Source organism: Perognathus longimembris, chromosome 1, assembly GCF_023159225.1.
Source record: "Perognathus longimembris pacificus isolate PPM17 chromosome 1, ASM2315922v1, whole genome shotgun sequence".
Lineage (NCBI taxonomy): Eukaryota > Metazoa > Chordata > Mammalia > Rodentia > Heteromyidae > Perognathus > Perognathus longimembris.
Genome location: NC_063161.1, coordinates 30,598,783 through 31,663,391, shown reverse-complemented (window position 1 = coordinate 31,663,391; position 1,064,609 = coordinate 30,598,783). Strand labels below are relative to the sequence as shown.

Below are 1,064,609 nucleotides of genomic sequence, written 5' to 3'. Positions count from 1 at the left end.
TCTTCTGGTCCCACACAGCCGTTCAACTCCACACCACTAACATAGTGGGCTGATAATATTTGTTTGTAGTGGACTGCTGTCTGCATTATAGTATGCTTCCACCCTCGAGATGCCAGTGACACCCCTTTAAGCATGTGTGATCAAAACTGTCACCATATATTGCCAAATATTCCCTTGAGAGGAGGGCAGGCCACAATGGTTGTGAGCTATGGATCTGGTATATATCTGTATGACAAGGTACAGAACTGGCTTAGAGTAGTGGTACACTATTGTTTTATTTTGTGTGCTGGAGCCAACCCAGAACCAATTCATTATGCTAGTCTTATTCTCTGTCTACTGTACTGTACAAAACCCACACATTTGTGACTGGCATGTCCTTATAATGTGGCAGAAGTCTGGAAGTACTAGGACCTGCTGGGAGTTTGCCCAAATAAGGGAAATCTTTAATTCATATCAACTGGTACAGGTAGTGATCCTGAAGCCAGTCTGTACACCCTGAACCCTACTTCATTTGCTTTTGCTTAGCTGCTTTTTTTTTTTCTTGAAGCTGGACTTATTTCAGATTACAAGGCCTTTTCCTCTCTATTTCTGTGGGTATTGTGTCTCAATATCTTCCACAGTGAAATATGAAAGTGATATATATTTGATTTTTATTTAACCTACATTTGTATTTGTAATCATTATGTAGATAGTTTTCATTTTTTGTTTTTGTTTTTCCAATTTGAGAATCTGAACACAGCCTCTTCTTGCTCATTTTGCTTTCTTCACTGGTGTTCTGCCACCTGCCACCTAGTCTTGATTATTACTGGTTAGTTAGAGGTGGAGTCTCTAGGATTTTTCTGCCCAGGCTGGCTTTAGACTACAAACCTCCAGATCCATTACAAGCATAAGCAACTGGCATCAGACTAAAAATTCTCAAGGTAGCTGTGAGCTTTGGGCTTAGTATTTAATGTCTTAGCACCTGTTTCTTATCTGTAGCACAGGGTACAACTTGCCTTTGTAGATTGTTAGGAAAATCAAATCACGTGATATAGGGGAAATGTCAAACACAGCACCTAGCACACAGCAAATAAGCAACAATGGTTGTTATGTTGGGCAAGGATATCTTGATGTTCTTTTCTGCCTCTTGAGAAAGTAGTTGAAATTGTACTTTGCTAATCACTCATCTTATGTTGCTAAGGGTTTGATAGTAAGAAGGTATTAAAATATTTTCTAAAACAATTAAGTGCATGTAAGTAGAAAGCAATCTGTGTGCCTTGTTAGTAGGAGAAATCTCTTTCCTGGAGAAAAATAAGCCTGTCTTCATTCCATATGGTGCTTGTCTGTTCAACCCCTTCATCCCTGTAAGAAGCAAAACTGAACATCAGAGATGTTTTGCAGGATATTTCCCTTTCCTGCTCAAAATATACATTATTCTTGTAATAATTCCTTCACTTTCTGGAGCTAATTAACCAACATTTTAAATCAAATTCCTCTGTTAAAGTCACTGTCCTAAGGCAAGTTAAACCATGATTATTTTTCTTTATATGACTTGTGTTTTGTTTTTTGGTGTTTTTTTTTGACCAGTCCTGGGGCTTGGACTCAGGGCCTGAGCACTGTCCCTGGCTTCTTTTTTTTGCTCAAGGCTAGCACTCTGCCACTTGAGCCACAGCGCCACTTCTGGCCATTTTCTGTATATGTGGTGCTGGGGAATCAAACCCAGGGCCTCATGTATATGAGGCAGGCACTCTTGCCACTAGGCCATATCCCCAGCCCTGACTTGTGTTTTGGAATACATTGATGGTCTTTATTTCATGATACAGTTTCTTCATAATACTTTGATTTGATAGAATATGCATATGCATACAGACTTCTTTATTTTATTGTATAGTAAGAGTTCTTTCTAGTAGGCATCTTAAACTATAGTGGGGAGGAAATATTTAATATACATTAAATCAAGGGGGAATTCCTGATTTGCTAATCTACAACACAAAAGTTAGCAACACAATGGGCAATGAAATTTTACACATTCCTGCATGGCATGGTGGTTCACTTCTGTAATCTCAGTCTCAGCTGCTTTCAAGGAAGAAATAGATCAAAGCCCAAGGTCAGCCCCAGGCAAAAACTACATGACCAATATTTAAAAAAAAAAAAAAAAGCAACAACAAAAAAACAAGACTAAAGCAAAAGAGGGCTGAGTGGTTTGTGGCAGAAAAATGTTGGCAAACTTGAGCAAGGCTCTGAGTTCAAACACCCAAAAAAGGAAAGAAAAAAAAAATGTTTATACCCAACCCTAATTAATGTGTGGTAATGAATATTCTGACACAGTAAACCATACTATAAGTTACATGTGCTTAAATTCTGAAAGGTGGTTTATAGATTACAGTATTTCTTTTCTTTTTTTCTTTTTAGTGGGGTTTGAACTCAGGACCTCACACTTTCTATGGCTTACTTACTCAACTGGCACTCTACCACTTGAGCCACATCTCTAACTGGTTTTCTGCAGGTTAATTGGAGATGGAGTCTTTCCACCTTTTCTGCTAGAGCTTCCTAGGCCTCTTACCTAGTTAGGATTGCAAGTGAGAGCCCCTGACACCCAGTTAGATTACAGTATTTTTATCTCCTCATACCTATTTTTCTTCATAGACTCTGACTTCTTCATATTTGGCTTGATTTCCTAACCTTTTTTCTTCATTAGGCAACTTCACTACTATTATCTTTTAAACAAATAACATTGTTATTTATATTTTCTTTTAGATCAGAGCTTTCTATCTCTGCTTATGCTTTTTTTTTGTAGTAGTGGGTTATTTTTTTCCCAGCTCTATAATATAAAAAATTATTATGAACTTTAAACTCTGAGACAGCTCATTCATCCAAATGATCTTAGCCCCCTCCAGTGCTTGGTTTCAGCTTTCTCCCTTATTTTCCACTGGTAACATCCTCTTCGCTTTCAATCATGTTCCTAGCACCAGGCAGTCATCCTTCTTCTACTTCATCCCTCATTTATACCTGTTGTCTCTGACCTATGAGGTTCTTTGCCACAGCATCTATTCTGACTGGATCCATTTCTTTGACTTTTTTCCCCCAGTATTGGGACTTGAACCCAGGGCCTATGTGCTATCTCTGTACTTTTTTTACTCAAGACCACAGATTAAGCTTTCCTGACAAAGCTGACTTTGAACCACAGTCCTCAGAATTCTGCTTTCTGAGTAGCTAGGATTACAGGAATGGGCCTCCAGCACTCACCTTTAAAAAGACAACAAACAAAAAACAGCAAGTCTCAAATTTCTATCCATAAATAGTCCTTCTGCTTCAACTTCTCAAATGTTGGAACTAAGGTTGTACCCCACCATCCTTACTTTGGCAATCTGTAGACCTGGTTCCTTGTGAATGAAAAAAAAAATGCTATTTACCCCATGTTTTGAAAAGCTAACCAAAACATCCCTGACTGCTATAGTAGACATTTGTGGTTGTGGGTCTGCATCCATTCCTCTTCTTTCCAAAGGTCTGGGTTTCTGATTGGAGGTCACCATGTTTTCAGAAAAGTGATTCCACAGTCTTGCACTGAAACCAATCAAGTTGGTGTTCCAACCACTGGCTTAGGGTAGGAGAATTGGGGGTTGGGAGAGGTGTGGGGGTGAGCTCTGGTGAGCTGTTGAGAGTGATAGTCAGGTGTTTATTTGTTCTGGAAGATGCTGGGTGCCCATAGGAGGCCTTTCAGAGTTCCTGTTTTACTTGTAGGAAGCCAGACTAAAGATATTCCACATGGAAGGGAAGTCAGAGAAATGGAAGCAGAGCTGCAAACCCCTCAGGAAGCTTACCTTCTTGCAGGATCTTTATTAATGGAACAGATGAGTTTCTATTGTTTAGTTCATCTTGTAATGGGTTTTCTGATTCTGCAGTTAGGACTCCCAACTTATTGTGGTAGTTTAAAACTTTATCTACAACGATTTTTATAAATTAAATTTTATTGGCACGGTGATGTGCAAAGGTGGTACAGTTACATAATAAGGTGAGTACATTTCTTGTCATATTTGTTATACCCTCATTTTTCTTTTCCTTCCATAGTTCAGCTAAGCATATATACAATATCCAATATACCAAAATAAAATACAGTAACCAGGTAGGGTATGCCAAAGGAAATTCACCCAGAACAGTAAACATAATGTCAACAATAGAATCCTCCTGTATCCTTCTCTTGGAGTTGTTTTTGCTTATCTTCATCTTATATAATCATGTGCACATAGCTGTTGAGCTATTGTGATCCACTGATAGGTCTATTCTAGACCTTTGTATGTTTGTTTAGTAGTTGTTTGGTTTTAGATACATAATGTAAAGTCGCTGACCCAAACATGTGGAAATACCATTTAAAAAGAAGTTTGTTATTTTGCAGACCTAGTCTCTACTGTCCCCCCGCCCCAACAGTCATATATCAAGGAGACCATGCGCCTTTGTTCTCTGTGTTCTAGGCTTGTCTCGCTCAACATTATTTGTTCAAGCTCTGACCATTTCCCTACAAATACCAATATTTTATCATTTCTAATCACTATGTAGTATTCCATTGTGTACAGGTACCACATTTTTTGGATCCATTCATCTGTAGTGGGGCATCTGGGTACAATGATTTTTTTTTGATACTCCTGTCCTCAGTGGGTTGGATTGAATCAGTCCCTTTCTCTTGTGACTTGCTTTTTTATGATGTTGAAGGAAGTAAAAAAAGGGCTTTGGTGACTTCTTCCTCTTTCTCCCTACCCTCATCATCACCTCTACTCCCTGTTCCTACCCTCTCTCCCACCCCTTGCTCTAGCCGAAGTCTACTTCCATGTCAGAAGGACCCTCAAGCTGTCTGAAAAGGGTCACATGGCCACTGGTCAAAAAGCACAGAGAAGTTAAAGCAAAAACTAGAACTGTTCAGTTCTGTGCAGCGTCGAAATCTCTCCAGCCCTGGCTGGCACTTTGACAGTACACTGGGTAGGGACTCTAAGATTTTCACTCTGGTTGTCAGAGACTCTAATTGCCAAACCACTTGCTGTGTTTGGTCCTTACCCTTCATAACCATCTGGTTATTAGCAACATGGAATAAATATGATTGCATGCTTGAGCACATAATAGAATCTTCTAAAGAGGATCACACTTCTAAAGCACCACACAAATGCTAACTTTTGTCTTAAATACTATTCTAATGGGACATATGAGTCAATCCGCAAAGCTTCAGTCAGTAGGATGTGTCTTTTACACTTTAAGAATATTGTAATATGAGGAATCAATGATGCATGCATCAAATGACTTTAAATTATCTCATTGCTTATTAGAAATACCACATGCTTCAAGACAAAATCTTTCTATATAAACTTTATTTTACAGTTTAAAAATTCTTGCAAAAGATTTTGTTAAAATGAATATGTTGTTTTAAAAAACTTAGAATTTGTAAATTTCTTATTATGCAATATCAAAACAGTTTGCTTTTTTCCCCTCCTTGTTCACAAAAGGACTAGCTAGAAAATCACTCTGAATTCAGGATTTAAAAATTACATTTCAGTGTACATTTCACTTTCAATGTAGTTAATGCTTTCCACATGTGAAAATCTTCATCTTTGAAACAAAACTCTAGAGAAAACCTCATAAAATTTTCCACTTAAAGCAGTGTGTGTGTGTGTGTGTGTGTGTGTGTGTGTGTGTGTGTGTGTATTTCTCTGGGAAATGATGTAAGGAAAATTAACTAGATTTGGAAACAATACACAGTACTATAATTGCTAGGTACTTAATTGCTTATGGCACATGCCTGCAAAGATTTTCTGTGTAATCCTTACATGTGGGATTACAAGTCATTTGTAAAATAAACCTTTTCTTGTAAAACCTGTCATGTTGCTGGAGCTCTCACCTCCTAAGAAAGCTATTGAACTATAAAAAAAAGTTAATGCTTTAAAAAATGTATAAATTCTATAATTAAATGCCTATAAAGCGTGCAGGCTTAGATTTTACTTTAAACATTATTGATCTACAGGGTTCCAAAAAGATTATGAGAATATTTATTTTCCATTCCGAGTTCTGGAAAAAAAAAAAAAGGCCATGTGTTAAAAGACTCAGCTTTTGATTTACTTGTCCCCTTGTTCACCTCAGCAATTCAGCCTGGAACTGTGAGCGGAAGGAGCTCCACTGATGGCTCAGTGGGTATGAGTTTGGGCTAGCTCTGTCTATTTTGTGAGACTATCACAGAATCTGATACTAGGTGATTTGTAAAGAACTGAGATTTATTTCTCATAGTTCTTGAGTCTGGGAAATCAAAAGTCAAAGAGCCCATACCTGTCAAGGGTCTACTTGGTATGGAAAGGCAAGTTAACATGAGAGAAAGAGAGAGAGAGAGAGAGAAAGAGAGAGAGGGAAGAGGGAGAGAGGCAGAAAAGAAAGATGGCTTAAGTTGAACTCATCAGGAGCCCATTCTAACAATTGGCCTACTGGTGGGATAGTATAACTAACCATTCATGATGGCAACGCCCACTTCTCAATACTGTTGCAGTGGGAATTAACTTTCTAACACAAAAATTTTGGGAGAGCATGTTCAACTTATAGAAAATTAACTTGAGGTCATTTAGATCCTCTGTTTCAGGCTATCCTAGGGCTGTCTTCTATTTAAATACAGCTATAAAGTCATATAGGAGGAAAAGTTGAACCACACACCATTGACTCTTCTTTAAGTCAGCAACATATATTTTACCAAATAACAAAAACTTTTAGATGTGCTTTGCATGGCAAACATATAAAGAATATTTTTTTCTAGTCTAAATAGAAGACTTGTAAGCTTATTATCTTTCTTTCCATTTTATATCCCAAGGAGAGACTCATGGAAATCGAGTGACTTGTCCAAGACAACCGAGTTAGTAAGTGGCAGGGTCAGAAGACAAATCTAGTGTGGATCTAAATGTTAAGGTCCAGTGAGGCCTTTCAACAATGATTCCTTTTCTGTTTCACCAGTAAAACGAAACAAAACAAAAAGTAGCACTGCTTGAAGACCCTAGTTGTTGCTAGCTTTGGGGGTAGAGTCTCTCAACAAAATCAAACACAAGCCTTTCTAGGCTGAGTAGAACTCTAAGTGACAGGCAGATGCTTATGAAGACTAGGATGAGCACTGTTATCCTGGAGTGGTTTCTCTCGTCTTCAAATAGGTCAGGTCTGGAAATGGGGGTCCTGCTAAGGAGAGGTGGTAGATACAAAGGAAATGAACTCATTAAAAAAATCCTCACACTTAGCCTGCCTAATGATGGATGAGCATGTTATGTTAACACAAAAATACCTAAACATAACTTAGAAGCATATCCTGGCAGCTATTTGCATCACGTCTTGTCTGGGCCATAAGAGTGATATGAATTCCTTATACATTGCAAGAATGAGAAAACCACATGCCACTGCCTATCTATGGAAATTTTGAATAACTTTATTGAACTTTATTTTCCTAATTATGGTGTTATTGCTGCTGAAGTTCCACTTTGCTCTAGAATTCTGAGTCTACTAGTAGTGGAATTTCTATGATACTATGTCCATGTGTTTTATGAATAGTGAAGATATTCACAGCTATCCCATTGTTCATTGCAGATACTAGAATTTTTGACAAGGGCAACAAAGCAAACAGTGTTATGGAAGCAGGATAGGGCTTGGTCTCAGGTTGGCACAGTTCTAAAGGAAAGCCGACTGTGCTGCCCATGCCTGCCTGTCAGCAGCTGCTCAACTACAGCTGGAGAACCTTCCATTTCAGTTACTATAAAATCTGCTGTCATCGAACATAGACATCACTGTGTGTTTCTCACTTGCCTTATAAATCTAGCACAGGGCATTTTCCATCATGGCATAAGAGAACCTAAGTTTCGCATAGAACTTGAGCTTTCAGGAAATCTTGGAAGGGCTTAAGCTTTCTATGTCATTGCAGTGCAGGAATCTGTGTTCAAAGAGTGAGTGGTATTCATGAGCATGTATAAGTAGTAGTAGTAAGTAGTATCTGCTCCATCATTTTCCATTTCTATGCAAAGAAAGAAGAAGAAAACATATAGGCATATTGTAAGTATTTTAAAATATAAGCTATGTGTTACTTAGTGACTGGGATAGTGTATAAGAAATATGATACTGGGAACTTTCTTGTATGGACATCAGAGTGTTACAGAAGTGAAGTAAGCTACAGCATCACTAAATGATATGACATTGTGTATTGTAGATACTGACCATTGTTGAATAAAACATCACTATGCAGTACATGACTGAATATGTACAGATATAGGGTAGTAGATATAGGTCAGTGGTAGAGCACTTGTCTAACATGTTCAAGGACCTGGGTTCAGTCCTAGGAAGAGAAGAGAAAAGGAATAGAGACACAATTCACTTTTGTCCCCTCTTCTCTATGGATACTGATTTTTCTCCAACTTAAAAATGCTAAAATACATTTTACCTATTGCTTAACTGAAGCTTCATTTTGAACTTGGAAGAGTAGCTTATCATATTTCTAAATCAATATTTGTGACTCATAAAATATAACTTAAATCAGTTTACTTAGTGCCATAAAGAATGCAGTGGATTATTAATTTGATGTTAGGCTTTGATGTCTGTCTTATTAAAAATGGTCAATTAAAAATATTGTCAATTTGGATAAAACGATTTAAGTCCCTGTTATGCACTAAGGAAATTTAGTCTTTGAGAAATATAGTAGTTTGGAAGGCTTCTGTTCTCCAAGAATTTATAGTTTAGGAGAGCCAAGATAGTTATAAAACCTTGTAAAATAGATTATAATATGAAACTACTATAAAACTGGAACAAGAGCTCAAATGGAAGAAGCCTTTGATACAAGGATACAGCAGCTTGTTTTGGAAGGTGTAGAAAGGAAGGGGTGTGGGGAAGTGAGACAGTAAGTGAAGGTAGACCAGTAACCCCACTGACTGAGTCTAATCCCCTGGGGAAGTTAGCTATGATCTGGAAACAATGTGACAATTATTCCACCAAAGGGGCTAAAGTGTTTATTCACAACCTTCATTGGTTTTGGATCAGGGACTCTCTGGAGGGAGTTACTTTACAGCACTTCTGCTCTGCTAAGCAAGTGGGCAGAGTGTTCTGCTCAGGTGTGTAGGAAATGCTCTGCCAAACACAAACTGCTGCTGGCAGTTGGAAGTCAACCTGTGATATTGAAAGCAAAGTTGAATGCTTATGGGTGGTGGGAAGTTCCCACTACACTATGAAAGACTGATTCTGAGGCCCGAAAGATGTGGAGGCCTTGCGACCTCAGGGACGATGTGGAGCTGAAACAGAACCTAACAGAGCAAGGACATCAACCTTGAAACTTAAGGTTTGGTTACACCAACATCTTACTGTTTTGAAATGCCTTTCCCACCAATTTCTGCTTATTTCAGTTTCATAATTTGTTATTTGCAAGTGAACACTTTTTTCCATAACCATGTAACACATGTTCACCTACTTTTTTCTTTCTCTCAGTCTCCCAAAGCTCTTGGCTATTTCTTGGTAAAAACAAAAGAAAATAAAGCAAAACAAAACAACTTAAGTCATTATTTTAAAAAATTTTGCTCCAGTAATACCAAAAGTACATTATCATTTTATATATATACAGAAAGAAAGAGAGAGGCACTTTCTCTTTTAGTGTTCAATCATGATATAAATTTTGAAGACCTTTTATATGTAATAAAACTCAATGTGTACATTACCAAAGAAAGAAAGAAAAGAGCAAAGACATCAGTCAATACAGGAAAGGAAAAGTCATTTTAAGTATGGAGAATAGCTGGAACAGACACCAAGAGAAGTACAAGTTCAGAATAGTTTAGATAACTAGCATAATTGGTATAACGCTGTCTTCCCCCACTCCTCCTATTATTTTAGTCTTTTTTATTGCTGCTTAGTATTTCAGTATGTTAACTCATTCTTTACTTAGACATTCTTCAGTATTTCAACATCTAGGCTGCATTTACCAGTATGTGTGTGTTTTCACTAAGACAAAGTGGGTAAGATAAATCAAACATCTTGTTGAGTAGATGTTTTAGCACATCTTTGTTGAATCACAGCTATCTCCGACAAATTGGGTCACAGTAGTTCTCAGTCATTCCCCCTGGGAAGAACAAGCAGGTGTACAGGTAGTGGTATGTCCTCTTGTAGGCAAGACACTGGCTTCTTTATATTTTACATTCAATATCATACCACCTGGTACATTGGAGATGCTAAGTGAAATTTGTCACGTAAGAGGGAAAAATCCTTAAGTAGGGAGTGAAAGATGTAATAAGAGAACGTAGTTTATATTTGCGTAAAAGTATTATTATTGTTCACAGTACTCTTTCTCTAACTTTCTACATGTCCTGAAACCTTAGATGTATTTCTTAGATATTTCCTTCTGTGAAGCTTTGAGGTCAGTCAGAAAGCTTTCTTGGGCCCATTTCCTAAAGCCACACTTCCATGACTAACATCAGAATATGTAAAAAGAAAAAAAAAGTTCTTTTAAAAATTCTATATACAAACATTATTTACAGCATGAGGATAAATAGATACCTGTAATATAGAAACATCTGTTCTGACTTCTGGCTTTCCCTTTATTATATTTCAGTCATCAGTCCCTATGTACTCTTTTGTTTAATTTTATCTCTCATTGAAATAGTTCAGGAATCATTTTATATGATTTTCCATGTAAGCTACAAGATGAGCTTACTCACACAGAGATCAACTTTCCTGCTGAATTTAAAAGGACACCTTTATGAGTCACCCCTCAAACTTCTGTTTTTCTTGCTAAGACTCAATTTTTAGGGTCTCTTGCTTCTCCTTTATCTCCACCTCCTATTCTTGCTCTTCCTCCTCTCCTTATCCTCCACTCCTTTTTTCCTTCTCTTTTTCTTCTTCTTCCTAATACCTTCTTCTTCTTCCTTTTTTTTCATTCTCAAAATCAATAGCTGACATTATTTTCCCAAGTCATATATTTTTATTACAATGTAGCTTACAGAATGAGCAACAAACTAAAAGCTGCTTTGGGGTGTGTATTGTGGGCTGGAGATTGAGCTTATTCATTAGCTGAGTGACTCACACCTCAAGAATACTGCCTTGCTCAGCAGAACCACAAATGAATCCAGCAATGGAACTTCTGATAGTTAACCCTGAAAACAGTAAGCTTGTAAGCAAGGGTCTATCTACGCTAGTATTTCCCAAATTGCTTTCAGAGTGGCATTAAATTTCTTCAAATTGCTAAGAGGTATTTTGCAAAAAAATTATTCTAATTAAATTAGTTTGGGAGATTCTTCATATTCTAGCTAATTTCTGGAAAGTTTATAAGGCAGAGGCAGAATAGCATGTTACAACTGTTTACATACTTATTTTTATGCTGCATTTGCAGCTAAAGATAGATTCTTAAGATAGTGGGAATGGTTTCTTAAATAAGACAGTTGGGGTAGTTTCTCTTTCTACCAACTTGAGCAGATGACTCTTCTGATCCAATAAGTAAAGGTATTCACTAAGTATTGCCTTAATACTGGTATAAAACGATCCTTTGACTAAAGGCTTCTTTAATCCTAATAAGGCTCAAAGGCAACTCTTAGAAGGGTCAGATAATTTCCAAATGGCATCCTGTCTCAGGATGAAGCTCAAGAATACTGATAGGAAAGTTCATAATGATTAGGATTGAATGAAAATTTATCAGACATGCAAAGAAACAGAAAAACAATCTATTATAAGATGGGAAATGAGTAAGTAGAAACATTGAAATTATATATATTAGAATTATAAGCAAGGACATTAAGACAGTTATAATCACTTCCACAAGTTTGTATGGTAAAGTACAGAAATTATTAAGCAGGTTAAGTAAACATATGGGAAATACAGAAAACATTCAAATTGAGCTTCTAGAAATGAAAAGCAATATCTGAAATGTAAAAGGAAATTTACTAAGATGTACAGGATAAAACATTAAATAACAATGACATAGCAACAGGCACTATGAAAAATAAAACTCATGACAAAAAAGTGGAACAAATGAAGAGGGCATTGCTGAGCTATGAAATGCTCTTAAACGACCTCATGTAGGTATTTAAAGTCCAAAGAAAATGGTGGTAGAAAGAATATTTAAAGAAGTAATGATCAGATATTCTCAAAATGGCATGTAAACTGTAACCAACAAGCTCCAAGAACACAAAGAAATGGGAAAACTATGCTAAGGCATATCATCGTTAAATTATTTAAAATAGTGCCAAAGAAAGATCTTTGAAAGTTGTTATGAACTTCAAGTATTTGTACAAAGGAGGTGCCATTTAACAAGGCCATTCATAAATGCAATGAATCTTGTCAAATGTCACCCCTTCAACATGCTCACTTCCTTTCAACCCTTCCCTTATTTTTCTTAATTTTGTGTTATATACAGTGGGTTCTTGGCTATATTCTCCCCCAATTTCCCCTTTCATTCGTCTCCCCCTCTCCCCTTGGTCTTACTCCCTTCTAGCATGTACCCATTTCTGGGTGTTGATATTGTTGGAATTTGAAAGATTCTTAAAAGCAGCTGGACAGAAAACACCACAATCTATACAGAGAAAGGGGTGACAAGAATTATGGCAGACTTCTTGTTAGAAACAATGCAAACCAATAGAGAGTGGAACATCTTTAAAGTGCTGAAAGAAAAAAATTGGGTCAACTTTGAATTGAAAACCTAGCAAAAATACCTTACATACAAAATGAAAATGAAATTTCTTTTATGCATATTAAAGCTGAAAAATCCATTTCAGCAGACTTGAGCAAGATGTCTTGTTAAAAATAAGTTCTTCAGACAAATGGAAAATTATATAAAAAGAAATCTGAGCAAGGCACTTGTTGCTCATACTTTTTATTCCAGTCACCTCATGAGGCTGAGATCTGGGGAAGGAGGCTCAAAGTCAACCTGGGAAAGAAAGCCCATGAGCTGTTTTCTTATCTTCAGTTAACCATTGAAAAGCCAGAAGTCTATTGTGGCTCACATTGTAGAGCATTAGCCTTAAGCAAAGAAACTCAGGGAAAACACCTAGTTCCAGTATTCAAGCCCCAGTACTGGCATCAAAAAAAGAAAGGAAAGAAAAGAAAGCTGTACCTACAAAAATACTGAAAAGTATATAATTCATGATAAAGATACAGAATCCATAATAAAGATTACCTAGATAGTACTAGATATTAGTACAGATAAATATTTAAAAAGTGTTTTCTTATTTAAAAAATCTGTTTGTGATATTTGTCCTTAACTAGAAGTTTCTTACATATAATGTAGTATATAGAATATTTATGATGCTTATAGAGTAAGATATATGACCATAGTAGCAATAAAACTTGGAAGTGGGGCAAAAAGTGTGCTGCCTTTAATCTTAGATATTCAGGTGAGACGTGAGGATTGTTGTTTGAAACCAGCACAAGCAGGTAGTCCATAAGACTATCTCTTCAATTAACTACAAAAAAATAAAGCCAAAGGGGTGACTCAAGTGGTAGAAAGCTAGACTTGAGCAAAAAAGCTAAGGGACAATTCCCATGACCAGAGTTCAGGTTCTAGTACCAGAAAACAAAACAAAACTATATATTAGATTATACTAAATTAAAGATGTATATAACTAGATATCAAACAACTACTAAAACAGAACAAAATAATTATACCTAAAAGGCCATCAAAAGAAGTAAACTGAATTGTACAAATACTTAATCAAAGGGAAGCTAGAAAATATGAAAGAGAGTAACAACAAAAACAAATGAGTCAACTAAAAAGCATCAAGAGGGAGGGATTTAAACCACATTGAGGAACACAGCCTGAGCTCTTAAGCAAGTAAACAAGTTAACTTTGATCTCCTATCTGCATTAAATTTCTCTCACAATGTTGTACAGCTGAAGGTTAGAAACTTGAACTAATCATGGTTACAACAGCAAAGTGATCTTGGCAGTGGTTCCTTTGCTGACTTAATCATATCATAGAAAGATGTCTAAGAAGTTCAGCCAAGAGACACTCTGCTGAAGGCACTTTCCATTGCTTCTCTTGCAGAGTACTTACATAATTTAGATTGCTATAATGTAACAACCCAGGCATTGTTTAAAAGGAATTTGTACAGTAACTATTTCATCCTACAAGGCCAAGACATAGAATCAGTAGGACAAAGACTTTTCTTTATCCTCCCAAGAACAAGGAAACTTGGGCCTGACTCTTCTTTGTGGGATGGTGTTTGCTCTTTTGGAGCCCACTTGCTTCTTTTCAGATCCTACTATTGTCAGACTCATGATCTGGTCTGCGGATGCCTTTTCTTCCCAGAACACTTTCTTCCACTCCATTCTGACCCACCTTGTTTCCATTCATCTTGAACATCTTAATTCAGAAATTTGCCTCTGCCTGTCCTCAGGTCCCTAGTTCATCCTTACCTCAGATTCTCATCCTGTTTTGAAGTCATAGAATGGAATATGATTGAATAGTAGAGATGGGAGTAAGACATTCTAAGTGCATTTGTTCACTTTCTTAGTTCAACAGTCTAGTCTTCTGCCTGTGGGCTGCTCCCTCCTCCACCTTTTTAAAAGAATGTCTGAGCTTTCTCGCATAGATTTGGAGAAAGCATGGAGGAAAATCTTGAGAAACATGTAATTCAAGAAACTGGGGAAGGATAGATAGTACTAGAGGTGACAGAAAAGTGGACTCAGACAGAACGAGTTGAGGCACAATACAGGAGGGAGAAGAAAGAGCAGCAGGGATTTGAACTGGGGTTGGGATTTGGGGAGAGTTTGGGTAATAGAGTATGCAAGAAGATATTGGAAAACTATGGGACCTGTAGACCATATCAGAGGAAGACAAAAGGGAAAGAGAATATCAAAATCCATTTTTATAGGCCACATATGGAATCCCCTTTGATAATCCTTGAGAGGCACCATGAAGGATAGACATTTCTTTAGTGGGATTTTGGTTGCAGGATTTGGCTCCGTGAATGTGATCATTCCAAAGGGCATTGTAAAATAGTTGCTGGAGTATTTAGTAAACATTGTCCATTCCCCTTGCTTTTCAAAGGTCTCCAAATCTCTTCTGGGAACTGACCCTCTTGTTTTTGCTTTTCCCAGAACTGATTTGAACTCCAACTCTAATGTAGAGTAAAGATGGCCTATCAAAATACCGTGTAGATGCAGGCCCTGGTGGCTCACACCTATATAATCTTAGCTATTCAGGAGGCTGAACATGGTTTGAAGCCAGCCCAAGCAGGAAAGTCCATGAGACTGTACTCTGCAATAAAATACCAAAAAAAGCCAGAAGGAGTTGTGACTGAAGCAGGAGAGTGCTAGCCATGAGCAAAAAACAGCTTAGGGACAGTACTCAGGCCCTCAGGCTCTCAGTTGATAGTCCTTTTGAAATGTGCATACTGTCTATTTTAAATGAAAGTCCATCAGAATAGTTAGGGAGAAGGAAGCACTGTTTGCCTTTGACCATTCTTTTGGGAATGACCCCAAAGGCCAACAAGTAGAGCTATAAGGAGAGACATGAAGTCTTGTGACATTGAACCCTACACCAATCCATGCTGCCCTTGGCCCTGGGCCTTTTCACTCCATCAGCCAATAAATTAACACCCTCTCCCCTCCTTTGGCTTATACAAGCATGAGCAGCAATTTTGACTACTAGGGAAAAAAATCTAATCATATGATATCCACTAATATCTTTTGTCACATATGATGAAAACTTGTTTCTGTGATTAAATGATTAAACTCCATGGGGACAGGAACAATCTGTTTTCTCTACTATCTCTTCACCACTTAATCTAATGTCTAGAATATTCTTTGGATATGTGATTAAATGCATCCTAATCAACATGTTGTATAGTGTTTGAGTTTTGTCTGGTTCCCTGCTCTCTTAGGACTAGGAATGTTTGTCTTGCTCATTTTTATTGTAGAAGGCTTAAAGCATATTAGCTATTTCATAAGTGTTGGCAGAATGAAGGAAGCAGGGAAAATAGAAAATAAAGCTTCAGAAAGGAACTATAATGTCCATATGGAAAGGCCAGTTAACTTGATTTTTATAAATTGATATCCCAGATCCATATATTTAATGACTGTGATGTAAAAATTTAGCTGTTATAACAGACTTAAAACTACTTTTCCTTTCTCCATTATTTTATATCATCCAAAGAGAAGATAACTTTTTACTAGTAGATTCTTACAATTCCTTGATCTAAGAAGGCCTACAGCTCTCTGTGTACAGGACTGAACATCAAGCTATAAGAGCTATCTTTCTAGATATTTAAAATTCTAGCTGGTTAAAAGTATAAAAAATGAAGACCTTCCCAAGCCTGTGAATCATTCTATTCCTCCTCATATATGCCTATTCCTGCAATGAGTCTGTTTTGAGAAAGAAGAAAACTTAAAAAAAAATCATTTCTCTCCATGTTCATATACTGTATGAAGAAAAAAGGATTTCTTGGGGAAAAATTGGATAGTGTGAATTCCCATCCATCTTTACCGGGAGGGGGAGAAGCTGTGATTGCATCAAAGTGTGTTGGGGGCCATATTTTTGTTAGGGCAGTGCAGCATGGGGAGCAGGTCCCTGATACAAGGCAAAGCATTTCTCTTCTCCAACAAGCTCCATCAAACTCCAAGAAACAAGAAGCAAATAGTAAATGAAAGAGGACTTCCCTTTGCCAGTTCATCTTCTCTCATCTTTTCTACCTTTCTTTGCCTCTCACAGTGAAGTGACCCATTAAGTTCACAAAGTTGAGCCAGTCATGCACAGATGTCTCAGATTTCTTGGGTTGATTTTTATCAATTAATGAATGCATGATGTAGTTGGAAACTGTGGCAGTACATTCTCACTCCAAAGAGTTGAGAGATTATATAAAAAGATGAAAATCAAGTAATGTAGTTTTAATGGATCATGATTATAAACAGATCTGAAAGAGACAATTAGCACTTACTTTTGTGTTGAAAGAGGATTTAAAGCTAAAAGAGGGAAATACTTCCTTCTTTTTACAGTTTATATAACACCAGAAGTGTTCCTTTCACATTAGGAAAAAGAAATGTGTCTCTCTCTGCTACTGTCCAGCTTAACTTTTCCCTCTACAGGAAGCAATGGTAGACCTATGGAGTAATTCTTTTCTTAAAGAGAGGCAACAGAAAAGGTTGCTGCCATTGAATCAACAGAGGAGTAACACTGTAAGTATCTTGCCATGATGTTTATATATCAGCTATATTGAATCCTCAATAATGGTTTTTAGTATGAGTATTTTATTTGTGCTATTAACATGACATAATGTAGCTGGGTGTTAGTGAGTGGCTCATTCTGTAATCTTAGCTACTCAGGAGGTTGAGTTCTGGAGGACTGAGGTTCAAAGCCAGTCCAAACAGAAAAGTCAGAGACTCCATCTCCAATAAACCAGAAATCAACCAGAAAACCAAGGTGGAAGTGTGGCTCAAGTAGTAGAGTGACAGCTGAACAAGCAAGACAAGCAAGAGCATGAAGTACTGAATTCAAGCCCCAGAACTGACAACAAAAAAAGATATACTGTCATATACTATCAGTCATTTTTCTACTTCTTTATATTTATCCTAAGTGGTTAGTATACAGTATATACTTAGGTATAGTCTAAGTGCTTATTAAATGTGTAATAAAACTATACAATAAATATAAGTTTGTTTTTGCACGTATTTGTTAAATAGTTTCTCTAATTTTTTTTAATGGTACTGGACTTTGAACCCAGGGTTTCATGTTTGCTGGGCTGGCCTCTGCCATGAGCCACACATCTGACCCTTTTTTGAACTAGTTACTTTTTGAGCTTAGATCTTGTTTCCTGCCTAGGATCATGCCCAGAACCCAAATGCACCTACTTTAGGACTCCCAGCATACTGGATGACAAACATTGTTACCACACACAACCTTTTCCATCCAGATACGAATCTCACAGAATATTTTTGCTCAGGCTGCCCTCACACTGTGATCTTTGTAATCTCACTTATGCTTATAATCCTAGCTATGTTCCTACATACCAGTATCCAGTTTCATCTACACTTTTGTCTGTCTTTTGGGGTGGGGAGTAAGACTAAACTAGTAAGATTTAATGTATATAACTCTTCATAACTATGTGCCTAGAGTGTCTATAGTATCTGAAAGTCCATTTGACAACTTTTTTTTTTTTTTTTGACCAGTCCTGGGCCTTGGACTCAGGGCCTGAGCACTGTCCCTGGCTTCTTCCCGCTCAAGGCTAGCACTCCGCCACTTGAGCCACAGCGCCGCTTCTGGCCGTTTTCTGTATATGTGGTGCTGGGGAATCAAACCTAGGGCCTCGTGTATCCGAGGCAGGCACTCTTGCCACTAGGCTATATCCCCAGCCCCTATTTGACAACTTTTTAAAAACAACATTTAAACATTATTAAACATTATTGAACCTTAGTTTTAATAGCCTTGAATTGCCATCATTGGCTAATATTCCCTCATATGTAGGACAGATTGTTTCTCAAGGTGAAATTTGCAAATTAACAAGAAAAAAGAAAGTTTGATCAGGTTATATCACATCAAATAATATTTGTAAGTATTAATACATAAGCAAATATAGATGAATTAAAATAGTTGTTTGGTTATCAGGGTTTTTGTTTTTTGCTTCTTTTTTTATTTGTAATTTACTATACTGAACCTTTGAGATATATTCTCTTGGAGGGTTGATAGTGATAGACTTTTCTTATTGACAGTGGCCTAAAAGACTGTGATTCCTCTGACACCAGTCGCTCATGCCTGTAATCCTAGCTACCCAGGAGGTTGAAATCTGAGGATTGTGGTTTGAAACCAGCTCAGGTAGGAGAGCTTATGAGGCCCTTATCTCCAATAAACAACTCAGAAAAATCCAGAAGTGGTTCTGTGGCTCAAGTGGTTGAGGGCTAGCCTTGAGTAAAAGACACTCAGGGGTAGTGCCCATGCCCTGAGTTCAAGCCTGAGGGCCACAAAATAAAATAAAACAAATAAAAAAATTATGATTCCTAACATTAACCACACAGATGAAAGGTGTAAGGAAGTTGAGATATGGGGCAGATTGCATTCCCCAAAGGCAGTTACCAAATGTGTATTTTTTTTTTTTTACATTTGTTTCTCTTGAATATGAAAGGTCTAGAACTATGGTGAAAGTGACCCTATGTTCCATTCCAAGTTGAGTCAAAAGGTGGTATAGCTTGTCTTAGTGCTTTCACATACATGGTCTTGAAACAGCTACCATGCTGAGTGGGGTAGCCCACACACAGAGGCTGTGTGGGGTAATAAAGTGATTATTATAGTTTTAAGATCCTTTTTATTTTTAAAACTGAGCCTCATGCAGCAATAGATAATTGCAAGATAGAATGGAATTCTCTTTAATTTTCTAAGTAGAACTTTGTGTCCACACTAGCTAAGGAGTCTTATCTTTTGATTATATAACATTCTTTTGATCACAAAACAATAAACAGTAGAAAAAGAAGTCTGAACTATCAATTATATAACAACTCATGTCCATCTTATCTCAGTAGTCAAGACTACTGGAAAAAAACACAAAATCTTGACAAAATTAAGTGTGTACAAAAAAACTAGGATATGGGAATGGCCACCTACAGACTATATACAAATTATACTAACTTATTTGACTTTCTAGAATGTACTTTTTTGTGCATAACTGATCTTACTATGGGCATAGATTTTTTTCTGTTTTATTCATGTCACAAAGCCTAGAATAGTGTTGTTACAGAGATTCAATAGTGTTAAACAAATACAATGAATGTTAATACATCTGGCTACAAAAGCACTAACAGTTATTACTGGCAGGTAGAAATATGTGTGGTTTTCTGTATTTCTTGAAATTTCTCCACCATAATCATGGATTGCTTTCCTAAAGCACTTGTACATAGTATTTTATTTTAGGATAAAAGCATTATTATGGGGTCCTTTATTGTGGATTGCTTTTGTAAAGTACCTGTACAAGGCCTTAGTGTTTTATTTTAGAATAATAAAAGGGCATGTGTGCATGCGCACGTGTGTGCACACAAACATATCCAAATAAAGATACCTATTAGCTAAAAATGCATTATCATATAGCTTGATAGAAGGCTTTTTTATATCTGGGCCTGGTTAATAATAAATTAAGATTTTCATAGCCACAATATTGTTGACAAGGTGTTATGGAAATACAAATTTCTGTTAAGGACTGAAGTAATTTATTTCACTTATTTTATTATCTCACTGTGATCATTTAAGCCCAGTGTTTTGGCATGAGCTCTAAACATTTTAGGCATAATAATCCTCTAGGGTCCTGTTACATGCCAATTTAAAAACATCAGCTTGTAATATTATTCCAAAAAAATGTCCCCAAGAGAAAATTTCTTAGCACTACAATGATTGCATGTCGATTTTGACTGATTGTACTTGCTGGTGATTACCTTATATGCCTTGTGGAGGATTTTAGGTTTGCAGTTTTGCCTGGTTGATTAGTAATGTCTGCCATGGGTCAGGTACAAAGGAAAGGAGCTGTGGCTTCCTGGTGAGTTCATAACTTGGTCAGATACCTATATTGATTTTGCTTCTTTATAAACCACTGATCCTAGTTATGAATTCACCCTGAGCTTTTCAAGGTGAGTTCAAAAGATAATAGGCACAATACTGGCCCTGGAAGATGTGTGCATTTTATCTAATCACTGGAGTTCAGATAGACATCAGTCTTGACTGAACTGAAAGATAAGATGGTCATTGACTGCTCCTAATCAGCACTCCAGTTTGGCTGTTTTTTACATTCTTGTTGCTGTATGAGTATGTTGGGTCAAATGGCTAGGAATGATTAAGGGTGCTGATGGTTAACCTGAAAGTTGGAATGGACTCTGAGTTTCTCAAGTGAGCCCACTGCAATTTCAAGAGCTTTTAAAAGTGGAATAAGGAATCAGAGAGAGTCAATTTCTTTTGTGATGGAAAAGAAAACAAAAGTTGGCAGCTCGGACTCCATTTGACCTTGTTAGCTTTGAAGACTAGTGAAGGGAGCCAAGAGTTTAGGATCTGGAAAAAACAAAGAAATACATTCTTCCCTGGGCCCCTTAGGAAGAAATGCAGCCTGCTGACACCTTACCCTAGCCCTCTGGGATCCACTTCAGACTACTAACACACCAAATTGTAAGACAATAAATTTGTGTTTGAGTCATCAAGTTTCTGGTAATTTGCTATGGTTGCAATGGAAAAGATAGAAAATCTAGCTTATTTTCCATTTAAAAGGTAGAAAATACTAGTTCTACAATCCAACCCCAATTGCTAACCCACTGCTTTTTCTAGAGATCAGTTTAAAATGTATTACTAGTTACTAGTTTTAGGTTCAACATCATATGAGAAGCAAGAAGCTTTTAACACTGTTGATAAATGATATGTTTAATCTCCTTTCCTTTCAAATAATCCTGTCTATGTAGGAAGACCACAATTCACTGAACCATTACAGTCATAAGTAAACTTAATGTTGGGGTTCGGAAAATGGGACATTCGTTCATTTTATCATTGTGTGAACCCCACAGAGTGTATTCACACAAACTCACATGGCCAAAGCATCACTAGGTGATCTAACCTTATGGGACAACTACTGGATATAGTGCCAATCAAAATGTTTGGCACAGACAGTATAAAACAATCTAGAGAGAAGCATTTGAAATGAGAGTGTTGGCTAATGTGAGGAAAGAGAGAAGCTCATATTAGAAGTATCGGTATGGCCTTGAGGTGGAAAAAAAAAACAAAAACCCAACACTACTGAAGTCAGAGTTAAAAAAAATTAGCTACCATGTATTAAGAAACAACTACTGCACCAAGTTCTAGGGGCTCACACCTACAATCCTAGATACTCAGGAGGCTGAGACCTGAGGATCTGGATCCAAAGCCAGCCCAGACAGAAAAGCCCATGAGATACTTATCTCCAATTATCCACCAAAAGAGCAGGAAGTGGAGCTTTGGCTCAAGTGGTGGAATGCTAGCCTTGAGCAAAAAAGCTCAGGGATAGTACCCAGTCTCTGAATTCAAGCCTCAAGACCAGTACACACACACACACACACACACACACACACTACACATACATACATGTACACACATAAAGAAAGAGAAGGAAAAACCAGCTATTCCTTCATATACATGAAGTATCTTATTTAATTTATAGAAAAACCATATAGCAATATTAATCATTCTAATTTTATAAATATTCAAAATCCAATGTAAGAATCAAGTGTCCAAATTCAAATAGAACTGTAGAAATTCCCTTGATGGATCAGATAACATTTTACATTGGAGTGAATTTAGATAATATAATTTTTGAAAATTCTTTAGGTGGTTCCGAGTTTGGAAACTCCTAATCTATAGCTGATGCCTGTATTTGTGTGGATACCTTCCCCGAATTTAACTTGCTTATTAATTGGGGAGAAATTCAGTTTTGTGAATGCAAACACGTATATAAACTACTGTATTTTGAGACATTACCATAAAGTAGTTCTTCAACATTCGAAGCTTAAAGACATGCAGGTTTTCTTAAACTGTAAATTCACTTTTAATGGATTCTGGTTTTCTTGAGTCTATTGGTGGCATTTCCTGTCTTTTTTCTTCATTTGTATGCATTTTTCCAGTTACAATTCTTTACTGCCCCTGCCCTCTTTATTTATGTTACTAAGTTATGTTTAAAGACTATCTGTGGCCTGTTCTCCCTGCTCTGCCTAACTTGGCGTGTCAGTCTTTTCACTTTCAAAGGATTCAAATTCACTACCATGTCTTCTGAAGAAGGAAAACTCTTTGGGGAGGACTGAACTTTAACACCGATGAGCAGGCACTTGAAGACCACTTCAGTAGCTTCGGGCCTATTTCTGAAGTGGTGGTTGTCAAGGACAGGGAGATTCAACGGTCCCGAGGTTTTGGCTTCATCACCTTCACCAACCCAGAACATGCCTCAGATGCCATGAGAGCCATGAATGGAGAGTCCCTGGATGGTCGCCAGATCCGAGTGGACCATGCAGGCAAGTCTGCCCGGGGCACCAGAGGGGGTGCTTTTGGGGGCCATGGACTTGGTCGCAGCTACTCTAGAGGTGGCGGGGACCAGGGATATGGGAGTGGCAGATATGACAGTCGGCCTGGAGGATATGGATATGGATATGGACGCTCCAGAGATTACAGTGGCAGCCAGGGTGGTTATGACCGCTACTCAGGAGGAAATTACAGAGACAATTACGACAACTGAGATGAGACATGCGCACATATGTAGATACACAAGGAATAACACTTCTGATCCAGGATCCTCCTTCCAAATTGCTGTATTTATAAAGATTTTTGGAGCTGCGTTAAAACATCTGTTTTAGTACATCAAGTTATATTTTTTAATTGAGCTCCCAAGGTAGCCTGTTAAATACCTTTCAGAAAGCTCCATGTGTTTTTTCCCATTTAAAGACAAATTAAGACAAATTTTTAGAATCCAGGTATTTTTATCTTTTTATCAGGTTTTTTGTTAGAGCTCTCAGGATTATTCCTTCTGACCAAAAAGATTGGTCAGACTGATTTTTAAAACTAAAAATGATGTGTATTTAGGGACGTTTTTAAAACCTGTATACAATGTTTATCATGGCCAGAAAGTGATTTCTAAATGTATCTATAAGCAGTCTGCATCAAGAACGTAATTAGCTTACAGATTTTTTAAATTCAAGATCACCACCTTGATTATATAGGAAAGCTCCTTTAAACTGTTTGTGAATGTCATTTTTTAATACTGGAAGAAAAAGATATTGTGTTGTGTCTCATGTAGATGTCCTTCATGGAGCTGATTAAAAGATGAAACCTGAATACAAAAAAAAAAAAAAAAGACTATCTGTGCTTCTAGTCCATTATTGCTAAGTTGGTCATATCTATTGACCAAGACAACACAGAAGCAGGAAAACCTTTCAAACCCTACTGTAAATAAAGGAAATCCAAACAAAGGCATTTCCAGACCTGAGATTTGAGTTCCTTCATAAGGGGTGAAAAACTCCTATCTTTAGGGCCAAGCAGGAAATCTAAATAAATGAAATGGACCAGTGTGTTTAAGAAGAGATTGAGAGGAGAAAAGAAACAGCAATGTTCATTATTGCTGAATCTTCCTTTTTATTTTTTTAAAGAAAACCTGGTTAAGTGTCTCTTATGTTTATTATTTTCTCAGAAACTTAAAATAGAGCTTGAGGCTCTATTCACTAACTTGTTTGCAATGTTCGAAGTACAGACAATGGTGGATATACATGTATAAGCATCTCTGGAGTCTAGGGTAGGTTAAAATGACAGATGATGGAATTCTGATTGTTTTCCATGAGAGATAAAATGGTTGAATCCTTGACATTATCCATAAAGTAAAATTATCATGTTCTAATTTGCATTATGGAATAATACATATATTTTTATGAAACATAATTGTTTGACTTTATAAGTAGAGATATCATAAGACTGAAAGATTCTACTTTACTTGTAGCTTTTTGATGGTTAATTGCAGATAAAACAAAACAAAACAAAACAAAAAAAAAAACGTTTACTGACTTTTCTGCCCAGGCTGGTTTTGAGCCATGTTCCTCAGATCTCAGGCTCCTGAGTAGCTAGGATTATAGGCTTGTCACTCCAACACCTGGTAATGGTAAACTCTTAATTTCTTTTTTTGGCTAGTCCTGGGGCTTGGACTCAGGGCCTGAACACTGTCCCTGGCTTCTTTTTGCTCAAGGCGAGCACTCTGCCACTTGAGCCACAGCGCCACTTCTGGCCATTTTCTGTATATGTGGTGCTGGGGAATTGAACCCAGAGCCTCATGTATGCGAGGCAAGCACTCTTGCCACTAGGCCATATCCCCAGCCCTCTTAATTTTTTAAAATACAAGTAATACTTTAAAAAAAAACATGTTTGCCTTGCATTTTCTCTGTAAACATGGCAGCAGCTACCAAAGCTGAATGGAAGTAGTGACAGTAATCCCTTATTTTCTAACATCAGAGAATCTGACAGCTGGCAGGGATTAACAATACATCCCAGTGAATCCTTCTGTTTGTAGTATTGTATACTGGCAGTGGCTGTGCACTTGGTCTCTATCTGACCCACATGTTTTAACTTTCCTCTCTGTCAAAACGCCTGTTTCCTATACTTTGTCCTTTTAGCAATGCCATATAATAGAGGGTCAGAATTATTATCCATCTTAAGAATTATTCAACTTGGTTTCCAATGTATGTGAATATATTCGAGGTTAATAATGGGAAATTGAAGTTCTCCATCATATCAGTACCTCCCAAAGACTGAGAATATTTTTGAATATGAAGAACTGTTGGGATAGTACCACATTTATTTTAAATGTTTACATTTAATATATTGATATAAAGCCTAGGCCAAAGCTTATTTGTTGACAAACTTTAATCTTAGTGGACAGAGGGGTGGGTTTTACTTTTTGGTGATGGAAGGAAAGACACACACACACACACACACACACACACACACACACACACATTAGTAGAAACACTACAAGACCATAACTCTTTTGTCTGATACCATAGCACTTGCCAAAAATAAAAAGAGTATCTTAGGTGGTTCCATACTTCCTATGCAGAAGGAAAACAATGGCTAGAATATTTTTAAACCTACTTTGCATAGGTTAATTAAGGTTAAAAACCTATCAGGGAATTAAGGTGTGGACAGATAAAGAGTGTGAGTGAAGAGGTATGGAAAATAGAAATAGGCACTTGGTAGTTGTCCTGGTTCCTAGCACAGGATACTTAAAATCCTTGAAATCTCCTGAGCACTATCTTGTTTGCTAGTAAGATGACTGGTGGCTTAGAGTCCCGAGATAGCTGGGTAGACGGATGGATGGATGGATGCCACTTATAAAAAAAATATCAAGACATGTTGAGGTGAGAGATTAAGTTCAGTTAACAATGGCCACTGATTTAATCAATCATACATGCTCCATGAAGCTTTCTATACAAGAGAGCTCCAAGAGCTTCAGGATTGGTGAACATGTATTGAAGCTGGGAGTTCAACTCCCTTTCCCCCAGAGCTCATCTTCTGCTTCTCTTCTACTTGGACATTCCTGACTTGTATTCTTTACAATAAACGTATGCAAAGGACTTTCTTGAGTTCCATTAGCTGTTCTAGAGACTTACTGAACTTGAAGAGATTATGAATTTCTGGCCTAAAAGAAGTGTAAGTGGCTTTCATTGGGATTTTTTTTTATTAGTGTCTGCAGTGAGGGAAATATTGTGGGACTGAGTCTGTGTGTGTGTGTGTGTGTGTGCGCGCGCACGTGTGCCTGTGTCTGTATCTGAGTCTGTATGTGCCAGAACTCAGGGCCTGTGTGCTGCCCCTTTTTCTCTCAAGCCTGGTGCTCTACCACTTGAGCCACAACTATACTTAGGCTTTTTGTTGGCTAATTGGAGATAAGAGTCTCATGGATTTTTCAGCCCAAGAAAAACTATCCTCAGACCTCAGCCTCCTGAGTAGCTAGGATTATAGATACAAGCCCCCAGCCCCCACCTGGGAGACTGAGTCTTAACATGTGAAGTTTGCAGTAATATTGCATGATTTGTAGGGTTGGTGCAGGGAATACACACACACACACACACACACACACACACACACACACACAACACATACACTTAATGTTAGAAGTGAATGAAAATAGCTTCGGGGGAAGGGAAGTTAAAAAGGACAGAGAATCTAAATTATCCCAAATCCCTCACCTGTTTTGGATTTACCACTCTGAATTACCAACTGGCTTTTTTTTTTTTATCAGAGAAGAAAATAAAAGTTCAGCCTAGATATAGTATTTTTTTCCTCCTCACTTCCCCCTTTCCTTTCTCCCTCCTTATCTTCCTTTCTTGCAAGAGTAATAATCAAGCACTCTTTCTGTTCTAGTCTTGGGCTATGGAGTTGAATAGGACCCAAAGGCCCTACTCATGTGACACCAAGAGTCTAGTAGAGAGAAAAAGAAAACAAAAGCAAGGTAATAAGAGACAAATAATCAGTGTTATGGTGAAAAACAATTGGACAATGTGATGAAGATTATTTCCACAACAAGACTAGGCATTTCCACTGCCAGCTTCCTCTCCCAAGGCACTTACTTAGCTTCCTAGGGTGCCTCTCTGGTTTATTCTACTTTCCCATTGATTAGAAGCAGCCAATTTTTTTTCAGCCACTCCAGGTAAAGTAGCAGCAAGCTGACAAACACCAAAGAATGTGTGCCAAGGCTGTCACATGAGTACATACTTAAAAAGATATGCACCCTAGAGCATAGAAATACAAATGCCTAAGAGATAGAACCAGACTGTCGCTTGCTCAGATGGTTTCTTCAGGAGGTTAGTTGGGGAAATTATACACAGACTGCATTAAAGCTGCCACTGTAGAAACAGTTTATTTTGTGTGTGTGATTGCCTATGACTGTGAATACTGTGGAACTTCTGAGGAACCTTTAAACATGTATCTTTAGAGATAGATTTGAATTTTGACATGAACCAAAAATGCTTAGGGAATGTTAAATCACTGTAACAAATATCAAAAGCAATAAATATATAAAGAGTGAAATTTTATTTGGCTCACTGTTTTAGAGGTTTCAAGGCAGAAATATACAGTAGAGCAAAACAGTTTACCGCATAGAGGCTTGGAAGCCTTAGAGAAAGAGGATAAGACCAGAATCCCCGTATTCACATTTTCATTCTCTCTTTCTCTCTCTCTCTCTCTCTCTCTCTCTCTCTCTCTCTCTCTCTCTCTCTCTCTCTCTCTCTCCCCCACCCCCACCTCTTTGTTGGTTGTGGGGTTTAACTCAGGGCCTCAGCAGCATTGATCTTGAGCTCTTTTTGTTCAAGGCTAGCACTCTACCACCTTAAGCCACAGCTCCACTTCTGGTTTTCTGGAGATCAAGTCTCACAGACTTTTCCTTCCAAGGCTGGCTTTGAACTGTGATCCTCAGGTCTCAGTCTCCTGAGTAGCTTAGATAATAGGTGTGAGCCAGTAGTGCCTGGCTTCTCTATTCCCTTTTAGTGTCCCCAAAGACTGATGAAGACCTGAAGCCTACCATCAGGCTCTATATCCCAAATTTCTACCATCTCCCAATAGTGCTGGAGGTTGGGGACCAAGCTTTTAGTACATGGACTGTTGGGAGACATTTCAGATCCAATGATTAGTCTCAGTCAGTTCTGTAAGACATCTTTTTTTGGCTTACAAACCATGAAGCCAATTTAAAAGTGTCCTCAGTTTAGGAGAAAGAAGAGAGGGCAGGGTGATGGTTGAGCTGAATGTGTTCTTTTTGAAGACAAATGTGATTCTGTTGAAGGAAGTGCCATTTAACTTGAATGTATCAGTTCAGAGGTATTTGCTAAAAAAGTTTCTTTCATATATGCATAGTAACACTCCTTAATTTTTGGCAGACGGACATAGATTTATAAAGAACAGAACTTAGTTATTTAGAGAACAATGGTTTATTATTTTTAGTTCATTTTTTTCCTTATACCTAGCAAAGCCCATTAAAGGGATTCTGCCATTTAAAAAAATGGTGGTGGCTTTAGATAAAGAATTCTTTAAACTCCCTTCTGGTCACCATGGTTGGTATGTTCCAGCACAAACTGCTGATCCTAGGGGTGTAGGGAAGACAAGCAGAAATAGAGCTCATGATCTACTCTTGTCACTTTTGAAATTGATCCTTTTAAAATACAGTGCAGCATACAAAGATGAAATTATTGTCCCACTTACAGTGGATGAAACTGCATCTCTGAAGAAATATATGCGAGGTTACAAAATATGACCACCCCAAATTTACAGATTCCCTATAAAGGTATTTTTGCTAAAGAGTCAGAATTTGGAGATTTTAAAGTTCAGAGTTTTCTATTTTGTTATGTTCATCCCCATTTATACAACTAACTTTGAGAGTTTTGCATGTTTGTGTCTTACTGTTTACAAAATAATGGAGCTATTTTTAAATGCCTCAGTATTTATTTTGGATTGAAATCAGATTCTGTTCACTACTGCACTTTTCTATTGGTCAACTGCATTTATGCTGTTGCTGTTTATCATGATTACTTGGGAGAGATAGATGTAAGGAGGACAGCTTAGTAATTGTTGTCTTCTTACTATTCATCATTTGATGGGTGGCTTTTCAGAAATATTTATGGAGATAGAACTTATTACTGATGAGCCTTCCATTGGAATTACCATCTTCCTTAAAACAAAAGTAAACCTCTCTCCTCCCCTCCCCCATCTCCATAAAATGAGTCTCCATAAAGTGAGCATTGGAATGTATGATTTAAGGGGCTGACTAGTACTTTTGTGTTTTTTCAGAGCTTTTCTATATGTTACCTCCACCTAGATCTACAAGTCAGAAAGTGGTGTAAATTCCTTTGGTTTTCAGGGTAGGATTTAGCAAGGTTATATTGATCTACTGTAGTGTAGATTGCTAGTAGTTTTCTTTGTTCATTTTGTACTGCTATACAGAACACTAGAATTTGGGTAGTTTAAAGAACATAAATGCATAGCTGGTGGTTCTGGAGGTTGGGAAGTTCAAAATGGAGGAGCTGCCTCTGGGAAGAGCCATTGTGCTGTGTCTGAAGGCTTCATGTGGTGACTGAGAGCAGGAAAAGGCCAACCTGCCTTTTATAAGGAGCCCATTCTGATGATAGTTAATCCTTTCCTGTGAGTATGCCCTAATCTCAGACCCTAACCAACTCTCAAAGCCCACCCCCTCCCCACAACAATACTAGGTTGTTTGCAACACATGAAGCATGGGAAAAACATATTCAAACCATAGCATTGGTAGCATAAGAACCATCACTAACTCCAATTTTGCCTTCTGACTGCACATTCTGCGTGTTAGCATAATAAGAGAGCTATCGCCGTGGCCTATCATTTTAATATTTGAGAAAAATACCAGCTTGCAGCCCTTCTCTCTGTGCTAGGTTGAGTTGCTAGTTCTTTTTCCTTTTTGTAGACATTAAAATATAATCTTTCATTCTTAGACCTATGAGCCCATACTGTGTGTGTGTGTGGGGGGGGGAAGTCCTGAGGATTGAGCTTAGAGCTCTTTTGCTCAAGACCTGGCACTCTACCACTTGAGCCATACCTTCACTTCCAGCTGTTTGGTTGCTCATTGGAGATAAAAGTCGCACAGGCTTTCCTGCCCAAACTGGCTTTGAACCATGATTCTCAGATTTAAACTCCTGAGTATCCAGGATTATAAGCATGAGCCACCAGCTCCTGGCTATGAGCTCTTTAAAAAAAGTAATCATATGTTTTTAAGATGTTTAATATGATATTTTAGTATACGTATAGTGAAATGGTTATAGTAAATCAAATTAGTATAACTGCCATCTCACAAAGTTACTTTTTGATTTGTGATAGAGCATCTAAAACTCTATGCTGTTAACAATTATCCTGAATACAGTATTATATTATTAACTATAATACTTATGGGCACATTCTATCTCTAGACCTATCATCCTGCACTTATGAGCTCCTTTTGATTTGAAACATTGGCCATTTGCTTGTCAGAGCTCTCATTATGTGGAATGTGTATTCAACTATTTGTTTTTAAAATGTAACTCTCTAGTATGCTATGTAATCTGATTTTAAAAGTTCTCATGTATTTAACCCTACTGTTGCCTACATTGGAACAATGAAGTTTTTTGTTGTTGTTATTGGTTGTGGGGTTTGAACTTAGGGACTGAGTGCTGTCTCTGAGCTTTTCTGCTCCAGGCTACCACGTTGAGCCATAGCTCCACTTCCAGTTTTCTGGTGGTAAATTGGAGACAAGAGTCTCACAGATTTTCCTGCCTACACCTCAGATCTCAGTCTCCTGAGTAGCTAGAATTACAGACATGAGCTACCAGCACCCAGCTGTAATGTAATTTTGGGGGTTAGAGTGATGACAAATTCTTCCATGTACAATTCAACTACCTAATTTATTATTTCACTTCAAGTTTTTCAATTTTTATTTTACAAGATCTTTTGTATGTTTGTGTTTGTGTGTGCATGTGTATGTGTGTGATTGAACTCAGGACCTTTCACTCACACTTACTTTTTCCAATCAAGGCTATTTTCTACTGCTTAAGGCACACCCCTGGGCTGGGAATATGGCCCAGTGGCAAGAGTGCTTGCCTCCTATACATGAAGCTCTCGGTTCGATTCCCCAGCACCACATATATGGAAAACGGCCAGAAGGGGCGTTGTGGCTCAGGTGGCAGAGTGCTAGCCTTGAGCAGGAAGAAGCCAGGGACAGTGCTCAGGCCCTGAGTCCAAGGCCCAGGACTGGCCAAAAAAAAAAAAAAAAAAAAAAGGCACACCCCTGTTTGTGGCTCTTTGGTGGTTAATTGGAGATAAGAGTCTCTCAGATTTGTCTGCCTGGCTTGCTTCAAACCTCACACAGCTTCCTGAGGAGCTAGAATTTTAGGTGGGAGCCATTGGTACTCTCTTTGCCTCTCTCTCTCTCTCTCTCTCTCTCTCTCTCCCTCTCTCTCTCTTTCTCTCTCTCTCAAATTGGAGAAGGGTGCTGGAGTTTGAACTCATTGTCTGCTACTTGTTAGGCATTCTGTTCCACTTGAGCCATACCTCCAGCCTGTCCCTCCTCTTTCCTGTCAATCAGTAATCTCCTAAAGACAAGCAGAAAGGACTGCCAGGTAGTGATTTGTTTTAACGTCTCAACTTTTTTTTGTTCCCTCCCTGGTGAAAAATGTTAATGTCCACATTCACATAAGTTTCTCATGACCATTATGAATGTCAGCTGTATAATTTGTGGAATCCAGTGTCAAATGACAATGTGGGGTCCCTTGTTTTAAAAGTGCCAGTGAAATTACTATAAAAAAGCTTTTTTTCCTTTGAAATATTTCTTTATGCCACAAAACAAGGGTAGCAGCAACATATGAATTGTGCCATATACTTATAAAATGTGAAAACAAGATTGTGTTTGGTGTCTTTTAGTTTTGATTTCTAAACCTGTAGATATTTGCCCTGTGACATTTGTAGCGGTTATCAAAGCCAGAGATTCTAAGTTCTTTCAATAATTCTAAGGCTGAGATCTGAGAATCATGGTTCAAAGCCAGCCTAGGCAGGAAAATCCATGGGACTCTTATCTCCAACAAACTACCAAAAAAAGCCAGAAGTAGAGCTGTGACTCAAGTGGTAGAGTGCTAACTTTGAGCAAAAGAAGCTCAGAGATAGCACCTAAGCCGAGTTCAAAACCTGGGACAGTCCCCCACTGAATTCTGATTTGCCTTTTATACTCTATTTCCAGGGTCAACACATACATATCTTTACTTTTGTAATGATTGGACAGTTTAATGCCTGAGTGCTGGTATTGGCAGATCTAGAGCTCCTGGCAAGGAGGCAATGTTTGTAGAGATCTCATGATGACAGACTCTGGGGACAGATAAGCAAGCCTGTCTTTTACTGTGGGTCCTGGTGTGCCTCTTTACAAAATCCCTTTCTTCTGTGAGTCACCACATTCTGTGCTCTTACCACATCCCATGCTGCTGTCACTGTTGTCATGGCTGGCTTCTACAGTACTTTGTGTCTAAAAATTACTGGGCATGCCTGCCACTACCCATCTGAGACCTTTATGTACCAGCTGTTGCCACCCCTGTTATTTCCTCTGCTCATCTGCCATCACCCCAGATTTCAAGTGCAAGTTCCAAGAAGAAAGATCAAGAATTAAAACACAAGAAAGTGTGAAACCACAGGTCAGCTCTGTACACATCCATATGCAATGTGTACAGAGCAGATGAGAGGGAAGAGAAAGTATAGAAAGGATGGTGTTTCTAAATAAGGTGCTGGGAATCGCTCATTGAGCAAGGCTGGGGGATGGGAAGAGCCATGTTATAGCCTGAGAGAAGAGGGGGCTAATCAAAGGTCAGGATTGATGCCGAGTTCATGGGCAGAAGAGCATCGTAGTGTGCTTTAGAAGAGTATGGAGACCAGCATGACTGAGGTTCAGTGTTTAGGGCAGAATGGGAGATGAGATAGAAAAACAACGAGCTAGTAGAGTATGAGGGAAGGACATTCTCCAGGAAAGACTGACCAATATTCTTCCCAGTTCTCTTTTTGTACAATTTAAAGATAACAGTTTTGCATGTGGAAAGGCATCTCAACTAGATACAATAAACTCAACTACTTTATGTCTTAAAAATATATTTTTATGCTAGTCTTGTGGCTTGAACTCTGTTTCCTTTGATAAGATGTCCAAATTTGGGTCTTGACATTGATTTTCTTACTTTGTTAAAAAATAATTTTAGAAAAGTTGTCTTTATTTGTATTCAGCAAGAAATGAACATTACAATATTGTACTTATTTTTTCATTTTAAAGAGCTCTTTTGTTTACTGGAAGAAATATTTTGCATTAATCATTGCCTACATCCTTTGAAGACTAGCTTATTATGTTGCACATATAATTCTTCTCCTTGTCTGAAATTCATAGTTTCCATCCATTTGAATTTGCATTTTGATGTCCTTTCCTTTGTTGTCAAATCAAATATAATTTTCTTGTTAGCCAAGTATGTAGGAGAAATCTAAACTCAACTGTTTTAGCTATAGTGGTATGACATGAATATAACATGAAATTTTATATTGAGTCAATTGTGGTCTGCCATAATGAACTCAGGATGGCATCAAATTGGTTTTCTGGGTCTTTAGTCAATTGTGTTCTTATTCAACATTTTTTTTTTTTTTTTGCCAGTCCTGGGCCTTGGACTCAGGGCCTGAGCACTGTCCCTGGCTTCTTTTTGCTCAAGGTTAGCACTCTGCCACTTGAGCTGCAGCCCCACTTCTGGCCATTTTCTGTATATGTGGTGCTGGGGAATCGAACCGAGGGCTTCTTGTATACCAGGCAAGCACTCTTGCCCCTAGGCCATATCCCCAGCCCCGACATTTTGAAGATCATTTGAAACACTCACTGAACCATTCAGATGAGGCTTCTTTCCCAGAACTCTAAATGAGAGCTGACAACGAGCATAGAGCATAGATGAATATTTATTCGTGTTCCAGAAGGCATGATTCAACATGTCATCTACTCGTTTCTTCTTCCACCCACCATTGCCTGACTTTCTCTTCTTTTCTATGTCTCTGTTCTTTCTTTATAATTTGTTTTATTCCTCCAAGCCATCCATCCTTCAAAGTCCACTGAACTGCACTTGGGAGGGCCTAGGGTCTCGATCACAAGTTGGATAAATTGTTCCAGTTCTTCAAGTTCTTACCCTAAAGCACAATCTAAATGCGAACAGCACATTGCACAAAGAACAGAGAACTTTCCCACAGGAACAAAATGTTCTCTTCCCTTGGCCAGATTAATGGCCTGTGAAATCTGCAGTGCAAAATACTTTGAAAAAAGTGTAGAAGGAACTCATGCGCTCAGACAGTTGAACATTTATTCCAATCATAGGCTTGATGCTGTCAGCTCTGAGGGCAGAGGTCAGGAGCTTTGTTGTTTGCTTTAGCCGCACCCCTGCCCCAGCATTAAATGAACCGCCTGAAATAGTTAGCACTTTATGGGTAGCTCTTGAATAAATGGACAAAGAAAACTTGAAAGAGTATTGTGATATGTTTGAGTAAAAAACAGCAACAATGGTGTGCTAAAGTCCTACCAGAAATGTGCAAATTGATGTAGATGAGAAATTGATTAAGAAATTGACATTGGGAGGTTATTGAATCAGTTGACAAATATCTGTATAAAAAATAACCGTTACCAAGTGTGACCAAATTCAAAGTCACTCTTGACAAATGGCTTGTTCCATGTGGGTGAGCTAAACACTACTCACTTATCCCATGCAGCTGGCCCAATTCATTTTGTTATAGAAGGAGATGTCTGTAAATGATTTCATCTTTTTTTTTTTTTTTTTGGGCCAGTCCTGGGCCTTGGACTCAGGGCCTGAGCACTGTCCCTGGCTTCCTTTTGCTCAAGGCTAGCACTCTGCCACCTGAGCCACAGCGCCCCTTCTGGCCGTTTTCCATATATGTGGTGCTGGGGAATCGAACCGTGAGCATCATGTAGAGGAGGCAAGCACTCTTGCCACTAGGCCATATTCCCAGCCCAAATGATTTCATCTTGTTGCACTCATGGGGTCAATCCTATTTGAATTTAAGCTTTATTTTTGTGCTAGTACTGAGACTTGAACTCAGAAGCTGGGCTATGTCCCTTAGCTCTACTCTCTCCCTACTCACCCCTGCTGGCACTTGATCAGGTAAGCCACACCTCCACTTTTACATTTTTTGTTGGTTAATTGGAGATGAGTCTCCTGGAGTTCTTTGCCTATGCTGGAGTGCTGGCTTTGAACTATATCCTCCGATCTCAGCCTACTGAGTAGCTAGGATTACAGACATGATGCACTAGTGTCTAGCTGAAGCATCCTGTTTAAAATAAAACATCTGAGTTATGATGAAATGCACACCTGCCAGCTGTGTCCTAAAGCAACCATTCACCTTTATTCTTTCACTGTGCTACCAAATGGGTTAACACTCCTCCCTTCTCCATCAGACCTAGGTAATTCAAGCTCAGCCAATGAGAAGGCCACAGTTACTGAGTTAAAGATGGTCTCAGGATCTAGTAACAGCCAATAAAATGCAAAGATACACCTATCACACTCGGACGATAACCTTTTCCATTTGCACCAGACTGTAGTTATAAAATACTTCAGCTATATCACCTTACAAAGGGAATTTGTTCACTATTATTAGCTGCACTAACATGAAGGAGAGGAGATTTAAAAGTCTGAGAGGAAATATTGTTAAACTTGAGTTATGAAGTAATATAATTTAAATGTTTGGTCATTTAATGGCTAAAGCTGTGCCGAACTCTGGACTTCTCTGGAATATGAATCAGTAAATGTTTGCTGTTGTTGTTGTAATCCATTTGCTTTGTGGTGCTAGGGTGCCCAATACTTACTAAGCAAGCGTTCTACCACTTCAGCCATATTTTCAGCCATTTTTATATTAGTTATTTTTCAGGTAGGGGGTTTAACATTTTTTCCTGGGCTGACCTTCAACCAAGATCCTCCTACCTATGCCTCCAGAGTAGCTGAGATGCACACCACCGTTATAGTCTTTGATTTCTTGTTAAAATTCCTAGTGGGTTTGCACCATGTCTTTTTTTTAATCCCTTGGTTGACCTTACCAAAATTTGTTTTATTATTAAGCTTTACAAAAATTATCTATTTGGGGTTCTTCTGATCCTCTAGTGTTTTCTTATTTTCTATTCCAAAACTTTCTATTCCTATTTTTATTATTCCTTTCTTGTTCTCCTTTTGGCTTCATTAGTGGATTCTTTCATTCCCTATATGAAAGTATTCCTATTCAGTCTGTTATTTTTTTGGTTGGGGGTACTCATGAGGCTTGAACTCAGATCCTGGGCACTGTCCCTAAGATTTTCTACTCAAGGCTAGCACTCTACCACTTGGGGCCACAGCTTTACTTCCAGTTTTATGGTGGCTAATTAGAGATAAGATTTTTTTCACAGACTTTCCTGCCCAGGTTGGCTTCAAACCATGATCCTCAGATTTCAGGTTCCTGTGTAGTTAGAATTACAGGCATAAGCCACTAATGCCCAGCACCATTTTCTTTTATAAACTGTGTGTTTAAGACTAGAGATTTCTCTCTACACCTTACTTTAGTTGTTTCTCATAAACTCTAATATATATATACATATATATATATACTGTGTTTCATGTTGATTGATTTTAAAGCCTATCTCAATTCCAATTTTGATTCATTCCTTGAACCACACATTCACTGCAATTATAGTTAGAAATCTCTAAATGTGGGTATCAGGGCAGTTATTCTGTTGTTAATATATTCTATTGTGACTAAACTGGTTTTGAGATTTGAGAAAACAGAGATAAATTGCAAAGACAAACATATAAACACACAATGACATTGTAATAAGGTAAGTACTATGGTATAAGAACAGATGAAGTGTTCTGTGAATGTAGGCAGTAATGATTCGTGTTACCTGGAGTGGGAGAGCTGGGAAGGCTTCACAGAAGAGGTGATATCAAACAGGGCTTTAAGCACAAATCAGATTTCATCAGCAAGAAAAAAAAAACCACACAAATTAGAACAGTGTTGTTTAGTAGACATACTTACAACCTACACAGGAGATTTCAAATTTTCTAATTGCCACATTAAAATGTGTTTTAAAGATAAAATTACTTTAATAATATGTATTTCCTTCACAATTTATTACTTTTACATTTAATATTTCAAATAAAACATTAGTAATGAGATTTATTTTGGTACAAAATCTCTAAAATTCAGTATTTATTACACATTTATATCTCATCTCAATTTGGTCTCAACCTTCATTCTTCAAATGCTCAAATCCAACTGTGGCTGACAGCTGCCATATTGCACAGAAAGGAATCAGTGTTTCTGCAGATACAATTCAAAAAGAATGTCTGGAAAACACTAATAAAGCCTGTATGATAAGAGCATGGAGACTATATGTACCTGAGTGTGTATACATGAGTGTGTGTATATATTTTAGGGTGGGGTGGTAAATGGAAAGATACATGGAGTAAAAACATAAAAGATATTTTGGTCTTATGTTGAAACTGTTGAAGAATTTCAGCACATGAAGGAAATTTTTATTTTTGTATGTTATAACTAATGCTGGAAGCAGTGGAAAAATGGACATAAGGAGAGCTAGACAGTGGAATCCCATTTTGGCATAAAAATGACAATTCAAAAGATGCCAAGAATGTGAGTCTGAAGTGATTCTCTTTTGAGAGGAGAAGGAAAAAATTTGATAGACTTTTCTAGCTAATATTAGCAGAAATTGGCAAATCTTTAGATGTGGGAGTGACAACATGTAAAATATAATGGCTTAGATTTTGACCATGGGTAACTCATGCTCAAAACTCATCTGCGAGAGAATTTAAAAAATTAACTACAACTCTCAGAAGGAACAACACTTAGTTTGACCTGCCTGGTGCATACTGAGTTGAGGTTCGTAATAGGCACTTGAAAATTCTGAGCAGTACTGTTTTCAGAAGGGGGAAATCTACATCATAAAAATAATCTACCAAATTGACATCCAGACTTAGTGTAATAATAACCCTACTTTTAATATTTTGAGTGGATCAGATTATTTTATATAAAAAACAAATAAGCTAAAATTGCCAAGAAAATGCTAGGGAGCAGAATAATATTGAAGCACCTGATTAATCAGATATTGAAATTGCTATTTATTAAAATATACTCAAACTGTTTTACTTATAATCGTATCATATAGGCACAAGAAAAGACAGTGAGTTGCAAACAAAAGGCCTCAAATGAGACTTGAAGCAGTTTACAGGAATGTCTATTTACTGAGTCATATACAACTCTGTTAAGGGAAAACCTAGTGATGTAGTTTGATGACTAAGCAAGGAAGGAAGGAGTCAAGAGAAAAAAGAATCTGATCTCTCTCCTTTTGACATTTGAGTTGGATGGTTCACTTCCTAACAAAGTCAATGTTAAATCAGGGAGCAAGGGACCAGGGTGGAGATACCATAGTTGTTGGCTCATTGGGATATAGGACAGGGCAGAGAAGAAATCTGATGGTCAAGCAAGGCATAGATTATGGCAAATTCATTCATGAGATTTGGAATTCACTGGAGAAAGACTGGAAAAAAGAACAGCACCAGCTATTTACTTGGAAGAAAATGTTTGAACCACGTGCTTAAAATTCTGGATTGATTAAAGATCTAAATGTTAAGAATATGTTGGGCTGGGGATATAGCCTAGTGGCAAGAGTGCCTGCCTCGGATACACGAGGCCCTAGGTTCGATTCCCCAGCACCACATATACAGAAAACGGCCAGAAGCGGCGCTGTGGCTCAAGTGGCAGAGTGCTAGCCTTGAGCAAAAAAGGAAGCCAGGGACAGTGCTCAGGCCCTGAGTCCAAGGCCCAGGACTGGCCAAAAAAAAAAAAAAAAAACAAAAGAATATGTTTATACTTCTGCTGTAAGTAAGAAAGACTTTTTAACAAGGAGGAAACCTTAAACAAAAAAGGGTATAATTTTGATCAAAGTACACTAAACGCATGCTTGGAAATATCACAAACTCCTTTGTGCAATTAATTACACTAGTAGAAAAAGAGAAAATAATCAAATGCCCCCAAACTATTTCAGTGCTCTATTGTTAAATTAATTCCATCTTTTTGTTTTCAGAAAACTCCTTGATGGATTTCCTTTTTTATTTTCATACATATACTTGAATCATATTCATCCTCCCTTTACTCTTTCCTTCCACTCTCCACCTTCCCATTGCTCCTCACTACCAGTCCCCTATTTTATACTTTTGTAATTCTTTTTTGCCTAGATTCTACATAGGAGAAGGAACATGAAATATTTATCTTTCTCAATCTACCTTATTTTACTTAATATAATGATTTCCAGCTCCATCTATTTTCCTGCAAGCAACATAATTTCTTTCTCTTTTTGTGGCTGAATAACACTTCATTGCGTACACATGCTTCCTTTTCTTTATCTTTTCATTAGTTGAAGGACATGTAGGCTGTATCCATGATTTGGTTATTGTGAATAGTTCTGCAAGCACGCATATATTAATATCTCTACTATACACTGGGCACTTGCAGATATTCAGCCACTTAAAGAACACCTCCATGCCAAAAAGTTTTCATTTTGAATGTTAATTTTGTTTCTTGATACTTTGTTACAAGTGTTTAGTTTATCAGAACTAAGAGTTTTGTGGTGAAGTCATTAAATCTTTTAAGTATAGGATCATATCTTTTGCAAATAGGGATAATTTGACTTCTCCTATTTTAATCCCTTTTATATCTTTCTCTTGTCTTATTGCTTTGGCAAAGAATTCAAGCACTGTATTGAATACGAGTACATAGACAGAATATCCTTGGTTTCATTTTTTATTTCAGGGAGAGAACACCTTTTTTCTCCATTTTGTACAACATTGGTGATAGGTTTATTTTGTCAAAGACTTTTTCTGCATTTATTAAGGTGATTGTTGGCTGTCCTTTATGTCCTTTATGTCCTTTATGTGACGTATTATAGTTACTAATTTGCATATGTTATATCCTCACATATGTGCAATTAAAGCAACTCGATGTGTTTAATTTTTAAATGTGTTGTTGAATTTGGTTTATTGAGAATTTTTATGTCTACATCTATCAGTGAAAATTGGTCTATAATTATTTTTCAAGTTATGTTCCTATCTTTAGTATCAGGAAATTATGAGCTTCGTAGAATGAGTTTGGTAGCATGCATTCTATTTTTTGGAATTGCTTGAGGAGCAATAATGTTAATTCTTTTGTAAAGGTTGGGGGGGCAGATTCAACATTAAATTCATTTGGTTCTGGGATTTTATGTTTGGGAAGATTCTTCATTATTGCTTCAATTTTATTGCTTGTTATACACACACAACACAAATAGGAACAGTCTATATTCATTCCAGATGCAAATTCTTTTCATTTCTTATCAGCTTGCATCATTGTATTTTAGAGCTCCATAGGATTCTATGGCTAGTATATACCATCAGGAGGTCAGTGTTATGCTAAATGGTGAATAATATGGTAAATAATATCCTGTGTGTTCATTTATACCTGTAGAACCAACTCTGAGGTGTGCAATTTCTAGATCAAAGAATTTTTGCAGCCTAGATTTTATGCTGTCATCAAATTGCCTACCAAAGAGGGTATTCCCAGTAATCCTAGGTGTTGAAGGACACACACACACACACACACACACACACACACACACACACACATATACAGTCACCTATTAGAGCCAGTTCCTTCAGTACTTGGCCTGGGTAGGAGACAGACTTAAGCCTTTTTCTTTATAGGCATCTGATTTGTTTTCTCTGTTATGACACCCTTAAGTTAGTTTCTATTACTTTAAACAAATAAAATACCCATCTAAAGTTCAGGGGACATAAATGAGAACAAGTTACAAATTAGATAGACAGCTGAGCATGGTGGAAAGGGTCATATTCAAACACAGTTTTTATTGTAAGGCTTTTAGGAAGCAGGATTCCTACAAGTAAGTATGAAATATATCAGTGCCTGGCTTAAAATGGAAACTCTAAAGCTATCTAGGCTTAGACAAGCCCCTAGGGAGGTGATAGCCCATTATCTTTACCATTTAATTTTGCTCTCTCTCTCTCTCTCTCTCTCTCTCTCTCTCTCTCTCTCTCTCTCTCTCTCTGTACACCATTAAATGACTGAGACATATTAGTGCCTCTTTCTAAAAGTGCACATCAATTTCTCTGGAAAAAGGATTTATCTGTGTCATTAACACTGGTGCACCTCTGACTTTCCCTCATTAAGTACAAATTATGTTTTAAGGATTGCTTCAGATGTCTGCATCTGCCTTCAAAGCCATCCCCTCCCTTTGCCTTTCCTGTTAGCAGCCCCCTTTTTTAATGGCATCACAGGCTTCTGGAGAACTAAGAGCTGATAGTAGGCAGTACAGAAGGAGCAAACCGTTTCTTAGGGTGTCTATCCACTGAGCATTCCCGTCCTAAGGACCAGTGCTGTGCTTAAGACCCAGTGAAGGAAGGCCCTGCGGCTGTGGATGGGGCTGTGACTTTAAGGGAAAGTTAACAGGAACCTTTCTTGTCAGCTTCTTGGGAGAGAAAAGATCAGTGTCTGGCATTTTGACAGATGGTTGCAGAATTAGTGATGAGATTGGGTTGGATGATGTGGGAAATAAAGGTTGAAGTGCTGCAGTAGTTCAGAAAAGAGCCACATAATAGATTGTGTGTGTGTGTGTGCGCGCGCGCGCACGTACCTACGTGCACACACACGTATGCGTATGTGTGTTCTAGTCCTGAGGCTTGAATTAATTCCTGGACACTGTCCCAGGAGTTTCTTTGGTCAAGGCTAGTGCCCTACCACTTAAGCCACAACTCCACCATTGGCCTTTTGGATAGTTAATTGGAGATAAGAGTCCCATGGGCTTTCCTTCCTAGGCTGGCTTTGAACCATGATCCTTAGGTCTCAGACTCCTGAATAGCTAGGATCACAGGCGTGAGCCAATGGTGCCTGGCAATGGATTTGTCTTTAAAGCATGTGGATGACTAAAGACTAAAATCCACATGCTAAAAATTTGCACATATATATACATATATATGTAACTATGCTCTTGTGTATGTTACCCTCCCTCCCTCCCTCCCTCCTTCACTCCCTCCCTCCCTCCCTCCTTCCTCCCTTCCTTCCTTCCTTCCTTCCTTTCTTCCTTCCTTCCTTCCTTCCTTGCCCTCAAAATGACTGTGAGGAACACCTTCCAGCTGCTCTCCATTTGTGCAGTTCAAATCTTTGCATGTATTTTAAAGGGATCTTTGACGAATTTTCCATTTCTGCACTATCTTCTGAGATTATGATTTGAGCAAACACAACCTCTTCTGAAATGTGCCTTTTGGATTTCTTCCCAGAAGTCACTTATCCTTCTCCTATTTTCAAATTATTGGAAGTAATGACGCTGGTGCTTTCATGCAGAGCCAGGGCTCACTGGGCTCAGGGGGCTGTGTGATGGGACACGCTCTGGAGGCTGCCAGAGAGACAGCTCCTCCTCATCCATAATGGTTGGCTGCCTCAGGAGCAGCTTCTCAACAATGTGTCTCTCAAGTCCCTTTCTCTTTTATTTCTCTCTCTGAGCCTCTCTTGAGCTGTCACTCTTCAGCAAAGTATGAGTTTGGTCAGTTGATCAGGGAGCAAAGGCTAATTAACTTCAGAGTGTGCTGGCCCTGGGAAGGAAACTTTTAATGAATCATAGTGACTGGAGCATGTGGGTCTGGGTACCTTTACTTCATCTAGATTTGGATTTGTGAAAGCACTAAACTTTTTGGACATGCCTTTTATTTCACTTATTTTACTTGTCTATCTTATTGGTTCTTTTTTTAATATCTTCTACTCCATACTCATATCTAATTCTAGAACTCTTGCTTTCTTGTTCTTTTATTATTGCTATGGAAGCAACCTTTATAATGTCCTAGGCACCACTGTATGGGTATCAATTAGTCATAGCCCTCTTTCACTTAGAAATTTTTCTATAAAACCCACTTCATGTGGCTGAATAGTTTATCTTGTTTCTCATCTGAAAAAAAGTTAATTTATGGATCTGGAGAATGTTCTTCCTGACTCCAAGCTTTCCTAAATGATCTTGGCTGTCCAAGATCTTGGCTGAAATCAATGCATTGATTTCAGTTCAAATACTTATTGTACACAGACTTAGTAAATATCTCTGCTAGATTCGGGGATTATAAAGTTCATTCACAGATCAAATTGATATCAAGCAGCAGGCTCAATAGCATGACAATCAGGAACATGAGTTTTTAAAAATTGGACATGTAGATACTATAGAGCTGCGATTATTCCTATTTGGGGTGGGAAAATTTCCTTTTTCCTTTACAAAGATAATTCAATTTTGAAAGATGAATATTTCATAGAATAAGGAAGAAAGGGAGGAAGAAATGGAAGGAGAAAAGGAAGAGAAGGAGGAAAGAAGGGAAGGAGGGAGAAAAAAATGGACGGAAGGGAAGGAAGGAAGGAGCAAAAGAAGGACAGCAAGATTTTTTAAAGCAGGAAAGAAATAGGATTTAATTTTTATTAGAAATATCATGGAGCATTGATTACAATCAAGAATAGAAAGGGGCAGAGAGATCAGATCAATCATGTTGCATCTCAATTTGCTTAGCTATTTCTGTAATGAGTTTTCTGGTTATTGAAGAATCACAAGATCAAGAGTATAGATTAGGAGGTACTGAAGTTTCTGTTTAAACACACACAGCCTAATCAGGGTGATTCTCATCTCCAGTCAGCATTTTTTTCTGATTAAGTCAAGATTATTTTAAATTTGTTGACCTATCCAGACAACATGAATCATCTAACATTTCGAATGTGGAGTGAGGAGAGTCAGAAAGAGAATGCCCCTGAAAATCCTAGTAACACTTTTTCCCCTTGAATTGTTGGAAAATATGCTAGTGATCACTCAGTTCTTTGTGTGGGAGGATGAATGTAATAAATCATTCACATTGAGAGTCTATAACCTCTTTTTTTTGTTCAGTACTGAAGTTTGAACTCAGTGCCTCAAGCTAATTAGGCAGGCATTTTGCCTCTTGAGCCGCATCTCTCAGCTTTGTTTCCTTCGTTATTTTCCAAGAAGATCTCAATTTTTGACTGGGCTAGCCTGGATTATTATCCCCATATTTACACTTCCTGTATATCTGGCATGGCAGCTGCATACCATCCTACTGAGATAAGGGTCTTACAAAATAACATACTGCCTGAACTGACCTTAAATTATGATCCTCTTAGTCTCTATGTCTCATGTAGTTTGGATTATAGGCATGAGCTATTACACCAAACTGTCTGAGTTTTAAAGGCCAACTTGAGGTATAGCTAAGAAGAGGACTCAGATGAGCTGGACTCGAGTTAACTGCAGGACAAATTCTTCAATCACCTATCATGGGAATGCAATTTAATACTACAACACAAGTAGCATTTCACAGGTAGAACTGCAGAAAGAAGGATAACCACAAGTGTACTCAGTGAGGACTGCTATAAAGAATATAAAATAGTTACTTTAGGGGCAAACTTTGTCAGGTCCTTGTAAAAGTCAGCATATTGTTACTGCATGATGGAGAAATTTTGTTTCTATGTATATACATAAGAAAAGTGCCCATCACAAAGTGAATAATGCTGGATGTGAAGATGCAGGCCTGTAATCCTAGCTAGCTGAGAAACAGAGATTGGGAAGATACTGAGCATGGTAGAATACCAGTGATCCTTAGAGGGATCTGTAGGAAGTCAAAATACTAGGACCTATCCCAAGCTGAGCACCATGGCTAACATCAGTAATCCTCGCTACTCAGGAGGCTGAGATCTGAAGACTGCTGTTCAAAACCAACCTGAGCAGAAAAGTACTTGAGACATTATTTCCAACATAACACCAAAATGCTAGAAATGGAGCTGTGGCTCAAGTAATAGAATGCCAGCCTTGAATGATATCACCCAAATGGGTTCAAGTCCTAGTACACACACACACACACACACACACACACACACACACACACACACACACACACACACACACACAGAGAGAGAGACAGAGACAGAGACAGAGATGGAGAGACAGAGAGAACATATTCAAAAAGTGAAGAAAAAAGGACTTCAGATGTGGCTCAACTTGTAAAGCACCTGCCAAGCAAGAAGTTTGCCAAGTACCACAGGTGTAAATAATAAATAAATAAAAGAAAAAAGTTAATGGTAATCTAGTGTATCTATTGGATATAATACAATTCTACAATAAAATGAAAGATTCTACAAATACACAACACAAATAAGTCCCTAAATCAGATTCAGTGAAAGAATCCAGACCCAAAAATGTATGTACACTCTGATCCCATTTATATAGAATTATGAAATTTAAATGCAAACAAGCTCTTACCTATATGTCCAAAGTCATTCCAATTGAAAACACCAAATCTGTGGTTTGGAGAACCAATTAGACCTTAATTAAATTACATTTTCAAACTAATAGAATTTTTAAGATCAGTTGCAACATAGAAAGCATACAATTACATGATCGTTTTACTTAGTGTTTTAATGTACATTGAGTACATTTCTTAACCAACTTTTTCCTCCTCCTTCATTTTACGCCTCCTTTCCTCTCTCCACTGTCCTCCACCCTCCCCATAAGTTGTACATTTGGTTTACATTATAAGTTTTGTAAGTATTGCTGTTGCATTGGTTCGTCTTTTATCTTTTATCTTTTGTCTCTCCATTTTGCTGTTTCCCTTCCCTTCCCTAGTTTCAATAAACATATATACAATACCAAGAGTCCCAAAATCATTTACATCAGGGGTAAAATGATGAGAAAGAAAGACAAAAGAAAAAGGCATAATTTCACATAGTATGTTGAAAATAAGAACAATAATGACAAACCACTTATTTCCATAACTTGGAGTTCATTTCACTTAGTATCATTTTATGTGTTATGAAACCATTTTTGAAGCCCATATAAGTAAGAAAATAGAAACAAAACAAAATTTTTGCTTAAAAGAGTTCTGTTTATTACAGTCAGTAAACAATGGAATCAGACTTCATCTTTTTATTTAGAACATTAAAAGATGTTTGGATAACAGGCTATTTTAACCCTGGAAAATTTTATTCATACATAATGAAGAGCATATTTAGAAAATTATGTGAGAAACTACATGCTCTCAATAAAATGAATTAGTTATCTTTGCATGAAATCTTAGTATAATTTTCTAAAGATTTCTTGATTATCTGTTAGATTAAAATATGAAAATCAAAACTACAGATAGGAAGATAGATGAGTTACATTATTTTCTTTGCTTTTCTTGGTATAATTTACTAAAGATAACATAGCCTGTCTATAAAGAATAATAATTGTCCATGCAATTTTACCCCGTTTCTGTAGGAACTCATTTTGGGTTAACTGCAGTGGTTAATAAACCATTGCAATGAATTCACTTTGGGACATGTGTAATTAGTAATCAAGACTTCCAAACTCCTTCTTTCAAAGCCTTCTGTATTAATAAAATTATTCATAGTTGTAAAAGCAGAAGATAGGGAACATATGTGCATAAATACAGAATAAATAAATTATATTAAGAATAAATACCTTGGAAGCATAATGGTATCTTTTTAATGACTTTGGCACATCTTTCTGACTCACAGCGTCATTTGCTGGAGAAATTGAATTAACCAGTTGGGGTCATCTTTGAAGCAATTTAATCCACAAAAGAACAAAATAGGAGAAATGGCAACAACAGGGAAGATGTGAGCTTGTCTTACTGGGAAAAGACAAAAGGGAAACAGAATTCCAATTGCTTTATTTAGGGAAAGCATTGAGGAATTTCATGTTTTGCAATTCTTCCTTTTCAATGTACATTTCAGTCTGCTAGGGAAAGTGACCTCTCAAACTGCATTAAATGAATCCATGCTACTGTATGGAAAATGAATGCACACAGCTGGCATTGGATCAGGATTGATTCACACTTCTCCAGACCTTGATTAGTCCTAGGAAAATTTATATCATGCATTCTGGAGATCATTCTGATTCTCTTATTATTGGATCTTGTAAGACTGGGTCGCTAGTTAAAACCATAGTCATAAGATGTGCCAACCACTGGTGTACATATGCAGCTCATGTGTAAGGTTGTATTCCTAGCATACAGCAGAGGACTATAGCTGCTGTTATTCTTGAACCCTAGACAGCCTGAGTTCAGCTGTGGCTGCCTTTGTCACAGTTTTAGGTCACTTGGGACCCGTAGCCCATGGTGGTAGCAAGCTGGGTTTGCAGGCCTGGCAGTAAATTGGGTGTACAGTTGATGTGGCTGGGGTGGGGAAACTTTGTCATGGGCACACACACCTGCCCTGTGGTTTGGGGCCTCTGGGAAGAGATATTTAGATATTTCGATATATTAACAAAGTTCCCTCATGTGCACACACAAACACACATTCTCTCACACACACATGAATGCCCACACCCTCCTAGCCCCATAAGTGTATACACATTTACATCTGCACTCATCTAATCACTCACATAGATCCACAGCCACATCTCTCTCTCACACACACACGTATGTGAACTCACCTTCTTTTATATATCATATATACATACACACTTACACCTCCACAGGTTCACACACAATACACATACATCAAAGTCTTTCCTACTACTGCAAAATGAAAGAAGTAAAACAATTATTAGCCTATGAGGACCAAGTTGACTTTTAATTTTAATTAGCACGAGAAGAAATGGCTGTTGATTCAAATTTTAATACAAGCACCATACATTTTTAAAACAAAACTAAGAATCCAGCTGGGTCCCAGAAGCTCACACCTATAATCCTAGCTACTCAGGAGGCTAAGATCTGAGGATCACAGTTCAAAGCCAGTCCAGTCAGAAAAATCCATGAGACCCTGTCTCCAGTTAACCACTAAAAGAGGCAGAATTGGAACTACAGCTGAATGGTAGAGTAACAGCTTTGAGTGGAAACAACTTAGAGACACCTCCAGGCTCTAACTTCAAACCCCAGTACACACGCGCGTGCGCACACACACACACACCCACACACACCATAGAACCTTAACCCAAACACAGCCATGCTTGATTTAGAAGTGACCAAAATGATAACTATTTTCAGTATATGCAGAAAAAGATCAAAGTCAGCATCTAAATTTCTACAACACAAATTTTTTTATGCAGGAAGAAGTCTTACAGACTACTGACCCTAAGAACCAGCAGCAAGAAGCTTATAACTTTGGCATTCAAGAGCATGACAGTCATCAGAAGGGAGAATGACAATGATGGATTTTTTCCTGTTGACTCACATCCCTCATTTCTTTCCTTGCAATTTAAAATATTGCTGGGCCCTGACATGTAGATGTTGAGACTTCTAAATCATTTTTTCAAATAATACCCCCAAAGAAATAATAATGATGGGAAACAAATTCTAAACTGGTGTTGATAAGGCTTGGAATTAATTCCCCCTCCAAGCATACTTTTCAAATACCACACTAGTGGGGTGTGTTTTTGTGTGTGTATCTGTGTGAGTGTGTGTGTTTAAATGGCACTGGGAATAATGCAGGCATTGACAATGATGACAAATGTCTGAAGCCCACGTTGGGATTGTGTGCCTTGAGCTGTGTATTCTCACATTCTTCAGGCACTAAATGGTGTGGATTGTTTTTTTCTTTCATACTCTGATCCTGTAGTTCTATTCTGTTCAGAGTAACTATGTGGGATTAATAGATACTTGGCAGAACAGGAGCTGAACCCCACAGCATCCTCTCTACTTCAGATGCCAAACTTTTTTGGTCCTGAGTTTCCCATTGATGAGCTACAAATCAAGATTTCCCACGAACGCCCTCTTTGGGTCCAGTAATTTACTGGTATGCCTCACAATACTTAGGGGGAAAATGGTTTGCTTTCTATAACCTGTTCATTATAATGTATACAACTCAGAAACAGCCAAATGGTGGAGATTCCTGGGCTAAGGTTGGTTTGGGGGTGGGGAAGTGGGGAGGCCAGTCAGCACATCTATACTTTCCCAACAAACTGTTTTCCATCTCCTCACTTGTCTACCAACCTGGAAACTCCCAGACACCAACGTTTAGGAGTTTTTGAAGAAGTTTCATTACATAGGCATAGTGATGAAATTATTGGCTTGAACTTTCCAAACTCTGTCTCCACTTTTATTTTGATGCTACTCTAGTTTGAACTTGGGGTTTTAGGCTTGACTTCAGACCATGATATTCCTACCTCCACTTCCCAAGTAGCTGGGGTTGCAGTTGTGTGCCACCATGTCCTCCTCCTCCTCCTCCTCCTCCTCCTCCTCCTCCTCCTCCTCCTCCTCCTCCTCCTCCTCCTCCTCCTCCTCCTCCTCCTCCTCCTCCTCCTCCTCCTCCTCCTCCTCCTCCTCCTCCTCCTCCTCCTCCTCCTCCTCCTCCTCCTCCTCCCCCCCTCCTCCCCCCACCCCCCCACCCCTGCTGCCTCCTCCTTCTACCTGCCACTACTCTTGGTAATATGAAATATCCAATCTATAACCTCTGGTTTGATTCCCTTAATATCAGTCTGCTTCTCCATACCCATAGAGTCCTCTAATTGCCTTTGGTCTCTAAGTTCTCAAAAGTTTCACCTCTGACTCATCACACTCACTTCCACACTAGCTTTAGATAGTCCTGCAACCCCTCTATTCAGTTTGCTCCAGCCCTTTGCTCTTTGCGGTAACTCTATTGAATGCTCTGTATGTTGCTATCACAGCTTTTCCTGAGAAGTCTACACAGTACTTAGAAGCAATCTACACTGCCTCATGACTTCCATGACGACTGATCATCATCCTACTTTGGGAAGTCTACCATGGCTCTCATGATAAACACAGAGCAAAATTATGTATGGAAAGCCTAGATTTAAGGCCACATTCTAATTTGTTAACTGAACATCTCATGAAGGTGGTAGTGACTCTTGTTGATTAGGATTTTTGTGAAGATTAACAGAGTGCTTTGCATATAATAGTTTCTCAATTAATATCGGTGGGTAATGCATCTACTCATATATTATTCCTATCCGTGGATGGAAACTGGCACTCGTTAACACGATGTCTAGAAAAATAGAAGAGATTATTTGATGTTCTAGTGGCCAATAGGCTTTGAGGGGAAATTCTTCTTTGCAGAGTTGGTGTAGTCACTCAGGAAGTCATTGTGTGTCTGTATTCTGACAGTAGTAGACTAGGGAAAAACGGAATCTCCAGTAGGACTGCTCAGGCTGGGCACTGTATAGCTCTCAGGTGTCATTCTTAGAACTAGTGCAAATGACACCACCAGGACATGTTCAAGGGAGCAGCCATGGGGATAATTGATTGCATTTGGTCAAAATACTTCCTTACAATTGAAAGAAAGAATATTTTTCTAGTTATGTGCTTTATGTTCAAATGCCATTCAAACTAGTTTTGTTTTAGTCTTTTAAATATAAAATATGGTTTCAAGGGAGAATCAAAGAGTCATATTACATGTGCATAACTTTTTTTTTTTTTGCTAGTCCTGGGGCTTGAACTCTGGGCCTGAGCACTTTCCCAGGCTTCTTTTTTCTTAAGACTAGACACTACCACTTGAGCCATAGCACCACTTCTGTATTTTTCTGTGTATGTGGTGCTGAGGAATCAAACACAGGGCTTCATGTATACAAGGCAACCACTCTACCACTAGGCTATATTCCCAGCCCTAACTAAAATATTTTTTGCCCATAATTTTTTTTTATTGCCAAAGTGAGGTACAGAGGGGTTACCATTTCATACATAAGGCAATGGGTACATTTCTTATCCAACTTGTTACCTCCTCCCTCATTTTCCCCCTTCCCCATTTCCCCATTTTTGTATAGTTGGCTTACACCATATAGTTTTATAAGTATTGCTGTTGCATTGGTTTGTCTTTTTATCCTTTGTCTCTTGATTTTGGTATTCCCTTCCCCTTTTCTAATTCCAATACACATATATACACTATCCAGGGTACTAAAATCAATTACAGTGATACCAGGGGTAAAACCACTGGAAGGGAATACAGAAAAAAAAGGGGGGGGGCATGGTTTCACATGGAATGTTGAAAATAACTACAACAGTGATATACCACTTGTTTCCATAACTTGAAGTTGATTTTGCTTAGGATCATCTTATGTGTTCATATGGGCATAGCTCTTGAGCTACTGTGATCTTCTGCTAGGACTATCCTAGACATGTACATATAATTCCCTATGAGTGGAACCATAGAGTCCATGTTTCTTTGGATCTGGCTCACTTCACTTAGTATGATTTTTCCCAAGTCCTCCCATTTCCTTTAGTAGAATAGACTGTCTAGTATAAACTCACTGGGTCAGAGGAAAGGAAAAAAAGAACTTTTTATCCTTCATGATTCTTAGACATGATAGTCTTTGAAAATAATCCATTGAGGGCTGGGAATATGGGCTAGTGGCAAGAGTGCTTGCCTCACATACATGAAGCCCTGAGTTCGATTCCCCAGCACCACATATATAGAAAACGGCCAGAAGTGGCGCTGTAGCTCAAGTGGCAGAGTGCTAGCCTTGAGCAAAAAGAAGCCAGGGACAGTGCTCAGGCCCTGAGTCCAAGCCCCGGACTGGCAAAAAAAAAACAAAAAACAAAAAAACCATTGAATCCTTTGTATTATCTAGGTCAATACATAAAATATATTTCATCCTCTTTCTTGCCTAGTCTCTTTAAGGAGTTCCAGTGTGATATTTACAGCTTGCTTATAATGTGTTTTGTTCAGGTTCACCCCATCTATGTTACTCGTCTTTAACCAGCCTTCTTCCTCTGCCTTCCTTTGTAACAGTTCCGCCTCCCTGCTCTTCCTTATTTAGACTGAAGCTTCCTGTAGCTTAGCTGTAGCTTCCCAGACCTGTTTAGACAAGGACCAGAAAGGGGGTGAGGCATGTGTCACTTGTAAAGAAACCATTGTACTGTAAATACCGTGGAACAAAATGACCGTTATTTGAGATCCTAAGTTTTCACCAGGATAGCTGGTATAGACTTACATGACTGCTGCCATTCTCCATACTGTACAGATATGAATGTTTTCTAGATTTTTGATGCAGTCCAAAGAAAACAAATTACAACAATTCCCTCCTGCAATGCCAATTAGGTAAGCAGATGTCGATGCTGCAATGTGAGGTCTTTGGGGAGCCATTGCTATGTTACCAAAATTAAAATTGGGTTGGATGTGAGGGGCCTCGGGGCTCAAATCCCCTAATTACATTTAGCCAAGTAAATCATTTTTAAAAAACATGTCAGCTGCTTTATTGGTAGAGATTTGGAAGCTATGATTTACCAGTCCATTGAGGATGTATGATTTTTACAGTTTGCTAAGTGTCAGGATTCTTTGGAGATATTCCTGTTTTCTCAGTCCAGTGAAAATGAACTTGCCCTGCGAATGCTGGCATTGCTATTTGGCTTATCCTTTGACATTTTTACAACCCATAAGTGTCTGATTCTTTTAAATTTAATTCAACTGGAGAAGAAATGGAAAAAAAAAATGAAAATGGCCTTGTTAGATTCACATCCTATCAAATTAGGAAAAAGGTCTTGTGTCTGTGTACCACTCTCCCCCATTTATTGTTACTGCTAGGTGGGATTTCTTTGACCAGTGTGGGTTTGTGTGTGCTCTGGTCTTGGCCATACTCTCATCATTTTCTAAATAGAAGCTTAATGCACATAAAATTAATGACAAATCTGATTATGGTGATTTGCATAAATTGGAAGACATTTTTATTAATTTCTGAGGGCTTATCTTTGCAAGAGAGGATGTATAAATTTGGATGCTAATTAAGCCAAGATTACCTTTGTTAATGAGTTTAAGAATGCATTAAGCTGACTAACGAGCGGGACATACGCTGGTGGGTGGAGGCAGACTACTGTAGGGGCTGGCGGAAATAATACCCGTGTCTCCTGAGATTTCATTCTTATACATGTGGCTCATTTATATAAAGAATACTTCTGTTTGTCTAAACTTTTTTTGTAACAAAGCAAAACTAATTATAGGCATGTTTTCTTTGAGAGAAAAAGAGAGGTTTGAAAAAGAAAAGGCATGTCTCCTGTTCTAGGTAAAAAAAAAAAAAATCAGAATAGATAACTTGTTCCAAAGGATAAATTACTCTGTATTCTTAATTGACTCCTGATTACAATAATCATGCTCATCAATTGGCCTTAATTTGGGGTATACTTCCTTTTCTGTTTGTCTTGTTCCCAGAATGGCTTCTCAGTATTATTGGCTGTCTGTACTTTATTGATGCTAAAGAGAGCTGTGGAGAGCTTGGAGCAGGACAAAAGCAGAGTAATCCAAGAAAATTACAGAGTTTAAAAGGGAAGTCAAGACTAGGAAGGGATTTTACAGAAGGTAAAATTTGCCTTAGAGATTCAATTCTCTCCATTCTTTTCTCTTTCACCCTTTCTTTTCCTTACATGCTCATACAGCTGGTCTTTCTTTTTAAACCTTCTCCTAAGGTGTCTCCCTATTTGTTCCCACTAAATTCTTCGTGTGAGTTTGCCTTCATGGGGAGTTATCCCACATTCTCAATCTTTCCTTGTATTTCCCCATCTATCACACCTGTTTTTTTCTGTGGCCATAGTTTGCTAAGGACCTTGTTGGGTTATTAGTTGAACTGATAGAATTTGAACAAAAGTCAATGACCAGAATCAGTGGGAGACCCTGAGAACAGAGGCTACCCACCACACTGAAAGCACATAGGCTTATGACTCATGTTCAAGTCCTGACTGTAGCACTTTCAAAATACTGTAGCTTGACAAGGTGCTGGTGGCTCAAACCTGTAAGTAACCCTAGCTACTCACGAAGCTGAGATCTGAGGATTGAAGTTCAAAGCAAGGCTTCACAAGCAAGTCCATGTAACTCTTATTTTCAATTAATCACCAAAAAGCCAGAAGTAGAGCTGTGGCTCACATGGTAGAGTTCCAGTCTTGAGTGAAAAACTAAGGAACAGTGTGCCCAGGCCTTGACTTCAAACTCCAGTACACACACACACACACACACACACACACACACACACACACACTTACTGTGATTTCAGATAAATCTTTTAGGTTTTTGGAACTTAGGGCTAATTAAGACATTCAAATGGGACAATATAATAGCGGCTATTTAAATATTTGCTAAATGCCAGGCACTGTTCTAAGGGTTTTATACTTATGAATGCAAAACTGTACTGCTTGGTTTGAATGATGCCCCTTACTAAGATCATTTTATAAATGAGCAAACCAACGCACCATGAGGCTAATGTAAACTGTCATTATTTCTTGGCTGAATTATTGTAATACATTCCTGGTCTTCCTGTTTCTAACCTCCTGTTTGAAACTTGAGTCAGATCTTGGCCTACTGCTGCAAATGTCCCATCTTATCCAGTAAAAGAAGCAACCCCCACCCCAACCCCACCCCCACCCCCTGTCCTGCAAGGTGCTTGTGGTTTGGTTGCTTCTCAGGACCGTGTTCTCTCTTTCTTGTGACCATCATATGGAGGCTTTCTTCCCAAATACTCTTCCCCAAAATATACACGGTCCAATCGTGGTACTTCTGGTCTTTGCCTAGCTGGACTGGAGGCATCCAAGATCATCCCTCCCCGAACTCCCTCTTCTCCAACTCCGAATTACCATTCTGGAATCCAAAGTGTTTCCCTATTGAAGAATTCCTGTGCATTCACACTATGTTAGGATTCAGGTCCTTGACTCATAAACGGAGAGAGAGAGTGAGAGCGAGAGAGAGAGAGACAGAGACAGAGACAGAGAGAGAGACAGAAAGAGACAGAGAGAGACAGAGACAGAGAGAAAGAGAGAGACAGAGACAGAGACAGAAAGAGAGACAGAGACAGAGACAGAGAGAGACAGAGACAGAGAGACACAGAGAAAGCTAAAAACCCAGAGGTGGAATTTTACTGACAAATTATGTGATTTCTTTCCTCACTGGTGAGTCTGCTCCTCACAAGCCTTCCTTACTTGGCACCCAGAGACCTTTTGTTGAAAAACCTGCTCTTAGTTTTCAATTATCTCCTCTGCAATTTTCCTTTGTGGTCTCAAATTTCACTCATGGCAGATTCTTTTTTCCTAAGGTATAAGTTTTCTTACAAAAGCCCCAGCTGGTTCTGGTAGAATCACCAATCCATCTTTACCCTCTTGGTTTTTCTGCTTATCTTATTGGACACTTTTGGCCTGGTTATTTACCAGCCAATAGATGCTTAACTAAATATATGCTACCTTTTATATCTTTTTTGAAAAAGCCAGCAATTCCTAGTATTCTAACCAAGATTTTTATAACCGTTGCTAGTTTAGACATTGATAGGGAAAAAATGTCTTCGGTATTTTTAGAAAATCCAGCTTAGGCATTTTTAGGAAAAGTGTTTCAGATGTAGAGGTATAAAAATAACCCATGCTATGTCTGTATTTTTTTTAATGGAGTTGACACAGTGTGCTTTAAACATCAAGGAAAGGGAACAAAGGATCAGATTTCATCTTTCTTACAGAGTGGGAGGCCCTTTCCTTTGGAATCTTCTGGTTTTTCTGTTAGTTTTCCAGGTATGGCAACCTTCCTTCCACTCAGAGTGCTGGCTGCCCAGCTCTCCAGAAGGCACTCGCCATGTAGGAGGGGTGGAAGTAGTGACTGGCCACAGAGTGAAGCCGTTGCTGTTGTTGATGATGGTCCAAGACCACTCACGATGCAGGCTGCTCTGGCTCTCTCTCTTCTCTCTCTCTCTCTCTCTCTCTCTCTCTCTCTCTCTTTCTCTCTTTCTCTCTCCTGTAGGCACCTCTCGTTCCATTTTTTTTTATCTGTTAGAAACTATTCTTGTCAAAGAATACAATGTGCCCTGAACACAAGACCTCATCACTCATGACTGAGCATTGCTTGGAATAGAGAAAGAAACAGGGTAATCATGATGACAAATAATGGTTAACAGTTGTGAAGTTTCTAAGGTTCTAGGCAGGCAGTCACTGTAGCTACCTACTTTATATGCATATGAGGCCCAGAGAAGTGAAAATGTTATTTCCCAGCTGGTTAGTGGCCCAGCTATGTTTCATCTAACACAAAGATACTCTTTATGCACAGAGAAGTAAACTTTCCCTTAAGCTTCTGGTTGTGTATGTGATGGAATTTCATAGACATACCTGTCTAAGGATTTTCTTCTACTTCAGCCCTGTTTAAATCCATTTCTTCCTTGTTTTACTCCAAGCCATATAATAGAGTAGAAAGAGAAAGGATCATGGAAATGGGTAAAACTCAATTCCCACTATGAATCGTTCTCTATTTTATCTAAAAATATATTAACATAAAATTAATTGTACAAAGGGCCTTCATCTTGATAATAATGGCAGGCATACAATGAACTCTGGTCAGATTCATTCTTTTTATATTGCTCTTTTCTAATCCCTCCCTCTCCTTCCTTTCTCCCTCTTTTGAAAAACAACTTTGGATTATACTAGTTTCATAGATACATAGCTATACGTGTTTATACACACATGTATATAAATGTATACATGTGTGTATAAACACGTATATCTACATATACATACCCTCAAATAATTGTATTTCTGTAATATTTATCCACATGCCTTTTACTCTCTTGTCTCTTCTCCCTCACCTGATCACCCACCCCCACAAGTAGCACCCCTTTTACAATCATGTCATTTTTGTTTTTAGGTCTAGAATCAACAGATGAGTGAAAACATGCAACATTTATCTTTCTGTTCTTAGCTTATCTCACTTAACATGATGATTTTCAGTTCCATCCATTCGCTTGCAAATAACATAATTGAACTCTTCTCCATGGAAAATATTCCACTGTGTGTGTTTACACACACACACACACACACACACACACACACACACACCATTTTTTTAATTTAATCATTGGGTACCTAGATTGATTCCATATCATGGCTATTGTAAACATTGCTGCTCCACTGCAAACCTTTTTAAAGGTAAAGTTCATTATTGGACCATCTAAAAGTCAGAGTAGCAAAAACTTTCTATGTGAAATTTTAAAAAAAATAGCGTAAATGAAACCTATCTGGCTATTTGAGAAAATCTTCACAAAGCTTAAAAATGCTCAAAGCTCTATGTCCTTGTATGATATTATATTCACTGCAGGATCAGGGAACTCTCACCACTTTTCAATACTAGAGACTGAATGCAGGACTTAGTTAGCATTTGATGGGCAATTACTCTACCCCTTGAGCCTCTCACTTCTAGTTCTTTATGCTCCAGTTCTTTTTAAGATAGTATCTTTCTTTTCACCCACCTCAGCTGAGATGATAGGTCCACACCATTACATCTAGTTTTGTTTGATTCTGTTGAGAAGGGGATCACACAAGTATTTTTTCCCAGGCTGGACTGGAACTGTGATCTTCCTAATCTCAGCCTTTTGAATAGCTAGGATTATGGAATGAGCCACTAGCTAGCGAAACTAGTTCTAAAGTAATCTAGAGGAAATCGATAAAATTATAACATATTATTATTTGCTGCATCCAAAAACTTAAATGTTTTCAGGTCATAAAACTGGTGAAAGGCCAGGAGACAGTAATCACAATATGAAGGTGGCAATGGCAGAGTTTACATGAAGTCATTTTTTGGGCTTCTTTCTGTGATGTCCTTGAATGTTAGAACAGCCTCTTTATGCATGAGCAGCACCCAGCTTGTGAAATGTACAGACCAACTTGGCATGGTCTAGCTTTGTTCTTGCTTTTTTAAAATGACTCTATTGCTTTGTTTCTTTTTCCCACACCTATTTCTAGTTTCTATATATATTCTATTTTATATATGCTCAGATGCTGTCTTAAATTCTTTATGAATAGGCAGAATTTAATAAGCAGTGAACATTCATACACTATTTCTATGACCATTGCTTGAAATTAAAGTTAGTGATGAATTGCATTTTTTAAATAGTAGGACAGTGCCAATCATCTAGTCTTTTTGTTTCTATACTTTGCATGTCTATGAGAATAGAAAAGCATAAGTCATGTAATATTTGAAAAATAAAATGAGAACAGAATATTTGAAATATAAAATGCAAGTACATTACATCATTTTGGACATAGAAAGTAACACATTACTGCCTATTGCTTTACAGCAGGTCCTTAATATTCAACACTGAATCATGAAGAAATTCTCAGTGTGAATTTTGTCTTAGGTTGCTTAGAACGAACTTTGTCTTTGCTTTTAACCCTAGACCCAATTAAATTAAAAGTTCGAAGGGCAACCCAGCCATTGGATATTGTAAAGCTTTGGCTAATATTTCTAATGTGCTGCCAATATTTAAAAAACAACAAAGTGAGATACTTACTACCTTCTCTCCATTTTCACATTCCTAGATGCAGATGTTTAAATATGTGTCAATAGAGATTTACTATTAGAAATGTCTTTAACATGATATATATATATATATGTTACATTCATTTCTTAACTTCTCATGAGAAGAATACAATATCCAACAGGTTGATAGTCTTCTCTCTATTAAGTTATGAGCAATAACCAAGACTTTTCTAGGGATTGCATTATATATTATATGATTTCTTCTTCTACTTGTTTGTCTACCTCTTGTTGTAAGAATGTAAGCTCCATGAGGGTAAGGTACTGATGTCTTTGGATATTTTCTAATCTAGGGACATGAAGTACTCAAAGCACAAATAAAACATTCACTGTTTGTGAAAATAAATAAATAAATAAATAAATAGTAGGACAGATTCAGAAAGCCACAAGAATCCGAGACAGAAGTGATGATCAAGACCATTGCAAGTGTTAAAGATTTCATTTGAACAGAGATCTAGGCTTATTTGAAATGTGACACATTGAGAGTTCATGGGTGCTTGTAATGTAATGCCAAGCTGTGAGTTTAGGCACCTCCTACATTGTTCATATTTCTTGACTGGCAAATGTGCTGTTTCTGTATCTGCTGCTCTTCCACGAATACACATGCTAATATTCTTTGGAATATTAAAAATTATGGCTATTTTCTTTACCTTTGTCTTCACCTGGGTATATAGCAAAATAAGAAATCTTTGTTTGGACCTATGAGATAAGTGTCTTATAAATTTTGCTTTTCATTACTGCTTGTCAGATAAGATAGGAACCAGCTAAAAGCCTTACTTTCAAAGAGCTGGTCTTGGGAGCAAGTAGTATAACTTCTCAGTCTGCATTGTCAAGTGAGTAAGGCTACATGCTTTACATTTGGCTCAGCATTCCATTCACAAAGGGAAAGAATCATTCCAACACCTTAATTGCTTGCAGATGTCCTGGATGGAAATCTTTTGTATCATCGTGCTGTCTTTGGTTTTCATGTTTAATGATTTTTATTCTTGATGGGCTTGTCTATAAATGAATCCATCTGGTTTTCAACTTATGACCAGGAGAGTTTCAAACAGGAGGATCTATATCAAAATAAGGAATAAAATGAAAATTGTTAGAAACAGAATGGTTTTTTCTTTTTATTTGATGAAATATTATTAAATAGTGAACACAAACCAAGCACTACCATCATTCCAGAATTCCTTGATTCATGGTAAACCTACTTTACAATCTGTATTTAAACTTGGTTCTCAAAGAAGGCACCAACCACAGGGTATCATAGTCCTGCTGATAACTTACATGTATCATAACACTTAACAGTGTTACAAAGCTTTATTTAGATTGTTGGATAATGTGTTATGATCTCTACTTCTCACCTTATTCACTCTAGCTAGCCCTAGAGAATTAGATATATAGAGAGAAGAAAAAAGTGCCTGCTTTTCTTTCTTTCTTTCTTTCTTTCTTTCTTTCTTTCTTTCTTTCTTTCTTTCTTTCTTTCTTTCTTTCTTTCTTTCCTTCTTTCTTTCTTTCTTTCTCTCTGTCACACACACACCCACACCCACACACACACACACACACACCCTCAAGGATGATTTTGTGGGTTTTATTATAGATCTTCAAAACACAGCTACACGAAGCTACCAAATAACATGTAGCTACAAGATAATCTGTTATCTTTGACAATGAGTTGAAAGGAAAAAAAATACTTGTATGTGAAAAGACAAAAGCCATAGTTGAATCTCCAGATAGACAGATTTTTTTAGAAATATGTGATTGAATACACATGAATAAAACAGTAAGTCTGGAAGCTCCTGCAAAATAATTTTGAAGGGTGATTTTCAAATAAAAACAAGATTGGCCACTATCTAATCATTGATGCTCCCACTTACAGAATTTATTGCCTTTCTTCGCTATGTCGATGTTTTCTTTTTTCCTCCCAAAATTGAAAGTTAATGAAAAAATTTAAACATTCCTACAACATAAGCAGAAAATGCAGAAACCCTCCAATTCCAATCTGACAATTTTCAAACCAACCTGAACAGCTCCTCCCTGAGCCCTTTCTTGTTGCCCTCAGACTGCCTTCAAGGAAATTCACATTGTGTCCTGCCCTTTATTCTCTCTCTCTCTCTCTCTCTCTCTCTCTCTCTCTCTCTCTCTGTATATGTATATATACATATACATATGTATATATACATATATATGTATATATATAATGTTGTAATGGCTGAGACGCTTTGTAGAGTGGAATGCTCTTTTCAAGTGAGTCTTTTTCATACATTTTAGTCCTTTGGCCTTTATCATTCAACCAACTAATTACTGTGTTCAGTATGTCAGGAAAGAGGTACCCAAGAAGGCACACAGAGGACAAAAAAGCAGTTGGTTCTTGACCTTTGAGTTCCAAAGCCTGGACATCCTGAATATAGGAAGAAGTAATGAGGGGACAGCAGATTTGATGCCCTGTGGTAGGAGGGAGAGAAGAGCTAACTCATAGGCACCTGGATTGAAGTAGTAGGGAGACAAGCTAAGCATTGCTGGGACATAAATTATAGTTGTCATTTAGTAATTAACTTGCCTTGAACTCAGAAGAAGTCCCCGTGGCTTTCTGGAATTCAATTTTCTCATTTATGAAGCCAGTAAGCTGGATCACCGTGAAGCCTTTAGTTTCTAAAACTATATTTCCATGACTGTATTGTTATTGGTTATGAACCATTATAGGGATATGATTATGCTTTGGTGGAATGTATACACAATCTCTGACTCAGGAATAATTGTCTCTGAATGTTTTCAAATATTTTAGTCTTTTCCTCTGTTCCAGTTTCATCAAATTTGGTCTATACTAATGTGGATTGGCTCTTTCAATCACCCACGCATGAGAAATGCACCCACTGGCAAATGCTTCAGATTCGAACTAGACTTTGTGGTTAGTACACTTGGCCTGCATTTCACAGCTGGATAACTCAGAAAATAATACTATGGCAACACAACATCTAAAGGAATTCTAGAAGTTGCCCAGACACAAATTATTTTTACAATTAACATAGATACTGTAAAACACTTGCAAAATCTACTTTGAGATCACAATAAATGTCTTGTGGATGTGGTTCACCTGAGCCACAAGGTCAAGTGTGTCCAGTTTATTTGCTTGGTATGGAAGTTTGTCTTATAGGACTGGTGGGCCACTTGGTACAGTCTTTTCTGAGACATTCATTTACTTCTATCAAGCTGATGATTCTGATCTAGTCCTTATAGCTCTTGCTTCACATCCTCCCATCTTAGCTTATAGCATTACAGTACCCATCCTGAATATCCTAAATTCGTGCTATTTTTATGGATCCTTCCTTGCTTGAGTACAGAGTCCTTCAGCACCCTCAAAGTGATGTGAAGGATTTCTCCACTACTTCTGGAGCCCAACATGAAGTTGCCTAGCCACCCACACTGAGCCTCGTTCACACAGGAACCAGAAGGTCCCATGTGGCTGATGAGTCTAATAATGGATCACAGGGGTTTTGGTGCTAGAGATTTTATGACTTTAAAAATGCTTTAGGGGCTGGGGATATGGCCTAGTGGCAAGAGTGCTTGCCTCGTATACATGAAGCCCTGGGTTCGATTCTCCAGCACCACATATACAGAAAATGGCCAGAAGTGGTGCTGTGGCTCAAGTGGCAGAGTGCTGGCCTTGAGCAAGAAGAAGCTAGGGACAGTGCTCAGTCCCTGAGTCCAAGCCCCAGGACTGGCTAAAAAAAAAATGCTTTAAAAGTTTAAAAATTTTTAAGAATTACTATAATTGTACATATTTCTGGACTACAGTATGACGTTTCAACACATATACAATGGGTAAAGATCAGATCACGGTGAGCAATGTATCTGTCACCTCAAACACTTACCATGTCTTTGTATTACAAACCTTCAAACTCTATTAGCTATTTTGAAACATGCTTCTAATTCTGATAAACCATAATTACCCAACTGTGCTAGAAAGCATTAAAACATTGTAGAAAATCATACTCGTATCCATTAACCCTCCTCTTTCCTTCCCATCTTACCCTACTGTGTTTTCTAGCTTCTGGGGGCTATAGTTCTACTTTCAAGCTTATGAGATCAATTTTTTTGAATTCCACATATGAGTGGGGTATAAGCACATGTGGAACATACTCTCACTATGACCTATTTTGTCATGCCTGGCAGAATTTGTGTGTAGCCGAGTAGAACATTGTACTTATCCTATATTTTCTTTATCCAGTGCCTCCGTTGGTGGGGACTTTGGTTGTTGGCCACATAGCTAATATTTCTTAGCTCTGTGAATAGGGTTACGATAACCATAATATGGTAGGTATCCTTTTACTGTACTGATTTTCTTTCCTGCTGGATCATATAACTATATCAAGTTCTTGGAGGAAACTCTATCCTGCTTTCTATCATGGCTTTACTAACTTACATTTCTATGAGAGTTCTCTTTTCTTCATATCTTTATCAGAATTTGTTACCTTTTTGTCTTTGATTATAGCCATTTTAGCAGGGGTGAGATGGTATCTCATTGTGGTTTGATGTACTTGTTTGCTGTGCAGCAAAGCCAACTTTATGTACATATTCTGTGCCATTTGTAGTGGTGCCAGCCATCTCTACCAGGCACAGTGCACCACTGCAGTCCATTGAGAAGATTAATGAACACCAGTGGACAAGCTACTACATGCCCAGAGCATATTTATTGATACTTGTAGTAACTCTGTAACATGGACACATTATATCAGTGGTCAAACAGCCTTCCAATGAATTGACAGTCTTGCTCAGGTCACATAGACAACAAGCATAAAGCCTGGCTTTTAACAAAAATTTGATGATTCTAGAAGCCATGAATATAATCATTCCAGAATCAATGTATTTTTAATACACCACTATACTGGTTAATGTGGAAAATAACCTATTCTCCCACTATTCATCACTGTAGGCAAATATATTCATATAGTTATCATTTCAAATATATCAGTACTTTTTTGTTGTTGTTGGTTGTGGGGCTTGAGCTCAGGGACTGCGTGCTTGCTGTCTTGAGCTTTTTTGTGCTTTAAGGGTAGTGCTCTACCACTTGAGCCACAGTGCTACATCTGGTTTTTAATAGTTAATTGGAGGTATGAGTTTCATGGGGACTTTTCTGCCCGAACTACCTTTGAACTGCATTTTCAGATCTCAACCTCCTGAGTAGCTAGGATTAAAGGCATGAGCCGCTGGCACCTGGTTAAAAGTATGGTTTTATGCAGGTCTTTTGTTTTGTTTTGTTTTTTAATCATGGCGCTGGGGAATCTGCAAGTTAGCTCTCGTGAGATCAGAATCCAGGACTACTTCAATACCTTCTGGACATGAAGAGTGCAATCGATGCCATCTCTACAGTTTGGGAAAGTATGGGGAAAGTTTTCTGTCTGTGAGAGCTTATTTAACACAATGTTGACAACGATGATTATTGAGATAACTTAGGGTTAGACTGCACAACAGAATACACTCAGCACCCCAGGCTCTTGTTCCCACCATTCTCATTTGCAAAGGAAAATACTTCTACTTCTCTTGTTTTATTTATCTTAAATCTCCTGGTTAGATTTCATTTGAAGAAAGGTTCTGGTGCTTTAAGAGAAGATGATGAAAATCCTTAATGCAGCAGAAGTTGCTATGGAGATTTCTTCCTCTTCCTTTGTTGGTTGGACATGTTGGGGCCTGGGAAGAAGCATGGCCAAACTTTGGCCTCATGGGGATTTTGTCAACAAGCACAGGGTGTTTTGACATGGACAAACATGGAGGTCTTATTCCTTCAGCTTTCTGGACAGAGGCTGACTTCCTGGCAGCATGCCTTTGAAGTGTTTTTCTTCCGGTTTCTCTTTTGAAGTATAGTCATAAACACAACCCTCCTTGAAATAATTGCTGTTGTCTTTGATGGTTCATCTTTTCTCTGTGCACAAAAGTTTTTTTTTAAAACTTGCTATTTCTGACATTAGTGTTTTATAAACGTGAGTTCATAAAGCATGATTGTGTGGTTATTGGGACCACATAAAATTCTGATTTGCTAAGGGATTTGGGGCCTAGTCTGAAGCCTGCCATGGCTTGCAGGTCTGGGAGTGGTGAAAAGGGTGGAGAATTCTGCTAAAGCAGCTGCATTTGCTTTCAAAACTGTGAGAACCAACCCATGGTTAGAGTGACCTGGCTAGTGTGCTTCCTGCCTGCTTCAGTGTCTTATCTGTGTGCTGTAATCAAATGTTAGAATCTTTCACCTGGATAATACTTTTGAAGGTACTTTTGCCTATGGGAAGTTGTGCAAATTGATGTTTCTTTAAAGGAGCAAGTGTTTGGGAGTCTTATTTTGCCATCTTACTGATGACATTCTCATATTTCTTGGTATAGGTTTGTGCTTACTTCTTTTTGCAGAACTCAGGACCTTACAGAAGAGTAGAGAACACATCAATTACTAAGCTCTTTTTCCCACTGACTTCTTCCATCTTATTAATACATTTTTTTCCCTTCTAAGAGATTAAGACCTGTCACTTTTCAAAAGATTGTCCTCAGGCTACTAGAGCAGCTTTGTCCACATACCCAGAGAAGTAGAAGAGTTATGGGTAATGGTTGCCTAATGAATAATTATTTGGGAAGATGAAAGTTTAGCTCCTTTTCTCTAGGGCACAGTATAGACGGTAATATAGGCTCCAGAAATCTGTAGAATCAGACTGAATCAGGAGTTTCCTGAATTCACAGCTTCTTTGGTTTCATTCCCTTCTTTGTTATGCTTCTCTTGTTCCTACTTACTTACCAGTTTCTTTCTCTCTGTGTCTCTCTCTCTCTCTCTCTCTCTCTCTCTCTCGCTTCCTCTCTCCTTCCCTCCCTCCCCCTCTGTGTGTGTGTGTGTGTGTGTGTGTGTGTGTGTGTGTGTGTGTGTGCCAGTCTTGAGTCTTGAACTTAAGACCTGGGTACTGTCTCTAAGCTTTTTTGCCCAAAGCTAGCACTCTACCACTTGAGCCACAGCTCCACTTCTGGTAGTGTGTGTGTGTGTGTGTGTGTGCGTGTGTGCGTGTGTGTGTGTGTGTGTATAGATAAGAGTCTCACACACTTTCCTGCTTGGGCTGGCTTCAAACTGTTATCTTCAGATCTCAGCCCCTTGAGTAGCTAGTATTACTGGTCTGTGCCACTGGTACCCAATGCTTACCAGTTTCTTAAGGGAGATGTTACTTCCCCGCAAATCCTCCTGTCAGTCTTCTCAGGGATCCGGCAAGACAATAGGCCAAGCACTGTCTTTCAAATACTTTTGTGATTTGCCAAAGTTGAATCCAACTGCTTAGTAGCCTTATTTTCTTACATTAGAATGAACCGGTTTGCTCTCTGAAGATGGACATGTGTCACTGTTAATTCTGATACTTTTTTTCCTCATTCACTATTAAGCCTGGAAATAAGAATTTATACTAAGTGAGCTAAAACAATGAAGAATTAGAAGACACAGGGCCAGTAGTCAGTAACTTTATTTGGGGTTGCATCTAGACATATTAAATGAGAAATCTGTGCTTCCTTGTCTCACATTCTCCAGACAAAATACCTGTCATTCCTATAAACCACTTTTACAGATTAAATGACAAAGATTCATTCTACCTTGAACTTGTTTCAGTTCTAAAGAATTAAATGAAGAAGGATAGCACCACCTCTTCCTTCAATGGTGATAAATTGCCTCATCTTTTATACTTTTAGAGAGCAAGCAGAGTGATTGTTATTTTGTTGCTTTTTAAATCTATCTTTATTTGCATAGGTCAGGAAATTGGAGCACATATGTGATTTGTAGACATCAACCCTATAAGCTTATAATTGTTATAATATAATGCTATGTCCTCTAATTGAGGCTTGTTTAGCCTTCATTTTCATAATTCAGGCACAGTCAGTAACTTGGATTATTAGGTTAACTGGAGATATTTTATATTCTAGCCTAGTATTCCTTTGATTTGATTTAGATCCATGCACCAGGAAGTAGATAGCTAAAGAAAAGCATTGAAGTATTAACTGAATATGATTTCTTAGTCATTCATCCTTATAGAAACCAATAAACGTTTATTTAGCCTTCTGTAGAAAAGTGCAATCCTCTCATCAGTTAAAAATTTCATTTTATCTAAGTAATTTTTTATAGCCTGATACATACTTGCTGTTCAGAAAGTAACCAGTCAGAATTACAGAGTTGAATTTGTCCAAAGACTTAACTGTAAATGAAAATATAATATTTGTTTCTTTTCAAGCATATCTCACAGTTTGGTGGTGTCAAATTTTGGTTGTTTCTTTTTATTTTATTTTATTTTACATTCTACTCTTGGGGTCAGACAATGTATGTGTGTCCATAACCCATCTCCCAAGGGGATTAAGATTGTGAATTGAAGATTAGAAATTCTTCCATACAACAGGCCCATCCAAAGCACATCTTTTCTGAAAACCTGTCCCTGGGACCTGAACTCTGTCAGGTGACATAGGAAGGAAAAGCCAAGTTCTTCATTGGCCGGCTCTGCACAGAATATGTGATTGCTCTTGCTTTTCTTTGAGCACTTTGTATATCCTTTCAGAGATGCCTCAGTTTGGGAAGCAGAACAGTTAGGCTAATTAAATCTTATCCAAGTTCAGAGAATAGCTCAGTAATCAGATTAGAGGCCCTAATGACTTCCCTGCAACCCCTGAAGTCAGATGTAGTTTTGAAATCAGAAATTTTGGGTTTTAAAATAGAAATAAGATGGATGTAGTGTGTTTCTTGCTTCATAACTTATACATTGCTGACATCATACACATTTGTGTATCTTGTTCAAATCAAACACATTGGCATTTTGGTAGTGAAATCTGTGAATATTCACCACAAGTTTATGATAAAGAGGCTTGTATTTAATTCAGGTTAGATTTTTGTCTCGTATTAAGTCTTTGTAGAACTTTTGGCTCATTTTCAGATTCTCTGCTTTTTGCCCAGGATGGCCTCCCCATCTTTACTTCCCACACAATTGAGATTACAGGCATGGACCACCATGCCTGGTCCTCTTTAACATTTCTTAATTTGTGATTAATAAATGATCTCAGTTTTGTAGTATAAAAGTTTGTTTCTTTTCTTTTTTTTTTGGCCAGTCCTGGGCCTTGGACTCTGGGCCTGAGCACTGTCCCTGGCTTCTTCCCGCTCAAGGCTAGCACTCGGCCACTTGAGCCACAGCGCCGCTTCTGGCCGTTTTCTGTATATGTGGTGCTGGGGAATCGAACCTAGGGCCTCGTGTATCCGAGGCAGGCACTCTTGCCACTAGGCTATATCCCCAGCCCCAGTTTGTTTATTTTCACTTCTGAAAGAGATTTTTTATGGTACTTGAGTTTGAATTCAAGGCTTCATGCTTACTTGGCTTGCTTGCTCTGTTGGTGCTCTACCACTTGGGCCACACCTGCAGCCTGTTTTTTTAAAAAACTGGTTATTTCATAGATGGAGTCTCATGGACTCTTACCCTCTGGGTGCCTTTGTATTGTAATCCTCTGAATTTCAGCCTCCTAAGTGGATAGAATTGCATATGCCAGCTACTAGCACCCAGCTTGAAATAGATTATTTTTCTTACCAGTTGTAGAATTTTAGTTTGATATTCTGTTATCTTCTAGTTTACATAGTTTCTTATTATTCTAATTATTTTGGTCTTCAGCAATGTGTTATTTTTTTATATCTGGTTGCTTTTAAGGATTTTTTTCTTCATCATTTGATGGTAGTGATTTTGGTTTTCATTTTGTTTGTTGTTCTTGACAATAGATTCTTGGGTCTGGTTTTATGGTGCTCATCAAATTTGGAAAGTGGCCATGAATCCTTCACATATTGGTTTACTAATTTCCTCTCTTTCTGGACCTTGATTGCATGTGCTAGAATGCACAGTTAATGATGCTCTATTCATTTTCCACAATCTGCCCCCTCTGTTTAATTTTGAACAGTGTGTGTCTTCAAGCCCTTCCTTTCTGTAGTCTCTAGGCTGGCATTTATCCCATGCACCAAGTCAGCTCTAGATTTTAATTATAAAGGTGATGTATAGAGGCATTACAGTTACATCAGGTAAAGTGCATTTCTTTTTGGACAATGTCACTCCTTCCCTTGCTCTCTCCCAGTTTTTCCCCTCCCACTCTATCTACAAGCTGTATAGTTCATTTTCAACAGTGTACAGTGAGTACCATTGCTGCATTTTTCACCTTTTGTTACTGAGAAGTTCTTCTGAGGCTTTTAATTGCATTTTTTTCTGCTTCTTCATGTATCTATTACTTCTTATTGGCTACATCACCTTATTAATTTTGTACTTCCCAATTCTGGCTGTTCTTATGTTCATTTTAAGAATGTTGACTTTTGTTCTAGATGGCAGATTAGCTTTTTAAAAAAATCATTAACTTGATGCTTTAGAATCTTCATTTATAAGCATTCTAAGGGTAGATCTGGAGGGGCACATAGGCCAAAGCTATTTATCCCTACTATTGAAGAGGGACCCTTCCCAGATCTTTGCCAATAATGATCTGTATATCTATCAAAAAGGCTTCCCTTTTCATTTTACACATTGAGACCAAAGGAGCATATTCTTTAGTTAGGAGAGGATCACAAAGGCTCAATAGCTATGTGCATATAAAATGGTATTTATTGACATGGACTTAAAGAAATGAGAGGTTTTTTGTTTTCATTGCTATTTTGTTTTTTCTTTTCTTTGTTGCTGTTTTGCTTTCCATAAATTTTTCTTGCATGTAAGTTTATCTATTTGGGGGAGGGGTAGAGCACAGAAAAGGTGGGACAAAGGGTGAACAAATGCAGCAGTGACACTCACTAGAGACTACAATTGAAAATGAACTATACAACTTGTGGGGGAGGGGATCAGTTAGGAAAAAACAGGGGAAAAAAACACAAGAGAAGAGGTGACCCTGTTTAAAAAAAAAAGTACTCATTATCTGGCTTACACAACTATCACATTTGCAATAACAATAGAAAGAAAAGATTTTACTTTTGCAATAGGATCATTTTTTCTGAACCTTGAGGGTTGTTTGATCACTCCTTAGCAGTTTTCCTTTCCTCTTGGCACTGGTAATTTGCCTGGCCTCATGAAGTTCCTCCCTATAAAAGTGCAGACTGGTGGGGCTGGGGATATGGCCTAGTGGCAAGAGTGCTTGCCTTGTATACATGAGGCCCTGGGTTCGATTCCCCAGCACCACATATACAGAAAACAGCCAGAAGTGGCACTGTGGCTCAAGTGGCAGAGTGCTAGCCTTGAGCAAAAAGAAGCAAGGGACAGTGCTCAGGCCCTGAGTTCAAGGCCCAGGAATGGCCAAAAATAAAAAATAAAAAGAGTACAGACTGGTATCCAGCCAAAATCTCAAGAGGATTCACTCAAAAAGAGTGAATCCCCCCCAAGAAAAAAAAAAACAAACCAAAAAACCCAACCTCTAGATTTTATTATGACTCATGAATATCAGTTTCCAAAAGCTTGTCTGTTCAGTTCCCCAAGATGACTAAACTCTTTGCTGTCTGCCTCTTCGGACTGCAATCCTTCAGATAAAAAGAGGGAGATACTTAGGGTTTGCCTAATTTGTTTGTGTTCCAACTTGTGCTATTGCTTAATGCTTAAAGAGAATTGTTTTATATGCAAATGGTTTTGCTTTTCAGGAAACAATTAATAGGGTCGTTTTAGTGCTTGGTAAAGGGATAAGCCATGACGCTTGAAAGGGTTACCAAGGTCAACTGAGAAGTACACATTGAGATCTTTCACTTTTTTGCCATAAAGTAGGGAAAGCCTGGGTTGTTATGGAATGCATGATGATTCTTTCCTACAGCACTCTGTCTCCAGCAGGGAGATCGTGGATTTTAGTTAAACTAATAGTGTATGCATTGAATTAGACCCAGTCTACTGGAAAGTCTGCCTTCATCCTAAGTTTAGCTTAAATTAGTCACAGCAAAATTATAAGTCAAAGAGTCAGGAAGGACGACAGAATGATATTTTGGCCATAAGACTGGAAAGCTCATTGGTTTTTCCCAAATTGGCATTATCTCAAAAGAATCTTCCTATCAATAAATTATGGGCAATTTTTAGAATTAGAAGGGAAAAAAATGGGTTCTGAAGTAGTGACTAGCTGTTCCAGGCACAAAGAAATCTATTTTTGTAACATGGAAAAATCAGATAGCTTTAGGACTTGGCGAAATAATTTTTAGTTGAAGGGAAACTTCAAAACGTTTTTTAAGATAATTTAAGTATTCCTGGCTAAAGGCATCAATGTATTTACCCAACACAGAATATTTTCTTATGCTCAGACTTTAAACATGAAAAGATGCTAAATTTGTCCAATGTTTCAAATACTTTCAGGGTGAACTTGGGCTAGAAGGAAATGATCTCAACATAACAGAGTCTATTTGTGAGACTAAAAGTAACCTTGTATTTACCAGGGAGATATTGACAGCTTTTAAGAGGGAAATAAGGAAAGAATGCCACAGTGGCTACTTCTATTCAGTCTGGTACTTCTGGTTTTATCCAGAGCAATCAAGTAAGAGAAAGAAATAAAAATAAACAATAATGAATTATAGAGTGATGATCAGAGCCTCTGATAATGGGAAACAAGATAAAAATCCTTAAAAAATGAAAATCAAATCAGGCACTGGTGGCTCATGCCTGTATCCTAGCTACGGAGGGAGCTGAGACATGAGGATCACAGTTTAAAGCCAGCCCAGGTAAGAAAGTCCTTGAGACTCTTATCTTCAAGTAACCACCAAAAAGCCAGAAGGGAAGCAGTGGCTCAGAAATTCTAGCCTTGAGAACAAAAGCTCAGGGACAGCACCCAGGCCCTGAATTCAAGCCCTAGGACTGGCACAAATATATTAATTAATTACACACAGAACTATCATATGGCCCAGCAAACAGCACTTACAATCAACTTTACAATCTCTTAGAAATTGAAATAAGAATTGTGAAGGGGCACTTATTATTATCCCATATTTATTATAACATCATCATAGCCAGTACACAATAGTATAGATGCCCATGAACTAATGATAAGTGGATAGCAAAAATAAAATGAAATATTCAACCTTAATCCTGCAATAAGCAGCAACATTGATGGATGGGTGGACATTATTGTTTGTAAAACAAACTAATCATAGAAGGAGAAATACTATGAATCTATTTTTATGAGATGTCAAATACAGTCAAATCCATGGAAGTAGAGAGGAAATGGGAGTTGTCAGGGGCTTAGGGAAGGGAAAATAATGAATTGTGTCTCGTTTATAATATGAGATCATGTGTGTAAAACACTAAGCAGGGTCTTAACATAAGCTGCTTGGTCACAGTGTCAACACTCATCTGTTTCCATGGTACAGAGATAGATCTAAGTCAGGGAGGAGGAGGAAGTATCAGATCTCTGATATTTCCCATAAAGGACCTGATACACAAGGACAGTGTAGAACAATACAGCAGATCATGGACATGATCAATGTGCTGGTGTCCTTTGACTTGGGGAAATGACCATTTCCTTTCATTTTTACCCTCAAATCCTTAAAAGGACTAAATTAGATTTGTCTAATTTAGGTTTAACAGATGAGAGGTCTATTCTAAGTGTAAGGGCCCATCTGCTCATTCTTTCCTCCTGTTTTTGCTTGTATGTGCCAATTGCGTTCACTGGAATTATTCTTTCATTTTACAGTTCAATCTAAAATACAAAATCCAAGTGTCTAGATGAGGTAATGTTTAGTTTGACTGTGTTTCAGCCCAGTGTCATTAGTTAACCATTCAGCAAATGCATGTAAATACTTCATAAATCTTTCCTTGTTTTGATAAGGCACAGTAGTGAAGGGAACCGGAGGTCTGCTGTAAATAAAGCAAGGGAAGGAAATCCATAAGGATGAGGAAGCAAAACACTAAAGATGAAATACTATCCTGTGGTCAGCTTGGGTCAGTGCCTGTTGGAGCTGCATGGAAGAACTACGTCTCACAGCTGCAAACACAGCAGCCCCTTTGCATGTTTATGAGCCTGTCTTCTTTACTTTTTTCTCCCTTTCCAGTTTTGTTAAATATACTTTTTAATGGAAGTAGCATTGTGTGATGGTATAATGTATAGGCCCCAGGAATCTAGTCTGAAAATAGATCCACAACCTATCTTATTATAACTAAGTGTTGTGGATGTATTTCAAGGCTAACATAGCAATGTTTATATTGACACTAAGCTAATGTAAAAAAAAATTCTTAAGTTGTATTTCTTTCCTCAGTGTGTGCTGAAAACAAAAGTCACAGTGCAGCAAACATACACAGGGAATACTCTTATATTTTGGTGGAAAACAAAATGCTTCATGGCCAGGAGTACAGTGGGAAATTCAGAATTAGGTTTATTAGGGATGGGGTAGGGGCATCTTTTACAAATCATTTAGTATCTCTGGGCCTCAGTCTCTTCATCTCTTAAATGATGTGATAATACAAAATGCCTGTAAATAAATGCCCATCTATCTATAAATGTATTTTATGCATAGCACAGAGAAATTCAAAATGTAACAGCTCCTCGTTGAAGTTTTTAAACATTAATTATCTAGGTTAGAGTGTGAGTTTTCTTACAGTTAGGAAATTAGATGTTTGAACATCTGTTTTAGCTTCTAAAATAGATTTTTCTTTTGTGCACACTTTTTGTATTTATTTGAATATTTGTGCATCATTTTTGAGTATAATACAGTTTATGGTATTTAGAAATATATGATGAATGTTATAAGAAGCACTAACCTATTTTCAGCTTTAGAATCTCTTAGGATTATAGTCAGCTACTTGAAAGTACAGCAGGTATTTTATAACTATGGGGAAAATATACATGATTATACATATGATAAATATTACTATGATATGACTATATATGATGTTATTACATGTCATATGTATATAGTGCATACATATGATACAAGTATCTAGTTATAGATGTACATGTTACATGTAATATGCATTACATATATCATATGATATATCATATGCATATGGAATATAACATCTAGTTATATATAATATATGCATATGAAAATGTCTATAATTACAATAGACTGGAAGAATGAGGACATACTGGGGCTCTGAATGAAGCATCAGGCAGTTATATTTGCTATCAAAGGCCTACTTCTGTGTATTTTCTTATGTCAGAAATATGAATCCTTTTTGGTGGGTTAGGTTCATGTGTTAGTTGCACAAAGTGACAAGAGAAACCTTACGATAAAGAATCACTTGAGCAGAGACCTAGAGGAAATAATGGAGTGAGCAGCTGGACATTAGAACAAGGTCTCAGAGTAGAGTCTACCAACAAATTTGTACTCCAACAAAACTTCATTTACCTATGAAGTGGCTGAGACTTGGATGACCTGGTTGAGTATGTGCTCAGCAAATGTGAGTCCCCAAGTTCATACTCAATTACTAAAACAACAACATTAAAGCCACAATGGGGGGGGGCGCTTGGCAAGCAATATTTAAATCTCTTTATGTAATTACTGTGATTCTCAACATTCTAATAAATTATAAGATAACTTCAAAAAATAAAATAAAAATGACAGGAAGCCTTTGGGCTATTGTTTTCCAACTCCTCACCCTTACCATTTACAGTAGCTAAAAGAGAAAAAATATATCTGTACTTTTTTGAACTTTGGTAGCGATTCCAGTAAAACTTTGGGCTGGTTGTGATTCTGTAGAAAATTAAATTAACAACATCTTCCAGAGAGTTAGAATCATTCTCTTTCTTGCTACCTCGATACTGATGAACATTAAAAGGGTAAGAAAACAGCTGGGTGTACCAGACAAATTGGGGTTGAAGTGTTAGCTGGATATCACTGTGGTTTGTAGCATCCCACAATGAAATGAATGTTGAAGTGATTCCAAGAGATTCTGTAACAGTCATACAGCTGTGACCAACTAGTGCCAATTTACTCAAATAAAACAGTGCACAGGAGTGCAATTCAGTGTGTTATGGAAGATTTTCATAAACTTGGAAGTGTGATTATGGACATCATGACTAGACTCTAGAGATGCCAAGAGTTCTTATTTGATAGTTAAAACATAGGGAATAAGAGCAAGATCGTCTTGGTGAATAAACGACGTTCCTATTAATTGTGCTATCTAATCCATTATGAGAGCAATTAAAGCAAGTCAAAGTAGAAACACCTAAAGAGCATTAAACGCTGAATGTGGCACTTGCAGGGAGGGAGAATTTTACCTTGGAGAATAACACATGGCTGGTGCGCCCTGAATCGGTGAGCCGGGTGGAGTCCTACAATGGAAGGGGATGTAGGTAGAAACCATGACCCTCCTTGTCTGGCGCACATGGTGGTGCTACAGTGGCTGCATCTCAAGAATTTAGTAAAAGTAGAACTTAGGAACATGGAAAGTTTTCAAGACCAGGCATCTTCTCAGAGCAGCAATAGCCTTGCAGAGCTGACACAGGCACTGCGAGGTCGTCTCCTGGCTTCTCTAGCTCATCTTAAGACCTTCCTTTCAGCGGGATAATGGAGGACAGGCAGCCGAGCCATCTAGATATCACTGCCAAGGCTCATTTAGAAAATTTACACGGGGCTACTGTCTAGTGACAAACACCACTTCTGAATTGTAAGTGGATTTGAGGGTTCTCAACTCCAGGCTGTACCCCTAACTAGCCTGTGGAAGTACCCATCATCCAGGTTTACTCCTACAAAGAACTTGCCCATATGAGCAGTGACTTTAATATCTGTAATTAGTCCTGGGAGCTGACAGTAAAGTCATTGCTCATGTATTAGAACTTGGAAGTGTATGATTCAATCAGTTAAGTAATACAAATACCTTTAAATAACACAGAAGTGGAAAGAAACAAACCCCCCAGAAGTGCCCTCAGTCCAAAGGAAGAAAGAAAGGCCTGGAAATCAAATCAATTGCAGATGGAATGTGAGAGGAAGTGGTTCTCTACAAATTATTCCGAATAATTCTGTTACATCTGAAGAACTGCTGTGTGGATGAGAAGGATGAGATAGGTGAACCTAGGACACACAGTAGAGCCCCAAAAACCACCCTTGTCCAAAAGAGCTTGCTTCCCAGGGTGATCTGGTAGAACAGTCCTGGAAGGCTGGAATTACATTACTGTTGTCCTGATACTCACTACATCTTAGCATCATGGAATCCTGATAAAACTTTAGGTGATTATTACCGTTCTCTCTTTCTACCAGGGGTGTACCAATTCTTAGGGAGGTTGAACAACTTATCCTTTATTGAAGTGGAAACCTAGTTCTTGTTCTGTTGCCTCTTGTTTGTTCTCTAGCTGGAGATAAATAGATTAGCCTATCTCAGATAACATTGTTCAATGCACACACTTGGATTTTATTCATTGATGATACTGGTTAGGGTAGACATCACTGCTATAAAACCTAGATGCCCTTGTTGACACAATGGGAAGATATCAAGTGTCCAGTCAAGTGCCCAACTCAATAATCATAAGTTATTATTATGAACCTGACATGTTTCCCTAAAAACTTCTCTGAGGCCAATATTATAACCATTTTACAAAGGAGGAAACTGAGGCTGCATAGCCAGTGAATGCAGAGCTAGCACTGGAAGCCCAACCCAAGCTTCTAACTACAGAGAAATAATTGTGCCCTAAATTAATCATTATGAGAATCGTAATACTTGGCTTACTGTCTGGCATAGGAAAACTGAGTTCTTTATACTCTATTTAATCAGTATTAATCAAATATAAAAGGGAACTGTCACAAATCACTCTTCATTTTTCCATCCACGAGGGGTGTGGACAAAGGCAGGCTGCTCCAGCATGTCATCCAGCCCCCTCCCACCCCCCCGTCTGCTGGAAAACCATGGGTGAAAATTCTTGCTGACACAGACCAAAAGTCTGAGCTTGAATAACTTTTTTTATTTCCAAAGGAGACCTCTGAAAAATACTTCCTTTTAGAAAGTAACCACTAGACGACATTATGGTTTAAGAAAACACAAGTTTGAGAGGCTATGATAGAGATTTTAAAATATATATATATTATTTTACATTTTATAAGTCAGAAACCATATGGAATTTCTACTCTCACGTAGCTCATAAACATCTTTTTCTGGTTTTCCTGAAACTCGATTCTCTAAACTCCAGAGTGAGCAGAAGTCTGAAGACTGATGTCTGGGACTGATATTCTGAAGGCAGCTGATGGCAAAGGGCAAGCATTCAGGAAGAGAAGAAGGTCTGATCTGTGGATTGGAGGCAGGAGGAGTCTTTTTCAGCTGCCATGCTTTATTCTTCTCTTAGCTCTCTCCATGCACTAGCAACTCTTTTACTTCTAGATTATAGAAGCACAGCTTTTGTCTTTCACTATTGTGATCTTCTGAGGAATTGAGGACAGTGTATCACTGCTGTATGCTTATGCCACCACATGTATACAAAGGCAAATGAACACAAACATTGGGGTTCCTTGATCATTCTAGTTATTTGGTGCTCTGTGGGTCAATCTGTTGTAGATATTTATTCAGCATTCATTTCATGAGGGTGTGGTTGTGACCAAGAGGACTAATTTATGATTTTCACTGAAGAACTTTTTTTTACTTTTGCATTAATAATGCATATTTTAAGAAAACCATGGAAACTAGAGACAGTTTGGCACATATTTTCTAATACATCCATAGCGCCATCCCTCCATATCTGTGGATTCAACCAATATTTATGGGGGCTAGGAATGTGGTTTAGCGGTAGAATGCTTGCCTAGCATGCATGAAGCCCTGGGTTCGATTCCTCAGCACCACATAAACAGAAAAAGCCAGAAGTGGCTCTGTAGCTCAAGAGCCAGAGTGCTAGCTTTGAGCAAAAAGAAACCAGGGACAGTGCTCAGTCCCTGAGTCCAAGTCCCAGAACTGGCAAAAAAAAAAAAAATTAGGAAAAATGCATCTGTAGTAAACATATACTGATATTTTTCCTGTCATTATTCCCTAACCAATACAGTACAATATACCTAATATAGTTTGCATTAGGTATTAGAGGCAATATGGAGGTGATTTAAAGTAAATAGAATACTTACATGGCTTATGTGCACATATGCTATCATTCTATATTAGGGATTTGAGAATGTATAGATTTTGGTATGTAAAGGGGTTCTGGAACCAATTCCTCCAGAGATCACAAGAGATTCCTGTACAGTCCTAGGATTCTTGTGTGAGTCTAATCCCCAGTCGAGCTGTATAGGAAGGCATTCCTGTACCAGTTAGTCATGGCTGAACATAGCTGAACAACTCAGCATCCCCAGACGTCATGTTTTCGAACAATAGTCATGTTATTATCCACCCATCTATAAGGCAAATCTGCTGACCTAGGCTGTAAATACTCCTTTCATGTGACCAGGTGAGCCTAGCACAGTGTGGAAATTCCCAACCTACTTCTACACAGTTGGCAAAGATGTGAGAAGATCATCATTTGTGCCACATTTCTGACCTCAGGATGAGAAGAGCTGATGCACTATATTGATGCTCCACACTAGCATTACAATCTGACAGAATAAATTCATAAGTAGCAAAGGGTTTAATGTCTATGAAAGCATCTGCTTTCTAATCTGAAAGAGTAAAGTAAAAATTAAAATAAATTAAAAAAAGATTTGTACTCAGATATGGTGGCTCATTTTTGTAATTCCAACCTTTGAGGGGTAGAGGGAGGAAAGTTTGGGTTTGAGTTCAGCCTGTGCTCCATAGCATGACATTGTTACCAAAAAACTAAAATAAAATATATTGCCTAAGAATGGCTTGGTGAATTATTGTTCTAGTTTCCTGTTTTCATTTTCCTCTTTCTCAGGTTAATGGAATTTCATAAGGTTGTTCTGTCCTGGAGTAGAAAAGCCTTGGGAAAAGCAGAGTGTTAACAGAAATACTATTTTGAAGATTAGAATACATAATAAATACTGAGACCTAGAGGAGTGCCTAGCATATAACAGGTGCTTCACAAAAATCTTGATATCTTTAGAAAAGGCAAAATAGTCCCTTATGAAGGCAGTGTTTGGCTAGATTCAGAGTCACTCAAGAATCCTGGGTTTGCTTTCCCTGCATTTATCCATTGGGACGTGATTTAACTTACTATTATCGTAAGTCATAAGCTTCTTGCTGCTTTTTTTTTTTTTTTTTTTTTTTTTTTTTAGGAAAAGAAGGTAATTTGGGCTGTAGCCATGTTCTCATTAAAGAAAATGAGGGCATTTAAGGGTTGGTGTTTAAGAACAACAAAGCTCTCCTTGTTGCTTAGCAACGGAAGCTAGGGGTAGGCGAGTCTGCATATGCATTGGGAAGAGAGAAGCAGAATGGAAGCTAAAAAATGAATTTAACGTCTGGGTCATTCCCAGGTGGGTGAAAAGAGATTTATATTGCTCTGGTGTTTATAGCTATAGTTTGTACGTGACTGAAAAATTTAATGAAAGGTGTTAAAATTTAGCATGAAGTTTCAGCAGTGAACAAACATGGACATTTATTGTTCAAGTACCAGGGAAATGTAAACCTGTTTTTGTTTGTTTGTTTGTTTAAAAAAAAAACATGTTAATTGCAAAGGAAACCTAGAAATGGTTTAGAAGTCATCCAGCTTTAGAAATCCATCAAGCCAAACAGACGCTACTGCCACCGTGTGGACAGTGCTGGAACTTTCAGGGAACAGGCGGATGAGGCTTTAGAGGCACCATCCATAGGAAAGATGTACTGTAATGGTTTTCTGATGCTTTTGTTCATGTGCCCTAAGAAGAAGTTTGAAGAATTCTGGCACCTTTAAAGTTGGAATGAAGGAATTATACATTTTAATAGTTGAAGGAATATAATCTCTGTGCTTTGTGACTATTGACATTTAAAAATAAATCTAGCCAGGCACTGGTGTCTAACATCTGTAATCCTAGCTAGCTACACAGGAAGCTGAGCCCTGAGGGGATCGTGGTTTGAAGCCGGTCAGGGAAGAAAAGTCCGTGAGATTCTTTATTTCCAGTTAACCAGCAAAGGTCAGGAAATAGGGGTGGAGTCAAGTGGTAGTGTCAGCCTTGAGTAAAAAAAACAGGTGAAAGTGTGAGGCTCTGAGTTCAAGCCATAATATCAGCACAAAATAAATACATAAATAAGTGAAATAATAATAACACAACTTTGTTACTCCTTTCATGCAACAATGAAATCTATTTGCCATGGTGGTTTGATATACATCCATTATTTAAAAATCACACGAGGAGCTCCCTTAAATAAATACTTTTCATGTAATTCCCACATTTGAATTCTACTTTGCCAACATGCTAATGTAGATATATGGAAAAGATGGGGTCTGCAGCCAGGAGCGAGGGCAACAGAGCTGTGGGCTATGACAGAGGATGTCTCCTGAAGGCTCCTTATTTGTGTCATGATAACGACAAAGATCATCAGCTAGATCTCTTTAAAGGAAATGCAGTACATCAACTGTGAAAAGATTCAACATGCCATAAGACTTGTAAAGAATGTAACACATTGTTGAGAGAATAGTATTGCAGGTATATGCCATCTGTTTGACAAAGAAGTATCATTGTGAAAACTGTGGAGTAGGTAAGATTGGTAAGAAAGGTTGTTTATCCCCCCACCCCCATTGTTTGAAATGTAATATTTGTTTGTAATGTAATGTGCTTAGCTATGAATCATCAAGGAAAATATAAATGCATGGAAAATGTTCCCTGGAAGAAATATCCAATATGTGTGGAGGAAATTCACACATCCCATGTTGTTGCTTGTCATGCAGACACTTTTTACATAGACAGTGTTATGAAGAAATATTGAAAGAAGAGGCAGATATTCATTGAACATGCATCGGAGACAGCTGGATGATGAGGTAGCATAGACTCGAATGCCATCAGTGTATCAGACTTGACTATGAATATTTTCTGCAATGTCTTTAATGGGTCACCCACAGTCTAGTTTCATATTTTGGGCATGCAGTATAAGATCTATGAATCCTACAATACTGCTCAAGCTGGAGGACATAGCATTTCACTAGGTCAGCAGTGACCAATGTTTACTTAACTGGAAAAGTCAGCATTTTGTGATAGAGAAAAACTCTGTGGAAAAGTATTCTATTGTTCAGGTGTCATAATCTATACATTAGAGTTGATGTGTCTCATACTAGGGTCAATGCATAACATCATATTACAAGTACTTAAGGATTTGGGGTCTGTTTATAGCTCTCCTACTGGTATAATAAATAACTAAACAAACAATGAATAGATAAATAAAATCTATCATCTATTTTTCCAGATAATCTCTGGTCAGTTGTTATGCTCGTCTCTACATTCATTTCCATGTTTTCTATCACAAAGAATAGATTGCCTTCTCTACAACCACGTGTTTCAAAAATGTTCAGTCAGAGTGTAAAACCAGTAAATTTCCATCATAGGAATGATTCGAAGTGCTGGTATCTATGTACAGAGAGTAATGATTCTAATGACTAGGTAGGATCACATACCTTTATAGGTCCAATGGTTTCCAATTATTCTGCTGTCAATGATATCCAAACAGAACACCTAATCCAGTTGTCCACTGATCATGAAAAAGAGAAATTTAAACACTACAAATAGGAGAAGAATAATACCTCAGAGGAACATGTCAACCCGAGCAATGTGGTACTCCCAGTTAGGAGCTCTGATGTGGCTTCTTTCTTCTTTTATGTTCTTTGGATATGGTTGTAGGCTTGAAGGTGAACTAAAGAGAAATGGTACTGGATAAAGGAGACTTATTGTTGGTTCTCTTTTAATTATAGGGGCTTGCTATTTTTGCAACATGGTGCTCACTTGAAAATAGTCAAAGTAAAGTTGTATCCAATATCCCTTCTTCTCAGATGAGTGAGCAGATGGTTAACTGTCAGTGTCAGCACCCTTGAACATATCCAAATGAGCAGGATCTGGCTATGGCTCTGTTAGAAGTGATTCTGGGATTTTATTGTGCTTTGAGCTTTCAAATGTAACATGGGCTCTGCTTTCTTTTAGGTGGGTTCTTTCCATTCAGACATGACTGATTTGTTAAAATACTAGCTGATTGCCTTCCTTTAACCAGTCATGTTGGTATGAATCCAGTGGTTATAGAGTTTTCCTTTATGGGTTGGGTTTATTTCTGCTTTAAAATTTTTTTATCTGATGCTTTTGAACAAGTCCTTAGATAAAGTATTATGTCACTATTGAAGGGAAATCCTGTCTAAGAAAGTGTGTTTCTTGGCAGAGTTAGATTTTACCATCCTTTGTAAATGTTGTGCTGGAAAAGTAGAATTAAGTCTCAGGTCATTTTTGAATTGCACTTTCCTACTATAGATGAAAGACTTCACCATGTCTCACTTCTGTGAATGTAAATATATTGTGCCTGCTTTATGATATGTAGTAATGACTGCATTCTCAGAGCCATTTTTAATATTTCTCTAGAATCTTTTCTTTCCAATTATGGAAAAGCTAATAAAAATAGTGTCAACCACAAAAGGAGAAACTTACTAACAGCATATAATGTCATTTTTCTGTAAGAACTTTAGAAATAGTTCAAAACACTGAGTTAACACTGCCTAAAAAAATTCCTTCCAGTCCCATGGCTCTTTTTTTCTGTGTTTGCAATTTCTTGGGACTTATCACTAGAAGATGATGAATGTGGGTGTACTGAGCTGAGACCCTTTCACAAACAAATAATAATGAATATCCATCATGGACATGTAAACTAATTTTTTAATGTCTCAGATTTCCAAATAAAGTATTTGTCACAGAAAAATTATAATTTACCTCTAATTAAATATTTTGTTACAGAGAAATGTATGTATGATGTTTTAGCTACTTAGTATTACCTATGTAGTAATAGATATGGTAGCGGTAAAGCACTAACCTTGAGCACAAGTGTCTCATGGACAGTGACCAGGCCCTGAGTTCAAGCCCCCAAACCTGTGCGCGCACGCACACACACACACACACACACACACGCACACACACACACAAACACACCAAACTAAAACAAGAACAACAACAACAAAACGAACCAGACATGGACATCTCACCTGAAGGCAGTTTGTAGAAGTAACAACCCATTTCACTTGCCCATAAGGAACTGTCCTGTCACCTCAGGGACATATTGACATGGGGCTGTTTGAATTGGCATTTACTAGCCAGCATGACACCCATGCTTGTCCTCTTCTGAGCCTAAATTTTGTTCAGGGGTCACCTCCTGCCTTAAAGCCCAGGTGCATCATTTTCATGGACAGTCCTCCATGGAAAAGATAATTCCATTTAGTTCTGATGGCCTAGAAATAAGTATTGTATCTGTCAGCTATTAGTTATTACAACAAAATATCCAAGGTAACTAATTTAGAAAGAGAAAAAGCTTATTTAGCTACAGTTTTAGAGGTTCAAAGACATGACACCTGCATTAGCTCAGTTCTGGTGAAGGCAGCAGATGCCAGTGGTGGGAGTGTGTGTCAGAATAAAAGCTCATAACTGGAGCCAAAAGAGGGGAAGGACAGGGACTGCCCACAATCTGTTCAAGGCATGCTCCCCTCCCCCAAAGACCTAAAGACCTCCAAGTAGGCCACACCTCCCAAAGATTCTTGCAGCAGTGCTGCCTGGGGACCAAGCTTTTAACATATGGAACTTTGGGGATCACTACCCATGTGTATGCCAATTCTGGCTGATAGGGACTAGGGGGACACTTTCTGGGGAACTAGGAGAAAGAAATTTCTCAGAGTCTATTTGTGGTTGTTGTTGTTGTTGACCTTTGTGGATAACAATAGCATACTAAGTCAGGCAGAACCAAGGAGATCCACCTGAGCATGAGCTAGAATCATGAGCTGCCCCTGGGCTTAGCTGACAGGGCCCCTTACTGTGTAAGCCTGCTTGCATCATGCATTTAAATACTTGCCACTAAAACTGCTCCAACTACTTTTACAGAGTTCTGGGAAAGTTTATGAGAAATAGGGACTGAAAGGCTTCATACTCTGAATTGACTGAGAATGCTTTCTGCCAAAAAAATTTTAATTAATTACAATCTATCACACAATGTAGAGAAAAGCCCTTGCTTTGCCTGGTTAGGATATGCAGGCATGTCAATGATCATGATTTAGTCAAAATCAGTTCAAGCATATGGTTCACATTTCAGTTACTATGGTGTACTATATTAACTCTAAGGCTTTGCATCAAGTACACACTTTACTGCTTCAGCCCACTAACCACTATATAAAGAACACATATCCATCATGATCAGTGACCAATCACTTCATTTCATTTCTTTCCCAGTCTTGTGTGCATACACATAATCTGTTCAGACAGTCACAGATAGAAAAGCATGGCATGTTGCCTCTTTGCTTCCCGGTGATAATAACACACATTCAGTGTAATAGGATGAATGAGCCAGAGAGAATTGATGAATTGATCAGTTCATCCATACTGATGAATCAGTGAAGATGAAAGGGAAACACAGAATGAAACACACTAATGATGAAGATTAAATTGGACTTGTACATAGATGCAGTTCTTGAGTAGAAATAGATAATGGTGACTTCTGTGGCTTGAATTTGAAGTAGACCCCGCATGCTATCATGCTATCATAAGGCAGCATTATTTTCTGTTTGGAAGATGGGCTCTGGTTGGACATTTGTAGGCCACAAGGGCTTTCTCCCTGGGACTATATGTTGCCCCAATGCATTCCTGTACCTCCCTTTACTTCCTGGTTACCATGACATGAGTAGCTTCTGCCACATGCACCTGCCACTATGAAGTACTGCCTCACTTCAGGCCCAGAGTGATGAGGCCCATGTACAACATGGATGGAATGATCTGAAGCTGTGAGCCAAAGCAAATCATTCTTTTCTTTTTCTTCAAATTTTTATTATCAAACTGATGTACAGAAAGGTTACAGTTTCGGGCTGGGGATATAGCCTAGTGGCAAGAGTGCCTGCCTCGGATACACGAGGCCCTAGGTTCGATTCCCCAGCACCACATATACAGAAAACGGCCAGAAGCGGTGCTGTGGCTCAAGTGGCAGAGTGCTAGCCTTGAGCGGGAAGAAGCCAGGGACAGTGTTCATGCCCTGAGTCCAAGGCCCAGGACTGGCCAAAAAAAAAAAAAAAAAAAAGAAAGGTTACAGTTTCATACGTTAGGCACTGGATACATTTCTTGTACAGTTTGTTACCTTGTCCCTCACACCCCCCTCCCTCCTCCCCCTTTCCCTTCTCCCCCACCAAGGAGGTGTTCAGTTCACTTACACCAAACAGTTTTGCAAGTATTGCTTTTGTAGTTGTTTGTCTTTTTTTACCCTGTGTCTCTCAAATTTGGTATTCCCTTTCAATTTCCTACTTCCAATACCAGTATACACAGTTTCCAATATACTCAGATAAGATTACAGAGATAGTGTAGGTACAACCACAGGAAGGTGATACAAGAACATCATCAATAATAGAAGCTACAGATACACATAGGACGTTGAAAGTAGTTACAACTGTTTCCATAACATGGAGTTCATTTCACTTAGCATCATCTTATGTGTTCATAAGGGTATAGCTATTGGGCCTTGTGATGCTCTGCTATGACTTGCCTAAACCTGTACTAATTATTCCCAATAAGGGAGACCATAGAGTCCATGTTTCTTTGGGTCTGGCTCACTTCACTTAGTATAATTTTTTCCAAGTCCTTCCATTTCCTTACAAATGGGACAATGTCATTCTTTCTGATAGAGGCATAAAATTCCATTGTGTATATGTACCACATTTTCCTGATCCATTCGTCTACTGAGGGGCATCTGGGCTGGTTCCAGATTCTCGCTATGACAAATTGTGCTGCAATGAACATTGTTGTCAAAGCAAATCATTCTTGCCTTTCATGGCCTTTCTCAAGTACTTGGTCAAAGCCACAAATAACTTTCTAACCCAGTGGGGATGTTTCCTCTGTCACCATCTGATTGTGATTCTGAAAAAAATGACAGAGTAACCTAAGTTAGGAAAGTGGTCACGATGAAAAGGAATGCCTCAAAGGAAGTGAAACCTGCAGAACTCACATTGAATTATCTCTTAGAGAAGGGTGCATATGATCAAAGCACATTACATACAGGTATGGAAATTTCTTTGTGAACATTCGACAAAGTGCACTTACTATGAACTAATACAGAAACTGGAGCTTTGCATTGATGACTCAGGCCTGTAATCCTAGCTAGTCAAGAGGTGCAGACAAAAAAGAACAAAGCCAGCCCGGAGAGAAACGTCTGAGAGACTCTATCTCCAGCTAATCAGCAAAAAACTGGGCTGGAAGTATGGCTCAAGTGACAGAATGCGAGCCAATAGCAAGCTGAGTGAGCCTGAGGTTCCTGAGTTCAAGAGCTCATATTAGAAATAACAGGAATTGGGAGGGGGGAATGAGGAAGGAGGTAACAAACAGTACAAGAAATGTATCCAATGCCTAACATATGAAACTGTAACCTCTGCGTACATCACTTTGTCAATAAATAAGAAAAAAATTTTTAAAAAGAAAAAACAGGAATCAAATATGCAAAGAATAAAATGGTGGAAGCTGATTCAAACTTAAGTGTGGCAATCATTCATAAAAACAAAAGATGTTAAAAACATTTTAAGTTGTATGGTAGGAATGTAGGTGCTTCTCAATCTACTCTGTGTGTGTGAGAGTGTGTGTGTGTGTGTGTGTGTGTGTATGCATATGTGTGCACGTGCTGGTCCTGGGGTTTGATCTCAGAGCCTAGGTGCTTGCCCCTGAGCTTTTGTGCGCAAAGCCTACCACTTGAGCCACAGCTCCACTTCCAACTTTTTGGTTGTTAATTGGAGATAACGTCTCATGGACTTTCCTGCTTGGGCTATCTTTGAACCATAATCCTCATATCTCAGCTTCTTGAGTAGCTGGGGTTACAGGCATGATCCATCAGTACTCAGCCTCAATCTACTTTTGTTGTTTTCACAAAGCAATATAATATCTAATAATACTATAATATATAATATCTAATAATAATATCTATGGTTTTAAGCTATCTTCACTCTTGGTCTAAAATGTCCTTTGCCATATGCATTTCTTGTACCTGATGCTCTTCCATTCATCTTCCAATTTCAAATGTGACAACTGCTTGCATACATACATTCAGCTTACATGTTGTCTTGGGTGATTAGTACTCAGGCTGGAGAAGACCTGAGAAATCATTTAGTACATGACGAGACTGATACAGATGGTTCTCATGGCCTGTGGCAGGAAAGATGTATTCTACTCATGTATACCCAGGTTGTGATTGTGACATATGAACATTAATCCAATCTGGAAAGTTGCATGGAAAATTTGTAGGGATAGATTTGTATGGACCACTCCTCAAAGTTTTGTTAAAACAATTTGCCTTCACTTGATCAGTGGCTTAAGGGTGCATGTGTTGATGTGGGGTAGTAGGAGGCTTACATTCTGGTTTCATCTTTTTACTTAAATTACAGGGCATCCAGGCAATTCACATAACTTCCTACGTCTATTTCTCTGTGAAGTGGGTGTCATTTTCCAGGTCCCTTTAGGAACTAACCAAACATTTGTAATTCTTTACCATTACCAGAGAGGAGAGGAAAGTGGCATGCCCTTCACCCTCAAGACACCTGTTTGCAGGGGAACAGTAAATATTTACAGAGTAAATGATGATCACGAACTTCGATAGGATAGGGCCATACTTGTCCTGTTGACATGCTGCTGTTTATTTTACTGACAACTCCATGTTGCCATTGCATAAAAGTACAGTTACTTCTGTAGCACAGGTGCCCTGTTTGCTATGTGTCTGCAGGTTCTTCTACCTATGGAGCAGTCCTGAGCCCTACATGAGAAACATTTAATTCATGCCTTAGAGAATCTCCCAGTATGGGGAGCATTCTTTCCATACAATGGCACTGTTTCTAGGCTTTTCAAAGTTAAGTTCTGCTTAGTCTCATAAAATGCTGTGGAATAAAGTCAGAAAAAGTAATTTAAAAAAAATGTGTATATGCCTCTCTTAGGAACTTAAATCAGATCCTGTAGTAAAAAATATTGTTTAATTTTATTATGTTGTCCACTTTGCATGCTCCAATTATGGGGTTTGAACTTAAGGCCTTGCTAGGCAGGTGCCTTCCCACTTGAACTATATCCCCAGCCTTTTTTAGTTATTTCTTTGAACAGGGATTCAAGTTTATGCCAGGGCTGGCTGGGACAGTGATCTTTCTTATTTATACATTCCATATTAAGCAATGCCTCATGCATTGAAAAAAAATTTTTTTTTCAAATCCCAGTTTGCTTCAAAATGTGGTTCTCACAAGTAGCTAGGATTACAGGTGTGAAGTCACAGGCTCATTTTACTCTTAAAATCCAGCTGAGCCTTTTGGAGCACATCTAGGGAAGAGCTAGTCAGGCTAAGGCATATATATCAGTGGATGATTCACAATAGTGGATTTCAGTTTGAAAGAATGAAGTGTTCTAGCATCAGGCACAATTTCTTAACTTTGGAAACATTCTCAGGTCAGATAGGACATTGAATTAATCAAACTGATCATACCATTACAGAACAGCAATCGAAACGTGATAGGAAAATGAATGATCATACAGGTCACTTAGGCATTTGGAAATCCTGGATCACGGGTGCTTCCTGTACCAGGAAGTAAATGGTGACCTTGACCGCAGTACTCATTATAGTAAATGCTGTGGGCCAAATGAGTAAGACTTTGCAGGACAGAGGTTTCATAAAAACAAATTGCACAACTATTGAACACTGTCACCCACAATGTGGTCATGAAATAATTGAGGAAACAGATGAGTTTAGTGAGGCTTTCTTTGGAATTACACTTACTGCTTACCTCTGCCACCCTGCACAACAAGGGCAAGTGTTTGAGCATTGCCTGCTTTTGCCTTTTTCCTGCAGCAGGAAGTATATCTGGTTTGCCTGGGGGTTAGGTAGAAGAATTTGTGGAGCAGAGGCTGATGAGTTTGGTTGGGTTTTCTTAGAATCAAGGCAAAGGGCAAAAGGATGTAAGCTAATAGGAGTCAGCCTGGGATGGTTCCCAAATCCTGCCCAAGTATGTGGACTGTAGGAAATCCAGTGGTATTGGGGCGGGAAAGTGCTGGAGGGGCACATGTCTGCATCTCAGGAAGCTCAGTTGTCCACTGGAAACAGCAGAGGTGCCGGCCAGTTCTGCTTCTATCTGGCCACATTGCAATAGAGATCACTCTCTGGATGAAGAGCTAAGGAGAATCAGATCAACTTTGATGAACCACAGAAGTCGATTTTGAATTACCAGTATTTGGTAGACAAAGCACTTAAATTCATGGATACCGGAAGCTGGGTAGGTGGTTTGCATTTGTTGTGATTCTCACATAGCATAAACATCAGTGTCATGCGAAAGCTCAACTGTACACAAGTGAACTTGGTCGACATTGAAAGGCCAATGGCATCATTCCTCGACCTCTCCAGCTCCCATGTCATTGCAATGCAATGCATTTTGGCACATGGGAACCACTCAAAGGTCTCAGCAAAATGATCTGGTGGGTTTAGGAGGGCCTGCCTACGATGCTAGCTGGTTGTAGCTGTAACTAGTAGCAAAAAACACAAACACATCAAGAAACACATAGCCTGTGGCTCATGCATGTAATTCTACCTACTGAGGAAGCTGAGACTTGAGGATCCATGGTTTAAAGCCAACAAACAAATCCCAGATTCTTATTTCCAATTAACCAGAAAGAAAAAAAAAGGTGTGGCTCAAGTGGTAGAATGGCAGCCTTGAGCAAGTGAGAGTGGAAGGCTCTAAATTCAAGCTCTTGTACCATCCCCTTGTCCCTACACCAAAAAAAGAAAAAGAAAATAATAATAAAATTGAGAAATAGAACAAACATTTCTTATTAAATACTTTTATTTGTATTACTAATTTAGAAAGCTTAATACTTTTCTAAGAGAAAAAAAACCTGGTTTACATGTAGTAGAGTTACAAGCAGACAGCTATAGATAATAGTCATTAGGAAAAAGAGCAGAGCCAAAATAATATGCAAATGAAAGCAATAAGCAGCAATAAAATTATTACCTACATAGATCTAGCAGTGCAACAGTATAGCAGAAAGCAGCTTTACATTGAAGTTATTTAAATACAGAAATAGCACCTTACAAAAAGGAATTTGAGTAATGTAAACTTGGTAGGTAGATTCAAGTATAAAAGTTATATACCCCCCCAACTGTTGTACCAGAATGAAAAGTTTCACAAACCGGACAGTAGAGGACGCACTCCCCCTCCCCCCCAGTGACAACTCAGAGCTGCGTTTCCTGAGCAGAATCTCTTTTCACCATACAAGGAGACTCCAGATTGCCATTGCTTATTGACTACCCCAAATTATCTCATTCCAGCTCAGCAGCTGCTAGTTCTGTAAGAAGGATTTGCTTTTTCTCCCAGAAATGACCACTCATTATTTTACTTTCCCATATAAAATCATATCAAGAGGATAACTGGCCACAAAAAGGAAATTTTCTTAGCTTTCTGTTGTTCTTGTTGTTAGATAAAGTCATAAATTTATACCATGCTCATTTATGGGATTGCTTCTTAATATCTCACAAGAACTACACATTTTGGGAGGCTAATGTGGCCAAATCAAACATAATAATAATAATAATAATAACAACAACAATAATAATAATATAAGGGGACTAGCAAACAAAAAACAAACCAAAAAATGAACAAGAAAGTAAGTGGAAAAGCATCAAGGAACAGCGAAGGAAAAATCAATTTGTATTTCCATCTACATGCAGATTTCTCAGTGAAGTATTTTTGTGCAAGTTCTTCAACATGATTTGAAATGCACACACCCTGCCCAGATTTATGTGCTGCATAGTCTTGGTTGACCTAGAAAAGGGCATATTTTTATTTTTGATAAGAAACCCATCAATATTATTTCAGGGTAATAGTCTCCATGCAATTGATGGTGGTTAGAAGCACATTTTAAATCTAACTGTAGAGAAAGATTTTTAAAAAGGAAGAAAAAATACCATCTTGTAAACTTAAAAGTTTAGTGTTGATTAAAAAAATTGATATAAGTAGCACATGTACTTCATCTGGCTACCTATCTCAAGTTTTCAAAACAAAATCTTCCCAAGGGAGTAAGGCTAATTGTATTCTGTGGTTAATATAAAGCTACTTTACTCAGACTCCCAGAGTCTCTTAAGTTAATATTTTAAAAATTCTTTCCCATAACATTTTATTGGGTACAAAATAGGAAAAAATACTCCTATACTAAGATTCTATCTAAGAAAGAAGTTTAAAAGAGAGAGAAAATGAAGGGGGGGAAAAAAACAGAAAAAAAAAGAAATATAAAAGCAAGGAAGGAAGGGAAATGTTTTCTCTGATAGACAAGAATGAGTATAATTAGCTGGGCACCAGTGGCTCACACTGGTAATCTTAGATACTCAAGAAGCTGAGATCTGAGGATCACAGTTCAAAGCCAGCCCAGGCAGAAAAGTCCCCATGAGACTGTTATGTCCAGTTAACCACTCAAAAACCGGAAGTGGAGCTGTGCCTCAAAGTGGCAAAGTAGCCTTGAGCAAGAGAACTCAGTGACAGTGCCCAGGCCCTGAGTTCAAGCACCACAAAAAAAAAAAAAAAAAGAGAATAATTAATATCACTAAATGCAGAATACAGAGAACTAACTAGTTTGGTTCCCCGGTGAAGCCCTCAATTAATGTGCCATTAAAAGCACTACTGTGTGATAATTTCCAGAACTGTAATTGTGGTAGAACCACCAACCACCCCATACACCGTTTTACCTTTTTTTTTGGAGTACCCCACAACTATGGTTTGAATACTCTTGGAAATAAGTGGTACTGTGTCCCTTATCCTTCTTCCTTTTAAACATATGAAGAAAAGACAAAGAAGAGACTACCTAATGCTCTCTATTGATTTCTACACTGTTATTCTTCAGAATTACACCAATAAGCTCTCATCCAGGTTCTGATTTTCCAGATAATTACTTTCCACCATGTGGATTCATTTTACACACAGCTATTATCAGAAGGCATACCATACCCAATACACTACAGTTAAATAAAGAACACAGGGCATGTCATAAAGCGAACTGGACACAGGGGTTTTTCAAATATACAAACCCCACTGTTTTCAGTGATTGGCAGAGCCCCTAGGCTCTGAGGGTTTATCAGATAACCCATAGACAGGATTAACACAGCTCCTCAATAGCCAGGTGTGGCATTCACAGTTATTTTGGTCTTGATATTTACCATGTATATACCTGTCTCCACATTGTTACTCTGTGGTAGATTAAGTGCAGGGCAAATTATACAGACAAGTATCAACATTCAAGTCGTCATACCCTGAACAAAAATTATGTGTTAGGCTGTAGTTGTAAACTTTTTCAGTTTTAGGTTTGTTTCTTTGTTTTGCACGAAATCCCATTTCAGGAACAAAATAAATAACACCATAGGATTCATAACTGAAGGCGGCTTCCTGATGAAGCCTAAGGAAGAAATACATGTTTTCTGTTGTTGTTTTTTTGAATTGCGGAATGCTGTCTCACCACAGATGTAACTTAGGATAAGTGGAAATTCACATCGGAAACAGCTTACCCTGGTTAAGTGCTAGATAGTGCCCCCCGCCCCCACTCCTTCCTTCAGCAAAACCCACAAGGCTCCAGACAACCTGTTCAGCTCTACTGCCAGCAGTCGGAGGATTCTGGAATGAAAACCTCACCAGTCAGCCAGTGCTGTCCCTGTGACACTATAGAGTCTGAACGCTTGCTGATATTCAATACATAATTAAGAATCAGGATTTTCAGATGCTTCATGATGTTGGGAAGTTAGTAGAACTGGTGGATAAAAGAGAGAGCAAGGATATAAGCTGAGGACCGTATGGTTGACATCCCACTTAGGACACTGCCTGGGACACAGAGAAACTCAAGTAGTGGGATCTCGCCGCCACCTGCCAGAGCATTGACCTAGTCAGGCCCACTGCTGGGGATTTCTAGTCTCCTCTGGGCTGAGCTGGTGTTTCGAGACTGGTTCTTTTCTCTTCTCTTAAGGATGGGGTCTCCAAGGCTGCCAGGGGTCTTGAAAAATGTCTCCTGATGTGTACATCGGATGCTCTTGGGGGTCATTGGAGCAGCAGACTAAATAAAAAGAGCAAAAACCAGAAGTGAAATGGACTAGTCTCAGTGTCTGAGCAGGGTATCTGTATGATCTGTCTCTCTGAGCCCTGTGCAGGTGTGTGTGTGTGTGTGTGTGTGTGTGTGTCTTCGCTTTCTATTTATACTATACCATTTTTCTTCCCCTACAAGGCTTCGCACAAGAAGTTAAATTCATGTTGATTTTGTGGGCAAAAAGGTGGTTATCAAAGAGTATACCAATGCAACTATGGTCTAGAGACCAGGATCTGGGCTCTCTCATCATTAGCTGTACAATCTTGGGCAAATCAATGAGCCCACTTATTCCTCAATTACTTCATCTGTGTGACAAAATGGCAGAAAGAGTAAATTCCAGTAGAAATACCACATTCGTAGGGCTATAAGAATTAAAGCTTTATAAAAGCACTCGAAGAGCATGTAAAGCAAATAGAAACTCTTGTATGTGTGGTTCTTTTGGTTTATCTGCTAATACTGCCCTCTCATGTCAAATAGTCCATCCATCTGTCATGTGACTACAATGCAAGTAAATAGAAGGCAGGGGCTCCCCAGCCTTCAGGCCTTACCTGTTCTAGTTTGACTACAGAGGCTGGGTGTCCTGTATAAGCAGAGGACTCAGGCTGGAGGACGTTGTTTGACCTTGCCACCACTGGACTCTGGTTCCTCGAGGGCTGACCTTGAAGCTGAGTGTCTGCAGAAGGGAGTGAGGATGCCTTTTGATTAACCATGGCTGCAGGGCTGAAGAGAAGATGAGCTGTGGATCCAAGGCCAGGCAAGCTGAAATTGATGGGTCCTGTGTTTGGGAGAGTGGCGGGAGCAGAAGAAACAGATCCAGGCATTGCAGGAGAATAGAGGACAGGAAACTGGCCCAGGGTTGGAGACGGAAGAACCATGCAGGGAACACTGAAGGACGGCAGCTGACCTGAGGATGGCCCCACCACATGTGGCGTTTGACTGCCGGGTAAGAGCACATTGAAACCGTTTAATCCTGAAACAGAAGCAGAAGAAAAGTGAACATGAGTGCAACACAGAGACCTCATTCACACACACAATCCTCCTGACTTTTTCAAACGGGAGGCCAGACATAGCAATGAATGATAGAACCTTCTCCCACCTGACCAGACCAAACTCGTCTTTCTGTGCTTTCACAGCCCACAAGGCTCTTTAGCTGCATGACCATGTTGTTGATAATGGTGGAGGATTCTTTTTATTGTGTGTGCTGGTGCTTGAAATTGGGCCATGCATTGTCCCTTAGCTTTCTTGTTCAAGGCTCTACCACATGAGCCATGACTCCACTTCTGGCTTGTTGCCAGTTGAATTGGAGATAAGAGTCTCCTGGAGTTTGCTGCCCAGGCTGGCTGTACAACATGATTTTCAGATCTCAACCTCCTGTGAGGCTTACGGGCTTGAGCCACTGGTTGAGTGGCCACATTTAATGTTCTTTAAAATGACTTCTCCATTCCTCTTGCAGTTGGTAAAAACAGAATAGCTTCACCTTTCGTTTTTATAGAGGAGGGTGAAAAACAGGCTGAGAGTCATTTGAGATAGATGTTATGAGGAAAAGTGTATCAATTCACGGCTTTGTTTGGGGAGATCACAGACAAAAATGGGAAAAGCCAGATTATGATCTAAGTACTCCGGGGAACCTGAGACAGGGTGACACCGACTTACCGGCTGCTTGTGACTGAACGTAGAGATACTGCAGGGCGAGGGACTCTTTGGCACTTTCATTTTCTTTTGAGGGGTTTTCAGGATGTGTGTTTCTCAAAGGATTTTCAAAATTGGAGGAGGTAAAGGAGTTTGCGTCAGCCCTTCCCGAAATTCCTTCCGCAGCAGGGAGCTGAGAAATCACGGCAAGGTCTTCCAGCGGGGTGAACCCCTTGCTCCCCGTGCTCTTGGAAAAGTCAAGGTCTGTGGATTCTGAGGGTTTCTAAGTACAACCAAACCAGAAAGCAGAGAAGCAAGTATAAACCCCAGGAGTCCACGTGAGCACAGCCCTTATCAAAACACTTAATCATACATAATTAAACACAAATACATAAAACATAAATAGGTAAAACCTAGCCATGGGCAATGCTGATTTGTAAATGTCAGTTGCTTCTAGCCTCTTTCTGAGCAATAGCATGATTATGAAAGCCAAGCCATGTGTATCTGCAGGTTTATGATCCCATAGAATTTACATGATGGAAACTGCAAACCTGGCTATGCCGTTCACATTATGCAAATAAATTTTGGAGCTGGTAGCATCCGAACGGTGCTGCTGATGCAGTCTTTGGGGCACCTTCTAAGAATTGTGGGTGAGTTCAAAGGCTTCTTGATTGTTTAGGACATATGCTGGCTGGTCTCTCATTTCTGATCTGCAACCCCAGGCTGTCTAGAAAACTACAAGAACTCATTGTGGCAAGATTAAGGCCCAGAGAGTAAAGTTCTGAAGGAATGAATGACTGTGCCCATGCGCCTCCATGACCCATCCAAATGGCTCTACTGACAGTGCTGCTGCTTTCTGACAGTCTCACTGGTCCAATCTCATTCACCTTAGCATGGCTACAGAGACAAAGAGGTGGATGATTTGTACAGAGACGAAGAGGTGGATGGCTTGTACTTTTGTTCTGTTCACTTTGTAGCTAGAAACTGGGGAGCGCTGAGCTGTGAAGACAGCTGCCCAGGAATACTGAGGTTGTCAACCCACAGTACCACATTCCTGACTCGACTCAGCTACATTCTGGATGGTGGTAATGATTTCAGCTTCCCAACTAAAGTTTTGTTTTCGTTTCTTCTTTAAAAGAAGAACATCCAAGCTTTGTGATATTAAATTCTCATAATGCCGACACAGGCTGGGCAGATACGCCTCAATAAAGGTTTGAATGAAACAAGAAAGCAGCAAATAACATTTCCCTGAAACAGCTCTTTTCTATTTCACTCAGTTCTTACTCTCACTGTGAATTTAGTAAATAAATGTAGCCCCGCTCTGCACGGCAGGTTATGTCTTACATGGGAGAAAGACAAAGGTATGAGTAGGCCTTAAAAATGAGTGTAGCGGGGCTGGGGACATGGCCTAGTGGCAAAAGAGCTTGCCTCGTATACATGAGGCCCTGGGTTCAATTCCCCAGCACCACATATACAGAAAACGGCCAGAAGTGGTGCTATGGCTCAAGTGGCAGAGTGCTAGCCTTGAGCAAAAGGAAGCCAGGGACAGTGCTCAGGCCCTGAGTCCAAGGCCCAGGACTGGCCAAAAAAAAAAAGATGAGTGTAGGATTCTCTGCTCACAAGGTCCTTTTGAGTAAGGTTTAACCCTGGGGAAAGCTACATCTTAAAAAAACTTCATCTTCACCAGTCGCCAGTGGCTCATACCTGTAATCCTAGTTACTCAGGAGGCTGAGATCTGAGGATCACCATTCGAAGCTAGCCGGGGCAGGAAAGTTTCTGAGACTATTACCTCCAATTAGGCACCAGAAAACCAGAAGTGGTGCTGTGGCTCAAAGTGGTACAATGCTAGCATTGAGTGAAGGAGCTCAGGCACAGAGCCTAGGCCCTGAGTTCAAGCCCCACAACCAACAAAAAAAGAAGAAAAAGAAAAAAAACCAAAACATAAAGAACAGCAAAGAAATATACACACATTAACAGCGATTGCCACTAAGAATTAATGGATACTTCTTTTTTCATTTTGTATACCGATAGCATTTTCTAAGTGTGATCCTGATTAAAAATCATGTCTTCTGTGCCGGGCAACTATGGCTCATGCCTGTAATCCTACCTACTCAGGAGTCTGAGATCTGAGGATCATGGTTCAAAGCCAGCCTGGACAGGAGAAGTCTGAGACTCTTATCTCCAGTTAACCACCAGAAAACCTGAAGTGGTACTGTGGCTCAAAGTGGTAGAGTGCTAGCCTTGAGCAGAAGAGCTCAGGAACAGTGCCCAGGCCCGAAGTTCAAGCCCCATGACTTAAAAAAGAAAGAAAAGAGAGAGAGAGAGAGAGAGAGAAATATGTCTTCCAATGCTCTTATGGCACAATTCTTGGGAAAGCAAGTCCAGTGTTTAATTAATTGACATACTCTTTTGTCACTAAATCATATCTGTGTATCTTCATTTAGCTCAGGGCTGAGGTGGGCAAGGTGGCACACATGTATAATCCCAGCATAAGGGTGGCTAAGGCAAGAGAAACGAGTTCCAAGGCCACCATGGGTTACCTAGGAAATTCCAGACAAACAATAGCAAAAAAGCTCAGGACTCATGGGCCACCCCCAGGCCCAGCTACCCATACATTCTTACCTTGGGCATGATGAGGGACAAGGGGTTGTCTTCAAATTCCTGACTTTGTCTTTTACTGGCAGGCTCTTCCTCTTCCTGGGACTTCCGCTCCTCACAGAGGCGCTTCTGAGACGAGGATGTCAAGGAGAACTCTGCTCTGGCCGCGACTTCTGAGCTCTTGATATCTCTTTCTGACACAGGTCCTGGGGCCGATCCATCCTGGAGGTTCCCACACAGCATGAGCAGTGAGGCAGAAGGCACATATACTAAAGGCTGGCCAGCAAGCAGAGCTGGTTTCAGGTTCTCAGCATCAGATGCTGTAGAAATGAGAGGGATGCTTCCTTGACCATTCTGCACAGAGAAAGCCTGCAAATCTGTTTGAGCAGCTGACAATACTTGATGAGCTGAAGGATTAACACAATATTCTGAGTCGCCAGGGAGGGTAGGGTCCATGCTGCTTGCCGGAGATACCACTACTCTTGAACTGGCTTTTCCCCTGTAATGAAAACCAAACACAGTGACTACCATCAAGTCACAACATTCTACCAGCTCCCAACTCCACTTTTTTAAGATAGCTTTTAGGAGATAGTTCACATGTCTTCCTTGAGCAGGAATTTGTTAACCCCAGGGCCAGGGCAGGTAGTTTTTAGCTGGATGGTTAAGGATGGGGTAGAAGCAGTGGTGTGGGAAGAGCTACTGGGACTCTCAGATGACAGAAAACAATAGCTCTTCTTCCTTCTTCCATAACTAATCCTTAGTTCATTATCAAGTGTTCACCCTCTTACCAGGCGGAGATACTTTTATGATTAGCATACTACTGGAATAATTTTATATAATCATTTTATAGTAATAGCTAAAGCTCAGGTCAATCTACCTGTGTCAGGTGACCGAGCTATATAAAGTAGTGAGGCTGCTTTACGTATCCATCTCTGTCAGATGACAAAGGTCAGCTCTCAGCCACTGGGGGCCAGCCTGGGTGGGAGAATAGAGACTGGACCAGACTTAGACGTAGGGACTGCAGAGTTGAGTCCATCACTCTCACCACAGCCTCCCTCTGTGAGGAGTTGGTATTACTCAGCCATGTGGGACTCCACAGACCACATGGAGCGCATCAACCATCCACCGCTCAACCCTCAGCCTTCCTTCTTCAGTCTCCTCCTCTCCACCAAGAGTGTCACCATCACCTGACATCATGTTCTTTCTGACTCCTGTTGACTTGAGAAACTTGCTGACTCACTGTCATACACAGATTTCCTTTTCTTTCTGCCTCCAGCTGATATGCCTTACATCTGCACGGCAGCAGCAGAGCAGGAAGAACTAGCACCAATTCCCCTTTCTGTGATCTGCTCCTCAGGAGCTCTTCCCTGCTTCCAATCCTACCTGCTTCACAGTGAGCAGGATCTTCTTTAGTGACCCTGTGATAGTTCCAAATGTGGGATTCAAAATTGTCTTATGCCTATTTCCTTATACTACCCTATTTGGATAAATCATGGCAGCCAAACAAGTCAGTTTTTTGTTTTCTCCTCCCTGACACTGTGTTACAGGTCTTCCTATATCAATCATTATAAACCTTTCTGGCTGGGCACAGTGGCTCAGGCCTTTAATCCCAGTCACAAGAAAAGTGATCCGGTAGATTACAGATTGAGACCAGACCACATAAAAAGTTAGGGGAAATCCATCTCAACCAATAAAACTTGGGTGTGATTGTGTGTATTTGGTGTTCCAGCTATGTGGGAGGCATCAATAGAAGGATCGCAGACTAGATGGGCCCAGGTAAAAGTACGAGATTGTACTCGAAGAATAATAAACAGAACTCACAGGTAAGCTACTTCGTTTACAGCCTAGTACTGCTGAAGAAATGAAACAAAACAAAACCCAAACCCAAACCATCCTCCCTCCCCAAATAACCCACTTTCATTCCCTTTTTAGTATTTCTCCTGCATTTTCTAGGTTTTCCTTCAAAATTAGCTCTCAAATTAAGTTAGATGTGGTTTGCATTGGAATTTGGGCAAGTGATTCCCCCCCCTCCTCTTTTTCCCATGAATGTATTTTATTACAATGACATCCCTGGTCAATGAAGTTTCTGAGGACTTATTCAATCAGAAGTAGAATGTGTTCTTTCAAATCTTTCTTCTGGACCCTCAAGCCTAATCTCTCCAGACATTTCTTGAATATGACTTTATATATTTAGTTTCCTTTCTGTAAAATGGAAGACACCCATCCCAGCCTCCGAAAAGACTACTATAATTAGGTAAGTTAAAGCTACCTGCACAGTACCTGGTGAGCAAAATTAGCTATGAGAATGCCAAAGTAATACATGACATTAAGATACATCATTTCTCAAGGTTATCTCAGTGATGACTCGTACTGCCTCTGTGCCTTGTAAGTTACCATAATGTGGGAGATAAACTTGTTATGTTTTTGTGTCCCTCATGCTATTTTTGGGCACAAAAAAAATTGATCAATTCATGATTTAAGAACAAAAGCATCCATTTTCACCTTTTGATAGGTAGCATTTCAACTTAGTGAAAATTAATAGTAGCAAATAGAAAAGAATATATTCTGAGTTATCAAAAGCTACTTACTGTGCTTTGCCTTCTACATGCTGTTTGTAGATAGCTGCTAGACTTCCAATTTCTAGGGAGTAGCCACCTGGACCTAAAAAACAAAAAGGAAGGTTTAACAAACATAGGAAGAGACTTGTACATACCAGTTATATATAGCATAATTTATTACTCATAGCTGATGGATCATAAGACTATCTCAAATCTCTTCTGGTTTTGATTTAAAGAGAAATTTCCAGAAGCTAGCTATTAATGGTGAATTCAGGTCTCATTTTGAGAAATTAGTAAGAAAATAAAACAAGTAGTGTTTGTAAGTCTGCTGAGTATCTGAGACACATCCAACTGGTCAACAATGGTGAGCAAGTTGAACAATGCTGACTGGATCGATTTCAGACAAGGGGCCATGTTCAAATACGGTGAAGTCAGCATCTCCTTGGCTGCCAAAAATTGCTTTACTTCAGGCAAGTGAAAAGGAGACCTTCAGGAAAACAGGTGGGGACCAGGGAATTGTCATTTTATTTATTTTGTTGTTTTTTTTTTTTGTGCCAGTACTGGAGGTTAAACTCAGCTTTTTGCTGGTTAATTAGAGGTAAGAGTCTCATGGCCTTATCTGCTGGGCTTGGCTTTCCAACTGTGATCCTCAGATCTCTACCTCTTGAGTAGTTAGAATTATAGGCATAAGCTACCAGCATTCAGCTGAATTATTGTTTTATGCCAGTACATGTGCAGGGATATAATTCCACAGTGACTGATAGATTCCACAGATTAAACAAGGGCAAATACCTTGGTTTTCTCTGTAGGGGCTGCTGGGCTCTGAGTTCCCTTTCCTCTGTACCTTCTCAGAAGTCTGAACTGTGTTAAAGGAACCATAGCGAGCCAGCCTCTGCTTTGCACCGACTTGAAGCTTACTGAATGCCTGTCTTTTCAGTTCTGGGAAGAGAGATGCAGAAACATCTGCAAGTTCTTCATCTGAGTAAACGAGAGAATTAATAGTGTTGTTATGCAGCTAGAATTGAGGCTACTTCTTCTTAGCCTTTGTAAGCATTGGCTTTGAACCTGTAATTGGAATAGTTACCCTGTATGTGAAAAATTAAGACAATTAAAGGGACTTTATATGTCTTATCTCAAATCCCAATTCCTTTCGAAGTACTCATAATTTTTTAAGTTAGTGGATGGTTATAAGGTGAGAATGAAACATATATATGTTCCAAAATTGTCTGAACAACAACAAAAGTAGAGCAAGATGTTCCTCAACCTGAATTAGAACAGCCTGACTTTTTAATACTCTGTCAGGGCAGAAAGTATCAAAAGAAAACCTTACCATGCTCAGCCCAACACGCATATTTTGAAGTCCACTTTTAACACTGATTGAGGCCAGCCTATTATGCCAAAGCGCTAGGGCAAGGAGCAGAAGATTCTCCATATTCTGCAATGCTTTAGTATTTCTTTCTGATGCAGTGGGAAGCCCAGATACTAAAGTGACCAAAGGAATGAGGTCAGCAGACAGTACAGCTGAAATGTGCAGAATGGTGGTGAAGCTATGAGAATGTGAGGCTTGAAGGCCACTGTGCTTAAAGGGTGCCTGTGTGCAGCCAAGATAGAACTTCTATGCAGACTAAGGCAGCCAGCCCTGCCACATAGTCATTCCTACCTTGCTTATTTTGTGTTATTTATATTTTGTTCACTTGAAAGCATGCATATTTTAAGTATGAAGTTGACAACACAATGAAAAGTTACAAAACACATTTTTTGGATATTATAATCTTGAAATGGAGACAAACTTTATGCTTTCCTTCATTTATTTATTTTTTGTATAGCAAAGGCTCAATAAATGATCCCTTTAGAAAATCAGAAATGATAAAAAATCCAAAGTAGAAAATACGTCCAGCCAGTTTCATGAGCTGTATTTGCTCTCCCTCCCAGTGATGAAGAGTATAAAACAATGGTTCTTAAGACATCGGGCAGCAGAACATGAAGGACTGTGATTTCTTAAAGATAAAATGAAGTGACCTCCACAGTTGTCCTAACCTATTGCCTGGAGTCAGGATACAGGAGCCTGGAGAGACCCCTACGTTGAGGATGGGGCTGAGGAACATGGAAAACCAGGACAAACAGGTTAGTGGACAATGAGACAGACAAAAGTAGGGGTCCACAGAGGGCTCCCTTGAGTATTGGTTGGTACTGGTCCAACGGTGAGCTACCTAGTGATCACCAAAACAACCAATCAAAAGAAGTAGAGAGAAAAAGTCAGCAGCTCATATAGGGCGAGTGTGAGCTAGAGTTGATAAGCCTCAAGGGGAAATGTTCATTTTGTGGATGAAAAGGGTATTGCCTTGGTTGTGGGAAAAGTACTGATGATTCACTGCTGACAGGGTTCTGCTCCTGAAAGCATATAATTAAGACCCCAAAGGATCATTGTTTCCAAGTGATCTCATTGCACCTCATACACAACAAAGCTCAAGAACAATTTTTGGAATATAGAAATGTCTAGCATCTAACAATGTATAATTCTCAGTATCCAGCATACAATGAACAATTACCAGGTATATAAAGAACTAGGTCAATATAACCTACAATGAGAGGGGGAAAAAAAAAAATCAATGGAAATACAGTAGATTGCCCTTTAAAAATTACAGAAATATACAATTTCAAGAAGCTAGAATGTGGGCTGGGGATATGGCCTAGTGGCAAGAGAGCTTGCCTCGTATACATGAGGCCCTGGGTTCGATTCCCCAGCACCACATATACAGAAAACGGCCAGAAGTGGCGCTGTGGCTCAAGTGGCAGAGTGCTAGCCTTGAGCAAAAGGAAGCCAGGGACAGTGCTCAGGCCCTGAGTCCAAGGCCCAGGACTGGCAAAAAAAAAAAAAAAAAAGCTAGAATGTGTGTTAAAAGATATGAAAAATATAAAAGCCCAAATCAAACTCTTGTAGTTAAAAAACAAAAAGGTTGGAGATGTAAATTATCCAATATATAGGATTAATGACCAATTGACATTAAAAGGATAAATGAAGCTGGGTGCTAGTGGCTCACAGCTACAATTCTACCTACTTAAGAGGTTGAGATCATAGAAATATCTGATTGAAGGCAGCCCAGGCGGACAAAAAGGAGAGATTCTTATCTCCAATTAACCAGCAAAAAGCTAGAAGTGGAGGTGTGGCTCAAATGGTAGAGCACCAATTGTGAGTGAATAAAGCTGAGCAAGAGTGAGAGGCCCAAAGTTAAAGCCCCACTACTGGTTCACACACACACACACACACACACACACACACACACACCCCACACACATACACACTAAAAGAACAGTGAATCTGAAGAAAATGTAAGATAAATTAATGCAAGTGAAAGAGAAGAAAAAACTGAAAAAAGAAAAGATCAGAGTAGCTCAGTGGAATAATTGCAAGCAACCACATATTATTGTACAGAACAGAAATGAGAAGACAGAAAATTGAAGAATTAGCTGATAACTTAGACAAAAACTTTAAACTCAAGAAACTCAAGACCCAAGTACAAGACACATGAAAAAAAAAATTACAAGTCACACATCAACTTAACTAAAACCAGCCACAGAGATAAAGCAACTGGAAAACAGACATGTTACACACAGAAGAGGAGGAGAGCAGCAGATTCCTTGTCAGAAAGAAATATGGCTAAACATTTTGCACTGGAGGTATAGTTGAATGGCAAAATGCTTGTCTAAAGTGTGAGTGAGACCTTGGATTACATACCAGCAAGAGAAAGGGAAGATGAATATAATGAAGAAGAAAGAAAGGAGCTAAAAACACTTTAACCTAGACCCAGTGAAAATGACTCTCAAAAATAAAATGTTTTCAAACACACAACAGTCAGAAGAATTCATCACTGCCAGACCTTCACTAAAAGAAATGTGAAAGTCTTTCAAGTGGAAGAAAAATGATATTAGATGAAAACTTACATCTGCAGAAAGGGAAAGTATTCACTGGAAATTTTAGCTAGAGATAGATAATATATTCCTCTATAAAGAACTGCCTTAAAGAATTTCCTTAATCAAAATCAATAATGAACTATAGATCTTATAAAATATGTAACCGTAAAATGTTTAACAACAACAACACAAAGAACAACTTCATGCTATCTGTTGTATTCCAGTGATACCTCGAGTTGTTAAAAAGAAGGCTGCATGTATGATAAGCTGCAGCATGCTGGTAGGAAGAAAGAGGAGACATTTATGAATTTTTAACTGTGGGAACAGCTACTGAAGGGGTGAAAGTGAACCAAGAAATTAAACATCCTAAACTTCCAACCTTGGTTGCTCCACTGATGACAATATCAGTAGCAGAACGAGACTATGGAAAGGAAACTGAATTTCTGAATATAGTGTTCAGAATAGTTCTAAACCCTCTTTCCTGTATCAGTTTGCTATTCATGTGCAAACACGTGAACTCCTTGAGTTTTCAACACCAGATCATTTCTCCAGCGATCTTCATTTTCTTCTAGTGGCATCTTCACATCAGTCTTTTTCCTATCCTGAATTCAAAGATTCCTCATCACTTCTCTTTTATCTAGTACACAGTTCATGGCTCACCTTCTGAGGTTTTCCAAAAATGATCACTCTTTAAGATGATTGTACTTTACCTCATTATTCTGAGTTATGCTCTCCACTTGAACCAGGGTGCCTGATATTGCTACCATACATGCATTTGTTCATTTTTGTTTGTTTTGTGCTGGTACTAGGGTTTGAACTGGGCTTGGGCCTGGGCATTGTACCTTAACATTTTTGCTCAAGACTAGAGCTCCCAACATTTGAGCTACAGTTCTACTACTGGCTTTTGCTTGGTGCTTAACTGGATATGAGTCTCGTGGACTCCTCAGCCTCCTGAGTAGCTAGGACTATAGTTATGAGTCATCAGCACCTGGCTTGACATATTTGTTCTTTTTTTTTGCCAGACCTGGGGCATGATCTCAGGGCCTGAGCACTGTCCCTGGCTTCTTTAGGCTCAAGGCTGGTACTCTACCACTTGAGCCACAGCGCCACTTCCGGCCTTTTCTACATATGTGGTGCTGAGGAATCGAACCCAGGGCTTCATGTATATGAGGCGAGCACTTTTAATACTAGGCCATATTCCCAGCCCCAGCATATTTGTTCTTTTTTTTTTTTTTTTTCTCTTTTTTTTTTTTTTTTTTTTTTTTTTGCCAGTCCTGGGCCTTGGACTTAGGGCCTGAGCACTGTCCCTGGCTTCTTTTTGCTCAAGGCTAGCACTCTGCCACTTGAGCCACAGCGCCACTTCTGGCCATTTTCTGTATATGTGGTGCTGGGGAATCGAACCCAGGGCCTCATGTATACAAGGCAAGCGCTCTTGCCACTAGGCCATATTCCCAGCCACAGCATATTTGTTCTTAAACATGCTATTCCTTCATTTTTTTCCCAGTACCTAGCAGTCCATCAGAATTTAATCCCTACTTTCTCTCAATTTCTACTTACCCAGTGCCTAACCTCTCTTCATTTTCAAACGTGTTCAGATTATGTACTTTCAAAAGCTCATTAGACAACTAAAGTAAGTAAGGCACTGTTCCAGGTACCATGGGGGAAATAACAGAAAGGCAAGGACATTCTACAATATCAGTGCCATTGTGTATAACGACATGGTATTACACTGTGATCACACAGCTGAGATACATTTTGCTCTGGGTAGTGGAAAATTATGAAGGAGTAAATATTTGGGCCAGATCTTGCAGGCAGAGTAGAATAATCCTATGCTACACAAAGACCTAAGACTACACTGTGTCGTGATTCTGTGGCAGTAATTGTTCAGGTAAGCTCACTTACTAATGTTTGTATGATGATAACATGACAATGTTGGGTTGGGAATGTGGCCTAGTAGTAGAGTGTTTGCCTAACATGCATGAGACCCTGGGTTCGATTCCTCAGCACCACATAAAGAGAAAAAGCCAGAAGTGGCGCTGTGGCTCAAGCGATAGAGTGCTAGCCTTAAGCAAAAAGAAGCCAGGGACAGTGCTCACGTCCTGAGTTCAAGCCCCAGGACTGGCAAGAAAAACAAAACAAAAAACATGACAGTGTCTACACCAATATTGTAATGACACATTTCTCAGAAGTATTTTTTAAAAATGTTTACAAAAAGAGAAACCAAAGGCAGAGAAGCAGAAAATGGGAAAATTGAACATTTCATGCAGGCAGGAAGTACGTCACATACATCTTAAATTGCTCAATGCAAATAATATAGTGATCGACACCCAGTGCCACATAGAATTAGTTACATTTGATTTTAAGTGGTCTCATCCTATCAGTGTTACAAAAGAAGTAGAGAACTGTATCTTTTATAAGGCTGAATTAAGTGGCATGAATTTCTACCACTAACACCAAAATTGAAAGGGTAATTTAAAAATAACTGTAATGGCTTTTTCCCAGGCAGCACATCTATCTGTGAAGTCCCTGCTGTAGAGTTTTAGTGCCTGATGCCTCAGATATTACCTGTGAAATAAGTACTGTAATACCCTCTTTCACTCCAATTTAGTAAAATTGTGGTATTTCTAACCTTTTAAATAAATTACAAAATGGAGTGTTCATGGCATCCATGCTATATTTAGAAGCAATCTAACCCCATATTAGTTTGGAGATAGTAATGTAATTTTTACATTATTTGTGACATCTCTGAAAACAATGTTTTATTCTGCTAGCTAAGAAACAATCAGAATTCAAACGTGTCATTATTAATTCTTAGTCTCAAACTTCTAGGCAAAAGCTACAAACGCAATCCAAATTCGTAAGTGGCTATCATTCAAAAGTTACAGAAAATATTTCCTTTCTTACTATGCATGACCCAGTTAGCACATGGTATGTAGAACAATGACCATTGTTGTATAAGTGATGTCACTAGCCTAATTTTGTATGTGACGTGGATTACAGGAAAAGAAGACAGATCTCACTGTGTAGTCGATTTATAATCTGGAAAGAGAATTAGTTGTTGATAAATAAAATAGATCCCTAGCAAAACCACACCTCCTTACCACTAGAGCTGAAGTCCACAGGCCCAATCCATTTGAAGGCTGGCTTTCGTCCTCGATCTTCTGTTACATGGACTTTCTTTATCAAAGCCAAGCTGGTCAGAACATTGGCTATGTCGTAGAGGCGCCGTACCTTTGCTTGAAGATATAAAAACACAATTATGGTCGTGCCATCTGTGACACCAGTATGTTTCAGTTTATGTGACAGATAACATTTCTTGGCTACCACATAAACCTCCAGCAGGGTGGGAAGAGATCAATGGCTCTGTCACAAAATCACCCAAGATTTATGTATCTGATGTTTCTGAAGACACATAGGAATGGAAGGTCAGTTTGTCCTTCCCTCTCCACAACCTCCCACCTCTGACAAGAAGCATCTGGTGATAAGCAGGGAGCACTGTGATAGCAAAAAACACCAAGGGGGAAAATAGACTAAGATGAAAAGCTTAATAAATGTAATTGGGATGTGTGGCACATCCAAAGCTTGTCCTAGGCTTCTCCCGCAGGAGGTCGAAACACCTGCCTCACAGGCAGCTGGCCTGTGAAAATGACAGGGATTCCCCAAGAGCCCTCGGCAAGGCCACATTCACTGGACACATAGGATGCCCAGGACTCAAGGTCATGAGGTAATTTCTGTGCTTAATAATATCAACTCCACACCTGAAATTCTAGCTTTCTGCCATCTAACAGGGAAGGAAGGGAAGGCATTCCCTAATCCTAAGCCATTTGGGGAGAGGCCTTTGAAAACTGCACTCATGTGAGAGGAAACCCAAGGGGGTTGGTTATACATTAAAACAGGCTGGACAATGATGCATTTTTCTATTCAAGAAATCCCTATTCAAAAAAATTGATTGAGAGATAGGAAATGCAGTTGCCCTCAGGACTCAGAGGAAGCAAAGGAGGTTGGGTAATTGTCCAGAAACATTAAGCTTTCCTCCTGACCCTGCCAGGGCTGAGTTTTTATCGAGCCATTTCAACCTAGCTATTATTCCGGTTAGAAATAAAAAGCAACTAAGAATGATCTCATGCCTTTCCCCCTGAGAAGCCCAGGGCACTGGCGCAGGATCCTAGCTCCACAGAAGAAGAGAACACACTGGTGACACTTGGAGACTATGTCCCTGTCCAGCCGCCATGTCCCACCAACCCAGTCCTCATCGGTCCTCTGGCTCTTACCTGTAGACAACTTTCATCTCCACCCTTCAGAAGAGTAGGCAGGGGGTGGGGAAGAAAAGGGGAAAGAAAACTCAGACATTCTGTCTTGGATGCAGTATTACTAAAGAGAAATGCAAAGAAACACGCACCCTCTCTGACTGCAGTTCTCAGCATGGCATTCTGCTTCTCACTGCCCACTTCCTGTTTGCAGGAACCATCCAGGAAAAGGCCTCTGGGCAGCAGTGCAAAAGAATTTCTACCAGGTGACTGACCTTACACCAGCACTAAGATTCTTCATTAGCCCAGGGAGGAGAGTACTTTTCTCCAAAATAAATATATACCTTATATGTCTTTTCATAATCTTAAGAGGCCAAAAAAGATCAACACATGAAATCCCACTCTTTTTGTGGGATATAAGTGAAGATTCTTACTTTTAAATTTACTGTGATCTGGAGTATCTTGGCTTTCTTCTATCAGTATCTTGGCAGCTACATCCAGAGTAACGATCCTGGTTTTGGAGACCAGGAACAACATGACAAACTTCTGGCTCATAATTCGCAGGGACTTATCTTTTCTACTGTTAGCAGATGCTGAGAAGGGAAAGAAACAAGAAAAATCAAACCAAGGGATTTACCCTAAGAAAAACTGTCCTTATAGTTTCCAGAACTTCCTAAGTCCACCAGCATATGGAAGGATCATCTTTGCTATAGGCAGAAATCGACTGGACACACATCACAAAAATCAGCTCATCTGGCTCATAAAATTACTCTGCAGTAAGCATAAACTCTTATATGTACATTTTAAATTGCTCCTCATATGTGATACTTACATGTTACATAGCAGAATCCACACAAGTTTTCCTAAAGCAACTTTTTGAAAAGATTAATGTAAACAGATAAAAGAGAGGGTAGGGATAAATGATTTTCCCCCCAGAACATGAACTCTCCTCTCAAAGTCAAAAATGCCATATTTTGGGGCTGGGGATATAGCCTAGTGGCAAGAGTGCCTGCCTCGGATACACGAGGCCCTAGGTTCGATTCCCCAGCACCACATATACAGAAAACGGCCAGAAGCGGCGCTGTGGCTCAAGTGGCGGAGTGCTAGCCTTGAGCGGGAAGAAGCCAGGGACAGTGCTCAGGCCCTGAGTCCAAGCCCCAGGACTGGCCAAAAAAAAAAAAAAACAAAAATGCCATATTTTTTCTCTGTGCTCCCAATATCTAGAATCTAGAATATACTCTAACATAATAGATGCCCACGTCTCCCAATTCTTGTCAAAAATAGGTGCACAAATAAGCTCCATATAAGCAGGAGATGATTAGATGTAAGCTTCCATGGATGGCAGGTAAACCATTTATAACAGATGGCTGCCTTCCCAGGCTAGTGGGGTGGAAATAAAAGGCAGGAGCCGGTGACTCTAATGCAATCCAGGCCCACCCTTCTTTGTACTGCTAAGATTTGCAATTGCAATGTGAGCGATGCTTGTACTTTTTTATCTTAGCAACAGGGAGGGGAATAAGGATGCTAATCATCAATGGCTAAAATGGTAAGAGGAAAATATTAGTTGCGGGGGAGGGACAATACATATAAATTAAAAAAAAAACAAATCCTGCTAGTTTTTCTCATAAACACTTCCAGAGGATTATTACTTAATCTATTGCATAATAATTTTTTGAGAAGATAACTTAAGTGTATACTCTCATAAAAAGAAAACAGCATCGTCAGGTAACAGTGACTCATGCCTATAATTCTTGTGACTCAAGAGGCAGAGATCTGAGTATCTGGGTTCAAAGATAACCTAGGCAGAAAAAGTCTATGAGACTTTTACCTCCAAATAGCCACTGAAAAGTCAGAAGTAGAGCTATGGCTCAAGTGGTAGAGATCCTGTCTTGAGTCAAAATGCTAAGGGATATAGCAGAGGCTCTGAGTTCAAGCCTTGTACCAGCACACAAACACATACACCCGAAAAAGAAAGAGAGAGAAAGAGAGAGAGAGAGAGAGAGAGCACACGAGCAAGCACTGAGTGGTCAACCTATAATGGGAGCTCTGTAAGTGATCAATAGTTCAAACACACCAAACACCAAGAGAAATGCCACTAGACAAGGTTTAAGCAAGGTCAAGTGGGCAGCCCAGTTGTGACAGAATGAGAGGAGATCTCCCTCTAGGCTTGTGAGTCTGGCATTTTATATCTTAGTAGTGAAGGTCTTCAGAGGAGACCATCACTCACTGCTATTATTTACAAGGTCATATCAGACTCACAGGAAGTGCAATCGGAATCAGAGAAATCCAGTAACTGTTGATCTTGAGAATCTGAATAGTCATCTTTTCGACATTCTCCAAATTTAAAATCCATCAGATCCAGCTCCTTCTGTTGGAGGTAGGCCATCTGCTCTTCGTATTTCTGTTCCTCTCCTAGTCTCTGGAGAATCCTCAAGGTTTTGGGCAGGCTGTGTCGACCATGCCAGCCATACTGATTCTTGGCAACTCGGCTGACCAGATGTAGTGACTCCAGCACATTTACAATGTCATAGATGCGTCTTCTCTCTACACCTGTTTGGGAAACATAGGCCAACAGACAACACACAGATGAATGCTTTTGAGTATCCTTGAGGGCCTGGACTTTTCCCATGAACTACTTTGTAGGATGTAATGCCAAGCACTTTGTGGATGTTCAATGTTTAAACAATGGAAATTATTTTTCTTTTTTCTTTTTCTTGGGATCCAACTTTCAAGTAGACCTAGCCTTGAGATGGCCATAGTTCATCTGCATAGCATCTGTTCTTGATACCTATTAGGTCAACAAGGTATGACACTTCAGCATATTCAAACTGGTGGTATAAAGCAATATGTATAACAATATGCCTAATGGACACAGGATGAATGGATGGCTGACTGACCTGTAGGCCTAATTTTGCAAAATGAGAAATAAGTTAGGTCTAATAATTGGCACTTCATCATTGGATAATACCGTCCTTTCTTAACTTTGAATGGCATAAAGAATTTCATCAGGCTCTCTTAATCATTGCTTCATATTTTGAGCTGGAAACTCAAGATGTAAGGGCATGGCCAGGCAATGTACTCATACCTAAAATCTCAGCTACGTGGGAGGGAGAGATCTGAAGGATCATGGTTGAAAGTTTGGCAAAAAGTTATCAAGACTTCATCTCAACAACAAGGCTGGGTGTGGTGACAGAGGTGCACCATCTTAGCTAAGTGGGAGGAATCTGAAGTAGTCTAGGCATACCATATCTGAAAGATAACCTAAAACAAAAAAGGGCTTGGGGGTGTGGCTCAAGAGGTAAAGCACTTGTGTAGCAAGTAGAAGGGTCAGTGCAAATCCCAGTACTGCCAACCATCAACACCAAATAAACCAATCAACAAACAAAAAACAATTAAAATAATGATTCAAGGGCTTGGGCAGCTTTCTCAAATTGCTGGAAGACGCTATGGCCAGATTTGGAAAAGCACAAGTTTCTTTTCAATTTCCTGTTGCTCATCATGGTCCTGACCCCTCTTCCTGTGTTCTCATTCCCCATATGCTAACAAACAGCTGAGCAGTGAAGCACAAAGACTGGTACAGGCTTACTGTGACATCCATCAGTTCCTCCCTCACTTCCCCATCGCTCTTCAAGTACCTTGGGAGCATGTGCTGTCTAACAAACATCAGAAATAGTTATGGTGGTTAAAGGTGGAGGGATCTGAGTGAAACTGCCTGACTTGAATCCTTGATTTACCCTTGACTTGTTTTGGTCCTGGGAACTTGCTTAGTCTTTTTGTACCTTAGTATTTATCTCATAAGATGAGGATAAATGAAAAAGGCCCCCCAATGTGTTATTTTTTACTCTAAATATTTTACATAGCATTAGAGATACCTAAAATCCCTGCTAACATAAGAAGTCAGACTAGATAAAAACCTGTTTGGTCAGGCACTGGTGGCTCACACCTATGCTTGCCATTCAGGATGCTGATATATAAGGAACACAGTTCACTGTCAGCCTGAGCAGAAAAGTCTGTGGACTTGTTATCTTGAATTAACTACCAAAAAGCTGGATGTAAAGCTGTGGCTCAAGTAGTAGAGCACTAGTCTTGAGAAAACAAGCTCACAAATAGTGCCCAGGCATTGAGTTCAAGCCTCAGGACCTCTTTCCCACTCCTCCTCTGAATCTGTCTGTGACTTTATTGTGCAAGAGGCCCTCAGGCCCGCAGATTCCTTTGCTGTAGCCTAAGGCTCCATAACAAAGTCTCCCCAAAACCTGCCCAGCTACAAAGATGTCCTTTTTCCTTTTTGTAACAGCTAAGAGCTTGTATGGAATCAGTGCAGGCTTGTTGAATGCAGCTTGTGGCTCTTCAAAGACTGAATATGAGAAAAACACCAAATTACAAATAAAACCCTGGGGTGGCGAGGACATTTTATCACAGTCATGAAGAGGCATTTCATGGTCCATCAGAAAATTTCAGCTCATGTATCTTGAAAGGCTCACTGCCCAGGCTCTCTGCCCCCTAAGTCTCAGGCTTCAGTACCAGCTGTCCATTGGAAGGTATTGGCAAGGGCAGTCAGTATCCCCTTGTCTAGAAAAGCCTGGTTCTTTATTTCAGTCTGTTTAAACATCTTGACACACCTTGTTTTGAGTGTAACATTCTTTAAACCTTCACATTAGAAATTGTCATGTGAATGCAAGTGAGTCACCCCAGGGTAAGCCATATGTCCCAGAGTTTTGTTATTTGGTATTTGCTAGTAAGCGATTAAGTCTCTAAGTGGCTAGATGTCCCATGAAGGGAGAAAGAAGGGAGTTAATAAGACTCAATCCCAGGAGATCCCAGGTCACCAATGAAACTTCTAGAAGACTTCATTTTCCAACCTCCCATGGAGAGATGGCAGGTCTGGGGCATTGGGAAGCTGTAACTAGTCTCTGGAATTCTGTTCCAGGTACCATAACATGGAGCCCTAAAATAATCTGTAGCCCAGATGAAAGTATGAGTTTGTTCTTCTGTCTTCCCTGGGACCTGTGATCTAACCTTCTGATATCTAAACTTGTCTTCTGCAGTGACACCACTGCAAGTCTACTGGATGGAGAATTTAGAGATTTGGGGATAGGCTTTTTATGAGCCCCAGTGAAAACAATGCTGGATGATCTGTTATCCTCATTTTCTCTAACACTGGTTTCTAGGACCCAGCACCTTAAGTGGCTTTCCACCATGCTTTCCCTCCCTTCCCTGTTGGATTTGTCAGCTATCTCAGATTATTTCATTAAACTTCTGGGTTCCATAATGACTCCCTAACTACAACATTGCCTTTTCTTATGTACAGAGCCTAACTAGACTGCTGGGGATCTGGGTGAAGGGGAAGAATCTAATAAGAACTAATTATCCATGTCAGGTATGAAGAGGTATTTCACAGTCAATCAGAACATTTCAACTCATGTCTCTGAAAGGCTCACTAGATAAGGAGTTAGGTATGCTACTCCTATTATGTCCAACTTGGCCGTGTCTCTGCAAGGTAGGTACTATGGTCCCTTTGTAGAGTCAATAGGTAAATTACTTTCTTTTTCTGGGCGATTACCTTTTTGAAAGATTTACAGTATATCATTTTTTTTTTTTTTTTGCCAGTTCTGGGGCTTGAACTCAGGGCCTAAGCACTGTCCCTGGCTTCTTTTTGCTCAAGGCTAGCACTCTACCACTTGATCCAGAGTACCACTTCTGGCTTTTTTCTATATATGTGGTGCTGAGGAATCGAACCCAGGGCTTCATGTACACGAGGCAAGTATTCTACTACTAGGCTATATCCCCAGCCCCCGACAGTATATAAATTTAAGAGTTCTGCTCGGAATAAAAAAAAAAAAAAATCAAGCCCCATTTGACCCCAAACCAGCCAATGACCTTCCTATCACAACCCAATCTCTCCTAATTATCTCAGTTTTCAACAACCAAAATCATCTTTTTAGTTATGAGCTTGAATGATTCAGACCAACAACCATTTATGCCTCTATAGTCTATGGAAGAGAAAGAAGAAACAAAAAATATTTATCATCTACTTAATTATCTGGCCTCTTCAAAACTACTCCCTCTCACATATGTAAAATCTTATGATTTAAGAGTATATTACGAGGCAAGCACTCTTGCCACTAGGCCATATTCCCAGCCCCTTTAAGAGTATATTGTGGGGCTGGGAATCCTACACATGAAGCTCTCAATTCCCCAGCACCACATATATGGAAAACGGCCAGAAGGGGCGCTGTGGCTCAGGTGGCAGAGTGCTAGCCTTGAGCGGGAAGAAGCCAGGGACCGTGCTCAGGCCCTGAGTCAAGGCCCAGGACTGGCCAAAAAAAAAAAAGTATATTGTGACATCTTCCAATTACTATAGTTTCTATTTGCTTACAGTCCAGAAACCAATTGCAATTGATGTCCACTAGGGGTCTCTATTCTGAAGCAGCTCAATCTCTCTCTCTCTCTCTCTCTCTCTCTCTCTCTCTCTCTCTCTCTCTCTCCCCACACACATATGTATATGTGTGTGTGTGTTTACAGCAATACACTCATCATTCATTACACATGCTCCTGCCACATGAACATATGTGCCCCTCTTTGGTATGAGGTGTAAGCTGTATGAATAATGTGCAGATAGATAGGCTTCTTTCTCATCTGACAGGCTTTCTATGACTATCATGGTACAGGGCTTCAAACAAATCTTGCTCTCAAATCTTGCTTTGAAATAAAATAACATCACTTCCAAACTCTTAGAAACATCACTAAAAAAAGCAGGAGATCTGTATTTTGTTTTTAATGAGACAGTCTCGTTAGGTAGCCCAAGCTGGCCTCTAATTCATGATCTTCCTGCCACAGCCTCCCAAGTGATAGGATTACATTCATCCTATGGTGAGGCTAAAGGTGAATTTAAAATAAGACAATATTTTATAATCTAAAGCTCAAAAATATCCCCTATTTTAAGTATATACATAGATACATATATAGATATCTATCTACATACACATATCATCTATACATATACATATATAACATATATATTATATGTATACATGTATACACATGTCTTGTGCTAGGATTGGGGCTTGAACTCAAGACCTTATGCACTTACTCTTAGCTTTCTTGCTCAAAGTTGGCAATTTACTTCTTAAGCCATACCTCCATTCCAGCATTTTGCTGGTTAATTGGGTACGCACTCTCATACATCTTAAAAAATTTTTTTTCAATGTCTCTATAAGTAGTTGTACAAAGGAGAATCAGTTCAACATGTCCATGGTCATCTTGACTATGCATCTCTTCCATCATTCAGCTGGCTTTCAACCAGGATGTTTCAGATCACAGTCCCTGAATAACTAGGAATCACTAGCACCCCGGTACAAAATGTTTTTATTCAAGGTTATAAAAAACTCGTTCTCCCAGATCTAGGAGGCTTTCTGGAATTCTATGCACAATGAGGAGAAACTAAAGCAAATGCCTCCGGCTGCTCCCAGTCCTCCCTGTGGGACGCCCTACTCTGAAGGCGTGGCCGCCTGAAGCCTTGAGCCTGCCTCAAGAAACCGATTTCCCACTGGAGACAGGCCTCCAGGTAGTGCGGTGATACATACCGAGACTGACAGCAACTTCATCTAGGGAGATGGTTGTTTTCTCTGTTGATAAGGGATAACTTGGATAGCGAGCTAAAAACTTCTGGCACAGCAGTCCTAAACTTTTCTGTTTTCTGCTTGGCCTCTGCTTTTCAAATTCATCCACAGCACTGTCTCCAACAGCATCAAGCTACAGGGCAGACAGAAGGGAGGAGAGATGTGTCATAGTTAACATCCTACTGGAGAAACTGCAATGGTAGCTATTGACAAGATGGGAAGGGGAAGGGGAGGCACATTCTATTTATACCATCCTATCACCCAAGGTTCTGGTGTTAAAATACATATTCTAATTTGATGTTCTCAATGATTTATTGCTTTCTCTGGACGGAGTGGCTGATTCTATTGGTTAGAAATTTAAAAAAATATGTCATGCATAGGATGCTATACCCTTGCTAGTGTGCTTATTGGACCAGTGGAATTAGCACCAATAGATGCTTGTTTGAGATGCAAAATCTCAGGCCTATAACATCGCGGTTTATATGCAAATTTGAGATGCACTGACCAGCATGGTGTTTGCTAATTAGTATATTTTACAGATGACCCAACGTTGGTGAAACAATAAGGGCCGGACTGTAAATCATACTTCTTCTTTCTCTTGTTTATTGTAAGTACACTAACTAGCATCCTATCTCATCAGCCCACATCTGAAAAAGGCTTCACTGAAGTGCCAAGAAAATAAACAATTTTAATGAACAGATTCAAGAAGGGAGATTACTATCTCAATAGATTCAGAAAAAGCATTTGATAAATCTAACACTCATGTATGGCTTTCAAAAATACCCCAGGAGAACTAGACATAGGAGAGAGCTTCATCAATGAAGGCCGCTCATGAAAAACTCAAAAGCAAACATCTGTCTTGACAGGACAATCTTGGAAACATCTGTCTTGACAGAACAATCTGAAAAATCACAGGAGAACAACAAGGACACATATTATCATTGCTTCTTTTCTATGTTACATTAGAGATTCTAATCACTGCATGAGGACAAGAAAAAGAAATTGAGGCACAGGGATTGGAAAGAACAAGCAAAAACTTTGTCTGCCGATACGGTAACTATTTTTCCAAAGAATCTCAAAGTACTAATAACTGTAAGATGCTTTAGCGAGATACATCAGTGTAAGACAAGGAGGAGAAGGGGGAGGGGGAGGAGGAGTTTGTTTTTAAAACAAACTACATTCCTATACCACAGCAACAGAAAATGAACCGAAAGGCATCACTTACAGTATCAAGAATAAAAAGGTATTTAGGAATAAATCTCTCAAATCTATTTGCCCAAACAACTAAAACTGATATTAGAAAACATTTAAAACAGTTAAGTATACTATCTTCATGTACAGAAAGACTTAATACACTACAAAGAAGTTCTTTTCCACCCTTCCATGAAATTCTATGTGATTGATTTTTGACATGAAAGTTTGAGATGCACTGACCTGTACTACGTTGTCTAATTTGTACATTTTACAACAGATTGCACTAAAGGTTCATGAAGTTGAATAAGGGCCATTAGGTTATAGTCTTTCTTTGTGTATGTGCCAGTCCTGCAGCTTGATTTCAGGGCCTGGGTGCTGTCCTTGAGCTTTCTTGTTCAAGGCTTGTGCTCCATCACTTGAGCCACAGCTCCACTTCCACCTTATTAATTGGAGATAATTAGGGGTTGGATTTGACACCATGGTTCTCAGATCTCAGCCTCCTGGGCAGCTAGATCACAGGTGTGAGCCACTGGTGCTTGGCACATTATATTCTTTTGTCTCTTTCTTATTATAAGTACACTAACATCTTTGTTTCATCAACCCACATTTGAAAAGCGGCTTCATTTAGGCACCAAGAACATAAAAATGCTTTTCAGTATACAGATTCAAGGGAAAAAAAGTGATTATCTTAACAGATTCAGAATTAAAACCCAATCTAAGGTACAAATGGAAGAACAAAGAGCTAAGAATACCCGTGTTATATACTTGAAGAAAAATACGAAGGCCCTGCCTTATTTGATAGCAAGGCTTATCACAAGATAGCATTGGCAGAGAAACAAATTAACCAGCAGAACAGAAAAGAGTTCAGAAATAGCGATATATAGTAAATGGAATTTTGACATTTGACATAGGAAGTATTAGAACTCCATAGGGAGTAGATGGAACTCCAAATTCATAATGCAGGGACAGCAGATTATAGATGTACAAACATAAAGTTCGGTTACTGATTCTACATCATATACAAAAAGGGATTCCAAATGGATTAAGTTTATTACATACTGGACTACATTAAACTTAAGAAATACACAATGTCAATCTGGCCAAATATTGAACTGATAATGGCATGGCCATACACTGACTTGATAATGGTTTACTGCCCAAAATAACCACATAATCAACTCCTACAAATTAACATAAGTCAAACAAACTCATAAAAATTAGAAAACAACACAAAGAGGCTCTGCAGAGAAGAGGAAGAAGCCATCAAGAAATATTATGGAAAGAATGGTCTCTTCAGTCATTTGAGGATGAGCAAATGAATACCACAGGAAGAAAAAAAAACTGTTTGCCCACTAGAGAGAAATTAATGTTTGACAATTTCAGGTGTCAGCGAGGATGTGGGTCAACAAATGCTTATCCATTACTGGTGGAAACAAACAGTACTTTGGAAAGCAAAGTGGCTTTACTTGTAAACATCTGCACACGCAATGACCTAGCAGTGGCTGTACAGGATTTTGGTTTAAGGCAAGCCACAACTAAAAATCAGTGAGACCATCATCTCAGCCAACAAGCTAATTGTACATGGTAGTTCATGCCTGTAACACACCAGCTGCATGGCCAGTGTAGGAAGGAGGATCATGGTTCAAGGCTGGCTCTAGGCAAAAATACAAGAGTGTATCCAAAAAAATAACTAAAGCAAAAAAGGGGTGGGGCCATGGCTCAAGTGGTAGAGCAAGTATAAGACCCTGAGTTCAAATCCCAATGCCTCAAAACAAAAACCAACCCACAAACTAAACAAAAACAAAATAGAAATTTGTTTTAGGGTCATGTTATACAATTACTTTCATAGCTTACTTTTGCCAAAGTAGGCTATCATGTTACTGTGTCAAAGAGATGACTGACAAACCCTTTTGAGTGGTTTTCACTTTGCTGTATTTTATCAAAAAACTTTAAGAAAAAGAAAAAAAACAAGAAAATTGAATTTCTGATTGTGATAGCAAAAAGCACACCATTTTATTTAATTCTTCCAATCTCAGCAAAACCAGGGCAGGGCCTATGATGTGAAACAAAGTCCTTGTGCTTTTCACATCAAATACAAAATAAAAAGGAAGCCAAAAACAGCCCAGAAGAATTATGAACATTTTCTGGGTTTAAAGCATGTTGAATTACTCTCAAAACTATGATTTGCATCTACTTACATGACAGAATCTGTTCCTTGTAGCACTGCAATGATATGTATAGGAGATTAAATTCATTCTGGTCAATCAATTCCAAGTTCTAATTTAGGACATCTTTCTTCTCTTCTCCCCTCCCTATTCCTTCATTTTAGCAAATTTTATACTTTAACAGATCCATCAAAAGGAGTGTAAATAGCTAAGAACAGTAAAATCTGTAAGTAACTTCTTTTTGGGTACTGGTCTTGAACTCAGGGCCTGGGCACTGTCCGGAGGTTTTTTGCTCAAGCTAGCATTCAGCCACTTGAGCTATTTGGAGTGTTTAAATGGAGATAGGAGTCTCGTGGACTTTCCTGCCTAGGCTGGCTTTCAACCATGATCCTCTGATCTCAGCCTCCTATAAGTAGCTAAGATTACAGGGGTGAGTCACTGTGACCAGTTATAAGTAACTTTGTAAAGGAAGCCTAGAAAAAAGTTTGATGGGAAAATAAAAATGACTGATCACTGAAGTTTTTCTTTTCTTTTCCTTTCCTTTTCTTTCTTTTCTTTGTGGCAATCCTGGGGCTTGAGTGATGGTCCTTAAATTTTTTGCTCAAGGCTGGAGCTTTATCACTTGAGCCAAAGTTCTCCTTCCAGCTTTTTGGTGGTTAATTGGAGATAAGAGTCTTGTGAACTTTTCTGCCGGGGCTGGCTTCGGACTGTGATCTTCTGATCTCCTCCACCTAAGTAGCTAGGATTACAGGCATGAGACAGCACCTGGCTGTTTTTATTTCAAGTGTAGATATGCAACATATTCTGATTCCTCAGGTTCCTCACAGGACATACAATTTAAAGAGAGCTTAACTTGAATAAAGCCCCCAACCAACTGAACATGTTTATGAATAACAGAATTTCCCAAGCCAAAAACATTTCCACTAATATAACCTACAAAATCTAGACAAAATTAAAACAGCAACATTAAAAAAAAATCAAGTCCCTTCATTAAATCAAAATTATTAAAAATTTATTGTTTTTAAACATGTCTGGTCAAGGGATTATCATACAAGGAAAAGAGTATTTCATTATGAAAAATAAGTCCAAGAGCAGGAATTCGGCTGTTAAGAAAAAGATACATTTAATACTGCTTTCAGCTTCTCAGGCACCAAAAAAGCAGAATTCTATGACTTTTTAAAAATCAAGTAAAACTTTCTAAGTTCTATAAAAAAAACTTTTGGGAGCACAGCCTGTTACCTGTAAAGAGTCTGTAAATGCATCATCCTTGTTTTCAATGGGCCTGAATAGTTCCTTTTTCTTCTCGCGGTCTCTTATGTCTGGGCTGGCAGCACTGATGAGCATCTTCAGGTTGGCAGTGGGGGTCCATGGCTCCACCTGCTGTCGCTCAACAAGCTTAACTGGAGTATTGGGATTTCTTTCCGGGGTGAAGAGTTTTTGCTTTGATAGATCAATTGGTTCATTTTTTATTGGGGTCTTGGGAGCCATCCTTGATCGATCAACAAATATATTTTCCTATATTTAAAAAAGAGATCTTTTAGCAAGGCCAAGGAAGGGCAGATTATGCTAGAAATACAGATAAGTCTCATTCACTAAGATTTGGAAATACACGTTCAAGGCTGCAGAGGATCAGGATGGGATGAATGAAAAGGAGATGAATGCATTCAAGGGAAGTGAGTAGTGGCTCCAGTAAGAAATGGATTATTATCTGTTATTCCTTTTAAACCCATTTTCCACGGCATCACTCTAAGAGAGATTATGAATATAACTACCAGTATATATGAATTACAAACATCATTGGGAGTAATGAAGGTGAATATAGGTAAATACTGCTTTTAAGAGTGATCTCTCTCTCCTATATATATGTATGTACATATTTATACATATATGTGCACATGTATAGATGTGTATATAAGTATGTATGTATATATATGTACACACACATATATTTTTGGGGGTCGGTTGTGTGGCTTGAACTAAAGGCCTAAGTGCTGTCCCTGAGCTTTTTCAAGGCTAGAGCTCTACCACTTTGAGCCACAGCACCACTTCCTCCATACATTTATATCTAAATGCCCTCGTGCATATACATAAAATGGACTCACACTCTCACCTCTCACTTGGCCTTTTTTGCTCAAGGCTAACATTCTACCATTGAGCCACACCTCCCTTTCCAGCTTTTTGCTGGTTAGATGGAGTTAAGAATCTTACAGACTTTTTTGCCCAGGCTTGCTTTGAACCGTGTTCCTCAGATATCATCCTCCAGAGGTTTACAGGTGTAAGCCACTGGCACCTAGCCTATAAACATTCTTATACAAGTTTTTGTATGAGCATACATTTTCATTTCATATTTTTAAGGCTACTTAGAAGTTTCCATTAACTAGTGAAGAGCAATTATGCTTTTGTAGTTCAAAGGTCAATAGTGGTAGTGTAGCAAATAATAGGAAGAGTTAAGAGGACAAACCTTTAACAAAATGTCATATTTTAAGTCAACTTAAGAGCCTCCTAGTGTTATCTCTTGTCAGGATTTTTCATCTGGACCAGTTTTTTTTGTCTTAAATTTCCAAGTCTCCTGCATCCTGATAGGTGATCTTACTTTATAATACTCATATGTAGTTTCTACCATATGTGATTTGAGTATCACTCAAACTCACAACACAAAGAGACCACCGCTGGCAATAAGTTTAGATGTCTCAGAGGTAGGTAGCAAAATTTTTTAATATCATTGTATTAGATATCCAATTTGCATTAAAAATAATTTCTAATATTAATAATTATTATCAGTTAATAATTTAAAACTATTAGTAAATTAGTAGTGAACCAATAATACCAAGTATTAATTTCTAATATAACTAATAAATCTCATATTTTTATTTTTCTTATTTAATGGACCACTAATAGTACAAAGGAATGTAATTATAAACATTTCATAGGTACATATAGTATACTTTGAGTAACTTCACACCATCTATTATATTCCCTTAACCACCCTCTAACGAACAGTACTTGGTAGGTTTCGTTATGCTATCTTTATTCATGTATATGCACACACATATATAAAACAAACACACATATGTACATATGTGTATACATAAACATACACATATGTATGTATGTACGTATGCTCATTCTTTCAACCTATCTTCAACTAAACTATCTTCAACGTTTCTAATTGTTCAAAGCCCAAGTTGTTTTTCATTTTTCTGCATCATGGTAATACAGCTATTACCTATACCATACTTTGCACAGATTACCTTAGATAATTACTAGACAAGATTAAAGATAGATCCATTACAAAAAGAACTAAGTATACAAAAGTCATATTGGGAATTCTAAACAAATCTATTCTTCCTAAAAGACTCCTACCACTTAAACCAGAAGTATTCTTCTTTCATGTGATAGGGTTCTCCTCCCATCAACTTACATAATCACAATAGGGGGTGAGTCATTCCCGTCTTATACATTTATAACTATTATTACTGAACATTTTTGGATTTCATCTGATAGATTTTAAAAGTGCTTTCCTAGAAATGAGCAACATTCTCAAGTGGTAACAGGAGCTGGAGTTTGTGTTCCAATGCCAACCTTTGTTCCTTGGATCAGAGGAAGCTGTTCACTGCTATTCAAGGTGACAGTTCTGTCCTTATCTAATGGGTGGGAGGAGTGTGGATGGGCTATGATTTCTCAAAGCCTTACCGGCATTAAGCCTACAGGTATGCATGTTTGACTCTTCAGACAAGTCACTCCTGGTGGTGAGCCACTTGGATAAAGAATTCAACAAGGGAACTCTCAGGGGAAATGGTAAGGGTGTTCTACTACACTCTCCACCTTATTTATTTAACATACAACTCCTGACCTAGTCCTTCGTCATAGGTACTGTTTTCCCACTTGACAGATGAAGAAACTCAGACACAGATAAGTTAACTAACTTGCCTGTGGTCATATCCAACTGCCTGTGCAGAACTCATAGGAATGTAAAAAAACAACTGAAAGCATTTTCTGAACTACTGAATCTAGAGATAAGCTGGTTCTAGATGCAACTGAGAGGAAGTTCTCTTTTTCACAGCTCTAATAGAGTACCCAGTAAGCCAGTGACCCCCCACTAGCATGATGCTACTATGTGGAGTTGTTATATGGGGTGGATTCGAGGCCAGCCTCTGCTGCTTCTCATCAGTGGGAAGGTGGGCAAGTATCTTCACCTCACCATAGGCCCTTTCATCCAACTGAAAATGAAGTGCACAAAAATACCAAACTGGGGGCTGTGGATATGGCCTACTGGCAAGAGTGCTTGCCTTGTATATATGAAACCCTGGGTTCGATTCCCCAGCACCACATATGTAGAAAATGGCCAGAAGTGGCGCTGTGGCTCAAGTGGCAGAGTGTTAGCCTTGAGCAAAAAGAAGCCAGGGACAGTGCTCAGGCCCTGAGTCCAAGCCGCAGGACTGGCAAAAAAAACCACACTGGAAGACTATGAGAATAGTTCCTGGTACATAGTGAATACCCATTTTAACGATTATCTTTTTCCCTCTTCCTCCTTCTCCATCACCATTCATTTTGGCACTGTAGAGTAACTATAATACAGTACATGTTATTGTTGTTGAAGTTCTGATTGTGTCTTATCTCAATGAGATTGCACACCTCACAGTTTGGGGCACAGTGTCTTGCCCATTACAGGTGCTCAAAGAACATGTGCCTTGTCTAAAGTTACCCTGAAGGTATAGATAGGGTGTGTAGTTCAGGCCTGCGGAATGGATAGACTTATTCTCTTTCTGGATTGCTTCCAATGTACTTGTCCTCACAGAAGTAATGAGTCCTCACTCTCTCCCTAGCAAAAGGTCAATTAGAAAGGATGATTTCTTCACTTCCTCTGGTATATTTTCACTATAGTTTAAATAATTAAAGTTGAGAAGGGAGTTAGGCTACGTGGAAGGTTAGGTGTACTATACCTTTATGTCAAAATTTTTAAATGCCATGCCAATGATGTTCTGAGCACTCAGAAAGTCAATTGCCAATCTAGTCACACCTTGTTTGGACTTCTGTCATCCTTCCCTAACTGGACAGGATGCATCGTTGTATGGAGGACATACCAGGGTGTCTCCAGATCTGGTCAGGTATGAATGACTCACTTCCCCGGCTACAGGAAGTCTTGCCAACAATAAGTTGGACTACCATGGCTAAAAAGGGCTGACAAGTCTAGGACCACACCCATTTCCTGGGAGGCCTGGACTGAACTCAATGACTGGTAGAAATAACATCAGCATGAAAAGATCTCTTGGGGCCTCTTGGTCCAAGTTCAGGCCACTGTAAGTGGTCATTTCAAAATGCCCTGTAGCATAGTGTAATCTCAAGACTTCCATTATGACTGAATTGCTGCCGCACTTCTCCCTCTGTCCAATTCTGCTCCCTTCCACTTCCTTCTGTTCTCCAGGCCAAAAAGCACTCCTAAGCTGTCACATCCCTTGATTAGAAAGCCTGGAGAAATCGTAGCCATGAAGTGGTTCTCCAGGTCTCACACCTACATGAGGTAACAAACCTTGGGTCACTAGCCAGAGTTGCTGTGAGAATCAGGACAAACAATGCAGGCAAAAAGCTCTGAAATCTGTGAAGTGCTACGCAAATGCTCATCTTCATTCGTAATACAATACCCGTGTTGTGACTATAGGTAACTGCCTATACCTTGCCACATTTCTATAGAAAAGGTTTGGTAGCTAAAGACCTTGTTTCTAGTATTTTTTTTTTTTTTAATGTGTGTGTGGTATTGGGGTTTGAACTCAGGGCCTTGCACTTGAGCCATGCCTCTAGCTTTGATGATATGTAGCTTCAAATAATATATACAGCCATTAGCCTTGTCAGGGTCCTCAACAATACCTGAACAATCTCTTTTCCAGTTCTCTCATCCATAATTCACCTTTGCCTCCAATAATCACTTGGTTTCCATTGGACCTGCCTTACACTTTACTATACATCATTTTCTCTTTAATGCCATTGACGGAGCTTTGCTGAAATCTTACCTATGGTTAAAAGCTCATCATAAAGCCTAAATACTAAGCAATGTCTCCTGGATACTCAAAAACAAAATCTCCTTCCTGCCAAAGCACACTTTCTAGAAGTAATCCATACTGAGGGTTCCTTTAACCTTTCTCCTTTTCTGTTTTGATCTGTGTTTTTCACTTAGGTCACAGCTGCCAAATCATGGCGACCTCACTATAGTTAATACTGTTGGAAGATTCTTTGCTCCATAAAATTGTCAGCCCTTAAGCTTCCACTTTCTCTCCTGATTCTCTTCATACATCCATGTTTCTCTGGTTCCTGGAGTGATTCCTTATAGCTGGAGTTTTAAAAACTTCATGAGTCCATACTTAGCCTTCAAGTCCTCTTCAGTCACTGGAATGGCTCACTTAATCTCATCTATGTGGTTTTAAAAGTCAACCCTGTAATATGTTGACAATTTCCAAATTGTGCTCCAAGGCCAGGACCTTCCATGAATTCCCAAATCCAAATTCATACTTATTTACCTGTAAACCACCTGGGTATAACTATATCCCCAACTGAATTCACCTTCTTTCTCAACCATTTCCAAAAGATATGAATGGCCTTTAAAGATGACTCATGCCTGCTGAAAGTGCATTGTTACCCAAATACTCCAATATTCTTTGCTCTTTCTACAGGTTTTGTCTTTTCATTTCTTAAACTTTATTTTTTTCAAGAAGTTTTGCTATATGTCCTAGGAAGGCTTCAAACTCATAATTTTTATTTTCTAATGGGCTGAGACCCAAATATATACCACCATTTTTGACACATATGTACTTGTTCAGTAGTTCCCTTCCTTAGTAGTTGCCAATGCCTTAGCAGTCACTCCAATAGAGGGATTAACAACTTCACAGCTCAACCTTTTGCATTCACTTCTCTATCCCAAACTACCCATTTGCTACTTAGGTCATCTCCAAATACACCGAGAAATCTTACATCCCTAACATAGCAGGGTGACTTCTTTAGAACCCTGCAACTAGGAGCAGTAAATTTGGGTAATAAAGCTAAAAACTCACTATTTTCAAGAAACTTTTCTCCATGAGTAATGAGAAGATACTTCCATTAATACAGTACTTATAGACCTGGAAAAAATGTGGAAGAAATAATTTCAAATGATAAGTGATTCAGCAGGATAACCCCAGAGAGAATTCTAGATCCTTCTAGAAGCCAGCATCACTAGCTTCTGGCTGCTCTAGATTTTTTTTAAAAAACAGTTTTTGAATGCCTTCATTGCATGACATTTCTCTTGCCTGAGATGTTCACTTTGTTCATTCTACTTGTAGGCTGAATTTCCTTTCCAGTAACACTTAACCCAGATATTACTTCCTCTAAGAAGTTGTGTCCTCTTAGGAATTTTTTCTTCCTCTATTCTGTATAGGCACTTGGTTGCCTCTCCTGTGATAGCAGTTATCAAATTATAGTACAGTTTGCCAGTTTTACTTCTGGATCCTTGAAAGACTCTCAGGTAACTGAGGGGCAAAGCCTGTATCACATTTATCTTGGGGCTGACAGTTTAATCCAGTTTAGTGAGAGGAGAATGTACAGTTGGTGCTTTACAAAAACCCAATAGAGAAGTGCTAATGGATTAGCTCCAATTTACAGAAGGAAAAATGGTCTAAATAGCCAGATTTCAAACATATACATTTGTTGAGAGATCTTATAAATGTACTTGTTTGAGGACATGTAGCTAAAGAAATGGCATAGCAGTAAATCAAACCCAGGATTCAGACTAAATATCAGCTCACCATCCCTAAAAATCTGATTAAGTTTATATAACAATGTGGAAAAAGAGAGACCAAAGCCCTTCCTAGTATTTCAGCAGAACTGTTTGTATCTCTTGCCTCTCTCTAGAATGGAAGGATCTCTGCTTATGCAAGCTACTCAAATATTTTAACCAATTTTCCAATAACTTTTGAGCATTTTTGTACATCATTAAAATATAAAACCTGGACTGGACACAACACTTACCCAGGCAAGCTTGGGAAGGATAGGGGGCCCTTGTTGAAGGTATTTGATAACTGTCCCTAATCTAGGACAGAAACATAGTAGACGTACAAACTTTGTATATATAGATATTTGATCGAGACTATGAAAGAAAATAGATTTGCTCTGACACTCCCAACACCAAAATTCTGCGTATGTAAGACCTAGATACTTCTGTCCTCATATGCCTTATGTATTTTTTTTAAAGTCCTCTTTTAGGTTGGGTGCTGGTGTAGATCATGCCTGTTATTAATCCTAGCTACTCAGGAGAATGAGATCTTGAAACCAGATGGGGCAGGAAAGTGTGTAAGACTCTTATCTCCACTCAATTAACAAAAAAGCCTGAAGTAGAGCTGTGGTTCAAGTGGTAGAGGCCTAACATTGAGCAAAAGAAGCTCCGTGACAGAGCCCAGGCCCTGAGTTCAAGCCACAGGACTGGCAGTGCTTCCACGCTTGCACAGACACAGAGAGACAGAGTCCTTTTAAAAGGACTCTGGTATTTCCTAACAAAAATAAATGCTGGCACAGTATGTAGTTTTATACCTATCCAAAAACAGTAACTGTCAAGTGTTCTTTAAAGGCCTAACAGGTGCAATCAGGCAAGCTCACTGCTGCTGCTATGACCAGAAGCCCCAAGAGGTTCAATGCTCAAGGAAGTTGCTACTCACATATTTATACTGTTTCTGAAACTAGCCTTGTTTTACCTATTTACCACTGCCTAGAAAATGCTCAGATGTTCGCTAATAAGCTATTGTACCTTATTGGTAGGGCATCTGCTGATTTGTACACCAGCTGTGCTAATGTAGGCAAGATGATAGTTTAGATATTGCTATGATCAGTTTATTTTGTAATGTTTCTTGAAGATATCAGTCTTGCAAATCCCAAATAACACAAAAAGAGAATAGCTCGGGCAAAAACTAGAAATGGCACTGTAAAATATTCAGAGGGGGCTGGGAATATGGCCTAGTGCTAAAGTGCTTGCCTCCTATATATGAAGCCCAGGGTTCGATTCCTCAGCACCAAATATATAGAAAAAGCCAGAAGTGGTGCTGGGCTCAAGTGGTAGAGTGCTACTTGAGTACAAAGAAGCCAGGGACAGTGCTCAGGCCCTGAGTTCAAGCTACAAGACTGGCAAAAAACAAAACAAAAAATATTCAGAGGGTACAATGGTGGGAACCAGGCACTGTCTCCTTATATGTTAGGCAAAAGCCACAATCTTTGGTGAGCAGAACTGTCTCTACAGCTGGTTGACTGATATGAGGATACTACTTTGGGGCATTTTAGCAATCCAGCATTTATTACTACACTACAGGTCTATCTTCCCAAGGAACTGAGGCTAACATTCCTACAAAGCTGTAGCTATACAACCCTTGACAAGTCTATCTATTAAACATTTTTGGTTGTGTCCAGCATGTTTGATTTCTATAAAGTTGGTTCTAACATTACATCTAATATGGTCTTTCCACTGCATGCTTGGGAGTAGAACTGCAACAATAATAGCTTCATTATTTTTTCATAGAAAGTATTTTTTTGTAATGTTCATTAGAATTAAGACAAATACAAATGACATGCTGGAAACATTTAATTGGACCACATATCACCATATTTGACATGTTAGAGGTGACGGAATTTCTGTGCTTACCTTTTGTGCATTTTCCCCATCTTCAGCGGCAAAATCGAGTCTGGTCTGCCTGGGGTTGATCAAGTCTTTTAATGTTAAACAATTTACCTCCATCTGTAATGTCCAATTATATTAGAAAACGATTGTATTTAGAAAATGATTTCATACTTAGGTACTTCCTTGTTATCAGCAAAAATACTTAACATTATGTGTTCATGAACATGAACTTTCTTCCCTAACCATGGGCCTGGGAATTTCCACCAATGCCTACACTTTCTAATCCACTTTAAAATTCATAGAAACAAATAACAAACATTTTAAATATGCAATTACAGGGAATCTGGGAAGAAGTCGACAAAAGCTGCCTTTCTTATTAAATGAAAAGCAATAAGGCAAAATTATAAGTCAGGAGGGTTGTTGGGCGAATCTGTCAGAAAGTGCAGGGGTCTCCCAGGTCAGTTAATTTTGGCGCAAAGAACTGGAAGGAACTTGGGCTTTGAAGGGGGTTTTGAATCAGGAGGTGAGGAGGAACACCCGATCCCTAGATCAAACCCACTAGGGTTGGGTGCAGACACCTCCCAGGCACCCCAGCAGACCTAAGTGATAAACTGTCTCAATGAACTCCACCCCCCTAGCCCCAATTGTGGGGAATCATAGAGAGTTCAGACCGGCACAGTCCCACAGGTCCCGCTAGTACGATAACCCAATCTCCTGCCAGCCGGGAAAGAGAGGGGTGGCCGGCTGGCAGAGCCGGGGCACGAGGGAACTCCCCGCCCCCCCCCCCGCCCCAATTCCCGCTTCCCCCTAGGCGCCCGGGCCCCACGCTTACTTACTCCCGCGGGGCAAAGGGATCTCCGCAGCAGCACGCCGAGGCGGGATAGGGGTGAGGGTATCAGCAGTCGGGCAGCAACATCAGGAGTGCCAGGCGAGGCGCACACAGAGCCCCCGATCCGAGTGCCTTGCGCCGGTGGAGGCCCCGCGATGTCGGTGTAGCACCGGTCCCACCGCGTACCCGCCCAGCGTGACTCCAGCCTGGACCTCAGTCCCCCGCTAAAACACCTCGTCTGGCGCCTTGAGACTGAATTTGAGCATCCGCCAATCAGCGGCAGCTGGAGGGGCGGCTCTGACCAATCGCGTGGCAGTACGGTCCGGGCTCCCCGCCCCCTCCGACCCCACCCCACGCCGTCTTGGCGCTCGGAGTCCCGCGTTTCGCCCGCACCCGCCCAATTGTTGCCGCCACAGCCCCTTCCCCCTTCCGGGTACCTGGAAACCTCGGCCTGGGAGCCAATTCCTGTAGCGGACCGCCAGCCCAGGGCCGCGGGAAACCGAGGCGGGGCGGCGGGAGGAGGAGGGGTGGACTCTTTTGTTATGCATAAAAGACCCGCGCTAGTCCCCGCGGCTGGGTGGCTGCGGCTGTGCCCCCCCCATACCCGGGAGTTGGGGGCGGGGGGGGGGGAGCAGATGGAGTTTGGAAAAACGATCTGCACACTTTGGATGCTGCGGCCGCTCCCCCCTTTCCCCCACCTCAGCAACCTGCACAGAATGGATGTTGCCCAGACTTGCTGGGGTCGAACTTGCTAACCCCAAAGCGCTGGGGGAGGAGGGGACGACACGTGAGCCACGGTTACCACTTGGGCTGCGGGAGCAGATGGCACGTCGGTTAGCCCAGGAAACTAGACTGGACAGGATACCCAGACACATGGTTTCCACTAATCTCATTCTTTTCTTTTGCTTCTTTTAGTTCTCCAAGTGTTTCTAGGTGTTCCCTTTATGGAACATCTCAAATGATTGAAGGAGGGGCTTATTAATAATCCTGCACCCTTTGGATCATCTTTCTGAGACACCATCAACACAATTGCTTCAACAATGTTGACTTGTATGGGATATTTCACTACCCTCAACTTTAGTTCCTTATTTCAAATGTAAATGGAGAGAGAGACAGCAGTGAGATGTGGTTTGGGGGCTTTGTTTGTTTGCCCCTAAATAGACTTTGTTGTTTTAGATTTGCAGAGACATTGCAAACATACTTCAAAGAGCTCCTACTGTTAATATGTTAGTTAATACTAACGCCTAATGGCGTGCCAGAATTGGAATATTCTTAACTAAACTCTTTTATTTTATTTATTTGTTTATTTATTTATTTATTTTGCTAGTCCTGGGGCTTGAGCTCAGGGCTTGAGCACTGTCCCTGCCTTCTTTTTGTTCAAGGCTAGCACTCTCCCTCTTGAGCCACCTGCCTTTTCTGTTTATGTGGTGTTGAGGAATAGAACCCTGGGCTTCATGCATGCTAGACACTCACTCTACCTCTAAGCCACATTTCCAGCCCCTAAACTTATTCTTTTATTTCACATTTTTGTGAATTTTTACCTGAGTCTCCCTCTCCCTGGAATTCCCCTGGGATACTTTAGGTTTTCATGTGTCTTTAGGATTCTGTTAGCTGTGACAGTTTCTCATACTTAACCTCATTTTGGATGAGCTGCACAATTTTCAGGAGTACTGGTGTTTGGTAGGGTGGGCCCCCCCCCCCCCCATGAAAATGACACAGGTACTTTAAAGCACGTTCACAACATTTTCCTACTAATAACTTTACTATAAAGTTGTCATTTTCCACTCTTCACTCTCACATCTCAAATATGTCAAGGACTGCCAGGTGAAATTAAAATGTACCATTAAGTCCTTCACGTTACTCTAAATACAGCTTTAAAATCACCACTAGGCCATGAATTAAAAAGAAAAAAGCATCCCACGACCAACAAACGAAGAAACAAAGCATGCAAAACATTCAACCTGAAGAAAATTGACATTTCTACAATGCAAATAATAATCGGAACTGAAATCTCTTTTTGGGACCTATGAGGGACCAATTGAGATGAAGAAATATTTTTGTTAATTTTTAATTTTATTGTTTTTATGGATTTCCTATGGCTGCTGTAACAAATGGCCACAAATGGATTGTCTTAGAGAACCAGAAATTTCTCACACAGTTCTGGAAACCATAAATCCAAAAGAAATGCAGGTGTTGGTAGGGCACTGGTCCTTCTGGGGACCTAATGGAAAATCTGTCCTTAACCTCTGGCTTCTAGTGGTTGTCAGTAGTCCTTGGTTTGTGGTGGCTTTACTCCATTCTTGGCTTCTATAGTCACACTGCCTCTTTTGTTCATTAAATGTCTCTGGTGTGTATCTTAAAGGACACTTGTCTAGCTATTCAGGAGGTCGAGATCTGAGATTACCATTGTAAACCAACTCAGGCAGCAAAGTCTGTGAAACTCTTATCTCCAATTAAACACTAAAAAGCCTCAAGTGGAACTGTGGCTCAAGTAGTTGAGCACTGGCCTTGAGTAGAAAGGTTTAGAGACAGCATGCTCAGTCCCCAAGTTCAAAGCCCCAGGACTGCCCCCCCCCCCCCACACACAAAGGACACTGTCATTAGATTTAAGTTCCACACAGATAATCCAGAATGTCCTAATTTCAAAATCTTCAATTATATCAGCAAAGACCCTTTTCCTAAGTGAGGTAATGTTCGTGGGTTCCAGAATTGATGATATGAATATGCCTTTTGTTTGTTTTGTTTTTGTTGCCAGTCCTGGGGTGTGGACTCAGGGCCTAAGCACTGTCCCTGGCTTCTTTTTGCTCAAGACTAGCACTCTACCTCTTGAGCCACAGGGCCACTTTAGGCTTTTTTCTATATCTATGTGGTGCTGAAGAATTGAACCCAGGGCCTCATGTATACAAGGCGAGCACTTTACCACTAGGCCATATTCCCAGCCCTGAATATGCCTTTTATGAGGAGCCATTAAGCTCTGTAGAACTGAAATGCCTAGAATTCGAGACCCCCCCAAAGACCACTGAGAAGCTGATTCCAACGCAAAAGCAGAGTAGTTTATTAGCAAGCTCAAGCTTGGACCTATGCCCACAAGGACACAGCCAAGATGGATGAAGGCCTCAAGCACAGATTACACTGGGTTTTTACAGTAAACAAGTCTAGGGGATTCCCAGTTAAAAAGACATGTAATTGGATAACCTTTAATGTGTTATCTATCCCTGATTAGCTGGGGCATTGTCCCTTAAGAGCAAGACAGTCAAAGTTTGCAAAAGACATCTGGGGTCAGCCTTTACCTGTTATCGACCTCGGGACTGTTAGTGGGGGGTGCTGCAAGGGACTTTTGGTGCCAGTCCCCTCCTGTTATGTATACATTAGTTACTTATTGGGACAGTAACTTGTCAGGGGCTTAATTGCCTTGCGGAGCACCTGACACTTCAAATATTTATCTGCTGATATTCCAGTACACAGCACAATTATCAAACAAGGCAGTGAAGCATCTTATAAACAATGCCTAAAGCATCCTAACTTTAACCGACCTCTGGTCAAATGAAGTCTCTCTGGCTACCTTGATTATTTTAGACTGCATTTTGTTCAGGCTTCATACTGACATGTTCTGCAGTTATTCCAGGAAGCTTTAGGGCCCAGTCAGGCCCAAGTTACAATATAGAGGTGCACTGGCTGCTCAGGCTCCTCAGACCAACATTGAAAGTATTAAATCTCATTGATTTCTCTGCTATTCATGATTGTTTCTTTTTTTTTTTTTTTTTTTTTTTTTGGCCAGTCCTGGGCCTTGGACTCAGGGCCCGAGCACCGTCCCTGGCTTCTTCCCGCTCAAGGCTAGCACTCTGCCACTTGAGCCACAGCGCCCCTTCTGGCCGTTTTCTGTATATGTGGTGCTGGGGAATCGAACCTAGGGCCTTGTGTATCCGAGGCAGGCACTCTTGCCACTAGGCTATATCCCCAACCCCTCATGATTGTTTCTTTGAGTTGTATGTTACAGGCGTTTTCTTTCATTTTCAGAGTAAAAGTAATTTTTCTATTTCTAGTGTAGTCTCCAATCAAGAAAAACTCATGTAATCGGTAGCTTCAGACACTCATAATTTTACTGATTGTTAAAGTGAGAATGATCTCCAATTTGAAGACTGGAAAATGAATGCTTCCTGTACAAGATTAGAGACATTATTCCAACATATGTATTAAAATCAATGCATTTAAGTTTCAGCATTCAAATATAATCTACCAACTCTTATTCATACCAACTCATATTCAGTTGGTGGCTAATGTTGGCTGGAAAATAGGCTGAACCAGTCCCTTACCTGTGTCTTCTCTGTGTAGCTGATCTACCTGCAGTATGGTAGGTCAAAGTAGTGGGACTTCTGCTCCTGTGAGCCAAAATGAATATCCCAGCTAACAAAGTGAAATATCCTTTTGTGACAGATCCTAAGATCTAACTTAGCTTCAGTTCTGTACTACTTTTTATGGATAAAATACTCAAAAGTCTACTCATATTCAAAGTAAGAGTTCAGGTACCCTACCTCACAATGGGAGAAGTAGCAAAGATTTAGGGGCCCTATTTAGAAGCTGCCTGGTTTTGTGCCAGGTACAATATTTTATAATTCTATCTCAGTGCTTTCTGCCTGAAAAGCCTGATTTCAGATAGCCTCGTGTTATTTATTTGGCAATGGTCCCCAGGGTTATGTGTCATGCTCAGCTTCAGGCCATAAGCATTGTCTATGCTTCACAATTACCTGAGGGGATATATTTGACTGGTTATTTGGTATTCTTAGGTATTCTGGATTGTATTTGGAAGGAGTTGAAGCTATCAATGAGACACATGATGAGTGAGGTGGTAGGACAGGAATGTGAATGACAAAGGCTGTGAGCAGAATATCCACAGATGGCACCTGTTAGTCCCACGAGCAACCAACATACTCCACCACTTCTCAAACCTTGGGATAGTCTTTTGCTCTTGGTGCCCCATATCGCAGGATTTATAAAAACAAGAGATTGATCATGGTGCTGTTTGTTTGTTTTTTTAACACAAAGAATGCACTATAATGAAATGGAATTTCTGCCAGTCAACTCTAGAGCAAGATAGGCTGGATTGTCCACTTTGTTGTATCAGCTTCTTCAAATATTTTCTTTTGCTTCAGCAAGCATTGGAAAGGAAGTGATCTTGGTGTGACATCTGTGTTCAAATGTCAGTAACAGATGGTAATTAGAGATCAACATCTCACCACACAGGTAACAGGGATGTTCATCTCAGCAATTCTAAAGCCACTCTTTGAGTGGGTCTTAATTGAAGGCTAGTGTGTAAATGGCCTTTTTCTTCTGGTATTCATGGATCTGAGAATTTGGTGCTGATGCTTATCAAACTGCTAGAGAGGAAACCACATTTGAAAAAAAAAAAGTGGCTGACCATAGCAGTGTGAGGAGAATGAATCCATGATTGGCTCTTACTCAGCAAAGAAAATAATACCAAGAGAGTCATAGCTTTTGCGTCAAATGACATCCAGATGTCATCTATTCTGAAGGAGATGCTTTATCATACATATCACAGAGGGGACAGAGGAATTCACTTGTAATCTGTTATGAATCCCTGGTGATCCTTACCACCAACGGAACAAGGTCAGATTTCTTAACAGTCATGTGACTTACAGTCCCACTAAGTAGAAGATACTGTATTTGGGGGTGGGGTGCCTGTATGCGCAATCATGCTCAATGCAGGGCCAGGGAGAAAGTAGTATCAAATAAACATTCTACATAATTTTAAGTTGGGTATTTCAAGGACTAGTGTGAGAATGAGGAGTACATAGGGGAATTCCATTACATGGTACAATTTTCATGCTATAAGCACCACACTGGTCATGGTACTAATGTACTGATTACTCTTCTAGATCTGAGAATCTGGAGAAAATGGACACCAGCTTCCCTGAATCTCTAGAGTTTTATTCAGAAGAGAAGGAATTCGCTGTGCAGAGGACATAGATCCTTGACCCAAATCGGCTGTAAAACTGCTGGGTAATGCAGAGCAAAGGGTATTGTCTGCATAGACCTACATTTTCTTTGAAACCAGAATTGATAATTTAGAAGATACTTGGGGAAAAAGCCTAAAATTTTAAAACAGGAAAATATGGAACACTTCATGAATTTGCGTGTCATCTTTGGGCAAGAGGCATGCTAATCTCTTTATAATTCCAAGTTTTAGTATAAATGCTGCTGAAGCAAGAACAATCTTTTTATTCTAAATATTTATTGGGTCCTTAAAACTGTTTCCTACTAATTCCTAATTAGTTAGTGTGGGATATGTAAGTGTATTACCGGAATCCTTTACATTTCTATATTTAGGAAAACTGAACACATTTCTATGCATTCAATTTCATCATATACATACATGCATGTATATATATTTTAATAATCTACATATATTGTATATAAATATATTTATATATATCAAGTCAAAGCATGGTGGTACATACCTATAATCCCAGATACATGGAGGATATAAGTAGGAGTATCATGGTGAGGCTGGCCTCAGGCAAAAATGGGAGAGTCTATCTGAAAAATAAAGCAAAAAGGGTTGGGGTATAGTTCAAGTGGCAGAGCCCTAAATTCAAACCCTAGAACTGCCCCTCCAAAAGCATTAAGTCAATGATTAACATTTGTGATCAATTTTGTCCACTTTAGAGTTAAATGGAAACTTTTATACCCACCAATAACATTATTGTACAACCAGGTAAAAATCTGTTCAAGAGAGTTTATGTAGAAGGAGGCATGGTAGAGAGAAGAATTCAAGATTGGAGACTTTAGGGCTCAAAACTAAGTTGAAGTAGAAATATTACTTTTCCTTTATCCCAAGCCATCTCTTCACATGTAAAGGTTTTCTACCTTAGGAAAACTACAGACATTGGGTATTGAACCCAAATGGTAATATAACAATGGTTATCACCAAGCAATCTGGGAAATGGTCATATAAAAAGGTTAAACTGTTGTCTCTGTAAAGTGTAAATTGATCCTGGTAAGAGTTTTTATTTGACCCACATCACTTACATAGTATATTAATATATGTTTCCTTAAACCATGCCTGGAGTCTGGGGAGGAGGGAAAGAAATTATGTTAGCCTTAAGTACAAAGCACTCTTTTCTCTATAATACCTGTATTAAATAGTGATGCTGCTTAATTTGTAATGAAGTCACAAACAGATAAACCCACCATAGGCTGGAAACATTGTAGGATAAAAGTGCCTTTAACACACCTAATTCACTAAGTACAACAGCTTAGCCTTAATCATGCTCATAACACTCACATCTGACAATTTTGACAAAATCATCTACCCCACAACTTATTTTATATAGGAGAAATTCTTGGATCTCTCATGTAATTGATTGATCACCTGTGTCCTCGAAAGTCTGGTAACACATTAGGTATAATCATTTGTTCACCTCATGATTTCCTGGCAGAATGTGACCTAGGGCTCCCATTCCACTCATGCCAACATCAGGCTGCATGATATTCACCTAGCAAAGATCAAAATTCCAAGTACAATCTCCCCTAAATGTGTATCACTTTTGCATCATTCTAAAATCTTGTCAAAATATCATCTGTTGGGAACTGTGGTGTCCTAAGTTAGGGACTTAAATGAATTCTGTGACTCTGCAGTCTCTCACACTTCTAACATGTCTTCCTAACTTTGCTGGACACTTGGGGCTTTTAATGTCATATGTTGGTTTCTTTCTATCCAAGAGTGATTCAGGTTGTTAGCCATCACCATGTAGTATCATTTCCTCTTTGCTAATAAGCTCTGTCATTTCTCAGTAGGTCATGGCTGCCCCAAGAGGCTCCATGACGGGTGCCAACTACTGCTGCTATCATGAAATGAAGCTGAATTTGGATCTGCTGCTAGTACTGGTACTGCTTGTTCTCCTGGTTCTCAAAGTTCCACACAGAGCACAGAGCAGGCACTGACCTCTCTTTCTCCCTCTATCCTCATCAAAGTGGTATCAGGCCAGCATCTGTCTAGTATCGAATACTTTTTTTCAGTATCCCTTCCTGTTTAGGCCTAAATGTAATAAACTGGTCTAATATCCTTTGTGTATCCACCTGACTCTTTTTATTCAGTGTGTGTGTGTGCGCGCGCGTGTGTGTATATACCAGAATTCAGAACCTGTTGTTGCTTAGGGCTGGTGCTCTACCACTTGGCCACATTTCCATGCCTAGCTTTATTGGTGGTTAATTGGAGATAAGAGTTTCAGACTTTGCTGCTGGCTTTGAACTTTGATCCATAGATCTCAGTCACCTGAATAGGTGGGATTACAGATGTGAGCCCAATGCCCAGCTTCAACTTTTTTTTTTCTATAGATGATGAAGTTAAGTTTCATCTATTCTTAGGATTCAAGAAGAATTTTCCCTGTTTTCAGCATCCAGCTTTTCTGGAGTTCTTACAGCTTGATAATGTTTCCATGTGATCACTTCTCTATTTTCTTAAGCTTTCTGAAATCTGCACAATAATTTTATTTTTCCATGTTTCTGGTTTCTTTACTTTTCTGGTGGTTATTAAATATTTTATTGATGTTTGAAGTTACAATGATATAACCTGATTTATAACTTTAGTGTACCCTTTTTGGTTTTGCTCTTTGGCCAAATTTTCCAAAATCTTGAGATATCTTAATAATTAAAAATCACAGGGCTGGGGATATAGCCTAGTGGCAAGAGTGCCTGCCTCGGATACACGAGGCCCTAGGTTCGATTCCCCAGCACCACATATGCAGAAAAAACGGCCAGAAGCGGCGCTGTGGCTCACGTGGCAGAGTGCTAGCCTTGAGCGGGAAGAAGCCAGGGACAGTGCTCAGGCCCTGAGTCCAAGGCCCAGTACTGGCCAAAAAAAAAAAAATCACAAAAACATTTCTCTTTAGTTGATGACAATATAAATCAAACAAAATTGCTACTCCACAGAGAATATGGTTATGTAGTTTGCCTTTTCCTCAGTGACTCTTTAAAGAGAATTGGGCTGGGAATATGGCCTAGTAGTAAAAGTGTTCTCCTCGTATACATGAAGCCCTGGGTTCGATTCCTCAGCACCACATATATAGAAAAAGCCAGAAGTGCAGCTGTGGCTCAAGTGGTAGAGTACTAGCCTTGAGCCAAAAAAAAAAAAAAAGCCAGGGATAGTGCTCAGGCCCTAAGTCCAAGCCCTAGGACTGGCAAAGAGAGAGAGAGAGAGAGAGAGAGAGAGAGAGAGAGAGAGAGAGAGAGAGAGAGAGAGAGAGAGAGAGAGAGAGAGAGAGAATTAAATGTTATAAGTTCACCTGAGCCCTAACAAAATACATTGTAAAGAAAGAAAAGTAGGAAATCTTGCCAACCTGAGATAACATCTGTAACTTTAGAGCTAAAATAATACATACAACAGATAAATTAAACAGCATGGTAATGAGAATATAAATGGGCTCTCATTATTGTCTAATGGTTCTTTTGTTAAATATGCAATTAGTAAGAAAACCTCTACAATCTGGAGTCCTATGAGCATCAAGTGTCACTGAATTAATAACATGGTTGTAAAATAAGCAGTGTGAGGTCTTCCTATTTAAAGTGGTCATCTACTGGTTAATTGTATGTGTCAATTTGTCTGTCACCATACTCAAATATTTGATCAAACATTTTGAATATTTCAGTGAAGGTACTTTCTATGAAATTTACATTTAAAATGGACATTGGGTGAAGCAGATTGTGTTTATTTATTTATTTTTATTTATGTTTTTTAAAAGAAGATCATACTATTTAGTCTGGGATGGCCTTGAACTCACTGTTTTTCAGCCTCTGCCTCTCAGGTCCTGGGATTCTAGGCAGATTGCCTCTATAATGTAGACAGGCCTTGTCCAATCAGCAAACCTAAATAGAGCAGAAATGTGATCTTTCTTAATGATTTCTGCCAGCAGACAGTTATGAGATTACCTACAACATCAACTCTTCTTGCTTCTACAGAACATCACCTTTTGCACTCTATTTCCTGAGTTTTCAGTCTGATAACTACCCCCATTAGATTTTGGACTTGCCAAGCCTCATACACTCATGGGCCAACTCTATGAGCTTACTGTCTGTCAATGTACATACACACCATATGACTCTATTTCCTAGACAATTCTCTGATGCAGGTGGTCGAATCTTGTTGTTTATTTGTATGGGAATATTCCTAGGTAGCTGTTTAAAAGACCTCAGAATAATGCTTTATGTAAGTCCAATAGTGATCACATTGGCACTATAGAAGCATGTATATTGATAGCATTAAAGCTGAATGAACAGCCATTCACAGGCTGGGTAACTCAGACAGCATTCATAAAAACATCTATTTCATTTATTAACCATTAATTATTAACCATTAACCATTAACCATTAATTATTAATATTTACAATGAAACAATAATGCTATTATGTACTGGCAGAGACCTTTCCACTACAGGAGCATACCAAGCACTTTTATTAGCTGCTGGGATATAATTTCTGCTTGCGATGACTCTACAGTTCTCTGATTTGAGCCAACTCAAAGCATAAATATCACTTACCCTTAAATTTCAGACAAGAAGCCGTAGGCACTACCATAAATACATATCCAGGATCAAAATATGGTTTACCACCTGATTCCAAGCTTCCTTTAATTTCCCCCCTCGATTGTCCTTAAATCTATACCTTAGCAAAGTTGATAATAAAACATGCATGGCAAAAGGATCATTGTCAGATCTCAGCTTAGTTTTACACTGTTATTTTGTACCAGGAATGGATATTGGATTCCTCAAAATATGGCTACTCAAAATATTGTTACTAAATCTGGAGCTTTGAAGTTACTGGTGGAGTTAGTTCTTAACAGAAATGACTGTATTTGTTGTGGTGCAGTGTTCTTTTACTGGATACAATAGTATCTAATGGAAAAATTCTCTTTGGTATTTTGTTGACTTGTTCATATTTCCTCTGTAGATATAAAGATAAATAGAATGAATAAAGCTGTAACTGTCTTCTTCTCCTTCTTCCTCTTTTCTTGTCTTCCTCCTTCCTTCTCCTCCCTGTTTTCCCCCTTCTTTTTCTTTCCTCCCATATCCTACTTTTTAGACCTTGGCTTGGGACTAATTACAAGAAGATCCCACATAGTCGTAGAGGATATACTCAATTGGAATACAGACAGTTGTTTTTAGGGTCAAATAATCTAGATTTTAGGTTCCCTGAAGGAATAGGGGATATTAACAAGAAAAATATCAATATATTACTGCATTGTTAACCATTTTCTGGAATTCATCACTATTTACTTACTTTTGACTAATTTTATTTGAATTGTTCATCTCAGCTTTCCTTTCATTGCCATAATTGCTTTCATAATTAATTACTAATTAGTTCTAATCTTCACAAATCATTTCTTTCTTAAAGGAGCTTGCTAAAATTAATCATGAAATTTTTCCCACTTAAATATGTTTACATTTCATTAAGCAGGTAATATTTTAAAATTTTCAAATCTAATTTCAACTCTACCAAGAATTATTATTTGTTGAAGGAGTATAGAAATGAATGTCCCTGTGTGTCTTTATTGGGAGACATATAAGTAATTTCATGAAATGCAGTTCTCATCAACAAAATACATATGGAAGGCCTTGTGAACCAGCTGAAAAAGGAAACAATTGGTTCTGCTTTCTGTAGAGAATGACAGGGGCCAATAATGCTCAAATTACTTAAAGGTGAAAGAGAAGGAAAGACAAGGTCTTATACTGAAGTGAATTGGAGAATCAAAGAATCAGTGTTTACGCTTCTCTTGTCTAGGGACATAGAATCAAGTCATAGTTATTCCTCCAAACTTTCCACAATAGTTTCCAATTACATTCTAGATTTTCTCAAATACTCACTGTATTTCCAGATGGATGGCAGTGAAGAATGGAGGCAAGATTTTATAGATCATATGTGAGACTTAATCCATTGAGAGAAGCCCATGTTTGTGTGTTTGCTCATGTAAATGTCCATCCTATGTGTGTCTTATTAGGAAAAAGTAGGTTTAGAATATCTAGACAGCATTTCAAAGCAGTATTGAGATCATGTAAATGGAGAAATGGAAAGAAACCACTCACATGGCAACAAAAAATTATACCTTGACCCAGACTGAATTTAAACCAACACTGAGAAATAATAGACTGGTGAGGTAAAGGTATGAAGTTTGGATGTGATTTGCTCTCTTGTATATGTTCATTTCTGGAACTACTTACCCTGTCTTATGCTACCCATATTCTAGTGGGAGTAATGCCATTGTCTGTATTCTCCATCTTTTGTTAAGGAACCAGCATTCTTTTATTCTATGGGAAGAAAATAGACAAAGATATACATATTGAAGAACAAAAATCCAATAGCAGAATTATCTATTAACATTTGCTTGTACAAGGAACTTCCTGTCAGAGGTTATAACCTAGAAATCTCTGCTGCCCAGAATCTATCAAAAGCTCAATTGTAAAAAAGTAATATATATGGAGAATAGCCTGAAGAATATTCAGTCCATCCTTTCTCTACACATACTCAATTTCATTACTGGGTTAAGCTAAACTGAGAAAGGACTACAGCCTGCAGCCTGAAGTATTTTTGTTTTAATTCCTCAGGGAACTACCTTAACAGAATTTCCCTCAGCATTATGCCATTGGCTTTCATTTTAATGGAGATTGTGAGGAAATGCCTAGTCAACCTTTTGCCAATAAAATTGAAAATCTAGATAATTTTCTAAAAAAAAAAAAGATAAACTAATGTAGTTGACTCCAGTGGAGTTATGAAAAGTTGGATAGACAGGTGACCACTGGGGAAATTGTAAAGGTTGCAAAGATTTATTCCCTTCAAGAATTATGCCAACTTTTATTCACTTAGTGATATTCTCTCTCTCTCTCTTTCTCTTTCTCTCTCTCTGTCTCTCCCTCTCTCCCTCATCCTTATATCTTTTTCCTTTCCTTTGAGGGGTGGATCCTTCCATACCCAATGATTTGGTATATTATAACAGAAAATCACAGTGTACTAACTCCTGGCCACAGGAATTAAAGTTGTGTTTGATTATATTCACATGTATCCTTGTATATTTTGATCCATGAAGATACATGCAATCCCAACAAAGTTGATCAAAGTTCTCTCTAGTAACTGTATAATCTGTGGTAAAAGGTCTATTATTCTGGATTGCTGCTGAATTGAGATTGGAGGAGGTAAATATTTACAAGGTGCATTGTGTGCATGGACGGAAATATAACACTTGGACTTCCTCACACTACAATGCATGCCATTTCCAAAAACAAACAGAGCTACTCTATGATGCTGCTGTATCACCCCTAGATATATAACCTGAATGACTCCAAGTCAGCACATAATAGAGATATCTGCTTGCCCACGTTTATTGTGGCACTATTCTTAATAACCACACTATGGCACTGTTCATAATAACCAAGTTATAGAATCAGCCTAGGTCTCAGCCAACAGATTAATGGATAAGGACATGTGTTTATAAGCACAGTGGGATTTTATTCCACTATAAAGGAATACAAATTTATGTCACTTGCTGGGAAATGGATGGAAAATGGAGATCATCATGTTAAGTGAAAAAAATGAGGCTCAGAAGTACAAGTGTCTTAAACAAACAAAACCCCCAAGACAAAAACAAAATTGATGATTTCCTTTTTTTAAAATTAAATTTTACTTAATTCTGTTGGCTAATAGATGTACCACCATTCTTCTGTAGGCATGATTCTCTGATTACCTATGTCCCTGAGTGAGGACAACATAAAAACAGAACCTGTAATAATCTGTGACGGATCTAGTTCGAGGATGAAATAATTCTTTATTATGGTAAGCCATCAAAATACACAGATTGTGACAATGACATAACCATCCTCAGCTAACCAATATGGAGATCAATGAAGCAAGAAGGTTGTCATCAGATAGTGATACCATGTTCCTTGACTTCCTAACTTCCAGAACTGGAAGTCAAATAACTTTCCAGAAACATTTTTACCTAACATGTGGAATTCTGTTTTAGCAACTTAAAATGGTCTAAGACAATGGATTTTTGTCTTTATGATGCAGTAATGTTTTTTCTTCAGCACTCATCCTCCATTTCTTAATGCAATACCAAACAGTTGTTTCTAATACAGGAAAGCCACTACAAAGTTATTGATTTTCATATAAATTAGTATAGGCTGGCTACGCGATGGTAACCATCTGCAATTTATGGTAGCTTAAGGTAGCAAAGAATTATCTCCTGCATGTACTAAGCTTACTGTAGGTCAATACAGGCTGTGTTCTCTAGTATACCCATGGACATCAGCCACCAAAGATAGTCTCGAACATAAGCAATGACAGGAAAAGGGAAAGGAAATGTCGAAAACTACACACATATTACTTCTACTCACATTTATTTGTCAATTATAGTTACAATTAATTCTGAAAAGATGAGGAAACTGTTATCACATGCCTGGAAGTAGAGGGTTTATAGAATATATATTAATACAAGCACACAACAACATTAGTGATCTTTATGGATTTCACAGAAAGTTTATGGAGATCAGAGGAATTATAGCACACATAGAATTTGATTAGGAAATCTTCATCTGAAAATTATCATCTCCCAATTTCATCTTTAATGGTATCACACATGCTTTGTTTCTCTCATGTTTTGTTCTCTCTTCTTATTCCCTCACTGGGCACCTGGCCTCACCATCTGTCCTCTGTCCATATCAGTTTTTCTACTTGAACTTAAAACTTGCACAGTCCTTCATTATGGAGAGCAAATTCCATTATCCTTATCATTTGTACATTCCCTCAAAGTTTTACCTACCACTGCAAAAGATTTATGAAACATTTATTTTGAATAAGTGTAGTGATTGCTCTGATATGAATCCTTGTGAATGCCATTTCTCCATCCTATTACATTAATAATATATTATCACGTCAATTCTGGTATTACCAAGTGGGCTTTGTCTCAGAAATGAAAAGTGGTTTGGCATAAAATATTATTTCAATATCATACATTAATATATTAGATATCATAGATTAATATATTAGAAAGAATACCTATATGATTATTTGGTCTGCTGTGTCCATCACATTACAGACTGACTACATGTGGCTATTTCATTTGATATTTGAATAGTTGAAGTTAAACTATTTAAAACATTTGATTCTTCATTTTTGTTATCTGCATTTCAAATGTTCAGTAGCTACATATAGTTAGAGGCTGCAGCACAAACAGATGACAAACATTTCTATCATTTAGTAAAATTTTATTGGGCTGGGGATATAGCCTAGTGGCAAGAGTGCCTGCCTCGGATACACGAGGCCCTAGGTTCAATTCCCCAGCACCACATATACAGAAAATGGCCAGAAGCGGCGCTGTGGCTCAAGCGGCAGAGTGCTAGCCTTGAGCGGGAAGAAGCCAGGGACAGTGCTCAGGCCCTGAGTCCAAGGCCCAGGACTGGCCAAAAAAAAAAAATTTTATTGGGAAGACGTGATTTAAATAATTGCTGAAGTCATTTGATAAAAGCATAGCCATTCTTGATTAAAATCTTTCAGTCAATTAGAGGTAGAAGAATACTTTTTTGAAATTTGTATATATATAGTTATATATATAGTTATATATAGACATATTTCAAACCAATAGTAAATAAAAGTAGTAAAAACCTAGTGGCAATCCATTATATTGAAGAAAAAGGGTAACTATTACTATCCCATTTTTTTCCATGAAAATAAAGTTTAGCTCTTGATTAAAAACTATTTTGTTTCTCTCTCAAAAAAAGAAGCAAGGAAAGGAAAAAAAAGTAAAGAAAGGCTAGTTCATGGTGGCGAAGTGAATCTAATCCATGCCATCTTGAGGGATTCAGGTTCAGAGATGGAAGTTTATTCCATCACTTCTAAAGAGTAAGATCTTCATTCTCATTTTTCAAGGTGACAATGTAAGTTCCAGAGGTCATGTCCACACTTTAGACACAGCATAGACAAAGACAAAAGAAGGCCAGTGTGGTATCTCCTGATTTTTAAAGATTGTTCCTAGGCGCTAGAACACCTGCCTAGCAAGTGTGGGGCCCTGGATTCAAGCCTAAGTACCATTCACACACAAGCCAAAACAAAAAGAAGAAAACCAAAAAACTGCTCCTGAAGGAAGTTGTCATATATTTCTGTTAACCTGGGTCACCATCTTGTTGCAAAGAATGTTAGGAATTGTAACCTTTATTCTGATTAGCCACATATTTCTTTAAAGCTGAGAGCTTTCTATGAGTGAGGAAAACAATGGATGTCAATACTTTCTACTCTGTCACTTTTTAAAATATTGTTCTGGAGGTAGCAATAAAATAGGAAAACAAAGAATTACAAAGTATTGGAGAGACATGAACACTGTCATTTTTTTTCCTCCAGAAGATATATTTAAATGACCCCCAATACAGAGTGAACTGAAAACTTTTTAGAAATAAAAATTTAATAAAACATAAAAAACATGATATAAAAACTAAGATCTTTTCAAATGAGGTTGGAAATATGATCAAACCATGTAGAAATAAAATTGCAATGGATAAATTGAACAAGAAACGTGTGCATCCTATACAATGAAAATCACAACATTTTATTAAAGGGTGTGGCAAGAAGATCCTGATAAATGAGGACTCTAGGCATATTCCTGGATGGAATAAGGGTTTATCATTATAAAGGTATCAAGTCTCAGACCTTCAAGTTTAATACAATCTGTTCAAAAATACATTTTCAACTTGAAACTTGATGAAATTGAAGTTAATGGCTGTCTTAGGATGGCAAGAAAACTGAAAGAGAACAATGAGGGGGTATGTTGCCTAGTGAATGTCAAAATGTGTGATAAAGCTATAGTAATTAAACATGTGATACAAGTTGAGAGAATAAGAATGAGATGGCTCAGGATGAGATACCTGTATTATATGAGAAGAGAATGAATTGGAAGTAGGTTGCTTTGGTGAAAGGAAGACAGCAATTTTTTCATATCCTTATTGTTTTTAAATGCACATTTAAACCAATGTAAGCAACCATTGTGATTTTCCTTTTTAGCCTGTAGAAATTACACTTAGGAAGTTTCATAAATGCAAGAAAAGGCACCAAAGACAAAGGTTTGATATTGCATTGACTAAATACTATCTAAGGTGAGACTAAAAGGATGCAGCTTTTATACAAAAATTGATGTAACAGATTAGAAATTATTTAGGGAGAAACTACTAACATTTAAACAGAGGCAGTAAGACTGATTCCCAATCTGGCTGCTACCCAGGTTGTATAATATTCAAAACTTATGACTCTTTAAGATACAAGTTCAACAACAGATTATGCAAAGTGATCTTTAGAGAAAAACTAGATTATTTTGGGGTGCTCTTCCCTCATCAATGCTCAAGAATTTAAATCTCACATGAAACATTAATTAAAAGTATTCTCTGAGAATTATTAGATCAAGGTGACTGTAACTAGTAATAAGTATTTTGTTTAGTATATGTAAGTTATTTATCATAAGGTTTCTTCATAATATATTTCTTTCTTTAATATATGTAAGAACTCAAGGAAGACAATTTTGCATATTTGACATGCTTTTATGAAAGGATAAACATGAGTACAGTACCTGCTATTCTGGGGTTTTGAGTCAGGGACTTGCTTTATCTGGGCAAATGTCCTCCAGGTCTCTTTTATTATTTTTTTTTCAGATAGTATCTCATAGTATTGGCTTAGCTGGCCTTGAACCAGGATGCTTCAGCCTGTGCCTTTCATATAGTTGGGATTACAGATATTAATATCATACCTTGTTGTTCATTGAGATTTAATCTTGCTAACTTTATTGGTCTGGGATTACTCACAATATCTCTGCCTTCCAAGTTGGGGGTGGGGTGGGGGGGAGGGGGTGTTAGAGACAGGAGCTACCATGACTGGTTAATTGTTGCTACATTTTTGTATTGGGAGACATCTCTATTTTGTTAACATTCCAATTTGTTTTCCAAGGCATAGCACCTTTAACCTCTTTTCCCCCTGCCTTAGGTAAAGTTTGGCCTTTCCCCTGGAGGAGTTCCTCTCCATGTCTCTCCTGCAAAAGCCTCATATGACAGCTGATTAAAGTGTCATCTTCTACCATTCAGAGGCCATGGGCCTAAGAAGGCGGCTACTAACTCTGGCAAATTATCTCTCTTCAGCCTTTAAGCAATGCCTCTTCCCCTTTTGACTGTGGTTCTTTCTGTCCACGATACTATCTAACCTCCTCCTCTCATCCATTGTAGGCCCCTCCTCATTTGTTAAAGGCATTTGCACATGGATTAAAGTCTTCTAAATCTCACCTAATTCTGAGTGATTTCACTATGTGACTGTTAAATGAATACTTAGCTCTATAAAGATTTGACCCCCCGCCCCCCCCCCCCCCCCCCACTCCTCCATTCCAGCCATTCTCACCACTGTTGGCCCAGTTTGGGCAGTCTCACCTCTGAAACTTGTAACTGAGTCTTTTTCCCTAATCTTCGATCATTCAGAACCCGATCCACTGCTTGTGAAATGTTTTTCCTGTCCTTTTATTCCATGTGCTCAATACAGGTTTCCTCGGTACTTGTAACAAATCTGAATCTCTTCTATATGCAAACCAACCTTATCTCCAGTCACAAGTCAGCTTCTAGCAGTTGCCTTACATCTTCTATTCCCTTCTCAGCTCCATGCTCCCTCTGAATTCTCTCTTTATCTTCTACTTTGACTCATCCTTTGGGACTGAGACAACCAGTTCTACCCAGACAAGGAGATTACCCTGACTACAATCTAATTATCCAATTCAATGAACTGTTGGTAATCGCTATGCAACATTTGACCCACAATTAACTTCCCTTCCTTACCATCTATGACATAGTTCTCTGAGGGCCTTCTCATGATTCTTTCCCATCTCCTTTGTCCACTCTAAAATATAGATGGTGTCTTTTTCTCTCCCTTTTTTGAGACTTTTTAGAGATTTATTTCTTATTTTTTAAAAAGTGCAATTAAAAATAATCTCTAAGCAGTTGTAAAAAGGGCTCTCAATCTTTCTCCTTCTCTCTGTTTTTAAAGAGCTCACATTCATCCTCTTCTGTGACTTAAAAGAACAATGGAAAGTAAGAATGAAAACCAAATATGATCTATAAGGAACATGTGTTGAAATAAGTCCCCAAATTTGGAACTTACTACTCCTCTTCTCTAAGCTTTTGAAAAGCCAATAAGAATAGGAGTCTATGAGTTACACAATCAATTTAGAAATATGACCATTCCTTCTACTGACACGAACAACAGCATATCACAGGATGGGGTAAAGAGCCTCCAAGCAAGTGAATCAAATCCTCAATGCCACTCCTTAGAAGATGTACTTCTGAGGTCCTGAGGTTCAATTTACCCAATGGGTAGGACTAATGTTCAGTTCAGTTTAAAGCAATTCTGTGGCAGAATGACACAATATGGGTTATGTTCCTAAGGGAATATTTCAGAATTTCTTGAAGTGAAAATAGTTCACTGATGATAAGCAATTGTCCCTAAATATTCTCTTAAATCATCTTCTGGTACTGACTGATGACAGTGAGCATAAAATTCCACTCAGTGGTAAGTAGTCAGTCTGACACACTTGTATTCTGGCTTGATTCCAAATACCTCGTACTTTTCTGTACCTTGGTTTCCCACAGTCATTTCAGTTTTCAGCAATGGTTCCATTATCTCCCCCTCCTTCAACCTATTTCTTCCTTATTCTCTGAAAGGGAATAAATTATCATTCATTTGACCTAATCAAATCTTGGGGTTGCCCTAGACTTCCTTTAATTTCTATCACAAAATAAATATGCAAATCCTGCCAGTACAGCCTTCGTATATCTTATGGCTAGCTCCATTTCCTAGTTCCACTGCTGCTTTTGAGTTCACTTGGGATTTTATTTCTTGCCTAAATTACTGCTTTATTTATTTATTTATTTTTGTCTTCCTTGGTCTCTATTCTGATGAAATATTTACCTCTTTCACTTTTAGGTTAATCATAATTAGCAGAATTATTAGCCCACAACAGGCAAGAAGCATATGTTTCTTGATGTATTGGCATAAGGATGAATGACTAATTTACATGTGGGTCTTACTCCTTTGTAATATGAAAAGAATTATATTTATTGCTTTCTGTCAAGATTATAGAAAACAATTATGCAAAGTGATAGGGAACAAAGTTTTCTTTCTAGATTTGGAGACTTCATCTTAAGAAACTCCAAGAGAGAGTTAAAGAGGAAGAGGAATGGAGCAGAAAGAGGAAGACGAGCTGAAGGAGAAGGAGGTAGCAGAGGAGGAGAGGGAGGAGTGTGGAAACCCTAGTACTTTGTAGGAACTATGATGGGTGCAGGAGAAAGAAGGAGGAGATGAAGAAAGCGAAGGAAGAACAGTATAAGGAAAAGTAGATGAGCAAATGCCTCTATAGCATCTATGTAGCAACCAGTAGCCCCCGGCATATGAGATAAGGAAGAGAATCAGGAAAGCAGTAAAAATTAAGACCCAAGCATGGAAATGCTAGGAGGAGACAAAGAAAGAGATTAAAAAAAAAAAAAAAACCTGGGGCTGGGGATATGGCCTAGTGGCAAGAGTGCTTGCCTCATATACATGAGGCCCTGGGTTCAATTCCCCAGCACCACATATACAGAAAATGGCCAGAAGTGGCACTGTGGCTCAAGTGGCAGAGTGCTAGCCTTGAGCAAAAAGGAAGCCAGGGACAGTGCTCAGGCCTTGAGTCCAAGCCCAGGACTGGCAAAAAAAAAAAAAAAAAACCAAACAAAAAAAAAAACCCTCACCTTAGATTGTCTGGCTTGTAAAAAGAGAAAGATGGGAAGGAATTTAAATAAACCTTAAGAGTATCTTATGGAAATGTGTGCGGGTGGCCATAAGGAAAATTATAAGGACATAAAATGGTAATTGCTGAAGGGTATAAAGTATATTATGAGAGGCTCTCAATGGTAATAATGTTAAAGCACTTGATAGCTGCAACCCATCACTGGCTAGAAATAGAATGATTGTGTTTACATCCAAGTAGAACACTGCTATTAGCAGGCTAATAGGGAAGTATAAGAAATCCATAGGAAGCACACCAATGCTTTATGTCTCCTCCGTCCACATGTGGGAGAAGGGAATGAGCAAAAGTAAATTGTTTTGGTTAAGCAGTCCTTTGTACTTATGATGTTGGTCCTGGCAGTGCAAACCTTTCACTAGCACAACTTGTCAAAGGCCTAAATGCTCAGAAAAATAAATACAGATTGAATTTTATTTCCTGTTAAACATCCAGGTTGTGAATTACAGAACAGATTCTTTCTTGCAGACATTATGCTCCAATTAGTTGGGAAGATCTGAGCAAAAGCATTTACTTAAGTAATGCTCCTATGTCATCAAGACATCCTTTTCTACCTCAATGCATTTTACATTGCTCTTTGTTTTGGCCAATAAAAAGGAAAACATAAAGGGAGGAGGGAGGAAACATTGCCATCTTATCAAGTATCTAATGACAGTAATAATAACCATATTAATAAGAGTTAAAGATTGAGTATATTAAGGCCATTGGTCTCAGTGCTTTGGTTACATTATCGCATTTTATTATTTCACCTTTGCAATAACCCCCATGAGGAAAATATAATTTGCCATTATCAGAACATAGCTGTTTCCTCCTCCTCCTCCTCCTCCTCCTCCTCCTCTTCCTCCTCCTCCTCTTCTCTTCCTCCTCCTTTATTTTTCTTCTTCTTCTGATCCTTCTTCCTCCTCCCCCTTCTTCTCCTTTTGTTGGGGCGGGTATTTCTGAATAATTATTTATTGTCAAAGTGATGTACAGAAGGGTTACAGTTTCATACATAAGGCAGTGGGTACATTTCTTGTACAATTTGTTACCTCCTCCCTCATTTCCCCCATCCCCCATTTCCCTTTCACTCTCCCCCCATGAGTTATTCAGTTGGTTTACACCAAAAGGTTTTGTAAGTATTACTTTTGGAGTCATTTGTCTTTTTATCCTTTGTCTCTCAATTTTGATATTCCCTTTCCCTTCCCTAGTTATAATACCAGTTCATCCTCCTCCTCTTTATCCTTTTTTCTTCTTCTATACAGCCTTGAGGCCTGAACTCAGGGCCTGGGTGCTGCTTGTCCTGAACTTTTTTCGCTCAATGCTAGCTCTCTACCACTTGGGCCACAGCTCCATTTCTGGCTTTTTGGTGATTAACTGGAGATAAGAATCTCCCAGACTTTCCTGCCTGGGCTGGCTTCAAATTGCTATCTGCACATCTCAGCTTCACACATAGTTAGGATTACAGGTGCAAGCCTCTTGCACCTGGTAAACAGCTCTTTTTTTTTTTTTTTTTAAGGTAGAAGACTGATCATTCATATGGACTCCAGGTGAGGGATTCAACTGCTTCTATGACTTTTTTGGTGACATAGGGAAACTTTTGTGTGCCCTTCTATAAATTGAAGGTGTAATAGCCATCTTAAAGAGATATCTAGAGGATTCGAGATTGTATTTTATGTAAAATATCTGACACAGTGGCTAGCAGAAAAAGAGATAATAGAAGGGAAATCATGTTAGGTCCTTTGTTATTAGGCTATTTTTCTTTCATATTTTAAAGTAAAAGTCAGAATAAAATCAATTATTGCTATTAATTGTCTTCAAAACCTGCTTTATAAAAAAGTCTACAGAAAAAAAGAGTCATAAGGCAAAGGACTAGCAGACCAATTCATAAGGAAAATGGGAGATGTTCTTTGCACTGGCTAATGATTTTTTCTTAGCTACTTCTGTTAAAAAATAACCAAATATCAGGTCCAAAGATTTAATATGATAAACAGATTCCCAGTTTTCCACAAGTCCCATGCCTGCAGGTCCAATAGAGACTGAATCAGAAAGGTAAGTTCCAGGAATCTAGGACCAAATCAGGCCAGATTATTTTAAGTTAATATTTGACCTTTGAAAAACCAGGGAAAAGCACAAATCAATGAGAGATCAAGCTCCAGGCAGTCCCAACTATATATTTCCTATTACAGACTCAGGTAACCCTAGGTGAATAAGATGTAGGATGGTTTATGACAGTGGTCAAGGGGTATTTGGGTGCTTTTAGGAAAACAAAAAATAGAAATGGCCAGGTAATGACTCAGGAGGCTGACGTCTGAAGATTGTGGTTCAAAGCCAGCCCATGTAGGAAAGTCCATGAGACTCTTACCCCATGTAACCATGAGAAAACCAAAAGTGGCACTGTGGTTCAAAGTTGTAGAGGGCTAGCCTTGAACAAGAGCCAGGAACAGTGATCAGGCCCTGATTTCAAATCCTACCACCAATAACAACAACTAAAAATGCAGAAGTATAAAAAAGTGACATATAGTGGGAGATGGCCCATGAAAAAACTAGTAAAACTTCCAGTTTATATAAATTTACATCCTCAGGAAGCTACAAAATTGTTCAGGAGTTTGTCATGCCTGTCTTCTTAACGATGGTTTGATTTAATTTGTTTAGTGTTCTTTCTCATTCCATACGCTTGCCTCACTTTAAAATTTCATAGTGTTAAAATGCGTTCCAAGAGTAATATTCTCAACTCAGCAGTTTAGCTCTTCAAAGAAGTACTAAACTTACAACACAAGGGGTACAACTGGCTGTGAAGAGCACTGATATCATTGCTGCCAGGAGTTTTTTATTTTATTTGGTGCCTGAATTCATCAAAAAGAATGATGAAGGTATATGGAGAAAAGCAATTTGGTATTCACTTTTCTAAGTCTATCCTACCCCTTTTGACTTAGTTTGTGTTTACATTCTTTTTTTTTTTGTAATTTAAAATGAAAGAAATTTATTCTCTTTTCCTTCCTTCCCTTCTCTTCCATTCCCTTCCCCATGTTTCCTTTCTTACACATACCTTTTAAACTGCTAAAATGTTTTGAAATTAGAAGTTCCCTTTTGGTAGGGCTTGTTACATAAGAAACACCACGCTTTGCCAATGAAGCTCCCTCACCTCCCCGTTTCCCCATTTCCATATGTTGGAAAAGTTTTGCATTCACTTTGTTTAATTTTTGCTCACTTTTCCTTTATTCTGTTCCTCTTGCATTCGCTGAATATTCTTAGAATTCCTTTTGATATTATGCACAGTAAGACTGCTACTATTTTTTTTAAATTTCGTCTTTTAAAACTTTCCCACTAAATATTATTTACTCATCTATTAATGTGTGTGTACGTATGTATGTATGTATGTATGTATGTATGTATGTATGTATGTATTACATATGTATGTATGCATTGTGCTGTTCCTAAGATTTTAGCTCAGAGCCTGGGCATTGTTCCTGAGCTTCTTTTTTTTGCTCAAGACTAGCCCTCTACCACTTCAGCCACAGTGCCATTTCTGGCTTTTTCGGAGTAATTTATTGGAGATAGGAGTCTCATGGACATTCCTGTCTGGTCTAGCTTTGAACCACAATCCTCAGATCTCAACCTATGGAGGAGCGAATATTACAGGCACGAGACACCGCTGCCTAGCCTAAATATGATTCTTTACATTACCATAATTTTGTTTCATTGGAAAAGCTTTTTCTTTTGTCTCTGAAAAATATATTTTTGAGATTCTCTCCCACATAGTCTCTCCAATTTTCTTTTCCAAGTACATGATACATTGCTATTAATTAATACTCAAATTTTATATTAAGTATACAAACTACTTTTCCTCACGTCCCCCCTAGTTCTTGGTAATCATCATCCTATTCTCTGATTACATGAGTCTAATATTTTAGACTCATTTCCCTTTCAGTATCAGGCTTATCTGATTTAACATATTTCAAGCTCATCTATGTTGTTGAAAATAATAGGAGCCTCTTTTTAGAGCCTACAAAGTGTTCCATTGCATATATATAGACATTTTCCAAATTCACTCATCTGTTGATGGACACCACATGTAAATGTATAAATAATGTTACAAGGAATATGGAAATGCAGATATCTCTTTGAAATGTGGATTTTATTTCTTTTGGATATATACACCATAATAGTTTCTAGAACATATGGTAATTCTATTTTTAAATGTCTTTCAAAGGAGACTGAAATGTTTCATAACATATCATAGAATGGATCAACCAAAATTGGCTTCTCTTTCTTTGGGAATTTTCAAGATGGGGAAACACTGCTTTAATCTGTGTAAGCATCTCCAAAGGCCCATGTTGTTAAAAGGCCCAAAGGCCCATGTTGGTTCTCAGCCGACAGTTTTAGCAGGTGGGACTTAGTATAAGGAAGTTAGGGCCCCCTTGAAAGGGATATTGGGACCCTGGCTCCTCCTCCTTCTCTCTTTTGTTTACTAGCTGATATTTTCATTCATTAATTAATTTATTGTCAGAGTGATGTACAGAGGGGTTACAGTTTCAAATGTAAGGCAGTGAGTACATATGGTTTTGTACATATTTCTGTTGCATTGGTTCACCTTTTACCCTTTCTCTGTCCATTTTGATGTTCCTCTTCCCTTCCCTACTTCCTATAGACACAATACCCAGGGTACCAAAATCAGTTACATTGACATCAGGGGTAAAACCATTGGAAAGAAAGACAAAAGAAAATGGCATAATTTCACATGGTACACTGAACATAACAACACTGATAAACATAATACTGATGTACATAACAATGATAAATCACTTATTTCCATAACTTGAAGTTCATTTCGCTTAGCATCATCTTAGGTGTTCATATGGACATAGCTATTGAGCTATTATGATCTGCTAGGACTATCTTAGATGTATACTAATTATTTCCAATGAGGGAAACCATACAGTCTATGTTTCTTTGGGTCTGGCTCACTTCACTTAGTATGACTTTTTTCCAAGTCTTTCCATTTCCTTACAAATGGGCCAGTGTCATTCTTTCTGATAGAGGCACAGAATTCCATTGTGTATGTGTACCACATTTTCTTGATCTATTCATATGCTGAGGGGCATCTGGGTTGGTCCCATATTTTAGCAATGGCAAATTGTATCGCAACCAACATAGTTATGCTGTTAGCTTTAGTATGGTCTTGCTTGTAAATCTTTGGGTAGATGCCCAAAAGCAGGGCTGATGTGTCATTGGGGAGCTCTACATTTAGAAGTCTCTCTTTAGGTCTTTAGCCCATTTATTAATGGGACAGCTGTTTCTTTGAGGATTTGTTTTGGGGGAACTGAATTTTTTTAGTTCTACATATATTTTAGTATTTAGTTCTACATGTATTTTAGATATGAGGCCAGTGAAGATCTTCTCTTCTCCCAATCTCAGAGCTTTCTATTTATATTGCAAGCTATGTCCTTTGTCATGCAGAAGCTCTGCAGTTTCATGCAATCCCATTTTCCAAACTTTCTTTGATTTCTTGTATGTCTGGGTCTTTATTAAGAAAGTTTCATGCTATGCCAAGGAGCCCAAGTGCTTCTTCTATTCCTTCCTGCATTGTTTTCAGGGTTTCTGCTTTTACCTCAAGGTCTTTGATCCTTTGGAATTGACTCTGGTGCAGAATCTAGCTTTAGTTTGTGACAAGTGTTTAATCAATTTTGCCAGCACTATTTGTTGAAGAGGCTACCTTTCTTCCATCCTATGTTTTTAGCACCTTTATCAAAGATTAAGTGGCCATAGGTCTGCGGGTTCATTTCTGGATCTTCAGTTCTGTTTCATTGGTCCTCTGGCATGTTCTTATGCCAATACCAAGCTGGTTTTTTTATTTATTTATTTATTACTATAGCTTTGTAATAGAGTTTGAAGCTTGATATTGTTATTCCTCTAGCACAGTTCTTCCTGCTTAGGGTTATTTTTGCTATTTGGGTTTTTTTATTGTTCCATAACAATTTTGGATTGCTTCCTCTATTTCATTAAAGAATGGTGTTGGGATATTGATAGGTATTGCATTGAATTTGTAGATAACCTATGGCAGTATTGCCATTTTCACGATGTCATTCCTCCCAATCCAGGAGCATGGGAGGTTTATCCATGTCTTTAGTTCTGCTTTAATTTCCTTTTTTGGGTTTTTAAAGTTTTCATCATAGAGATCTTTCACTTCTTTGGTTAAAGTTATTCCTAAGTACCTTATTTTTTGAGATGATTACAAAAGGCGTTGCTTTCCTGATTTCAGCCTCACTCTTCGCATTGTTGGCATACTTCGCATTGTTGACATACAGAAAAGCTGTTGATTTTTGAGGATTTATTTTATATCTTGCTTCTTTGCTGAAGTTTTAGGTCAGCTCAAGTAACTTGGGAGTAGAGTCTATGGGGTTCTTTAAATACAGGACTATGCCATCTGTGAATAGAGAGAGTTTTACTTCATCTATCCCTATGTGGATCCCCTTTTTATTTGCCTCTTGCCTTATTGCTCTGACTAGGAATTCTAGTACTATATTGAAGAGGAGTGGAGAGAGCCTATATCCTTGTCTTGTTGCTGATTTTAAAGGAGATGGCTTTAACTTTTTGCCAGTAAGTATAATACTAGCTGTTTTGTCATACACAGCCTTCCTTATATTCAAGAATGTTCCCTGGATTCCTAGTTTCTCCAAAGCTTTCATCATAAATGGGTGCTGGATCTTGTCAAATGCTTTTTCCTTATCTATAGGAATAATTATGTGATCCTTGTCCTTGCTCCTATTGATGTAGTGAATTACATTAATGGACTTGAATATTAAACCAGATTTGCATGCCTAGAGCATATCAGGTTTGATCATAGTGTATAATTTGTTGATGACTTGTTGAAGTTTATTGGCCAGAATTTGTTGAGAAGTTTTGCATCCATATTTATCAAAGAAATGGATGTATAATTCTCTTTCTTTTTCTTTTTTGGCCAGTCCTGGGGCTTGGACTCAGGGCCTGAGCACTGTCCCTGGCTTCTTTTTTTTTTTCTTTCTATCTTTTTTGCTCAAGGCTAGCACTCTGTCACTTGAGCTACAGTGCCACTTCTGGCAGTTTTCTGTATATGTGGTGCTGGGGAATTGAACCCAGGGCTTCATGTATACGAGGCAAGGACTCTTGCCACTAGGCCATATCCCCAGCCCTTATAGTTCTCTTTCTTTGAGGGGTCCCGATCTGGTTTTGGGTTAAGGATTATACTGGCTTCACAGGATGTTTTTGGTAGCAAACTTTCACTTTCAATTTCATTGAGGAGTTTGAAGAGTATTGGTGTGAGTTCTGCTCTGAAGGCCTTAAAGAATTCTGCCGTGAATCCATTTGGATGTGGGCTTTTCTTGGATGGGAGATCTCTTATTGCCATTTCTACTAGCTGCTATTAAGGGAGCAACTTACTCTATCTGCTCCCAAGATGATGTCTTGTGAACAGTCCCAAAGCAACAGCGCCAACTAATCTTAGACCCAAATCTCTGAAATTGTAAAACAAAATAAACCTTACCGTCTTAAAAGTTGTTTATCGCAGACATTTTGTCAGTGACAGAAAGGTCATACAACAAGAAGGCAGACAATTTTAGGCAGCAAGAAAGGAGGAAGAACATAATTGAAGAGAAGCTGAGACAAAAGGAAGCTGAGCCACAAGAACAAACAAATGTAGTCATAATAGTCAGTGTGTGTTATGTAAAAAATGAAGTATGCAACTCTAGGGTAGGGACAAGAGGGGAAACTGGGAGAGAACAAAGGAAGGGGTGACACTGACCAAGAATCATTGTACTGATATTGTTACTTAATGGAATTATAACCCTTTGTACAAATGCTGCATCATCATCATCATCATCATCATCATCATCATCATCATCATCATCACAACCTTAATAATAATAATAAGAATGTGTCAATAGTTCATGGCTACATCTCAGGGAATGAAAAATAGAGACACTATGGTGTTGCTAAGACTGTTGATGTCAGATGGTTTCTGAAAGAGTATGAATGACATAACACATCTACAAAATCAAACTGAGTAGCTACTAAAATAGTTTTCTATGCCTTCTATTTCTTGTGCCTTCCAACCAATTTCAATGACTATGATAAAGCTGAGTATGCTTGCATGTTTTAGCTATATGGGCTATAGTGTGCGTATATAATAGAAGGCTTAATTAGTACAAATAATTAGCATGAATAAATAAATATATGTCCTTAAAGTTTTTTTTCCCTAAAATCTTCCTCACTGAGTGTTAGATACAAAAACACGAGGAGTGTGATTTCTGTGGTCACAGAACCTAGATTTAAATGCTGATCGTGTGATCTTGAATTGATTCAGAACTTGAGCTTTATTCAGATAATAGTCAACTATAGATCTAGATAGTTTTCTTTGTTTAGAAGATACTCTTGTTTGAATTCTGGTTGGAAGGAAAGCTTTCCACTGACTTTTTTTCCACAGCACTTTTGCTGTCTCTATGAAAGGAGGATGAATATACATACCCATTTGTGTCATCATTCATAATAGCAATATTGGATTCTATGTGGTCTATATTAAATATTATATTTTAAAATCTTAGTATACGTTTAGTGTAATTTTTTATTTTATCAATGATAGTATCAAATTATCCCAATACAGTTATCATTAAGCAAGCAAATAAAAGAAATGTGGTAAGAAGGAGCAAGGATTCCTTGAAGGACACAGAGCTGGGGGTCCCAGTGTTTACACTGGGACATGCTTTATGAGCCACTACAAACATGTGATGGAGTGTTGGTCTGTTGGTGGTAAACAAATCTTATCACTTGGCTCTTTAGAGAACTTTTCTTCCATGATTAGTTCTTGTGACTAAAATTGCTTATCTCACTATGTCTTGCTGTATGACTGTGGCAAACTTTCTTACAACTGCATTCCTAAGTACCTATCTTTATATTGTATGCAATAATGTTTTTTGCTCCTCAAACCTGCTTCTGCTTACATTTTTATCCTGTCAGAAAAGTTCATTTGCAATTCCCAGTGGCGAAGCATCCTGGGTTTCCCTCCTTTTCTCTGCATCATCTATAATTGCTTTGCAAATCTCATTATGACTAGATGAGGGGGGCTGGGGCAGCCTATATGATGACATCTACATGATGGGAATGAGATGTGCATGGAAACAACCTGAAAGTAGATGGTTTGTGATTTTCACATCAGTCCACAGTGGATGGTACATCAAATTTATGCTATAACATCTCACAAAATAGACTTCTCTTATTATAGTTCATTCAAAATGCCTCGTGAATTATCATGCAAATTGAGATGTAGTTTTAAAAGTCATTGCTGCTAAGGCTTGAAGCATGGGTACTTTTGAAGCAGAATTATGGCATCTATTACCTGCCTCAGCTCTCTAAAATTACTCTCTACTCTCGTGTACATATTTGCAGGCTTAGATCTGATGAAAATTAGTGTTCTTCCTTACTACCCTCACCCTTTTCTCACTTCCAGTCATTTCCAGCAAAAAACAAAAGAGCTTGAGAGACACAGGATAAAAAGATAAACAACTACAAAAACAATACTTGCAAAACTGTTCGGTGTAAACCAACTGAACAACTCATGGGGGAGAGGGAAAGGTGGAGGGGGGAGGGGAGAATGAGGGAGGAGGTAACAAACAGTACAAGAAATGTATCCAACGCCTAACATATGAAACTGTAACCTCTCTGTACATCACTTTGACAATAAATAAGAAAAAAAATAAGAAAAAATGAAAAAAAAAAAACCCAAAAGAGCTGGATCTGATGTTGCTTTGATCTGGCTTTTATGAATGGATTTCAGTTACCCAGATAGATAACTCTTTTGTGAAAGGAGGGCTACAGCTCTGACTTAGAGTCCTTAGACAAGACCTCCCTATTTGACCCTTTAATAAGCCATCCTTTCCTTCCAGGTGATCAGTTTGATAAATTCCATATTTTAAGGATGTTGACTTTCATGGAAATTACTAGTTCTCAAATTTTACTTCTATCAGCACTTACAAAACAAAATATTTTCATAAGAAAATGTTGAATCCCATGGATAGAACTAGACTTTGTGAAATTTCTACCATATGGGGAATACCTCTCCTGGGTTCTTCTCCCCTTCCCTCAATTCTTCACCCCTCTCCACTCATCTCCTTCCCTCCTCTCTCCACCCTCCTCCTTGTGTAGAGGATTTTGGTGTAACTCAAGCTCTCCCACTATTTGGGAATTTAAAGAACATCAGATCATTACACAATCTTTTAGTGACTTGTCAAAGAGTCAGTTACACTTCTTGGAGAACCTTTCTGACATAGTTTAAAGAGTTACAAAACTGCCACTACTCACTGAAATGTTACTATTTTAGACTCTGTGAAAGATAAGACTCTCCACTCCCCCCCGCCCACCCCAGCCCCCGGAAAAAAAAATGCTGTTCTTGCTCTTAGGGAGCTTGCCACCTAGTAAGAAGGAAAGCACATACAAATGTATTTGCACCTATCAAAGAATGAAGTAATTTGTTAGTCCATTTGTAGAGATATATAGGGCTGGCTGTAGGGCCACAGTAAAAAGGAGATTTTGGTGAGATCTAGGGAGCAACATTGTAGTCTTCATGAAGGGGTTCATTCATTTATGGACTAAGTAGGGAAATAGTCAGGATGTGTTAGGCACACAGACCCTGCCCTTGAAGGACAAGGAGTGTGTTCAGGGTGATATGGGATGTGGGGAATTATTCAGTCTTAGAGGACTTCAAAGATAGAATAAGTACCACATTTGGAATTTTAATGGCAAGTGCTTGCATTATCAATAAGGAGAGAAGGTGAGTTGCAAGTAGATGAAGCCAAAGAAAATAAAATCTATTAATTGGATTTCAAAGGACGGATAGGGGCTTAATAGTTATACATGGAATTTTGGCATCTCAAGTGGAAAGAACAGTGATCACTACCTGTGTCCGCAGGTAGCTGATTGTCGAAAAGACTTGCACAATTTCTTCCTTTTGCCATCTCCCATCCTAGCAACCAAAATCTGTAACAAAAGGACAGATAGTATAAAGGAAGATTAAATGGAAATATGAGCTGAGCATGTTTTCTGCATTTTACACGTTGTAACTTCTTGAATCCTCAAAGTGACACTATGGAGTAGGCTCTGATACCTCTTTTACAATTGAAGTAAGGGACTCTGGAAGATAAATGACTCTTATAAATTATATAATGAGCAAGTGGTCAATCCAAGATCTGAACCCAGAGCTTGATTCATTCTCCTTCCAACAAATGCATCATATTGCTTTTCATTTTTGTGTTGTTTTAGAAAATGCCCTCATGAAATATCATTATCAATATAGATTTCCCAAGCTGGCATCACGTAATCAAAATCTGCAACAAAGGAATAAATTACAGTGCACAGCAACGAAACAAACCTCTTTTTTCTAATTTTGGGCATGTAAGTACAACTTGTATACACTGATAAGACTGACATCATGAAATCAGGCAGCCACGAGAGCCAGTGACTCGTTGTCCTCTATCAGCTGGTAAAAGTTGACCTCATCTAAAATTAGGAAATACTTTGGTGTGTCACCTCTCACAAAAGGAAATGACAAGTTAAATCATATGTTCCACTGCCAACTCTTTTTCACGGAATTGTCGATTGCTTTCTTCAGGAATTAAGACAATTTATTAAGTAATTAAAGTGAATGGAGTGCTTTTGAAGATTTTTTTATTTTGAGGCTTTCAAAAAGAACAAGAGAATTATGACCTGATAAGACATATGGGAAAATATATGAAAATAGAGAATATTGCACATATATAACTATATAACATGAGGTAATGTATTCATCCCTATGTAATTATAACAGTGATAGATTCACTTTTAGAGATTATGAGAATGGTCAGAATTAAGTGAGAATGTTCTTAGAACAAATATAGTAATTCTCAGAAAGTTTTTCTTTTTTTGTACAAGGATTGGGGCTTGAACTCAGGACTCTGAGCTCTGACGTTACTTCATCTTCTGGCTTTTTGGTGGTTAATTGGAGACAAGTGTCTCATAGGCTTTCCTGTTTAGGGCTGGCTTCAAACCAAGATTCTCAGATCTCAGCTTCCTGAGTAGCTAGTATTACAGGTATGAGCCATCAGTGCCTAGTCTGAGGAAGTTGGTTTTTTTTTTTTTTTTTTTTTTGGCCAGTCCTGGGCCTTGGACTCAGGGCCTAAGCACTGTCCCTGGCTTCTTTTTTTGCTCAAGGCTAGCACTCTGCCACTTGAGCCACAGCGCCACTTCTGGCCATTTTCTACATATGTGATGCTGAGGAATCGAACCCAGGGCTTCATGTATACGAAGCAAGCACTCTTGCCACTAGGTCATATCCCCAGCCCATAAGGAAGTTTTTGAGGAACTGCAGAAATAGAATAAGAAAGCTATGGAGTTTAAATGCTTATTAGACATTTTTATGACTTCTTACAAGCACTATGACTTTCATTCTAAGTTGTACAGTCTATGATAAACAAGTGATATAAAATAGGAAAAATTCAATTTAAACCAATTTGGCATGCAATCTCTGACATTTTCAGAAATGCTTATAAACTTCATTCTTCCCCACAGTCACTCAGAAAGATATAACTTGAGGGCTAGTAGGGATATGTAAAATGGTATACAGAATAATCAGAGTAAATATGTATGAGATTATGATAAAAAGTAGCTTATATAAATTTCTCAGAACATCATTGTTTTTAATTTAATAGCAAAATCAAGAATCATATTGATGTTATGCTTCAGGGGAAAATACAGTGAAGCAGCTACTGTTCTCTAGGTCATTTTCAATTTTAAATGTAGCTGTGACTAATTGCTGATTAAGAATTAATAGTCATTTTCTACATAAGTGCGTCTATAGCAGTGATAGTTTATGGTTCATTTTAGTCATGGAGCATAGCTGTTTTGGAATTTTGATGCTGAATTCTAAAACTTCTTCATTGTTACAGTTCCACTTCACGCATTACTTGGAAAGCAATACTTCTCAGAGGAAAAGGATCATATAATAACTCAAGTGCTAGATGAAATCAGAAGGAATTATGCTTCTCTTTCTGGCTCAGAAAATTATTAGATTTTTTTTTACCTTGAACAAATATATCTTGTCTTGGAGTGCTGATTTTTTTCATTTGTATTTCATTCAAACAGCATGTTTTTATGACAGACTATAAAGTATTAGATGATCAAATGAGAAATAGCTCTTACAGATTAAAATTTATATGACAGAGGGGAAGATAGGGATGTCTGCATTTTATGCTTTTCCCAACATAGCACTAGAAATCCTAGTCATAATGATTAGAAATAAAGTCATTCAAATTGGGAAGAAAGAAGTAAAATCATTTTTATTCACAGATGATGTGGTCTTATATGTAGAAAACCCAAATTTCCACAAAAGAAACTGCTAGAACTAATAAATTCAGGAAAATGGCAGGGCACAAAAGCAACATAAAGTTTCTATACATTAACAGTGAAGAATCTGAGAAGGAAATCAAGAGAATATAGTCCATTTACAATACCATAAGATAGGAAAAATATTTAGAAATAAAATTAACTTACAAAGCAAGAGATTTGTATGCTGAAATCCACAAAATGGTGCTCAAAGAAATTTAAAAAGATACTCATAAATGGATATCAACTCATAGTTACGAATAATAAAAGCTGAGATTGTTAGATTTCAGTACTACTCAAAGCAACCTACAGATTAAATGCAATACTTGATAAAATTCTAACAGTATTTTCCCCACAGAATTAGAAATGTTCATCTTAAAAGTTACATAAAATTGAGCTGAGTGCTGATGACAGGCTTGTAATCCTAATTATTCAGGAGGCTGAGATCTGTGGATTACAGTTTGAAGCCAGTACAGGCAGGAAAAGTCCATGAAACTCTGAGTTCTAATTAATCACCAAAAAAACTGGAAGTGCAACTCTGTCTCAAGTGGTAAAGTTAAAAAAAAAACTCAGAGACCCCACCTAGGCCCAAAAGTTCAAGCTTTAAGACTGGCTTGTGTGCGCGCATGTGCGCACACACACACACACACACACACACACACACGTGCACACACCAGTTCCATATCAAGTAGCTAAAGTTATTTGGGCTATTCCAAGCACCAAAATAATCCTGAAAAACAACAAAATTAAATGTCTTATACTTCCTTGTTTCAAACTTTCAACCAAGTTCCAGTAGTGTGGCACTGTCATAAACAGACACAAAAACATTTGGAATGTAATTGCTAGAAATCAGTCCTCATATGTATGGTGTAGATGTAGGTGCCAAGAAAATTTAATGGTGAAAAGATGACCTTTTTAGCAAATGGTCTAAGTAAAAGTGAATTCCCATATGCCAAAGAATGAAGTTGGACATTTACGTATACACGAAGTTAATCAAAATACATCAAAGACATAAGCACATTTGTTGAAACTCTAAAAGTTTTAGAAGAAAACAGAGTGGCAAAGATTCATGATATTGGATTTGGCAATGATTTCTTAGGTATAATACAAAATTTTAGCACAGGCAGCAAAAAGGAAAAATAATGGATAAACTAGGTTTCATAAAAATAAAGAATCTGTGTCTCTCTGGTTCTTAAGAAAGGGGGCCGCTTGCCTGTCACCAAGTTCTCATCTGTTCCAAATAAAGAAGAAATCTGCTATCCTAGCTAGAAGTCCCTTTATAGTTGGTAGGTCTTTTTTTTTTTTTAAATACTGTTTTAAAGCAAGGACTTCTTACATAATGACAAATTATAGAAGTTAGCAAAAATAAGTTTCTCCCTCCAAAAAAAGAGAACTGTGTATCAGACCACTCAGCAGTGTGAAAAGGCAACCCACAGAATGGGAAAAATATCTTCCAATCATTTATCTATAAGGAATTAATATCCAGAATATATAAAGAACTCCCACAACTTAACAAGGAACAACCTAATTTACAATGGGTTAATTAGGCATTTGAGTAGGTCTTTTTCAAAAGAAGATATGGTGATGATCAGTAGAACAGAAAAGATTTTAAATATCACTAATAATTAAGAAAAGTAAATCTAATGAGATGAAATCATAATGGGGACTACTGTACATAATTAGATGTCATTATTTAAAAAACATCAAGGCAAAAACATTGATAAGTGTATATAGAAAATAGAGCCCTGATTTATTGCTGGTGAGACTGTGAAATGGTGTGGCTGCTTTAGAAAATATGATATTCAAAAAACTAAAAATGGAATTATTGTCCTACTTTTGTATATAACAGATATTTATACTTCTATGTGTCATAGCTATTATGTTAATTACTCTTTTCATGGCTATGAGCAAACAACACTGACAACTAATGCAAGCATGGGTAGATTTTGGCACAGATTTAGAGGACTCAGTCCATGGTCACTTGACTTATGTCTCTGGACTTGTTGTTTCTGCACTAATACATCATGGCAGGTGAACATTGAGCACAGGCTGTTCACCTCATTGGAAGACAGAAAACAATTGATTAAACCACTGAGTAGACAAGAGTCCTCACCACCTAGTTGTCTCTGGAAAAATCCACATGAATAAGCCCAGAGTTGTGCCTTACTAATCTCCCAGGTATTTCTCAATCCAATCAAATTGGCATGAACCATCTTAATTTACTCATTATAGCTAGAATGCGGAAGCAATTTAGGTGTCCTTTGGCAGATGAATGGATTAATGAAAAGGCTTGGCAGATACATACAATGGTAAAAAGGAAATAAATTCTAACACATGCTAAAACACGAATGAACCTTGAAGACATTAGGCAACATGTAATATGCCAATCACAAAAGAACAAATAATACACTGTTCTACTTTAGGCATCCCTGGTGGTTGTGAGGGACTGAGGAATGAGTGAATAAAAACTTTCTAAATAAGAGACGTAGAGTTTTGGTGGGTATTTTCTGCAGTTACAACAAAATGCCTAAGACTGGATAATTTATGAAAGAACAGAGGTTTATTTCTGAAAATCAGGATCAAGGAGATTGAAGCTGCTGAGAGTCTTTTGTTGTTGTGTCATTGCACAGTGAGGTTAGGCTGAGATCAAGAGATGAAACTTGAAGTCTCAAGTATCTCCTTTTTTCAACTTTTTATTTTTTGTGGTTATTACAAAGTTGATATACAGAGGGGTTACAGTTACATTAGTCAGATAAAGAGTACATTTCATTTTGGGCAATGTCAGCCCTCCCTTTGCTCTCTCCTGGTTTTTCCCTCCTGTCCCCACCCTTAAGTTGTATAGTTCATTTTCAACATAGTGTTTAGAGTATCAATGCTGCATTTGCTCACCCTTTGTCTCCCCGCTCCTTGCCCTCCCAAAGACAGATAAATGAGCAAGCAAGATAAAAAGAAAATGAAAACAAAGAGAAAAAAATTCTCTTTTCCACTTCCTGGAGTTCATTTCAATAAATATCCTTTGATATGATAAGATGCGCATAGGCACTGTGCCGTTGTGTTTCTCCTCTTCAAGTCTCTTTATAGTCAGCTCATGCTATTTATGAAGGTGAAGGCCTTATGACCTAAGCACTTCTCATTAGATTCTGCCTTGTAATTTTGTGGCGATTTGGATTGAGTTTCTAACACATGCTTTTTAGGGAAACTTATCTAAACTATAGAAAGAATAAAGAAAAAGTTCTGGAGATGGATGTAGGTGATAATGGAACAATGATGTGAAGCACTAGTGTAATTGAACTATATAGCTAAAGGAACAAGAAGGAATACCGACAAAGAGTATTATATCAAACTAATCTTCTGAACAGAAAAGGACACAGTCACTAGAGTGAAGGAATAGCAAAGAGAGTGGGAGAAAACTTCTGTCAGATATCCATCTGACTTTAAAATCTATAATATATACAGAATTCAAGGGGCTGGGGATATGGCCTAGTGGCAAGAGTGTTTGCCTCACATACATGAAGCCCTGAGTTCGATTCCCCAGCAGCACATATATAGAAAACGGCCAGAAGTGGCGCTGTGGCTCAAGTGGCAGAGTGCTAGCCTTGAGCAAAAAGAAGCCAGGGACAGTGCTTAGGCCCTGAGTCCAAGCCCCAGGACTGGCAAAAAAAAAAAAAAAAAAAATTCAAACCGAATTCAAAATTTAAACAAAGAAAAAATAAGACAGTCAATAAATGGGCAATGAAAACATACAGCTTTCAAATGAAAAAGCAAAAATGGCTAATAGATACATGAAAAAATGTCCAACTGCTTTAGGAGTTAGAAAAAGTAAACCATAACTATACTGAGATTATATCTCTTTCCACTCACAATGACTATCACCCAGAAAACAAAACAACTAACAAATAACAAAGGCTGGCAAGGATTTAGGAAAAAGGAACTCCTATTCACTAATGGTGTGAATGTAATTTAGTCTACAGAAATCAGTATGGTCTACAGAAATCAGTATGGAAGTTCCTCAAACAATAAAAAATATGATTGAGCTATGTACCCAAGAAAATCATGACTAGCTTACCACAGAAATAACTATCTGCCTATGTTTATCACAGTACTATTAACAGTAGCCAAACTATAGAATCCGCTTTGATGCCCATCAAACTGAACAACTCATGGGGGGAGAGGGAAAGGAGGAGGAGGGAAGGGAAAATGAGGGAGGAAGTAACAAACAGTACAAGAAATATATCCAATACCAAACATATGAAACTGTAACTTCTCTGTACATCACTTTGACAATAAATAAGAAAAAAATTAAAAAAAGAAAATATTGTATATCTACATAATAATGGAATCCCACTCAACCATTAAGAATGAAATTATGTAATTTAATGTAAAATAAATGGCACTGGAGATCATCACATAAAGTAAAATAAGAAGGTTCCACAGGACATGTGTTTTGTTTTCTCTCCTTTGAGGAAGGTAGGAAAAACAAACAAACAAACCAGGACAAAAGAGCCCAAAGATCATGATTGTAAAAAGGGAACTACTACTAAAGGAGATAAAAGGGAAAGGGAAAAAGGGAAGAGAAAGGGAGCTAAGAAAGAGCAGTTTCATTATGTTCAGCCCTGTATTGTTCTTTTTGAATCAGTGTTTTTAGAGGAGATCAGTGAGTGAGCTGACGGAACCAATGGGGATCATCCATGCTTCATGTGGACAAACACTGTCCATCTTCTAGGGGCCCAGACAAAACAAAGAGGGAAGACAAGGGGTGATTTTCTCTGTCTCCTAGAGCAGGGCACTCTTCTTCTCCTGCCATTGTGTATCAGAACTCCAGGTTCTTTGGCCTTTGGACCCTAGAACTTAATTAAACAAGTGGCTCTCTGGGTTCTTAGGATTTTTGCTTCAGACAGAAAGTTACACCTTTCACTGTCCTAATTTTGAGACTTTCAGACTTGAATGGAGCACAGATACCAATTTCCTTTGGTTTCCAACTTACAGGCAACCTCTTATCAGCCTGCACAATCACATGAACCAATGTTCCCCAATAAATCTCCACTTATACAAATATCAGATTTCATTTATCTAACAGAATCTGAGGGTTAATCAGCAAAAGATAAGGGCCTACTTCTGAAGGGATGATGAGAGAAGGCCATTAAAGATCATACCCTAGACCTAGATCTGGCTTAAAGAGGTTTAGGATGGGCTGGTGATGGTGAAAGTTGAGCAACTATGTAGAGACCGAGCATCAGTCAGAAGGCAAGGCTGCTCTGTTTGGTACAATGTTCTTGTTTGAAAGATGTCCTAATACCAGTGAAGTTTCTCTGCATTTTCTCGTCAGGGCCTTGGGCAGAGGTCTAGTTCAAGTGTGCTAAACTTTGAGAAAATGCCTCATCTGTGTGGCCACCAGGGGGCAGTCTCAAGTTGGAGACTTGGAATGCATAGACGTGGATAGTTTCTGCAACTTCCTTCATGGTTCACTTTTCCAACAATTTCCATTTCTAAATTTCTGGTTCCTGGTGTTGTTAGATCAATTCAGTGTGTGTGTGTGTGTGTGTGTGTGTGTGTGTGTGTGTGTGTGTGTGTGTGTGTGTGTGTGTGCGCGCGCGCGCGCGTGCTGGTTCTGGGGCTTGAACTCAGGGCCTGGACTCTGTCCCTGCACTTTTTTTTGCTCAAGGCTAGTGCTCTACCACTTGAGCCCCAGCTCTACTTCCAGCTTTATGTGTGTGTGTGTGTGTGCGTGTGCATGCGTGCTTGAGATCACACGTGCTTGATTGGTGAGAAGACTGTCAAGGACTTTTCTGCTTGTGTTGGTTTTGAACTGCTTTCCTCAGTCCTCAGCCTCCTAAGCAGCTAGGATAATAAGCCTGAGCCACTCAGCAGATAAGATCTCTTTTAATAGCTTGTTGGAGAAGAATAGAAATTGAGATGTAGAATGGGACAAGCAGTCTTTTTATTAGACACTTGGATTGAAAACCAGAAGATATGCTCATCAAATCTGAAGATAAGCACAGCAGCATAACTTTCACATGATGCAGTGGAATGGACACTAAGATTTCTATGAAGCCAACCTGAACCTATCAGGGTGATTCTTTCAGAGACTATGCTGGGCACACTGAGTCACATGCAACTCCACAAATGGCCCATGCTGACTGGAACACCTTGATAATTTCCATACTACGATCTTCCTGGCTACTTTTTTTCTAATTCTTTGAGATCCAGTTTGACAGTTTCTCTACTTGTAAATCACTTTTCCACATCTTCATATCTAGGTTGACTGAGAAGATTGCTGAATGAACTCCACTAACACTCTTACGTTGTCATCTTTTGTAACTCTCATCATACTGAGAAAATGACAGCTTATTTTGCTGGTGTCATTCTAAACTCTGAGCTTTTGAAAGTCAGGGACTGTGTGTTTTATAACCTTAGCATTTATCAAAATGACAGACAAAAATAGGTGTTTGATATCTTTGTGGAAAATATGAAGTGACCTGTACCTTGGTAAATGGTAGGACACAGTGAAGCAAAGAAAGAAAGAAAGAAACGTTTTCTAATTGAATAGTTACACAAAGGGGATATACATTTCGAATGCAGCATTCAAAGTTTCATTTTATAAGTAGTGATGGAAGCTATGAACATTAAGCTTTTCTTCTGTGTTTAAATGCTGAGAGGAATAAGATCTTTCTGGGTAGACATAGTCTTCTCTAGGTATCATGGTCCAATTGATCTATGCTCAGATGCTTGGAAGAAAGATAACTTAGACAACATAGACAACCTATGATGACTGGTTTCAAATAAGATTTATGTCATTCAGAAAGGAATATAGATGTGGTCATTATGGATCATGGATTGGAGACAACATATCATATGGAAGTGGCCTTTGGTTTTCCATGTGGCTCAGCTAGGTTGGAAATGATGACTTGACTGTAGTATCATTTATTATGATTGCTTTGTCCACCACAACCCAGTAGCTTTGTGGTAAGGTTGGACAACAAAGATTTAGTGATTAATTCATAGTTGATATTTTAATAGGATGGATGTACGGAAAGAACTGGAATGCTCTTTGTTTTTCTTATGGCCAGGAGACAAATAAAAAAGAAATAAGTGCTGGGTCTCCTTAGTGGTAGCATGCTGTCCAACCATAGTCAAAGAGGCCCTGGGCTCTATCTCCAGCTCAGCAGAAACAAATGACAAATAAAAAGAAAGAAAATTCATGGGTTAGCATACAGGAAGTAGTTACTACTTTATATGAAGCAAAATTAAACATAAAAATGTTTCTTGAATTCATAATAAATACTATGTTGAACTATGAAGGATATTTCTGTATGACAGGGCTTGCATTCACATAGTCCTGGGAAAATTACTAGGCTGAGAGCAAAGGCCAGGCCTACTATTTGTGGCTATGAGGGTTCTGACAAGTTTCTAAGCACCACACATCTGTTTGTTCATTTGTGAAAGAGAGTCTACAGGTCCTTCCACAAGAATATCTGTAAAGGTCATACAATATTTTCTTTGCTGACATGCCTACTATTGTGTGTACCGAGAGATCAGGAGGCTGTGAGGGAATATTTACTAAGTCAGAATGATAGAATTGCTGCTTTAAAAAATACCAGAAATTGTGTCTAAGTGTAATGAAATCATATCATTGTTAGATTTCTCATTTTAAGTTGACATTTTAATATAATGACTTGTGAAAGTTCTCAGGTACCACTTCTTTAGGGCTAACCTTTTTATTCTGAAATAATTATTCATTTTCATGCATTTAAACCTGATACTACATATTCTAGATGCCTTTTATCAAGTTTCTCTTAAGGGAAGCATCTTATATAACTGTGATATAGTATTAAGAACTGGGAACTTGTCACTGCTTAAAACAAAAAACAAAACAAAACAAAGCAAGAACACCAATCTTGCAGGACACCAGTGGCTCATGTCTGTAATTCTAGCTCCTTGGGAGGCTGAGATCTGAGGACATGATTAGAAGCCAGCTCATAAAGGAAAGTCCTTGAGACTCTTACCTCCAATTAAGACCCCAAAAAGCTGGAAGTAGAGCTTTAACTCACATAGTAGATTGCTGGCCCTGAGCACAAAAGTTCCAAGACAGTGCCCAAGCCCTGAGTTCAAGCCGGAACTGGCATATTAACATCAACAAAAAATAACCCCATACCCTGTCAGTCTTATTCAGATTTCACCAATCTTACATGTGAACATTTATTATCTAATTCTATGTTTTTAATGTTTTGAGACAGGACCACACTATCTAGCCCTGGCTGATTTTAAACTCATGATAACCCTGTTTCCATTTTTCAAGTTCTGGGATAGGTCTATGTACTTTTTCATAAGTGTCATATGTGACATTTAAACAGCCAAGACACAAAGAAATTCCATCCCAGGCTTAATTATGTTACTCTTTTACAGCTCCACTAATTTCTTGCCATGTCTCACTTATTCCCTATACTTTAGTTACCTCAAAAAATACCTTGAAATAGAATCAAACAGTACCAAATTTGAGACTGTTTTTTACTCAGTGTAATTTCTTTGAGACATCCAAATTGTTGCATGTATCAGCTAATTCATTTGTAATGGTTGAATAATCTATCCTGATTTCAAAATACATAAATTTCATTCGAATCTTATTCTTTTCTATTAGTTTGCAGTGTGAAATATTTTTACTACCAAACAAGGAAAATGTACAAAATATAAGTAAATAATCTCATTGGTGGTGGTATTTCTCTTTTTCAAAATAGACATAATTTTGACACTTATATTAGTAGAATATAATTTTATAGCTTGACAAGCAGAAGTTTGTATATCGGCTACATTTGTATCTAATGTAGGAGCACCATATATCTATGCCAGTTGCTGTTTAAAAGAATGACTGTATTTATGTGAGAAAGATGTCTATACACCAATAAAATTCATTTGCTTATAAATGGTCTCCCAAGAAATACTCTCTTCAGGTTGTGATATGTGCTAGAATTTCATACCTTATTACAAAAAGGAACAATCATTTTCAATTTTTTTTCTACTACATCAATCTGGAACCTATCTTTATTTTTCTTTATTGTCAGAGTGAAGTACAGAGGGGTTACAGTTTCATATATAGGGCAGTGAGTACATTTTTTTTTTATTAATTGGACATAAATTTTTTTACAAGGTGTTGTGCAAAGAGGGTGCAGTTACATAGTAGGGCAGTGTGTACATTTCTTGTGATATCTTAAGTCCTGTTTTTCTATCCCTTGTCTAGGTCAGGTTGACATATATGCAATATACAATGTATCAAGAACATATACAGTATTCACAGACTTGGTCTCTACTGTCTCTCTGTCTCCCTTTGTTAACAGTCATATATCAGGGAGATCATGCCCCTTTGTTTTCTGTGTTCTAGGCTTGTCTCACTCAACATTATTTGTTCAAGTTCTGACCATTTCCCTGCGAATAACAGTATTTCACCATTCCTAATCGCTATGTAGTATTCCATTGTGTATAAGTACCATATTTTTTGGATCCATTCATCTGTGGAGGGGCATCTGGGTTGTTTCCATATTTTGGCTATTGTGAATTGTGCCGCGATAAACATGGAAGTACAAATGCCTTTTTGATATCTTGGATTTTGCTGTTTAGGATAGATGCCTAGGAGTGGTATAGCTGGGTCATAGGGTAGGTCTATATTGAGCTTTTTGAGAAACCTCCATACTGTTCTCCAAAGTGGTTGTACTAATTTGCACTCCCACCATCAATGGAGAAGGGTTCCTCTTTACCCACAGCCCCTCCAGCATTTGTTGTTTCCTGAGTTCAGAGTATAGGCCATTCTAATTGGGGTGAGGTGGTATCTCAGGGTTGTTTTTATTTGCATTTCCTTTACTAGCAGGGATGTTGAGCATTTCCTCATATGTTTCTTTGCCATTTTTATATCTTCTCTTGTGAAGTCTCTCTTTAGCTCTTTTGCCCATTTCCTAATAGGTTTATTGGGCTTGGAGGGGCTTAGTTTTTTGAGTTCTCTGTAGATGACCGATATCAGGCCTTTGTCTGTTACTGTGCTGGTAAATATCCTTTCCCATATCGTTGGCTGTCTTTCTATTTTGGTGGCTATGTCCTTAGCTGTGCAGAAACTTTTTAATTTGTAGTAGTCCCATTTGTTGAGTCTTTCCCCTATTTGTTGTGCCCCTGGGACTCTATTCAGGAAGTTCCTTCCTGTGCCTATAAGTTCTAGTGTCTTTCCTACTCTGTCCTTCAGTAGTTTCAAGGATTCAGGTCTGATGTTGAGGTCCTTGATCCATTTTGAGTTGATCTTGGTGCATGGTGATAGGCTTGGGTCTACTTTGAGTTTTCTGCATATGGCTGCCCAGTTCTCCCAGCACCAGTAGTTGAAGAGGCTATGTTTATTCCATTGTATGTCTTTAGCTCCTTTGTCGAATATCAGTTGGCTCTAAGAGTGTGGTTTTATTTCTGGGTCTTCAATTCGAATCCATTGTACTTCTGATCTGTTTTTATACCAATACCATGCTGTTTTTGTTATGATGGCCTTGTAGTAGAGCTTGAAGTCTGGTATTGTGATACCTCCTGCACTGCTTTTTTTGCCTAGAATTGCTTTGGCTATTCTAGGTTTTTTGCTGTTCCATATGAATTTATGGATTGGTTTCTCTATTTCAGTGAAGAATGTGGCTGGGATTTTGATAGGTATTGTATTGAATTTGTATAACAATTTGGGCAATATGGCCATTTTCACTATATTGATTCTGCCTACCCATGAGCATGGGAGGTCTTTCCATCTCCTTGTGTCTTCTTTGATTTCCCTTATTAGATTTTTGGAGTTTTCATTGAATAGGTCCGTCACGTCCTTGGTTAAGTTGATCCCTAGGTACTTTATTCTTTTTTTGGCTACTGTAAATGGAATTGTTTCCATAATTTCCTTTTCTGTTTGTCTATTGCTGGTGTACAGAAAAGCTGCTGACTATTGTGGGTTGATTTTGTATCCTGCCACTTTGACAAATTGGTTTATTAGGTGTAGGAGTTTGGGTACTGAGTTTTGTGGGTCCATCACATGTAAGATCATGTCGTCTGTGAATAGGGATAACTTGATTTCTTCCTTGCTGATGTGGATCCCTTTGATGTCCTCCTCTTGCCTTATTGCTATGGCTAGGGATTCCAGCACTGTGTTGAACAGAAGTGGGGAGAGTGGGCATCCTTGTCTTGTTCCTGAGTTTAGGGGGAATGATTTAAGTTTCTCTCCATTTAATATGATATTAGCAGTTGGTCTGTTGTATATGGCTTTTATTGTTTTGAGGAATGTTCCATCTATTCCTGTTCTCTCCAAAGCTTTTAATAGGTATGGATGTTGTATTTTGTCAAAGGCTTTTTGGGCATCGACTGAGATAACAATGTGATTCTTGATTTTAGTTCTGTTTATGTGGTGAATTACGTTGATTGATTTACGGATGTTGAACCATCCTTGTGACTGAGGGATGAAGCCTACTTGGTCATGATGTATGATATTCTTGATCAGTTTCTGGATCCTATTAGCTAATATTTTATTGAGGAGCTTTGCATCTGTGTTCATTAGTGATATTGGTCTGTAGTTCTCTTTTTTTGTTGGATCTTTCCCTGGTTTGGGAATGAGTTTGATAATAGCTTCGTAGAATGAGTTTGGGATTTCTCCCTCCGTTTCTAATTCGCGGAAGAGTTTGAGGAGTATTGGAATTAGCTCCTCACTAAAGGTTTTGTAGAATTCGTTGGTGAATCCATCTGGGCCTGGGCTTTTCTTAGTAGGGAGGTTCTTGATTACCTCCTGTATCTCACCGTAAGTTATTGGTTTATTTAGTTGATTTATTTCTTCTTGGTTCAGTTTGGGCAGTTTGTACTTCTCTAAGAATTGATCCATTTCTGTAAAATTATTTTTTGCTGAGTAGAGGTTTTGGAAATAGCTCCTTATGATTGTTTGAATATCGTGTGTACTTGTTGTAATTTTTCCTGTGGAGTCCCTGATTTTATGAATATGAGTCTCTTTCTTCTTTTTTTTGTAAGTCTTGCAAGGGGTCTGTCAATTTTGTTTATTTTCTCAAAGAACCAGCTTTTAGTCTTATTTATTTGTTGAATGGTCTTTCTATTTTCAATCAGATTTATCTCTTCTTTAATCTTTGTGATCTCTCCCCTCCTAGTCGTTTTAGATTCTGTCATTTCTTGTTTCTCCAGTTGTTTTAGTTTCATCGTGAGGGTATTCACCTGCTCTGCTTCCATTCTTTTAATGTGGGTGCTGAGTGCAATGATCTTGCCCTCAGTACTGCCGTAGCTGTGTCCCATAGGTTTCTTTGTGATGTGTTTTCTTTGTCATTGTGGCTTATGAATTCGTTGATTTCATCTTTAATTTGATCTGTGGCCCAAGTGTTGGATAGCAGCGTGGGGTTTAGCCTCCAAGAGTGTGTACAGGCTCTGTGGTATCCTTTGTTGTTGAGGGTTACCTTTAATCCACTGTGATCAGATATAATACATGGGATGACGTCAATACTTTTGTATTTGCTGAGGTTCTTTGTGTGGGCTATGACGTGGTCTATTTTGGAATATGATCCATGCGCTGCTGAAAAGAAGGTGTATTGGGTCTCTGTAGGGTGAAAGGTTCTATATAGGTCTGTTAGATCCATTTGGGAAATGGTGTTATTTAGGTCCTCAGCTCCCTTACTAATCCTCTGGGTGTTGGATCTGTCTCTTGGAGAGAGAGGAGTATTAAAGTCACCCACTATGATTGTGTTTGCGTCTATCTTGCTCTGTAATTCTTTGAGAATTTGCTTGACATATGTCGGGCCTCTTTTGTTTGGTGAGTATACATTTATCACCGTGATTTCTTGATTCTGGATTTTTCCTTGTATTAATATGTAGTGTCCTTCTTTGTCTTTTTGAGTGGACTTTAAAGAGAAGTCCAGCTTGTCTGAGATCAGAATGGCTACACCTGCCATTTTGGTGGGTGCATTTGCTTGGTAGATCTTGCTCCATCCTTTCACTTGAAGCCTGTTTTTGTCCCTTGCTGTAAGGTGGGTCTCTTGTAGACAGCAGATGTCAACTTTTTGTTTGCGAATCCATTCTGCCAGTCTGCTCCTCTTTATCGGGGAGTTTAAACCATTTATATTTAAAGAGATCAAGGATAAGGGTGTTTTTTCTCCTTCCATTTTCTTGGTGGGCTGTTTTTTCCTCTTTTTTTTTTTCTTGTCTTTAGTGAGCTGGTGTTTCTGCTGGACTTTGGCTATTGAAGTTTCTTTCTGATTCTGACTGTGTCTTTTACGATCTCTGTTGGGTGGGGTTCCTCTCTTAATATTCGCTGTAGGGCTGGTTTTTTATTCACATACTCCTTTAGCTCCTCTTTGGTGTGGAAAGATCTGGTTCTCCCTTCGAATGTGAACTCCAATTTCGCTGGATATTTGATCCGAGGTTGTAAATTGTTATTCTGGAGTACTTGGTTGGTGTTCTTCCACTCACTTAGAGCTTGGTAAGTTTGTGTGGATAAGTCGGATGTTATTCGAATCCTCTTCCCATTGAAAAAAGTTTCTTTCTTCGCTTTGGCTGAATTCAGAATTTGCTCTTTAATCTTGAGGTCTGTAGTCTTGAATATTATGTGCCTTTGGGTGGCTTTCCTGGGGTCTGGCCTGCCAGGTGTCCTATAGGCTTCGGTTACCTGGATGGGGTCTCCTGTGAGATTGGGGAAGTTTTCTGCAATAACTTTATTGAGAACATGATTAAGCCCTCTGCTCTGGTATTTGGCTCCTTCTTCTATTCCAATTATGCGCAGATTATATCTCTTGTCTTTGTCCATTAGTTCCTGGATTAGTCTTCCCTGAAGCTTCACCTTTTCTTGGAGTGTGGTCATTTTCTGGTTGTTGTCAGCTGCTTCATCGTCCAGGCGAGAGATTCTGGATTCTATATGGTCCACTCTTTGTGTTATGGTTTCAATTGCGGAGTTTATGGATGTCAGAGAGCTATTTATGGTTGTCATATCAGCTCTGATCGTGGAGATTTCTTCCTTTAAAGAGTTGTATTTTAGGGCTGGGGAATATAGCCTAGTGGCAAGAGTGCCTGCCTCGGATACACGAGGCCCTAGGTTCAATTCCCCAGCACCACATATACAGAAAACGGCCAGAAGCGGGGCTGTGGCTCAAGTGGCAGAGTGCTAGCCTTGAGCGGGAAGAAGCCAGGGACAGTGCTCAGGCCCTGAGTCCAAGGCCCACGACTGGCCAAAAAAAAAAAAAAAAGACTTGTATTTTAAATCTATTTTTTCATGCATTTCAATTCTCAGGATGTGGAGATTTTCTTTAAAGGCAGCTTGCATTGTATCCATTTTTGCTTCCATTTCTTTAAAGCAGGCTTGCATTGTATCCAGTTTTGCTTCCATTTCTTTCTTGGCTTCCTGGGTGTCCTTCCAGATTTCCGCTCTAAATTCCTGGAATTGTTTTCTGATTTCATTTCTGACGCTTTCGATCATTCCTGTTAACATGGCCTCATTTGCTTTTTTAGTCTCCATCTCCTCTTCAGTCGTGCTGCTTTTTGGAGCTGGCGAGTTGGCTTGCCCTTTGATGAACTGAGTTATGTTTCTTTGTGATTTGCGCATCTGGAGATCTGGATGGCTTCTCAGGTTTGGTTTGTAGCTCTTCCCTCCCTCCTGTGTAGGTGTGTCTACGGCAGCAGGTGCTGCCGCTGTGGCCCCGCCCACCAGTGCAGGGTACGCCTACCAGAGCGGGCACTGTCGCCGGGGGCTCCGCCCTCCTGTGCGCTGTGCGTCCACTTCAACAGGCACTTAAGCGGGATATACCTCCCAGAGCAAGTCCCGGGTTGTTGGGTTGTGCTTGCGCCCTCCCGCGAGTCCGTTGTGGGGGGCGGTATGTGTGGGGCCCAGTGGGATCGACTGTCCGGGTGTGGCTTGGCACCTTCAGACCTCACCTCCGCTGTGAGCGGGGACGTGATCAGGCTCAGGTGACCCTGCTGGGCTGGTATTGCCCACCAGCGCCTGTGATTTTAGTTGTAAGAGTCTTCGAGGTCCAGGCACCTCGGGTGGGGTTTGCACAACCAGCCGTCTCCCGGCCCCTGTTGGGAAGGGGGCGGGGCCGGTTCTGCCAGTTCAGGAACCTGTGGGGTGTTGGTGCTGCTGCGCCCTTCCCCTGCTAAACTGACTTCCCAGCGCTGTGGGGACTGCTCTCTCTGCTCCGGCTCAAGTGCTCATTTCTTTCTCTCTTATTATCCTCGCATCACCTTCTCCCCCGACCCTCGGCCTGCAGGTTTGTCGGGGTGAGACGTGGGGATGTCTCCGTCCTGACGGGCGCGCGACCCGCGTGGCAATGTGACCGCTATCCTACTCTGGAAGCAACGGACATAGACCACGGAGTCAGCTTCTGAGAGCGAACTAACTTTATTGAGAGAGGGGCAAGGGTAGATGATCGGGGGAAGGGGGTTGGCCAGGATTCCCATAGGCCGCGAGCTGTCAGGTGACCTCCAAGGGGCTGGTCACTTGACCTCCAAGGGGCTACGTCACTCGACCTCCAGGGCGGGGCTGGTAAGCGCCAGGTTGGCTGCCAGCTAGGTCGGGGGTCTCTTATCGGACCGGTTTCTCCAGATTCCAATGTAGGGAGGATGGAAGGGCTGCATTCCTCAGCTGGGGGAGGTGCCTCAGGCCCCTTCCATCTAGGGGGAAGATGGACCCCAACATCTGCCTCTTTTATATATTTTTTTTTTCGAACAGCAGGAGGCGCCCTACTCGAGAGCGCGCCATGTCTTAGGTTGCCCCCCCCCCAAGGGGAGTCTTACCCGTCTTGGGCTAACACCCTAGCTCTTCAGGCTGACCTTCCTGCCGGGCTGGCGGGCCCGATGAGAGGCCTTGGGGAGAGTAGGATTGGCACTCGAAAGAGAGCCTGATAATTTTTTCCGGTGCCGGCGGACCTTACTGAGCAGCAGGGCCTAGGGTTCGAGTGACGAGCCTCTTGGGGTTCTTATATGGCTAAAAGGCTAAAGGCCACTTGGTACCTAGACAGCTCTGGCCCATCGCTTACAACAAGAGACTCAATGTAAATATAAGGTAAATGGGAGCATAAAGCAGACATAAGCATGAGCAATCGTAATACAAGGCAAATGCAAACATGAGCAACTGTAACATATGAGCAATTGTAACACATGAGTAATTACAACAAGGCACAAGGCAATGGAGGGTCTCTTATCGGGGTCAGTCCATGGAAAACAGGAATTCTGGTCCAGTCTGGTGTCGCTCAAGGCAGCGCAGATGGCTCTTCCTTCCCTCGATGGTGAGGTAGAGGGGCAGGTTCAGGTCCTGGTGATGTGGCAGCCAGGATGCTGGTAACTTAACAACTGAGGTTAGTAAAACACTTCACAGTAAACATTACAGCAAGGTGCCAATACCTTACTTATTATAAACATTTATAATAAAACATTAAAGTGTCCAAGTCCTTTAGCTCCTATTTCCCTCCAATGGGGACCCCTGAGATAAGCAGCAAAGGGGGGAGCGAAAGAGAGGGACAACCGTGCAAAATTTCCCTTTGGTCCTTGTGCAAGGCTGTGGGTCAGGCTGCCACAGCAAACGGTACTCCAAAGGGCGTCAGGCAGGGTCCAGGGAAGAAACAGGGCCGACACTGGGTCCAGGTCCATTGCTGGTGCAGGCAGGCTTTCCCGTTTCTCCTTAGAAAATTCCACCTCGGTCTTTGCTTTCCTGAGAGGAGACAAGGGGAGACATCCCTCAAGGGCAGGTGCCCTTGGGTGGTCATTCTGTTGGACAATATTTTACATCTCTAGCTGGTATCCAGATTGGATTCGGTTCCCCAGTAGGGAAGACGCAGGCGAATCCCCTTCCTGCGCTGATAATTGGGTCGGGTCCACGCCACGCCCCTGTCAGAGAATCCTTCCACCGGGCCTCCACTTTTAAGTAGGGTGTTTGGCTTGACCAGTGTCTCTGGAAAGCCGACAGAGGTTGGTCCTTAGAGAAATTTAAAATATTCAATGTAAACATCGCTGTCCTCAGCTGGTCCTGGGGGCTTCCCCCCCCTTTTTGTTTTAATAATTGATCCTTCAGGGTCCTATTATGCCTCTCAATTATGGCTTGACCCTTTGGGTTATAAGGTATTCCAGTGGTATGTTTAATATTCCACATTTGGAAAAATGCCTGTAAAGGCTTACTGGTGAAACAAGGTCCATTATCTGTTTTAACCTGTAAAGGCAGTCCTAGGATAGCAAAACATTGTAAGAAGTGGCTTTCAGCATGCCGTGCTCTTTCACCGGTATGCAGAGAGGCCCAACATGCACCAGAGCAGGTGTCAATGGACATAAATATATATTTTAGCCTTCCAAAGGGGGCGTAATGGGTCACATCAGTCTGCCAAATTAAGTTGGGTCTTAAACCTCTTAAATTCACACCTGGAGATTGCAAAGGAGGGACTTGCACGAAAGGCATACATGATTTGCAAGTCCTTATAATCTTTTTTAAGTCTTTTATAGGAATTGAAGGAAATCTCTGATGTAACCCTCTCCAATTTAAGTGAGTACGCTCATGAAGCCCTTTGGCCATTTGGAGGTTTTGAGGTTGTACAATGGCTAGAGCTATGATGGTTCCATTAGTGGCCAGCTGGTCGGCCCTACGATTACCTTGTGCCAGGTCCCCAGGCAGTCCTTGGTGTCCACGAAGGTGCTGTAAAAAAATAGGCTCACTCCGCTCTTTTAACAGAGACCTGACTTGGATCATCAGAGGAGTGATTGGGTTTCCATCCAACTTGATATGTGAACATACCAGGTTGGGTAGCAAGTTAACCACATATAGACTATCAGAGAACAAGTTCATTGGCTGTTTAACATGGGTCAGTGCCAAGGCGACTGCATACAGCTCTTTAAACTGTGCAGAACCAGTGATGGCTTCAAAGTAATGGGTGTTATCTTTCCCACCGGCAGGGGGCGAGGCGGAGCGCACCACTACGGCAGAGCCGGCTCGCCCACCATCTGTAAAGACTTTGGCAGCCTTGACAAGAGGCTTGGTAGAGAAAAGCACAGGGGGTGTCCATTGTAGCCTGGAAAATGAGGTCACCCATCTTGAAGTGCCATAGTGGCAATCTATCTTACCCATAAAGCCCTCCAGGGCACTAGCCACACGTGAATTATTTCTCCTGACCCATTCAAAATCTGACAACCGGTAGGGAATAGTTAGCACGTCAGGATCTCTTCCATAATGTCTCAGGGAAGTATCCCTGCCCTTAATTACCAAGTCAGCTAGCTGGTCCAGCTGGGAATAAACTCTGGGAGCTCCTCCCACTGATGCGTGCACCCACTGAAGGGGCTCGCCTGATTGGGTAATTGCAGCTGAAGAAAGTTCGGATCCGGGGAGGATCCAAAGGCAGAGTGGGCACTTAGGCTTGTAGCGTGCCAGCTGTGCCTTATTTAAGGCCAATTGGATTTTCTGGAAGGCTGTTTGGAGTGATGGAGTTATTGTAATAACATCAGTGGGCGCTTTGCCCTTCAAAGAGTCATGGAGTGGTAACAGCTCCTCTGTAGGCAGTTGAAGCCAGGATCTTAGCCAATTAATTTCACCTAACAGTCTTTGCATCTCCACCAGAGTATAAGTTGCCTGGAAGGATAACTGGGGCTTGAGTGGGCATACAGAGTCTAGTTTAAGCTCTGCCCCCAAGATCTTGAAGGGGTATACTTTCTGAACCTTGTCACTGGCTATATGCAGCCCTCCTCTTTGAAGGAGTGTTTGGGCCTTGCTATAGGCCAAATCTAGTACTTGGGGGTTTACTGATCCAATAATAATGTCGTCCATGTAAATAAAAAGGACAATATCTGACTGTTTCTGAAGGGGTTGGAGAACTTGTGACACATACTGTTGGCAGAAGGCAGGACTATTAACCATGCCCTGAGGTAATACTACCCACTCATATCTCTGATCAGGTCCCTGGTAGTTAACCGAGGGCACCGAGAAAGCAAACTTCTCACAATCCTGGGGATCGAGAGGAATGGAAAAGAAGCAGTCCTTGATGTCAAGTATAATAAGATTGAGATCCCGAGGGATAGAGGGGATCCATGGCAACCCTCTTAAGGGGGTGCCTGCGGGGACTATCCGCTCATTGATTTTCCTTAGGTCCTGTACCATCCTCCATTTGCCTGAGGCTTTTCGTACAACAAATACCGGGCTATTCCAAGGGCTCATCGAAGGTCTAATATGCCCAAGGGACAGTTGTTCTGAAACTATTTCCTTTAACTTTTCTAATTTGTTTGAGGGAATAGGCCACTGTTCCACCCAAATGGGGGCGCCCGGGTGCCATCGAATGGCAGGAACAGAGGGAACAGTGGCCCTTAGAATTGGGGGTGAGGCCCTGTAGAATTGGGGGCCTCCAACTTTGGGGCCTCAGAGGGAGGCGCCTTTTGGCAGTCACTAAGGCTGATTGGCAGGTCCGGGCCTGTAACGACCGCGGCCTTGATCTCTCCCAAGATATCTCGTCCCAGTAAGTTATCTGGTGAGTTGGACATTATTAAGGGGCGTACTACTCCCTTGCCTCCATTCATATCATCCCACGGGAGCCAGTCTCTGGTTGTTTTACTTTCAGTTGTGCCTCCCACCCCCGATGTCTGTGGGCCGGGGATTAGGTCCCACCACGGGGGCACTAACTCCTCCTTTAATATGGTCTGGTCCGCTCCGGTATCTATTAAGACTCGGAACTTTTTCCCAGCTATGATGATTTCAATGTTTGGTCTCTTTTCCGGGATGATGGGAACTGCCCAGAGGGCCTTAACCTCGGGCTGTTTATTGGGCCTGTCTCGGGATTGATCACCTCCTTTGGGTGACGGGGCTGGAGGGCGCCCCATTAGCCGTTTAAAGGCCTTCCCTTGGCATCAAATTTGGACCGACAGTCTCTCTGCCAGTGGAATCCCTTTTGGCAGCGGGGGCAAAGTCTTCTAGGTGCCTCCCTGGCTCTCCGGCTTGGGGACTGTGCCCTCCAGGCACCAGATCTTACCGGGCTAGGTCTTGTGGGGTTAGAGGGACAGACCCGCTTAGTGTGACCCCAGCCGGAGCATGTGTAACAGCGCTCCCCGCTTACCTCACCGGTGGGGGCCGGGGCGGGCCTCTCAGTGGACAGAGTGGTCGGCGGCTGCATCTGACAGGCTCGCGCGCCAGTGCCCCGACAAGCGTAAATCCAGCTGTCCACTGATCTCTCCTTTACTCCTGCACAAACCAATCTGCATTCTGTTGTCATCCCTTCCCACACCAGGGTCCTTAAAAAATGATTTACCTGGGACCCAGGAAACTGTCTGTGGAGATTGTCCCTCACTCGGCCAACGAAGGCAGCAAGGCTCTCATTGGTTTCTTGGATGGCTTTTATTGACGAGGACTCTAGGGGCCTTCCTCTCAGACCGCGCCATGCTGCCAATCCCACGGCCTTTATCTGCTCCCGGTAGGGGGCAGGGAAGGGATCCCGTTGGGAGCGGGTGGATCCAAACAGCATGTCAAAGGTTATGGGGATTGGCGGATTGGTGGCCTGGTTTCTCTCTTCCTGAGCATAGCACTCATGTCTGAAGAGGGCACACCACTCCTCATACATTGTTCTATCAAGCAGTGATCGGGCCAGGCTTCTCCACTCCTGAGCGGTAGGGAACCGGTGGGCCAAGTTCTCGAGTAGACTCTCCCCCCAGGGGGTGTTCGGTCCCCCTCCCTCAAGAACTATTTTCCTAAATTCTCTAAAGTCTTTCATCTCTTGTAGTCGCCAAGAGGCTGAAATGGCCACCAAGTTAAGGCTTACTGAATCGTCTGAGTTAGGCGAAAGCGTATAACTCTGGGGCCGCTGGTGCCTCATGGTCGGGCTCCTTGCATCTGCATATGTATGGAGCCGAGCCGGGCCTCCGGTGGGGGAGGGGTAACAAGCCGGCGGCACCTGAGCGGCGCCTGAATTGAAATCCCAGGCACCTTCGTTCCTGGACTTTTCTGGGTGGGGCGTCGGGGCTCCCTCCAAGTCAAAATTCCCTCTAGCCATCCTATCCTGAGTCCAGGGGTTCTCCCCCGGGTCCGAGGAAAAGCAAGCCTTGAGAGTTTTAATAGCCTGTAAAGTTATGAGTGGTAATTGTTCTCCCCACTCGGTTTCCTCCACCTCCGGCTGTAGCCGGTCCCAAGTTTCCCATGAGAGTGGGTTGGCCTCAGCGAACCACGGGACTCTCTGGGTCAATTCCTCCCAAATTCGTGTAGCGCAGGGCTCTGAGATATTAATCCCCGCGTTTTGGAGGGTGAACTTTAGGATCTTAAGGGGCGAATTGTTTCGCCGAGTCTGGACTTGTCCCATCCTCTTACCTGGGGTGGGAGGATCGCGCGTCTCAGGATTTCCAACCTGTTTCCGTCAGGGCCGGTCGGGAGCCGGGCTTTCTTGCGTGGATTCGTGCAAACCACGTGGGGCGCCACTCTGTGGGGACTGCTCTCTCTGCTCCGGCTCAAGTGCTCATTTCTTTCTCTCTTATTATCCTCGCATCACCTTCTCCCCCGACCCTCGGCCTGCAGGTTTGTCGGGGTGAGACGTGGGGATGTCTCCGTCCTGACGGGCGCGCGACCCGCGTGGCAATGTGACCGCTATCCTACTCTGGAAGCAACGGACATAGACCACGGAGTCAGCTTCTGAGAGCGAACTAACTTTATTGAGAGAGGGGCAAGGGTAGATGATCGGGGGAAGGGGGTTGGCCAGGATTCCCATAGGCCGCGAGCTGTCAGGTGACCTCCAAGGGGCTGGTCACTTGACCTCCAAGGGGCTACGTCACTCGACCTCCAGGGCGGGGCTGGTAAGCGCCAGGTTGGCTGCCAGCTAGGTCGGGGGTCTCTTATCGGACCGGTTTCTCCAGATTCCAATGTAGGGAGGATGGAAGGGCTGCATTCCTCAGCTGGGGGAGGTGCCTCAGGCCCCTTCCATCTAGGGGGAAGATGGACCCCAACACAGCGCCTGATGGGAGCTTCCCTGCCTGATTTGGGGGTTCTTTGTTCCCTCAGGGGTGGGGGAGGGGGAGGGAGGGAGATCTAGCTTCTTTGTTGGGCTTGGGTCTCAGATAGCTGGTCTCCCGTTGGGGGAGGGGATAATGGGGCACTCACTTTTGCTGCTTTGTGTGTGTGTCCCGCGCAGCCGTTGGCCCTCCAGGGGTTGTCTAAGTGTCGTGGTGGCTTCCCTGGTTCCCGATTTCTGCCGCGCTGGGTTCCCTTGTCCGAACCCGGTGTGGACCTGAACTTCTGGTCGCTGCCGGTGTGTGTCTTGGTCCGCACCCTGCCTTGTGTCCGTGGGGTCTCCCACTATATGAATTCTGCGCTCCTGGCAGCCTGTCTGCCGATCGCCAGGTTCCCCTTTCCCAGCCTGACCCTGTTTGGGCCAGGGTTGGCTGGTGGGGGGAGGGTGCCCCGGTGAATCTCCGGCTCCGTGTAGGTTTTCAGTTCTTCTTTTTTGCTCCTTTTTGTTTTCCTGTGTTTCTCCACTGCTTCTGGCTGCTGGTTTTGCTGGGTTCTTGATGGGGTGTTGGGTGTTGGAGTTCCCAGCTCACTATTCCGTTGGAGCGAGTTGGGGTGCCTCCCTATTCTATCGGCGCCATCATTCCTCCAATAGTGAGTACATTTCTTTTTCAACTTGTTACCTCCTCCCTCATTTTTCCCCCACCTCCCCCCACCTTATTTCCCACTCCCCCCATGAGTTGTTCAGTTGGTTTACACCAAATGGTTTTGTAAGTATTGCTTTTGGAATGGTTTGTCTTTTTATCCTTTGTCGATTTTGGTATTCCCTTTCCTTTCCCTAGTTCTAATACACGTATACAGTATCCAGTATGCTAAGATCAGATACAGTGATAGCAGGGGTAAAACCACGGGAAGGGAATATGAGAGAAGAAAAAAAGGGTACAGTTTCACATGGCATGTTGAGAATAATTACAACAATGATATACCACTTGTTTCCATAACGTGGAGTTCATTTCACTTAGCATCATCTTATGTGTTCATACGGGCATAGCTATTGGGCTATTGTGATATTCTGCTATGACTAACCTAAACATATATTAATTATTCCCCATGTGGGAAACCATAGAGTCCGTGTTTCTTTGGGTATGGCTCACTTCACTTAGTATGATTTTTTTTCCCCAAGTCCTTCCATTTCCTTATGAATAGAGCAGTGTTTTTCCATAGAAATGTTAAATAAATCAAATACTTGGGACATTATCCAGGCCATGTCATTCTTATTCACATAGTGTCAATAAATAAAACCTTTTTGTATTGGTGACCATTGGTAATAACAACTAAGTAGTTGTTTAATAATACTATACAGGGGCTGGGGATATAGCCTAGTGGCAAGAGTGCCTGCCTCGGATACACGAGGCCCTAGGTTCGATTCCCCAGCACCACCACATATACAGAAAACGGCCAGAAGCGGCGCTGTGGCTCAAGAGGCAGAGTGCTAGCCTTGAGCGGGAAGAAGCCAGGGACAGTGCTCAGGCCCTGAGTCCAAGGCCCAGGACTGGCCAAAAAAAAAAAAAAAATAAATAATAATAATACTATACACACATATATGTATATATAAATAATTATTACTATGTATCAGTTACTACCCTGATTGGTACATATGCTTATGTGCTTATTAAGGTGAACTAATTTTGGCTGAATTCCTAAGATATATGTACTTTTAATATCCTTACAGACAGGAATACTGAGGTACAGAGTGTTGAAGTAATTTTCACAAGTCCATGTAATTTACTGTTATTTTATTTTTAAATATATCTTTATTATCAAACTGAATTACAGAGAGGTTACAGTTTCAAAGTCCATGTAATTTATGAGGTTGAGAAGAACTCAGTTCCAAAGTTCATTCCTAAACCACTGTTTTCTTTGTAAGGTTAGAATCAGTCAATCCAAATAAGCCAGCACATCAACTTCAGAAATGTCAATTAAAATTGTGGTTATGAATTTTTCATCCACCAGAATATAATAAGAATTCATAAATTTTTCCAGAATGAAACTAGTTGCTAGTGAAATATGGTGTAGTAAGATTTCCAGGGAAAGCACAAATTCTACTCATCTTAAACACACCAGGTCAGGTTCATTCAGAGCCTATTTGGAAGAAGATCTGAGAAAATGCTTGACAAACAGTTTGTTTCAAGAGGATAGAGAATTAATATGCAAGCTTGGTAATTAGGAATGAGAACTAGTTTTGAATACAACATACTGTTTGTGATTGATATTTGCTTTTACAGCTTGATGATCATGAATTTATTTCTAGGAGACTCAAGGCTAAAAATAAAAATGAGAAAATTCACCAAAAACTTGGTAGTAAATCAAGAATATTGAGCAGAATTGCACTGGTGCTTAACTAAGTGCCATTCAAAAGACGGAGAGTAGACAAGAGGGATTCTGCAATATGGAACTTTGGTATATTTAGCACACTGAAGTATTAAGAACACGTATAGCTTCAACCACACATTGACTATTCTAGCGCTGTCATGGAAAAATCTAGTGTCTGAACTCAGTTTCTGTTGTCTAGGGTCACAGTGTTCATTAGTGGTACTAGGTAGTGCTTTGTTAGGACAGACTAGGTTTCACAAAAATCAGCACCATGGACAGCAAATGACGGCACTGTACTAAGGCTACCATTCTCATTGGACTTAGTAATCAATGGCAGGTTCAACATTGACCAAAAGTATTCTGGAAAAACATGGGGGGCAGGGAGGGAAGTGAGGTTGGATGCCATAGGGGAACACAAAAGGATTTTGTGACTATTTGAGAAGAATAGTAGTTCTCAGTGGGTGGCAAAGATCTAGAGAGTTTACAGTTTAGAGAGAACAAAAGAAGGTAGAATCTTTATCTAGAGAGGTAATGTTATTACTGTTATTGTGCTATCATTATTGATAGCTAAACATGACCCAGTTGGAATTCTAGGTGGCCATGCAGGTAGTCAAAACGTCAGCCTACTAGAAAAGTAACTAAGTTGAGGGAAATGTTTCAGTGACACTTCACTGTGGTCAGATGTTGGTGCTTATTAGGACAATGACAAAACTGAGACAGAGAAACCCACTTCTGTAGGAACTGTGGATCTGAGTAGTTTCCTGAAGTGGAGAATCAAGTTCAGGGTGAAAACAAAAGGCTTATTCATCAGAATTTAGAATATCAGAATTCCCATGTAGGGCTAAGAATTATGTGAGGTCACCAGGGCACTGTATACCTGCAGGTGGAGGTAACAGAGCAGAAGGTTGATGGCACACTCCGTATCTTTGTAGACAGCACTTTCTGCTAAATGAATCATTCACACATCAACTTTTACCATTCAAAGGACTGATTCAATGTTACTATCTAACCCAGTTCTTTTTTGCGCAGAAGTCTCTTACCAGACTTTTAGGTCTATTAAAAAAAAACAACAACCTTAGAACTCATAAACACATTTTGTGGATCTTTGAAAGCTACTACTTGTCTGTGTTGTACTACTCTGTGTTATCCCCACCCCCGCGCCCCCAAACATTTAAAGTCCTCTGGGTATTCAAAGGCAGCAAAAAGAAACGTTAGATGGTACATAGTTAACTATTGAAGAGTCCAAGAAAAGCCTTCCAGCAGTCTCATTCCAAGGCATTAACCATACCATATGAGAAGTGAAATTGAAAAGTAACTCCCAGTTGATGTCAGCTTAAAAAAAAAAACCCAAAACTGAGAACTACCTTTAATTTCTGATTTCTTTAAAAGGTAGAGTATTTTTTAAAAAAGGAAAACAGTTTTTAAAATTGAGTCTAGGTAAATTTTCTGCATGAGTTTTTTGTTTATGGTAGTAAGTAATATGTATGGATTAGACTGATTTGTGGTTGTTTCCCCCGGTAATTTAGTGGTAATAGTTTTTAAGGCATTTAGGCTGAGAAATCCAGTTTTTAAAATTGCTTGTTTCTCTAAAATATAGTTTTATAGTTAGAAGTTTTTTCAACTGTACATAATGTCATTTTTCTATTTAGTGTATATATCCTGCTTTCTTTTTTAAAAAGCAATTCTAATTGTAGTATAGCATAGATGTCAAAATTTGTACAAATTATAGATATACTTCTAGAAAAATTATCACAAAGTAAATGACCTTCAGGCAAGTACTATTCAGATAAAGAATTAGAAAGTTATCAAGATTCAGTTATAATATTTTCTCTCTCACCCCCCCTCCCCACATCAACAAAGGACTTTGAAAAGATATTTGTTTTGTCTGTTTTTGTACTTTATATAAATGAGTCTTATAATATGGATTCTTTTCAGGCTGAAACTTTCATACAACAGTTAGAAATGTATCCATGTTTTTCTCTGCTGTAGCCATTTGTGCATTTATTTATTGTTGAATAACAATTGTATAAATATATATCATTCATCATTTCTATTATTTAATGGAAATATCAATTGTTTATAGTTTGAGGCATTAGGAATACTGCTGCTATGAACAACTTTTTCTACATGGCTTTAGGCATGCCTTTCTGTGCATTATATGAGTAGAATTGCTTGTTATGAGTTGTTCAAATTTGATGGATTCTGCCAAACAGTTTTCTAAAGTAGTTGTACTAATTTATATTTATATTAATATGACCTGAGGTGAAAACGGAGTATGCCTCTTTATATTTTCTAACTTGGATTTTTGACCTTCAAATCTTCATTGCTTTTGTAGTACTCATATGTCTTCAACAAAAGCTTAAAAAGTCTTTTGTCTTGCTTTGTTAGTTTTCTTCTGCTGTCGGAGGTTGCTGTGCAGGAGAGTAACTTGCCATTATAAAAAAAATCCATCATAGATATATTTTCAAACTCAGAAATAGTAAAATCTAACTTTTATTCTGTTAACACAAATTTAACAGGAGATTAACAAAATAAATAAGAGTTTGGATTTGTATCAAAATGCTGGGGAGAAATAACTGCTTGTTTTATTACAAAGAAAATATGAATCAGATTTTAACTTTCTGGATTTTATATTGCAAACAGTATGTTGGAATGTTGGTCAAGGCACTAAAACAGACCCTGGAAAATCTTATAAGACATAACAAAATAAAAGATAATGCCTAAATTAGAGAAAAACGAACATATTCAAGACAATTTGAATGCTCAAGTCTGCATTGAATGCTTAAATCTGTAAAGAGACAATGAAGAAGGAAATGTAATGTTTGGCTACATGTGTTTTTGTTGGATTGAAAACTGGACAATAATGTCTATAGCTGAAACACAATAGAGTGTGAGAAAGGTTCTTGGTCTGAAAAAGGAGGAAGCCATGATGAATTCTGGAGAGTGTTGATTTTGAGATGCTTTGCTAACAATAGATAAGGCTAACCTAAAGATAAGGCTGGAGATAAGTAAAGATTTGGGAGTTTTAAGTCTATAATAGTGGTTATTAAAACCATGAGATCAGTTAGATAACTCAGATGACACAACTCATGTAGAGCAAGAGGGAAAGTAAGCCAAAGACAAACCAGCAATATGTAAAGGAAAAGCAGAGGAAAGAGAAAATAATAAAGGCAATCAAAGAAGCAGAAGGAGAAGCAGGACAGAATCTTGCCATTGAAACAATGGGATAAATACTTTAAGTTAGAAACAGACTTTCTTAGATGAAAGTTTCATGGTTTGCTAAGTAGCAATACTAGCTTGCAGAAGGTGAGATCTGAATATCAGACAAATTTGATCAACTCTATCTCCACTTAACTAGCAAAAAAATAAGGTGGAAGTGGAAAGATGTGCCTCAAATGTTAGAGTGCCAGCCTTGAGTGCAAAGCTAAGGGACAGCACAAGGTTCTGAGTTCATACCCCAGGACTAGCATAAGCAATAACAACAACAGTAAAACCCTCGTGGTACCAGTCAAGAAGAAAGAAACCAGATTATAATATTACGAGAAGTGAATATACCTCATCCCTGAGATGTTTAAATTAGAAGGACAGAAGAAAACAAACACTTGGTAGATTAAAAGAGAGTAAAGGGTGAAAAGACTTTTTTCAAGTAGGGAGAATGTATAAATTATGGCAAAAAAGGGATGTGTTGTAAAGAAGGAATAAGGATTAGGTCGATCTTATAAGAAGAGTCAGGAAAGGGTTAAGAGACTGAAAAGAAATCAGGGCCATACTCAGAGATTTTAGAAGAGTAGCAATTGTGGGTAATTGCAGGATTCTTTGCTTTCTATGTGATTCTTTTCTGAAATGTTTGAATTCATATAGTAGTGTGCAATAAGGATTAACATAAAGAGATGATGAAGGAGAACATTAGATTTTCTATAATGAACCAAGACAATTGGAGAGAGAAAAGTTCTTCAAATATGCAATCAGATCATTGACTATTATTCTCCATGAACATTTTTTAATCGAAAGGAAAAAATGCAATTTTGAAGACCAAGAATTTTATTTCTGGTGTGTAGAGCACCATTCTGATTATTTCAAAGTTCACAGAAAACATTTCTTTAAGGAAAAATTATTTCCTATCTATGTACATAATATAATTCATTTGAAAGCACTATCCTATGAAGATTGAATTGAAGCATTTACCTATTATTTTTTCACTGAATGATATGTGTGATATAATATGTAGCACAGTTTTATTGATGCCATACTATGTTTAATAATTCCCCAAGTAATTGATGGTTTCTGGCAAAAAAATTGACAGGGGAATGGTTTTGGCAGAAAGAAATGTTGCACTTCTCGAATTGATAGCTTGAACCACTCAATCATCCACTCCTGACTTTGTTAGGTTTTCCCCTTTGGTCTAACCCAGAAGCCAGACTTTTTTTTTTTTTAAAAAAAAGGAGAACTATCCATTATAATGGAGTGATGCTGAAAACAAAAATGCTGAAGTATATTCACAGCCTGTCTTAAGTAAAACAAAGTTCTGATAACTTCTGTCCTTTTATCCTACTCCCCACATTGGGTAGTATTGGGGCAGAATATGTACCATCTTTCTGAGAGATATACTAAAATAAATCTACTAAGTAGTAAGTGCAATCTGCTTATGTCTTTGCTGTTCTGAGATGAACAACAATGTTTCCAGGCTTTATTAAGTTGGGACCCTGATCAGTTCATGTTGGCTAATTAGATACTGTGACAAATGGGCTGAAGCTAAGAAAAGTCTTGCATTTATCATATGTATATGATGGTTAGATGCAGTGATAGTGACCTAGAAATAGAAATGTAAAAGTAAAAGTGCCTTTGTCTTGGGGCATAACATACCATTGAGATCCTCCCCACTTCATCTTGCCACAAGCACATTGCAGACACTGTCTAAGAGGTGTTAGGTCTGGGATTAGGCAGAGAGGGCATGAGGAGCTTTAATAAGGAGAGAATATGGAATCACATTCCCTGGATATACCTCAAGTCTGATGCTGCTACTTTCCAATTGTTTAACCATGGATAATTTATTTAATTTTTCATCAGCAATCATGAATGAAAAAAATATAGTTTTTCTCTTTTTATAGCAAAAAGTTATTAATTTGGTAAGCATATTCTACATATACTCCTAAGCACTATTCTAACTAAATGTTATTAGTAATAGTACTGTGCCATGTTTACCTATTTGAAATCTTTTGTTGTACCCTGTGGTACCACAGGGTTTCAATTTGACATGTCAATTTATGTATACAGTGCAACTTGATCAGTGCCACCCCTTCCATCATTCTTCCTACCCAGTCTATCCCATCTCACCCATCTCCTCCTGCTTCCTCGTTCAGTTTTCACCAATGTACATTCACCCACTATCCTCTTCATTTGTCCACCTTGCTATGGTTACTTCCCACCCCCTCATTCAAGACACATTTGCACAAGTTTTAACTGTAGGAAGGTAGCATAGCCAGGGCTTCAAAGAGACCCTTTCCTGCTGTAAAGGCTGAGGAAGGCATCGTGGAGAAGACAGAGCTTCCATTGGGCCTCAAATGTTAGGAGGGAATTTTTTTTTTTGCCAGTCATAGGGCTTGAACTCAGGGCCTGAGCACTGTCCCTGGCTTCTTTTTATTCAAGGCTATCACTCTACCACTTGAGCCACAGCACCACTTCTGGCTTTTTCTATGTATGTGGTGCTGAGGAATTGAACCCAGGGCTTCATGTATGCAAGACAAACATTCTACCACTAGGCCATATTCCCAGGCCCAGGAAAGAAGTTCGATGGTTGAGAGAGACAGATTCTCCCAAGAGAAGAAACCTTTGTGTGCCAAGGCCTTAAGTGAAGAAAAAGCAAGATGTTGAAATAATATATAAACTCAGTGGTTTCACAGTGTTGAATGATTAGCAATTTTCACTGATTGGGAACAACAATTTATGTGATTCTTCTGTAACATGTGGTATCCATTGGGACTGGACATATAGATGAGGTTGGAGATCCAAAGTAGTGCCATGTTTTATAGGAATTTTAATGCCTTCTAAAGGGATTTATAGAGACATGAACATTCCTGATAGATAACAATTGGTATGAATGGAGATTCCAGTTCTCCATTACTTAAGTGAAGCATCTGCATTCTATATTTCCGGTGTCAATAGAGTAGGTGTTTCATAGATTATTTCCATTTCTAAGACATTTTCTTACAATCTCATACTTTTCAAAAGCTTTAAAGATGATTTTGGTACATAACTATTTTCTTATGGTCCTAAAAACTGTGCCTGAGCAATTGCACTTCCTACCTTGGCATGTTGCCTCCAGTCTCTTCCTATCAAAGTCCATGGAATGAAGGACTGCCAGATTCATCTACTGCTCTGATCATGCACTCCATTCACAATCTTGCAGCAAATCTCCATGGCTTTCTGGCATTCAGTTTGGCATTCAACCAGCCTTTACTGCAACATACCTTTCTCATCCTTCATTCCATTGTTCTCTCAGCTATGCCTTTGTATTTTAACCATTCTCTCTCCCTTTTTTCTTACAAAGCACAATTTGATCATTCATGCCACGCTAACCTGCCACCATATTGCCTTCCCTCATGTGTTTGTTGTGCTTGTCATTCAAGAATGAACTCTAATGTTGTGTCCTATACCAAGTCTTTCTTAACCCTCACATCTGGAAGTGATCACTCTGGACTTTAAAACAGTACATCTATCATTACTATCCAGCTTACAATGGGCTAGGTACTCTCCTCAGCTTTTTACAGACGTGATTATTTCATCCCTACAAGACATCCTATGAGGCAGATACAACTATGACTTCTTTTTTCTAACTGAAAAATAGAGGCACAGACTTATCTTACTCAAGACGATATAGCAAGTAATACACAGTTCTGATCAGAACCTAGGCTCAAGGCTCTCTAACACCAGCATTTGTGCTATTACCTGCTACATCATGCTGCCTTGGGTAGTCTCTTACAATATTAGGCTCCTTCTTTGTGGCGCTTACTATTTTCCACTTGAGGAATTCTGTGGCTGCCAAAGTCCCACATGGCTAAACTTTCCTCCCTATCTTTTCTTAGGGAAAGATTCAGAAATGGCTAGATCATTAATTCTTTTTTTTTTTGCCAATCTTGGGCTTGAACTCAGGGCCTGAGCACTGTCCCTGGCTTCTTTCTGCTCAAGGCTAGCACTCTGCCACTTGAGCCACAGCACCACTTCTGGCCATTTTCTGTATATGTGGTGTTGGGGAATCGAACCCAGGGCTTCACGTATACAAGGTAAGCACTCTTGCCACTAGGCCATATTCCCAGCCCTAGATCATTAATTCTTAAAGGTAGGGCTTATTTCAGCATTGAACTTTACCCAATAAATATGGTATTTTATTCTAGGGTTTTTAAAAAAATAAACTGTTGTTGAGCACCGTCCCTGGCTTCTTCCCGCTCAAGGCTAGCACTCTGCCACCTGAGCCACAGCGCCCCTTCTGGCCGTTTTCCATATATGTGGTGCTTCATGTGTAGGAGGCAAGCACTCTTGCCACTAGGCCATATTCCCAGCCCCAGAACTGAGCTCCATGTTATGGAGACAATTGTTATATCACAGTTGTAACTACTTTCAACGTCCCATGTGTATCTGTAGCTTCTATTATTGATGATGTTCTTGTATCACCTTCCTGTGGTTGTACCTACACTATCTCTGTAATCTTATCTGAGTATATTGGAAACCGTGTATACTGGTATTGGAAGTAGGAAATTCAAAGGGAATACCAAAATTGAGAGACACAGGGTAAAAAAAGACAAACAACTACAAAAGCAATACTTGCAAAACTGTTTGGTGTAAGTGAACTGAACACCAAAGGGGAAGGGGGGAGGGGGGTATGAGGGACAAGGTAACAAACAGTACAAGAAATGTATCCAATGCCTAATGTATGAAACTGTAACCTCTCTGTACATCAGTTTGATAATAAAAATTTGAAAAAAAACCTGTTGTTGAATAAAAGGATAGACAAATGAAAGTGGCCAAGATGGCATCAGTTTCCTTTCCTGCCAGTTGTGCCTTCTTTGGTGACTCACTCTTACCCTGGTTCTCACACTTTCCTCTGTCAAATTCCGTCCTCCACATTATCCAGTGAATTCTCTGTGACATGCCTGAGTTACAGTAATAGCTAATTAAAATGTTCATCAACAGTGTAAAGGGCTCCAACCTCTCCATATCCTCTTCAATACTTACTGTCTTCAAAAAGAACAATAGCCACCCTGCCATGTGTAACGTGAAAAACCACTGTGGTTTTGATTTGTATTTCCCTAATGACTAGGGAGGTCGAACATTTCACACATCCATTTGCCATTTGCAAGTCTTCTTTGGAGAAATATCTATTCATGTCATTTGCATATTTTAGAATCTGATTATTAGATTTTTTTTGTTGTTATTGTATTTTGTGAGTTCATTATATATTTTGAGAATTTATGCCTTACCAGGGACTAGGTTTACAAATATTCTTTCTTTTCATTCTGTTGGTTATTTCTTTTGCTGTGAAAGAGTTTTTGGTTTGCCATAACCTTCTGCTTATTTTTAGTTTTATTTCCTGTGCTTTTGGTATAATATCTATGAAATCATGGCCACAATTGCTATTCTCTCTATTTTTAAAGGACCTTTCTAGTTTGTGGTTTTATGTTTACTGGTAGGAATTTAAAATGATTCAGCCACTATAGCACTAACTGTTCCTCAAAATATTTAAAGTACAGTTACTATATGACCCAGCACCTCTATATGAAAATATTTACTCAAAAGAATTGAAATCAGGTCCTCAAGAGGATCTTTACACTTTTATATTCAATCCAGTGCTATTATAAGATATATAAAATTGCCTAAATGCCCATTGAGAGATGATTTGTTCATTGATAGGTCTGAACATGAACAGAATATTATTCAACTTTATAGAAAAAGATCTTATATTTGAGAACATATATTAAACTTGAGAATGTTATAGCAAAGGGAGATATCACTAATTCAGATAAGTAGAGAGTAGAATATTGGTTGCCAGATATGGTGGAGAGGGAGAAGTGCTAAGAGAGATGAATATTTTACTAATGCAAGATGAATAATAAGTTTGAAGAAGGCAGTGATATCATTTTAGGCAGGGGTGGCCAACAAAGTATAATGTATATTTAAGAGAGGATTGGTATGGGTGAGGTGAATTTGAACAGAGTACGTTGTGTGCATGTCATAAATACCACAATATAACCTCTTTGTAAAATTTGTGCTAATAAAAATATTAGAAAAGTTGGAGCTAGGGTTTTTTATGCTCATAATTCTTTTTGTATTTTTCCTTTTCCATTTCTTTATTGTTAAAGTGATAGTGATGTATAGAGGGGTTACACTTTCTTACATAAGGCAGTGAGTACATTTCTTATCCAACTTGTTACCTACTCCCTCATTTCCCCCCCCATCTTTGAGTTACGGTTTTTGTTGTTGTTGTTGTTGTTGTTTTTAACCAGTCCTGGGGCTTGGACTCAGGACCTGAGCACTGTCCCTGGCTTCTTTTGCTTAAGGCTAGACACAGCGCCACTTCTGGCCATATTCTGTATACGTGGTGCTGGGGAATTGAACCCAGGGCTTCATGTATATGAGGCAAGTACTCTTGCCACTAGGCCATATCCCCAGCCCCTGAGTTAGGGCTTTAACGAAGAATGGAACTACATAGATACATATTGATGATGGGGGCAAATAAGGTAAATAGATTAATAAGGTCTGAAAGGATATGTCTCTGAAATGTGTACCATTCAGACATTGTGTTTCTTGTCTATTTTCTTGGGCAAATTCCTCTTAGATTATGAATAATTTGGCTGTAGTTCACTGTGTTTATCTGTTTCTAATTTTACCAGGCAATTCCAAGCTCAGAGAGAATCTCTGAGGCATCAGTTTGGTACGATTCCTCTGTTAAAAAGTCATTATCTAAAAGACAGAAAGGATTTGCTTTTACTTTAACTATGATGATGAGTGTTGTGAAACAAAGGGTTTTTTTTGTTTGTTTGTTTTTTAAGAACCAAGCCAGTATTATGGGTAATGTAAATATTAAGTTTATATAATGATAAATACAGGCATGTGTGTAGCAAATTTCAACACTTTTTCAGCTGTGTTATTCATTAGCAACAGCTCCATGTCATTAGGAATTGGTAAATATTTTTATTCATAGTTTTCAAGTGACAAGGTTTTGACAGCTCTGGTTCTGTGGATGCAGTATCTTCTTAAGATATATGCTTAATCTCCCTGGACAGATCTTACAATTTTTTTTTTAATTTAACATTCAGGTAGAAACAGATTTCTCCATGGCACCACCCCAACTCCATACAGCACCTTCACATTACTTGGAAAGAGGGGCCTTGAACTCAATATATTCAATAGTATAGTCAATAGTATTCAAGAGAATACTATTTTGATAGATCAAAAATACTTGCTGCCATTTGCTCTACCAGTTTTAATATCACACAGCCAAACTAAAGCAACCCACCTGGATCATGGTCTGTAAAGGCATAGGTGCTAGCAGCTGTACCTTGTAGGTTCATCAAAGAGCAGAGGTAAGATGAAAAGGTAGAATATAGGTTTCAATATTATGAGACAGGAAGAAAATGAGAGCTAAGTATTTAATATACTTAATATACCGAAGTGGGGAAATGAGAGGTTGAGGGTACCAAGATCCAGAAACTGGATAGAAAATGAGTGTATGGGTTCATTTACAGTCAAATTACTAAATGTGGAAAGTGGATGTTAGCATATCTTGCCTGACCAGGAATGTAATGATCATTTTCCTTGGTTCTTGTTGTTTTGATGTCACTTAGCCGTGGCAGTCTTATAAACCATATACTGGAAATAGAAGAGTCTCCATCCACTTGAGGTTTTGAGTGATTATGTGGAAATGATCCCTTTGTCTTCTAAGAGATAAACTTTCATTGATTTTGGTGAACAAGAAATAACTTTATTAAGTAAGCTACTGAGCTTTTGGGTTTAATTAACTAGCTCTTACAGCAGCCAGTGTTATGTTAATGTTGCACTCCCTTTACATCACTTACATTTAGATTCTTCTGAACAAACATTCCTCCCTTGGTTGCTTACTTCTGACTCAAGTTTTCAAGGGTAGATGGCCAACTTTCTCAAGGCTGCTTCTTTACCATTATTTCAATTCATTTCCTCTTCAAATTCTCCAGCCTTTTGAAACACTAAGAGCATTAGGTTACAAGCCACTTTGGGCACTCTACATATTTTTTGAAATAGTGATCTGCTTCTCTCTATATCACATCCCCCATGAATAAGAACATGAGCACTTAATTTACAGAACTTATCACTGTCATTTCAGTATGGAATGACTGTTCTTTCTTACCTTACCAGTTCACTTCCTCGGTTCCACCTCAGCACCCCATTCCACTGGCCTTACTAGAACATCACAGGTCAATATCCTTCTCTTCCTAGTTAAGATTCTTCAGTCTGTTTTCAGATAATTTCCATGGACACATGTCTGGCTCTCACACCTCTAGTCTCCTGCCACTTTAACATGGCAAAATTCCAACACTTAATAATAAATCCAAGTTTTTTTTAAATTCCTCCTCTGAATTATCACAGCTGAATGTAGTTAGGGAAAAACTGAAAAGTGATGACTGGTCTAACTTTACCTTTATGACAATTTACTTCAAATGGCCCTCATCACAACCAAGTAACCCTCCTATACTTCCCTTGTCAATTCTCTCTCCCTTCCCAAAGCTATGTGGCATTTCAAATATTTTTGCTAATTTCTCCAAGTTCACCCACACCCTTTACTTTGTTCATATTTATATAAGGACTTTTCTTGTATTTGGCTGTGAAAAAAGAGTAAGCAGAGGAAATGCTTTTCTCTATAGAAAAGCTAGACAGGGAAGGTACAGGAGCAAGAACAGAGTTTCAATGAGTTCACTTTAGAGATGAATGGAGACAAATTGGGACAAACCTTATAGGAGCAGTGTCTCATTTCCAGACCTGGGTCACGTAAGCAATGTTCCAGCTTCCTGAGACTAATTGGCTTGACTAAGGGATCTCATCCATTGTTTTCTGTTTAAGGAGTGCATTGTCTTCAGGTTGAGGTACTAACATTTCTCATCAGGATCATTCTGCTTGTTCCTGTATCCCTTCCAGCAACATTTATTAAATTCAATGATAGTATGTACAGTAAATAAAACATGGCTTTGGAGAGATAGAGAATTTTTGGTTCACATATCTTTTCCCACTTTATTTTCTAAGATTCAGATTTTGGTTCATCAAAGAGAGGAAAGAATATGCATTTCTTCAAAATATTAGCAGTACTGAAGGAGATGAAAGTTGACAGTGCAGTACAATGTGTTTATCTGGTAGATTCTAATCACAAATGATAGGCCTAGCCATCAAGTCCATGACCCATTGTTAATTATATTCAGGGACACCATTGTCCAGGCTGCTCACAAAACAGAGGCCGTCTTGAAATAATTGAATTGCAACACCAACTTGCATCATAGCATTGTTTGCAGTGTTGGATTCCTGAGCTCCCACAGGCTTGAGGTAAATGTGTAAGGCTTGAAAGCTCCCATAACGATACATTTCCAGGTGAGTGTTGGCCACTTGAAAGCTATGAGAGTGACTGCTTATTAAGTCAGTTAACATTTTTCTTTTAAAAAACTTCACTGGAGATAAGTGCTGTTGCTGCTCCTTGCTTCTCCTTCTTACCATTGAAATTCCCCCAGAAGGTAATTGATTGAAAGAAGAGCTAACCACTTGAGAAAGTTTGAGCAATCATATGTAATCCCTCCATCTGGTGGTTAGCTGTAGGGCCGGGAAGGAAAGCATTACAGGTGTTTTCTGTGGCTGCCAATTTCCCTAATGTCTTGGGTGTCACAAACTGAATTTTCTCTTCCAGCACATTTAGTTTACAAGATGATTCTCACATAAAACACTGCTGGTTACTTTTATGAGAACATATGCAAAATTAAACCACTGACCCAATAGTCAAATAAAACTTCCAATAAATTGTTGAGCTGTTCTTTGTTTTTCTTTTTTTCCTCAAAGCCAGTGTGCCTTTAGTATATTAATTTTCAAAATAAATGCTCCTGAAACAAATAGAAGCTTTATAGACCCAGAAGGGGATGTGAGCATCAGAGCAACAGCCTCCTGGTGAGTCCCTCAGTATACAGAACACAGGTTCTAGCTCCTGGCCCTGGTTCTATTAACAGAGGCCCAGTATCTGTGGCAGCACCTTGGGACATTACTTGGTAAATAAGAGTCCTGGATAAATTGAACATAAGGTCTCATGATTATTTGGAATTCACCCAAGCAGGCAAACCTCAGGAAGGACCTGATCCATATGGTAATTTAGACAGAAAGGAGGATTTCTTCTTCTTCTTCTTCTTCTTCTTCTTCTTCTTCTTCTTCTTCTTCTTCTTCTTCTTCTTCTTCTTCTTCTTCTTCTTCCTCTTCTTCTTCTTTTGCACTAACAGAAGCACCCGTGTTTCTTTCTGGACAGCATAAAGAGGGAATACATCTCTCAGTCAGCACTCCAGTAGGATACTGTGGGGTTAGAGGGATTGGAAATATAAAATACATAAAAATAGAAAATACATATATAATAATACTATCCTGTCTACTGAGCAATTTTTTTTTATTTTCTCAAATTTTTATTATCAAACTGACGTACAGAGAGGTTACAGTATCGTACGTTGGGCATTGGATACATTTCTTGTACTGTTTGTTGCCTTGTCCCTCATGCCCCCCTCCCTCCCCCCTTTTCCCTCCCCCCCCCAGGTGTTCAGTTCACTTACACCAAACAGTTTTGCAAGTATTGCTTTTGTAGTTATTTCTCTTTTTTTACCCTGTGTCTCTCGAATTTGGTATTCCCTTTGAATTTCCTACTTCCAATACCAGTATACACGGTTTCCAATATACCCAGATAAGATTACAGAGATAGTGTAGGTACAAACATAGGAAGGTGATACAAAACATCATCAATAATAGAAACTACACATACACATAGGACGTTGAAAGTAGTTACAACTGTGATATATCACTTGTTTCCATAACATGGAGTTCATTTCACTTAGCATCATCTTATGTGTTTCTAAGGGTATAGCTATTGGGCCTTGTGATGCTCTGCTATGGCTTGCCTAAACCTGTACTAATTATTCCCAATAAGGGAGGCCATAGAGTCCATGTTTCTTTGGGTCAGGCTCACTTCACTTAGTATAACTTTTTCCAAGTCCTTCCATTTCCTTACAAATGGAACAATGTCATTCTTTCTGATAGAGGCATAAAATTCCATTGTGTAAATGTACCACATTTTCCTGATCCATTCATCTATGGAGGGGCATCTGGGTTGGTTCCAGCTTCTCGCTATGACAAATTGTGCTGCGATGAACATTGTTGTGCTGGTGGCATTACTGTGATTTTGTTTGTGGGCTTTTGGATAGATACCCAACAGTGGGGCTGCTGGGTCATAGGGGAGTTCTATATTGAGCCTTCTGAGGAATCTCCATACTGCTTGCCAGAGTGGTTGAACCAGTTTACATTACCACCAACAATGAAGTAGGGTTCCCTTTTGGCCACATCCCCTCCAACAATTGTTATTATTAGTTTTCTTGATATATGACATTCTTGCTGGGGTGAGATGGAATCTCAATGTTGTTTTGATTTGCATTTCCTTTATGGCCAGTGATGTAGAGCATTTTTTCATATGTCTATTGGCCATTCTCATTTCCTCATCAGAGAAGTTTCTTTGTAAGTCTTTAGCCCACTTGATGAGGGGGCTATTGGTTCTTTGCAGTTTTGTTTTGGAAGAAGGTAATTTTTTTAGTTCTGCATATATTTTAGAGATGAGGCCTTTGTCTGTTGAATGTCCGGTAAAGATCTTCTCCCAGTCTGTGGGCTTTCTGTTTATCTTGAGAGCTATGTCCTTTGCCGTGCAGAAGCTCTGGAGTTTGATGCAGTCCCATTTGTCCAACCTTTCTTTGATTTGTAGCCTTTCAGGGTCTTTGTTAAGGAAGTTCTTTCCTGTGCCAAGGAGCCCAAGTGTTTCTCCTACTCCTTCCTTTAGTGTTTTCAGGGTGCCTGTTTTGATTTCGAGGTCTTTAATCCATTTGGAATTGATTTTGGTGCAGGGTGATATATAAGGATCTAGTTTTAGTTTGTTGCATGTGTTGAACCAGTTTTGCCAGCACCATTTTTTTTTTTTTTTTGCCAGTCCTGGGCCTTGGACTCAGGGCCTGAGCACTGTCCCTGGCTTCTTCCCGCTCAAGGCTAGCACTCTGCCACCTGAGCCACAGTGCCCCTTCTGGCCGTTTTCTGTATATGTGGTGCTGGGGAATCGAACCTAGGGCCTCGTGTATCCGAGGCAGGCACTCTTGCCGCTAGGCTATATCCCCAGCCCCTTCAGCACCATTTGTTAAAGAGGCTATCTTTCTTTCAAACTATTGTTTTAGCTCCTTTATCAAAGATTAAGTAGGCATAGCTCTGTGGGTTCATTTCTGGGTCTTCAATTCTGTTCCATTGGACTGTTCTGGTGCCAATACCAAGCTGTTTTTATTACTATAGCTTTATAATACAGCTTGAAGTTGGGTATTTGAGCATTTATCACCATCATCTAATCATCTCCCTATACTTTATGCATCTACCTGTATCTCAGGAACTCTGGAAGATATCAGGAAAGCAGTAGGAGATATGTTCTTGCCAGCAATGACATATGTCTCTGGTAATGGTCATTGTTAAATGAAGGTGGTCTACAGGGAGATAGTGGTGAGAAACTAGTCCCACTGGACCCCTGAATGCCAATAATTTTAGATTTTAGAACATACCCCCAGAATTTCTATTTACAAAGGACACATAGATCTCTTTGGAGAACTGAGTAAGAGATATAGGATGCTTTGGTCCTGGTAAGTTACAGTTCCAAGCCCTTGATTATTCATAAGGCTGATGTATAAAAATCCTATGTATAGTGTAAAATCCTATGTATAGTGTAAGACAATCTGTAATCTGCACATACATGAGCCCCTGGGTGGCACCCAATAGGAGATGTATTCTAGAAGTCGCTCTTTGGCATCTGAGTCTACACTTAGCAATTAAGGATAGTCCACTACAAGCAAAGTTTTAATGATGAGTAAATCTCAGGTTGTGTTAGGGCCTTCTTTCCCTGCTTTCAATTTTCCTTTACATTTCCTACATCCCTCACAGGAAGATTCAGAGACATTCAGAGCCCTTTTATTGCAGGGAGCCGATGCACTTAGGTACTAGGGGGGCAATTTCCCCAGCCTTTCTCCCTTCGTTCCAACTTTCAACTGAAAAGTAGTTTTGTGTCTATTCTTTCTATCTTCCTTCGCACTTAGACTACTTATTGTGCCTAGTGACTTTAAAGTTTCCTAGGTTATAAATTTCTTGAGGACCAGAACCATATTGCTTTTCCTGTTTGGGTCCTAGCATGTTCCTAAGGCAGCAGAGCCCCTTATCTTTATTCAGTGTCTTTTGAGTAAGAATCACATACCAACATAAACAATGCATTAACCAACATAAAGGAATACAATGACTCGAAGCTCATTATTGTATGGTCTCAGAGTACATTAATGGCAGCACTGCTTTACTTTTATAGCAAGCTTAATTAATATTAATTAATTTCTCTCTCCAGAATGCATTTCAATTAGTAAGAGGAGAAATGCTCAGGTGTATTGGATGAGGGACAAACTAGATTCCTGTTGACATATCATCTGAAGCATTTATGCCTGGTTGGGAATCTGTATAGGACAGATGCCTTGATAAAATATATCTTCACTACGTTCAGAATTTATGGGCTGCCTACTGCGCACCAAATACTCTCTTGGCAGAATATTTCCTAAAAGAGCTCATCATTTACTTTAGGGATTTAGCTATGGCAGTAACTTGATAAGATAGAAAGATGACTTATTCTTAAAATATATGACTTAAGATTCATGTTTCTTCCAGGCACCAGTGGCTCATGACTGTAATCATAGCTACTCAGGATGCTGAGATCTGAAGAGCACAGTTCAAAGCTAGCCCAGGCAGGCTCTTATCTTCAATTAACTCACAGAATGCCAGAAGCAAAGGTGGGGCTTCTGTGACAGTCTTGAATGGAAAAAGCTAAGCAGGGGTTTAAGACCCCAAGTTCTACCCCCAGAGGCACACAAAGAGTGATTCATACTCCTATGTTAAATTTATTATAGATAAATATTCGGAGTCTATGTCTAAACTACTGAAATAAGGACTACTTTAATAAAAGAAATTTGACAAAAATCTACTTTCAAGTTACGTAGCTTACATTCTTTTCATCGATCAATTCGTAATTAGGGAATATATTCAGTGTGTTGACTGTGTGTTCTTTGAAACTTTACTATTATGTTATATGACTCTCTCATAACTCTTCAGAACTTTCTTTGGTTAGAAGTGTGTGTACATTTGGGTACATTTCTGCTGTGATTTGAACAATAATTTTTTCTTTGCCTTTTTTTTGTACTCACAGTGTAGAATCTTTTTCAAAAAGAGAAACAGTTGTAATTTCATCTGTAAAATAGGAAAAAATATTTTTTTCCAATGGAAAAGAAAATTCCTTGTGATTGACCAGAAGGAGGCTCCCTTCCACCTCAATGTGTAAAGTCAGAACACAAGCTTCCAAACTTCATCTATGTAGGCGGCTCTCACAATTCTTGCACTGGGGTGGGGGTTAGAGAAGGTGGCATTTTTTTCATTTAAATTTGCATCACTACCAAGAAGATTTCAGCATAAAGTATACCGTAGTCTTCCTTCCACCAGCTCCTTCACATAAGATTGCCCTTCTAGTTGAATAACAACAAAAGTTTTGGGAATACTATGTCATTCATTCCTTCATTCTTAGGGCTTGATTTTGTCAGGATTGCTCCTTGGAATAAGTAAATAAAGAAGTGAGTTTTTTTTTTAAAAATGTATAGATGTTGTGTCTACCTACCAGTCCATCTTATTCACATGTATCTTTAGGAGACACTACTCATGTTTGTTACCTAAGGACAATAACATTTCATTCCAAATGCCCTAATTATACTGCACATGTTAATGAAACTACTAGGAGGTTCAGTTTATTGAACAAAAAGTCCAAATCTGGGCTGGGAATATGGCCTAGTGTTAGAGTGCTTGCCTCATATACATAAAGCTCTGGATTTGATTCCTCAGCACCACATATATAGAAAAAGCTAGAAGTGGCACTGCAGCTCAAGTGGTAGAGTGCTAGCCTTGAGTAAAAAGAAGCCAAGGACAGTGCTTAGGCCTTGAGTTCAAGCCTGAGAACTGGCAAAGAAAAAAAAAATAGAGCAAAGGGGAATGTAAAGATAAGTTCATAGCTCCCTCTTCCCATATGAAGTCATGAGAGCATTTTTGCTCAATTAGTCGTTGAGATGCTGTTGTTCATGATCAGGGATGGTGGTTTATGTGGTTATTGCAAAAACTGCATTATTGCTGTTTGGAGAAGCCTTGCCCTTTAATGATGAAGCAGAACTGCTTATGAAATACCCAGCTGTGACTAATTTTAGATGGGCATCATCTCAGATAAATTGTCTCCTGGAGATATTGTTGGAGTCAGTGAATAGTGGAACAATGAGGGGTTTATCCATGCTAATCATGCCCTTGAGGGTTTACTAAGGACAGGGCATGGGAAGACTGTGCTACACTTTAAATCTCTTGTTGGTGTGAAGCTTCTGGCTTTGGAGAAGTGTGGTAGCTAGAATACAACCCACTAACCAAAGGACTTTACTGCCCAAATCCCTAAATTGGTGACCTGGCCAAAGGACTTTGCAGAGGTGATTAAAGTTATGGATATTAAAATAATAGGGATAATAACATGGTGGGCCCAAGTTAATCACCTGATCTCTGCTTATTAGTAAAGAACTTTCTCTAGCTGGAAGAAGATGCTACAGAAGGATAGCTTGGTAAGCATGAGGAAAGTGTAATCTATAGTTGTTGGTAATGAGATTCTAGATCTACAGGATTTCAGTTCATGTCTTTTGGCTCTAGTGAAGGGAATATTAACAAATGAGATAAAAACTGAGGTTTGAGAGATATATTAAGTTTCTGTTGCTGTTTACTTGTTTATTTTTAATTATATTTTTATTATCTTTAAGTTGTTATCTAAAGGAGTTACTTCTCAACAAATCAGTTTATTAGTATAGTGTCACCTCCATCATTTTGAATGCCATTTTAACAAATTACACAAACCTATTGGCTTTAATAAAGTAAACTTAACTATTCAACAATTTTATTGATAAAAAGTTTCACTCAGCTCAAATAAATGTGTATGTAGGAAAGCATTCTGTATAAAGGCTCTGGGAGAGAACCTCTTCCTCTGCTTTATAGCTTCTCAAAAGACACCTGCTTAGTGTGTGGCCCTTTCCTCGATTTGCAAATCAGTATCATAATATCATCAAATGTCTCTTATTCCTGTCTCCTTCTGACAAGAACTTATACAGTGCATTATAATACATTCCTCTGTAAAATCCTAACATTCCTATCTTAACTTGACCACACTTGCAAAGTCCCTTTTGTCTTCTAGGCAACATATTCACAGATTTCTAGCATTAGAGCATAGTTTTCTTTGGAAGACCATTATTATGCCAATCACAGTTAAGTATTTTCCTGTGGGGCTTATATCTTTGGACTACTTACTCCAAGCAGGCTCCTTTTCAGAATCAAACGGCTGTTAGGAGATACTGGAAAAGAAGCAAGCCCCTTGGCTAACACACCCGGCTGGTCTTCCCTCCCAGCAGCTAACATTAACTGCCAACCATGTGATTGAGGGAGCTGTAAGACTTTCTAGCTGACCCAGTTTCCCAGCCATCATTACAGAAGCACAACTACATGCTCCATTCAGAGTCATGAGAAATAATATTATTATTTAAAATTCCTAATATTAGAGGTGGTGTGTTATGCCGTAGTGGACAATTTAAATAAGACCATGGCCTAATTTATAAGTGGGCTAACTACTAGAAATTGAGGACTCTAACTAGAGGGAGATGGTTTCATATATTAAGTTACCAGAATGGTGAAATGGATCGAAATATAAAGTCTTGAGCATAGTCCATGGCTCATACTTGGTGTTCTAAGATATTTGTTACCATTATCCAGGCAGGTTTTTGGCTGAAGAGATTCCCACCTGCCATTCTATTAAAAGAAAGGATTCCTTTCTGTTAGAGATGTATGCAATGTGACATATAGCATGCAATGTATTATCTGATCATTTTGCCTAGTGGTCCACAATTTAAAATTATAAAACCTCAACTTGAATATTGTCTCTATTTTATAAAAATATTTCTCTAGAAACATGACATCATAAGTAAATTTTAGAATAGGAAGTAAAGTCTTGCATTTGATATTGTTTAATTGTGCTGTCACACAAGAATCTTAGAATTTTTCTTAGTGTGTTCAATTGCTCTAAATGACTTCTGAAAGTAATGTAATTATAACTTGTAATGGCAAATGCATTCATAGAATTCACAGAGCAAGCTGAATATGTAACTGTTCATTTGAAGCCAAGTTGATTACCATTTGGAAACATTTAATGGAATAGCTGATTAGAATACATTGCAAAGAGCCATGATTTAATTTTGTGTCACCTAGAAAAATTAGATGCCATGAGTGTTCATGGCAGTTTTGAGGGGCATATAGATTGACATGTTTCCCTGAGCTAAGTGATAAGGCTGTGCTGAGTCAGTGTAAAACTCACATTTCAAAATGTATGAAATAATACAATGTAACCTATGTGATTAAATTCACCACCAGAATATTAAAAATGTGAGAGAAGTTTATAAGGAAGGCTTAGCTCATTTAAAGCAATTCACGGAGATTTGGGCAGATCCAGTTCAGTGCTGGCTTTCAGATGTTCACAGAAAACTACTTGACTGGATTATGTTTACTTTGTGCTCAACCTGTTTTGCTTACTCATGACCCTGAAATTTCCACACAGAAGCTCCATAAGATATACATATCTATATATCTATGTATATATATAGTTATATAAGTTATGCACACATATATTTAAGAACTGTCATATCATTCTATTTCTATGGTGGTTTCCTGTTGCATCCATATCAAGTTCAAATCATTTGCTTATCACAAGGCTTCCCCTGGTCTTTGGCTTCATGTGAGCCTGCTGTCTTATCTCTTGACACTTTTCTTGATCTTCTGTGGAACCATCCATGGGGAACTTGTAAGTCTTTGAATCTCTTTGTTCTCTAGCTGTGGCTATCTCCTGCACATTAGAAAGGCCTCATTAAAGTGTTACTTCCTCTTTTCTTAAGTTCCTTTGCACCATGTGTTATACATTGTGCAATGCCCATGAGTAAATGGTTTGATGCCACACATCAAGCTTTGCCACAATGGCTTTTTGAGTTGCCTATTTTCTTTCATAGAGTGCCCCTCCAGGAGTACTGAGTCAGGTTCCTAAATGAATCTAATGCCAGAAGAGTATCTGTAGTTTTGATCTGTTGCTGAGAAGATAAATAGAGGAGTCTCAAATTTGCTGAAGGAGCAATGGATGTATTTGTTCAAAGTGAGAAGAATCTAGCGGAACAATTATCACTGTCTGGCATTTAGTAGGCACGTGTGTGGGGTGGTGGTGTTTGTGTGTTCATTTATCACTTATTACAGATCAACACCATTTGTGGTTACTTATATAACATTTCCTACCGGTTTATAATGTTTTATTTCTAACAGAATAGGCTAGTCGAATGTATAATAGTATCTTGTAGCTTAATTTCCCTGGAATAAAATAGATTGGATCATATAAAAATGGAAGCTATAGTTTTTCATCTTTAGGCTTTTGCCATATGTCTTTAGACTTGTATTCTATTCTAATTTAAGTCTCATCCTAGTGGTTTCTCTTAGTATAGAAACTTAACTCAAAGATATCCTTTCTGTAATCTACATGGAAACTACACAGGAGTTTCAATGTCTTCTGTTATACTTCCCATTAGGTAAAATGACCTTACTATGCATTTCTTTAGCTTATCAACTATACTTATCATCTATAATGAAAGTCTCTAAGAACAGGACTCTACCAATTGTCTCTGTGCTCTGAACACTACTTGATATGGAGCAGGTGAGTGCATGTGCCAAGCAACCTTGTGAGAGAGCTTCCTCCATTCTCATGGCATTGACCAGTATTCCTTAGGATCACCTTAATTATCATTAAGCAAACAACAAATACAAGTTCTGGCTTGACAAATACCCAAATGCACATGTAAGGCAATCTGATCTGCTTAATGAAAGTTTGCACATCTTATGATGACTTTGCATTGAGTCAATAGAACTGCTACCTGATTTTATCTTTGTAATTATTAGTGAGTCACTGGGGAAGAAAGAAGTTGGCCAAAGAAACATGTACAGTTTACAAATTTGGGGAAGTATTCTAGCAAAACAATAGCATTTATTTTATTTGTTAAAGAACATAAGAGTTCACAAAACCACTAAAATAAATTTTTACAAAATTTACTTTGAGGGGAATAATCAGCTTTCCTTTAAGTTTCTTTTTTCCCCTCTTTTGTCTGCTCTTAATTTCCTTTGAGTTTCTTAAGAGATATGGTCCTCTAAACTCCTAAGAAAGGTTAGTATAGAAAGGAAAATGTCCTGATTTTCTCTACTCCTTGGTGGGTTTCTCTTTAATGAAGAGAATAACTAATTGGTGAGGTGTGGTTGGGATCATCCATTGGCTAGTGGTTTAACATGAGGTGGGTGGAGCCACCATACGGATCTTCTCCCTGCATTCTAGAAGGACTCTTACTTGCTTTATAATACTCTATGTGTGTGTTTGCATAGTCAGACTTCCCCAAGATCTAGACTTGGGAAAAGGTTAGTCGGGGGAGTATTAAAAAGCTTTACTTCTGCTAGGATGAACACAATACCAGAGAGTACCACATACATCTGATAGTTTATTCCCACCCATTGAGCTTTCTTTTTGTTTTCCATATTCATTGGAAACCACAGGGGAAAGAGAGAGCAGACCTTCTAGAACACCAACACCAATAATTCCATTTCATTTTATAAATAAGAATTTTACTCCACTTCTTTGTTGAAGAAAATTTTAGAAAATTGCATATTATGATAATAAAAGAAAATATTAGAACAATAATTTCTTTTTTACTTAAAGAAATATAGAATTAGACATTTTTTCCAGATGCCTGAATTATGACATATAAATGATCATGATAGCTTTTTCAAATTCCTACCCTATAAAATCCAGGCCCAGCTCACCAATAGGTGACCTTTCACTAAACCACTTAATGAACAAGCATTTCTCTTTATTTTTACTACTTCCAAATACTTCTGTAATCAAAAGGTGAGCTAGGCTTGTATTTTTGTATTTGTTATATAAAATCACAGTAAAAATGAACAATATAGTAAGTAACAAATTTCTGTTCATAAAATTTACACATTTACAACTAATGTATCCATTTGTCTAGAGATCAAGTCATCAATATAATTATTTGATATTCTTTAAGGAAAAATAAGATAAGGTTATTTATTTTTACTTTAATTTGATCCCATTCTAAAGATTTAGGGCTCTTACCATCTCATTTGACTGAAATTCAGATTTTAAAGATGGGTGGATATATTTGTAACTGAAAGAAAATAACCAATGAACCTGCTGTAAATTGACAAGAAACTGTCTTTGTACAGATGATGTTAAAGAATAGTGCCACTTAGCTAATAAAATGGCCTCCCAGCAGGAGATTGCCAAGGAACAGAAATTGACAAATAATGAATTTGTCTTAGAAGTAAAACAGGAAGCATATTTTTTTTTCTTGGAAATTACAAATTAAATTTGGGTAAATTTCTATTCTTGCAAATCTTAAAACTCAAGAAACTCACCAAAAGTTATATAAAGTTGTTTTGTTTTTTTTTAACCAGTCCTGGGGCAATGTTTTGCAAATGAAATGCTTGAATACAATGTATTTCAGCCAGTGACATTTCTTATGTATCTTTTAATCCTCATCATCTTTTGAGTGTGATATACAGAAAGACTGGTGTATAATGGCACAGATCTTTGTTTTTCATAGTCCTTGGCATATGGAATCAGAAGGTAAACCTAGTCATTTTTCCATCTAATCAATTTTCTTTGGTTTAACACCAAGACGAATGCAACCCCTTCTTAGGCTCTTCTAGCTTCTCTGAACTTAAGAGTTTTAGTCATTCAAGTAAATCCTTTCATGCTGGTTTCATATTGAAAATGCATCCCAGCTGCTGGGCTTTCTTAATCCTTCCTAGAAAGGCATATGTGGCAGCATCTCCCCCTGAGAGGCTAGGGGGAGACACTCTCCTAGGGAGGAAAAGTATAGGCTAGACAGTATCATTTTCCTCTCAGCTGGCTAGTTAAATATATTTCAGATTTTGGTGAGTGGACATGCATTTCAGATTTTGGTGAGTGGACATAGGAGTATAAGAACAGTATTATACATGGTATGTACAATGATTATAGAAAATATTATTTAACTGGGAGTTTTTTAAAAATGTATACCAGATTCTAGCACGTACTAAAGGTTTGATAAATGTTCAACGAATAAGTGTATAGTAAAGATATAAAAGTGTTAAGAATCAGAAACAGGTAATTTTCTACATAAGCTGTAATATTTTACCATATTAAAATTTAAAAATAATGTTGGAAGGAAATTATTTAGCTTGTGTTTTGTATTTTTAAATCAAATTAACTAAGTAAATACTAGGGGTTTGTTCTTCTTATAACTATAGAACTCTAATTTTGAACCTGAGGGCTACAACATTTTAAATTGTCTCCAGTCTATATTTGAATTTAGTAAGTCACTCAGTTTCCAAATTAGAATTTTTTAAAGCAAAGGATGAATAAGAAAATATTTTAGCTTGTTCTCATACATGACATACAGCATTTTTTCCCCTGAATAAAATCATATAATAATAATCTCTAATCATGGATGCTATTCCTTTTTTTCTAGACTATCATAGTGATAAATAACAATATATACATTATTTATGTTCACAGCATAAAGTTCTAGTCTTACATATTTATATTCTTAGGTTGAATACTGAAATTCAAATTATATTTATGAAGCATGAAGATAATATTAGGCCACAACTAGTGAAATGTATGACTGTGAATGGAATTTATCAAAATAGAAATAAAGTCAGCTTCCTGGAGCTTTAAATCTACTTCTAAAGCAATGACAAGTAGGCATTTGGCCAGTGTTAATTTGCCTTACTATATTGATTCAGCCTTATTGGGCATTCAGTTGGCTTTGAGGAGGGCATAGTAGGTTACAGTCATGAAGATTTATTTAGAAGGAAACTGGCATACTGTACCTTTATATTTATTGGGAACATTGCATGAGCAAGGTGAACCTGAGCACTTTTGACATTCTTATGTAAAAATAACATCATATGTATTAGAAATAAAGAGCCTTTTTTGTATGATTTTTTAAAAATTTTTTTATTGTCAAACTGATGTACAGAGAGGTTACAGTTTCATATGTTAGGCATTGGATACATTTCTTGTACTGTTTGTTACCTCCTCCCTCATTCGCCTTCTCCCTCCCCTCTCCCTTTCCCCCCCATGAGTTGTTCAGTTCATTTACACCAAACAGTTTTGCAAGTATTGCTTTTGTAGTCGTTTGTCTTTTTTACCCTGTGTCTCTCAATTTTGGTATTCGCTTCCAATTTCCTAGTTCTAATACCAGGCTACGGTTTCCAATGTACTCAGATAAGATACAGAGATAGTGCAGGTACACCACAGGAAAGGGATACAAGAAGATCATTAATAATAGAAGCTACGGTTACACATAGCACGTTGAAAGTAGTTACAACAGTGATATACCAATCATTTCCATAACATGGAGTTCATTTCACTTAGCATCATCTTATGTATTCATAAGGGTATAGCTATTGGACTCTTGTGATCCTCTGCTGTGACTTGCCTAAACCTGTGCTATGAGGGAGACCATAGAGTCCATGTTTCTTTAGGTCTGGATCACTTCACTTAGTATAATTTTTTGCAAGTCCTTCCATTTCCTTACGAATGGGGCAATGTTATTCTTTCTGATAAAGGCATAAAATTCCATTGTGTATATGTACCACCTTTTCCTGATCCATTCATCTCCTGAGGGGCATCTGGGTTGGTTCCATATTCTAGCTATGACAAATTGTGCTGTGATGAACATTGTTGTGCTGGTGGCTTTAGTGTGTTCTTGTTTGTGGTCTTTTGGGTAGATGCCCAAAAGTGGAGCTGCTGGGTCATAGGGGAGCTCTATGTTTAGCCTTCTGAGGATAAAGAGCCTTTTATTATGAAAAGATGAAAAAAATACTATCCTGAAGATGAAAAGAACATAATATGTCCACGTAAAGTCATTTCCTCATCATCCTTTATGTATGTTTAGTTTCAATTTTCTGGAAATAAATGACTATTTCAGGCATTCAAACCTAAAAAAAAGATAATGTTTTATTCACAAGTCACATCACATAGTAGGTTCAGTAATTACATAATGCAGAACCTGGAGCATCTTTCCAGAATACATTAATAAATCATACTATAGATAGATAGCTAGATAAACGCTGAAACTTGATTTATGTAATTGCTTCTCTATACAATTACTTAGTGGAGAATTTCCAGCAAAGTCTACATTCCCATGTAGCTGGAAAAATACACAGCTTACCAAGTCACTATCACTTTAAAAGATATTCTTTATTTACCATCTTGAATAAAAGCTCATTTTCCCTATTACAACTTACTGTCTGTTGCTAATTGCATACACACTATAAGTTTACCATTGAATGTTAAAAAAAGAAGGCATTATGTCTGCATAGTAAAGGTGTCAGGATATTTTATGTTCAAGGGAGAAAGAGAAATTTTGAAGACAAATGGAGTGGTGGTTTCATTTTTCATCCATATTATAGGTTAACACAATATAGCATTTCCATGACTCTGAGCAACCGATTTACATTTTGCCTTTACTGCATTCTTGCCTTGGTTGAATGACATAAAGGGTATGTGTCCAATTCATTGTTCTCAAGAGAAGTCAGCTTCCTGTTTTCTCCACAGTTAAAAACACCAAATATTGCTCTTTTATATGAAAATCATCCATTAGGTGTCAATATGAAGCCTTTGAATACAGTATTGTGTACAAGAGAATTTTCAATACACAGTTTCTAGAATTGAGAGAAAGGATGCTCTTTATAATAATGAGCACAAAAATCACAATTGTTGTGGAATACAGCTTCATTTTATTTTATTCAACCCTGGATGAAAAAGAAAAATAAGCTGACTGCCTGATGTCCATCTCGATGTGTTAAATGGGTTCAGGGGGGAAGTCCGCTGGTTAGTGCAGCATGAATAGGCAGGAGATTAAAAGAGAATACACTGTAGAACCTCAGGACATGGAGAGTAGGTGATACCTTTCATTGAAAAAGAAAATGGATTATAAATGAAGGTAAAACATACATGTGGAAGTGTATATTTTCATCCACTAGTATCTTCAAGTGCAAACAGTTAAATTTTCACTTTAAGTGGATCCCCAAACAGGTAAAATTTTTTGAAATGTAATTTCCTTTTTGTTGATGATTTACATGAGATGATTTGCAGTTTACCTTTTTCGAAGTCTTGCTTTGAATTTTATCCAGTTTAGCCTTTTCCCCCCTTAATAGATGATGCTCTCTTAAACCCAGAAAGAGTGCTTGCCTCATATACATGAGGCCCTGGGTTCAATTCCCCAGTACCACATATACAGAAAATGGCCAGAAGTGGCGCTGTGGCTCAAGTGGCAGAGTGCTAGCCTTGAGCAAAAAAAAAAAAAAAAGAAGCCAGGGACAGTGCTCAGGCCCTGAGCCCAAGGCCCAGCACTGGCCAAAAAAATAAAAAAGAAAAAAAAGAAAAGAAGCCAGGTGCTCAGGCCCAGCACTGGCCGAAAAAAAAAAAAAAGAAGCCAGGGACAGTGCTTAGTTCATAAGTTCATGGCCCAGGACTGGCCAAAACAACAACGACAACAACAAAAGAAAAACGTGAACTATATCTGAAAAAGTAGCACATACCTGTAATCCCAGCTACTTGAGAGGGACAGACAGGGGGATTGTGTCCCAAGGTCTTAATGAAACTGGATGTCCCAAATCCTTCTCTAGAGACTGAGATCATCAAGATCAAGATTTAAGATCAGTCCAGTGAAAAAAATTAATGAGACTCAACCACAACAGAAAGCTACTGGGTGCTACTCTAGTTACAGCAGGAAGCTGCATACGTGTGTGTGTGTGTGTGTGTGTGTGTGTGTGTACACATGTATATGGGGGGGCTGGGCAAAAATGAGGACTATCTTGAAAATAGCTAGAGGAAAAAGGACTGAAGGAATGGTTCAAGAATAGCCTAATTAGCAAGTCTAAAACTATGAGCTCAAAATGCCAGTAAAGCAAGCAAATATACATGCATGTATACATCGGAGAGACCCTGTCTCTAAAGCAAGTCTGGCATGATCACTAGCCTGTGGTTCCATCAGTAAGCACCAGTTGAACATCTTACATTTTGTTTGATGATGTGCTTGGTATGGGATAACTGGTATCAGTCACATCTCCTAAGAGATTGTAAATTAAGGGAAAGAAACTGAGTATTCATGAGACAGCCAGAAGACATGAATTAAGCATGTTTCTTGACTTTGAGATGAGAGTCATCTTGCTTACATTTTAGCAAAAGGCCAGAATAATTCATCAACTGCTCAGTGATTTTATGTAGGTCATCTTTAATGAGATAGACTGTGAAGGTCCAGTTCACCACACTTTCCAGCAAGCATACGCGGAGGCATTGTTCAGCATAGACACTGAGGGAAAATCCATTCTCCCTTGATGCCCCACACCCATACTCTGTACCATCATACCAGTTCTCAGCAAGTGGGACTCAGTGTTTATCTTAGAAATCTTTCCCCTTCTTTGTTTAAAATACTTTCTTCCTTAGGTAACAAAAATGTCCAACTTGAGCTGGGCTGAAATGTTGGTAAACTTATCACGTAGCATCCTATTTGGGACTGGTGGGGAAGAGGAATTCAGGTTGTTGGACTCAGCAGCCAAAGTGCATTTCCTTTTACTTGTTTGTTCTTTCCCTCTCATGGCCTTTGCTCTCAGACAGGTATAAGTGGTCTGAAGAAGTTTTAGCCATCAGTACAGCATTCAGAGGAAGGAAAGGATTTCTGGTTTGTGTGTCTTGGAGAGTAAGGAAACCACTCACAGAAGTGCTCTAATATATTTTACACATGTCACAGGTCAGGATGGAGATGCAGATCTGTTTCTAAGCCACTGGAAAATGGGATGGGATTTTCTTATTGTGACAAGGCCAGGGTACTTCAGGCAGAACAATTTGAATCTTCGTCTTGTGAGACTTCCATGGATCTCATGTCCTTATCATTCTGTGACCCAGAATGGCTAATCTTATTCAAGGTTTCAGAGTAGTTTTCTCACCCACAGCAGGTATTAAATATTTGATGAACAATAAAGCTAAATGCTTAAGTCAATTTAATGATAGGTGACTACATTTGAATTTATTTTAACAATTTCTTATTTACTTTTGAGTTAGGTTACATGTCATGTTTCTCTAAAAGGGCCCTGTTTATCACTTTGATTTGAGAAAATGAGATTCCAAATTCTTGCCTAAAGTCTTCATTTTCAGGTCTGTAATCCCAGTCACTGTCAAATAAGAGTATAACTTAATTAAGGCTATGTGGAAATTTGAATTGGGCTGTTACACATAAAATATTTCCATCGAGGGATTCTAGCAATGAGCATGGGGTTTCCTTAGTGTTGACTCAATGTCTCAGTATTGAATTTAGCTCTATCCTTTAGCTGTAAAGGTGACAGACTAGAGACCAAGCATTCGTTCAATCCACAAACATATGTTCCAAGTGCAGGCTGTATGGCCCTCTATGGGTACTATTTTCCTATTTTCAGTGGGATAAGGGATATAAAATACTGGTGGCTCTGTGCTCTGAGAACACACAAAGCTTTTGGATGATAAGACTAGGACCAATGAACAATGCTAGGCACTTTACTTACAAAAAAAGCAATTTTTTTCTTTGCACTTGGATACAGTTTTTGGATTCTGAATAACTCTAATTACAGCAATGCTGCTCATTTTGTTTAGTAGGGCTCACAATGTTGATGGCTGTCTTGTAGACAGTATCAGAGGAATTTCCCTATTTAATGATTACACTGTTGGTTGCAGATGGGGTTCCTTGCTTCAGTGAGGCTGCTGGGAATATTGTTCGAATAGCTCTATTCAGGCACATTTAATTTCTAATTGAAAAAAATCAAGGGGAATACAGCCCAAAGGAAAAAAGATAGAGGGGGTATGAGAGCTGCTATCAAGAATTTTAAATCCTGTCACAGAAGATTGATAATGAGAGAATAAGTTGTATCTGCAATAAGTTTCAACATTGTCCAGGATGCCTGAAAGACATTAAGGAGAGGGCAGGGCAGGGCAAAATACTGTCTAGTGACTACTTTTAAGGAGGTCATCATTGCTTTCATTCCTCTCTGCCCTTGGATTGTAATAATGTCCTGAGTCTGGCCTTCTAGATTCTGTCACTGTCTGACAGACAGCACCACTGCTGTGGTGTATATTTTCTTTCCTGTCTGTCAGGTTGTCCAAGTCCTTTGCTGGGGAGCAGTGTCTACTCCAGGACTGTAAGATGACTCCTGAGGCATGTTAGAAGAGGATGGCAGAGGACCAGTGTGAAGGGAAGCAGAGACTGACTGGGCAAATTGATTTTTGTTTTGTTTTGTTTTGTTTTGTTTTGGTGCTAGTCCTGGAGCTTGAACTCAGGGCATGAGGGCACTATCCCTGAGTTTCTTTAGCTCAGGATTAGTGCTCTACTACTTGAGCCACAGCCTCACTTGCAGTTTTTTTTTCCCTGAGGAGTTTGTTGGAGATCAGAGTCTCATGGTAGTTTAAAGGGTGAACAAATATACCCATGACACTTACTAGACACTTTGTTGAAAATGAACTCTACAACTTGTGGGGGAGAAGAGTCAGGAGGGGAAAGAACTGGGTGAAAACTAGGAAAGAGGTGACACTGTTCAAAAAGAAAGGTACTCATTACCTGACTTATTCAACTGTAACCCCTCTGTACATCACCTTTACAATAATTTTTTTTTTAAAAAAACTAGAAAAACAAGAGTCTCATACTTTTCTTTCCCAGGCTGGCTTTGAACTATAATCCTTAGATCTCAGCCTCAAGAGTAGTTAGGACTATAGACAGGAGCCACCAACACCTGGAAATAAGTTGCCTTTTTTTTCTCCAGTCCTGGGGCTTGAACTCAGAGAGCTTGGGCACTGTCTCTGAGGTTCTTTTGCTCAAGGCTAGCACTCTACATCTTAAGTCACAGAGCCATTTCCATTTTTTTCTATTTATGTGGTACTGAAGAATTGAACCCAGGGCTTCATGCATGCTGGACAAGCACTCTACCACTAAGCCACATTCCCAGCCCAAGTAACCTTTTTAAAACTAGGTTGAGGAATAGATCTTGTGGGCTGGCCTCAGCTGAGGTCAGTGCAGTGTCATCTTGACAGTGGCAGTCTGTTCCATGGCTCATGATCCAAATACCTCCCACAACTCCAGGCAGGTGTCAGAGCTGATTTCAAGTTCTCTGCTCCATCTCAGATGCAGTATACAAAGCAATTTCTCCTTCCATTTCCTCCCTACGTACTATTTTGTCACTGCTAATCCATCGTGTCATAAGCACTGCTCATCCCATTGCTACTCTTGATTAATTGGTCTGTTTAACTGATCAGAAAAAGTAAAGATACTAGTAACCACATATATGCTTATTTACCTTGCTTTCTTTTGGGGTAGAAATATCCGTCTGTCTCATAGCTTCAAAGATTATAAGCACTTTATTACTAACCAAGAAAAATGCAAATTTAAGCTTTCATCTATAACTGCTTCCATTCCAGGAGATGTTCAGGTTTCTTGAGGGAGGGGCATTTAGCTCCAGAAGAGATAATTGAATTATTGACACTTTTCTAAGGAGAGCAGGATGTAGCTGGAGAGAGTTATATGGGAGGCTTAACAAGATGACTTCTAAGGTCTGTAATTGAATGAAGTAGCTCAGATTTGTTCCTACTCAGCCTCTCAGAGATACCCCTCCTCCCCTACCAAGTATAAGCAGAATTAATAGTCATCATGTCATCATCTCTGTAACTCATGGAGAACACAAAGTGTCAACATCTTTGGTCCTGGGGGCTTTAACAGAAGGGAATGTCAGACCCTCAGAGAAGGCAGCACGATGCTGGACTCTACTTCTGACACATGCAAAGGGAGCCTTGGCTTGAGACTGTTTCCTAGCAGTGGTGTTATGATTGGCTGTTGCTTTGGAAGAGTAATAAGAAATGAAATTACATAGACTCAACTGAAGCAGGAAAGGAAGAAAATATCACCCATCCTATAGTTTCAAAGAGGACTGGTCCATGGACCTGTATGATACCTGCCAGGGGACTTCCAAGATCATCTAAGAGAAATTTTATAGTTGCTTCAGGGTACATCTGGAGACAGAGAAAGACTAACCAAGGGGAGACCAAGTGTTCAGGCTTAGGGAATATGGATTGCATGACTATTCATGCTGTAACAGAGCTGCTATCTCTATGGATGAGAGCCATGTGATGATTACGACTTTTGTGGAATGACCTCATACTCACTGAGTTCCTTCTGGTATTTGAGGTTTAGAAAAAAAATTGGTTGGTGAAGGAACAAAAGTCTTTGGTTTATGATATTCACAACAGTGTCTGCTGCATGGCTATAATGAATTAATGAACAATAAACAAGACCTAAGTTTCCTGTTGTCTCACAGCTATAGCTCAAGGAAGATAGAGGGCTACTTTCAGAGATATAGCAGTAGAGAGTGCGGACAGTGGTTCTTGAATTCAGTCTCGATAAACAAGGGTTTATTTATTTATTTATTTCTGCAGGTACTAGGGCTTGAACTCAGGGCCTCACACTCTCATGTAGCTTTTGAGCTAACTATTGAGCTACAGTACCACTTCCAGCCTTTAGTTGGTTAGGAATTTCATGGACTTGCTCCTGCCTGGATTGGCTTTGAACCTCAGATCTCAGCCTCCAGAGTATCTAAGATTACAAGAATGAGCCATGGCAGCCCAGGAGCTATGGCACTTTTTAAAAAGTAAGATGGGTGAGATTTAATTGGGGTAGAAGAAATGCTACTTTTCAAGACAATAAATGTATTTCTCAAAAGACGCCTTTAACATATTGGCAATGATAAATGTGTTTGGAGACAATTTTGCTGTATGGAAGGACCTTTGTTCTTTTAACTTTCCTCAGCAATATTGATATGTACTATATAAGGAAATGCATTACAAAATCATATTAAAATAAAAAATTTTAGTCTTCATAGTAGTCTTTTACTGAATTAAAATTTTAGTCTTCATTATAATGACTTTTTTTTGGTCAGTCCTGGAGCTTGACCTCAACACCTGAGCACTGTCCCTGCCTTCCTTTTGCTCAAAGCTAGCATTCTACCACCTGAGCCACAGTGCCACTTCAGCCTTTTCTGTTTATGCAGTGCTGAGGAATTGAATCCAGGGTTTCATGCATGCTAGGCAAGCACTCTACCACTAAGCTATATTCCCAGCCTGACTTCTCTAATTTTGAAAGAACTTTTAGGATGCACACACACACACACACACACACACACACACACACACACACACGTTCATAATTTATCAAGGGTTTCTTTCTCTTCTGTAGACAGGACAATGAAAACATTTTCTGTCATCTTCATATCTGTCACTGCCATCAGTAACAAGCACATCAGTAGTGCAGTGACTGGCATTTCAAACTACCTCAACATGTATCCATGTACGATAATCACCACTTAGTCAGCTTGTGACTGGGCAGCTCTGCAAATCTGTGCCCCATCATCTTAATTGACTGAGCATCATCTGGACCTGATGGCCTTGTCTGGAACTATTCTACCCTGCTTCAAAAGAGAGAAAGAAGACTCACTCAGGATCTCTTGAAGCCTAGGTAGAACTGACATACTACTTTCCATGTCACCAGAGCTAGTCTAAGATCAGCTCACAAGCACGGGTGGGAGAGTGAATGCATATTTTGACAGAAGCTGTGAACTGAAATTGGGAAGAAACATGAATAACAGGGAAGGAAAAACTGTTGGCCATTTATCCCATTTATCCTGTTTGAGGCCACCCTGTGCCCCAACATAGTATGTTCTTTGTGATCCTTCCACAACAGTAACATAGTTTTACAGTTATTCTCTGCATATATGAATAGACTAAAACCAATGAGATCAAGAACTTTTCAGTGGATCACACATTCTAGTAGGTGCCACAATGCATTTTGAAAAGAATTTTGAAAGGGTCTAAGTCAAAATAAAGGAGTTTTTAGAAGTCCAGCTAGTCTGGGAATATTGTGACCAATCCACTTTATTTCCAAGTGTTATATTGTTCTTTACAATCTCTTCTCTTGAGCTATGTGAGCAAAACAGTTGAAAAAAAAATCCCTAGACTGGTCCTAAATTGTAGCACTTTACTAAAGACTGTTAGAGGAGTTATACTAGAGACAACAGTAAAGAAATCCTCCAAATTTTTATTCCCTTACAAGCAGCTGATATCTATCCATTATTATTCCTAATAATAGGCTTTACTCTCATATTTCAAAAAATCATACACTTTGGAAAGTACTCAAGTTCCAAATTCTTTGCCATATGTGACCAAAACATATTTCCAAGGAAATAAGTCCTAAATTCTTGTTTCTCAGTTCTATATGAATATCTAGTTGTTTCTCTTTGTTGAAGACTTTCATTTCTTCCACTGCATCAATCTTTGCTTTTATAGAAGTCTTTTGAGGGCTCTGAAATCCAACCTCTAAACCAACAGGGAGCTAAAACATTTCTATAAAGCAAAGGAAACACTTAGCAGAGTGAAGAGACAATCTACTGAATGAGAGAAAAATATTTGTGAATTGTACAAGAACTCAATATATAAAAGAACTCAAGCAAATCATAACAAGAAAACATATAATGCAATTTAAAAACAACATTGTCAAAATAAAATGTACTATTGGTGACCAGATCCTAAAGGCAATGAAAATCAAAACAATAATGAGACATTACTCCAATTTGTTAGGCTAGCTATTATCAAACAATCAAGAGATAACAAGTGTGAGCAAGGATGTAAAGAGAGCAGCTTTCCAATGATATTTGAATGTAAATTAGTACATCTTTTATGAAAAAAATAAAATCTGAACTGTTATAGGTTCCAACAAGTTCACTTCTAGGCATCTAGTCAAAAGGAAAGATAGCTACATGTTGAAGACATTTCTGTACTCCCATGATAATTGCAGCATTATTTACAACAGCCAAGAATCAACATAAGGGTCAATCAGTAGATAAATAAAATAAGTATATATACACTGTACAATACTGTTCATCCTAAAATGATGTTATGTCATTTGCAATGTCGTAGATAAATCTGGAGGAGATTACAAAAAGTGAAATAAGCCAGGCACAGAAAGATAAAACCTGCATGATCTTGATTACATACGGAATCTAAAAATTCAAACTAAAAATAGTAGAGAATGGTATTTACTAGAAACCAGTGGGAAAGAAGATTGAGAAGAGTTTGGTTAAAGGACATAGGTTTCAGTTAGAGGGAACAAATTCAGAAGACCTACTGTACAACAATGGTGAGATAGTTAATAGAGTTTTTGCATAGGTGAAAATTTCTGAGAGCAGATTTTAAATGTTTTTAACACAAATGTTAATTGTTGTGTTCCCAACATGCTAAATACATGCGATAAGTGATGTATTAATTAGCTGAAGTAGCTGCTCCACAATATAAAAATATATTTAAACATCATGCTGTACACCATAAAAATATATAACGTGTGTGTGTGTGTGTGTGTGTGTGTGTGTGTGTGTGTGTGTGTGCAGGTACTAGGGCTTGAATTCAGGCCATGGATTCTGTCCCTGAGCTTTTGTGCTCAAGGCTTGTGTTCTGCCACTTGAGCCATAGCTTCACTTTTGTTTTTTTGTTTTTTTGTTTTTTTTTTGGTGTTTAATTGGAGTCTCATGGACTTGTCTGCTTGCACTTCAAACCTTGACTCTTAGATCTCAGCCTTCTGAGAAGCTATGATTACAGGTGTGAGCCACTGGTACCTGGCTCATATGTGACTTTTGTCAAATTAAAAAGAAAGACATAAAAGGTCTGCTTTTAAAGGCAGACTAGAAGTGTGTGTAATTTTGGACACATCCTTGCCAATGCATTTTTTTCTACCTTTGCACCAATTCCACACTGTCTTGAGTACTGTAGCTTTAGAGAAAGTATTGTAATCAGATAGTCCCAATATTCCAAATTTGATCTTTTTCAGCATTATTTTATATAGAATATTTCAATATATATTAGAAACATCTGTTGCCACAAAAAGTCAGATATTCTCTAGAATAACAAACTTTTCTCCTATTGTTATTTTGATTATTACTTCTTTCCTCTTACAGATTGAAGTACTACTCCCAACCCCCTGTTTACCTCTTTTCTCTCTCTGTTTCTGTTTCTGCTCTTTCTCTAAGTTTTTTTTGGGGATTACATGAGAGTTCTAAGAGATTTAGATAATTTTTTTTTCTTTTTCTTAACTGCTATGGTTGAGGTTTTAGGTTGGTAATCATGTTTTCATGTTCAACTAATTTTTAGTAGTAGAGTTGTTCCTTCTGCATTATCAACTCAGTGGTTCCTTAAGAATTGATGATGTGGCTGGGAATGTGGCTCAGTGGTAGAGTGCTTGCCTAGTATGCAAGCACTAGGTTTGATTGCTTAGTTACCACATAAACAGAAAAAGCCGGAAGTGGTGCTGTGGCTCTAGTGGTAGTGTGCTAGATTTGACCAAAAGAAGCTCAAGGACAGTGCCTAGGCCCTGAGTTCAAGCCCCAGGACTGGCAAAAAAAAAAAAGAATTTATGATACATGGATTCAATATTTTTTAATGGTTTACTTAATTCTGGAGTAACAAATTAGTATTAGTGGCAGCCAGGTTCTTATTCAAAAGAAGAAAGGTGATAGAGCTCTTTGGTTTTCTCTTTGTAATCTGGCCCAGTTCATGGCACATGATAATTGCTCAAAATATTCCTAGTTGAGTCAATGGATAAGAGTCCAACTACTTTTCTTCATTTTCACTTCCCAAATTCAATATCTCATGATTTTCAATTTTCTTTTACTTCCAGAAGGTTGCCTATGCTTGCCAACCTCTGTAGGAGTTGAGTGGGTTCTGTTGGAAATTGGAATGATTCCTGTTCTCTGCAAATGTTTCACTGAGGTTCTGTAAGTCAAGATGGAAAGAAGTAGGAAAGAAGCAACCACAAAAAACCAAAAATCTCACAGTAAATCACCTATGTGAGAAGATCCAGGAGTGTGCTGGTTCTGTGTAGGGATCCTCATAACAAAGAGACTACATGATTGGTTATTTGCTCATTCCATGTGCCTACTCCTTGCTTGCTTCAGTTGCTGTTGTTTTTTAAACCATTGGATACTGTATATACTTGTATTAGAACTAGGGAAGGGAAAGGGAATATCAAAACTGAGAGACAAAGGATAAAAAGACAAACAACTCCAAAAGCAATACTTACAAAACCATTTGGTGTAAACCAACTGAACAACTCATGGTGGGGGAGGGAAAGGGGGAGGGGGAAAGGGGGGGAATGAGGGAGGAGGTAATAAGTTATACAAGAAATGTACCCACTGCCTTATGTATGAAACTGTAATCCCTTTGTACATCATATTGACAATAAATAAATATTTTTTAAAAAAGAAAAAGTTTATTAACATTTCTAATATTTTTTCTTTTTGTTGTTATTTTTGAGTAGTTGCACAAAGGAGCTTCCATTTAACAAAGCAGTTTATGAGTATAACATACCTTGGTTGATGTCATCCTTTCTATTTGTTCTAGAGACAAGTGTTGGCTTCTAGGTCTTGGGCTATTAGTCTAGATTGGCAGAAAAAACCAGTTGATTTATTTTGACTCTGGATGTTCCCTCTAGCTAGATGGATTAGTTCAAGTTATCTATCATCTTCTTATTGCCTAGGATTTTGGTTTTTCAGGACTTTTTTGTGCTTTCCTATTTCTGGTCTAGAGAGATGTCTTATCATCTAGCTAGAGCAGCATTTCCTACTTGAGTATCCCATGGGTCCCTGGGGAATTTGGAGAAGATAGAATAGTGTGCTTCCAGGCAGACAGTTTGGCCAGAAGTGATACACACTGTAAATGCTGTAGTCTAGCATACTGTATTATCTAACATCATGAGATACAAGCTCATTTCTCAGCTTCTCTTAGGATTTCAACTGTGTCAAAATGGCTGGGAGAAGAGTTTATTTCTGCTTCAACTCTAGAGGTATTTTTCTCCTAATGGTAAGACACATGTTTTGTTTTTAATTCAATTTTTAAATCTTCAAATAGTGTACAAAGGGACAATAATTTAACTTGTTCATATATACACAATAAGCCCTTGTTTTTAATCAAGCATTGCCTCTAAATTCATAGTTTGAAATACCCCCTCCAGTTTTGTTATTTTAGGAGCTATTGTTTCTGAAGACACAGTAATGGGTGAAGTAGTGACAGTTGTCAATTGAATGAGGTTTATCTACTGACATCCTTTGGTAGGTTTCTCTAGTTAAGAAGGATTGAATGTCGGTACAGTCTTGGGTTCTAAACTTTGGCTCTGAGGCAGCAGGAGCAACAGCCACAAAATAAAATAACTGTACTTGGCACAAACGAAAATGTCCTGCAAAAATTCATCATAGATAACAATAGATTACTCACCTTCTAAATTTTTCAGCTAGAAAATGCTTTGTTTTTCTGCTTTACAATTACTTTTGCTCATCAAAGACATTCCTGAGAACTGGTTAACTTTATTATCAGTTTCCAGTGTCAGCAAATTTAAACAATTACAATTTCAGCTTGGCAATTTAATCAGGCAACAGCTAAAATAGGTTGCATATTTCAGGGAGACTGATATGTTTGTTTTAGGTGCCAAATGAATGGCCTTTATCTCTGTGATGTACTTACCTGCTGTTTTGTGTGAGTTCTTTGTCACATCGGATGGGTGACATAAGTGGTTTTGTTAACACTGATGATATATTAGTGCTTTACTACAATACTTGATGGCAACCTCTATGTTTTAAATATGCAAGCTTTCATGAATATGAAATAAGGACCAAATAATATTGTTTGAATTATTAACTCAGTAAAGAGTGCAAAATGCATAAAATATGATATTTATAGAAAAGTTAGAGAAAAAGTAATTTAGTCTGAATAGCCTTACCTCATTTAATATACTTTAATAAGTTAAGTTCATATCTTGGATGGAATTGTCATTATTGAGGTCTTAAAAAATATGATCTTTTCCTCTGGTCAAATTTTAAAAAATAGGAACAGTTGAACATTTTAAATTTGTGTGTGTGTGTGTATGTGTGTGTGTGTGCGCGCGTGCGCACGCACACGTTTGGGTTTTAACTCAGGGGTTGGCTCTTTCTTAGGTTTTTCACCCAAGGCTGGTACTCTACTACTTGAGTCACACCTCCACTTTGGGCTTGTTAGTGGCTAATTGGAGAGAAAAATCTCATGTGCTTTCCTGTCCAGGGCTTTGAACTGCAATCCTTAGATGTCAGCCTCCTGAGTAGCTATGCTTACTTGTCCACTGATGCCCAGACTGGACAATTGAATTTAACAAATAAAAAAACCCAGTTTTACTCATGGGCTAAATAGACCTTATTGTTTGTCTAGTGAATCAATCACCATACTAGATAGGCAATCTTTTCACTTAAGTGGACACTATTTTAGTGAGTGAAACAAGTAAACCAAAGCTTTGGTAGTTCGAATTATTTTAATAGAAGTCTACAAATATTGCTCTGTGGACACATCTCCTGACTATCCAGATATGTTTCTCCGAAGCAGGAATAGTTTGAACTATGTGTTGGAAGTCAAGATTTGTAGAGGATTCCCACATTTGCTACCCACTCATTGACCTCAGACATTTGAACATGTGCTTATTTTTCCTATCTTAGGAAAAACTTTGAGCTTTTGTGAAATTCAGTCATTTTGTCCACTCAATGTAGTAGCTACTTATCAGAAAACCTATCTTAAGAAAAATTACCCAAGTCCTCTTGGGGCCTTTAAGACCTGGCAGCTGTTACCCCAGCAGGCTCCTCTACTTCAAAGCCAAACTTCCTCATCTCCTGTTGACTTTTCATTTCTGCACAATCTGCTCGCACCCACTCCACTTTCACTGATTGGCTCTTGTTAAGAACATCAAGGAGCTAAAGACTTCAAAGGATGATACTCAGTTCCCACCCACTCCAACTCTCTTTAGTTGTGAGTATGTTGTTATTATCTCCTCCTTCTCGATGCACATGTTTTTCTTCTTTTTGTTTTTTAGTTTTCTTTCTTCTTTTTTTTCTTTCTTTCTCTCCCTTCCTCCCTCCCTTCCTCCATCCCTCTTTTCTCCCTTCCTCCCTCCCTCCAGCCCTCACTCCCTCCTTCCTTCTCTTTTTCCCTTCCTCCCTCCCTTCTTCCCTGCTTCCCTCCTTCCCTCCCTCCTTCCCTCCCTCCCTCCCTCCCTCCTCTCTCTCTCTCTCTTTCTTTCTTTCTTTTTTTCTCTCTCTCTTTCTCTTTTAATTTTTTTTGGATAAGATCTCATAATGTAGTAGCTGAAGTATATCTGAAACTGACAGTATAGCCCAGGCTAGCTCTAAACTCAAGACCTTCCTGAATGCTAGAGTTACAAGTGTGAATCAACACACCTAGCAAGAAACATGTTTACTCTTGTCTTCCACAAAATTAAAAAAATGCCTTGTTTTTCCTCATGTTACTTCTCATTTTCCTCTGCTTTCTCCTGCTCTCTAACCTGTAAGTGCGGAAATTCTTATTGACTATGACCCTTCTCTGGCAATTTCATTCTTTTCCAACCTATTATGTAAATGGTTAAGATTGTACCCCACCCAGCATTCTTCTTCAACAGCCTCACACACGCACATCACGGACTCATTTGAGGCCTCTGTTTAGCTATACTTCCACAACTCCAATTAAATTCTTCAAGACAAACAGATGGACTTCCCCACCAGATGTATTCTTCCTCTAGTTCTTTTTGTTTCCTGAATAAACATGTCATACTCTTGGTTTCTCAACTATAAATCCTAGGACTTTCCTGTATTTGATACAAATCAAACATCACCTCTCAAGAATTTGCACTTAAAATACCTTTGGAAGCTACTTCCTTCTTCATAGTTCTATGGCTACTGTCATTAGCTTATTTTATTTCTTTTTCTTGAAGGTCCACAAAAGTCTGCTGAGTGGTGTTGGAGTAAGTACTCTTGTTCTCTTCTTATTTCTTTTCTTCCAAGAGGAAGCGTGATCTTGTATGAAGGGAAATCAGATCACACACTTTGTGTAAAAAGTTTCACTGGACTCCCATTGCTTGTGGTCCACACTAGTCTGCACTTGCTCCTACTCTCATTCTCTTCTGTGGTGACATAAGACCCAGGTTGAGGTTAAGTCTGTCATTCACATATCAGTGTCCACAGAAGCAAATGGTTAGACTGAACTTCTGTAGATTTTGGCAAGACTAAGAAAGATTTGTCATTTGGTTTCACTTTGCTGTCACTTTTATTATTATTTCTTCTACCAGAGCTTCCCTTTTCTTTGCTCAGTATCTTTTCCCCACGAAGGTTTTCTATAACATTACCATGTGGCAAAGTTTCTTACTTTTGTACTTTCAAATAACTTTGCAATTACAAAAAATTTGTCACCACTCGGAGTTATTGAGTATTTATATCAAACTGTTCTTGAAATGACTTCATTGCATTTGCTAGTTCCATTGTCACAACAGTCCTATAAATCAGGTACAGGTATTGTTTCCAGTTTATAGATGAGGAAATTGAGGCAGTGGGAATTTAAGTAATGTCTTGTAAACCATAGAGATTGAGTTTCAACCCAGGCACTTTTACTACGTGTGTGCATGTGCATGTGCATATGCTAACTACAGCACTCTACACATTGAAATGATTCGTTTCATGGTCTGTATTCACATTACATACATATAGGCCAAAAGAATTATGAATTATTCCCTGCTATATCCTTATTACTCACCCTAATGCCTGGCACATACAAAGTACTCAGTAAATAGTATTTGAGGCACACAGAATTGGCTGCCTTGATATTATATAGATGAGATTTCATGTCTTCTCTTGGCTTAGAACTCAGTGGGTATTTAGTGTTCATGGAATTTATAGCCATTTTGGAATGTATGTGGTAGAAGAAACCCCAGTGTCCAAAGATTGTAAGTTCTTTGTGAAACATTATCCATTTGGCTGTGGTTTGCTTCCTTGTGTTCAAAGGTCTGTGATTCATCTCCTTGCTCATCTTGTAGGCTGCCCCAGGCTAATGTTACAAAGACTTTAAAGCCATCATTTTTGGCAGCTGAGCTCTTAGCTGGTCATCTTCATATTCTAAAGAGATACTTGTCTTGATAAATATCAGATCTGAAGGAAGGAGTTATCAGATCTCTTGTCTTTCTAATACTGATGAGGGGAAATAGATATGTTTCAAGAAGATAACTGTTTGATATATCATATGCATGTGTTTTCTTCTAAAGGTTTCAAATGTATTTAAATTTTCCTAGTATTCTGAATAGATACCAAAAGTTAATATTGCTAACAAGTATAGTGTTTGTAATTATTCATGACTCAATCTTGTTTGCTGCAAACAGCAAACTTTTACATGCTTGCTACAATGAAAAAATGGTCTTTGTTCCTCTAGCTATGGAAAATGAGCCATAGATGGGAAAAGATGCCAGGTTTGTTCTTTCACTACAAAGAAAGAACAGATCTGGGTGCAGAAAACATGGATGCTGAAGCACTTGGGGGCAAGTGAAGGCTCTGACATGCACAGTAATTTACTACAGCCAGTGGGTTTCTTTCTGATGTGAATGTGATTGCAGTTCCATAGCATCAGTGTTGTAAGGGTTTCTCTGCATACCAAAATGTTTAGCAAAGCTGCTTGCTTTCTTACCCTTTTATCTTAAGCACATGGGAATGGTCAACTGAGGAAAGATAGAATGATTTTTATAACTGAATTGCATTTGGCTTTGTTAACTTTGATATCTGACATAGAGATTATATTTAATTAGAAAAAAAGAGAAGCTTACTTTTGGAACATTTTTTGACATAATAAATAAGACAATAATCTCAGCTACAATTTTATCAATAACAAGAGTGGGGCAGATGTTGTAAACTGCAACACAGCTGCTACCTTTTATTTCTTCCTCTGTTTAGTAGTGTGGCACAAACCTCGGGATGAAAACCAGCGTGACAGCATTAACTATTACTGAAAGGCCCCATACCACTTTTCAAGCAGCATGTCAAGGTTTGACCTTTCCATGCTCATTGAATTTTGTTCTGTTTCTTTATGATATTCTGGGGCTGCCATTTCTGCTGTTGTGGGCCAAGCAGCCAAGCAGTGCCGGAGAACTTTCTTCTTGCTTGGGTTCACTGATGAGTAGCTATTACATTGGGTGGACAAAGTGACTGAATTTCACAAAAAACTCCAAGTGAGGAGGGCCCATTGGATGCTTCAATGGAATCCCATTGAGGATGACTGACAAGCACTTGTATAATATAGTGGAAGATGCCAGTGGCTACATTAACTAGAAATCAGGTTTGACTCTGTAATTAGGCCCAGAATACCAATGGCTTTTGAAAACACAGAAATCCATCAAATAAACTTCTCGATGAACTCAACAGAAGTCCAAGGCATGAGCAGAGGGAAAGACTGCATTTCCTCCAGAACCCATACCTTTTCATTTCTGTGTTTCATCTCCTACTTTTGTTCTAATATTGCTACTGTAACTTCCATCATCATGCCTTCCTTCTAACCATCAGAAAGTGGAGAAAGCACTATGGAGGGAATGCTTCTTTGCTTTAAAAAATCATAATATAAGTGTGGTATGCATCATTTCTACTCACATTTTGTGAGCCAGAAATTTGTTGTAAGGGAATTTGGAGAGGTAGTCTGAGTGGTCATGTGACTAACTAGAAACAGTTAACTGATAATGCCACAAATACTGTTGGTAACAATTGAGATAACAGAAATAACATGGTAGAAAGGTAAGTAGATAACTATTCTTTAGCCCTAGCCAACTGTTAAATGGAATGCCAACTGTAGTTTGCTAAAGAAAAGAGACTTGCTCGTGTCTCACATCTGTAATCCTAGCTACTCAGGAGGCTGAGACCTGAGACTGTGGCTCAAAGGCAATCCAGGCAGGAAAGTCCATGAGACTCTTGTCTCCAATTAACTATCAGAAAACTAGAAGTGGTGCTGAGCCTCAAAGTGGTAGAGTGCTATCCTTGAGCAAAAGAAGAAAGAAAGAGAGAGAGAAAAGAAAGGAAGGAAGAAAGAAAGAAGGAAGGAAGGAAGGAAGGGAGAAAGAACGAAAGAAAGAGAACAAAAGAAAAGAGATTTGCTGCTGGCTTGGCATCCAATAGATAATAGAGTTACTGAAGAGATTGGAGAACCAAGCACAGAATTATGCTCAATAAAATACAGCCACAGACCTTTCAAACTACAGCATGAAATGGTCTGTTAATAATAATGTCACTGGTTATACTACTCCTAGATACTCAGATTCTTGATTCTGTTGCAAATGTCACTACCATAAAATAGAAATTGGATAGTAGCTTAGCTAGAAATGATTAAATTTATTCCTTCTTGCTTGAATCTTTAGGCTAGACTCAAAAATCCTAGTTGAGATGTATTTGTTGAGCTCAGCACATGAGTATGCATAGTAGCTACAGGAAACTAAAAGCACTATGCCTCCTAGACATTAACACTGGGAGGTGGGACTCACTCCTATAAAATCTGATTCAGGTAATGGTGGACCCAAAGCATAAAAGTGAGGTGTGCTTATTTGAGCAGTCTCTTTTAAAAATGTGAAAACACACATTACTGTGGTAGACACACTTTTTCTTTTTCTCTTTCTTTTTTTTTTTGGCAGTCCTGGGCCTTGGACTCAGGGCCTGAGCACTGTCCCTGGCTTCTTTTTGCTCAAGGCTAGCACTCTGCCACTTGAGCCATAGCGCTACTTCTGGCCATTTTCTATGTATGAGGTGCTGGGGAATCGAACCCAGGGCTTCATGTATACAAGGCAAGCACTCTTGCCACTAGGCCATATTCCCAGCCCCATAGACACATTGAAAGAAATAGCACGGCTATATGTGTGTTTTTGGATTTTTAATATTAATTTTATTCTATTTATTTATTGTCAAGGTGACATACAGAGGGGTTACAGTTACATATGTTAGGTAGTGAGAACATTTCTTGTCAAGTGTATGGTTTTTGAGTGTATAAAACCTGAGTTCTATAAAATGGAGATATTGGGCATGGGTTGTGGCTCAAGTAGGAAAATTGTTGCCTAGCATGCACAAAGCCCTGAGTTTAATCCTCAGTTCTGCAAGCATAAGTAAATACTAACATATCAATTTAAGCAATGTTGATATCAGGCCCGAGGCAGTGCTCAGTGACAGAGCATCAGCCTAGCAAGCATGACGCCCTGAGTTCAAACCCCAGTGCCACCAAAAATGTATATATTAATAATGCCAACTTCCTAGAGTGTTGTGGACAACACATATTAAACATACTAATACAACACATATAATAGTAATTCTAGGGAAAAGGTAAGATACATAGAATAACTGAGAGCTTAAAATTTTAAAACATTTTCTTCTTTTCTAGACAAGCTTAATATTATCTATGCCTCTATCTAATTACCTGTTTATCACATGTCAACTTAGCTAGCCAATAAATATGTGGGTTTTCCCACATCAATTTAGAATCCTATGAATGTGCATTGTTGATCACTTTTAAATTCACTCATATGTATATATATATATATATATGCCAACTAAAATCATTGTAAACTACTTTTACTGTGAATTACAGACAACAAACTTGTCCTTTAAATCCAGAAGTACAAATGCTAGCATTTCAAGCACAATTTCCTATACTAGTTCTCTAAAGATGCTGTTAAGTGAACTGTTTTAATTTTCTTCTCTCATAATTGACTTCTGACAGTTCCATAGTGCTGGTAATACAGGCATTTAAAACTATTGTTTCCAACAACCACTTCAGACTTTCATCTCTAACAACAAAACCTCTTAAGCAGAATTAAGAAACATGACAAAGGCAGACTTAAGTCCCTCTGCTGTAGGCTGCCAAAAATACTGGTTGGATGGTGTTTAGCACCTGGGAAATTTGTTAGGGCCATATGGACTGTCAAAAGTTTAGTATTCTAGGGAAGAAAAAAATCTCTGCAGTGACATCACTAAATAAAAATAATTATTGCCAGCAGTGGCTCTAGGGGATTGCTATGATATTTAAAAAGCTGCAGGTTTTTCTGCTAGCAAAGAAATTATAAATGAAATAATAAACTGCATTGCAGGATACACAAAGGGCAGAGAAAGAACTGAGGGTCGTGTGGGCTAATGAGATCAACATCTTTTTACCCCTTTTAGCTCTTAGGGGTTTCAGATTTACATATTTTGTGTATCTATGCATAAAAGAGGTGAAATCAGTGTTGTGAACTCAAGTTAAATTTTTTTTTTGTTTTTCATTATGGTTAATGTGAAGAACACTATTTGTTATGACTTCTATAAAGTAAAATTAACACAAACTATCAATTACAAAACAAACCTCAATTATGAAAATTCAGATACTTTTTAAGTCTAGAATTTGTACACTGCTCTTGGAATAATCATTTCTGAATAAAAGCATTAGTGTTCCTTTTTTATATTTCCTAAGTAAAAATTTTATTCATATTTTTTATATGTTCATTAGGTAAAATTTGCAAAATGATAAGATCTATCTACCTATTTTTTCTCTTTCCAGCTCCACATAAAATTATTAAATATTGGAAAATGTCTTCTTTTGTTAAACTTCTGAGGATATGAATATATTATAATAGCATATTTAGGCCATGTGAACTTGGGATAGAATTACTAATATTCTGGTCATCAAAGACTAAGCAGAAGAAAAATGATGAGAATTTTTAAAGCCAAAGCAAAGAGGTAACAGTTATAAAAATTAATAGACCCAACTTATATTGTTAGAGGAAAGTTTAAGGGCTGATATGATTTGTAATCATTCAAAAAATCTGACTTTGGCAGTATGGGTGTATGGGTGTATATATGTATGCATATGTACACATGTTTGTGGAGATGTATGCATGTGTGTATATTTGTGCTGTATGTACATGTGAGTATTGCACGTGTATATATATACATGTGTGTCTGTGTATATGTGTATATGTTTGCACATGTATGTGTGTATATGTGTGTTTAGTCAAGTGACCACATGTCACCTTCCTCTTAATTCTCACTAGAAGTAGTGATGGGAATCTTTCCCCAAATAAAATAATCTCAGAAAGATTCATGAAAGAATGGACCTTTGTTACCTAGAAAGAACTCAGCTTCAGACATAAAGGATGAGAGTACTTCTCAAATTATCTTTCTTTTTCCAAATATAAATACAGCACATTTTAGTTGTGAGACATAAAGTTATGAGGCACATTTTAATTGTACGACAAAGAAAGAAGAGAAGACAATAAATGTCACAGTACATTTGCCACTCAGAGTTAATCACTATTCACATTTTGGTTCACTTCATTCCAATCTCTGTTTTTATCCCCTCAGTGCGAGTATAACGATGCAAAGCACACATTGAGATAATGCCCATGAAAACACATGGAAGACATGAGCAATTGCTAAGAAAAAATAATGTGGTGTTGAACTATATGAAGTAATTGTAACAGAATGTCTTCAATGTTTAGTGACCATAAAACGGCCTTCGTTTTTTATTTATGTATAAGCAGCATAAATTATGCATACCTTTATTAGCATATTCTCTTTTATTTATATCTTATTTTTGTTGTTTGGGTTTTTTTTGTTGTTGTTGTTTGAATTCAAGGCCTTGTGCTTGCTCAAATGCAGCTATACCACTTGAGTCATGTCTCCATGTTCTCCTTTTGCTTGTTAATTGCAGATGGATTCTTATGGATTTCTCTCTGCCTTAGTTGATTTTGAATCACCACCTGAGTAGCTATGATGACAGATTCAAGCCCTCAGGACTTGGCACATATTATATGATTCTTTTTGTGTCCCTATGTCTGAATTTTGTTTTAAAAATAGTTTGAGGTAGAATATTCCATATATTGAGAAAGAAAGAAATCATCTGAAAATTATTAGATGAAGGGAATCTGCAGAGGTTGTGATCTTTCTATACTACTGAGGGTCTGGGCTTTATAAAGAGAGATTCAAAATGTGAACAGAACAGGAATGGCAGGTGTTGAAAAGTGAGTGTTGATTCACATATTCTATTTCAGACAACAGGATCTCAGCACAGGTTGTTGTAATTATGAACTTTCATCTGATGACAAGATGTTCTAAAATAAGTTCTAACATTGCAGATGATGCAGACCTGAATGTAGAATTATCACTGTGCAATCACCCTTATTGGCTTATGTGAACATCTGGGTAGCATCTACAGAGTGCAGTTGTAATTCCTGATATTTGACTTGAGGAGTCAGGGGCAGTACAACAGGAATCACTTTTTACAGCCTTCTTCCCAAATTTGATATTGATCATCATAAAATTAGCAGTCATTTCTTTTTTGGGTGGGGGGTCAGTGGAGCTTGACCTCAGGGCCTTGCACTCTCAGCCTTTTTCACTCAGGGCTGGCAGTCTATTGTTTGAACAATGTCTCATTTTCAATTTTTATCTGGGGTTTGTCTACCTAGGCTGGTTTCAAATCAAGGTCCTCAGATCCCAGCCTCTTGAGTAGCTAGGATTCAGGCATGAGCCACCAGTGCCTGGCTCATTGTGCATATTTTTATCTCACTTTCTTGTCTTTATTATACTGTCTACAATTCAAGAAGGGTGTTGAGTAAAAGTGGTGGAGACGGACATGCTTGTTTCTTTCTTAATTGGAAGAAAACCTCAATCATCCACCATTAATTATGATATTAGCTATCTGTCTACTTAAATATATTTGTCCTATCAGTTTCTGAGAGAGAATTATTGACGGCTTTAATTGTAATTGCAGGTTATCTACTTTTTATGCTTTCATCAAGTTTTGTGGATGTATTTTCATTATGGTAAGGTATGCTACCTCTTAAGACAGTTCTACCTTCTTGTGTAGACTCCTTTATCATAACACTTTTAACTTTATCCCTCTAAATATCCTTGCTTAAGACCTGTTTTACATAATAGAGTCCTCTCCAAGTTTACTTGGAATGTTTTCATGATTTTTATTTTTATCATCCTTTTGCTTTTAATGTGTATCCCTATTTAAAATGAGTTTTATAGTAAGACCTTGCTTTTTAAAAAAAATCTAATGTGATCATGTATTTTGGTTGATGTGTTTAGGTCATTTCTATTTAATTTTATAATTACTGCATGGTTGGATAAGAATCTGTCATGCAGCTAATGGCTATTTGTTCCATATGCTTTGTTTATTGTTTCTGTTTTTCCACCCTTTTTAGAAGATAGTTTTTATGATTCCATTTTGTATTCATTATGGGCTTATTTTATTTCTCTTTTATTCTTTATTGATTTCCTTAGGCCTTAAAATTTATATCTTTAATTAATCACAGTTTACCTGCAAATAATATTACAATATTTCATGTCAAGTGTAGGAATCCTGTAATAGTATACTCCCCATTCCTTGCTGGTCTTAATACATGGCTGAGTTATTTTCATGCGTTTTTCATTTGCATAGGAAACACATAAAACATTGCTTCTATTTTTGCTTTAGATAGTTATCTTTTTGGGTAAGTAAAAATGAATAGAAAAGTAATTGAATATTTTTTTTTTTACCTCTGTAGCTCTGTATTTCTTTGATTAGATCCAAGACTCTTTCTGGTATTTTTCTTTCAGTTATACTAAAAAAAATTTCTTTAAAAACTTTTTTTTAACCGTTGGAAATAAATTTTCAATTTTTTAAAACTCTAAGTATTTTCATTTGTATTTTTGGAAATTATCTTCAATAAGTAGAGATTTGGGGGTTGATGGTTGTATTGTGTTTAGCATCTTCAAATTGTTATCCAGAGGGCTGGATGTGGTGATGCATTCCTATAATACCAGCTGCATGGGAAATGCTAAGTAAGTAGCAGTATCCCCAATCAAAAATGCTGACTCTATCTGAAAAGTAAGTAATGCATAAAAGTTATGGGAATATGCCTCAGATAGAATATCTGCCTAGCAAATATGAGACTTTGAATTCAAATGCCAGTATCACTACCACAACAAAAATGGTCATTCAATGGTATTTTGACTTACAAAACTTCTGATACTAAGTCTGCTATAATTCTTACCTTTGTTCCTCTGCATGTAATATACTGCTGTTTTCTGACTACCTTTAAGAATTCTTTTTTTTATATATAATTTTGTTTTTGTGGTCCCAGTGAAGTATTATAGCCATTTAAAATATTTATTCTGCTTGGTAATCTATGACTTTATTGGGCTGGTGTTAGATGTCTTTAATTAATTTTGAGAAATTCTTGACCACTAGCATTTCTCATAACTTTTTTCTACTTCATTTTGTCTCTTCTCATTCAGAGACTCTGAATGCATGAATTTGAAAGCATTTAATATTATATTGTAACTATTGGATTCTCTGTTCATTCTTTTATCTTTTTCTTCATCTTTATGTTTCTTTTGGGGTCATTTCTATTGACCTAATTTTAAGTTCATATAATTTTTCTTTAATTGCTTCAACCATACTTGCTATTACACAACAGGCATATTCATCTTTGTTGCCACAATTGTCATTTCCATTTCCATTTGACTCAGTTTTATACTTTTCATTTTTCCATGAAAATATCTCAGCTGTTTATTAATGTCTACTTATTTCACTACTAAGTTTAATATATGAGTCATATTATAAGCTCTTTTGAAAACTATAATCTCTGGGTCATGTCTGAGACTGGTTTCTCTATCTTGTCACTTGACAAGATGTTTAATATCTTATTTATTTGTGAATTGTGTATTTTGTTTGAATGCTGGACATGTAATACTAGACAGTAAAGATTAATATTATTTGTTAAAGTACCACCTTACCTTTGGTTAGGTTTTTTTTTTGCAAGTCCTAGGGCTTGAATTCAGGGCCTGAGCACTGTCCCTGGTTTCTTTGTGCTCAAGGTTAGCATGCTACCTCTTGAGCCACAGTGCATCTTCCAGCTTTTCCTGTGTATATGGTGCTGAGGAATCGAACCCAGGGCTTCATACATGCTAGGCCAGCACTCTACCGCTAAGCCACATTCCCAGCCCCTTTGGTTAGGTTTTTAAATAGAGGAGGATATTGATCCAATCTAGCGGAGAATTGTGCCTGGATGTAATTTCATCATTATTGTTACCTCAGCATACCACAGGTTTAAATTCCTTGTCTTCAGAGGGATGAATGGTTTCTTGTATCTGCTCCATCTTCAGTTTGAGGTCTTCTCTGTGTGCCAGTGCCTCCTCAGTCAGATCTATTTCCAAGTTCTTTTCCCTTTCCAGCAGTGGAGTATCAATATTTGTATTTCAGTGCTTGACAGTTGGGTTGTGCTCATGAGGGGCATTCTCTACTGTACTAGTATAGCTTCAGTTGTAAGTATGTGTCTCTGAGCTCAGGTCTGAGGCATTTTAAAGATTCTTCTACTTCTTCAGCTATAAAATCACAAATCATCTGACCTCAGATTGATTTCTTGCCTTTCCCAGTGGAGAATATTTGTTTTCTTGTTCCTTTTCTCCAACTACAATAGGCCTTGACTTTTTACCCAAGTTATGGAATTGGCTTAGATGCCCACTATCAGATGAATGGCTAAAGAAAAGTTGTTTTTTATGCAATAGAATTTCATTCAGCCATAATAAAGACATAAAATTAGGTCATTTGCTGGAAGGTGGATGGAATTGCCAATCATCATAGTAAGTGAAGTAAGTTAGATGCAGAAAGAAAAATACTGCATGTTTCTTTCCATATACTGAATTTAGAATTTTTTTTAATGACAGAAAAGTAGAAGGGGGGACTCTGTAAAGAACAAAGGCTCTAGCAAAAGGGGGAAGGAAGACCTACCCATTTGTGATTGGGAAGGAAATCATATTAGTGCATTGCATTAAGTGTCTTTCATAGACGCTGATATGTCCTACACTTGGTGGTGTAGATGCACACATCTAGTGACTATCATCAAGACTAAAGGAATGTCATTGTTCTACTCTGTGGGGCACTCAGTATACTGACATGCTGGTGGCAGTAACAATACCAGTCTTCTGATATTGGACAGGTAAGTAAACTCCATTTGGAGGAGCTGGAGTAATTTCATGGAGTTGCTTCTCCAACCTGGAATGATAGTTTTTAGCCTGAGATGATCATATGAAACGATGATTCTCATACAGTATGAGATCCATCGAAGAATACTTTCTCTTGCTCTTCATTAGGATTGAAAGATGACAGGAAGGATCAGTATATTCTAAGATTCAGTTCAGGTACATTTTCTAAGATGTGTGTGTGTGTGTGTGTGTGTGTGTGTGTGTGTGTGTGTGTGTGTGTGCATGCATGTGTGTTTTACTGGGGCTTGAACTCAAGGTCTTACAATTGCTAGGCAGGTGCTCTACTATTTGAGCCAGTCCCCTTTTAAAAGAAATTGTTATAAAAGGTGGTATAAAAGGGATTACTGTTTCATAAGTCAGATAATGAATAAATTTCTTTTTGGACAATGTCACCCCTTCCTTAGATTTTTCTCTGTTTTTCCCTCCCATCCCTGCCACAAATTATATACATCATTTTCCACATAGGTCCTACTGAGTATCACTGCTGCATTTGTTGATGCTTTGTCTCTCCATTTCTGTGAGAGCCAGGCCTTTTTGGACAAGGATCTTGTGTTTTGGCCAAGGCTGGTCACAGGTTCATGCTTTTATAGCTGGCTTATTAATTAGGAATATGACATTGGCATCATAGAGAAAGCTATTCATTCACATTATACATCTGCTTTGTATGAACATTTCCTCAAAGTAAATACACAATAATGAAACTGTGGATATTTCAAGGGATTTGAAGCAGCATCCTTCAAGAATCAACCATCCAATCTTCCATCTTGGGCCTTTGCCTCCTCATGGCTCTTTGTTTTTGAATCAGGCTCATTACATGACTAGCTCAAAACCTTCTCGGGCATGTTAAAAATAGATTGCAGGAGAACTGAATGCAGTGGTTCCCACTTCCTTTGCACTTCTTTTCTGAACTGTAAAGGAATAGCCAGTTTCTGAAATAGTCCACGGGAAATCAGAGCTTCTCAATGGCTTGTGTGGGAAGTGCGGACTATTGTGTGTGAGTGCTCCAGCCTCCCGCTTGGCAGGAAGTTGCTTTTTGGAAAAGTTAACTGAACAAACACTTTTCATTGTCCACAGAGGATGAAAGTCTAAAGAAACTTCCTTATTGCCATCTCTAACCAACTTAGAGGCTGTGAATTTATTTAACTCTTTTACTTCTAGTGTCAAGTTTTTGACACTTCTAAAGAAGAGAAATGGAGGAGCTCTTTCTGCCCAGGCCACTCTACTTCCTTGATCATTTCTTTCTTTGACCAGCGTCCCCAAAACAAGAACAAAATCATTTTTTTTTAGAGGCCGAACTCTGAAAATGCTGTTAATCACTTTCACAATCCCACTTATTGCAGTGATAAGATAGAGAATTAGCTTTACCCCTTCTGTAATAAACTGGAAAAAAATAACATTACAAAGGAATCCACAAAAGATTGAGCACAAGAGACAAAAGAAAGAATGGGCTCCATTGAACCTGAAGTTGACTATTATCACACTAAGTATTTGAAGGTGTTTAAAAGACAGTGCATGGATGTAGCACCTAAAACTGAAAAATTGCAACACTGGGCTTGGGTCTTTTGATCTGGAAGAATGCATCCACAGACACAGAGGAAGAAGTAAAACAGTAAGATTTATTGAAGAAAAAGTTAAGCAGAGCTTCTGCTAGATGAGAGGGGTCCCAAAGGAGGGTACCACCTGGGGTGCATTGTGCAGGGATTAATAAGGTGTTTCTAGAAGAGGGCTATGTGATTCTCAAGATCACTGGGCAGCCTGAGGGTCATACAGTCCCCAGACTCAATCAGAAGCTCTACACAGCACCTCTGACTGAGTGTCTGGTCAGGTACACACCACTGGAGTCCAATCAGCTCATTGTTCACATTCAAGTCTTCTTGGGGCAAAGGGGCAATGACGTGATTCCCAGGCCCCTCTGGGCCCACATGAATGCTTTAGGCTCTGGTGATATCATATCTAGGGACTGGGATTTGTACTGCTCATGACTGTCGTAAGAAAGGCCTTTTCCTTAATTGTCTGGCCAGGCTTATTTTCTGCTCTCACAACTAAAGAATATTAATCACAACAATGATAATATTGCCAATAAGAGTAATAATTGTTTATTATTATTTGTTTTAAGAGGAAATTTGTAAAATTTTTTTTGCATTTTTAAGCATCTTTTGGTTAAACCCAAGACTTACCTGGGGAACTGGCCAACCTAAGAGACAGTAAATTGACACATTGTGTTCTTTACCTGTCAGAGTTATCATAAAAGGCTTTTCTGTTCTCTGTGAAGATAAAGGCACTCGACTACACTTTGCACTAGATATCCTACAACTATATAAGGAATTTGGTTGAACCAAAGAGGGAAAAAATATTTCTGATGTGTTTTGTTGTTCTTTTTTTCCCAATGTTTATTTCCAAGGAATATCTATGATGCTATTACATGAGGGAACAAAAAACAAAAAACACCTCTTTCCTTACATCTCAAAAGTAATGAAGTGTCCTATAATCCCCTGGGAATTCATTGCTGTTATTTGGGGAAATCAAAACCCTATGTTATCTTCAAACAGTTATTTTCATTAACTATAATTTGAGAGTTTATATAAGAAATAGGAAAATAACAGAATGTGGATTGTAAATTGTCTGGTCAAAAAACTTGATGGCGGGCTGGGGATATGGCCTAGTGGCAAGAGTGCTTGCCTCGTATACATGAGGCCCTGGGTTCGGTTCCCCAGAACCACATATACAGAAAATGGCCAGAAGTGGCGCTGTGGCTCAAGTGGCAGAGTGCTAGCCTTGAGCAAGAAGAAGCCAGGGACAGTGCTCAGGCCCTGAGTCCAAGCCCCAGGACTGGCAAAAAAAACAACAACAACAACAACAAAAACTTGATGGCATTTAGCACCTATGGTTATTTTTTGAAGGACATATTTCTCACATTGAAGGTTTTGAATAATGTGGAATTCCTTTACTTATCTCTTTCTGTAGCCCCAAACTTCATGCATGAATTAGTCAGTTTAATAACAAAATACCATAGAGTGGTGGCTTAGATAAGAGAAATTCATTTTCTTATAGTCCCAGAGGTAGAACTTTCATTCAAGAACACCAATGTAGTCATGACTTTCTTCCTGATTTACAGATGGCTTCCTTCTTCCCATGAGCTCTCCTGACCTTTCCTGGATGTATACTCATATACAGAGAGAAAATTCTTGTCTCTTCTGGTGAGACCACCAATCCTAGTTTATTGGGACTCTACTTTTGTTACTTCAGTTAATTGCAATTATTTCCTAAAAGTCCTATCACCTAATATAATCTCATCCTCATCATATGAATTGAGGAAGATAACTGACACAATTCAGCACACAGCAATATTACATAAGACAATTTTAACCTTTCTTAAGTTTTGGACCATATGTCCATGAAAGAATGGGAAAGATTTTATTCTAAAATGATCCCACTTGCTCTTGTGATAGGGACTACAAAGTCATCATAGTTCCAGTATAATGAAAGCAGTGTGTGTGCGTGCATGTGTGTGTGTGTGTGTGTGAGAGAGAGAGAGAGAGGGGGGGGGGAGAGGGAGAGACAGACAGAGAGACAGAGACAGAGAAATACATCTTAGCTCTCTGTCTGTCTCTGAAATCTGATCTGATAACACTGAAATCAAGGTCAAAAGGTATTGGTTTTGTTCTGGATTGTGGGGGAGATAAGAAAAAAAATTGAAAAGACAAGCCACTATGTGTTAAGCATTATGTGATTGGATTGCATGAAAAATACAATTAATGCTGAATATCATTATAGGGTGAGAAAATCAGTGAAGAGTATGATTTTAGAGGAACTGGGCAATGAGTGAATTTTAGGTCGTGAGAAGTTTGAGAAAGTATTCCTTGGAAGAAGTGATGACCAAGCAGGTAGGGAAAAGATTAAGGGAGCAGACATAGGCTAATCAAGTGGAGAGGTGCTGGGTGTGTGTGTGTGTGTGTGTGTGTGTGTGTGTGTGTGTGTGTGTGTGTGTGTGTGAGATACTTGACTGGCTAGAGCTGGAAGCACAGACAGGTTGGATAGAGAAGAGTTGAAGTAAGAATTCAAATCACCGAGAATTCTCTGAGCTGTGTTTTATATTCTAAAACAAAACATTTTCAGACTACAGCACCTTTTCTCCAAATGAAAAGTTCATGTGCAGGCTTAACATTTGTATGCGCTAAGATAGGGTTGGAGATTTAGCTCAGTGGAAGAGCACTTGCCAGGCAAGTTTGGTTTGAGTTTGCTCTTCAGCTCTGAAACAAAAAAAGAAAAATAGTAAAGCTACTCTACTAAAATTAGGAAAAGAGAGTGCTGGAAGTTAAAATCTCACCTCCTCAACATCAACTCTGTGTTGTCATCTTGTCATGTTTTTAGCTACCTTGGTAGTTCAGACTGGCATTCTTTATCAGCTGGACAAATAGTGTCTTACTTGTAGTCTTTCCCTATCTTCTATCTACTTTCCACACTACAAAGAGCTACAAAACAGATCTGGTTTTGTGGCTCTTCTATTTAAATCCTTAGAGTGGCTCCTAGCTCCCAACAAGAACAAACTTAAAACTACTTAGGTTCTGTCTATTGTTCCCCTCTCCATACTTCTCAAAATTTCCCCCATATTTATGCTAGCTTTAGAGTCCAGACATGCTGAAGAGCTTGCAGTTTGTCCTGTACAGTCTTTAGCATTGTATTTTCATAGAAGGTAGATGAACAGAAGGGATTAGACTTGGTGAGATAATTTCACCTTTACAGAAGTGATTTTAGGTTGCTTGTGAGATCTAGATTAAAATAAACAGTAGATTGTCAGATATATAAGGTTCAAACACAGTTAAAACATGTGGAGGTATATATTTGGGACTTGGTGGTTGTAGGTCAATCTTCATGTGTAAATTAAATTATTCAAGGTGAGAGTAGAGTATGAAGGAAAGAGAGGTGTAAAGGTCATTAAAGAAGAAAATGGTTCCACTTTCTACATCATCTTGGTCCTTGATACCAAAAAGATAATAGAACTTTAGACAAAGTCTGTAGACAGAGAAACTATGCATGCTGTTAGGGACTTAGGCCAATTCAATGTCCAATGGCAAATGGCAAATCTCATGAACTGTCCATTAACCTATTCCACAATGGTGGAATCTCCAAACCCCTTCCACATAATACCAATACAGCTCTGATTCAATGTTTAGAAAAGATAGCAATAATAAAAAAAAGACTTGCAGTTTTGGTGGATTCTGTTACTAACAGATACTCCCTTTGTAATTTAGAAACCATTAAGGCAGGAAACTTGTGACTATTATTTTCAGCTTTCTCTCAAAAATTATTTTTTCTGAATTAATATGCAACCAAATGCATAATCCATTTTGCAGAAAAAGAAAAGCAAATATGGACTTATTTTCCCAGAGGTTTTGTTTTGTTTTACTTTTTTTCTAAGAAGAATAACATCTTAGCCACAGAAACAGAGGGAATATGCAGAAAATGTGCAATTATAATGTGTGGATGAATGGTTTCATCTTGTGATAGATGAAACTGAATGGAGAATTCCCTTGAAGTGGAGAATGCGGTACGTTAAATAATTCAAGCTCTCCTTAAGGACTGATAGGTGATACTCAGTGGGCATTTCTCAGAGCCAGCATTTTCCATGCTCTCTCAGACTTATTTAAACACTGCCAACATGTTTCTTACCTGCACAAGGGGGCTTTATTGGGGGGGGGGGGATGTTGTCTTGCTTTATTACTGAGTACTATGTTCACTGAGCCCTGACCAATAGGAAAGTGCCATCTTCCACATCTGGGCTTTTGAAGCTGATGTTAAGTTATCTAAGACACTGAACTCATTCTCTACAAAGGGTCAATGAACACGCAGAAGGAAGGGAGTAAGAGGTCAGCTGACTCTCAGCCAGACAGTTAAATCAAACTCGGTCAATTGGGTAACAGGCCTCAGCCAGGCCCTTCTTATCACTATGCGGTCAATTAGAGGAGATCTCAGGAGGAAAGAAAAGAGTGAGGTAATTTCTCTTTTAGCCTTCTTGGCATAGGTATAAATATTCATTATAATACATATATATTTTATCAGAACTAGGCTTAAATGTAGAAGCTGCTTGTGCAAAAAGAGTAATTCAAAGTCCAAAGTATGTCTTTGTCTTTTGTTTACTTCAAAATATTTTGTTACATATGTCTAATAAATCAAAACTTTTAAAAGGAGAACCATAATACAGAACAGAAGGAAAAAAAGTTTCGTAATCTCATTTAATGCTCAGTGTGTGTTAAAGTTTTTCTGATTACTGTAAAATTGTTTGGCTATTACTTTGTTCAAGCTACTATCAGAAGTCTACTCACTTGGTTGATCAATACTTTAGTAATCTTAAAATAAATACATTCACTCTGGATCTCTAACACACATTCTGCACTTAGCTAATCTTATTTTTTTCATAGACTTTTATCATGTTGCATAGTTCATAAATTTCTATAAGCTGGTATTTAGGTCTAGATGGTTTATTAGACACACATTTCTTACATATTCATCTTAGGAGTTCCAAAATATTCATGACCCATAAATTTGGGACATAGACATATATACCAAATTGTTTTCAAATGTTTCTTTTCTGCTCTCTAACCACAACTCTCTACTTTTGGCAACAACTATTTTTTTCTTAAAGTGAAAATATGACTCCAATACAAGTAAAAAAACTATATGAATAATGCTATTTACTGACATTAGGTGATATGATTGTTTCTTATAATTTTCTTATTTTTTAATTGATTTATTTATTGTCAAAGTGATGTACAGAGGGGTTACAGTTTCATACATAAAGTAGTGAGTACATTTCTTTTCAAACCTGTTACCTCCTCCCTCACTTTCCTCCCACCTTCCCCACTTCCCAATCCCTCTCACCCCACCACACAGTTGGTTTACAGCATATAGTTTTGTAAGTATTGCTGTTGCATTGGTTCGCCTTTTATTCTTCCTCTCTCCTTTTTGATGTTTCTCTTCCCTTCCCTATTTCTGATAAACGTATATACAATACCCAGGGTACCAAAATCAGTTTACAGTGACATCAGGGGTAAAACCATGGAAAAGAAAGAGAAACGAAAATGGCATAATTTCACATGGTTCATTGAACACAACAACAACAATGATAACCACTTATTTCTATAACTTGGAGTTTGATCAGACATAGATCTTCTTATTTTTATTATATTGTTTGCTTTTATGAAAACAAAGATGTTCCATATCACATTTTCAGGTATTTTAGGTGTAGGTGAAGAAATTTTAAAAGACATTCTTAGGATTGCTAACATGTAATAAGTTCTATTTTACATATTAATTTTTAAAGACATTTTTGGTCCCGGTGCTAAGGCATGAACTCAGGGCCTGGGCACTGTCCCTGAGATTTTGTGCTCAAGTCTAGTGCTCTACCACTGAGTCATAGCTCTTCTTCTCGCTTTTCTTTAAATATGGTTAATTGGAGATTAGAGTCTCACTTTCCTATCTAGGCTGGCTTTGAATTGTGATATCAGGCTCCAGAGTAGCTCAGATTACAGGTGTGAGCCACCAATTTTTAAAAAAAATGCTGGTAAAGGAGTTTGAATTTAGGGTCTCTCTTCCTTGACTTTTTCACTCAATGTTGGTGCTCTACTGTTTGAACTACATGTTCACTTCTGGCTTTGTTGATTAATTGAAAATAAGAGTCTCGTGAAAGTTTCTGCTTGGTCTGGGTTTGAACTATGACCTTCAGATCTCAGCCTCCTAAATTGCGAGGCTCATCAGTGTGAGCCAGTCTTACTTGCATTAAAAAATATTTATTTTTCAGGCACCAATGGCTCATGGCTGTAATCCAAACTACTCAGAGGCTAAGATCTGAGAATGAAAGCCAGCCCAGGCAGAAAAGTCTGAAATACCACCAGAAAACTGGAAGTGGTGTTTGGCTCAAGTGGTAGAATGCTAGTTTGGGGCTGAAGAGCTCAAGGACAGAGCCCAAGCCCAGAGTTCAAGCCCCACAACTGAAAAAATACATATTTTTAAATTAACTACAATAGTTACAATTCTGCAAGTCATGTTTATTTGACATACTTTTAAAGTATCTATTATACAGAAGAGTAAATTAAATAGTATTTCAGTAACAAAAATGAAACTAGGAAAATGAGAGTTTTGTTTAGGCTTGCTTCATGTTTAATCTCTGTCCTGTTCTAGGCTTCTAGAGAGCTTAATTTGGATATCTAATATTTTAATATTAAGATGCAAGTAGAGGGGCTGGGAATATGGCCTAGTGGCAAGAGTGTTTGCGTCCTACACATGAAGCTCTTGGTTGGATTCCCCAGCACCACATATATGGAAAACGGCCAGAAGGGGCGCTGTGGCTCAGGTGGCAGAGTGCTAGCCTTGAGCGGGAAGAAGCCAGGGACAGTGCTCAGGCCCTGAGTCCAAGGCCCAGGACTGGCCAAAAAAAAAAAAAAAAAAGATGCAAGTAGAATCCATCATTGTTCTCCCAAACTTGATTCTTCACCAATAACTCAAACTAAATATTTAGGTGAAGGCTCATGTGAAAGTTGGGAATCATAATCAATATAGGGGCAGACACCGCCTGCTTGCCACCTGAGCCCTTGCCTTCTTGTAGTCTTAGCTACACTTTCCTGGCCTCTGAGGTCCATTGCAAGTTGGGTAGGAAGAATTCAGTAGCCTGAATTTTATCTTCATGTGACTCAACTTGATGCTTCTTTATACCAGCCCAACTATGACTTAGTGCCTTCACATCTGGATTTTTGGCATTTCTGGGTCCAAGTATACATCTTGATCCTAGTTTTGACAACCATCTTTCTTCTGTTTTCTTCTACCTCCATTCTACCTAGTCCCCCCAGCCAAGGCCCCATCTATATACTTCATCTACACTTTAATTGTCCTTCTGTATCAAGTGTTTTACCACATTGGACATTACCACACAATGCTTCTAAAAGCAACTCAGCAAACCAAGTGAGACCTATTAGTGCCAGAGTTATCCATGTAAGTGTGAATGCAGGCCATAATGTTGGGACTAAGCTTTTAGAAACCATCCAAAGCTATGAGTAAATCATGAGAACTCTCTCATAAGCTATTAAAAAAAAACAATTACAAGAAAATCTCTGTGGTATTCAGTATGTACATAGTCCTCAAATATTTTCTAGCTTATTCAAGAGTCAGAAGTGAGAAAGAACCGATAGCAGCTAACTTCCTAATGGTCAGTCCTAATTGTTGGTAAAGAAGGCAATGCTAAAGAAATGACTTAAGAAGTTTCTCTAGCAAGAACAGAACTTGGTTCACAGTGAATGCTCTATAAACCAGAAAAAATGAATGAATGAATGAATGGCAGACCAAGATCTTCCTAAGTGAATCAAGGTAGAGTCTGACAAAAGAACATATTTTGGGGGAATAAGTAGACTGCTTTTGCTTTGGAGGATGGCTCTGAGATATGAAAATAGGTACTCAGACAGTTTATTTCTTGGTATAGCAGGCATAGCAATAGACTGAGATATTTCACGTAAGGCCTTTCGGTCATTCTAGACTGAATTGATGGGAAATTTCCAGCATTTTCTTTAAAAAGTAAGGACTTGTTCAATTGTTTATGTGAAGTATTAACAAGGCTTTTTTCTTTCTTTCTTTTTATTTGTCTGTTGTAGGGCTTGAACTCAGGGACTGAGCTCTGTCCTTGAGCCTCTTTGTGCTCAAGGCTACCTCTCTACCACTTGAGCCACAGCACCACTTTCAGTTTTTGAGTGGTTAATTTGAGATAAGAGTCTCATAAGGATGTTTCTGCCTGGGCTGGCTTTGAACTACTATCCTCAGGTCTCAGCCTTCTGAGTAGATAGGACTACAGGCATGAGCTACCTATCCCTGACTGCAAGGTATTTTCTGATGGAGATAGAAATCTGGCAACAACATCTCAGTAGGAATCTGGATTAAGTTCATGAAAGTACCTGTGGTATTTAAGGCTGCTCATATCATGCTATTTCTTCTTCTTCTTCTTCTTCTTCTTCTTCTTTTTTTTTTTTTTTTGCCAGTCCTGGGCCTTGGACTCAGGGCCTGAGCACTGTCCCTGGCTTCTTTTTGCTCAAGGCTAGCACTTCACCACTGAGCCATAGCACCATTTCTGGCTGTTTTCTGTATATGTGGTGCTAGGGAATCAAACCCAGGGTTTCATGTATATGAGGCAAGCACTCTTGCCACTAGGTCATATTCCCAGCCCAAATCATGATATTTCTTAAACACCAGTTTCTTAAGTCTGAATTTATTTGAAGTCACAACTTTTAAATTTATTTTTATAGCAGAAATCAAGTAGAATGGAGAGAGATCATTAGACAATGATTTATAACCTGAACATTGATGCTAACAGATGCTATCAGAGAATCTATATGTCACCACAATAGATAGAAAATTTCTTTTTTTCTGAAAGGATATTTATATGCTTTAGTGGCATTCTGTTATTATAAGTATAATTTATGCCTTTTAAAGGAAATAAACATTGTAGTTATCTTGTTGGGAATTGTTGTTAAACTTCAATGCCCCACGCAACTGAAGCAGTAATTACATTGGAGTTTTAGAATCAAAATAATTCTTTTGAGTGTACAATTAAATGCTATAGTACCTTGGAAAACACAAGAACAATAAATTACAGCGCCATTATTAGGGCTAAATTTTTATTGCTAAGGTAGAAATGAGACAAAGCATGAATAAAAATCACAGGAGGGGGCTGGGGATATGGCCTAGTGGCAAGAGTGCTTGCCTTGTATACATGAGGCCCTGGGTTCAATTCCCCAGCACCACATATACAGAAAACGGCCAGAAGTGGCGCTGTGGCTCAAGTGGCAGAGTGCTAGCCTTGAGCAAAAAATAAAAATAAAAAAGAAGCCAGGGACAGTGCTCAGGCCCTGAGTCCAAGCCCCAGGACTAGAAAAAAAAAAAAAAAAAAAAAAACAAAGTAGGTTTTATGAAAGCTTTTCATGCAACTTGTGAACTTCACATTTGACAACTGATAATGTACTGTTTGGCTGAGGCCCACTGATCTATGGTTTAAGTTAATGATAGGCATTGAATTATGTTCCTCTAAAAGATGTTGAGGGCTGCGGATATGGCCTAGTGGCAAGAGTGCTTGCCTCTTATACATGAAGCCCTGGGTTCGATTCCCCAGCACCACATATACAGAAAATGGCCAGAAGTGGCGCTGTGGCTCAAGTGGCAGAGTGCTAGCCTTGAGCAAAAAAGGAAGCCAGCGACAGTGCTCAGGCCCTGAGTCCAAGGCCCAGGACTGGCCAAAAAAAAAGATGTTGAAGTCTTTCCCCCTAGTACCTATGAAAAGGACCTTGTTTGGTAACAGGATCTTTGCAGATGGTCAAGTTAAGATGAGGTCATCAGTGTGAGCTCTAATCCAATGTGACTGGTGTCCTTATGTAAAGGTGACATTTGGACACAGTCTCTCTTCCTCTCCCTCTCCTTTCCCCCCCTTCCTCTTCTGTCTTTGCTGTTTCTCATTTATCATCTGTTTCTTGCCTACATTTCTACATTGATAACAGCACGGACTATTAGCTGTTGGCCCCTCTTGGTCCTCCTAACACCCCTTCCTCCTACTTTAAGCTCTAGGAAGTATTCTATGAACAAACCATCTTCCTTGCCCTCTGGCTTTCACTCCAACTCAGCCACTGGGAAACAGCAGCAGAGATCCAGGGGCTGAAAGAAGGGAGAGGTTGAGACTTTTCTCTTTTCTGAAGGCTTCCATCAGGTTCCCTCTCCTTATTTCTTTAGGCCAGGTTGCTGCCCTAACCCATGTGTTTTCCTAGAATTAAACCTCTCTTAAGTGTATCTTCACTTTATTGAGCCTTCTGTTTCCTGCCACGAAACTTGATGGAATTGACTGGTTTAAGGTAAAGGCTGTTGTCTGGGATCTAGCTTCCTAAGATTTCCAAACAAATGCCCTTGAGGTCCTATGCTGGTTCTAGCATTTCAGATCCTACATGGGAATGCTCTAAAGGGCCAGTCGGGTGATGATTGGTAATGAGTAGAGCATCTGTGTGTGTGTGTGTGTGTGTGTGTGTGTGTGTGTGTGTGTGTGTGTGTGTGTGTGTGTGTTTGAGGGGTGGTGAGTGGCTTTGGGGACTTGGAGCATATACCACAGTGAAAGGGACAGCAAGTGCTCAGCTCTGGTGACTAATTGTTACTTGGAATTGTGGATCTAGGATTCCCAAACCAATTTTCCAAACAAGAAAAGCCAGACATTATCAAGATTTTTATATGGATGTCCTTTTTTTTTTCAATGTTGGTTACTAGTTAGGACAGGTCAAACAAAATAGTTTCACAGTGTACATTTGGGCCAAAATTCACAAATGTAAATGGAGTCTTATCTCAACACTGTCTATGTATCCCAGGTCCTAGGAACCATGTGGACTTCAGTACTACAGGCTCCCCAGAGGAATTACAGCGAAACAGCATATCTAGGCTTTTATTAAATTAAAAGTGAAACTCAAATACCCTGACCATTTGTATAATCCACTTCTGAACACATTTGTTTCACAAGACTATTGTTCTTTCCTCATGGATGCCTATAATCTCAAAAATTTAGCTCTAGCCAAAAATCTTCCTTCTTTATGAAAATCAGACACCTGAGTTTCCTGGTTCATGCAATGATGGCTTATTTCAGCCTTGATCCTGGTGTTTAATTCAGAACAGGCTAGGCTCATGCTGTGGTAATCAACAGGCTCAGAAACCTCACTACTAAACTGCAACTTTTGTTTCTCAGTTCCTGAGAGTCTTTTCATAGGTCCATCACTCTCCAGAGTAGTTGCTTGGGATCCAAACTGCCTAGAGATGGTGCTCTCTAAAATCAGTGTGGAGTGGGGCCGAGTTTGCATGGCCTCACTCCATTCAACATTCACTGGCCAAAACTTTTTCATACTCCTGTCTACCCATAGGAGATGATTGAGAGACATATTTCCATATGATCAGGAAGGAGGAAGAGATCAGGAATGGTGAGCAGTAGCTACAGCTACAGTTGTCTATAATCTATTATCTGAAATGCCACAAAAAATGTTTAGTTTTTTTTTTTGCCTTGACCACAAGAAGTTCAGGAGCTACTATTTGGAAGCTGTTTACCTAAATATCCTCCAGATATTTTTTCCTTCTCTCTTCCCATATTATTCTTTCTTATTTTGCTGGCCTATGATTATATCCAGAAGCATAACTGAACAAACAAGCTGTTCACTTGAAAGCTATCAATGATGTTTCCTCAGGCAGCATTAGAGTAAGGAGAGTCAGACTATCAAGTGGCATGGAAAGCAATGGCAGTGACATGATGACCCAGCTCTGAACCTGGCAGGATCTTTACCCTCTGGACTAGGGCTCTCCCAAACATAAACACATCAGTACAGTGTATAGGAGTAGGGATTTATTTGAAGGAAATTGGTCCTGTGCTTATAGGAGTTGTCAAATCTAAACTATAAAACTATAGCTTAGGTCTGAGAGCTGCCTCACGGAAGACCCAGGAAGGGTCAGGTACTATATAGTTCAAGACTACAGGCAATCAAGGAAGAGCCTGGAGCAAGGCCTAGGAAAGCAGATCCTGCAATCCAGTTCAGATTGTCTGCAGGCCAAATTTCCTCTTGAATGGAGGATGTATGGTAAACAGCTCATACCAGGGCACAACTGGAAAATGAACAGCCACCTGTGAGAAAGCTGAGTGAGTTAGCACTGTTATTTTCAGTCAGACTTTCTACTGATGGAATGAGGCCCACCCACATTGTGGAGAGAACTTTCACACAACATCCGCTGAGTTGTAATTTCATCCAATAGCAGCTTCTTGGAAGAAGAGTAGTTGACTTTATAATACAGTTCAGAGCACTGTGGCCTGGCTAAGTTGACACATAAAATTGGCCATTACAATGCATCACATCAAGCCTTTCACATTCCTTACAAGCTCACCACTGCAGTACTCCCTCTGTCAGCCCCACAGGACACTGAGAACCATTTCTGCTTCTCTCCCTGATGTGGCTGCTTCACTTTGAAACTTTGCTATCTTCATGTGGGATGCCCCTTTTCATTGTAATGCTTTTCCATGGTTCCCGAGAAAGATGGTTCCATTCTGACTGTTTTGTCTCATAGCCTTTCCTCAGAATCATTTGAGATAAACATTTTCAGAAACTTTTGTCATCTAGGAATGAGCATCTTTGTGGACAGTTGTTGTTTTTTAAATGTGTGTGTATGTGCTGGTACCAGGGCTTGAATTCAAGGCCTGGGCACTGTTCTTTAGCTTTTTATTTGAGACTGGTGCTCTACTGCCTGAGCCACCTCTGTTTCTTTGCTGGCTATTTGAAAATAAGAGTCTTGTGGAGTTTTTCTGCCTGGGCTGGCTTTTAACTATGATCCTCAGATTTCCACTTGCTAAGTAGGCAGAGTTACAGGCATGAGCCACTAGTGCTTGGCATTCTGAGGGTATATTAAAGGCCTTAACTCATATAGCTAAGAGGTTCTTTTCAGATGCGACCACTTCCCAGAGAAAGCAATGGTTTGGATATGGTTAGAGTGTCTCTAGAAAATTTATATGCTCTAAGTCTGGTACTGTGGGGAAGGGTGGTGGTGAACTTTGAGGAGACAAGGCCTAGTAGAAGATCATCTTTAGGGAGCTCTGACCTTGGAAGGAATTCGTGTGGCTCCTGGAGGACACCAGTTCTTCCTTATAAAAGTGAAGTTGCTTTGTGCACTTGGTCTCTTCTGCATGCATTCCTTTTCCTTTTAGATTCTCACCTGTGTTGTGACACAGCCAAGTACACTCACCCAGAAGCAGAAGGGGTGGGAGGTCACTTAATCTAGGACTTTCAGCATCTAAATATGTGAGGTAAATAAACATCTTTTCTTTAGAAAATATCCAGTGCCCGTGACAGTGATGGAAATGGACTAATGGAGTTCACTATTCCTCCTTACTGTGTCCTAGAGAATTGGCCCTTTCTTCTTGAGTCCATGGTCATTCCTAAGCAATTCCCCCTAGGTGACCTTCACGTTGGCATAGATATGCAGGAGGAGACAGGCCAAAGGCCTGTGTAGTACATGTTGTAGGTAATAATAATGTACATTTTGCTGTTTTTACTGCAATAACTGTAGTTACTTGTGATGGTTTACATAATATATAGCAAGAGTTCTTCATGTACAATGCATCTGAACAATCAATGAAATGTATGTTATGAACCACCTTGCGGATAAAAAATGGATTTGTACATAAATGAATTCAGTAATAGTTAACCAGTTGAATGAAACAGTAGATGGATAGTGAACAGCCAGCCATCAGTGAGGCATCTCAAGTATGTTCTGTTGCCTCTCTACTTTCCTATCTCTCAGCCTAAAGATCAGGTGTGCAAGGCAAGCCTTCCTCTGAAATATCTAGCTAGATGATAAATGTTCAGGAACATATCTATTCTATCTATAAGAACGAGCAATATTTTACAGCCTTTATTTTTGCTAAGTTGTTAATGAATCTGATTTTGCAAGATCTCCAACTTAAGAGGATTCAAGAGAGACTGATTCTAATAAAGGTGTCTTCTTTATAAAGTGCTGATGTTAGGAAGCAAATGAATTTGTCTTCAGAGACAACTTTAAGTAGGAGGGGAAAACCAACCTAGGAGTTCTTCATCTTTTCTACAGGGACTCCACTGAGAGTCAAGATAAGAGATAGGAATTTAAGGTAAAGAGAGCGTCTTTTTTTTTCATCCTGATGCAGCTGCTGAGATTACATCTTGCTAGGGTCTGCAGAGCACTCTCAAACTCAGCAGGAAAATATTGAAGGTAAGTTTCCCTAGCCCCTGTAATCCTTATCAGGTTTTCATGCTGTGGGGAAGAGGGAACAGCTGGAGAGACAGGGATAAATGAGAAGTTCCTTCAGTGAAGAAAAACAGCGATTACCACAAGCATTTCTTGATATTTTCTTGCAAATAAAATAGAAATAGTTAAGTGATTGCTGGATAACTATTCTTTTAATTTAAATTTTTTAATTAAAAAATCTTTTCATCTTAAAAAAACTATATAGTTCTATGAAGGGGTTGCTATTCAATAATTCTGTTTATATGTACAGTGTCATCTTGTTCCATTATGCTACTTCCTGTTTCCCAACCCAACCTGGATAGCTGTTATCAACAAGAGAGTCAGGCAATTTAATTTACACTTCTCTCAAGAATAAATGAATCTCTTCTTATCCCCCATTGACTTCATTATTTAATCCCACCATGAGTTTTTTTTTTCTCTTTCTGGTTGACATATTAATTGTACAAATTAACATGAACCAAAGCGACATTTTAACACATGGTTACAACATGTATCTATCAAGTTGGGGTAATTAGTGCTTCCTTTTGCTTACCATTTCTTTCTGTTTGGAGTCTTTGAATTCCTTTGCTCCAACGGGTCAATGATATATTAAACCAAAGACTCCAGTTTTACCCCTCAATTTATGGGAAGGTAGTAATGTTAACAGATATGGAAAACAAAAGATGCTAAGTCATTTAGCTTTGGTTTTCCTTAGACTGTCTCTAACATAAACAATAGTCCTTAAATACCTAAGCATTTACTAAACAACATAAAGGAAAACCTATGGCTTATTACAAGTTAATATATAGAGCAAAGCCAAGAAATTATTTTTAAAAATTACTGTAAAGGTGATACACAGTAACGTAAGTCAGGTAGTGAGTACATATCCTTTTGAACAGTGTCACCTGCCTTTGTCATTCTATCCCAGTTTTCCCCTCCCATCTCCCCTCTCTCCCAAGTTGTATAGTTCATTTCTAACATAGTGTCTAGTGATTATCACTGCTGAATTGGTTCACCCTTTGTCCCACTGTTTCTGGGCTTCCCCTCCCAAAATCAGATAAGCTTATATACAAGACAAAGGGTACAGAAATAAAAAAAAACAGTGACAAAAGGGAATAAACCAAAGAAAAAATGAAAGGAAAAAAGATAAAAAGAACCACAAGCAGTACAATACAACCTGCCTGGATTACTTTAAGTGAATTGATGTGTTTGCAATTTTTAAAAAACAATTTGTATCGAAGAATGCCGAAGTAACATTCTAGGTTTATTTTAGAGCTCTTTGAGATTACAAGCAATCCCTAAAAATCTGAAGGACAATAGAAAAATCTTAGGTGGATGTTCTAATTTGTTTTTTTTTTTTTTTTTAATAAAGGAGAAATGTCCTGTAGGTTCTAAGGAAGTCTTAGAACACGGAAGGCCAATCTGATTCCCCCCTCCCCCCACCCCCCGCCCCGTGGCCTCCAGTGTATGTGTGGTTGTGAGAATGCATAGGGCACCATTGCTTTCTCTTTTAGGTTCAGAAGCTTGGCTGTCAATATCTCTTTGGCTTCACCAGAAAACTTCCTTTCCTCCTCTCATTAAGTTTGAAACCATAGTAGTATGAAGCTAGATTTCAGTAAATCATTGTCTTTGTGAGAAATGTCTATGTGAGAAGGTCTATGGAGAGATACAGGATGAATGATAGCACAGTATAGTGATTTTCTGAACTTGTTCCAACAGTCCCATCTGTCCCCGCCCCTCACTCTCCACCTCTGCCCTCCCTGCTTCAGAAGGCTACCCCATCCCAAGGGAGGTGTCAACCACAGCACAATTGACTGAATTACAGCTGTTGAAATTTCAGGCACTCTGGAGGGAAGGAATGAAGAGGTGGTTTTTGCAAGGTTCTTTTTGGCAACGTGTCAAATAATATCAAGTTGGCAACTTCTTGGTTATAGTTCCTGAGGATAGTATCTCTTGAGTAAATATTTTCTAAAGCCACAAAATGAGCTTTGCAAGGAACAAGAAAAGCAAAACAAAAGACTGGTTCATATTTAAGATTTAAATCTCTGTTCTTGGACTTATGCCTAGTTCTATTAAAACAATGCTATCCATCTGACAAATCCCATACAGCTATTTTACAGTAAATATCTATGCAAATGCTGATTTTCCAATGGAGCTATTGAAAAAGACTTCATTCTTCTGTTTCTTTTTTATATGCTCTATACAAAGTTAAATATTCTTTACTAAATGTCACTCCAGAAAACTTCACATTTTTTTATTGAGGTGACCCAGTTGAGTGTTTTATTTTCATTCTAATATGCTTACAAATAGCAGATAAAGCTTTGCAAACTACGTGAATCAGTCAAGATCATTGAATGAAAAAGTGTTATGAGATGAACATTCCTCATTTCATTTTATTGTATAATTCTCATTAGCTTTTCTAAGGACAATTTGCATTAAAGAAAATTTCTATCTGTATTCATAATTTGTTCAGCATTGGCATACAAATTCTTCATATCCATAAATTGCTAAATTCATGAATATCTCGCATCTATGCCATGACATTTTTGAAAGTGGGGAAGGAGGGAGGCTCCCTTGCTCATTCTTCCAGATATTACTTAGTTCCCTTGTCCAGATTTAATAACTCCTGCCATGTGGTGATTTGGTGTTATTTGGTTTTGTGCTCACCCAAACTCTTTAGAATAAGCCAAAGTGCCTTTTCTTTCCAGGGCTGTTAGCTTTGAGCCTTGAATGGAAATGAAATGCAAATGCTTCCACTTGCTCTATCCCCTGGTTAATTTATCACATGTTTAAACACAGCAACATATTGGAAAACCTCCTTATTTCATAATCTTCAGATTCTTTGCACAATGATATTAAGAACAGGATAATGAGTAAACATAAGCCAGTGGAAGAATATGTCCACAGGGACATTGGCAGCAATCCCACAGCCATTAGTCTGTGGTATCCCGTGAAATTGCTAGAATCAGCCTGTACTCTGACTTCAGGACAGAGCAAAAAGATCAGGAAAGAACCTCTGCAATCAGAGGAGGTGTGGGACACAGCACATCCATGCCTTAATGAAGCTCACAAATAGTTTATTGTCTCTTTAAAAACATGTATGCTTTTGATTTAAAACCCTCAGGCAGTATAGATTTTTAGTTAACATTTAACAGCAGATAGTAATAAGAAGAAAATACAGAGTTCCAATTTTTCAGGAAAGGAAGAAGTGAGAAAAGAGTTTTGTGGGGCATAGCATCAACGCCTAAACCAGAGGGGGTATCCAGTAAAAACTTAAGAAGGACTGGCCTGATGGGACAAGGGGAGTTGGGATGTTCTGTCGTTCCATTGGTACACCAGATGTAAACTAGGAGACTAGTCCCTCCTTCTCTCTCTTCTTAGCACATCTTTCCACATTTGGAGCATTGACTCATCAAATTGGTGTTGTATACAGGGGCTACCATTTCATAAGTCAAGTGATGAGGACATTTTTTACTTTGGACACCATCACCCCTTCCTCTCCTTTACCCCAGTTTCCCCCTTCTATCCTAGCCATAGTGTGTATACGGCATAGCTGGCTGCATATATTCCCCCATCCTCCCCCACCCCCACTTTTTTTTTTTTTTTTTTTTTTTGCCAGTCCCGGGCCTTGGACTCAGGGCCTGAGCACTGTCCCTGGCTTCTTTTTGCTCAAGACTAGCACGCTGCCACTTGAGCCACAGCGCCACTTCTGGCTGTTTTCTGAATATGTGGTGCTGGAGAATCAAACCCAGGGCTTCATGTATATGAGGCAAGCACTCTTGCCACTAGGCCATATTCCCAGTCCTCTTCCCCCACTTTTTGCACCTTCCCTTTACCTTTCCCTCCAGAAGAAAAAAAAGTAAACACCACCACCAACAACAACACAAATTTAGTTTCAAAATATATCTTGGAACAAAAAAATCACTGGGCATGCATTTCACAAATGGCTGCAACTAAACCTACTTTCTTTAGCATATACCAGTATGTTGAACTTTACTGACTCCTTATATTTCAATAATCATATTTCAAAAATATACATAGTACTACTTTTAGTAGAATGTTTGACCTAATAGGATACTGGTGAGCTTGATGGCATATCTAAGTAATAGAAAAATTTTAAATGGTACATGCCTATCTTATTACCCATTTTAAAACAGTATTGACCTTTGATGCATCCCTCTCATTCTCTATCAAAAAATAAAGGACTAGCAGACTCTGAAACAGATTTTTTTTTCAGTACTGGGGTCTGAACTCAGGGTGTCATACTTTATTTTGTGTGCCAATCTTGGGGCTTGAACTCAGGGCCTGGATGTTGTCCCTGAGCTTTTATGCTCACAGCTATAGCTCTCTACCACATGAGCCATAGTTCCTCTTCCTTGGTCCTCATACTTTATAGGGAGGTTTCTACCTGCAGAGACATGTTCCCAACCATTGTCTTGTTCTCCAAAATTATATAAGTGTACTTATATAATATATTATATTATATTATTACTTATATTATATAAGACTACCAAGTACTGCATTATTCTCCTTAACCCATCCTCTCTCTAACCTCATTTTCTCCCTCCTTCCTTCCCTCCCTCCCTCCCTCCCTCCCTCCCTCCCTCCCTCCCTCCCTCTCTCCCTCTTTCCGTTTTCCTCTCCCACTAGAGTGGATAAATTGGTAAGACTGAGAGAAAGAAATGAAGCATGGAAATAGCCATTTCATGTTTAAAATACCTTTTGTTGTATCTCCAACTGAAGATGTCAAGGTGTAGATTGGAACCAAGATGAAGAGAACAGGCTGTGGATACAATTTGAAAGGCAACAGTGAATGAATGTTTACTGCCATGAGATTTAATAGGGCCATTTAAAGAGTAAATACAGGTAAAGAAGAGAAATGGCTAAAGACCAAATGCAGGGAAATGTCACATTTAAAGGTCAGGAAAAGAAGGAGAAAAATAATATTTCCCTGAGTTAGTACAATTTTAAGGAGTTATCTATCCCTGTTGATTTGTTACTTACTTTGGAGTTGATCTGGGGCAGTTATCTTTCCAGAATTTGCAAAAATTTGCTGTCTACCGTCTAGATAAGTGTCTGGTTGAAATTGTTTGGCCCACTGCCATAAAGGCAATATTATTGTGACATTAAAGACCAATTTTTAGAGAATAGGACTGTCCAGGATTGGGTCAAGAAAAGTACATTACGAAATATAAGAGCTACATAAGGTCAGTGCATATACGGAAATAATATAGAGTGCACTTTGGAAATGAGCTAGGAGAGCTGGGAATCTCACAGAAATGAAACTATGAATAAACCAAGCAGCAAGATAATTCATGTGGGGTCAGAGTAAGATTGACATGGCTGGGTACCACCAGTGGCTCATGCCTGTAATCCTAGTTCCTCAGGAGGCTAAGATCTGAGGACCACTGTTCACAGCCAGCCCAGGCAGAAAAGTCCCCATGAGACTCTTATCTCCAATTATCTACCCAAAAGCTGAAAGTAGAGGTGCAGCTCAAGTTGGAGAGTCCCAACCTTGAGTAAGAAAGCTAAGCAAGAGTGCCAAACCCTACAAGCACAGATACTGGTGCGCGTGCGCGCACACACATACACACACACACACACACACACACAAAATATCTACCTGCTACAAGGCTGGTCAAGTAAACATACATCAGTTTCTTTTTTTAAGGGATTAAATCATCATAACAACAACCAAACAATAAGAAAAGCAGAAGTTCAGAAACCGCTTATATTGCCATAGCTGAGAAGTCATGTGTAAATTCCACAAATCCTCTTGTGCACCATATTAGTAGTTTGACATATTTTACAGTGTAGTCCTGTATGATTTAGAGTTGCTATCCGGAAGGAAATCTTCCCACCTAATATTCTCTTTCCACACATAGAAGGACACATCCAACATAATATAACAAGTTCCCCTGCCAGAGTCAGATAAATTGCAAGCTATAAAGAAATAAATAAGAAACTGAGTCATAAAATCAAAGAGCTTTGGAAATGTGGCCAGCCATTGTTATTGAGAAGAGGCCTGAGTCTGTTATGAAATGACTATCTGCCAGCTGGGTTCTTGGCTTTGGTACATGGGTGATTCTCTCTTTTGAGACTAGGCATTTCTTTTCTGCATTATTGAGTTCTAAAGGCTCTCAATGAATTACTGGGAATTGATAATTATTTTTAAAGTTTCAGTGAGGTGTCAGTGGCACCTAATTACATCTGTAATTCTAGCTACCTGGGAAACTGAAAATGGAAGGATCCAGATTTGAGGCCAGCCTGCCAGAAAACTCTGAGACACCATCTCAATGGAAGGAAAATGGCAATGTGTGCCTGTTATCCCAGCAACTCCAGGAAGCTTTGAGCACATGGATAGAAGCACACCCTAGGCAGGAAGTAAAACTTTGTCTCAAAAATAACCAGCAAAAATGTAGGCTGGAGGCAAGGGAGAGTGCCAGCATAACAAGTGCAAGGGCCTCAGTTCAACCCCAGTACTGCCCAAATAAAAATTAAGAATCTATAAAATATCTTATACTTCCTCATCTGGGACAAAGCTATCTTAGCTAAGTAAACTTTTGCCTTTAGCTTTATTTCCCAGTGGTACCAAGGTATTATTTTCCCCCTCAGTGTATTATTTTGTACTGTCTTTTCTCACTCTGAAATTTCAGTACTTTTTTTCCCCAGTCTCAGTTCTGTATTGCCTTTCCAATGGGGTGCTGTTTATTCTAGCATGAGGAAATATGGTATCTTCAAAACAAAATGTGCAGAAATCCCTGGTTGCCTCTTAGTGATGTGGGCTTTTCTGCCATGTACAATATATTGTCTAGGTGTAGCGGGCCTGGGCCTCCTACCAATGAGGTAGACAGGGAATGTAGCTGAACTTCCTGATACCCAGAGGCCAAGAGGGAGCTCATTTCTCACTCCAGGTTTTTCCAGGTTCTTTTCTGATTATTTCTGTTCATGTTGGGTGAATTGATGTCATAGGAAACTACTTGGTTTATTACTTGGCCAGTAAGTATATATGGGGCATATATGTGTATAAGAACATATGCATCTTATACTATACATGTGTTGCTATATATCCTCTATCTTCTATTAAGTATGAAATTCTTTGTCCTTTGCCCAAAATTACCTCAAAAGACCCATAGAAATTAGTAGTTTAAAAATTTGGATACTCGGGGCTGGGGATATAGCCTAGTGGCAAGAGTGCCTGCCTCGGATACAGGCCCTAGGTTCGATTCACCAGCACCACATATACAGAAAACGGCCAGAAGCGGCGCTGTGGCTCAAGTGGCAGAGTGCTAGCCTTGAGCGGGAAGAAGCCAGGGACAGTGCTCAGGCCCTGAGTCCAAGGCCCAGGACTGGCCAAAAAAAAAAAAAAAAAAAAAAAAAAAAATTTGGATACTCATCAGAATTACTTAAAGCTTAGAAAACTTAGCAGTTTTAAAGCAATTAAAGGTGCCCACCACTATGATAGATCGTCTTTCCAGTTCAAGCTAATAAAATCAAGGGTAATTCTTTCTTCGATTATCATCCAATTCTTAATTTGCATTTGTGTTTATGGTGTAACAGCATCATAATAGGGTGGAATATATGCAGCTGAGTTTGTCGAAGACTTTTGCCTCTGCTTGATGAAATGGTGGTCTCCATTGTTCTCACTCTTAGGTAAACAGAAGGTAACCCACTCTTATTTCTGCCAATTATTCTTGTTTTGCTTTCTCTCTCTCTCTCTGTCTCTCTCTCTCTCTCTCTCTCTCTCTCTCTGTCTCTCTCTCTCTCTCTCTCCCTCTCTCTCTCTCTCATCAATTTCTCTATATTCTACAAGTACTGGCTAATCTACATTTTTTTCACAATTTACTTCCCCTCTTCCTAATACTTCTTCCTCTGGTTCTTTGTCTCTCAGTGGTAATTCAAATTGTATAAAACAGTCTGATGGTGAAAGATAATATAAAAGACTTTGGGTAGTACGAGAGTTGGAGATTTGTGAAATGTCTGTTGGGTTGATGAAATTAGCATGGGCTTACTCTTCAGAGTAGAAGAAACTTCTTTCTAGCCTGAAATTGCTAGCCACAGCCACAATCTGTGTTAGTGCCTAACCCAAGACTTCAGAATGGATCTCTAAACTCACAGGCTCCATCCCTGAGAGGGATTGTGTGGCTCTGACTTTGGCCATTTCAAATGAAGCATGGTGTTGATGAATTCACAAGGCTTCCAACTATAACTGAGGCCTCCACTAATGTTCCTACTGAAGCTATTTATATTAGCTGACCTCTTTTGGCCCAAGAATATTCCTTTCTATGGTTTTTCTTGTTCAGTGTCTTTATTTTTGCCCTGGTTATGAAGGAGGACACAGACCTCACTCTACCTACTGTTAAACGTTCAGTCCATGATAGTATCCCCTTTCTCTTCCTTTTCTTTGCAAATGTTCTTGACAGCTCTCCATCAGAACAAAAATATGGCTCTCCATTGAACAATACATGATTCCTACTGGAGCTCTGCCAATATAGAGGAGCAAGACTAGAAAGAGGGTATTGATCTTGTTCCTTTTGTACAGAGTAGTATTGGTAATTCCATTGTTCTTCTGCTTCCATGCGAGAAGATCCCTCCACTGAAAAGTCTGCCATTCATGATGATGCTCTTTTCCCCTTTGTCCCCATCACTTACTTTTCTACTGGTGAGTCCTTCATATTGAATAAAGCCTGGATAGCTATTTCCTCATCATCTTCAAGCATTCTTGCAAGAGTATTTTGCTTATAAGTACAAAAGGGTGGAAATGTATAGACTATGTTTAATACGCAAAAAATATGATTCTTTTTACTTTTTATAATTGATCCTAATATTGCATTTGAGCTCCTATTTCCATTTTGGAAAGGATGGCACCAAAAACAACTTCTTACCCTACAACATTAAGTTTATTCTTGCAAAATATGCAAGAATAAACTCTAACTCTAGATAGTATTTTTGGAATTTTTAAGTTATTGTTTCAGTAAACAGTCATTCAAATAAAAGTTATACTCTTATCAGGACAAGCTATAGTTATACTCTTCACCCTACCCCCTCCTTTAAGATGCTGTCTCTCTTCTTTTTCCCAATAGGACAGGAAAATAAGATGTTGAAAGGCCTCTGGTACCGAGGAAGTGGTCCTGTTCTGAACCTTTCCTGGGTTATTGCTGGTTTTGAATGCAGTATGAATAAGTTCATCTTCTTTATATGTGTTGGGTGGAGTGCAACTAATCCTACCTAATTCTTTAGGAATGTCTATCACCATAGATTCCATTCCTATGGGCCTTGGGTTCTGTGGACTTCTCTACCCAACCCCAACCTACTTCTGTTGTATCAATTCTCTTAGTTCCTCTGTGAATCCTTTTGGGAACAGGAAAAAGGAAACCCTCAGAAGGCTGCTAGGCACCATTCTGAAGAATGTGGTACTCTATGTGTCCTATTCTCTGACAAAACCACTAGTTGTCTTCCTCAGACCTTTCAATTCTTTGTTGAGAAGGCCTCCACTCAGACACCAGCCAGAGAGTGAAACGGAAGTTCCCATTAGTCTAACTTATATGAAACCTGCAGCTTCCTTTCCCTCTACTCTACTACAGTCCTTGAAACAGTGGCTTCTGGACCCTCCATGGTCCTGCTATGCTCCCCATTAGGCCCCAGTTTTCTTCTATCTGATCTAGCATTTTCATATTACCTTACTAGACTTTACTCTCTGCTTTCTTTATTCCATTTATTTTCTAAACACTGTGTTTTCCTGGCTCTGTGCATGTTTTCTTTCTTGCCTATTTTCCTATATTGTTTTCCCCTTCAGTGCTGGTGTTTATGGAAATTCTGTCCTTGAATTGTTTTTACTGCTATAATTGCTAAGCTCAGGAAGAACAGAGTTTTTTTTTTCCTGGCTCATTGCTTTCATTCTCATGTCAAACAATTTTATATTGTTGATGAAGAAATATCTACATCTCCAGCTCAGAACATTTCTCTCAGATTTAGACTCCATTATTCAACTATTTTCCTAGATATTTTCAGCCCTTTCCACTCCATATATACTGAACCCATTGTTCTTTCCTGTTTGGTTCAATAACATTTTTTTTTTCAATTCTGGGCCTTGTAATTGCAAGACCACTCTACTTCTTGAGCCATGCTTTAGCCCTTTTTGGTTTGGCTTTATTTTTGTCCAATACAGTCTCATATTTTTACTCAGCCTTGCTTGGACTTTGTACTTCTGCTTAAGCTTTCTGTGTATCTGATATTGGCAGGCACGTAACATAGCACTTCACCTTTCATTGCTTATAGACTTTTTGCCTAGGCTATCCTCAACCATGATTCTTTTGATCTCAGCCTCCCAAGTAATTAGGATTACAGGCAGAATCCACTGCATCAAGCTCCTTTAACTCTTTTATCTCTAAAATTTAAAGTCACCAAAGCCTGCTACGGTTCTTTCTATTCTGTATCCATCCATCAATGACATATCAGTCAGCTGTGAATCTATCTGTCTGTCTGTCTATCTCTCTTTCTATCTAGCATCTATTTATTATCTTACTATTATTTATCTCAAATGGACATTTGTACCAAAAAGTTTGCATGTGATAAAATAGCTCAATGTAACCCAAATAAAAATTTAGGAGAAAGATAAATATTCTAGAAATGGAAAAAAGAAAAAATATGCATCTTTTAAAGACTCAAGTTAATTATTTTTGCTATAAGTATGCTTGAAATTGTGTGCCAGTTAAAATGAAAGCAAGAATAGGGCCCTAACCTAACACTTGTTATTAAAGAAAACAAGCAATCTTCACATTTTCGTTGTAAAATTTAATTAGCTGAAGGTTTATATTGATGGAGATTTGCTTATCAATATAAACATACTGATTATAGATTACCTTAGATTAGCTCTTTTAGTAAAAGGAATCCTTATGCACTGTCAAATAAAGTATAACACATACATGTGCAGAAATTAATTTTCCTTTTCCAAATGAAACCCCTTTGTATAATTAATATAAGCTAACAGTATTTTTTTAAGTGGCCCTTTTAATTTAATTTTATTTATTTTTTTTGCCAGTCCTGGGCCTTGGACTCAGGGCCTGAGCACTGTCCCTGGCTTCTTTTTTTTTTTTTTTGCTCAAGGCTAGCACTCTGCCACTTGAGCCACAGCACCATTTCTGGCCATTTTCTGTATATGTGGTGCTGAGGAATCGAACCCAGGGCTTCATGTATATGAGGCAAGCGCTCTTGCCACTAGGCTATATCCCCAGCCCAAGTGGACATTTTTTTTTTTTTTTTTTTTTTGGCCAGTCCTGGGCCTTGGACTCAGGGCCTGAGCACTGTCCCTGGCTTCTTCCCGCTCAAGGCTAGCACTCTGCCACTTGAGCCACAGCGCCGCTTCTGGCCGTTTTCTGTATATGTGGTGCTGGGGAATCGAACCTAGGGCCTCGTGTATCCGAGGCAGGCACTCTTGCCACTAGGTTATATCCCCAGCCCCCAAGTGGACATTTTTAACCAAATGAATCTTCTTTAAAATAAGGAAAGTTCTTTTTACTGCCAAGGGCAGTTTATATTTGTAACATCATATTTGAGCCATACAAAATTATCAACACAGGCAGATGGCCTGGGCCAGCTGAAGAATGATTTTGTAGTCCTTATACATACCAACTGTGGGTCAGATATTCCTCACCCCTGAAAGAAAGGTTGATCTCAAGCTTTCCTAGCCTGACAAGCTTAGAATCTGCTTTCTCTGTGATGAGTCCTAGTCCTCCTGTAAGGAGTTGTGTTTTGCAACCTTGTCTCACCTTTTTTTTTCCCCTGGTCCTGGGGCTTGACCTTAGGACATGGGCACTGTCACTGAGCTTCTTTGTGCTCATGGCTCTCCTGCTTGAGCCACAGCTCCACTTTTGGCTTTCTCTGAGTAGTTTAATGGAGATAAGAGTCTCACAGACTTTCCTGCCTGGGCTGCCATTGAACAGTGATCCTCAGACCTCAGCCTCATGAGTAGCTAGGATTATAGGCATGAACCACTGGAGCCCAGCTTGTCTCACTTTTTTATTTAAACCTCAGGTTTCTCTGCAACTCATAAACATCAAAGTAGATTGCAAGCATGCTTTTAGCTTGGTCTAAGCTGTGTTTTCTTTTGAACTCAGATGTACCAAGATACATATATGGGATCATGGAACTAGCTCATCAGAGCTATAGTTCATAAGTTCATGAACAAGTCTTTAGGAACTATATCTGCATTGACACTGTTGATGAGGTCTAAGGATGCTATGGACTATTTGTATTTATGAATGTAACAGTACCTTTGGAGTGACCTTATCAGCTTTATATAGACATGAGAAGTAGACCATAATAGTGCTTCCTAGAAGAGCTCAAGCTGGAGCACCAAACAGATTTGGATTCAAATCCTGGTTCTTCTCTATCTTTATGAATTGCATTGAACAATTTCCTTCAACTCTCTAGTCTTCAACTGTTCAGAACATCACAAATAAGCATGTGAAAACCTGGCAGATAGAAAGTGGGAGTTAATATTACAGTTACTATAACCAGACAGTAACATTAAGAATGTGAAGAAAGGGAGAAGCAAAGAGACATGCCACATAGGAGATGGAAGGATGGATTTGGAGAGCTCATGTGAGACAACCTTTGGGCTTCAGAAATAGGCAAAGTAAGGTTGATGAAGTTGGAATCCTTGTACTAACTGTGTGCAGAGAGGAGAAGAGACCTGGGATCTTATTTCCTACCCACAGAAATGGTTGCCTGACACACGGGAATGGTATTGGTTTGCTTTGTTTGTTTTAGAAGCATGAGAATGAAAAAAATCTTTCCATAAACTCTTCCACTTTTAAATGTATTAGGGGGAAGTCTTATAATCTATGGTCTTTTATGTAAGGCTAGGTGCTCAGATGTTATAAATCCTATCGAACCACACTTGAGCTTTCTGGAATGTTTCACAAAGTTGAGTATACCCTAAGTCAGATTATGTGTAACATGCTTGTTGATCAAAGTCACCCCTCCATTGTTCTCCCTCATCTTCTCAATCCCATCTATATTCTCTAGTTACATAGTTTAATTTTTACATAATGTAAATTGAATAGACCCTCTTTCTTGACAGTGCCTTATCCTTGGATTTCTATAATCCAGCTTCTCTTGTTTACTCATTACCATTCTGGGACTTACTTCCTGCTTTCTTTCCCCACAAAGAAAGGAAATTTTCATTTCCCTTTTGACTTTATGCATCTTTGAGCCTGTTAACTATACAAATTTCCTGAGATTATATCAGTCTTTGGTGTTTTTTTTTTTTTTTTTGGCCAGTCCTGGGCCTTGGACTCAGGGCCTGAGCACTGTCCCTGGCTTCTTTTTGCTCAAGGCTAGCACTCTGCCACTTGAGCCACAGCGCCGCTTCTGGCCGTTTTCTGTATATGTGGTGCTGGGGAATCTAACCTAGGGCCTGGTGTGTCCGAGGCAGGCACTCTTGCCACTAGGCTATATCCCCAGCCCCTGTTTGGTGTTTTTTTTTTTTTTTTGTTTTTGTTTTTGGCCAGTCGTGGGCCTTGGACTCAGGGCCTGAGCACTGTCCCTGGCTTCTTCCCGCTCAAGGCTAGCACTCCGCCACTTGAGCCACAGCGCCGCTTCTGGCCGTTTTCTGTATATGTGGTGCTGGGGAATCGAACCTAGGGCCTCGTGTGTCCGAGGCAGGCACTCTTGCCACTAGGCTATATCCCCAGCCCTGTTTGGTGTTTTTTTAAGGTAATGATTTTTGGTGCACCTAAAACCCCAATATTTGACCCAGCATTTATAGGCAGGTGAATTCCAAGTCTATTTCTAGATCTCAGTGACTTTTCTTGAGCTACTTGTATAATATATTTACGTCCAAATAGGCAAGGAGACCCTAAAAACAGAATCATTGGTGCTACATTACAGCTATCATATGCAATCAAGGTCTTTGTCGCAGATGTGGTCCAGAAGATCTGGTAGAGAGGCCGCCATGTGAAGATTACTCAACTGGATCTAAGAGCTGGGTCACATGTTTTTGTTTGTTTGTTTGTTTGTTTGTTTTTACCATTTATTAGTTGCATAACCTTTGTAAAGTTACTAAACTCCTAAGAGACTTAATTTCCTCATCTTTTTTAAAGTATGTTTTACAATTCCGTCACCTTTAAGATAGAAATAATGTACACAATTTTAAGAATCTATGGTCTCCCATAGGGAATAATTAGCACAGGTTTAGGCTGTCACAGCAGAGCATCACCAGAGCCCAATAGCTATACCCTTATGAACACATAAGATGATGCTAAGTGAAATGAACTCCATGTTATGGAAACGATTGTTATATCACTGTTGTAACTACTTTCAACGTGCTATGTGTAACCGTAGCTTCTATTATTGATGATCTTCTTGTATCCCCTTCCTGTGGTTGTACCTGCACTATCTCTGTACCTTATCTGAGTACATTGGAAACCGTGTATACTGGTATTAGAACTAGGAAACTGAAAGGGAATACCAAAATCGAGAGACACAGGGTAAAAAAGACAAATGACCACAAAAGCAATACTTGCAAAACTGTTTGGTGTAAATGAACTGAACAACTCATGGGGGGGGGGGGGGACGGGGAAACGGGAGGGGGGAGGGGAGAATGAGGGAGGAGGTAACAAACAGTACAAGAAATGTATCCAATGCCTAATGTATGAAACTGTAACCTATCTGCATATCAGTTTGACAATATAAATTTAAAAAAAAAGGAAAAAAAAATTCTTGTCTCTTAGACCAACGTGTGATTCCAGGAGATACATATGTTGATTATTAGATATTGTAATTTTCTTCTTTTTTGAGTATTTATTTTCAGGCCATCAAAGTCGATTTTTCCTACCTGGCCAGAATCCCTGTACTGTTATAACTTACTTTGGCTGTCTTTCTAGGAGTAAAAGTTTCTATGGGGTGGGAAAACTGCGATGTCGGAGGGAGCTCAGCTAGGGCTCTGCTGCTCCTCCACTGTCTTCCCCGGAGTCCTGAGTATTTGTTTTTAAAAGACAGAACTCTAAATATATATCTATGATGATATTGAGAGGTGTCTTTCCTCTGTAATATTTCATTTTTAATTATCTCTTTCCTACATACTAGAGCGTATGCCGTTGCTGTTACCTTGGCAACCTAACCTTGACCCCATTGGTTAGGGTGTTTCAAGGCTGTCTATTATACTTCAGCACCCTCTTTAATTTTTGTTTTTGTTTTCCTTAGGTAGTTAAACAAAGGAGTTGCCATTCAACAGAGTAGTTTGTGAATACAATGTCTCTTGATCAATGTCATTCCTTTCAACATTCTCACCCACCCCTCATTTATCTTAATTTTCAGATTGCAAAATGAATTTTCTTTGCCATGTAACAAAGGAATTTATGTATATAATGCATCTTTATCTGTGTCATCACTTCAACATCTTCACCACCTCCAGTTTCAGTCTACCCCTCCCCTTATTTTTCTCACTTCCTTGGCATATATAATGCATTCTTGCCTGTATGCTACTCATTTCTCTCATTCATTCTTCTACCCCTCTCCTCTTGGTCTTTCCCCCCTTGCAAGTACACATTTCCTAGTACTCATTTTGTTAGGCCTTGACTTGATCTTTCTAAAGAATTATACTATTTGTGCTATCTTTAAATTCTATTATACTTCAGTTAATTTGTTTATAACCACTTGGGTGCTACCCTATGTAATCTAGATTTATAAGCACATTCTAGTTCCCATTAATGAGGGAAATCATACAACCTATTTTTCTCTGAGGACTGGCTTACTTCACTTAAAATAATCCTCTCCAAGTATTCCCATTTCCTTACATAGTTCAATGTCATTCTGATGGATGAGTAGAATTCCATTTTGTATATATACACACATTTTCTTGATTCACTCGTCCATTGAGGGGCACCTGGGCTGATTCTATATCTGTCTTGGTTATGGTAAACAATGCTGCAATAAACATGGTAGTGGTGGTGGCTTTAGTGTATCCTTGTTTGTGTTCTATGGGATACATGCCAGGAATGGAATTAATTAGTCATAAGGTAGTTCTATGTTTAATTTTTTGAGGACTCTTCATATAGCTTTCCAGAACCCTTTTACCCTCAAGAAAACAAGCATTTTTTTTCCCCTTTGGCCTTAAACTCTAGAACGATCCTTTAGCCATTGACAATCTGTTGTCCATATTTTAGTGATTCTTTTAATACTTGCTTTTTTGTTGTTGTTACATGGAAGTGGAATGTTTCCTCTACAGTTTTGCTCTGAATGCTTCATTGCTATGGTCGGTAGGTTTTATGACTGAGAAATGTGTTATTTTCTGTTGATAACAGACACAATTCAGAGATGCTCCTTTTTGTTCAGCATGCTTACTTTAGCAATTCAAGATTGGTGGGAAGATTGTCTCTCCAGAGTTGTTACTGTGCTCATACAATGAAATAGGTTGAAAACAGAGTTTTTTCACCTGCCATCTCCAATTGATGCAAGTCAGTTTTTCCTTTCCTTTGCCTTCAATTCCGGTGGGAGTGAGTCTGGACTCTTTGACCTCAGAGATTGGAAGATGATAATCTTTCATACACTCAGTATTAGCCTTCCTGATGTTGTTATTAAATCTATTTGTTTATACTGACATGACACTCTTCAAAAATAGGCAACCTAGTATAACTGATCTTTATTGTATTGTATTTGAGAAATTTTTACTGTTAATTAGTGTCTGATAGAAAAGTAGATGTAAACAAAATATAGCACCAAATTTAATGTAATGTTTCACTGAGATGTACCTGTGAATCATATTAGAACTATTAATGTGCATTTTCTTGCTTCCTTGTAACCATAGTCTATTCAGTCTTTTTAGCAGTTTTTCATTACACACACACACATTTGGAGACTATTATGTATAGTATATATAGATACATATTTGGACACTATTTTATATATGTTAATAATATATAATACACACTTTAGTTTTTACCACTTAGTTTAGTTTACCATTTAGTCTAGTTTCATTAAATAGAAATAAATCTGAGGCATAAAATTGCTACTAAATTAATTAAAATTTTTTATTTATAGTAAGCTAAGGCAGATTCTTTCTCTGTCTCTATTTCTGTCTCTGTCTCTTTGTTTTGAGAAACTAAGTCATACATAAAAGACATTTACTACTCTCCCTTAGGAGGCATTTATCTGTAGATAAATTTATTTGTAGAGCTATAAAGTCTTCAGGTTTGAAAAGATACACAGCAACAATGTAAGATTGTTGATACACATGGCTAAGTATACAGGTATATTTTAAGTCTGTTGTATAATAGAGCATTTGTTCTTTTAGTTGGTAGCAGAACTCTTACTACTCCAGTGGAGTCATGTGCCACATATGCACAATTTAAATCACCTTTGTGGGCCTCAGTTTCCTCATTTAGAAATTGAGCATAGGCCAGTGACTTAGAAAGGTATTATGAGGATTTGATGGGAAAAAGGATGGACCTGGTACATTAACTTTAAAAAGGTTATATAAAAAAGAAATATTGGGCATATTCTAGATGATATAATAAGGAGTTTTAACAAATTGAGAGAAGCATCATTTCACTACCCTGAAATAATTATCCAGGTAAACTTTCTTGTTGTTCAAAGGGGAGCTAAATATATTGGAGCTGGCATATGTGTCTTCTATTTTTGGCTTCTCCCAATTTCCTCCCATTTGAGGACCGAATGTGTGTGTGCTAGTTTTGCTTATGTTCACCACTAATTGGAGACAATTTTTCATATTATATGTTTACTCTTTCCTTTTCCTTTCCCTTATATACACACTATGGAGGAAGAATAATATAGTGAAAAGAGCATTGAGATGGTTGATACCTATACACAATTTTATCAATGCTTGGCTCAGTAGCATTCACACACCAATTGTCTTTGATATTCTTTGTCTCTTGGAAAAACAAACAAACAGAAAAACTTCTTAAATCTTGTACCCAGCAACTATAGTGGAAGAAAATATAATTTGATAGACTGGAGGTCAGAATTGAATTAAAATCCTTTCTCAGCTACTTACTGCCTGTGCAGCTTTGAGAAAATTATTTATATCTTGTATGTCCTAAGCTATTTATTCACCTTAAATTGGAAATAATAACGTAACATCTACGGTTTTGGAAAGGACTGCATGCGATAACAGAGTATAGCACTTAGTGTGACACCTGTCATGTATCAAGAAGCTCAATAAATGGATATTGCTAATATGATTGTTCGGATTCAAGCATTACCAGTGATTACAAAAAAATCATTGCTATGATGCTCCATTCTAGTGTTTTAGCAGTATGTTTAAGTTTTTATTATTAAGTAGTTGTACAAAGTCAGGTTATGAGCACAATGCATCTTGATCAAGTCACACATTCTAGTTTTGTTAGGTTCTTTGGTTAGGAAGTTTTCCTGCTGGTCAAGAACAATTATGTCTTTTAGCCCTGAAATTCCTTTATCTAAGTTGTGCCTTCCAGGTTAACTACCATTTATGCATTTGAAGCTGACTTGTCATACCCCCTCCATTACTCTACTGTCTTCTTAGCCTCTTTAATTTTTTCTTTGTTATTTTTCCTTCCAAGGTTTTTCAATCAGCTTTTATGTACCAACTTTCAATTAATTTTTGAACTCTTTCCACCAACTCAATACTAGCTCTCTCAATGGACATTTATATGCCAAGATGGATAGTCTTCATTATGTTTCTTCAGGCTAAATGCTTCTTTTTTGGCATCTGGAGGGGACTAGAGGCCATTCAAGGCACTCATGGGATCCATCTTTATTTGTAGCACAGATTCTTCCTATTTTGATTCTGTATCTGAAAGAAGACTCTTCTTTATTTAAGGTTATAGTATTCTTCATAGAGTTTGTTGAGAATATTAGGTAGTATTCTCAATCCTATGATGATATTTTACACAAGGCAATGGATGGAAGCCCTCATAACATTTTTATGTATTCTAAAGGGTTAGATTAACAGATCAAATTTCACTCTTACAGTGTCCTCCTGAGAGTGGACCCTGTAAAAAAATAACATAAATCCAGCCCACAGAAAAGGCTTGTAAAACAAAGGGGTTGTACACACCATTTCCCTCCTATTAGCAGTGATATGAAACCAGAGTTTTTTCCTGTTTTTGGTGTACTTAATAGTTTTCAGCTACCTGGCCAATATCAGTTGTAGAAGACAGACCAATTTTCCAAATATGTATTTTATCGATTATTCATACAGTTTTCTTTTATATAATCAAAGACAGAAATTTGTGTCTCCCTTTCAATGCATATTATTTTTTGCTTTGTATCATTGTACTTGCCTCACCCAGTCATCAGAACCTAAGTTCTAAGAAAGCCGAGAATTCTATTTATTCTCCTTGTTTATCTATGTCTTTTCCTACCCACAATTACATGCTACTCTTAATTTTCATTGAGTGAGGGTTCTTGAATCTGATTGACAGAAAGATTAAGGGCTGTAAAGGCAGATGGGTATGGTCTTGAAGGAGGTAAAATATATAAACATCCAAGGATGATGTTATATTTTCTGGAGTTGTAAAAAATTTGGATTCAGTTGTTAATTTATATTCTCTGCATTTTATCCATTGATTATATATAACACATGTAAATCAATTTTGATCATATTTGAGGTTGACACAATTCTCCAAATTGTGAGCTGCAAGCACTTATTAATGTTGAAAAATAAAATGTAGTAGGTATATTTTTTATTTTTCATGTCTGTTTTCTTTCACTTATCCTCAGTGGTGATTGAAGTGTGTCTGTCAGGTATTTGGTTCAAGTGATTAACAAATTGACTAAATTCTTTTAGGCAATGGTTCAATGGTTGTAGAAGTTGCTTGTAGAAATCATCGTAGGATAAAGAAGTGAGAAAATAATAATTACTGATGGTCATAATCAGTTTCCCTAAGAAAACAAAGAGATACTTTTTATGTCACAGCCACCATATGAATAGAAAAATTTTCTTTATTTAAAATTTTTCCTACAAGAAAGGTTACATTTCAAAATTGAGATATTACCCATGAAATAATAGAAGGAAAGCACAGAAGGTGTTCTTCCTGAAATGCAGAGCTACATGAGGTCGCTATAGAGCATCTTAATTTTTCTGGTGATAACTCTTTGTTCCAATGAACAAAGACAAAATAAAATTATATTTTGAAGAACACTAGAGAAAACTCACTGTACTGATCAAAGGAACTAACGCTTTCAACTCTTTGGTGCTAATTGTATGATATTACCAAAGTCTCTATAGTAAGTAACAGACTCTTTTCCACATGAAAAAGGAGGGAAAAATGGGGCGGTGGGGAGGGGAGGATATGGAGATACAGGGTGAGGATCAGGGAGTGGGAGAGAGATTGTCTATTTGTGGCCATATTATTCAATCTTCCTTTCATTCTATATCCTACCTCACTTTTGCCTACCATCAGAGATCAGTTTGGCATAGCTTCAGATTGAGATGGCAGGCAGGATTGATCTCGAAAATTAATAGTTATTTAAATAATCTGATTCAGGATCACCTCTCATTGGGACCTTGATCATGAGGACATTTCAGTTATTTAATAAATATTCAACAATTTTAAGGCTCTTTTTAACTAATTTTTCTTTATCATCCTTACACAGTTTTAAAAAGGAAACAGTCAACAAATATTGATTGAACATATACCATCTATCAGACAACTGCACAAGCTCCTAGGGACCAGAATATCCACCTGGGTCTACTTGTGGGGATGTCAAGCAGTATTCTATGGATACTTTTCAACAGCATCATTATTTTGTTTTGGAGATTTTTTCTCTCCCCTGTATGTGGATTTCTTCTTCTTATAAAGTTCAACAGGCTAGAGGGTCAGGAGAAGGTACAAAATCTCTTGAGCCAGACAGAAGGTCTTGACTGGCTTGAGTGATTAAATCAAACATGGAAGTAATCTTTGTTGATAGTGGTACAATGATACAAATGTAATGTGAGACTATTATTAAGGCTTCTCTTCTTCAGTTCTCCAGACTTTCTCCCCAGTCCAGAACAGGCCAGTACCTCAAACATCCTCTTAATTTTGTGAATATAGGAATCCTACTCTCATATTCTTCTAATACATGTCCTTATTGAAAGTTAAACAGAAGTTAAGGCCCTTGCTTCAGCTAAGGACCCTAATTGATGTACCCCAGGCCAAAATTACTTAATTTGTTCTCATGTCTGTGCATATCCAATTGTGTCAGACTTGGGTAGTGAGCGCTCAGCATGTTACATGACATTTCATTGGCATCAGAAAAACAGAGGCCAATTCAGGCAATAGAAAAGATAGTGGGGTCCCATGTTTCAAACAACTATCAGGAAGTAGGGAAAGGTGAGGACAGGTCTTTGTCAAAAGAAAGAACAGCAAAACTGCTCAGTGTCAGGGTAAGAGGAGTGGGAAGCTAACACTGATCTATCCCGATGTTTTTAGCATGGGAAAGAGAAAAAGAGGAAATGACTTACCCATATGTGTCCAGAAAGTTGTGTGGAAATAGAAAGGAGATAACCACCAGCATTTAGTGCCATGCTGAAAACATTATGCCCCTGGTATGGGGGCATCCATCACTTGAATCATGCTTTCTTGGAAGTGTTCACATACTGAAACCCTAAAGGGCTACCCACATGGAGAAACTGAAGATTTCCTTGTTCTAGGCCACATTTTAGGTTATAGAATTATGGACAAGCTCACTTTATACCCCTGTATGTATGATATTGAGATAGAAACAGAGAAAGAGTGGGGAAGAAAGAGGGAGACAGAGATTCATTTAGATATATTTTTGTAAAATAAAACTCCTTCTGGACAGTTTCCTTTTTTTGTTTTATTTATTTATTAATTTTTTTTGTCTTTATTGAAAAGCGGATAAGCCAGGGTTAGGGTAATGATTACATTTGTTTTTAGACAATGTTACCTCATTCTTCATTTTCTTCCACTTATACCTCTCTACTCCCCTCGCCACCCTTCCCACCCACCGAAGTTGTAAGGCTGATATCCAACCTATTGTTAAGTGACTATCATTGTTGTATTCGTTTATCCTTTGACCTGCTGTTTCTTTGATTCCCTTTCCCTTTCCCTGGTTAAATAATCTTATTTACCAGAGCAAAGATAGAGAACAACCCAGATGCTCCTCAGCAGATGAATGGATCAAGAAGATGTGGCATATTTATACAACAGAGTTCTATGCTTCCACCAGAAAGAATGGCATTGCCCCATTCACAAGGAAATGGAAAGACCTGGAAAAATTTATATTAAGTGAAGTAAGCCATACCAAAAGAAAAGTAGGTTGCTTGGTTTCCCTCATTTCTAAGAACTAGACTATGTCTATGATATTCTTAACAAGGATCTTCAATCCAATTGCTTAATACATAGGACCAAATGTACCAACACAAACCCCAAGATATGGAAACAAGAGGTTCTATTATGTACTGTACATGTTTTATTAATTTTAGTCATTCTTTGGTCCCTCATCTCTCTTAATTTTCTGCACCTTGTGTCTTGTATATAAGATTATTGGACAGTTTCTTATTCATTCTAAGTCATTTCATTTCCCTTGGCCCGTTGTACTATTTATTTCCCCTGATCCTCCAAACCTAATGTATTGGTTTCTTTAGCTCTTAGCTTCTGTCTCCATTTTTTATATGTCCTTCACTAATTGTTTTCTACAAACGAATTATCCCAATATTTTATTCAGTGAGCTATTCTGAAAGTCATATTTTTCTACCAAGAATTACATAGCCAGTTTGGGAGCTTTAAATATCTGTAAGCCCAGAAAAAAATTTAGAGAATTAAAAAAACACACACACACACACAAACCTCAAACATGTAAAGTTTTTAAAGAAAAGTCTGCTAAGTGAATGTCTTCTAATTCTAGCTATTTTTATCTCTCCAGTGCAGCTTCATGGAGGCTCCTCTCACTATTCTTTTCAAAGTACTTCTTTGCTGTTCCTGATTTTCAAGCTCCCATCTCTTTTCAAAGATACTTCTGTGAGGACTATTGATTTCAAGCCATTTCAGCTACATGAGTTATGCAAGTGTGAAAACTTTTTTTCCCACTCTAAAAAAAGATGCTCCAGCCTATTTTTTTTTTGGACTGATAATAAAGGCCCAGGATAAAGAGTAAGGGTGCACATTGGTATAGATTTTAAGAGAAAGAGCTAAGAAATTTTCTCTTAGAAATCACCCACAAAATCAAAGCTAGCAATGACAAAGTAAGGCTTCAAATTAGCCAAAAATTATATTTTTAATCTGTATTTACATTCTGATTAGTGTCACATTCGTTCACCTTCAGATATTTTAGGAAACACAAAAAGTTATACAAAGAACAGAGGTAATAAGTTATGTAAGACTTAAATAGTGCAATGTGTCTGTAGAATAAAAAATAAATCAGTATTGAGTTTTAAAAGTTTTCTTGGTGTCAATTAATATTTGTTTTCTAGTAAATACTATTGCACTGTGAATACTTGATGTATGAGAAATTTAAAATCTAAGGGAAACCTATAATTTGACTCCTATTTTTAAGTATAATCTATGTATGTATACCTGAACACAAATTTAAATGAAACCACAAAGCATATGTGAAGTTCAATATGCCACAAATAGGGAAATGTCTAAGCATCACTCAATTTTGTGATGTCTCTCAGAAATAAAATATTTCTAATAATATTATTGATACAAAAGTCAAATGAAAGAAAATGTCACGGGCAAGACACAGAATTCATTGTAGAATTAGATGACAACTTTACTAGTGTTTTTTTTTTTAAATCAATCTCTGGTATTGCTTCTATTAATGAAAAACACACATCTCCTCACATTTGATTATGGAGAACTTTCTGGCTAAAGGGAGAAGTAGCATAGAACCATACTGAGCACATGGGTTACCTCTTTTCTCTGTTTTCCAGCAAAACTGGTTTTTTGATTCTTCACTTCATGGTAGCCATCTCACAGTAGGGTTCAATAAATCGTGGGAATTGTGGACTTCTCAAATCAAACTCACCATCTCAGTTAGAACACATTCATTATCAAATATCACAATTCTCAACTAAAAGAGACCTCAAACATAAAAATCATTGTACACACCAAGTGAGAAAGCTGGGAAAAGGTGTTTCTAGGTTTGGGGAGGCCCAAATTTCATTTCTAGGAATCAGTATTTTTCTGTTTCTGTACTGTCATCTTCAGGCTTATCCATGTTTGGGTCCTTAAGCTATAAAATGACTGCTTGAAGAAAGCATTTGGGCCTCATGCCATGGCATGTTTGATTCAGATCATGGGATGGAGGATAGGGGCTTAACAACAAGAAGATAAATTTATCTGAGAAAATTCTTGTAAGACTCTCTTTTTTTGTGTAACTCCTTGCTAGAACTGGATGGCATGATGCCTGTCTGGTCAGCTTCAAGGAATGTTGTAAAAAAAAATGGCCAGCAAAGAATGGGATTACTATGGCTGGATTAGATAAACCAGGATTCATCTCCCAAGGCTGGACACATTGATATGCTCCCAGGAAAGGACAAGGTGCTGAGGTGCTGCAGGGTTTTTTGTTGTTGTTGTTTGTTTCCAGTCTGTTTTCTGTGAGATCTCTCTTGTCTTGTGTGACTCAGCAACTGGAGAGTTTAGAATGTAACTCTTGCCTTCTCTTAGTTCCAACCCTCCAGTCAGAAATCCTCCTGATCATTGATTGATTCAGAGAGAAAGACAGGTTAGGGCCTCAGTACTAAGTATAATTTGCCATCTTGAACTTTGTCAGCTATGATTCACAGCTTCATATATCTGAGCTTTCTCAGTTGTTTTTCCATTGGAAACCTGAGAGGTTCCAGGTTCAGAACATACCTTCACCATTTTCCCCTCTTTTGAGGGTTGATTCTAACTACACACAAGATAAAAAAGGAAAGAGAGGTCTGTTGATTATCTCCTCTAGATTTTAGGCCTATAAACCTCTGCCAGGAAATGGATAGTGATGGGCAACTATAGTCTCTTGTTTCAACTGTTTCAACACCCTTGTGGCCATTCTATCTTTGTTATGAATATTTAATAATATGTATATAATGGTTCTGCCAGAATTGATTTTTTATTATAGGAGCTGTTTTTTCCTGAGGATATTTGTCAAGATTTAAAAAATATGGTATTTAAACTGTTTATATGAAAAAGCTGTTTTAAATTTAATTTTGTGCAATAGTTTCTTCACACACAAAAATTGAGCATTTGTTTTAGGCATTTCACATGATTCACGTATTGAAAAGTATAAAACTGTCCATTTAGATTTTCTTTACATTTTAACAATTGATTTTTAATGAAAATATGGGTAAAATAGTAAGTTATTTATGTCCAAGCTGCTTTGTGAGGTTTACAAATCAGTATTTTGCCACAGCCATAGTGCTTCTCATCTAGTGTATAGTCTTGAACTTGCAGGCGATCCCAAATGATTAGATATACATGAAAATTAATCTCTTAGTTTGAAATTTTGGGTGATTCACCTCTTCATTTCACTGTTTTTCATTACTCTGAGTCTTCCTCACTTGGATTTTAATGATTCTTCTATTACTTAGTCATCAATGTAACTACCGTTACTAAAAATAATTCTCTTTCATAATGTGGTGCTCATTTTTTCAATCAGCTAAGATCAAATACAAGTGTCATAGTTGGGTCTCATAGGTAGGTTCAGAAAGTGACTAGCTTGGAAGAGAATCATATGGCTACAGATAAAGAGTCCAGATTGCTCCTGGTAAAACGTTAAGGCTCTTTTAATTAGGAAATGACCTTATTCTTCATTTCTCCACAAAGAAAATGTACACAAAAAGATCATCTCCAGGGAAACACAGAATGATAACATTCATACATCCCTTTGCTCTAAATCTTGCATGGTAAATCTTTCCAATAAAATGAAGATTGAGATAACAAGCCATTTATTAATTCAGTTCATCTTCTTACAAGCCATATACCCCAAGATGACATAGAACTGAACAAAATAATTCACTGATGGAGAAGGCAGACTCAGAATCTAGAAGTGCAAAATAACAGCCCATATGCCAAACCACATGTATTGCAAGACTTGATACTTTTGAGAGGATTTAAAAGGCAAGAGAGAATTCCGAATTTGGAACCCACAGAGACATCTGGTATCTTAGAACTTTTCACTTTCCCTTGGCAGATATTTTAGCTAATTTTCCCACCTTGGTCAGTGTGTATAAATCTTTCTCAGGCTTGTTCTAATTTTAACATAGTCTCTCCATTTCACTGTTACTGTGAAATGGTCCTACTGTCAGGACTAACCACTTAATGTTAGCACTTAGGTCATTTAGCAATTTCTTAGAAGAGCAAAATAAGGGGGAATTAACATAATGGATACACTTTCTGCTATGTTTTTTATTTGTGGCATTTATGCTTTTTTTTTCTAACTTTGATCTTCAAACAGAGGCATTTGGGGAAAAATGGCAGATGAATCAAAGTACAAAGACATTGTTCTTCATCAAGGTGCCTGAGGTGACTCTACCATGACAATTTTGAGATGTATCATTGTCTTGTGGCTTGCTCTACAAACTAGTTGTTAATAGGCAGTCTATGTCTACTTTAAAAATATCATCAGTTTGATCCACATTTGCCCAGTGAAGATGGTAGTGTCAAACGAGAAAGACTTGAGGAATTGTTATCAATAAACATTCAATTAATAACAGGCAAAAGATTATCCTGTACCCTGTTATTTATATTGAATACTAAATAATAACATCAACCAATTCATGACACTTGGTAAGAGTATCATAAAATCATGTTTGTTTTTAGAGCTGAACGTTGTATTCAACTCTTTCAAATGAAGCAAAAATAAATTAATTAGGTCCCCCAAGTCCACATGGTGACTTCTAGATCAAATATAATGTTAATATTTATAAAGCCAAATTTAATCTAATTCTAGAATTTTCCATGACTATCTTCCTTTCTTCCTCTCTTTTGACTGGAGAAAGGACCTTAGTATTTGGTCAAAACATCTTTTCTTTTTTAAACCTATGGTATTCCTTCTTGAACTACTGTGTCAAATCTTAGCACAAGCAAGAGAAAATGGAACACATGAAAACATATATGTTGTCCATTCATGAGCTGAAGGTTTAAAATTAGTGGATAATTTTTTGTTTTTATACCTGTACCTACAGATTTAATAGACTTAAGTCTAATAGGTAGACTTAATCTTATCCTAGTCTAAATTTAGCTTGCCTTAAAAATTCCCTAGGTTGTTGAGAACATTTCAAGAAATGTAAGAGTTAGCAATGCCAATATTCCTGCTGAGCCAATAGTCATACCAATTCTCCTTGCAATAATATCCATATAATTTAAAACATCTACTCATTTAATTTTCCTGTTAAAGAAGTAATATTCTGGTCTGGGAATATGGTAAAGTGTTTGCCTCACATATAAGTTTCCTTGGGTTCGATTCCTCAGCACCACATATATAGAAAAAGCCAGAAGTGGCATTGTAGTTCAAGTGGTAGACTGCTAGCCTTGAGCAAAAAGAAGCCAGTGACAGTACCAAGGCCCTGAGTTCAAGCCCGGGCACTAGAAAAAAAAAAGTGATATTCTCTCCCACTTGAAAAAGGAGGAAACTAAAGCTCAGAGAGGTTAAACAGTTAAGTAGTAGCTGAGCCAAATTCTTCCTTATACATCATGTAGTTTTTTTACTCTTAACTCTAAGTAGATTGGATATCTGACCTAATAACTTTAAAAACTGTTCATTATTTTTAAAAAATTAAAACATTTTAAGATCAATTTGTTTAAGCAAACTTGCACTGAACAAATTATAGTTTATGCAAAAGTCTTTTGTGCAGTTGGCCAGCAGTTGTAGCCATTTGATATCTCCCCTGGAGACATATTCCATAGGAAGTAGAATTGACAAGTCATTTATTTGAACAAAATTGTTCAGGAAAAAGTCAACATAAACATAGACTAAGGTAGGTATTGGCTTACATCTAAATGTCCCTAGGCATTTTCTAAAACAATCATTAATGGTTTCTGCCTTAAAGCATAACTTAATTTGTCCACATTAGTAGAATGCTCTCCAAATGAAGCTTGTGTTAGAGTAATAAACATTATATTTGAAAAAGAAATAGTTGCATACAACACTCACATATGATAGGAAAGTCTAGATTTATGGAACTGTAGATTTGGACTGCTAGAATATTCATTCTTATATAACACTATGCTTACCTTTATTCAAAACCAAACACAATAGAGGGGAGGGGGAAGGGTAACAGGGAGGGGGGAATGAGGGACGAGGTAACAAACAGTACAAGAAATGTATCCAATGCCTAATGTATGAAACTGTAACCTCTCTGTAAGTCAGTTTGGTAATACAAAATATATATATATAAAAAGAAAGTAGCCAATATAAAAAAAACCAAACACAACATAAAGTTACTGGTATTCAGATTTCTATTTCCTCTGATTACTAGGTGAAACAAAATAAATACAAAAAATTCCTTTGTAAGTAAAGAGTAAAGGAGATTAAAGAATTTTTAATCTCTTCATTCTAAAACTGTCTTATGTGGCTGATCCCTGATAAGAAAACTAGTATATTTCCTAAAATGGGATATGCTGTAAGTGGTACAAGATGAAAATAGTTGGTGGCAATTAATGATACACCTTAAGATATGTGTAACATTAGTAATATGGAGGAAAGTTCATATTATCTCTATAATATGAAAAAATATAAGACAGCCTATGTACTATCACTTTAACCAGAAACTTGAAACAGTCATTATTTCTGGGTATTGAAATTGTTCAGTGCACACATGTCATTAAGATCCATACTTAGGGAATTGAATATTTTTCAATGGAAGAAGTAAATTTTATAATTTTCTGATATTTGTTACAGAGAGAAAACAGAATAGAGTATAACAAACTAAGCAAATAAACAGACAACAATGAACAGATCAAAAAAGTCAGGGAGTATCTGTAGCTTCTACTATTGATGATGTTCTTGTATCATCTTCTTGTAATTGTATCTACACTATCTCTGTAATCTTATCTGAGTATATTGGAAACTGTGTATACTGGTATTAGAATTAGGAAATTGAAAGGGAATACCAAAATTGAGAGACAAAGGGTAAAATAAGAGAAACAACAAAAAAAGCAATACTTGCACAACTGTTTGGTGTAAGTGAACTGAACACCTCAAGGGGGGAAAGGGGGAGGGGGGAGGGGGGTATGAGGGACAAGGTAACAAACAGTACAAGAAATGTATCCAATGCCTAATGTATGAAACTGTAACCTCTCTGTACATCAGTTTTATAATAAAAACTTTTTTTAAAAAAGTCAGGAAAACAATTCCACTCACAATAGCTTAACAAAACCCCCCACATAGTTAGGTATTAACATAACCAAGGAGATAATAGAGCCCTACAATAAAAACTACAAAAATTTAAAGAAAGAAATTGAAGAAGATAACTAGATAATGGAAAGACCACCCATGACTGTGAACTAGCAGGATTAATATCACGTAGTGGGAGCAGGGTGGCAATTTTCAGGTTGTAGTCTGCTCTGTTTTAAAGTTTGCCTCCCATCTGGGTAATTTGATGAACCCAGAAGAGTGTTCAGTGGCTACTGGCAGGAAATGCACAGAGGAAAGAGTAGTACAGGCAAAAGTCTGCTTTATACAAGGGCATTAGTCTGGGATTTACTGGTTTGGAATGTTCAAGACAGAGAGTGAGTCTGGGGAAGTAGGTAGAAGTCCGTTTTTATAGGGTCCTATGGCCATTGCAGGATTTTAACTTTTTATTCTGCAATAAGAAACAGTTTGGAGATGAGAAAAAGGCAACTAATTCTTGCGTGTATTTCCAAAAGAACCATAGGGACTCCAGTGCTGACAAGAGACAATGACAGAAGGCAAGAAAAGCCTTGATATCTGCCTGCTGTCCTATCAGCTACATGGGAAATGGAAATAGGGGGATCATAATCTATGCCACTTGGGGCAAAAATGTGAGACCCTATCCAAAAAATAACTAAATTTAGAAGATGAAATAGGGAGGAGAGTGTGGTTCAAGAGATAAGCATCTTGCAAAATAGATATGGGTCTCTGAACCTATGTAAGACTTGCTGATGAATTACATATGGAGAGTAATGGATCAAAAGGCAAGCCAAGGGTATTTGCTAAGCAATTGTTCCCACTCCTATTTGTTTATAAAATCCACTGCTCTCAACCCAAATTAGCTCTGTACATTACTTTTTTTTTTTTTTTTTTTTTTTTTGGCCAGTCCTGGGCCTTGGACTCAGGACCTGAGCACTGTCCCTGGCTTCCTTTTTGCTCAAGGCTAGCACTCTGCCACTTGAGCCACAGCGCCACTTCTGGCCGTTTTCTGTATATGCAGAGATAGGGAATCGAACCCAGGGCCTCATGTATATGAGGCAAGCTCTCTGGCCACTAGGCCATATCCCCAGCCCTGTACATTACTTTTTCCTAACATCTTTTCCTGAAAGTACTATCAGTGATATTGAGACTCAGTTTTGAAATCCGTGTTATTATTGTCATAGCACTAAGTTAAATTTGTTATATTTTTCATTGTGGCACTCTGGTAAAATTGTTTTATTTCTCATCTGCTTTATTACCATTTGGGGGTTCTGATTTTGAACAGTCTTTTAATGCCCAGGACTATAGCTATATCTGACTTACTTTCTAATCTGTGTTTTGGTGTTTTTAATTTGTATTCGGATATGAGATGAAACATTGGTAACAAGAAAAATGGCACTTTGATTAACTCTACATTAATATGATAGGAAGATGACTACTGAATTTCCTCATTGATAAAAGTGTAGTGTTTCTAAAACTGAGGAGAGACAGATCATGGATAGTACCATGTACCTACTTACAACATGCAGAACTATCCTGGGGTACACCGGCATAGTCCACTATTGTACCATTTTGATACAGTTCCATTGACCTTGCAGTGAATATTAATTGTCCCTGACTGGGGAACAGAATGATTACCAGGAATTGTGTTTGGTGTTTTTGGTTTTTTTTTCTTGTTCTATGTTATAATGGAGCAATTGCACAATACATGTCATGGGTGTTTTGTTAGGTATTATTTCATTTTAAGCAGCATATGGAGCTATTACACTTCACATTCCTATAATGAGTTGCTTTAGTTAGAGAAGGAATCAGCTGAAAAAATAAGTTAACTTGAGAAGGAAATGTATCATCATTGAATACAGCAGAATTTTGTCTTTTCAAATTATTTCAAAATGGCAAGGTCACCTTCACTACAATGATCACCTTTGTGAAAGTATTACTTACATGACATCATAGACAATACCATGTTTTTTTCTCCTAAATAGGCATTCAGCTGATACTTTTCTTGAATTGAAATAGAAAATAAAGTCACTGTCATATGTGCAAGATCCAATTTGGATCCATAATAGAAGAACTAGAAAGGTATAAAATCTAATCTGCAATCAAGGATGTAACATTTGAATTGTATGGTCCTGGGAGGTGTGGGGGGCGTGTCCTGCTCTGCCTTGCTTGCTTTTTGGAGAGTCACGTTGAAGAACATTTGCTGAACATCTGAGTCCCCACGCGCTTCAGTGAAACAGCAAGTGGCACAGGCTCTGTGGCTTGCCTAGAATAATATCTCTAAGAATACAGCTTTTAGAGTATACTTAGCATCTGTCAGTTCCCATATATTTCAGTATGTATTTTTAATTTGTGTATTACATATAGGAGAAGCAAGTATCCTGGTATGAGTCTTTATAGTCAAAATAATATCGTTTCATTTTAAATGTTGGACAAGAAAAGAGCCAGCCCACCAGGAAGGCCTGCAGCCTAGCCATCTGTCAGCCCACAGAGAGAAATGGTATCAACTCAGAGAAATGGCCTTCCATTGAAGGGAGTTTTCCTTAGGACATTCTCATCACATTTGTGAGTTTTGCTTCATTGAACAATAAAAATCAAAGCTATTTTGTACGTTATGTCCTATTTAGTCATGGCCTCATGATGCTGCAATGAAGGGCTTTTTTAATATAGTTATGAAGGGTCTTTTTAAATAGATGGTCATTGTTTTTCAATGTTCTCTTCATGATATTTTTAATATAATTTAAACTCAATAGAGTGAAGAAATTTGCCCAGGTATAATTGTTATTGTCAGGACAGCTTTAGTCAGAAAAATACTTTAAAGTCTTATAGGAATTACAAACTATCCGTTTGCTTTTGAACATAGATCTCATCCAGAGGATGAGAAGTAGAGAAAATAGTAAAGAATAATAACTGTTTATCTTATTTTTTTCCATGCTATGGACATGTAGTTAAGAAATTAGAAGAGTAGTGAAAATTTCAGACCATTCCATGAAACTATTTCTTGGTTCAGAAGTATTAAAGCATGTCTAAATACCTAATGTCTAAATACCTTTCTGTTAAAAGACTTTTCCTACATATTACAAGAAAGTAAAGAAAAGAAACAATATTGTAGGGAAAATGACATGTTCTGTCAAAATCATGGTAGAATATTAGAACAAATTTCTATCACGGTTTTTCTCTAGTTGTTAACAAGATTGTTTTATTCTGTAGTAGTAGAAGAGGTGACAAATATTGTGCAGAATATTGCAGAATAGGATTAAGTTTCCTAAAAAAATAATTGCTGGCATTTAAATCATTAAATTACTTTTATCTTTATTGCATTCTATAAGCAATGACAAATATGTTTCATAAACATCTCTTAATCTTTGTAACCTACAGGATATTAAGAAATAAAATTTAGTAACAAACAGTACAAGAAAAGTATCCAATGCCTAACGTATGAAACTGTAACCTCTCTGTATATCACTTTGACAATAAATAAAAAATATCTACTGAATTATTGAACTGATGGAACATTATGTGCTATTTTAGTCAATCACCTATTCTTTTTTCAATATTGATGGATAATTAGATCAGAATTTCTTTTTTTGCCCATCCTAGGGTTTGAACTCAGGGCCTCAACACTCCCTGTGCCTCTTTGTCCTCAAGGCTAGCCCTATACCACTTGCGCCACAGTGCCACTTCTTAGACCCGATTTTTATAAACAACAAACTCTTTAATAACAAAGCATTGACTTCCATGCTTAGAAAAACAGGGCCCTTCATTTCTCTGGTTCTGTAGTCCAGCTCTCAGTCGGTGCTTTTCTCGGATAGTCATGGCCTAGCAACCTGCTGAGGTCTCAGGTGGAGAAGCCACAGTCGGCCAGCTGTTCTCAACAATCTGCAGAATTCATTATCTGTCTGTGGACAATGCTGAGGACTAGAAATAGAGCTGCCTTTCGGAGAACCTCCACTACAAAGCCGGAAAACATGAGGCAATCTTACAGATCATTATTCACACTATAGAAGGGATTTTTTTTCTTTTTCCTTTCCCACTTTACAAAGGGGATTACCTAGAGATATCTTTGAAAATCACTCTCCCGTGTGCACTAAAACACAAATTGAATGCCTGAATTTTTTAAGGACAATTTTCAACAGGACTTATTGAGAAAGTCAGCGAATTGAATTCTTGCTAGGCATATTTAGGAAGTAGTTTTGATTGCAAATGAAAAACAAATCCTCTGAATAGTTATTCTGACCACTTTATCTTTTTGTCAAACAGAAGTTTTAATTACAACTATTAAATGTTAGTATACATTTTTCTATTGAATTGTTTTAATTCCCGTCAAAGTTTGGATAGTTGTCTAGGGAAATGATTATTATAGTTTTTAATGACATGGCTTACTGGTTTATAATATGAAAGAAGAAATCAGTAGATTATTTTACAAAGGCTATGCATACCTAAAGGATGTTGTAGGCTAAGGTGTGTGTGTGTGTGTGTGTGTGTGTGTGTGTGTGCGCAATGGGCTCTGAGCACAGCTCGCACATGCATGCACACACTTTGTAGTTATCAGAGTGGAGATACTGCTACTATATTTCCTCATCTGTAAAATAATAGGGAAGAGGCACTTTCATATCAAAAATATGAATACTGTTGCCCATAGGGTATACACATGGGAATGGAACTATAGAATTAAGGTTTGTATTAGCAGTTGAAAGATTGGAATGCTTTCTAAGCTCAGGTTCAATCTTTTTTAAAGCCAAGGAAGATATTTACCTTATGCAGCTAAGTCATAGGAGCTCAATAGGAGACTTTTCACTGCACAAAATATACAAATTTCTGTGGTATTTTGATGCAACATCTATAGCTGTCAGAAATTAACTATTTGTGTTTCAGAAGAAGCACAGTAGGGTAGGAAGTCCTTATTCAGCTAAGCTAAGTCCTTTCTCTTCTAAAGACAAGAGAATGTTTTTAGGTCAGACTCTATGTGAGAGTAGCATTTTAAATACTGAGGAAACATTGCTTCCAAGAACCAGAGGTAGAATCAAATTCTAGATTCAAGATCTTAAGTTTTGGCCAGGTGCTGGCTGCTTTAACTACTTTATAGGCTATGGTAAGGAAGATTGCTTTCCATGTCAGCCTGGGAAATGGTACTGTGGCTAAAAATAGTAGAACACTAGCCTTGAGCTGAAGAGCTAAGGGACAGCACCCAGGCCTAGGGTTCAAGCTCTGCTACAAAAAAAAAAAAAAAAAAAAGAATATTACAAGGATTTAAGTTGGTGTTTCTTAATAGAAGTTTTATAAAAGACTAATTAATAGAAACCTTGAAATAAACAAACCACTTCTTTAATAAGACAGGTAGCTATATTACTTTATTATTATAACTCATAGTGATTATTACTTTGCAATTTCTAATTTTAAGATGACAAGATTAAGTAGCAAAATTAAATTCTAGTAATTCAGAGAGGGAAAAAAAGGAAGGAGAAAATTCCAGTAAATGTTGCTGGACAGAGTGTGGGGGAGGGGGATGAAAGAGAGGAAGAGAGAACTCTATTTGTTCCTCTGAGTAGCCAGGAAGTTCTCCCCACTTATGTCTTACTTTATAATGTATCTTAGGTCTTATAACAATAATTGACTCCATCATGGATTTATGTGAGAAGTAGCACTGACTCCTAAAATGTTCATTTATTAAATGCCACCAGTATTGCCATATACCATAGCATGAAGGCACTTTACATGACCCTTGGGAAAATTAAGGATAAATGCAGTTACTTCCTTTACTTCCCCAGTAATCCCTCTGCACTTAGCAGACCAAGATGATGATTTTGCTGATAAACATGAAGTTGATGATGACATACATCATCACTCACACTCAAAGCAGATAAAGAAGGCTCTATATGACCATGGTCCACAGAAAGCATTGGGAAGGAGACCTCAATTACCTCTTCTGTCACCACTTACATGAACTGGTGATGGCTTTGGTAGAGACACTACCATAGTGGGAGGAAGTGAGAACACATTTGCATGTGTTGTTTCTTTTTCTTTTTGAAGTTCTCATAGTCACATTTTACACCTGACACTTGACATGATGAATGCATTACCAAATAATTACTTCCCATCAACCCTGTGGTGATTGCATCCTCTGTCAGTCAGTGCAGCACAGAAAGGAGAAGCAGTTTGGTGTCAATAGATTGCTTTAGGCATTTCACAACCTCTTGGTTCTAATTAGACTGATAAGAGGTTGCCACAGATGACCTGGAGATTTAAATAATGCATTTTATAGTTCTCATATATTTTTTTCCTAAACAAGTCAGCATGACACTGAAAACAAGGCAGAGATTTATTTAAAAGACATTATAGTTTGCCTTCCAAAACAGAGCCAATACCCTGCTGCAATTTTATTTATATTTGATGTTGATGAAGTTTAGCAAATTTTAAATGGTATTCTGAGTACAGTGCATGCAGGAGTCTCATCAGAAGTGTCACTTGTACAATGTGATCACTAGAAACATAAAGGTAAAATCACAGAAAAGCAGATTCTCCAAGGAGCAGAGATGGAATCTGAAACCAGCATGGGACTTGCTGATGTTAAACTTGGAGAAAGAAGAGCAGAAGGGTCATTTATTACATGAGCTTTAATGAGCTCCTTTGCAACCTCAAAGGTGAACTTGTTTCAAGTGTCCAGAACCCTCGGATGGTGACATTTGGAGAGACACACAGACATTTGCAATAATCAATAGGGACAGAGAAGCAAAAGCATTAATTAAAACTGCTGCAGTCTCTTGCAATTGGATAAGGTTCAGATTTCAGATAATTGTAATACAGTAAATGGAGAAAAGAAACCAAAGCTATTTGTCTCCTATGCAAGCCAATTTTCTACGCACAATCAAATTTTACTTTTTATATTCCCTAGCAGCTACTTTAAACCCATTGAGGATTCAGAAGTCATGATACAATATTAAGAAGAAAATTAAAGCAGTAGCAAATCACAACTTGCTTTCTGAAGAACCCAGTAGGAGGTCAGTTAATATTAAATATTCACAGTTTGTACACATGCGAATGTGCACGCATGCATGTGTATACACACACACAGACATGCACACTTACATTTCTTAGGATAGTCTCTGCAAAATACAGCCTTTAGGGAAACACACTTAGTAGCTTTCTCATAACAATAACTAAGATACTGATACCCAGTAATGAAACTCAGATGTTGAAGAGGACCCCAAGGCTCAGAACAAACCTCTCTAGGAAATCAGAGATACATTCTTTGTCTCACTTTTAAAATTCATTTAGCATGTACTTATTAAGGGCTTTCTTTGTGTCAAGAGTGGATAGGCCTTGGAAATGTCCTAGTGAGAAAATAGGAACACCCTTCTGCACTTCATAGAGGGTAAAAACTAGAGGGAGACAGTTTGTCATGAAAAAGCCACATAAGTAAACAAACAGCTGTCAATTAGAAATAGATTTGAAGGAAAAGAGCCTCTATTATAAAAGCCTGTACAAAGGAAATTGGCCTTGACCTAAAGGAGAGACCAAGTGATAGGATGAATGAATAGCTAGAAGTTCTGGAAGAAGAATAATATAAACGAACTCTTGTTACTAGGGAATGTACATGAAAATTCTAGGCCCAGAGTAACATAGTACTTCAGGAAACTAAGAAACTCAGAATGGTTGGAGGGCAGAGAGGAAGGAATCCGCTGTGAAATGAGACAAAAACACAAACAAGACACCCAGCAGGAAGAAAAACACTTGGTTTTTCTTTTCTGCCAAAGTGTATTTGCATATTTACAAATAATTCCAAACTATATAAAATTGTCAGTGCAGGTAGATGGTGGTGGAAGCCACTGAGAAGTATTCCATTCTGTCTGATCCTGCCCAATTTTATGTTCATTAATAGGCCATGGGCCATACATTCCCTTTTCTTGTTTTGTTTTGTTTTTGTTGCCAGTCCTGGGGCATGGACTCAGGGCCTGAGCATTGTCTCTGGCTTCTTTTTGCTCAAGTTTAGTACTCTACCTCTTGAGCCACAGATCCACTTCCGGTTTTTTTCTATATATGTGGTGCTGAGGAATCAAACCCAGGGCTTCACGTATACAAGGCGAGCACTTTACCACTAGGCCATATTCCTAGCCCCAGGACTTTCCCTTTTCTGAATAGAAAACCACTGAAATTCAGGCAGGAGTTATCACATACCTTGGGAATGATCTATCTTTTTAAAGTATGAAAAATAATAGATTGGTATACCCGTGACACAATAAAGAGATGGGTAGTTGGATGAAGCTGATAATGAAGTACATGGACAGCCATGAACCATTGCTGGAGGGATATTTTAGAGGTAATAGGAAACCCTTAAAATGTCAGGAGACAGCCAGGTGGCCAGGTGGTTCACAGCCTGTAATCCTTGTTACTGAAGAAGTTGATATCTGAGAGTAGAGGTTTGAAGCCAGCCCAGGCAGGAAAGTCCGTAAGACTGTTATCTCCAATTATCTGCCAAAAAGCCAGAGTGGCACTGTGGTTTAAGTGATAAAGTATTAACTGTAACGAAAAACGTTCAGGGACAAGTGCCAAGGCTCTACGTGCAAGCCCCAGAGGGACAGGCACCTACACACAAAAAAAATTAAGAGGTTTTTTAAAAATTCATTTTGTTGTCAACATATCAAATTTGGCACAACTAAACTTGTGATATATACAAGTAGAGATTTTTCTTATGTTCCTTTGGGAATGGATCTAAGAAAAGAGGTCTAGGTAGATGAATTTGTATGTAATTGAAATAACACATCACAAATGATAGGTGTGCATGAGATCATCAACTGCAAGAGTAGAAGTGAAAAGGAAAGGTAGCTATGACTAAGTCTAGAGGAACTGTAATATTTCACCCTGTGTGAGTCACAAAGTATGCTCAGTCCTGGCTCCAACAGCAAGACAATCACACAAGAATGTATAGAATGCAAACAGACAGACATAGTTACTAAATCAGAACCTCAGGGGATGTGGCCCAACAAAATGTCCATTGGCCTTTAGGTACTCTGATGTACACTGGTGGTTTGAAAGCCACTAATAATGGGAGGGAGGAAAAGAACAGGTCTATAAAGATGGTTGAAAATGAGCTAAGAATAGTTCAAGGACAGATGGAGGTCAAAGGTTGGTGGGAGATCAAGTGAAATGGAGAGCACATTTGACTACAGAGAAAGCTGTTTCAATGATTATGATGAAAATAGACTGGAGTGGGAAAAGAAGACAGAAAATATGTATGAACAACTCTTTCCTAAATCTGAATGTGCTCTGAATCTGGAGGAGAAAGTGGGGCACATTAGTGTTCCACACATGTTTACATGCTGATTGAAAAGATTAGAGTAAGATGTATATAAAGGAGACTGATGTAATAAATCAGTAGTGAGATTTCTTGAGAGGTAGAAAGATTGAATTGCAATGGCTGGATAGGAACCATGCATTCCAATCAACTTCTATAGCTTGAGACATGAATCAAGCACTCTGTCTCACACCATTCTGCACTTGCTCACTGTTTTGCAGCTACATGTACTATTCCTAAAATTAGTTCCTTCAACCTACCAGAAACTTCCTTTTTGTTATGACTTTCATTCTTGCTTTCCTTCTTGATTTTTCCCATGGCCAAGGCTAGTCATCACTCAAAGGCTACATTTTGAGACAAGCTTTCAATGAGCACTTATGCTCCTATCACCAGTGTCTTACTATTATCCTGTTTCTTATTCATCACAGCACGTTTTCCTGTCTGAAGTTATCTTATTTATTCACAGTAGGTAACTGTCTGTTATATATTGTTGCTGTAGTATTTAGGACCTTACTGCTCTATGATGTTCAGATAAATGAAGAGAGCAAAAAGCAGACCATTTGTGGCACCATTATTTATCCAAGGAATGAACACAAAAACTCCAGAAGTAGAGAAGATTTTAGAGTCCTAGAAGGTCCTAGACAAATTGGAAAGTTATTACCAATGAGCAGGGGGACTGACTTAGAGATGCTACTAGAGTTACAGCTTCCAAGACGACAGGAGAAATATGTGGCTGAGGTGAAAAAAGGAAGAAGTTGATAGAAATAGAGGTTGGTGAATTGTGTTTTTCTAAAATGTGCCAAAGTCTTGAAATGTTTTAAAATCAAAGTCATAAATTTAAAAGAGGAAAGGAAGAGAGGGGGAAGGAGGGAGGGAGAGAAGGGAGAGGGAAGCACACAAGCAGGAAGGGAGGGAAAGAGGAAAGGAAAGAAGAAGGCAGGGAGGGAGGGAAGGAAGAAAAGAAAGAAGGAAAAAAGGGAGGAAGAAAGGAAAGAAGGAACCACAAGTATCATTAGTATGTGTGACAGCAAGCACAGCATGTCATTTCTATGCAGTCCTTAGAGTTGTATCTCTGAAGTATGAATGATAGAATGAAACCTTATTAACTCACTGCACTAATTACGAATTGTTGCTAATTTGGTTACCAGCTGGGCTGATAACTTTGTTTCATCTGTGAAAGAGTTCTAGAGGAATAAGAGATGGATTTGTATATTGATTTGTTAGTTTCTGTGTGTATTTAGCCTTGGGCTTGTTTCTTATAACTATGAGTCTGTGTTTTTAGATCTGTAAAAAGGAAAGAATAACATAACACTTCCTTTTATGAAATGAGAATATGTAGGTGAGAAGGTTTGACAACTATATACACTCATAAGATAGAAAACCTTATAATCCACAATATAGGTTCAGGAAATTAATAAGCAGACAATAAAATGCTTATCTTAAATATTTAAACATCTTGATAGCATTGTTAACCAAAATATTTAATTGCATATTAAAGTAGACCAAAACAAGATGAAACAGAACAGAAAACCCAAACTACGAAATAGGTTTACTTAAACGTATTTATTACAAAGATCTTATAATCTTGTGTTTTTTTTTCACCTTGACAGTACAAAGGCTTTGTCCCAGAGTACAAATTTATTTCTGACTGTCACAATTCTAAGGGCATAACTGGGAGGGAGGCATAACTTATAACTCCTGTAATATATTTCCTTTCAGATCAAGCAGCTACCCATAATTGTTATTTTTGTCTGCATTTGGACTACTTCAGTTGTGGTAACATTAATTTCATATATCAAAAAGTAGATTTATCAATACTATTTGTCTACTTAAACCACACGTATTATTTTATTGTATTTTTATATTTCTCTCCTTTTGCTTTTTTTCCTTTTCTAATTTCCTCCTTCCTCTCCTCCTTTTCTTTTTTTGAGACCCATAGTCACTGAAATGTAGTTTCTATACTATTTGTTAAAAACAGAAAGACACAAATGAAAGAGATGATTTATTTATTTGTATCAAGAAATGAAGATCTCTCATATTTACAACGTGATCAATGATCAGAAATGAACTTCAAATCTACATGGAAGGGAGAAAGTCATGAGTCTTGAACTCAGAGCCTATCTGCTGTCCCTGAGCTTTTTTGCTCAAGGCTAGGGCTCTACCACTTGAGCCACCTGCCTACTTCTGGCTAATGTGTGTGTGTGTGTGTGTGTGTGTGTGTGTGTGTGTGTGTGTGTGTGATTGTATGTGTGTGTGATTGTGTGTGTGTGTGCGCGCGTATGTGTTTGATTGGAGATAAGAATTTCACAGACTTTCCTGCCTATGATGGCTTTGAAATGTGATCCTCAGATCTTAGCCTCCTAAGTAGTAAGTATTACAGGTGCCAGTCACCACTGCCTTGCTTATTTTGACCTGACAGTTCTTCCATTGGACCCATCCCATTTCTGGTATCCCTCCCATCTCATCTAGCTGGTATCTCAATGGGAATCTAGTTACTTCTGCATGGCCTTTCTGGGCCAGTGTGATCTAGGCTCTCTGTCAAGTAAACATGTCACTTGAAAATTCAATAAATATTCATTCCAATGACATCCACCTGGGTTGTCTCCAACTATTCAAACAAGGAAGTTAAGTGGGCGCTGGTGGTTCATGTCCATAGTCCTAGCTATTCAGTCAGCTGAGATCTGAGTATCGAGTTTCAAAGCAAGCCCTGGCAGGAAAGTTCCTGAGACTCCTGTCTCCAATTAACCACCAGAAAACTGGAAGTGGTGCTGTGGCTCGAAGTGGTAGAGCACTACTATCCTTGAGCAAAGAAAGCCTAGGGACAGTGCCCAGGCTGGGGGTTCAAGCTCTGCAGCCCACCAAAAAAAGAGGAACTATGTTTTTTTCCCACATTTACCCATAATGTCTGGGCTTTATAAGTTCCATGAAAAGTAATAGGTACTGTGTCCAACGATATAGATAAATTTGGAGTCAGACTTGCTAGAATAGTAGCAAACAATAAACAATTTTTAGTAAATATTCTGTACTTTTAAAGATCTTGGTTAGGAAATTCTAATTTATGTTTTTTCCTCCACAAGGTGTGGAAAATGGCACTTGAGAACAATATGAATCATTGTATAATAGGTAGAAGGGAAGTGGAATATTTTAAATGTTGCATGTAGTAAGGGAAAAAACAAGTCAAATACAATATCTGGAACAATGATGCAAGTGTCTTTCCCTTCAAGTTGGATACTAAGGAGGAAATACAACTAATTAAACTAGGTTAGTTTCCTATTCATGTTGCCTCCTGATTTAAAAAAACAAAAACAATTATTCAGATTTGCTTTCATTTTTTTTCATTTTCTTCTGGAAGACTCTAGAAGCTAAAAGCTAGTTATATAGCTCACAAGGAAAGCATTTTGTGTATACTCTATTTCAGAAGAACAAAACAAAACTCAGAACTTGATTTTTTTTAATCAAGAGATGAAGACAGACCTCTCATTTGTCCAACAGCATCAATAGACATTGAATACTCAAATCCTCTATGTTTTTTTCCCCTTTACTGGATGTGTGGATCACACATGGTTACAGAGGTCAAAAAGCTCATTTCCTCTCTACTCCCATGTAGCACCTACATGGGTGTGTCCACATGTTGTTTTCTAGTATAGTACAAGCAGGCATCATTGATTCAGCAATGAATGGGAATAGACACTCAGGTACACTCCAGGCACATGGCATGTCACAGCTAAGAGATAGAAATTACAAATATTCTCAGACACTTTGCTGTCCTTGCCATGAATGGTGTATGCCACCAAACTCTCCTTATGCTTTGATTTTAAATGGCAAAGTGTTTCTTGCATTTCCACTAACAGTTGTGTATCTAGAAGAAAGAATATAGGGAGATGAGAGTCATTGGTGTCCAGTACTCCACTGCTCCAGAAGCATTGTCTTTCCGAAAGAGAGTGGGGAGGAGGCAGAAGAGGAGCTTCATGTCACCCAGCATTAGAGACATAGAATTTAGAGCCTGTTCCTATTCCACATCTCTTTTCTTGATCTCCCTGTTAATTTTCCCCACTCGTTCACTCATTTTTGACACTACTTTCAACAAGAAGGGTTCTTTACATTCTCATATCTAGACTGGACTATTTCCTATGAATCCGTTGCCCTATTTATTATACCATGATATTATAATCATCTGTTTACTCCATCCCTCACTAAACCACATGGTCTCTAAGGGAAGGTACCCTACCTGTCTGGAATCTCCAGTGTCCCATAGACTCCTTGAAAGTAATGGAAATTAATAAATGTTAGAAAAAGACAGGGGAAAAAAGGAAAGAAAAGAGACAGAGACCTCAACAGATAATATTAGTATCTTATCCTCACTGGTGAGAGAATGTCAAGTAATGCCAATCAAGGTCAGAGATACAAGGGGCATGGAGGGAAGGGATCCTGGGGTCTCAGAATAGTAAAAGAAGGAAGCTGTTAGGCTGTGAAATTGGACAGTACTGAAGACAGTCTTTCCAGGGGCAATGTGCCTATTTATTTATGTATTTATTTTCTATCTGTCTGTCTGTCTGTCTATCTATTTATCTGCCAGTCCTGAGGCTTGAATGCCTGAGCACTGTCCCTGGCCTCTTTTTGCTCAAGGCTAGCACTCTACCACTTGAGCCACAGCGCTGCTTCTGGCTTTTGCTACATAAGTGGTGCTGAGGAACTGAACCCAGGGCTTCATGTATACCAAGCATTATAGCACTAGGCCATATTCCCAGCTCCAATGTGCCCTTTTAGAAAGGGCCAGGTGTGAGGTTTTTCTAGGAACTGGTCCCAAGGTGGGTGGGGGTCAGTGGGCCATGCAGGCAGCATTGGGTTATGGAAACAATGCATCAAAAAATACTTATTAAATGAATGAATGATGATGAATGAACTGGGAGGACAATATTTACACACTGTTTGGTGAATTTGAAGTATAGTTTTGTCCTAACTTGGAAAGTCATAGCTATAGAAATAAAACTGACAGCTTGGAGAATATGGTTTAGTGAGCCTAAACATTCTTCAGGAGGCAATTGTTAAAACTGAGGCAACTGTTCTTAGAAGAAAGATTAATAATATCAGTATCTGTGAGTTCACCCAGTTGTTACTTATAAAGGAACAGGAGGTACATGCATGGTGTGTCAGTTAACCTTTATACAGTTGTAGTCAAGTTTGGAAATAAATATGGGTTGAAAATAAATCTGAATGCAGCTTAAAGAGGCTAATAGTAACATATTTGAGCATCCATCATAGATTCCTAACAGAATCAACAACATCAGCTTTGTGTGGGGAAAGTGTTTATACTTTGATAGTTTTTCCTGTAACTAAAATTTTGAGGAAAGGCTCTCACTATATCTCCAGTGCTTCAATTGGGTCAAAACTGATCAAATATGTTAATTCTGCTGTCTAAATAGCTCTTTAATCCACCATAAACTTGATCTTTTGATACTGTCTTAATTTGGCTTACTCTTGACTATTTTCATTCCAGTTTGCTGGGCAGTACTCTGAGACTCTCATTAGATTCTAGGCTTTTCATCTTTAGTATATTTTCAGTGTCCATTGAAGTAATTATCTCAAGCAGGGGTTGGCAACCTTTTTCTATAATGGGACTGACAGTAAACACTTTAGCCTTTGGGCCATAAGATATATATTGCAACTGTTTAACTAGACTGGTGCAATGTGCAAGCAGTGATGGACAATATCCAAGAATATGGCTGTATTTCTATGGAAACTCAATTTCATATAATTTTCATATGACATAAGTTATTCCTTTGGTTTATTTTTCTCTGCCATTTAAAAAAGAAAACGAAAACCCATCATCCTCATGGGCCATTGAGACACTGAAGGTAGGCTGACTTTAGCTCATATGTCAGAATTTGTTAACCAACTCCTATTCTGAGGCACAAGTTTGATTATGGTTTTCTCTTGTTACACTGGGTTATTGCCTCACCTGTTGTGACAGATGGTCACTATCCCATGGCTTAAACTAGATGAAAGTTGGTATTTACTTTAGCGTGCCCATGAAAGTTCAATCAGTCCAGGGCATAAGTGGAAGCTTAGAGAAGTTGGGGAATTCAGGAATCCTTTATGTAGTTGAGTTCATCCTTAAGGGTCTGTTCTCATTTGCATGGTAAAAAATGTCCTCGCCAGCACTAAGTTTACATTTCCACTAAAAAAGGGAAAAGGCAAAGAGAGGCTAAGCTCTTTCCCTCTAAAGGGTTTATCCAGTAATTTTTCACATCCCATTGGCCAGAAATTGGTCATGTACCTACATGTGGCTATTGAGAGAAGCTGGGAAATGTGTTCTTTATTTTGTGTATTGAAGCATCTGAGTTAAGATCACAAATAGTAAGATTTTGAGAAAAGAAAAGGGGGAGAGGAACATCTAGCAATATCTCCTCATTTCTTGCATTCTTAGAGAATGATCTGGCTCTTTTCCCCCCATTCATTTGGGCCGGCCCACTTTTCTATCACCTCATAGTTTGCGCTTGGGTTCTAATATAACATGCATTCCTAAAGGCAAGGTTTCCCCCTGCTTCTTACCAAAAGCCCTTTCTTTGCCCATAGTATATTCCTTGTATTTATTTCCACTGGATAAAATGCCTAAGTTCTTTCTCAGAGAAATCACACACTACTTTGTTCATATTTCTTTCACTAAATTTAGTTTTATATCATATTATCGCCTGCTAGAATATGAGTTGTCGAGGACAATTACAAAAATCTCAATTTATGTTTGTTGAGTGAATAAATAATAAGATGGTCTATCCCAGAATTACATAGCTGGAGTTTACTGTTTAGGAGGTAATCCAAGTCTGAGAAGAGGCAGGGAGTGAGAGGATATATAAAGGAAAGTTTGTTTAGGCCATCTGGTAGAAAGGAAATGAAATTCAGTCTCAAAAATCTATACAAAAGGGGGCTTATTAAAAACCCAAAGTCAGAAAATTGCTCACAATACCTGGGAAAGAGAAGGATGACAAAAAGACCTTTGGGAACACTCACCGTAGGTTCCCCAGTTCCAGTGGGTGCTCCCTCCATTTCTTCACTTAATTGTAGAACTACTGTGAGAAAGAGGGTAACTGGACAGTTTGACACTCTGAGTATCTTTGCAGGGATGGAGGTGGTGGTGGTGGTGTTGGGTAGACATGCTAGAATATTGTCAGTGATACCTCCAGCCAGGTAGCATGGAATGGGTTAGAGGTCATTGACCAATCAGAGGGATACTTTTACTATTACAAAAGTTTGGGAGTCATCAATACATATTTCTGCTCTACCAGTGCTCCTTGGCAATGCTTGTTCTTATTGGCTGTGGAGGTAGCAAAGTTACACTTGGGACTCTTGTGGTTTGCAGGTGCAAGATAGAATAGGTTTCTCTCTCCTATAGTCTGAGAGTAGGCTTAGCTCACATTGTAGGCTGGTTCTTTGCCCATGAGTCCTGCTGGGAAAAGAAAGGAAAGATAATGATAAAAAAAAAAAAAAACCAAACCAAAACAAAACATCCCGAATAATGCTCTGGTGGAGAAGAGATATATAGATGATGTAAAAAAAAAAAAAAGTCTGTCCCCCACCTAACTTGGAGTCCTACTTCACTTTTTGATAAATTTCTCCCACAAAGGGAATGGACCTTATATCAAACGACTTTATTTTGGCTATATTTTTGTTGCTGCTACTCTTTTCCTTAACACTAAAGCAGAATGATTTGTTGTAAAATTTCCTCTCCTAACCTCCACTTCAAGGTGAAAGAGGGAAAACAGAATTTTATTAAAGTTATTACAACAATGTATCAGCCACATTTTTAGCATAAAAGGGTATTAAGGCCATGAAAGAGGAGGACAATAATCAGCAAGGCAGCAAAAAGTATAAGATGGAAGTACAACTAGAAAGATTTTAGAGACAAGCCTTTGAAAAACACATCCTTAGACTACGTAGGGCAAGAAACAGAACATTGTACATGAAAATAACAACAACAATAAAAAATCATTTGTTTTCATACCTTGGAGTTAATTTTGCTTAGCATCATCTTATATGATCATATGCATAATCATTGAGCTATTGTGATCCTCTACTAGGACTATCCTAGATATATACTAGTTATTACCAATGAGGGAAAGCATAGAGTCTATGTTTCTTTGGGTCTGGCTGCTATTGTTAGTTATAATGTATTATGTGAAATTATTCCTTTTTTTTCCCTATGGCTTTGCCCCTTTCCTCTCTGTATTTGATTTTGATATCCTGAGTATTGTATATATGTTTATATGAATTAGGGAAGAAGAACATCAAAATGGTGAGACAAAGGATAAAAGGCAAACCAATGCAACAGCTATTTCTTACAAGACAATATGTTGGAAATTAACTGTATACCTGGGGTGGGGGTTAGGAGGAGGGAAGGTGGGAGAAAAATGACAGAGTAGGTAACATGTTTGACAAGAAATGTACTCATTATCTTATGTATGTAACTGTAACCTCTCTGTATATCACCTTAACAACAAAAAATGGACAGTTATCTTTTAACACCTATACATTTGAGGATAGATTCCATATCAATGCAAATTATTGAAAAAATGCATGGCCTACGTTCCCATGATATTGCAGGGTCACAGAAGGAACTGAAAGGAAAAGGGAATTCTTTCACCTCACTTTGGTCTCCCAAAATTCACATAGGTGACCTAACTTAATTTGCATAAATAATCTCAGCTGCTAGTGTATCTACATATTTAAATTTAAACTTTGTAGACTGTACAATTCTAAAGAAGGTAGAGTTGAAAATGCTAACTTCGACTCCAAGTGTGTGTTACTGCATGTTTGTACCATGAAAAGGATAATTATACATCACATACGTAAACAAGTTATACATATATATATTTAGGTATATATATGCAGATAAAGAAGATATAAACCTGAGCTAAGTACAGGTGACTCACAGCTGTGATCCTAACTACCCAGAGATATAAGTATAGCAGTTTGAAGCCAGCTTAAGCAGAAAAGTCTTGGGACTCTTATCTCCAATTAGCCAGCAACAAGCTAGAAGTGGAGGTGTGGCTCAAGTGGTAGAACACCAGTATTTAGTTAAAAAGCTGAGTTCAAGATCCAGTCCTGGCACATGCAAGCATGCACGTGTGCATGGACACACAGATTTAGGAACTGAAACATTTAAAGGTGGCTCCACACCCACAGATTTAGGAACTGAAACATTTAAAGGTGGCTTAATGACTAATGCATTCTACATGAAACACACTAACTTTTTAAGAAAAGTTTCCAAATATCAGGATTTCTTACCTCCCATGGGTCTTTGATTTTTTTATTTATAGATTGTCTTTTGTACTTACTTTCCCCTGTAACATAAGAACTCTAGTCTAATATAAAGTACTTGATCTTGGCGAAGGACCAGCGTGCCCTCTAGTTAGCCCTCTCCTTTATGCTGTAATATAAAGTCAGTACAACCACAATGAGCTAATTTTTACCTAATTTCCTTCTCCTAGAGAACAAGGCAAGAGAATGTAGTTTGACCTCAATAAAACAAAATGGATTTGTAATAATGGCATGCTAGAGAAAATCCATTAAAGTCATTTTAGATGATAAAAATGTGTTGTGATTTTCAGAGCATATTAAGTATTTTTAAAATATAAGTTTAATTTTCTTATCATTGAAGTAAAATTAAAGTGCAGGTTTTTCCCCTCATCTTCTCTTTGGAAAAAAATAGTGCAAAGGTTTGGGCTCATCACCCTACTGAGCAGAACATACATGAATATAAGTGAAGCATATAATTTATCCAGGAAATATAGATTCAATGAGGCCATTCTTCATTTGTCCTTTTTGAGCCTAGGAAAACAGTGTAGTGATGAAGATGCAATCTGACTTTAGAGTTACATTTTCCCAGAAATCTCAGATCAAAGCAAGCAAGCAAACCAACATTCGAATATTGGCTGTCAGAACTAGACAGAGGAAATCCATTCCTGGTTGGTCACTAATTTTTGTTTTGGGCAGAAATTTTTACAAAACATATTGATTAGAGTCAACAATTTTAGAGTTCAAAAATAGCAATACCTAATTGTAAGTAAAAGACAACTTTCATTAAGAACAACATTCTCAATGCTAAGAAGAGATGAATATAGGGAACAGCATAATAAGAGGCCAAAATAGCTGTGGCGGAAAAACTGGCTAGCTGTTACAGATTGTCTTCCTTATCATGTTGCTTTACTGAATTTCCATAATGTTTGCTTGTGACTGAGTTCTGACCAATAAAATGTGGGTAAGAGATGAGCATGCCATTTTCAGGCTGGCCCATACCCATTTATAAGGGCCTGCAGGTTCCTCTTAGATTCCACTTTTTAGCAAGCCCAAACATGGACAATCCAGTGACGGATTCTAATGGTCTCCTTAGATAGAGCTCAGTAGGATCAACATTTGGAACCATAACCAATAATGCCCACAATCATTAACTGCAAAATTTGGTCACACTCATTTGGCATATTTCAATCAACCTTTATGCTTACTTATTCTCAGTTGATTTTTCATATCTCCTACAGTTTTCCAAGTTAAAGAACTCCTCAGGTTTGATGAAATGATTAAATCATAAAATGTTAGTGAGTTTCTCAGGTGAGTTTCTCCATGATAGCCAGTGAGCAGCATACCTTCTAGCTAAGTAGCATATGAAGGAGTTATATTTGGAAATACTATCTATTAAGAGTGCATGTTATGATGTTATCAAATGTTCATTTATTCAGTCAGTTATTCAATCAACAAAGAGAAAATGAACAACATAGTAACAAGCATGGGTGTATGAAGAGAAGAAATGTCTGTTTTCTTTCTTGGGTAATATTCTAAGTACTCTGTCAGAGTACTTATCTCCAGTATTGGGGTTTCTGTTCAAGACAACACAGCCTCTCAGATGTTTATTTCTAAATCAGTTAGTGTATATTTCATTTTTTTTATAGGACACCCATGTTTTAGACACACTGTAGTTTCACAGAAGAGGATGTAGATGCACAAAGACAAGAATCTAGGGAAAAGAAAAGGTTGGTAATTCCAGTTTTCATCATGAGTTGTGGGTCTTCACGTAGAATCCAGAATTCTAGATTATGATATGCATCTGAGTAAAATGACTTGGCTCGATTATCTCTACCTTTCAGATATGTATTAGAGAAATAGTGTGGTTATTGGTCCTAAGAAAGAGAGCAAGCCAAAGGAAAAGTGTGTTCACCTGAAAATTTATAAATATTTTCTTTCAAGTCCAGCTGTTGAGGCAACCATTGTGCTAAAGATATTTCTGAATGTGAGACTGAGCTTTTGTTCTTTGAAGGGAAGAATGAGTCATTTTCAAATGACCCAACAAAACAACAGGGATCTTGACATGGAATTACTAAACAGATATCTGTATGAGAATTGCAGAATTTTCTTTTTTTAACGCCAAGGTTAGATTTCCCTTTGACTTTGAGCGTGCTCAAGTGTCTTGCCTGGAAAGAAGCTTTATTGTATTTATCCTTCTATAGGGTCTTGAGTAAATATATGCATTGAATATTATGTGCCGGGAGATGTGCTGGTGACCACAAAACACGAATGGTTTTGACTCATAGAATGGAGAAAGTGTTATTTATCAAAACATTACAGAAATTCTGGTAAGTGTGATGAAGAGACACCTGATAACTGAAGTGAGTGAGCTAAGAGCATTCCTGAAGAACCTGGACATGTATGACCAATGTAAGAGAAAAATAGAATAACCTGAAATGGTTCAAGAATAGAATACATCTAGGGGGAAAGGATGGGAAGTTGAAGTTGATTTTCTGCACATCAGAAGTTCTGAAAGCAATAAGCAAAGACTGGTGGAGAGATTAGAGCAAGGTGATGGAGCATAGAGAGCTGGAGAAGGAAGCGTGGGAGACCTTGGCAATGTGGGACTGACAAGGCCATGTGCTATGGAGACAGAGCTTGCTTTCCCTTCAACAATAATGAAAAGCTATTGACAGTATTAAGAAGGGAATTGGAAGTGGAGCATCCACTTACAAGGATGTAATTTGTCTGTGGCTTATTTTCTCAGTTCAAGCTCATACTTGTTAGGAAATTAATTATAATATTTCCTAACGTTGCATACAGCAAGACATACCAAAGTATTAAATAGGAGCTACCCCAGACATACAAACAAGTCAGTCTTTATCTCCATGGGAGCAAGAGTGTTCTCTTTTCAGAAGCAATGGGATTCTGAATAGAAGAATGCATTCATGGTTTTGTATATACTGAATCCTTTCCCAAAGCAGAGCTAAATCATCTTCTTCTTTAAAAAATTGTTATTATGTAGGTGATGAATAGAGGGGTTACAGATACATAAGTCAGATAAAGAGTACATCCCTTTTTGGATAATATCACCCCTTCTCTCACTCTCTCCACTTTTTCCCTTCCATCCCCCACCCATAAGTTGTATGGTTCATTTTCAACATAATGTCCAGTGAGTACCATTGCTGCATTTTTTCACACTTTGTAAATCATCTCATTCTGAAGGTGTTAATTGCCTACCTGGAGGACCTAAGAAGTTTTTTCGTTTTTATTTTGGATGAGATCATTCAGCTTGATGAGACAGTTAGTGTTGTGTCAAAGAAAATGCTTTGACATTTGTGATGTTAAATACTCAGTAGATTTAAAGCTGCAGTTTATAATAAATGACATGTACATGATAACTCTATGATGATAGGTACATCACTTACCCTGAGCTGGTCATTACACATTACATATTTTATACATGTGTTGACATGTTATACTGTATATCATAAATATGGATAATTTTATGTGCCTATTACCCATGACTTACTTTTGTTGATACATATGGAATAAAGAAAATGGTTGAATAATGATTTTTTGATATTTCATATACAAAAAAGGTAACCTTAATTTATCAGTTTTCTAAATGTCTGTACTAAAAACAGAAATGTGAGGTGGGCTCTTAAGATTGGCATGGTACTTTAGAAAAGGAATTAGATGTTTCCATTTCTTTGAGAATTTCTGTCTTGGATAATTTCCCTTGGCGAATAGCAGAGACAGTCACCTGGAAGAACTAATGGTCTCAAATCTAATGCCCAGTCTGAGGCAAGACAGTTTGCAATGCTTTTGACCACGAAAATGAGGCTGGCAACTTCCCCAAAGGAGCTCAACTCTATTAGGGAATTTGTGGAGTCATATTTGTGACCAGGAGATAACTGATATTCCTTTACTAATTTGTGTGTGTGTGTGTGTGTGTGTGTGTGTGTGTATGTGTGTGTGTGTGTGTGTGTGTGTGTACTGGTGCTTTAACTCAGAGCCTAGGAGCTGTCTATTAGTTTTTTACTCATGACTAGTGAGACACATTTCCACTTGAGACACTTGAGACACATTTCCAACTTCTGGCTCCTTTTTTAGTTCTTGTTGGTTAATTGAAGGTAAAAGTCTCAAGGACTTTCATGCCCAAACTGGCTTCTGAACTACTATCCTCAGCTCTCTGCCTCCTGAATTTCTAGGATTGCAAGCATGAGCCACTAGGGCCCAGCTTCCTTTACTAATTTTTTGAGCATTTATTTATAGACTGTATTGGCAAAAACTTGCCTGTTCTTTTTTATTTACTCATTTAGATTTTTGTATTCTGTTTCTCACAGGGTGCTATTACCATATTTATAAATAAATGATTACATTTTTCATGAAAAATGACTTTTCCCAAGACTAGAAATGTGATTTTCAAATCTGTACCCTGTGTGCATGTCACCTTAGAATTAGCTCTTCATTTCTTGACCAGTTTTTATCCCCTGGGACTTTTTTTCTCATTAGACACAGTCAGTGTCTCTCTTACAAAAATTTGGTTCTCTTTCTTTGGTTAATATAAGGTGTTGTCAGCCAAAATAATCCCATTCCTTTCTTTTAAAGCCTTCCATTGAGATCAGACACATGAAATCCTAGCCTTTCTGAACAAAATATGGGAGGCCATCTTGTTCAGCTTCTTGATTTAAAAAATAAAGATAAATATGTTTCTGGCAATACTGTCTAATGCAAAGATACGTGAACTTGAAGCTGGAAGCCTAGGTTGGGCTCCATTTACTCATTTCACTCTATGTCTATTGTCTGCAGGATTCCCAGGAGTGGGATATTAGAGTAAGGCAGTACTCAAGGATTATTCACTAATAACACACTTTAAAAAATAAGCTTGTGTTTTAAAGTTGTGAAGTGAATGTAAAGACTTGAAATAGAAGATTTGGGAGACGTTAGGGTTAAAATTGTCATAGATCAGGGCCTCAGAAAAAAACCATAACAAGTCTATGCTTAAGGAAGCATGATTTGTGCTTTGGTAAATAAAGCTTTTAAAGAACAATTCAGGACACATAAACTCCTTCTGAAGAAAGGTGCTTAAAACTATCGCCTCTCTGACCTGGTGACAGAGGCATGGACTTGCTATTAAAAAAATTAACTCTGTTACCTTTTAATAAATAGAAACCTTCAAATATAGCCTGGGACATGTAATAGAGGTGGGAACAAGGATATTATTTCATGAAGACAGCTTACAGAAGTAAATAGAAATAAGAATAATGAGTAAGTAACAACACATTCATGCAATTGAAATCAAGAGAGGGATTGCTCAGTTATGATACATTATACTTAAAAAGGCTTCTCATACAACTGATGGTGTCATTTGGTAACTGAGTCATTTGGTGTCTGCTGGTGATTCATAACTTACGGGATACTCTGGTTAAAATGTCAACATCACTTAGAATGAAGTGCAGAGGTATAAGAAAGAAGAAAATATTTTGGGAGAAATCAGCAGACCATTTCTCTTTGACCAAGCTCTGTTAAGTGATGATGATCTCATTTTTTTTTTTTTTTGCAGATTAGCCCTTTATATGAGACTCATTATGAACATTAATGCTCTGCATTTCTGTCCATGACTCTACAACCACAGAATTAATTTTTAAAAAAGTAACCTGCAACATACTGAAGAATAAATTTGAAAGGAGACTTAGGTACTGCATAGCAACTTTATTCAATGGCCTTGCACACTCTCCTGTTTATTTTCTTTCCTATTGTTTTGGAAAGTCTTATTGATTTTAAAGGGCTACAGCTGCTTTGTTTTTTCAACTAAGGATTTAAAAATACAGCCATGTTGCCCTTTGCTTTTCAATTTCTGAATAGAAGTCACTGTAAATTTCATGGTTCATAAAGCAGAAGCAATTCAACTGTTTTTCTCTATTGTTTCTTCAAAGCCCCAGTGGGGCTGCAACATTGATCTTAGTGAATTTGCTCTTAATCTATTTATGTCTCTTTTTCTTATTTGTTTACCCTTATTTTTCTAGAGTATTTATGAAATTAACGAGAAGACAGGTTATCCAGATAGTGTTTTGAATGTTGAGGAAAAAATACAATTTATGTAGTGAGTTGAATGGCAGTCCCTCATCAAAAATACCTCTATCAGATACTCTAAATGAGACTCAGAAGGCACCTTAGATTCTAAATATAATTACATAGAAAAGAAGAAGAAAGGACACAGAAGAGAAGGCCATGTAAAGTAGAGGCCAGGATGGAGTGACGCACATATAAGCCAAGAAATACCTGAAACTGGAAGCTGGAAGGGGCATGGAAGGATCCTCCATTACAGCCTTCAGGTAGAACATGATCCTGCTAATACCATGCTTTCAGACACTAACCTTCACATCCTTGAAAAATATATTCTTGTGTTAAGCTATGGAGTTTATAGTACAGGGTGTGGATGACACAGGAAACAAATACACTGATTGTAAGCAATCATTTTCTGCACATGCTAGTATAAGGGTAGAATGACCTTACAGCAGATTCTGAACTTGAGGTGTTTTCCCTCCTCCTTTAGAGATTCTAGAAATATCTGGAGGCATTTTGTTATTAGTTTGAGAAAGGATGCTATTGATATCTACTTATGAGGCCAGACATGCTGCTGAATGTCCCCCAATGCACAAGAAAGGCCCCACCCCAAACAAAGAATTATCCATTCTGTCATGTTGATGGCACTGAGAAATCCTAGTACAAAGCAAGCCTAACATCATGAGATTGAAACCTCAGTTCTGCCATAAATGTATGATCAAAACAGTTTATCTTGGGCTGTAAATCTCTTGAAACTTTAGTTTTGTCATCTATAAAACTGTCTAGTTTTGTTTTTCTTGTAGTCCCTTCCTGTGGCTGTACCCTCGCTACCACTGTATTACATCTGAGTACCCTACATATTGTCTATATGGGTAATAGAACTGGGGAAAGGAGAGGGAATACCAAAATCGAGAGACAAAGAACAAAAAGACAAACCATTCATAAAGCAATACTTAGAAACCATTTGGTATAAACCAACTGCACAACTCTTGGGGGGAGAAGGAAGGGCGAGGGGGGGAAATGAGGGAGGAGGTAACAAGTAGAACAAGAAATGTACTCACTGCCTTTCATATGAATCTGTAACCCCTCTGTATCACGCTTTGACAATAAATTAAAAAAAAACTGTGAGAATAAAAATTGTTAGGGCTCTATAAAATTCCAATAAGACTATTTGACGAAGAAGTTGATAGTTTAAGAATTGTTTAGTGATTTTTTATTCCTGTATTTGTTTACAACAAACAAAAGCAACCCTTAGATTTTTAATTAATATTGTAGGAAGTCCACAATGAATGTATACACTGTGCCACAAGGGACTCACTTTTATATTTTTTATGGTGATTAGCTCAAATAAAACAGTTCTCAGAAATTTCATGATGATTATTGTTTAATGCTGGTTTTCAGAGGCAAGGATATCCTGCAAGGATTCTTAAAACTTCTCTGGGGAGCTTATAGTTTATGTCAGATAAATTACAAACCCGAACCCAAAGGAAGAGTTGGAATTTAAGAGCAAAGTTTATAATAAACGCTGAGATAACAGTTGCAAGATTTCAAGTAATTTTTGTGTGCATATATATTCTAATGATTATTACAGCAACCCTATGGAGCTAAGCTGGACAAGTGTCATCTTCATTTGACTTGAGAGAGCACTGAGGGTCATAGGAACAAATGAGCTTAGTCAGCAAATGGCAGGGCTCTGATTAGAACTAAGATTTTTTCATCCATATTCCCCTATAAAGTTTCTGCAAACATGAGGGCATTAGAATATTATGATAATGACTGCTGATGTACACCAAGAAAAGTAGATTTTTTAAATGAGAATCAAAGGTGAGAAATCATTTGGCAGACATTCCTCAGAAGAAAATTTTTAGGAAGACCAAACAAAACGATTATACTTGTTTTGAGAGCAGGCTTGAAAACTCTGGGAACTTTTATTGAATACCTGAAGTGTAATGACGGGCGTCTTAACAATGGAGGGGGGAACAGAAAGGAGAAGAAATGGACATAATCCCTAACTCCAAGGCATATATACTAAGAAAACATAAATCATCTGATACCTAAAGGTAATGTGGCATAGAGAGAAATAACCTCAAATTAAGAACCTTCCTTGCAAAGGTCAGATTCAGAGACTAGAAGTCCCTTAATGTGGTTCTTTTAAAAATGAGAGATTTTTCTTTGGAAAAAGATTGTCTTTCAATTGACTATAAGATGAAGTGTGACTTAAATTTTAAAAAAATTAAAGATTCAAGATAAATGTTATATATTGTTAATCGAACAGTCAGTGAAATAATTCTATAGGGACAGATTGGCAAATGTAGTTATCATTCCTGGTACCATGGTTAGCAAGTGGCAACTTCTAGGTATTTCACTCAACTTATAGACCTGGTTGAGTCCCTGACTAGCCTGTGGAAATTCTTTTAATATCTGATTACAAAAATGCCAGCATCAAAATTTGTGCATTAGTTATCAGTGTCTTGGAAGAACATTCAAGAGATTATAGTACAACTCTTAACATATATTATGTTAGCATTGAATAGAGAAAAATATCTCATGGCCAAGGATCCGTTGAAAAGTGATCTTTGGAAGAATCAGACTTGGAATATGAAGACATCGCATTAATATAATAATCTACATGTTCAATTAATTACCTTGTAATCAATTATTTTTAGTATAGTTTCCTCTTTTATATATACATACTGGCAATATATCATCAACTCTGCTATAAATGTGTTAGAATACCGCCAGTATTTTGAAAGTTACAAGTCACAAAGGCTAAGGACAGTTGTTCACGGTTGTAATCCTGCCTACACAAGAGGCCTTAAGAAGCAAGGCAAACACTTGAGATCTTATTTTAAAAAATAACTATCTGGGTGCTGGTGTCTCATGCCTGTAATCCTCCTATTCAAGAGGCTGAGATCAAGAGAATCCCAGAGAAAAAAAAATCCAGCTCGAGCAGGAAAGTCCATGATACTCTTATCTCTAATTACCAGCAAAAAGCCAAACTGTTGAGAAAGTAATAGAGTACCAGCCTTGAATAAAAAAGCTAAGAGACAGTGCTACGTTCTGAGTACAAGCCCCAGTACTAGAAAAACAGGATAGGGAAAGTTCAAGTGTCAGAGTGCTTGCTTAGCCATTGTGAGGTCCTGAGTTCAAACCCCAGAACTGCCAAAAACCACAACAAATAAAATACTGCATTACTTGTCACCATCATTACATAATCTGTACCTAAAATGACATATTTTAACATTACATTATGCTTTTTATTCAATAAAATAATTTCCCCCTTTGCATTACCTAGGAATAATATATACCTCTGAATATGAACATCTATTGAGGCTAATTATTAGCTTATTGGATGCTGAAGTCTCTTTGCACAAGTAATTATACTAATAAAAATACATTCTTTTTTTTTTTTTTTTGCCAGTCCTAGGCTTGGACTCAGGGCCTGAGCACTGTCCCTGGCTTCTTTTTGCTCAAGGCTAGCACTCTGCCACTTGAGCCACAGCGCCACTTCTGGCTTTTTCTATGTATGTGGTGCTGAGGAATTGAACCCAGGGCTTCATGTATATGAGGCAAGTACTCTTGCCACTAGGCCATATTCCCAGCCCTAAAAATACATTCTTAAAAGAAGTTTTAGCTGAGTGCATATGCCTCAGATCTGTAATCCTAACTACTCAGGAGGCTGATATCAGAGGATTGCAGTTCAAAGCCAGCCCAGGCAGGAATAGTCCATGAGTTGCTCATCTCCAAAAAACCACAAAAAGCTGAAAGTGTAACTGTCATTAGTTCAAGTGGTAGAGTGCTAGCCTTGAGGAAAAAGCTTAGAGATAGAGCCCAGCCTGCCCGCCCCCCCAAACACACAAAGAAGAAGAAAGCAGAAGAAGCATAGGAGGAAGAGTGGGGAGGAACAGGGAAAAGAGGAGGAGGGGGGGAGGAGGGGGAGGGGAAGGGAGAAGAGGAGGAGGAGGAAGAGGAGGAGGAGGAGGAGGAGGAAGAGGAGGAGGAGAAGATGGATTTTCTTCTTTCTTTCTTTCTTTTTTTTTTTTTTTTGCTGTATTTATCCTTTTTGTCTTTTCTGTTTTGGTACCAGGGATTGAACCCAGAACATTGCACTTGCTAGGCCAGTGCTTTGCTACTGAACTAAATCCTAGCCCAAGAAGAATTTTTGCATAGCTTTCATGGTATTATATCTTTCCTTGTAAAACTGATGTCATAGATGGCTTGATTTTGTGTTGTTTTTTTTTTTTCTCAAATTTTTATTATCAAACTGACGTACAGAGAGGTTACAGTATCATACGTTGGGCATTGGATACATTTCTTGTACTGTTTGTTGCCTTGTCCCTCATGCCCCCCTCCCTCCCCCCCTTTCCCTCCCCCCCCAGGTGTTCAGTTCACTTACACCAAACAGTTTTGCAAGTATTGCTTTTGTAGTTATTTCTCTTTTTTTACCCTGTGTCTCTCGAATTTGGTATTCCCTTTGAATTTCCTACTTCCAATACCAGTAAACACGGTTTCCAATATACTCAGATAAGATTACAGAGATAGTGTAGGTACAAACATAGGAAGGTGATACAAAACATTATCAATAATAGAAACTACACATACACATAGGACGTTGAAAGTAGTTACAACTGTGATATATCACTTGTTTCCATAACATGGAGTTCATTTTAATTAGCATCATCTTATGTGTTTCTAAGGGTATAGCTATTGGGCCTTGTGATGCTCTGCTATGGCTTGCCTAAACCTGTACTAATTATTCCCAATAAGGGAGGCCATAGAGTCCATGTTTCTTTGGGTCTGGCTCACTTCACTTAGTATAACTTTTTCCAAGTCCTTCCATTTCCTTACAAATGGAACAATGTCATTCTTTCTGATAGAGGCATAAAATTCCATTGTGTAAATGTACCACATTTTCCTGATCCATTCATCTATGGAGGGGCATCTGGGTTGGTTCCAGCTTCTCGCTATTTGTGTTTTTAACATTAGTACATCTTACAACTTGGATAAGTGTATACAATGTAGTTTCATCTTAGCTTTAAAAATAAGCTTTCTTTAAAATACAATTATTTCTACTGCCTTCAGTAATGAGTGTGTACAGTAATCAACACTACTAGTTTTCTTAATTTATTATTGGGCAGGTTTATAATAAATTAAATTCTCTGGAATTCTTTAAACTAGGTTATTACTTGACAGAAATCATACAAAAATGTTTTGAAGCTGCAATAACACATGTGATGGTTTGTTTTATATGTCAGCTTGACAAGGCTATAAGGGACTCAGATATTTGATTAAACTGCAGTTCTGGCAAGAATGTAAGGCTATCCTTGGATGAGATGAACATTGGCATCGAGAAATTGTGTTGCCGTTGATTTTCCTCTCTAGTGTGTGGTCACCATGTAATCACTTGCAGGCCTGAGATGAACAAAGGACAAAGGAAGGAGTCTCTGATGAGGAAGGAGATTCTGTTGCCTAGCTGCTTGAGCTGAGTCATTGCTCTTTAGCCACATTTGCACTTACACAGTAACATTTCCTTCTTGGGTCTCCAGCCTGCTAACAGCTTACTAATTGCAGATCTTGTGACTTCTTAACTTCCATAGTACCATGAGGCTGTCTCTGTCTGTCTGTCTGTCTGTCTGTCTGTCTGTCTTTCTACATAATGTATAGGTGGATGGATGGACGGATAGATAGATGCACACACATAATTGATTGGTTTTGTTTCTCTTGAGAAATGTGTATCCAACCTTGGTAATTTCTTTTAGATTTTTGCTACTCTAAATATGCACTTGGATCAACAGCAAATCACCTGAGATTTTATTCAAAACACAGACTCACAGGCTCTCCAGTACCGCTTCATACTGACTGAATCAGGATCGGCATTTTGACAAGATCTCCAGGTGATTTGTATGCACATCACATTTGAGACATAGTTCTTCAGAGTAGTTTGAAGTCTTTGCCTATAATTTGTGTTAGTAGAGTACAAAAGAACCCTATAATTATTTGACATTAATACTTCAGGAGAGGCAGAATAGTGAGATAGTAATAAAAATTTTCTTAAAAAAATTAGAATTCTGTATGCCATTTGGTGAATAGTTTTGTAATAACAAAAATAAAAAAACTTTGAAATTTACATTCTTAGAGATTTTTCAGATTCACTATTGTCTAAATAATAATATGACATAATGTATAATAAAATATACAATGGGTATCTGTGCATTCTGTCATTTATAAAACAAATAACTTTGTTCAATGTAAGTAGTTGCAAATGTTTTAACATTTATTTTTGAGTGGATTGTGTAACTACCCTATGATGCACTGTGATTAATAAGCATTTATTAATAACACCTCATATTTTCTAACATTTATATAAAGCATTCATGTTTTTGATGTAGATTTATTTACATCTGTATCTCAATATTCAACAAACATATAACACAGTGATAAAATACACCTCCTGAAATACTTTTATAGTGGTTACTTGTATTTGCACCTTCTTCAGTGAGAAAAGTCAATTTGAAATCAAATTTAGTAAATGTTTATTGACACTGACATAGTAATTTTATTACTTTAAACTATTCTTAGAAACATTTTTGTTGCTCAAACAAGAATCTTTTGTGAACTTTTGTTGTTGCTGGCTGCATTTATTTATATATATATATAATAGACACATGTAATATACATATATTACATATTTTACTATGTATTATACATATAATATGCATATATGTGTCTATTACATAGACACATATACAATATACACATAATAGAAATATAATAATATATATAACATATACATTATCCTCAGATTTTAGCCACGATCCTCAGATTGACAGCCTCCCAAGTAGCTAGGATTACAGTAGTGACACAGCAGCACCTGACTATATTTTAAATGGCAAAGACATCAAATACTATTGCTTCTTTCCTTTGTAGCCTGTTTGCCTCCTTTCCAATGTCATAAGGAACTATCCAAGGGTGATTGATTCATTTGACAGTCTCTACTTCTTGTTTTTCCAGAAATCACTCTACTCATTGATCATCACCCCAAGTGGCAAGCTGTTGGGCAGAGATGAAGCTGTTACTGTATCTGCATGTGTAGGAAAGAACTTAGTTGTGAGAGAAACTGATATCCTTTCTGAAACTGTATCTTGCCCATGGGACATTTAGGCATGAGAGTCTAGCCAAGAGATGTCAAGAGAGCAGCGGAGGCAGCTGAGACTGGATCTCAATCCTAGACAGTTGTGCTGTTTGTTGGTGCTTCCATCGTTGGGAGGAGGGGGGCTTGTCTTTTGGTTTAGGCAAAAGGATATCTTACTGGGAACATAGGATATGAGTTTCCATTTTGTAATATGGCATTGTGATGTGTGGTATTTGAGAGAATTTACTAATGTAAGAAATTAAGAAGTTGCATGTGGGGAGTTATTTCACTTCACAGATACCTTTATATGCTTTTTAGACAAGTTTTCTGAGACAAGATGATTTGGATTCTATATAATTATCACTTTTAGGAGATAAAACTTAAAAACATTACTGAAAAATGTCCAGTATGTTTTTAACTCCCTAGTTGATTTAATATGCAAAGTTCTTTATAAATGCTGGATTAGGTCAACAATTAGGATGATTATGCAAAATTTATCTTACATGGTAAAATTTGCTAACTGTTCTCAAGGGTAAGATGGAATAATGAAAGACTTTGTTTTTAAGGATAAACACCACAAAAGGGCATTCAGACAAGAATTGAGTCTGAAAAATAGGCTTATTCCATGAATTATTAAACTAATTCAACTGTTTCATAGAGAATGCAAAATTGCTAATGTGAAAACTTCAGCTTTCCAGTGTTTGCCATTGCAATCATTTAGCTTCTATTTTAACCCCTCCTGTCTCTCTCAATAGGCTTCTTCCTCTTTTATATTTGGATAGAACAAACTGATGTTTTGTTTTCTTATATAAGAGAATAAAATAACACTAAAAATTCTTGTTTCACCATATTATTTTCCCAAGGTAGCACTTAGTACTGCTTATTCCTTAAGGTCATGTCTAAACTCTTCTTTCTTAACATCTTTAATATAGGTAAAAGTCTTCAGCATATAGTTGACACTGACATGTGCCTTTTTCCTCTGTATGCACTCTAAGAGCTTATTTTTGGAGTTCATGTTATTTCCTCTGGTCCCTCCACGACATTTGCTACTATTGACTTCCATCCACTTGAATTTCTCTCTTGGCAGTTTCCATTTTGTCTCCCTTTTCACACTTCTGTCTTGTACTGACATTGCTTACCATCTGTAAGTCACACACTGTACTATCTCTTTGTCCTGACTTTTAGGACTTCTTTTGTGACACTTCTCATTTCACTCTTTCCCCTGAGATAAGCTCATCCATAAGGCTTGAATCCATGCACCAGGAAAAGCAAGATTCCCAAGTTTGTATTTAGCCTACTAATCTAATCATATTCCATTAAGGGGGAAAAAAAACCCTCAAAATATCCATGTATTATTTCCACTTCAATGTCTCTCTGACTTGTTCATCCATCAGTATTATTCTAGTCACTTAGATGAGAGGGTTTTTTTTTAATGTTTTATTTTTAGTATTTTCCCCTGTTTTATTTTGGTGTTAAGAAGCCAAGTCAGTTTCTAGGTTCAGTCAAGTTTTTCTTGGGAAATGGCTATAGTTAATATTTGACCACTTCCACTATTTCTGTACGTAACAGTAATACTACTATCTTCTCAGATTTTTGGTTAAATCACAGTGACACCCACTCAGCAAACTGAAAATACCTTTTGTTGATTTGTATATACCAGAGTATTCCATCGCATTTTACCTCTTTCAAGAAAGGTGTCAAAACTTTGTCTTGGAATCACAAAGGTATCATCCACTTTACTCTCTCTGAAAGATGTGTAATTCTGTACAGAATGAATAAATCTACCTTTCGTTGACAGGATCTTTCATTCTACAGGTGAGTCACAATTTTGTGTTCTCCTAATAGGGGATGAAAAGCTCCCCAGCACTGTGGGTACAGAAAGGGAAAATGGCTGATATTTAACTGATCCATGTGACAAAGAGCTGGGATATAATAGCTACAGCCTTGATAATGCAAGTAAGAGGCACTGAATCCTTGTTTCCCACTGAAAAAATGGGCGTGGACTTCCTTGCCAAAGTATAGTGGTCTGTGCTTGGCTTTGGATGTCAAATCCTTATTTCAGCAGGAACCCAGTCTTTACTGGTGACTGCCATATAGCACTACTGATGCAAATGAATCCAGAGTTCTCTTTAATTGGAAGATGTGTTAGTTGGGCCTTATGAACACTGGGAATTTTGATCAATGGACAAAGAGTTTAAAGGCAGATACATGACTGTTTACTGATAAGGAAATTAAAGGTATATAATACTCATGGTAGAAGTGACAGTTTATGTTTACATACTGATTTTTAATCATCTTTATACCATGCTAAACTACACTGCATGCACACTGTAATTTATTAAACAACAGTGGGTCGCTCACGGTAGTCTCACTTTACACAGGTTGTCCTGATGAAATTTAGAATAGTTTTCATTCGCCCTCATAGATGTCCTACTTTAGATGATATATTATATGGTTATTCTTCCTAAAACCCTATCTGAGAGGGGTCTTGGGTCAGGGAGGAGCCTCAACTCTCCCCTCCCCACGAAACACCAACAACCAACCCAAATCCTGGGACTTCGGCGCTGAGACAAAACAGAAAACAAATAATTTTTTTAATCTACATGGCCAAAAACCTTCTCAAGGACAGGAAGCTTACTCACATATGCCTTTTTACAAAGAGGAGAAGGTGCAGCCTTCTCTCTCTATGGGCATCCTTCACATGTCTCCCTTCTCTCAGTGAGTGAGATCATTCCACTGAAACTGCAACAGAATTCAGGGCCATTTGTAAGACACAGACTCCGACCACCTAGCTGTACATCTGTCCTCTTCTGGGGCATGAAGAACAATGCCCATTAGCTCATTTTCCTTTTAGGAGAATTGGACTTGCATGGATAACTCTTAAAATACTTTGTGTGATATCTTTAGGTTATAGTTTTCTAATTGGTGTTGTGTGTGTGTGTGTGTGTGTGTGTATGTGTGTGTGTTTTCTACAAATATCTTATCTAGTACATGTTATATTTGATCACTGCAAAACCAAAACTGAATTCAGTTAAAATTTCAAGATTCTTTGCTATACTCAACTTCTACTGATTTTACCTTCCTATAGTGTTCTTTAATCCTCAAGTTTCAAATGTACTAGTTACATGAGTGATCTTCTTTTTATATTTATTTATTGCCAAAGTGATGTACAGAGGGGTTACAGTTTCATACGTAAGGCAGCGTGTACATTTCTTAGCCAAGTTGTTACCTCCTCCCTCATTTTTCTTCTACCTTCCCCCTCCCCATTTCCCACCCCCCTCCCCATGAGTGGTACAGTTGGTTTACAGCATACAGTTTTGTAAGTATTGCTGTTGCATTGGTTTGTTGTTTGTCCGCTGTCTTGCCGTGTTGATGTTCCCCTTCCCTTCCTGGTTCCAATAAACATATATATAATACCCAGGTACCAAAATCAGTTACAGTAAAACCATGGGGAACAAAGACAAAAGAAAAAGGCATAATTTCACATGTCATGTTGAAAATAACAACAATGATAAACCACTTGTTTCCCTAACTTGGAGTTCATTTTGCTTAGCATCATCTTATGTGTTCATGTCATAGCTAGTGAGCTTCTGCTAGGATTATCCTAGATCTGTACTAATTATTCCCGATGAGTGATCTTTTAATCTGGTGAAAATGAAGATTCTTTTTCATAGGTCTGAGGTGGCTAGTGAGATTCTGTATTTCTAATCAGCTTCCACACTACTCATTCACTGCCACTGGGCCTTTAGGCCATATGTTGGGATTGCAGTTCTGTAAGACCTATGTTACAAGTCTCTAACTCAGTTTTCCCCATGGCCTCATGACTCCAAGTTAATAGTTGTAAAATTGTCTTTGTCCAGTCTTAAGGACCGATAACTCATTTTGAAGCACATATTTTCCAATAGTCTTGTTCGTTTCATTCTTTTAGGCTGTCATCCCACATAGAAAACATTTTTAGTGCAGGGATGTTTAAAAAAATCTCTTCATTCTCTTATAGTGTTGTTCCATGACCTTGTATATAATGGATCCATAATGAATATGCTTATTGATGAATTACCCTTAAAATGCCTTTTAACTACTATAACATATGAAAACTCCTGGGGTACATTTAAATTTTCTCCACATTTTGAAGAAAATACTAGTTTGAATGATTAAATTACAATGTTAAAGAAGAGTAAAGGTCTTGGCTTTATTAAAGTTATTATAAATCTAAATAGGCTTATGAGACATGTTAGGAAAATATGTCTTATTGCTTTTATTATAGTGTTCTTTAAAATTCAGAAATCACAAAACTACTAGTAATAATTCCTATAATTATTTCCAGGTTTTGTTTATATAAAATTGATTTATTAGGCACCAATGCAATCAGCTCTCCTCACAGAGACTTTATTGACCAGGTATGAAGGATTTCAAATGATAGACAACCTACAGAAATAAAATGTTCTAGATACTTCAGGATTTTGAAACCGTGTTGGAAATCTCTCACAGACATCAGGATGTAACAGCCTGTAGAAAGACTGGTGAAATTTTTAGGGAACACAAGTGATAAAATGGTCATAAATCTCAACTACAGATTTGGCTCTCGGTTTTCAAATGCACATATTGATTGGGTTGTCTCTTAAAATTTTCAAAGAAAGTCATATGCTACTGAGTAAATTGTATATATATATGCATGATGTATATGTATTTCAAAATATTAGCTTTGCCAAGGATTTGCCTTTGTCTTCAGCAGAACAAATATATAGCTGTAATAACTTTAACTATTTACTCATTGAAATATCATCACTCTATAAGGGTCTTATGTTTCAGCAAAGAAATTGGAAGGAACATATACTTTCTCATCTGTACCTCAGTTTGCATGAGACTTTTTAAATTTAAATTTTTCCTTCATATATATATTTTTTATATACTATATATATATATATATATATATTTTTTTTTTTTGCCAGTCCTGGGGCTTGAGATTCAGGGCCTGAGCACTCACTGTCCCTGGCTTCTTTTTGCTCAAGGCTAGTTAGTAATCTACTCCTTGAGCCACAGCGCCACTTCCGGCTTTTTCTTTTTATGTGGTACTGAGGAATCGAACCCAGGCCTTCATACATGGTAGGCAAGCACTCTACCACTAAGCCACATTCCCAGTCCCCTTCCTTCATATTTTAATTAATGAAATATTCTGCAGGTATTATCCATTTATATCCTATTTGGTACTGTTGGAAAGAAAGGAATGGTTTTCACGCAGATATTTCTAGAGGTATTAGAGCAATTTTCTTGTACAGGATCTAATCATTAATCTTCACCAGCAGTAGCAGTTTACATTCTAATGGGACATGACATATAACTGAAGGTGGGAGACTTAAATAAGCTATTGGTTCTCAGATTGATTAATGATAAATGATAGCAACACAGAATAAAATTGTTTAGTAGAAAGTAGTAAATGGCTCCATTTTAGTAAGACTTCTGATAAAAGTTGGGAATGGAAATGGCTTCATAAGTTATAATGACTACAACAAGTTTATAAATTACTAGAAAAATCTCATAGTCTGCATAACATCCAGGAGACAAACATTAGCATTTCACATCTGCTCTCCTGTGACAATTATTGCAGGAGCTGAGTTACAACTCTCCTTTTTCATGTCACATGATTGGGTCCCTATCCATCCTTTCAGTATCTCAGGTTTCAAATTGGAGTTCGAATCAATGTTTATACAGAAGAATATAATTCACAGGTTTCAAGATGAAGTATTGTGATTCATTGTGAAGAGAATTGGTGTCTTCATTAACATAAGCAATGTATTCTCTTTAATAAACAGATAATACTTGACCATTTTTTAAGACTAGAGAATCAAATTAGCTCCCTCATATATACACACTCTCATACACACATACATACACTTTTGCTTAAATTCAGGTGTCGATAATGAAGAATTTAAATAGTGGATTTTAGTAAAATATATAGATCAGAAATTCGATTGTTTATTGTTATAAAACATGTAGACTGAGCCCTTAAATGTATGTGTATGTGTGTGTGTGTGTGTGTGTGTGTGTGTGTGTGTGTATGTGTGTGTTTTGATACTGGAGCTTGAACCTGGGGCCTGGGTGCTGTCTCGTAGGTTGTTTTTGTTTGTTTGCTTGTTTTCGCTCAAGGATCCTGTTCTTCCACTTGAGCCACAGCTCTGCTTTTAGAGTTTTGATGATTATTTAGAGATAAGAGTCTCACAGACTTTCCTATTTGGACTGGCCTTAAACTGTGATCCTCAGATCTTAGCCTCCAGAGTAGCTACTGAATAGAGCTGTGAGCTGCCAATGTATATATCTTTTTTTTTCTTTATTGTCAAAATGAAGAACAGAGGGGTTACCATTTCATATGTAGGGCTGGGAATATGGCCTAGTGGTAAAAGTGCTCGTCTTGTATACATGAAGCCCTGGGTTCCATTCCTCAGTACCACATATATAGAAAAAGCCAGGGGTGGCGCTGTAGCTCAAGTGGCAGAGTGTTAGCCTTGAGCAAAAAGAGGCCAGGGACAGTGCTCAGGCCCTGAGTTCAAGCCCCATTACTGGCAAAAAAAAAAAAAAGAAAAAAAAGTGCTCATATGTAAGGCAGTGAGCATCTTTGCTTGTTTGACTTGTTACCTCCTCTCTCATTTTCCCCTGCCTTCCCCCACCCCCTTTCCCTCTCTCCCCCCGTGAGTTGTACAGTGAATATATCTTAATAAATTAGAAACTAAGCTTTACAAGATTTTCATGCAGTGATGGAAACTATAGATTAAAATATAATACACATATAAAGGACATAAAATATAATGAGTGGCTTGAGTAGTTGGAGATTGAATGAGAGGATAAATAGCTTTAGATTAGATGAAATTATGGAAATAAATCTTTTCCTGTGCTATATTTAAGCATTTTTACTGAGGGTTGTAACTGCTTTTTACCCACATCTATATTCTATATTGACTTTTCTATGTTTGAAATCCCAGCAGCTATGATTAAGGGGACATTTTGTGAGTGAGCAAGTCAATATGCCCACCTGTCCTAATTTCTCAGTTCCTAAATGCACCTTTCTGAAATCATTGGAAGAAAGCAATAACTCATAGATGGGAACTAATGCAATCCCCCTTCCAAACTAATCCTAATCAAATCTTAGTTATGAGAAAAAAGTACATTCCTGGCCATCACATCCTGCGGAATTTTAAAAAATGAGCAAACTTCCGTTGATTCTGTTCTCCCTAGCTACTCCACAGTAGTTCAGGATCATCCTTTGCTTCTTGTTCCAGGTCCTGTGTAGGACCTGGAACTTTGTGTGCCTAGAAATAGAGAAGATTCACTTTGGAGAGATAAATTTACTTATTGATTTCTAGAGCAAAACCTCCATGTTCCTGAGTTTTCACATATTCAAGTAGATGCTCTACAAACCTAAAGGATGCCCTACAAACCTAAGGGATGCTCTACAGACCTAATGGATGACACTGGTTTTTCATCCATTGCATTTTATACTTATTGCATGTCCCCTGGGAATATGGGCTGTTTTCACTGGCAAGAATAGTTCAGTGTAGAGTTCTTTTCCCTACCTATTAAGTCACTTACACCAAAGTTCACCTATCTGATTCTAAAAGAAAAGAAAAACATTGAACTCTTGTTTTCTTTACTAAGTAGCTCTTGAATCTTGATTTGCACTGTCAGTGTAGGGCAGGAAATGATGGACTTATTCTCATACTAACTCTTCTCTATGGTTTTGGCATGTGTAATAAAAACCACTTTCTGTTCCATTTTATTTTCTTGATAATTCTTATATTTTTCTTTTTTTTCTGTAAGATATCCCTACAGGCAAGGATTGGACAAGTAGCAAAAATCAAAGCCTTTTTTAAAGATTCCTGTCACAAGAAAGTCAGGATTGTTTGAACAGAAACAGAAAAATTAGCTTGGAGATTTCAGTATATCCAGATTAGTTTAATTCCATTTTTGTCAATTGTTTATGAAAATATATGGCTACAAGGGGGATTCTAAGTCTTAAACTTAATTAATTCAGGTGCCAACTTCCTCTAATTTCAGAATTTAGTTCTGATGTAAGGGAGGAGATTATTACAGTTTTGTTTTTGTTTTAGAATGTAGCAGTTATTAATGTGGTCAGAGCCTATGTAAATTTATTATAAAGGACAGTTTTTATTCATTTATTTTTCTGAATAATTATTTATTGTCAAAGTGATAGAGGGATTACAGTTTCATATGTAAGGCAGTGGGTACATTTCTTGTACAATTTGTTACCTCCTCCCTCATTGCCTCCCCTGCCCCTCCCTTTTTCCCTCTCTCCCCATGAGTTGTTCAGTTGGTTTACACCAAATGGTTTTGTAAGTATTGCTTTTGGAGTCGTTTGTGTCTTTATCCTTTGTCTCTCAATTTTGATATTCCCTTTCACTTTCCTAGTTCTAATACCAGTATCCAGGGTACTCAGATGAGATACAGTGATAGCGCGGGGACAACCACAGGAAGAGGATACAAGAGGATCATCAACAACAACAAAAAAAGCTATGGTTTCACATGGCATGTTGAAAGTAATTACAACATTGATATAACACTCATTTCCATAACATGGAGTTCATTTCACTTAGCATCATCTTATGTGTTCATAAGGGCATGGCTATTGGGCTCTTGTGATCCTCTGCTGTGACTAGCCTAAACCTGTGCTAATTATTTCTTATGAGGGAAACCATAGAGTCCATGTTTCTTTGCGTCTGGCTCACTTCACTTAGTATAATTTTTTCCAAGTTCTTCCATTTCCTTATGAATGGGGCAATGTCATTCTTTCTGATAGAGGCGTAAAATGGAAGGACATTTTTTAGGTTCAGAAAGTCATGAAAACCACAGAAAAAAATACATCTAATGATAAAAAATTTGAATACAATGGGGTTTTGCAAGTTTTGTACATTGTACAATTTCTGGAAACTTAAAATTCTATTGTTATAGTTCAAAATGTAGAAAAGTATCAATCAGTGATGTTTATCATCTGAGTTACTAGGAGTTGTCTATGCAAGTGCTTCTATCTCTTGAAAATGTTCTTTCAGAAGTTTTTATTTTTTTCCTTTCCTTTTTCTTTCTGGTGCGAGTATGGCAGTTTGAACTCCAGATCTGTATTCTTGCTCAGCTTCTTCTGCTTAGGTCTGGTGCTTTATTGCTTGAGCCAGGTCTCCACTTCTGGCTTTTTGCTGATTGGAAATGAGAGTCTTCAATATGTCTGTCAGGCTGACGGAACTGCGATTCTCATACCTCAGTCTCTTGACTGGCTAGGGTTATAGGTGTGAGCCACCAGCCACCTGGCTCTTATGGAAGATTCTTGGTGCTGCTTCAGTCTAGATGGACAGAGAGAGAGTGAAGAGAGAGAAGAGAAAGGGGAGAGAGAGAAAGAGAGAGAGAAAGAGAGAGAGAGAAAGAGAGAGAGAGAGAGAGCAAGAGCGAGAGCTAGGTGATTGAGTGCTGATGAGCACAGACCCGCAAGAATCACAGCTGGCCAGGCTTGCTCATTTCCTTCTAGGTTACCAAGGCTATAAACAAGGGGAAGCAGGAATGGTTTGGAAATCAATTTGCAGAATACTAAAAAGGTCACTGTGGTCCAAAATCATACACAGCATTACTTTGAATACACGATGTGATAAAATGTGCATGCCACATTCCCAACGACAATTATGATATAATAGAGGAATATGTTGCCAACCTGCTGCTAATGGTTTTAGAATAGACACCTATTTCTAGAATGCTCACTTTAAACTCACCTGATAGTGTGCTTTTAAGTAACTAACTTTGCAACAATTTTTATTAGTCTACTCTTCTTTGAACTTTCTACTAACCTGCTGAAAAGTTCCCAGTGTGTTGTGAATCACCTATATTTACCTGTGTATGTTTCACATTTGTACCCTCTCTTCAAATATATGTGTTAATTGGTGTCTCTCTCTCTATATATACATACATATATGTGTATACTTCATATATTCTGTGTATATGTAGGTATATGTATAAGTATATAAATCATTCATATTCTCAGACTTAAATTTTATAGCCATTTCACTATGAGTTCACCTGAGGTCTCTAAGAACAAAGACATTTTCTGTTGTAACTCCTCTGTTATCCTCAAATTCACATAGTCATGTATTCTTCAGAGCTTTCAGATTGGAAGATTTAATGTTCCATTATGTTTGGCAACGGCAATAACTCCATAATAAAACATCCCCAGATGTATGTCTTTAACTGGTACACTTTCCACATTCAGCTATCTCCTCCCCTATTATTCTTACCTGCCCTTTTCCCTCTATCATCTTTATCTTTATCTGCTTTTCCTTCCCTTTATAGTTTCCCCTTACAACTGATATTTTCAAAGACTACTATCCCAAGTTCTGTCTTCACCTAAGCAATTTAATTACGTTTCTTGGAGCTGCCTTACTTATTTTAAGTGCATATGACTAAAAAAAATAATAAGGTAGGTGATATTTTGCAGTTTGGTGATGACTATTATTTCCTCTAGTTTGGTAGAAGGAAACTTCACTAACATTAGGACAGTCTAGAATAAGTAGCTTAACAGCTGATGGAATAATCAACATCTTGGCTATTTGAAAAGACTCAGGCAAACACATGCTGCTAGGTCATTCTAGTAAGCCTTTTTTTTTTTTTCTTCTTGTCAGCACCTGATGTTTTGGCTGGAAACTCAGAGCTCTTTCAGGATTTTATCCCTGGAGCTCACAGCTACAAAAGCAGAGAAATTCCACTGATCCCCAAAAAAAAGTCTCAGGAAGAAAATGACGTTTAACAGTCTATTTCAGAACTTTTCAAAAGCGATTGCAAGTAGAGGCAGGGTCTTCTACTATAAGAAAAGAGCTTATCCCTGAAAGATCCTCCTTGAAGGATTCAGGTTCATAGACTGAAAGCAATTCAAGCAGCTCAAAGGATGAAAGGAGATTTCATGGTCTGGGTGTCTTCTTTTCAGTCCTCTGGTTAGGAGTTTTCTTTGGCTGCCTGACTGGAGGCGAAGATTAGTGGCACAGTGCTCGCTTTCAGTGATCTGGACTTGGACTTCTAGGCTTGTTCCTCTGGAATGAAGCCCTGGCTGTAGGAACCAGAGGGCCTGGTAACATTTTTTTTTGGGGGGGGGGGAGAGAGATTTTACATTGCTACACTCACACGGAATTATCAAGAATAGCAACCAATGTTTGACTTTAAGCAGAGTTTTCTGTCCTTCAGAGCAACTATGGGAAGCAGATGCACATCTCTGGAAGGTAGATGGGGCTCAGGTGTGCAGCCAGAAAAGGGAATTTTTATTTTGTCTTTTCTCTCTAAGTGGATCTGGTGATTTGACTGGAGAGGAGTTCATCTCTTTTCCTGAGATTTCCCTGAAAGCGAGTATTACCAGGGGGCTTTTTACAGCCACATCCATGGCTAAAGTACCCAGACTTTGTACTTCTGCTTAACAGTGTCTCTCCTGATGGGTAAGTCACAATGAGGGGCTTATCACACACAGGTTTCTTTTTTTTTTTAATTTTAGGAAATTAGGTACAATAATCAATCCTTCACTTTCTTTTTGTTTTGCCAGTCCTGGGGCTTGGACTCAGAGGCTGAGCACTGTCTCTGGCTTCTTTTTGCTCAAGGCTAGCACTCTGCCACTTGAACCATAGCGCCACTTCCAGCTTTTTCTGTTTATGTGGTGCTGAGGAATCAAACTCAGGGCTTCATGCATGCAAGGCAAGCACTCTATCGCTAAGCCACATTCCCAGCCCTAATAATTGATTATTATAAGCTGTTTGCTTGATGGAGCCATAGGCAACACCTTGCATTTAAGTGGGATAAAATCTTTTTTAAGACAAAAACAATTCTCAAAATTCTCTTAGCGTGTATGTGTGTGTCTGTGCCAATACCGAGGATTAAACTCAGGGCCTCATACTCTTGCTTGGTATTTTTGCTCAAAGTTGGTTCTCTACCACTTGAGTGGCAGCTCTACTTTCTGCTTTTTTTTTTTTTTGCCCCAGTTGACCTCAAACCTAGATCTTCACAACTCAGTGTCTTCAGTAGCTAGTATTACAGGCTTGAGCCACCAGTGCCCAACTAAACTCAGAATTCTTCATGTTAAATTGTGGGGCTTAACATCATGGGGGCAGTGGTTCTCAAACTGTAGTTTTGGGAACTGCAGCTTCAGCAGCATTTGAAAATATCAGAAATGATGGCTAGAACTGGTAGTGTAGGAGCTCAACACATATTTGCTGAAGAGAATGCTGGTTTTTCAATTCTGAAGGGGAAGCATGTCACTAATTTCCTAGGCATCAGAATTACCAGCAGGACTTGGTGAAGAGCAGGTTGCTGGCCCCACCCTGAGTGTTTCTCATTTGTATATTTGCAGTGGGCGTAAAACAGAGAACATGCGTTTAGAAAAAAATTTCCAGGTAACATGGATGTTTCTTTGGGAACTCCACGTTGAAAAGCCAGTATCAATTTATCTTAGGTAGTGATTGACCACCTAGGCTCAACTTAGAATCATCTGGGGTTAATTTTCAACATGGAAAAGATTAGGCCTCATCCCAAACTAAATAAGCCAGTTTATCTGTAGGTGGGTGTGGGCATGAAAGCGGGCTGCAAGTGACTGTAATGAACACTCAGGTGTGAATCCCACTGAAAACCATTGAAAGATTCATAGTCTTCAATCCTAGTTTGCTGGGAGAACTACGTGACTGGGTTTTAAATTGTTACACTTACATTTTATATCCTAGAAGCTCTGATATAATGGGTCTGAGGTACAACTTTGGAGCCTGAAATTTGAGAGATCCAAGAGTGGTTCTAATATGTATCTAAGAAGTCCCACCTCACAGCTGAAAGGATCTATAGTCTTATGGAGAGGGTAAGCTTTCAAGAAACGCAAATTCCCATATTGCTTTATCTGCTAAACATGAAACAGGTTTCAAGTTTATATTGAACGGACGTCAATAGTTATGAGTTGGTATATTTATAGTAAATTAGCTAAAGTTGGAATTAGAACTTATCTGAAATGGCCATAAAATTCATTTACTGTCCAACAAAATCACTTTTGTTTATAATGCATCAATTTTTAAACTTTATTTTGTGCCAATACTGGGGCTTGAATTCAGGGAATAGACACTATTCCTTAGTGGGTTTTTTTGTTGTTGTTGTTTTGTTGTTGTTGTTCCTCAAGGCTGAATCGATTGCTTGAGCTACAGTTCTGCTTCCAGCTTTGGGGTGGTTCATTGAAGAATCTCATGAACTTTCCTGTCCAGGCAGGCTTCATACTACAGTTCTTAAAACTCAGCCGCCTGAGTAACTAGAACTACAGGCATAAGCAACTGGCACTCAGTCTCCCTATTTAAAAAAAATAGACATATATCCAAAGGAAAGTGCAAATTTTCTTATACTTTTAATTTATTCACATTTTTCATTTCAGTTAATGATGAACTCTGTCACAGTGAAATAAGGCAAAAACAAAAAAAAAATAGGTAAGCAAAGAACTCTGGTCTTACCTTTAGAGCAGATGTTTATTGTCTGGTTTGATTGACTGCTTTACAAATTTACACACTATTCAGGATCTGTTACATCCTGAGTACAGCCAGCTTCCCAGAAACTGCACATAGGTGTCAGTAAAGCCTGGATGATGCTTCAGAGGCTCCTGTCCTAGGTGATGGAGGTAGATCCCTTAGGGTGAGGATGGGTGGCAGGCCCATGCTTTAAGTAATGAGATACTCCTGAATGATAACAGGCTTTACACCAAGCTGTTTTACACCTGTGGAAACTCCCTTGTGGGGGTTATCACAGCATATTGTCCCTCCATTCATTCCACAACAGCATAAAAGCAGCTACAAGATGTTAAGCAATCTACCTAATTTTTCCAGGCCTTAGACTTCCCATATGTAATCTATTTATCTCACAAGGTTGTTTGCTGAATAGAAGTGCTAATGTGCAAAACATGATACACACTAGGATTTCAGAAATGTTAATGCTTCTTTTATTACACTGCCCTTTCTTTATTTTTCCATTTGTTTTAAAAATTATTACATATTATTATTGTTATTATAAAAGGTGATGTACAGAGAGCTTATCATTTCATAAGTCAGGTAATGAGTACATTTCTTTTTGGATAATGTCCTTTGTTCTCTTGCAATTTTTTCTTCCATCCCTGCCCACATGTTGTACAGTTCATTTTCAACATCTACTGCTCTTTCTGATATCCTTCCTTCTTTCCTCCCTCCCTCCCTCCCTCCCTCCCTCCCTCCCTCCCTCCCTCCCTTCCTCCCTCCCTCCCTCCCTTCCTCCCTCCCTCCCTCTCTTCCTTCCTTCCTTCCTTTCTTCCTTCCTTCCTTCTTCCCTCCCTCCCTTCCTCTCTTCCTTCTTCCTTCCCTTCCTTCCTCCCTTCCTCTTTCTTTCATTCCTTCCTATCTCCTTCCTCTCCTCTATCCATACAACATTTATGAAACTGCTATAAATTCTTGGTCAGTGTTAGGCATTTGGGGATATAGAGATAAAAGTTACCACCCACCTGGTGCTGGTGGCTCAGGCCTGTAATCCTAGCTACTTAGGAGGCTGAGATTTGAGGATTACAGTTCAAAGCCAGCCTGGGCAGGGAAGTCCGTGAGACTCTTATCTCCAAATAATTACCACAAAACCAGAAGTGGTCCTGTGGCTCAAGTGGTAGAGTGCTAGCCTTGAGCTGAAGAGCTCAGGGTCATTGCCCAGGCTCAGAGTTCAAGCCCCACGACTCACCAAAAAAAAGTTACCACCCTTATTCTTAGTACATACAAGCCTGATGTAATAGACAAACATGCACAAACATTATCTCATTTAAATTGTGATAAAGAGATAGCATGGAACACCAGTGCCTAAACTTAGATGTGAGACCTTGGAGAATTTTGAACAACTTTATTCTTAGAGGCTGAATAAGAATTAACTAGATGCAGTGGTGGGGAGTATGGGGAAGTATGGGGGGGTGAGGTGGATGGCTGACAGAGGAAAGCAAATGTAAAGGAAAGGTGTGGGCTGTATAAGAAATCATGACACAGTAACCAATTACTTTGAGCTATCTGGGAGCTGTTGGGAAGGTGAGAGGCAGGAAGAAAGAGAGTCCATAGATCTCAAAAGATCTGTGTGAGAACATTTGGGCCTACAGATCTTTGCTTAAGTAAGTCCTGCAATGGCGGGACCCATTGCTGAAGTCTGAAAACAGTGTGTAATGGTAACAATGCTGTGTCTCTGAATTCATGCTGAAACTGTCTGCAGTGCACCAGTCAGTATTAATAGGTGGTGGTATGAGGAGGTCATTGGTTCAGGAGAGTTCTTCCTCTTGTGAAAAAGATTAAGACCCTTATAAAACAATGCTTCCTCCAGCCTTCAGCCCTTTGACCCCTGAGTATGCAGCTTTGAAAACAGCATTGTAAATGGAAGTAGAGATCTGGACTTCCACCAAAAGCCAAACTTCCCACCACCTTGACCTTACATTTCAGAGCCTCCGGAATGGTGGGAAAGAAGTTTTTGTCTTTTAGAAACAGTTCAATCTCATCTTTTGTTACAGTCTTTTGTGACAGTACTGTTTTAAAGACTGTATCCAGAAACATGGTAGATTCAAGGGAGAACTCAAATTGTATAATTCCTTAGAAAGGCAAAATCAAAGTTCAGCAAAATAGACACCAGGAAGAAGTACTTGAAAAGGGTGTGTACCTGGGGGAATCCAGGGGAGACTGGTAGATGAATGAAGAGGAGAATAAGGGGAGAATGCACTCAAGAATTGAAGGTATACTCTACAAAACTAAGAAGAATGAGGGAATGTGTGGGTAGTAGAGGAATGGGTGAGAAGGTTGAAGGTTGCAAGGGCTGTCATTGATCAAGGTACATTGTATTCAGAAACTTGCTTTATTAGATGGCAACTTCTTTGTACATGTTCTTAAAGATAATAAAAAATACAGTTCTACAGAAAAAGGAATTTGGGGGTAAATATACCCCCTTGAATTAGATTTTTTTTTCTACTTAAAATTTTTAGTAACTACATTTGATTATCACGGGTTTTTATTAGGCACTTTGTGATCCTATACTAAGAAATTTCCTGAAGGTTATGAGAAACTACGGAAGGATCTTCAATAAGGCTAGCATTACTTATGTGGTTCAAAGATCTACTCTGGAAGCAAGCTACAAAAGGAACCGGAAGGAGGAGCTCTGAGTACTGGAGGTAGGGTAGGAAATACAGGAAAGAAATCTGAGATAGTGGAACAACAATGGAGTTTCCTGGATACATACAGAGCTCAAAAAATGTAAAAAGCCTAGGAAAAGGCACAACACACAAATCCTGCTTGCCAGGTGCTGATCATCTAGACCCAAATATGCTCCTCTTGACAACACCTTCCTTCAACCTAGTGGATGATTACCATGGCTATTTACAAAGTACCTATTGCCCTGAAGAGCTGTTGAGTGGAGTGGGCTTGGCTGTCCTATCTCAGAGAGAGTTCTGTAAGGGGGGGTGGGGTGGGTGAGATTTGGGTTTAACTGATAACTCCAAGAATGTAGTCCACAAAGCAACAAAAGATGATCGTTAATGCAACAAAACAAACCGGTTAGATCATAATTTCTCCGTTCTTCCAATAAATACGTGGTGTTTTTGGTCAGCTTTATGTTGGGAATACTATGGGTATCTTATCTGCTTCAACTGTGAGAGAACTACTAAGAGCTGACTTTCAGCTGAGGTAGAAATGGGCCAGAATAGATTCTTCCCAGCCTCTGGGCTGTAGGGAAAAGGTGTGCCTTTGAAGGATGCTGGAGTAGAGGCTGGAGTGTACCTTTAAGCCTCTTTTCTATAGTTGTGAGGAAAGAGAGAGAGGGAGAAAGAGAGAGGGAGAGTATGAAACTGTAACCTCTCTGTAATTCAGTTTGATAATAAAAAATATATATAAATATAAATATATATAAGAGAGAAGGAGAGAGGGGGGAGAGGGAGAGGAGGGAGAGAGAGAGAGAGAGAGAGAGAGAGAGAGAGCTTCCTAGGCAGAGAGAGGAAAGGGGAAGAAGAAAAAAATTTGACAGCTTTATCTTTTCACCACATCCCCCCAACCCACGCATCTCTGCTTAGAGCCTGACATAAAACGAAGAGTGAGCCCCTACTTGCCTATGTGCTTTCAATGAAAAAAAAAAAAGTCAGTGCCCAAGGACGGAAATGAGAGCGGCTGAGAATAGGTGCATGACTTGTTGAGCATACAAATCATTTCCTCCTCTAAGTCTCTGAGGAAGGGGGGGAAAATCCTGGTACTCCCTCCTTGCAACCTGGGTTCTGCATTGGGTGGGAGGCTGAAGGTAGTGATCCCACAGGAAACTTTTTATTTTTATTTTATTTTATTTTTTGTAGGATCAGCTGGGTGCATTCAGTTCATAGGGGAGCCAGTGGGCAGCCTGCAGGTTCCCTTCCCGAGCAGAGACTTCCTCCCGGGCAGAGACTCCACATTTCCCCGGCTTCACTCCCCCACGGCCTCCCCCCCCCCCCGCGCCCCCCCGTCCCTCCCCGCCCCGAGCCACGACTTGACTGTCTCTTTAAATTCCAGCTGTGCGGCTGGGAAACAGCGCCCCTCTTCGTCCTGGCCGGCTGGGCTGCGAGCTCGCGCGTCTTCGTTCCCTCCCCGGCTGCGCGCCGCGGAGAGCTGGGCTCGGCCCGCGGGCTGCTCGGCGGAGGTGGCGGCGCGGCGGCGGCGGCGCAGGGCGGGGAGGCGCGGGGCGGGGAGGCGCGGCCCGGCAGCGGCCGTGGACGCCCAGCACATAGGCGAGGCAGGCGAGCCGGGCTGGGAGATACGCGCCGCGCCGGGGTCCCCCGCGACCCCCCGTTCTCAGCGCGAGCCTCCCCCGAGCAAAGCAGTGGGCTCTGGCGGTGATCAGGATGTGTCTGGCTGGTGGTGTCACCCCTTCTTCTTGAGACCATTTCCATGGTAACCCGATCAAGCGGCTCCCACCGCGCAAACCTGAGGATTTCGGGCGGCTCGCCCACCGACCGGCGTGACCTCGGCCAGGTAAGGCTGCGATCGCCTGCTCTGCCCTGGCAATGCGCTCCCTCCAAAGTTCCTTTTGTGGAAAATCGCCCAGCCCCACGCAGGAGCCCGGGGCATTTGCAACAGCGTTTCTCTCCAGGTGCACAGCACGGACGGGCACCCTCCGCCGGCACTTCCCCACGATCCACGAGCAGATGATGATTATTTTATTTTATTAAAAAAATTATTTTGCTTCCCTCTTCGGATCCCTCTCCTTTTCAATCACTCCCCCCCCCAACTCCATTGCTTCCCTCTGTTCTGTCCCCCCCCCCACCTCTCCGCTTCGGGTGGACTATGGGGAGGGGGGCGCTGGGGAGAGGGAAGTCGGGGTGGGGGCGGTGCGCGCGGTGGGTCCAGGGAGTGGCGGGTTCGGATGGTCTGCTTGCAATGGGCTACTTTGAGCATCGCGGTGTGGCTGGTACCCAGGGTCACTGGGAGAGCTGTCAGCCCCCGCGTAGCCCCGCGTCTCTGAGCCCCGGAGGGATGCAGGCTTGGCGGCGGGGGTGATGGGGAGCGGGGGTGATGGAGCGCTTGGCTGGGTGGCTGGCGAGCGTCCATGCATCATAGCTCTCCTTCCTACTCCCCCCTCCCCGCCACCGCTCGCCCCTCTTCAGGATTCTCTTTCTCTCTCCCCATCCTTGTTTCTTTCTTCTTTTCCTCACCATCCCTTCCAGTCTCTTCTTTCCCTTTCTTCCCTTTTTTTTTTTTGCCCTATTGCCCCCCCCACAACAACAACAAAAAAATAAGAATCCTTTATAACCTTTTCCTACTGCTGGTATGGGAATAGCTGCGAAGCCAGCCAGCAGCGTGGCCACCTCAGCCTGGTCGTTTTTTCATACCTGCCCTCATCCATCAACATATTCGTTTCCTGAGTCTATTGATCTCTTCTGGATTCTGCAGAAATGCATTCTGAGCCGGGCGTCTGCATGTCAACATCAGACTTATATAGCTCCGAGTAGGATATGTATTGTAAAGGCTGCATGTGTTTTAAATCTAAATAAGCCATGGATATAAATGTATTTTTGGTTTAAAAAAAAATCTTGGCTGATTGTAGACAAACTTCCCCCTAATTATTTCTCTCTCTCTCTCTCTCTCTCTCTCTCTCTCTCTCTCTCTCTCTCCCTCCCTCCTTCTCTCCCTCTCTCCCTCTTTCCCTCCTCCCCCATCTGTCGATCTCTATCTCTCTTTCTCTTCTTTAACATTTAGGGAACTTGGGATTCTACAGTCCCCCTCTAATTTAGGAGGAACATACAACTTCTATTATCTTAATTATCTTCTCATGAAACTCATTCAGCTTTGCCCTAGCCTGGAATGAGTTGATCATAATTAAGGTTCAGATGTTTGCTTCCTAAAGTCGAAGCTGGCTGAAGTGTCAGCCTCTGTCTGGTAGCAGTGCTAAGAGAACTAGTGGAGCCCAACAGACCCTGCCCAAGAAGAGAAAAGGGGTAACACCTCCCTTATGAAATTACTAGATTCTGACTCAGACTGTAGGGCTGAAAATGTGACCATACAAACAATCATTTTTGGTTTAGGTTGTTAGCCCAGGCACAACTGTCCTAGGCAGGTGTGTAAGTACTTGATATTTAAAAGGGGCCCACTGGAGTTCAGCGCTTACTCTGCTTTGTTTATGTTGATCTCTCTCCTTACTATGGTATTATTATTGTCTCTTTGAAACAAGACGTCTGTATCATGAGAAAACAAAGGAACAAATAAAAAAGGATGGCTTCTCCTTAGCTACAAGTGGGATTTGTGTGGATTAAGAAAACTCAAATCTAGTGAAGATCAAGTTTCTCCAAGATCACACTCAATCCCATTGGAAGACAACTCTGAGAATGATTTTTCCTCCACTTTTGAGTGATATGTAGTTGATGCCAGAAAAGGGCTTCTTTATAAAGAGTTCCCTTTGTCTGCGTATGTGTCTTTAAATTTAACTATTAATATAGAATGAAGCTCTGGTTGCAGAGAATGAATCAGGAAAATAAACTACTGATAACAATGAGAAACATTGCCCAACTAAGAGAAACGAATTACCAGTTACCCCACCATGCTGATGTCTAATATTTTTAGCTAATTAGGAAGCATAAGTGTTAAAATGTATTTAATTTTTCTGAATTCAACATCTACTGCCTTTTATAGAGGTCATATCCAGTTCACATGAGTATTTACCAAAGGCTTACTAATTACTTTGCCAGGGAAGTCCACCAAGCATGCCTTTCTTATAACATTGTTCTTTTATGAATAGTGATTAGTAATGACTGTAAACTGTGTTTTTAGCCCACTTCAAATTTTGGTGTGCTCTGGGTTAGGTAGGTTTCTTCTGACACAAAAATTTTTGTTCTGGGATGGCTGAGAAGAACGGGAATGCACAATTAGTTGGAAGTGCAACAGAATGTTCTTTTTTTTCTTGCTCTTAGTCATGATTTTTTGGTTACTAAGTTTTTTTTTTTAAACTCCTCTTTATGTGTATATACCTAAAGAAATTAACACAAAGCCTTCCAAATGATATGTGATTTGAGGTTAAAAGGTATATTAGTGGCAAGCCGTAAATTACTCTTATTTATAGTATATTGATTCCCAAACTGGCCCTCCTGTGATTATATCTATATATAGACATAATCACTTAATGAAAGGTTGCCAAAGATGAGCTATCCATTATATCATAGGGGGAAAAATAAACCCGTTTACTTACCTTCCTATTTTCATTTGGAGGGCTTAGCAAATGATTTTTTTTTTTGCCAGTTCTGGGCCTTGGACTCAGGGCCTGAGCACTGTCCCTGGCTTCTTTTTGCTCAAGGCTGGCACTCTACCTCTTGAGCCACAGCGCCACTTCTGGCCGTTTTCTATATATGTGGTGTTGGGGAATTGAACCCAGGGCTTCATGTATATGAGGCAAGCACTCTTGCCAGTAGGCCATATTCCCAGCCCAGCAAATTTTTTTTTTTTGGCCAGTCCTGGGGCTTGGACTTAGGGGCTGAGCACTGTCCCTGGCTTCTTCTTGCTCAAGGCTAGCACTGTGCCACTTGAGCCACAGCGCCACTTCTGTCCATTTTCTGTATATGTGGTGCTGGGGAATCGAACCCAGGGCCTCATGTATACGAGGCGAGCACTCTTGCCACTAGGCCATATCCCCAGCTCCCCAGCAAATGGTTTTGATCTATGATTTTATTTTAAAAATGTTATTGTAAAGGTGATATGCAGAGGGATTACATGAGTCAGATAGTGAGTACATTTCCTTTTGAACAATGTCCCAATACTCCCTCATTTTCTTCCAATTTTTCCCCTCCTGACTTCCCTTCCCCTCAAAGTTGTATAATTCATTTCCAACATACTGTCCAGCAGGTTTCATTTTAATAGTCTGAATGGGTGAACACTGCTAATGATGGAGAATGTATTTTGTTGATTCTGAAAATGCTCTAAGATCATTCCCAAGTTGTCTGGAGGGCTCTAAATGACTCATCTTTGTAACTCATGGCAACAGGAAATGGTTGTGCTAGGTGCATGCTGAGGTAGGGACACAGACCTACTTTGTGATCATTCAGGAACTCCACATGGAGAGAAAGCAGCATGCTGGTTCCTTTGTAAAGATGGAGGCTAACTTGTTGACTTGGAGTCAGCACGGCTCCCAGGTCTTGGTTTGGCATGCCACTTAGCTCCTCATTTACTTGAGCAGTGTGAGCAACTTTTCAGGAAACGTAAGCCCAAGTTTAATGTTACTTCTTTAGAGTAAGAACTTAAAAGTGTGTTTATGTGTGTGACTTTGTGAATAGCTGGGATAATTAAATTGTGACCTTTTTATTCCCAGATGTTACTTAGCTTTGTTTTTCCCAGAAAGAAAATGAACATAGCATTCATTTCCTCATTGTTCAATTATTAAACATGTATATGTGACATAATCTTATGTATGCACAGATGTGCATATGAAGCAATGGTGTATACTAAAACCATATACCTTTCCTCTCCATCTCTGTGTCTCTGTCTCTCAGGGGCAACTGAAAATTCTCCCAAACCGAGAATGGAGATCTTTCTTTGCACCATTGATGGATGGCCCTATGTTTTTTCTTCCATTCAAGAGAAAGAGTAGTGTGAGGGCAAGTGAGGAGTACAGATACAAATATTTTCCCTTTATTGTTCCATTTTGGCCTTTGAACTCAACGCCTCATTCTTGCTCTGAGGCTCTTAGCACTTGAGAGCCATTCCCCCCACCCTTTTAGTTATTTTGCCTGGCTGACCTCAGGCAGCAAATCTTCCTGACCTCTGACTCCAGAATAGCAGGGATTCCAGGTGTAAGCCACTATACTCAGACTTTAAAAAGAAAAACAACAACAACAACAACAACCATTTAAAATAGTATCCTTTTTCTTCTCCCACTTTGTAAGAAAATGCAGTTTTCCATAAGGAAAATGGCCATAAGGGTAGAAAATCTATAGAGCTATCTTTCGGTTCATACTTTATTTTCCTCTAATACTACGACATGAACCTCTGGTGTTGGCTATTTCCATAGGTCATCATTCTTCTGTCAAAGATGAAATCTTAGAATGAGTGTAGCAGTAGCAAAGATTCTGAATTTAATGCATCATTCAATTATAAAACTCAGTAGTCTTGTAAAAGAAAGCTCCGGGTCTTTAAAATTATATGCATTACCATTCTCTTATTTTGGGATGATTTTACAATGTTCAGAGGAAATAAGCCTGATCCCAGGAAAGATGTAAAAGCTGTTTTTTCATGTCCCTAAATGATACCATGTTTCTATAATGATACTTTTTGCTAATCTATGCAACATCTTTTCATAAGAGTTAGGCTCATTTTAACTACTTTGAGATAATGGGGACCTAGAGATTTCAAGGTCTGTCTGGAAGAATTGCCTGAGTCCCAGACCCAAAATTTTCTTGAGAAAAAAAAGTCATTGTATTGACTAAAACTAATGTATCCTAGCTCAGGTAGCCAGAAACTTTTTTTTTTTTTTTTTTTTTTTGGCCAGTCCTGGGCCTTGGACTCAGGGCCTGAGCACCGTCCCTGGCTTCTTCCCGCTCAAGGCTAGCACTCCGCCACTTGAGCCACAGCGCCGCTTCTGGCCGTTTTCCGTATATGTGGTGCTGGGGAATCGAACCTAGGGCCTCGTGTATCCGAGGCAGGCACTCTTGCCACTAGGCTATATCCCCAGCCCAGCCAGAAACTTTTGAAACAAATAGAAGGCTTGTGTTTCTTTTGTCTTGCTTGGTATATATTTATGGATGGTGCAGTTCTTCCCAAGCCTGAATGTGAACTTTAATACTTGCCTACATCAGAACTGCCATTTTTTTCTTTCTTTTCTCTCCCCACTTTGACGTTCCTTTAGGCTAGAGCTAAATGTAATGCCCAAGGGCTGGGAAATCAGAATAAATTCAGTTATAGCGTAGGGTTTCATTCTTTTAGCATCCAGAAATGTTTCTTCACTTAAAAAACACCTAGTTTCAAGGTTAGCCATGGATATTCATTCATAAATTGAAAATCTAAATTAAGATTAGTTATGACAGTACTATACTAGTGAAAAAATTTAAAAATCCCAATATTTCTAGCTTAATCACAAAGCTACTTACTCTCATTAGAGCTGTCTGCTAAATAAAACCCTTTTGGAACCCCAAAATTACAAGCCCCTGTTAGAGATTGCTAAACAATTCTTGTGAGTAGTGGAATGAAATCCATTGTGAAGAATTTGCCATTTAAGTTAAAGAGGTGTGATGTTTCATTTATATTTGCCTTTATGTTTTTACTTTGTGAGTTCCTATATTGAGTTTTAATGCATATGTAATTATTTTTCTATATTGATAGCATGTCCTTATTGGAAAAATGAATTATTGGGTTAGTATCTCCTAAAATTATTTTTATTATGGAAAATTTTGAATACACAGGAAAATAGACAGGGCTCAACAAATTAGGTTATCTCTTAGGCTTTTACCTGATTTACTGATTCAATGATTATCTGACTATAGAAATTTGAATTCACTCTGATTTTGAGGTGCTAGCGTATCTGAGTTTAAAACATAGATCTACTATCAATAGAATTGAGACTGGCTATTAAATTAAAGCATTTAATGGAAAGTCACATATTATGTACAAAATGATACATAAAAACATGTTAACACAGCAAATACAATAAGGTGTGGTTAAAAAAAACCTATGTGATGGGGCTGGGAATGTGACTTAGTGTTAGAGTGCTTGCCTAGCATGCATGAAGCTCTGGGTTCGATTCCTCAGTATCACATAAGCAGAAAAAGCTGGAAGTGGTGTTGTGGCTCAAGTGGTAGAGTGTTAGCCTTGAGCCAAAAAAAGCTTAGGGACAGAGCCCAGTCCCTGAGTTCAAGCCCCAGGATAGGCAAAACAAAACAAAACAAAACTATGTAATTAGGGTGGCTTGCCCTTGTAATCCTAACTACTCCAAAGACTGAGATATGAGAATTACAGTTGAAGGTAGCAAAAATGTTTGTGAGACTTTTATTACCAAAAAAAATCCAAAAATAGAGCTGTGCCACATGTGGTAGAAGCAATGGCCTTGAGAAGGGGGGTGGGGGGAAGGCAAGGGATCGCACCCAGGCCCTGAGGAGTCATAGTATACACACACAAAATAATAGGGGCTTTATTTGATTCCATAGACACTTAATTCTCTCCTTCAGAGTTTTTATGACGCCCTCTAGAAGTTTGATTAGGGTATTGTGTTGTATAAAACTAATTATCAGGAATTGAACCATTATAAACAGTTTTAAAACTGTGTTGAGCTATTCACTCTTTTGTTTGGAAGCTTATTTCAGGGTCATAACAAGCATCATCCCAGATAGTCTTCCACAATACTTGTTTACTGGTACTGATGTCATTGGGAGACCTGCTTCTATACTCCAAGTGATCAGTAGAATGTGACACATGATGAAGTATGACCCCTGAGGCCTCAGCCATCGCCACTTCCTCAGTTGGGTCACTTCCTCTGGATGCCGCCATGTTGCAAGAATACGAAGCAGACCATAGAGATTGATGTGGCCAAACTGGGAGGTTGGCACTCAAAATCAACTTACCATCATATGGAACAAATGGGTTAGGGGTACATCCTCTTCCCCTAGTGGTGTCTTTAGATGACTTCAGTCCTAGATAACCCTTTGTATTCTCTTTTTAGTCTCTGAGCCAGAATTTCCTAGCAAAGCTAACTCCTGACCCACAGAATGCCTGTGGGTCAATAATTGTATATTGTTTAGAACTGCTAAATTTTGGAGTAATTTGTTATGCAGTAGCAAGAGATAACTTTAGCTGCCTCAGGGTTGTAATTATAAATATTATCAGTGTTTAATAGATGTAGGAATGATAGGTCGTAGAGCTCTAGCTGATAGAATGCTATTTCAGTCTGCATTAGCTACAGAGAATACCCACTGTGTTGGCTTTCTTTTATGCTTCTAGTTCCTCAGAGTGAATCTCCACGGACATTATCTATAATGCAAGCAAAAGATATAGTATTTCTTTTTTTGTTAGTTGCTAACTTAGAACTCAGTCCTGGCCCTTCTTTTGGAGTATATCTGTACAAAAAGCAACTGTCTTTTGAGTTTTGAAAAAAAAAACCCTGCAGTCTGGAGAGTTAAGGACTGGGACATATTCCAACTGATAACTTGAGTAAACTTTGAGATGTATTATAGTTTACCTTCAGATTATCCCTTAGTCTCTCTCCCCTAAATAAACAGACAAGGGGCTTTATGACTTGGGCTTTTATTGTCACAGATGCTTTTCTTCTGTTATCTGTGGAGCTATATAAAATAGTATTTGGGGCACTGAATATTTCAAATGACCTAAATAAGGTCTCTTGCATGGTACCTATATATTACAGCTATTCGTTTATCAGTCTGTACTTTGATCTTTTGTGTATAATGCTAGATTACTCTTCTTCAGCATGGCTCTGGATTGAATGGGTCAGTGTTTTCCTCATTGTTACAACGAAAAGGCTTGCAATTCTAAAATGGAATAGCCAGAATGGATTTTATGCATGCTCAAAGATTTAGTACATCTTTACAGATAAATTGGTATAGGTTAGAGATATGAAAAATATATCACCTAACTTTTTTACTTCATGAATGCATTTAATTATCATTAATAAGTTATCATCTAATTATAGCTTATATGTGATCATCTCCTAAATATTTGAAAAGGGACAGAATCAGGCTTGATGCTGGTGGCTCATGTCTTTAGTTCTAGCTATTCAGGAGGCTGAGAGTCTGCATTAGCTATAGAGAATAACCATTATCTTGGTTTTCTTTTATACTTCTGATCCCTAAGAATAAATCTCCATGGATGTTGTACGAGTACAAAATATACAACATCTCTCTTCTGGTTAGTTGCTGAGGATCCCAGATCAAAGACAGAAAATTGTAAACTCTCATCTTCATTAACCAGCAAAAAGCTACAAGTGGAAGTATGATTTGAGTGGTAGAGTGCCAGCCTTGAGTGAGAGAGCCGAGTGAGGGTGTGAAGTCTTGAATTCAAGGCCTACTACTAGTTCAAAAAAAACAAGCAAAAAGTGACTGAATTAATATATGAGAGTGTTTGGAATTTTGAAGAATAGAAGTAATGTTTTCAAGCCTTTAGACTGGAGTAGTAGGTAATTTTTACAAGCCAGCAATCTTCTTTTGGTTTGGAATGTGGTTTTGTGCATTTGCAATTTGTTAGGTAAGGTACCTCAAAGGATTCTTTCTCTTGAGAATAGTTTTCAGAGTCAAAGTTATCTTGGTATAAAACAGTGATTGTGCTCACTGACATGCCAATATCATGATCTCTGGGAATTGAAATTGATTTCTTTTTATTCTTGACATAGGCATTTGTTCCTCGGAAAAGTATCACCTGAGAGGACTCAGGAAAAACAATAATCAGTCCTTCAGAACACCACAAATTAGTTGCATCATGAGCCTCAGGATAAAGTTAATTAACTCACCAGTTCTTCTTGATATTTTTATGTTTGAGTACAGTGTGCAATAAGAACCACCTTCAGAACTGATAAGTACAGATCCATTTTTTATGTCTTATGAACTGTGTGGAATGATACCACGGCTTGTTGCTGGTAAGACGAACCTGTGACAGATGTGTACTGAGTCTGGGCATGCTTTCCTTAGCTGTCTTGTAATGGTGCATTCATTTGTAATATACCCTACTTGTGTGCCTGTTTCTTCTGCTTTGCAATGCATTGGGCATTGCATTAATTTATCCCATGATAAATTAACCACATGAAACAAACATGATGTTGAAACAAAATAAGGTTTATCAGATGATTATTAATTTCCTTCAGTCCTGTGGTGAGGATACCAGTGGTACAGAAATGAATAAAACAAGGTCCTCGCCTGTGAGGAAGTTGGTATAAATTTAGTTTTTTAATTAAAAATTTTAAATTTGTTTTTGAGAGTGTTTCTTATTTACAGTTAGATGTTACAATTTATTATGGCCAGGCTGCACTGAACACAAGACTGGGCTGGGTTATGATACCATAATTGAGAGTCATCCTGAGTTCTACACTGTTAGTGAATGCTAATGCTCTTTTGAAGGTCTCCTATATATGGCCTCAGTAACCACAAAGGCTTTTCTGCCTACAGCAGATAAACCCCCAATGTCACAAGACGATGCATTATAAATTATGGCATTACTTATGCTTTTTTTTTTCCTTTTCAGTCTAAATCCTGTAGTGTATAGGTGTGTATTGTATGTGGGATTTTTTTTTCCCAGAGAGGAATTTTTTTTAGGTGAATGTTTAAGTAAACTTCCTGATACTAGTGTTGCTAAATTGTATAGTAAGAAAATTGCATAGAGTCACAATAAATGAGTGTATTAGATACAATAATGTCACTCCTTCCAGCATCACATTCCAGCCTCTAAAACCCATGCATGTCATCCTTCATGGCAAAAGGTTCTTTTTGGATATGATTAGGGTTTAAAGACTTTGAGATGGGGTGTTTTCCAGATTATCTGACTGGGACCAACCTGGTATATGAGTTCTTCAAAGCAGATAGTAAAGTAGGGCTTTTCTGGCTCATGCTTGTAATCTTAGCTCCTCAGGAGGCAGAGATCTGAGGATTGCTATTCAAAGCCATCCCAGGCAGGAAAGCCCATGAGACTCTTACCTCTAGTTCTCCATCAAAAGGCTGTGATTCAAGTGGTAGAGGGCCAGCTTTGAGCAGAACAGCTAAGGGACTACACATAAGCCCTGAGCTCAAGCCCCAGTACCAGCACAAACAAAACAAAACAAAAATCAAAGCAGATGTGGATCTTTTCCAAGTTATAATTGGAGGGAGAGATGTGAAAGTGGGGTTGAGGTCAGAGGTGTTTTGTTACTGTCTGTGCAACTGGAAACAAGGGTCCACGAGTGAAAAATGCAGGTGGCTTGTAGAGAAAGCTGGAGAAAGGAAAATAAACTGACTCTCATATGGAGAGAAAGGAAAATTCCAGGAAACGTTTTTGATTATTCCTTCATTATAGCCTAGTGAAACTCCATTAGATTTCTAGAACTATCATATAACAGCTATGTTGTCATGAGCCACTAAGTTTGTACTAATTTATTACATCAGCAATAGAAAATGAATGTAGTGGAATAAATACTGTAACCTTATGGCACTTCAGGTCAGGTTATGAAAAACCTTTGGGCTTTCAGAGCTTTTGGATTATGAATTATACATTATAATTATAATCAGGTTGAGCCTGTAGAAAGAATCAGTGATCTTGGTATTTTAACTAGATGACCTTATGGTGTTTGGATTTTTTGGTATGTGTGGGAGAAAGAGTTCTCTAAAAGCCTTTTAGTTGTTACTTTCCTAATGTTTTGAGTTTTAAAAAATTGAATTGTGTTCATGTCCTTTGGCATAATAAATGTTATGCTGTTCTATGATGGGTGGGTCTAGCTAGAAGTTTCCATGAGGCTTGGTTCACCATAAATCAAATTAGGGTGTTTGTTGTATATAAAGGGACTCAAACTCTACCTCACAGATGTGCACATTTCCTTGTTGGGCAGCTTTATGATTAAAAAGCTCCTTTGTGTCTCTTCTGCTTTCTTTTGATTGGGTTGGTTGTGAAGAAATAATGCAAGCCGATTTTGCAACTATGGTGGCAGTATGACCTCTTAGGCCTGTACTCCCCAGGTTCCTCAGTGTTTGCTGCCATAAGGGAGATGGCACCTGGAATGAATGCCATACCACACGTAGGTGCTTACCCTTGCTGGCACTCATCATTGTGCCTCCTGGTTCATTACTTGACTACGTTAACATTTTATTTGAGGAAGAAGTATCCTCTATATTCTGGTCCTTCTTGTGGAAGGACCCAGGACAAAATCTATGCATAGAAATTCCATATTGTTCAAGGTATATTTGAGCATACAGGGAAACAATCACCCTGAGAATGTAGTTTTATTTTTGTTGTAATGCTGGGTCATTGTGTAATATATTACGTTATTAGGAAGTGGTTGTATTTGTATGATTTGTGTCCGAATAGAATGTTTCCAGTGAAATAGTACAGAATGATGATACTAATTCTGATGCAAATTAAAATACTAACTTCAGGCATGTACTTTATACTGTCCTTGATCTGTGGCTGAATCTTCAGAAACATCAGTTGTCCTATTGATTCTTTAGACGTCCAAGTACTGCGAGAATTTGTATTACTTTGCCTGAGCCTGGCAACTGCATGCGTATGTGTGGTTGTGTTGTTATTTTTTATTCATTTTCTAGATATTGACAGGGTATAGACCAATAGTTTATATTCATATGTGTGAAGTTTTTTTTCTTTACTAAAGTCATTTGTTGTCTTTGTACCTTAATACCTATGGGTTCCTAATTTACCAATATTTTCTGTATTATATATTTGAAGTCTTAGCTTCTGACAAAAGTGACTATGAGTAAAATAAAATGGGATTCCATATAAACAACTGTTGTGAGGTATCATGTTTGTACACTCAATAACAAGATAGCTATTTATGCAAAGTTATAAATAATTATATCTTGATCATGAGTCAACTGAAAGAAAGAATTGCATAGTGTGAATTCTGGAGATAAGATTTCTTCTTACCTGAAATCTATTCTGGAACTTCTGTGATGCAATTAGGGATTATTTTCCAGTGTTTATTGGCTCTGTTAAGTTTTAGTTGAAGCACACATTCTTCACATGACAATGTATTAGACAATGGGTGAGGTGCTTGGAATAAGTGAGGGGAAAAGAATATAGATGGTTCTGTCTGGAAGGTGAGGTTAAAATTTGTTCAAAGGTGACAAGTGTTAGGGACAAGTATCGTAGAGAAGAACTAATAAAAGAAGGGAAGGCTTCTAGGTGCAGAATGCCTATGGAAAAGGTGGCATTTAATTCTGAAAGATAGCATTTGGCCATGCAGAAGTACAAGGAAGAATACATTAATGGGGAAGTGAGAAGCAAAGTGTTCTAGTAAAATTCAGTGTGTTCCATAGCACATGAGCCTCCGGGATTCAACCCTTTCTCTTCTGTCAGCCTCTCCCTTCTCTATAATTTCTAGTCTTATTGAGCTAGCAGTGCCCTACAGTTTCTATACCCTTTCTGCTGTGGACCTGTGATTCCAAGTATAGTTATGTACAATTATGTACAATGTGGATTCATATTGAATTTTTTTTTTTTTTTTTTAGCCAGTCCTTGGCCTTGGACTCAGGGCCTGAGCACTGTCCCTGGCTTCCTTTTTGCTCAAGGCTAGCACTCTGCCACTTGAGCCACAGCGCCACTTCTGGCCGTTTTCTGTTTTTTTCTCCACTTCAAGATACAAGAGTCATTCTTTGGTAACTGTGTCTTCACATTTCAGTCCTGCCAAGCACAACCTTCTCAAATTGTAGAGAGCTTGTATTTAGGGGATCTTCTTTGCTGTATTCTACTCATACTATTTATACACTCATTCTTTTGCTTGTTCTCTTTTGCTTGTGTCTATTCTGTTCAGTGCTGAAAAGACAAGAGCAAAAGACAAAATAGTTGGTTTTAAGAAGCTCACTGCTGGTGGGCGACCATTTTTTTTAAAAGATGAGATGCTCATCATTGTACTAAATGCATGAAGAAAGTGCATGGATAGCTCTGCCTGGTGGCTAGGCAGTGGGGAAGAATGCCTAGAGAGATGCTTGAACTGAGTCATGAAGATGAGTGGGAACCTGCCAGATGGCCGAGTGGATGGGGATATTTCAGGATGTGCTTCTGCAAGTGCAAAGACATAACGCAGAACTGGAGAAGTTTGGGGAAAGTTATTTCCCAGGAGCAAAGATTGAAACTAAGAAAAGGTGCAGCATGATTCAGCTGGAAGTATAGACACTAGATAAAGTATATACATTCTAGATGGAGGAGTTTATACATTCTGGAGGTAGTTAGGAAGATTGGATATTATACAGGAAGGCCGTGTGTGTGTCTGTGTGTGTGTGTGTGTGTGTAAAAGTAAGAACAAAATGAAGGCTGTAACATCTTCATATAAAAATAGTCACCATAGAAGCAATACCATGTATTATCTAACACCCGAGTCTTCATGATATATTCTGTGGTGCAGAATTTATAAATATGGTTAAATTAATATCTCTACATCTCTATATTTCTGTATCTTGCTATTCTCTGTATCTGTTTCTTCATCCCTAAAGTTGGAGCTTTAAAACTGGCATGGCAATTGGATGGGCTATTGTTGCTAAAGAACTCATGTATATTAGCAAGTACAAAATAATTGTACATTTGCCATTCTTTTTGTGTTCACTAAGAATGGCAAAAAGTATGTGCTTGAGAAGTCAGCAATATAGGAACTGCTTTTAAAGGCAGTTGCGAAGATAAACATATCAGTAAGCACATATAGGGTTATACTTTTTAATATATAGAGAGAATTTTTATAATTGTGGGAATTTCCAAGAGATTGGGAGAATGTTAGAAGGTAAACAATATCAGAGTACATCTGTGAATGAAGATGGCAAAAAGAAACTCACTAAGACCAGTTGGATAATAGGTATGGGAAGGAGTTTGGAGGAGAGGGAAAGTGAAAGTAATGGAGGGGTCAACCTGATTAAAGTAGTATGTACATATGTGCAAAATACCATGGTGAAACCCCTATGAACAATTAAAATACATTATAAATGAATGACAAGAATGTGAAGCGGGTCATGGCTAGGTTGGGGACATGAGTGTATGTGGAATGAGTGCAGAGAGTGAAGCAGGGAGAATTTGGTCAAAATGCTTTAGGTACATGTATGAAAATTAGTCTTATTGATATGGGTTTGGGAAAGGGAATGGGAAATGGAGTGAGGGAGAATGATGGAAGAGAAGAATCTGATTAAGGCACATTCTACTAATATCTGGATATGGGAAAATGCAACTGTGTTGTACAAATAATTGGTACCAGTAGAAATGTAGGAAAAAAATAAAGGCAGCTGCAATGTGTATTATTATTTTTTGTGCATGTGCATGTGTGCCCTAGTACTGGGCCTTATACTCAGTACTGTCACTCTGTCACTTGAGTCACACCTCCACTTCCAGCTGTCTTCTGGTTAATGGGAGATGAGTCTCTTTTTTAATTTTAATTCTTTATTGTTAAGGTGATGTACAGAGGGGTTACAGTTACATACGTAAGATAATGATTACATTTCTTGTCAAACTTGTTACCCCCTCTGTTGTTTTTCTCCCACCTTCCCCCTTCCCAATTCCCTCCCCCCAGGGGTACAGTTAGTTTACAACATATTGTCTTATAAGTATTGCTGTTGCACTGGTTCACCTTTTACCCTTTGTCTCACCATTTTGATGTTCCCTTCCCTTCTCTAATTCAGACATACATATATACAATGCCCAGTGTACTAAAATCAAATACAGTGAAAGCAGGGGCTAAATCATAGGGAAGATAAACTAAAGAAAAAAGAAATAATTTCACATAATGCATTAAAAATAACAACAATGATAAACTATTTGTTTCCATATCTTGGAGTTTATTTCACTTAGCATCATCTTATGTGATCATATGACCATAGCAAATGATCACAGTAGCTCAATAGCTAGGATGATCCTAGACGTATATTATTACCAGTAAGGAAAACCATAGAGTCTATGCTTCTTTAGGTCCAGCTCACTTTACTTAGAGCTCTTTTATGACCCAGAAACTCCACTCTTGGGCATTTACCCAAAGGATCACAAACAAGGCCATACTAAAGCTATCAGCACAATCCTGTTCATTGCAACATACTTTACCATAGCTAAAATATGGAACTAACCCAGATGACCCTCAGCAGATGAATGAAACAAGAAATTGTAGTATATATGCACAATGGAATTCTATGCTTCTATCAGAAAGAATAACATCACCCCATTTGTAAGGAAATGGAAAGACTTGGAAAAAATCATACTGAGAGTCTCTTAAATTGTTTTTCCTGGTTGGCTTTGATTCTCTGTCCTCCACCTCAGCCTCCTGTGTAGCTAGGATTATAGGCATGGGCCTCTAGCACTTAGCAGAATGTTCACTATTTTATCCTCATAATGTGTCCAAAATCTTAATGGTAAATATTTCTTGAAATCAAAGGTTGTTGGAGTCAGCTGTGCCTTTAAGAGGCCACAGCTGGCCTTGGCCTGTCCCTCCCCTTCCTCCTTTAACAGGAAGAGAAGCCCCAGGCTCCAGGGGCGAGCATGTGTGCAATGGCAGAGGGCATCCCAGAAACCCAATCCTTGGGGGGCTGGGCCTCCGCCCACAAGGGAGGTCCCCTGACATCACTTGATGGACAGCTCTCGTGGCCAATCTGTTCTCCCTTTCCTGTGCCCGCCTTTTGGTATATCTTTGTGGCTTCTCATCTGAATAAATTAGAATCGTCCCAGAGATGGTCTCCGAGACCCCATGCACCCATGTCTTCCTTGGGCTGACGGGCAAGGGGTTCTCACACCCACACGCGAACAGAGGCACCCGGGACCCTGCTCCCGCATCTGAACCCTACCGGCCGGGGGAACGTGAGAGAGTGAGTATGGATCCCACACAGAAGAGATAGATAAGCCCAGGACCCCTCCCCACATGGATGGGGAGGAGTAGAGCGAAGCCCGGCAATTTAAAGCTTAACAAAAGGTTACCTTATTACCTAGCAAAAGATTAGGAAATGAATACTTGCAGCATTTAAAAGGGGATCCCTAGTGTGGCAAATAAGTTATATGCAGCATCCTGACCAGAATTAGTCAAATTTGGGTGAGAGCATGGACCCCCACTCCACAGTTATCATTATTGCATGTTGGTATCAGCAAAGGCAGAATCACCACAAGGACATCTCAAAAAACTAGGCATGCTTGATACAGAAACAGTATCCCTGCCATAACTCCTTTGGTCCAGGATGTTATGAGCTATGTCTGGGCATTGAAATGTAAGGTTTGACATGGTTTCTGTTGGCCTTTTAAGGCAGAATCTTCATCAGTAAGCACATACTGTGCTTAGATAGCAACCACTTGTATTTGTATTAAATAAAAGGAATTGCAGAACTGTATGAGTTACACATCGGCTGCTTTAATTGGTCAAAATGTATATACTGCAAAGTATTGCACAAACAAATGCTGCCAAGCACATTCTAAAAATAAGACAATAGCAGAATGTATTACATATTCCATGGGGGCTTTCTGTTGTAAAAAGAAATCAATATTTTTATAACCATGAAAGATGGTCCGATATTTCATAACATATCAATGTTTTTTTTTAAACTTAATAATTGTTTCCTTTTGTTTTAGCTGAGTGCCAGTGGCTGGCTTATACCTGCAATATGTAATACTTGGGAAGCTGAGATCTGAGGATCATGGTTCAAAGCCAGCCTGGAAAGTTCATGAGACTCTTATCTCCAATAAATCACAAAACAAACAACAACAAAAAAAGAAAGAAAAGCTGGACGTAGAGTTGAGGCTCAAGTAGTTGAGTGCTAGCCTCCTAAAAGAGCTCAGAGTCTGGCTCTCTGAGATCAAGCCCCAGGACTGGCACCAACAAAAAAGAAAAAGATTTTAAGTATTTCTGTTATTTTAGGTAAACTTTAGATCATAATATCTGTGATAAGTTTTCTTTTTTTGGTGTGTGGGGTAAGAGAATGAATTTGTTGCATTGACTTTCCATTTAATAATATTGGAACATTTAAGGTTTTCTTAATGTTGTGGATTCTCCTGTGATCTCTCAAATTCTACTCTAAGAAGCCAAGCCTTGAGTCTTTTAGTGAGTAGTTACTTGAAGGGTGAATGATGAATAATCATTACTCACTCAGTCATATGAATCGCTTGTACCAAAGGAAGGAGAAGTGGAGAGAAGTTTGAATGATGTGCTGCTTCTGTTCATGAAAATGAAGTGGGTGGTAAATTACATATCTAAGCCATGGGAAATTAATAACCTCCAGCACATATTATTCATTTCATGTGTTTTTTTTTTTTTTGGCTTGGAGTTATAGTTTAATTTTTTGATAAGGAAGTTTATTGCCCTTTTTGAAATATATGAATTAGAATAAAAGACTTCTTTTGTAGTGCATTCCAAAAAGGAATAATTTACCAGTGGCCATATTGTGGTGGCTTTTCTCATCTGCATTCTAACCTCCTGTTCTGGCTCTTGTTAGGAAACAGTATGGATTGATTTGAAAAGTAGCACACATTGAATTGGACCTAAGGATTAGATGAATTCCATGAATTAGAAGGATGACCTTGTAGACAGGAAAAGATTTCATTATATGTCTTCCTGCTTTCAGTGTAATAGAATTTGTGTCACATGCCTGATGTCCAAACCTTTTTTTTCTTCTTTTCAGTTGGGTTATAGTGAGAGGATAGATTGAAATTCAGCATCCAGGTAGCAGACAATACATTGGCTGAGTTCTAATTGTGAAGCGTATAGTACTACATTTTATGTTTCTTCCTGTCAAGCTGAACAAACAAATAATCCATTTACATTTCATTCCCCAAGCATATTTGCATCTTTATTTGCCAGGTGGGCAAATGACATTGTGGTCAGAATCCTAGTTAGGCAGATTATTTCTTGTGTACAAATAAGCAGCATAAAGCAGAGAGAAGATAAAATAGGGGGAGACTGAAGGAATTTAACTGCCAGGGTCCATGTCTAGGAGGAGATATAGCTCAGGTCTGTATGTTCCAAAGCAACATCAAAATGATGGGAGAAGTTCTAAGAGCTTAGTACTAATTGATTAGCTTTATGTCTGAAGAATAATTACATGATATTGCAGATAACTTGTTTTTTTTTCCCCTGATTTTCCTGAAGTTAATCTGACTTTTTAGTCCGATTCATTGACTGCCTCTTGAAAGTGTTTTGTTTTTTACTGTACAAGTTCCTGATCGAACCAAGTTCCCACAAAAGCCAGCTATGGATAAATTAATGGACAAATTAAAATAGCAGATGGCCAGGGTCAGACCATCTCTAAGAGGTAATAGAAGAATCCCTAAGGCTTGATGAATTCAAGTGGTCAATTTCTATTTGTACTCTAATTAAAAAACAACCTTTCCCCCTTAAATGGTAGCACTGGAAGTACATGAGAGGTAAGAAATCATTTCCTCTTTCTACAGTTTTGTTTAGAGAAAATCCCTAGCAGGACTATAAAATAATATATTCCTATGAAAATGTAATGTTAATAGGAAATACTTGGCATTTGTTGCATACCAAGTTGTTCTTTTGGTATTTTCCAAAATTCTTTAGTATCTGGTAGCTTTGGAAGGTAATCAGTGTACCAGTTTATAGATAAGAAAAGCACAAAGGTTGACTGGTTTATTTGAATTCACAGAAGTTGATTAGTGGTAAAGTGGAATGAAAACCCCCTATCACCAAATTCTAGATTCTTGAATTAATATGGTTAAAAAAGGCATGGTTTGTAGAGAAGGCATGTTAGGGATTCTGTTATACCTTACTCATAGGACATTACCAAATTATTTAATTGTAGCTTTATAGCTTCATTTATTTAATAGCAGTAACAATCAGCTCACTTTACGGCTCATGCCTGTAATCCTAGCTACTCAGGAAGCTGAGTTCTGAGGATCACAGCTTAAAGCCAGCCCAGGCTGGAAATCCCAGACTCTTGTCTTCAGTTAGCCAACAAAAAGCCAGATGTGGAGCTGTCGGTCTAGTGATAGAGCCTTCAGTGAAAAAGCTAAGGGACAGCATTAGGGACCTGAGTTCAAGCCCCAGTGCCATTGCACATGTGCATATGTGCTTGTGTGTATGCATACCCACAGACAGAGTCCATAATAGCAGTAGTGGGGGAAGAAAGAACATGATGTTCTTGTTTGATAGTGAGGCATGAACAGAAGGAACGAAACTTCTTGCCCATTTGTGCTGTGGGGCTGATGTGTCTGACCTTTTTTTTTTTTTTTTTTTTTGCCAGCCCTGGGCCTTGAACTCAGGGCCTGAGCACTGTCCCTGGCTTCTTTTTGCTCAAGGCTAGCACTCTGCCACTTGAGTCACAGCGCCACTTCTGGCCATTTTCCATATATGTGGTGCTGGGGAATTGAACCCGGGGCTTCATGTATACGAGGCAAGCGCTCTTGCCACTAGGCTGTATCCCCAGCCCCGTGTCTGACCTTTGAAATAGATTTCTGTAAAAATCAGTAGTGATGGTAAATTATGCCAATCTGATCCAGTATCCTCTATATATATCACAAATGGATAAAATATGATAATGTGTTTTTTGTTCTCATTATAAATGAGCATTGTATATAATTTGCTCATTTTTCTTAGGCCTGCATGAATAAAATGTCGTCATCACTTTCTCACTCACAAAATAGACTAATAAAAAAAAAAACCTGTCTCTGGAATGAGTAAATGCATTATTACAGGTACTCCATTGTATCAATAGGCATATTTATCCTCTCTTTGAGTAAAGATATATTATTCCAAACACAAACATTGTCAGTCGAAGGGTTTGATTGTGTCCTTCAATCAGCTCAAGACCATTTAGCTAGGGTTCAATCAAAAACCACTTTTAATCAGCTAATTATATAAAGCAGAGCTGCTCTTCCTGCCAAACAGATGACTGGGGAGGAATAATTCTGTAAGTGAACAACCCTAAATGTTATGCTCTTCCCCACCTCACCGCCCTAAACAAAACCGTCCTTAGAGGAAGCCACACTAACAAGGTTCAGTTGTGTGTATGCCTTGGCTTGTTTGTTGGTTTCATCCTTCACTTTGGTTGGAAATCACATCTGTGCAGGATACACACTGATTGGTTTTGTTTTCAATTTTGAAATAGTTTCTCATTACTTTAGGAAGAACCTGGAAACATTTGAGTGTGTTTAGGAAAGAAAATTAGTTTGGCATTACTTCCTTTTGTCCCTGCCAGTAAGTTCACTAATCTCCACGTTTCTCTTAACTGCATTAACCTTTTCTCTCCACGTTGCAGGTGTTTTGAGGCTTGGGAAAGGCCAAGAACAGACTCTGTGGACTCTTCTTGGACTTCATCAGTTTTCCATGGGGATAATTTCCTGGATCTCATAGATAGAACTCTTAGGTTTCCTATGGTCCTTCTCTAAAGCCTTAAACTGTATATGGTTTTATATATTTCTAAATATCTTAGTATTTAATCCTACGAAGTTGATGTGTATATATTCATACATATGTAAGTTTATATATGTAAATGACATATGAACATATATAAATATATATATATATAAAGGATGTGTGTGTGTGTGTGTACATACAATTTTTTCATCTCATTGAGGCCCAGGAAAGGCTGGATTTGCCTAAGCAGGTTAATGTTGGAACAGAGACAGAAATGCAGGCATTTTTCCTTGCAGATGTTTAGACTTAAACTAAGAAATTCGAAAGTAATGCAGTTGCCAAGGTGAAATAATCTCTTCATCTTCCTACTTACAATGCCATCTGAGTTTCAATAGGAAGTCATATCTCAGTTTGGCATCTATTACACTGAGCACATACAATAAATATTTTTTAAAACTGCAGGCGTTAAGAAAATAGCCTATTGTTCCTGTCCAAGGCTGACTGGAAGATATGATATAGTCTTGCCAATCACTTGTTCATCACTGGTTGCCTAGCCCTAATATTTTTTCTTTTCTGCCACCTGAAACCTTCACCAGAGCATTTAGAAAACAGCAGAGGTTGAGGGAATATTCTTTTGTCAACAACATTAGCATAGTGCAGGGGACTTGCTAGTATTGAATATTTGGAATATATGGATGTAACACTTGGTATACTTGGTTTTTTTTCCTTCTGCACCTAGGGAGGCTTCTGGATGTGGGGACAGCAGAGCTATGCTGAGGGGACATGGTGAGGTCAGCATTTGGGGGACAAATGCATGGTCTTGAGTGCATTTCCAAAGTCTGTCTTCCCACTGTGTAGCTGAGTTATATGGTTGCCATGTTAATAGCCCGAATGGAACCTGGAATGCAGGGTTCATGGAGTTCCAGAGTAGTACAGATGACATCATGTCCTGAAAGCCAGCTGCAGTGACTGACATGGCAGGTCAGGAGTTTCAGGCATAAGAACTTCTCTCGGAAGACCTACAGTGATGCATAATATCCTAAAAATGAAAAAAGATTGTAAATGTATGTCTGAAGGTTTTTAGTGTGGGAAAATGAGCAGAAACTGCTCTGAAATTTCACACTTTTACTACAATGATGGCAGGTTTTGTACTTCATGTGGCTACTTACCATGACAAAAAATGAATTTCTAAAAATAGGGGTCCTATCTTGTTTTTGTTGTTACTATTATTATTATCATTGTTATTTTATTCTGAACTTCAGTAGGTTGTACCAGAGGGTTACACTGTAACATTTTCATCTAAGTGTATAGTGCTTCTTGGCCAACATCACCCATTCCATCATTCTCATGCTCCCTCCCTTCAGACTATACTGGAAATGATTGTGCTCTTTGCTTTACCTCTCTGGATAATTTCCAGAGGCTTACTTCGCAGTTTGAGAATTCTAGCTCTACTGAAAAAGACATATATAACTTAAAACTTCAAACAGGCTCTGTGGTTTTTCTTCAACATCTAAGGCTAAGACGCGATGTGGTAGGGAAAAAGATAAACTAGCTTGTTAGTGACAATTGACATTTTTCCCCAAGCCTGTTATTAAGTTGTAATGGAATTCTTCCCCCTGTTAGTGAAACAAATAAAAACCAAAGTAAGGAAATGAGCAAACATGTTCTAACTCATAAGAGGAAAGTACAGTGCAGCAGGAACTGTCTTGGGAAACACTTTCTAGTACAGGCTGAAATAAGATATGTGTATAGACTTCTTTCCCTCGTGCTGTGAGATCAAACCCAGGGCCTTGTACGTGCTAGGCAAATGCTCTGCCACAGAGTTACATCCTCAGTGTTTATGTATGAGCATGGAATTTTAGGTACATCGATAATCTCTCTAGCTTGACTATTTTTTCTTATGGATATGCTATTCAAAATAACAGTAGGTCTTCAGGAAAAAACCCAGGGTATCTTGGGAAATAAAGCACCTGATCTTCAGTTCTCTGTTGAAATGAAATGATTCGATTAGATGTCTTTCATTCATTCTTTCTTCAGCAAGGAACCAAATGTAAAACAAATAAAGTTCAGATTAAGTACAGATGATGGCAGAATTCCGGTTCCCTCTCCACCCATGTATCCTACCCCATGGGCACCAAAGGCCATTCGTGTAGTTTGGAAATTTTGATATTCTGTTCATGCATTCCACACATCATTCATTTGCCCCTCAGCTTGAAATTCTTGCTATATCCTCATGTTAAAAAATTTTAGATAGGGCTGGGAATATGGCCTAGTGGCAAGAGTGCTTGCCTCGTATACATGATTCGATTCCCCAGCACCACATATATAGAAAACAGCCAGGAGTAGTGCTGTGGCTCAAATGGCAAAGTGCTAGCCTTGAGCAAAAAGAAGCCAGGGACAGTGCTCAGTCTCCGAGTCCAAGGCAAAAAATAAAAATAAAAATAAAAAATAAAAAAATTAGATAAATGCAGATACTAGTAGAAGAAAAGCCAGTCTAAAGTAATGGGCTGTTATCTTTGGGCTCAGCCATGTTTGTTCTTTTCCTTTTTCCTTTTTGTTTTGTTTTGTTTTTCTTCAGACTTTTCACCTTCTTGGCTTGCTTGGCTAGTTTGAGTCATGCCTCTAACTTGGCTTTTCTTGTTGGATAGATCTATCTATCTATCTATCTATCTATCTATCATCTATCTATCTATCTTTCTATCTATCTATCTATCTATCTATCTATCTATCTATCTATCTATCTATCTATCTATCTGGAGTCTTGTGGACTTTTCTGCCTGGTCTGGCTTAAAATCATGACTCTCTGTATTTTAGCCTGAGTAATAACTAGGATAAACTTGTGAGCCACTGGTACTTGGTTATGTCTTTCTTCTTTTGTTTTCTTCTCATATTTTGTCATACCATCTAGAGGATGAACTTGAGATGTGCTGATGTCTACCATTTTACTGATTCTTGTTTGAGGTACCTGACCCTTCTGAACACAATTTTAGGGGTGGATCTGTAGAAGCAGCCTTTACAAAACGATATCAAATCTAAAAATCTTGTGTGTGCCCATGATAATGATGTGTTATCCTTGACCTCATACAATCACAAAGGTGAACATTCCAGTGCTGACCGTGGCCTACACAGTGTACCAATAAGGCACTTTTCGGAAAGTAGATGAAGATACATAGGAGAGTAATACTTCTGGCTTGTGATTTCATTGTCTGTCCCCTTGTTTTTCTGCTGTATTCTTTTTTCCCTTACTAGTCTTTTCAATTTCAGGTCTATCATTCATCTTCCTGTATATGATGTGGGTGTGTTGATGCTAACATGGTCTTAATCTTTGTGTGTATTTGTTCTTTCATTTAAAACCACTCTTCCTCTAGACATGCCACCAGACATGGAGACAGCACAAGGCCAAGCTCCTTGCAGAGAGAATAGTGTGAACCCAGCCCTCACCTCCCATGTCACTGATGTTACTTACAGTTAGGCTGCGAAGAAAACTCAAGAGTCCTCCATTCACACTGGGCATTAGGCGGAACAGGAGGGAAGAGAAGCCATCGTTTACGATTCCTTCCTATGTTTGCGTTTTCCCTCATTTATTGGCAGGACAGATACTTGAAATTTTGCCTGTATTCACTGGGATCATCAGAAATCTTGTCATTATGAATGCCATCATATTTGTAGGCTGACTGGTTTTAGAACTGACCGAGGCAAGGAGATAATACTTTTTTTTTTGTTATTTCTTTTCGAAGTATTATGGCGATTTTCTGCTTTGATTTACAAGTCAGTCTTGGGCTACTGACATTCCTGTCTAGGTTCTCATCTTCAGAATTTAGTTGCTTTTTGCATGAGGGGGACTCCTTTCCTGGTTTACTAATTTGTCTGGACTATTTCAGATGCAATTATCTGAGAATGAACGGTTAGAGGATGTGCAGCAGGAAGCATGCAGGTGTGCAGATAACAGACATTTGTGGTGGTAGATGACTAGATACCTTTGGTTGCTCAGAGAGTCCTGGTGTTTCTTTTCATCTCTGCCATCTCTCAGATATAATTCACTAGCCATCATTCATCCCAGGACCCTATGTGGACTACTATGCTCCCTTTCTCAACTTTCTAATTGAACAGATCATTAAAGTAGTATTTTATTATCTTATTGCTACTGTACAAATTATTAAAACAAATTATTAACTGCATAGTAGCTGAAAAAAAAGATTTATTATCTTATAATTCTGGAGGTTAGGGTCTTAAAATCAAAGTATGTGCAAGGTATGTGGGTATCCTGAAGGCCTAGAAGAGAGAAGCTATTTTCTTTTCTAGGATACTACATTGCTTAGCACATGGTTTTTTCTTTTATCTTTATCACCAACAGTGCCATCTTCAGATGTCCTCTGACCTCTGCATCAACTCCTCTGTCTCTTTTTGCCTATGAGAATTTTTGAAATTACCTTTTATTTTGACTTCACTTAGGTATATGTACGTGTGTATATATAAATACATACACACAGTAACAGAGGATTCTAATGGTGGATCTCTGTTGCAATACTGACAGTTTAACAATATGAAAACCAGGAAGGTGGAACATGTTGCTGTCAGGGGTGGGGACGAGAACAAGGGAAGGAGAGGTAGATGTATAGAGAAAGAAAGAGTGGCAATTGCAGTCATAATATTCAGTGTACATGTGTGAAAAGGAAAGTTGGTAAGTGGAGGAGATGGGTGTAGTTGGGAAAGATGGGGAAATATGATGAAAGAGGTGACACGGATGAAGATGCTTTGTACTTACAAATTTACATGTATTGAAATCCCTTTGTACAAGTACTTAAGGATAATTAAAATAGTATAGTATAAAATGTAATAAAACACATAAACAAAATGAAAAAATTATCCACTACTGTCATCACCTAGATGATCCCCTTATCTTTAGATATCCTTAGCCACCTCTGAGAGTCTAATTTGATGTGTAAGGTGACAGAGTCATAGTTTCCAAGGATTAGGATGTAGACATCTTTAGGGGCCCATTGTTTGGTTTACCGTAGATAGTGGTAACTGCTACCACAAGAAAGACAGCAATAGCCAACTTGTGTCAAGGTCCCACTAGATTGCAGGAAGAGCTCTGATTTGTGTAATTTTTACAACAGTAAGGGGTAGATAGCATTTTCCTTGCCTTCCAGCTAAAAGCACTGAAGCTTGAATAGGTGAAGGAATTTGCCTAAAACCATTCGGCTAGTCAGCTGCAGGAAAAGAAAAAAAAAGATTAAAATCCAAACTGTTTGATGTGAATGCTCACGCTTGCCACTGTGGAGCAATTCCACAGGGATTACTTCTGTGGTACAGGCAGACTTAAGGGCAAAGAGTATTTTCTTCCACTCACACCAGGTGGTCAGGAGGAGATCAGTATTCAAACTGAATGTCTTGGACTCCAAAGCCTCTGTCTTAAACACTGCTATGTATGATGTGCTCATGATGTTGGATGATGTGCTCCCTATGATTTTGCTTTCAGTGGTGGTTTCTGCAACCTTGTTTATTGGTAAAGCCAGCTGGAGAAGGTTGTTGCTTTGGTTGTGTTGTCACACAGAGAGGGCAAATGGGTGAAGGTCTTTGGCCTGGAGCATCCTAAGGTTCTCTGTTTTGCTACTGCTGTGGTGCTCTGTCTGCTCAAGTGAAGCTTACCCTTCATGTGGCTTTTTGTACCTGCAAGTGACCATTAGCTGCTGCTTCATTTGGATTAGAGCCCTGGACTTGTATAGAATTTTAAGCATAGTCTCCCTGGGATGGAAAGCTAATGTTTTATGGAAGCAGCTACAATTTAGTTACCATAACAACTTGGTAATACTCATTCTATCTTGGCTTACGGCCTGAGAGTGTGATGTACAGCAGTTATTCTGGCTAGCTGAAATAGGCTCTTACCTTATTCTTGTCAAGCATATTGATAAATAGCTCTGTTTCATGACCACACATTTCAGTCATCATGGTTTTTTATGGCACTGACCTTCCTTTGAGCCTTAGGTTGTATAAAGAAAAGCTACAAAAGTTACACTGTCATTTTATAGTTCCTGAGATATTTTATCAGGCTGTTATTTATCTGTGGGGGGAGGGGTGATGGTGAGGAGGGACTTAGGTAGATGATGGAATCCATGTTCTTGGAGCAAAATAGCATACTTGATATCATCACATATACTTTGATAATTAAAAGACAAAAATCCTAAAGCCGAAGCGTGGAAATAACATTAATGTAATGCCATTCTTTATGTGATGAATTCAGCATAGTCTGGGAAAGAAGTGAGTACTTTATATGACTTTCACTAAGCTGTAATGTGCAGTGTTTCCTTGAGAAGTAATCTGTAGCAGAATTTACATTTTATATGTGTGAAATAGTGAGTGGAATCATTGGGAATTAGAAGGGAATCCTAGATCTGAATTTTTTTCATACCTATTAGACAGGAGAATGTATCCTTCTGTTTCAGGGTAGTTAATAGGAATTGTTTTAGGGGATAAAGCAAAGACAGGTAAGGATGCGTTCTTTCTCCTTCTTTGTGAGATATAGATATACTCATAGCCTAAGACTCTAAAGGAACCAATAGTAAAGAACATGATTAAACAGTTTCTGCTTTAAGTCATGGGTTCTACCCTTCATGAACATCACCTGGGAGATGCTTTTGGTCAGTAATAAAAAAGAGGACACTGCAGTGAGGATTTTACCTTCAATTCCTAAGCTTCTCTGTAGTGATTCAGCTAGGGGAAGATTCAGTGCTTTTATTCTTTAATGAGACTTGACACATTGTCTTCACCTTTTTTCCTCCATAATGGGAAGATCACTTTTTGTGGTGACAGTTGGTTCCACATTTCATTTATGCTACCCTTCTCTAAATATGTGAGTGCATTGCTGTGGAAAAAGATGAAATCTTTGAAAAATTATAAAGAAAGGGAATGATCACTGTTTTTATGGGATGGCTGAAGTTCTGTCTTTCCTGCAGTGTGTATTTCTTAAAAGCTAAAGTGCTTATTTTAAAAGTGTAGAAGCCTAGCTCGTAATTAAAAATAAAAGTTCTAAGCTTTTTGTGCATATTGGGGAAAAATATTAGAATAAACTGCTTCTTCCTCTCTTCAAAACTCACATCAAAGAAGTAAGTTACCAGATGTTACCAAGTGAGAAAACTGGCTGTACAAACTATCTCTTGGCTCCCTAAGCATGTATTCATTTGATTCATTTTCATTAATCCTAAATAAGTGAAGCAGTGTTCAGGAAAGACTTACTATAACCTGCTTGATGGTAGGTATCCCCCTTTAAGAAGCAAGATGGTAGCTGGGTGCTAATGATGCCTATGATCGTTGCTATTTAGGAATCTAAGATCTAAGGACTGTGATTCAAAGCCAGCCAGGGTAGTATATGAGACTCATATCCAATTAGCCACAAAAAGTGGAGAAATGGAGCAATGGATCAAGTGGTTGAGCACCAGCCTTGAGCAAAAATGTTTTGGGTAGTGCCTAGGAATGGAATTCAAGCCCCATTACCGGCATTAAAACAAAAAAAGAAGCAAGGTGGAAAAGTGTGTTCTTAAGTTGTTGATTCCAATACATTGCCTATATTTTAAGATTAAGATCTCTTACTAAAGAGTGGAAGTTTTAGGATGGTATCCTGCATCCATACCCAAGAAATGAGCTAGTGTTAAAATTACTTTCCTCCCATGAAAGAGAACTGGAGGAAAACATATGTGTGAATAACTGAGTAGGCAGGAAGCAAGTCATCAGCTCCTGTTTACTTCCTAGGCACTGAGGACCTATTTCTAGCTGAGATGATTTGCTGTCTATTTAACCATGATCCCTTCAGTGCTAGTGGTCAGTGTATTGTGTGAGATTTAGCAGAGTCAGTAGCTTTCCTAATTCAGAACAGTCTGTACTATGTTGTCTACCCATGGTTAACATTATCCAAAAACAAAACAAAACAATGCCACTTGATGACTTGGAGGCATTATTAATCGCTGTCTGATGTAGCTATTTTGCATGCCCCATTTGTTGGAATTTTGTTTTCCCTTCCTCCTTTTCATTTTTTTCTACAATATCTGAAATTTAAAAACAATTTATTTATATTTTGGTTAGAAAAATGGATGTGATCTGAGCAACGGAGTTGGTTGTAACTAACACTGTCTGGATTATTAGCCAAAAGAATTGTATGCGAGGGTAACTCTATAATGGGAATGCTTACATAAAAAATTTCATTAAAAAACTCAAGTAATTTTCTCCCTTGCTGATAGAAAATCAGCTGGTGGAAATCAACAGAAAATAATCCAAAGTGATATAATATGTTTTAAAATGTTTGAAGATTATGTACAATTCAGGGATAGGAAACAGTAGCTCACATGTATGACCACTCTATTGCTGACTTTGTTTATTTTTGCTCAACAGGATGACTAGTTTTACATGAGTATATTATTTCTAGAAAGAAACAAGAAAAACTAGAGAAAGTGGAACATACAGATGACATATTTACTCACTGAAAATATACTTATTTCTTGTTTTCTGGGAGGGAAATAACATACAAGTCCTTTTTTGCTTCAACCCCATTAATGGTTGGCCCATTTTCTTAGGTGCTATTTGCACAGATGTTTATTTTCTAGTTTGATATGGTGAAAGTATATTTTTATGATGATTAAAATGGAAAGGAAAAGAGGTGTCAGGATTTGCCTTTGTGAAAATTATCTCCCAAGGCAGGACAGACAAAGAAAGGAATCATCTCTGTTGCTTGAATGAAGCTATAAAAATAAGACTATAAAAATAAGACATGCTGTGGGTACAAATAGGATCAGAATCTAATGAGAGTTAGATATAATCAAGACAGGAAGAAGAAATGTATTGGCAGTGTCATTTCATAACCCTTTTTTTCTGTCCTGATTAGCTGCCTAGCTACAGGCTTCCTGTTTATATCATTTAGTGTTTGGTTGGTTGGCAATATGTGCTAGCTTCTTTTCTGTAGCCAACTCTGGTCATGGGGTATAGACTTGAGCTGTTCAACTTGAACATCTCTCGGATTTCACTGGAGGTATGGCAAGGGGAAGCCAGTTGGACAGGTAGGTTTCTTAAATCATCCTGAGTAGTACATGGAGGACTTTAAACACACACACACACACACACAATCACACACACAATCTCTCTCACACACACAAATTAGCTGTAAGTAGTCAAACAAAGGAGTTGATGTGTGCATCTTGATCAGTATTACCCATTTTTAACATTCTTTACCCATCTCCCCCAACCCATCCCTTTCCTCACCTTTCTTAATTTTGTACAATATTACATTTTGACTGCCTTCTCCCTGTCCCCCTCCTCTTCTCCTCTTCATTTGTCTACTTTCTCATTGTCTATTCTCTTCATCTGTCCTCTCTCCCATTCCTTTCAAGTACCTGTTTCTTGTTAAACTTTGCCTTCCTAAGGCATTACTCTTTTTACAAAGATTCAGCCTCTAGCAGTTGGAGAAATAGAAAAGGGCTGGCATTTGAGAGTAGAAATAAAGTGAGGAAATGTGTTTGACAATTGGGTAGAGATGTTGATGATGGTAGAGATGTTGAATGACTAGACAGATGTTCAGGTGCTGATATCCCCAAACTTAATAGAATTAGAAATGGCAGTGAAGGATGCTAAAGAGGATAAATAAAATAATTTATTTTAAATGTACTGTACTTGTCACACAGTAAGTTTATAGGAAATGGGAATTTGCTGTTCTTTTGTTACTTAAAATGGCGATACAAATATCTTATAGAGAGTCCTGGTCTTAGAACAATAGCTCAAGATCTCACTTCTGTGCAGCCCATCTCTAAGTATACGAGCCCTGGTGGATTTTACACTCAGGTTATGATGGTTAGGGACAATGTGGCCATGTTGTTGAAAGTAGAATTGTTTCTAGCTGCTACTGTGTCCTAATTTTTCACATACCCTCGCCAGACACTCCAGACATCATTTAAATATTCTCTCGTATGGAGTGTATCTGTCTACTTTGTGCTCTCATTAAGATAGAAAGTCCCAAATCCCAATTCACATTCAATTATCTCAGCTTTTATTTTTATAATTTAAACTTTTTTGCAAGTACAGGATTTACTTCCCCTTTGTATCATTAGAACTATATTTAATCCCTGTTTCAGACAAGTGTTTCTTCTGATTTAGGAAATCAGGTGATGATACTGTATATAATTTTCGTTGGTAGAACCAGCAATTAGTCCTTTGATAGTGTGTGTATATATATGTGTGTGTATGTACGGTGTGTGTGTGTGTGTCAAATCAGCTGAGAAGTGTGACCATACTAAAAGCTTTTATGTTGTGTCTTTATGCTCTACCATTTATAAACTAGATTATCTTGCTGATTGTCTTAGGCTTTTTGTGGTGTCTGAAGTATGTTGAAGGGTCATTTATCAACTGATTCATTAAACAAGTAGGGAGCTAGGATTCAAAAGTCAATGGATAGTTCTTGCCCTTAAAAGCTTATAAAGCACCACTGTAGTTTCTGAACTGGGAGAAAAAACCCAGAAATGTGCACATTTTATAAGAGTAATTGGCTCTTATGGGATGGCAAAGTCAGGAATGGTATAAAATGAGGTTCTGGGTAACAAGGATCTCCAAGCTTCCTTTCAAGGTCAATGTGATAGTTTACATGATGCTGGTCCTTGCCTTGTATGGTGGTGTATTTCTGTTCAATGAGTTCTTAATGATTGAGTTAATTTCACTGCAAGCATGAATAATTTCTCTTTAAGAATGGTCCTCAGTTTATAGGAAGTTCCTCATTGAATAATGTTGAGCAATAATTTTTTATATGAATGTACAAATTGTTCCACATTTTAAGAAATCCCTGAGATCAGGATGTGTGATTAGTGTTGCATCTTGACTACTTGGTATTAGCATTTTTTTTCTTCCCTGCTATAATGTTCTTTTGTCATCATTTCTTTCATGACTTCCTATTACCCAATAGTGTATTTTATAATTGGTGACGTTGAATAGGTACCAACCTGCTGTATTATATATTATACTGAAAGTTCATTCTGGTTTCTGTATTTGTGTACTATCTGACACTCTGAACCACTTCAAACCTTGTGCCAGGCCTTTTTTCCTTGTCTTACTGTTGTAACTTGCACATCATAAGCATACACAGAGGAAATTAATACCTATTAGGCACTTGATGCCCACATATTGATTAAGGTTCATAAGTTTAGAAAAAACAAGTCACAGAAAACCATCTCAGATCACATGGTCAGAGTTTGAAAGGCCCATGTGCCTGGCCTTTGGTGTAATACTCTTTAGCTTTTGGATGTTATTTTACATAATTTCTGATCCAATTAGTATACATTCATTTTACAGTCATTACATAAATGCTTATTATAGTTACAGTCTTTCAGACTGTTCTTTCAGGCTGTGCAGTGCTTTCAGAGCTGCTTAAATGTGGAACTTAAATTTGTAAGCACAATAGCTTCCTTCCATTTATTGCCCTATGTCCAGTGCCTAGAATGTCTAGCATCCAGAAGGTACTCGGTAAATATTTATTAATTTTAGTACATGCTACATCCGTGTCTCAAAATTCTTCAGCTTTGTGTGTTTGCAGTTAGATGCATGAGTGTGTAGACCTTTAGAGTTTGAAAGGGAACCTGGCCTGGTGTCTCTGTCTCAGAACAGCTAAGAAGTTAAGTATCATATACAGGTCAGTAAGTAGAATATTAGTTTAATACTTGTGACAGAAATCACATGATGGGGGGCTGGGGATATGGCCTAGTGGCAAGAGTGCCTGCCTCATATACATGAGGCCCTGGGTTCGATTCCCCAGCACCACATATACAGAAAATGGCCAGAAGTGGCGCTGTGGCTCAAGTGGCAGAGTGCTAGCCTTGAGCAAAAAAGAAGCCAGGGACAGTGCTCAGGCCCTGAGTCCAAGCCCCAGGACTGGCCAAAAAAAAAAAAAAAAAAGAAATAAAAAAAAAAAAAGAAATCACATGATGGGGGCTGGGGATATGGCCTAGTGGCAAGAATGCTTGCCTCCTATACATGAGGCCCTGGGTTCAATTCCCCAGCACCACATACATATACAGAAAACGGCCAGAAGTGGCGCTGTGGCTCAAGTGGCCGAGTGCTAGCCTTGAGCAAAAAGAAGCCAGGGACAGTGCTCAGGCCCTGAGTCCAAGCCCAGGACTGGCAAAAAAAAAAAAAAAAAAAAAAAAAATCACATGATGGTAACTGTAGCAAAGAAAATGGGAATCCTTAATCTTCCAGTCATCACATTAGCTTTTTCCTCAAAGTATTGTTTATAAAGGAATTGTAGAAAATTATGTTAATGTGATTTGTGATGCAGGCTAAAAAGGTACAAAAGTGGCTTGTTGAATTTGAGAGATCAGAACCAATTCTTTTGTGATTTATTCAATCTGTTTCTGTTTCATCTGCTTTGTCAGTGGAAAATGGCCTTGGGATTAGAAAAAGGAAGAGAGAAATGAAGTATTTAAATCTGTGTTTGGTGGCACATGGAAGGTTTAGAGTATTTTCATGGTTCATTTTTTAAAAATCTGTCTTGATTCAACCCTTAGGTTTGAAAAAGAAAAATAAATATTAGCTACTTAAATTTTGTCATATAGCATTTGACATTGCTAACTAGTTAGGGTGGTAATGAGTCTTAGAATATTCTAGAGTAGAATATATTGTTATTCTAGATCTCATTAATATTACTAGTTCTATAACGTCTTTTGATTCAAAAGATCTTGAAGTATTATAGAATTGTTTTCTGAGATTTTAAATGTTACTTCTCAAGGTTTCCTTGTAGATAATCCTTGCTAATTTATAAAGTTCTTCCTACCTTTATAGATGATAAATTTTCAACATCAACTTTTCACTTTAAGTTGGCATCTGTTTGCCTACACTTACCAACTGCTGTTGCTTCAGATATCTGGTTATTGTCAGAAGCATGTGTAGTTTCTTGCACACACAGTCTCCTTTTCAAGGTAACTGGGTAACCATGGATTTTTTTTTTTGACTGCTTTGAAATGTCAGGCAATTGTCATCATGGTATCTTTATATGAGCTGTGTCTCTTTCATTGTATGCTAATTAAAAAAAACCCTGAAAAATGTGAGCACAGAATACATAATGACTGTATTCGTGATTATATTTACAGAAGCTTTTTTTCTCTACAAACAAGTGAAGTTTTGTGCATTATGAAAGCAGTTCTTTCTTAAGTAGTAAAGCAAACACTTATCTTCAGTTTGTAGGGCTTTAGAAAGTAGTCAGTAGGTCACTGTACATAGTGATTTTACACCACACTTATTGATGTTTGGTTCTCCCTCAAGTATGAACAATTAGGATCAGAAGGCACAAAGACCCGTGATTGTGTGGCTAAGATTTGTTGCTAGAAGGATTAGCTAATAATGTATTTAGCATATTTAAATGAGATTCAAAGTGTGAAGTTGTACCATGTGTGTTTGTTCCAGCCCAGTTCATGTTCATTAAAACAGTACATTCTTTCTTGGAATGTTGCCATTATAAAAATAAATGTCAATATGTTTCATACTTGCAGAACTTTAGCACTTGCCTACAAAATGCCAAAGGATGACTACACTAGTAATTCTGGGTGTGGGCAGCGTAGTCTCAGTAAAATAACATCTATTTTAAAACATCTGAGATTGTGCTCTGTCTTATAGGAGCTTCCCCAGTTGCAATGATAATTTAATGATAAGGAATGCTGTTTTGATTGGTGCAAAGTAGGGTCAGTCTCTAGGTAGACTTATTTACTTGTTTTTTTCTTTACTATTTGTTTCCATTCCGGTCCTATTTCTTTTTCATTTCCCTTTTGGCTCCTCTAACTCCTTCTCTTCAATCATTTTCTCCCTTCCTTGCACTGAGTGGTATGGGCATTACTTAGTCCCAGTGGTAGCATGGGGATTTAATAAGATTGCTGACCTCTGGGCCACAGTGACTTTTGCTAGCCTGACAGTTGTTAACTCCTAGTGGACTGCACAGCTAAGCAGAGCACAGGCACTGTTGAAACACAAGGTGTTGAAGACTGGAGACATATCTGTCTACACTTTTCTAGTGCTGGGTCTAGATGGGTGGAAATTTAGCTGTTTTTGAATAAAGGAACAGAAAGAGGTTGGTCGATTTATTAATCTTTATCCACTTTGCTTTTCTTTAAAATATAGATGTGTGTGTGTGTGTGTGTGTGTGTGTGTGTGTGTGTGTGTGTTCATGTGCATGTGCATGCATGCTGTTGTTCATGGGTTTGAATTCAGGATCTGGACTCTTTCCTTGAGCTTTTTTACTCAAGGCTAGCATTCTACCTTCCAGCTGTTTGGTCATGGTTAATTGGAGATAAGTCTCACATATTTTCCTGCCTGAGCTAACTTCAAACTGTGATCCTCCGATCTCAGCCTGTTGAGTAGCTAAGATTACCACTGTGATGCCTGCAAAAATGTAGATTTTTAAAGGTAGATTTTGAGCGCATGGAATGGTTGAGTGGAAGGTACATAGATTTCCCATGTACCCAATGCCTTTTATATATTGTTTTACATCTCCCTATTTCTCCCTTTTCTGGAATGTCAAACAGTTGGACTTACAGAGTATGTAGGATTAGTATTATTTTAGTATTGGCTTCTTTCACTTAGTAAATAGGCATTTAAATTTCTTGTACATCTTTTTTGTGGCTTGATAGATCATTGCTTGAGAGTACTAAATAATTGTTTAGTCCATTGTTGAAGTGTATCCCATTTTTTATTTACCTCCGGGAAGACATCCTGGTTGCTTCTAAGTTTTGATAGTTGTGAATGCAGCTTCTATAAACATCCATGTGCAATTCTTTTGGTTAACGGAAATTTTCAGCGCATTTGGGGAAATACCACAGAGGATGATTCACCAGTCATATGATGGGGAGTATGTTTCATTTTGTAGGAACTTTCTAAATTGTCTTCCAGACTGGCTGTTTCATTTTGCATTCACCTCAACAGTCATTGGACTTCCTGTTGCTCCACAGTTTTGCCAGCATTTGTTGGTGTCAGTATTCCAAATTTAGGGCATTCTAGTAAGTATGCAGTGGAATCTGGTTGGTGTTTGATGTTGCGTTTCCCTGATAACATATGATGTGGAGTCTGTGGAGTCTATTTTCATAAGATTGATTGCCATTAATGCACTTTTTTTTTGATGAGGTGTATAATTTGAGCTCTTGGGGCTCCTTTCTTAATTGAGTTGTTCATTACTATTAAATTATAGAGAATTCTCCATCTACTTTAGGTTGCAGTCCTTTCTTAGGAGTATCTCTGAGAATGTTTTCTCCAATTCTATAGCTTGGGTTTGCCTCCTGTTGGATAGGATTGGAGTATATGAAGCAGATTTAGAAGACCAGATTCTGCAGTGGTACCGCAGATACCATAGCTTCACAAACATGAGCAGAATGGAAACCTCTGTGAAAACACTTGTTTCCTGGTTGTATAGATAAGGTCAGGTCAGCCTTGGAAATTATAGATATTTGCTTAATTTGTTTCTATGTAAAATAGAATTGTTATGAGATACATATACATTCTTAACTAATGTTTAGATTTCTCACTAGCAAATTAAATCAGTGTTTTAAATAATGAAATATTACATTCTAGATGTCTTATGACCATTTTTTTTTAGTGGTACTGGGATTGGAACTCTGGACCTCATGCTTTCTCAGCTTGCTTGCAAGGTAGGAACTGTACTACATGAGCCACACTTCTAGCTTTTAAAAAATCTAGTTAAGTCAAACAGACTTTTCTTCCTGGTCTGGCCTCAAAACTGTCAACCTCTGGATTTCAACCTTGTAACTAGTTAGAATTAAAGGCTAATGCCCTTCTCTAGTTCTTGGAATCAGGACTTGTAATCAGGACCTAGTGCTCTTATGGCTTTTTTTCTGTTCAAGACGGGTGCTCTGCCATGGTGCATTACCACTTGAGCCACACCTTCAGTTCCTGCTGTTTGCTGATTCATTGGAGATAGGAGTTTTGAGAATTTGTTGTCCAGACTAGCATTGAACTTTATTTCTCAGATCTGAGCCTCCTGAATAGCCAGAATCATAGGTGTGAGCTACCAGCACCTGTTTTTTTTTTTTGTTTTTTTTTTTTGGCCAGTCCTGGGCCTTGGACTCAGGGCCTGAGCACTGTCCCTGGCTTCTTCCCGCTCAAGGCTAGCACTCTGCCACTTGAGCCACAGCGCCGCTTCTGGCCGTTTTCTGTATATGTGGTGCTGGGGAATCGAACCTAGGGCCTCGTGTATCCGAGGCAGGCACTCTTGCCACTAGGCTATATCCCCAGCCCCAGCACCTGGTTTTATGACTTAAAAAAATTTCAGTCACATTTTATTTAATACAGTGTTTGCAAAATGTTGACACTTCAGCATATTAGCAAATAAAATTATGTGATTTTGACTATTGACACTGCTTTAAAAGAGTAAAAATTATCTTTAGTTGTACAATGGGATTTCAATTCAACAGGTCTGTTTATTAGTACAATGAATCTGAGTACCTAATCTGATAATAAGATATCTCATTGTGTTTTTAGATTTGAAATGAAAGTATGAATCCCAAACTGGTCTATTGTGAAGTACCTATGAATTCCAGGTTGTGAGTCTAGACTGATCAAATTCAATGAAAGAGTTTACAGTGATGTGTATCTATTTGCTGTAAAGATTTGAGACCCATGGCGGTGGGTAGATAGATGAGATGCTTGTTTTTATTCTATTAGGTTTTCTTTGCCCAATAAAGAAGCCAAATATGAATTCAAAGCCACCAGTTTCTTCTACAGGAATCCTCCTTACCTCCCAAATACTTGACCAGGATAAATGATTTATGAAAGTATTTTTTTGAAAATACTCAGCAAGTATACATCTATTCCATGTGTTTCATAATGTGAGGTCTTTTGACTTATTTCATCTTCTCCCATTTCCATCTACCAATAAAATAAAATAGGTTTTAGTATCTATCATGAAAGCTTTTGGTTAAGTCATCCATGATTTATGGGGAGTGCATTAAGATCCTATACAAACAACACTTCTACAGGTTTGAATCAACAAAACAAAAAATGAAAGGAATATTTCTGCCTCTGAATTGTATGCATCAGGAAGATCTAAGCCCTGGCCATGCTTTAATATTGGTCCAAAAAGAGAGAGAGAGAGAGAGAGAGAGAGAGAGAGAGAGAGAGAGAGAGAGAGAGAGAGAGAGAGAGAGAGAGAGAGCAAAATAGGCTTCATTTGTGCTCTGAAGATATTGCATGTGATTTTTATTCCTTTGAAAATACTTCATGCACACCCAGCTCTAAGAACTGCCCATAAGTGATTGTTGAGATTGTTTTAATTTATCCTAAAAGCAATATCTTTCCTGTCAAAGCAAGGGAATTAGCTGGCAGAATCAATAACTTGGTAGCCATGTGGGACTTGGTAATACACAAATTAGTGTGTGGTCCTTGCAAGAGAAGCTTGAAAGGCCATGTTCTCTCAGTATTTTACTGCCATGCAGTCAAATGAAAGAATAGACCAAACACAATAGAAGAGAATACAATGATATGTGTTATAATCTTCCTAGGATGTGAATGCACAAGTGCAGGGTGACAGCTGACATCTTTGTAATAGTGAGGTGTGTGTTTGTGTGTGTGTATGTGTGTGTGTGTGTGGTGGTGAACTTATGGGATAAATCACTGGTACTGGGTATAGTGTGTTTCCTGGAGCAGAAGTCAGATAAAACTGTGTGGCTTTTTAATTTCTTTTTTTTTTTAATAGGAGCTCTTCATCCTTTGGCATGTTTAACCAGGAAGTGTTGGCAAATGGACACCAGCTGGGAGATTTATTCCCTGAAATGCTCTTTTCAGGTTGCTGTGTAGAAGCATTCGCCATGTCAATTAGTTGAGATGAAATGACATAATTTATTGACCGATGGTGATAACTTTCTAAATACAGTGAACATTTGGCACCACATAACTGAATGCCTCACTAATTGCTCAGATGCATGCTTGCTTTTGTAATCAATGGCCTGCTCGGATGAGCCTCAGCAGAATTTATGACCTCATCTTTTATTTCAAGCTGCTTAAATATTCACTGGGTGGTGTCCCTGCAAATGACAGTCCCCCCAGGAGAAGAAGCCCTGTGTCAGAGGCCAAAGGTCTTCCTTCTCCATGGCTTTGGAATCACTTGTTCATATTTGAAGGGAAAGCAAAGCTAGTAATTTGCATGTAAAGCAGTACTCTCCAAGGTTACATTCTGTTGAGTATATCTTTTAGATAGTAGACATTTATCATAGTGTAGCTCTCAAATCTGCAATTGCTGCTGAAGGTATAGCCGAAGAACCATCACGGTCCTGGGGAACAAGGTAATAAATCAGAGGCTGCCACATGATCACTATGGTAACCGTCAGACCCAGTCACACTGCAGGCATTATTGAAAGGTAGGTACAATATTCAGTTCATTAAGTGTTTGTGATCATAAACCTGTTGACACTATAGATTTGATATGGCGAGATTATTGTCTTTGTGACTTGAAAGGGGCTGTTATCAGACCCCATTTTGGGGGAAACAATATCGTATTTAAAGAAACATTTCAGGATTGTGGACATGAACATGTTGTCAATGTCATCTGACATAATACAATAGCATGTAGCTTAGCTTTTTTCTTTTTTTAAGGATAGAAGCTAGTTTCAACACTGGAACTAAAGACATTTTTTTCCTAGTGAGACATTTCATGCTGAGATGTACATGTGGATATATAATTAAAATCCTTTAGTAATATTTCAGCTATTATAACAGAACATTCAACACTTTCATTTGACACTCATGCTTTATGCATAGTATTTGTACAAACGTGGAGTTTGGGATTAATGCTTTTTACTTGAATTTTGAACCTGTGTATACATTTATGTGTTGAAATTTTTCATTATAACAAATTTAGATACAGGTTGCATTGTGGCATGATTGTTGATAAATTTGCTGCGAAGCTATTCAAAGATCTGGCCAAGATTATTATAGGTAATCACTTTGATTACTTTTATTGAACTAATCATGCATTTTTAGAATTGTAATGACAACTTCAGGTGAGTAAAACCATCTATTACCCGAGAGTTGCATTCAGATGTCCAGGTCATTTCATATGAAGATATTGATCATTTTTGAGTAGTTCCACAAGCACTTACAATATACATTGTTTAGTATTTTATCATACATATGTGCAGAGAGGAAGCCTCCACATTTATTACTATAGAAAACTTGTTAGTATTTTCATTGTATTATTGATTTTAACTCTCCTCCAGCTGACAGAGAGGGCATTGTACATGTAATGAAAGTGATGTAAGAGAAATTACAAACTCATTAAGATCATTATAAAGCAATCACTTATATACATTCTGCATAAGGATTTCAATTTTCTTTTCTTCTTTTCCCCTTCTTGTGAGAGAAAGACCCAGATTGTGGGCTCTCTCGACTTCCCCTCGCTTGGGGGGGGGGAAGGGGCTTGTCCGCCCCTTCCTGGGTGGCCCTTTATCGCTCTCACGGGAGCAATGGCCACGGGTAGCCTCGGTGGTGTGTGGTCGCAGGGTGCCCCAAAGCCGCCAAGAACAACACAGAGGCGTGTTTATTCAAATGAGGAGCCTCCTAGATATACCCTAAAGGCGGGCACAAGAGAGGGGCCCCTGATTGGTCCCAAGGGGCTGTCCTTCAAGTGATGTCAGACTTCCTTCTCTTCCGGTTAAAGATAGGAAGGGGAGGGACAGGCTGAGGTCAGCTGTGGCCCCTTAAAGGTGCAGCTGACCCCAACAGAGATTACACACTGAAAAATATCATACCCAAGGAAACACAGGAGTAATCCATTGTAAGGGTTATTCCCTAAGGGTTAAAAGGTAGGAACGAAGCCTTATACTGGTCATCTGTGATCTTAGCTACTTGGTGATAAAGATTGAGAGAATCACAGTTCAAGGCTAACAGGGGTGGAAAATTTGTGAGACCCTCAACCATTAGTGGGGTGCAGTGACATGTTCCTAAGCTTTGTGGAAGGCTGAAATTGGGAGGGTTGTGGTTGCAGGCTGTCTTGGGAGGAAAAATGTTCACAAGACCCTCATCAGAAAAAGCTGGGCACATGCCTGTTAGCTACCTTCATTAGGAAGCATATAGAGGGGATTGCATCATGCTGAGCTAGACATGAATGAGACTGTCTGAATATTTACTACAGCAAAAGATGTGGAGGCATGATCTAAAGCAGTAAAGTATTTGCCTAGCTAATGCAAAACACTGACTTCAAACCCTAATACTACTGGGGACAGGAATTTGGGACCAACAGTAGCGAAGGGATAGGAAGGACAGAGGTAAGAGTGGATGAGTTCTGGAGCATTTCTTGTCTTCCATGCCCACCACTGGGGTTTTGAGTCCATATGATTGGTAAATGAGGATGGGAAGAGTCACAGCAAGTATTTACCAGTTTTTTGGGGGAAGGATTTCTCCTTGTCATCCCTCTGACTTGAATGGCAGCTGACAGCAAGGCCTGCTGATGAAATGTGATGTTAGCCAGAGACAGAGCCTGCCCAATGGAAGCTGAACTGTATTGTGAGGGCCACTGTTTCATGTAGGAGCTGAGAAGCTGTCAGAGACAGAACTGTTTTGCACCATGTATTGGCTAGACTTGAAGCAGGTGGCTGGAGAGGCACTGCACGGGGCCAGTCATGTCACTGCTGAGGCTCCCTCTGTCAGCTCCCTGCTGAGGCTCCCTCTGAGCAGGTGTTTATAAAGGCAGAAGTTACATGGTAGTTGGCCTCTTCTGTTTTCATCATTTTACTGCATAAAGCTCTTACTCAGAAGTTACTTCATCTGCATTTACCTAAATTATAAAAAATATGAGCAACAGTATATACTTTAAAGGAAGGGCATGATACTGGGGCTCATTTGCTGTATGGATTTCTGGGTGAGTTGAATTTTTACCCAACTTTTTCTGACAGCTAAGTCTGTGTCCCTTATTGTGCAAGTGTGGAGGACGTAATTTCTTCCAGGATAATTTCTGTGTTTTCCCAGGTTTCCACTGTGCAGTCTTATACTTCCTAGAAAGACATTCGATTTAGTACATGCTTGTCTAATGGAATCTGTGTGCCAGACATTGTGTCTGAGGCTAGAATGATCTATCTAAATTCAGACCTTTGGGATTCTATTTGTTATCATTATTTTGTTTTTTTTTTTTTTTTTGGCCAGTCCTGGGCCTTGGACTCAGGGCCTGAGCACTGTCCCTGGCTTCTTCCCACTCAAGGCTAGCACTCTGCCACTTGAGCCACAGCGCCGCTTCTGGCCGTTTTCTGTATATGTGGTGCTGGGGAACCGAACCTAGGGCCTCATGTATCCGAGGCAGGCACTCTTGCCACTAGGCTATATCCCCAGCCCTTGTTATCATTATTTGAAAAATTAAGGACTGACAGATATTCCTCTGTAAGAGAGACTGGCGAGGGTGAAAAAAGTATAGTTTTGCATCTTAGTTGAGGGTTGATTTCAGGCCTCCTCTGGTTTTTGACAAAGAACTATCTTTTTTGATGCAGTTAACCTGATCCTTGGAGAAAAGAACATGTTATAGTAAAGACTGCATGAAGTAAAGGATGCAGAGAACCTGGTGCAGAATGGGTACCACTCATGTCCATCCTTGCTTGCAAATGGTGTGTGTGTGTGTGTGTGTGTATGAGTGTGTTTGTATGTGTAATATATACCACTTTGTGGATGTTTGAATTATGGACCCCATATTTGCTAGACAAATTACCATTTCAGCAATGCCCCAGCCCATTTTGGTATGTCATTTTTTCAAGTACTTTCTTACGTATTTTTCTTACTAAGAATATGGATTCTCCTGGACTATGTTTCTTATGTTTGTGGGATGACAGACATGTGCCATTATGCCAAACTTTCCTTTTTTCTGTTAAATAGGATCTCTAACTTTTTGTCTGGGCTGGCTTTGTCCTATTCTTTCTCCACCTCCACTCACCTTTACTTTCCAAGTAGCTGGAATGACAGGCATGAGTTACAATGCCCAGCATTTATTTTCATGTCACTCTACTGTATGTAATATGTTTGATCGTGTATGTGACTTCACACCAAATAGTATTGTATTTATACCTTTTATTAATTAAAGGTCATTTGTGTCTTAGATTTGAAACTAGAGTCAAATGTGTAAGAGAAAACAAAACTAACATTCAAACTTAAGATCTTTACCCTGGGGCCTTAGAGTATTTGTGGGAGAATCTGGTTGACTAATCAAGAAAGCAGATGCTAATGTGCTAGTCACTAACACTTCTCCAGGATTTGTCATGTGCGCGCATGTGTGTGGTGGGGGGGAGGGGGGTGTATATAAGTCCTGGGGCTTGAATTCTGTGCCTGGGTGCTATCCCTGAGCTGCTTTTGCTCAAGGCTAATGCTCTGTCATTTGAGCCACAGCTCTACTTCTGGCATTTATTGGTAGTTGAGTAGAGATGAGAGTCTGACAAAATTTTCATGCACAGTCTACCTTTGAATCACAATCCTCAGATTTCATCCTTCTGAGTGGCTAAGATTACAGGTGTGAGTCACTGGTGCCCAATGTCACTCTTACTCTGTAGAGCAATGCCCTAAGATTTCTACATTTCACTTCCAGTTACCTTACGATGTAAACCTGGTCAAAAACCAGGTTAAGTAAATGGTTTGTCTTGGTTGGCCTTTTAAATGGTATAGACTCCTAGTTTTGCAGCCCTTTCAGCTGGGCAACCCCAAGCACACAGTGAGGTGGGATGTATGTGTAGAAGGCCACTGCAAAGTGATTGATGCTCTTTTGAAAAAAAAATGGAATTAATTTGATTATCTGGAAGAACCTTATAATAACTAGTCAATTTAAAAAAGCTTTGATTTCATAACTTATTTGTTTAGTGCTACTGATTGGATTTGATCAGGTGTATACATGTGTATGTATATATGCATGTGCGTGTGTGTGTTGTACATGTGCGTATATCCTTTTTATTTCTGGTTTGTGGATGTGTTTGGAGAGCAGATGAGATTCTGTAGGTTTTGTTAGCACACTTAATGCTTTGAAGCACAGTTGCCAGGATAAGGCATGTTCTGGTAGAACTGGTGACACCGACTATTATCACCCTATTCAACTCCAAACAACAGTTAGTGGCTTGAATTATTGTTTTCTGTTAGATGGAAACTTTACTCTTTTACTAAAACATTTAATTTATTTTGTCCTGGCCTTTCCAAAAGCAAACAAATAAGCATTATTGCTAACAGAACTGACTAAGATTAAATAGAACTTTTCATTTAGCCTTCCTTCTCTTGGACATACTAACATACATATATATTTTTTCTCATTACTTTCTAGGAAGTGGAAATAGAAAAATACATAATGGATGAACTTGGAACTTGGAAATTCGATAATTAAATGCTTGGGGTGTGCAAGTTTCCTAGTTTCTTTAGTCAGAAGATTTTATATCAATGATTTGTGATCTTTCTTCATTAGATAAACATTTAATGATAACAATTTTACTGTTCACCTCTTTAGCTGGATCCCACAATTGCTGGTTGGTATAATTTCATAGTGTTTAGTTCAAAATATATTCGAAGTTCTCTCTATTACTATTGTTTGCCTTGTGGATTGCTTTTAGATAGGTTGCTTAGCATAAAAATATTTGGAGATTTTCTCATATGTATTTGTATTGTTGACTCTTAGCTTAGTAATATTATGGCCAGAGAGTATGCTTTGTAGGATTTAATTTTATCTGTTTTGTTATTGAGATATGAGGTACTTAGTTGAGTTATTTGCATTTGAGAAGAACCATTGTTCTGCTGATGTTGACATAATGTATTGTTAGTGTGGTCCAGTTGTCAGTAGTGTTCTTCAGTGTTTTTTTTTATTCTTTACTGATTTCTTTTTTTTTTTTTTCTGTAAGTTTTCAAGAGAAGACTATTGAAGCCTACAAGTATAATTAGGGCTAAATAATATTGACTTTTACTGTCTGCCAGTTTTTTTTTTTTTTTTTGCCAGTCCTGGGGCTTGAACTCAGGGCCTGAGCACTGTCCCTGGCTTCTTTTTGCTCTCTGCTACTTGAGCCACAGCGCCCCTTCTGGCTTTTTCTATACATGTGGTGCTGAGGAATTGAACCCAGGGCTTCATGTATAAGAAGCAAGAACTCTACCACTAGGCCACATCCAGTTTTTGCTTTAAGTATTTTAAAATTGTGTGTTAGAAGCATGTACAATGAAACATTTTAATGTTTCCTTGCTAAATTAGTTCTTGATCATTATGAAATGTTCCTTTTTATCTTCAGGGTTTTTTTTTTTCCTGATGTTTATTGGGCTAGTATAGACACTCCATCTTTTCTTTGTATCAAAATGTTAAAATTCTGTATAGTTTTCCTTCTTATTTCTAACCTACTCACAACATATTTAATGTGCATTTTTATAGACAGCATTTAGGCATGCCTTTTTTGTTTCTTAGTCTTGAATTCTGTCTTTTCATTTGTTTATCTAGGCCATTTACATTTATTGTAATTATTGATAGCATTGGATTTAGCTATACTATTTTATTTTTTTTACCTTTTTGTTTGTCTTCCTCTGGTAACCCTTATTATCTTTTGTTTTACATACTCTTTTGGGATTTATTTTTTTCATTTATCAATTGCCTTTATGGTTCTCTCTTTATATTGTTATTAAGTTTGCATTTTTGAGACAAGATTTCACTATGTAGCCAAGCCAGTTTTAAACCCATGATCCTCTTATCTCAGCCTCCCAAGTGCTGGGAATATAGGAATACCACCATATCTGTATATTACTAGGTTGCTTTTCTTTCTGTTTTATATTAAAGTATACAGTTACCTTTTGTGTTCTATAGCCATTACACCCACATACAGGCTGAGTATCCCCTATCTGAAATGTTTAGTATCAGAAGCTTTGAAAATTTTAGAGTTTTCAGAATCTGGAATACTTATACAGTTTTTAACCAGTTTTACATATCCTAATAAGTATTTAAGATTTCAAGGTTTCAGGAAATGGGTACACAATCTGTAGGTCTTTGTTTTCAAATGTCATACATATTTTAATACCTTCTGATAAATATTTGAGTGACATCAATCATGATGCATTGTACTTACTTACAAATTGGTTTGTTGAATGCTAACTTCTTTATATAATTACTTAAAATAAAATATAATTTAAAATATCTTTCTCTAGTTTTTTTCATCTTTTATGTCACTTTGCTTCAGGATTCAGAAGTTCTTTAAAGGGGCATTTCTTTTATTATAGATCTTCTGGTAACAAATTCTATTTGCTTTCCTTTATCTGACAGTGACTTTATTTTTATTTTATTCCCCAAAACATTTTGCTGAATATCATCCTATGTTGCAAGTCCTTTTTCTTTAGTCCTTGTTCTCTTTTCTTCTGGCCCTCTATGGTTTCTTGGGAGAAATCTATAGTAATTTGGATTCACTTTTATTTGTAAGATTTCTTTTTTCCTCTGGTTGCTTTTAGCAATTTGATTGCAGCATATCTAGGTATGGTTTTCAGTTTATCCTTTTGTTCTACGGGTCTTTTGAATCTGTAAAACAGTGTGTTTCATCAAACTTGAGATGCTTTCAGCAAATTTGGGGAGCTTTCAGCCATGATTTTGTTAAATATTTTTCCTGTACCAGTATTGTTCTCTTCTTTTGGGAATACACTAAAGCAAGTTTGACTTTGGGTTCCTGTTCATATTTCATTTTTAAGTTACTATTCTCGCTGTTCTTCTCATTGAGTGTGTGCATGTGTGTGTGTATGTGTGTGCGTGCATGTTTGTGTATGTGTTTGCGTGCATGTGTGCTGGTCCTGGGGCTTGAATTCAGGGCCTGGGCATTGTCCCTTTGTTCTGTGTTCAAGAACAACTTGAGCTACAGTTCCAAGTCTGGCTTTTTGGTGGTTAGTTGGAGATGAGAGTCTCATGGACTTTTCTCCCCAGGCTTCCTTTGAACTGCATTTCTCAGATCTTAGACTCCTTGCTTGCTAGAATTATAGGTATGAGCCAACAGTGCCTGTCTAGATTGAATGTTTTTTTTTTTTTGAAAAATTGATTTATCTTCAAGTACACCGAAAATTTTCTTTTATCTCATTTTCTTTTTCTTTTTTCTTTTCTTTTTTTTTTGGCCAGTCCTGGGCCTTGGACTCAGGGCCTGAGCACTGTCCCTAGCCTCTTCCCGCTCAAGGCCAGCACTCTGCCACCTGAGCCACAGTGCCCCTTCTGGCCGTTTTCCATATATGTGGTGCGGGGGAATCGAACCTAGAGCTTCATGTGTAGGAGGCAAGCACTCTTGCCACTACGCTATATTCCCAGCCTCTCATTTTCTTTTGAGAACAGCATTTTTAAGTATACACACATGCATCTATCATCTACCATGTACATTCGTCTCACCACAGTAATGCATGTATTTGTTTTAGACACATTCAAAGATTCTATTGGTTTTTTTCCCCCCCACTTTCCTTTGATAGGTTATGAACTCTTAAAACTAGATAATTTTTTGTGCCAGTATGGAGCTTGAATTGGTATTAGGTGGTTGTTGTGGGATCTTTGGAATCAATTGCCAATCCAATTCATGCTGTTTTTGCATGGTGGTATGACTTTGTAGGAGCTGAAGGTATAGCTTGATGGTAAAGCATATTCAGAGCAAGTAGAAAGCTCTTGGTTCAATCTTCAGCATTCTCCCACTCCCCCAAAATGATCACTTTTGAGTTTAGCATAAATCATCTTGTTGGTTCTTTAACTATTGGAAAAATTACATGCCTGTTATATGTGAGGGGTAGATATAGGCATGGAGATATTTGTGGTGACAAGGTGATGTCACCTGTTATGGATCCCTTGTGGGTAGTAGTTGAGTGTTGTTGTGCCCAAGTAGATGTGCAATCCCAAGTCAGACTGGATTTCATAGCATGACATGTACGATGAAAACAGTGTTGAAAGGTTTGATGAGGGCATCTGAGGTCATTTAGTTGACCAAGGATGATTTGTTAGTGGCAGGGTGAATTTCTGTTGTTGATGTGATTGAGATAAAATTTGGAATATTCAAAAATCCATCCCTTTCTATTTTGAGATAGCAATAATTAGCTCTTACCCTTAGTTGTCCTTGTGCTTACTACAATATATATCTGTCTTTTTTTGCCTTTTGATAGCCCATGGTTAACCTCCTGGAGCATCCAAAAAACTCTTCTTGAATTTACGACAGAATCCCAGAGGTATATTCATAGTTGGCACCTAGTTGTTTCCCCCTCCCTCTTGGTATCCTTACACCATGTGGGAAGAGTATCACCATCAGTATTTGCCAAGTGCAGTTGCCAGGAGGATGACAGGAGGCATGTTATTAAGGTGAGGTTACACACTGCTGAGCTAACTCGTTGGCTGTTGACAAACTAGCTTAAATTACTCAGGAGCAGAGGAGGGAACTTTGGTCAGCAGTTTTGAAAAGAGGAAAAAAAAAGTGTTGTCTCTAGAGAAATTACAACTTCAAGCATGCTGTTTCCTCGTTTTGGACATGGTCCTAGTAGTTGTGAACATTTTGTTCTCTCCTAGCTGGGTGAGTGACACTCTGTAGCACTTCAGCAAATTGGGGTGAGTCTTTTGGATCCAGTCCCTTGGATTAACTGCAACTGCCATGTGGGCCACAGTGTCTCTTTTGAACTGTAGAAATATAATAGAAGTCACATCCCAAGAAGGAATTGTACATCTCTGGTAAAATAGATTGTTAAGATATGTTTTTGAAAGAGGATATGTTGAAGCAATTATAATTGATGTGGTTGATGGCACTTGGAGATTCAAAATGCTTGGGGTTTCAATTTTGGCTCTGGGTTGGCTTGGTACATTATGAAATACCTCTGTGACTCAGTTTCCTCATGTGGAAAGTGGGGGAAGAATTAATCATTTGTTGAAAGAATTAAGTTACTACAGCTACTTCTCAACTTACAGTAGGGTGTGTCTTGATAAACTTGTCTGAAAGAATCATAACATGAGAATGCATTTATACTGAACCCACCCAACATTACAGTTTAGCAACACAGCCTGCGTAGGGTCACAGCTCTGGTTTACTTTCATGACCATGTGGCTGAGTGTCAGCCCTCCAGTACCACAATACAGTACCATAGCACCCAGCACTCACTGTGGAAAAGATCAAAATCAAAATCTGAAATACAGTTATGTAGTCTGGTTTCTTTTCATAGTTTATAAACCTTCCACCTTTCTCAAAATGCAGTTTTTATTGATGGTACAGTGGCTTTGTCACCGATATAAGATTAAAAAGAAATTTAAGTTGCGTCATTATCATTAAATTGTGGACATCTAAAAGTACCTAAAAAAACACCTGGCATGAAAAAACATTCCGGGATTACTAGAAAACATTAAAATAAAATATAATCAGTCTTTAGTGATATGGCATCAAACAACATAACAGGCAGAGGTATGTGTAAAGATGTTTTGATTAAGGACTGCATAGTGAGGAAGTTGGTTGTGGGTATTGTATGTATCCCAAAGAAAACTCTACTGATAGTAGTTTCTATGCACAGCTGTCATTTTGCTTTCTATCTATACTGTTCTGGATCCATATCTCAGAAGACACTTTCCTCCTCTAAAATGTCTCATGGTTTATCACAGTTATTAATTATATAAGTTAATTAAAATCACATTGAGTGTTTTGTAGTCCAGTGCTTGACCATAGCAGCCTGTCTGAATCTCATTTTTTTTTTTTTTTTTTGGCCAGTCCTGGGCCTTGGACTCAGGGCCTGAGCACTGTCCCTGGCTTCTTCCCGCTCAAGGCTAGCACTCTGCCACTTGAGCCACAGCGCCGCTTCTGGCCGTTTTTCTGTATATGTGGTGCTGGGGAATCGAACCTAGGGCCTCGTGTATCCGAGGCAGGCACTCTTGCCGCTAGGCTATATCCCCAGCCCTGAATCTCATTTTTTAAGTTGTTATAGTACTAGAGTTTGAACACAGGGCCTTATGTTTGCTAGGTTGGCACTTTACCTTTGAACTATGTCCCCATCCTGAAATCTGTTGTTTTTTTTTTAAGTTTATTTGTTTAGCATGTTCAAGGCTAAAACTCAACCTTTATAAAAATGTAAATTCGCAGCAATTCTCACCTCCACACAAGTTCTTCAAAGTCTGTGGGTCAGAGTCTATTCAGAATTCTTTTTTATATGTGGCTTTTGAATATACGAGAGTTTTGTTTGTTTGTTTGTTTGTTTTCTGGTTCCAGAGTTTAAACTCAGGACCTCATACTTGCTAAGTTTGTTTGCTCAGGTGACACTGTACTACTTGACCAAGACCTCCAGTCTGGCTTTTTGTCGTTTATTTTGGAGGTGGAGTCTGGTGGACTTTAACACCTAGTCTGGTCTTGCCTATCTTTTGCTTATCTGTTAGCTTGGAACATGCTCATCTTGGTTTGAATGGATCTTGTTTTCTTCCTTCTTTCCTTCCTTTTTTTTCTTCCTTTCTCCCTCCCTTCCTCCTCCCCTTCTTTCTTCTTGAGGAGTTGTAAGATTTCAAATAAACTGTTAAAGTTGAGATTGTTTTTGTTCTGATTTGCTGTTAGTTTAATAAGCATTTAGTACATGCCTGTTTTGTGCCATGCTGAAGATACCCCCAAACTTGTGAATGGGATCCTGATTTGGAAGTGGCCACATCTGTAATATATCTTTTCTGTGTATGGGAGCACCCATAGCAAAGGCTTGGGGGTAGCTAGCACCTGCATGTGAGCTAAATCACAGCACAAATTAAGATTAAATTTCTTAATAGGGTGAGGATGAGCTGAAGAGGCAGAGAGTAGATTGGTCACTCTAGAATATAGTCAACTTTCCCACATAATATGCTAAAAATCACTGTTGAAATTGCCCAGTAAAATATAAAACACAATAGAAACACAATGAACATGACTTAGAGGAAGAGGAGATCAAGAGCCAAACATTTAAAAGTTTATCAGTGACACTTAAGGAAAAATAGTCAGAATTTAACCATATTAGTACAGTTTACTGCTAAAAGATAAAGAAATATTTAAATTCAGCAATGAATCTGTAACATCAAGTATTACCTGGAACAAGCTTTCCTGGAAAGATTATAGCTTAGGAATTATTGTGAAGTGGTAGGAGATGGGTTATCTAATTGTAGTGAAAATTGTAACACCAAATGCAAATAGGTGTGGCTCACAGTCCAGTGGCTAATGCAAATGCAGCATTAAATAGATAAATGTTTTCATGTTTATTTTTTTCTGTATTACTACATAGGCTGTTTCAGCTGGATGCAATTTTCTTTGTTTACCTAAGTGTCTTTCCAAAGATGAAATTGCATATAAACAGTGAGAAATTTGATTATGCTCAAATTATTTCCTAATATGACCACATTGGGAAAAATTTCTGTTTCAACACAAGTACTATATAGCAGAATTGATTTGATATTGTACTGTGGCAGGTACTTAAAGAAGGTGGGGAGCAACAGAAAATGAATTAGGGTGCTTCCTGGACAGGATTCCACTGTCATCTCCGGGATTGAAAGAAAATACTTCTCCATTTAAAAAAGTCGCTCCAATTTCTTTATACCTCTAACACATCTATTGGATCCTTCCTGGCCATACTTAGTTTCCCTATAAATTATATTCTCTTTACCATTCTCCCTTCCACCCCAGGGGAATTTTCACCGTGATCACAATATCTGTTTCTCACCATTATTGCTCTGGAGAATTGCCTGTGATGTTTCCTTTGCCTGATGTTCCCCTTGCCTTTGTGTTATCTTCTCTGATGCCTTTTCTGCATTAATGTGGGGGGTTGCTGAGAATCTGTTCTGTGTTTTGACTGCTAACAAAACCCTGCCTTCCCATGAAAGACCACCTTGCTTTTGTTTGGTTTTTAAGCAATTTGTTTTCTTTCGTACTACTTATTTTGCCACTGAGATGTATAGATGTGAATAGTCATACTTGAAAATTCATTCTGCAGTGTTCACTGATCAGACCTGTGCTTAACAATTATAATTAAGTGGATGGAGAGGAATTAGGAGTTTCTTGTCGATTGCTAACTGGTTTTGAGAATAATACCTTGCATATGTCAGTTGATGATCATTCAGTTGTAATAAATAATAACTAATTTTTATTTCCTAAACATGTAACATCTGGTAACATAATTTACCTGAATTATTTCATCTTACCTTCCTGGCCCTGGGGATCATTTTATTCATAGCACAACTGAGGTCTAAAAGTTGAGTGGCATGCCAAAGGTAATGTAAATACCATTTCAAGTTGACATGATAGAATGTCCTTAAGAACTTTGGTTGTTTGATCCACAGCCCATACTTCCAACCACTGTTGCTTAATTGAGGCATCTGGCTGCAGAGATACTACAGATATATTGAGCTTGTGTTGGGAAGCAGACATATGACATATGAAGGTCACCATATTTGGATAATTTGTAGATGAGAGATCAACAGTTATATCTTTGTGCTTAGCTATATAAACTTGTTCATAAAGTTATCATTCATAACATTATTATTCAGAGTATTTTAATAGTATTAGAGTTAATATCAGCCAAATTTCCTCTCAGACTTCTTGACTTCATCTGATGGTAGGGTAGGTTGCGTGTGTGTGTGTTGTGTGTGTGTGTGTGTGTGTCTGTCTGTCTGTCTGTCTGCATATAGAAACATGGCAGCTTCACTGTTAAGAGTTCTATCAAGTTAAAACATCTCAATATACAAGATGGTACTCGGGGAATGTATGCAATATATCTGTGTGAAACATACTTGAATATGAAATATGATAGGGTAGAACAATAAGTGAACTGTTTGGCTCTGTGGCTACAAGCAAGATAGTAAAGATGGAAAACACAAGTAATTTATAGTTCCACCTTTTGGAAAGATCACAGCCATTGGGTTTTGTCCTTCAGTGCCCGTGACCCTTCTCCAGGCACTTGTGAGATTTTACCATGTGGATGGGGATGCTGTGATTTGCTCTCTGCTAATAATGACTTGAAAACATTTGAGACATGGATAAAATTGGAAACCCAGCATAATGGGTCATCTTAACGATTTACAGTTCCCTTTCTGATGCGTCATTTTATTTGTTGTATTTCTGTGAGACGGACAAGATACTCTTCTTCTCATTTAATAGGTGAGGAAACGGAGATTCTCAGAGGGTTAATTGACTTGCCCAGGGTCAGAACTAGTAAGTAATAAAGCGGTGACTTGAAATACAGTCTTTTGTATCCTAATCCAGGGGATTTTCCTGCTTCGCTATGCTCGTCATAATGTAGGAGACTGTTTCATGTACTGGCAACAGCTGTTTCATCAGACAACTGCTCTTTATCATTTTGTGATGTTTTGGTGCCTCTCGTCATATTTGTGTGACTGCAAGTCTGGGATCTGAGGAGTTTAAATTTTAGTCTGGAAAGACTTCACTCTGTTGTCTCTTATAGTGGATGGCTAGAAAGTGGCAAGTTGAGAGGGGGTCTTTGTTTGGAATTTGCCATCAGATGCCTTCAACCAAACGTCTATCTGAAAGGGGGAAAGAAATCTTTTGATTTTTTTAAAGAGGACTCAGCCCATGATTAAGCTATGAGTTGCAGTGAGTCAAAAGGGAATCAAAATGTTTAGGGATAAATAGAAAGCTTCTGTCTGTTTTTTGGCCTTTTGAATTGCAGGAGAATTATGATAGATTCTCAGCCTGGAGATTCTTAGTCCTCGCTGCTTGGTTTTTTTTTCTCTGAAATCAAAGGACCTAGCAATTATCTTCATTGCTGTGACCTGAGCTAATAGTTGTCTCTCAGGTAATTGAAGGATAAGTGAACAGATAGATTTTTCTTTCTTTTATAGTAATAACCAAAATCATTAGGAGGTGAGTGTGGCACAGTGGTCAAAGCAAGACATGAATACAGCTAAACCTAGGTTTGTACCTAAATTTGATTGTTCCTAATTACCTTTATGCCAGCTGGCTTCATTTTCACAACTATAAAATGGATAGTTTGAAACAACATGATGTTTTGTACCTAAAGAATTTAACATGTTGTTTGTTTTGGGGGAGAGAGGAGAGGACATTCTAGGACTTGAGCTCAGGTTCTTTTACTCATCTTTCTTGGTCACAGTTGATGCTCTACAAGTTGAGCCATACCTCTAGTCCAACACTTTGCTCGTTATTTAGAGATGGAAAGTCACAGACATTTCTGCCTAGGGTGGCTTTCAACCTCAGTTTTCCAGGTCTCAGCCTCTTTAGTAGATAGGATTATAGGTATGAGCCACTCATTGGTACTGGCCTTGACAGAAAGTTTCTCAAATCAACACACATAACTGCTGTCATCATCAGGATTTATATGGACTTCTACATATTGCATGGGATGGGCTGAAACTCTTTATCTGCTTCTTTTCTAACCCTAAGTAAGGATTCATTTATCTTCCCAACCTATAACTCATCAAATTGCTTTGCACATTTAGATGACACTGAACTGATCTTATAATCTGATCAGTGTGAGCTGGGGCCACGGATGTCAGTTAGACTTTTCCCTAGTATCTACATTTGTCTTAGCAAATTTTGGAGCAAACATAGCACTTATTCTGAGATGTGGCAATCAGTACAAGCCTAGCAAGATCTTTGGGGAACATGTGTGTGTGTGTGTGTGTGTGTGTGTGTGTGTGTGTGTGTGTGCACGCGCATGTCTGGTAAAGATTCTTGTGCAATTGTTTCTGACATCATTTTTTACCTTCTGTATGTCTAAACCAAGGTTTGTGAACATCAGCACTACTGCCATTTCAACTGGATAATTCTTTATTATAGCAAGCAGGCATTTATGTTGTAGGACTGTATGTTGCAGATAAAAATACTGAGCAAAAGATCAAGTTGGGCATTGATGGAAACAGATGGGAATGGAAACAAAGTTTCAAAATTGTGTGTGTATATTATGTTGACAGCCTTTGAAGAGGGGAGTGGTATAGTCTAGTATAGGCAGAGTTAATTTATTCTGAAAATAGAAATAACTTTAGAAGAGAAAATACAGCTGGAAAAAGATGTGGCAGGAATGAAGGCATTATAAAGATGATTTGGACAAAGGTTTGAAAGGCTGCAGAAAAAAAAACATTTGAGACACCGAATATAAAAAGAGAGTTATCAGGATTTATGAGAGTTTTGGCTCCTTCCTTTCCAAGTGCAGTACTCTGTTATTGCTAGATGACATTCTTGAGAATACTTGTTTATATAACATTCCTCCAACAACCACCATCTAAGAATTCCAGTTAATCCTATAAAAATATTTTAAGTGACAAATTCATATTTTCATCTAAGTCAGATACTAAGTCATAGCTCTATTGAAACAAAAACCACTTGAGTATTAAAGAAGAGGAGGAAATATGGCCAAATATTTGTGTGAAGTGTCTCCCATGTGCTATGCAGTTGTTTCTCTCTGTCCTATGATGTTAGTTGTATTCAAGTATGGGAAGAAGCATCTCTTGATCCCCACTTACATGTTCAACTGCAATATTTTTGCCTTTCCAGCTTCTCAAAAATTCAGGCATTTGATAAATACTTTTAATATTTCCAGAATTTTATGGGATGATCTTTAGGAACATGTCAACACAGATCATACAGATGCAACCTAAGAAGGACTTAGGATCACAATAGCACATAAGAACAACCTCTAAATCTTTATTAAGCACCTATAATAGGAGGCATTTTTGCTGTTAAAACAGAAGGGAAAATCACAAACACAGCATCCATTCCAAAATTATAGTATACTTACCTCAGTTTGCAAAAACTACTCAAACCCATTGAAATGATCTTGGAGCTACCACACAATAATATAGATTAACTGGATTGGAAAATAAATACGATGTGTTGAATCTTTGCTCTGGACATGTCTGTTTGAGGTCCACTAAAAAGGAATTTTCTAAGGGGAGAAGATGGGCTATATGAGCAGTAGTGTGGTGGAAGGATATAGAATGCCTTTGAATTTAATTTTGTTGTTCTTGATAGATTATTGAAACACCCTACCCCATTTACACTTTTCTAAAGAATTTCTTGTTTGGGGAATGCTTCTAGTAAGTGCAGAAAATTCCTCTGAAGGTTATGTGATCCTTGGGTCTTCTGTATAGCTCATGGTTCAGTACAAAACAAAATGAAATTCTGAAGGAGAATCAGGCTCTATTTCTACAAAGTGCAATCCTTCTGTGTACAACTAATTCACCTACATTCTTTGTGCTTTTGTGAGTTCTTCAGGCTGAGCTCCAACCACTTCAATCTTCCCTACAGATATTTTGGGACTTGTAGTAGTCCAAGGTTAGGGAGAGGCATAGGACATGAGGACCATTGGTGGACTAGGGACATGAATCTTTATGGTAATAGTAAAATGCTTGACTTACACAGTATTGTCACTCTGTGGGATTTCTTTTCACATCCATCAATTGAGGAAACTGAACTAGGTAATTTCTAAAGTTCTATGTTAATCAAAGTTGATCTAATTGACCAAAGCCGATATTGCCTCTATCTTATTAAAATATATACATATATACATATATATGTATGAATTGGTTCTGAAGCCAACTATAAAACACATGTTAATGGAATTTTTGCTTATAAAATTCTTTTTATTTTTGTAAGTAATAAGATAGTGGTGCCCTTACAGGAATTAGGTACCCCAATTAATTCCTCTATGAGTCTACAAAAGTTTAGGTTTTTCATCATAGGAAAAGAGTGTCAATGAAATGGGAGGGCAGGCTGACTTAATATTGAGCTTGAGAAGACACAGACAAAAGATTTCAAGGTTGCTTTTTTTCATTCTCATCACAACTTTAAAGAAAATGCAACCAAGAAAAGGGCTATATATCTAAGTAGGAAACACAATGAACAACTTAGACCAGACATTATCTCTGTATGGAAATGAAAAGGCAAAGATGAGGGAGGATATCAGTCTTCAGAAAATGTGGGATTGGTTTGAAATTAAGACATAATGCTCAGAAAATAATTTTGTGTAAAATGGCCCATTCTGACTGAATTTGTCATCAGTCATAGTATTTGATTCAAACTTATTACTTTCACAAGAAAAATAAAAGATAAGTATCCATTTCTGCCAGCATGAAAGAGGCAATTCAACTCGGAAAAAAATGCTGGAATTTTTCTCTTGTATTATCTTCAGACCTGTCAGTGATGTAAATTATGATTGCAGAACTTCTATTATTGTGGTGGTATTTCAAACAGGAAAAATCCAGTTGTGTTCTCATATTCCAGGTGGGATATGTCTGATTGCCACTTACATCCATGATTTTGATTTGTAGAACCAGCATGGATTATAAAGGGAGTGTGCTGCTCCACCTAATTGGTCATCCTTCTCAAATGCCTCCAACTCTGTAACTTTTCTCAGCTAAACTATTTACCCCTTATTTCATATTTAAAAGATAAATGTGAGTTTGTCATTTTTGGAGATGAAACACCATAGTGTATTTAGGGAGGGTTATGAATGATCTATTAAGTGTGAGAGTTTCAGAGCAGTGATTTAAAATACTTTAAAATTCCAGATAAGAAATGAAGGAATTTTCTTTTATTCTAACTGGTCTTTAAGAAGTTAGGATTTGGGCTGGGGATATAGCCTAGTGGCAAGAGTGCCTGCCTCGGATACACGAGGCCCTAGGTTCGATTCCCCAGCACCACATATACAGAAAACGGCCAGAAGCGGCGCTGTGGCTCAAGTGGCAGAGTGCTAGCCTTGAGCGGGAAGAAGCCAGGGACAGTGCTCAGGCCCTGAGTCCAAGGCCCAGGACTGGCCAAAAAAAAAAAAAAAAAAAAAAAAAAAAGAAGTTAGGATTATACTGGGTGTCAGGTCTTCATGTCTACAATTTTAGCTACCTCAGGAGACAGAGATGTAAGGACTGTGATTAGAAGCCAGCCTTAGTAGGAAAATCCATGAGACTCTTTTCTCCTATTAGTCAATGAAAACAAAACAAAACTAAACTAAAGTGGAGCTGTGGCTCAAGTGGCAGAGTGCTAGCCTTGATTGGGATAACTCAGGGACAGAGCCCAGACCCTGAGTTTAAAAAAGTTGCAATTGTAAAGTTCACAGGAACCAATTAAAATTAGATTATTAGCATTTATACTCCTTGCCTAATGGCAGTGTAAACTTTAACTGTTGAGATCTTTTGTTTTATTATGTCTTTGTCTTTACATTATTTGTGATTACAATTCCAAAGTTTAATGCCCAACAACTAAGAAAGGGTAAAAAATAATGCTGGATGTCAGGGGCTCATGCCTTTAATCCTAGTTACTCAGGAGGCTGAGATCTGCAGATTGTAATTCAAAGCCAGACTGGACAGCAAAATCTGTGAGGTTCTTATCTCTAATAAACTACTTAGGAAAAGTTGGAAGTGGCTCTGTGGCTCAAGTGATAGAGCACTAGCCTTGAGTAAAAGAAGTTCAGAGATGGCACCCAAGCCCAAAATATTAAGATATACATACACATTCAACATAGTGAATCTTACCAAGCACTGTTTGAAACAGGAGGAGTAGAGAAATAGAAATATTATGGAGAGGACAGCTATATATGCTATGTACATGTATGGAAAAATCACCATGAAATCTTCTCTTCCTACAAATGTATGCTACTTAAAAAATAAAATAAGTATAATGAAAAAATTCCAAATATGTATTGGACATGAACATAATTACTGCTGACACAGTGTAGTAGATTATTTTCTGATAAGCATATCGTTTTATTTCTGATTGAACTCAACTTTACTCAAGTAAAATCAACTTTACTGTGATTTCTAACTTCCTCCAACTACTGAAGTGGAAATAGGGTGATTACATAGAAGTGTAGGGTATATTAATCACAAGATGATCCTTCTCCAACATAGGGATATTTGAAGCATGAGGAGTGGTTTGTGACAAAGGACCTAGACGTAAAAGTTATCAGGAAGTGGAAGCTATTTGAGATAAAAATTAAACAAATTGTTTCCAACATAGATTACAACTTCATCAGGTACAGTTGGAAGAAGGCTAGACAGTGTCTTTCATTCTTAACTGTAAGGGTATATTTGCATTAGAAATGAAGATGAAGCTTTGCTAGGAACAATCCAGAGAGAGGGCGGGTTCTACAGTACATGAGAAAAAGGTAGTTAAGTGCCTACGCAATGTCTAGATTTTGAACCCTAGAAATATTGTTTTCAAGGTTTGAGATACTATTTTTTTCACTTGTTAGTGAAGTCTATAACTATGCACTTGACATTTGTACTTATATCTTTATCTGCAATGGCATGTTGGAGACCAGGTTTGCTTGGAAGAATATCTGAGCTAGGTAAAACTAGCTATTTTATGATGCAGTTCCAAGACATGAACTATTCTGTGTTGTGATAGTATGTGGAGATAATCTGGAAGAAAGCATACTGCTATACAATAACTAGACAGATTCATCAGTGCCATGAGACATAGGAAAAATCTGATGAGGGAATTTTGTTCTGTTGAAGAAGAGTCACTTGAACTCTCATGCCCATTTTAAGTTATATCATTGGAATATGTGCATTGTTCCTTGAGTGCACTTATATCTGTATGTTGGTCTTGGGGCTTGGTCTCAGGGCCTGGACACTACTCCTAAGCTTTTATGCTCAAAGCTTCATCTACCACTTGAGTCACAACTCCCATTTCTCCCTCTTTTATGTTTAATTGGAGACAAGAGTCTCATTATTTTGCTGGGTTGGGCTGGCTTCACACTGGGACTACAGGCCAAGCTTGCATTGTTCTTTGTGATCATACTTACAATGCTGAGAATGTGTTTCAAATCAATAGCTTAAAAATGTAGAGAGCAGGAGAGCAGGATGAATTGTATATAAATATTTTTGAGAAAGAATTAAGCAATCTATTGGAGATATTTCTTGATTCAATATGTTTCATTTTTCTCTGTTTCTTAAAGTCGCATGTCGGGATACATTCTTCATAAGCATCTCATCCTTCCTCTTTGCTTTTTGTCTGGGATTGAAATAAAATAAAAAAAAATTAGAGCCACACAATGCTGTCAGACCTATAATGAAATCTAGCTTTGTTTATGTGTGCTTAGAGAGTTCAGAGCAGTCTGAGCTGCTAACTGTGCTGTTAAACATTGCTTTGACACTCCCCTCCCTTAAATCCTTTAGAAAGAGCTGATTTTTTTTTATATTCATGCAAAAGAGTCCTCAGAGGATAGTAAGAGGAATGTGGTTTGCTCATACATGGGCTAATTTTATTATATAACTGTGCAACTGTTAGAGGAAGAAGTAGCCATGGGGTAAAATAATATGGATGTGTTTTCTGTAGAGTGGAGTCAGGTGTTCTGCAATCTAGGAAATTTATAGAAGCCCTGGTCATGCCTCAGAATTCAGTAATAGAAATGTATGACCAATGTAGGGTATCAGTTTGGATCATAGTGTGAGAATTTTTAAGTTGCTATAGGGAACATAAATTATTTTCATGTAAATGATTGAGACATTTAATATTCTTAAAGGCCCAATTATATATGTGACAATTAGGATGGTGTTATGTTTTGTGGGAATTTATAACCTGAGATAAACTGAAGAGACATTTTCCCCCCTTGGAGAATAGTTGTCTATGCAATCATAGGCTGGTGTTTGTTAGGAAAATGGAGGAGAACAGAAAAGGAATAGGCCTGATTAGATTGTCAACAGGCGAGGACTGTTATTGAGGAACAATGAGGGACACAGACCTTCTCGTGGGTTTGGAGGTTGTGCAAGGGGGTGAATTTGGGACCAGGCTTATAAGGGGTCTGAGCAAGGAGGCGGAGGTTATATAGCACCAGAACCTCCATGCTAGACAAAAGCTTAGCAATGGGAAATATCAGGCTTTAGGAAACCAGAAGGTGAGACATTCATGTCTCATTCATTCAGCCTGGCCATCAGCAGGAGCTTCTTAGAAATGCAGAATATGAAGCACCACCCTAGGGGCTGTAGTTGGAAAGTGCCCATTTTAATCTTCACCTGAGGATATTGATAGGCTCACAGGTGTGAGACCCCACTGCTCAATATCATACATCAGTGGAAAAGGTATAGTATCTGAAATTGAAATAGGGTACACAGAGTGTAAAATCTTCAGCCTGAGGAGTGAAATTAAATGAAAGGGATCAAGATCAAAAGAAGTTTCCGATTGTCTTAGTGATGGGAAGGGTGGGGTGAGAGGAAGGATGGTTCCTGTCTTTAGTGATGGCCATTCATTAGAACCACCATTGTTGCTTGATGTTTTGTTTTATGGACTATTCTCAGGATAACCTTATTTATGGTTGTGGGTGGAACCCTCATTGTCTGATGATGGGATCTGGCAGCTATTAAATGGTGGCATTGATCACAGGCTTGGCAGGAGGACTGAGCTGAGTCAAGTCTGGGGAAATGAGTGTTGCTGGCTGAAGGTGATTCAGAGTCTTAGGAAAGAGAAACCAAGCAAAGGGCAGTTTCTTGAGGGAGTTTGCTAGGTCTGGCTTAGCTGTCCACCTCCTGAGTCAGGTTGGTTAATACTGTGTTTAAGTGTTTTCTCAAGATGCCAATGGCAGAGGACTGTTGGCAGGCTCAAAGATGGAAACACCAGGAGAAAAAAAATATATTGTACTGAATTTGAGAAGCTGACTGGGGATGTGGCTAAAATAATGGAGCCCCTTTCAGCAAGTTTGAAGCCTTGAGTTCAAAGCCAGGGAGGAGGTAACAAACAGTACAAGAAATGTATCCAATGCCTAACATATGAAACTGTAACCGCTCTGTATATCAGTCTGACAATAAAAATTTTTTTAAAAATGAAAAAAAAAGAGATCAACAACAACAAAAAGATTCAAGAAGTAATTACACACACACACACACACACGCTGCAGACTATCCATCTTATAGTTGGAGAAATGCAAATGGTTGTTTTAAAGTTAAAATTTAGTTTGAATTGCAACTAAAACTTTAAATGTTCATTTTAATTTTTGTAATTTTAGTTTTCTTTTAAAATAGAAATGAATTCATGATACTACCAAAGGTCAAAAAGATATACAAAAACTCAAATAAGTTTATAGTGTATATAAAAACATTTAGTGGGTTCTTTCTCCTTCTCCTTTTCATTAATTACTGTATGTAAGGCTTATTAGGTAGATCTCCATATCTTAAGAGGATGTTGTTTGTGATAATACTTGAAATCTTTAGAAGAGAAGAAATTGTGTTTTGATAACAACAAATAGTCCAAGTAAAACATTTATGGGACTTTTTAAGGACTGAAAGACCAAGATCTTTCTTTAAACTTCCTAGCACTGTAGGCAGGAAATGATTAGATGGACTGTAGTATATTTTAGTCCTTGTCAATTATGTTAGTGAGATCAGAGGTATATGTAAAATATATTTTTAGTGGTTGCCCAGTACTTAAGCTGTGGCAGTCTTCATCCTGCACTTACTTCTGTGGCTTAGCTTGGCAGATCTGACGGGGGATATAGGCCACAAAGTGCTATGATTCTGAGGATGTGATGAAGTCGGCTTTACAGTAAAGGGTGGGGAGGGGGAGGTTAACATTTTCCAATAGCCAAGCTCCTTGCACTTAGATGTTGTAGTACATTTCAGTATTTCATATCTGTAGCTGACTGAAACTTTGTAAAGACCATATAAAGTTGTTCAAGACCTTGTTAGCCTAAGTGACTTAATTTATATTTATGGATCTGTTGGGTGCCATATACCATGTACTGCAAAGTAATGATCCCAAACTCACCCATATACCATGGGAGTTACATAGTTAATTCTTGTGTGTGTTGGTATCTTGTTGGATTCCTGTGCTAAAATGTGATGGTTCAACTTGACTGACTAGCAAGCTCATTCACTTGACTGTTGAGGTAAGTGTGGATGGAGAGACAAATAAGAGGGAGTAAGTAAATTCCAGCCAGTTTCGGGATGTTAGTTTTAAAAAAAATGTATATATTGTTGCTTTTGTAAAGGTGATGTACGAAGGGGGTACAGTTGTATAAGTCAGGTAATGAGTACATTTCAAGTGTCACCCCTTCCTTTGTACTCTCCCAGTTTTTCCCTTCCATCCCTACATACATGTTGTATAGTTCATTTTACACATAGTGTCTAGTTCCTCTGCTTTATTTGTTCACCCTTTGTACCACCCTTTCTGTGTCCCTCCCCCTCCCCCTCCAAAAGACAAACTATCAACAAGACAAAAGGAAAAGACAATACAAACAACAGCCAAAACCTCTTGTTTCTGTTTCTTGGAGTTCATTTCAGTCAATATTATTTTATATGATCAGATGCTCATAACTGTTGAGCTTTTGTAATCTGCTCCTAAGATTAAGGGATGTTAGTTCTTACATTAGCAACTGTGACTAGTTATGGCCGGACTTCAGTCCTCACTACTAGTGATGATGCAGCTGCAGTAAGTAGAACATTCAGGTAGGACGTCCTGGGCTGTCAGTAGCCTATGTTGGAAGTTACTTGCAGAATGTAGATATCTCTACTAAAAGAATACTTTGCTGAAATAAGTTAATTTTGATAGTATTTTAATTACCTATATGTATTAGAATGAGGAAATATGTAATAACATAAAGAAGTTTACCTTTTGGTTGTTTATATTGTGTCTTCCATTCAGAGTCATCACAGAGATTCATTTCTAGAATCTACCCGCATCCCTGGTTCAAAAATGACTGCTTTTCATTATTTTCAAAAATGAGAATGCATAGTTTTTTTCAAGGCATGGTTTAGTTGGTATGAAAAATATCTGGTTAAGATATTTCCTCTTGTATATCTCTCCATATTTTAGTAATCTCTGCATGGTTCATTTATGGATTATTCCTTAAGATTTAAGTCAATCCCAATTGTCCACATTTGTTCCAGTTTTAGGAAGGAGGATGAAAACTATCCTCTGAGTAATCAGAATTTCTGTTCTTTATTTTCTTTTTAAAAGCCCGTAAAGCATTTCCTGAATGATCTCCACTAAGACTGATGTATCTTTTGATGGACATACATAATCAAAGTTATCCAGTTATTATTTAAAGATGGATTATTAGAGTCACCTGGAGATGTTTGTCTAGGAGGGAGAAAATGTCAGCATTATAATTTACCATTCAAAATGATGCTGTACATCCAATAATAATAAATACATGATGTTTAAAATGTTATAGACTAAATATCTATAAATGGATAGTGAATGGATAGTCTTATACTAATAACTGATTCTTGTAATTCACATCAGTTTTTTGCATTTCAATGTGTTAAATGTGTTTCTAAAGAAGCAGAGGAGCGTCTTGAGAAAGAGAAGACTTTTGTCTTTTCTAAGTGAATAATTAGAAGACATCACAGGAATAGAGTTTTTTGTGGCAAGACTTTTTCCCACACATTGTTGAAATTTTTATTATTACTCAGGCCTTATGAAACTTCCATGTAGTGCATTACCCCTTCCAAGATCAAGATATAAAGTGAATTTTCACTGATTTGAAATTTTATATGCAATTATTCATGCAACCTTTTTTAAAATTTTACTTTGATGGTGTAAGAAAAATGATTACACAAGTTAAAGGTAATTGTTAATGAGCCAAGACAGACGAATATAACTGTAATAGTAACAGTGCTCAGTTAAAAAAGGAACACTTTTAATGTGAATTTATTTATTTTTAGGAAAGATAATATTTAAGGTACCCTTTTAACATTACTGCCTTCTTACTGACTCTTAATTCTATTTTTTTGCCTAAAATCCCTAGCTATAACAAAGTAAGCCAAGCTAGGGAAATTTCACGAAGTGTAAACACAAAGAGAATGTGTACTCTCTCTCTCTCTCTCTCTCTCTCTCTCTCTCTCTCTCTCTGTGTGTGTGCATGCATGTGTGCATGTGCTTGTGTGTATGTGTTAGATATAGGGTCTTTGCTCCGGAAGATGCTCTGTAAATGTCTTTTGTTTCATGTTTCCCTTCTTCTTTGTCTGCAGTCAGTTGGATTTTCTTCTGCACCAGCACCCTAAGTGACAGCCACTGGCAGTAATGATGCTGCACACTCTGCTATAATTGAACCCTGTCAGCGCTGCCCATTAAGGCCATGGTGTGTATGCCAGCTCATTAATCCAAAGCCCATTTCTTCTCTTCCATCATTTTCCTTTTACACCATGGCACTGTTTCAAGTCCTGATCCCCTCATTGTGCGTAGAGAGGTTTAGGAATAGAGAGTAATTGGTGTTGTTGCATCCATCTTGAGGAATAACCCTTTTAATAAAGACATGTGCACATCTGCAAACTAGGAGCATTGTGCCGTGATTGTAGATTGTTTCACTTTTAGGAGAGTTATTTGCAGATTTTTTTTCTGGCACATTCAGATTCAGCATTTCACATTCTCCCAGTCCCAGGATATGAAATAAGTAATTGTGGTTATGAAACATATCCACGTAAGTATGGAGAGAATTTACTTTCATAGGAAAATTAGGATGTACTATAAAATTTCAGTTATCATATAACTGTGAGTGTTCTTGTTTACTACCATAAAATGCAATGGGCTCCTCTACTGTACAGTTTGTCAAAATTTCTGAGACAAAAACTTCCCTATGTCTTTAAAATATTTAATTGTTAGAGTATCAACATCAAAGTAATACTAGAGGAATCTCTGTGTGCTTCCTTCTTTATTTACTTTATTTTTTAAAGATTATCTTATCATTGCCCCATTCGTAAGGAAATGGAAGGACTTGGAAAAAATTATCCTAAGTGAAGTGAGCCAGACCCAAAGAAACATGGACTCTATGGTCTCCCTCATAGGCAATATTAGCACAGGTTTAGGCTAGTCACAGCAGAGGATCACAACAGCCCAATAGCCCTTATGAACACATAAGATGATGCTAAGTGAAATGAACTCCATGTTTTGGAAACGACTGTCATATCACTGTAATTACTTTCAACATGTGATGTGAAACCGTAGCTTCTATTATTGATGATCCTCTTGTAACCCCTTCCTATGGTTGTACCTGCACTATCTGTGTATCTTATCTGAGTACATTGGAAACCATGTATACTGGTATTAGAACTAGGAAATAGAAAGGGAATACCAAAATCCAGAGACACAGGATAAAAAAAGACAAACAACTACAAAAGCAATACTTGCAAAACTGTTTGGTGTAAATGAACTGAACAACTCATGGGGGGGAAAGGGAAAGGGGGAGGGGAGAGGGGGGACTGAGGGAGGAGGTAACAAACAGTACAAGAAATATATCCGATGCCTAACGTAGGAAAGTGTAACCTCTCTGTACCTCAATTTGACAATAAAAATTTAATAAAAAAATAAAGATTATCTTGTCAAACTTGTAAAAAAGTTTGACAAGAAATGTATGTACTACCTTACATATGTAACTATAACCCCGCTGTACATCACCTTGACAATAAAATTAAATTAAAAAATAAAAATGTATCTTTTAAGTAGTCAAAGGGAGTTTCAACATGTCAGTTTGTGAATATAATGCATCTTGATTAATGTCACCCTTTCCATCACTCTTCCCCATCTCTCCCAGCCCCACACATCCCCTCAATTTACCTGGTTCCATTTTCGCATCTATCCATTGAACATTATGAGTTCATTCACCTACCTTTCCTCTCCCCTTTTATCTGCCCTTCCTTGACCTCTTTGACACCAACAATACATGTTCCATACAGTTTGTTAAACTGTATATGAATTGTTCAAAGTTTCTTTTTCTTAACCTATGTACGGTATCCAGATTTTACCATTGTTTACATGCTCTTGCTTTGCATGTGTGTGGTTCATTTCTATGTTCAGATTCTGTGATATCCCAAGCAGAGATGACTTAATTATCATTTACATGGCAAAGCTTTCTAACATTATAATGTGTAACTTTGCTTAGAGCCCTTTTATCTCATCATGCTAAATATAACAGTTTTAACACTCAAATATAATTAAATGAAATCCCTTTTTGAATAATTTCTGAATTGGTAATCTAATTGAGGCTTATCTTTTAATGTACCTTCTAAGTAGAAACCAAGGAAAATGTACTTTGGGTCTTTGTAGGGAAGACAATCTAACTCAAGGTTTCACTGATTGAAATGTAGAAAAATGTGGAAAGGTGATTCCACCTATAGACGGAAAATGAGGAGAGAAATTTGGGGAGGTTGAAATGAGGTATTTACAAAATAGTTGAAAGATTCAGTTGAGTTTCTCAAAAATTAACAGCTCTAAATTGAGGCACATTTACCAGTGTTATGCTTTGTGATTATGCTCAGAAGTTTATAATTTTGAGTTGGCATCCTTTACAACTGGAACATCTTTTGATTCAACCCTTAAATTATTATTTGTAGTGATCCTCTGTTGGACAGGCTAATTGGAGTCTAAGGATCCTAGGGTTCAGTTTCAGTAAAGTAAATGCTGAAAGGAAAACAACAAAACTCAAGTTGGCAGGAAATAAGAAATAAATTACAGCTTTCTAAGAAATGGGGTTGTGTTGTCTTATTCATTCAAATGTATTTGGATTGTAAATTCTAATCGAACTATAGAGAATTTCAATCAGCATTGAGTCCAGAGAATGGAAACTGAGAATGTGCACAGATAGAACTTTCCCCTTCCTGTTGCTTTCCGAAGTTCCTCTAGTTCCCACAATGCTACCTGCTACAGAGCAAGTATTCAACAAATACTTAAGACAACCCAGCAGTTCCATTTGCAGTGCTGTTCTGAAAAAGAACATGACAGATGATTTTTCTGACATCCTACTCTTATTGTCAGCCAGAAATGAACCTCTTATAGGTACTGTGATGTCAGTTATCTAGGAGTCCCCTTGGGATTGGGTGTTGTAGAGATAGAGCCATAGGGAGTCCTATTAGTATTCTAGTAGAATTCATTCATCTTTCAAGGGTATAGACTGTGGTTCTGATAGAAAAGATAATTTAGTTTTAAACAACATCAGAAAACTGTCTACTTGCCTTTTTTTTTTTTCCTGCTTTTCCGTTGGACTCAAGCAGGATAATTCTATTAAGCTTCTCGTTGCTCCTAAACTTTCCAGACTCCTCTTAGACCCTATCTTGAGACCTTGGGGGCCTCCTAGTTAGCTAATGGCTGTACTTCTACCAAGAGTGTGACCTAGTTCGAGTTTCTAAAAGGGACCTTCTAAATCAGAGTGTAACTGTGTGCCAGAAACTTAGTTGGAACCAGAGGCAGGAAAGAGGGTAAAGTTAACTTTGCTAGAAGATGACTTAACATTAGGCACAATGGAGGTCAATAAACAGGCTTGTGAATGGATGGAAATTTGTGTGTTACACTGTGTGTTTCACGTCTGTTGATGTGAACCAGATCCAAAACGATTGCATAAGTTTGTGCCTTCCAATTGTGATGGTCCTCTTCTTCCTGATTTCTCTAGATATTTGGATCATTGGGTTGCCTGTGCTAGGATTTATGTTCTCCCCTAATCTACTATAATGTGAATAATATGTGTTAAATTTTCCTACATTGTTATTTGCAGTTTTAATGAAAATATCCTCTCATATCCTTTGCACACCTATCTGCAAAGAACCCGATTTGCATGACTAATTTATGGTTATATGCACTACCTACATCTTAGGAAATATTGCTTTACTTCATTAAATATCACCTAATACCTCATTTCCTGGTAATGTGATAGAAGTATTGTCTTCATACTCTTATTGACATAAAAGTAAAAAGCTAAAACTCTACACAATAGAATTCACTCCTCTATTTTGAGTTTCACACTGTGTTATTTCTTCTGTGTTGAGCTCAGGGAGTCTTTGCCTCCTGTGTACTTGTGGATAAATCCTTATTTTATTGTAGTTTTGTATAGTTGGTTTCCTGAAGGAGTGGTTATACTTTATAAGCCTCATAGAGTGGCTATCACATCCATGTTATTTAATAGATGCCATTTGTCGATGTTGAAGTAGAAAGTGATGAAAGGGGAATTCTTGAGTTATAGCCCCCGACTTTTGCCTAAAATGCTGAAGATAAGTTTTTGGCATTGCTTGATACAGTAGAAGGTAAGGCCTTCTGAAGAGTGTTTTGGAAATGTGTAACAAAGAATATTTTGCCTTTCTCTTTCTTTCTCTTTTTAATTTCTTCCTCCCTTCCTTCCTCTCTTCCTCTAACCTTTCTCCTCCATGTCTTTTACTTATTATTTTCTTTTTCAAAGTAAGGTCTTTTTATGTAGTGGAAGCTGGCATCAAACTCTTATAGCTCAAGCTATTTAATGCTCATTCCTGGTATCTCACCTTCTAAGTGCTGGGATTATAGATTTGCTCCACAGCACCATGCCAGAAAGGCTTTAGAAAAATATACACCTTCTTTTAGGAACAACACACAGGGATACACATGACAATTTGACCAGCTAACATTGCTTTCTAGACAAAGGAGATCATGAGCTGAAAGAGCTAAAATTCACTTGGGATTTAAATAGTAGAGAATTTAATAAATCTTTTGCATTTGTAGTTTGACTGTAGCTATTTATAATGAAGCAGTGTGGCTTTATTTCATGCCCCCTTAGTATTAGGATGACCCTATTACAGAGTATATAGAAAAAAGGAAATGCCTTAAAGTATATATTCAAAGGTTGGACATGAAAGATCTATGAAGAGTATGATATTTTTGTCCTTAGATTGTGTTTCTAACCTTCAATAAATATATGCTCAATTCATGCTATAATACTTTTCATCTAAGAGCCATGTATGTTCATTTAGACATATTTGTTGAACTCTTATTAGGCAAATGCTTTTCCACAAGCTGCGGAGGTGTAAGTGGTAGTATGTTATAAGCAATTTCCAATAATGAATTTCCTACAGCAAGTAATCGTTCTCTAATGAACCATCAAAATCAAAAGTCTACTTATTTTATTGACCTACCAATATTAACTTAGGTATTTTTTTCTAATTTAACAACTTAATTTTGTATAAGTAATGCACACCTTTAATTTTCTAGTTAAAGGTGTTTTTGCTGCCAATGGCTGTTCAAAGATGTTGAGGACTATCTATTTTGCTTAATTCTGTGTTCTGTGATTCCTGCAGACACGGAGGTAGAATTTGTTAAGAAATGATATAGAAACATCATAATTTGTGTATCTTACAATGTAAGGGATTTATGCTTTAGTAAAAAGAGATCTCAGCCTGACTAGTAAATTTATGTACTCAGTGGTGTGCTTCATTATGCATTTCTTTTGAGAGGGAGCAATGCTAGTACTACAAAAATGTTACTGGAATTTAATTCCAAGTTAGACATGATCATAGAATTGTAGATAAAATAAAATTGTAAAATTGAGAGTAAAAATTATGCGCAGTCCCTACAATTCTGTGGTATCATGCCATGTTGTGTGTTTTAAATTGTGTTTCATGGTGATATATTGAAACACCTAAACAACTGTACTGCTGGGTTAATAGATGAACTCTCAAAGCACAATCACTTTCCTTTATCAAATTAAAATTTTCCAGCCTATTCAGAGTCATGGTAGTGAATATAACAGAGAGTAATTTCAGCTAGTCCTTAATCCGTGATTCTCAAGAGGTGTTAAAAAGTCAGATACTTTAGATCATTTGGGAGAGTGACTTCATATACTGGTATTCCACAAAACACTGCTTCAGGAAATGGGTTCTTGGCAGTGAAGGTGAAGAACTTTAATATCTAAAACACCTGCGAAATATCATATACTATTTTCTCTTGGAAAAAAGGTACATAAACATATGAAGGCTCTGAAAAAATCCTGCAGTCGAGAATACAATGTAATTTTCTCAATCTCATGTCATTTTTAAATTTATGAGGCCAGGAAGTTTTTGCATTTCCTAATATGCCACACTCTGAAGCACTATGAACCCACTTTGGTCTGGATGTTCAGCATACCAGAGCAATGCTTCTGAAGTAATTGTGATAAAGCACCAACTGTTAAACATTCTAATCTTCCATAGTGGGTCAAGTGACACCATACAGATTTGCCTACATCCTGTTCAATATGATACATTCAGGAGTTATGTAGTTGGTTGTTACAAGACTGTTCACTTTCTCTAATAAATTGTAATTCCTTACTCTTTCATCCATTTCTATATGGTTTGGGAAAAAGATACATAGAGACCAACACTATCTAGTGTGGGACACATCTTGAACCTCATTTGCTCCACACGAGATCTATAGACTTGCTATGCTGAGAAATCTATGATTCAGAACATCCTATCATGAATTTGCCTTTTATCAAGAGTCAACATGAGATGTGAGTCTCGTGCACATTAAAATTTGGGAAGTTGGCCAGGTGCCAGCAGCTCACATCTATAACCCTGGCTACTCAGGAGGCTGAGATCTGAAGATTGTGGTTCCAAGATGAACCTGGGCACAGAGAGAGAGAGAGAGAGAGAGAGAGAGAGAGAGAGAGAGAGAGAGAGAGAGAGAGAGAGAGAGAGAGAGAGAGAAGGAAGGAAGGAAAAATTGGGAAGTTGGAATCTAGAATATAAGGAAGTTGGAATCTAGAATATAAATCACACACATATACTTTTGCATTTTCTGTAGACACAAAAATTTTAAATACAGTGAAAATAATTTTAATGTACGTAACAAAAATCAAAATGACTACTATTTGATTTATACATTTTTTTTTTGCCATTCCTGGGGCTTGGACTCAGGGCCTGATCACTGTCCCTGGCTTCTTTTGGCTCAAGGCTAGCACTCTACCACTTGAGCCACAGCGCCACTTCCAGGCTTTTCTGTTTATGTGGTGCTGAGGATCGAACCCAGGGCTTCATGAATGCTAGACAAATATTCTACCACTAGGCTACATTCCCAGCCCTAGTCTTTGATTTATATAACCTATAATATAGGATCTATATAAAGTACTTGGTGTGATTCTAGAATCCTTTTAAATTTGGTCCTTATTAGACTACTGTAAGCACTGTAACTTTTACTAGCTACATATCATGTATTTCATAGCTACATATAGCTATTTAACTGAAAATTCTCCACCTAATATAATATCACCTACTATAGTAGGTAAAAGTAGTTGTAACAGAACCTTTATGGAAGACCTGCTATGTTATGTGCTGAAAATTTGCGAGTATGTTGATGGAAAAACATTTAAAACCAGATCTTCAACTCCTTAGTCCATGTTTTTTTTTAATTTATATTTATTTATTTGTGTGTATGTGTGTTTAGCCTTTTTGCCCAAGGCTAGTGTTTTACCACTTCAGATAAAACCATAGTCCAATCCTAGCTATTCAGGAGGCTGATAACTGAGAGTTGTAGTTTGAAGCCAGCCTGGGCAGGGAAATCTGTGAGCTTCCTTCTTACCCTCCAATTACCCACCAAACAGCCAGAAGTAGAGCTATGAGTCAAGTGGCAAAATGCCACCCTTGGGCAAAAAAGCCAGGGGTTGTATATAGTACCTGAGTTCAAGTTCTAGGACACACACACACACACACACACACACACACACACACACACACACACACACACACACACACACACACACACACACCCCTATATTGACTCACATGGGGAATACTAGGAAAAGCATGGATGAGAGAAGAGATTTTTTTTTTTTTTTTTTTTTTTGTGACTTCTGGGCCTTGGACTCATGGCCTGAGCACTGTCCCTGGCTTCCTTTTGCTCAAGGCTAGCAATCTGCCACTTGAACCACAGGGCAACTTCTGGCCATTTTCTTTTTTTTTTTTTTTGGCCAGTCCTGGGCCTTGGACTCAGGGCCTGAGCACTGTCCCTGGCTTCTTTTTGCTCAAGGCTAGCACTCTGCCACTTGAGCCACAGCGCCGCTTCTGGCCGTTTTCTGTATATGTGGTGCTGGGGAATCGAACCTAGGGCCTCGTGTATCCGAGGCAGGCACTCTTGCCACTAGGCTATAACCCCAGCCCCTGGCCGTTTTCTGTATATGTGGTGCTGGGGAATTGAACCCAGGGCCTCATGTATATGAGGCAAGCTCTCTTGGCACTAGGCCATATCCCCAGCCCCGAGAGAAGAGATTTTTAATCTGTTTCCTGAGTTTATCTTTTCCAAGCCTGTTTCTAGGACTATGCAGAGAGGAATACATGTGACATGTTTTAAGATGTTTGTAGAGAGTTGGGTGAGCAAATAATGGCTACCCTGAGTAATGGTCTGGAGGAAATGGCAATTACACATAGTAGTCATCTGAAGAAGCAGGAATCAAAGCACGCTTGATGGAGGACACCAGCAGTCTTGGCTCAACATAATCCATTTCCATCAGCAGGAAAAGGTTAGATGCCTACAATGTATGAGCAAGGCTTCTCATGATAACGTTGTGTAAAACTCCAAAGCTATAGACAACTGAAATAATCATAAATTAGGAATGGATTAAATTATGGTAAATCAATGCAGTGAAATGTGGAGACATTACGAAGTATGACATAGATATTCTTGGAAGATATTTAAGACATAGTAAGAAGAAAAAATGCAGGATGCTCCTCTTTATAAAATGTTTAAGAGAATACTCAATAACCTATTAGGTGAGGCACCCCTAAAAGCAGAAATGGGATCTGGAAAAGAAAAAGGACTTTTGACTTTTTTTTCTTTACCCTTGTAGGCAGTTTGAAATTTTTATTAGGAGCAAGTACTACTTTTCTAAAACACTTATATCAATATTTATGATAGAGAATATATTGCCTTGTAGCTAAATATTCTAATTTTGGAATAGGAAAAAACCAGTTAGGAAGAAAGAGCTCAGCATCTTATAATGGAACAATTTAAAAATTATGCCAAACACATCCTACAAAATCAATTCAAAAGCCCGTATGCGATGTTGAATTTGATTTAGTATGTCAAGTTTGGTTTAGAAGTGATTTTTCTGGCACATTCATATTGAAGAATCTAGTATTCTACAATGGATTCAAGCATTTTCATAACCTAATTTGATATTTTGCAGCGATTTCAATTATTAGAGTATATATGAAAAGGTGTAGCCTGAAAAAATTATTTTGATTTATTTCCACCCCATTCACCAGTTTCATGTAAACTAATTAGGTCTGATTTAATCTTTTTTTTTTGGGGGGGGGAGGTCCGTTTCAAACTTGTTTTTATTTATGTCATATAAAGGAACATAAAAGACAAAATAGACTCAAATTAATTTATTATAGGAGGGGCTGCTTCTGAATGAGCTTAGCTAAGTAGATACTAAAATAAAAGTGGCTTAGAAAAAAATGTGATAATGTAAGGATTTTCCCTAATCCTGATTAGATTTCCAATTGTCCCCTTCATAGTTTGCATAATTATAAAGCACAGCCATAGCATGAGTAACAATAGAAAATAACTCATTAATGCCTGCTTCTTTTTGGCATTGTTCCAGGGCCTGCAGCTTGCTGTTTGCAGAGGAGACAGTCTGTAGCATTTCCCTGTCTGATATGGAACATCAAAGGTTGCCAGGATTTCTCTCTACTCAGACATTCCTCATTTTGTCTGAAGTGGTAATATCCTGAAGAGCCAATAGCAGCATGAAATTTAAAGTATGTTGGCACTTCCTATCATATTATTTTCAGTTGTACTGATATTAGAGAAGGAGATTGGGATTTCTTGGTTTTTAAACAAAGCCAGTTATTATAAAATAGCTTTTAAACCCAAGGTTATAAAGTCATTCCAACGTTGGTTATTGAACTGGATTGCTTTCTGGATCTAAGGTGTAAATATCCATAATTGATGCTTTCTTCTTTTGTTTTTTTCTTTTAGTGTGGTATCTAGATAGTGGGTATGCATCCTAATTAATGAGATGTTGAATCTCTAATAATGGAGAATTCATCCTTCCCTGTGTATTATTTTTTTAAATACAGGTTGGGCCTAGCCATACTGTGTCAGGAAAGAGCTCTATGTGTATCATGGCTAATGATTTGCAAATATGGAAAAAAATACTTTAAATCATGAGCTGCCCATATGGATTTGGACAGATTAATCCCACTTGAAAACAAAAAGAGATCCTATATGTGTAGCCCTTAATGCAAATGTGGTTTTTAAAATATATTTGTTGAATAGAAACTATGTATCAGATATTCATTAAACATGAAGATATAGAGGAAATAGTAGGGCATTTAACCAGTCACCCATCAAAATGACTTTTCTTTTTGCCTGTACTGGGGCTTGAATTCAGGGCCTGAGTGCTATCCTTTTTCTTATCATTCAAGGCTGGTGCTCTACCACTTGAGCCACAGCTCCACTTTTGACATTTTGGTGGCCAATTAGAGATAAAAATCTCATGGAGTTTTCTTCTCAGTCTGACTTCAACCTCAGATTTCAGCCTTCTGAGTAGCTAGGATTACAAGTGTGAGTCACTAGTGCTGGGCTTAATTATTTTTATTTCTTTATTTTTATTTATTGTTATTATAAATGTGATGTACAGAGGGGTAACAGTTACATAAGTCAGAACAATGTCACTTCTTCCCTCACGCTTTCTCTGTTTTTCTTTCCTGTCCCCCACCTGCAAGGTATATAGTTCATTTTCAAAATAGTGTCTGTTGTTGTATTTGTTCACCTTTTGTCCTACCATTTCTATGCCCTCCTTTACCCTCCCAAAGACAGATAAATGAACAAATAAAACGAAAAGAAAACAAAAACAGCAACAAAGAAAAAAACACTCTTCTTTCTATTTCCTGGAGTTCATTTAGATAAGTATTATTTTATATAAGATGCACATAACTAGTGCACTTTTGTTTTCCTCTCCTAAGAGTATGCACATTTTATAGTATGGTTTCTCTTCAGTTTGTATAAATTTTTGTCTTTTACTAAATTATGATTATTCTTTTTTCGTGATTTATCAGGCCTAATTTACCAGGCTGAATACACTGAAATATTCCTTACATCTCTGTGTTTATGTCTTCCTCACCTGGCTATGTTTAATTAAAACTTGATATAGAACTGTCACTCAAAGAAGTTTGAGCATTCAACTAGGATTACATAGTTGCTTTTTGGATTTTTTAATGAAATGATATGGTATGTATTGTAATGAGGTAATACATCTAGTCCCTTTGTGTAGTACTTATTAATACTAGTAAAGTTGCCTATTAGAAATTGTAGTTTCAGGATGTTTGAATGTCTGTGCAATAGTTGTCATATTGAATTGTTGGAAGGAAAAAAAATTTCTAATTTTGGACAGTCCATACCAAACACAGATTTTTTTTTTGTTTTTTTTTTTTGTTGTTATTGTTTTGCCAGTCCTGGGCCTTGGACTCAGGGCCTGAGCGCTGTCCCTCGCTTCTTTTTGCTCAAGGCTAGCACTCTGCCACTTGAGTCACAGCACCACTTCTGGCCATTTTCTGTATATGTGGTGCTGGGGAGTCGAACCCAGGGCTTCATGTATACAAGGCAAGCGCTCTTGCCACTAGGCTATATCCCCAGCCCCCAAACATGGATTCTTGTACAGTATATGTGAGGATGCAAGAGGAAACTGTCTTTGTGTTCCCTAGCCACATGCAGGCCTGACTATAGTCAGTGAGCTCTTACTTTTCTTGGCCTTCCATAGCTCTGGGCTCTAAATAGCTATAACTAGGAGGGGCTCTGGTTGTTGATATCTTTCCTGAAGCTGGAACCTTCCATTCTGTGGTAAGGTGAGTGTGGTGAATGCTTTTGATGAACATACCTGTGTAATTGAAAAATTAGACTTTGAAAGAAGTACTTTTTTTTCTGATGGGCTCTGCAACTTGTAAATTTTAGAATCACTGAGGATTTTGATCATTTGTTCATTTTTTCACTTTCCCAATGTCGTCAGTATGAAGTAACATGTCTTTAAAGTATGGATGCTTTTCATCACATTGCAGTGTGTAATTGAGTTACTCTTGACCATAACTATTTGGCTCCAAAGAAGTTGATCTTTTTTTTTTTTTTTTGGCCAGTCCTGGGCCTTGGACTCAGGGCCTGAGCACTGTCCCTGGCTTCTTCCCGCTCAAGGCTAGCACTCTGCCACTTGAGCCACAGCGCCGCTTCTGGCCGTTTTCTGTATATGTGGTGCTGGGGAATCTAACCTAGGGCCTCGTGTGTCCGAGGCAGGCACTCTTGCCACTAGGCTATATCCCCAGCTCAAAGAAGTTGATCTTGACCTAGAACTCAGAAAGATACCATTGTGTAGGCATTTCCATGTTTATTTTTTAGTGTCCACCACAAGATGTGAAAGAAAAAAATGAATTTCCGGATGTGAAGCATATAAAGAATAGTATATTTAGTTAAAATGCTATGAGATCATTTTTTAGAGCTCTTGTATTTCAGAATAATGCACATAAGATGAGACCTTGTTTTCTCTGAGTATGATTGTTTTTAATCCTTTTGCTTGTCTGGATTTTCTCCAAAGGATATGGTTTTGCTGAATGAAACAAAAAACTCAAATTGTAAAAGACAATATATAAATGAACTTCTCGGCTGGGGATATAGCCTAGTGGCAAGAGTGCCTGCCTCAGATACACGAGGCTCTAGGTTCGATTCCCCAGCACCACATATACAGAAAACGGCCAGAAGCGGCGCTGTGGCTCAAGTGGCAAAGTGCTAGCCTTGAGCGGGAAGAAGCCAGGGACAGTGCTCAGGCCCGGAGTCCAAGGCCCAGGACTGGCCAAAAAAAAAAAAAAAATGAACTTCTCATAAAGATGCTGCTAAAGAAAACAGTGTATTCCTAACCCAGTTCATTATATTAAGCCAACATACAAAACAGCTATCACATCTGTTTAACAAGCTACCTGGATAAATCATAAGGGCTTCCATAATAAAGGGCTCCAAACTGGGTGACTGGAGACCTCAGAAATTGTGTTGTTGAGCAGCCCATGTTCCCTGATGGCTTTAAGAACTAATACTTCCTTTTCTAGTTTTTTGATGTTTGCTGTAATTCTCAGTTTTTCCTCGGCTTCCAGTCACACAGCCATCTTCTGTATTTTTTTAAAATTTATTATTATTATGTGGTACTGAGGAATTGAACCCAGGGCCTCATGCATGCCAGGCAAGCACTCTGTCACATTCTCAGCCCTGCAGCCTTCTTCTGTCTGTGTGTCTTTACATCATCCATTTCTGTGTGTGTCTTTATCGGTGTGTAGATTCCCATTGGTTTGAGTACAACCATCATAACAAGATGAGAGAACACCCGAATGACGTCATTTTAACTCTTTCAAACATTCTGGATTACTGAATGTCAGACCTCATCATAGAGTTTTATGCTGTTCAAATCATATCATCTCTGATATTGGAAATGTGGAGGGTGTTTATTCATTTATTTAGCCAAAGGTAACTGAATGTCTGCTAGGTACTGAGATTGCAACCGTGGGGAGATAAACTTCCTCCCCACAGAGAACTAGAAACCAAATTATCAGAGATGGAGATTGTGTCAGGACACTGCAAACACACTTCTCACTCATCTTTGTTATTATTTATCATCTCTTATTCCTTAAATAGTACATAGGAATATCCTTGAATAAAGCCAGCCAGCAGCATAGTTAGAAATGTGCATTTTAGGTACATGATATCACAAACCATAATTATTTGAAGAAAGCATCAAATGAGAAAGTTTCTCTGGTAGCTGAATATGCAACTTGCTAGACTACATAATTAAACAGAGTCCTTTACTACAAGACTCCTCAGAGCCTTGAAAATTTAAAGCAAGAAGCTAGAATATTTCCTGAATTTACTTGCTTACATGATCTTTATGTTTTTTTTTTTCATGGAAATATGTTCCTTAGAATACACTAGAAACTTACTTGGTATGAGACCATATAGTCTATCCCTGTAGAGACAGCCAAATCTCAAAAGAGAACAAGTTCTTCTCATGTGGCTTGCCTGAAAATGCTTACGAGTGGATTGAATTCTTTGTTTAATGTAAAAAAAAAAATAGTGACTTACTTTGAAACCTAGTTAAAAGCAAATGATTTGCTCTTAAAACAGGTAACGTATTAGCTTCATTTTTTATTAATATAGTATTTATTGCCATATTTGAGATGCAGTAAGTGCTCTATCAACCAGTGTTAGATTTTGCCTGAAATCTCCTGGGGGATTTTTATGCTCCATCCTGCTGTGGTTACAAAGTGTGATACACAGATGTTATTCTGGGTCTTGAGAGCATGTACATCCTGTGTACTTTTAAGATGATGCCACAAAAAATGATTAGGTTATCAGTTTGCGGAAGTTGAAGCTGTGCACTACATTATACTTGGAGAATCTTACAGTGAATAAAATATTGTCTTAGAAGCACTAGACAGTGGTTAGCATTTTAGAGCTGTGACGGTCTCTGAATCCAAATTTGCTATGAGACTTCTGGAAAGTAAGGTAATTGAGTGGTGGGCTTAACAGTATGAGGACCCATACCTAAGCTATTTAAAATGCCTAGGGTAGGCCAGGCACTGGAAGCTCATGCTTAGCATACCTTCTCAGGAGACTGTTATCTGAGGATCATGATTTGAAGCCAGGCAGGTGGAAAAGTCCATTAAACATTTATCTCCCGTTAACCAGCAAATTCCATAAGTAGAGATTTGGCCCAAGTGGTAGAGTCCATGCCTTGAGTGGAAAAAGCTAAATTGAGAGCATGAGGTTTTATGTTCTAGTTCCAGAGAACTAGTACCAGAGATGGGTAGAAGGAAGGAAGGGAGGAGAGAAGGAAGGAACGGAGGGAAGGGAGGGAAAAGAATGAAAGGAGACTAGATGGGTTATAGGACTGGGAGGGCCCTAGATCCTGAAGGAAGGAATAGCTCTATTAAGATTATTTGTTATCTTTTTGTTTGCTTTTTGGATTCAAGAAATTGTTATGGCCAATGTGAGGTATCATGAAGACTCTTAGATCCATTTCAAGACAACAGAATGGAAATGAATTTGTGTGTGTGTGTGTGTGTGTGTGTGTGTGTGTGTGTGTGTTGTCCTAGAACTTGAACTCAGGTACTATGCACAACCCCTGGCACGCGCATAGGTAGGTTGTTTGGGCGCTTGAACTCAAGGCCTGGGCACTGTCCCTTAGACTTTTGCTGGTTAATTGGAATAAGAGTCTTATGAACTTTCCTACTTTGGACAGCTTCAAACTCTGATTCTTAGATCTCAGCCTCCTGAAATTACAGGATTACAGGTGTGAGCCACCCATGCCTGGTGGAAATAAATTTTTTCCTAGGCCTATCATCCCTCATTCCTTTATGTGAGTATTTATTCTGAATTATTTGACCTTCCTTCTAATTTCTTAGTATTGTGTACTCACAAGTAGAGCTTAGTGATAACTCCTCCAACCAGTGTGGTCCCTCAAAAGAGAAGCCTGTAAATCCAAGCTCCTCAGGGGGCTGAGATCTGAGCTTGTGACTCAGCCAGCCTGGGCTAAAAATTCCATGAGACCCTTATCTCCAAATAATCATCAAAGCTAGCAATATAAGCTAGAAAATCTGAGCAAAGCTCATGACTGAACCCAGATTCGGAGTTCAAGTTCCAAGACCAGCACACGTTTAAAAAAAGATGAGATAAAACATCTTTTCTCTACCAACAGTTCAAATAGGAGTGCAGAAATAAAGGTTAGTACTTTTGACTTGTGAGTCCCAGAGTAATATGTTTCGAAACTTTCAGGCACAAATATCTCATTAAATAGATCTGTTTTTAGTTTGTTGAGTATGGTTGCTATTAAATAGAAATCAGCTCTCATTGACGTTTGTTTTTTAGTTTGCACCATTAATGGCCAACATATTCTATGTGCCCCAGCACAGGGTATTTTGAGCAAGAATTGTTCTTGAAGTATAGATTCACAGGAGAGCTCAGTAGGGCTCTTGTTGCCAGAAGACAGTTTGAAAAGTTGCAAAATTCTTCAAAAGTTAAAAGCAAGCACTACACAGAGTATTTTTCAGTTACCTTTGTGCAGGATCCTCTGACTCATAATCCAGCCTATGGTTTTCTTTGTTTGTAGAACAAATATGGGGGCTTGATATGTTACTCTATTCAGATACAATAACAACTGAATTTCAAAAGCAGGTAGAGGATTACTCCACATTTTTCATTTTTTGTTTTCTTTTGTGCCATTATAGGGGCTTGACTGAATTCAGGTACTGGGTACTGTCCTTGAGCTTTTGTCACTCTAGGCTGGTGGTCTGCTACTGTAGCCATAGCTTTACCTTCCAGCTATTTGGTAATTAATGCAAATAAGAATCTCACATGGGGTGGGAATATGGCCTAGTGGTAGAGTGCTTGCCTTACATACATGAAGCCCTGGATTTGATTCCTTAGCCCCACATATATAGAAAAGGCCAGAAGTGGTGCTGTGGCTCAAGTGGTAGAGTGCTAGCCTTGAGCGAAAAGAAGCCAAGAGACAATGCTCAGGCCCTGAGTTCAAGCTCCAGGACTGGCAGAAAAAAAAAAAAAAGAATCTCACAGACTTTTCCTGCCTGGGCTGGCTTAGAACTGCAATCCTCATAGCTCTGCCTTCTGAACAGCTAGGATTGCAGGCACAACCCACTGGTGCTCAACTTGCTGAAACTACTATATTTTTAAAAGGTGTTTCAGTTTCTTTAATAGCAGTACAGAGAGATGTAATACATCATATTTCTATTGAATATCACCTTGTTTAGGCTTACTAGGAATAGCCAGGTAGTCGGGCAGCAAGGAGATTTCTGGAATGGATGCAAACTTCTCTACACTGGCCAACCAGCAGTTCCTCTCCACTGAGTTTGTCTGCCAGATGTTCTTACTATTTGGCTGATAAGTGGAAATGCAACTCATCATTTAGAAATTGTCCATTGTTGACTGGCATTCAAACAGTTGCGTCTGGGTGGAACACTTTTTACAGATTAGAGGCATTTTCTGAAAATTTTGAAGTGGAAACGAAGGCTGATTTAAGGTTAGAGGAAGGAAGAACATAGTGATGTGTGTCTAGTTTCTAGGAGAAATGATGGTGGAGTTGATTCAGTCCCAAGAATGAATCCAGAAGACACTGTTGTTTTTATTGCGATCACATGCAAAAGCTTTTGTGTACTTAAGTTATCCTTCTTTAATTGGAGCAGCTGTGGATATGCATTTCATTCAGTCATCCATGCTTAGAGCAAATTTTTCATTAGCGATCCCATTGAGGACTGGCATTGCTGTTTTTCTCTTGAATCAGGGCTTCCAATTTTAAACACAAAGAATTAAGCTGTGATTTTTTCAAAGCTAGTGATAGTTATTTTATAGATGTAACTCACTGTCACCCACGGCAGTTGTCAGGCAACCAATTAGGGGTTTGTTGGGGCTGTGTACCATATGTTATCTTCTAATCTAGAGTCTCGAAGCATTCCAGAAATCACTTCGATGGGGGAAGAGTTGTGATCTGTGTCGTATCAAATACTGATGTAGCACTTTTTCAGAGCAAGACTGAAACCATTTAAATACTGAGAAACTTTTTCCAGAACAAAAATGGTATTCAAATGTAACCTGTAAATGAATGTAGCATTTGGGGAGAAGAGGCTGACCATATTGCATTGCAGTGTAGTGCATTGCATTGTTTGTCGTTGCAAGGACATGATGTCTTTTCACCCGCTGGTCCTAAATTCCTTAAGAAAGGGAATTCCTGTTATCAGTTGTGTCTGACCCCAGTCCACTTATGTGACTTGTGGATTTCAACTTGAATGACATTCTTGGAAATTTTCAGAGACGTTTTATGTATTGGTTTATAACAGGTGTTCAAACCTTACCCATTTATAGGATATGAATATAATTTGGTTGTGGTGCTTGTCAGAACTTAGGAAGAAAGCGAGACACTGGTATTTTCCTCTGCTTTTCGTAAGAGGAGAGACACGGAACTAAAAGGGTGGTACATCATATTCTCAAAGCTGTCACTAGGATTTTCCCACCTAAAGAAGAATCTAAGATTCTGACTGAAATCAAACATGGTGTCAGGATGAATCATCTTTTCTATAGCCTTAATTCTTTGGAACTTGCTGTAAGTTTTGGGGGGAAAAGATGAATTCCTTTAAATGTGTTATATCTTGGAAAAGTGAGACATCTCCAGCTAAAAGTTTGTAAAAGATAATGTTCTGGTTTTTAAAAGCTCACTTAATTAAATTTGAATTTAGTTCTTTCATTTCTAGCTGCTCTTACTTAAACTATCTTGTATCACAAGTCAGTTTAATTCAAGTAGGTGAAATACCGTGCATACAAAATTAGTTGGAAAACTATATAGCTTTATCACTCTTTCTTAATTCTTCCTGATGAGAAGAGTAAACCCCTAATAATAAGTTTTGTACTTGTTAAACATTTTTTTTACATTTGGAAATTAAGAAAATGCATGTGAAGGCATTGTTCCACTATGCTAAAGTTTAAATGTATTTTAAGCACTCTAAATTTCATTCACTGCAGTATACAGTTTAGTGATTTCTGATCATTTTGTAGTTGTGCCACAATCACTGCAATTCAGTTTTAGAACATTTCCAAAAATTACCAGTTCTTCCTACCAGTGATTTTGCAGCAGGCCCTAGTGTAGACAATCATTGTTATTCTTTTTATCCCTACATATTTGGATGTTCTAGATATTGTGTCTGAATGTAATCAAGCAATAATTGTAGCATTTTGTGTCTGGATTCTTCCCCTTAGTTTAATGTTTTTGAAGTGAATCCATGTAGCACAGCCCATCAGTAGTTCATTCTGAATAGTGTCCATTGTACGACTATGCCACATTAATTTATCTATGGTCTTGTGTTGTTTTCATTTTTAGACTATTATGACACGTTTTCATTCATCTTGAAAAGAAAACGGAATTCCTATGGATAGAATTGTTGTTTTAAGAGATGTTTATTTAATGTATAGGAACCTGCCAATTTCATGTCCTATGTGGTTATAGAAAACTTTTCCAGAAAGTTATAAAAAATGGATCTTCTCATCTTTACCAATATTTTGACATTTTATTTTTGCTAGTTTAGCAAGCATGTGGCAATATCTCAGTGTGGTTTTAATTGATACTTCATAATAAATAGTGATCTCACATATTATCAGCCATTGCTATTACTTCTTTGGTAAAGTATCTATTGCATTACTTTGTTTCTTTTTAAATAGCATTGAGTTATTTTCTTTGTACATATCAGATATAAGCCTCCCATCAAGTATGACTTATAAAATGACATCTTTTTGTCTGTGGTTGTCTTCCTGGGTGGGGTCCTTTGAAAGGAAATTGTTTTTAGCTTTAAGTTCAGTTAATCAGTTTTTTTGTTCATTTTATGCTTTATGATTTGGGTATCAAGGGGTTTTGAAGTGGCATCATTCCTGTAATTCTTGAGTATCCCTGTGAACTTAACTTTCTGTCTAGACAGCTAAAAAATGAGACTTAATAAAATAGCATAAAAAGATACCCTAGAAGAACATTTTTCAAATAGAAAATGTTAAGGGCATTAAACTTGAAATCATAGTATGAGTGATTGAACTTTATCACCTGGAATTGGTGAGTGGGATCCTGTTAATACTAGTGGTGCAGTGGACCATATGGTGTCTTGAAATGTTTGACTTTTCTTATTAGTATCAGTTTTCCTGACAAAAACCTTCACGGAGAAACATCTACTACATGAAATTACTCAAAGCATTAACCCTCTCATGTTTTAGCCAAATACTTAAGTTTATTTTACAAGGAGTAGGCCAGGTGGCTGGGAAGTAGCTCAGCGGCAAAGCATTTGTTTAACAAGATCCTCAGTACTAAAAAACACACACACAAAAATAATACCATTTAACACACCCCCCCACCAAAAAGTGAGTAAGCTATGGAGCTTAATACTTCTTGTAGATTATTTTAGTAAAAATGCATTTCCCAGAGCCTCTGTTTTAACAACCTCTAGGCTTTGAGTTGTGTGCCCAGTTATTACAGAAAATATACTGATGATCCTTGAAGTTTCCTTTTGGAAAGTGGGGACTCATGATTTTGGATTTAGTTTCACCTCCTGCACGTTTACATAAGATCACAGCATCCTGTAGATTTTCTTTGGCTGGTAACAAGGTCCCTGGTTTTGATATCAATGTAGACTGATGTCTGTGGCTTTCATGCCAGAGCTGTCAAGAATGCTGCTGATAAAGAGTCTTTAGCATAGAAAGAATATGGCACAGGAAAGAGAATATTTATCCTCTCATTGTGCCTTGGTCTGTGGGTAAATAATTCAGTTCACTCATCATTTTCAGGCAACCTTCATGAGAGAAACTTGTTCTCTTTTGCGATTTGACTATCTCTAGAGGGAAGGACTATAAGGTTCTATAAGAACATTCGATTTGACCCAAGGGCCATGAATTATCTAGTTGACATCACAGTTATTTTAAAATGCAATAGTGATATGGAATATTGATTATACCTACCTATACTGGGTTGCTTTAGGAAGGAGAGAAAATATTCAGGAGTCTACTGCTGTTATTACAGGTAATGCTATTTGCTAGATTGCCTATGATCCATAGTCCCTTATATTATGAAACATGAAGAGGAAATAATAGCAATCATGTTGAGGCTGGAACAAGCATTTAAAGCACCACAGAAAAATTCAGCTTTGGAAAAAATCTTGTGGGAAACAATTCTTTAAAAAATATTTATTATTATTAAGTAGTTGTACAAAGGGCTTTCCATTCCAGAAATAGAGAGTGGTTTTAATTCCATTAGTACAATGTATTTTATTCATTGCCACCCCTTCTTTTGTTGGCCCCCTGCTTCCCATCCCTAATCCCAAATTGCACAGGTCAGTTTGTATGTAGTATACATTAAATATAATGACTGTATTTGCTCACCCTCCCCTCTTCCATTCTTGATTTTTTTTACTCAAGATATATATTCTCTTTATGTCCTCAAGAATGGAATCTAAAAAGTTCAATCAGGCACAAATGTTTCTAGCATGAATTGAGCCTTTATATTGAGGCTTCTGTGAAAGTGGTGTTACAGTCCTAGGATGTGCAGAATTCCCATATTTTAGTCACTTTTTTTGCCCTACCTAAGGTTTCAAAGCTCTCAAAGCCAGAGGAATCAAAACTTGGGATTTTGTTTTCTTTGTATTTCTAAGAGTGAATATGCAGCATTCTAAAGACTAGACATTAAATTGTCTTATTTATTATCAAAAGGTACTAAAATTTTGCAACTTTTTTTTGGGGGGGGGCTTAAAGTGGGCCTTGGCACTGTCCCTGGGCCTCTTGGTGTTCAAGCTTAGTGCTCTACCACTTGAGCCACAGCACCACTTTCAGCTTTTTTGAGTAGTTTATTGGAGATGAGTCTTACGGGGCTTTTTCTGCTTGGGCTATCTTCCACTGTGGTCCTCAGATCTCAGCCTCTTGAATAGCTAGGATTACAGGCATGAGACACCAGTGCCTGGCTAATTTCGCAGCTTTAACTTAGATCAAGTTGCATCTATACAAAAATGGTATATTAGTGCACTAGTAGTTTAGATTATCATTAGATAGCAATAATTTCTCTTTTGAAATATTATGTAAGATATATGTATATATGTGATATGTAACTTATTTTTACTGGTTTTTTAAGTTGTCTTTTGAGATAAGTCTTAAACCAGGCTAGCCTGAAACTTGAGATCTTCCCACATTAGTTTCTGGAGTGCTGAGATTTTGATTGTGTACCACCATATTTACCCTTATTTAATTATTAATAACTTCTACAAGGATTAGAGTTCTTTTTATCTTTTTAATTCTTTTTTTATTTTGTCGGTCATGGGGCTTGAACTCACAGCCTGAGCACTGTTCAAGGCTAGTACTCTTACCACTTGAGGCACAGTGCCACTTCTGGGTTTTCCTTTGTATGTGATACTGAGGAATCGAACTCAGGGCTTTGTGCGTGCTAGGCAAGCATTCTACCACTAGGTCAAACTCCTGGCCCCTCTTTTGATTTTTTTAAAAAAATTGAAAGTATATAAAAGTGTAAGATACTGTGATTGTCCTGGGTGTTCGCATCCTTAAAATACTTAATTTTTATCTAACATATACTTGCCCCTCATAATTACATCTCAGTTTCTGAGCTCAAGTACAGATTTATTGATGCTAATAGTAATAAGAATCTTCCTTTCTCCTGAATTATTGCCTCTTCTTAAATATTATAAGGTCTTTAATTAGTTCTCAGAACCACCATAAAATATACCATGAAGAGATCTTGGCAGTTAAGGCCCTTTATGTGATTAAAAAGTATTCCCAATTTACACAAATCTAATGTATATGCATGTCCTAAGTATTAAAATTAGTGAAGGTAACATGTGTTCTATTCTAGCAGGATCTGACATTGAGCAGGTGTACTTCTACAAAGGGTGTGCTCCCCTGGCCTTCAAGCTAAGCAAGTGCTCTATCAGTCTAACCTATATCCCAGCTTAGGACACAGAATAGAAATGGGAATTTCCACTTGGCTCCCTCTGACCGAGGGTGGTTTGCTCTGCAATCCCACCTTACTGTTGAAATGAATTAGACAATTATATGATTTGTTCACCATATATAATGAATGAATGTAGCAATGCTTTTGTTACCTTTTCTTGATCATGTGAGGTGTTAAGGACATAGAGTAAATAGTAACATAAATGTCAAAATATACTTAGAAAATTAAAATATGAATAAAATGTGATTTTGATTGTGATTCAAACTCATCACTATAAGAAATTGCCCTCAGTTAAGTTTGTCTTTTGCTTTTCTTAAGACTGGCTTAGTTTTTCTCTCCTTCATTCTCTTTTCTAGATCGTACTACCTTCTGTTCCAGGATGAGATTCAGACACTTTGTACCTTCCAATACGGTAGCCACTAGCCCTAAGTTGATAGTTGAATTAGAAAAAGAATCAATAGTTCTTCTACAATTATTGTTATAAATTACAGGCTTGTTAGCTTATACAAAGTATAAATCATTTAGGATGTCCATTTAGTGGATGTTTATAACCCACCACTGATCTTTAGACCATATTCTGATGATCAGTTTTAATGTTAAATGGACCTGAAACGACAGCGACAGCACTTTAATTTTAGTTTAACAATATTCTAGTGAGGTATATAACTGCATTTGTCTTTTCATTATTTCCTGTGATGTTTACAGAAATACTAATACATTATATTGTATGTTTATTTCTGAATTTTATGCTTATTATATAGATCTCTCTCTTACCCCTTCCTTCCTTCCTTCCTTCCTTCCTTCCTTCCTTCCTTCCTTCCTTCCTTCCTTCCTTCCTTCCTTCCTTCCTCCCTCCTCCCTCCCTCCCTCCCTCCCTCTCTCCCTCCCTCCCTCCCTCCCTCTCTCCCTCCCTCCCTCCCTTCTTTTTTTTGTGGTATTGGGATTTAAATTCAGAGCCTTACACTTGTAAGGCTAGTAGACTAATGCTGATTCATACCTCCAGCTGTATTTTCCACTGATTATTTTTAGGAAAGGTTTTTCACTTTTTGCCCAGCTATGTGCCTGCGCTGCAGTTTGCCTACTTTTCCTCTTCTTTGGAGATGGAGTTATGGAGTCTTGCAAACATTTCTGCCTTGTCTAGTGGATTATTATGTACTTTGGGATGACAGATACATGCTACTTTGCCCAGCTGTGGACTGAGAGGGGGCCTTTCAAATATCTAACTTAAAACCATAATTTTTATTATCTCAATCTTCCAAGTAACTAGGATTATAAACATGAGACACTGGCAGCAGCTTTTCCTGGTCAATCATTCTGAATGACCCTTGAATTTAGCCTCTTCCTTTGGATCAGTAATTTGTTGGACTCCTTGACTCCTGAGAAAAATTTGAATGAGCTATGTGTATTAATGTGAAAAGGAAACTCAGGACAATGTATTTAAAAATAAAACACCCCAAACTTTACTTAAGGCATAACAGAATGGCTTCAAGAATGGCAGGCTGTATTTTCTTAAGTAAATTCTGTTTGTTGTTATGTAGCTGAGGTTGAACTATATCACATTCAAGGTAGAATCACTGATACTTTAGTCATTAAGCTTCAATATGCTGATGCTGCTGTGTTAAGTGTCCTTTCAGAAGGAGGTGTTTTTAGCAATTTTCTCACCATCAAGCAATTCTCTGGCCCATAGAGCAAGACTACTTGAAAATATTTGCAAAATTAAGGTGTTTTATTTAAAAGTGGTCATTATAGAGAAAACTATAAGTCTGTAAATTTAGGTCCACAGAAAGGTGATATAAAGAGAGTTGGTAATTTACTCCAAGCCATCTCTTGCAAAGAAGCATTTCAGGCAAGTGTTATGATTTAGATATGGTTTGTCTGCCATAGTTCATGTGCTGGTAGATTGGTCTTCATGTAGCAATGATAAGGTAAGGGAAACGTTCCTAAGTGGAGCTCTCTGAAGGCAGATTAGGCCTTGAGGTATCACCTCAAGGTGGTAATCACAACCAAATTGCTGCTGTTCCATTAGAGTAAGTGTATCAATTCTTGGGTGTTGTTAGGCAGCAATGCTGCCCTGTCCCCTGGTCCCTTCTCCATGAGGCTGGCTAGCTTTCCATTTCTCTGTCATATTGAGACATATTGGGAAACTTATACTGGGATGTCAGTGTCGTGATACTTGGACATTTTAACTACCAGTAGTATGATCCAAATAAACCTCTTTACTTTATAGAACATGCAGCCAGATATTTTGTTATAGCAACAGAGTATGAGAATAAGTAAGTTCAAACCCTGAGGACCAAAGGCAAAAATACTAAGAAACCAGTAAGATTGCATTTTAAATGTGGCTCATTGTTTATTGAACATTCTTATCTTTGATTTGGAAGTAGCATCATGAATTACTTACTGTCTGGCTTATATTAAAACCTATTTCCTAGAAATATCCAAGTTTCCCCGAGTCACTTTGGAGGAAAATGTTTCTGTTTTCCTGCAAAGGAAATACTACTTGTATAGGGATGGTCCTTAGTAAATGTTATGGATACAGGAAGAGAATATAAACAAAAATCCCCCAGGCACTGAAAATTTACTTTTTCTTCCTTTCCAAAATGTGACTTTGTCCCAGTTCTAGGCTTTCTACAAGAATTATAGGAGACTATCTTAAATCTAATTATATATTTTTTAAAGAAACAATGCTTTCGAAGGATCCTGTGCTTCTAAAGAACAAGATAGTAACAAAAAAGTACAGTATTATCCAGGATGAATGTCTGTTATCCCATAATGGCAGACATTCTCCAACAATTGGGAAGTGGATGCAGCATGATGGAGAGTTGCAGGTCAGTCTGGCTACTTATTAAAGACCCTGTCTAAAAATAAAAAATTTTTAAAATTGTGAAATTCAAAGATGAGCTAAAGTGTATACTTCTCTAAAATACTTTTTAGTTTGTTAGTAGAATAAGATTACTGTAGTGCTTAACTATGTATGATGTTGTATTTTAATGATATTAAGTTAAAGTTAAATGAATTGGACATAGAAAGAGCAAATATAGCAGGGAAGTGAAAGGAGACATTGGAAAGCCATCAGCCTCCTTGCCTGAGACTTAAGAAGAATATTTACTTGGAGAGTGATTGGACATGTTTGTTTGAACACTTCCAATTTGAATTCTTATCAAATTGCTCATTCTATGTATTTCTACACATTCATACTAGTGGAATCTTCCAGCTTGGTGAGAAGTTTATAATCCATTGTGTAGCTTAAGGAGAGTCAGGCTCAGAATAATCTACTTTATGTCTTTTTTTTTTTTTTTTTTTTTTTTTTGGTGGGGCTTGAGCTTGGGGCCTTGGTGCTGTCCCTAAACTCTTTTGCTCAAAGGTCGCATCCTACCACTTTGAGCCACAGCTATACCTGTGGTTTTTGGGTCGATAATTGGAGATAAGAGTCTTACAGGTACTGGACTGGCTTTGAACTGCGATCTGGGTAGCTAGGATTACAATTGTGAGCCACCAGCACCTGGCCAATTTATATGTTTTAGTCTATTTTTAAAAAATGGTGTTTAAAAATGGCTCTCTCAGCAAAACAGGCTCTATTGGGGCTGGTAACAATGGGAGAGGGAGAGGAGACAGAGTGAAAGAGGGTGAATGTAGCTGATTTATTCTTTTCATTTCTTACAAAACGAGTTGAAATAGTTGTAAGAATTGGGGAGGGAAATTAGAAGGGGTGGGTGGGTGCTGATAGGGTACACTGTATATGTGTATGGACAGGTCAATGTGAAACCTCTTTTACAATGAAGAACTTTTTTTCATAAGAAATAGCTTGCTCAATTTTGAATAAGTGAAAGATTTTCTTTTATAATTCAATCTCTTAGACAGTGAAGGCTTGGAAATGAAATACATTTGTACCATATGGTGCCTGGTCTTGCAGACTGGGAGCTGGTTGTTTGAAGTTAGCTGGCATGAAGATGAACTGTTCATTTGTCACAAATATGGCTGCATGTTAGAAGGGTAGTAAAGATGGAGTGGCTTCCAAATAAAGGAATGTGGATAAGACTGACATCCCAAAATGGAGCTACTGGAGAGCATGGCCAGGATCCATATCCAGGTCTTCTGATTCCAAATCAAGGCATCTTTTTACTGTACATATGGTAGTATTTAAATGATTGCCTATCCACTTTAGGCACTTGGAATTGTGTCATATACTCTAGAATTTTGAAGTTTCAGCTGTCTTTTAAACATAATACAGGACCATAAATATTTGAAGACTTTCAAGATTTGGGGTGGCATGCAAATCAGAAAATGGATTATGTCTTACTAACCTTTCTTTTCCCTATAAAATCATGTGAATAAAGCCTGTGAAGGTTACATGTTTTTAATTCCAAAGACATAAAAGAGTAAGTCATAATTCTGTGCTACTGTGGCTGCTTCTGTGGCTACACAGCATGTGTGTAAGTTGAGGATAGGACTATGTGTATTTATCCTCATCCTTTAAGCTCTGACGGAAGCATGCTACTAGAACATGATGTAAGAATTACCCCCATGTTAGCAACTTGCAAAAATGAGTCTTGTATCTCACTACTAGTCTATTTCTGTTGAGATTTGACTGCTACTTTATTGTCATTGTCTTGATAGATTTCCAGGCAAATTTCTGGTCCCATTTACTTGACTTCATGGGAGGGAGGAAAGAGATCATGAAGAATATATAGGTTGTGATAACCAAGAGTGGCCTGTGTCACTTCTGTTCACCTTTCACTGGGTAAATCAAATCTCAAGAGCTATGGCTTAGTTTATCTATGGATAAGCTGGGAAGGTATCACTGAGGATGCCACAGGGTATGTGTGGGAGAATAGAAGTCTAATCCATCAAATCCTCATTTAACCTTTCAATCATTTCCTAGAAAACAGCAGAAAGAAAGGGACTTGCTCTCTTTTTTTGTTATTATTTAAATGTATGCGATTATAATGTATGTGTAGTTATATGTATTTATATATAGAATCCACATTGACATGCACAAAGATACATATTTCTATCCATGAGAACTATTAGCCATTATACTAGACAGTTCGTATATGTTCTTTAGATTTTAGAATAGTCACTGGCTTAGGTACTGAAATAATTGGATAAAGTAAGAGATTTAGCACATAGAGATAAAATGTTACTTCCAGCAGTCATACTTTGGAGATGCTAAATATACCAGGTTCTTGAACCAGCTTTATGGCTAACTTGATTTTTTTTTAAAGAACACTTCAATGCAGTAGTTTTATCTGGGTTTAATCTATAAACATTTAGGAATCTTTTGTGTTGATCAAGAAGTTGCTGTAGTTCATAAGTAAGGAGGGCTCGGCAATCAGGCACTGGCTTTATCAAGATTTTAGTCATTTAATGCTGCCAGCACACACTATATATCTGTACATATATATAAGTGTGTGTATGTATGTATGTATAAATATACATACACACACATACTCCCTTTTACTCTTCTCTCTTCCTCTTTTCCTTCTTTCCTTCCTTTATTCTTCCTCCATTTCAAGGCTGAATAACTTTGGTCAAGATTTTCATTTTTCCCATCTCAGTTCCCATCTGACCTAAATTCTTTCTTTAAGCTACATAGAGAGAACTTGAAATTACTTCCTGAAATCTTTGTTGCTGTTAGTATCTCATTCAAAATCTGCATTTGTGTCCAGTTTTTAGTACCTGTATTTCCTTGAGAGGATGTAGCTTTAAACAATATATGTATAATGGGTCTTTGAGGTTTGGAAATTGTATTCACTGTGTATCTTTGTGTTCAATGTGAAGAGCTAGTTATGGCCACAGCCAGTAAATCCATAAAAAAAATAGTCTTTTGGGTTCTGTGCAGAGATACCAAAAGGTGCTAGAGTTTGAATAGGTAGACTGGATAACTAATGCTTACATCCTTTCAAGGCAATAATGTACTGCACTTAGTTCAAGGACAAAGTAGTACTATAGATTTATGTTAAGCTTTGTCATTCACGTTGTTCCCATTCATAATATACTTGACTCCTCAATAACAGAAACACAAGACAAGCTAAACAATAAAACATTTTCTTTCAAATTTCCTGTGCTGAAGAGTCTGTTTTGGGACACAGTGTACTGTACTAGGTGAAAAGGAGCTTGCATTCAGCCAGCTTAGATATTCGTGCCAGGAGCCTCTTCCCCATTAAGGTCAAGGTTCTTGACTGAGCAGTTTTATATATTACATTCCAGGAATAATTCAACAATAGAAGTACTATGAATGCTTAGAAAAGGATTGAGTCCTCTTTATCTTTTTCTATCATAGTTAGCTTTTCAGAAGAAACTTTCAGTGGCAAAATATTTGATAATTGCTCTGATCAATGAAGGCCCAATGAATATGACATCTTTTATTTCATACCCATCCTAGAGCAGTGATAACTTTAGTTGGCTTACATTAATACAGAATTGGTGTCATCACTAAAGAATGAAAAGGGATGTCTGGAGATGACCATTATAAAAACTTGGCAGGTGATTTCTTTTTAATGACTTGCATGAAGTTCACACCACCTGCTGCTATAATACTATATAGACTGCACATAGGCAGTTGGTGATGGATTGCCTTTGCTTACAAAATTTTAGATTTTGAATGTTAAGGCAATGAGAAGAACATACAGTTTGCTCTGCCCTTGATGGTCGTCATTGGGACATTGTGTGAACTTGCAGTGCCCATGGTCCATGTAATTGCTCTGAGCCACAGCAATTCACTGAAGCTAACTGCTGGAAGGATTCATGAGTCTTCTTCTCTGGGTCCAGGTGGGGAGTGTGTCTGCTGTTAAATAAGATAGAAATACAGAATAAGTAGGAGTTTCTGGCTTATTCATTCAATGGGGGAAGTAAAGTATTTCAGGAAGAAGCTAAATTTTTCCTGGTTCTTCCATAACAAAAATTCTAAGAGGTCTGTGAAAAAAAAAAAGGGACTTTATTCTTACCCCCTCCTTCAACTCTTTGTACACTCCATATAGAGAGAAGCCGCTCATTAAAATTAAACATTTTATCCTTTGCACATCCCATCTGCTTCCTTTGAGTGGAGGAGGTGAGAAAAGCCAGGAAAGCAAAAAGTAAATAAAAATAAATAACCATTATTAGATAAAACCTTGAATTAATACACATTCAAAATAAACTTAGAATGTTCACTTTAATTTTTTTCCTGTAATTGGAATTTCTGATATTCTACAAACGTTTTAAGTAAGTTTTTCTTTTTTCTCTCTCTCTCTTTGTGGTGATGGGATTGAACCCAGAGACTTACATATGCTAAGCAAGTGCTGTAGCAGTAAGCTAGTCCCTTATGTGGTTTTTAAAAATATCTTTGTTGAGTTTATGTGGGTGATGATGAATTTTGAATAGATCATTGTAAATGTTGGAACACTTTTTCAAGATAATTGCTATAAATTTTTAGAAAATAACTTTGTGATTATTTGTACTTTATTACCTATGAAGTTTACTTTTTAATCATTTTGTCTTGTATTTAGCAAGGTATGTGGAACCCTTATGGTGTCCCATAGAGAAAATAAGCTGATTTGACTTGTTTTATATTATCCACAATGCATACATAAATAGTAGGCTATTAATAATTGAGATAATGCTTACTGATCCATCATTTAATGTTTCCTACTTCCCTATTTTCTATTGTTTTATTTTTAATTCCTCCAAAATCAGTGTGTTCCTGGGGCTGGGGATATGGCCTAGTGGCAAGTATGCTTGCCTCGTATACATGAGACCCTGGGTTCAATTCCCCAGCACCACATATACAGAAAACGGCCAGAAGTGGTGCTGTGGCTCAAGTGGCAGAGTGCTAGCTTTGAGCAAAAAGAAGCCAGGGACAGTGCTCAGGCCCTAAGTCCAAGCCCCAGAACTGGCCAAAAAAAAAGCAAAATCATTGTGTTTCTAATGTAATCTACAGTGAATTGGCTTACTAGTACTTGCCATTGCTAGTCTTCTCTAATTTAGAAAGACTCAGACCACAGTGGTCTGCTAATAGTTAGGCCACAGGTGGTTCTACCATAAACAGTATAGAATACCAGCTAATTCTGCTATTGCTTAACACTAGCTATGGGACCTTAGAGGTTGAAGCAATAGTTCCCTATTATTGAATTAAATTGATATCAAGAACTTAGAATAGTTATTAACACATGGGACATATTAGTCGTAGCCTTTATTAGTGGCATTTGAAATGTGAGTTTGTGGTAGTCATCTACATTCAGACGTATAAAACTGTTTAGAATTTGACAGATGGAATGTAGCTGCATGTAGCTGCTCTGGGTTTATTTCCCTTGATCTTGCTCTCCTTCCTTTGTGCTTAGAAAATACAATAATGGTTTGTGCTAGAGGAAACAGGCCGAGTATATGGCATCTGGTTCTTTATTTTCATTATGTTTTTTCTAGCACTGTCTTACATAGGTAGTCTCTAATGGACTGATGGGACCATTAGCAATACAATCATAATGCCAATTTAGAATTTTCTAATGATAGTCCAGGGACTCCAGGAGACTACAGGCCCAGTTTCCACGCCACATTTCTCACTCTCTTACACTGAGAAATCTGTACTCTCTTCCTCCACTCCTTCATCGTGTTCCTGCCCAAGAAGCAGGTGGATAAGATGTCATATGGGATATGATGATTCTTCCAGTCAGGAGTTCAGACTGGAGATTTATATCAACATGCTAATAACCAAAGAGCCTTTCCCTCGGTTTCCTCACCATCTTACTCTTACTTTCAAATTAACCTTGCTTCTCTTCTCACTTTTCCTGCCTTATAATTCTCTACTTGGTGGATCATCTCTTCAGAGGAGTCTGTTCTTCAAACTTTCCACTAGTATGGCTCCTTTCATAAAGCTCTCAACTTCCTGCCCTATTGTCTCTGTTCTTTCCTTAAATTTTGTCACATTGAGACTAGGCACCCCAAGACCCTTAGATAATATCTTTTTTTCCCCCAGTGAAGAGTTCTTATTAAGTTCACTTGCTATTTGTCTTAGAGCACCTGAGAACCACCACATCAGATTCAACTCTGTGAGGGTCTCACATTTTGGCCTTTAAGAGATCACTGGGATGCCTCATCCAAAGTTAGGGATCGGATTAATCACTCAAGACTAACTTCCAAGTACGAATTTGTCACTTTTGAGGACAGCGTACACAATGGCCTCTAAGCCTACCCAGTTCAGTGGTATCTCAGTACCACATTCCTAAGAAGTGAAGGGAGGGAGAGACGGGGGCAGGAGGGAGGACTGGAGCCTCTGCCTGGAAGAATGAGGAAGGCCTCTAAGGTAAAACAGCAATGTCTTTCTGCTTAGGGCCCCTGAGAGCAGCCAACCAGGGAGAAACTCAAGCGCAGGTTAGGAAGCAAGAATATAATCCTCCTCCTCTCCTCCTCCTCTTTCCTCCTCCTCCTCCTCCTCTCCTTTCCTTCCTCCTCCTCCTCCTCTTTTCCTTCCTCCCCCTCTTCCTCTTTTCCTTCCTCCCCCTCCTCCTCCTCCTCCCTCTTCTCTTCTCTCTCCTCCCTCTTCATCCTCCTCCCTCTTCCTCCTCCTTCCTCTTCCCCTTCTTCCCTCCTTTCTCTTCCCTCTTCATTGTCAAAGTGAAGTATAGAGGGGTTAGTTTCATATGTAAGGCAATGAGTACATCTGATATCCAACTTGTTACCTCTTCCCTCATCCCCCCCTCCGAAGAATATAATCTTATTTAAAAGAATATTTATTGTTATTATAATGATGATGTACATAGGGGTTACAGTTACATAAGCTGTTAATGAGTATATTTCTTTTCCAACAATGTCACCCCTCCCCTCATTCTCTGTCCCCACCCTAGGTTATAATCTTTTTTTAAACCTAAATGTATTTTTATAAGAACATTGTAACTTATTCTTTTCTTTGTTAAGCACTTTTTGTTAAAATTGTATATAATATATGTGTAATGTCCCCCAGGAAAGCTCCATGCAGATGCCCCTGCCTGTTTAAGTCTTCACCCAGTATCTGCATTACCTAGGTAACTGGCACACCTGGAGGCAGTTATCTCCCCCTTCTCTTGAGACCACATCCAATCCACCTGGCCATAACATCTTCCTTTCTTTATATAATTCGGCACAAAAGGAGTCTCCACTCTCATTCCTTTTCTCTCTTTCCTTCTCTTACTCTCTCTCTCGTTTCTCTCTCTCTTTTTCCCTCCTTCAATCCCCTCTGTGTCTCCACACCTCTATCTTGTGTGGGCTGGCAGTTTGCTTCCCCCAATATGTAGGAGATTTTCAAGTAGATGACCAATGATGGAGAACTCCACATGGTATTCAGTCAGAAGAGAGAACTTTATTCAGATGAACTGCTCTGGCTGCTACATCCAAGGCACCTCTGACAGAGTAGAGAGGCACTCCTGGGCAATGCCTTATCTAGGGGAGGGAGTAGGAGGTATGTACAGGTGGATTCTGGTGTGTCCAGTTGGATTGGGTGGATTATGGTGTCTGGATTTAGGATGTGACCTCAGAGGTGGGGGGAGGTATCTGCCTCCAGGTGTTACCTAGGTAACTGGCCTGAGATTTAAACAGGCAGAGGCATCTGCATGGAGCCCTCCTGGGCACCTTACAATATGTAGATATATTTGGGGGGTGCAATACTGGGGCTAACACTCAACTATGTGAGCCACAGCTTCCACTTGTGGTGTTTTGGTGGTTAATTGGAGATGAGCCTCATACTCTCCTGCCCAGGCTAGCTTTTAATTTTGATCCTCAGATCTCAGCCTTCTGATAGGATTACAGCCAGCACCCAGAAATTGGCCACTTTTAATTTAGTAGATTTTATTTTATTTTATTTTTTTGGTGCTACTCCTGGGAATTGAATTCAGGACCTAAGTGCTATCCTTGAGCTTCTTTCGCTTAAGAGTAGTGCTCCACCTACCACTTGAGCCACAGCTCTGCTTCTGGCTTTTTTTGTTGGTTTACTGGAGATAAAGAGTCTTAGTGACTTTCCTGTCTTGGCTGGCTTCAAACCCTGATCCTCAGATCTCAGCCTCCTGAGTAAGTAATATTACAGTCATGAGCAGCAGGCACCCGGTTTTGTTTTGTTTTATATTGAGATATTTCAGAAGCATTCTTTTGGTTTTACCAAATGTGATGACATGAAGCAAGCACTACAAGAAACTACAAAACAACTAAGCACAGTAAGAGTCTACAATAATCATTAGCTGAATATTAGCAAATAGACCTACTACAATGCAGAGTTAACTTTATTCCTCCATTTATTCTCCACAGATTTACATGGCTCAGATCCGAAAGTTTTGAAATGTATTTATTCAGATCCATTATGAGAACAGGAGTTTGTAGAGCTCTCTTACTCCTGGGAAATTGGCCTAACTTTACAACTCATCTACAATTCCAAGTTATCAATTAGCTGTCAAGTTTGCTGCTTTAGGAATCAAATAGCTTCTAAAATCCAACTCTAAATCTCCAAAGACTTCTTTCTAACCACATCTGAATCATAGACCACTGTTGCAGAGTGCTGAATTAAATCAACCAGGTACTATTTCTGACCCAGTGTCAAAATGAAACTTCTAGTGGATCAATTAGGGAACGTATTGATTTTTTTAAAGGCTCTCATCCTAGATAGAACTTATAAACCACAAGAGTATCTCTGTATGTCTATGTACAGATTTGATCTGTAGCTCAGATGGTCCCAGCATTGCCAGTGTGATGCGCAAGTACACTTTGTAGTGAGCTATGGTCTGATGTTAAATGGGCCACCCATGAGTATTCTTTGCTTAATGCAAGCAGGAAACACAAGATCCATGTTTAGTATCTGTGTTTTGTTTCAAAAATTGCGTTTGAGCCTAACAGACCCTAAAATTTTTTAAATAAATGTTTTCTACTTAACAATAAGTACTGTACTGGTGACTGTCTACTTGAATTAAATCAATTTAATAATTTTAAGCTACATAAATTCCAAACGAATAAAAAAGGTCCTTTGTTCTGTATGAGTATTTATTAAAAGCTTCAAAATGCAGCTAGACTTGGAAATATCTTACTGAAAGATAGAATTTATTGAGGAGCATACTTATTACATAAAGTGCTTGCATTCTCATTGGCTTGGATTCTCTGCCAATTTATTTTTTATTTGGAAAGGAATTATTTCCTCCTTTGTGAGCTCTGGCTTTAGGATATGATGGCTTTATACTAAATGATCAAAACTAACATAAAAAAACTGCTTTTAAAAATAATCACTACATATGAGAGATTGTAAACTTCAATAAATCATAAATGTTACTACTGTCACAAACATTTTTGCACTACTATTTTGAATTTCATACAGGCGGAGTTGCACAGGAAAATTGGATGGAATTAGGTTTTACTAAGTTTACGTAGTCTTACCCAAATCAATTACCAACCTAATTCAGTAGCTTTTGTCTGAATGATGTAGAACTCAAAATGAAATATATCTCTAAATAATCAGTATACACACCATAGACATAAATCTTGTAAATCTTCTTTGATTCTTACTGCTGACTTTGGGGGCTTTTAAAAATAACAAGCAGCTTTACCACTTCTAAAGGAGGCAAAAATATTATAAAGAAGGGTAGAAGTTTGATGTTATGAGTTGGATGTAAATTTTCTGTTGTTACTCTTATACTGTGTGTGTGTGTGTGTGTGTGTGTGTGTGTGTGTGTGTGTGTGTGTGTGTAATGTAGTTCTGGGGATCAAAATCAGGACCTTAAGGATTGTATGTTATCACTAGACCACCAGAACTACACATCCTCACCCTCCAAATATGTTTTAATACAATTTCCTAAATTGTTATAATTGATCAGAGATTTCCTAGTACAATTGCAGGGTTTTGGGGGTTTTTTTTGGTGGGGGGGGGGAGGTGTGGGTTGGAGTTGTCAAAACAATCTTTTGTAAGAAAAGGCACTTTTGCAGGTGAGGAATTGGTGGCTATAGAAAGATGTAGAATGTAAACCTAATTTTTCTTGTGATGCTTATATGGATTGAGCAATTAAGTAAATTAAGCAATTGAACAAACAGTAAATGTTCTTGTTGAAAACTCTACAGGGGAGATTCTGCTTTGTCTGCATATGATGGACTAGAAAGTTCTATGGAGAAGTAAACTTGCAAATCACAGTACAAGAGCTAAACAGTGGCAAGTGTGACAGAAATATCACACTCCATGTCTTATTGATAACTGATTTGTTTGGTATTCTATGATTGTATATCTGTATATATGTATAGATCTGTGTGTGTGTGTGTGTGTGTGTGTGTGTGTGTATGTGTGTTATCTTCCTTCCCTCTAACAGAAACCAGGTACAAAGACTCGATGCTGTTATTTTCACTGAACTCTAAGAAGTAACTACAGACTAAGAGGCTACTTGTATGAACCATAAATACTAAGTTTAGTGTTAGGGTAAAATAGAGATTTTATTAAAAATATACTGTGGAATTTAAACTGATGTTGCCAATAAAAAGGGTTTGAAACAATGTGGATCCTAAAGAACATAAAAATAAGATATTCTGGATTAGAATAAACACAAGTTCAAACAATATTCTAAACTTAAACTTATCAAGTTTCACTTGGTGAGAAACTACGTGGAGGATTGTGGCTAGAAGATTGCCAAAAAAGTTTAAAGCTAGATTAATAATTTTCACCAGGTGACTTTGCCCCTATCCCTGAATTATACTTGGCAATGTATAGTGATGTTTTTGATTGTCTTGACTGGAGGATGTAAGGTAGTGCTGCTGATATCTGGTTGTTAAGGATAATATTCCCAAACATGTACAATGAACAGCTTAGTTCTACATGACAGGAAATTATCTGGTCCCAAATGTCAATGGTATGAAGGCTCAGAAACCTTTGACTAGATTTTGAAGGATCACAAACGTAGATTTAAAGTTAGCACTTACCTTCTATCATTTAGGGATCCATGAGTTGTTATAGTTTTAAGGAATAAATGGGTCAGAAATGGCTGTCTGGAAAGACTTCATTGTTGTAAGTTTCTTGGGCATGAGGCTTGGAACTGTTATCTTATTTACATAATAAGCTAAGATTTTTACAGCATCTCTTCATGAAGAGCTGGATCTTGAAAGGTCATAATGGCCTATAGACAGATGCTTGGTAAGTATATGAGATAACTACAATTCAGCTGCCAGAAAGATGCAATTGTACAATAAATGAAATTTTCTTTCATCTGAATGACTTGAGTCTTCCTGTTAGATCCAGCAGAGCTGAAAGGCCACCATCAGGATGCCCAGGCCTATAAATCAAGGAGACAGTTTATAGCGTGGGCAGTCTGTGCTGAAGTGATCGATGCTCCCTAAAGCATCAATGGGACATTCATCACTGTGATGAGATGTGACTGCTGCCAGGGGTCAGGAGCCTCGTGGATTTATCTCACTACTCTCAGTTTTGAATAGATTCAACCAGTGAGTTTTCACACCCCTAGTCCCAGTGTTATATCTTTAAGCTATGTGCTCAACTTTCAAGTCTATGGGCTGCAAGTGATGAAATTTGGAAAGTGAACCATCTGCTACTTTGGTAATCATCTTCGAGTTGTTTCCCCAGCTTCTTCTCACTTACATAATGCTTATTTTCATTCTCTCTTTGAGATTCATGCAATAAAAAGCTAGTTCCTCTCTTCTGTGCTGGTAAAATATGTTTCCCTCTAAGACATAGTTATGGGAGAAATATATACATATACATGTACATATATATATATATTTGCTATATGGATGTCTTTTGTTTGAAGGAAGGTAGTTGGAAACAAAAGGTTTGTATCAGGTGACACCAGATTATTACTGGGCTGTGTGTTTGATTCAGGATTACTTAAGATATCACTGTGCTAAGCAATGATTAGAAGCACAGTGTTGTGTTTGGAAAGAACAGAATTAACATGATGCAGACTTCTCCCACCTTAAAACTCTGGAGGTGTTCAGTTATCTGGGACAGGCTACTGTTCATTTTAAACAAAAAAATGCATATTGGCTACTGCTATAAACTACCTCGAGGGCCAAACAAATACCAAACCTTACTGATTGCTTCAAACAAATTCAATCTTGGAAAAAGGTCAGTCTCCAAACTTGATTTATGTTTTTATTTTTCAAAATCATGTAGTAGAGAGTATCTGTATCCTGAGGAACATTCATGAGCTCCAGGGCTAAGAAGATCATCATCTTTTATTAATAATACTCTTGCTTTTCTGAGGCTCCCTTGCTAGCCTAGCTAGATTGGTCCTCTGGACCAATGCACATTTTACAGGTAGATGATGACCTATTTTTATGTTTTTACTTGAACCCCAAGAGTCTTTAAGAGAAAAGAACATGACTAGTGTTTAGGAAGGTATTCAAATCATTTGCTTAGGTTTTTATTCAAGAAAACTACAACTGCAGTTGGAAATAACAGGAAATTATGGAGGATGGTAAGATTTTGTTTTCTGTTAACTCAGAAGAAATTTATTTATACTCAGAAGTATATTGTAAATATCAAACAATTATGAGAAAATGAAGAATTTAAGATCAACTATTAAAATGAGGTAGCTTCCTGAATTTTATTACTATCCTTTATCTAAATAAAGAACATATATGTACTTAATATCCTTCAGTTGCCATTACATATTGCTAATTGGGTGCTTTACTAAACAGCATGCTCCTCATAGTCTGAGAACATATTGGAAATAGTAATAAACACACCCCAAGTTTTATGGTTAGATTTAGATTTTATTTCGTTGGTTGACTGTTTTATTTTCTAATTTTCTACTTGAATAATTTACATTAATGGCTTAGATAAAAAGCAAATGTATAGAGTTAAGAATTTATAGACAGATAATTACTTGGCCCTCCTAAGAAGGGAGACACATACATTTAAAACTGGTTTTATGAAGCTGATTGCTACTTTGAATATGGTTGGAAAAAGAGTATAACTTGATTTGGAAAGTATAGGTTTGTTATAAGAGAATTGATCACAAAGTCAAGCAAAATGTGCTTAAGAATAGTCTTAAAATTATCAAGAGAACTATGATCATATTCATCAAAATAATGCTGAAGAGTCTTTCCTGAATTTTATGGCATTGGACACAAAGAGCAAAACATTGAACTTAATTTAAACAGTAAGGTCATAGTGAGTATTATCAATTAATGATTTAACATGCTTAATGTGTCAAGGAATCACTGAATTCCCTGATTTCTATCAACTTCCAAAATTTTTATGTAGTATGGCTTTGCAAAAAAGTTAAGTATATTTATGGCATTTTCTGTAAAAATTTAAATGTTGAATTTGAATGTAGTCTCAATTTACAAAATAATACTTTCCTTGCTTTGTTTATGACAGACCCTTCATTAGTCAGGAAGATATATGTATAATATTTATTTTTGTTTGACTTAGTGTTATAAGATCTGGAATCCTGGAAGAGCTAATTATACTCCAGTTATTTTGGTCTATGTTATTTAAACCATATAAAGATGATTAAAGGCTACTAGGTCCCATTATTATCTATGTGAGTCTCTGTATATTTCATAACCTTCATGAAATTAAAAAAGGTAGGAAATGAAATGATTTGTTTTAAAGCTCTAAATTGTCAGCATCTCACATTTAAATAACATGCTGTCTTCCATAAATAAGATTTTGCTATCTAATCACTTGGTGAATGATGTTGGAATGTTTCGTAAGACACCTCAATTTGAGCGAAGAGATTTGCCCTTCAACTGCTTTGATTTATCTTTGACATATACTCACTGTTTTTTAGGGTGTGAAGACATTTTCTTCCCATGTACTCAGTTTTATAACTGGTTTGTATAAATCATGAAGTTGCAGTTCTTATTGATGGCAGCACACACCAGAATAGTGGAGCTTTCTCTATCCATGTTCCAAAGCAGAATAATAAAAGCAGTACAAATTGTTTTAAAATAGAGGACAGAGTGGCAAAGAGTAAATAGAGGGGTGATTCTGATCAAAGTGCATTCTGTCCATGCATAAAATATCACAGTGACACCCCTTTGCACAATTCACATATAATGATGAGAATAGTCATGGATAAAAATTCCCACACACTGTTCCAGGTTGTAGTAGATACTCAGGAGAATATTTTGGCATATTTTAGTTGTCCTGTAAGACTGTCAGGCTTAATTTTCCCTGTGACTATATTCAGTTTAATCTTAGTCTGAGCACATACTTAAATAATAACTAGGTCTTTCACATAGACAGCTGTATTAGTTTTCTGTTTCTGCTATAACAAAGGAAAAGACTTAGTGACTTCAAGCCACACCCACTTACTATAGTTCTGTATGCAGAAATCTAGATGCAGGATCACAAGGCTGTGGGTTCTCTCATTATAATCCCCAAAGACTAATGCCAGTGTTAGGTGGACTGCGGCGTACTACCTAATGTGAGGATTAATCCATTTCTGAGCTCATGTTTTCTGTGACTGAATCCATTTCATCACAGTTGTGGGAGAAGGATTGTTTTGTCTTCAGATATTTCCCTGTGTTCTGCCCACTCCACTCTCAGAAATAGTAAGTCACTTGCACTTTGTGTCATTTTGTTTTCCTTTCTGCTCTATGTCCCTGACTACAGCCAGAGAGAGTTACTTACTTGTTAAGGACTTTTCTGGTTATATTTGGCACACATAGATGATCTAGGCAAATGCTCCTGTAGCAAAGTTTGCAATCTGCATTACATCTTCAAAGTCCTCTTTGCCATGTAACATGCGCATATTCTGTGCCCCTGGGCCTGAGTATCTGTCAGTTGTCATTCCATCACTTACAAAGGCCATACAAACAATATATAGATCTAGGCTAAGTTCTCTGTCATTTCCCTCACTGGCTGGTTGTGTGACTTGAATCCTTCTGTTTGCTCATTGGGTATGTTAAACTTCAAAATCAAGTCTTATCTGGCTATTTACACCATGAAAGGTTGAGCTTGTTTCTATCTTCCTTCATTCTGTCTTCTTCCATGTTTCCTTCCTCATGTCACTTTATTTTTGCTTAAGCCTTTTTCATTTATGTGATTGTGTTTTACATATCACTTGACTACTTTTCTCTGAGCTGTTTATACTTAGGTGACTGAATGGTGGCAACTTTTTTTTTTTGTATCTCAATGTAACACCTAACCCATGCTAATTTGAAGCTATCTGTAGTTGTTTTCCCAGTTAATGTGTATTTCATTTAGGGAATATGAATGACCATGTTTAATTACAGTATAATATACTAACTCCATAGAGAGAGTTGAGTAATAGACAGTCAATGCTCCATTTGCCTTTTCTCAAATCTGAAATGTGTTCAGTTGTGACTTAACCTGACCTCTGTCACTTGGGTAATGCAGCCAGTCTTGTGTCATATAGTTCCACCTGCTCCAAAGAGCTAATTACCAAGTATTTGTTTAAAATGACTCGTGTTAAATATTTTCTTGAAAGCATTTTAGAAAACTGCCCACCCATAGTGCTGTGACACACACATTTTTCAGAACCAGTAACACAAACTAGAATGATACAGATAGCAACAGCGTGCTGCCAAAAGTATCAGGAAGGAGAAGATGCATTCTCCATGGAGGGAGGAGATCTTTTTCTTTCAGAGATATGCTTGGTTTTCAGTTAACAAGCAATTCTGGGCATTGTTCCAGAATTTAAATTTACAGTGTTGATAGCCACACATGAATCTGAAAGATGGAAAATTGTATTAACTGCAGCGGATTCCCATAAGACACGGGCACCCCTCCTATGCTGAAGGCAAATTGTAATGGAAAAATTGGTGAAGATGTAGCAGCCCTACTAATTTAATAATTTGTTTAATTGATTATTCTAAAATAATGCTTTCCTCTAGCCTATTCTTTTATCTTGAATTTTACCACTGCTAATACTTTCTCTAGCTAATTCCTTCCCTTAATATATTTTAAAAGGCTAAATAAAACCTATTCAGATAGAAATGAAGCTATACTGATTGGGAAATGGTTAATTTAAAGAAAAGTAATTTTATTTTTTTCTGTCAGGGAAATTCTTTATTTAAATCAAGAATTATTCCATGTTTTAGGAGCTGTGCATCAATAGACATAGTTCAATGTGTCCTAGAATAGAACTCTATTGATATGAGAACATTCCCTACCCCAAGCCTAAAGCTTCCAAGAGAGATCTAACATAAGCCCCAGGTAGTTAGCAATATACCTCATAATAGTTGTTATTTGGATTGGGCCCTGAGAATTTTTTGCTGGGTGTTCTGAAGTGTATGTTAAGAGGATGAACCTGGGCTGTGATCCTGTTCTCATTCCTTTTTTCCATGTTTATTTTTTTCATTTTCTATTTTTTGAAGTACATTAACTTGTTCTCTTTCTGCTGAAGAATGAGAAAATGGGGTAAGTGAAAGGTACCATTCTGATGTGCAATAATTTCATTTACCTTCAGATGATCAAATAATTTTAGTTTATTTTTAATGTAATATGTTTACCTTTTGATTAGACTTTTTTTTTCAGTTTTTGACTCTGAAGGATTTCTCTGTAACTAGTCTCAAGTTTATTGTGGGCTCTCTTCAAGGTCCCCCAAATATTGTCTGGGTATATAAAAATCTATGATCCTATGCAGTGCCACATTATTTTTAAAAACTTGAGTGAAAATAATATATCTCAACAGTGTAGATTTTATGAAGCTAATGGCAAAAAGGTTTAAAAATGGCAGCTCAATGTTGTTCTTCTCATTTGTTTGCAATTAACAGATTATGTTCGAGAAAAAAATGTCTGACAGTGTTTTAATATATAGTAGATAATGTTACCTTAGATGTGATAATAAATATTTTAAAACATGTCTCAGATTAAATTCTTCATAGGTGAATATTGATCCACATCATTCACACTGGGATCCTCGATTCATTTCAAGAGTATACAGGAAGTGTAAGGCAAAAAACTGAGCCTTAAATTGCCTTCATGAGGCTTTTTAAACCTGTATTTTCATTAATTCTTTTCTGTGAGTAATAGCAATTGACTACAGGGTTTTCTATTAATATTTTCTGTTTCATTTCTGACATACAAATGAGAAAATAGCATTATTTTCTGATACATTCCCAAGGACAGATTTAAGGAGTCATACATGGGCAATAAAGTTGTTACAGAATGTTATACAAGCAACTGCTGAAATTGCAATTATTAAAAGAAATAGAAGGAATAACTTTAAGCTTATCGCCAAATCTTATTTTGCCTAGAGTAGACCCATGGTATCCATGGGTATGTTTCAATAAGATTTTCATCAGAAAAAAAAGTTCAGAATGCAAATTGCTCGGTACTCCAAAATCTCCCTATCTTGGACTTGCAGTTAGTTTGAACATTTGTAACTTAAAGTAGGTTATATAATTGACACAACATTAATGTTGTACACATAGATACTGCTCACCCAAAACTAGATCTCATTTCATGTTCTTTATATCAAATAGTGTTGAATTTTGGCTCATTTTTCCCATAATGCCACCCATGTGGGTATGCCACACAAGGATATGTCATCTGAATGAAACTTACGTTTTACTTTATGATTTAAACACATCACATACCTCTTAGGCATGGAGGATTGCCATAACATTTTTCCTGTCTTCAGCTCCATTTGCTTTTTGAGAGGCCTATTGTATTTTCACAAAATTTACCTCAGGAAAAGCAGATCATATAAAGATTTTTAAGCACAACTGCTGATTGAAAACTGAATGGCAGTTTCTCTGTGTCAAATGAGCTATATAATGGTGAAGGAATGTAAAATTCTTGTTGTGGAAATTTTTATTTAGTTTTTTATACATACTTGGTCAGAACCTTATGTAATAAATCTGCAAGTAAGTCAGGGCTTACTGTATTTGCTCCAGATTTTCTTCAAGGCAGAATGCCCTCCTACTCGCAAAGGGAATCTTTTCTTTTTAAATTTAGTATTTACTATTCTTACGCATGTTTCACTATCTAGTGGCTTATTATGTGGACATCTAACTTATAATACTTAACTTCAAGGATCACTAATCACATGTAACCTTAGTTTTGTTTTCAGGTTATGGTTTTCTTACATAATCACTTCTCAATGTGTTCTTTTGTCTGGTGATAGATATTTGGGTTGTTTGTTATTTGATACTTGTATAAAATACTTCAATAACAAACTCTGAATAATTTTTGTGTGTATATGTGGATTTTTCTAGAGACCTATATCTAGGAATGCATAAAGTGTGTTGTTTATTTTTCTTAACAAATGTTCCCCAAACCAGATCTGTCCTCATAATTCTGGAGGTCAGAAGTTTTATTTCATTCACTAGGCTAAAATCAGGTGAGGGCAGGGCTGTTATCTTTTTGGAGTCTGGAAGGCAGAATTAGCCTTTGCCTATTTTGGTCTCTGGAGGAGATCTGTATCCCTTGGTTTGTGACCAAGATGAAGCATAACATCCCAGAGATCCTTTGGATTATAATCTTCTCACCCTCTCCGTCTTTAAGGACCATCATTATTCTATAAGGCCTATCTAAATAATCTTACCTCCAATCCACAAATCTGTGAAAAGTGCAAAATTGCTTTTTCCAATAATTTATATTATTCAGGTACTATGATGTCAGTTTTGTGAGTCCATTTTTATTGTGTATACCAATACTTAAAATTTTACTGTGCATTAACACTTTGTTCTACAAAAGAATTTTTGTGTGTGTGTGCCTGTATTGGGCCTTGATCTCTGAGCCTGGGCTCTGTCCCTGAGCTTCTTTGCTGCATTCTAGAATTCTAGTGCTCTACCGCTTGGAGCCACTTGGAGCTTTTTCTGAGTAGTTGATTGGAGATAAGAATCTCACATACTTTCCTGTTGGGCTTGCTTTGAACTGTGAGCCTCAGATCTCAGCCTGCTGCGTAGCTAGGATTACAGGTTTGAGCCACTGACCCCCAGCTAAGTTTTTAACTAAGAGTTTTGCACTGTAACCATCAGTGGAAGAATTAGCCAACTTTCTTGTTAACATTTGCTGTTTCTCAGACAATAGTATATTTTTCCATTTTAGGAATCAAACACTTTTATATTTTCTGTGTTGCTAGTCATGTTGAGCCTCTCTGTTTTGGTATATTGCCCCTTTGTGTAATCATTGTTTCCTTACATGATATATTACCATCATATAAATACAATTGGGTTATTTGGCTAAGTGTATTTCCTTATGTCTTTCCATACTCATAGTCTGGTGACATTCTTTTTTTTCCCCAAGATGGACATTTTGTTCTCCGGAAATCCTTAATATCATCTGCAAACTGAAATACAGTTATCAGTATGAAAACAAGTCTCAGATTTCTTATTAAATGAAGTTAATCCAGAGACTGACTAGCAAAGCACTGTGCACACAATACTACTCTTAAGCATTTAAAATATACACATGTTCCTCAAAACATTACAGCTAATACGCAATTATAGCAAGATCACTGTGGCCTTTCAGTTTTACTGAGCAGGCACTCTTCTTGAGTTGTCTGATTTCATGCAAGTTTTATTTGCTTTATTTCTATTGTACTCCCATAGTCTCTTACATGATCCTAAAGGAAAGATCATCACATACCATCTGCCCAAATCACAGGAGTCAGACTATTATCAACAAAGCATCCGTGGAGGGAAATACCTGAATAAATTACATAGGAGATTTTGTAACCTCTCTTGGTCCATGGACCTCTTTGAGAGTTTTAAGACAGTTATAGATCCTTAGGCAGCATGTATCTCCCAAGCACATACAATGCCATCATAGTCCTAGTGTGTTCAGGTTGCATACCAAATGAAAACAGAACAAAAGTGAAACTGATTAGTCTCTACAGGGAGCTATCCAGTGCCTGTTAGGATCTGACTCCTGCATACTTCTCTCTCCAGATTAATTTTTTATGATACTCTCCTCCATCAACATTGCACCGCTTGAAATTCTTCAGGTAGATGATATACTTACCAGTTAACTCTGAGATGCTGGCTGCAGGAAACTGACATCTATTTATTGATGACTGATACACATTTTAAAAGGTATAATACTGTGTTTTCCTTTTTCCAAATAGCTTTCAGTGACATTTATTCTCTCTTTTTGTTTTTAGTTGATATTTATTAGTTTTAAATAGCTGTCATACTGGCAACATGGACCAGAAAAAAAAAAACAACACTTTATTTTGAAATGGTAAATTCTTTCCAGAGTGGCTGAACAAGTTTACATTCCCACCAACATTGAAGTAGGGTTCCCTTTTGGCCACATCCCCTCCAATATTTGTTATTGTTAGTTTTCTTGATAATGGACATTCTTACTGGGGTGAGGTGGAATCTCAGAAGGCTAAACATAGAGAGAGCTCCCCTATGACCCAGCAGCCCCACTTTTGGGCATCTACCTAAAAGATTGCAAACAAGAATACACTAATGCCACCAGCACAACAATGTTCATCACAGCACAATTTGTCATAGCTAAAATATGGAACCAACCCAGATGCTCCTCAGTGGATTAATGGATCAGGAAAATGTGGTATATATACACAATGGAATTTTATGCCTCTATCAGAAAGAAAGACATTGCTCATTCGTAAGGAAATGGAAGAATTTGGAAAAAATTGTACTAAGTGAAGTGAGCCAGACCCAAAGAAACATGGACTCTATGGTTTTCCTCATAGGGAATAGTTAGCACAGGGTTAGGCTAGTCACAGCAGAGGATCACAAGAGCCCAATAGCTATACCTTTATGAACACATAAGATGATGCTAAGTGAAATGAACTCCATGTTATGGAAACAAGTGTTATATCACTTTCATGTAATTACTTTGTAATTACGTTGTAATTACTTTCATCATGCCATGTGAAATCGTTAAAAAAAAAGAAATGGTAAATTCTTTGTGATGGTTATTTGTTCTTTTTTGTTTTGTTTTCAAGAAAATCTCATTTGTTGATCTTTGCAGTGTTTTACAAGTCTTTTTCAATGTTTGACAGTTGAGAGGTTTTGAAACGGCCCCTAGATTCCAATGCACTATATTCAGTCAGTAACTTCACAGCTGCAAGTGTGGGAAGGTGTCTTGGACTTTTGCTTTTTTTTTTTTTTGTCTAGTAATCACAGAATACCACTGAGTGGCCAATTCATAAAGAAATTTAATTTGTGTATGTATCTAGCAGCTTAGAAGTTATAAAGCTTAGCAGCATCCTTCTTACAGTGCTCTACCATACCAGCTGAGCAAGAGGATTTGACCAAGAGAAAGCCAAGGAAGATCAAGTTGCTTTTATAACAACACCCTCCTCTAAAAATTAACTCCCTCTCCTGAGAATGACATTACTTCCTTCATGAGGGCCGTACCCTCATAAAATTAACTCATGTTAGCTTTCAACTTCTAGTTTACTTGGGAAGAAAATTAAGATTCCAATTGGGAACATATTTAACTGGAGAAAAGCTTTACATTTATTTAGATTTGTTTTTTTTCCTCCCCAATACTGAGGTTGGAACTCATGGCCTGGGCATGTACCTTTGCTTTTTCCCTTGAGAGCTTGTATTGAATCACGTGAGCATACCTTCACTTGTGATGTTTTTATGACTAATTGGAGATAAGTCTCACAAACTTTCCCGCCTGGGCTTGACTTGAACCATGATCCTCAGATCTCAGCCTCCTGGGTAGCTAAGATTGCAGGTATGAGTATCTGGTATAACACATTAAAAAAATTAATTGTCAGGTGCCAGCGGCTCTTTTCTGTAATTCTAACTATTCAAGACATTCAGATCTAAGGATTGCGGTTCGAAGCCAGCCCAGGCAGAAAAGTCTCTGTGAGAGTCTTATCTCCAGTTAACCACTGAAAGAACCAGAAGTGGCACTGTGGCTCAAGTGGTAGAACGTTAGCCTTGAGCACAAAGAAGCTCAGGGAAAGCACCCCAGCCCCACAATGAACAAAAAAATTAATAAATAAAAATTATTTTATTCTATTTTATTAGTTAATTTATTTTTGTGCTGGTCTTCGAGCTTGAACCCAGAGCCTGGGCCCAGTCCCTTAATTTTTTTTTTTTAACTCAAGTAAGTTGCTTTGCCATAAATGGTGTTTGCTGGCAAGAGACACAAATTTCTGATGAGACAAAAAGGATTTTGTCACTCAGAACAGTAGTATCAGGAGTGGTAGCATTTGCAGTAGGTATCTGTGCCCTTCTTGCATGACAATGCAGAGGCTTAATAGTCTAAGCAAACCTTCTTGACCTTTGCCTTTGTCATAAGTATCATCTTTATTATACTGGCCAGTAAACAAACCTGCCCTTTGCTCTAGAGAGAGGTAATGTTTCTTATCTTCCCAGCCTGTTTTCTTCACAAACATCCTTGAAAAAAGTTAGTTCAAAACAAAGACTGTCACTGGTTCTGCTTGCTAGACATGTGCAAGTAACACGGACTTATGGAAAATGGTCTTCTGGTTATATCTCCCCACTCATTTTTATTGGCTCCGGAATATTTTCCCATGAGTATGTCATTCTGTTGGGTACTCTAATTAATTTGGCTGGCAGAAGCTGGACCAAATCTGTTTAATTTGTCTCAGACAGTAGTTAATTATGGCTTTTATCTCTAGGATTCCAGGTGGCATGATGAGGCTAACTTTATCACCCAGGGTTGCCACCATGTGCCATCCAGGATTCTTAGCTCAAAGAACTGAATAGACTTCACACACATTAGCATCTATCTTAGAAAACCTGGTGACTTTCTCTTCCTCTGTGTTATTAGCCTTTTTACTGGTTTTCATCATCATCATCACCAACACAGACAAATCAGGATGAAGTAGGGTGGTTAGATATCTCTGTTTTGGACCAAAGTAAGTCTAGGGCAGTGCCTTCCAAAGTCCAGATGGTATTACTGAGCATTTCAGGTAAAATCAGGAACAAATTACATACTGTGTTTATATGGCCCGTGCAATAGGGACTACTGTCTATAGGTTGTGCATAAACATCAGGTCAGTTGTGCCTTTGGGAATTTCCCCAATGTAATAAGGGTAACCTGAGTTTAGATGGGTTTATGAAATTGTCTGAGAACTCTGTGAGCACCTACTAGTGCTTCTATTAAGCACTGAGACACCTTAAAAATTTCTGTGCCTTCCTGTTTTTAACAGAATCTATAAGTCTGTGTGATTTGGCTTTTGACTATTTTTTTTTCTTTTTTCGAGCCTGCAGTGAGTTTTGAACTCTGAGCCACACACTCTTGCTTAGCTTTTAGGATTGAGACTAGCATTATATGACTTGAGTCATGTCTCTGCCGCAGGCTTTTGTTGGTTAATTGGAGTTAAAAGTCATACTCCTTTTTCCTGCCTGGGCTAACTTCAAAAGTCAGTCCTCAGATCTCTCAGCCTCCTGAGTAGCTAGGATTATGGTCATCAGCCGCAGATGTCTTATCCTAAACTTCTCATTCTTTGTCTTTTTTAAGACCTTTGTTTCCTGAGTTCCCTTTAATCACTTATTGTGTAAATTAAGTTTCCTCACTTGGGTCAAAGTTAGATACTCTTTTCTCTGTATCTTAGCAGCACAGTGTGTGGGAGGTACTTTGCAGAATTTCATTTCCATCTCCTGTGTGAGCTCTGGACAGTTTAGTTTTAGTCTTAGCCAAGATCACTTCTCCCTGCATAATCCTGGGTATTTGTAGGATTTCTCCCACCTTCAGCTTCCTCCTGGGCTTATTGTGGCTTGGATGATCGTTGTGAAATAAGTACAAGATAATGATTTAGGAGGCATGATTTAGGCTGGCACATTAGTTATGGCTTGATGAGTATTCGTTTCTAACACTTACTGAGGAGTATAATAACCTTTCCTGTCTCATTTTCATGAGTCTAGGAATCTTAAAATCAGTTATCATGTTAATAATTACATGTAATTGAAAGTTGAGAGGATCATCTGAGCTTTTTTTCTCTGAGTAGTGGCTTAGAGTTCATTCCTTTTTCTAGCCCTACAGCTTCTTTGGAATTTATTTTTGTTTTTTATTTTCGTCATTCCTGGGGCTTGACCTCAGGGCACTGTCCCTGAGCCTTTTCTGCTTAAGGCTAGCTTAAGACACAGTGAGACACAGTGCCACTTCCAAGGAATTTATTTTATGTAGGCCAACCTGGCTTTAAAATCTCCATCTTCTTGCCACGTCTTAAAAGTGCTGGGGTTACTGGCAAGCACCATCACATCCAGCTTTTAACTATATCCTCCTATCTAGAGAGAGGGCCTGTAGTGAAGAGATCATCTGTAGGATCATGTCCCCATGTTCTTTCAGCCAATATTTAGCCTCTGAACTCCATATAGATATAGGAAGATGGGAAAACTAGGTTCCTGTGTGTCCCAGAAATGGTGAAGAACACTTACTGTTCTCGTTTTTATTATGAGACTTCATTGGGGTTACCAAATATCATTTGTGACCAGCATGGAATGGTGTGATGTTCACCATGCCCCAGATGTGCATCATGAGATTATTGAAGCTATTTTATGTATTGGAAGCCATAAGAATTAAAAAGCTGCTTCTTTTTGGTATCTATAGATTTCTCATTAAATCTCATTTGATAATTTACCAGCAGCTTCATATTTGACTTTGAGATTTTGTTGAACTGAGAGTCTTTTCTAGTAGAGGAGAGAGAGAGAGAGGGATTATAATGTACAAATAGGATTTAATGTATCTACCTATATCAATATGATAAGCTTTTAGCAGTTATTTTCCAAGGCTTTGATTTCATAGGCCATTATCTTTATTCCCCTAACTAGACATACTTAATTATTACAGGAAGGCAAGGTAATGGACTTTGTTGATTGGACCCATTCACCAGGTCTTTGTCATTACACTGGATCTTTGTCATTATTTTTACTTATTCTTTACTTGGTATTTTCAATTCATTTGATGAAGGTGGTTTTGGATTCCCCAAGGCAATCAAAACAAAAATAGAAAATGAATGCCCCTCTTATTGCTTTTAAACCTCAGGGATAATCAGATACATTACAACTCTGTTAAGCTCAAGGCAATTTAATAACTTCTCCACTCCTATCATAAGAACATATAAAAACAACTAGGACAGTAACAACTTAAGTAGGACATTTCCTCTCTAGACATTGAGAAATACCAGCAGTAAACTGAAACAGGATGGAACTAAGCCCCTTATTCATATACCTTGACCTTTTCAGACAGTTGAGATGAGGAGAAGCTCTTTGTAACAACTGGCTAGTTTACTTTTGAACCTTACAGATTGCTTTTCTTGACTATGGTCTGTAGATGATTACAGTTATATGTGGCATACTTAAATCTGGTTTATAAGTCTACCAGATTATGTCAATACAAACCTCTGGGTATGGGATTGCTGCTTTAGGGGAAAGAAAAGTAAATGGTGTAATACTTGGGCTACATTCCCAGTCTGGCTTTAGAAAGTTTAAAATTTGGATATGAAGTTTGAAATATATATGGTAGATGCTTTTGTATTAGGAATTATGACATTAGAATTATAGTCCCATGTTACTAAATTCAATTTCTTCCCAAGTCATATTCTTTAATATTACCTGTTCCCCAAAACCCTTGCTTTTCTTTCCCTTCCTTTCCCCATGTTTCTAGTAACCATTGTTGTATTTTCTATGTGTTATGATTTTGACCTTCTCTTTCTCCTTTTCTTTCCCCTTTCTGATTCAGAACTGGAAACCACACAGTACTATTATTATTATTATTTCCCTGTGGTTAGTTTATTTCTCTTAGCATAATGTTTTCTAAGTTCCTCTGTGTTGTGGCACATTAAAAAATATTTCATTGTTTGCATAGAAATGTCTGTTTAGGTCTTTGCTTATCACTTTTAAATGTTTTTTTCCTGCTATTGAATTCTGTGAATTCTTGTTTTGGATATTAACCCCTTATTATATAAAATTGACATATATTTACTCCCAATCTCTAGACTGCCCTTATTTTGATCATTGCTTTCTTTGCTATGCATAAGCTTTATCAAGTCTGAAGTCAAGGGGCTTCTCATTTATGTTCTTGTATACATGTATGGTTTCAGATCTTCATTGAGATCTTTAATTCATTTGGGTTGATTTTTGTATATGGTATATGGCTAAGAGTTTCTGAAAAAGGGCTGATAGGTGAAACTCAAGTTTCATAACTGTCATAAACAGGGCTTCCAGGTAGCTCTGTTGAGCTGTGTTCAATGACCACATCTAAAATGTGTTGCAACCCACAATATGTATGGCTAGGGCATTCTTAAATGGAATCTTATGTTACAGTAAAACTTTTATCTAGGAAGTTATCCAGGGCATATTTTTGGATCTTGACTAAAACCCAAGGTTTCAGAGAAAAAAATGACATTGCTATTTTCATTTCATTAATTGTTTTCTCTTGATGTGTTGTGTTTTTGTACTTTCTGTGTACTTAGCATCTCTGAGCACAATTTTATTGACTTCTAAACTAAGCAAATAGAGCACAGTGATAGCATAAAGTGCTAAGTGAGCAAGCCACAGGGAGCACATTATCCCCGAGGCTCTTCACTCCCTCCCTCAGCTTTGACTGCCAATTTACTCTCAACTGCATTTCAGGAAGCTGGTTATGGTCCACCAAGTTCTAAATAATCTGGGCCTTGTTCACCTCAGAAATGAGCTTCTTTTTATGTTGTCACTGCAATTAATCATGGTCTATCATACTCATACTCTTATCATACTCTTATCATACATGGCAACATTCTGCAAATACATCATCTGATGATCTCTTCCTACAACAAGGACCCCCTTGTTTCTAATGATAGGCGGTGTTCGACTGATAGGAGCAGAATGTTTTTGAAAATGCATAGTAGGCACAGTAGTTGTAGGATATTGGTCAACCTTGTGCAGCCAAGGCTCTTGTTAATTACAAAAATAAACATGCATTACTGTGTTTCAGGTACTGTTCTAACTTTAACAAGCACTAATTCTTTCAAGTAAACATTTTAACTTTAACAAGCACTAATTTTATTTTTTCAGTTATTCCACCTAATCCTATCCTGTAGTTCAGTGTCATGATCTCCATTTTATACATGTTGAAACCAAGAAAAATCATTGACCTTAAAGCTCTCGGATTCCTCAGCTGGAAAATGAGTGTCACCACTGTGATGACTTGGTAAATAGGAAAGTGGTAAGAAAGTACTGTTAATAATTGTGTGTGTGAGTGCGTGTGGGCGCGCCTGTGCACACATGCATATGTGAATGGAGCTTGACCTCAGGACCTCTTGCTCTCTTTTTTTTGGGGGGGGGGGAGGTTGCTAATTTCTGGTGCTCTCCCACTTGAGCCACTTGGGCCTTTTGCTGGTTAATTGGAGATAAGAATCCTGTGGGTTTTTCCTCTGGGCTGGCTAACTACAATTCTGAAAACTTGTTTTATGAATTGCACAGACTACAGACATGAACCACTAGTTCCTTGTGTGTGTATATGTATGTGTATGTGCATGTGTGTCCATCTAAGTACACATATATGTATTTGTATATATTTACATATAAAAGCATATATACATAAAGATATACATGCATACACACATATGTATATAGTGTGCACTCACATATTTGTGTAGCTCCATATATTATGTGTATATACACAATATACAGACATATTGTACACACATATATGAGCATGACCATGTTTAATTGAATTTGATTGAGTGAATATTTTAGGGTTTAATTATAAGCTCATATAACATAAAAAGTTTATGCACTGATGTTTGAATGCATGTGCATTGTTTTTAGTCTAAAACCATCAATTTCATGTACATGGGCAAGGATATTGCTTTTTTTGCTTATTTGGGAGAAAGATGATTCTTACTGTCAACAACTTGAGAATTTGGGTAGGTACAAGACATTTGGAATAGTGACCGCATTTCACTTTGTGTATGGTTGCTGTGGTGTATGGTTTCCTGTCGTGTGTGTGCTAGTGATAAGGCTAAGACTTACTAGTGGGCCCTTTGTTATGAAAAAGTGTATTGAGTCTGGTGCCCATGTCTTACGCCTGTAATCCTAGCTACTCCGGAGGGTGAGAGGTGAGATCTGAGGATGACAGTTCAAAGACAGTCTGGGCAGGAAAGGCTGTAAGACTTATCTCCAATTAAACCCTTAAAAATTTGGAAGTGGAGTGGAGCTGTGGCTTGAGCAAGAAAACATAGGGACAGCCTTTATGTCCTGAGTTCAAGCCCAGGACACACACGTGTGTGCATGCACACACACGTAGTTAACATTTGGAAGAGCTCGGTCAAGAGGTACATTCTTAGTGCTCTACTGCATTTCAGTTCCTATAGTTGTAAAAACAGAGTAAATAGCCCTAGTTATTTGGAAAAAATCTTTGTTTTCCATTGCTCTTGTCTTTGTGATAATGTCTAGTTATTTTAAGGTCTGAAAATGGACTCTGGAAGAGGTAATTGGCTTTGTGTACAAATGTGCAGCAACCATAATGAAATCAATGTTTTGTCCAGTTCTCTCTTAATTACAGGGTAACATGTGTCTTGGCATGTAATTGCAATAATTTGAAACAAAGCACCATTTAATCAGAAAATATCTGATAATTAATCATTTCCTACTATCTGCATTTTTCCTTTCAACTTGTTGTAAAAACAGAGGCTTACAAACATTCACTTTACTGTTGCTTAGTAACACATTTTAGTGCTAAAGCTGCTGTTTACTCAGTCTCTCATGTAATAACTATTTTTTTCTTCTGTGCTATTTGACCCTTAAGTTCCATGTGAAATCTAAGACTGCTGATTGCCAAGAGAAGCTAGGCAAAGAATGAGAGTCTATGAATTTGAATCCTTCTAGCTTGACAAACACCTATCAAAAATAACAATAGGTACACTATTACATTGAGGTGGCCAGAATCTAGAGAGAACAGGAACAAATCATAAACAATAAGCAAAACAAAATATAGAACCAAACAAAACTCCACAAAGACCCAGACAGAGTCCTGAAGATATTATAATCCTCAGTCCCCATTTTTCAACAAAAGGAATCTGACTAATCTTCCTTGAAATCCTTTCCATAAGTAATTATATGAAAAGAAAAAGACAAAAGAATACACTGATGTTACATATAACATGCACTAGTGCTACATATAATTGCTATTTTTTTCCTCTTAGAAAGAATATAGTTCTTTTTGTAACTTCCTTAGTGCTTTGATTTATATGTAATGAATCCCAGTTGATTCTGCGTAGTTGGCCATGTAAGAACATTGTTCTTCTCTTTTGAGAACCTGGTGAGGTATTGCTGTGAAGATGTATAATGTTTGGTGCCTTTTCAGTTGACACTAGCAGTTGTACTCTTTGAATTACCCTGGAAAGGATAGTCTTATGGTTTGTTTATCAGTAGTTCATATGGATCTCTTAATTATACAGATGCTTTGGAGTTTAGGTCTAGAGTCCTATGAGTACTAATCTATGTGGTTGAAAACATGCAAAGTGTTAGTAAAGCAGAATCCATGTTTCTTCTAAGCATGCTTAAAAATATAAAAGAAAATAAGCAAAAATACTTTTGCAAGTTTGATGTCAGCTCCTGACCTCAAGCAATCCTTGACAATCTTCTCTAACAAATGCATCTTGAGAAAACCTCAGTTATTTCTACTGCATTGTCTGGTCACTTAAAATCTCCTTGCACCAATTTGCTAAACTTGAGTGTGGAAAGTCTATGCCAATGATTAGCAAGAATAGCATCTATCTAGTGGTGAGAAAAGAACACAACAGAGATTTGAGATTGAATTAACACATTGGTTTGTTTTGTATACTCTGCTACAGTATAGGTTCTTAGTGAGGCCTATGGTTCTATATACAGCAACAAGGAGCAGAAACCTCTCTCTGAAGATTCATGCTGCACATTAACCTAACACTTTCTCTGGGTACACGCTTTTCTGTTATGATAATTCTGAGACTGAAATACTTCCAAAATCCCCCAAGGCTCTTCCTGTCTCAGGCCCATGGGACTTAATATTCTCTTTCCTGAAGCTCTTTACCCAGATCTCCTTATTCACGTTCCTTTCTATGGTTTGGGGATCTGCTTAAGTCTCTCTCTTTTGTTCATCGATTCCTCCTTTCCTAACTCTGAACGAGGACAGCACTTATGTCATACTCAGTTTGGCATATCACACATCACTGTATTTGCTTACTTATTGCCGATCTCTTTTCCATCTTACTAGTAGATGAGAGATACAAGGGAGGAGGGTGCTAGCCTCTAGTTGGTGCTGCATTCCCTACATATATGGATGTCTCACAAAGAGCCATTACCTTGCACAAGCTAAGCAAGTGCTTTGTGCTGTTTTTATAAATCCTCAGCCCTTAAGAACTACTTCTGGAATAAATCCAGCACCCCAGAAAACAAACAAGGCTTCCATCTTTGTGAGTAGCAATAATACCAAAAATAGTACTCTAATATTTTTTAAAGGCCATGTACCATTGCTATCCTCTACACAGAGCTTTGCCTGTGCTTTTGGATGATAGTTCCAAAATAGCCTCAACATTTAGGGACTATCATTAGGCCCATATTACAGAACTGAAACAAAAATTGAGAATCATTTTTCCTACTTTTCAAAGCTTCCAAAGATGCCAACAAGTAAAGAAAGGATTAAAATGCAGGCATATAATCAGATCTTAAAGACCTGGCGGCTATGTATTTCAGGTCCTGAGGCTTTTTTTCTCGGTGACATGGCACAATTTCTGAGCTTTGCTGTCTTACAAATAAGTAATTTGGTTTTTGGCAGTGTGGTTTGCTGTGATCCTTTTGGAATTTCATTTTGAGTAATATGGAATGATAAAATCCCAAAAGGTGACCTTTTTCCCTCAAACAGTATATTTCATATCATTAGTCTTTTGCAGACTGTGCAAATGGGAATTGCTATTGTTTGAGGCATATTCTGAAAACAGCTTTCTTATATTCTGTTGTCTGTTGGCAGAATTACTCTGCTTACATATATCATTTTTTTTGGCAGTACTGGCTTTGCACTCAGGGCCTTGAACTTGCTAAGCATATGTTCCACCACCTGAGCTACACTTTTAGCTCTTTTTGCTTTTGTTATTTTTCAGTAGAGTCTCACACATTTTGCTGAAGCTAGCTATAGACACAATCCTTCTAATTCTGCCTCCCAAGTAGCTGGGATTATATATGTGAGCTTTGGGCCTGCATACTGATCATACAGAGATAGACAGATTTTCTTGGTTGTTTGAACTGTCAAGTGTGATGCATTCATACCTTTTTATTCTGAAGTCAATAGCTTTAGGATGAGTTTATACATAATCTCCACACTGAACCAACTCAAAGCTGACATGGTCTACTGGAATTCTCCCAACTTTCCATGTTGTGATTTTTGCCATGTGTTTCAGACAGAAGGAAATGTAGCCTAAACTAGTAACTCTATTCAAGTACTAATATGAAATAAGAACACCTGCAGATGACCCACAAAATTTCCTATTGAAACAAGAGTAGTGAGTGAACTTACTGTGGTAAATGTTGGATTTTTTTTCATAAAAATATCAAACCACTATAGCCTTAAACCTACATATATTGAAAATACTTCTATTTCTTCCTATTTATTCTTTATCCCTGTGGTATAGTGGGAAGTTCACACTAAAATAAGCATTTTGTGCATCCTCTTTTTTCTAGAGTTGTTCAGAAGCCCCAGCTTGGAGATTATATTAAATGTATACCCAGTTTATGGAAGTAGTTTCCAAGAGACTCTTGATAAAACACTTTATCACCAGTTGGGGTGATACAGTAGGAAGATAGCACCACAGCACCCCTGCTGGCCTCCTCAGGAATAGCATTCCTTACAGGAGCAATTTCCTCTCATGGAATAATCAAAGCCAAAGATTAAAAATATTTTGACCATTAGAATACCAGAAACACAACAGGCCACAGACATATGTGATGCAAATCTAGAAGGAAGACTTTCTTCTGGTGTTCACTCACAATTTATTACAGAAATGTCTTCTTCCCTTTTTCCTTGTTACAGGCATTGTGAATGTTCTCAGATGTCTGGCATTTGGATAAGGATTAGTAACATTCATATTGTTTACTTGTGGCAGTTCTCTTGTCTTGCGTCAATTGTTATTTAAACCTAATTTCCAATTTTACTTTGAAAGGCACATGATAATGGAATTAATTTTGCTTTGATCTGGAGCCTTCTCTGATGACTGAATACTATAATTTACCCAGTATACTGATTTTGATATGTTTTCCTTGATGAAGCTTGTGTAGGTATTGCATATCTCAAATGGAGGGGCTATAATAATTTTACTGTTCACTGAATGTCAAATTAAAAATGTATATAAGATAAAGTTCCTATCCCAGTTAATTATTCTCTTGGGATTTCTGAAATTCTGTGTTAATGAGCTGAAACATCCTGAAGATCAAATGCTTGTATGTTTAAAGGGGAGAATGAGAAACTTTGCAAACTAGAAAATGCATATGAAGGAGAGCATAGAAAAAGGGAACAATACAAATAAATGTGATGCAGTTACTCCTCCTACCACCCACCCACAGCAGTGAGTTAACTGGATCACTTTGAGGAATGAAGAACGCTTTTGCTGTTAATCAATATCACTTTATGGTGTTTGCAGTTAGGAAGTTGTGTGCAAAAATCTTCCCTGTTCATTGGAATTCTGTGTATGTTAACTGGCAAATGTGTGAATGAATAAGCCAGTAGGTTCTTTTTAAAAAATTCTGTTTCTATGATTCACTCAATGATTTATTGACACCTGTGATTCTCAAGATAATCATAAATGCTCCAAATTCCTTAATCCCATATGGGAGCAAGTGGTTTATTTCTTTGAACCATCATGTCCTGCTTTGTAAAGTAAGGGAAATGATTGGAACAGCATGGGTATTTGAGGTCCAAAAAAGATTCCTGTGCAGTCCAGTGTTCTGCAGTGTCCTAATCCCATTTGGATTGTTTTAGTACTGTTGCAATTTCTCAGCAATCCTTGGCTTTCCTGATTTCACTGAGGGACTTTCATAGATTGCTTCTTCTGTGTTAGTTACTCCTGTATTGCATGAAAGGATAGTCTGATAATTGCTCTATTTTAGTATAATGCATCATGAAGTATAGCTTTAAAATTTTATTTCAGAGGAGAAAAGATAGATGTAAGGAAAGAGTATGTCATAAGAAGAATCTTGGAGATGTTACACAAACTTGGAGCTCAGTTGTCATGGTGATAGGATTTTGCTCTAAGCAGCCAGGTGGTCCCATATGGTAGAGGACCACTATAAATGAAAGATTTATTTTTAAAACTAAAGAATCCTCATCTTTTATCTCTCATTCATTTTATCCTGTGAATCCCCAAAAGCATTACTCAAAAAATGTGTACATGTATCCACTTGGCTAGTTTTCTTAGGAAGAATTATAATATGAAACCATTCTGAGAATAAATATGACAAAGGAGTTAATGATGTTGTAAGCCTGCATTTACTGTTTTGGGAGCACTGAAGGTTTTTTAAGTTTAAATTTAATTTTTAGGACCTCTGAAAATGACAGGGTAATAGAAATGTTACATGGCTCAGAAATGAAAGGAGCATAGGGAAAAGGCAGACAACAACCTTAGATATATGTGGCTGGATGTCTCATTTACAGAAATCAGTTGAAGAAACCTCTTGCTTGATCAGAATTATGTAGGAAGACGGATTATGCTCATCTTTTATATACTTCTTATACTTCTTTTGTGTTTAGAATATTCAACAAAGTCTAGAGTCTGCAAAATTTCTAGCATGAACTGAAGTGCATGTCAGTATCTTTAAGTTTCATCTTGAGCCTAATTGTTTAATATGTACTTATATAGATATTCATGGCCACCATGAAATTTCTTTTTTTTTTTTTTTTGCCAGTCCTGGGGCTTGGACTCAGGGCCTGAGCAGTGTCCCTGGCTTCTTTTTTTTGTTTTGCTCAAGGCTAGCACTATGCCTCTTGAGCCACAGCATCACTTCTGGCCTTTTCTATATATGTGGTGATGAAGAATTGAACCCAGGGCTTCATGTATACAAGGCAATCACTCTTGCCACTAGGCCATATTACCATCCAATTTGTGGTGGTTTTTTTTTTTTTTTTTTTTTTTTGCCAGTCCTGGGGCTTGATCTGAGGGCCTGAGCACTATCCCTTGTTTCTTTTTGCCTAAGGCTAGCACTTTACCACTAGGCCATATTCCCATCCCTGAAATTTCTTTTCTTTTAAAGTTGTTTGAAAAAAAAGTTTCCATTAGTACTTTCTATTAAGATCTTATATTAATTTGAAGACATTTTTTTATGAAGTTACTGAAGAATAAGCTTTGGGCTACCTTACTCAATATACAAATCCTTCAGAAGATCCCACAAATTTCTGTTTTGCAATTCTGTTATTTTAAAGGAGACTCCAGTATGGTTACAGAAATGTTGCTAACATCAAAACTATTGATAGAATTTTAAGTTTGCTTAAGTGCAGTTCTTTGTTCTTTACACTTACTGTTTATTTTTCTTTTCTATTTTTGGTGGGAGGAGGGTGCTAGAGGGTTGGTTCTGGAGATTGAATTTACGTCCTGGACTTTTTTCCTTAGCTTTTTTGCCTCAAGCCTAGCATTCTACAACTTCAGCCACATGCTTGAACTTCAAGTTTTTTGATAGTTAATTGGAGATAAAGAGTCTCAACGACTTTTGTGCTTGGGATGGCTTTGAATTGCCATCCTCATATCTCAGCCTCCTGAGTAGCTAGGATTACTGGCATGATCCACTGGTGCTGGACTGTTTGTCTCTTTTCCACGAAAGAGATTTTCTTTAAATTCTAAACTGGTTTAGTATATATATATATGTATATATAGTATATATATGTATATATACATATATAATTTTTTTAATGAAGTACACTCAAGTTTTCCAAGTATTTTTCAAGGTTGGTACTCCTTAAGTATTCTGTATATTGCTTATAGTTTGAATAGGACAATTAATAGAAACAAACTTAAAAAAAGAAACAGGAATCATTTGGGAGATGTTGCTGTACAATTTCAACATAAAAGCATATGTCTTTCATGTGTGGAGTGAATCACTGTAACACATCAGTAGTTCCTAGCCTTGAATAGCCAAGCCCATCGGAGACAGGCAGGTTTCTTACATTCTTTGACTAGTGGAAAAGTGACTTTCATATCTGCCTGACCTGAGAATTTGGGTAAAGCCATAAATATATATATGTATATATAATGTTATTTATAAATGATACATAAATGTACATATATATAAAATGCACTGTATGTATATAAACACTTTTCCTCCTCTTACTTTTGCTTATGTATGAGCCCCTTGGCCTTAACATCCCTTTGTTGCTACTGTTTGGTGGTATCCCTCTGGGTGACTGTTATACATTTCTAGTGTTTAGTGTCTAGTTTAGATTCATTTGTTTAAACAAACTGATATAGGTGGGAAAGTAAAGCATTTGTGTTTAATTATGATCATGTTCTTTTACTGACATTTATAAAGGCAAGTTTTAAGGAATGTGAATATTAAACTTCAAATATAGAAGGTTCTTGGTGAGACAACCTAAAGAAGGAAAGAACCAAATGTTTCCTTGGCTAATTTTCCTTTCATCTTTGGCAATGCATGAGTTCATCAATTGCCTTGTTAGTTTTTCCCTTGGGGACATTTTATCAAATAAAATCAGCACTTGACATCTAGTGATTCAGATTTCATTGAGATAGAATTGCTATCCATACTCAACCATGTTTACCTGACTTGGAGATAAAATATATTTTTCTTCATAGAAAAGTCCCAGTATGACAGAAACCATTGTTTTGTAAAACAGAGGAGCAATAATCTTTACATGTAGAAAAAAATGACCCTGGTTATAGGTCAGGACTACAGTGATACCTGGGTAAAAATCATGTTTTTGGCATTTAAAGATATAAACAATGTTTCCTCTCCACTGATGTTTCTTTACATGGGTATGATTCATTGCAGTTTAGAATTTACGTCAAATATTCATTCAATTATTTAGATCTCAATACAGTTTAACTAGTATTATTTTTCATTAAAGTTCCCCATTGTAAAGCCTTCATTTTTACTTCTGGTGCTGAACCTGACTTGTTGGTATGATTGCATTAATAATACATTGCTATCTAAAATTAAAGTGCCGAGTGGAGAACATGCTAATAGGTTTCATTGATTTCAACTTGGAAATGGGTGCAGGCAATCAGAAAGCAGGTGCAACCTGACTAGCAATGATCTTCTGCGAGAATATTGAGCAGGATCAGTGGCAAGATTTGTAGCTGTGATTTGAGTTAGAAAAATGTTAAGCATAATGAAGTTGGAGCAGTTAAAGCCTTCAGGGAGAGATGTGAATGCTTCATTACACTTTTCAGATGGTGGCTTTGTGTGATAAGAGTTCTAAGTTCCATCGTAGGTATTCATTGCGTTTCTTCGATATTTTCTTGGAGTTAGCTGCCCATCGGGCTCACTATTTTAGTTTGCTGAAATTGTCAGACGAGGTTAAGGTCATAGTTCACAATAATCAAGCAGCCCTCTAGCTATGCATGCATTTTACAACTAATGTGGATTCAATTTAAACGTTTGGGAAGCTGCTATATTGGTAAGATTGATTCTGTAGTTGATTGTATATTGACTTGAATTTGAAATCTAAGTTAAAACAGTAGCAATATTAATTTCCCTTTTGTAATTCAGTCTTATATTCCATTCTTTTTGAAGAATGCACCTCTGATTTACACCCTTATAGATACCCTTCCTGTTGAAGGTTTTCTGAGATAATTGAAATGGTCATCACCAGTGACCTTCAGTAACACATCTAAATTTGACTCCCTGGGATTTAAAACATTTATTAGGATTCTTAAGTGACTGATAGAATAGATTTTTAAGCACCAGATTTGTATTCTACATCAGACAGCATCACACATGATGGAAGGCTGTACTGTGGGCATTCCTTCAGTTTGTAACATCTATTTAGAGTCCAGCCTGCCAGGATTTCAACCTCTGTCTTACACTACCTCTAGGATATTTGACTTTTTGTGCATTTCCTCACTTTAAGAAGTAGATTCATAGGAATACCTACCCCAGAGTCCAGTTAATTTATTTAAATTATTGGAGTAATAACTTGCACATGGTAAACACTCTATACACGTTCAGATTTGAATTTATTACTGCAAAATTTCAATATGCAAAATCTCCACACTCAGTTTCCCAAGAGGGCCATTTTAAAAGTTGGTTCTGATCTTACTTTATAGAATTCCCATTGTCTTTCATTCCAGTGGAATCTCTTTTCCTTTCTTTTGCATTCTTGGTGGGAATAATATGCTCTACCTGCTTGCTTTCCCCCCCTCCCCACAAGTCCCTTGGGAAATTTGCTTTTGACCTTCTAACTGTTGTCTCCCACAATATGTTTGGGGAACACCAGAGTGTGCATTTTGTCCATTTGCTTACTAGAAGTACCACTTATGCTTTAGCAAGAAACAAATCTGCCTTAATAGCATATTGTTACACTGAAGGTGCTGGAACTCTGTAGAAAGGATTATTGTTTGCCAACAGGACTCCCACTTCTGAAGCTGCCTTTCTAAATTCTCCCAGCTATGATTTTACTAGTGGTACAGTCTTAGCTTTAGATGGTTCTTCAGGCATTAAAAGAGTGGGGTTGTTGGGTGTTCATAAAACAGGTTGTGTGATTTTAACCAGACTCTATAGTCTCTCTGAGCTTGTTCATTTCTCCATAAATAAGAACAAAAATTGTATTTCTTATATTCCTAGATGATTTAAAACAAGTTGCAAAGGATTATCACCCAATTCATTACTAGGTTTTAGGAATTCAGCTTGATGAATCAAGGTATTTGTAATTTTTCTAAAAAATTATAGCGGGATGCTGGTGGCTCACACCTGTACTCCCAGCTCCTCAGAAGGCTGAGATCTGAAGATCATGGTTCCAAGCTAGCCCGAGCAGAAAAGGCCATGAGACTCTTATCTTCAATAAACTACTCAGAAAAATCTGGAAGTGGTGCTGTGGTTCAGTTGGTAGAGTTCTAGCTTTCAGTATGAAGAGGCTCAGGGACAATGTCCAGTCCCTGAGCTCAGGCCCCATGACCTACAAAAAAAAATAAGAAAAAATGTTTATGAAGCCACAGTAGACTAAATTGTAGAGAATAATTTAGTAAGTCATATATATTATTAGATAAGGGATTTATTAAATCATTGTTTATGTAATGATTTTAAATTTTGTGTGTGTGTGTGTGTGTGTGTGTGTGTGTGTGTGTGTGTGTGTGTTGGTCTTCATCACTTCAGGTTGAATTCCTTTTTGTCAATCCAACCGAGATAGGAGGTTCATATATTTCCATCTCCTATTGTTACTAGATTGTATTCATTTTGTAATCACTTGTGTTTGCACAATTTTCAAGAAAATGAAATATCCCATTTGCCTTCCAAATCTTTAAATTAAAAAAGTGAAACAAAAGTGAAGTTACTACTTATCATTCCTTCAGAAAAATACATGTTATAAAATTAGCTTCAGCTGGACTGTACACTCAGACCTGTAATCCTAGCTACTTAGGAGTCTGAGATTTGAGGATTGTGGTTTGAAGCCAGAATGGGCAGGAAACTGTCAGACACTTATCTTCAATTAACCACTTAAAGCCAGAAGTGGAGCTCAAGTGGTAGAATGGTAGCTTTGAGCAAAAATCTCAGAGATAGTGAGTTCCAAGGCTGAGGACATATGTACCTACAAAATAATACGCTTAGTGCTGGAAATATGGCCTAGTAGTAGAGTACGTTGAATTTTTCAGCACCATATACACAGAAAAAGCTGGAAGTGGCGCTGTGGTTCAAGTAGTAGAGTGCTAGCCTTAAGCAAAAAGAAGCCAGGGACAGTGCTCAGGTCCTGAGTCCAAGTCCCAGGACTGGCCAAAAAAACCCAAAAATAGCTTAATGAGTTATCTACTTTCTCAGCCTCTACCCATTGATCTTCACACTGATCTGCAGTAAAGAGTAAGATTTGGGGAAATGTCTGCATTTCCTTGCAAAGAAGAAAGAAATACTTGAAAATTTTTATTTAGTACTTTTCTTGTATATTTATTTGCATTTTCTCATTTTCATATTTTAGCCAATTGTTTTATAAGCATGTAAATCAAATCTACATTGTGCATGAATTGGATTTTATTACTAATTCTTAACACTGTTTAATTTTTTTGTTATTATAAAGGTGATGTACTGTTTGTTACCTCCTCCCTCATTCCCCCCTTTCCCTCCCACTTTCCCTCTCCCCCCATGAGTTGTTCAGTTGGTTTACACCAAATGGTTTTGCAAGTATTGCAAACAGTACAATAAATGTATCCAAGGCCTAACGTATGAAACTGTAACCTCTCTGTATATCACTTTAACAATAAATACGAAAAAAAAGCACCAAAAAAATAAATAAAGGTGATGTACAGAGGGGTTACAGATCTAAAGTTAAGTTAGATAAGTCAGGCAATGAATAAATTTCTTTTTGAACAGTGTCACCCCTTCCTTCTGTCTCTCCCAGTTTTTTCCTTCCATCTTCACTCACATGTTCATTTTCAATATCGTGTCTAGTGAGTACCACGGTTGCGTTTGTTCAGCTCTTGTCTCTCCATTTCTATTCCTCACTTACTCTCCTGAAGACAGATAAGTGAGTAAACAAGACAAAATAAAAAAACAACAGCAAAGAAAAAAGTTTATTATTTCCCTTTTAAGGCTATTTTATGACAAATCTAGTGTCTTCTATTTTTATGTTTAACACTTACATACTAATTGCTTGATTATTTAGTATGTCTAAGTGTGATATAAAGTAAATGATAACTATAGATAATAACTATGGAACAGTTTTTTTTAGGAGACATTTCAATATATTATTTCAAGATTTAATTTGCCTATTTATTTAGGAAACATTTTCAGGCCTATTTTTACATAGGAAAAGTACAGAAAATTAAAAGACAAGATTAATATAACAATTGATTTATATATATAATGTAATGTAATAACACATTATACAGATAGTGCTCTTGAACTTTCTTGTTGAGCATTTTTGTCATATGTACATGTAGAAATCTGATGTTACTGCTATAAAATTGACATGATTTTTAGATTTCAAAACCTGGAAGTAATTTGTCATATATTTCTCTCTCTCTCTCTCTCTCTCTCTCCCTCCCTGTCATGCTACTATCTGTGTTTGTGGATGGCTTTACTGTAATTTCTTTTGTATCGATTTCTATCACTTGACAATTATTGAGTGCATAAAGACTATGCAGAATCTTGGAGATACTTCGAAATGGAAACAGTAAAAACTAGAGCTGGTGTGTGAAATGCTGCAGTCCTATCGATTGCACTGGTATGTGAGCAGAAAGAAACCAAATTACTGCTGCTACCGAGCTCTTTTGATAATTATGAGCAAAGCCCAGGGTTAAGCTGGGAGGTGAATTGCATTCAGAATGTTATATGACATATAGATTTTCCAGGAAGGATGCTGATTTAACATGAAGAGATTATGGACCTTGTTGTTATGTTCTACATACTGCTTGTATTGTACATACTTGTCTGTTCAGACATACTTTCTTGTTAATTGCTATCGTTTGCAATATGGTGGTTGGAAATTCATTATAAAACATAGTTTCCGAATGATACACATTGTTGAGAAACGTAAATTGGCCAGTTTTAAGATACACCAGTCAAAACACTGCAAGCATGATATTTTAGCCACTTTGGAAACTCTGTTTACTGTGCTTCTAAATTTCAGATTTAAATCTTAGCATTTCCTGCTTTGGAGCTTCTTCAGAATTCTTTCAGTTTTTGAGGACTAGTTTTCATGCATAAGCATTTGCTTACAATTTTTAAAAATGAGTTTATATGTGAATTTAGCATTGGGGCTGTATCTAAGTCATTTCTTTCATCAAAATGGAAGAATTAAAATATTTTTGTAAGTTACATTTTCTCAAAACCTCATATTTTAGTCACTTGCTTTGGAAACTGGAATTAATAGCTAACCTTTTGGGGGTTATGAATTCCTTTAGGTGACATTTTGAATTATTTCCTAACAGTAATAATAAAGGTTTAGGCTTTCTTAAGCAAAAACAAATCCTTACACACTGTGGTTATGGTCCATTTCACATAATTAAACATTTGTAGCCTTCTTTTACTTTCGTCTTTGTTTATGTTTAAATGTTCTGTGTACTACATGGTCATAAACTTTCCAGGGCTGGGAACATTGAAAATCACCAGAATTATCAGTTCTGCTCGCACCAGTGCTTTAATACAAATTATTTCTTCCTAAAACAATTAAGCAGAAAAACAAAACATGTTTGGAGGACCCTTCATTGTAACATGCAGTACTGTAGTACTGAGAGAGGATGCTCTAGCCTTTGAGGGTTGGATGGCTGTGGCCCACATTGGATGGGAAACACAGCAAGAGCAGATAATGGCAGAAGATGGAAAACAAGGAGGGCAGAAGGAAAGTAGAAGGAGAGGTGTTAGGGCTGGTAGCAGAGAACAAAAGGAGGCAACACAGAGAATGCCGGCATTACTAATTCACTGTGTCATTAAACACAATATGTAATTATTTCCTAGAGGTGAAAGCTTACCAAACCTATCAGTTCAAATAGAAAATGAACCACTTAAACTATATACATGCATGTAGTATATGTAATGGAATATATGTATACATATGTATTGACACATAGTAATTGTATAAGGAATATAAGTATTTCATTGCGTGTATACAGTATAAATAATCAGATCAAGATAATTGGCACATCTATCATTTCATATGTATAAAATGTTGGTAGCATCTTAAATTAGAAGAGCAATAATTTAAAGCAAATAGTATTTCTGCATAACTATTGGATAATGAAATCATGGATTTAGAATACTTTTTGTATATTTCAAGTAAAATGATTTCTGAGCATTCTCTCTCTTTTTCTCTCTCTCTGTTGCATTGTTTTTCTATGTAGTCCAGCCTGACCATAAACTTGCTATTTTCCTGCCTTGAACTCTAGAATGCTATAGGCATGCACTACCATGTAAGCATGTTCTAAGGAACATTTTTCATATCATTTAATATAAGAATATATAATAAGAATAAGTAGGTAAGCATTTGTAGTTTGAGCATTCCTTCATATATAATGTCAAAGGACTGTTAGTTTTCCACCTCTAGACCAAAGTGCCTGAGATAATCAACTAAAAGATGAGAAAAGTTTCATTTCAGAGGTTTCAGTCCATGGTAAGCAGACTCCATTGCTTTGGGGCCTGCGGTGAAGCAGTTCACTTTGGTATCGTCTATGGCTAAGGGAAATGCTCACTGTAAGGCCAGTTGGAAGCAAAGAGGTAGATGGGGAAGAGCTAGAGCCTTGGTAGCTCCCTTGGTAGCCCATCGAAGGTAACCTGACTTCCTGTCACTTCCTGTCACTTCCTGCTCTAGGCCTCACCCCCTGAAGGTGCCTCTCAATAGATCCACAGGTAGCGGATCTTACGCTGAGCCCATGGGCTTTTGGGGACACTTTCCAGTTCTAAAATATAGCTAGAACAATTAGAAACCTCACAAAATGTGTTGTGTTGGTAAGGTCACATCATGGTGCTTGCATTTTTACTGATAAGTAATAGTCCCTGGAAGATTCTGAGGTCACAGGTGTAATTTTGTGTTTGTATAGATATCACACACACACACACGCACATGCACATAGGCATGTACACATGAACACACTTGCATTTATACTCCCCCATGCTTCCATCAAGAGAGTTAAACCTTTCCTTCTATTTTACCCAAGTCATAACTGCCTCCCTTCCTCCATACCAAGGACAGGTTATTCTTTTGCTAGTGTTTTCCTTTGATATAAGAAGCCCAAATGTTAAATGTTAGTGAAATGAAAATCAGAACTATATTTAAAATTGGCTAGAAAGTCTTCTCTGATGACTTAAGTAGATTATACTAAGAACATATTTAGGAACCAGTTTGTCTGATGCATTAACAAATGAATTAAATTATAAGATTCTACAGCATGATAGAATATGTCTTTTAGTCCTTTATAGTTTTTTGTCTTGCTGGGGATTGAACTTAGGGTCTGTACTTATGAGGTTCATGCTTTACCACTGTGAGCCAGGCCCTCAGACCTTTTGCATATTTTAGTTTGTTTTTCTGATAGGTTCTCCACTAATTTTCTTGTACAATCCTTCTACCTCCACATGCAGAATATCTAGGATTATGAGCAGGCACCAACATACAAAGACAGCCAAATTCTTTATAATTTTCAATGCTGTATTTTTACAATTTACAAATGTCACATTAACTAATATAACTTGCATAAGAGCTACACAGTTTGGTTCTTTTATTTCCGGAATATTTCTGGCAAGATCACCTGTTCATCCTGAAAATAACTTTGATTCCTGCAGGATGCTTTGTTCTTGGCTTAGCATGCTCTACGTGGTTTTCAATTTTAACTAACTTGCTCTGTGATCTACCGCATTCAAAATCCTTGTCATTTTTGTTTTCAGATGGATCTTTTTCCTCTTTTAAAGAGTCAATAACTGTGATGTAATTTCACCTTGACATGATTGCCGTCACAAGAAGGCTACCTTCCATTATTAATGCACAAAATATAGAGGTGTTGAAGCCTTATTTCCCTTTTCTTTCCTAAATTAGTATCCATTTGTAAATGGTTTTAAACTGCAGGGACTAGAAGACATTTTTCTTCACAATGTGATTATTAATTGATTATATTATGCGATATCCCCAGTGACTTGACTGGAGACAAGTCTAACACATTAACATAAATTAATCAAGACAGAAATTATAAAATAGGAGAAGAGCTGAAAATAAGATTAGACATGACATTTCCTCTAGAAAACATGAAGAGTAACAAAGTATTTCCGCAGAATAGAAGTAGATAACCTCATGTGTAAAGATGAAAAATTAAGTAGAAGGGCTGGGTAAGTTGAGTGTGAAGAATGTGTAGAATGGGGAGGGGAATGGCCAGGTTGGATTAGTTCAGGTAGGAGACAGAGGAGAGGGAAAGAACAGAAGCTGAAAGGTCAAATCTAACAGGATAGCTAGGCATTTGTAAAGGATTTGAATGTGGGAAAGGTACTTGTCACGCAGAAAGGAGCAAAAGGAAAATTACACAGAATCATGGACAGAAAATTCTAAAATCTAAGTCACCTGGCAAAGATGGCTCTGCTGAAGCAAGGCTCCAACACAAGGCCTAGAGGGATCTTCCTTTGTAGATCAAGTATCTTCAGAGCTTTCTCAGAGGGATAGAGGCAGAAGTCATGGTTAGGATGACAGGAGATGGCTTTGCAAAAACAGTTGCAATTTTTAACCTGTGTTATTCTACTTCAGAGGTCAACTTTGAAAATCATGTTGAAAATACAGACGCACATATAATCACAAGCAGAAATGCTGAGGTTTTCTGGGTCTGAATGGATTGGAAAGACACGACTATACAGCAGTTCTGTCATGCCTGAAGCTGACCCAGGTTGACAGTTTTGGATGCTTTCCTATTAAATGCTTGCAGATAGGGCCAGGGAACATGAGCTTTGGATAGAAACATAGCTGTGAGGTAGTCAGAATTCTTAACAAGGGCTTGGGGTTTGGATGAGAGTTCAAATAACATTTCATCCTCACTGTCTCTCCTATGTCAACTCTTTACATGTGGAGAAGTGAATAATGACTTGTAAAGAAGAATGGGTGGCTAGGTGTGAAATAAGTCAGCACTTCAATAGATGCAAAGTCTGCCTGTATATTGATTTACTATGGAGGGATTTAACAGCTGAAGGACTTAATATTTTTATAGCAACTATTGATCTATTAGAATTACAGGCAGAGATGTCAGAATCCAAGTAATTGTTGTGGGAGCAATCAGATTTTGGTATCTTCCTTCAGAAAAGGCAGAAAGGAGAGGTGGCAGTAATTCTATCAGTATTGTGCTAGCCTTTTCTCTATACCCTTCCAATATATCATGTATGTAAGTATGTAAGTACATTATGCCATGTAAGTATGGCATCATCCTTAGGATATGTTTCCATCTGGGATCTGAATTGGTTCTCATGCATCTTATGCCCTAAAGGTTTTCAGTGAAACCTTGATTACATTTTCCCTCTGCATGGAGTCTGAGCATCTTCTTCTCATCATAGTACCTCTGAGATGCAAGTGAACCAAGTGTTTTATATCTAGGTATTACTAGATCTTTATAGCCCATGAGTTTGCTAGCATTATATCAGTAAATTTAGGGTTCTTTTGTCAGTTCTTTGCATATTCTGCTTTAAGTCTATTGGTGGATATAGCATCTTATTTTGAAAGGTAGAGGCATTATGAATTACCTAATATTCTATGAATATATTTGTACATTTGGCTGAATATACCCAGGGATAGATGCAAGTATTATGATTACCTGCTAAATAGCATTTCAGAAAAGGAAATATGCTCAGATGAAGTCCATTATATCTTTAAAACATAAAACAAACTAAACTTTCACTAATACTTAGAAGGGTATAGACAGTTGTATTTCTTGCTTCATGTCTAATCTTTGCCTTAGCAGCAAAAAAAAAAAAAAAAAGTTATTTTCCTCATCAGATTGCTGGCCTTGAGCAAAAAGAAGGCAGGGACAGTGCTCAGGCCCTGACTCCAAACCCCAGGATTGGCAAAAAATATCAAATGTGAAACTCTTGGATTGGAGGGACAGTTGGAGTGGAAGGCAACACTGCATCATCTCATCCTCGTGAGAGGTCAGTCACAATGCTGCCTCACATTGAGCACCTGCCACCAGTTTAACCATGGCAATGCTTCCAAAAATTAATACCCATGACCACATATTCTTCTAAAGTCTATACGAGATGACAAAAATTTAATAGCAGTTGAAATGTATTTTCACTCATCATAAAAATTTCAGTGTCAAGGACAAAGATGTGTGAAAAAAATCTGCTTTCTTGATTGAAATATCAACCTTACTAATTTCTACTTTTGTTGAGTTTAATATAGTTCTAAAATAAAAAGGTTGCAATTCTTTAAAAAAAAAAAGCTATGAAGTCAGATGTCACCACATAATATATATAATCATTTAAGGGTAATCTAAATTATAAAATTCAAAAACCTTTCCACCTGGGCCTTGAATATCTAAGATACCGAGGTTGCCAATAAAATGGGAATTTATCTTTCCTTTCTGCTTGGTAACAAGAGCCAGAGTAGAATAAAAGTAATAGTAACAAGTAAGATTAGTAAAAGCTAGTGATCAGTGTGTCTTATAGTCAAATTCTCCAATTGAAAATTTTTCTTTGAGTAACTAGTGATCAGTGTGTCTTATAGTCAAATTCTCCAATTGAAAATTTTTCTTTGAGTAACTTGTCAAAGGAATACCTAGTAATCTTCTTCATATACATGGCCATGTGCAATGGGAAAAGATGTTTTTGCTCAATATTGCCTAAAATAGAGTACATATTTTCTAACCAACATGTGATAGCTTTTAAGAGAGCATTGGTTTTTCTGTTTTAAATATCGTATATCTATAAACAATATAAACTTTCAAGTTGAGTCAGAATATTTGCATTTGAGAAATAGCCCATTTGTTGTACTTAATGACTCTTGTTTCTTCTTTTTTGTGTCTCACTACTCACAAACTCCAAGAATAAAATAATTGTATGGTCTTAAGTGTAGTGTCTCAAAGCCAGCTGGGCTTGTGTCCATTCTTTGTAGTCCTTTAGTCATTGTTTGGTGTGTCTAGTTGTATAGAAATAAAAATTTAAATTTGAATAGCAGCATTTTCCTTCTAATTGAGGAAAAAAGTACATGATTATTTGTACAACTTTTATTTCATTGAGGAAGAGAAAAATATATTGAGTACATTCCAGCTCTTAACAACTGGAAAATCAGAACAATTTATCTGAAAAGAAGTTAACTTCACATGTCCCTCTGTGTTTGTAGATTTTTGTGGACACTCTATACTGCATTCATGATGGTACTGTTGCTTTAAATTCAATAATAGTAGTCTATCAAAAATGTTTTTGGCTTCTATACATTTAAAGGAAATGCATAGAGCATATTACATCTAGAAATGTAAGAAACTAATGTTTTCCTACATTGTGTGATTTTTAGACACCTTGTACAAATATACAATAAGACTACCAATTTATATTTCCATGGAACAATGATGGTATTTATAAATTTCAGAAATTAGCACCAAAGATATTGCTTACTCTAGACAGCATGTTCTGTAGATGGGAATTAAGATTGGGATACAAATGAGATGAGTGCTTATCCTGCAGTGAAGGACTGACTGACATGGTTGTTTGTGTTTCCACCATGGTCTGTGTACTCTGTCCTAGACAACTCCTCTAACAGTGAGCTGCTTCCCACCCCATGTTAGACCAGTCTAACAGGGAGCTGCTTCTCACCCCTTACTTGTGCTTTAGGATGAAGCTTGGGGGCAGATGTGTGCCTAGCATAGCCAGACATCACTGTGATAGCTTTAGTCGAGCTGGAGGTAATATATCAAGAGTACCTGCAGAAATTTACAGGAAAGTGGTTAATGAATGTAAATTTAGGAAATAGGCTGACTTTGGTGTCAAGACCAGATTCACTAGGAATCAGTTCAGTTGCAAATGATGACAGACTTTGCATAATTTGTGGTTCCTCTCACCAACACTTGGAGGTATATTGGTTTGCTATCTGTAGTTTGTTTTGTTTTTTTTTTTTTTTTTTGGCCAGTCCTGGGCCTTGGACTCAGGGCCTGAGCACTGTCCCTGGCTTCTTCCTGCTCAAGGCTAGCACTCTGCCACTTGAGCCACAGCGCCGCTTCTGGCCGTTTTCTGTATATGTGGTGCTGGGGAATCGAACCTAGGGCCTCGTGTATCCGAGGCAGGCACTCTTGCCACTAGGCTATATCCCCAGCCCTGCTATCTGTAGTTTGAAGGACTCTGTGCACATGAAGAGAACCTGAGACAACCTTAAGGAAACTGTAATGGTGGAAAGAATATCTGACTAGCTCTCAGAGTTTTGCGCTCTCAGCTGTGGCTTCCTGTCTGATCTTCAGTAGGTCCCTAAGTCTATTCAGATTCTTTTCAATCATAGGCATAGAATTATAAGGGCCATTGGATTTCGTTGTTGTTGTTGTTCTGACCAACTCTACTAGTAAGCTACTAGACCTCTATCTGGGCATCTCTGTGCTTGGGAGGCCTGAGAATGGATGGTACCAATTCTCTTTGTACATCCTCTGCTGTTGCAAGGGCTGACCATAGCAACTTTGCTATTCAGGCCCAACCTCAAACTACAAAGATCGACACAAAGTGATTTTACTGCTCCAGGGTGGAGAAAGTTGTGCTGTCTATACAGGATATGGAGAGATTGGCTTCTATGCCAATAATAGTTTTCCTGAGCACAGGATGATGCAAACAGGAAATGTTAGCATCCTGCCATGGTGCTGACTAATGAAGAAAGGTGACAGTAAGTATTTAGACCAGTTTCTTGCCTTATTGCTGGTGCTAAGGTTCCACATGGCTGGTCTAAATACCTCTTAGGTGCATGAGCTACTGGTTGTATTTTCTGGGAAAATTCATAATATCCCCATCTTACTTATTTCCACTACCTTTGTCTTTTGCTGTTCTTTCTTTTGCTTCTTAGGCTACTTATCATGGAATTGAACCTCTTGTTAAAATATTAGCATGTAAGATTTGCTTCAGACTTTTGTTGTTCAAAGAACCAAGATTAAGATACTAGTCTCTTTATCAAAGTAAAAGTTCTAATATCTGATTAGATGACTTCCATTGAGGAAAAAATTACTGTATTCCCCAGATAAATTTTAATTAAGAGTCAGACTCTACAGAGGAACACAGAATAAATTTAATACCCATTTCAGTGTTTTAAAAATCTTTATTATTGTAAAGGTGATGTACATGTATATTTCTCTCCCATGTATATTTCAGTGTTTTTAAAGTTAGACACCAGTTGTAAGTCTGGACTGTTAGGTAGATCTGAAGTCAAATCCACTTTCCACTTAGGTGTATGATCATAAGCAAAGGGTCTTTGAGCTTCAGTTTCCTTGGACTAGGAACTGAGACAAGGTGCCAGACTCCTTTGGTTCTTTTATTTTTTTTTAAATTTTATTTTCAAGGTGATGTACAGAGGGGTTACAGTTACATATACAAGGTAGTAAGCACATTTCTTGTCAAACTTGTTACCCTCTCCATTTTTCTCGCACTTACACTATCCCCTCCCCAAGTTGTACAGTTAATTTCAACATGTTTTCTTGCAACATGTTTTCACTGTTGCATTGGTTCCCCCTTGTCCTTTATCTCACCCTTGGTTCTTGATGGAAACCTCTGGAAACTTAGCATGATACTGAGAGGAGAGAAAAAGGGGCTGGAGGTTGATGGCAATACTGTGCATAAGTCAAATGAGGCCAAGTTTGGAGTATTGTCTGAAAACAGAATCTGTACTGAGCACTGGATGCTCAAGGAAATTTCAGTCAAAACTAAGAACTATAGCTGTGTTCCTTGGCTTGTCAGTTCCAAGACAAATAAGAGGTTAGTAAACTGCATCCAGGAAAACAAGACAGGATTCCATGTGACAGCTTTGCCAGGAGGCCTTCTTGGGACTGTGCAAAGAGAAAAAGTGGGAAAACATGTTTTGTTCTGGCCTCCCATCCTTCAGCACAGCCTGGGGAGAGCTGCTTTGTTAAAATATCACCTCTGATGCTGTTTCTTCTAGCCAATTTGCTAATGGCTCGTTTTCCTTTTGCAATTCTGAATATTTTATTTGAAAACACTCAAAATTCGAAGGAGAGAAAGATGAAGGAAAAAATAACTTTAATGTATGTTTATTTATTACTTTTGTTAGCTAATGTCAGTTACAAGAAAGGGGTTGTCTGTTAAAGAAGTACCTGGTAATATGTTTATGCTGTTACTAAGTATTATGAAATTGGATCTCTGTGACAAAAACAAGTAAATATTGTGGTTAATCTATAGGGGAAGTAGAGGAGTGGCTGGAGTGGTAGAATCCTAGCATTGAGCAAGAAATGCTAAGGGAGAACTTGAGATACTGAGTTCCAGCCCCAGTACCAGCACACACACACACACACACACACACACACACACACACACACACACAGAGAGAGAATACACACATATTAATACATAATACACTATAACATATAATTAAATAAATATATATATACACACATATACACATACACACACACATGCATATACATACTGGAGCTTGACTTCAGAGCCTGGGAACACTCCTTTTAGCTTTTTCTTTCAAGGCTGGTGCTCTACCATTTGAGCCAGAGCTCCACTCTGGATTTTATGGTGGTTAATTGGAAATAAATTCCTGTGGACTTTTCTGCCTGGCCTGGTTTTGCAGCTTGGTTCTCAGATCTCAGACTCTTTAGTATCTAGGATTGTAAGCATGGAGGGACTGGCACCTGATTATATATTTTTAATTATCCTTCAATTTGCATTATTTTGATTATACAGAGGAAGAAATTGAGGCTTTCATGTTCAAGGTTCTTTGGTGAGTTCTTTAGAATCCATTCTGTTAGGAAGTAATTTGTAAGAGGATATTAGTTGGCCCTTAGAACACTGATCGGCTAGAGACTGAACTAAGGCTAAATTTCCAGGCATAGTGACTCACATCAGGCTGCATAGCTGGCCTGTTGAAGAAGTTGCTATATCCAGCAATCATAAATGCCAGAAACAACTTGACTTTGTTGCACTAACCACAGGGGCTTCTAAAACCAAGATGGCTTGCCATTTCCAGTCTACCAAGATGGAAGCTGTCTGGAGAGACTGATTTCACAAATTCCTCACTTCCCAACTTAAGGCTCAATGGAGGAATGCAGTTAGTGAACATGTCATCCCTGGAGATATGAAATTAATTGTATGGGATATTCAAAGGTAGAGAAGGTATTCCAAGCTGGATGGCTAGACAGTAATGTATCCAGGATATTGTACAGTTGAGGGAATGAGTTTCTAACCCACATTTGTGGCCCAAATCTTGAGGTGTGGATTGTTGTACTATGTATCTTCAGTACTGGATCTGCTTTACACAGTGCTTATCAAAGTGTTGTTCTTGGATTGAGTGAAGGAGCAGTACTTGAAAACTTGTAGAAATGCAAATTCTTGGGCACTAACCCAAATGCACTAAATTAGAAAGTCTTGAGGGTGGAACAGAGAAAGCTGTGTTAGGAATAGCTCTTTCTAGGGGATCTTGAAGCTGTTGAAGTGAACTTAGAGACTCACTTCCTGATTCAGTACTCTCCTGTCATGGCTGGTTTTTGAGGGAATTCCCACTTTTGTGGGAAGCTAGACTAAAATATACAATAAACATAGGTAGAAATCATTAGCACATTTACACAGTTCCTTTGTGGTTTTTATATGTATAAATTATTTCATTTACACTAGCACTATCACTGAAATATATTAAGTAAACAGTCAGTGTATTCACCTGATCTCTCACAGGAAGAGTGATGGATATATAGAAACTTTTAAATTTTAGTTTTTGCAGAGATTATACCCAGGACCTCAAATTTGTTGGTAAGCATGCTACTAGTTAGTCCTATCCACTCCTTTTAATTTTTCTTTTATTTTTGAGATGGAGCCCAAATAATTTTGCTTATTTTGTAATCTTCCTTTCTTTTATGTAGTTGCTTGGATTATGGGTATATGCCACCAGGCCCACCCTGCACCAGAAACATTTTAACTTTGTGCAGCAGAGCATCACGTCCCCCTTTAATTACAACTTAGATAATAAATGTCCTAATCTGCATATAAACATTATAGGTGATGCTTAACAGATGAACATCTGAGTTGGAGTCAAACCTGCCTCTACTCTTGACCTTTGAATACACTCTGGCTTATCCAGATTCAGAATTGCTAGTTTGCTCTAAATTCTCAACCAGAGCCACAATAAATAGGAGAGAAGTGTGTGTGTATGTGTGTGTGTGCACGTGTGTGTGTGTGTGCTTCTGCCTGCTGGTCCTGAGACTTGAACTCAGGGGCTGGGTGCTGTCTCTGAGATTCTTTTTCTTAAAGCTAGTGCTCTACCACTTGAGCCATATCACTACGTCTGGCTTTTTCTGCATAGTTTATTGCAGTTAAGTCTCATGGACTTCCCTGCATGGGCTCACTTTTTACTGAAATCCTCAGATCTCAGACTCCTAAGTATTTAGGGTTACAGGTGTGAGCAACCAGCAGCTGACTAGGAGAGAAAATTTTGAAGTAGACTGAGACATTCTCAATCACTTCCTTATCCATCAACTATTTATCACAAATCCAGTATTCCAAAAACATTGTGTTAGTATTAACCCTGGGAGAGAATGGAAAAGTATACTGCAAAATTGAACTTTTCTCCTCTATATTATATATGACTTAGTAATGGCAAAGAGTAAGTGTCAAATAAAATAGTTAACAAAAAAAATTAATTTCCTTTGAGGCAAAGAAGTGGAATGTATCCTTTGAAGGTCAGTAGCAGTTACTGTGAGGGTGACCTCAATAACTGGTCACATCTTACACACTTTTTGTTTAATTTACAGATGATGGGAGGTACATGGGCCAAATGCTCAGCACTGATGGAATGAAGGTGACTGAGCCACGGCCCTTGTCCTCAAGGGATTTATACTACAGTGAGGATAAGCATGAGTAATTTCAATATAACATGATTAAACCCCACGATTTATCAGTCCCTACTGTTTTAGGCCATTTAGGTTTCTAAACCAAAGTAACTTGAAGACTTTGTAACCAGTAGGCAATAGAAAATGATAGGTTGTAATTCCGGAGATTAGGAAGTCCAGTATCAGGCTGGGAATATGGCCTAGTGGCAAGAGTGCTTGCCTCGTATACACAAAGCCCTAGGTTCAATTCCCCAGCACCACATATATAGAAAAGGCCAGAGGTGGCGTTGTGGCTCAAGTGGCAGAGTGCTAGCCTTGAGCAAAAAGAAGCCAGGGACAGTGCTCGGGCCCTGAGTCCAAGCCTTAGGACTGGCCAAAAAAAAAAAAAAGAAGTCCAGTATCACATTGCTAGCTGATTTGGAGTTGGTGAGGCAAGCTTCCTGGTTGAGATTTGCTTTCTTGCTGTGTTCTCACATGAGGAAGGGGACGTCTTTTATAAATGTGTTAATCCCACTCATAATCACTCCGTTTTTATAATCGAATCACCCCGAAAACCCACATTCTGCTATCTCCAAATTGGTGAATGACACTCTAACATATGAATTTGAGGAAGGACTAAACAGCCCCACCATAGTGAATACCTACAGAATGAATGAAGCAGAGGATGTCACAGGCTAGATGCAATTCACCCTCAGTCAGGCCCAGTCACAGACACCCAGTCTCTTCCAGTGTATAATTTACCCCAAATCACTGTCTCAGTTAATGTCTACTATTTGGATGATGGGAATGAGAAATTGGATTTATGAAAGTGTTATCTCTCTACCTTGGTTTCCCACATAGCAAGGGTTACAAATACTTGTTTTTACATACCCAGGTTGTTTACTTTGGTGGTTTGGAGTTCTGAGCTCTGGGTCTGGAGCTTTCTAATTAAGTGCCTTACCATTTTAGCCATGCTCTTGTCTTTCTAGCATTAGTAATATTTTGGGCATAGGATATTGTGTTCATATCTGGGTCAGCATGAACTCTGATCCTTTTAGTGTTGTTTCCTGAGATCACAGGCATGTGACACCATGCTAAGTTATTGAGTTGAGTGCCTTTTGTGCCTGGGCTAGCCATAAATCACCATCCTCCTTTACCTCCAAAGTAGCTGTGATTACAAGTCTGAGCCACTATGCCTGGCACAGGTTCCCCACTGAGATGAAGATCTTATCAAGTTTTTTGCCTCAGCTGGCTTCAAACTGTGATCCTTCTGATCTCTGCCTCTTAAGTAGTTGGAAGTATAGGTGTGAGCATCTATTCTTTCCTTCTAGTTTAATCACAAGATATTTTTAATTACTTAGAACTATAGATCTAAGGTATGTGACAAGAATTTATCTCATTTTTAAACTAAATCTTTGCCAGAGGATATCTAAGAAGTAGCATATTAATCCTGATGAAATTTCTTTTGTACTCAATGTTTATCATACATGGATGTAAAAAATAATCATAAGGAGATAGTTTTACAGCCCAGTATTCAAATGGGTACTTTTTTCTGTTTTATAACTTTTCCACCTTCCCTTGATACAAAATAATTCTTCCTAACCTTTAATACCAATAAAACCAATAAAACCTTTCTCTCAAATGAGATTGCTTGCAGACACAGAGTTGTAAAATAAATCACACATCTGATCTTCAACTGAAACACTTATGCCATTTCCTAAGGACCTCTTTTCCCTTAAAAAAAATGCAGTCTCTGTGGGAAAAATGTATTTTACTGTTCTTACTGTATTTAAAATGTTCTTATTATAAAACTTTCCAAATCTGTTCTCTTAAGCATTTGGTTGTCTGCATATTGTAAATAGTCAAAAATATTTGATCCTGAGTGACAAGAGCTGTGTGTGTATGTGTAGAAACATTTTGATGAGCTTGTAGAGCTCTATCGTCTGGAGAGAATAATACACAAATCAAAGACACACACTTATATCTCCCAACATCATCTGTATTGGCCCCATTTGCATTTTTCTCATGATCGAGCAGCAGTTGGTAGTGATGTAATGAAGATAACAACGACTCATGTCAGTTCCCAATTCTGTGTTCTTGAGAGATGGCTACCATTCTTTCGCTCAGATCTGTAGTCCATGTGAAGTACAAAACAGAGTTTCTTCTCTGGAGTATAAGCTGCTTCTCAGAATTGCAATTGCAAACATGAGATGAAATCCTGAGCGTAGCCTTGAGGTGCATGGGAGGAAGTGGCTGTGTCTTTGGCATCTATAGAAGAGAGGCTTTAGTTGGCCTCCCTACCTATCTGCATCTTGCACAGACAGCTTTGGGAATATTTCCTCTGTTTAACCAATGACTAGTGGTTAAATTAAGAAAATCTGCAATCCATACTTACTGTTCTTCACAGAAGACTACGTACCTTTTAACTTGACTTTCATGGTGGATTGCTGTGTATCCTACTAAAGAACATCATAGGTGGTGACTATATATTATAAAAGAAGGGACTAACATTTTTGACCAATATACTTCATGTCAAGTATTGTCTATTTATCATGTGTATGTGTGCGTACACCAGTTACCAGCCTTGACTTCAGGGCCTCATACTTTCACTCATCTTATCCTACCAGACTGGTATTTTGATGGGGAATTGGAGAAAATCTCACAAACTTTTCTACTTGCAGTGGTTTCAAACTTCAGTCATCAGAGCTCAGCTTTGGGGTAGTTAGGATTATTGAAGTGAGCTATCATTTTCACAATAACTACATGAAAAACATTGTATTCAGTGTCCTGTATCAGGAAAGTGGGACTCAGAAGCAAATGGCTCAAGAGGACATAGCCAGTGATTTATGAAAACTCTGTGAATGTAGAGCTCTCTGGTTCTGTTGTTTTGTTTCACAAAGCCCTTGGTTCATGTTGGATTAATGAAGTTGAATATCAGAGGCCTTCTGGAAGTTTTCAGGAAGAACACTTTTTAGAAGGTGTTGATGTTGACTTGTATTATTTGGTGTGGTCCAAGCCATACATCCACAAAATGTGCCTATTTTTCTTGGAACTTTCAGAATTCATTGGAAACTACAGTTGTGATAGGTGATCAAAACACAGTCAGATTTGAGAGAAAGTTCTTTTGTGCCATTTACTGGGCTATATTCATGGCATGGGCTCACACATTTGATTACAGAGAAGAATTTTACCACATGCAGTATTTTGTGCCATCTTAAGAAAACTTTTGGACTCTCATAAGGGAAAAGCAGTCTCCTTGCTCATGGATTCCATCACCTACATAATGAATGAACTAGAACTTCTCCCTGGTGATCAAACCAAGGAAAAACACAGGATACACAGCATGTTCCTTGAAGGGAGTTGTGATGGGTGACCATTCTAGGGTGTTCAGATGGCTTGTAGAGTATCTGGAGGATATAAGGAACACAACTGTTAGGTATAAGAGAACAGAGTAAGAGATTATGATTACTTGGGGTCATCAGACAGTTGTGGTCAATTGTTGTAACTGTGAATCCCATCCTTAACTAGAACTGTTCTATAACATAATAAATAGTGATACTACTGCTTGCATAGTAGGGACAGCATGCATTTCCCTGCATTTTCAAGTGATCTATTGCTGTGTAAACATCCCCAACTTTAGTGACAGAGCAATGTTTTAATTACCTCTCCTGGTTCTGTGAGTGGACTAGCTTCATCTGAATGATTTCAAGAACCTCCCTTCCCCCCATGAAAGCTGTGAAGCTTTCTTTAATTCAGTCTTGTAAGTATCAAAATGTGACCTCTATTATTTTGCTGTCAAAATATCATGAAGGTCATCCCAGAGTTTCAAGAGGAAAGAAATTAGACTTCACCTTTTAGCATGGAGTCAGTAAGTCACATTGCTGAAGAGCATACAGGAAAGAATATATTGTCATCATTTTTGGAAAACTGCCATACAAAATAAGGGAATTCAGTGTGATAAGGGCTTAGGGAAGAAGTATGTCCAGGAGGTCTGTTTTGTCTGCTTCTTGTGGTCTCAGATTTCTGATTTGCTTCAATGTTAGGAGTTTCCAAGATTAGGTATGTTTCCCTTCTCTTAATCAGACTTTATGCTGACTCTAATCTCTGAGGTGGCATGACCACATGCAAGCTTGCCAAATATTTTTGGCCAATTTATTTTTAAAGCCACAGTTAAAAATTTACCATGCAAGTATCGTCATTTACTGTGTTAAGTTGTAGTAAGATTGTCAACTGATTAACTTATGAATTTATTCAGCAAACAATAACAATGACAACAGTACTCAGGGTACTGAATATTGACCTGAAATAATTCCATTATTCTAAGAACTGTATATTAAATCCCATAACAAGATTGCCATTTTTTTTTGCCAGATAGCATGATATGTTTTTGTTTGGTTTTGTTTTCTTGCCAGTCCTGGGGCTTGAACTCAGAGCCTGAGCACTGTCCCTGGCTTCTTTTTACTCAAGGCTAGCACTCTACCACTTGAGCCACAGTGCCACTTCTGGCTTTTTCTATATATGTGGTGCTGAGGAATCAAACCCAGGGCTCCAAGTATACAAGATGAGTACTTTACCGCTAGGCTATATTTGCAGACAGCATGATATGTTATGGAGATAAACATATTAATAGAAAAAAAAGAGTTCTGTTATAAAAAAGGAGTTGAATGTTAGTCAGATAATCACACAAATAATTTAAAAGTTTGACACAAAGCATTCAGTGAGGAGAAAAGCATTTTAGTTTAAACTAGAAGTACAAGTACTTGTGCCAGGCATGGGATAGTTTAAAGCACCGGATGATGGGTAAAGGTCATAACATATGTCAGTAGTGTTGGGGGATTTAGAGTGACCTAAATAGTTGTAAGCCTCTGGCTAAGTAAACTTTAGGAAGAAGCTGAAATACATATTTGATGGCAAAGAAGTTTTTCTCAGGACAGTTGAAGCATTTGCTTCTTGTGGTTTTTATTTGAATGGACAGATCTGACTGAAGAGTGATGGAAATTGTTTGAAAATAGGCATTCCTAGCAAATTCTATGTCAAGTATGTCTTTCCATGAAAAATATGCTGATTTCCCCCCAGGCTATAAATAATTTATGGCCTTAAAAGTGAGAGAAATGGACTCATTGTATAGAAGTAATAGGACTCTGTTCTTTTTGTAAAAAAAAATACTTGGGAATATTATTTTTACATTTTTATTCAAACTATTTTCACAGAAGACCAAAAAACTCTTACACATGGTGTCAAGAAGATGCAATTTTGAATATTTTTCTGTACATTTTGCTCATTAAACATTGTTGGATGCTTGCACTTAGCACCTCTGGTACTCATTTTCCACCTCTGTAAAATGGGATGATGTAAAATGGGATGATGATACTATCATGTTATACAAGTTTATACAAGTTGCTGAACATTACATAAAGCTTGGCAGTATTGCCTTGTAATGATCATTTAACAGTACTTGGCATGAATAGGGATGGTAGAATATTACACACGTACCTTACACGAAAGCCTTTGTATGTTTCTCAGATATAGGAATGATTTCTAAGTGGCATTGGACCTTATGATCAGTTGTTGGGACTTGTTGCTTTTTTGTATGTGTATCAGTTTTTATATAATCCTTTGAGTAATTTGCTAGTCATTTATGATTTTAGTGACTAATCTCCCTGTTCTTCTCTATGATAACAACTTTTTAACAATACCCAGGGTGCTTATTATGGGTTCATAAGTTGAGCATGGAGCACAAATTTCTATGTCATAAAACTCTAATGAGAGTTATCTGAAAAAGAAATCAGTATTCAAAATTTTCTTGTGCTTTTCTTCTTTGTCTTATCAATCACCATCATAGACAGTAGCTTGCTGAAACATAGTGGTGATCAATGTGAATTTACTGGAAAATGAACTTTTTCTCTCAATGTAAATTAGAAGTGAACAATATCATATAGTGTTTATATTCAATTTTGTGAATAAAGTAACTATAAAATTTTTATTTGATTCTTTTTTATTCATTTTAAGGGAATGGTTTTCAAGGAATGGTATCAATTCAGTCTTTCTCCATGATTTGTTATGAGACTACAATCCTTTCTTCATTGACTGCTTGTTGGTACAATTATTCAGCAATACAAAGCAGCTATTATTTACTAAATTAGGGTGTGATATTAAGCTTAAGGTTTTACAACTTGACCATACAGGGTTAGGGAAAAATTAAAATTTTAAAGTGAACATTTTCAAGATTTTGTTTTTAGTTTGTGTGTGTGTTATGCTAAAGAAAATGTTTGTTTCTTAAAATATTTTATTAGCTTAGCATAAATTGTGGGTATTAATGCCTTATTAAATAATAATAGAATTCTTTTGTAGAATAGAAAATACAATAATAATTAAAATTGAGTAAGATTCATTGAGTAGCATATAAGGTATGGCTGTTAGATTATATTAAACTTAATTTTATTGTCAAGGTGATGTACAGAGGGGTTACAGTTACATATGTAAGGTAGTGAGTATATTTCTTGTCAAACTTGTTACCTTCTCCCTCATTTTCTTCCCTCCTTCTTTCTCCAAGTTGTACAGTTAGTTTACAACATATTGTCTTGTAAGAATTGCTGTTGCATTGATATTTTCAAATAATTAGACTTTTAAAAACTCACATAAACCTTTTCCTGTCCAGACATGAAGTTTAAGTTATACCTCATTTTCTTTCACTCTGATTCATGATTCTCAGAAAACACTGCAGAATCAGAATCATATTGGGAGGGCTTGCAAAAGTGCCGATACCAGGTTCAGTTAAGTGAGCATTTTGGGGCACGGGGCCCAAGCTTGGCTGTTTTAAAAGAGGGCTAATGATCCTAGTACATGATCCAAGTTAGGAGGCCCTGAATCAGATCCTTACACAGCAAGCACACAGAAGTGGATATGGGGTAGCAATTAGCAAACTCTCCATCTCCTGGAACCCATGGATTCAAACATGTCTGTGCCAGTAGTCTACTTTCTGCTTTCAACTTTTCCTTCTATTACTCCCACTTATGAGATGAAAGCATCATTATTTAGAGCACAACCAGCCCCAGGATGCCCTTTTAACAAGATTCCAGCTTGGTTGCCATTGTCAACTGGAATTGCTTTCTTTTAAGCCAAGCTATTTTTTCCCCTCAAACATCTCTAAACACAGTATCATTGAAGATCAACAAGGAACAAACTCTTTTCTTTGTTGCTAAACCCTCATACCCAGACAAAATTTTAGTGTTTTATATATATTGCTTTTAAAATGTATCAGTATGAGGGTATATTGGGAATAGAATCTTGGGGTTGCCAGACAGTCTGTAAAGTTGAAAACTCAGCTGATAAGAATGGTAAAGCTACACGCTGACAACTTTGGTGTTGAGACGTAGAGCATTGTCTGTCTTTTTCACTCGTTGGTCCTTGGCTCCTAGAACAGAAGCAATAAGAGTGGACACGTGGGGAAAATTTGTGAATAAAGGTGCAAAGCAGGAAAAATGGCAGCACTTGAATGGCTTTGGCAAAGTCTTTTAAGGGCTGGCTCTTCTTATTTCTCCCAGTGCGTATCTGTATGATTTAGATGTCGCACTAATACACACACACACACACACACACACACACACACACACACACACACACACACACACGTGTTCTTTCTTATTTACATCCAGAAGCAATCATAGTAAGTATTGTCCTCATGATACAATAGAGAAAACCTAATGTTAGGGAGAAAGGCCAATTCACATTTCCAAAGTATCAATCAACCAATGAATGGCAGAATTGGCGTCAAAGACCATGGTAAAACTCTGTTATCCTATAAAGCTAATAATACTATGTGATACTGTTACCAATTTCTGAATTACAGTTTCCTTAAATATCCTAGTGATAGACAGTGGTCATCTCAGAAGTCATTCTTGCACTTTGGTACTTTGGAACCTCTCTATTAGAATATATTCCATAAAAGCAATGCCAGTTTTTGTTAATATTTCTATGTTCAGAATGGTTTAGGTCCATGCTCAGTATTTCCTGGATGAATGAACAAATTACTCCATGGAAAACATTGAAGTGATTCTCTTTGTTGTTTTGTTTTTTGCCAGTCCTGGGGCTTGAACTCAGGACCTGAACACTGTCCCTGGCTTCGTTTTGCTCTAACACTTGAGCCACAGAGCCACTTCCCGCTTTTTCTATGTATGTTGTGCTGAGGAATCGAACCCTGGGTTTCATGTATGCGAGGCAAGTACTTTACCACTAGGCCATATTCCCAGCCCTGAAGTGGTTCTCTTTGAACTGATCAGATTTGGTCCTCATCTGAGCCATTAACCTCCCATCCAGTTGCCCAGCTGAGGCAGCTGGACATTACCTTTGATCTGTTGTTCAGCCTCACTCGCCACCTGTAATTTGATAGGCTAAGTTTCCCTCTGAAACTCCCTTCCAGTGTGCCTTTCTGTCCTTCTCTGTGCTGTTGCATTACTTCAGATGCTTTTCAGTTCTGCTTTTACAGCAGTATTTTAGTCTGTCTTGAATTTTACCGTCCTATGAAACATGATTTCATAAATATCTAGTGTGAGCATTGTTAACTGGAAGAAATGTTTTCTTGGTTTCTGTGTTGCTAGAAGTTAGAGTAAAAGGCTTAATTGAATTTTTACATGATACTTTTTTTCAAGAAAAAAAGTCATAATGTTATATATTTCAAATTTTATCATATTTAGGTATTTTATGTGATGCCAGTACTGAAGCTTGAACTCAGGGTCTGGTACTCTTACTTGGCTTTTTCTGCTCAGGGCTGGCATGCTACTATTTGAGCCATAATGCCATCTCTGGATTTTTTGCTAGGTAATTGGAAATAAAAGTCTCATGGACTTTCCTGCAGACCCTGACTTTGAACAGCTATTCTTAGATCCTAGTATTCTGAGTAGCTTGATTCCAGATGTGCTGCATTAGTAGTGCCTGGCCTTCACGTTAATTTTATCTTATTTGTTTTTTTTGCCAGTTCTGGGGCTTGAACTCAGGGCCTGAACACTGCCCCTGGCTTCTTTTTGTGCAAAGCTAGCATTCTATCTCTTGAGACTGAGTGCCACTTCTGGCTTTTTTCTATGTATGTGGTGCTGAGGAATTGAACCCAGGGCTTCATGTATGTGAGGCAAGTCCTTTACTACTAGGCCATGTTCCCAGCCACCACATTTTAATTTCAAAAACAAATGTTAGTAGTTGCATGAACTGGAAGTAAGGATGGAAACATTTATTGGTGCTGGTCTTTGTCTGATTGCCCCAGCAGAATTTTCTTTTGTATTTACTCATTTCCTCTTGTCTATATGTGTCTATATAGGTGGATTTTCTGCTTCAAATGTTTTGCTTATTTGCAGAATAATTTTGTAAATGATTATTTTCATTTACTGAGAAGTTAGGATGTGTTGGGCTGAGGGCACTGTAAAAAGTTTTGGATGTGTCAATGTTGTTAAAATGTAAAGGTCTCCAGAAGGCATTTGAATCTCAAATAGGGTGAAAAACTTTCCCAGTGTATCATAAATCATTAAAGTTTGGATTATAAAATGTGTCTGACTCCATAGCTGATGTTACAAGCCACTGCCTTCTCTAAAAAAATATCCCTACATTATCTTCCATAGGGAGCTATTAAACCATCTTTACTAGGAATGATAAATGCTTGCTTATGTAAGTGAACATACATTTGTAAGTATGTAAATATATGTTGCACATAATAACCTAGAATCCCATTACTTATTATCAGAGAAGTATAGCCACAAATAATTAAAAATTTATTTGTTACTTGCTTTGACCTCCCACAGACATTAAATATGTAGCTCACAATCAGCATTTATTAAGCTTCCCTTTCCTCTCTAACATATAGCTTCTCTCTTCTCAAATTAAGTCCATAAAAGATTTTTTAACTATCTGCTTTTTGAAATACTCTCTTTTCTACTTTTTTAATACTTTTTTTCAGTCCAGGAAGCAGTTCATCCTATTTAAGAAAAATCAAATTTATAATTTCCTTAGTGGCCTTCAGATTTTCTTGACCTTCACCTAGGAAGAAATATACTATTTCTCATTTCTAAAACAAACACATTATAAGTGAGGTGTGAGAAAATATTGGAATGGAGGGAGGGAGTCTCTAATATTTTTATTCAATTTCTTCTCATATTATATAACAACCTTTAAATATCATTCATACCAGATCCCAGTGGCTTATGACTGTTAATCTTAGCTACTCAAGAAGTTGAGATTTGAGAATGGTGGTTTGAAGCCAGCCTGGGCAGGAAAGTTTGTGCGATTCTTATCTCCAATTAACCATCAGAAATCCAGAAGTGGAGTTGTGGCTCAAAGTGATAAAGCACTACTCTTGAGCAGAAATGCTCAGGGATAGAGTCAAGGCCCTGAATTCCAGTCCCACGACCTGACCAAAAAAAGTCATTCATGTGAATTAACCAACAGAAATCCAGAAGTGGAGTTGTGGCTCAAAGTGATAAAGTACTACCTTTGAGGAGAAACGCTCAGGGATGGGGTCAAGACCCTGAGTTCCAGTCCCACGACCTGACCAAAAATCATTCATGTGATTTTTCTGACAAGATGATGCATAGATACAAAAGAAAACAACATGAAATTCTCTTTGGCTTGGAGAAAGAAAATTCTATGAATGTGGCTGAATTAATAGTTTCAATAACACACATAAATCCACATACAGAGAGGACTTCCGGGAAGATGGCGGAGGAGCAGCAGAGCCCTAGCTGAGCTCCCTCCAACATCGCAGTTTTCTTACCCCATAGAAACTTTTACTCCTAGAAAGACAGCCAGAGTAAGTTCTAACAGTACAGGGATTCTGGCCAGGAAGGAAAAATCGACTTTGCTCGTCTGAAAACACACATTTGAGCTCTGGGCGGCGTCCCGCTGCTGCGCCAGTGCTGGCACTGGCACAGCACCCGGCACAGCGACCCGCACTCCACGCATCTAAAGCACACAGCGTAGACCAGGGAGAAATCCTCCAGATGGCGGCTGAGCATGGACAGGCTGAAATCACAGAGAAAGCGTGAGTATCCCACGAAAGATATTCTCACTCATGCCCACAGAGCAGCTTCTGGAAGGTAGTCCTTCCCCCACTGCCAGAGCAAAGTGCCATCTTTGCCACTGGCATAGGGTCAGACCAGACTGGAATTAAAGTGGGCCTGGGAAAAGCGAGGACAAAGGAGCCATCTTTGAAAAGGGCAAGAGGGTCCAACCAGTAAGAGCCAGCTCCGCCCAGGAGAACACTCCCTGCCCAGGTGGGAGGCTCGTTCTGGGCCGCGGCTTAGCCAGAGGTGCCCCACCTGCCGGACTTTCTAAATTTAAAGCGAAAGTGGCGAGCAGCTACCGGCGGGACGGAAACACCAGAAGGGGGAACAAACAGTTCCTGAGACAGATAAACGGTCCCGTCACAGAGGAAGACCAATTCCCAGCCCCAAATGGAGCTGAATTCCATAGCCAGCTTCGCCCAGGGGGCTGGCCCGCCCAGGAGGAAGGAACTTCCCCCAGGCAAGCAACTCTCAGCCGGGTAAACCAGGCCAGAGACGCCTCGCTCTGCTGAGTACACAGCCTATTCAAAGCCAGGCATTAAAGGTCACGACCCCACAGCAGACAGAGGAGCCACAGTTCCCGAGACTGCTCACGTCCCCATCTACAGAGGACGCCCAAGGCCTACCTGCAAGCTGTGCGAACCTCAGAGACCCAGGATTGCACCAATAGGGGAGAAGGGTCAGAACAGATCCACCCCATGCAAACTGAAAGCAAGTCAAACCAGCCAATCAGGAACATAGACTGCAGACCATCTCAAGGAAACCAGAGACTGGGGAAAGACCACCCAAACAAGGAGGACTCCATTTTTTTCTTTTCTTTCCCAAACATTTTTTTAATCTATTTTTAAAATTTTTTTTTAAATTTTTTCACTTCTGAAACGTCGTTGTTTGTTGTTTTTTTTTCCAATTTTACCTGTTTGTTTTATCAAGTTTTATTTTTTTTTGGTTGTTCATTTTTCTAGTTTTTTTCCTTTTTATTTTTTTCTATTTAAAATAATTTTTCTCTGTTTTGTGCATCTGTCTTCCAGTATTTTTTCTTTATTTCTCTCTTTGCGTTCTCTTTCTTTAAAAATTACTTTCCTATGAATAACACCTCCATTCTTTTCTGCTAACTCTCCATTGTCTATCATTTTAACCTTGTTCTTTCAACTGATTCTACTCTTCTCCACATTTCCACGTCACTGAAACTAAACCAAATCATCACCACCACCCCCCAATACATTTTACTCTGTTCTCTTTACTACCTCTAACTTTCCCTCCTGACTTACTGCCAGGACCTCCAGGTTCCATTGACTCCTGGTTATTGGATAGAGGGTATCCCTGCTTAATCCGAGTGAATCAAAGTGGTTCATAGAGAAAGCCAGTCCTAAAAGAACTTAAATAAGAACAAGAATTGCTCATAGGGTTGTAACAGTAAATAAGTAACTACTGAATACAGGGCCCAGGATCGGTTATTATATTGAAATTGTATTCTTTTTTTTTTTTTTTTTGACCAGTCCTTGGGCTTGGACTCAGGGCCTGAGCACTGTCCCTGGCTTCCTTTTGCTCAAGGCTAGCACTCTGCCACTTGAGCCACAGTGCCACTTCTGGCCATTTTCTGTATATGTGGTGCGGAGGAATTGAACCCAGGGCCTCATGTATATGAGGCAAGCACTCTTGCCACTAGGCCATATCCCCAGCCCTGAAATTGTATTCTTCAGGAGCACCAAATCTAATTTTATACACAGGTATACAAGGTATCTGTATATAATTGTGAACTTACAAGATTTACACAAAAGTGCTTGGTAAAGGCTGCTTTGGGTCTTAAACGGTGCTCATAGGTGCTTGTAGATTGTCATTCCCAATCCAAATGGGCAGAAGAAACACAAGAAAGATGGAAAACAATGGAGTCTTTTCTCCCACTCAAAACAAGCAGGAAACAGAGCAGTTAATCAAAGACATAGAAGAGAACCCTCAAAATGCTCTACAAAGTCTACTGATGAACATGTTAAATGAAAAGTTTGAATCAATGCAGCAATGTTTCCATAAAGTAATAGATGATTTCATGGCCTCAACAAATAGAAAGATAAATGAAATTCAAGAGTCAAATGAAAAGATAAAAAGATTTGAGAGACAGCACTAAAAACCAAATCAATGAAGTAAAGAATTCAATGCAAGACCTAAGAGATGACATGGAAATCATCAGGAAAGACCAGTCAGAAGGAAAAGAGATTCGAAATCAAGTAGCTAGCCTACAGTCCCGACTAACTGAAGCAGAGGATCGAATCTCAGGAGCTGAAGACTCCCTAGAATCTATGGAGAAAGATAAAAAATCAATACAAATCCAGTCCAATCAACAAAACAGATCGCTACAGGAGATTCAAGACACGATCAGGAAGCCCAATTTAAGGATAATAGGTATTGAGGAAAACTTAGAGAAAGAAGTTAATGTGATAGGCAACCTATTTAACAGAATATTAGCTGAGAACTTCCCAAATATCCAGAAGGAAAGGCCTGTACAGATACAAGAAGCATTTAGAACCCCAAACCGACCAGACCAGAATAGGATATCCCACAGACACATTGTGATCAAAACAGGATCAGTAGAGTACAAGGAAAGAATCCTTAAAGCTGTTAGGGAGAAGAAAACAATCACATATAATGGAAAAGCAATCAGAATTACCCCAGACTTCTCAGCAGAGACCATGAAAGCAAGGAGAGCCTGGAATGAGGTATACCAAACACTAAATAAAAATAACTACCAACCAAGAATACTGTACCCAGCCAAACTCTCATTCATAGGCGAAGCTCAAATAAGTCTTCCACAGTAAGGAAAAACTGAAACAATATATCTACACCAAACGAGCTTTACAGAAAGTCCTCAAAGATGTACTGTACAGGGAAAATAATCAAGATCCCAATACAGACAGAGAAATGAACCCTAAATAGTAAACAGATCAAGAAATGGGAAGACACAGCTTTTAACAAGATAGTGATAATGAAAGGAACAAACGATCATCTCTCAATCCTAACTCTCAACATTAATGGACTTAATTCTCCAATCAAACGACATAGGCTCATAAGTTGGATCAAAAATCAAGATCCAGCTTTCTGCTGCCTCCAAGAGACACATCTATCTAGCAAAGGTAAACATCTTCTTAAAGTGAAAGGCTGGAATCAAATCTATCAAGCAAATGGCCCCCATAAGCAGGCTGGAGTTGTAATCCTAGTATCAGACAAAATGGACTTCAAATTAAAAAAGGTAAGAGGAGACAAATGTTACTACATACCAGTAAAGGGATCTCTCCTACAGGAAGATATAACCATTCTAAATATCTACACACCAAATGCAGGAGCACCCAACTTCATCAAACAAACACTACTGACTCTAAAAACACTCATAGACTCAAACACATTGATAGTTGGGGACTTTAACACTCCACTATCACCTCTGGACAGATCAACATGCCAAAAACTGAACAAAGAAACCACAGAATTAAATAATTGCATAGACCAACTAGACTTAACCGACATCTACAGAATATTCCACCCAGCAACAACAGAATACACATTCTTCTCCGCAGCACATGGAACTTTCTCCAAAATAGATCACATCTTAGGGCACAAAGAAAATCTGTACAAATTCAGAAGTATCAAAACCATTCCCTGCATTCTCTCAGACCACAATGGAATAAAATTAGAGCTCAACTCAAACAGCCACCACAGAAAATCCTACAATTCATGGAGACTAAACACACTGCTAAACCATCAGTGGGTCATTGAAGAAATTAAAATGGAAATTCAAATGTTTATGGAATCAACCAAGATGAGGACACAAAGTACCAGCTCCTTTGGGACACAGCAAAGGCAGTACTCAGAGGAAAATTTATATCTCTGAGTGCATACACCAACAAACTGGAGAAACAGCAACTCAATAATTTAAGGAAGCACCTTAATTTCCTTGAAAGAGAACAACAAGCCAAACCCCAAGTCAATAGATGAAAGCAAATAATTAAAGTCAAATCAGAATTAAATCAATTAGAAATGAAAAAAAAACATAGAAAGAATCAACAAAACAAAGAGTTGGTTCTTTGAAAAAATCAACAAGATAGACAGACCCCTAGCAAATCTGACCAAAAAACGAAGGTAGCACACTCAAATAAACAAGATAAGAGATGAAACAGGTAACATCACCACAGAAATAACTGAAATTCAGAAAATAATAAGGGACTATTTTGCAAACCTTTATGCCAACAAATTCGAGAACTTGGAAGAAATGCATGATTTCCTAGAAAAAATTCATATTCCCAAACTCAACCATGTAGATTTAAACCTTCTAAACAGACCCATATCCAGTATTGAAATAGAAATGGCAATAAATGATCTCCCATCCAAGAAAAGCCCAGGTCCAGACGGATTCAATGCAGAATTCTACAAGGTCTTCAAAACAGAACTCACACCAATATTTCTCAAACTCTTCAATGAAATTGAAAGAGAACGTTCTCTACAGACACATTTTATGAAGCCAGTATAACCCTCATCTCAAAACCAGGCAGGGACACATCATGGCAAGAGGACTATAGACCGATTTCCCTGATGAACATAGACGCAAAAATTCTCAACAAAATTCTGGCCAATCGACTCCAACAGATCATCAAAAAAAAAAAAAAATCATACACCATGATCAAACTGGATTCATCCCAAGGACGTTTTCTTTATTAGTGCCAACACTTGGCCTTGAACTCAGGGTCTTGAAGTCTTGATTAACTGTTTTGTTCATGGCTGGCACTCTACCACTTGAACCATACCTCATTTTGCTGGTTAATTGGAAATGGAATCTCAAAGACATTTTTACCTGGATAGAATCAGAACCTTGATCCTCTGTAGGTATCAGCTTCTTTATCTAGTGTTATAGGCCAGGCATGACTGGGTTGTTGCACACATTTCTAATAAAAAAGAATGCTAATGTTAACAAGGTATTTCTAGTATTACTGCCTGAATATATATTTTTCTTTATGAAAAATTACAGTTGTTCAACTGGAAATAGCATTTTAGTTGCTAGACAACATTTGTGCTGTAGGCAATAATGTTTTGCCATATACATACATGAGATTTTAAGGAAAAAAACAAAATTCCACTGATTCTTATTTGCAACTAGCATGAACTTATACAGAGGTGTATAGTGCACATTTACTACTGACATATTTTATGTGAAGAGTCTATTCTTTTGTTCTTCCTAAAACTTTTTTTTTGGCCAGTCCTGGGGCTTGGACTCAGGGCCTGAGCACTGTCCCTGGCTTCTTCTTGCTCAAGGCTAGCACTCTGCCACTTGAGCCACAGCACCACTTCTGGCCATTTTCTGTATATGTGGTGCTGGGGAATCGAACCCAGGGCCTCATGTATACGAGGCAAGCACTCTTGCCACATCCCTAGCCCTTCCTAAAACTTCTTAATTAAGACAATCTGGGAAATAGTTTGATTGTTGAAGTAATCCATTTTTGCAGGACATTGAAAGTAACTTTATTTTGTTCTTAATACTTGATAGATTCTTTGTCTTGTTCTTCACATATCACAAATGCTTAAGAAAAGAAACCTAAAAAATTTTGTCTTATGTCATTTATATTGCTATTCAACTTAATAGCACTATAAGAAATGTAAAAGGTGAATAATTTATGGGCACATAAAGATCTCGTTAATGCATTAGAGTTTGTAGGCTCTAATGATGAGCTTCCAAGATTGTTTGCATACCCTTGTAATTTACTAGCTGTGTGATGTTAAGTAACTTATGAATCATTCTGTGCTTCAGTTTATTCACCTTTATTTAATTTTGATTTTTTTTTTTTTGGTGGAGCTTGAATTCAGGAAATTGCATTTGCTAGGCAGGCATTCCTTCTACCACTTGAGTCATATACCTAGCCTTTTGCTCTGAATTTTTTTTCTGATTGGGTCTCTAATTTTTTCTCAGGCATAGTCTTGAACTAGGGTCCTCCATCTCCTTGCCTTCTGAAAAGAGGAGGAGTTATAGACTTGTGCTGCTAAACAGAGCTTATTGTTTTTTGTTTTTGTTTCTGCCTTGCCTGGCCTACGACTGTAATTCTCTCCATCTTCACCTTTAGAAAAGCTTGGATTATGGATATGAACCACCTAACCTGGCCCTTTTCCAACTTTAAGATGAAAATTACGATAGCAGTTATCTGCTAGTCTTGTTCTGAGAATTAAATGAGCTATGTTTGAGGAACTACTGACTTGAAACAATATCGGGTACATTGTAAATGTTATTTCCTGTACAACTTCTGTTTTTGAGGTTTAACTGTTCAGGAGTGGTTGGCGATTATCAATATACTTTGTTAGTGGCCAACATATGGGCTGGCAATAAGTTAAACCATCTTTGGCTCTGCCACTGTTCTTTACTTTAAATATGAACATTTATAGATTCATTCAATAATTATTTGCAAAATCTATTAAGTTAAAGGTACTGTAAGAGGTGTTACTGTTGTCCTCTTGCTAAGATGGTTGTAAAATAACCACACATAAAAAATTCACCAATTATGACTAGTCTACTCAAAGAAAAGTACTATTATAACTACTACATATAATACTGATAAGTACTAAATACTACTATAAGTAGAGAGTGCTGTGGTGATTGATAAACATTGAAGCTCAAGTTGAGATCTTGAAGATGAGAGTAGCTGTAGGAAAGAATATACCTAATAGAGTAAACAGCATGTGAAAACTGAGAAACAGGAAAGAATTGATATTGGGAAATCCATGTCCAAGGTAAATGGGAGCAATAAAGATTGAATTATGAAATAAAGATATACATATACATATATATACATACACACATATATAATGAGTCAGTAAGTACTTTGGAAACCATTGTAAAAATTTCAAATAAGTTTTCCAGGTGTAAAATGGAAGAATTTTAGTTACAGGAATCATGGAATCACAGTTGAGTTCTAAGCAATGGTTATTCTTCCCCTGTTCATGAATTAATGAAAGTTAGAGGAGTTAGGTAGAAAAAATAGAGAATACTAAGAAGGCATTGAAGCAGTGGCCAAGCATGGTAAAGATATTGATGGACAGAAGTAGACAGTGAAGTTATACTGTTCAGACATTCAGTTTTATCATCTGGAATATGGATGGTTGCTGTATTTAATACAGGGTTAATTAAATGATAGTTGTTTTGATGTATCCAATAGGATTCATACTCAGAGCTTAGCTAACTGAAAAATTGATTAAAGACTGGAAATTGTAATAATGTGTACTTACATTCAATATTGCTTTTTAAATTAAGCATATAAATACTGTTACGGTTTCATGCAGTGTTGGACTATCTGTTGACTTGTATTGGAGTTCTCAAATGGTTTGCTCACATATATGTATCATACCCATAGACACTTCCTGTTTGATTCCAAATGTTGATTCTATTAAAGGGAATCCAGAGTTGAAAGGCATCTGTGGAAGTATTGTATGCATTAATGATGAGCAGGAATCTGGGTTTTTAAAATTACCCTTCCTCTTTATTTTACCCACATGTGATTTAAAAATAATTCAGCTAGCAAAGTTCTTTGCATTTTTTCTTAAAATGCTAAATTAATTTTAATAATTAAGTTAATTATTTTAAAGTAATTCTAAATTAAATTTTAAAATTAGATTTAAGAATTACAGCTTGTATAATATCTTATTGAATATTAGGTCAATAACAAGCACACGTTCTCTATACCAGTAGCAGAACAGGTTTCTGATAAGGATTTCATTTGACCAGAGGGAGTGAAAGATCATACTAGAAATGAAAAATATTGTGCAGGATCCCTCTGCTTTAGTATCCTCATAGAAAATATAAAGATCGGAAATCTTAATAGAATTGAATCATCATACAGTCTCATGCACATCAACCACCTTGGTATGCATACTTAACAGAACTCTCCGACTAGGATGGGTGTGGTCTTGGAGGCCAGGGACCTTGCTAACTCCCACAGCTACAACAAAGCTCTATTTGTGAGTGATTTATTCTGTTAGAAAATTTATTCTCAGGGCTGTGCCTGGTACTGTATATCTTTAATTTCAGTACTCAAGAGAATGAAGTCAAGGCAGGCCTTCCATTGAAAGGAAGGAGTGAAGGCATACATACTGGCAGGCTAATAGGAAGGGCTTATTTAATATTTCTAGTTGAATATCTTTTTTTTTTTTTTGCAAGTACTGGGGCTTAAAGTCAGGGCCTGGACAGAGCTTTTGTCCCTGAGCTTTTGCTCAAGGCCAGCACTCTACCACTTGAGCCACAGCCCCACTTCTGGCATCTTTTTTCTGTCTATGTGGTACTGAGGAATCGAACCCAGGGCTTTATGCATGCTAGGCAAGAATGCTACCACTGAGCCACATTCCCAGCTCTTGAATACCTTTTATGTATCTTAAAATCAAAACTATATTTAGACCCTAGTCCTAATCTTACTGTCTAAATACACAATTGCCTTTTCCCAAGGCTACTTAAACCAGAAATATAGAAGCTCATTTTTTAAAGCAATGTTTTAAAGCATTTCCTAAAACGGATCAAGTTCTCGACCTTGGCTTTCTTAATGTTATTCTGTAATAACATAAACAAACTCTGATTCTATCAATTTACCCTTTGCATGTGCAACAATACAAACATTTGATGTTATGGGTGCCCTAAATTCGTATTGATGTGTGAATCATCCAATTGTATTGGAATGCCTATTGAAAACACAACATGTTCTGAAACTGGTGCAGATTATAATTAGATCTGAAGCGTTCTGTCAATCAAGATGAATACTGTGTTGTGTTGCCCAGCTGAGTAAAGAGGGAAATGGTGTCAAGGAAGGAAGTGTTTATTTTTAGTCAATGAGTATAGGGAATTTGGCCTCTCAGCATAGGGGTGTTCTGTGATAGGAGATAATTAGGCAGAGTAGCCATGCAATGGCTTGTTAAGTAATTTCAGATACACCAGGCTGAAGATTCCCATTGATTTCCAATTTCCTGAAAGACTAGAGGGCTGAGTCTGGGCATCTTTCCTTTCAAACAGACAGAATTTTAAAGAATAAGTTTCTTCTTTTTTATGGAAATAGTTAATATGGTTGAACATTAAAGCCGGAAACAGCATACCATTGATTTGATTTTTGTTTTGGCCCCTTCTACTGAATTACTTCAGTGCTCTAGTTTTTAATGTACAAACACATTGGATTCTTACTGGTATTTCTCTTGCCATCTGTTTTTTTAAAGATCCCTGAAGATATATACACGAGACACTGGTCATTTTCATATGTTCATATGCATGACATCATTTTATTTTATATTTAGAAGCATATAAATATTTGTTTGGATTTATCACATTCACTTGCCAGCTTTTCTCCAGTGCAGTTTCTGAGTCAGGGTCTCGTGCTACTATATGTGTTCATTTGCCCACAGGGAACAACTGGGCTTCACTCTAGATTCCTACCTTTCTCTTTGTCATCCTTGGGTGATCTAAACAATAGAATCTGTTCCTTACTCTCTGTGTCCATGGTTGAAACAATCCTACTGACTTTCTACCCTAGGTTGTCATCATGGAACATGTTTTTTTGTTTGTTGGTTGGTTTGTTTTTGCATTCTCTCTCCAACCACCATTGAACCCATTCTTCTTATATAAGACAAAGTGTTGCTTTTTAGCTGAAAATCTCATATGTGTAGGGATAGCGTATCTTTGCCTGTGCAGTCTACGGTATTACTTAGAGTGACTAGAAGGTTGGGGCTGTTACTCGGTAGAGATGGAATCATCAGAATGCTTCTTTTCTCAAATGTCTATTCTGGGCTGAGATAGCCTGAAGACCCAGCCATTACTAGTTGACAGTAACTAGAATGCCTCCATATGCCCTGTGAAGTGGCCTGAACAAGAACAAACCAGAAGGAAGTAGAAACTGTATGGCCTTTAATGGCTCAGTATAGCATGTCACATAGCATCATTTCAAGCAAGCAGGTAGCTATCTACAAGCCAGGAAGAAATGTTAATTTAATCATAAACCAACCTTGTTCACAGATGTCTAGCAACTTAGAACTGTGAGAATGTAAATTCCTGTTGTTTAAGCCATCCAGTCTATGGTATCACATTATAAATGATACAACCAGGTTTAGTAACTGAGCTTTAAAAGGAGGTGAAATGAAGCCAGGTGCAATAGCTCATGCCTGTAATTCTAGCTACTCAGGAGGATGAGATCTCAGGATCACAGTTCAAAGTCATCCTGGGCAGGAAAGACCATGAGATTCAACTCTCATCTCCAATTAACTACCAAGAAGCTGGAAGTAGAGTTGTGGCTGAACTGGTAGAGCGTTAACCTTTGAGCAAAAAAAGCTCAGGAATATTACCCAGGACCTGAGTTGAAGACACACACACACAGACACACAGACACACACACACACACACACACACACACACACACACACACACACACACACACACACAGAGAGAGAGAGAGAGAGTGACTTGAGTTAAATTTTCCCAAGGAATTAGTTAACAAGTAGGACTTCTTTCACTGATGATCATACAACACAGCTTCCTATATGGCAGTACTTATTTTGTTTTGACTGGAGGAAATGGGAAATGTGGTCCTGGAAAATGCAGAAGTTTGTATCATTAATGCCACTAGGTTCCTAATCGACCAACAAGTTATTTCTTCAGCTTAATGTAGTCTTTTTTTCATATTCTGAGCCTCAGTTGCTTTTCTTGTGTTTGGATTGAATGCCAAAATTCAATTATTCTCCTGGTTTTAGAATCTTTTACTTATTAATTATCTTTTGAAAAATGCTGAGAGATAAGCTTGGCTAAATTCAGTCTAAAATATTTTAGGAGTATATACAATTTAGAGCTCTGTTTAAGTTATTTTTGGATGGTATTTCCCACATAAGTACATTAGGATGATATTAATGATAGAACCTATTGCTAAAACAAGTCCATTAAATCAAAGAAATTTCTAACTTGTATTGATCCAGTTATTAAGAGAAGTCTCTGAGAACTCTTTATTTTCATCCATGGAGAAATACTAGAAACCAGGATCAAAATCTTCAGTGAAATCTTTGGGATTGATTGTGTAATTTAGGATTTTTTTTCTCGCAATGAGTTAGTGTAATTCACTTTAGTGAATGTGTAAATTTATTTGAAGCTTATGTAGAAGATACCAACATTAAAAAGAATATTACAAACCAGGCTTCAAATAGGGGAGGAGGAAGTTATAACCACATTGCTCTTGGGAGTTGGAGGATTTGAATCATCTTTTCCTGGCAGCTTTTTAGGTATGATTGAACTCAAATACTTTATTCTGCCCTTTCTACCACCCTGCTTGAATGTTTTAAGATTCAATATCTCAAATCTTCCCCATACTTTCTCTATATATGAATGGCAAAAGGAAAGAACTTATCATAGGACCTTCAAGAACCACAGGGTGGGTCATAGTAGGATATAGAACACCTTGATTTACAGCACCACCCAGATAACACAGAGAAATTCATAATCCCAAATGGAACTGCTAAATGTAGATTAATGCCTATCAGGCATCTCTGAAACAAGAGCTATACTTTATCCTGGCTATTTTATCTTCAAATATTTAAGGGATTAAAACAATCTCACTTTAGATAATTAGTCCTGTGACTGATTATAGACCTTCTTCCAATAATTATACAATCACAGGGACAATCATAAGGATAGTCATGCATGTTATAGAACTGCTCTCATAGTTTTGTTGTGAGGAGTCAATATATTATACTTAGCATAATACTTAGTAAATACACAAATGACAATTTTAAAAAGCAATTTTTGTGAAAGGAAAATTATTTGGAGAGTGCTACCAGTTTAAACAGAATTTGAAGTTAGAAGCAAAATTTTATAGCAATGATCTGTAATAATTTTATATTAATCTATAGTAATTTTATGAAAATGGCCTATAATGTCGAAGAAACCTAAAAAATAACATAGAAATTCCATGTTTATTCTGAAGCAAGCATTACCCAATGAAGAGGCTAATATAACTCAACAGTGAGAGGATGGTCTGCTCAACACATGGTGCAGGAATAATTGGACATTCCATACACTCAGGAATGATACTGACATTGACCCCTACTACATATAGAAGTTGTGCAATATGCAGAAATTAACTCAGTAGGGATCACAGACAAAACTTCAAGAACAAAGTATAAAAATTATAGAAAAGAAAATGTGATAGTAATTTTCATAGTCCTCTTTTAGGCAATAACTTCTGAGATAGAATAGTCTGGATGTTGTCCATTAGCTTTTTCACTCAGCTCTACTTCCAGATATTTGGTGATTAATTGGAGATAGGAGTCTCATGAGCTTTCCTGCTCAGGCTGACTTTGAACCGCTATTCTCAGATCTGAGTGTCTTGAGTAGCTAGGATTACAAGTATGAACCACTGGTGATTGGCAAATTTTCTGTACTTTTAAAAGGCATGCCAAACAGTCTATTACAAGCTCAGAATGTTTGCATATGTAAATCAAATTGGGCTGTTGTTGAAACCAAATTTACTATAAAATCCATTTTCAATGGTATGTCTTCAACAAATGATCTAAATTATTTAAGTGGCAGTTTGGGTGATGTTTGGTCTTGGTTTGAGTGTCAATAAGTTGTTGGAAAATAATTCTGTTCTTTTATATTTTGAAAGATTAATAGTCAACAGACAGTTAAAAATGTTGACAATAGACATAATTGTAGGAATACAGGAGCCTTTCTTTAAAGTAAACGCCATCTGATAAAAAGTTGAGTTGATGTAAAATTTAACAAAGAACATAAAGAACTCAGTTCAAGTTTTCCTTCAGAAAACAAAACAGAGATGTGAAGATTAACTCTTCTTGTGTGTTTCAGAGATTGTTTAGAGATAGGTACAGAAACTGCATAAAATCAAGAGCACATTGAATTGAACTGAATTGGACATTTTGAGAGTTAAAAAATAGTTATGTTTACAGTATAACACAATGACCTTTGATTTGTAACTTTTTTCTGATTTATTTTGGAAAGGGTATGGCAAGTGTGAGGCAAAAGATAGGTATATTTCACATAAAGGGAGATTTTACATAAACTGTAAAAAATAAAGGTCGTAAGGGCTTTGTTTCCTTCTGTCATTGCCAGTGATAATTGCCTTTGTCTTTATCACTTACATGGGAGAAGGAAATCCCAGTATAACAATGAGGAAGGACAGTACTGGCACTGTATGTAGTATTGATCTTTAATCAAACCATATTTAAATGCACAAGTCCATTTTGAATGTTTTTGTGTTTGCTTTAAAATGATATTTATAGCAGCAAAGATTTTATTAAAATCTAAAAGTATAATTATTCCCTTATGACACTGCAATTTGCTTTTAGGCATTGCATTCTGTTTTACATACACACACACATAAGCACACACAAATACACAGAGCAAGAACTAAATCATTTTAAGTACTCTAATCTTTCCTGTTAGCATTGATTCATATTAAGGAAATAAGAAAAGTATGAAACAGAAGACTAAAATTATTAGTCAGATATGATGAGTGTAATTATTCAGTGGGAATGAATGAGGAATTTGAATGTTTCACTACGTTCAAAAAAGAATTATCTTGAATTTAATTCTTCAGTGAAGTCATGCAAATGGAGCTACTTATCTCCTATAAACCTGTTCTGTTACTGTTGCTTTTTATTTTTGCAGATATTGTGCTTAGTAACCTTACTCAAGATAAAATTGTAAACGTTAGACCTCAAAGTAAGGAAAACACCATAGATCAACATTTTATGTCACTTTATGAAGGTTTTATTAGACTGTGTAATTATCTGGATCTCATTCTGGTCACACTCAGCCTGCTCTTTTCAACAAGCTCATTATTGATTATGCATTGCTGTGTCAGAGAACATGTTAATGTTAAGAAAACAGTGCTGAGCCCAGGCAAGTCCCTTACCCAAAGAGCTATATCCCAGTGGTAACCCGTCTCATATATGCAGGTGATTGCAAGAATGTACTATTTGGTCTAGGCTTCTACAAAGGATACTATAAACTGGGTGATCTTTACAATGTGCTCTTTCATTGTGGGGGTTAAGGCCCCAATATTAGAGTGCTTGTATAGTTGCATGTTTTGGTACCAGCTCTTTTCTTGGCTATATCCTTATAATCATTCTCCAGTGTGCATACAGGGAAAAGAAGCGAGGGGGAAAAGTAATTGCTACACCCTCTGTAAAAGCATTGATCCCAAAATTCAGACAGAGCCTAGTTACCTGAACTGAATCACTTCCCCAAAGCCTCATCTGCAGATGGAATCATATTTCAAATTAGGACACTAATACACATTTGAAGTGTGACACACAGGCAGAATATAATGGTAAATGGTAAAAAAAAAATACCACTTTATTAAGAATGAGAGTAAGGTGCCTTGTAACCTAGGTTTGGAGCAACACTAAACATGAATGGAAGAGCCAGGCATGGTGGTACACGCCTGTAATCTCAGCTACTTGGGAGAGTTAACTCAAGAAAATAACCATTTAAGGCTATTTTATGCAAAATGTTAGTGATGTGCATCTCAACTAACAAAGTAGGCATATAGAGAGGGAGGTGGAGAGAGACTGGAAGAGAAAGAGGAAATAAGGATGAGGGGGGAGGAGGAGGGAAAAGGAGGAAGAGGAGAGAGGAGAAAGAAAGAAGTCCTTAAGTGAAGTGAGCCAGACCCAAAGAAACATGGACTCTATGGTCTCCCTTATTGGGAATAATTAGCACAGGTTTAGGCAAGTCACAGCAGAGGATCACAAGAGCCCAATAGCTATACCCTTATGATCACATAAGATGATGCTAAGTGAAATGAACTCCATTTTATGGAGATGATTGTTATATCACAGTTGTAACTACTTTCAACGTCCCATGTGTATCTGTAGCTTCTACTATTGATGATGTTCTTGTATCACCTTCTTGTGATTGTATCTACACTATCTCTGTAATCTTATCTGAGTATATTGGAAACTGTGTATACTGGTATTAGAACTAGGAAATTGAAAGGGAATACTAAATTGAGAGACACAGGGTAAAAAAAAGAGAAACTACTACAAAAGCAATACTTGCAAAACTGTTTGGTGTAAGTGAACTGAACACCTCAGGGGGGGAAAGGGTAAGGGGGAGGGGGGAGGGGGGTATGAGGGACAAGGTAACGAACAGTACAAGAAATGTATCCAATGCCTAACGTATGAAACTGTAATCTCTCTGTACATAAGTTTTATAATAAAAACTTAAAAAATTTCAAGCTGGAAAAAGAAAAGAAAGAAGTCCTTGTCATCATTTTCCTCTAGAGAAACAGATCAAGCCAAGCAGTAGAAAGAACCTGGAGGAAATGATATTTAAAATGAGGTCTTACTTGGAACAGAAATTAGCTTTAGAGGATAGAAAAGAGTTTCCATGAAAACAAAGGCAAGCAAGATCCTGGCTTTACTATAGTGCCATGTGTTACAGCTCTTAAGCCTTAGGTATCTAATACAGTTGGCTTTTGCCCCACAGTTGCTCATCTCTGGCTGTTCACAAGCTTCTGTCTTTCTTTTCAGTCTCAGTTGTCTTTCCTGTCTCCTCCTTTCCATCCTGTCATCCCTGCCTTGTCTATATCCTCTGCTCCCTGGTGTTTCTACCCCAGGCTCTCTCTCTCTCTCTCTCTCTCTCTCTCTCTCTCTCTCTCTCTCTCTCTCTCTCTCTCTCTCTCTCAATTTCCTCAGCTCTCATCTCTATTGCCTTTTCCACCTTGTTTGTCAATGTTACTTGGTCACTATTAATCATCTTCTCATGTTGCCAGCTTACTTGCTCTACTAATGATAATGATTAAAAGTAAGCAAGGAAAGATCATTCCAGAGAACCCTTTTATTGGGCTTACTATTGTAACACTAAGGGACAACAAAGGAGGGTATCTGGCAGCTAGATGGAATTGACCCAGATGCCCCTCAGTGGAAACGTGGTATATACTCACAATGGAATTCTACTCTTCCATCAGAAAGAAGGATATTGCACAATTCATAAGGACAATGAAAGACTTCAAACAATTCTATTAAGCGATGTAAGCCAGAGACAGAAACATAGGTTGCATGATTTCCCTCATTTGTGGTCACTAAAATGTATCTATAAATCTACAGGTAAGTCCACCTTTAAATGATTAAAAATACAAATACACACACACATTGAGGCATGATAAATTATATAGAACTCTAGACATTCACCACACACTGAGGTTAAAAGAGGCATTGGAGTGGTTGACAAAGACTCAATAACTTTGTGCATATTAGCATATAAAATAATACTTTATGAAATGAATTCCAAGAAAAGGAAATGAGATATTTTTATTTGCTGTTGTTGCTGTTCTTGTTTTTTTTTCCTTTTGTTGGTTAGCTGGTTTGTATTTGGAAGGGTTAGGAGGGCATAGAACAGGAGGAACAAAATGTGAACAAATACAACAGTGGTACTCATTAGACACTGTGGAAAATGAACTTTACATCTTGTGGGTGGGGACAGGAGGGAAAAACTGGGAGAGAGCAAGGGAAGGGCAGACAGTTCAAAAAGAATTGTACTCATTACCTGATTAATATAACTGCAAGCCCTCTGTCTATCACCACTACAATAACAATAAAAATAAACTTTTCTAAAAAGAATAGAACGTGGAACAGCCCCCCCCCCCCCCGCTAAAAAATAGTGAGTCAAATATTCTACTGAGATAAAAGAAAGTAGGTATGGCAAGGGTCTTTGTACCAATCATGGCTGAAGGGCTGTGTCTGCACAGATCATAGGCCCTCTGCTGGGCCATCAGGGGAAGTGCTGCCCCTCTGACCCGGGTGAAAAAGGCTGTGGCATCCTCCAGGGCTTGTCATGGCAAAAAGTCCTGCACTAGCTGTTGGAAAGAGTCATAACTGGATAGTACCTTCAGAAGCCATAGTGTGCTTTGGTAGGAAGAAGTTGTGGTGGCTTCGTAGAAGTATCATTGGAGTTTTAAAGTGACAGGTGCTGGCATAAAGACAGTACAGCTGGCTTCTTGGCTGATAGTCCTTCATCTAGGGTAACCAGGGCAACATAGGAGGGTTTTAACAGCTGTTACTTAGGTAGTCAAAATACCCTGACCCTCAGTATGTTAGTGTATTTAAAAGGGATAATAAACATTTAAAAGGGTGCTTCCAATAAAGGCTCATCATTGACAGTGATTTCACAGTATTCAACAGTATTGTAACAAAGCTTAACTTTTGACTCATGCCCTATGAGTTCCTGTAGATAATAATGATACACATTTTACAGCCTTATAAAGTGATAAATTTTACATGATATTCTTTGTTCCCAAGTTTTATGTTTGGTTTAAATTGGTCTTGTATTTGCCTATAATGTATTCATACATGTCCTTTCATCTCTTTCTTCAAGTTTTCCTAATTTCTGTCATTTTAAAAAAACACTGGCTTTTTTCTTTGTCCCGTAAATTTGTTAGCACACAGCTACATCAATATTGAGTTATAGAGAGATATTTGCATACATTTTCATGTGTCTTAGTTTTTTATTTGTCCTTGTTATCTCTATTACTAAATACTTGGAAGTTCTATGACCTTTATTTCTCTACTATTTTATCAAGGCCTGACTATTTTGATTTAAGAACTACGCTGACTGATGAAAATATATGTAACATGAAATATAAATGTAATACAGATTCTAGGAAGGATAAACATTATGTAAATTTAAAACAACAAACATACTCCAGGCTGGGAAGGTTAAATGTGCTGGAAATTATTCCTTTTTATTATCATTAATGATAAAGAGGCAATCATGAAATTACAGCATTAATATTTTGGGGCATATCAACTATATGCAGAGGAGCAATAAATGAATAAATATTTGTTGACAAAAGCTGTGGTATACTAATTATTTTCTCCTTAGTACAACAGATAAAGCTCTCTGAAATAAAACATAATCAAGTCTCTGTCACTAAATCTAAATCAATCTGATAGACCCCTCTTTCTCAAATGCCTCCTATTGCTGCTGGAAATTTTCTGATTCTTGGACAACTGTAAGAATATTTTTCTATAGCATTCAAGTAACTACGTGAAAAAATTTCTTTAATTTTTATTGATGAGCATGAATGTTGGCACTACTGACAGCCTTACATAAACTCTTATTTACAGAACAAGTCTGGCTCAGGATTCAGACAAGCTGTGTTACCTGCCGTCATTCCTTACAGGACTTATTTTTATATATATACACAGGACCATTGTTTCAATATGTGCCAAGAATTTCACCATAGCATTGTGGTCTTTAATATTTTGGAAGGATAAAATTAATTTAACAAACCTAAATTTTGATATTCTGTACGCACTATGAGTACTTTTAAGTACAGTTGCCAAATTATTGACACAGATTTTTTTTTTCTCAGTGTTTACCATTGTGAACGCTCAAGGCATATAAAATACCTTTCTTATTTTTTTTGTAATGTGTTAATTCAAAGAAATTTTCTATCCCTCAACCCTTGTATATATTCCTTTTGGAATGCCCCTTTAATCCATTTCATTCTGATCACAGGCATGAATCACTTAATAATGCGGTAAACATGACAATATGCTGTTCTATGATTTTGTTCTTGTGTAAACAATAATGAGTTTACACAAACCCGAATGAGAAAACCTGTGACACACTTTGGCTGTGTTACATAACCACAGGGTACAAAAACCTGTATAGCTTGTTCCTCTCTATGAAACAGGCAGGCAGTTGTAATTCAGGGATAAGCATCAATATAAGTCAGTATTGGAAAGGCACATAAAGTATATGGAATACAAAAACAAAATATGATGTTGATGTACAGCATAATTTTTCATGTATTTGATGGACATGTTTCTGTCTTTATAATTATCTTTTCAGATCATTGTCTCTCTCCCTGTTTTACGTTTGCCAGACTGGGGCATAAACTCAGTGCATTCCACTCTGGCTGAGCCTTTTGTCCCTTTGTTGTCTACCACTTGAGCCATGATTTCAATTCTGGCTTTTGGTTGATTCTTTGGTGGTAAGAGTCTCAAGGGTTTCTTTGAGTTGATTAATTGTAAAGGATAAATGCATTATTACTTAGTTTGACTTGTATACACTCATCCTTTTCATTAGCTTATGAAGAACATTATTCAACTCCATTTTTTTGGCTTTTCACTACCCTGGGTATTCCATTAGTTTTAGTCTTACCATTAGACAAAGTCATCAATATCTGTAAATTATGCTGAATTTTAACATTAGCTCTCTTATTGTAGTTTTTTTACCTTTCGACTTTCTGAAAGCCTGTCAAATTTGACCTGTAGCTCTCAATTTGGATTTTGTGTTGTTTACTATTTATCATTTCTAATGTTGTTTTTAACTCCACCATGGTTTTATAAATGAGCTGTCATTCATTCCTGCAGTCCCTTTTGCATGTTATGTTTCTATGCCTGAATTTGTGGTAATCAGAGTGCAATAGCTATGCTTCAGGAATAAACAACTGTAAATGTAAACTAAACTTTTCTCCTGCGCCCAGGAGCCCAAGTGTTTCTCCTACTCCTTCCTTTAGTGTTTTCAGGGTGTCTGTTTTGATTTCGAGGTCTTTAATCCATTTGGAATTGATTTTGGTGCAGGGTGATATATAAGGATCTAGTTTTAGTTTGTTGCATGTGTTGAACCAGTTTTGCCAGCACCATTTGTTAAAGAGGCTATCTTTCTTTCAAACTATTGTTTTAGCTCCTTTATCAAAGATTAAGTAGGCATAGCTCTGTGGGTTCATTTCTGGGTCTTCAATTCTGTTCCATTGGTCTTCAGGACTGTTCTGGTGCCAATACCAAGCTGTTTTTATTACTATAGCTTTATAATACAGCTTGAAGTTGGGTATTGTAATTCCTCGTTTTTCAAGCTTTTAAAGTTCTCATCAAAGAGGTCTTTCACTTCTTTGGTTAAGGTTATTATTCCCAGGTATTTTATGTTTTGGGGGGCTATTGCAAAAGGAGTTGCTTTTGGGGCTGGGGTTATGGCCTAATGGCAAAGAGTGTTTATCGCCTATACATGAGGCTCTGGGTTCAATTCCCCAGCACCACATATACAGAAAACAGCCAGAAGTGGTGCTGTGGCTCTAGTGGCAGAGTGCTAGCCTTGAGCAAAAAGAAGCCAGGGGCAGTGCTCAGGCCCTGAGTCCAAGCCCCAAAACTGGCCAAAAAAAGAATATCTCTGTTTTTTTTTTTCTGTTGGTCATTGGAGAGGTCATTTGCCAGGGCAGTTCTGTGCTTTTATCCTCTAACCTGTGCTTCCCTTGGTTGCTGTGTTGACAGGTGCATACCATTACTGTCAGCCAGTATGCCTCTCATAGTGTTGGCATCACCAGTGTACATGGGATTTTTTGCTTAGGCTTCAGTTGAGATTGAGTCTGAACTTTGTTTTTTGTCCTGTCTGGCTTCATCACATGATCTCACAATCTCTGCTCCCAAGGTAGCCATGATTACAGACTTGAGCCATAGAACCCAGCCCATCATTTTCATTTCAGTGTTAAAGATCTCTTGTCTTCCATTGAAAGAGCAAAAAGTATGGCAGGCTAGCTATTATTGCAGCCTAACAGTGATACAGCCTTTTAAAAAAATATAGAGTCAGAAAATAATCCTATGACATTCTTATTTGCAGTAGAGTGAATTTTTATTGATTTGTTATTTCATTTAAGACATCATTTTTTTTTTTTTGCCTCTTGCTGTTTTGTTCTGTGAGGGTACGTTCTCTCTACAACTTTGTGTCTCCTAAGAAATTCTCTGGCTTAAAAATAAGCCAGCTGTTTCCACAACACACATTCTGACGTCTGTTATTTTGCATAACAGCTGTAAGGACTGGTCTTCCTGTAATTGTTTCATATGATGTGAATTCAGATTTCAATACCAGCTGTAATCTATTATTACTACTTCAGTGTCTGTGTGTTCTATTCTCTGTTGTCTATTATGGACATGAGCATTTTATGCATGTTCCCTGGCTAATAATAGCATTTAATGCCTGCCTTTTGTGTGTGCTTAGTCATACACACTGTTGATGACCAACAGTTAGGCAAGGTCACAACATCACAAGCAAGACTCATTTCATGGTGTATGTTTCAGCAGGAAACATGGCTGTGACTCAAGCCATGCTTTCATAATCGAGAGGACAAATGAGAAGACTTTCCAGAGAGGTTTTATTCATAACTGTCATCAGTTGTCCCTTTTGGCTTTGATTAGAGACACTAGTGATAATCAACTTCAGGTGGTTGTAGTATGCTTAATTAAAAAGGCATGTTGTACAATTTAAAAGTGGCATATAGTTTAATAGTTTCTGTAGGTATTTAACTGAACTCAATGGATGAATTCAGAATCACTTGGGGTAATTTCTTGAAGTCCATTCCTCTGTCAAGCTGCTGTGCTGTGTCATAGAACTACATTAATGGAAGTGAATTGGAAAGGCCAGTGTCACTCCTTTGTCCTGTGACACAGTCCCTGCCCTCACATCAATCCAGTTTTCAGACAGTGTCCATTATGAAAAAGAGGATGTGACTGGCATTGCACCGATGGCATTAAACTAGAGGTTAAAGCTCTATTTTCTGCTTGCAACTTTTCAGGGAGAATATGTTTATTTTTCTCCATATCCCCCTCGGTCCCTGCTTAGCAGTTATAAGAACTCAATTAAATCCAGAATTGAATGGATTACAACTCCATTCAGTTAAAAAAAAGTATTTGCTTATTAGACATCACACTGTATCCTAACAGGTGGTAAATGTTAGGTTCAGGTAATAGCCTTAGATAAAACACATTATACTATTAAGATCTCAAAATTAGTGTGGCATAATAGCTTTTGTTAGTGTTCCAATGCTGGGGCTTAAATTTAGGACCTGATTGCAGTTCCTTAGCTTTTGCACTTGAGACTGGCACTCTACCACTTGATCCACAGCTCCAATTCTAGTTTTGTTGCTGTTCAAATTGAGATAAGAGGCTCACAGACATTTTTTGCCCAATTATGGGAAGAAATAATTATGCTTGCTGGGAATATTTATTTGATTTCATTTTTATAAGCTATAACTCAAAGCCATGCATATCTCCCCAACTGTAAAAGCATTAGGAAATAAACTGGTAATTAATATTGAAAATTTAGAAGCTTAATAAAAGGATTTTAATGCCAAGTAAATAAGTCTTATGATCATGAGCTGTATACTTGGTTAAAATTGGCTTATAACTTCTTTTATCTCTTTATCCATTCATTTATTTGATAATCATTTTTTCCTATATAAAATAAGTATTGTATAAATGTTAGAAGATGTTTATAATGAAAAATTAATGAATTGTGTTTAATGAAAGGGTTTATAATAGAATCTGCTTCAAAGATAATTTAACTAAGAGAGGTGGTGAGTATAGAAGACAACTATAGGTGCTATAAGGGTTAAAACTAAATGATAATTACACAAGATTCATGTTGTTCTCTGTACTTCTGACTATTTTGAAGATTTCTATAGAAGTAAAGAAATATACCTGTTGCCCTGTTTTTAGAGATAACTACAGTTATGGTTTCAATATTGTGCTCCTATTCATAATTATGACCATATTTATGGTGGTGGTACCATAGATTATAATGGAACTTAAAGCTTTCCAGTGTGCACTGCTATCATAGTAACAAGTGTTATCAATAGCCCAATGCATTACTCACATTGTGGGGATTCTAATGGGAAGAAACTGACAATGCAGGCAGTGGTGTGAAAGTACAGTGTGTACAATTATGCGCTTGCTTGACAGAGATAAGTGACTTTATTACTGGGTAGTTACTACACTATGCTTTTATTGTTTTTGTATACATTCTTATTATAAGTCAGGATACTATGTAACACTGGCAGCAGCCTCAAAGATCTGTGCTTTTGTGTCTTTTGATTTTTTTTTTTTTGGCCAGTCCTGGGCCTTGAACTCAGGGCCTGAGCACTGTCCCTGGCTTCCTTTTGCTCAAGGCTAGCACTCTGCCACTTGAGCCACAGCGCCACTTCTGGCCGTTTTCTGTATATGTGGTGCTGGGGAATTGAACCCAGGGCCTCATGTATACGAGGCAAGCTCTCTTGCCACTAGGCCATATCCCCAGCCCTTGTGTCTTTTGAGTATATCAAATGCCCTGGTGAATAATTGACCTGTTCCAATATTTACATTTCTTCTGTATATGTACATATTCACAAAAAATAGTAAAAATAAACATACTTTTTTTTTATTTGCACACAATTCAGACCCCTCCTATTACTAGATGAGAATGTAGGTTGACGTGAAAATTTTTCTACGCAGGCTTGTGTTCAGGACATCCATTACGTTTATTGAGTAGTCAGACTTAATGATAAATATGTGCTTTTTTTGTTTGTGTTTAGTGCTGTGTTTAGACACTGCTTGAGTATTTTCTATGGAAGGAGAGATGGGAGAGAGGTGTAAAAAGCAGGGAAAGCTACCTCATTCTCTTCCTTCCTTACTGTATGCTGAAACTCCTCATTCTGTAAAAGAACAGATGGTGGAAAAGGCAGCAAAACCTCAGGATGGTTTTGTTTTGAGATCAAGGAATGAAGGCACCACACTGTCTCCTCCTTCTTTCCTCTGAGTCTCCTTGTACCCAGTCTAAGCACTGGGCCTATGCTACATGTATATATTTTTTCCCCACAATGAAAGCTGATTGGAAAAAGGAAATTCTAATGTATAGCTTCCAGGAAAGATTAGGTGATAGGACCTAAAGAACCCTCCAGGTGCTATAAAGTCTAGTGTAATAACTCCTGGGAAGACAGATATTAACCACATATCTCTTACTTTCTTCAAAGAACATTCAAAGTTCTTTTAGCTTCAGTGGTTGCCAGAATCTCACAATTCCGATTTTACCTGAATTCCTTTATTGCCTACAGATAATTGTGTTACTTAGTGTTGTAATACTGTAATAAACAAATGAGATAGTCAACTTACAGAGAGGAAAATTTTATTTTGGTTCAGGTTTAGAAGTCCTAGTTCATGAGTGGGAAGACTCCTTTCTTTTAAGCTCTGGTGGTTATGAAGTACATCATAGCAGGAGCCTGTGGCAGGGCAAAGAATATGAAAGAAAGGATCCCAGATTCCACTATCTCAAATGATATAAAGACCTCCCACTAGGCCCTAAATTTTAAAATAGAGACAACTGTTATATCACAGTTGTAACTACTTTCAACGTCCCATGTGTATCTGTAGCTTCTACTATTGATGATGTTCTTGTATCACCTTCCTGTGGTTGTACCTACACTATCTCTGTAATCTTATCTGAGTATATTGGAAACTGTGTATACTGGTATTGGAACTAGGAAATTGAAAGGGAATACCAAAATTGAGAGAGACAGGGTAAAAAAAGACAAACAACTACAATAGCAATACTTGCAAAACTGTTTGGTGTAAGTGAACTGAACACCTCAGGGGGGGAAGGGTAAGGGGGAGGGGGTGGTATGAGGGACAAGGTAACAAACAGTACAAGAAATGTATCCAATGCCTAACGTATGAAACTGTAACCTCTCTGTACATCAGTTTGATAATAAAAATTTGGAAAAAAATAAAAATAAAAATAAAAAACAAAACAAAAAACACATTGATTTAACAATTGATTTCTTTGGAAAATAAAGTCCTCATTCCTAGTATTAAAAAAAAAAAAGGTTCCAGCGCTTACCAGTGACTCTTATACATAGACTTTTGGCTCCACATAAGTTCCAAACTTAGCAGTGGGTGAAGTGTCCTTGGTATAGTTGGCTCTCATAACATCAGCATTCAATTTCTGACACATGGTGGCACATGGTGGCCCTGATACGGACAACAATCTCCTTGATTATAGAAACATATCAGATTCACAAGACAATTGGCTGTGTAGTTTAAAAGCTTTTCGTCAGAATAGCTGGTGACACTGGAACAGCCCTTCTTTGCACGGATAGTCATTTTGAATAGCTTTTTTCCCCCCAATGCATTAGGCACATATAAAATTCTTGGTACTCCACGCGTACCTTTCCAAGTCCATCATGTTCCCTCCATGCCCACTGATTTTTAAACATTTTTTTCAGTTAACATTTGATGCTCTGTTATTCTATTTTCACTGAAACAATAAAACTTGATAGAGCACCTATAAAGCAGTCTAGGACAAAACAGCAAAGAGAAATATGAAAGTAAGCAAAAATAGTCTTATCTTGAGAAAGCACCGGTATTGTTTAATTTTTGAGCAGATTGTTTATGTTCTTTTTTAGTGTATTCGTGTGTGTTCTTAAAAACTGTAACCTTCATCTATTCACTAATATGGGGCAGGAACTTAGACTTCAAAACATTTTTGCCATTACTTAGACTATTCTAACTTGGTCTTTAGAAAGACTTCTACTTTAAAATCGAGCTGCCTGTATCTGACTGCTATCAAATATATGTTTTATTTAGTTTACGCTTTTTCATTTTCATATTTTTTTGTTGACTGTTTGCTATAATTCTAGGCATGACTTTCTTTCTTTTTTTTTTTTTGCCAGTCCTGGGGCTTGGACTCAGGGCATGAGTACTGTCCCTGGCTTCATTTTGCTCAAGGCTAGCACTCTGCCAACTTGAGCTACAGCGCCACTTCTGGCTTTTTCTGTATATGTGGTGCTGAGGAATCGAACCTAGGGCTTCATGTATATGAGGCAAGCACTTTTGCCCCTAGGCCATATTCCCAGCTCTAGGCATGAAGACATTTCAGAAGACATTTCAACTTACTAAGTCTTAATGTTTCCCCCAATTCTCATTTTTAAAATGATCATTTCAAATTTCTGTTTTTGAAAATTTTTCGCAAGGATTTAGTTCAATAAAACAATTAAAGTAAAGAGAAAACGAAAGAGAGAAGTATTTTCTATTCCCATTCAGGAAATGAGCATTAAAAACTCTTATTATGAGTTATATCTTCTGTTTTAATTATATATAAGAAATTGGCAAATTATGTGCTTTAAATTTACACCCATTATGCAACAAATAAGTTAATGTGAAAATGTTAATGTATATTGTGTGTGTGTGTGTGTGTGTGTGTGTGTGTGTATGAGAGAGAGAGAGAGAAAAAGAGAGAGAAAGAGAACTTGAGCTCGGGGCCTGAGTGCTGTCCCTGAACTCCTTCACTCAAAGCTAGAACTTTACTCACTCTGAACCATAGCACCACTTCTGGTTTTCTGCTGGTTAGTTGGAAATAAGAGTCTTAGGGGCTTTCCCTACCAGGCTGACTTAGAACCACCATCCTCACATCTTAGCTTACTGATTACAGGCATGAGCCTCAGGAGTCTGGCTACATTCATTTTTAGACAAACAATAACTACAATAAAAAATCCAAACCAAAGCAAAATACTTCCAAGCTAGTCATGTCAGGTCTAGAGACCATTCCCAACACAAAGTTGTAGCAACATCTCTCTCTTTATTTTACAGAAAAGGATTTGAACTCAGAGCTGTATACTTGCTCTACTGGTGCTCACTTGGAGCTAGAGTTAGGCCTTGCTTTTTGTGATGGTTTATTTGGGTTTATTTTCTGTCCAGGCTGGTTTTAAGCAATGATCCTCTGGGTCTCAGCCTCCTGAGTGGTTACGATTTTAGGTATGAATTTCCTGGCAAATTGTAGTTTCTTAAAAGTAATTATTTGATTGGCATTCTCTGTGGCAGTTAGGATTTTTCAGCATTTCAAATACTGATTTTTTAATGAAAGCCAAATTATAAAATACCTTTCTGGATTCTCTACTTGATTCCCATAGGTTTCTCGGAAATGTTTTCATTCATTTGTTTTTTAATCTTAATATTTCTAAACTTCATTTTCTTTTATTAAGGGGAAACAAATTTTCCCTTTACAATTGAATATTAGTATGGAAACCAGAATGATAAAGAAATAAACTTATTTATGCCTCCAGCTTGGCCAAAAGAACCTCTTTATTTGTTCAACCTTGGGTTAACAGAGTATTTTCTACCTTTTGTAGACATCTGAACGTTTTTGCTTGTGGAAGATGCAGCCACTTCTTTCTAACTGGTTCAGCTTAGGTATTGATAAGAGGGTTTTTTTTTCCCTGACATGTCAAAGCCATATCATTTGTTTTTAAAAATTGCTTTAAGTTTCCTTGAAAGGTTGGCAATCTGTGGAGTGTTTGCGTTACTCCTTTCTTCTGGCTATGGCAGATCCAGTTTACCTGCCCCAATGCACATTCTACTTCTAGTTGGATTTATTTTCTAGTCTTCAAAACTCTTAAATGTCTCCTTAGCTGTGAGATGTTATCTGAGGTTCTTCACTCTCTCCTCATCGTATACCACTCTCTCCAGGCTCTTCCATTTCCCTGATTTCTTTTATCTTCTCTTGCTCTTGGTTTCTCTCTCTATTTTCCTTTTCCTATGCCTTTGGATTTTAATTCCTTTTTTACTCTCTGTCTTTCTACCCCTCCTGTTTACAATGATCATTTCTGTAACAGCAGTGACTAATAAATTAATGAAAAATTACAAGTTAAAGCTGGAAGTGAAGTGGATCATGTTAATTGAAGTATGCTAGGTTTAGAAGGACACAGGTCATTTTTTTCTCATGTGTATTCTAGACCTAAAATATAAACATGCATCTAAGCACATACAGGCTCATACATATACATGCACATACAGAACATATTTGTAATTGTAAGACTGTTTGGGGGTATAAGAATGAAGTGGGAGGGAAAGAAGATGTATCTGTGAATGGATATCGCATAAGAAAACTCACTGAAGTTAAATAATAGGGGATTGGGGCTAGGGAAAGTGAGAGTAAGCAAGTGCGCAGATCTGTTCAATAAAGAAACTAAGAATTAAGGCCTCTTATTTTGAAGTTCTATGTATAGCTTAAACTTTCAGGATAACTGCAGAGTGAATATTGGGTGACAATTAGTAGTCTCAGGATAGTTTGATCCAGTGATATGGATTAAGTGTGATTATAGAAAATGAAAACAAACCCCTTCCCTAGAGAAACTAAGTAGATTGCATTCCAGCAATGAGACTAAATATCAACTGGCTTTTTAACGTAATTTAAAAAAAACTTTTATGAGCTCATCAATTCCCACTATATTTACTTCTATGATTAGTTAGATAAAAGTGATTTGTCTGTTTGCAACAAGAAACAACCATGTGTTTCAAATCTCCCTTATGGGAAACCTGAATTCTCTAAGAAACCCAGTTCATGTACAGACTAAATGTAAGAAATGGGTCAAATAAGAGGTATGATTAGAGTTCCATTATAAAGGCATTGCATGTTTGTAACTGATTAGAGTTCCATTATAAGGCATTGCATGTTTGTAACTATAAACCATAATTTTTATCCACATGATGCATGCTATATCATCTGGGTTGCAACTGGAATCATTGGGAAACACTGTGTATGTGCTTTTCCCTCTCTTTAGAGCTCAGAAACTCCATTTCAGAACTATTACCGAAGATGGAATTGATGTCAGCCAGGAAACTGTAATTTCCTGTCACTTGGCCTTGAATTACTACTACATTGAATTTTGGGGCAATAAAGAACTTTAGCTGAGAGATGTAAGCTTTCCCCCCTCCCCATATCATTAGTACGTAAAATATGACTTAGACGATTGCATCTCCATTACACATAAAATTATTGGCTTGGAATGATATTCAGTCTACCTTTTATCTTGAACTAATCAAGTCCTAACTTCCTGCTGAAGACGAATATGTGCTCTTTTAAATGGAAGCTAGCTGCAGAGCCAATTATATCTGACAAAGGCAGAGAACTTAGCATTTCCAGGCTACAGAAATGAAGCAGAACAGATCTGGGGCAGGAACATAATGTTTTTCCCCTGCTGTTTTTGTTTCTCCCATGTATCACAAGTGGAAAAGATGAAATTTTACAAGAACTTACTTGGTGAAGCCCAATGCAAGACAGGTTTTTTTTTTTTTAGTCCTCTTTTAATCCTTCTCTGAATGTTTGTTATAAGAAAGAAAAACATTTGTCTTACATAACTGGGTTGCAGGTTGCTGAGAGACAATCCACAAAATTGTGTTGCATTATGGTTGGTTTTCTGATGTGTGTGTGTGTGTGTGTGTGTGTGTGTGTGTGTGTGTGTGTAAGAGGTAGTTGGGGAATAACCAGTTAGCATCAAGGCCATATTTATTTGGATGCAGCAGAATGAGGTATAAAATATCAGATTTCTTGGGGTTCATTGGATGGATTCAAACTCCTTGGTTGAAGAAGTGGGGAATACAGTTTAGAGCACGGGGTTTGGCTAAGGACCCCATGCTACTTTTTTCTTTCTCTTTCTAGGAAAACCTCTGATTATTACAATAGAGGCTCTGGGGAAACATGTTATTAGAGGAAAGATCCCGAGAAAAAGTCCATATTCTATGGAGAATTGTCTTGAGATAGAACTGTGGTCAAAGAAGGTGTGATCTTAAGCAGATTGATATGGTACCTTTCCTTATCCACAGTTCCATGGAAAGTTTTTCCTTTTCTTGTATTGGACCAATTCTTTAAAAAACATTTATCCTCTGGCACAAATAAATGCCAACAGTCCTCTCTAGCTAATGGGTGTGTCATAAATAGCCCCAGCACGTATGACCAAATGTCATATATTAAGACCTCTTTCTTGCTCTTGTAGAAAACTGCATGCTATAGACCAACAGATTGATTCATCTGATAAAATTACTTTTATAACATATCAATATTTTTGTTGTTAGTGCACCATTAAATATGGTGCTTTTTTTACAGGTGATTTTTGACTTCTGATTTTTCTTTTTTTCTCTCTCTTTTTTTTTTTTTTGGTCATGGGGTTTGAACTCAGGGCATGGGCATTGTCCTTGGGCTGTTTTTGTTGTTGTTGTTTGTTTTGTTTTGTTTTGTTGTAGTTCAAGGCTACTGTTCTACCACTTTGAGGAACAGGTGCACTTCTGGTTTTTTGGTGCTTAATTGGAGATGAGTCTCAAAATTTTTTTTTGTCCAAACTAGCTATGAGCTTTGGTCCTCAGATCTCAGCCTCCTGAGTAGCCAGGATTACAGGCAGGAGCCATAAGCACCTGGCTTTATAATCTGATGTTTTCTTTTAAAGTTTTTTTTTAAAAAAACATTTATATGCATTTAAAAATTGCAAAACAGGTTCTGTCACTGAGAAGGTACTGGTGGGAAAAGGGAGAGTGAGTGGAGGGAATGAAGGAGAACAGATATGGTCAAAACACTGTAGAGATATGTGAAAATGGAAGCTTATGACTGGCATGGGAAGCAAGAAGGGAGGGTGAACAAACATGAATAAAGGGCTGAGCCTGATCAAAATATGTTATGTGCATGTGTGGGCATGTCAGATGAACTCCCCTTGTACAACCAATGGATGCTAATTAAAATGTAGGGAAAGAGAAGTTACAATTGAAAAATAACATGTGAGTGTATGTAACTAATAAGTAAAGCCATATTGGCAATTATGTACATAAACTGTATGAGGAGACAAAAGAAATTAAATTCATATACTTAAGTCAGTATTGGATATCGATATTTAAACAATTGAAGAAAATTACTTTGAAACATTTTAGGAACCATTTTGGGGGACAGATATATTTTTCTGTTATTTTTAGAATGTTATTTTTAGAATGGCAATGGTTTTATATGTAATGTATTATTAGATGTAGCAGCTGTGGGGTGTGGTGGAAGGGTGAGATTACATACTGATTACAAGGCTATCCTCTTCTGGAACTGTCTCTTAACCCTTTCCGCTTGGACTTTGGTCCTTCTCTAGGAACTTTAAACTTCCTGATTTAGACACATAGAGATCCAATTTTAACATCACTGTTGAAGGGGTATTGGAGGACCATTTAACCTCTGCCAGTTGAATTTCTAAGGAAAACCCTAGTCATGTTTTAGTAGATTCTGAATCTTAATTTTTTGTTTTACTCTGTTAATAGTTTGGTAACAAGAATTACTGATTCTTGTGCTGGTCTTGGGGCTTGAACTCAGAGCCTGGTCAGTCTTTCACCTTTTATGCTCAAGGCTAGTGCCCTACCACTTTGAGCCACACCATTTCTTTGTGGTATTTAATTGGAGATGAGAGTCTCAGGGACTTTCCTGCCTGGGCTGGTTTTGAATGGCATTCCTCAGATTTCAGCCCCCTGAGTATCTAGGATTGCAGGCATGAGCCACCAAAATCTGACTACTATTGATTTTTTCTCAGTGTCTTGACTTGAATAGAGACAGCATAAGCTAGGGAAAGATATGCACAATAAAATGAACTTCTTTATTTTCTTTGTAAACTTGAAGATCCCACAACATCTGAATTAGAATACAGGGTTTAGGAATATGAAACAATCTTAGAGTTTAACTGAGCTTTGGTTTGGCCCATCAAATCAACTGGAATGCATGAGCAAAGACACATCAGCAACACAGAAATAAAAAGAACAAGTGAGATGAACATTGGTGAATCACACCTATAATCCTAGTGATTACTCAGGATGCTAAGATCTGAGGATGGCAATTTGAAGACAGTCAGGACAAACAGATCCAGGAGCCTCTTCAATTACACACAAAAAGCTGGAACTGGGGGGCATAACTGGAATGGGAGAGCTCTAGCTGAAAATGGAAGAAGCCAATCAAAAGTGCAAGGTTCTGAGTTCAAGCCTCAGTACCACCTCCATATGTGTATGCACACGCGCACGCGCACACACACACATACATACACAGGCACGCACACACAAAGGAAGGAGTTATGAGTTATGCTTAATTCTTATATACATGATTCCTTCAGGTCAAACATTGGAGAATGAGAAGAAACAAATGTGCACACTGAGGTGAACAAAATCAAATCTATGCTTGTATTACATAGGCTAGGAGAAGAGAAAGAATCTTCTGGACTTTGAGGTATATTCTATATAAAGCTCAAGCAAGCCCAGAGTGGAACTGTGGCCTTTGGAAAGTACTAATGTGTCACTGGTAGGGTGAGACAGTTCTGTGCAGGACATTTGTATCTTTCAGGGACATTATTGCTGTGTATTCATATGCTGTCTTAGTATATTGAGAACCAGTGATGACTTTTTTCATTGCTTAGAGAATACTTTGTTCGTTTCTGTAATCCCCATATAGATAAAACCCCATATAGATAAAAATTTACATATTTAATACAATGTATTACCCCTGTGAAATTGGGGAAAGGCCTCATGTTTCTAGACCCACATGGCTATGCATTTCTCTACAATACCAGTTCAACATAGTAATGTGAGATATTTGTTTTCTAAGGTGACAGCACTGCTAAGATTTCTAAAAATTATATATATACCAGTAATAGCAGCATGTTATGCATAAAAAGCAGCAACAGCTTTTCTAGGTTCGGCAGTCATCTGAACAAAATTAGAGACAGCCAGCACACTCCCTTAATAACCACAGATGAATTCTAATTAATTAGTGAATCAAGTTTACATTTCAGAGCTAAGTTTGGAGAGAGTAGATAAGATAATTTTTGTTCAGATACTAGGAATAGTCGTCCAATCCATGTAACTTCAACGCGTAATCTTTAGATGATGACTCCTAAATCTAAATCTCGATCCCAAACTTCTGCTTCTTCAAACTTCTAAGTGGAATTCATTACTTCTTTACCCCAGAATACAAACTAGGGTTATAGGATAATAAGAGCTTTCAAAGCACTGTATGTCTTCAAAGAAGTTTTGGTTGTGAATTTTCACATTTACTCCAATATATTTATAAATGAATCTTTAGTGAAAACTTTCCTCTTGGCCTAATCATTACAGGAGACCAGTGGCCTTTGCCAGGTGATTTGTGCTATTTGGAGAAGGCTTTCCTATTTAACTTCCAACTCATTCTCAAAAGGTCTCTGTTGGAAGATAGGGGAGGCAAAGAGGTCTTATATTATTATTACAAGTATTATAAGTACACATTTGGCTGTCGTCCTTCCTCAAGGAATTCACATGGTTACAGCTCTGAGAGTTTTTGATGATTCTACTATAGTTGCCCCTGACTCCCTGTTCATCTCCTTGACCTGAGTAGCCTCTCCTTAAGGTAAATGTTATAGATCTCCCTTTAGCTTCTCTTCTCAACAGTTTTCATGACTTTCTCTATCAGAAGAACTTACTGTTAAGTTACTCTTTCCTGGGTTGGGAAGGATGCATGGGCTTGGTGCTTCACTTACTAGACAGGCGCTGTAACAGGTGAACGGTGCTTCCAGCCCTTTTTGCTTTAGTTATATTTTTTCACATAACGTTTTCCCTTGGGCCAGCCCAAATCATGATCTTCCTAAATATGCTTCCTGCCTAATGAAGATTACAGAAATGAAGCACCGTGTCCAGTTTATTTGTTCATATGGGGTCTTGCTAACTTATTGCCTAGGCTGTCTGCACATTGACTTCCACTTAACTGGCTGGCATTATAGGCTTGACCTACCATACCCAGTACACAAGTTATTCCTTTAGCAGAATCAACTTTATGCAATGAATTCAATCATTCTTATTACAGATCTCAGATGTTATTCATGAGATTTGAATATCTTTGATGTGCAGTCAGTGAGGGCTGCAGCTTACATTTCAGAAGTTTCACTCTACTCAGGTCATCTCACCTTGCTCAGGTGATGAGATCTCTGTGTCCCCTTCACTATAGGGAGCATCAATCAATCTCTGTGCGTGGTCCTTGGTCTGACAGAGTCTGAGTTTGGAAGTAGCACACCTTGCTATCACTCAACCAAAGTCATCTTCAAAGAATCCTTTCAAAATCTCTCTTTGAAAAAAATCTTTTTTATCCTCTGTCTGAAGGAGGGCCCTCTGGGGTGAGCTTGAGCAATGCAGAAAGCTTCTCTTAAGCTTTCCCTCAGGAAACTAACTCTCCTTATATATCACTGATGGGACTTTTACTACCAAACACACCCACCTCATTGCATTACCTAAGAGGGACAAGACTTAGTAAGATATATTAACAAGTACCTTTATAAGAGACAACAGCCTTTTAAAATCTACTTATTTACAACTTCTGGAAAAGTTTTTTTTATAATAAATACAATTGTATTCTAAAGGAAGAATGTCCTATGTGATTTTTTAACTCAAAATGAACTAAAATCATACTCAGTTTTATGTACGTAATTTATTCTGTATGAAAAGGCCTGTATGTACAGCATGTACATACATGTATGATGTATGTACGATCCATGTTAACTTACTGATTTTCTAAGGCTTCATTAATCTTTACCATTGAATATTAGTTGTAGTTACATGTGACCCTCTTCTGCACTTTAGGCTGGGTAAGGACAAGGGCTGGAATGTAAAATTTGTCTTGAATTCCTGCATACTACTGAGTGCACATAACACACTATGTGCTGTGTATCTTTTATGGGTCTTTTGGCACTTTAGGGATGGTTTTGTTTAAGGTGGATAAACTTGCATAAAATTAAGCATTAATGAGGCTTTCAGAAATATTGTTTATTCTAATATTAAGAAACACAGATAATTAGTATAATTGAAGCCAGGCACACATGGCTCAAGCATGTAATCCTCCACAAGATTAAGAGGATCACAAAGTCAGCCTAGGAAGAAAGTCTGAGAGACTCTGACTCCAATATAACCCCCAAAAGTAGACTAGAGGCGTGGCTTGTGTGAATAGTTTGTAAAGTTTATTTAATTTACAGTTGATTGACTTCTGTGTGGTTTTGAGTTTTTGTTTATGTTTTTGACATTCGGAAAAGATTTCTTGGCTCTCTCTTTTGATTGGTTTCACATATAATTTTGAAGTATAAATGTGTAGGATTTTTATTAAAATATGTGTGCCTTTAAACTCGGTAATAATCAACTATTTTCTCCAAAAGTAATTGTGCTGGTTCACACTGAGACTCGCAGGGCTAGTTTTATGGTATGTTGACAGTTGGTATTTGTCACTTTTTATTTAGTTAGGTGGATTAAAAGATTTATCTCATGTAGTGGTTTTATTTAGCATTCTTAATGATACATCCCCATTTCATCTCATGTTTTTTGTATTTTTGAATTTTTGATTTACATTTCCTCAAGTTACATTTGTAACTTGATGTCACATTTGTAACTTAAGAGAATTTCCATTGTGATTTTTCCATACATGCACACAGTGTACTTTGAACAAATTAATCCCCTCCATCCCATTTATTTTACTCACATTTTATTTTTAAGTACTCTTAGACTAATAGCAAATGTCAGGGAAAATGTACAGAGAAGTCCTGGGTGTCCTTTATTTATTCTGCAATGTTAACTAACATCTTGTCTAACTGTAGTACAGTCACAACTAGGAGGTTGGCAATAGCGCAGAGATGCTTGCCCTGTGGACTGTATTGCAAACCAGCTTTGCACTCATTTGTGTGTACATGTGTGTATGCATTATTCTGTGTAGTTAAATCATTTGCATAGACTCAGCCGACCAGCAGCAGCCAGGGTACAATGCTGTTCCATCTCTACAGCTTCTTTGCAAGTATTTTCTCAGTGATGTAGTCTGATGAATGAACATCTCAATTTTAATCATACTTATCATTTCACTTTCATGTTTTGTGTTCTTTTTGGAAACATCTCCTTCCTATTTTGGCAGATCATGAAGAAATTCTCTCAGGAGCCTTTTTTACCTTTCATTCACATGGATAATCCTCCTGGAACTGATCATTTGTTTGAAGTGGAGGCTGATTTTTACTTTTTTTTTTTTGGCCAGTCCTGGGCCTTGCACTCAGGGCCTGAGCACTGTCCCTGGCTTCTTTTTGCTCAAGGCTAGCACTCGACCACTTGAGCCACAGCGCCACTGCTGGCCATTTTCTATATATGTGGTGCTAGGGAATCGAACCCAGGGCTTCATGTATACAAGTCAAACACTCTTACCACTAGGCCATATTCCCAGCCCTGATTTTTACTTTTTTTCCCCCAGTTGTCTACCTATATCATCCAGCATCACTTATGGAAAAGCCAGTCTTTATGACTTTTCAATTCCATGTTCATCATGAGTCAGGTGGTGTTAGCTGTTAGCTGTAAGGCTGTTAAAACTGTGGGGATTTTCTGTTTCATGATGTTGTGTTTCCCTTTGCCTCAATTATTTACTATTTGATTGAATGTTGACTCAAAGTATGTTTTAACATCTGGTAGGGGAAATAGCTTCAATTTGTGATTCTTAACTGGTGTGTCTTGGACTATCTTAGTATTTTCCATTTTCACATTATTGCATTTAAGAAGAATCGTCTCAAGTTATGAAAGAAAGCTGGAGATTCTCATTGCCAATGCACTAAGCTTATAAATACTTCAGGCATGAGTTGTCATTCTAAAGTATGAGATCTTCTAATTTATGAATATGAGATTTATTCATATAATTATTGAAATGTTTATATTTTATTGCTTTATCAAAAGAATTTTTTATCAGTTTTTGAGATTTATTCCAGGGTATATCATTTTTTAATGTCATTATAACTTCTATTATTTAAGTTCCATATTCTAAATGTGGATTTTATGAGGAAATAGAAAGAATTTTTATATATTGAATTTGTGTCCAGGAAACTTTATAAGGTCACTCAGTAATCTGGCTTTTTTTATTCATTATTATCTTCTGCATAAATCATAACATTTTATCTAATTTTACATAGTATAATATAATTTTTATTTATTTGTATCCTCCCTGCCTCCTTTTCTCTCTTTCCTCTTTGTTCCTGATGTAATCTTTTCCTGTTTCACTGCATGACTAGGATTTTAAATACAATGTAGAGTAGAATTTATATTAGCAGATAATACTGTGTTGTTCCTGGTCAAATGAAATGTTTTTAAGTTTTCACCAGTATCTATAATTTTTTTTCTTCAAGTTCACTTTTTGATAAGTGAAGATTAAAGAAATGCTCTCCTCTTTTCTTCATTTGTGAATATTTCTGGGTTAGGAGCAAATGTTTAATTTATCAAATTATGTTTCTGCACCATCAGAGGTGAACATATTTTTTCTTCCTTTTATTGTTCGTGTGGTGAATTACACAGATTTGTTTTTAAATCTTAAACCAATGTTATATTCTTGAGATAATGTTGGCTTGGAATTCATGTATTATTCATGTTTGTTTAAGATTTGTACATTTATATTCATCAGTGATATTAGTTTATAATTTTCTAGTAATAAAGTTTTCAGTGAGTATTTTTATTTGCTTTGCAAAATCTTTTTCCTTGTTCAAAGTATTTTCTCATGAGTTTTCAATCTTAGTGAATGATATTATTTATGCTCAGGCACCCTTAAATCATACATCTGAGTTCGTTCAATTACCAATGCTGTCAACTGTGTCTTTTAAATAATACATCATTCAGTTTAGTTATTCTTTCCAGTCCCATCACTCTTCTGCTAATTCCGTATGCTATTCTTCATTTCTAAGATGATTGTGCTAGTGTCTACAAAGTATCCCTTCTACAAGCCTGGATCATTACTATCTATTTTCAATATTGAAGTTATGACAAACTTATAAAAAAAGTCACAAGCCCTATTCTACATAATTTCCAGTGGCTCTTTGGTTTCTTTCCATTTCTCAAATTGGCCCTGTTCCCTGTTTTATTTTTGCCTGTGTCATTTTCTGTATACACAGCACTCACATAGTGTACGAACTGAAATATCTATGCATCAGAACATAGGCAGTGAAAGAAACAAAGACTGGACAGGAAAAAATATAGAGAGGGTGGTATAGTTTTGAAATTGATTTTTTTCAAACTTTATCATTTTGCTTTTTTTTTTTCTTAAGCAAGCATGTGCTGTGAGATCTGGTGGTGAACCCCTAAAGGGAGAAGCACATGTTTGTCCCTTTGCTATGGACAATGCAAAACATAGCCTCATCTAAAGAGAATAATGTGCATGCATACCACATTTTCTTAGGGCCAGAGAGACAAAGAATGTATGTTTTCCCTTAAATGTGGAAAATATAATTAGCTTATGAACTTATAAGTAAAAACATTTGGGTAGTATGCAAACATATACCTATATATTAACTGAAATGTGATAGATTCAAGAGAGAACTCAAATAATGCAATTCCTTAGAAAGGCAAGGTCAAAGTTTAACAAAATAAATACCAGGAAGCAGATACTTTAAAGAGATGGGGATGGGTTAAGGGGAAAGGGGGAAAGGAGATGAATGAAGAGAAGAGGGGGAGAATGTAGTCAAGATCTTAGGAAACTAAGAAGAGTGAGGGGAAGTGTGGATAGGGGATAGATGGGTGAGAATGTTGCATGGGGTGATATTGATCAAGATGCATTGTATTCATAAACTGCTTTGTTAAATGGCAACTTTTTTTGTAAAAATGCTGAAATATAATAAAAAAGAAGAAATAAAAAATAGAAGATATGGTGAATGGGCATAGCATGGTGGTGCATGTGTCCAATCCTAGTATTTTAAGCCAAAGCAGGGAAGTTGCAAGTTCAAAGCCAGTGTAAGCTCAGTAGTGATATCCTATCACAAAAGAAAAGAACAACAATAGCGAAAACGTAAAAGGTAACAAAAGAGTAGAACAACAACAAAAACCAAATGGGCTGGTAAAGAATTTTGATGAAATGATTAACCTGGCTAGACCATACATGATCATATCAAAGAGAAATGAAACATATTACATGTAAGTTGATGACTATAAAGAAATAAGTAAGGTATAAACCAAAGCATAGGAAGGCAGACTTGTTCTCCAAATTGGGAATGACTGCCTTAAAGGCTAGAATTGCTTCAAGACAATGACTGCCTTTTGAGGTAGTAAGGCTCTTCTGGTTTCACATGTTCAGATTGTGGTTGTTCTGTTGTATAGAAGAAATTTTTATACAGAGGCAGTGGTTCAAGAATACAACCTCGGGCTGGGGATATAGCCTAGTGGCAAGAGTGCCTGCCTCGGATACACGAGGCCCTAGGTTCGATTCCCCAGCACCACATATACAGAAAACGACCAGAAGCGGTGCTGTGGCTCAAGTGGCAGAGTGCTAGCCTTGAGCCGAAAGAAGCCAGGGACAGTGCTCAGGCCCTGAGTTCAAGGCCCAGGACTGGCCAAAAAAAAAAAAAAAGAATACAACCTCTATGGCTAGAACACACAAAGTATTATAGAGAGAGGCAGTTGGGTGAATCCTGTACACAGATAAGTTTGTGAAGCTCTGCATTAGAGGGAGGTTTCAGCTCTTCTGCGATTTCCTGCATTACACCTGTCTAGAAGAGATGAAGAAAGTACAGATGTCTAAGCAACTTCCATACTGGCAGCCCTCGGGTGTCTAAAATCACAGCCTGAGATTATATGAATACTGAAGTTAGGGAGTGGGACGCAGACATATTAGATGCAGTGTATGGGTCCCTATTGCTTTTTAACTTGACTTGGTATAGATGCCTGGTTTTAATATTTGGTTTTGGTTTTGTTGCATAACTGATACTTCAAAGGCCACAGGGTCAAACATCATGTATCAGTTGCCATTGTTAAAAAAATTCAAATATCAGGTTTCACAATTTTTCTAACTTTAAATTTTCAGGTCAGAATTCATTGATGTCATTGTGTGTGGTTTTCGTGTGTGTATATATATGTATATATATGCACACACACAACAATAACAGTGTGATTATTTTTATTTTACAGTTTTGCCTTGTTTTATGGATTTTATTTTATAGGTTTACCTTATTTTACAGGTTTACTCGAAATTTTTTTATTAAAATGGAAAGCTGTGAAGAAAGAAAAAGATAGCAGTTGGAGTGAACATTTCCTGGATGAATATTTCACCTAGAAGACATCAACATTTTTAAAAACGATGTGATAATTTGGAAGATCGTGGCAGTGAATTGCAAACAATATTGTTTTCATTCAGTCAACGGGTTTTTAAATCATTCCTTGGAGTTAGTGAAGTTTGGAGATGGTGTGTGATGGGAAATATCATGTGCCAGTGTTTCCTCGTGATTGTATCTTGGATTAGCTTGCTGCTGTTTTGAAGATATTCTACTTTGAAGGACAACAACCTAATGTGATGGATTTATCTTCAGAAATGAGCAGACATGGGAAGAATCCAGTGAGTCACAAGCTAGAAGACCAGAAGAAGGTAAGGCCAATACATTTCCTTTTGCTTCATTTCTGTGTATGCATTAAGGGAATTTTATAAATGCAAGGTGAATGTGCTTTATGAGATTAAATAACATAAGATTTCATGGGACATTATTCTTGTGTGTAATAAATGTTGCTGTGGGTCTGGGTTATGTCACCAATGGATAATTTTGTGTCTAGAGTTTTGTGAATTATCCTTTGCTCCAACTGGTAAAGGTTGAAGTACGTCTGCTTACTTGTGCTAGTGACCTGAGTTGACCTGATCTGGACAGTTCTTTGAGATCCAGTGAGAGGCATGAATCATAGACTTCTCCAGAATAGTGGGGCAAGTTAAAGCTCATCTGAAATGAGAGCATCAGCCTTGCGGCTGTTAGGAACATTTCTTATCTTTGAGGCATGTCATATCACTTTTGGCCTTCATACTTCTGCAGCTGACCTGAAAATGGGGCATCTCTAAGTCTGCGTTTGGCTATTTGCAGGTAATGTTAATGGAGCTAATGACAAATACAAAGAAAGGAGGTTGACAACATTTTCTGAAAACAGTGAGAGTCAAGAGTTTTCAAGTAAGAAGCTGGGGATTGAATACTGAGTACTAGATTTAAGGGTCATTTTTCTACTTTTCCCACATGCTTACTTGCTAAACAACTGCACTGTAGTGAGAACCATATAAAGAGCACTTATCTCAAGGGTCAGGCATGGTACCCTGGAGAGAAAGCCACAGTTTCATGATGAAATTTGCTAGCCTGTGGAATATTCTCACTGAATCTCTTAGTATAGAAGGCCCAATAGCTAAGGCACATAAGCAAGGATTTCTGAGAAAACTGAAAGGAGGTTTATAAGTAGATGTACAGCAAAGGAACACAAGTAGAGTTTAATTTGACATCTCTCTTAGAAATTTTGTTTGCTAGGAACTTGGCATATCCCAGGAGGAAACCAGCCTTTTTATAGTTTTTGAGGCAAGAAGTTTAAAAGATTTGTGGAAGTCTGGGAATATGCCCTAGTGGTAGTGTGCTTGTCTCACATACATGAAGCCCTGGGTTCTATTCTCTAGCACCACCTATATAGAAAATGGTTAGAAGTGGCACTGTGGCTCAAGTGGTAGAGTGCTAGCCTTGAGCAAAAAGAAGGTAGGGACAGTGGTCAGGCCCTGAGTCCAAGTCCCCAGACTGGCTAAATATATATCTTATTAATGTTGTTTGGTTTTGATCTATGCTCCTAGATCATAGCTACTGTGATCCTTTTGCTATTAATAGAAGCAGAAATAGATAATTTATGCCCAGTGTGGTTCATTGATTGTATTTATGTGAAATATGTAAATATCAGGAAATATTGTGCATGGTAAAACCCAAGGCATATGGAGATATTTTTGCTTCAATGAGGATATAAATTTCACAAAAATAAGTGTGATACTTACATCTGTTTGTGTTATAGATGGCCAGGTGCCATTGCTTTGGATCCTGAGGTCAGTAGGGGGTGAACTCAAAAGAAAGCCTAGGTAAATTTCCATATTAAAGCACATTCTTCAGTTCCATTCCTTTCTCTTTCTCTTTTGGGTGTTCTTGGCATTGAACCCAGGACCTCATGCACTAATGCATGCATGTTAGGCAAGTGCTCTACCACTGATATACATCCTAAGCCCCCAAAGTTTCTTAAATACTATGGAATCATTTAATTATCTTTCTCTGTTTATTTCATTTATATATCTCTAACTCTGATAGTAATTTGCCCACCAAATTGTGTGGATGAAGAGAGACTTATGACGATAGGCAAGCTTTTAGTATTAGAAAGGCATAATTTGGGTGAGAGACCCTGCTATGCAGTTGGTTGCTGTTGGGGAAAGAAAAGTATCTCTGATGGTGCTGTCTTTTCATTTCCTGAATAGAAATATTTTCTGCTAACACAAAAGGGTGAAGAACAAAATCCATTCTTCAAGTCATACTCCAAATTCCTTGTGTGGAACTTTAAACAATAGTCTATAACCATGCTTCATTTTCTAAGACAGTTCACAGAAACTTGTTCAGTACATAAATAATGCACTACTTCTAATGGATTTGGGGGGAAACACAGAGGGAGGCATACTCTGTGGGAAAATTGAAACATCTTAGTGTTACAGGAAGATTCTGCTCTCACTGTGGCCTCACTTTCTCCTCCATGGGGAGATGCGGACATTTTAAATTTGATTCCATTGATACCATGAAAGGAAGGATGGATAGATGATAGAAAGATAGCCATATATAGGCATAAATAGATGATAGACAAATAGATAAACAGATATACACAGATAAATATACATAGATTTAAAAAGTATATTGATAGCAAGCAATTGGCAGAGGAAAAATCAGTAGGTAAGTTGGTAGGTAAATAGAGGGAATTCAAATTCAAATTTGTTAATTGTCTTCATAAGGACATCTAGTTTCATTGTCACTGTTACGAGTTTATTTAAGGGAAATGTGAAATGTAGCATCATACATATTGACACGATATGCTCTGGAAATAGCTCTATCACTTTATACTTTCTAGTAGCATAAGTCATTCATGTAATTAATTTGTGTTTATATTTCTTCAAGATGGGTTAGTATAATCAACACACTGTTTCATGTTGTGGCTATTACATTGTGTTTCACATTGAAGTAAAATGCATTCTCCTAACCCATGCCCTCATTCAGAAATGAAGGAATTTACTATTTACTGAACAAAGAGTCTTCGTTCAACCGTATTTAGTGTATCATTATACAACTCACAGCAAGGTATTTTGAAGTTGATTGAATACAGGAAACTATTCCAGCAACTTTACAATGGAACTCTTGTTAACTCTAAATATCTCGCTGGCCTTTGTTTTTAATTGCAAAACAAGTGTGTTTGTGCTTTATTATACTCTGTGTTGGGAGTTAGTGGTGTATTGAGTGATATATGAAGGTCAGAGAAGAGATAATTACTATGTGTTATGGATATGCCTTGTCCCTTCCATGTTAGTTTAACTAGGCTAGTGTCTTCCTATAAGGGTAAAAGTTGATTTTTACTTCCTTAAGAGATAGAAATGAAAAATAATTGAGTTCTGTAAAAAAATGGTATATATGTTCTTCAAGAATACATCTAAAATTAAACTATTGTATTACTTTTAAGGAAGACTTTATTGGTAGTGTGGAGTGAATTCATTCAGTGTGAAAGAGAAACAAACCTGACAGATGCAAGCTATCATAGCTGCAAGTCCCTATGTAAATTGCTCTTCAGTGTAGATAAACCAGATGTGTATCTTATAGGAGTTGAAGAAAATCCATCTAAGGATCTTCTTAAGTTACAGAGAATACTTCATAAAAATCACAAAGCAACTTGGATGACTGTAGGACTAGGTGAAATTCAGTTGCCTACTTTAATCTTGTGATTATTTTGAGGTATGATGATAGGACCCAGGGCCTTGATTGAGTATGATAGACAGGAGTTTTATATCTCAGCTCTACCCCCAATTCATTATGATCTTTTAAAAAATTATTAGTAGTAGATCTTTCAGTACATATTGGCCTTTAGGCCTGCTCTTGTCATTTAGTTTCTAGGTTTCCCCAGATGGGCAAATGATCACATCTCAACCTTCATGAATGCCCATAATGAGGTGTTTTATTTTGAAACCTTTAGGTTTGCTACCTTGGTTGCATGTTGGTGCCAAAGATGCTCGAATTTTGTTTTCAATTCATTTTTATTGCCTAGTGAGAATATTTCTACAAACCCCTGGGGACAGTAAAGGCTCAGTAGGTACAAATGCCACTAGCATATAATTAGATGTGACCTTGAGGTGCGAAGCAGAGCTTAGTAGATTTTACTGTCAATCTAATCACAACAGTTTACAATTCAGACAACCCTGGGATACTATTTTATTGCTCTATGAATATTTTATATATTAAATGCAAGTATTTGTCAAAGTCAACAGTTTACTAGCCAGTACTAAAATGGTAGCTGGATACAAATTTCAAAATCGTGACAGTCACTTGCAATAAATACTCAATGGCCTGTTGGAATGAATTGGTTGCTCCTTTCTCTTAATTAGAAAGGGAGGAAGACATTAAATATATAGAATGGAAATGTTTAAGATTAAAACTCTCTGTTTTACATGCTGGAACTATGTGTTTACAAAGGCAGATTATACCTTGTTGTAAAAATTTCAAGATAAATGCCAATGCTTCATCTTTGTTCTTTCTGTAATAGCACAGTTACTTCAAGCGGCCTCAACCAATTGAAGTATGGAGGATCATGTACAGTGATTTTTTTGTTTTATTAATTAGTAGAAGGTAAAAATAATAGTTTGGAAAAATGAATCCCATTATTTTATGAGCTTCCTCTGGTGTTTCAACTTTAAAATGGAATTTGAGTAAGTGGTTAGGGAAAAAGCATAATCTGCAAATAACAATGAGTACATCACCAATTCCTATTCATAGAGAACCGTAATGCATTCTCTGCATTGACATCAACCAGCAGTACTTCCCAGGTGCCCATAGCTCCATATAAACATGTTGTGCTTTTGTAATCATTTTTCTAAAATAATTTGCCCTTTTAGGCTTGTCAGTTCTTTTAAGAAAAGAATAACTTAAAAATGATTTCACAGTAGCCTAATTTTAACTCACTATGCTTTTAGTGTGTTGTCTTTTTAAGATTCACATTTGCTGTTGCATTTTCTTAAAGTGATAGTGGTAGAATGGCACCTATAAGCTTCATGAAGCATATTGGAATTATTCTCACAGATGCTGTGAACTACTTGAAATTACTTATGTTGGGAACTAATTAAAGATATGTCTTCTTAAGGAAAACTATGAGGGTAAGCTGCTAAAGAGAGAAGGCTTGAGTGAAGATAAATTAAACCTTCAGTTCTTTGACTTTTTCTGAAGGATGTTTCATTAAATGATGCTTAATTTTTTATAAATCTATCTCACTTCTTTTACATTAGTGTGTGAAATGTGTTAAAAGTATCATGAGGGAGCTGGGAATATGGCCTAGTGGCAAGAATGCTTGCCTCCTCTACATGAAGCCCTGAGTTCAGTTCCCCAGCATCACATATATAGAAAATGGCCAGAAGTGGCGCTGTGGCTCAAGTGGCAGAGTACTAGCCTTGAGCAAAAAGAAAGCCAGGGAGGGCTCAGGCCCTGAGTCCAAGGCTCAGGACTGGCCAAAAAAAAAAAAAAAAAAAAAAAAGGATCATGAGGGAGAATCAGTATACTGAAATAAAAGCACATCAGTTATTGGTCATTTCATTTCAAAGCATGCTGATGTGAATTGATTTTTAATTTACTTTTCAGCAAAACTGATAACCAATTACTGATTATTCACCTTTCAGTTTTGAAACATGGTTTACAATGTTATAACACAAATTTGGAATCTCTGAGATACTTTTCCTGAAAATCTCTATGTATGAACTGGATTTCTTTTTCTTATTAGAAATGATCCTAGAAACTATGTTCTCAGCTCATGGCTTAGATGAAATGATCTTTTTAAGCCCCTTCCAACATAGCAAATAGATGCTATTCGAATAGACGTCTTAAGGCTTATATAGCTCATCTTATTTGATTGTACAGATATTTTTATGTTTATAGGCCTTGGAAAACAGGAAAAAGCAAATAGTGTATCAGTATATTTCATAGCTTTATTTCTTTCTCTGGATGATTTCATATATTTCTCCCTGATTATTGGAATTAAATATCAAAGTATTGAATGACTCTATGTTTTCATTTACATAAAATGAATAGGGCTATCTACCTAATTTTTGGCCTTGGGGCTTGAACTCAGGGCCTAGTCACTGTCCCAGAGTTGCTTTTCCTCAAGGATCACACTCTGCTACTTGGGCCACAGAGCCACTTCCAGCATTTTCTGTTTAATTGATACTGAGGAATCAAACCCAGCGCTTTAGGCATGCTAGGCAAGCACGCTAAAACTAAGCCACATTCCTAGCTGAGATACATATTTTTTTTAACTTTTGGAAGACAAAATTTGTAGTAAACTGTTAGTAACATTGTCATTCTGATCTTGATAAGAATCATAATCACTATTAATATATAAATATGTTTTAATTCCTATTTCTTCATAAATTCCTTTTCATGGCTTGATATGAACACAAGAATTCTAGTTGTTACTATATTTTGAAATTAGCATATTGAAAACTAACAAAACAACTTTTTTTTTCTCAAATTTTTATTATCAAACTGATGTACAGAGAGGTTACAGTATCATACGTTGGGCATTGGATACATTTCTTGTACTGTTTGTTGCCTTGTCCCTCATGCCCTCCTCCCTCCCCCGCTTTCCCTCCCCCCCCCCCAGGTGTTCAGTTCACTTACACCAAACAGTTTTGCAAGTATTGCTTTTGTAGTTATTTCTCTTTTTTTACCCTGTGTCTCTCGAATTGTTATTATTAGTTTTCTTGATATATGACATTCTTGCTGGGGTGAGATGGAATCTCAATGTTGTTTTGATTTGCATTTCCTTTATGGCCAGTGATGTAGAGCATTTTTTCATATGTCTATTGGCCATTCTCATTTCCTCATCAGAGAAGTTTCTTTGTAAGTCTTTAGCCCACTTGATGAGGGGGCTATTGGTTCTTTGCAGTTTTGTTTTGGAAGAAGGTAATTTTTTTAGTTCTGCATATATTTTAGAGATGAGGCCTTTGTCTGTTGAATGTCCGGTAAAGATCTTCTCCCAGTCTGTGGGCTTTCTGTTTATCTTGAGAGCTATGTCCTTTGCCGTGCAGAAGCTCTGGAGTTTGATGCAGTCCCATTTGTCCAACCTTTCTTTGATTTGTAGCCTTTCAGGGTCTTTGTTAAGGAAGTTCTGTCGTGTGCCAAGGAGCCCAAGTGTTTCTCCTACTCCTTCCTTTAGTGTCTTCAGGGTGCCTGTTTTGATTTCAAGGTCTTTAATCCATTTGGAATTGATTTTGGTGCAGGGTGATATATAAGGATCTAGTTTTAGTTTGTTGCATGTGTTGAGCCAGTTTTGCCAGCACCATTTGTTAAAGAGGCTATCTTTCTTCCATACTATTGTTTTAGCTCCTTTATCAAAGATTAAGTAGGCATAGTTCTGTGGGTTTAATTCTGGGTCTTCAATTCTGTTCCATTGGTCTTCAGGCCTGTTCCGGTGCCAATACCAAGCTGTTTTTATTACTATAGTGTTGGGATCTGAACGATCCCTTTCTCCCCAAGTTCTCGGGGAGAATGGTCCGAACCTCAAAACACTACGAGAGAGCACTCGACCTTATCTTCCGCCCGCAGAAGATGAGGGAATGCTCTCGCTGGTCTGCGTTTAGCCGAGGAGAGTGAACTACTGAAGCCCCCCGTCCCTGCCCCTCCTCACGTGTCGATGATCGGCGCAGAGAAAGAGAGACTCCAGGGAGACGGTCTGAGGTTATGAACCGAACTCACCACCCAAGGGGCGGGGGAAGGTTTTTATTGTGGTGGGTAAGGCGGGAAGGTGGGCTTCGCTAATTGGCTGAACTGGGCTGTCTCGGTCAGAGTGGCACCTGGGACTCCCCCCATGGGCTGACGTCATGCCCCAATAGGACCGCCCCTTGGCACCGGCGGCGCCATCTTGGAGGCATCCACGTGGGCCTGAAATTGAGATGGGAGGCAGGCCAAGCCAGAACTACTCCTTCCGGTTCCGGACCCGGGAGGGGTAGGAGTGGCTTCCGGCCATTTGCTCCCAAGGCGGGAAGAAGGGTGGTCGATCGGGGACCGCCCCTCTACATGTCCGGCCAGCATCCCCACACTATAGCTTTATAATACAGCTTGAAGTTGGGTATTGTAATTCCTCCAGCACTGTTCTTTCTGCTTAGGAGTGTTTTTGCTATTCTAGGTCTTTTATTGTTCCATATGAATTTCTGGATTGCTTCCTCTATTTCATTAAAGAATGGTGTTGGGATATTAATGGGTATTAAAGGAGTAACTCGACTAAGTTTTATGACATGTGTTGGAAAAATATATACATATCATCAATACAAAAATATGGACTAAAACAGTGTACAAATTTGCTACCATCTCTCTGCACATGGCTTATTTATTAATTCGTGTATTATGTATATATATATACACACACATACATATATAACTTTCTTCAAATATATTGTAATTTTTGTGGCTTCTTTTGAATGGCCAACCACATCATTGTCAGTTTCTTAGATTTGGATTTTAAAGAAGCTAGACATTTTATCCATTTAAGCATAAGTACATATTCACCTAAACATCACATAATCATGTAAAGACAGTACTTCAACTGTGTCCAGTTGCCTCTCTTGAGGCCCCAGGTGAGTATAGCTATTTAGAACAATTTGGGAAAGCTACCTGGGAGGTATCCAAGTCAGTACGAACCCGTGAGTGCATACAGTTATATCTTGAAAGGTTTGGCTGTCAAGATCAAGAAAATAGACATATGCTCATTTCCAAGGGCCAAATGTTTTAGACTAATCAGAAAATCAGAATGGAATTGGCACTAGAAGGGAGTAGGAAACAAGAACAAGGATGGAAAACTAAAAGAAGTTAGACAAGGGCTGGGGATATGGCCTAGTGGCAAAGAGCTTGCCTCGTATACATGAGGCCCTGGGTTCAATTCCCCAGCACCACATATACAGAAAACGGCCAGAAGTGGCGCTGTGGCTCACGTGGCAGAGTGCTAGCCTTGAGCAAAAGGAAGCCAGGGACAGTGCTCAGGCCCTAAGTTCAAGGTCCAGGACTGGCCAAAAAAAAAGAAGTTAGACAAGCTGGAAATGGGCTCATGTGTTAGATTTGTTTCTATTGATAACAAACTGCCTGCTAGAGAGCAACCATAAATTACTTATTAACAGTAGGATAGGATGGACAAAATGTTTTGGTTCTCTTCCATAGAGAATTTGATTATGACTCTTGAATATTTTATTCCTAGTATATAATGAACTGATTCTTAAAGATTCCTTTTAGGAAATGTCCAAGACTGTTAATTTCTTGAGAGAAGTCAACAGAGATAGTGTTCAGAATATGTCATGTAAGCAATGTCTTTTTGATCGGACTAAAGCTTGGCTCTTTAGCCAGTCAAAAGATAATTCTGTGTGTTTAAAAACATTATTTCTCAGGATAATTCCTTAGATTTATATCCAACTACTTTATGCCTATGCCATATTGATAAGTATAAGGTGAACCGTAATTCACAGCATATTTTAAAATTTTTAATATTTTGTGGTACTTGTGTTATAACTAGCAATTCACAGTTGCTGGTCAGGTGATTTACCGCTTACGTTTCTCTTGAGCTCATGAACTATGCTAAATACAGATTTATTCCCTACTTCCTAATCATTATTGTGAAGTTTGATTTTCGAGAGGAAAGAACATTGAAAATGAAGATTTCTCATATGAGCAATATATTTTTTTAATCTCTTCCATTCCCGGAGGAGGGGAAAGGATACTGAAAAATGTGTAAGAAAAATGTATTAAACCAAGTAAGATAAAATGTTAATTATTGACTCCAACATATAGGTGCCCACTGTAGGAAAAAAAAAGTAGAGCTTTCTGTATGTTTGAAAATATTTACACAACATGAACAATATTTTGTTGAGAATCTGTGATTCTTGCTGTCCAGGTCTTTGGTAGCATATCAATAGTTCACCTGCCCTATTTCTGCAAGCTTGAGCCTCCACCTTAAGGTAACATGGGGATCAAGGAGGCTTAGAGGGTTTTTGAGGAGTTGTGGGAATCTGAGTCAGGGCAGCTCTTCGCCTTTCAGCTACAGTAGCTGGGCTTTTGATTGGCCTGGGATTGACAGTAGGATTTGGCACCTGATATATGCACAGAATATACACTGAATTTTCAACAACAGACTTTAAAACCAATCACAAAATCTCTTTCGCAAGTATGCATATATATACATATATGAAGATATGCACATATAGTAATGTGTTATCTTGACTTATGTGCATCCAGCCTTTTGTATGTCTTACAAAAGAGCAATTTAATTGTTCCTCAACTTAAATGTGGGAATGTTATGTCCAAGGATTACTGCAATAAAAATCAATATTTTATACTAGTTGTTATTTTACTAGTTTTTTAGAGCAGTTCTTCATGCTCAAGTTTTCCTTCCTGTCAGGCTCTCCTCTTTAAAATACTTCTTGACATGGAGTATAAAGTGTTAAAAATTAATAAAAGTATACTGTGTTCTATTCTCTGGAATCAATTTCATATGTGTAATCTTACATGCTGATAGTTTTTCAATGTCCAGTACATGGGTTCTTGGCCATTTTATGTTGAACAGAATACTCACAGGTCTCTGCGTGTCATTTGTAGTCTTCCAGCAGACTAGCCAACTCCCATTATTAAGTCAGAGATTTAGAGAGAGAGATAGAAAGGGTTTTGGTCCACTCAGATTAGTCATACTGCTCTTATATCTACTACAGCATAATGTATTTGAAAATAGTATCATGGGTGTAAGAATTGTGCACAGATTTAAGTGATAAAATATTTTGGATGAAACCGGTGTGGATTTTTGTGAACTTTTGGAGTTCCTTCTAGGGACAATAAAATGATTTGCTGTCTTTATTACTAATGGATTTATTCATTTGTACCCACTAGTTTTTTCTTGCTCAACAAGGGAGCCTCCTACCTAATCATGTCTATAGTTACAATACACTTTTCTTTGCCTTTCCTGCCATCCGTCGACCAGATACTTGTTATGTCATGTAATGGGACAAGGACTTATCCAATATGTGACACATCAGATTGCATCTCTGTTTTGCTTAATGGCCTATCATTTTATTTTCATCCGTTTGTGCATGCTTTCTATGTGTATGGAAATTACATATTGGTATCTTCCTTCCTTAATAATATCTAATTTATTAATGTAATGTCAAAAATCAACTTCAAGAGATGTAAATTCATAGGTCTTTCTCGGTTTTCGGTTGGAATTTTATGTTAATGAATCAGAGTATGGTACACACTATTAGTTCACTTTCTGTGATACCACAGTCTGGGTAAATTGTAAAGAAAAGAGTTTTAATTTGGCTCATAGTTTAGTTCTGGCAGTGCAAGGCTGAGCGGCCACCTGTAGTGAATGCTGTTCTGCTAGCGAAGTCCTGAGATGGCCTCAGATATGCCAGTGGTGAGAACTGCATGTGTTACAGGTGCTTGTCTCTTCTGGAGAATTCATTCATACAAGTCTACTCTAAATCTCTAAATATATACTATAGTGTTCTTAAATTTCTACTCTTCGCACACGCGTGTGCGTGCGTGCGTGTGTGTGGTATGTGGGGCTTGAACTCAGGTCCTTTAGCATTTTTTTTTGAAAATCTGAGTTTTTTTATTAATTAAATTTTGTTGACAAGGTGTTGTGCAAAAGGGGTACAGTTACACAATAGGGCAGTGAGTACATTTCTTGTGATATCTTACACCTTCGTTTTTCTTTCCCTTCCCTAGATCAGGTAGGCAATATACAATACCCAGTGTACCAAAATCATATACAGTAGCCACGTGGCATACGCCAAAGGAAATTCACCTAGAACTTTAAATATAATGTCAAGAATAGAGTTTGCTTATCCTTGTCTTATATGATTATATATACATAGCTGTTGAGCTATTGTGATCCACTGAGAGGTCTATTTTAGACCTTTTTATGTTTAGTAGTTGTTTGGTTTTAGATACATAATGTAAGGTCGCTGACCCAAACCTGTGGAAATACCATCACCCCCCCCCCCCCCAACAGTCATATATCAAGGAGACCAAAGTTCTCTGTGTTCTAGGCTTGTCTCACTCAACATTATTTGTTCAAGTTCTGACCATTTTGCTGCGAATACCAATATTTTATCATTTCTAATTGCTATATAGTATTCCATTGTGTATAGGTACCACATTTTTTGGATCCATTCATCTGTAGAGGGGCATCTGGGTTCTTTCCATATTTTGGCTATTGTGAATTGCTTTAGCTTTTTTTTTTATTCAAGACTAGCACTTGCATCACTTGAGCCACCACTCCTCTTCCAGCGTTTTAATAGTTAAGTGGAGATATAAGTTTCAGGAACTTTTTCTGTCTGGGCTGACTATGAACTGCAATCCTCAGATCTCAGCCTGCTGAGTCGCTGAGATTATAGTCATGAGCCATCAGTATCCCTAGCCCTAGCCAGGACTCTTAATATCTAACCATTGGGTTTAAATGTCAATATAAGAATCCTTGGGAGAGGGAGGCACACTCAAACCATATCCAAATTTTAGCAGTATTTTCTTTCAGCCAGTGCTTCAAGAGAATTTCCAAATTGACCTTGATAGGTTGTGACCAATGTATCCAGATTTGGGAAATTATTCTTTGTTGACATTAAAATTGGTTTGATCGCATTGCACTTGTCATCCTTGGGAACTTAGATTTGAGATTCCCCATCTATTAAAGATTGCTGATTTCATGAAATTGTATTAGAGAGCTTCGTGTCACTGTTAGGAAAATGTGTTATAAAGAACACAATGTATATTTAAATTTGTTAGACTATCCAAAGAAAAATGGTTATCAGTGCACACAGGTAGCACCATGTGTAACCTCAACTTTCGCCATCCCAGGAGACATCAAATAAGCTCAAAGCTTGGCTTCCAGGTCTCCTAGCAGTGCCAGCGACACATGTGAATACATGCGTATATGTGAGCCACTTTGCTTTCCTGGAGTGAGGCAGGATGCTCTATTGGACTATATTCACATTTTGTATTTGTTCAGCATAGTGGAAATAAGGGAACAGAGTCTGTCAGAGAGGTGAGATTGCTGGACATCTCAGGGCCATTTGCTGAGAGAGTTTTAAAAAGAAAATAGAACCGTGCCCATTCATGGATTTAGTTTACAGGCTGTGTTTGTGCTGTAATACAAAGGTGAAAATTGTGTTCTATATAGATGGCTTTATGATTTTCTTTTTGAAAAACATTTCAAAGTGCAAGTACCCATGCAAATATATTTTCCTAATGTTGATGTTTTTCTCAAATGCTCTAGGATACTCATTAAAATATGCACATGTAGCTCTGAGACCAGCCTGTTTCTTAGGAATGTAACAGAAATCACAAAGACACTCCTGCAAATATCTCAAGTTTTGCTCCTGGCAGTTCATTTTTTACACTATATTCATCATCAGAATTAGATGTTCTCCCTCAAACACATAATCAATGCTTGATTAAACAATGGTGTAGTTTTGCCTCATTCTATCTTCATAAGGCCTGTCTCAACAGTTATTCAAATTGGCAAATTGTACTGTTAGTGAATAACAGACAAACAACACCTTGTATGTACATGCTGTTTTCTAATTAACATTGATAAAGAATTTAGGGTAACACTTTTAAATCAACATGAGCTTCATAATTAAGGTCTTAGTTTGCTTTGCTTTGAAAATTCTTTTTATGTAATTAGAAATGAATGGAATGATTCCAGTATTGCTTTGGAGGAAAGTTACAAAATAGTGATAAATAAAAATGTTTTTCCATTAAATAAATAAAATGTAGTAATTTATAGAATTTGTTATTTTACAAATTCCTTCCATATACATTTTCAGGTACCAAATTAGCACAACCATGCGTTTCTGGCTAAGGCAATCATGCTTAAAATATACAGTGCATCATACTTATCACTTGCCTGCCTAAAACTCTACAGTAACAATCCAGTGCAGTTGCAATCTAATCTGAACCTTGTAATATGGTCCAGGGTTTTCTGCATGATCCATTTTCTCTCATCATAGCTCCTGCAAACCCTCACTTTCATTCTTGCCCATATATTGGAAGCCTGTCCCTTATTTTTTTTTCTTAAAGCCTGTGGTTTCTCAACTTAGAACCTTCAAACCAGTCACTCTTTCTGCCTAGAATACTTACGGTTCTGTTTTGCATGTAAAGCTCCTTCTCATTGTTCATGTATCTAGTTCTGATGTCTCCTAAAAACAAGCATAATACTAACTACTCACCGTGTAAAGATAGGAAGATTACAGTTCAGTGCCAGTGCAGGCAAGAAAGTTAGTAAAATACCCACCTCAAGGAATACAATATTGGCATGCTAGCTAGCATCTTCTGGTCATCCCAGCCCTCTGGGAAGTCTAAATATGATCATCATCATCCAGATAAACATAAACAAAAGATAAGAGACCCTATTAAAAGAGTAACTGAAATTAAAAGGACCCGCTGTCTGGCTCAAGCCTGCCAAGAGTACTGTTCTGAATTCAAGTCCTAATATTGTAAGTAAATAAATAAATGGATGAATAATTTATTCAGCCTTCCATTTTCTCATCATTATGTTCTTTTAAAGCAGTCTGCTGATTCTATTTTTAACAACTTCTTCTGGTGGTAGTGCTGCTCATGTATTGATTTTTGACTTGCCATCAGAGAATTTGTTTGACTTGATTCTTCTTGAATTTGCTACTTTTAATACAATACACTTGCACGTATTGCCACTATGAATCTAGGGCGAGTCACCCCATATGGATCCATAGGCTTCCATTTATTCATTGCATTTCCAATGAGAAATTATCAACATGAGTGTAATTTTTGAGAAAATGGTTAACAAAAATATTTTTTAAAAGCCTAAACACAAAGCTTGTTCCAAAACCATGTTCCCAAACTGATACACTATTAAAAACACAAAGAGGTAAACTTTTACTCATGTTTGCCTATTTATGGGTATTGCCTAAATATTGAGTAAATGGTTGTAGGTGTATTGTCTGTCTCTAAACCTTGGGTCTTTATTTCTTTTTTTTTTTTTTTTTTTTTTTGGCCAGTCCTGGGCCTTGGACTCCGGGCCTGAGCACTGTCCCTGGCTTCTTCCCGCTCAAGGCTAGCACTCCGCCACTTGAGTCACAGCGCCGCTTCTGGCCGTTTTCTGTATATGTGGTGCTGGGGAATCGAACCTAGGGCCTCGTGTATCCGAGGCAGGCACTCTTGCCACTAGGCTATATCCCCAGCCCGGGTCTTTATTTCTTACTGTGAAGGCAGAGTACATTTTTCAGAAAATGCTAGTACAAACTTCTAACTCGTTCACTGACTTTCTGAGATTTTCCAGCATTCCTGGGTGGTAGAAATGACTGGTTTCAGGATTTTAAACTTCCCATTATAGATTACCTATTTATGTATGAATCCTTTCTTGATATTTGATGTAGAAATGATGGCATACTTAAGAGAACTAATGAAGGTTGACAGGCACGGATATATATATATATATATATATATATATATGATATTTGGTGGGCTCTCCATCTCTATATAGCTGGCATGAAAAATTAGGCCTGAAAACCTAGTTTGTATTAAAATTTGATTTTTTCAGACTTTTATCCAGGCGCTGGTGTCTCATGCCTGTATACCTAGCTACTCAGGAGTCTGAGTCCTGAGGAGTGTGGTTCAAAGCCAGCTCATGCAGGAAAGTGCACTGGACTCTTATTTCAAGTTAATCATAGAAAAAGCTAGAATTGGCACGGTGGCACAAGTGGTAGAGTTCTAGCCTTGATCAAAAGAGCTCAGGGGCAATGCCCAGGCCCAGGATTCAAGCTCCATGACTGATCCCTCCCCCCCAAAAATTAAGATTTGATATCTTTTCTTTCAACAAAGGTAGGAAAAAAAGATAGCGTTGTATGAGGGACAAGGTAACAAACAGTACAAGTAATGTATCCAATGCCTAACATATGAAACTGTAACCTCTCTGTACATCAGTTTGATAATAAAAATTTGAAAAAAAATGATGACCTAATTGTTTCCATCTTCCATATGATTAGAGTGTAGTATCTACTTCTTGAAGAAGTCTGGAAATGGTACAGTTGAAAATAGGGAGGAGTGAGGTACTTCCTTCTTCCTATCCATCTTGGGATAAATCTCAGTCTCACAAGTCTGGGTTATTATTACCTGCTAGCAGATGGCCTTGGCAGGTGTTTCTGCAATGCTTGACTGGTGATACCATCTACTGATGTGGAGAATATTTTCTGGAAGAAGATGATCTTGCTTGCTAGGGCTGTGTGGCACTGTTTACCAACTGTGTCACTGCTATGCCAGTGCTCTTCTTTTCAGTCTACTTACCTAACACCCTCAAGATGCTTTAGGAAGTATTTGAAAGTTCACAGGAGACACACTGCATCAGGGCTATTTCAGGGCTCCTCCACCACCTCTAGGCTTTACTCTTAAATATCAGCTACCACTTTACTTTTCTACACACAAGTATAACTTGCTCAATTTGGCTCCTGTTAGTTTGGGAGGAGAGCTCTGAATAAAATTTCTTATGTTTTGAACAGTTTCAATGACTCCAAATTTAATTTTCAGTAACTTTACCAGGAGACAGAAAAAAACAAACACAACAAAATGGAGGCAAATTATTCCCTGATGAGAGACATAGTTTTAAGTTTGTTACAATCTTTACCTATGATTATTACTACATATCCCTTCTCCAATACTTGTTATAGTGGTATAGATTAGTGATAAGAGCATTTTCCTGGCATGTGTGAGATTCTGGGTTTGATTCTTAGCACCACTGCAAAACAAAACAAAGCAAAACAAAAATCATACCTTAATGTTATAATTTATATTGATCACTAGTTCTTTGTATGTATATTCTTTTTCTAAGTTTCATAATATTGGCTGTTATTAAAGAGTCAGTAGGTAGGAGAGGGATGAGTGAGAATGTTGAGAGGGATGACATTGATGAAGATGAATTGTATTCACCAACTGCTTTCTTAAATGACAAGTGCTTTGTAGAACCACTTAAAGATAATAATAATAATAAAGAGTCTTCCCTGGAAGGGGGATTGCATTTCACTGCATAGGAGAGCACTTTCTCTGATAAGGAAATTAAGATTGTAATCAGCTCCTTTATATGCTTGCTTTACATGGCTAGATTCATTCTGATATTCCGAAAGACTAGGGGTCCATTAGCACAAAATGTTGTTTTAGTTTTTGGAACAGTAATGGGTTTTTCATATTCTTGTTTACAAACATAATTAAAAATAGGCTTTTGTAGAGAGAAACTTAATTCTAATAGAATGCTGATTAACTAAAGTGTTGCTTGGTGTTTTTTTTTCTTAAAGTCTTACAGAGCACCTAACAGAAATTTGCAATTTTTTAAAGAGAAAGTATTGCAAAATAGAAACCAGGACTTGGAGAATATTTTAAAGTTGTATTCAACTGACTTAGTGTCTGTGATCACGTGCAGCTGCTATATCATGTTAATTTAATCAATCTAAACTGAAGTCGTCTTTCAAGCATTCATTGGTGATATGCAACTAAGAGGTTACATATTGAACAGCGCATAGAAGACATTTTCATCATATCACAATGTTCTATTGGATACTGGCTCCTGAAAGGTCCTGGTTACAATGAAACATTGAATAGAGAGTTAGGAAAGCAGAGTGAATTACATGGAAAAGAAGGAGCAATCATAGGAAGGCACTTTGTCATCGTTTTTAGTGGACATAATTGAAATTGGAGGCTTTCATTGTTTGATGATAGGTAATAACCTTTTCGTGCATCATGACGAGTAGAATTGACTATGTTAAGGACACTTAGAGATCAGTTAGACTATCAATGTATGGCTCCTGTTTACATGGTTTATGGAGATGCACCTTCAAGAAACAAAAACTGAAACAATTAGTTTTGCAGTATACACACATGTATATATAAATTGTATATATATGAATGTGTATATGTATCTATATGAAATTTGAATTGTGATGAGTTGTTTATCATCAGATATTTGATAGTAAATTTTCACTGCTGAACCAACATCAAGACTTTCTGAAAGCACTTTGTATGCTCTTATGGGAATGAAAAATGATACTTTAATTTTTTAAGTAAAATAAGGTCAGCCAACCATTTAGTATCAGGGCAGAAATATTGAGGTCAAAATGATTCATATAATTTTTGCATTATATTTTGCATCATTTTAGCAGATGATTTAAAATCACAGTGGTATTGTAGTAAAATTTTTATTGTAGTATAATTCATCTGCCATGTATACATGTTGTCTTTTTTGCCAACTGGTAAGATCAACAGAGCCATATGTTACCCAAGTTCTACTTGGGCAGAGATTTTGCTAAAGCTCTAGAACAAGTAAAATGTTAATGAGGAAAGGCATCATTAGTTAAATTTATGTTTCAAGCAGTGCTGCTTTGAAATATTTATCATTCAGTTATTTTATTTTCAGTTAGCTTGGATACCCCTTAAGGCCCCAAAAATGTAAAATCAAAAAGACTCCAGAAAAGCTTAATGAAACTATTATATTCATTAAGAATTCAAGAGTTGTGGTTTAGGTTATAATACAAACAAGGTACAGGAATATTGAGTAGGAATGTTAAGTTTCAGTAGATGGTTAAGTGTTTCAGAACACTTACAGTTGCAGAATATAAAAGCAAACTCAAACTTCAGAGATGACATAGTTTAGTTTGAAAGTAAGAAATCTGAGGCCAAAGTTTAGCTGTGCCATTTTCCCAGAGTCAACTTCTATATAATTATCAAAACTGTGACCTAAGACACATGACAGTAGTTACAGAATAACTTGCTCAGTGACTACTAGTCAGATTTCTATGACATAGGGAAAGTGTGTGGGTGCGCGCCTGTGTGTGTTGTGTGTATGTGTGTGTATATGTGTGTGTGTTTGTATGGGGGTATCTTAAAGCAAAACCTTTTAATTTATTTTTAAAAAGGAATGTGTAGAGGTGTATATTTCTGTTTAAGTATTCAAATGTATTTATATATTTATATATTGCATATTTACCTTGTCACTGATTAATTAGAAAGTCTAATTATTGATAAAAATTAAATGGTGTGAATTGCTGTTTGTCAGTAATAAAATACAGTTTTTACCTTGTTGCAACCAAGCACTGAAATCAAATTCAGTGGTAGATTGTCTCATGTTGGTAGAAAGTAGGTATTCTAGGGCAGTTGATGAGTAGGCGCAAAGGATGTTTTGAATAGTATCTGGCTCAAAAACCAGCTTTAGATTATGCCTAGCTCATTCGGCTTCCATCCCAGGTTCCTGATCAGAAAATTGAAGGCCAGCTGCTGCCTGTCATTAGGAAGCTCAGTGCAAGTCAACATGGAGGTAGAGGATGGCTGGGCCTCACAGAAACTGCCCACACTCTGGGTAAAGGGTCTCCTAGAAATGGATGTACCATGTTGCTTAGGACTTGGCACATGATATCTCTGCTCTAAAGCATGGCCCAAAGAAAGACATCTGCAGTTCAGAGTGTTATATATTCTTGGTACATCATTTTGGGTGAGCAAGTTCTTTGATTTTTCTCTGTCTTATTAAAGCTGAATTAAAGATATCTCTCTTTCCCTCTCTCTCTCTCCTTCCCCCCACCCCCAAATCTGAGGCTTAAATGCAAGTAGTAGTCTCTCCTTTCTTTTCTTATAGACGTCCAAGCAGGGTCACCAAATCATTTTTACAATACAGAAAAGCTTTAGGGAATGATTTATTGTTTAATCTCCTCTAATAAAGATAATTATATTATACCTTGTAGCTGAACAGTTCTTAGGAGTTGTTTGGTGTGATGTATTGGTTAACGATCCTGCATATGCTGAACTAGTTTTTATACCCTAAATTTCTAAATAACTATTTCAAATTCCTCTAAATATCATGGCTGAATAATTTCTCCTGCACTTACATTACTCAGGTTGTCAGTATATTGACTATTCTGAATTTTGTTCTTTTTTAAAAAATCAGCCCATTTTGTAGTCATGTTTTTGTTTAGCAAAGAACATTGAATAAAAAGAAAACGGCTGACATTTGAATGCAAAGGACAGAAGCCTTAGGATATGCCAGAGGAATTCTACAAATACCCCTTTTCAGTGGCCTAGACAATTGGGATCTAATGCTTTTTGGGCAGCAGATGGAGGTGGTAAAAATTGAGCTTCTAAATGGCATGAATCTTGGAATTAAAGGGCTTGGTGCTGGGCCATGCAAATAGCCCTGCTTTATTCCAGCCTGATTCAAGCCTGGAAGCCAGCTCTCAGACAACAGTGCCTCGCAGAAAAGCAGAACCCATACATCCTTAGGAGTCTAGAAATGATTATAGTTTAATAATGGCTCTGTTGTAAAGGAATGTTACTGTTGTACCAAGTTTATGAATACCACAAATTGTATGGATGAGTGTGTGTGTGTGTGTGTGTATATTTATTGTGTTGGATTTAATAATAGAAAACGGAGTACATCTTACTTACTGTGACAGGTTTAGCTTTTCTATCTCCCCTGATACCTCTCTTCCTCTCTTTGCTTCTCTTCTCTTTAAATGCCAAAATACTGGTTTTCCTTGTGATGATTTTGGGTGAGGAAAAGGAGGAATTTAAGTGAGAGGAAAAAGTAAGTGTTATGGGTTAATTTGTTTTTCTTCAATATTTCAGATTCTAATGTCACAAGGTTATTCTACCTTTCTTATTCTGAGCATAAGAAACTCATAGTCCAGCCTCAGTTCTGTGACACAGCATTTATTTATCAAGCAAATTTTACATTATTTATTACTTTTTATTTTAACAATTCTACTTAATGCCAGTGACTAAATGAAATCATAATAATATTGTTTTCTTTTAACCAAGTCTCTCTCCATGCTTGCTGAAACAGCACCAAAAGATATCCTAATACATTTATCACCTTTCAGGAGAGGATTTTTGGACACAAGCTCACACATTTACAAGTACAGGCACTTTCTTTATTCCTGTAGCCCATGAGGAAATAGAAATGAGAATGAAGTAACTGCTCTGCTGTGATAAAATCATGGAGAAAAGTGTATCCTCAAAGTTCTGTCTATCTATCTGTATTAAGGAGAAAAAACATCTTAGTCTTTCTTCCAGTGTTTCAATAAACATGTCCAATTGTTTTAACCAGTTTCCACTGACTTGTCAAAAATCCTAGGGTGTAAAAGTGGTCTGCCAGCAGACTGGACAGAAATTCTGTACAGTAATTGATTTTGTTAGCTGAACATCTGGTGGAACAGCCGGTATATTTACTTAAAAGAAATATTCCTCAATTGGAATAAGTTTCCTGTTGGGTTTTAGGGCTCTAAAGTGTCATACCATGCTTGCCAGGGCATTAAACACAAAGATGGTGACAGGAAAATAAGTCAATAAAAGAAAAGGAAGAGGAGACGAGATACTTTTCATACCTAGAATGTGGGTATGAACTCCTTACTGGAGTTCAAAATGGAAACCACACAGTATCCTGTAAAATAATTGTTTTATTTCATACCATTTATAATTACTGTTCTTTTTCTTATATTGAGCTTGTCTTTAATCAACTCCAGTAACTAAAACTCCATTGTGAGAAGAAACTAATTCATTACCACAGTGCAATTCTTGAAAAGTGCTTCTATGGTACAATATCCTACTGATTGGAATGCAGTACTGATTATGTAAAATGCTGTCATTTGGCTTGTTTTTGTATCTAACATGTCTGGCATGTGTATTAGTGTGTTGTTGGGTGGTTTAATTGGTTTTCTCATAAATGTGTAATTTTTAACAACAAAGGAAAGTTCACAATGTGTTTTGCTTTTTCAGCCCAACTGATCTGTCTAAGTAGGATATAGCTTGTATTTAGGATCATAAGTATTGCTGTGGGTTTTTTCTAAATTATTAAATTCTACAGATTTCATGGTAGTATGTATTTTGTACAAATAACTAACTTTTGTTTTCTAAGGAAAGAGTCAGTTGAACTAAGCATGAATGATAGGATTGGTGACATGATCCACTTGGTTATTTTCCGAAACAAAAACAAAAGCCTCAAAATGTTAATTATGCATTGTAAAAAATGGAAACTATACATGTGATAAAGTGTTAATATCTAAGCTACACAAGTAGCAGATTAAACTTGAGAGTAAAACAAAACCCATCAATAATGTGTCTTGAAAAATGCGGCACAAGGTCTGAATAGACAATTTTCCCAAGAAGGCATACAGGTGGCCAGAAGATACAGGAACAGACAAGGAAAAACCATTTATGTTGGATGGTAGAGCTCTAGCTTTTAAAAAAATTCTTCAGTCATTTGAAATATATTCCCTATTCTCTAATATATAGCAGAGTGGGTAGGGATACAAAAAAGATTAAAAAATGATTTCTGGCTTTCAGAAACAGAGAGTGAGTCAAAGATGAAAATAAGTAATGCACAATTTATGACTTCAGTGATAAAAGTATGAACAAGGTCATGCAATTGAGAATAGATTAATGTTTTCTTGGAGATTTCTGAAATTTAACTGATATTTACACTGGGACTGTAGGATTGAATAGCCATTTTCTGAACAAAAAATAGATTTAAATTGAAGCCATCTTTGAGGAAAGGCACAGTGACATAAAAAGGCTAAGATCATTTCAGAATAATGAGAATTGAATAGAGCAGGATCATGTGGGCTAGGGTGAGGATAGGTAAAAAGTGAAAAACATTTCAGTGATGCAGCTGTTGTCAAGCTAAGGCAACTAGGCTGCATCTGGTAGATAGTGGGAAACTGAGAAGTTTTTGAAAGCTCCAGCCTAGAAGACCACAGGGACACCAAGTCACACATACAAAGTTTATTGCCAGCAAGCTGACAAGGCTGTGTCACTCCGGCTGGGCACAACACTTGCCTTTGTGCAAGGGGGTCTCTATAGGGCCAAGGACTAGGAATGGAAAATTCCATGAGGGGGTGGGAAGTACTCTGCAGTTTCAACTGGGGTCAAAGGTGTAGCACTTATCCAGGGCCAGGTTTACTAATTGCAATAGTTGGTGGGTTGTGGGTTAACAATTGTGTTAATTGCTGTCAGGTCTGTTCTGGTCAGTTAATTTTTGGGAAAGAGTTTAGGACCTAAGATGGAGGTTGTTAAGTCAAAATGGAGGAGGACATACGAACAAGCTTTTCACGTAAAAGAGTCAAAAGATATTTTGGATGAGAAAATTGTATTATTGGCGGTTGGAGAATAAATAGACTGTAGTGTGAGGAGCATCCGTTATGAGAAAATGACAAGCCCTTAGTTTTGGTGTCTCGAGCTCAGGCAGAGTGTGAAATTTGAGGAGACTTGAATTTGAGAGATTTTTCTCATGTAGAAACAACAAAATTGAATAGATGTTTGCAGGGTGGGGATGAAGTATGGTGAAGAGCAATGTCTTAGAAGTTACCCACTTGTGAGATGAGTTTTTGTATTAAGATACAAGTTTAATTGAGGGATGAAAGGTCTAAATTATCAATAATAATTTAATGAGGGTGAAGTCTGTCTTACTGATTCATACACTCCATGTTTAGCAATACAGGTTATATGGATTCTGCAATGTTGATGCTACTGATATCTTTTCCTGTTGCTCTCCTTTTGCGAACGGTACCCCAGTTCATCTGGTTTAAGCTATCTCATCAGTAAGATTGTTCACTAATTACTTATAAAAAGACAAAAAAAGGAAGAGAAATTATTTAGTAATCTGCTCACATTCTATTGGCCACAACTTAATCACAGGTATAAAGAAGTATGGAAACTTTAGTCTCTATTGTAGGTGGTTATGTACATGCTAAAATCTTAGGAAATCTTATGTACCCACTAAAGCTTAGGAAATCTCACAGGGAAAAAAGGAGAATGGATATTGAAATAGTTCAGTCTAGTGTATCTGATAGCCACTGTGACTGAGGACATAGCTGAAGGAATTACAACTGGTTTAAGGAGACATGGATGCACCAAGGGTTACATTTGGGATATAATGAATTTTTAGGTGTCTTGGAAAAAAATTCATAGCCATGTCCTATGAGTACTTGAAATGGTGACTTTGATCACGAGGAAGATAGAGATTTGGGAGCCCTTAGCAATTTGAAGCCATGGCAAAGAAAGTGGGGAGGGCACTAGTAAAGATTTAAAGGCTTACTAAGATCAGAATCAAGACACCGTTGGGGAATGGGTAGAGATAGGAGCAGAGACTACTCAGAAATATTGTAGAGATTAGATGTAGCGAAGACAGAGGAGTTGGTACCAGTATTAGGATTTTTCTTTGATGTTGTGTCAGCAGCAATCTATAACTTCGTTGCATAAATGAAAACTGCCCATTACAAACAAATTTACTTTATACAGCCTCCTATGGATTAGAAGACACCTCCCCAATTCCTCATACAACAGCATTCAGTCATGGCCTTGATTTCATCACATTAGTCATGCTTACTTAAAGAGCAGTGCAGCAGGGGCAGTACCAAAGATTTAAAGTTCTTGGTTCTTAATTCAGAGAGTTGAATGATATACTTTCTTTCATTCTGATAGGAGAATTTACCTGTACAAATCTAGTCAACAACACCAGTAGGGAGCATATACTAGTTTTCGTGATATTATCTTTTGATATTTTTCTATTGAAAAGGATTATGGAAATGGAAAACATAATACTGAAAGTAGCTTGGACTTTCTGATATTTGCTTTCAAGAATCATATATATTATTGACTCAAAGGTCCTTCCCTTAGGTTAACCTTGAAACACAAAGTAGGGAGCATGATAGGACATTTTTAACTCTGGTGATTTCATGAATGGGTATTTCATATATAATTGTGAGCAGAATCCAGAGGATCAAAAGTTTTGGGGCAATGTATATCCATCTGTGGACACATGAGAATTGAGCCATTAAGACAGAAAATAAAGATTTTGATAATGAGTTGATGGTTGATCCTTCATAATGAACAAAAACAATGGCTTAAAAAAATTGAGCTGAGGACAAATCAATAAGGAATTACATTCTTCACTTTGCTTTCCTTCTTCCATCCCTTCTTTTTCCTGCCTTCCAGTGGGGCCTTTAAATCTGTCTATAGGCTGAAGGGAAGAAGTCAATAAAAGGCAGATGCTGACAGTATGGGAAGATATTTAATGCAAGGGAGGAAGTCCTTCTTATGATAGACATAAGCAAAGGGAATGGATAGAGTTTCTGTTAAATAAGCTTAGAGATGGAGTTTGGGAAGACATATTTTAAGGTTTCTGTTTGATATAGAAATCTGACTTAACGAACTGAGTATAATGGATCTGTACAGTGAGAAATTAAGAAGTATTAGAGGCTATACTGGGCCACATAAAAAGAAACTGAACAGAGATGCACTAATGAGGGCAGACTAGCCCAGATCCCACATGGAATCAGAAACCACCAGTCAGCCCCTGGGTACTGGTGGCTTACCTCTATAATCCTAGCTACTCAGGAGGCTAGAATCTGATTATCATTGTTCAAAGCCAGCCTGGGCAGGAGAGTCCAAAGCCGGAAGTAGAACTGTAGTTTGAGTGCTAGAGTGCTAGCCTGGAGTACAACAGCTAAGGGCTTTTGTCCAGACCCTGAGTTCCAGTCCCAGTGTTAGCACAAAAATACTCTAGAAACTACTAGCTATGTATAGTCAGTCTTCATAGACAATTATCTTCAGCAGTCTCTTCGGTTACAAGCATTGAAGATAGGGCAGTTCTTTTCCATGATGAAGAGGTTGATGGTTACAGCAGAATGATGAGAGTGAAAGTAAACAAGAATGCTGGGAGAATTGATAAGTTTCAGATGGTATAGGAGTGTAAGTGATATTTGGAGTAAAAATGTTTAAATAACAGCAGTGATAATAAATACCCTCAGAACATAGATACCTTACAATGACTGTGCACAGATGGCAACATTTTTAGAAAAAATAATTCTCAAGCAAACTGTTGAGAGGTAATTGGGCACTGGATCTTGTATTGCTTTTTCTTTAATGATTTCCTTTGCGTATTTATGAAGATATAGCTTGTAAAAATATGGAAGTGCTTCTGAACTCATGAAGATGTAACTCACATTTTGCTGGAAAATATCATGAATTGAAAATAAATTTAATACACCCAGTGAACATTATAGCTTTGTTTAGCCTACTTGAAACATGCTCAGAACACTTAACTTTGGATGAAATCATCTAACAGAAAATTGTGTAATGAGATGTAGAGTGTCTTATGTAGTGTTTAGAATATTGTACTGAATGTGGAAACAGAATGATTGTATAGATACTCTTGTGTAGCGCTGAAGGGAAAAAAACCATAGCCTTTAGTTCATTTCTGTCCTTTATGCCCTTATTTATAGAGGCAAGTTTAATCTCTGTATATAAACAGTGTTTGCTGGTAAAATTCCAAGTAGCTTGGGGATGTTTAGGTAGCTTATTAAGAAGATTTATTCACTGTCGGCCACAGAACTCTACTCTTGAGTTAATTCTACACTATTTACAGAGATAGACTGTATTTCTTCAAGGTCTAAATTTAAAGACTTAACAGTACTTTGGGTAATATACTTAAAAAGAAATGAGTACTATGAAAGGGTTGTTGGTTTCAGAAATTGACCTCATGTTGCTATTTTTTTTCTGTTGGCATTTGAGCACCACATTTCAGTCAAGCTTAAATTATGAAGGATGGATTTAGGGTTCAAGAACAATGGGACAGGGAAAGAAAAGGACTTTAACTAATGGGCAATTCAGTTTCCTATGCTGTAGAAATATCCCATGGCTACAGCAGTTCTAGATAACTTAGAGATGAAATCAGTTAAAAACATGTTTATCAGCATATTTAAAATCATGCATTTAGTTTCCACACTATTTCATCATTTGTTCAATGGAAGGATTATTACACTAGGTAGCTGTGAGAAAATCAGTAGCCCTTCTTCTATGATAGTTACCTTGGACTACTTACAAATATTAACTCCCTTGCCAACTTCCCCTTTTCACTAGAAGGTTAATTTAATTTTTATTACGTTTCTTTCTCAATGATGAAATATCAGGTAACAAGGCTCCAGACCATCAGTTGGTCTTTGTACAAATCCTAAGCAAGAGGAGTAGTATCCCAGATCTTTATTTCAGCACATGCATTTATGTTGCGACTTTTTTAACCTGTTCTTTTTGCCCCCTAAGATTAAAGATAATGTGTATTGGGAGTTCTGTATCTTGTTCATTTTGTCCTGAATGATTAGAGATGCAATCTTTTCCTAGAGGTAAATGCATGAAGAAATCCTATTTCCTATATCTCTGATTATAGTAAAAGGGTACACTTCCAGAAATCTGATAATAAAAATCATTTGTCTTATGTTCGTTGTAATCTTTGGTTTATTTCATATCTGATATTACATGTGATTTGCTACCAAAATTTTTTTCTCACACAGGACTATATTTTAACATCCAACCTCTATTTTACTCTTTTGGGTTTGTAAAACAGCAGTTAATTTTTGCTTTACTGAATTTGTTAGGTTTTGGGTCCCCAGAGATTCCTTCTGAAAAACTGCACATGTAAAATGAGTTATCTGTCAGTTGCTTAAGAGTAAATACTTTGTACTTTGAGGAATGGTGTTTCTCATGCTGCGCAATAAAGGGCAATTTATTTCAGGAGGAAACTGGTACTTTCAAGGGACTGGTTGTTGCATGAGAATGTTTTCCATTTAAAGAACAAATACATTTCACTGAATGTGAAAGAACTAACCATGTTATTAACAGGAAGATGCTAATAGTAAAATAATGGTGTGGTTTGTTCTGACACCACAATGTATTTACACTTATTTTTATTGTTTCAGTGTGGAGCTAGGTGCTTCTTTTGTTCTTCATGTCCCATTATCCTCTGCTTACCCTTCCTAATTAATTATCCAGCTCTATTAGGCTAGTCTGTTGTTTTCTCTTCTGCTAGAATGTGAATTCCTTGGGAAGAAATTATATATATCCTGGAGTACCCCCATCTCCTGCCAACAGCTCTAGGATCTATCATGTAGGAAATCTTCAATAAATATTACTGAATTCATGAGTTCTGTGTATGTATGTGAGTTGTAAGTTAAAGAATGCCATATGAAAAGTTCATTGCCTTGAACAATAAGGAAGTGCACTTTGCAAGATTATGAGTTCTACTTATGAGAATCAAATGGATTCAGGAGGAAAATGAGTTCAAGGAAGCAATAAAAATATTCGTGGCAACCAGTGAATGGAATTCCAAGTCTTTAAAGTGCAGGAAAATTAGACTATATTTTGTCAGTAACTTTGGAAGAAGTCTGAAAAACTATTATTGACTTGTTCAACTATAAGTTCACAAACATATTTAGGAAAGCATATTTAAATATGTTCTTGATAATCCCATTGACACATAACTGTCAAAAGTCTTAGACTTTAGAAAAGTTATGGTGAGTTATCTCATGAAATTTAGGAAGAATTTAGCACTCCAACACTTCTAAAGGGAACCAAATTTTGTGTGCCCATAATCTTACATAGAATGCACACTGATGTTCCTGACTTTTTAAAAACTTGGATTCTTTGGGGGGTGGGGTGTATTCACATTTTGAAAGGAATTACCAGGTAGCCCAAACAAGAATTTGTGGAGGTGTATGGAATTCACTACCAGCTGTTCATTTCAATCACAGTACTACTTTGTTTCTTCTCAAACCCACACACATTCTATTGTCTGTTTTTTCTCCATCAACTCTGTAAAGTAGTATCATTAGCTATGTTTATTTGTCTTTCTTTTCTCCCTAATCCTAACACTTTGAGAGATACAAATTCTTGTCTTGTTTTCTGAAACTAACCCTAGTATTTTGAGTTGCCCAGTATGTTAATTGCTGTCGAATAAATATTTGTGGGTGTAGGATTGAAATGACCTTTTATGCAATGGTTTGGGCAAAGATGGCTCGAGTAAAGTGATGTGAGAATGTTAGGTTGAAATGTTTGTCAGTAAGAAAATTCCTCTTACAATGGAAATACATGAAAAGAAAATCATCCAATAAGAAAGGAAACTGTTGAAAGACTTTCAAAGGGAATGGAACCATTTCAAATTGTTTTCTTTGCTTTTTCTGATGCCAGAATTCTAATGCCTTTCAAATAGAATAGATAATAAAAGAAGAAATTTTATGGATGTGTCACTGCATTTATATTTCTTCCATAAAATTTTCAAGATATGGACTATTATAATGTTATTCAAACATTCTTCTTCAACAGATCCAAGGAAATGAGACAAGATGGTGCAATATCATTATTGTTCCCATATTTGTTGCTGTAAACAATAAAATCCTTGTCTTTTGTGAATTGTCAGCTTATAATATGGGCCAGAAACCTACTTGAGCAAGTCCTTATTAGAATTAAACACAAGTCAGTTGAGACAATATTATCCTTTCTGTGTAATTTAAGTAGACTGTTATGCTATGTGCAAAATATTTGCTTTGTTTTAGGTATGTGGCTGAGCCATGACCAGATGCTAATAACTAGAAGAGACTCATTTGGCCTCACTGAGGCTTTAAATGTTATGCAGTAAAAATTTTTGTCAAGGTCTGTTTCCTGATTGCTTGTGATGATAGCAGCATTTACTCAGTGTCATAGATCTAAGGGTTACAGAGTGACCTGGTAATTCTTTCATTCCCTCATCTACTTGTTTGTCAACTCCCATCAGTTTTTCCATGAAAATCCTGACTCCAAAAAATACAGAGAAAATACTCTGGGATGGGTGACCGAAAGTCTGACTTTAGTTTGACTATTTTTTTTTCTAGCTATTTTATGACTGTAGTCAGGTCATTTAATATTTCCTGTCCCCAGTTTCCCATTCTAAAATTATTGTTAGGGCTGGAATGTAGCTCAGTGACAAAGCACTTGCCTAGCAAGGGCAATATCCTGGGTTCGATTCCCAGTACCAAAAAAGGTTGCTTCACCTAAGTCAGGTAAAGAGTACATTTCTTTTTGGACAATACATAGTTCGTTTTCAATGTGATGTCTGGTGTCAGTTTCCCACTTTTAAGGATCTTTCAGATCAAATTCTAGGATTCCCAGGAAAACATTGTACCTGTCCTTTTGATATGTCATATGTTATGTGACCGTTTTGTCTGGTGCCTCTCCCTGAGTTTCTGCCTAGTGAAGTCAGACTAGTAATCCCTGATATATACATTTCAGAAGCACTGTTCTAAAACTCACAAATGCTTTATTAACATTTATTTTGTGCTGCTGATTTATTGGCTTTTACACACTATTTATGCATGTTTCTGTACAATAAAATAGTTGAGACAAAACAAGAACCATTTGGATGTTTTCTATAACACTGGTTTATTGCTATGGTTTAGATTCGTGTTTCCCAAAGGCTCACACGCTAAAGACCTGGTCTCCAGTCCAGGGCCCTGTTGGAAAATGGTGAAAATGTTCAGAAGTAGAACCTAGTAAAATGGTCTTCTGGTGTATTGAAGCATACCTTGAGGGGGACTGAGGGACCCACTTTCCCTTCCCCACATTGACATGAAAGGTTTTACTTGAGCACATGCTCCTTGTCATGATATGTTAGAGATAAGAATCTCTTAGATTTCTATGCCTGGGATGGCTTCCAACCAGGATCTTCATATCTCAGCCTCTTGAGTAGGTAAAATTAGAGGCATAAGCCACCTGTGTCCAGATCTTTTCCCACCCTCATTGCTGTGGGTCAAATCCAGGATCAAGAGCATAACAAACGTTGTTCTCATAACTCATAGCTTAATATGCTAATTAATGAGGTACACTTCATTTTCTCCACAATTCTCAACTTAAAAAAATAAATTTCTTTCTTTCTTTCTTTTTTTGGCCAGTCTTGGGCCTTGTACTCAGGGCCTGAGCACTGTCCCTAGCTTCTTCTTGCTCAAGGCTAGCACTCTGCCAGTTGAGCCACAGCTCCACTTCTGGCCATTTTCTGTATATGTGGTGCTGGGGAATCCAACCCAGGGCCTCGTATACCTGAGTATACGAGGCAAGCACTCTTGTCACTAGGCCCTATCCCCAGCCCTAAATTTATTTCTTTAACTGGCCAAAACTGTAAAAATTATACATATGATGGTGTAACATGTGAGGTTGTAATATTTACATTAGTTCAAAATCCTTTCTTCTCTGTCAAAATGTGCAATGTTTTATTATGCTCTACAGTCACCTTAGTGTATTGAATATCTTCTTCGTAGCCATCACTTTTCCCTCCCTTCTTATTCTCCATAGCCTCAGTCAGCCAGCCACTCTTTAGCTCTTTTACTCAAAGATATTTCTTACTGCTCACTGCTCTTTATATCCTATAAATGTTAGTAATGAGCTAAGGAGGTAATGATCCTGGAAATAACATGCCAGGCATTCTGTTGGTTATTGATATGACTTAATGAAGTCATACATACATGCCTAGTTTTAATTCTTACTGTGCATTTACAAACCAGTTACTTTTAGATGATTCCTTTAGAAAACTTAAGAGATTGTAGCCTCTGTAGAAAGCATGCAGAGACTTTTTTAGGATAGCATATTTTCCTGGAGAAGCAAATTTATAATATGAATTTGTATATACTGGCCTAGGTAAATTGAATAAAATGCAATCATTGTTTGACTGTGGTGGTGGAGGAAGATATGTCCCTTGCTGACTGTCTCCAATTGTCACCTTCAAATTTGCAGAATATGAGAAAAATTCTTTGAGTTTTGGTAAAGTGAAACTTGGCTAGCTACCTCACTATTGGATTAATCAGTAGTTTGGGGAGTTCTGCATTTCTTCCAGCAGAGATGATTTTGTGAGGTAAGTGATGCACTCCACTCCTCTGGGTAGAGGACTTGTCATTCTGCTCTTGCTCTTTGGGAGGCTCTGTTCCTTAGCATTAAGGCTTCCTTACAGCCCTGGGGGGAGGAGGCAGCAAGAGAGGCTCACATCTCTGGTGTTTCCAGGGGTGCTTTTCTGGAGTAATGTGGCTTAATGAGGACTAGCATTTAGTTTGTTAGTTATTCTTACGTCTTTGCAGACTTGGGGGCATCCCAAGAGAAATTTTAAAGCAAAGAGCTATTTTTCTCTACTGTTGTTTGCTTTATTCTATAAAATTATAGTTTTCCAGACATATGTTGATGTTCTGTTTTCCTTTAAAAATACTACCCCTCCAGTTTGCAGTCCTTCACTCCTAAGCAGCATTTAGCCATCCCCTGTTGACCTTTACTGACTTATTTTACCATGCCAGAATAAGCTAGATTTCATTTATCGGTTGTCCTGTTGTTTTCATACTTATTCAGATAAGAATTCTACACAAAGCAAGGACTGTATTTTTATGGAATTTAGGCTTCTTCAACTATTTTATTACATTCTTTGTTTTGAACCTAAGGACATGTCTGTGTCTCCCAGTGTTTCTGGGATCTGGGAAGGGAGGTTTGTTGTGCGTAGAAGGAAAGGGAGTACTTGGAACACTGAAGTAAAGGATGATGCCTAGCAAATGACTTAGCAGCAGTGTTCAGGGTTAGGGAGGAATGGAGAGCCTTTCATGTGGAGACCATGTTTTAGAAACACAGGGTGTCCTCTGTGTATGTTTTCTTGTTTCCCATTATTATCCTGCATTATTTGAGGTTTGCTTTACAGAGAAAAACAGGAAAGTTCTTGGTATTCCAGGCAGCCAAGATTCTTCCGCCAAACACTTGTGACTGTGAGTTACAAAAGGGTTTTTATTCTCAGTGTTTGTGGAACAAGCTGAAACAATAGTAAGCAGAGGGTGAATTCAGTGTAAAGCTTCATAACTTCATTTAGAAATTTAATGAAAAATTGAACAAGCAGTTGTCCTTTTGCTCATTAAGAACTTGTTATATAACCTGCTTTTCCCCTCTCCCCGAAGTTGTTTTGTGCATCTTTAGCTTTCCTTATTAATTCGGCCATGCCAAAATATTTCACAAAATAGCTGTAATAAACATGAAAACAAATACCATTTCTACTTTCCAGTCTTTTTTCTAGTATTTCATATTACCATATTTCGTAGAGTAACAGTCTTAGTTTCTTTCTAATTTTATAAAATAATTGGTTTCATTATGACATTTTCATTTATATAAGTAAATAATGTGCATTGAGCATATACTAGAGAAACCTTCATGTTTATTGCAGTATAATTTGCTCTAGCCAAGTTGTAGAATCACTCTTGGAGATTGACAATAGATGAATGGATACAGATAGTATATATAATATGTACACAGTAGAGTATTATTTAGCCATAAAGAAAAGTAAAATTTTATCATTTGTAGGAAAATGGATGGAACTGAAAAAAATCATCATATTAATGTAAGACAGATTCAGAGTGACAAACATGTTTTCACATATTTAGATTTTGAACGTAAGAAACAAATAGGTAAATAAAAAGAAATGAAATTACAAGGAGACTATATATACTGTGGTGGAGTGGGAGGGGTACCAGGGAAATAGGAGCTTGAGGGTAGGTAGGAAATGATCAGAGCCTGGTTTTCTATCTCTTTTATATACCTTTATTCTGTGTTACATTGTGTGATTACATATCCAGAGTGCTGGCCTTGATATATATGAATGTGGGTCTTCCTATGGACTCTGATTCTTGCTATGCCACTTTTCCTTTGTAAGTAATAGTTCTTTTCTGTGTGAGGCATTAGAGGATACTGAAAAGTTTGCAGATGCCCAGATATGGCCAGCACAGAGTGGATACATTCAGTTCCTCCCTTTCCCAATTGGTTTGAAATTTTAAAGTTGTATGGTTCTCTGTGGAAGTGTTACCTTGTCAAAAGACAATGTTTTTGTTGTTGTTGTTGTGTTTGTTTTTTAAAGTATGGTATACCTGCAATTCTTTCTAATGTATTATTATTTAAAATAGAAAACATTATGGAGTCTAGAAATTATAAGAGTTCCTAAATATTAATAAGCATTGTGAAATTTGAATGGAAATATATTTCCAAGTCTAGCTTATCTCTACAACTATTGACATTTTTAGGTTGAGCAGTTCTTTGTTGCAAGCATTGTATAATGTGTGGCTGTACCCCCACCGGTATCCACCAGAGGGCAGTAGCACCACTGTCCTAGTTGCAGCTACCAAAAATGTTTCCAGACATTGCCCAAGGTCCTCTAGGGAGCTAATGGCTCTTGTTGGAAAAATCACTTTTCTATGGGGAAAGAAAGTCCAAGTATAAAAACTTCTTTGTAATACATATATTGTCCTTTCAAGGAGCATAAGAAGCCCTGTACCTTCAATGGCCTGTTGTAAGTTTTGACTCTATAACAAAAAAGATAACTTTTCTTAATAGTTTAAACACTTAATGCTATAAGATTTTTAAATTATCCATTTATATTTTAGTTGAATTCTCATGTTAAATAGGCCCTGTCCTATGCAATGAGTATTTGGAAATAAATGATATGATGAGTTGGGGATATAGCTCCGTGGTAGAAAGTTTATCTAACATTTTTGAGGCCTTGAGTTCAATAATGACCACTAAAAAATTTAATAAGATGACACAGTCATCACTGAGCAGTGAGTTCTAGGCTGTGAGTTCTAGAATTAGGGTATGTGAGTTGAAAGACTGGTTGTGACATTTGTGGCTGTGTGATCTTCCACAATGAGTACCTTCTCTTTCATCAGGATATAATGAAATGATGGTGATTATACTGTCTGTATTCACACACTTCTCTGTGTGAGATGTAAACTATGTGATGTACATTCTAGATGTGTGGGAAATGCTTACACAGACAGCATTAATTTGGTATATACCATCTTTACGACAGCAGCATTGCCATTCAGTACATACTGTGCCCATGTAGTAGGAAGGAATCCTGAGTGAGGGGCTGGTGACATGGGGAGGCTTTGTAGTAAAATGAGTCCTAAACCAAGCTCAGGAGGACAAGGCCAACCAATTGATAGCCAGATGAGGAAGAGATGAACAGTTGTTTAATTTGGTGAGTTGTTGAACTTTCACTTTTAAATTAAATATTGGTTATCATAGCAGCCAATTTTGAGACAGGACCCAAGGATCCCCAGATGTAGGTGTCCTCCTATATGAAACAGGGATTATTTCTGTAATTTATTGGATGGTTTGCAAAGGAATATGAAGTTAGCTTGTAAACACTATTTGGCTTAATTTTTTTAGGTTATCTTTCTTCAGAGAAAGCCAGCTGTCATTTTAAGAAGGTACCTCTGCAGGTAGATGTCCAGAAAGGTCTATACGTTAAAGAACTAGGGCCTGCTGTCTTACTGTGAATAAGCCATCAAGGACATGCATCTTTTTAGCCCCAATGACACCTTCAGTTAATGGTAGTCTCTGAGAACATCTTGCCTACAATCTAATGAAGATACTGAGTTTCTACCAAATTCATGACCCACAGACACTATGAGTTAATAATACTTGTTGTCCTAAGCCAGTAACTTTTGGAATAATTTGTTTTCTTAGCAGTAGTTAACAAAGTATGACTTTGGAATGAGTTTAAGTTTTTTAATGGTTCAGATGCTACTAATACATAAGGGAAATATCAAGTTCTCTGTATATTGCCTTGGCTATTTAAAGTTAAGTAGAATTTTTGCTCATTTTTGCTTAAGTTTAAAATAAATGAGATGTGAAAAGCAATTGTAAGATAGACCATTGAGTTAAATTCACTTCCAGATTATGATGATATATTTTCACATATATATGTAAAATGTCTTATTATGAAGCTTGGAGAGGTCATAGCACAATGAAAATGGAAGAATCCCTGAATATTGTTTTACTGTCAGTATTTCATAAAATTTATTCATGACTTTATAATTACCCAGAGAAGCAGGGGCAAAAAGAAGAACAAAGGAAAGAAGACAAAGCAATAAGTGTTATCAGCTCTTATTTTCACATAGAACATTGATATCCTAGAGTGTCCAAATAAACTAATTATTAATAATCTAGATGAAGCTCCTTCTAGTATCAAAGAGGATTATGGTACCTTTTATATAGGCATTATGTAAGGATCACTACCATCCAAGGTTTCTGATGCTTCCTGAGAAAATAGCTCTGTGACCATCACCCCCCCCCATATGTTTATTAGCACTATCAGAAGCCACCAAGCTTCCTAAAGTATTTAAAGGGCATGCATATCCATCAATGATATGTTACAGATTCCATAAACACTACTGTTGAGGTCACAGACAGTGTCAGATTCAGAAATGAGACTCTTGTTTTCTCTACCTGCGCTTAGTAATGACTAGAACAATTACCTTTTATCTTATGTTTTACATACTCAGACAGTTCTCTCTCCTGGCACATAAATAAAAATGCATGTGTTATATAGGTAGCAGTGAAGATTCACCTACTTCCTTGTTCTTTGAGCTTTGATTACAAGTGTGCCTGGCTTCTCAACCACCATTTCAGGGCAGCTGCAGATGGCGTATCCTGTCGTGGATGTGTACATGATACATGGCATTAATTGTTTTTGGACTACTGAAGAAATAAATGCCTTTGCTATCACAAGGGACATGCGGGACAGAAAAAAAATTAATAAGAGTTGTCATGATGTGAATTACGTTCTTGAAATCACCATTTATTTCCCCCATGTGTTTCTCTATTTTTTTTGGGGGGGGGGGGCCGGTCCTGGGCCTAGGACTCAGGTCCTGAGCACTGTCCCTGGCTTCTTTTTTTTTTTTTTTTGCTCAGGGCTAGAACTCTGCCACTTGAGCTACAGTACCACGTCTGGCCATTTTCTATATATGTGGTGCTGGGGAATTGAACCCAGGGCTTCATGTATATGAGGCAAGCACTCTTACCCCTAGGCCATATTCCCAGCCCTCTGTTTTATTTGTTTGTTTGTTTGTTTTGTTTTTTTAAAGGAACATGAAGAGGCATTCCATTCTCCATGATTTGAAGTGTTCTTTTGGCAGTAAAGTATCTCAAATTAGGATAATAAGAAAATTCTCTGTCTCTTGGTCTGTCTCTCTTTCTATTCCCTTTCTCACACACACACATACTTGGAGGTTCAGAAGTTTGCAAAGGTTTAAATATCTTATGTATGTAAAGGGCATATGAAAACATGAACAATAGACATTTTGAAATTGGTTTTCTGCAGATTTTCCTCATTGTAAAATTAAAGGAGGAGATCTGCTTTGTTGTGTTTTATTATGTTGGACCAAACAGTAAAAATAAGCACAATCTGTTAAGCACTAATGACTCATGCTTGTAAACCTGGCTACTCAGGAGGCTGAGATCTGAGGCTCATCATTCAAAGCCAGCCCAGTAAGAAAAGTTACTGAGTATTTGGAATTAATTAAGAGTGAAGAAGCATAGCTAAAATAGTGGCAAAATATTACAGTGGATAGCTGTGGCAGCATGAAACATAGAGGAGAGAATGACAAGGGCAAAACAAGCAGTTCAGATTTATTATTATTATTTTTTGGTGGTGCTGGAGTTTGAGCTCAGGGCTTCTTACCTGATAGACAAATGAACTACTTGAATCTTGGCCTTTTTTCTTTATCTTCAGTTTGTTTTCAAATGGGGTCTCACATGTATGCTTAGGCTGGCCATTCACCATTGAAATTCTTAGAAGCCAGAGATTTACAGCATAGTAGTGAACTTTGGAGCTTAGCCATAAAGATATATTGCATACATTATTTGATCTCAAGAAGTCACAGCAAAGGATATTCACTCTTGACAGTCATATAATTCACTATTCCCTGTCCCACATTTTATCCTAGGGCCAGAGGAATATGAATATTTTGGTGCATCCAATGTGTTAGCTTCTAAGAAGGGGAGAGGCATTTGCATCTGATGAGATTGTACTGCTTTCTCTTTCCTTCATGGGCCAGAATTTTCATCCCAGTCATTTTCATGACATTGTTATTCACATGAGAAAAATGAGTAGAAAAGGCAGAGGACTCATGCTGTTCAATTTAATCAGGTATGTTTCCACCATACCTGATTGATTACGGTCCATTATGACACTGGGGATGTTCATCCATATGAAGTTTAACTGGAAATTGGAGAGAAATGATTGTGTTAACATCAAGAAAAATGCTGTTTATAAGCTAGTCATATGTACTTGTCTTTACGTATTTAGAAAAACAAGGTAGTATTTATGTATTAGTTTCTGGTTTTGGCGCATTATGTTACATTCATTGTGATCCATGTACTAATTCTGATGGAAAAATATCTATGAAGTATGAATGTGGAGAGAACATATATATTTGTATATTAGACTTTATTAGATTTTTCCAGGAAACCATGCACGCATCCAGGCACAAAGAACAAAGAAAAGGGACCGGCAAGACTCCTTCTCAAAAGAGAGAAAAAGTGCCAACTAATGCCTGAGGTGACCTATATAACCTAGTGGGGCTAAGAGGGGTTAAGGAGGCAGGGAACCTGCTATGGACATGTGGATCAGGGGCTTCATCATGGTGGGCTAGGATATCTGGGTGCTGCCGAAATAGTAGATAAGGAGTCTTGCAGCTGTTCACACCTGAGGGTCACTCTAAGGGGATCTTGCTATCTAATATGGTTGTAGCTGCCCCAAAGGAGTGCCATCTCAAGGTGATAGAGGTTTAGAGGCCAATTATTTACTGCCTTTACTATGTGGACTAGTGTTGCCTAGGAAAAGAACATGCTAAGTTATGAGGGATGAGGCTACTGGGCCAACAATTGTGTATGTGTATGTGTGTGTGTGTGTGTGCGTGTGTGTGTATTTCTCTCTCTCTCTAAATATATATGTGTGTATGTGTTCTATAGTTAAAGTTTGTCTTTAAATTATCTGTGTCAAAAATAATTCTGAGCATATAGGCAGTAATCTTGTCCTGAAGATTGGTTCAGGAAGTGATGTTCTGTAAGCATCTGGAGACTGTGGAATGCACAGAGTGATTTTCAGTCAGGAGTATTTGTAATACACTTTTATGTTAGACGGTGTCATTTTAGAAATTGATGGGTATCATGCCATGTTGACAATAGGGTGACTGGACACACATCATGGCTGGGAGAAGAGTGATTCATCAAAGTGTCGGCATGTACGATGGTTTCATGGCTGGACTACATTTGTATGCACATGAATATGCTCTTTTGAAACTGAATAAGAATATGTTTTTGTTTGCTAAAAACAGATTGCTTCTTCAATTACAATTACAGAATTAAGTAATGAAAGCAAATTTTAAAACAAAATCTTCTTGCCTAGTATCCCTAAGGTATAGATACTACTATATGCCGTGAATCACAAGGCAACAGAATTCAGACAGAGAGGAGAACACTAAAGATGGACAATTGTGAATCAGGGCTCATTGTCTGTCACAGGTTCTTAACTGGGCGTTATGGAAATGCTGGGGACATTTTTCAGCTTATACAATGCCTGGATCAGGCCGATGGAAAGTGGAATTAGCCAACCTTGTGAGAGCTGCACATCACGGAGCTGGCACAGCCCTTGCATAAATGACATACTGGATTCTGCCGGAATTTGGTGGCAATTGTCTAAGAGGCAGCCCAGTTGTCCATAAGAAAGTTCAGGGATGTCTGTTTTGCTCCTGTTCATCATAATGAGGGGCTGGCACATTATCTGGGACAGAGGTATCTTCAGGCACATAGTGCTCTTTAATAAAGAAAACTCCCAATCCAGTGCAAGTATTTCCCCTGAATTTTCTATTAAAAAAGAACCAGGAAGATAATGCTTATAAATTCCATAATGAAACGTGTTCCAAAACTGAAATTATTGGCAATATCTCCTAGGGGAGAATGATAGATAAAAGCATCTAAAAAACACAGGGTCACTAGTGGCTTATATCTGTAATCCTGTCTATTTGGGAGGTTGAGATCTGAGGAACCTGGTTCAAAGCCAGCCTGGACAGGAAAGACTGAGACTCTTACCTCCAATAAACTACTCAGAAAAATCCAGAAGTGGCACTGTGTTTCAAGTGGTAGAGCACTAGCCTTGCTTTGAGTCTAAAGATTAGGGACACTGCCCAGGCCCTGAGTTCAAGCCCTAGGAGCAGGAAAAAAAAAATAAAGAAAGGCATGATTTAAGAAACAGTATCTTTTAATGAAAATTAACTGTCAGAGAGCTGAATTCCATTCCTTACTACTCTGAGTAAATGATTATAGGAAACATTTTACCATGTAAATAGATATTATTAGGAGCACTTTAATGCATTAAGGGGTGCTGTTGCAATCAAGTATGCATTGACATCTAAGGAAATTTACATAGTAATAGAATGACTGAAAAATAAAGTCAGTGTGTCCATATGAGGAAATTGAAAATGAAAGAACATTCATTTGGGTGGACTAGCCAGGAAAGAACTGTCTGAAGAGGTGATATTTTGAGTAGAAGCTAAAGAGCATACACAAGCATGTGATTATGTGGGATAAAGCAGTTCAGCAGAGTAGTCAGCAAGTAGGAACGAGGTGAGGGGATAGGAAGTCAAGTTGGAGATGCAGACCAAAAGTCAAACACATGGAAACTCTGGGAGTACAGAGAAAGCATTTTACTTGGAGGTACCTCAGAAGCCCCTGGAAAGTTCTAAGTACTAATGAGATGCAACATAATAAGTGTTTAAAAAGTAGCTATCTGCATTTTATTAGAGAGAGAGAGAGAGAGAGAGAGAGAGAGAGAGAGAGAGAGAGTGCTTAAGCAATCACGCCTATGATTATTAGACATGGAAGTTCATGCCTGTAATCCCAGCTACTTGGGAAGCTGAGATCAAGAGGATCACAGTTTGAAGCTAATCTGGGTCATGAGACCCCTTTCAAACCAGGTGCATGCCAGTCATTCTGATGTCATCCTCTCACGTATCCAGTAAGTTGCCATTGAAAATAGAGTTTAAGGATTATATGGGTGGATGAAATGTAACATGGGAGAGAAAAAGTGGAAGACTACATTGTTAATGAATTATTGTGAATCATGTGATATTTATTTGAGAAGGTAACTCTTTTTTGCTAAAAGTGAAATTGATGTCAGTTAACTATAAAAGTTAATCAGTTTAAGTCCTTTACAATTATTGCATTTCAATTGAAGTCAGTCATCCCTATTTCTCAGCATCATCATGGCTGTATTCCAGATTGCAGATTGCAAGTTTTCCAACCTTTGGTCTTGCTTTCCCAGTTTTCTAGTAAATAGAACAGTGGGGGAATGAAGTGTACTTTGTGGTGAGTTTGTGAGCAGTATGACAGCTAAGAGCAGACTGCCTAAGTGTAATTACTGGTGTCACCATTAACAAGCTCCAATTTTAAGAAAGTTAGTTACCCTCTATTTCCCCATCTGTAAATTAGAAATCATAATATTGTCTACATTAGAAGATCATTGGGAGGATTTAATAGCTTACTACATATAAAATGCTCTGAGCAATGCTTGCAGATAGTGAGTTCTTACTAAGTGTTAATGATGTTTTATTATCTATTAATACTATTGCTAAAAGGAACAGATACATAGTGACTTGAATGGAAACAGAAGCAAAAAGCTTGAAACAATCCACAGACTAAACAAGCCAAGAGGAATAAATAAATGTAAACAGTATGTAAAATTAATAATGAAAAGTTAAGATACACATTAGGTCAATCTTGTATAACGTGTTTTATATTCATAATGTGAGGAAAATAAACACACTTATCACTAAGATGGATGCTTTTTTCAATTATTGTTTACGTATTCATACAAAGGTAACTCCAACAAAGTTGATTTATTTTGGTATCCAAGGCATGTCATATGATTCTCTGAAAGATCTAAAGTTATTTTTCTGTCCAAATATGTCATACTATCATTTGTAGAAAATTTAGATTAAAAAACATACCATTATTAATTTGCTACCCATTTCCTGTTATTTTTCTCCACTTGCAAATCCTTTTTGATGATCCAAAATCTGAATTCATCTTGTGCATTTCCCAGAATCCTGTATTTGTAAACACTGTTCTCTAATTCATTAAGAATACTAAATTAACTTACATAGTAGGTGAACCTTATTTATACATTCATTTGAAAACAATTTTATCCTATTGAAAAGTGTGCTAAGAATGCTGAAAGCATAGTTTTTGTATATTAACAGTTGTGCAGAATATATCACAGCAGTTTTTATCCTTGTATGAAAATGGTAAATTTCTAAAAAGTGAGGTGTAATTTATTTTTTTCAAGTTCATAAATACAATTTTTCTCCTGAATGTAGTAACACAGTTTCAACTCACTTGGAAATAAATTCTCAGTAAATATTTGTAGCTTGATTAATATCTGTTTATAATTTTTTTGTACTAGAAGAAATGGATTAGAAATTCAAAAATTGCTGTATCAGTCACACAGAATGGGAAATAAAGTGGCTTTTCAAGTAGAAGTGATAAGTGTCCTTAACTTTGACATTTTGAAGCTGGCTTGCCATTCCAAAGATCATTCACAGTGTTTATCCTTAGCCTGTTACTTGATGGGTGCTGTGATTGGAGCTTGGACATTTTACTTAGAAAATTAAGGGTAGTGTGGTCCCTCTCTCTTGGGGTCTTGTTTTATGATGTATATGTTGAACTTGATATCTGGGGAGTATGTACTTTAGCAGATTAACCTGCAAGTACAAAAGCTCTAAGTAGGTTTATCCATGTGAAAGACAGAGAGCAAGGGGGAGCATGGAGAAAAGGAAGCTGGAGGTGCTTCCCCCGGCTAACCACATGCAAACTCTGTGAGTTCAGAGCACAGCTTTTACTTGGAGTAAACCCCAGAGACAAGGACAAAGAATGAATCTGACAGGAGCTTCAAAAGGTACACTGTGCACTTTATGTAGAAAAGTCTGTGGTCCAGCAAGAGGGCAAGCCAGGAGGCTAGCGCTCCAGTGTTTGAATGATGAAGTTGGAAAGGATCAACATTTTTAACTTGAAAATTTCCCTAGAAGAATGTCCAAAACATTGAGCATTTTCCGCAGTACTTAATATGTGAAGTACCACATTTCCAAGATGAATTATTTGTGCTATAATATACCACACTGCTCCCATGCTACACTTAGATAAATGCCATGTGAACATTTATATTTCAGGTTAAAAAAAAAGGCACTTTTCTGTTTACAATGATATTCTGTATGTGGAGCCTCATTTTAGCTATGACAAGATTGTATAACATGTTGAAAATAGACATAGAAAAGGCCTGGGAGAAAATATTGGGAGGTAACTTTCTCAAAGGATGAATCCTTCATAAGGTGTTGTATACAGTACTCCTCAAACTCATCGCCTCAGAACTTTCCTCTGATCCAAACAATGCCTTAAAGTCTTGGTAACAATGGTGGCAGAGCAGCTTTTAGCTTGAGGAGATGTGGAAGCAAGATAAGAAAATAGTCAGTATTTAGAGATAAGATTCCAGGACACAATGGATTCGAGGAAATATGAGGTAAGTGGCAGCTTTATTCAGTGTAGTAACAGCCAGGTACCAATGGCTCATGCCTGTGATATTAGCAACTCAGGAGTCTGACATCTGAGGGTCAAGATTCAAAGCCAGCCTAAGCAAGATAGTCAGTGAGACTCATTTCTCCAATTAGCAAAACCAACCAAGCAACGACACCAAAAATAAATAAATAGATGTAGCTAAAAGTGATAGAGTGCCAACCTTGAGCAAAAAGTTTAAAAACAGTGCCCAGAGACTTGAGTTCGATACTCATGGCTGGCACAAACAAATGCAACACAAATCTCCAAGCAAAAGCAAAACAACCAAACAAAAAACTCTCTTAGTAATGACAACAGCAGATCCTACATTTTCAGATCCCTCTCTGGGTTGTGAAGGAACTCCTTATTCCTTCTATGTCTGGCTGATTGAGTTCAGGGACACATTATGCATGTAGATTAGCAAAGGATTAACTCCTGACAGCTCTGAGCACCTCAGTAAGCCAGGCATTTTAATATCCTTCAAGGATGTTCTGCTCAAAAGTGTTTGCTTCAGTTTTCTGGGCTAAGTTTCCATCTGCTCACCTTCTGTGCTCTTTCTCACAGGCGTTACTGTCTCTATAGATTCTGGCAAAATTAGCTTCGTAATTCAGTAAATCATGTACCTTCATACCAGACTGTCAGTCCTTTATAGCACCAAATTTCAACTTGCCTGCAGAAAATTTTTATTAGACTAATCTCCTTCATCTACTTAATTGACTGTGAAATATTTTAAGGACTAAGGGAAGATCAGAATCCTTTTGCTATTGTCTCAGTCATTTATGTTGAAGGTTTTAGACTACAGTAAGCTTAGATGGTAGAAAGACCTTTGTTTTATTTCAATAAAATTTGCAGATTCACACCTGAGGATTTGAGCTTCTATTTTACGACTATTTCAACCCTGTGAACACTTGGTGAACAACTTGGTGCTCATTAAACAGATTGTACATTTAAAAAAAAAACCTATAGAGTGTAGAAGCAGAAATATCATACATTTGGTGATAATTAGTAGTGTTCATTTCCTAAGTACTATACCACACTGTTTCCATAGCAACTTCTATTCTGTTCAATTAACTGGCTAATGTGAATATATGAATTAGTTTCTGTGCTTAAGGAAGAAGCCCCCCAAATAGTGAGGTGATTTAAGAGTTTACTGTTGCATATATGAGCCTGCGTTTTATGTTATTTCCTGCTTTGCTTTCAGAATTTTTTTTGATGTTTTCAGGTTCTCAGAAGCATAAAGATTAAGAGCAAATAAATTTTAATGAATTTCTAAATGGCCTACTGAACCAGATTCCCCAGTCCCTTAGCTACTCCCTGGTTGTAAATTATGCAAATGTACAAGCTGCCTTAACTCTTTCAGGACACCAGGGTACCATTTGGCAAGTAATTACTTAGGGAAACAATTCTTTGGGCAGAGATGGGGGGAGGGTGAGGAACAAAGGCCATTTTAAAGAAATACCATCAGTATTACTTTAATATCTACAATGTCCCTAGATAGCAGAATTGGCATTATGTTAATTTTTTTTCTCTGAAAAGTGAAGCTGAGATATCATCAGCAAAGTCTTAAAGGCTGGGGCAGAGAGCATGCTGCAGGAGAAGTAAGTGATGATTCTGGAGCTGGAGATCAGTTGTGAGTTCTGAAGCCAGTTTATGCTAATACTGAAACAGGGAATGACAGCTTCATTCAATGTGCGGGGGCTGATAATATTGGCAACAATTAGATTCTTAGCCATTACACATTTACACAAGTTGGTCCAGATCAGAACAATAATAAGAATAGAAATAGATCTCGTGTGTGTGTATGTATATGCATATTTGTGTTTGTATATACATACATATGTGCACATACACACATGTGTGTATATGTACATATATAAACATGTGTATATATACACATACATATATAGATATATCTAGCTATATGTGTATATCCAACTGTACTATATATTGATATATGTCACTACATATAGGTTCACACATATATAAAGCTAGATTATTTTTATAATTTATATATGTGTCTATGTACATACTTACACATATGTTTGTATATACCCAACTCTTTCTATATATGGACTGCAAATATATACATATATGTAAAATTTTGAATAAACACACATAAATATATTTGATAATATATTAATGTATCTTAGAACATATATATTTTATTTGAAATCTATAACATTAAGTATTGGTAGAATGAGCCACCTGCCAAGGTTAATTATCATTGCAAATTATTTGGTGGCGATTATTTGGAAAAAAATTTTGTTTTCTATTATTTGAAAGTTTTGCTTTGAAGATCACATTCAGGGAAAAGTTTAGTGTTTCTATCCCAATCAGCTCAGCTGATTTATTTATGTATTTATTATTTATGTATTTACTTTTTGCAGTTGTATTATGTCATTGCATTTCCTAGTGTCCTTGATGCTGTCTATGGTATTGCTCCCTACACATAACTTACTAGGAAAGGTTTATATCTATATACATATTTACTGTATTTTCCACTTAAAAAGAAGAATGTATCCTAAAGTTTAGCCACTACTGAAGTCAAAAGATCCACTAATGCATCCCATTTTCTTAAAGTTGATATCAAACCAAATGTGTACTGAACATAAAGTTTTTTTCTGAAGTTACAATGATTGAACATTCTGTGTTTACCATATAGAAACTGAAGTCTTAGTTAAGACATTTTCTCTTTAAAATCACAATTCTGATGAGTTGTACAAAGACGCTTATTAAAGAAAACTATATATTGCTTTTGGCGAATGTCAGAATTATAATTTGAGATCTTAGCCAGGTACCGGTAGCTTATGCCTGTAATCCTAGCTACTCAGGAAGTAGAGGGCTGCATTTCAAGGCCAGCCCAGACAAAATGTTCACTAGACTACTCAATAGTGGGGCAGGGGTGGGGGCCGGGGTGGTGGTATGCACTTGTGATCCAGGACAGCCTCAGCTTCAGGTCAGCCCAAGTGAAAGCAGTTCATGATGCCACAGCTGATCAGATAATGATGGGTGTGCTGGATTGTCCTTGCCATCCCAGCTGCAGTGGGAAATATAAATTGGAGGATCATGTTCTAGACCAGAAAAAGCTGGAAATACGACTCAACTTGCCTAGCACATGCAAAGCCCTGCATTGAAAATCTACTAGCCACCCCCCCCCCAAATACCTTCATATTTTCCATTCTTTGCATTTATTTTTTAAAAAATCTAAAGAAACAGATAAACCAGCCTAAAACCATAATTAATATTGTTGGCAATAGTAAATAATTGTTAGAAGTGAACTGTTACTTTTTTGTTTGCTTGGTCAGTTGTGGGGCCTGGGTGCTATCCTTGAGCCTCTGTGCTCAAGGCTAGCACTCTACCACTTGAGCTACAGCATCACTTCTGGGTTTGGTTGGAGATAAGAGTCGCACAAGGACTTTCCTGCCCGTGTTCAGCTTTGAACTGCAATTCTCAGATCGCAGCCTCCTAAGTAGCTAGAATAACAGGTGTGAGCAACCAATGCCTGGCTGAACTGTTACTTTTTAAATGCTGGCTAGCTCTTACAATGTGAGATTTGGAGTTCAGAGATATTTCATATATAAGTGAAATCATACAGTTCTTTTCAATATCTGCCTTATTTGGCCTACCATCATGTACATTTAGCTGCTTTTTTCCCACTTAAAATGAGAGGGCGATTATATTCACTTCTTTATAACAATTACTTTAGAATCATATGCCACATTATGAAAATATGATTTTTTTTATTAGTTGTGGGTGCTTGAACTCTGTGCCTGGGTGCTTTCCCTGAGCTCTTCAGCTCAAGACTAGTGTTCTACCACAGCACCACTTGATGTTTTTTAAAAGATGTCAGTTTCATACCATCATTTTACTGATACAGTAGCCAGCAAGACAACTGTTTCCTGTAGCACCTCTTTCAAGTAAGAATATTGAGATACACTAATTTTATTCTAATTGAAAAATAATGTGTTAGTAGTAGAAATGCTAATGGAAGTGGATCATATCAAACATATATGCAGATTGAGTATCTCTTATGTAAATGGATTGAGGTAAGAACTATATCAGACTTCAGATTTTTTTGAATACTTGCATGTATTTAATGGAATATCTTGGGGCCAAAACCAAATGCCAAGTGAAAACACACTTGTATTTCATATATATTTTATATAGAGAGACAAAAGTAACTTTCTGCAATATAGTTTTTAGGGTATCTACATTTTGACTGTCTTACTGCATGAGGTTAGATGTGGTATCTTTCAATAGCCAAAGCTGTTAAGATATTGGAGCATTTCAGATTTTATAGCATTTCAGATTTCTGATTTATGGACTAAATATGCTCCTTGTGTATTTTCAAAAGATATAATGATTTGTATTCCAAAATGTAAAGTTTTCTTGATGCTCCAAAGCAGCCTACAACATGAGGGTCTACCTACTCAGATCTTGCTTGTTATCATTCAAAAATGACTTCAGTGTTTGCTTTGCAAAACCCTGTTTTGTTGTGTGTAGGAATTTAATATGTATATTTCCTGTTTCCATTTTCCACCTTTTGTATATGTTTATCCTCTGCTTAAGTTGGGGAGACTCTTATTAATCAAAGTTGTCCTACAAGAGTTACTTTTCTGTTTTGGAGAAGCATAACATGAAATATGTTGTTAAAGAGCTTAGCCAAAGTCTGGTACAGAACAAATCCTCAGTTATTAGTGGACCTAGAAATTAAAGATTGTGCATTCAGATTATGTGGGTCTTTATCAATGGAACAACCTCTCAGTGTTAATTGCCTGCTTTGCTACTTTGATTAGTTGATCAATCAATTCACCTTAATTTTAAGTAGCATTTATTGAACACTTGCAATTACATGCTAGTTGATTTTACATAGAAGATGCCTTTTGGTAATTTTGTGAAGCAGGCTGTGCAATAAGTTCTTTGTCATAAGTGCTATCATGCCAGAAACTTTACTACAAGGGACCAACTCAAAAATGAAATGAATCTTAATTTAGAACTTCAAGTATTATGAGCAAGATGCCTATGACAATGGTTGGAAAATACACGTTCTTTTGTTTCCCAAAATCTTTACTTCATAGATGACAGTTACTGCTTTCTAAGCAAAAAATATTGGTGACTTAAAAAAATCTAACAGATCTTTTGAGTAGGAGTACTTTTTATTCAACTTTGAAATTTATTAAAAGCTATCTATGTATGTTAATTATGGAAATTCTGTATTCTATTCTTATGTATTCTTATATTATAATGTTAAATTTTAATTTCTTTTATAGTAACTTAAAATACATTGCCTTTATGACATCAAATTATTAAGACAGTAAAAGGAAAACAACGAGAATTCGTAGCTTAAGGCTTATTATACATGGTGATCTTCATACTATAAACCTAGCAAATACAATTTTATGGATAATTTTGCCTTATAAATTAGTGGAACATTGATATTAGATGAGAAATATAATTTAGGTTAGAAAATATATGTATATAAAATTTTCTCTTGAAATGTTTCTATGTCTTTTTCATTAGTATACAGTAATTAGGCAAAATAATGGGTTTTATTATCTATATGGTCAGTTTTTTATTTTTTATTTATTTTTTTTTATTATCAAACTGAATTACAGAGAGGTTACAGTTTCATACATTAGGCATTGGGTACATTTCTTGTACTGTTTGTTACCTCATCCCTCATTCCTCCTATATGGTCAGTTTTTAAAGTTGTCAACCATAATTTGGTTCAGTGGTAGTAGTTAATGAGATTATAAATTACTTGTGGTTTTGGATGTCTTAGGCCTTCAAAAACAATGACTTGGTAATTCCTTAGCAATGGAGACTGATTGATTTCTCAGACTTACTGGAAAGTAGCTTAAAAATTGGGCAATTTATTGTTTAGGGAATAAAAGCAGCCAGCACTTACTGAGTACCCACTGTGATTCCAAATCTTCTGATAAACAACATCCTTGAATTACTTCTCCATTAACATTCCCAAGAAAAACACTATGATATAGGAAATGCTGTTCTCATCTTGAGGGTACTCAAGATTTGAAAAATTAAGTAAGCTTACCTAAGCTAAAGAATTAATGTTTGGGAAGTAGAAGTGTGGCTGTAGTAGTAAAGTGCCAGACTTAAACAGATAAATCTGATCAAAAGTTTGACCCACTGAGTTCAAACCCTAGTACTGCTCTCCCCACAAATTAATGTGTGTCCTGAATTTCAGTTGAACCAGAAAGTCAAACTCTTACCCACTATAATTAATGTTTATTTAAAAATATTCAAATAATTTATATCCATATAGGAATCATTTAATAGCTCTGTATAAAATTTAAAACTCGAATTTAAAATGTTCGGCTTGGAGAGATCATCAGGCAATAATAACAAAACGCTCACCACATAATATTCAATATTTCAACCATCCTTGAGAAGAATGATTTATGATACTCCATTTATAATTTAAAAAATTAAATATTTATTGCAGTATTAGGAAAACATTACCAAGATAGAGAATATTGCAGCAAAATTCTGCAATTTTTGGTAGGTAATGGTAGACAATTTCCAACATCAGTTAATTCTTTCAGAAGATGTAAATTATACAGAAGAATAAAATTCATACTTGGCTGTATTAATATAGCTGATAAGAACAACTACTGAATTTGACTCTAGGCCAGTTCCAATATCTTCTAAATACCAAATTTAATAGTTCAATCAGTATCCTTATTTTAAATGCATTGCATATATCTTATAATCTGTGTTCCATTAAGAGATTGATACATGGGGGCTGGGGAAATGGCCTACTGGCAAGATTGCTTGCCTCGTATACATGAAGCCCTGGGTTCAATTCCCCAGCACCACATATACAGAAAATGGCCAGAAGTGGTGCTGTGGTTTAAGTGGCAGAGTGCTAACCTTGAGCAAATAAAGAAGCCAGGGACAGTGCTCAGGCCCTGAGTCCAAGCCCCAGGACAGGCCAAAAAAAAAAAAAGAGAGAGAGAGAGAGACTGATATATGTTGGCTATAATTCTAAAGAATGTAATTATATTTCAATTGTGCTGTGATATGAAGAGGTCCTTATTTCAATAGTTTTTCTTTATTTGACTGCTGTCAGAAAATTTCTGAATTCATTCACATTTTAATTAACAAGTCAGAGGTTCTCAACAGACACTACTTGAGGCCACATGCAACAATCTTTTTGGTGTGCATTGATATTGTCATCGCATTTGTGCAATAGAGCATAAAACATAATTTTTCCTGTCTACAGGAGTTTCTTAGGCAATTGGTCATTTACTGAAAAACATAATGAATCTAAGTCTTAGGAGAGTGATTCATGTTTTTTTCTCAATTAAATGCATGCATTAGAAAAATAGAATATTTGGATAGTACTTAAGAACTGCCAAACTCCTTAATGCAGCCATTCCAGAAATAATTGGGAATTATTTCCCAGTGCTGTGCTTATAATCACAGGACAGTATCTTCGAAGTTTTTCCATGCATTTTTCAGTCTGAAGAAAAGAGAAACTGTTCTACTCTATTATAATTGACTTTCAAGACCCCAAATCCATAGTTAAGTACAGACTATCACACTTGGTAGCTCTTCTCTTATTCATGTTGCTGCTCTATCCAGTGTGAGCATGTATTTTCCGTGAGAGCCATGGTCTCCAGTGTAACCACAGTCAGTTTCTTAAAGAAGCCTAAAGACAGTATTGCATAAGCTACTATTCTCTCACCTGCCAAACTCCCCTCTAATACTCCTAAAACATTGGCTGGAAAATATAGCAATTTAAGAGGACCTAGGGACATTGAGTACTTCCTATCTCAAATGAATGGAAGAGGTAATGAAAATTTCTGAGGGTTTTTGTTTAACATTCAGATATCAGAATGATTGCATAGATCATAAATAATTTATTTTCTGTCATCTGAAAAAAAAGTGGCTTAGTGAAAAGAACTTCCTAAAGGAAATGGGATCCAAATATGGAAAGCACCGGCCAAACACACCAGAACTGGACTCTAGAATCTTATTGTTTATTCCCTCCTTACTTACATACATCCTGTGACTAGAAACAGTTGTACATTCAGAAATGTATACACGAATAGTTCTGAGGACAGAGAGAAAGCTGGAGGCTTAAAACCACTTTAGTAAGAAGAAACAATTAGACTCAGCTTTCAAAACTAGACATGGGGTATAGGAAAGAATTGAGAATGATTTCATGGATGATTGACCTTCAACAAGGGTGCATTTACACAAACTTCCTGACCACCAGCCAGGTCTGTATGTCCAGATCTTAGAGATCAAAGCTCAATGGTTGCTCTCATGTCTGACTCCATTCCCATTATGCAGATATGTTTTTATTTGTTCCTTTTGACTGAGTTCTGCAGTTTGCAACTGTTCCAGAGAAGAAAATGGTAATTTCCAAGTGTACTGTGCAAACAAAATGATGAATTTAGAAAGCTAATCACAGATCCACAGAGCTGAGCGCATTGCAGCTTGCAAGAAGCAATTCCTCAGTGTGAAGACATGAGTAATCATTTTCTCAAAAAACAAAGTTCAGTACAGCAGAACTTTTCTAACAATATTCTTGATTTAAATCATAAAAGTTTGTATCCTTTGACCTGTTTCACCCGGTTTTCTCCTGTCCTCATCCCACAAGTCTGTCTGCTTTCTCTATACAACTTGTTTTCCTTTGAGGTTCTTCATAAAATGGAGCAAAAATAGGGCTTTTCTCCTTGGGTTTGTCTTCTCTAATTTAGCATGCACACCTGTAAGCCTTATCAATGTTATCTCTAATGGATTTGGTAGAATGGGGAGTCTGGAGATCTCAAGCCTGCTCAAGAGGTTGAGAACTGAGGATTCAAAGATAGCCCAAAGGCTTGTATGATTCCATCACCAAAACAACTAGCAAAAAACAAACAGGACTGGAGATATGCTCGTGTAAGAGGGTAATAGCCTAGCAAGTCCAGTGAGAGCATGAGGACCTGAGTGATGGAAATACCAATTTGTTTTTAATGATGACATATTTTTGTGTGTGTGTGTGTATGTGTGTGTGTGTGTAGAGAATACTTCAAATACATGGAGTAAAAATAAACAATAATAAAATTGAATTTAAGGCCAGCTTGGGCTACACAATGTAAAAAAGTTCATATATATATACACATATATGTATATTTCAGTTTAGAGATAAATTTTATAATACCCAGTAAATGTAGCCATTTCACTGTGAAGTCTGAGTTTGAACGATCTGTAATGGCTGATACATGACTGCTACAAAATGAAATGTTTTCTATGGCTTAACATGTATATTCAAAAAATACAATTCTATTAGCAAAGTGTTGGATGCTGTTTGCATTCTGTTCAGAGGAGAATGAGTAGCTACTAGTTATAGTATGTATGTTCATGCAAGACAAAGAGTTTAAAAGCTAAACATGTACATACTTTACCTGTACAAAGAAGACTTCCTTCTTACTGAAGGGAAGCAACTCCCAGCCATTGGAAAAAGGCTTTAAGTACCTTAGTTTGTACATCAAATTATCATTTATTTTGTCTATGCATCAGCTAAAATAACCTCAGCTAAAGTGATTCATCTTCTGCAACTTCTCTGCTTCACACACTGATGCAGATTGCTCCCTATTTTTCTAGGCTGAAACTAGATGGATATTTATTTTAATCTCGGCAGTTTAAGAGAGTTTAGGACTCGAGATACCATTTTACCCTTACATCCTTCTAGGAACATTTGAAATTGTATGTGATCAGAATGAAGTACCTGCTTGTTTCCTGCTGTTTTTGATCCTAGTTTGTTTGATACAAAATGAAATGATTTATTAATGTTTTACAGTTACGTTATGACATTGTGCCCATTTTCTCTGAGCTATGGAACTAAGCAATATAGATATGCCACTTTTTCTGCAGATATTACTGTTGGAATTTATTACCTCAGAAAACATAAAGCTTGCCACTCAGGAAATTGATTGATTTAAAAGCACAGCTCTAGCATTTCTATACTATACCAAAGAAAATTGTTGGCTTTCTATGTCTTAATTTACACTGTACACCTCAACTTCTAATACAGGTGGAGAAATGTAATAATTTCACATTTAGGACCCTTTAAGACCAAGGAAGGACCTTGCCAAAGTTTGCAATAATGATACAACAAAGAGACGAAAATAAACCCTGATGTTTCCCTGATATTGGATGTTTTATCTTTGGCCAAATAATAGTTTGTCCTGTATGAAAAATCATGCCTATTTGGAAAGGCATACAGAAACAAAATTGACTATTTCTGCTTAGTCTGTTCCAAGTAAGGACTAGTTTCAAAGCAATTTCTTTGGAGGAGCATTTAAAAGCCAAGAAATGGTTGGAATTTATTGTCAAACAGGGTCTGATCCTGAATTGAGTTATAATTCAGTGGCAGTTAGAGACCTGATCTTTATTATCTTTTCAGAAGTGTACACACATAGACATGCTCACAGACACCCTTAATTTTGCTTAATTAATTGGGATCCTGGTTGGAGACTTTAAGTCATATGTGGTATTTTAACTTTTAAAAATCATCAAAGATGGTGAACACTGCAGACAAGTAGTTTAATGGCAGTATTTTTAAATCACAAATTACAGTCTTAGAATATATTACTGACTGGGTTATTAAATGGTAATAGTTGAATCTGGGCCAATCTGATTATTCACATATTGCTACTTCCTGCTTATGAGCTTGACACTTGGAGAAAATGCTATCCTGAATTCATTTTGCTCATCTGGTTTTAGAGAAGGTGAAACATCTGTGACCAGGGGGAACCTCTGATATCTATCATCTCAAGAGTTAGGTTGACTTTGTTTATTTCAATTACTTTGATGGAGTCTTTCAGAAATACTTTTGATTATAATTTCTGTGACATGAGCTTACTGGATGTCAGTTTGATAGGAAACTTCCAAGTTCCTGTGCCTGCTGAGGGAAATGTATTTTGTTCTCTCACTGGATTGAAAGTCATGTAGTTGTACCACACTTTTTTTCTGTGTGCCAGCCTAGAGGCTTGAACTCAGGCCCTGGTGCTATCCCTTAGCATTTTTGCTCAAAGCTGGTGCTCTACTGCTTAGGAAACAGCTCCACTTCTCGCTTTTTAGTGTGTTTTTGTTTTGTTTTGTTTTTGCATTAGGAGCCTTGTGAAATTTCCTGCCCAGCCTGGTTTCAAAATATCATCTTGAGATATCCTTGCAGACAGGAGCCATCAATGCCCCACTTCACATCTAACATAAATTCTCTCAGCAAGTCAGAGTGAGACATTAATGAACTAATAAATCACAGGGAGGAGCTGCTGATCGAATCATGCCCAAATAATCTGCTGAAGTCATAAATTCTCTCCAAATTCTGTTTTTTTTTCTTTGTCTATGCGATTCTATCTTTGAGTTCCTTAAAAATTTCAAAATGCTATTTGGATTAGTACTTGTTCAAGCCAATGGCTTTACAGAGAAACTATAGACTGCTAGACTGATGGCCTGCGAATAGAGGTAACACAGATGATCAACAGTTTTTTTTTTGTTTACTTATATAAGAGATAGTCTGCTGCTAGATATTGAAGATACTATAGTAAACAAAACACAAAATAATTCCAGGTAGTTAACATTTTGATTGTATTTGTCTCTTTTTCTATTTCTGTAGTGAATATTAGTAAGAGATATACTTAAATGATTTTTAATTTAAGATGACAGAAAAGTTCATTAGAAAAGAAAGATGGCAGAGAAAGCGAGCACATAGCTAGATATGCCATGGGGAAGACAACACTAAACCATCTTTGCCATCTTTACCATAATCTTTAGTACAGATCTTGGCTTTGGGTTAGTAGTAAGAATTTGCTGGCTTTCTATTTGGCTGGTCTCTTTTCTGTTTCCTATAGATTTATTTGATTAAATGTAACCCTCAAATAGAATGATACCCTACATTATTTTGTTTCATTGTTACTTTTATTTAAAGTTTTAATATATCTTATTTAATTAAAAGGCATAAATTAGCACATCATGTTGTCTGCATCTCATTATACAACTGAGTCTTGGATTTTCTTGGATTCACAACATACAGTTCCACATGCTGAAGGAAGATAAATCAGAAATAGATTTTCACTGTGAGTTTTAAAGTAACAGTGAAATGTGTGTCCTGTAACTACATAGTATTAGGACTTTATATAGTAAACTTATTTCAAAATGATATTGTCATAGGGTGTTGAACCATCTCAGTACTGTAACAAATACAGGATCATTTTGTATCTATCACTTCTTGCTTGCTAAAATTGTTTGTATAGCTAAAGATTTTGATATTTGCCTTTGGGAATGAATGATGTGGTCACTCTTTTTCTCTCTCTCTTTTTATACCTATACTGGTGCTTGACCTAGGGGCCTGGGACTGTTCCAGACCTTTTTTACTTGCTTTGAGACAGCACTTTATGTTTGAGTCATAGCTCCATTTCCATCATTTTGGTGGTTAATTGGGGATCAACGTCTCTCAGACTCTTCTGCCCAGGAGTACTTCCTTAGATCTCAGTCTCTTGAGTAGCTAAGATTACAAGTGTGAGCCACCAGCAGTTGCTCTGTCTCTTTTTTATTTTTAAAGGACAATTTCTATTATTGTTTCTCATTTGGAAAAGTTTTATATTACTAACAAATCTTTTAGTCCCTATTGGATTTGTTCTAGGCTTTTCCGCCTGTAATTTAAATGGAGTATGTTAAAAAAAAATTTGTTCAAAGGTAATAAGGTGATAGGAAATGTGCTTCTATTTCAGTGTCTCTTTACCCTGATGCCTTTGTCTTCTCGATTTGTCTCCTCTCAATTTTCCCTAGGTCAAACTCTTTTTAGATGTCTCCTGAGTGAAATTCTTTGCTGTACACATACAGTGAAGAAATTGTCAGTCATATTACCCAGGGAACTTACAATATGTTCTTTAACTTATAAAATGTTCTTTAAACAGGTAGGCAGAGAGAGTAATTGAGTTTGTTTTAATATCCTGAAAGAAGTAGGTATTCAGAGAAGTGCAGTAGAGGAACTTACCTTGCCCTCATCTGTGGAAGAAGTGTGGCTCACCAAGTCTTCTTGAAGCGCATCATTGAAGCTGAACTTTCAGTATTTATAGAGGAAGAGAAAAAGACACACCTGATGAGAGGAGTCTGTAGCTGCTACTTCACTTGTGCCAGGCAATAGTGTTATTTGGTACTGAGTTTCAGGGAGGTACAGCTGCAGGTCTTGCAGTCACATATGTTGAGTTACGCTAATGCATGACTGGAAAAGAGTTGAATGCCAAAATCGGAAGAAAAACATGTATTATGAATCATTGTAACATTTCTGTATGTCTTTGATTTACTTAGTATGATTTATTTCTAGAATGTAAAAATTAAATTCTGATGCATTTGTAGAATTTTGCTCCATGCATGTTATAAATTGAAAATATTCTTAGAACATTCTTAGAACTGGATATCAGTTAAAGATATAAATATTTATTATGTCATTATTTTGATTTTCCCAGTCTTGCTATTGTTCAATAACAGATTAGCGAAGATTATAGAAATTAGGTAATTGCTAGAACTGAGAATAAAATAAGGACACTGATAATGAACAGATTGAAAGCTCTCCATTTATTTCCAGTGATTTGATCTAATAGAATATTGAGAATCAAAAAAATCTCATTTTTAGTAAGTTCTTAGCAACTATTTAAATAAAACTTAGGAGAATCTACTCAGATAATGACTACAAAACTTATTAAGACTGATCAGAATTTTAGAATCTTAAAAATATAAATGTACTGTGATTTTTTTCATAAACAAATGTAGGATACTGCCCAATCTCTTCGAGTCATATTAATTATAAATTGTTTACCATTTTTCATTCCAACTTCTTGCATAATTTTGTACTTAGCAAGCATTACTTTTCAATTCCTTAGAAACTTTGGGCTACTACAAAATGAAGAAATTTCGTCCTTATACTGACTTTAAAAATAATGAAGTAACCAGGCACTGGTGGTTCATGCATGTACTCTTCACTACTTCACTACTCAGGAGGCTGAGATCTAAGGCTCATGGTTCAAAGCCAGGTTGTGTAGGAAAGTCCATGAGACTTCTCTCCAGTTCACTTTGAAAAGCTGAAAATGAAGCTGTGGGTCAAGTAGTAGAGTAATTAAGTTGGAGAAAATAAAAGCTCAGGGACAGTGCTTTGTCCCTGAGTTCAAGTGCAAATGCCAGCACATAATAATAATAATAATAATAATAATAATAATAGAAATAAATAAAAATGAAGTATAATTTCAATTGATTTTTTTATATGTGATCCCCCTAATCTTTTCAGACTTAAGTTTTCTCATTTTGTTATTGATATTGTTACTTTCCTAGGTCTTTCTTTCAGCAGTTCTTATTGGTGTAAGTGATGTTGACTGAGGTGGATTATCTAGCAGCTACAGGGATTTGAATGTATATTAAAATAAACAAAATCTCAAACCTTGAACACCATTTGTGTATCTCCTACATCTGCCCTTCACTTCACTTCCTAATCTCAAGTTTGTATACATAGCAGTTCGTTAGCTGACTAGTTTTTTTCTTTTTTTTTTTTTTCCCTTCATGGAGAGTGGTCCACACTAAAGTTCCAGAACCTAGAATTGGAATTTTAACTGAGTTGGTTTTTTTTTTTTTTTTTGCTTCTTCACTTACTTAGAGCAGAATAAAATGGATTATTTACATGAAAACTTCTATACAAAAAAAGAAGTTTATACAAAAATGTTTGCTCATTTGTAGTGAAGAATGACAAGTAGAAATACAAGCTTTGTGGAAGAAAGAGTCAAGGGTCTCCCATCCAAGTACTAACCAGGCCCAACGCTGCTTAGCTTTCAAGATCAGGCACATTCAGGGTGGTTTGGCCGTAGACACTTAATGCAGTGAGCCAGACCCAAAGAAACATGGACTCTATGGTCTCCCTTATTGGGAATAATTAGTACAGGTTTAGGCAAGTCACAGCAGAGGATCACAAGAGCCCAATAGCTATACCCTTATGAACACATAAGATGATGCTAAGTGAAATGAACTCCATGTTATGGAAACGATTGTTATATCAGAGTTGTAACTACTTTCAACATCCCATGTGTATCTGTAGCTTCTATTATTGATGATATTCTTTTATCACCTTCCTGTGGTTGTACCTACACTATCTCTGTAATCTTATCTGAGTATGTTGGAAACTGTGTATACTGGTATTAGAACTAGGAAATTGAAAGGGAATACCAAAACTGAGAGACACAGGGTAAAAAAAGACAAACAACTACAAAAGCAATACTTGCAAAACTGTTTGGTGTAAGTGATCTGAACACCTCATGGGGGGAAAGGAAAAGGGGGAGGAGGTAGGGGGGTATGAGGGACAAGGTAACAAACAGTACAAGAAATGTATCCAATGCCTAACGTATGAAACTGTAACCTCTCTGTACATCAGTTTGATAATAAAAATTTGAAAAAAATAAAAAAAGAAAGAGTCAGGGGTTCTGGGCTGTTATAGCAGCAAAGGTTGTAGGGTGTCCTGAACTTGGTTGTCAGGTTTCAGGGAGAATCGATTTGCATGTCCAGTTTTCCAGCTTGGAGGATGAAAAGCAGGTTTATTGTGTGGAAAGAATAGTTTTGGAAGCTCTTCTGCTGCCCAGAAGAAAGAAGAATGATGCAGGGAGGGCAAAGTCGGTAGCTTTCTATTTTTTTTTCTGGGGTATATCATGTCTTACTTTCCTTGCCTATAAGTGGTTATCCTACTAATATCTACTAAGTAGGTCTCTACCAATATTGAATCCAGAAACACTTAATCCAGTCATATTTACCAAATAATAAGCACCGATGTCATTATCCTCTCTGTTTTACAGAAGAACAATTGTTCTCTAGAGCGGTCTAAATAATCGTCTCAGGGTTATCTCATTATAGATTATTCTCTCTGAACACTATGCCACATTGCATGTACCCTAAAAGTCAAATTACATGTTATTTTATTACTTCTATATTCCCAGTACCTAATAGCCATCACTTGAAATAAAAGTTTAATTCTATTCCTTCATTCATTATAAACTGAAATCTTAACATTTTTTTCCTACGTAGCATATACATGAACTGTTGAGTCTTTACAGTCTCTTGGAGGCCATTAATATAACCCCTATTTTTGTCAGGTGGTAAAAATGTAACCTAGGTTGTTTACATAGTATAATCCAGGTTGACAAGGCAAGTGGGGGCAACTGCTACTGCTGTTATTACTATGCAAATGAATGTCTTGTGAAGACAAATTGTTTCTATAAGTATAAACAATCTATGAAAGTAGTAAGTTTTACTGTTTCACAATGAAAATAATGTAAAGCCATGATGATGATTCCAAGTATTGTTCAATGACTACCACCCTTTTTATTTTACTAGCCATTGATTATTTCTTTAAAGTAAATAGAGTAGTTTTCACCAAATTAAATTTGGAACATTTTTCCCCCTTAACAGCCACATGACTGCTAGATAGCATGGTTTTCTAAAAGAGAAGTCTCAGGCTTTTGGCTTCATTAGCATTGGTTTGCTCCTAGGAGTTTGACAATTTAGCATCTATTTAAGGAATTAATACTTGATGAAGACTTAAAAATAAACTGCATTCAAGTTCTAATGTGTATGAAGCAATAAATGTAATATAGTGTTACTATAATTTAAAAATGTGTAACCAACCTCATCTGGGTAAGTATTGGAAACAGAAAATTCCATCTAGTGAGTATCACCAGGGAAATGTGTAAGTGAATTCAAAACCATTTTAACTGAAGCTTAAGCATTTAAACTCATAATTTTCAACATATATTAAAAGAAATTAATAGTTCCTAAGTACTTATAGGCATCTGATTGAGAAAAGTCAGTGTATACTTTTTTTTTTTTACTTTGAATAATGACATAGGTCTTCAGTATAAATAATATGTCTTTATGTTGTTTCCTCTTTTGGGATCTTAAGGGGTCATAAGAATCCTTCAGTTTTTTTTAAGGGAAATTTCTAAATCTCTGTGGAATCCTAGATGGTGATTAATTAATTAAATTGTTGGCATGTTCTCAAATTTTCAAATTACCTGTTAATTTGCAGGTGAACCTTTTCTGCTGCTAACCTCCATGCTCATGATTCAAAACACATATTTTTTGTGTGTGTTTTTTGGCCAGTCCTGGGGCTTGGACTCAGGGCCTGAGCACTGTCCCTGGCTTCTTTTTTTTTTGCTCAAGGCTAGCACTCTGCCACTTGAGCCACAGTGCCACTTCTGGCCATTTTTTTCTGTATATGTGGTGCTGGGAAATCGAACCCAGGGCCTCATGTATATGAGGCAGGCACTCTTGCCACTAGGCCATATCCCCAGCCCTGAAAACACATATTTGATTTTTGTCAGTTTCTTTATGTGGTTAGAATTAGGTGATCTGTGAAAGCTCAGGAACAAATTCTCAGCCCTGTGATGTCACAGGGTGCACTGATTCCAGGGACCTAGTGTCTCAGAGAGATTAGAAGGGAACATATTTAGAGTAAGGAGATGAGATGAAGACAATATATCCAGGATCCTGAAGGCTTTCTGGCTTCTGTTTCAGAGATTTTCTTTAAGCATTTCCTTATCTTTTAAATAATATATGTGTGTGTGTGTGTGTGTGTGTGTGTGTGTGTGTGTGTGTGTGTATTAGCTGGACATTGATTGCTTACACTAATACTCCTAGTTTCTCAGGAGACTGAGATCTAGGATTGTGGTACAAAGCCAGCATGGGCAGGAAAGTTCATGAGACTCTTACCTCTAACTACCAAAAATGCTAGAAATGGCTCTATGGCACAAAATGGAAGAACACTAGTCTTGAGAATAAAAGCTCAAGGACAGAGCCCAGCCCCTGAGTTCAAGCCCCAGGAAAGTCACCAAGGAAAACTACTTTCTTTTCTTGGGAATAAAATTCAAAATGACTACATGTGTTAGAATTCTGAAGAACTACCATTCTCCAAGTTAAGTCATTTTGAAACCACAGTTCATTCCCTCTGGGTCCTTTTTTTTGGTCCTTTTAACATCAACCTATGTTAAATATTATTGAAGTGATATATTTGAATATCTTAGTTGCCTAAGTAAGAAACATTGAAGACCTTGACTAGGATAGTAACAGAAATTATGGGAGACAGTGAAGAATAGGAGGGTTGTTCGAGCAGCCTGAGGGGTGTGGTAAAAAGCAGGAAATAATACTGTAAGGAAAGATAATGGAAATATGTCAAAGAAAGAAAGAAGAACAGAAAATAAAGAGAGAAAAAGAAAAGAAAGGTTAACAGTCCCCACTGACATGACAAGCCAAGTCAAAGGAAATCAGGAGTGACACAGGTTCATGGTATTTGATTACTGACTTTAGATCCCGTAGAGGTGAACCATGCACATTCATCTTTCAGAAGCTGAAAAGAGCACAGTGGAGAGATTCAAGAGGATAATACATGGTGAAGGAAAACTGTAAAAGAAAAAACAAAAACCAGAGCTTTCATGCTCTTGTAATGAGAAGGTAGAGGGAACAGAATAATAGACTAATGGAGGGACAAAGGATAAATAGGATCTTGAGTTCTTGGGTTTGGATTCATTTCTGACAAAATTTCAGGACAGATAACTGCATGTCTATGGAACAGCCTGGTGCCAAAAACATCCTGCTTTTCAATCCCAATGCTAATATTATTCTACCCACTCCTCATAGGGGTAGAAGGGGAACCTAAGTCATTTAATTTGTGAATTTGGAAAAAATGGATGCTCATAGATCTTTTGGCTTTCTTTCTTATCAGTAATTTTCTTCACCATTGCTGTTGCCACTGGACTGGTAAAACTGTCTCATTTTGGTAAATCTAGTTCAGCTCCCACACTTAAGGCATAATCTGAAGTATGACAGTGTTATAGACAACTGATAAATTCTCTTGTCTTAGTTTTCATATTGTCCAATCCTGGAGCAGAGAAGAATTTTTTCCTCTTAATGACATGGAATAAGGTTGTCTTCTCAGATATTTAGAAAGTGGGTGAGGATAGAAGAAAAGAGATTGGGGTGAGGAGAGCCTTCTTTGTATAGGAGACCAGACCAATAGTTGGAGAAATGGCTAGAAACAGAGAAGTCAGTTGTGCAAATTGAGCACACTAGATTTTTCATTCAGTAGAAGTAGTAATCTATTAGAATAAATGCTATTTTATTCCTCCTTAGAGGTGACTATGATTATGAGATCAGAGTATTTCCTTTTTATTTCTTTATTATTATTATTATTATTATAAAGGTGATTGTCAGAGGTTTTAACAGTTACATAAATCAGGTAATGAGTACATTTCTTTTTGTACAATGTCCCTCTTCCCAATTTCTTCTAGTTTTCCCCCTCCCATCTCCACCCATAAGCTGTATCATTCATTTTCAACATAATGTCTAGCAATACTGTTGCATTTGTCATCCTGTACCTCTCTATTTCTGTACACCTTATCCTTCCCAAACAAACAAACAAACAAACAAGACAAAAAGGAAACTAAAACAGCAATGAAGAAAAAGACTATTGTCTCCATTTTGTGGATTTCATTTTGATAATTACTGTTTAATATGATGAGAAGCACATAGCATTGTGGCTTTGTGCTCCCCCCGTAAGAATAGCCTCCTTTGGTCTCAGTGCAAATACCTAGAATCCTGTATAATTTATCACTTACCAGTGATTTTAGATCTAGCTTTCACATGTGAAAGAAACATGTGCCATACTAGAGCTCTGTCTGCTCAATCTTTTTGTTTTTGAGAGTGAGAGTAACATTCAAGATTAGAGTTCTTGCCCTGGGTTCTAAGCTTTTGCTTAGACTTTTTCTGAAGTCATTGTAGTATCCTGGCCACTCTGGCCACCCTGGTAGGACTTGAACCTACAACAATAAAGTCACTAGCACTCAGTCAATTGGTCTAGGAGTCTTTATTTAACTGCACACAGTGTGTTTTTCACATCCAGATGGTAAAGTAAAGCGCTGAGCCTCAGTAGGGTTGGGTTTTTAAAGGCAAAAATCACACATACCACACTCAGGTGGTCAAAGCAAGTTAAAAACAGGTTAAGCAGCCTTCCAGATCAGTATAATTATACTCTGGAAACTTTGTAGTTTTTCCTTTTAGTCACAACGTCAGTTTTACAGAAGCAGATTTAGCAGGTTAGTAGAAAAATCACATTCTACATTCTTCCATTGTTCGGTTTTCGATTAGGGCATTGGTGACATTTACCAGAACATGTTCCTGTTATCCAGCCTAAGTTTGCCCTTGCCCTTCCCCAGACCCATTACTCTGTCTCAGCCTGTCATTTTTAGGAGCTCAAAGAGGGGGCTTCTTTATACTTCTTCCTTGGTTCCTACAATAGTAAATATTCTGAGTATGATTGTCCTTCCAGTTATAGCATGATCACTCTTCAAACCAGCTCTTCATTCTATATATGTTATTTAATTTTGAAAAGATTTCAGTCTAGAAAACTGATTCTATAACTTTATTTCCCTTGTGAGCAATGAAATTGAAAGCTTGTTAAGAACATCATTCCTTTCAGTAAATGTTATTTGGATGCCTGTTTGGTGAAAAGCAGACAGGTAATAGTTATTTATGTTGGGGATGTCAAATAGATCACATCTTTTTATAAATGACAATTCTGTCCCAGGAACCCTTTCATCTTCCTTTGCTGTTCTGTGAGTTCATAGACAAAGAATATAAGGATAACTAGTCAGTGGACATTTTCAATAAGATGATAGTTCCAATACATAATTGTTCAGAGCCTAGCTATGGTGGTTGTGAAGGGTTTCAGGATTTCTTGAGTTAGAATCAGAGACTTTGTTGTAAGAAATTGGTTTGTGACTTAACTCTTACATTTATCTTTTTTTTTTTTTTTTTTGCCAGTCCTTGGGCTTGAACTCAGGGCCTGGGTACTGTCACTGGCTTCTTTTTGCTCAAGGATCACTCTACCACTTGAGCCACAGCGTCACTTCTGGCGTTTTCTGTTTATGTGGTCCTAAGGAATCGAACCCAGGGCTTCATGCATGCTAGGCAAGCAATCTACCACTAAGCCAAATTCCTAGCCTCTTACATTTATTTTTTTATATGTGAAATATTTGAATCATTAGTTACTGAGTTTTAAAGACTTTTTAAGCTTCAAAAGAAGTTATTTACTCATCAAACACAGCACTTCCATGTACTGAGTATTCACATATTGTATTTACTTTCTTAGTTACCCTGGATCGCAGTTTAGCTGATGGAAGTGATTTATCCAGACTGTAAAGGCCTAGAGGATGAAGCTAGGATTTTACTTAGGAACTCCCTTCCTAGGTCTAACTCTTAATAAACATTGCTGGCAATTTTCTATTTCATATGTTTAAATCTCTTAAAAGAGCTTTCCACAGATAAAGTTTGGTCTTACCAAATCAGTTTTTTCTTCTTTCTGATTAAGATATATGTTGTAAGAATGCAAATAGAAAGTTGTGAGGGAATGTGGCAAAACAGTAAAACAAAACAAAAAACAATCAACAAAGAATGTGCCAGGTAAATGACTCAATGCTGCCTCTTTGTGGGGCTTATTTTTATGGCAGAAAATTAGTTAGAAAATAGAGTATCCTGGCACAATGTATTTCCTCAACTGTAGTACTAGGTTTTTATTAGAATTCTTTCATTTGTACATTCTACTTTCAGAGAGGTGGGGTGGGGAGAGAAGACACATATGGAAAGAATCTGTTGAAACACACATTTATCCACTGGTCCTAAAGGGTATATGTTTATCTTTCTTATCCTCCCACCCCTCTGGGTATATCCCAGACTCATGTCAGAGAACACAAGAGCTAAGAAAAAAAACAACAAAAAAATTATTTGAAAAATCTGAATATGAGGACATACTCAAGTTTGGCAGCAGATCCAGGAAATGCCGAGAGATAATGAAAGAGACTTAATTAATCAAGCTTATATCTGCCAAAGTTTAAAATGGACTATTTAGTTGCCCAATAACATTTCAAAATTGAGCAAAATAGAAAAGCATATGGAAGCATTCTAGTGTCGTAAAAACAGAAAATCAACAGAAAATCTGAATTAAAATCTCCATCCCTAACAAGTATATGAACTTAGGTCATGTAGCTTTTCAATGTTAAACAAATGCTAATGATTTTTTTCATTATAAGATGCTTGATTATTGTGACAGCATCTTAAAAATTCTTACTTTTTAATAACAACTTTAATTAAATTAATATATCAAACATTTTATCGACTGACATTTTTATGGTATATTCCTTCCAAATATTTTTATTTTGTTAGCATATTATTGCAACTTTTTAATCCTATCTCTGTAAGAATAGAAAGTTTCCACCATATTGTCAATGGTAATTACCTAAAATTCCTTACAGTAGTTTTAATTATATCCAGTGAAATAAAAGTGTCATAGCTAATTGAAATCTACTAATATCATTTAAATAGTATATGATCAAGCTCAAATTTAATGGATGTAGATTTTAAATTCATCACTTTCTTCTTTGAAAATTTTCTTCCAATACACTTTCTTACATAATTATTATCAACATATGGATGTTTAATAATAAAACTTAGCTTTGTATGCAATCTGGGCATGGTAGATCATGCTTTTAATCTCACTGAGGAGGCTGAAGTTAGGGGTTGATGAATTTCAGGCCAGCCTGAGATACATACTGAGAAAATGTATCAGCCAATCAATCAAATATTTATATGTACATAAAATTTTATTATTCTTACAAAATTTACTTCAAAGGAGTATCTTAGTGAGATGAAGAAATGGTATAAAAGTTTTCTTATTTCACTAGACTCCAGAACTCAAGAAGATAAGGACTGTTATTTTTCTCATTGTTTTGGATCCCAACTACCAGCCTTGGGACAGGAAAATAGTAGATGCACAATAAATGTTAAGTCTATTATTGTTGAGGAAATGAACAGTGATGCAGAATGAGGTCTAACAGAAGTATGGTTGGGAGACTAGAGTTTCCCAAGAGCAGAGGTCATATAAAGCACCGTTATGACAGGGGAAGGTTACTGCCATTGTGCTGGGTGACAGACACATGCCATTTCTAACTTTTCAGAAAGAAGTTTCAGTAGAGGAAATTAAAGTTGAATTGCACAGTATAGTAGAAACCTATGGGTGAAGAAAGAGAGGTAGTAAAAGAACATTTCCATGGACTAGGGATGTACTGAGGTGTAGTGGTGGGGAGAGTAAAGTGAGAAGGAAGTGCTCTGAGCAATATGCTGCTTGAACAAAAAGGAATGAATACAAAGGTCTCTGAGAAGTGTTTAAGAAGTGAACAGAAATTAACAAAGTTGTATTATTAGGGATTCATATTTACAGAGTTTCCTCATCTCTGTAAAGAGGCTCCATTGAAATTGGAGGTGATGAGTAGTGAAGAATGGTGCAATCCAAGATTTAGGACTAGAGGCTGAAAGGTGAATAGGATGGTAGGATTGAGGACACTGCTTAGACTTCATCACTAAGACTGAATATGGAAGATTGTCACCTTGTCAGAAGATATTCCTACTTCTTAATTAATCTTAAAAAAAGAAAACCTTGGTCTTGAAATGGTAGCTTCTTTTCCAAAGCAAAATATGTTATTCTCATGGTTGAACATCTGGTGTGTGTGGCGGCGGGGGGTGGGGAGGTGACGATTAGGAACAAATGCACCTCAGAAAGTTCAACATCACAATACCAACATTGGGGTCAAATTTGCAGTGAACTCACCAAATGAATCAAGATCAACTCATCCAGGACCTAGCTAGTCCCCTGCCAGTGGCTGAAGGGCTATGAAAACTGTAAACTAAGAAGACCTGCCTCTTTGGCTGCCAGACACTATCTAGTATGAGATAAAGAAATAATACAGCACATATGCCCACATATGTCTGGGCAGTGGCTTTTATGCTGGGGGTTTCAGGAAGGTATGGTGCTGATGTCTGTGAACTTAGAACTTTTAACAGAGTAACAGATGGTGGTTGCCGTAGCAACAGTGGCAGTGCACTATACTTAGATGTTTTTCTCTGAGAGCTGATTGTGGAAACAATTTTCCTGGTGTTCAGATGTAGTAAAGTGAAGAAGAATGGGGGGAAAAAGACAACAGAAAAAAACAAAGACCTAAGCCAAGGAAAGGGATTGTCATACAGGTGACATCCCCGGATAACCACTACTAGGAGGGAAGTTGATTTTTAGATTGTCATTTAAGGTGTGTTTTTATGTTTTTATTTTGTACTATGACAATTTGATATAGCTGGATATTTTACTGTTGTAGAAATCATACTAAGAGATATCACATAGCCAGCAATTGCATCGTGAAATATGAAAAATTAGTGGCAGCCCTCATTTCCAAAAAGGATGATCAGATCAAGAATTTTTTTTTTTGGCCCATGGGTTGTTCTGAACTGAAACTGAATGATCACCCACATTGATTCATTCTCAAGGTGCATGATTCATATGTCTTCAGAGACCATCTGCATAAGAATGATGTATGGTGCTTGATAAAAGGATAGATTTCAGGTCCTATTTTCAAGCATCTTGATTCAGATTCAAGGGGCCTCAATTCTATTTATTTACACAACTTATTACAATTCAGGTGGTTCTTAGACACCACTAGAGGAATACACTACTAACCAGCATGATGCCTTGAGAAGTGTAGGTACATTTTGACAAATGAATGACTTCAGTGGAAGTAGATAAATTTAGTGTGAGCTTGGAATGTAAAAAGACAGTAAAATTTTATAGAAAAACCTCTATTGTTTGGAAAGGGTGGCATTTAGTTGTCATTAGAAACAAATTAAAATGTGATATATCATGGACAGTGTTTCCTTCTTTTTAAGCACACTTTCGTTGTAAGTATGTTTTTAAATTCCTAGAACTGAACACTTTTTTTTATATTGGCTGTCAGAGGCATTCTATTCTTTTCTGTATGTGTGAGGCAGGATGGGAGAATGGAAAGTTATGGGTTTTCAGGGACTGGGCTGTTCATTTCATTCTCTATTTGATCATAGAATAAGATAACAGACAAATTACCTCAGTTTTTAGAGACTCAGTTTCCCTATCTGTTAAGTGGGAGTTGTCTGAAGTAACTATGGATGGTTTTGTGAATAAAATGGTGGTGTTTAAAAAAATCATATGAACTTAATAATTGCCCTCCTTCTCCTGCCTTCCTCATATAAAATGTGCACCATAATGTATGCTGTTTTCTGAAAATTTTTAGTGCATTGGAGCTGTCCCTTAGTTTTTTAACTCCAAATTGGCACTCTAATACCAGAACCACACTTTAAGCTATTTTTTGCTTAATTGGGGAAAAGAGTCTCATGGACTTTCCTGCCTGGACTGGCATTGCACTGTGATCCTTAGTTCTTACCCTCCTAAGTATCTAGGATTATAGGTGTAAGCCACCTGCATCTGTCACATTTATAGTAAATAATCATCTGTATACTTAAATAGACTTCATAAAATACATAGTTATTATGGATGAAATGATGTTAGAAATAAATTAAATCATAATCTTTGAATTATAGCACAATTACTGACAGACATGAAAGAATTTCATCTCTCTGTTTTCCTAGTGCATGAAGCTTTGCTTCCCAGGAGACTAGGGTGACAGCAAATACAGCTTGCTCAAAAGAATATGTAAATCAGATTAAATGGAAACTGCAATTAAATAAAGTAGCAAGTTGGTAACTGTCATGTAAGCACTGAAAGGAAGGGAGTACTTCCCCATAGGTCTTACATGAGTAAGCCTCTTTCTTACGTGTTTGTTCAAACTCAAGCATTTCAAATAATACAAGATGCAGACTTACTATTTTTTTTGGTAATATTTGTGTTTGAACCTTTCCCTTTCTTTGCAAGTGTGCTATTATTTGAGCCATACCTCCAGCCTTTTTTACTTTAGTTAATATGGTCCCATGTTTTTTTCCTAGGCCTGGCTTGTGATACTCCTGTTGACAGCTGCCATGTAGCTTGGTTTAAAGGACAGGGTTCCTAGTCTGTTTTTTGAGATAAGGTCATGCTAACTTGTTCTCCTTTGGGCTGGCCTCAATAACAGCGCTTCTCTCTCTTTCATATACCTGGGATTATAGACATGACATATTACACCCCAATTTTTATGTTCCATTCAGTTTATCTTTCTATATGTTCGAAGATTTTGCAAGTATGAGAACATTTTTTAAGTTCATATAAATACATGTATATATCTGCACCCATTTTTTTCTTTGAAGGAGAAATTTTACTTTTATATTTATACATTATTGTGTTACATCCCAATTTTTCTGGCCAAACTTCACTACCACAAAAGATAACTCCTTTTTCTCATATTGTTTTGTGTTGATAATCCTTATTGTAGTTACTCACTTTTGGGGGGTGGGGAAAATGATGAAACAAGTAATATTGATCAAGATGCATTGTACTTATACACTAAAATATTGTCCCTAGAGATAATAAAATATTATTTTAGAAATAAAAATTAGTGACCTTTATGCTTTGTCTACATTAAAAAAAAATGAAATGGACCTGATAGTGTAGTTAGATTTGAATAATTAGATTTGAATGCAACTTGATATGGATTACCATGTATCAGCAGCAATATATCTTTATGCAAATGTAATTCTTGCTTTGATTTTTCTTTTAGAAATGTCCTTGTTAAAAACATGGTTCTGGGCTGGGGATATAGCCTAGTGGCAAGAGTGCCTGCCTCGGATACACGAGGCCCTAGGTTCGATTCCCCAGCACCACATATATAGAAAACCGCCAGAAGCGGCGCTGTGGCTCAAGTGGCAGAGTGCTAGCCTTGAGCGGGAAGAAGCCAGGGACAGTGCTCAGGCCCTGAGTCCAAGGCCCAGGACTGGCCAAAAAAAAAAAAAAAAAAAAAAAAAAATATGGTTCTTCTCAGTTTTTGAACTTTCATGCATTATTATTTGGATCTAACTCATGGTGGATCTGAAAGTTTCTTCCCCTTTATGATCCAGCACCAGTGTTCTGACAGTTCTCAGCTGCTGCCAATGCTTACAACAAGAAGTATGTTTAGCTATTTACATAAAATAATATTAGCTATGCTTCATCAGTACATTCAGCCATTCATTTTTAACTGTTGACAGTCTCTATTGTGCAACAGAAATCATGGTGCATAAATACACATTTTACACAAAATAGTATGTTTCTACCATCATGAAGTTGACCGGTCCATTGGAGAGAAATATATCAATCAAGGAATCATAGGAATTATAAGTCTAATAAGTTTGTGAGACAGAAGCATGACATTTTATCTAATTTGGGAGTTGATGAAGGCTTCCCTGAGCAAGTTCTGTCCAAAGTAAAATCAGAAGAATACAAGCTAACCAAGAAAATATGGTAGAGAATGTTAGGGGACCTTCTTGTAAGGTAATCTGTGTGTTAAGTGTATGGTAGCAGTGTACAATGAATATACCAGACTGTCTCTTAGAAAAATTTGAGGTAAAATAAATAGAAGATGATTGTCTTTGTTCGTTCACTCTTTCCCATCTTGCTGAATTGCCCCTGCCTCACATGGCATTCTCAATGGCTGATATGCTTTCTTTTTGTTATCTATGATCTCACTGTTACACAGTGGGTCAGCCCCTTATCTCTAGAGTGAATTCTGTTCTAGACAGCCCCTGTAGCCAAGCCTTGGGTTGAAAAATGGCAGTCTATACAGAGTATAGGCAGTTCTTGGAGAGCTGTTGCTCCTTTCAAAGAATGAGAACACTAACAAGTTTTTCCATGATTCTACATCGTGAATATAGGACAGGATTTCTTCCCCCACAGAGCTTGATATCAAATGGAATAGAATTTGAATGCCGTCTATGTTGAGAATTCTTCAGAAACTATGATCATCACAGGAAGCTGTAAAGCACTTGATGAATGTAAAAAATTTCTCAGGTTTCAAGCAGAGAGACATGTCAAGGGACAGACCTTATTCTGAAGAGTCTTACATAGTCTCTGTTGGTGATCTTGGTTCTCTAGGAAGTGCATGATATGATGCTGTTCTTTCTGACATGAGACTAAAAAAAGTCTAAGCTTCCTGAGGAGTGATTCTTCATGTCTCTGATGGCTATTCTCATGCCTGGGGCTGGATAGGTACACAGGTATTTGCTGAATGAGTAGTTAACAGTATTGATGTATGCACATGCTTCCTACACATTGTTCCACTTATTTATAATATCATACAATCGGATTCCAAACACACTAAATATGATTGTGCTTCACCACTAAATCCTGCCTAATTGTCAATCTGGGCGTATCTATAGCTCCTAATTATTTCCATCCACTGCCAGCACAAAATCTTAAGCTTACATAACCGCATGCAATTAGCTCACTAGCTTTAACTTTAGTGATACAGCCCGGCAACATTTTGTTGGAATCATTGCCTCTGGCAGCTGAGCTCTTCACCTTATTGCAGACATGTAGTTTTCTCCTTCTGACCCAGTTTTCTTCTCCCCAGGGAGTTGGCACATCCTGGTATCTTGTGCATCTTTCCAGAGCTGCAGGATGCTGGAATGTATAATCAACTTCCTCCACCTTCCCTTTCCTTCCAGTCCCTTTTCTCATCAGGCTTCCTCAGGACTTTTGTTTCCCAGTCTGCCCTGTGCCTCCAGGTGCAACCCTTTCTATGCCACTGCCCACCCTCGTCCCTCCCATTGTCCTAAGGCATTGCTAACAATGATAGGCAAGTCAGAACAGCTTCAACCTATTCACTATGCATCCTGTGACTGAAAGCAGGGATACTGGAATCAGGTTACAAGATAAATAACCCTGATTCCATTTGAATTTTTACCATGTAGTAAGAAAGTTGTGCAAGCATCCTCTGATATCTTGTAAAACAAATACGGTCACGACTTGTGTGAGTCTTACTACATTTCTCCATTTCTAATATTGTAGAAATATGCCTTTTGTTAAATATTTTTCTTGTTTCAGAAGTGTATAAACTATGATATAACTCTAGGTTTTACTTTTGGTGAATCTCCTTTATCGAATTAATGATGTCCCCTTCTAATCTTCCCTCATGAGATTTTGTTAGTTACAAATGAGTAATAGTTTGGTCATATGCAATCATATAGATGGGCATGTGGATCTTTCTTCTTGTTCCAGAATTGCAGATAGTATTCTTTGTATTGCTGCAATAAGCCCTATTTGGTAATTATAAATTATGGTTTTATACATTTCGATGTACTTTCCTGATTATCTTCTGAAACCATTTAACATGAAGTTTATTGCCTACAATATTTTTGTATATTTTGTTTGGTATCAGGGTTACACTGAGCTCTTTTTTTTGTTTGTTTGTTTGTTTGCCAGTCCTGGGCCTTGGACTCAGGGCCTGAGCACTGTCCTTGGCTTCTTTTTGCTCAAGGCTAGCACTCTGCCACTTGAGCCACAGCGCCACTTCTGGCCGTTTTCTATATATGTGGTGCTGGGGAATTGAACCCTGGGCTTCATGTATAGGAGGAGGCAAGCACTCTTGCCACTAGGCCGTATTCCCAGCCCTACACTGATCTCTTAAAATGGGAGAATCCCCTGGAATGAATAATGAATGGTATGAAACTCCTGATTTCCACTTGAGCCATACCTCTGTCCTTTTGATTAGTTTTTGACATAAGGTCTTGCTTCCTACTTGGGCTGGCTTTGAAATCTTCTTAATCCTTCTTTCTTCACTTTCCAACTTACTGGGATTACAAGTGTGTGCTACTATGTATATATTTAGAACACTTTTCTAGCACTTTATGATAGAAACATAATTACACTTCAATCACTATTTGAATCACACCTACAAGTCTGATATATGTTTTCCTCTGGGGTATTTTGTAGTACTAGTGTTTGATCTCAAGGCCTGTGCTTTCTATATTGTCAATCTGCCACTTGAATCATGTCCCAACATAGAGTATTATGCTTTTTGCCCAGGCTCGCCTTAGATAAATAGCTCTTCTATCTCTATTTCCCAAATAGCTTGGATTAATGGCATGACTCACTATTCCTAGCTTTCTTACAAGATTATTTTGTTCACATATGTTTTCCTTTATGCTGACAGATATTTAAGAGGGAGCTTACTTAGTCATACGATAAGATATGCTTTTTTTATTGTTATCATTGAGGAACTATATAAAAGTTACAATTTCATAAATCAGGCAATGAGTACAGTGCTTCTTGGACACTGTTACCCTGTTTTTTTTTTTGTTTTTTGTTTTTGGCCAGTCCTGGGCCTTGGACTCAGGGCCTGAGCACTGTCCCTGGCTTCTTCCCGCTCAAGGCTAGCACTTTGCCACTTGAGCCACAGCGCCGCTTCTGGCCGTTTTCTGTATATGTGGTGCTGGGGAATCGAACCTAGGGCCTCGTGTATCCGAGGCAGGCACTCTTGCCACTAGGCTATATCCCCAGCCCCGTTACCCTGTTTTTGATATGCTTAACTTTTTAAGAAGTTGCCAAATATCACAAAATACCTGTTATGTTTTTCATTTGTCCAAGTAAAATATATGGTTTCACGTTCATCAGAGAATAAATTTAATTGATGTTTTGTCTGTATGTGCACATCTACATTGATAGATAATAAAATTCTACTTTGAAAAATTCCATAAAGTTGTACTCAAGGAGAAGACAGTAGTTTCCTAAATGAAAATATCATTCTATCAATAGTATTTGCAACACGAACCCAACATGAATTATTTCAAATTCTGCAGAAGAAGAGACTGTGAGATCACTAGACATGATTTTAAATATGTATGAACTTGCCAACAACCATTTTCTTACTTTCTTTTCTATCTGTCTCTATTACACAGCATTCTCTGACCTCTAATGTTAAGAAGTATAGCTAGTACATGATTAGAGTAGTCATGGTAGATGATCAAAATACCCCAGTACCCATATCATCACATAAGATGATGCCAAGTGAAATGAACTCCACATTATGGAGATAAGAGTTATACCACTGTTGTAATTATTATCAACATGCCAGTTGAAACAGTACCTTTTGTATTTTTAATTTTTTTCTTGTCTGTCTGTTTATTTGATTGTTTTGTTTAGTTTTGTTCTTCTTGGATTCCCTTCCTGTGGTTGTACCCCCACTACCACTATATCTCATCTGAATACCCTGGATACTGTTTATACAGGTATTAGAACTGGGGAAGGGAAAGGGAATATCAAAATTGAGAGACAAAGGACAAAAAGACAAACCATTCTAAAAGCAATACTTACAAAACCATTTGGTGTAAATCAACTGCACAACTCTTGGGAGGAGAGGGAAAAGGGGAGGTGGGAGGGGGGTAAAAATGAGGGAGGAGGTAACAAGTTGAACAAGAAATGTGAAATGTATTCACTGCCTTACATATGATTCTGTAACCCCTCTGTACCACAATTTGACAATAAAGGAAAAAGATTTTTTAAAAAGTCTCAGCAAATACAAAAACAAAGAATTATAGGATGAATGATTATGATGAGGTCATTGTCAGCTTTTCAGCTTATATTATTAATTTGGGCCATAATATGGAAACGACTGTTATATCACTGTTGTAATTATTTTCAACATGTGATGTGAAACCATAGCTTCTATTATTGAGGACCCTCTTGTACCCCCTTCCTGTGGTTGTACCTGCACTATCTCTTTATCTTATCTGAGTACATTGGAAACCATGTATCTGGTATTAGAACTAGGAAACTGAAAGGGAATACTAAAATCGAGAGTCACAGGGTAAAAAGGCAAACGACTACAAAAGCAATACTTGTAAAACTGTTTGGTGTAAATCAACTGAACAACTCATGGGGGGAAAGGGAAAGGGGGAGGAGGGAAGGGGGAATGAGGGAGGAGATAACAAACAGTACAAGAAATGTATCCAATGCCTAACATATGAAACTGTAACCTCTCTGTACATCGGTTTGACAATAAAAATTTAAAAACAAAAAACTGTGGAGTTGAAGGCCTTTCATGTCGTTCTTCATGCTTCTTATTCATTGGCCTTTTAAATTTGTATAAGGAAACTACTCTGTCTCCTTTTTCCTTTTCCTTTCAGAGTGTAACTAGGCAGAACTCTACCTCTTGAGCCACAGCCTTCAATCCTTCAGTTCACTTTTAGAACTTTGTGCTAACTTTGCCTGACCTGGTCTTGAACTGTGACCTACCTATCTCTACCATTAGATTAGCTGAGATATTAGGTAGGCATGTACTATCACTCTCAGTTTGTACATTACTTTTGATGATTTCAAAAGCTATTAACAAAGCTTTAAGAGTAATTACTTCTAAGATGCCAAAGAAATAAATGTGTCTGACTGGAGATTCTTTTCTTCTTTCTGATCTTCTTATAAATTGAGTTTTCAAGCCCAGAAGCTTATTAGCTCTAGTCTTTAGGAACTAGTTTCTAATTCCTCTAGTTTTTTCAGAACTAGAGGAGTTGGGCTGTGTCTCCAAATATTTGGTTATATACTCTAGACTGAGAGTCCTGCCACCCAGAAGCTAGTGTTATAGCTCCTTTCCTTTGGATGTTAGAACCTTGGAAGACACCCCTTGCAGCTGGTTTAAACTGGAGCCACCAAGGATTGCACTTCTCATGGTCTCAACCTTGCTTACCTGGGTTGGTCCCTCCCTCTCCCTCCCTCCCTCCCTCCCTCCCTCCCTCCCTCCCTCCCTTCCTTCCTTTTATTTTTGGAGCCTCTTGCCTTCTATATAACTCCATTACCATTTCTTAACTTCAGAAGAAAACAAGTAGGCAAAAGGATGATTTTAAAAAAGCCTTTATTATAATGTTGCAACATATGGGTTTGTTGGAGATTGGAGTAAGTGCACAGGACAGATCTCCCAGACTAACCCCAAAACCATGACATCTAATTTCCTTACATAGTACAAAATAGGCATGGTATACCTATGATTGGATTGAATATCTCATCCATTACCACATGGCTACTATTTCCATGAATTACTGATATCATATAAGGACCAATCACATTGTCTTATTTGTAATTGTAGTCACTGGGTGAAAGGTGTCCTCAAAGCATCTGTGGTATGTCAAAATGACCAGCATAGTCTGGCTGTTTGATGAAAGATGGGTTGCATGGTTAGAAGCTACCTGCATAAAGCAGTTAAGAACATGAAAAGGATCTAACACTTGTCAATTGAAGAGTCAAAAGTGTCCAGCCTCCAACATCTTATCTTTGTTGAAAGAAAGCAAACACTAAGTGGTACCTAACCATAAATTAAGCAAAGTTACTTAACATTAACATTCAGAAAAGTACTTTATAGTACTTAACTTTTAGCCAAATCCCTGGAAAGCTAGATTCCTCGAATCAGGACCACTTGAAAGTACTGTAGAGAAACTCTCCAAGGATTGTCAGTGTATAATTGAAAAGCATCACCCATGGGGTTCTCTTGTATGTTGCTAGAGGTAGATTGTGATCTCTAGGCCAAGGGCTTTGTCTTAAGCCTTTGATTATCCTTATTTCCTAGAATTGTGCCAGGAATGTGACAGAGAATTAAACTACTTACAGACTTCTTCTAGCAAAGTGAATGAAAAGAGGCACCCAAAGGAGGATAAAAAGGAAAGAAAAGAAAAGGTTATTATTCACCCAGAATGTTTAGGGGAGATCAATAGAAACCAGTGATCTGATATATATGCAAATATCACTCAGATAGTCACATGTGAAATAGCAATGTAACCTGACAGCTCTCTCCAAAGAAAGACAATTCTACACAATCCAAAGGAAACAAATTTATAAAATGCCTGAAGAATTAAATAAAAAACAAAATGGGAGTATCATAGTTTCAAGGCAGTCAGACAAAAAGTAAGTGAAGCCCTATTTCAGATTATCAACTACTGCTACAACTGTAATTGGCCCAGACAAGTGAGAGGCAGTGTGCATGTGTGGGGACAGCAACAAGGTCAATGCCATTCATCGTGCTACATCATACATGAACAATCTAGATTTTGTGGGCAATTTTGATATAGGTTACTTGGCTCTGAAGCAAGGACCCAAGTGCAGTTCTGTGAGTGCCTGTCAGTTTCCAGGGGCCATGCAAGTGTTGGGTAATATATGTCTAGATAGGTTCATTGTATGTGAGTGCGTGCTTGTAAACCGTGCTAGGGCCAAACTAGGAAAATCATGGTCCAAGGCAAGTGTAGGTAAAAAAAACCACACAAAACACTGCTGAGAAATTACTAAAACATAAAAGAATGGATGGGTGGCTCAAGTACTGGAATACTTGCCTATATCCTAGTACTTGTCAAAACAAACAAAAACAACAACCCTCAACCAAACAAAAAAGAACTCAAGAGTAATTCTCAAAACCAACAACTGAGACACAAGAGAATACAGAGAGACAGACAGCACAGTGAAACTAGGAAATCAATTCAGAGTATGAATGGGAAATTGGACAGATCACTAAAAGAACTAAGCAGAAACCCCGCAAGTGAACTAATTAAGTTAAATAACAAAATACACTTGAGGCCAACAAAGTCAAGCAGAAGAAAGGATTTTTGAACTCGAAGACACGTCTTATGAAATAAAGGCAAAAAACAAACTGAAAGACTCTGGGAAACTCATGAGACAGCATTTAACAAATATTCCACTTTGGGGAGTCTATTGAGAGGAAGGAAAAGGTATAAAAAGCTATTTAATTAAACAATAGTTGAAAACCTCCCTAATCTTGGGAAACATATGGACATCCAGCTCCAAGAGACACAAAGGCTCCCAGGAAAGGTCTCTTCTACAGAATATTATACTCAAACTATTAAGTCCCAAAAAAGTAAAAAACAAAGAACTCTAAAGATATATAGAGAAAATCACCAAAACTCATTTAAAGTATCTCTCATTCGATTAATAGTGGGCTACCCAGCAAAAACCTTACCTAGAAGAGAATAGGATGAAATATTCTGAAATGGGGACAGAGACAATGAAGGATACTACACTCAAATAAGCCATCTTTCAAAAAAGGAAAAATAAAGTCTCTAAGACAAAACAAAAATGAAGGAAATCTGTTACCACTAGATCAGTCATACAAATGATACTTTTAGGCGTTTCTTATATTCAGAAGAAAAAAAACTGCGATTATGAAAACACATAGAAGTATAAATCTACTAGAAAAGTAGACACAAATGAGAAGAAGAAAAAAACAAAACAAAATTCATCCATACCAAAACCTACCAAACCACAAAAATAGATAATTGAAGTGGGGGTGGGGTGGGGAAGGATATTGACCGTTACCAGGAAAAAAATTAAAGACATTAGTAAGTTTTTACCTACCAGTAATAATCTTGAATGTAAGTAATTTAATCTCCTAATTAAATGCTGAACATTTGAAAACAAGATCCATAGTTATGCTGACTAAAGGAAATCTACCTTACCCCAATAAAAACACACAGACTAAACGTGGAGGGATGGAAAAGATATACTCCACAAATAGAAAGCCAAAAACAAGCAGAAATCGCTACCCTTCTATCAGATAAAATAAATTGTAATTCAATAAGGATACAGAGAAGTCAGGCTCAGTGGTTTAATGCTATAATCCTAACTTTTGGGGAGGTGGAATTTGGGTCATTGTGATCCAAGGCCAGCCCAGCCCTAAAACTGTGGGAGACTCTGTCTCAACCAATGGTGGGCCCCAGTGGTGAGCACCTTTATCACAGCTAGGGAAGAAGCACAATGGCTGGGCACACAGTCACATTCCTGAAATTCCCTGTGACACAGGAAACCACAAAGGAGAGGACAAAATATATACCAGATGTGAAAATGGAGTCATTATTACTGGGTCCTTAGGATATTCTATAAGTCTTAGGAACAGCTATATGATAACAAGTTACAAAACCAAGAAGGAATGGAGACATTTTTAGGAATACCTGACTTTCTACACTGAACCATGAAGGTACTGAAAATCTGGACAGGCTCATGAGAGAGAATGAGATTAAATCACTAATGTGAAGTCTTCCAGTTAAGGGAAAGCCCGATACTGAATGACTTTACTGCAGAATTCTCCCCAGCCTTGAAAGAAGAAAATAACACCAAATTTTGAGAGGGAAAAAAATCGTCCAGACACATTTTGTGAGGCCAGAATTCCCCCTGGTAGCAGAGCCAGTGAAGGACAAAATAAGAGCAAAACAAACCTGCAGAGCAACATTCCTGATGAAGACAAATGCAGAGAATCTCAAGATAGGAGGATATCATATTAATGGTCCATCACAAGGATCATTCTCTGTAAGGAAAGCAGATTTATCTCAGGACTGTAAGAATAGTTCAGCATATACAAATCCATAAACATAAAACTGTAACATAAACAGTACAAAAGGCAATAATCATAATTTGATTAAACTCAACTTCCTTTATGTTAAAATTGCAAAATAAATTAGTTACACAAGAAAGAGTATTGCAAGATGATAAACAACAAACCAACACTCTACATCTGTTGAATAGTGGCAAGCTGAACTCTTTTCCTTGAAGTTCTGGCATGTGACAACAGTATCCACAAGTATTGCTCTTATTCAGTGCAGCAATGGACATCTTAGCCAGAGCAGCAAGGCAAGGGAAACTTAAATAACATACTGATAGGAAGAAAGGAAGGAAAGACAGTGAGAAGGAAGGCAGGAAAAGAGGGAAGGAGGAAAATAGGGGGGTCAAAAAGTAAGGAAAATTATTTTTCTTAGCAGATCACATGATTCTACAGAGAGAAACATACAGAATCCATCAAAGGATTAAAATATATTAACATACTTGGTACAGTTACAGGGTACAAAGTGAACATACAGAAGTCAAGCACATGTTTACATATTAATTATGACCTCCACGAGAGGGAGAAAATATGGAAATAATCCTATTCACAACAGTTTAAATGAGCCCCAACTATAAAGAAATGATAAGGCTTTCGAAATGTTAATTACCTTGGTTCGATCAGTACATCCTTTATGCATACATGAAATTATCACATTCTACCCCATGACTAGAAAATTATAATGTGTTAATTAGGAGGAAAAACGATAACAGAAAAGCAAACATGCAGGCTCTCTGTGTGTGTGTGTGTGTGTGTGTGTGTGTGTGTGTGTGTGTAGAAGTTAAAAAGAACTGGCAAAGGATGCACATAGATTGGATTAGTAGCAGGAGTGCCAATCTGGATTTTGTAAAATATGATTAAGGGAGCTTACATTTTGAAGCACAAAGAAAAGCTTCTGTATCCTAAAAGCTATTCAGTCAAGCAGCTCAGATTCCTACTTGCTTGATTTCCAAAGTACTATTCTGTATACTTGCTCAGAAAATCCCATGGTAATTCAGCAATTGTTGCACGTAAACCCCTTAACAGCTTAAAGCTATTTCATAAAAACATTGCCTCCTATAAAGGAAAATGTTCTATCATTTTTAGGCCATACTCCTTTTAATAAGCTTTCATATTTCCCATAGTTATTAATTGCTAAGGGAGATAATGAAAAAAAAAAGCCAATCATCAAGAGTTACTAAAGTGGAACAAAGTATACTTAAGTTTAACAAATTGTGCATTAGTAAACTAAACTGACTAAATGGGAGTGGTGCATAAAAATAGCCTCATAAACTAAGATCATGTATAAGAAATGTTCTAAGTTGGGTGCCAGTGGCTCATACCTGTAATCCTAGCTACTCTGGAGGCTGAGACCTAAGGAGCACTTTGAAGGCAACCCAGGCAGGAAAGTCTGTGAGACTCTCATCTATAGTAAACTACTCAAAAAATGTCGAAAGTGCTACTGTGGCTCAAGTGGTAGAGCATTAAACTTGAGTAGAAGCTTAGGGACAATGTGCAGGCCCTGAGTTCAAGCCCCAGGTTTGGCAAAAAAAAGAAAATACATATTCAATTTCCCACATGTTAAAAATTCTACCATCTCTCTTTCTCCTTTGAAGAGTCTTACAAGGTCAGATATCTTAGCAATTCTAGTCATTTCCAAAGTCAGTGTGAGTTTTTTGGAATAACAATACCTTCTTATAGGAAAAAATTCAAATATTTGTAATTTCAACTGAAATTATTTTATACTATTTCAGAAATGTTACCAAAAGTCATTATTTTTAAGTTACCAGAGAAGCAGTTGGAGAAAGCTCATCATTGCTATAAAATTCCACAGAACCTTCTGAAAGAGCTTTAGACCAATCTCCCAAATTATTCATTTCTTGACATTGTTTCCAGGTGTTTGTGATTCCATTCCAGGTATACTTGTTTGAAATGAGGGAGGGACATATGACTTAGCAGCAGCCCAGCAAGATAGGGCAGGTTCTTGGTTTCACCCAGACCATTTTACACCTGTGATGGGATGGATTAAGCCGCCTCCGTTTCACAGGTACTATTTTCTAAGTGTCAGAGATAAAGCATTCCAGCTTATGCCATCCTGAAACTTGAATCCTACTCAGAGATGAGGAATGCAGGGCTTTCTCTTATTATTGATGGATATTTCTTATAACTGGATTAGTGTTAATAATTTTCCATTGTCTTCTATGAATGTTCATATATTTTACAATAACCATTTTATTTTTATTATAAATCACATATTTTCCATATATTTCTGTCTCAAATTGGGGTGAATCTTTGATATATTTATGGATTACGGTTATTTTTCCCCCATAAAAGGTAATTTCTTTCATGCATGATGATCTTGCTGTTCAAAATGTGGGAATAAAATTATAAAGAGAATGAAAGTTATTATGAAACAATTCCTAGTTTCTTTATTTTGTAACTCAAAGCATTGCCCTGTTGAATAGCTAAGAATTATGAATTAATAAAAAGTTAATGAAATTTCAGGTAGACGTATTACTGAGTAAACTACTATAGAAAGCCTAGGTAATCATAAAGAACTAAATTAGTATTAGTAGATCTCCATTCTGAATGCTGAAAAAACTTTCAGTATAACTTCAGTGAGTAAATTAAACTTCTGTGGGTGTACACTGTATTTTCCAATAGTTATGCAAAGAGTAGGTGTGTTTTCTGTTTTCTACATAAAAAGAGTTTCTTCAAATTAGTGGCCAATTTAATATATTGATCACATCTTCGATGCACCCAGGTTCTGGACACTGTCCCTGAGGTTTTTTGCTCAAGGCTTACACTTTCCTCTTGAGCCCCAGTTCCTGTCTGACATTTTGCTAGTTAATTGGAGATGAGAGCTTCACAAGCTTTCCTGCCTAGGCTGTCAGAATTTTGATCCTCACTCAGATCTCAGCCTCCTGAGTAGCTAGGATAATAAACATGGGCCACTGGTTCATGGCCACATTATTGGCTTTTAAATCCCTCAGTTTATGCCAAACAGAATATACTTCAAATCACTAAAAGATTGAACTCTCTCCAGAACACTTAAAATGATTTCAGACACAAACATGGATGCTAAATTATGAAGTGAGATTACAAATCCCCAAACTTAAACTTCTGGACCTAAAGCTATGGAATTTTCCTGGACTTCATTCTGGGTAATTATTACCTGTTTAGAGCTTTCTGAGATAATGAACATTTTGGAAGCCCAGCAGCTTACTAACTCAGTGAATTGTGAGTAGATGTGGAAAAATGAGTTCAAGCTTAAACCTGTCCATGGTCTGTGTGATATTGAAACTCACTGTGTGCTGTTATACCATCTTCTCCATCTGGAAAACAGATGCTAGTTTATGTCTCCTTCTTCCCATAAATATGAGTAGAAATTACTTTCAAGTATTATTATTTTATTTTTTGAAAAAAGTTTATTTTTCCTGGGCACTTATTAGACTCTTAGACTTTTAATTTATCTCTTAATAAAAAATTAATAGCTGTATATCACAGTATCTTTTGGAAATATCACCTTGTCTAAATCTTTTAATGGAACAATCACAATGAAACTCCTTAATCTGTGCTAATTCAGCAATAAAGTAATAGTAATAGATGATAAAATAATTTAGTAAAGAACATATATATACATTAAAATGATTTAAAATATCTATCACGAAATTGTGATTAAATGAGAAAATGAAAAAATATGTTTTAAGGAACGAAGTTTTACAATACTATGTCTGAAATGGACAAAATAAAGATTAAGGTTGTTTGCCTTCCTCTCTTCAATTATTATGGAATACTGACATATTAGAATTATAGCAGTTCATATCATTTCTGGTTCTAGAAACAAATTTCAGCCTTTTCTTTTTTCTAATTCTTGGCCATAGATTAAATGAACTAATCTAATATGTTTGGCAGAATTTCTTTTGAGTTTTTTTTTTTTTTTGGCAGCTTTCTTTAACCAGAGCTTTAAAATTGTTTCTAAGAATTTTTTAAGTTATTCAATTTTTGTTGGTCAGAACTTTTGGACTATAATATTTCTTGATTCCATCCCAAACCAGTGACCTTATAAAACAAACAGAATTAAAACACTCTTCAAATCCTGTGTCACTATGAACATCTCAGTGAAAAAAATGTAACTGGAAATTATGTTGTTGGAAAAAAATCTTGCTGATTAAAACCCCTCTGGCTACAAAAAGTTAACAAACTATCAAATACTTATGATCTCCCAAATACCTACAGTCTCCTCTTTACTTTGTGTTAGAATTATAATGACTCCTGAGGCTTTTGCATCATTGGTAGCTAACCCAACCCTTGCCTTTGGATTGAAGTGGAAGTTTTGTGGCTCATAGCCTCTGCCCTGCCTTTCCTTGTTTATGACCAATCCTATGAGAAATTGTCAATGTCTTGGTGTCATAATTGGTGTCCTTCTTTCCCTGAGCTCTGATGACTATTTCTTTGTGCTTATTTCTTCCCTTCCTTCCTGCCTGCTCCATCTATCCAGAAAAAGGGACAAGAACTTTGAACTGATTTCATAATTCTCTCTTGAACATGGAGGGAACTTGCAAATTGGAGCTGGCCTCTTTCTGATTCTGGAGTGTGGTATGAGGGGCAGCTGGAGGGCAGGCTGTGCAGGTGGCCTGATCAGCCTGAGAAGCTGCCTGAGGAGGCTGGTGCAGCAAAGAGCTTGGAGGAAGAGGCCTGTCCAAAGCATGAAAACTTCTGGCTAGAATTGGAACTGTATAAATTGAAGGATATATGTTGATTTTATTTTTTAAAGATACTCTACTGCTAAGCCGTGCCTCCCATCCTTTATAGGTAATGCTGTTGATTTTCTTTGTCTCCCATCTCAGGGAGTGGAAAGAGAGCAAGTATCTTTACAACTTTTTCATACTGGCCCCAAACCCATTGTGAATGTAGGCAATACTTTTCTGTAATCTAGTGGCCAGAAAGAATAAAAGGGGAAAAATGAGATAGCATGCAAGTGACAGCATTCCTTCTTTCTTGTCTGTCTGGCCTGTATGATGTGAGCTACTGTGCTGTGCCATGCCTTTTCTGCCTTGATGATCTGAAATGAGGAGATATCCCGACCCCCCCCCTCCCCCCGATTTATCTTTTCTTAGGTATTTAAAGCCACAGCAATGACAAAGTCTAACATGCCTTCTCCAAGTCAAGGAACCTGCTTTTAGAAAAATGTTTTGATTTGTCTTCTATCCAATCTCTGTGACAAACCAGAGTTTTGAGGGTTTTCCCACTTTGTCTTGAGCTTTATGTTTCTTGTTTCTTGCCCCTTGAATTTTATCATTTTATTCTAGTTGGCTGTTTCTGTAGTCCTTACTTTTGTTCTATCTTTTCTTGTGGTTTTATAACCCACAACTCCATTAGAAAGCTTTTAGTTCCTTTGAATTGTCTGTCCTTCTCAGCTCTCATATCATTTAAATCCTTTGTAACTTGAGCATTAGAAACAAAAACTAATTTAGCTGTCCTGTATAATTTCCCATTGTTACATTTTATCATGGCTGTGATTCATTCTTTAAACCATAATTTCCTTTTCAGACACAAAGAGAAGGACTTGTAAATATAAATTGCTGTCACTAAGGGAAAGACAAGAATGAAGAGAAGAAGGGAAGAGAAGGAATTTAAAAAATGATCTGACTGAAGAAATATAATTAGTATAATGGGAGGATATCATTTTATTGTTATCATACTTCATAAAATTTGTTCTTCTTGTAATGGTCATTGGTTTTAGAAAATACGAGTTTAATACACACAGACTTCCACTATAGTGAGAAAGATAGATAGATGTGTAGATAGATGGATAGGTCAGTGACTGATTAATAGAAACGTTTTGTGTGTGCTGGTTCTGGGGTTTGAACTTAGGTCTGGGTGCTGTCCCTAAGCTTTTGTGCTCAAGTCTAGTGCTCTGCTACTTGAGCCACAGTTCCACTTCCAGCTTTTTGATGATTAATTAGAGATAATAGTCACTGAGGCTTTTATGCCTAGGCTAGCATTGAACAGGGATTCTGAGATCTCAGCTTCCTGACTTGCTGGGATTACAGGTGTGAGCCACTGGTGTCTGGCTTTTAGATCAAAATGTTCTTAGAGCTTGTGAAATAAGAAGAGACCAGTATTGAATAAATTATGCATAGACACTTGTTGGGGTTCAAATAAGTTACTTTTCTCAAAGATAGACCACCCCTCAACAGAGCAGAGGCTCAATAAGATTACTGTCACTGATATTCCAGCAAAGTGTGTTTTGGTGACCAAGAGTTCAGGTGTTTTTTGGGGGTGGGGAGGCAGCTGGAAGATCTGTATTAACTCAGAGTTGAGATGACATCACAAAGTCCTGATACTTCTTTCAAATAGGGCTTATTTTAACACACATATAATGCCACACAATTCATAGTGATAATATGAAGTCATTGAGATTCATATCAAATCTCTATATCTAGTATCACTGAGATATCAATTATTCCCTTAGGGTCCATAAACCAGAGTTTATATAGAAAGAAAACAAATTCTTAACATGTAACTTACTCATAGTGATAAACAGATAAGAAACCTGATCTCAGGTAACAAAATTAGTATTTTGGTAATCACATTCTAAGAATTGCTGGTTTTTCCTAGCAGTAAGCATGTGATGGAGTTCTTCCAGAGTATTTGTGATGGCCGGAATCCACTCAGTCATTTTGAGCTCATGGCCATCAGTTTGCACTTTTATCAATTTTTGGAGCAAGGTCACCCTGGAGTGGGACTGACCTAGTCCTAATCTAGAAGTCTTTATCTTCATTCATCCAAGAAATTACTTGATGAGAAAACCCACCATTTTACGTTACCATTATATTTCACTAAAGGGGAAAACTGTGCATACTAGTTTGGTGTGTTTGCATATTTATTTAGGTATATAAAAACATGCATTCAGTCCTGTAAAAGAGAAAGATTGATGTGTGAGTGTGTGCATTTGCATATACATACTTGTGTATTCATTAGTCTATCATTTAGAAATTTTTCTCAATGTGTAAAACACTGTAAAATATATACAAAATTTTTGAAAATTTATAGTGTACATAAATCTGTGCAAATATGCTATAAATCAGTATTATTCAATTTGTTTATAGCTTAAAATTTTTGTATTTCTGCTATTTTGTAGACTTTGTGACTTACATAACAAAATATGTTTGATAATTAAACATTATTCTGGAACTTTACTTTGATAATGTGTTTTTGCCTGATAACATACTTAAGTGAAAGTTAGTGAACCCAGGATTAAAAAAGGGTTAGTGAAATCTCCAAAATATATACAAAGTGGTATTGCCTATCCTATTTTATTCTTTAAAATGTTTAAAACTTTTTTTTATAATCTTGCATGCAAGTTGTGTACAGTCTGGTAGAGAATTTACAATTAGACACTTTGTGTCTTAATATTAAATGCAATACCTTCCATTTCACTGGCTCTTATGAGCTTTAGTTATTAGTATTAATAATTATATATGAATGTGATAGATATATAATGTGTGTGAATAATTATTAAAATTTATAGTAATCACTTGTGAGTTATGGGGGTTAATATTTCCTAGAAAAGCTGAATATTAATATACTTTATTTCTAATATTGTCATTGGTTTATATAGGACATCAATATTTTTATTCTTCTATGTGGTAGGAAATACCACACTATTATGATAATGTGAAGATGTATTTTATCAGTTTTCCTGGGATTAGAGTTTATTTGTATATGCATTTCTTTTTAAAGAAAATACCATGTAAGAGACTTTTTCTCAAATTATTGCTCAAATATAGTAATATTAAATATCAGTAACTTAAAGATTTGGAAGTAATGCTATGAAGAAAGATCCAAAACAATAAAGCATGAATAAATAGGGAAGAGTGACTGTTAAAGTCATTGAAAGAATGTTTATCAGCTCAAGATATTGTGGTTAATATGCTAACTTGTGCTGAAGAGCCACAGATTAAAAGCTCTTGTCCCTTATCTGTTTATTTTATCTAACTTGGAGTCCCATATCTATTCAGATCCTCTTAGAACTGATGGAATAGCCATACCAGTGAGTAGGGTTCCGTTCTTAGTATTCTATCCCCAATATAGATTTGAATAAGACCAACAACTACCTGACAACACTAGTTCTGAGGGAATGCTGTAACTATCCCTAATAAAGAGCACCCCATTACATGTTTAAAGATTGTTCAGTATAGACAGTAGACTTCATATAATTTTAGTGTATAAATAAACCTATGAATAAAAACCTATGAATACAGTATTTAATTTTGTTATTAAAGATTTTCCTTTCAAGTCTTATTACATGTTATATAGAAAGAAACTTCCAAGGATATTTAATCTATTTCTGTCAAAAGTAACTAACAATTTGGAAATCTTTACCATTTTAAAAAGATTGCAGAAAAAGTAGTTTATATAAACATGATTAAAATTTCCATTTCATAAAATGAGTAAAACATATATTTTTCTTTATAACATGCAGAGTATCATTACTTGAAATGTGTTTACTTTTCATGATTCTATAACCCACAAGTCTTTAATTTAGATAAATGCTAGAATTAGGTGCCATCTGAGTATAGGTAAAATGAGTTCACCCCTGGTGCTGAATTGTTTCTTCCCTTGAAGCTGAAATAGCAGGACAATGGAAATCAGAGATGCAATCCTGTCACTGTTTGTCTTGGAAACTCAAAATTGTGTTATTAAATCCATAGGGCAAATAATGAGTACTTTTAGGAAGTATGACATTTAAAGAAGCAATGACATTTGAATAAATATATTCTATCTTTATCTTAACATTTAAAATGACATATTTTAGCCAACAATTATATAATTGGGACACAGTACAATCACATTTTAAGTAAAAATTTAATCATTTTTGGGGTTTAAATTGGCATTTGAACTCAGGGCTTTGTACTTGCTAAATTGGTATTCTACCACTTGAACCATAGACCCAGCCCCTTTTTTCTTTTAAGTTTTCATATAGTATCTTGCATTCTGCTTGGGATTGGCCAAGGACCTAGGTCACTTTGTACTCATCCTTTGCACATAGCTTAGATTACAAACACCAGAAGGTAAAAATCACATCTACTTTGTCAGTTGAAATACCACAAGGAAAGTACAATGAAATACCGCAGTAAGGTAGCACCTCTGGTCTGTTAGCGTGACTACTATGAAATGCTAACAAGTGTGGGCAAGGATGTGGAGGAACTGGGCCCCATGAAGAGCACTGTTGGTGGAAATGTCAAATAGTACAATCATTTATTGACAACATATGGAGGATCTTAAAAAATTACCCATTGTGTTACCGTGTCATCTAACATTCCTACCTTGAGGTATTATCCTAAAAAAAAATCAAGAACAGAATCTTGAAGGGATCTTTGCACTTCCAGGTCATTACTCCTAATATCCACATAAGTAAACACTATGCATTCCCATTGATATAGAAAGATATACATTGATATACAAAGATAGATAAAGAAAAGCAGTACATATAGAAAATGCATGGATGAAAGTGGAGGATTCTATACTAAGTGAACATTCAGTCAAGAAAGTATAAGCATTCCATGATCCATGTATTTAAGGTGCTTTAACACGAAGACTTAGACCCAGAAATGAGTGGCAGAGGAAGAATGGTGTTTACTGCATATAGAGTATCAGTGATAGAAGAAGAAAAACTGTCTAGAGTTATGTACATAAGTACATACATATAATAATTATGTACAATGATGTGCATATAGTTGATGATCCTGCATTGTAATATTAAAATGTGGTTAAAATGATGTATTTTTTTATGTTACCTGGTTTTAATGCAATTCAAAACCAAGCATAAAGAATGAAATATTAAGGAAGTTCCCACGCATACTCTCACAACATAGCACATACCCATGCAAAGACAGATGTTTAATTTTAAGCAAGCTGCAAAGCACAGTTGCTTTACTCTGTTGTACCGTGTCATTCTCCTGTAATAATTGTAACACAGGTAGTTCCTACAAGAATTGTCCTATAAGGTTTCTGCTGTTAATACAAAGTGTCTAATTTGCTTCCCAGATGGAGTTTGCCTTATGCATATGTAGGTTAATATTCATAGCAATCTGCTATGGTGAGAGTTATATCCCCCTTTTTATAGATATGTTTTTTTTTGTTTTCTAGAAATTGTAGTTATTAATATTAGCAACCTAAGTGGTATGGGGTTATGTAGAGGATAATGCGCAAAAGTATTATAACTGATTCCTGTGTGTTTCTACTATGTTTCTAAAGGACACACTTGTTTAAAATATCTTATAGTTTTATCACTTTTATCATGTGCTATTTTGAATGTTCTATCAAGTGTGCTGGGAGGGGAAGTGATTCAAAAAATTTGTTTTTTTAATTTTTTTATATTTTGAGTGGTTCTGGGTTTGAACTTGGGGACTTGCACTTACCTACCACACACTTAACAGTTCATGGCTCCATTCCATTCTTTTGATAGTCTCTTGCAATGTTTTACCAACCATCTCTAGCCAACAGTAGTTTTATACAGTGATGTGAAAATGATATTGAGCAGAAACTATATTTCAGATTGTGAAATTTGATCTTAATCCAAGGTCAGTCATATTTGGGACAATTCTCCTGATGCTGGGAAGTATATCTGGCAGCCACCTCTCCCTGTCAGCCACATCATCTCCAGGACACTAACCAACACTAACCGTAGTGTTTTGGGGTGCTGAGCTCTGATGACGTTCTATATTGTGTACATCAGAATTGTTCACTGTGAGAAATACCTGGGAGAAATAATTTAAGGAAAGTAAGATTTACACATGTTCAGTTCAACACTGACTTGGATCCATAGCTTGGGATCTGAAGTAAGGCAAAAAATCATAGAGGTGTGGTGAGGCAAAGCAGAGTATCTTGCCTCATGGTAGTTGTGAAGCAGAGGAAATAAAAAGAGAGGCGTGGGCCAAGGTAAACCCCCAGTCATGCCTGCAGTGACTCACTTCCTCCATTTATGTCCCACTTTCCCTTTCACCTTTCTACCACATTTCAGTAGTCTGTGTTGAATCCGTCAATGGATTAAACTCTTGATTTGGTCAGATTCCTCAGTGATCATTTCTAGAAATGCCCTTACCTATACACACAGAAGGGTATTTTGCTGATGACTTAGGTGTACAGTTGGGAATCAAAGTTGTCATAATTTGTATATGAGCTATATTAAATACAGCTTTGCTTTCTGTATTCTAGATTGACATTAGTTTTATCAAGATATAAGCCGTTAAAGTCCATATGCATCTGTATATTTCTCAAACCAATCAGGATGTAGAGTCTATTTCTCATTTCTGAACTTATATATTTCTTAGCCTGTCAAATAGTTTGTCAATTTAGTTGATCTTTTCACAACAAAAATGGAATATATAGTTTTATTATGTTTTCATTTTTATTGTTGGCCTGTGTTTTCCTATTTCTTTATATGCCTTGTAATTTGTATTTGGAGCTGCAGAATTTGAAAGGAAAAAAAAAAGCCACTTGTACCAGTCTTTATGTACTGGCTCTGCACCTAAGATCTTTGCCTGTCAGCCTAATTAGAGATCCTGAGGTCCTCCCAAACCTATAGTGTGGTTGTCTCTTCTCTTGATAAAACTCATTGTTATACAGAGAAGAAAAATATATTTAATATGCCTACCTGCAAATTAAAGTAATGTTGATGATTGGCTTTAATCCATTGAGAAACACCTAGGATATTATTAGTAAAACACATTTCTGGATATATCTTTGAGGGTATTTCTAGAAATGATGAGCTCATGAGAACTCTGACCAAATTGATGGCTTAACCCATTTAGGGATTCAAAATCTGAATAGAATATTGAGATGCAATGTAATGGGACTCATCTGATTTGCTGGGGTCTCTTCTCTGGAGATTGCAATCTCTTGCTTCCTCTGGTGTCTGTCTGAAGTATTACAGCTTCTCTGGCAGGATGCTGCCCAACACTTTTTCTCTGCAGCCTTTAGGCTTCCAGAGATTGTCCCACTAGGGTGCCTATAGACAAGATAGTAGCCAGTTCCTTAGGCAGCTTTCCTCCAGAATTTTACATGTGATTTTCAGTTCGTTCCTTTACCAGGAAGAAGCTAGGTGTTTTCTCCCAGTTTCTCTGGACTGAGGCCTGGAAATGGAGGGTAGCCAGTGAGAATGACATACTTTTTCTGACTTGTTTACAAGCTCACCATGGTAAAGGACTTTACAACTCTTTCCTGGATTTCTAACAAGGGGCACTAGTTTATATTTTTCTTTTTTGCCAGTCCTGGGCAGGGCCTGAGCACTGTCCCTGGCTTCTTTTTGCTCAAGGCTAGCACTCTGCCACTTGAGCCACAGTGCCACTTCTGGTGGTTTTCTATATATGAGGTGCTGGGGAACTGAACTCAGGGCTTCATGTATAGGAGGCAAGCACTCTTGCCACTAGGCCATATTCCCAGCCCCTGTATTCTGTTTTTGAATCCACGTTTATGTAGGGAAAAGAAGTCTGAGTCTTTCATTCAAGCATATTGCTGATTTTTTCTTTTCTGTGGGCACTTAGGAAGGCATTAATGATCAGAGCTATTCTGCAGATCCATTCTCATTTTAGTAACTCAGTAGAGTAGTGCGAGTCTGATTTCGTACACCTGTTTTTTTTTGTTTATTTTTGTTTTCAGTAATAAGAGGAACATGTGCTATGGATTGAGAGGACTGAAGCCTATGGTCAGACCCCAGTTAGAGCTAGTCATGAAGCATTTCTGAAACTTCCTTTTATTTTTATTAAAGGTGGATAAAAGTAAATATACATCAGGTCTATTCTAAGTGTATTGTAAGGGTTTAAAACATGAAATGACATGTTTTTTATTATCTGTAATGACTGCAGGAAATTCTGAAGACGTGGGTGTTGACCTTTACCCAACAGATTCATCCTTGTAACTAATTTTGACCATTGCTCCTTTAAAAAAAATGTAACAAGCAGAGAGGTATGAAATTTGAATCAATTGCAAGTTCTAAGTATTCAGTTTTTACTCTATTTAGTCTTAATGTTTAATTTAGATCTCATATATATACATATATGTATATGTATTTATTAGAAATGCTAAAATTAAGTTTGGTAGCTATTTTACATTTTAATTCATGCTATATATTAGTGAGGAGCATGAATTAAAATATGACAAATAGAGTCAAGGGTAAAGAGAATTTCCTGTAATAACTGTTCATCTTTTCTGAACCAGTGACCCTTATTACTTATTTTGACTTTTGAAATATTAAAAGTATTAGTTTAGGATCTGAGTTACTGAAAGCTCTTTTAGTTTCTGAGTAGCCTTTCTTGGAAAGTGCTCTATGGGGATCTAGAAATTTTCAGAAAATTCAAAGAAGCTTATGATTTGCAGGGAGTAAAATGCATTTGTTTCTGTATAATACCCCCAAATCTGAAAAAAATCTCTTCATGTAAGGCTGGCACACCTGTAAGCATTATTATTTAATGTTGAGCCACTTCTCATAAACCACAGTTTTATAAACTGTGTGTCTAAATAAAACTGAAAGCTCAAACTCAATCTTTTGCAGGACAAATGTTTTCATTGGAAATAGCCATGAGGAAACCTACAAATAACCATTCAAACATCATTCTTATTTGTGTTACTTCTCTGCTAAGTATGGGATTTCTGTAAGCATGAAAATACATGAGAATGAATTCACTGTGTTCTGTACTGTGAACTGAGCTGTGGCTAACTCAGTCCCTTTAACATGAATAATAAACACACTTGGTTCAGGAAGAAAAGGATTCAAGACTTTCTATAATCAATATACTTGTAAAGTGTTTGAGTAAGTTGCATAGTATGCATTTATATGCCAAGGCACCAGGTAGTAGTAGAAAAATGTTAATATGGTGTGTCATAGCTGTTAGAATTTCTTTTATGATTTAAGCTTTTGCTTCTATAAAGCCTTATGCCAGTATTCCTGTTTAGCAATGGCTTTGATAAAGGGTTAGCTAGCTCTGAGATTTCTTTTTTTAAAAAAGGCAGGGTTCAGATTACACAGAAATCCTGGTAATGGAAAAGAGAAAATTACTCTTCTAAAATCTGAGAGGAAATTTTGGGAAGTGATGTTATTAGATGGGTCATTGAGTTATTTAGAGTCTTTGAAAAGGTCCAGGCTGTTTTTTTGCTTTGTTTATATAGGGAAATGATTTCAATAAAGGAATGACTTGAGCTCTTCTTGAATTAAGGCCCAGATTTATTGTATGTCATTACTGATTTTAAAAAATTGTCTTATTCCTTAGAAATTATGCAATGTTTTGTGGGATAATAATTTTCTAGCCAGACTCTTACTGATGATGTTCACTGTTCTGCCTTTGGAAATGATTAACCTTTTGCTCTTTCTTTGTCACACAAACTTGGCATGAGCCTTCATCAGGTGGATGTGAACACATATATTTATGAATATGACTATTTTTACAAAAGGTTTTTCTACCTTATGGTTATTTCTCTGTGAATGTCTTCATAATTTCTTCACTTAGGAGGCAGAGAATTGAACACATTCCATCCTTCAACAAATATTTGATTGTTACTCTACTATGAGTTAGCCAAAGAGCAGATCTCCTTAATGTAAACTTGGTGATCTCTATGTTCTACCATGATGGTGAGATACACTTAGCATCTTGTTCTTTTCGTCTCCTTGCATTTCCCAGAAGTAGATAAAAAGAAACTTAAATTGTAGAATAGATCACCATATACTTTAGCCAGCTTTCAGTTTTGTGGAAGAATGCCAGTTAATTTTTATACTGAATGCTAAAAATATTTTTTAAATAAGAGTTTTGATTTGTGGAAAAATTATATTGAGATGCCTGTAGAGGTTGATAGACTGGCCAAACAGATTGAGTGGGGTGGATGTTTAATGGGTTGCACATTGTACCCAGTACTCCGAGCTGTATAGAAGTCCACGATAAACAAAATGGGCACGATCTCTGCCCATTTATAACAGATGCTATGAAAGGCTGATATCTTCAGGCTCATACCTTGCCTCTCTGCAAGAGATCCAGGTGCAAAGGAAAGTTGTAATTTCAGAGTCCTTGCTTAGTGATCATGAAAGGAAAGTAGGATTCATTGGAAGACCCTGAATTTTAATCAGTGCATTCTTTCTTGTCAATCCCCACATAAAATGCATGTTTTCACTATTGTCATAGTTCTCATGGTATTATTATAGTTTCAGTTCTCTTTCCTGTAATTTATAGAGTAAGCACCTTCAATATATAGTCAGGGCCCCTTGCCCTTCTATACTGAATTCTTTTTTAAACTTTCATTTATTTTTCATTATAAAGGTGATATAAAAAGGGGTTTACAGTTATGTAAATCAAGTAATAAGTACATTACTTTTTTGAGGTGTCGCCTTCTTTTGCCTCCACTTTCCCCCCAACTGGCCCCCTTCCTCCAGGAGTTACTTAGTTCATTAAATATTTGGAAATTCATACTTACATTAAAGTGATGAATACCACTCAGTCGTTCATTTATTAATTAAATACAAAACTGCACTGAGTCTTTTTTCTTGTTTTTTTCTGTTTTGCCAATTGTTACTTATTTTGTGTGTGTGTGTGTGTGTGTGTGTGTGTGTGTGTGTGTATGACAGAGAGAGAGGCAGAGAGAAAAAGAGAGACAGAGAGAGAGACAGAGTATTGGGGCTTGAACTCATAGCTTTGTGTACTCACTTGGCTCTTTCACTCAAAGCTGGCAGTCTACCACTTGATGTACACATCTTTAAAAAAACATTTTTTTGGCTTGTTGGAGGTAAGAGTTGCATAGAGTTTTCCGGTCAGGTTGGCTTTGAACTGTGATTCTCAGATCTCACCCTTCTGAGTAACTAGGATTATAGAAGATACTAACACCTATCTTATGAATTTTCTGTGTAACTAAATGATACGTAATAACTTATTTTAGCATTATTACAGGTATACAAGCACAGTTTCAGGAAATGCTAGGTATTAATGATTTGAGTGCTACCATTTCCTCAATTCAATAAGAATTTCTCTCAGAATAATTTCTTTCACTTGTCTGGTCACCTGCTCCTACTTTTTCAATTTTTTTTTTCTTCTGAGATCTTGAAACAAACAAACATTTGTAGTCTCTGTAAATATACTCCAGATATTAAATTCTAGGACAAAAGTTATAAATTATATTGAGTGATATGCTCCTATTATGAACACATAACTGAAAGTCAGAAAAACAGAAAAATTATATTTATATTGCTTAAATATTAAGTAGAGTGCTAAGCAATACTTGCAATTACTCATTTCAGGATTCAGCAATACACCTTGTTAGCCACCAGACGGTGCTAGAGGGAAGCAAACCCAGTTTTTATTAATACTTGGTAGTGTTTTTGTCTTTTCTGTATGACTGAATGCCTTGCCATGATTGTTTCATCCATTCACTCTTGGTCATGTCTTTACATAATTTTCATCCATTCACTCTTGGTCATGTGTTTACATAATTTCTTCTCATATCATATCAATATAGTAACTATGAAGTAAATTTTTAGAGTTTGTATGCAAAGGATATAAGTACAATTTTAATCTCTATATTCACTAGTAAGGAACAGCTTTTAACATAAAATATGAGGTATTTGAGCATATAATAGCAGTGATATGAGAGATTATAATTTAAGTTCTGAAATTCCTATTCAGTTCAACTTTATAAACAATCTTAATTTCTATGTTAATTTATAGCTCAGACCTTACAAAGATGAATTTCTACTTTATTGTAGTAGAATGTTACTGCTGAAGGCATCATTTTAAAATGGGTGTATTTTCTAATTGCAGAAGTAAATTCACTAACTTTGAAGAGTACGTTATTGTATAATATCCTATAAATTTCCCAAATTACATGTCTATGAGATGATGACAATACACATTTTTCCAATGAGAGAAACTCCTTTTTTCACCCTATTCAGAAAATGAAACATGCTTCCAATATGAAAAATCAGTGCTTATTTGTTTTTGTTATTGCTATAAAAAGATAAGGAGGGGATTAAAATACTAATGGATAATGATATTATCCTGGGAACTATTTATGTCTAATATTGCTAAAAGTTATAAAACTATATAGAGATTTTCTAGTGTTCTTCTGAAGTAGTAATGCAAATGATGAAAACAAATTCATCATTTTAGTAGAAAAATGTAAAATTTCCCTGGACTTTTGCCATTTATATTTTCATGTAACTTGCCTCTGAAGCAGACAGTGTCTCCAGAATTTTTTCTATTGTTTCATGGGCCAATCATAATCATAGGAATCATAAGTACATGCTATAGACTGCACTGGAAAAGTAAGTCTGAAAACTAAATTTCGTATATGTTGTAAAGACCTTTCTGGTAAAGCCATAAACATTTAAACATTTTGAAAAGAAAAAAGTACCATCACTCTTATGTTAGTATACTCTATTGTGTTTTTTTCTGGTTGTCACTGTAATAAACAGCCACAAACATGGTGCTTTAAAATAAGAAGAGTGCTTTTCAATGAAGCTAGCATATGGATCTCACTAGAAGGCCTTTTCCAGGCCAGAAATTAGGATTGTGGTTTCCCTTCCATCTTCAAGTAGCGTATTAAGTGTCTCATGTTGTATCACTATGATTTTGATTATTCTCTCTCATCTTACCCATTTATAAATGTTTTTTGACATGAGCCCAGACCAATAATGCAGAATAACCTCATTCTTCTGAAGTCAACTCAATTTGACTTGTTAGATCAATTTCTTCCAATTATCACATACATTATTTTTACAGAGTCTTGGGATTTGAATATGGGCATTTGGGGGAATTATTTTTTTCACTGCATTACATTTGTCTTCTGCCTTTTTATAAAGTTGCATGTATGATTTGTAGTTAGTACTTATCATCTACAGTTGCAATTTTCCCTTTATAATAACAATATTTTTAAAGAATACCTTTTAACAGCTATTGAAAAACGTTTCTTTAAACAAGCACATAATTTAGTTACATAGTGTTCATTTATTTGAAAATACTTATGAGTGTTAACTGTATAATAGATGTCTTGCAAAGAAATGACATTTTATTCATATATAGGGTAAATCTTCTGCCTTTCTGGTAATTTATGAAAAATGGGGGATAAAGAAAAGTAATTAGGGAGAGTGATAAGAGGGATAGCATTGAACAAGATGTGCTCTACTCATAAAGTAACATGTTGCACTGAAACCCCTTTGTACAACTAAAGATAATTTGAAAAACTAAAGGAATGTAATTAATATAATAAATGAAAATTATGATGTGGACTTCAACGTGGAGAACACAAATGCCATTTAAAAAAGGAAAAGAAGTTTTCTGATGTGGGGAGTCACTCATGGTTTCTTTGATAAAGTGACATTTAACCTGAGACCGACGTGTGGGTACATTTGTCCCTTTTTGGAGGGAATGAAGAAATGAGTCATCACTCATTTCTTTCTTCAAAAGAATCTCATATGTAAACACCTTGAGTGAGGGAGTTTGGAGCACATTGGAACAATCTGATATTAGGCATAAATAGTAGCAGGTGCTTGGTGAGAAGAATGGCTCAGGATGACAGTGGAGATATTGATGGATAGATTTTTCACCTGCCAAGCAAAGAACTTGGGGATTCCTATTTGAGCCACAGGAAAGTGATGCATAGTTCAAATGAAGGAGCCCCAAATGCTGGATTCATGTTGGTCCCTCTGGCCACAGTACTGCTCATGGATGAAGTGCAAAGACCTGGAGAAGAAAGCTTTGATGAGACATGTAGAATCATTTATGGCATAGCTAAAAAAGTGTCACAAATCATTTGGGGACTTGTGATTGGTTCCATTGATGGCTGTTACAGGCAAGGAAAAGCTGTGGGAGTAGGAAGATGGAGTTCAATTGTGGATGTATTATGTTCCAGAGGTCTTTGCACTGGAATCATAAAAGGTCAAGTGCCGATATCAGTAATGTGTTCAGCTTCTGAGCACCTGATCTCATTGGAGCTGGGGAGGGACCTCAAGGAGAAAAGCAAAGAAGGGGCAGAAGAGTTGCTTCTGATTTAGCTTTTAACACAACTAAATGATTTTACATAATTATTTTACTTCGTTTATAATAGCGACTAAATTGAAGTGATATGTATTTTAATATTGAGAGGAAGCTTAAATGGCAGCCATAATTGGGAAAGGGACTAACAGAGCAAGCAGCACGTGCAGGACCAGGGGCGTGGACACGTGCATTGTTCAGCCTGGTTTGGAATTTCAAGTATAAGGAGTGGTATAAGAAATACCGCCCAGGCTTTTAAGCAGAGCCAAGGTTATAATGGACTTTGTTGTGCCTGAGTAATATTTATTTAGCCCTCAAGAGGGAGCTGGACTGCTTATAAAAGCCTAACATTTACTAAATCAACAAATGTATGAGATAATTAATATTTTCATTTTGAATGTCAGATGATAATTTGTCTAACTTGCACATTTAGGAAATTGCACAAGATTTAAGTGCAAGCAATCTTTCTGTGTAGGCAGTTACTTCTTTTGACCAGATCTGTAGCTTGAACCTGGGGCATAGACACTGTCCCTGAGTATTTTGGCTCAAATCTAGTGTTCTAACACTTGAACCACAGCTCCACTTGTGGCTTTTCAATGGTTAATTGGATATAGAAAGTCATGCAGACATTCTTTCCCTAAGCTGGCTTTGAACCTTGACTCTCAGATCTTAGCCTCCTGAGTAGTTAGGATCACAGGCACTGGGCACTAGAACCAAGCCAGGCAATCTCTTTTACATGGTAGACAACTGCTATTACTAAATCTTCCGATTACTTTATTTTGCTAAAAGTAATATACCCCCATCCTTATTCTAATGAATATTTTCAGTCTTCTCCATCTTTAGTGACTTTAAAATTAGCCAAACAACTCAGCATAGCCCCCTCAATCTTTCTCTCTAGGATTTTACATAATGGAATTATCTAGATACTAGAAATCCCTGTTACTGTTGTAGAAAAATAGTAACATAGATACTGAAGATTATAAATGAATAGGATTTCAGCCTGTGGATCTTGTAGATGTAAGCAGACAAACCTAACTCACCAAGGGAAGCAAAGAAGAGATACAGGGAGTTCCTTCGTGGTATTTAGATACCATTCAAATCTTTCCAGCATCAACTTTAATATGTTTCCTGTAGTATTTTTTTTTTCTTTTGCAAGTCCTACAGCTTGAACTCAGAGCCTAGGCATTGTCTCTGAGCCTCTTTCGCTCAAGGATCATGCTCTACCACTGGAGCCACTGTGCCACTTCAGGCTTTTTCTGTGTTTGTGGTACTGAGGAATCAATCCCAGGGCTTTGAGAATGCTAGGCAAGCACTCTACCACTAAGCTACATATGCTAATGAAAATCAGTGGGTGAAGGCTGTGGAAGTGGTGACAGCAAATGAAGCATGATTGTTGCCAGAATTAATAATCTGCAAATGACAGACAGAATGAAGAGCAGGGAGGAGTTGTTCTTGCATTTGTCATGGAGAGGAAGGATACTTTTCCTTTGGAAGAAATTTGATTTGCAGTTTAACAAAAATAGGTGAGGAAACAGGAAGAATTTGAAAACAAGGCAAAAGTGAAAATAACACATCAACAATTTCTCCCTAATTGTTGTTGCAGTACGCTCTTGTCTTCATCAGGATTGCCTAGTGCCTTCTCTTCCCCCTGTTCAGCAACCTCCACCACAGCCATGTGCCAGTAATGCAGTGGGGTTTTATCAGTCAGGCAGAAGTTCAAGAGAATGAACCTGGGATTGGGTTTCTGAAACATGATGAAGAATAGATAGTTCTCCTTTCTAAGAGTGGAGTTTGGATATTGAGTGAACTTGAGTGTACTTTTACTCAAGAGCATGTTCTGTAGGTCTCAAAAGAAACTTCCCTTACTGCTTCAGAATTGGTGACCATGGTGAGTTTTCCCAAGTGTCAGAGCTTCCGTATCATGTACAACATGATTGATGACTTTGTGAAATACCCTCTCACTCCACAGCATGAGACCCTTCAGTAGACACTGAGAAATGGAAACACCCAATTGGCCTGCATTGCATGTTGATCTGGAAGTAATGGTAAAAATATACTGAGAGGTTATGCCTGGCCCTAATGTAATTCTTTCTATGGGTTGTCCCATCTAAACCTCAGCACAAAACTCTGAAATAAAATTGTTCTCATCCCTATTTTACTATGAGGAAAACAAGACACACAGGGCTTCGGATGGCAAAAGTCACCAAGCTAGTGCACAGAGAGCTGATAGATGAACCTCAGTATCCTGACTGCTAGTATGTGCAGTCAGTCCTTATTCTATGTTCTCAAACTACTCCAGAGACAGGAATAGAAACTGCAAAGGACACCCTGGTAGACAAGTGTGTTTAAGAAGTGTCCTCAATTCTTTTCCATTTTTACACACACAGATAAAGTGTTCTGGCTATATTGAAGCTTCAAGAAGACTGTGAACTTGAAATCTCATACCATGTCTGTTTCTCCTCCTAATTTCTCATTCATTGTGTATGTTGGCCACATGATCATCACTTAAAGAAGATTTTGCTGATTGTCTGAATGATACATAATTAATAGCTCATCTACAATGAAACCCTGAGATTTGAAGCATTGCCTGATGATCGGGTAGAATTCAGACAGTTTTACCAAATAACTTTGAGGTTTTAGACTTACGTACGTGGATATAATTTTACAGCCTTAACAGATGATCTACAACCTGGCCTCAAGATCTGCATGCAATAAATTGCAAGATGTGTCTTATTTATTTATTTCTTTATTTTTTTAAACACCCAAATGGAGAAGGGATGAGTCAGCCTATCTGGGAATTTGAACTGCCTGCTCTAGGGCTAGTACACAACCCCAAGCCATTGCCTCCAGAAAATTTCTATTAAAAATATTTTCTGCTTGGTAGAACTGTGTAATGTGTCAACCTTGACCAATTCCTTTTAAGTAAAAGTAAACATACAGAAGCAAAAAACAACAGAATTACCACTGAAGGACAGTAGCAAGGTTATTTCCTTCAAGCATGATAATCCAAGCTTTTGGAATCAATTTTTTTTTCCCTGAGAGCTTTGTTGTTTTACAAGAAGAGTCAGATGTAATTCATTTTACCAAGGACATGATGAGGTTGAATCAATTTGTCATCTGAAGAAGATAATAGCATGCAAATTGATATATAAATAACAGTGACTAGATTAGGTATGGGTTCCTGAGTAAAGATTTAAGTAAGCCATTCTTTTCAGAGATGTCAGAGTGTGATATTCTTCTCATGATTGCAAATACTTTGGTAAAACAGAATGGAAAATGTATTTTAAATACAAAAATGAGAAATCAGGCAAAGTTTGGCAGAGTTGTTTCAAGTTCTATAAGATGCATATTGAAAATGAATGTACTGATTATTTGTGCATAATATTGTGTAGTAATCAGGGCATTCAGATGTGATATTTATATCTAAATGTAAAAAAGCGGTGAAGTGACTGTTAATTAAAATTTGATCCACAGTGCAAAGGAATGCATAGAAGCATTTTATTAATAAATGGTGGTAGATCAGAGTTCACTAGGGTGAATTGCAAACTATTTTAGTAGTCCATCCTCCTCTATACCATTTTCAAGGTGGGTGGGAAGGAAACTTGTGTACTTCAAGAAAGCTTCAAAGTGTTTCTTTTTATGCTTTCTTTTTTTTTTTTTTTTGGCCAGTCCTGGGCCTTGGACTCAGGGCCTGAGCACTGTCCCTGGCTTCTTTCCCGCTCAAGGCTAGCACTCTGCCACTTGAGCCACAGCGCCGCTTCTGGCCGTTTTCTGCATATGTGGTGCTGGGGAATCGAACCTAGGGCCTCGTGTATCCGAGGCAGGCACTCTTGCCACTAGGCTATATCCCCAGCCCTCTTTTTATGCTTTCTTCTCTCAGGGAATGTAGGCAAAGCTTATTTTTAAAAAGTTCTTCACAAGCTGGGTACTGATGGCTCATGCCTGTAATCTTAGCTACTCAGGATGCTGAGATCTGGGCACAAAAGTCCTTGAGCTCCTTGTCTCCAATAAACTAGTCAGCAAAAGCTGTGGTGGCACTGTGGCTCAAGTGGTACAGCACTAACTTTAAGCATAAAACTTCAGGGACAATGCCCAAGCTCAGGGACAGTGCCCAAGACCCAAGTTCAAGCCAAGGATTGGTATATACACACAAAAATATTTTCCAGGGAATGGTGTTGGATGAGGAGTCATGAAAGGAACATTAAAAGGAAGGGCAATCATTTCATTCAGGGAAACAAAAGCCTGTGGAGTAAGGCAAAGCTACTAATGTAATTACAGATGACAGCTACAATTAAAAAAAGGAAATTGTCAAAGGATGAACTATATACACATACTATCTGGGAAGGATTCATGCTCAGCTTACAGCCTCTGAATCTGTCAGCCACTGTTTTCCTAGAGATGAAGTGTTTTCAGGTTCTCACATTGTGATGGGCACTGATTTTGACCGTGGTCCATAAAGTTTCTAACATACTCTGCTGTGTTTTCTCCTCCTTCCCTCTTTTTACAACTATTTCACTACTTTCCCCAATCATTCATTCCCTTATCTGTGAAATGGCCCTCCAGGGTTTTAGAAAGAACTAGATGTAAAACACCCAGAATGGAATAGCTTACTTAATGAATCATTAATGGATATTACTTATTCTCATTATGTCCTGATGACATTTCTCCGTTTTCCAAAGTGTAAATAGCTTTTCTACATGAAATAAGTAAAGCATAACAACCAAAATATGGACAAAAGTATATGAACAGGTACATGCACATGTTTCTTTGAACAGTGATCATGCGAGTATAATTACTTGCCAGTAGTATTTATTCTGCCATCCATTTAAAATTTACATATTTGTGATGAAAGCACATCCTACACCTCAATAAACAAGTTGGGGGGAGCAGTGGAGTGTTAATAAAAGTTAGATGCTGGTAGCTAATACCTGGAATCCTAGCTAATCAGGAGGCTGAATTCTGAAGATGGTGATCTGAAGCCAGCCTAGGCAGGCTGTGAGATAATGTGCCAGCCTTGTGTTAAAAAAGTTAAGGGATAATTTCACATGGTATGTTGTAAATAACCACAACAATTATAAACCACTTATTTCCATAACTTGCAGGTCATTTTGCTTAGCGTCAGCTTACATATCCATATGTATGTAACTATTGAGCTATTGTGATTTCTGCTAGGACTATCCTAGACATGAACGAATTATTATGAATGAAGGAAACCATAGAGCCTATGTTTCTTTGAATCTGGCTCACTTCACTTAGTATGATTGTTTTCCAAGTCTTTCCTTTTCCTTAGGAATGGGGCAACATTGTTCTTTCTGATAGAAGCATAGAATTCCATCGTGTATATGTACTGAAATTATGCCTTTTTGTTTTATTTTTCTTCCCCATGGTTTTACCCCTGAAGCCACTGTAACTGATTTTGGTACCCTGGATATTGTACATACATTTATCGGAAGTCGGCAAGGGAAGGGGGACATCAAAATGGAGAGACAAAGGGTAAAAAGTGAATCAATGCAAAAGCAATACTTAAAAGATAATATGCTGTAAACAAACTGTACAGTTTAGGGGAAGGAGGGAATTGAGGAGGGGGGAAAGTGGAGAAAAATGAGGGAGGAGGTAACAAGTTTGATAAGAAATGTATTCACTGCTTTATGTATGAAACTGTAACCCCTCTGTATATCACTTTGACAACCAATAAAAAAGAAATGAATAAAAAGATAAGGGAGAGAGCTGAAATTAAGCTCTCTCTTTTGCTTGCTCACTCTCTCTCTCTCTCTCTCTCTCTCTCTCTCTCTCTCTCTCTCTCTCTGTGTCTCTCTCTCACATATGAATGTGTTAATTCAAACAGCGAAACAGAATGACAGACAGGTTAAGATCGTGGGCTCTAGAACTAGATTAGGTTCAAATCCTGCCTGGGTTTAGCATTTACTAGCTATAGGATTTGAAGCAGGAATTTGTTTTCTGAATCTCAGTTTCCTCACAAGACAAATCCAGATAAAAGTACTTGTCTCACAGGATTGTTGTAACAATGAATTTAAAACACAGGCTGGCTCATCTTAAAGAGCATATAAATGATAGCTATTGTTCTTATCCTATGCCTCCCACAGGCTGCAACATTGAAAACTGAATCATTGATTTGAATTTTAGTATGTAATTTCTTAAAATCAAGGCATTACTTATTTCAAGGACATACATCCTTTTCTATCTTCTAAGAAATATATTTTGTAGGTAATGAACAAAATAAGTTTGCAACTTTTTGTTACCTCCATCTCTTTTCCCAGCATTTAGCATGATTCTATACTAAATTAGAGTGAAATTACAGTCCTTGACTGGCTAGACTTTGTTGGTCATGATAGATCACAAGAAGACACATTTTTTTTTGTTTGGTTTTGTTTTTTTGCCAGTCCTGGGGCTTGAACTCAGGGCCTGAGCACTATCCCTGGCTTCTTTTTGCTTAAGGATAGCACTCTGCCTCTTGAGCTGCAATGCCACTTCTGGCATTTTTCAATATATGTGGTGCTGAGGAATTGAACCCAGGGCTTCATGTATAGGAGGCGAAAACTTTACCACTAGGCCATATTTGCAGCCCCTGACACATTTTTTTAAATTGGAAAAGCTAGCTGATTAAGGTAGACATTCCTGTCTTCTAGTGAAAATTATATGTTAGCGATGTTTACTAAATCTTCCCAAAGTGTCACTACTCCTTTCATAGAAAATTTTCAAATGATATTGAATAAATTTGTGAGAAATGAACAGATTTAAATTAAACCTCAAATATTCTACTCAACTTTTCATGTTCCAAAAATTACAGTAATAATAAATTGTAAGAGTATCAGATGAGAGGAAATTTAGATCCTCAGGATAAATGTCTTTCCTAAATAGAAAGAGAGTACGGTTCTGGAGCTTTAGACATTGAAATTTAAAAGGCAAATATTCTAGTGTTTTCTTTATGATACATGGGGTCATTTTTTCATTATAACCTTAAATTGTTTGGATCAAAATTTAATGCAAACTGTAAAATACGAAAAAAATTTTAGTTGTGTCAATTTGAAGAGTGCCAGAAATGCCTTTGAAGAAAACTTACCTCTTTTATTTTCCAGTTCAGTTGATCACAACCATATTATCAATTAGCAATTTTGTACTGAAAGTAGTTTAATAAAGAGAAAAAAAGCCATGTTAAGTTCTGGGATCCAGAAGTAATAATTATCATACCAACTGTTTTTCAGTTCCAATAATTGATAGATTTTATACATCTTTCCGTAGGAAATTTTTTGCATTAGGGTTATTATCCCAACCTACAAATGAGGAATGTAGCAATGCGGCACCGAGTACAAATCTGAAATGTCTCTCACTGACTATGTAGACATTTGGCTTTTCAGTGTGGCATTTCTGACATGTGGAAATACAGTGCACAATCTTGGAAAGTGACTTAAAACTAAGAAATAGACATTTTGGAAGGGTAGAAATATAGTGTACAATATCAGAATTCTTTAAAACTTGGAAATATATCTTTGAAGTGATTGGAGGCATACGCAGCAGAGATAAGAGTATTAAAGTAAAACATATACCTCATTGGTAGGAGGACATTTCATTAAAAAACAACAACTCGATAGCTAAGTATATCTTGTATGTATGTGTCCATATTTTTTTCCAAAAAAATAATTTTGAGACCCTACACTAAACAGCACAGTTTGCAATGATAATAATTATGGAATTAGAACTCACCATACATCAAAAAGTTATATTTAGGGCTGGGGATATAGCCTAGTGGCAAGAGTGCCTGCCTCGGATACACGAGGCCCTAGGTTCGATTCCCCAGCACCACATATACAGAAAACGGCCAGAAGCGGCGCTGTGGCTCAAGTGGCAGAGTGCTAGCCTTGAGCGGGAAGAAGCCAGGGACAGTGCTCAGGCCCTGAGTCCAAGGCCCAGGACTGGCCAAAAAAAAAAAAAAAAAAAAAAGTTATATTTACAGCTAAAGACTTTATTTCACCCATGATATAATATTTGCCTCTTCCGTTCTCTAATTAAGACTGCAGCTGATGTACTGAAGTCGTTTCTTGTGACCATGTTTTAGGAGGATAAATGGAAGAATAAGAAGCATTTAATAATTTCCAAAGAATATAAACTACTATAATGATTTTGGAAGACAGCAGGCTTCCAGGAGAATGAAGTCAGTTATCACAACTAGTGGTGAACTCTTTGAGATAAATTACGGCTTTTTAGCTTTCTGTACATATCTGCATATATTCAATTTGAGGGTGTTGTTTTTGTTTTTAAAGTAGTATATTTAGAGTATTTTATCTGATTTGTTCACTAACAGTGAATATTCTATACCCTCTTTCTTCAAGACATCTTAGATAAAATGTTCAAATAATTTCCTTTAGAAGTTATAATAATATATGTGTTTACATTTAAGTGTAAATAAAAATATGACCAACTATGAACTATTTCTTGGTAATTAATATTTTTTCACTTAAATTTGCATACCACATCAATTGTCTTTCTTTCTTTCTTTCTTTTTTACCAGTCCTGGGGCGTGGCTTCAGGGCTTGAGCACTGTCCTTGGCTTCTTTTTGCTCAAGGCTAGCGCTCTACCTCTTGAGCCACAGTGCCACTTCTGGCTTTTTCTATATATGTGGTGCTGAGGAATCGAATTCAGGGCTTCATGTATACGAGACGAGCACTTTACCACTAGGCCATATTCCCAGCCCATCAATTGTCTTTCAAGAATTTACTTCCATCAGTAACTATGCAAACACATCATTCATTTATGGTGATAAAATATTTCTTGCTTTTTGTACTTTTTTGAAATTGATTCCTATAGAAACAAAATCTGAGTTGTGTCTAGCAATAGTTACTTATTTAATTTATATTCCTTTGTGAAGATTACATTAACTTCTTTGATTTTCTTATAAAGTTTTACCTTCTTTGTTACTATTCCTTCTTCAACTTGTTTTTGTAATCTTATTTATATTTTTATGATTGTTTTTTAACCTCTCCAGTAGTCCTTGATGGAGGAGGACAAAGAAAAATTGAACTTCTAAATTAAAGGGGACAACTGTGAGGTATGAAATGGACTGGGACCAGACATTTATATTGGACAATAGGAAAAGGTTCAAGGCCTGGCAACAAAATGTTAAACTAGAAATGGAAGTGTACTCAGAAGATTGACTGAACAAAGTCAACATATAGCAACACATCTTAGAATCATTTGTAAATAATTGTTTGTTGGAGAGTTTACAACAGTCAAGTAGAGGCAGGCAAATGAAGAACAATTTTACCACTTCAGCACCTACTATTCTTACTAAATCAATTCCCATTAACTGAGCAAATCTGTACTGTGTATCCTATCTGCACAATGATCTTGGCATACATCTCTGTATGATGAGAAAATAGAACACATACATCTGGTTGTGTGGCAAAGTGATCTCTATCACAATCCTGCAACTCTGCTTTTAGAGCTTCAGACAATGGGCAGATGCACCAATGTTTGCAAACCACAAGTAGGTGCCTGGAGTCAGTGCTGTGAACCCAGCATGGAGAAGCCACATTTCAGTTTGGCCTATGGAGTCATGGAGGGCTTGTAGAAATGGGCCCCCTGGCCTTATGGGATATTGAGTGCTTTTCTCCGTTTATTTGTTAATACCTGAAGAGATACGTAAAAATACAAATACAGATACTCAATATACGTACATTGTAATATATAAATAATACTCTACTGGGTCCCATAAAATACATGCGAAAATTAAAGACATAATCTCTGACTGTCTAGAAATGTCATTGAAAGAGATGGGGAAAGGAGGGCATAGGAAATAGCAATAATTATAAACTATTACATAAAGCCTGGTGCCAATTGCTCATGCCTGTAGTTCTGGCTACTCAACAGGCTAAGATCTGAGGATTGAGGTCCAAAGCCAACCTGGGCAGAAAAGTTTGTGAAACTCTTGTCTCCAGTAAACTACTCAGACAAAGGTTGGAAGTGGCACTATGGTTCAAGTGATAGAGTGCTAGTCTTGAGCACAAAGTGACTTGGGGACAGCATCCAGGCCCTGCATTCAAGCTCCAGGAACAACAACAACAACAACCAAAATAAATTAATAAATTAAATATTATCTAGTTGAACAATGAACTGCTAAAATGTGACTTGGTGACATGGATTGCAAAAGCCTGTACACGGAGGAAGATTTCTCTTCTCTTTGGACCTGAGATGATCTGAGAACATGTTCCCTCCACACCACATTTCAGCTGAACCCAGCTTTGGAAAGATGAAACAATGAGTCATTTTTCCAGGATTATTATTTCGACTTCTTAGCTCTGCTGTCTGTCATGTAATCTGAATAGTTATTAGAAGTGAAAAATATCTAAAAATTAAATGAAGGCTTTTCATATTCAATCATAGTTTATAAGAATGATCATGGTTTTTAAAAATAATTTATTCTTGGAAAGTAGTACCTAACTATATTTCTTATATTTTCTTTTCTGTTTGCTTGCTGTCCAGACTTTTTCTTCTTCTTTTTTTAAAACACATCTTGGAATGTGTATTTACAGAACTTTACATTTCGAAATCTATTGATTCTGTTCTATAAAGATTTATTTAAGATAAAGAAGAAAGGTAGTGGGTAAAGTTTTATACTAGGTTACAGATTGTTCTATGGATGTTTTCAAAATAGACAGAAAGTAGCATAAAAAGGAGTAGAAATTGACTTCATTTTAGCATTACAGCAAAATCCTGTATTTCAAGGGTCTGGTGCAATTATTCCCTACTGGGAATTGAACAGTAAGAAACATTCTGATTCTAGACATCAGTTTTTTTCATCATTGACTTTTCTAGGACATTCAAGATCCAAATCATAGCAGTTCTCCCATCCAGTTTTATGCAGTATTTTTTGACATTGACAGGCATAATGAAGGAAAAATCTATCTATGAACTATGAGGCATGATGAAGGAAAAATCTATCTATGAACTATGTTTCTAAAATGACTGGACAACAAATGAATGGAGAATGAAATATAATCAAATAGGATACAAATGCCTCTTTATACTAATTCCATTATTTTCAGAGACATTTAGAAAGGCTTAAACATTTAGACTTAATTGAAGACAATACATAATGAGACTCAGCTTGATGGATGAAAGAATCAAGATGCAAAGGAAAGGCAGAATTCATTGATTATGTCAGAACTATGGGCTTCCCTTGAAATGTAAATATTTGCTCTGAAAAATCTGTGTCTGGGCAATTTAAAAATCTTGAGGCACAGCTTGATAGCAAATTACACACACACACACACACACATGCACGCACGCATGCGTGCGTGCACGCATATGTATTTAAAGACCAGGCTGAGGGTTTTTATGTGTCTATAAATGTATATATGCCAGTAGTATGGATGAGATGCTAAAAATAAAAATGGAAACCTTAGGTTTGATAGGAATGTAGTAGAGATCAAAGGAAGTCATTGACACATGGCACCCTGTGATGTGTTGGCTACATCCAGAGGGGGTGTGCTGTTGTCTAGTGCTGTGTTTCTTTTAAGAGAGTGCTGGATAGAACATATGGCCTCAAATGAGGTCCACCAGTTTTCAAGTTTTGAGTACTTGTGGTGCTCATCCTGGAGTTCTTTTATCTCCAGAAAACTCTTTACAAAGAATAGGTTTGATTCTCCTGGAAATCATACTACAGAGATAAAGTGAATTTCTCAGCATAGTAAGCATTAAATGCTACTAGTGCACCTTGGCCATGACATATCAAAGATGTGATGCTTGTTTCAATAACATGGAAAATATATATACATGTATAGATGTATATATATATATGCATATATATAAGCAATAAGTGAGGATGAAGAAAAATAACCTTGAGCTAAAACTGGAGCCTTGTTGTCTATTAGCTTTCTAGATTAAAAAGCATGGTGTATGGACATCCGGCTCCATTTAAAGACTTGAAGTGGACTTAAATAACTCAGAGACCAGAGATACAACAGCATGCCATGGGCTTACTGTTAGCTTTGCAAAGAGAAGGTCCCACTAATTTCATCCAAATATGGAAAAATGTAACTAGAACTTCACATAACAAGAAGTGATAGTGAATATACTTTGGAAGTTTTTATGAACAATTAGGATTATAGATTTATTTATTTTTTAACTATCTTGAAGTAGTTGTACAAAATGGTTTCAATGCAACATGTCATTTTTGTGAGGAAGATGCAGCTTGACAAATGTCACTCCTTTCATCATTTTTCTGCATCTCTCTCAATACCTCTCTCCTCCATTCACCTGGTTCCATTTTTACATATGTACATTGAAGAATATAACATTTGCCTATTGTTTCTCTCTCCATTCATCTGCCCTCAGATTAGTTTTTCAAACTCTAGTTCACTTAAGATTGTATTGAGAGTGCTTTTGGCTACATGACTTCCATAGGAAACTATGGACTCCTGCAACCGTACAACTAATTGTGAGAATTTTTTTCTCCTTTTATGCTAGAGGTCAGGTCGAGAGTTCTATATAGTTTCCAAAATGTCTGTATCTTTACCTACTAAGCACATAAAGAGATATGTTCAGAGATAAATTAGATTTTTACCTTTCTATTTCAAAAATACCTTCATAGAGCCATCTTTGAAAGGTTATTTTTCTCCTACATTTCAATACTCATCCTTGCTTAGCTACACACATGTGTGTGTATATATATACATTATGCTCTGTTATAATCTAGAAATATTATCTACATCTAAGAGTACATTTTATATTCTTAAGTTACACAGTACAAATCACACATTGTTCAAATGAGCTTCTTTTTTTCTTTCTTTCACAAGTGCGTTTAGAGTCCCTTGTTCTGTGACATTAACACATTGAAGTTATTCTTAGGTTGTTATTTAAGAAAATATTGGAAATATTAGACATCTTCAGGGAAATATTTTTAAAGCATATTACCAGATGGGTGAACATTTATCCTTTCCAAGAATATGAAATTTGTGACTCATTTTTATCTTTGGTTTCCCACTGTAAAGAATGGGTGTCAGCTTCCTATGTAATTTTGATTTGTTTATCCAGCAGTTTTGTTTGTCTGTGCAGTTTTCTGTGTGCCAATTGTGGTCAATATTTGGTTTCCATAAAAGGTATGAGTTTTCTTTGAGGCTATCTTTTCTTGCCATTGCCAAACCCACAACTGATGCACCATTACTTTGACTTTTGTTCTTAATTTAAACTTGGCACAGGTCATTACTTTGGTGTAAAACATGAAACATACTCCATTTTGACATCGAATCTGGGGAGGAAACTATTTGCTTGACATGTTCTAAAGGAATATATAGACAGGATGTTTATGTTTCTCTTATAGGGACAGAACTACTACCTGAATGTGCCAATACCCACAAATTTTGGGTTGGCATGATATTGAAGAAAAATCTAGCCAAGACTTCATTTTTCCTATTTTTGTAGGTAAAAACCAACAACAGCACATCCTAATGTCTCATTTTAATGAAATGCAGAGCAAGCCAGGACAGCCACTAGACTCAGGCTTGATGGATTTCTACTGCCTCAATCCTATACTATAGATTGGTAATGTTTATGCATTTTTGCATCCCTATTACCTGACTTTGAATGCTGGATCTACCACTTACATGGCTAAGTAAATATTTAGCATCACTAAGCCTTTAATTCTTGACTGTAAACGAAGGTATTACATTCTTGATTTCATAGTGTTCAAGCAAAGATTCAATTAATCAACTGATTTAGTCCAGTGACAAACATGAAGTTCCATTCTCTTCTTCCTTCTCAACATCTTTCAAAATTGAATATACACTTTACATTGGTCCTCAGTGATACTATGAAGTAGGGTCTTTGAAGTTGGCAATGGCTATTTTGGGCTTACTATTTTCTCTACCTAATCAAGTCAATAGTATAGTCTGACAATTTATTTTTACAAGCTGAATGGAAATTGTGGCCTAAAGAGCTAATCTACCTCTAATATATGGACCTATTACTCATATTTTATGAATAAGTTAGGTCTCATAAGTTCCATTCCTCCATATTTTGGAAATGTTTCAAACAATCTTTCGTAAGATCCCTGTGAAGTTTAGAATTAAAAACACGTAGAAAGTAAAAATAAATTCCGACCAACTTCTACCCATCAAATGGATCCATTTATTCATATTTATTAAGTGTCTAGGACCCAGACAGTAGAGAAACTACTTATCATTCTTATTAATATACTGTCGTACACATTGTAAGGCACCTCATAAAATTTATTTTTAACTGAAGTGTATGACAAAGCTTTTCATGGTGAGTTTCCTTTAAAAATATTCTCTAAATCATATATATTTTTTGAGAGTAGATAACCCATTTACATGTGGAAAGGTAGCAATCGCTGAAGTTAGCAGTAGCCAAAAGCAAACTTCATCCCTATGTCTAATGACAGCTTCTTGGATTGCAACTTATTTTTGTATTTCTTCTTTCCTTCTCTTTTTAAAGACAATCCCTAGGTCTGGACCCTCTGCTGATTTTGCAGTTTTTACTGCTTAGATCGCATTCAGAATGATGATGAGTTTAAAGATGAAGTAGTATGTTTCCTTTCATGCATTGACACAGTTTATTAGGAAAGCAAGGGGCATGTATCACCATTGTTCAACAACACTGAACTCATCACTTTTTAAAAAGTAGCATGAAAGTGGTATATATTATACAAAAATTGTTCAACATGATACTATTTTACAGTGGAAAATACTTTGTGGTTAATGAAATAATAATTCAGTGATGTATATTCATCAAATAAAGTGAGAACTCTTCTGTCATGTGAATTGCAGTGTATGTAACAAAGATTAAAATTTCTTCACAGTAATCACTCTACCCTTTTAGTGTTACTCAATATCATATAATCATATAATTGATTATTATGAATCTGAACATAGAGAATGCCATCTGTGTGTGTGCCTGAGTGCTTCAGGAAAAGTAGTGATTTCAATGAATGACCTAGAATTATTACCAAAATTAGCTTATCAGTATTTTTGAATGACCTTTTCCAAAGGAATGATGAATAGCTCCTCATTTACAGTCCCCACACCTTTTTTCCAGCTTTTAATTTACTGCCAAGTCCTCTACTATTCCCCAAGAGATACTGATATAAGAATATGAATACTAATATCCCATTCATTGGGTTCAAGTTTCAGAGAGATTAATTGAATTTATATAATGGCATGATTCCTTACATATACTTATATGGGAAAGGGAACACAACATTACAAACTAGGTCTGTTAGCTTTTCCCCTCATGGGATTACTACAGGTTACCATCTTTGTTCCTAAAGGTCTACTTATATAGTCCTCATCCACCTTTACAACTCGCAACACAGAACTGTAGTTATTTATTGCAGCTGTACAATTCAGGCTTTGATGAATATCTCATTCTTACCCACTAAAACTTGGACAGAAGCAGAAAGCAAGTTTCTTAATCACAATTTTGTTTTTCTTGCTACTACTATACCAAGCAGGATGGCAACCCCATTGACTGGTATTAGTGAGACTTTGTGAAAATCCTAGGAAAATGTTAATGTTCCATTTGGCTGTGCCTCCCGTGGCTTAGCTGTTTATGTGGAACTTAGCCTGAATTTCCCATGAGACCAGTGATTTTTAAGAGGGTTTGTTTTCCCTTGGCTTAGGACAGAAGTATTGCCAGAGTCATGTTCCTTATAATGCTGTTCTTTTGCTCCCGATTTAAAAATAAACCCAAAGACACAGTAGGTACTTAACAGTGAAAAGGAAAAAAAATGGGCTTAAAAATCATTGGCATGAATAGAGATCCTTCATCAAAGAATTCAAATATGAAATGCTACATAATTGTATCAATATCAGGAAAAGTTTATTTCCTGAATTAATGAACAAACCCTGATAATTTCATTTTCTCTACTTTATCAACTAGCAATGAGTGAAACATCAGCATAGGAATTTAACTGTCTTATGCCTAGCTATTTCCTTTGTTTTTGAAACCTGTTATACTTAATCTTTTTTTTTTCCCTGACAGACTATTTCTGGAATTGTTAGGAATCTGTTGTACTGTTATTTATAAATTGCAGTCTGTATTTTCCTGGTAGAGATCTTCTAAGGTATGACTGAAATATATGACTTTAATTTAATGAAAACCACAGTCATTTCAATCCTCTTGTTTATTCATACAGCTATTTTAGGAAATGTATGCTGATTTTTCAAGGACCATAATAACCATGGGATACAATTGGTGGGGTTACTTTCTTATTTATTTTTACTTATTGTACAAGAAATGACTGAAGCTGCCTTTGGCTCAAGCCTATAATCCCTAGCTACTCAGGTGGATGATATCTAAATTTGTAGTCAGCCCAGGCAAGAAGAGCCCATGAAATTCTTACCTCCAATCAACCACTAAAAAGCTGGAAGTGGAGCTTTAACTCAAGGGATAGAACACTAACTAGTCTTGAGTTAAAAAGCTAAGGGATAGTACCCAGGCTCTGAATTCAAGACACTAGCACTTGAATTCAAGGACTAGCACTTAAAAAAGATTGGGTAGAAATTAGTATTAAAACAATGCCAAATTGGAAAAGATTATAAGAAATGTTAAGATAAATGTACAGCTTTATACTGTAGGATAACAAAGGAAAATCAAGAATCTTAACAGCATGTTCTTTAGAAAAGAACTATTATTGTATTTTTTTGAGTACTCACCCTATAACTTATCAGGTAGAAACTACATCCATCTATGTACTCTCATTTTATTCACTCTAAAATCATAAAGGTATAAAATATAACTTCACATTAGTAAGAGAGGACTCTGCACAGAAATGACAAGCAGTAAACTTACAAAGTGTTATTTATTTTTATTGGTAGTAACATTTTTCAAGTGCTGATAGGAAAGAGCTCTCAAAAATTGAAAACTAGGTAATGAGTATATTTTGGATTTTTTTCCAGTTTTTGATGTATCTGTCTAATTTATTTTTAATTTTTTAGTTCCTTTTTCTATCTTCTGAGATCATATATTTTTATTTATTCCAGAAAATATGTTGCCTTACTCGTTATTCTGGACATGCGAATTAAAGAGTGCTTGAAAATGTCTAGATTATCTTGGCCATACTCTTGTAACATTTAGTGATGTCAGTAAGACAAGCTCCTTGAGAACTCTGTGTAGTTTATTAGTCTGGAATGTCATATAAAATAGAAATACCTATAACTGTGTATTTTATTTCTGTAGATTACATAAAGATTCTGAATTTACTTTCGTTTGAGATTGGTTATTTCAGTAATGCTTTAAATATGGCACTGTGAATTCTTATTTTCTTATTTGAAAGTACATTCTAAAATATGTATGTACTTTGGAAGTCTTAGTGGTATATAATATCCAAGGATATCTATGGTCTATATTTAGTAGGTACCTTCGGGCTGCTTATTTAACTGCCCTTTGCTTTTTTTTTTTTAAAGCTCTATAATCATAGATTTATCTTATCTCTAAAAGAATGTTTCTTAGTCGTTCAGTTTACAGGAAACTCCTGAAGTCTTAGCATACAGTTTTGGTTACTGTTTCCATAAGATTGAAATCTCCTAGCTTTCAGCTTATTTGGCTTTTACATTTTAGGTGGACATTTTCCTAGGTTATACTGCAGGAATATACGAACCTAAGTCAAAGTTCCATTTCTAGCTCATGATAGGTATTGTTTGAGGATCCTTTTAAAGCGTTTTTCATCCTGACCATCAAACGTGAACAACCTTGCACAAAACATGCCAAATTCATGGCAGATAGAAATAGAGTTCAACTGTGTTGGTTCTTATCACTTCTGCTCACAGGAGGCATGTCTCATGTCTCTTCCATTCAGATTTCCAAAGTCAGTTACACGGTCAAACCTGGACATAATGTAATGGTAAATGAGCTCTACTATGAGCCCAGCAATGGGTCTGATGGGAATAGAGCATTGCTATCTTTATTTTAACATCTACATCCTCCCTCTATATATTGCCACCCTTACACATAAAACTGTGCTTTTCCTCTACTTAGTATGCAATATAATGTATTCATTAATTAACCATATATAGAACACCTATTATATGTGTATACATGATAATATAAAGGATCACATATGGAAAGAAGAAAGCTATTGTCATTTCTTAGCTTTCATTCATTTTCCTGGTATTTCTAATCATATTGGTTAATTTTCATACTGCTTTCCTTGAATTTCTATTCACTCACCTATTATGATGCCACATTTCAGATTACTTTGATTTTTTTTTTTGTAATGAGAAAGAGAGGATTGGAATTCTACCTCTGTTTTATTAGCTGTGCAATCTCGGTCAACTTTATTCCTTTTCATCTTTTATTTCCTCAATATCGGAGAGTTTAGAGCCACAGGGTTAAATTGAAGAAAATACGTGAATTTTCTGCTGCTATGTTCAGTGCATTCTAAATACCTACCCAAGGCATGCCTGTGTTACTTCTACTAAGCCTCCAAGACTTGTCATTTTTCTTAGAATTAAAGCCAAGTTCTTTTTTAAAAAGTTCATTAAATTTATTTATTTCATGCATTTATTTTAGTAACTGATAAACTTTAAGGTGATCTGGCTGCATGGTTCTCACTTTTGCTTACTTGGGACCCTTTAAAGGACCTAATTTGGCTTGTTGATCATCATATACATCATGTAAAACATATACCAGAGACTCCTGTGCCACTTAGGGCAGCCTTACCAAGGCCAAGAAATTTTCCTCCAGCATAAAAATGATCTCTGAGTGAATGTGTAACTCAAGTCCTAACAAAAGGAAAATTACTGCTGGCCATATATGTGAATTTCAAAGTAAAACCTTAACCTGAATTAGCATCTCTAAGCCTTCATTGTTGTTTTTGGCAGTTGTTTGATGCCACAGTACTAGCAGCAGTTAGTTTGGAAAGGCATCTGTACCTTTATTTATATCACTCTAGCCATATGTAAGTAAAACTTTGAAGCTATCAGTAGGAAGAAATTGCCTTGAAAAGAAACTCTTTCTCAGATTAGATTCTCAATCACATTAAGTTGATTTCATGACTTTATTCCCCAATGATGACTGATGGAACAGTCTTCAGTGTGTATCCTGGACAGTACATACCACTGAATGAAGGGCAAGGAAGTAGATCACCAGCCTGGTTACTAGGACATAACAACGTTTGCCATGCTCAACCGTGAACCAGGCAATGATGAGTACTAGTGATGGGAACATAATTTTGTTTTGAGTTACAGAGTTTTACCCAGAGAATTGTTTTTTTAGAGATAAAGTTAAATATTAAGCCTTTACCACATGAAACACACACACACTTATACACACATGCACATACACACACGATACCCTATAACCCATTTATTTTCCACTGAGGTCTGAAGTTCCTTTCAGGCTTGGCAGCCTTCTGGGCCTCAAAAGTGATGGAAGGAACTACAGCCCTCAAGCCAAGAAAAGGCAATATCCTCCCGACTGGTTTTTTGGGTGTCCTCCAAATTGTCATTTGTATTTTTATGAGCATTTTTAAGTTTTCTGATAGAACACATCGGCAGGATATCTTTCAGGTGTTAGATTCTTGCCAGTGTAGGGTGGAGAAGATGAACAGGAGAAGCAAAGTGCTATTTTACAGAAAGCATTTCATGTGAATTAGGACCTTTCCAGAGTCTCTATCATTAGATGTGCTTTTGAGACCCTGTGCCCACAAATCCAAAGCTTTAGTTGGGGAAAACAGAGGAACATAGGATGGTAGCCCACCAGTATACACAAAGAGAGATAGGGGAAAGAACATCTACCAATGTATGGAAATGATGGGAGCAAATCCATTGTGCATGGATTATATATGTATATAAGGAATCATAGGTGAACACTGGTAGAGTACAATCTGAGCCAGGTCTATAAACTACAAGTCAGAGGTAATAATAGCAGACCTTGCTGTGATTGATTGTGGGATGAAACAACACAATGACTTGTTCATTAAATTGGGTTTCACAATGTTTTGAAATGTTATGGGGTGTTTCCTTGTTAGCATCATGAATGTTTTTTTCCTTTTAATTTATTTCTTCCCATGCATGGTCTCTTTGTCACTGAACTAGCTAGCCATATGTTCATTCATTTGTAATTAGAGTAACTAGTTATGTGTCTGTCCATTCATGTCAGTGCATCAAAGACTTCTCTCTGGGACAGTAAATCAGTCATGGCTTTGTGAACTACTCCAGATCATGTTATGTACATCTCATTCAGGATGTATCTGGGTATGCAGCAACCAGGCTTGCCTGCCCCATGCCCTATTGTGAAACCCCATAATGGTGTGCTATCACTTGTGTCACGTTCAAAAACTTGCTTAAACTGTTTTATGAACATAAAATATTATAATGGGTATTACCTTTTTTTTTTTTTTTTTTGCCAATCCTGGAGCTTGGACTCAGGGTCCAAGCACTGCCCTGGCTTCTTTTTGCTCAAGGCTAGCACTCTACCACTTGAGCCATAGTGGCACTTCTGGCTGTTTTCTATATATGTGGTTCTGGGGGATCGAACCAAGGGCTTCATGTATATGAAACAAGCACTCTTATCACTAGGCCATATTCCCAGCCCCGGGTAGTACCATTTTTAAATGCCAGTTGGAAAGTAGAAGTCCATGGAAATTCAACTCTTCTAAATTTCTATATTCAAAGCTTGTTGAAAAAGCTCAGAGTTTTCATACTCCTGGCTTAAAGAGATTTCTGGCTACAATTTCATGTGTAGATGTGAATTTTTCATGCTTTGAGCTCCTTACCTTCAGCTATACATACATCCATTTGCCAGGCCCATTGGTCTCAATTCTGTGCGCTATTGCCTGACTAAATACTAGAGTCAGCTGTTGTTTATTATTGCCCCTAGCTCCAAATTTGTTCATTGATCAAGCTAGGTATGAAAAGATCTACTGAATTCTCATTCATATGAACTATGCACATGAGCAATCTATTCAAAGGGATGTATTTGAAGAGCATATTTCACCAGGGAAGAAGTGCATTTACAGAATTTGACAGGTGGCAGGAAGTCTCATGGAAAGCATGGAAACAGAAATAAAAGACTGTATTTCTGACATTTACTTATGAAGACTTTTAAAGCTAAGTTATTGGGAAGAGAAAGAAGACAGAAAATAGCTTTTAAATGACAGGAATAGCAGAAATATTAATTTCTGAAAATATTTAGGGTGTTGAGACAAGTGGAGTCTAGATTCACACAGGGAAGGCAAGAACAGTGACAAGAAATAAACGCTGAAATTGAAAAGGTTGAAAGAGACCAATCAATCAGGCATGTAGGTTGAAATTTGAAGGCAGAGAAGAAAACTTTGAGGTAAATCTACTGGATAGGAACAATACTAAGATAAAGAGAAATAAGAAAAAAGAGGTTGATAAAAAGGAGGAGTCAGTGGTAAAATGTACGGGAACAACATGAAGCTAACTGACAAATGTAATATGATTGTAGAATTTCAGATCAAAATTTGTTTCTATTAAATAGCAAGGAAAGAGAAATTACCATAGATTGAAAATATTCAGGGATTCGAGGGAAAATAGATATTGAGTGGTAAGACTTTTTGAAGTTCAAGGACAAAAGGGAGTGCCAATTGAAGACTTATCCAGACAAACATTTTTCCCCTCTCAACTAGATCTCATATATCACAGAAGGGAAGGAATGAGCTAGAAGAAAGGAAGACAGGGAAGATACAGGAAATACGAGGGATTATGATTAGGTTGGAAGAAGATACAGAAGATCTGTCAGTTCCTTTCACACGTCAACACCTACTCTTTCTCTTTCTTCATTTCCTCTCCAAGTGAAATTTAATTCCTCCCTTGGCATAACCTTAGTTTAACAGCAGCAAAACTCCTTCTTTTATCTCCGGCTCAGAATTTAGTTCAAACTTTCCCTAGTGGCTGGCTCATTTCATTTCCCAGATTACTGTGACCTGCCTATGTATTCATCAAATTGCTGTCTGATGGAGATAATAGATAAGAGGAATGTTTTAACATTCAAAGAGAATGGTACACATGTAGGCAGAAATAGTGGAAGGGAGAAGATTGAACAATATAGGTTCTTAAATCACTTAAACTTGAATGTTCTCTCTCTCTCTCCCTCTCTATCCCCTTTTTTTCTCTCCCCATCTCCCTCTCCCTCTTCCTTTCCCTCTCCCCCTCCCCCTGCCCTCCTCTCCTCCAGCCCCCCCCCCCCGCCCCCCCAGTCCTGGGGCTTGGACTCAGGGCTTGAGCACTGTCCCTGGCTTCTTTTTGCTCAAGGCTGGCACTCTACCACTTGAGTCACAGCACCACTTCCAATTTTTTCTGTTTATGTGGTGCTGAGGAATAGAACCTAGGGCTTCAAGCATGCAAGACAAGCACTCTACAGCTAAGCTATATTCTCAGCCCCTAGTTTTTTTTTTATGACAATTTTTCATTATCTAAAGTATAATCTAGCCTAAACATTTTAGGATTCTAAAATTAGGCAAGCAATAATTTTAAGAAGGAGACATTATTAAGCATTGTAGAAAGTCAGGGTTTATGTAAATAGGTCCTAATTCTGGCTTCTTAGATGATGATTTTGAATCTTTACCCAGGTTAATTGAATTCATTAGTCCTCAATTTTGACCTCTCCATATGGATAGGTTTATGATTTCCTGTAGGAATATTGTGAAAATTGCATGACATGATATGCTTAAAACAACCAGTTAAAATTGTGGTACATGATAGGCATATAATGTTCATTTATGACTCTTACCTTTTCCAAATTAATTTGCATCTTTATATAGTCTTTCTTCAAAATACATTAACAAATATTTGATGAGATTTTTACTATGACCCAGGTATTAACACTTTTATATGGTTAATATATTTATTCTTCATAAAAAACCCTCTGGGTGAATATTGTTGTCACTTCATATTTGAGGAGATTGATAAAGTTAGTAATTTTCTTTCTTAGATAATTCATATAGTACTGAGCCAAAATATAAATCTTGCTTGGTCAATGTCTGACTCTGTGCCTTTAAATTTCTGTTTGGTATAAATTATATTTGATATAAAAGCTGAGCTACATGTGGCTTTCAAGTTTTCAAGTATAATTTTAGTGTAACTTTAGACATATGTAAGATGCATTGTTTGTCAGTAATAACTAGCAGAAGGGTATACCTCTGAGAGGGCTCCTTCAATCTGTCAAAAAAATTCTGATAGTGCAGTTCTTATTGTTTTTGAAAAATAGAATAGTGATAGTTACCTAGATAAATACTTGGATACACAAAACTTTTAAAAATCAATCAAAGAAAAGTCATAAGAATATTTGAACAGATAATTTCTGAGCATGGGTTAATAAATTCAAGTTATTACATTCTTAAAATTAGTGAAGCTAAAAATAGTATTTCATCAATGAGCTCTCAAGTAAGTTATTTTTTTTCAGAATTCAATTAAAATCTTGGTTGGAATACAGTGTTGGAAATACAGAAAGTTACACTTACCCTGGACTCTAATAGCTCAAACCTGTAATTCTAGCTATTCAGGTAGTAAAGTCTGTAAGACTCATCTCCAGTTCACAACCAAAAACCAGAACTGGAGCTGTGGATCAAATGGAACACTCGATTTAAGTTTGGTCTCAGCTATTTATTTACTGTATGAATTACCTTGAGCAAATTATGATTTGGGCTCTATGTCTCAGTTTCTCCGCACCCTCCACCTTCTTCTCTCCCTTACTTCATCTTTTTCTTTGTTTCATGATTTCTCTTATTTGGTCCTGGGGATAATCAAAACACAAGCAGTGTTGATTTTCTACTTTATGCTAAATAGTGGCACTGAGGAGTACTTCCGTAAGAGTAGTGAAATCAGAACTGGGAATGCAGAGTGCTTTTGGGATAAGAGTAGATGGTACATTTGGAGCTTTAGCCACGGTGGATTTCAGAAGTAAAGGAAGTCTGTCAGAACTCTCTCAGAGGCTTGCCAACAAGTAGTCTCAGGGCTGGATGTCACAGATTGAACTTGTCTAAACCCATCAATCAGGTAGCCTTTCAAGAGAGTGGGATTTAGTGGAGATCTTTCCTTGAACTGTTTTAGAGCTCTTGAGAAATAAGTAGTTGAGGGTGATTTTTAAGTTGCCTCAGTAGTTGCCACAACACTTCTGATCTGTGTAGTGACAGCCTGCCATTGACATCTATGTTATAATATTTGAGTACACCAATTTCCCACTTTTATCTGAATTTGAGGACATCACTGTATGTAATTAGCTTAGCCCAGACCAACCATGTGCACAAATTTAGCATTACACATTCCACATGGATATCTATGAGTAATATCCACTGTTTATCGTTCTTTAAGGATGTACTAGACATTGTACAAATGATTTTATGTGTAATCGTATTCATTCCTCACATCAATTCTTAAGTAGTCCCTTCATTAGTTGCATTTATAGACCAGAATACTAGAGCTTGGAGATTGCATAACTTGCTTCAGGTGCAGTGCTCATTAGACCTGTTTGGCTTCTGAGTTCAATATCTTCTGTGAAGGCATAATGAAAAGTTACCATGTCTGCATTTTCTGAGCAACCAGTGATAAAGCACAAAGATGGTTTCAGATGAGAAATAATGGAGAATGACTTAATTTTTCCTGGTGGTAGAAGTCTGAATTCTACCTACTCAAGAGGCAGAGATGGAGTGGATCAAACTGTCAGTACAACACAGACATAAGTTAGCAGGAACCAACTTCAACACATAAGCTGGCCATTGTGGCCTGTGTTGGTGATTTCCAGTTAGGTGAGAAGCATAGGTAGGAAGATGGTAGTCTGAGGCTATCCTTGGAGAAAAATATAAAACCATGCCTAAAAAAAAAACCCTAAACAACCAAAAAAAAAAGCTCATTGTATGGCCCAGGTGGTAGATTGAAATAAATAATGTTTTGCAAATTGTCACAAGATAATATGTTGGAAATTAACTGTACAACTTGGGGCGTGATGCGGGGGAGGGGAAGTGGGAGAAAAATGAGGGAGGGACTGACAAGTTTGACAAGAAACTCATACCTTCTGTACATAACTGTAACACCTCTGTACATCACCCTGACAATAAAATTAAACTTGTTTTAATTAATACATGTTGATTTACTCTACTTGCACTTAATCTGCGCGCGCGCGCGCGTGTGTGTGTGTGTGTGTGTGTGTGTATTCATGTATTCATGTTTCTCTAAGGAAACCTCAGAAGGCAAAGCTATCTCAAACTAGTAAAAAAATAGTGTGAAACTGACACATTCTTGAGCATAGCAAATAAGGTGATAGCAATTAAGGATTTTAATGACCTCCAAAACTATACAGAGTTTTCTGTGTGGCTATTCTTTCATCTTAAATTTCTATCCTCAATTTGAGAGGTTCCATTTCAATGGATAAAACTCACAGCCACATGAGAAGCTGTTTTAAAAGAATGCTCCTTGATGGTTCAAGCAGTTGGAATCTGTATTGAATTTGGACTGAGGTTTAAGATGACTGTTGATGGCCCAAATGTGCTTTTGGGACACACATGTTACATGATAGCACCAAGACCCGTGTTAACGCATGAAACAGATTGTATGCTTTCCTACCAGCTCTTCCTGTCTCCTTTCATTGTTTGTGTTATGACTCTTTATGAACAACAGATACATTTGGACATTACAATAGTGTATACATGAAGAAATTGTAGAGGGAAAAATTGTTTGGACTTTGAGATTCTGTCATCTCAGGGTTTTCTTTTCTTTTTCTTTTTGTTTTGATGCCAGTCTTGGGGCTTGAACTCAGGGTCTGGGCTTTATCTGAGCTTTTGTGCTCAAGGCTAGTGCTATACCATTTTTAAGCCATAGGTTATTTCAGTTTTTATGGTAGTTAAGAAATAAGAGTTTTGTGTACTTTTTTGGGGGGCTGGGCTGGCCTTGAACCTCGATCTTCAGACCTTACTCTGTTGAGTAGCTAGTATTACAAGTGTAAGCCACTGACACCTAGCTGTTTCCCAAGGTTTTGGATTTTTTTTAACTTATTCTAAATGACAAAAACAGATAGGTGCTCTCTGCCTTCTTAGAAATTACAAATACATTTAATGATATATACATACATAAATATTAAGTGTCAGTATTTTATAATTGCCTTGTTAGCATGATATTTAGTAATGACCATATTCCTTTTATTATGGCTGAGTCATCTTATTAGAATTCCTTTGCCAACACTACCAGTTCCTTATTCTCTATTTTTTAGAGATGAAAGTCTGATTCAGTAGTTACAAGCAAAAACAAAAAGGCCTTCATTAAATTCTTTGATACATATTGAGCTTTTCTTAAATTTGATAAACAGCTATGTTTTGGGAGATCACGGACCACCTGAGAAATTAATGAAAGCTTTGAACTTCTGTAGGAAAACGCAACTCCTATTTTTTTATGAAGTTATGCAAATGTATATGGAATGTTGCAAGTCTGTGTAAGAATTTAGGTGAAAAACTAATGGTGAGCTCATTCATTCAATCATCTATTTAGTAGAAAGAGGATGAGTATTACACTATTCAAATAATTATGAATCCTTATTTATACAACTATTGCAGTGGTTCAAGTTTTACTTACCATATTTTGTTATTATATTTAAAAGAAATTGAAAGTTAAGTAAGGCATTATGTGTTTATTTAGTGTCATATTGCAGGGTCATGTAAAAGATGTTTGGAAAACAATTTCCTTGAAAAAACAATTTTATTATATTGCTACAATTATAAAGTAGACAATAAATGATTTCAATTTGTATAATTATAAGACTATCACACATTAAGAAAGATTAGAAGTTATTACATTCAGATAGTTGGTAGTTGTCTTTAGTAAAATCTCCCTCCCTCCCTCCTTTTTCTTATAAGTACCATGTGCTAACCGATTGTACCACTGGAGCTCCGACTCCCTCCTTTTTCTTTCCTTCCCTCTCTCCCTCCTGCTTCCCTCCCTTCCAAGTTCCTAACTTCTTAATTTCTTTTGTCCATTTCTTCCTTTCTTCAATCACTTCTTCCTTCCCTCCTTCTCATCTTTCCTATCTGTTACTCTGTTATTTTCTAGACTGTAACATATAATGGAGATTATTACTTTATGTTCTCAATGAGTAAATCAAGTTACTTTAGAAATAAGGAAAGCAATTAGTGTAGAGAAGAAATTACATGTATTACTCAACTGGAAAATTGTCTTTAAACAACAGGTTCTCAATAGTGATTAACAAATTTTATATGATTATATTACACCAAATATTCTTTGATCTAAAGAGAAACTGAATTGTTATTTTTAAGTGAAATTGGATGTGTCACATGACTGAATTAAGTTGTAGTTTTTAATGTATATATTGGAATTTATAATTTCATTAAATTATGGATAGGCTTTTTAAATTTCAGAAAACTTAATGTTTTAGGTACAAGCCGTATGCCACTTAGTAACTTAGAGAATAAATTATTGGGAATCAAACTTAAATTGTGTTTGGTAATGACTCTTGTGGGGCAACTGGTCACATTTCTTGTTTCCGCTACATGTCTCAGTTTGGGATAGATGTCACAAACCACTAAGATTTGTGGTTTGGGGTTGAAATTTTGTCATTACATTGAAAAATCTCACCCAGACGGTATAAATTAAGTATTTGGCTTCTACCCATAAATTGTGTGAAACCAACACTAAAATAATATCTCACAGGAGTATAAAACCATCCATAACAGTAAAATGGACATATTCTTCAAGTTCTCCATAGCTTGTATACACTCAGCCTCTTCAGGACTGCATAAGAAAGGAACATTCAGGTACTCAAAGTTATAGAATGTGTGTAGCTGTGCCACCACGTTGCCCAATGCCATGAAGTCTCAGCTGGATTTGAAGACACCTTGGATAGTATAACCATCCTTTTTCTTGTCTCACTGTTTCTTGTCTTAAAGCTAACTATTTCTAACAACAGAGAGAATACCTTTGTACCCCTACAAGACTTAAGAGGAAGCCATTACCTTTCCCCCAAAGAACTTTTCTGTTAAAAAACCATTCATATGTTTAAGTCTTCTTATATTTTCCTTCTTGGCAATTGCAAAATTATCTTTCCCATCCTAATAGTGAGAACAAAAAGTAGGACCATTTGATGATGCAATGTCTCAAGCTGTGTTTACAGGCTCTCTGGAGGTAAAGTGGAGGTGGAGGGAGCATTGAAAAAAACAGTTCATAGCATTTGTTTTTCTCATTATTTTGTCGGGCATCCAATCATAGTAATACATAGAACATATTTTTAAATAATCATTTGTATTCTAAACTCTATATGCAATTATTTGTTTTTCAGTTCGTACCAGTAAGGATATAATTCCAAAGGCTGCTATATTAATACCAGTTTTGTATATGGATTCCAGTTGCTGTTTAATGATTCATTTTTTGGAACTGCCAATGCCTTTCTTTGAACTTGCAAAGCATAAGCATATGACCTTCCCAGGCCCAGGGTTAGAACCTCCCCAGCTGGAGTGCATGGATTCTGCTAATGTGAAGGATGAGGAGCAAGTGCAGATTTTGTAGCCTATGCCTGCCAATGCCTGGCAGACGTATTCCTTTCCCACAGAATGTGCAGGGATGATGTCCAAGCGGTTCACTTAAGAAAATCCAACTATAGAATCAACCATAGAAGGATGCTATGCAGAGAGGATATATGGAGAAAAAGAAGACCACTTTGTAAGGAAGAAACTCAGTATGTAGACAGGTGATATATGGGTTATGTTGAGATTAAATCAAGTGTTATGGGAATTAAAATAAAAGGCCAGTTATTTCCAAATGGGGGAAATGAAGGGAGACTTTATGGAGAAGGGAACATTTGATCTGGGGTTTATGGAATGAAATAGATTGAAAATTGAGTTTATAGTTATGAATATATCTTGATAAATGATATTGAACTAGAAGAATGAGTATCTAGGTATCTGGCTTATTTGTAGCTACATGCAATTTGATTTAGTGATATGAAGTTGTGTGAATACATAATGATTCTGACCTTCAGTTTTTAAAATTTAATTAATTAACTAATTTAACCATTTCTAGGGCTTGAACTCAAAGCCTGGGCACTGTCCCTAAGCTTTAAATTGCTCTACCACTTGAGCCACTGCACCACTTTCAGCCTTTCTGAGTAGTTTATTAGAGATAAGAGTCTCATGGACTTTCTGCTTATCTATGATCCTCAGATCTCAGCCTCTTGAGTATCTAGGGTTACAGGTGGGAGCCACTGGCATGTGGCTACAGGTTGTTGTTTTTTTTTAAATAAGTGATGCTATTTTATCATAGACATTCTGAAAATAATATTATGAAATTAAATGACTTAAAAGTATGGAGTAGTGCCTACCAATTACTAAAAAACTCAGTTAACAGTAGCTGTAATCATGCTAAAGAAGACAGAAATGCTACTAACATCAGTACAACTACTATTTTAAGCTATGGATTTAACATCCTTTCTCTCCTAGATAAGTGGAAATGAACTCTGCTTTCTGCCAGATGGAGTAGGCTAGGAACTTAGTAGAGCAGAAGTCAAGTGTTTCTGGGGAAAAATATTACATTAGTCATGCAATACAATTGTCAATGAAAAGAAAGCAAATCTAAAAAAAGGCAGCAAAAAGCAAAAGCAACAACTAAAGGAGATGGAAAAAAAAATCTATGGAGGTTGAGTTCTTTAAGAGAGTTCCTTGAGGTGACAATGCTGGGAGGAATTTTTAGCTTTGGATTTTCAATGTGGAATCTGGTATGATACTTTTCATGGACAGAGAGGAAAGATGCTTAATAACAGCAGAAACTGAAAATTGTTAAGCATGTTAAAATGCATATCATTATTACAGGGTCTAACTATATCCAAGATAATTCAGAGTCTGGAAGTATCCATAGCTTGCTAGATAAGTTCTCAAAATTTAGGCTTTTAGAGAGCACAAAGCCAAACAATATGTTTGAAGAACGAGCTGAAGAATTGACTAATATCTATTATCTAAAGCTTAGAAATAACATCCTAAGGGCCTGATTCTCATTAATTCCTACTGTGCATTTGTAAGCCAACTTCTATAGTTTTATAAAAAGATACCTATTTGATACACCTTCCAGTGTATATGGGACCCAAGTTGATCCTCCCAATTTAGTGCTCTTGCTGCAATACAAAAACGATAGAAAACTTCAGATACAAATTCAAGTACTTCAGTGGGCTGACCAAATTTGCAATGTTCCATGGCCTCGATCTTACTGCTGACCTCTTTTCTTTTTTTTATTTTTTCTATGTAGAATTGACTAGCCAGGAACTGAAGTTCTTTCTGACTCAGCCTTATGAATGATGGCCTTCCAGGCTTGTGCTCCCATACTTGAATCCATGGTTGATTTACTTATACTATTACATTGATATGCCCTTAGGATGTTATTTCTAAGCTTTAGACTGACCTACTGACCTTTGTCCTGAACTGGCTTCCTTTATAGGATGACATCACTATTTCCCACACCAGAGTGCAATATTAGTTTTCTAGAAGTAAGGATACTAATTAGAGAAAAAGTTTTGAATGTTAGAGTGATATCTTCCCAAGAAGCCATAATGGTAAAGATGTAGGGGAAAGAAGGAAAGCACAAAGAAAGGTTAGAGGAATGAAGAAAGGAGTTAAGCTTCTGGGAAACCATTCTAAGATTGATAAATTGCGTGTTGGGACATATTCAAGAAAAAAAATGTGGAAACAGAGCTGATCCTTGCAAGTCGAGAGAAAAAGCATTGCAGAGAGCTGGGCCAATGTAGTTAGAAGCCCAGTCTTAGGAGAGTTACTGCCTTGTTTTAGGCAGTGTTTTTGAAGTGCTGGGTGGCTGTGGGACTCTAGCCTCATGCCATTTCTAATGGGTAGTGCAATGGTGGGCTGCTAGCTGAACTTGTCTTATTAGGAGAAAACATTTTCAAGGGACCTACTTTGAAACTCCAGGAAACCTCTGACTTTCCTCTCATTTTACTTCTGCTACAAATTTCTTCACAACAGAGTAATCTATATGTACTGAGATGTAGATGTACTGAGATATGTACTGAGATGTTTATCATATTAAACCTTAAACAAGTTAAGGCCTAGCAGAGACTGAGTGATTGCATTTGATGAATGTTAAGTTTGTAAGAATGTTGGCTTGGGAGTTAGAATTAAAATCTCTTGCCTCAGCTGTGGGAGCCCATGAAATCTTTCCAGTAAAAATCATTGAAGTTAAGAATTTTGCCAAATAGTCTATCTTGGAAAAAAAAGTCCCTATTTAAGTCATTTCTCATACATAATTGAACATGTGCAGTTACGCTCCAAATGGCTATATGCTGCTACTCATGTTTTTTTTGAGAGCTGTGCAGAGGATAAGATAATTCTGACCATAGTGAAATGAGAGAACACCAATATTATTTTATTTGGATCTTTTTACTGAAGTAAAGCTTTGATTGTTCATCATGCAACCTTTTCCTCCTATCATTTCCAAATAGAGACTATTATTCATTTGTTTTTAATATTATTCATATGTCATTTTAATGTTGTTCATATGTTAAAACTGAAGTTGCTATTTTGTATTAATAACAATGGGGTTATTTAAAGAGAATGTTTTGAAATGTCATTCCTATCTCATGGTAAAGTAGGCAGTATGTCCATAGCTATGTAGCCCAAGCAATAAGCACAACTGCTTTTCAAATTTTGAAGCTGGCCATATGGAGGTAGCATGCAAGGTAGATCCTTGAGAAGGTGCTTATTAAAATTGATATTTAGGGTTAGTGCTGCAGATAGAAGGATTATATCGAAAAAAAAAAATCCCTGCACTTTTAGCACTGTCCTCTTTCCTGACTGCTTATCCAGGTAGTTCACTAGTTTCAGTTCAGGGTCTCTTCTTTCTAGTACTATTGTCAGGGAAAGTTAGGTAAGGTCTTGGACTAATTCACTCAGTATTCGGATGGATTCTGTGGTCTATAGGTTCTTGGTGCACACCCTCCTCAGTTCAGTTTCTCCTCCTCGGCTCAGTTTCTACACATTAGTTCCCATTATTCAAAATATGAATGAAGAGGAACCCTTGTTCAAGAACTATTTATTAACATTAGTTGAAAAGCACTCATGTTAATTTCCTGACTATTTGAGCCATGATATCCTGTTATTAAAGAGCTGATAACTGGAGATTAACAGAGAAGTTCTTATTTGACAACTCAAGTGCCTTACCTGTCCCACCTTTCCTGAATCCCAGCTGCTCTGGCTTAGACACAGAGTGCTGTGTAAGCACACAAGTGTGATAGTCATATTTCACTAGGATTGCTTATATTATAATATGTTCCACTTTGGGAAAATTATGAATTTCTAAGTTTTCTACTGCTATCATAGCAATTACCTAAATTAGGTTAAGTAGCTTTTAAAAGCATCTCACTTGTCATTCAGTAGACCATAGTTTTTTGTAGCAGCTATTTATTTTATATAACTATGACCTATCCAGATGGTTTTGGAGTTCAAAAAGTTAATATGGAGGATACAGCTTAATAATACTAGCTACACTTTTCAGGACTTACATTGAGAATTTTAGATTTAAATTTTGGATTTTAAAAGTCACTAGGTTTGGAAATAATTTTAATTTATTAGGCTGTTTCATTTCCTTATTACTAAAGATTTTTAAAAAGGTGATTGACAGAATGTTAGTGTGGTCAAGAATATAAATCCTGGCACTGGAGTGCTGGTGTGTTCAAGTGTTGATTGCACAAGTAATGTGCTGTGACTATGAAAAAGATATTGGACAATCCCTGTGCATGGGAATCCCTACCACAAACTGGATAATCTTTATGGTATTGTAATAAATATTAGCAGGCCCAAATACTGCCTCTTTTGTTTACATTATGGAAGCATGTAACATGAACATATGAAATTTTCTTTGTTAGGAGACTCGTCAGAATGAAACTGAGATGTCTAAATGCAGACCTTGTGAGTGCATGGGTCACTTATGTACTGTACTGCATCAATTATGTACCACTTCAGTTCTCTGTCTCTGATAGTTTCCAGCTTAAGTTAGGACTGAGAGTGGTCAGTAGTTGCAGGAGCTTAGCCTCAGGGGGTGTACTAGCTTATAAGTGATCTTGGCCAAGTTTCTTAACCTCATTGCACCCCCTGTTGCCTCATCTATAAAAATGCTGACTTGGATTACATGATCTCGAAGGTGTCTTCCAGCCCGAAAAGTCTATGAATCTGTCAGTATACTTTAACATAATGAGTTTTGCACATGGAACACTCTTGAAAGCAACAAAGACTTTGTCAGGTGTTTCCTCCTCCTCCTTGCTGCCCTCCCCATTCCTCCTCCTTCCTTCTATTATGTAGCAATTCCATGCCGTGACTGCTTTCAGGTTAGAAAAATAAGTTTTTCATTTCTAAGATGCAATAATTGAGGTTCCATGAGATTAAAACTTTAAGCTATGTAAAAACCAAATATAGCATAAAAACAAGAAAACACTCATTATCCTTCACTCCACATTTCTACTCCCACTTTGCCTGACCTCACAGCTGGGAATGCTTTGTACCTTTTCTTCCCCAGACAGAATTATGGAAGCCAGCCTTGAGGCACCTTTCATTTCCCTTGCCCTATCCACAGTAATTCCGTAACAAAGTCATGAGAATTCCTCTTGCTAGGCATTTTTAATAATCCATGCTCTCCCTCTTCCATTCTTGTTGTCATTGCATTAGGCAAAGCTCCAAAGGGATACAAAGTAACCCTTTACTTTTATTTCAGATCTCAAATGCCTTCAATACATTGTCCACTTGTCTGCCAACTCTTTGTTTCCTGTCTCTTGTCAACTTTTTGGTCCTCCTTTCTTTGATATGCCTACCTGACACCATTGCTGAACTACTTCATTTTTTTCTCTCTAGTTCTCTTTGTTGGTACCTGCTGTCTAACATTTCCCTTCTCTTCCTATTGTCTGCAACAATCTTCTGTTCTCTGTCTGCCAAGTGAGAACCCAATAACCTGGCAAGACTCTGCAAGTCAGGTATCTAGTCCACGGATTCCACCCCTGTAAAACTTTCCTTTACATCTTACCAGCTTTGGTGTCATACTGTCATTTGTAATACATATACATATAAAAATATTCATATAGTTAGCCACATTATCAATGAAATGTGTAGGGGACATATACTTATCTGGAATTGAATTGGTCTCCACAAAAATCTATCTTCCAACTTTACCACATACACAAGCTAGATATTCTAAAATAAACTAGTTTTTCAGGGGACACTAAGGATCTCTAGGAGAAAAAAAAAATCTGATTTCTTGCTCATTTGCCCTGTTTTAAAAGGGATTCTTTTTTAGATGGGTCTGGGCATAGGTGCTGAAGGCCAAATGCTTTGTACGATTTTGTGACTAAAGAGTTATGTTTTAGAAATACACAGACTCCAATTTCCTATGATCTCTGGGAAAATGAGCTCGTGTGTGTGATTGCTGATCATCATTCATGGGTGATATTGACTATTAATGCAATTTTCAATTTGGCTTCATAGAGTAAGATCTGTCAGAAGAAAAGGCTAAGGCATTGATCTCCCTGACCTTTCTTGTCAGGATAAATTATGATGATGATTAAGGCCATATGATATAATATGATATAATATAATATATATTATTATTATTTTTATTTTTTGCCACTCCTTGGCCGCGAATTCTGGGCCTGACCACTGTACCTGGCTTATTTTTGCTCAAGGCTAGCACTCTGCCACTTGAGCCACAGCACCACTTCTGGCCATTTTCTGTATATGTAGTGCTGAGGAATCGAACCCAAGGCTTCATGTATATGAGGCAAGCACTCTTGCCATTAGGCCGTATTCCCAGCCCCCATATGATATTTTTGCTGCCCCTCTATTCTCTCATGTGTTAAAGGCACTCCTCTGCTACTCTCTCCTCCCATATATTCTTCAGTGCCTTCTCTTAAAGAAAGGGGAATCTCAACTTGGTACTTCAGTTCGTTCTTGTAAGATAAGAAATGTCTCTCTTCTACTTCATCATTCTTTCCTTTCTGACTCATTCTTACTGATATACTAATGAGAAAGTCAGGTATTATAGAACATTTCTATGTTAATTTCTATGTTTAATAGACTTGGTTCTCAGAAATGTATAATAAATGGCTTAAACATTATGTTATTTTATCTTCCCAACTCCCCTATGGCATAGGCAGTATCATTCTTCCTGTTTCATAAAAGAAGATTTTTAGTTGGATGACAAATTATAACTCTCTCTTGTGTCACTTCAGCCTGAGCCTAAGAGGGCTGGCATGTGTATAAATACCTCCAAAGGCCTGCTAAGTAGAAGGCATTATACAAAGAAGGATTACAATGACATAAGTCAGGTAAAGGAGTACATTTCTTTTTGTATATTCTATACATATTATTAAATTCATAATTCATATATGTATATGCGAATATCTACATTGCTCTCATATTCTTAGATTTCTACTATATACTGTGGCCAGATTTTCTTCCAGTTCTTCCTACTCATCTTTTAAAAAAAATAAATCAGTTGTCTACTTTTCAATATGTTTAGAATGCTTTGTCATCTACATGACACAAATATAAATGTTAGTTCTCAAACTAAGATGGGAAAGCAGAAAAGCAATCCTTGGTTCATAACTCAATTTAAATATAGGTCTGAGGCATTTGATGCAAATTATGGTAGGCACAAAATAGTTTCATCTTGAGGACCATGAGCTCTGGGGAGCTTCCATGCTGAGGATTCTGTTGTTACAGTGAGTTTCTACCCTCACACAGAATAGATTTCTATCCTCCCACCACATCTCCTAGGGACCTACAGGTTTTGTTGTTTTCCCGTGCTTCCTTTATGTTTGTAATATTTCTGCCATATTTGCACAATCTAGCTTATATTTTCAAGGGTTACTTGACAAGAATTAGCAAAAAAAGATATTAATAAGTTTCAATAGCAAAAACAACCTTCTCTCTATAATTGACTTTAAGAAAGCCAAGTCTTATGTATATCATGTTAAAGTAATAGTTCACATTGAAGCTGTAGCTCAACCAAGGTTATCTGTGATTTTTGAAGGAAAATATAGTAAATGAAATAGCTATTAAGCCTGATAGTCTACAAAAAGCAGAACTCTTAGAGATTCCAATAATTATTTTGTAGAAATGGATTATTGAATAATGTACATTGGTTTCAAACATGCTCTATTAATGAAACAAAAGTAACTTGGAAGAGACATTATTCTTGTTCAACTAGTACTTTGAAAACTAATTTAGATGAGATTACTATATGATATTATTATATTCAATAACATTTCAGTAACAAAAGCAGCATTGCTTTGTTGTTTTCTAGAAGTACAATTTTTATGTTAGCCAATGAACTCTACAATACATTAATATATTTAGAAGCAGTTTTTGACAGTCTTACTATATAGCTGAGGCTGGCCTTGAATATTCAGCAATTATCCTATTCCTTTCTCTCAATGTTGAGTTTACAGACATGTACTACTATGCCTGGTATTCATGATTTTTTTTAAGATTAAAAAATAATCTTATAAAAGGCTTTGTTTTTGTATATTGTTTGTGCTTTTTATTTGAACTCTCCCCTTTATCTTTGGTTAAATTTATAATTTCCATTTTCCAGAAAAATGATTGTGGTGTAGCCTTTTCCATGGTTAATTGCAAATAAGTTTGGCTTCAATATTTGGCCAATTACTTGGTTGGTGTATCAGATCTGTGTTTGGTTGGGTTCCTGCTTGCTCCACTGAAGCAAAAGTGGGGTTGCCAAATGTTTTTATTGGCTTGCCACTTTTGCTGTGGTAAAAATATTAAATCAAGGTTGTTTTCAAACCATATTCTCAAATGTGCGACTATTCAAGTTGTCCTGTTCAGGTTGACCTATTTTACCCTTTTCAGTTTAATTTCAGATTTCTGTTAGTCACTTTTCTAACCTTAGTCATTTCATTCATTTCTTGGTAAAAGACACACTATATTTTTATAGTCATGCTCTGAACATACAGGAAGAAAGATTGAATATGTTTTTTTTTAAGATTAAATACATTTTGAAAATTCTAGTTAAAACAGAATTAAGAGCTAGGCAGTGGTGGTTCACACCTGTAATCCTAGCAACTCAGGAGACTGAGATCTGATTACCCTAGTTCAAAGCTAGCCAGGGCAAGAAAGTCTATGAGACTCATATCTCCAATTAACCACAAGAAAACAGAAAGTAAAGCTTCAGCTCAAAGTGGTAGGGCCCTAACATTGAGAGAAGGAGTTCAAGGACAGTGCTCAGGTCCTGAGGCCAAGCCCCTGACCAACCACAATAAAAAAACAAACCCAAAGTTAATTTTAGTGAAAAATGCCAGAAAATATTTCTTTTTTGTTTTTGTATTCATAATTTTTATTGTAAAGGTTATATAAAGAGGGGTTACAGTTACGTAAGTAAGGAAATGAGTACAATTCTTGTCCAACCCCTTCCTTTGTTTTCTCCCTCTGTCCTTCCCTCCCAACTCTTATCTCTGAATATTTACTCAACATTTACAAATTCTTCCATTCTGGTTTTTTTTTAATTCACTGATTGATAGTAAGAGTGATGTACAGAGGGGTTATAGTTTCATATGTATAGCAGTGAATACATTTCTTATCAAACTTGTTTCCTCCTCCCTTATTTTTCTCCCACTTTCCCCCCCTCCCCTCTTCCCTCCCTGCGCCCCCTGAGTTGGACAGTTGGTTTACAGCAAATAGCTTTGTAAGTACTACCATTGGATTTGTTTGTATTTTACCATTTGTCTCTCCATGTTTTTGTTTTTTGTCTTTTTTGGTACTGGGGATTGAACCCAGGACATTGTACTTGCTACGCACTTTGCCACTCAGCTACATCTCAGCCCATGTCTCTCCATTTTGATGTTCCTCTTCCCTTCCCTAGTTCCAATGAACATGTATACAATACCCAGGTTACCAAAATCAGTTGCAGTGACTTCAGGGGTAAAACTATGGGGAAGAAAGACAAAAGAAAATGGCCTAATTCCATTCTTACGGTCTCACTTTACAGTATGGAATTTCATATAATATTTGGTCAGTGTAGTGATTGTATAAAAATTATATCCAAGTATTTATTTCCATCTCAAGAATAAATTTTATGAATGATAAACGTTAAATTTTCTAAATTTTTGTATAAATGCAGAACTGATTTTCAAGCTTATGACATGTTTTGTTTGAAGTAAGATTCCATTATATATGTTATTTTAATAATATATAAATATTGCCCTTATATTTTGTTGTCCTAGTCTTATATTAATTAGTACAGGTCTTTACCTGTGTCCTTACATCCAGTGAGGGAATATGAGGGAATTATTTAGGCAATATAGTGAAAGCAATGGGAAAATTTATTAGTAAAGGACTGTTAACTCTAGCCACATGCTCTATATGCCAAATAAATGCCATGATAAAAGGCAGAGACATGATGCCAGTGAAAAGACACATCAATTAATCTTCAACCATTCTTAAGGGATAAGGTATGAGTATTAATCATAAACTGAAGAAGTTTGAGGGGAAGGAGACAAAAAATAATCATAGTTCCACTTATAGGCTTGATCTGTTTGGTCATTCAGTTCTGGTTCTTCAGGCTCTGGAGAAGTTCTTATTGCTGTCATCGCTTAAGGGAGTAATCTGGTTCCCATGAGATAATTCTTCCTGCTCCAGGGTGTAGCCTCCTCATTATAGGTAATTGTCCTCATTTGGGAATAGTCTGTCCTGCAAGGTTCTGCTGTTCCTTAGGGTAATTTCAGTCTCTTGTCATAAAAGATGTTATCGACAGTCCTTTCTTTCCTGGAACTCATGTGATTGCAAAGTGTGTAAAGAGAGAATGGCTTAGAACAATGACAAACACATAAAGAGGGCAGAGATCCCAGGCTTTTCTCCTGCCTTTAGTTAATTAGTGGCAGCAAAGGCCATTTAAACACCTTTACAAAAACATTGAATAGACTGAACACTTTCAATAGACTGTACTGACTTGTCTGGAGAGTGAGAACAAGAACATTAGCCTTTGTGGTTCCAATACTAATTACGATTGCCCAGAGAAATTCCTATCCCTAGGTCCTATAGGGGATGTTTTAATTATAGTGGAGCTTTTTCTCTCATAGATCTTGTGATCTCTTCCTCTCATGTCACCACTTACATGTCTGTCTTTGCTATCTCACATTCTTCTGGTAAGGCTGGAGGCCTTGAAGAATTATCTCTTTTAGAATTTTCATATCCCCATTACTCATGGCTAGTTGCTATCATAAATATGTTGACTAATTTCACTAGTTATGATTTCAGTATATTTTTATTTACCCTTTGCCTCTGAGACCTTTCCTCATTTTCAGCAAAATATGATCAGTATAAGAACACACTCCCTTGAGAACTTGATTTAATGAGATGTTCTCTGTTTTTCATTATGTTTGTTTGCTGTCTCCATCTGAAGTAACAGCTTCCTCCATACCCAGGCTGTTCATACTCATAAATTGTAATGAGCGTTGTCATTAATGGACCCTCCGTTGATTGCAAGTATCTACCATGATTGTAATCCCTCCCACCAATTAATGAAACATGTAACTAAATAACATAAAGAAGGAGATTTTTGTTAATGACTTTAATTTCCCCTTTCCCAATTTCAAGAACCTTTGGAGATCAGAAATTTAATCCTAATGAAATATTGAGGGCTTTAATTCTAGTGTGATAAGAACTACATTTGATCATTGAATAAAATGATTATCAAACCTATTCACTGTAAAATCACCAAACTCTCATGGGATTGTTTTATCAGTGACTAGGTGAATTTTACACATAGGCAAGGACCGGACCAGGCTTGTGCTGTGGACATGATTAGATTTGTCTGTCAAACATTGATTACTGATTCTTTTGATGAGTTTACTCATTTCAGTTTGAGAAATGAGCCATTCTGTAACTGAATACTGCATTCTTTTTTAAATTTAAAAATTTTACATTTATTTTAAGTTACTACTTGTATTTTGAATACTTTATTCTTGAGATTATATATCACGGGCTCTTAGATTACAGGTAAACTCAGTGGTAGAGGACTATTTGCTTTGCATGATACAGAATGTGGGTTCATTCTGTATCAAAAGGGGAGAGAGAGAGGAAGGAGGAAAGGAAAGATAGAAAGAAGTAAAGGAAAGAGAAAAATGAAGAAAGGGGAAAGAAGAATTCATGCTACTTTTCCTGGCTGGTAGTTAGGGATGTGAACTATAATCAGTGAATCAAATTGCTTTCCCAGGAATGTGACCCTCTAGCAGAATAACAAACGAATATAAAGTTAATTTGGAAAGACTTCAAGAATTTGCCTGCTAGTTTTTAGCACTCAGACCTCTAGAGTTTATTGATTTAATTTCCCTGCACTATTATAATCTACTGCTACGTATTTCTTCCACCCAGTGGTTTTGTTTACATGTACAGGAAGATCTCATATCTTAAGCCCAAGTGAAAATAGAAACTGTCAAAATAAAAAAAGGTTTGTTGATAAATAAATATCTATCTAAGAGAAGTTCTATAGGGAAACATGAACATTGAGACATTGAGCAACTATAAGCCTGGATCGGATTGGTTCATAGTATGCCATCAAAAATTAGAATCTCTCACTAATCTAAAATTTATCAGAGAACAGTGGTAAACTTGGTGTAACTTTTGAAAGATAATTAAAAACTTCAATTAGTTCAGTAATATTATTTTTATATCATATGTATGATTATCTGAAATAAGTGCTGTTTCATACTCTTCGAAGAACATACTACAAAAGAGATACACAGATCAGCATAAGCTTTTAGAAGTAGTTATAAAGGAAAACCTCAGGCTCCACAGGAAAATCTGTTTCAAAGACTCTGGGGGTAAAATGTAGCCTTCTGAATTTTGGTAAATCCTCCAGATGATTCTGTGGTACAAGAACAATGAAGAACCACTTATCTACCATCTTGCCAGAGGTCTTCAGATACTGAGAAGTCTCATTTCCCAAGGGAAATGAGGTACAAGAAAGCCCAACAAAGATCATGGACATTTTGTATGTATGGAAAAAGTGATGCTGGATGAATATCCCCACATCGAACAGCACCTGTGACAGCTCTCTTAGGAATCTGTTGGGAAGATGAGGCCTCAGAATCCAACAGTTTGCTTTGTCACTGGACTCTCCTCCCACCAAACTCTGCACCATGCAAATTAAAAGAGAAATAAATAAAGGGATACCAGAGTTGATGAGATCTTTATTTGATATGTTATACCAAGAAAACAACAAATAGTACATGAGATTGAATTCAAAGGAAATGACTGGGTTTGAGCCAATAAAAACGACTGATGTATGGTAAGCAGAGGTCATTAGAGAAGGAAGGAAAAACAACAGAAACCTTGGAAGGGACTGTGGAGAGGCAGTGTATAAAAAGCCAAGCAAGTCCTCAATAGTAGGCCATGGCCTACTTTCCTCCTCAATTAGTCTGAAATTGCCCATTTGTGGCACTCACCTGTGATTGAAGCCTAATAGCCCTAATGTGAAATACTGGATGTACATGATTAAAAACCAGTTAAGACTGTTCTAAGCTTTTCACCTTGTTCATGGTTTTTAAATGTTGATTAGGATGCTAAGAATCAATGAGCTCAGGGAATTCAAGATCTCCTTGGGTATAAAAACTGTTTCAGGGGAAGAAGAGAGGATTCTGTTTTGTTTGGCTTTGCCCAAGATGTACTGGCTTTGCTGCCACATTAGTTCGCAGTATTAATGGAGGAGGTCCCCGGGAAGCTCTCAGGTTCGAACCATCTCAACCATCCGAGCAGCAAGTGTTGTGATAGGTCCTGATAGAGCAATGCAGATTTAAGTTTTAATCCTGGCTCTGTTCAGTCCAGTTTCTTTCCACAAAAAAAAGGTTCCACTGATACGTAATGCCCCCTAAAAACCAATTTTCAGATCCATATTTTAGTTGTAACTGTTCTTATGTCTTTTAATGATGGAATTACAGTTACTCATCCTATCCTGTTGATATGAAATCAAATGAGGGTGTCCTTTGATCAAGATAATACTGGAAACTCCACAAAGACTGGATCTTGAATATCTTTCCCTGTGAAAATACTGCTGTAGTATTACGTTACTATTTTCTTGTTACTAGAATTAAGGTATATCCATTTTCAGGAATATATAGTAAATATTAGATTCTTCCTTGACATATTTGGGCAAGCTAATGATCTCTCCTGGGATTTGGTATTTTAAAGAAAGCATTGCAAAATCCTGTTACAGATTCTGATGAATGGCTTTCCAAATTAACATCCTCCAGTATGCCACAACTTTTAAAATTATATTGTAGTCTCCTATAATTATCACTTTATATTAAAGAATCTTAGTTCTAATATAATGTGTGGTCATGGCTTATTGAGATGTCATAACTCATAAAAGATTTTCCCCTTACATCTCATCCCCACATCCTTTCCAAATTATACACTGTAATTTTTAGATCGCCAAGTATGAGCTATCAAAATGAGCTCTTGGGCACTCAGCAACTTGTAAATATAGCAGCAAAATAAAAAATCAAATGTGTGAAGAAAACTGGATAATTTTGTATTCATTTTTCACAAGTTCGTATGTAACAGGAAAGGGTAATTGAAAATGTGGGACACTATGCACCAAACTGGTCTCAGATACTGCAAATGATTTTTAGATAAAAGGGAGTTCAGACCAAGGATTTGGGAAAAATAAGATAGAATTTCAAAGGCAGGAAGAAGCCTAACAGGAGAACAACTAAGAATGAATGGGTGGAAATTCATGGATAATTGTAGTTACGCTGATGGAACTTCATATTCATTGAGAAAGGGTATAAATGAAAACTTTAAAATATTACAAGCAGAATATCTCAAAAATAGATTCTGGGTTATGATGTATTAAACTATCAGTATGTCATCTATTATATTCATCTTTATTTTCTGGCTTCTGAACTATATATTTATATGTGTATATTTATAAGTGTATATATATCCATATTTAAGCATACATTTAACTTAGTAAGTGGAGGGTTCATTGTTATGAAGGCTTGACAACCTCCTAATTACAATGAGAGATTTTTCTTACTTCATGGATAGGTTTGGATTGGGTTTGTATTTCTAGATGGTCTCTGGGGTGATGGTATTTGTCTCCCTCTCCTTTGAGGTAATTTTTCAGAACTACTCAAGAGCTCTTGATCCAAATGCAAACCCAGATAATTAGAGAGTCCCAGGAAGCTTCAGACAAGCATTTTTATGACACGTTTGCTGAATTGTGCCTAATTCTTCACTGTGCATGTTCGCAGCATCTTCTGCATACCCCTGTGCCTCCAGGAGGCTTTGGGCACATCTCTCTTGCACACCATAGCTTGTTCTAATCATGTCCTTGTTTATGTTCCTTTATTATCTATCTTCTTTTTTCCTGAGCCAAAAGGAGAGAGCAAATGAGGTTTATAGCAATAGGAAAATACTTTAGAAAGTTATTTGAAATAAATAATATTGGCCTAGGAATTAATGTTTCAATTTAATTTTAAACATGTTTATGACTTCTAAAATACCTAAAATATGAAAACGAAATTTCCATTGAATATCTAATCTAGCAGTTCAGAGAACAGTAGTAAATGTGTGTGTGTGTGTGTGTGTGTGTGTGTTACCTGTAAGAATCCTTGCTTATTGTCATACTGAATTAGTGTCTTTATGTAGCTGATACTTCAGTCATTACCATTGAGCTGTGGCTATTTACCTTCTCTTTTCCTTTCCTGCCCCCTTTGCCTTTTGCTTTCCTTTTCGCTTTTCTTCAAAGGGGCACTATGCCTTTGGGTCATGCCTCCAATTCTAGCTTTTTGCTGATTAATTAGAGATAAGAATTTGTTGGCATGTGATAGCTCCAAAACCCAATACTCAGATCTCAGGCTCTTAAATTTCTGGAATTATAAACATGAGCTATTGACAACGGGTTGGCTACACTTTTTCATTTTAATTTTTATCCTCTGTTTCAGGCTATTTATGATCTTCTGGGTGGGTATTTATTGGTTTTTAATTTTATATCTATTTATCTATGCACACGTGCATTAGTGATCAATTTATGGACACATCAATATAGGAGATCAGAGGCTAAGGGAAAAAAATGTACCAATGAAATGTTCATGGGAAAGAGATAGAGCAAGCAAATTTTAATGAAGCAGTTTAAGTTTGTATGCAGTTGCCACAAAGACTTGAAGATTCACCAACAATTTTACACTTTTATTGAATATCCAGTGACAATAACAAATAGAGTTCCTTTGCCAGAGATGTTTTATTTAAATAAAATCCTCTGGAGAAAAATTCAAAAGGAAAACCTGCTGAGTTTACTTAATATAAAAAGTTTACCTTTTTTCTTCATGAAAGTTTCCTTCTTGATTACAGTGCCTTAAGGATTTTTTTCCTAGTGATACAGTCAAGATAGTGCTATGCATGTTTTAATGCAGAAAAAAAATGTTAACTTTACCTGAGGTTTGTACAGGAAGCATTTTCTCCATTTCAAAAGCTCTTTATATCAGTGGATGTGCAATTAAATAGTCATCAAACAATTTCATTATAGTTTTTGTGGAATGCTGTTTGGTTATTTTTCTAGTTTAGGTACGTACACTGAAGCAGTTATGGTTACCATATGTTTCTTATGTAAGATAGCTCTTAAATCCCAGTTGATAGATGCATGCTAGTCAAAAAAAAACAACAACCCACACGGCATCCCATTTTTAACATTTTAAAGCTCAAAGATAAATTCAGCTAGATGAATATGTTCCTGTGCATCTCTAAGCTGTCATGAAATGCTGTATGGTTCTTGTTACAGCATGAAGGGAGCAAAGACATGATCTTACTTCTATGGTCTTGATTCCATTTGGATATTTTTGAGACAAGAGAAAATAAGCCAATGAAGGAGAAACCAGGATATGATATAATGAATACATGTAGAAACTAAGCTTTTATAGGAGGACAGGAGAAGTGACCAAAGTCAGAATTTTTTCTCGATGAATATAAATGAAGACAATTTAAAGAAAATGGAAATTTAATTACTTAAATAATTAGAGTAAGTTGCCTCCTTGGCGTTAGTTTTCCTAGTAAAGAAAATCCTGTATGTCTTGTTTCCTGAGAATCTGGGAAATCTAGAGGTGAAAATGTGCATATACCATTATTACAGTGACTCATACTTATGATCCTAGATGGCCAGGAAGTTGAGATCTAAGGATATTAGTTCAAAGCCACCCCAGTAAGGAAAAGTCTGTAAGACTCTTCTCTCCAACTAACTAGCAAAAAGCTGAAAGTAGATGTGTGACTCAAGTGGTAGAGTGCCAGCTTTGAGCAAAAAAAAAGCCAAGTAATCCTGTGAGGCCCTCAGTACAAACCTTACTACTAACTCAAACACACACACACGAAAAGAAATACAATTTGTAGAATGTACATCTTTTCAGTCAAGGTTGTAAAAACTATCCTATGAAAATTACCCAGCCTCTAATGAGAAGTTTTCATGTTTAATAGGAAACAGGAAGATTGGTTTTATGGGAGAATCCCCATCACATCCCAGTAGAATTACAAAATTTTCCATTTATTTTTGTGAAGACTTTTTGTTTTGTTTTATTTTCCTGTTGTTTGTCAGGAAGTATGGAAAGTTGGCAATTTCTTCCCAGAGACTGAGTATTGATTGCTAACATTCTGTGTGTTCAGTGACCTCATGTACAAGTTAATACTTAGTAAAAGTCTGGCACATATCAGTGAGTTTGTAAGTATGTGTATTAGTATCTGGTGTCCATCAGAAAATATTAAGAGGTGAGGAGACAACACATTATTTCTAACCCTTAATATTTTGCGTTCCCTCCATTCTGCACTGAAGGTAGAAACTTCTATGGACTGTAAAACTATAGGGAAGAGACTCTGTTTACTTGTGGTAATGAGTATAAGAGTAGAAATATTTAGAACTTACTAGAAAGACAATTGATGAAAAGTTTAGGTTGCTTTTCACAGTAACCAAGTGTCTTCTTCCCCTGTAACATAACTTGTTACAAGCTCACATGTACTATTTGTTTGCCCATTGTTGACAATGTTTGGCCCATTCCACTTTTAGTAAATCTATTTCATTCCATTTTATTTTTTGCTACACATACTTCCGCCATATTACTAAAATTAGTTGCAGGCCTTTGTTGTGACTAAGGAGATAACCTATGAGTGGGTGAAATTGACTCATTTCAAAGCTTCTGATTGCTACTGGAGAAATGGCAGAAAGAATTTATGGCTACAGTAGACATTTCTGGGAACATTTTAGGAGACCAATATGAAATCTTTGGTGCTCCTCTCTTGCTTATTCCTTTTCTTCTATGCCTGAAGTGAATACAATATAACTATGATACAAATAAACTCCTTATCCCCAAAATATAAAAGTTAACTGAGAATTTTAAACCGAGACCCTTAAGAATACAATTCTTTAGAACTGTACTTGGTTGTCGGTAGCTGGTAGCTACTTTATAGCAAGTTATCAGTAATATTTTTAATTATCATTTTTAATTTCATGGAATTGTTCTAATTCATAAAGAAAATTGACAAAGAAAAATAAAATAAAATGAATCTGGTGACTGGTGACTCCTGCCCATAATCCTATTAGCTCAGGAGGCTTACATAAGCCCAGGTAGACAAATCTGAGAATCATATCTCCAATTGAACAGTAAGAAGCCAGTACTGGAGGAGTGACTTCAGTGGGAGAGTGTCAGCACTGAGACAAAATCTAGCGAAAGCATAAGACCCTAAGTTCAGTCTTCATTATCAGCACAAGAAGAATGAGCGACAGAGAGAGAGAGAGAGAGAAATTTGACATCTCATACTTTTCTACTTTTTTCTATTGTCACTCTTGTTCTATCCCTGAAGTCTTAGAAATACTGTGTGGAAAACATGGTGAAAATATTTATTGAGAATAGATAGATACCAAAAATAAGGAAAATAAAACACAGTAAGACTTAGTCTAAAATTTCCATTTTGTTAAAACTTAGATGTTCATTGTATATATGCAAAATATTGATAATAATAAAAAATCCTGAATGAAAAGTTCTGCTTATAGAAATGTATATAAATATTGAAATCAGAAAGAGGATATTGATGGCAGCATGTTTTTATAGGTCATAAAAGAGACGGTGAAAGTAATAGCACCTCAAAACTCTCAACTATGCATAGAAGAGAAGAATACAAGGAATAGACACTACATGGATAAATATAAAGTTCTTTTTTTTAAACCTGTAATTTCTATCAGTTCTAAGAGTTTGGTGATGGAATCATTACTCATTTAGTTATAATATCATGTTATCTGTAAATAGAGATAATTTGACTTCTTATTTGAATGACTTTATTTCTTATCTGATTGCTATGGCTAGGGATATTAGTATTACTTTGAATAAGAGTGGAGGGCATAGACAGTTTTTTCTTGTGTATGTTTGTAGAGGGAGTGGCTTTATTTTTTCCACATTTAATATAATATTGCCTGTAAGTTTTTAACGAATGGGAACTTTTAAAAATTTTGATAATTCTAAGAATTAATGTGCTCTGCTTCCACGTATATGTCTGAACTATCAATAAAGTCATTTGCAATTGCTAAATAGAGTAATTATATTGCTATAATTTAGAAATTGTGTAGCTTTGTGTGATGCCATGCACTTGGGGTGATTTGATTCTAGGTAAAGGGAGAGAAAATAGTGTAAAATTATAATCTTGGGTGAGGAATAAGCTTTCATATTGTATGCTATGGATATTCTTTGGATTCAGTATTGAGAATATTAAAACAATCACAATCACAATCATAATCACAATGAAAATAACCCATTGCCTGGGTCTAGGTTGTACAAATTTTACACATTTGGAGGTGTACTTACCCCATTCCCATTTCAAAGTCAAAGGCCAGAGATTGCCTTTCTCGCTGGATTTTTTTCCTCCAGCATTTCTAAGGAAAATGTTGCCATCATTTTTACTTGTTTTAAAAATAATTCTGGGATGAGCCACCTTGGGTGGTCCAAATTATCTTCCAAGGTACTAGCATTTTTTTCATTGATTGTCTTTTCCTAGAGTTGCATACAATTTTTATGGTCTTCCTAGAACCTAATTTTCTAGATCTTATTATTTTACCTATCCCATTTTGTTGGCATTATAAAATTAATTCTGTGAATATACCTTGTCAAGTAACTTAAACCCCATTTTAAGAATATTACCCATGTCTAGCCCTAAATCTAAGTCTCTGGAAATAAGAATTTGTTAAATGTTTTGTAATATCCAAAGTAATCTAGCTCCTCAGAGAGATTATTTCATTTTTCTGTTACCTCAAATATACCAATCTTCATAGTCCACTGGTTCCTTTTTTTTTTTTTTTTGACCAGTTCTGGGGTTTGAACTCAAGGCTAGCATTCTAGCACTTGAGCCACAACACTACTTGTGAATATGTATTTATGGCTTACTTATTTTTCAAGGAAATTTTCATTGTTCTTACAGTTTTCAACCTCGAGAAAATAGGAGTGGACCTATACGACATAATTCTTCTGTAGAAAATGAGAAATATAAAAAAATCCTAATGGACTGAAAATTGCTAATAGAATCTCAATACTGTAACCTAAACATAATTTTTACTAAAGGATGGGGAAATTTTTCTCTGTACCTCATATCTGTATGTAAAATATTCAGGACAATAATGTATGTACATCAGAAATTTTCTTAAAAATGTAATATGATATTACCAGAGGTTGGTCATGGTGTGATACTGATAAAGCAGTTTTATGAGTTGGAGCAATACCAATTTATTATCAGGGAGAATACATTTCGACATATTTTACAAACTTAGAATTTTCAAATGGACTTAAGCTGAAATAGTAGTTTTAATGTAAAATACTTTTAAAGGTTATTTTATTTTATTTATTTATTTATTTATTTTTTTTGGCCAGTCCTGGGCCTTGGACTCAGGGCCTGAGCACTGTCCCTAGCTTCTTCCAGCTCAAGGCTATAGCACTCTGCCACTTGAGCCACAGCGCCGCTTCTGGCCGTTTTCTGTATATGTGGTGCTGGGGAATCGAACCTAGGGCCTCGTGTATCCGAGGCAGGCACTCTTGCCACTAGGCTATATGCCCAGCCCTAAAGGTTATTTTAAAAAATATTAATAGTGCAATCACTTTTACTTCCTAACTTTGTGACTTTGGTCTTATTCTTTAATGTTTCTGATTCAAAATTATTCCTTTTAAGCTTATTCCAGTGATTACATGTGATAACACATTAAGATGTGCAGCCCTCACCTTTTACATTGTATGTTCATGGAGCTGTGGATATTTTGATCATTATTAAATTTAGAAATCACATGCATTTACTGCCTCATTCCCTGTGTCTAGTATATTTTGTAGTCTAGCAGGCATGCTTGCTGAATGGTTTAGCTGCTTTAGTGAGCTGGACTAGTGCATGAATTTAACCTGATTTCATGGAATGAAACAAAATGAACACCGTAGCTCCTGGCTGTCAGTTGTGAAAAATAGCTGGAAATTAGACAAACAGCTTCATTGCCCAAATTGTTTCCGGGGCTAAAAGTTCTTCCAACAGCTGTTTGTTTTGGCTATTAACATGTCTATTCTCCTTTCTTTTTCTTCTTCTTTTTTTTTTTTTTTGGTGGGGCGGGGAAGTAAGATTTGCTTTAAAAAGAGAATGCAGGCTGGTTATTTCTGTCCAGGAAGAAGTCCTTTCCTCCACTGCTTCCACTATTGTGTTCTTTTGGATTCCTTGATGCACAGACTAAAGGTGTTTTTTTTTTTTCTTTTGTTTATCTCTCTTTTTTTTTTTTTTTTTAATACTCAGACTGCTGCAGTAAGAAAAGAAAGCAAAACTAGGAGCTCTTTAATTTTCAGGATGGAGCTTTACAGCATTTGCCTTGCAGAAAAGTTTGTTCCCCAGAGGAATATTTAGTATTACATAGACACTGACTAAGGGAGTGAAGGACTGGGGCCTGAGGGGAAAGAGACCGAAAAAGAGAGAGGGAGACAGAGGGGGCGGGGAGAGTATCTCATCCAGCTAGCAAGCAAGATACTTAACTCAAGATGAAGGGAAGTTTTACCTCTTCCTGAAAGTTATATTATTAGTTTTTAAAGAGTCAGGATGACTGCTATTTTTTGTTTAAAGTATTTGTTCTGGAAATAGTAATGCTGGAGTCTACCAGACTGAGGTTAGGAGCATTTTCTTTGGCAGTGAAAATATACTTTTATACAAGCCATGCCTGTACTTGGGGTTGCCTCAAAACTCAGACAGCCAGCTGTTGAGCCCAAGCCTGTTCACACTGCTCTTCCGATACCAAATATTGGCACAACTCCTTTGCTGTCCTATTCTTCAAGACCTGCGGAACTTGCTGAAACACAGATCTCCATGCTGTCTTGTCAGCTCACATTACAGTCAACTTGTGAGTTTGGAGAGCAGCACCACCTCCAAGGAAAGGCCAAGGAGAAGGAATACAGCAAGGTTAGTAGCTGAGGATCACCTGCAGACTTCATAGGTAAAACACAAGTTTCCTTTTAGGTGGAAGACAAGCATGTTGGGAAATTGTGACAAATAGAAAAAAATGGCAGAAAAAAGAAATATGCACTTAGAGTAATTTGAAGAATGAATATTTAGTTTGTATAAAAATCTGTATTTTAGCTTATTGTTACAAAATTAGCAAGACACTCTTCTGATCATATGTCGATTACAATTTGTGTATTTATTAATGAGTTGCTTACTTATTGATAGTTACTTCTAGATACCACTCTGGCATTAATAACCACTAACAACTAGAAATGTGAGAAACTGAACCTATATGTGTATGCACATATTTACATAATTACATATATGTAAAACATGGAAAAGTTTTACTTATTAAAAAGCCATACCAACACTGTTTCTTTGAATGATATTTGCATTTGATAGTGTTTGAGTAGTTGCATCTCACCTACTTATTTTATTGCAATATGTAGGATAATGAAGTAAGATGGTTACTGCACATTTGTCTGGATTTTCACTTGTAAATTGAAACCTGCTGCTTTACTTATTACTGACATATTTTTCAGTCACTGAATTTATGTTACACTGTGAGCAATAGCTCTGAGCCATCTTATAATTGCTCTCTCCAGATGCAGAGTGCTAGCTGGGCCCTGCCAGCTGAAGACCTTCACTGGGGCTTTAGTTTTATCTTAATAAGCATCACTGTTTAATGCAGCATTAGTTGTGATACCAAGCTTTGTCATTCTCACTTTTGACTTCTTAGGCAGTGTTTTAATTTGACTTCCCTGCACATTTCAGTTAAAAATAATTGTGTGGAATTCCATTTGGAGAAGCTAACATTGCAAATAAGATTAAGCCACCCTTTGTGTTTAAAATGTCCATTTCCTCTACCTTTACCTGTTCAGGTTTTTAAACTTCAACACAATTACAACCATCATCATAAAGTCTCCAGTAGCTATACCATCCCCTTGTCTTTCTTGTGATTCTCTCTCTCTCTATATATATGTATCCACAATGTATATATGTATTATTCTATTTTTAATTTTATGTGTAATTTCTCTTTCCACTAAAATGAAAATATATAGAAGGGCAGCCCATCTCTCCTTCTGTGTTCCAACTTCTGCTCCACAAGGCCTCATGGCACAGTAAGGGTTAAATAGAAATTGAATGAATGACTAGAAAGATGAATGAATTGATGAATAACATTAATGATGACAAAGATTCAGTTAAGCTAGTTGATTTCTTTGGATCTTTCATCTTTAAAAGAAGAGATTTGAAATGGATGATTTGAAAATTCTAACACAGTTCTTTTAACCAAGAATAATTAAAATATTTTATAGACTTATAGTTATCCACCCAGGAAAAGAATTCAGAGTAAAAGTAGGAGGGTATAAATTACTAACAAAGACTTTTAATATTTATCTTTCTGCAGTAATTAAAAGTGACCAGACAAGTCATTGTGAGAATATAGTACTTGTCAAGACTCAGTAGATAGTTTCTTTAATAAACTTGGCTGTTAATCAAATTTTTACTTTCTGAAATATTCTTGGTTTAAGACTCAATCACTCTGAGCACTATTTCAATATAATTTTTAGTTGATTGCACTGGTTAGCATATTAATTAAACATTTGGTATTCACTTCATCTCCATGGCAGGAAAAATTGTATGTATACTTATGAGAATTTTGTTTTTACTGTGCCACAAGATTAAAAACTTCTCAAAGAAATGTAAAGGCTGCCTGGTTTGCATTCAGAGCATTTATAAATGTTCAAAAAGTGTTTAATACCTATAATCTATGAAAGTAGGAACATTGAAAGGAGGGGTTGGGTGAGGAGGGATGGGAGAATGACATTGATCATGATGCATTGGGTTTATGAATTGACAAGTGGAGTGGTAACCACTTTGTACAACTACTTGAAGATAGTAAAAAACATGGAAAGCTAAGAAAAATAGGTAGTTATATTAGATGGAATTAGATCAGCTGAAAATTTTAGAAAAGTGAATGGAACAATAACATATACAATATAAAAATATTCCTCTGGAGGAAAGCAGTCCATTGAACTTGTCAGAAAACCAGGCTTTTTTTCTTTTCTGCCCACCATATGGCACTGTGGCCTCTATCTCTCAGTGTTGAATAGACAATTGAACTCTGTTCAACTAACTAAATATACTGCAAGTAATTAAGAGCTCTTTGACATCTCATTGGCCCCCATACAGTTCCAGGACTTTACCTAGTTATAGTGAAGACTGGAAAATGCAGTGTTTATTCTAGGCAGACATATGCCTAGCTAAAAATTATGGGTTCTATTTCTAAGAAGAAAGAGACCATGGATAGTACCCACAATAAATGACTGTCATTAAAAGAACATTTATGTGGAATATGCAGCTAGTCATTGCACAAAATAGTTTTACAATCTGGTTTGAGAGAACAAATGACCATGTCTAAAATATGTCTTCAGTCCAGCACTTCCTTTTCCTAGGCATGGATTTTTTTCATTTGAGCAAATGCCATCGCTCAATCATGCAGTCTTGAGCTCTAGGCTAGTATATGATGGCTTACCTAGCCAATTCACGTGGTGTCCCTTGACTGAGACTGGGAGGTCTCACTTTTGCATTTTTGTTTTAGATTTATCCTCCTTTACCACATTCCCTATACCAGTTATTTCAGTTGATTCAGAACTAGTATTCTCTCTCTCTTCACCATGACTTACCCAACACATCTCCCCCACCCCACCAATTGTACTTGTTTCTGATGTCTTCTTCTAAGTTCTCTATTGAAGCATACTGGTCTCCAACTTTTATTTCCTCTCTTCTATCATAGATCCATACAATTACTGTCTCAGCTCATTCTGGGTGCCCAACGTTCTTAAAACAGATTAGTTCCATTGGCTTTTAATAAATAACAGGAGTTCTGGGTTTCACACCATACACAGTTGGAATGTATGCTGTGACATGACAGAGCCTTATGTTTCACATTCTGATTTCTTACTTATCTTGAATTTCTACATATGTATTTGTTTTTATTCCTGGACTTTTGCCTAAACTAGTAATAGTGTCATTTTACCTTAAAAACATTTAAATAAGAGTTGGGAAGTTAAGTTTAAGAATGAGGATTCTGTCTATCACAACTCAACAAACAATATATTCAGTACTAGACATCCTGTTCATGAGAGTTTCTTGGCCATACCTACCAAATTAATTATTTATAAACCCCTATTTGATCTGCTGTTTTATATCTACTCTTCTTTCCAGCTTCTTTTTACTCCGGGTTCACTCACTCTCCCCTCTTGGTTCACCTGTGTAAATTTAGGACATTTTTGTTGTTGACGATGATGATATAGAAGGCAGTTATTTTTTATTATCTATTCTGTATATAGAAAAATTTTCATTTCATTCATATAACATTTCTATGAAGACACTGTTATCCATACTTAGAAGAAGGAATCCACAAAGAGTAGGTGATGAGAATAAGATGAAATGGTTAAGTAGTACTGAAATCCAGAATTTGAATGTAGTTGGTCTCTTTGAAGTTTTTATGTTTTGCTAATACTTTGCCGTCTCTCTTCACGGTGTTGCTACAATATTTGTCCTTAAGTCTACCTTGTCCTACAATCTCACCTTCTCTATAAAGAATAATTTCCAAAGTCAAATAAAAATGTAAGCAAATTGTTATGGAGGCAAAAAGAAAATGGCACATTACTTGAGCCAAGGTCATGTAATTGTTTACTTCAATGACTTGGTTGGCATTTTTCTCCATGCTACTATGAATTTTTATTTAATTTTCCAACTCTCTAAGTGGTAAGAGTGATCAAAGTAGAGCTTGAAAATGCCAGAATTACTATTTTGAAAGCAAAAGGTATTAAAAGATACTAGTCATTGTTACCAATTTAGATAAACACATACTAAATGAATAGTAACATTTATGAGTTTGATTGTTTTGGAAATTTGTCAGAATGAGAGAAATCCTATTTCCCCGTGACATACAGAAAAGTGAAGTTTCTGGAATGCAACTGGGGGGAGGGGATTTGTGGGGCGAGGGATAAGACTGGATAGAGAAAGAAGAATTCTTTAGAGAAAAGCTTTTTGTGGAAGAATGCCCAGTGAGTGAACCATTACAATTGAAGCAAAATATCCCTGCAAATTAGATTTGTCAGATTATCAGTGGGAAGCAACTTCATGAGGCAAACAATGAAAAAAGCTCTCATTTGAAAGTGAGATAAAATTATATCTGCAAAATTTAGGAGAAATTACTGTTGGGAAGGTCTAATACTAATGTTGTTTGGTTTTATGTGAGACAAAGCCCCACTGTGTAGCCTGAGCTGGTTATCAACTCATGATCCTACTGACTTAGTCTCCCAGATACAGGATTATAGATATATACCATTATATCTGACTTAACTAATAGATTAAATTAATGTTTTGAGCATGTCATGTATTGAAATATTTCATCAAAAATTTCATGTAGTCTTCACTATAGTATTAAGATTGAGGCATAAGCATAGTTATTGTCCTCATTTTATAGAATCAGAAACAGAAATTTAGAGAAGATAAATTATTTGCCAGTATTTCAATAGATTAGTGTGAGAGGGTGAAGATTCACAATCCAGTTCTATAGTTGCTGAACATATTACTGTTTACCAATAAGCAAAACTGCCACTGTAAAGATTTCTGATGTGTTTGTGCAGGAAAGGAAAGTTATTGATAGACTGATTTCTATATAGCTTGTAAGGCTTAAGTCTTAAAATTATGCTGCCAGCAAAATCATAAATAAACCATTGCCTAGAATTATCAGGAGAAGATAATTATGTTGACATATGGATTCTACTGAATCATATGAGTAACACCAGTAAATAAAAGTAACCCCAGGATAGAAATATAATGGCAGATGTCAATAGAGTATATCACTGGCTCTGGCCTCCAGCTGTTTCCTTTTGGAGAGGCTGTTTGATTGCTGAGCCTGTCAGCGCTCCTGTTGGCTAGCTTACATGGCCATATTTCAGAGTTGGCCAGGTCCCCAGCTGCATGGGTCAGCTTGCATGTCCCTAGGTGATTCTGCCTTCCTTGCCATTTCTGCTGCACTTGCATATTTACTTAGTTGAGTTAAGGAAGCATGATTTTCCTTTTGCATTTTTAGTTCTTCATCCAGGTTTCAGAGTACAACTGTTATTGTTATTTTAATTGCTTTTGCCCATGTGGAAACAATGATTTCAAGAATGTTGTAATGATACTTGAGTTTAAACATATTCTCCTAATGGGTGAAGGGACTCAAGTCTCTTTAAGTAACTATTGGTAGAGAGTTGTGGCAATCTGATACTATTTTCTATTATTTCATTTTGTGCTTTACAAAGTCTTTAAAATCTTATATTTCAACTCCAACGATATTAAAAATTTCTATCAGTTACATATGATTTAATTTACTGAAAATATCATATAGCTATTTCTTCCGCAAGTGTCATATTGTGTATATATTTGATGCCAGTTTGTTGAACATCTTAAGTATTTTGCCTTGTATCATTGCTGTCATGCTTTAAAGAAGGCACTTAATTATTTTTATGGTCACATACAATGTTTATATTTGCTGTTAATGTTTGGAAAAATTCTAGTAGTATCTGGTTGTTATCAACATATTAGCAACAATTTCCCATGACCAATTGTGAATAATTTCCCATGACCAATTGGCTGGCATAATTAAAAGAGCATCATAACAGGAGCTCAAGTTATGAATTAGAATGCAGGTAGATTCTAAAAGGATGAAACAGTTAAACTGTCTGAAGTTAAATATTGTATATATAAAAATTTAAGTAAGAACAATAGTTCCTCAAAATTTTTTCTAAGGATAACGCTTCGATTTATCTACTCTCTTTCTCCATAATTATGTTCTATTTGTTACTGAATTTTTCTTTCATTTTACTGTCTTTTTCTCCAGTAGATCCTTTGGGCCAGTATTTTTCAACCTTGGTACCATTGATGTTTAGCCCTGTAAATTTTGAGAGTAGGAATAAGGAGCGTTCTGAGCATTATAGAATATTTACAACATCTCTGCTTCAATACACTACTTATACCAATAGCATCCTACAGTTATGAAACTAAAAATGATTTGAGATATTGGGAAATGTACTGAGGGGAAGGGAACAAAAAAGCCATGCAGATTTCAAATTCTTTTTTTTTGCCAGTCCTGGGGCCTGAACTCAGGGCCTGAGCACTGTCCCTGGCTTCTTAGCACTCTGCCACTTGAGCCACAGTGCCACTTCTGGCTTTTTCTATACATGTGGTGCTGGGGAATCAAACCCAGGGCCTCATGTATACGAGGCGAGAACTCTACCACTAGGCCACGTTCCCAGCACACAGATTTCAAATTAACGTCTAAATTTCTACGATTTTAAATAATAACAATAAGAAAGATAGAAAATTTCCTCTCTTGAACCTTGAAGAATCTGTCCTACTTTTGAGCATATTTCCTACTTTTTAGATATGAGTGAATTAAGTTCATTGTGACCAAATCAAACCTTCCTTCCTTCCTTCCTTCCTTCCTTCTCTCCCTCCACCTCCTTTCCTTCCTCCCTCCTTCCCTCCCCACTTCCTCCCTTCCTCCCTCTCTCCCTCCTTCCCTCCCTCCTTCCCCCCTCCATTAGCCTCTCCCCCCTCATTTCCCCTCTCCCTCCCTTCCTTTGTTTATTCTCTCCCTCCATCCCTCCCTCCCTCTCTCCTTCCCTTCCTCCCTTCCTTCCTCTATTCCTTCCTTCCTTCCTTCCTTCCTTCCTTCCTTACTTTTTTTTCATTCCTCTAGTTTCTATTTTCCTAGAAGACACCAATGGTTTGTTAAAAGATAACTCTTCTTGGTTAACACTGTTAACTATAATTTTCATTCTGTCAGTAAAATTTGGTGTTTCCTAGCCAGAGCTTTAATATTTTTAAGCACAAGGACCTTTGCAAGTCACTTAACACTTAAGCCTGAGATTCCTCATCTGTAAATGAGGACAGTAATATGTACTAGTTCGTATGTTTCTTGTGAAGATTAAGAGAGATTGCATGCATGTTCAATAACTGTGTACATAACATACAAAATTAGCCAACATTTATTATATATAATATAAGAGTATCTAAAACTTAATATAAGAATTAATAAATTGAGTAAGTGAACACAAAAGGCCCTGGTTAATTTTCAAAATATGGATGTTTCAGCTTTATCATGAAGAATAAAATTGAATTAACCATGTATATATGGGGTGAAAGAACATTTTAAATAGAATTTCATTTAGCAATCTGTCTCACACCCTCATTTTCTCTCTCTCAATGGATATATGTGTTTATGTATACGTATGTGTATATATATAGTGATATATCAATGACTACCCATTATTTACCAATCATAGCACATAGAGTGAGTACCTGTAAGCATGATGCGGCATTTAGGAGATGACATTTAATGCTACCGTCAAGGGGTTGGATGTTTTATGTAAAGGACGAGAAGATGATCCTACGTACCAAAGAGATGACAATTAATACTGTATTATAGGAAGATGATGATGAGATGAATAATAGGCTAACCCAGAACAGGGGCAAAAGTCCCAAAAAACACAGAAGGGAAGAGTATAAGGGAACTGAATATTTACTGAAGCAAGTCCAAGGGTAATAAGGAGTGATGCTGGATTAACTAATCAGTCACACACAAAAATGTTTCCAAATGTTTAGGATGAAGACATTCTTTTCACATAGTTTAGCTGCGAATAATACTTTATGAACTTCATTGCAGGTAGCTGTTAAAACGAATGAGAATTCCTAGAACTTTTTTATTAGTATAATTAAGCAGATGTAGAAGCAGCTCAGAAAGTCAAACCTAGTTTTGTTTCTATGTCCTTAAAGTTTGTTTTCCTTCTGTCTTTTCACAATAGCGTGTGAACAATCAGAACAGTGCTGTTCTTGACTCTCTCTGTGGATACTGAGTCATGTAATAAGAAGAAAAGGTTAGGGATTCTAGCCAGAAGTACCAAATTAATCTTTGACAGATTTCATTTTGAACCCTTCCTCTTTCCCAACTCCCAAGTTTTTTTTTTTTCTTATGTGAAGTATTGTACTTTGGATTACTAGCCACTGGAGCCTGGTAGAGAAATTTGATACCAATGGGACAGTTGGTTAATTGGTTACTTGATAGGACTTCCCCTCCTCAAGTTATAAGAATCACTTGCTCAAATGATTTTTCTTTGACTGGAGCAAATGTCACTAGAGGAGAAAATATGGAACAGATTTACTACTAAGCAAAATGACAAAATGCAGTCTCCATTAAAAAATAAACAGAAAAGATCATTTTGCCCTATTTTGATATTGTAAATGATTCTTTTTATAAAACTCTAAATATGTGATTTATAGTTTTTCATAATGAAATGTGTGAGAACAAATATCCAGTACAGTCAACTTATACTGCAGATAAACCCTCAATTGCAGAGGCTTAACCCAGAAACTTATTGTTTGTTTCGTTAATGCCCCACAAACAGCTAACAAACTGATTCACTGGATAAATTCGTCTTGGCAACCAGCTTTTAAAGTTTTATTTGAAACCTGCTATGATGTTGGTTTATATAATCTCTATGGCTATTTATGGACTATTATGGCAAAAATGAGCAGTCAGAACACAGAATTATGGCTTACACAGTTAACGTATTTATTTGAATGGTTCTTTACAGAAATTTCTTGCTGGTAGGTGCATATGTTAAGCCAGTAAACAGGGTCTTTTCAACATGTGAAAGAGAAAATAATGTTTGAAGGTTTCATGAGAGGGTTACCAATTACAGTCATTGCTTGTATTCCATGGATAGATTTGAACTCAGTAAGATAGCAAGAGAAGCTAGGAAATACTGTCTAGCTGTTTAGACAAAACAAAAGGAAATGATTTGGTATGTTATTAGCCAGGACTCAGTACACAAACTTTTCTAAAGTAGACAGAAATTGTCTCTGGATTATCACTGAGGTCTCCTGACTTATATAGATATGTGTTTACAGATATTTATTTAGATATATGTTTAAATGTAAAATGTTGAAAAAAAAGAGGATCATAATTTCTAAACTATAGAAAGATCTTACAATTATTGAAGCTTTTACAAAGTCAGCAGGGTATTAGAAGCTCCTGGTTGTAATCCTAACTACTTGGAAGGCTGAGATGTAAGAAAATATTCCAACCCAGGCCAAGTAGGAAAATCAATGAGATCACTTATCCCCAACTCACCAGTAAACAACAACAACAAAAAAAAACAGAAACAGAAGTATAGGTAGTATATCCACCTTAAGGGCCCTAACCCTTCTATCTTCTTACCACAGGACTTTGTTACTAGCATCCTAACTACTTCTGGACATTTTCCATTGGAGATACAAACCAGAAATCCTAAGGCAGTGCAATTTAAATTGTAGAAGTGATGTTTAAAGAATTAGGGTGGAGTGAAGTGTCAGCAAAGGAGGCATTTTCAGCCTTCTAGAAGCTGCCAAGTGTGTGGCTTCATGATTGTGAAAGGGCCTGCTCATTCTTGACCTGGAGAAACCATGTAACTTCTGTCAGTGAGCTGAAAATTAGTGGGGACAGCATGGGAATGTGTGAATAGATCACTGAAAAAACTCATCAGCAGTGTTGAAAGAAGTAACTCATGATAATCCTTTTAGACTATGTTTAATATAATGACCAATATACAGGGCAACGTCTTCTCAATTGTAGTATGAATTCGAAATGACTTTACTCTGTGTGTGTGTGTGTGTGTATGTGTGTGTGTGTGAGAGAGAGAGAGGAGTCTATTTTTTATTTCTCTTTGGAATATCTGTTGTTTAGCTTTAGCCTGGATCAAGTTAAATTAGTCACTCTTTAAGGGTCTAAAAGTACAGATCATAGATGTCTCCTTATAGTTTATGAATGTTCACATTTTTAATATAATCTTGATGTGTCTTTTTGGGCAATTTATTGAATTTCTATGAAGTGATATTTTTGCCAGAGCTTTTTATGTTATTATTTTGATGCATATAATTTTTTGGATGGTGTTTCACATTTCTTTTCTCTTCAAACCATCTGCTTTTTATAGCTGTTTCTTCCTTCCTTTGGCTGGCTTTCTGATATCCACACTATGTGTTGTCTTCCTCCACTGAACACAGGGTCTAGCATCCTCTCCAACAATATGTTCACTGAGCTCTTTTCCTCTCTTTCCAGCTAGACCTATTGTATTCTATAAAAGGCTGTTATTTCCTTAATTGTAAATCCTTTCAGCTACTACTTCTAGGTTTAAATGATGGATTCTAGGTGACTCTTCCTGCTTTTGTTAACCATTTATCCAATCTATTGGTCTATCAGCAATTATTTGGTAACTAATCATCATGTAAAAAATATCACAAACACACAGAAACAAGTATAATAGATTATCTTAAAATGGCATATGGAAAATATACTTGTAACATATATGACTATTTTTAATTTAATTTTACTGTCAAGGTGATGTACAGAGAGGTTACAGTTACATATGTAAGGCAGTGAGTGGGCTAGGAATATGGCCTAGTGGCAAGAGTGCTTGCCTCTTAATACATGAAGCCCTAGCTTCGATTCCTCAGCACCACATATATAGAAAAGGCCAGAGTGGCGCTGTGGCTCAAGTTGACAGAGTGCTAGCCTTGAGCAAAAAAAGAAGTCAGGGACAGTGCTCAGGCCCTACGATCAAGCCCCAAGACTGGCTAAAAAAAAAGAAAAAGGAAAAAGAAAAAAAAAAAAGGCAGTGAGTACATTTCTTATCAAACTTTTTACCCCTTCCCTCATTTTTCTCCCACGTTTCCTCCCCCGTCCCAAGTTGTACAGTTCATTTTCAACATGTTGTCTAGTGACTCTTTTATAAAAGAATCTATACTTGGTATATGCTTCTTTAAAAATTCCTACTTAGGCTAGGCTCAAGTGGCTCAAATAAAAAATTCTAGCTATTTGTGAAACAAAGATCAAAAGGATCATATTTTGATGCTATCCTGAACAAAAAATTCACAAGACCCCGTCTCAAGAGGAAAAGTTAGGGGTACCCTTTACACATGAAGTTGAAAAAAAATTAAAGGTGAAACACAACCAGAGCCAAAGAGTTGGAGGTATGGCTCTCTTGGTACTACGCTACTACCTGTGGGTTTCTTTTTTTAAGTTTAGACATGAAAATACTAGCTTTAGCAATTCATTGGCTTTTCCAAAAGCCCATGAAAGTTTACTGACATTTGAACCAGATTCTAAATTTTGGTTGAAACAATACTGGAGGAAAAAGGAAGGGATTTTTTGTTGTTGAGAGCATGAATTCATTTCGAAGGTATAGTAGAAGTTCCTGTAAGGCCAGATTTCTCTGTAATGACACCTTGAAATAAGGATGCAGATTTTCTTTTTTTGGTGATTTTTGATACTCTCTTTGTCAAGGCACATATTTCTAAAAAGTTGATTCATTTTGCTTTTGCATAAGGAACTGACCCAAGGTATTTAGAAGTAATGAGGATGTTGGGGCTGGGGATATGGCCTAGTGGCAAGAGAGCTTGCCTCGTATACATGAGGCCCTGGGTTCGATTCCCCAGCACCACATATACAGAAAATGGCCAGAAGTGGCACTGTGGCTCAAGTGGCAGAGTGCTAGCCTTGAGCAAAAGGAAGCCAGGGACAGTGCTCAGGCCCTGAGTCCAAGGCCCAGGACTGGCAAAAAAAAAAAAAAAAAAGAAGTAATGAGGATCCTATATACTTATATAAGAAAATAGTGGACTAAGAATGGTTATCATAATAAATTCAGTGAGGTTACTTTTATTTTCCACAGTAATTTTCCTGGTATTGTTTGATTTTAGCACTGATGATTAGCCTTTGGGGAATTTTTAAATAGTAAGCAAATCAGAATTGTTAGTAATCAGAATCAAAGGTTCCTACATTTTCTGTTTGATCCTAATCAATAGCCTGATTATCGATCCTGGTTAAGAATAATTATATATTTAATTATATAGTAGTGTATATTTTATATTAATCAATTTTAGCATAAATTACTGTCTTAATTAAGGATTTGTCAGATGTGTTAGTTCTCTGAGTTTTAAAAGGATATGGTCTTTTTTTTTTTTTTTTTTTTTTTTGCCAGTCCTGGGCCTTGGACTCAGGGCCTGAGCACTGTCCCTGGCTTCTTCCCGCTCAAGGCTATAGCACTCTGCCACTTGAGCCACAGCGCCGCTTCTGGCCGTTTTCTGTATATGTGGTGCTGGGGAATCGAACCTAGGGCCTCGTGTATCTGAGGCAGGCACTCTTGCCACTAGGCTATATCCCCAGCCCTAAAAGGATATGGTCTTTAACAACAATTCGTACAATTAGAAATAACTTGAATAGTCGTTATTCAAAAGTGGATTTAATTAAGTGAAGCTCAAATGATAAGCTTGCACCTCATTGTTTTTACCATTTTAACTCATTGTCAATGAATATCACACTTCCAATTTTGTAAAAGGTTTAGATTTGTCATGCAAACAAATATATCTTAGCTCCTTGAATTCATTGGGCAATTTCTAAGTCCCATAAATCTTGAGTTCAGTATAATGATATCTTGGGATGCTGTGGTAAACTTGTTTTCTTTCCATCTTCAGAGACTTCACACAGAAATGGGGGAACTTTCATTTACCTCAACAACAAACAGACAGGATGTGGTCTGGGAGAAAGCCATGTTTTAACAATAGACTACTGATGGAATGCTTGGGGAGTGCTAAAAGGAAAGGAGAATCTATCTACACCTAAAATTATCAGAGATACTTTTGTGTATGTGAGAATCTTAGATTATTGGAAATGTGTGTCTGAAAGTTATCCATATTCTTCCACTGTTTTATTGGATGAGGAAAATTACCTTCAAGTTTAACAATATATTTTAAGTTGAGGGGAGGAACTGCATCCCATTTTGTCTTCCAATATCAAGTAGAAACTGAATCTTCACAGGCCCCACATATTTTCTCTATTCTTCCTGTCTGATACTCTACAGGATGGAATCACATTCAGAAGGATATAAATTAAACCATTATAATTGAAATGGTGGGAAGTAAAATCCCACTGAAAAAGTTGCATTGTCATTCACTCAATCTGAAAAGATTCCTCTGGGACAAATGAACAGGGAATGGCCTCGATACTGATTTTTACCTAGAATTCATTCTGTATGGTATTTATTCATTTGTTATACATAAGAAAATGATGCTATACAGAAAGTGGGGATCATAGGTGATGCTGTTTTCCTTTTTTCTTCTGTCTCCTTGATCAAATAGTAACTATACGTTTGTTAAAGTAAGACTGTAAGGCATTGTAAGGAAATCTTGGCTGCCTTCCCCCATGTTCATTCGGCTGTACTTACAGCTTGTTTTAGCTCTCAAGGGAAAGTTCCTGTGTACACTGTGCTATCACAATGTTGACTCATTCCGTTGGTGCAGCTGCCATTCAGTTGAGATACTGAATAGGAGACTAGAGTGGGGCTTACTGTCTCCCTGGCAATTTTCGTTCTTCTTTTCAAATGCTGTTGGGTAAAACTTTTGTTTAAATGTCTTGCCACCTGGATCCCCTTGGAGAAATGTTGCTAGTCCTCCAAAGAACTTGGCAAATAGTGCTTCCTGTTATGTGATAGACTTCCATTTATTGGACATCTGTGAAGCCACAACATGAGTAGTCAGAACAGCAAAGAGAGCCTACTCATGGACATAGTAAAATGTCAGATCAGAATCTTTAGCCAGGAGAAAGTGTCACAAAGAGCAGACATGATTTAGGATGAGTAAGACATAAGTCAGGGTGCAAGTCTTTTAGTTTCCCCCAAAAAACAACACTTGGATTTCCTGGCAGTGCCTTTATGTGATGTCTGTGGTTTCTTTTTTTGTAAACTCTGTCTCAAATGTGGAGGAAGAAGGAACTAAGTGGATTGTGTAACATTATAAATAGAAACAGCCATGTTAAAATAACAAGATTGCTCTGAGTGAAGGCAAATCTTGCTACTAGGTACTCAGTTAGAGCACTTAATGTATTCCAAGCTCCATCCTGTGGAGAGAGACTTCTCAGATTTGCCCCAGATTTCTTAATGGAAAAAATTAGTGAGAAGTTCTTAACATCTTTCTACAGTAGTCCAGAGGTATTTTTGACCCAATAGATCAAACCTTTTTCTCTGCTAGATAATGGTCTAGTTGGAAGCACATAGAAATCTTATTTTTCACTACAAATATCTAATAATGAGATGATAGTGTTCTTTATTGTGACTCCTAATTTACTAAATGAATCCAACAGTGTTTTCTGCCACTGGCAGGAGAGACAGGGAAGTTACCTATTGAGAAAAATGTGTACTGCATTTGCCATGTGTTCTGGAATTCTAGTTGATATAAATTTCTTTTTTTTTTCCCCACTTTTGTAGAACATAACCAGATAAAAGAAGAGACATCTCCATAAAGACCAAAAAAGCAAATGTAATTGTCTCAGTAAGATTCCACTCAATTTGGTACATATCTGCAAAGAGACATTGTGCTGTTTGCCCATCAGTCAAGGTTTATGTAAAATTTGAATCACTCGGGAATGATTTATAATAGTAATGCCTTCCTTGATTTTTTGGTGGCTAGCCATTCAAGACGTGGTTGGTAAAATAATTTCCCTGAGCACTGCCGTAATTTTTGAAAGCATTCAAAGTTCACTCAACCTAGTGGAAATGAGGTTTCTTACATAAACTCTTCCTTTAATGGGTTTGACTAATGGTTATATCTCCTGAGATTTTCTAACACAGTGGTCTCCATATGATATGGATTTAAATATATTGAATAAAAATCAGTAATGATTCTTGTAATTTTACTCCCTTGACTCATGATTTGTCTCATGTATATGTTACAAAAATACCTATCCTAAACTTTATTCATAATTTCTTTAAAGTCAGTATCAGTTCTGCTATTTATATTTATATTTATCCTAAATCCATACCATCATGGCCTTTGTATAGTGTACTAAATCCATACTACCCTAATTCTGTGGTTGCCACGTTTTGTTTTTTTCCCCCCAAACATGTCTCACTAGATACAGAATGCTGAGACTGGAATAGGTAGTGAAAGACATCTTAACAAAAGTATTCCCTTTGTGTACATTGGTAAAAGTAAATCTCAGCAAATTAAAATGGACTATCTCAAAACAGTACGACTTTTAAAAATGAATGTAAATATTCTAGAACCATACTTATAAAAGTGGTTATAAAATCCTGTGGTATGTCCCATTTATTAATAGCTAGTACTTGGGTTATTCTGACAAACACACTTACAAGAATGGATATGACTTTAACATCGTATTTAAGGCTCAAAATCTGCAAGTTCTATGTGCTAGGCAATCAGCAAGGGAAAGGGAACAGACTGGAGTCATTCTTCATCACCTAAAATATCTTGGCATTTTTTTGCCTTCCTTGTCAGCTAGGATATATCTGGTGAGATGATTCTATCCATGAAGCATCCATGGTCTGTGGCCATGATTGTTTCATGAATGTTAGTAGAGCTCTCTTGGGCTAGGCTGATGGGAAGTCAGGATTTTCCTCTAAGTAAGCCTTGGTTCATTGTAGTATAGTAAATCCAGCCAAGTGTGTTAGAACTTACACGCTTTCCTGAAAGGGATTTAAGACACTATTCCTCAAATTGAAAAAAAGAACTTAACTGAGTATTTCATGTAATGTATCTCTTATTGGTTTCAAACTTCTACTTTTGATTTCTGTGATAGGAAAAGAAGTGGGAGATAATGGTAGAAGCCTAAATTAGATTATTTTCTTTTGGAGTAAGAAGGAAAACCTCCTTAGAAAAAATTTAGAAAATCTGTCCATTGGGCTTCTTGTCCCTGCTCTTTTTTCTTTTTATATCTCCAGTTCTCATTGTAAGATCATATCTTCAATGGATGGATTCGGAATGGTTCAGGGAAGTTTTGTGACTAGTGACTCTATTCATCCAAGGCATTGAGCCTATTGAACTACTATCCTCAGATGTGACCTTTGGGTCCTGCTGGCAAGTGTTACCCTAACTCCCCATCTAATGCTAGATCTTGGGGTACCTTTGTCTTTGAAGAATTTCTGCATACCTCTGCTGCCATGTAGAGGAACTTCTGGTGTCGTGCATATCATAATGCTGTCATAAACCTCATCTTATGTCACATTCCCATTTTTCCTCTACTGAGACAATTGCATATTGCCAAGGGCCACCCTGCATTTCAGTCCTCCAGGCTTCTGACTGGTATATGGAACACTATTTTTTTTTTAAATTCACAGTACACTTCAGTCTTTCTTGGAAATTTTCTCATCCAACAATCCATCCTGGGTTGGGTCCCTGCAGTACAAAGGTGCTGGATTCATTAGGGCTTTCAATGATTTCTTCAGCCAATTGCTGACTGAGCCTTCGTGTGTTCTTCCTACTATTTGAACTTTTCCTCCCTTCATAGTTAGCTTTTTGGAAAATACATTTTGTTTGTCCTATGTGTATTAGGCAATAGAATAATGCTCTTTTCTCTGTCCTCCAAGACTGCATCTGATAAGTAGTGGAGAGTTTTGTGACTTTTTAAAATTTAGAAAACAATGTCACTCAATAAAAACTGAGTTTTGAGCCTACTAAATCATTAAAGACTAAATTAAAATTATTAATCAATTTTATACAAACAGAAAGCATGTTGTTTTAATATTAGAGTATGAGAAGTCTGACATTGTTTCCATTAGCTTTAAGAGAAGTGTTGACTTCAGAGGAAAACAACTCTTCAATAATAACCTGCATAACCAGACCCTTTGCCTGTTAACTCTAAAGGATGTCGTTTTTAGAAATATACATTTTTAATGTTGTTGTAAACTAATGTATCAATTTTATCTTTTTAAAGATACTGTGTTCTTTTGTTTTTTTGTTTTCAATTTTTATTATAAAACTGATGTACAGAGAGGTTACAGTTTCATACGTTAGGCATTGGATACATTTCTTGTACTGTTTGTTACCTTGTCTGTTTTTTGTTTTGTTGTTGTTTTTTTTTTTTGCCAGTCCTGGGCCTTGGACTCAGGGCCTGAGCACCATCCCTGGCTTCTTCCCGCTCAAGGCTAGCACTATGCCACCTGAGCCACAGCGCCCCTTCTGGCCGTTTTCCATATATGTGGTGCTAGGGAATCGAACCCAGGGCTCATGTATATGAGGCAAGCGCTCTTGCCACTGGGCCATATCCCCAGCCCGATACTGTGTTCTTTAAAGGTCATCAGGCTATTCTATGTGTAAACAGTATTTTCTTTGTACATAAAATTGAAGGTTCCTCATAGAGCTACTACTTAGTATACATTCTCTGTGAAAAGAACTGTTTATTTCATAGAAGACTGAGAACCTCATCTATATTCTCAAAAATTCATCTCACTTGACTTTTTCATTCATGTGTGACCCTTGATCACTTAAGCTATGTCTTCATGCTTTTTGCTTATTTATCGCAGGTAAATTGCAGTTTGTCTGCCAGGGCTGAATTTGAACTGTGATCCTATAACACAGCTTCCTGAGTGCTTCCGATGACAAGAATGTTTCTCATAAGATACATATGTTTTTTTTTCTTAAAAGGAGACAAAATTGTTTGTCAATAGCTCTTATATATTGTTTCAAGCTCATTCTTGCTCTTTCACATGCTCTCTACAAGGATTGTGAGTTTTGTCATATTTCAAATTTGTATGGTTTCCAATTATGTAGAGGTGAGTAAAAGCCTTGAGGTTCTCAGAGCTGTCATTAGTAGTCAGAAGTGTTAAAGGTTATAACTTAGAGTTAGGGGCATATCCCCATGGTAGAGTGCTTGCCTAGGATGCACGAGGCTTTGAGTTCAATTCCCAACATCACCAAAAGAGTGTAAATTCCTTTAGGGCTTCACATACAAGGTGGAAGGGAAATGAAAGTATCTCATCTTATTTTGCTCTTCTTGGATTAGAAGTTTCTAGTATTCTCCACATGGTGCTGATACTATTTTTCTTATCATCTGGGTCTTTATATTTCAAGTATACTCGAATGACCTAACAACATCTTAAAATTAACACTTTGAAACTATCAGAAAGGATCACTACACATCATGTTTTAACCAGCAAAGAAATCATGGTTCATTACATTCCACTGCTGTAAGACAGCCTGTTCCTGCCAATGCAGGTTTATCATAGTCGGATTGGAGAAATCATTGAATCTAGAGGTGGTCATCTTACTTCTAACCCCCTTCCCCTTCCCCTTCCTCTTCCTTTCTCCTCCTCGTCCTCAAACTCTTTCTCCCCTTCTTCCTCCTCATCATCCAGGAGGCATCCTCCAACAATTGTACTTAATGTATGAATTTATAAAAATTGTTGTTCACTAAAAACCTTATTTTCCATGAACATTTCATGAAATTTTGTAGGACTATATTTTGATAAATGATAAATGAAAAAGACAAAATTCACACCGGGGTGATGGTGATAACCCCATCATCTGTGTGTGTGTGTGTTGTATGTGTATGTGTATACATTGAAATAGCTAGAAATAAATGCATAAAATACTCATAACATTTGTCCTGAATATTAACATTTAATTTAACAATCTAACTCTCCCAATTCCAAGTTTATTTTCTTATTAGAAATGCCATATTTTGGGCTGGGAATATGGCCTAGTGGCAAGAGTGCTTGCCTCTTACACATGAAGCTCTCGGTTCGATTCCCCACCACCACATATATGGAAAATGGCCAGAAGGGGCGCTGTGGCTCAGGTGGCAGAGTGCTAACCTTGAGCGGGAAGAAGCCAGGGACAGTGCTCAGGCCCTGAGTCCAAGGCCCCGGACTGGCCAAAAAAAAAAAAAAAAAAAAAAAGCCATATTTTTACTGTTTTTTTTTTCTAAATTTTGAACCAAGTGGTATGTTATCTGAATCTCAAGCATTTGTGACTTGGATACTTTCTAAGAGTTAGACACTGATATTTAGTAATCATTCTTCAATTATAATTGTCTAAGTGTTTGTGAAGTTATGATTCTATTTTACCTCTGTTTTTTTAGTCAGTTTTTCTATGAAGCATAAGTGAATTCTTTTTATAAAAATATCTCCCCAAATTGTCGGTGCACTGGTGGCTTACAATGTAATCCCAGCCCCTCAGGAGGCTGAGACCTGTAAGATGATGGTTTGAAAGAACCCCGGCGAAGGAAAGTTTGTGAGACTTTTATCTCCATTTAATCACCTGAAAGTGGAAGTGGAACTGTGGCTGAAGTAATAGAGTACTAACCTTGAGCACAAAAGCTCAGGTACAGCATTTGGGCCTCAACTGGTAGTGCTACCCTCCTCCCCACAAAAATCTACCCGAATCAACATTCCATTTCTTTTTTGATTCTTTGACTATGAATTTAGTGACTTTAATGTCACTTTTACAAAATGAACAAAGATATCTGTGATAGAATCTGTTCTCAGTGAATTTGTCATATTCCCCAATGGAATAATTCTTTTTCTCATCTCTTATAAGCTTCAATGACATTGACACTTTGACTTTCTTCCCATTGAGGTGAAGGACAGGAATTCATTTACCCCTATCTTGAACTGAGGGTGGCTCAACACTTCCTTTACCATTAAAATATAATTAAGAGACACTGCCATAGACTAGAACTTTTGAACACCTGTCTGTCCTGGTAATGTACTCATAAACTGATCACTAGAGTCTTTATACTTTGATTCTTTATGGCACCAATAAAATGAAAAGTATAGGACTACTTTTTTGTCAGAAACAAAAATATTTCAAAGAAAGTACTTAAGGGGAAATAATTCTTTAATCATGTTTTTAATTTGTCTTGTTTCATGCAGAAACATAATATATACTCCATGTAAAAATTTGCTTACAGTACATAGCGTTTAGCTGTAGAATATGTGCCACAGGTAGTAGGTAAAAACACTAATGTTTGCCAGAAACTGGCAGAAAGTCTACCAAAACAAGAAAATTGTTTTGCTTTGAGTCTAAATTTTGCAACCTTAAATTGTAAGTTTGTAGGGCTGGCTTTAGTTCTTTCTGGTAAAGACTTGATTAGCATCACCTTTGGGATTATTTTAATATTGGTCCAGTCATGGAGGACCTGGAGACATTTCATAGCTTCCCTAGGGAGTGCTTCATTTTCCATGTGGATAATCGGTCCACTTGATTTATTATTAAATCTTTACAACAGTGAGTGGTGCCTTTAAGCCCCATCTAAAAGCCTAGAGGAGTGGATATGTGTGTATGGATATTTACACACATATACATACATATATATGTGCATATATATATATATATATATATATACTGTTTTCAAGGCTTGGAAGATGGTCATTGTACATACAGATTGCAGTAAATTCAGACACATTATATAAACTCAATGCACTAGATGGAAAGGTTGTAAGACAAGTGTCCCCTGTAAAGTATTTGTGAACTATTTATTAAAGGCACAGCTATGATAAATAAGTTACAGTTTAGCCAGCAACTTATTTCCTGAATCTTTCTCACAGGAAAAACAAGCACTCACAAAAGAGAAAAATGAACACTAAAGAGTAGATTAAAAACAAGTGTATTTCTGTGTTTGAGGGTGGGTTAGAAGCCAATTGCCTTACAGGTTAGATTGGGAGGGGGCAGAAATCGGCTCCCTAGGCCAAAAGGAAATAACTTTATCTGTGATATCTTGTTAAATAATTTATCTTGATGCAGTTTGGATGTACTGGGAAGTATAATACTGTCCTATGAAATAGAGGGATTTTCTGCTACTGAAAACTGCCTTTTTACAAAAAGACTGTAAGTCTTCATAAAATAAGCTTTCTGCATTATGAATTAGTCTGCCACTACAGGACAGCACCACTTGAAGGGGCTGTTGTAATCAATCAGGAGGAAGTAAATAAATGTTTGTAGCAAATTTAAAAAAAAGAGACACTGTTGAATTGCAGGCTTAGGATGTAGCATCCCATAGTTTTGCCACTTGCTGTTTCTAAGGACTCTACACATAGGCTAGCATGCTGAATGATGAATGGCACAAGATCCAGGGCCCCAACCAACCACTGGCTAATAGCAGATATATGAGTCTGTCATTGAATGCCAGACATTTCAAGTACATAAATGAACACAGAGAAAATCAGCAGAAGGACCAGCCAGCTACACCTAGCCCAACCTGCACAACTACAGATAGAAAGTGCTAGCTGTTTTGAATCCCTTGAGTTTTGATTGTGTATTGTACAAATATGTCCTACATTTTCTTTTGCTTTTTTTTTTTTCAGTTATGAGAGTTGAACTCTGGGCCTGTGTGCTGTCCTGAGTATTTTCCACTTAAAGCTAGCACTCTACCACTTACAACCACAGCACCACTTCTGGTTTTCTGGTGGTTAGTTGGAGATAAGAGTCTTATGGACTTCACTACCTGGGCAGGCTTTAAACCACTATTCACAGATCTCAACTTCCTAAGTAGCTAGTATTATAGACGTGAGCCCCCAGCGCCTGGCATATATTTTTTTCAGAAATTATTTTATCCGTGTATGTATGACATGAACTCAGTTAAGACAATATGTTTTTGGTATTCCCTTTCAATTTCCTACTTCTAATACCAGTATACACGGTTTCCAATATACTCAGATAAGATTACAGAGATAGTGTAGGTACAACCACAGGAAGGTGATACAAGAATATCATCAATAATAGAAGCTACAGATACAGATGGGACGTTGAAAGTAGTTACAATTGTGATATAACAATCGTTTCCATAACATGGAGTTCATTTCACTTAGCATCATCTTATATGTTCATAAGGGTATACCTATTGGCCCTTGAAAGGGAATACCAAAATTAAGAGACACCGGGTAAAAAAAGACAAACAACTACAAAAGCAATACTTGCAAAACTGTTTGGTGTAAGTGAACTGAACACCTGGGGGGGGGGGGAAGGGAAAGGGGGAGGAGGGAGAGGGGTATGAGGGACAAGGTAACAAACAGTACAAGAAATGTATCCAATGCCTAACGTATGAAACTGTAACCTCTCTGTACATCAGTTTGATAATAAAAATTTGAAAAAAAAAGAATATGTTTTGCTTTCTACCAATAGCTATATACTAAAATCTTTTTTTTTTTTTAAGTACTAGTGTTTGAACTCAGGATGTCATGCTTGCTAGTCAGTGCTCTTACTGCTAAGCCATGTTCTCACCCTGCTTTTTAGTGGTGATTTTGATAGATCTTATTTTCTGTCTAGGCATTCCAGTGGGTGTGATCTGCCTGTGTTCGGCTTTTGGTGGTAGCTAGGATAATAGCTGTGTACTACTGATTCCAGCTCAACATTAAAAAAAGATCTCATGAACACTTCTGTCTTCTGGCCTTAAACTGTGATTCTCCTAGTCTGTCTCTCCAGTACCTAGGATTATAGGCATGAGCCATTTGCACCTAGCTTTATATTGAGAAAAAGTTTTATATATTGTTTATTATCTTTTAGGATAAAGTGGGGTTCCAAGTCTTGTTGCCTGTGCATTATTATTTATTCTCGTAGCATGTAGCTTTTTAAGTCTGGAAATAACACTCTCTGAAGTGGTAATGATGGGGTGAAAATTGGGAGGAAATATTGCAAATTGCTCATGTATTCTACATGGTGGCAGTTCAGCCCTGAGGACTGTTTTCTCACATAGAACACTCGCTGGGGATTTGTTGTTGCCTTTGTGCTAATGCATAAAGACACACATTGGAAATACGTATTTGTTTAACCTAAGATTATATCTGACTTATCTCAATGTTTAAAATAAAAAGTTTAAACCAGAGATAGTTGAAAACTATTATTTCCTGGAATATTTTTTAATAGGTAGAGTGCCATTTGCTTGAAACTGATGTAATAAGATGAGAAACAAGAAAACTATCATCTTTACTAGGAAATTATTTTCCAAGGTTGCAAACAGATACTATTGAAATACTAGATTTAGGAGGAAGACATAACAGTCTACCACTTTTTTGAATCATTCTTTGAATAGAAAAATAGCTTATTAAAATATTTCTTTGCAGGGTTGTATGCTTTAAAAACTTTGTAGGGTTGTATGCTTTAAAATTAGAATGTGTTCAATTGAAAATAATCAGTCACAGCTTCTAAAAAGCTTTTAGACTTCGATAGCACTTTGTTTGTAGGCTTAATTTAGTCAATTAAGGGATAAGAATGATTATATGCTAGTTGTTCAGATTTTAAAATTATCTGATATTTATACTGTAGCATTACATTGAATACATTTTTATACTTTTATATTCAGTTTAATTATTTGGTTACCTGGAAAAATATGACCCCAGTCAAGCAAAATTCAAGCCTACTGTTGTTTCTGCCAAAAATATTATTCAAACTTGAGCTTCAGTTCCTTTATATCGCAAATGTGTATTATAATATGTCCTTGAAAGATGATTGGCCTCATGTTTTCACTTTTTTCCACTCAAGTTTGCCGCTTTACCATTTGAGCCGTAATTCCACTTCCAGGTTTTGCTGGTAAATGGAGGTGAGAGTAACTCAGGATTTTCTACTTGGGCTGGCTTCAAATCATAATCCTCTTATATCAGCCTCCCAAGTAGCTAGAATTATAAAGATGTGACTTACCAGCACCTGGCTCATTTTTCTAAGAATTTGATATCTTTTGATCGTGCTTAGAATAATATGGCCATTCAACTGAGAACTATTGTTATTTACTCCAAGATTTTGGTTTGAATTTGCAAAATCATGACATTAGTAGTATTTTTGAGATTATAATAGTGATAAAGATAGCATGGATAATGAAAATTCAGGCTTTTTAATTACTCAGGTCTGCTTCAGCTAAAATGAAATACTAACCAACTATCTTTTTAAGTGTTTATTAGTTTCCTATCTTTGTATAATCTTGTCTAAATTTTAAATCTTGTTTAAAATCATGAACTTGAGTCCTGTTTAAGTGCCATACATCTTCAATTATGTATGGCACTTTAATATTTATCCATAAAAACACGTAAAAACAAGATTCTAAAAAAAATTCAGGCATAGGTTTTCTCCCTCCCTTCATCCTTCCATCCCTTCATCCTTCCCTTCTCCTTCCTTCCTTCTTTCCTTCCTTCCTTCCTTCCTCCCCTCCCCCTCCCCTCCCCCTCCCCCTCCCCCTCCCCCTCCTCCTCCTCCTCCTTTTTTTGCTGCTGTTCATGCTTGAAATCAGGGCCTGGGTGCTGTCCCTGAACCTTAGCGCTTAGTGAACCTCTTAGTGCTAGAAGCTAGAGCTGTAGCATTTGAACTAAGTGCCAGTTCAGGCTTTTTCTGAGTAGTTTATTGCAAATAAGAGTCTCTTGAACTTACCTGCCTGGGCTGGCTTCAAACCCTGGTCCTCAGGTCTCAGCTTCCTGAGTAGCTAGGATTACAAGTGTGGGCCACCAGCACCCAGCTTCAAATATAGGTTATCTTTTCCTCAGGTGCTAATCAAACATTAGTGTGTTTGCAAAAATTTTGCTAAATATTTAGATATAAGCTATGTTTGGAAACCAAACAATCTATATTTTGTAGATAAAACATGAGCATGAAAGTTTTCCTCTCAGCCCGAATACTTGTTATTTATGGTGCCATATGGTTGATTATATTCTCATGACACAAAGTTGTATTGTTTTGTTAGATTTTGTTATCAGGACGTTTGTAATAACAGAGATAGGATGAGTTGAAAAGGACATTTATTTCACTTTCCAAATGCTATTCAGGCAATTTACCAGGAATAAAAAATAGTGTTGTATTGGAGACAAAATATAATCCATATTTATTTCATGGGTTTAGGAATTTCCAGGGGTCACTTCTGCAAGAGAGTTCCAAGGGAGTTAAGAATCTGGCCGGTGATTTTCACTTCTGGCATTGGCTTTTGAAATAAAACACAATTGCTTATAATATTTTGAAAAGTTATCCATCATCCACATTGTAAAGATACATTGCAGTATTTTAAGCCCTGGAGTATGGCTTGAAAAACCTTGAAATTCATGGGAGGTGGAAAACATGAAAAGAAAATTAAAATGGAAGACCAGGGGGCTTAAAGGGAATTGGGTTCCATTTGGATGAAGAATTTGACTCAGAACACATATGTTCCAGGAAATGTTTGTTGAGGGCTGTGTTGTTAATTAAGATTTTCAAAGCTTCCACTACACCTCAGCTTCTCAGGAAATATATAATGTATATGGTCACATTACAGTGAGTCTTGAAGACCCCAGCTGTTTACACCCACCATTTGCACAGAGATTTACCAGAATAATTGGTGAGAAAACAGCTCTGTTAAGCACAGATGGGGAAAACACAGCCAAATTTTCTTATACTATCTCATTGTGGTTTTTCACACTGTGGGAATTCCACTTCCAGGATGAGGGGAGCGTCTCCACTTGCATTTTAGTCTGACCACTTTTCTTCAGGGAAAGCAAAGGCTCACAAATCAAATGTTTGCTCATGTTAAAATCCAGGAGAAGATTTAGAAAGAAACTCCTTTCTTCATAAACTTGCCTATTCGTATAATAATAACCATACTACCAAAAGTCTAATCCAAATGAAGTCGAACAGATTCTCATACAGTACTGGGTATTCGGTGCTCACAGCTGCTCCAGAACCATTCTGCTGTCGTTTCCTACAGAGGGAGTTCTTCATTTCAACCTAAGCTTCTAAACCATGTGTGTTGATTCCTTGGCATTACAAACTCACAGGTATTTCATTTTCACTTATTTTTCCCAAACTTATAGATCCTTATCTTACTTTCCTGTGAATAATGTGGGGACTTGATGATATCATGTCATTCACCTCAGCAAAAAATAGGAAGTAGAAATCAGTTGTACTCTTAAGTTCCCTCCCTTTTCAATCTTTTACAGAACAGAAAATACTTTTATCAATGCTGTGATTTTTCTGTAGTGCATGCATTTCTTTAATTCATTATTGAATCTCCTTTAGACTCAGGTGTTTCCATAATGCCTTCTTAGAAATTATAAATTGCTGGAAACTATTATTATAAATGTGTCTCAGAAAAGATATAATGTATAAATCCTACTTAAAATTGTGCTCAGTTTTGTCCAAGAGCAAGATAGTGTCCCTTGGGATATGGCTTTTGTGCCTCAGGGCAAAGGTTTTATGATGGTGAATAATTTTTCAGGCCTACAGAAAGTCAGAGGTGCCTCTCTTCCAAAAACAATTTTTTGGGTGATGTGAGAACTAAATTGGTAATCTTTGTGTAGTACCTTTTCTTGCTTTTCAAAAACAATATTTAAAATGATAACTTTGCTCTGATATTGAACCCTGACATGGCTCATAATTCTTCAAGTTTCCTTTGCCTTCTCTTGCACACACACTATCATCATTTCTAATATTCTTTTCTGCTTAATTTTAATACATCAAAAATTGAGTCATACTATGGTAGCAATTTTTGAAATACATTTAAAGTGAATCCCTGTATATTTTATGTTATGTCAGAAACTTCAGTTCATATGAGTTAGAATCATGACATAATGTTTGTAAAAAGCAAACTGCAAAATATTGTGGCTACCATACTGCTACTTTTTAGAATCAAACACACAGAATATGTATTTGTGTATATTTGTATATATTTGTGTATATTGTGTATATTTGTACTTATTTATGTACGAGCCATTTCTATAGGCATACATTTGAAAATGGGAACCATGACTTGAAAAATGAGTATCAAGATTTCATCGAGGGAAAAAGAGAAACTGCAAAATGTAGAAATCAAGAGTAGGGATGGCATGTTTGTCTTTTATATGTATGTATGAATACATATATGTATATATGCAGGCACATGCATATTCACCTACAACATGTAAATTTTATGAATATATGAGTTTGTTTAAAGATTATAGTAGTTTATATAACATATATGCTATTTGTACAAAAGCAAGCACACATATAAACAGTTGTGTATGTGCTTTTCAATATCTAGACTCTTTATCATGTATATTATTTAAAATTGGGCAACTTCTATTAATACATTGCTGAGACTTTAGTAATGCTTATGTTCTTTTCACACTTATTCATTTCCAAATCATATCCATATCAAAGTCATGATAATCTGAAACAAATGTATGCATTTATTTTTCTAGGTTCTAGACAATATTTCTTTTTGCCTAAGTGTTTTCTGGGTAGAGGGCATGCATTGCCATTATTTAATTGAGCATTACTACTTTGAGGTTAGAATAAATTGGCATTATTTTATTTGAGTAAAATACAATACTCCCAAGTCTGCATTTGACATTTAAGTAGAGTGAAGTTAGTTTTTTACTGTCAAAATATTAGATGCAGATGTGAATGCCTAAAGTCAGGTTTCAATTGTTTAAATAGAGCTCTCCATATGGTTTGAAAGCCAAGTGTGAAGGGTTGCTGGCAGTGTCTCATGCAATTTTAAATGGCATTGAACTTAGTCTTTCAGTAATTCTTAGTCAAGCTGTTTTAATTGGCCTATAAATGGGAAATAAAGGACATGAAGTTCAAAACCATTCTTCATAGAGTGAATAAACTTGATTGTTTTCATCTGCATTACTTGACTATAGTCTACAATATTTCATTTGATGCATACTTGTCTGTAGAGATGCAGAAGTCATTGGGTAGCATAACATTGGAAAACCTCATTAATTTTTCTTTATCATAGAGACACTTGCCCTGCACATTTGTGTGTCTCAACAGTGGGTAGTATTCAGATTGAAGCTGTATCTATGATTATCACTATGATTGTCTTCCATGTAGTGAAGATAAAATTAGCAAGTGATTGCAAAATTATAAAGCCAAGTGGTATTTACAGGGTCATAACTAGTTACAACCTTTCCTAGCTTACAAAGAACTGCACATGCATTTTTTTCCTTTCTGCTTATGCAGACATTGATAATGTATCTTTTTACTTTTAAGTCTAACTTAGGCAAACATGTCTAGAACTTCTGTGGCATGTTTTCTAGCCTTTCTATGATGTCATGATGAGTACAGAAAATGCCAAATTAACTAAGTTCTTGTGATGAAAATTCTGGTGAGCTGCTAAGAAATCTAGAATGGTGAATTAATCCAATTATCTTATATATCTCTCCTTAAAAGCACATTACTTAATAGCATTTTAATATTTCAAGTAGAATTACATGATGTATTGTGAGAAGCAATGATAGGAAAATAATGAATGAAACAGGATCTACTTAATAACCTGGATATTCACAATCTGTCCTGTAAGCATTAGGATGCGTAATTTTGAGGTTTATAAAAAAATTTTTTTTGTTTGGTTATGGGGCTTGAACTCAAGGCCTAAGCATTTTCCTTGAGCCTCTCTGTGCTCAAAGGTAGCGCTCTACCAATTGAGCCATAGCACACAACTTCTGGCGTTAGAGTAGATACAGTCTCATGGAGACTTTTTAGCCTGGGCTGGCTTCAAACCCTGATCCTCAGATCTCAGCCTCCCAAGTAGCTAGGTATTGAGCTACCAGAGCCTGGCAATTTTGAGTTTTTCGTGGAGATATTTCTACACTAAGACTGGGTTGTCAGTTGGGAAGGATACAGATTAAGTAGCAATCTTAGAGGAAGTATGAGGAAATCTAGAAATGTCCAGAAATCTGAAATAATTCCACTGTAAATTGTTTACTATTTATATTTTATTATCGATTCAGACTCTACACTATACAAATCAGGTTTATTCTTTTTGACCTACTAGAAAAACAGTTCCATCTCCCTAATACTAATATCTTTATGATATTTAGGTACAATTTTAAATTAGTTTTTTCAACTGATATAAATCATGTTGTATCTTTAGTAGAAACAACATCAAATGAAGAAATAATTCCAACTACAAAAATGGTACTTTTTGATTTTTTTCCTAAGATACTTTCTGATTTTCTAATAATATGTTGGTAGTTATTTCATGTAATAGGCCAATGAAACTCTTCTGAGATTTCTCCAGTTGTAGTGCAAACAGGAAAATGAGTTGTGCCTCTTTGGAGAAATACCAAGTAATGTTGTTGGTCCTCTAACTTTATTTATAGATCATTAAGATAGTGTGCTTTTTCAGTTAAATATATAGAAAGGAGCAGTACATCACATGTCTCTAAAGAGCCTTTGCCTAAAAGAAAATTTAATGTGATGCTTTAATTACCTAATGTTTAATGACAAAAATAATGAGTTGTTTTGCCTTCCATGAATCAGTTCCTATGGTCATATGGTCAAGAAGTTGTACTTTCAGAAGTGTTTGGGGGGAAGTGAGGAGAAACTTGGAGGGTCATCTATGAATGATGCAGAAATTACTATGGTCAATGTGTGTTGAATAATTTGCAAGTATTTACTTTGGCTTGATGTTTTGTTCTGATATGGAACCAAGGAGATATTTTTATTAAATTAATAATCCTTTCAGTAACCCTTCTGAGAAAGGCCCAATGAGTGTCTCTTACAAATGATAAGATAGAATTATACAAAGACAGCATAAATGTTATTATTTTTCTTTTTGTTTGAAATGACCAATGAACCAAAGCCCAAACAGGAAAGGGATCATTTCTTTGGTGGTGTTAGGTGACTATTTAAAAAGTATTATTTTGATTAAACAACAGCTTATCTAATGTTTCCATATTAATGGGGCAGAAGTTTCTTGGATGAGGCCATTATTTATTTTAGGACTTGAATGGGAACAGGATGAAGGAGGATATTGTCATACTCAATTTTAGAAGGTCACTCAAGCTTCACCTTCCCTTTTCTCCATAAAAAGTTCAGGAATGAAGTATTGAGTTTCCTTATTCCATGAACTATCATTGCCTGTGACTATTCTGAATTGCCTTTAAAAAAAGAAATCATTTTGTCTGTGGTTTAATGAACTGTGTATGTGTGCTTTTAGAATTGAATCTTATTAATCTATTCATTGATCATATCAAATCCAAGAGGTTTATATTTGAAAATGGAAGAACTGGGAATGAGAACTGACCAAATATTAGAGAAAGGGAAAGCAATGCATAAATGACCACCAACATAATGATCCTGTTGCTACAATATTCATTTCAGAAATCCATAACTCCTTTTAAAAACATTAAAAGTATACTAACATCTATCCACTACAAGAATTTTCCAGGTGCAATAGTTAGTAAGACTGTTCTGAACAAATATCAATCTGTATAGTAAGTATTGTAAGGTCCCCTGGGGGGCTCCATGCAGATGCCCTTACCTGTTTAAATCTTCAGTCCAGTTACCTAGGTAACTAGCACAACTGAAGGTCATTACTTCCCCCCACGTATGAGGTCGCATCCTTTAAATCCACCTGGACACACCTCCCATCCTCTACTCTAGATAAGGCATAGCCCAGGAGTAACTCTGGAGACTATCACAGGTGCCTTGGATTTAGCAGCCTGAGCAGTCAGCTGAAAAAAGTTCTCTCTTCTGCTAGAATACCATGTGGAATTCTCCATCATGGTCATCTACTTGAAAATCTCTTACAAGTGTTGATAGAGCTTTCATGCAAAACAAAACAAAACAAAACAAAAACCCACAGCAAAAAAAAAAAAAAACGCACAAAAAAAACAACCACCCACATCATTAATGATGTGGTTGAATGTATTAGGCTACTTTGTAATTATATAACAAAATACTTAATGCTGGCTATTATGTAAAGAAAAGGTGTCTTTTCAATTTATAGATTTTCATGTTTAAATCTCCTAAAATTTGCATACTACCCAACACTGTCATCCTGATATGAAACCAAACTATGAGGAACAAGCCATTTCAAAATCATAGCACAAGGAACCCATGATTATGCTGTTTTGAAGCCAATCTGAGTAAAATTTTACTTATCGATATATACATTGAATATAAAATGTCATAAAAGTAGAGAACTGTTAGCATAATATTCAGGATGTTATTTTTTCCTGTGTACAAAGAAAAGCATATTATAATGAGTTATATTCGAAAGGATATTTATTTTAAAACTTTTACTATTGTTAACTAGTTGTACATACGAGTTGCCATTCAACAAAGTAGTTTATGAGTACAATTCCTACCTTTCCCTCACAACCTATTCATTCCCCTTCACTTATGACTACATTTTACCACTTCATCTCTTTATTCACCTATCCCTCTCTCTTTGGTTCTATCCTACTCCTTTTTGTATGTGTCAGTCCTGGGGCTTGAATTCAGAGCCTTGTCACAAACTCGGGGCTTTTATGTTTAAGGCTATTTCTCTGTCACTTGCTCCCCAGCTCTGACTTTCTTGTCCAGGTTGACTTTAAGCTATAATCCTCAGATCTCAGCCTCCTGAGTAGCTAGGATTACAGGTGTTAGCCACTGGTGCTCAGATCTATTTTAGTGTTTGTTTGTTTTTTTGGCCAGTCCTGGGCCTTGGACTCAGGGCCTGAGCACTGTCCCTGGCTTCTTTTTTGCTCAAGGCTAGCACTCTGCCACTTGAGCCACAGCGCCACTTCTGGCCGTTTTCTGTATGTGTGGTGGTGGGGAATCGAACCCAGGGCCTCCTGTATACGAGGCGAGCTCGCTTGCCACTAGGCCATATCCCCAGCCCCTTTATTTTAGTTTTATTTTACTGGGGAGGTAAGAGTTAAAGCCTGATATATGAAATGTCCTTCATGAACAAGAAAGATTGTATCTTTAACTACATAATGTATATAAAATTATCAGTTATTTCAAAACCTTTTCCAAGAAAAAATGGAACTTATCTTTATTTTTCCATCCATTATGACATCAAATTTATTGTACAAGAGAAAACTTGAAGTTAATTTAAACAATGACCATCTTTGAAATATACATGATGTCCCTTAAAATGTGTTTACTGTTGCTGGAAGTAATAAAAAAATCAGTTTTATGTTACTTTTCTGCCCATTAAAATTTTAAGAGAACAATGTTAGGAATAATATTTCAGGATGTTTGTAAGCACAGAAGCAATTACTTTAAAAATAAACAAATGAGCAAAAATTCTAGGAAACTTGCTATGATCCACTTCAACTGGATGTTTGCTTCTATTCATCTGGATATGTGGATATTCTAATTTGTTTTCTTAGTGGCTACTTTGAAAACAACATTTCTGTTGAAGATCTCCTAAAATTTTTCAATCCTTTAGTTTGTACATAGGGGATAGTTAACAAGTTGTAATGTGTTACAAACCAGTCAATATAACATAGTTACTCTTTGTTAAATCTTGGCCATTTCATTTTTTGTGACAAATGATTGTTTTCTGTTAATCATTTTCTCTAATGGCGGTTTCTGGCAAAATTACAAGTACAGGATTTAAATATTTTCTGAAAATATGGTAAGTATTAAAATATAAAGACTATTTAAAGTACAATGAAATTAATATAGCTGTAGCTGATCCAGATTGTCATAGAGAGCATTCACTGGCTCTGAAGGAATACCAAATAGATGATTGTGAGGAAAGGAAAGCAGCAAATGAACTCTTGAGACACAACTAGTCATCTAGAATATTCTAAAGCACTAGAAATAAAACATAAGTCTCCATTCATGCTAGGTAAGCCATCATTGGAACTTTTACACTAAACCTTTAAAAATTAAAATGTTATGTGTGAAAAGTGGTATACTAAAAGATCCCTTTGGTAGTTCTAGAATAAGCAATCACATGCTCTTGTAACTTAATTTTTTAGTTTCAAGCAGTATAATCAAAAGTATTCAATATCCCGGCACTGGTGGTTCACACCTGTAGCCCTAGCTGCTCAGGAGATTGAGAACTGAGGATTGAGGTTAGAACCCAGCCTGGGCAGGGAAGTTCATGAAACTATCTCCAATTAACCCTCAGAAAACCAGAAATGAATCTGTGGCTCAAGTTGTACAGTGCTAGCTTTGAACAAAAGGAGCTCAGAAAGAGTCCCCAGGCCCTGGGTTCAAGCCGTTCCACCAACCAAAAAAAATTACCCAGTGTATATATTTGGTCTTTACTGACCTGGTAGATAACAGGAGGCCATGGACACTCAAGTGTGGATGAGACTAGGCAAGTCACTAAAGAGGATCAGAAAATGGAGGAAACTAACTTTAGATACTGTCCTGAATCTTAGACACATGCAATGCATCATGGTTCTATTACAAACTAAAATGGAAGTAGTCTTAGGCATTATTATTTTGCTATCTTCACATCTTACATATGCCTCTTACTTAGAGACCCACGAAACCTAGAACTTGAGAAAACAGAAGTGGAACCTAGAACTTGAGAAAACAGAAGTGGAGTAGTGGTATCTCAGGATTTTGCTATGAAGAAAAACAGCAAGAAATTCTTACAGGCTGAACATAGGCTTGCTTAAAGATAAAGCAGCTCTCTCCACTCTTAAAACCTGTTTAACCTATGAAGACAAGTGCCTTTAATACCATTAAGTATAAATTACCCTATGGAACTACCCAGTGCAAGCCATATAAAATGAGCAGTTAGGATGAGGTGGTAACATGCTTTACTGAGAATGCAAATCATAATTCATATGAAGGAAATGAGGTCAAATGAAAAGGAGCTTAACTTTGAAAAGGCTGATTGAGATCTAAGGTTTACCTTTTGTCAACTTGTGAGTTTAGGCAAATTGCCCAATTGTTTAAGCTTCAATTTCCCAACTGTTAAGAGGATCTTGCAAAACAGTAATATGAATATGAACAATAATATGTAGTAATGAAATATTCTGTTTGGGGCAACATTTTTGAGTGTTTAATGAGTACTCAGAAAAATAATGGTAAATTAAAAAAATGTATTCATAATAGTTTCTCTAAGCCTTATTGTCATTTATACACTAGGGAGAAATATGGAGATAAAAAATGAAATGTTCACAAGCCTACAAATAAGTTAGTCCTTTCACTTCTATTATAGATGCTGTAGAATATGAGGACAAGGATCTTCAATACACTGAGCATAAAAGAAGTAAGCTCAATGGAAAAGGAGAATGTTTAAGAAATGGGAAGAAGACAGAAAGTGAGAGATTGCCAGGGATGCTTTTATAAATAGAAGAATGAGTGTTCTGAATAGCACAGTGAATTTTCTGAAATACAAGGATATTTCTCATCCATCACTTTTAAGCAAGGTGTTTACCTATGTAAAAATGGCTTCATTTTGTCATTGACATCCTAAGGCCAGGGTTGTAGTTTGGTGGTGGAGCATTTTCCTGTATATGTTGGGGTTGATTCCAATTTTTTTTCATAAGAAAAATAATAAAGGGTAAAAAATAATGTCATATGTTCCACCATAAACCTAAAATAAGTAGACAAGTGCTCACAGAGGCACATACATGTATATGTGCATGCACATAGATATGGGAAAGATGAAGTAACCTGGCCTATAATAGGTGTCCATATATTTTAGCTCCTGTATTTACAAGGGCATCAATAAACTATGATTCTAACTTTTCTCCCTCCTATTTTGTATTCTGCTTACGTAATTAAGTATGCATGGAATTTATTTCAATACAGAATTTTCTGGATAGAATTTTTGTGAAATATGCCCTCAATAAGTCCCTATTAGTAGAAGATAAACTTTAGCAAAAACTTCCTTTGATTTTTTTCATAAACTGAAAACTTGCATGATATTTTTGTGTAACGTGTTCTCCTGCAATTTATTGGACAAATTATTTATCTAGCCTAGGAATGGCTTTCCAGTTCTTTAATTGAGCATAAAATAAAGAGATCAAAGTGCTTGAGACCAGCTGATAAAGGACAAAAAAAATACCAAATTTGCTATTACTGAAAGAGAATTGGAGTTGTGTTCACATTATGTATAGTGCTATTTCAATGTATCTACTAACATTTTGAAAAGCATTCGACAAAGAAAAAATGGATGGATGTTAGTGGAAAGTTGGATGTTAGTCTTTGGTTAGACATCTATATTTTTAGACATATAAATTGCACCATAATATAATGTCATGCTGTTATTGTTGTGCCATATTTTAGTACATTAATGCATTGAATTGTGTGAAATTTCTCTCTATGTTATTCAATCAATTTAATTGACTGACTTCAATGATGTGTGCTACTGCCAACTGCTATTCCATAGCAATCAGTAGGTAGAGCCATTGCTCTCCATCTTTGCAATGCGTTATTGCATGTTTGACTATAAACGCATCTAAAATATATTTCTGGTTTTTTTTCCAGCACCAATGAATGATTTCTTGTGGATAGTAAAATCCAATTTTATTTTTTTATTATTTTGCTTATTTGTGAATGTATCTACTGTATAGATGAGTTGAGTTCGTGTACTATAATTACTACTGGAGAACTTTTGGGGGGGACTAAATTAAACAAGACTGTGATGCTATAGAACATTAATCTTTACAATGGATTTAATTCTACCTGCCTATGGTTTGGTAATGAGCGAATTCTGCATAGAAGTGTTCCTGAAAAGATAAATGGATGTTTCATGTTCCCTATCCTACACATTTTGCTGCTTGGCTTGAAGTTAACAACTACCATGAAAAAAAGTACAGAATATGGCTTAAAATAAACTGAAGCAGTATAGTCTATTTATATTCCATTACAGGGAATGTATTTATTTTAATTTGTTATGTACAAGCCAAGTCACTGTAAAGAGAAGCATAGTAACTGATGGCACTTTAGCTAGTCCCAGTAGAGGTAGTGGAGAGAGAAAAGGCATGGGGAAGGGGAAATCTTTCTGGTCAATTGTTTGTTGTCTTGGTTTTAATCTTTTTTGTTTTGCTTTGTTTGAGAATTTAATCAGAGTCTGTTCCTTCTAAGCAGTCTACCACTGAGCTGAACTCACAGCTTGGTTGTTTTATGGAGGAAAAAACTCTTAAGATATTTTTCTTTAAAATTATTTTCATGAAGGCTGCTTTATCTTCAAACTTCCAAGATGCTTCAAATGTTTAATTGTATTCATGACAATCTACACATAGTTATATTAGGATTTCTATAGTTTCTTCCCCTACCAGGGTTTATCCTTAGCTATCTGCAAAGCTCTTCCCATTAGCACCTCCTCAAATAATCTTGTCTAGATTCTACTTTTGACCAAAAAAGTCCTTTTTATTTACTTACTCTGCTCATCAGAATGATTGATTTTCCAGTTAGAATGCCTGGGCTATGCAGACAAGGACTTTAGTTCACTATTGTCCTCTTAGTGTGGTCTTAGCATATAGAACACATATTAACAATATTTGTAAGGGTATTATTTATGAAGGAATAAAGTCTATTAATGAAGAAAATAGTCTATATCATAATTAGCTGAACACAATGGGTTGACTCCTTAAGTGCCAAGCTAAGTCTATTACTATAAGGCTAACTCTATGTGAACTCTCAAAGCAGTGTCATACCAAACCCAGAAAGCAAGGAGCTTTGGTTGAAGAAATGTATCCATGTTCATATTGGAAATACTTGTGTACAGTGGGAGGCACATATCTGAAAGTGTTAAATTCAACAATAAGAGACATATTTGAGAGTAGGGGGAGTGGGTTATCACTCTCTGGATAGAAAATCAAACATTATAAGATTATAATAATCAAATTTCATTCTTGGTTACCTTAAGAGTCAGAATCACTCAAGTATTTTGTATTGTTCCTTTTCTTTTCTTATTGTTGTTTATATGTATCCCATTATCTGAAACAAACATACCATAGTAAAAAAAAAGTGAAGGAATATTAAAAAATCGCTTAAAGGAGCAACAGGGTTTTCCTCACAAAGGAGCTTACCCTAAAAAGGTCCCTGCTAACATCTAACAAGGGGACTTATATTTCATTGGTTATAGGTATTCAGAAAATATGTAATGCAGAAGCTGGCAGATGTGTGAGAACATTTTTGTGGTGGAGAAATTAATATTGCCTCATTCAGACAATCAGGGTCAGCGTCCTCCATGATGAAATATATTGATAGTACTTAATTTTGCTGTTTGAAGAAAAAGGCCCTTTATACCTCTGCAGTCTTGCTCCCAAAAGCTCAGAATCCCAGTATAGTAATGAGAACGTTGTCCGACAAAGAGTGATGAACAGTGTTCTATGAAATGCCTGTCAGTGCTCTTCAGACTTTCCCAGAACATAAAGATAAAACAAAAGGTAGGGGTGGGGAAGAAATTATCATAGCTAAAAGGAGCCAGAGGAGCCATGTCATCTTTAATTAATAAGAAAACACCAATATCAATGCATGAACTGTAATAAGTTCAGGCTGATGTAAGGTGTTCATATCAGAAGAAACTGGATATAAACCAATGGGAACATTCTACAGTATATTGTCAAATGTCTATCAACCTAAAACTTTTCTAAAAATAATGTCAAATGCTTCTAAAGTAAATATCTTCAAAGTTTTAGTTCTTTTGTGACAAGACGCAAGACATGTCAATTATACTTGTTTTTTGTTTGATTTGAATTGGTGTTTAGAGTTCCATTAGAGTCTACTCTTTGCTTAATAAAGAGCTTTTGGCCACTGCATTTTAACCAGAGCTAATAGTTCAACAATGACTGAAAAAAACTACCTTTATATCAACTCATTTAGTCGAGTATTATGTTGATAGAAGGGGAAATTTAATTTATAAATTTCAGGTCCTGGTTGAGTATATTTGTGTCTGCTGCCTACGTATGTTTTGTTACAGACAGCTGTTGCTTTTTTAGTGTTTGTTATATTTGGGGTAGGAGATATAAATATAGGAAACATGAGACTGCTTGGATATTGGTAGTTCATGCCACCAAATACAGCTAACTCTGTAAGAACTATTCAGAACTAAGCACCAGATTAACCTAGTAATCCTTAGGCTCAAAATAATTGCATACAACTTCAAAGATTCAGAGTTATGAATTAGCTCATGTTTTATGGATATTTAAATCAAGTCTTTGTAGACTGCCAGATTCATATTTATCAAATCCATAGTGAATGCATGTTAGGATGCTATTATCACCAAGACCATATGGTCTGGATGCATGTGTAAATTATTTTATTTTATTTAAATTTAATTTTATTGTCAAGGTGATGTAGAGAGGGGTTATAGTTACATACATAAGGTAGTGAGTACATTTCTTGTCAAAATTGTTACCTCCTCCCTTATTTTTCTCCCGTTTCCCTCCTCCCTATTTTATTTTAATTTAAATTTTATCATATAGGTGATGTACATAGGGGATACAGCTAGCTACATAAGTAAGGACATTTCTTTCTGAACAGTGTTACCCCTTCCTCATTTTCTCTCATTTTTCCCCTCCTGATCCCCAACCTCCCAAAGTTATAAAGTTCATTTCCAACATAGTGTCTAGTGAGTATCACTGCTGAATTGGTTCACCCTTTGTCCCACCATTTCTGTGATTCCTCTTCCCCTCCACAAATCAGATAAATGTATATACAAGACAAGGATTAGGAATCAAAAACAGTGGCAAAAGAGGATAAACCAAAGGAAAAAAGGGAGAACAAAAGAAAGAGAGAGAGAGAGAGACAGAGAAAAGAAATGACTGCAAACAGTACAATAAAGAAAAAAATCTCGTTTCCATTTCTTGGAATTAATTTTGATAAGCATCATGTCATATTGTTATATGCACATAGCGATGGAGCCATTGTGATCCTCTCCTAAGAATATTCTCCATTGGTCACACCACTGTACGAATGCTTAGAGTACTGTTTAATTAATCATCTCCAAGTGTAATTATTTGTCTTTTAATATCCATTGGATTAATTTTTAGATTTATAGACATATTCTAGCTTTTACAAATGAGGAAAACCATGCAGCCTATGTTTCTTTGCATCTGGCTTACTTTGTATAATGGAAAGCAGTATGAAGTTTCTTCAAAAGACTTAATATAGAGCTTTCCTATAGCCCAGCAATCTCACTCCTGGGCATTTACCCAAATGAGCACACACCAGCCCCCACTAAAGTCACCAGCAAAACTATATGCATTGCACCATTATTTACCATAGCTAAGATATGGAATCAACCCAGACTTCCCTCAGCAGATAAGTGGATCAAGAAAATATGTTATATATACACAATGTTTCCATCAAAAAGAATGAAATGGCTTCATTTGTAAGGAAATGGAAATACCTGGAAAAAATTACATTAAGCAATGTAAATTATTTTGTAACTACAAGGTGATCTGCCTCTTATTTATTTGGGGAGTTCTCAGGCTTACTGCAACTTTAACAAAACTTTCTGACGAGGAAAGGACACACTAGTAATAATACTTTGGAGAACCTTAAGTCATGAAAAGATATGTCAAACAAAGTTTGGTGATCCAAGACAAGAGGCTGATGATGACAGAAACTATATGATAAATAAATATGAGAAATAATATATATGATAAATCTATAAATCTATGTAAAAAGTATGTACACATAACATCCACCATGGGTATTATATCTTGCCAAACTTTTCATCTGCAGTTAGATAAATGTAAGCATTTAGCACCTCTTTTTATTCTGCAAATGAAATAATTCATATGTATATTAGAAAAACTTATATACCACATTTTCTAGGACTTAGTGTTTTATATTATTGAAATGTGATTGGTTTTATCACTGTCACCATTGTCACTGAAGCTCTTGGAATTCAATGAAATAATTAAAGAAATAACAGAGATGAAGCCTAAGCAAACTAAGTAGTTTGCCTACTCACTCTATTCCCTTATTGTAACTATGTATGTATATAATTGCATATTTTCAGAAAAAAAGGAAATGATAGCTTAGTTAGAAAGAGCCTCATATAGAATAATTCATAAATTCATGTAGAAATATTTATAGTTTGTAAATATACGTGTGTGTGTTGTGTGTGTGTGTGTGTGTGTGTGTGTGTGTGTGTGTGTGCTGAGGCTTGATCTCAGGGTCTAGTCACTGTCCCTGATGAGTTCTTTTTGCTCAAGGCTAGCACTTGACCACTTGAGACACAACTCCCCTTCTTGCTTTTAAGTGATTAATTGAAGATAAGAGTCTTAGAGACTTTCATGCCTCTGCGGGCTTTGAATTAAGATCTCAAATCCATTGAATCAATATTTTTAAGAAAATGTTATGATCTTTCAATGAAAATGACTTGAAATGTTAACTATAAGCCTTTCTTCCTTTCCAATTCCTTTCTTTAGTTTCTCTGTACAGTAGTTAATGATCTGGTAATATCTACTTAAACTGGAGGGGCCACATTTTTAAAAGAACACTAATACAGAAAAATAATCCTTTTGAAATTTGATTCATTTCTCTAACTGTCCTATTGCCTGTGTCTAGATTTAATTTGAAATGAGACAGACTTGTAGTTCTGTTGTATTTTTCAAGCTTTAAAAAAAATGGAACAAATAAATCCATAAAAGTACATTTTATTGAAATATCTAATCATTTTTTGCCATTAGTCTTCCACATTAAAAGCATTGCTATTGACTATTTAAGCCACATAGCTGTCCTTCCTTGCTGACATAAAATCCTATTTTTAATACTCTAAGCATTTCTTCAGTTTCCTTTCTTTGTCTTTCTCTACTATCACTGCCCTTGTTTTCAATCACTGCATCTCTCCTCTGAGCCCTTAGAAGGAAACCTTCAAGTTGATGGTAGCTTCAGTAGAGGCTCACCAGTTCTCTATCAATCTTTTACTTGCTGACTGGTAAATGTAAATCTAAGCATATTATATCTACCTTTCTTGACTTTCTTCCTGTCTGTGGCCACAGGGTGAAATTCCATCTGCACAGCATGATACCCCGAGATATCATGAGCTGGTTTTACATTCATTTAGAGCCTCATTTCTCTGCTCTAGTAACAATGAATGGTTTCTCATACAACAACCTGCTGTTTAGCTGTTCCCCTCAGTCTTGTTGAATTCTCATAACTTCCCTTATTGCCACCAAAGTGTGCATGTCTCTATCTAAGTCCACATACCATGTTGAATATACATTATCCATCTCTTTGTCTAAAACATTATCTTGTAAGTCCTTCAACTATAGGCTTAGGAGTTCATCTGGTATCTTCTAATGGATGTTATTTATGCCTAAGTAAAAATATCTCAGATTACTGTAGGATGTCAATTAACATTTTATTGTTTCTACCCCTGAACAACTCATTGCTGAAAACTTCTTTCTCAGAAACACTCACTGACCTCATTTTTTTCCCCATGATGTTCTTGCTTTTTAACTGTAATTACTTGCTCAGTAAAAGCAGCTAATTTATTGGGTATTGGTGGCTTGTGCCTATAATCCTAGCTCCCCAAGAGAATGAGATCTGAGGATCAAAGTTCAAAGCCAGCCTAGGTAGGATACTATGATAAGCATTTAATGTTATTACTTTCATGTTTCTGGAATTAGATTTACTTTTTAGGTCATTTCTTTTTAAATAAATCCGTATAACAGTGTAAAGCAATAAGTAGTCTTGGCCTAAAATGAGCTATATAATTGTGGTTTCAATCTGGTGTTGCCTTTTACCATGATTTATATCTCTATCATTTGGTTTAGTCATCTTCATCAACTTTAAAATGCCCTTGCATGAAATTTCTCAATTGTTTGTATTTAGCATGGTGTGTGGATTCTAAGTAACTTAGAAAAAAAAAAGTCCTTTCCTTGGGTAGAAGAATATGGTAATAGTCTTCCATGCTTTTTAAGCAGTAGTGTCCTCGTACAATGTTAGATGCTAACATGAATGTTTTCCTTGCCTTGGGGAATATCTCACACTGGATAATAAATAGGAACGACTCACAGTGTTGTGCCATCATATGTGCATTTATTTATGCACATAAGGAAGAAGGAGAGTGAAGTGGAAAGCAAATGATTAAATGCTATTGACATTTCTGCCCACCATTGTAATCAGTTGTACCCTTTAATAATTATTAGGCAAAAGCCTCAAACCCTTAAGTTGGTTCAAATGTCTGTATAACTCCTTCGAGTTGTATATTTCAAACAACAAATCCTCTATAGGGAATTTTAAAGTTTTCAATGCAGTTTGAGTATGAGTAATCTTTGCCTCATGAGGTATTTATAGAACCACTATCTAGGAGAGACTATAATTCAAGGTATTTAAGGCTGTAGTTTTACCAGAATTAATAGTTATCATGTAATTATGACATCTATTTTTGTTTTATACTACACAATAAGTTCCATAGTAACTAAGGTCTTATTTATATTGATCATTATTATTATATATTTTTTTTGCCAGTCCTGGGGCTTGGACTCAGGGCCTGAGCACTGTCCCTGACTTCTTTTTGCTCAAGGCTCGCACTCTGCCACTTGAGCCACAGTGCCACTTCTGACCGTTTTCTGTATATGTGGTGCTGGGGAATTGAACCCAGGGCCTCATGTATACAAGGCAAGCACTCTTGCCACTAGGCCATATCCCCAGCCCCATATTGTTCATTCTTAAAGGACAAGCCATTAGCAAATTTCTCATGACTTACTAGGAATTAAGGAAATTTTTGTTAGAAAGATGAGTGACAATTAAGTCCTAAAACTCACCTATTGTTTCTACATTTTGGATAAGCCTAGATCATGTATTCATATTTTAGAATGTTAAACAGCACCTGCCTTGTCATTGCTAAAATGTCTCACCTTGTGTGAGAGGAAGTAGTGGCATGAGCTTATGAGTTGTCCAAGGTTTACAGGCCTTTATATTCATTTCCTCAGAGAAATGGTTCATATATGTGCATGCATGTGGATAGGGCCAGACCTGAACTCTCTTTTAAATGCCTACTGTAGTTTCAGTACTTTTCCTGTAACTGTGTGCAGCCCAATAGGCATACATGTTCCAACACTAAAACCAAATTCAAGTAGGAAAAATAAGGATAAAACCATAAGAATTATTAGTACAAGTACTATTATTTATATTGTACTAATTATAGTCAGCACAATTGTCTAATTTCTACACTACTAATTGTATAATTAGTACAATTCTAATAATTAGTAATACTAATATGTAATGTACACATTACATATTACATTTATAGATCAGATAAAGTCTTATGAACTCTTGCTATAAAAATTACAATACAAATTCAACAAAATTTCCGTTCTTAGTTAAAATTTTGGATGAATACACTGCCTGAGAACTTAATTACTTTTAGCCTATTTCAAGTTCTTTTATTTCAAAGAAATTGCAAAATAGTATGTTATCATAAATATAACTTATATACAGTAGGTTCTATCTACTTCTATGTGGTTAATCTTAGCTTGAATTAGAAAAACATATGTACTTCTGACCTTTCTTTTAATAAGTGACACTGTTAGTTTTACTTTGATATTTATACTGTATCTCATATTTTACCTTGCCTACTCTATTTTGACTTACAAAAATACCCCTAAATATCAATAAACAGCTTATCAGTTTACATTCCTACACAAAATATGTACATAAAAAGTTGATCAAATAAATCACAAAATGGATCTTGCTTCTTTGTAAACACACTGTACAAAACTTCCCAAGGACTTCTGAAGTAGCTTCAAGTTACATCAGCATCTGATATGACTACATTGCTTCACAAACTAGTCCAAAGGGGAGGCACTATGCCCAGCACTCTGTTGTGACCAATGATTTTGTCATTCATACAAAACAGTTTTCAAAAGCAGTCAAGTATTTTTACCATTTTTTTCTCTTAAGCAAGATTATCCTACTTTGTAAGTAGGAGTTTCTCTTAGTTTAGTTCATTATGACATATTAGAATTTTCTTTCATATTGCTGCCTTAAATGCTGATAAATGGCACAAATGCAAATAAGAAAACAAGTCAAATATATGTTTCCTCAGTAATTTAGATGTGTTCTTTTATATGTATGCTGTGATTCAATATGAATTTACTATGAAAGCTTATTTTGAAACTAAATAAATATTTGTTGGGTAACATAGTTTCTATAAAATGTTGCACTGAAAATATTCCATAAAGTGCTTTGTCTTACATCTCCTTATTTCTGTCATTGGCAGAAGAACAAACATAGTCTCTTTGGGCAACTGGCCATCTCACTTCTCTTATTCTCAAATCTAGATATTATTTCCGAGATGATTTACCGAATTTTCAGACATATTATTGTGGCTTATACCATTTTTTTTTTGAACTAGAAACCAGCTAAGCTACAGTGACTTAATACAAATGCTCTGCATCATACAAATCACAAACAGAGCCAGCAGGTCAACCAATGTGTGATTCCCCCAAAGCAGTTAGTTGCCTTTGATAGCAATTAAAATCCTGCTTTGCAGGCTGTGTTCCAAAGCATCATGCATGTTACATCCTTGCCTGTTGCACTTCACTTTGAGGGAATTTCTCCTACCTCTGTTGCTTTATGATCTCTGGCCTTGCAGGTGTGAATTTTCATGTCCTAGTGCAAAAGAAACAACAGAGAGGACCCATCTCACCACTCTGTAGTTTCATGACTAATGGAATCACCCTACACAGAAGTTTCTGAAACATATTTGGCCCTTAAATACTTTTATGATTTTAACATTTGTCAAATGATCTTATTAGAAAGACAGTTAAAGGGAATCAGAAAAAATAAGTCAAACTAATATGACCATAAAATCAAATTGATCTCATATATTCGACAAGTTAAAACAAGTTATAAATATTTATATTTAATATGAAATAAAATGGCTGAATTCACAAAACAGAGCATAGGAAATATCTTGTAATTATTGAACAGAAGCATGAATAGACAAATATTGCTTATATCTATCTTGTGCATGATATAAATTATGTTTTTAGGTTTTCATTATTTCCCTAATTTATACAAGAGCAAACTCTAAAATCAGATGATCTAGATTTTGGTTTAGCAGTACCATTTAGTAGCAGTAATATCAAGAAAATTTATACCTATTAAGCCTCATTTGGTATAATTAGTAATATTAATATATAATGTACTCATTACATTTATGGATCTGATAACGTCTTATGAACTCTTGTTATAAATATTACACTACAAATTCAAAAAAATTTCAGTTCTAAGTTAAAATTTTGGATGAATACACTGCCTGAGAACTTAATTACTTTTAGCCTATTTCAAGCTCTTGTTTACACTGTGCTGCAAGTGTTCTAAATTTGATTATCCAGTCTAGAAAAATGAGTATTAGGAGCTTTTACTTAGTTATAGTTAATTGAACTAATTTATTAAAGCTATAATTCTAACATATTTATATTAATACTGAATAGCATATAGCACTTTATCTTATTGAAACAAATTTCTAAAATGCTAGCTTATTAATATTTTTTAAACATTTGCTGTCTAGCAAAAGGATGTATGTGTAGAACGAATATGTAGGAATGTTGGATATAAATTCTAAATAATGACAAAAATCAAGGATCCAAAGTCATTAATCAAGTTCAACAGAAAGATTAATAACTGCATTAAATAAAGTTTTGGAATAACGATTACATAAATATCCATTCAGAATTTTTCTAATGTTGTTTAATGCAAAGTAGGGTTGTTAGCACTAGGGAAACATGCTCAAGATATTCCTTCAAGAATGTCTTTTTTCATAATTAATATTAAAATGAAAGTAATAACTGCTTTTTTCATAGTTTTACATTCTACTACCTTTCTATGTTTGGCAGAGATTAGGAAGGACAACATAAAACAGGTACTTTTTTTTTTTTTGTGGGGCTCAGGGCTTAAACTCTAGGATGGGGAGCTGCCCTTGAGCTCTTCAGCTAGTGGTCTACCTCTTGAGCCACAGGCTGCTTCTGTTCTCAAGGATTTTTCTGCCTATACTGGCTTTGAACTACAGATCCTCAGATGCGCCTCTTGAGTAGCTAAGATTACCAGCTAGAGCCACTGATGCATAGCCAACAAGGTCCTTTTATTCATTCCCTCACTCTTATCTGGTTTTCCTTTTTAAATGCATGATTTTATCTACTGTATTCCAGAATTTCCCTCTCCTCCTTGCATTCCAAACTACAGCAGCTTCACTTTTTCTTTGTCGCTGTTGCTGTTGTATTACCCCCCAGCACTTTCTAAGATCTGCATCCAAATGACTAAAAGATAATGTTGTCACTACCCTTCTAGCATGACAATTGTTAACATAGATTCCAAAGATTTTTTTCTCTTAAAATAAAATTCAAAAGAGTGTATATGTCACTGTAATTGTTAAAGGAAATATGTATCTCTCATATTTCTTAAAATCTTGCGGTAAATGATATTTCATATTTATATGAAAACTTCAGTCACTTGGGTTTGGAAAACAATCTGCAAATAGTAAACACATGACAGGGTTAATTATTAGAAAGAACCACATTTTTGAATTTTCCTTATTTTGACTGACGCCACCAGCTAAAACTAGCAACACTGGAGCAAAGTAGCCTGTATCCACCACAGAATGGAGTGGTCAACTCAAATGTCTAACAAAATCAGAGGAGTACCCTATCTTAAAGAAAAGCTAGGGAGTAAAAAGAGTCAGAGTTGATGTTTGACTGAATATTCCTGAATATTTCAGACACCAATTATAAGAGACTGACCCAGCTTACTATTGACATGCAAAAATATGGACCCAAGGCAAATAGATCTATTCTGCTCATCCTTCAAAATGAGAAGTCAGAATAGGAAATAATTGGAGTTTTTGAAACTAGTCAAAAGCATTGTTTGCACAGAACATTCTGTTTGCTAAACAAAGCATTTTGATCTAATTTAGTACTTCTATTCCAGAGGGTATATCTTCCATATTCTTTTTTTTTTTTTTTTATGCCACACTCTACTTATGGCACTATAATTCATTAACTGCTAAGAACCTAAAGCATATGTGAAGAAAATCATGGGATTAGTTCTGGTAGAAATGAAATTAAAATAAATGAACAGGGAAATTTATTGGAAAAGTTGTGTTTTCACAGACTGACTCAATGTGGTCCTCGATGTGTAGGATTCTCAGACAGGAGTAGGGGTATCATCTTGAGCAGAATGGTAAGAGGAACAAAATAAGTCACTTGGTGGTTTGACTCAGGTCATCTGAACTTCTATACAGATTTAGAAGGAAGTGGTATTCTTATTTTTTAGGAAGAAGGGAGGTTGGGGATAGTAAGTAATTGTGTGATACAACCATATTTTTTGTTGTTGTTGGTTGTGGGGCTTGAACTCAGGACCTAGGTACTGTGCCTAACCCTCTTTGTGCTCAAGGCTAGCCCTCTACCATTTGAGCCATAGCATCACTTCTGGTTTTTGAGTGGTTAATTAGAGATGAGTCTTAAGGGGACTTTTTCTGCTTGCAATGGCTTTGAACTGGGATCCTCTGATAACAGGTGTGAGCTACCACCTCCTGACAGCAGTATGATATTTTCAAAACTAGCTGTTGAACCACTTTATTAAACAAGAAGTAAACATTTTAAATCTCAACTGTGAGGGACCTAAATCTTAAAGTCTTTGTCCAAATGCAAATTAATGAGAGCCCCATTCCCCCCATTTTTTAAATATTGGTCACAATTGTATGCAGTTAATCTGCTTAGAAACAAGAAATGTTTTCTTCTCAGTAAGAACATTTACTCTTCAACTATGCATGAAACACATTAAGATTTACCTTTTTTTTTTTTTTTTTTGTCAGTCATAGGGCTTGAGCTAAGGGCCTAGGTACTGTCCCTGAGCTTTTTCACTCAAAGCTAGTGCTCTATTCCTTTGAGCTACAGTGCCATTTCTGGTTTTCTGGTGGTTAACTTGAGATAAACAACTCACAGACTTTCTTCCCTGGGCTGGTTTGGCCTTGATCCATAGATCTCAGCCTCCTGAGTAGCTAGGATTACAAGCTTGAGACACCAGCACTCATCTTAAGATTTACATTTTAAAAATATTTAACAGGGCTTATTAAAAGTAGATGTCCTTAATCTGTTTGAAATCTGCTTTCTTTCCATAAAACTAAACTCTACAAACTCTCACACACATACAACATATATCTCTTTCCATTTATATATGTGTATATATTACATATCCACACAGTATATATATATATATACACACGTATTATAATACACACACATATATGCATTTGTACACACACACACACACACACACACCATAGTCTCTGTTTCTCAAATCCTGTCTGGAAACATTTACCCAATTCTCCGTTTTTAAACAGATCTGATAAAAAGGAATCATATTTCCTACTCCTTCACAAAGAACTATATAAAAGAATAAATTATGATTTATTACCCCAGAAAGTGGAAATTAACTACATTCTGACCTTTTGTGGCCATTTAGTTTGCCTTTTGATCTCCATTTACAGTAAAAAAAAAAAAAAAAGGCTGTCATGCTATTTTTAGAGCAGTGGAAATCTGTTCAGGAAAAAAAAGTGACAATACCAATGTTAGCAAGTTAAATACATCAGGTTATATAGTAAGTTTCCCTTTTAATTTTTTTTTTTTTTTTTTTTTTTTGCCTGTCCTGGTGCTTGGACTCAGGGCCTGAGCACTGTCCCTGGCTTTGCTAAAGGCTAGCACTCTGCCACTTGAGCCACAGCGCCACTTCTGGCCATTTTCTGTATATGTGGTGCTGGGGAATCGAACTCAGGGCCTCATGTATATGAGGCAGGCACTCTTGCCACTAGGCCATATCCCCAGCCCCCCTTTTAATTTTTAATTTGGTTTATTTAACGGTGATGTATAGAGGGGTTAGAGTGATATGAGTAAGGAAATGAGTGTATTTCTTGTTGAACAGTCTTACTCCCTCTCTTGTTCTCTCCTGCTTTTCCCCGGACTCCCGGCCCCCACCCCCACAAGTTGTAAAGCTCATTTCCAACATAGTGTCTTGTGGGTATTGCTGTTGCATTGGTTCACCCATTTTCCTTTGTCTCACCATTTTTATGATTCTACTTCCCTTCCCCAAATCAGATAAAGTTACATACAAGACAGAGGGTACAAGAACAAAAAATAGTGACAACAGGGATAAACCAAAGTGGGTTGAAAATGAAAGAAAAAAGGAATAAGTGCAAATAGTACACACACACACCAAAAACAAAAAAACAAAAAATAAAACACCTCTCACTTCCATATGCTGGATTTCATTTCTATTAGCATCATTTTATATGGTTATATGTAACATAGCTATTGAGCTATTATGATCCTGTGCTAGACATATTCTAGTTGTTACAAATGAGGGAAACCATGGAGCCTATGGACAAAAAGGAAAGCTACTACACCACTGGTGGGAATGTAAACTTGTTCAACACTCTGGAAAGCAGTATGGAGTGTCCTCAAAAGACCAAAACAGAGCTCTCCTGTGACCCAGCAGTTCCACTTTTAGACATTTACCCAAATGATGACAAGGCATTTTAATTTTAATGTGATCTTTATTTCTCATACTAATAAATAAGGTGGTTAGAGGCAGATCACCACTGTCCCATATGCTATCATAAATGTTAAACTAAATAGTTAATGAAAAACATTAACTGAACCTATTAATTTTCCATCCATGCCTACAGCTTATAGGGCCACCTAACAATTTGAACTGGCTTTATGGTATAATATAACAAGTTGTCAGTAAAGTATCTCACATGAATGTCCTTCAGTCCTATGCCTTTGGTTTTTCGTAAATGTGTTTTACACTAGAAATTCAGTTATGATATTGTATGTCAACATCTCTCCTAGGTACTAGAAATGGAAAGATGAACGAGACCAGTTATTTCAAAGTCAAAGATTTTAAAGTGATTTTCAAATAATAATAAGTAATTGATATGGGAAAATGCATAGAACACAGTATAACTTGACATAGGTTTCTCTAATTTTGCCACAGGTATGAAAAAAATATTTCTGTAGTAACTAAATTAATGTCACAGTGGTATGGTGAAATGCAAATGCTCTCCACCTGCTTCATGAATATATCTGGTAGAAAGTGTTTATGGGGGCTGGCCTCAATAGGGAAGTTTTCACTCTCTCATGTACATGGTGCCATGTAGAATTTCCTGTCTTTTCCTGAATATTGTAAGAGAACCAATAGACCCAGTCTTTGTAGAATCTACATTTCTGGGCCAGAGAAAAAAAATCTGTTGGTGCTGACATGTGAGCTTAATGACTAGTCACAGATCTCTGCCAAGTTCTCAAATTGCTCTCACTTCATTACCTTACTTACTGGTCAGTGTGTGTGGGCAGTGGCCTAGTTATCATCTGACAACTTGTTATACATTCATGATCTCAGGTCCTGTCCTAGACCTGTTGTCCTACACCTTTATTTCAGCAATCCTTCAGACAAGTTGAGAGTACTTGAGACATACTGGACAACAAAGTTATCTGGAACAAAAAGTTGATTTTTAGCCTTTTCCTTTTCCTTCCTTGTTGTGCTTTTCCCATACTTACATTTTTGGCCATATTGTGGATATTTAGTCTGTCTTAGTGAATATCTAATCTTAACTTGCATGGATGTAAATCTTCTCTACCTATTATATAGTGTTTTCATAAGTGACTGGTGCATGATATCACATCACATTCCTCCTTTAATATAAGAAGGAGGTTTGAATGTTTCCTGGCATTCTCCTTGTAACCCTGGAGTTATGGCCCCATTCTATATTGCTTTTTCACTTTGTCTCCTCTCATGTTTTCTTATACCCATGAACAAAGGGGTCTTTTCAAGCTAGGCTTCTGATGACTTCAGTTACAGATCACTTCTCTGGAGCAATTTGAACTTCACTGTGCTAGGATTAACACTCATCTGGCTCTGTGGCCCTTTCTTTTCAGACATTTTTTTCTTCCATAAATGGTACCTTCTGTGTCCGTTGGTCACTCTCACTCTTTCCTTTATTTCTTTGACATTGTATGTGAAGAGAGAAACAGAAAGGTTTGTTGTCAAGCATATGTGGACATGTGTATTCAATATATTTGTATTCATTTGTGTTTTTGTTTCTCAAGCATTGTGAGAGTTACTACATTTTAAATGAGGTTGCAAGATTCTCTGTTTACTGTAGATTTCACTCCTGTTGAACTCAGTTTCTAATTTTGCATCTTTTTTTACAGTTTGACCTCAAGTGGTTTTATCTCTCAGCTCACCTTGCACTAGATTGTTTTAGATCACCAATTATATTTTTATTCTAATTGCCTATATTTATTTTTCAATGCATTGATTATTAAACAATGATTGAATACTAAGTATTTGTGTTCTTACCGTGTAGAAGATAACAATGATTATTAACTTAGACCAGTGACTGCACCCATCTGAACACACTCTGGATGACCGATGTTTGGTACTTTCATGCTATACTCTGACAAATATATGCTGACATCTTTTCTATATATGAGAGTATCTCTTAGAGTATCTTTTCCTGGGTTGAATTTCAAGTCTTATTAAACTTGTCAAATTGAGTGCAATGTGTATATGGCAGTCCTCGGTCTTGAACTACTCAGGGCCAGAGAACTATCCATGTTTTTCTCAAGAATACTAGTCTACCACTGGAACCAAAAGGTCCCTTCTGGCTATTTGGTGGTTAAGTAGAGAAAAAGAGTGTCATAGATTTTTCTGCCTGAACTAATTTCAAGTCATGATCCTCAGATCTCAGCCTCCTGAGTAACTAGGGTTGCAGGTGTGAGACATTTACACCCAGGAAATAAGTGCAATGTTTATCATCAGTGTATGCATATTAAATAAGATTTTATTTACCAAGACTTAATGTATATGGCATTATTCTGTGATATTTACAATAGAAGAAAAAAATACATTCTTGGTAGAAAATGTATAAATGGACTCTAACACATAATAGTTTGATATTTTTCACATTACAAATTTGTAAGTTCCATGAAAGCAGCTAGCTGTTTGATTAAATAAGTTCATCATTGTTTTTAATGTTGTATATAGACAAACCTTGATATTGGAACTGAGTTAGTAAAAGTAAGGTAACAATTATACCAAGAGGTAGGTGGTCATGTAAACCATGCCAATTGAGAATAGAAAAGCAGAGCAGTACTTATTAAATTTACTGTAGGACTACTGCCAGATTTTCTTTAATTCTAGGCTAACTTGTTTTGGCATAGAACCAAAAGTTGTTTCATAACTATTTCATTACACTTATGTTATTTTAATTTCTTTCTATACTTTGTCTGCTCAAGAGTTGGTATTTGTTTTTTGGGCAATGCTAGACATACAATGTGGTTGCTTTCATGCCAAAAAAAAGGTAGCTTTTAAAAATATTAAAAAAAGAGGTCTGAAATGAGAATTGTACACAATGAATGAAGGTATGAAAAATTAATCTTATACTTACTGCCTATTGATATCAAAATGTTTTCTCTCCATGGTTTCCAAATGCATTTGAATACATTTCAAATTATTTCACTAAAAGTCACTTCTTGGCCTAGCAAAATACAATTTGTCTTTAGAAACCTCTTGCTTTTGAGTACCAACTAGGATCTCAAAAATCTGATTCAATATTGGCAGATGTATTACAAATTATAGGGAAAATATTGCTCAAAGGAAAAGCAAAATACATTATCCCATATTGGTTACTGATGGTAAACTATTCCTTTTCTATGCCTTTATTTACATTTTCTTAAATTAATTCTCTTTAGGCTTCACATTATTACTTTTAACTGCTCTCTCTTTTGGGTAGGGACATCACATAATTTCAAAGATAGATAAAACCTTCAAATTATATTGGCTAATGATCTCAATGGAACAGACTGTTACAAATCTAGAAAATTATATGATTTGTCTAAAGGCATGGGTGTTTGGTGGCATAACTTCTGTAATCTTTTCCTTTTTCACATTTACTTTCAAATATACTCACTTAACATTTTCTTTATTCAGTTATATAAGTAGGCTTAGTTTATGTTTGAAGTTAACTCATTTCTCTCCTGGAAGTTATTACAACTGAATCTAGAAAGGTTTAATTTTTATAGTAGTTATTAATTTATATTTGAATAAGTGCTGTATTAACACATAGCTCACTAGACCACAGTGTTGCCACAAATTTTAATATTGTAGTATGGAAACTTTTTCAGTTAACTAGAATATTTAGCTTGCTCTTAATCTCTGGAAAGGACATGCCATGATAGCTAATCATGTCCTTTCACTTGAGTGAGTATTATTCCTCAAACACAGAGTAGTTAGCCAGTTGTGAGATCTTGGTCCTATGGTCAGTTCTGATTAGACAAGCAGATAGACTTCTGTTTCAGCTGTATCAATTCCCTTCTTCCTTCCCTGAAAATTGTGCAGTGCAAGCAGAGACAGCTAATGAAAAGTGAAGTGAGAATTCAAGGCAGAAGGAATTGTATCCATAAGGCTTAATCGGTGTGAGGTGATAGTTATCCAGTTACATGTACTTATTTCTAAGTCTGCTTTATCCACATTTTGTCTATATAGAAAGAAAGCCTTTCCCCCTCATCTTTCCTGAGCTTTGGCTGAAGTTACTTGTCATAGCCACAAGGTGAGAGTCTTTCAATCCAAACTCTACTAAGAAATTCACTCTACATCTTCCTGCTTCTTCTTTTGTAAAAACAAGCAACATCAGTCATTGGTTTTCAGTATTGTACACTTACACACAATATTTGATATGAACATCCATAAACTTTTCTTTCTCAGTGCAAGGAGTAAAAGTCAGTGGTCTTTATATTAAGAACAAAGTAATCAATATATAATTTTCTTCCACAATGTCCTGAAAAGCCAGGAATAAACTACTCTCATACAGAAACTATAAAGCTGTGGTTAACAGTGGGTTTTAGCATATTTTCATGTATTTTTTTATTTTAAAGCATAATGAGCTGTTTCACATAAGTAGCAATCACAAATTGTATGTTTGTCATCAGAATGTTCCAAAACAAATTATATTCAGAATTGCTTACTTCCACTTGGATTTCTAATTACATATTGGAGAACAAACATAAATATTAAAATCTCTATATTATAAATATAACAAAAAACTAACAACATATGCCACAGAAAGTATTGGAATATAGACATATGGTTTATAACTTCTTTGAGGCTACATATTTTGTGCTTCACTGAAAAGCTTAGAAGTTATTTTTTATATATATGAAATAGATTCCAAATGGACATCCCTCACCAAAATGCATGCAAATATGTTTGTTAGTAACCAAAGAAAAAGTGATACAAATAATTTTGAGAGGACAAATGCAAGTGGAAAATAATATATACTTGCTACTCATTTGTTTCTGGTGTCAAAATAGACATGTTGATTATGCTTAATCCATTTTAAAGTAATATTTGAGAAACAAACACTATTGTCTCCCTTATTGGTAATAATTGGTATATGTCTAGAATAGTCCTAGCAAATAATCACAATAGCTCTATAGCTGTGTACATATGATCACATAAGATGACACTAGGAGAAATGATCTCCAAAATTGGAAACAAGTAGTTTATACTTGATGTTATTGTTTTCAACCTGCCTTGTGAAATTATTTCTTTTGTTAAGTTCATCTTCCCTATGATTTAGCCCCTGTTATCACTGTATTTGATTCTAGTACCCTGGGTATTTTACATATGTCTGTCTGAATTAGGGAATGCAAGGGGAACATTAAAATGGTGAAATAATGGGTAAAAGGAAAACCAGTGCAACCGCATTACTTACAAGACAATATGTTGTAAACTAACTGTACAACTGGGGACGGGGATTGGGGAGGAAGGGAGGTGGGAGAACAATTAGGGAGGGGCTAATAAGTTGGACAAGAAATTTACTCACTACCCTATGTATGTAACTGTAACCCCTCTGTACTTTACCTTGACAGTACAAATTTAAAAAGTTAAAGCCAACAAAATAAAGTAACATTTGAACTTTTCCCTATTTTTTCAGAAAATATTATTCATCATAAAAGCACATGCTTTTTGTGATAACTGGCTTTGGCATAGTTAAAACATTCAGATTAATAAGTGGAATATTCCCATTCTTTCTCTATTCATAATATTTCAGAGAAACATTCAATATACCCTCATAAGACAATTTTCTCCTTGAATAATTTATAGACCAGATTGCTTTCCATTTAATAATGACATATTCTATGTGAAAATATATTCAATAGTTTATACTTTAAATGTGAATTTGAAAGGAGAAAAATTCTTGAATTCTACAGTTTAGAAAAAGAACATGAGTGAAAATGAGCTTGGTTTTCCCATTTGTGCTTAACCTTTCTCAAGCTATTTCTCATAGCCTCATTTTCTTATCTGTCAAATAAGAATAGTATTTTGTAGTGATGGAAGAAAGACGCATTAGGTTTAGTGTTCCTTTGAGTAAAATTGCTTCTTTATTGAAACATTAGCAAATACAATGTACTTTCTCTTTTTAAAGCCATCCACTGGAATGAATTTTGAAAATTATCTAATTATTTTATTGAAGTAGTTAATTTTATGGTTTTCTTGTACACACAATTTTGTGTGTGTGTGTGTGTGTGTGTGTGCCAGTACTGGGGATGAACTGTTTCTTAGTCTGGCTTGGCTTTTTCAACCATGTTTGTCTCTCTACAACTTGAGCCACACGTCCACTTCTGACTTTGGCTAGTTAGGAGTTTCAAGGGCTTTTCTTCCTGCTCTGGTTTTGAACAGTGATCTAGAGATCTCTGACTCTTAGATAGCTAGACTAAGTCATGAGCCACTGTACTCAGCTCGTTCACATAATTTTTATTACTGTGTGAAGATTGTGGCTTAATGTCCATTAAGATGATTGGAGTAGCAGGAATACATATTACAATATAATTTTTCGAGCATCAAAATTTATTTTAGATATTGCAATGTGAATGTCTGAATGTGGGTTTAATATACATTTACCCTATTTGGATAGATAACCTTACAGAACTAACATATACTATATTTGAATGATCTGTTAAATGATGGTTCAAAATACGTTTATTAGTATTGTCATTCTTGAAATGTTTTTATATTGTTTATGTGAAAGTTCTTGTCAGAATAGCACTATTTTATTATCAAGACATTCTGACTTTGTGCCTCATAGGGAGTTTAGTTAAAAATAAAATTTAGGAGTCCAGGGTTATAGATCAGTGGTGGATCAAGAGCTTAGCTGAATGAGGCCCTGGGTTCAATCCAAAAAAGAAATTCAAGGCATTCTTCTGCTTAACAGATTGCGTAAAATGTACTTAATCCTTGCTTATGTGTAAGTGTAGGTTTGATGTGTGCATCAGCAATTGGTTCATGTCTGGCCACCAGAAGCATTCCTTCTCTCTGAGAAATTGAAGTTCTAAGCACTCATTCTTAACCCAAGATGAGTGATATAGAAAACCTTCTGGCATACAACCAAGTTAACTTCTGTGGGAGAACAGAACTGAAAGCACACAGGCTTCATCTTGTATTCTGTGTTCAGAGGAGTGCCCAGAGCTACAAAATAAGGCCAGTGGTGTGGCTCGAAATTCATTTTGTGTGAAAATGAAAGAAAATATGGGAAGTATGGAAGCCAAAAAAACAAAAGCAAACAAGATACTGAAGGAGAAGAGATCTAATCAGTAGAGATAAACAATGTAAGCGCAGAAAAACTCTCTCCCCCAAGTTGTGTATTGGGGAAATAAGCAAATGGTGATTTTTTTTCTTTTTTACTCCTGTACTCATGTATGTAATATAGTACCTTGCAAATAGTCTGCGCATGATAAAGACCTGTATGAATAAATGAATTGCTCTGAAAGCATTTCTGTGTTACCTTAGTCAATCACTAGCTTCAGAATAACTGAATTGTACCATGGCTGAGAAGGAAGCAAGGAGCCATCTTCATATATTTGCAAGGGAGTCAAAAGCCTCAGGGCTTCTGGTTAAAGAAAGTCAGACACTGCACATATCCTGGTCTTTGGAAATCCCGAAACTCCCTGGAGCAAGTAAGAATGGAGTCTGGCATTTTTTTTGAAACTAGTCTAACCTGTTGATCAATGAAATAGTGAAGCTTTTCCAACAAAACAACTTACAAATCTGTTCACCCATCAAGTCAGAATTGTTCGAGATTTTCCATCACAATCTTGTATTTGTGTTAGCCAATAGCCACTCAAAAAACTTCTTACTATCCTTAAGGACACCTTTTGGAACTCCAGGGACATTTATATTTCCCTTTGAAAAATAAAGGCTTTTTTTCATTGCTTTATTGTTAAAGTGATGTACAGACCGTTACAGTTTCATATGTAAGGCAGTGAGTACATTTCTTATCCAGCTTGTTACCTCCTCCCTCATTTCCCCCCTCTCCCTCCCCATTTTTCTCCTCCTCATGAGTTGTACAGTTGATTTACACCATATAGTTTTGTAAGTATTGCTGTTGCATTGGTTTGATTTTTTTTATCTTTTGTCTCTCCATTTAGGTATTCCCTTTTCCTTTTCTAGTTCCAATACATGTATATACCATATCCAGGGTACTACATTCAGTTACAGTGATATCAGGGGTAAAACCACAGAAAAGAACAACAAAAGAAAAAGGGCATAATTTCACGTGGTATGTTGAAAATATCAACAAAAATAAACCATTTGTTTCCATAACTTGGAGTCAAGTTAAAGGCTTTTTTTAATATTGAAGCTATTTTTATTTAAATGTAATATTTGCCTCATGTCATTCTGAACAAAAAGTAGTTTCGTTTAAGCAACCCTTGTTGTTTTTAATTTATTGACAGTGATACCTACGTCATTGAATTTATGATGCTACTTAAGGCATTTTGATATATACTGTCATCTATGTAAAACTATTGGTCATTGAACACCCCCTCACCCCTAAATGAAAGAATATGTTGAAATCCTAGCACCTACTACTTATAAATAGGACATTATTCAAAAATAAGGTATTTGAAAAAGTAGAAAATACAAAAATAACCAGACTGTAGTGGGGTAGATCATAATCCGGTGACTGACATCCTTAGGAAAAGAAAGAATTTTGGACACTGACATGTGGGAAAATGGCTTGTAACTGTCGAAACAGAGCTTGAAGTGATGTGACTACGAGTTAAGGAATGCCTGTTACAAAATGTAGTGTCGATTTGAACTGACTGGGTTCTAGTGAATATGATCTGGTTTCTAAAAAGATCTTTTAATTTGTAAATGTTTAATTGCTCAGTACTGTTGGCTATTGAACAATCCAAATGTTAGGAATGCTCACCTCTTTTCTTTCTTTCTTTCTTTCTTTCTTTCTTTCTTTCTTTCTTTCTTTCTTTCTTTCTTTCTTTCTTTCTTTCTTTCTTTCTCTCTTTCTTTCTTTCTTTCTTTTCTTTTCTCTTCTTTTCTTTTCTTTTTCTTTTTCTTTTTTTTTTTTTTTGGCCAGTCCTGGGCCTTGAACTCCAGCTTCTGTCCCTGGCTTCTTTTTGCTCAAGGCTAGCACTCTGTCACTTGAGCCACAGAGCCACTTCTGGCCATTTTCTATATATGTGGTGCTGAGGAATCGAACCCAGGGCTTCATGTATATGAGGCTAGCAGTCTTGCCACTAGGCCATACTCCCAGTCCTCATCTCTTTTCTTATCAGTCAAAACCCATGTCTGTCTTTTGATTCTTCATGAACCTTGCTACAAATAGCTTGCTATTCAATGTTAGTTTTGTTTGATAGCTTTAACCATCACCATCTGTTTTGTATGTGAGCCTATAGTATGTGTGTTGAAAATTCAGTGAGGATCTTCGGAGATCACTTTAAGTAAATGTTTGTAAAGATTTGTGACTATGCAATTTTAGACAGTAGTACAACATCTAGCACTGTTAACTTAGTTCAGCTATGATTAAATCCAGATTATAGGCCAGCACCACAACACCTTCCTTTCTTCCTTCCTTCCTTCCTTCCTTCCTTCCTTCCTTCCTTCCTTCCTTCCTTCCTTCCTTCCTTCCTTCCTTCCTTCCTTCCTCCCTACCCTACTTCCTCCTTCCCTCCCTTCTTTTCTTCCTTACTGCCATTCTTCCTTCCTTCCTTCCTTTCTTTGTTTTTTTTTTTTTTGGTATAACACTATGCCTAGTATATAAGATAGATTTATTGAATCTTGACTTCTCTTTTCAGTTCTTAATTCTATGTGCACTTTAATAATTTCCAGGGCAGGAGGTCCCTCCACCTCAGAGACATGACATTTTAAGGAAGCCAAGTTGAGGTTTTATGAGATGCTCTGTTTTTAATTGAATGAAATTTCAGCAGATGTTTTGAGCTGGTTAATGCTTCCCATAAATTTTATATTTTGTATCTATTCCAATGTTTAAAACTGCCTGAAGAAAGAGTCATCCAACATTCTTTTGCAAACTAATGCTATTGGTGTGACTGGTGTATAAAGAGATCCCTGCTAGGAGCTTCATTCATGCACGCAGTCATGTTATTTGAGAATATGTAATGTAATTTTCAAGGTACATAGATGATTTGTGCTGCTTGGATGTCATTTGGCCCCAGACTTGAGCAGTTACTTTGATATTTTAGTCAGTGGAACTCCCTAGTGTTTTGATGCAGGTGTTTCTATGTCATGAAAAACTGAAAGATAAATGATTTTATTTTTATTTAAAAAGATTTGAAGGGTAATGTCTTTGTTTGGGGTGGGTTCTATTACAATAAATTATCATAGACATTAATTATATTTCCTCAAAGGGTTAGCTGGTACCCTGTAGGATTACCTGTATTTCTTGCTTTTTAAAAATTCTTGCACAAACTTAGAGTGCTTTCAGAGTACAGTTAGTATTGGAAAGCATGCAAAAAATTTTTGATATCCATTTTTATACAGAAAGAGATAAGTTAAGCTTATACTTAGCTTATTCCTAAAACATTTTTTTCAGGTTAAAATATACATAGGGAGTATGGCTAATTGATAGAATGCTTGTCTAGAATGCATGAAGTCCTGGGTTCGATTCTTCAGCACCACATAAACAGAAAAAGCCAGAAGTGGCACTGTGGCTCAAGTGGTAGAGTGCTAGCCTTGAGCTAAAAGAAGCCAGGGACAGTTCAGGTCCTGAGCTCAAGCCCCAGGACTGGCAAAAACACACACACACACACACACACACACACACACACACACGCACGCGCGCGCGCGCGCGCGCGCGCACTGGGAGTTTACACCATAATCCTAGCTACCAAAGAGGTTGAGATCTAGGGATCATGGTTCTAAGCCAGCCCGAGCAGAATGTCCATTTGTTTCTTACCTCAAATTAACCACTTAAAAAAAAAAAGCTGTAAATGGAGTTCAGGCAAAAATAGTACAGTGCTATTCTTGAGCAAGAAAGTTCAGGGACAGTGCTCAGGCCCTGAGTTCAAGTCCCAGTACTAGCACATATACACACACATACACGCCTTGTTTACATTTTAACCATCTGGTATTTTCTACTGTATGCATAATACCTATGGTTTAGTATGTTATTTGCAAAATCAATCACTTAAATGGCTCTTGAATATATAGGCCAAGTATAGATCCATTAATTTCTGAAGACCTTGTGTTTGCTAATATTTGTTTAAGAGACGTGCTACGTCTTTGGATCCCTGTTGTCAGATCCTTGAAAATATTCCAACAAAATCATAAATGGCCTCTTTCACGCCTTTTCTTCCTTGTATTTTCCTTCTCTGCAAAAATCTTTGTAACCTGGATTTACTTCCTGACCAATTGCAAATTATCTTTGGCTTTTGTCTCCTCTCAGAATCAAGAGAGCCTAATTTACACAGGTAAATAATTTAGTTTTAAAGACAAAAGTGAATAAATCACAAACCTCACATTATGCACATTTTACAAGGAAAATATGTTGGTAACTAACATATTAATGGTTAATTTAAACCTAACACTGAGATAGCAGTTAGAAATTCTTTTTGACATTGCATAGACCCAGGGCATTTGCATAGGGTTTCTTTGAAATTTCCACTTGTATGGCCCTCTGGAGAGCTGTCAAATAAATAACAGATGTAGAGATTATCACTTACTTTTGAATGCTTGACAAAAACAGTAACTCAAGCCAGGAATTTCCCACTGGGTCTCTTCCTGCTTATGAGAGCATAGATCTAGTAGCCATAAGCAAGTAATTTACTGCAATATTGTACAATTTATATGTTTTTATTTTGTAATTTTGCCATTTTATATATGCCAAGTTTTATCATACTAAGGAGGTTCATTTTCACAGAAATGTAATTAACTTCCCTGCAGTATTAGCTTCCATTACAGTGCTTTACAAGAAAAGAAGTCTTAAAATTGCTAGTATTATTGCTATGTGCCCTCACAGTCCTCATTCTTCTACTGAAGGAAGTCCTCATTCTTCTATTGAAGGAGGGAAGAGACCTAAGAACATTTCTGGTTGACCTTGTACAATCTGGACCCTCAATAAAAACATATAGAAGCAAAGAAGAAGGACATTAGTTCTACAGATCATGTACAGTATATTAAAATTAAAGGTTTGTGGCCATAGTTAAAGAAGAAGTAGATTTTCCATAGATTTTACACAAAGCTCTGATGACATAATTTACCTATTACCTTTTTCTATTTTTTCCAAAACAATATTTTTTTTTGGCCAGTCCTGGGACTTGGATTCAGGGCCTGAGCACTGTCCCTGGCTTCTTTTTTGCTCAAGGCTAGCACTCTGCCACGTGAGTCACAGCGCCACTTCTGGCCATTTTCTATATATGTGGTGCTGGGGAATTGAACCCAGGGCCTCATGTATCGGGGGCACGCACTCTTGCCACTAGGCCATATCCCCAGCCCCCAAAACAATATTTTAATCCACGAATAACAGGACATTCTACCTCCAATATTCAAAGACAAGGCATTGGTAAAGACAGATTTTATTACATATCTACCTCTGCATTGTATTTTGATGGTTCTTTGCCTTCTTGGGAGACTATAATTTAACCTACCTTAGCTTTATGTGTTTAAGCAGCTCTGTTTCCTTCTTCTGTCATACTTGTGACATGTCATTGTTGCCTGTTTGCCTTTGTCTTGGCTTTCTGCATTTCTGAAAGCTGTATTTCAACTTGTTTGCTGTTCTGGAATGCACTATGAGAGGCTAAGGACAGGAAATAGAGAAAGGACAGTGTATTTCTTGATCCTTGGCTCTCATTCATTTGTGGGTGTTAGTATGGCATTATAGAGTATAGTTTCCCCTTTGTGGTCTTATATCCTCTTCTTAACTTTGAGGATGTGGCGAAAACATCCATCCTCCCTTTACCATGTTGCTGTAGATGGATGCAATGGGAGTTTCCTGTTATTCCTAAAATCAGGCTATGTAGACATTCTTCATGAGTCCCCATAGCCTATGTAGCATTTCAAGCAATAGCCCCAAACTAAGTCCCTTCTATTGAAAGCACTGAAGCCTAATTCATACACTGACTTTTTGCACTTGTAACAAAGCAGGTACGCTTAACTGATAGATTCTACACTTAAACTTAAAAATAATAAAATGAAAATTTGAAAACAAATTCCTCTGTATACAGTCAGCACTATTGTTTGCTAGCAATAAGGTCAATAAATTTTGAAGTCCAGAATGAATCAAGCAATACATCTTGAGTTTATACCTAACATCTATCCTTATATATTGAATTGTTATAATATTATTCCTTTCTAGACCCTGGAGATTTGAATGGCTGTCATTTATTACAGCACTTCCTAAATGTAATACATTATAGAACACCATGTGAACCCCTCCTTTGCTCAAATTCCCAAGGTCAATGCTATTTGATTTCACAAAAATTTTAGTTACATATTGAGTATGTATAATGCCAGCCTTCTATCCCTAAAGATACTCCCATTTGTATGAGTATCATTGTAGTCATTATTATAGGGACCATTTTTTCTAACTAATGTAGAGCTGTTAGTTATGGATTCTCAGCACATTCTTGGTCTGGTTGCTGGAAAATATACCAGGTAGATTTCACGAAGAAGATGGAGGAGATAAAGCAACCCTGTATCTTCACACAGAAAACAGTCACAGTTTTATGCGCTGACTGCAGATTTATCTCTGTTCCATTGGCTCTGTCATATGTCTCGTGTCATCAGCATTTATGTACAAGGTAACTTTCTGGGATTTCATGGCTCTCTCAGTAGGCTAGTTTCTGTTGAAGGCATCATCTGATACAGTTGAAGTGGCCCAAGTCCTCTCTGTATAACTTTCACCATCCAGCAAGACAGCCCAAATTTGTGCATATGGAACTTACAATTTCAAGCAAGTATCCACTGTCCAAGTGCTTTTCCAGGGTCTGCTTTCATTATGCTTGCTGAAAACATCATACACAGCCAATCCACTTCATTGTTAGAGAAATAATAATTGCCAAAAAGTTGGCAATGCTTATTAACAGGACCTAGGACGTCACAATGGAATGATTCCCAAGACTAGGAACTCACTGGAAAAAGCAACATTTTACCACTACAGAAGTGTGTGCCACCAAAAAAGAGTCTACAGAAAGCACACGAGGCAGACAGTTTGTCCAGTTTATGTGTGAATTTTTTTTTAATCTACAAGTAGTTGTACAAAGGATTGCCATTCAATGAAGCGGTTTAGGACTACCATGTCTCTTGATCAATGTCAACCCTTTCAACATTCTCATCCACCTCCCATCCTTCTCCTTCCTTCACTTTTCTGAATTTTAAAGTTATTTGTTGAATTTCTTTTGCTATTTAACAAAGCAGTTTATGCATACAATTCATCTTGATCTGTGTTGTCCCTTTTTCATCTCCACCCCACCCATTTTGCCCATCCCTTCCCTTATTTTTCTCAATTCTATAGTATATACAGTGCATTTTTACCTTCATTCTACTCCCTTCCCCCACTTCATTTTTCTACTCCTCTTCCCATGTCTTATCCTCCTTGTAAGTACCCATTTTCTGGTAGTTAGCTTGTTGGACTTTGATTTCGTTCAGTTTTTTTATTCCTAACGCTCTCTATGTTCATTGTTAGTGAACAGGGTAATGCCCTGTTGACCTCAGGATAGTCTCACAGTTTAGACACATAATACAAGATGTCATAAAAGGCATGTAGGTGAGTTAAGGCTGCAGAAATGGAGCTTTTCCTTAGTGAAACTTTTTCCTTTGAAATAAGAGATTCTTAATGATCTTTCCTTTAAATTCAGGCTAGTTAATCTTTCGTGTTCCAAATTTATGTCTTTAAAACAAAAGAACCATTTCATCGTTTTTCTGGTCCTTACGATATCATTATGGAAAAAGTGAACATGGAGATCATTATTACAATCTACCACAAAGATTTTGTATACTACTTTATATGCTACCATATTTCATTCAAGGAGAAATTATATACCATAGAGTTTCTTTGTAGGGAGCTGATAAAAAGAAAATATTTTAGAAGAAAATACAATGGAGAAAACAAGTATAAACTGTGCCTTTGATGTGGAATAAATGTGACTATCTCAGAACCAGGAAAAAAGAGAACAAGAATTTAGTGTCCATGGACAGAAATAGTTGCATAGACAGCAGGCTCTTAGTCCTAGGTTAGTATAAGATGAAGGAAAACTATGGTCCAGAGTTCCGTTGTGAATGGCACGATGTCATTCTTTCTGATGGAGAAGTAAAATTCCTTTGTGTATGATATACCATGTTTTCTTTTTTTTTTCAGACTTTATTTCATTTTATAGAAAGGGTAATGTCAGAAGGATTACATAAGTAAGGTAATTGGTACATTTCCTGTCAAACATTGTTACCTCTTCCCTTGTTTCTTCCCACTTTCCCTTCGGAGTCCTCAAACCCCTCAAGTTGTAAAGTTCATTTCCAACGTAGTGTCTTGTGAGTAACACTGTCACACTTTGTCCTTTGTCTCACCCTTTTCTTGATCCATGCATCCACTGAAGGGCATCTAGGTTGATACCACACTTGGCTGTGGTAAACAATGCTGTGATAAACATGGGTGTGCTGGTAGCTTTAGTGTGGCCTTGCTTATAGTACATTGGATAAATGTCCAGGAGTAGAATAGCTGAGTCATTGGGATGCTGTATGTTTAGTCTTTTGAGGAACCTTCATACTGCTTCCTAGAGTATTTGAAATACTTACATTCCCACCAACAGCAAAACAGAATTCCTTTTTGGCCACACCCGGCCAGAATATGCTACTGTTACTAATTTTTTTTTAATAATGGGTATTCTAATTGAGCTGAAGTGAAATCTCAGTGCTTTTTTGACTTGCATTTCTTTTATGGCCAGAGATGTTGAGTACTTCTTCCTGTGTCTATTGGCCATTCTCATTTTCTCTTCAGATAAGTCTTCTCTTTAAGTCTTTAGCTCACTTATTAATGGGGCAGTTGTTTCTTTGAGGGGTTATTTTTGGGAGATTTAATTTTTTGAGCTCTAAGTATATTTTTATATAAGGCTTTTATTCAATGCATAACTGGTAAAAATCTTTCCCCATTCTGTGAGCCTTCTATTTAACTTGTTCTCCATGTCCTTTGCTATGCAGAAACTCTTCAATTATATGCAATACCATTTAGCCAGTCTTTCTTTGATTAGTTGTGATTCTGGATCTTTACTTAGGAAGTTTCAACCCTTGTGTGGGATCCCTAGTGTTTCCCATACACCTTGCTATAATACTTTCATGGTGTCCAAACTTATATTGAGGTGTTTGATACATTTAGAATTGATGCTGATGCAGAATGATATATAAGGATCTAGCTTCAGTTTTCTGAGTGTGTATAGCCAATTTTACCAACAGCATTTGTTGAAGAAGCTGATTTTGGCTCTCTTATCAATTATTAGGTAGCAGTAGGTCTGTGGGTTCATTTCTGGGTCTTATATTCTGTTCCTTTGGTCCTCCTCCTATTCTTTTGCAATTACCAAGCTGTTTTTATTACTATGGCTTTGTAATAGAGTATGAAGTTTGGTATTGGTATTCTTGAAAAACTGTTCTTCATGCTAAAAATTATTTTTTGCTAATTGTGGTTTTATTATTCCCTATGAACTTTTTTTTTATTGTTTTCTCTATCTCTTTGAAGTAAGCTGATGGGCTTTTTGTTTGTTTTGTCTTTTCTTTTTTTGGTACTGGGGATTGAACCCAGGACGAATTTTTAAATTGAATTGGATTGAATTTTTTAATTGCTGTGAGCACTATTGCCATTTTCACAATGTTAATCTTACCAATCCAGGATCATGGAAGGTTTTTTTCATTTCCTTAAATCTGCTTCAACTTCTTTTTACAGATTTTTAAAGTTTTTTGTAAGGAAACGGACTTGGAAAAAATTATATTAAGCAAAGTATGCTAGATACAAAGAAACATAACTGCATGGTTTCCCTCATTCGTGGTAACTAGAATGTGCCTATAATTCCTCATCTAAACACACTGGGATGGTAAAATAAAAAAAATATACTGCTACATGATAAATTGTACAAGTCTTAGACATAAAATGAAACCAAAGGAGGATATTCATAGGAGAGGATCACAGAGGCTTAATAGCTATGTGCATCTGATCATATAAAATAATATTTATCAAATGAACTCTAAAATTGAAACAAGAGATTTTTTTGTTCATGTTTTTGTTTTCTGTACCTTTTGTCTTGTTTGTAAGTTTATCTGTTTTTGGTAGATCAAGGAGTTGGACAAAGTGTGAATGTTTGTTCACACTAGTTGTGCTCCCTAGACACTATGTTAAAAATGAATTATCCAGGTCTGGGAAGGTGGCTTAGTGGTAGAGTGCTTGACTAGCATGCAGAAAGCCTTGGGTTTGAATTCTCAGTATCACATAAACAGAAAAAGCCAGAAGTGGCAGTGTGGCTCAAGTGGTAGAGTGCTAGCCTTAGTAAAAGAATCTCAGAGTCAGTGCGTAGGCCCTGAATTCAAACCCCAGGACTGGCAAAAAAAATGAACTATACAACTTATGGGTGGGGATGTAAGGGGAAAACTGGGAGAGAGCAAGGGAAGTGGTGACATTGTTCAAAACAAAATGTACTCATTACCTGATTTATGTAACTATAATCCCTCTGTATAGCACATTTACAATAAAAGTAAAAGTATACATATTAAAAAAAGAGTTCCTTTCCTATTCCTGATAAGTTTAACAACACCTACCAATATGATTCACAATATTAGTCATACAAACTTAAGTAAACATATTTGAGCTAGTCTATATAGAACTTCCTTTTTAGAAAACCCAAGAGTTTTAGACTGTAACCACTTGTGTATTATTTTGGATAATCCACTTCTGCAAATACAAAGTACCATTGTAACTCTGAATTGGTGGACACCAGGATAATAAGATAGCATAAGTACAGCTATTGTCTTACCTATTTGTGGACTTTTAATACCTTCTTTTATCTAAATAAATGGTAAGAAAAATATTCCTAAATCTAGTTTAGCTTATTTCTTTTTTAAAAAAACAATTACTTTTTTATTGTCAAAGTGATATACAGAGGGGTTACAGTTTCATATGTTAGGCCATGGGTATATTTCTTGTACTATTTGTTACTTCCTTCCTCATTCCTCCCTCTCCCCTCCCTAATTTAGCTTATTTCTTAAACTTGAAAATGTTACCTAGCAGCCACTGAAGGATATCTTTATATTTTTCAGAAAAGGCAAAATACATCACAGTAATTCAGCAACCACCTGTTGTGTAATGAGGATGGGCATGTTTTCATGGGGACAGACTGTGGGTACTCTGTTCTCCATGTCAATTATACTCTCTGTGCTTTATATTGGATCAAATCAACAGAATCCTGTCTCTCAAAGAGCTACTGTTGATTCAACTTCATTGAAAACCTAATTAAGCTCTGATTGTCTGCTGGGCTTTTGTCATTGTGCTGGAATGTGATGAGAATTTGAAGTGAAAAACCCATGATGTTTATGAGAACTAAATCAATAACAATGTAGATGTGGCAGATGTAGAAATTTGTGCCATTTTAAGCAGTCTTCATCAAATGAATTTAAAGTAAGGTGTTAAGGAATTATCAGCCCCCAGCTACTGACTAGGTAATGTCACCATTGATTAGGTAATGTCACCATTATCTGTCTCAAGTCACAATCCTGATTATTCAGTGAGAGGTGTTTTCTTGGTATTTACAAGGTTTGTAGATAGCAAACAGGCCATGATTGTAGGTAGAAGTGACAAGATGGCTGGTAGGACAGAGGGTGACTTATTTGTGAAAATACACTTCCCAAAGGCCTCAGTAGAACGGTCCTGAAAACATAGTATATAGTAGTAATGAGACACCACCTTCTGAAATGTACATCAAAGATTGCATAATAGGGGCTGGGGATATAGCCTAGTGGCAAGAGTGCCTGCCTCGGATACAAGAGGCCCTAGGTTCGATTCCCCAGCACCACATATACAGAAAACGGCCAGAAGCGGCGCTGTGGCTCAAGTGGCAGAGTGCTAGCCTTGAGCGGGAAGAAGCCAGGGACAGTGTTCAGGCCCTGAGTCCAAGGCCTGGGACTGGCCAAAAAAAAAAAAAAAAAAAAAAAAAAGATTGCATAATAGACAATCTAAGGGGAGATTAGAGAGCAGAAATAGAGAGCAAAACCTCCTGTGGCCCAGGCTATAAAACAAATCAAGTACATTCTCCTAATTCAAAAATTATATTAAGCAAATAACCCAGAGCCAAGAAATGGTTTTCCTCATTTGTGGTAACTAGAATGTACTTACAAGTAAGCACACTGAATATGTGATACACATACGCACACAGAGACACACACACATACTGGGACATGATAAGTTATATAGAGCTCTAGACATTTGCACACTGCAGCAAAAGGAGAATATGCATAGGTGTGGTTGACAAAGGCTCAGTAGCTGTGTGCATATGATCCTATAAAATAATGTTTTATGAAATGAACTCCAAGAAGAGAAAATGAGGGGTTTTTTTGGTTGCTGTTGTTGCTGCTTTTATTTTCTTTTCCCTTTGTCTTCTTTGCCCATATTAGGGAGGGTAAGCGGGGGCACATAAAGGTGGAACCTAAGATGAACAAATAAAACAGTGGTACTCACCGAACACTATGTGAAAAATTAATTGTACGTCTTGTTTGGGAAAACTGGGAAGTAGTGAGGGAATGGGAAACATGGCTCAAAAAGAATTGTACTCATTACCTGATTGATCTAACTGTAACCTTTTTGCATACCAACTTTACAATAACAATGAAAAATAAAAACAAAGGGAGGCTATACAGGAAAAAGTAAAGTTTTCTGTTGGTGAAAACATATTGGTAACTCTTCAGACTAATGAAGATAGTGTGATCAGACATGGAAATCAAAGTTAGAAATGGGAATATCATCAACAAACTTGCTAAGTTCCTTTGGATCTGTCACTTACCTCTCAAACAGTTGCTAGTGTCATCTGCACAATATACCAGAACTTAAGATAAATGGGACTGATGTCATGCTGATGTCTTAATTTATTTTGAGACAGATTTATTAGAAGTGGAGGCACTGTTGAAGGGGAAAAATGGTGTAGAGGACTTAGTCTAAAACTAAATTCATTTGAATGCAAATAAAAGATTCCTGAGTCTAGGTTGAGGAATTTATTTACCTGAGTGATCGATGGTATAGTATCTCAAAATCATAGTTTCCCTGTCAGGAAAATATGAGCTATAATTACACTTTTCTAATTTGTTAGTTTGAGAGCTGTGTTTGTTGTAGCTATGTAGAATGTAGCACAGTGAGCACATGCTCAATCCATTTCATTGTTACTATGTTATTCATATATACACATACATATGCACATAGATACATATATAATCAACTATCTGAAACTTATAATTAATATTTGAATAATAAATACCATACATAGATTTTATTTTCTTACTTTGTCTAAATTATTGTCATTTGTCTGAAAATAAGGGAAGTGTCATTAAGTATGTTTAGTTCAAGAGTGTGTATGTGTGTGTATTCAAGACAGGAATTTTATAAATGTTACTATGTATTCCTTTCAATTTGGAGTTTTAGAAAATAACAAATGTTCTCCAATAGCCACTTGAGAATAATTGGCGGAGTCAAAAAGAGAGGTAGAGTGGCCCCAAAATAACAAAGAGTTGATAATGCTGAAATAACCAACACATTGTGACTTTTTCTGTTTACTGTAAGTTCAAGTACGGTAGAGGCAGAAAGCAAAGCTGTTAGTTGGGAGTTAGAAATGATTTGGGAAAGGTTTTCTCATAGCGAATACCTTTTATCTTGGAGTTAACATGAGTTAAATTTTACCCTATATTTTCCACTGATTTTTTTTAACCTAGTGGGGAAAGGTGAAAAATCAGTGATAAATGCAAGATTAAAATGACATACTGTTAAAAAAAAAAGGGACGTTTTGTTGTTGTTGTCAGTTTGGGGTATGGGATCTGATCTCATGCTGTTTTCTAGAAGATGTCTTGTAGGATCTTGGGAGGAAAAAATGAACAGTATCTGTAGACTGAACAGCACGTGAGGAATACATGCTGTGCTAAGTTAGCAAAAAGCGAGGCGGGGTGGGGAAATGGTTCAAAGTTCCACCTCAAAATTTTGTGTCAGCAAACTTACAGAGTAATAATAGCTCTTGGTCAGTTGCATCAATTCACCTATGAGCACTGCTTAATTCAGCCATCAGTTCTAATTACCTGATATCCCAGAAGATGGCACACTAGCTATCCCCACCTCTATATTTAAAAACCTTTAGCTGTGATTCATACATTATTTTTTAAATTATTTATGCTTCCTTTGGAGGCCAATACTAGCCTTCTATCTTTTAATTGCTTTTCTGTTTGATCAGGCACTTGTGATGTTTTTCCTTCACCTTGATGTTTCATTCTTCACCTTCACTTTTCTACTTACTGTGGGAAAGCCCCTCACAGTGTTTATTGACTTTTGCAGGTCCCATCTGCCCACATGGTGTTGCTGTCCCCAAAAGGCTTTTGTTCTGCTTTTTGGAGCTAAACCAACCAACTCAGAATGCCTTGACCTTTCAGAATGCTGTGCCAGCTTTGCACCTTCTCCCCCCACCCCTGTCTCCAGCACTCACTGTACACAAGCACACTCGGGCCATTTCCTCTCACTCTGAACTTCCTATCAGTCAATAGCTGTGCTTCTTCCTGTGCTGGTACAATAGAGGATGAGTATCAGATTAGTTTTGAGTGCACAGGATCTTTGTGCTCCCCCTCCCCCGCCATGTATCCAATAATGCTTTTCAACTCTTTTCACTAATGTTCTGCAAATAACAGGTATTGTTTTAAAGCCAACTCTAATTACTTTAGAAGTCTAATATTCTAATTATAATCATAGATAAAGTTCAGTTATCAAAATATTCTCATTAATATATTTTTGCATCTGCTGCTAAACTATTTTTATATGTGTGATTCAGGATGGCTTTATGTTCCATTTTTGCATCACAATTTTTTTCATTTTCCCACAAAGAATTATAATTTTATTTGTGGTGGCAACTTAATAACTTATAAATTGAATAAACTATAGTACTTGCTACTTTAGTTACAATTGTTACATAGTATGATTAGTATAAATTATATTTTATTAGTTTACAATTACACAGAAAAAAGAACAAAAATGTTTCAATTAATAAAAACCAATTTAGTAAAAAAAAAACAACAAAAGAAATGAAAAGGGGCTGGGGATATAGCCTAGTGGCAAGAGTGCCTGCCTCGGATACACGAGGCCCTAGGTTCGATTCCCCAGCACCACATATACAGAAAATGGCCAGAAGCGGCGCTGTGGCTCAAGTGGCAGAGTGCTAGCCTTGAGCGGGAAGAAGCCAGGGACAGTGCTCAGGCCCTGAGTCCAAGGCCCAGGACTGGCCAAAAAAAAAAAAAAAAAAAAAAAAAAAAGAAATGAAAAAACACCTAGATTTCCTGTCATTCTAGAATCCTATCACTTTAGGATATTATCATAAAGATTTGAGATTTTAAAAATGGTTTCTTATGTTTACATAATTTATAAAATTGTGTTGTAGCCGCTCTTGTTTCATTGGTTGTACAGTGCTTTGAACTCAGGGACTTTAGTTTGCTAGGCAACATTTTATAATTTTGCGCCATACCCTGACTTCCAGCCTTTTTTTTTTTTGTTGTGCTATATACTTTTCAGATTTCAGATAGGGTCCAGTTTTGGCCTAGTCTGTTCAGGACTATGATTCTTCTATGAATGTTTCTTTCATATCTGGAATGACAGGCATGTGCCAACATTAGATATATATAGATTTCTCTCTCTCCTAAACACACATACACATGCATGCATACACACACATTGTGACTTAGTCCTACTTTTTTTTTGTTTAGGAGAAAAGGTGACTTTAAGATTAAAGGTTCCTAGAAATAGTGATTCAATCCATCTCTACCATGTCCTAATCCCTGGAGCAGGAGTAGTGAATTGAAAGGAACTGCAAGGGGTTCAAGTTCAGAAATGTAAAAGAAGACAGATAGACTTCTAGTGATAAAGAACCCATCCCAAACCACTTTGAAGTAAATCAGGGATCCCCAGAACCAATGATGGTCCTCAACAAGAACTGGAAAGAGGTTGGTGGTAAAACAATAGGGAAACTTGGAATGGACCAAAATCCTCCAGAGGAGTCGTGTGCATTCTGAATTGAATTATTGTGAATTTGGTGAAGGGTCTTTCCATTACATCATTGAAATTTACTCCAGCTACCATAATAAACTTCTGGATTTCAATTGCTGCCCATAGTAGACATGATCTGAGTGTTTCTTGTCTTGATAGTGGAGTATGGAGTTCGGATTTGGGATGTTTTGTTCTACACAACTGCTAAAGAGCTCAGGCCTACAAAACATACATTTTCATTTTTGTGCCTGAATATATTCTTTTACTTGGCCTGTGTGCCAAATAGACCTATGGGGTATGGAGTATCAAAAGAGATGCAAGTGTTTTCAGCTCTTAGCATCAGTAGAGTTAGTCTGTTTCTCTATCTAAATGCAAAGAGAGAAGTGCTGGAATTAAAGTGCTTGTATGAGAAGTACGTGCTAGGGGCTATTGCAGGTGCAACACAGATTTTCCAGGCTGACTGAGAGGGGGTTTGGGGGATTTCTTTCCTCCCATACTTGGAAATGTTTCTCTTATGAAAAGGAGTTGTATAATCATATATCTTCAAAATATGTTCCTGAGGTTTAATATCCCTTGGAAGATATTAGGTAACACATTAGCTATTGACAAAGAAGAAATCTAAGATGAGATAGTATCTGTGAAAATGAATTGCTTTCTGTGCCATGTTCACATAATTTGAAAATGTAATCTTGACATTTACATATGAGATAATTTTGAAATATTTTTGAAATAATATATGGTAATAATTTGTAATTTCTGTAAGTTATTTGAACTATGTTCTGAGATATCATTCATGGGCGTTATGTTCTATTGATTAGGATAGCGATGCCTTTTATTCCATGACAAGCTCGCCTCTTCCAGATGTTTTCTATTAGAGCAAATCCCCACTGGGGTCCTGTGAGATAGGGAGGGCAGATAAGGATATGTTCCCTGCATGAAGGAGAAGGAAAATCAAGACCAAGTCATAAGTGGTGGGACTGGGAAAGGAGCCCAGCATTGCTGACTCCAGACTCCATACTTTCCACTTCTGAAACCTTTCAGAAATTTCGTTTTATTTTGTGGGTGAGTGAAGGAGGACTGCAGAAGGGTAAAGCTTTGGAGACAAGGCAGCACGTCACTGAAGATCAGCTCTCCTGCCTGGTGAGCATGCTTGCTGCTGTGCTTTCCATGCTGAATCAGTGTTGGAGACTGTGTTTTCCATGTGTTTTGTGGAATGGTTTCCATCACAGGGATGGGTTTATGCAGAAACAGACACTGATGTTTGAGGTTTGAACTCCAAATATTGGCTGAGTTAGTATCTTTTTTTCTTTCTATTATTAACTTTAAGTAGGTGCACAAAGGAGTTGCCATGTAACAGTGCAGTGTATGAATACAATATTTTGATCCATGTCCCCCCTTTTGAAATCCTCACACTTCCTTCTCATTCCCCATCTCTTCCTTCATTCACTCTTCTTAATTTGTAGGATACACATTGGATTCTTGCCTGCAAATCCCCCCCAGCCAACCCACTTCATTCATCTACTCCTTTTCTCTTGGCCCTATCCTATCCCTTTATTGCTTGCTTCCTGGTATTTGAATTTGCTGAACTTTGATTTTGGCTTTTTCTTTTTTGCTTTGATCTTTATTTTTTTTTCAAACTTTTATTATCAAACTGATGTACAGAGAGCTTACAGTTTCATACATTAGGCATTGGATGCATTACTTGTACTGTTTGATACCAACTATGCTATTTGTGATCTCTCTTAAATCTATCATATCTCAGCTAATATACTTGTATACACTTGCATACCACCCAATGAACTTAGAAGTTTTAAAACTAAATCTAGCTTCCACATGTAAGGGAAAGCATGTATCCATTGTCCCTCTGGCTCTGACTTACTTCACTTAGGATCATTTTTCCCCCAAGTCATTGCATTTCTTTAGAAATAGGACAGTTTCCACAGAATCTTTGATTTTTTATCTATTACCCTATATTTATATAGAACCACAATATGGAATCATAAAATGAGAAGTCTGTTTTATTATCTGTGTTTTTATTTTTCATTTGTTTCTTTACCTGAACCTGTCAGGGATTCAAATGCAGTCCTTCGTAACCTAGTCATTTGGATATACTTAAAATGAAAGGATTTCAGGATAAAACTTAGAGGTTTTTAAGATAGCTATCAATATGATGCCTTCTGAAGTTTTGATTCTCCTTTGTGTTTGTGTGGTTGTTTTACCATTTAAGAGTTTTGCTGTGCAGTGTGATAGAGCTGCAGAACAGCAGCTGCTGTGGGCTGATTATACAGCAGGCAGTTATGTGCATTTAGCTCCAACCAGTGGTGACTCAGAGCTATTGCTTGATGCTGGCAAAATACTATCAGGAAGCTGACATATAATCGTGTATAATTGGACTTAAATTTGGACCTTAAAAGTGCCTGTAGTAAATAAAAAACGAGATGACAATTCTCACCGTGTCTTATCAATTAAAATATATTATTTTATTGAAGTTCATTGTAGATTATAAAATGTCAAGTAGTTATAAGAATGGATTGTATTCTACCGGGGATCAGGAGCCTCCAAATTGTCTTGCTTTCGCTTAGAATATATGTGAAAAGAAGAAAGGAAAATAGAGCCAGAAAGCACATATTTGAAACCTTTCTGGAGATTTCACTAGTCCTTCCCATTCATCAATAGCTAGTTGAGTGTATCAGTTCCCTGGGTGCATTTGTGGCATTTCACTGCAGATTTTACTACAGAAGACAGTATGTTCTCTTTGATTTGCAACTTTCATGCTATAACCTAGGTTAATTAAAACTGTCCCTTGGTAGGTAGGAAGGTACATAGGTAGGTAAGAATATAGATAGGATAGGCAAATAAACATGTAATTACATCAATTGTCTTCTGTTGAGGCAAGGTCTTTTCTTCTTAAAATTATGACTGAAATTTATTTGTTTCAAATTTAACTTGTTCCACCTGTATCCAATCATAAAATCCAGTAAACCAGTTTGAGTGGATTTTATATATTTCCTTATTTTTATGCAAATTGATGATTTTCACCTAAAAACATGTATGTTTGCCTTCTTGCATACATTTTCATCTAATGGGTAAAACAGACTTTAATTTCATGGAACATTCCTATCTCAAACATTGAGTTAAAATTTTTACTGGAATTTTTTCATTGCTTTGACAAGTTAGAATATAAAATTAGGAACAATGTTTTCCTGAACACTGTTAGGTTTTTTTAAAGTAGGTAGCTGGTAAAAGAGAATGCCACGTGGTCTTCAGGCAGGAGAGAAAAGTTTATTCTACTGACCTGCTCCCAAGTTCAAGGTTCATGAGGTAGGCAAGAGAGGGAGCCATCCCGGGGTGGGGGTGGGGGGATGCCTTATGTAGGGCAGGGATGGGGAGGTGTGGCCAGGATGTGACTTCAGGGAAGGGGGAGGTAACTGCCTCCAGGTCTGCTGGTTACCCAGGTAACTGGGTGGAGACTTAATGGGTGAGGGCACCTGCATGTAGCCCTCAGGGAGAGGACCTTACAAACACCATGTTGCATTAAAACAAAGTGAAAAACTAGAAAAAAAAAGCCAGTAATAACTGTATAATGTAAACCCAAAATAAATAATGCTTATGAACTAAATCTTCCGTTGAAGTTCAGAAACAATTACATATTTGCTTATTTATAAAATACATTTATGAAGACTTTCTCTAATACTTCAAACCAAAAGAAAAACTACCACCAATAAACTCAGGAGGAAAAACAAACCTAATTAAGGCGGTTGTCTTTCCTTACTTTCAATATCATTGAAAACAAACAGTAAAATTTTGAGGTAAATACCTTCCTGTATCATTAACAATTTGGAGAAGTTAAAACATAGGAACAAAGAGCATTTGTTCACAAAGAGCATTTACAATCAAGATGGTGTGAGCTTTGGTGGTAAGGGAAAACATAAGCCATAGTCTTCTATTAGTGTTGACTTATGCTTGAAATACCAATTTTTCACACTGAAAAACAGTTCATTTTGTTTAAGTTGGATCTCTTATCTATGAGTATTATTTGCCCATGCTACTGGTTCCTAAATGGAAACACACATAAAACTAACTGGAAGGGCTTCTTAAAATTCAGTTTGCTGACACCATCCTTCCCAGCTAGTAAGTAGATTTGGGTGAAGCCAGATATTATGCTTTTAGAACACATTCAAAGATGGCTCTGATGCTATTGGTTCAGGGACCACATTTTCTCCACTGATATTCCTATAGTCAGCTTGTTACTGTTAGTTGTTGTTATGTGACAAGATTCAGGCCTAGAGGGCTGTGATTTAAACATATGTATTCTGTTGTAGCTTTGTGTTTCATTACCACTATTTTCATATGCATGTTTTGGCATGTCAGCTGGCCATTGGAGGATAATTTACTAATTTTGCTTTACTCTGATCAGTTTAGTAGAAAAAGACAAAAAGATGAAAAACTTCTCAAGTGTTCTTACTTGGTTTTCATAACAGGAAAGAGGGGAACTACACATTTTAAAATAGTTTTAAAATACCCTTTTGTGCCATTTATTAGGCAGATTGAAGCTCACATGGTCATCTGCATCATTGGCATTTTGCAAGTTGTTAAGCTGCATTCCCATGGGCGTCAGTAGTCATTGGCTCAAGAAGCAGAGATCTGAGGACAGTGCGATTCCAAGCCAGTGGAAAGTGGACTTGTGATTCAAAGGGAGAAGTGCTATCCTTGAGCTAAAAAGGCTTAGGAACAATGCCTGGGCCCTGACCTCAAGTCCCAGGACCAGCACATGCACATGCACACGCACACAAAACCATTCACACTGCATCTTCTGTAAGTGCCTGAGGTCACAGTCAAAAGAGAAATGTTTGAGGATAGAAGTCAAATGCAGCAAGAGTAGTCATAGCAGGCTAAGGTTAAGATGATGTAAGTGAGCTTTGTAAATGAACTACTTCCTTTTGGGTGATTTAGGAGTACGAATTTAGGGCCATACATGTTGTTTGTTTACAATGCTTGCCAGTGTGACTTTGGGAAAACACAACACCTTTATCTTGAGATTCTCTTCTGGAAAATGCAAAAGTGAGGCCTTCTTCTTAGGGAGCTTTCTTTTAAAATTGAATGACTTCAGCCTTCTAAAATGTCTAAAACAGCACTTGAGTCACAGCACTGTGATTAGTCCATACTCCATGGTGGAGAAAGAATGCTGTGTAGCCTATTCTTGTCCATCATGCTGCTGCTACCAGAGGAAATGTAATCGCAGTGGAGTGAAATACAGTTTAAATTGCTACCAGCATTGGGCTCTGTCATTACAATATCTTCTTTTTTTCTCTCCTATATTTATAAAATATATTCTTTGTAGGAAGAGGAATGGTTCACCAGACTCTAGGTCTCTAAGACAGGGGACAGGGCAGCTGTCATTGTGTATGTGATCTCTGTCAGAGGGTTTGATTTTCCATACTCCCCATGTAATTGGCTAGCATGACTGTAACACTGAAGGCTAGAGGAGGAAATGCTGACTTGAGTGCCATGGTATTTAGTACACTTGAGATAGTGAGAAAGATTCCACAGCGACACACATTGTTTCCTATGAATTGTTGGGAGAGCAAATTAGATGAAGGATGCCGTTCGATAAGCAGGATGGGAAAAGTCTAGTCAGTCATTGTTGCAAACAGCACCTCAGAGGGTTTTAAAATTTCCTAATCCATTCCCCGCCCCCTTTTCCCCTCTATTCCTCCTCACTGATGATCTCTGCTGAAGCCACAATACCAAACACAGCTTGTGTCTGGCCTCAGTTATTTTCTCTATAAAGAAATTCCATGTTTAAAAAAAAACCCAGACTGTATTGAAACCAGCACAGTGAACCCTATCCCTTCTTTACCTATCAGATTACATTTCTATCTATTTCTGTTCATCTAAAAATGTTTTATCACTAAAGTGAAAACAGAGACGTCAGTAGATACCAAGCTGATGAATTGTGGCTACAAATTTTAAAAGATAAATGTTCTAAGTAAAAAAAAATCAAATGTCATTTCAATTGCAATAGAATCTGCAAATAGATATAAGGAACATATGGTATTGGCATACCAAGAAAGAGTCACTGTGGTAGGGAGAGTAGATGTAAGTAGGTGAGAGTTTAGGTTACCAGTGCTGATGTTATTTGTTCCTTTTGGTTTTAGGGTTAAAGTCAATACAGAGATCTACCTAGGTATATTGTCTTCTTGTGAGAAAATAATTATCTTTTTGGAAAGTGATAATACCTAAATTAGTTTGTTTCTTTTTTGTTGTCAGTATTGGGGTTTGAACTTAACATTGTACTTGTAATGTGTGAACTCTACTACTTGTGCTTTGCTCCTCGCCTGTTTTGCTTTAGTTGTTTTCTAAATAGAGTCTTGTACTTTTGACCAGGCCATCCTAGACTGCAACAGGCCTCTTTACACCTACTGTATAACTACATCAAAGAAGCTTATCAGCACATCCAGCTTTACTGGTTTCTGTTGAATCTCTCTAATTACTTCCTGGACTGTCCAGAAGCCTCAGTCCCAATCTCCAACTCTAGGGTAGGTATGAGTACAGGTGGACCCACCACATGTGAACTGAGCCATTTGATTTTTTTTTCTTTTTTGCTAGTCCTGGGGCTTGAACTAAGGGCCTGAACACTGTCCCTGGCTTCTTTTTTGCTCAAAGCTAGCACTCTACCCCTTGAGCCACAGCGCCACTTCTGGCTTTTTCTGTTTATGTGGTGCTGAGGAATCAAGACTTCATGCAAGGTAGGCAAGCACTCTAACCGCTAAGCTACATTTGCAGCTCCCATTTGCTTTTTTATCTACTTTCAGATAAATATTCTTTTTATATATATATTTTTTTATTATTAATTGAACATAAATTTTTTACAAGGTGTTGTGCAAAGAGGGTGCAGTTACATAGTAGGGCAGTGTGTACATTTCTTGTGATATCTTACAACCTGTTTTTCCATCCCTTGTCTAGGTCAGGTAGACCCATATGCAATATACAATGTATCAAGCACATATACAGTGTTCACAGACTTGGTCTCTACTGTCTCTCCATCTCCCTTTGTTAACAGTCATATATCATGGAGATCATGCCCCTTTGTTTTCTGTGTTCTAGGCTTGTCTCACTCAACATTATTTGTTCGAGTTCTGACCATTTCCCTGCAAATAACAATATTTCACCATTCCTAATCGCTATGTAGTATTCCATTGTGTATAAGTACCATATTTTTTGGATCCATTCGTCTGTGGAGGGGCATCTGGGTTGTTTCCATATTTTGGCTATTGTGAATTGTGCCACGATAAACATGGAAGTACAAATGTCTTTTTGATATCTTGGGTTTTGCTGTTTAGGATAGATGCCTAGGAGTGGTATGGCTGGGTCATAGGGTAGGTCTATATTGAGCTTTTTGAGAAACCTCCATATTGTTCTCCAAAGTGGTTGTACTAATTTGCACTCCCACCAACAATGGAGAAGGGTTCCTCTTTCTCCCCACCCCCTCCAGCATTTGTTGTTGCCTGAGTTCAGAGTATAGGCCATTCTAACTGGGGTGAGGTGGTATCTCAGGGTTGTTTTTATTTGCATTTCCTTTACCAGCAGGGATGTGGAGCATTTCCTCATGTGTTTCTTTGCCATTTTTATATCTTCTCTTGTGAAGTCTCTCTTTAGCTCTTTTGCCCATTTCCTAATAGGTTTATTGGGCTTGGAGGGGCTTAGTTTTTTGAGTCAGATAAATATTCTTGACTTCATCTTCTAGTCTTTCAATTAAAAAATTTTACTATAATAATTTCAATTTCTAATTGTTTATAATTTAAGTTTGTGCTGATATTTATGTGCATATATCTATACATTATTTTTCTGATATATATACACACAATATTTCTGTTCTAGATTAGTTTATCAGTTACCATCTCTTGGCTTTCTCTGTTTTATGCTTGTTTTAAAACTGTGTCCATTTTTATATCTATATTTATTATAGAGAATCTCGTAAGGTAAATTATAACTCTCATTTCTCTGTGGATCAGATATGTAAGCCAAATAACAGCTACTTGGAAGATAGTTGGATGCCTATGGGTAGATACATGCAATTCTTAGCCCTCTGTTTTTCATTATAGGCTACCCACTGGTCATTTGGCTGATTTAGTGGATACCATAAACCTCAGTATATATTGGTTTTAGGAATGGTCATTGTTGTCAGAGAATTTTCCCCCAATATTCTGACTGAAGTGTGAAGAGATATAGAATCCAATAATTTTGATGAAAAATGATCCTAGAAGGAAAGTTAGTGTCTTAGTATTAGTATGTATGATTTTACTAATCATTCTATTTTCTCATACCATCTAATGACTGGCTATCTTGGTTCTACCTCTAGAGTCTATTTTCTGGCTCTTCATGGGATGAGGGAATGGGGGGAAATGGAGGCCTTCCCAGAATTATTGAATCTGGTTCAAGCTGAGCCACAGGCTCTATGGCATTATTAAAAAGCCTCTTTACATTGCTATGACATTTACTCTGCAACCTCCTTTTTGCTTGTTTGTCTCTTATTCCTCCTTCTAAATCAGGGATCATTATTTTCATCTATTATTTGTTGCCTATCTATTGCATATTTTGGACACAGATATGTCTTTTTTGTAAAGATAGTCTTTTCTGCCGGGGCTAGCTTTGAACCTTGGTCCTCAAAATGACTTTTTGAGTAGGTAGATATAAGTAAGCATGAGCCATGGGTGTTCAGCTCTCCTAAATATCTTCATTGCAGTCTTTTTGATTTACTCATGATTCCTCTGCTTAACCTTTGTGTTACTACTATTGTCTTCTTTCAGTCTGTGTGTCTCTTCCTCAGAATCTGGTCAAATATAATTATTCATAATTTTTTGTGTTATTTCATCTTTCAATTCCTTCGAGGTTTCATTATCTTTGCATCACGTGGAAAATGCCCACCCCCTTCTACTTGTTCAAGTTTCTTCTTCCATTTTGTTCAATCTTTGGTCATTTTTCTGTAACCTTTATAGCTGTGATTAGACTTTTGGAATTTTTAAAACCAATTTTCTCCTTAAAATATAATAAATTGGCTTTTTTCTGAAGTTTTGAGGGCTGTTATTCAATTTCTCTTTAGTATACAGATTTATATTTACATTTACTTAGATTTGCATTTTGAAGCAAAATATAGCTGAAGAATATGAAATACTTTAATACTTACCTTTCTGAACTTAAATACTTTCTCATACTGGTAGAACAATTGAAATGAGTGATGATAAGATGTTGAACCAGGACAGTAATTGCACTAATAGAGCTTAAGGGTCAAGAAGTATTAAGCAGATAGAATTAACCGAATTGAGTCAGACTAGATGTGAGAAATAAAGCAAAAAGTAAAAGAGAAATATTAGACTTCATGTTTACTTAAGAATTTGCCTGCCTTTACAGACCATTCACTGATTTTCTGTAATGTTAGTTCACCAAGATTCATTTTCAAGCTAATATAATCTTGAAATTGCAAGAACAACAACAAGAAATACTTCACAAACAGTATTATCCTTCTTATAGAAACTGATGAATATACTCGTTGTATTGATCTATTTATTTTGGAGAATTTATTGCACAGATATCAATTTTACCAAAAGCTTTTAATAGTCAGTGTATAGTTTTATCACCAGGCAATCAGTTCTAGAAGATCTATGTATTAACTATTTTTAGTAAAGTTAAAGATCTGGCTTCAACCACCAGCATGACAGACAGACAATTAGGTTAGTATACAGCTCATAATTTGGGGGTTTTAAGTCAAAACATCATGAAGGAGCCAATGTCTAGTAGAGGACAGCCCATGTTGACTGCACAAACTTATGGTGGATGGCAGCATAATGGTGGTATCATATAGGAAGGAAATATCACATTGTCGGGATTGGAAATAGAAGAGGCTAGGAAGTGGCTAGTCTTTCCCTTTCATTGCACCCTCTTAGTACTAATTGGTTGAATAAAAAAAAACACACACATTAATCCTCTTCAATGATTTTGGCCCAGTGGTTTACCAGCTTCCTCACAGGTCTTAATTCTTAAGAGTTCCACACTTCTACATGGCCATGAACTACCGTGGTCAAACAATGCCCAAACCATAATGACTTGTAGTGAGAGTGGACTTCATGGATCTCTCCATAACATCAATTCTGTACCGGAAACTGAAGATGCAGTTTGTAATAAACTTCTCAAGCTGTCATAATCCCATATTTATTTTCAACATTCTTTGTCTAACGTGAAGGTGTGTGTGTTTGTGTGTGTGTGTGCCAGTCTTAGAACTTGAACTCAGGGGCCCAGTCACTGTCCTTGAGCTTTTGTGCTCAATGGCTAACACTACCAAAATCCACTTCTGGATTTTCTGTTGCTTAATTGGAGATAAGAGTCTTGGGGACTTTCCTGCCTAGTCTGGCTTTGAACAGCTTTCCTCAAAGCTCAGCCTCCTGAGTAGCTAGGATTACACACATGAGCAACTGGTACCCAGTTCTAAGTTGAATTTTTATGTCATAAAATTAATATATATCTGATGAAAATACTTTATATATATGTGTGTGTGTGTGCATGTGTGTGTGTGAAATACCACACTGAAACCTCTGTACAAACATAAACATACATACACACATATTCTGAATGACAGGAATGTAGAACAGGTCTGTGCATTTAGTACTAGTGGGAAGGGGAAGAGTGAACCGAGTGAAGGAGAATGAATATGCTCAAAATATTTTCTATATCTTTCTGAAAATGGAACATTGAAGTCTGTCAAAATTAGTTTGGGGATGAGAGATGAGGGAGAATGATGAAAAGGATGAGTCAAAATGAAATACTTTGGTACAATTAAGTGATTCTAATAAAAATGTGGAAAAAATCTGAGGCACACAAAGTTACAATTTAAAAAATATGTAGTTTACAGCTGAGATCTGTTTCTATAAAGAGAAAATTTTCCCATTTCAAAGTAACTTATCACTTGTGATTTAAAAAATGAGTTCTAAATGGATGCTGGTGGCTCATGCCTGTTAGTTATTCCAGAGACTTAAATCTGAGAAACACAATTTGAAGCTAGATAGGGGCAGAACAGTCTCTGAGACTCTTTATCTCCAATTAATAGGCAAGAAAGCGGGAACAAGGGTAGAAAAAGCTAAGCAAGATCATGAAGTTCAAGCTGCTTTATTTATTTATTTATTTATTCATACATACATACTTACATACATACATACAATAAAACAAAACTCAGTCTTTGAAAAAAAGGACTGATATAGTTCCAAATTCTTATGTTTCACATATGTATTTTGTTTTCTCCTTGAGGCAATAGATTGGTGAAGGCCAAAAAGCATGACTATTTTTGTGGCAGCCTGGGTAATGTAACTTACTCATGGCTATTAGAACCATTATTGCCTGTTGAGTGTATGTGGGACTGGAGTTATCATGATCTGTATATACAAATTATATCTATATGTCTGTCTATCTATCTATCGAGTTGATGGAAACATACATTTACATAGTCTTAGTGAGAAGTACTTGTCCTTCAGAAAACTAAAGATGGAATTATTTATGATTTAAGAATCCTCCTACTACAATCGTACTGTATTCCTGAAAGATTTGAAATCAGTATGTCAAAGAGATGTCTAAATTTCAGTGTTCATTGAAATAGCCAATTTATGGAGTCACCCTAAGAATCCATCAACAGATTAGTGGATAAAAATATCTATATCAAATAATTGATCAATATATAGGCTATCACATTATCTATATACACAATTCTATCTATCTATCTATCTATCTATCTATCTATCTATCTATCTATCTATCTATCTATCTATCTGTATGTAGGTATAGTATGGGAAGTAACTATGCCCTTTAAAATAACAAAGACAGAACTGGAGAGCACCATATTAGATGAAATAAGCCAGGCACAGAAAGACAAATACTGCTTGTTCTCAAACATTCGTGGTATCTGAATCTACTGAACTGTAGAAACAGAGACAAGAATGATAGGAGTAGAGATAGGGGGTAGAGATACTTGGGTGATGATTGTCAAAGAGCACAAAGCTTCAGTGACAGGGGAGAAAAAGTAAATAGTGTTTCTCTGATCCATTACATTACACAGCATTTGTAAAAAGCTTAGAATATTTTGAAGATGCTTCCTAAAGATGATAACTATTTGAAATATTTGGTATGAATTCAGGTAGCTTTTACTATTTGAAATATTTGGTTTGTATTCAGGTAGCTTTTCTTTTACATTGTACTCACTGATCTTCACATCATTTAATACCTTGTAAGTATATGTACCTATCATTTGTCTTTTTACAATGAAAGTACACTTATAAAGAGTGTGATCACTTTTCTACATGATTTTTGTCAGCAATAGAAGAGTCTAATATACCTTGGCAATGCTAAAAGGTTAAATATCCCAGGGGGCAATGCTTTCAGTGATGATAGAATGGTACCACTCGAATACTGGGAATGTAGGATCATGTTATGAGTAAGGGCATCGTCAATACCAGCACACCTAATGTTTAAAAATCTGAGTACATTTACAATATATTCAAGTAAATCTACTGATAAGTATTTTATTCAAGTAAACCTATTACCTTTGGTGAAGAGACAGTCTTTCCTTTACTCTGTTCCTTTGACTATTTAATAACTTATTGTATCCCAATGAGACTTGTACTTATTAGTGTCATGTATGGAATTAAAAAGATAGTCATAATTCATATAACTGGGTGGTACATTACCCACAATATGTCAACCAAATAATAAAACATATCCATGTTAAGAGTGTAGGAACAGTTTGCTGCAGTGGACAGAAGCAGTATGTTATGTATGTCATCAGTAATGAGGAAAGTCACCCAAAACCAAGGTTTTGGAGAACAAGATTAATGCTTCTCCTGATGTTTTGCTGAGACAGGTTTAATTCACAAAACCAGAGTCAGGTGGTATATGCTTTTATCACACTCATCTATTTTAAATGAAAAGTGAGCACTGCAAAAGAAATATTGTAAAGGTATACGACTAAGCTTACAGATTATTTTTAATTTGAGGTGGTTTTCCTTGACCATTTAGGTTCCTAGATAGCTATGATTTAAGGAATTGACAGAAGTAATGATTTACTAGAAAATTTAATCTTGTTATAAATAATAAATGTATTTTAAATTGGAAGAGTAAAGTAATAGCATTTAGCATTTAAATAAATACTAAGTGAAAGACTATGTTCAAAAGTGTAAATTTATTCAGTCCTCACAATAATCATATTAAAAAAGTATAATATTGTTTCTACTCTGCAGATGAGGACTTGGTAGCCTGGGAGTAATAAGTGTTCAGTTATTGTACACATAGATTTTAGATATAGCAATATCCTTAACATAATAATGAATAATAATAATAGCCAAATAATTCAAACTGTTAAATAGAAAATCACCATGTCAGCTGTGCCTTGTATTATAAATGAATACATTTCTTAAGTAGCCCTTCAATGAGCTTATTTTCACTGATTCTCTTGAATTCTCTGAAATATAATACTTTTGAAATAGACTTTTTCAGCAATGTAATTGCTGAGTGAAAAATTGGTAGCAGTTACTCAAAATGGTCTTAAGAAGTTTAGAGACAAACCATATTTGAAGGTTTTGCCAGAATTTTGATGTTTGAAATCTTCAGTGACTCTCTTTGAGAAATTATAAATATTTATTTGTGATTAATATTCCAAATTATATTAATTTCACTAAACACTGGTAATTAATTCATAGCATAATCTGACAAAATGACTATTACATATTTTAAATCAATCAGCTGAAACTAACAGGTTAAATATTCTAATCGTTTTTGCATGTTGATAGCCCCCCAAGAACATCTTTGTAGTGTGAACCCAAAATCAGTTCATGGTTTCATCATTTTTTCTTGTATTTGTTTGAACAACAGATCGTAATGAAAGTTGACAATGTAATTTCTGTTTTCTCTCATCAGAGCATTGCAGAAATGCATTGATAAGTTTTAAATGCACTTATATCCCACGCTTTTTTTTATGTATACTGTCTCATCAAAGATATCTAATCACCTTTTTCTCCCCAATTTCCCTATTAAAAAATGTAAAGAGTACAGGGTAACAAGGTCAAGCAAGGTGGCTTGTGCCTGTACTAGCTATTCAGGGAGAAGAAATCAGATGACCTGCTGTTCAAGGCCAGCCTAGGCAAAATGCTAGCAACATACCAACTGGATATAGTATGTACATCTGCATTCCTATCTACTTGGGAGGTATGAGGTCACCCTGTGTCAGAATAAGAGATCTATCTGAAAATAACCTGAAGTAAAGATAGACAGTGGTGTGGCTCAATGGTAGAGCACTTTCCTAACAAACATAATGCCCCGAGGTACAGATGAATGTATGTCCTTACGCATGTATGTATATATATATGTGTGTGTGTATGTGTTTATATATATATACATATATGTATATATATATATGTATATATATATAACTTGGTAATTGTTTTATATTTAGCCTGGTAGATTATAACGTCTCTTTAGAACATACTGATGTGAGGTAGGCACCCTTACTCTGGAGAGTAAGATATAAAGAATCACATTTCAAAGCCAGCTCTGGCAGAAAAGTCTCAGACAAGTCCATCTACAATTAATCAGCACAGTACTATGCTGGAGGTATGGTGTAAGTGATAGAGCACTGGCACTGAGAATGAAAACAGAGGAGGAGCTTGAACTTAAAGTCTTGATTCTAAGCTAGGTCCCATCTGGAGGAGGAGGAGGAGGGAGAGAAGGAGGAGGAGGGAGAGGGGGAAGATGGGGGAGGAGCAGGGGTAAGGGAAGAGAGGGAATGGGAGAGAGGAGGCAAGAAAATAGATTTCTGACATAAATATTTTGATTGTGCAACTGAATCTTGCAATTATTCTTAATATTCAGGAAATGTAATCTCTAGATATGTATTCAATGCCACTTTCTATTTTCTCAAACAAATACTTTTCATCTTGTGTATTTTAAGTTTGGATTGTCTACTTGAGAACCATTTCTTAAATCTATGTAATTTCACAGATTTTGTCCCTATAAATACAAGCATGAGTGTACAAAGTTGTCTCTTAAGTTTGAGGTATGATAAAAGCATACTCCTAACATGTTAAATATTCTGTGATGAGAAGGTTAATTTTTGTACATGTTATATCAGAAGTAATGAGAGAAACAAATTAGGTGATTTTTAGAAGTGCTCTTCAAGTATTATTAGACAAGAAGTTGAAACTGAAGAATGATATTTAAAAGTTGAGACAGATAAGGTTAAAAATACCACTGTGTGTGTGTGTGTGTGCGCGCTTGCGTGCACGTGCAATGTGAGTAGAAAGGGGTTGATCCAAATTGTGGAAAGATGCTCACCTTTTATTCTCTATGCCCTGGATTTGATGTTGTTGCTGTTTGTTGATCATGGGGCTTGAACTCAGGGACTGGGCATTGTCCCTGAGTTTTTTTTTTTTTTTTTTGCTCAAGGCTAGCTCTCTACCACTTGAGCCCCAGCACTACTTCCAGTTTTTGAGTGGTTAATTGAAGGTAAGAGTCTCATGGGGACGTTTCTGCCCAAGCTGGTTTCAAACCATAATTCTAAAACCTTAGCCACCAGAGTAGCTAGGATTACAGGCATGAGCTATCAGCTCCCAGCTTCTGGACCTGAGTTTTATGTATCAACTACAAATGAACCTGTTTGTTTTGTTAGGAATCAAATATTATGGGGTTTTTCTTGGTAATCTCCACATTCAGTGCTCATAAATACAGGATACAGCTTATTTTCTGAGCCGAATGTATATTTTATATAACTATGTTCTGTTTTCTGTGGACTTTGATTTTCCATATGTCATACTTATCTGTGAGGAAAGCCCTTCCCAGCCCATCTTCATCTTGTATTTAAGTCCTGTCTCAGTTCTAATTCTAGTGCTTCTAATAACTTTTAGCATATGTGTATTTACTATTAAATTTCTTTTCTCTATTTTCATTCTACATTTTTCATTGTTCCTCTTATATCACATAGGCTGCCTTATGTAAATTTGCTAATTTCTCCCTGCATAACATTGATATATATCTTTCATGCTTATTTCCTTTATGTTAACTTTATATGAGATCACATCATCCCATAAGAAGAAGCAACGTTTATATTTATGCATTTTTAATGGCATTGTACTTTTCTTTAAAGCAAAAACTGTTGGCAATGAGTCATTTCTACTCCATGTCAAATTGCCAATATTGTGGCTTGCAATATAGTTCTCAATTCTGTATTGCAATTTTTGTGCTATAATTCCACTTGCTGCCTATGTTCTCTAATATAAACACATTTCAGAAGGCTTAAATGAGAGATGACAGTCTAAATAAAATATTCTAGAAAAGAAAGCATTGGCAATTATTTCATAAAATGATGCCAAAATATTGTCATATAGTCTCTCCTGTGACAAATTCAATAAAATCTTCTCAGAGAAACACACACTTTTATGACTGTTTTGTGCAAATCAGTCCAGGTGGCTTCCTTTTACATTAAAAAAAAATCGGGATTATTTTCAAAATGATGGAATAAATGGAAAGAGAGAAACCCAAATTGATTCACAGTAGAACTTTCCTGAGTAGTCATTCGGGAAGGGAGTTTTGCCTTGTCAGAAGTGACTAGCCTGTGATTTTGAAAGAGTGAATCATCCTCCTTTGAAACAAGAGATAAGCAGGGGGAAGAGCTGTTTAAAAATTATTTTACAAGTATTTCCTTTTGAGCTGTGACTTCTTAAGCTGGAATGCGATCCAGAATAGCTCCCCTTTGAATCTAACATTTGTCTCGAGCTTTTTTAAATTGTCTCTCTTTCCCTCACTCATCTTACTTCTTCCCTCCTTCTGTTGAACAGATTTACACTGACTGGGCCAACCACTACCTAGCAAAATCAGGCCACAAGCGGCTGATCAAGGATTTACAACAGGACATTGCCGATGGAGTATTGCTAGCAGAAATCATCCAGATCATTGGTAAGACCTGCTTTTGAAAGAAACCATGAGAGGCTTGGCTGCCAGCTGAAGAGGGATGCTTACCAAATTTGTTCTGTGTCTTGGAGATGAATGTGGTTTTCCCCTGATTTAATTAAACATGTTTAAGTGAGGATGTTTGAAGAAGAAGGGGAAAAAAAGAGAGAGCAGTTTGTGCCATACTTTTCTATAGCTATCTTTACATATACTGAACTGTCAGAAATGAATGCTTCCTTAAGCCATGTGTCTTCCATGTGTGTTTTTTTGTTAGCTGAAGATTTTGTTAGCTGAAGCAACTCCTATACTCGGAGATTCTGTATAACTGTGCCCCTGATCTAGCAGGGACATTTGTAAAAGGTTTCATGTTAGTAGTCACTTGCCACATGCTGGAGAAGAATTAGCAGCAACTTCCTTCCTTCTCACTTTGTTTTTTTCTTGATTTGTGCACATGGAATTATCGCTGCTAACAAGTGTGTTTCCTTGTATGTGGCTTGGGAGGTCAAGAAAATGTAGCAGCTGCATTTTTTGTTTGATGTTTTACATTTATTTTGAAGTGTGTGTATGTGTGTGTGCGTGCACACATGTGCGTGTGTTTCATTTCATTGCTTAAGCATGTCATTCTTTTCTCCCTCTTTTATTTTTCTTCCTTGGCTTTAGCAAATGAAAAAGTTGAAGATATCAATGGATGTCCTAGAAGTCAGTCTCAGATGGTAAGAATCATACTTTATTCTCAATCTCTACAGCTTAACATCATTTCCAGAAGTGACTGCATTTGTCAATGCTTTAGGCATTTTTCTGCGTGCCTTTCTACTGGTTTAAGAAGCCATCTGATCCCAGTGCATCACAAGTGTTTTTGTGGGGTATATTATGAATGTGATAGCCTCTGAAGTGTCGAGGAAGCTTGACTGCGCTATGACATATATCCAATGTTGTTTTATTTATTTTTTAAAGATCTTTAACTTGTCTTACTTTGTGTGTGAGTGTGTGTGTGTCTGTGTGTGTGGTTCTGATGATCTGGATAATTCTGGAGTCTGATCTTTTTGGCAGTAAACTTTACTTCCAATTGTAAATGGTGCCTACTTTTTGGAACAACTATTTTTGAAGAACAGAATTTACCACACACATTTAAAATATATAGGTGGAGTATTTTCTTTATTAAAGAGCACATGGGCTCTTTAACCAGGTTGGAAATAGTTCTAAAGGCATGCTGCTATATGTTTGCATATATGGTGAATGATAGTGAGCTGTGATTCATAGTGCCTTCTGGTAACCCCCCAGGCTGGATGTGTGTTTCTCCCTCTGCTTGCCTCTTACCTTTCCCAGCAAGTAAAGCTTAAAGTTTATAATAAAATCATAGATTGGTAAACAGTTGAGATGAAACCATTGTGAAAATAATTACCCCTGACTTAATTTTATAGGACATCCTAAAACATAAATTGCCATGACAAATATTTATCAGCCAGATGTAATCATGAATGGTAGCCAAAATCCATGAAGTGAAACTTTCTCCAATCTCTTTTTTTTTAAAAGTACCTTTATAGACCTCTTGAATGTACTTAAGGCTAATTGTCAGGACTTGGAAGAATTAAGTAAATTTCAGGAATTTTTTTTAACTTATTGACCTGCTTTTAAAATACACAGTAATTAAAAGTACTTAATGTTGAAAGAATGGTTAATTAGCATGTGTCTTCACTTGTGCAAGTAAGCACTTGAAAGACCTATTAAAATATCTTGAGTTATATGTGGATGTTTTGAAAATATCAGGGTCGAAAAAGGTTACTCTCTAAACTACTTCAGTTTTTAGGTCCTTTCCTGATCTAATTATTCTGGGCATGGCCAGGATTTTGTGGAAGTACTTAGAGTTGTCTTGTTGTTCTGCTGAGGGCAAATGAAAAGAGAGTGTGTTTAGATTCTTCTATATCAATAACTGGGTGGTATAGGAAAAACACATAACCTCTCTGAACTTTGGCTTCCCCATCTTCTATGTTTACCCTGATTGGAATTTGTGTCTGTGTGTATTCCAAAGTTCAAATTATAGAAGCAGTCCTTAGATATTTAATTGAAATAGCTACATGTAGAGATTCTAGAAGTCAGAGACAGTAGTCTCATGAGTATGAAATTCTTTTAATCCTTCTGACTTCCTGTTCTTTTTTTTATATAGCCTCTCTCCCTCCCCCCCCACCACCATATCTTGTCAGGAGTAGCATCTATCTTATCCTGATAGTCCTGTTTTGATTAGGATAAAGAGAATAACAAAGCCTGAAAAGTAACTATGGTGATTTTTTTTTTCCAATTTGCAGTCTATGGTGGATTAACACTACATTTTGAGTGATAATGACATGGATTCTCATTTTTCTTGGTATGATTGATTGAATGTCAAATATAAAATAGGCCCAATGTCTTCATTCAGAAGAAAACTATGAAACAACTGTAAGAAAGCAGTTGAAAAAAAAGATTAAGGGTAGCATGACTAGAAGAATGAATTTCATATATCTTCTCCAAACAGGATGTTGTTGCATAACATTAGGAGGTACTGCCTTAGTAACAATGAATGCTATCCTTGCTCATAAAGCTATTTGATTTTTAAAACCACATTTTATTCTAAATATAATCTCTTGCTGCCTTTGGCTATTTTATGTTTACTAATGAAAATCTAGTTTTATATTGACAATGAAAAGTAAGGTAAATTTAGCTACTTTTTCTAGTTCCAGATTGTCTTTTTAAAAATTTTAATATCGATTACCTTTATTAAGTCAATTTAAACATTTAAAGCTGGGAGTTTTTCTTTCGAGGTATAAATCTCCAATATCTTGATAAAATCTCATAAATAGTAATTCATATCTAGCCAGTTTACTGGGCTAAGGTAGTTGGTGTTAGGACTTGTAAAAGAAACTAGATAGAAAGATCTGAGTTGTAATTTAAATATAACAGCAGCAGAATTGCACAGGTAACAATCACTGAATTCTAAAAATAGAAGACCCCTGTGGTTTGAACACAACAAGGTTTTTGGAGGGACGCTTGACTGTAAGGACCAGGTAAGGACCTTATGATTTTCTAAATCAGAAGTCAAAAGGCTTTTAAGGCTGGATTGTGTAATGATATGACATAGTATTTTGAAAAATAGTGCTCTAGACACTTCTGGAGGATTCTAGAGTAAATGTTAGTGTTCAGTTGGATGTGGGAAATGAATTACAGAGAGAATTTAAATGGCTTCTAAGTGTTTGGTATATATGAGTATGTTGGAACCATAAAGCAAGGAAGGCAAGGTTTATCATCGGAGAAGGCAGGGTGAAAGGTGGAAAGGAGGAGAAGAGGATACATTCCCATTTTAACATGGAGAGTTTGGTGTCTCTAAGTACCAAATGGGAGATAACTTTAGGTAATTATATACCTGTGCTTCTAAAGACCAAAGAAAGTGAGCAGTTAGATTTTTACCTAGTATGGAGGGAATAATTGGAGTGATTATAAGGAGATCTATGCAAAATCAACAGTGAAAGAAGCTACCCTCTTTGATGGGTGATGCAAATATATGTGGCAGACAGAGGTATTGGAGTGAGGAAACAGAGTGGCAATGTGTACCATCAGTAAAATAGTGAATTACAGATTGCATTAATCATTGGGATAAATGCAGTAGATGAAACTATGATGGGATCACTGGCTTGGAGAGACAGGGCAAAATAAAATGAGCTGAATGTGGCAATTATTGGTATGCAGGAATGAGGAAGTTAGTTCCTGTATTGGGCAGGAATTCCTGGGTCGGTATGCGAAGATCTACAGAGTGATATTGTGTTAACAAGTAAATGACAAGTGAGAATATCCAATGAGTCAGGAATTGTTTTTTGGGAAGTATCCAATGGAAGAAAAGATTAAAAAAAAAAAAAAAAAGCATGCAGCTTGAGGGAAACACTGGATTGAGGACAGTTTTGGAAATGGAGAAAGTAACCTGAGAAGGTAGAGGAGATGGTAGGGGGAATAGAGGAGTATCTGGTGAAAAGGGGAGATAGTGATAGTAAAAAATACTAAGGGAATTGGGGGCGGGGAGGGGATTTTGAAGTCCATGTGGAAGATTAACCATTGCAAAAGAAGGTAAGAAAAATGTTTTTCTGTAAATGTTAGGAAGTAGAATCTATGAATGGGTAAATACGTATTTGAAGTAGATAAAATAAAAACTGAAAGAACTCAGATCAACCTTGGAACAACTTCAGAATTTTTGAAAATATGAATTTGTTCTTTTCTATGTGATTGTTTAAAAGTTTCCTTTATGGGCTGGGAATGTGGCTTAGCATGCATGAAGCCCTGGGTTCAATTTCTTAGTAGCACCTAAGCAAAAACAAATAAAATAAAATAATTTTTAAAACAAGTTCCTTGTAATAAAAAGAAAAACCCAAATATACAAATAATACAAAGATTTTCTTATCATAGGTAACAATCACATATATATGGCTATGTAAGGATATGACAGCACTTTTTCAAATAACATGGTCCAGAGTGGACATATTAAGAACAACTTAACTTGTCCTTTAAGCAACTCATTAGTTCTATCATGGAGATATATTGATTCATACTTATTCTTGGTTTTCAAAGTCTTGTTTATATTTAATTAATGAATGTCAGAACCAAACTTGCTGAAAAATAGAATGTAATTTTTAGCAGCATACTGAATGTTATATTTAACTTCACTCAAAGACGAAATCACTAATATGCATGGCACCTGTTGAACTAATTTCTAGGTGGGTGGTATCAGAATTCAGAATATATGTCGCATGCCACAAATTTGATGAGCTTAGATGAGGAAATAAATCAGTACACTGTGAATGCCAGGAATATCCTGAATGTCCAGTAGATTAAAAATAGCAAAAAGAAAAAAAAACATTTATTTGAAATACAGAAACACAAGTGCATGATTCTTAGAGAAAAATGTTAGACATGTAGAGGAAAAGTTGTTCAGGAAAGAAGCTTTTCTTTATTTTAAAAATAGATCTTTATATTTAAGGATACTCACAAATGTGCAGAGGAATTCAGACATTTGACTATGCAGTAATTTCAAAGCAGGAATTAGATTGGACAGCACAGCTATGAACCTGGCAAAGTAGCTCACTATCCTTGATCTTTTTGTGACTCCTTCCTCTATTTCACCCTCTTATGATATTTTATTCCTTGAAGATGAAAAAGTACTTTGGACCTTCTTTCCCTATGAGATTCTATTCTCCATGGGCTTGTGGTTTCCAGAGTAAATACTGTTATGGATTTCACAGACATCGTTACCCTAGTTCTGTGTTTATGATTATCTTAAAATTGAAACTATATTTGATATAAGTGGCCTAGTATATTTTTAAACCAATATTTTGCCCTTTAAAGTTTTAATTTGCTCAGCCACCGGTTGTAATTACTATGCTTTGATAGGATCATTTTAGGTAAGATAAGAAGAGGAGGTTTTAAACCAAATAGGGAAGCTTAATAAAATTGTATAAGTCGTATAGTATGGGATTCTAAATGTATGAGTCACAGGAATGCAATACTGATAAGTTAGTTTACATGATTCCTGCCATTTTTTTTCAAACTGTTAATCTTTTGGAAGACTTAGAAATGGATCATTGTATGAAGACAGATGCTTCACTACAAATATAACTTGTTTCTAAACAAACAAAAAAGTTGACACCTTTTTTGTTTCCTTAATTATTTTGTAATTTCCATAGAGGCTCAAAATTTAGAATAAGGAGTATAGACACTACTGGTATAAGATACTTTTTATTTAAATTAGTGGTCTATGATACTGATGATTTTTAAAACTGAGATTGTCTCTAGAAGTTGCACTTTTTAGTAGTATAGTTCATATGAAGTAACTGAAACCCCTTGGAGGCATTGAGAGGCATTGTTGACAGGACAGTGGTCTGGTCACTGAAATTCTCCCTCTGACTTCATGATCCAGGAAAAAAGAATTCAGGAAATGCTCAGGGCCTCTGCTCATTTTTGCACAGAGGAAATAGGATGGATGAAATCTGACATCCAATGAAATTCTGATTTACTAACATATATTGTTAATAATTAGCAAATACAATCTTGCCACTCTTTTATCTTAGAATATATATATATATACATGCCATATATATGTTTTCTATCCTTACAGAGTTTGCATAAAAATAAAAAATATATATCATAAAAATATATTTTCTAATACTCACTAATTTTTAAGAAGAAAATTTTTAAGAAGAAAAATCCAACACATTAGAAATCATATTTTGGGAGTATTATTTGTCTGCCTTTCAGAAGTAAATAGAAGTTGAAAATAAAACAGTACTTTGTTTCTAGACAGGGAAATATGGTGAATATCTATAACCCTAGGGTTGGGAGGTAGAGATAGGTGGTTCATGTGTTCAGGGCCAGCCTGAATGACGTACAGAGATCTTATCTCAAAAAGAAAAAGAAAGCAACTTTTAAAATAGTATAAACAAAACTAAGAATGTTTTATCGTATTATTGCTGTGTTGTACAAGTACATTAGATGTTCTTATAATAAAAACCACATTTATAATTTGGGTAGTGTTAATTATTATGACCATTAGAAATTGAAATAAAGTAGCATATTCTTATGTGGTTTTTATTCTAGAGGTTTTTAGAGAGATGATAGAATTTTTTTTCTTTTCGTTAGAAATGAATCATTCTTAGTTGTGTATATAAACAATGCAAAATATAGTTAATAACATGTATCTGATTTTTAAATCTTTTCCTAAACTTTTTCTTAGTGATAAAAATTTAACACTGGTAGGACAGCAAGTATTACAGTGACCTAAAACACTGTTGTACCTCATACTAGATATTCTTTGTAAAACTCATTTTATAATTTCCTTCTTAAACATTCAATAATCTAGTATTTTTAAAAGAACTTAGGAATTCATCTCTTTTAATCTGTGTACTTCAACATTTTCACATGTATCCATTGAAAAACATAATGATATCTCCATAGAGAGGATAAGCCACAAATCCAGACCTTGAAGCCTAAAAATGTACATGCTTGCAGGAAGCATGCTTACATGCTTCCTGTAACACCTCAAAGTGCTAAGGTGTAAATTCTACTTCTTTACTGCATAAATAATTGGATTTGTCTCCTTGAATGCCATTAAAAAGTATTCTTTTTTACAGATCTTAAGGCCAGAAGTTGGAAGTAGTGTCATTAGACCAGAGTCAAGATGTTATCAGTGTCGCTCATTGAGAGGCTGTAGTGGAAATCCATTTCTTGTCTTCTCAGGCTTGTACTGATTCCAGAATTCCCTGGATTTTGGGCCCATCAGTCAGTCAGACTCTTTCTTGTCATGATCCATGAAGCAATACAAGTGCAATGGAAATGTGAGCAATAATTTGCAAATAATTCAGCCTTATATACTGACAAGGATTTTGTGTACTGCTTCTGTCTTTACCTCCAAACTGCATTCACCAAATATTAAGTGAACGTCTGTTTTGGTGCCTTGTCACTGTATTTTAGTGTGAAGTAACTAGAACTTCCAAGTTTGCAGAGTTTCATTCAGGAAGTAGAAATAGCTTAGTAGAATATCAAAATTACTGTGATCAGAACAATAGTGTGGAAAAAGAACAAATTCACTGCAAGATAACAGATTTTTTCTTCAACTCTTATTCTGTCTGTTGATTGTGCATCTATAATAAGAACTCTATTTCTCTACAGCTCCAGTGAATTCGGGACAATATCAAAGTTTATGGTGAAAATCAAAAGGGTTTTGTGTTTAGAAAATGTACTGTGCTTGTATTTCTATACACATTTGCTTACACACACATATATACACACATATTTACAACTCTAGTTTTACAAAGGGGTTTTTGTTCAACATATTCGTTTACTAACACAATGTATGTTGATCAGTGTTACCCCTCCCATAATTTTTTCCAGCTTTCCCATCACTAATTATTCTAGTTCCATTTTTGCATGTATACACTGAGTATTATGACTGCACTTGCCTACTTTTTATTTACCTACTACCCATTTTTTCTACATTCATCTTAAAAAACTGTATTTTAAACACCCAGACATAATATACAAGTATTTGCTAAGTGAATGACTGAAAGCCACCTTTTATTTTTAAGTGGAGCAAAATGCTAGATTTTACTTTAATTCTCCAGACACGTTTATCTTTGGCTAAAATCTGAATCCTTATTTTAAATCTGTTCGAATGGAAGCTTGATCACATGGAGTCATCTCCTCAATTTTTGTTATCATTAAATAATAAACGTTACTTTGTCTATATAATTATATTAGCATTGCAAGGTTATATTGAAAACTAAAAAACAATGCCAGATGGATATGGTGGTACGCTCCTGTAGATATCATCCCTCAGGAATATGAAGCCAGAACATCACAAAAATAAGATCAGCCTGAGCTGCGTATAGTATAGCCAGACGCAGACTCAAAATGGGGATCATGCCATTACTGCAGTTTCATGCCAGTAATTTTAGCTGAGAGCTGAGGGTAGCAGTTCAAAACTACCCAAGGCTGAAAAGTTCATTAGACTCTTATCTCCAGCAAAACATCAGACTGGATGGGTGGCTCAGGATCACACTTCCTATCAAGGCAAATGACTAGAATCAGAGTTCAAGAACCAGAAGCAAAAGTATAAAATATTCAAGTTACCACAGGGCACAAAAGAACCAAGAAAGCCAATGTTAAAATTGATTCATATCTTTCATAGACATTCTCCATATCTGATTCATAGCAGTATCTCATACTTCAGCTTTGTCCTAACAAAGATACATTTCTTTTGGAAAGACTATGGTTTTGAGGTATTATGCCTGCTCTGTGGTTTATGATTATTTAACATTTTATATTGTAGTAATTAATTTTGAGTCTAAGGGATGGTAGAGCCCGTTAAAGTCACCCTTGATTCATGACTGTTGAAAGCAAGGATTGGTGTGATCTTTCTTCCAGACCTCTTGTAGCACTTTTCACTCTGCCTGTTCTGAGTGGCCAGACCTGTTCCTCCTTCTGATGCTTGTCTCACCTTATCAGAATCCGAATTTGCTCTCAAGTCTTAATGGCACTTCTGTGAAGCTTTCTCAGATCTGTAGTGAAAATTGATGACTTCATTCTCTTTGGTGCCCTATGATGTTGTTTATAATGCTCCTGTGGAATTTATCATGTGATGTACTGTGTTATAATGACTTAAGATTTTTTTCTGTCTCCTTGGCTGTTTCACAAGTTTACAAGGCAAAAACCTTATAATTCATTTTTATACCCCTTCACTATCTAGCAGAGCTCTTTGCCCATTATTAAGTCAATAGTTTCTGAGTGGATTAATCATTCAGTATTAAGTGCCTTGCCATTACTTAGATTTAATCACAAATGCTAAGGTTAACATTAATCACATTCAGATATTTAGTATCTAAATATAATTTTTATTAAATATACCTAAAAATGTAAAGGAAACTTATGAATAGTCAAGCTTTAGCTCTGTTGAAGTTGTGAAATATGTCTCCAGTTATATTACCTAAAACAGGTTATACCAGTTTTATAGTTTAGAAACATATGCTAAAGGGTCAGTTGTCATAAAACACATAGCCCAAATTAAGAATTTAAGAGTCATGTGTCTTTTGGAACTGTTCATCCAACCCTGAGAAGGTGTTTTCAGTGTGTATTCTGGATTTATGTCAAGAACATAGGTTAGCTGAATGCTAGGGGCTTGTACTTGTCCTAGCTACTCAGGAGCCTGAGATCTGAGGATCTGCTTTGGAATCCAGCCCAGGCAGGAATGACCCTGAGGTTCTTATCAGCAATATGCTAGCAAAAAGCTGAAAGTGAAGATATATTTTTGTTTCTAGAGGTAAATACCAACTTTGCGCAGAAAAATCTGGACAGTGTATAATATACAGGTCTTGAGTTCAAGCCTCAAGCTCCAAGCACCCATATTAACGTGCGCGCGCTCACGCGCACACACACACACACACACCTCTCACGTGTTAATCCTGTTTGTTTTGGTGTTGTTGTAGTTTTTTTTTTTTTGTTTTGATTTTTACATTGAAGGGATAAATATGTTGATGTCTGCCTTTAGGTTTTTGGAAGTGAAGAATAGATAAGCCCCTTCTTTCCTCATTAGGAAGTAAATTTGTGATCTAGAAAACAGATTCACTAATATTTAGCATATTCATAAGCATCACAATAAATATATGGTTTAAACAATCAGAGAAATTCATACTTTTTCAAAATTGATCCCTATTTTTCATGCTAGAAATTGAAATTATAGTCAGTGATGATTAAACTGCATGAGTATACTGGTTTTTCCTTGAACATAAAACAATTCAATAAATGTTCAGTGAATGGATAAATGAATGATTTGATTTTATAGAACATAAAATTAATTGTTAGTGCTCCAAGATGCTGATATTAATTTTACAAATACAAACTGATCAGATCTGTAATTAGAAAGCAACATCTAATTAATGTGCTTAGTTTCTTTTTTAAATAATTACTTATTTATTGTCAAAGTGATATACAGAGGGTTTACAGTTTCATATGTAAGGAAGTGGGTACATTTCTTATACAATTTGTTATCTCCTCCCTCATTTCCCCCCTCCCCCTCCTCGTTTCCGTCTCCCCCCATGAAATGTTCAGTTGGTTTACACCAAATGGCTTTGTAAATATTGCTTTTGGAGTCATTTGTCTTTTTATCCTTTATCTCTCAATTTTGATATCCTCGTTCTAATACCAGTAATACAGTATTCAGGGTACTCAGATGAGATACAGTGATAGCGCGGGGACAGCCACAGGAAGGGCATAAAAGAGGATGATCAGCAACAGAAAAAGCTGTTTTCAGTGTTAACCTAACAAAACTGTATTGGTTAAGGGCTTTATAATAGCATTAAGTGTTTGGATAGATTCCAAAATGCACAACATTCAAACGTGTGTGTATGTGTGTGTTTATGTGTGTGTGTATCCTTACATTTGATATTTTTCAGAATATTTATACTACATCTAGAACTAAGGTAAATTTTATGTTCTCATTATATCAGTATTTTCACAGTTTTCTAGCATTAGTTAAATACAATATGAAAAAAGAGATGCGAAATAGGTCAATAAAAGTTAAGCCACCAAGAGAAGAAAGAAACTGGAGATATTCAAACACAGTAATAGGCAAGTAAAAGTATTAAAAACAAGCTGAAGATGTAACTATAAACTTCATATAAGGGAAATGTTGCCAATCGAACTTAGAATGAATTTCTTTGTATTTCTGCTACACCAGAAGATGGGCATTTTATTGCCACAGCAGTAAAATGCTAAATGCATGAATTATGTAGCATTGTGGAGTAAATAAACAAAAGACAATGCCATCTCTATTGTCTAACCAATATAATTTCCCACATCCATATATAAGTAAATTGAAATTATATGCAAATGTTTCCTTTTAAGCATATAGCTTGAGTCCAAGGTTTATGGTAACCCAATGATTTGTAAAATATTTGAGAAATGGCTCCTACCCACTGAAATTTTAATTTAACTGATATGAGCATAAACTGAGCATCTTTAGTTTTAAATGTTTTTATGTGTATATAACTGGATATATACATATTACTCTCTGCTCAGATAAAGTCAGATATTCCCACTACTGTATTTTCTGTTTTTACTTGTGTTGCTTGCTCTTCTTGAATTTCATCTTGTATTGTTTTTAATCTGACTTTACTAAATTATTATTACAAGAGCTCTGGATATCAGTTTCTTTGTATAATGGAGTTTAGACATAGACCCTGAGTCTGATTTATATATAAGTTGATGAAATGGCCAATGAAATAAGCTACTTTACAAACTTAGACCATTTATAAATCTGTTCCAAGATTCCTAGTGAACTAACTTGTTTATGTAGGGTCTGACACATTCTTTCTCTAAAAGGTTTATAAGTTGCTACAAATACACTATCATCAGAATTACTTCGGAAAAATTTTTTTAAATATCCAATTGTTTGGGGTTTTTTTTTGTCAGCATTAGACAGGTATTTTTCTTTTACTTTTAATAGAGTTAAAAGAAACGAGAATACTTTGGATGATATATTTGAACATCCAGTCTGACAATTTCTTATTTTCTCTTTACTTTCTTTCCTTTATTTCACTCTTTTATAATCTTGTTTCCTAGTAGGATAGTGAACTGTTAAAAAAAAGGATTTCGTAGGAATTTCAGCATCATATCTTCACTGGAAATTCAGATGCTGATGGCAGAATATTCAGAGTGTTTAGGTGGTATTGGGTTCTTCTTCAGATCTATTCTGTGTTTTTTTTTTTGTAGAATAATTTGCATAGAATTCAGTTTGAAAGTGAATCAATTTAAAATCATTTTTTCTCTCCAAGCAGACATATATGCCTTGACTGTGTTCATTTCTTTCTTTCTTTCATCCTTTTCTTTGCTAGTCCTGGGGCTTGGACTCAGGGCGGGAGCACTGTCCTTGGCTTCCTTTTGCCCAAGGCTAGCACTCTACCTCTTGAGCCACAGCACCACTCCTGGCCTTTTCTGTTTATGTGGTGCTGAGGAATCGAACCCAGGGCTTCATGCATGCTAGGCAAGTACTCTTCCGCTAAGCCACATTCCCAGCCCCTGACTGTGGTCATTTCTGCACAAGAAATATCTCGGATATTATTACTGACATTTAATTTTGCACATAGTGATGTTTATGAAAGAATATAAGGAAAAAATTAACAAGAAAGTATGTTTTATTTTCCAAATTGTTAATGAAAACCTTATCACATGTATTGTTAAGTTACAAAGTGCTATCCAAAGTTATCCATATGTATTCTACAACAGGCCAAAATAAAATAAACTAATATAACCAAATCCCTAGCTCAAGTTTATCATTTTTTTCTATTGAATAACATGACAGCATGAGCATCTCATGAATGATGAGCAGGCCATGAGTCTGATCTCTGCTATTTCCTCTCTTGGTCTCAGTTCCAGAGTATCCTTCATAGTACAAATATTTCTACTTACTAATTGTGGTTATGAAAATGCGCATTTTATTGCATTTGTCATTTCTCGTTAAAGTTAAATCTTATTGAAGAAATACATTGTAAGAAACTACTTTTACACTTATGAAATACCTGCCACAGCTTTATCTGGTACTTGATGAAAATATCAATGCTATTCAGTGCTAGAGAAAAAAACGTAACTGTATTAGACTATTTTAGAGGCACTAACTCAATCCCTTTTTAAACCTTTTTACCTTTAAACCTTTTAAAAAGACTTAGAAAAATGTCAATTCACATGCATTTCATCCTCTGTATTAACTTAAAAGTTATTCTTTAGTTCTACAGAGGAGTTTCAATTCAATATATAATTTTGTGAGTCCAGTGCATCTTGATCAGTGATCATCCCTTCCGTCAGTGCCTATCCTCTCTATTCCAAATCATCCATCCCTTCAACAAGTTACTTATTTCTGTTTTTATAAATGTACATTGAATATTAAAATTTTATTCACCCACTATTCCTTGCTCCATGTGAAGGATAGATTCTTGAATCTATTTTTTTTTTTTGTGTTATTTCAAGACATTTGACCTTGTTTTGGAACTTGTCAGAGGAGACCTTGGTAGAGAGTGTGTGTCTGTGCTATAGAGTGTTGCTTTTGATGCAATTTAAGAAGACAAAAATAACCTTAAATTTCTTATTTACTTTGCAATACAAGACATAGAATTCTTAAAAAGAAAAGAAACCTCCCAAAGAACTAGAATTTTCTAGGTTATTACCCTTTTCTGAAAGTCTTATCTGTGTAATTCTGTGGCCAATGTTGAGATCAAACTCTGGCTTAATATAAATCACTCTTTTGGAGTTTTATTTCCCACCTTAAATAGATACAAGATGGTTGTTATATTGAGACCATTTAAAAGTTATCAACATTGATTATTGCATGAAAGGGAATACTTCTACTTAATCATAGCAGTACTCACTATAAAAATATACTAAACTTCCTAAAGCAAAGACTTATTATAGTTTAGAATGAAAATATGTATCATTTCCTTCATATATATGACCCTGTCCATCTCATCCATCTTTTGGAACATATAACAAATATTAGTAGTTGAATCTTAGTTATCCTCATTCTAACATTCCAGGACATACACAAAGCAACACTCGTCTTATATGGATATTTTCATGTAGAATAATTTGTAGATAACTTGTAAAGCACAAAAATCTGTTTTTATGTTAAGTAGGTGGGTCACTACACTGCAAGAATGTCGTTCTTGACCAGGCCTTTATGAATTGTTTCGAAGTACCAAACTGGACAATGAAAGCTTTATGTCCACTCTGTAATTAGCCAGGATAATTCTAGTTAAAATCTGAGAAAGACTTCTAGAATGACATGAATGTAAAGTATTCATTCTTTATCTTTCTTTCTGGTTTCATTCTTGCTGGTGTATTTATTTTGAACTAGCCCTCTAAGTTGCCTATTAACTGCTTTTCGTGTTGCAGATTGAAAATGTTGATGTCTGCCTAAGTTTTCTAGCAGCCAGAGGAGTAAATGTTCAAGGTCTATCTGCTGAAGGTAAGATAAACTATTGTAGTGACAAGTGCCATCAATGTTTATGAAGAATTTTTCATAATGTTAGGAATGTGAGGTTAGAATATTAGCTTTCCAGTAATAGAAATATGATCATAATAGTCATCAGAATAAGATTTGTTTCCTGAAGTATTTGCTGTGTTTTGCAGAACTCCAGTATGTAACAGAGTATATGCCATGTGGGTGAGTCAAGATAGCATTAAATAGATAGCATTAAATAGATGGCAAGATGATTGTTAGTGCTTGATAATTTATGAGCAAAATTATAGGTAAAAGTACCTAATTCATGTTCAAATAGTATTTTGCTATAATGATCATACTATAAACTAATCAAGTTAGTAATGGTAGTGAAAATATTGAAGAGTTTAAGCCAAATTTAAGTTCTTTAAAATGAGAACAGTATACATAGTTTTTAAATCATAAAATGTCTGAAGGATCATCAAAATTTTGGAGAATCATCACTAATGTTGAAACATAACAAAGTAGAAATAGATAAGATTAATCTTGGTGTTTATATCTTTCAGAGCTTTTTTATCTTCATATATAAAAATGAGAAACAATTTCCAAGCTTAAAACATAAGACATCATTTTTGTAGTTAAGAAAAGTTAATGATGTTTCTGTTTCCTTCTCGCATCCTCCGTCCTGGCCTATATCGCCTTTCCCTTCATTCTGTCTGTCACTTGATCATTTTCAAATTTAGGTGTCAAATTTATTAAAGGGTAATAAGAAACATTTGCCTGTTTGGATCATTAACTCTATAACTACTAATAATTTAAAATTAATATTAATATTTTTGGAAACTTTTCCAAAAATTTCAAATACTGTTGACATATATGCTTGTATGTATATGTTGATAATAGTTAGTAAGTCCATTAATACCTACACTAACATGATAATTTAAAAATTATAACAACTTGGACAATTTCAATTTTTCTATGATTAATTTACTTTGAAAATATATATCTTCAAGATTAGAAGTATTAGGCAGTTGTAAGCTTTAACATTTTTATCATCATTGGAATAAGGAATCATGTAATTCTGAAGTACAATGGACAAGAAAAAGAATTACTTTCCTCCATTTATCTTATTTTTTCCTTTATCTTATATTCAAGAAATAGAATGAATATTTGAAGCACGCATTTAGTGGCCAAAAGGTAAAGGTTCAGACCCACATGGTAGTTCTATTACTTAGTTTAATTTTTGATTTCTCAGTGGCTAAACAGAGGCAAGAAATGTTTCCATTTTTCATTTTATCTCTTCCTTCTCATATGATAACTTCTAGTATTATAAGTCTGATGGTTTTTGCTTTATTAGAAAAAATATATGAATGTTCAGAAATAGTGATCTAAATTATACCTATATACAAATATACAAAAATATAAAGTAATTGTACATAAACATAAAATTTTAAAAATCTGTTTAAAGATAATTATTCTAGTCTGTAGGGAAAAATACTTTCCCTTTTTTGGCTCATTGATCAAGCCAACAGTCTGTGTTAGGGAAACAATATAGGGGAGGGAGAAAAAACAGCAGCTCACAGCCACATAGCCTTGTCTTTCTGGCTTATTTTATCAATTAGCTGTGTGACCTCGTGGAGCCTAAGAAGCCCAACTAACCTGTGCTTCTAAATTCCAGAAGGGGACGTAGAACTTTTAGTATCTGTCTTTCTTTTCATAAATTTAGGTGGGAGAAGATTGCATCTGGAATTTTGCTTTTTTTTTAATATGTTCACTTTATTTGATGCTTTGTTGTATTTTCCATTTAATACAGAAATAAGAAATGGAAACCTAAAAGCCATTCTAGGACTGTTTTTCAGCTTGTCCCGCTACAAGCAGCAACAGCATCATCAGCAACAGTACTACCAGTCTCTGGTGGAGCTTCAGCAGCGTGTGACTCACACATCCCCACCATCAGAAGCCAGTCAGGCCAAAACCCAGCAAGACATGCAGTCCAGGTAAGGAAGGGAAGATGGGATACCTTGAAGAGTAGTTGATTAAAATAAAACATAACTGAAAATAACTTTATGAGTCTGTTAGACATAGGTATGTTGTTTTATCACGTGATGAAATATAACACACACACACACACACACACACACACACACACACACACACACTTTTTCTTTGGATTGGACCAGTAATGATCTGTCATCCTTTTGGAGAAATATATTTGTTTGTTTTCTAAAGATAATTGTTGTTTTGTAACAGTGTGAAATGTCTTTGGTGAAAGCAGTGTGCCTCAGCTACTTCTTTCTTTTTTTTTTTTTTTTTTGATTTAAAATGTCTGATAGAGTCTTGAAACCCTGTAGTATGGTAGTGTAGTAATCATTTGTTGATTCTTTTGAATAATTAAAAATGTAAAGGTGGGTTAAACATAATTTGATCTGGAGGGGTGTGTGAGTGTGTGTGTGTGTGTGTGTATATATGTGTGTGTGTATGCATGAATGTCAGTTTCATTTACCTTGAGACTTTTGGTACGTGTAAACACAGCCTGGGGTAAGGTCACCCCCAAATTATATCTTCTTACTTCCCCCTTTCATTAAGGTGAGTTACTGAGAAATCATAGTATCTTATTTCCTCTTCCCTTACTTTTTTCATCTTTTTTTTTGTTTGTTTCCTCACAATTTGGATTTGCAGCAGTATTCAAACATTCAAGAAGGGCCAAAAGATTTCAAAACTGGGAGTCTTACTGTGGAAAATTTGGGTTATATGAAGTGGGGACAGGCTGGAAAAGTCTTAAGTCTGAGGGGAAGTCCATTAGGAAGGATAAGCTAAAACTACTGAACACAGGTAAAATTTTGCCTCTCAAGGAAGTCCCAGTTGGCTTTCAGGACTTTTCAAATTATTGAGTCTAACTCACCAAGATTATACATATAAAATTTTGTACTTAAAAACTGTTTGTGGATTTAATTACATCCCCCAGATACCTTCAAGGCAATGCTTGGAATAACTAGAATTGTAGTCAGGCCAATTTACATATTAAAAGGAGTGTTAAATTAGATTGAACAAGTTTTATGCAAACTGATAGAAGTATTTCTGTATAATGGGTATTGGATACTTAATACTATTGCAACAAGGAGGGGAATTGTTTTTAATATAGAACAGGCATGAAAATAGACTTCAACATCTTAAATATATACATATATATGTAAGTGTATACACATACACATCACACAAATGCAAATATTTAACTCCATATGAGAAGTCAAGTTTATAACCTAGTAAGTGCAGCTTATTTTGAGTCTGTTTTCAGGGCTTAAATGTTATATAAGAAAACATGAATTTTCAGAGCACTTTTACAGGAAATGAAGGTGTGCCTCAAATGGTAGAGCATGATTCTGAGTAGTAGTTTTATATAAGTTTTGGGATGCTAGTATAACCGGGGAAAGTAGGTTTCATTCGCTAAAAGACAAAGAAAGGGTAGGTTATTAATCTTTAAATAAACAGTTTTTGTCTAGGTTAAAAGACTTCCAACCCTTTATCAAATGGCTAAGGACAGTTATCAATGCACAAACACAAGCTAACAAATCACACAAATAAACTGTTTAGGCTTTACAGAATGAAAAGGTGTTCAAAGGAAAAAAATTGAATGTGAAAGTGGAAGTATAAAATTACTTTGGTGTTAGAAGGGGCACCATTAGTAGTCATAATTCTTTCTAAAGAGTTATCTGAGAATTTAGGAGATCTTCACAGATTGCCATTTTCCTTTCTGTGTGCATACCTACTTTCTGTGTGGATGACCTTGCTACTACTGGACCCAAGTTGAATATGGCAAAAATATTTCATGTTCTGAGCTACCATTCACACTGAGGCTATTCTCAAGGTTTCTGTGACCTCTACCACACACGTTGTTCTTAGAGCCCCTTTCCCATTGAGGATATGTGCCTTCCAGGGTTTCTTTTCCAGGAAACATCATTTCCTTCTGGGAGACTCACTCCAAAACTGGGACAGTTTACAGCTTTTTGGCCTGAGGTTATAAATCTTGAAAAATATATAAGGAAGTTTAATTTAGGATGACAGGAAGGCTCTAGTAATTTAAGCCTTCAAGAACCTGGCTTCAATTAGTTGTTTGACTCAGTTCTGTGTTGTGGCCTACAGTGTGTTCTTTTTAAAGTCAGTGAATCAATTAAACTTTAAACAAGGAGAAAGGGGAAATTTATAAATCTTTAACAAAAAACAAAAACCCAAGTTTCCTTCATTCCTAAAGAGATGTACTTGAATAGAAAGAATTTTTTTCTTTTAAGGGATTTGGAGATGAAGAGGGACTATAATATTAAAAGTCTGTGCATATCATGCAATATCTACACAGACACTGTTGTGTTTATTCTTTTATTCAATTATTTAAAGAGTTTGACATTCATACGTCTGTTGTTTTGAGTAAAGCTGAATCTCTTCATTTAAGTGTGTATATAGCTAGCTAGCTAGATATAGATAAGAGGCATAGAAAGTTGGTTTCAGTCTTCCTTAACAATTCCCAGTATAGGGACATTAAGGACTATAAGAACTGATTTTCCCACCTCTAGTGTTAGAATGGTAATAACTTCCACATGAAGGTATTGAGTTCCGACTATGAGAATAGAATTAGCTACAAAGTGATTAGTACAATACTTAGAATGTAACAGTCAAACTATCTTTTTCCTACTTTAAGATCAAATCTTATATATTATAAAATACATTAACTGTAGATATAGCCATTACTGTTTCCCCTTTCATCACACTAAGAAGTTAATTTAACTTCTAAATTTTATTAAACATATGAAAACATTTTAAAAATAAATTTTAAAGTAAAATTTCTATAATGAAAATATAACATGCTTATTACTCATAGCCTTTCTATACCCAGGTTACTTACATACTGGTAACCATTTAATTATTTTATGTATCTCCTTTACTAGGGACTCCCATAAAGCTAAATAAAATATTTCTTCCTTCATCTTTTTGGTTGTTATCTTCTGATTCACAAATCTTCTATTTCATGCCATTAATTTATCTAACAAATATTTTTTAAACAGTCTTATAGGGAGTGATGGTATAGCAGAGGAGAAAATAGATTTATAAGTTTTTGCTGTGTTGATGCTCCCCTTTTTATAATGAGGGACAAACAGTAAGTGACAAGCTAAAATGCATAGCAGTGATTTAATAAGTAACATTAAACAATAGTAACTTGGGTATGAAGAACTCAGATATATAGAAGTTATATTTAATGAACTTAAATGGGATACTTAGGAAGATTCTCACTGAGATAATGAATGAGCAAAGTTAATTGGAAGGTTTTTTAATGATTGCTGATCATGGGTTAGAATATTTTTGTTTGAATAAAGAACAAACACTGAGACTGGGAGTTAGGAGCCTCTCTTGTTTATTTCAAAAAGAAAAAAATATTCCAAGTATTCTACATCAGAGGAAAAATATAGCAGAAGATCGGGATATAATTTAGAAAAAGACCAGTAGGACTTTGACAGGTTCTGTGAGTATGGTAGGCTTTTTGCCTTTGACCCCCAATAATATGAGAAGGCACTATGTGCACTGAGAAAGGTTACAAACCCATCTGTTTGTTGCACTGAGAACACAAAGTGTAGGAAAGGAAAGCTACTAACAAAAAATTAATGAGCAAAACTTGGATTGTGATAATGAAGGTGGAGAGATAAGCTTAATTCTGAATGTATATCACTTGCCAGCTATTCCAGTAGACAAAAATTGGGATGGAATTGATAAATAAAAGAAACTCCAGTATTGTTTGTATCAGTTGTTGGTAAAAGATGTGTTTTTTTAACTAAAATGGAAAAGAACATAGGAGAAGCAGGTTTCATAGAAACATAGTAGATCTGTATATTAATTTTGAAATACCTCTGAATTATATGACAGGGAATTACAAGGGTAGAGTTTAAGGGACAGGTATAGTTTATAAATGAAAATTTGGGAGATAAAACATATAGAATGTATTTAAAAGACTATAAGGCCACCACACATAATATAGTCAACCAAATTTGTGTATAGGTAAAGACTGAAACAGGTAGAGGTGAAGAGAAGAGATTTGGGTCAAGAGCCTACCACATTTAGAGTACAGACACATAGCACAACCTGGTGGAAAAATTGAAAAGAAACAGATTTGTAAAGAAGAAAATCAATGAGAACAAGCAAGGGAAGGAAGTATTCCAAAGAGGGAGAGATTAATATGAATCGTTTATTATAGTCCTGCCTGTATTCTAGGCACCCTTCTAACTAGTTTATACCCATGTGCACAGCAATAGTGAGACTGATTCTATTATTTTCAGATACAATATCAAAAATACAAATGTCAGTTCAAATGCACCATTTCCCAAAGCATAATTTAATAAATCCAGGAAATCTGATAAAGGAGATTATGCTCCTTAAGGTATTTACTATCAAATATGGCAGGTCAGTAGGGTAAACACTGATGTATGCCTAACAGATTTTGCTCAGGAGGGCTGTTTAAGTAGCTGTAGTAGTTGACTATTAAATATCAGTATCTTTATAGTATAGAAAGAGAGGGTAAAATATTTATATGTAATTTATATATGAAATATTATAGGTTCTATTATACTACAATATATAATGTTGTAAAGTGTTATAACATTATAATACTAACATATACATATAATTTACCACATATAATACATATGATTTTTATATATTAAGTATGTAATTTTTATTATGGAATTAAAAAAAGACATAAATATAGCAAGTCTTTCCAAAAGTGTTACTAGTTCTTTTTGCTTTTAGTTCCTTTATTGGCTATCTTTGTAAATTTATATAATAATGTCATTATTTCTTCTTCTAGTAACTATAGAATAACTTTTGGCTTGGATTTCCATAAAACATGGTTTCGTTTTCTCCATCTAACAATTTTATCCTTTGTCAACGTATTTCTATTCTTTATTATCAGTGTTCATAAGATTAACATTACATTCTTTGTATATGAATAATTCTATGTGTTTATAATAGGTTAATAAACACACATTATATAAATAGACTTATAAACATACATACTATGAAGACATGCAGAATCAAGTCATATCTGACAATTTCCTTTTCAAAGCCTTTCTGAAAAAATGAAGAATGTTGACATTTGTTTGAATTTGAGCATCAAATGGCCTATAACTTTGAGTTTGAAGTAGAACTCATTTTATGATGCTTTGGGAAAATGGGTCCAAGCAAACTAAGGAACCTCTGCATGTGAACATCTGTTTTCTAGGATTATTCATTTATAATAGCTTAAAATGTTTATTATTTGTTCAGATGGCTAGTTGGGTTTTTTATTTTTGTTGTTGTTATGCCTGTTTTTCCCTATAAAAACGTGTGGCCACAGAAATGGTCACAGGACTGATAGATAATTGTTTATTTTTTATTTTGTTATATCCATTTCAGCCCATCAGGAATTTTAGTCTGGTTTTCCTCATTACAGTTCTGTGCTAACTTATCCCTCCTGTGTGTATAGAGCAAGGCTTCATTAACATTCTTCTTTTTATTTTGCTTGTCTGAAATCTGTTGAAGTTGCTTATCCATTGTGTATTTTCTTCCATGTTATGAGCTTAAGGCTAGGGCATGCCTCAAGCCATAGAATTACTTTCTAGCAAATGTGAGGATCTGATTTCAAACCCCTATATTACTACTTCTACCACACACACACAAAAATTCTTTCTTCTACTTCTCTCACCATATCTTCCTTTCTTGTTCGCCTCTATAACTCAGTGGGTATAGTTGTTATAATCAACATTATTCCTATTGACTTGAACAAAGCTTACCATGAAAAGTTTTTAGACCCAGCCATTACAATATAATTATTAATATTAAATTAATACTATAAGACTCCCTATATTGATGGCATGCTTCAAAATGAATTGACAACTCTTAATTGAGCTTTTCTAAAACTTCACACATTTTAAAGAGATACATTTAAATTGTGTTAATCAAAGATGTTTTTGATTAACATATGTACTAACATATTTTATTAAAATGTTATGGCTCACTGCAACACTTTTTAAGTCTTTGCAAATATTCAGTAATCTAGTTTTTCACTTATCTGGATCGTCTTTGCCTATGATAGTTTATATTTTTAGGCTAACAAAGTATATTTGTCCATTTTCAGGTTTGATTTTGTCTTAATTTCATTAAAATGAACTTTTGTAATGGAAATCTAAATGTATTTGAGATGTAATTTATGCTATGCTGAAAATTGTAAATGGAAAAAATCCGTAGAACAGTATAGTGTCTTGAACTATGTGTAAGTAAAATCATTGTGAAAATGTAATTTATGATGATATTGTGATAGAAATATGAACCAGTTTTCTGAGCCCTCATTTATCTTAAAGCTTGGCGTTCCTTTAAAACAAGGCTTGGGTGGTAAAAAATCTTAAACAGCCATCTCCATCTCTTGTTACTAGTTTAGTATCTCATGAATACAGACCAGCCAGGTGATCTTATAAACTGTCTTAGCAATTTAAGATAAGACAGAGATTGTAATACATTTCATACGATAGTTCACTAATGGGCCACATTATCACAGTAACCAGTCTTTAAGCAATTAGGATGATATTTCAGCCACCCAGCTACTAAAAAAGAAACCACATGGGGAGAAAGCTTAATTTTGGAGTCTTTTACAGATTAACCAATAATCAATTTTGTGACTTTTTTTATAAAATGGAAGTATAAGGACAAAGAATTTCATGACACATTCTACAATGCATATAGTTACAAAACAAGTCATTTTTAAAGGAACACAAGTGGCCTTGAGATATAATCAAAAGATATATTTGCAGAAATATATAAAAACTTCTCTCGGAGTTATTCACCTGTGACATAACATTTTATAGCAGTTTGCAAAGCTCCATTAGGAGGAAAAAAAATTTCTGAAAGAATCTGGTTTAAGGAAGTCCTTAAATCTTAACTTTGAATATATAATTTATTTTTGTCCTAAGCAAGTATATCAAATAGTGTATAAAACTGCTTTGGTTTATCTTAGTCTTTTAAATCTTTATTGACTGTTCTGTACTTAGGTTTGGACTTGCATACAAAATTCCTTAGTGTCATTCTTTCAAAAGTATATTATAAACTGAGAACAGGAGGATCTTGGTTTGAGGAAAGCTTGGGCAGAAAAGGTCCTTTTTCAATACACAGCTTGGCACAGTGGTACGTAAATTGCCAAACAAGCTATTTAGGAGGTTGGGATCATGGTATTCTTGCCCTGAAAGACTCCATTTCCATAGAAAGGAATGTGGCTATTATGGCCTGTACCTTTGGTGCCAGTGGACAAGAATAGTGTAAAAGTAGGCAGTTAGGCTGAGGCTCCATGATATCCCACCAGCTTAGCAAGCATTAGCCCTTGAGTACTGAACGTATAACATATGCATATGTATTGTGAATATATAATATATTCATGCATATATACATGTACATATGTTGGTATGTATATATGTGTTACATATATTTATATATACTATTTTGTTATTTCATTATGTTGAATATTATATTCTCAGTATTTCTTTCAAGAATTTTATAGTCAATTTGTGTGTAATCCTTGCCTTTTTTTTTTTTAGCACAATACCACTTTATAATAGATAAAATTTGGAAATAAATTTGGGATATTAACATCACAAACTCTTTTTTATTTTCAACTTTATTTCTTTGTACTCTTTATTTTCTTGGCAGTAGTTTTACCAAAAAATAAATGTGATATGATGATGAAGTATAATTTTCTTTCATCTTTTTCTGAGGGGGAGGGGAAGATACTAAGTGTTGATATTAGAACTGTACCACTTGTTAGTTGTTTTTCAGATAGGACCTTGTACTAACTCTACCTGTGCCGCCTAAAACTGTGTTCCTCCTTTGTCTGGCTTCTGATTGGCATGAATTACAGACATTAATTGCTATACCAGACTGTGATTTTTTTTCTTATTCTTGGGAATAGAAAGTAAGAAATACCTAATGTCCCAGGGATGGTGTAGAAGGCCTTCCATTCCAACATAATGTATTCCCCAAGAGTAAAGATAAATAGAAAAGGCAGAAACAAGGACGATTATTTGGCAACTTTCTGTAAAATTTCTCTAATGTAGATAAGTTATTAAAACCTACTAATGTGAAAGATTTCTGTATTAGTCAGACTTTCATTGGTGTGTCAATATGCCAAAGAAACTAACTTTGAGGAGCAAAGATTTATTTGGCTCAATGTTTCAGAGAATACAGTTAATAGTCAACCTGCTCTATTGTTGTTGGTAAGGGGATATTGGTGGGTGTCCTGTAGAATACAACTTCTTTCATTTTTTATGTGGAGAAATTACCTGGGCATCCTGTTCAGATTCAGTTTCTAATTCAGGAAGTCTGGCCCAGGACCTGAGATTGTGTATTTATTGCTAACAAGTCCCCGGTAACGCCAGACTGCACTTTGAGTAGTAGGGCTCTAGTGGTTTCTAAAAATGGGGAATCATAATGTAGACCATGTTTACTTTGAGAACATTTCTTAGCTTACAAGAAAAGGATATTATAGTTCAAATGGGAGTATACACTTTATCTCGGAGAAGTTCTGGCATTTGGATCCTGCTTTGCTTTGAACACTGGATGTGGTTCATACTTAAATTAAAAACAATAATAACAACAAAAAAGATTGGACGTAGTTTTGTCTTCTTTCCTTCCATGTTCTGGAAAACAAACAGAAAATCCCTTGATAATCCTTTTACTTTTCTGTTTTTTTTTTTTTTTTTTTTTTTTTTTGCCAGTCCTAGGGCTTGGACTCAGGGCCTGAGCCCTTTCCCTGGCTTCTTTTTGCTCAAGGGTAGCTCTCTACCAGTTGAACCACAGCACCTACTTCTGGCTTTTTCTGTGTACATGGTGATGAGGAATTGAACTCAGGGCTTCATGCATGCGAGGCAAGCACTATAACACTAAGCCACCTTTCCAGCCCCGATAATCTTCTTAACCAAGAAACTGATCATTATTCCCTTTGTTCAAATTCACAATTTTAAGACTCTTAGTGAGTCTCATAACAGATATTCTGTCAGGGAACTTTTCCCCCATCCATTAGGTCTCGCTAGACAACATGTCAGAATCAAAAACAGTATATAGCTTTCAATTCAGATGTCTGTAGACTCAACTTGATCATAATTACTATTTGGCTTATATACCCCACATGCCTCAGATCTGTGTCTACAGGTTCCCTTGTGTGTGTTTCGTGATAAATTATAAGTTCTTGTCCACCCTGCACCTGCCTTGTTACTAATCTATTCTAAATTGAAAACAGGAAATTATGTCAAGAACACATGGAGAAAATATTTTTGAAACACAGAAGTTAAGAAAAATGGTAAGAAAAAAGGAGAGTGTTATTGAAAACAAAGGTTTTGAGCCTGATCGAAAGAGTTATGCTAGATAGGTGACATTTTGACCATGTAAGAGAATGATTGAAAAAATTGAGAGAAAATAAGAATACACAGAGGATTTACAGTCTCTGTGAACTGTAGGTGGTTATTTTAAGGCTGAAACAATCATTTTTAGGTAATTGTTAACAAAGCCTACATTAAACCTTATACATTGCCTAGGAATAAATATAATTGTTTGTTTGCCAGTCCTGGGGCTTGAACTCAGGGTCTGAGCACTGTCTCTGGCTTCTTTTTGCTCAAGGCTAGCACTCTACCTCTTGAGCCACCGTGCCACTTCCAGGCTTTTCTGCTTATGTGGTGCTGAGGAATCAAACTCAGGACTTCATGTATATGAGACAAGCACTCTACCACTAGGCTGAATTCCCAGACCCCTAGGAAGTTTTTTAAGTACCAGAGGCTGTTAAACTTAAAGGTACATGTTTATGAATGTTTATGGAGATCTTTGAATTTTAAACGTTGCATTGCATCTACTACTACAACACATGTTTCAAGCAATTTATTATATATCCTTAGAAAGTTTCTTTCTCTTTGCCTACAATGCCAAGAGGAAAGCCTAGATACACTTATATAGTCCTTTCTGGTCTACACTGTACATTTTGAAAAAGTAATCAGATAACCAATAATCCTGCAGTCTAGAGATTCTGTGAGAAGTGTTGAAAGATGGAATTAGTGCATTCACACAGGAATGGAAGGAGAACATAGATGTGAACAGATTTGTAGACATGCAAACAGCATGACCTGATACTGATAGCTTATCTGTAACAATTGAGAGGGGAAAGGCACAAGTCAGTTCTGTGGTTTCAAACCTACATGACCAAAGCTACCATGATCCTCTGAAAGGGTATATACAAGGGGATAAAAGAAAGCAGATGGTGAATTTTGTGAGATGAGTTCAAAGATTAACTGGACATGTTAAAGAAGAAGTTAGTTCTAAAGGATAGAATTTCAATTAAAGTGTCAGTAGGAAATAAATTACTATGTGTTGGGAAGCATAAAACTATTAGAGGAAGAGCCAAAGTGTTCTAAAATCATTTAAGTGTGGGAGAAAAGAAGACTTAATGGAAGAAGAAAATAGAAAATGATAGTAGGCAAGTTGGGAGTATTTGGTGGGCAATTTTGGAATGAGCGAAATGCAACAAACGGGTGTTACAATATGGTCAAAGACTTTAGACTGAAGACTGGTCCTCCTCTATTGGGGATGGTCGTTCTCTTTGGCCAAGCACTCAGCTTCAGGAGAGACTCACATGGAGCAGTGAGGGAGGAAGGAGACACCCGCCTAGCCAGCCAGATCAGCAGAATCAACCCTGGCGATCAATGGGATGAAAGATGTCACAGCCAGATCGCCCTCACATCCAGTCAAAGACATTAGAAAACAATGAAAACTCAACAGATATATCATATTCTTCAAGCAAACAGCTTCACAAATGCCAGTGGAAGCAAGGAAGCAGCTACCGGTCAAAGAATTGATGTGAGAGGGCTTAGTACAAATCTATTAGCAGCAACTAGAGTATTCTTTCACAATAAATCAGAAAACACACATTGCCCATAACACACATTGCTATAATATTCTGGGACATTGTCATTGCTTTTTGTCCAGTTGAACACTAGGAATTGCATTGTATTTCTTTAACATCACAAAGGAAAGTGAAAAGTAGTTTTCATTACCTGAAAGTGTGGCTTCATAATCATCTTGTTTTTTATGTTTAAGGTAAAGTGCATATAGTACAATGGTTAAAACTTTGTGTTGTTTCCTTAATCCTGAGTTTGACAAGTTAACTGAGAAAGTGCACAATCGACGTTTCCTTATTTTGAAAATGTGAAAAAACTGTGTATGTTTTTAAAATTTAATTTTAAAGTAATATTTTATTGTACTGACACAGCATATATATATTAACCTGCTATTATCATTTTTATTATTATTACTGAGGTAGTTGGTATACGTGTGGTGGCCATTTGAGTGGTAACTACACAGTGTAGTTAAAGCTATAAAGAATAATTTATATGCAGATAGTGACATAACACATGTGAAACATACATTCTCTGTAAACCTGAAATCTTCCATGTGAGGATGTGTTTTCCTGAAACCAAAGAGTTGTAAGTACCTACATGTTCCCATTAGTCTTCTTGGAGGAGTAAAAATGATTTATAGAACATATCATTATCCTAAGCAGTCTTCCTCTTTGCTGGAATACCCTCTGCTGGGCAACAAAGCAACTGGAACAGTTATATCATGTTTCCATGTGACTCTTCCTGCCCAGATCCAATTCTTCCTAAACCCTTCCACACTGTGCATCTACTACTTAATGTAAGTTATCACAATTCTTGTGAGAAGGAAACTGCCGCTCGGCCTGCCACCGACGCCACCAGAAATGTTTGAATAGGTACTGGATTGCTTAATCCTGCAGTTTCCCTTAGAACATCAACTTCTTACTTACTAATCCCTAAAGTGTCTAGGTTATGGTTTCTACAGAGTGAAACAATATTATCAAAATATTAATACACAGCAATAATTGTCAGTCAATGCAAACATGTAGAGGTGTACAGCATTATTCCATAGTACACTCATAATCAGAGGTCATGGTGTTTATGTGATGTCGTCATAATTTTCTGATTAATTTGTTCTTTCTCCATGTTTTCATGTGTTCCAATTGCATTTCATTGACTCACAGTTTTCTTGTAAGTTTGTACTTTCCTCCCATGTTTAAAGAATCTCTTTAATTCAATTTCTCTGTTTCTCCTCATACAGTCTGACAGCCAGATATGCAACTCAGTCTAATCACAGTGGAATTGCAACCAGTCAAAAAAAGCCTACTAGGTCAGTGAATATCTCTAATTTATTGCTTATTAGTGATATTCAAGGAAATGCCCACTGATATTATTTCCTATCCCTCTAAATTTTCTTAAAACCCAACACATTACTGACTGCAGAGTTTAGAGCACTGAATTTGTAGTGGATTTCCTTAAAGTCTCAGAGACAAGCCTATGTGTTAAGTGACTAATTAGGTTTGCATCTTCTATTTCTATTTAGGTTTATGTAGTGCTATACTGTGATAAATTCTACTTACTCTGCTGAGAGAAAGTCAGGGGAAAACTGCTATGAACTTCTGTGATTCTTTCTAGGTCACAGGATGTGTAAGTTTTACCAAAAGATTACAAATGATTTTAAATATGGATGTCTGTTAAAAATTACATGTTTAAAGAGAGACACTGGCAGATTTTTTATGTAGAAGCTCATACCAGAACAGCCTAGACAGTTCTGTCTCTAATTGTTTAAATTTTGATTTCTTTGTGATAAGCGTATTTTAAAGGCACATGTCAGCGTATATTCTTTGGAGAGTAATAATATATAAAATGTTTTGGGAGAATTAAATTGATGAATTTTGATGGTAGACAAGAAGTGAGTAAAAATAAACCACAGCAAAAATGCGTCATCCCTAGTTATTGTGTGATTCTTTGAACCTTCTTGCACACTGGGGAACTATCCAATGCTGGTGTATTAGTCATTGCTCTGTTAATGAACCGCATTGTGAAATGTTTGGCCACAAAATTACTTCTGATGCCTTGACCTGAGGTCACTGTCTGCCCCCTGGCCTTGGTTCCCTACCTTTATTTTCATAAGAGTTAAAATGATTCTGGAGAAATAGTCTTTGAAAGGTACTTAGTTAAAAGCTATAATGAATTACATAAATTAGGAAGTATAAGAAACAGTGACCTGCTTTATACTCTTCTCGTCTTTACTACTCCTTACATAACTTGGACATGAAAGATACATCTTACGCATTCATTTTATGAGACCATTAATCTATCACATACTCTCTCTTTCTCTCTTTTCCTGGTTCTCTCCATCTCATTTCCCTTTTTCCATTATTTTGATGAATGAACCAGAGGCTCTGGCTGCCTGTCACATTTGGGTAACAAGAAGAGCAAATTTATTTTTTAATTTGTTTTCATTTGTTTCTTCTGAAAACTGAAGATCACTTAGCTTCATGGGCCACATCAAAGACTAAACTGTATTTTAATTGCTATCTAGAAATGGGCTGAGTGCCATTGTAAGCAGGACAAATTGTATGACAAAATTTGCTTACATATGTGAGTCTGAAATGAAATTTCTAAGTCTATGGTTATATCTTCAGGAATAGTTCTCAGATTTATTATGATTATGTCATTTGACCCAATTAATTAGTTGCATTCTTTTGGCAGCTCACAGCCAGTGGTACAGTAAATTCCTAGTGTCTGTGTTATTATGCTGTACTTACAAACTCCTGTAGATCCAATCGAGTGAAAGTTAAATGCTGGAGTCATTTGGAAAATATTCTAATCGTGTGCATGACACAACCTCTAATTAGCCCAATAGCCAAAGGGAATATTTATTAGCCACATGTATTTAAACTCGAAAATGCAGTCAAGATTTTGAAACTCTTAACTGTTCTAAGACATCAACACATCTTTAAAGTGAGCATTTGCATCTTTGTGATGCACATTCCATTTTGCAATAGTTACTTGGGTTGTAAAAGCATTAATCTTTTCTAAGGGTTATGTTCTTTAAACAATCTGCAGAAATTATAGGTATTATCATAAACGTGAATTCAGATTTGACTATGGATTTTGAAATTTTGATATATGATAAAGACAAACAACTTGTTCTTAAAACTTTACTAGAAGAGAGCTGTAAAAAATTTAGTGTTCTGTTTATGATCTTTGGATTGCTTCCTCAGTTTTCCTTTGAAAATAGGAACTTTCAAAGTAGTACACAGTTTCATTCACTTGGGGGCAGCAAATACCAACAAAGAGGTTGGCAATATTCTTGTTTCTTACATAGATCCTAGATTGCCAATATTACTTTTTAAAGGTAATTTATAATGTTTTGAGTGGATTATGTATATTCCTTATATGATAGTAATACAAAATAAAAATTGGATATCTCATGAAATAGTAATTGAAATTCAAAGGGAAAGGGAGTGGAATAAATGACCCAAACTCATACCCAAATGAAATAACATTAAGTCATGTGTTTCCTCCTGGCCTGTTCTTCACAAACTGAGTAACTGAAACTTTTCTCACTATAACATATATTTTATGTTATTTTTCTAGTAGGTCTTCTTCTAAGATCTTTATTCTTTCTTGTCATATCTGCTCTGTGATCATGTGGCTATACTTCCAAGATCACCAGCAAAAATATAAGGTGATCAGTTTTTACAAGAGAATGAAATTTTTCTCATGAGGTAACCCAGTCAAATACAGATTAACATAATGTTGTTCTTGGCACCATGTTTTAATTAGCTAAGCTTCACTGGAATAGATATTTGCCATTTGTTTGATAACTTTATCCCAGGCATTATTTATTTACATGGCTTGAAAGCCATCTAAGATAAACAACACCCCATACATTGAAGATAAACCTTAAGAACAACTTCAAATAGCTGATTTGCTGACTACCTAATAAATGGTAAATGGCATTATGTTGATTTTCTTTCATGTAATTGTGTTGATTTTTTAAGGCCATGTTTATTTATCAAGAATGGAGTAAATATCTGGTTAGGTAAAGGTCACTGTACTGTCATCTTTGCCCATTATTATTCTTTAGTGCCATGCTTATTGAAAAGTGAAGCAAGAGTTTTCTGATAATCTCTAGACTTGTGTTTAGCAATTTGTTACTCAGTTTTCTGCTAGGTACATTGTATAAAATACTATGTTGTGGTTTTCCCAATTCACTCTTTACTGCCCAGAATCCCTTCCTCCTTGTTTTTGAAATGTATGATAATGATGTAATTGTTCTCCTGTTATTTCAGGCTTCCTGGGCCATCTAGGGTACCAGCTGCAGGCAGCAGCAGCAAGGCCCAAGGAGCCTCCAACCTAAACAGGAGAAGTCAGAGCTTCAACAGCATTGACAAGAACAAGCCTCCCAATTATGCAAATGGAAATGAAAAAGGTAAGCATTCACTGTTACATCTTTACAGCCCAAAGCTACTAGTCCTAGTCTTGTTAACTAACACTTTAAACTTAAATCTTCTAGTAATAGAAGAGCTTTAAACTGGAACCAGTGGAATATTCATGTGTTCCCTAACTCTCCTCCTGAATTCCACTTTGCTTCAGGTTTCTTTTTATCTGAAGAGAAAGATCTTGTATTTTAAAGTGGATAATTATATAACTGAGCATAAATCTGTTACACACACACACACATACACACACACACACAATCTTCCTTGATGCAGGAAAATAGCATGTTTGTGCCTTTTGTCTTTTATATTTGAGTTTTATGATTTCTGGATAAATACTGTAACTATATGATTAGACAGCTTTCTCTTATAAACCATGTTGCTATATGATGTTATAGGATTGATTTAATCCAGAAAACATAAAACTCTATTAAATTTTTCTGAATCCTTTTCACGACTAACGTAAGTGCTATAAGCATCTGAGGTAGTGAAGGTGGGAACATCAGAATTTGAGATAAGGTTGTGCTAGGTATTTGTCTCAGAAGTATTGGGACCACATGTGTTCCCCAGACAAATTATTCATGTTTATAGTGTTTTTTGAAACTAGTACCTAATATAAATATCAAGTCACTGAATCAATAGGAAGACAAGAACAAGCTATTGAAAGTCTGTGCTAAACACAGATGGTAAGTTACCCAGATTGCACTCCTCTCTCTGTGATAGGCAAAGTGAGCATTTAAAGGAGTTTTAACTTTATACCTGTCACCACAGCTCACAGCTGGGTCATCAGGAAATCAAGATCTTACACTGAGTCAAGTAGTGTGGCTAATGGAGTGACTAGAGTGCTCTGATGGATTTCTGAGTATTTTTAAAGCCATGAATTTTTTAACTCTTCATGGTACTAAGCCCAACTTGGAACAGCACGTGGAGTTATTAGGAAATGGGCACACGTGTTTTGTTAAATCAAGACCTTGGCAAAATGGTTTTGAATAATTAACTGACGATGAACTCTTGCATAAGGGAATTACAAATTGTTTCAGTTAGGTAATCAGAGAGCTTTCTACTATTCAAACATACATTGATGGGAATACCCTCTAGATCAGATTTACTGTTGTGACTGACTGTCTTCCTCTACAAACGGAACAAACTCTGTGTGGACTCAAAACCCTGATCACAGAGAAGTGTGTTGTGCTGTCTGAATATATTCCCAGCTCTTAGATCAAACAGGATGAGAAGAGAAGAAAAAGTATGTATTTGGAAATTAGGAGTTTGCCTTTAAGTTATAGAATACAATCTTTGATTTAAGATGTAATAAGTATCATTGAAAATGTATTCTTTTCCTGAGAAGAAATGAGTGTTTTTCACTGAAAAGACAAACACATTTTCCTTCATTTTATGGCCTTCCTCAAAAGAGTCCTAGAGCTGTGCAATGGTGGCTCATGCCTGTAATCATATATTATGAGGAGGCTGATATGTGAGGATTGCAGTTCAAACACAGCCTGGGGAGGAAAGTTCATGGGATTCTTATCACCAATAAACTACCAAAAGGTCAGAAGTGGAACTTGAGTGAAAAGCTAAGGGACAATGACCAGCACCAGAATTCAAGCCTCGGTATGGGGGAAAATAAAGTGTCCTTAATGTTCCAAGTTAATACTTCAAGCATATCTTATGGAATTTCAAGGAGAGTTGATAAGTTCATGAACAAGATACGTTTAATGACTACTGTTCATTTAAGCTTCAAGACATTCCAGTGGTGTACTTTTTTTTGTTAAAAATTACTAATGATTTTGACTTAGAACTTCTCTAGATAAACTAGTGCTTGACTGTTATATATGTCTAAATTTTTGTGTAATGTGACAGTCTTTAAAAGAAAAATCCTGAAGATATTACTCTAGAACTGTTAATTTTTGGTGGCTGCTGAACTGCTTATAGATGTTTTTGGTAGTGCAAAATCAGAATGCAGCAATATTTATAATGACCACAAGGTGGAGATAGACATCACACATATGGTTGCTACAGAGCAAATTGCCTACATACATATGTACAACAAAAGACAACAGTTTTGTAATGAATTAGTTATTATTTTAATTCTAACAAAAAGTTATTTTAATTATTTAATTATTATTAGTTATTTTAATTCTAACAAAAAAGTTCCCAAGTATTTGAAATAGGAGATCGATCACACATTCATAGATATTTATTTTACACCAAATATGGGCAATAGATCTATATCAATTTGAATAGTTTAGTTAAATTTTATTGTGTGTTATAATATGGTCATTTAGTATATATTTGATATATCACAGACAATTTTCTATTAAATGTAGGAATACATTGTGGCAATAGATCTGATACTGTTTCTTAATCATGTGAAGCTTTTTTTTTATATCCAATCTGTTGTTTTAAATTGTAAGAACACATAAAACATTATGTATATTATGTGAAAATCCATTTATAATTTGCTGTGCATTGTAAAATAAATGAATGATTTAACATTTTTCAAAAGAAAAATTATATTTAATATACTTCCTGGATGTATCTAAGTAGAAATACCCTATCTGCTTTCATTTCCAAGTCTTAAATGATAAATTATATGAATCAGTTGTGATGTCTAAAATTTGTAATAGATACTAAAGGCTTATTTCCAGGGGAAACTATTTCCTTTCCCTATTGAAGAGAGATGAACTGTTGAAAGCATAGTGGCTTTCATTTGTATAATTTGTAGAGAAATGAAAAAAATGCAATAGTTTATTTGTAAATTGCCTGACACCTAATGAAAAGAATCAGTAGTGAATCATAAACTGTTCTTCCAAAGATGCATCTAATGTAATTTCAGTAATAAGGCAATTCTGAAAAATGTATGCCAATTTTACCATTTCACCAAATGAATTAAAATATCAGTGAACATTGTCATAAATCATTAGTTACAGAGAGAGCTGAGATAGAAATATACTAGTAGAATGAAATGGCATCTTACATCCCTGTTTGAATGAAGTGTGGGAATGAGTTTCTCACAGAACAAATGGTGAAATTAAGGTAGCATCTTTGTAAAGCCTTTCTTTTTACTTCCTTCTTCTGATAACCTGACATTTAGAAATTGACAGTGAATGATAGATACATTGTGACACTACTATCTGTCCATTTGCCTGTGTGCTCTCTAAGAGTTCTCTAGTTAGGCACATGCTTGAAAGGAAGGCCAAATCTCTGTCCACTGAAAAAAATCAGATCTTAATGAAACTCATACTGGGATTCATTTGGGCATATAGTTCTCATGCTTGAAACAAAACAAGAAATCATTGTCTCACCAAACCTGTGATAAATATGGAAAATATCAAAGAGGTTGAATATAACTAGGAACGCAAAATTCCTAGTTTCACTTGAAGCCAGATTGCTGGATTATGTTCTACAAACATATGTAACTTAACTGAGTCAGTTCCTTAGGGGAGAGATGTAGTTCCTGTTCCTAGGAGACATGCCACAGAACCAGAGGGATGGCTGCCATATTTGTGCTGCTTCTTCCAAGTGATTCTTATGTGCAACTTGAACATTTGTTGAAGAGGAGGGTTCCTTCTTTCTCTCTGGATTCGAATCAAGCATTTCTTTCTGGGGAAGCTTTTACTTTCATTTATACTCAGAACAGAATTAGAAGGACTGACTCCAAGGATTTAAAAAAAATTAGTTCAGTGTTATACACTATTAGAGTTAATGTGAATTTAGCATTAGTCATGGAATTTCAGCTGCTCATTATCTGCTAAAACACAGAGATTTAGGTCTTAAACACTTTTCTGTTTTTTCTTTAATTATTCTGAATTTACCATAAAGAACTGAACTGTTTCATCTGCTTTCCAAAGGAATGCAAATAAATCTTACTTATATGACCTTACTGATTATTTGATTATGCATCTTACTACATCTCTTTTCCTTAATACTTGGAACTTATACAAGCCTAAACTATGACATTGATATTGTAATTTCAGGGATTTAAAAAGTTTTCACAAAGTAACACAACTAGGAATATATTAGTTTATAAAGCTAAGTAGTCTTTGTCATAGATACTGTTTGTATACATATACATACACACATATTGAGGTGTTCATGCAGTATGCTTACCTGAGCAAAAGTTGCATTCTTAAAAGAAAAAAAAATCCCACAATAACTGACTTGTGAGTGGAAACATCCCTAAATTTCACAGCCCTCCACAGAGTGGGTGGCACACTTACTTTGCAAATGATATGGTAGAAACATGAGCAAGATCCCCATTACACCATTATAAAATAGACATTTCACAGAGTAATCATTCTTGCAAGGCTATGTGCTAAGGTAGAGAAAAAGTAGCACTAAGACAAGTTTGAATTCAAATGCCACTTTTTTCTAAAATTGGGGTATTGTGAACCAAACTGCTATTAGATATATTAATCACCTACCAATCAAATTGTCAGGCCATATTGCTTAAAGGTTTCCGTCCTTCCTTAGAGATCTGAGAGGCTGAAGGTTTCCTGTATTCAGTGGGAGGCATCTGTGTCACACATGCTGACTATTCACAGAAAGCTCTGGGACTAGTGTCCTCTTGTCACTTTGATCATTTCTGACATGAAAGCTAGATCTCTCCCATCTAAACAATACACCAAGTATATTGAAAGAACAAGATGCACAAATTGAGGGAGTTTCCTGTGTCCTTTCTCAGGCTAGTATAGAACCATGGGCACCATCATACTGACCTCTAAAGTTAACTGTAGTTCTGTTCTGTAATGTCCCATATTCCCCGTGGCCTATTACAACTGCCACTTTTACCTCAGTGTGTTAATCTTAGCACCAGACTGGTATTGTTCGCATGTCATTAGTATCATTGATTACTAACATGATAGAACTACATGTTGATTTTGTGAATTTTAGTGTTTAGTAAGCATGGCACCACAATGGTGAGAATTTGTGTAAGTAGGGTGTCAATGAGAATAAGATAGGTTTCCAGGCAGTTTCTTGTATCTTGCTTTCCCCATTTACTGTATGCTCACTGGGGAAGAAGGAAAACATAGAAGAGTTACCCAGCCAACTTCAACATTATGGTAAAAAAGTTGACTTTCTGACAGCATACCAGTTGGATTTCTGAGAGTTCAGCAAACACATAGAAAAAGAGATAGTTACAAGTCTCTTTAGTCTCAGACTCAAACTCAAATTTTAGTTTTGATTTTGTGTCTTCTAAATTTTATTGTGTTCCTAATTAGGAACAAATGACTTTCCATTTCAAAGCTTCCTTTTCTTCAATTGTAACAAAAGCAATCCTGTGAAGTGTACTACAGGTTATTATGTTTTAAATGAGATGACATGTATTGAAAGCTTACACAGTGCTTAGAATAAAGCGCATCATCATTGAGTGCCAATATTTGGTTATGGTGGAGTTGTTGATTATGGATGTGGAAATGGAAGATGAGGAAAGAAAATTGCTCTTTGGAGTTGAGAAAGAATAGGTAGAATGACAAGCAGAGAAAGGCTCGGAAGCTGAAAAACACAGATCCATTGCAGGAATACTAGTACATCTGTGAATTAAGTATCTCTTCTTTTCTCCATAGCAAGAGTTAGTGTTCAGAAATCTGTCACTGGGCCCAAGGTAGTGATTATTTAGTATGAAAGAGGTAGAGCCTGGAATTTGTACTTCAGCCACCCCAGTGAAGCCACAGATGCTTCTGTTTCAGCTCTGTTGTTCTGCACCCTTACTCCCGAGGAGTCCCCAGAGACTCTTACCATTCCAGTGTCTTCCTGACGTTCAACGGCCTGTGATTTTATCCTATTAATGAAACCTGAAGCACCGCATTGCTGCTGTGCAGAGACAGGCTGGGGAAAGATTTGGAGCTGTGAATAGAGAAGAATCTTACATGTGTGTCCTCCGCTGAGAACGATTTTGCAGCTGTTCTATCACCATTACTGTGTGTTGGATGAGGGTGTCATAATCTGGAATCCCTCTTGTCTCATTTAGAGGTGTGTTCAAATTCCTTTTCTGTACTTGAACTTCTATAGCACTGTCTAATCAGTACTCTTAGCTTAGCTTCTCTATTCTAGGGGAAGAAGGCACACTTTTACTTTGTTTCGACTTCACTAATTTAGATGTAAATAGGAAATTTGTAGTTCAAATAAAGAAAAAAAGCAAACACTACACTATGAAAATCTGAAGAGAGCTTGCTTTGTTACTACTGATTTCTTTTTCTTTTTTTTTTCTTTTTGCCATGAAGCCCCTAACAATACACATGAACTCAGAGCTGACCAAGGTTCTGAAAGTTTAAAGAGTGGAAAGTATTAATACTCCACATTATGGAACACTATATGGATTTAGTCAATGTGGATACCATTAAGAGAAACGGTTTTCATGACCTATGAATTAGTTTAGCGAAAACATGGTCTATGACCCTGACCACTTGCATCTCCAGGCAGCTTGTTAGCAATGCAGAATTTCCCAGCCCCTCAGACTTATACTCAGTATGACCCCTAGATGACATTTATGCTCCTTGGAGAACCACTTCTAACCACTTAAAATGTCAAATAACCTGTGGTAATCATACAGTTCCACAGTGTGGAATCAAATGTAGCTCCTTATAATTCACATTTGCTGTGTGACACTGGATGGTCCTTTAGACTCACTAAGCTTTGGTTGCTCTGGATGTGAATTAGAAATGTTCGCACTTCCTAACTCATTAGGACATTTAAGAACCTTCACTGGACTGTTACCTTATATAATTGTATTTGTAATATTAACATGACTTTTATTATAGGGTGAGAAAAATCACAAATATTTTTTGGTGTGTATGTGTGCTTTGTGTGTGTGTGTGTGTGTGCGGGTGCTTTGTGTGTACTGTGAGTGCGTCTGTGTGTGGGCACGCATTTTGCCAGTATTGGAACTTGAAGTCAGGGCCTGGGCATTCGTCCTGAGCTCCTTTGCTCAAGGTTAAAACTCTAACACTTGAGCCACAGCTGTACTTTCAGCTTTAAGTTGCTTAATTGGAGATCAGAATGTCAAGGACTTTGTTGCCTGGTCTGACTTCAAATGCAACCCTCAGATTTCAGCCTCTTGAGTAGCCAGGATTATAGGTGTAAGCCACCAGTGCCTAGTTTACAAACAACTTTTGTTGTTGTGGTTGTTACTGAAGTCTGGGCCTGGGTGCTGTTCCTGAGCATTTGTGCTCAAGGCTAATGCTCTACCACTTGAGCCACAGCTACACTTCCAGCATGGTTTTACTATTTATGACTGTATAATAAAGTTTAATGTGGCCCAGTTCTGGAATATTGAGAAAAGAACATCCTTCACAAAATACCTCTCTTGGTTGTTTAATTATGAAAAGTTTTATTTCCATTTTTTGACATCTATTAGGTTTAACAGTACTAATTTAATTATTCCTCACTCCCTTAAAGTTTGTTCAGATTATTGCCAAAGGGTGCAGATTTAGTGGTCAAGAGCACAGCCTATGAAATCAGTTGAAGTCTAGGCTGTAGGACTTTGAACAACTGCTTTAGTTGCTGTAACCGTAAAATGGAAATTATCATATTAATACATGACTTATAGGATTATTATAAAGATAAAGATAGAGATGGATCAATTAGATTATCTCCCCTACAGCAGCATAAACTTCAATAATTACCTTATATAAAGAAACAAAACTAACAAAAAAGATAAACCATGATTCATAAGCACCTTTAACCAGATCACATTACCAAATCTTGCTGTATGTTAAAGCAACTTTCAATATTAATTATACAATAGAATCTGACAAGATAATGAATACTACCTACTTACATTAGGAGCTATAAAGTTAGCTGGAAAAATACAAAGAATTACATAGGGACTGGATACTGTTTTATTCACCTGTTGCTATCAGTGACTAGCAAAGCAATTTGACAAGAGTAATTTCAAAGTCGAAGACACATACCTTATTTTTCTTCTGAAATAAATATCTTTTGAACTTTTTGACACATGAGAAATTCAACTAATAGAAATAATACAGGCCACACAGGTCTCTCCTCAGTTAATTGCAGAGAGAATTCTATGTATCTATAGTGAAGAACTTAATGTTGTGATATAAAAGATCAAGACTAATTGGCTTTTATTTATTTCTCCCTTATCAATGTTTAGATTCCTCCAAAGGACCTCAACCATCTTCAGGTATAAATGGTAATGTACAGTCTCCCAGCATGGCTGCGCAGCCCCCTGCCTCTGCCATCCCTTCTCCGAGTGCCAGCAAGCCATGGCGCAGCAAGTCGATGAATGTCAAGCACAGTGCCACGTCTACCATGTTGACCGTGAAGCAGTCCAGCCCAGCCACCTCTCCTACACCATCCTCAGACAGATTGAAGCCGCCTGTCTCAGAAGGTGTCAAAACGGCTCCCTCGGGGCAGAAATCAATGCTTGAAAAATTCAAGTTGGTCAACGCCCGGACTGCATTACGCCCCCCGCAGTCTCCCAGTTCAGGACTCAGCGATGGTGGAAAGGATGATGATGTCTTTTCTGAATCTGGTGAGATTGAAAGTTTTAACCCTGCTCTGAATAGTGGTGGCTCCACAAATAGCAGTCCCAAAGTGTCACCTAAACTGGTCCCTCTGAAGGCTGGAAGCAAAAATCTCAGCAATAAAAAGTCTTTGCTACAGCCAAAAGAAAAAGAGGAAAAGAACAGAGACAAAAGTAAGGTGTGCACTGAAAAACCAGTCAAGGAAGAAAAGGATCAGTTGACTGATACAGCTCCAAAAAAGACCTCTAAGATTGCAAGCTTGATCCCAAAGGGCAGCAAGACAACAGCAGCCAAGAAGGAAAGCCTAATTCCATCTTCCAGTGGGATTCCAAAACCAGGCTCAAAGGTGCCAACAGCAAAGCAAACCATTTCACCAGGCAGCACAGCAAGCAAAGAGTCAGAAAAACTAAGGACTACTAAGGGAAGCCCTTCCCAGTCCTTACCCAAACCCATAACCTCAGAGAAAGCAAGCACATCCAGTTTGCCTGGTCCCTTGGAGGGAAGGGAAGCTGGCCACGCTTCTCCCTCCAGTTCCAATATGGGACAATCCGCACAAAGCAGTGGGCAGAGCACAGGGAATGGTGCTGTCCAACTCCCTCAGCAGCAGCAACACAGTCACCCGAACACTGCCACCGTGGCTCCATTCATTTACAGGTAAGGTGGTCCTCTGTTTTTCCAGACATACAGGTGTGTATGATCAACTGGTGGAATGTCAAGAAAGTTGCTGAGAATGGCTTGTTAGGTGGTCATTGTACAATATTCCATTTGGAAACTAGTGTCCTAGAATTTAGTTGGATATCCTAGTCCAGAAAAGTCTTCCAATCTTACTAAGTCCTATTTACTCTCCCTCTTCCCCTTCCTCCTGATCTTTCTCCTTTTCCTCCTCCTCCTCCTACCTATTCTCTTTCTTTTTCCTTCTTCCCTCTCTCCCTCTCCAAATCTTTCTTTAGATAGATAGATGATTGATAGATCGATTGATAGATCCTCTCTGTCTATCTACAGACAGATACTCTATCTTATCTTATATTTTCGATTGATCTATCTATCTATCTATCTATCTATCTATCTATCTATCTATCTATCTATCTATCAGAGATATAGATACCTTCAGAAATTAACTTGTTAAAAGAGAGAATCAAGGTGTCATGAATTTCTCCTAAATTTAATACCATTTGTATTACTACCACATGGCTACTATTAGTAGTATCAGACTTCAAAATAATTGTCATTTTCATGGCACATTATTTGTCTTCATTTGTGGGAGGAATGCACATCATCATGATTAAAGAGGCAACCCTGCTGGAAGCCAGTGGCTCATGCCTGCAATCCTACCTACTGAAGAGGTTGAGATCTGAGGATCATGTTTTGAATATCCCCAGGGCAGGATAGTTGATGAGACTCTTACCTCCAATAAACTAGAAGTGTTTCTGTGGCTCTAATGGTTAAAGGTTAGACCTGAACACAGAGAGACTCAGGGGCAGCACCCAGGCCCCCTTGATACCAAGCACCAGAACTGGTACCAGAGAGAGAGGGAGAGTGAAAGGGGGAGGGAAAAGGAGAGAGCCAGAGAGCGAGGGAGGGAGGGGGAGAGAGAGAGAAAAAGGGAGAGAGAGAAAAAGGGAGAGAGAGAGAGAGTGCTCTCTGAGGTGCACAGATGTTGATTTAACCCCAGCTGTGCTAGTTGCATGATGTCTTTCAAGTTACATGTCATCTATCTTATAATGTCATTTTCATCAGCTGTCAAATAGAAATAGAATTCTGAATAGAATTAAAAGTAGACAAATGACTTACTTGCATAATTAGCATATATCTATTTCTTTGTTTTAGTTTTGTGTATTTATACTATTACAGTTTTTGTTATATGAGTGTTAAGTTCATATATACTTATATACATATATGCCATAAATAAAAATATGCATTCTACTACCCAGTTATAGTCTATGGTTTGTTTTATTTTTTTTCCTTTTTTTAAATTTTCAAACTGATATACAGAGAGGTTACAGTTTCATACATTATGCATTGGATACATTTCTTGTACTGTTTATTACCTCCTCCCTCATTCCCCCTTCCCCTCCCCTTTTCCCTTTTCCCCCAAGAGTTGTTCAGTTCATTTACACCAAACAGTTTTGCAAGTATTGCTTTTGTAGTTGTTTGTTTTTTTACCTGTGTCTCTCAATTTTAGTATTCCCTTTCAGTTTCCTAGTTCTAATACCAGTATACACGGTTTCCAATGTACTCAGATAAGATACAGAGATGTGCAGGTACAACCACAGGAAGGGGATACAAGAAGATCATCAATAATAGAAGCTATGGTTACACATAGCACATTGAAAGTAGTTTTAACAGTGATATAACAATCGTTTCCATAACCTGGAGTTCATTTCACTTAGCATCATCAAATGTTCATAAGGGTATAGCTATTGGGCTCTTGTGATCCTCTGCTGTGACTAGCCTAAACCTGTGCTAATTATTCCCTATGAGGGAGACCATAGAATCCATGTTTCTTTGGGTCTGGCTCACTTCACTTTGTATAATTTTTCCAAGTCCTTCCATTTCCTTACAAATGGGGCAATGTCATTCTTTCTGATAGAGGCATAAAATTCTATGGTTTGTTTTAATCAATTAGAAATCTGTCTCCTGTGAGACTGATTTTATTCACTGCCTGGTTACTGTAGACCTGATCTAGGGAGGAATATTGTCTACATAGTTTAAAAAGTTGTTATATTAAGACAGGCACCAGTGGCTCACATCTATATTCTTAAGTACTCAGGAAGCTGAGATCTGATTTTTGTAGTGTTATTTTTATTTATTGTCTGCTTACCTAGTAAACATTGGTGTGAAATTTTCATTTATTTTCTCATTTAAACACAATCATAAATTCATAAGTCAGTGATAGTATCTTCATTGTCCAAAGGTGAAGAATCAGTGATTTCATGTTCCTAACATTTGGGAGGTGGAGGCAGTACATACTGGATATAGATGCCAGTAAGGGTTATACATTAAGAGCCCATGTTTTTTTCAAAAAAAGCCCCAAACGCACTTTTAATAGAAAATTGTTCATTGTTAATAACTATTATAAATTTAAAATATAAATATATGAATTTGTATGTGTAAGCATGGATGTATATGGTACTGAAAGATAAGTAGTCTATACATTGTAGTAAAATTAAGGGTTATTGGTGATTTTTGTTCTTTTTCTCAGAAAAATGTGGGTCATTCCTGGTCAGTAACTATTCCTCTGGGATTTTATATATGCTTCATAATACTCTTTCTTCCTTCAGGCAGTTAATGGACTTCATATAATCTGTCACTGACTGAGTGTAAGCCATTTTACGTACAGTTTCGGTGACTTAATTATCTTTACAAAATGATTAAATTATTTTGACCTTTTTATCCTTTACCCACTTAATAAGAAGAAATAACTAAGATCAAAAGGTGGAGAATTTGAGAAAGGATATTAAATTTAATTTAAGAAGCTCTTGATAGTGATTTGAAATTGGAATAGGCTATATTTTAAGTTTTAAAATGTTCACCACACATATTTAGTAAGTGGTAGAATGGTCCCTTGCCATGGTTTAGACAAAAGGAAATCACCAACTACTTTCCCATTTACATATCTATCCTTCATCCTGAAAATAATGCATTATGGAGGATGCAGAGGTTAAAAGCATTCTATAACCTTGGGGAGATCAATCTGTTGAGGGTCATGTTGAGAACATAATCAAATACAAAAATAAACACAATGCATAGAATTAATGTGGATGAAAGGGATTTTTAAAAATATATGCACAAGAATGCAACTAATTAATGCCTCACAGAAATGATAAAATAACAGATGAGGCTTTAGAGAATGAGTTAGAATTTATCAGGTAGAAGGAAGATTCCTGAGTTCTTACCAGATTTGAAATTCTGTTGGTTTATAACTCAGGAATGATGGAAAAAAGTAATGGGTAAATAATGGAATGCCATATAAATGCTAATCCTGACATTATTATGACCATGTTATTGGTAGACAAAAGAAAGAAATTTAGAGAAAATATCATATTATTTTCTTCTCTTTCTCATTCATTCAATTTTTGCCTGGTACAAGGAATTGTTTCTTCACCATCTATCCTATTTCTTTCCGTTTATACTCTCCGCGTCCTGGTCAATCAATTCTTACCTATTTTCCAGTTTCCAATGCATCAACAGAACCCTTTGTAATAAAATCTCTCATATTGCAAGCCTTGTAGCCTACCGACACTGTAAATCCTATACATTTAGGGCCCAGATTTGTGCTATTTAGACATACAATGCAGAAACAATATTGGGATTTTAACTCATGGCCTCAAACTTAGTCACATTTCCAGCCCATTTTGTTTTAATTATTTTTCAGGTAGGGTCTCACATTTTTGACAAAACCAGCTTCATATTATGATCCTCAAATCTATACCTTACATGCAGCTAAGATGATAGCTATGTACTGTTGTGTTGTTTAATTGCTCAGATGGAGTCTCTTTAACTTTTTCTCTAACTCTACCTTCTAGGGCTATAAATATGAACAACTGCACCTGATTTGCAGGGTTTTTTGTTTGTTTTAGTCTTGGGGCTCAGACTCAAGGCCTGAGTGCTGTCCCTGAGCTTTTGTGTTCTAGAAACTCTACCACTTCATCCACTTCCAGTTTTTTTGGTATTTACTTGGAGATAGAAGTCTCATGGACTTTTCTGCCTGAGTAATTTTGAACCTCCATCCTCAGATCTCAGCATCCTGAGTAGCTATTAATATAGGTGTAAGCCACCAGTACCTGGCCAATTTTTTGACTTTGCTATTATGTGCAAGTGATAATCATTCAGTATAAACTGTATTGTGATCTTATTCTGGTGTAGTAAGGTATGATTTATGCCTGGCAGTGGCAGGAAGTTGTGATGTTCCATAGGTCTGGTATGTTCAGTGCATTTTAGACATGACATTTTCAATTTACAATGGTTATATTAGGTTTTATTAATTATAGTCAAGAAATACCTCTCTTATTTCAATTCATGATTTCCCTTACACTAAATTGAGTTCAAAATTTACCAAATTTAGGTAATCTGGGCCCTTTGTGGTCTAATTCTCAATCATGTTCCTTTCCTTCTTCCCATTAGTACATGATACCTTAGCCATCTTCTTGTTGGTCAGACCACCTCAACTGGCTATAAAGACTGTATAGATGTTTTCTCTGCTTGAGATGACTTTGTTACTTGAATAGTGAGCCCCATCTTGTCTTTGGATCTCTGCTGACATGCTATCCCTTGGCTATCTGGTTTAAGTACATCTACCATTCCCCTGCCAGAATCATCTCATCTTCTTCCTATTTATATATTAGCTAATATGTTTGCAGCCATTTCACACTATAATGAGAGTATCAATTTTGTGTTTTTTATTTAATAACAAATTCTACCCACAGTGGATACCAGTGACACAGTGAAAGGTACATTGTTACTTTGGATAGAAAGAGTAGAAGCTTCCCAAAATGTACACTATAATAGAAAAAAAATTCTGAAGTCTGTTATTTCCTATAAATGGAAAGGATCAGTTATCTTCTTTCATTAACTACATGGAAGAAGCATCAAGGATAGAGGAAAATGGCTCTCACCCCAGATATCATTGTCCTTGCTTCCATTTTCACAATGTTGTGAAGAGGCAGAAACACCCCAGGACCTCAAGATGCAGAAAAATGTGTAACGGCCTCCTGGGGTGGAAAATAAGACTGCAAAAGAAGAGAGAATTGGTTCTAGTTGTTATGAAAAGAAAAAAAGTGAACCTTGAGAGAATCAGAAAGAAAAGCGGATTTGGGCTTAAGGAGACAAAGAGTCTAAAAGGGAAATATAATAATAAAGGAACCATATGAACAAGGTCAATACAACCCATGTAAAGCGGTCATCACCAGATTGGGCTGTGTGTGAGTGTGTGTGCACACCCACACATGTGCATGTGCATGTATGCATTTGAGCACAAGTGTAGGAGGTATGATAAGGAAAATCCACTGTGAACACTGAATTATTCCACAATGTAATATATGCTGTGCATGCGAGAGATGAACTAGATTAATTGTCTAGAATGAGGCGCAATTTATCAATTCTCAGGTACTTTTTTTTAACCACTTGAATTACAGATCCCAATTATTGGAAGGAAAGAAAGATAAGGATTTCCTTTAAAGGGTACATTTTATCACTCCTCTTCTTTCCTCCTCTTTCTTCATATTTATTATTTTACCTTTCTAGGATTTAAAAACTATTACTTTCATCTACTACAGGCTTTCACAGAATGCCTCCACATCTTCCATATGTCATTTTTCTTGGCCATTACTTTAGCATGCATTTTGTACATGCTTCCCATGTTTACATTCCTATGAAATAAAATAGTAAAATAATTATTTAAGGAGAAAAGAGACATTATATGTTTCTTCTTGAACCTACCTTTTTTAAAAATCATATCCTCCTCAGAAATTTAAAATAAATGGTCATTAGAGTCACTCAATTTTCAAGGTCTACATTCTTTTCTTTATTTTCTGACAATTTATAGTGTCACTATATCAACGTGTTAAATATAAGGCAAAGACCTAGAGGCAAAGAGTGAATCGGGATACCAGAAATTCTCAAGAGAGAAAAATGCTGGACCCTAGGGAAGACAACACACACTAATGAAGAGAAAAATTATTATTTTTGCAAGCCCATTAATTAAGTACAAGCAGAACCCCTATGTGCACATTTGATTTGTAAAATTAGGCCACACAATTACGAATTGAGAAGTTTTCTCACTTTTGATATAGGATGATGTAGCTTATTGAAAAGCATCAACAATTTACAGAACAGATTTTGGTTATAAGAAGGTTTTGTTTGTTTGTTTTTTGAGATTACAGATTGGCCAAGGGTGTGAAATGGAAAACTGACTTTCCATTATGCCAGGTTCTGAGCAACAAAGAATGTAAAACATGTGTTTTGAAATGCTTACTCATGAGGTTTGAAGTTTGGCTTATTTGCTGAACCAGTAGATTGAGTAGGAGGAGCTGTCAGTTTACAACGATTGAGATATACAGCCTATAACCATCATCTAGACAAAGCCTTGTAAACCCTGCGGCTACTATTACAGATTATACTGCAATTGTGGTTTTATGTGAACCAGATATAATTGGTCATCTGCACAAACTAAAGCTTATTGAATGCTTGCCTTGCAAGCTTGTCTTCTGCTAGGTTTGATATAGCTCTATGCACTAGGGAGTAAATTAAATTTCTCACACAGCAATATTCTATATAAGGTACTAGTGAGTAGAATACTGCTGTTGGCTTGGCCTTCTCTCAGCAGAGATGTTTATAAACCACTTTCTGTTACTTGGATTTGAGGTTTCCCTTCAGATTTTTTGAATGAGTGCAAAATTTATATCACTATTGCACACAACAACTATCTTCAGGGCACTCAGAATCTAGAAACCTTGTTCAAGTTTTACTAACTGTTGCCAAAATTCCACTGGTGGTAGCTTACAATGAAGGGATTATGCAGTTGTTATAGCTTCCTAATTGCACTCAGTCTGGAACATTCTTTTAGCTTTTGCTTGATTTTCATGACATTGACATGTTGAAAAATTGTACATTTCTCAATTGAAGTTTCTCTGGTATTTCCTTATGAGTAAATTGTATGTAGGTACTTCTCTGGTATCTCATTCACTTTTCCAACAGCAGTGATTTTGGTTAGTGCATTTCACCCAGCCATGACAAGGTAGCAGAAAAAAAAAAACAGTTTAAAGGAGTAAACATTTATTTTGCCTCCTAGTTCCAGAGTTAACAATTTGTATTCATCTGACTTCATTGTTTCGGGACCTGATGTGAGACACAATGTTATGGTGGAAGAGCAGCCAGGAAGCAGAGAGAAAGAGCCAGAAAGGGATCAGTCAGTATACATCTCCAAAGGCATGTCCCCAGTGACCAACTTCCTCTGACCAGGCTCCTTCTCCTCACACAGTTTTACCTATTTCAATAATTTATTTATATTTTGTAGCCACCAGTAAATTGCATAACTCCTTAAAAACTATTCTAATGGTGTCTGAAAACACCTACATACACACATACACACACACACACACATACAGATGTCTGTTTTACTCTGGGCTTCTCTCAACCAAGTATGGTTAATAATCAAGGTTAACTATGTAGTATGTATGCACATATTTATACAGTTATTTATTTATATCTTATGAAGAAATCACTACATAAATACCCATATTGATGAAATTGGAATTTTGAAGTTTGCTGCAATCTAGGATTTGTTACCATGTTCATTTAAAAGGCCAGTAAGTAAAGACTAAAATTAGAGTAGGTGAGTAGATGTTGTCATATTTAAATCCTGTCTCTTGTTGACCTAGTAACTAAACTATCTGATGTCTTAGGAGTCCTTAAATACACTAAGCTACTCAGTGTCCAGAGTCATTTAAATGGAGTAACACTTTAGAGTCACAATTAGTAGATCAATATTTATAGGCAATCTGATTCAAGTATGAGTTAGTCATCTATCTCATTGTTACCTACGGGTAGTTATTTAACTCCTTGCAGCCTAAATTTCTTTTATTGGGAGCACCTTTTCCTTAGGGTGGTAATGAAGATTGAGGTCATATGACAGAACATTTGGCATATAGTAGGTATAAAAAAGTGAATAATGGTATTAAGGCCAATCATAGGTGAAATCTAGACCTTTAACTCCTCCAACTTAGTAACAACCTTTAGTTCTATGGGCTTAGATTAGTAGAACTTGCAACATTTAAAACAATGTACTCATAATAATGCTGTATGCGTGTGTGTGATTGTAGTTTCAATAAATACGTTAATCATGTTGAGATAGTCTGCACAGGGCCATGCTGTTAAACATTTTAAGGGATCATCATGGTATTCCTGTTTGCTTTTTCAAGTCAATATGATGTAAATATCAATTTATATGGGAGCTGTGATTACACTTCAATATTTACTCTGTCAAAATGTTGTTTTTGATACACTGAAGTCTCTATAAGTCAGTTCACATATATTTTATTTAATTGGTATGAAGTAAGCATAAAAAATGGTATTTTGTGTTTATCCAGAAATATCATTGAATTCCATTGATCATTTGTGCAGATATTACGGTTTTACCAGTTAGAATTGACTGTTTCTCCTACTGGCCTTAAAATCGAGTTCTACTTTTTCAAACTGTGATTTGGAAATAGAAGAGAAATGAATAGCATATAAGATAGACAGAGATTTCTATTCATAATTATATATAGATACAAATCAACGATGACTTCCAGGTTGTTTTTCAGAGTGAATTGAAATGTAACTTTTCTGTCTATTCAGTGATCAGTCTGATTCTGTTGTTTGCTAGTATAAATAACTCACGCAAGGAACATTTTGAGAAACATGTCAACAAGCATGAAAATAAATCAGATTATCTTGTGACTTAAACTAAAAGATATTGCAGAATGAATCAACCAGAGTCATACACAGTCACATTAAGAAAATAAAGGATTTCAAGCCAAGACTGAACCGTGTGAAAATTATTCATATTTCTGAAAGTGTATCTCAGGCAAGGGGGAATGGTGATTTAGCCAAGGGAACTGAGTAATAAATCTCATATGGTAAGGAAGAGACACACAAGTCAGTTCCTGAGAAATGCTTTTTAAGCCATGTTCTGAGTAGACCAAAATTACTACCCCCAAAACATATTCTGAATATTCTGTCATTCTAAATGAATTTTACACAAGATATTGTGAACATGACCACAAGCAGTCTGGTTCTTTTGACAGTTCTGCTCTCTAATAAGGACTAATTAGCACCAGGCTTTGGCAGTTGTCTCTGTGAACAACCTAATCTGACTCAGAGATGAATCTATGTCCACAGTGTCTTCAGGACTGTAAGCTAGTCTTAGATCCAAGCCAGCTCACCATGGCACACTACCTTTATGACATATTTTGGCAGCTGACAATTTTTCCTTGGGACATAATCTCACTACATTCTATCCTAATAAAACCCTTAGAAAACTTCAGAGGACTTTTTCTCTTTACTCTGAATGAGTAGGCTGAGAAACATATAAGGAATGCATGGTGGCTCATGAGAAATGAATCTGAGTGGAAGAATCTACCACAGTATACTTGAGAAAAAGGGAGGAGACAGGGATATGGGAGAACCAAGGGACAAAGAGGAGAACAAAAAGAAAGGGAAAAAATGGAAATCCTCATTTTAATGTTCAACAGAAGTCCATAGGCCTCAAGAGATAACCTCGTTTGACTTCAGTAATAACAGTTGAGATCACGATTGTTTTGCAGAACCCTTTTAATAGAAGAATAAACTGAAGAAGAGCACATTCAGAAAATGAAAGGATATCTTTACCATCTGCTCATTCAAGTCAATAAGTAGTGGTAGACACATATTTTAGACTCAAACTCAGTGTATGCACCATTATGCACACTTTCATTCATGTGCTGCCTCCAACAGTAATACTGTCTTACTACCACGTCTCATATAATTTATCAATTATGTATCAAATAATTGGTTAGTGAAGCTGATACACTTGGCTTAAGATGATAGGTTGAATGTGTACAATGATGAACTTAAACATGGAGAATGGTGGGTAAGTTAAGAGACAACATTGATCAGATAACTACATTACCATGATATTACAAGTGTATGAACTATTCAAAGGTAGATGTAATAAGCACTGATGGTTTCCAAGTGGGAAGTTCACCTGACTGGTGAAATCTGAAATGAGACTTGAAGGCAAATACTTAATTGGATGAAATGGTGAGGAAAATAGTGTAAAGTTTCTGTCGAGGTGAAGATCTACGTAAAGTGGGTTGAAACTCTTATGACCACAGTATCAAGAATAAATAGACAAGGCACTGGTGGTTCATGCTTGTAGTCCTAGCTACTTCGGAGCCTGAGACCTGACAATCTTGATTTGAAGCCATCCTAATCAGACAAATCTGAGAGAAACTTATCTTTTATTAGGTAACAAATAGCTAGAAGTAGCTGTGTGGCTCAAGTTTTAGAGCAATGGCATGAGCAAAATGAGAACTTGAGGTCCTAAATTCTAGGCCCCAGTAGTGGTATAAACAAAAGAAAGAAGAAATGTGCAAGAAACACTCTGTAAGTTTCTGGAAACTTCATAACGGTTATTCTATGAGGTTTTTGAAGTTTGTTGAGAAAAGATTGTAAATTAAGTCATGTAGACAAGTGGTTTGAGGTTATTTTGGTGACGTAAAAGGAAATGTCAGTTAGATAGATATTACAATACACAGGCCTGGAATAACTCTAACAAAGGAAGGATTTCTTACTTGTAATAAATGGATTTTTTTCATGCTGGAGAATTTCTACTTTGATGAACCACTGGTGACCACAGTTATCATCTATTTTTTTTTCTTCTTGGTTAATTTCAGAGCACATTCAGAAAATGAAGGCACCTCTTTACCATCTGCTCACTCTTGTACCAGTCCTACGAAGATGGACTCATCATATAGTAAGACTGCTAAGCAGTGTCTGGAGGAGATATCTGGTAAGTGACTGTTTGGCCAATCCTAATGATTTTTGGAGTTTCCATGTATTTCTTTTTTTTTTTTCAAATTTTTATTATCAAACTGATGTACAGAGAGGTTACAGTTTCATACGTTAGGCATTGGATACATTTCTTGTACTGTTTGTTACCTTGTCCCTCATGCCATGTATTTCTTTTTATTAAATCATATTTGTGCTCTGGTTTTTCAAAACTGGATTCTGCACATTTAATGCTTAGAAATTCGTAGATAATTTTTCTATTCTGTTTGTTTTTGCCAGTCCAGGGACTTGAATCTGGGTCCTGGGCACTGTCCCTGAGTTTCTTTTGCTCAAGGCTAGCACTCTTCCACTTAAGCCACAAGGCCACTTCTGTGTTTTTTTTTTTCTGTTTATATCATACTGAGGAATCAAAACCAGAGCTTCATGAATGCTAGTCAAACATTCGTACCACTAAGACACATTCCCAGCCCCACTTTTTCTATTCTGTTTGGAATAATCTCTTCATGGTACTGAAACCAGGAGTAGTATTTCCAGAAGTTGACACTATGAGTTATTACTTTTTCACAGTCAGGTTGAATTTAATTAGAGAAGACCTTGGTAACATTGTATGCCTGAAAAAAAAAATCCATTCTGTGAATATATTTGGAGTCTTATTTTTATGTTAAATTCAACCTCGTTGAATTGTCAGTTCCATGTTTTATAAAATATTTCTCTGTGGCAGTTCCAAATGTGTGTCCTGGAAAACTTCTTATTAGGGATATTATGAAATCATCCTGTGTAAAGGAATCAGAGGATGACATTTCAAGAAGAAATAACTTCATGGCAATAGCATGAAAAATCGTCCTTTGTTATTACTTTGTTAGTTGGCTTTTATAAAACTGGATATTCTTTCTAGGTTCCTAGAGGTCTTTGTAGCTCACTGATTTTCTGCAACACTAAGTCTCAGTGTTATTGATGTTTCTGTACCATTGTACCCATGAGCGTTTTTGACTAGGAATACTTTGGTCTTGGTACTCAAGTAAATTGGCCTTTAAGATTACAGAAGTCTAATGGAGTTAGTTTTGGAAGGGTAACATCCAGGTCTTAAGAGTTTGGGAAAACTGTATAATATAGGGAAGTCTGGGAATATTACAAAATTATTTATAAAACAATTATTCATAAAATCATATGCATAATGTTTCCCAATGGGTTCAAATGATTTTGAAGATCTGTTACCCAGGTATTCCTTAATTACCTTTGGCTCCATAATAAAACTAACTGGCATAATTTTACCTGAGCACTTTGTGTTTTTTCACCATTTCATAGCAAAAAGCCTCTTTATTTTCTTTTCAAATGGCCTAGAGAAATGGAGTCATATAGAGCAAAGCAAACCAACTCTGCCTTGAGGACAGTGCCGTTTTCACAAAGGGACACTTCAGCCAACCTGACTTGACCATAATAGATGACAGTCAATCTCAGAACTTTCCCTGAGACTCTTCTGAAAGAGATGTTGATGTTTTCTTCTTCCTTCCTTTCTTCTTCTTGACCTAAAGCTTTCAAAAAAAAGCTTGTCATTGCTTGCAGTCACTTTAACCCCCAAATAAAACAAACAAAAACAACCTACAGCAGTGGAGAATGATCCCAAGGTCATTGTAGGAAATCTGAGTACCTGAAGAAGTCATTTCTGAAACTTCCCTTCCTACCTCTTTAGTTTTAGATATGTTTGTCCCCATTCTGTAATTTTTTTAAATATGAAAGGTGCCTATTCATTATTGTCCACAAGTTGCAAACATATAAAGATTTGCCAATGTGTTAAAGAACAAACTTGGGTTACATTGCAACTATGTTTGTTAAATTCCTTAGGTTAAGTGGAAAGATGGGCCATTAAAATTTTTGTCAAACTATAGTTGATTGATGATATAAAAACATTGCCAGTCATTAACTGATTGTGCAACTTAAAAGTGTAATTAACTTAAAAATATCAGGATAGTATCAGATGTAAGTGATATGACATTTTTCAATTTGGACACTCAGAGGGGGAGGAAGCAGGCCTGGGGCTTGAACTCAGGCCTATGCTCTGTCCCTGAGCCTCTTCCTGCTCAAGACTCTAGCACTTGAGCCACAGTGCCACTTCTAGATTTCTCTGAGTAGTTTATTGGGGATAAGAGTCTCAGGGATTTTCCTGCTTGGGCTGGCTTCAAACTGTGATCCTTAGATCTTAGCCTCCTGAGTAGCTAGGATTACATAGCTGCTAGTCCCCAGCCAATTTGAAGATTTTTATCTTCAAGAATATCATATTCTTTTGGAGAAAACTTGACATTAACCTGATCTGATGATGGTGGTGGCTTTAATAATAATTTCTATAAAATACGTAATTTATAGCAGTGAGTACATGAGCTTATTGGTTCTCTTTCATCCTATAAAATTCCTGTTATAACGTGATATTACAGGCTGGCTGAAATTAATGATGTGGATTTTTACTACTTTGGCTTTCGTTTTATTCACACATTCATTGACAAAAAAAATTTGCCCTCTGCCATGTCTTTCAGTTGCCAAGAGATATTGCCAAATGTAAGATGAGCCTAAATTCTCATTCTACTGGTATCATTCAAGAAAGATTTTAGAATTTGTTTACTACATAGATTCACACTAGATCTTTTTTTCCTTTTGTATAAGGCTTTCTGGCTGGTGGTTTATTTAATCCTAACTTTAACATAGGTGTTTAATGCACTTTCTAACCTTTAACTAGAATTTATATCCAACTGGAAAATGTTGAGATACACTAGCCTTACTATTAACAAATTGGCATGTCATCTTGAAAAATAGTATTAAAATAACTAAGAATTCGGGAAATCATTTTAGAAATAGGGTTTAGGTTTAACCACATGAAATGCTCATAGTTACACATAGTTGTCTGACTTACTAGAATTTGTACTAAATATTAGAAAATATCTAGCATTGGAGACCTTTGCAAATGACCAGAAAACTACTTTTTCCTAGGATGTTTATAAAGATCAAGTTCAGGTATTTCAAATCAGTTTAATTTTTTACTTAAATAACACATCATAATTATGTTTTCTGAAGAGCTGAAAAGCATATTTTTATACAACATTATAGTACCTATACTTTTAGGCATTGGCAGAATTGGGTGATTTGTGTTTTTGCTCTTGATTGGCAATATTTACCTATTTTTGCACTCATGCTTCTTCCTTACAATTGTATGTTTAAATCCAAATAAATATAAGTATACTTATGTATAAATGCGTGATCAAAACAAGAAGGCATAGATGTCTTTGGAGGAGCTATAAGTGTATTCTCTATCCTTGTTCACAGTAAATGTGTTTTAATGTAGTTCCGGGGGAAAAGGTCACTGCAACTACATGTTAATAACAATATATTTTAACAAGGAAACTTACAAAAATGTCATTGTAATGCTGTTTATGTTAGCAACCTGTCTTCAAAATACATGTAGATTTTTCTCTACAGGCTTTACCTTACTAGTTTGATTAAATGTAGCTTACCCCTTTTGAGTATCACTCCAGTAAGATGATCATAGTTCCTTCTCCACTGATCTAATTAATAAAATATGAACATGGGCTGGGGATATGGCCTAGTGGCAAGAGAGCTTGTCTCATATACATGAGGCCCTGGGTTCAATTCCCCAGCACCACATATACAGAAAACGGCCAGAAGTGGCGCTGTGGCTCACGTGGCAGAGTGCTAGCCTTGAGCAAAAAGAAGCCAGGGACAGTGCTCAGGCCCTGAGTCCAAGGCCCAGGACTGGCCAAAAGATAAAAATAAAATAAAATAAAATAAAATATGAACAGAAACTTGTCATGACCATTCCTGAGCAGAAGTTTTAAGAGCCATTGTTTCGATATCTCCTGTCTCCTTTCCCTCTGTCATGAGAAAAGCTGACAGACTTTTCTCTGGGAACATGGATCTTAGAATAAAGAACATCTCTAAAATAAATCAAAGTCCAGTCTACACCAAGATTCCATCTCACACCAATCAGAACTTCAGTCCTCAAGAAAATAAGCCAAATAAAATGCTAATGGGGATATGTGAGAAAGAAACCCTAATACAGTTGGTGAGAATGTAAACTAGTGCAATTACAATGGAAATCAGTATGGAGGCTCTTCCAAAACCTGAAAATTGATGTGCTGTGAATCTTACATGCCACTCTTGGGCATTTATCTAAAGGAAATTAAATCAGTACACAAGAAAGCAAATCAACACACAAGATACTTACTGAAGTATATTGCAGCAATCTTCACAGGAGCCAAGACCTGGAATCAGCTGAAGTGCCCCAAAACCAATGAATGGTATGCACACTTGAATGTGCTCACCACCCCCCCCCCCCAATGCAACATATATAGATACTGTCTTCAGGAAAATGAGTAAATTTGGAAGTCATTATTTTGAGCATATTAAGCCAAACTCAGAAATTCCACTATCACATGTTCTTGCTTATTTTGATGCTGCCAAAGATAGTAATACTATAATGGGACATGCATATGGAAAAGAGACTAAGAGGGAATCAGTGGGAGTGGTGAAAGAAGGGATACTAATTGAAGAAGAGGTTCAAGGGCCATTATGTAATGTGTATATATGTATATAATTGTATTGAGTGTATTGAAATCCATCACTGTTTATAAAAGTGGGGAGAATGGAAGAGAATAAAGGGAATATCATATGAAATTTGAATTTGTTCGAAGTATACTATGTTCATGTGTGGAAATAAATAATATTTTAAAAATATATATTAGCTCAAAAATAAAATAATATCAACAACAAGATAATTAATGACACTTAATCCAACAGTGTAAAATGAATATTAGTGTCAGCAAAAAATCACATTATTTTTATCTTAATACTACTGATATAATAGACTGCTCAATTCTTTGTTGAGGCCTGAACTAACCTGTCATTAGGGGAATTTTAGTTATCCTCTACCTATCAAATGTCTTTCAACACTCCCAATAGTTGTTATACCCCAAAATGTCTCTATATATTGGCAAATGTCCTTTAGGAAGCAAATTCATCTCCAAGTAAAAATCAACAGCACAACAGCTTTCAAAGCAAGGCCCCAGAGGCAACAATACCTGGAAATATGTTAGAATGTCAAGTCTCACATGTATCTCAGACCTACTAAATGAGCATGTAGAGACTGTGCTTTAAAAACTCATTCCCCTGGTTCTGAACCCTTAAATGTGAGAATCAAAGTTTAAGGCAGTTGACACACAAACACTCTTGTATAAGGACCTAATTACTGCATTCATTATACATGTATAAAGTCAATTATTTTACCAACTAAAATGTTAGAACTCTCTCTTTTTGTGAATAAATAAGACTGCAGGGAGCGCCAGACAATACATTCATTATATATTTAAACAAGTTCATGTTTTATAACTTAAAAATTATTGTCTTCTCCAAGCCATTGAATGTCCTGGGTTACAGTTACTCAAAATAAAGTTAAAATATCTTCTTTAGGAATCTCGAGGGGAGTAGTATCTGACCATTTAAAAGTATTTCAACCGATTTTTTTTTTGAATCCACAATCACTCATAATGTTAAATTACAATACTTTTTTCATTTTTATTTACTTTACTTGAACATATCATATATATAAATACATTTTTTGTGGGTATGTACCAGAACTGGGGCATGAACTCAGAGCCCTGTTTTCTCATAGCTGATGCTCTACCACTTGACCCATGCAGCCAGTTCTAGACTTTGGCTGGTTAATTAGGCATAAGAGAGTCTCTTAAATTTGTTTGCCTAGATTGGCTTTAAATCTCAATCCTCAGCTCTTAGCCTCTTAAGTAGCTAAGATTATGGGTGTGAATTAATGTCACCCAGCTTAAATACAAGTTTTGAAGAATGAACAACTGAGCATCAGCATTTCACAATTCACAATTCACAAGTTTCTTTAGTGAGAAATGTTATCACAGATGTCTATTTTGTTCATCTAATTTCTGTTTACATATCTGTAAAATAAGTGGAAATAAAAATTTGAAAAAAATAAGTAGAAATTGGATCAACCTTGATTGGAAGCATAAGGAAATATTAAGTTTGTAAAAGCTATACAATATGTAAAGATATAAACATTGAATGTTATCCTGTTAATTTATATCTTTAGGATCTTAGTCATTTCTCGTAGTTAAGATTAGTAATAAAAGGTAGAAAAATCAGTTTTACCATCTTAACTCTGAAGAATGATGAGAATTAAAATATTCTAAAATGAGTACTTTTTTTTTGTTTTGCCAGTTCTGGGGCTTGGACTCAGGGCCTGAGCACTGTCCCTGGCTTCTTTTTGCTCAAGGCTAGCACTCTGCCACTTGAGCTACAGCATTACTTCTAGCCATTTTCTCCCATCCAAGTACTAACCAGACCTGACCCTGCTTAACTTCCGAAATCAGACAAGATCGGGTGCATTCAGGGTGGTATGGCCGTAGCCATTTTCTATATATGTGGTGCTGGGGAATCAAACCCAGGGCTTCATGTATGGGAGGCAAGCACTCTTACCACTAGGCCATATTCCCAGCCCAAACAACTTACATTTTTGAAAGTTTCTTATTTAAAAAAAAATCCTCTTTTGACAAGAGATATGTCTAGAGAAAATCCTAAACAGTTTCTCTTACATACTCTTGTCAGTTATACCCATGAGCACTACTGTAATATATATACATTACTACTGTAATATATATATATATATATATACACAGTATACATTACTGGGTAAGTCCACCCTACTCCTAATTTTCTTTTAAGTTGTATGGATTTTTTAAAAAAACATGTTTCATAATATCCTAGGAAATAACTTGTAGTATCCACTATCTTCCATCCTTTCAACTTTTTAATTGTGCACCCTCAAAAACCAAATTCCATTTTGCTTGCAATGATTTTCTTTATGAAGATCAGCAGAGTGCCAATTTTCCTGCATTGTGTATATATATGTATGTATGTACACATATATACACATATGTGTATATACATATAAGTTTTTCTAAAATTTCATCGGAGTGGAAGTATACTCAACCAATATATGATATATTTGTCTCATTAAATATAATATACTAAGTATTAAAAATGAAGAGTTTATTATGCTTAATTATGGTACTAATATGTAGTTTATGTTTTCTGTCACATTATTTATCCTATACATTTACTCTTATACTTTGAATCATAGGCTTTGAGTCAAAATATTCAGGAAATACCTTCTGAATTACTTTTGCTGCGTTTTATAGGAAGGGAGGAAGAAACCTTGATTTTTATGGTCACACTAGGATGTTAGAATAGCATCAGAATAATAAAAATAAATTCTTGACTCTGTCTTTTAAAAGATGTTGTCTAGTCTTTCCCTTTAAAACACAATCTGTCAGGGAGTAGGGAGAGTTAAGCTCCATTTTTTTGTCCTTTACACTATTAAATGTAATTTGTGCTTTTACAGCACAATCCCAACATTTAGAAGGCAGATCTGCCAGCTTTGGCTGCTTGCAGCTATAGAAAATGAGTCTGTCATTGTAGGCATGTGTGTGTGTGTGTGTGTGTGTGTGTGTGTGTGTGTGTGTGTGTGTGTGTGTGTGTGTGTGATTGGTGGCTGAGAGGCATTTAAACGTGCTGAGGGTGGATGCTGTAGCATCTCTTTCCAGCTTGGCTCTGAAACCTGTGGCTTTCTAGCTGGACAGCTGCTTCAGTGCCTCTGTTTTAATTTAGCAGGATGTTTGCTGCCATGGCAGCCAGCGGCATCCACTGCAGCAGCAAGGAAGAACCATAGATCTGAGAATGCAGGTGGAATACTAAAATGCGGGAGGCTAGAGCAGGGCTGGGCTTCCTTCCGTGCTTCGTTTCTGCTCTTCCTGGGCTCTGATGCGGAAGCTGTACTTGCTGCACTGTGTCAACTCATTAGAGTAAAGGCTTGCGTACCTCGATCCGATCCGTTTAAGGGCTACTGAGAGGCAGAGGAAGGTGTGAGGGGGAGGGAAGACAGAGGCGTCGTTCATGCTTCACTACCTTGCATTTGGAAACCCAGAAGCAATACAGAGAAATGTGGACCCAGCATCCTGCAGACACACGCGATTGGATGAAGACAAGAAAACGTGGTTGTCTTCCCGGGCTACTTTTCAGCTGGAGCAGAATCTTTGGTGAACTCTTCTGTGCTTCAGATCTATTGAAGCAAAATATTTGTAAGTACTGCTGATCAGTGATGCGATGTGGCAAGCTCATTTTGGTGGGCAGATTTTGTATTAATCTTCTGTACCTATCTCCAGAATCATTTGTGAGTGTTCCAGTGTGAGATTTTACTAAAGTGCACGTGTAAATTAAAACCGAAAGGGCTAGGTGCAATTACAGTGTTTAAAAAGAAAAGAAAAGGAAAAAAACAAGCAGAAAAGACAATATGAAATCGAATTGAAAGGAAGAAGGCACTGGAAGAACCATGCAGCGGCGTGCTGAACTCTCTGTGTTTCAGAGCAAAGAAGTAAGGAGGAAGGGAGCATGCCTTCAGAAACAGAAGTCACTGACTCACCTTGACCTCACCAGTGAAGCAGAGAGAAGACCCACTGTGCGCATTTCCAACTGGTTTGGAAATGCTGCAAAGGCCAGCCAAAGAGAATCTCACTATGCAGAGAGGTGCTCACTGTCCAGGTTTCTCTCGAGGTCTGTGCAATCTCTGTACCATCACACCAGCGGCTCTGGAGCCTGGAACCTTCTGCCTGCAGGAGGTAGCCAGTCTTGCAGTGAGGACTTAGAAGACTGGTCTGTCCGAAGAGGGTTGGAAGGTGAGAGTGATGAAGACAGTAGATCAGAAGATGAAAATGGATCATCCAAGCTCAGCAGCATCAGCAGAAGTTGGGCGGAAGAGGAAGGAGAAAGCTGCCTGCGGGAAGGCACTGCTCATCTAGATCAGGATGTAATCCTTACCATGCTGGGCGATCTGGAACAAGCGCTTTATACTGACTTACTGGGTAAGTCCACTTTACTCCTAATTTTCTTTTAAGTTGTATGGCGTTTTTAAAAACATTTTTCATAAGATCCTAGGAAATTATTTGTATTATCCACTATCTTCTATCCTTTCAAAATTTTAATTGTGCACACTCAAAAACCAAATTCCTTTTTGCTTGCAATGATTTTCTTTATGATGAAGATCAGCAGAATGCCAATTGTCAGGTTTGATTAAAAGAAATACCAGCTATTTGCCCTGACTAGTACTGGTCTATTGTCCAGTACCTTCTAGATAGCTAGAGGAAAATGTTAACCTTTTAAAACGCCACATCTGGTTTTTGCTAAATCACTAATGGGGCCTATTTGTTCAGTTTCCTTCAAGGTGACCTTACCCACACATGGAATGCAGAATGATGGGCCTTCTTGGTCAGTTTTTTTTTTTTTTTTTTTTGTGTGTGTGTGTGTGTGTAGTTAAGGTTCTTCTGCCTTAGAGTTTCCTGGGTAGAAGATTCCTTTTGTACTTTGGAGACAAGCACCTACATTCTCATAATAGTTCCAGAAATACATAGGTCTTTGTGCCTTTTACTAATATTTGTTTTGGAGAAGGTTGTCCTGCATTGTGCATTATAACTCCTTAAACCATGTGGATGACTATAAACTATTCTCCTACTTTACAAACTAGGCCTTGCTAGTGACGAGAGTTTTAGTAGAAACTTATCACCATCTTTAATTAGATATGAAGATATCAAGAGATTTTCAATTTTTTGATTAATTGCTAATGGCTAACTTTATTTACCACTTAGTGAAACAACTCAGATGGATACAATTAAATTCTGCTAAACAAATTCAATGGCATATTAAAACATATTGGTACCCTGTTGTCCCTTCTTTTAAAAATCTCTAAGCATTAAACTACTGAGCACGTCATAATTTATATCCATGGGTATTTTCAGAAATGACTTATGACTCCTTAAATTCTAAAGAATTCAACCTGTCTAGTTTCTGATTTCTTTGTTTCTGATTCATGTGAATACAGATTCGTTTTTTATTCCTTATGAAGATCCTTTGTGGCAAGGTGTTTTACAAGGTTGTCTGAAATATTTTAGTGACCCATCTGGGGGAAGAAAAAAGCTCAGAGAAAGAGAGCAGAATCAACTATGACTCAGTTTTTCATGTCAGTTTGGCTCTCAAAGAGTAATGTTTACACTTGTCAGAATCATGATTTCTGAATCTGAATACACCAGGTGCTCACCACCAAAGATTTACCACTTCAGCATTGTGTGGCTTCTGTGATGAACTGCTTCTCATAAAACAGCTCTGGGTAGTACAAAGACTAGAGAGTCTTGATCTTTATGAATCTATTTTTTTCTTCCTTTTTCTTCTGATCCCCTGGAACTATAGAATCAGATAATAGTCATCTTGGCTTTTAAAATGCCTCATTTATCTTGTTCTAAATACCTCAAGTGTAAGGATTTTCACAGATATGAACAAAGTACAGTCCCCTAGCAGTATTTGTAGGTTGCTCTGTTAAATTATAGCATGCAGTGCATGGGTGTATATATGAAAGCTTTCCTTTTGTGCATAAATAACTTGGATCATTACTGTCAGAGGGCAGTCTCCCAGCAGAAGTCTATATGCCAAGGTTTATAAACAGAACATCTGCTTATTGTATTTATGATCATTCTCCTTAAGGACTCTCCTATAGGTGTGCCAGTATTCAAAAAACTTAAGAGGAATTTTTTTTATGCAAGTGAAAAGAGAAAGGTTTTTCAAATAGCTCTGATATGAATGCCAACTATTCAGATAATGAAGTATTTAAATCATACACTCCACATAATGAACTATTCTGTCTGTGAGTACATTTGAGCTCACAGCATGCAGAGGTTTCAGGATTTTTACCAAGTGCCTGAGAGAGTCTCAAAATGGCCACTTGAAAGTTAGTTTTAGGCAAAGTTTTTGGAGTTTAATTTTTACTCTTGGATAACTTAATCAATTGGATAAACTAGGGTCTGTACTAATTATTTTAAAATGCAACTACATGGCTATTTACCATATGCTCTTATTTTCCCTTAAAAGTGTCAGGATTACATAGATGAGTTTAAAAATTTTATTCCCATCATTGTTGGGTTATGCACAAAACTAGGGTTATTTCTCAAAAGAAATCAGGGTGTTCTTTAATAGATACATATTATAGATGGTATAGAAGCATGTAATTCTCTAAATCCAGGTTCATTCATGTATACTTTGGTTTCTATTAAAACATTGCAATCTTGGCACTGTTAATTACAATGTGTATAATTAAAGCCTCAAAAGTAAGGACAAAATAAATGGCTGGTTGCCACTAAATAGTAATACAGAAGCATTGAATCTAGCCTCTTCTATAAGTAATGAGAAAGCAGTTCCTACCAATGTCAACTCAAGTGGATTTCAGAACACAGTCTTCTAGAAAATGCTTGTCATTATGTCTGACACATATGGGAAGTCTCCTTCAGGAATAGTGGTTGACTTTGAAATTATGCAAATGAGAAGGGAAGCAGCATGTTTGTATCAAATTTGTCATGTGTGGTATTCTGCTAACTTGGATTTGGTGTACTGAATGTTTATTTCATTACATGTGCATTCTCCTATTTGGCCTTTTTCACCCCACCCCCACCCCAAGGCCTCTAAACATCAGTTGAATACAAATTTATAGGACATTTCAGACTATGCAGTCAATTCTTAGGGGGTTTGTAAGTGCACTTAGTTTTAATCTTGCCTTTTGTGGGTCATTGAAAACAGTTACTGTAATAAATTTTACTTTGCTTATTAGCTCTCACGACATGAGAAAAGTCAGCAATTATGGTTTGTTCAGTAAGTGATGGGGCACAAGGTCTGTTTGTCTGGTTGTTGTAAGTGGGTCAGTGTCATGAGTAGATGCCATGATGGCAGAATCAGGGGAGGAAAGGGGAAGATAGACAGGAAGGAAGGGAATTTGAGGAGGAGGAAGGGAACGAGGGAATGAGAGCATGATTCTGAAATATGAAGGAAAAAACATAAACAACCCCTGAATACAATAGGGAGAATTCCAGGATGTAAGAGATTCCTGTCAGATTAGAAAAAGGAGATTTAAAAGGAAATGAAACAGAGGTGAATAATATTTAGTGAGAAAGGACATCAAAACTGCTACATTCCTAAAATTAATGTGTAAAAGATAGTTTAAATAATTTGGATATCAATTTTAATATTGTGACAGTCAGCAAGTGTTTCAGGCACAGCCCTCATTTAATCTTAAGTGTTCAGTCAGAGGGAAGGGAGTCAGGGAAAAGGACATGGTACTTAATGGTATTTTCTATGATTTTGTCTAAGGTGCATGATTTGCACTTGCCCTCCCTCTAATGAGAGTCATGTCAACACTTTTGTCCCTTTATGACTTGACATTTCTCACCATCAACTGGAATGTGCTATGTGAAATATTCTGGATTCATTTGGGTTTGCTGCTTTACATTCTTTCCCATTCTTCTCTCTTCTTGGTCCATTTGAATAAATCATTTTATTGTCCCTGCCTTTTCTTTGACTACAATGATATTCATTTTCTCCTCTTTAATTTTTTGCTTACAATCCTTCCTTTTCTTCAGTGAGGAACAAAATGGAACAAGGAGCCTGATGAGACTTGTTTGGGAAAGGCAAAGAGGGAGGATGAAGAATGGTAAAGGGATGATTAAGATCAAGAATTGTTGTTGAAATAAATAAAATTGTTAAAATGAAACTCCCTTGTGTAATTAATTGATGTCAAGTACAATGTCTTTACATTATTTAAGTGAGGGTGTCCTCACATGAAATGATATTAGTAATAAGCATTTTAATTGGAAATGATTGTTATATCACAGTTGTAACTACTTTCAACATCCCATGTGTATCTGTAGATGATGTTCTTGTATCACCTTGTTGGATTGTATTTACACTATCTCTGTAATCTTATCTGAGTATATTGGAAACCGTGTATACTGGTATTAGAATTAGGAAATTGAGAGGGAATACCAAAATTGAGAGACAAGGGTAAATTAAGAGAAACAACAACAAAAGCAATATTTGCAAAACTGTATGGTGTAAGCGAACTGAACACCTCGGGGGGGAAAGGGGGAGGGGGTCGGGGTATGAGGGACAAGGTAACAAACAGTACAAGAAATGTATCCAATGCCTAACGTATGAAACTGTAACCTCTCTGTACATCAGTTTTATAATAAAAACTTAAAAAATTTAAAAAATTAAAAGTAAAAAAAAGAAACATTTTAATGATGGAAATAATTTTAATTGAAAGAGAGCAGACATAGAATGACAGCAGAGTAGTACCTGTGTTGGACAGCATTGGAATGAAGAATAATGAACTAACAAGCAATGTTTGGCAGGAAAACGTAATAAGAAATTAACACATTTTTGCATTTAATGGCTGCCATGATAAAGGTATGGTATACATTTTATCAGATCCACTGGAGCTCCTGGAAGGAAATTAAGAGAAGCAAGTTATTGTTCATTGCCCATTCCTGTTCTCATAATTGCACCTGATATTGTAAGGAGAAGTGGAGAACTTTCCAGCATTGAAGACAGAGGCCAGACCTCTCTCTTACATGAGGCATAGACTAGTTTTGTGCCTGCAAGGCAAAATTTCTGAACTAACTACCAACCTTTGCTTAGTAATATGGATGTTAAATATTCATCTTTGATATATATATACATATATATACATACACCTTTGATATATATGTGTGTGTATGTATGTATGTATAGGTACACATATATATTATGGTCAGAATGCTAAGGAAGTAAATTAGCAGGTTAAATTGTACATAGGAAGTTAGAAAAAATTGTATAAATGCATCTTGCCTTGTCTCTGTGACAGTTTCATAATGCTATTTAATATATGCTATTTCTCTGCTTTTTTTTTTTCTTCTCTATTTTCCCCCTAAATCGTCTTTTTTTTTTTTTTTTTTTTTTTTTTTGGCCAGTCTTGGGCCTTGGACTCAGGGCCTGAGCACTGTCCCTGGCTTCTTCCTGCTCAAGGCTAGCACTCTGCCACTTGAGCCACAGCACCACTTCTGGCCGTTTTCTGTATATATGGTGCTGGGGAATCGAACCCAGGGCCTCATGTATACGAGGCAAGCTCTCTTACCACTAGGCCATATCTCCAGCCCCCTAAATCGTCTTTTCATTTCTTATATTTCTTTACCTACAGTTTGCTCATGGACTCTTCCTCCCTCTCCTATTCTCTTCCCTCATCTGTGTCTGTTCTAATCCCTACCTTTCTCCCCTCCCTACTTATTCTCCAAAGTCTAAATATAAATATGTTATGTAAATCAGTTTATACCAACTATTCCAAGTACACTTAGGAATGCTATTTTGTCGGGCACTGATGGCTCATATCTGTTATGCTAGCTACTCAGGAGACTGAGATTTGAGGATCATGGTTTGAAGCCAGAGTGAGCAGGAAATTCCATGAGACTCTTATCTAGAAAACTATTCATAATAGCCGGAAGTGGTGCTGTGGCTCAAGTGGTAGAGTGCTTTTCTTGAGCAAATGATGCTCAGGGTCAGTGACCAGGCCCAGACAGAGTTCAAACCACAGGACTGGCAAAAAAAAAGAGAAAGAAATAGGTATTTATTGAAATATTTAATGCCAAAATAATATATGGTTTTTTAATTAAGCTGAGACACAGAGGACAGTGTATTTTCCAGTGAGTCCCATTTTTCAATGATGAGGGTTACAGATCTGAAATATTAGTGTTTTTGCCACTTTAAAATTATTACTTGTGATGTTACACCTGTTTCTATTCACATTTTATGTGATAAAAAGAAGAAATATACCTTTCAGAAGATAGTGGTTATTTAGAAATGGTATCTCATTATTTCTTAGAAGAGAATTTTACAATCATCAGATATAATATAGCATTATCTCAAGAAGAGTTAATTGATCTGAGCAGCAGACTCACTGTCCTGTCTCTCTTCCAGGTGAAGACCCTGAAACCAGAAGAATGAGAACTGTGAAGAACATAGCGGACCTAAGGCAGAACTTAGAAGAAACCATGTCCAGTCTTCGTGGGACCCAGATCAGCCACAGGTTGTTCCCCAAATTTTGCATCTTTGGACCAATAAAGATAAAAAGTAGCCCTACAGTCAAGTATTTCACTTCTCTTATAATGGAAGAGAAGAAATATAAATTACCCTTTTAGTATTTTTTTACTTGAAATTTCCATGACAATTAGTGATAGTTCTTAAGCATAAAATTCAGGATTAAAGAAAATCTCTTCCACATATAATTTCGTGATCCAACTGAATTAGCTGCAGCAACTTTGACCCTTGCTAAGTAAGTCAGGTGCATGCCTGCTCTGGAACATGAATATTCTAGAAAATATTCAAGAATGAGTGTAGATAGCTTTCATAGTCAGAGAAGTTACAGACGGTATACTTTTTTTTTAAAAGGATTAAAGTCAGATTTTGTTCTGTTATTAGGGACACAAAGGACAGCTGCAAAATGCATAACTTTCTCACATTTTGTCATCTGCAGAAGTGATTAGAATCACAAAATAACCTATGCAGTCATTTAACGTTCACGAATGCAGTATATTGCTAAGGAACACATGAATCTGGCCTTTCTTGCCTCCATGCACCAGAGTAAGAGTTATCTATCCATTTTGGTTGACAGCACTCTGGAGACGACATTTGACAGCACAGTGACAACGGAAGTAAATGGAAGGACCATACCCAACTTGACAAGTCGCCCTACTCCCATGAGCTGGAGGCTGGGCCAGGCATGTCCCAGACTACAGGCAGGCGATGCTCCGTCCATGGGCGCTGGCTACTCTCGCAGCGGTACCAGCCGATTCATCCACACAGACCCCTCCAGATTCATGTACACAACGCCTCTCCGCAGAGCTGCGGTCTCTCGGCTGGGAAACATGTCACAAATCGACATGAGTGAGAAAGCAAGCAGTGACCTGGACATGTCTTCTGAAGTGGATGTTGGTGGATATATGAGTGATGGGGATATCCTTGGGAAAAGTCTGAGGACAGATGATATCAATAGTGGGTAAGTGATCCAGGTCTTGATAGCATTGCTCAAATAGAAGAGATGATCTCCTGAGATACATTCACTAGAGTTGAATGCAAGTTTCCTCCACAAAGGTCTTAAAAAATGTGAGCGATGTGATGTGAGCTGATCTGGGGCCTCTCCTGAACTCATGCATGGAACGTTTTATACATACATACATATACATATATATACACACACATACATACATAAATATATACATACATATTCAAGGTTTCTATAGAATCTTTACATCATAAGGCATTAAACTGTTGTATTGTTTTGCAGAGTGATTTGCATATGCTCTTAACTAACAGATTGTTGTAGAATTTTATAGTAAAAGAAGTAGGAAGGAGACAAAGTTCCGTTGAATTGCATGAATTACTCTTCTGGCTCTGGTTGCCTAAAACTGCTTTAAGGAAACATATTTTGTGGCACTCTCCAATTGGATACTTCTAATTGGAAGTATCCAGGTGGAGGGAATATCATGTTAATGTTTAAAGTTGCAATGTAGTTATTCTCTTTGGATGTAATTATTTTTTTAATCTCAGTCTTTGTTCTCCATTTTCCAATTATGTTTTTTTTAAATGTGACTATAATGCTCTTATAATATTTTGACACTTTAGAATATTTGGTTTAATCAGGGTGTGAACTTTGATGGAAGAATGGGAATATGTGCTATTATTAGTAGTATAAAATACAACATTCTACTAAAATTATTATTTACCACAGTAGCTTTATATATGTGATAGAATATAAGAAACTGAAATTGAAAAATTGAGAGAGATCTGTTCCCATACAGGGAACAACTGAGACATTCCAGGAAGTGTTTAATTTGAAATCATTTATTTGCTTATTCATTTTTATTTTCTTTTAAGTAGGTATACAAAGGGGTTTCAATTCAGTGTTAAGATGTGTACAAAATGTATCTTGATCAGTCTCACTTCCTTCATCATTCCCCTCAGTCTTTCCCAAACCCATAGTTCTCAATTTACCTGGCTCCATTTTCACATTCATCACATTTTCACAATAGTCAGTATATACTGATGATTATTTTAAGTCAGAGAAAAAATGACTTCGAACGTCTATGCTACAACTCAAAGACCTAATCACAAACTTCACTTTCTCCTCACAAATCTTCAGTGTTTTCCTGATGAAAACAACTGAAGACCCAACCAACACAAAATGAATGATGATGTTTACTTTAAATTATTTTTTCTCAATTCACCACAGTGGATGTCATGAAGTCAATACAAACAGGAATGAAGTTTCATTTTTTTCATATGTACTCTAGGTAGAAGTCAGAAAATTACTTAATTGGCATTCTGAGAATTTAGAATTCCTTGAAGCATGTGAAAGCTTATCTTTTTCCTTCTCTTTTTGAAATTACATCATACACTTGGGAATGTGAATCTGTCAGTAATTAGGAATTAGAGAAAAGTTTCTCACGGTGAGGCTGAGGAAGTATCTGTTTATGATGCAGAAATAGAACACTCCGGAAAATGGGGAGCAAAGATACATTTAGTTGGATAGAAATTTAATCACTGTATCTTATCTGAGTACACTGGATACTGTATATACTGGTATTAGTACTAGGGAAGTGAAAGGGAATATCAAAATTGAGAGACAAAGGATAAAAAGACAACTCCAAAAGCAATACTTGCAAAAACATTTGGTGTAAACCAACTGAACAAGTTATGGGGGAGAGCAAAAGGGGGAGGGAGGAGAGGGGAATGAGGGAGGAGGTAACAAACAGCATAAGAAATATACCCGAGGCCTAACGTATGAAACTGTAACTTCTCTGTACATCACTTTGACCATAAATAAGAAAAAAGACATTTAATTTGTTAAACTTTTAAGTGCCACAGTGATAAATATTTAGACAAAACTTAAAGCCTAGAATTAAAATTCTATACAAATCACCAGATCTAAACACAAGTAATCTGATAATTCTAATGGGTGAAATAATTAAAAATAAGAAGATAAAGATTTTAAATAACCATTATCTTCTGAAAAGGTATATTTATTCTTAGTATTTCTTAGCAGCGAATTTTACAATCACCAGGTATGATATACCACCTACAAGTGAACAAAACAAAACATATCTGATATATACATGCATATATGTATATATGTAATGTATATACTGTATATATAACTTGATATCGATTAATATCAGTGAAGAAATAAACAGACATAAAAAGAATATAATAGCAAATCACATTAACAGAGATTTCACAGACAAAACACTAATAGCTAATATCAAATCAAACATATGACTGATTTATTAGTAATATGGAACTTATAAATTAAAACCAACATTAGAACATCCATTGGTCCACATAAACATGCCAAATATTGGCAAAATATTTCAACAAATATTCTTTTCTGTTTATATATAGAGTTTAAGATACAAAATAATTTTGAACACTATTTGCTATTGGCTAGTAAAATTGAATATGGTTGTGACTTTCTGACTCAGAGGCTTCGCTCCTGAATATAGAATCTAATAAACTATTGCCTGTAAGCACATGTAAACATGTACATAAATTTTGGTGGAAGTATTATTTTAAACAAGAGGAAAGAATGCAAATAACTAATGTTTATGATGGCCAAATGAATTAAGAAACTATAGGACAATTGTAAACTGGAGCTGTATAACACTAAGTAACACAGTGATACATATTAATCTAGATGAATTGCAAAAATCTAAATTTGAGTGAAAGAAGCAAATAATAAATGGTTCCTTATCTTGGTATTTAATTGTTAGTAAGTGGACAAATCATGTGCTTTTAAGCAGCATATTTTAGTATACATACTTATGTGCTAAAACCATAAAAAAGATAAAAAGAAAGATTAGTCCAAAATCCAGGATATCAGATAGCTCTGAAGGAGTTTTCAGTCTGTGATTGGGAATGTGGTAATACTGAAGACACTATAGTTAATATTATTTTATTATTATTTAGTAGATGCTTTTATAGATTGTATGCTCTTGCCTAATTATCACATATGTCACTGTAAACATTTTTAAAAATACATAGTGCTGATATGGTGGTACTATTGGTTATCATTAACATAACTCAGAAAATGGGATTGAATCTTTTTTTTCCCTTGCGTTGAATGTTTCCTTGTTTCCGTGAATTTGAGAAATAAAGTATAGTGATTGAGCTGATTCCATTTTACAGAAGTTGGAGGCTTAGAATGATTCCTATGTAAACTGGGTGAATGGTGGTTTTCATTTGAATACATTAACACACATAAAAGAAGCAAGCATTAGTGACACAGAAAATATATCCACTTTATTATTCTTTAGGGATCAGGATGATCAAACAAAATTATATGCATGCATGAAATGTCATAATGAAATCCCTTACTATGTACTATTTAATACATGCCAATAAAAATAAAAGCAAAAAGGGCCTCAGTATCAGTTTCATGCTATCTGTATGACAGTTATGGGAAATTCAGGTATTGATGCATAGGAAGCACTTTAATATCTCCTAAAGCATGTGGAGTGGCATTTTCTGGAAATGTTAACTTCAAGTAAATACTGTATTATAAGCCTAGTATTTTGCTCACTAGCTTTCACTGAGGGAAAAAAAATGGTTAGCTATAACACATGAATTTCCATTATTAGCCACATGGAGAAATGCTGAGTTATTTCTTCATCCTAACTTCTCAAGAGGAAAAAAAAATTAGCTGAGTTTCATTTGGGATAAGAGATTGAACACCCTGATTGAATTCTAACAGCCAAGGAAGCAAAGTGACCTGAGCCAGATTTTGTCTATAAGGATCTACTACGTCTGTGTAATTGTAATGCCTGGTTGATGGACAGGAGATTTCAAAGGAAATAAGAGGCTAGTGTGGCTCTTCAGCACAGACAGTATTGCATGATGACTCCCTTCATGACTTCTGGAGCTCACTTTCTAGATTTCTTCCTCAGATCTCATGATTTCTTGACTGACCACATGTACTTAACCTTATAGCACTTTTCTTCATCTCTGTTATGTAGATGATAACATTATTATATGTCAGGTATTTATAGTAGGTTTTGGCAACATGTTGAACAATTTAATGCATTTCAGTTATCGATAATAGTGTAGCATAATTCTTACTTATCAAATATAATTTAAGTTTATAATGTCCTTTTTTTCCAAACATGACACTTAGAAAATTAAATTGTTTTTCCCCGATTTATTAAAAGTCACATTTTTATAAGCTTGTTTGAAATGCTGACAGCAAAAGGAAAATAGATTCTCTAATAGGGATAGGTACAATAAGGAACATTGATTTCCTAATAACATTAAAAGACATTTATGTCTTCCTCATGAGAATATTTTCAGAGAAAATATCTTCACAAAATTCCCTGGGCAGTTAAGGAAAATTGTTTGTTGAGGAAAATCCTACTGATGAAGTAATTTGATTTTCGGTTGATTAATTAGGCATCTGTTTTCAGATACATGACAGACGGAGGACTTAACCTATACACGAGAAGTCTGAACCGATTACCAGACACAGCAACTTCCAGGGATGTCATCCAGAGAGGTGTGCATGATGTCACCGTGGATGCAGACAGGTAATTCTGCCTTCATTTAAAAGGTAACAAGAGTTGTTCAGCCTAACCAGAGAACTTGGTTTTGATAAAATTTACCATTCGAAATATTTTAAAACTAAGGGATTTCATTCATGGGACCATTATTTTGCATGTGCACTGCTGAAAAATTGTGATACTTGTGGGAAAACTTACTAATGTATTATCTGAGCCCAGGTGCCATTGGTTCATGCTTGTAATCCTAGCTAACCTAGAAGTAAATGTAGGAGAGGTTCATAGGTCAAGACTAGCCTGATCATAAACATGAGACCATTTATCAATTAAAAAATACATGGACAAAGTAGTAACATGTCCACCATCCCAGCTAGGTAGGAAGTATAAATAGGTACATTGCAGTTGAAGCTGGACTGAGCGTACAGTTAAGACCCAGTTCCCAAACTAACAAAATGCAGGCAGAGATAGATGGCTGACACCTATAATCTTAGCTAGTCAAGAGGCTGAGATCTGAAGGGCACAATTCAAAGCTGGCTTATGCAGGAAAGCCACCAAAACGCTGGAAGTGGAGCTGTGGTTCAAGTGGCAGAGAGCCTTGGGCATAAATGCTAAGAGACAATATTCAGGCCCTGAGTTCAAGCCCTACTACTGGCATGCACACACACACACACACACACACACACACACACACACACACACACACACACAATGTAAAGTAAGGTAGGGTGTAGCTAAGCAGTAGAACAAGATTGGAACAGGCAGCACAAGGTAATAAGCACAAGGCTCTGAGTTCAATCCCAGTACCACCAAAAACCCCAACAAACTTAATACTGCAAAAAAGCAAGCTTGTAAGCATAGATTCATTTTTCATATCTGAATAGAGCCATGCCAATTGATATTTTCAGTTGATATACCCTTAAATTTACCTGGAAGATAATGATGTAAAATGAAAACACAATTCAAATCATCAGATAAAATACTCCCCATGCTTTTCTTGAGAGTGTTGTTGAAAACATATTTTTTTTGCTTAAGGATATTTTCTATGTCTCTCTCAAATTTCTTTAAGGTGTGTGTGTATTTTTATATGTGTGTATGTGAATTTTTCATTTAGTGGTTATTACTTGGTGAAATTCTGATTTTCAGAATCATCAATATTTGATAAGATTTTTCTTCACATATTAATACATTCTTAATGTAATTATATTCCCTTTTCTGTCAGAATTCTCTTTTGAGAAACAAAGATTCTTAGAGTAGGTGCTTCCAGAGTTGATTAGATCTACTTCTTCACAGGCACTTTCTCTCTGCTGTCATGGTCTACCCTTGTGTGTAGAGTGCTTACAATACCCATCACGTGCTGTGGTGTTAGGAAAGCGGAGAATAGGAAAAGAACAATTGAATGAATATAGGCTAGCTATTCATTACAAATATATACTCATCTAGGCACCCAGAGTAAAGTAATTGGGAAACAAATCAATTGAGGACCAGAACAAGCCAGAGTACAGCAAGAATGTTCTCAAGGAAAGGCAGTCAGCTATGTGGGAAAAAAAAGGAGACACCAGATTGAGAGTGAGAAATCCAAAGCTAGGCTACTTTCTAAACTGATGACCTGTACATTGTTATGTGACAGTGGAAAAAAATGAAAGTCTGGAAATCTATTTGTCTTTGATAAATGAGGCTGTTGATGGCAGAGCCTAGAAATCAACACAAAGAAGACTTTAGGTGGGAAATAACTGGGATACCCTATGCCTCTTACAAGGCTAGGGTCTGGCTGTGGAATCACATAGCAAAAGAAATACAAGCATGGGATTTGTGTTTTGTTTTGTTTTTTTTGGTGGTGGTGTTTGCTTTTTCTTTGAAAAATTTTTTTCTTTTTGGAGAAAAAAGGATGTTGCAGAAAGGGAAGGAGAAAGGGGGAACACACACAATCATGTTATTCAGCATACACTATGTAGAAAAAGAACTCTAGTTGGGGAGGGATGGAAGTTGAAAACTGGGGAAAGCAAAGGAAGGAGTGACATTGTCTAAAAAATAAATGTCCTCACTACTTGACTTATGAAATGGTAGCCTCTCTGTACAACAACTTAATCATACCAATAAAATTATATCTTTAAAAAAGAAATACAAGTAGGCATTGAATAAGTTGGGGACTACCGAAAAAGATTAGTTCTCCTTGTCTGCTATCTGAATTAACAGAAACTCTTGAGATACATTAGAAATACAAGTTTCCAGACCCATCTAAAAACTCTCACAGAATCAGATATTCTGGTGCAGGAGTCCAGCGGTTTTTTGTTTTGTTTTGTTTTTTGATTGGAATAGTAATATACATAATGATCAGATTCATATGTACCATTAAAGTTCAAGAAGCAACATCTGGAAATTACTAAATAAATGCCAAGCATACTAGAATACAACAAAGAGCATTCACATTTAAACATAAAAGATGATAGTTTGTATTTACTTTATTAGCTATGTTTTATCATCTTCTCTTCTACTGGCAGCACTATCTGTAACTTATGTCAAATCTTGGTTTGTTGTTGTTTTCCCCAAATATTTTAGTGAAAGTTTCTTTAAATAATATACTGGGTGCTGGTGACTCACGTCTTTATTCCTAGTTAGGCAGGAGGCTGAGATGTGAGGTTTGTGGTTCAAATCCAGCCTGGCCAACTTAGTCCATGAGACTATTATCTTCAGTTAACCATCAAAAAGCTGAAAGTGTTAGAAGCTCATGAATAGTGCCCATGCTCTTAATTCGAGCCCCAGAAGCCACCCCCCCCCCCACGCAAGTAAAGGAAAACAGAAATAATATGAAACCTATTAGCAATTTCTTCATTTTGGCGAATTTATAGAAAAATCTCTCAGTTAATATTGCTACATATTTACAGTGAAATGCCACCAGCCAGGAAGAAGATGCTGCTCAGTTGTTGTAACTGTAAATGAACTTGGGAGCCATGTCTCCAAGCTAATTATAACAGCACAGATTTGGAGTTAAGTCTTCCAGACACAACATCCCTGGCTATGGCCTCAGGCTTGGCTTAGTTATATTCTTGGCAGCAACTAACTAAGTTGTGTTTAATCATTTTGTGAATTAGCATTGTGCACACAAAATGTTACATTTGAATCTCTGATGTAGAATGAGAAAACAAACCCTGAGCATGAACCCAGGACAATGAATTTAGGAAGTACAGCCACTTGAGGAACTGCAACTGAGAAGACTGACCTAAGTTGAGGCACAAGAGGGTTGATATTTGGGAAATAGTGAAATGAGGGATGGAGAACAATGTCAAATCCCACAGAAAAGTAGACTTGGACAAATAGTTTCTGTTTAGTGTTTCAATGAAGTGGTGAAGGAGTCCTCTAGGTTGTAAAAGATGAGAAGAAAATGGAAACTTAACAGGTGGAAGCAAAGAAGGGAGAGGGGTGATCACTATGAAAGCAGCAGTAAAGGTAAGGCGAGAGGTCAGATGGAGTGAACTCAATGGGTAGAATAATAATTATTGCATTGCTAATTTACCCCGTTTTGTTTGGAGACACAAAAAGAATTTTAGCAATCATACAAAGCAAAATCCTAGAAAATGGGGTGGTAATTCTTGAGATAGAATTATCTAGTAAGAGGTTATGGGACTGCTGTAGATTTCATACCTACATTAACAACTCCTGTTACATGTTGAAGCTTGGCTCCCACTGTGATGAGGTTGGATCGGAGGTTGGAGGTTGGATTGGGGAGGTGGTTATGTTATAAGAGCAGACCTCTGAGCAATGGGTTTAGTATCCATGAACACACCTGCCCAGAGCGCTCCTAAATCATTCCCACAATGTGAGGTTATAGCAGAAAGATGGCAGCCAGTGAGACAAGACCTCTGCAGACACCAAATCTACAGGTTGCTTAGATACCAGTCGTGAAGGGGGGCATGTATTTTGTTGGAAAGCCACTCTGTTCATAGTGTTTGTTGTAAAGGGAAGACAGAAAAAAGAAAGGGGTGGGGGAAGGGAAAGAAGGAGACAGATACCAGAAGGAAAGAAAGGAAGGCAGGCAGGCAGGCAGGCAGGCAGGAAGGAAGGACTAAAACAAGAACTAAGATGACAAGCAAATGTAAAAGTTGGCTGAGAGAAGAAGGAGTTCTTCCTGTGAATGATAAAACATTATCAACATTAGTGTGGAGTTTGGGGGAAACTATTTGGGAAATATCATTTTACTTTCTCTGTAAAGTGGAGGTTAAATTATTACTGAGAATGAAAACCATATGTGCTCGCTAGGCATTGAGAAGATTGTCAGAATTATCACCGAATGCTGATAGAAATCTTGAAAACAATACAGAAGTTTTGCAGAGATTATGGAAAGTCTAATTAGATTAATAAGGGCTTCATTGAAATTAATTCCTGTGACAAAAGTGACCTGGATTAAGAGTACAAAGCTGTGATTTTCAGTAAATTCACAGCATTGCCACAATCCAGTTTTATAGCATTTTTTCAACCCCAAGTAGGAGCTTCATGCTCATCTCCCTCTTGTCCCACTACTGTACTCATCCCTAGGCAAGTACTTACCTACCTCATGGCCGGCAGAACAGGTTATCTTTTTCTGGATCTATCATGTGCATGGATATAACTATTCAACTATTCATTCTTTTAATATCTAATCTTTTCATGTTTACTCATGACTTTCAAAAATCTCAAAATACAGTATCTCAGAGAAAGTGCTGCACATGAATTTGACTCCCTAGTGGAAAATTTTGATCTGTGAGACTACAAATCAAATACTAAAAGTATGACAGATAAAAGGGCTTGGGAAATGCAGTGAGGGTTCTTATGTGTTTAAATGAATCTCAGATTATTAGTGGCTCTTTATATACAGAAAGAAGTCTGGGTCCATACTATTATGCACAGCAAATATCTAAATCTATAATTGTTAGCCATGTGCAGAAAATTCCATTACCATTTAAAATGAATCAGAAAAAATGGTACTAAAACCATCTGGAGTGTCACCTATAGTGGGGAGGATACCTTTACTTTTACTATGCCTGTTTGAAACTGAAACAAAGCAAAGTCAGTGATTTCTTCTAAGATGGCAGACAACTTATCTCAGGAGTCAGGTCCATTCTGCTTGTCACTAAACTGTGTACTCTGTAATAATTCATTCTGTTTCACACTGGTTTGTTGCAGCTTAATCACAGAATCAATCTCTTCCTGTATCTTAAATTAGTTTCTTCATTAACTCACTAGTTTTATATAATAATTAAAAGAAAACACAAAAATGTTATTAGGATGAGATGGAAATAGATAAGTTAAATATAATTACTTTATCTCAAAATCTAATGGTCTGCCTCTTTGCTTGTGGTTTTTTAAAGTAGAAAGAACTCAATGAAAAACATGAGGGAAGAGGCCCAGCTGTTGGCTGTTGTCTCTGCTCCCCATCTGCTCTGCTCACCATGGGAGGCCTTTGAGTAGACCCTGAACTTCTCTCCAATTTTCAGAGCTAGCTGACTTCCTGGTGAATCACCTTCTTCTACACTTCCTACATCCTAGGAAATGCCTTGTTGGATTTAACTTATAGTAATACTGTATGTACTAGAAATAATATGCAATACTGTATACATATAGAGAACCTACTTTCTCCCAAGCACTGTGCTGTGCTCAATTCTGGGGACTTGTACTCAACTGTCTTACATTACCCAAGCCTTTGAAACTTAGAACCCAAAATATCATTGAGATTCACAGGATATTTGATCACTGAAATGAGCCAGTTTTATGTGAGTGTATTTGTATGTGTGTGTGTGTTTGTGTGTGTATGTGTGAGTGTGTGATCCCTCTACTTGTGTTTCCCTGGTCACTGGGTATGCTAGACACATGCCACTATACACAGCCATTGTGTTGGAGCCAATGGGCTCAGGAATGGCTGTGTTGTTTCTGTATTTTCACGTTGTCATCCCTCTGTGTATCTGGGTTCAAATTTTTCTTTCTTTTTTTCTGTTTATGGTAAGGACATGAACCTTAATAGATTAGGCCCAACTCAAAAATACCTTTGTTTAGTGTAGACCTCATTGTAGCTTTGTGACCTCTGTAACGACCTTGTTGCCCATTAAGATTTCATTATGAAGGACTGTGAGTTAGAACTTCTGTATATGGATTTTGGGTGGTACACAGTTCAACCCATAACACTCTCAGGTAGTTTCCGCTCTGTCAAACTTGGTCCCTATTAGAATGTCAAGTAACAGGTCTGAGAGTTATATCTCATCTTTTCCATCCTGCTAATTAAAAGCCATAGCTTGTCTCTAGAAGCCCCGAAGCTAGGTAGCAGACAAATGGAAGTGCACTAAGACAAAGGGAACGTAAACCTTCTGAGATTTAGTGCCCCAATTCCACAAAACACTAAGAAGATAATGTGGTCAACAGTCAAACTTCTGAATACTTTCAGCCACTCTAGCCACAGGGCAACAGTATTTGGAAAAATCAGATTATAAGTAAAAATATTAATTTGGATCACTCTCGTGCCACTTTTTAACAGTCTTAACTGCTTAATTCCATAAATAGATCAAGAAAATACTTATATACCATAACACCCTCCTGTGTCCAGGCATCATTCTGCATTGTCTGTAAAATAAAACTGGTATTTGAAATCCCCAGCTGGGAGCATTCTTTGGTGTTAGCAAGCTTCACAGTTTCTGTAGCCCAAATTGTCAGAGCCTGCAGAGTTGATGCACCATTGAGTCTGATATTGAGTGCAGGGGTGGGCTAGCACAAAAATCCTAAAGAGGTCTTTCTATTTTTAAATGAAAGTACAGTGTGAAGTTTTCAAATACAAAGACTTCAGTTTGTACCTTCACCTCGCGGAAACTGCCTTTGGAAAAATCAGGATATTTCACATGGAAAGAAATATGCTTTTTAAAGCAAAGCCTGATGCTGCTGTCTGTCTCTGAAATTTTATTAAAATGCTATTGATCCGTTATTTTCATGAGAGATACGTTATTATCAGCATAAACAAGCATTAATTCTTGGTATCTGTTGTTTGACTTTGAACTTTCATAATCCCAAATCTGCCTTAATAGGACTATTATGAAGAGTATGTGAAACTGGAGCTGGGGATGTAGTTCAGTGGTAGAGAACTTGCTTAGAATACTTAAGACCCTGGATTCAGTCCCCAACCTCCCCCCTCTTTTCCTCTTTCTCTTTTTCTCTTTCTCTCTCACACACACTTACATATACACATACATACCTACATGCAGACAATATATAAAATAATGCACACAATGTATATTGTACCGTCCAGGCACAGTTGTTTTGGTTTTATAGCAGCATTAGTTGGAAGTTAATTTGTAAAACACTTTGCTGTAAATAAGAAAACAAATAAGCATGAAACTTCTCTAGTAAGAGAGTGGGAGAGCTGTTTACTAAACTTATATCTTGAGTAGAGTCATTTTCCATGAGAATCCTGGAGAAGGGATCAGGCTGCCTGATGTTCCTCATTAATTCCCTACAGGAGCAAAATTTACGCTCAGAGGAGTAGAGAAGGGGAAGGTGACTTTTATTTCTTTAACAACATAGCAGAGGATAGGCCTAGTGCATTATGCTCCTAATGGGAGACATTGTATTCTGCACTTTTCAAATTAGACAACTGAAGCATGGAGAATAAATGCATTTATCATGCTAAATGAGTTTTGTTCACATTTTAATACCTTATGAACCTGCTCTCCTCCCACAACCATTCAACTGACAATAGCTTCTCAAGATGTACCCATACAGAAAAATACTGGATTGCATATTTCAGTCTAGAATAGTTTGAGGAAATTAGTTATTTAATACTTAGTTTACTTGAGAGTATCTTTCAGAGCTGTGAACCATGTGTCTGTGTGTCATGCCTATAATCCTACCTACTGCTGAGGTTAAAGTCCAAAGGACTGAGATTCAAAGCCAGGTAGGTCAGAAAAGTTTATTGGACTCCATCTTCAGGTTAACCAGCTAAAAGCTGTGTTGGAAGTGGCTCAAGTGGTCTACCAAACACATGGCTCTCAGATTAAACTCTAACCCTGGGGGGAAAAAAACAAAAAAAGTATTTAAAAAATACAAATGACTGTCACATCACTTTAACCAAGGAGCCACAGGAACAGAACAGGCATCTTTTCCCTATAATGATCTTGCACAGACCCATATGAACACTTTTGGGAAAAGGTGTGTGTGTGTATGTGTGTGTGAGAGAGAGACAGACAGCAAGAGAGATATGTGTGTGAGTGTGTGTATATATGTGTTATAGATCTTGAGCCTTAAAATTAACTTTTAACAAGTTTCTATCTTGAAATGCACTTTTGAATTTTACTGCATAAATATCATCTGCTTTGAAGGCACAATTACCACACTTTGAAGAGATTCTTTTCTTACCATTTTTCTTCCATTGTTATTGTAATGACAGCAACTCATTAAACCAGTGGGTGTCTGTATTGATGACTTTTGCATTGTATGTTCCCCCTTTATACTTTCATTTCTACCTAAAATAGATCATAATTTTTGATTGGTTGCTATTTTGGAGTTCTTTAAAGATATCAGACCAATTTTTCATGGTAAGGTAATAGTGTTGAGATTGATCTTCGTGATTACAAGATGCCTAGTTTCTTTTTTTCTCCCACCTCTGTGCTCTGTTTTGCAGAATTCAATAGTATGTGTGGTCTTCAGTGCAGAATTAATCATGAGATTCAGGACCTTGCTGCAGGTATAATTGACACCATCTAGTTGTCTTAAACTTGTTTGTTTCATGACTTCATTTAGGTGAACTCATGTATCTGATCATAACAAATAGGCTAATTCAAAATTCTATCAAACATAGGCAATTTAGGAATCACAAATGATGCCTTGATGAGTTTTAGAGATTGTATTTCTGTAACAAGCTATCAGATATGAACAGGAAAGTAGTAAGACAAGATAGGTACAAGTCAGAATTTTTGTTTTTTTTTTAGGAGGAAAACACACTAGACTATGAATCTTTTTAGTGAATATGTTACATATACTTTTATAATCCCTCTATCACTCTTTGAACTGAATAGCATTATACTGTAGTGGGAGAGAATAAGGTTGATTTATTTTTCAGAGGCATCTGTATATTCTTTTCAACAAAGGATTCTTCCTGGTCAAAAGCAACAGAGACATATGCCTTTGATCATTCTCTCTGCATAAATACATCTAGTGGGCCTGGCCGCTGTGCACTTCATGATGCATGGCAGGAACAGAACTCATGCAGACCTATGACACAGAAATGGCAAGAGAGGAGGATGGACATGCTCGCAGCTTGACATTCCTCTCAGCTGTCCATCTTCTTGGTTGTCTCTGGTACTCTATCTTTTAATTTTTTAAATCTATTTAAGCAGATTTCTTTCTTAAAACGTTGGCCTTGGTCTGTTTACTTACAAGGGAAGCTTGACAGGACATATCTGAATGTGGAAGAGAGACTTGTCTGGTTTTCTTTCTGTATAAAATGGGATGATGGTTCTTTTGTTTTTCCCAAGGGAAGAGCCCAGGACTACCAGTTAACATTCCTAGAATCAAAAGTCCTTAGTCCTGAGTCTTCTACATTCACCCCTTTATTTACCATTGTAGCCTACACTGTGTATGTCTGCCTCTGCCCATAACACAAAAGTTACATTACAAATGATTATGATGTTCCAAACATTCTAAAAATACAATTGTTAATTAGATCTTTTATTAGGTACTATTTAATATGTCAGATTACCTAGAATATGTGTATTCTCAAATGTAAATATTTGGGCCAATGAAGTAGTTTAATTATTTTATGAAATCAGTGACCTGTTTTGAGAAGTGTCTTCAGACAAACTAGTTTCTCAAACCAGAGTTTTTTTCCTGCCAAGTTCTAACTTAAGGGTAATAAGTTATATATCAAAGATTCTGATGTTTTGCTTCAGGCATGCAATTTCTCTTAGTCTCTTATTAAATAAAAGTAGTAGGAGCTGCAGTTCCCATCTGGCTAACATTTTACCAGAAGACATTTGATTGAAAGCTGAGCTGTCCAATTTTTTAAGATAAAAATTTATTCCTAATATTCATATCCCCAAAAATGTATTGTTCTGTAAATCCCCCATTTAAAATTTTTTTCCTTACATATTGAATACTCCCAACCCTCCCACTATGAAAGTTACAATTTAAGGTTCAATGTCAGATAAATTGAGTCTATTTAACCTCTTAAGTCTTTTAGTGTGTGTGTGTGTGTGTGTGTGTGTGTGTGTGTGTGTGTTTGTGTTACTCCTGGAGCTTGAGTTCATAGTCCAGATGCTTTCTGTCCCTGAGCATTGTTTTGCTCAAGGCTTGCACTCTACTGCTTGACCTACAGCCCTGCTTCCAGCTTTTATGGTGCTTAATAGGAGCTTTCCTTCCAAGGACTTTCCTGCCTGGCTGGGCTTTGAACCATGATCAACAGATCTTAGCCTCCTGAGCAGCTAGTAATACAGGTGAAAGCCACTGGTACCAGATCTCTACCCACTTTTAAATGTCTGTTTTCATTCCCCTCTCCCCCTTCTAATCAACTCTCCACTCTCCATCTCTATCTGCTATCCCTCTTTATTATGGCCATTTCAAGAACATTATGTCTAACTTCCTAGGCTATTCAATAATTAAGCTTTAATTTTCTTAACACTTTTTAATACTATTCTTAATGTAATTCATTATAGCAGTGTTCCCATAGCTTAGCTTTACATGTTTGTGATCATTTCCCTTCACAGATACTGCCCCACATTCTACTTTGACCACACCCTGCCACTATCAGACCCTTGCTAATGAAAACTTCACCTGTTTCATCCAAACATTTGGCTGTCACTCCAAAAATTACTTCTGTTTTTTTTCAGTTTCTTTCCTGTATTTCCACCATTACAAGAATAATGTCATCTTAAAACTATCTTCATACTATCAATTGTCCCTCTTCAGTTGGTCAGAAATTTATACCCAAGTTCTTTTTTCATTCTTCCCAGGGAACAAGTTAGTTTCCATGACCCATTAAAAAAAATTAAAGACCCTTCTCAGAAATTTCTTCTACTCAATTACCATTCTCCTCTGCCTACTTGATTACTAAGAATCTCAATTTAGTCATCTGCTTTGCTCCTAACTGATTGAATATGACTAGAGAAAACTCAGAAATCACTGGGCTTGCAAGACAGCTTAATAATTCAAATTTCCCTGACATGCACCAATCCCTGGATATGACTGCGCAAAGAGGAAAATCACTCATACTGATATGTGGTAAGATCATGACTAGCAATGTCAAGTGGATAAGTAGTATCCTCCATTCCCTAGTCACTAACTCTGTCATTGTGTTAGCAAGCGTTTACAACTAACTTACAACTATCCCTTCTTCTCAAACTCATAATCCCTCTAATCCTTTCTCAGCATGCTTATTTTCCTGAGAAAATGGAAGCACTCCCAGTACATGTTTCATTACCCAAGCTAACTCTCTGCTTACAGTTCACACTTCCTCTTACATGCTATGTATTTACTGTGTCAGCTTGTACCCCAGATCCTATCTCTTCTCAGTGTTCTGTGATATAGCTTGAATTATTTCTAAATTGTCCACTATTATTTTGATCTCCATTAGATTATTCCTATGAGCACGTGAACATCTTGAAGTTCCTCTTTTACTCTAAGCAAAGTAGGGAAAGCAAAAGTAGCCCCCGAGGGCATATCACCTTAAGGTACTACTCTGTACTTCTGTTCACCTTCACACTAAAACCCTTAAAACCAATTTTTGTCATTTTTCTCATTACCACCAATCTTCATGTCCTGCTAATCTTGAATTTAATATATTTAGTTTTTTACCCCGATTTTCTTATATGATCATTAACATGCTGGGGGGTTGGGCATGAATTCATGACCTCATACTTTTGCTTGGAATTTGCACTTATGCTTTTACTCATGTCAAATGTAGTATATGTTTCTTAAGTCCAGTGGTAATTCTTTTGTTATTTGACCTATTATACTACTTCATATAATTGATTGAGTGTATATGTGTGTGTGTGTGTGTGTGTGTGTGTGTGCGTGTGGTGTCTGCGTGTCTGTTACTGGGATCTAAATACATTGTGCTTCAAATGTTGGGTAATTTGAGCCAGTTCTCTTCTTTTTCAATTTTACTTTTGAAGAACTTGAGATCCTACTGCTTCCACCCCACAGGGTAGATGAGATTACAAATTAGTGGCAAAATGCCAGACTTTGATTACTTTTTTTTTTCTTTTTAAAACATTTTCATTGTCCAGATGTTGTACAGAGGGGTTGCAGTTACATATGGAAGGTAGTGAGTACATTTCTTTTCAAACTTGTTACCTCCACCCTCATTTTTCTCCCACCTTCCCTCCTCCCCAACTACCCCCCACTGTGTTGTACAGTTAGTTTACAACATATTGTCTTGTCAGTACTGCTTTTGCATTGCTTAGAATTTAACCCTTTGTCTCACCATTTTGATGTTCCCTTTCACTTCACTAACTCAGACAAACATATATACAATACCCAGGTTAGGCAAAATGAACTCCAAGATATGAAAGCAAGAAGTTTATCATTGTTGTTGTTATTTTAATGTATTATGTGAAATTATTTGGTTTTTCTTTTGTTTAACCTCGCTATGGTTTAGCTCATTGTCACTGTATCAGGCTTTTTTCTTTTTTTCTGAATAATTACTTATTTATTGTCAAAGTAATGTTCAGAGTGGTTACAGTTTCATACATAAGGCAGTGGGTAGATTTCTTGTACAATTTGTTACCTCCTCCCTCATTACCTCCCTCCCCACTCCTCCTTTCTCTCTCCCCCCATGAGTTGTTTTACAAAATGGTTTTATAAGTATTGCTTTTGGAATCATTTGTCTTTTTATCCTTTGTCTCTCAATTTTGATATTCCCTTTCATTTCCCTAGTTCTAATACAGTATCCAGAGTACTCAGATGAGGTACAGTGATAGCACGGAGACAACCACAGGCAGGAGATACAAGAGGATCATCAACAAAAAAGCTACAGTTTCACATGGCATGTTGAAAAGAATTACAACAGTGATATAACTCTCATTTCCATAACATGGAGTTCATTTCACTTAGCATCATCTTATGCGTTCATAGGGCCATAGCTATTGGGCTCTTGTGATCCTTTGCTCTGACTAGCCTAAACCTGTATTGATTATTCCCTATGAGGGAAACCATAGAATCCATGTTTCTTTGGGTCTGGCTCACTTCACTTAGTATAATTTTTTTTCAGGCTGTTTTTTATTAATTAAATTTTGTTGACAAGGTGTTGTGCAAAAGGGGTGCAGATACATAATAAGGCAGTGAGTACATTTCTTGTGATATCTTTTACGCCCTCCTTTTTCTTTCGCTTCCCTAGATCAGGAAGGCATGTATACAATATGCAGTGTACCAAAATCATATACAGGATTACTTAGTTTATAAGGACTTTTTATTTTCATGTTTTTGAAATTTCTTTGTCTTTTTCTTATTTTTGTCTCTTTTTTCTGCCCTTTTGAGAATCAGTTATGATATTCCAAGGGTGAAATGGATAAATATTGCTTAAGGGAAATCCTCTTGATAATGCAGAATCTAGAGAAAAGTCATGCATTAGGGCCCTGTAAAACAGACCTGCATAAATATTGATGATTTTACAATTGACTTGGTATCAGTGTAAAGATAAACAAAAAAATCTATATTTACAGTAACACCAAGTAACTCACGCAAATGAGAACGAGGACAAGCCTGTGTATTTATAACACATGGCTTTGCTCTGAGATTGCCATTGAGACCTGACTGCTTGCACTTATATTCCTGGATTCAGACGGAAGGGGCTTGCCTATTTGAAATATCCCTTCTTGAGACAGAGGGCCAGACCAAGAATCAGCAGAAATTGGCTCTGAGCCTTAAAGGATGTGGCACATGTCATGGCTGCTTACATTCTCTTAATCCCAAAAAATTATTATCACACGGCTAAAGTCAATGAGGCAGATGTGTAAAAACCATCAAAAAGAAGATGGTTAGAAGATTTGTGAGTAATACCACAATTCATTTCAGTGACACATTGCACTGGTCTTTAGCCTCCTAATGTGACTGAATAAGATGAGCAGAAGCAGATCTAATGAGAAAAATGGTTTGTGAAGAAGGACAGATTCAGTGGAAGCATATTTTATGTGGGCTGAATATCCAGGAGGAGATGTTAGGCAGACAGTTTGAAATGGAAAATGGATGCTTAGGAAGGATGTCAGAATTGAGGATTTTTAATAAATCTAAGAACAGATCATGTAAGAACACATTTTGGCAAGGCGGAAGAATATATGTAACTACAGGTGTCATGCAAAAGCTCAACTGTTGAATAAAATACAAAGGTTGACAAAAGTGATAGTATTAAGTATTCTAGACTCATTCTGCAGGGAGTTCCAAGTTACAAAAATTTTCAAAGTACTCGGTGTAGAAATGTAAACTTTAAACTCAGGAAACCAAGAACTAGATTTGCCTGTTTTCATTCATTGTTAACTGATAGGAGAGATTGTTACTTCAAGTTTGGCTGCAGGCTTGTTTCTTTCTTTGCAAAATACTAATGTTAGTATTTATCTTACTAGGACTGCTGAGATATTAAATGAGATTATGCCTGGAAAATGTTCAGACTAATCCTAACTAATTTTTTAAGTAGTGTTATGATCAGAATTCCATAAAAGAAAACATGGACTCCAGTTTTGTTTACCTTGGCTGTAAGTGCAGACTGCCCTTAAAGCATATGATCTTTATTTATTGGTGGTTAAAAAAACAAACCCTATTGACAGCAAGAGTATCTGGGATGTATCTTAGTAGACAGCTATGAGAAAATAGTAAAGTAACATTGGTTTAAATTATAAATCATGTGAGGCACTCCGAGTATTAACATTTCAGGATTTATTATACCCAAATTCTCAGTTCTTACAAGAATATGGCTGGTGGCATTCATGTATATTGCTACCAGTAGTTTAATCACAATGGAATTAAGAAAAATTATAGTATGCTCATGCTCTTTACCATAAACATCTTAAGTGGTTATACTCAAAGAGACCTCCGATAATAAATGAATATGGTTTATAAAGGGGATAATGGTTGCTGATGAACTGTTCTACTTAGCTCTGAAGTAATAAGTGAAAGAAACCTTGAAAGTTGGCTCCAGTTTAAGACTTGGAAATATGTATCTATTCCACTGCCAGCATGTCTGCAGCCCACTTGTGTCCCAGATTCAGATGTATCCTATTCTGTCCTTTCTGCTATTTTTCACTTCTTCCCGTTGAGATATGCCAGCATCTGTGGTGACATATCTAGTGGTTTTACTGGCTATACTTCCAAAACACTAAAAGAAAAAAAATACCACAACTCTTTTTACTATTTTTGAATTAGGCTATAAAATCTTAGAAGCCATCAATAAAACAATATGTATTCTAAACTCTGTAAGCCCATATTGTTCTTTTATGTTATCTTGTGGTTTCCCTGTCCAATGATGTTTTGTGTTTATTTCCTATAAGCATCCCTTATCCATTTGTTAGCCTGCAGGGCTTATTAAAACCTAGACTTCCATGTGAGGCTTACAGATGTTGTAGAATTAGAGAAAATTAGCTTCAGGTCTGGCAGTGATTTTCTAAAAATGGTTCTGTTGATCTCACTGAAATCGAGGATTTCTTTGCTAAGCTGCCAAGACACATAAATCTTCACTGAGAGCTAACAGACCTTCACACGTATAAGCTAATTCTAGAAATCAGACTTCTAGCTGAAAACCAACAGCCTCAGGGAGGCTTGAAGATTATCTTGCTGTCCATATGTGTGTTCTGCTTTGTAGAGAACAGAGGGATTTGTAGGATAGTTGAATATTAGGAAGGAAACCCAAAGCATGAAGATGGTACCAAAGTAACAATCAATGCAAGGGAGTCCAAATGAGAGGGAGTTTAACCTGTGGGAGATAACCTGAGTAGGATTTAATACTCAGTTCTTTGTTGTTGTTTTATAAATATAACAGCAACGCTAGTGCCAGTAAGATAATATGGCATTGCCAAGAGGGCTATTATTGTAGCCTTTTCTAGAAATAAAGAGTTTCTAAAATCCTGGCACTAACCATTGGTATAATATCAAGAAAGTGTAACAAGTCAAATGAAGTTTGTTGTCATTGTATGTTTAAATTTCTTTCCATCCAAGAATAAAATCCATTGCTGTAGAATGCAGTAGTATATTCATTACAGTACCTCATCAATTTTGGCCTGTGTTTCAGACAGCCAGGCATCTTTAATACTTCTCAGCTTTTTTTCTCAGCTTTAACTGTGTATTCACTTAAATATCTCATAGATTAGATTTAAGCTCTGTCTCTTCTGCTCTGCACTATCTGAGTTTCATTAGTTCTTTTATGCTTTATTTTTTAAATCAATTCACTTGCATCACATTTTACAAATTAGAATTACTTTTTAAGTTTATCCATGTGTTGTATCTGTACCATACTTGTATCAGCTGATGGATACCGACCTTCCCATGCTAACCACTCCCTCCAAAAAGTTAATTAAATTGAGATAAACTTGAAAATGTGCCTATGACAATACTTCTTTGGTTTTGGTATTGAATATTAACGTATATGGTATAATACTTACAGATGGAAAATTAGGAGATGATAAGAAATGTATCCAAGTTTCAATGGTTGGATTTAAATTCTGTTACTAATAATACCCACACTGCCTGTAGGTGTCTGTTAGAGCTCACAATAGAAATTTTACCATAGATGATTCCAAATTTGTAGAAAGATACAAATCACCTAATGGATTTTCTGGAATATTTTCTTGATGATCATGGCACCATTAAGTAATGCTTTCTTGTTGATATATTGTGAGCTCTTTTAGTGAGTGATTTTGGGACACTTTTTTTTTTATAAGTTATGCTTAAAATTGTCACCACATTTATTTTCAGAGTTTCTCTATAGCAAATGTGGCTATGGACGACACACCAGCTTTCTTTATGATCTATCTTTGAAGTGATATTTTAAAAGCTACTATAATAGTTGCTTTCATATTTCTAAAATTCACTGACTATAGACATAAAAGTCAGAAAGATGTAAAGATCTCATAGTAGTCTTCCCATGAATCTTTCCTTTCATCCCAAACTCTTTACAATAAAGTGAATGACAGATGGCATTTTGCTGTGTCAGAACTGTTTTTTGACAGTGGGCACATATGGCTAAACTTATACAAATTTTAACTTTTTACCCAAGAAATATACTTATACACAATTCCAAGATGTGTTTATATTTAAAGCAACCACCTTTCCAAAAACAACTATTACTAACATAGTAAGATAATGGAGATTCTACTTAACAAGATCCATGTTTGAAGGATTCATGAACATAAAAAGATAAAATCTCAATTGAATGATATAATAGCAGTAAGTTCATTTATATAAACTTAAATAGCTCTAGAATAAGATTATAAAAGATTTCTCAAAGGTGCATTATTGGCCCTGTCGTGCTAATGTGTGAAGCTCTGATTTATGTGGACAGTTTTAAGTGGTAGAAAATTAGAAGCTAAGAAATTGAATTTAGAAGAAATCTACCTTACTTAGTATGTTCATATGCCCAAAACCTTAAACCAAAGCAAAAAATGACTGGAAAAAAGTATATTAGTGAGGTCCTGGGTATAATTAATCTGCTAATGGTGATATTTCTTGTCAAGGTTTTAGTTTTTCCCTCTTTGCATTTGAAAATCTCAAAGGACTATACGATCATCCTCATGTTTAGTTTATACATGAAATAACATTTAATCTAAATTATATTCGTAGTAACTATACAAATTTGTCATTTTGTTTTTCTTAATGATTTTACCTCACAGAATTTATTCTGTATTCATTCAGCAAAGCTTCTCTAGGCAGCTGCTCTAGACAGCATGGGAGATACAATTTTTTTTTGTTTTTTTTTATGAGTGCAGAAGAGTATATTTTATTTTAAGAACAGAACCATTTTCTTCTTGTGTAGAAACTGGAGGAGCAAATGATCACAATATCAGTCTGGGATCAAGTTGCTCAGAATCACAAATGGCAAAATAAGGAATATCTTCCTTACTAATGTAGCAAAAGAAGTTAGTCCAGGTGCTCCTTGCACCCAAATGCCCTATCTTAAGTTGAAAGTATCACAAAAAATAATGCTTTTAATAAGTATTAAGTATTATAGATTAATTTTTCTACAGTGCATCAGTTAGGTGGTCAATATAGAAAGAATCATATTGCATATAGCCAGCATCAAAATGATCAAAATATGGATTCTACTAAATATGTACTCATCCTCAATGTAAAACAATGTAAGTCTGGGATTGTCTTGATGGAGTATTAAACATGTAAGCAAAATAATCAGATTGTATTACTGAAAGCTAAGCCTGGAATAAACAACCATAGTTTACTAGTGGAGCAGGAACATAAAATTTAGAAAAATCAACCCTCATCCTGAAGCTTCATCAAACTTTGCCTAATCAGAATTTCCTTTTTGCTCAATCCTAAATATCCCCCCTTTTTGTGTGTTTGCCTCCCACCTATATCCTAAACTATAAATTTGTCTTCAGTAGGTAAGAAGAAAAAATTAATTGGGTTCAGTAATTTTAAATACCTTTTAAAAAATTTTTATTATAAAACTGATGTACAGAGAGGTTACAGTTTCATACGTTAGGCATTGGATACATTTCTTGTACTTTTTGTTACCTTGTCCCTCATACCCCCCTCCCCCCTCCCCCTGTCCCCCCCTGAGGTGTTCAGTTCACTTACACCAAACAGTTTTGCAAGTATGGCTTTTGTTGTTGTTTCTCGTATTTTACCCTTTGTCTCTCAATTTTGGTATTCCCTTTGAATTTCCTAATTCTAATACCAGTACACACTCTTTCCCATACACTCAGATAAGATTACAGAGATAGTGTAGATACAATCACAAGAAGGTGATACACGAACATCATCAATAGTAGAAACTACAGATACACATGGGATGTTGAAAGTAGTTACAACTCTGATATAACAATCATTTTCATAAAATGGAGTTCATTTCACTTAGCATCATCTTATGTGATCATAAGGGTATAGCTATTGGGCTCTTGTGATCCTCTGTTGTGACTTGCCTAAACCTGTGCTAATTATTCCCAATAAGGGAGACCATAGAGTCCATGTTTCTTTGGGTCTGGCTCACTTCACTTAGAATAATGTTTTCCAAGTCCTTCCATTTCCTTACAAATGGGGCAATGTCATTCTTTCTGATAGAGGCATAAAATTCCATTGTGTATATGTACCACATTTTCCTGATCCATTCGTCTACGGAGGGGCATCTGGGTTGGTTCCTGATTCTCGCTATGACAAATTGCGCTGCAATGAACATTGTTGTGCTGGTGGCTTTACTTTGATTTTGTTTGTAGTTTTTTGGATAAATACCCAAAAGTGGGGTTGCTGGGTCGTAGGGGAGTTCTACATTTAGCCTTCTGAGGAATCTCCATACTGCTTGCCAGAGTGGCTGAACCAGTTTACATTCCCACCAACAGTGAAGTAGGGTTCCCTTTTGGCCACATCCCCTCCAACAACTGTTATTGTTAGTTTTCTTGATATATGACATTCTTACTGGGGTGAGATGGAATCTCAATGTTGTTTTGATTTGCATTTCCTTTATGGCCAGTGATGTAGAGCACTTTTTCATATGTCTCTTGGCCATTCTCATTTCCTCATCAGAGAAGTCTCTTTGTAGGTCTTTAGCCCACTTGATGAGTGGGCTATTAGTTCTTTGCGGTTTTGTTTTGGAGGAAAGTAATTTTTTTAGTTCTGCATATATTTTAGATATGAGGCCTTTGTCCGTTGAATGGCCGGTAAAGGGAAGATACAATTTGTATAAAACCAATCAGGACACAGATCTTACAACTTAGATTGCATCGCAATTTTTAGTTCATGGGGAAGGTTATATTTATTATAAGGGCTGTTCTGAGTTACATTGTAAATAGGTACCCATACAACGTAGCAGAAGGAAGGAGTGTCAGGGACAGGGTGAGTCCCTTATAAAATTTTTGGTTAATGTTCATAGAGGGCCACAGTGCACGTAATAACAAATCTCTAAACCTGAGTTCTCATTGGGTATTGGAATACTTTTCTAAAGCAAAATAAACTAAGCCTCATTTCACTCTTCCTTAGTATTTTGAAGTGTTCGCTATTTTCTAAAGCATTTTGTCCATATCCATTGCAACTTATGACACATTTTAAGTTATCTGAGGCCAAAAGATAACAGGTACTTTGGTTTCTCCCTGTGGCAAATCATAGCTCAAGATACTGATTTGGTTTTTACATAGTACTTACCAGCTAGTTTCTTAGTCAAATGCCCTGGAAAATCTTGCCACGCAAGTCTACTTTTTGAAATATTTTTTCATTGGCCAAAAAGAAGATGATTGTATTTTAAAAAACTTCCCCAGCCTAGTAAGCACCTGCACATCCCTGGGATAGGAAAGAGGAAATGAAGTAATTCTGAGTTCCTGATAAACAGTGAAGATGAGCCATTCTTTTTCACATAACTAAGATTAAGCTTGAGATTTCCTTTTGTGGGAACAAGCACATTTAGGAAGAGTTCCTAGATTATCTTATTGCTTTTCTGGCTTGTGAATTAAAACAGATTAAAATTAAGAGATTTTCTTAAACATACTGAATCGTCTGTCTTTTATACCTTCTATGGGCATACGAAAGAGAAAAACCTGATTTTTGTTTAACTTTATGACCATCAATTATAATAGAACCTAGAAAACTGAAGATGGAAGAAAGAGAACATTTTAAATTTAGCAAAATACCTGAAATTTCACAGAGTACTCTGATAAAATTGTGATCAAGATTATATATCGCAAATCCATGCCACAGAGTAACTACAGAAATGTTTTATTTGATGTTTTTATGTCTTTGTTTCTGCTAACCTTTTGAGTATTGGGACAAATGATTCTAAAGTCTAAGATGTTTTTTCCCTATACACTAGCTCCTCAGAATAAACTACCTACTTCATACAGGGATAAACCAACAAAAAATTACAGTAGGTTCGGTTAGGACATCAGAATGAGATCATCTAGGGCAGATATACTGAGAAAGGAAGGAAGTTTGGTCAGAAGACTGATTTAGGAATGACAGATTTTCAACCCTTGCCTTATTTGAATTTTCAATGGTCTCTATTCTTATATTAACACTTGAAATGAAAACAAAATTACCAAATAGCTATAATCTTTTAAAAATTCTGATAAAAGCATCAAGTAATTAAGAGGCTCAGATACTTTTAGCTCTACAATAATGAAATCTTAAAAGTTTTATATAGATTAATTTCAACGTGTATTTGAATATACTGATAAAACTAATTATACATACAACTAGAAATCTTTCCATAACTACCTGTTTTTAAATCATGTCCTAAGGAAAACTAGATTAGCAAAATAAGAAAATCAGTTTGGTGGGGGAAGTGTGATGATGAATGAGGGTTCTGTTTGAATTGGATGCTTACCAAAAAGAGAAGGAAGGTCATTTCAGATACATGGCTATTTAAAGAAGGTTTTTGAGAGAAGAGAAAACTTAGCTTAAAACAATTGAAACTGCTCCAGGAAAAAATTGTTGAAAAATGTGATAAGAACTACATAAATATATGAAATTGAGACATATACTGAAGACTTAAGTACCTCCATGTGACCCTATGTACTGAAACAATGGGAAACCCAACTAAACCAGGTCAATAAGAAAAATAAAGAACTCAGGAGAGTATTTGCACTATACTAGGATTTTATGAAATTATTCTGGCATTTTGACAAAAGTGGAGATTGAATCCAGGGTGATGGACTTGTTGGTAGCCTTTCGACCATTTAAGCCAAATCCCCTAACACCTTTTTCCATTTGTTATCTCCAAAGTAGGGACTTACTTTATGTCTGGGACAGCAGTCATGCTACTTTGTGCTTTCTAGCATAGTTCAGTATGACAGTCACATGCCACTGTATCCAGCCACTGTGCTTCTCCTTTATGAGGGGTGACAGGTACACACCATACCTAGCCATTTGTTGAGAATAGAGTATCACAAACTTCTTTTTTATGCCTGGACTTGGAGGAGTTAATCACAATTTCCTGATCTCTATCACCCAAGTAGCTAGGATTACACGCTTGAGCCACTGTGCCAATTTTTATTCTGGAATTTTGAAGGATGTATTGGGAAGTCAAATGAGAAGCAAAGATACCAATGAGATTATTTCAGCTGTAGTCTATTGGGGAATGGTAAGATTGATAGCCATAAGAATGAGGAGAAGCATATGCAGAGAACACAGATCTGATTGAGCATACTGACTGAATATAAATTGAAACTGTTCTCAGGGTTTTCTTTGGCAGATATTTCCTTAATACTACTGAGAAGGAACAGATAGTGGACTTAGGCAAATTATAAACCCCCAATGTGTGTTCAGCTGAATTCTGTGTAGCTAGAGTCCAGTTGACATGTCTTTCAAAATCATATTCCCTGAACTATCATCATGTTATATTATCTGTGAGGGATTGGCTCCAGTACCCTGTAGCCCATTGATAACTTCAAATGCTCACATACCTTATAGAAAATGGGTTAGTACTCACAGATAGTCCATGTATATCATCCTGTATACATTGTATTATCTCTATAACACGTATAGCACTTAATACAATGGTAATACAATGTACACAATCTTAAACTATATTGTTTAGCCAACAATAAAGAAAAGGCTATACATTTTCAATATGATACAAATGTCCCCAAATATTATCATTTTTCTTTGGCTGAATCCATGGATGCAGAATCCACACACCAACACGGAGGAATGATTACAAAGGAACTTGCTACACAGATGAGTGGTAGCTCGAGAAGTAACCAAAAATACAGAACTACAGGAAAGGACATAGGTTTGGTGTAAATCTTAGTGATAAAAGTGATTTTCTGATCCACACATTTTTACTCATTTTTGGCCTGTAAAGACCAGTAACTCACATAAATGAAGCTAAGACAGGATGGTATTATATTCAGTATTTGGTATAGAGTGAAGAATTCAATCTTCAAGGTCAACACTTAAAGTCAGCTCCTAATAGTCTATGTCCCATTCTACTCATCTGACTTCCCTTATGCTGTTTCACACACAAAAGACCTAATGTTCTCCAAGGCTTTACATCTTTTTGTCACACCTTTCTGTAAGTTTGTTATTACTAAATCCTGAAAGTTAGGTTTCTTCTGTAGTGATACAAAAAGCTCTATTTGAAAGGATGGGATGCTCCATTTGTCCAAGTATTCTTTGTGGTTGCTGTTTAGCTACTGGTTATCTTGTCTCTTCTGTTTGGGTTCTGTGCTTCTTCAGCTCCTGTTTACCCTCTATTCTCATTCCTGGCTGTGCTCAGGCTCAGTATCACTTCATGTGTGCTTTCTTCTACAGTAACCTGTGAGTATGCTCCAACTTTAGTGTACTTGTCTAAAATGAGAGACTGCAGCAGTAATCTGAGAATTGGAATCCTCTCCCAACAGCAAACCCAAATTAAGTGGACGTCACTAAACAAGATTCAGAAATAGGGGAAGTACAGTAATGACTTGGTAGCAGCTGCCCATGTGCTAGACCTTTTCATGTTAAGTAAACATCAGTAATAACAACCTACCTGTCAAATGTCAGAAAATTAATACACTCACCCAATCCAGAGTCATGGCTTAATTAATTGAATCCTTTTCCTCAGTTAAGATGATCTGCATGTCGTCATTATATTTTTCCTTTCTTAATATGATATAAAGGCATAGCATTTCATTGTTTTTACTAGAAACTATAAATGGCCATGTTGAAATTGTGCCAGACAGTCTCTGCTGCAGGATTTTATTGTTACTGGTACCATCTGTGTTCTGAAATAGGGGGATATAATTTTTGACAGACATCCCTCTAATTTTGAACTATCTTTCACCTCCTCCTGACGATAGTCCCTCACTTGGGTGGCTTTTTAAAATAATATTTTTATCATGGCAATATTCTGAATGTTTTAAAACAAGTAGCTGGAATGTTTTTGTTACATCATATTTTGTATATCTTGGTGCAAAAATATTTCTTGATTGTTACTAATATTTCCAATGAAAAATAAAATTTTATTTTGTTCTTATTGCTTTAAGCATGCTATCTCTAAAAAGATAAAATAAAACAGATTTCTGTTTTCATCGTTCTTCACAGTTGGATTTATAGCTAAGTTGGTGAGCTTTATAGCAGCTCTTTTATTTCTATACAATGTTTCTCTTTTCACTCAACCTTGAAATTACAGTAATTTGGGCATTTCCATTGTTGTGAAAGAAGAAGCAAATGCCAAAAATATTTCAAATGGGAAAGAGTTTTTGAAATGAGAGACAATTTATCTGCAGCTTACTATGACTGCTGTTAATCAGAATACCTCTTACTAGGTGTATAGTTGCCATCAGAATAATCAGTGAATTCTTAAGAGTGAGAATGATATTCATAAATTAAGGTCAAAGTTATCCCTTTACAATACTTGACTGATTTCAATATTCTCAATACTTTTTTTTTTTTTTTGGCCAGTCCTGGGCCTTGGACTCAGGGCCTGAGCACTGTCCCTGGCTTCTTCCCGCTCAAGGCTAGCACTCTGCCACTTGAGCCACAGCGCCACTTCTGGCCATTTTCTGTATATGTGGTGCTGGGGAATCGAACCCAGGGCCTCATGTATATGAGGCAGGCACTCTTGCCACTAGGCCATATCCCCAGCCTATTCTCAGTACTTGTAATAGGCAATTTACAAATATGTGATGAGGCAGTAAATAAATGAAAGCATACGTGGTCACCAATGTTTAGAATAATTCATAGTTTTTTTTTATCATTTTGAGGTGTCCGAGAAATTTGAATACTTAATTATATGTGTGTGTATATATAAAGTTGTATTCTGTCTTTAAAAATCATCTTCACATTAGTAACATATTTATAGCAACATGGTATTGCCATAGAAACTAACAAGTACATTGGTAATCATTAAAAGCGACCATATACCATATATTGAGACGTTATAAAACATAATAACAAATAAGGAATGAATGGATATCAGTGAATGGTCATCAAGACATTTACTAGCAAAATCAGTTCTTACATTACTCTGAAAATGATTATAAGAGCTGAAAGAAAGGGAAAATAAGGTTAGTTTTCTGGGAGAAAGCTAATTGCAAAGTTCACTGGAAAAGTATTGAAAACTTAATATGTAAAAATGAAAAGTTATTATAATCCATTGAAAATTACAAAAAGACATAGAAAACTGGTTTGAAAATAGTCCAACCAAAGAAAACTCATTCTCATAGTTTGAAGAATGTAATTGGAAACTCCAATTTAGAAACTGTTAGTTTTTCAACTTACTATAGGAAACTATTCTATTTGAAACTACTCTGGGATTTCTAAGATTGGAACTATTATATGACTTGCAGGAGAATAAAACAAGGTGTTCTTCAACTGGGGAGCTGCTTCTACTGTTTCAAGTGTTCCTATCCTATGAACCTGAAATTTTCTTTCTTGGAGTTTATCCTAAGAAAATTATCATAAAATTTATATATCAAGGCATTTGTTGTATCTGTGTTAATAATAGCTGGAAAATTGTAAATAATTTTATGAAATGATAAAATGTGTAATAATATGAATGTGGTGCTTAGAATGTAATGATTTAGAAAAAATTTATATAGGCATTAATGACAATAGATGTCATATTATGAAGTGAATGAAAATTCCATGTGCAGATGATACCATCCTGAAAGTCTCAACCAGAACAGTATGTGTGTGTGTGTGTGTATGTGTGTATGTGCATGTGCATGTGTGCACGCACATGCTTGCATGTAATATATCCAGGAAATCAGGAAAGGACTGGTCAGACATTCATCAGAAAATATTAATGGTGCTTACTCATGGACAGGACTATAGAAAATTTTCTTGCCCCTTTTACACTCTTATGGACAGCCGAGTTTTCAAGAATGAGTTTCTAGATATTGGTGATGAAGTCCATGTAAAATATATAAAAGATAACAAAAAACCATGATAGAACTTTGAGGCTTATGTTCACATACACTACATTATATTTTCAGCTTAACACAATAAAAATTTGTGAATTTTAGTCCTATAACTTAATCGCATTATTACAGTGAGCATTGAGACAAATTACAAAAACTATTATGAGCATTGTTCCATTAATGTGTTCAAATGAAATTTTAATTGCATTACTTTATTGCTCTTATGATTTTGTTATATATTTTAAGATATTTTTGCTTTGCCTTAGACGTTATTAAAATATATAAAAAACTGCTTGACTGTATAAGTCCATTTTAAGCAAACATTTTTTTATTACATGTAACCAAGTTAACTGGGAATTTCTCTTATAAAAAATGAGCTTTTCATTTTGTTGTTTATCTTTATTATCTATCCTACAATAGAATAACTTTAAACTCCATTAGTTTTCTAGAGAAAATTAAAAGAAATGAAAAGGTAAGTGTATAAGGATAGCTCTTTTTGCACAAAGTGTACAGTATATTAATGTTAGTGTCTATTTAATAAACTTGTATTTAATAAACTTGTAACATTAAGTGCACACTAAAATAATTAGATGGGAAGACTTTAATCATATTGTTGATATGAATTTCTATTTTATCAAGTGCTACACTCTTAAGCTATGATTTAATAAGCTCACCTGTTTTATATGTGAAAACAGTTCCAAACTCAAACATAGCTTTAAACTCAAATTAGCTTTAAATGCTATTTTTAATTTGATTGTCAAGGTGATGTACAGAGTGATTACAGTTACATACATAAGGTAGTGTGTACATTTCTTGACAAACTTGTTACCTCCTCCCTCACTTTTCTCCCACCTCCCTCCTCCCCCCCACCCAGGTTGTACAGTTAGTTTAAAACATATTTTCTTGTCAGTATTGCTGTTGGATACTCTTGAGTGAGTCTTCTTTTACTTTCTCAAAACAGTTCTCTTGTCTCTGCTGCCAGACAAATGATCTAGAATATTCTCTTACTCTGATTTGAACCATCAGCAAGCCCTATTGTTTTTGCCAAAATTATATATTGAAACTTGTAATTCTTTATCAAAAACTGAAAAGTCAACCTAGAGTCTTTCTTTAGCTCCTCACTTTTATTTCCTTATCTCTTATACATTTATAATACACAAATTATATTCTAAATGAGGATAGAAGGGATGGGTGAAAATTTTGGAAGAATTGACATGGGAGCAAGATGCATTGTCTTCATAAACTGCTTTGTTAAAGGGCAACTCATTTGTACAACTACCTAAGGATCTTTTTTTTTTTTTGACAAAAAAGTTACAAAAACGGCGAGAAAATTCCCACAACCACCAACATAGCTTCCTCTAATATCAGCACATCACATCGCTATTTTCTGACCCCACTAACTAAAAAGTTAATATTAGAAGAAAAGACTCAATGAAAATAGAGATCTTACTCTAATCAATGATTTCACTTTTCCAATTAATATCCATTTTCTGTGCCAGGATTCAGGACTTCACTGGAGTTTGGGGGTCTTGGACTCATGTTTCCATAGCTTCTATAATGAGCACTTCCCTCACTTTGAATTTGTTTGGTGTTGTCTCAAAACCAGATTGAGTTTAATCCTTGCTAGTAAGTGTAATACAGAAGTGGGTCTGGAGACCTACTAACATGACCCTAATTCCTGGTCTGAATCTTATGATCATTTGGTGATATATGTAAAATTTCATCAAACCAATTGCTTAAGATGTTCTTAAGATTGCATTATACCATGTGAGTAATATCTCAATTAAAAATAATGAAACCATTTGATTTCTGCTGTACTTTCAAGAAGCTCAAGTTTTTTTCCAGTATTTATAAAATCTTGCCAGCACTGGTCCTGCTTGCCTTTTTAATCTCAAAATGGGGACATTTATCTTTGCCCACTCCACTAGTCCTCTCAATTACTTGATTTTGTTTTTGTTCTAGCTAAGCTACTTTTGTTAATTGTTCTTTCCTCTATATTGCACGGATTTATTGCCTTTACCTATCTATTTTTAATGATCATCTCAAAGAAACAGCTTTTCATCCAAACTAAGTAGGGTGCCCCCTCTTAAATTTTCTTACTTTTCCTATATTTCTATCACACCCATAATTATAGTTCTCTGATTGTGAGGAGATAAACCACAGGAATGGAAGCACAGTAGTTAATATGAGGTATCAGAAAGGCAGTGATTAAATCTCTACTCGATCTGACAGATAATAAGAAATGGTAGGATGAAAGACCTGAGAAGGTAGAGCACTTTTATTTAATCTACAGTAAAAATCATAATGCATTTTTCTAAGTTAAAAATAGTTATTTAACCTAAAACTTGTCTATTAATATTAATATATACTTAGTTTTTCCAACTAAAAAATCTTCTGTCATAATTGTGTGCTTTTCTTCATGATAATAAAGGTTTTTTTTCCAGGGAAGTAATGAATCCGTCTTTATTAAAATCACATTCACTTGCTTTCTGATAGAAATATCAGTGACCCTAAAATAATATTAAGTTTACACATCAGTGGTTTTTATACTAAAAGTTGTCAGTGAGCGTACTGTGTTTGCTGTTAAAAGGAAGAGTATAAAGAATTACTAACCAGTCTTCTATTCACTAAAATTTCAGGAGAAAAATAATTGATTCAATGTTTTGCTACTGAAATTCTGTCTCCATATCTCCCCAACAAGTTTTCAGTAGTTTTATTTTTGTTGCACACATTATTATGGCTATATTGTATTTGAAAGACAGACGTCTCTTATTATTTTAATAAGGGAAATAAAAATGGAGAAACATACCTTAGAATTCATTGGGAGTATTTTCAATGATGCCTTTAGTTTATTGTGCAAATATTACCCATCTTTCCCTTGCAGAAAGTAGCATAATTAAAAGCTTATATGAAATGATCTCATCAGTCACTGAAGTTTGACTTTTGCATATGTAAAATTCTCATTTGGTGCCAGACACCAGTGGCTCATATCTGCAATCCTAGCTACTCGGGAGGCTGAAATCTGTGGATCAAGGTTCAAAATCATCCCAAGCAAAATTGTCCTTAAGATTCTTATCTCCACTTAATCACTGAAAATAAGTCACAAATGGAACTGTAGCTCAGTGGTAGTGTTAGCCTTGATTTCAAGCTCCAGAACTAGCACGCGCACACACACACACACACACACACACACACACACACACACAAATAATAATAACACACACACAAATAATAATAATAAACACTTGCAAAATAAAATAAATGAATATTTCTACTTTTATCTAATCATTTGACTGTTTCTAAATTCATCTACTATATCATCCTGTATATTTGGAAACTATTCCTAGGTCTCAAATTCTGGTACTCCAGTTAATTTTTTTCTTAGTTATTAACAACAACTTGATTTTAAAAACGTGTTTAAATAAAACATAAATGTATTGAATATGCTCAACAGTATTTAAAACAATTGAGATTTTTAAAAATGAAGCTAATATATATGAACTGTAATTGAAAACTCAAACGAGAATGGGCACGGATAAGGAATTAGAGCCTGTTTCCAGATCTGACCCATAAAGCAAAGTGCTGTCTAGAGAACTGAGCCACAAATTGAAATGAAATTCAGAAATCGAATGTACTGCATAATATCCTATTCATGATTGATAATTCAGACTCCAATTAGGTGATTACTGTCAGGAATAAATATCCAGTGGGCAGGTGGCCATTACTGAATGGCTTATTAGTCTGGTGTTGATTGAATGCTTCTTGAATTCAAGGATTTGTGTTGGATGCTAGAAATACAGTGGTGGTCATTGTAGCTTTCACAAATGAGAGAAAATAGATAATACTTGTCTGTGAGGGACTCGGTTATTTTACTTAACATGATGATCTCCAGTTCTACCCTTTTTCATCAAATGACATAATTTAATTCCTCTTAATTGCTAAGTAAATCTCCATTGCCTGTGTATACTACATTTTCTTTATCCATTCATCCAATGATGGGCCACTGTGTTGATAATTTGACCATAGCTAATTGTTCCACAACAACTATTAGTATGCAGTTTCTGTTATATGCTGACCTTGATTCTTACAGACATACCCATATGTAGCATGGCTAAGTCTATGGAAGTTCTATTTTTATATGTTTGAGGAACTACTCACAAGTATTTAACCCCATCAAAGTTATAAATGTCATTTTTTTGTCAGTCATGGAACTTAAACTCAGTTCTGGATGCTGTCTTTTGCTCAAGGGTAGTGCTCTTCCACTTTGATCCACAGTGCCACTTCTAGTTTTTGAGTTGATAATTGGAGATAAGTATCTCATGGGGACTTTTCTGCCCTGGGTGACTTTGATCATCAGAGCTTAGCCTTCTGAGTAACTAAGATTACAGGTGTAAGCCACTGGCAACCCCAAATATCCTTTTTTAAAAAAAAAAAAAAAGAAAAGAAAAGAAAAAAAGAAGAAGGGCTGGGAATATGGCCTAGTGGCAAGAGCGCTTGCCTCCTACACATGAAGCTCTCGGTTCGATTCCCCAGCACCACATAAATGGAAAACGGCCAGAAGGGGCGCTGTGGCTCAGGTGGCAGAGTGCTAGCCTTGAGCGGGAAGAAGCCAGGGACAGTGCTCAGGCCCTGAGTCCACGGCCCAGGACTGGTCAAAAAAAAAAAAAAAAAAAAAAAGAAGTATTGAAAAGTCTGTTGGGGGGCTGGAATTTTCATTTCTTGTGTTAAGAATTCAAAATTATATAGCCATTTTGGAAAAAAATTTCACCCCCACATAACACTCCAGTTACATCCAGGGATATTAAACCAAAAAATATCTCCATGTAAATATTCTTTAAGTGCGAACTTTAATAGCTTTATTTTAACATAATTGAATGCAATGCAGAAATGCCAGCTATATGGATGAACATACCCATAAGTTATGAATATGTCACAGAAAGTGAGGGAAATTTTAGCAGAATTAGGTCTGTTACTTGACAGAGCTTGACATAGCCTTTGTGAATATAGAGAAGTACTCTTAGTTTATCTTAATGCAATTAAAAATGAAAGGATGAGAAGATACTTTGATGAGACTTGAGACTTATTACTCAGAGCTAATTATGCTAAAACTTTTTCATTAAAAACTATTTTCTCTGAAGTTTTTTTTCAACTTAATTGAATATGCCATAATAAATAGGATTAATTGCATTTTAGTCATGGAGAATTCTGGAAGCCACAACATCAGAGATAAAAGCCACAGAAGTTTAAAATTAGAAAAGCAATGTCATCAATCAAAATTTGTTCCTTCAAGTTTTCTTAGCAAAGAAATATACTGAACATGTTTTCACAAAACATATTTATTATTGAATTTGATCCAATTTAAGTTTACTGAGTAGAATGAGTATTTTCAAAAGCAAAAAGAGCTTATTCACCTAAGAAGAATTTGCTAGTTTCAATATTAAAACCATGTATATTATAACTATAACTATAAATAAAATAGTCCATTATTTCAAGTGATTCACACTATGTGTAAGGAGATATAAAATCAAAAGTAAATATTAAAGGTAAAAATGATTAATATAGTTTTAACATAGTCCTTTTATAGTCTTGTTTAATATAGTCTTTTTTTTTTTTTTTGCCAGTCCTGGAGCTTGGACTCAGGACCTGAGCACTGTCCCTGGCTTCTGCCTGCTAATTGTTTAAAGGAGCAAAAATCACAGATAGGTATCTTCACTCTCTCTCTCCTTTTAAAAGCAGATCCAATACCACCACAGAACACAGTTTTTAAGACAAAAAAAAATCCCTGAGCCCTGTAATTGCACCAAATTTAGAGGTTCACAATCCTAGATAACTATTGGAGTTCTGTGCTTCCATCAGAAAGAATGACATTGCCCCATCATAATGAAATGGAAAGACCTGGAAAAAATTATATTAAGCAAAGCAAGCCATGCCCAAAGAAATGTAGGTTGTATGTTTTCCCTCATTTGTAATAAGTACAATATGTCTATGATATTCTTAGCAGGGGATCACAGTAACCCAATTACTAAGTGCATAGGACCATACGTAATAAGGCATATCAAAATGAACTTCAAGAATTGGAAATAAGATGTTCTTATTAAATCCTGTATGCAGTTATTTCTATTTTTTTGGTTTTGGTTTTCTGTACCCTTTGTGTTGTCTATGGAATGGTGGAAGCAAAAAGGAATCACAGAACAAAGGATAACAGCAGAACAAAGGATAAACTAACCCAACATTGACACTAAACTATGTTGGAAATGAATTTTACAATGGGGGGCAGGGGAGTGGGGAGTGGTAAGTGAGAGAAAATGAGGGGGAGGGGCTAACAGTGTTTAAAAAGAAATGTACTCATTACCTTACTTGGGCAACTGTAACACCCCTCTTCATCATCTTTTCAATATATTAAAAAAAAAAATTAACAAAAGGAGCACAAAAGCTCATGGACAGCAGCCAGGTGCTCAGTTCAAGCCTCAGAACTGGCACCAAAAAGGAAAAGAAAAACTATTAGCTAGGAAACCCTAGAATCCAGGAAAAGTAAACATAAATGAAAAACACTCCTTTGAAATCAAAATAGTTATAGTTTTTATGTAAAATAGGATTTCCATGTAGCTCAAAGAATTATTTGGGGTTAAGTAACTTGAATTTATTAGCATTCAGTCCTTAAAATAGTTTTGTCATTTCATAAAATATGTATGTGCTATAGTTTGTTTATGATTTGATTATGTCTCCCAAAGATTCAGGAAGTATGGTTCTCAGTGTGAGGGAGTAGAGGGGGAAGAGTCATGAAGGGGTGCAGCATTATAGAATGTGACTAGGTCATTTGTATAGAATTTACACTGGCAAAAAATATTATTACAAATATCGGTGTCTATTTCATCACCTCAATAATAGTCACTTCAAGAATCCCCATTAGAAATGTTACCATTCAGTGTGATTTCACTATTTGAATACAGAATGTTATTCTCTATTATCATCATTTAGATATTCCTTAAAGCCTTATTTAAGAACAAGTGATTTCTCAGAAGTCTTTTTCTAAATCTCAATAAAATCTAAGTTTTTTTATTCATTATTTAAATATTATACATTTCATTTAAAAACATTATATATATATATATATATATTTTAATGATACAAGTGCTCTGACCCCGGGGAATGGACAGGCTATTGCCAACTTAGCCCCATTCTTACAGATTTATAAAACACTTATGTTCAAAGACATGGCATTATAGCAGTTTGATGGAGAGCTACCTAATTCCCCCTGAGAAGAGAAAGTAAAAAAAGTCTTTCCAGTAGAGATCCTAGATCTGGAATGTACGGGTACTGATGTTTAGTCAGATATGCAGAAGGGCTAACTGGATCATACAGAGAGGTTCAAAACCAAGGTGACGGTGATGGAAACACCATAGGTTTATGTCATAATGCATAATGTGAGTCAGAAGATCTGGAGATTAAACTAAAGAAGGCAGAATCCAATCTGGAAAACCCTATTCTCTTCTTAAAAAATCAAAAAGCATCATCTGTATTTTATGAAGAATATTTGGCTTCAAAGCAGAATTAACCAATAAGATATTCTCAGTTACCACTTACTCTAGACCCACTTCCACACCAATAACTATACCATCCACTATAGTGGAGCCTTTGTTACAGACATGAACTTTGTAGACAAATTTTGATTACCCAGAGTTCCTAGCTTCCAGTAGTGTTCATTCTTACTCAGCTAGGTATCCGCCACAACAGCCATGGGGAATAGTTCAATTAAACTGCAGAGTAGTTTTTGTCCTTTAGCTATGCATACCACACATTCTTAACCGCGTCACCCACTGATTTTTTAGCTATCTTTACAGTTTGATTTTTCCAGAATATTAGAAGGTTTTAAACATAGAGCCAGTCAACTTTTCACATTCACTTCTTTCAGATAGTAATATGCCTTTATCAGGATCTTTGGTAATTGTGATATAGATCAACTCAAGAAAATATTCACGTAAGAGGGGACATCATTATTAACACCACAGCTATAACTTCAGTTTTTCTTTGGCCATAAGTTTCAGGTGTGATCTGAAGGCATCATTGTTATTTTGGACTTACAAAATAGCTCAACATGTCAATTCACTTGCCACTTCTTTGTACTATTCTCCTTATTGTTTCATAATACATACTCTCAATGTACAGATAATTTGCAGAAAGCTTTTCATCTCTGTGCCCAGTTCATGAAAGCTGGCTTTTGTCCATAGATACTTACTGTGTCTACTATGCATGGACTGACTTGACAAAGGAGAAAAATGGTTAATAAGTCAGAGACGAGAACCAATCAATGAATGAGAAGACTGCCTTCTACCCTATCATGGCACAGTAGAGTTCTTTTCTCTGTTCTCTGCCAGGTTACCCTACTTAACCTGCATTATTTCTGCATCATTTAACACATTTACCAAATGAAGGCGCCTATGCTAGCCTGAACATGAATATTGATAAAGGCTATTTTATTTATTTTTTTCTATGTCAAGAACAAATACATTCAGAATTTTAGGTATTTCTCTTATTCATAAATGTATTTGCTTCCAGTGAGGCAAGTACATTTAAATGTAGAATCTAAAGCTTTACAAAAGAGAGGCAGAGCAGTGTCATGGCCAGATGTGAATTTTATATCTCTCAGCCAGATTCAGGAAGAGAAATCGTATTGAATGCAAAAGCAATAAAACAGGAAAAGCATATAAGAGAGTACTTTGTGTTGTTCAGAGTTGTTAGAAATGGTCTCAAAGACAGAGCCCCTTAATTATGCCTCAATAATTTAGGCCAATAATTTAGGTGAATTTTTGGAAATAATTGCTAGGGTAGGAAATAAAAATAAAGGATGACTTTAGTCAGGTTCCTGACTAAAGCACAGCTATTGTGGTTTTTGGACAAAGCATGAATTATTATATGCCTTAAGCCTTATCTACCTATCACTTAAGGTTGCTTCTTTGGGGAGAAAAAATTCAAATGGAATGTTACATTCTCCTTATAGTCTGCAATATCTGTCTGCATGTTTCTATTCATTTCACACATGTTCCCTTGGAACCTTGATTGCTGTTTTTTTCTGCATACCAAGTAAGATTATTCTCAGGTAGGCATGTGATTTCCTTAAGTAAAGCTTTCCCAAAATAGAAACAGCATACATTTTCCTCCTAAGATTAGGAAACAAATGAAAGGCTAACAAGGTTGTATGGACAGATGGGAGGAATGCCTAGTACACTCAGTGTTTGGCTCATGGCTGCTTATGTCTTGCCTTTAGCTGGGATGACAGCAGTTCAGTGAGCAGTGGTCTGAGTGACACCCTGGATAACATCAGTACTGATGACCTGAACACATCCTCCGTCAGCTCCTACTCCAACATCACTGTCCCTTCCAGGAAGAATACGCAGGTGATGACTACTCTCTTCCTTTTTCCAGTGCTGCTGCTAGTGTCTTTCCCTTGCTTGTTTTGTAGTAGGTTAAGTTGTAATGCAGTCCCTTAATCCAAAATACTGCTTAATCAGCTACAACAATTTTCATGTCAGTCTATTCTAATTATATAAGATATATAGAGAGATAGGTAAATATTGATACAGATTTGCCAGTGTTGCTATCACTTTCCTTCTAATATTTCTGTATTTGTTTAATATCACACAATTTAGTAGTAGCTTGACTTTGAATAGTTTTCTTTTATTAACTTCACATTGATCTCTGCAATAGATTAGTAGGTCTCATGTGAATGGCAAGTCAGGAGTCGACATGAAATAATTATCTTTTATCATATCTTATTTTTCCTTGTTACACATGGCATAGAACATTCCTTTCTTTCTGGGGTGTTTAATTAGGATTTCTGCACATATTTATCCTGATATGCTCTAATATGTGTAAGTGAGAAATATGTGCCTAAAATGAATGAAATTTAAATTAAGTTATTGGTAAAAATAGAATTGTCTCTTCAGCTTTTTGAAGGATAAATGCTGCTGTTTGTTTTTTTAGACCAGTTATCTGCAAATGCATCCTAAGGCCTAATTCACACAGACAGATTATTTTTTCTTCCTAAAGTTTTCTAAAATATCTTTCTTTGCAGTTAAAGACAGACATAGAGAAACGCACCACAACTGATGAGACATGGGACAGTCCTGAGGAGCTGAAGAAGCCAGAAGGGGAATTCGAAAGCCATGGTGATGGAGGTGGCAAATGGAAGGGGGGATCCTCAGTACTTTCTGAAGACCCCGAGAAGGCAGCTCAGAAAGCGTCCCTGTCCATGTCACAAACAGGCTCCTGGAGAAGAGGCATGTCTGCTCAAGGAGCAGCACCAGCTAGGCAGAAAGCTGGTACAAGTGCACTCAAGACTCCCGGTAGGCCGGTTGCTTGGTAGCTGTTTTGCAAAAGTTCTTTTATTGTAGATGTTCTGTTTTCACAAATAATAGGGGGCTTGCTATCTCCCCTCTCCTCTCTCCTCTCACCTCTATCTCAAGCCAGTCCTAAGAGCTTGAACTCAGGGCATAGGTCTTGCCCTGAGCTTTCCTTTCTTTTTTTTCTTCGCAATGCTAGCACCCTACCACTTGAACCACAGCTCTACTCTTGGCTTTTTTGGTGGTTAGTTGGTGATAAGTCTCAATAGTAAGAAGGACCCTTACATCTCAACATCCTGAGTTGCTGGTTTACAGCCATGAGCCACCAACACCCTGATAATAGCTCTCTTTTTAAATCAAACTTTTCTCCATATTTTACACTTGATTTTGTAGTACTACAGTTTAGACTCAAGGCCTTTTACTTGCCAGACAGTTGATCTATCTTGGCCATTCCTCAACCCATTGTGGTTTGGTTCTTTTTCCAAATAGAGTCTCTTATTTAGCCCTGGAGTGGCCTGAACCATAATACTACTAATTATATTTCCCATATATACCTGGAATGACAAGCAATCACCACTATACCCAACTCTTTATTGATTAAGGTAGGGTCCTCAAAATATTTTTATCTGGGGTGACCTTGAACCATAATTGGTCTGATCTCTAGCTCCTGAGAATTATAGGTATTAGCTATCATATCTCATCAATAACAAAAAAAAACCCTTTGTAATCTAAATTCCAAATGCTTTACACAGAATCCTACAAACCACAAATAAGCTAAGCATTTTTCAGATCATACAAGCCCACTAAATCATGCGTTCTTGAGCATCTACCCTTATAGTTTGGGCCTAGTGGATATCTTAGTACTTTTTAGTCCTTTCTGGACATGCTGAAATAAAAATCAGGTTGAGGAATAAATGAGAAGCCTTCATTTATTCTGACTTGTTCCTGAAAGTTTGCAATCTTTTTGTTATGTGTGCTACTGAATTTCACCAATACCTCTAACTGGGGAAGGCGATCACACTAATTTAATGAGTTACATGCTCGGTATTTGAGATGCCCTCTGAATTAGACAATATGAAATGGAACATTGAAAGAAATATAAATTGCAACATATTTAAGACTACAAAATGTTTAAAGTGTCACAGAACACTGAAAGTATGATTACCTCACACATATCCAGATGAATTGTTTCTATTACTTAGCTTGAGAGGAATAAATGGTAGCCTTAAGAAATACGTTTGTGCCAGTCTTGGTGCTTGAAATTGGGGCCAGAACACTATCCCTGAGCTTTTGTGCTCAAGGCTATTGTTCTCACACTTTGAGCCACAGCTCTGTATCTGGCATTTGGTAGTTAATTAGAGGTAAGAGTCACATCAAATTTCCTGTTTTGGCTGGCTTTGAACCATGATCCTTAGATGTCAGCCTCTTGAGTAGTTAGGATTGCAAGTATGAGTTACTAGTGCCCAGGAGTCTTTTAAGCAAGTTGTAGCCTTTTAAAACAGGAGTTGCAAGATCTAAGACATCCACACATAACGTAATTACCTGTTTCCATTTTATTTCCTTGATGTGCCCATTCTCTTTGCTCTGACAGTCAAATTTTTATCACTTAATTCCCTAAATGGGTTTCATAAAAATAAAATAATAATGAAGGGACTGAAATAATGTAAAGAAACACTCACATTGCTTTAGACAATGTTATTATGACATCAGAATATGCGGACACACCTATTCCTGTCTTTTTTCTTGATCAGGAAAGACCGATGATGCCAAAGCTTCAGAGAAAGGAAAAGCTCCCCTGAAAGGACCATCTCTGCAGAGATCTCCCTCTGATGCAGGGAAAAGCAGCGGAGATGAAGGGAAAAAGCCCCCCTCTGGCATTGCAAGATCCACTGCCACCAGCTCTTTTGGATTTAAGAAAGCAAGTGGAGTCACATCATCTACCTTGATCACAAGCAGTGGAGCAACCATAACGAGCGGATCGGCCACCTTGGGTAAAATCCCCAAGTCAGCTGCTATTGGTGGGAAGTCAAATACGGGGAGGAAAACCAGCCTGGATGGCTCCCAGAACCAGGATGATGTGGGGATGCACATGAGCTCCAAAACCACTCTCCAGTATCGCAGCCTGCCCCGCCCTTCCAAATCCAGCACCAGCGGCATTCCAGGAAGAGGGGGCCACAGGTCCAGCACCAGCAGTATCGACTCAAATGTCAGCAGCAAGTCTTCGGGTGCCACCACTTCCAAACTGAGAGAACCCACGAAGATTGGCTCGGGACGCTCCAGTCCAGTCACTGTCAACCAAACAGACAAGGAGAAGGAAAAAGTTGCCGTCTCAGACTCAGATAGTGTATCTTTGTCAGGTTCCCCCAAATCCAGCCCCACTTCTGCCAGTGCCTGTGGTACCCCAGGACTCAGGCAGCCAGGGTCCAAGTATCCAGATATTGCTTCCCCTACATTTCGAAGGTAAGGATAGGTAAAATTATACTGGAAAATGTATGTGTACATATATATGTATATGATGTTTTTATATATGTATACTAAACATTATTTAATATATATCCTAAAATTATAGATTCTAAGCTGCGTATGTCTTCTTAGGATGTCTTAATGTTGGGAGTCCTGTGTAGCTGATCATGGAAGTAGCTAGCAAAAAACGTGTTGCTTTCACTGAGAAACAAACTCTACCATTGAACTATCACTGCAGTATTGGTGATACAAACAGCATATTCAAGAGACTAAAAATCGGGCTGGGGATATAGCCTAGTGGCAAGAGTGCCTGCCTCGGATACACGAGGCCCTAGGTTCGATTCCCCAGCACCACATATACAGAAAACGGCCAGAAGCGGCGCTGTGGCTCAAGTGGCAGAGTGCTAGCCTTGAGCAGGAAGAAGCCAGGGACAGTGCTCAGGCCCTGAGTCCAAGGCCCAGGACTGGCCAAAAAAAAAAAAAAGACTAAAAATCAGGTGGAGATCCTCAGGAGTAGTGATATCATGAAGTAATAGCTTATAAGTTTTTAACTGATCTTCACCCATCCTTTCAATAATTAAAATTTGACACAACAAAGGTCATTATGACTGTTGGGATTCATTTCCCATGTTCCTTATCCTCCTGACTCTTCATGGGTTAGTGGTGATGAGTACAGATGATGGGATTCCTTGTAAGATATTCCACTGGGCAAATTTCTGCCACATCATATCTTCATATAGTAAAGAACATTTCTGATCTGAATGGCAGAATGTGAAAGCATGCAAATGTTTAATCCAGATAATGACTATGGGCTACATTTCCCAATTCTTCATCAGTGTTTTCCAACATGACTCTGATAAGCAGCACAGGGAATTTCAGCACCCAGATTGTTTTTGGTAAGAAATATGGGTTGTTCTGCTCAGAGATACCACTGTATTTAAATATGCCAAGTGGCAAGAAAATGAATATAGTTAGATTTGGCTCAAATAGCTAAACCATTCCAGGTCTGGTCTCTCATCTGCAAAAATGATAAGAGTATGTTTTATGATGTATTACTGTCAAACATTTTAGAGTTTCTTTTTAGCCTGCCAACTAAATCAAGAATTTTGATCTCTTAGATATGCAGTGTTGAAACATTTACTCTTACATTCAAGCAAGCTTAGATACAAATTTTTAGAAAATAAATATGAGATTTGATTCCTCGTGAGACATGCTAATGAAGAACAGGCCATTTGAAACATGGATTCTGATTCTGATTGAATGGGATACATCATGGCTTACAGTATAAATATTTGCATTGCTGAAGAAAAAGCCAAGAGTGCCCTCCTGTGGCCCATTACCTATGAAACAATTTCTCATATTCACTACAAAATATTTCACTTCAGAAAATATGCATATCATCACAACTCAGTAATCATTATGCCATTACTTCATACCACTTTATTTCCATATTTACATAAATTTGATTATATCATCTTCATTTATAAAACTAAAATGTTTTCTGAACTAGACTCCGATATCTAATTTAGCACTAAGTGTTTCAAATCACTGTTGCAAATATAAATTTGAATAGCACTGGCAACCTCTATGTAAAGCCTTTGGCCTTTCCAGAGGGAAAATGTAGACAGATTAACATTGCTGTGTATCCAGTATGTCAAACAGCTTATACTTCTGTCACACAGGCCTTCAGGTACTCAGCTTGTTGTTCTAAACCTTGTTCTAAATTATCCTTTCAGAATTTGAATAAATTATTTTAAAAAAAAAGACCAAAAAGAAACATCCATGCACATTTTCTATATTGAATGAGCAGAAGTTGTTTCATTATAATGGTTCTGTAGATAGGCAATCACTAGAAGGGTCAAACTATGTGAGTGGAAAATTTTCAGTCATTTCAATTGTGAAAGCCAGGTTCTTGCACCTTGACTGTTGCCCACTTCTCCCTCCCTGGGGTAGCAACCCAGTACTGTGTACTCTTCCCATGATGGAAGAGAGTTTCGGCAGTTGATGAATTAAAAAGTCCAAGCTTATCAATTTCAGTAACACAAAGGCAGGAAGTGCTTGGTAACTCCTCACACCAAAGCACTCTTGGCTCTGTGCGATGAAACCCTAAGGATGAAGTGTGGATATTAGTTTCTTGGAACAACTGAAGTTGTTATTTGTTTTTCTTTTAGGTTGTTTGGTGCCAAGGCGGGTGGCAAGGCTGCCCCTGCACCTAATACGGAGGGAGTGAAATCTTCCTCAGTAGTGCTCAGCCCTAGTACCACATTAGCGCGGCAAGGCAGTCTGGAGTCACCGTCGTCTGGTACGGGCAGCATGGGCAGTGCTGGTGGGCTCAGTGGCAGCAGCAGCCCTCTCTTCAATAAACCCTCAGACTTAACTACAGATGTTATAAGCTTAAGTCATTCCTTGGCCTCCAGCCCAGCGTCGGTTCACTCTTTCACCTCAGGTGGTCTTGTGTGGGCTGCCAATCTGAGCAGTTCCTCTGCTGGCAGCAAGGACACTCCGAGCTACCAGTCTATGACTAGCCTCCATACGAGCTCTGAGTCCATTGACCTGCCCCTCAGCCATCATGGCTCCCTGTCTGGACTGACCACAGGCACTCACGAGGTGCAGAGCCTGCTCATGAGAACGGGTAGTGTGAGATCTACTCTCTCAGAAAGGTGAGCTTTCCTGGAGGCCTTCACGAAGTCCTCAGCCCTTCCTCCCTGCTCTCTGCTCAACCTCTCCCTCCATGAAATTCCCTTGATTTCACTGAGTGACAGAAGACTGAAAGGACTTAGGACTGAGGAAACCTAGCCTTTTATTTAATCTTATTACATGATTTGCAGAGGAATAAAAGTACTAAGGGCAGGGTGATTCGATAATTAAGGCTCTGAAGGTAAATGTGTACTCTCCCAGCCAGTAGACAATTTTAAAACGACTTCAAGCATGCATTTATATATTGAATGATGTCTTCTTGAGACATTTTAGTGATCTGACTTAAGCCCCATTGTGACACTATCTCTTTCTGATAATCTGAACTTTTTTTTTTTTTTTGCCAGTCCTGGGGCTTGAACTCAGGACCTGAGCACTGTCCCTGGCTTCTTTTTGCTCAAGGTTAGCACTCTACCACTTAAGCCACAGTGCCACTTCCGGTTTTTTTTCTATATATGTGGTGCTGAGGAATCAAACCCAGTGCTTCATGTATATGAGGCAGGTACTCTACCACTAGGCCATATTCCTAGCCTTAATTTGAACATTTTTAAAGACCAAATTTAAATGACTTCTATAATAATGCTCTGAGCATTATGTTCAAATAATGTTACTTGTATTTGTTTGAAAAAAGTAGCCAAAAGAACACTGAGGAAATTCTAGATGAATTGGAGAATATGTCAGATGTCAGCAGTGCATCATTTTTTAATTAAAATCTTCATTAAACAGAAGGGTGATAGTTACATAAATCATCCCAAAAGTACATTTGTTTTGGGGCAATGTCCTTCATTCTCTTCAAGTATCATTATATGTACATTCTTAAAGAAAAGTATATACTAGCACCATTTTAAAAATAAGTCTTGAATAGTGATCATTTTACAAGGTATTTCTACTGATTATATTAATTTTCAAACTTAACGTCATTGTCATTTTACTGGTACACAGAATATATAAAACCAGTATTTGGTCTTCTGCCAAAGAAGTTAAGCTTCCTATAGCATTTGAGATTCTAGCTTCAGGACTTTAAATAGACATTGATGTTTTATTTAAACTTTGAATAAGAAAATGAAATTATAATGAAAATGTATAAAATAACCTGTGTTAATGAATATATCCAAGATTATATATTCAGATGTAGGAAATTCAAATAGCAAATTGATAATCAAATCAACCTATCACAGACATGTTTACATATATTAGACAGGACCACCCGCCAAATACAAATTAGTTCTATCATGATAACTACAGTAAGTTGACTGTTTATCCATCAGCCTACTTCTTCAGCATTCACAGTTTAAATTGGACTCAGAGTTACAGTCAAGTAATCAAATGCAGTCAGTTGTTTTCAGATAATTCTCAGATCAAAACCAGGTAAGCCATATATTAAAACTGATCCTATAGCTTTAATAGAGGCAATTTAATATTTTACTCTTAAATTATGTTGGCTGAAGTCAGTATTAATTTTAAAATTAATAAATTCGAAATTAATTCAAAATACTCTTTTCAAATATATAGTTGTTTTAAGCAAAATGTTTTATGTGGCTACTCAATTTTGGAAATAGGCCAATTTTTACAAGTGGGAATATCTTGATATTAAAATAATTCAATAAGACTATCTAAAATATAATTGATACATTTTGAATAAGAGAGTGTTTAGCTTTGATTCTTAATAAAACGTATTAGTGAATAATAAGCCAGGTAGAGTAATTTTGAGTGTCTTCATAGGTATAGTACATAAGACATTAATTCATTTTAGGAAATTACTGGGTTGAAATCGTGTGTGTGTGTGTGGACGCGCGCGTGTGCTTGAACTCAGGATCAGTGCACTGCCCGTTAGCAGGATAGTGCTGTCTCAGGATAGTGCTCTACACTTGAAGCACAGCTCTCCTTCATGCTTTTTGGGGTGGTGGTAGTAGTGATTAATTAGAGATAGACTTACTCTCACCTACTTTCCTGTCCAGGCTGGCTTCAAAACTGGATCCTCAGATCACTAACTTCTGAGTAGCTAGGATTCCAGGCATGAACTCGCTGACGATATGAGTTGGCATCTTTTCGAGGATTACAGAAAGACCTTCATAATAAAACACTAAAATCTGAGTCAAATAGATAAATCTTTTAATTACATTTTTAAATTTAATTGCAATTTTTCCTCATTGTTTTCAGTAAGTAACATATAAACCGGTAATTCTTATGTATCCAATATCATTGGCAGTTTTCTTTGTAACATTAGGCCTTGATTCGCACCCATGAAAATCTTCAATTTGTCTATGGCCACATGAATACTTCAGCGTATTTTAGTTCGTACTGAGAGATGTTTCCATGTTCGTTTAGTCAGTGTGATTCTTTTTGTTTGTTTATCTAGACCACTAAGAAGACTTTTATAGCCAAGCTACATGCTAGATCAGGCCTAATATAGTAATTGGCTTCTATGGGTATTCTAAATAAATAAATTTGTATAAAGCATTTTATTGTTAGCCATTACAGTGCTAACTAATGGAGTACACATAAAGAAAACATTTTAGCTTTGATTTTGAGTGATTAAACATCAAATCAATGTGTTCATATTCATGATATCATCCCCATTACACACTTACTGTTTGTTTAATTCTGATCACTTGAGGTTCAAAAGGAAGAGAGCAATATAGCTGCAAATTTACATTAATATTACTTTGGTTGTCCATATATCCAAATCCTCAGACTTTACTCAGTTTGTAGTTGACACTCATTACCTCCTTTTTCAGAAGTCATTTCTCATTTACTGTGGATATATCTGGTCATTCCTACGGATGACTACTTGAGAATTCTTTAAAATGGAAATGCTATAATTCATAGCTTTTAAGCATCTAATTAGTTTCCAAATGATGGTATAGTTTAACTTCTTTAAAAGTATTTAAATAAATGGCAACAGAGACATTGTTTCAAGAACATACTCATTATATATCGTTTCTCCTCTTCTATGTACATGGAAATATACCTTTATTAAAATAACTTTAAGATAAAAGAATAAGCATTAAACAGTGATACTTTTTGTCCTCTCTTATCACTGGAACTCATCAGTTTAACATAGAGAATCTGTGTTTCTCCTGCAAATGAAGTCAGAGCAAAAGTTTAGTCAGTTGCACAGAGAACAGAAAGTGATTAAAGCTTGAGATAAATATCATCTAGAGAGCACTTAGGTTAACAGAGGATTTCATCAATCTTTTAGTAATTCTGAGCATGTGTTATAGCAATGGACATCTTTACAACTTTAGATGGACATTACTAGTGACTTAAGCATGTATATATGTATTAAAAATGTTATTTTGTGTAGTTCAAGGAATCAGTTTTGTTGGATGTTTAATTTGGAGGTTTTGTTTACATTATGTCCTTAGGGGTTTTCTTTGTTTTAACAGCATGCAGCTTGACAGAAATACACTACCCAAAAAGGGACTCAGGTATATATTTCTCTCAGCACAATTGTTGCCTTTTTCTATTTTCACATAAACTTTGTGTGCTGTGTCTCTTCCTCTTTCTTTGTTTGTTGCCAATGTAGTACCTGACATTGAAGATGAAATCACTTTTAATCTTGATACTTTTTTGGCTCTAAAAGTTGGAGAATCATTGAGGCTTAGGAGGAGATACTAGTGGATAATCAAGGTGTCCCTCAAATTGATCTTTGTACCTCTATCATTATTTTGAAGAAATACGATTTATCAAAGAACTTGCCCCCTTGTTTGTTCTTGGAGGGAGCAATATCTTTTGGTAGAATGCAAAATTTACTTCTCCAAATTAAGATAAAAATCACTTCCCTAGATTGCATCTTGAATACGTACGTATGTCCAAAAAGTCCTCAAAACCCACATAGTCTACCAATGTGACCAGTAATGATGAAAGGTTTAACAATAATCTAATTTGAATCAAAGAAAAAATTTTCATCATATCAAGACAAATATTTTAATTAAGATATGATTTTTACAAAATAGGTTTTGTAGGGCTGCTGGCATTTTTTACATGAGTTTAAGCTTGAATAAATGTGATACCATTGAATTTCAAAATAATTATCCAATTCATAATATGCAAAGTTTAATTCATATCCATAACTCATTCCTGCACACTTTTATCCAAGGAGGAGCCATAGAATGCTACTAAGAGAGATGTGACACTAGGAATGTGAGATGCTCTTCAAGGAATGATTTCTGTAACTTCCATGGTATAGGCAGGCACCCAAGAGAAGTTTGTACTTTTCATATGCATGAGAACAGAGGCCAGGTGCAGTGTTTGCATTTCTCACAGTTCCTGCATCATAACTTTTTATTTGCTTAATAAATATGTTTTGGAAGAAAAAGGAAAACAAAGAATTTATTTCCAGAAACACAGTGAGTAATGGCCAAATGAGAACTTTCCCTATTGATCCCTTTTTTGTTCCCAATTTAGAGCAATAGCAATCAGCAGAGAGTTCCCTTCACTTCAATATTTTGTTCTAAAACATTATTTTCCAACATGAACACATTTTTTTCCATCCTCATTAAAAATCTAGAAATGTCAAGAGTGTAGTAGTCAGTGTGTGTTCCATTTCTCATGCCTTTCTGTGACCTTCATTCCACTTCACTTGCCTTCTGGCCTGCTGCTGCCACAGTTGTTTGTCTCTGTTCTCCTCCTCCTCGCTTCCTTCCACGCACTGTGTTTTTGGGGCCTTCTCAGTTAATTTGGCTGTCTGCTCATTGCTTATGATTTCCAACTCCATATCTTACAGAAGCATAATTTTTCTTCTCAAACGCCTTTTCTTTTTCCTGTGGGATTAAACAGATGGTACCAAATCATCTGGAAGAACTGAGCAATTCTAATTAGATCCAATCTGTTTGTGATGGTTGTTCAGTCTGAATAGTGAGCTCCTCTCAATTGTTTTCCTGTCCTGGCATTCTCTTGCCCTGGTAGATGGGCTTCAGTGTCTCAGCTTTGCTCTTTTGCAGATATACACCATCATCGCGGCAGGCCAACCAAGAGGAGGGCAAAGAGTGGTTGCGTTCTCACTCCACTGGAGGGCTACAGGACACCGGTAGCCAGTCACCTCTGGTCTCCCCTTCTGCTATGTCATCTTCTGCCACAGGAAAATACCACTTTTCCAACTTGGGTAAAATATTCTACAGTATAGATTCTGCTTTGTTCCTTTCAGGAGTCCTTGGTCTCCCCATAAAAAAAAATAGCTTCTACGCCATGTACTGACTTGAAAAAGGAGTCACCTGTTACTATGTAGAGAACCATGGATCTGTCCCAGAACTCTTGACCCCAGTGCAAAAATATTTCCATCCTAATTCAAAATCTTCTTTAAAAGCATTATAACATCTGTTTCTTTTGCTTTCAATTTTAAGGCTTCCTTGAAGCAAAAGTAATTATCTTCCTGTAGAGAAATAGAAAACAGAAATCATTAGGAAGAAAACAATATGCAATTTTATGACTGCAATGTAACTTCTTTAATATTATTAAAATTAAAGCTGTCCTTAATATGCATATAATCATTCTTATTATGGCTATAAATGTGCCTATTTTTAGACAAAGAGAAATCATTTAGTATCAATCTACGGGGTTACTTTATACCTACTGTCACTTTATGTAATGTAGTCATTTGTGTCAGCAGCATAAAAACAAAGGGAATAGAAAAATTAATGAGATAAGACTAAAAATGTCAATTGTTGATAAAGCACAGTGATTCACACCTGTAGTATGAGCTACTTAGGAGGCAGAGTTTGGGGGGATCACAACTGATACAAGCCCATTTCAACAGGAAACCCTAAGTGTGGTGGCATCTACCCACTGTTTCAGTTTCAGCAGGAACAAAGTGTAGGATTATCAGAGTCCTGGCCAGCCTGGACAGAAAGAGTGACTGTCTCAAAAAATGACCTAAGCAGAAATGGCTGGTGATGTGTTTCATGTAATAGAGTGTCTGCCTAGCAAGTTCAAATCCCATATATTTTATAAATAAGATATAAATATATTATCATTTAGTAGATTCAATGACTTTAAAAATAAAGTTACCTTCCATCAAGTCAACTTGTGAAATGACCTCCTGTTTCTCTTTTTAATTGAGAAAAAATTTGTTCTAGTTATGAGCTTATAGATAGGCCACGTTTTTCAGAAATCTGGACTTTTCAGATTTGAACACAACAGACACAAGCTAGGCTATTAAACTTCATGTCTTCTCATGTTGCCAATTAGGACTTGTGGCAATTGAAAAGATCTATTTTGGTTATGGTACTATATGCACTAATGAACAACAACTCTTCCCCCTCCCCCTCCCTCTCCTCCCACTTCTCCCTTCTTCTTCTTCTTCTTCTTCTTCTTCTTCTTCTTCTTCTTCTTCTTCTTCTTCTTCTTCTTCTTCTTCTTCTTCTTCTTCTTCTTCTTCTTCTTTTTCTTCTTCTTCTTCCTCTTCCTCTTCCTCTTCCTCTTCTCCCCTTCCCCTCCCCCTCCCCCTCCCCCTCCTCCTCCTCCTTCAGCAGTGCTAGGTTTGCAATGCTTCCTTACTGGGAAGACACTCTACTACTTGAGTAATGGGCCCAAGCACTAAGCAATGGCAAGTTTATGGTGCTAAATCTACACAGTGATGAAATTTTTTTGTCCCATAATGCCAAAAATGTATTGTTTTTATTTAACATCCCTTTATAGTTATAAAACACAGCAAAAATTTAACTTCAAAAGATGAATTTTTGTAAGGTCACAAGAATAGGGGAAAAATCTCATTTCATAGGCTATCTAAAATAGAACTCAAATCACCCCCAAATACATAGGGTAAAATACATGGATAAAATATCCATTTCTTTCATCAGTTGACATTAACTTGATAATCTGACTCCTTATGCCACTTATTTCTACCATCATTATACTGATAACATCTATTTATTCCATTATTCTTTGGGGAGAGGAAGTACTTTGACATTTATTGTGATTGACCTTGGTAAAGTCATTAAATCTCAATTTTTGTATCTCTCGCATAAATGTATGCTATACAGGTCATGTCACAAAGAATGACTGACTGATTACATGTGGACAAGAGTATAAGACTTGATAAACTAAAAATTATTTTCAATAGAGAACATAGTTTACATTATAAGATATTTTATACTGCTCTGGTAGCTTTTTGTGTGTGTAATGTCCATTTAGCTTTGTAAAAAATTATTGTCAAGATGATGTACAAAGTGGTAAAACTCAGGTACTTTTGAACTTAGGATTTAACTGAGAATAAGACAGTGACAACACATTTCATTATATGGGAGAATCATAGCTTACATTTTAGAAAGACTCACATTTTAGAAGAAGTAGTACAAAGCTGTCACATTTGAATCAGGGGATCATTTACCAAGGCCTTATTTTTGTAGTGGTTAAGTTTACTCCATGTGTACATAAATTAAAGTTAACATGTCAAACATAATCAACATGTTGGTGGCCACGAATATGTTCTGAAACAACATGTAGTATTTAAGCATTCATTTTCTAACATCGTTTTCAAATGTGAAGCATAATATAGAAACATCAGTGCTTCTTTTTCTGATAACAAACATCTCTGAAGAACTTTAATGATGTCCTAATATACTTAATTTATAAACCTCACTATCAAATATATTGTAGTGCCTCTATGTCCATAGTTCAACTGTGTTAATTGATAATTTTTAATAAATACTGTGGAATTCAAATAGGATATATGGGTAGTAGGACACTATTAAATTATTTTACTGTTAGTAGACTTCTTTGAGCTACAGTCAAATATGGTTGTGTGTAGTTCCCAAAAGATAAGCAATAAACAGGCACTATTCCCACTCAAGGAAGAATATTTGAGTATAACTTATATAAGTAAGCCTTTGTAAGAAACTCTCTTTTATGTTAATTATAATTCTTATGAGGCATCTTGTAAAATGAAAATTGTTTTTATGTCCCTATGAGAGACAACCACTGATAAGATTCATTTACTCCTTACCTCAAGTTTACCAGGTAAACTCATTAATATTACTATTACTTCCCAGTTCTATTTGATAGCTCTTTTGCATACAGAGTAATTGTTAAAACACCTTTCTAATGTTGTAGGGGAACAGTTTCTTTCCTTTTCCTCATAGGCTTTCCTGCCTGGGTTAGCTTTGAACCGTGACCCTCAGATCTCAGACTCATGAGTAGGTAGGATTACAGTCATGAGCCACCAGCACCTGACTTCTTTTTACTTTTAAGTATTCTTTTAAGTGGATTGCTTCTAGTTCCCTCCCATACACACCCATAAACCTATTCAGAATGAGCTCCTACCTTCTATAATCATGGAATCATAGAATATCACATTAGTAAGAGGGCCAATCACTTATATATTATGTAAATTTATGACGTTTAGCTTCTTCAGTGAGTCACCAATAAAAAACTATTTAAATCTAGAAATAGCACACTTATAGAGCTCTTTGATATTTTTTAAATTACTGAATACTCAACTAGAACTACAAGTGTGAGCCACTTGTACTTGGCACTGCCATTGGTTTTTATTTATTTATTTTTATTTTTAAAGAAACTGAAGAGCAGAGATTCAGATATTTGAATGAAGCGGATAGAAAGCAAAATCACTACCAAAATTATCTATGTGTTGCTGTTGCCTTTAGTTAGGGAACTTCTCTTCTAATAATGCACATGTTAAATATTTGCCATTTCATTGCCTCCCTCATTTTGTGTTCATTCTTGAAGTTAGATACGGCAAAATATTTATTTTGCCACTACAACTACAAAAAAACTACTAACTAAACTTTCTTATTATTGTGGGCATATCAGAAAAACTGTCAAAATAAATTTATTATATTTGTTTTGCATTATTATTAAATAAGGAGACTGTCATTATAAATGTAATTTCTCAAAATCTACTATAGATTTCTCATCAACATTTCACCTTGAGTAGGTTAACTATTATGTTCTTAAATTATAGAAAAACATTTCACTTGGATATCTCTCAAATTATTCTTCTTACAGTTTTACCAAATCAAACTGTAAACAATACATTCTAACTTCCAGATACATATATTAAATGATGCACTTAAAAGTATGTTTATTTTACAAGAGTTAATTCATATTGTAGATCTAGAATAGAATGATCTACTGCAAATCAAGTAATGGGTCCTTATTGTTCTAGAATGTACTTAGTCTGTTACCACCAATCATAAGACTAATAATTACTATGGGATGAAGAAACACGCTTGAAAAACTCTTCTGTCTTCATTTTCACTTTATTTACCTCCATTTTAGGCTTTCCTACCAATGAATTATGTACTTTGCAAATCTGTAGTTTCTTTACTCTTTGTTATATTTCTCATTTAATGTTTGGTTTTGCACACATAAGTATGGTTTTTAGAAAATGCAGGTGCACTTTCTTTTATTCTAACCCATTACAGGCTCAAAGAGAGAGTTGTATTGTACAATGACTCATCTAATTATTCTAAAATAGACAACACATACCCAGAAAATGCTGTCCTTTTATATTAGGGATCACCTTTCCTATTATTTTTCTTAAGAAGAAATGCAGTGCCTGTTTCAAAGGAAAAATACAGCTCATTTTAAAAAATTATACAAATTCTAAGCCAATGACGCGTCTTCAGAGTTCTCAGTTCTTTTTGTAGCTCAAGAAGTTACAGCCTATTTTCTCATGTCCCAATAACAAACATGATGTTCATAAATGTGAAAGATTTAAATATGCTTATGATAAATGTTTCTCAATTTTCCTGTTTTTATTTGATTCCAAAATTTAAAACTGTACAATAAAATTTCATAATCAGTCTTATTTTCTAAAGAATTGGTGATTATCATTTGGCCTGAGAAACTGAATGACAAAGAACATATGTCAATAGGTAACCAAACAAATTATTATTTCAAATCGCATGTATAAAATACTGCTTTTGAAATACAAAATGTTTGTGACTTTTGGTAGTCTCATGCTGATATTCTTACCTTAGACCTACTAGAGTCTAATAGTATCTACCTGATTTCTATTTCATTTAAAGAAAAAGTTTGACTATTTCTGATTATTACTTAACTAGGATAATAAGTATGTAATTTACCATGAACTTAAATGAATCATTAATTCATATTGACTGAAAATTTTTGCAGGCAAGAACCAAAAGTTATCTTTGAGAGAACTAGATATTTATATTTTTTTCCTTTCTTTTATTTTGAAACTTAAAAATTTTATAAAAAGTCAATATTTTCTTCATACAAGCTAGCTGAAAATTCATGTTGTTATACTACTAGCACAAATGGCAGAGGTGACTTCCTGAAATTTCTTTCACTATGGCTTTAGAAATTAGTGTACAGGTTGGTGTTTTTTTTTTTTTTTTTTGCCATGAAAGTTCTACAGGAAAAATGGGGGTTCCATGGTGCCTGTTATTGATGCTTCCAAGCAGAACATTGACCTATACCCAGTATTTCTCATATCTATAAAAATGTTGGGACCAGTTCTCACTGTCATTCAACCTAACTATTTCCATTGCATAAGCCCCAGGATAACAGGCTGTATTCTTTGTGTTTTTTTTTTCAGTGAGTCCCACCAATCTGTCTCAATTTAACCTTCCTGGCCCCAGCATGATGCGCTCAAACAGCATCCCAGCCCAAGACTCTTCCTTCGATCTCTATGATGATTCCCAGCTCTGTGGGAGTGCCACGTCTCTAGAGGAAAGGCCACGTGCCATCAGTCATTCAGGCTCATTTAGAGATAGCATGGAAGAAGGTAAGCAGGGCACATGGGAGAATAAAGATGAAGTTACTTTATTTAATTCTGGAAGAAAAGCTGTGCCATTTTTCATAGCACAAGGATTCCTGAAGAGGAAATAAATGAGCAAGTGTAATTCTCATTTGTGCTCCCCTGAAGCTTAAAGATGTTTTATTCTGTATTACCTTCTGTTTCTTTATGTTTTGGGAAAAATGCCAGAGTTTTTTTTTTTTATTTGGCTTTAGAGCAATCTGGAATACATCTAATGTTCTCATATAGAAATAGGCAAAAAAAAAAAAAAGAAATATGCAAAGTCTTAGAGACTTTTATCCAAATGTGTTAAACATTACAGCAAATGTTTTGTTGATATCTCAATTTTAAAAAAAAACACATAAAGATAGGTACCATAAGAATTATCCTCTGAGGCTATCATATCTTGCTGATTGTATTTTTAGAAACTCTTATTGTTATCAGATTTTTTATCATAGCAGTTTAAAATTCATACTGTTCCTATATGTCATATTTTTGTATCCAGTGGCAATTCAGCCTACATCTGACCTAGAAAATGTCTTTCATTTGTATAGCTGTGTGTTATTACTTTAAATAGACCTATTCAAATAGCTCAGAAAGTTTAATAAATGTTCAAATGTACATATTTTCCCAATGATACATATATATATATTAAAACTTGCCGGTAATAGCTTAAGATACTTTTGACATTTAGTTAATGACATAAAGTACCCATAGAAGAAGACTATGGCTATGTATTATAAAGCATGTCAGTAAAGGCTAAAATAAAACTAAACCTAGAAATCCAAAGCAATTTTAATAAAATCAAACATGAAATCTACCATATTGTTCCAGTTCCTAAGAGTTATGAATAAAAGAAAAGACTAAAATCTTGACGCATTCCAGAGGTCAAGCCTCTGACTCTTCATTTATTTGTAGCATATCTTGTGTACATTTTTACTAACCTTATTAACCCTAATTTTCTTATTGTCACAAGTGTGAAATGAGAGCCAAGAATAATTTTGCCCTTTCTCTTTATCTCTTCCCCTGATTTAAAGTATCCTGTAGTAAAAGTTTAGTCAGCTCTAAGAATTAACTCATGGTTTTCAGATTTGATGTATTGACACTAAATTGGTCAACCACTTTTACTTTTCCCTTTTGAAATATTAACCAAACCACTGTGCTTACTGCAGTAACAACTGTAAATGAATTATACCCCTGCAGTATGTTGTGTTGGTCGGTGCAGTGTGGCAGACAAAATATAACTAATCTGAAATATAAAATTATTGTTTTTGAAAAGATTCTGTCATGCTCTGTACATGGACCACTTGCCACTTATAGTAGTTTAAAACTAATTTAGTGAGCATATTGTTGGGTTTCTGGAGTGCCTTGTTTACAAATAAATGATGGTTTCATGATGGGAAATTCTGGCCTTCCATATACAAGGGTTAAATCATCTGAATTGCTGAAAATCAGCCTGAGTGGAAGAGAAGGTTTTTTTGAGTCTCATTCATCAAATACTGAACTATTGTTCCTCTTAAATTGTGATCTGGAATTAAGGGATGATTGAAGTAGATTGAGGGGAAATTTATTGGTAGCTTGCTTAATGCTCATATGGATAAATGAACAGATGAAGCCTCAAGCTATAAGTACATAAACCTATAAATAATAAATGGAAGGAAAAGAATAAAAATGAGATTTCCTCATTCACAATGCAACGTGCTTCCCATTTCTTTCTTTCTTTTTTTTTTTTTTTTTTGGCTAGTCCTGGGGCTTGGACTCAGGGCCTGAGCACTGTCCCTGGCTTCTTCCTGCTCAAGGCTAGCACTCTGCCACTTGAGCCACAGCGCCACTTCTGGCCATTTTCTGTATATGTGGTGCTGGGGAATTGAACCCAGGGCCTCATGTATACAAGGCAAGCACTCTTGCCACTAGGCCATATCCCCAGCCCCATGCTTCCCATTTCTTCACCCTCAAATTTATTACAGGTTAACAATAGGCCTTCTGAAAAAAATATTGATTCAAAGATATTGCACATCTAATAGAGCAGTAGGGTATTAGTTGCTGAAGTTAGAAATCTTCTAATCCTTTTTTTTTTTTTAAATTTTGGACTGGTCCTGGGCTTGAACTCAGGGCTTGAGTGCTGTCCCTGAACTTCTTTTTTTCCTTTTTTTTTCTTTTTTCTTGCCAGCCCTGAGGCTTGGACTCAGGGCCTGAAGGCCCATTGTTAACCTTTAGTAATCCCTTAATTCTAGATCACAATTTAAGAGGCACTTGTCTCTTTTCTCTACCACTTCTGTGAGCACCTAAAATATATATTAGTCATTTTCTATTCAAAGGATCTAGCCAAGGCCTCCTACTTTGCATTGTGCATGTTCAGTTTGTTTAAAGGATGAATTTGGAGAAATAATGTTCCATAAGAAAAATGAAAAAGATTTTCTACAAATAAAATTTAGCATAATTTCATCTGCCTGTTACACTAACACATTTGTAGTACAGAGTATAAAAAGCAAGCCTTTGTTTTGCTGAAAACAAAATTAGTATTTTTTTGTGCAGTCCGCAATTTCCATCTTAATTGTTGTGAGAAACCATCTTGAAATAGAAGGATTCTTACATTACAGATTTCTAAAGAAATTATTCTATATTTAAAAGAACATGATCAATTTATCATGAACTCAATTGCAAGTTGCATAAAGTTATTTACTAAAAATCTATGTGAAAAAATTCTGCAGAAGATTTGTATTGTATAAGAACGAATTAAACATGTAAGGATTTTGAAGTATAAAGTTAATGACAACTTTTTTTCATTGTGTTGCCCTGATTTTCTCTTTACTGTATAATATTTTTTTATTATGAGACCACACCTCAAACTTGATTCCTGACACTTGTTCATTGATTAGCTCTCTGCCAACTTGACCGACATGTCTAATCCCAAAGAGATTTTTCCATAGCCTGCATTCTATGAAAAGCATACTTCTAGTGCTCATGCTTATCAAATACTTGCAGTTATTTGGTGAAGCTACCACTTTATGGGTGTTGATTAAAGCCTTTCCATGTCCCAACAGCATGGTTTCCAAAAATATATAGCTGATTTGTTCTCAGAATCTAAAAACAAGCAGCTATTGTTTTATATTTCTAGTTACTTTTTCTATTCTTTGCCAGGAAAGTCTTAGAATTTATGAGGACCTCATTAATTCTACTGTCTTGGTTTTTTTATCTTCTTTTAGTTCATGGCTCTTCTTTATCACTGGTCTCCAGTACTTCCTCTCTTTACTCTACGGTAAGTGTTGGCTGTTGAGAAAAAGCTGCTGCCTGTTCAATGTTCACAGATAACAATAAATTGACATTTGCATAGAAGTTGAGTAACAAACTATAGTATGGGTATATACTTATTTCCAGTACACCCAAATCTTCCTGTACTCCACTGTAAATGATTTCACTTGACTTTGCTACATTTGTTATAAGCAAATGAGTGAATTTAAAACTGGATTTTAAAAAGATGCTATAGTATTGTGTTCTTTCCAAATTTCATAGTGTTGACTTTGCTGCTTTGATTCTCTGACCCATGGCTGTTAATCGCTGTGCTGTGTAAAATTACAGTTCATTTTGGCAAAAATTAACTTTTCTTCAATTAAATATAATTTTATCTTTTTATAAAATACTGTACAGGAAGTTATGATTGATGAGAAGCTTCAGTAAAATAGCTTAAAAGCAGTTTACTAAATGTCAAAGTATCTTGATCACCATGTAATCCTTTTTTTATTAATTAAATTTTGTTGACAAGGTGTTGTACAAAAGGGGTACAGTTATATAACAAGGCAGTGAGTACATTTCTTTTGATATCTTACACCCTCATTTTTCTTTCCCTTCCCTAGATCAGGTAGGCAATATCCCGTGTACCAAAATCATATACAGTAACCACGTAGCGTACACCAAAGGAAACTCACCTAGAACTTTAAATGTAACGTTAACAATAGAATCCTCCTGTGTCCTTCTCTTGGAGTTGTTTTTGCTTATCCTCATCTTATATGACCATATGTGCATAGCTGTTGAGCTATTGTGATCCACTAATAGGTCTATTCTAGACCTTTTTATGTTTAGTAGTTGTTTGGTTTTAGACACATAATGTAACCAAACCTGTGGAAATACCATTTGAAAAGAAGTTTTTTGTTTCGCAAACCATGTAATCTTTAATCCTGTATGGAAAGGTTCAGAAAAAGCTTACAGCCTTCAGCTGTCATTGAACAATGGAGCATAAGTAACAATACTTATTTCCACTCATTTGTATTAGGCTTCATTGTTATAGCCTTTGGTTTCTAAGTTAATTGTGTATATTTGTTGTCATTCAAGATTAGACTATCATTGCAAATCTGGTGTTTTTCCTGTTTCTTTTTTAATGATTGAAATTGCATTAGGTTCTGTAAATGAAAGTATCACGGTTGCTGTTCAATTAAACTACTGTTTTAGGCTAGTGGATAAAGAAGAAAGGATTGTTTAAATGTTTGGATATAATACATAGCAGTAACCTGTTAGAATCCAAGGTTTTTCCTATTTGGGCAGTGCTGTCACTTGCTTAGTTGTTCACATTTTTTGATTAAAAGATGTGGAACTAGGGAAGGGAAAGGAAATACCAAAATTGAGAAACAAATGAGAAAAAGACAAACCAATGCAACAGCAATACTTACAAAACTGTATGGTGTAAACCAACTGTACAGTTCATGATGGGGAAAGGGAAATGGGGAGGGGTTAAGCAGGGTAAAAATGAGGGAGGAGGTAACAACTTGGATAAGAAATGTACTCACTGTCTTATATATGAAATTGTAACCCCTCTCTACGTCACTTTGACAAAAAATAAAAAGAAAACAAGAAAAAAAGATGTAGCATCAGAAGCAGAGATGTAGCTCAAGTGACAGAGCACCAGGCTTGAGTGAGAAAAGCCCAAGACTACAAGGCCCTGAGTTCAAGCCCCAGTATGATGGGGGCGATGGCACACACAAAAAAAGATACATCAGTCTAGTCATATTTTAAAGAAATATCAATAAGACTATTTGTATAATATTTTATGAAGCATAAGACTCAAGGATTGAACAAAAACATGGGTTTAAGGAAAAAGAGATGATTCATTTGATTAATTAATCTATATCCTGACCTAATAGATCTTTTGGTAATAGTAAAATATTTTATTTTCACACTAGCTAACACAGTAAACACTAACCTCATGTTACCATTGATTATTTGAAAAATGTCTGTTGTGGGACTGGGAATATGGCCTAGTGGCAAGAGTGCTTGCCTTGTATACATGAAGCCCTGGATTCAATTCCTCAGCACCACATATGTAGAAAACAGCCAGAAGTGGCACTGTGGCTCAAGTGGCAGAGTGCTAGCCTTGAGCAAAAAGAAGTCAGGGACATGCTCCGGCCCTGAGTCCAAGGCCAGGACTGGCAAAAAAAAAAGTCTGTTGTGAAGAGGTCCTGATTGTTTTTACTTTAATGGCTAATTTTTAAAAGATACATATTGCTAGAAACTAGTCGATTGCTCAGTACAGATTCACAGGGAACAAATAATATTTAAAAATTAAGGGACATTAGATTTAATCAAGGAACATTGTATGTTTTGAAATACCGCATTGAATTCTACCAACATAATATACTTAATATATGTTCATTAAAAATAGAAAATAATAGAATAGAATATTTTTCAATGAGAAACAGTATCAGGATGTCTACACAGTAAAGCTAATTAGAAAGCCTAAATGCAAAGTACTGCATTAAGAGCATAATGTGAATGTTATCAGATTTAAAAAAAGATAATTTCCATACATATGCATAGGGAAACATGTAGAGCTAGCCTAGACCTTTGTGCTGTGTAAAAAGAATAGGTTAAATGATCAAGCCACATGAGAATGTGATATTACTAATAACCAATATTTACATTAACTAAAATTGTATTAAATTACAATAATGAAGATCAAAAATACATTAGGAATGAACATTACATATTTTATTCACAAAGAACCTATACTAAGGCAATTCAAATGAAGGGATATTTGGAGACTAAGAAAGAGGAAAATCAAAAATTAGAAACTGTCATTCTGTCCCCAATCCCCATAATTATCTATTAAAATTAAATTAGCCTGAAGAAAATGCCTGTACAAATGCACTTCAAACTATGAAGAAGAAAAAGAAGGCAATTTAGTGATATTATGTATTTGCTTGGGTTTTTTTTTCCCCCTCCCAAATGAGGGAACTCCTCAGATGTAGTGATGCACACAAGTCATTTTCTGGCATTTTGTGGCACAGCAGGGAGATGGAGGAAGAAGAGCTAAGAGTTTTCCCTAAGTGAGGTAAAAACTCATAAGGTGTTATGAGTTTCTATAGAAACCTCATCTTCCGAAGCTGCACAGCAAAGACATTGAGCAGACACTATTATTACCACATTCATACTGGAAGTGTTGGTGTTTGGCTGACTTGAAGCCAAAACACTTGAATACTACTTACTAAAGAAAATAAAATAGGAACTATTCATCTCTAGTTTCCATGGTTCTTTTTTTATTCTTTTTTATGATTGTATCAGGGAGTTACAACTTAACATGCCCAATTATTTGCCTAGTACTTCTTATAGAAGAGTCAATCACCTCCATCACTCTCTCCCTAATACCAGCTGTTCCTTCCCACAGACTCATTTTGCATTTATCACACGTGTGTACCAAGTATCTGACTGTGGTGCTCCTCTTTTCCTTTTTTTATTCATCCATCCTATTTCACTAGGCTCTCTTTGGTCATTGTTCATAGAGGGTGATGTTTCCCTTAGTGTTATTTAGAATTATGTATAATAAGTAAAGAATCAAATATTTACTTCTATATTTTGGATAAAGATCTCCACAATTTCTTGGAGTACATTTTCTGTATTGATATTTTGTGTAGTGTTATGGTGATTTGGTGGGTTTTTTGCTTGTTTGGTTGGTTGGTTACTGTTTAAAACTTAATATGTTTTAATTCTGTCCTGTCTTTTAAAGTATATTTTATAGCCATGAATAAATTATCTGTACCTTTAAATACCTTAAGTTGTAAAGGTGTTGCTCATTTTCAATTGGGTAGTGTTTTTTAGTTTTAAAATATTAAGTCAATAATCGTGTATCTTTTCTTGTTCTTACATTAGATGATTAAAAACAATTTAATATACCTTACAACTATCTTATCCATTCATATATGTTGCATGAATTTATAATAATCTTTTAGTTAAGATTCTATTTCTTTTTATCTTTTACAGGCAGAAGAAAAGGCTCATTCAGAGGTAAAGGCCTGTAACATGTTTATGTTTGATTATTTTAATTTCCATTTCTGGTTAGTGTTGATACCACTAGAGGGCGCTGTCACACAATCGCATAACTGCAAGAAACAGAAGTAGCCCAGTGAGTCTGTCAATAGCCTTACACATTGCCGTTTATGCATATATATGTATACATATATATATGTACATATCTTTGCTTGAAGATAAGAGTTTTTTTCTCAGTGTCTCTCAACATTGTCCTCCACTTCTTTTCCACAAAAATGTATTGTGAAGAGTGAAGAAAGTTAATGAGTTTGTTCTTTCAAATTGACACATTTCAGCAGTCCAGTTTTAACAATAGAGCACTTGTTGTTTTTGAAGAAATAAAAAAAAAACATCAAATCGAAGTTCTGGGTATCATAAGAAATTAAAAAATCTTGAGACCAGATATGCACTTGTAGAATGTATTTCTATATGTTTGTAAATGTTTTACCTTATTTAATCAGTGTTTAAATTTCCTTGACGCATACTATGTTTAGACTTCAAAAAAGGCTTAAATTATAAAACAACAACATTGTGTCAATCATTAGGCTTAATCTCAGGACATGGACACTGTACCTGAGTTTTTGCTCAAGAGTAGTGCTCCATCACTTGAGCCACAGCTCTACTTCCAAATTTTTGCTGGTTAATTGGAGATAAGAGTCTTAAGGACCTGGGTTTGCATTGAACAGTAATAGTCAGATCTCAGCCTCCTGAGTGGCTAGGATTACTACAGGTGTGAGCAACATTAGCTTGGTCTAAGTAAAAATTTTAAATATGGTTCGATATGCTCTTTCCTTTAATACTCAACTTTATTTAGATGTGAACTTAACTAAAAAGAAATGCACTTTAGAGTATTTATTTTGTTGGTTCAACTAGTTAGTTTATGATATTAGTGATGTTTCTCTCTTATCTTTAAATTGTGGGTATATACAAAGCGTTTCTGATAAGAGGTAATAGCAACTAAATAAATAAAGGAATTTTGATAATTTAGAAAGGCTTCTCTGGTTTTTATTAGGATTCCATCATATAAATTTATTTTCTACATGACACAGTAGCACATACCTGTAATCTCAGTTCCCAAGAGATGGAGACACAAGTTCAAGGAGAGCCTAGACTATGTAGGGAATTCTCAAAACAAAAATAATTTTTAAATATGGACTTATTAAAATTTGAGTAAAACTCAACTTTCAAATATTACAAGTTATCCTACAGATTTTGCCAAGTTTCCAGAATATAGAAAATCAAAATACATACAGAGAAAATGTGGGGGATAATCAAGAAATTAACAAGAGTACCTTTGGCTAAAAAAGATCATAAAACATGCAGATGATGTATATAAAATTTACAAAAATATTTTCCAACCTAAATTCTTAAGCATAATTTCCCAGGGAAAAATAAGTACAGAAAAAAAGTAAACTAATAGCCTCTTGAATCATGCCATGGTGTATAAAGGAACAAATTAGTTTCCTTAGATTTGCAGGTTTGAGCCCTGATGTTGAGTGTAGAGATTAGTTTCTTTCTTTGTATGTGAGATTGATGACTTTGATGCAGGTAGTGGTCACATCCCTTATTTTTAGGCATTAGTACTGGTAAGGAAGTTGCAAAAAGAGGTAAACATAGTGTTTGCTTTTTTTAGCTGATTCTCACTTTTAAGTAATAATGTACTGGCTTTGGTGTTGTGTTGTTATAACTGCCTACAGCAAATCCATAAGCTAAGGAGAGAGCTGGTTGCATCACAAGAGAAAGTCGCGACTCTTACATCTCAACTTTCAGCAAATGTAAGGCATTTTTTTAATTTTCAAAATAAATCACAACATTTTATATAATGAACTGGAATCATTTTATTACCATCTTACCAATTTTAAGTGTTTAAAACAATGCAGGTATAACTAAACAGTAGGTCTCCTATGAGATTAATGCTTTCTGCTCACTCAGTAATAAAATGAAGATCCAAGTTCAAATTGGTCACAATGTAATTAAAATGGCTTTTTTGTTCCTTGTAAGATTCAAACAACAGTAAAGGTTACAATGAGTTATTTTCTATTCCTTTTTTTTTAATTATGTCACTCCTGTGCATAGGTTTATCATAACATCTATTGGTGTTTCTCTTTGGAAGGTAAAATGTGCCTGCACTCTGCCTCCTTCAGCTCTATGTAAGGAGCAATAGGCATGTAATTAATTCTTAAGAAAATAAACTTTGACTTAAGTATGGATGGTGAAGCTACATGGTAGATGATTTGGTTGTCCACTAACACTTTGACAGGCTCCAATAGCAGTTTAAAAGAAGACACTTTTGCTGGCACCAAAGCAGCTTAGAATAGAAAAAAAAAATAAAAACCATCAATTATATTAACAGGCATTTAAATACCTCGTGCCAAAGAGTACTCAGAGTAGAGGCAGACTAATAAAGGAGAGCATGTGGCATTGAGCCCAGAGCTAAGGAACAGAAGAGTTGGAAGCAATAGGGAGTGGGGGAAAGCTCCTGCTATTTTGCCATATGCTCTCAAGCTCTAGCTCAGCATTGATTTGCTCTGTTCTGCTGTGAAGCTTGGAGTGTACCATGCCCTTATGATCACTCCCTGTGTTTTTCCATAGAGATTTGTTTGTCTCCCAGACAAAGCATGATATACCAAAAGTGAACAGGAACAGAATGGATGTATATGATTATAATGAGAGACATTTGCAGAACAAACTGTTTTGTAAATTAAGTTCTGAAGGAAACGTTATCTGACATCATGTTCATTTTTACCACATTTGAATTGGTTACTTTTTAGTGTTGAAGTAATTATATGAATTATAGATTTCTTGTCATTTTTTCAGATGTTGTTAATGTACATGTTTCACAATTTTTAAAATAGAGTTTAAAATATGAATGAGGTATGACCTTAGGATCATTTCTGAGAGTACCAAGAAGGAGGTGATGGTATTTTGTCACTGAAAAGATTTTCAACTGTACAACCTTTCTTTTAGAGCATTATTTTCTCAATTAAATCTATTTGCAAACATGAATGTATAATCCAAGGTTTTTTTATATGCTTGATGTGGGAATGTGAGAGAGGGAGAGAGAGAAATAAAAAAGAGTGAGAGAAAAAGAGAAGGATGAAGGAAGGAGAGAGAAAGAGAATCAGAGAAGATAGTAGAACATATAAATAAAAACTGAGTCTGACAGATTGAAATTTACTAGATATAGCCTCCTGCAAATTATTTTTACACTTTATGTAGTATCAAGTACAGAAAATCATCCCAAAATGAGTTTGCGTTCAGAGCTAGGATGAAAGACACCTCTAAATCATGATGTTAATTGAAGGAACTTACATATTCTGTTACCGATAGTGGAATAGATTTCAGAGCTCTAGATCTTAAGACTGTATTCTGTATAATAGAGGATGCACCAGCTTTCTACCTCTGCTACCACTTAGAAAGATAAGCATGCTACTCATGTCCCACCACTCATGCCCTTCCCTCTGGGTAATCTAACCAAGGTTTATCAGATTGTGCCTATGTTAGCAGTTGATTATAGCTTTAGGCTGGAAAATATTCAATCTTAGATCCACCTAAGGTCACAATGAAATTGTATTTTTAAGGTCATGTATACACCTAATAATTGTGCTTCAATCCCTGGTGAAAGACCAAGGCACCTTCTCACACTTAGTATTCAGGGTTCAAGCTGTCTCAGAATGGCACCTGAATAGAACCATTTTAGAACTATTTTAGAGCTGTAATAAGACTGTCAAACACTTCTTAGTCACACCAGTTATGCTTATGTACTTTGATGTGCATAATTTTTCTGAAATTAAAAATACCTCCCTCCAAATCTGCAAATGCTTATTGTTAAATAAAATGTGACTGAATAATTCTCTCTCTGACTGCCCTGAGTTTCTTAGTTGAAGGAAATAAAGAATAGGAAGCAAAGCTCTTGAAAGGGAAGACAAATCTCAATTCAGTTCTTTGCAAAGTAGAAAAGAGGAAAGTTAGCATTATAGCTGTCAGCAGATGTTTGACACTTGAAGAGACAGGATCATTACTATGAGAGAGCTAACAATATCTCCAAAGGTCATCCTAAAAGTCTAAAAATGAGGAACATTTGTCTGTGGACTACTTCCGTGACCTCCTTTTGGGCTTTCTTGCTCAAACCTAGGCAGCTCAGAACTTTATTCAGTATTTCAGGTGTCAAATGCCTGCCTGATGTGCAAGTCAGAAGGTGTTATTATTTTCAAAATACCATCCCCTTTTGGGGGATGAACTCACGTTAAATGCCAAGAGATGCAGACACTGATCTTTAAGAAGCCAAAGTTTAGAAGCTTTTTGTTAAAGGAGAGTCACAGGAGAGAGCTAACCAGGATGGCTCTGGTACTTACAGAGTTAGCACCTTGAACTTAAGCATTTTGCAAAATAAAGGGATTTCATCTATCCACATGAAATCCTGACATTTTAAATGTGTTCCTTCCATTTTCTTCACAGGCTCACCTCGTGGCAGCTTTTGAAAAGAGTTTAGGGAATATGACTGGCCGTTTGCAGAGTCTAACCATGACAGCGGAACAAAAGGTATGATATTGCCAGTGAGGCTTGAAAGAAACAGCACGTCTCATAGCATGATTAAATAATACCTAAGACAGAGCACCTTGAAAGGCGTCCTACCATGTCCATTTGGTGCTGAGCCATAAGATAATGCTTTTTCTTTTGAGATTTTCATTTAAAGACATGACCTGATTATACTGGAGCGCACACACACACACACACACACACACACACACACATACACACACACACACACACACACCAACAAACACACACGATATTGGATCAGGGTGCTGTCCCTCAGCTTTTTCATTCAATGCTGGTACTTCATTTCTGGCTTTTTGGTGGTTAATTGTAGATTAGGGTTTCAGAGACATTCTTCCTTGGCTGGCATTGAGTCAACATCCTCAGATCTCAGCCTCCTGAGTAACTTAAAATTGCAGGTATGTACTACAAGTGCTCAGTCTTCCACATGGATTTTATAATACTCATATATGTGCACACATACACATACATGTGTATGTATATATGTGTATATCTCTGTGCATATATAAACGTGTGCATTTATTTACACATATGTATATATACATATGTAAAATGATTATAAAATATATTTTAAACATAGGACCCCCATGATGGTAAACACTAGTCAATACTGTATGTGCATATATATACATACATGTATATATGTATATATACACATACACATATGCATATATGTGTGTATGTACATATATATACATATACACACTTGAAAATGATGATTAAAAATATGTTTTAAGCATAGGACCCAGAGAGTGATAAACAAAACTCAATACTATTGGGAAGTAACACTATTGAATACGACACTATTGGCAAGTAGAATAGGAAGCCAGCTCATAAAGAATCAAGACTAGAGGTGGCTGCATGGTTTGATGATACACCAAGAAAAGGATCAACTAAACTACAACTTACATCCTGGTCTCCTGTATGTGCTCTTCGACAATCTCATGGCATTAGTAGTATGAAGTGCCATCAGGATTTTAATTTGATACATCAACATGACTCCTTCCAATAGTATCCTAATGATTTTTCATATTTTCAAATGCCAAGAAACATTCTTTCCAAAATATTGCTTTCCCATGCTTAGCACCTGGTAAAAAAACAAAGACATTCATGAATAACCCAAATGGCAGAAAATGATTATGCCATTAGAAATACAACGGTACAAGACCATGAGCAAGCTCAGAGAGAACCAGCCCGTCTCCATGCCAGATTTCAGGAGGAGGTGGCAGAGATGACTATCTTAACTTTGGGAGGGTGAAGAGGATTAATCCAGAGGACATGCAGGAATGTATTTCAGAGTGTAGAATCAGCCTGCTCAGGAGCAACAAGGGAAAATTATTCTAGACATCATTCAAGGCATTGTGTGGAATTTTCTCATGAAGTGCCAATTGAAAAAGGTACAATAAAATCATTATAATAGAAACAATATGGCAAATGTATTTTGATTCTTCCTGTTTTCACAAAACTACCTCTGAGTTGTTGCATTCAAATTTGTTAATGTTCTTATCACTAATATTTAGGAATTGAAAATTGAGATAATATTCAAATCGGTTCCCTAAAGCTGTCCTGCCAGGGCCATTAAATGAATGCATCCACTAAGGTCCCCTAGATTACTATTGATGAGGAGATCAGTGTAGGAAAGAGAAATGCCTTCTTGTGAAAATAATGGAGTTCAGACATGTGAAGCCTGCTCATTCTCCACCCTGTGAAATGCTCTTGTCAGTTAATAGATGCACATGAATTTATACTTTACAAAAAAGGACAATCAAAGCCAAATCTTTGAATGTAGAAAATTCTGAAGCTAAGAATTTAGCTGAGCTTGGTCTTTACATTTTCTCATTTTATGTTAAAACATTTATCATATACAAAGGTTTTAAAAATACAACTCCATAAACTATTGTTATATCACAGTTGTAACTACTTTCAACGTGCCTTATGTAACTGTAGCCTCTATTATTGATGATCTTCTTGTATCACCTTCCTGTGGTTGTACCTACACTTTCTCTGTATCTTATCTGAGTATATTGGAAGCTGGGTATACTGGTGTTAGAACTAGGAAATTGAAAGGGAATACCAAAATCGAGAGACACAGGGTAAAAAAAAGACAAACAACTACAAAAGCAATACTTGCAAAACTGTTTGGGGTAAATGAACTGAACAACTCATGGGGGGGGGAATGAGGGACAAGGTAACAAACAGTACAAGAAATGTATCCAGTGCCTAATGTATGAAACTGTAACCTCTCTGTAATTCAGTTTGATAATAATATATATACAACTCCAAAGAAATAGACTAGGGGTGTGGGTACTAGCAGGAGAAGATAGGGTTAGGTTAAGAAAGAGGATGGTAGGCACTGGGGATATGGCCTAGTGGCAAGAGTGCTTGACTTGTATACATGAGGCCCTGGGTTCAATTCCCCCGCACCACATATACAGAAAATGGCCAGAAGTGGCGCTGTGGCTCAAGTGGCAGAGTGCTAGCCTTGAGCAAAAAGAAGTCAGGGACAGTGCTCAGGCCCTGAGTCCAAGCCCCAGGACTGGCCAAAAAAAAAAAAGAGAAAGAAAGAGGATTGTGGAATAATGTTATCAGAATACATTTTTTTACATCTCTGAAAATGTTGTACAGCTAGAAAAAAATAAGCCACATTTTACAAGATAGAATTGAGACTATTAAACAACTGGCAACTGCATGGTATACTCCTGTCTCAAAGACCAGCAGCCAGCAAATAAACCTGACACTGTTAGGAAACTGATCCATGAAGGCCAGAGAGGAAAGAGAGAACAAAACCAATATCAACAAACCAATTCAGGTCCAATGGAGAGCTGAAATGGTACGCCATGGTGACTGGAGTAGAGATAGGAGACAGGACATGAACAGGGAGACACGTGGCATGGTGTAATGATGCCTGAGCTGGTCTAGGCCTAAATAATATGAAGGCCAGGAGGCAGGGTCACAGGAAACTGGAGTCCTGGCACTGGACTGACAGGTATAGTAACCTATCAGCTAAGTCCTTGCCCTCACCTCTAGGGATTCATCACTTGAAAGGCAGGGGCATCACCTTCCCTATCACGAAGAAAAGATGCCATACCCTACCATCCACCATGTGACCAAGGTGGCACCAGCCAGACCTGGTCTCCCCACTTCAAAAATGAAACAATGTAGTTGTTTTGGGGAAGGAGGCAGGGAAAATGATGGCAGGGAGGGGGAGTGAGATTGATTGGAATTAACAGCATGTGTGGAAATGTGACAAGTATGCTAATGAAAACTACATCTGTAGTAAATGGCATCTGTTAATCTATAGGTAATAAGATAATGTGAGTCTGGGATTTGGTGTCTTTCAGTAGAAAATGTAGTAAGATTTCAAGGCAACTACAAAGAAGAAGGAGAGGAAGGGAAAATATGCTCAAGGAATCCACAGCAAGTTAGTGTGAAATTAATTGAATGTCAATGGAAAGTAGAGAGAAAGCATGTAAGTGGAAAGTTTTAAAAGCCTTGCTAGAAGGTCACATTGTTTGCTGGAATTTGTTGACAAGCTTGTTGATTTCTTAGGAAGGTTTTGAAAGTGAAAAATTGGTAGAGAGCTCAGGTATTGTTGGAAAATTACATTGGAAAGAACATCAAGAAAAGCTAGGATTGTGACACAAGGTTCAATTTTATTTTGACACCTTGAAACAGTAATCTTTATAACTTTTTTGGCCTCAGAGACATGTATGAAACTGTTCAGAGAGATAGCGATTACTTTTTATATAAAAATGTTCTAGATTTTCAAATATTCAGCCAGATTTAAGGTCATATCCTTATTAAGTTTTAGTATAGGAAGTGAGAAGAATCAGCAAAATAAGATCTGATCACTGTTCTCAAGAACTTTTCAGAATTAGCCAACTCTGTCTTTCCTTCTGTATCTTACAACGGGAGTAGGAAGTTGCATACTAGTGAATAGCGAGTAGCTGGTTTTAAAATCTGCAGTTTAATGGCATATACTTTTCTTGGGATGTTTTTGTCTGAAGGTTTAGTAATGAGTCTTAAAACTTACATTGATCATCTGCAAAATCTATAAAAATGTTCCTGATTATTTAACGATTTTTTAGATGACTATCTCTGGAACTCATTTCTAATCATTCCCACCAGAGGCAATAGTAGTTGTAGTAATGTTAGCAGTGGTAGTTAGTAATAAATGACTTCATGATTGTAGCGGGAAGAATCATTACAATTGACATATATTATAAAAACCTCATAAAATATATCTTAAATATGAACAACAACAATTAGAAAAATAAAAATGACTAGAAAACTTTGGGGTAATTATTTCTTTATCTCAGTCATCTATATACTTGAAATGTTTTATGTTAATCTCTATAATACTTTTGAGAAAAGCAAACTTAACTACATTGCTTTCCAAAAGTGAAAATTGTACTCACATAGCCATACCAAGATTTCTATTCACAATAAGCAATAACGCTTTTGATGTTTTAAAATGCTATCCCTCAAACTATAAGCCCTCTGTACAACACTTTGAGAATAAATAAATTAATTTTAAAAGAACCCCTGCAAAAAATCACATCTCTTTGCTTAAGTTATGAGAGACCCTCTTATAAAGAAGGAAAGATGCACACAGTAAAGTTGAAGATTAGTAATTTTTCACAGATGTGATCTTTCCCAAGACATACAGTAAAATTATTTCTTACCTAGTTAATTTTCTGGTGGGTTTACTGAGGCACACCATGTAAAAAAACCTGTTAATATCAGTTGTTTCAGAAAAGACCTATTAGTGGTCCTTCCTCTATATCTTATCAAGCACATATAAAAGGCAACATTTTCGGAATATTCTATTTTCAGTCATTTATTTGAAGACTTTTCCAGACAAGAGTAATTTTTCACATGGAAATGAGCAAGCTAGCTCAAAATTAAGTTCAACTTTTAGATATTTGAATAAATCTCATTTACATTTTTCCTTCATTAAAAATACAGCCAAATATTTTAGCTGATTTTTAATCCACAGTATAAGCATCATTGATTTTAAATTAAAGGATGAAAATCAGACTTTAATGAAAAGTTAACATGCATCCTAGTGTTTGTTTCAGAAAATTAATATTTAAATTATCTGATTCACTAATTCTTATGAAAGCAGAGTTTATATCTAGTAGCCATTATCTCATAGAGGGTTATTTTAAATGGCAAATAAAGCTAGAAAATTAACTTTGCCTATCTTATTTTTTTAATTTAAGGTTAGAGTAGTCATTGGGCATTCCCGTGTATGAAGCAGAGATTATTTATTTATTTGCAAAGGAAGTCCTTAACTTTTGTCCTATATTCTGGGAAACATTTGGTAAGGATAAACTATTTACCATGAGGTGAAGAGCTCAAGCTTGATTATTTAGTTTTCTGAAAAAGCTATGAGAGAAAATGATGAATGATAAATACATTACCAAGGAATTCTAATTTTAAGAATCTGACAGGGTTATAATTTTTAAGATTGCATCACCTTCAAGAAAGTTACCCTTCTGGGCATATAGTGCAATCCTATAATCCCAACACTGGTGCTGGGATGGTTGCAAGTTCAAGGCTAACCTGGGCTGTATTAAGATCCTATCTTAATAGAATAAAATAGTTAAAATGTCTTAGTCACACATCATTTGGTGAAAATATTGTGTATAGTGAAAAACACTCTTGTTTTCCCTTTTTATGCTTTATTTTGACTTTCTTCTACTTACATATCTGTGAAAGACTAGATTTATAGTATAATTTGTATTAGAACATATAACTAAGTTATTCTAAATTATTCAGCAAAAACTTATATTTTATAAAATTGAATTTCTAAGTTGATTTTCTTGCAAATGTAGCTATTATTATTTGAAATTTTGAATTAGTGTATATTAAGCATAGAATATGGGTTTCATTGTGATAATTCCTGAGACCTATGTGGCACGCACAGAGTTCAAGTCACAGTCACTTCTCTTTGTATTCCTGTGTTGTTTTGGTTGGATAAAGCTACAACTACATACTAGGAATCTTAGTAGATGAAAAATATCAAGAACTATGAGGGTCTTTATATATCAGCAAAGTTCTCTAAGATGGTACTGTATAGGAGCTGAACTAGGGATATATTTCAGGTTTTATATTTGGATACATAGAATGAGGTACAAGGTAACAAACAGTACAAGAATGTATCCAATGCCTAACGTATGAAACTGTAACCTCTCTGTACATCAGTTTGATAATAAAAATTTGAAAAAAAAAAAAGAGAGTATGTGGTACTTCAGACAAAATCTAAAATAACTCACTGGACAAAATCTCGAGATTTCTAGTTGACAGCAATTACAGTTCAATTCAGTAGTACAACATTGTTACATATATATGAACATATATATGTATATATATGTATATATACATATATATGAACCTAGGTAGTATAAACAAGTTTTGATCTAAAATAAGCCACTCTGTGAAATAATTAAAGTCTATTTGGACCATTAGTTTGTTTTCAATTTGTTTGTACTGAGGTTTGAACTTGAGGTTTGATGCTTAGTATGCTGGCACTCTACCATTTGAGCCATACCTTCAATTCTTTCTAGTTTTGTTATATTTTGCATGTAGGGTTTTATATTTCAGTGCACACCTTAACTGTGAACCTCTGCACAGCTGGGATTATATATATGTGCCTTTATTTCCAGCTATTTAGAACACCTTTATAAGGTAGTAGCTAAGAACATTTATTTAAATGCTTCTTTACTTTGGCTCACAAAGTTGTGAATGTAATTTAACAGTATCATCCAAGCATCTGAAACCTCCCACACATTGGTACTAATCCACCCGATGGCAAAATATGAACAAGCACATTTTATTTTCTCTCTAGATATTAAAGCTTCCAAACTTTGTTTATTCCATAGGAATCTGAACTTATAGAACTACGAGAAACCATTGAAATGCTGAAGGCCCAGAACTCTGCTGCTCAGGCAGCCATCCAGGGAGCCCTGAATGGTCAGGACCACCCTCCCAAAGGTACTGACTTTATTTTTTTTTAGTTGAAATAAAGCTGTATTAACTCAAAGGCACAGTCTTTATAGTGTGCAAAGTAGAATGCATGCATTCAGAATTTCAAACCTTTGTAATGGTAGTTTTCATTATTAAATAATATTTAAATTAACCCCTAGCACATTTGATACACACACACACACACACACCCCTCTTTCTTTCAACTTCATCTGGTAAAGAGGACAATGTGATGATTGTTAGTACTTAAGTATCTGATATGCTTTATTGCATAATAAGCCCTGTCAGATCCACATAGATAACTGAAATCATGAATAAGCTATTATATGAATCAATGGTCATGATGACCAAATTTGTGATGGGATCATTCAGAAGGCACATTTACTATAAGTAATTTCAAATAATAAAATTACTAAAAATTGGCCCACTTGATTATTACCTGTATGCTCCTTGCCACCACTTTTACCCACTGAAGAAATGCTAGTTTTTGTCATGTCATTTGTTTCTTTAGATATATTCTATTATTTATTCAGATCCTCACTCTGAGCAAACAGGCTCCATTTTCTCCCAATTTAAAATGAGTTTCCTGCATCCTGAATTTTTACAGTCTCTCTTCCCATTTCTAGATGAGTTCTGGTGGGAAAATTTTGAAGTTGGGTGCTAATTTCTCAACACCTGTAATCCTAGCTACTCAGGAAGCTGAGATATGAGGATTATGAGTCAAAGCTCACTTAGGCAGACAAATCTGAAAGACTCCAATTAACCAGTAAAAAAAAAAAAAGTGGTGGTGGGTTTCAAGTGTTTTTTGTTTTGTTTTTGCTTTCAGCAAAATAGCCAAATGATAGCCTGTCGCCCTGAGTTCAAGCCCCAGTACCAGCAAAACAATAATAATAATAATGATAATAATAATAGTAATAGTAATAATTGAGTCTTTCAATATCTTCAGTCACCTGTGGCCATTATGAGCCCATTTGAGGCCATTTGTTCCTACTACTTCTTTAAACTATTCTTTCCAGCAGTAAGGAATAACCAAAATGACACCATCTGTTAAAGGATTTAACATTCTTGTTGTAACAGATAGTAGAATAGCTATTATACACATACCATGACCTTTGTCAGTGTTACCTCTATGGTCATTCTTATCCCACCTCCTTTCTAAATGATTTAAATAGATTTCATTAGTCTGTATTCATGCATTCATATCAAGCACTTTGATTATATTCACTACCATCTTTCCCTATCTATCCTTTTTTTCCTCCTCCTCGTCCCTCTAGTTTCTTCCCAGAAGACAGTCCTCATTTTACATTCAAATAATTCTTTTTCTTTTCTTTTACGGTTTAGGTGACACATATGAGAGAGAACATGCTGTATTTTTCTTTCTCAGTCTGACTTAATTTGCTTAACATGATGATACTCAATTCTATCCATTTTCATTCAGAGTACAAAATTTATTCTTCTGTATGTCTGAACAATATTCTTTATCCATTCTTTAGTTAGGTGGCGTCCAGGCTGGTTTGGTATTTTATTTTTTTATATCCACTCCCTCTTTTGTATCCATTTCTTAGCCATATCATAAGCTCCCTTTTGCTGATTCTGTACCCTACAAGTTTATATATCATATCTAAAAGGTAATAAAAGCTCATCTGATACTGTAGCTATAATGATCACTGCTATGCTGCTAACTGTCAAATCTGTGTAGACTGTATCTAGGCAATCTAGACTATATCCTGCTCCTGATAAATAGATACTTCTTTTTGGCTAACAAAGGAGAAATCACTTGGACATCTTTGTTTATCTCCTTGACATTTCAATGCGAAAGAGAAGTAACCTTGAAATGGGCATTTTCTTCTTTTCTCTGACCTGATTTTCTCTCAGTGTTCCTTGTCTTGTAAATGACATGACCCTCCTTCTAAGTAGCCAGAAATCTAGATGTCAGTCATAACTACTTCTCTCTGATTAATTAAATCAGCAAGTTCTGTTGGCTACATCTTGACAAATATTTAGTGAGTAATAGTTATGAACCAGATGCTAGGATTACTGGTGTGAGCCACCAGTGCATGGCTTAGAACTTGTTTTCATATCCCAGTGTGAATGATGATCCTTTTTGCACATCACTATGCAAGGAGCTTTTTGCATTTTATAGAAAGTAATTACTTATCAGATATATATATATAATTGAATTTAAATTTTAGGAAGAAATATATAAAGTGAGCTATGCTCAAGTTGGAAGTCAAGTTAGTTTTCTGTGAGTTCCTTCTGTTAAGAATTTAGCAACTTTCCATGTGGGGGAGTTAATTTATATGCTACTTGGAAAATTACTGCATATTTAAAGCTTATCTTAGAGCTATAATAAAGCAGCTTATGTTCTAAATCTTCATGTAGTAAATAGGTCCAGAAGGGATTTAGAAAGGCTTAATCCTTTCTTTAATACAGCACAAGCCACTGAAGTGAAACTTTCTGAAAGGATTCCTTTTATCTTAGGCAACAGGTAGCTTAGTGTATCTACTGGAATTTTTTTAAGAGGAATTCCTTTGCAAAAATAATAATTTATACCTAGTCAATAAATACTGAACATATTCAAAATCTCAGCCTCTTAAAACTAGCAAAATAACTAGTTGTAAAGCATTGACTGTATATAGAATATGTAGACCATGTTTGTAAAATATTAAAATTACATTAACTTTAATAAAAATAAAATTAGTTATATCATAGAGGCTACTGATATTACTTGGAGAAAACAGATTAATTCTTTATCTTTTTTATGAGTTATTCAGGTTTTTAGCTAGCATACAAATTTTTATTATGAAATTAGTTTTTAACACTTTGACATATTTTTGTTATATAAATTTTTTACATACAGTCTGAAATAATTCAGGCAACATTTATAAACAGGCCGAAGATGGCAAAAAATCACATGCCAATTTATTAATTTGTCATTCTGTTTTTTTCTAAGTTGTGTGTGTTTTTTTTTTACTAACAATGTCTGATTTATGACAGAGTGTATAATGAAATAATATGTCTTCACTTTCAAACATATTTCAGTTATCCGATATGCACTTTGGACTCTATCATATCTTCCAAGTGGCTCACAATATATTGCAATAAAGTTAAAATACATGTTTATGTTTGTGTTTATTTATACATATATTTTTAAAACTTAGATACAGATAATTGTTGTAAGGCTTTAAGTTGAAGCTATATAGACTTTTTTCTACAAATAAAATATTGGATTTTTAATTCATTACTTCTTTTTAAACAATAAAGAGTTTGGGGGATTTTAGAAGTACCAAGTGGGACAGGTATGAAATTCCAGCCACATTGAAGGCATAAGTAGGAGGACAGTCTAAACTGGGCTCAGACAAAAAGTACAAAAAGACCTTAAAAAGTAAAATAAAATACAAAAAACATGAAAATAACTTTTAAAAATTTGACTTTGAAAAATAAGTAAGGCTAAAAAGGTCTGGGGACATGGCTTAATTGATGGAATACCTATCAAGAATGTATGAGGTCCTGAGTCTGTTTGTCTGTCTCTCTCTCTCTCTCTCTTTCACACACACACACACGCGCACACGCAAATACAGTTCATCTATATACATACACATGTAATTGCTATTAATACTAAATTCATTTTAGAAATGGTAAGTGAACATAGTTTTGTTGAATGTACATATAGAATAAATGTACTTAACACCTATATTCATCACATATTACATACCATACTCTATGCAGGCCTTGGATAAAACAGTGAGAGTAAACAAAACCAACATGGAGAAAGCTCTTTCTCCATCCAACTTTCCATCTAATGGGAGAGTAGAAGACAAATGCCGACTCCTGTCTAAGATGGAGAGGAACCAGGTACCATAATAAAAAGGGTACCAAGGAACATGCTGGAGTTTGCATGGTCATTAAAAAAGCTTCCAATTTTGTAATACTGAAGGGAAGTTTCAAAGTAATTATGAAGTCATATTGTAAGTGCTACAGACAGAGCTTTCCAGAAGGGCCTGGAAGCACAGAGGAGATGAATGCCATTAGCAAACTGATAGAGGAAACTGATGAGCAAAGGTGAAATAAGCAGAACATTGTTGAATGGCTATGTACTGAGTAGATTACCAGGGAATTTGGACCATTGCCTTTTCACAATTGGAATGTTCTATTCTTATTAAAATTAGAATCCAAGGTTTTAAGAAAAGGAGTTGTGGTGATTTTTTTCCTTTTTGAAAAATATTTCCCTAGCTCTTGGAATTTATAAAAACAGTTGGAAGATGAGTAAATTAGATAGAAATTCTTGCTATTTGATTGGTGCTGAGACATTGGTAATGCAGAGAGAAGAGGTAGAAAACACATAACTGAAAATTACACTTTTCAAGTAGGCATCTCATTATTTATAGGGTTGACATTCATTTGTAATCATTATTTATTTGGTCTGTAATGCCCCCAGTACTCAAATCCTTATTGGCAGTAGAAAGAATTTGTTAGGGGAAGGTAAAATGTATCTCCTTTGTTCCACAATATTATTAAAACCATTATGTGGCTAGTCTTTACTGGTAAATGTAGTTATAGTTGAACGTAACTTAGTCCTCCAAGGTATCCTTTTTACTATAATTATAATAATTTACCTGGCTTTTAAATTCTGTGCCATTAATAAAAATGGAATATAATTTATTAACTGTAAATATAATAAAATCTCTAGAGTTCTTACAGTTTATGCATTTGCCATATTGGTGAAAAACAGGAGGAAAAAACAAGCAGATGTTGTAGTGCATTCAGAATAAAATAACAGCCACTGTAGCAGAGATTAAAACTCATATTCTTATTTACTCATATGACAGATGTATGTTAGAAAAATAATGGCTAGGAGGGTCCTTTATTGTATAATCAAAAATCAATACCTTGATTGAGGTTTTGAGATTATATTTTGACAGGTAAAAACCATAAAGTGGGCTGGGAATATGGCCTAGTGGCAAGAGTGCTTGCCTCGTATTCATGAGGCCCTGGGTTCAATTCCCCAGCACCACATATACAGAAAATGGCCAGAAGTGGCGCTGTGGCTCAAGTGGCAGAGTGCTAGCCTTGAGCGGGAAGAAGCCAGGGACAGTGCTCAGGCCCTGAGTCCAAGGCCCAGGACTGGCGCAAAAACAAAACAAAACAAACAAACAAACAAAAAACAAAGTTCTCATTTTTAGAAAATAAATTTTAGAAATAAAACTTACAAATTCTGAAAAATTTCTGTTTTACTCTATGAAGTTGATCAGAATGACTATGTTAATGGAAAAAATAAATTATATGGGTATATGAATATGAGAATAAACATGCTCACGTATGTATATATCAATCTCCACATATGTTTGCCATCTATTTTATATACACATATTACATAGATATATATTAGTATATACTAATATATATGATAAGTTCTTAGAGTAAACTGTGTACTCATAGTTATTTTCCAAATTATTAAGTTGGTCAACTCAACAGGCTTGTGTTCATACTATTGTATTTGTGGAAATTTTTAGAAATAAGTATAGGAATCTTTTGACATCTTACAAGTTCTACTGAGATTTCTTTAGGGGGGAAGGCTTGGCTAATTCTCAAAAATGCCAGTCAAACATATTAATTGGAATATCCTAAAAGCAAATTTGGCCTTATAGATTTTCTTAGTAGCTCACTAATATTAATATCAGTTTACTCTAAGTTGAAAAAATATGTTTTAATTTTAATAGGTATATCTTATGAGTTATTTATATAGAAAACTGAATGCCCTTAAACTTCATTCAATATCCAATACTATAGTTTTTAGGAAACCATAAATGCTATTTAGCAGGAAAACATGACTATATTACATGGCAGTATAATAAATATTAGAATTGGTCAACCTCTGTGGTTGGTTTCATATTTTCAACTATGTAGCCTGTGAAAAGTGTTTTAATAGCTAAACTCATTTTACTAATTTAGTTTAAGAGTAAAACCAGGTATTCTAGAGCTTACCAAGCATTATTATTATTGTTTCTAGCCTAAGTCAAGGACAAGAAGTAGGACATGTTAGAAGAATTATACTTCATTAAATATATTCTCTGTTTAATTTACAAAGAACCAATCTCAAGTCTCTTGAGCATCAATCAGCCCTCGTGGTTTCTTTGACCTTGGTCAAGTTACAAAACTTCTTCATACTTCAGCGTCCTTGGCTCTGAGATGATATGACTGTCACCATTTGTATTGCCTACAAGGTGGTACAGCTTACTGAAATGGAAAATTATATATTTGGCTTTGATAGCTCATCAAAGCACAAATATTAAAAGGACAGAATTAACTTTCATCCTATTCTACATTTCCATTTATTCCATGGAACTAATCGTTCAGAATAACTCCTTTTGGCAGTACATTTTGGCCCAGGTATTCAGTAGAAATCACCAGCATCACATTTCATTCTTGAATAAAATTCAGAACTCATGAAGCACACTTCTCCACCCTCTACACACATATAAATGCTACACATTTATATGTCATTCCTATTGAATCTTAATGTAGAATACTGTTCACGGAAGCAAATGTGGTTGTACTTTATTAAACTCTTAAGATGGAAACAGTGCAGAAATAATCTTATGAAGCCTGCTTGAGGGTTAGGAATGTGGCTTAGTGGTAGAGTCCTTGCCTAGCATGTACAAAGCCCTGGGTTGGATTCCTTAGTACCACATAAGCAGAAAAGGCTGGAAGTGGTGCTGTGGCTCATGGTGATTGCATGTCGCAGAATGTGACCCTCTCTATTATTGGCAGATCTCCGCATCAGAAGACAACATTCCTCAGAAAGCGTGTCTAGTATCAATAGTGCCACAAGCCATTCCAGCATTGGCAGTGGTAATGATGCCGACTCCAAGAAAAAGAAAAAGAAAAACTGGGTAAGCCATAATTGCTTATCTAATTCAATGCTTCACTATGGTACAATGACTTGAGTATTGTTCTTGGGACTTTAGAAATCCACACAGTGATTTGCAAAGTCTATTCAGAGTACTGGTGTACTTATCACCAAGATTAGCATGTCATAGTCCTGAAAAGATTATGAGCTGGAGTTGTTAGGATGGAGAGAAAGAAGTATAAAATTTATGAAGATGATGATGATGGTGGGATAATGGTGGCGGTGATGGTGATGTTGGCACGGTGGTGGTGATGATGGTGGTAATGGTGGTGGTGGTAGTTGTGATGGTGATGATGATTGTAGTTGTGAAGATGATGGTATGGTTGATGAGGATGAGGATGGAAGTAGTGATAATGATGAAGGAAATGGAGTATTAGATTGGATAAAGGTACAAATGAGAGCCCAGAAGTCACCTTGGAGGCAAAGAACTTAACAATGTGAATAAAGTTCTGGCCTATATGAAATCATATACACGAGTGTCTCTGTCTTATTTTTCATTTAAGAGAACTCAGTAGAAATACAGAAAAAAAAACTGCCACAGAACTGCACCTTGAGTTTGCTAGGGATACTTTTAGCCTAACTTATGGTGCCATTAAACAATTACTTTAAAAACAACTGAAGATAAGCTGTCATTACAGAAAGTTTCAGCACATTGAAGTAAAGGATTTTTTTTGTTTCTACCACAGTAAAGGTAGATGTGTAATAAATACATTTCTTGAAATCCAAAACAAAACTATAAGTATTTGTCTGGAATGCTTTCTGTAAATAATGAAAAATATATATCTTTTTTTTTACAAAAATGTTTGTGCAGGTTTTATTTTAAAATACTGCTCAGCCTTCATTCCCTTGATTTGTAATTCCACACTCTTTCATGTTTCTGCAAGGTGAACTGTAGAGGAAGTGAGGTGAATATAACCGGTGGACAATTTGGCATGCATCTATACAAAAATCCCTCCCTTGGCATGAATGCTATTCATTTTGGCAGTAGGCTTTTATACCTCTTAAAAACAGATTACCTTGTATGTCTTTTCTTTGTGTCTTTTTTCATTTTAATCTCAAATTTTAAAGGAAAGCAAAACCTCTTTTCTGAATAGAGCTGTAGGGGACACCAATTCTGGTTTTGAATAGTCTGGGATTTGAAAATTTGAATAGAAAACCACAATTAATGAAGTGTTAGGTGAATTTGGTTTCATTTTGCTTTTTAAGTTCGTACTGTCAGCAGGATATGACTTGATTGTAGCGCTAAAGTGGCCATTTAAAACAAATTGCCTTGAAGAGAGAAAGCATTGGGAATGGAGATCCCTTCAAGGTACTTAGTTTTAAATGAGTGCTCTGACAGCCGTGCCCTTGACCTTGCACTATTTAAAATCCTTCCATGTTTGCGCTGAGCTGGATTAATACAAAGATGAAAGGAAAACACCTAATGTAGTATCATTTGGGTTTTTTTTTATAGAGATACTTTGCTGCAATTGTTAATACTCTGCTTATATATACTGACCCCAGGCAGTGGCTAGGATGGCACCTGCTAACTAACACCCCTAAGCCAAAGTCCTCCAGGGGCAAATAGACAAGGAAGGTAATTTCTGTCCTTCTTTCAGCTGAGAAGCTCTTTCAAACAAGCCTTTGGAAAGAAAAAGTCCACCAAGCCTCCTTCCTCTCACTCGGACATAGAAGAGCTTACTGATTCCTCCCTTCCAGCTTCCCCTAAGCTGACCCATAACACTGGGGACTGTGGCCCAGGATCCATGAAGCCATCTCAATCTGCTTCTGCGTAAGTCTCTCTCTGCAGGCTCTTCACCTGTTTATGAAACACAACCTCAGGCCAACCTCACATGTATGTGCTAAATTGGGACCCATTGCCACTTTCCTGACTGACTATAGTCTCAGATCAATACTGCTCATCTCCAGATTTTTCTGGGAATGATAGAATTTCATGTTTCATTTTTTCATATGTTAAAATACAAGTGCTTCTCAGTCACATTCTCCACTTCTCTAATCTTTGTACTTCTTTTTCACTGGATTTATCCATGTACCTATCTGGCTGTGCACACATGCAGGTCACCCCTTATCTGGCCACCAAAGAAAAGGCAAAATGGCCCTGTCACCTACAAGCACAGATCTCGGTAACATGATGTGTTTGGTGCATGAGAGCTGCCAGGATTGGAGCTCTAACCTAGCAACGTTTGCTTCTGCTTTCTCTAAAACCACATGCATGCATTCTATCCACAAATGCCTCCTCTCTCTCTGTTCTCAATTAAAACTTGTTTCTTTAAAACAAAAAATTAATCTGCAACGTCTGTCTTTCATTGTATTGGATATTGGATAATCTAACATAGCATTTCTGTATGGCCCACTTTGTGTGTGGGGAAGGGTATAGTGTGTACCCGTGCATGTGTGTGTGTGCTGGTATTAGGGCCTGAACTCAGGCTTGTGCTCTATTCCTTAGCTTTTGCTCTGTTTTGCTCCAGGCTAGTGCTCAACCATTTGAGCCACCTGCCTTGATGAGATGACTCTGTTTGTTTGATATACTATTTAAACTCTGATTTTCTTATATAGCCAAGACAATGAGTATTATGGAAAATGGATTCAACAGACCTTTATACTGTGACTGCTTAATTCTACCTGTTACATAATTATAGGGAGGAATGTGTCATGGCATCTTGTGATCATCCTTCTGAGTCAAAATACTATTGAAAAAGATAATAATGTAAAATTATTATAAACGTATTCTCTTGTCTGATTTTATACAACGCTGTCCACAAAATAATAAGGATATAACATATATGACCTTCACACAGCTCTCAGCCAGCCTGCCTGCATGCACTGGTCTATGGCAGAGCTTTACTTGCTGTGATCTCCTAAATCAGCTGAGCCCATGGGAAGATTATATAACACTCATCCATTATTTAAATGTTTCAAGCGAATCTCTCTTAATTTATTTTTGACAATCTTTCTGTTGGACTTTCACAGTAACTAAATGACAGTATGGAGGCAAATATGGTTATTGGTTTGTACAACTTTACAAAAGAAGAAATCAACATTGTGAGACATAATAACTTGGCTTTTTAAAAAGGAATATTTTACTGGACTCTTGTAGCTCATGCCAGTAATCCTACCTACTCAAGAATCTGAAATCTAAAGATTATGGTTCAGAGCCAGCTCAGGCAGGAAAATCCAGGTGACTCTTACTTCAAATTAAGCCACAAAAAACAAGTAGGGGTGTGGCTCAAGTGGTAGAACCCCAACCTTGATGACAAAACTGAGGAACAACGTCCAGGTCCTTAATCCTGGCTTCATAGTAGTACAATAAAGAAGTGTAGGAGAGGGAATATTTCATACATTTCAAAGAATATAGAATGAAATGCAGTTTTACTATGGCTCCTCCTCCCTGTATATATCAGTGATCAGGGAATTTTAAGGATCACTTTATATTGCATAATAAGTAGTATATTGTCTTGTGAACTTCAGAGAATAAGAAAAAAAGATCAAGAAGATGACTGGTTTGTAGTTTTGGACTTGTCAGCACACTACTACTGCTGGAATGCTCTCCTTTCTCTAGCTCTTGCCAAGAGCCCATGCTTTCTGGATACTATTACAGTTCAGCCCTTGAAAGAGGGATTTCTATGACTAATCTTCTGACCTGCCCCTCGTCACTGACTTTGGTGTTTTTGTTTTTGTTTCTTTTCCCTTTTAGGATCTGTGAATGCACAGAAGCTGAGGCAGAGATCATTCTGCAGCTGAAGAGCGAGCTCAGAGAGAAGGAATTAAAACTAACAGATATTCGGCTGGAGGCCCTCAGCTCTGCCCACCATCTTGATCAGATCCGGGAAGCCATGAACCGGATGCAGGTCTGTGCTGCCGCATATTTAGAGAATGAAATAGAGAGAGATTAAAATTCTGGAGGGCTTTTTTCCCCTCTTGACTGGCTTTCTGTACAACAAATCTCTCTTAAAGCCATCATGTAATTGTCCTCTGTGCCTACAGTTTTTGCAACTCAGTTTTTAGTAGCAAATGGAGAATTTTCTGAAATCCAGTTTGGCAGTGAGAAAGCAAACCAGACAGTTTCTATTCAAGGGTCATTAAGGATACTTGTACTGGTGATTAGATTTTGGCTGAGAGCCATGTTTTATAGAAGTAACCTTTATGTTAGCATTGTTTTAAAAAATTCTTTTGAAATCTGACTTTCAAATGCCTTTTCCTACTTTCCATTGAAAAACAAAAATAATGAGGGCACTACAGAAATTCAAAACAAACTTTCAGGATATAGCAGTAAACGTGATTTAAAAGGATAACTGTAAAAGTACAGCTTCTGTATCTTTTAGAGCATCTCAAAGATAAATTTAGAAGTAGTGAATGCTCAGGCTAAATTCTTATTTTATTATTGTAAATCAATAATCCTCACTACCACAGACAATAGAAATAAGAAAAGGCTCATTGCTGAGCAGATTTGTCTGCCACTGTATAGATTCACAAATAGGCTTATTTTGTTTTTATGAGCTTAGTGCTTTAGTTTGAAATAATACCTTTTGCATTTATTAGCTAGTATACTGAAGTAATTATAAGTCACCTTGTTTGCATTATTTCTGTTTCTTTGTTTTTCTAGTCTCCATGAATTCAGGGAAGTAAGATAATATTATTTGCCTGCAAGATTCTAATACCACTTTGAAAATAAGTGTGAGGAACTATCAAGTGATAATATTCTTTTTGTGTTTTGTTTATTTTTGTGCCAGTGGATTCAGCTGCACAATCTCACTTGAGTTTTTCATTTAAGGCCAGCACTATATCCTAAAGCCACACCTCCACTTCCAGCTTTTTGATAGTTGGAGATATGTCTTCTAGACTTTCCTGCCCAGGCTAGCTTTGAACTGTGATCCTCAAATCTCAGCCTTCTGAATAGCTAGAATTGAAGATGAGAGCCACCCGCACCTGTTTGTATTCTTAATTCAAATGACACTAAGTCCTGACAAACTTTTATGAAACATTATTTTTTTAAACAATAGGGGTAACAATATAGCTTAGTATAGAGCTCTTATCTAGCATGTATGAGACTCTGGATTGAGTTCCTAGCAGCCCAAATAGTTAACTACAACAATAATAATATGGTGTCTATTTTATGAACACAAGTATCTATCTCTCTCTCTCTATATATATGTACATATATATATATATATATGAGAGTCAGAGAAAAAGCTTAACTTCCCTTCTGTACAAGAAAATGCTATTTTTATAACTTTTATTTATTTAACCTATTACCATATACTTGTAACAAACTACCTCCCTCTACTACAAACCATGGTGCCTTTTTCCTCTCTTTTCTGTCTTTGTAACAGAATGAAATTGAAATACTGAAGGCTGAAAATGATCGACTGAAGGCTGAAACTGGTAACATCACTAAGCCTGCTCGGCCACCATCAGAATCCTCAAGCACTGCGTCCTCCTCTTCTTCCCGGCAGTCGCTGGGGCTTTCCCTCAACAACCTGAACATCACAGACTCTGTTACCTCAGGTGAGTTAGTAAGCATGTCTGCCCAAGCCCCACCTGGCTTACAGCTCAGCAGGGAAGGGTATGTTTAGAATTTGGAGATCCATTGCCCTTCAAAATGGTAACAAGCATACTCAAAAATATCACTGTTTTTATCTTCGCAAGTTTTCCTACTTGTAATTTTATGAAGAACATTCTCTGTGGAAAAAGTGAATCTGAGAGATACAGTTATCATACCATGTTTAAGAAAAATTGCATGCACTTCGGAAGGACAGCATCCTTAAATATTCTTAGTGATGATTAATACTCCCAAATATAATAATAACTCCATTGCAGTTAATAGAGTTTTCAGTGTACAAGACCATTTCTGAATTCAGCTCGATGGACCTTCTGTTGCCTAGAGCACAATGCTACTGTGTCACCGAGTCTGCAGCTCTATTCAATTTTCCACAAACAAAAGAACATGCTAGGTGCTGTTCTTCTTTGCAGCAGGACTAATGGTAGAACAAGAGTAGAAATTTTATTCCATTTCTGACATAATCCCATGATATTATTTCATCTTGGTAAATAATGAACCCTTTACTTATCAAGTATAGCTGCTCCTAAGACATTGAATCACTTGATGGATATAGAATTTAGTAGAAAATTGACATGGGGATCTGTGGTAATTACAAATCCTAACCACCAGATGACGCTTGGAAACCAATAATGTTGATATTCCTTGGCAACTAGACTTCACTTGTAGACCCTAGAGACTCAGCTGCTTGTCTTAAATCATTCACAAGTAGACAGATCAAGAAGAGGAGGAAGATATAGAAAATGATACAGATATTGGTTATATTTTAACAAATCACATATCTTCAAAAATCTAGAATCTTTCCAAATTCAATTGTGGCTACTACTATTCTTGTTACTAATACATTATAAAAATATAAAATAATTGATATACATATATACTTTTAGCATTATATACATATATGTATATATGTAATATACATGGGATAATTGGAACTTCTTTTAATTCAGAAAAAAAACAATGTTTATTCATAAGAACATAACTTGTGTTCCGCAAAATCTCCAGAGTACCCTTCATTTCCTTGACTCTCACGATTTTCCCCTCATGGTGATTTTTTTTTTTTTTTTTTAGCCAGGTGATTTTTCTCACAATTTACTGTGAACAAGGAAGAACCAGAGCTAGTCAGAATGTGATCTTCCTACTCTCTAAAGGAGATAGATACTTGAATATACAGAAAAAAGAAATAATAGTTTGAACAGCAAAACTCACTAGTCATGGAGCATAAGGTATTTTATGTAATGATCTCTTATGCTTTCTGTAGCTGTACTAAATGGGACTACTTGAGAGCTCCATTTTGTATATGTGGAAACAAAACCTAGGAAAGTGGCTACACTCATTGTTTCCAAAGCATGCAACTAATGAGTGCAAAATATTAATATGTAGAGTCACACCTAGATGGATCCACTACCAGGACTTTTACCTACCGTATTAGTTTAGCTTTAGGTAGCCGATATGTGCAAAAGCCAAAGACAATCATTTACTCATTTAATGGTAACTACCCTACTGTTCTCAGGAGTAAGTATATATTTTATGCTTTGTTTGTAAAAAGCTAGTATGACATGTGATGTATCACATTTTTATAGGCAAAGCTGTACAGATACAGAGATGAGCTATGAGATTAAATCCCTTCCCATGGATAACATCAACATCATTTCATACCTCCCTGCCCTCCTCCTGATTCTAAAATTCTGCTCCTACAAACATCTGTCAGTTACTGGAATGCTTCCAGCTCATAATCAGAACTCTTGGACTTTTTACTGCCTGCTGAACCTCTTTCCTTGATTCTTCACAAGTCTAGCACTTGTCAGCCTTGTAGATTTCTCCCAAACATAACTCCTCAAGGAAACTTTCCAGGATTATCATCTATCCAGACAAAGCTCTCTTCCTTTGGTAATTATTCCCTGTTTCATTGAAGAACATCTGACACATTCTGTAGTTACTTTGTGGAGAAGGGCAAAAATTGCCTTGTTTCAGAAGAGGGGAAAAAGGAAAACACTTTTATACTTTGATATTTGTTCCCAATGCCAAGAACACTTTCTGATACCTATAATAGTTAATATTTGCTGAATATTTCTGAGTACTGAGGGAAGTGCTAAAAAGAGAGTTTAGTTATTTTTTTAAAAGCACAAGATATTTAAATAAGAGCAGCCAGTGATGAACTGCTTTGGCCTTCTAAAATTAAGAGCCAATTAATTAGAATAATTCTTACAAAAGGTTTTCTTAATTGAAATGGTATTTATATATTTGTATGAGGTAATAAATCATAATTCAATACATTTAGACAACATATAATCATTACTTCAAGATAACAAGCTTTTGTATCACTTCAGATATTTTTTCTTTTTCTGTATTGGGAATTGCATACTCTTCTAGTCATCCTGAAATATATTATATTTTGTTTTAACCTGCTAAAGAAGACCCAGAGGTAATGTTTCCACAGAATTTTAGGAAAAGTAAAAAGGCACAAGAGAGGAAGATGTTAATCTGGGAAAGTAGTAATATTTTAAAAGTAAAAATTATCTTTCATGCTTTGTAAGTTTCCAATGAAAGGGCTAGGTATCACTCAAGCCCAAACATGGCACCAAAAAGCAATGATAGCCCCTTAAAATCTCTAAAGAAAGTGCACATAGAGCTGTAGCTCTGTATTATACCTATATCTCTAATAAAAGTTGTGTTTGTTAGGTCTTATAGTTTCTTTCCCTTTACAAAATTACATAGGCTTAATTATTAACATATTAGGAACCATTCATTTCAGTAGCCATCTTATTAAATTGCTGTTCTTATGATGTTACAATCACAAGGTTTCTCTCTATAAAATTATCATCAGAGCTTGTCACCAGGCACAGGAGCTCTGGTCCACGTAACTGAGTTTCCTTTATCCACAGAGCACTATCTTCATACTAAGAGTGGCCGGTAATAGCATCATTGTTAAAGGAAAACACACATTTGGGGTAGCTTGTCATGAGTTTTCCAAATTAGTACGGTAATCTGGTATAATGCATTTCAAATTTTAATCTTTAATCTCATTTAAAGGATGGTATTTTAAAGGTTAACAAGCTTTATCATGCTTGTGTAATTTTTAGATAATTTACTAGAAGTAGTATTTTGATTTTGAAACGATTAGCATAAAGGGTATAGTAGAGCAAGAATTAATATGTCTCTAAGTATGATTAGTGCTATGGTTAAAAATTGAATAACAATCCCTAGTAATGAGGGATATAAAGTAAATAGTATAAATGCTTTATATGTGCCCAATGCTTGAAAATAATTCTAGCTGACAATCTCTCCATCTGTGAATTCATGAATTACATGGGTGTGGGCTTGGATATTTTGATTTGGGTAGAAAAAAATTGCTTTTCAGTTTTAATGGTGACTGAATATTACTCATATGTTGCCCAAATTACTGAGATTTGCCTGTAATAGTGAAAAAATCCACACTTATTTTCTTATCCAAAGGCTATGGAAATGGCCCAACTTGACCAAAGATCTTTGGAATCAGAAATAAATTCTGAGATTGAAATATTAGCCAACCACACAATTCATCTTTTTGAAAGCTGCAGCTTTTCAAGCCATTTAAACTAGAATGCAGAGCAGATTCCTTTGAACAAATATAAAACTGTAGGGAAGAAACCAGTGCTGGAAACAAGCTTTGGCTGATCTTCCTGTATTGTGTTTGTGTTTCTTTAAAATTTGGTAGATATTTTGCTTGATGACGCTGGTGATGCAACTGGACATAAGGATGGCCACAGTGTGAAAATTATAGTCTCTATAAGCAAGGGCTATGGTCGAGCAAAGGTATGCCTTTAAATTCTGTCTAACTGAAAGATCTGAATTCCTGAGTTGGTAAATACTCTGTTGGAGGTGTTTGCTTTAGAATTAGCTTATTATGTTACACAAAGTTAATAAAGCAGTGACCATGAGAAATGGCATTACCATAAGGTAAGGTAGAAGCATATCCGAAGTGTACCATATCTTCATTCTCTGAAACCAATATTAAGGAGTATGTTTTTTCCTTGACATAGACATCCTATTTACCATCATATTTGTGTTGGGCACCTGTATTCTCTAGGTAGGATTTATGATAAGTCACTAGGGTTGCCAATCATCTTGGACACAGGTTATAAAGTTCAAAAATATTGTTGAGAAAGTGGTGCTGTGGCTCAAATGGTAGAGCACCAGCCCTGAGCAAAAGAAGTTTATGGAGAGCACCCAGGTACTGAGTTCAAGCTTCAAGTCCAGTACAAAATAAATATGTATTGTTGACCTCAGAGGGACACATATTCTACCAAACTCAGAAGAACACATTGCATTGAAGCTGCTTGTCCATAATGGTTTTTTTATGCAAGTTCCTTTCTGATCAGGCGAGTCTTTTAAGTTTTGGGTTTCAAATATTGTTTTCAGTTTGGCAATATCACTTGACAGTCATTCTTAAAGCTAATATGACACTTCAAGTTAAATGTGTAGTTAATTTCCAATAATGCATATTTGGAAATACTCTAAATACTTGTATCAACCCACAACAGAAAAAAAGCCATTTTGAATTTCAAAATAATTGAAATACTTAAGTTTGCAGAGTGAGATTGAGCAAATGTGCCAAGGAATCTAGCACCGTAGGCTTTCTGCTTGAGTTGCATTATTTGTCCCTGTTTTTCCCCCAGGTGGGTCTTAATGTCTAATAGTCTCACTGAAACCTCAGCTAACTCTAATTTAAAAGTAGCTGTTTAAAACATTGTGTAAACATCTACGGTATGAGCATATTGGAAAATAAATTTTCCTTCCCAGAATAATTCTAAAAGCCAATATTTTGGAAGGTTTATTTCTTTTTGTAATGGAGCTTCTTTTTTTTTTTTTTTTTTTTTTTTGCCAGTCCTGGGCCTTGGACTCAGGGCCTGAGCACTGTCCCTGGCTTCTTTTTGCTCAAGGCTATCACTCTGCCACTTGAGCCACAAGGCTACTTCTGGACATTTTCTATATACGTGGTGCTAGGGAATCGAACCCAGGGCTTCATGTATAGGAGGCAAGCACTCTTGCCACCAGGCCATATTCCCAGCCTCATAATGGACCTACTTAAGCCAGTTGTTTAAGGGTCCTAGGACTGTCATCACAAAATGCCAGCGAAAAATATGGTTACATGACAAAAAGAGGTTTGCTAACATTCCTAGCAGTTTACTAGTCCCCAAGGTCACGGTTCTCGCCAAGTGAGTTGCTTGTGAGGGCTCTTGCCTTGCATTACAGATAGCTCCTTAGTCCATTCTCAGATGGTCTTACCTCAGAGTCAATGGGAAGAAAGAGTGGAGATGCTCCAATATTACTCATCTCATCAAGAGCTCATCGCTCATAGGCTCTGAGATAATCCTAATTGCCTAATTAGCTACAAATACGTATTGGAGCTAAAGGTTTTTGCATGTGCGATTTTATGCTGACACAAACATTTTGTTCATAGAAGTGGTGAAAAAGCAACTTTTCTGACTTAGGTTATATTGTAAGGATGTTGATGGTTGTTACCTTAATTAGGTTGAATATTGCAGATGAAGAATTGGAAGCCATGGACCAGTTCAGTGATTTACCTAAGGTTGCATTTCTTATTTAGATGGTAGACATGTGTTATAAAAGCCATGCCTCTGACCCTCGACTCCAGATTACTGTATCACCCATTAGTGCCACTTACTGGGTGACTAGAACCAGAATTGTAACACATTAGCTAATTATATCTACTCATATCATAATTAGCAGTCCACGTAATTATTTCCAGGCACCATAAAAGAGATGCCAATTAAATTGAATTTTCTGAATTGGCTACATACTTTCTAGCTGTAGAAATTGCTCAAAAGCCCATTCAACAACAATATAGATTTGAGATCAGTATCTGTAATTTAACAATACACTTTGTTTGATAAAACAAGTTCTGTAAGTTCTTACAAGCCGTAGATTTTCTAATAACTTCAATGTTGGGCCTGTTTTGTAAATGCCATTATACCACAGGTAATTATTTTCATATATTTTTAATTTTTTATTACTATAAGTGGTACAAAGTGAATAATTATTTTTAAAGCTACATTAGAATTTTAGATTAAAATTCAAATGGAAAAACCCTGGGTTACAGAATTCTTAAACATAAGATCATGAAATAATAAAATGAAGTTCTAGGATTCATATACTGATACTCTCACATCTCACTATTTCCCACCCAAACTGCTTCTCTAGGTATGTGCCCACTGTGTTAAAATGCAAAAGAGTTCTCTCCAATCCCTTTGCCTTTCCAATTTCTAGAAAGGTTTTGAATCAGTGTTCTTTGATGAACCATTTATTTCATCTCTTTCTTGCTTGCTGTTGTTGGCACTGTTATTATTGATTTGGTTCATTGGTTAGTCTGCTGGAATGTGTTATTAGATATGGAGCATGATATTAATACATACATATGTATACTTGTATATCTGTTATCATATATATCTAATACTGTTGAATCGATAGACTTAATGAATTCTTCAGGCTAAATCTCCACCTACATTAAAATGTTTTAGCAGAAAATATGTTAAAGACATAATGGCTTGATTCTATCTTACTTTATTTTGTTCTTGTTAAGGACCAGAAGTCTCAGGCATATTTGATAGGATCCATTGGTGTTAGTGGCAAAACCAAATGGGATGTCTTAGATGGTGTTATTAGACGTCTTTTTAAGGTAAGTTGTAAAAGATAACTTGATGTTAATTTTCACATATTCCTTTTTATATTCTTTCTTTACCTTTAATAGGATAGATAATCTTAGTTGCTCAGGAGGCTGAAAATTAAGCATCTTAGATCAAAACCAGCCCAGAGACAAATTTGAGAGACTCTTATCTACAATTAACTAGTAAAATTTTGGAAGTAGAAGTGTGGACTAAGATGGTACCATGCCAACTATGTAGAGAAAAAAAGCTGAACAGGATAATAATAACAATAATTGCATAGATACATCTCCTTTTCTTTTCCATTTCAAGTAAGGACAGCTTTCTCTCATGGTTCAATGTTAGCATGTCCTAGGTTAGTCGTATACACATTTCAATCAAGCTTTATAGCTCTATGACTTTTTGTTTTGCTGTAAATGAGTAGAACTTCTGTTTTGTTGTTTGTGTGTGTACTATTTTAGGAATATGTGTTCCGAATTGATACATCTTCCAGTCTGGGTCTGAGCTCTGACTGTATTGCTAGCTACTGTATAGGAGACTTAATTAGATCTCAAAACCTAGAAGTGCCTGAACTGCTGCCTTGTGGATACCTAGTGGGAGATAATGACGTGATCACTGTGAACCTGAAAGGTAAAGAATAAAGCTCTCCTTAAGCTTTTGATTCAGTTCTTCTCCTATTTTCTTTCTTTCTCCCTTCCTTGCTTGCTTTTTTCTTTCAATTTCTTTTCATAGTTTCTAATTTGCACTGTTGAGTAAAGTTTGTTAACTACTCGGATAGTTTTAGTATGAAAAAGTCATGCTATTCTTTGAAACTTAACATCCTACCAGAAAAATTGAAACTCAAGAAAATTAACTTTTTTTTTGAGTTCTGAGATGTGAAATTTAGGATACCATTTGGAAGATGTGCTGATCATAGGAAAAAAAATGATTTAGGGAATTTCAGTTCCTAGATTTTTCTCCATTCTCATCTTTCACTAAGTGGGGGATTTAAAAATATTAATGTATATTCCAAAGTAATATATTTCATCTCTGTGTCTTGGATTTAAAAATATGTGTTGTCAAAAATATCCACTGGCCATAGAGAATGGAACTTGGGAATCATGATGATAAATTCCACTTTCGTTGCTTTGGATGAGGTGATTAATTACAGGCTTACTGTCAACCTGAAATCTATCATAGCTGTTTTCTTGTAGTTATTCAAGAATCAATCTATATGAACTATGGGTAAATAGAGGGATTCATCAATATTTGATTTTATGATTAAGGTGATTGAGTTAGGAACATGAGATATTGTTGCTTCTTTCCTAATTCCTTGACAAATATCGTAGTTTACATTCTTCAATAGCTAAAGTGTTTGTGCAGCTGGGATGTGTAATGAGAGATGGAAAGTAATAAAGAGAAGGGAAAATGAGTTGGGAAAAAATAAAGGAAAACACATGTGTACCTGTATAATGTGTAAACTTCACTTAGATATTCACCCTATTCTTTGATTGATACATCTTGTTTATCAAAATGGCTACACATTTGTGGGTTAGAAATATCTAGATAATTATTTGGGCAAGAACAGCATTCCTATGTATATAAGATTGACAGTGTTCTTTTTTAATTATGGCTTATGTAAAACAATAATGATGTTATTAGTTTGCTTTCTTTTTCTTCTTTCCTTCAGGGGTAGAAGAAAACAGTTTGGACAGTTTTGTTTTTGATACACTGATTCCTAAACCAATTACCCAAAGGTACTTTAACTTGTTGATGGAGCATCACAGAATTATACTCTCAGGACCAAGTGGTACTGGAAAGACCTATTTAGCAAACAAACTTGCTGAGTATGTAATAACCAAATCTGGGAGGAAAAAGACAGAGGATGCAATTGCCACTTTCAATGTGGATCACAAGTCAAGTAAGGTGAGTCACAGAATCCTAAGAGCATTACTGTTATGTACCTATACATTTCTTTTTTATTTATTTATGTATGTATTTATTTGTTGTCAAAGTGATACACAGAGGGGTTACAGTTTCATACAGAAGGCAGTGAGTACATTTCTTATCAAACTTGTGGCGAAACCAAATGGGATGTCTTAGATGGTGTAATTAGACGTCTTTTTAAGGTAAGTTGTAAAAGATAACTTGATGTTAATTTTCACATATTCCTTTTTAGATGCGTTCTTTAATAGGCTAGATAATCCTAGTTGCTCAGAAGGCTGAGAATTAATTAGGTCAAAACCAGCCCAGAGACAAATTTGAGAGACTCTTATCTACAATTGACTAGTAAAATTTTGAAAGTAGAAGTGTGGACTCATTTTTCTCCCACCTTCTCTCCTCCTTAATTCCCCCCCCCCTCACCTCAAGTTGTACAGTTGGTTTACGGCATATTCTCTTGTAAGTATTGCTGTTGGTTTTCCTTTTATCCTTTGTCTTGCCATTTTGATGTTCCCCTTTCCTTCCCTAGTTCCGATAAACAGTACCCAGAGTACCAAAATCAGTTACAGTGATATCAGGGATAACACCATGGAGAAGAAAGACAAAAGAAATGGCATAATTTCACATGTTATGTTGAAAATAACAACAACAGGGGGCTGGGAATATGGCCAATGGCAAGAGTGCTTGCCTCATATACATGAATGAAGCCCTGGGTTCGATTCCTCAGCACCACATATATAGAAAACGGCCAGAAGGGGCGCTGTGGCTCAAGTGGCAGAGTGCTAGACTTGAACAAAAAAAAAAAAGAAGCCAGGGACAGTGCTTAGGCCCTGAGTCCAAGCCCAGGACTGGTGAAAAAAAAAGAAAATAACAACAATGATAAACTACTTACTCCCATAACTTGGAGTTCATTTCGCTTAGCATCATCTTATGTATTCATAAGTATATAGCTATTGAGCTCTTGTGATCTGTTGCTAGGACTCTCCTAGACATTTGCTAATTATTACCAATGAAGGAACCCATAGAGTCTATGTTTATTTGGGTTGGCTCACTTCACTTATTATGATTTTTTTTCCAAGTCTTTCCATTTGCTTATGAATGGGACAATGTCCTTCTTTTTGATAGAAGCATAGAATTCCATTGTGCATATGTACCACATTTTCTTGATCCAATCATCTACTGAGAGGCATCTGGATTGATTCCATCTTTTAGCGATGGTAAATTGTGCTGCAATGAACATAGTTGTGCTGGTAGCTTTAGTGTGGTTTTGCTTGTAATCCTCTGGGTAAATGCCTAAAAGTGGATTTGCTAGGTCATAGGAGAGCTCTATATTTAGCCTTTTGAGGGACCTCAACACTGCTTTCCAGAGGGATTGAATGAGTTTAAACTCCCACCAACAGTATAGTGGGGTTGCCTTTTGGCCATATCCCCGCCAGCATCTGCTGTTATTAGTTTTCTTGATAATGGCCATTCTTACTGGGGTCAGGTGGAATCTCAATGTTGTTTTAATTTGCATTTCTTTCATGGCAAGAGATGTTGAGCACTTTTCATGTGCCTTGGCCATTCTCATTTCCTCTTCAGAGCTGTGTCTCTTTAAGTCTTTAGTCCCTTGACTAAAAGAGCAGTTGTTTCTCTGAGGATTTGTTTTGTGGGAACTTAAGTTTTTAGTTCTAAGTGTATTTTAGATATGAGATCCCTTGTCTGTTGAATGGGCAGTGAAGATCTTCTCCCAGTCTGAGAGTTTTCTATTTACCTTGCAAGCTATGTGCTTTTCCATGAAAAAAACCTGCAGTTTGAGGCAATCCTATTTGCCTAACCTTTCTTTGATTTGTTGTGTTTCTGGGCCTTTATTAAGAAAGTTTCAACCTGTGCAAAGGAACCCAGGTATTTCTCCTATTCCTTCCTGCAATGGTTTCAGGAAATCTGCTTTTGCCTCAAGGTCTTTGGATCCATTTGGAATTGGTTCTGGTACAGGGTTTTATATAAGGTTCTAACTTTTAGCTTGTTACAGGTGTTTAACCAATTTTTCCCAGCACCATTTGTCAACGAGCTTATCTTTCATTCATCCTATTTTTAGCTCCTTTATCAAAGACTAAGTGGCCATAGGTCTGCAGGTTCATTTCTGGGTCTTCAGTTTTATTCTATTGTTCCTCAGGCCTGTTCTTGTGCGAATACCAAGCTGTTTTCATTACTATAGCTTTGTAATAGAGTTTGAAGTTTGGTATTGATATTCAGTAGTGTTTGTTTGATGAAGTTGTGTGCTCTAGCATTTGGTGTATAGATATTTAGGATGATTATATCCTCCTGTAGGGGAGATCCCTTTATTAGTGTGTAATAATGTTCTTTGTCTCTTCTTACTAATTTTTATTTGATGTAAATTTTCTCTGATACTAGGATTACAACCCCAACCTGCTTATCGGTGCCGTTTGCTTGATAGATTTTATTCCAGCCTTTCATTTTTAGAATATATTTGCTTTTGTGGGCAAGATGTGTCTCTTGAAGACAGCAGGAAGATGGATCTTGATTTTTTTTTTTTTTTTTTTTTTTTGGCCAGTCCTGGGCCTTGGACTCAGGGCCTGAGCACTGTCCCTGGCTTCTTCCCGCTCAAGGCTAGCACTCTGCCACTTGAGCCACAGCACCGCTTCTGGCTGTTTTCTGTATATGTGGTACTGGGGAATCGAACCTAGGGCCTCGTGTATCCGAGGCAGGCACTCTTGCCACTAGGCTATATCCCCAGCCCTGGATCTTGATTTTTGATCCAACTTGTCAGTCTGTGTCATTTAATTGGAGAGTTAAGTCCATTAATATAAAGAGTTAGGATTGAAAGTTGTTAGTTCCTTTCATTACATCTATCTTTTTATGGGTTGTACCTTTCTAATTCTTGCTCTAATAACCTGGTTTGCTCTTTAAAGTTCATTTCTCTGCCAGTATCATGTTCTGGCTGATTTTCAATGTGTAGGATATCTTTGAAGATTTTCTGTAAGGCTGGTTTGGTGAAGATATATTGTTCAGTTTTTCCTTGCTGTGGAATGTTTTTATTTGAACTTCAGCTATGAATGAGAGTTTAGCTGAGTACAGTATTCTTGGTTGGTAGTTATTTTTCTTCGGACTATGTCATACCACATTCCAGGCTCTCCTTGCTTTCATGGTCTCTGCTGAAAAATCTGGAGTGATTCTGGTTGGTTTTCTTTATATGTGATTATTTTCTCTCCCTGGAAACTTTCAGGATTTTTTTCCTTGGCCTCTGTTGATCCTGCCCGAATTACAAGGTGTCAGTGGGATATCTCATTCTGGTCCAGTCTGTTTGGGGTTCTAGAAGCTTCTTTTATCTAGATGGGCCTAACCTTCTGGATATTTGGGAACTTCTCTGCTAGTATTCTGTTAAATGAATTGTGTATTCCATTAACTCCCTTCTCTAGGTTTTTCTCAATACTTATTAACCTTAAATTAAGCTTTCTGATTGTATCTTGGAGCTTTTGCAGCGATCTATCTTGCTTTTTTGATTGATTTCGAATAATTTTTTGTTCTTTCTCCATAAAGTTTACACTATTTGCAATTCTAGAGATTTAATCCTTTGCATCATCTAGTCTGCTTTCTAGAATTTCTACTTATCTTTCTTTCTAGTTGGTCATTCTTTATAGCTTCCATCTGTCTGCTAGATTTTTTTTTTTAATTGCTGTATGGACTTCTTCATTAATTTGGTTCTGAGGGCTCTCTTACAAATCTTTGAGCTGAGTGGCAGTCCTTTCATTGGACTCCTTTTCCTTCTGTTGGAATTCATTGAACTTTCTGTTTTAGAAGCCACGAATTCCTCTATTCATCTTTGGTTAGCTTTATCACATTCATGTATTAATCTTTGGTTAGCCTCCTCATGCTCAAGAATAGCTGTTTGAAGAGTTTCATTCATCATTTTTTTTCCAGCAGAGTTTGTTGAGCATTTTGAGGACTATCCTCTAGGTCTTTGATTGGCTGCTCAGTTTCCTGTTTATTTTGAGTAGGAGTTGAGATTTCCAGATTTACCATTTTTCTTTTGCTTCTTCTGCCCATTTGGATAAGAAAGCAAATCTGAAAGCATACCACAACACAATTTCAAGACACATACCAAGTGGCAGAGACCTTAGATGTTCACAATCACAGATAGGTAATTTCACTCTCTCCTTTTTTGGATATAAAAACAGATCACATACCTCCACAGATCAGTTTTAAGACACAAAGCAACCCCAGATCCTGTAATTGCACTGATACTACGGTTTCAAAATGTTAGGTATTCCCCTTTCTATCTTTGCTTTTCTATGTTGGGGAAGGGGTATTGTGATTCAGGGATTGGGTTATATACAGTTTTAATGAGTGAACTCTGTCCTTTCAATCTGGACTGAAAGGCTTACTCAATGAACCCCTTTGACACAATCAGATGAATACGCATACAGTCTAGCTAGACAACCAATAACTAGGGCTAAATGGACTATGAAGAATCAAGAAGGAGTGAAGGACCAGAAAATAAGAGATATAAGGAAGAGTAGGAGGAGCATGAGTAGCGAAATGCAGGGAATGAAAGGAACAGAAGGATGGTAATTGAGTTCTAAATTCAAAGAAAGGAAAATTTTAAAAATATTGAAAAAAATAAAAATAATGAAAAAAGATAAAAGAAGTATAAAACTTTAAGAAGAAAAGTTAAATAAAAGGAATAAATGAATAATACCAAATTTGAGGGTAAAAATAGAGGTCTTAGTAATCAAAGTATGGACTTTTTGTGTGCACAACGAACGAGGAGGCCTATTAAAGCGGGCTTGGCATCAGTTGATGATCGTGGTAGTGTGTGGCACCAGCAGCAGGTGTGCTGGTCGGACAAGCATCCCTAGAGCTCGGAGATGTTGGGGTAGGTTCTGGCCTTACATGCTGATGTGGGCTGCATCAGCAGCCTCTGATGGTGACTGCACTGGGCAGCGAGGGTGTTGGCAAGCACAGTGGACCCGCACCAATTGCGTTGGCACCATTAGCTGCAATGGCAGAGGTGGAGACTGCCCTGATCCAGCAAGGTTTGTGACCAGTGCAGTGGCCCCAGCCCAGCTCCGCCACTGTGGGGATCAAGGGTGAATGATGGCAGGTGTAGTGCCTCCAGGGAACCCACTCAGTAGCATGGATCTCCCCGGGGCAGTTCTGGTGGCTCATGGTGGCTGCGAGAGCAGTGGTGGGAGAAGCAGGCCGGGCAGTGGCGAAGGTGGTGGTGGTAGCGCAGGCAGCAGCGTGAGTGATGGCATGTGGAGAGGCTCCTGGCGGCTCGCTCTGTGGCATGGAACCCAGCTTCAGCCCTTGTGCATGGGCTGGGCAGCGTGGGCTTTTCCGTACTTTCCTGGCAGCAGTGGAGTACTCTGGAGCAGCCCCGTGAGAGTCCACTGTTGGGCTCTGGATACTTCGCTGCTTGTCCTCCTGGGCTTCCACAGGTCTGGTGCTGTGGGTTTTCTTCCATTTTTGAGTGGTCCTCAGGCTGAAGCTTGCTTGATGGAATTCTGGGCTTTTTTTTTTTTTTCTGTGTCTCCCCCCGGAACTACCTGTGGGGAGGGAAAACTACAGAGCCATGAGCAGCTGTGCTCATCCATACATTTCCAAAGCGGTTAAGTTTTAGATGTATGTGAGGCTTCCATCTAGAAAGATAACAGAAAACTGAACCATATTTCATTTCATCTGTTAATAACGTGTGATATCAATCAGACTGAATATTCTCTCCTAGAACATTGGCTATACAACCTAGCCAATACTTTCATCCATTTTGAGTAAAATTAAAATTCCTCAGAACAGGAAGTAGTTGAGAACAAACATTTCCTTAAATCCTGTTTGCTAGTTAAAAATGGGAATGCTACCTAAGGTGCTCATTGGATACTGCAAATATTATAAGCAACAGCTCAAGGGAATCCTAAAATAATTTGGTCATGAGTTAAACTGACCCAGTTTTTTGTCGGTGAAGAGCACTTGAGATGAACAGCCTTGGGTCCTGGCTCCATGGCTATGGATCTTGGTGAGGCAAAGAATCATGGTGGTGAGAGGGCATGACAGAGCAAAGCTGCACACCTCATGGCAACCAGGAATCAGAGAGAAAGAAAGGAGAAGTTGTTGGAAACAGTTTACCCTTCAAAGGCCTCTCCCAATGACACATTTCCTTCAAACAAGCCCTACCTCCTAATAACCAGTTCGCTATTAACTCACTCAAAGGTTGATTGATCCACTGAGGTTAGCTCTCTAATGACCTCATCACTTCTCAAAGCATACTCCTTAGTAAGAAATGTAGCTATACCACAGAATATTAGGTAAGCTTATTTTCTACAAACTGTAATTGATGAGGGCATGGATAGTACCTTCCTGTTGCTAAGAAGTTTTCTATACAGAGGAAGAGGATAATAAATATTATTAACTAGATATTTTTCTTAAAGTATTTAACATTGAGCTGTTGCAGCATTAAGGGCCGATTGCTGAATTTTCTTGCACCTTCCTTTTATTTTCTTATCTACAAAATGGGGGAGGGGCTGTATACGAAAGACACAGAGTCAAAAAACTTCAAAAGTAGTAGATATTAATGTAGAGTTTACTTATAATTACTTATTATAGCCCTTGCTCCTAATGAAACTTACATGCACAAATACACACAGATACATGCACACAATTATGTTCGAATTTGTCTTATATATCTGCTCTTCAAAGGTACAATGACACTCATAAAATATAACACAATGTATTAACAGTTAAGTAAGTACAGCCTATGGGTTGTAAATATTCCTTTGGAATTCAGCACTATTCACATTGTGGTTCAAACACTCATTGTCATGAAAGAGGGTCCTAGACCCGAGGTAGGAAAAGCACTTGACTCTTCTCTTAAGCTGAAGGAGGAAGTGCACACTTGTTTCCTTGCTCCAGTCTATATTTTTATTGCCTTCTGTGATCCTGTCTCCTTATAGCTTTATACAGACTCTTTTAACAACAGTCTAGCTTTCTTTTCAGCCAAAAGAGATGAAAGGATTTTGAGATCTCTATGCATCCTCTGTGTTCTCTTTGGTTTTCTTCAATACTGATATATAAGTTCTTTGAGTTTAGAAAAGAATGGTGAGAAAATAAATAAAATAGATGTGTTAGAGAAGAACAAAGAATTTTGATAAAAGTGGAGATCGCTTGATATCAAGGCTTGAATTAAAAAGATTGATGTCAAACTTCATCTGATAGAGTATGACACACTGAAAAAAAAAACAGGTGATTTCTACTAATTACAAAATATATAAAATCCATTTATCATCTATTTATTCTTTTCATTTTCATTCATATAAATGTTTTGTTCTTTGAGATATTGTTAATGAGATCATGTCCTTTGAAATTTTTCAGATAAAATATTTTAAATACTTGTATTTTTTGCTTTTACAGAAAAAAGTAGGTATACTCTTATTAGATCAGTTTGGTTTATGTTGTAAAATGATGACAATGTAACGCATTGTGAGGAGTGTTTGAGTGGAATGAACAGTGCTAGGAAACAGCAATAGGAAGAAACCCTGGGATGAATCATGTGGCATTTATCACCAAGAAGGCACAAAACACAACATGCTTATTGTTCCTTTCTCCTTATTAGATACGAATGAGCTGTCAGTATTGCTCGATATGGAGAATATGGATATATTTTTTTAAGTTAACAGAAAATTCTCAGGTTTCTTTGGAGGTGGGTGTAGATGTAAGTTGGGATGATATTAAAAAAAAAAAAGAGGGAATGACAAGTAGAGATTGTGTTAGGAGTGGCTGCTCACCCTACAGAAAAACTGAAATAAAATGCGAATGAGGCATGAAATAAGTCCATTCCTTAAAAATATGGAGCTTTGTAATGGCTAATATGTCTCACATTGTGCTGTGAAACTCAGAGATATAGGTCCCACCCCCACAAAACCTTGCTGATTAAAATCCAAACAATAATAAAAAAATCTTTTCATGTTGTTAGTCCCTTTGAATTTTGCATTCTGTTCCTCTTCCTACACTTCACACGCGCACTCAAGTTGCCAGCTGGAATATTGTGATGGAGAGCCATGCACATGAGCAATTATACTTTGTGACATTTGATAGAACAGACCCAGAAGGCTAGAGATGGATTTTGTAAAGAATACGTGGCCAGCTGAAGCCACTTGGAATAGTAGGGGAGGGAAGATCAGACAGTTAGAGCTGGCAGATCCATTTTTAGTATGTCTAGAGTCACAGAGAAAACACAATCTACAGTGCTTATATTACAGTGGTACTTTGTCTACACTTTCAAGGTTATAGGTGTGGGATTCGTAAACTGTTGTTTTGTTGTTGCTTGTTGCTAGTTGTTAGTTGTTAGTTTCAGTACCTGAGTCTATGATTCAAATCAGAGTAAAGATCATAAAGGGCACTCAAGGGGGTTTAGATAAAACCTATAGGTCATATGACAAATGATCTTATCATATCTTTTTGTACATCTCATTCATCAATAGCTTTCATTAGATTCTCAAGGATCTACTACCTCCCTCAACAGGAAAGAGAACAATATGGCACTCTCTCTATTGGCTCCATTTGTCCAAACTAGTTACCAAAGTCATTGTGTCTGCTCCTTCCTGCTTGTTTAAAAGTCACATGTTGTTGCATTCGATTTTTTTTCATAGAAATTCTGATTTTTCTTATCACTCCTTATTTACTCCCTCATTCTTGAGTAAGTTCTTAATCTCTTTTACTGACTTGATCTTTCTTCACATACCATGAATGAAGACATTCTATTTTTTCTCACTTCTGTTCTCCTTTGGATGATTTTTCATGTTTTCAAATACATGACTATTTTATGTATTAAAAAGACATCACTCCTTACCTTTTCAATTCATCCCTATCTCAGTCACCCTCCCAGCTATTTGGACTTCTATAGTTATTTCTAACTGTTTTGTTTTCATGATTCCCTTGCAAGTTCTTTTCATTCATTTGGAAACTTTACCCATTCTTATTGTGGAAAATAAGAGTATTTTTTTTTACTTAAAATTCTATCCCATTATACCAATCTAATGTTTTTCCATTGCTTTCTGCACCCAAGCAAAAATAGAACACTGTTTCTTGTTCAGATCCGTAGTGTCTCTTGGAATAAGCAGTTTCTTTTTTTTTTCCCCCTTGGCTGGTCTATCCTTTTTCTTTGCAGTATATTTACTGCACAGTTAAATCACAATTTTATCTTGGTGACATCCCAGGATATTCAGTGTTTCTGCATTGCCAACTGGAAAAGTCCAATGATCTGATCCATCATGTAAGCCTGTGAAATAAATCCCTTTCCATTTTATGTACCATTCAAGTTTCATAAAACATACTTGGACTTGATATGGACATCATGTTCTCATGCTGCTGACTTTGTTCCTTTGTCTGTTTGGAAAGTGCTCTCATTTGTTAAGCATCCAAATATTACTTAAACCTAAAGATAAAGGGTAGTGACCAAATTGTACCATTACCACAAAGTCTTGCTGAAGCTCTGTCTACTGAGTAATCTTCATAAGCTTTAAAACAAACTCTTTGATCTATGCAAGCAATATATTGTACATTGTTCGTTACAGCTGTGTGTGCACACCCTTAACCATCCAAGGAATAAGCTCCTTGAATGCTTTATTTCCAATCAATCATTACATCTTCACCTTTATGTCTCTTTTGATAAATAAATTACTCTCCCCTACTGACAACAGACAAGAAAATATCAATGATGCATACTTGTTTATGTGGCAGAATCTAATTCCCTCTGAGTGGATCCTTTATTTTCTCCTTTTTTTTTCTTCTATTGTATACAGGGCTATCATATGCTATAGTTTCCTGAAACAACAGAATACTTGTTACTTCCTAAAACACATCATGTACTCACACTTTCCATCACTTTTTATTCTTTAGATTTATTTTTCCCCCTTGGGATAGATGCAGAGCTCACACATTGCTACAACTCCTGTCTCCCTGTCTCGCAAGAATGAGACTGAGTTCAAACCCTGGTACCATGGGGGTGGGGCCTTAGACCTCCTTGCCGCATTCTATACTCATTCTGTTGTTGGGTTGCAGTTGTTGGAATATTTCTCTGCTGGTAAACTGTTAAGCTCTGCAAAGAAATTGCTTTTTATCTTTGAATCCTTGGGGGCCAATGTACATTGCACAGTGTTTGGTCATAGTGTGCTGAGATAATGAAAATTCAATCGGACTTTTCCTCATTCATCTTAAATGTCACCTCTCCACGATATCTGTCAGTCTCCTTTGGTTAGAACTAACCTCTCTGTCTCATGGATCTCCTTTAGACTCTACTTCACAATACATTTTGTGATCATCACTAATGATTGTGCCTACTAACTTCCCCAAAATGTAGCAGCACCTTCTCATCCCCCACTTCCCTTCTAAAAGTCTGTAACACACTCATGATATTATATTAGAATGGCTAAGTATACATAGAGTTTGGTCCTTAATAGGACGTTTAGAACCTAGAGGTTAAACAGATTATCCTTCTTTAACTTCCAAGTTTAGAAAAGTAATTAGTGTACTTCCTAATGAATATTAAAACTTGAGCTCTATTGTTAAAGGAAGAATGTTTTCTTATTTTGTACTCTGCAGGGTTGGGTCTAAGGCAACAAACATAGTAGTTAGGAATATTTATAAAGGAATGCATGACAGTATAGTTAGAATGATAGATGCTAAAATGTTTGAAATAATGATAAACTGTCTAGGGTTAAATTAAATTCTCCATGCAGTTTAATACATATTTTTCTGTAGTCCCACATTATATGGCTGGTTCCATCCGGTTGTATAATATATTAGTATCCTTCGGTTGTATAATATATTAGTGTCCTTGTTTGTAAAATGAACTTTGCATTCAAACTAAACTCACCCCTAACTTCGTCCCATCAGTTGTTGTTTCATCTTCTCTACTTGTAGTTCTGAGTGCTATTTTTTTCTACAGAACAAGATAGCACCTAGAGACTGAGAATAAGAGGTTCATATATTTAACTGGCTGCTAAAAATTAGGATCATGGATTTAAAGAAAACCCAGAGCAAGATTTACAAATTGAAAATGTCATTGTAAATATGCAAATACTATGGAAATGTTCTTACTGATTAGGATAATTCTAAGAACCTAATTATGTTCCTGGCCTACCCATCTATGAGAATAGTCAATCAGAGAACAGGTTATCATATTTAGATTAAAAATTATTAGAGAAGAATAATACCGGTAAAGGAACCAAGAAGAACAAGAAATCCTAGTGCTGATATTTAATGACTCAGTGAAATGCAACAGCTATTTTCATTAATACAGCAGTTGCCCGGTGCCAGTGGCTCATCCCTGTAATCCTTTCTACTTAAGAAGCTGAGATATGGGGGCTGGGGATATAGCCTAGTGGCAAGAGTGCCTGCCTCGGATACCCGAGGCCCTAGGTTCGATTCCCCAGCACCACATATACAGAAAACGGCCAGAAGCGGCGCTGTGGCTCAAGTGGCAGAGTACTAGCCTTGAGCGGGAGGAAGCCAGGGACAGTGCTTAGGCCCTGAGTCCAAGGCCCAGGACTGGCAAAAAAAAAAAAAAAAAAAAAAAATTACAAAAAAAGAAGCTGAGATATGAGGATCTTGGTTCAAAGCCGGGCTGGATAGAAAAGTCTGTGAGACTTTTATCTCCACTTAACCAAGAAAATGCCAGAAGTGGAGCTGTGGCTCAAATGGTAGATTGCTAGCCTTGAAAAGAAAGAGCCGAACAGGAGCATGATGCCCAGAGTTCAAACACCAGTATCAGCATACTTAAAAAATAAAAATAAATAAATAGCAAGAGTGCCTATATGTTATAAATGAATAAATAATCGTTCCTGGTTTTATCATAGCCCTGTGGCTCCATTCCTAATTGCAACTCATCTACATGAATTGAAATTAAAGCATGTAGAGTATCAGTGGGAGTTAAGAGGAGCCATTTTGGATTTACTCTGTCAGTGATATTATAAATTGGGTAAAAATCTACTTCAAAGACAGAAATATCAATAGTAAAAATAAAGTCACAATGTATAATGATTTGTTATATTATTTCATATCTAGACCTATAAACTGAGTTTACAGTTTTATATTGGTTGCTGGTAAGGGCTCCTCTTTTCTTGCTTTCTCTTTTCTCTCATAAAATTCCTGTCAAAATTGAATGCTTTTTGCTTTGTGGATTTTTTTTAACAATAAAATGATCCATAATTTTAATGAACCAAGTAGATAAGATATACATTATGTGATTTCTAAGTATTGCTTGTCCTTGATATATAATCATCTTTTCTGTAATCTTTTTTTTTAAGGAATTGCAACAGTATTTAGCTAACCTGGCTGAACAGTGCAGTGCTGATAATAATGGTGCAGAGCTCCCAGTTGTAATTATTCTTGATAATCTCCATCATGTGGGCTCTTTAGGTGATATCTTCAATGGTTTCCTCAACTGTAAATACAACAAATGGTATGCTCATAAGATTTGAAAATATGTTCATGTTATTTGACTTCTTGTACCAAATTTTATTTTAAGATGTATATTGGGTGCCATTAACTTCAGATTCCCTAATTACTATTATAACATATTTTCAAGCCACCCATTTCTTGGAATGTCTGTTCATTCAGAACTATGTCCTATATACTGATCTAAACTTCTACAGATGCTCTGATGGTGGTCTGGAAAGATACTCTCGAAGATGGAACAGTTTGAATCAGGGAAAATAATGACTAGAAGGACATTTTAGAAGCACAGTTTCATTTTCAGTCTGTATCAGAATCTAAGTTTAACTTTTTCTAGAGATAAATTTAATCTGTTCAGCCATGGATCCCTTAAAAACCTGAGAACCCACTAAGAGTCATGTAGCATGATTTCTAAAGAAAGGATATATAAGAACAATGTACAATAAACATTAGTGATATTAGCCTTAGGATACCAAATGGTTTAATTAATCTCTTCTAGTGATAAAATCATTATAAATAGATAAGCATATAGTAAAGATTAAAGAAAGAACTCAAATCTTCTCATATTATTAAGAGCTTATAAAATTATGAAATGCCAAAAGAAAAGTAATTAATGTATTTGATAAGTGAAAAAAATTGTAAGATATTCGAGTGGGAATGACCATTATGATTATCTTTTCTAACCTGTCTAGTTTATAGCTAAGTAAACTAGTATACTCAGAGGAGAAAATGATTCATCTCAATGTTATAGCTAACATTAGAACTTCCAGTAGTTACTTCCCATCCACTCATCTTGGTCATTTTCCACCATAACATTACAAAATGAACCCCTTAAAATGCTGTTAAAATAGAATAATCCAGCTGGGCTCTGGTGGCTTAAAGCCATCACAGGCAGAAAAGTCTATGTGACACTGTCTCCAAAATAACCAGCAGAAAATAAAGCTGGAGATAGGACTCAAGCGGTAGAGTACTGGCCAAGCAAGCTAAGTGCATGTGTTTAAATCTTAGTGCCATTAAAATAGAGGAATAAGCTATATTTCATAATTCTCTTATAAGACAATTTGAATGTATTAATCACTTTTGTTAGTACACCTAAATCTTCTCTTCTATATTTTCATAGTCCGTATATTATTGGAACAATGAATCAGGGAGTTTCTTCATCACCAAATCTAGAGCTGCATCACAATTTCAGGTAAAGTTGAAGGATTTCTTTCCCACCCTCCCTCCCTCCCTCCATCCCTCCCTCCCTCCCTCCCTCCCTCCATTCCTTCTTTTTTTCCTTTCTTCTGCTTCTTGTATCTTTTTTCCTTTCCTCTGTCCCTCTCTCCCTCCCTCTGTCTTTCCTTCTTAAATCCTTCTCTTTCTTCCTTCCCTGGTGTATTGCCTTCTTTGTTTGTTGGTGGATATTCTTCCATTTGTTCATTGATAGATCTTGCCAATGTTTACCTCTAGTGTGAGATTTATTCTCACTTCTGTGACTCTCTTTTTCAAGCAGACATATTGTACTCATCCAAAGTGTTTCTTCAAGAAAGAATTGCTTTAGAGAGTAGCATGTTTTCCCCTGCTCCCTGGCCCCTCTGCTAATGTAGAGCATTTCTCTTCTAAGTGTGAGAAGTGTGAAGAGAGTTCCTACTTCAGGATTGGAGATTTTCCTTCAGGAAGACACTTAGCATGTAGACTCCTACTCACCTCTGCTGCGCATGAGCTTCTCTTTAGCTTGTTAAAGTGGAGTTTCTGCATAATAACTTCAGTGCTAATAAACTTCCCAACACTGTTTAGCTTTAAAAGATGGACACTTACCCTAGGATCATTAGTACTTTAGACTGTAATTGAAATGACTGTGCAATTAAAATTTAATTCATATAAAATTTTTCTAATTTTTTTTCTTTTTGTAGATGGGTATTATGTGCAAATCACACAGAACCTGTGAAAGGCTTTTTAGAGAGATACCTTCGAAGGAAACTGGTGGAGATGGAAATTGAAAAGAATATACGGAATAATGACCTGGTTAAAATCATAGATTGGATTCCTAAGACATGGCATCATCTCAATAGTTTTTTAGAAACACATAGTTCTTCTGATGTTACCATTGGTGAGTTCCAAAATTACAATATGCCATTTTCCAGGAACTGAGAGTACTTGGTAAAGACAGCCAGATTGGTGCTAGAACATAACAAGCAAAGCCAATGTTTTCAAAGCTTCCAAAGATTGAGTTTTTTTAATTTCCTTTCTAAAAGCTTGCCTTCTAAATTTTCTGTCTCAGATTAGATTCATTTTATTCTGACAATTATGGATCACAAAAAATATTACTGAGAATAAGATAGAGACAGTTTTCTAAAACCATACATTCAAATTAATAGCATATCGTATTTATGGTACACTAGCATTTTAGTGACCAGCTTATACTAAATGTATTTGCAAGAGAAGATTTTGCAAGATTTGCAAGAGAACATTTGGATGGCTGTAAATTATTTGGATGATGTCAGTATAGCTAAATTTTAAATTGTGAAATGTGGCACATTGATTGCATTGTGATTTTATCATCACTCGTAGCTCTGATATGCTGTGCTTTGTAGTAATATTTTATGTGAATATGAAAGAGAGGCCAGGAGATTGTATATTCAGTAAACATATTTTAAAATAATCTACCTGACCAAGATAACAACTTTCTAATCCTACAAGAGATATAAGAGATATCTTATCTCTGCCACTTTATAATAGTCCTCAACTATATTTTGTTATCTATATCTTCTCAGGTCCTAGACTTTTTCTTCCCTGCCCCATGGATGTAGAAGGTTCTAGAGTATGGTTCATGGATCTCTGGAACTATTCCTTGGTACCATATATTCTGGAGGCAGTGAGAGAAGGTCTTCAGGTAGAGTATTTATTTTGCCTTATTGGATTTTATTTATTTATTTATGTTTGCCAGTCCTGGGCTTGGACTCAGGGCCTGAGCACTGTTCCTGGCTTCTTTTTGCTCAAAGCTAGCACTCTGCCACTTGAGCCACAGCGCCACTTCTGGTTGTTTTCTATATATGTGGTGCTGGGGAATCGAACTCAGGGCTTCATGTATACGAGGCAAGCACCCTTGCCACTAGGCCATATTACCAGCCCGCATTATTGGATTTTAAAAAGAAATAAAAAGTTTGTTCTTTCAAGCACAAAGAACCCTTATTTCTTTGGATATTGATACAGACAACATGTGAAGTATGAGTAAAGAAGAAATAATTCACATATTATGAGACATGCTGAGATACATAAGAGAAAAAGGAAAAAAAACCAACATCTTTTATATGCAAGCTTTTAAACAACCACTTGCAAGATGCACTGTTTTTGAAAGAAAATCCAAATTCTAAAGTCTTCCATGGAGTTTTCGTGCTGTCCACATTTTGCTTTTGTATCATTGAACCACAAGAAACCATGCCAAAACCTTGCCCCTAAATACAATATGACATCCCACAGATGTCCTCTGAAGCTAAATAAACACCTAGTTAGCCACCTTCTTCTCTTTCTTGTAATTGTATTTTTTTTTGTGTGTGTGTGTGCATTTTGTGGACTTGTACTTGCCTTTGGAAATCTCATCAGCCTGTGTCTCCTTTTCAGTTTGGTTCAGTCTTTGTCTACTTTCAAACATTTTCCTTTCCCTTGAAATCATCTTCTCTCCTCTGTTTTACTGCCACCTCTTGAATGAGGCTCTAGCATATTTTCCTTACTGGCTTTTTGTTTCCATGTGAATTCTTAAACACACAATACTTGATAACCAATTGATTTCTTCTTTCTTAATCACCCGATAAACATCTCGAAAGAGGTTTTACAAGAAACCCTGTGATTACTAGCAGAAGTTAATTGAAGGAAAATGGCTGTCAGGGAAAGAAGTTTTCTAAAGAAAATTTGAGTACAGTGAATTAAAAAGAGAAAAAGATTTTTTTCTAAGTCATTATCTTTCCTAAATATACTCTATGAGAGAATTTCTTTTATCTGTAGCAGAGAAATATTTTTTGTCAAGCCATTTAAGCTGGAAGCATTTTTATTGGTTTATTTTGAGTTTTCCCTAGGTTTGTGAAGTTACTAATAAAGACAAATGCGAGTGATTTTTTTTTAACGTGGATTTATAATAAACCTCCCTTGTTTTCTCTACCAACTGTTGAATTAGCTTGCCTTCAAGTTTTAAATGCAACAGATAAATGTTTAAAATTTTGATGATGGTAGCCAGATACTTAATTCCTCAGTAGAATAAGTTCCATAGGAACACAGTATGGAAGAAACAAACAAAAAGAAACAGTTCACACCTTTTTATACTTAATAGGAATGAGCTTTATGCATACCAAATATATGATCCACTTTTAGATGTATGGGAAACGCGCACCCTGGGAAGATCCCTCCAAGTGGGTTCTTGATACATACCCATGGAGCTCAGCATCTCTGCCTCAGGAGGGCCCAGCATTGCTTCAGTTGCGACCAGAAGATGTGGGGTATGAGGGATGCACATCTACTAAAGAAGCCACAACTTCAAAGCACAATCCACAGACTGACACAGAAGGGGACCCCCTGGTAAGGAGCCCAAACATGGTTCTTTCTATAGTTCTCATAGTATGTCTCCTCTCTACCATTTTATCATCTCTGACAAAGACAGTCAAGTACTCTTGGTAATATTGAAACTATTCTGATACTGGTGCTGGGAGTTTAATTCTGATGCCTTGAGCCTTATTTCTGTGAAATAAAAACAATTGTAAAGTAACTCATAATAATAAGTAAATAATTTTGAAATACTAATTGAATGAATTCCATTTTTAACAAGAAACAAGAAATCCTGAAACCTGGTTGAACTCCACGACTATCATGATTCTTTGGACATACTTATGTTGTGTTCATGGTTAAGATAATTTTTTAAAATATCCTGACAGTTCAGTAGGCCTTGAAAGCTAAATTTTGTTCTTAAATGAAGGCAATGAAAAGGGAGATCTTCTAATATATGTTGACAAAACTAAAGAATATTTAATGTTGGGGTCCTTCGACCAGCGGGAAAGGCAGGGAAGCGTGCCCCAACCAAGGCAGGCCAAGAAAAGGTGAAGGGTCAACAAACCGCACCCCCTTTTGCTGGAGGACAATCAGACAGCCTGGGAGAGGGTCTTGCACAATCTCGCTTTATTTGGGAGGAGCTTCGGCCTTTAAAGTGGTGGGAAAGGGAGGGTTGTTGGCGCACCTAGCTAGGGACTGAGGGGAGGCCTGAGCTGTCCGTCAAGGGTGGAGGGCTGAGGGACCAATCCTAAGAGGTGGCCTAATTCTATGTCACAGCCCACAGGACTGCCAGGGGTGCACCACCAGGCGCCATCTTGGCCACACGTGGTCTCAAGGCTGGGAGGCAGGGCCAGCTAGAACCGCCTCTCTGGTTCCACATAAGCCACAAGTGACCCCAGGGCTGGAAGGCAGGTGGGGCCAGGCAGGCGAGGCCAGCTGGGCGTGCCCCACAATTTAACATGAATCTATTAGCATGATTAAGTTTAGGATTACTCAATTGTTGCTAACAGCAGGGAAAGAAAAACTGACTTGGAAATCAGAGGGGCATTATTCTCTCTGCTGTCTTCAAGGTACACATATGTATAGTTCATGTCTTCAAAATACTACAATAATGTAAGTCTACAAAACTCCAAAGCATGAATATTCTGGAGGTTGGAGGTGTTGGCTTAGCCAATGAATGAAAGCATCAGGAATTGAGATTGAGTCATAGTCTCGGACCTGAAAAAAAATTCTAAGTATAATATATTTACAGTGCTAGTAGGAAAAAAGGCTGTTTGTGGGTAACCACTTTTTAATTTTACACATTACTTTGTATATATTCATATCAAATACAGTATTTTTTTCAGATTACCTTTCTATGACCAAAGAGATCATTGGTTTTGTATAGTCAACATGGAAAGAAAATCTATTATGTTAATTTAAAGAATAAAAACGGAAACAAAATTATGACTCATAACTATACTCAATGACATAATCAGACTGGATTTTTAATGGAATACTTACACCAACAGTCCAAGAACACACCTATTATCACTATATCAACTGCTTAGTTGGGCAATTGCATGTGGAAAATTTGATCAACTTCCAGGATCTTTCCACACACACAGATAAATTTTTAGACTATTTTATGAGTTCTATAAAAGAATCACTGAAATATATACAATATACCTATTATGTCTGTTTCAAGTAAGGAGAGGTGTTTCTGAGACTGTCTTCAGTGTTAGTCTGTAGCAGAATCATTTCAGTCACTTCTTTCTTCCCTGGTTCTCAATGCTCTATCTCCCACTATGGGAAAGAGACTCAGAAATTTGAGAAGTAGGATAAAAAAATCTAGTTCCTTAAGAAAGAAGAGATTGTATCTTACATGCTTCACAATAAAAGACATAAATTAAAAATTAATCTTTGTATTAGCTACATTCTTATAGAAATGTAAATATCCTCTCTTATTATTATCTATAGATTTCTGTAATTACTAACCTAATACAAAAGTGTATTTGAAACCCAATTGAAATCAGAAATCATAGGAGAAAAGTAGTATTTAATGCCAGAAGTTCTCACTTTGAATCTGTACTGAATGTAACTTTTGTAACAATTCACAATTTTTAATTTGCCATCATCAATATGTAGTCATCATCAGGAAGCTCAATGTTAGCAAATATAACTTAACGAATACTTTGATCTGGTGACCAGCATGCAAGTAATCAATTCTAACCTGTAGAAACTCACATTCCAGCAGTAGACATAAGTATGTACCCATTATAATGATAAAGGTACATACTAAGTAAATTGAGTCCATTGAGGAAGCAATTAGGATAAAAGCTCCATATTTAGTTGCTTGAGTTGGGTCTTGAGGCATGAAGAAAAGTTTATCATATAATGGAGTATATCTAAAATAAAGAGAAAATCATGAGAAACATAGTATGCTGCTCGTGGGAAGTTTAGGGAACCCTGTGTAAGTTGGTGGGAAGAATGAAGGCTACCAAGGTTTATAATGGTTAGATGACAGTGATCCTTGTTTATCTTTGTGGCAAATACAGAGACAACAGGGAGCTATTAGAGGTTTTTGAGTGGGAACTTAACTCATTGGATTTGTAGTTGTTGTTGTTTTTAACTGTTTATAACAAAAAAGCACAGAACAGATCGAAGGATAGATGAGAGGGGAATCTGGCTGGGAGAATAGCAGATCTGTAGGTACTGTAGTGAGAACAACACAGGATGGATGTGTTAGAAGTAACACATAGTATATTATGATCAGGAGTAGAGGGGAAAAACCAAGGAGGAGAGAGGAAGAAATAACTTGGCAAACGGTAATGATCTCATGACAATGGTAACTCAGATAATAAACTTCCTTTCCTCTTATAATCTTTTACGGCACTGCCTGAAACTGCCCTGTGAGAAAACCAAGTAAATCCCACTGTGGATATTTATTACAAATCTGAGATGTAGAACTTTCTCTATGACACCATATTCAAAAACTAAGACTTTAATAATACCATTATACTATAAAACTTCAATGATAATCAGCTTCAAGTATGTTCAAACATTTGTGGCTGGGGAATAATTATATTTCTCATTTGACATTTCTACTCTTAGTAAATCAAAAGGGTGCTGTACACACAGTTCTGTTGACTAAATTGGTTTTTATCAAATGTTTTGCATACAGCCTCTGCTAGTGAGAAATGGATTGACAAAAAATAGGTGGTGGTGTATGTGTGTGGCGTGTACACATGTGTGTGAAAGAGACAGAGACAAAGAGATAAGAGAGGCAGAGAAGACAGACATTTATGTTTTTGTTTACTGGGTTTGAAAGATTACCACTAGCTACTTTGAAGTCATAAAGTCATAACCTTATGTAAATATTTTAATGCATTTAGAGACTTAGACTGAAAATTAGCTTGAAAAATGTGGTCCCAAAATTATTAAAGTGACTTCAAAATATGTTCTAACTGTAACTTTTTTACTAGAAGAGCTGAAATTGATGACTGTCAGTTTATCATTCATTTTGCAAGCATTTATTGAACACAGATTTTACACTGAGCCTGTAAACATGCTTAGAATCCTGTCTATTTTTCTACATTGAGAGACCACTTGAAATAATGTAGAAAATAATATAATGACTACATACCAAGCAATGCAACTGTGATTGTGACATATAGAAATTCTTGATAAAAAAGTGAACATTGAATTTTTTGTTTTCTAAAATTGTTGAACCATTATGTTTTATCCATAATTTACTTTTAAGAAACCTTTTGTTTGTCTTCCCCCTAGCATCTATCTCTAGCAGAATGGCTTCAGATCCATCAGAATCTAAGCACTGCTCCTTCCTTTTATTTTTCTAAAACACTGGCTAGCTGCCTTTCTCCCCAGGTGCTCTCATGCACATGTCCCTTGTTGCTCAACAGTCCTTAGCATTCGCCCATCAAACTGGGGAAACTTGAGACAGCCACTATAGTTCCAGAAGCTGGCTTTTGTGTTCAGTGATATATCAATCATGTTACCAGAAATGCAACAACAGCCCAGACTTGACAGAGATCCTTTCGTCTTCCCTCTTCAAATGCTCATGGTTCCGCTTCATTCTGTCACCTCCCCTTGAGGTCAGCTCCTAAATAACAGATGGTGTGCTGTATGCCGCAGCTGGCTGCATTCCACAGCATCTCCCCCTCCTCCTCTCCAGGGACCGTGTGTGTGTGTGTGTGTGTGTGTGTGTGTGTGTGTGTGTGTGTGTGTGTGTGTATACAGCCTGTGTTAATGGGTATATGAACATACAGGATCTTCAGTTGCCATTCACTGCTTTCTGCTTCTCTCAGCCAAAAAAGCTGGGAAGCTTGGCATCCTCCCCAGCAACCAACCCAGATGTCCAGCTGTGATACAGTTTCCTTTCCAGTCTCCCTGCTGGAGCAGTATTCATTCATAGCCCCAAATAAAAGAGTTATCTAGCAGCCCTATTTTGTCCTTATGGTTTGGTGTTGTTAGTTGTGTTTGGGAGAAACATGAACAGGAGCCAGGGGCAATGACTCTAAATCCAAAAACGCTTTGCCATTTTGCTTGAATGGGATAAGACGGTGTTTTTAGTGGTTCCACGTGGCTGAGGGCTGTGTTTGTTCTGGGATTGATTGATTCAGTGCATCTCTGCCCACAATGGATGTCTCTTTTTTTCTTTCTTCAGATGAATATGTTAATGAAACTCCAAGAAGCAGCCAATTACTCGGGCACACAAAGCTGCGACAGTGATGGCACCAGCCACCATGAAGACATTTTGGATTCATCCCTTGAATCCACCCTCTAGGGTGAAAAAAAAAGTTAAGGGAAAAGACAATGCATTTTAACAAAGTGTTTTAAAAGAAAATGTATTTTCACTAAAGGTATTTCACTGCCAGTATGAAAGTCCCCTGTCCAGAGCTCTGACCCAGTCTCGTGGTCACCAAGGAGGCAGCAGAACTAAGATCAGAAGCGCCAAGATGCTAAGTTGAAATGGGAGCTTCATTTTATTTTATTTCTGGGCATTTTTATATCCATGGAGTCTTAGCAGGCTCCATGACCCAACTGAAAGGACCCTCATGACAGGGCAACGGAAATAGCTTGCACATGGGTTAGCCAAACTGGACTTTCCTTTTCCTTCCTCTTGAAAAGTTTACAAAGCTGACCTTTTCTTTTCTTTTGTCCCTTTTCCTTTTGGTTCCTGTCTGTTCTCCCCAGGCAGAGTTCCTTCTTCTGATCTGACCATCCACCCTCTTTTGTGCCACCCTCCTTGGTGCTGGTCACAGGGCTCCAGTAGTGTTTGTGTTGTGCACCATCCCATTCCAGAATGAATCCAAGAGGCCAGTCCTCCAGAAGCACAAAAGGAATTGTGCAACCACTGGGAAAGCACTACTGTGGCAAACTGGAGAAATGGCCAGTTCACACTCACTGCCATGTTCCCAATCACTTGCGCCAACAACCTCTTAACGTCTGAGTCACAGGTTTTATAAGGTTGTTTTTACCACAGTGGTCTTTTCAAACCACCTTCCCACTCCCTTAACAAGAGTTTTATATTAATTATTAGTCCACACTGACAAAAGGCTTTTTTAGGGCTTTATTTGTTCGAGCCTTTTCAGTGAAAGAAGGAACATTTCCTATGGTGCTGTCTCACTGCCTTAAAACAGATTTCTACAATGGTTTACTAGTTGGTTTAAATCAAAAACTATTGGTAATTTCCTCCGTCTCTTTATTTTCACAACCAAACAACACCAGTTAATACAGTAGCCTCATCTCTATCAATTGCTGTTCTTTCTTTCCTTTTCTCTTATTTTTTTGGAGACATGGATAGGAGGAAGATTAGTATGTTTACCTTATGAGTGGATTGTTTTCCCTGTTCTCTACATGGCTTGAGTACCCTAGAAATCATCTTTAACCTTTGCTTCAAAGTAGAGACATGGCTAAATTCCATCCAGTTCTAATTGAAAAAGTTTCAGAAGGTGGGAGCTTTCAAATCCTGATCTAGCAGAGCTGGGAACAGGAAAGGAAGTATGAGCACAACTATTTGGTTTTTCCTTCCCTGTTCTTTCATTTCCATTTCTTTTTTTTTTTTGAAGTTAGTTTTGATGCATGTTGTTTTGATCACTGTTATTGTACATGAGAAATTCAGCATTAAAGAACACTGAAGCAGTAAAGTCACTGTGGAAAGAGGGAGCGTTGATACTGTAAACGAAGGTTAGATATGCACAGTCTACTGGGTAGGTATTGTAAATAATGTTTTTCAAAGTTGCACAAATCAAAACAAACACAAACCAAGTTGTATTTTATCCTGTTGGTGTTTTAAGAGGTGTTTCACTTGCTGAGATTTCCTGTATGTTACAAACAAAGACAGAATGCAAATCCTCAAAGCTGTTATGATCTGGTGTGTTTGTCCTGTATTCACAGTTGTTATGACTACACAGGAGCTACAGTGCTACAGTGAGCATGCTTCAAAACTGTCCATGAAGCCAGTATATTTTTGGAATCAGTAAAAACTGTCTGAAAGTACATCTGTGGTGGCAGGCTTTAGAGTGCATGAAAACTGATCAGAGTCATTGGAGAAGCTAACCACCACCACTCACACACACACAGAGGACAGGTTTGTAGTTCATGAAACCCAAGGGCTAGGCCATGGTGTTGACTTGTTCTATACAAGTGAAACTGTGCTACTTTTTGGATGTGTAACTGGTGCTATCCTCTGTGACCACTCCATGGGTCAGTTGCTATCAAACAAATCATATCAACACAAGACATCTGTGCAGTTTTCAGAGTATCACTAAGTGCATAGGTCCTTACAAGGTGCTATTGCCCTGAGGGAAATCTGAACTGAATTTATGCACATGGAATTGTCACCCTGACTTTCAAGCCTCAAACATGGATCAACTCTGTTGTGCAACATCCATAATGTAGCTGGATGAGTGACTTGTTGCCCTTGTATAATATGTGATCTACAAAAATTGCGAATCTTTTCCTGCCATTTTGAGAAACACAGTCCAAACATGAGCATAAAAAGAATTTCCTGCAATACATCCAATAGGTCTGCCTAGTTTACAACTTAAACTAGTTTGTGAAACATTTGTCTGTATACATTTTATATTTTGTACATTTTTTGATGTAACATATCATGTAAATAGGCAGAAAACAGTGAGAAATAAATCATCTGACAAAGTTTTGTAGTCTTTGTAAAGCCCCAACAATAAGTACTTAGTGTCAATGGACTTAACTGGATGATGTATTTTCTATTGGTTTATTGTTCCTCTCTAGCTTGTAAACCAGCTTGCATATATTTTTTTGCAAATGTGCACCCTGTATCTGTCTAAATTATTACTTTGCCATTAAAGTGGAATTATTTATTGACAACAAAGCGTGGTGTCTGTGACTGGAGAAAAAAAGTAATGGAGTAATTGTGCCAAAGGGAGGTGTAAACCTAAAAAATAGGGATATGTGTCACTTTACATTTTATATGTTCCATAGGTAAATGCCCAAAGCTTTTAGATAAATCCATAAGTTCAATAGCTATATCTTTTAATATAAAAGTTAACTGAGCCAGTGAATATTTTTTTTAAAAAATCTGAAGAGTCTACTTTCATGCATTGAGATAAAATAAGAATTAATATAAAATAAAATATTTATACTCAGTTAAAATCAAATTGGTAGATGCTTCTTTGCTTTTATTACATTAAATTTTCTTTTGATCTAAAGATATTTTGTAAAACAAACTAATTCCTAGGCTGTTTGTTTATTTTTAACAGAAGATTATGAAAACAAAAAGAAACTTCCTTTAAAATTAGAATTTCTTACAAAGTAGCTTGAAATGTATTTACCCTCTGTAATTGGAATGTATATTTGGAAGCATAGGTAAGGATTAAATTCTAAGATCAGGAACATTTTTCAATTTTAAATTGTAGAAAAAAGGGTATTAGTTAAAAATGGGCCATTTGTCTAGCCACAATGTGTTCAGATAGTAATTTTCCCTATACTCAACTTGAGAGATACAGGAAGCTTCTATTATTTATTTTATTCAAATAAACAAAATAATCTTGCATTTGGATCTGGAAATGAGGTCTTTTCTCACCATTTTCCTTCTTCCATGGAATCATCTAATTGGAGAATTTAGAAGTAATCATTGAGTTCAGTACGTGACGAGCTTTCAAGAGCGTATGTCACACTGTCATTATACTCTCATATGTAAAAACCTCAAGAAGATAAATTTTAGTTTTTTTCCTAGCCAAAACATTTTTGGAAAGTGTAAGCTAAACAAAACTGAAAAGAACATTTATTTTGACATTCCTGGCTTTTAACTGCTGAGTGGATGGGTATGTACCTGGTTCCTAAAACAGACCTGATAGTAAAACTAATTGAAATTTGATGAATTAATGAAAATTGTTCAATATTTTATCAGGATTCTTTTTTTTTTTTTGCCAGTCCTGGGCCTTGGACTCAGGGCCTGAGCACCTTCCCTGGCTTCTTCCTGCTCAAGGCTAGCACTCTGCCACCTGAGCCACAGCGCCCCTTCTGGCCGTTTTCCATATATGTGGTGCTGGGGAATCGAACCAAGAGCTTCAAGCACTCTTGCCACTAGGCCATATTCCCAGCCCTTATCAGGATTCTTATTCAAAGAAAGAATCACAAATTACATCAAGCATTAACATTTTGTGTATCATTTTGGAATAATAGTTGGCCTATCTTGCTATATCTTCCTGTCTCTGCTTCCCAAATAGTTGGGATTACAGGTATGAAACACTATACCTAGTTTAGAAGGAGGTTTCATTAATTGTATTTTGTTTCCTCTTACGTTAAGAGCTTTACTCATTCTCTAACATCATGTCACACTGTTCATGCTTAGGACAACCTTTGTGATCACAAAGACTAGGTCAAGAATCTGAATCATTTATTTGTCTAGAACTGTGTATATATACAGTGTCCTACTTATGCTTCAATTTTAGAGTCTAGAACATAGTTTATATCTCCAAAAAGTATTGATCCAGGCAATACTTGCTCCTCAGGAGACTGAGATCTGAGGATCACAGTTCAAAGCCAGCCCTGGCAAGAAAGTACATGAGACTCTTATCTCCAATTAATCACCAAAAAGCTGAAAGTAGCACTGTGACTCTAGTAGTACAATGTTAGCCTTTAGCAAAAGAAGCTTGGTAACATCACTCAGGCCTGAGTTCAAGCCCCACAAGTGGAAAAAAGCCACCACCAACAAAAATATATTGAATAAAAGTATTTCTGAATGTGCGTCTGAATATATCATCATAGACAAGGTCTTTAATCTCAGGACCATGTTTATGCATGGAGTGTCCTGGGAATCATGCCAAGTACTTGAACTATTCAGTAAGGACAAAGTATTGCTTCACCCTTGGGAATTTTCCCCCTTTGTGTTTAATATGCTCCATTACATATAAGTTCTCTTTTTTTCTTTCTAATGTTAAAGATTTCCTTAGAGGCTTTAGTTATATATAGGACAATTTAAATGTGTGAGGTTTGGGGGGGGTAACAAATAATATACTCCCAAGCAGTTGGAAATGTAATGTTAGAATCTAAAAGACAGGAGGCAACCGGAAAGATGGAAATAGGTTTCATTAGCATAGAAACAGGAAAGTGAAGATGTGAATTTCACTTTGGGATGATTTTCCCGGGAGAAAGATCTCAACTGAGTAAAAAAAGATTAAGAATAGAATTTGAAGGATGTAGTGGAGATCTTTATAGTTCATTTGGCTTACAGTTTTAAACTTCTTTAATATGCTTATAGGTATCAAATGTAAAACATAGGAAGACATATATTAAATAAACCTATTTAAATTAGGAACAAGAAAATGTATATCCTAATAGGTTTTGTGGTTCTTGTGGAAGGATCAGCTGATCCAACATCTTTGTTCTTACAGATTTTACAGCCTAAGATGTTGACACTTAAATGCAGTCAATGTACCTGTAGAGCTTACATGCAATATTTATAATACAAATTACCTGTATCTACCAGTCATCTCCATTTGATAGTATAAAGTCTAGCAATCTAGAAATCTAATCATAGCCTATACAAGAACACTGGAGTGTTTAATAGTATTTTAAATGATTGTGTTCAGTTTAGGTTGGAGTTAGCTTGACATGATGAGTAGAGACCACTGTGGATAAAATGACTACATTCTTAATAGAGTGATATTCAAAGTGGAAATGCTGAACCCAACTCCCTATAGATATTTGGCATGTAGTAGAAGGGTCATCTGCCAGATATTGGCAACTCTTGAGGGCATGCTGCCTAGTTCCCAGCCAAGTGGCCTTCGAGGTAAGTTGTTAACATTCTTTAATGCAACTCTTCCTTTAATTGGGTTGGAAGATGGTGTGGTCTCTTTAGCCCCTTCCTGGTGAGGTTAAAGTTGCAGACAGTGAAGTCTTATTAACAGAAATGTGGCTTTCTCTCGATATAGGAGCTTGAAGACAAGCACTATGAAAAGCCAAAGTCAGCCTCCTATGGATAGATATTTATGCTGAAGTCTGGCCACTATATAGTAGCAATTGAAGACTCTTCTGATATTGGTGGCTCCTCAAGGGAGGGAAATTCACCTGGAGCGTGTTCGTTGTGAGGCACTGTGTACTTCAGATGAGAGCAGTGCTCTTAGAGCACACATGAGACGAGTGTATGCAATTTAAATTCTTCAGTAGTCCCATTAATGAAACCAAAAGGTGGAAGTAATTATAGTAATCATTTTATAACCCCAATATATCACAAACATTGTCTCAATGAATGATCAAGTTAAATACTTCTAATAAAATATCTTAGATGGTTTGCATTCTTATACTAAACTGGAAATTGAGCATCTAGTTTACACTGACAGTACATCTTAATTTGGATGTCCGATTTTCACTAGAACCACTAGGTCTGTATTTAAAATTCACAAAGTTATATTTGATAAAGAACATTGAAATAAGCTGCTCCAAGCATCCTTAAAGTTTATATGAGTCTTAGTTTTAAATGTTGGTAATGAACATTAAATAAGCTCAATGTTGAGTTTCTAAATAGATGAAAAAAAAAAACATCAAGGACCCAAAAGCTATGTGTCTATTGGCTGCTCATGAACAGGATGGCAGCATTGTGGCCACCCATGCTAAGTCCTCCATGCTCCCTGAGCCTGAGTAGAGATTTTCTCATCTCCTGCACATGGCAGACAGGAGCGTTGAGTTACTACCTTTCCTAGTGAGCTTGGTTCAAACATCCTTGCTGGTTTTCTCTTTCACACTCAGCACTGATTGAGCTGATAGTCTATAATTAAGTGAACCCATTATCTTTTTTTAATACTTAAGCTTTGGTAACCATCACTCCTGTCTGTCTTAGAATTCTAACATTTAGTAGCTTGAAATGTTACTATCTCTTTCTTTCTATGCTCTCTCTATCTACAAATCTATATCTTCTCTTGCAAAACCTTCCTGATCATTAATTTTATTTATGTGATTATGATAAAGTAATATAAACCATAGCTCATAAGGAACAAAAATGTATTTTTTCACACTTCTGGAACATCTAGGAAGTTTTGGACCAGAGTCCTGACAGATTCAGTGCCTTGGGCAGTCATGGGTGGGAGGGGGTATGCACTTCCTCACAGTTGGTTGTCTTCTTGCTGTACTTTCATAGGACTGATGTGATGAGACAGCTCTCAGGGATTTCTTTTAACAACGGTAGGAACTCCATTCCTGAGGGCTCCACTCATGACTAACCACCCAGCAAAAGCTCACAACGCAAAGCTTTCACATTGGGGAGTAAGATTTCAACACAACTTAGTGGAGATACAAAATGTCATTTCTTAGCACTTCCTCATCCTGCATTTGGATGACAAGAGAACTCACAAACTGTTCATTTGCTGGAAGTGATCTCTAGGCTAAAACATAATAACAGAAGGACCAATGTAAAGTATAACTAGCCAAAAGCATTATGAAATCCCCCTGTAATCGTAGCTACTCAGAAGGCTGAGAATCTGAGGATCGCCGTTGGAAGCCAGCCAGGGCAGGTAAGTCTGTGAGACTCTTATCTCCAATAAAATGACTCAGATAAAGCTGGAGGTGGCACTGTGGCTCAAACACTAGCCTTGAGCAAATCAGCCTCAGGGACAGCACCCAGGCCCTGAGTTCAAGCCTCAAGACCAGCATAAAAAAATCAAGAGCAAACTCTGAATTTGAATATAGATATATAGAGCATCTAAGCATACATGTAACTACAAAGACAGAAGGTCTTAAGAGATTGGAGGTAGCTGAGAGAAAAGTCTAGGATTAATGAACTAGACAATCAGGCTTTGAAAGAAAAACAGTTTAAAGTAGCACTTTTCCTAATCTGAGCCAAATATATTTCAGACTGTCTCCCCCTTTTGTCCACAATTCCTATTCACCAAACAACACTATTTACTAATTGGGATTCTTGCGAGTCCTAAAACATGCAAAGACACATCTAAAATGAAATGTATACTCACATATATTATATATATAATATATATGGAATCTATATGAAATATATATGAAAGATTTCTCATATATCAAAATTAGATGCTTATTTCTTTTCAAAATAAACTATTTTCATAATTAGTATATGGTACATAAGGAAAATGATTTTTTTTTTTTGCCAGTCCTGGGCCTTGAACTCAGGGCCTGAACACTGTCCCTGGCTTCCTTTTGCTCAAGACTAGCACTCTGCCACTTGAGCCACAGTGCCACTTCTGGCCGTTTTCTATATATGTGGTGCTGGGGAATCAAACCCAGGGCTTCATGTATAAGCTCTGTTGCCACTAGGCCATATTCCCAGCCCAGGTAAATGATTTTATTGTGCCATTTGCATACATTATTAGTGCTTTAGTAATATCTGCTACTAGAAATTTTGCTCCTCTGCAGAAGCTGCAGAGCTGTGATGAGAAAGCTATGTGTTGACCCTGTATGGGTATGGCACAGTAATTAACCCTTTGTTTTGTGGTCAGCCCTTCAGCTGTTTTCTCTTTTCAGCATCATCACATGTGAATTTCATTAAGCTAGCATGAGAAAAAGATGGTGTTCATATAGACCGTGCACTCCAAAACTTGAAATTATTCCTACTACTACCATATAATCACATAATGATTTAGGGGAAATGAATTAATTCTCCTATCAAAACTGTAAGAGTTATTAATGTTGTTTTAATTGTCAAACTGAGAAAGATGTCTATATACTGTTACTATGGAACAATAGCAGCAGCAAGTTTTGGGGAGGCCAGCTTGTGTCTCTGCGGCCTGAGTGTGGATTCCTGCATTACTCTGGTAGGACACTATGGATTTGCAGTCTGCTCTGGAAATTTCTTTCTCACTGAATGAATTGCCAAGAATATGCAAGACCTCCAGAGAACTAGAAAATAGATCATCTGCAAACGGATGAAAACATTTCTCCAGCCAAGCAAATATTGATATTGGTAGAATCAGATGCAAAGCTAGAGTGTGACCATAGATTTCAAAGAAAGGTCAAGTTGCAAATATCAGCATGGAGAAAGTAGTGATGAAATAGGAAGTTGACCATGAATGCCATAGGCAGTTTTACCTTTTATTGGGAAACTACCCAAGTGTTCATTTGGAAAAAAGACCATTTTATCATGTTATGATGCATCAGTAATACTGCAGAGCTCTAGCTACAAAAGAGTGCAAATGTTTTTAAGAAAATTCCTACAGAATGACTATATGTTACTCTTCATATAGAACAAGGCATAGAAACCTAAGTAAGGGAATTGGAATCTCAATGTAAACACTACTGAGTAATCAAAGAGTAAAAAGTTAAAATGCATACCATGTTTAACATGTGGACTACATTTGTTAAAATCAGAAAAATTAAAGGGAAACAAGAGTATCAGTCATATTGTAATATGTTTTAGCATTTCTAACTAGATTTTAATAATTATCTGTGGCCTCTAAAGATAAGGTATTTATTTGATTTATTGAATGTGCATCATATAATCTCATTAAGTAAGTACTTGAATTAATTTTATTTAGTTGTTTATTATTCAGTAGACATAGTGTCTACTGAATATCATGGTTGCTTTGACTCACCCTTAGTCCTACTATTTCTGATTCCCCTTCCCTTCTCCAAATCAGATAAACTTATGTACAAGACAAAGTGTACTGAAATAACAGTGTCAACAGCGAATAAACCAAAACGGAGCAAGAGAGAGAAATAACTGCAAACAGTACACTAAAAAAAAAAAAAAAAAAAAAAAAAAAAAAAACACAACTTCCATTTCTTGGACTTTATTTCAACAAGTATCATTTTATATGGTCATATGCACATAGATATTGAGCCATTGTGATCCTCTGTTAAGAATATCATAGACCTTGTAGTTATTACAAATGAGAGAAACCATGCAGTCTGTGTTTCTTCCTGTCTGGCTTACTGCTCTTAATGTGCTTGTGTTCATATCCAGTTTGCAACACTTGACTGGGCTGGTCTCTACAAACTTGGAAACAGATGGACTGTGTGCCATTCTCCTGTCTATTTACTAGCCACTGAGTGAGTTCAGTGTGTCTTTTGTCCTCATATATGTCTTTGAGTGTGAAGCAATAGGAGAAAGTAGCCAGGAAATCTTAGTATTGTCTTTAATAGAACTTACACATGCTTATTACTTAACTATAAAAGGAAGATGAAAAAGAGGTAGTAAATAACTTGAAGCTGCCTCAGCTATTTTGTCTTTTTAGCTAGCATTGTGTTTGTAGCACATAATGTGAAACCTGAAACATGTCTAATTATTGGTACTGTGTGTATCTGATTTCACACTGCATTCTACCATTCAAACAATTAGTTAGACCTGGCCAGTCACAACCCCTCTTTCGAAGATTTACTAATCCAGTTCACCATTCTTTATCAACAACTACCCATCCAGTTTCACTCTGTAAGTATTTCAACCACAGCCCCCTGCAATAAACAATACTGCAACACAACATTTCTGATAGAGCACATACTCACACCTCTTCAAACCTAAATTTACTCAGAAAACTCATCTCAATGATAGCTGCACTTTAAAGATAATGAAGCAATCTCAAGCTAAGCACTGATGTTCTTTTTACCTTTCAAAACTGATTCTTGCAATTACAACTCAGTGAACTCAAGTCATTCCAAGAAGGCACTTTCTTTGTGGTGTGATAAGTGAATAATATTGCAGAAATTAAATGCTACCACTGAGTTAGCCCATGCAAAGGACACAAATGTACTCTCAGTGGACAAATGTCTTCCAGTGTTATCATGCCAGCAGCAGAAAATGGAATCTGTCATAAAAAATAAATTATCTGAGAGTCAAGCCATGTTCACACAGCTCAGGACTAAATTCCATTTTCCTTGTTCTTCAGCTGAAAGCCTAAATAAACACTTATAAAGCAGTCTGCAAGTTCACATTGTTCATCATCAAAGTTGGATTCTGCAGCCTCAGAATTCAAATAAAGGCAATGATGGCAGCTGGGAGGCCTGCCTGCTCTTCATGTGGCTTGGCATTCTCTCTGGGATCCCACCCTCCTTCATTCATGATTCCAATTTCAGGACAGACAGACAGACAGACAGACAGACACACACACACACACACACACACACACACACACACACAAAATAAGAAAGAGAGACATTCTAAGAGAAGGAGAGGGAAGAAGGACTGTCAAGCTTTTTAGTACCAGTAGTGGGAGGTGAAGAGGGAAAGAGATGCCAATAGTGAAATAAATGGGTTGGGGGAGGCAAGGATAGTAAAGACGAAGCTTATGGTAAGTTACATTGTAGAAGTCCTATGTTACATTAAGATGTTAAAAAATTATCATATAGTGAACAAGAAACTCGTTTCATTTAGAATAGCAGAAAAATACAGCAGTTGAATGAAAAGTTATTGGAACTCACCATCTGTACCAGTTCAGGTCCTACTTGTTATGATTTGAGTGTTTCTGTTAGCTCCAAAATTTGTGTCAAAACTTAACTCTCAAGGCACAGACATAAATAAGTAAGGCCTTTTAGAGTGACAGAAGTACTCATGAATGGAATTAAGAAGTTTGTAAGGTAACTGGTGGCAAGCAGCATCTAAGCTTTGCTTTCTATGGAAGTGCCACCAACAAGGGGCATGTCCCTATGGAAGTAGAAGGCAGTACTGGTATTGTGATCTTAGACTTCCCAGTCTCTTGACCTAAGGAGGAAATTTCCACTGCTCATAAATTACCCACTTTATGACAGCAGCTCAAACATTTCCTCTGCTACAAACAAATGATATAACCTGGCTCAAGGTATTTCTATACTTATATCTTAATAACTTCACATAAAGTGATAATAATGCCAGAGATGCATTACTAGGTCCATCATCAAAGGAGAATATAATTTGATATTATAGCCAGTATTATTACTATAACAAACCAGACAAGGGTTGACATTGAGGTTTACAAAATACATAAATAAAAGCATAAACCCTGAATAAATGTTGTTTAAAGACAGGTAAGACCATCTGGATTCTTTTAAATCAGCATATTAGATTCTTCCAGGTGGCTAAGAAAAGGCACACTTTAGCCATCCCACTTCCTCAGGTATCAGATTTACACACAGCCCACAGCCTTGAATTTCTTCATCTCTGTATTTGCTCCCTTTACTGTCTGACATCTTTCTAAGTGTCCCATTGTTAAATTTTCTGAAAGCAAGCATGTGAGTTTTGTTCCCAGCCATCATTAAATGTAAATCTTTCTGTCTGTGTTCATTCAAGTCTTCTGTTTGTTTGTTCTTGTACTAGGGTTTCACCTCAGGGCCTGGGTGCTGTCCCTTAGCTTTTTCACTCAAGGATTGCACTTCTGGCTTTTTGCTAGTTAACTGGAGACAGGAATCTCATGGACTTTCCTGCCTGAGCTAGCTTTGAACTAGGATCCTCAGATCTCAGCCTCCTGACAGGAATATAGGCATGAATCACTAGCCCCTAACTTGTGCTCATGTTCTTCCAGCCTGGGAATGGTTGCCTGTGTATTAGACAGCAGTTCTTGGCCTCATAGACTGTATCCAAGGTGATGGAAGAAAAAATCATACACACAGGTCCCCTTCTCTCTTCATATGAAGAGAAGTTGGAGGTTGATGCATTATCTGCCCTGTCTTCAGTGTTCAGATCTTTGGTGCCTTGGGCTGAGGTGATAAGTTTATAAATGAAAAATCAGCATTTGACAGCAGCCTTGCTGTCAAGCTCTTCTTCTAGAATAAAGAAAAGCATAGGTTTTTTTCCTGGTGCTGAAGAATAGAAGATAGAAGATTTTAGTAAGGGTTCTTGTCCAAAATGTACTTGGATCATCCTTTTATTATTGGTTTTTCTTTCTTTCTTTTTGAGAGAGACATCATTCAAACTGCTTCCTTAATTGAGCCCATCCCTGAGTCTAACTTTGTGAAACACAGCACTTTATGCATGGATGAAAAGTACTCTACCACCAAATCACATCCCCACCTTGCTTTATCTTCTAAGTATTATACATATTCACATTCTAAGGAAAGGGTAACATTTTTACATGATTAAATTAAGATATAAATTAGTATGTAGAGATGTAGCAAATGGGTTGTCTAAAATGCAATGTTTTAAACATCAGTGAATGTTTTGGGGGGTACTAGGGATCAAACCCAGGACATTGTACTTGCTAGGCAAGCGCTTTGCCACTACAGGAAATTCCAGCAAGATTAGTGAAACTTAAGATAGACATTTGCATTTAGATTTCATTTAGTTTCCAAATGTGCTCTCAAGAGACCATGCATTTGAATGTGTGGTTGTTCTAAGCAGTGGAATGAGAATTGTGATTAAAACACTGGGCCCAGTCAAAGGCTGAAATAATTTCAAATGAGGTTATTTTTTTCTCACTTATTTTCTCCCTTGGTTTACATTAAGTTAAAGCATCTTTGATGAACTTAAATTATACACACAACTTAACATAATATTTTTACCTTGAAAATTGAAGCCTGCTCTTCCTTTTCTGGTAAGTGGAATAAAGTGACTTGCTTCTGGTAAGAAGAATTCACAGAACGTGGCAGGGTGTCAATTGAAGACCATGTCACAGAAAGCACTTTGAGTTTCTCTTCTGGATGATCAACTCTGAAAGAAGCTTGGATCATGCAATCAGGAGAATACTTTTTATATGGTGAGGTCTCATCAGGCAGCCCTAGGGAGAAGACCACTTGTAGGCAGTAATGAAGCCCCCTGCCAGCATTCTGCAAGGAACGAGGGCCTTTTGACCACAGCCAGGTAAATAAGCCATTGTAGAATTAATGGTTTCACCCCCCAGCCAGGCCTTTGGATAACTGCAGTTACAGCAAACAAGCCAGGTACTGTCTTCTGAGAGGATCTGAGCTAGAAGCCACCCAGCTAAGCTACTTTCATATTTCTGGTCTATGGAAAATAAAATAGTTAAAGCTTGTTGCTTAAAGCCAAAACATTGTCTGCCTGAGTAATTTATGCTACAGTACCGTAAGTTGCTTTTGTAAATTTTTGGACAGTTATAATTCAATGTGAGTTCAAGGGGAAAAAAGAACAGTTGTGATGCTCATTTCAATAGCCAATAAAGTCACATGGATATTTAAAGTGAAGTCAAGTTGAAATTTTTATTTTCAACTTGCTAGTCACATTAGCTGCATTTCAAGTTGCCCTACTGTCAAATGGTGCTGGTGGCAACTCTCCTGGCCAGTGATGAAGACAGTAATATTTTTCATCATTGAAGAAAGTTCTCTTCAGCAACATTAGATCCTGCAGGGAAACATGGAAACATTTGGAGGCTTTGTGGTTTTTATTTGGATTTCAGTATTTAATGTTTAATGTTTTACTATGAGGGCTTTTTTTTTGGGGGGGGGGGTGTTCATTGTGGGGCTTGAACTCAAGGCCTGTCTCCAAGATATTTTTTGCAAAAGATCACTCTACCACTTTGAATCACAGCTCCATTTCCAGTTAATTGGAGATAAGAGTCTCCTTGACTTCCTTCCCAAGATGCCTTTGAACCGTGATCCTCAGATCTCAGCCTCCTGAGTAGTTAGTATTACTCCCATGAACCAACACCCAGAAACTACTATGTTCTCTAAAATAAATATTCTAAGTTATTTGAATAATCATCTTAAAGCCAAATATTGTAAAATTATTTCTCAGTTTTAGACTTTCAATTTATAGGTTAATAATAGAATCACAATCAGCCCTATTTGAAATATTGAGGTTTATAAACTCTGTTTAGAGTTGAAATGATTGCACAAACAATGAATGCTTAAAATGTCTGTGTTGCATTGAACCATTTTGTGCCAAATATGATATCGGGATGAAATTTCCATAATGGGAAATTTGTTTATTTGCTATGTTTGCATTAAATAAAACAGCCTTCCCTTCATATTAAGGTTACATTTGTAATTTGGCTATTAATTACTATATAATTTTATTTGCATTTGTAATTGCCTTCACTTGTATATAGTGGTTATAGACACAATTATAGTATTAATTCTATACATAAATAAGCCAATGCATATGAACTGGAGTACTTGAGAGAAAAAAATATTCTGAAGATACAGCCCATAGTTGGTTGTTTATAATGCAACTATTAAAGATGAGAATTATACCTGGGAAATCACTGTAGTTTTCTTTTCGCTATGAAATTTATATTTTAACTTGAGCCTCCAAAAAAAGAATGCCTAAGTCTGAATGACCCTTGCTGGAGGGAATTTCTTGCATAGTACTTAGGTTGTATTTCTAAACGGGAAATTGCACTTCCCAGTACACCCAGTAGATGGCTCTGCCTCTACTTTTGCTAATTCATGTGAGTATAAGTGCTTCTTTGATGGTGCATTTCATTAGCTCTGTGAGATGTCTAACTTGTGGAGAATGAGCTTCTAAAGAGAGAAAAGCTTTTGATAACTGCAATAGAATTGTGTTAAATAAGCCTCACATCTTTTGTTATGTTGATTTATGTCCTGGTTTTTGTTAGAATTGTATGAAAAATATAAAAGCCTGAATTTCTCCCTCAGCAATGCACATGTAATACTCTCCAACGGCGTACAGAGCTAGATCAACTCTTTCTGGGTAAAACAGTTTGGCATGCTATTTTCTCCAGTGTCATCTTTCCCAGTGCCCTGGAGTGGCCTTCAGTAATACCATTCCTTGTTATTGATGAGAACATCCACACTGCCTTTAGTAGCTACGAATCCAACCCCAGTGCCCATGCTAGCTCCTTTCCTCCCTTTCTCCTTCAAATCCATTTACATATATCTTCAAATTCTGTCATCAATTTCTTCTGTCTTGTTACCTCTCCATACTACTGCATAACTTATTCTTTGCTCAGTTTGTTTGTTTCAGCAGATTAATGTTACCTGTAAATATCCTTAGCCCTCTGAAAAGTCTCTCTAGAGTTTTTCCTTTTGAATTTTTTCCCTTTGAATGTGTGCATGTAGCATTCATATTATTTGTTACTGTCCTTCCTGTGAGTGCATCCATTTAAATACAACCCTGCCTTTGTGATGTGCTTATTCAGAGAGAAAACTAGTCCTGCGTTCAAATGTCTGAAGACTGGAAGTGATCACTCTCTGACTAAATTATTTCCTAAAGTGAACAGAATAACTTAGATATTCTTTGATGCATAACAAATGCCCCAAAGAAACAATTTTATGGCTGGGGAATTCACAAATAGGGCAAGTTAGAATGGGAATATGGTGGAAGAGTGAATTTATTCCAAGAATACTGTGTGTATATATAGGAATATCACAGCAACACCAACTCATTTTACAAATGTATGTTAATTCAAAACTAAAAATATGCTTGATTATATTTTTCTTGAAATTCAAAATCAAGAAAGTTTATTTTTTAAAAATTAGATTCCTTTGATTTTTTTAACTAAATGATAAAACTTTGAAAGAATTTTCCTAAAGTTGATGTTTCAAATCCTCCCATTGACCTCTTACTGTATTTTGAATCGGTGTGGATTTTGTACCTTAGTGAAGCTATTAAAATTAACACCTGTATAACTGGATATAACAATACAATATTTTCATAGTAAATGCAAGTTTTTAGAGTGCATCTTGGCTGTGGAAATACTTTTATATTTTGCATGTAAATTATCAGTTATGGAAATTATGAGCTGAAATTCCTGCTGATAAAAGGGAAACTAAAGGTAAGATGTTCCCTAACTCAGTGTTAATACACACATCTTGGTTGTGTGTCCTTGTTACTTTGGGCTTGACCTCTAAAACTGTGGCCCAAACAGGTCTGTGACTGATGGCTATGGAGATTAATGGAGAACATTGGTCTCTGTTTTGTCAACCAAATACTCCACTGGATGCAACTGAACAGGTAAGGAAGATTTATCCAAATCTTTGCTACTGAAATAAGAATCAAGATTATTGGAACAGAGAAAAGAGAATGACCACACTTCCACTAAAGTAAAAAGAAAAAAAATAAGAATAGGACCATTTGTAAATGCTATGATGAGCTAAAACAAGGGTACTAGGAAACATGAGGTAGGGCAAAATCAGGCCATTTGTTTTTGCTCTTACCAGTTATCCCAAAGCTAGAAGTTAAGCTCCTATATTCATAGAAACTACTTGGTTGGGGCTGAATCTTTTATGATCATATTTTCTAAATCTCTGGGAAAGACTTTGCTAGATTATAGAAGATATCAACTCAAACAGACAGAGCAAACAGTAACAATTTCAGGTACCATGAAGTACCTTTCCAATGGCAAGTAAAGCCAGAGCTTCTAGTCAGGGTAAACCTGTCTCAAGTTTAGTCAGGTTGAGAAGAGCTTTAAGGCCATCTTGATCAGGCCATAGACTGCTGATGTTTGGTTTATATACAAAGATACAAATGAGCCCATAAATAGTAAATCCGTAAATCTATAAGCAGAAAATAAAAATAAAATCTGGACCACTGTAAAGCCAAGGAAGAAAGACTGGGGAAGAGACAATCACCTTTCCTTCAGGCTAATATTTGAAGTTGCCTTTGAGTGTTTTGTGTAATTGATCAGCCTGAGATCTATTTTAGTCTATTCTTTAATGTGCTTAAAGGTATAATTACATCATTCTGCTTCTTCCTCCCATGTCTCAAATGCTACTTGACCCTCTTTTAATGGCACTTAGAGAACATAGTGAGTGCCTAAGTATGTATTAATACTTTTATTCTGACATATTTAGTAGGTATAATGGAGGGTAGGCCTCTGCTTCTTGAATGCAATCTAATATTACAAATCAACTTACAAACTGTGTGTCCTGCCGAAGAGAATGAATAATTCACACTAAGAAAAATGCAATCCATTCATTTAAAAGAAAAAGAAATTATCCAATCATCTTCTTCATGATGTCCCAGTCTTCCATATAAACTTTAGATTTTATTTACCAGTTCTTTTCTAAAGTTTTGCACCTAAAGCTACTAAGGGTAAGTTACGTGCTTTGATTTAATGAAAGCAGTAGGTGTATTATAGAAGGCCTGAAGAGGTGGATTCTCTTCATAAGGGAGGAAATTAAATTTTCAAATTTCAATTGATTCTAGAGTCTACATTTTCTTGGTGATAAGTTGATAAGATATTTGACATGCAGCAGAACTGAATTTAATAAAGTGCAAATGTAGGTATGCTAATTGAAAAAAGTTAGTGTTAGAAAATCAATTCATTGTGTGTGTGTGCACTGATAAAAAAAAGTTGCTGCAAGGGGATTTATGTAAATTTAATGAGTTAAAGCATTTATCTTGCAAACCAGATAAACCACAGCAGGTATTTTAGAGGGTGAAAATAATTAGTTCCACACTCCCTTGTGAGCCCCAATTGTTGTTGCAATTATATTTGTTTATTACTCAAAATGAATTTTTATTTTAGTGTAACAGAGACTTAGAAATTTATAATCACTTCTTTTCTAATAATTTTGTCTTTAATGTAGGGAATAGATTCCTCTCTTTAATAATGTAGTTAGCACTTTCCTCTCTCTGTTTAAGATGCAATAACCCCGAGTGGTATTATAAGCAAGATTATTTTCAAAAGTCAACTTTCTTCCTCAACTAGCCCTAAATATCATCTAAATTAAAGTTTATAATTTATTTCTCTGCAAATATAAATGATCTTGTCATTCCTGTCCTTAAAATCTTTCAGTATCTCCCTGTTATATAACTAATCCAAATTCTACACTAATTACCCATACAGTGAAGTTTACATTTCTATTACACTGATCACATATTGTCTCACATTGTGCTATTTATTTTAGGCTTAAACTTATGCATTGTTATTTCCTCACTCTTGAATAATCTTTGTATCACTTACATTCCAAATCACAAAAATTGCCTTTAATTTTAACTTTAAAATGTCACTTCCATTCTTGAACAAGTATTGTTTGGTACATACCATGTGGCTTGAAAGAACTTGGTCTTAGAACACACAGGTAACACCGTCCCAAGGGCACAAACAATACATTCTTGCCTCTGAACATTACACTTTATAGAGGGAAAGATAATATGTAAGACAACATTTAAATATTTAAAAGAACAGGAAATGGGAAGTGAAGAATAAATATAACATGATGTCGTGATAGATGGAGCTACAGGAAGTTTAGCTGTGATGCTGAGTGCTATAGTTTAGTTCTGAAATGTCCCCCAAAGGCCCAACCACTAAAGCTTTGTCTCTAGCCACTATTAGGAGGTAGCAGAACTTTTAGTAGGCAGAGCCTACTGGTAGAAAATTAGGTCTTTGGGGGTGTGTCCTTGAAGGAGATATTTAGAGTTAAGCCCTTTTCTATCTTGTCTCCCCAATGATATGAGATGACACGTTTCCTCTTCCACTACAAGCTTTCCTCTCACTACACACTCAAACCAATGGAGAAAACTGACCATTGACAGAAACCTCTGAACTGGGAACCAAATTAAAGTTTCCTTTTTTAAAGTAACTTGTTTATCTCAGGTATTTGTGAAAGTGATAGAACACTAACAGAGCATCTTCTGAGTTAATAACAGAAGGAAGTGATTTTTGGTCAGTCATGTGAAAACATGGAATACAATACTTCCAGGAACAAAAAAGGGCAACATCAGAGTGCCTAAGATCAGAAGCACATCTAGGATATATAACAGGTGAAAGAGAAGCCTTTTAGGAGGCAAGTATAATAATCCAGGCAAGAGATGATAGTGACTTGCAACTAGTGTGATAAATGGATAGAGTATGGAGATGGTTAAATTTTGTGTGTAGAAAAATCAAAGATAATGCTTGTCATGGTTATTTTTTTTGTCAACTTGGCTAGATTAAGATGTGACTGTATTAGTTATTTTACTATGATACTGTATTAGTCTAGATGTTATGATGAAGTTTTTTTGTTTAGATGTGATCATTTATAGCCATTTATAGGAGGTGCTGCCATAATATGAGTGGTCTCTTTCTAGCCAGTTCAGTATCTTAGGAGCAAAAATTAAAGTTTTTTTTTTAAAGTAAGAGCTATAACTTAAAATTAGAAAACATGACTTTTCTGGATAATTCTGACCCTTTATAGCATAATTCCAAAATAAAGTTGGAATTATGAAGCTACACTTAATTTACTTGACAAATAAACTATAGGATGGTTGGTAGTTTCAGGAGTTCAAATTTGCTCCATGCAATTTGAGAGCTCTACTTGGTATTTAAATAGAGATATAAAGTGAGACCCTTGGGGTACTAGGAAATGTTCTCATCTGGATTTCATGAAATTAGACCCTCCTTAATCAACAGAATTATAAAAATGAATTGTAGACATAATTATAAACATGAAGACAATGTCAAATAACAATGTAACTCTTTGTTCCATTCACTTCTACTACCTCTGCCTTGATCCCCAGCTGGCTTCAAGCTTGTGATCCTTCTGCCTCAGACTCCTAAATAATGGTTATTACAGGTGAGTACCACTCCACTTGCTTAGCAGTGAAATTTTTGTTGGGAAGACAAAAATTAGGAGATATAAGGATAATGAAAGCTATCTCAAAGTAGTACTAATTGTATGAAGACAATATTTTGGTAAAAAAAATATGTTGCATTAAGTAGGAAAAAAGCCTAAGAATTGAGTGTTATGGGAAAATGTCAATTAATTGCAACTGAGAAATAGGAATTTGATTTTATGGTCTACCATTATTCAATTTTGGTTATTGCAATTTTTTAATTGAAGCTCATGTTTTATATGCATTTCAATTATTTTTAGATCAAAGGATTTTGCATTTGTTGTTTCATAAGACCAAAGGTTCATGCAAATATTATAACCCTTATGTAAAATTTGAATATCTGTCTTCCTATCAATGTATATGGGGTACAACTTGTTGTATAAACATTTACCTTCCTATATTTTTCATGTAGGAGAATAAACAAACAAATATCTGAGTAAACATAAAAAATGAGGTGGAAGGTGGGTTTAGACAAATTTTACACTCTTTAGGAGTTTGTTTACATTTTACACTAGTTCTAAAGACCACCAAATACATTTTTCATGCTAACACTGACCTACTTCAGAATCAGGGAATGTTTATTGGAAATTCATAGGAGAATAAGGCATACTAACTTTATTTTAGAAATATTAAGCTGTTGAATCCCTGTGGAGATTCAATAAGAGATGCGGAGGAGTGAACTGAGAAATAAATTAGTGAGTTGGTGTTGAAGATTGACTATGAGAAAATAGCTATTAGCTCATGAGTACACACCTCCCACTCTAGTTGATGTTACTCAGAGGTTCAGACAGCATAGCACACTGCAGGCTTCCAGACAGGAAGTGAGTCATGACATATTAAAATGAGAGGGTTCAAAGTTATTCCCCAAAGTGAACTTTGTCATTTGTCAATACTCTATCCACATTTTTGAATTTATGATTAAGAATTTTCCTAAATTTCAACATCTTAAAGTTGAAAAACTTTAAAATAATCAGGTGTTAGCATCCTATTGAAAGAAAAAGCAGAACCCTCTTCAATTTTCTTTTTTCTTTTTCAGTTAAATGGCTATTGAACAGGAAAATATGGACATTCTAAACTTTGACCTTAAAATTGAAAAGTCTCTTCCATAGCCTACCCAATGTCATCTGTGTTTAATTACATGTAAAGAAAACTTAGGATGTATTGAACAGGATCAATAACAGATTTGTTGGATAATAATGACGTCTCAGTGGAATCTTAAAACACAATAGGACTCAAGCAAGATAGATCATATAGTTGTTCCAAATATTTGGAAACAAACAAATATTTGAAACATACAAGTAGAGTATTCAGGAAATGGCTTTTTAAATAAACCATGTTCTGACCATTATCTTATTTTTTTACATTTGACTTACAGAACAATTTTAGATTACAAAAGATACGCAAAAGAGGATCACAAGAGCCCAATAGCTATACCCTTATGATCACATAAGATGATGCTAAGCGAAATGAACTCCATTTTATGGAAATGATTGTTATATCACAGTTGTAACTACTTTCAACATCCCATGGGTATCTGCAGTTTCTACTATTGATGATGTTCATGTATCACCTTCTTGTGATTGTATCTACACTATCTCTGTAATCTTATCTGAGTGTATGGGAAACAGTGTGTACTGGTATTAGAATTAGGAAATTCAAAGGGAATACCAAAATTGAGAGACAAAGGGTAAAATAAGAGAAACAACAACAAAAGCAATACTTGCAAAACTGTTTGGTATAAGTGAACTGAACACCTCAGGGGGGGAAAGGGGGAGGGGGGAGGGGAGTATGAGGGACAAGGTAACAAACAGTACAAGAAATGTATCCAATGCCTAACGTATGAAACTGTAAACTCTCTGTACATCAGTTTTATAATAAAAACTTAAAAAAAAAGATACGCAAAACTTGTACAGAGCTCTACCAGGCAACCCATATTCGTAACCCTTTAACCATATGATAACTTCAAAGCAAGAAATTAACACCGGTATAGTAGTCTTCACTGAGATAAAGACCTTTTTAAAATTTTACTATTAATGTCTTTTACCCATACCAGAATACCACCCATTTTGCATTTACATATTATTTATATTAGTCTCTTGTAGTTTGCAACAGTTCCTCGGCCTTTCCTTTTCTTTCATACTATTATTTCCATGTCTTTCATGATCTTCATCACATATTAGTGACCAGTTATTCCATCAAAATGTTATTCGATTTGTGGTTATATGAAGTTTTCTCATAAATGAATCAATATGACACCTTTGATTAAAATGCCGAAGAAATGATTCTGTGTTCTCTTCAGTGGATCCTGTCATGGGGTTCTTTTTTTTTTTTTTGGCCAGTCCTGGGCCTTGGACTCAGGGCCTGAGCACTGTCCTTGGCTTCTTCCCGCTCAAGGCTAGCACTCTGCCACTTGAGCCACAGCGCCGCTTCTGGCCATTTTCTGTATATGTGGTGCTGGGGAATCGAACCTAGGGCCTCATGTATCCGAGGCAGGCACTCTTGCCACTAGGCTATATCCCCAGCCCTGTCATGGGGTTCTTGATGTTGCTATGTTTTGTTATTAGTGGTGTTAAACTGAAACACTTCCCTAATGGAGTTTCTGTTGGAGTCCTGTTGGTAAAGTTACTACCTATCTCTTTGTAATTAATTAATGCTGTCAGAAGCTACATAAAGAATATGCAATATACTTTCTCTTCAAGCTGTCATCTACTTATTTTAGTATCTACCTGCTGATTTTTGTCTGTAACAATCACTTCTTAGGCTTAATGGCATTTTAATATTTTCCTCTGTATTATTAATTTGAATTTTATATGAAAGAGCTATATTTCCTCTCTATTTGCTCAATTGTTTGTTTACTTATAGTCTGCCCTTATTTATTATTAAATCATTTTCCTTCTCAGTTTATTTCTGCTTGGGTTATTATAAACTCTTTTATGTTGATGGCTGGGTTTATATTTGTTTGACAAGGTAGAGTATATTTTATTGAACTTTTTCTGATACCACATAATGGTCAGGTTTTTATTACATTTCTGCTGTTTCAGTCCTGCATTAAATGAAATATTTCTAAAGAATCTTTAATTAAGAAGAGAGGTTAGAAACAAATTTCTGAGTACAACATATACTCAGTGTTCCTGGATGTTATTTCCATTGGCTCCACTGTTATGAGACTGATCATATCTTATTTGCCTTCTTTGTACTCTATTTTATTTATATATTATATGCTATTTATATGATTATATATTATCATATAAATATGCTATAACATGACATAACATGTCCTACATCATTTAGAATATAATATAATAACAATGTATAATAATAGAAGATATAATACATATCCTATATTACTTATAATAATTGGATATATATTACATGTAATATATATAAATCCTATACATAATATAGGATATCTATTATGTTTCTATATAATACTAAATCATGTTCTATGTTCATATGCATAGTACATATATTATATGCTAACACATTTATACAGTAACATTTTTCTTGCTTCTCAAGGAAATTAGGAAGTGTTTTTGTTATCCTTTCTCTCCTATCTTTTTCAATATACTGTAATATGTGGTCTATATGGTCTTTGTCGGTAGGAACTATTCCCCTATAAAATTATTTAGACCTAGTGCTTGAATGTCAGTTTTCTAAAAAATAAGTTTAAATTTCCAAACTTAGCTGTGCTGTGATAATTCACCCCTGCAATCTTAACTACTCAGGAGGATGAGATGTGGGGATCAAAGTTTGAAGTCAGAACAGGTAGAAAACTCTGTGAGACTCTTATTTTTTATTAACCAGAAAAAAGACAGAAATGAAATTCTGGCTCTCATGGTAGAATGATAATCTCTAAGACCTAGACTATGACTGTGTTTAGAAATTTCAGGGACTGGGCATATAGCCTAGTGGCAAGAGTGCCTGCCTCGGATACACGAAGCTCTAGGTTCGATTCCCCAGCACCACATATACAGAAAACGGCCAGAAGCAGCGCTGTGGCTCAAGTGGCAGAGTGCTAGCCTTGAGCGGGAAGAAGCCAGGGACAGTGCTCAGGCCCTGAGTCCAAGGCCCAGGACTGGCCAAAAAAAAAAAAAAAAGAAATTTCAGATGATGAGTTAGTTCAAACAAGGACATTAGAGTGGATCCTCAGCCAATCTATCTTATATCCTTATGGGAAGATGGGAATAGAGCACAAAGAAACCCATTAGGGATGCAGAAAGTGTTCTAAAAGTAGACACTATTATAGATAGAGGATTTCAGTATCAAAGCATTGAATAATTTCTTTAAAGGGAAATTCATGGAGTACCATATAGAATTGTCCCATCCTGGTGAACAGAAAACCTGTACATCAACATGCCTTCCTTCATGTTTATACAGAAGAGAAAGCTCAGCATCATAGAGCCCTTTTCCCATGTGAGCATAATAATACTATGTAATTTCAAATAGAGACTAGAACTATATTAGTGGGCAGAATGGAGCAGGATATATGATTGGGGAGGAAGGACCAGAAATAACATAATAACTAAAGTATTTAAATACTATATACTTTTTGATCTTCCTTGAAATAGAGATCTTTGTGGCCACTATTTAGTGTGAAGTTTGCTTCTTGTCATTTTCCTTGTCTAGGGTAAAATAAATAAATAAATATATATGTATAAACACACAGATATACATATATACATATATATCTCTGTGTGTAAATACATATATATATATATATATATATATATGCATGCACTGCACAATGAAAAAATCCATTAAAAACCTGGACCTGAACTTCCTTGTACCCAATCTTTCCCCTTGGTAGTCAGATGCATCCACCTTGCCTGGAGAATTAGACTGTTGTGGCAGAAATGCAAACAGAAAGAGACAAGGTTTGGTTTTTTACTTCCAAATTGGCTCTCCAAGTCCACAGTGGAAACAATAGTGAGCCCCAGGAGACTGCTGAACACTGTCAGGTTCTGCTGTGCCAGGAAGTAGCATGGGAGAGGAGCCAAGATTTAGAGGCTGGCCATGCCATGTGAGCAAGCTTATTGTGTTCTTGATTCTGGAGAGCCTCATTAACAGATCTTGGAAATGCCAGGTAAATTTTCCCATCTCAAATGGCCTGAACTTGTCCAGGTAATGCTAGCCAGTGCTGACAACTATGTAAATGGTGCCTGCAGTCCATCTCTTCTTTTCCTTTCCCATCTCTGATCATTTTCATCATCTAAAACCTTTTAGGACAAACACTATACAAATAATAGATTGGCCAATGAAATCCAAGAAGTTACCAATTTGGAAAAGTAATTGAAAAAGATCTCAGATTTTATTTTTTAAAAAAATGTATTCAGTGGATGATTCTTCACAATAGCTCTCTCATTTCAAACAGAGGCCAAAATCTTTAGAATAGACAGTACCATGGCCCATAATATTCTACAAGAATGGATTACTTAAGGGGGATTGAGTGATGCCCAAACACTCACCTCTTTGTGTGTGGGTGACAGTACTGGGAGTTGAACTCTATCTTGAGTCACAGCTCCACTTCTGGCTTTTTTCTGGTTAATTGGGGAAGTCTCACTGACTTTGCTTCCTAGGCTGGCTTCCAAAGATGATCCTCAGATTCCTAAATTGCTAGGATTATAGGTACGAGCTAATAGCACCTGACTGACTCTCAACTTTTACACACACACACACACACTTTTGTGGAAGTAAAGATAAAGTCTGAAAAAAACAAATAACTCATGAGGTTATACCAGTGGCTTGAAAAGGGTAGAACATTATGTCATTTCTAATATATTCATGTGGACAGTGAATTAGTTGATTTTTTTTTTTTTTTTTACTGCAGAGTAGAAGCCCAAATCTTTCCACTGGGTAAAGCTATAACTAATTGATGGCTGATCTTTCCTCTTTTGACCTCTGCTGCTTTCTACATTTTCCTCACTCCAGCTTATCTGCTTCCTTGGAATTCATTACATCTCAGGACTTTTGAATTTGCCATTCTATGTGCTAAAAATGCCTGTCTCCCTCTCCACACACATTCACACGTATTATTCTTTTACTTTCTCTGTTAGGCTCAACAATGGCCTGCAAGATACCCACCCACATTTTAATTGTTGGGACCTGTGAATATAAAATTGTAAAACAAAGAAGATTTTTTCATACAGGATTAAGGCTGGTGAGATGAGTGTATTATCCTGGATTATCCAGTAGAATCTAAATGTAATCATTAGTGTGCAGCAGAGATTTGATGCACAGACAAAAGCCATCACTGAAACACAATGCTACAACCTAGCAAAAATATGGGAAAGAGATATGAACCTAGCAACCAGTGAAAATGATTTCAGATTATTGACATCCAAGGCTCTTTGACTTAAGTGTGTATTGCTTTAAACCAACAAGGGTATATAATAAAAGAAGCAATAGGAAACAAACACACCAATATTTGCTTAAATATCCACTTGTCAGTGAGCCCTTCTTTGATGACCCTGTTTTAAAACTGCATCTCCTTTCACTGTCTCTTCCTTTTCCATATTTTCAGTTTTTCCCCTGGCTCCTTTGATTATATAAATTTGCTCTCCCCCGCTTTGTTCCTCTTCTTCAAGAATGTTTTGTGAGAATAGAGTTTTAATCTGACTGCTTGACTAAGAAATTGTAAGAAATAGCTAATTAAGCAAATGAAGTTTGGACAATTGGGAATCTTATCACAGAGAGTATGAAAAAGGAAAAGTACATGGGACAGAAAATTATGGAGGATATAATAGACTCTGAACACAGGAGTACAGACATTTTACATATGCTGGAATGAGAAGGTTAAGATAGTCTATGTGTAGGGCTGGGGATATGGCCTAGTGGCAAGAGTGCCTGCCTCGTATACATGAGGCCCTGGGTTCGATTCCCCAGCACCACATATACAGAAAATGGCCAGAAGTGGCACTGCGGCTCAAGTGGCAGAGTGCTAGCCTTGAGCAAAAAGAAGCCAGGGACAGTATTCAGGCCCTGAGTCCAAGCCCCAGGACTGGCAAAAAAAAAAAAAAAAAAAAAAAAGAAAGTCTATGTGTAGAATACCCAGATGAGGTAGGAGAGTGGAGGCCTAGGGTGCTACACTAAAAATGTACTATTCTTTCTTCATCCATTTCATTGCTGGAGGGGGGGAAAATGACCAGGGAAGCAGGGGGGTTGGGATAAGTAGTCTGAGGCCAAAAGCAAAAGAAGTAAAACAAATCTCCCTTTGTTCCCCCTAAAAGAATATAATAACTACACACATAATCTCCCTAATGGAGGAGCTAAGCATGTGAGCTTTATCTGAAAACAGCAGAAGGAGGTGGAAAATATGTTACTTTAAGGGTTGGTACTGAATGCTCCTAGGGAAAGAAGAGTCAGATTTGGTCATAAATGCAGGAATGAGGGCAAGAGCAGATGGTTTATGATCAAAGAGCTAGCTAAAGTTCTCTTCAAAAGAAATGATCTGAAACCTTGGATGGGGCTACTGGTTCTGCTTGATCTGGGGAGAAAGGCTATAGATAGCAGCATGTTATAAGGCCAAGCTTCTAGGAAAAAATATTTTTATAGGCAAGTTTTAATGCAAAGGGTATCGATCAGTCAATGATAAGTTATTTGTCATGCTGTGCAGTTAAGTAAATCTACCTCTCCACCTGTTATCTGAAAACAAATAAGCTCTGAACTACACATAGTCTCGAGGTGAAGAATCATGGAGTCAAAGCATGTGGGTGTGACTCAGTAGGGCAGTGGAGCACAGAACACGGGGCACAGAACACATGGAGCAGATGTAACTAGCTGAAACAACATGGAAAAGAGCAAACTCATCATACCTGTAGCCAAAGAATCATGTTATTTGAGGAATTCAAGCCAACTTCACACAAATATTTGGATATTACCATCATGGCCAGTTAGAGACAATGGGTGTGTCAAAAAGACAGATGTTTGGCTCACAAATTTAACCTAAAATATCCCTACTACTTTTCTTTACCTGGCTTTAAAACAAAACAAAATATCCAGGTGCCAATGGCTCATGCCTAGCTACTCAGGAAGCTGAGATCTAAGGATTGAGTTTGGAAGCCAGTCTGAGCAGTAAAGCCTGTGAGACTCTTTATCTCTAGTTAATCACCACAAAGCCAGAATTGAAGCGGTGGCTCAAGTGGTAGAGCACTAGACTTGAGCAAAAAAATCTCAGGGACAGTGTCCAAGCCCCAGGAGTATAAGCCCCAGGAGGGTCAGTAATAAAAAAAAAAAGCAAAACAAAAAAATATCAAAGAACCATTAACCTAAATAGGAAGACATATCTGGAATCAAAGTCAAAAGGATCATGATGCTAGGCACTGCTGGTTCACACCTGTAATCCTAGATACTCAGCTACTCAGGATGTTGAGGTTTGGGGATCATGGTTCTAATTCAGTCTGGGTGGAAAACTTCACAAGATTCTTATCCTCAGGTAACCACAAAAAAGCTGGCATTGGAGTTGTGGTTCAAGTGGTATAGCATCAGCCGAGAGAGAGAGAGAGAGAGAGAGAGAGAGAGAGAGAGAGAGAGAGAGAGAGAGAGAGCACCTAAGAGATAGCACCCAGGCTCTGAGTTCAAACCCCACTGATCACTCACGAAGAAAAAAAAAAGAATTTTGAGAGATCTTGAATTGCATGTTTTTGTTCACATTTGTCCTTTGGATCTTTTCTCTGGTACATTTATGCTGGGTTGTTTTCTCTTTCCCTCTGTATGCAATGCTGCTTTTGCGTTCAGGCATGATGATGTGTTCTCATATCAGTCAGAACCCATGTATCAAAACAAAGCTGAGGTAGAGAAGATCTACAGGTTCACAATGGAGTTTCTCTGTGAGATGAGCTTGAAAATCAAAGAAGCACAAACCATATTATTAATCAAAACAGGCTCAAAGGAGATTTTCCTGGCAGCACTGCAGAGAGCAATAATAAAATTAAATAAGTGTCTGTGGGTAGATACAAGGGAAAAATGTTTCTTTACTTACAAGAAGACAGATAAATGGTAAAGCATATTGGGGTTTGAAAACCCCTCTTGGAGAATGGCTGTCAGAGTGGCTATGTACATACCTGGCTGGTTGTGCATGTCTTCTGTACATCCTAATAGCTTCTCTCTGGAAATGCCAGAGATTATCATTAAGAGGCTCTAAAATAAGGTAAGGCTCAGCATCTCTTCATTGTTTTAAATCAGATTATGTATTCCAGCAAGGAGCAGTGCTAAGTGTTATGCCTGGAATTTGGAACAGAGAAGGTATTATTTCTTTGAATATTAATTGATTCATTCATTGGGCTAGCAGATTCTTCTTGAATTCTTAGCAGTACATACCACTTCAAAATATAAAAATTGGTTAAATACGTATCTTCATATAAATGGATTTTCATATGAAAGGGAAGATATCTGCTTATATAGTCAAAAGAGGTACACATTTAACCGCACACCAGTGACTCATGCCTGTAATCCTAGCTACTAAGCAGGCTAAGATTGTTAGAATCAGAGTTCAAGGCCAGCCCAGGCATCAAAAAGTCTGTGAGACCTATTCTCAATGAAGAACTGGATGTGGTGGCACATGCTCCCATCCTTTCTATTGAGAAACCTACCATGGTTGGATTAAGGCTCAGTAGAAAGTTGGAGGCCTGGCTCAGTGGTCAGAACACATGCCTAGCAAGCCTAAGGACCAGAGATCAAACTCCAGTACCTTTATCACTACTTTACCTTGTTTGTTTTATTATTCAGTAACTAATCACAAAGGGGAAAGAAATTATAGACAAAAGGGATACATTACTTAACTCTAATTCTTCACCTCCAACTCCTTACTCAATTTTACTATTGATCAAGTTTCAATCTTATATTTACTCTTACCAACTTATTATATGCAATGGTCTTTGCAGATATTGCCAATGACATCCTAATGTCAAAAACACTCAATAAATTTTCAGTCTTCAGAGCAAGATGTTCATACCTGCTCCCTTCACTTCTTCTTTTACATTCTGTTCAATACTTATTGAATAGATCAATTCTCCCATGAAGTAATGGATTATACATCCAAAATGGGACTGCGGTGTATCTTCCCCTACCCTTATGACTTCCTATTCCCTTTCTCTCCACTGGCCACTCTGACTACCTAGAGGTATTTCCCAAAGAATTTTTCTATTATTTTTCCTCTTCCTTTACTTTTTTCTTGAGAAACTTCACAGATGATGATAGCTTCATCTGTCAGCTATATGCTGTTGCTGGCCAAATTGCTATTTTTAGTTCTAAGATTGTGTGTGTGTGTGAATGTATGTGTTTGTATGTGTATGTGTGCACACAAGCCCTCTATATCTAAATTTCCAGTGAGCAAGACCTTCTAGATATTTCCTAAGCATTCTGAACTCAGGTTTCTGAAACTGAATCTATTTAATCCTTTCCACAGATGTTTCTCCTCTCAAGTCAGCATTCATTTCATTTTCTTTATCTCAGAATGTTCTTCTATAATGGTATTTAATGGTTTGAAGTGGAAATCCACTGAGCACCCTTTTCTTCTGCTGCTCAACTCCCATTTACAAAATAAAAAAAAGAAATCCTCATTACATCTTATTTGCACTGTTAAGAATAACCTCATATTCAGTCTTTTCATTCTTTTAGCTCCTCTTCCAATCCATTCTTCATGCTGGTAGCAGAATTATCTCTGATGAATTACAGATAAAGACAATAGTAGTTTGCCTGTATCCCTATTTGCCAATATTTCCTTCAAAAACAATATAGAAACCAGCCCAGAAATAGACATACAGAATAATTTGGAAACAGAGAATGCTGTTTTTTAAACCAAATCTAAGATAACAATGCAGAAAACACAAAATCGACACTAGTTTCTCTCACAACTCAGCACCACTTATCGATGAGGTCATGCAGTAAGAAAAGCAGACCAGGAGACATTGTTGAAGAGAGAAGGGTAGAGGGGACTCAGGGCTATGACTGGCTTAGTGGAAAACTACTACCAGAAAGGTGATGTTACCTGAGGAGGTCTGGAAGCCTGATAAAGAAGAACATGCAATAACTATACATATTTCAGTGTAAACTTGGGTGAAGTTTGAAGGAAAAATCTTTATAAGGGACCACTTGTGTAGAGCTTAAAAGGAGGAGTGGGTGAATAATGGAGAAGCTCCAACTGGTAGCTGAGTGATTAGAGAATTAAGCAAAAGGAAAAGCAAGATGGGACAACCTGTGCATGCTGATCTCAAACAAGGAAAACAAGTTTAACAGACAGTTTTCTTCCCTGATAAACATGTACAATCTTACCACTGTTTGCAAGTTAAGATCTATACCCAGCATGGCATTTAGATTTCTTACTACCTCTCAGCTCCTATGTTCTTTATGATATATGTAACCTTTTAATGTTGAGTTGTTTTTCCCCCAAGTTAATATCTTGGAGGGATTACTATATTCTATGAATTTGTTCTTACTTAGAAAGCTTAGAGTTTAATTTTAGAACTTCCTGATATGCTTAGATACCATTTGACTCACTGCTAAATTGAAACTCTTCATGCACAGTCATAAAACACTATTGGAGAAAACATGCCCCCTTATTCCAAGATCTATGAAATAAAATAGAAAAAAACTGCATTATTTCTTCATAGGTAAATTTGTATGCAAATCTACATTTAAAAACTACACATAGGAATGTGTTTTATTATTATCATTTCATTGACTTGTGATGTGGGACTATGCCCTAAACATATTATTCTACCTCTGATACCACTGAATTAATGAGATGCTTCTATTCAGGGCCAGCATTTCTTTTTTCAGTTATAGTTGAGGACCAGCTTTCAACATTTGATTCTCTGGACTCACACTTTGAAGATACCATTCAAATTATCTTTTTTTTTTTTACATTTCCTCAAATATTTATTTGAACTCATAAAAAGTTTATTGACACAATTTGAAAGGTGAAGAACTAAAATATATTCCAAATATTGACCAAGAAAACCATGGGAAGTCGCTTAGACAACTTTTCAGAAAAATCACTGTTTTGTGCATTTGTCATATCCTCCTGTAAACAAAAAAATCAGATCCCTCCGCAAAACCACACTCTCCAGGTGGTGAACTTGTGGACTCGTTTTCTCTACTAGGTTCCAAATATGAAGATAAATTGATAAATGCAGCCAAGTAGAAGAAAGAGATATAAATGCACAAACAGGTCATTTCCACTAGAGTCTCAGGGAATTCATGAGCTTCATACAAATATATAAAAATTTTAGTGAGCTGTATTCATCTGAATCCATTCTCTTCTGCCTTAATTCTTCACATAAAGCCTTTTATCTTCCAACTCCTGTTCGGCTTTGGGAACATATTTCAGTTCACTTTTAATATTCTGGATGTCTGATAGGTTGACTGCAGGTCCTGGAAGTTTCTTTGCTCCTGGAATTGGCTTCTTCTCATCCGAGGTGGAAGGAGCTCCCTCCTCCATTTCAGGAGTGCATTCTTTTCTTCTGGGAGGTTGCCCAGCTCCAGGCCTAAAGGCTCCCATTGGAATATTGATGTTTGCCTGGATGGCTCTGACATTGGAAACTGGCTGTTTTGACATACTCACGAGGGCTTATCCCTGCCTCTGTATTTGTTTACTGCCTGAGCAAAGACTCTAGCAGCCAGGTACAAGAATACAAAGCACCTTGGAGGATGGAAGGGACGCCGGGTGTCCATTCAAATTATTGCTATCAGCATGTACTTTATTTGGAAATATAGAATATGGTAATTTTTCAGAAGGGTTAGCTATTAATCAACACATAACTGATATAACTGACATATGTCAGTTATATCATAACTAGTATGACTGATGTAATTTATATATGATCATAATTACTCTTCAAATGAGTAACTAGGCTCATAAGGTAAATTATTTTGGATATGATACAAATATTATATGTAGAAATCAATAGACATAATGAAAGTATATATTGAGCATAAAATGTGCAGTAGCATATTTAAGTTATTTGAAACATACATTGTTCTTGCTAGGAAGGTATGATGGATCTGAGAGCTACTGAAGGTCCTATGAATTAATATCTAGTCACATTTCCTCTGTGGGGACTGATTCATTGAAATAAATAGGAAACAAGATCACTAGACTATTCAAATTGTTTGTTATTTTTCTTTTTGAAGCTTAGGCTCATATCTCATTGATAGAATGCATGTGTAGCTTCTTTGAACCCTGGGTTCAATACCTAGTGCCATAAGTGCTACCAAAATTTTTTAAGTTAAAGAAAATTACTCCAGAGTGCCTTAAACTATAAATATCTGTAAAGTAGGAGGAAGAGTATATTTAAGACACTGGCACCTATTAAATCACACCAATGCTAACAAGTATTTTTATTTCTATCAGGAATTTTGCCAGAAGATTTATTCACATTTTGTCAAGTTCTTTTATGGAACTATAAGAGAAACAAAGAACTTTTTTTACATAAAGAGAGTTAATAAATGAATTTGGAAATTGAAATGGAATTGGTTTTGTAAATGCTGAGAATGAGATAGACATTCAACTTTTGAAATTTAGACTTGTGTTGATTTTGATATTGAAAGTTAAAGATGATCACTGTGTTTGATTTTTTAATGGCCTTCTTACATGTAACTTAAAATAAGTTGTACAAATAAGGAGAAAAATTATACAAAGAATGAACCAAACTGCCATTTGGGATTGTAGAGAAACTCAAGTTTGCTAATACTTGCTGTGAGTTGAAAATAAGGAATACAGAAGTTTCTGAATGAACTCTGTAAAGGTAACTTATGAGTATCAGGTCTATGCTTATCTTAGGTTTATGTGTATTTTTTTTGGTTCAAATCTATGTGTGTGGTTGTTTTTCAAGATGAACTTTTATTTTTTTTCTAAGTAGGTGCTGAAAAGAATCCATGAACAAAAACCACATAAGAGACTTTGCTTCTGTTGGTAAAGTTTTCAATAGCAGTAAAGAAAGACTGTCAAGATATGTCCGTGTCTTGGAGAAAGGACTATTAGAAAAACACCATATGTTCTCTGGAAGGTGGTAATGAGTGGGGGAAATTTTTTCAGATGGTCAGGTGAAAAGAAGACACAGCTCAGGAAGTCATCCAGGATCCAGGCAACCTCAGTGAAAAGAAGACACAAATTAAAATTAAGATGTATCAATTGGGATTTCTGATAAGGTCTATCTAGTGAATGATGAATGATGAGGAAATAGAGCCAAGCTATAAGGAAGAGAAGTACCTAATAACAGAAGATACATTTTTGATTTAGTCTAAAAGATAGAAAGCTGAGCTAAAGCATCATCATTTATCATACAGTAAATAGCGACCTCTGTGCTGACAGTGCAGCAGGAACTCTGCTAAGATTTTAACAAGTGTTTAATCTTCCCAGAAACCCTGCAAATAGTTGGACTAGAGCTACAAGGAGAGACTTTGGGAAATTATCCTACCAAGGAATAGAATTTGTATGGCACATGGTTTAAGCATCATTTAATTTTGAGTTTGATTTTGTACTATTTGGGAAATCATCACCAATTTAATGGTACAGTAAAATATTTACAGTTAAGAAGAAAATTTGTTATTTCCTTTTAATGTGTGTTTTTCCTGGGGTTTGAACTCAGGGCTTAGGCATAATCGCATAGCTTCTTGCTCAAGGCTAGCACTCTACCATTTGAGCCACAGTTCTACATTTGACTTTTGGTGGTTAACTTGGAGATAAGAGTTTAACAGATATTACTGCTGGGATTGGTTTCAACTGTAACAATCAGATCTCAATCCTCTGGGTAGCTAGGGTTATATTTACATGTGCTACCAGAAACTAGATGTATCATTTATTTTGCAACAATATATTGTAGTGACCAGAAGATTGACAGGAATTTTGTACCTAATTTAATTTTCTTCATCATTATTTTCGGAGCTAACATTTATGTGCTCAATGTTACATATTGTGCTATGAAGTATATATGTATAAATATATAGAGAGATATATGTATATATGAGTATATAGAGCTCACATATAAAAATATACATATATTTATATATATGAATATATATTCCATATCACAATTATGTATTAATGTACATCTGTATATAATGTATATAATACATACATAATGTATTTACATTTATAATTGTGTATATGTTAATAAATGTCATGCCACAATATATATGACAATGTGTGTTTACATGTGTCTGGAATACATTAGTAAATTTAATCCTTAAGAAAAGCTTAAGAAAGGAAAACTGAAACTAAGATTTATTTTCCTATTCCTCAACATGGCAGGCAGACACCTAGGTGTGTGTGTGTGTGTGTGTGTGTGTGTGTGTGTGTGTGTGTGTGTGTGTTGCTGAAACTCATTGTCCAGCCATTTCAGCAGTGTATTTCCATTTAGTTTTGAGACCACACTAAAAGAAAGCACTATGCTTAAGAGACCCCAAAGCCATCTCTTACCTCAAGGCAGTGATCTAGGATGATGTTGCACACTCTAAAAAGGAATTTAAAACATTGGATATAATTTGCATTGAGCCTCAAAACATAGCATGGGAGCCTGGCAGAACAATTTAAGAAGAAAAGGCACATAGAAAGACACATGAAATAGAGATGAAGAGAAAAAAGAAACCCTTACCCAAAAAAGAAAAAAATAGAAAAAGACAAGAGAACAGACTGAACACTTCTGAAGAAGAACAGGAACACGTTCTGTCATCTTCCACGTACACAGGCATTTGTATGGAACTGTGTGAAAAACTGTGGCAAGCAGGCAAGTGGCCATGTTCAATTATTATTTCTTCTGAGCTGTTTGTTGAGGGTGTCCCAGAAGTCATGAAAACCACTTTGCATCCTTCTGTATTTAGTTTTCTGCAATTTACTAGGCTTTATATCATGCATTTGATAAAGAAAAAAGTCAAATTTTCACTCATTTACTCTCCAAAATGTGATTTGTAACTAATGTCTTACATTTTTTATCTTACATATTTTGTCTATGATCTTTCTTTACTCATTAACTTTAAATTTAGTAATTTAACAACATTGAAGTAGTTGGGAAACTGTCCAACTATTGAATGAGATCCTGTATTTTTGCTATTTTAAATATTAGCTTACATTTCTGACAGCAGGTAAAAAACAATCATGGTAATCTCTGTGTTGACAAGGCATCAGAATCTATGCTAAGATTTTAAGAACATAACTCATTTTTTAGACATTTGGTATATTTGTTACAATTAGGATAAATTGTTCATAGTTTATTAATAGTAAATTAGGAATTATTGCTTATTCTGTGTATTGCTCCTCAAAATGACCAATAAGCCATGAAATGTGAAAGAAAGAAAGCTAGCTATCTTTTTTGTCTGCTCTTCAGGGAAAGTCTATTATCCATTTCAATACAGGGTTCATTTCATTTGTTTCTATTTGGCCTCCATTTTAGGAGTTCTCCCTGTCTTTGTTGATTTCATTAATTTTCTTTTGTAGTATATAAAGCACTACCATAGTTTTTTAAATTTTATTTTATTGTCAAGATGATGTACAGAGGGGTTACAGTTACATATAAAAGGTAGTAGGTACATTTCTTGTTAAATTTGTTAACCCCTCTCTGTTTTTCTCCCACTTTCGCTACCCCCAGATACCCAAGTTGTACAGTGAATTCCCAACATATTGTCTTGTGAGTATCACCGTTGCATTGGTTCCTCCTTTGTCCTTTGTTTCACCATTTTGATGTTCCCCTTTCCTTCCCTAATTCAGACAAATAACTCCAAGATATGGAAACAATAGGTTTTTCATTGGTGCTATTATTTTAATGTACTATGTGAAATTATTTATTTTTTCTTTCCTATGGTTTATCCCCTGTTGTCACTGTATTTTATTTTGTCACCCTAGGTACTGTATATATGTTTATCTGTATTAACTCATTTAATCTTTCCAGTATCCCTATGAGAAACCTTGTGCCAGAGATAGCTAGTTGCCCAGAAATCTAGCTTTTCTTTTACTGTTTATGACCATGATTTTATCCAGTGTGGCACAGTATCAGATAGAAGACTGCTTTTGCCAGCTTATCTTGCAGCTTCATGGGGCCTAGTGCCTCCACTCTGGCAAACGAAATGTGCACAGATGTGTTATGTGGATCACAGATCATTAGGAGGTCCTTCCTTTGAACTCATTCCCTCTCTTTCCTCTTTCCCCTTTTTACTGTCTGGAATACACATTTGATGCCTAGTGATTCTGATGCACATTTGATGCCTAGTGATTCTGTCGCCTACAAGGGATCTTGGAGTTGAGCATGGAGGGAGCACAAATGTAGAATTAGGATGGGTCCCGAATGACTTCCTGAGCCTTGCTACCAAGCTTTGGTCCACCTGTACCTATAGATGTTTTATGAAAGTGATTACAGCACAAATGTGCAAGCTATCCTTCTTTTAAATTATACGTTATGTGATCTCCCACAGAATTCTTAACTGGGATGTGGTGATTGTTAATGATGTCTATTTCATGGACAAATTATGATGCATCCAAATTATGTTAGGTCATATACATTACAGCTAGTAATTAGTGCTTGGACTAAAACTGGAGTTTTCCTGACTTTAGAACCAAATAATATATGATGAAATTAATACTGATAGTATAATTTTGTTACATATTATCCAAGTTGTGTAATTCAACATAATCCCATCAGTAGTAATCCATAGAGGGTTATTAGAGCAGGAATTTATCAAGCCAATGTCTAAATACTGCTCCCTAGGACATCAGATTTATTTCGATAGCTACAGTCTGCTGATGCCTGTGGCCATTCTTTAACATCTGCCACACACTTTCCAGAAATCCCACAGGAAGCTGGATTAGCCTAATGCAGCTCCTCCTCTTCAATGATGAACAGCATAAAGTACCCCCCTAACAGCTCACTGCATATGTGTGTACACTAAAACATCTGATTCCTAGACACAGCAATTAACCTACCTGATAGAACCCTCTTTTATTTTTGGCTTATCTTTCTTGACCATAAACATGGGTATTTACAACAAGATTGCCTCTACTTTCCCTGCTCCCAAACTAACTGGACCAATAACAGCAACTCAGAAAATCAAACACTCCATAGACCAGGCTAAATCACTTTCTCCATTTTAACAAATGAGACCAAAGTCAGCCTATTGCGATGTGATGTCCAGATTTGAATTCATTCATGTATTGAGTCTGTAGGAAAACTTCTAAGGCTAAACCAGCTGACAGGCAAAAGAATGAAGAAAGCACATCCAAAGAATGGAGAGAACATAGAATTGTACTCATTGAATCCTTATGGTTCTTGTCTAACCTCAGCATCTTTTCTGAGAAAGTTTCATGTACTCTCTAACATTTCTCTAGCATATACTCTCTAGCATTTCTAACATTTTTTTTGCTCAAGGATAGCACTCTGCCACTTGAGCCACAGCGCCACTTCTGGCCATTTTCTGTATATGTGGTGCTGGGGAATTGAACCCAGGGCCTCATGTATACGAGGCAAGCACTCTTGCCACTAGGCCATATCCCCAGCCCCCCATTTCTAACATTTTTAATACCCTCTAAAATGAGACAAGAAAGCAAGAGTCAATTTCTCTGTAAACTCTACATCTTAAGAGGACGGTCTAGTTGTCTTAATCCTCGAGGAAACTTCTTTTGTGGGCGCAGTGAGCTGCAATGGATTTCAATTAAGTGTCTAATAAGTTAGTATGCTGGTTACAATAATAACCTCACCTTTTATACCTTAAAGTTTCTTGAATCTATTTCTGTCCCTTGGGAAACAAAGGAAGCATAATTAGAGAGAACACATATAAAACAGTTGGGTTAGGTAAAGTAAGAAAGAAAAGGTCAATGTTTCAGGAAAGTAGAAATTGCTTTTTGTGAAATAATAGATGCTCAGCCCATTCATTACTTTGTCTCCTCAAAATGAGTGTAATTATGATGGTCATGATAATATTAAATAAAACAATTTTGACCAGCAGTTGTCAGAAGACTATCATTTGACACAACACAATTTTTGATAAATCGTGAAGCTCAAGCTAAATTGTGATGTCCATTTACTTCATAGCATTCTTGTTTTTCTAATTTCAAGTAAATGGAATTTAAGAAAAGCAGTTTCAGAACTATGTAAGGAAATATTTTGAGCAAAAGGATGTGTTCTTGAAATGCTTATCTGGATGACTGACGTGCCCATTAGAACCTCCTGACTGAGGAAAACAATGGTCAAAAACCCTTCTGTTCAACCTAGCAACTTCAATGCAAATTTCCACTATACTTGGTGAATCCATTTAAATGTAAATTATAAACTAAGCATCATAAACAAGTCATGCTGACAGACGGGCGGGGGGGGGGGGAATAATGGGGAATAAACAGGTTTGTGTCTAGCACTTTGGAGGAGGTGGTTGCTTAGGACAATTTAAGCAAAGAAGCGCCACATCATTGCTTTCCTTGAAAAATCATGCTTCACAGGTGACAGATGGCACAGAATCAATAGCTGATCAGAGAATAGCACTTGGCATTTTCTCCTGTGGGTGGGAGGAAAGGAATGTTTTAAATTTTAAGGGAAAAACAGAGTGCCGAGACAGGATTGACACACAAAAACTGAGAAGAATGCTAAGGGGCAAGAATCACTTCCTATTCAATGACCAGAAAACCAGTCACCAGAAAGCTGGCTTGTTGCTTGTCAGAGTTCAAGTCAAAGTGATAATTACATTTGCACCTATTTTCCTAAGATTTTCTGTTTAATTTCAAATGACAGATACAATTAGTCCAATAGTCCATCTTTTCTTGACAAAACCAACAAGACTATTTCTTCATGTGACATTATGAATGGAGACAGCTGGTACTCAAGACCTATCAAAGTAGTGGCTGGCATTTTACTCACTGTCTCATTAAGTTATATGTCATCAATAGAAAAGCCCCACAGTCTTCTCTGTTATCCTCTCCTTGTATATTAGACTGTTCATGCTGAATTGATGTGGACTCAGCTACCCCTAGGGTCCTTGCTCTAGTGCCACTTTTCTTCGTTACTTGCCTGGATCTGAATTCTTCCATGTGTATCCAGGCCCAATATGGCAATGTTCCATCTTGCTGTACAGTGAGAACCAGTGAGGGTGACCAGCAGGTATCAAAGAGAGAAGATAACACTCTAAATACTGATTAAGAGCTGGCTCACAGGGCGTATGGATGTGTGTGTGCGTGTGTGTGTTCGTATGACTTTGACTTACTAAGAAGAACTAAAAGTTAGTTGACGTGAAGGATAAAATTCTCAAAGTCCAGCAAAGTTCATACAACTTTGAATCTAGGAATGTACATATGGTTGACACAGAGTTATGAAAACACCATTCATTACAACCTCCAAAAACAAAAACAAAAAAAATAAAAAATCATGGTTCATTCTAGGAAATGTATCAAGCAGCCAGCTCTCTGGGACAAAAACCATGAAAATCAAAAGCATAAGTGATATGTCTATACACATATGTACATTTGTGTGCACCTACGAGGTGTGTGTGTGTGTGTGTGTGGTACCACTGCTCTTCTCTTCTATTGGGAAAGCTTTCGCTATCAAACTAAAGCTCCTGAGCCTATACCCAGCACCAAGGAGAAGAGTATGGAAAGGCAGTGTGGAGAATTAGTGTTCTAATGAGGTACAGAGCCATGTTAAGACTTTTAGCACTCCTTGAGGAACCAATAAGAAATGTTACACAGCCACTGGTCTTGAACTTGTGCTGCCAGTAGGTCTTCTGTGAGTTACCTCCATGTGAGACTTGTTCCCACCTCTAGATATGAGTGGATATAGAAAGTCCCCAAAGACCTCCAGAGTGGAACTCTGTGGACTTGGCTACTTATAGAAATTACCTGCATTTTTCATGTATTCACATTGGCATATAAGTATCTCTAAGGGCTTTTTAAAAAATATCAGTCAATTTAGACCATGCCATCCAATTTCAAAATTTTAGCTTAAGCTGGATTTATCTGCCAGAATTCACATTTTTTGGTATTTCCTTGGTTATCATGTAATTTCATCTATCTGCCTTTGTAATCAACATGTTTATTCAACTCTACTCCCACGTTTTGTGCACAGAGCCATTGTCATTCCCCTGAGCAAAGGAAAAGTATCTTCGTGGTCTATCTGTTTCCACCCTTATGCCTCTAATGAAATTTTCCAATAGCATGAAGAGAGATTTTTCTCTAAGATGGAAAGCTGTAGTGGTAGTTGTCTGTTTAACAGAAACCTTCCATCACTCTTAGGGCACAACCAGATATCTTGCATGACTGACCAAGTCCATCTTGACCCAACCCCTCCAGCATCATCTTGCTCCCTGTACCTTAGACATGGTCTCACTTTCATTCCATCTTCAAGCCCTTGCTACTGCATCTTTCCTTGAAGAGTTCACACACCAAGTGCACTCTGTGGCTGAAAGACGGTTTTCCTTCTCCTGTTCACCTGCCTGCTCTATTAGCCAGTCCTATTAACCTAGAAAGCCTCAAAAGAAAACTCAGGTTTCTCAGAAAGATGCTTTGCTGCTGGCCAGTCAAGTACTCTTGTTCAGTTCAACCAAAACCCTTTGATTCTTTCCCCAGTACTTAAGACAAATGTCCTTAAGTTGTTTTTTATGTCTATTAGATATCTGAACTACAATGGCTACAAGAGGGCAGGGGGCCACTTATAATCCACCTAAAAACCTACATTTCTTAAAGTATCCCTGTGGGGTTTGCTCTGTATATTGCATAGCTCCTTGAAACAAATATTTAGGAGAGTCATGGAGGTAAGCCTGGGCCTTTAGTTTTATGGCAAAATAAATCTTCTAGTAGAGCACTTTGAGACAATTAAAACACAGTGGTAAACACACATAATTCCGAAGTAGGCATTTTCTCCCCTTCTCAGAGTGCTTCTCTGCTCAGAAATAGGGGACAGAGTTAAACAGAATTAAGTAGTAAAAATCCAGTTATCTTTTGGACTTGTCACTGCATTGTGAAAGGAGTCATCTTGGTTCATTCTTAATAGTCTAAAGAGTCAAATAGAAAACAAAGAATTGGCCAGAGTTCCCAAAAGAGATCTACCTCAAGCTTCTTTAAATAATAGCATAAACATTGTGGGGTTCGCATGTATATTAACCAATATTTCTTAGCATTCTCCTGAGAATTTTGTATGCTTACATTTTGGCTTTCAAGAAATAGATTCTTCCTCATGTTTAATTGCTAGCAAAGGCTAGGCATGTTGGCTAGATTTGTAATCCCAGCTACTTGAGTGGTTGAGATTAGTAGGATTGCCATCTGAGGCAAGCCAAGGCAAAAAGGTTATCAAGACTGCCTCAATCTGGAGACTGGGCATTGTAGCATGTATCTGTGACCCTAGTTTCATGGGAGGTATAAATGGGAAAATTGAAGTCCAAAACTGGCTCTGGGTAGTAACAATAAAAAGAAAATTCACAAAATAAAAAAGTGTAGGAGTGTGGTTCATATGGTAGAAGACCTTCCTAGAAAAAGCAAGGCCCTGAGTACAAATTACAGTAGGTATAGTTGACTGATACATTTTTAAGACAGTCAAAATTTATTCTCTCATGAGTCTAGAGGGTAGAAGTTTGAAATAGCAAAAATATTTTAATAATTTACTACAAATGCCAGGTAAACTGGCATGAATGATGGTTTATGTTCTCTTTCTTCCCTCTTTTTTCCTTTCCCTCTCCTTTCCTTTTCCCTCAACACCCCTCCCCCTTCCTTCTATCCCTCTATCCCTCTCCTCTTTGGATTTGTTTTGAACCAGAAGATGTGTATGTGTGTGTGCATAATAATGTGTATATCTCAATGAGTCTCAAACTAAGTATTTTATTCAGCAACATAAAAGTAGTAAAACTTATGAAAGAATTTTTTGCTTCTCAGAAATCTGTATATACCAATGGCGAGAGCAGGTAAAAGATAAATTATTCCTTCTTTTAAGGACTGAATCTTCAATGTCTCCTGTACATTGGAAAGGTGTCAGCCACCTAACCACACACCTAGCTCATATGTGCTTAAATGGTTTCATCCCCCATCCCCCATCTTTTCTCTAATACTGGTGCTTTGGTTGTTTACAGGTGATTTAGGAAAATAGTGCCATGTGATTTGAAGGGAGTCGTATTCTTTCTCACTGTCTTGAAATGAGATGATAGAGTACTGTAGTACTGCACACGGGCCTGAGAAAGCCTCGCCTGTTTTAAAGATTATTAATGGGAGATGTTTCAAAACTACCTTTGAGAAACATGTTTTATACAGTGAGGATCAGCAGCCATCTCGGCAGCACCTGAGAACTTTTCAGATCTGCAACTTCTCTAAACTTGGGCTGGAGTTCCTAGTTTCTTAAGGCTGCCAGGTGTTGCAAATATGTTGCTGCAGTTTGTTTGGGTGGATTGGGTTAAAGAAGCAGCAGGTGATGGTTATGCACATAGAACCTGAAGTTAGAACACCTCGGTTCACCTGGGTTTGGGACTCCTGGTAAACAAAGCAAATGTCAAATTGTTCCTGTTATGCCTCAGATTTCCAGGTATTAGTAAAAATATAATAGGAAGAACAAATTCAGACTTACCTTGGGATTAAAGGAGTATCCATAAGGCATTATAAATTGTACTTGGTTCATAATAATTGGATTTGGTGCATAATGATTTTCTATTATTAGAAAGTTCCTGTAGGAAAATCTCAGGCAACATTTTTAATGTTCATTTATATGCTATTCAAAGGCAACCCAAAATTTCATTGAAATTCAAAGAAATCAGAGGAATTTTTGAAGTAGAAATGATGTTTTGTTATTATTCTAATCAAACATGCTTTGATCTATGATGTTCTGAAATTCACATAGATTCAAACAAGGAAAATAAAAAAGAATGAATATGATAGAAAGCGTGTATAATGTCAGAGATTTTGCTTTAGGAATGAGAATAAGTTAACATACACATTCTATAATTTACTGACTATGAGATTCTCTCAACCTTCCCTTCATGCAAAGTACTTTATTTGTACTAAGAAATAGTCATTGACCTTTGAGGTGCCAAAGGTTTTCTCCTGTCTTTTTTTCTTTTTGAGCTGTAATATATTTTGGGGTAAGTTGTGGATTATGATTCATCTTGTCCTTTATGAATTTGCAGTTTTCAGGATAGCATCTTTACTTCTGCATTTTGCATGTAGTATACACAGCTGATCCTGAACTCTTCCATGTGTGAACTCTATTTTGGTAACTCACCAATTCAATTAGTGTGGCATCTCCCAGCCCCTATCACTGAAGTTTTACAATAAATGTGGAAAGTCACTTGCACAAATCCTTCAAATTTATTTTCACATTTCTAGTTTTCCTGTGTGCTTTATATCTCTATGTAACATTTACATTTAGCCTTTTATTTAAAAAAAAACTGGGATTTAATTGGGTTTGCTTCAAATTACAGGTTGGTATAAGGGAAATTGATATCTTGTCAGTAATTCTTATTTTAATCCATAAACATGGCAAACATCACCATTTTCGAGATTTCAAATTCTCTTAGTACAGTTTTTGGTTTTTCACTGTATATCTCTTTTTCATATTTTGTTATTTTTATCAATTCTTTTTTTTTCCTTTAAAAACTTTTTATTGTCAAGGTGAAATGCAGAGGAGTTACAGTTCCATAAATTAGGTAGTGAGTATACATTTCTTGACCAACTTGTTACCCCCTCCATCAGTTGTCTCCTACCCTCTCACCTCCCCAATTTGCCCCACCCCCAAGTTGTACAGTTAGATTACATCATACTGTCTTTTAAATATTGCTATTGCATTGGTTCACCTTTTACCCTTTGCCTCACTGTTTTAATGTTCCCTCTCCCTTCCCTAATTCAGACAAACATATATAAAATACCCGGGGCACCAGAATCAAATACAGTGACAATAGGGGCAAAACCATAGGAAAAATGAACAGAAGAAAAGAAGAAATAATTTTACACAGTACATTAAAAACAACTTCAATAATAAACCACTTGTTTCCATATTATGGAGATCATTTCTCTTTGTCATCTTTTGTTATGTGTACGTAGGTATTGAGCTATTGTGATCATGTGCTAGGACTATCCTAGATATATACTAATTATTACCAATAAAGGAGACCATAGAGTTTATGTTTCTTTGGGTATAGCTCACTTCACTTAGTATGATTTTTTTCTAAGTCTTTCCATTTTCTTAGGAATTGGGCAATGTCATTCTTTCTGATAGAAGTATATAATTCCATTGTGCATATACGCATATCAAAATTTAATATATGAAACACTATATAAATTTAAAAATATTTGCTAGAATTTTACAATTGTTTACAGGCACAATTGATACTATATTTGGTGTTATACTGTATGTGAATATTCATATATAAGTATAATCATACAAAGTATATTTATATGTAGTATTTATATATACATATATATATAATTTAATTGCTATCCTTAACCCCCAATTCTAGCAATAACACTGATCATAAGGTTCTAGATGCAAACAGCACCTTGGATTTTTCTTTGTTTTTACAATATCTCCTACACATTTTCATTAATCTTTGCTTTTGGAGTATTACTTTCTATCTGGACATAGTACCTAGTTGTCACTTTATGCCATTCTTCTGCTTCTTCATTGGTCTATTGGACTTTCTGTAATCTTTTGTACAAGCCCATGAAGTCTGAAAATTGTTTTTCATTTTATTTTTCCCTCAAATGTAAGTTTCATATCACTTGGAATCTGCAAAATGATAGACATTTACATTTGCATTTATAAGTATTATCTCTATAGTCTTTGTACAAGTGTTTCCTTCCGACTCACTGGTACCACCCACAGTGTTTTTCTCCCTTGAATGTGACAGCTACTGTTTTCCATAGTAAATTGATTTGCATATTTATCTGGGTGCTTTTTTTCCATTCCTTATCACATTTAGTTCCAATTCCTCTTGAGTAGTTTAGCTAGCCTCCAGGCAAACACATCCTTGAGAAAGAAGAAATGCTTGAGCTTGACAAAGCTTAAAAAATAAGATGAAAATAGGGAAGGTATTTTAGCAAAATGAAGGGAACTGAGTTAAAAACATAACCATGTTACATGGGAATATTAGACACATACTTGGAAAATTTCCTAAAGAAAACAATGAAATTTATATATTATTTTTGTATAAGGCCACAAAAGTAGCCTTAAAAAGTTTGGATGGTTCATCTGAATCTAGGACACATTTTAAAAAATTATATTCTTCTAGCATATCAATATACCACATAGCTTCTCTACCTGAGTACTCTTGCTAAACTAGGAAGTCATATGGAAAATTTATCCAGTTTAATTTAACTTGTATTTGTTGATCTTATCTCATGCATATGTAAAAAAATATGCACAAAGTCCAGTGCTTGTGACTCATGCCTGTAATCCTAGCCATTTAGAAGATGCTGTTATCTGAAGATCATAGTTCAAAGCCAGCCCAGGCAAGAAAGTCCATGTGAATCTTATCTCTAATAAACTACCTCCAAAAAAGAGTTGGAATGTAGAGCTCTAGCTCAAGTGGTAGAGCACTATCCTTTGAGAAAAAAATATCTTAGGGACATTGCCTAGGCCCTTAGTTCAAGCCCTGGGACTGACTCTCTCTCTCTCTCTCTCTCTCTCTCTCTCTCTCTCTCTCTCTCTCTCTCTTCCTCTTTCTATCACTCTCACACACACAAATTAAAAATAAAAACAGATTTAAAACAGGCAAATTAATTCATTATATAGAACTGAAAAAAATCCATAGGCCCGATGAGGAACTTGTCTTTAAATAAAATATTTGCCTCAAAATAATATATGACAAAAGATTCTTTATATATAAAGATTGTTCCAGCTATTGTGAGCCCATTTTAAAGCTCCATGGAAAAATAAACCACGTAGAAGCTGTCTGTCTGTTAAACTGAGAGGAGGTCAGTTTAAAATCAGATCTGTAGATCAGTTACCTAGTGAGTTTAATATTATTTCTATAGACCAGTTAGCTAGTTTCTTATCAGCAACACAACAGTTAATTTAAGCATCACACTGACTCAAGAATTTCCTGTCTGCTTTTCCTAATCTGGGCCTAGCCTTCTTCTGTCTTCTTGATTTCTGCTTTACTAAGATACCAACTGTTTTATGGCTTTTCTTGTTGATGAACCATCTGACAAAATAATTTGCTCTATGACTTGACTTAAGCCTTCTCATTAGCTTTCAGAGTCAAGTTGCCATAGTTTTGTTTATTGTTATGCTACTGATCTCACCATAGCAGTATATATTAGTAACATTTATACCCTGGGCTTCAGCTCAATTTTAGTGACAGCTAACTAGACATGTTGTATATTGTTGAGGGGATGGGGTTGGTCAAATAGACTTGGCTATCAATTCATTTTGTGCCCTCAAACAGGTCTTCTAATCTTGAATTTTAATATTTTAAAGTATAGTAACACCTCTAAGGGTTGCCTTGAAAACTGAATAGAACAATGTATTATCAGTAGCATTATTACCATATAGTTTCCATGTCAATTATTTCATATTATTTCAAATTGTTATTTAACTAGTATGTTCACAATAATTACTTAATATAACTTAAAAGTAATATTTACTTTTGCAAATATTAATCTCCTGTAACATATTTGAGTATGTTTTGCAAATAATCGCTTTGTTATGTTAAAGTATTTGGATAATAGGTGTGCCAAAACAAACAGGAAAAACTGTGTATTTCTTATGTCCCTTGGCAGTTCCAAACATAGTAATTAAATTTGGGTTATCCCTTTATTAAGTGGTAAGCAAATTAAATAATATATAAATTCTTCAAACATGTTGGAATCTAGCGAGTGTAAGAAATAAAACTATCAACTCTCTAAATGATATCTGAACTACTGAAAGATAAATCAAGAGAATAATGTTTGTATTGATAATGTTGTTACTGTAGATGCTGGCTTGTACCAGCATCCAGAACATTATTGTGCCTAAGACAAAACCAGAGAATTAGATGGAGCCACAGCCTTCCCTAGCATGGAGCTAGGCCTTCATGTTTATTGTCAGATGATACTTGTACAAAGCAAAAAGGATTTTCATTGTGAATAAGCTGGCCCCAAAGAGAAAAAGAGAGAAAGCAATAAGACTGCCCAGTTTCCATTGTGAATTGCCAGTTTATTGACTCATTTGTAAGTCATGGTTTTCCCCATTGAGAGAAGTAAAAGTAGGTTAGGTTGGTATCATATTGGAGCCGCCACCCCATGAAAGAAAATGCCAGAAGATCGAAAATATATTTTACCAACCTGCTTTCACAAACACATTTTTTACTTTGTTTTAGTCTTAGCATTTAAAAATAGAAGTCTGTTTTATATTGTAGACATCAGTAATGGGCAATGACACCATCTAAGGGCAGGTTCATTTTCTTTGTCCATTAAAGAATTAAAAGGCAAGAAAGTGTTTAGGGTAAGCAGAATAAATTTATTTGAAAGGAAAGCCATGAAAGGAAGTAGAGAAACTCTCCATCAGGAGAGGAGCCAAAGAAGAGTCCACTGGAGTCCTCTGGAAAATAAGTTTTATAGCACAGGATTCTTCCCATGCGTCTTCTCCTTCTCTTTGTGCTGATTGTTCAATGGCTTGTGCATTCACCACTCTGGCTCTTTACACTGGTTGAGTGTGTGCCCAGGGAATTATGGGAAGAAGAAGCTTTTGGGCAAATGCCCATGGACCTATGGGAATAAGAAATACCAGGTTGGGATACATTTTGCCCACTATGTTTAAATCCCTATCAATTTCTTTTCTCTCTCCCAGATAGAATCTGTCATACTGTTGCCATAAAGTTAGTTTTTCAGATCAGCCTGAAAGACTAAATTTAATCATGTTTAGAATGCCTTTCAAGTTTTCAGACATGCATTATTCACTGTGTAGGTAATAAGTAGAGAAATAGACCATAGTTGGAGAGGAAATGAGGATGATAATGTTACTGGAAGAAAAGAAAGGTTGATTTTGCCATATAATTTATGAAAAGTTAATCATAATTGAAAATGATTATAGTATATGTGGATCAATTGGAAAAATATTTTTTTTCTTTTTGGTGGTACTGAGGTTTAAACTCAGCACCTTGTTCTATCCAGGAATTTAATCTACCACTGTATCCCCAACCCTTTTTTAGTTAATTTCCAATATGGTTCTGTGGTTTTGCCCAGGGCTGGCCTCATACTACTGATAAACCTCCTACATGGGAAGGACTACAGATGTGAATCGCCCTACTAAGTTTATCTGTTGAAATGGAGATTGTTAGCTTTATGCCCACACTGACCTCAAAGAGCAACTCTCCTGATCTCCATCCTCTGAGTGACTGGTATGGCAGATATGTGCTGCCATGGTTGGCCATATGCTTCATTTACACGTGATTAAAAAGTCTTATGCTAAGTTATTCTAATCAAAAGCTGTCAGACTATCTTTGTCCTCTAAGGCCAGGATTCTCTGAATGAAAAGGAATAACAATTTACATAGGAACAAAGGTAATATTACAGTACATGCTGTTATTCACTAACTGACTAGCAAGAGTGAAGCAACTAAAAATTGCCTTTGCTTGGTGACATTTTTAGATCCCAAAAAGCTTAGGGCTTCCTCTGACTAACAAGAGCTGTCTTCTTTATAACTTGTGAGAAATGTGATTAGATGGCGTGACCCACACCTGAAGGAGGGCTGGCTTCAATAGAAATACAGGATGTAGGATTTCCCTTTCCCACACTGTTGGGGATTATTAGTAGGTGAGCCTGTTTACTGGCATTACACCAACCCCAACAGCTTAAACTACAGTTCCCCTCAAGTGACCACAAATCGAAATGCCAAATTAACAGAAAGGGAAAAGGTAAATTTTTAAAGTATGGGGCTGATGAGTTTAAGTCTAAATTAAAATTCTATCAGAAATGAATGTAGCATGGAATAAACTTTTAATTCTTGTTTGTAAAATTATTTTCAGTAATACATAAACTGTTGTAGTCATTGCTAAGGTACAATCTACTTCCCAGAATCTATCTAGTTTTTCACAGGGGGAAACTTGGCCACTTAAAAAAGAAGCACTTCTAGAAAATAATTACCATTTTAGAAAAATTAGAGGTAAATTTCTGAGAGTCAATTTCCAATAAAAGAGGTTGAACTTTTGCTTTGGCTTTTACTTTGCTTATAAACTCAAGATTCTAGTTCTTTGATGTAGGACTCATGGTTTTCATTTTAAAAATATGTTCTAGTCTGACATAGAAAGGATGAAAGGAATTTTTTTTAGTCTAGCTGTCACTGACATAAATATTGACACGATGTCTGTTTTCTTCAGGGTCAGTTTTGCTAATATTAAATGTTTCATTGTATTTTTTCCCTTCCAGATTGAATGGGCCTTCCGTAGTATATTTAAATATTCTATGGCAGTGACTCTTCCAAAATCCTAATGTGCTAAATATTTGTTACCATCAATTCTAGCTTAAAGATTATCATATACATTAATTTGTTATGTAATGACTAATCACAGAATAGTTAGGGTTCTCTTGTGTTGCCTATGCCTAAAATGCCAGTCTCTAGTCTGTATTGAAATAAATGATAAGTAGGAAAGCATTGTGTTTACATTCCCATTTGTGATGGTTGTGAAAAATACATAGCAGCCAGACTTACAACTTTAAAGTTGAGAGGGTCTTTATTTTGCAAAAATATCAACCCCAAATTTGTCATATTAATGTGTTGAAGTAATTATATTGAAAACAAAGATAATTTAGATTTATGCTTCATTTTGTGAACATTCATTCTGATGGTATTGACTTTGTGTGTGAAATATATAGGCAAGTATCAAGCCCAATTTGTTTTTTCATTCATTCATTCACTTGTTTCCCATTTCTTGGAGGTTCTTCTGAATGAGAAAAAGAATTAGAAAGAGATAAAAAAATACTACAAATTTATTGCAAATAAACTGATCTTGCAAATATAGTTTGTTCTGTGGCTGCAACTGGACTTCCTAGTATTTTCTGAATGAAGTCCACGTACACGCAGAAACACAAGCACCTCCCATGAACAAATATAGAGCTGGCTGTCAGAGGCAGAGACAAAACACAATTGCTGGAATGAGAATTGCAGGAATTTAGAGGTTTAGGATCTGTTCCTTTGTGTCAAGTAGGAGTCACCTTTCCCTTTTGGGAAGAAGAGTGTGATTCCATATTCTTTCATGGTGTTCCCTCCCAGGGCATACTCATTTTCTGTCCTCTGCATGAAAAGTGTGAATAGATAAATCCATCTCCCTCCATTCCCACACTTCCCACAAGTATTTGCCCTGGGTGGGCAATTAGGTAGATGTTTTGAGATACCCAAATGTAGGAAATAAAGGATATTGATTTCCAAAACAAAATAAAGTAAGGGAGGTGAAGATACTCAACTATTCAACATACCAAGTGTCAACATACATAGATTATGTTTATTCTTTCTGGTCTAAATTTGAGTAAAAAATGTTACTACAGAAAGTACTTAAGTTGGGCTTTGAAAGATAAATAGGACTTTTCTCAGGAAACTATAGATGGAAAGATATGCAGCATAGAAAAATACAGAGGTTCCAGCAATGGAGGAAGGAAGGATGAACAAATGTAGACATTATATTTCATGTACATTATGTAAAAAATGAACTATGTTACTTGAGCATAGGGACAGGAGGGGAGAAATAGAGGAGAACAAAGGAAACTGTGACATTGACCAAGAAACATTGTACCAATAATGTGAATTATGGAATTCTAATCTCTTTGTAGAATGACTTAATAATAACAGAAAAGAAAGAGCAGGAGAAGATGAAAAGTCAGAGGATAATGGTCAGATAAAAATACAACATGAAGCTGGGCATCAGTGTCTCATGTCTGAAAAACTAGCTAAGTCTAAGACATAGAAGATCAAAGTTCAAAGTTCAAATTCACCCTGGGCAATGAAGTCTGTGAGACTTCATCTTCAATTAACCAGCAAAATGCTGAACTAGAGGAGTGGCTCAAGTGGTAGAACGGCAGCCATGAGTGAGAGGGGGCCTGAGTTCAAGTGCACTCTCTCTCTCTTTCTCTCTCTCTCATTCACACACACACACACACACACACACACGCAAAATATTTTTTTAAAGCAGAGAGCAAATGTATTTGAGTATGAAAGTACAATATAGACTCTCTAAAAGAAGGGTCTCAGTGGATGAAAAACATTTTAGAAGGAAAAAAGGGATAGTTTTCAACAAATATGGAGAGGAAAGAAAAATAATTAAATAGTTTTAAAAGGCTTGGGCTCAGAGCACACACATTTGTACATTTAATATTACCCAACTTAATTACTTAAGAGCTATTTTCCAAATTTCACAATAAATTGTAGAATGGCGTTAATGGAGTCGATGAAACCTCACTTACTTTTTTCTTGTTTTCACATGTGCATGTAAAACTAAAACTAAATACAGATTGTATGAATTTAAATCACTTAACCAAAGATCAAATCTAGACTTCATTCTGAAAATAAGGATTGGTTTAGAAATAAGAATTCTCAAAGTGAACATTCTCAAAAGTTTTCAGATGTATCAAATTTAGAATGTGATTATACTGTTTGGCATCATGCCTGTAATCTCAGTACTCTACCGGCTTAGGTGGGATGGCCAAGAGGTCAAGGCCAGCATGGGCTACATACAGGCTATGTTTAGTTGCCACCCTCACTCAATTAAAAAAACAAAACAATTTTTTCTTTATTCTTAAAAAATCTTATTCCCTCCTGACACTCTAAGCAGACTTAGCCTTTTGCAAAGTTTAAATTGCAGCATATAAAAAACAGGAAGAAAATGATACCTTATTAATTTCCTCAGTTTCTTGTACACTTCATTTTCTATTTTAATTTCAAGTCCTATCCTTAGGCATGGAACTTTTTTTTATCTTAGCTGTTACATGAAGAGCTCCTGCTCATTGTGTCACAATTCAAATAAAACTTCCTTAAATTATTCTCATGCATATACACTGTTGTAATTTCCCTCCTCCCTTATCCACTGATATCACTTTGTGTCTCATTTTTATTCATACTACTAATGAAATCATCATCATTGTCAACTTACATATTTTCTGTTCCCTTACTCTACATGAGTGTTCTAGATGGATGGTAGTGATTACATTACAGTGCCCTCAGACTATTCTGCTTTCAGTACACAAAAGAGCACATTGAGCACTGTTCCTGGCTATTTTTTGCTCAAGGCTAGCACTCTGCCACTTGAGCCACTTCTGGCTGTTTTCTTTATATGTGGTGCTGGGGAATCGAACTTAGGGCTTCATGTATACAAGGCAAGCATGCTTGCCACTAGGCCATATTCCCAGCCCAAAAGAGCACATTGAAAGTAACATACTGGGGCTGGGATCTAGCTTTGGTTATTTGTCAGCAATAGCAGTACTGTGGTTGTGAAACTCAGGCAGGAACTTAAGGGCTGTCTCCCTTAAGGGTAACCTGGAGAAGCCATTTGGGTCTAAAAATAACAATTCACGGAAGAATCAGAGAAGTTCCCCAGAGGTGCTAGAAGCAATGTTGCCCCTCTCATCCTCAGAGTCCTAAATCATTTTCCTTCTTTCCTTCCTTTCTTTCCTCTTTCTTTTTGTGGGTCATGGGGCTTGAACCCAGAACCTAGGTGCTGACTCGAGCTTTTGTGCACAAGGCTAGCAATCTACCACTTTGATCCACAGCTCTACTTCCAGTTTTCTGGTGGTTATTTTATTTTGTTTTTGCTAGTCCTGGGGCTTGGACTCAGGGCCTGAACACTGTCCCTGGCTTCTTTTTGTTCAAGGCTAGCACTCTGCCTCTTTAGCCACAGCACCACTTCTGGTCGTTTTCTGTATATGTGGTGCTGGGGACTTCATGTATAGGAGGAGGCAAGCATCTTGCCAGGAGGCCATATTCCCAGCCCCTGTGGTGGTTAATTTGAGATAAGAGGCTCATTGACTTTCCTGCCCAAGATAGTTTTGAACCACAATTCTCAGATCTTAGCCTCCTGAGTAGCTAGGCTTACAGGCATGAGCCACCAACACCAAACTTATCTGTCTGAACGTTGCTTAGCATTTACATAGGCATCACTAACTCTATATAGAATTGGTGATTTGATGGTAGCTATAACAAGGAGTTCTCCTAGGCTGGAAAAAGAAGAGCCGACCAATAGAGTGCTTTTTTCCAAATGATACCACCCAGTAAGCAGGAATTTTGCTCTAGTGGCCACATTTTCTTGGTTGGAAAAAAAATCCACTACCCTATTCCTTTAGAGGACATCTATTTCCTCTGACAAAGCTTTTAGAGAATGCATAAAAACTTTCTCTTCGTGGACGCAACCGAGGAAGCATCGCTCAAGTGCCTCTTCCCACCCTCCTCCTGCCGTCATGTCTAAGTCTGAGTCTCCTAAGAAGCCTGAACAGCTGCAGAAGCTCTTCATCGGAGGGCTGAGCTTTGAAACGACCGATGAGAGTCTGAGGAGCCATTTTGAGCAATGGGGAACCCTCACGGACTGCGTGGTAATAAGAGATCCAAACACCAAGTGCTCCAAGGGGCTTTGGGTTTGTAACTTATGCAACCGTGGAGGAAGTAGATGCAGCTATGAATGCAAGGCCACACAAAGTGGATGGAAGAGTCGTGGAACCAAAAAGAGCCGTCTCGAGAGAAGATTCTCAGAGACCAGGTGCCCACTTAACTGTGAAAAAAAATTTTGTTGGTGGCATTAAAGAAGACACTGAAGAGCACCACCTACGAGATTACTTTGAACAATATGGGAAAATTGAAGTGATTGAAAACATGACCGACCGAGGCAGTGGAAAGAAGAGAGGCTTTGCTTTTGTAACCTTTGAGGACCATGACTCCGTAGACAAGATTGTCATTCAGAAATACCATACTGTGAATGGCCATAACTGTGAAGTAAGGAAAGCCTTATCAAAACAAGAGATGGCTAGTGCTTCTTCCAGCCGAAGAGGTAGAAGTGGTTCTGGAAACTTTGGCGGCGGTCGTGGAGGTGGTTTTGGTGGCAACGACAATTTTGGTCGTGGAGGAAACTTCAATGGTCGAGGTGGCTTTGGTGGCAGCCGTGGTGGTGGTGGTAGATATGGCGGTAGTGGGGATGGCTACAATGGATTTGGTAATGATGGTGGTTATGGAGGAGGCGGTCCTGGTTACTCAGGAAGCAGAGGCTATGGAAATGGTGGACAGGGTTATGGAAACCAGGGCAGTGGCTATGGCGGGAGTGGCAGCTATGACAGCTATAACAACGGAGGAGGCGGAGGCGGCTTTGGCGGTGGTAGTGGTAGCAATTTTGGAGGTGGTGGAAGCTACAATGATTTTGGCAATTACAACAATCAGTCTTCAAAGTTTGGACCCATGGAGGGAGGAAACTTTGGAGGCAGAAGCCCTGGCCCCTATGGTGGTGGAGGCCAATACTTCGCCAAACCACGAAAGCAAGGTGGCTATGGTGGTTCCAGCAGCAGCAGTAGCTATGGCAGTGGCAGAAGGTTTTAATTGTTGCCAGGAAACAAAGCTTAGCACGAGAGGAGAGCCAGAGAAGTGACAGGGAAACTACAGGTTACAACAGATTTGTGAACTCAACCAAGCACAGTGGTGGCAGGGCCTAGCTGCTACAAAGAAGACATGTTTTAGACAATACTCATGTGTATGGGCAAAAAAACTCGAGGACTGTATTTGTGACTAATTATATAACAGGTTATTTTAGTTTCTGTTCTGTGGAAAGTGTAAAGCATTCCAACAAAAGGGTTTTAATGTAGACTTTTTCCTTTTTTTTTTCTTTTTTGCACCCATGCTGTTGATTGCTAAATGTAATAGTTTGATAATGAAGCTGAATAAATGTGTCTTTAAAAAAAAGAGAGAATGCATAAAAATAAAGACAAAACAACAATGACAGCAGAAATAACAGTAACAACAACAAGAACAACATGTATACTAGCTTTCTAAAATGTTGTTCAAATGTTCCATCTCTTAAAATAATGGCAAGAAAATCTGCATTTATGAAGCACTTAAGCCTGGCTTATGTACTTTACAACACTTTTACTTCGATGACACAAAAGCCATATTTGTGCCAAGAAAATATAGATTTAAAAGATAAACACCTCGGCAGTTCAGCTACTTTTTGCAGTAGGTGTTCACTTAAAAAAGCTCCTACTGACCCTAAGTGGGTCAATTCACAGCCACCATCAGTATCCTGTGGCTGTTAATACCATAATGAGAAATGGAAGACAATGATCCAGGTTCTGCTGCTACTGTTCAAAGCTAAAACTTATCCAGAAAGACATCTTTGTACAATTGGAGTGCAAAAATACAGCCTTATTTTATAACAAGTCATATTTTTAGAAATCGTAAATAGCAGTAATGTTAAGCATTTTCTTATTCAGATGCCTAAATGCCTTCCTTCCTTTCCTTTTTTTGTTTTGTTTTGTTTTGCCTTTTTGAATGCCTTTGAATTGCAAATAACTTTGGCAGATCATTCCAATGTTGATGGGAAAAATGAGAAAGAAATTTTAATGTTTGGGCTTTTAAGAATTGTGGATTTGGCTTTCTCTTCAAAGAACACTACTATATTCTTACATTATAAGCAGCAATAATAACACTTGAATAGGAATGCTTTATAATCCATAAAAAAGGTAATCCAAAGGCAAAGATATGAGACATGTATTTGAACTATTCAATTTCATAAGAGTCATAGAATTTTGTGTCTCTACTAGGATTTTATGTGTAATTTCACTACTTACTAATTTTCTAGTGTAAAGGGGAGAATAAGAAAGCATGGCTTCCAAAGAAAAGTTTATTTGATTTATAGAATTTAATTGCAAAATTTTGCTAATGCCAAATTTATTGAAAGCTAAAGTCAGCTTTTAGTTGTCCATACTGAGTAACCATGATAATCTCTTAAATCAACTCGAATTGTAAGCCTTAAGCAAGGTTTGCTGGGAAATGCAATTTGGATGAAATAGAAATCAGTATGTTAGCAATAAACCTGGTCTCATCTCTCTTTCTTTCCTTAGATTTTAGGTTTTATTTTCTCTTTCATTGGACTTTATACTTTCTATTTTAGTTTATGATCTTTATTTGCATTCTTCATTTATTTAAAGGAATAATACTGTTATTAATAAAAAGCATCTCTATGTGGACGGATCATTTCTATTTCATTTATGCAAGCTTCAGGATGTCAGCCTGTTCTCTAAAATTGTGTTTATTTTACTGAATCATTTCTCTCCTACCTAGGCTTCAAATCTGCAATTTGTGAAAGGGCTTATGAATATTAGTGGTTGGGCTAATTTGAAATAAATGGATAAAAGGCATGTGATAGGATTTTATGAAGACTGTGGGGGAAAAAATAAGTAGGATTTGATGATCTAATTTGATATTGAGCCCTTTACTGGTTGATAACAAAAGAATCATAGACCTAGAGGGATAAAAGGTAAAGAAAAGTTAACTTTTCCCTATTTGCTAGGAAGGAAGGATTTCCTGTCACTCTACATTCAAGTATAGTTTGGGGGTGGAAGGACTGACTTTCCCAAAGACTAGCTGTCATTTCATAGTCCATTAATCTTTGCATGTTGGAGGACTGTGAAAGAAAGGGAAGCTAGAGCCAGCCATGCAGGAGATATGCTATGTAATGATGCTATAGCAGAGTTCTTGGGCTGACTGTAGTTAGTCCTGCCACAGAAGGTACACTTTACATACCTTAGGCTTTTAAGGGAATCAATGCCGAAATTTTCAAGTTCCCTAATAGAATGAAGGGCAAATACCTATTTAAAAAATTCTTTATTTTTAATTAAAAATTATTATTAAGTGATATACAGAGGGATTACATAGGCCAGGTAATAAATGAGTATGTTTTATTTTTGACAATGTCACCCCCTCCCTCTTCCTTTCCCAGTTTTTCTCCTCCCAATTCCCATCTTGCCAAGTTGTATAGTTCATTTCCAACATAGTGTCTAGTGAATTGGTTCACCCTTTGTCCCACTGTTTCTGTGCTTCCCTTTCCCCTCCCCAAACCAGATAAACTTCTGTACCCTTTGACTTGTATACAAATTATCTATTTTCTAGAAATTTCAGTTATAAAAGCTGAGAGAGATTGAAAAGATAATGACTAAATCAAGCTACACAGCCCTGTCCTCTCTTACGTAATTCTCAGTCAAAAATGTAGGAATATTGGAGATTTGTCAAAATAATTGAATGTCACTTACTCCATGTTAAACATACACTTGTACCACAGGCACGGTTCTCCAGTTCCTCTTTATTGCTTCTGCCTCTCTCTTTCCCTCCTCTCTGGGCTCAATCTGCAAACTATAGCAATAAACAAATATTCAATAACCTTGTTTTGTAGCATTCCAATGACTACAAATTCTGAATATAAATAAATGTATCCAATACCTAACATATGTAACTGTAACCTCTCAGTAGATCAGTTTGATAATAAAAATTTTTTTATAAAAAGATAGAATGCTATGGTAATGTGAGCCATATAATATATGAGTATTTCTTACAACAACAATTAGAAGAAATCTTATTTTTTTAAAAAGCCTTGTAACCACACATGCCTTCTTTCAGATGGAAATTATTTATAAACACCAAGAATTTATCCAGAATTGACTGCTTTTTGGATATTTTCTGATATTGGACAGTGTTGTTAAGAGGCTTACTGGATAGTTGTTGTTTTTTTCAAATTTTTATTATCAAACTGATGTACAGAGAGGTTACAGTTTCATACATTAGGCATTGGATACATTACTTGTACTGTTTATTACCTCGTCCCTCATACCCCACCTCCCTCCTCCCCCTTTCTCTTCCTCCCCATGAGGTGTTCAGTTCACTTACACCAAACAGTTTTGCAAGTATTGCTTTTGTAGTTGTTTTTCTTTTTTTACCCTGTGTCTCTCAATTTTGGTATTCACTTTCAATTTCCTAGTTCTAATACCAGTATACATGGTTTCCAATATACTCAGATAAGATAACAGAGATAGTGTAGGTACAACCACAGGAAGGTGATACAAGAACATCATCAATAATAGAAGCTACAGATACACATGGGACGTTGAAAGTAGTTACAACTGTGATATAACAATCGTTTCCATAACATGGAGTTCATTTCACTTAGCATCATCTTATGTGATCATGAGGGTATAGCTATTGGGCTCTTGTGATCCTCTGCTGTGACTTGCCTAAACCTGTGCTAATTATTCCCAATAAGGAAGACCGTAGAGTCCATGTTTCTTTGGGTCTGGCTCACTTCACTTAGTATAATTTTTTCCTTCCATTTCCTTACAAAGGGGCAATGTCATTCTTCCTGATAGAGGCATAAAATTCCATTGTGTATATGTACCACATTTTCCTGATCCATTCGTCTTCTGAGAGGCATCTGGGTTGGTTCCAGATTCTAGCTATGACAAATTGTGCTGCGATGAACATTGTTGTGCTGGTGGCTTTACTGTGATTTTGTTTGTGTTCTTTTGGATAGATACCCCACAGTGGGGCTGCTGGGTCATAGGGGAGTTCTATATTTAGCCTTCTGAAGAATTTCCATACTGCTTGCCAGAGTGGCTGAACCAGTTTACATTCCCACCAACAATGAATAGGGTTCCCTTTTGGCCACATCCCCTCCAACAATTGTTATTGTTAGTTTTCTTGATATATGACATTCTTGCTGGGGTGAGATGGAATCTCAATGTTGTTTTGATTTGCATTTCTTTTATGGCCAGTGATGTAGAGCACTTTTTCATATGTCTCTTGGCCATTCTCATTTCCTCACGAGAGAAGTCTCTTTGTAAGTCTTTAGCCCACTTGTTGAGGGGGCTATTGGTTCTTTGCGGTTTTGTTTTGGAGGAAGGTAATTTTTTTAGTTCTGCATATATTTTAGATATGAGGCTTTTGTCCGTTGACTGGCCGGTAAAGATCTCCCAATCTGTGTGCTTTCTGTTTATCTTGCGAGCTATGTCCTTTGCCATGCAGAAGCTCTGCAGTTTGATGCAGTCCCATTTGTCCAACCTTTCTTTGATTTGTAGCCTTTCTGGGTCTTTGTTTAGGAAGTTCCATCCTGTGCCAAGGAGCCCAAGTGTTTCTCCTACTCCTTCCTTTAGTGTTTTCAGGGTGTCTGTTTTGATTTCGAGGTCTTCAATTCATTTGGAATTGATTTTGGTGCAGGATGATATATAAGGATGTAGTTTTAGTTTGTTGCATGTGTTGAACCAACTTTGCCAGCACCTTACTGGATAGTTTTTATGCTTTAAAATTTCCACACCAATTGCTTCTATAGTTTTGTGTCTTTGTATGAAGGTCATTATAACATATTTTTAGAAAACTCATTTTTAGCTATATTTGAGATTTATTAACTTAGAATGGGTCTTTTATAAAACATATGAAGCTTATTGTTGCATCCCATAATTAAAGTATGCTGCACAAAATAAACTGTATATATTGCCAGGAAAATGTTCTAAAAGAATTAAAATATAATGAAAGATGTTTTCAGAGTCATTTATGAAACTTGGAAGCATCTGTTTACTTATGAATAATTAAGTTCAAATTACAAATCATTCTCTATTCATGCAAATAATTATTTTTCATCACTTGGGCAATGTTAACCTTCTTTAGTCATTGAATTTTTGAAAGATAAGCTTTATTTATTTATTTTTGCCACTCCTAGAGCTTAGACTCAAGGACTGAGCACTGTCCCTGGCTTCTTTTTGCTCAAGGCTAGCAGTCTACCTCTTGAGCCACAGCACCACTTCCAGCATTTTTCATGTATGTAGTGCTTCAGAATCAAACCCAGGGATTCATGCATGCTGGGCAAGCATTCTACCACTAAACCAAATTCCCAGCCTGGTAAGATTTTTTTATATACACTAAAATTATAGTGTTTCTTTTACTTGGATTTAATCTTTCCATTGGACATTACACTTACATATCCATTTAGGACCATATTTATTGCTTGTTTTGAAGTTTTATCAGGCTTACATGCCCAGGTGAAGCTCCAAACAAAAACTATCAATTTGGCTTGTCTTGCTTTCCCCTAAGAAAAACCCTAAGGGACAGTCTCTAACAGTGACAGTGAAAAGGCATATTATCTGGTTTAGGCTCTTTAATAGCCCTTAGATCACATCTTATCATCTCTGGAGAATTCTGTCAAAGGAAGTATGATACTATAAGAAGATCTTTGTTGGAACTGCTCACACTCCAAGGTAGCAAGATCGAATGTCGATTTCAAAATTTGAAACCTCCTGCATCAAAATAATATGTTAATCATCCAGGAGACATGCATATTTTGGCAGAAATATATTCCATAGACTACTAAGTTATATCTGGACCTACCCTAAGTGAGCTGGTCAGCAGAATCAAGCTGCCTCTTAGTAAAATGTACCTGCTCAGAAAAATACTTGATTGGAGTAGTTCTTGCTTTTTGTCTGGGCTACCTTTTTGCCTTCCTTCTGGTTTCCTTGACAACTGTTCAGGTTGTTAGTTAACATCCTGCTTAAACCTTATATAATACACCATTGCAAGGTATGTCTAAAGCAACACAAAAATCCCAACAAATAAATTGTTGGTGAATAAAGGAAGAGGGATTGCATTTGTAAAAGATTTAACCACAGGATTTCTTCAAATATTGCACTTCTCTGATGTAACAAAAATAATAAAATTAACTCAAAGAAGGCTTTTAGAAAGATAGCTGTTAGGTTTAATTAGGTAACCTATGAAAAGAACACCATGCCATACTCAAGCAGGAGAGAAAAGTATATTCCAAACTGCTTCCCCGCCTTGCATGGTGAAGCCTGTGGCCAAGGGGCTGGGAGTAGGAAAGGGGCAGAGAGATGTGGCCAGGTAGCGGGGAGATGTAGCCAGGTGGGGGGAAGATGTAGCAATGTTGGATGCTGATATGACCTGAGAGTAGGGGAACCTCCCAGGATCTGATGGCAGGCATGGGGGGGGGGCAGTGGAAGATGTGACCTCAGAGAAGGGGGAGGTGACTGTCTCCAGGTGTGCTGGTACTTAGGTAACTTAGCTACTGGAGGAAGACTTTGACAGGGTGGGTGAGGTGCCTGAACTGCCTTCCAGGGCAGACCTTACAATAGGCCATATTTCGTTTTAGCTAATTTTTGTCATTTAGTTATTAGCCTAACCCTGAGGCTTTGAAATACCATTATAACTAATTGTGAGCCTTTCATATCCTACAAATATCTTTAATTTGTTGGAATTAGAAACGTCACGAAGTTCCTGAAACATATTTATTAGTGCATACTAAGTAAAAGGCAATAGCAGGGTGAAAAACAATAATATATCAACACACCAATATCTGTATTGTACTTCATAAATATATCATGTTTTCAGGTACAATAACCTGACTCCTTGCTTTGAAGACTGAAAGAAATGCCATTAGTTAGAGTAGCCTAAAAATATTGCCACGGAAAGAAATTCATAAGAATTAGAAAGATGAAGAAAATAAAGAATTACTCATCTTTAAAATTCATTTTAAAACCAATGAATATCCACAGGGCTAGAGACACTTAAGTATCAAACTGTTTTAAGAGTTCTATGACCAGGGATTTTGTGCCTCAGGCCTATAATACTAACTACTCATGAAGCTGCGATATGAGAATTCAAGTTTGAAGCCAGCCAGGGAAGACAAATAAATCCAAGGTATAGTTTTCTCTAATTAATCAAATGGATTAAGTGGTAGAGTGCTGGCCTTCAGAGAAACAGCTAAGCAAGAGCTCAAGGACCTGAATTCAAGCCTCCCTCCCCCCTTTTATTTTGCAGGTCCTGGGGTTTGGGACTCAGGACCTGAGCACTGTCCCTGGCTTCTTTTTGCTCTAGGCTAGCTACCTCTTGAGCCACAGCACCACTTCCAACCTTTTCTGTTTATGTGGTGCTGAGGAATCGAACCCAGGGCTTCATTCAGGCTAGGCAAGCACTCTACCACTAAGCCATATTCCTAGTCCATCAAGCCCCACTTATAAAGATACAAATTAATGTTTGGAAAAATTTTAGACTAGATTATTGAAAATGTCTTTCTAACAAGCTAGACCTTTGGTTATAACATAAATATGACTCATGTTACCTATCCCCACAGATGCTGATTTATTTCTCTTCTATGCCACCCTCCCTCCAAACAAAAATTCAAGTAGAGCAGATTCTCCTGCCTTTGAAAGGGTGATAATGATCTGGCCTGTTCTTAACTTTCTTCTCATGGGGCATTCTTTCTCATATGCCTAAGATTGCTGCTCTATTTCTAGACATCTTATTTCTAAACATTACCTAAACAGGAGGAAGACTTGACAAATGGGATTACATCAAATCAAATGCTTATGCACAGGCAAAGAACATAAACCCAAAAGACAGTCAAATCACTGGGAGAAGATCTTTACCATTTATACATCTAAAAACAGCCTAATATCCATAATATGTAAGGATCTCAAAAAACAAATGTAAGGAAACTGCCCCATGGCTCAGGCAGAATGGAGCTTATTGGGGGGAGAGCATGCTTCCAGTCCACATGAGATGGAAGGTGCCCAGAGAAAGGGAAGATTGGGGTTAGTGTGGGGAGAAGGAAGGGAGGAGGTGTGGCCACTGCAGATGCAGCCATGACCTCAGCATCTAGGAACCTTGCCCAGGCTGAATGGGGATGTCCAAGATGTGACCTCAGAGAAAGGGGAGATAACTGCCTACAGGTATGCCGATCACCGGGTAATGCAGGTGCTGCTAGGAGACTTGGAAACAAAGGGGGAGGGAGAAGTCTACGTGCAGACTGATATGCCTTTCCCTGGGCAGGCCTAACTACTAAAGTCCCCTAACTAGTAAGCCCAAAGTAAGTACAGAATCACTAAATAGGGACTTCTTAGAAGAAGTAAGAATGGCCTATAAAGTAATGAGGAAATGTTCAATATTCCTGACCATAAAGGAAATGCATATCAAAACACCATTGAGCTTCCACCTCACCACAGTAAGATTGGCCAGCATTCAGAATTTGAACAATAACAAATTTTGGCAGGGATGTGGGGAAAATGAACCCTATTGCCACTGTTGGTGGGGAAGTTTATTAGTACAACCACTATGGAGGGCAATTTGGAGATTCCTTAAAAAACTAAGCATAAAACTACTCTATGATCCAGTCATACTACTCTTTGGTATCTAACCAGAACATTACATACAAGGCAGCATATGGTAAAGACACTTGAACATCCATGTTCATTGATGCATTATTCACAATAGCTAAGTATGGGAACAGCCCAGATGTCCTACAATAGATGAGTGGATCAAGAAAATGTAGTATATCTAAACAATGGAATTTAACTCATCCATTAGAAAGAATAATATATCATTTTTAGGGAGATGGGTTGACCTTGAAAATCATATTAAATAAAGTAAGACAGGCTCAGAGAGAAATGGCACATATTTTCTCCCATATGTGGAAGCTAGATCTAAAATACAACTATGCATGCTAATGTATAAAGGACTTAAATTATTTACACTCAAACTGACTAAAAGAGAGTATACTTAAGGAACAAATCCTCTGAACAGCTGATGTACTATTTATCAAAGTGAATGCGAAGAAGTGGAAACATATTTTGGGAGATGGACAAAGAGGGGTCACAGGAATGGAGGGGGGACAGTGAGGATATGTAATCATTATATTCAGTATACATTATGTAAAAATGGAGAAAATGAAGGAAGGGGTGAGATTGACCAAGAAGCCTTGTACTAGTAACCTGACTTATGGAACTGTAACTCCTTTGTACAACTACATAATAATAATGATTAAAAAAATCACCTAGCAGGCTCAGTGGTTCCATTCTTTAAAGAAAATATTCTTTGTGCATATAGTTGTTCAGAACAGCACATGATCACCCTTTATTAATTTAGCTCACATTCACATTTTCTGAAGCTTGCTCTCAGACCTAATTAAGCCCCTAGAATGTAGAATATACCCTCCTCCCAGTCCTCACTTTAGCCTGAAAATTGACAGTTGAGGAAGTAATTCCTGCCAAATCTCAGGACATGCATGCAGCTTACCCACCACTCTTTCCCTACATTCTCATATTTACTGCTTAGCCTTGGATGGAGAAGTAAAGGTCTTTTCCTCTATGAACTGGGGACCCTTGCAGATTTCTGAAATTTTAAATTTTTCCATATTGCGTGTAATAGTCTTTCTTCTGAGGAAGGTCTCCTCTTACAAGTTCGGACTTGTTCAATTTAGAATATTTTAATATTTGATATGGGGCAATAAGGAATAGGACTAGATATTTGTACTTGACACTGGCATGGCCACATGGATTGTCCATCAAGTTTGTAAGCACTTATCAAGGTATAAACTGGGCTGGCCCAGCTCCTTAGCATTGTTAGGTAAGGAAATCCTTTACTGGTTGGAAAGAGGCTTGACCTAGATGTTCTGAAGGTTCCTCTCCATAGCTGGCAGAGTATAATTCTAAGCATCCTAAGCATGGTTCATACAAAACTCCAAATCAATTGGTAGGCAGACATGATATCCCATTTTAATCAATGGGAAAGACAGTTTAGAGGCAACGAAATTCAAATTGGACTTTAATAATGTGTAGAATTTTTATAGTTGAAATAATAGTCATAAATACTTAAGCGGCAAAGAGGTCAGAATTCATAGTTCATTGTCATGCTGTGTGTGAGGCCTGTACTTATCTAGCACTGCTAATTCAAGGTTCACATGATTACCAGTATTTTAATACCATCTAATCTTCCTTTGGTTAGGTGGGAGGAAACAACAAAAACCCCTACATCGGGGTTGGGAATATGGCCTAGTGGCAAGAGTGCTTGCCTCGTATACATGAGGCCCTGGGTTAAATTCCTCAGCACCACATATACAGAAAATGGCCAGAAGTGCAGCTGTGGCTCAAGTGGCAGAGTGCTAGCCTTGAGCAAAAAAGAAGCCAGGGACAGTGCTCAGGCCCTGAGTTCACCGCCTAGGACTGGCCAAAAAAAAAAACAAACAAACAACCAAACCCTACATCATTACTATTTTCATTTTAATTTAATCTAGACTTAGCAAAAACATAAACCAGTCCCCAATTTTCTCTTCTTTTCACTCAATTGGTTAAAAACTATTTCAGTTTAAACAAAATTCATTTATGGCATCTGAAAGTATCTAATACCTAACTGGATTTGGAAATAAGATGAGAAAAAAATACCCACAATTAATTATGGAAGAGATAATATTATTTTGTGGAGGTAATCTGAGATGTATTAGTAAAATTTTAAGGCAGAAACTATGTACGAGTCAGTTACCATAACAAAATTAAGTAGCATTGAAGAATCATGAGTAAAACAGATGCAATAATTAAAGACAATACTTTGAAAGAAAACATGAAAAATAATTTTCTTAAAATACAACCTTTTCAGTTATGCTGGTTTATTGCTCTTGTTTCTGAGTGACCAGAAAATGAAATTGACAATAACCTTAGATATCAATTTTGACATTTAATGTGATTTCATATATGGAGCTATGAGTATTGTTTTGAAACTTTTAATTTATTATCTTACTACTCCCATGCAGTTTTATTTATAAATTTTAAGTGGATTTGACTATTTCTTGGTCTCTAACTGCAATGCCATTGTGCTCCATAAGAAACTTGTAGCTTGGTTCAAAGAATGGAATATGTGTGGGAAATTTTTACTTAGGAAAACACACTCATGGGTAATTTATTTCATTGATTTACAAAGTAAAAAAAAACTTTTCTTTGCAGAAACCTGAAGTACATTTTTTCTTTTTATTGATTGATATTTCTTTGTTTTGAAAAGTTAAAAATCAGTGAGCAAGTACAGTAAACAATTTAACAAATGCCAGCATACTTATCATACAGAATTGGCCAATACTAACAAAAATTTTACTTTATGTAGGATTTCTTCCATACCCTTTTGAATTTCACTTTCAATGACACTTCACTTTTGAAAGTTGCATGTTAATAAATACAAGGCCATTTTATTTAAAAAAATTTATTTCTGGCAAAGTACTAAAGATAAAACAAATTTTCATTGCTATTTTAATGTTCGTGATTGGCAAAGTACTTTCCAACTTTTTACATGTGAGAATGGTAAAGATTTCAACATCTGAGTTTTGTATACAGCAAACATACTACTGTATTATGCTGAACATAGAGTCAAATATTATAGTTACATTATTTAAGATATTCCCAGACAACATGTTATAAATAACAAATGATTTGTTACCTTTTAGAGTTATATGCCTCATTTATTTTTCCTGAATTATGATAATGGTGAAGTTATCCAGTGCAACACTTAATAATTGAAAGATAGTAGAGGGCTATTAGAAGGACATTAGTAGAAACAGTTGTTTTTTTTTATTTTATTAGTACACATCCATTATTTGTACAAGGCTAGAGCTTAATTGTAATCTGTTGGCAATCCAACATGGTTTCTGATGTGAATCTAGGGCAGGGATCCCCTGGCCTTTGACATAGACTGCATTTTTTGGACATTGTTATGGTTTTTGTTTTCCACAAGCCCCAAAATCATGTGAACCTAGGATGTAGCTGGGTAATCAACATTCTGCACAATGTAATTATGTTTGTTCTCTAAGACCATTTTGTGTTGATGGTGTATGTTGGGGGGGGGGTGTCATTCTGGTTGTGTGCAGATTTCCTTTCATTTATCATCTTGATCCTTTTGTATGATTGGCTGGTGAATGATAGCTTTTTCAATTTTACTAGGTAATAATTCAAGCTTTAAACACAGAAAAATGATTTTTCTAGTCAAAACTTTTAATTCTGTGAGTAGCAGGAGTAATGTAAAAATGATGTCGTCTGTTCATTCAGCTAATGTTTAATTTAGAATGAATGCATTGAATTCCTCTCATGCTGTAGGCATTATTTTCTAATAGGTGTATATGATAGCAAGATATCTAAGAGCCAGTTTCTACTTTGAGGTAATTTAAAAGAGAGTAAGGAAGTCATGTAGAAATCTTTCATCCTAAACAGACACACTCTGAGCAGATCAAAGTGATGAAGGAGGGGTAACCAAGACAAATGAGAAAGCATCGGTTTTTGGGAGCCAAATGTCTGATGCAAAAGAGAAAGGTTAAGGGAAATTTTAGTGATTAAAATGTTAGTTGAATTTCCAACTTCATCACTAAAACCACCATTGTGTCCTTGAGAAAGTTTTAAGATATCTTGTGCCCAATTTCCCTTTGATAAATATGAAAGATAGATTATTCCATTGCTCTAATATTTTAATGCAATACAAGAAAAATAATTGCCAGATATATAACTAATACTCACCAAGTGTTATCTAATATTAATTTATTACAGGTCAATAAGGCAAATTTTACTAAATCAGTTTTAAAGCTTTTAAAAATAAGAGTGATCGTAGCTATTTTGCATCACTTTAAACTCAGGTTTGCTTAGTTATAAAGTCTAGACTTGTTACACAGGTTATAAATCTCTTTCCCCTACAGATACTACATTGGAAAAAAAAGGTCTTTAGACTTTCCTTTCATAAATATCAGCTTGTTTAGGGGTAAGTGTATTGAATTTTATAAGTATGCTCTGAAAGTTATGAATAAAACTAACTGAAATGATAAGTACTAATTCATCTGAGAGAACACAAAGGAACCAATGTTTAATTTGAGGAAAAGATAAAAGGAAAATGTGAATTTTCTTAATGATCATATGTATTTTAAGGAACTTATATAAACTTTTAGACATAAAAAGTAAATAACATCATAAGCCTCAATGTGCCCATCCATTGCACAACTTCAATAATTATCAACATATTCAAAGTTAAATCACAAGATGTAGTAAGACAAGTCAATCTCACACAGTACAAACAAATTATTGCAGTATAGAATACTGCCACAAGAATTTAGTAATTTAAACAAACATTTATTTAAATCACAGTTTCTCTGGGTATAGAATCCAAGCAGAACTAAGCTGGGTATGTCTAACTCAAGTTCCTTCATGAGATTTCCACTGGGGTGTCTGTCATAGTCCTCATCTCATCTGAAGGCTCAACAGGTATATGCAATTCCAAACTCAATGACATGGTTGTTAGTAGGATTCAGTTCCTCATAGGCTTCAGTTGCTTGATGACTGTTGGTAGGAAACTCCTTATTTCTGGTGGCAGAATTTAATTTCTTATCTACCACTGGCCAGAGACTTTCCTCATTTCCTTGCCACATGATCATCTTACAGCAGCAACTCAAAAATGTGGCAATGGCTTCCCTCTCAACAGCAAGAGAGAACAAGCCTCCCAGGTAGAGGCAAAAGTCTTTTTCAGGACCAGATCCAGAAGTAACGTTCTCTGTACTGTCATTCTAATTTGTTAAAAGTGACACAGTAAACCCACACTGGCAAGAGTGCTTGCCTCGTATACATGAGGCCCTGGGTTCAATTCCCCAGCACCACATATACAGAAAACGGCTAGAAGTGGCACTGTGGCTCAAGTGGCAGAGTGCTAGCCTTGAGCAAAACAGAAGCCAGGGACAGTGCTCAGGCCCTGAGTCCAAGGCCCAGGACTGGCAGGAAAAAAAAAAAAAAAGAAACACAAGGTGTGTTGGCAGCTTCCTCACAGGCTGCTTCCCATAGGCTAGAAACAACTTTAATGTAGATGTCTAAGACCCTCATTCTATGAATAGATGAGATGGGCCTCAATCACGAGTCTTCCCTGATTATATCAAGCTGCAAAATGGTCAGGTGGCTACAAGACTGGGCCTAGTTGTAAAATTGTATTCACAGGGCTCTATAAAATGATCAGCAACTAGATCAGTGATTTTGAATCAGAGATCTATGTAATCCCAGGGGTATTAAGAAATGCTTCTAGAGTTTGCTGCTTTGAGAAACACCAGGGCAGATATTATACTGCAATTCGGTTCATATCATATTCAACAAAGAGGAAATATGGTTTATAAAAAAAAATGATCAATGAAAGCTACTTTTTCATAAGTTTTTAAGAAGTGGAATCTAAAGAACTTGTTAAATAAACCTCCCAACAACAAATGAATGTATAAAACCTATTCACTTGCCTGTTGAGCATGTTAATATAATAGGTATCATTTAGGGTTCTAAGCCTTCACATTAGCACCTAATGTAATTATTTTATTTTTGTGTGGGTCCTGGGGCTTGTTTGCAGGGCTAGGGCACTGTCTTTGGCCTTTTTCTTAAGGCTGGCACTCTACCACTTGAGCCATAGATCCACTTTTCTTTTTTGCTGGTTAATTGGAGATAAACGCCTCACAGATTTCCTGCCCAGCCTGGCTTGGCACTGTCATCCTCAGATCTCAGCCTCCTAAGGAGCTTGGATTAAAAGCCTGAGCTAACAGGCCCTGCTAGAGATTCTTTTTTTAAAGAAAATAAATGTAGCTTAATGTACTTTACTATTTATCCTCTTATAAATATTCATGGACTGTAATATTTAGAAGTTGCCTCTGTATCTTAAAAAATTATTTTCTCTAAAATAAGAGTTAATTTTTTATTTGCATTTTAAGTTCTCTTTTTGGTAGCATTTGGATGATATGAAATTTTTCCATAAAATGTGAATGTGTAATCTTTGTAGCCAGGTCTCAGTGCATAGAAACAGTTACATTTCCCAAATTATTGATGGCATTGTGAAGTTAGATTTAGTTTTTACTTTCCAGGGGAAAAATCAATTTTTAAACTAGAGTAACCTCCAACTATAATGAAGTTGGGAAAAACTTATTTCTGGTTTCATGCTGAGACTCCATTAGCTGCCTTTTGAGACTGTTGGATACACATATGCATAGAACCAGTGTAATGCTATTTTCTATAGTTGCCCCAAACCATTTTGTGACATAAAGTCTGAATGGGTGTCCTAAAATTACTGCCTTTGAGAGCCTTAAAAGTCTGAGAACAAATGTTATAGTGTCAGTTAATGTAGATATCTTCAAATCTGTGAGCTTCTTGTTCCAGAGTAAATGGTTTGCTTGGAGAACTTTCAGAAAAAAAAGAGACTTCTCATATGCAGCAAATTCTCCAACTTAAAAAAAATGTTCCTAAAATGTTCGTGTTGAGAGAAAGTTAACTTGTTTTAGATATTCAACAATGGGAAGGAAGGATATATACTGCACATTTTATAAACTACAAGTAATTAGCATTGTATTTTATTTGTCAGTTGCAAGACATTAGCAATAATAATTTGACTTATATTACAGTTTTTCTAGTGTAAAATGGCTATTTTAAAAATTTGCAAAGCTGAACCTATGAAGTTTTTCAGTAATATAATAATTATGACAAGTATAGCATTTAATTATAATATTAATTATACATTATATTAATATTATAAAATACTATATTATATAATTTAATTATTTTTTTAATTTTTTTGAAAATGTAACAGATGCTTTATCAAAATTCTTTAGTCGTGATAAGATATATTTATATTTTTATCTATTTTCCAGATATTTTGGCTATATCTATATGATATTACAATGTATTTTAAAGTAAAATAACTAATTTCATCAATTAATCTCCTTGTTTATGTAGTAAAAAGGAGCCTATACAATTGAAATTACCAGTATTCTTCATACCATATATTTAAACTTAGAATGCTTAAAATTTTCCCCTTGAAATTTGACAAAAGGGAAGTTAATTTAGTACCCCATGGGGTGAAAAAATAAAGCTAGTACAACTCATGAAAGGTGAAAGAAAACTTGTGAAGAAATAATGTTAAACTATCCAAAGGTGAGAGCAGAGAGAAAATTGTATATGACCTTTCATTCTCCATCCAACTGTCGCAGGACTGCACACAATGCACTAAGATTTCCCACTGGATACATCTCTATCATATTACCTGTTAGGAAGGTGACAGACTTCCTACTTTGGTTGCCCTTGTGAGAAACACCCTGGAGTATTAAATTCAATCCTATACAACTCAATGCCAGAGAAGTAGAAAGACTAAAGAGAGTTATAAAAAAAAGAAAAACACTGTAGGAAATACCATAGGATCATAATGCTGAAAGGGACCCAGCAAGGTCAATCTAATCTCCCAACCTGCCTGTGGGCATGGTTGCATTGAAAGAATTGAATCTCCTTTGAGAAAGGAACTTGTACAGCATTGCTTCTGTTTTACTCTTCAATATGCATTTGGTCCATTTAACTTAAATGCTCATCAGTCTATAACTGTGTATTGAGCTTAGACAAAGAATTTCTTGCTCGTGGTTTATGTTTAAAATGCTCTGGCTTTCTACAAACACAACAGTGGAATTCCAAATCGTGTATTCATCATTCCCAGCATTCCAGAAGCTTCCCAAAAGCTCCAACCCATCTTAGTCACACATATAAAGTAACTATTGTCCTTGTTTCTGTGGTTATTATTTTCTTACTTTTAAATTTTTTGCAAATGAAATTGTGTTTGTGTGTGTGTGTGTATGCGCGTGCACCTGTGTGCCTTCTTTGGGGTTCTTTGTTCTATATTAAATATTGTAGAATTAAAGCAATTTGTTTTTTTATTCTGCTGTGAATACATAAATCACATTTTAGCCATTCCCCATGCTGCCATAGATTATTTTTCCATTTTGTCTATCAACAATAATGTTAGTTTGAGAAGCATTATTTTTATTCCTTTTTTTGTGCAGGGCTACTGGGGCTTAGATATATGGTCTGCACTCTCACTTGCTTTATTGCTCAAGACTGGTTCTCTTATCACTTAAGCCAACTTTCCACTTCAAGTTTTTTTTTATTGCTTATTGGAAATAAGACGTCTCAGACTTATCTGCCTAGGCTGGCACTGATCCTCAGACCTCAGGTTTTTATTTGGGGAAACACCTAGAAGAGGAAATTCTAGGCCACAGACGAAGTGAATAATTAGTTCTCCTGGCACCACCAATGTTCTCAAATTTATATTTAAATCACAATTATTCTCGGAGATATGTAATGATATTTTATTGAAATTCTAAAGTTAACTTTTCGTCATTGATAAAGAGAACTAAATTTCCATATCTTTTGGATATTGCCATATCATTTTTTTTCTGCAATTTCAGGACATCTGCCATTAAAAAAAAAGCATTTTAATAAAGTTGTAATGCATGTGTGTGAGTGTGTGTGTGTGTGTGTGCGTGCACACTTTAAATGATTTAATCTGTGATACAGAGCAAATAAGTTCAACTTGGGCTTCACTCTGTGACATCTCCCCTAATAAAACAAAGTGGAGGATGTTCTATCAATGTATTTCATTTCTAAACATAGTCTTCTGGTCAAAATTAAATTTGGCTCCAGTTGTTTCGTTAGTTACAGGAAAATGTGATTTTGCTTAATGGAAAAGAAATAGAGAAAAAAGATTTGGTTCAACATGTAGTTACTATCTGACATACAATAAAATATTCTCTAGAAAAGATCATTAGGAAGCAAAGCATCTCAGAACCATGATTAAATAAACTTACCTTGGTAGCAAAATGTTCAGATTGTCTCTGTAGTAGGATCTAAAACAATGCCTTTATTTAACCATTAACTTCTAATTTTGCCCACACATATATGTATATATGTATATATTATATATGTATATATTATATATGTATATATTATATAAAGTTATATATAATATATTATATGATTTAAAATAATTATATTATATATGTTATTTTATATTATATATGTGTTATATAATATATTATATAATGTATTATATGTAACATATATGCATATGTATATATGTATATGTATATATGTATATATACGTATATGTATGAATTCCTTCCATGTAACTTTTTGTTATATTTTTCTCATTTCATAAATTCATGTTGCATTGATTGCTTGGTCCATTATAGAATCTCAGAGTTCAAAATGACTCACAGAGGTCATCTGGGCCAATATGTATCCAATGCATAAATCCCCTCCAGCTGGTTAAACTCATTTTTAATTCCAAAGCTATTCTCCAAGCTTCTAGTCATTTCATCAGCAAACTTAATTAACAGAGACTCTATTCAATCTATTGACTCATGAGGCCAGCTTAACAAAATTAATAAGTATATAATTTGGCTGACTGCACAGTGCCGTGAAAGACAAGGGAGTAATATGTACATTCCCTTCTACGCCTGTAATTCTGACCATAATATTACCAAGGCAATATTAGATAAGGCTAAATTCACTTTTCCTTGAAAAAAATACCAACCTAGTTACAACTAGACATGTTCTTGAGGGCTCAAAAGTAAAATATTTCCTTTATAGTTAAAATAGACAAGTTAACATTTTCAGACAAATCACAGGAAGAACACCTAATTTAGTAATTGACTACACAAGTAATATGACTCACCAAGAGTAGTTCTGTGAAATGTGTGAAGATAATTATGAGTAATGGGTAAATTTTGTACCTTTCATAGTCTTGAAAATATTGATCTTTTAAGTGCTAGCTGATTGAATGTTACATTGTTTGGCAGTACTCAAATTTGAACTCAGGGTCCTAAGTATTGTCTACTACTTGAACCACCCCCTCGACCTTGTTTGGCTTATTATTTTCGAAGGGTTCTGGTTTTTTTTTTTTAATTTCTTTTTTGCTAGGAAAGTCTCAGACCATGATCCTCCTCACCATGACCACCTGCCCCCCCCGTAACTGGCATTACAGGTTTATGATACCATATCTAGTTTGTTGGGTGAGATTGAGTCTCACTTTTTGCTTAAGCTGGCCTTGAACTGCAGTCCTTCTGATCACCAAAATCTGATAATCAAAAATGTCACATTTTTGACAAAGGGAACATTTATATGAGTGAACAATGAGAAAAAAAATTATTACAACATCTTTTTGCTCTCTATGTTTTATTAATTCAATATATACTTAACACCACTAAAACAAAAACATAATGAACACTGAAATTAAACTACATATTAACAACTTGGTGCTAGAGGTATATTGAAGCATGCAAGGTACTTGTTCTCAAGGTGATTCTATAGAATAATGATACAATTAGAATAAATACATCATTGAAAAGCACACTTTATGGGGCATAATGGCATGAAGAAGAACATGCTGAGTATAAAACACAGGAGATAAATTGGTTCTCCACTATAAGATATCTAACCCAAACTACAAGAAAATGTCACCACCTTAGGATCTGAGGTAGTTTCATCTTGGTATAGGCTTCATTTTTGTAGTAGGGAGCTAGAAATTACATTAAAAGTACAATTGCAAACATACTTTAAATCATTGTACAAAAGGTTCTAATTCAATGGGTCAATTTATGAGTGCAATGCATTTTTAATTTTTTTTTAGTTAAGCAATTGTACAAAGGGATTTCAATTCAACACTTCAATTTCTGAGTAGAGTCTCTCTTGATCTTGAGTCTCTACCACCTAGGTTTAATAGAGCTATTAAAGAAGTGTAGTAAGACTGATATAGTCACATGGCAAGTGTTTTCTGAGATGTACTACAATAGAACTGGATTTATGTGGACCTTCTTCAAAGAATAGGCCCCATACTGCTAACCTGTTGTAATCATCAACACCTTCGGCTATTTTTATGGAGGGCTTAATAAATGCCAGGTAAACTCCAATGTGTTTTCTGTGTAGTAATTTGTTCCTCATAACAGTCCAGGAAAGCTGACCCTACCCTTCTTGTTTTTACATTTAACAGACTAGGAAATAGCCTTTATGAAATGAAATAACAAATCCACACTCATACCTAGAAGATGAAGCTGAGATTCAATTGGTTAGGCCAGAACTTGCATCCAGAACCTGTGTTGTGCTGAGTACCTGCTGCTCAAGCTCATTATACTAACTAGAAAATGAGCACTGACAGGGAGTGTGGAATCTTTCTGCATCATCCATCCCAACCTGGAGACACACTAAACAGATATTTCTGAATCTGAGGCTCAATGGTGTTTATTCTAGGTTTGAAAGACTAGAATGTTTTGCCTTCACTATGGTTTTCTTTTTCATTCTGGACAGAGATGATGTATATTTATACCTTCAACCCCACCCCACATTGCACACACAGAAATACAGATAAAAATGAATACTCAGGTTGGATTTTGCTGTGTATGTAGGAAGAGCAGGTCTGGTGGTATACCAGTTTAAAGATACATCACAAACACACAACACTGCTGAGTTTTCCAAAAGCTTAAAGTATCACCAGATGCAAGGAAGGTCTTTGGGGTGGCAGACAGTGCAAGCTCTCAGCATCCCTGAGAACACACTCAGTTTTCCATCCTCTCACATCTTCTTGAACACCAAGAGCAAGCACATGAGGTACAGTTGACTTCCCAACACTTCTACAATGAACTTCTTCAAAGAAGAAACAACTTTATAGTAGCCATTAATTACAAAGTAGGATTTCACCACAATTTTGTTTTGCTGTATTTTGATATATGACATATTGACATTAACAAAACACCATAGGTTTAAATTTCCCTTTACAATTTAAATTTTTTAAATGATACCAATTTAAACTAAAGGAATCAAGAAAACAATTGGGTTGAGACATAGATATAGTAAAAATTGTGACAGATATAAGCTAATAGCACTGAGGTACAGACTTAATTTTAAAATGATATAAAGCTAAGTATATAAGTTCATGAAAGAATGCTAAAATGTTTGAGGCAGGTTTAAGCATCCTTGTGGGTCCACAGTGGCTTTTCTTTCCCTTGTTTTCAGGAAGGGGTTAGCAGAATGCCGTTGGTGGTGGACTGTGACTTGATTCTTGTCTGTCTATCTATTGGCATACTTGCCTGTCTGTTGAGATCAGGAGACATAATTCCTTCTGATAGAAGCACAGTATTATTTTGTGTCCTCCCTTACACATTCTCTAAAGACAGCAGTTAGTAACTCTTGGCCTCACCTCCACCAGAGCCCTTGACCTTGAACCTTTTGGAGAAGGATAAAGAAATTCTGGAATGAGATAGAAGCATAAGTTACATTACAGGAAAGAACCTTATGATAAAAAAGAAGCCATGAATTCAGTGTGAATATTGTAAAGAAAACATTATACTCTCTCTTTGTAGGTATCAAATAGAGTGAAGGATATTTGGATTCTAGTTTACAGTCTTTTTCTGTTTTAACTCGAAACACATTTACGTATCTAAGAGAGTTCCTTCTCAGTTCCAAGAAGATCCATAAATCACTATACAGTTATTTTTTAATAGAGAGAAAAAGATAAGATTACTTCTAAGTCCTTCAAATCCCAGCAGTGTTTTTAATGAACTGTTTGTTTTTAATCAATATTTAAGCTGGGAGATTTTTATTTATTTTTTGTGGTGTTGCTTTTTAGATTTCTGCGCTTTCAAAGAGATAATAGCAAATGTCATGCTTGAAAAAAAGGAAGTGGCTTTGAATCCTGCAAATCAATAGGAAACTTTGTTCAGCTAAGTATGACAGATAAAAGTGAAAACAAATGCTATTTCTGACTCTGAGAGGAAATCTCAGTTAGGATGCCCTCCTCTGCAAAGGGACACTACAAACCATGGCCTCTCAGCCTGTAACGTTGGGATGTTTGTAGAAATCTTTTCAGGTTAATAGGAGTTGAGTATAATGCATTCCAGAACATTAAACCTGTCTTTAATTGTTAATCTCTTTTATTTGTAGACCATTTCATTGTGTACAAAGAGCTTTTGCCTCCCATTATATAGTTTAAATCTCACAACAATCCTGACAGGCAGGCAAAGTGGATTTTTTTTTTTTTACTCTACTTACCCTACAGATGGAACATGAGAGACTCAAAAATATTAACCAATTAGCTTGAGGTCATATAGACTGACAAATAGCAGAAGACAATGGCTACCTAATTCAAATAGAGGGTGAAGACAAAGATTCTGTCCTGATTTCCTAGCCAAGAATTTCTCCTTAATTTTCTTAAAGACAAAGGTCTAAGAAAGGATGCACTCAATTTAAATATAAAACTAATTAGATGCAAATTAAGGTCTTTGAATCCAATTTAATCAGTATTAATTTATTCAACTAATATTTGTGATGTGCTGACTGCATGTGACTAACAGTTCTAATTTTGACAAAAGGGAATAAACCCAGACAGAAGCAATCCCTGAATTTGATAAATTTTCAAAGTAGCAAACTATGGGTAAGCATTTTACTTGAACATTTTATATAGACTCCTATTTTGGGCATTCATATTTAAAATGGATAGTGTGATTTTACTTTTGAGAATTTATCATGAAAGCCAACAATGGCTCACACCTATAATTTTAGTTTCTCAGAAGGCAGAGATCTGAGGATCCAAGTTTGAAGTCACCCTAGGCAGACAAATCTGAGACTCATATATATATATATATATATATATATATATATATATATACACACACACACACACACACACACATATTTTATTATCACACTGAATTACAGAAAGGTTACAGTTTCATACATTAGGCATTGGATACATTTCTTGTACTGTTTGTTACCTCGTCCCTCATTCACCCCCTCCCCCATCCCCCTTTCCCTTCCGTCCCCCGCCATGAGTTGTTCAGTTCATTTACACCAAACAGTTTTGCAAATACTGCTTTTGTAGTTGTTTTTATTTTTTTACCCTGTGTCTCTCTATTTTGGTATTCCCTTCCAATTTCCTAGTTCTAATACCTGTATACCCGGTTTCCAATATACTCAGATAAGATACAGAGAAAGTGTAGGTACAACCACAGGAAGGTGATACAAGAAGATCATCAATAATAGAGGCTACAATTACGTATGGCACGTTGAAAGTAGTTACAGCAATTGTTTCCATAACATGGAGTTCATTTCACTTAGTATTATCTTATGTGTTCGTAAGGGTATAGCTATTGGGCTCCTGTGATCCTCTGCTGTGACTTGCTTAAACCTATGCTAATTATTCCCAATAAGGGAGACCATAGAGTCCATGCTTCTTAGTGTCTGGCTCACTTCACTTTCTATTTTTTCAGGTCCTTCCATTTCCTTACAAATGGGGCAATGTCATTCTTTCTGATACAGGCATAAAATTCCATTGTGTATATGTACCACATTTTCCTGATCCATTCGTGTACTGAGGGGCATCTGGGTTGGTTCCAGATTCTAACTATGACAAATTGTGCTGCGATGAACATTGTTGTGCTGGTGGCTTTAGTGTGATTATGTTTGTGGTCTTTTGGATAGATACCCAAAAATGGGGCTGCTGGGTCATAGGGGAGTTCTATGTTTAGCCTTCTGAGGAATTTCCATACTGCTTGCCAGAGTGGCTGAACCAGTTTACAGTCCCACCAACAATGGAGTGGGGTTCCCTTTTGGCCACATCACCTCCAACAGTTGTTATTGTTAGTTTTCTTGATATAGGACATTCTTACTGGGGTGAGATGGAATCTCAATGTTGTTTTGATTTGCATTTCTTTTATGGCCAGTGATGTAGAGCACTTTTTCATATGTCTCTTGGCCATTCTCATTTCTTCTTCAGAGAAGTCTCTTTTTAAGTCTCTAGCCCACTTGATGAGGGGGCTATTGGTTCCTTGGGGTTTTGTTTTGGAGGAAGGTAATTTTTTTAGTTCTGCATATATTTTTGATATGAGGCCTTTGTCCTTTGAGTGGCCAGTAAAGATCTTCTCCCAATCTGTGTGCTTTCTGTTTATCTTGCGAGCTATGTCCTTTGCCCTGCAGAACCTCTGCAGTTTGATGCAGTCCCATTTGTCTAACATTTCTTTGATTTGTAGCCTTTCTGGGTCTTTGTTAAGAAAGTTCTGTCCTGTGCCAAGGAGCCCAAGTGTTTCTCCTACTCCATCGATTAGTGTTTTCAGGGTGTCTGTTTTGATTTCTACGTCTTTGATCCATTTGGAATTGATTTTGGTGCAGGGTGATATATAAGGATCTAGTTGTAGTTTGTTGTATGTGTTGAGCCAGCTTTGCCAGCACCATTTGTTAAAGAGGCAACACCTTAATTTACTTGATAGAGAACAATGAGCCAAACCCCAAGTCAATAGACAGAAGCAAATAATAAATCAATTAAATCAATAAATCAAATAAATCAATTAGAGACGAAAAAAACACTGAAAGAATCAACAAAAAAAAAGAGTTGGTTCTTTGAAAAAAATCAACAAGATAGACAGACCCCTAGCAAACCTGACCAAAAAACAAAGGCAGCACACTCAAATAAACAAGATAAGAGATGAATCAGGTAAAATCACCACAGAAACAACCAAAATTCAGACCATAATAAGGGACTATTTTGCAAAACTTTATGCCAACAAATTTGAGAATTTGGAAGAAATGGATGATTTTCTAGAAAAAATTCATATCCCCAAACTCAACCATGAAGATTTAAACCTTCTAAGCAGACCCATATCCAGTATTGAAATAGAAACGGCAATAAGTGATCTCCCATCCAAGAAAAGCCCAGGTCCAGATGGATTCACAGCAGAATTCTACAAGGCCTTCAAAACAGAACTCACACCAATGTTTCTCAAACTCTTCAATGAAATTGAAAGAGAATGTTCACTGCCAGACACTTTCTATGAAGCCAGTATAACCTGCATCCCAAAACCAGGCATGGACTCATCACAGAAAGAGAACTATAGACCGATTTCCCTGATGAACATAGACTCAAAAATTCTCAACAAAATTCTGGCCAGTAGACTTCAACAGTTCATCAAAAAAAATCATACACCACGATCAAACTGTATTCATCCCAGGGATGCAAAGTTGGTTCAATATACTCAAGTCAATTAATGCAATTCACCACATCCACTGGAGCAAGGTAAAGAACCACATGGTTTTATCACTCGATGCGGAGAAAGCGTTTGATAAAATCCAGTACCCATTTATGCTAAAAGCCCTGGAAAAGCTGGGATTCCAGGGAACACTCCTGAATATAATCAAGGCAACCAACAGCAAGCATAACTCTAAATGGTGAAAAACTAAAGCTATTCCCTTTAAAATCAGGAACAAGACAGGGATGTCCGCTCTCTCCCCTTCTCTTCAATATAGTACTAGAATTCCTAGCCAGAGCAATTAGGCAAGAAGAAAATATAAAGGGGATACAAATAGGAAAAGATGTAGTTAAACTTTCTCTCTTTGTAGATGAACCTATACCTAAAGAACCCATAGACTCTACCCCCAAGCTACTAGAGCTGATCCAAAACTTTGGCGAAGTTGCAGGATATAAAATAAACCCTCAAAAATCAACGGCCTTTCTCTATGCTAACGACCCAAAGACCGAGGCTGAAATCAGGAAAACAACTCTTTTGCAATAGCCTCAATAAACATAAAGTACCTAGGAATAACCTTAACCAAAGAAGTAAAAGACCTCTACGAAGAGAACTTTTAAAACATGAAAAATGAAATTAAGGCAGAACTAAGGAAATGGAAAAACATCCCATGCTCCTGGATTGGGAGGATTAATATAACCAAAATGGCAATATTGCCAAAGGCTATCTACAAATTCAATGCAATACCCATTAATATCCCAACACCATTCTTTAATGAAATAGAGGAAGCAATCCAGAAATTCCTATGGAACAATAAAAGACCTAGAATAGCAAAAACAATCCTAAGAAGAAAGAACGGTGCTGGAGGAATTACAATACCCAACTTCAAGCTGTATTATAAAGCTATAGTAATAAAAACAGCTTGGTATTGGCACCGGAACAGGCCTGAAGACCAATGGAACAGAATTGAAGACCCAGAATTGAACCCACAGAACTACGCCTACTTAATCTTTGATAAAGGAGCTAAAACAATATTCTGGAAGAAAGATAGCCTCTTTAACACATCTGAGACTCTTACATGCAATTAACCAGCAAAAAGCCGAAAGAGGAGCTGTGACTCCAGGGTAGAGTGCCAGCTTTGAGAGAAGAGGCTGTAAATGAGTACAAGGCCCTGAGTTCAAATAACTTGTTGTGAAAGCTATGCCCCATAGAGACAGCGAAGCATATTCTAGATGTCCTCAGAATTTTATAGTTTAAAAATAGGAATAGCATATATATTAATCAATATAAATTTAAATACATCATTTTCCATAATCACACAAGGAAGATTATTAAAATATTACAAATATATGTCTTGATAGACATGAAAAGTTGCCTATTTTTAAAAAGCATATTGGAGATTCTATTTACTGTTCTATCCAATTGGTGTAATATTAGTGTGTAAATATGGAAAGTAATTTTTTAATGGAGTGAAATGTTAATTATTATCAATGAGTGCCTTGATTTCTACCACCTTCTGCTTTTTATGTTGATTTTCCTATAATAAGCATATTGTAATTTAAAAATACCATTTTACTTAAAAGCCATTCACTAAAGAACGATTATTTAAGGAGATCTGTAATTGTAATGAAATACTTTGTTGTTAGAGAAATGTTGGAGCATGTCATTATCATATGTAGGACTTTTAGCCAATAATGTTTAATTTTTCAGAATATTTTATTACTTGAACTACTCCATTTGGAATATTCTTGTATAATATTTTATTTGCTAAGCTCCTATATTCTTATTCTTTCACTTGAACTTGGTTATTTCATGGAGCACAATATAAGCTCTCTGACAGTTAGTTTAGGATAAACAAAATTTTCTGAAAGAAATAGAACAAGCCAGCATTTATTTCCACCCACCATTAGAATCGTGCTAAAGCCTCCATGAAGTCTTTTGACATAGAGTTTAAATATATTTTTGCATAGAAAGTTCTTGCATAGACACATAATGTTTATTCCTAAACTCTACTTGAGGATATAATTTCTTCTACTTCTAAGGCCTCATCTTAATTCAGACCACAAGACAACTTGTTTATGTAATGCCTTGATTTGTGTCATTCAGCTTTCCAGTTTTTATTCTCCCTTTGGGAATTGTTAACTTGGGGAAAAAGTGCTACAATTCTGTTCAGTGGAGACTGTAGCAAATCCTGTTCAGAATTCAGATTGTCAGAGTAAAGGCTACCCCATTCTCCCACAAGCATTATTTTATTGATCTAGTAGTACATATCATCAAAGAGTGTCCACTCTCTCCAAGCCAGGACTAGAAAAAAATGGATGTAAACAAAATGAAAACAAATCATAACTTTGACCTTCCTATTTCAGGACTCAGCTCAGTAAAGCATTTTAATTTCTGTGTTGACAAGGTTCATAATAACAAGGAAAAAAGCTTGAGTTCTCACCTCATGTCCCCAGGGGGTCAAGCCCATGTCATAATCTTAAAAAAACTGTTTGGAGGATTGCTTCTCTTCTCATTTTGCATGTTTTTATATGGAGCACAGCCATCATTGCTTGCCTTCCTCTCAGTTCTTTAATGAACATATAATCACCTTGCATGGAAAGATAGGGCCAAAAAATTTCTAAAACAGGATGGATTTTTAGGAAAAGGGCCAATATTTTTGATGATCATGGAAGAGTGTAATACTCCACCGGTGTGATATCTGCCATGTGTTCTGTCTACAGGAGCATAAAAACACACTACACTTGGCACCTCTGTAGACGTTGACAGCCCACCCATTTACCTCCAAAAAAGCTACAAAAGCCAGGCATCTTTGGCAGCTAATATATACTTAAGGAATAGACTATGAATTGTTGTTTAAGGGGATAAACAGGCAGTTTGCTGTTATATCTGAGGACAAGATTCAAACCCAAGTCTGTCCATCTGTGGGATTTGTGCAAGTGGTTGAAATTCTCTATGCTATTGTTCCTTTCTTGATAAAATGCAATGCTACTTGTACTTCTACTAGAGATTGTTTTGGGACTCTTTTCAATTTTTCACTCTGAGACAAGCACTTTTGTTGTCTATGAGATTTAGTTTTTAGTGAAAACACACAGAGAAGTAATGAGTAGGTGCTCTTTACCAAAGATCAGACCTGTGAATTCTTGGAAACTGCTACAAATTATATTAATATTACCCCCAGTAACAGTAACAAACACAAATTATATAGAGATCTTGGTTACAAGAGCCTCTTGGAGAAATGGTTAATTTAGGACTTGGTTGTTATATAGTCAAGATAAAGCCAGAGTAGATTTTAGTTTCAGTAAAGTCTAGTACTATTAACACACACACATACACACACACATTTTGGAGGTGTGCAAAAGTTATACAGACTCAGTTGAAAGAGGTCATAGTAGACATAGCTAGACAAATTTGATCACACTAGATTTTTACCCAAAATATAAAATTAGTATCTGTGAGCCTATAATGCTCCAAATAAAGAATACAAATTTGCCAGGTGTCAGTGACACACTCCTGTAATCCTAGTTACTTGGGAGGTCTAGAAGTGAGGATCAAAGTTCAAAGCCAGCTTGAACAGGAAAGTTGGTGAGACTCCTATCTCCAAATAACTCACAAAGAGCCAGAAGTTGAGCTGTGGCTCAAGTAGCAGAGTGCCACCCTTGGGTGAAAAAGCTAAGAGAAAGTGTCCTTGCCCTCAGTTCAAGCCCTCATATTGGCAGGTGCGCACGCATGCATGCAAACACACACACACACACACACACACACACACACACACACACGCAAGTGGAGTGTAGCAGAGAAATTCTCTATGGAGAAAAATGTCAAATTCATATGGACACTCAGTTCTTAGGGAGGTAGATCAGACTTCTAATGCCTTACCCAGTGGGCAGTACATGATGACTTCTTTCTTTCTTTCTTTCTTTCTTTCTTTCTTTCTTTCTTTCTTTCTTTCTTTCTTTCTTTCTTTCTTTCTTTTTTTTAAAGTATGTTTTTATTATCTGTGAGTAGCTGTACAATGCCATTCAGCAAAGTAGTATATGAACACAATGCATCTCGATCTTTGTCACATCCTTCAGCACTCCACCCCCCCCCCCTTTATTCCCACTCCTTCCTTTATTTTAAAACATGTGGTGGTATACACAATGAAATCTTGACTGCATTTTACTCCCCCCCTCACTTTATTCATTTGCCCTTTTACCCTTAGCCTCACCCTACTTGAAAATACCTATTTTATGGTGCTTATTTTGATGGGTTTTGACTTGTTTTTTCTAAAGAATTATACTATTTTGTGCTCTCAATAGTCTATTATGCTTTAGTTACTTCATTTGTAACTGCTTGCATACCACCCTGTGTGTTTACTTATAGATTTATCGGCCCATTCTAGCTGTCACTAATGAAGGAAGCCATGCAACCTTTCTTGATGACTTCCTTCTAATGAATGAGTCAAAAACTTGTTTCACAGTAAATAGACTTGACAAAAATTACCTCAATCAGGTGACCAAGCTAACTATATTCAATAGTAATGTTGGTTGATTGTAACCTTAATACAATGGTATAGCAATGTTTTTGTATATGTTTTAAACAACCTTTATCTCTTTAATTGTCCCCCTTCAAAATTTGTAATATAGTTAAATGACAAACTCTTCAAAACTATCAAAGTAATCCAAAACAAGGAAAGTGAGAGAAAGTACCAAAGCCAAGAAAAATTTAAATAGACATGACAACTACATGCAGTATGGCTTTTCCCCCCCCTCAATGGTTTGGTACCAAAGGGCCTCACACTCTTACTTGGCTTTTTTATTAACCCCACAACTTGAGCTACAAGTCTGCTTTCTGCTTTTTGCTGATTAATTGGAGACGTCTGCCCCCATGGTTCTGAACCATGGTTCCTGAGCCTCAGATCTCAGCCTCCTGAGTAGCTAGTGTAGGTATGAGCCACTGGTGCCTTGTAGCAACAAGATCTTCTGAATGGGAATCCTGTAACAGAAAAGGAGCAGGAGAAGGAAACTAAAAAGGAAACCTGAATTAATTATGGACAGCATTAATATGTATTATCACTAATTCATGTGTTATAGGAAGTGTATCATATTAGGAGAATGCTTAAAATATGGAGCTGAGTAAAATATACATGAATTATTTTTACCCTCTATTTTTTGATAATTTGAAAATAACCTGATAGAAATTTTATTTAATATTTGTAATCATAGGAATAATATATTTCGTGGAAGCCAGTGACTCATGCCTGTAACCCAAGCTACCCAGGAGGGTGAAGGTTCAAAGCTAGCCAGGCAGGAATGTCTGTGAGACTTTTTTTGTTTAGCTTCATTCTGTTTTTAAAATAATAGTTAATTTTATCATAAAGCACAGAAGCACAGAGGGGTTACAGTTATGTATGTATAGTGATGAGTATATTTCTTGTCTCACAGTGTTACCCTGTCCCTTGTTTTGTCTAATTATCATGGAATGTTTGTGAGACTCTTATCTCCACTTAACTACCAGACAAGTGGTACTGTGGTTCAAAGTATTAGAGTGCTAGCCTCGAGCAGAATTGTTCCGGGACAGAGCCCAGGCCACCACCAAAACCAACCATAAAAAAGGAGTAATATGGCTTCCACTTTTGCATGTAGTAGAGTTTTCATAATAAAATTATTCCTTATGCAGCAAACTGTTCTATTTCTGACTCTTTGGAGGACAACCAGACAAAGCTAGGTGTTACCAATACTATTGTAAAAGGACTAGATTGAGCACTTTCTCCAGTAGCCCAAGGAAAGGCAGAGAGTATGTAATTCTATCTTCAGAGCCAACAGAAATTAGGGATGGCTAGTTATCAAATACCCCAAATAGAAAAAATTTAGGTCAAGAGCAATAAGACCATGTCTTATATTTAAAATGTAGGAGTGCACAATAAGACCTAGATGGGGAAAAATGTGGAGGCGAGGAAGTTAGAGAAATCTTTTGGAAGTAAAGGAAAAACAAATAATGAGGCAATATAACCAAATAACAGCCTAGGATGTGCATGCAAAGCAACGAGGTCTAACTTCAGAATATGGTATATTATTCTTCTCTTCTTGGTAACCCTCTATAGCTTAAGTAAATCACATGAGGTTTGAGCAAAGACCTGCAGAGACTTTCATCAGATCCCAGGTGTGTGTTCAGTAAGAAGGGATGATAATGCCTATTGAAGTGGTAAAGTTTGCCAGCCAACCCTGTTCATGTGGATGGTCTTTAGATTTCTGGTTGATACTGCAAGAGAGTAGTATTGCTACTACTAAACACAATACAACTAAAGGCATTGGAAGTTTCATTCTTTGTTCTTTCTTTCTATTTCTTTCTTTCTTTTTTTTTTTTGCCAGTCCTGGGGCTTGAACTTGGGGCCTGAGCACTGTCCCTGGCTTCTTTTTGCTCAAGGCTAGCACTGTACCACTTGAGCCACAGCGCTACTTCTGGCTTTTTCTGTTTATGTGGTGCTGAGGAATCGAACCCAGGGCCTCATGAATGGTAGGTAAGCACTGTACACCACTAAGCCATATTCCCAGCCCCCTCTATATATTCCTTTGTTTTCTTTCTGACTTCTTTCTTTCACTGTCTCTCACTCTTCGTTGTGTGTATCTGTGTGTGTGTGTGTGTGTGTGTGTGTGTGTGTGTGTGTGTGTGTGTGTGTGTGCTGGTACTAGGGCTTGAATTCAGAGTCTAGGTGCTGTCCTATAGCACTCTACCACTTGGGCCACTGCTTTTTGATGGTTAGAGAAAATTGTTTCACAGACTCTCCTGACTGGGTTGGCTTCAAACTATGATTCTCAGATCTTACCCCTCCTGATTACAATAATTGCAAATGTGAGCCACCAGTGACCAGCTTGATTATTCATTCTCTAGTGATAAGCAGGGATACTTTGTGGACTAGAGAAGAAAGAGACCTCTTAGATTATTCATAGTTTCTCTGAGGGAAAAAATAAAGATCACAAAAATAGAAACTAATTACCCCTCATTAATATCGCAAACATTGTTTTGTTCAGTTAAATGGCAGCATGCATCAAAACAATCTTATAGGAAAACTGAGTTGAATATGAATCTTCCAACATTTACCTAAAGTCAATTCTGTATATTCAAGGACATGAAACCCTTGAAAGTGTGGGCAGCCAGCCATCAGGACAGCAGGGTGCTCAGTCACTGACCTCACCCAGCAGTTGGGCAGCAGAACTTGGCTTAGAGGTGACAGGTGAAAAAGGAGACATTGACTTTCAACTTTTATTGACATTGTTGAAATTCTGCTCTTTTACTTAGAGACCTAGGTGTCCCTTATGTGTTTGATTCTTTTCAACTATAGAAAAGATCTTTTATAAAGAATGACAGGAGAAAAGGGTAGCTGGAATTGTGAAAAACACCACTTGCTTTCTAGGTAGGTCTTTTGAAGACGAGTACATTTGGAAGATGGTAGGTTGTCGGGAAACTCAGTGATCACTCAGAAATGATATTTGCTTATTGTCAGCATACATCAGTTATACAAGGGAAGGTTTCATGTTGACATTTCCACATAGATAACTGATGAATCCTGATCAACCTCACCCCTCCATCACTCTCCACTTTCTTGTTTCTCCTTCTGAAAATCATTTTAACAGAGTTCATTGTTTTATTTTCATACATGCAAATAAAGCACGTCTACCAAATTCATCCTTACTCCCCCTCTTGGCCTTTGCCTCTTCTGATGGTAGCTACCTCTCCACCTGAGTGTGTCATTTCTTTTTGTTGTTGTGGTTCAATGTGTGTTAAATACACCAGAAGATTTCACTATGGTATTTAAGATATGCATATATTATGCTTTGCTCAGAACCATCTCTTTTGCTTTCTCCTCCTCTACCCAGAACCAGACATGTTTTTGCACAGTGCTTTTAACATCCTAAACTTGAAGAAGTTTGTTCTTTTATCCTTTAAAGCTCTTTCAGCTACAAATTCTTGTTACTCACCATTAAATTGCCATGTTTCTCATAATTTCTGTTGTCTTGAGGCCTTGTCAACTATCATAGGAATTCCTCTCCCTGACTCAGTTAAAATATGTAGGAGAATTGGATTTATTTCCTCACTATTTGGTTCAAGGAATGACTATTGGTCAGGGCTTTTATCGATAGAAGAGCGAGTGTAGTAACCATACTATACTTTGGGAATGGCAATGGAAACGGCTAATAAGCATGGGAAAATGTGAACTGTGAAGACTGTTCCTGCAAAATACCACAGTTAAGAACTTTGAATTGATCCTTGTTACCAAGGAAGTGCTTAGAAATACCCTGTAGGAAGGAGCCCTTTACAAATAGTTACCTTTAATTAAGGGAGAAGCCCATAGAGCTCTTCTGAATGCCACTTGTCTGAGGCACTGACCTCAGCAGGAGGTAGCTGATCTGGTTGCCATTTTCCTAAGAATTATAGTGTGGGCATAGTAGGCATTTGACTTATTTTTATTTCTCCAATGCAATTTTTATTTCAACAATGCAATCATGAAAGGATTATTCCAAGATTATTGCCAAGAATGAGGACCCCATATGCACAAAGGAGCGTGTAATGATATGTATATGAGCAAGTGGGCAAGCCACACGGCCATTGAAAAGACGGGTGGCAGAAATGGGGAAGGGTTCCCTGAAAACTTCTAGATGGTATAGCTGGAAAGATGCACTGGATTTTTATCCTTTGTCTTGCTACCATCCAAGAATCTTGGGTTTTTCTCTCCACTAAATAAATAATCATGAGGCAAGAGAAGTGGGAGGAAAGGCAAAATCCATCTGAATGTGAAAGTAGAGTGCCAGAGAAAGTATGGATTGGGTGTTAGCTATTGGCAAATTATTATAAGCCCCTAACTAGGACTTCTGGCTGGCAGTGGGAGTGATGGGGGGCACATTATCTATGAAGTTTTTTCTACTTGGGCAATAAGAAGGAAGAAGAGGAAGAAGGCAGTACAAACTTTTGGGGTCAAGAGAACAAAAAAGAGGCCCCCAAAGGCATTTTTGAGCCTTTTGCAGGCTCCTGAGGTCACACTTTTAGAGTCCTTTTAGCTAAGTCTCAGCTGTTCTAGCATCTGGTCAGGTCAGGGTCCACCTTACCCCAGAGGCAGGGGTGTCTGTCCCCTGCATGGGGGTCACCAGAGGCTTTGCTCTTTTTTTTAGAGCAATGATCTGAACTTCTCAGCGTCTTTCTTCAGATTTTTTTTTTTTTTTTGGCCAGTCCTGGGCCTTGGACTCAGGGCCTGAGCACTGTCCCTGGCTTCTTCCCGCTCAAGGCTAGCACTCTGCCACTTGAGCCACAGCGCCGCTTCTGGCCATTTTCTGTATATGTGGTGCTGGGGAATCGAACCTAGGGCCTCGTGTGTCCGAGGCAGGCACTCTTGCCACTAGGGTATATCCCCAGCCCTTTCTTCAGATTTAAAAAAAAATCTTTTCTTTTCAAAAGTTTTCTTTAAGTAGTGTAGAAACAGGTTTCCCTTTCACAAAGCATTTCATGAATACAACACATGTTGATAAATGTCACCCCTTGCAACATTCTCACTCATCCTTCCCAGCCCACCCCTTCCTTTACTTTTTGTAATTTTATAATATATACATTGAATTATTGACTGCATTCTTCCCATCACCCTCTACTCCTCTTAATTTATCTACCTCTCCCTTTGGCCCAACATCACCCCTTGCAAGTACCAGTTTCTTGTTGTTTATTTTGTTGGACTTTGACTTTAACTTTCTAAGGATTTATACTATTTGAGTTCTCCTTTGTATTATGCAAAGTTGTTTTTATCCTGAAGACGTTCCTTAAATAGATGCTATTTTCTCTCATAATTTGCATTATATAAAATAAAAATTTAGTCTGATATTTGAAAGGAACTCATAAAAAGTCCAGAAGTTGTGTCTAGAGCATGCTTTGTATAATAAAGCATAAAATGTAATGATAAATGTGATGCTATAGGATTTTATGTGTCCTTTTCAAAAGTATTTTGACTACTTAAAATTCAATGTTAAGGATGTATATGTATGTATTATTTTACATTTAAAAGCTATGCTATAATTTGTGTTTGTTTGTGTGTGGGGGGGGATACTAGTACTGGGGCTTGAACACAGGGCTCGTGATCTTACTTGGGCTTTTGCTCAAAGCTGGCACACTTGAGCTATACCTTCTCTTCTGGCAATTTGCTGGTTAACTAGAGATAAGAGATATGGTCTTTCCTGTCTGGGCTAGCTTCAAACTGATCTTCCAGGTCTTTTTTTTATTGTTACAATGACTTTTTACTAAATATACTTTTATAGTGTTACTCTTTTGAGGGAATATCTTTTCTGTATTCTTAGTAGATGAGTTATAGTCCTCTTAGATAGTCCCTGATACAGTGATTGGTATATTGGCTTTCTAAAAAGTTGGTGATGAAAGAGCCATAATTAAAACCTATAATTATATGAAATAAGTATAATTAATAATGTATAATTATTATGAAGTGTGAATAGGCTCTTTCTTCCTTGTTGGCATTGCTCAAACTCTAGTTCTTCATCAATTCTGGGAAAGTTACTGTCAGAAACACATCCAGAGACACATCTGGAAAATGGTGGGAACAGCTGAGCATGGAGTCTTACACCTGTAACCTAAGCTACTTAGGAGGTTGAGATAGCAAGGCCTAACTTGTAACATGCTTGCTATGCCATCTATGCTGGAAGTATAGATTGGAGGATCCTGATTTGGGGAAAGCATAAAAGTAAGCCCTATCTGATTGGATACCTAAAAGTAAAGAGAAAAGACAATGGATGTGAGGCTGAGGCAACAGAGTGCTTGTGTAGTAACTGCAAGGCCTTGAGTTCAGACCTCTAAGCTACCAAAATAAATTGGCAAAAACACACCCCAAGCCTAATGTAATTAGTAATTTAAATACATATATCTGGAAGTCTAATATTGAAGTTGCTGCATCTATGTCCATAGACATCAATGAGTCGCCAAACAATGTTTAACTGCTTCACTCCTTCAGAATCTCCTAAGGAAAGCAACAGTAGATTTTGTTTCTCTAGTATAGGCATGTTTCAACGGGCCTACTTGAAATACTGTTAAGAAGTGTTGGAAATCCATAATTACTATCTGAGAAGTCTATGTTTATGTTTTTATCATAGCAAAGAGGCTTTAAAATTTGACTTATAAGGAAAAACTCTGAATACCAGATGATTAATATTTTACAAAAACAAAGAATAAATGGAGAAGCAAAGGAATTCATTATCTTTTCCAAAATAAAATAAATAATGTGCAAATATGGGAAAGGTCATTGTATTTGATGCTTGCATTATGCATAAAATGATGAGGTTTCTTTTGAAGTGTTTATTATAATGATTTGCCATGGGACTAAGTTATGAAATCACTGCACATAATTAAAACGCAGAGGCCACAGTAACACACTAGTGGGCTTCAAACAATCTCAGACATACCCCTGGCTATTTGTGAATATACTGATGCCTAAAGAAGAGAAAAGAATTAGCTATCTATGCATGTGAGTTATCTCAAAGCATAATTGCTATGAGACCAGTGGCATCCCAGTGTACTTTGACTTTTCATCTCCCCTTTTCCCTCACCCACTTCTCTCCTTTTCTCTCCATCCCCTCCCCTCCCCTCCCTTGCCCTCTCCTGTCCTCTCCCCTCTGCTCCTGTCCTCTCCTATCCTCTCATGTCCTCTAATCTCTCTTCTCTGGTTCTCTCCTGTCCTCTCCCATCCTCTCCCCTCCTTTCCCCTCATCTACTCTCTTCTCATCTCCCTTTCTCTCCCTCTCCTTCTCAGGTGCTTACTCTTCTCTTTTTTACACAAGGCCTCACTACACAGGATGTTCTCCTGATCCTCCTGTCTCCCAAGTGCTAAGATTACAAATATGCGATACCATACCTGCAACTGTAATTTCTTCTATATCCCAGAAGAGAAGTTTACTACTGGCTTTGGATCAAGATCCTTTAGGTCTCAGCTTCTTCAGGAGTATCTAGGATTACAGGCACAAGCCACTGGGACTTAACTAAAATGTCTATAGTTTTAAAAAAGCAAAGTCCTGCGTGTGTTGCAAACATACTGTTTTATACAGGTAAAGAACTGGAGAAAATGAAGTCAGCAGTCCTTGATTACCAGCTGTATAGGGTTGGGGAGTTAGCTAACCTCTCTTACACTTAGTGCTCTTTTCCTTAAAATAGGAAGGAAAGTGCAAACACCTGATCTGGTACATTTGGGTAGTAGAGATTGACGCTTGCATGTACATGGTGCTCCTTGATATTAGGTGATAATTCACTCATTAGATTAATGGATTCCTTTTTTTACTTACCCTAGGAACATTATGTAATGCAGTTCAATATGGTGAGCTTTCTTGCTCTTGAGAGGCCTTGGTTGAAATAAAGATTTCTGATTTGGGGTCATTCCCTTCTACTTCTCTTTTGCCCTATCCTCTTTTTTTTCTTCTTTCTACTTTCTTTTTAAAAAAAAATTTTTATTGTCAAACTGAGGTACAGAGAGGTTACAGTTTCATACGTTAGGCATTGGATACATTTCTTGTACTGTTTGTTACCTCCTCCCTCATTCCCCCCTCTCCCCCTTTCCCTTTCCTCCCTTGAGTTATTCAGTTGATTTTCACTAAAGAGTTTTGCAAGTATTGCTTTTGTAGTCCTTTGTCTTTTGTTCTTTGTCCTGTGTCTCTCGATTTTGGTATTCCCTTTCACTATCCTAGGTCTAATACCAGTATACACAGTTTCCAATGTACTCAGATAAGATACAGAGATAGTGTAGGTACAACCACAGGAAGGACTTTTTTTTTTGCCAGTCCTGGGCCTTGGACTCAGGGCCTGAGCACTGTCCCTGGCTTCTTTTTGCTCAAGGCTAGCACTCTGCCACTTGAGCCACAGCGCCACTTCTGGCCATTTTCTATATTATGTGGTGCTGGGGAATTGAACCCAGGGCTTCATGTATACGAGGCAAGCACTCTTGCCACTAGGCCACATTCCCAGCCCCCACAGGAAGGAGATACAAGAAGATTATCAATAATAGAAGCTACGGTTTCACATCGCATGTTGAAAGTAATTTCAACAGTGACATAACAGTCATTTCCATAACATGGAGTTCATTTCACTTAGCATCATCTTATGCGTACACAGGGGCAAAGCTATTGGGCTCTTGTGATCCTCAGCTGTGACTTGCTTAAACCTGTGCTAATTATTCCCTATGAGGGAGACCATAGAGTCCATGTTTCTTTGGGTCTGGCTCACTTCACTTTCTATAATTTTTTCCAAGTCCTTCCATTTCCTTACAAATGGGGCAATGTTGTTCTTTCTGATAGAGGCATAAAATTCCATCGTGTATATGTACCACATTTTCCTGATCCATTCGTCTACTGAGGGGCATCTGGGTTGGTTCCAAATTCTAGCTATGACAAATTGTGCTGCGATGAACATTGTTGTGCTGGTGGCTTTAGTGTGATTATGTTTGTGGTCTTTTGGATAGATACCCAAAAGTGGGGCTGCTGGGTCATAGGGGAGTTCTATGTTTAGCCTTCTGAGAAATCTTTATACTGCTTGCCAGAGTGGCTGAACCAGTTTACATTCCCACCAACAATGAAGAAAGGTTCCCATTTGGCCACATCCCCTCCAACATTTGTTATTGTTAGTTTTCTTGATATAGGACATTGTTATTGGGGTGAGATGGAATCTCAATGTTGTTTGATTTGCATTTCTTTTATGGCCAGTGATGTAGAACACTTTTTCATATGTCTCTTGGCTATTCTCATTTCCTCATCAGAGAAGTCTCTTTTTAAGTCTTTAGTCCACTTGTTGAGAGGGCTATTGGTTCTTTGCCGTTTTGTTTTGGAGGAAGGTAATTTTTTTAGTTCTGCATATATTTTAGATATGAGGCCTTTGTCCATTGTATGGATGGTAAAGATCTTTTCCCAATCTGTGTGCTTTCTGTTTATCTTGTGAGCTATGTCCTTTGCCCTGCAGAAGCTCTGCAGTTTGATGCAGTCCCATTTCTTCATCCTTTCTTTGATTTTTATGCCTCTTCAATGTGCATGTCAGCAGCATTTAGTCTTTGATCTTACCTCTTAAATCCTGGTTGTCTTAGTGGTTCGAATTTTTCCATAGTGTACACTAACCTTATCATGCCTGCAATGTGTCATTGGAGAATTGTAACAGCACTCACCTGACCACTCATGTGAGAAATAATACTTTTGAAAATATCTATATCCAGCATGGCACCAGTGGCTCACAACTCTAACCCTAGCTATTCAGAGGCTAAGCTTTAAGGATCTAGGTTCAAAGCTGATCTAGGCAGACAAATCCATGAGATACTTCCCTCTGATTAACCAGCAAAATGCTAGAAGTGGGCTGTGGCTCAAGTAGTAGAGTGCCAGCCTTGAGTGAAAATGTGGGGCCTTGAGTTCAGTACTGGCACACCCAAATAAATAAATATCCCTATCCAAATTATCAAAACATGTCAAATTTGCCCCTCAAAGATTCCCTAAATCTCTCTGTATACGGTCTTTGCTCAAGTGCTGTCCCTTGGACTACTGTAAGTGCATTATAATTTTTTCCATCATTAATCTCTCCACAGCTTAATGCATCCTCCCCATTCCATTAGAACCATCTTTCAAAACTACTTTTAGTAGTGCTTGTAATTTCATCTTTTGATGGCTTTCTTTACTTTATGGAACAATGTAGAAACTCTATTTTACAGCACGCTGTTTTCATGCTGTTTTCCCATATGAGCCTCACACCCATGCCCACAGGCTTGGTGGGGTTCCTAAAATAGAGCTTGAACTCCACAACTCTGTGCCTTTGTGCCTGTCCTTTTCTTGAAATCTTTCTTTTTCACCCTTCATCACCTAGGGAAATATTCTTCTTAGCCATGGCTTCCTTTCTGTATCTTACCTGAGCATGCAGAATGAATGTGATTTTAAAGGATCCTATTCTGTATACCTTAAGATCCAATCCTACAGGCCTTAAGATTCTATTTATGGTTATTTTTCTCATGTTTGCTTTCATTAATTCTGAACTTTTCTCCTACACAGGCAGACAAACACACACACACACAAGCGCACGCGCGCAAACATCTTGTTACAAGTTGCTGAAAAATGAGTGAATGATACCTCATTCTAGTCTATGTCTTACCCTCTTCAAATATAGAGGAGAAAGAAGATAAGCCTCACACTAGGAAGGGATGTGGAGGACATGATAACAAGCTGCCATCCAGCGTGACAGGAGGAAACCTCTAACCCTCTTTGTTTAGCACTTCAGAGATTCTTTTTGACTCAAGTTGTTGGTGACAAGTCAAGGCCTTTTGTTTTGAAAGCAAATTTGTAGACTTCACAGTATGATGTATCACAATGAATTTTTTCTGAGCTTTCAGATTAGTAAATGGCTATTTTTCCCCTTGGAAGTATTGAAACCGCATCATTTTGACAAATGATACTTCTTACGTTTTTGAACAACTGACTTATTTTTACTATAGCTTGACAATTGATAAGTTCATAGTGATTAATGACATCATGTAAATTGGAAGGGAATACGGTTGAAATTTTTTATGTATTCTATGTGAGTTGCCTGTGATACCACCTATTTTTAAAACTAAAATAAAATGTCTAAGTCATAAATTAATGAGATTTAAAATGAGCGCATTGTGAGTAGTGAAGCCTCATGTACAATGCTCTGATCAAATTCTTCAAGCCTAAGATTCCTCCTGACAGAGAGCTAGTGTATCATGTTGTCATGGCAACAGGATGTCTTCTGTAGGCTTAAATTTGTTTGTGTTGCAGATCCATAACTTTAAAAGCTTATCCAGTGCTTTTAAAAGACAACTTGCATTGCTTCTGTGGTTCAGGCTGTATGCTAAAATTCATGGCTATTTTGAAAATGGTAATTTGAGTGTTCTTTGCCTTTCTTTTGTTCTTTTTGTCTACAGAGTAAGCACTTGTGGGACTGAAATTGCTGTGCCTGAGTGTTCTGTTTTGTAATTTGAGTTACATCAATATGGAACCTTGGGGGCAAAACTTTTCTCCCCCATGTTTACTGTATAGAGACTCTGGATTTATGATTTGGATGTAAAAACATATATGTTGGTTACAGAGACAATGAAAATAAAAGGCACAGAGCTACTTTAACTTCCTAGGTATTCAGAATTTAATAAAATTTTTACTGTGTTTTCAAATATTTCTATATGGCGAAGACACTCTTTTGCACAAAGATTCTCTGTAAACAGTGAGGGAAAACAATGATCAATGGTCTGCTCCTTGCCTGCAAGATGTCCTTGATTCCTCTCCCGTTGTATCCCAATGCTGACAGCTGGGTCCTCATTTGGAAGAAGGGCACAGAGCCAGGGGAATGAGAACAGCAAGAGAGTGAGGGGAAAGGGAGACAAGAGAGGATAGAAAGAAGAAAGAGGATGGGGCAACACACACACATACACATACACACACAGAGGGAGGGGGAGAGAGAGAGAGAGAGAGAGAGAGAGAGAGAGAGAGAGGCCTATTCATTTCTGACTCTGCAGTGTTTTTAATTCCTTAGTGTTATAGACAAATGGAATTTCCCCACATCAGGAGACACTATATTATTCCCTCCAGTGAAGCAAATTGTTCCTGTGGGTTAGCTTTGTCTTTACAGAGGAAGGTTATGAAGTACATATGAATGTCAAATAAAGAAGGCATCCTGTAGCCAGATACAGTACATGTCTGAAATCCTAGCTGCCCAGGTGGCTGAGATCTAAAGATCACCATCTGTATCCAGTCCAGGCAGGAAACTCCATGAGATGCTTAACTCCGATTAACTTTTCCCTCCCCTCAAAACAAATAAAGCTAGAAGTAGAGTAGTGGCTCAAGTGGTAGAGTACCAGCCTTGAGGAAAATAACCAAGCAAGAATACAAGGGCCTGAGCTAAAACCCTAATGCTGGCAACAAAAATAAATGAACGAGTGAATAAATAAATAACACCCTGAAACTGCTGAATTAAAATAAAAGGCATAGGAAGATGAAAAAACCCATACATTGGGACTATAGTCTTTCATGTGCCACTTTTCTTTCTTGTAAATCATCTCTCCCAGTTTATACAGACATGAATGTTGAAAAGTACATGACAGCGAGTAGGAGTTTGAAGTGCTCAGGTATCTATGTCTTAGTTTGCATGGTATAATGTGGTTGAGAAAAGTTAACAGCTTAGAGTTTGTATGCTCATTGGTTTACTATCAATTTGACAAGAAACATGTTCTTTTCCACCAACTTTGCTTCATTATTTAGAGTCTGATTTGGAAAACTCCACTTTGGAGTCTAATTGTAATTAATATTTATAACTGCTTCTGAAGTTCTTAGCTATATTAATTTTAGGAAGGCAAATGAGTTGTATTTTATTAGGTCACAATCGAGAAGCAGCTCTATGTTGGGTCTCTGAAACTTTGTTCTTTCTTTCCATGAAACAAAAATGACTAAGACATGAACACCCTAGGTGGTGATTTAATATGTCCACTTCAGAAAACTAGATAAATGCAACAGTTTAATAGCACATCAATGCGATGTTTCGGGTATCATTTGTTTCAGGTCCTAGGTATAAATGAGACACTTTTTTTTTCTTTTAGGATGTATAATCTTGGAGACATTTGTGAGTTTTGTAGATATTAAATAGCTTTTGGATGACTGGGGAGAAGAAAGACTTGCGCTATACATCTAGCTACCCAAAGAAATTTTTTTCTTGTTTATAGAAATGGTCAAAATTTCTATTGGTGTAAAATAGCACTTTATGAAGTATGCATTCTTGAAATTATTTTCAAGAGACAAGGTTTTATTTTGGACAGGCTAGAGAATAGATGCCATTTCTGTAAAGCAGACTTGGAGTCCCCCTCTAGAGTTCTTCTTCTTTTTTTTTTTTTTTTTTTTTGGCCAGTCCTGGGCCTTGGACTCAGGGCCTGAGCACTGTCCCTGGCTTCTTCCCGCTCAAGGCTAGCACTCTGCCTCTTGAGCCACAGCGCCGCTTCTGGCCGTTTTCTGTATATGTGGTGGTGCTGGGGAATCGAACCTAGGGCCTCGTGTATCCGAGGCAGGCACTCTTGCCACTAGGCTATATCCCCAGCCCCTAGAGTTCTTCTTCTATAGCTACCCACATTAGCATGGAGGTAAGACCAGGCACAAGAGATAGATGTATAACAAATCCCTGGAACCTGCTTGTGTTACTTTCTTTGGAAATAAAGATATGGACAGGTATGATTGAGGATCTACAAATGATATCAACCTGGGGTATCTAGGAGAACTAAGTCCAATGCATGGTGTCTAAATAAGAGAAAGATAAGCAGAAGAAATGAAGGTATGAGAACACATAGTCAGAGACTGTAGTGATGTGGCCACAAGTCCAGGAATGCTGACAGGCACTTTAAGGAATCAAACATCTCCCAAGAGGTTTGTGGAGGGAGCACAACCTCCCTGGGGCCTTGATTTCAGTTAGTTGGCCTCCATATCTGTGTGATGATATATTTTCATTGTTTGGTGATACCAAGTCTGTGGTAGTTGGTTGGAGTAGGCACAAAAAACAAATACATAAAAAATTGTGGGACTTGACAAGTGAATTCATGTGGTTGCTTCTTCATGAGTGCCTGTGCAGAGTCCCCCAGGGAGAAAACAGTTGGATGCTCAGGAAACCATCATGGTAGCTTTGAAGTATTCCTGTTTGCTTCCTAAACACTCTTCTCAGCACTTACCCTCTCAATGTACTGAAAATACTTCTACTTCTCATGGCTTTTATTTCCCCCATTCTCTGGTCCCCCTCCCTAATAATTAATATATCCCTTTTATAGGTAGCATTTTCTGTTTCCAAAACTAAACAGAATGACCAAGCATTAACTAATGAATTTCTTACTAGCATTTTTTTCAGATCACAAGTTATCAAGAGATTTCTGATTGTGAGAAACAAGGGATTGTGGCTTTTTAATGGCCATAGATGTAATTTTTGCAAAGCATTCTATGCTACAGTTGATTTAGAGGAGGTGGATCGCCTGGTAATATTTGCTTTTGTACCCAAGGCAAGAGATATTGCTGTAATTACACTGTGAGAGGTGAGATAGGGCTATAAACCAGCAGTACTTCATCCTTTGCTACCATGTAACAGATTGAAATATCACCTTAAGAGGTGATAGCTGATTGATTTTATCAATATTTCTGACTAAGTATACAAAGTATAGAGTCATATAGTAAGCATAGAAATTACTTTTAGAGTGAAAATGGTTAAAATGGGAGCATCTGGGTATTATGCTTTCTTTGGAATCACCAAGTAAATTTCTTATTTATCACCGATGCTGTTCTTGTAGAAGTCCTTTCTTATGTAATAGTTGGGAAATGTGGTAATAATCCAACCCTATTCTAAGTTTAAACATGGATCTTCCTAACAATTAAGCACATGATATTTAAAAATCAGATAAAAAGAAGATGAAAGCTCTCTGTACACATATAAATGCATGTCACATGACTTAAGTTATTTTTAACATGATCAATGGCCTGATGATATGTCCTACCTCAAGGAGCAGTGGAAAGTTTAAGGAAAGAAGAAACAATAAATATTTTAGCAGTGTTGTCACAGACTAAGCATTCAATAAATGTGTCTTATTGCACTTTCTCTATATCCAACTTTAGAAATTCTGAGCTATAGTTTCTCATATAAACCCAGAGACAATGAAATGGAGTATGTAATTTGGTATGAGTTAAGCATAATGTGCCTTGTGTTCCCAATGTCTTGACAATAATTTGGGGAAGTGACATGCTCTGAAAAAGAGAATGATTGAGACACAAAAGCAGAAATGATTTTTCCATAGAGTGACACCTAATTTAAATTCTAATAATAAAAATAAGAAAATGAGTTAAAGCCAATTTAAAAAGTTAATAGCCTGAAAGAATTCTGAATCCAAGGAGGGCTTGGATTTGTAAGAATTATATTCCAAGAGTCAATAAGATGAAGAGAAGTAGGGAGGGATCTATAAATCTTTGTTGCTGTGTTTCTGTTCCTAAGGAAGAAAGTAAAACAGTGATAGAAAAACAGAGAGATGTAACCTTTAAAACAGTATTTAGGAAGTGGCTCGGAAATGAAGTCAGGGCCCCAAAGGCAGGCTTGTGTTTCCTCAGCAGAGGAACTCAGAGTCAAGGCCACTCAGGAAGAAAAAGATGGAAACAGAAGGGGAAACTGAAGGAGGCAGGGTACACATATTAATTTATATCAGCCAAGAACAGAAATCATGGGAACTTTAGAGCCTTGTCTCCGGCTAAATTGTTTCCTTCTACTGATGAGGCATCTGGACTGTACTCTGGAGATCTGCCCTCTAGCCCTAGATGAACTTGGAGGATGTCTGCAGATAAATGCAAGCACTGTCTGGTTTTGATCGTCTTCCACTATTACTCTGTTACTTTGCCTGATGTGGCTGGGCACCTGAACCTCATTTCCCATTGCTATGTGAAATTTCTTGTTCAGAGCATCTTTATTTCTATCAATAAGCTCCCATCAGGGAGTGCAGCTCTTTGAAATAAATGCTGACTAGTTGTGGCATCTGAGACTAATGTAGTGTTGATGCTGGAGAAATGCCAAAGTAGAAGCAATAGGTAGAATAGAATCATGAAAGTAGGCATGTACAGACAACCTAATCAGAACCTTACAAATTTTAGATAGGGAAACATAATCATGAGGAAATTAAAGCAAAGTCATCCATTCTTAGAGGGAATATAGCTCTACACTCTACTTTCATCTTCATTTACTCAACAAGTTCTGATTAACTATCTAATAAGTGCAAGCTGATAGGTGAACAGTGATGACAAGACAGAGAACTTTTCCTCAAAAATGTTATCACCAATGATCAAGCTACTACTGAAAATACTATTTTAATGACTTACTGATACAGGAAAGACTATGGTACTATGTGAGCAATCAAGGATGGAGGTTCTCTACTTTCATGATTTCCTTCTAAATATTTTATGTTGAAACCTTAGCCTCCATCATCACCTTTTGGAGACTGGATGTTAAAGTGGCAATTAGCAAGAGATAATACACACAAGGCCCTAATCCTGTATATAACACACACACACAAGCACGTGCACATGTATATATCTCATCCCTACAAATGATCCAATAGAATTGCTACAAACTGAGGAACATTATTTCACAGTTTCATTTTTAACAGGAACATCCAAATTCAGTTGGTAAAACATGAATTAAAAATTTAAACTATAATCCTTGGATCATGTCAGTGAAACATGCCATTCTTACAAGAGGGATTTTGTAGAGTTTTGATAGATCTTCTACTGGCTGACCTTTGTGAGCACCCATAGTTCACATGCTTCTGTAATAACGGTGGAGACAGTAAGGATGGTATGCAAACAATCAATGTGAAGGACAGAGGGAAATATTCGAAGGGAATTATGATGAGTAGGTACTGAGCTTGTATCTTCTTAGCTGTCAGTGTTTCTACATTTTACTGCATCATTTTTAGGAAAACACTGCAAGTTTCAAAGAAAATGATGAAAAAGGCCACTATTTGCCTACAGAGCTATAATTCTAGAGACCAGCAGGATGGAAAATAACAGCCTTTATATCCCTTTCATAATGGTTATCCACTTTCAGAGGTTCTGTGCATGCTAAACATGACTTTTATTAAACTTCTTGAAGTAAAGACCAACATAATTCCTATGAAATCCTAGTTCTACCGAACAATTAGAGGTTTGAAAATAATGGAGAGATATCATAACTCCTGCCTTAGAGGAGATATGATAAAAACCAATTTCTACATAAGGAAACAGGGTCTGAGAGTTTAAATGACTTGAGATACACCCAATAAATAAAGAACTCAACACCAGCCATGTCTTTATCTCAAGCAAAGATAATTTACACTCTAGCCTATTGGGATGGATGGGACTACCTGCCATTTCTCCATCCCAACTTTATGGGCAAATGAATCAAAGTCTACTTATCGTGTTTATAAGCAATAAGAAGAGAGATTCAGATTCACAAACAGAAGGGCTAGGATGTTCTCATTGTTCTTAAGTGTTATTAGACTGTCAGAGGGTTCCTGCGTGGAAAATAAACAGCAGGTATTGAGACTCCTTAATCCACTAGATCCGAGAGTGGATTAAACAGCTATGCCCAAAGATAGAAGAGAGGCTTAATCTTATCCCTTGAAAGATGACTGTGGAGTCTATGCAACCTGCTGATGAGAAAAATATAATGTTTCTCTGAACAGTGTCGACTATTTAGTGTCCAAGGCGTTAGTTGCAGTCTATGTAAGTAGATATAAATAATTAGGGAATTAATAAATCCATGTCCAACTTCCCTGATTTCCTCCTGTGGAAAAACTGGATGATTTTTGAATATTATGTTTCAGAAGTGGGATATCAACTGTTTAAAAACTTTTTTTTCTCTTTTTATGTTTCTTGGGCCTCCCATCTGCAGGGGGCTGATTGAGGGAACAAATGATCACCCTTTTCACAAAGAGTAAAACCAAGAATTTCAGTGAGTGTAGCTTAACATCAATAGCATAATAGATCATCAAGCATGCCCTGGGTTGTACTACAATATCCATCAGTGTTACATAGAGGCATGCTGCACGAAAATGGAACTATGCCAAAGAACGGCAAAGAAGAGATAACTACTGCTGACATTTTTTTTATTCGATACGTTCTATTCTAAAATATAGCAATTGCAATCCGGACTTTTGTCATGTAAGACAGGACAAGTATGTGAAATTGGTCATTCCTACTCAATTTTCTCCTCTACTTACAAATTTAAAATGTGTTTTGGTCTTCTGGGGAGATCATGTGATATTGTACTGGCTAATAAAATGTAAGAAGATACATACTGGTGAGACCTGTGAGAGAAGTCATCGTTATTCTAATTAAAAGGATTTGGTTGGTACATATTTTTTTCTTCTTTTACTTTCTAGGGGCACTGCTGCTACCTAGCAACTATCAGAATGATAGATTCACAACTCAGGATGGGGAAACAAAACAGAAAACTGGAGTCTGGCACTGTTTTTTGACTATGCCAGTCATGACTTATTCCTTTAATTGCTTTCCCAGGATACTCTGGTTTGAGCATGGTTTGTCCCCACCACAACTCATGTTGAAGAATGATCCCCACTTCACCCATGTTGGGAGGTGAGGCCTGTTGGATTTGTGTGGATCATCGGAGATATTAGACACATGTGAGTTCTTTTTCTTGTGGGACTGGATTAACCACTATTTTGCTGAGTTCCTAAAAAGCAAGGTTAACCTTCCTCTTGTGTCTCTTTGGTAAATACCATCTCATTACTGTCACATGTGCTGTGTTCTTCTCATGTGATGCTATCCTACTTGTTATGATGCTGTATGATCCTCCTTAGATGAAGTCTTCCATCTTAAGCAGTCATGGTTTTCTTTGTAAACTAGCCAATCACACTAATGTTGGCAAGAAAAAATTGTCACAGACAAAAGCTTATCACTGAAAGTAATTCTCATCTGAGGAAAGCAGGCTTTATTTCACTGGGCTGAGCGAAATCTGTCAAGTGGGTCACATGTTGGTACTCGAGTCAACCTGAATAACATTTTAGGTGATCATTCACTGAACTTGTTCTTATTTAATAATGTAATCCAATGAATCAAAATCTAATTTTGTATTTGCACAAACTCACACACACACACACACACACATATAACAAATGATTCAGACACACAAATATAATGGAATTCAAAACAAGAAGAAATATCAAAGTAAGTACAAAAGAATAAAAATGACTATATCAAATTTTTTAAAAGGAAAAAGCATATGGTATGTTTTGTAATATGGTATATTTTGAAAACCACATAGTAAATATGTTCTGATTCTGAGGTTAACAACTCACCATCTTTACCAATCTATTGAATGAATATGCCTAAATATTACATGTAGAGACTGGAAGATAATCTTTTCATCCTAAATTGCATCAATTCCTGTGTGGTTCATGGGCATGTTCGATCATGATATTTAAAAGAAATGCAGAGATACTAAGTGGCATCCAGAGGAGAGTGACAGTGACATGATGATTAAAGGGTAAAAAGCATGTCCTACTAGGAAAGGTTAAAGGAGTTGGCATTTAGCCTAGAGAAGCAAACTGATTACTCTCTCCAAATATATGAAGTTGTTTTTTTTTTTTTTTTGGATTGACACTGCAACAGACTGAAAAAGCTTTCAGGGAGAAATCTTAATCAACTATTCAATGTCTACTTTCTTTAAATAACGAAGTCTATCAGAAATCATGTCCTAGACAAAGCAAATTAATTGTGCTTTCCTTTAAGAATTTCACTCTTGCAAATCAAAACAACATTAAGATTCCACCTCACCCCAGTAAGAATGTCCATTATCAGGAAAACTAACAATAACAAATGCTGGAGGGGATGTGGCCAAAAGGGAACCCTACTACATTGTTGGTGAGAATTCAAACTTGTTCAGCCACTCTGGAAAATGGTATGGAGGTTCCTCAGAAGGCTAAACATAGAGCTCCCCTACGACCAAGCAGCCCCACTTTTGGGCATCTACCCAAAAGATTACAAGCAAGACCACACTAAAGCCTCCAGCACAACAATATTAATCGCAGCACAATTTGTCATTGCTAAAATATGGAACCAACCCAGATGCCCCTCAGTAGACAAATGGATCAGGAAAATGTGGTACATATGCACAATGGAATTTTATGCTTCTATCAGAAAGAATGACAGTGCCCCATTCGTAAGGAAATGGAAGGACTTGGAAAAAATTATACTAAGTGAAGTGAGCCAGACCCAAAGAAACATGGACTCTATGGTCTCCCTCATAGGGAATACATAGTACAGGTTTAGCTATGCCATTATGAACACATAAGATTATGTTAAGTGAAATGAACTCCATGTTATGGAAATGAGTGTTATATCACTGTTGTAATTATTTTCAACATGCCATGTGAAACTGTAGCTTCTTTTGTTGATGATCCTCTTGTATCCCCTTCCTGTGGTTGTGCTTATGCTATCACGGTATCTCATCTGAGTACCCTAGATACTGTATATACTTGTATTAGAACTAGGGAAGGAAAAGGGAATATCAAAATTAAGAGACAAAAGATAAAAAGACAAACAACTCCAAAAGCAATACTTATAAAACCATTTGGTGCAAACCAACTGAACAACTCAAGGGGAGAGAGGGAAAGGGAGAGGAGGGGAATGAGGGAAGGGATAACAAATCGTAACCCCTCTGTATATCACTTTGACAATAAATAAGTAATTATTTTAAAAAAAAGAATTTTACTCTTGATACAGATTGAGTATGGTTGCATTCCTTATGGTAAAGTTACTTTTGCAAATTCATGATTCCTATTCAGATATGATAAAACTTTATTTTATAATTTCCCTTAAGTAGTTGCACAAAGGGGTTTCATCTCAAAAGCTAAGCAGGGTCAGGCCTAGTTAGTACTTAGATGGAAGGACTTAATTTTAAATTTTTACTTAACAATTCACTCATACTCCTGGGTAGCAGAGGGAGGAGATGTTTGAGACCCATTGCTTCCAAAGACCATTGTATTCCTGACTTCTGGTTAAAATGGGGCTATCATTGACCCATGAACCAATGAAAACGTGTAACAGGGAGCGTGTCTAATTTATTTTAAGTAAATGAAGAGGTAGTTCTAATTAAGCTTACATTCCATTGTGAATTTAGTTATGTTATCATATCTATGTGTGAGGAGGGCTGGAAGATATATATAGCTGGCAGCAAGGTACTCAGCTCTTAGCATTTTATTTATTTATTTATTTTTGTTTATTAATTGAACACAAATTTTTTACAAGGTCTTGTGCAAAAAGGTTACATAGTAGGGCAGTGTGTACATTTCTTGTGATATCTTATGCCCTGTTTTTCTATCCCTTCTCTAGGTCAGGTAGACATATATACAATATACAATGTATCAAGAAAATATATAGTATTCACAGACTTGGTCTCTACAGTCTCTCCGTCTCCCTTTGTTAACAGTCATATATCAGGGAGATCATGCCCCTTTGTTTTCTGTGTTCTAGGCTTGTCTCGCTCAACATTATTTGTTCAAGTTCTGGCCATTTCCCTGCGAATAACAATATTTCACCATTCCTAATCGCTATGTAGTATTCCATTGTGTATAAGTACCATATTTTTTGGATCCATTCGTCTGTGGAGGGGCATCTGGGTTGTTTTCATATTTTGGCTATTGTGAATTGTGCCGCGATAAACATGGAAGTACAAATGTCTTTTTGATATCTTAGGTTTTGCTGTTTAGGATAGATGCCTAGGAGTGGTATGGCTGGGTCTATATTGAGCTTTTTGAGAAACCTCCATACTGTTCTCCAAAGTGGTTGTACTAATTTGCACTCCCACCAACAATGGAGAAGGGTTCCTCTTTCCCCGCACCCCCTCCAGCATTTGTTGTTGCCTGAGTTCAGAGTATAGGCCATTCTAACTGGAGTGAGGTGGTATCTCAGGGTTGTTTTTATTTGCATTTCCTTTACTACCAGGGATGTTGAGCATTTCCTCATGTGTTTCCTTGCCATTTTTATATCTTCGCTTGTGAAGTCTCTCTTTAGCTCTTTTGCCCATTTCCTAATAGGTTTATTGGGCTTGGAGGGGCTTAGTTTTTTGAGTTCTCTGTAGATGACAGATATCAGGCCTTTGTCTGTTGCTGTGCTGGTAAATATCCTTTCCCATATCGTTGGCTGTATTTCTATTTTGGTGGCTATGTCCTTAGCTGTGCAGAAACTTTTTAATTTGTAGTAGTCCCATTTGTCGAGTCTTTCCCCTATTTGTTGTGCCCCTGGGACTCTATTCAGGAAGTTCCTTCCTGTGAAGTTCTAGCGTCTTTCCTACTCTGTCCTTCAGTAGTTTCAAGGATTCAGGTCTGATATTGAGGTCTTGATCCATGTTGAGTTGATCTTGGTGCATGGTGATAGGCTTGGGTCTACTTTGAGTTTTCTGCATATGGCTGCCCAGTTCTCCCAGCACCAGTAGTTGAAGAGGCTATGTTTATTCCATTGTATTAGCATTTTATTTTTAAGCAAAGGATATCAGGGGAAAAAACTAGCAGTTTTATATGGACAGGAAATATTAGGATATATTAGCACAAATATTAGCATATTAATATTTCCATGGGTGAAGTGGATATGCCACCAGATAATGAACAAAGATGTTTCCTAAAACCAGAAGAATGAGTCAGATTATCACTCTTGTAGTAGATTTTACTATGTTGAAATACAGTACGCTAAGGTTAAGTTACACATGCGCCATGCTTATTTTTGGTTAAGAACTCTAGGGTCATTTCTAATAATCTTAAAATCTTTTCCATCCTTGAAGTCCTTCTATCTGTAATAATGCAGAGAATTCCTTAAATTTCTTAATTCTGTAAGTGATTTTAAGAGTGAAATTGAGCTAGGGTCTCTATCTTCATCTGTTTTCTATGAAGCTTCTCAGTCTTGAGAAACATTTTTCTCCAAGCACCAAAGAGTTCAAATTATTATTCTGTCCATATATTCTTGTGTACAGAGCAATTGAGTACCATATTACTGTAATAATATTCAAGTTCAAGCCTAGTATTTCATGAAAATTCATTATAAGATACATTCTTCATCTATATATTATTTAGTTTATATTACTGTTTCCCGAAACTTTCCTCTTTGATCTTGACATCATAACAATTCATTAACAGTCTCATGTAATTTAATATTGTGTCCAGGCTCAAAAGGAATTTAGATAATCTTAAAATTCAAATACCATAAGCACTATAGCTGACAACTTCATAATATAGAAGAAGACTATTAAGATACTCCAAAAAAGGGATTCTTGAAGCCCATGCAGTTAATAATTTATTCACGGATAAACAAAGTTTCAAGCAGAACAGTTATAAATGGCATCATCCTTTAAGTGTAAGATTTTTGTTTTGTTGGGTTTTGATGTTACTGGCCTTTGAACTCAGGGCCTTGCACTTGCTAGGCAGTGCTGTACTAATTGAGCCATCCTCATAGTCCTTTACTTTTTGCAGGTTGGCAGGTATAGCATTCAAGTACTGCCATTTTATAGTAATAATTCTATAGAGTCATTTTTTTTTTTTTTTTTTTGGCCAGTCCTGGGGCTTGGACTCAGGGCCTGAGCACTGTCCCTGGCTTCTTTTTGCTCAAGGCTAGCACTCTGCCACTTGAGCCACAGCGCCACTTCTGGCCATTTTCTGTATATGTGGTGCTGGGGAATCGAACCTAGGGCCTCATGTATATGAGGCAGGCACTCTTGCCACTAAGCCATATCCCCAGCCCCATAGAGTCATTCTTTCAAAAATTCACAGATAATTGCTGGTCAATTAAATAAGATAAACACAAGCACTATTAGATTTCACTATTAAATCTTATTTTCTTCATCTCTAAGACAAACCTTTTTAAGTAATTTTATTCACCTCATTGATGTTTGTAGGAAATGATTAAATCAAAACTGGCTGGGCTGGGGATATAGCCTAGCGGCTTGAGCAGGAAGAAGCCAGGGACAGTGCTCAAGCCCTGAGTCCAAGGCCCAGGACTGGCAAAAAAAAAACAAAAAAAAAAAACTGGCAATGATATCCATTTTATGAAAGGAAGATTCTAGTAAATTCATGAAATCTATTTGGCTGCTTTTTTGTGTGTGGAGCTTAAGTAATTGATTATGCACTTGAGTCTAGGTGCCCATATTTATTGTGCATGGTTTCAAACCTTTGTATCTTTCCTGTCCCATTTCCACTAAGTTCCATTTAATAGCCTGATTTGTATAGTCTTAATGTATCCAAACTCAAATTATGTAGTACAAAGTAAAAGTTAATTCAGTCAATCAGGTTTCTTTGGTTAAAATATAGCCCCATGAAACTTTATGCACTCCCTAATTATATTACAAGACTTATAAACAATTACAGAGAAGAAAGTTTCATGTTCTGGTTATAGCTAAAAATATTCACATAGACTGCTGTTTTGCACAATTAAAGATATTCTTCACAAATATATTGGGTGTTTGTCAATGTATCTATAATAATTTTCTAAATAATTGACTCAGATCTGTCACTACAATATCCAGACAGATTGCTATTTAATTTTTTCCTATCTTTGATTTCTTGACAATTCCCTAGATTACTGCAAATATGATTAGACTGCCATCTTACATTGCAGTGGAGTTTTCACTACTAACTTAAAAAGTAACTGTGTTATTACATTTATAAGACTACAGCTGATGGAAATATGGATAAACTAGCCCATCTGAACTACAGTAGACTTCCAGGTGTTTATCATAAAAAAAAACTCCATGTTTAAGCTGTGAACAACAGAAATGAACATGGATAATATAGTCATTAAAATTAACCATAAGGTGAGAATACAATGTTGAAATGGATGAAATTGATCACAAACTACTTTGATGTGAACAGTAACTCCGTTGTACAACTACTTAAAGATATTTTTTAAAGTTAATCATAGTCATTACTGTCCAGACATGAATTTATGGAATTCTACCACATCCCATATTGTATTTGTTTAAGGGAATTTATTGAAGAATATCTACAAAATTATTTTAGCATATAAAGTATGAATTGTAAAAATGTAACACATTTTAATAATAAGATGTCAAAATATTATGTGAGCTTTTTGGACTTAATCTAGTAAATCCAGATGTTTCTTCCAATATCATGGCATCCCAAGTTATAGTAAAAAAGAAAGAAAGAAGGAAAGCAAGAAAGGGAGGAAGAAGGAAAGAAAAAAAGAAGAAAGAAAGAAGGAAAGCAAGCAAGAAAGGAGGAAAGGAAGAAAGAAAGAAAACATCTTGAAATATGGGACACATTATCTCAATCCTGGTGATGTAGTGCCAGTCTCTACTTGTGACCAGAGTTTTAATTTTCATACATTTAAATGTATAGTAAATCATCCCATAAATAGAACTGTGACAGGAAGGGTTGGATAGTAGACATTTTTTATGTTATAGCAAGGAAGCAGTAAGAAATTTACTACCTTTGTGTAGCAGTAAGAGATTAAACTTTACATGGCAGCAACAGTATAATCAGGAAACAAGAGGAACAGCTTTATCCTTAATGTAAAGGAGACTTTGGTAATATAGAGTGAGTCACATAAGAATAATTAATTCCGTATACTTCACTCTTAATTTCTTATATTTCACTCTTGTATTATGTAAGCAAGTGCTCTACCACTTGAGCCATGCCCCCAGCCCTTTTTGCGTTGGTTACTTTTTAAGTAGAGTCTCTTTTTTTGGCTGAGGCCAGGCTTACATTGTGATTCTCCCTCCTTAACTCCATGTGGCTGGAAGCCTTTATTGTGTTTCATGGTTTCTCACCAGATGTGATGCTTAGTCAAGATCTGAAGTTGTATTGACTGGCAAGTGAGGTGTAGCTTTTTCATCTAATCCCTGCAGAGCTTCCTGATAATTAATGATGCAAGTTGAAAAAATGTTCCAGTATAGTGGCTAAGACCAATGGCATAGGCATCTGGAGGAAATTTGAAACTTGGCAATCCTACTAAGGCAAGATCTTACTAAACGTTAGCGTCCTGCTAAGTAGGAAGGATGTATTTGCTTGTTTGCTTTTCAACACCTTCTGCCTAGAGTTTTTCTTATCTCCTCAGGTCTCTAACATCACTGTCAGATCTGGTTCAGGCAAATTTTTCAGCAAAACACTTTGAAGGCAATTTTCTCTTTTTCTTCTCTCACCATTTCCAAAAGATTTGGATATGATCCAATTGGTTCTTCCATCTGTTTCTTCTCCTAATACCATGACCTCAATCCTCTTCCTTAGACTTCTGTCTCCTTTGAACACTGATTATTTTCTGAGACCTGACTAAAGTCTGCTTCCCTCCCTCTGACGGAAGTAACTATGCCATGCCAGATTCTCTCCAGCAATGAGGCAGGGTGTCTTACATTTCTATTGTGTCATTTCATAGGTGACCTTTTGTGTCTCCATCTGGGTCTCACTCTCAGAATGTCAGGTGGTCAAGGAGCCAAGTTATGTCTTCTGCCTCCTATAATGAGGTTAGGACATATACTTTTTGGGAAAAAGGGAAAAGCAAATCCACACAAAAGTAGTTAAATCAATAGGACATACACACATCTGTTGATGCAGGTTTAGGTTTTGTTTTCTCTCACAATAAAATAGGCTATATTCAGCTTAGATGATATAAGTGCTTTTCCTCCTTTCATGAAAGTAGTCACTTTCTGTGAATGACATTGGTGGTCCATTTCCAGACAAGAAAGAACAAGGAAAATATGTAACTACGTTTAGGTGTATTTCTATGTTGACATAGCATAGGATAGTTCAGAGTATGAAATTGCTACCAGGCATCCTGTGGTTACAGACACTGACAAGCTTGTTTGGCTGAAAAGCATGGACTCCCTGATAGAGCTTGCAAATTCACTAAAAGCAGGAAAGGAAAGCTTGGCTTTCCTGTCTTTATTTTGAATCTGTCTTTGTCTAAGCCACTTACCTCACAGTCAGCTTGAAATGCAGGAAAGATACTGGAAAATGCCCAAAAAGAAGGGAGCAGGACCAATGATAACCACTTCTCTGGAACCACTCTCAAGACTGAGATAAGGATCAACTGAAGTATACCTGTGACTGAGACTGTTTATGTGTATGTTTGACCCCCCCACACTAATTTGTCTATTCAAATCTATCAAATCTATCTTGTCTATACTCTGAAGAAGTCTGAAAATTGGCTCAAACTGCTATCTTCCTTTGGCATGGCTATGACAAAGAGTAAACTTTGTTTTTATGCCTTTATAACTAATGTCTCTTTGTGGGGCATACAGGGATCAATGATGGGGTCTGCTATGTGTAAAACCAGTTGTGGAGTCTGCTATCTAAAACAATGATTTCACTCCTATCAGTTTATTTAGGGAAAGTAATTTTCCTCTCAACAGTTTCCTTATAAGAAAAACTATGAAATATCTTGATAGAGTTGAGAGGACTGAAGTTCCAAGTACACGATTGAATTCAGTAAAGAACTGCTTATGGTTATTGAAGTTTGATTTTGCTTAAGATGACTTTGTTTTGAAAAGAGTAAAATATGATTATAAATATATATAAACATATATAAACATGTATATAGACATATATACATATATTCTCTCTATATATAATATTATGTACATACATATATATGCTTAAATTAACCCCAAATAAAGACAACTTTGAAACATTGGATAACATGAAGGTTCTAGTGTATCATCTCATTATACTGACTGAAGCTGGCAAGGTTGGCCTAGAAAATAAGGCCTCAGAAATAATCATCTCCAGAGCATTTGGAAAATAACCATGGAAAAATTTACTGGCTGATCACAGTAATTTGGTTGGTACAATATTTTTCTATTGGAATCTATAGTCAAATATACAAAATTAGGTGTTGCTTTTGGAAAAGGGCCCTCATACAGCTGTGTCGTGCATTTTAAATGTACATGGAGCTTTTTAGAGACAGCTCGAGATGGCTGTTCTGTGTGTGGTGTCACATTTTTTAGACATGTTCCCAAGTTCTCATTATTTTGTCTCTTTCTAGCACTTC

General features: G+C 36.9%; 3 protein-coding genes and 4 pseudogenes across 5 annotated transcripts; 4 read left to right on the top strand and 3 right to left on the bottom strand.

The window, feature by feature from the left end:
* Nucleotides 1-22,632: 22,632 nt before the first annotated feature.
* LOC125360954 lies at nucleotides 22,633-23,709 on the top strand (annotated as a pseudogene).
* A 50,856-nt stretch (nucleotides 23,710-74,565) lies between these two features.
* Nucleotides 74,566-80,235, top strand: LOC125347565 (annotated as a pseudogene).
* Nucleotides 80,236-91,590: 11,355 nt separating this feature from the next.
* Nucleotides 91,591-128,942, bottom strand: E2f7 (E2F transcription factor 7). Its single transcript, XM_048349715.1, has 13 exons — nucleotides 128,747-128,942; nucleotides 127,935-128,027; nucleotides 119,522-119,797; nucleotides 114,888-115,056; nucleotides 109,564-109,854; nucleotides 107,739-107,897; nucleotides 106,159-106,293; nucleotides 99,938-100,123; nucleotides 99,176-99,248; nucleotides 96,612-97,086; nucleotides 94,014-94,272; nucleotides 92,909-93,330; nucleotides 91,591-92,330 (listed from the first exon to the last, which is right to left on the bottom strand). Exons 2-13 carry the CDS (start codon nucleotides 128,025-128,027, stop codon nucleotides 92,160-92,162), a joined length of 2,709 nt encoding a protein of 902 aa, XP_048205672.1. The 5' UTR covers nucleotides 128,747-128,942; the 3' UTR covers nucleotides 91,591-92,159.
* A 5,921-nt stretch (nucleotides 128,943-134,863) lies between these two features.
* LOC125341253 lies at nucleotides 134,864-134,964 on the bottom strand (annotated as a pseudogene).
* Nucleotides 134,965-334,302: 199,338 nt separating this feature from the next.
* Nucleotides 334,303-954,033, top strand: Nav3 (neuron navigator 3). Of its 3 annotated transcripts, XM_048359124.1 has the most exons (40): nucleotides 334,303-334,560; nucleotides 527,159-527,562; nucleotides 765,095-765,212; nucleotides 765,867-765,919; nucleotides 779,655-779,727; nucleotides 781,514-781,697; nucleotides 793,879-793,947; nucleotides 796,922-797,061; nucleotides 805,185-806,211; nucleotides 816,972-817,087; nucleotides 831,994-832,102; nucleotides 832,688-833,071; nucleotides 837,528-837,647; nucleotides 872,874-873,003; nucleotides 873,681-873,951; nucleotides 875,700-876,408; nucleotides 878,583-879,071; nucleotides 882,495-882,536; nucleotides 884,052-884,212; nucleotides 889,628-889,816; nucleotides 893,035-893,087; nucleotides 897,077-897,100; nucleotides 898,819-898,896; nucleotides 901,580-901,663; nucleotides 908,569-908,680; nucleotides 915,443-915,564; nucleotides 916,466-916,486; nucleotides 917,180-917,352; nucleotides 919,276-919,429; nucleotides 920,912-921,086; nucleotides 924,836-924,933; nucleotides 927,722-927,817; nucleotides 928,265-928,433; nucleotides 929,473-929,708; nucleotides 942,023-942,177; nucleotides 943,291-943,362; nucleotides 944,066-944,262; nucleotides 944,927-945,045; nucleotides 946,518-946,721; nucleotides 951,355-954,033. In XM_048359124.1, exons 2-40 carry the CDS (start codon nucleotides 527,491-527,493, stop codon nucleotides 951,472-951,474), a joined length of 6,918 nt encoding a protein of 2,305 aa, XP_048215081.1. In that variant the 5' UTR covers nucleotides 334,303-334,560; nucleotides 527,159-527,490; the 3' UTR covers nucleotides 951,475-954,033. The 3 variants fall into 3 exon arrangements, with proteins under 3 accessions (XP_048215081.1, XP_048215091.1, XP_048215100.1); XM_048359134.1 differs by lacking the exon at nucleotides 916,466-916,486; XM_048359143.1 differs by lacking the exons at nucleotides 793,879-793,947; nucleotides 916,466-916,486.
* Nucleotides 954,034-983,769: 29,736 nt separating this feature from the next.
* Nucleotides 983,770-984,135, bottom strand: LOC125353942 (small muscular protein-like). Its single transcript, XM_048349703.1, has one exon. It carries the CDS (start codon nucleotides 984,110-984,112, stop codon nucleotides 983,822-983,824), a length of 291 nt encoding a protein of 96 aa, XP_048205660.1. The 5' UTR covers nucleotides 984,113-984,135; the 3' UTR covers nucleotides 983,770-983,821.
* A 21,721-nt stretch (nucleotides 984,136-1,005,856) lies between these two features.
* LOC125353934 lies at nucleotides 1,005,857-1,007,030 on the top strand (annotated as a pseudogene).
* Nucleotides 1,007,031-1,064,609: the final 57,579 nt, after the last annotated feature.

Bases quoted from the DNA above. Each gene is read 5' to 3' on its own strand.
- E2f7 (XM_048349715.1), bottom strand. From the start codon at position 128,027: ATGGAGGTAAATTGTTTAACATTAAAAGACTTGATCAACCCCAGGCAG. The intron at 106,294-107,738 runs GTAAGAATCTTC...TATATCTTCAAG, and splicing joins AGATCACAGTAAATTTAAAA to CAAAGGTACGGCGCCTCTAC. The intron at 100,124-106,158 runs GTAAGGAGGTGT...TCGTTTACTCAG, and splicing joins TGTGGACTTCAGCTCTAGTG to ATGAAGAACTTGCAGATGTT.
- Nav3 (XM_048359124.1), top strand. From the start codon at position 527,491: ATGGATTTATCTTCAGAAATGAGCAGACATGGGAAGAATCCAGTGAGT. The intron at 779,728-781,513 runs GTAAGATAAACT...CATTTAATACAG, and splicing joins TCAAGGTCTATCTGCTGAAG to AAATAAGAAATGGAAACCTA. The intron at 797,062-805,184 runs GTAAGCATTCAC...ATCAATGTTTAG, and splicing joins TGCAAATGGAAATGAAAAAG to ATTCCTCCAAAGGACCTCAA.
- LOC125353942 (XM_048349703.1), bottom strand. From the start codon at position 984,112: ATGTCAAAACAGCCAGTTTCCAATGTCAGAGCCATCCAGGCAAACATC.